Raw genomic sequence first — 1,119,683 nt, 5'->3', positions numbered from 1 at the left:
TATAGTCCCATTTAGACTGGGTAAGGTCGATAATAGACTTTTGCCTCTCGAGTCTGAGCGATTTCCTATTGGAAATGTAGGAATGGGCACTTCTACTGATTCCTCTTTGTACATTTTTGCCCAATTACTGATATCTTTGTTTGAAATTTTTGCATTAAAATCACCCATTATTAGATACTGCGGATATTGTAGACTTTCAAGTATCTGTAACATAGTTTCCATATTCTCTAAAAAGATACTATCTCCCTTGGAACCAGGGGGAAAATATGCGTTAAACAATAATAATGATCTTCGATTGTCTGAGTCGTTGGTATACATTAGGACCTTAATACATTGTACATGAACAGAGTTGGTCTCAATGATCTCTTGGTCCCATTGATCTTCCTCACTCAGGAGTATTGCCAACCCCCCTTTGGCATGTCCATTCTTTGATTCCTTTGCTGGAGTGTCGTATACGTAATAGCCATTTATACTAAAGGAATTTGTAGACCAAGTTTCTTGTAGAGCTAAAATGTCTGGTTGATTTTTTATAGCATCAATCATTTTACTGTCAGTTTTTCCAGCCATATTCCAAGATACTATATTAAATTTAGAGCCAGGGTTAAACCTTAGGTTGATGATGGTAAGAGTTAGTTTTGCTGTTTAATGTTTCTGAGATCCATGCCCAGGATTGAATGTTTGCTAAAGGTTCTTGCGCTTGTAAATCTTGAGTCCACACTATTCTCGCACCTTTATGTACTTGTACTTTTAGAGACTCTTTTCCATGAGAAGTTGAGTTTTTTTGCTGGATTATACTCCCATTACCACTTAACATATTCAGATTTCGTACTGTATTCCCTGGTTTTCTTTCCTTAGGTTTGACTTCATTAGGATCAGATATTTCTCTTACGTCAAACACACATTTGTATATAACTTCCTTGTCTCCTAGAATGATCCCTGGCAGGGGAGGCGACCAGAAAGTAACCATAGCTATTTTGTTTTGACATTTATTTGGAAAGGACACCAGTGAAATTTCTCTGCTAGTCAGAGATCGTAGTGATGATATCTGTTGTAATAGGTTAACAATTCTCCCTCGGTTTAAAGGCTCGTTGTCATTTGGGAAAAGTTCTTCAAACAGGAGATATTTTGAGGATGGGCCTTCCATACATAAGGAATTTATTTCAGAATTTTGAGTTACTTCTTGGTTTCTTGAACATATTCGTGTATAAGATTTAACTGGTAGATATTCCCCCGCATTAGGATTTAGTAGTGAGTAATTTTGATTAATTGTGTTGTCCTCCTTACCCTCATTAAGAGGGGCACCGATGATTGGTTCCTTTGTTTGTTTATCCTCAGTTTTGGGATACATTTTGGGGTTTTGAAATCTTAATTTACGGGCTTTTTTCTTTTGTATTCTTCTTTGCGGTTTTCTTCTTCGATTCTTAGCCCCATTTTGGCATGATTGCTCTTCTATAATTTTTTCCATATTTTCCTCTTCTGAGTTTTCATTTGTTGTTTGTGAATTATTATCTCCTTTTCCTTCATCAGGTTTAAATATAGAGTTGTTATCCTTTGTATTTGAAAACATTGGATATTGTCTAATTGTTTTTGGTTCTTTGAAAAGTTTTTTCAATGAATAGATGGCCTCGTTTTCCTGTTTTTTTCGGGGTTCATTCATAAGTGATTCTCGTGACTCATGTTCAGGCGTTTGAGTAGTTGCGTCTTTTTTTGTGCCTTTAGTCATTGTATTCTCACTCTTGTTGTTTTGGTTGTTGCCAAGTGTTTGTTGTGTGTTTTTCCCATCTGAGCTTTCTTTCTTTCTTTTTTCTCCTACTAAATGTTTGAGTAAGCCAATCTGGACATCCAAGGTTTGGTCCGAATTTTCTAATATGTGGCCCAGGAAAGTTAAAACTGACTCCAGGATTTCCTGTAGAGAAAAGAGGGCTTTGGACATAGGTGTTGCTGATATTGGTAGACTTGTGTTATCCATGATAAAAGGATCTGGGGTAATTTCTAGATCATGATCAGTTTCAGTTTCAGGAGATTCTTCCATTAAAATAATTGACAAGTTGCCTGTATTTAGTAGTGCTTCTTGGGGTTTAATTACTACTTTGTTTCTATGACCTTCAATTTCTTCTGCGTCCACAGGTCGAGCTATGTTAGTTGCAAGAGTTTCAGGATTAGATTTCGACTCTTCGATATTTGTTTTTAGAGAATCTTGGGGAGTAGAAATTCCCTTTGAATCGCTATCTGATCTTTGAGTACTCAAATTTTCAACCAGTGGTGAATAGTTAGGTGTAAATAAAACTGCACCACTCGGTTGCAGTAATTCTGAGTGCATCTCTGGCTTTGGCTCAAAAGGTATTACTGTTTGCTTAGGTGAAAGACCTGAAAAATAATTGGTTATAGCCGGAGTAACTGATAACCGACCCTGTGATAACGCTTTATCAGATGATTTCCTAATGGCCTCCTCCGTTCCAATTCTTTTTAAGAATATTGTTCTTGATCTTAATTTTTTCAGGGCCATGGAAATTCTGTATGATATGTAATATGTAGTAACCTGTTTGATTACTGACTGGTTTGCAGCGTATCAGCTGTTAAAGCGAAGCAGAAAGCCCCGCTCTGCAGGGGCGGCGTGTTTTTAAAGCGCTTCCTGGCGCTTGGAGGCGATGTCACGCAGGTGTGAGACCCAAGGGCTGCTGGTAGCTGTAGTCGCAGCCCCTCACCGCGCTCCTCTCTGCAGCCCAATTCAGATGTCTTGCGAGCACACGGGCAGCGGGAGGCGGCGGAAGGTCACAACAAGGCAGTGGCAGTGCAGGATGCAGGCAGACAGGTAGGTAAGGTTGCAGCGTATCAGCTGTTAAAGCAAAGCAGAAAGCCCCGCTCTGCAGGGGCGGCGTGTTTTTAAAGCGCTTCCTGGCGCTTGGAGGCGGTGTCACGCAGGTGTGGGACCCAGGGGCTGCTGGTAGCTGTAGTCGGAGCCCCTCACCGCGCTCCTCCCTGCAGCCCAGTTCAGATGTCTTGCAAGCACACGGGCAGCGGGAGGTGGCGGAGGGTCACAGCAAGGCAGTGGCAGTGCAGGATGCAGGCAAACAGGTAGATAAGGTTGCAGCGTATCAGCTGTTAAAGCGAAGCAGAAAGCCAGTCAGACAGAAATGAGCCAGAAATCCGTAGTGGCGTACAGTGGTCCTCCAAGATGCTCCTCGCCCTCCCTCACTCGCGGGCGGGGAATTCTGTGCCTTGTACCAGGTGGGGGGCCGGCAGGAGACAGAGGCAGAGCGTTTCAGTGCGCCGGTTCAATATGCCACGCCGCGCCTCGTCTCACCGCCGTATCCGTAGCTCCTCCGTATTCCCAGCACAGCATCAGACGCTTGCTTCAGGGGGGGGGGGGGGGGCGCGCTTTGCCAGAGACAAGGTGGTCGGCATAAGCCGGACCGCAGGACCTCGAGCGCCGCACTTTTGAAGATGTTGATGGCGTCCTGCACAGCGACCTGCTCGCTAGTTGCTTCAACTGCAACTGCTCTCTCTGCTCGACGGTTCTCTGCTGCCCTCTGCTGTCGACAAAAACCAGTTATGAAATGGAGCTTTGTTTTTGCTTCCTGTGCGCCACAGGTGCCACTGACAGCCGGTAGACTGCTATCGGCCGTCTGCTGACAGCCCGCTGCTACCCGCCACAGCCCACTGCCTGCAGCAGACCACGAGTGGAACAGGACTTCCCAACCTCGGGGCAGTAGCGAAGCGGGTTGGCGTACCCAGTTGAGACCACCGCTCGCTCCCGCAGCGTCGCCAAGCAGGAGCTAATGCTGGTAAGTTTCACAGGGCGCCGCCAACGTCCCGTACGTATTGGCTCACAAAAACCCACAACCACAGAGTCGAGCAGTGCAGCAGCCTCCCGCTCCGCGCCCAGCTCCGACAGAATGGCGTTTTTGGCAGCAAAAACAGCAGCAGCCTGCTCCGGCGTCCAACTCTTGCAGAATGGCGTTTTCGGCAGCAGCGTTTCTCCCTCAGCTCTCTAGCACACATTGATACTTTTTAGTAAGATAATAAAACAAATTAGTCATCATGATTGTATAAACTTTTATTTTATTAAAGTTTTTACAAATAAAATACATTCATAATAACTTTTTTTTTAACATTTCTTTTGAAAAATAATTTTATAAACACACTTAAAAACAAATATACAGAACCATTATTATTTTTCAATTTTTTAGGTTTCGACTTTTGGCGAGGGGCGAAGCCCCTCCCAGTCGAAATCTTTTGTATTTAGTAGTGAGGTTAGGACAGCCTCTGTTTCCAATTGGCTAGCTCCATAAATGGAGGCTAGCCATTGGGAGGCAGAGGCTGTCAATCGCGCTTTCTCTCGAAAACGCGATTCGGGGGCGTTTCTGGTGCTTTTTTTAAGCCCCGCCCCTTTGTCCCGGGCCGCGCTGCGATTGGCTGCCGGCCCGGGACACCCCCGTGGCGTCATTCCCGGGCCGCGCTGTGATTGGCTGCCGGCCGGGACACCCCCGTGACGTCAGCCAATCACAGCGCGCCCCGGAGCTTTAGTTATATCCACCTCTCAGTGTGCTCATTTTAGGGACCGTGGACGTGCCGAGCCGTTTTTCTCCCGGTTCGATCTCGGGCCCGGGCCAGATCGAGGCAGCAGGTGTTTGACCTGCCGGCTCCCTTTCCGTAGTCGTCACTCACCAGGGATCCCCGTCAGAGCTGCTCGCAGTGCCACAATATACAGTCCCCGCGCAGCCCGTGGCACACTGTTGACATAAACACTCTTTAATTCTGCCTTGGCATACTTCGCCGAGGAATCTGAACACAGCATAGACCGAGCGTGTTGGCAGCCTTGCAGCAGGGCGCGCCCACACAGAATTATTTCTCTCTGCATATGTTGTATAAGTTTAAACAGAAACGTATTTTTGCGTATTACCATGTTTTTGTGTTCTATTTTCTTGTTTTTTTTAATGTTTTCATTGCGCCGGTCCCGAAGGTCCACTTGCTGTTCCCGTTGCAAAGAGGCTTACTTACTTTGTTGTTGTTTAGTTTTACGGGCATGTATCATGTTTATTAAAGGAGCCGCTCCTCCTGCAAGCTCTTAAACACTACCGCGGCAGACAGGGGCTGCCATAGCCGTCCCTGTGTATGCCAGACGCGAGTGTCCCACTCTACACAGTTTAACCAAATATAGGCTTCCCGAGGCTCTGGTTGCCGAATTGCGCTTCAAAGTTTGTCCTGATAACTACTGGTCCCCACGCGGCTTTCTTGACGCCTCAGTGACCTCCTCCCGACCCTGCTGTTTCTCCTGTTGTGGACAGCTTCGGCGGCTATGCCACGTCCATTATTATGATGGATCACAATCGCCCCCTCTTGATACAGCCCACCAGCCCGTGGCTTGCTGTTAGCATCTGCACAGTAAAACTGCCTTGTTTAGCCCTTTCTGTAGCCATATTAGAACAAGCATTGGTAGATGTCCGAAAACCTCTTATGTCATGAACGGACGAGTGGTAATGTGGTGACGGGGAGCAATAATAAAGGCAACACAACTTTATTTGTTTCTACCATACGCTTAACGCCGTGAAATGTTTGCATACTGCCTTGTGAGTGGCCCATAGACGTGTCGATCGAGTGATGTCACATTTATATCTTCTGTGCAGCGTGTGAACATTGACATAGGCAGTGCTCCGCTTGAATGCGCCCTCGCTGTCCTCCCTGACAGCAGTTGTCTGTTCAGTAAGTGCGGAGAACAAGGGGCGGCTCGGGTTTTTGCTGCCCATAGAGACCCAGGACACCTCGCTGTGCTGCGCTGTAGCAGGGCGGTGCAGGTTTCCTCTCACTGGTAATACCTTGCCATGGATGCTGAGAGGGGCGTCACCAGCGCTATAACTTGGCTTGACAAAGTTTTTAAGGTTTGGAACCAGAAGCACTGACCGCAGGACCATCTGTGAGACCAGCCTGCTCCACTCAGCGCTGGGAAGTCTGAAGGGAGAAGCAATGTAATAAGCCGTCTGCCGGGAAAAGCAATGAAATAAGCACTGTGTGTTTGTGCGTTAGAAAAATACAACAAGGTGCTAGGGTAAAAAGAATACACTCAGAAATCATAATGAGGGCTTCAGTGGCCACCGGGGTCTTTGTGCTGTCTCTCACAGCCATACCAGCCACCTACCTGTTCAACATTGCGACTGCAACCAGCAGGTGAGGTGGAGAGCTGCCTTGCGTGGCTATCAGGGTGCGAGGGATACAGGCACGCGCCACAACACAGCTGTGCAGCTTATCTGGGCAGATCTCGGACTCTGGCTTTTGGGGGTTGAATGGTTGTCTAGCTGCCTTTAGGAATGCACCTCTGTTCATTCCTAGGCTGTTCTAGGCTCACCGAAGTGTTACGGTGTAGAACATTGTAGCGCCGAATTGGCTTCCTTTGCCATTTTAAGCATCTGCGACGTGTTCCTGCAGCAGGATGTGTGCAGCAAGCAGCCAGCAGCACACAGGACCGATATGATACATTGTGTACTTTGGAAAGAATTGTAGTTTAGGCATGCAGTTCACCGTAGTCTGCCAGGCAGTAGTATCACGAAAACAGATGCTGCTCGTTCCGCTGCTAATCGGGTTTCTCACCGAACGTCAATCTGATTGGCGCAGCTGGTACGTGTGTGTTGCAATATTTATATAAAATGGTCTCAACTCTTGGAATTAAATCTGTCATTTTCTGGAGTTCAAACATACTAGCCCTCATTTTTAAACCGTTTCTTTTACTTATTTTTAAGTTGTATACTATCATTTTCAACACTGTAATAAACTATCATGCTCTGGTTTAGTGTAACCTGTACAGTTATAAAATGTGTATTAATCCCTCAAAGATTCGAAAACAGTACGGGGACACAAGAACCCTAATGCAGTAGTCACTGCTGCATACCACGACCACATTATTATTTGTAATGTCGAAGCAACCCTTACTACAATGCCCTCCCTTTTCCACTCTTTGTTTCTCTGGCTATTTAAACTACTTCATATGTACGGTGACCAGACTTTTAAAAACGATATCGGAAAATTCTGCAAGTATATAAATAGGGCTACACATTCACATAAACAGAAGAGCTTAATCAACCATCTTCACTAACATTGTGAGGTACTATGGGGAATCATGTGCAACGTTTAGCCACTGTGCCATCTGTTAACTGAATCACCGTGTGTGGCGGCTCTGGGTGGGTGTGTGTGGCGCCTCTGGGTGGGTGTGTGTGGCGCCTCTGGGTGGGTGTGTGTGGCGGCTCGGGTGGGTGTGTGTGGCGGCTCTGGGTGGGTGTGTGTGGCGGCTCTGGGTGGGTGTGTGGCGGCTCTGGGTGGGTGTGTGTAGCGGCTCTGGGTGGGGGTGTGTGGCGGCTCTGGGTGGGTGTGTGTGGCGGCTCTGGGGGGGTGTGTGTGTGGCGGCTCTGGGGGGGGTGTGTGGCGGCTCTGGGGGGGTGTGTGTGGCGGCTCTGGGGGGGGTGTGTGGCGGCTATGGGGGGGGTGTGTGTGGCTGGCTCTGGGTGGGTGTGTGGTAGTAATTGCTGTCTGCTGAGCTTTTCCATAGGGTACAATAGGTCTCACATTTTCGAGAGATTAAGCTAATGGCAATGTAAATGACTATGCATTTATTTATCTGTTTTCAAAACCAACACATAAATACAAATTTTGTCATTTACAATGCCAATAGCTCTAACTTTTCCAAAGGAGAAACCATTGCATTGTAAATGCTTGTTTTATATGAAATTAACATTCTTTATTATCTCTTTTACATATTGTTATGTCAGAAAAGAAATATAAATATCACAAATATTTTTCTGTTAAGCTTTTTTTCTGCTTCATTTGTGAAGATCAAATTTTTATAATATAAAAAAAACATTTGTTCAACTTTTTAACATTTTTTCATTTTGTGACAATGTACTTACATTTTTTTACATTGTTACCATAAACATTATTGTTTTCATTATATTTAATTATTACATTCATGTACATTTTTGTTTATAATTTCTTTGTAGGATTAAAAATTTTTTTTTTTAACAATAACAGAAATTAATACATTTTTTTAACACATTTGGTTCTGTATAGATATTATATTTTACACTTGGGACTATTTTATTGATTTTTGGTCCTTTCTTTTGTAACCGGGTTAGGTCGTTTTGGGTTATTTGGAAGAAGGGCTGATCGCGGTTGGGAGACACTTCACGTCGCTGCAGGTAAGGTTCATTTTATATGTTCTATGTGTATTATTATGATGTTTTTAGACTAGTGACCTTATATTTAGTGTTGTTGAATGTGAGGGAGTTATGTTTTAGATTTAGAAAACAGATATTTACGTATGGTATATACACGTCGTGTTAGTTAGTTAAATAATTATTTATAGAGTTAATTGAAGTCTTTTAGGGTATACCTAACATGAAATCATCAATGTTAATATGTTGGTATGTAATTATTAGCTAATTATTCTGGGTGGGAATGTCTGTTTTCTATGTTTTTTTCATAGGTGTACGCTACATCGGAAGTTCCGTTTTTTTTTTAAGGAAGTGTTTGTTTTTTTCATCCTACACTGATTTACAAACACTTCTTTACATTTTTCGGGTTTTCCGGAGCGATTCTTTCGTTTTTTTCTACTTTTTCGGGTTTTTTATGGTAGTTCGATGGCTAAGGACTGTGTGGATTTCTTAATTTTGGAACAGTTGTATTTTTACATTTTTTTTGGGTTACTTTTGCACTACCTGGATTACTTTGGTGGTGAAGGACGTTATTGGATTGACAAGATAATTGATAAGTCTTTGCTTTCTATTATTTTTGTGGGTGGGTAATGTTATGTTTATTATGGAATGGTTTTTAACTTGTTATTTTGTTTTAATGTGTGCATATATTAAAATAATAACATAATATATTGCATACATTAAATAGTTTAGAAGCTCACATTACATTTTTTTCCATACTTAGGTGCTACTTTTGGTGTTTTATAACAGTTTCTGAATTATTTACAGTAGTGTTTTGGCTATGATGTTTAGGTATTCTATGCCTTTCGTATTAGGGTAAAGTTTAACTTGTTCTTCCAGGTACTTGTGCATTTGTTTATTTTGCTTGGATGTTTTAGGGACAAGTTCGGTTACAGATTGGTCCATTCTAAATTCTTGATAGCTCTGTTCTTTTTGTAGGCATTTTATGAATTTTTCAAGAGTAGGTTTGGTTCTGCCAGTTGATTGGACAAATGCATTGTGCCAACCTTCCACGGCATTGTTAGTTTTTGACTCCCCGTTAAGGGTACTATTGTACACGTTCCACCAGGGAATGAGGAATTTTGGATTTCTTCTGTGGCCAGATCTGTGGAGTCTCCCTACCCAGGTGTCTTCAAAGTAATCGAGAAAAGGAGTTAATCTAGCTTCGTTTTGTTTGTAGAATGGACTGTCTATAATAATGTTGTAATGTTCAGCTACATCTGTTGTAGGGACATAGGCAAGTGCAATTAGTTTTTTGATTTGAAAAGCAAATGAAGAATTTGTAGCATATTCGACACTTAGGGTAGTTTTTTGAAGGTGTCGCCATAAACACTGGTTGAAATGATAATAGCAGCCTTGAATGGAGGTATGGGGGTGGATTTTTAGAATAGTTGAGAGCATTGCATGCTCAAAATCAAGAATGATTTTTTCAGGAGAGAAATCATTCGTTTTTTGTTTTATGACATTTAATAATTCCATATATGTAGAATTGTTTTTGTTAGGCAATAGTGCATATAACAAAGGGATGTTGCAGTTGTGGTAGAGGCCATGTATTGTGTATAATTGGAAGAATGGTTTGGGACAGATGTTAAATGTACCATCCATCATCCAATATTGGCTTTGTTGCAGTTTCACTAAATTCATACTGGTACCAAAAATTATAAGCCTATTCTCATTGCTTTCGTTGTCATAAACTATAAATGGTTGTTTATTTAAAGTAATTATTTCGTTTGCAGTAAAATTTATATCCTGATATGTTCTGGGACATGGTGTTGAAGAAGTTGTAGCTTTTTTGGTTCGTGCTATAGTTCTTTTTAATGATAGGATATTTGGCATTTGGGTTGTGGCTGTTTTGGGAATTTTAGGAATGGCTTCTTTTAAAATGACATTTGTTTGCTTTTGGGATCCGGTACTAGCTTCTTTTATACTTTCCATAGCTGTTCTAACTTCTATTTCTGTAATATTAGGTGGATGATTATGTTCCCTAGTATATAGTACTGTAGCTTCTCTTGTTGTTGCTCTGCCATAGCACTTGTTCGAATAATATTTACAACATTTCCAATTCACTTTCATGCCATATTGTTTTTCCTGTGTGTACGTGTAACCCATGTAGCATAGTAATAATTTTCCTTTTTGGCTGGTCACAAATTCGGCTCCTTCGGTCATTTTGTACTTTGTATATCTATAAAATATATATATAATAGTTAATGTCAATTTAAATGTGATACATAATCTATGTTAGTGATAAGTAGGAATGTTTATACTTACGTGTTTTAGAATGTACAGCAAAAGTTAGGAGTTTCTTGCTTCTTTAGTTGAGGATAAATGGTTGTGATGTTGTTGTAGCTGTTATGAGAAACATGAAAGTAGTATATTATTAATTTATGTTTAGGTAAATTTGCAATTTTAGAGCTCATTTTTACTACAAAAGTGTATCTTCATGATTCACATTGTGAAGATACTTACATATTTTTTGTGGTTGGTATTTGGCAGTATAATTGTTTCTTCAGCTTCTGGAGAATAGTTTGTAGTGTTATCTTTAAAAAATAAGGAACATATGAGTTAGTTTAATCACCATGTTGGTAGGTTTTGTTAAACATGTGGTAAATATGTTATTTAATATACTTACTTAGTGATTTGTATTACTATTGTTTAGAATGTGAAGTTCTGTATGTTGTCTGTATATCTATTCACAGTGTTTGCTCTGTAAATAAACAATATATTATTGAAATTTATTACAACAGTTATAAATGTTTGTATTGTTTTTCCACATTTATTGCAGTTGCATAATACTTACTTACTAAAATGTTTTTTAGAAATAGTACTGAGGTCCTTAGTTAATTAGTAGTGCAGTTTTCAGTAGTCGAATCTACAGAGAGAAAAAAATATGTTGAGCACAACTTATTATTTTTGTGTGTTTAGATTTTTGCGCACATAATTAAACAATGTGACCTAACTTACATAGTTATTCGATTTGGTATTCCTATGCTTTGTTCACAGTTAGTTTGAGCAGAATATTCAGTTGTCTTAGTATCTAAAAAAATAATATTTTATTATTTAGCATGTTAAGTCGTATGAATAGCAAAGGGCCACTGGGTAGTTAGCAGGTCAATAATTAGTAGTACCAAATTATGCAGTTTCTATTTTATGTACTTACTTAGCAAAAAGTATTGTAGAAATAGTTCTGATGTTCTTAGTTCAGTAGTAGTGCAGATTTTAGTAGTATAATCTATAGAAAAAAAAATATGTGGGGGCAAATGATTATTTCTGTGTGTTTAGATTTTTGTGCACATAATGAAACAATGTGAAATTACTTACATATATTTTTGAATCTGTATTCCTATGCTTTGTTCACAGTTATTTTGAGTAGAATATTCAGTTCTCGTAGTATCTTAAACAAATAGTTGTAGATAATTATTTAGCATGTTAACTGCAATAAATAGCAAAGGGGTACTGGGTATTTAGCTGGAAATAAATTATTACTAGCAAATAAAGCAGTTTCTATTTTATTTACTTACTTAGTAAAAAGTATTGTAGATATAGTACTGATGTCCTTAGTTCAGTAGTAGTGCAGTTTTCAGTAGTAGAATCTACAGAAAAATAAGAAGATGGTGTGCAAAAGTCATTATTTCTGTGTGTTTAGATTAATGTGCACATAATGAAATAATGTCAAATTACTTACATAGTTTTCAGAATCTGTATTCCTATGTTTTGTTCACAATTATTTGGAGTAGAATTATCAGTAGTGGTAGTATCTAAAAAAAATATTTTTATATCATTATTTAGCATGTTAAGTAGTATGAATAGCAAAGGGGCACTGGGTATTTAGCAGGTAAGTAAATACAATTAGCAAATAATGCACTATCTAGTTTATTTACTTACTTAGAAGATGTAATAGTAGGTTGATAGTCTGGTTCTTCTAGTTGTTGTGCAGCAATTCGGATAGAGATGAATCTCCTTCTGTGACTTTTGGCAAGTAGTTTGTGCATACGTTTTCATTGCTTATATAGGGGAGTGTCAGTAGTAATTACTTTACTATTGGTTCATTTAAAAAATTAGGGTTGTGATTGGTTAGTTAGTAGATTTGAATTTCAGTTGTGATTAATTAGTATTAGAATTGACAAACCAACAATAATTATAAAAGTATACAAAGTAGCATAGAATAATTTTATATGTGTAGGTGACATAATTATACCAATATTAAATAATATATGAATTTATAGTGTGTCTATAGTAAAAATTAAAGTGTTGTATGTGTTTTTTAATGTGAAAACATATAAAGCGTTAATTAATTATGTAAAGAAACGTTTTAAAAAAGTCGATATAGTTTATAATCCGATATTTATGTGCACAATATATTTGATGTCGATATTTTTGTAAATGTCATTATTTTTTGCAGTTTGCGATATTTTTGTATTCCGATATTAATGTAGTCGATATCATAGTAAACGATGTTTTTGTATATCGATATTAAAAAATCGATATTTGTGTAGATATATAGTTAAGTATAGGATCCCGATATTTTTGACATAGATAGTTTTGTTCCGATATTTTTGTACATCGATATTCTAGTTTTCGATATTTTGTCAGACATTCCTGTTAAATTGTTGTTGCATTTGGCTCACCAGGGACATAAAGTGTCCCTTTCCAAATTTCAATATTGTCAACAGGAGGTCACCTATTTAGGTCACCTACTGTCGAAGGAGGATAGGAGATGAATCCCTGAGCGCATCAGCACTATTGTTGCAATGCATATCCCTAAAACTCAGGGAGGTGCGCGCTTTTCTTGGCATTACTTCCTTTTGACAGGGACCATGGTGTTGTAAGCATGGACCTGTCTGGCAGAATTGCGATGGTCTTCTTCTGGGAGGTTACAATACAGAGTGAAAGTTTTAATATGGGGGACCTCTCTTGCTCCAGTCAATATGTTACTAATTATGCTCACTGGGGAGGGGGAGCCTGGAGGCGTTGCTGTATTGAATACTAGATGCTGTTGTGGGGGTAGCTACAGTTGCAGAGGAAAGTTAGATTTGGGCGATGGGGTGGAGTTAGTGCTGGGATCAGCTACAACACATGCACTTACCTGGCCTGCAACATCTGCCCTTGTGCGAATCACACTGTTTGAGTTCTGTATGGGGTTGGGAGGCTGGGATCCTGTGTTTTGGCTATTTGAGTCTGCATACGTGCAACCACCAATTGTTGGGGGTAGACCTGTGGGGATTTGTCGTCCAGGCACGGTTGGGTACGGCCTGGCGTGGTATGGGGGGGGAGGGTAAAGAGACTTGCACTGTTTATTTCAGCCACTTTTGCACTTTGCGATGATGCACAGTACTTGCACATGTTAACAATAGTGGGTGTAAAAATAGGAGGTATCCCCGACTAAAGTTCCTAAATCGGGATCACTATATTATTTGGAAAGACAGAAATTTAGGAACATGGTTGGCAAGTGGACTGAAACTGACAACTGAAAGGACAGGATATAAATTAACGGTACATACTAAAGCTTATGGTTAAAAGGTACTTTATTTTATTGAATTGTTATAGATCTAACCTTCTAACATTTATTAGTTTAGATCCAACAGTTGTACTCATATTGTGCACTTTAAAAATATTTTTATGTGTCACAATGCATTACAGTTTAAATATACAATTCATCAACAATTCAGAAAAAAGACATAAGTACATAAAAGTAAATATTAATCAAACCATATGGCTAGAAAGTAGATTATTATTGCACGGTTGGGTACAGCCTGGTGGGGGGTTTGGGCGGGGGGGGGGAGGGTAAAGAGACTTGCACTGTTTATTTCAGCCACTTTTGCACTTTGCGATGATGCACAGTACTTGCACATTTTAACAATAGTATCATATGATCTGATGGTCAATGCAAGATTTACTCCATGACCGATACTGGTAGGTCCCGTAGGGACACTGGCTTTGATACAGTGAGCGCGCTCACCTGGAACGTGCGTGGCCTTAATGACCACAGGAAAATACGTAAGATCTTGAGTTACTCGTCAACAAATAACCTCGACATAGCACTATTGCAGGAAACTCACCTTCCACTGGATAGCCCTATTTTACGTATTAGTGTTCACCACCCATGCACGTTGGGTTTTAACATGGGTGAATCCTAAGGCGGCAATAACATTAGAACCTTTAGAAATGGATGAAGAGGGTAGGTTTGTCATCACTAGGTGCAGAGGGAAATGTTTAGATATACTTCTGGTCAATGTATATGGTCCGAATTACGATAACCTGGACTTTTACAGAATGTTGACAGACACAGTAGGTTTGCACGCAGATGGTCAGCTGCTCTGGGGTGGCAAATTTAATTTAGTCAGAGACCCAACACTGGATAGGTCGGGGACCCGGAGAGGCGCATATTGGTGGCAGCTAGGGCAATGGAAGGAGCTCAAGTGCGTTTTGGATTGTGTGATGTATGGCGCCTATGGTATTCAGCTAAAGGGGGGATTCATGCATTACTCTGCATATCATGAAATACACACTAGAATAGACCATTGGTCTGCTGCCAGACGGCTGATTGAATGCATTCATACATGTAAGATTCTCCCTCAGACATACTCAGACCACTCCCCACAGCTGTTGGTTATTGACACCCCAAAGAAACGCATCCATCCTTTTACCTGGAGATTCCCGCCTTACTCATTGCTAGACTCCGTCTTCAAGGAAGAAATGGCCGAAGCTATTGAAATATTTTTCAAAGCTGGCGTGGGTTCGGTGGACAGCTTTCAAAGTGTGTGGGAAGCGTTTAAGGTATATATAAGAAGGATTGCGTTGTCCAAGCATGCAGGTGTGCTTCAGTCGATCCGCAAATGGCTTGCCGATCTAGAACAGAAGCTCGTGTCCCTGGAAAAAGACCAACAGGCCGGGCCAGGTGAGACAGTCACACAAGAGATTAAAGTGATGCTGGAAGAGTACCATGAGGCGGCTGACACAGAGATCAAACACCTGGTCAAGTATGCAATAGCCCGCGTATACGGAGAGGGGGAGCGCCCGGGGGTGGTTTGGGCCCGACTACTCAAGCAGCATAGAGATAAGTCTGTTGTGACCGAGATCACATCAGCAGACAGGGTTTCCCTGTCAGAGAATACGGACGTGGCTGACCGATTTAGACAATACTACACTGACCTATATTCCTCTTGAGGTGGCAGCTCGGAAGAGCACATTCTAGATTTTCTCGAGCATATACAACTTCCATGGCTGACTAACAGCCATTGGGAATTTCTTATGCGTCCCATTGAGAGGGAGGAAATACTTCTTGCTATTTCGAAAATTAAAGCAGGAAGTGCACCAGGTGGGGATGGTCCGACAGTGGCCTTCTATAAGGCGTTTCTAGAACTATTAGTGCCGCAACTGGCTGCACCATTTGAAGATATGTGTGTTTCGGGTACAATGCCTCCCTGTATGAGAGCAGAAATTATAGTTACGATCCTGAAACTGGGTAAACCACCTGAAGACTGTGCAGCATACCGCCCACTCTCCCTGCTGAATGTGGACACAAAAATATTTGCAAAAATACTAGCAAACCATTTGATTCCATTGGTGCCCACCTTGGTGGCGCCGGAGCAAGTGGGGTTTGTCCCGGGCAGGAACCTGACTTATAATCTACGCACGTGTTTTTGCTGCACTACAGCATACTAGACAGGAGATTCCTGCTGTTGTGGACTTTTTAGACATGAAAAAGGTGTTCAACTCAGTTGAAGGGCCCTTTCTTAGACACGTACTCCTTTCGGATGGGCGTTGGGCCGGTTTTTATGCAATTGATCAGTGTTTTGTATAATTTCCCCAAGGCCAGAGTCAAAATAGGCAACTTGGTTATGGACCCTGTCCACATCTCCAGGGGTACCAGACAGGGTTGCCCCTTGTCCCCCATTTTATATGCCCTGGTGGCAGAACCTCTGGCCTGTGCACTTGTCATAGCCATAAAGGCATCCGGTTCCCTGGCTATGAGTTGATTGTATCTACCTATGCGGACGATACGTTACTGTATGCTTGGAACCCTGAAAGTAACCTTTCCCAAGTACTTCGCGAATTGGTACTCTTTGGCCCTATGTCAGGCCTACGTGTTAGCTGGACAAAATCTATTATTTTTCCCCTAACACCAGCCATGGTGCTTTTGAGCCTGATTACCCACTGCAGTGGTCCACGGAGGCGGTGAGATATTTGGGCATTAAGCTGCACACCGACTCAGAGGTTGTGTTTAGGAAAAATTATGGGGTTGCAATTAACAAACTGGAAGAGGACATCGCCAGATGGGTCCAGCTACCGTTATCCTTGCTAGGCAGGGTTTCCATTATGAAAATGGTTATACTACCTCGATTCCTGTTCCTCTTCTTGAATGTCCCCATGGTCCTGCCCCAGATGTTCTTCCGACGCCTTACGTCCCTTATGGTACACTTTGTCGAGACCACAAGAACTCCTCTGGATCTGGGCGATGCTCAATGGGGTCCACCTCCTGACATCCCCAACTCTGACTGAAACATATCCAGAGTATTGATGTGATCATGCGAGGGATAGAGATAGGCAAGGTGCAGCTTGGGAATAGGGACACCTATAACAAAATAAACATAGAATTAATAATCATATGCAAGTCTAACTACGCTCAGTTTTTTCTCGCTAATATTGCTCCCATACCTTAAATACTTCTTCACTGACTGTAATGAAGATTCTCTGTAGCAAGATACCTCTCTATCTCTCCAAGGAACAACTTTCATAGGCACCTAGAAGCCAAGCACATGCCCATTAATACTTTGTTAACCTTTATGTTACATGTAAACCACCAAGATATCTAATACACATCCATACCCTATGCCATGCACCCAAAAGAATAGAAGAAGAAAAGATAGCCAACTCCAGAGGATATAAAAGTTAGTGGCTGTAGGCAAAAGGTAAGGACCCTTGTTGAACAATTCTGTTGACTTCACAGATGTCACTCTTTACAATATGATATCCAGCAACAATGAATATAAAATGTTTGTCAAAGAAAACAATCCTCTAGTAATCATCAGAGGATCCCACAATGTCATTGAACAAAAAGAAATTGGTACCTCAAGTTCAGCAGATGCTCAAAGTGGTCTATATTCCTGTACCAACAAGGTATCCAGTTAGAACGAAGGGCTTCCCTCTACATCCACAGGCATGGAAAACCTGCTAGGGAACCCAGCACTCATTAGCGTTATTTGAATCCTAAGGAAAAGGATCAAAGGGAAGTGAGTCCAGCGGCGTCCCTCAGACCACCGCAGAACGGGAAACAGGTTGGAGAAGTCAGCGCTCGTCCGCGCTAAGACTGGTGGGAGAAACAAAGCTCACATGCAGGTTGCTCGAGTCCTGAGTGAGACCAAAGCAACGATGACGCATTCCTTCCAGCAGGAGTGACGGTCACTGATAATTACAGGGCAGAAAAGGTCTGTGTCTCGGACGGAGGACAAGGAATAAAATTCCCCAAACAATACAATCCAGCTATATGCAGATAAGACGCTCTGCCACAGTACTTCCTTGTACAAACACGAATCACGTACAACGCTTCCTGCGTTGTATGTTGTTAAATACTCCTCCCTCCTCTCAGAAGGACGGCCTTCTGGGAGTTGTAGTTCGGCCTATCTCAGGTGGGCACGCATCATTTTCAAGGCCTGACACACTTTGCATGGGCTGGTAAACAGGCGAGCGTCAGGTGGCAGGTCCTCAAGCTCCCATATTCTATGGGAGGACTTGGCGCTTCAGACTTCGATCTATGTTATAGAGCTGTGCAGGGTGCGCATGTATATTATTGGATCCATGGCCCCTTCAACATCCCACACCTCCGCATAGAATCTGTCGTCACGGCCCCTCTGGCCTCGGGGATTCTTGACTCAATCAACACTGCCACACACGCTTCGCATTACTTGCTACAGCTGCGGGCTGGCGCCATCCTGTATACTCCCTTTGCCCAGCTAGACTGGTGCCTGTGGCTTTCGCTGTGCAGAGATAAAGGGGTTACGATGGCTGTTAGACCTGGCACCATTGGCGTGGGTCTCCCTTCCATTTTTGCTGTTGCCTCATGAGTTTTTGCTGGTATTAGATGCTTTGGGCACTGTTCCACTGCTGTCCAGTGCCACAGTGCAAGTGCTCCCTACTGTAAATTAATGTATTAATCAGTGGTTCCATGATTGGCTGGTTTGGTTAACCTGTCAGACTCCAGTACAGTGCACCAGGAGTGCCCAGGGCTTGTAAACCAAATGCTGCTGGTGGGCTTGCAGCACTGGTTGTGCCACCCAGAGAACCAGCCTGTAAAAGTGTGTCTAATGTCTGCCATTGAACATGGTAGAAATTCGAGTTTAGTATGCCTGAACTCAGAATGATGGAAATGCATCTTTTAGTGAAGTTGGTTTTAACATTCTGTGTTTGAAAATACCACTTTTAGAAAGTATGTATTTTCTTGTCTAACTATCCAAAGCCTGCCTCTTGGTTGTGTTTTCCTTGTCTGGTGTTTTTGAGTGACAGGGCTGGGGGATTCCAGGAGACAGAATGAGTCAGCCCAGTGGTGAATAGAGAGATCTGCATCTAGATGGGTGGGAGGAGTAGCACCTGGGACCTGAATAGGGCTGTGCCTGCCTTCCTCAATGTTGGCTCCACCTCCTGGGGTGGGGCTGAAGTCTCTGCCCTGCACAGTGAAAGAAGAGAAGGCATCATGTCAACAAAGTGCTCCAAGGCTGTGCTTTCCCTCCACAATGCTGGCTCCACCTCCTGTGGGGCGTCTGACGTTTCTGCCTTGCAAGGTGAAAGGAATGAAGGAGTCATATAAACAGAGTGCTCCAGAACTGGTTTGGACTGGGCAAAGGCCCTTCTGCCCTCAGAGGACAAAGAATTTTGGGGTATAAATATTAGATCACTTTTACACTACAAGAAGAAACCTCTGCTGAGGAGAGGAACCTGAAGAAACTGAGGAGAGACTATTCCTAAGCTGAAGTGCTGCTTAGGGGATTGGCCTGTTGTGGTTGCCTGACTGCCAAGGAGAGGAGAAAGACCTTTGTGTGCTTTACTTTCAACTTGTGAAGGATCTCCAAGGGCTTGGAAAAGAGCTTGCCTCCTGCTGAAGTCTCAGGGACAACAGACTTCACCCCCCAGCTCCCCAGAGTTCTTTGGAAGTGCCTGCTGCTGTTTTGGGCCTTCTGAGGGACTGCATGTCGCAAGGAGCTGGAAGCGCAACTCAACGAGGAAGAAGCGTGCCGCTGTCTCTGCTGCTGCCGTCGCATCTCTGAACAAGGGTGTCGCCGCTGTAGCTGTTGTATTGCACCGCATCGAGAGGAGTGTCTTGCAATGAGGAAGAAGCGTGTCGCCGTCACTGCGGCTGCCGTCGCATCGTGGATGTCGTTGCTGTAGCTGTCGTATTGCACCGCATCAAGAAAAGCGCCTTGCATCCCCGGAGAACGCGCCGCCTTCAGAGCTGCTGCCCTCGCATCTTGGATGTCGCAGCTGTAGATGTCGCATCGTGCGGAAGCTTCTCGCAAACGTCAGAGAAGAGTGTTGCAGCTGAAGCTGTTGCCGTCTCATTGCTGAACAATGGTCTCGCCGCAGCAATTGATGTACCAAACCGAGACTTTTTGCATCATCGAGGAAGCGTGCCGCATCTGGAAGAACTTTGCCGCATTTCCATCGCTGCAACATTGCTTGTTGTGGAAGCGAAACGCATTGCAAGGTACATTGATGCAAAGTGTCGCAGCTTAAGAACTGAACTGAACTAAGCTAAACGTACCATTTTATAGTATTGTGGATTTTAGTCGTTTGTGGTCTTTTTTAAGTCGCTATAAATAATAATTATTTTTAATATACAACTGTGTGGTGTCCATCTGTATTGTTGTCACTGGGTTACTGTATGTGGTCACAAATGCTTTTCACACTGCCTCTGAGATAAGCCTGTCTGCTCGTGCCAAGCTACCAAGGGGGTGAGAAGGGGTTATTTTAGGAGTGTACCCCCATACCCTGACTAGAGGCATGGGTCCCTATTTGTCACAAGTACCTACCTGTGCCAACTAGAGACTGCAAATCTAACAATGGCGTTAAAGGCTCTTGGGCCACAGACGATAGGGGGCCTCTTTGCTGATGGCATCGCTAAGAGCTGGGGAGACATGGGGTCTGAAGATGAGATACCAACACTACTTACGCAATTCCAATTCCATAGAGTTCGTCATGCACTTCTTGAGGTCCTGGGTGAGGACATGTTAGAGCCCTCGGAAATCCCGGCCTTGACCAATCTTATTAAGGCAAAATCGCCCCTCAAGTTAGTATCCAATATCTACCAAGTCTCGATGGCAGATAGACGTCATCATTACACTAAGGCGCGTTTGGCCTGGCAACGAGACTTGCAGCGGGACATAGTAGATGACATGTGGACATATTGCTGCACCAGTACAAAACGCATATCCCTTAAGGGGAGACATAGATTGATACACTTCAAATTTCTAAACATGGTTTATTATACCCCGGAGCGCCTACATATGTATGGTCTGAGGGAAAGTGGCGGCTCCTTCATAGGGGCGTGGGGGCGTTGCCTCCCTGGTTTCTCACAGTGTGAGAAGCAGAAACATAAAATGGTAAAACCTACCATTTTATGTGTCTGCTTCTCGCACTGCGAGAAAGCAGAAGTGCCTCTGTGCCGGGTTGGGGGCAGGCGGGTGGGCGGTCCTGCTCAACGGCAGGGGGGGAATGGCTTGCCCAATGTTGTGGGCCCTAACTGCTTTTGTCGGCCCCATGGCCGAACAAAGCAGTCATGAGCACTCCCCCCTTTCTCTATGTAGGCTGCATGCAGCAGCACTACATAGAGAAAATGGACCCAGCTGGGGCGCTCTGTGCTGCGCCTCACCAATCACAACGCTGCCATTGCAGCGTTGTGATTGGAGCAGGGGAGGGATAGAGGCTGCCTCTGGGTAGCAGCTTCCAGAAGAGTCGTTGGAGAGAGAGCAGCAGCAGAAAGCACGGGACCGTAAGTTTTATTATATTTTATTTTGTAAAACCCCCCCCCCCCCCCCTCCACCCTACCCCCAACAAGTGCAACCCCCCCCCACGCGATCCACCCCCAGGCACCCGTCTTGTTGCCGCCACGGGCCGCGACTGCCTGTAACTGCGCTCTTTTGCACGGTGTACTCTTTGCTTACCTATTGTAGTCTCCCTCTGTCTCATGTGGGCCATGCCATGAGTCGCTGTGGCACTGTTCAGAGTATATAGTCTGGTTTCAAACAGTGGGCTTTTCAGTAGAGGAGTGAGCAAAGAGGGGCAATGGAGGAAAAGAGATGTCAATTAGCAAAGGCCCCCCGTAGTGTCCTAGTCTGGGGCCTAGGAATAATTAGAGACCACACGTTGCTTGTACTAGTGGTCAGTACACTGCCTGCCACGCCCAGGGTCCTGGGCCTTTTATTAATAACTGTGCGTGCCCTCCGTGCAACGTCGGGCTGAACCAACTACCCCACGCCTGTGGGGGGGCGGAGCATTGGGGGTGTCTCCGCAGTGGGGCGTAGTGGTTGAGTCCAACCACAGCAACACTACATTCCTCCTTTACCCCGAAGTGAAAACCAAAACAATCATAACATTGCTTATCAACATTTTGGAACAAAGTCTCTGGAAAATGCAAAAGATGCAAAAGGAACAGTCTTACTTTTAGGTAGGCAGAGGTACAGCTCGAACACCTTCAAAGTCTGCATCGGGCCACAAAGTCTCGGTACTTCTGGGATGGCTTCGGGCAAGGGCGCAGATTGTACCTGCTTTGGCTGCGCTCGCCTGATGGGGTTTGAAACAGTTTGTCAGAGCCACCTGCCTCTGCAGCACCTGGGTAGCTCTGGGCCTCTTGCGATTTGAACCCTCTTTGGGTCGGTGTGGCCGAGTCCTTTCCTGTGCATTCCTCTTCGCTGGGGTTATCTCCTCCCGCTGCCTCTCTTGGGCCTTGGGTCGGTCCTGGGCAGGGCTCTGCAGGGTCGGGAAACTCGTCCTCTTCTCCACTCGTGATTTTCTTAAAGAACGACACGTTTTTTGTGACTCTCTCCCTACCCCTGGCCGCCGTGACCATGGTGCCATTGATGTTGGTGACAGTCCATGGGTCCAGCTCGAATGGGAGGCGGAACTTCTCGCCTGGGTGGCGGTCTTTCACGAGCACTCGGTCGCCAACTTGGATGGGGCTGTCTGCAGCTCTTCTCCTCCGGGTCGCCTCTCTGTTATTCTTTGTTCACTGTTCCGTGGATCGGTTGCAAGGAGTTGGAGATGATGCCCACATGGGGTGGTGTGGGATAGTGTCCATGACGGCCCTGTTGAAACATAGGCGGCTTGGAGGAACCCCGTGGTGCAGTGGGGTGTCAGCCTGTATTCCCGTAGGAACTGGTAGAGGGCCAGCTCCAGGCTTTGGCCGTCTGCCAATGCAATTTGAATAGTCTTGTTCAGAGTCCTCATCAGCCTTTCAACTTCCCCGTTGGCTTGAGGCCATCTTGGGGTTATTTTACGGTGTTTGATGCGGTGTGACTGCAGGTACTCAGCTAGTTCACTGCTGTTGAAGGGGGGGGGCATTGTCCGTACGTAGTTCCTCCATGAGGCCATGGGTGGCAATTATCTTTTCCAGCTTGGGAATTACCTCGGATGCCGCTGTGGAGGGCAGGATCTCTATTTCGGGGTATCTTGAGAAATCATCCACTACTACAAACATGTACTTCCCACCGGGGAGGCTGCCAAAATCTGCACTAGCACGCACCCATGGAGACGGTGGTCCCTCCTCTGTGATCACTGGCGCTGGGGGGTTGGGCAGGCTGGTCGCTAGACAAACGGGACATCGCTGGACAACTTCTTCCACTATCCTGTCGAGGCCTGGGAACCAGAGTTTGCTCCGAAGGCGGTTTTTTGATTTTACAATGCCCTGGTGTGCGCCATGGGCCAGGAGGGCTGCTTGCTGGGTGAGACTGTCAGACAGTACTAGGCGAGGGCCCCTCAGGAGACATCCTTCCGAAGAGATAGATAGTTCGCTTCGGACTTTGTGGAGTGCTCTCAGCATCGTTTGGGCTTTCAGGGTGCTGAAGGATGCTGGACTCTGGAGTGGCTTCCAATTTCCCAACACAATAGCCTGGATGGCAATCTGCAGGCAGTCGTCGTCCTTGGTGGCTTGCGCCACGTCTGCCAAGGAGATCAGCAGGGGTCTGGATCTTTCCACGATCATCCTGACATATTCTTCAGTGGCATCGGCTTCAGCAGCTTCCGCTTCAGTGACCGGGCGGGTGTGCCTCGACAGGTAGTCGGCAGGGTTTCGGGTGCCAGGCCGATACTCCACGGTGAATTGGAATTCTTGGAGCTGGAGTACCCACTTCTCAATGCGAGGGGGGGGTCGTGAAGACGACCCCTGGAAAAGTGGGACGAGGGGCTTGTGATCTGTGATTACTACAAACGGGTGTCCGTATAAGTAGATGTGGAAATGCTGGCATCCCCACAAGATGGCGATGGCCTCCCTTTTGATCTGCGAGTACCGTTGTTCTGTTGGCGTGAGGGTTCTACTCGCATACGCAACGGGGGCCCATTCCCCGCATGCTTGTGGTTGAGTCAGTACGGCTCCTAGGCCTGTCGGGCTGGCGTCCACCACGAGTTGTGATTCGTTGCGGGGATCGAAGTAGGCCAGGGTCGTGTCTGCTGAGAGTGCCGCTTTGGTTTTCTGGAATGATTCTTGCTGTTCTAGCCCCCACTCCCAAGTGGCTGTGGATTTCGTGAGATCGCGGAGAGGGCCGGTGAGGTATGACAGATCTTTGATGAACCGCCCGCAGTATGTGACCATTCCGAGAAAACTGCGGACGGCGGTCACAGATGTTGGGGCAGGAGCTTCGTGGATGTCTTTGACCTTTTCGGGGTCCGGTCCTACGCCCTGGTCAGAGAATCTGTAGCCAAAGAAGCTAATGTCTTTTCGTAGGAACTCGCACTTCTCCCTGTGGAGGGTTAGACCCCGCTCTTGTAGTCTGGCAAACACTGCTTGGAGGCGCCGGATGTGCTCATCCAGGGTCGGCGCGTGGACCAAAATGTCGTCGCTTACATTTAGCACGCCGTTTAGCCCTTGCAGGACATTCTGAATGATGTTCTGAAACACCTCTGCTGCGCTTGATATCCTAAAGTTGAGCCGGGTATACCTCCACAGGCCTGCGTGGGTGGAGAAGGTGGTAATCGGGCGTGAGTCTGGGTGTAGTGGAATTTGGTGGTACCCTGACCTCAGGTCCATCTTCGAGAACCACTTTGAGCCTGACAACTCTCCAATGATGTCGTCTATGGTTGGTGTCAGATGGCGCTCCCGCTTGATAGCGAGGTTGGGGATGCGCATGTCAACGCAGATCCGCACGGCGTCGGGCTGCTTCGGTTTCTTGGCTACCACGATGGGCGACACCCATGGAGTGGGCCCGCTTACCCTTTCGATGATTCCAGCTCTCTCGAGTACCCGCAGTTCCGCTTCTACCTTGGGTCGTAGGTGGAACGCGATACGTCGGTGCCGGAGGGCCACTGGGGCGACCGATTGGTCTATGTGGAGATGGATGGCGGGTCCTTTCAAGCAGCCGATCCCCTCAAACAGCGAGGTGTGTTCTAGCACGAGATGGTCGAGGCTGTGGATTTGGACTGTGAGTGCAAAGTGTATAAGCCCTAGGTCTTGGGCCGTTCTGCACCCAAGTAGGAATCCGGATCCCTCTTGCGACACGTAGATTTTGGTGTGCAGGTGAGTGGAGTCGTGTGACAGGGCTGTCCGGAAGACCCTTCACAGGCGTAGTGGGCGACTGGTGCCGTAGGCATATACTTGCACTCTCGTGGGATGGAGCACTGGAGGATTGTGTAATGTCCTGTACACACTGGCCGCCATTGGATTGATTGTCGCCCCGGTGTCAATCAGGGCCGCTACAGCTTGATCCTGCACGTTGACCGTGCACATGGGTTCTGCGGATGGTGTGGCTGCCAGGGTGTTGAGCATTCGCACGACGTGGACGGAGGCTGCGTCTGCTTCGTCATCGTCCATGTCGCTGCTGGTAGAGGTGTTTGGCAGTGGTTCTAGCTGTCTCACTCTCCGGGGAGGGCCACCTTGCTTCTTCCTCTGTGTCGACAGACACGCGCTTGCAAAATGGTTGGCTTTCCCACAGGCGCTGCAGATCTTGCCCTGTGCCGGACATGCTCCGTTGTGGGGCGTTGGTCCTCCGCACCATGCGCAGGCGCGGTCGTGGGCGGAATGAGCTGGCCCAGGTCTTCCTCGCTGGGGTTGTTTCCTGCGGTTCTCGGTGGCACTGGTTTTGATGGCGCACACCGGTTCTACTTTGACTGAGACTGCTGGTTTTGGCTCCATGTGTGCGGCTCTGGCCTTCGACAATTCCTTGGACCGCCCTAACGCCAGGATGTCGCGCATGGGCATGTTGTCCGTTTCCAGGACTCTTTCGCGCAGTTTTGAATAAGCGCAGCCTTGAATGAACTGGGCGCGGATCTCGTCGTCTACATCCGGGAGGGTGCACGTGCTGGCCAGATTTTTTAGTCTAACGTAAAAGATGTCCACCGACTCTTTTGGGAGCTGGCGGGCTTGGCGGAGCAGGAATCTTTCATAGTCTGCGCTGGCGAAGGGTTCGAAGTACTCCGTTATGGCGTCGCGTAGTGTGGTGTAGTTTCGAGGCGGGCCTCCCTCCACCACGTCCTTCGAGATGTTGTGGATTGCCTCACCTCCTAGGTGCAGTAGCATTGCACGCCGCCGCTCAACTGCGATGTCCGCCGCCACAAAGTAGTTCTCCAGGCGTTCCACCCATTTCCTCCACCGTGCCGCTTGTGACGGAGGCGTGCCAGTGACTACGAATGGCTCTAGTGGGGGCACGTTGGCCATGGCCGTTGAGGGTAGTCGCAGGAGTTGCCAGCAAGACTCGCCCGCTAACCGGAGGACCAGGAGCACAGGAGTACGCTGGGGGTGACTTCGTGGGGGCCCGGGAACGTCCAAACAGCGTCACACGCGAGATGCGTGATGAATAGCAGGGTCGCCGCACGCGAGATGCGTGGGAAATGTCTGGGTCCGCAGCGTTGCACGCGGGAAACGTGAGGAAGCGCATGCTCGGCGCACGTGGTGGGCCTAGCAGCGTAGGAGGCTGGCGCTTGGCCGGAGGCGAGTGTGGGTGGGCGGAGGAGGCGGCTGTGGCGCCGGGGCACGTAAACACGCACCTTAGGCCAGCGAGGCTTCCTGCCAGGATGGAGAAGTGGGGCCACTGCCGCAGGACGCACCTGCCCGGCGGATCGCTTTGGGCAGCGGTGGGTCCAGATGGACGTGGACACTGGCGTTGCGCGGCCGGGCCGCCGTCTGGTAAGGCCGCTCGCCGGGGAGCAGGGACCACTCTTCCGGCAGGGACGCGATGGGTGCGCCGTGGGGGGCAAACTGCAGGGGCTGCAGCCGTTGGCTCCGTAAGCAAAGGAGCGGCGGTGCGTGGCACGCTGTGGGGTGGCGAGACCACCTCGTCGCCAATGTAGTGTCCTAGTCTGGGGCCTAGGAATAATTAGAGACCACACGTTGCTTGTGCTAGTGGTCAGTACACTGCCTGCCACGCCCAGGGTCCTGGGCCTTTTATTAATAACTGTGCGTGCCCTCCGTGCAACGTCGGGCTGAACCAACTACCCCACGCCTGGGGGGAGGTGGGAGCATTGGGGCTGTCTCCGCAGTGGGGCGTAGTGGTTGAGTCCAACCACGGCAACACTACAGCCCCCTCTGTGTGTTATGTCGAACTTTGCCAGGAGGACTTTACTTCGAACGTTTACATAAAAGTGACACCGAGACAATTTCGACCCGTGATATGTGTTTTTTTTATTTGTCAATATTTTCTATCATGCAACCCAGGGCGTGTGTTAAGCTAACATCAACACGTTTCCGTTTGCTGTGCAGCCCCAGATGCACTGACTGTGCGCTCCGATGAAGCGTTAATGATGCAGTGATATTAAGGGTTAATGACATTATTTGCTCCAGTGCAGGGTTAATGTTGCCCCGTGCAGACGTGTGAACTCATTGCTCGTCCGATGTGGTCTCCACAGCGGACAGGTGTCCCTAATTGTTTTCCTCCATTCAGAGAAAGGGGATATTGACAGTCGCCAGCATGAAGGTGCGTGTGCATACAATATAAAAGAACAGGGGTTTTCGAATGCCGTGGCAGGGTGCGTACTGTAGCTGCACAAAAGTGGATTTTGCCACATGCCACAGATTTAAGTCGTGCAGCATTTCATCCCGTCACACAGAAGTGCTGGGGAAGTGAACAGTACTTGCACAGACTTCTTGTGTATTAATATTTCACATAAAACAGTACTTTTAAAGCTGAGTGTGCTGGCATTCTCTTGTGGGATTATAAAATAAGCTAATTTGCATCCCAATGAGAACAAATGTGTCGTATTATTGCATTGTTAAAATGCTAAACCGGCGTGTGTGTAATTATTTTGCAGCTTCGGTTCACAGAACTCATTTCTCCTAACTCCCTTTTTTCTGAAAAAAATAGCTAAAGAGACGGAACTCCAGACAATACAAATATTGTATTAAGAGATTAGCCATTGTATTTTCGTGGATATATGCATGATGACTGGCCAGATTGTCCAATGAATTATAGCCTTTTTTGATGAATTAAGTCATTGCTTTTCATTCGATGGCATTTAACTGGGAAAGTGTTGTCAATATTTTATTTAAGGCATGGTGGAATATTCACTAGCACTATCATAGACTTGATCAAATATAACATACATCAGCCCAATTTGCAGTGAACAGGAGATGCAGTGGTTACCCCTTTCAAAATCTTCATTGGACATATTTAGGAATGGTGAGGCTCTAAAACATCCTTCCATGTATTCACCTGAATTTCACAATTCCGATATCATCATGAACTGCACGTTTTCTGCACGTGTTGGATGTGCTATTACAGTCTCTTTATTGATTTTGAATTCCTTTTTCATCAATATTATTTACATGGTACTCTTTTGTCGTCACCGGTTTGCCACATAGCAACATATTGATGCTTCTTTGGTTTATTTTATTCCTCATTTTGTTTAATATTTTCTCATAAAAGTTCAGAAGGAAGTGCTGCGTGTTTCTTTATAACTTGTTGTGCTTGAACATTAAGGTTTTGTACCATGGGAATGCTCATTTTAACATTTTAAAAGAATTTCGTTTTGTAATATATTATACATTTGGATTAATTCAGACTCTAAATTTTGTATCTGCACACTAGGCTGACTTATTGTATGAAATATTACTTTCAATAAAGCTTTATAATTTAAAAAAAGAAATAAGTAATAACACGTTTGGTGCTTGGCAGTGTCATGCAGTGGGGATACCTATCTAGGTTCTTAGGCTACAAATTCTTACAGGCTGCAGATTCCAGACGCGCATGCATGCTTGTGTGTGACTTTGATCATGCATGAGTGGGGGGGGAACTGATGATAGGTTGACGGGAGGCAGTGGTCTGTTTCTGTATAGCACAGTGGCTTCTGAAAGTCTTGAAAAATGCACCATTTGCCCACTCATTTTTCAAAAATTTCTTGGTGGAAAACCGCCCCGAACCCCCCCCTTAGGTCGTTTGGTCTCACTCGCTACGCTCGCTCGCCGTGGTGTGCTCCACCACTAATTTTACGCCTCACCACTAATTTTATTCTCCACATACAACTTCCGGAAAGCAAATCGAAGAAGAAGGGCTCCGACACAGGAGACAGTACACTGTGCCTCAATCGGCATGGTATAGCGACACGGCTATTTTCGAAGTTCTTCCCTCATCCTTAGAAATACGGAATTTGTCAACATAGAAAGGCCCTGAAGAAGCCCGTGTTGGGCGAAACGCGTAGGCTGTGGATTTTGTAAAACATAATAAAAGCATCTGAAAATCACGTCACCGTTTGGAAAACTATTACTCCTGTCATCCATGTTTGTTTATATGTATGGCATTTAAAGCTACAAATATGTACTGATACGCTTTGCCTCTCCATAGTTGTGCTAAATAAGTGGGGATACCTATCTAGGTTCTTAGGCTACAAATTCTTACAGGCTGCAGATTCCAGACGCGCATGCATGCTTGTGTGTGACTTTGATCATGCATGAGTGGGGGGGGAACTGATGATAGGTTGAGGGGAGGCAGTGGTCTGTTTCTGTATAGCACAGTGTCTTCTGAAAGTCTTGAAAAATGCACCATTTGCCCACTCACTTTTCAAAAATTTCTCGGTGGAAAACCTCCCCGAACCTCCCCTTAGGTCGTTTGGTCTCACTCGCTACGCTCGCTCGCCGTGGTGTGCTCCACCACTAATTTTACGCCTCACCACTAATTTTACACCGCACCACTTTTAAATGGCACCAGCCGCCACTGCTAAGGGATGAGCCAACTTGCAACAGATGTAATGCACAGACTGCTGACTTTTTTCACTTAGCGTGGACTTGTCTGGAGATATCTCACTTTTGGGGTCTAGTCTTTGAAGATATGAGCCTTGTGACTGAGCTGTCGCTGATGCGAGAGCCTGCTCTTGCATTGCTTGGCTACTCCAGACAGATACCCAGAGGGGTAAGGAGACTGGTTGACATGGGTTTGCTACTGGCAAAAAGGTGCGTTGGGATCTGCTGGTTACGAGGTCCTCCTCCCTCAATAACCCAGTGGTCATGTGATATGTTATATTGTAGTACTCAAACGGAAAATTATAGTGACCTCCTACTGCCAGGTAATAGACCGAAAAACTTCTGGGAGCTGTATAAAACATATGTGATAAACAAAGGGAGAGACATGGTGATCCCAGGGGGTGGTGCGGTGCACAGGAGACTGATCAACTGGTGTCCCAGGTTGATGAATAGATGTATGAGAACAACGATTGTACACCACATTGGTATGCAAAGTCATGAAGGGTCTGTCTTATGCAATGACTAGGAGGGTGGAAGTGCAAAATATGTGCATGTGATTTCCTGTGATATGTCTGCTAATTTGCTGATGAACATATTGTAAAGATATTTTCTGTATGCTGTGTGTTGCGGTGAAAGTATTGGCACTGTATGAGTCTCAAGTTTTTGTTTACATAAAATTTAATAAACATGTTAAAAAAAAGAAGTTGCGCTTTGCTCCGCGCCTGTGCTTGGTACACCTGACTACACAAAGCTGTTCATGTATGTCCACAAGATGGCTGGCTGTGCGCTCTCTGTTTTAACAGGCCTTTGGAGGTAAGCAACAGCTGTGTGCTTAGTTTTCTGCTCTTCTTGACCATGTCGCAAGAGTCCTCCCGAGCTGTCTAAGTGCGGTCGTGGCTGTGGCCCTCTCTATAAGGCAATCGGCTGGGCTTGAAGTTGATACTGACCTCACAGTCGGTGCCCCATGCTGTGGATACCCTTTTGAATAACACTAAGACGCAACACCACACCAGTGCACGTTTGACCGGGTATGAGTTGACTCTCTTTGCACCACATGTCATGATTAAAAGATGTGACACTCTAAGCCCAGCCACGTTACTACCACTCCCTTCTGAGAGTGAGGAAATTGACATACATTAATGTATCTTTCAAACGGAGGAAGTGACAAAAGGACGGGTAGACCTGACTGATGTTCCCTTATCTGACACCCCAGGGGAACTATATGTTAGTGGCTCTTGTTTTAAGTTACCAGATGGCACTGCAACTGCTGCATACACAATCACAATACTGAACATGGTAGTTGAGATGTCACAAATTCCCTATAAGTGGCCCCAAGCTGCAGAGCATGTTGCCCTTATTTCAGCCTGTGAGTTGAGTGAGGGACTGGCTGTCAATTGATAGAATTGAAACATAATATTGTCATCTTACTCGTATTTTACTCAATATTACGTTATCATTCATATGGCTAATACATTACATTTGCATATCATGTGTAGACGTATTTAGTAAATATAGATATTGTGTTAGCTAGATTGACATCTCTGCCCCCATTTTAGGTCTTGAAGACGCCTTTTGCTTATACAATCAAAACTGCTACTTGCTCATTTACGAGAAAGAGCCCTTGGTAAGTTTTGTTTACCGTTATTTTTCCAAAGCAGGCGGGTCTTTGTGGGCTCCCCAAACTACATAATGTAACTTTATGCTTGTTAGAGTTAGTCCCTCATCTGCCATCATAGGAGGCTGGTCAGCCTGGACTCCACTGCAGTGTATCTTGTGAATAAACTAGTTTGTTTGCATTCTCTACTGCGTCATCAACTCTTCATTTCCGGAAGGCGAGAGAAGGTTGAGAGTGACCCAGGTGCCTCCAGTTGGGCCACTTGCTTCACAATATCTAAACTGACAGTCAGTACGCCTTTGGAGTCGCCCATAATGTTGGGTAGAGAGTGGGTGTTTCACTTCCCATGGGATGAAAATCCAGCATGGCCCTCTTATACATAGGCTTTTGTCGGCTTTGACACTCCCCAAGAAATTATCGATAGTACAGTGCAGTGCCCACAAGACAATAACTGACAATGACGGTAAGGGGAATGCCTTTACAGACCAGACACCTAAGGAGACAGCCCAAACAAAGATGAAAAAGATGTTTGCAGCAGGTCCCGCTAGGTGGGTGCCTGAGGTCACCATGTTTGAGGATACGCTAGAAAATGTCAAGGAGATACAGAGTGAGGCAACGATTGAGGAATTAGCAGTATGGCAAGAAAGTACAGCACGTTTGGATGAGGAGGGTGTTGGACTGATAAGTCAGGAAAGCAGAGGCAGATGCTGCCAGATGCAGACGTTCTTCCTGTAGTTACTATGGCACACGGGCCAGCTCATATCAGTGCTAAAGGTTTTTGAAGGTTGTTAGACTTCGTATGGCAAAATGATAACATTCCAAAGACTGCCGCCCATTTGGTCAAATATTGTATGGTGTGGATTTTGCACAATCCTGGAAAAGGTACCCCTACGCCACTTGGCAACTTTGCACCTCCCACTTTCCCTTTTGAGGTACTTCAGATAGATTATATAGAAATGGACCGAGTCAACAATTTGAAATATGTGGTAGTGGTTGTTTGTGCATTCAGTAAATGGTTTGAGGCTTAACCCACCAAAGAAAATACAGCCATAGCGACTTCAAAAATACTCCTGAAGGAGTTCTTGCCCCGTTTGATTTGGCGTTATAACAGAAGTCACCTTAACGTGAGAGTCATTCAGTTGGTTTGTGAGGGACTGCATATCAAACAAAAATGTAATGCTGTGAATCACCCCCAGTCAGCAGGTTTGGTTGAGAAGTGTAATGGTGCTTTCAAACTGAAACTAGCAAAGATTCAGGAGAGCACAGGGTTGCAGTGGCCAGACGCTTTACCATTATCCCTTTTGTCCACAAGAACAACAGCGCACTCTAGGACAGAACTATCACCCTACGAGGTTGTTTTGGGTGCCCAGCAAATGTCTGGGGCGTCCCGTGTCCTCGTCGGTTTTCAGAAATTGAATACCCTCTGTTGGTGGATTGTCTGTATGAGTTAACTAAAAGTTTGTGTTCTATTCACCAACAGATCCAGGATTCTCTCCCGCCAGTACCTTAGGGGCCAGGACTTGACATTCAGCCTGGTGATTATGTGCTGATCCGGAATTTCCAGAGAAAGAAGAACTTGGGGCAGAGGGGGAAGGGGCCAGTCCAGGTGCTCCTTGCCACCCACACAGCAGTCAAAGTACCAGCCTAAAGAACTGGATTTATTGTCAGCATTGCCGCAGAGTGCTTTTTCCCTTGCCCTATCATCTGTGGGTCATGGATGGATTAGGGGACTAGGAGTGGGAGCAAGTCTCCACTACCCAGAACGGGGGTGGTCCCCAAAAAGTATAATTGTCTTTGCAGTGATACTTGCAATTGCATTACTATTTCTCTGGGTGTGTCTTTAGTCGTTCTGAAGATGTAAATTATGTGTTACCACGTTGGCAAAGGTCAGTATCTCTGCAGCAATCTAAGTAGGCTGGGCAGACCGGACTCCACTCGAGTGTACCTCTAATAAATACCTTTGGTTTGTATTCTCAACTGTCTGACTAACTCTTCGTTTGTTAGGAAGGCTGAGAGGTGGTCGCGAGTGACCTGAGTGACCCTAATCGGGTCACTACCTTCAATATCCATCACTTGCATTGATTGGCAAAGAAGTGTATTCTTCATGTACTCTGCCATTTATCGGCACACATACACCCAACACATGCTCTTATCATGCAAGCACTGCACAGCACTGTCCTTCAGGTACACTCACAGACACATGCACCTCCACACATTCATACACCAAGCACACACTACTCACTACCAGCCCCGGCCCATGCAGGTAAGAGCTGTGGGGCTGGGTTGGGGGGTAGGGATTACGACGGATGATGACGAGGGAAAATTTCCCCATGTCATTTCATGTTAAAATCGCGCCCCCAGCCCCACCGCACCAGTGCTCTTACCTGCATAGGCCACAACTGCTTAATACTGTATTAACTCTGTATTGCACCCTTCCCAGGGCCACATATACCCTGCGCATATGCACCACTTCTTTGACGCGCCGCACTTTACACAAATGTGATATAGCCATGGGTGATTTAAGCACACAGCAGCTGTTTTTAAAAGTTTGCGTGTTTGTAGACCTCACTCCAGTAACACACGTTCAAAAGGACTTGCCACTCCTACTGATCACTACTTGGTAGGCTGCCACCACTGCGTTTGTGCAGCTTAACTCCTGGCAAAGGCCGTAGCCTTCCACCACTTTGAGGGTAGCTCTTTGTGCGCTCCTCCCAGTTCAACAAGACCGCACTCTGTGAGACAGACCTATGTCATGGTGCATAAACACGTTTGGCTATGACAACAAAAATCAGCATTAGGGATCCAGACATCAGTACAGTTGGGCACTCAGGGCAGAGGTGCCCGCCCATAACAATGCAGAAGACATCTCCATCCCAACACATATATATAGCATAAGCAAACAATAGCATATGACGCCGAAGTTCTTGAACAAGGTCTGTAGACAAATTGCAACTATCCTCAGGTAGACAGCTGAGAAATAGCTGGTGGAGACGTCGACAACACTCCCTGGGTTGGATTAAGATTTTCTCATTTAAGAAACCTCTGTCTAGAAAGCAAGTATTCTCCCATGGTACTAGAGGTGCCTGTGTATAATTGTACATATGTTTACATGTTCATGAGCACTGTGCACTATATAAAGGATCTCTCAGCACCATCGGCTATGTATTGATAAAAAACAAATTTTATTTTTAGAAAAGAGGAAAAGTTTGTATAGGTTTTGTGAATTTAATAGTGATCGAGTCAGATGTTAGCAAATCATTCACATTGTATGTAAGGATATACCATAGAGTGACTTGGATGGTTGAGACAACTGTATGATTTCAATTGGAGCAATTTGTTTTGTTTTACATAATTATCCTGGTCCTTTTGGTCCTTAGAGATGTTCTTGTGAATTTAGGATATCGAGAAATCACTCCATTGGCTGAGCAATGAACAACCAAAAACCCTACTCAAAATAAGTTAACATTTTTTAATAGTCCTTCAGCACTTCCTTTCCATAAACGCATAAATCCAGGTGCACAACTAGACTAAAAGTTTGAGGGGTCTAACATGTTGAACAGTCGGGTTAGAGCCATCATTGTAGCAGAGTCAAGATTACTTGTAGTAGTATAATGTAATAAAGGGAATTTGTTATACTAGAACAATGCCTTTTAAAGGACTGGGTGAGTAACATTGTTCTCAGAATAACAGGATTTATTATGATGTACAGGAGCCTGGGGTTCTCCTCAAGGAAGTTTAGCTCAAAAAATGGAAAATGTTCTTTTTTAATACACATTGGATCATTATAGATTATAATTTATGGGGCAATCTGTGCCAAATGCACGTTTTAAACAAAATGTGCTAGTGGCACCAACCTAACATGACTTAAATACAAGCAGTGGCAAATCCAGTAGGCTTTGGATTTATAATCAGGGCAGGAAGTCATTCGTTTTGCCAGAGCTGGTTTATAAAGATTTTTTTAAATTAAAAAAAAGAACAAAACAATTCAAAATACTGGTGGAAATGCAAATACACTGTTAGACCTGGCATCCTTTGTATTGTTTCCGCTAATGTTTTGCCTTTTCACGTCCTGTTTTGCAGATTTTGATTTTGATGGAATTTGGACTATGGGGATTTTACCACTGCTAACCCGTGCTAAAGTGCATGAGCTCTCTGCTTTAACCATGGTAACACTGGTTTATCCATAATTGGCATATTTAATTGACTTATAAGTCCCTAGTAAAGCTCACTGCCTGTGCCCAGGTTCTGTAAATTAAATACTACTAGTGGGCCTGCAGCACTGATTGTGCCACCTACTCACGTAGCCCTTCAAAACATGTCTCAGGTCTGCCATTGTAGAGCCTTTGTGTGCAGTTTAACTCCCATGTCGGCCTGGAAGCTAACCCTCTTGCCAGGCCCAAACCTTCCTTTTTATAAGTCACTAACCAAGTTAAAACTCTCCACCCTGGACAGCCCAAGGGCTTAGTGGAGATGTTCTTAAAAGTAGGGCTTACACTATTAAGTTTTACATGTCCTGGTAGTGAAAAAACTCTTACATATGTTTTTCACTTCTGCAAGGCCTATCTCGCTTATTGAATAATATTGGGATAACCTTCCTACATTTTATACGTTTAATTTCCAATTGAGAAGAGATTGGACCCCCAAGTTTGCTGTTTCTGGAATCACAATTTAAAATCACAAGTTATGATGAAGTTGAATTTTAAATTGTAATTCTGAAAATGCTACTTTTAGAAAGTTCGTATTTGAGGGTTGGGCCCTTATATCCACAGCTAGGTTGGGCCTCTTTTAAATTTGTAAATACCAAGGGTCTAGCTGTATCTATTCAACTTTCAAGATTTAAAAATTGAATGTCATGTAAATACTTATCTTTGCCCGTGCATTTATTCACATATTTTCTTTATCATGTCTTAAAGATTCAACTTGAAACAAAATTCTTACACATAAAGCTGTGATTATGCAATAAATGTTTATACACATAACTGTGAATTTGTTCAAAAACAAAAAATTAACACAATCTTAATTAATAGTGCCAAGATGACAAATGAACAGTTTTGACATAAAACCGAATAGTGCTCTTAAAACCAGTCAACTATTTGAACATAGTGCAGAGGTGATAATCACTGTCATCTTCTATATTGTGAACCTCCTGCTATGAATGTCTCTTGGGGGTTCCAAAATTACTTTGGTTAGAGTGGGATTGCAATTCAATAGTGTTGCCCACTAAACAGATGGAGATGTGATAGGGGTCTCCCCAAGCGTTTCCGTCAACGTTTTTGAATGCTCTTGTAATTATTTGGGTGTTCTCACTGACTGGATGTGTTCTATAAAATAATAATAAATTAATTGTATAAGTTGATAGACTCCTTACTTTTATTTTTCCATTTAGTTGTCTTCATTACTTTTGCGCATATAAATACCTCATGTAACTTGGGGTTGTACACTCGTGTGGACTTTTCTGTATGTTCTTCTGTCAGCCTACGTCCGTTTTAAAGTTGCCTTTATTCTGTTTCTGGAAAAAGAATGTACGTTAGCGGAGTTTGCTCGATGTCCTCAGATGAAGACGAAACGTTCCTCAATCTTTTTTTTTTTTACTTTTGAATCTTTATTTCGGCTGTTCTTGCCATAAAAAAGTACAGAGATAAAACATAGATTAAAAGGAGATTATGCATAGAAATCATTTAAATGGACACAATAGATGGTAAGGTTCATACAGCGTAAAGACACATTTTTACAGTACAATAACTTGTAAGTATTTGACCCTTAGCATTCATTGTCGGTTAGACGTCGCCGGTTTAAACCACATGGCTAGCAAGTACTGAGAAAGTGCAAATTCGATGTGTCTAGAAGTATCAGTTTTTAGAATTCTAAAAGCGTGTATACAGTGTATAAAACCCAAATTTATACATAGCGGCACTAGCCAATACTTCCTGGATTTGCTATAAGCTGGACAGAAAAAGAGCACATGAAGTTCATCCTCTACGTCACAGCTACATCCTGGACAAGACTTGTCAGTAGAGGCTGACCATTTGCTTGTAAAACCTCTTAAGGGTAAAGTGCCGTATCTCCATTGTGTAAAAAGTTTCCTAGCTAAAATCAGAAAGACAAGGTCCATAAAATCCTCAAAAAAATACGAAACTTTAAATGCTAAAAAGGAGTTGGTTAGGGTGCCAGCATGCGAGTCAGATAGAATGAAGTTGAGTTTTTTGTCCATAAAAATCCTAGTGAGGGGCTTGCGAGAGACCTCGCTGCAGCCCCTTTCTGGATTCTGCCACAAAGCAGATAATCCCAATCTTAAAAAGGCATGTTTTATGAACAGAAGCCAGGGAATTTTTTCTGCAATCTTGTAGCTTAGTATTTGCTTGAGCTCTTGCCTATAATTCAGCAGATCTGGCGTTGTCCAGAGCCTACACCAGAACTTGAGGGATTTTAATGCTAGCTCATCTTCTATGCGTCTCAGACCCAAGTCTAGCCTTAAGGGTAAAAGCGGGGTGCTTTGCGGGAGTGTGAGTAGCTGTCTAAAAAATTTAGTTTCCGTTTTGGGGATTTGGGATCTACAAGAGTGCCCCCGTAACTCCCCACCATAGAGGGCCGCGGCCCTCGCTTGAGTCTTATAAATCTCCAGTGCGGGGCTCACTGGCTTAAATGTCGATGTGTTGGAAACTTTGAGAATACCCCCCCCCAGCTGGGACAATATCATTTGCGATTTTACTTGTTGCGGTCCCCAGGACAGATTTTCATGCAGTTTGTCCCCTAGGTACTGGAAAGTCTTAACCCTTTCCAATCTCACAGTACCCAGGGTAGGGTTAGGGCGGGTGGATGCAGGAAGATTGAATATCATAAATGTTGTTTTGTCAGCATTTATCTCCAGGCCACGGCTTCGACAAAAATCCTCAAAGCCGTCCAATATTCGTTGGATCCCCATAGGGGACGTGGAGAGCAGGAGGGTGTCATCAGCGAACACAATCGCCGGCACCCTCCTGCCAGCCAACCTAGACGCATCATTATTGGGGACATCATCCAGATGTGAGATTGCGCCGTTTACATAGAGGCAAAACAGGGTCGGTGCCAATTCGCACCCCTGCCTCACCCCCCTGGCAACTGGAAACCTAGATGACAGCGCCCCATTCCTCCCACATCTTACTTGTGCATAGTTCCCCTCATGTAACCTCATCAAGACATTCAAGATTTGGGGAGGAACACCCAATTCCTGAAGCACCAGCCACAGTTTCCCCCTAGGCACTAGATCAAAGGCGGACCAGAGGTCCACGAACACCATGTAGAAGCTGCCACCCTCAATCTTTGCCGTTTTCTAATACAATAGTATTAGGCGAAAGATCTTATCCATGGAGGAAGTGTTCCTCCTGAACCCCGCCTGAAACGGGCTGAGGACTTCATGTTCCTCCATCCATGCCAACAGGTGATCCAGGACGAGTTGTGCGAATATTTTTTGCGGAACGTCAATGAGGCTGATGGGCCTGTAGTTGACCGGGAGCAGAGGAGAACCCTTCTTATAGATCGGGACTATCTCCGCTCCCAGCCAAGTACAGGGTACCTCCATACCTCTCAAAAAAGCATTAAAAACAATGTGCCCCAAATCCTGGGTTGATGCCTAAAGAGGTCTCCCGGGAGTTTGTCAAGGCCCGGGGCCTTTCCCACTGCAAGTTTCCCTATCGCATGACACACCTCCTCCAAGGTAAACTCTAGCTCCTCCTGCTGGTCATTTTGAGCTGCGGGTACCAAGCTACTTTCCATACCTGATTCCATTGAATATAAAAATTAAAAATGGTCTTCCCACACAGCAATGCACCAATATTGGGTTCTATGGCAGATTTTGGTTCTCCAGAGCCTGTGGTGACTATTGACCAGAATCTGCGTGCATCCCTCGAGTTTAAAGCGTTGGTTAAATTAGTACACCTTTCCAGATCTCAATCCTTCTTCGCATGTCCCATGACCTCTTTGTAATACAGTCTCAGTTCACGTATTAAAGCTTTTTTACTCCCAGTCTTGAGAGCCGTAACCAGCTCCGACTTGGCCTTTCTACATGCTGAATTGTACCAGGAAGAAACTGGTGCCCTTTTCCTCCTCATGGGGGCCTTGGGATTGAAAACCTCAGCTAGGCTAGAGACCAGGTCCGAGTGTAGGGACCTTAATGTTTCATTATAGTCTGTAGACAGAGGTTGGGTGTTTAGGGCGTCAACATCCAAAAACAGAGGAAGGATTGTATTATATAATATAGCTAATTCATTTGGGGATTCCGCTATTTTCCCCCACTTGACCCTACGACTATCATTTGTTAGTATCAACCTATCACCGTGGTCTACCATGTCTGGAGATAAAATTTCCATTGGCCCTGGGAAGACCATCTCCAAGCTTAGTGCATTGTGATCACTGTCGACCCTAGATATTTCCTTGAGATCAATAACCTTAGACCACATCCGCGTTTCAACCATGATGTAGTCAAGGCGAGATTCTTGACCCCTCTTAAAAGGTACACATCGATGGTGTATCGGACGGTGTACGTCCGTTGCAGGCCCTTATAGACTTGTTTAAAGTTAGGGCTGTAATCTGGATCGCTAAAGGAGACCATGACTTAGGACATGGGGATTGACATGGCGAAATACCCCAATAGTCATCCTCTCCCATGAGGGCACCTTCACTCATCCCCAGAAGGGGCTCATAATGGCAATTCAGATCCCCAGCCACCAAAAGATGAGAATCACTAGAAAGAGTACTCAGGAAATGCGATAAATCCTCAATGGTTGTGGATTCAGTGGCCAAATTTACCGGACGAGAGTAAACATTCACGATGGCAAGTTTAAAAGAATTTGGCCACTTCAGAACAATACACTGTAAATCATCAGAATATGTGACCAAGGTCTCAGCCATGCAGCCCAAATGCAGACCAACCCAGATGGTGAGGCCCCCTGACGGTCGTCCCTTCCCTCCCCATCTAGCAGGTACATGGAAGGAGGCAAATCCCACTCTGTGTTGTTCATCCCTGGCCCAGGTCTCTTGAAAGAGACAAATGTCGTTCTTGTCCACCAGCGACCCCCAGTCTGGGCAGTTTAGTTTGTGCATTAAACCTACCACATTCCATGACAAAATTGTCAGACACTTCAATTTGGTGACATTAGGGATGATAGCATTGCACCTCAATGGTGCCCTTTCTCTATCGGCTACAATAGCGGATTCCAGTGTGTGTGACAACACTGTACTCCCAAGTCCATCTTCACCATTTGCCGCGGTAGTCCCCTGTGTATAACAGTGAAGATCGGGAGGATCGCTACTAAATGACTCCACGGCTACACTACAATTGGCGTTGCACCTACTATGAGTGATGCCTGATGTTTCCACCTTGGTGTGCTGTAGTCAATCAACCATTTCCAAACTGCTGAACCTATTTTGGGTGGATATGTGGCTGTTTGCAGTTGGTCGGCCATGCCATCCCCGCTCCACCCTACCCGCCCCACGGTACGTTACCAGGGACCAATCATCTCCAGAATCTAGCAAGTTGGTTGAAGGATAGAAATATTACAATGGGCGGGAATGGATAGTTGTCCCAGTACTATTGCGGCTCCATTTACAAATATACTCCACAGTGCGGGGATCTTTAAAGTTTACCAAGACACAATCGCCTCTATAAGTTTTAGGGCTATGGCCCACCCAGGAAACCCTACGTACCATCAATATTTCACTGGTGATGTGAGGAGGTAGTGGTCTGTTATTATTGAGCCAGTGAGACACTTTATTTTTTAAAGATATAAATGATTCCTGACTGGGGTTACTTAATTCGGGGACACCTGTCAATACTACCAGATATGGACTCGTTTCAGGGGGCAGATCAATTCTACATTCCCCCTGAGACACTATGGTGGATAAATTCTTACCACTCTCTTTTGGTTTTGTTGTAGTTGCTATAGTGCCCGTTCTGGCGGAATTAGTTAAAACGGGCAAGACTGCATCGGGTTTTGCCATTGGTGCAGGAGGTATGTCTAGGGTAGATCGCACAACAGAAGAAGAGAGTTTCTGTGTTACAGTCACATCAGGTACAGTATTCGATTGAGCATTAACCGGATGCGGATCATTTGTCTTTGTATTGTCCACAATACCCCCTATGACTCGTTCAAGCTGGAAGAGCTGCTGCTCAATACTCCTGAGTCTCTCTTCCAGTGGGTCAAATGAGGATCTAAATAAAGCACCCAATTTTAAAAACAGTGGATCCTCTACCTCCATTGTTCCGCTGATAGTTTTACCCACACCAGCGGGAGCCGGTCCTGGACTCATCACAGTCAATGACAGTGGCTCACAGCTGTTCGTATCATTCAGAGCGTTAGACCCCTTGTGCATCGATGTTATATCACTGTTACCTACGGCTTTAGCAAGTTTGGGCTTCCTGCCTTCGACAGTGGTGGCGGCTGGCCGCTTCCTCTTAGGTTCCGCGCCCTCACGTCTCTCCCGTAGCTGTCGAGTGTTTGATCTTTCAGGAGAACTAACCGGAATTGAAGCAACAATAGTCTCTATGGCCTCCGGTGTTTGCTAAAGAGAAGCTGGAGAAATATACACTTGCTCATGTAGTATAGGAGGGGTGTGTAAAGTCACTGGGACAACAGTTGTATTGGCTCGTCTATTGGGCTCGGGTGTACGGGCATTTACAAAATGACCCATGGAGGATCGTTTGGCCATGGCTAAGTCTTGCGAAACCAGGCGCTCCATTAGAATTATCTCTTGGTCAATCACAGAATTAGCTCTTATTATAAAGTTATCCAATGTTCCTGTGAGTTGACCACTTGTAGTCAGAGTCTTGCTTCTATTTTCGTGTGCAGCCATACTACAGATACAAATCCTCACTCTCAGGGGTACTTACAACAATCCATGCGAAGGGTGTGTATTCTGCAGCAGACGAAAGAGGGATAGCCCGGTCTGCTCTCCTCTGGGCTAGAATGGGCTAAAACAGGCCCGCTCTTGGCCCGGGCTTGGCCTGGCGTGCGCCCGCACGTGTCCCGCGTTGCGTGGTAGGGGTGTGTATATATACAGCAAGCAGGCGGGAGATGGGCGGGAAGAGGCACCAGCTGTGGCAAAAGCTGAGGCTGCTGGTCCTCACAGTCCCGCGTTAGCGTGATTGTAGTCCCGCTGAGTCCGTCCCGGGGAAATGCGGGTCCTGGTTAGCACTGAGTCCCCAAGCAAAGCAACAACTGCTGCGAGCGGCTCCCGCGAAGCGGGGGCCGCGAGCAGTTTATAGGCAGCAAGCAGGCGGGAGATGGGCGGGAAGAGGCACCAGCTGTGGCAAAAGCTGAAGCTGCTGGTCCTCACAGTCCCACGTTAGCGTGATTGTAGTCCCGCTGAGTCCGTCCCGGGGAAATGCGGGTCCTGGTTAGCACTGAGTCCCTAAACAAAGCAGCAACTGCTGCGAGCAGCTCCCGTGAAGCGAGGGCTGTGAGCAGTTTACAGGCAGCAAGCAGGCGGGAGATGGGCGGGAAGAAGTACCAGCTGTGGCAAAAGCTGAGGCTGCTGGTCCTCACAGTCCCGCGTTAGCGTGATTGTAGTCCCGCTGAGTCCGTCCCGGGGAAATGCGGGTCCTGGTTAGCACTGAGTCCCTAAACAAAGCAACAACTGCTGCGAGCGGCTCCCGTGAAGCGAGGGCTGTGAGCAGTTTATATACAGCAAGCAGGCTGGAGATGGGCGGGAAGAGGCACAAGCTGTGGCAAAAGCTGAGGCTGCTGGTCCTCACAGTCCCGCGTTAGCGTGATTGTAGTCCCGCTGAGTCCGTCCCGGGGAAATGCGGGTCCTGGTTAGCACTGAGTCCCCAAGCAAAGCAACAACTGCTGCGAGCGGCTCCCGCGAAGCGGGGGCCGCGAGCAGTTTATAGGCAGCAAGCAGGCGGGAGATGGGCGGGAAGAGGCACCAGCTGTGGCAAAAGCTGAAGCTGCTGGTCCTCACAGTCCCGCGTTAGCGTGATTGTAGTCCCGCTGAGTCCGTCCTGAGGAAAAAGCGGGTCCTGGTTAGCACTGAGTCCCTAAACAAAGCAACAACTGCTGCGAGCGGCTCCCGTGAAGCGAGGGCTGTGAGCAGTTTATAGGCAGCAAGCAGGCGGGAGATGGGCGGGAAGAAGTACCAGCTGTGGCAAAAGCTGAGGCTGCTGGTCCTCGCAGTCCCGCGTTAGGGTGATTGTAGTCCCGCTGAGTCCGTCCCAGTGAAATGCGGGTCCTGGTTAGCACTGAGTCCACAAGCAAGCAACAACTGCTACGAGCAATCACAACGTGACATCACATGGGAAACTAAGGCAAACTATTGTGTCTTTTGGTATTTGGTACGAGATTTCTTAACTTCTCAATCAATCAATCAGTCAGGTGCCTTGTAAAGCGTGACTACACACCTGTAAGGCTCACAAGGCACTGGTGGGAGGGGAGACTGCTGCTCTGTCGAAGGCACTGTGGTTCAGTTGAAGAGCCAGGTCTTGAGGTCCTTCCTGAATTGAGGCACTGACGGCGATTGCCTAAGGTGGAGAGGCAGAGTGTTCCAGGTCTTTGCTGCGATGTAAGAGAAGGATCTTCCCCTGGATGTGGTCTTGCGGATATGTGGGATGGTGGCCAGGGCTGGTTTGGCAGAGCGGAGGTCTCTGGTGAGTGCATGGAATGCGTGGAGGTAGTTGAGGTATGCTGGTCGCGAGTCGTGTAGGGATTTGTAGGCATGTGTGAGGAGCTTGAAGGTGAATCTTTTGTTAACTGGGAGCCAGTGGAGGTCTCCCAGGTGGCTGCAGTGGGGGATCTTCAGGGTGAGTCTGGTAGAGGCGTTCTGTATGTTCTGCAGTTTCGTGAGGAGTTTCTGAGTGATGCTGGCATAGAGACATTGCCCTTGTCAAGTCTACTGCTGATGACTGTCTTTCTGGACTCAGTGGGGATCCACTTGAAGATCTTTCGGAGCAGGCATAGCCTGTAGAAGCAGGATGATGAGACAGCCTTGATCTGGTGGTTCTTTGTGAGCGAGATGTCTAAGACGTTTTGTGCATGGTCTGTGGGGGTTTCCCAGTGCTGCAGGCCAGCAGGAGTCGTGCCAGGTGAAGGGGTGGAGCCCAGGATGAGGACACTGGTCTTCTCTGAGTTGAGCTCGAGGCAGCTGTTCTTAATCCAGGTGGAGACAGTCTTCATCCCTTCGTGGAAGTTGTTTTTGGCGACTGTGGGTTCGTTGGTGAGGGAGAGAATCAGCTGGGTGTCATTGGCATAGGAGATGATGCTGAGTCCATGGTTCCTGAAGATGGTTGTGATTAGGGTCATGTAGATGTTCAAGAGAGTGGGGCTCAGGGAGGTGCTCTGAAGCTCCGCACAGTTGATCCCTGTAGGTTCTAGTGAACTGGTGGTAGTCTAATTCTCTGCGTTTGGTCGATGAGGATGAAGCGGATCCATTCTAGGGCTTTGTCGCAGAGTCATGGAGTCTTGTGCATAGGGTCCGCTAGGAGACGGTATCAAAGGTGGCCAAAAGGTCTAGGATGAGGACTGCAGTTTTGCCTCTGTAGAGGAGTGTGCTGATGTCGTCTGTGGTGGCGATGAGGGCAGTCTTGGCGCTGTGGTTGCTTTGAAAGCTGGATTGGGATAAGTCCAGGATGTGGCTTGCTTCGATGAACTCAGAATGTTGGGCATTGATGGCCTTTCTGATTACCTTGTCTGAGAAGGGGAGCTGAAAGATGGGTCTGAAGTTCTTGAGGTCTGTCAGGTGGGCAGAGGGTTTCTTCAGCAAGGGGTTTTATTTCTGCATGTTTCCTGTCTTCCAAGAAGGTGGCAGATTTGATGGAGCAGTTGATGGTGTGTCAGAGTTCGAAGGTGATGGAGGTGCTGGCTCTGTTAAAGATGTGGTGTGGGCAGGTGGGCAAGGGTGCTCTGGAGTGGATGCTCTTCATCATCTTGAGGGTGTCGTGGGAGGTGAGGGGGGTCCAAGTGAGCAGGGTCTGTTGGGGTTTGGTGATATTGGGCTGCGGTGGTTGCAGTTAAGGTGAGAGGGTCTTAGGAATTGAGGCTGTCAAATCTGTTGTATATCTCCTTAGTCTTATGGTGGAAAAATTTGCCAAGGTTGTTGCATGAGTTTTGGGGGGGGGGGGTGGGATGTCTGCTGTCTCTGTACTGGGTTTGATGAATTATTTCACCACGCCAAAAAGTTCTTTGCTATTGAGTACATTTCTTGTTGTTCTAATGAGGTAGTAGTGTGCGGTGACAGTAGTTTTGAAGGCTGAGTGGCCTTCAGGTGTCTTGCTGCTCCTCCATCTCTTCTTGAGCCACCCACAGGTGTGTCTGGACTCATGAAGGGCTGAAGAGAACCAACTGGCTTTCTTTGAGTGTCACTTGCCTGGGCTTTCTTTAGGGGAGCCAGTGTGTCAGCCGAATTGGAGATCCATTGGTGGAGGTTGCCTGCTGAGGTATTGGAGTCCGTAGATGTCTGTGGGAAGGTTTTGCTGAGGGAGGTGGTGAGCTGTTCTTCGTTCAGTCCAAAGGAGCTCGGAGGTGTGCTGAAGGTGATGTTGTCACTAACAGAGAAGATGGGTTCGAGAGTGTGTCCTGCTGAGTGGGTTGGGGAGGTGACCAGTTGTTTGAGTCCAATGGTGGCGAGGTTCTCCAGCAGGGATGAAGTGTTCTTGTTGTTGGAGTTGTCCAGTTGAAAGTTGAGGCCACCAAGGAGGATGTAGTCTATGGAGGCGAGAGCCCGGGGTGCAATGAACTTGATTATGGAGTCGCTGAAAGTGGACGGAGTCCAGGGGTTCTGTAGATAAGGGTAAATCGGAGGGTGGTGTTCCGGTTTGTCTGGACCTGGAAGTGGAGGCGCTTAATGTTCGTTGAGTGGTCATCCAAGTGAGTGGTGAGGTGGAGGGTACTTTTGTGTACAATGGCAATGCCTCTACCTGGTTTGTTGATGCGGTCCTTTTGAATGATCTTGTAGCTGTCTGGGATTGCGGTGGGGATGTCCAGGTTGGAGGTGGAGTTCCTCCTGTTTTCCGTGAGGAAGGCGATGTCAGGGGTAGACACAGTCGAGTAGGTCCCAGAGGGTGCGTATGTTCTGCAGGATACAGCGGAGGTGGTCGGGTCCGGTATTTGTCGATCGTGCAGTGGGCGAGGCTGGTGAGCGGTGGCTAGCAACAGTGCAGCTGCAGTTACGGCAGGAAAAATGGCCCTGGGTGTCATTAAATGATGCGCAGCGGCAAGCAGCAGGTGGTGTGGCATCGGTGTTGAGGGCATGGAGGGCGCTGGCGTCGTAGGGCTGGATGGTCTGAGGGCCAGTGTCTGTTGCAGTGGGTGAGGTCCAGGCATGGACGGGTGCAGACAGGCTTGCCTTTGGCGAGCCTGCGGCATTCGTCCGCAGCCGCACAAGGGTCAGGGGGCAACTGCTACCAGATGGAGCTGAGCGTTGAGGGAGCCTACTCACTGACAATCAAGCCAGTTTACTTTTACGAATCTCACTCTACCTTCATTTACAACCAGGACATTTCGATCATACTCTGTGTTTCACTTGCTATAAGACAAGAACATGTATTGTATTAAACGCTGGCATCTATGATGGTGCACCAATGAATTAGACTTCAACATTGTTGCTGTTATTTGAAAGGGCATCAACAATGCATTGCTTACTTTTAAACAGAACCGTTCATAGCATATGTTTTCGAGTGAAACGTAGTAGCGGTTGTTTAAACAGCCATCAACAATGTTTCCTTGTTCTTTCCTTCTTTCAGCTATGTTGGCGTGTGAGGTCGCCCGCTCGAATTGGAAATCGTTTGCTGTCGAGAAATGTTTATGTTTATAGGAGTATGCCAGCTCGAAAGCAGCTTCTATCAGACGGTGTCTATGCTACATTATGATTCCATAAGTGACAAACTTGCATGTTTTATTTTGATGTTTGCATTGCAGCGGTCCTTACTGTTGTCGAGTTCTGGCTTGAACGGTCTCCTGTCATTTGTAATATATATTCAGAACTAAGTAATGGAGCTCTGTCTCAATTTCCTATTGAATGCTGGTACTTGGAGTGCACTCTGGCATTATGGATTGGGAGTCACTTGACCGTTGGTCAGTTTGTATACCATTTCTGGCCGTTGGTGAATATGCTTCCAGTCCATGATTTGGAATCTTGTGAAGATCCAGAATTCACGATTGTAACATATTAGGAGCATGTTAATGCTGGCGTCTCAATAGTCGTTTACAGTCTATTTACTTCTAGCGTCTCAATAAGACCCACGTTTACAGTGTTAAATATCAAAATTAAGTATGCTTCCTTCCTCATGAGGTTTACTTCCATGTCTCCTCCTCTTGGATTGGGCAGGACAGCACTTAATACACTCCATTTGATATTTTTTTCTGTATGTCCCTCACTGATGAAATTATTTACTAAGGGGGTTGAGACTGTTTTTGTTTTTTATGCGAGACAGTTTGTTGTTTGATTTCTTTGTTGGTTTTACAGATGTTCATATTTCCACAAAGGGCAAATAATTGCGGATACAACCATTTTTGGATCTGTAATTATAGAAGTCAACATCTTTCCATTTGATTTGATATTTTTGAAAAACTATGCTACGGTTGTTTCTCTGCAAACGCACTATTCCCATATTTGTGGTGCCCTTGATATTAACTTTCAGAAAGTTAGCATTTTCTTACTTTATCCATTTGATGCCTTCTGCTTGTCTCTAAATACAGGACTAGGGTGAGTGACAGCTGGTCTTTGTGCAGTACCTCTAGACAGCCACACACAAAGGGAGCTTCAGCGTGGCTTGATGGCTATCCATATCCTGATGGCCATCCTGGGCAGGATTGGAGGGAGGAGCTGACACTTACACCTGAATAAGCTGTGTCCTGTCCCCACACAAAGGGCTGCACACAAAGAGCTGAGTCTGGAGTCAGGGCAGAAAGAGCAGGGACTCTATGTACTTCAAAGGCATCTCTTTGAAGTCTCCCCTACTTCAAAGGCGCAACTTGGTATAAGTACTGGTTCTTGAACACCACCAGCTCAGTACACTTCTGCACCAGTGGACACTCTACCTGGAAGAAGCACTGCTGTGCTGCTGAAAGGACTGCCACTCTGCTGGACTGCTACTCTGCCGGACTCCTGTTCTGCTGTGCTGACCTGCTGACCCCTTGCCAGTGAGGGAGGAGGACTGGACCTGCATCTCTACAACCCAGAACCAGAGTGACTCCAAGGGCTTGCTGACTGGTCGCCAGTTTTGAAGTCTCAGGTACATCATAGACTTCTAACTCACCTTGTTGCAGCACCTGGCCTCTGTCACAATTCATACGAAACCACAGCACCGAGACAGCCCTCATCGCTGCCAAAGACGACATCAGACGCCAACTGGACACCGGCGAAACATCAGCCCTCATCCTCCTGGACCTGTCAGCCACATTCGACACGGTCTGCACCCGCACCCTAAAGACACGCCTCTAAGAAGCCGGAATCCAAGAGAAGGCCCTTGACTGGACCACGTCCTTCCTCTCCGGCAGAACCCAGAGCGTCCGCCTCCCACCTTTCCGGTCAGAAGCCACCGACATCATCTGCGGCGTCCCCCAAGGCTCATCCCTCAGCCCGACACTGTTCAAAATCTACATGGCCTCCCTCGCAAAAGTGGCCCGCCACCACAACCTCAACATCATCTCCTACGCTGACGACCCCCAGCTCATCCTCTCCCTCACCAAGGACCCCACACCACCAAAACCAACATTCACGAGGGCATGAAGGCCATCGCCGACTGGATGAGGAGCAGCCGTCTGAAACTGAACTCGGACAAGTCGGAGGTCCTCATCCTCTGACCCACTCCCTCTGCCTGGGACGACTCCTGGTGGCCGAACGCTCTAGGGACAGCACCAACACCAACCGACCATGCACACAACCTAGGATTCATCCTCGACTCCTCCCTCTCCATGTCCAAGCAAGTCAACGCCGTCTCCTCCTCCTGCTACAACACCCTACCCTTGCTCCGCCGGATCTACAGATGGATCCCGACCGAAACAAGAAGAACAGTGACACAGGCCCTCGTCAGCAGCAGACTGGACTACGGCAACGCACTCTACGCAGGATTCCCAGCCAAACACCAACGGCGGCTACAACGCATCCTTAACGCCTCCGCCCGACTGATCGTCAACGCCCCCGCCGCAGCCACATCACCCCCCTCCTGAGAGACCTGCACTGGCTCCCCATCGACAAGAGGATCACCTTCAAGCTCCTCACCCACGCACACAAAGCACTCCACAACGCCGGACCAGCCTACCTGAACAGCAGACTCAGCTTCTACACCCCCACCCGCCAGCTCTGCTCTGCCAGCCTCGCCCTTGCAGATGTCCCCCGCATCCAACGTACGACCGCCGGCGGCAGATCCTTCTCTTACCTCACCGCCAAAACCTGGAACACCCTCCCAACCCACCTACGCCAGACCCAAGACCTACTCGCCTTCAGAAGACTCCTCAAGACCTGGCTCTTCGAGCAGTAGCGGCACCCCCCCTCCCCTCAGCTTCTTGAGACCCTCACGTGTGTGTAGCGTGCTTTAAAAGTACCCCGATTGATTGATTGATTGTCACCTGAGGCTCTTGTGCTGCCAAGTGGTGCCAACCAAGTCCTGAACCGTTGGAAGTGGGTATAAAGTGCTCCTCCAGTAGAAATGCATGCATCTACGCCGTTGCACAGTTCAGAACTGGCGGATCTCCATCTCTGACAACACATCTCAACTGCTGCAGGGATCAACCGCAATCCATCGCCGCCGCTGCAAGGCTCAACTGCAATGCTTTGCAGACTGTGTGGCGCATCAACCCCAGTTCCAATCCATCTTCAACTTTGCACGACTCGCCTTCATCCTAAGGATCGTCGATGATGAATCCCCTCCACTACTCCTCGCATCTCGTCCTCGACGTCAATGGAAACAGGGTACTTTGAAGCATGCCAAGGCTTGTCCCTGTATCTGATCCATTCTCCATCGTGGTCAGCCTGAACTTTTGGATTCGACCTGTTCTGGTGCAACCAGATAGCCCTGGTTGGTGCTTTATGCTTTTAAGTACTACATTTCAGTTAATTCTTTAAAAATTCAATACTCCGGTTCTACTTATTGGATTTTTGTTGTTTTGGTCTTGTTTTATTCATTAAATTATTCAATTAAATGAGCGGCAGAAGCTTGCTCTCTTAAACAATTTGGTTAGGCTGTTTCAACGCCTGATGCAGTACATTATGCTTACATTAACTACTGCCCCAGCAAGGCCTCCTTAAGTTGGTCAGGCTCAGCTAGCTATGCCTGCAGTTAGTCCAGTTACCATTTTTGCCATTATGGGTAAAGTCCCTACCACACACAATGAAATTCCGTTTTGGATTGCATAAAAATAAATCAGCTTGAGGCGGTGTTTCCCCATACAGGACCCCATGAAAAATGTAGAATTCTCACTATGTTTGATACACTTGGTATGGGTACTTCTTTTGAGGAGTATAATACATGAGGCACTGCATTTGCTGCCATATACACAATTACTCAGGGTACTGCTTCAATTGCTGTTTTACCTGATGTCCTTAAACAGATTCAGGCTGAACATGGAGTTGCCCCTGCCCTGGACTTGTGAATGAAACTCATTTGCAACTCTGTTGCAGTGTCCTAAACTATTTGAAGTAATATTAAAGGGGAGGCAGCTTCCTTGGCGATACGTCAACGACTCGCTTTAATTCCCCCAGCAAAACAGGAGCTTTATATTTTAACACATTTATAGTCTTTCTTTGAAATAATTATTTATACATATATATATATTAAATATATCAACATAACCACCAACATTAGAAAAATAGAACTACATTTCATCAGCCTTTCCAATTTTGTTTCTTGAATTATTTATTGTATTTCTATGCATACTTTATTACAGTACACAATGTTGCTTATGGTTATTTCATTTACAATATATATATATATATATTTGTAGGCCCACATTTCTTTGTCTATCAAAATATGAAATGGCTGATGTGTAAGTTACGATTTTTTTCAGTTTCACGTCATGGTCTTTGCAAAAAAAACCAAAGTAAAGGATGGGGATCTTTGCTTCACTATCTTAATAGTGGTCCATCATACTGTCAGACATCGCAAAGTCTGACGGTGTAGGTTAATGTTGATATCCTTAAATTGGCATATGATTGACATGTCCACCATAGAAGACGGACTAGTAAGTTCAGCCTATCATTGCATTTAGAGTCACAACAAAAGTAATGATTGGTTGAAAACCTCTGTGACAGATGCTGTACGCAGTGCACGTTTACTCTTTGTCACATTGGCGTACATTCAACCTTGCAACTATTTTGTCACTTGCCTCCTACACTTCAACTGCACAGAACCTTCTGAACCATTAGGGCTTTGGGAGGGGAGGCAGACCAGCGGGAGGCCTGTCCCTCCGGGAGGGTTTTCGGGCCGGGGGGCGGTGGGAGCAGCCAGCACCGTAAGAGGGCTGGTTTGGGCTGGGTTAGTAGCCGTGGGCTGGGTGGGCTGCTGTTGGGCTCGTTTAGGGCTGGTTAGAGATATAACCAGCAGTTTTGGGACATTAGCCACCATTTCGGTGGCAGTGACCCGGCAGCCGGACAGGGTGGTTCTGTGGGTGCTCTTGCCTTCTTTTTTTCCTGCCGCCCTCCTTTCGTTTTGGGTATCATGTTGGGTTCCTTGCAAGGTTGTCGGTATAGTGGTTGGTGCGATGTGGCATATTGGAAGGGTTTTCTTAGGAGCCAGTGCATTGGAGGGGGTTCCTGTATGGGGGTTTTGTCGCTGGAAAAGGTGCTGGTGTGTTGTTCGGTCGTTTAGGGTGGTGGTTTTCTAAGTACTGGGGGAATTTTAGGAGGTCTGCTTTTACCGGGGGGGGGGGGGGGGTAAATACAAGAGGTTACTTAGCTAGGTAGAGAGGCAAGTTTGGTTCCCCCCAAACAACAAACATGAAACCGATTTGAAAATTGCAAATTAGTTTCATGTTTGTTGTTTGGGGGGAACCATGTTTAGGGGAGGGGGTGGGGGGTTTGTTAGGAAAAAATATATTTAACGAGGTTTCGTTTTGTACGGCAGAGGCCAAGGGAGTGTTTCTTTTGTAAGGTGCACCTGCTTCCAATAAAGCGGCCTTGACACACCATCAAACAAGTGTGGTCGGTGCTGTCCCCCCTCCCTGTGGGCCCCAATGCTGCTCTTTAGCCTCTGCTGGTACACTTCATTGCTGAGTCTACTGGTGACAGGGCCCCCACCTTCACAGCAGAAGTACTGAATAGTCTTGCTGAGGGAGCCCTGACCACTACAGCCAGTAGTATGATTCAGCAGAACGTTGGGTAAGGTGTTGATGTATGAATAGTTTTTTTTGTAATTATGTTAAAAACACTTTTACAATGTGATATGGAGATCCGAAGTTTGATATGAATAAATCATAACTGAATATTTCTTTTTAATTTAAAAAATCGGCCTTTAACATATGCTAATCCAATACATGTTGTACTAAATGTCTTTAATTTTGTCAAAAATTGTTTTGTATGGAGGGGTGCTAAAGTGCGCTAGTCAAAATGGCTGTCTGATTGAGCTGCTCTGGCCGCTACATTTATTAATCCTTCAATATCACCCTTCTAATTGGCTTAGTGGCTGAAAAGCAGACATGGTGTTTGTACAAGGCAACTCGGTGCACAAAAATACCTGCCACTGAGCCTGCTGGCATGGCGCGGTGACCGTGAGTGAGACTAAAGGAAGAGAGGTGAGAGGTGGCCTGGCTGAGGCAGAAAACATGCTAACATTGTAAGTAAAAAGCAGACATCACAAGACATGATCTTAGATGAAAATCAGGGTAAGCTCACTAGAAAGCTGTTTAAAAAACCGTCAGGAGAGAAAAATTCAAATGAAGGTAAGAATATGAAGTATAGAGATACAGAGTGGATAATTGAAGATGTGTATGTTAGATTAACCATGTTAAACTAATGTTCTGATTTGTTACCTTTGCCTCAAATTGTAAAGCGCTCTGATATCCTTCGGTATCAAGTTCGTGCTATGTAAAACTTTGTAAATAAAATAAAATAAACTGCCATCCAGCCCGACATTGGCCTTTGGACCCCAAACTGACTCAGGAACCAGAACCGCATAGGAGCCACTGCTGGATAGGCCCTATGACTCCTGGTCATTGTGCTCTGATCTTTGCCTTGGGCTGGAGGGATGAGAATATGGTTACAGAAACCGTGAACAGTAGGCTGGGCGCACTGAAGGAAAGGCTGGACGAACAACACACAAGGACAGATATGGCAGAGATATTGAAAATGATGTCACCTGGCATCCGACACATCAACAAAGTTGCTTGTCAGGGCTAAAAACCGAGGGACCGATTCACAAAAGTAATCTGAGACAAAATGCTAACTTTACAACTTCTGGTATTCACAAAGGGCATTTAGGAGTAGTAAAGTTAGGAATCCTAACTTTACTACTCCTACATGCCCTTTGTCGAAACTGAAAGTCGTAAAGTTAGGATTTTGTCTCAGTTTAGGAGTACTAAAGTTAGGACTCCTAACTTTACTATTCCCAAATGCCTTTTGTTAGGATTTTGTCTCAGATTACTTTTGTGAATTGGGCCCGAGATCTGGAGGTCCACTCCCGCAGATGTAACTTAAGAATAGTTGGAGTACCAGATTCTGCTGGTATGAGAGAGACTGAGGACTATATAGAATCCATGGCTGTGAACATCTTTGGGAGAAATAACCTATTCCAGGATTTTGTGATTGAACAAGCTCATATGTCCCTAACCCCAAAATCCATTCCAGGCACCTGCCAAGGCAAATAATAGCTAAACTGCCTAAATAAATGAATAGGGACTCTATTCATTGGCAGACCAGATTAAATCACAGATACAGTATGATGGGGCTGCCATCCCTTTATTTCCTGCCTTCACTCGAGCCATACAAGAAACTAGGAGCAAATACCTCCCAACTAAAAAAGGTTGCATGAATTTGGCGTTCAATACACCATGCCATACCCTACCAGACTCAGGCTCATCCACTGTGGTAGACCTCGTAACTTTACATCTCTGGATGACGCAAACGCATACATAAAGAAGCCAAAGCAAAGACAAACTCTGGATAAGAACAGTCCTGCACATAAACTGCTCCACTTCATGGGACAATTAAGGATCTGCAGTTAGCAGCCATTCATATTAGGTTGGCTGGATGCTCAATGCGGCATGAGACTTACTACTTAGCACTGTGGGGAGCGTGCCTTGGAGCACAATCAATCAATCAATACATTTATATAGCGCGCTACTCACCCGTGAGGGTCTGAAGGCGCTGAAGGGAGGGGGGTGTCACTACTGCTCGAATAGCCAGGTCTTGAGGTGTTTTCTGAAGGTGAGATGGTCCTGGGTCAGTCGTAGGTGCGCGGGGAGGGAGTTCCATGTTTTGGCTGCCAGGTAGGAGAAGGATCTTCCTCCAGTGGTGGTTCTGCGAATTCGTGGGACGGTGGCGAGGGCGAGGCTGGCGGAGCGGAGCTGGCGGGTGGGAATGTAGAACGAGAGGCGGTTGTTGAGTTATTCGGGTCCCTTGTCGTGTAGCGCTTTATGTGCGTGGGTGAGGAGCCTGAACGTGATCCTCTTGTGGACGGGGAGCCAGTTTCTGGTTTCGGTGGGGATCCATCGGAAGAGTTTTCGGAGCATGCGCAGGGTGTTGAAGCAAGATGATGAGACGGCGTTGACTTGCTTGGTCATCGTGAGGGAGGAGTCCAGGATGAATCCCAGGTTGCGTGCGTGGTCCGTGGGTGTTGGGGCGGAGCCCAATGCTGTAGGCCACCAGGAGTCCTCCCAGGCAGATGGGGATTGTCCGAGGATGAGGACCTCCGTTTTGTCTGAGTCCAGCTTCAGGCGACTGAGCTTCATCCATTCTGCAACGTCTTTCATTCCTTCCTGGAGGTTGGTTTTGGCGGTGTCCGGGTCTTTGGTGAGGGAGAGTATCAGTTGGGTGTCGTCGGCGTAGGAGATGATGTTGATGTTGTGTTCGCGTGCAATGGCGGCGAGGGGGCTCATGTAGATATTGAAGAGGGTAGGGCTGAGCAAGGAGCCTTGGGGTACTCCGCAGATGATCTTGGTGGCCGCTGAGCGGAAGTGAGGGAGGCGGACTCTCTGGGTTCTGTCGGAGAGGAACGAGGTGATCCAGTCCAGGGCCTTTCCTTGGATCCCAGTGTTGAGGAGGCGGGTTGTTAGGGTGCAGTGGCATACGGTGTCAAAGGCTGCCCAGAGGTCTAGGAGGATGAGGGCGGTTGTTTCTCCGTTGTCCATAAGGGTCCTGATGTCGTCGGTGGCTGCGATGAGGGCGGTCTCGGTGCTCTGGTTGGCTCGAAATCCGGACTTGGACGGGTCGAGCAAATTGTTTGCCTCGAGGAAAGCAGTCAGCTGTTTATTGACGGTCTTCTCGATAAATTTAGCCGGGAAGGGAAGGAGAGAGATGGGGCGGAAGTTCTTGAGGTCTTTGGGGTTCGCTGTGGGTTTCTTCAGAAGGGCGTTGATCTCTGCGTGTTTCCAGCTCTCTGGGAAGGTGGCGGACGTGAAGGAGTTGTTTATGATGTTCAGGAGGTGGGGTGCGATGATGATGTCGGCTTTGTTGAAGATATGATGGGGGCAAGGGTCAGAGGGGGAGCCAGAGTGGATGGTGTTCATGGCTTGGGTGGTGTCTTCCGTGCTGATGGGGGTCCAGGCGCTGAGGGTGGTGGTGGGGGTCGATGCTTCGGTGGCTGGAGGCGGGGTCTGTGGTCCGAAGCTGTCGTGTATATCTGCGATCTTGCAGTGGAAGAAAGTGGCGAGGGAGTGCAGAGGTCTTGCAATGGGGTGATGTCGTTGTTGCTGGCGCTGGGGTTGGAGAGCTCTTTGACGATGCTGAAGAGTTCCTTGCTGTTGTGGGTGTTGTTGTCTAGCCGCTCTTTGAACGATGCCCTTTTGGTGGCAAAAGGGCACAACAATTGAGGGGGAAACAAGTGGCACAGAAGGAAGGGGAAATGAGTGGCACAGAAGGCAGAAAGGTCACAAGAAGGGCAAAAGGTCACAAATATACAGGGGAAAACAAGTGGCACAGAGGCACAAAGGTCCCAAGAAAGGGCAGAAAGGTCACAAAAAATGGGGGGAAACGAGTGGCACAGAGGCACAAACGTCCCATAAAGGGCAGAAAGGTCAGAAAAAACGGGGGAAAACAAGTGGCACAGAGGCACAAAGGTCACAAGAAAGGGCAGAAAGGTCACAAAAAATGGGGGGAACAAGTGACACAGAGGGCACAAAGGTCACAAGAAAGGGCAGAAAAGTCACAAAAAACGGAGGGAAACGAGTGGCACAGAGGCGCAAAGGTCCCAAGAAAGGGCAGAAAGGTCATAAAAAATGAGGGGAAACGAGTGGCACAGAGGGCAGAAAGGTCCCAAGAAAGGGCAGAAAGATCACAAAAAACGGGGGGAATCGAGTGGCACAGAGGCACAAAGGTCCCAAGAAAGGGCAGAAAGGGCAGAAAAAACGGGGGGAAACGAGTGGCACAGAGACACAAAGGTGTCAGCAAAGGGTAGAAAGGTCAGAAAAAACGGGGGGAAACGAGTGGCACTGAGGGCAGAAAGGTCCCAAGAAAGGGCAGAAAGGGCAGAAAAAACGGGGGAAACGAGTGGCACAGAGGCACAAAGGTCACAAGAAAGGGCAGAAAGATCAGAAAAAATGGGGGGAAACGAGTGGCACAGAGGGCAGAAAGGTCACAAAAAACGGGGGAAACGAGTGGCACAGAAGTCAGAAAGGTCACAAGAAAGGGCAGAAAGGTCACAAAAAACGTGGGACACGAGTGGCACAGAGGCACAAAGGTCACGAGAAATGGCAGAAAGGCCACAAAAAACGGGGGGAAACGAGTGGCACAAAGGGAAGAAAGGTCCCAAGAAAGGGCATAAAGGTCACAAAAACAGGGGGAAACGAGTGGCACAGAGGCACAAAAGTCACAAGAAAGGGCAGTATAAAAACGGGGGGAAACAAGTGGCACAGAGGAGAGAAAGGTCCCAAGAAAGGGCAGAAAGGGCACAAAAACGGGGGGAAACGAGTAGCACAGAAGGCTTAAATGTCTCAAGAAAGGGCAGAAAGTTCACAAAGAATGGAGGACACGAGTGGCACAGAGGCACAAAGGTCACAAGAAAGGGAAGAAAGTCACAAAAAACGGGGGAAACGAGTGGCACAGAAGGCAGAAAGGTCACAGAATGCAGGGGCAGCTAAGCAACAGAAGACAAAAAACGGGCAGAGAGACATGGGGCAGTGAGGGGAGCAGAGGGAGAGAAAGGGCACAGACCACGTACAGGCAGCGGGGGAAACAAACAACAGCAGTCACAGACACAACAATGAAAATGCAGTCACTACAACGGGAGCAATGAAAGAAAATACAGGCAATACAATGGAGGTTGAGCAAATCTACGGCCTACCACTGGCCACCAGGGATGAGACGCAGGTGGTAGCCTGTGGGTGGAGGAGGGCCTCGAACTTCCTCAGCAGCGGCAGCTGGGCAGGGAGGCACAGGCGGTGCTGTGCGGAGGGGGAGCGACCTACCTGGAAGTTAGAGTTAGAAGTCTCCGCACAAGAAGTGAATGACAATCTGAAAACACTAAAGATGGAAATATAAGATCTGAAACTTAGTGACAAAGAAATATGAGAGATAATTGAAACGTTATAGAATAATGCTAGATGCAATAAGATAAGGAAATTAGGAAATACAGAGGAGGCAGTGGCTAGCAATCTTAAACTTTTTTCTAGCAAATCTTTTGTTGAGGGAACTGCTCCTGGAACTGACAGAATCGGAGCTTGCACAGGATCAGAGAGAGCACAGAGACCCCTTTAAGTTGAACACAAATAGAAGCAAGCCAAGGACGATCCTAGCAAATTTCTTCACATATATAATATTATATCAGATATTAACTTTAGCTCTTAAAATGAGAAGGCTGCAAGCGGAGGGAAAAACCTTTAGCATTCTCTCCGAAATTTCACAAACAACTCAGAATATACAATGGGAGCAAGGGTAAAGAATGGATGAACTCAGGATGCTGGGTGCAACTGTACAGTTGGAGTTCCCATCCGTGTTGAGAATTATGTGGGAAAATAAAATATTTAATCTGATTGAGCCCAAGGAGGTGGATGACTTTGGGAACATTCGACTAAGTATTAGTTTATTTGGTGAAGAGTAAGCATGAGAATAGTTTGTACAGACCAGACCGGCTTAGCATTGTCTAAGAGCTCAAAGGGCAGAAGGAATCAGAATCTCATGGAAGAAACTTAGAAGGAATAGGGATGAAGGAGGGCTAACAGGTGTCCCTTCCTGCCCAACAACATTCCTGCCTATAACGCAGGCACCTTTGCACCATAGTGCAAGGGTGCCTGCGTTGGATCTAGGCAACTCTTAGAGCAGCATTGCAGAGAGAGAGAGAACAGGACTGCACCATGTTTAAGTAAATAAGGTGCATGCCTGCTCTCTCCATTTCACAGAGTGTTGCAAATTGTGTTGCTGCATTGCGTTGCATCAAATGTTAGTAAATCTGGCCCTTGGTGTATGTTTTAAGAAAATCAGGGTTCCATCTGCTTTCAAAATATGTACAGCTCAATTAAGGTCATCAAATGGCACAACTTGACAAGGGAAGTTGTCTACCTCAAATGCAATTTCTGATCATTCCAGTATTTTGAAGCAAGTCAAGTAGATGACGGCAATAGCCATACCCAAAGGGTATACTGCACATGCATCAACGTAGGCTTTTGCGATTCCTTAATTGCAATTATTGAGGAATCGCAAAAGCCTATGCATGTAGGAATCACTATAAAAATAGCGATTCCTAAACATTCCTTAATTGCTACTTGCAAATTGCTAGTCGCAATTAAGGAATGCCGTCCCATTCATTCCTATAGGCCTACAGGCCCATAGGAATGAAGTGGAGATTGCATGAGCAATTTGCGAGTACCAGTAGGTACTCGCAAATTGCTCATGCAATTTCAAGGGTGCAAGGGTGTCAAAATGACACCCTGTTGCACCCCTGGAATTGATCTGTGCACATATGTTGCGCACACACATGCCCTGAGGGCATGTGCGTGCGCTACATGAAACTTTGAAAAATGCACAAAGGTGCATTTTTCAGAGTTTTTGCAAATTACCCTGAAGTTCAACTTCATGGTAATTTCTTATCCCTATTAGCGAAATCGGTAATTTTTTTACTTTCATGCATTGCATTTAAGGAATCTCAATTTGGGATTCCTTAAATGCAGTCGCAATTTAAGGAATCGCAATTTAGAGATTCCTTAAATTGCGATTTTTGCATTTGGGATGATGCATCCCAAATGCAAAAATACCGGTCGCAAAGGGGCGGATTCTGAGAATCTGCCCGTTTGCAACCGGTTTTTCCTTTGATGCATGTGCCTGATAGATCACTAGATGTAACCCATAGTAGGACTTCAGCAATGGTGGCCAAATTGAGTGAAACTTGGGATCTGACAGAAATTCAGACATGTGCCGAGTTGAGATCAAATACAATAGGGATGAATTTGAATCAGAAAAATTGTTTCACAAAAGAGGTCATCACACAAGACTAAAATTTAGGAGTCGAGGACAACTGAGGGACATTAATTTCTTCACAGGGAAAGAAATGCAGGAATGGCTCTTCCAGCAAGCAAGTAAAGGCAAGACACCAGAGCAGAATTTAACCCCAAACTGGGACTAATGCAATGTTAGATGGGAAACAAGGTTACGATTGGATATGAAGCATTAACACCTGAATGCATATGGCAGCAGCAACAACAAGCGTTTGCAATGCAATAGGTCTCGCATTTACGAGAGTTTGAGCTAATGGCATTGTAAATGACAATGCCTTTTATTTAAGTATTGTTTTTAAAACAGATAAATAAAAGGCATTGTCATTTACAATGCCAATAGCTTAAACTCTTGCAAATGCGAAACCCACTGCACTGCAAATGCGTTTGTGCTATATTTCTTTTTCAGTGTTAGAAGAGAGCAACAGCAGGCAGGACAAAGCTATTTGAGAAAATAGTGCTCTGAGGCTGTAATTAAAGCCTACTGAGTAAAGACACACGTAGCAGTGGGTGTCGCCATGGGAGGCTACAAAATGAGACAAGGCGGTACTAAGCCTATTGACCAATGAACAGCCACAGTTTAAAGTGGACAATGGCACAAGCTAATGAAAAATATGGGCGGAGAGTGGGTGGAGCTTCAAGTCACTTGGTGAATACAGCATGACTCAGAGAGCAGCGCTTGCGCTGCCCAGGCTCGACCTAAAAACCTAGCAGGAACTGTGCAGTCAATCTTATTTCCAATAGAAGAGTATTTAAAGTTTTGCCCCAGGCTATCAGAATGCAATGTGATGCCAGGCTAATGGTACAAATTGTGCGCCATACAAACGTCATTTAACAGTAATCATAAAAATCTGGCCTTAATTCCAACAACTGTGTATTGCATTGCTATTTATAGCACCCAATAAAAAACAATCCCCTAAGGTATGCTATCCATCAAATGCGACATATATTAGCAATTACGATTTTATTTCCTTCCAAAGGGAGCACGACTTTCAGATTTTGGCACGCCCTCCGGAAAATCCACATACTCCATTATTTACCACGACTTTTTTTACCTGGTATTTTTAAAAAGGTTTGTCAGGTGAAAAGTCTGACCGTTTTTTTCCGATATACTCATAATCGTGAACAGCCCACTGGTGTCACAATTTTATGAGGCACTTATAATTGGAGAATTTAAGCCTCATTTAGAATTAAGGATAAAATAATGGGGGGAGTACACTGCACAGATTGTATTTCTATCTGTTTTGCTTGTTGTTATCCATAGGACTTCAGTCTAACTGTGATCAGAAATTTAACAAAAATGGGAGTACAAGTAGTAGGCGTTTTCAAACTCTTGTGTCCTTTTCCCAGTGCAGATTTCTGCAATTAAAAACTCCAAGATGTACATGGGGCAGCGTTTGAAAAGAGTCGAACCATGGCAATAAGGTGAGCAATTTCCTATAACATGTTATCTTATGCCTCAGTCTGAACTCATTGCTCGTAACTGTGCAGTGTGTTTCCATTGGGATAATATCACACTCTGCCACGTGAAATACTCACTAGTGTAAAATTACAGCTCAAAATCTTTGCAAGACTCAAGAAATTGAATGCCATTAATTGAATGGGCAATTACTACCAGGATGTAAAACTAGGTTTTCCAGCAGGTTTGTGCCATAGGAGGTGCCTGTACTGTACACTGGCTAAAGTCGCCATATTGTAAACAATGCGCGGTCCCCACTACCGGCGTATTCTCCCGCCTGCAACAGGCCTAGCCTAGCATTGAAAGGCAGACTTCCCTTTTGAAACAGCCACGACCTGGCAGTATTGATGATGACCCACATCAAGACTTTTAACAGGGGGACAGGGTTTCTTACACGAGCGGGTGCAGTATGCATCAGCACGCCTGTGGGGTGATGACGTGGAGGTGACCCACTTGGCTTGCCTACAAGCAGCTTTACAATCACCGCATCTTCCAGGTAATTCTTTGTCCCTGCACAACTCTGTAACACAAGTCAGGAACAGGTGCAATGGAATCACCCATTCTGGAATACCAAAATGACCCGGAAGCAAAGAGTGACTTATCTGTGATATGGCTCAGGTACATCCTGCTGGTAGTTGCCTGTGCAAACAGGAAGTGAGTTGCTCGGTATTGAGTTTGAACGTCTGCAGGAGTTTTTCAGCTCCAGTATTTGTCCCTAAAGCTCGAGTGAAGTCCAGAATACACAGCATGACGGATCGAATTCAAAGTCTTACATTTAATCTTCCTCTCTGCCTGTGTTCGATGATCTACAGTGTAATATGACACCCCTATTTCGAAGACCGGCCGCGTTGTTCGAAGGCGGCTCCTCACCGTGACTCGGCCGTTCTCCGCGTCTGCGGGGATCGATTTCCTCTGTTTCTGCCTGTTCACGATGAGCGCGTGACAGCAGCAGACCTTGATGGAAAAGAAGAGAGCGAACCTTTAACCGTCGCTTTGAATTTGTTGGTAGTATTAAATGTGTTAAGACAAGTGTTAATTATAAGATGAGCACTGGTGGGAAAATAGAGCTTTAAATACAGTAAATGAGGTGATAAAGGCAGCCACACTAAGGAATAATTGCCCCTTATCCCTCAATTGAACGATAGAACTGTAAGGCCCTGATTACGAGTTCAGGTGTTATTTATCGCACATGATAAATAAACAATCCCACAGGGTATGTTATTTATCCCGTCCTATAAAAACACCCATCACGAGTTTGTGGGGAATAAAATGCGGATTTTTAACTGAAGAAAAGCACAGAGCTGCTGCTGCTCCAGGGAAGGCGAGGTGATAATGGCCCACAGCAGGGGAGTGGGACATTACCTCTGGGCGTCTGCGCCGGTCCCTCGGAATGGCAAGATAAAGTCTGCAGCGGACAGAACAATATTAGCCTAGCGAGGCTGCTGAAAGCAACGCCCTCAGAGCTTCCATGCTCATGATGCTTCCCCCCTCTTACAGTGGTCTGCTGGGGGAGAGGATAAGGCTTTGTGGGCCAGTTGACAAAAACCGGCCCACTTGTGACCCTTAGGCACTGGCCCATCGGCCAATGTTCGAATGCTCGCCTTCCCAATCCGATGCTGGCGGGGATGAATGTGTTTGAGGAGGAAGGAACACCTTCCTGCACAAAAATAATAATTAACCCCTTTGCCGCGGCCGAGATTTCGCGGCAGTGCAGCACTTTCCAAAATGGGTGGGGCCGCGTCGGCCCCTGGCCGACGGCAGCACTAGAGAGGTAGTGCTGACATCGGCCAACGGCCGATGGCTGCACGCAAGGGGTTAATGGCATTTTCCGCTTTCTATGAGTGCTGCAGATGCAGCCCCCATGGAAAGACGAAAACATTAGGAGAAATAAAAGTATTTCTCCTCGTTGTGTCATTCCTACGCCTCTCCTGGGATTCGTAGGGTTCTGATGCATTCCCAGTGTACACAAAATGTTGTAATCTAGGAATGCGTCAAGTTTCATGGATGTTGCATGGGAACACCCACAGCAACACCTATGAAATGCCTCTTTCACTCAGAGTAATGCATGAACGGAGGCCCATATTTAAAAGGCTATGAAAAGTCACGCAGGCTGTCTTTACATGGCCTTGTATATATGGGCAAGCCCACTGCGCTGCTGGTGAGCCCAAAAAAAGTGATGCATAAGCAGCGCAATGGGCTTGTAATTCAGCCCCGCAATTCCGACCCATGCATAAACAGGTCTTAACGTACGGGTCGGAATTTACTGGCTCACTGGCACTCAGAGCGTAAGGAGGCAATTTAGACCTCAGCAAGGGTCTATTAGGTCAGCGGAGGCCATGTTCTCTGCCATTCCCATGGAGGAGGAGTGAGGACCACTCTCCATAGTTTGCCCCGTGGGTTCCTGGCCTCTCCATGCCAGCAGTTTCTTAGAAGGCAGAGAAGTGTACAGGGTGGGAGCCATACGGGTTTGCTCCAGCTGGCATTCTTTTGGGTTTTCAGAAACAAACGCCCGAAGCAATGGCTTTGTGTCTGAAAAACAAAGAAGACATGGACCTGTGGCACCTGTTTTCTCCAAGAGCATAACTGCTATATATGCATTGTTTCCTGTTTGGGATTAGCAGACTTTTCCAGGCATTCCTGAAAAGTTAAAATGTATGGTCGAAATCACACATTAAACAGGTAAGGCCTTCCGACCTACATTGACCAACTTCCAGTGGTAGAAGGTCTTTCCAAAGAAGGATTCGAACAGGAAGGCCATCAGAGGTTACATCGCTGGAAGCCAGGCACTTCTCCACCTCTAAATCAGGTAGGGAAATGCAAGCCCTGCTGATTTATGACAGCATTCACACTCTTGTAAACTATAGAGGATGCACAAAATCATGCATGAAATCATCTGAGCAGCCTCAGACAGATGTTAATTGATGGCTCACAATAATTTGTATGCCCAATTTAATGCATGATTCTAAATGATGGCACTAACAGACAGCCTGAGGCGGGAGATGCATGATGTCTCAAGTGCCTACAAACACTTTATTATATCTTTAATAACCACATTTAATCTCTCTGAAGAACAGTGCTTTGTAGAGTAGATTCTCTTATATATACATCTGATACCTTTTTCAAGATATTCATTTTTACATTTGGTGAATACTTGTGTGTTTGTGCCACAGTGGCTAAATTATTGGGTGTTATCGTGCTTTAAAAAAAATGAAGATGAGGTCACGGGCGTTAAACCTTCCATATGAGGGTGGTTTGAGAGGTATGTGTGTGTGAGAGAAGCTTGCGTATCATTTGCACTGCTTGATTAAGAAGTAGTAGCAGTTAAAATATTAGGAGACAGCTGTACATAGATACCAGACATAAAATGTGGTTGCAATTTTCCAGTACATAGTCTATTTATCTATAAAGTGCAAACTAATACCCGGCGGTGTATGGTGCTGCAAATCCTGGGGTGTACACTAAAGAAATAGCATTCATTGAACCTGTAGAAGATGAACTACTGGGAGAAAAGCCAGGTTTTAAGGGCCTTCTTGAAAGAAAGCATGTCAGAAGAGTTTTTTAAATGGGTGGGAAGACAGTTCCACAATCTAGAGGTGGTGGTAACAAAACATTGGCCCCCTCCCAGTTTGATAGCCGGAGTCTAGGCCCCTCAAGCAGATTTAGAGTGGTTGAACGAAGGTTTCTAGATGGAACATGCCAATAGAACTGGTGTTTTAGTAATTCTGGTCCATAGTCATGGAGGGCCCTAAAACTGATACATAGGGCTTTAAAATCAATCCTCTTCTTTACGAGGAGCCAGTGGTGGGAAATGAGACCTTGTTTGGCAGAGCAATGTCTGGGAATCCCTAGCAGGTGTTGAGCCACCGCATTCTAAAGAACCTGTAGCTTGTTAGGAAGACCCTTCTGTAGACTAACAGTAAGAGCATTACAGTAGTCTACCTTAGATAGGATAAGTACAGGAACAACAGTTTTTTGAAGGTAGATAGGTATAAAAGGAAATCATTTTCTGAGAATTTTTAATGTGAAGAAAGTGGACAAGGTGATGGCATTCACCTGATGTTTGAAGAACAATGCTGTGTCAAAGATTACTCTCTGATTTTTTGCTTTTGTTACTGGAATAGGGAGAGGTTCAAGTTATTGAGACCCCCAATCAAGGACCAAATGGAACTGTTACAACCGAAGAGCACTACCTCTGTTTTGCTTGCTTTCAACTTCAGGCAGTTCTCCATCATCCACTTACTAACATGTGGCATACAGATTTGAAATTTGTAAGCTGTGTCCTGAAAATTATTTATGACTGAGACAATACTTTGTGTGTCATCAGCACAGGACACTATTGTAAAGCCAAAGATTTATTAAGACAGGCCAAGGGGGTGACATATAAATTAGAAAGAGAAGGGCTGAGTAAAGAGCACTATGGAACTCCGCAAGGAAGATGGAAGATGTGTGATGTGAAGCTGTCCATTTCCACAAGTTGCTCTCGTTCAGCTAGAAAAGATTTAAAGGGAGAAATACCTGAACCACTGATGCCAAAGTTTGGAGACAACTTATCAGTAAACTGTGATCCACTGTATCGAACGCCGCAGAGACCTCCAATAGAATTAAGGCAGCATTGTCTCTTCTGTGGACCGCACGTCTGACCTCATAAGTAGCGGTAATCAGAGCAAGCTCCGTACTGTGCTTAATCCTGAACCCGTAATGAGTAGAATCTAAGTTATGGTTATTTTTAATAAAGGTAGTTAATTCTTGATTTGCTAATATTTCAAGGATTTTAGCTATCTAGGGCAGCCGGGAAATAGGACAGTAATTACTGGGATTCAAAGGGTCCAAATTATTTTTTTTTTAAAAAGGAAGAATGGAAGCCCTTTTCCAAGGTTTAGGGAATATTACTGTTTTGACGTTGAAGTTGATAACAAAGTTTATTTAGACAATAGTCTATAAACCATACATAGACAATGGATTACACATAGTGATAAAAGATCTTTAAAACTACAATTCATTTTACACATTTACAACACTTGTAAAACCATAGCATAAAATTGGGAAACACTGTACTTTTTAATCTCTCTCGCCCTCCTTTGCTACCTCCATTACATATTCTCTAGTTGCTTTCAGAAATTTCCCCAATGCAATTGTAATATCCAAGAAAGACATTTCTGTAAGGAGGTCAATGGCATCTGCACGGGAGGTCACCTGATATTTTTAAAAAAATTGGACGTAAAAAGGTTTTCCGAATTGCTAAAATCCATGTACAATCAAACAATATATGTAAAATATCATTTCTTACTCCTAGTCCACATTTACAGGTTCCGTCCGGGTGGATCAGGGCCATTCTTATTTTTCTTTCAATCTTCCATGGGTTTAGGCCCACCCGAGCTTTTAAGATTTCGTGTCTTAGCCATCTATTGGGCAGTAAATCCAAATATGGGAACCGGACCTCCTTTTCCCATTCATTCCTTACCCAATTCACTGATTTTTTTAACCTCAGATAATCCAGGTCTTGTGATCTTGAAAATTCAAGCCCTTTGTCTCTAAGCATTTTTTTAGTGCAGACTATATTCCACAATGGTGGAGAGAGGCTCAATTTCAAGCGCGCAGCTACCGTCTGGAGAGTTTTCTTCACATCTCGCGCCCAGCGTAAGCTGCTCGCTTGAATTTCCTCTCTACACCAAATCGATACCTTCTCTTCACCACCAGACTCCTGTCGGTTCCAAAATCTTATTAAGGACGTTTGAGTCTTTACATCCCATGATGTCAATCCCACCTCCATTCTGATAGATTGGATCATGGAGCTATTTGGTAAGGCCAACAACATTTTTAAAATTTTACCTTCTTCCCGATCCCACCCTCTTTTACCACTATTACTGTTTTAAGACTGAGATTAAAACTCTCAGGGAGATGCTGTGCCATAAGATCCAAAGCTAGCTATGCTATCCTTGGAAGGCAAGGATCAGCCAGGGAGCCAGATTTTGCAGTGCAGAGAAGTTTAAGGACTTGATCATAAGAGATGGACAGGAAAGTGGTTAGCCGGGCTGAGTTATTTTCTGAAGAACCTTTATGGCCTGTTTGGTTGGTGGTGCCCCCTGTGCTCTCAGCAATAAGATTGTGAATTTCCACAGGCTGAATCGTGGAGAATTTGTCATAAATACTACAAATGTTTTCTTAAAAAAGGATACTAAAGTATTGCAAAAAATCTGATCAATGACCCAATTATTATTCTCAGGGGTCCTACTTAGTTTCTGAACAGTGGTGAATAGTTATTTGGTATTCTTCATATTTTGTCTGAAAAATAGATGTTTTTTGTATTGTGGATCAATTATTTGTATTCTGTGATCATCTTACTATAAGTTTCTTTCTCGGTGGTGGCATAATTTTGCCACCACCGTCGTTCTTGACAGCGGCATCGTCTTTTTAAGAGTCTGACTTCCTCTGAGAACCAAGGCTCAGATTGAGAGGCTCTTACATTTACATTTACATTTTTTCAATTTACCAGGTTTTGAGGTCACTAAGGTATGCACTGTTGAGCTAATCCAGACATGATAATTCATGGTGGGAGAAATGGACCTTTTTACTAATAGGTTGATTTGCGAAATACCAAATTGAAGTGGGTTGCAGAACAACCTGCCTAATTCATATTAATAAGGCAGGTCACAAATTGAGACACCTCCCATTTGGCTCAGGGTCAAACCGTGGAACCAAAAGCAACCCTAAAGCAAATGCTCAAACCAGCCCATCTCCCTTTGTGTCTTTGGTCAATATCCCTCCTTCCATCCATCCATTTTCTCTTTCTCTGCTCTCTCTCTTCTCCCTCTATGACCAATTTCCCTCTAGCGTTATCCTCCCTTCCTCTCTTTCTTGAAGCCTCCCTGTGCCTGCCATAATTAAGTGCTGATACCTGGTACAGTGACAGAGACACCAGAAGCTCCCCTAGGCTTTCAAAACCAGCCTCCACGGGCTGCAACACATAGGGGAAATGTCTGGTGAAATAAAAGGCCTGATCAGCCCTGGACTGGCTACATTCACAGGTATCTTGACCTGCAAGGTACAGCAGACCACCATCCATGTGAAAGATATTTAAATTGATTTGTAAAGCAACCCTAGTTTCTTAAAGAAGGCAGAAGTAACTTCACTGAGAGTTGGCAGTGGTCCCTGAAACCACTCTCTTCTCCCCCTGAAACTGGCACACCTATTCCCAAAGTTGAAGGGGTCCATAAAGGACTTTTTCCAAATCAGTTACAATACCCAACTTTAGAGTCAGTAACTTATCAATGGTTTGCAACCGAAGTTACAGTCACAAACCATTAATACATAAGTAGGCCTGGGTGTGAAATTCTACTCCGCTTGCGGAGTTTGCAGAGTTTTTCCCACTCTGCGCTCCGCATCGCATGCGGAGTTCTGAAAAACTCCACTCTGTATCAACATTAGGTTGGCAAGCGTGAGCAATTTTACTACAGACCACCTCCTGGCGAGATTTCTCATTGCGGGCGGCCACAGGTGATGACTATTGCTCGTGTTGAGAAACCTTCCATTAGGGTTGGAGAAGCTGCAGCTCAAGTAGGACATCTACTCAAGCAGCAGAAAGAAGCAGGGCCCTCCTGTGCAGCGCATGGTGGCTTTCATGCTGATATTCCAGCACAGGACAAACACTTGGCGTTAAAAATCAGTACAAACTGCACAACCTAACACACTCCGCTGCTTGTGGAACTCGACGTAGCACAGCGGATTGTTTTGCTAACATACCAAAACAAAACTCCGCGAACTCCACCCAGGCCTAAACATAAACTTATAATCTAGAACTTGGAAGGGACACCCAAATCATACTCCTTCGAAATACCAAATAGATCACATTTCTAAACTCATTTTGTGATTCAGAAAAACGTTTATAGTACATTAGTAGAAGATTGCAGGTGCAATGGGGGTCTGCTGATCTGGGACAGGCTAATGACATTAATTATAAGGTATCACTAAGAGTCATGTTCTGTCAGGATGCTTGGAATTTCTGGGGCCTTTAGATTTTGTGGAGTGAGGGAGGGAGGTAGGTAGGGAAGGGAGACTGAATGCCCTCCAGTTGCAACAACATGGCACCCTTTGAAGGTTGGAGGGTAGTGGGGCCAATTCTCTTGCATGCACTAGGGGATTGTGGGGCATGGGAGGTGTATTCTGTGGGTGGGTTCGGGGGTGAGTGTGGGTGGGGATGATGGGGAAGATATAAAGCAAAAGTGAGCAGTTTTATTATTGATCATGTATTTCCAGATATATTGTTCACAGAAGCAATCATTAATAGTGAGTCACAGGTCTGTAGAAGTAGGGCATCAAAAACAGAATCAGTTATGGACTGCTTAGATGCATATTGGATTAACTAATTAAAACCATTACTTGTAATGTGACTGGATTGCCTAATAAGCAGAAAAGTGGGTTCCTGATAAAACAGCTAACCGTGTTCAATTCCGAGGTGTTTTTCCTAAAAGAAACGCAACTCAAAAATAACACGTCCTGATTACACATTCCAGAGAATTATTCTTTGGTGTTCTACGCTTTGGCAGGTATTGCTTTCCAGCTCTGTAGACTGGCAAAAGAAAACGGTGCTAAGGGATCACAAGAGCAGGTGAACTTGGTCAAATTGAGTATTGCAGGTGATGTGTTGAGGGCATCATTTATGAAAAGTGACGCATCGATGCGTGAAAACAGCGATGCATCTCTTTTCATTGTGCCCTCCTTGCAACATGCTGGATGCATCATATTTACAATATGACACATCATGTTGCAAGGAGTTACAGATACGTCAGTATTTCTGATGTATCTGTAGGCGCAAAAATGACAAAACTCCAGCAATGGATCATTTCACATGAGTGAGTCCCGTTTCAAATGTGCCTGCGTCAGTCTTGTGCCTGGAGTGAGGCAAGCTCAAGATATTGATGCATTTGTGTCCTAGAAGTGGCGCAGTGAAATCTCATAGATTTCACTGCATCACTTCTAAAAGGCTTACTTGCATTGGAACGCCCACCCTGCATACATTATACCTGGCGCAGGTATAATGTGGCGCAGGAGTTTACAAAGTGACACATCTACCTAGATGCGTCACTTTGTAAATATGACGCAACATGGCACATTTTTTACCCCACTGGTGTGTCACAAAAAGTGACACACCAGTTGTGCAAAAGTGAAGCAGGGGATCATAAATAAGCTCCTGAATATTTTCAACTATTATGGCCCCATATTAGATGACACTGAGGAACAAATGTATAACTCGACATTGCAGACAGAGGAATCCTTAGTAATGGGGAGACTTTAACTTCATACAAGACCTAATATAAGATGCATCAAATAGGGTTAGGAGGCAGATGAAACATAAAACTGGCAAGCTTCGCTGTATAATCAAACAAGATTTTGCCTTGGTTGATCCCTGGCGGTTAGCCCACCCTAATTTCTCTAAATACACGTACTACTCCCCGAGCTTCCAGTCTGCCTCTCACCTAGACTTTTTCCTCGTGGCACATTCATTGAAAAAGGGTATTGTTGAGATAAAAGCCAATCCCTTTTCTGACCACTCCATAATTTTAGAATTGAAGTAGTCAAAGAGACCTTGATGGCCATTTAACATGGCTCTGCTTTTGGAGCAAACCTGGGTTAGTGACACCAAGCAATTTATTCATGAGTTTTTTTAAATAATCTCTAACTTGACTCCTCTTTTTGTGGTCTGGGAAGCCTTTTAAGCCACCTTTAGGAGGCAGGTGATCTCATATAAGGCTAAATTAATTCAGGCCTTGGCAGATAAGATACAGAAGCTAGAGGTAGTGGCAGATGGTGCCTGTAGTCAGCTCTCAGAAATTCTGGGGGGTTCGATGTCAATGATAATTTGTCAGTCCCTACAAGATCAGTTTTTAAGGGCAGAACAAGATATTTTCCTGGTAGAAGAAATGTGGGGTGGCAGAGCCTATTAACGGAGGCTCTATTAGGAGAGCAAAGAGGTGGTGAAATTTGTGGCATGGACCGACAAGACCCAGAGCAATTGGCAAACAATCAAATAGGAATCTTGTCACAGGAGTAATGGAGACCGAAGATATCGAAATAACTGGGGTGTTTTTTAATCATAGCCTCATTTATTAAGAAGTTGATCGGAATGGGGAGCAAGATCTCGAACAGTATTTTAATGAGTTGCAGCTTCCGCAAGTCACAGACATTCAAAAAAGTATACTGAATAGTAAAATAAAATCTTGGGATGTAGCCATAGTTTTAAAAAGTGTAGTCAATACCAATGCAAGTGGGAACGATGGAATCCCTACACAAGTGTATAAGACTTTTTTAGATGAACATCTTCCATTCCTTATAGTTCTTTTAATTAATATCAAAGAGGGAGCTGAAATACCTAAAAATATTAAAGACTCAGTCGTTGTCAGTTTCACTAAAAAAGAGAAAGATACTTTAAACCCTAATTGAGATCTCCCTATAAGTCTGCTGATTTATGAAGATCTGGGTGACTAGGTTCATGCAGTGTGTGCAATCATTGATCCATCTGGATCAAAATAGTTTTTTACCAAAAAGGTTGGTGACAGCTAACACCTACCAACTGCTACAAGCCATAGACTTCTTTTTGGTTAATAAAGAAAAAGCTTCAATCCTCACCATGGGTGCAGAAAAGTCGTTTGACTGTGTCAACTGGTCAGCCCTTTTCTTCATCCCAGTTAGATCGAGCTTCCCTATGGTAATTTTAGATTCAATTCAATTCAATTAATTTATATAGCGCGCTACATACCCAGAGGGTCTCAAGGCGCTTGGAGAAGGGTGGGGAATTACTTGTCGAATATCCAGGTTTTAAGTTGCTTTCTGAATGCTAGGTGGTTCTGAGTGAGGCGAAGGTGAATGGGAAGTGAGTTCCAGGTTTTTGCCGCCAGGTAGGAGAAGGATCTTCCTCCCATGGTGGTTTTGTTGATGCGAGGTATAGCAGCAAGGGCTTGGTGGGAGGAGCGTAGCTGGCGGGAGGGGGTGTAGAAGGAAAGTCGTGTGTTGAGGCATTCGGGTCCAAGTTCGTAAAGTGCTTTGTGTGCGTGGGTTAGGAGGCGGAATGTAATCCTCTTATTGACGGGGAGCCAGTGGAGGTTCTTCAGGTGACCAGAAATATGGTCTTTACGCGGAATGTCTAGTATGAGTCTGGCTGATGCGTTCTGGATGCGTTGGAGTTTTTTCTGAAGTTTTGCTGTGGTACCGGCGTATAGGGTGTTTCCGTAGTCCAAGCGGCTTGTAACCAGTGCGTGGGTGACCGTTTTTCTAGTTTTGGTGGGGATCCAGCGAAATGTTTTTTTGAGCATGCGAAGAATGTTGAAGCAAGATGATGAAACGGCATTGACTTGTCTGGTCATCGAGAGTGAGGAGTCCAGAATGACGCCCAGGTTCCGTGCGTGGTCTGTCGGGATGGGTGCTTTTCCAAGGGACTCTGGCCACCACGAGTCGTCCCAGGCGGAGGGGGAGGTACCTAAGATAAGGACTTCTGTTTTGTCGGAATTCAGTTTCAGACGGCTCTGCTTCATCCACTCGGCTACTTCTCTCATTCCTTTATGTAGGTTGGTTTTGGCGGTGTTATGGTCTTTGGTGAGTGAGAGGATCAGTTGAGTGTCATCAGCGTAGGAGATGATGTTGAGGTTGTGTTGGCGTGCGATGGCCGCGAGCGGGCTCATGTATACGTTGAAGAGGGTGGGACTGAGTGAGGATCCTTGTGGCACGCCGCAAATGACTTCAGTGGCCTCTGATTTGAATGGTGGGAGGCGGACTCTCTGGGTTCTTCCGGCAAGGAACAAGGTGATCCATTCCAGTGCTTTTCCTTGGATTCCGATGTTTCTGAGGCGTTGTAACAGGGTGCTATGACAGACTGTGTCGAAGGCTGCGGAGAGGTCGAGGAGGATGAGGGCGACTGTGTCTCCATTGTCCAGTAGAGTTCGAATGTCGTCTGTTGCTGCGATGAGTGCAGTCTCAGTGCTGTGTTTGGCTCGGAAGCCGGACTGTGAGGGGTCGAGGGATTTGTTGGTTTCGAGGAAGGCGGCGAGCTGGTTGTTGACAGCTTTCTCGATGACTTTGGCCGGGAATGGAAGGAGCGAAATGGGGCGGTAGTTTTTGAGTTCGGTGGGGTCAGCTGTGGGTTTTTTCAGAAGGGCGCTGAGTTCGGCGTGTTTCCAGCTTTCCGGGAAGGTGGCGGAGTTGAGGGAGCAGTTGAGGACGTCTCGGAGGTGTGGTGCTATGATGGAATCTGCTTTGTTGAAGATGTGGTGAGGGCATGGGTCTGTGGGGGATCCTGAGTGGATGGAGTTCATCAGGCGGATGGTGTCCTCAGTGGAGATTGGGTTCCAGTCATTAAGGATGTTCAAGGGGGGTGAAGGTACGGCAGAAGGTTGGGTGGGTTGGTCTCCGGGTTGGTTGTCAAAGCTGTTGTGGATGTCTGCGATTTTGTCGTGGAAGAACGAAGCTAGGGAGTCGCAAAGGGCTTGAGAGGGAGTGATGTCGTTGGAGTTGGCAGTGGGGTTGGTAAACTCTTTGAAGATGTTGAATAATTCCTTGCTGTTGTGGGCGTTGTTGTCAAGTCGGTCTTTGAAAGCGGCTTTCTTGGCAGTCCGGATCAGTTGGTGGTGTATGCGGGTGGCGTTTTTGAAGGCGTCCCTGGTGCTGGTGTTTGGGTCTTTTTTCCATGCCTTCTCAAGGGAGCGACAGAGTTTCTTGGATTTCTTAAGATCATCGTTGAACCAGGGGGCATTTTTGCTGCCTAGTTTGATTTGACGTTTTTTCAGGGGAGCTAGGTTGTCGGCGCTGTTGGTTAGCCATTGAGTGAGGTTAATGGCTGCTTGGTTGGGGTTCGAAGAGTGGGCAGGGGGGTTTTGAAGAAGCGATGAGGAGATCTGGTCGATGGTGATTTTGTTCCAGTTTCTTCGCAGAGTAGGTTGAGGATGGTTGTGGGTTGTGGTCTTTTTGTAGATAAAGTGAACGCAGCTGTGGTCCGTCCAATGGAGAGCTGTGGTGTGACTGAAGGAGATATGTTTGCTGGAGGTGAAGATAGGGTCGAGTGTGTGACCTGCGTAGTGAGTGAGGGAATTAACAAGTTGTTTGAGTCCGAGGTTGGCGAGATTGTCCAGAAGGGTGGTGGTGTTGCTGTCGTTGCTTTTTTCCAGGTGAAAATTGAGGTCTCCCAATAGAATGTAGTCCTCGGAGGGGAGGGCGTGTGGGGTGATAAAGTCAGTGATGTCTTCCTGGTGGCCTGTAGAGGAGGGTGCCTCTGAGTGTGGTCTTGGGGTCGGTGTGGATCTGCAAGTGAAGGTGCTCGGCGCTAGCGAGGTTGACGTCTGAGCTGGTTGAGATGAGGATGGAGTTCTTATGGACGATAGCGATGCCTCCTCCTGTTTGCTTGGTGCGGTCTTTCCGGATGATCTTGTAGCCTTCCGGGATGGCAATGGTGATGTCTGGGGCTGAGGAGGCGTTCATCCATGTTTCTGTTAGGAAGGCGACGTCCGGAGAGATGCTGTCTAGTAGATTCCAAAGGTCGATGGCGTGTCTGTGGACTGAGCGGGTGTTGAGCAGGATGCATTTATGGTGGTTGATGTCAGGTCTCTGTTTGGTGTTAGTGGATGAGGAGTTGGTCTTGGTGCCGTCATACTTGCAGGAGTTGCATGTGAAGGGTCCATGGGTGTGTCCAGGGGTGGCTTGGGCGCAGTTGGGGAGTCGACCAGGGTTTAGGGCTAAGAGGGTGGAGGCGGCGTATGTAATGCGGGTGGGGTGGGTGGTACGGGGGCCAGGGGGTCTGGCGCTGGGCGCGGGCTTGGCGCGGACGGGCGTAGACGGGCTTACCTTTGGCATACCTTCGGCTTGATTGTGGCGCGATCGCTGCGCGTGACCGCTGCGCGTAGGTCCTTCTGACATAAGTGGAGAAGTGGAGGGGGGCGGAGCGTGGGAGGGGGAGCTGGGAGGCAGTAGCGTAGGGGGAGGGACGGGCTGCAGGCACAACAAAATGGTGGGAGCAACAACAACAAGGACAACAGGACGCTATGGGCGCAAACAATCAGGCAGCAATTGTGCTTAGGGGCCAATGCGACTAGTGCGATCTAGCGGTGGAGCACACAGTAATGATAAAATCACTGAGCAAAGAAATGCGGAGCACTATGCCACAGACCGGCTTCCGAGTCAGTTTCAGTTAAGTTTATGGCAGTGGGGGAGAGGGCAATGCGAAGTGACAATCAGCAGCGCTATGCACACAGGTCGGATGCAAAATATAATAAAACACTGAGAGCAATGCGAGGTTACAATCAGCAGCGCTATGCACACAGGTCGATAGAAAATATTATAAAACCCTGAAAGCAATGGGAAGTGACAATAAGCAGCGCAATGCACACAGGTCCAATAAAACACCGTAAATAAACAACGCAATGCGGAGCGCTACGCCGGACACCGGGCGCTGAATCAATATGATGAATGGCAGTGTGGACAGGCAGCGCTACGATACCACTATAGCGCTTGCAGGTCGGGAGGTAGGCTCTCATTGGAGAGTAATTGTGACACCCGTCAGGGTTGTCCCCTCTCCCCACTCCTCTTTACACTTTTTATTTATCCTTTAGCCTCCAGAACATGAAACACTCTAACCATTTTGCCACCTATTGAAGGGATGATAAAAATCAAGGTATTCATTGACTCCATGTTTTTATATTTAAGGATAGGCAGTTCTAACATTCCGGACGCCATGAATAAAGCCGATAACTTGACGTGAATCGGGGTATAAAGTTAACCAGGCTAAGATCAAACTTTTATTGTTCAATTCACTGCGATCTGAGCTCCCAGCTATTTTGAAGTAGGTACCACAGCAGCCTGGTAGGTAGTTAGGGAATTTTGTCACTAATTAGTTTTCACAACTATTTTGTTTAATTTATGGTTCAACTCTGGACAAAACGAGAAAGTTATTGGGATAATGGGCCCTATTGCCTCTTTCTTTGGTTTGCAGAGTTGGATTGGTAGAAATATCTATTCTCCCTTTGTTTGTATTTCTCGTTTTAAATCTTCGCCTAAAAATACCTAGGGGCGGATCATGATGCGGCCCGAAAGGCTCTGACATGGTTGGAGCCTTCCTGGCCGCATTGTAATCGGCCCCTCGGTTTACCTTCCAACCGCCGTATTACAATGCTGCTGATTGGAAAGTAAACTGGCCAGTCATTCGGGTTGGCTTAGGATGGGCTCATGGAGCCCGTCGGCCGGTCAGAGCCAGCTCATAATGCCAAAGGACCGGTCTTTCTGTCCTTGGGATTATGATGCACGGTTTCCAACATGCTTTCCATGCCGGCCTATCCGTCATGGAAACCATGTCAGAAAGCACGTTTGGGGGGCCCCAGCAGGGCCCCCTTGTGCATGCAGCCTCCCGTTGGGGGCCGAGGGGGCACCTATTTGGCCCCCCGGTTGATTCTAGCACCTTGTGACTGGCACCTTGAGGTGCCTGCCAAGGGATGCAGGAATGAACACCTCCCATTTCTCAATTGGAGATTGTGTTATGGGTGGTATTCGACGGTAACACGAGCTCCCATTGAGAAATGAGGTTATGCGACGAACAGTGTTCCATCGAATTTTAATTATCCGGTCGTGCCGCCGACCGGAGGTTGGTCAGTTCCAGGACCGAGACGTTGTGGGTGGACGCAAGTCCGTCCAACATCGCAATCAGGCCCCTAGTGTTTATTTTAAAGAATTTGATGCTATTATAAGAAGTTATGTATGATCTAGGAAACAACCTCGGGTAAAAATGTTGGTTCTGCAACTTTACACAATGCAGGGAACTTTACCTCTGCCACACTTTAGAACATATTATCAGGCTGCATTAGTTGATTCATTGGTTCAGCTGGCAACAGATATTGCAGTTTATGATATTTCTTTGTAAGATCGCATAATTGGGGAAAGTCAAATACGTCTACCAGTGTTTCTCTGAACTGCCAAACTGCCTACGAAAATGAGACATAAGGTCTCAGCAGCCTTAGTCTTGCATATTTAAACTCTCTTTAAATCGTGGGACATTCCGGTAGGCTGTGCCTATATTGCGCTACAGAACTGTGAGGTTTGGGGGTTGGAACTGTCCAAAACGGCAGCTCAGACATGGCTGGTGTTAGGCTTTTAGAAACTGAGGGGTTTTTGTACCGGTTCAAACCTGATCTCATGGGACTCATTAAATCCACAATTAGGAAACCAGAATATGATATTATGGTTCAGCTCCCAAACGCCACCTCCGATCCGCCAGCCACGCCCTCGCCGCCGTCCCACGCATCCGCAGAGCCACTACAGGAGGAAGATCCTTCTCCTACCTGGCCGCCAAGACCTGGAACTCCCTCCCGGCCGACCTGCGCCTGACCCAAGACCACCTCTCCTTCAGGAAGAAGCTCAAGACCTGGCTGTTCGAGCAGTAGCGGCACCCCCCCCCAGCGCCTCGAGACCCTACGGGTAGGTAGCGCGCTCTATAAATGTCTTTGATTGATTGATTGATTGAGCTTTAGCCAGATGACAAGATTCTTGAAAATTAATTATAGCATTATGAAGGAAGAGATTCACCGCTTGGTCTCTCGTATATATGAAATAAGGCTGGTTGGAGTGGGAAACTGATATCAATTACTATGGCTACAGGCCAGTCAGACTATATTGCCCGATTTGCCGTTAAAGGTTTTACAGGTGATCAGTTGTAGGTATAAGATCTAGTAATGGCAGTGCCTGTCAGAGGTAGACTATTGATTACTTCGAGCTGCCAATTTTAAGAGAATGGCGTTTTTATCCAGATGGACAGCCTATCATACACCTGAAAGGCTAAATAGGATGTTTCCATCCCACTCAGAACAATGCTTTAGCTGTAAGGAGTTGACGGTAGTGGGTCGGTTTACCCCTTCCTTGAATGTCCAAGGCTCAACAATTCTGGGATGGGATTTTTCACACAATTAGTCAATCTTAGCACTCAACAGTATCCCCTTCTTCTATGCTGGTGCTTTTAGGATCATCTCATGAGGTATGCCATCTACATAAATACCAACAATATTTTATATCAATAGCTAATGCTGTGGCATGTTCTTTGGTTCTCGAAAATTGGAGAACTGATGTGGTGCCATTACTTTCTCACCAGTACAATAAAATGATCAGGACACGATCCTTTGAAGAGGCATATGCTAAACGGGTAGGGGCCCTCCAGAGATTTAATGCAACAAGGAGTCTTTTTACACTGCTGCTGTATGTCCCAAAGGGAAGACAGTATTATTAGATGAATTGATGTTTCCATTTTTTTAAGATTCATTTTTTCATGTTTCCCTCATTGTAGCAGTATATAATAGATGGTGAGAGACGGGATGTAGCTATATACTAGCTTGTGATTTGGGTTGTATTTGTGGGAATTATCTTCACGATACAACCCGCTGGTACAAACTTGTGCACTTTAGTATCTGCTGCTATATACATAGAACTAGGATCTGGTTTAGTATAATTTGCACTGTATTCGGTTCGAACATGGCACTTTTTTTGGATTATGCACCAATGCACTTTAATATTTGCTGCTTTGCTCATCTAGATAGAGTTTTGTCTTCCCGAATTCGTAATGTACTACAGTACTTGAATGGTTGATATATAGCTGCTATGTTAAGTTGCTTTGATGCAAAGATGTCAAACATATTATGTGTATTGTGTAAATTCTGGTTTTCCTTGCCTGCTGCTCAATAACAATTAAATTTTCAAAATTATCTTAAAACGTGTTTTTGCTTTTATTTATTAAAAGTTCTACCAATGAATATGATGTATTTTTTTTAATTAGCAATGTTATATTCTAAATAGGATTATTTTTATTTGCATAATTTATGTATTGAAGTGTGAAATTTAATGTTACATTTTATGTTAATGTATATATTTTTTAACAGTTATATGTATTTATAAGACTTTTTTGGATAATTAAAATTTACTTTACATGTTATCATTGTAAATTACAATTGACTTCATATACTTACCAGGATAATGTTGATATTGTTTTGGCCATAATATTTTGGTAGACAATATTTTTGTACTTCATATTATATATAGGTGAAGTCAATATTTTGGAAGTTGACGTTCTGACAATGATATTTCTGTAACACAATATCTTTGTGTGAGATATTCCATCCTAAAACCGTCAAGACTCTAGGTAAGCTTAAGTTAAAGTTCCCACAAGTAGATGATGAACAGAGTGCTGCAACATTTCAGACACTCACCCCCAGGCTGGGTCTTAACTGGAATGGCGTGGCGTGCAAAATAAATGATGGTTTTAACCCAGATCTGTGACTTGAGTGAAAGTTTGATTGATTCAGCATTCCGTCCATCATCTGTTCTTTTAGCATTTGTCACCCTAAGTGGGAAGGGTAGACCCAGATGTGAGTCCTGTGCTTGCTATGCCACCAGATTCAAGCTATCCTGGCTGATGAGGGGTGAAACCACAAAACCAGTCGTAGGATACTTGTCTCTGGTCCAGGGAGGGCCTGGCAGTTCGGTCTGAACTGTTCCCATTACTGATTTGCATATGGCTGGGTCTAAACTGGAATGGCAAGGCATGCAAAAAACATTGGATGTAACCCAGATCTGTGACAGGGTTTTGAATGTTTGTTGATTCAGCATTCCGTCCATCATATGTTCTTTTTGCATGAGTTAAAATTCCATCTGCACCCCCATCCGATGTGAAATGTGAAGCAAAGGGAGAGCTTGTTTGTGGCACTAACTCTGATGATACTGTGTAATTATCACCTTTATTGAAACACATTAAAAGCAGTGTTTATAAATATGGCTCCCAGTTAACAATAGTTAACATTTCACAGAGGAATATGTGTACATTTCCTCTGAAACTAGGAGCATTTTTCTGAAAAAACAGAGGTAATTTAGAACTAATTTTTGAGGTCCTCGAGTGGGCCGCTACACCACTGCCCTGCTCCAGGACGGATTGGTGTCACTACAACGCATGCTTTTACATCGCATGCCTTTACAACGCGGTTTTTACCACGCAGTCCATTACAACGCATAATGCTTTTAGGCGCTGGATAGTGAATTATTTAATTTACTATTCCAACTCCAGTCCCCGTGGATAGCAGGGAAGGTGTTGGATAGTAAATTAAATATATTCCCTATCCTAGAGCGCCCCCAGCGCAATGCGTTGTAATGGTATGCGTTGTAATGGTTGCGATGTAATGGTAGTGCGTTGTAAAAAATGCATTGTAAGTGATGTTCCCCTCCAGGACCCCCAAGCAGGACCACCAGCCGCCCATCAGATTACAAGCATTTTTGTAGTCTGTCAGACGGTCCTTTGGTGTTCCCTTGGCAGTGCCTTTCAAAAAGGCACCGTAATGGGGATGTCAAAGCCCGCTCCTGCACAGTATGGAATGTCAAGTCCATGCCATGCAGGATAGGGGGAGCATGAACACAGGGGGGCACACCATGTGCTCCTCTGCATGCATTCCAGGGTCCTGGGGCAACAAGGGGCCCTGAAGGGCCCTTTTTGTATTTTAACAGCCAGCATTTTCATGGCGGGCTTGCCGCCATGAAACTGCTGGCAGTAAGAAAACTCATAATATGCTTGGTGGTGCCACAGCAGCACCACCAAGCATATCATGGCCTCAAGACCGCCGGTGATCGCAGTTCCCCCACAGTTGCAGCTGTCTCACAATGGTCTGACCACCCTAGTTGTAATATGGAGGTTGTACCACTGGTGCATTAGTCCCCGACCGCCATCGGGCTTCCACCACAGGTTTCCGAACTCGTAATCAGGCCCTAAGACTGAACTGGATAATATATGAAAGTACTTGTTAAATGAGAAAACTTTCAAAATCAACCCTTTCCTCAACTTCCAAAGGCATTTGAATTACCCCATGTATTTTTTTCAAGACTCAAACACAGATCTATCTACAGGCCCCTTTAAAGCCTGAAAGACAACCTAATTATATTTGACCTGAAGTTATAAGGCTGCTCATTCAGCCAAGTTTAAGTGTACATTAAATGGTGGATATGTATATATCCCTGACAAGGAATGGATGTTGTTTTAGAATTCATGGAAAAGTTGGTAAATGTTTATGTATTTGATTAGGATTTTTTATTCTGATCAACAGTAGTTATACCTATAACTAAATACATTTTTACACTATAAGTAAATATAATGATTTAATTACAAAAGAATGACTTTAGGATGTTTCAATTATTACGTAAACAGATCGTCTTTAAGAAGTGTTTTCTGTAAATCCTGTTCGGCAGGATGTTGTCTATGATGTCATGTAATAATAGAACAAGTACTCAATAATATAATAAAAAACATACTGTGTACGTAGTTAACATAATGGGATCTACCTGTTTTATACAAAGAGGGTTATTTACAAGCCACTTGTGCCGCCGGCGAGTCACCTACTGCCCCAAATTTACATGAACAAGTAAAGCCACTCTGCGTGGCTTTTCGTGTCCTTGTAAATATGGCCCCTTTACATGCAACACTTTACATGAAAGGGGCGTGCCATAGGAGTTGCTGTGGGTTTTACCGTGCAAAACTCATGGCTTCTGCTGTATTTCCAGATTCACTAGACATTGTAAACCTGGAAATGAGTTTGAAAGCTATGCCTACCCAGGGGAGGTTTAGGGAGGTGCAACAAGGAGAAATGTTTTCAGTTCTCCTTGCTTTTATCTCTTTCTATGCGTGCTGCATTCTGCAGTACACATGGGAAAAACAATCATCCCTGTTACTCAGGCGCCCTTGCACCATGGTGCAAGCGTGCCTGCATCAGGGTCACTCAGGGTCATGCAAGGTGGCCTTTTGTTACTTCATAAATTGCATTTTGGACTTGCATAGCGCATGCAACATGTTGCGTGGTGCAAGCGTGACACAAACCCACTCATAAAAGAGCTGCATAATTCTCATGGTCAAACGCTTACTTCTACAATTTGTTATGCTCACCAAAATGCCAGTGTTGCTGATGAAATGTTGAACTATGAATGCATGAAGCTTGAATTTATTAATTTGTCATTAAATTGTAATTGTAATTGTAAAGGGATTTCTAGAGCGCATGGCTGCCCGTGAGCGTCCCAGCGCTAACAGATGATCCGGATGGATCAGGCGAGTGCAGGAAAAGATGGTTACGGGAACAGCCAAGTCTTTAGAAGCTTTCGGAAGTGCAGAAGGTTGTGTTGGGCACGGAGGTCAAGCGGGAGGGAGTTCCACAACTTGGATGCGTGATAGGAAAAACGTCGGCCTCCGGAGCGTGCTTTCTTGATCCTGGGTATCTGGGTTAGATGGACATTAGAGGATCGGAGAGTTCTAGACGTGGTATGCGGGACAACAAGGTCCTTGAGAATCGGCAGGGCTTTTCCATGAAGGATTTTGTGGGTTAGGCACAGGGCCTTGAACTACACCGTTTGCACCACGGGCAGCCAGTATAATGCTCTGATCGCTGGTTTAGCCGTACAGCGGTTCTTGGTGTCAGTAAGAATCCAGGCAGCAGCGTTTTGTTCAACCTGTAGCCTGGCTGTAACTTTCTTCGGTGCGCCGAGATACAGGGCATTTCCGTAGTCCAGTCTGGACAGGATAAGGCCCTGTAAGAGGAGCTTTCTGGACTGGAAAGGGAATAGGGAGAGGATCTTGCGGGTAGTGCGTAGTAGACCAAAGCAGGTTCCTGCCGTTTTCCTTGCCTGGGTGTTTAGGGTGAGGTTATGATCGAGCCAAATCCCCAAGCTTTTGATGTCAGCTTTGGGGGTTGGGGGAGGACCCATGCACGGGGGCCACAAAGACTCCGTCGAAAGTGGGACTGGTTGCCCATCACCATTTTCTCCGTTTTGTCGCAGTTGAGTTTTAAGTGGGATGAGTTCATCCAGCTGACTATGTCCCCCAGGCAGGAGTACAGATCGACGTAGAGATTTTCTTGCCGGCTGAGGGAGACAACCAGCTGGGTGTCATCCGCGTAGGTCAGGAGTTTGATTCCGTACAGGATGACAATTTTTTCAAGGGGCGACATACACACGTTGAAGAGCGTCGGGCTCAGTGATAATAAATATGATATTGGGCAAGTAGGTTCTGCAGATTTCCCAGCCTCTATGTTCATTCCCTTATATTGTGATTCATAGTACAATGTGGAGAAGTGTGGCTCAGGGGTTAGAGGCGGCAGACCTGGAATCTGAGATCGGTCCTGGACCAGGGTTCAATTCCCCGCCCCGGCGGGTCTTGGGCTAAAAATTCCACGGACTCGGTAATTCTCGTCCCGGTGCCTCCTCAACTCACGGGTTCACACTCTGCGACTCTGGGCAATAGCTTGCTTAATCTCCACAACGGCCCCTCGCGGCGGGATGCCTGACTTTCACCCTGTGGACACCCTGTCGGGGCTTCTCACAGGGGAATACCAGGACGGGTTCCCTAGGCAAGCGCCAGGATGCCCTTTGTGGTGACAGGTTGCGCTATATAAGTATACCTACATTTACATTTACATTTACAATATTTGGTGTAAGCTGCTGTTATCTGTGTATTTTTTATCCAGCTTAGCCATTCTGCCTCCACAGTAAATTCTTCCCCTGAAAATCGTGTACACGCATACATTTGCTCTACGAATATGAAATGCTTGATTAATGATTCCATATATCTGCTAATTGACACAGCTGGTATTGGATACAGTTCAATGTGGATGTCTATAATGCTTTCAGCAACTCATTGGAACAACTGGAAACTTTTGTGTTAGTTAACAACCTTTAAAAAATAAATGTCACATTGATGATGCTTGAGAGCTACTTCAAATTACTTCATCTCCCTGTATTTATGTACTGTCTAACAGAACAATCATTGTAGGGGCTGCAGAATCCTGGACTCCACTGCACCTTGAGATTAATGCCTGATGAGAATGTACGTTACCAAAGAGGAGGGAGTTACCCCAGTGCTGAGCAGAGGGACGGGGTATACACAGGGAAAAAAGAGACAAAAGTCCCTACACTTTAATATAAAGAGGGCAGACGCCTCACCATGGACCAAGTGTCTGTGTAAGTATGTTGCTAAAATAGCATGAGTAATATGTAATAAACATTATCATTTTAGAGCGGACAAATATCTTACTCCGAGTCAAGTGTCTATATAAACCTACAACCAATCTAGCATGCGAACTATCCAGCACAAAGGTTTCTATGAAATATGTATATATAAAAAAGGAATTTATTAGGATAAAAAGTATATTTATAAACATACAAAATAAATCACTTATTCATTCAATGAAAGTAATAACTCTCCTCCCAACGGAGGTTACAATCTAAAATTCTTCAGGCAAATAGATACAAAACTTTAAAAACAGTCAAAACAGGCTGTTGACTGTTTTATATTAAAGTGTAGGAACGTTTGTCTCTTTTTTTCGAGAATGTAGGTTACCCCATAGGTCTCAATGGCATGCTGGTGCTGTCAAGACAAAGAAACATGCCCAAGGAAATTCTAGAGGAGGACAGAAGAAAAACACTAGAGTGCAAGTGACAACCGATGGTCAAGTCAGTATATAGTATTTCCTCCACTGAACGTATAAACTAGGGCAAGAATGACCCCCTCCATAGTTAGTCATAGATTACATGGATTCAGGGTCTGAGTATACTTGTTTTAGAGAATTTAGCCAAACATGTAGGTGAACCATTTCTCTTTCTCTTTGTATCTCGCTTCTAAAACAAAAGTTAAATATGAACCCGATTAGAACTGAGAATTAAAATTGTGAGTGCACCTCTTCTGTGTTTTGCAGAATAAAGGGTATTGCATGGTGTAATGCAATGCTGAGCAAAGTCCTTTAGCAAAGCACCGCACTTGGATGCCAGCCTGTAATTGTTATTCATCAGCGTGTTAGTGATCTCTTTTAGCAAAGGTTTATGTGGACCATGTGGCTGCCATTAAAAGGGATGTCTCATAACAGTGTCATCTTTAAGGATTTTAGGGAACACATGAAAGAAAATTTTGGAAGCCCTATGTGGAACAACTTTGAATTTTATTACCCATTGTTTGCTAATTCAAGGCCAATGTTGCCTAACAATATTACATTATATGTTAAAGGTTAAGATAAGTTAGAGAAATACAAAGAAGTGAGTTAGAGAGAAAGTTTATTTTCTCCCTGGGGCCCTTGGAAGGTGGAGCCCTAGGCAATTGCCAATGCCTGTATGTATCCGGTATTTGTACAGTGCAAACTAATCACCTCTAGGGGTCTCAAGGCACCAGGGGCCTTCGAGGAGATTCAGTGAGCTATTGCCCAGAGGCACAGAGTGTTGAGCTGGCACCGGTGCCGGGGATCGAATTGTGAGCCCCGCACTCCGAAGTCAGCCGCTCTGGCTGCTGCACCACACCTATGCCTCAAAACATCTCTGCTCATACACAAGTGTATGCCCAAACCTGGCTTTGCAAAGGTGTCATTACAGGGAGTGGAGATGCTTGTTTGCGGTGCCTGGAGTCAGATGGCCTAAAACCACACATGTAAGGCCCTCATTATGAGTTAACCGGAGTATAATTGCTGAATGTTTTTAGCAGTAATACCACTGTGGCCAACTACAAGTGGAACCAGGTGTATTTTTATTGCACATGGAAAATTATAACACCCAGACTTACAACACCTAGTAATGCAGAACTGTGAACTCTAGGTGCCTAGTTATATGGTGGCTCATGTGTGGAAATATCACACTTTTAAACAGACTGCACTCTCCATTACTAATCCAAATAAGACTGGGTGTAAACCTGGGTGCAGATATTGCCTCTGTCATCCTGATGGACTACTGGCTGTCAAATTTAGATATGACGGCTAGTCGAGCGATCACCCCAGTACAACCGCTGCTGCAGCGGTTCCTTTCAATGTATGAAATGGTTGGTGGAGGCAGCCATTGGTTTTGACAGCCTTTGACTGCCCTTTTACATTCTTTTGTTTTTCAGAAACAAACTTCCATAGCTGGAATTTGTTTTTTCAGAAAAACAAATGATGCCCGCACCCTGGGGATTTTCTTCCAGGACTTGAGGCTCATTATGAATTTTTCTGTTCCTCACTGTCATGTGGGTGGTGTAATGTCTTCCTCTGATGGCCAATACTCTATCGGACCATTGGAGGACGAAGAATAAATATTCTTATAAAAAAATATCAAATATAGTCAACGGTCCAGCTTCAAAGACTTCACTTTGACAGGGACAGCTCGGCATCTTCAAAGTGGAGCCTAAAGGACAGGGTTACCCAAACTGCAATGGAGCCGTTGCTGTTGTTGCTGAGATGGGCGGACCACAAGCCCCATCCAACTCCACGGCAGAGGAAGCCACAGAAAGCCACCGTGTCCCTTCCACTCCAGGATGCGCTTGTTAAAAGCCCACCGGGCTCCCACAGCGCAGCAGCCTTTGCAGTTGTTGCTGAGAGGGGGCGGACAACAATCCCCAGCCATCTCCGCGGCAGAGGAAGACCGAGTCCAGCCGACCGGGCTCCCGTAGTGTGGGACGGGGCCAAGAGCGAGCCGGTCTGTGCCAGTCTGTGCCCATACGTGGCTAGTCGAGGCTGGGTTGGGCTGGGCCAACTCTCTTAGCTGTTGTTCCTGGATCCTGTTCTTAAATTTCTGCCACGTAATCTCTGAAGATTTAAGCAGAGGCGAAGCTTTGTTCTGCGGCTCCCTATGACCATGAAAAATTGAGGTGACAATTTTGATTCCTTTAAGTATTGTTTGTATGTGAGATACTAATCATGGGAAGATGGAAAGCCGCAGCAGTGGCAACCCCAGCTCGTGTCACACTGGATGGTTTTCTGCAGAAGGCTGTGGGGGTAATTATCAAGGAAATTGAAATGATGGAGCAATGACTTTCACTTGTCCCTATTCCATTAGTTTCTCCTCTGGCCTCTTCGGAAATTGTTATCAGTGACACTGAGTTCAGGCCCCCATTACCACTTTTGCCAGAGGTGAACATTTTTGTAAAAGATAACTGATGTAAAAATGGGTGAACAGACAAAATATCGATTCCAAAATATCGACTGGAGATAATATCGAGTTTTAAATATAGACTGGACAAAATATCGACTGGACATAATATCGACTACAAAAATATCGTTTTTCAGGTAAGTGAAGTAATATCGACTGTTTAAAATATAGATAGCAAAAATATCGAATTTTTAATAATATATAATATTTTATAGTGTATTTTTATGTAATAATATGTGTGAAAAGTGTGTATTAATGTTATAAAATATTTTATTAAATGGAATTTGTTTTTTTAATAATTGCGTTATGTAATTCTGTAGCGGGTTGTGGGTTTATAGGGGAATAGGGTGGGAAGTAATTTAATAATAATTAATTAATTAATATATGTTAGTAAATATTTATAATTAATAATTAATTGATAATTAATAATAATTAGTTAATTAATTAATATAATTGTGTACATATTTTGAATTAGTAATTAATTGGTAATTGATTAATTGTAATTAGTTAATTACATTAATTAGAGTACATTTTAATATATATAATTTTGTGTTATTGTTAAGTAATTAATTGGGAAAAATAATATTAATTATTAAAATAATTACAGCTAATGTGCTAATATATTTACTTTATTGTTATTGTTAATTAATAATTAATTGGTAATTAAATAATATTGATAAATTTTGGGTAAAGGAGTATTTTTAGGGTTCAGGGTCAGTTTTTAGTTTTTGGGTAAAGGGGCATTTTTAGGGTTCAGGGTCAGTTTTCAGTTTTTGGGTAAAGGGGCATTTTTAGGGTTCAGGGTTAGTTTTCAGTTTTTGGGTCAAGGGGCATTTTTAGGGTTCAGGGTCAGTTTTCAGTTTTTGGGTAAAGGGGCATTTTTAGGGTTCAGGGTCAGTTTTCAGTTTTTTGGGTAAAGGGGCATTTTTAGGGTTCAAGGTCAGTTTTCAGTTTTTGGGTAAAGGGGAATTTTTAGGGTTCAGGGTCAGTTTTCAGTTTTTGGGTAAAGGGGCATTTTTAGGGTTCAGGGTCAGTTTTCAGTTTTTGGATAAAGGGGCATTTTTAGGGTTCAGGGTCAGTTTTTAGTTTTTGGGTAAAGGGGTATTTTTAGGGTTCAGGGTCAGTTTTGGGTTTTTGGGTAAAGGGGTATATTTTAGGGTTCAGGGTCAACAAATAAGATTGTAAATTTTTTTTATTATTATTTTCATTTATTATTTAATTATTATAATTTAATTTAAGTATTTTAAGTATATTTTAGTCATTAAAATTTAATATTAATTTAATTTAACACTGTTTTTAATAAAGTCGATATTTTTTACATCTATATTATTGTTAACGATATTTTGTACTCGATATTTTTGTACTTACCTGTTTGTAGATAGAAAGTCGATATTTTGTCTGTCGATATTTTGTCAACGATATTTTTGCAGGTCGATATTTTGGCAGTCTATATTATTTCAGTGATCCGTAAAAATGTTGATTCAAACTCACCGACTCCAATGGGGGAGCCCATATGCCGAAAGGCTATAGGAGGGAAAGGAAAAGGGTAGAGGGGGCAGAAATTGATACCAAGTCAAAGGGTCAGTGCCCTGTGCTTAAAAAAACCAGGAAGGAGCCTTTCAAGGAGATTGCCAACAGGGCAAGAGGTAGTTTGGGAGGGGGCCCGCGCTGGAGACACTGATTACTTCCTTCCTTACCAAAGTAAATCAAATGATAGAAGAGTCCTTGAACCCTATTTATGAACATCTGGGTCATATTGAAGATCAGTTCTGTTTATTGGTGAGGAACACTAAAGATGAAACATCACGCAGCCAGGTAAGGGATGCGGCTACACACAATGATAACCATGACGCCACCCCTGCTGAGAGAAGTGCCCCCTCGACTATCACACACACCCCCACTTTGAATGTAGCTGGCCCCAATAAGTCGACTTTTCTGATTAATCAGGATCCCTGGCTAACAGTTCCATCAAGGAGAACATGGGAGGTGTACCAAGGGGGTGGCATTTCTGGTCAGACCAGGCGGACCAATTTGAGATTGTACCATGCATACACAATTGTCCACCACTCTCATCTACTGACAGGGGCGGGGAAGGTTTGCAGGATTTATTCAATCTACTGCCTGACTGCGCCCCCTATACCCTGGTATTAGCTGGAGTCCCCCCACTGCCATCAGGGTTGCATGAAGACTGCCAAAGCCTGATAAACAAATCTGCCCATTGGTGCTCTACCAAAATAAAATGCCAGACTAAGTTGCTCAAGAACATCATTATGGCACGGCGGGTGGGCCAGTTAGGCCACACACCGAAATCTGTGGGGGGTGATTGTGTGGTCATCACCTTCAGGGACCCAAGATTTACATTCTTAGTGTTGTAGCTCATTAAGGATGTGTTGGGAGAGAATGGTCCCATAAGAACATATCCCATAGGGTTCTTTTATCCTCCTCATACGGGCTTGTACCTCAGAGAAAGGCAAAACCAACCCAGACAAGGCAATGTTAAGAATGCCCAGCCTATCGCCCGGTTAAATCGATTTGAAGTGTTTCTGGTCTGACAGATATTGATTGACTGCAGGATTTGCCCTGTCAACCAGAAGATGAGGGAAGCCCGGCCAATTTAGGTAAACATTTTCGGGGTATGACATGTGAGGTAGTAAATGTATCTGTAGAAGATGTTACTCCAGTTGATGACATATTTGAGGTCCTGCCAGATGAAACCAGGGCCCTGCTCAGCAGGCAGTTGTTGCCATGGAAAACTTTAAAACACCATCATGGAACATAGCAGGCATTCACTCTAAATTGGGGTATGATGACTGGGTGGGTTTCATTAAAGGCTTTGACCTTTTATATTTACAAGAAACCTGGTCTGTAGATGATATTTGTATTGCGGGCTAACGCTCTTTCCATGTTCTTGCAACTCAATCCTCATCAGGGAGAGCCAAGGGTGGCATCCTGGTGCTCATTAAGGTTAAACATGGACCTATAGTAGTCACCAAGTGTATTTCCTTGGTTCCAACCATCTAATGCCTGGCCAAAGTTAAAGTATCATTGGTACCATAACATTTTTGACAAAGGGAATTGTCAAGTAATAGAGTCCGTGCAAGTGGAAATTATGAAAGCAACCATGAAATGGCAACCTCTATGTCTTTTATGGGTTGGGGATTTTAATTGTACAATTTGTAATTTTAGTTCTCAGTGTGTGTGTGGGTTGGAAAACATCGATGGGCAGCCCTTGACTCACTTTACTCACTCATCCCAGGGCGATGCACTAAATTCTATTCTTATGGCCAAAGATCTGAGTTTTTTAAATAACTATGGTGGCAAGACTTCTTTGGATCTCCCAATTTTCACTGTTTGTGGTAAAGGCAGTTCGATTGATTTTATGTTAATTTCAAAGCACTTCAACCCTTTGGTCCAGGATTTCAAGGTCAAGCCAAATTGTGCAAGGGCTCACTACCCTCTCATTGCTTCTTTTGATCTGCAACCAAATAGAGGGTGTGGTGATAATCGGCAAATCTATTTTAACCCTAACAAAGGATGGAGGCTGAACCCGGTAAAATTCGAGGAAGATACTATTATGAATAATTATAACCCAATAGAGAGATGGGGTGCCCCTTGACCTTTTAAAAAAAATCTTAAGCTTTGGGCACCTTTGCTTATGAATATCTTCAAAGCAGCCATTATTGGCCCATTGCCTCATCATGGAAGGAAGCAATAGTGGTACCAGCCTTTAACCCCTCCGCTGTGGCGTGAATTTTGCCACGGCATGAAGTGGGGGTGAGCGTGGTGCTGTGGTACTCATGACGGAACAACGCCGCCATGAGTCACGGGCGGCGTGTGCTCATGACGGCGTGGTTCCGTCATGACCCTGCCCGCTCATTAATTCGCCCGCCCGCAATTAATGCCGCGTGGGGGGAGCGGCAGCCGCATGATGGAACCACGCCATCATGAGCACACACGTCCCGTGACTCCTGACAGCGTGGTTCCGTCATAAGCACGCAACAGGTTAAAAAAGGCGCAAGAAGTGACCCGGCGTGCTATAGGCCCATTTCATTGATAGATGCCAAAGCTGAGGTTTTGGGCAGGGTCCTCCTTGCATGCTTGGAAGATTGGGCATCAGACAATGGGAATATGTCCATTACTCAATATGGCTTTACGAGATGGTGGAGTACAGCTGAACAATGTCTTTATTTATCTCTGATCATAATAAGCACATAATGGTCCATGAAGAGCTCTTTCCATCTGGCCTTCATGGACCTATCTTGTGCTTTTGGCACTGTCAATTGAGATAAATTATGGGCAATGTTGGAGGGCATGTGTGTGCAAAAAGGGTTAGTAACCCTATTCGGCAGGCTTCACTCCGGTACGACAGTCATAATAAGATATGGTAGTAAAGGGGAAAAATACTCCCAATTATTTCTACGGAGGGAGTTAGGCAAGGATGCATCCTAGCCCCCTTCCTGTTTTTAATTTAAACAAATGAATCGGAGGCTTTCTTATTAAGTAAGGAACTTGATTTTCCCAAAATTGGCAATAAACCTGTCCCGCTTTTATCTTATGCAGATGACACGGTTTTATTAGCAAGAACAGCTATGAATTTTCAGAAATCTCTTGATGCTTTTACCGATTTTATGACCTTGCTTGATTTAAAAGTACATTTTTTTTAAATCATATACAATGGTATGTGGACCTAAAACCACTAAATCCAAAACTTTTATTGTGCAGGGAAAGAAGATAGAAAAGGTCAGCAATTTCTCATACTGGGGCAATCTTTTTAGCAACCAGTTGAGAAGGGAACCACTTTTAACCTTAAGAGTGTGGCAGACAAGTAGGGAGATGGATGCACTATTCCGTTTTGCTTGTAAATTGGGGCATAAGCCTGTGAAAGAACTAATTACCCTTTATAGAGCCAAATGTCTCTCTATTGCCACGTATGGAGCTGGGGTTTGGAGCTACGCTAAAAGATTGTAGTAATCGAAAATACATTTATAAAAAGATTACTAATGCTCCCAAAAAGCACTCTTACCCTATTCTGCAACACGGAACTTGGCCTAGAATTTATAGAAGATCATATAGTCAGTGCCCCTTTGCTCCTATGGGCCAAGATAGAGATCTCTGAGGATTCAAAGTTTTCTCTTGGTGTTATCAAAGACTGCTTAAAATCAGATAATGTTCTAATCATTCTATGGTTTCAGTATTTAAGGAGGAAATACCATGAGATTGGTCTGGAATACTTTTTTGAAAACCCTGAAGGAATTCCCCTGAATGCCAAAGGTATTATTCAGGAAGCGTACTGTTCCGGGGCAATAGGCTTATTAGTTCCCAACATGACGATATGGAAACCCCCGCTTTCTTCCTGCCTCTGCACAATTTTATCTATCTTTTTCTATTAAGGGGCCGATTCCGATCCGGGTCGGGAGGGCACCGAACGCGATCCGGCCGGAAAAACTATGAGCCGTACGTGTGTTTTCCGCCCGACTCGTACAGCTGTACGAGCAAGTACGATGCTCGCTTCGTGAAATTCACCAACCAAGTCGTTTCTGGGTCCAAACAGCTCCGTACGTCTTGGCCGTAAGCTAACCGTGACGTGCAATGGATGCAATATACGACCAAGCCAGTACGATGCATGTGTTGGACAGCCGGTGCAAGCCGGAGTATCCGGCTCATAAAACGTCCGGGAAGTTGCCTTTGGGGGTCCGCGTTGAACCCCCTGTCACCCGCAGCCCTACGACTCGGACACACCAACACAGGCATGCAGGCATGTATGGTGCGGATGGCACCAACGCGTACCCACTGTGGGGGGGGGATTGTGAGAGACGTACCCATTCCATCATTGGGAGCCCATGTATGCCTCGTACGACCGGCTCCTATTGACTTCTATGGGAGTCCGACCAAACAGAGTCCGGCAGCATACGGCCGCATCGTACTCGCTTGGTCGTACTGCATGACTTTGGCTCGGTTAAAATAACACTCCGGATCCAGTTCGGTCGGAGAGCTTTCCGACCCGGATCGGAATCGGCCCCTAAGTTTCAGTTCCGATTTTATCTAAGCAGGTTCCATTAATGCACTGTGCACTTTTGGCTGGCATCTTCTCGCCAAGGAGGGTGGTCAAACAAGCTTGTGCCCTGCCCAGTGATAATGCCTCAGTTCAAAGCACTATGCACTTTATATTATTTTGTGCATTGTATAAATCAGAGAGAACAAGATTTCTGCTCCCATTACTAAGGAATACTCACCATTGCTCGTATATTGATTGTTTTAACTTTTTGTAGTCTTTGGCGACAGCTGAAAACTGTGTTGCAGTAGCTAATTAGATAAGAGGCTCCATTGCGATCAGAAAGTATTATGAGGAAAATGTATGTAGAGACTTAAACTTTTTACTGTGAATCTAGTATGTGTTGTATTTTAATCATTTTAATTTGCAAATCTTTTTATGGTTCTCTGAGCCGAAATAAAGTTATTCTTGACTTGACTTGACTCAAATTAAGAGGTTTATGATTATTCAGTAACTTCCCTACTCTGTATTTGTGACAACTTTGGAAGTCTATTTGATTGTAATCATGTTTCCAAAGCTGATTTTGATAGGTGATTCAGGCTGTCGTTTGAGGAGATAACTTATGACACCCTTGCAACAATCTGCTACAAGCCAAACTAGCCTACAATATTGCACACCGCAGGACTGGAAAAGGGTTGATTTAGATATCTGCATAGAAGCAGTGGTGCATTGGCATGTTCACCTGCAAAAGTATGTGGAATTACCTTAGTATGCTGCCTTTTCGACAATATTGCACAAAGAAGGCTCATCCCCATGCCTATTCATTCTGAGTATGTCATTCCTTACCCAATTATTTTAAAGAGCAGCCATTAAATTAACACAAACATTGTCCCATTGATGCCGATACATCTGTCATATTTGAGCAAACAATATCCAACTATTTCTAGGTTAAAAAAACACATTTAATTGACCTATATAAATACGTGTGGCATACACCAATTAAATTATCAATACGTTTTCACGTATTGAATTATTTTTTTACGTCTTATTGCTATACTACCTATTCCATCCTACAATAAGTAAATGTGCCACCAGAAACAAAAAATACATTTAGACAAATTGTCTGCTAAATTAAACATGCATTTATCAAGTTGTTTGATACAAGAAAAGTAAATGATGAATACCCTTGCACTATGGCAGAAAGCATCGTAAAGTTACCCAAATTGCTTCTCTGCATTATGTGACTTGTAAATGTGCCCCTATATACAGATCTGCTATGTAGCCTCACTGGAGAAACTGTCTGCGAAGGTTGGGAATGAGAGGAAGATGACAGGTGGGGAAGGTATGTTGCTGCTATGTTCAGTGCCCCAAACAGGGAAAGGCATGACAGGCATTTGGGGCCAGATGTAGGTAAATCCGATTTACCAACTTTTAAATACCGAGTCATACCGACTCGGTATTTAAAAGTCGGTAAATTGGAAGGAGGCAGATGTAGGTAAAAAATTACCGAATCTGTCAGAGTCGGTATTTACAGATTCTGTAAATACCGATTCTGTATTTCCCATTGATTCCTATGGGCCTTGAAGCCCATAGGAATCAATGTGAAATACAGATTCGGTATTTACAGAATCGGTAAATACCGAATCCTGCAAGGGTGCAGGGGGTGTCACTTTGACACCCTTTAGCACCCCAATTCTGGACTTGTGTGCAATGTGGCACACAGACATGCCCTTAGGGCATGTCTGTATGTCACAGTGCACAGGTGTGCATGCACAGATGTGCATGCACACCTGAAATCGGTATTTTACCACCCAATAGGATTGGGTGGTAAAATACCGATTTTTAAGGGCCTGTGGCACTCTTAGGGGTGCCACCTACATATGTTTTTTCCGATTCGGTAAATATACTGATTCGGTATTTTACCGATTATGTAAATTTACCGATTCGGTAACTTTACAGAATCGGTAAAATATAGGCCCCCTACATCTGGAAACCCAAATACCGGTCGGTAACGGCCGAATTCGGCCGTTACCGACCGGTATTAGGGCTCCTTCATCTGGCCCCAAATGTGTTTTTAATATGGCAATCGCGCAACTTTTTTATTGAATTGCCCTTATTTGGGCAAACTGATTCTCGGGTAACTAGTGTAACATGTTACGAAATGCTACTAGTCTTTCACTCATTTGTTTTGTATATTCTCTTAATGCTGCAAATTAGCCACTGCATAAATGGCGACGGTGGTTTCCGGTGCTCGGCACCGGAACTTAATTGCTAGCACGGCACCAGTGACAGTCCACCACATGCTGGAGCTGTCTGTTTAATTTTTAAAAGAGCACCACAACAGTGTTTATTAAGTCAATATACATTGAAAATGATTAATACCAGCCTCTCATGTCATTATTATAGCGTTGTGTGGCCTGAAATATTCTGAATTGTCACACTTGTAGGAGTGTGATGATTAGGTGTTATATTTGTACTGTCACTGGCAGCACTAGCAGGGGCACTGGGTGGTGCAGACTGCAGTGGCCTTCCAAGAAGGGCTCTGCCACAAAATCTTTTACAAATCAAGTACTGGCAGCAACACGATTAAGTACACACCTCTTTGCCCTGTGAGCCAGCATTTGCAAGACACTTTGCCCTTGTCTGGCCTTATCTCACACGCCATGTAGTTATCAAAGGTGTAGTGCCTGTAAGATCCTCTCTCTTCCTGGTTGTACTCTTTGGTAGGTATGGATGGCTGGTGGAAGGCTGATTCCCCTCATCTCCCTCATGGCCAATCTCACTTGCTGTGTTTGGACAATTTACTGGATAAATAATATTTCGCTACAAATATATTGTGTCAAGAATATCATGACTTCAAATATATCGAGTACAGGATTATAAAAAAGTGAAAATATCTTTTTAGGGACTGATTACAAGTACAGTGGTTCCAGGACTGACCTGTGGGGTCAGTCCGACAGCCGCAACCTAGATGGTCTAATCACTCAATTACAAGTTTGGCGTTGGACCACCACCAGCCCGCTACAACACCGCGGACACCGACAGGATCTAAGATCCCGACGGTGCAGCGGAGGCAAAGGCAGCATTGAATGGTGGCGGTGCCAAGGCAGACACCACCATGGGAATTACAAGTTCCCTTTTCAACAGCCTTTCCATGCCTGTATGGGAAGAAAGGGGCCCCCATCCGATTTTGGCCAGTGAAGGTAGTGCAAGGGTGCATATGTTGTGCCCCCCTCTATGCACTGTTGTTCGTGCAGTGTGTGCCATGCACGACACGGTGCATAGCACATGGTGCACAGATGTGTAGAAGGCCCTGCTGCTGTGGCTCTTCTCAGTGGCCAAGGAATGCTTTCCCCACGGGACTGCCGATTTTGGACCGTCAGCCTGGTGGTCCACTTGTAATACAGCGGTCTAAACACTGCAGACTTTGCAGTGTTTTCCTGACTGAGGCATCGGCATTACTTTTTTTGATTTTATGTGTTTATAATTTTTTATTTTGTTTTATTTTGTTCTTTTTTTTATCCATTACATAATTTACATTTTTATATTAAAGTGTATTCATGTTTTGAATTAATTATTGACATTTTCTTTTAGTAGAGGGATGTTGGGTTAGTAGGGTATAGAGGTGGGGAGATTTAAAAAAAATATGGGATTTACATTTTAAGTTGATAATTTGAAAGATATGTAAAGTAATTGTTTTGAATTTCAAAGCATATTTTATGATAATATATTTCTTAATATTTTTACATTTCATGTTAAATAAGATATATTGTTATGGGATTTCTTTCAAATAAACAATTAAAAAATGTAAATATTTTAAACTATTAAATTCATTTTTTTTAATCTTTACAAAGTAGTAGAATTGGATTTTTTTATTTTAAAATTAAACATTACATTATTTGTATGAAATTATTATAATTGCAAAAAAATTGACAATTTATGAAATGTTCTTATATAATGTTTGCAATGTAAAAATATAAGAAATAATTTTATTAATAAGATTGTCAATTGAATTCTATGTAATTGTATTTTTTTAAGTTTACAAATGGTAGGAAATATTTATAAAAATATTGTAAGATTTTAATTGTAAACACAATTGATATATTTAGTTTTTAAATTATATTTTTTATATAAAGGTTAGTAGTTTAAATGTGTATGTTTTAATATAATATTTTTGTTAATTTGTAATTTACTAATGTGTGAGAATGTGAAGTGTTAATTGTGTATTTTACAATTTAGATTGATAATATTCTAGGTAAAAAAGATTTATTCTAAACTGAATTTATAATATTTAAAGTCTTTCGTGTCCAACGCATTCCCTTAAATTAGTATAGATTAGAGTGAGAATAGTAAATGCCACCACATTAGTGTCCAACACCTTCCCCAAGTAGATTTAGATTGGACTGGGAATAGTAAATGTCTTCCCTTGAGTGTCCAACACCTTCCTCAAGTTGTTTTTCATTGGAATGGGATCGTAAATGTCACCTCTTTAGTGTCCAACACCTTCCCCAAGTTGATTTAAATTGGAGTGGGAATAGCAAATGTCACCCCTTTAGTGTCCATTGGTTAGGTTGGATTGGGAATTGTACATTTTACCCATTTACTGTCCAAATGTCACCTCTTTAGTGTCCAGCACTTTCCTCAGTTTAGATCAGAGTGGGAATGGTAACTGTTACCCATTTACTATCCAAACCCTTAGTTAAGTTGGTTTACATTGGAGTGGGAATAGTAAATGTTACCCCTTAGTGTCCAACACCTTCCCCAAGTTGGTTTAGGTTGGAGTGGGAATAGCAAATGTCACCCATTTAGTGACCAACACCTTCCTCAAGTTGGTTTATATTGGGGTGGGAATAGTGAGAATAGTAAATGTCACCTCTTTATTGTCCAACACCTTCCCCAAGTTGGTTTATATGGGAGTGGGAATAGCAAATATCACCCCTTAAGTATCGAACATGTTCCCCAAGTTGGTTTAGATTGGAGTGGGAATAGTAAACATCACCCCTTCAGGGTCCTACACCTTCCCCGAGTTGGTTTAGGTTGGAGTGGGTATATTAAATGCCACCCTTTTAGTTTCAATGATTTTCTCCAAATGTAGTATAATAAAAAGATTTCACACATATTCTTTTCAATATTTAATTTATTGTACAATTTTGCATTTTAATAAATATATTTTAAGTTAAAATAAAAGCAATTATAAAGTGAGGTAAATATAATACTTTTGTTTATTTTTTATTTAAAAAAAACAGAGGTGAATCAGATTTTATACATATTTACATAATGTACACTTTCAAATGTTATTCTTCATTGATTTCATTGACTTCTTTCAGACATTTTATAACATTATTTTAACATTTTCTTAATTAGTATATATTAAATAACTGTATATCTTTTATACTGTTATTTAATTTATACTTTACAAAGTTGTCAACATTTTTTACAACAATGTTTGACATGTTTGACATTTGTAATAGTTTTAAAAAACGTTCTAAACATTTATTAAACATTTTTACTATATTTCCTATTAATTTCTATTGGGAGATAGTCTTTTTAGGTCTCGCGACCTGCGTTGCACTCTGCAGTCGTGCACGGCCGTAAGCTAACCGTGGCGTGCAATGGATGCAATTTACGACCAAGCCAGTACAATGCATGTGTTGGACAGCCGGTGCAAGCCCGAGTATCCGGCTCATAAAACGTCCGGGAAGTTGCATTTGGGGGTCCGCGTTGAACCCCCTGTCACCCGCAGCCCTACGACTCGGACACACCAACACAGGCATGCAGGCATGTATGGTGTGGATGGCACCAACGCGTACCCACTGTGGGGGGGGATTGTGCGAGACGTACCCATTACATCATTGGGAGCCCATGTATGCCTCGTACGACCGGCTCCTATTGACTTCTATGGGAGTCCGACCGAACCGAGTCCGGCAGCATACGGCCGCATCGTACTCGCTTGGTCGTACTGAATGACTTTGGCTCGGTCAAAAAAACACTCCGGATCCAGTTCGGTCAGAGAGCTTTCCGACCCAGATCGGAATCGGCCCCTAAGTTTCAGTTCCGATTTTATCTAAGCAGTTCCATTAATGCACTGTGCACTTTTGGCTGGCATCTTCTCGCCAAGGAGGGTGGTCAAACAAGCTTGTGCCCTGCCCAAGTGATAATGCCTCAGTTCAAAGCACTATGCCCTTTATATTATTTTGTACATTGTATAAATCAGAGAGAACAAGATTTCTGCTCCCATTACTAAGAAATACTCACCATTGCTCGTATATTGATTGTTTTAACTTTTTGTAGTCTTTGCGACAGCTGAAAACTGTGTTGCAGTAGCTAATTACATAAGAGGCTCCATTGCGATCAGAAAGCATTATGAGGAAAATGTATGCAGAGACTTTAACTTTTTACTGTGAATCTAGTAAGTGTTGTATTTTAATCATTTTAATTTGCAAATCTTTTTATGGTTCTCTGAGCCGAAATAAAGTTATTCTTGACTTGACTTGACTCAAATTAAGAGGTTTATGATTATTCAGTAACTTCCCTACTCTGTATTTGTGACACCTTTGGAAGTCTATTTGATTGTAATTATGTTTCCAAAGCTCATTTTGATAGGTGATTCAGGCTGTCGTTTGAGGAGATAACTTATGACACCCTTGCAACAATCTGCTACAAGCCAAACTAGCCTACAATATTGCACACAGCAGGACTGGAAAAGGGTTGATTTAGATATCTGCATAGAAGCAGTGGTGCATTGGCATGTTCACCTGCAAACGTATGTGGAATTACCTTAGTATGCTGCCTTTTCGACAGTATTGCACAAAGAAGGCTCATCCCCATGCCTATTCATTCTGAGTATGTCATTCCTTACCCAATTATTTTAAAGAGCAGCCATTAAATTAACACAAACATTGTCCCATTGATGCCGATACATCTGTCATATTTGAGCAAACAATATCCAACTATTTCTAGGTTAAAAAAACACATTTAATTGACCTATATAAATACGTGTGGCATACACCAATTAAATTATCAATACGTTTTCACGTATTGAATTATTTTCTTTACGTCTTATTGCTATACTACCTATTCCATCCTACAATAAGTAAATGTGCCACCAGAAACAAAAAATACATTCAGACAAATTGTCTGCTAAATTAAACATGCATTTATCAAGTTGTTTGATACAAGAAAAGTAAATGATGAATACCCTTGCACTATGGCAAGGGAAAAAAGCGTAAAGTTACCCAAATTGCTTCTCTGCATTATGTGAATTGTAATTGTGCCTCTATAGACAGATCTGCTATGTGGCCTCACTGGAGAAACTGTCTGAATGAGAGGAAGATGACAGGTGGGGAAGGTATGTTGCTGCTATGTTCAGTGCCCCAAACAGGGAAAGGCATGACAGGCATCAAATGTGTTTTTAATATGGCAACCGTGCAACTTTTTTATTGAATTGCCCTTATTTGGGCAAGCTGATTCTCGGGTAACTAGTGTAACATGTTACGAAATGGTACTAGTCTTTCACTCATTTGTTTTGTATATTCTCTTAATGCTGCAAATTAGTCACTGCATAAATTGAGACGGTGGTTTCCGGTGCTCGGCACTGGCAGTTAATTGCTAGCATGGCACCAGTGACAGTCCAACACATGCTGGAGCTGTCTGTTTAATTTTTAAAAGAGCACAACAACAGTGTTTATTAAGTCAATATACATTGAAAATGATTAATACCAGCCTCTCATGTCATTATTATAGGGTTGTGTGGCCTGAAATATTCTGAATTGTCACACTTGTAGGAGTGTGATGATTAGGTGTTATATTTGTACTGTCACTGGCAGCACTAGCAGGGGCACTGGGTGGTGCAGACTGCAGTGGCCTTCCAAGAAGGGCTGTGCCAAAAAAAAAACCTTTTACAAATGAAGTACTGGCAGCCACACGATTGAGTACACACCTCTTTGCCTTCTGAGCCAGCATTTGCCAGACACTTTGCCCTTGTCTGGCCTTATCTCACACGTGATGTAGTTATCGAAGGTGTAGTAGCTGCAAGATCCTCTCTCTTCCTGGTTGTACTCTTTGGTAGGTATGCCTGGCTGGTGGAAGGCTGATTCCCCTCATCTCCCTCATGGCCAATCTCACTTGCGGTGTTTGGACAATTTACTGGATAAATAATATTTTGCTACAAATATATTGTGTCAAGAATATCATGACTTCAAATATATCGAGTACAGGATTATAAAAAAGTGAAAATATCTTTTTAGGGACTGATTACAAGTACAGTGGTTCCAGGACTGACCTGTGGTGTCAGTCCGACAGCCGCAACCTAGATGGTCTAATCACTCAATTACAAGTTTGGCGTTGGACCACCACCAGCCCGCTACAACACCGCTGACACCGACAGGATCTAAGATCCTGACGGTGCAGCGGAGGCAAAGGCAGCATTAAATGGCAACGGTGCCAAGGCAGACACCACCATGGGAATTAAAAGTTCCCTTTTCAACATTTTTCAACATTTTTCAACATTTCAACATTTCAACATTTCAACATTTCAACATTTTCAAGTTCCCTTTTAAACATCGTTTTTGTACGGGTGTGTTGGAGATTTCCAATTGGATGGGTAAAAACTATCTTCAGCTCAACCCAAGCAAGACAGAAATTATGCTTCTGGGCAAGGCAGGAGAGTCATGGTCCTCGGATTGCTGGCCGACGCAACTCGGTACCCCTCCTGTGCCGGCACAGAGTGTTAACAACCTGGGCATCAAATTGAATCAATCCCTCTCAATGCAAGACCATATATCTTCAATAGCCGGGGCTTGTTATTTCAGGCTGAAGTTGTTACGAAAAATTCTCCCCTTTATCCCTATGACCTATCAAAGGACACTGACCCAAGCAACAATTATTAGTAGGCTAGATTATGGCAATGCTCTGCTAGCCGATGTTGTTGTATCCCACCTGAAAAAGTTGCAGGTCAATCAGAACACTGCTGCCAGGCTAGTTTTGAACCAACCAGCGGGCACACCGTCATTGCCTTTGTTAAAATCTCTCCACTGGCTTCCGGTCAAACAACGGTCCTTTTTTAAGGTCTGTTGTCTGACATTTTCTGCCCTTCAGGGCTTAGGTCTCATCTATTTGCAAAAGAAAGTGGTAAGATACAGACCCACCCGAGCGATGTGGTCTCACTCGTTGCGATTACTCCAAGTACTGCGCATCAAACGCAGAAGGTCGGGGGGCAAAGCCTTCTCTTACTTAGCCCCCAAATACTTGAACAGTCTTTCAGCGACCCTGCGTGGAATTTCCTCTTATCATGCTTTTAAGAAACAACTCAAAGCATATCTGTATTAGCAGCCCTGACTTTTTGTCCTGCCATTTTGCTCTCCAGGTGTGACTGAGGAAAGCTCTGAGATGCCCCCCGGTGATTCGCGTGCGATATAAGCTCTCCACATAACATAACATAACATAACATAACAACAGCCTTTTCATGCCTGTATGGGAAGGAAGGGGCCCCAAACAAGGCCCCCATCTGATTTCGGCCAGTGAAGGTAGTGCAAGGGTGCATATGTTGTGCCCCCCTCTATGCACTGTTGTTCGTGCAGTGTGTTCCAATGCCAACATGGTGCATAGCACATAGTGCACAGATGTGTAGAAGGTACTGCTGCTGTGGCTCTTCTCAGTGGTCAAGGAATGCTTTCCCCACAGGACCGCCAATTTTGGACCGTCAGCCTGGTGGTCCACTTGTAATACAGCGGTCTAAACACTGCAGACTATGCAGTGTTTTCTTGACTGAGGCATCAGCATTACTTTTTTTGATTTTATGTGTTTATAATTTTTTATTTTGTTCTTTTTTTTATCCATTACATTATTTACATTTTTATATTAAAGTGTATTCATGTTTTGAATTAATTATTGACATTTTCTTTTAGTAGAGGGATGTTGGGTTAGTAGGGGATAAAGGTGGGGAGATTTTTAAAAAATATGGGATTTACATTTTAGGTTGATAATTTGAAAGATATGTAAAGTAATCGTTTTGAATTTCAAGACATATTTTATGATAATATATTTCTTAATATTTTTACATTTCATGTTAAATAAGATATATTGTTATGGGATTTCTTTCAAATAAACAATTTAAATATTTTAAACTATTAAATTCATTTTTTTACATTTTTACAAAGTAGTATATTTGGATTTTTTTATGTTAAAATTAAACATATTACATTATTTGTATGAAATTATTATAATTGTAAAAAAATTGACAATTTATGAAATGTTCTTAGAAAATGTTTGCAATGTAAAAATATAAGACATATTTTTATTAATAAGATTGTTAATTGAATTCTATGAAATTGTATTTTTGTAAGTTTACAAATGGTAGGAAATATTTATAAAAATATTGTAAGATTTTAATTGTAAACACAATTGATATATTTAGTTTTTACATTATATTTTTTATATAAAGGTTAGCAGTTTAAATTAGTATGTTTTTATATAATATTTTTTTAATTTGTAATTTACTAATGTGTGAGAATGTGAAGTGTTAATTGTGTATTTTACAATTTAGATTGATAATATTCTAGGTAAAAAAGATTTATTCTAAACTGAATTTATAATATTTGAAGTCTTTAGTGTCCAACGCCTTCCCTTAAATTAGTATAGATTAGAGTAAGAATAGTAAATGCCACCACATTAGTGTCCAACACCTTCCCCAAGTAGATTTCGATTGGAGTGGGAATAGTAAATGTCTTCTCTTAGTGTCCAACACCTTCCTCAAGTTGGTTTTCATTGGAATGGGATCATAAATGTCACCTCTTTAGTGTCCAACACCTTCCCCAAGTTGATTTAAATTGGATTGGGAATAGCACATGTCACCCCTTTAGTGACCATTCGTTAGGTTGGAATGGGAATAGTAAATATTACCCATTTACTGTCCAAATGTCACCTCTTTAGTGTCCAGCACCTTCCTCAAGTTTAGATCAGAGTGGGAATGGTAACTGTTACCCATTTACTACCCAACGCCTTAGTTAAGTTGGTTTACATTGGAGTGGGAATAGTAAATGTTACCCCTTAGTGTCCAACACCTTCCCCAAGTTGGTTTAGGTTGGAGTGGGAATAGCAAATGTCACCCCTTTAGTGACCAGCATCCTCCTCAAGTTGGTTTATATTGGAGTGGGAATAGTGAGAATAGTAAATGTCACCTCTTTATTGTCCGACACCTTCCCCAAGTTGGTTTATATGGGAGTGGGAATAGCAAATGTCACCCCTTAAGTATCGAACATGTTCCCCAAGTTGGTTTAGATTGGAGTGGGAATAGTAAACATCACCCCTTTAGTCTCCTACACCTTCCCCAAGTTGGTTTAGGTTGGAGTGGGTATATTAAATGCCACCCTTTTAGTGTCAATGATTTTTTCAATATTTAATTTATTGTACAATTTTATATTTTAATAAATATATTTTTAAGTTAAAATAAAAGCAATTATAAAGTGAGGTAAATATAATACTTTTGTTTATTTTATATTGCAAAAAACAGAGGTCATTCAGATTTTATACATATTTGCATAATGTACACTTCCAAATGTTATTCTTCATTGATTTCATTGACTTCTTTCAAAGACATTTTGTAACATTATTTTAACATTTTCTTAATTAGTATATATTAAATAACTGTATATCTTTTATACTGTTATTTAATTTATACTTTACAAAGTTGTCAACATTTTTTACAACAATGTTTGACATGTTTGACATTTTTAATAGTTTAAAAAAACTCTGTAAACATTTATTAAACATTGTTACTATATTTCCTATTCAATTCTATTGGAAGATAGTCTTTTTAGGTCTCACGACCTGCATTGCACTGTGCAGCCGTGTGCACGCAGGCGAGCGTTCTTTTGTCCGGGGTTCAGAAATGGACCCTGGAATCGCACACGCTCGTACGTGTGTTTTTTGTCTGCTCTTCTGTCTTTGGGCTTTCAGTGCGTGTATTTTGTTAACAGAGCACGCAATAGGCCAAAGGCGGGCGCATTGCTCCGCCCACGGTCTATTGGTGTCTGTTACATGTCCAGAGAGCCCAAGGAGCACCGGTCCCACGAGGCAGTGCCCCTGGAGGAGGCGACCCGGGAGTTCAAGGTAAGAGAACATTCACCCAGCTCACGGTGTGCGACAGACCCTTGCTCCATTTATCCATCCATCTATTCACCCATCTATCATCAATCCGCCCACCTGTCCATCTATCCACCCATCCATCCACCCAACTATCCGCCCACCTGCCTATCCATCCATCCACACACCATCCATTCATCCGCCCACCTGTCCACCCATCTGTCCATCCTCCCATCCATTCACCCATCCATACACCCATCCATACACTCACCCACGCACCCGCCAACCTGTCCATCAATCCACCCACCATTCATTCTTCCACCCACCCTTCCAACAATCCATCCACTCACCCACCATCCATCCACCCATCTACCTGTCCACCCACCCATCTATCCATCCCCATCCACCCATCCACCCACCCTTCCTTCCTCTAACCCAAACAACCACCCACACATCCATCTTGTTCCATTCGTCCACACATCATCACATTTCATCTATCCATCAGACACCCATTAATTCATAGCCAGCTCCATTCACCTATCCATCACCATATTGTATCAATTCATATATCACTTTATTCCATCCATCCATCCCCAGTCATCCACCCATCCATCCATCTTATTCCATTTGTTCACTTGTTTCAGCTATCCGCCAGGCACCCATTCATCCATCGTCTTCTTACATTCATCCACCCATCACCTTACTATATCCATTCATATATCACTCTATTCCATCCATCCATCTCTCTGCCATTCATCCATCACCTTGTTTATCTTTGTATCTAGTTTATATTATGTTGGCTGCCATTGTCTGAGGATTCGTGCTTGCATGGTTCTTTAAATTTTAGTTGCTGCCACTATCCTGTTGACTATAAATTAATCAATCAATTAAACAAATTGGTAAAGTGCGCTACTCACCCGCTAGGGTCGCAAGGCGCTGGGAGGGGGGGGGGAGTTGCTACTGCTCGAACAGCCATGTCTTGATTTGTTTCCTGAAGGAGAGATGGTCCTGGGTCAGCCGTAGGTGGGTGGGGAGGGAGTTCCATGTCTTGGCCGCCAGGTAGGAGAAGGATCTTCCTCCGGTGGTGGATTTGCGAATTTGTGGGACGGAGGCGAGGGAGTGGCTGGTCGATCGTAGCTGGCGGGTGGGCGTGTAGAATGTGAGGCGGCTGTTGACCTATTTCGGGCCCATGTCGTGGAGAGCCTTGTGTGCGTGGGTGAGGAGTCTGAACGTGATCCTCTTGCTGACGGGGAGCCAGAGCAGGTCTTTCAGATGGGGAGAGATGTGGCTGTGACGAGGGATGTCCAGGATGAGTCGTGCAGAAGCGTTCTGTATGCGCTGGAGTCTTTTCTGGAGTTTGGCTGTGGTTCCAGCGTAGAGGGTGTTCCCGTAGTCCAGGCGGCTGGTGGCGAGGGCCTGAGTGACCGTCTTCCTGGTTTCGGTGGGGATCCACCAGAAGATCTTTCGGAGCATGCGCAGGGTGTTGAAGCAGGATGACGAGACGGCGTTGACTTGCTTGGCCATCGTGAGGGAGGAGTCCAGGATGAAGCCCAGGTTGCGTGCATGGTCCGTTGGCTTGGGTGCGGTGCCCAGGGCAGGGGGCCACCAGGAGTCGTCCCAGGCAGAAGGGGATGGTCCCAGGATGAGGACTTCCGTCTTGTCTGAGTTCAGTTTCAGGCGGCTGAGCTTCATCGATTCCGCAGCGTCTTTCATTCCTTCCCGGAGGCTGGCTCTAGCGGTGGCAGGGTCGTTGGTGAGGGAGAGGATCAGCTGGGTGTCGTCGGCGTAGGAGATGATGTTAAGGTTGTGTTGGCGTGCGTTGGCTGCGAGAGGGCTCATGTAGACGTTGAAGAGACTAGTACATAATTTATAGATCCTGGGAGGATGAAAAACGAAGTCAGTCTCTGGGTAACTAGCCGGTGACCTGCAGGTAGGACATAGATTTCTGAAGCTGCCATGTTACCCAATGGTACCGTATTTCTGTCTTCATGCTGCAAAGATTTCGCAGCTGATACTTCTATCTCTGATTTTAGGCCGTGCATACAGCTATTCGCTGTCTGAAGGTCAAAGCCTCTTGTGGACCATACCAACAAGCATTTGCAATGCAATAGGTCTCTTATTATTAAAGTTTGAGCCATTGGTGTTGCATTATTATTGGCAATGCCAATAGCTCAAACTTTAATAATGCGGGATCTATTGTATGCAATTGCTTGTTTTAGTTGTATTTTGCAACCATTTTTTTTTACAGCTACCTTCTTTTTTGTAGTTTATTGATGTTTGGGTAATTTTTCCAGGAACCAAGTAGCTGTTAGGTGCTGTTATCCATCCGCACAAATAGGCACTTTTATAAGGATTGTTTTCAAAAGGTTTTGAGGGTAGGGGAGATTTATGATGCAGGTTTAAAAGTTGGGTATAGTGTTGTGTGTTTTTGTAGTGTTTTGCACTATATTCTCATCTTGCATTTTCTAGAAATTGTCATATTAATGTATGAAGGTTTTATGTTAAATGATGTGATATTATGTATGTTTTGATGATTAGGGGGGTCCATGGACCTCCAGGTTCACAGGGGCATGGCGGTGGCAGTCTTATGACTGCCCTATTACGACCAGGGCGGTCGGGCCGCCCTGAGACCACTGTAACTGCCAGGGATTAAAGATCCCTGGTGGTGGCACAGGGGTATTGAGACCGCAATATGCTTTCCGGGTCCGCTGAGGTCCTGTCAAGCATATTACAAGTTTCCTTACGCCCCACTTTTCATGGCGGTGCAACCACCATGAAAAGTGTGCAGGTGAGGAAACAAAGAGGGCCCTACAGGGCCCCCTGGTGCCTTATGCTATGTGGAGCAAATGTACCTAATCACTTGACCCTACCCGCACAGCTGGTTGCAAACCTCAGTTTGCTCTATTAATTCTCTCAAACTTATGCAACTTGAACTTTGTTACATTGTTTCAATTCAACATACTATCTGTTGCACTCTTTGTGAGTATGCTAGATCATTATGTACAATTTATACAAAAAACAAATAGTCATGAACATATTCAAATCACAATAGAAAATGTATATTGATCCCTTTGCTGTCTGTCCCAATGCATTTCGGGATGCAAGGGGAACTGTCAAAATTAAAAATATGTAAGCGTCATATTAAAGCACAACAATGGAGGAACATGTCATAGTAAACTCTATACTATTTTGAAAGTAGGGGACCCCTATATAGTAATGTACTCGCTATACATAGGGAACAATAGCTGGTTGGAAAAGGTCTATAGCCGAGTAAATCTACTAACTGAAAAAACCAAGATAATTAAGTATAAACTGTTACTCAACACTTAAGGACTTATCAACAAAATTGTGGATGTATTCTTTAATTATTATTATAATTTTTTTTTTATATTTGTGAAAAATAAAATTAAAGAATACATCCACAATTTTGTTGATAAGTCCTTAAGTGTTGAGTAACAGTTTATACTTAATCATCTTGGTTTTTTCAGTTAGTAGATTTAATTGGCTATAGACCTTTTCCAAACAGTAAACTCTATAGAAATACAGCGCTTAAACCTAATTGAGTGTAGGTACCTCAGCAATGTCATAAGACCGAGCCCACCTCACCTTCACCAGTGCCACACAAAACACCCAGTGTATGTGAAAAATTCCTCTCTCATATGAACGAGTTCCAACTTACCAACATATTGGAAACAAGACAAACCGGTGCAAGACAAGAACTTACGATGTGTAACCTAAAATCAACTGTAAACACAGGACAGTGTCATGATTGAGACTGAATTTGACCAGTTGAATAGTCAAACCTGGTTACAAAAGTATCTAATGCACGTATAACCTGGCTCAAAAATAAAGGCCCGCTTTTCGACCAATGTATACATTTCTCGACACCGCAGGTCCGGACTTTGTAGAATATCTGAAAACGTTATTGCATAAGTATAAGTTTTCCTCGCCCTCTATAGATGGAGTAATCTGAGTTCTTAAGAGGAAACACGATGACGTATGCGCATCACTCATACCTGTTACATTTTCAACATGAGGCGCAGGTTCTGACCGCGTTGTAAAGATGACTCACTTTAAGTGAACACTCTGTGCTTGGAGACCACAGACGCCTCTTTGTTTTATGGATACACTACCTGTTGAAAAACAGAAAATAAGGCGCAGTACTGAATAACAGAATTGCGTCCTCAACTAACACCTGCCCGAGAAGACTGAACACTGTAATACCTTAGCGCACAGTTGAAAACTGTGAGGTGAAGCCCAATGCCGATTTTTTACTCACTGCACGCGAGCTGAGTACGACGTTGCTGCCATCCATTAATGCAAATAAAAGCCTGTACGAAAAAATATATATGCACTGATCGATTGCCATACTATTACGAGGTCAGCTTCTCGCATATTAAGCAGCCCGAACGCAATGTCAGTTCCGTTTTTACCTTGATTTTGCCGAAAACTCCGGACGAGAATATCTGTATGTCACCAAGACGCCGAAAGACAGCACGCTTTCCTCACCGCGCTAATTTAAAACTTGCGTACCGAACAATGAAATAAAACGACAGACTAGCCGCGACATCAAATACACTGTCTGGGGCGCTCAGTCTCTGTGCCACAAAAAGGTTGGGCTGTTGTGTGTGGCAGTGTTTTTTTCCATAATACATATTTTATATATAAGCCAGCCTGATTGTATGCCATCAGGAAAACACTAAGGGGCATATTATCAAGACATGGCGTTAAAATTATCGCCGCTTTAGCGGCAGGAAACTGCCGCTAAAGTGGCGATAATGGGCTTGATAATATGCCCTTGTGAATTCCCATAGAAGCCCATGTTCTCGTGTGAACATGGGCTTCTATGGGAATGCTCAATGGCATATTATCAAGCTCATTATCGCCTCTTTAGCAGCAGTTTGCTAATTTTAACGCCGTTCTTGATAATATACCCCTACATTTTAGGAATGTCACTGCATGAAAGGTATAGGGTGCAGAAAATTAATATTCTGAACATTAATCCACAAGATCTTTATTCAGTTAAAAGCCATAAAAGAAAAAATGCAATTCCTTATAAACAATGTCATTAAAATCACAATTGAGAATTTCCAAATGTTAACATTTCCATGATGTCATCATACATACCAGTACTGTGTAAAGACAACTTGCCATTAAACTGTGTGCAAATGTCCAAAAAGCAACTGCGGCTGCCATCCTCCTATGATTGTAGCAAAGATATCTCAACAGATATTCAGAATTTGCAAAAGCAGCTAACACTAGCAGCATGAATAGTCTCATTGCGTAACATAACTTGTATTGTGTGCATAATAAAGCCTCCTGTATGTCCAACCATTACAGTCAAATTGGTAGTAACTCATATGTAATCGACCATAAGAGAATACAGAAAGAGACAACTCGATTCTTATATAAAGCTTGTATAGATGTCTAACTGCAATTACTTGCCCACTAATTTACGCGACCTTACTAAAGTTGCAATAAATCTGATCTTTCCTTTATTTAGCCAAGGCCATAAAAATACAGAAGAACACATGACTAATCCAATCAATAGATAAAAAATTTTAAATTGGATAAATAGGTTAAAAAGATTATTCCAACATGAGCAACAACTAATATACAGAATGTGTGCAAGTCAAACTACAATAAAACCAGAATTGCTGGACTGCAGATGTTTGGACCTCAACCTCCACATACGTAGTAGAAACGTTGAGACCGCAAACACTTTGGATTGCCGAGAATCTGTTCTCAAAATCCTAATTGCTGTTGCATAATCTCGTATACCCAGGAGTCGGCAAAGTGGAAGTATCCATTATCCCCGATATTCCGTGTAAGCTGGGCAAAAAAGCAGAACATGTTTGATGGTTTCATTGGATCCAGCACAGAGTGCAAGTTCCTTCTCGATCCCTAGAAGCTCGCCTCATTTAGAAGTAAAAGAACACAGAGGAAGGGTCCCATAGCGAACCTTCAAATGTAATGACTTAACTAATAGGGGCTCAACCTCATCAAAGAAAGACAGTTTAAAATCAACTTTAAATTCAGGAAATGCAGAAGCTAGGGAACCTGTTTCTGCCTGCCCAATGTAAGTAAATGAATATTACTGCCAGTACAAGCTCTTAAATGCAGTCTTAGTGACCCCGCTAAGGTCTGCACAGCCTAGTGGCATGAAGAATTGTTGGATGTACCTGACCCATGATATTTTTAGGGCACCAGGTAACCTGTGGACATCCTCTAGGCCCTGACGATAGGCTTATAGCTTTGCTGTCACCCAAATTCTGCACCACTGCAATAAAGGTCTAAGTCCTATTTTTGAACTATGCACTCTCAGTGCCAGGTCTAGTTTGCAGAGGAATGAGCTGGGTGCTTATAGGAAGGTCACTCAATGAACGCATGAAGCAGTTTTGAACTTTATCCAACGGGCTACAATCTTTGTGGCCCCATAGTTTCGCCTCATACGAGGCAGCCTCCACAGCTTCTATATTGTAAATTTGTAGAGCTGGGGAGATAGGATGAATTGGGAGCCCTTGAGGCAGCTAATAATTCCACCTGAGTACTGTTCAAGTTTCAACTTGCATTTTACAACATGTGGAGACCAAATGAATTGTTTGGTTAGTGTGACCCCCACCCAAGTAATCAAATATTGGAACTCGCACCATCGGAGTTCCATGCAGTTCAGGGGTGGCCCTGGATGTTGGACAAAGGTTAAACACCATGTACTTGGTCTTGCTGATGTTGACCTCCAACCCCATATGTGTGCAGAAATACCCAAACTGAACCAAGAGCTTTTGAAGGCCCATTGGAGATTTAGAAGGGTGTCGCCAGCAAACAGTAGGGCCAGTGTCTTAACACCAGCAAGACTAGGTGCACCATTTTTGCAATCGGCTAAGTAGGCCACCAGACGATTTATAAAAAGCAGAAATTAGGTTGGGGACAAAAGACATCCCTGTCAAACACCCCGGCTGACAGGGTTGGCATACGTGAGTTCACCCTAGAACCCGTAATGCACTTGTGTAAAGTTGCCAGAGTGTAACCTGATCAAGGCCAACAAAAGATACTTGGGGGTACCCATATCACCCAGGACCTTCCAAAGAACATCCCTAGAAACAAGGTCAACAAAGTCACGTATAGACGGCAACCCTTATACATACTTCCAATGCAGCTACTGAAGACGAAAAACATGGCCTCAAACCCTGCTGCCACTATGCCATAAGCCTCCTTCATTGCAACCAGAGAGCCCACAATGGTAAAGCTAACTGTGTGTGTGAAATTGTCGTAATATTTTCAGACATTGTTTTCAGAGCTGTAAGTTGACATTAGCCGTGCTATCAAAATAAAAAACTGGAATTGTTCAGCCCTTTTAAGGCTGCGGAACTGTGTGCAGTAAACAGAGCTACAAGGCTATTTTCCTTGCACAATTCAAGCATAGAAAGAAATAGAAAATACTGAATTTGCCTGCCTTCAACTAGTTTCTATGTTCTTTGCAACAGAGACATTGCTAGTGTTGCTTCTAGAAACTGCATAGGAGTTCTCCCATCCCCATAGAAAATAATTGGAGGAGAAAGTATAAAGAGATATGAGGATTTGGGAGGGGCAGGCGTGAGGGCTAATTGCTGAGGGGACATGCCATACCGCTGATATCCGACTGCAGCCACAATTGCTTTAAAAGTTATGCAGGGATACTTACATGGCTTGGTGTAGAATACATTAGTGAGTTCTAATAACGATTTAGATGATATAACATTCATGACACTGAGAATATGTACATATCACACATTGATGAGAATAATCGAATAGGGAAAGTATGGATGTGGGATAAAAGATGTTTGGGGTTGCCTAATGTTTATTCTACTGAGATTATCATGATAATTACCATTATTCTGATACTCAAGATGAACAAGTAATACATAATAAATAACTATGTGTTGTAAAATACCAAAGAAAATATAAGAAGATGATGACGGAGTGCTGAACCCTTTCAGGCACTCACCTCGAGTCACAGATCTGGGTTGAATCCATCATCGTTTTCTAGCTCACTTCGCCACCCCAGTTCAGACCCAGCCATATGCAAATCAGTCTTGACCCTGTTCCTTTTGGGAACAGGCCAGCCCGAACTGCCAAGCCAGGTCTTCCCTGGACTAGAAACAAGCATCCTGGGAACGGTTTCAGGGTAGCACCCCTCATCAGCTAGGCTAGCTTGAATCCAGTGGCAAAGTGAGCAAGGGACCCACGTCTGGGCATATTCTGTTAATTTAGGGCGAACAAAGCAAACACAAGGAGATGATGACTCTCACCCCCACTCACAGATCTTGGTTGAATCCATCATCGTTTTTGAATGATTGACAATGTTCAACAATTCGTCGATCATCTTTTTGTGTTGCATTTTCACCCTAAATGGGAGGGAGCAAGGGACCCACGTCTGGGCATATTCTGTCAATTTAGGGCGAACAAAGCAAACACAAGGAGATGATGACTCTCACCCCCACTCACAGATCTTGGTTGAATCCATCATCGTTTTTGAATGATTGACAATGTTCAACATTTCGTCGATCATCTTTTTGTGTTGCATTTTCACCCTAAATGGGAGGGTCTGCCCAGACGTGGGTCCCTTGCTCGCTATGCCACAGGTTTCAAGCTAGCCGGGCTGATGAGGGGTGAAACCCTGAAACCAATATCAGGATGCTGGTTTTCCGGGCCAGAGAGGACCTGGCCTCGCAGTTTGGGCTGGACTGTTCCCATGAGGAGCACGGTCAGGACTGATTTGCATATGGCTTGGTCCAAACTGGAATGGCGTGGCAAGCAATTAACAATGGATTAAACCCAGATCTGTGACTGGTGGTGAATATTTGACAATGTTCAACATTCCGTCCATCATCTTTGTTGTAAAATGCCAACAACTCTGGGGCTTATTTACAAGCCCTTTCTGCCTCCTTCACGCCTTCTTTTTCCACACTGGCGACGCTAGTGGCTTGTAAATATGCCTCTCTGGCCCTAATTTGGATGTAGGTCGGAGGCTTTCTGACTGTTATCCAAGGTTTCAAATCCGACCGCCAGATTACAATGATGGCAGTCAGATTTAAAACCAGCCGGTCAATCCGGCTGGCCTCTGACGGCTCAAGGAGCCCATTGGCCAGTCGGAACCTCAACATAATCCCTTATGGGTAATGTTTCAGCTGTCGGGATTATGAGGTTTGTTTCCGACAGGCCTTCCATGTCAGGCTTTTTGACAGAGAAAGCCTGTCGGAAAGCTTCTTTGGGGGGCCCTAGCAGGGCCCTCCATCCGTAGCCTCCGGTTGGGGGTGCGGGGTCACCTATGGTGCTCATCTGTAAATCCTTGCTCCGTGTGGCAGGCACCATGAGGCCGGTTTCCGACCGCCTCACAAGCTCCATAGGGAAATGGGAGTCTGCAACTGCACCATGTGCGGTTGAATCGTAATTGCAGTTTCGGACCGCCGACCGAGATCAGTTGGTTTCGAAACTGCAGAGATGACGGTCGGAGCCAACTCAGACCGACATCCAAATTAGGGCCTCTGTGTCTAGAATTTCTAGGACCCAGGGTGGGGGTCTGAATCAATATACAGTACTCACCTTGCAAAGGAGAGTTAAACTCTTTATCTGAATGAGAATAACTCGTTGGAGACAGGAGCGAGGGACACCTGCCAGTTCTTTTTCCTCCAAATTTGTTACATTATGTATTACTCCCCCTGGGGCTTAGGACACCTACTAGGTGTGCCCACAGGTTGAGGAGTGAAAAGGGGTCACATGAACACCCCCCTTCAGGCGTATTCAGTCATATGCTGCACCTGCCTGCAGGAAAATGTATGCTCCCCTTTGTAATACAGGCCAGATTCCCACCCACAAAGGAAAAGGCACCGGCTTCTTCAAACAGCAGGTCTGCTTTTCTCTAATGCATTGCCCTCAGTGTAAGTTTAAGTTTGCGACTGTGCATGCAGGGGCAGCACATGAATTGTAATGGGTAATGACTTGGTCTCCACTCTGCACACCCAGTTAAGTCTTTTGTGCACCACACGCAGGGGCGGTGCGCCTTATTCATAATATGCACCATAGCATCTCTTTGCTTGCGGTTTTATGACAGTGCTAGGTACCAGACCAATTCATTGACCAGCACCTCTGATTTAAGCATTGACATCCTCTAATAAGACTTTTGAGGTTGTAATTCTCATTTTACTTTCCTTTTTGACAGAGCACATATGGTCACTTTACTGTGCTTGTCTCTCCTTTCTCGGATGGTTATTTGTCAAATAGCAGAGCGCTGATCTATTGGAAATATCTGTGCTTAATTTTAGCCGGTGTTTGGAAGTGCCAGTCACCAGCATTCCTTTTTGGTGACCCAGACTTTTTGTTCATCATCAGACTTTGACCGCATTCAAAAGAGAAATGCATACATTGTAGCCGTGAAGAGGTAGAGAAATATAGGAAAACACTGAAAACGGGAGAAAGCAAGGATAAAAATTAACGTGCAAGAAAGAGAGAAACAGAGAAGGGGTTGGTGAAAGAAAGAGGCATGAAAGTAGAGCTAGGACTATGCAGCCTTAGCTTGTATTCAACAGCACACAACTTTAATTTTTGACAAATTATTAACTGTAAAACGTGGACGAAGGTATTTTGATGGCTGAACTGGAGAAGTGAAAGCACCCTAACAAACATCTCGTATAGGAAATGTAAGTAACAGAAAAAAGGATGCCTCCGCAGCCGTGAAGGGATCTGGGACAGTAGTTTCAAGCATGATTGACTCGCCAAAGAGCAGAAGGGTACCTCCTGACATCTGCTTATCTGTTTGCCTTTCTTCCCCAAAGGTATTACTGTGGTACGCTACATTGGCCCACAAAAGCCTAGCCATGGCAGATGTTCAGGTTAAAAACAGACTACGAAAATAATTTCTGTTTAGATTCATAGGATATTCCAGAAATGTGTTACCGCTGCAGCCCAAATAGATCAATGTGTTATATTCTCTTGTACTAAACCCTCGTGCGGGATGAATAACATTCTTACGTGCGATTCCTGATGCCTAGAATGTCATTTCCTCTGAACTCACTTTTCAACTGATAGACGTGTTGCACGCACTCTACAAGACTTGCTTCCTCATTTTTTTTTACCATTGTACTTGTGTTTTAGGAGTAAAAATATTTAGGGGCATATTACCAAGGGGGGCGATAGGCAATGATCGCCGATTTAGCGGCCGAAAGCGGCGATAATTCTATTGCCCTATTAGCAAGCTGTAGCTAACTGATGTTAGAGACAGCTTGTAGGCGATAGCGAGCGGTTTGGGGCCTGCTTTGCATGTCAGCGATGTTTATCGCTAATGACATGCAAAGTGGGCGTACCCAACCAGTTAGCGACTGAAAGCAGTCGCTAACGCCGCTACCGCCTATTAGCAAGGCAGCCGTAGCGTTGGAAATATTAGCGCTAAGCGCAAATATCTCCAAATACTAACACCTGCCCAGACCAGTTCTTAGCCATGTTATCCAAAGGGAGGTGGATAACATGGCTAAGAACATTCCGTCGGTAATGCATGAATATCGCTGTATTCTCCGCGATATTCACGCATTTCGCCGCTACCGCTGGATATTTTAGCACAATGGAGAAAAACGTTGCTAATAGCATGTTTTCTCCGCTAACATATCCAGCGATAGGCAGCGATAAAAAAATCATCGCTAAGCCTATTTAGCGATAAATATCGCTACTTGTTGGTAATATGCTCCTTAGTTTTTAACTGTGAAGTGCATTGTTTCTTCTTAAACTGGTGCACAGTAAATAATAAAAACAATGAATGAAAATCTAACCCATAAACGTGATAGCCTTTCAATATAATCTAGAGGAATATATTGTGAGGTGAAGTTGGGGCTCACTGGTGGAAAATTAGACCAGGATGGCCTACTTACATTCTTGTTTTTCAAGAGAGTGGCAGGACTTTAAGTGGGCCGGGTCCTGGCGGTGCTTAGCACCGACATTTCCAAAAAGCAGGTGCTGAGACCAGTCTCTATCGGACTCTCTTTTTTTTTGCTCTCAGGGTAAAAAAAAAATCTTAACTCAGCAGTACCACCCTTTACTGCTTTTGAGGTAACTGCAATGAGACTCACTACAGTTCTTTCACAGTCTCATCATTTCAGAGCTGAAGCATTTTCAATATTCTAAACAACGAAGCCATAGTTGTAGCTTATTAATCTTACACAACTAACAACCATCGGCAAAGCCAATAGCCCTGACTTGTTGTAGGTGTGATGTTACTTGTTGTATTATTTATCTGTATGCAATGACTGAACAAGCAATATACCCACCAGGCAGCACACTTGCAAAGCACAGATTTTTATCTTCCCTACTTTAAAGCCATGGCCTTAGTTGCATAGGCCACTCCCCTTTGAGAGACCCCCTAGTTTTTTCCTTCTACTTAAAGCCCTGGGAGTTGGTATTATTTTATGAGCATCAACTATGAAAATGTGCATTGCTCCACCCAGGATGCGCACAGCACCTGAGCCAATGAAAAGAGGTGAGAGCAGGTGGCCGTTGCTTGGGCCAGATTAACAAAGGTAAACTTACACGTTTGTGTCAGTTTACGATTGTTTGTTCTCAAAAGTATTTTACTAGTAGTTTCTTTATGAATGCGGAGTGTCTGCGCATTAAAAGATAGGGCATTTCCATACCTGTCAACTGGAAGAATAATCTCAGTGTGAGGAGGGGGCGGGGTCTTGAAGGGGGGGCTCCTGCTCAGATGTACCTTGGTGGTACTTTGGGACCCCACTCCACTCCCAAGTCCCCTCCTCCAAAAAAAAAAAAAGCTTGCCGAGCAAGCCAAGGCAAAAAGGGGGAACCACAGGCCTGTGAGCACGGTTGGGCAGAAGAAGGAAAAGCCTGCCCCAAGGACTGCACACACAAGCAGTGACTGCTGCCACTCACCAGCACCAAACAAGCACTGGCCACAGCTTCACTCGTCACACCGGGAGTAGCGATCAAGGGAGCCTACTAAACATCACCTGGTACACCGTGCCCTGTGCCCCAACACCAGAGTCATGGCCACGATACCCCCCATTGAGCCCTTCGTGGTGGAAGGCTCGCCGTCGTCGCTAGCCCCTAAATGGAAGGACTGGGTAGACCGATTGTTAATCTTCTTCGAGGCTACCAAGGTTCATAAAGAACAAAAGAGAGCCATGGTGCTCCACTTAGGAGGCAAGGACGTCCACAATATTGCCAAGACTCTAGTTGAGGCCAAGCCGAAGACTCATCACTCACTCATAAACGCCCTGAATGCCTACTTTGAGCCAATGGCTAATCAGGATTACGAGAGGTTCATATTCAGGCAAGCCAGGCAACTGCCGGAGGAGTCGCTGGACATGTATCACGCCAGGCTGAAACACTCAGCATCGACATGTGGGTTCGCGGGCGCTACCGAGGAGATAAGGGGACAAATAATCCAGGGCTGTGCCTCCGCCAAGTTAAGGGAACGAATCCTGGAGGAATCTGGAAAGCCTTTAGCCGATATCCTGACTCTGGGTCGCACTAAAGAACTGTCCAAGGCCCGAGCAGCCCACATGGAGGCAGCCCTCCAGGCGCCGGTAAAAGCCGAACCGGTCAACAAGATCCAGGTAAATTCACCGACGAAGTAGAACAAGAAGGCCCCTGGGAACACCGCAGGAGCAACAGGGAAGTCCTGTGGATACTGTGGAGGCCCACCACATCAAGCATCGGAATGCCCAGCCCGAGGGAAGCGGTGTTCAGGATGTGGTCGATTTAATCACTTCGAAAAAGTCTGTAGATCAAAAAAATTCCGCAAGCCACGGCAAGTGGTGAATGCCTTACCAGAGGGTGACCCAAGCCAGAGTGACATGGATGACGATGAAGAAGAGGAGAGGACGGTGCACAAAGTGCACATGATCGGCACGGCTACTCGACACACCAGAAAGCTCCCCCAGTGCAACATCAGAGTAGCTGAGCAGGAGCTCATGGCTGTGGTCGACACAGGTGCGACCATCAACCTTATGAGTGCCGCCCTCCATCAGACAATGGATCCGCCGCCAACCCTGAGTCCGTCTCCCATCACCGTATTTGCATACGGCCAGGACACCCCTCTCAAGATCAGAGGAAAGTTCAAGACAGTGATCAACCACGGAGACAGGACTGTCACCGCCAACATTTTTGTGTCGGAGGATAGGCAGGGTATGCTACTTGGATGCCGGGCCGCGGAAGATCTTGGAGTTGTCACGTTCGCATTTGGAGTTCACCAAGAATCGGTACAGCAGCTGATAGCTGACTTTTCGGACATCTTCAAGGGCATTGAAAATTCACAGGCCGCAAAATACACCTCCACATTGACCATGCTGTCCAGCCGGTAGCTCTGAGACATCGCCGCATCGCTTTCCACCTTAGACCCCTTGTGGAAGAGGAGCTTAAGAAGCTAGAAGCGGCAGGCATAATAGAAAAGGTGACGGGCCCTACGCCATGGGTGTCGCCCATTGTAGTCACCCGGAAGCCGAAACAACCGGGAGCGGTCTGGATTTGTGTAGACATGCGTCTTCCCAACGCCGCCATCAAAAGGGAGCGCCACATCACGCCCACAATTGATGATCTGATCAGAGAGATGGCAGGAGCGTGCTGGTTTTCGAAGCTAGACCTGCGGTCCGGATACCACCAACTGGTGCTCGATGATGAGTCACAGAATATAACAACATTCTCGACCCACGTGGGACTCCGGAGGTACACCCGACTCAGTTTCGGTGTGTCCAGCACAGCTGAGGTCTTCCAGAATGTGATCCAAGAACTGATTACTGACATACCTGGTGTAATCAATGTCAGTGACGATATCATGATGCACGCTCGCACCATACCAGAGAACAACCAGCGGCTGGCACAGGTATTCCGAAAGTTTAGGGAAGCTGGTCTCACCCTACACAGGGAAAAGTGTGAATTCCTGAAGCAGAAGTTACAATTTTTTGGGTACACATTCTCCGCCGAGGGGGTCAACCCCGATCCCGAGAAGGTTAAGGACGTCAAAGAAGCTGCTCCTCCCACCACCGTCACAGAAGTCCGCAGTTTTCTAGGAATGGTTAATTATTGCGGGAGATTCATCCGAGATCTCGCTAATCTCACACTCCCGTTGAGAGAGCTCACGAAGGACACCACGACCTGGAAATGGGGGCCGGAGCAAGAAAAGGCGTTTAATGACATCAAGGCAGCCCTCTCAGACACCACCACCCTGGCCTTCTTTGACCCCCGGAAGCTAACCCTCGTGGCAGTCGACGCTGGTCCAGCCGGACTAGGTGCCGTGCTGAACAGCGGGATGAGGAAGACTGGGCCCCGGTTGCATTTGCCAGCCGCTCACTCACAGACACTGAACAACGCTATTCCCAGATTTAAAAAGAGGCAATAGCAATCCACTGGGGGTGCCGGCACTTTCATCTATATCTGTACGGAAAGCCATTCACCGTAGCCACGGATCACAAACCGTTGGTCGCCCTTTTCTCGGGGACCTTGACAAAACCTCCACCTCGCATTGAAAAATGGATGCTACAGCTCCAGGACTAAAATTGCCTGGTGGAGTACCAACCAGGGTCAAGAAATCCGGCGGATTACCTCTCACGGCATCCGAGGGCAGCCACTCAGGCGTAAATGGAGGATGCCGCGGATACGGAAGCCTATGTCAGGTGTGTCACTGCCCGATCCTGTCCACAGCCATTATCAATGAGCAACATCGTAGAGGCTACTCAGAAGGATGACTGCCTACAACGGGCGCGGAAAGCCCTTCAAAGTGGAAACTGGCACCGGGCCAAGAAAGAGTGGAAAATACTCACACCGGAAGCGCAACGCATAATGGAGAACCTGCACCATGTGAGAGGAGAACTGAATGAGGATGATACAGGATGCCTGTTACGGGGCCACCGGCTGGTGATACCCTCTGCCCTGACGAATCAGGTTGTGCAACTGGCCCATGTCGGCCATCAAGGGATGGTCAAAACTAAGTCAAGGTTGAGGACCAAAGTATGGTTTCCGCTCATGGATGACCTCATTGAAAACACCGTGAGATCGTGCGCAGCCTGCCAGGTCACAGGAGATGCCCCATGAGAGGCACCTGTCATAGTCGAGCCTCGACCCCAACGGCCATGGGAATGTGTCAGCATGGACTTTGGCAGCCTCCCCGATGGGCGACACACCATGGTCGTGATCGACGACCACTCGAAGTACCCAGAAGTAGAGATAATATCTACCCCCAGTGCCACTGAAGTAATACCCAAACTGGAGAAAATCCTAGCGGCCCATGGAGTGATACGAGAGTTAAGAACTGACAATGGCCCTCCTTTTCAAGGCCAGGAATTAGCCAGCTACCTGAGTGCCCTAGGAATCCGGCATCGCCGTGTGACTCCTCGATGGCCGCAAGCCAATGGTGAAGCTGAGCGCTTCATGCGGACCCTCAACAAGGTGATCCGGATCGCGCACGACAAAGGACAGTCGCTGGAGATGGCGATATTTACATTCCTGCGGAGCTACCGACAGACGCCCCACACCACCATGGGGGTGGCTCCGGCACATGTCCTAATGGGACGGGTAGTGGCAGATTCTATTCCCCATCACCCTCAGTGGACACCAGCATCAGCCAACAAAAGTAAAATCGCGGCGAAGCAACAGAAGTCATATGCCCAGACAAGCCGGAGGAGGAGAGCTGTCATAACCCGGATAAACCGAGGAGATCTCGTGTTGCTGACGAACAGAGTAACCAGTGGAAAGTTCAGACTGATGTATGAAAAGAAACCATGGCGTGTCGTCAGTGTGAAGGGCACTCTCATCATTGCCGCCAGAGGTCGAGAAGTAGTGACCAGGAATGTGTCCCACTTTAAACTATTTCACCCTGAAGCAGAGACAGTAGTTCTTCCGGAGTCTCCCGAAGCTCCGGTGGCAGCGAGTCCAGAGAATCTCGAAATGGCTATCTGAGAGACACCTCTCCTGAAGTGACAAGTGAAGGCCCAGATGACGCAGAGAGCTCCAGGAGGGAACAAGCGGAGTCCGGTTGTGATCCTGACAGCCCATGTCCAACACCCCCGGCTGGGGGTGATGTCACCAAGACTCGTGGGACATCTAACTACAGGCTGAGAAGTAATCCAGAACCTTCCTGCCGTCTTCGTGACCATATCATGTAAGACTGTTCCACTACATGTTTATCGTGTGTGTTAATCGTGAACTAGAACTTTGCAGTCTGATCTGAGAAACATTTAATTCACTGACTGCCCTGAAGTGCCTTTCTGTGGTCCTATGCATTTTTGTTTTTTTTATATTTTAGGAGGAATGTTGTGTTCCAGCTTATGCACGCCTGTGATGTAACAGGCGTGCAGCGTAAGTCCCACGTGACCCTTCTAAATAAAGAGGGGCTCCGCACGTACGTACGCCAGCCGGCGACAGTGCGCAGAGCCAGAACCATCATCAAGTGTCCGAGAGAGTTATTACAAGGTGGCCACATGTTAGGCCTAGGCCCTCCCAGGTGCCCCACGAGAGTAGGCCCCCAGCTCATGCCCCCAGGTGTCACCTGCCCCTCAACAACACAACAGCTGGTGCCGATGTCCTGAGGTATTTTCACAACCCTTAATGACCGTCGGTGTTGGACTTGGCCCTTCTGGCAGGTTCACCCCTAATCTTTTTGCTTCTAATATATGATCTGTGTTGATGATTATTGGTCTGTGAGCACTTTTTCCCTGTGTCCCAGAGTAAAGCGCGCGCATGTAGTATAGCTGGCCTGCTCTCCCATAGGGATGCATGGGGAATGTGTGTGTCCCTGGTAGTTCCTGATGCGTGGGGAGTGCAGACTCGAATTTGGTATGTGCGAACTCGTGAGAATGAATGCTTCGCAATGATTTATGTGGCATGAGTGTGTCTTGTGTAGAACTGCCACTTCTAGGACTTACTACTAACAAACAAGAGCTGGCTCTAATCAGTGAGGCTGAGCACTAATGTCGGTATAACAAAAAGAATTGCCAACACTGATATATTTTTTCAAGAAACGTAAATTAGGCTCAAAACGGAAGAACTACTCATTTCCACCGGAGATTCGCTATTCAATAGGCCTTGATTTTAGGAGTTGCTCTGATTTAAAACTTGAGTGTTGAATGATTTTTCACTTAAGCTGTACCTCATTGTATATATTATTGCTTTAACTGTGTTCTGAACCAATAATCTGTTGGAATATATTTCATGATATAATATATGTTTTGAATAATTGTACGATTTACAGAGCAATTTGAACCCCCCTTTTTTCACTTCTTTAACTTTTGATACTGACATTCCCGTGACCATAGGGTGTGTCAGTGCTTGCATGATTGGTTGTATGTGGTATTGAATGATTGTGATATGTTTGAATAGTGTAAATGCGAGTGTATGATTATCTTTTCTTCAATATGTTGTGTCCAATGTTTCTTTAATCCAATGTACATAAACTTTTGTATTCCATTGTCTTAATTTAAATGATTAAATAGCTATTGAATAGCGAATCTCCGGTGGAAATGAGTAGTTCTTCCGTTTTGAGCCTAATTTACGTTTCTTGAAAAAATATATCAGTGTTGGCAATTCTTTTTGTTATACTTCTAGGACTTGGCATATTAATGTAAAATATGCCTGGTGTATGATTGGCTGGAGCTGGCTGGTGAGCCTGGCTCCAGGAAGTCTGGATGGGTCTTCCCGGTGGTGAGTGTGAGATTAGCATGTTGATGGCTGGGGAGGAGTGCACCTGGTCCCTGATGGGGCTGGACTTTCCCCACACAATGCTGGCTCCACCCCCTGTGGTGCGACTGATGACCCTAGCCCTGCCAGTGAAAGAAATGGGTGGTTGAGCTATCAAGGGTGCTTCAAAACCAGCTGCGACTGGTTTCTCCCACACCCTGCACCTACAGACAAAGGAATTTACAGTATAAGAAGGGGCTGTGTCCCCATACAATTTGTTCTGCTTTTGGATCCTAGCTGAGGGGGCTGCTGCTGTTGCTGGGGCCAGGAGGACCGCCACTTGGATTGTCTCCCTGCCTGGAGACCCAGTGAGCTGGCTCTGGGCCCAGCCTTGCCCCCTGCCTGTCTCCAGACCTTGCTGGAGCTTTGCTGTTGCCTTCAGCACTGAGAGGCCTTTTCCTTTACCCCTTAAGCGCTTAGAGGATTGTTTATGTTTTATTACCTTTGCTAAATGTGACCTGCTTAGGTGATTGTTTTCCTCCTATAGGTGCTGATGATATGGTCCTAGTTCCCTGCGTGATTTTCCTACAGTGTTTAGGGTTGCGTAGGAGGTATTTACCCTTACCAGTGATTACTGGTTGTGTGCTGCATTTACTATTTTAGTGCTACAGTCATTATATGTTTATGTGCTAAGTGTTATACCTACAAGTATTATTTCTAACAAGTGCCTACCCCTGACAGTGGTCCATGTGGCCCTGTCCTGTACATAATCCCTTGTAAATTCTGCCCGTGCCTGTTGGCACATTGTAAAGTTTGTGTGTTATCTAATGTGTTTTTACTAGAATACAAAGGCTATTTTGTATATAACCTTGTGTGGAGTTTCCTTTGTTGTGGGCCTTGGGTGTTGTTGCTGGGGTGCGTGCGCAAATACTTAACTCATATCGCCTCCAAGTTTAGCCTTGCTGCTCGCGCCACGTTACCTAGAGGGTGAGCAGGGGTTATCTTGGCGTGTAACTCCCTTGCCCTGACTTGGGAGTGGTGGTCTCTGACTGACTTTGGCGCAAGCCCTGGCCAGCCGGGGATCCCATTTCTAACAGTCGGCAGCTGAAATCCTCTTCAAAACGAGCTGGAAAACCACTACTTACAGTGGTTTTCAGCTCATTTTCCCTGCCATAGTGTGATATCGGCTTCTCACTGGGTGACCGTGGAAGGGCGAGATTTTGATCGATACCTTATCACTATTGATCTAAACCCCGATCTGGTCGACTGAACCTTTGTTGCCTGTCATTGAGGGAAGAAAGTGCATCTCTTACCAAGTTAGTTCACCCAATAAAGGACTCCGCTCCGAAAGATCACAGACAACTTCTAGCTTTCAAAGATTTATTATATAGTCAGAATAAGCTGCAAGTACAGGCATCTCAGAATGAGATTCACAAGATACACGGGCCCAACTACATACATGTGCTCTCTGAAAACCCTCAGGCGAGCAAAGAAAACTACCAATACAAGTTCTAAGAATAATAAAGCTATCAGCATTGACACGTACTGAGATCTCTCCGTCATTTAAGTTGGAGGAAAAACACAGGTTAGGCTGTCCCTACCCTGCTCTGGATGGTATCCCTACTTAACAAAGTCCCAACCTATCAAAAGGTGTCAGCGGTGAGTGACTTCCTAGGGAGGTCACCCACTCTTAGTCTCTTGGTGAAAGCCTACAGTTCTCCAGTCAAGGCCCCTCTCTGCCTACCCATCCGCTCTCTAAAGGGTCCTCAGGCATCTGCTCTAACTCCACCCAGGGGTGCTGTCCCTAATACAAAACATACAACAGCATTTGGGACGCCCCTCGTGAGACGCCCCTCACGTGGTGTAGCTTCTGGCTTTTTCCATGATGAGGCCTCGTGCGTTAGAGTTGACCTTGCTTCTCAGACTCTTCTCCGGCCCGCTGATACCCCTTAAAACATTCCGGAACCCTCCTCCATGTCTGAGCCGTCTCCTGAACAAACCTCTATTCATTTCATTTATAATTGGATCCCCCCCTTTCTCTTGTAGACAGACATCTGCGGCCAAGATCCCAATTCTCATAGACTTCCAACAAAGGTTTGCAACATTTCTCGGCCCAGACCAATACGTGTAAATCAATGTCTATAAACATTTCAGGCCTACAGCATTTCTCATAATGATTATAACATTCAACTCCTTCATTAGTTAATAGCATGTTAATACTCTTATTCTATTATTCGGTAAACACACCTATAAATCATGGCCCATTAACGTTATTACTAAAACATTAGTGCAATCCATGTCGTGAAAGGAAAAACCTTTCCCATCCCTTCCATCTCTGGCCCTGAGGCCTACCACGTTCTACGTTTAACCGCATGCCATCTTACATTTTAGCAGCTACACGACATGGATTCAGGATTAATCACGTCTAATAAAGTCATATAATTTCACACATTTCTGCATTAGTTCCACTTCTACTTAAACCTCTAAGTTAACTACACATTTCAGAATATAGACGCAGGTACTATCAGCACTCATGGCATTTCTCTTCATGACTTGTGCTTACTACGTGTAAGTGTGATGTACTTATACATTTAGGTCAGTTTGCGCTCTCTCAGTTCCCCCCTTTGATGACCTCTCGGGGTCATCACTAACATTTAAACTGAAGTAATCGCTAATGGACCTCGTTTCCGCGTTTCCAGAGCCCTCAGGCTCCTGTACTGATTGTCTTGTATGGCAGCTAATCTCTGCAGCTGTTCCTCCCGAGCTTTTTCAATTCTCCTGGCTCTGTACCATTTGAATGCCCTCACCAATCCCCACAACATGATCACACAGATCAATATTATGATGATAGGTTTCAACACATACCACACAAGGCTTTTTCCTAAGTTGGCAAACCACCCTCCAGCTTCACTCATTCCATGGCCCACCTTCTCCCAAACATTTTCTCTACTCAGGTCTTCGATCTCCTTGTGAATATCAGTTATGTTCATAATAACTTTCTCAAGGGGCTTGGAATTGTCTGGAATGTAGGTGCAACATTCCTGGACCTTCAAAGCCTTACAGACTCCGCCCTCTTTTGCTAGTAGGACGTCTAAGGCAAGACGGTTTTGAAGAACCATGGCCCTTATCGATTGCATCTCTCCCTCCACCAGCATTAAGGACTGAGCAGTGCTGGCAGACAACCTGTCTACGACTGTTGCCAGTCGTCTAATTTTTACATCATTAAGGATTAATCCCAAAAGAGGGAACACAGCTCCAAATACATCTCCAACCATTTCTGCATCTCCTATATCTCTCCTTCCTCTCGATGATGTCTTGCCCTCGATGATCTCTAAGTCTTGGGCATGATATATTTTGGGGAAGATAATTGCCAGGTAACATGATCCATACCAGTTATCAGGTAGTCTCACGTAGGCATTCCTTCCACAAACAAAATACACATTTGGAATCACTTGCATTCCCTTTAGGAAATCCTTAGTATAATATTCTAGATTGAAAGCATGTTCACAGCTAACTTCTCCCACGTATACATTTTCATAATACGTTTTGGCTCGGTGAAGACATAACTTTCCTCTCTGCGTTCTATCTAAAGCTATTGGACCACTACTACCCTTTCTCTTGTGTGCCTTCTCTTCCTCGGTCCAATCTGTTTTCCATTGTCCTGATTTTTTCAAAATCTTTTGTCTCCTGTATCGATCATCCACCTGCCCTATGAACTTCTTCTCGACTTCTGACACCTTGCATGTCAGGTTATTTCTGCGGGCATGTGAAGTATCTAAGGTAATCCAAGGAATGAAAAACTTTGCCAATCTGTCTTCACTCTTCCAGTAGTCCCATTTGTTCATTTGCTTATAATTTGGGACTTCTGGCAACACTGAGTCATAATTGGAGAAATAGTATTCAAAACTATCTCTCCCATAAAATATACTAAGCAATAAGCTACATGTAATGCCATATGTCAGCGGGAGGTGATGATATCGAATGCCTTCATCTACAGACGCCGGCAACTGCATGCAGACATAGCAGTCCTTAACCTCCATGGCATCCACGTATTCATATAAAAGTTTAGCATAAGCATTTGACCTAAAGTCGCCTTGGGACTCATCTACGTGTAACCTGCGAGCTTCTGCAGCTAATAACGCTTTCTCTTGAGTGTTTTCCCCTTTCTCACCAGCAACGGTGGGTGTAGGCGTTTCTACAGATTTCACATTGGTTACCTTTGCCTCTTCCTCATGTCCCTTTACATAAGAAACTGTGACTACTAAAACTATTAATATTATCACTCCTACTATTAGTGTGCCTATTATACATTTGGCTCTGCGGTTCTGGGTGCCGGCTTCCATTTCGTCAGACAGTATGGCTCTCTCGTATCTCAGCACAAAGTTCTTTTCTTCTCGTTCCTTTACAGTCTCTTTTACTCCTTTTGTCCTTAGAACCACACAACTGGAAGCTGACAACCTTCTTCGCAAAAGTCCTTTAACAGTTCAATACAGACAACCCTAGCCCTTCTCCGTCAACTCAAAGGAAGGTCCCTAAGATTCTCTGCTTCCTGGGCGCTAGGTAATCTTCTTTTTCTTCTCGCTTATTTACAAAGTCTCTAAGCATCTACGATCAGGCTTGTGCCTGCAGCTTCGACAGCATAGTTCAATATTTCCAAACGAAGATTGTGCTCTTCATGGCTTGTTATCTTTGTACCAAAGTCGGGGAATTGCAATTCTGTGAAAAACATGTGCCTTAACTTGCTGAGGCGGGGAGGTCTGGGGAGCATGAAAGTTAGTGACCCTTCTTGTTCGACTCCGGGTACTAACAGTCGTATTTCCACTGTGACGATGGGCTCAGAACTGGACACCACCACCGCTCGTATCCTCCCTGTTTTCTGTTCCAAAGACATTTGTCGCCAGATATGTCCACTCAGGGGTGGAGTATCTTCGGTTAGGCACACGCACTCTTCTTGACCTTCTCAAGTCCGGTGCTTCAGCGCCCTGAGCACCTTCTTCCGGGTCTGAATCCTCTGATATCGGAGGAAGGGTTCTCTCTGGAGTTGACCTCAGGCTAGAGCTCCTTCTTTGCGGCCAACTAGCTTCTCCACGTACCCTTCTACTCCTTCTTCTTCTGGTCTGTTCACACTCTCTGTCAGACCGGTCAGGGTCTGACTCGTACTCCCAGCTACTTTCTCCCTCAGTAGCGTCGTCCGTTTCGCTGTTGTGCTGACCGTCCTCAGCTTGGTCAGACTCGTACCCTTCTTCTGTTGGCACCTCTACAGCTGGGCTAGCCCCCTCTATGGCTTCTCGGTCCTCAGCTGGACGTCTATCCGAGAGAGGAGCTGTTTCTTCCAGAGGTGCTGGAACCCTCCGCGTATGCGACGCGTGGATCCAATTGGGCAGGCCTCCCACCTTCACAGCAGTGTTCGTGATCAGGATGATCTGGAAGGGCCCACGCCAACGAACATCCAGGCAGCTACTCCTCACGTGCTTTCGCACGAGCACCCAGTCGCCAGGACACAGGTCGTGGCACAGGTCCTGGCACGACGGAACTTCGGCAGCCTGCACCTGAAGGGACACAGAATGAATGGCGTCAGACAGCCCCTTACAATAATCCAGGATCATATCATCTGTGATATTTAACAGTGCGGCAGTTGGGACAGATGGCAACCTCATTGCTCTCCCCATCAACACCTCATGAGGTGACAGCCCCGTTCTTCTATCTGGGGTACTACGGAGGCTCATAAGGACCAATGGCAGAGCGTCAGGCCAACTCAAGGATGTTGATGAACACACTTTTGCAATTCTGGCCTTTATAGTGCTATTGATCTGCTCCACAATTCCTGAGGCCTCTGGTCGATAACTGCAATGCAATTTCTGATCTATGTTCAGAGCCGCACAAATCATTTTCACAAGCGAGCTGTTGAAATGCGTTCCCCTATCTGATTCCAAAGAGGCCGGCACCCCGAAGCGCGGAATGAGCTCTCTAAGCAGTAACTTGGCTACTGTGAGGGTGTCGCACCTACGTGTAGGGTATGCCTCAACCCATCTGGAGAATACGCAAACAACCACCAGAACATAACGGAGGCGGTTGCACCTAGGCAGTTCGATAAAATCCAACTGCATGCGGTTGAAGGGACCCCCTGACCTCCCAATGTGGCTCAGTGCAACTGGTGTCTTTTTCCCTACATTCAACTGCTGACAGGTCACACAACGCTGGCAAACTGCTTCGGCTGCTACTCTGAACTTAGGATTGTACCAGGTCTGCCTAAACACTCTCAGCATAGCGTCTCTTCCTAAGTGTACGGGACCATGTATTTGTCTGGCCATTGGGCTCACCATCTCATTGGGCAACACTGCTCTGCCATCTGCTGAGACCCAGAAATGGGCCTCACCCACCACACTTCCTGCCTTTTCCCATGTTTCCTTTTCAAAATCAGGAGCATTTTCTTGCATGCACTTTAGTTCGTCCAAGAGTCAACAGTTTCCAGTATCATAGCTAATTCAGTTCTTACATTTATTCCACCCACTTCCACCTCTGTGAAAGAGTACCCTTGTTCCGCACAATACCGTGCGACTTCGTCGGCATATCTATTGCCTTGTGACACGAAGTCCATGTTTCTGGTATGTGCGGTGCATTTCACAACTGCGATACCTGCTGGACATTGCAGCGCCTCTAACAACAAGCGCACAAACTCTCCATTGCGAATGGGAGAGCCTGAAGAAGTCATGAAACCTCTTTGAGACCACAACTGCCCGTAATCGTGAACTATCCCATAACCATATTGGCTGTCGGTGTATATGGTGACTCGAATCTGATTGCTTGCCAGGCAGGCACGCGTTAAGGCAATGATCTCGGCTACCTGAGCGGAGTGTACTCCTTCCAGGCACCCAGCTTCCACAACTCCAGTAATGGTACAAACAGCGTAAGCTGCTCTCAACTGCCCAACTTCGTCTCTTACACATGAGCCATCGACAAAGAAAATTTCGTCTGGGTCAGTCAGTGGCTCATCTACGATGTCGGGTCTTGGTTTGGTGCATAGTTCAGTCACATCGAGGCAGTCATGGTCTGTACATTCATCATCATCCTCGATATCGTTTGGGAGTGGCATCAAGGTAGCAGGATTCAAAACAGAGCATCTCCTGAGGGTCACGTTCTCTGCAGCAAGTATGACTTGCTCATAGCGCGTGAGCCTACTGTTGGTCAGGTGCTGTGTTTTGGTCCTGGTCATTAACAGTTCAACGGAATGGGGCACGTATACCTCTAACGGGTGCCCCATAACAATGTTCTCACATCTTTCAATACTGACACCTGTTGCGGCAACGGATTTGAGACATCCGGGCAACGCTGCAGCTACTGGATCTAACGTAGCTGAGAAGTAGGCAACTGGTCTACGGGCATTCCCATGAATTTGGACCAACACAGACAGTGCACAACCCTCTCTCTCACAACAATAAAGCAAGAATGGTTTATCGTAATCAGGCATTCCCAAAGCCGGAGCACGACACAGGTCCTCTCTCAGCTGTAGGAACGCCATCAAACAGTCTTTGTCCCATGGTACGGGATCGCTTACCTCCTTGTGCGTCAGTTTTTGCAAGGGCTTTGCTTTCAGTGAAAAGTTTGCAATCCACTGTCGGCAATATCCCACCATCCCTAGGAACATCCTGACTTCTCTCTGTGTTTTAGGCGCAATCATCTTCATGATGGCCTCTATCCTGTCTGGGGACACTTTTCGTTTGCCTTTCTCAATTCTGTGTCCCAGGTACTGCACCTCTGTCAGGCAGTACTGCAATTTTCCCGGGGACACCTTGTGCCCATTTGCAGCTAGGTGATTTAGCAAAGCAATGGAGTCCTCCCTGCAAGCTTCTTCTGTTTCTGACGCCACAAGGAGGTCATCTATGTACTGGACCAGAACTGACCTCTGGGGCAGTACTAGACTTTCAAGATTTTTCTTCAGAAGCTGGTTGAAGATCGATGGGCTCTCTGTATACCCCTGAGGAATACGACACCATGTTAGGACGCGACCTTCCAGCTTAAATGCGAAAAGAAAATGGCTTTCTTCGTCCAGAGGGATCGAAAAGAAAGCCTGACAAAGATCAATCACAGTGAACCACTCAGCTTGGAATGGAATCTGAAACAGTATCACTGATGGATTCGGTACCACTGGACAACATGAAACAACAATATTATTAATCTTTCGGAGGTCCTGCACTATCCGGAATTTCCCATTTGGTTTCTGCAGACCCATAATCGGGGAGTTACATGGACTACCCACGATTTCTTTCAGTATCCCCTGCTTAATCATGGACTCAATCACAGGCTTTATACCTGCAATTGTTTCTGGAGTCAATTTATATTGGGGTGTTCTCGGAAACTCAGCATGTGGTTTCACTACAATTTTCACTGGGTCTACTCCCTTGACCAGTCCAATCTCTTCCCCGGTAAAATCCCACACTTCTGGTGCTACTGTCTCTCTCAGATCCCAGGGGAGCTCGTCTACGGTCAGAGTGGGGTACAGCTCCACACAGATTCTTGAATTTGCGACTTTAAAGTCCGCATCATCGTCATTAGTCAATACCTCCACTCCTTGTGGTGTGCAGTATATGGTGCAATTTAATTTGCACAAGAGGTCTCTTCCTAGCAGACATACAGGGCTAGAATCGCAAACCACAAACTGGTGCTCATTGCTGTACTTCCCTATTTTCACCTGCACGGGCTCAGTCAGCGGGCTGGTCATTCTCCTGTTAGCGACCCCCACCACTTGTATGGTCTCCCCAGACATGGGCAGGCCTGGAACTGCGGCGGATCTGATCGTGGATCTAGTGGCTCCTGTGTCCACTAGAAATGTCGTGGGGAACCCTGCCACTTCGGCCTCAACATAGGGTCCCCTCTGGTCCACCTCCAAAGCTGCCCAGAGGGTGCAGTCTTCCCTTTCCACTCTCTGCCCAGTTAGTGGGTCCACATAATAGCACTCCTCTCCTCCGACAAACAGGGGCATCTGTCTATATGTCTTACCCATAGTCCCTACTCGGGGGGGCTGAGGGAACTGGGCTCGGGGAGGAGGACCCCCCCTTTGAGCACCTTTCCCTGGTATGGCGTTACCCCTCTTGTAGGCGCACTCTGGACCTCTTCCTCTTCTACCTCCTGTTCTCCTATCTCAACGTTATAGGGACACTCGCGTTTCCAATGCCCCACCTCGTTACACTGGTGGCACCGAGTCGTTTTCTTCAAGGCAGCTATGTCTATTCTGGGTCTGAAGGTGGAGTTCTCCTCATTGCCCTTGTTCTGGCTATACTGTTTCTTTCCCCCAGTACCGGTCCCTTGCTGCTGTTGCTGCTGTCCCCCCTTCCCGGCTGCCTGCATCTGTACCACCATTAGTTTCTCCTTTAGTTTCTTTGCCTTGGAGTCTATCTCATCGCAGCAGTACCTGGCATATCTCAGGATTTCATCTAAGGGTTTATTTTGCCAACAAATCAAGTGTTGCTGAATCATTAAACTAATATCCGGTCTCAAACCCAGGACGAATTTGGACACAAATTGCCCTATGTCCTTTGGATCCATTACATCCAGACCGCTATACTGTTTAAACGCCTTCAACAATCTCTCATAGTATTCGTGAACTGTCTCTTTGGGTTCCTGTCTAGTTCGATCTATTTTAACCCAATCTATGTCTTGCATTGGCACTTTGTCTTTTAGCCAAGTCATCACTCTCTCGTATTTTGCCATTACGGTCTCGGATGGCCCATTAGTCTTAGCATCCCTTTCTGGCTCTGTTGTGGGCCACTCAGCGCTAACCTTGCATGCTGTCCACAAATCTCCTGGTACTACAATGTCAAACAGCGTGTTCAGATCTATCCATAAGACCTTTGAGATTTTTATGAATCTCTCAACTTGCTTGTACCACTCCACTGGGTTCTCCCGTAATTTGGGGAAGGAAGTGGTAAAAGCAGCTAAATCTCCCCTACTCCATGGGACGTGTACATAGTTCCCATTTGAAACTTCACGCAAAGGGTATGCCTCTACTCTTTGCAGTCCTCCTGGAGTCATACCAAGTATGCTCCTCCTGACGGTCCCCTTCTTGGACCACCTCTCTTCCCATTTATCTAGTGCCCTCCACGTCCTTATTCCAGCGATCAATTCCCTTATGTGTGTTTTCAATCCTATTGTTCTCCTCTCATCTAGGTCTCGATCTGAATAATGCAGCCTGTGGTTCCCCTGTAATGCCTTGGTCCTTGACATGTCCACCATATATTTGCCTGCTAGTTCGACTAACTTCTCATGGATTGTTCTTGCCTTTCGGGTAACGTCCTTTGCCATGAACAGTATTTCATCCTGCTCATACATTTCCATTCTCTCTAAAGGCAGGGTACCGTCTACCATGTCATCCAGATCTGACTTTAAGCTGGCGACATCGAGTCTCTTGGCCTTTATCTCAGCTCGCAATATGTCTTTCGAAGGGGGTTCACACGTTTCTCTCCCATCCCAACTCCGGGCCCTACGTTTGGGTTCGGGAGAGTTAAGGAGTGTTCTCCCTTGCTCCCATCTCTCCAGGTCCCATGCTCGGCCATCCGATCTTGGAAGGTGATGGAACACGGGCCTGTTACCCCCAATCTTACTCTGCCCATTCTCTCTTTCTTCTCTCTTTTCACAGTAGGACTCTCTGCTATTCTCCCTCCGGTCGCCATCCTCTCTCTGTCTAGTATCACTCAGTCTCTGATATGATCCTTCTTGGTTGCCCATATTCCCTGGACTGCGCTCATGTCCGTCATCACAGGGACTGTGGCGCGGCCTCTCACAACTCCCATTCTTTTCTCTGGTGCCGGGCACACAGTGGGTACACTTAAAGCTGTTTCTGTACTCTTGCGTTCTCCTCTCTCCTTCACTGGGTATTGGGCGGGACACCCCCCCACTCTCGGGGCCCCCGTTTTCCAGGTCTGTTCTACCTCCACTCCGGGCCCAGTGGGTGACTCCCCTACTGCCCTTCTCCCTCCCGTCCCACTCCGGGCTGCTCTCCCCAGCCCCGCAGTGAGTCCGGGCTCCGCTATCCTGGCTTTCCCTTTCAGCTTCCGCAGCTATGATGCTCTTGTGAGCCTCGACTGCCTCATCCCACTTCTTCATGTACTCGTTTAGCTCCTGAAAGGATTTTCGTCCAGATCCCCTCATATCCACTGGCCATCTATGGCCCCCAGGATCCCCCCCTGGGTCCTCTGCTGTGTGTACCGGGGTGCTCCACTCTCTTGGTATCGGCATCTGACTTGGGGAATTGATCGTATCGTTCCTCCTTGCCATTTCTGCTCTTTCTCTGTCCCTCCGTACCCGTTCCTCTCCTCTAGCTCTTTCTGGGTCATAAATCGATACTATAGGACCTATGGTAACAGGTACTTGTAGGGCATCGGGCAGTGCGTAGGATGTGGCACACTCCGTTTCCGGCACTCTTTGTACCACAAACCTCCCAACTACCTGCTGCATCGGACTAGGCTGTGACAATTCTTTCTTTGCAGCGGGATCCCAATCTGAACTGGGAAGCAGTCCATTCTCTCCTACATTGCCCCCCTCCCTTTCACTATGCTCGCCTTCTCCCCCTGCTCTGTTATACGGGGGTGGCCTGTCTGTCAATAATCTGTTTATCAGGCTGTCCTCTGTTTCGCTCTCATCATCTTCTTCTAGGGGGCTTTTGTTTCCGGGCACCTCTAACACTGGGTACAATTTGTTTACTTCCATGTTATGCACTCTCCATCTTTTAGCATCTGCATCCCATTTGGCATCCTGCACTGCTCTTACCGATCTTTTCACTCTTTCCTGTCGTCTATTCAAGTTCTTCTCGTGCGCTGCCCTAATCCATGCATTGAGAGCTTCAAACTGGGTTGGTCTAGGCAAGGGTCTCGTTGCGGTCATAACTGCTTTTAATCGGTGTAGCACCTCTAATCTGAACGTCCCGTACTTCGGGAACGTCAGTTCCTCATTTCCTTCTGTAATCTTACTCCACTCTGTAATCCACAAAATCGTATGCAACCCAACATTTTCCGCCATATAACGAGCTGGCGTACCCTCCGGCGGGGCTTCTTCCCCTTCATAAGATCCCCGCCTCTCTTTCCTAAAAGCCGCTCTTAACCATTTAAAACACTTCATGATTATACGCACAAATTCCAGCCTCAATACTCTGTTTACTTCCTGATGACAATCCACCAATCCTAGCGCGGCTTTGCTAGCTGGCCTATCGCAGCGCGGTCTTTTCCCGGCCGGCCAATCCCAGCGCGGCACTTTGTGACGTCACTCGTCTCCGCTTCGCAGCAGCACCCCTCCTTTCTCCGCTCTTCTCTCGGTCATGCATGCGTCCCATTCATACTTCGAAAAATGACTACTTCCGACCAAGCGGTCACTTCTCTCGACTGTACGTCCACAGTCTATCTGTAATTGCCAATACAACTGACGAAATGTCTATCGTCCCTCTGATAGGTTGCTTACACACACAGTAACTTCCGACCAGCGTCCGTTACTCACGCACTCACTCTTACGCTCCCCCTATCTCGGTCCTGCGGGCGATCAATGGTACCTCATGACCCCCTTCACTCTGGTTGACAATTACTCTGGATGTCCGATACACCCGAACCACTTAAGCTCTCCTTGAACTTAAGATTTCCACCGGTTGCGCGCGCTCACAACCTGTTCCACAGTCACTCTACAGGCATTCAACTCCGCCAGACATTACAACATAGATACAATACAAAAACACCGCAATCTAACACGCATGACCCTTTATACTCACTCTCGACCGATACTGCTGCTTTTCTGTCTCACGTCATCCGGACCTTCTTCGGCGGGCGGTTCTTCTGCTCATCGGTCTCTAGGGGCCTTGGGGTAATCTAACCTGGCCTAGATCACCTTCCTCAAGAAGGCAACCATCCTCTATAGCTACCAACTGGAAGGGCGAGATTTTGATCGATACCTTATCACTATTGATCTAAACCCCGATCTGGTCGACTGAACCTTTGTTGCCTGTCATTGAGGGAAGAAAGTGCATCTCTTACCAAGTTAGTTCACCCAATAAAGGACTCCGCTCCGAAAGATCACAGACAACTTCTAGCTTTCAAAGATTTATTATATAGTCAGAATAAGCTGCAAGTACAGGCATCTCAGAATGAGATTCACAAGATACACGGGCCCAACTACATACATGTGCTCTCTGAAAACCCTCAGGCGAGCAAAGAAAACTACCAATACAAGTTCTAAGAATAATAAAGCTATCAGCATTGACACGTACTGAGATCTCTCCGTCATTTAAGTTGGAGGAAAAACACAGGTTAGGCTGTCCCTACCCTGCTCTGGATGGTATCCCTACTTAACAAAGTCCCAACCTATCAAAAGGTGTCAGCGGTGAGTGACTTCCTAGGGAGGTCACCCACTCTTAGTCTCTTGGTGAAAGCCTACAGTTCTCCAGTCAAGGCCCCTCTCTGCCTACCCATCCGCTCTCTAAAGGGTCCTCAGGCATCTGCTCTAACTCCACCCAGGGGTGCTGTCCCTAATACAAAACATACAACAGCATTTGGGACGCCCCTCGTGAGACGCCCCTCACGTGGTGTAGCTTCTGGCTTTTTCCATGATGAGGCCTCGTGCGTTAGAGTTGACCTTGCTTCTCAGACTCTTCTCCGGCCCGCTGATACCCCTTAAAACATTCCGGAACCCTCCTCCATGTCTGAGCCGTCTCCTGAACAAACCTCTATTCATTTCATTTATAATTGGATCCCCCCTTTCTCTTGTAGACAGACATCTGCGGCCAAGATCCCAATTCTCATAGACTTCCAACAAAGGTTTGCAACATTTCTCGGCCCAGACCAATACGTGTAAATCAATGTCTATAAACATTTCAGGCCTACAGCATTTCTCATAATGATTATAACATTCAACTCCTTCATTAGTTAATAGCATGTTAATACTCTTATTCTATTATTCGGTAAACACACCTATAAATCATGGCCCATTAACGTTATTACTAAAACATTAGTGCAATCCATGTCGTGAAAGGAAACACCTTTCCCATCCCTTCCATCTCTGGCCCTGAGGCCTACCACGTTCTACGTTTAACCGCATGCCATCTTACATTTTAGCAGCTACACGACATGGATTCAGGATTAATCACGTCTAATAAAGTCATATAATTTCACACATTTCTGCATTAGTTCCACTTCTACTTAAACCTCTAAGTTAACTACACATTTCAGAATATAGACGCAGGTACTATCAGCACTCATGGCATTTCTCTTCATGACTTGTGCTTACTACGTGTAAGTGTGATGTACTTATACATTTAGGTCAGTTTGCGCTCTCTCAACCGTGTGATGGGAGTCAATATCGTGTGTCACACTGTGGCACCGTGTGAGTTGGCAGGTATGTATTTCTATCTTTTTCTCTGCTGAGATTCTGCTGTCATAAAGATGGGTTGGAGGTTTCTTTTTGGGAGGAACTCCTGAGGCGGAAAGCCGGGAGCAACGAGTTTCATTTAAAAATTGTATTTCTTTTTGGGATTTTAACTGTTTTCACCTACTCTCGCTAGCACTTCCCCTGCACAGCCGATCTAAACGCTGTTGCGGGCCGCCATTCCTGGTGACATCATCACTGTGGGGAAGCCTGGTCAGGCCACGCCCCCTCGACAATTAGGCCACGCCCCTCCGCCTATTTAGCGCGCCAAAACCCGAGCGCTGACAGATAGAAAGAACTCCTGACGCGGAATGCCGGGAGCAACGAGTTTCATTTAAAATTTTTATTTCTTTTTGTGATTTTAACTGTTTTCACCTACCCTCGTTAGCACTTCCCCTGCACAGCCGATCTAAACGCTGTCGCGGGCTGCCATTCCTGGTGACATCATCACTGTGGGGAAGCCTGGTCAGCCACGCCCCCTCGACAATTAGGCCACGCCCCCTCCGCCTATTTAGCGCGCCAAAACCCGAGCGCTGACAGATAGAAAGAACTCCTGAGGCGGAAAGCCGGGAGCAACGAGTTTCATTTAAAAATTGTATTTCTTTTTGTGATTTTAACTGTTTTCACCTACCCTCGCTAGCACTTCCCCTGCACAGCCGATCTAAACGCTGTCGCGGGACGCCATTCCTGGTGACATCATCACTGTGGGGAAGCCTGGTCAGGCCACGCCCCCTCGACAATTAGGCCACGCCCCTCCGCCTATTTAGCGCGCCAAAACCCGAGCGCTGACAGATAGAAAGAACTCCTGAGGCGGAAAGCCGGGAGCAACGAGTTTCATTTAAAAATTGTATTTCTTTTTGTAATTTTAACTGTTTTCACCTACCCTCGCTAGCACTTCCCCTGCACAGCCGATCTAAACGCTGTCGCGGGCCGCCATTCCTGGTGACATCATCACTGTGGGGAAGCCTGGTCAGGCCACGCCCCCTAGACAATTAGGCCACGCCCCTCCGCCTATTTAGCGCGCCAAAACCCGAGCGCTGACAGATAGAAAGAACTCCTGAGGCGGAAAGCCGGGAGCAACGAGTTTCATTTAAAAATTGTATTTCTTTTTGTGATTTTAACTGTTTTCACCTACCCTCGCTAGCACTTCCCCTGCACAACCGATCTAAACGCTGTTGCGGGCCGCCATTCCTGGTGACATCATCACTGTGGGGAAGCCTGGTCAGGCCACGCCCCCTCGACAATTAGGCCACACCCCCTTCTCCATCTTCCTACTTATATCATGTGCCTTCCACGTCCGCGCAGCGGATGGGCGCAGCGGGCTCGCCAGCGGCGCGCCAAAGGCGAGCCCGCCTGCGCCCGTCCGTGCCAGGACGGGCCATAGGGCACGCCATGCTGACCATTTCATCAGATACTCCCCCCAAGCACACAGAGATTTACAGAGTTCTGCCACACTACCATCTTCTATGGTCTTGCAGCACATCTTTGCTGCTGGCATCTCGCGTCTTGACCAATCCCTTGTCGGCGGATGTCCATCTTCAACCACGTCGACTAGGAACTCCACATCCATTAGGGTATCATACCTGAACACTCGCTCGCTAATAAAACATTCTGAGGATATTTTCATTCTGCTCTCCAGCTCCAATCCTGATATTCTCCTACTCACGGAGACGTGGCTTACCTCAGAATCTTTACCGGATATTTTGGCGGCTCTCCCCCCTGACTACTACATTCTCCACGCTGACCGACCTGGCGATCGGCCCGGTGGTGGGGTAGCGGCCATCATATCCAAACGCCTTAATTCCATTTCCTCCTATTCTCTCCCCCTCCCCGAGGTGGAGAATCTCCTCATTAGTGTGCAAACGAATACTGGCCCTCTTACCTTCCTCCTATTATATCGGCCCCCACACCCTATGCCATCCTTCTCCTCCACTATGAATGATCAATTGTCTTCTCTCCTCACATTTCACTCCCGCTTCGCTATCTTTGGGGACCTAAACTACTGGTTTGGCAACACCAATGCTGGCCCTCATGCCACCGAGCTGTTTGAGACTCTAAGAGATTTGAACCTCGTCCAACAGGTCTCTCAACCCACCCATATCAAGGGACACATTTTGGACCAGATTTGGACCTGCAATCTGGCACTGTCCCCACCAGACATATCTCCATGCGCCTGGTCCGATCACTACTTAGTGGACACCATCATCACAGTTGACGGCCAGACTCCTGCCCCTCTGATGGCTGGTGGCTCTTCCCGTAAATGGAGCTCATACGACTCCCATGGCTTCCTCACCGCCCTGGCCGACTCATGCCCATTCATCCATGATCCTAACGACATCGACGGACTAGAACGAGATACTGCCTCCTGGCTAGAGTCAGCTAGCGGACCGATTTGCCCCCCTAGTCAAATTCCCCTGTACTAAACATCGGAACTCTCACAGGTGGTTCTCCGACGATCTTAAAGCCCGAAAATTAAAAACACGCCAGTTAGAACGCATCTGGAGACATGACTATTCGGACTCAGCCAAACAATCCTATCTAGCCGCACGTGAAGATTTCAAAACAGCTATCCGTTCTGCCAAAATGGAACACTTCGCCAACAGGATCTCCCAGGCAACTGATAAATCTAAGGAGGTATTCAGAGTTTTGAATGAGTTAACCATAGATGACAGAACCCTTCCTGCCCAGACCCCCACTCAGGAGGCCTGTGATACTCTGAACTCCTTTTTCGTAGACAAAATCTCAAAAATCAAAAAATCGATCCCTCCACGCCCCCAACCGCCACTACCGGATAATTCCTCCCACAATCCTTTGACCCTCACCTCCTTCCCTGCTCTAGATTCCACCTCCTTGTCCGAATTAGCCATTCGTGTGAAATCTGGTTCTCCGAATGATTGCTGCCACCTTCTGTCCTGCCGAGTATCTGTCTCAACCTACCAGACACTGTCTTACATCTAATGAACAGATCTCTCTGCAGTGGCATCTGTCCTACTGCCTTTAAGGACGCCATTCTGGTACCTCTCCTAAAAAAAACAGGGGCGGACATGTCGGAGCCGTCAAATTACCGCCCCATCTCACTCCTTCCTTATTTTTCTATACTCATGGAAGTCCATGTTACCCGCTGCCTGTCCAGCTTCATAGAAACCTCCTGCTATCTCGAGCCGAATCAGGCCGGCTTCAGACCTGCTCACTCCACTGAAGCCATTATTCTGGCAATCCTTGACACACTCAGGAGCGGCGCGGACGCGTGAATTCCCCAGGCCCTCGTCCTACTGGATTTGTCGGCCGCGTTCGACACAGTGGATCATAACATCCTTCTCCACCGTGTCGAGCAGGCAGGCATCCGGGGCGTTGCTCTTGAGTGGATCAAATCCTTCCTTACAGGAAGAACACAGGCGGTCCGTCTGGGCCCCTACACTGCTAAACAAACCCCCACGTCCTGTGGTGTTCCCCAGGGATCTTCCCTCTCCCCACTCCTCTTCAATATTTATCTCCGGCCACTCATTCAGTCACTCTCGAAATGGGACATCGTCACCTATAATTATGCTGACGATCTACAAATCTTTTTTTCCCTCAACTCACCACATGCTGTTAAAACCTTTCACGGAGCCATGATTCACATCCAACTCTGGATGAACCAGAACCAACTAAAGTTGAACCCCGGTAAAACTGAGCTCCTTCTTCCTGGGCTCAGCCACGTTTACTGGGGTCCACAGTTCTGGCCGCCAGAGTTTGGACCCCCCCTGAAAAAACAGTAAAGAGTTTGGGTGTCATCATTGACACCGAACTCTCCCTCAGAGCTCAAGTTGGAGCGGTGGTTTCCTCCTGTATGTACCAACTCCGGAGGATCCGCAAAGTCCGTTACCTTCTTCCCCCTGCGGCACTCACCCAAACTGTCATCTCATTGGTACTCTCCCGCTTGGATTTTTCTAATGCCATCTATCACGGCCTACCGCAGTATCTTATACAACGCCTCCAAGTTGTCCAGAACCAGGCGGCCCGCCTGATTCATGGCACCCCCAGATGGCAATCAGCTAAGCCTTTGCTTATGTTCCTTCATTGGCTCCCAGTCGATCGTAGGGTTGCCTTCAAGGTGGCATGCCTCACTTTTAAAGCACTTCACTGCCCTGGCCCCGTTTTCTTAAAATCCCTCATTCGCCCTCACTGTCCCACACGCAATCTCCGATCAGCCCACCGAGATCTGCTGATCACCCCCAAGAGCAAAACCAAGAGATTTCGGCGGTCGCCGCTTCTCTCACCTGGCTCCCGCACTTTGGAACCTTCTCCCTCTCCCCATCAAATCCTCCATTTCCCTCCTGACCTTTAGGAAAATGCTGAAAACCCACCTCTTCCCCACCTCTGGCTAGATCTCGCTAACTCTGCTCCCTCCTCATCTATTCTGTCTATCAGCGCCAGGAAGCTTCGGCGTCAGCGCGCTTTATAAAAAGCACTTAACATAACATAACATAACATAACAGGGGTTACTGCGTAGACTCAGTCTCAGGCAAGGGCTCCCCCACTCTTAGTGCAAAAGCCAAGGTAGTTACATCAGCTATGGGGTGTGGCCTGCTTTCGGTTTTGTTGAGTTTGTCTGCCTTAGGGCGCTGACTGCTGTGCTTTAGGGTAGAGTCAACAGAGCACCTGACAAACATAGTCAAGGGAAGGCAGCTGGATGAGCATTGGTTAGGATGTGTGGCCTCTGATGGTTGGGTATGGGTGCTGGGATCCTCCCATTATTATCTGTTCATTGCTGGTTAGATTTGCGAGGGGTTTGGAAGGAGTCACTGCTCATATATTCTTGAGATTTTTGTAGTGCACATGTGTGTATTTTTTGTTCTATACACTGCTTGTAAACACCTCCAGGTGACAACTTTAAGCAGACGGTGAGCACTGCTTATATGACTGCTGTTTTTCTTTATCTGTGACATGGGGTTTATACAGAACATTAACAATAGGGCACTGGGAAACAGCCGACCAAAGGGAGGCCTGTCCCCTGGGGTTTTGAGGGGAACCATGCGCAGTCCAGATGATTGGGCTAGTTTGGGCTACATCCGGTAAAAGGTGTAGTCCAAGGTGTTTATATGTCTCCATTTTGGGCTTCCACCCACCATTTTGCTGGGAGGCGTGCACAGTGGTAGCCCTTTAGTTCGAAATAAATTCTGCAGAGTTTTTTGGGTGTTTAAGCTTAGAGTCTAGCAGGGATTTTATTTCAGCAGTTGGTAGGTGACATTAATAGCCCACGACATGCAGGACAATCGTGTTCGCGAAGCGCTCCAGATGCTTAAGGATGCTGGGTGCTTAGATTTATTGGCCATCAGGAGCCCTGTCGTGCAGTCGAAATGGCCGGTGAGGGTGGCATCCAGTGGGGTGGCAGCCCCCGTGTTGGTGTGCTCGCCACCAGGGGGCCCTTTATTTGCCAGGTGAGTGTCAGGGGCCAAACACGTGGAGCAACCCTGGTGGTGACAGAAGCCGGGGGCAGGGTGAGGGAGGGGCTGTGAGTAATAAGTGGCAATTTGGGGTAGCTCTCTGAGCAGGGAGGAGGCCGCACTCGAGCCCAGTCCAAAAAGTTTCTGAAGACCCCGCAGGGCTGTGGTATTAGGCGGAAGTCTGCTGGAGTTGGGTAGTTAGGAGGGGAGGGTAGGGGGGATGCTCCTGCAAGTGCATTCGAAATTGCAGGCATGTATAGAGCTGGGGCAGAGGCAGAGCAGGCTAGGGACATTGACTTTCCTCAGGACTATGAGTTGGTAGGGGGATATGATGAGGACCTCCTTTTTAGTGGGCTTCCTCAGTACCAGCTTGGTGAGGAGGGACTTGTTGACACCCTTTAGCAGGTAGGGATGGGGTTGGGTTAAGTGCAGCTAAATTTGTAGGAGAGGGCTTATGAGCAGCTTGGTACTGGATGGGCTTACAGTTAGGAGAACCAGGTGTGGTGGGGTTTCTAGACCAATTCTAGATCGTCAGAGATCAGCTTCCAATGGTTGTTGATAATCAGTTTAATGTTGTTGCTGCGGGTGCAATATGTGGTGATGCATATTAATCTGTTAATGGGATCATTAGTGCAGGGCTTAGGCGTTAGGAAAGTCTCTCTCGGGTTGAACTTCGCTCTTTTTCAGGCTAGTATTTCTAATCTCCTTGGGTATCCCCATTCAATAAGGCGATTCAGAATGCCCTCTGATTCTGCAAAATAGTCATCTTTGTGAGAACAGTTTCAACAAATTCTGAGAAATTGACCAAAGGGCAAGTTATCCCTCAAGCCTCTGGGGTGATGGCTGCTGTACCTTAGTAGAGTGTTCCTTTCAGTTGGTTTCCTGAAAAGGGTGGTGTACAGTGAATCGTTCTCCATCTTGATGGAAATATCCATAAAATCAATAGTCTTTGGGTCGATTAACACCTGACGTTCCACTTTCATCTAGGATTCACAATCAAGTAAGTTGGATCACATTGTTCAGGAGACAAGGGACCGCTTTATTATTACCCAAGGCCATGTTGGTGCTGACGTGTATCTTTAGTCTAATTTCAGCATGCTCTGACTCATTTGTCCTCACCTCTACGACGCAGGTTCCTACGGGCCCACACTTCCGAATATCACCACCAGATTCATCTAGGTGGTTTGAAGGGTAACATACACTGCCTTCCTTGATTACTCGACTATACTCATGCTCTCCATCACCTAATATAATTAAGACTTATTTTAAATTACCCCTATGTGTCTCCATATGTCCTGATAAAGACCCCATTCTAAGGATAAAATTCCCTACACAAATCACGGAGGACGAAACGTCAACGGTCTTGTTTTGTTTCTCACGTATAGACAACAGCAATTAATTTACTGTGTCATTAAGATACTACGTTCTTTGCATATTCATACTTCAAAGTAGCTGGATAGGTCACTATCAGTCTTTGATGTGTATATTGCTCATCGCCTTTCCGTTTTCTACAACCCTCACTAGCGCACACTTTTGATCACCCCTTCCTTCTTTCTTTCTTTGGAGCACCATTTTATAACTGTGCAGGTGTTTGTGCTGTCATTGAATATGAACACTAATATGTCATAAATGTGAATAAATTGGATACATTGATTTTTTAAAGGCGATGTGGTTAAGCTGAATAGACTTACATTTTGGTTGGGCTCCTACCCAAACAGGGAAGATCTCTGGATCTTGCAAGAGGGTTTCATATGGAGTTTCAGGCTGGGTTACACAGGTCTGAGAATACGACGTTGGGCTGAAAATGTGAAGTTTGTTAAGGCACACCCACAGGACAAACTACCCAAGGAGATACAGAAAGGGGGGATGTCAGGGCCTTTTCCCAGTTGGCCACTGGAGGATTTGATTGTCTCCGCGATAGGGGTGTAAACTAAGAATGAGGTAGGGCAATTTAAGCTTATCCAACATCTGTCATGGTTGGAGGGTCAATCAATGAATGAATGAGGACGAGTTAGAATCAGTGTCTTATTCCTCAGTGGATATGACAGTGGCCATGGTGAAGCAGGCATGATCAGGAGTGTACATGGCAAAATGTGACATAAAACATCCTTTAGGTTGCTTCCAGTCCACCCAGATAATTTTTAATTGCTTGGAATTCAATTTGAAGGTTCATGGTGAATGGACAAATCACTCCCTATGGGATGCTCAATTTCACGTGCGCTCTTTAAGCATTTCAGCACATTTCTACAGTGGTAGTTCATGCAAACAACGAGTCATGAGAAGGTACCACATTATCTCGCTGAATTTTTCTTGGTCACAGACTCCGGTTCTTTGAACTGCCAGCGGCTGGTGGTAAGTTTCCAAGAGCTCATGGAGGACTTGGGGGTTTAACGACCTGAAAAAAAATGTGGATCCAGTGACTACCGCATGAGTTGGATTTGGTGGCCATGAGAGCATGTCTTCCATTGGATAAAAAAATAAAGATGCAGGTACTGTTAGACGTGATGCTGGCAAAACATAAGGTCCTAGTCAGAGAAGTACAGGTGCTTTTGGGTCACCTCAATTTTGCCTGTAGAGTTGTAAGGGCAGGCAGGACATCTGTGAAAACAGATCTGCAGATATGGCAACGTTTTTTGGGGGATTCATTTCATGGCATCGCAGCACCACAACCTTTTGACTGGGATGTATACATTTTTTTCTGATGCCTTCGGCAGCATAGGTTTTGGATTGTACTGGAAGGGTCACTGGTGTGCAGAGAAATGGCCTGCTTGTTGTAAATGAGGGGGGATGAGCATATCATTTCTGGAGTTTTTTCCAATAGTGGTACCTGTCACACTGTGGGAACATTCGCTACAACCTAAGAAAGTCCTGTTCTGGTTAGATAACATGACTGTGGTTCAGGTAGTTAACTGACAGTCAGCAAAAGACACACAGGTCCTCAAGCTGTTGAGAGTTTTTGTACTGGAATGTTGGAGACAGGACATTTTGTTTAAAGCCAAGCACATACCAGGTGTAGACATTGCCAGTGTGGATGTTTTGTCTCATTTGCAGTGGGAGAGGTTCCATGGGCTGGTCACAGCGGCAGACGGAGAAGGAACTCAGATGCCACCGGAGTTATGGACAATAGGAGACAGAGGATGTATCAACTGGTTGTAGGGTCCTTGGCGGTGTTTAAGTGTGAGGCTTATTACCGGCGTGGGGCAGGTTTTTGAGCTTGGGTGCTTTTCGCTGCTCAGAGGAGTGGAGCAGAGTTGAAGATGTGGTGCAATTCATCTTATGACTGACTGATAGAGGCCTCTCCAGGGTAACAATCACAGAGAAGTTGGAAGGCATTTCCTTTATTGGGAAGTTATTGTGGGGTTATGCACCATCACCTGGGAAGTTGGGAAGGGGAATGTTAGAAGGTTGGGCTAGGGAGCGAGGAAAAATTGGATCCTAGGAGGAAGCCTCTCTTTTGACAGGTTTTTTGCAGGGTGATTTAGATTTTGCCAGAGTTGTGTTTTTCTCAAAGTTAAGTGGTTCTTATTCCACACCTATGACGTGGATGTTTTTTGGGGCCTCTAGAGTATCAGAACCTTTAGGAGGATGGGTGTACACGGGTTGGCATGAGAGGTTATTCGTTTCTGCAAGACTGGCCTGGAAACACGTTTGCTAAAGTCAAAGAGATACCAGAGGAAAAAAGGGAAGTCAGTCATTTTGCAGGATCAGGAGGAAGAGGTTTGCCTGTGGCACCATCAGGAACATTGATAGGGTTTGTGTTCCAACACCATCAAGGGGATCAGGTCACTTCTTTTCGATTGTTAGCGGTATTGAGAAAGGCAATAACGAAGCTGAGGCTGGTGGCTACGGATTTTGGCATACCTGGAGGTAAAAAAGGTCTCCAGCAAAATGTAAAAAAATTGCACCGTTTGAATATTGAACAGGCAGAAATCAATCCAACAAATTTCAAACAATACTGGTAGGGAAGCTGCAAAATTAAGTGAAAACTATGCATCGCAGTGCAAACGGCATGTAAAAGTCCTGTCTTTAAATTTCCTTTCCTAGTGAGTGCAGAGAGAATACTCTTTTCTGTTTTTGGATCCCTACTTGGGTATGCAGACAGAATATCGAGTTGTAAATGTCGACCTACACAAATATCGAGTTGGAAATATCGTTACACAGGAATATCGACAGCAAGAATATTGTGGTCAGGAATATCGAATTTAAGGTAAGAAATATTGTTTTAAAAAATATCGAAGTCAATAATATCGTTTGCAATAATAGAGTTGTTTAAATTATCGTTTTTTAAATTGGTGTTATGTATTTTAGTTTACATTTTAAATGTATGGGATGCATGTTTTTTTGTATAAGTATTGTTTATGTTTTTTAAGATATGTGTTAAATATTTAGTAGTTATCAATTTTATTTTAATTACATTTTGTGTTTTTTAGTTCTGTAGTGGGTTGTGTGTTTATAGGGGAATAGGGTGAGAAGTAATTTAACTATAATAAATTAATAAATATTTTTTATTTAATATTATTTATTTAATTGAGGTTTTATAGTGTTAACTGTGGGAAGTAATGTATTTGTAATTAATTATTAATTGATTGTTAATTAATATTAAAACATGAATTGGTAATTAATTATGGTAATTGTGTAAAAATAATTAGGTGTGGGTTGTGGGGTTTATAGGGGTAAAGGGTGGGAAAAATGTTTGATTACCTAATAAATAGTTGTTAATTTATATTAATTAATTTATTGAAAAGTAATTATGGAAATTGTGTAATTCGTTTTAGGTGAATTCATTATTAATTCGTTGTTAATTAATATTAATTAATTAATTGAATATTAAATATGGAAATTGCGTAATTAATTTTAGGTGTGGGTTGTGAGGTTTATGGGGTAAAAGGTGGTAAGTAATGTATGTTTAATCAATTAATAATTAGTTCATCATTATGATTAATTAATTAATTGATTTTTTTATATATTTGGTATTTGTTTATTTTTTTGTGTGTGGGTTTTACTTGTACAGGGGTAAAGGCAGGGGAGTAAATACATTTTAATTACTTTATATTTAACTGTTAAATACTATTAGTTTTTAAATTGAAAAGAAGTTTTGAATCTGTAAAAAATGTTTCCAGTTTAATTTTAGCTGTGCATTGTGGGGATTATAGGGGTAAAATGTAGGAAGTTGATTTTTACAAGTTTTAATTTGTTTTTTGATTAATACTATTTCTTTAATTGGTAATTATGTGTAAATTATGGGAGTGCATTTTTTAATTAGATGTGGTTTGTGAATTGTGGGGTGTTATAGAGTAGAAAATAAAAAAATTAATTTATGTAATAATTAATATTTTTGTTTCTAAATAATTTGTAATAATAATAATTTGTAATTTGTTTAAAAAATATGTTTTATTTTATTTTATGTAATATTTGTATGTATTTGTCATATGTATTTAACATTACAATATTTTTTTTTCAATATTAAAAATATATTTATTTTTATGTTTAACATATTTAGATATGTTTCATGTATTTTGTATTGTCACTGTAGTTAGAATATTGATTGTTACCCCTCCGCAATCCGACACTTTCCCTACTGTTGCACTCACTGGAGTGGGAATAGTAATTTTACCCCTCCCCTATCCAACACTTTCCCTACTATTGAACTCTTTGAAGTGGGAATAGTCATTTTTACCTCCACTATCCAACACTTTCCCTACTTTTACAATTATTGAAGTGGGAATAGTAATTTTTACCCCTCCGCTATCCAACACTATCCCTATTGTTGCACTCACTGTAGAGGAAATAGTAATTTTCACCCCTCCGCTATCCAACACTTTCCCAACTGTTACAATCACTGGAGTGGGAATAGTCATTTTTACCCCTCCGCTATCCAACACTTTCCCACTTTGCACTCACTGGAGTGGGAATAGTAATTTTTGTGCCTTTGCTATCCAACACTTTTTCCACTGTTGCACTGACTGGAGTGGGAAATTTAAGTTTAACGATTTTTAAATAGTTTAATGTTTTAATTTGTAATAAAATGTTTTTTATTAGATTTTATGTTATTGTTATATATACACATATATATGTAGTGTGTTTTTTTAATAGCCCGACTTCCAATGTCAAAGAAATCAAGGAGTTTCTATTTCGACTTAATATCCAGTATCTAAAGAGTTCATCTCTCTGGCCCCAAGCAAATGGTGCTGTTGAATGATTCATGGGCACCTTCAAGAGGCTAAGTCAGAGAGCATTGATGGAACCAATTGGTCTAAACCAAGCTATGTGTCAAGCCCTTTGTGCCTATCGCTCAACTCCTCACTCCACAATTGTTGAGAGTCCTGTCACTGTGCTATTTGGGAGAGTCATCAGAACCAAACTATCACAATGGGCATCGGACTGATCAATGAATGCCCATAAGGTTTGTGTTATAGACACTTCTCGAAAGTGTAAAATGAAAACATATGCTGATCAGTGCCAATGCACCCAGGAAACAGTCTTCACCAAATGAAACTAGATAGTGGTTAAACAGAAACGGAAGCGGAAAACTGACACTCTGTTTCTTGTCGACCCTTTGAGGGTAGCAATGTGCAAAGGACACATGGTGACCGCGCATCTTCCCGGAAAGTCCATCACTCGGGACTCGTCACACTGTAAACCTTTAAACCTTCCTAAATGCCCAGATCAAGCATCTGTCATTGTTGCCTTATCAAGTTGCACCTCAACTGCCTCATACCACCCGATCTGGCAGACCAGTGTGAGTGCCTTGATGACTCATTGAGGAACTATGATGCTAATGCGGTCTGTACTTTTATTTAACAAAGGGGGTGATATATTGCGTTGATATTATGCACACTAGGACCCTTGCAGTTCTGGGCAGATTCTAAACAGGAATTACGTAATCTTCTGGGAGGTGTTAAGGTATGGTTCTAAAAGTTATGACGCAATGTGTGCAGTGTGTGATTGTAAGTTGAAGAATAAAGACATATGTTGCAAAGCTCTTTGTGCGGCGTATTTCATTTACATGCTCCGGGGCTTGGGAGATCACTACAGTATCTAGGGCCTCATTTATGAGGCCCTGCGTCACTTTTACCCCGCCGATGCGTCACTTTTTGTGACGCACCAGCAGCGTAAAAAATGTGTCTTGTTGCACCATATTTACAAAGTGACGCATCTAGGTAGATGCGTCACTTTGTAAACCTCTGCGCTACATTATACCTGCGCCAGGTATAATGTATGCAGGGGGGGCGTTCTAACGCAAGAAAGGGTCATAGAAGTGACGCAGTGAAATCTATAAGATTTCACTGCGCCACTTATAGGACACAAATGCGTCAATTTCTTACGCCTGCCTCACAGCAGGCGTAAGACTGACGCAAGCCCTTTCACATGGGGCTTGCCCCATGTGAAAGGACACATTGCTGGAGTTGCGTCACTTTTGTGACACAGTCTAGCAATGCGTCACTTTTGCGCCATACAGCTACGTCAGAAATACTAACGTATCTGTAACTCCTTGCGCCATGATGCGTCATACTGTAAATATGACGCATCATTGGTGTCGCAAGGAGTGCGCAGTGAAAAGTGAGGCATCGCTGTTTTCACGCAGCGATGCGTCACTTTTCATAAATGAGGCCCCTAGTATTTAGTGAATTATTGCATATGACAAATGTATTCCATCATTACAATTCATTGGTGTGCCACAATAAACAAAAAATATTGAGATGACTAAAATGGCACTCTCCTCTGCACAGACATGACTTTTTTGTCATAGGTTTTCATTTACTTGTCCTACTGACTTTAAGTCAATGCCACCCGCCTTCATACTCTAAATTGCCTTCTCAAGCTTTAGATTTTATAAAAAATTATTTACCAACATTTTTTTCTGAGAATTATACGCCCCTTGCCCCTCAACCCCCAATCGTTCTTGTTTCTATTGGTCTTAGTCGCTTTTTGAAAGTTGGAGAGAACTATTAAGGAACGCCATTTTCAAAAGTCACCAGCCACCAATGGAGGTAAGAAGCTTTCAGGAACAAATCTGGTTTTCAAAGAGAGTTTCTTGTAAATTGAATTGTAAAATAATTTCATAGTGGATGTTTGAGAATGAAACATTTAGCTTCTGGCAGCTATAACGTAGTCTCTTTCGGAAAGCATATAAATATTTTGCAGGTACACACTAGAGCTTACTTTTAATAAGCAGAGATGTGTTGTTTGGAAGTCAGGTCTAATCGTGCCTTACTATCTGCAATTTACAGGACAGTACTTTGTGAAAGAATAGAGCTAAAAACCATATTTTGCAAAAGTATAAATACCACAATTTTAACTGCAAAATCTCGACGACTCTATATATAAAATTTCGATGTGTATGTAATTCCTAAATCCAGACAAACTCACATGCCACATATTTTTTTGTGCCGGGTTGATTTATTACTTTAACCCCAGTCCTAAAATATTTGCTGCCAATTACTTGATAGTGAGAGTAGAGAATTCTTTAAGTCCCAGAAGTGAATCCCATGTTCTTTGTGGCAAAGGACTCAAGCTGGGTCTGGTGGCTTAATGGACTAATGGGTCCACTGTTGGGGCCTGTGTTTGACCTTATGGGCACATGTTCAAATCCTGGCAAGTCCACTCAGCCTTTCATCCTTCTGAGGTCGATAAAATGAGCACCATTGAGTCGGGTACCAATAAACATCTATTAATCAGCGCCAAGATACCCTTCTGGGTGAACATGCATTGCAAATATACATGATATGTTATAAGCAAAGCCTCGCTGAGAGAGCCAACAAACTTGAAACCGGTATCGGTTGCTTGTGTTTATGTCTAGAGGGGAACTGATCTGACAGTTTGGGTTGAATTTTTATTCTGGAGCAAAACAAAGTATGACTTGAATGTGGTTGATTTGTGTCTGGAGTGGCATGGTGGGCAAAAAACAGTCGACTGGTGTGCATTCCCTGGTGATTGCCTGTAGCTGAGACTTTTGCAGTCATTTTACCCATCAGCTTCTGTGTTTCATTGTGGCCCTTCCTGTGATTGGTCTGCCCACAGGTGGGTCACGTGTTCACTGTGCCACAGGACTCAAGCTGCACCTCACTGATGAGGGCTAATAAGGCTGATCCAGGTATGGGGTTGCTGGTGTTCCTTTGTATCAGGCATGTATCTTGCGGTTCGAGATAGACTACTCTTATTTGAGCACGACAAAGTCTGACACAATAAGCATATTGATGATGAACCGGATGAGCACCTGAGCAACTACCAGTGGGTAAAAGTTTTGCAATCTTTCTGCTGATCACCTTTTGAGTTGACATCAATTTCATGACACCCCCCTGCATTCTGGCCTACCGTTTTGAAACTCTGTACAGTATTTTCCAAGACATTTATGCGCCTTGTACAAAACTCGCTGTAAGGTGTATTGATTTGTTTTCTTGGCCTGATGGTGCTAATGTGCCAGAGGCTGCTGAAGTTATTGTTTACAGTCTGTCTGCATTAGATCAAAGCCTTGACGGACTGACGGTTATTTTCAAATCCCAGCTGTGCCATACATGGGGACCTGTTTCAGCAATCAGACATAGAGGATAAAAGCTAAGCTTTATAGTATTATAAGATAGCCTTCTTTCAGAAAATAAAGGAAATGCAATCCTGGAAACACTGCTACTGTGAAAAAAGCACACCAGGTTGCTATTGGTCGAGCTCTCAAGCTTTGAAAATGCCCACACGGTGAAGTACTCTGCTGTGCTTTTAATAAAGAGGAAATTACATAAAGAATGAAGAATGGAAATTGGAGGAAAGTGAGACCAATTTGTGTTTCTTGCCGCGTTGACGGACTATAATAGCTAAGCAGGTGGGACAGTCCTTTGATGCACGGATGTCTATTGCTTTAGCTTCTTTTATAATATTCAACTGAGATTTTAATTTCATCAAACTGTCTTCTCTTGTGCTCACATTCATCTCCCCGATAGGAGAATTATAGCAACACACAAATACTCATAAAAGAATACATTTATAATAAAATATTTTTCTAATAATTCACTGGACCAAATGATGAGTGACCAAGCATCCCAGAAGCATATAAGCATATACCTTTAAAAGGGCCAATGCGATTAGTTCTGGAACATTTCTAGAGACACACTCCCAAAGTGTGAAGGGGAGAAAATCATTAATGTACAATCAATTTTGAATTTCAGCTTTCTGATACATAATAACCAAAGAATAATTAAGAAAGGTTTGTTAGGTTTATTACAAAGCCAAAAAGAATTGAAGAGACACACCTCAAGACGAGTGTATAGAAATACAATGGAAACCGCATAAAGCCAAATCTACACACCCAGTCCAGATGGTGCAACATGAATAAAACGAATAGTTTGATGATCAAGAAGCAAGCATCGCAGGTTTGTAAATGTAGAGCATTAAATATATCCCTACTCTGTCACTAAAATGACATCCCTGCGATAATGAATCAGCATTTCGAATTAAGAGAAAAAGGTGTCAGTTGTGGAGTCTTCCGAAGACGTCTCTCCACTGTTGAAATGGATCAAGTAGCATAAAGCCACCATCACAAAAGGAAGAGCTTGTTCTAAGATGCTCCCTCTCCAAAAGAGAAAAAGATGTGGGTTGGTATCCCTTAACCCAACAACTAGTTATCCACAGGTATAATTCCCATGATGCACTTCTCGTGCGTACTCCACAAAGGGCACAGTCATGAGCGTACTTTTCCACAATTTTCTCCATGTACATCCTTTTCAGCAATTCATCTTTGGTTTCCATGTCTTCTCCCGTGTGAAATAAATATTTCCCTTATCACCTTCAAGCCATGTAACTGTAATTTCTCCTCTCCTTGCCAAGCTGCTAAAGCAAAGACACGAGTTTGCCTAAAAGAATGCTTCTCCACCTGCAATGCAAAACGTGAGAAAGAACAGCTTCCATAGTGCACATGAAAATCCAACATTAATCCAAAAGTGAAAGTTGTCAGGGGGTGTATATAGGCCTACAGCTTTGGCTAACATAAGAATGTATCACTTAAGTATTACATGTTGCATAATTAATTTCACATTTCAACTAATACCTTTACCCAATCATGGAAAGTATCTCAATACATCTACACTCACGTAGACCCCTCACACCCACGTCACCCTTACGGCGAGGAATAAAAGATCTCCGATAAAGAGCCCCTTTAAGGGTGCCCATCGGGCATTACAGCACTGGCCCGACGAGGAGCAGGCCCATATGATGATGCATGACACCTAGCTTGCTGGGTGTGTGAGGGTCCTAGTTCCGAAAGTAGGAATCCCCCTCCTCATAACCTGTAGAATCTTTTTAATACTTATCTTGTGAGTGGTTAATACATCACTTAGGAACTCTGTACCCTTCTTTTTTGTGACTTGAATGCAGGGCATGTAGGTTGGACCTACTCAAGCCATATCTGTCCCTCCATTTTTGAAGTATTACAATTAACACATTTAGTACACGAGGAGTGTCCTACATCCTATCACGGTTTCTTCATGTTAACACTTTCTGCTGCTTACATTTATTTCCTACGTTAACTCGTCAGACTATTTTTCAGTAACCTTAAATATGTCACATAGGTACATTAACATGTTTCACAAATCAGACAGTCACACTTATTCAATATAGGAGTATATGTGAGTATACTCTACACGTAATTATGAAGCACCCCAACAGAAAAATGAAATGAGACTTCCGCTCCGTCACCTTTAATTGAAAAATTCATTTAGTTTTACCCAAAGAGATATTATCAGTAAATAACTTACACTGTCTCTTATTTAGAAACAGTGAATACATTTTTTAGATTTTTCCATATTAAAAACAGTAAGATAGTGAGGGGCTTGATAAATGCACATACATATTTATAACCTGTGATAATCATGATATCACAAGTACATTTAACATATATATGTGAATATCCACGCTTAAGAAAAAGTGTCCATAAATTCTGAATTTCTTTGACTGGCACTCAAAGTATATTCTGTAAAATGAGGAAGAGATGTAAACAGTTGGTCTCGTGTCGTCATGCATATATAAGACCATCCCCATGGGGGAGACCACAAACAAGAATAAAACATTCCATGCAGCTTCGTCTTCATGGAAGCATTATTACAGAAAATAAGAAGCAGCCCTGCCAGTCTTCCATCTTCTGCTATCCACACTCTATAGTTTGTCTTTCCTTTTATACGATTGATCCCACCAGTATATCTCTACCTTACCTCTTGCCTCCCATGCATCTCTGCCTCACGTTAGGAGTGTGGTTTACCTATCCTCAGATTCTTCCTTCTGTCTGCTCTCCTTTGGCCTGAGAAAGGAATGGTATTCTCATGTCTGGCGTTGTATTGTGGCCTGAGATTTACTCTACACACTGGAGGAAGAACTTTATGAAGAGCAAGGGGTAAATGAACATATGCAGAGTCTAAAAGTCCCAGTTCTGTTCTGGACCACTGTGGTCATAATCTATGCAATCTAACACAACAAATAATATCTGGGGGTCAAAAATAAAGGAGAGAGTTTGACAGTAAGACCCACTATACCAGACAGTAACAGTGAGAGATAATAATTGAGAGTGGTCGAGTCAAGACTCAAGGGTACCAGGAGGGAAATATTATTCCCATCAGAAGCCACACTGTACCGCCCTTATTATCATCATATGGGATCTCCTTACCCAGGAGGCAAGACGGCCGGTAAACATTACCGTGACCGAGATGTAATATGAGGTATGAGAGCAGAACAGAGAAGTGTGGTGGTGGCTAATGAAAAAAGCAGCGTATAGTGATTTGGAGTGAAAAAGTGAAGGGTACTAAAATTAGGTGAATGGGTGGTAAAAGAATTTTAATAATAACCCCCAAACCCTAAGGTTAAAAGGCAGGTGTGGGTGCAGGTTTTAAATAATAACCGCACTTGTTAGTGGTCGACATGTTTCAGCATATGGTAAGATGTTCTTAATGCATTCCTCAGGACCTATATATAATACACTACTGCTTACGAAAAAATAAATTAAAAGGTGTCACCTGAAATCCAGGCGTGCTCAACCGTATACCTTACGTGTAGGCTGAGGAGCCTCACCCCACCTGGCTGCAGCGCAGGTAAAAGGAGCACCGCTCTAACCGTCGGCGTCTCCAGGCAGTCTTCAGTACTAGGCATAATCTATGCAAGCCTGTAGCTTGGCACACATGGAGCACAGAGAGAAAGAGTCCAAATGGAACTCTTGATTGATGAGGTATGGGATGGAGTCACGAGGTGTTCTTATTGGCACCTGGTTTTGGTAAGTCCTTTGATAGTCTTGCACGCTGAGTGGGACAGATAGCCAGCTGGAATTCTCTATCTCCGCTTAGGCTTAATGAAGCTAATACTGAATTGATGATCCTTGGAAAATCATCCCCCCTTCATTACGGCCTGGATTGGCCTCCTTGCATGGGTCCCCCTCCACCAACAAGGCAATTATAAAAAGTCTGGGTATGTGGATTGATGAATCCTTGACAATGGTAACTCAGACCACTAGATTATCCACTAGTTGTTCAGGTCTGCTGCGGATGCTGTGCAAGATTCTGCCACTCCTCCCTCAGGCTTCAAGGCGAGTGGTAGTCCAGACATTGAATCTTTCTCAACAACTCAATGGAGTCTCAGGGGGAATAGAGGAACCGGCCGCCCCCACTCAAAACATGTCAGAACAACGAAGGCCTGTCCCCCCAAAAACACTTCTATTAGTTAAGCTGCAGGTACTTCAGGGGTGTGTTTATAACCTTATCACTACCCCTTCCCTTCTGAAACAAGACTCTTTAGTTCCTGCGCAAGTGTCACTCTTTGTTGCAGTACAAACAAGGTAAGAACAACAATTAACAAGGCACCATCACAAAACACAAAAAAATGTGTAGAGAGAGAGTGAGCACCTCACGGTAGAACCACCAAAGGGGTTATCTGGCTAGTAAATGTCAGTGTACCCACTTATCATCATCGGTTGCTCACTCTCGTGTAAGTGGAAAGAAAAAGACGGACACATAGAAGGAAAGGACACACAACATGTACTCGTCCTGTTCCTCCTAAACAGATAAATCAAGTTCGATTTCGTGCCCCAGCGAATAAAGAATCGCAATCGCTGTTTTAAGTGTACCAAATCACCATTACCCCTTTGAGACAAAGAAAAAGTGCATCTCACACATTAAAATTGCAGAACTCACTGACCACTCCTGTTTTTTATTCTGGGTTGTGAGCGCTCCAAATTAAAATGCCCCACATTGAACCAACTTTCACGTGAGACTATATCGCCAACATGTTTCGTTGCTATACTCTGAGCAACTTCATCAGGGCAAGTAGGGGTCCAGCGTTTTTAAGATTCCACTTATATTTAATTAGACCTGAGGGTTGCATATCAACTGCATACCTGCTACCTTACTCAGATGAAAATCTGTGTCCCCAAGATCACGTATTTAAAACGAAACCCGCCACTGGTCAAGGTTTCCCGACCGGCAGACTGTGGCTGAGTGACGGAGTGTGTGTTTTGTGATGGTACCTTGTTAATTATTGTTCTTACCTTGTTTGTACTGCAACAAAGAGTAACACTTGCGCAGGAACTAAAGAGTCTCGTTTCAGAAGGGAAGGGGTAGTGATAAGGTTATAAACACACCCCTGAAGTACCTGCAGCTTAACTAATAGAAGTGTTTTTGGGGGGACAGGCCTTCGTTGTTCTGAGACATTGAATCTTTCTCACCTAGACGACGGCAACTCTCTATTCCTAGGCGCCACCTAGGTTACCATCCAGAAATTTCAGGTGGTACAAAACGCGGCCGCACGTCTTCTATTGGTCATTCCCAGATCTCAATCAGCCCGGCAGGGGCTGAGGAAGCTGCATTAGCTGCCCTTTGCTAAAGGAATTGAATTTAAACCTAAGTGCATTGCCCATAGAGTTCTCCATGGGAATGGCCCTTCTATACCTCAACAATTTGTCACCCATTATGTGCCTAATAGAGAACTTTACTCTTTGAACCTGTACTTTGTCTCTGTCCCCTCAGTTAGAAGAGCCAGAAGAGGAGGACGGTCCTTTAGATGTAAGGTTGTAAAGCTTTGGAATTCTCTCCCCTTGGCCATTAGGTATTTGCACTCCGAACTGTGTTTTCACAAACCCATTAAAACCTTGCTCTTTTAGTCTTCCCATTTAGGTGTTCTGATCCTATCCGATTTGTTGTGCGAATCTCTCTTTCTAGCACTGGAGCTTTGACAAGCACCAGAAAGGAAAGTTGCTAATTTATAAAATCATAACTGAGACCCATAGGGCTGTAGGGCGCGGAGCCAACAGTTAGGATAGTCAGGAAAGGGCAAGACAAACGAAGAATGCCTTGACCTATTTTATTCATTTGGAGTCATATGTTGATGCATATATTGTTACGTTTGCTTTGATGTTTTGAAACTAGACAGAGTAGTCTATATTGAATTCCAATATTCTGTGAATAATAACAGTGCTTTTTTGAATTTGAGTTATGCAATTGAATATCACTAAATTTGATGATATCTAATGAACCTATTGCCTCTGAGCATTTCTCACTACCATTGCAATTGTGTTGATTAAATTTTTTTGAGACACTTTGTCCTTTAGCAGTGCACTCCCCATACTGTGGGTTCTCCCACAGCTTCTCTTGCTGTTATAACATGGGAAACTAGGGTCGTTTTCCACTCAGGGAATAGCACGCAACCTCTTTACAAACTTAAAAAACGACTTACCCCACACTGAGAATCTTATATAAACTTGTTGCTACAAAGGTGTGCACCTGCATCACCCTTTATTGATCTTGACCTAGGAGTGGACATACTTTTTTTTTGTTTGAAATGCTTTATTAACATGACTAGAAGAATAGAACAGCTACCATGTAAGAATACAGACAACATTAACAGTAACTGTAATATACAAATGATGACCTCACGGTCCAATATCATAAAATATTTGTGAAAATAAAAAGCACAAAGCATTTTTTTGTGATTTTGTGTTTTAAGAAACCAAAGAAGAAAAAGTAAAAGGAATAAGCCTTACAGAAAGACCCACTAGTAGTATATAGAAAATCCCCAGTAATATGAACCTAACTAAGGCAAGTAATCTAACAATTAATTAAACATTAAGGTGGTTTGAATACCATACCCTCTGCAGATGTTCCTTGAGCATGTGTAGACAGGAAGGAGGTCAAGGACCTCCACACCATGTCACTGTTAATCATGTTTTGTACAGAGGATAGGTGTGCTCCGTCAAGTCAGTGGTTATGATAAAGTAAGTCCCACCATCTTGTAAAGGTGATCTCCGTAGTATCTTTACAATTTGAAAATTTTTTCTGCAAAGCAATGCCAATAAGAAGATCCACAAACTACTCAGTTATTGTATCATCATTTGAGGCACTAGAGGATTCTCCCAAAAAAATACAAACTTAGTTTTTCTAGGGCCATATGTAGGTAATGTTTGTTTTGCGATTCTCAAATTGCGAATTTTTGGGAATCTCAATTAGAGAATCGCAAAACGAAATGTAGGTAGGATTAGCAATTTTTTTGGCGAATCCCAATTATTCCTTATTTGCGAATCGCAAATTGCGATTCGCAAATTAGGAATACCTTCTCATTCATTCCTATGGGCTAGAAGGCCCATAGGAATGAGTTGGAAGACATTCTCAATTTGCGATTCTCTATTAGAGAATCGCAAATTGAGAATGCAATTTCAGGGTTGTAAGGGTGTAAATAGGACACCCTTTTGCACCTCTGAAATTGACATGTGTGCACATGTGGCCCACATGCATGCCCTAAGGGCACGTATGTGACCCACATGGCACTTTGAAAAATGCCAAAAAGTGCATTTTTCAAAGAAATCTCAAAATACCACCAACCTGAAGTTGGCGGTATTTTGCGATTCCTTAAGCCAAAAGTCGCACAAATTGGGTGCTTCCTACATTGCATTTAAGGAATCGCAATTTGCAATTCCTTAAATGTAATAGCAAAATAAGGAATTGCAAATTTTGTGATTCCTTATTTTGCATGTGGGTTTTGTGTGCTACATAGCACACTGCCCTAATTACAATCGCAAATGCTGAAATTCTGCGATTTTCAGCATTTGCAAGCCCAATTAGGCTTCCTACATATGTCCCTTAGTTCTCTCTCGGTCAAATGCCTCCATTTCCCATTCCTCTAGTGCTTTGTATTGGGTAAATCTAGGTCTGGGTTCTAGTTTATTCATCCTATTTCTTAAATTATAGAGGATTCTGCCATTAAATGTACAATGTTCTGGGAAAGCCAATATTCCATCAACTTTTGTATATTCAATCCAATTTTCTAACCATACACACGATGATACCCCTTCTCCATCATCATAAAAGAAGCTGGTGTCTGGGACGATAGAATAAGAATTCCTTCTCTAGTTTTAACAGGTTTATCTTTTTTTGAAATAATTCTCCATTTTCTGCATAAGGACATTTTTCTTTTTTCTCCGTACATATTATAAGTTCTTCTTCTTATGAATGATTGTCTAACAAAATAAAGATGTCTACTGTCCTGGCGATTCCCTTTTAAGGTTGGATCGTTTTTCCTCATAAAATTCTTATTTTCGTTCTAATTAATTCATACTTTTTGTTTACACTTCGTCCTCCAATGTCGTTAGTGCTTTTATTCAATCAATCAATCATTTGTGAAGCGCACTACATACCCGCAAGGGTCTTAAGGCGCTGGGGGGCTACTGATTGAACAGCCAGTTCTTGAGTATCCTCCTGAAGGTCAGCAGATCTTGGGTCTGTTGTAGGCTCAGTGGGAGGGTGTTCCATGTCTTGGCGGCGAGGTGGGAGAAGGATCTCCCACCGGTGGTTGTTCTTCGGATGTGCGGGACGATGGCAAGTGAGAGGTCGGTGGAGCATAGCTGGCGGTTGGGGATGTAGAAGGAGAGCCGTCTGTTGAGGTAGGCCGGGCCAGTATTGTGGAGTGCCTTGTGTGCGTGGGTGAGGAGTTTGAAGCATATCCTCTTTTTGAAGGGGAGCCAGTGCAGGTTTCTCAGGTGGGGGGTGATGTGGCCGTGGCGTGGTACATCGAGGATCAGTCGTGCCGAGGCGTTTTGGATGCGTTATTCTCATACTCCAATCAGGTTTAAATTTATAAAACTTTTAACCAATGCGAGTGCGGCTTTTAGTGTAATGTCAGTATTCACTCCTTACTACTGACTCCTCCTTTACAAATCTTTCGTAATTCACATGCCTGCTGTCTCGACCAATCTCAGAGCAGCAATTTGTGATGTCAGTGCAACTCCAGCAACTGACCCTTCCTTTACAAAGGAATACAAAAACTTATTTTCTTTTAATTTTTACAAAAGTTTTACATTAGATGACAACATAGATACATTTGCTACTCTGTTGATTTTGCAAATCTGACACCTAATTTCTTACACTATGAGTAAAACTTTCTGCTTACTCTTTAATCACTACGAGCAAAACTCTTCCGTTTACTCTTCACACAAGCTCAGAAGAACCTGCTACTCTTCCAGTGTTACCCTTTCGAGGTGATTTAACACCAACATTTCAACAGCGAACTCTTCACTATCAATTACTCTCACTGTTTCTCAACTAATTTCTAAAAATCAATGAGAAACCTCTCTGCAGTGTGATTTCCATTCATCACTCGCTATACATTTCCTGGGAATTTCCAGACAACATAAAACAATTTACAAACAACATTTGTTAATACTTAAATCTATAACCAATAATCACCAGGCTAATCAATAAAAACCATGCCTCTACTACCAGCAAACTGATCCTGCGAGACACCAACCTGTGGACAAGTATCACTAAATCACACACGCTCTGGCTCATTTACCACATTCACTTACAATATCCAGTTGATAAAGGGCTTTCCTATATGTCCGTTTGCCTAAGGAATTTTGAACCTAATTTCATTACTAAGCCCTTACTTACTCATGGATCAACTTTAGTTGAGTTAGAGATGGTAATTAATGACCTTAAAACATTTACCCATTTATTTCAATAAATAACCACAGACTCAGTTCTAATTTTAAAATTTTTATCTGAAAATATTATAGTGAATCAAATACAAATTACAGTGTTAACTCCATCATTCTGGAAAAGTACGTTTCAGTTACCTAAATTAGTCTAATAAAATTTGTATTTATGGCGAATACCTCAGGAAGAGAGGATAGAGAGAAAAGGTACATTGACACAATACATTTATATTTACCTAGGATGGTGTGAGATCAGACCCCTCTGGCCAAAAGTTTGGACCCCACGAATTACCAGGTATCTGCTCAGGACAGGATTAAGACAGGACAGATAACCCTTCTGGATTCAACGCCAGCGTCAAACCCCTCTCAGTTACTAGTTCCCTCCTCGACAATTCTTCTGCACCTCGTTCCTAGTACCTCGCCTCCTCGGTTCTCTTCCGCACTCTCGTTCCTAAATTTTATTTGAAAATTCTATGTCTGCTTCAGATAATCGATCAGCAGTCGGACATCATGTTTATCTCTCAGCGCTCTGGCAGTGATCAGCTATTTCAATTTGCTAACCGTCCCAATTATACCTTCTGGTGGCATGTTCCACCCCTAAATGTTTCAATCTCATATAAATTGCGTATTCTGATTGGACAAACCATGGGAGATGATCGTCAAACCATATTGAAATCAATACTTTTCTATAGAGCATTCTCTTATGTTCTGACCCATTTAATTTGTGTCTCCCAAGCTTTATTCCCACCCGTTTCTCATATTATTTAAAAACATTGTATTACATTTATACATTTGTTCATTGAGTCCTCAGGATGTTTCGTCATTTCTCCTTCTGAGAAAACTTCGTCTTTGACCACGTTCCAAGGCTTGAGATCATGACTCCAGGGTTTCTGTCTACAGAGTCTGCACAAGATACCCACATGGGTTTAAGTCTTGTCTCTCAATTTAGGCCCAATAACGAGCTAACAGAGAAGTCAGAAAAACAAGATGTTAGACTCAAATAATATTGTCTCACTGTATACCAATTATCTCTACTCTAATCCCATTTAATCAAAATAATTATTTATGCATTAGCAATTAGTGTAATACGTAGTTTAGTTTTAAGCAAATCAGATGCTTAGCAAGTGAGTTCTGAAGCAGCCATTTTGTACATTAGTCAGACCCCCCAGGATATAGCGGCATGGATTAGCAAATTTAGCGGCACAAAAATGGAAATTTAGCGGCACAAATATGGAAATTTAGCGGCAATTTTGCGGCATTTTATTTGGCTATTTTTCCTACAACAAACACAGATGTCTTTGTTTTTTGAGATACTTAACAACAAGAAGCTATGAGACTCTATTGCTGCCGATTTCTGTCCCGAAGGGAGACAGGAGGTGACACACGCGGACAGGAGATGTGCACGTGTATGGACAGGAGATGTGTATTCCGTACGCCTGCACATCTCCTGTCCCCGGAGGCTGGCAGCACGCGTATCGCAAGCCTTCAGTTTCCCTCTCCCCGTCGCTCCACAGAGCCAGCTTGTTTTTTACACTCTTAGCTGTCTCTATGCTGCCTCTAGCGCTGTTGTTTGTATTGATTTTTGAGGTGGTGACTCCTTTTTTGGCTGGGGGGCAAAGCTACTAGTAAGGTTATTAGGAGAGGGATGAAAGATCATTCTCTATGGTTACCACCCTTACCCCACCTGTCGATTCTAATTTATAATGTTCCTGGCAGGGTTCCCAGATGTTATGGTAACACAGAGGACACCACAAGCCTCATTTATCGGTCTCTCTGAGAGATCTGCTCATGCCTCTTAGCTGTCCAATCATAGGGGAAGGCACTCTCCAATTCTGTGCAGTATCCCTTCATGCAAGTACTATACTGTATGCTACTGATTTTGCAGGTTTTGTGCTGCAGCAACCACTTGATTTCATACTCATCCCATGGTTGCAGTCCATGTTACTTTCTTGTTGATGGTGGACATGCTGTGTCTAATTTTGCCCTCTGTTTACATTTAGAAAATATATTTTGCATCCGGTGGCACTGTGTCACAGTACTTGGCTCCAGGCAGGCAGATGTCTCTCTCCTTTTCCTATGATTCATTTGTTGCTGCCCGATCAGCCTTTGCAAATATGAAGCTAAGCCCACTGCTCTCACTAACTCTATCGACCAACTTCTCCCAGTATAGAAAGGTATCTTGTTGCATTGTTATATTTTGTTGATTATATCTAAAGTACTCTGAAACAGGTCTCAACCTTCATGAGCTCTATGGAAGTAAATAAACAATTTTCGTTTTGTGCTGCTTTTCTCGTGTTTGTGTGAAAACTAGCACGAATTTATGCATAACAAGGAGTTTGATCAGGAAAAAAGTGGCAATATTTTTTTGAATGGTACAAGGCATAATGGAATTCCTAATGAAGTGGAGTGAGCACATTAATACCGAACAAATTATTGCAGATATATACTGCAGAAGTGCGAGCGCCTCTTCGGGCAGTTGAAGCTCCCAGCGTATGCATCTGATCTACGGCCGTGAATATCTAATTTTCATGCACTGTGAGTTACACATAATCAGTACCTGATTGCTTGCTGTGCCGTGTAATGCCGTCCCGTCTCACCTCCCAACCTACTGACACTCTCCCATAATCAGAGCTCGAAGTCCGCCGACCCCCGTGGCTTCCTTGCAGTAACCCCGCGCCTGTCATCTGAAAAGTTCCCCGGGTAGGTGTTACCCTACGGACAGGCAGCGTGCATCAAGCAGAATCCAAAAGCCAGACTGCAAAATATTTCCTGGCCGTTTTCTTTCAATTGTAGGTTTATATTCTGATCGAACTTTAATCCCACACTAATAGCCAAGTAATTTTATTGAAAATAAGGCAATACTTGATTAAAGAGTCTGACTCGTGTGGTATGTTAGTTGAATAAATAATATATGCCAGACACCCAAGTATGAACATACTTCCTCGATACAACCTGGGGTCCCGGCGCCACTGCACCTGCTGCATCATTTATATCCCTCCACCACCCCTTAGTGAGATGTAATAATAAATGGTGCTGGATATTGTATTGTTTCCTTTTTCGCTGGTGGGATAGATAGCATCGTCTCTCTGAACGGCTACCCTGTCCTTCGTCGTGTTTGCAGCCGTCCTTTGTCTTGCTCGGTTCCTGCTGTCTCTCGCTCTGCATTTTAGCCCGGTGCGGAGTACACAGAAGTGTTTACTCCAGTGATTGTTCTGTTCGTCTGTATTGGTGAAGAGGTGGACAGATTAGCACCCGAATGAGGGTGTTACCCCCAACACCGACACATCAAATGCTTTTCAGCAACAGTCAGTCAGCGGGGCGCCCGCAGATCACCTCACCACAGGATGGCGGATGAATGACAGAGGGCGTTTCACAAAGGGTCGCGCTCTCACACCTTTTAGCTCGCCCTACAGCTGGGGAATTGAAAATGGGCTGGATGATTTTAAGGCGGAAACGGTAAATTTCGCGGGCTTTTGCCCAAATATCGCGGCATTTAAACAGATCGGCCGATTTCGCGATTTTTTTGCAAATCGCGAAATCGCGATAAGCTGGAGGGTCTGATTAGTGTGCAAAAGCAAACATTCCCTCCAACTGTTATGACATCATGCAGTTGGCGCATGCACAATTTGTTTCCCGCTTTTTTTCAGCTGCCATTTAGTCTCATTCAATTACTTGTTAGTAGACACATAGGCAAGCTTCCCCCACTTCTACATTGTGTACGAAATTTGTGTAAATTAGTATGAAGAACAATTATTAATACCTTATGATTAAAGGAGAGGATTCATCCAGCAAGTTGCCTATATGCAAATCCTTGCTCCATCACTAGTCTCCAAAAATCAATCAACTTAGTAGTATAAAAAAAAGATTTCAATAGGTGAAAAAAAATTGAGCGTGTGAATTGAAAAGTAGATGATTGGTCTGAAAGTGGATCACAAATAGGATTGGCGTCACCTCCCATAATAAGAGTCACATTATCTCGATTTATTATTTCTGTAATAATAGTTTTCCAGCAGAGAGAGGCATCGATTCTGGGAGCATAAATGTTAACTAGATTAAGGATGCATTTATCAATTTAAATTTGAGCATATATAAATCTGCTGTTTGAGTCACAGCGTTGGGGCAACAGATTTATGCGAGAACGGCGTGAAAAAATAATAGTGGCACCATTCTTGCATCCCACAGATGGAGATGCACAGAATAGCGATCCATCCTTTACACATGGAATTTGAAATGTTATCATTAACATGTGTGTCTTGAATAAAGCAAATATCAAAGTTGGATGGCATAAACTTATCATATTAAACGTAAGCACAATTAGCTTATGTTGAGCTGACATAAGTATACATAGGAGAACAAGAAAGAGAAGAGAAATATAGAATATAAATTAAATGTATCCCATAAAAATACAGGCGAACAAGACATAAAAAAGGTCATATGCCAAGACCACATATGAACTAGAGGGAGAAAGACTGAGGTGCGAGGCAAGACAGAACACACTGCTTGAACTTGCTATGGTTAATATAAATAAAAGCTATGCTGTAGGGAAATCAATCTGAGGAACCTGAAGATTGTGAGTCAATTTTAATTGGATGATGTTGGTCCAGATAGTTTGAGAGGTCTGAAAGAAAAGAGAAAGATTTAGAAATTAATTTTTTCCATAAATGCATCGTAGATGGGTCAAAGAAACCTTGGGCCTCATCTATGAGGAATTGGCGTAGGACAGCACTGCTTAGCTTCTTGCTGCACTTCCCTACGGTGCATTCCTGCCCTTTCCACCAGCTCTGGTGCAAAATGTGCTGCCTAGCCCCAACATAGGCACCCTTGCACCATGGTGCAAGGGTGGCTCCAATGCAGGCAGGATTGTTTTTGGGCAGGAAGGGACACCTTACTGCACAAAAACAATCCTGCTGCGTACTCCTCTTTATATGTGTGCTAAATAATGCAACACACATGGAAAGAGGAACAAACGAGGATAAATATTTCTCCTTGTTATGCCTGCTCTGGGAGCCATAATGTTTTGGCACTGCCCCAAGTTTACATGATTAAGTAAATCTGGGGAGGTGTCAAATTCCATGGTCGTTGTGTGGGAAACCCCACCTCGACACCCATGGACCACCTCCGTGATGCAGAGTAAGGCAAGGCAGTGACTTGTGTTGCTTTGTCTTACTCCATACCTATAAAGCCATGCAAAGCCATGCTGAGTGGCTTTGCATCCCCTCATATATATAATAGAGAGGGTTGCACCGCAAGACCATCAAAAAAAGTGACACTCAACCCTCTCATAAAGAAGCACTCCTATTTATAACATACATCTTTCAGTCTGAGAATTGTCAACACATTTCAACTCTTTCTTTAACAACATTCTGGTGGATGAACACTCTGTTGCCCTCTAGACATATTGTTGGAATCTCTCTTGCTGCTTTTCTGATGAGGAGGAGATGGCGATGTTGTAAAACTTTGAATATAATTTGACTGGGTTTGGATTGATGAGGTCTGGTGTGACAGGATACAATGAGGCTTGTCAATTTCAAATTATTCTGTTAATTTAATATTGAGAAGTTAGGGTTCCGTAGCTTCCAGGTAGATTTGACAACTTTGGCCTTCAATATTTTCTGGTACATTACAGATTTGTAAATTATATTGATGGTTTCTGTTCTCTAGGTCCAGTAAGGCTGTTTGCGTATGAAAGGTCTGATGAACTAGAGGAGAAATAGCTGAAATTGCTTTGGTATTGTCTCATATTGCATCTCATTGTCTTACACTTTCATTGATAGAGAAACAATCCCTTTGAATGTGCTTTATATCAGAGCATATGGAGTCTGTATTTATATGTTCCGCTTGTATTTCCTCCAGGATCTTAGATAATGACAAATCTTGTGATTCTTCCATTTTAGATTTGGTAGGCTGGAGAAGGGGGTGAGTTTCTTTTCTTTTCTTTGGTTTTGCCTCCATATTTGTGACTGCGAAGAAGTATTGGCATATTAAAAAAAAGAGGACAGAATAACCAACAACTTTACATTACAGTCAGTGTACATCTTATAAAATATGGGTGGAGAACGTGCCTTTCAAGCCCTGAGTGACTCCCTATTAGACAAGTGTTTAAACTCCAAAATGATAGCATATAGCAGTGTATGATCTATTAAAAGAGTCATTATTAATGTCAAGGAAAGCTCTGGGCTGCCGTTATAATCAGGTAAACAATTCTTTATAAGTGTAAGTCAGGCAACCATAGAACAAAGGAAAAGGATATGCAGACCAAACAATACATTTAAGAGGGAGTTGACCATAATAAGACATGTGGCTGGAACTCTTTTTCAGGCCACCTCTCTCTGACATGACACTCCAGGGCTGGGAATTTACCACCTAATGGATGAAATGGCCCAAAAAACAACACAGAATTGTCCAGGTGAGATAAAAACTATGTTCACACCAAAGGAATCAGCTAAACATATACCCCACATTGTAGAAACATTGTCGTTCAACAGGTAGGTAATGGAGATTATAGCTTAGGAGCCAACTTGATACACATGCGCTCCCAAAATTATGGTGGCTTTTAGTGATGAGAGAACCAGTCCACTGAGAGGATAAGGACACTCAACATATCTCATTTTGTTCCTCATACTTGTGGACCTTATTTGACCGGGGATCTGAAAGGAGATAGACTTTTGCTTTCTGTGTCACACTGTTGGGTAATCAGTTAATTTGCTTCAAGCAAAGTAGCCCTTGAAGGCAAGAAGGCAGAGTGATAGTTTGTCATTCTCAGTTTAATACTCTTCAAGAAGAATGTGGAGAAGTGAAAATATGAACAATTTGATTGTATAGCACACAGAGTGCACTGGAATGGCCTTACAGCACTAACAGGAGTCGGGATGCCTTACAAACTTGGTTTTGAGGATTTCATTATAGACCATAGTGTGACATAGCATGTAATGATGTGGTACCATTAGTAATATTGTACTACCAGTAGGTTCTGGTGTGCTGTTGGGTGAATGTGTCATATTCAATGATTTTTAGGTGAAGGTTCTTTATGTTCGATGAAGCAACCAGATGTGACTAAATCACATTAGAACATTGGAATGTTCAGTGCTCCATTGAATACAATGGCATGCTCCAGGCTTCTAATGACTGGTAGACGCGCGTAGCATCAACATTCTAATGTTTGATCACAGTAACGGCTGTGATTAAACACCTCACGGAGCTCGAGGGGATGATTTCAACCCCCTCTGACTCTATGAGGCCTTTGTTTTATAAATTAGAACATTCTGCCCTCTAGGGGCGGAATATTCTAATAGCCTTAGTACCCTTCATAGCCGGCTGTACTGGCCATTAAAGGCTCCCTCCCAATGGCTAGTATTGCCCGCTACGGCGAGCTCTAAGGCTATATTACTAACCTGTCTTCTAATTCGGTATATATGCCTACCCAATGGGTGGTGGAGTCCTTAGAGCAGCACTGTGTATGGTATAAATGATGGTTCTTTTAGTAATATGGACACTATGCTTATTGTGGCATCCCATGTGATACTGCGAGGATGCAAACATGTTTCTTCGAGTGGATAAAGCACTAGGCTTTGGCCAAGGAAGAACAAATCTCATGTTCAAGATCCTGCATGTACGCTCTGTTTTCTTGTGTAGGGGTCCTTCTAGCTCCACATACACTTCAACTGTAAATTATCAGCACCTATAAGTGGAGCTTCTACATTTTAAGTGCTACCTGAATTATATATATTCTTTACCACACTTCAGAGAATAACCTGTGTTACCCTTGTTGCCAGTGAATGGCTGTATGTCCCACAGGTGACCTTGCTGGTTTGCTGTAGAGGAACACCTGATTTAACCAGTAGCACAGCCAGATAAGATGTTCTTGAGATAGCCTGTCAATGCTAATAAAGCAGGAAATCCGGCTTGTACTATCCACAAATGATGAAGCAAGGCCATTAACGGATACTTTCTTTTGCTTTCAAAGGCAGAACTCGGAGAATCTGATGCACTGTGCAGGGGTTGAAGGCTGATCAATTGGGATAGTCTCTTCATTTCTAAATTTGTATTTTCGATCCAGGAGCTTGGCATACAGTGGAGGATTTAGTTCTATAAAAGCATCTTAATTTTAAAGCAACAACTTCCAACAGCAGACATTAGACAGAACATCACCTACACCCAGCACAGTACAGATCAGCCACGTATGTGGATATAAATTACTAATACATTAAACAGAACTCCCCCAACACAAAACCAGGGCCAGACTGGGAAACCAAAAGTAGTCCTGGAAAAATGCTCAAACTAGCCCTGCTCCTTTTGTCTCCTCATCCAATATCTCTCTTTCAATCCATCCATTCTTTCACTCTCCTTCTCTTCTCGCTCTCGCTGCTCCCTCTCTGATCACTTTCTCTCTACCATCCCCATCTCTCTCTCTCTCTCTCTCTCTCTCTCTTTTTGAAGCCTCCCTGGGCGTGCTACAGTTAACCTTGGTGAGCTAGGGAAAGTGGCCCTGGGCATTGAAAACCAGCCTCTAAGGACTCCAGCCCACCAGGGAAATGCCCGGTGGAATAAAAGACCAGTCTGGCCCTGCACTGCACAGACCAGTAACATTGGCCATGCAGCTAAACTCTGCCTCTATACTAATTCGTGACACACACCTCTACAATAACAGAACACAAGACAGTGACAACAGAATGCTGATTCTGTACCCAACACTTCTCAAATAAGCAAGTTACTGGCTATATGGGTATCTCACATATCTAACTAACACACAAATACACCTGATGAGCATAGAGCCCATGTACTGAATAAGAATGTTTTTGTAACATCATTGGGAAAGCTGTCTAGCCTCGCCTTTTAAACCAACAGCCAACTTAGGGCCTAAATTAGATCTCAGAGGACAGGTTACTCCATCATAGCGGTGACAGATATCCCGTCCGCCGAAATATAAATTCCATGATATCCTATAGGATTTATATTTCAGCGGATGGTATATCCGTCACCATTGAGAGGAAGATACTCGTCCGCCGAAATCTAAATCAGGCCCTAAGTATGAAACCATCACAGACTAGAGAAACATTCCTTTGCCACACGACATTTCAACAAACCTATTCAGTCTCCTGTCCTTAACCGCATCGCTGCGGCGGCTTTTCCCGCTGTGTGCGGCATAATTCAAAGAGCAATGTTACATGACGAGCTCAGCTCGTTATCAGCACACGACCACCGTGGCTGATGACGAGCTGAGCTCGTCATCAGCAGCGAAGAGGTTAAGGGTTACTAAGAACTGTTTGAAAATTGTGATGCAAACTCCCCCAGTGATGGTTGTCTGCACTCCGTAACTCTCCCTTGAGATGACTGTGCACCGGACCTCTGAGAGTGGTTACTTAAACTACGCTAGGATGCTTCGACCAATGGAGAAGTAACACACACAACGGGTTTTCTGGAAGAATACATTCTATATTTCTAATCCGAACACCAGTAAAACACACACATCAGTGAATACTACATTAAGTAAGCATCCATGGGATCACAAAGCTAAGCATTATTTACAGCCCCAAGCACATGCAGTCCTACCTCACAGAGCAGATGTAGGATCCAAAACAGCCAAGGACGAGTACTGTGAGGTAGTGCAGACCACATTCTTCCCTGTCCGGATAAGAGCACAGGATCAAGGTAGCTTCCCCAGCCTTGTAGACTGAGTTATACCTCCCTGAGGGAGTTCTCATATCATAACATTATGGTGTCCCAAGGAATAGGCGGTAAGGTAAAAGGTGTGTTATGGTCATCATCTGGGAAGTTGACACCCATCTCTGCCAGGTACCATTGAGCATGCACAACATAGAGTTGACTCCTCGGCAGAGAGTCCCAACCCTAAGACAAACCATGGGTTGTATGATTGAACCCCGCATGCATTTACCTTGCATGCCTTTACAGCACAGACTCTACCCCGAGTGTGACGTTACCAAGCAATACTTTACCACACAAGTTCATTACAACGACTTGCCTTAGGGGGGCACTGGACTTTGAAATGGAGTAATTTACTATTTCATCTCCAGTCTACGTAACAGTAGGGAAAGTGTTGGACCTAAAATCCAATACCAGCCCAACAACGTGCCCCCTACAGCAAATCTTTGTAATGACTTGCATGGTAAAGGAACTCGTGGTAACGTCGCAGTCAGGGTAGTGACTGCATTGTAAAGGCAGATTGTGGTAGTGACTGCATGGTACAGGATGTTTCCCCTCACCATGGCAGGAAATGCCTGCTCACTCACTCCTGAATTACCTAAATTTTGCTTCGTAGGTGGGAGGAGATTTTGCAGACCCAAAATTGAGACCTGGTCTGGAACAAGGAACAGTTTTAACTAAACCCAGGCATCCATCCAGTCACACATAATCTACACAACCATTTTACCACTGAGTCTCTCACTGTAAATGAAGACACTCCTATTGTACCCAATCCAAGGGAGAAATATTTGCACTCCAAAGTGTACAGTTCACTGAGAATAAAGCACCATCTGGAGAAAGCTCAGGGGCATTTACAAGCTCCTATCGCCACAGGAACGCCACTTTTTGCGATGTTCCTGTGGCGATAGGGGCTTCGCCTTATTTACAAGGCAGCTTTATGCCACGTTAAGTGGCTTAAAGCCACCTTGTAAATAAGGCCCCATTTCACACCACACTTAGCGCGAAAGGGGTGAGCAATGAGTGTTGCGGGGGGCATCCACCACAACACCCATTGATTTTGATGCAGGCCCTTATTTACAAGGTTAGCGTAAATGGGAGGCAGCTCCAAAATTAAGACCAGGGAAAACCTGGTCTTAACATGACGAAACTAGGAGAAATGCTTTATTTCTCCTTGTTTTTGCTTTTTCTATGTGTGCTGTATTGTGCAGCAAACACAGAAACAGCAAATTGCCATGAATTATTGTTTATGTGCAGGTAGGTGTCCCTTCCTGCACATAAACAATCATTTAAAAGGTGACAATTTGCAATTTCCATGTGTGTTGCACAATGCAGCACACAAAGATGTTGCAAATCGCCATTCTGGATTGTTAATGTGCAGGAAGGTGTCCCTTCCTGCACATAAACAATCATTCCCTAAATGCAGGTGCCTGCATTAGGGCTAGGCAGCCAAATTTAGCACCAGCGCAGGGAGAAAGGCAGGAGTGTGTGTTTCTAAAGTGACGGAGCGCTGCGTTAGCAATTTTGGAGCTAACCCGTGCTCCGCCACTTTCTTGTAAATATGCCGCTCAGTCTGCAACAATACATGGTTTGATATGACAGAAAGTCATCTGCAGAGTACTAAAAGCACTGCAGGACCATAGTTTTGTCCAATTGCCTGTTCTATAAATACCAAATGACAGGAACAATAACAAAGAGCATATGTCTTGAAAGCGCTCCTGGGGCTTGGAGCCATTAACTTGGTTTATGGATACAAAAGACCATTATACTCAACTTTGTTTGGGTGTCTCAATTTGCTTCTGTTTTTCCTTCTCTAGTTCAGAAGGTTCAAACTCGTGGTGACCAAAGTCTTGTTCCGACTGCACATTGACAAGCGATAACATGAAAAAAATGACTAGACCAGAAAAGGGAGAACACATAAAAGTCAGGAACAAAAACATCACAAATGACTAGTATGTTCTTGATTTCAGTGGGCATGCTTGGAAAATCTGAAAAGCTTTGACGTCTCTACCTTAATATAATCTAAGCTCCAACAGACCGGAATGCACACTGTCACTCATATAGAAGGGAGAAAAGAGAAGGATCATTGTCTGTCCTGCCCAATTCTCCACTCATCAACAGAATGACTTACCAGGTTACCACTGTCTATTTGTATGTCAAATGCAACATATGCCATCTTTGCAGAAGAGCCCAGACCAACAGGATTCAAGAACATCTGTTTCCAATAGCATATGTATTGTTTTGGAAACTGTGAGGTATGAAGCCTGGAGATCTGTTTCTAGACTCTAATCTTATCTGATCTAGGTTAAACAGCAGTCTAAATTAGGGGTGCTGCATATTGGTCCATGAAGACTGGATCCATTGCAGGTTTTCTTGGTATACTCATGGATATGTGCATACAATTAAACTAAATATGATGTTTTTTTATGTTGGCTTCTTGGATATCTGAATTGTATACATCTTGTGTAAACCATCTTTGGGAACCTCTGGTCTAATCTGACATCTTTATTGACTGGCTTCACTTTATCAATGTGAAGATGCAATCAACTTACCTGGCCACCAAGAGATATTGGAATGTTAGCATGGGCTTCTGTGGCTAGCTAGAGGAAACATCCAGTAGAGTTTCTGACTCCAGGGGAAGGTGGTTGGAAATTGTCTGAGCAGTAACAGTGGTACCTCCTCGGCCACAGAGAATCCCAACGCTTCCTAATCAGAGCCATTTCACCTTGGTCAAGAAGACTATGTGATCCTGCTAATTTATCCAGTTAAGACAAGGGCATACTTCTCTATTCAAAAGGCTTTTAGTGTGCAGAGCCTGGGATGAAACATGCTCTTCTACTACCAAGCAGCTTTCATAAACTAGGAGCAAGTTTAATTGATTCGATGTTGTAATATTCTATGTTTATTATATGCTTTCTGACGTTGCTATTGATACTGTGTTCCTTTAAGTGCTGTTACCACGGATTCTTAGAATCCTGTTGTGTTCACAGAGTGCATTCCACTATGGCATCACCCTAGCTTAGACTACGACTTGACTGGTTGGCTGTATCCTTAATCCACTTAATAAATCAACTCTCATCTACTAAACTGCCTCCCTTGGATTATTACATAAATTTATTGGCGACGATGCATGCTGTAATCTCCTTGGGACTGGATATGAAGAGATAGAGCTTCGTTCCTGTCTATTATCCTCTACTGTTGACTCCGCGTCACTTTGGGGATCAAGTCGGCATTTCCTACTTCTGTCAACACGGAGATATCAGAGACCGGGTTTCTGCAAACACGGAGATATCAGAGACTGGATTTTCGAAAACCACATCTTTCTATGGACTTTGAAAATTGAAACATCACTAACCGACTTTAAAACAAAGACGTCTTCAAAACCGTAAGACTATTTGTGCATGTCCGTTTGTTCAACTCGTCTAAAACTACATTTTTTTATGTCATCCTTTTTTATTTTAAAAAAGAAGCGGCAGCGTTGAACCTCACTTTGAAAAGGTTGAGTACGTTGCATTTGCTTAGAAATCTCTTCATCATCTCTCAATAGAACATGGGATAAAAAGTGTTACGTTTGGATACCATGCTTAAAATCTACCAATGTAAGCACCAGACTTCCCGCAAGCTCTACTTCCCCTATTCCATCACACTCCAATCAATTGCATGAAATCCAGTTACACTGTCACAATCTTAAAAAATGCCAGGCTAGTTGAAATGTCGCAAATATGGAGACGGGTTCTTCAGGGAGCATGGCCTGTGACTCTGGATCACACTTGAATCGACTGAACCACTTTAACAAGATCATGAGAGTTGCACTATTAACCCGTTAACCGGTGAGGGCGTTTCCGTGCGCGGGTGGGGCGCCGTGGGCCAATGGCCAACGGCAGCACTGGCCAGGTAGTGTTGCCGTCAGCCATTGGCCGACGGCAGCAATTAAGGGGTTAAGATGATCCTTTGGAAAGCTTTAGAAGGTCCACCTGCCAACCGCCTCATGGAGGAGTTTCTTTCTGCCATCCAAAGTGCCTTCCCTTTTCCTGCTAATGAAGAACACCCTGTTGAATGCAACTAATATCCATTTCCTCCTTTGAGAACCATGGAATATGGAGCTATTAGAGCAGCCGAGTATGTAATCAGTCCATATCAGTGGAAAATTCATACAAACTACTTAAACAAGAATCTACACCATTAGTATGAATGTACCTTATTGTGATTCCAACAACACATGCCATTGCTGACATTTTAGAGACACAATTGTGAGCCCTTTGGCTTCTAACATAAAGTCTAGGATTTTGTGATGTTATTTCCAAATCTATTTTCATGAAAAAACTCTGGGGCATATTTACAAGAGGATATTGCCACCAGATGTTCACTTTTAGCGACGTTCTGGTGGTGATATGTCCTCCATATTTACAAAGCGGTGTTAAGCCACCCACCTAGAAAATCAGGTACCTACTCCTAACTAGGGGTAGGCGGGACTTGCGGAATTTCACTCCATGGAATTTTAAGAAGGTACATGAAAACTCGTCAAGATTCCACAGAGTGCTGTGAACTGGCAGAAACTGGCACATCACGCTGCTCATGCTGATTTTAAGCACCACGTGCCTGTTCCGTGCTGAAAAACCAGCGCAAACTGCACCATATGGCTTGCCAGAGGACACTGTACCTCAAGTTGGTTTTCTGCAGCGCGAGTCGATTTTCTACTCGAGCTGTAGTTTCTCACCGCAAATTGTTGCAACCACGTCCACTGGGAAAATCTCACCATGGGCCCTCCTAGAGCATGGCAATTCTTGTTTGCGCTTACCAACTTACCATTGGTGGGCGCACACGAGAAAAAACTCTGCCATGCGGCGGTTGGCGGAATTTGGCTGGAAATCTGCGCTAGATGCTTAATGTGGTGTGGCCAAAACTCTGCCAACTCTGCCAGCGGAGCGGAATTTACTGCCCACCCCTACTCCTAACAAGCTCAGGGACACACCAATTTTCGAAGGGGAGGGTTGGGTTAAAATAGAACACATCCTAAATTGAAGCGGTGCTTTGGAAGGGATCTCTTCATGGGTAAACATGTTTTCCCTGTGAAGAAGAAAATAGAAAAAAATAAGCAAGTGCCTTCGTTAGCACGTTCTTGTTTATTTTTCTCATGCAATAAAACACTTTTTGGAGTGAAAAGATGGACAACGAACTCTTAAACCACGTATGGGATTATGCAACAGGCCCAGGTTTCCAGGTGTGACCTTGAGAAGTTTTGAAAGTTCTAAGAAGTCATAAATGTTTACCTCTGCTAGGTAATAAACCTGTGGGTGCTTATTTATGACCAGAGTTTTTCTTGAATGAGGAATACATACAATGCACACATGTTGCATCTTTTTCTTAAACAAATTTCCACAAGTAACTTGTGGGTGTGTTTACCATGCCGGAGCTGTGGATAGTGAAGCGCTATTATGTTATTGCCCATTCCGAGGTAAATGTAAAATGTAAATTGATACTTGTATAGCGCACTACTCACCCGCAAGGGTCTCAAGGCGCTTGTACGAATACCGCTGTGGAACCCATCCTGGCTTTCCCTGTGAGGCGTCCACTCCTGGCCACCCCCAAGGTGGAGGCCAGGCATCCTTAGCGTTGTGGGGGCCTCTGTGGAGATTAAGCAAGCTATTGCCCAGAGTTGCAGAGTGGGACTCCTATCTGTATTTCTCTGATGAGGTGTTACCACACCAAATACCGTGGTTCTAATAATGAGGCTTTTTGCATAAGAAGCTGGCACTTTGTTGTATCAGTGAGACCCTGTTTCACAATTGTCAATTGTTGTTATTGCTAATTAGCATGTATTTTGGCAGATTATTGAAAATCACCTCGTTGTCCAGCGATTGTGAGATCTACCTCCCCTTGCACTTCTAGTGGAGAGTGGAGATACAACCACACTTCACACTACAGGTGAGGGACCTCCATGATGAGACCGGTGTGCATTAAGAAGGAAGATCGAGATTCCCCTTCCCAGAACAAAATAACAGCTGTACTTGTCATATGGAACCACAACAGACCGCTATACTTGGCGCTAGATTATGAAACCATTCCCTGACCGTATTTTTTCATTTTGTTTTTAATTGAATTTTCTGCTTACAATAACAAAACAACACAATAAAGGCAAATCAAAAGTAAACGATAAGTATCAAATGATAGCCTACATAGACATAAATCAAAGCGTACATCTTGGTGTCATAGTATTTGTCTGGGTACACAGGGCCTCATTTACAAGAAGTGGCGCATCGCTGCTTGAAAGCAGCAATGTGCCACTTCTCAGTGTGCCCTCCTTGCGACACTAATGATGCGTCATATTTACAGTATAATGCATCTTGTAGCAAGGAATGACAGATACCTCAGTATAACTAACGTATCTGTTGGCGTAAAAAGTGGCGCATTGCTGGAGTTGTGTCGGAAGCCTGACGCAATTCCAGCAATGTTCCTTTCACATGGGGCTAGCCCCATGTGAAAGGGCCTGCTTCACCCTTACGACTGCCATGAGGCAGGCGTAAGGTTTTGACGCATTGGTGTCCTTGAAGTGGTGCAGTGAAATCTCATAGATTTCACTGCATCACTTCTACAAGGCTTACATGCATCGGAACGCCCACCCTGCATACATTATACCTGGCGTAGGTATAATGTTGTGCAGGGGTTTACGAAGTGACGCATCTACCTAGATGCGTCACTTTATAAATATGACGCAACATGGTGCATTTTTTACGCCACTGGTGCATCACAAAAAGTGGCGCACCGATGGCGCAAAAGTGACACAGGGGCTCATAAATGAGCCTCCTAGTTAGAAGAACATTGCAACATACAGTTCTTGACATCATAGTTGCAGCTCTTACTGCGCCAGCGTTTGATCACTTATGTAGAACCTTGATACTGGGTATCTATGGAGAGATCAGTACATCTTACATAACCATGATTTGCAACAATAATATGAGATATTAAATAACGAATTTTCACATCCTTCTGGCTCTTCTTCATCTTGGGCATTCCGTGTGGCACTTAGACCCTCCATTGGGCTTACATTACATGAAATCTCAATCTGACAGACACATTTCACTCATCTACCCCTGGCTCGCTTTCGGCTAAGTAGTTTTGGTCTAGGCCCCATAAGCTTTTAGGGCGATTCTGAGGGGGGAGCAGTTGCCTGTATAGTTCCCTGGCTGTGTTTATTAAACCTCATAAACACAACATTAAAATTAACTGTTGGTATACAAAATTAAAACAGACTTTTACTAATACAACAAATTTCCTGTTCGCATATTCTCACAATCAATTAGAAGTCATGATTGACCACCTCTCGGTTCCTAGAGGCATCATTTAAAGGGAAAACGTTCCCCTCCCTCAAGCTAGAGGGGGCTGGGGCCAGTCAGGCAGCTGACTCCCCAAAAAAACCATGCCAGAACAACCAATGGGGGGGAAGGGCCTGGAGAACCGGGCCATACCTTGGTTCCCTGGCACAGCCACGATCCCCCCACACTCCCACGGGTCGTATCACGGGGTACCCTCTAGGTCCCAGGGACAATTGCTGTAGCGGCTGCCCACAGCCCTTCAACAGTTACCATGTCACCTTTGCCCCGGGTTATTCAAAACTAACAACATCTTGAATCTGCCTGTGCTTAAATCTGTGATGCCCCTCGTTGACAACGCGTTTTGTGGTCAAAACATGACTCCTTAACGACCCCCCCAACAGCTTGTCAAAAGTAGAGGGATGGGAGGGTGGGTAATGGAAGAATCCTCAGGAGTCCAGGGGCAGGGGATCTACCACATTTGAAGCTGTCCTGCCACCCCTGCGAGATGCCTAGCTAGCTCCCGCTGCCCCTCCCAGGCAACCAATCGTTACAATCGGCGGGAAACTTACCAGCGAAAATCAAAATGCGCAGCCACCGATGGGCCGCTGCCCCCAACCGGTCCATACCGGCCCGCACCTGTCTCCGGGGCCCTGAGTGGGGGGATGCGACCCTTTGTCCATTTTATGTGCATTAGGATGGGTGTTGTCGGGGCTACAGGTGGCTGGACGGCATCCACCCACTATTTTCACAGGGCGCACGCCGTCCACCCTGCTAAGAATTGGGCCCCACTGAATAATGTGCTGAACTCGTGCCGGTTGTAATTGTCAAACACCAGGACACTTTCAGCAGCACTTGCACGTTGTCTACTTTCCATTTGCAACAAACAAAAAGGTGCAGGCAGTGATGGGCTTTCTTTTTTAAGACTCCTGCTGGGCTCACAATAAAAAACGAATTTGAGGGTTCATCACTCCACCTTTTGTCTCTGGGCTGGGAGCAGTCAGGAGCCTCACACCTGATTAAAAGGAAGTGGAGGGGAAACAAAGGCTCACATCTTGTAAGCACTACACACATACTTAAGAGAGGCAGCTTTTCACTTTGTTCAGTCCCTGTTTAGGGTGTCAAGAGCGCCTTACAGCAGCACGTCCATATTACATGTACAATAAGTTATCTAAGTTTGTAAATGAATGTACAGGATGTATTACGTAAAACTGGGGGTTTACCAGGTGTAGAAGTCACATATCATCTTCCATAGCTCACTGTGCTATAATCCTCGCAATGCGCTCAAACGTACACATGATAGACCCCTAAACATATATTTGAGGGCTTAGATCTGATGTCACTTCATGTGATGTCACTTCCTGTAAAGTCGTGGCTTGTGATGCCACTTTCTATGATGTCAATTCCTGTGATGCCATGTGTGATGTCATGCGCCGTGAGCTCACGCGCAGTGACGTAGCGCGCCGTGATGTCACTTACATCCTGCCTAACTAGGTTAGTCCCCCCCACTTCTTTTTTTTTTAGGACTTGGCCCTGAGTGTTGTTTGATGTATGGAAGGAGCGATAATCAACAGTGTATCCGTTTGGAGCCAAACACTGCACGGTGAAGTTTTTCTTTTTTGTTTTTGGGGTGGGGGGCGTCGTTGGCAGTTTTATGTCGCGTGAACTCGGACCGCAGGTATTGGAGCGCTTTGCAGGCGCACCTGTTACATTATACAAGGGTACATTCATTTTTGTTGGCACACGGAGGTGAAGTGATTTGCCCAGAATCACAAGATGTTGAAACGACGCCGAAACCTGGTTCCCCATGGTCGTGTGTTTTTCACGAGCGGGGCGTTCTTTCGTTACGCGTGGAGACAAAAGAAGTGAGCAGCCTTTAACGTTCACGGTTCTGTTTGGTTTTCTGCTGTTTTTTACGGCAGCGATAAGGATCTGTTTGCCAGGTTCACGAGGCTGAAGTTGAGCGCTCAGGACTGAATGTTTTAATGTTGTTGTGTTTCTGTTTGCACTGTTCAAGTGGGCACTTGTAAAACGTGTGTGTGCTGCAATGATCTGGTTCCTGCTTTTGGAAATGAGTACTTATGTACCGAGATCACTATCGCATGATGTGTGTTTATGAAAACAAAGGTAAAATGAATAAATGCAGTCAGAGAGGTGAATACCCTTCAATGTGTTGTATGTCCTGCAGTTCCGGTGACCTTGCACCCTCAGTAGTATTACGTAGACATCGACATCACCTTCAACAAAACTTTTTATCACCCTGCAGGAGGTTGGGTGAGGGGGTCCTTGTACTAGTCCGAGAGAGCCAGTAACATCATTGTGTCCCTAAATTTGGCCTGATTATGAATTTGTGTTATTTGTCATACCTGATAAAAAGCGATACGACTGGGAGCGAGCATTAATATTTGTTGTTGCAGTTTTGTATAGTGCTAACTCGACCCAAAGGCATCAGAGCGCTTTACATGAGCACCAGTTGCGTGACAGACGGACACATTCATTTTGTTTGGGCACAGGGAGATCAAGGGGCAGATTTATGATAACTGGCGCATCCCCAGGGATGCGCCAGTTATTTTGCGCCGCTGCTCCGCCACCCATGGTGCGCCGCTCCATGGGGCAAAAACGGCACAGATGCGTGACGCATCTGTGCCGTTAAGGTGGCGCATTGCTGGAGTTGCGTCACAAGCGTGACGCAGCTCCAGCAAGGCTCGGGGGTGCCCCATCTTTACAATGCTGCGTCAAGACCTACGCCTGCTTCAAGCAGGCGCAGGGTTTTGACGCAGCATTGGCCTGAAAGTGACTGAGTGAAATCTTATAGATTTCACTCAGCCACTTTTGCGAGGCGCACCTGCCCCGGAACGCCCACCCTGCGCCGGAACGCCCACAAGCGGCGCAGGGCTTTACAACGTGACGCATCTGCCTAGATGCGTCATGTTGTAAATCGGTCGTAGGGATGCGCCACGTTTACGCTGAAGTTGCGTGACTCAAACGTGGCGCATTCCCAACATAAATCTGCCCCCAAGTGATTTGCTCAGAGCCACAGGATGTTTGAGCCTCCCTCAGGACTCCAAACTGGTTCCCCAGCTTTAAAGTCCACCGCCGTAGCCATTAGGCCACACCCTCTCAGGTGAGATATATAGTACCTTTTACAAGTTGATGTTTTATGCAGCACAATCTGCATGATATGGTAAATATCAGGTTTACTAAAGACATGCACTACCCTTGTGCCCTGGGGACGAGCCGGGGGGCCACGCGGGTGAACGGCATCCCCCCACTTCTTTCACAGGGTGGATTCCGTCCACCCTGCCTAGAGGTTGAGCCCCACTAAAAAAGATGCTGAATTCGTCTGGGTGTAATTTCCAAACACCAGGGCACATTCTGCAGCGCCTGCACGTTGTTGTCTGCTTTCGATCACAACAATATGCAGGCAGGGACGGGCTCTCTTATTTCTGACTCCTGCTGGGATACTCAGCCATAACAAAGGCCAAATCTAAGAGATCATCAAGCCTCCTTTTGTTGGAGTTTCCTGGCTGGCAGCAGTCAGAAGCCACACACCTGATGCAAATGCAGCAGAGGGGAAACAAAGGCTTGCACCTTGTTAGCACTTCACACATACTTAGGAGAGGCAGCTTTTCACTTTGTTCAGATTTGCATGCACTTTTAGAATGTCAGATGTGTTGATCTTTCCCAGTATTTGCGCCAAATAAATTGCATTTGTATACGCTTATTACCCTTGAGGAGGTGTAATAATTTAAATATCACTATTTCTTTTAAAGCACTATGGCTATAGAAAGCTTAATGTTGAGAAAGGGTAACATTGTTTTACGTGTAGCGCACAAAAGTGTGAATCTTCTGCCTATATCAGGACAGTTTTCAAGTATACTCGAAATTTGCTCAAATGTACTCATGATACACCTGCTAAACATATATGTGAGGGTTTTAGATCTGATATCACTTCTTGTGATGCCAGTTACTGTGATGTTACATGCTGTGATGTCACACGCCGTGATGTCACATGCTGCGATGCCACGCGCTGCGATGCCACTTGCATACTGATTAACTAGGTTCGTCCCCTCACTTCATTTTTTAGGACTTGTGCCCTGCTTGTGCCACACAAGGTGACACAAGGGCAATGCAAGCCCTTAAATCAGATTTACTATCCAATGCAATTCCACGCCACCTTGCGTGGCTCTGCGTGGCATTGTAAATCTAGAGTAAAGCAAGGCTGTACAACTTACCTGGGCAGGCGTTCCATGGATGAAGCATGGGTGTGCCCATGCATCCAACCATGTTTTTTTTGCCACATTCACAGATTTACTAACAATAGTAAGCCTGGGAATGTGTCAAAATGCTCTGCCTTTCCAGGGGAGGAGTAACGAGGAGAAATATGTTTACTTTCCCTTTTTCCCATTCTGCAGCACACATGGAAAGAAGAAAAAGCCTCTGAGGATTGTTTTTGTGCAGGAAGGTGTCCCTTCCTCCACAAAAATAACCCTGCTTGCAATGAAGGCACCCTTGCACCATGGTGCAATCCAGCCTGTCTTGGCGCTTTGCAGCTGTTAATGCACCCATGCAAAGAGAAAGCAGGCATGCGCCACATCTTAGTAGGTATGGCACATTCCTGCCCATTCTATTTAACGAAGTGCAGCACAGTAAGTTGTGTTGCTGCGTTGCACTGCCTTAAATGTTAGCAAACCTGCCCTGGTACGCTATTTCCCTATTAAATTTTTGCAGATTTGACCTTCTGAAATTTAACAAAGGTCGAGGTAGTTAACGAATCCAAAAATGATCATAAGCATTAAATGCCTATTAACTGGTAATTATAACCCATGGGTAAACAGGGTTTTAGGCATGGGAGTACATTTAATAAGCCACCAGTAATCAGGCCAACTGCATACATCTCTATAAGACCTACATCAGCCTGCAACATGTCTTTCTGAAAAATATATATGGCCCCTATGTATGGAATGTATGTTCCCTACACATCAACAATACCCTCCAAGATGGACACCATCTGCAAAATCTACAGGCCATTTAAATAATAAATTAACAGATTTACACCGGAGGACCACAATAAGTGCAGGATTTACTAAATGATGCGGCAAATTAAAATCAAAATATGAGTGAATGGTGAGAGGCGAGGTCAATTATGCAACACATTTTGAGGGATTACTACCTAGCTATTTTGACATTTTAGCAAATAGAATACAAAAGGTATAAAAATACTGTAGTAAATGCATAGGTTTCTCAAGAAAGATGATTCGTATTCAATATGGTAATCGTTGGTAGTTCATGATTTTTACTTGCTTAAAAATACAGGGTCCTCCTTCTTTTAAACTCTGAATGGATCCTCCCTGAGTAAAGCTGTTTGTGTAAAACAAAACTTGTGCAAAGTTGCTCTCAGCAGAAAACATGCATAGATGCCAGCTAATTTCACCGCCGTAGGAGCTGCATTGGAGCAGACATAATCTACTAGCCTGCTCTTGGGCTACCAATTGTTGAAGCGCAATAAAGCGTACATCGTCAAAGCGCAACATGGGACAAAGACGAGGGCCTAGAGCAGACCAGTCTGCACCCATCAGAGCCCGGAAGAGGCTGGGCTGGCCCACACCCCCTTGGCTTGGAGCCAGACTACCCCTCCCTCAGAGCGATTTGCGTTTTTAATTATTATTTGCTTGTTATACAACAGGCCTCTGAAGGTCTGGACGGGACAGTTAAGCGCAAACTAGATTCTAACATGGAGAGATACTCAGCAGAAAAAAAGACTAGCACACTTTATTGAAACATTCAAAAGCCAGTGGGTGCCATTAATAGAGAAATTCTTCCAGCACATAATTTCGGTTTTGGCCGAGTTAGCAAGGTATCCTGACATCAAGCCAAACTCCCTTAATATAATTTCGAGCCGTGGAATGGCAATATCGGGATCACTGGTGTAGATGATAACATCATCAGCGTAGAGTGCAATTTTACAATGATAATCTTGTGATTCAAATGGTCTAATAACGCTGTCCAGTCTGATGATCTGCGCCAGGGGCTCGATGTAAATATTAAATAAAAGCGGAGATAGGGGGCATCCCTGCCCTGTTCCTCTCTGAATTTCAAAGCGTGGAATCAAGGAACCATTTAACAAAATTTTTGCAGAAGCCCCAGAGTAACATTTCTTTAAGGTCTGCACAAATATTGGGCCCATACCTGCAGTCTCTAGGACCCCCCAAAGATATCTCCAACACACACGATCGAAAGCCTTAGCAGTGTCTAAGGCCACTACCATTAAAGGATTACCCCTAATCTCTGCCAGGTCAATATTCCCTAACAGTATTTGAGTTTGCTCCTGGATGGATCTCCCTACCATAAAGCCTTTCGGGTCAGGGTTGATTAGGCTTGGTACCACTTTTGCCAACCTCCCTGCCAGAATGCCCATAAAGATCTTATAGTCGGCATTCAGCAGGGAGATTGGACGGTAGGAGTCAGCCATCAGGGGATCTTTCCCTGACTTCAATATTAAAACTATTGTGACCTCTTTCTATGATCTTGGGACCACCCCAGTAGTACTATACACTGAGTTGAATAGAGTAAGAAGTGTGGGTAGGAGCTCTTTTGATAACAATTTGTATATTTCATTGGGGAGACAATCAAGACCTGCAGCTTTTTTATTTTATGCCATTTTTATTTGATCCTGTATCTTCTCAAAGGGATATGGGTGCTTCTAACATTTCTCTAGCAGATTCTGTAAGCATGGGTAAGGACTTGTCCCTTAACCATGAGCCAATCAATTCAGAGGAAAATGTTATATTCTCCCTATACAGGGTCGAGAAGAGGGACCGAAGACATTCCTGCATATCTGAATGCTTACTTGATTTAGTACCCACACTATCAATGATGAGTTCATTAATATAATTTTTTTCCCCATCCATCCTCGCTTTCCAGGCCAATAATGCCCCTGCTCTTTCCCCGTATTCAAAGTTCTCCATGTTCCGCGCTTGCCACTGAGCCTTACATTTCTCGTCTAGGGAGATCCTAAGGTCCTGCCTGACTTCCTCGAGTTTCTTCTCTAACTCTTCCATTTTTCCTGTATTTTCTTGATTAATATGGCTCCTTTCTTTTTCAAGTGTGGATATTTTTGACTCCAGGGACTGTAATTCCAAAGTCTTAATTTTATTTTTGGAACTTATTAGGCTACCCAGCAACCCTCTCAAATTAGCTTTATAGGCATCCCAGACAGGATTGGTGTCAGTACAACGCATGTTATTACAACGCATGCTTTTACATCGGATTTATTACAACGCAACTGTTATTACAACGCGTTTTTTTACAACGCATGCTATTACATCGTAAAATAGTCTAAGTAATTCAAAAGTACTATTACAACGCATTTTAATACAACGCATACCATTACATCTTTTTTTTTTTTTTTGTAAAATAAAATCTGGCACGGGATGCAGGGAAAATAGGGGTTTTGGGTGGGTAAGTGTATTAAAAAACGGGTAATTAAACTACTAAAATATCGCGAAATCGATTTATTTATTTAATAAATTAATACCCGAGTATTTAAAAACAGATTTATTTATTTAAAAAATTAATACCCGAGTATTAAAAAACATATTTATTTATTTAATAAATAAACACCCGAGTATTGAAAAAATTATACATTTCAAAGCATAGAATTATATATATATATTTTTTTTTGGTAAAAAAAAATCTGGCACGGGATGCAGGGAAATTAGGGGTTTTGGGTGGGTAAGTGTATTAAATAACGGGTAATTAAACTACTAAAATATCGCGAAATCGATTTATTTATTTATTAAATTAATACCCGAGTATTTAAAAACAGATTTATTTATTTAAAAAATTAATACCCGAGTATTAAAAAACGTATTTATTTATTTAATAAATAAACACCCGAGTATTAAAAAAATTATACATTTCAAAGCATAGAATTATATATATATATTTTTTTTTGTAAAATAAAATCTGGCACGGGATGCAGGGAAATTAGGGGTTTTGGGTGGGTAAGTGTATTAAAAAACGGGTAATTAAACTACTATAATATCGCGAAATCGATTTATTTATTTAATAAATTAATACCCGAGTATTTAAAAACATATTTATTTAATTTACAAAGATGGGTTTAAAAATCAAAATAATAACACGATACCGATTTAGACCATTAATAAATAAATACTCGAAAACATATAAAAGTAGTATATGCCATGGAAATCTTTAACAGTTTCCAAAACTCGATAGACATAAATAGTCACCTAACGAAGAAATGGACGCCATTTTAAACACAGCAATGAAAAATAATGTCCATCTACTATTTCAATGCCCTCCAATGTCAACAAGAAATTCAAAATGGATGCTAAAACGGAACGAAAGTTTGTTGAACATACTTTTTAATAAAACAGTTTAAATTATACGTTTCCTCATGAAATGAATCCCCCAAAAAAATGAAAGAAAAAAATGTAATTTAGGAAAAATATAATGCTATTTAAGAAAACTTATAAATAGACGTGACCCACCATTTTGAAAACAGTTGATTATCAACTACCAGAGTAATCAGACGTGACAACCTGACCCTCTGACCTCTTGAGAAAAATATCACTGAAAGCAAGCGTAGAAGCATTTCTATTTCAGTAAACAGTAAGTAATTTAAAACGATTTAGTAAAATAAAGTAACTTGACATAGTCTTTACGAAATATTTCCTAAAACTGTTCCAATTTTGTATTAATTAAAGTAGAAGTACACATTAATCTAGTAATACATATAACAAAATATTTAAAGTTGTTTGGTTTTTTTGGTAAGATAATGAACGGTAATAAGAGTTAAAATGTATGTTAAGCGAAATGATATATATATAATGAACCATAATTAAAATATAATTAATTCAACGATGTAAAATATATCGTAAAGCAAGAATGAGTTAAAAAATTTATTTATAGAAACGCCAACATTTCTAAAGTAATGAGAGAATACATAAAAATAATTCTTCAAAAATTCGTACATCAAAATGCATACTAAACGATTTAATAATAACTAATACCTAGATTTCAAAAGAGGAACAACAATTACAACGCAACTATTAATCTATTTTAAATTTTTTTATAAATAATATCTCTGCCAGACCTAACTGAACTCAATATATACAAAAAGCAGATTCCATTCCATCGGAAAAAAATAAATAGTAATACAAAGTCGTACGATAATATGCAGTAATAAATAATTTTTAAAATTCAAAATGAATCAAAAACACCACATATAATTTAAACTTGTGAAATTGTCTTATTTATAGCCAAACTGAAGAATTCGCAAAACTCACAGAACGTTGAAAAAGCAGCCAAAATCGAGAATATTGTAAAGAATTTTGAAAAATCAACCTTCAAATACAACGGTAATTTCCATGAATATATATATTGCGTTTATAGATTTCATGGCAAATAAACAACCATGTAATCAAGGTTATAAGTGCAGTATAAAAATAACATTATCCATATTTCTAACCATCCTTCAAATAGAATATTTTCCCCCCACATATATATATAGAGCAGCCTAAAAAAATGGTACATTTTCTAATCATTAATCACCTTTTGTACTTGTTTTGTTCTCAGCGTACCAGAAAGCACTGGAAAGCAGATATCCACAAGAAATCAGCCTATTCCACAACTAGATACAACTGTTTTTCGAAAAAAATCCTCCCTCAACCAAAGGTAAAATTCGTAAATAAACACATCTAAGTATCATTTTATAGAACATTTTAAAATCATTTGAAAACGCATTCTAAATTCAGAATAATAACCAGTAAAGTTATCCAATTATTATCTTAATTCTGTGAAAGTGCAAGAGTAGGTAAAGTGCAGGATAGTATCCTATTGCTAGTTACTATTCTAACTCCAGGCGAGTACATATTCATTGAAAGTTCTAACTCCAGGTGAGTCATATTCAGAGAAAGTCCATGGTTAGTGAAAAAATGGCAAATACTATTCCCACTCTGTAAAACTGCAGGATAGTTAAAAATTGCAAAATACCCAAGTGCATGTGTAGAGAAAGTGCTGGATACTGTCCAAGTGCCAATTACTATTCTAACTCCAGGTAAGTGCATATTCAGGGAAAGTGCTGGATACTGTCCAAGTGTCAATTACTATTCTAACTCCATATAAATGCATATTCAGGGAAAGTGCAGGATAGTGTCCAAGTGCCAATTATTATTCTAACTCCAAGTAAGTACATATTCAAGGAAAGTGCTGTATAGTGTCCATATTTATAATCATGCATACAGGTAAATGCTTTTCCCCCCAACATATATTTATGAAACAGCCAAAAAAATAATACATTTTCAAAACATTGACCACCATTTTCCAATTGTTTTCTTCACAGCCTACCAGAAACCACTACAAGGCAGATATCCCCAGGAAGCCAGCCTATTCCACATCTACATTCAAAACTTTTTCGCAAAGAATCCTCCGAAACCCAAGGTAAATTTCCTAAATAAACATATTATAAGTTCAAAATAATAACAAGTAAAATAATCCAAACTCTATCCCAACTCTGTAAAAGTGCAATAGTAGGTAAAGTGCAGAATAATGACGTATTGCTAGTAACTATTGTAACACCAGGAAAGTGCATATTCAGGGAAAGTGCTGGATACTGTCCAAGTGCCAATTACTATTCTAACTCCAAGCAAGTGCATATTCAGGGAAAGTGCTGGATACTATCCAAGTGCCAATTACTATTCTAACTCCAAGTAAGTGCATATTCAGGGAAAGTGCTGGATAGTGTCCAAGTGCCAATTACTATTCTAATTCCAGGTAAGTGCATATTCAGGGAAAGTGCTGGATAGTGTCCGAAGTGCCAATTACTATTCTAACTCCAGGTAAGTGCATATTCAGGGAAAGTGCTGGATAGTGTCCAAGTGCCAATTACTATTCTAACTCCTAGTGAGTACATATTCAGGGAAAGTGCTAGATACAATCCAAGTGCCTCTTACTATTTAAAGACCACATTATACATATTCAAAAAAGGTACAGTTTAATGATATCATGTGCCATATTTATAATCATGCATACAGGTAAATGCTTTTCCCCCCAACATATATTTATGAAACAGCCAAAAAAAATAATACATTTTCAAAACATTGACCACCATTTTCCAATTGTTTTCTTCACAGCCTACCAGAAACCACTACAAGGCAGATATCCCCAGGAAGCCAGCCTATTCCACATCTACATTCAAAACTTTTTCGCAAAGAATCCTCTGAAACCCAAGGTAAATTTCCAAAATAAACATATTTTAGGACATTTAAAAATCATTTTGAAACGCATTATAAGTTCAAAATAATAACCAGTAAAATAATCCAAACTCTATCCCAACTCTGTAAAAGTGCAATAGTAGATAAAGTGCAGAATAGTGTCGTATTGCTAATAACTATTGTAACACCTGGAAAGTGCATATTCAGGGAAAGTGCTGGATAGTGTCCAAGTGCCAATTACTATTCTAACTCCAGGTAAGTGCATATTCAGGGAAAGTGCTGGATAGTGTCCAAGTGCCAATTACTATTCTAACTCCAGGTAAGTGCATATTCAGGGAAAGTGCTGGATAGTGTCCAAGTGCCAATTACTATTCTAACTCCAGGTGAGTGCCTATTCAGGGAAAGTGCTGGATACTGTCCAAGTGCCAATTACTATTCTAACTCCAAGCAAGTGCATATTCAGGGAAAGTGCTGGATACTATCCAAGTGCCAATTACTATTCTAACTCCAAGTAAGTGCATATTCAGGGAAAGTGCAGGATAGTGTCCACGTGCCAATTACTATTCTAAGTCCAAGTAAGTGCATATTCAGGGAAAGTGCTGGATAGTGTCCAAGTACCAATTACTATTCTAACTCCAGGTAAGTGCATATTCATGGAAAGTGCTGGATAGTGTCCGAAGTGCCAATTACTATTCTAACTCCAGGTGAGTGCCTATTCATGGAAAGTGCTGGATAGTGTCCAAGTGCCAATTACTATTCTAACTCCAGGTGAGTGCCTATTCAGGAAAAGTGCTGGATACTATCCAACTGCCTCTTACTATTTAAAGACCACATTATACATATTCAAAAAAGGTACAGTTTAATGATATCATGTGCCATATTTATAATCATGCATACAGGTAAATGCTTTTCCCCCCAACATATATTTATGAAACAGCCAAAAAAATAATACATTTTCAAAACATTGACCACCATTTTCCAATTGTTTTCTTCACAGCCTACCAGAAACCACTACAAGGCAGATATCCCCAGGAAGCCAGCCTATTCCACATCTACATTCAAAACTTTTTCGCAAAGAATCCTCTGAAACCCAAGGTAAATTTCCTAAATAAACATATTTTAGGACATTTAAAAATCATTTTGAAACGCATTATAAGTTCTAAATAATAACCAGTAAAATAATCCAAACTCTATCCCAACTCTGTAAAAGTGCAATAGTAGATAAAGTGCAGAATAGTGTCGTATTGCTAATAACTATTGTAACACCTGGAAAGTGCATATTCAGGGAAAGTGCTGGATACTGTCCAAGTGCCAATTACTATTCTAACTCAAGATAAGTGCATAATCATGGAAAGTATTGAATAGTGTCAAAGTGCAAATTACTAATCTAACTCCTAGTGAGTGCATATTCAGGGAAAGTGCAGGATAGTGTCCAATTGCCAATTACTATTCTAACTCCAAGTGAGTGCATATTCAGGGAAAGTGCTGGATAGTGTCCGAAGTGCCAATTACTATTCTAACTCCTAGTGAGTGCATATTCAGGGAAAATGCTGGATAGTGTCCAAGTGCCAATTACTATTCTAACTCCTAGTGAGTGCCTATTCAGGGAAAGTGCTGGATAGTGTCCAAGTGCCAATTATTATTCTAACTCCAAGTAAGTGCATATTCAGGGAAAGTGCTGGATAGTGTCCAAGTGCCAATTACTATTCTAACTCCAGGTAAGTGCATATTCAGGAAAAGTGCTGGATACTGTCCAAGTGCCAATTACTATTCTAACTCAAGATAAGTGCATATTCAGGGAAAATGCTGTATAGTGTCCGAAGTGCCAATTACTATTCCAACTCCTAGTGAGTGCATATTCAGGGAAAGTGCTGGATAGTGTCCAAGTGCCAATTACTATTCTAACTCCTAGTGAGTGCATATTCAGGGAAAGTGCTGGATAGTGTCCAAGTGCCAATTACTATTCTAACTCAAAGGAAAGTGCATATTCAGGGAAAGTGCTGGATAGTGTCCAAGTGCCAATTACTATTCTAACTCCAAGTAAGTGCATATTCAGGGAAAGTGCTGGATAGTGTCCAAGTGCCAATTACTATTCTAACTCCAGGTAAGTGCATATTCAGGGAAAGTGCTGGATAGTGTCCGAAGTGCCAATTACTATTCTAACTCCAGGTAAGTGCCTATTCAGGGAAAGTGCTGGATAGTGTCCAAGTGCCAATTACTATTCTAACTCAAAGGAAAGTGCATATTCAGGGAAAGTGCTGGATACTGTCCAAGTGCCAATTACTATTATAACTCCAGGTAAGTGCATATTCAGGGAAAGTGCTGGATACTGTCCAAGTGCCAATTACTATTATAACTCCAGGTAAGTGCATATTCAGGGAAAGTGCTGGATAGTGTCCAAGTGCCAATTACTATTCTAACTCCAGGTAAGTGCATATTGAGGGAAAGTGCTGAATAGTGTCAAAGTGCAAATTACTAATCTAACTCCAGGTAAGTGCATATTCAAGAAAAGTGCTGGATACTGTCCAAGTGCCAATTACTATTCTAACTCCGGGTAAGTGCATAATCAGGGAAAGTGCTGGATAGTATCCAAGTGCAAATTACTATTGTAACTCCAAGTGAGTGCATATTCAAAGAAAATGTTGCATTGATTTAAAGTGCCACTTACAATTCCAAGTAGAAAAATGTACATTTCAAACCTGAAATCAACAGTAAAAGCAAATACATTTTTAACAAATTATGTTTAAAAATAAAATTATAAAATGTGTGTATCTTAAATAAAATATAATTTAAATTTCCTTTTTTCAACAGGAAATGGCAAGCCAAAATACTGCAACATACACCAAATCTCGCAAAGGAAACAGACTCCTGAAACATTGTGGGTATGTGTACTGTAATGAGAGGCTAAGTCAACCCAGGAGACATTGGAGGTGTGTGCAATATTATACCGCCCATTGCAGCGGCAGAGCGGTTACTGTTGGTGAGATAGTGGTAAGAACCACAGAACATAACCACTCTGCCTCTGCAATGGACATTGAGATACGCGATACCATCAATGAAATGAAAGATATTGCATCCACCTCCAATCAAACTCCTGGTCAGATTTTGAGAGAGGTTGCTCAACATGTCCCTGGACATGTTGCTTGTAATATGCCAACAATCCCAAATTTGCGTAGAATTATACAAAGAAAAAAGCAGGCAAGTAACACCCAAACTGTTACTCCTCAAACTTTTGCTGACATTATCATTCCTCATGATTTAACCCTTTCCTTCTCTAATGAACCTTTTCTTCTTTATGATAACCAAAACCCTCTCAAGCGCATATTAATTTTTAGCACTCCCCGTAACCTTTTTAAATTAGAAAATACAGAAATTTGGATGATGGATGGGACGTTTAAAAGTACACCCCATCCATTCACCCAAATTTACAGTATACATGCACAAATTAATAATAATGTAGTACCTTTAGTATACAGTTTATTACCAGATAAGCAATCAGCAACCTATACTGAGTTTTTATCAGTTATTAAAGAAAAAACTTCAGGAATAAGTCCTAGGAAAATCATACTAGATTTTGAATTGACAATGATGAATGTCATCAACAAATTGTACACGGATACCCAAATTCAGGGATGTTTTTTCCATTTTTCCCAGGCATATTGGCGTAAGCTTCAAAAAACATCCCTGGTTGCTGATTACTCATCTGATAGCAAATTACAAGTCGAACTGAAAAAATTAACTGCACTTTGTTTTGTACCACCTGATAGTGTAGATGACTACTACACAGCAATTTCAGAGTCAGAATATTTTGTAGAGCATGAGGAAAAATTGGCACCCATTTTAAATTATTTCGAAGACACATGGATCGGACGTCTAAACAGGTCGGGTCGCAGGAGGAAGCCACGTTACCATGTGGAGTGGTGGAATTGCTACTCAACCTGCTTAGAAGGTGGTGCAAAAACAAATAATGCCATAGAGGGATGGCATAACTCCTTCAGTCACACGATTGGCAAACACCATCCTAATTTCTACTCTTTCCTGAAAACTTTGAAGAAGGAGCAAAGTTTTCAAGAAATGAGACTTGCTCAGGCATTGTCAGGTATTCTAAACCCACGTCCTTCTCGGCAAACAAAGGAAATGTCTGAAAGACTATTGGGTGTACTACAACAATTTTCGTTGTGTGTGGCTTTGGATTACCTCGAGAATGTTGCTAATATTATACATTTTTAATTTTTTTTTATTTAACTTACTTTCCTGCTTTGCCCAAAATTATTTTATCAATTTTTTAATTCATTTGAAATTTTTAAAAAAATTTTTTAAATTATTACTTGTCGGGTTCCCTTACCTTTTTTACATTTTTTAATCTCTAAGTACAACAGTTTTAAATAATAAAAAATTATTTCCTTATCTCTTTCACAAGAAACAAAACCCTAAAATAATAGTTGTTATAAATCTTTTTAACAATTTGATTTGAAATAATTTCCATTCCATTTTTTTTAAAAATATTGTAAACATTCTGAACGTACCAATATAATTTATAGTATACAAAATAACACCCCTTTATTTTGGAAAATTGATGCTGGCTTGTAATAAATTATATTAGTAAACTGGTAGTATTATAGAAAAAAACGTTTTGTTTCTTTTTTACATTTTGCCAAAATTTCTGTGCTATTTCAAACAGAAATATTTTTTGAAAAAGATAAAATACTTTATTTTTCTATGCTTAAATTAAAAGCATTATTTTATGTATTTTATCAAATGTACCCCTATCAATTTGACATTTTCATTATTTATTTCACACCAACCTAACTGCAGTATTTCTTGCTAACTACACAACCTAACTGCAGTATTTCTCGCTAACTTAAAAATTCAAATTGGCATTTTTTCTAAACAAAATTACAACTTTCAATGACAATTATTTTTTTCCACAATATAAAAACAATGAATTCTAAAATGACAGACCTCGATAACAACTTTATCAAACAAATCGATAACTTCAAAATGAAACCAAATCAATCAATTATAAACATTTTTCTAAATTCTCAAAAAAAGCAAAGAAACGAAACCTTGCATGATATTTAAACGACGAACTATCTTTTAAATTCATAACAACCAGTTTTCTCTTATACAAAACAAGCCAAGTACAATCAGTTTTCCAAAACATTATTTCTAACAAATCCTATCTGTCTTCATCGAATGAAAATAATCCAAACTATTCTACCACTACACAAACAATATTACGTTCAAAATGTATACAATAGAAATCATCTCTCTATGTATTTAAACATATTTACACTTTATTTCTCCCGTTAAAAAAACCCGACAATGGCATATAACAGTGAAATGTTCGACGACATGTTGTAATATAATCCAAACAACTATTAGTTTAATAAGCAACCTCTACTTAACCTCTCATTACATTACATATATCTATTTTGATATGTTTTAGTCTTAAAAAAGTTCGAAAAGTTTCCTACCTTTAGCGCAGATCAGCTTCCAGCTACTTCCAGCAATCGAAAAATCCAAGATGGCGGCTTGCGTCGACGTTAACGTGAAGACGTCATCCAAAGACATCAAAATAGAAAATGGACATTTACATTATAATATATTATTTTTTTTATTTATTTTCTAAATAATGTTGTATGTTAATAAAAAAATAATAAAAATATTTACATTTGAAAAGAAAATAAATATATTTTTTTACATTTAATGTCATCAATAAACAAAATTTTAATCCAACTTAATGTGGTTTCAACTTTTATTATTTATATTTTAAACGTTAATAATTACAATAAAGACATGCAAAATTATCTTTTTCATCACTTACCTTTTGCCTTCCCTTATTTCCTTCTTCACCCTCCTGCATCCGTTGTTTTAAAAGCATAGCAAACTGTCCCGCGGATCCCATTCAAGACGTCAACGAAATAAATGAAGGACTAAACGCTTCATTGGAATCAATTCAAAAGCGTGGGAAAATGTATAAATATTATTCTTTAAATATTTTTAAAAATAATTTTATTACATTTAAAATATTATAAACACTAAACAATATTAAATAGATTTTATTTTTAATAATATTACACTTTACAATATTAAATTAATTTTTTAAATAAAACATGACTTTAAATTCTTGTTTTTTTAATCTTCTTTACTTTTTATAATGAGTAAATATTTAAATTAAAATACCAAAAATAAAGTAATACTAAACATGGTATTTAAATTATTAAATTACCTGAGAATTAATATTTAAATTATAATTTTTAATAAATTATTACCTAGATATTCAGACTTCCTGCATTTGTTAAATTATAATACACTACATATAAGTATATATATATAAAAATATATATATATATATTTCTAAGTCAATTAATGAAATTATTAAAAATAAATATTTATCTTAATACCCCTATATTAATTATTTACAAAATTAAATCAATGAAAATATAATTAATTTAATTATTAAATTTAAATTTAATTTAAACTACCAAAAATAAAGTATTTCTTATTATTATATTTATATTATTAAAAGTACCTGAGTATTAATACATAAATTTAAATTGTTAATAAATAATTACCTAAATATTAATACTCCCTACATTTATTAAATTAAAATAAACTAAATATATATTTATATATAAATATATAAAAATATATATATATATATATTTCTATGACAATTAATAAAATAATATAAAATAAATGTTTATCTTAATACCCCCATAATAAAAATTGACAAAAAAAAATCACTGAGTATTATAATTAATTTAAAAAATAAATAATGAAATAACAAACATAATATACTAATACACTAATTATATAATTAATAATTAAATAAATAAATAATTAAATAATTCTAAATATATCTATAATACCCAAAATCTACAACTAATCACTAAGTATTAAAATTAATTTTAATAAAATAATAATTATTTTAAAAAAATAATTATATAAATAACTATGTATCTACATACACTAAATAAATTAAAAAAATTAAATTACGATGTAAAAACATGCGTTGTAATAGCATTAGCGTTGTAACACCATGCGTTGTAAAAACATGCGTTGTAATAGTAATTACGTTGTAATACCTGCGTTGTAATAGCACTACGTTGTAATAGTTGCGTTGTAATGGATGTTCCCCCCCAGACATGGTCTATAAAAGTGGAGCCTAAGTTGTCAGTAAAAAAATTCGAGGGAGGACTCTTTGATTGCCTGAACAATCCCTGAGTCTGATAGAAATGCTCTATTCAATGTCCACCTTGGTTGTGAACATATACTACTCGTGGAATATAGGAAGAGCAGAGGAGCATGGTCTGAAAGATGACTTAGAGATACTAAGGGGGTCATTAGGATGTCGGGCGGATTTGCTCCGCCAGGGTGGCGGTGGCCACCGCCACCCTGGCGGAGCAAATCCGCCCGACATCCACAGCCCAATTCCCCCCCGCCATATTAGTATGGCGGGGGGGACCGCGGCGGTGCAAAACACCGCCCGCATGTTTTCCGCCCCGGTCGCCTTGCGGCCGGGGCGGAAAACCAGTAACATGGTGGCGGTGTCTGTTAGACACCGCCCGCCATATTACCATGGGCATTTGTCAATGCCTTTCCGTGGCGGCAATGCCGCCACGGAAAGGCATGCGGAGACTCCCTGCGGGGGCCCGTTGCGGGCCCCCTGGGAGTCCGGGGCTTGGGGGGTGCACATTGGGGGTACCTATGGTACCCCCCCGCATTTGAATGTGCAACACGGCAGGCACCACGCGGTGCCTGTCATGTTGTGCTTTGAAATGCACAACGTGCATTTTTACCATTGCGGCGGGCGGAGATTTCAGCTCCGCCCGCCGCAATGGTAAATATACAGGATGCGCCCGCCTGTGTGGCGGGCGCATCCTAATGCCCATTTCGGGACCCCCGCCCTGTAGGCGGGTGGTCCACATCCCCGGTAGGGTGGCGGGCGGCCAAAGCCCGCCCGCCATCCTAATGACCCCCTAAGACTGTTATCTAGGATCTCTCTATTAATCAAAACATAATCTATTCTTGCAGAATGATGGTACTTTTTACAATGAAAAGTGAAACCCTGTACACTTCCCATCTTAGCTCTCCAAGTATCAACCAAGTTGATGTTTAATAGCAGATTCTTCATGACCCTTAGGGACCGCGGGGACCCAATAGCATGACTCAGGTTGGACCTATCCTTTACCGGGTCAAGCAGGACAATAAAATCGCCTCCCATTATTATAGGGGGAGTTGCTGTACTGAGATTATCTTGAAGTTTGGCCAGAAAAGAGGGGTCTTCCATGTTGGGGCCAGAAAAGGAGGAACAGGTTAACTTTTCCCCTTCAAAATCCAACTGGGCGATAATCCATCTACCTGATTGGTCTATTTGAACCGATTTAATTTTACAAGTAATTCCCTTCTTGACCAAGATTGCAACCCCACGGCAGTTTATTGTTTGTTGGGAGTGGCAGAAACATTGTATCCATGAAAGTTTAGAAAAAATATTCTTGGACTCTATTTGGTTTAAATGAGTTTCCTGCAATAAACAGACCTGAACTGGTAACATCTCTAGATATTTAAAGATCAATCTTTTTCTTCTTGGACACCTTAGTCCGTTTATATTCCAGGAAATAAATTGAATGTTACGACCCTTTTTCATTTTGCCTTTCCAGAATGCGTTCCCTGATTAGCCAATAAAACTAAGTTTGATCTTAATGGCCAGTGAGATGTGAGGTATTTTTTAACATTTTTTCCCCCACCCTGTGCCCCGCCACCCCCCCTTCCCTCCCTAACCCCTCGTGCCACCTAGACCCCACTATCCCCTGAGGAACCTTACCTTCCAAAAGGCTATTGCCTTTTCGAGCTCTTCCTCCCTCCAGGCTATAAATATTTACATACAAGCTAATTATAAACTGGCGGCAAGACTCGAAGCTCTGCACACATCTTCTGCCTTCCTCCCTTACAGCCCTCCCTGCTTATCATGCTGTATTTTTGCAATTGAGGTGTTGACTTCTTGTGTAGAGTGGATCATGTGCATGTGGTTATTCCACATAACTCGCAATATGGCAGGAAACCTCAGTTGAGCCTTCGCCCCCAACCAATTCATCTTTACAAATCTTTTCCCCAATTCCCACTGTCTTTCCGCTGTTATATGAGAGATATCCGATCTAATGAAAAAGGAAAGAGGAGATTGTTCTGAAAATGGAGAAGAAATAGCGCCTTCCTTTAGGGGCGCGGAGAGGATCTGTTCTTTAACTGAATAGGATAAGAAATTGACCAAAAGTTTCCGGGGTTTCAGCTGTCCCGGGTTCCTTTTAAAGGGGTCTCTGTGGACTCTCTGGATTTCGTAGTTTAAATCCATACTGGGATGGTCCTTAAGGACTGTACGCTTCAATAAAGAGATCAGAAACCCCCTTATGTCCTCTCCCTCCATTGCTTCTGGTACGTTTAAAATTTTCTGATTATTCCTCCTTGAATGGTTCTCCAATCCCTCAAGATCGTCTTTGAGCTCTTTATTCTGAATATATAGCTTTTCCAGAAGAGATGAGGTAGCCTCCATTGCGCTCTAAATCTTTGGGATTTCCTCTTCCATTGCATCAGTCCTTGCAGTAACTACTTCTAGCTTTTGAGCCAGCAACTCACAAGAGGATTGAATGGCCGCCTGATTTGCCTAAAAAACGAGGAACTTGTTCGCCAAATCGGCTTGATTTGCTTCAGACACAGTAAATCTGTTTGCCATCTCTTCCTTCAGTGCCAGAAGGATATCTGCCAAGGAATGGGAAATTGGGGCCAAAGTGCTCTTAATTTCCGGGGGGTAGGGTCGAGCCTTTAGTATGCTGGCTGGTAGAGCTGCTTAAATCCTCCATCTATCCTTTTAGCATCTCTTTATTTTGCTCCAATGTAACTGCCTCTGATAACTCTTGCTTATCCTTACCATACCCCTCATCCCGGGGTTGAGCCTGTAGCGTTCCCTGCGACTGATCCAACCCCTGGTTTGCCTCCTTCTGTTGGCCCAATATGGAATATCTATTGATGAGAGGGATTTCCGGGTGCACTTCTTGATACAGATTGGGCTTGATAGTATGTTCTGCCAAGCTGACTAGTTCCTTCAATTCAGGGAGGACGTTGGCTCCCTGAGAACCGTTCTGAACGCTTTTCTCAACCTCCAATATCGACCCTTTCAGCCCTTTAGAGGGGGCAGGCGGTAGAGGTTGAGGTAGTACCAAGACAAGTGAAGAAGATGAGGCAGACTCTACGTTTGGCAGAGGTGCAACTTTGGGTCCAGGAGAGGCTTGGGGCTGGGATTGAGGAGTCAATTTGGTATAAGAGACATAACCTGGTAGTAAGTTTTCAGTGACGGGGTAATTTTTACTTTAGACCCAGCTGATTTCTTCTCCCGTAGATTCACCTACCCCTTTTGGGATTTTAAAGTCACAGGGGTTGCTGGTGCTCCTATACCCCCCCCGTGTTTACTCTGTTTACTTTGTTTAGCCAAGATTTTAACTTCAGCCACTGGTGGGGAGACTCGCTGTGGCAGGATTGAGTGTGTTATCAACTTATTTGATACCAAGTGAGCCGCTCTAGCCCTTAATGAATATCTTGTAAGTTTAGGAGGAGAGATTCCCTCTGGCGCTGTGACCCTGCTCTCCATACATTCAGAAAGGACTTCACCTAGAATGGCCCCCTCTGCTACTTCCAATATACCTTTTTTATTGCTGGGGGGTGATCTCTTATTTCCGATGAATTCTGAAATAACGACCTCCACACCCTGGGATAATACTCCCTCCGGCGAGTATTGTGCCCAAAAATCGTTCACTTTGGGGGAGCCCTGCTGGTTCCCAGTCCCAGCCCCCTCTACCTGCTCTGAAGGTGGATGGGAAGATTCCAAACCAACAATACCGTCCAAGTAACACTGCAGCCAGGGGGGCCGCTCATTCCGCTTGCACACACTTACCGTGTTTCACCACCTCCAACTCGGCGCCTGCTCAGCTGCTCTGCCCTCCCTCACCGCTAGAACGCCGTCCGCTGCCTGCACTTCCTGCGGCCTGCCCTCACCGCACACACCGGAACTGGAGGCTTGGAGAAAGACTCTCCGTGCCAGCTCTGCAGAGGGAGAAGGAGATGGAAAAAAATAGGTTCCGGGGCACTAAAGCGAGTTCTTCCACATAATGCGGTCCACACCATATTTAGAAAAGATTAGAAGGTATTTCTGATCGTCGTTTAGCCTCTAAGTCTGCCGCCATTAAGAGCCCATGTTCCTCCTCCGAAATCATGTGCTGGAATACAGTCTACGGTGGAGGTCCAGTTAGTGGGGAATTCAGGTACCTTGGGATAAAAATAGTGAAGGACTTGAAGAAAATCCCCCTCTTAAATCTGGTTAAAATCGAAAAAGACATAGATGACCTCTTTGCTAGGTGGAAAAACCTTCCTTTGATGATTTATGGAAGGGTAAATCTAGTAAAGATGACGGTCTTACCAAAATTTACATATCTCTTCAATGCTGTACCTCTCACTTTTCCTCAGAAAAATATCAGTAAAATTCAAGGTAAAATTTGTAGCTTTATATGGGGTCGGAAAAGCGCAAGGTTATCTTGGAAGAAACTAAGGAGGAAACTCTTAAAGGGTGGCCTAGCCCTCCCAGATATTAACTGGTACCTATTGGCTTTTTAATTCAAGGGCATCAGGATGTAGTTATCTACACCAGTGGAATCTAATTGGGGTCGGATTTTGGGGGAAATGGCTCTGGTAGAGGGAGACAATGGGCAAGGCGGGTTCCTATATAAATTCGGGGCTCCCAGATTTTTTAAGCGTGTGCGCCTCAAGTTTTTGAAAGCTGCCTTGTTGACTTGGAATAAAGTGAGGTGCATCTGGGGTATAGGCTATTTTTCTGATTTCGCCCCTATTTGGGATTCGCCAGGGACCCCTGTATGCCTGAGTGATAGTCTTGCGATCCCCGTAAGAGAAGCTGGTTTAGGGAGATGGCCGGATCTGGTTGATTTAGATGGGGTACTTCCTTGGGAGCTGCTAACAGTTAAGATCGGCCCCACCTTTTCAAGGTTTAAGTACCTCCAGTTAAGATCATGGTACGGCCGAAGCTGGAGAAATTAAAGGGAATTGGGATCTTGAGAAATTACTTCAAGACCCGCAACCAAAGAAAAAAGAAATATCCCTTTAGTACGCAAAAATGCTTAAAGGGGAGGACAGCGAGATCCCCCCAATCATCGATATGGAACTTCCTCCCTCATGTCCAGGCCATAGATGATCAATTCGAAATCTCCTTTTAAGTACTCTACAGATATATAAAGATTGCTAGGCTAAAAAAGAACCACTTTTTTGTGCTAAACAGGCTTTATTATACCTCGGCTAGAATTGCCAAGTTTGCTCAGGTCCCGGTTCCACAATGTCCTAGGTGTAAATGTGATAAAGCCGACGACACCCATATGTTTTTTGAATGCATAGAATTAAGTCAATTTTGGAAGAATGTAGGGGAAACAATGACAGCTATCTTTGGAATTGACATTGGGATTGATCTCTACCTCGTGATTTTTGGAACAAACGATCTTATAAGGGGGGCGCTGTTGCAGATACATATTGGTTTGTTTTTATATCTTATCATTCTAGCCAGGAGGGAGATCAGCTTAAGGTGGAAAGACACAACCCCCCCCCCCAATAGAGAAAACTGGTTAAAAGCTGCGTTGAATATGGCACGTTTAGATCAGGGGGGTGGGATAGGATCACATGAGAACATCTGGTCTCCCCTTTTAGTTTGGGGACGGCGCCTGCACCTGATAACCTGTTAGATCTTTGGCGGTCGAAGTTGGTCCAATGATTACACCAGACTTCAAACACGTGAGTAAGGCCATGAGGGCCGAAACCTATGCAGTGAGCTGAAGGGTGCCCAGGTCCACACAAATCGGCTTGTTAAACCTGCCGTGGTCTAAGTTTAGAGGAGGACAAAAAAATAATAATTATATATAGAGAAATTCTTAATGTTAAAAGAAGGCCATCTTTAGCTCCCGCTGATGGCGGGCTACGTACACATCGCACACTGTTCGCTCAAGTTAGCTGGAGGAAGAAGTTAACTTGGAAAAGCATTCTCAGGGTCAATAGGCGCAAACCGAAGTTGGGGTAAGTAGTGCCTTGTCCACCAAAGGTACCCTTTCCCTAAATGAGGCTCCCACCAAACCTGCTAAACCCTTAAATACTAACAGAAATGCAGAACCATTCAAAAATAAGTATCACTGTAAACCAACCGAGCCCCTTGGGGAATATGACTTCAAATATTTGTGGCCCTATTACAGAAATCATTGAGGGTAAGTTGGCCTGATTTTGTAAGGTGATTGAGGCCCTACTGGATCCAATATGCAAGGATTGCACAGTCGCCTGGAGTCTATTGAGATAAAACCATCTGACTTGTTTCGCAGGTTGGACTCTGCACCTGTTAAACTTGATAGTGTGACAACTTGAATTACATTGATTAGCTTGGCACAAAATGTTCAGCCATGGATTGTAAGGAGGAAGAACCAGAACCCTGACCCATTCGAAGGCTCCATTTGGACAAATCTAGTCACATCATGCCCATCGCCAGCCTGTGAGGCACCAGAGCTTTATAATGGAAAAGACACACAGTTGATGGATGGAGTGCAGAGAAAATCAACATTAACCATCAGTCAATAAATCTGGTTAAATCCATCGTTTTGTTGCTCACCATGCCACCCCAGTTTAGACCCAGCCATATGCAAATCAGTCTTGACCCTGTGCCTCATGGGAACAGTCCAGACCGAACTGCCAAGCCAGGTCCTCTCTGAACCGGAAACAAGCATCCTGGGACTGGTTGAGGATATTTAAAAAGGTTGAAATAAAGGGTAAGCGAGTGCATTGCAACATCTATAATTAATAATATAATTATGATGAAGTTAATATATAGGATAATGATACAGATATGTATCCTTTCAGAATGAAGGAATAAAAGAGAGGAATTCTCCACCAAGTAATTTCCTGGTGATTTTAACACACTGTAAATGATTTATCACCCAAATATTGGGGAGACACCCATATGGTTTATAGAATAAATTGGAAGTAAGTGTTTTTTAACATTGAGTGGGGGAGGTTGCTAATGAAGATGAATGAGAAATTAATGACATTACCCTCTCTTGAACACGATTTTTACATATAGAATAATAATTTTTATATTAAAAAAATGATTAACTTTTTCATGAGTGGCATCAATAGAGGAATAAGGGAGTTGTTTGTAAGATGTAAACTGGTGCTTGAAGGATGGGTAATTCATTTGCCGGTTCTTTGTCTAAATAAGTGGCCCTCCTTTATTGTATATTGATTTATTGAATGTTTTTATTTGTAGAGTGAAAAACATTGTGTTTTTATAAAATAAACTTGTCCTGAAGAAGGTTGGGATGATTGTTTGTGAATGTGAGCGAAGCAATAGTTGGGAGAATTAAGTCATAGACTAATAAGCATAAGGGGGACATATAATTTTGATTAATTCAGTTCATCCACAACTTTATAATATTCATGTCCAGAACCGCTTTGCGCCCCTGGGATATCTGCCCAATACTGATTGACTCAGTGCTGGCCAGACAAATAGGCTGTGCCCTTCCCAGGAAACTAGACAAGGGGCAGGCCAGTCTGTAGGTGGGCCCTGGCCTAGGGTGGGCATTGCAAATTATGCATGTTCTTCCACATTCTCTCCTAAAGATAGTGGTGCAGATTCTGTAGTGGGGTTAGCCAATTAGTATTGATACTACAAATCAGGTGAAACTACATGTTTGGAATATCGCCAGCGTAGCTAGTAAAGCTGGCAATGAAAACTGGGTCACTTTTACTCAAAAATACAATACATGTTTTTTTCCATGTGACCTAGGTCACAGAGGCCATTAGCCTGAATGGCTTTATCACCTATATGGTCCCTTTTACACCATATCAATACACTTGACCTCATCAATGCCTGTGAATTGTTGGATCCTCTTTATTCCTCTAATGCAACATTTTTTAGAAGAGATTATGGCTTAGTCATTGATTATAGTTTTGAATCCAGAGATTTGATTGGATAAGTGACCAGGGGTGGAATGGAGGAAATTTTATTCAGTGACCATAACCTCCTATAGCTTGGATTAAGTATCCATAAGGGGGAAAGAGGTGTTACAGGTGTATCAACATCATCCATAGCTGTCAAGTCATAATTGTGTCGTCTTGCTTGGAGAAATGCCAACTAATAAGCCCTTATGTCAAGTTTGTGTTTTAATCATCTTACTATGATGTTTAATTGCCTCTCTGCCCTTGGTGATCAGTGGGCTGTGGGCAATCAATTTGTCCAAATAGGTTTCCCAGTTTGCAGGATACTAATGAAGTCAAATAGATCAGCTAATTGTGTGGCAAAATGGTTTGACCCATCCTATAAAAAGGCCTCGGCTGACCTATATAAAGCCCTGAAGGAGACACCAAGGGATAGATGTAAGGTTCAACCGTGTGGAGCTGATAGTAAGTATAAGGTCACGCAATGTCATAAGTGCAAGGAAAGCCAAATGGTCTCCTGGGAGAAGTTGGTTTTGGCTTGCAGGCAGATAGATCTCAGGGCCTTTTGAAAGGTGGTCAATGATATGAGCTCTACTGGGGTTAACAATAAATCTGTTATCACCTCTATTAGTCCTGGGGTCTGGGTTCAGTATTTTAGTGTATTATATGGCTGTGGCATCTTCCCAGAGAGCACTGAGGCAGAGGTGTTTTTCCCTTATTCATGGAATTTATCTTGGAAGAGATTTGGGAGGCTATTATGAAGTCTCCATCTAATAAGGTCTCTGAACTGTATGGTTCCCGAAGGATCTATAAAAATACTTGCCATAGTTTTGGGCACTCCTGCTATTTAGCTATTTTAACACCTTCACCAAAATTTTAAAAAAGTAAGTAAGTAATAGTTTTATCGTTTGGTTAATAAAAACCTTTACAATTTCCACATAAAAAGATACAGCAGCAAAATTCATAATTTAAGAAAGCTTGAAAAAGCATATCATGAAGCATGTGTTCATTATGTAAAAAAAATGGAGCAGTGATCAGTAATTATTATCTAGTACAGTGAATTGGTAAAGTCTTTCAATCATTCAGTATACAAACAGTTTATCAAGTGACTTACTGATACTGTCCCTAGGGCTCAAGGAAACGTGATAATTAAAAAAGTCAGTGTTCGGGTCTCTATAGGGGAAACTGTACCATGATCGGTTGGTTTATAAACAGCTGCAATGGTGTATTACTGTTGAATGTTATGCTCAAGCATGTATCATACGGGGGGGCCTGAATATATGATATTCATTGAAAAGTAGCACTTTAAAAGTATTTTGGTTGCAGTGATAAAGATTGCCGGTCACTTGACACCAGAGCTTTTCCCCTGACGCTTCCATAAATTGTACAAGGCGACAAATAGCTGAACATCTCCACCTCCGAGGCATGCCGTCACTGCTTCTCTACAGGTTCTTCTCCCTTTGCTTAAAAAAATGTCTTCAGTAACAGTCGCCATTCAATTTGTAGTTCTTTGCTGATGCACAGTACGTGTGGTACACTTTCATTGCCTTCCACCCATAAGCGGCATATTGTCTGACCCAGAGATCGTTTCCAAGGGGGAAGATGCAGCAAAGGTGGTAAAATGCCCATTCGACAATGAAGGTATTTTTCTTTCTTCCTCCTATTGAAACCCTAGATATGGTTGCAGAGAAGACTTGACGTAGCTATGCACAACAAACCATCCGTGGGCTCTTTCTGTGAGTGCCGCCTTGTCTTCTACTAGGGATAGTCTTTTCACTGTCTGGTTTACAATTTGTTTAAAAAAATGATGAGTCCCTGAGGCCACTTAGAGATCCTCAAGGCCCAGATGGTCTATTGATGCTGTCAAATAGCTTATAGCTGCGCACTCCTTCTTTAGGTGTATTTCACTCCATAGATGAGAGTTCAGTGTTCCTACTTCGGCCTTTATAATCCTGTACCAGCTCTTGACATAAGCTCCTTTGCGGGCGATTTCTTGGCTCTGGAGGCCGAATTCTAGTCTTATTTGGGCTGGCGAGACATATTTAGGTGGATTGAATATCATCCTAGCCGCTCTTGAGACAATGATATCTCAAATAGCCGAGTCTCTTACCCTCATGCACTCGCTCCCATACGTAGTTGCCGGAATGAGCTTGGCAGTGGGATAAGGCTGGGGCAGGCAGTTTTGTGTTTAACGGATTTTATTGCTACCGCAATTGAATTGCCTCTCCTTTTGATGGCCTCTTTTTGTGAGTTGAATGTGTCTTTGTTGTCTATTATCACTCCTAAATACTTATGATGTTCAACTACTTCTATTGTTGTGTCAGCTAAATGCCAACGGTCATTGGAGGTTGTCTTTTTTTAATGTAATCTCATTACCTTCGTTTAATCATGGTTGATGGTTAGACCGTTGGTTGCTGAATATCTACTGGTTGTGTCTAGTAAGTGTTGAAGGCCGATGGGGGTTCGACTAATCAGCACAAGGTAGTCTGCGTACAGCAGGTTGGAGAGTAAGAACCCTCCCATCTTTGGCACATGCGAATTACAAATGTCCAATTCTGTGGATATGTCAGACATATACAAGTTGAAAAGTGTCTGCCACAGGAGACACCCCTGTTTAAGCCCCATGGTTGCTGGGATTTTCCTGGACAGGAACTTTCTATCTCCTAGCTTAAATTGGTCCCACGTGTAGTGTGAAGAAGTTTTAACTGGTTTAAAAGAGCAGGTGGTATTTTCTTATCATTAAGTTTGTGCCAAAGTTTGTTCCTGTCAATTTTATCGAAAGCTGATGAATAGTCAATAAAACACATGAAGAGAGAGTATTTTGCTGATTTAGCCCCATCTACTAATAGAGACAGGGCAAGTGTGTTCGTTGTTGTTCCCATGCCCTTGCAAAAGCCCGTTTGATTGATGGGGATAATTGATTTTTCATCTGCCCAGACAATAAGGTCTTCTAGAAGGAGACCAGCATAGTACTTTGCTTCAATATCAATTAAAGCCACAAGCCTGAAGCTATTTGCTATGTTCTTGTCCCCTTTCTTGTATATTGGGGATATGATTGACCCCCTCCAGGAGTCTCCTCCTGAAATTTGTGCAAACAGCGGAAGTAATATAGAAGCCCAGGTTTACGGATCTTTTTTGATAGGATTGGTGGAATCCCATTGGGGCCCGGGGCGCCCTCCCTCTTGCCTTTAGCTATCCTGTTCTTAATCTGGTGAGTTGTAAATAAAAGATGACCGTTTTCTGGTGGGACATTTAAATCGAAAGAAGTTGCCTCAGGAATGTAGCGGGAGTTCCGCTTCTGTACTGAATTAAAATTAAGGAGCAGGTGTGAGGCCCAAGCTTTCTCTGTCAGGTGTGAGTTAATTCTTTGTACATTCGGGTTGTCTAGTCTGTTTATTGTGCACCAGAATCTTGCGCTGGTGTTTGACTTTGAATTGTATAATAGTCTAGCCCACAGATTTTCATCTGATCCCCTTTTTGCCTGCCAGATTGCTTTTTTCTTTTTCGCTTTTAATTGCATTAGCTCCTTTTGTCCTGTAAGCCGAAGTCTGAGTAATGTTTTATTTATTGCTTTCTTGAGCTTACGAAGGTTTGGAGTTTTAGTAATAGAAAATTGGTTCTCTTGACGGTCTGGTAAACCGTTTGTCGTTGAGGCTGGAAGAGCACTAGCTGTGTGCATTACTTCTAGTGTTTTAATGAAGAGTTCCCGGTGCGTTATCACACTTATATCATTCTCTTCCCGTTTTTCCCATAGTGATTTTGCTGAGGCCTTAAAAAGGGTGACCCTCAATCTCCATGTAATGGAATATTAGGTGCCTAGGTTTTGGTTTAACCCCTTCACAGCTGGGCAAATTCCCCTGCTGTGCTGGGGGGGCGGGGGCGCACAACGCCCCAGTGCTCATGACGAGCTGAGCTCATCATGACCACACCCGTGCATGCGAGCGTTCGAACGGTCATGACACGCTGAGCTTGTCATGAGACTCGAAGATGTTAAATAATTAGTTGCTACAACCCCTTTATATGCTATAATTTTAGGCGTTTGGACAACTGGAATATATTAGCAAACTCCATTTATTGGTAACTGGTGACTGGTACCTTGTATTTATTTTGTAATTAACAAATGTTTATGTATGTATAAATATTGTTTATTTGCAATTCTAGTGTGGGCTAAAAAAAGTTCATACAACACTTTGGTTATATTATCCAAATAGCATCCCGTCCCAACGTTGTCCGGGTATGAATTGCTGCCGGCCAGTAGTATATTGTTTTGTAGGATTTCGTTTTGATAGCATTTCTTAACTGTGACAGGCCTGTGAAACGCTCTGATTCACAGTGCACTGCTGATGCACTTATCAGTGCGCGTTCAGTAGTGTGTGAACTCGAGTTTCCCTACTTTATTTTTCCTTGCAATATTATATAGGGCGAAATCGACAACATGGCATGAGCACAATTTACATTACAGAAGAACACATTAATTTGTGGTAGGCACGGGGAGACAAAGCAATTTTCCTGGAATCACAGGATGTTGCGCTGATGCTTAGTTTCGAACGTAGCTCCCCAGCTCTAAAGTTCGCAATTCTAGAACTTGTGGCGGGAGGTGTGTCTAAAAGTGTATGTCGGTGCTGGCCATCAATGAGAGAGACCTGTGCATTTTTCAAATCGGTGGTGAAAAAATATGAGTATGTTGCTGGAGATGTGGGCCGCCGTGCCACCAATGTACTTACCGGGGGAGGGTAAACACCCATTATTCCGCAACTTTCTTTCTGCATACCATCACTCCGCATACTTTCATTACGAAAGTACCATGACTCCGCAATGCCATTATAAAGCATGGCATTACATTTTATATGCTTTTACCACACATACATTTAAACAAAATTCGTTGTAAATGCATGAATGGTAAAAGCATGTTTTTTTAATGTTTGGATAAGGTAATTATGGATATAGGGGTATATGTGGTATATGTTTTGGGGTGTTTGGATATTTTAAGGGTTCAGATATAGTTTTGGGTTATGGGGTACAGGGGTAGTTTTAGGGTTTAGGGATAGGTATGGGTTTTGGGGTACAGGGGTATTTTTAGGGTTCAGGGCTTGGTTTGAGTTTTAATGTAATGTCATGCATTATAATGGCATTGCGGAGTCATGGTACTTTCGTAATGAAAGTATGCGGAGTGATGGTATTGGGAAAGAAAGTTCCAGCCATTAACACTGGATATAAACCATTCTAGTAACATAAACTTTGACTCCAGCGGTTTTACTAGACTGTGTCTATCTGTGTTTATGGGCCCAGGTGAGTATATGGTATTGGAGTATCTGTTGCTGGTATGCCGCTGGATCAGTTTTCTGGTAGCAGAGCTATGGTTATTATTGACTAGTTTGGTGATAAATATTGAATTTTGAATATTAATTTATGTTTAACAAAAGGAGTTAAAGTCTTGTTTGATGTTGTCTGTAGCAACTCCTGTGAATAAGCATAGAAAGGAGATAGTGATAACGGATGATCATGCCAGTGAGTGGGATTCAGTCATTTCACTAATGGATCTAGTGATAAGAGAATCAGCGAGTAAAACCCCGAAAAGAGTTACAACGACTAGTTCAAAGGAGAAAAGATCTGTGGTACCCTCAGGAACTAGAAACTCAGCAACAGTAACCCCAGAAGATTTAGAGAGATGGACACAGGGAATAGAAAAGGAAAGCACACTCCCAAATATTTTAGACATTTACAAATTGAAAGTAGAGGTGGAAGAATTAATAGCTGGAAATGTGGGAATAGACAGATTGAATCATTACAATGAAGAAGAGTTGTTGTTTGAGGTCAAGGTTATAACTAGAAATGCAAAATTGTTTCATGAGAAATTGACTGAGCTTGCTGCAGAGATGGGAATAGATATAGAGAGATCAAAGGTATTACAAAAGCCATATCGAGTGGAGTTTACTGATAAGGACTTGGAAAATATGAATGTGTCTGGTAAGGAACTATAGGTTAAGGAGTTAATGAATATTTAGCAAAAATGGGGAGAACTAGGTGGACAAGAAAGAAGGTGGAAGCTTAGGCAAAGGAAGCGTTGTCTGCATTTTTGTTAAAAGAATCAGAAAAAGCAGAAAGATTGTGCCCCATGAGAGAGGCACCTGGTGGTGGATATGTTCATGTTCCATGGAGCAGATAGGATATTTTGTCATTTACGAACGGTTTCCCTGGATTAAGAGAGCAACCAGTTGAATGGTACAAACAGGTTGAAAGATTTGTGAACGTTTTGAAGGTTTTGTTGAAGGATTTGGATGGTTTGTTAGACATAGTGGTACCTACTGATTTGTGGATGGAATGTAAGATTACCATTGATTGGCCACATGAGGAGTACACCAGAGATTCTAAAACAGGGGCACCTTCAGATGAAGTGCTGAAGAAATATCACCAAGCGATTATTTTTCGCAATGGGAAAATCCCACCCACAGAAACAGATTGGGTAACGATAGATAGAACAACTCAAGAGCCACATGAGTCTGTACATGCGTATATGAGCAACTGCTACAGGTATCTAAGCAGTATGGTGGATTTGAGAATATTGGAGATAAGGATATGGGACATTTTGTTTATCGGTTTGTGTGTGGTCTGAAACCGGAGATTAGTCAGATGATTCAGAAGCATATGTTGTGCTGGCAAGGAAAGCCGATAGATGATATTTTGAAGTACACAGAGTACTGTGGAGATGATATTGAGGCCAGGCATAGAAAGTTAAAAGAGAAAATGATGTGGGCACAAGTAAAATTAGCAGAACAGCAAGAAAGTAAGTTGAATGGTCAAACAGAAGGTCCGTTGAAGGAACAGACTCAGAATGATAAGGTGGCAAATGGAGGTAAATTTAGAGGTCGAATGAACAGAAAGGATGGAAAGAAGAAGTTTCCTTGTCATGTGTGCGGAAAGCTTGGACATTGGAAGAACGAGTGTAAGAGTATTCAGAATAATAATGGGCCAAATAAAAATTTTAATCCACAGACGCAGAATGAAGTGCTTACGAATCCATCGCAGCAGGTAGTTAATCAACAGTATCAGGTGCCTCCAGCTCCTATGCTAAAGTTTGTGAACCAACCAAAGTACAGTGCGAATGCCGGATTTCATGGATGAAGTGGTAAGAAAAATTCTGTGGTTTCACAATATCTTTTGCAGAATAATGATGACAAAATTAGTTATTTGCAATGACGGTGCCTGAGGGGGGAAGAAGAGGAGTACGTACTTGGTGCATCTTTGCCGGTAGATCAGTGAGGTCCATTTGTTGATGGGAAAGTGGAAGGTAATGATATCACTTTCCTATTGGTTACTGGTGCTACCCGTTCTACTGTAAGAACAGCAGACATCCCAAACCTACCCCTCTCAGGAGATTCAATTCAAGTTTTAGGTGTTTCGAACCAGCAGATTAGAACCCCAATCACAGAACCAATGGAAGTGCATATTGGAAATTTTAGAGATATGCATAGATTTGTAGTTTGTGACTCTAGTCCAGTAAATCTATTAGGAAGAGATCTGTTGTGTAAAATGAAAAGCACGATCTACTGCACACCGGAGGGTGTTGCATTCCAAACTACTTGTCAAAGCCCAGCTCACCTGAGTTTCCTGTCAGTTCTGGTGGAGTCTGAAGACAGTCCGTACCCACCCTGAAACTCCTTGCTCCAGCACACTAGCGGGTAGATTCCGAATCGGGAAAAAAAACGTCCGTACGATTTGTATCCGGAACCCTCTCTGTACGAAATGTACCTATCCGTCCGAGTCGCGTAGTACGATCCGTATTCCGTGAATCCGTACGTATTGCAAGGCTGAAACCGTGAACAGTACGACTCGAACACATGCCGTACGACTCGCACACATGCCGTACGACCCGACGAGTACGATCCGGACCGGGGTATGAGGACGCGATTCGTACAGTCCAGGTCAGGTAAGCGTGAGTCGTACGGAAAAGCACACAAACGCACACACCGTACGGTCTGTACCCCCCCATGATCGCAGGGGTACGCACTGTACCCCTGCGATCATGGGGTGTATGAGCCATACCCCAAGTACGATGGCACCCATCGTACATGGGGTAGGGCTCGTACACCCATCGTACATGGGGTACAGCTCGTACACCCATCGTACATGGGGTACGGCTCGTACACCCCATGATCGCAGGGGTACGGTGCATACCCCTGCGATCATGGGGGGTACGCACCGTACCCGGGGGGGCTGTTCCGTACCTGTTTCGGCGCGAACTTTGCTTTTACGGCTGTTTTCCGCTCCCGTAGAAAAAAGGTTGTACGGTGCGTACCCGACACGTATCGTGCTTCCTGGGTCGTAAAAACCAGCCTCGAACCGTACAGATGTCGCGTACAGCGGGTTCCGAGGGAGAATCGTACGGAGATTAGAGTCATATGGATCTCATTACGACTCGTACGGAGTACGGCTCCTGATACAAATCGTACTTCGTCGTACGTACGGGGGACGTTGCAGGGTCCGATTCGTACGGGAAAAACGATCCGAACGGCTATTCGGAGCATTTTTTCCCGAATCAGTATCGGCCCCTAGGTGTACACAATGTGCAAAGAACCAGAAGCCCCAGGGAAGGGGGAAGTGGATAAAATAAAAAAGAGAGAGACAACACTGCTCTGGCGTTTTCCATGGCCGCTGAGTGCTGTAACTTGTAGCCCGATCAGACTTCTTGTGAAACTTGTGCCTAATGAAACATAAATGAAGAACAGATAAGTAAATCCTATCCCTAACTGTATGCCTAACTTTCTCTTTACTTGCTAGATTCGTACTTTACTAAATACCTCTCTGATCCTGGTCTTTGGTTTCCAGGCTAGGCTGTTTCTTTTCACTAGGATGTGCCTTCTATTAATGTAAGGGTTTTCTAAAAGGCTATAAAAGATACCACTGTTAGGATTACTGGTGTCATGCATAAACATTAAATGAATCATATACTTGCTGCTTGCATTCACTAACTCACTTTTCACATGCCCCAGGGTTTTCATGAAACGAGTACTGTACTCTTACGTCAAAGTACAGTAAGTAATAAGTGCAAGTCTTGTTTTACTGCATGCCTCGCAGATAATGGTTTAACAGTTCGAATCTCAATGTTCCTTATTGAGTTGATTGTAAAACAATGTTCAATGCACAAAGTTCCACAACGCACTGCTGTTAAAGTAATACCAGAAAAACTATGTCCGTTTCTTTTTTACCAATGTCTGTATTCAAAATCCTTGGATCGTAGTCTGGGAGCACCTTTCTGATAATTAAGGGTTATGCACTTACTTGTTGCACGGAAGGGTTAATGCCCAGTCTAACCTTGTCCTCTTTTCTTTTACAGGTCGCTCCAGTTGGGTAGGAGAGGGGCCGGGATCGAGAGGAGCTGGGAGGAGGAAGTGCAACCGGACTCGCCCCTAGAAGCTGATGCAGGTCCAGGAGAGAGCGAGGTCAGCCACGGAGAACCAGCGCCGAACTGCTGGCAGGATGCGGAGGATCTCTTCTCAGGTAAGCGGGATAAAAACGAGCACAAGCACCGGGTGGGGTTTGAGTCTGCGTTTTATAGGCAGTACTGGGTGTGGCTCCTATGCGCTGCACGTTGTTCTTGGGAAACGTGCAGCGCTTCCGTTATTATGCAAATGGTAGAAGAACACAGGAGGGCATAGCAAGTGGCAAAGGAAGAAAGCCGAAAAAGAAGCCTTGTTAAAAGCAAATAACATCATGCATGACAAAATAACATCAATGACTGATTAAACAAACACCAGTACTCCTATCAGTGTACTAGGGCAATCTAAGGGCTGAGACAGAGTGCTTGTATCGCACTGTAGTGCAAAAGAGAACTATCGGGGAGAGCACTACTGCACTGAGAGGGGACTAGCTATTTGCTGTGTACAAACCCTAACAGTCGCCCCCCTCAAAAGCCCTCCTACTGGGCGCGGTTTCCCTGGATCTGGTATGTTGGTGCCTCAGTTCTGTGTTTGTCTGCTTGCTTTTTGATGCGTTCTTTGTATCTCAATAAATGTTTTCTGGCCTTATCTTGAATGTTACCTAATCTTGTTAGTCTATCCGTTAGTGTTGGCAGAAGGGAATCTTCTACCAGAATGGGTAACGCTCTTGGATGATACCCGTGCATGAAATAGAATGGTGTGCAATGTAGTGCTGTATGTTCTGTATTGTTATAAACAAACGCTGCTACAGGTAAAGCTTCCAACCATTCACAAGTGTAGTCTGCCAACAAACAGCGTAGTGTTTGGAGTAAGGTTTGGTTCAGTCTTTCTGTTTGTTCATCTGTTTCAGGATGGAAAGCGGTTGACAGCGCCACCTCCACTTTCAGTTTTTCACAAAGATTTTCTCCAGAATCTAGAGTTGAACTGACTACCTCGGTCTGACACCACTTTTACTTGGCAAGCCATGTAGACAAACTATTTCCTTAAGAAAAATGTCTGCAAATTCTGCTGTGGTAGGCAATTTTCGTAATGGTACAAAATGTGCCATTTTAGACAAGAAATCCACTATTACTAATACAGTTGTGAAGGTTTTTACTGGCGATAAACCGACAATAAAGTCTACACTCACGGTGTGCCAAGGTTGTGTGGGTGAAGGCATTGGTACTAACAAACCAGCAGGGTCCTTGTGGGATGATTTATGTCTTGCACAAATAGGGCAGGTGGTGACAAATTGCTTAATGTCTCTACTCATATTGTCCCACCAAAAGTGTTCTCGCACATTATCAAGGGTTTTTATCCAACCAGGATGGCCTGCCAAGGGTGAAGTATGATGCCATGTTATCACCTGTGTTTGTAATTCTGTGGTGGACACATAAAGCATGTTGTTGAGATACAATAAACCATGTTGTATAGTGTTATCGGAACTCTTCAACCATTCTTGAGTTGCTCTTTGCATATGTGCAGCATAAAGGTCTGTCATGAAATCCTTCTGTTGTACTGGTGCTAGCAGTTTTTGGGAAGCAATAATGGGTTCTCCTATCTTGTCTTGTTTTGTCTCTAAAGTATGTCCGTTTCTGTATAACACATCAGACTGAATTTGTTGTTCCTCAGGTCCATAGGTGATGACGAAATCAAAGGTACTGAAGAAATCCAACCATCGCATTTGGCGTGGTGTTAGAGCTTTAAGTTCTCCAAAGAACTGTAGGTTTTTATGATCAGAAAAGATAGTAATAGGGAACTTGGCTCCCATCAAATGGTGTCTCCATTCGGAAAAGGCTACCTTAATAGCTAAGAGTTCCCTTTCAGCCACGGTATAATTCTGTTCGGCTGGTAGTCATTTTTGGGAATAGAAAACTATTGGGTGCAATTGGCCGTCTACAGCATCTCGTTGAGAGAGAACTCCTCCCAATGCTACCTGTGAGGCGTCTGCTTCAACAAAAAATGGCAGGTCAGGGTCAGGGTGTTTCAGAACTGGGGCTGAAGTGAACTTTTGTTTTAACAGTTGAAAAGCTTGCGATGCCTCATCTGACCAAAGAAATCGTTGCCCTTTTCGCAACAAAGTGGTTATTGGAGCCACAATGTCTGCAAAATGAGAAATAAATCTCCTATAAAAGTTGGCGAATCCAAGAAACCTCTGTATGTCTTTTACAGAGGATGGTTCAGGCCACTCAGTAATAGCACTGACTTTCTTAATGTCCATAGTGATACCTAGAGGCGACAAACAGTATCCTAAAAAGTCTACCTTGTTTGCATTGAATGTACACTTTTCTAATTTTGCAAAAAGGTGGTTTTCTTTTAGTTTAGTCAATACTGCACGAACATGTTGGGTATGCCCTTCCTGATTTTTTGAATAAATGAGGATGTCATCAATGTATACTATTACGCACACATCCCAAAATTTGTGTAAAACCTCATTAATAAAGAATTGGAATGCTGCAGGGGCATTACATAATCCAAAGGACATTACAGTGTATTCGAATAGTCCAAACTTTGTTTCGAAAGCTGTCTTCCACTCATCATTCTCTTTGATTCTGACCAAGTGGTATGCCACCCGCACATCTAATTTGGTATAAACTGTAGAATGTCTTAATTGGTCCAACAGGACGGGTATCAGAGGAAGGGGGTATTTGCTTTTTATCGTAGCCTTATTAACTCCTCTATAGTCTATGCACGCGCGCAGAGATTTATCAGGTTTCCGGATACGAAAAGGATGTGGAATGATGGAGGAACCCAGACTGTAGTAGGTCATCTAAGTACGTTCCTAAATATTTGGTTTCTTCGTCAGTCAAGGCATATACTCTGTTATTAGGCAAAGGGGCCCCTGGAATAAGGTCTATACGGCAGTCATAGGACCAATGTGGGGGCAAAACACTAGTATTCACCGGATCAAAGACGCCTTTAAACTCAGAATATTCAGGAGGGAGACTCAATTGCTCTTGCGTAATGCATGCACAGGGTATTACTGTTCTCTGTTTATTTCCTGCTTTCTGATAGCAGGTGGTTCTACAAAAGGAGGAATCCAGAGTAACTGTTCTATTTACCCAATCGATTTTTGGGTTATGAGCAGTTCACCAGGGCACCCCAAGAATCAACCCAAAATTAGAGGTATCTATTAGATCAAAGCTAATCAGTTCTGTGTGCCCGTTTTGATAGACCATGACGATTGGACTTGTTTGTTTTGTGATTAAACCTGAGGTCAGTTCTGACCCATCCACCGCACAAACTGCTCTAGGACAAGGGTTTAAACACACAGGGAGACGTAAAGTTTCAGCTAACTTATTGTCCACAAAATTTCCTGTTGCGCCAGAATCAAGAAGAACAGGGAGAGAATATCTAACCTGGGTAGATACTATTAAAAAGATCTGAATTAAGAAATGTCTAGGTATATGAGGTACCATGAAAGCTGCAGAATTTGAGGTTTGGTGATGACGTTTCCCCGAACAAGTAACCTCTCCCCTTGTTGAGCTTATTAGTTTTCCGACTCAGTAGATGAGACGGAGGAAACTGTAATCTTTTGTAGAGTTTTAGGTTTTACTGGACACTCTCTAGCAAAATGGCCAGCTTTGCCACAATACAAACATCGTTGGAGTTTTCTCCTCCTTTCTTTTTCTTCTGCCGAGAGTGGGCCTCTAAGTGTCCCTATCTGCATAGGCTCAGGTTCAGGGAGCTTACTGTCTGTTTCTTTCTTCTTTTGTCTGACAAAAGTTAGCCGTGATTCCAGTTTGGATTTATCTCCCGTCCTTTCTCCTAGTCTATGTTCCAGTTTAACCACTAACTGGCAAATGCATCAACGTAGCCTTTTGCTATTCCTAAATAGCGATTTTTAAGGAATTGCTATTTAGGAATAGCAAAAGCCTATGCATGTAGGAATCACTATTAAAATAGCGATTCCTTAAAATTCCTTAATTGCTACTCGCAAATTGCTAGTCGCAATTAAGGAATGCTGTCCCATTCATTCCTATAGGCCTACAGGCCGATAGGAATGTATTGGAGATTGCATGAGCAATTAGCGAGTACCAGTAGGAATTCGCAAATTGCTCATGCAATTTCAAGGGTGCAAGGGTGTCAAAATGACACCCTGTTGCACCCCTGAAATTGATCTATGCACATATGTTGCACACACACATGCTCTAAGGGCATGTGTGTGCGCAACATGAAACTTAAAAAAATTCACAAAAGTGCTTTTTTCAAAGTTTTAGCAAATTACCATGAAGTCCAACTTCATGGTAATTTGCTCCCCCTATTAGTGAATTCGCTATTTTTTTTACTTTCATGCATTGCATTTAAGGAATCTCAATTTGGGATTCCTTAAATGCAATCGCAATTTAAGGACTCTCAATTTAGAGATTCCTTAAATTGCGATTTTTGCATTTGGGATGATGCATCCCAAATGCAAAAATACCGGGAGCAAAGGTGCAGATTCTGAGAATCTGCCCATTTGGTTCCGGTATTTACTTTGATGCATCTGCCAGTAAATCCACAAAATCAGAATAATCTTCTGGCAAATCGACGATATGTGCAAGAGCATCTTTTAAATCGTCTCTTAATCCTTTATAAAAGAGGGAGACACGCTTTTCCTCTGGCCACTGGGTTTCCGTAAGCAAGCGATTAAAACAAGTGAGGTAGGTCAACAAATCCTTATTGCCTTGCTTCAGATTCAGGAGTTCGTTATCACTTGCCTGCATAAAGGTGTGTTTTGCAAAAAGGGAGTCATAGTGCGTTTAAAGTGATTCCAATTATGGAGGATTGGATCATCCCTATCCACAAAAGGAATCGACCACTTAGCTGCCGTTCCACTCAAATAGGACAAGACAAATGCCACTTTAGTGGCATCAGTGGGGAACTGTTGTGGCTTACAAACGAAATGTAACTGAAATTGATTTATAGAAACATGAAATTTATTACTATCCCTGTGAAAGCGTTCAGGCACAGCTAAAGGCACTGCACTGGGAATATTTACTGTGACCTCCACTGGGGAAGAGAAATTAGTATGTTTAGGTCTCGCCCCAGTTTCTGTGTAAACAATGGGGTAAAAGCTGTGTGCCACTGAGATTCCCTAGGTTTATACCTGACCAAATCTTGTTTTAAAGTGGCGTTTTCCAGTTTTAATTTCTCTATTTCTTCTTGCATGTGCTGCAAGAGACCAGACACAGACTCGTTGTGGGCTAAATCCTTGTTTAAGGCTCGCGCCATATCCGTAGCGTCAATGCCTTCTGTTTCTTCTCCTGCATTCATCGTCCAACAGAACTGCAGTTTTTTAGGCTTGTGCTTCTGTCAAAGCCCAGCTCACCTGAGTTTCCTGTCAGTTCTAGTGGAGTCTGAAGACAGTCCGTACACACCCTGAAACTCCTTGCTCCAGCACACTAGGTGTATACAATGTGCAAGGAACCAGAAGCCCCAGGGAAGGGGGGAAGTGGATAAAATAAAAAAAGAGAGAGACAACACTGCTCTTGCGTTTTCCACGGCCTCTGAGTTTTGTAACTTGTAGCCCAATCAGACTTCTCGTGAAACTTGTGCCTAATGAAACATAAATGAAGAACAGATAAGTAAATCCTATCCCTAACTGTATGCCTAACTTTCTCTTGAGTTGCTAGATTCGTACTTTACTAAATACCTCTCTGGTCCTGGTCTTTGGTTTCCAGGCTAGGCTGTTTCTGTTCACTGGGATGTGCCTTCTATTAATATAAGGGTTTTCTAAAAGGCTATAAAAGATACCACTGTTAGGATTACTGGTGTCATGCATAAACATTAAATGAATCATATACTTGGTGCTTGCATTCACTAACTCACTTTTCACATGCCCCAGGGTTTTCATGAAAAGAGTACTGTACTCTTACGTCAAAGTACAGTAAGTAATAAGTGCAAGTCTTGTTTTACTGCATGCCTCGCAGATAATGGTTTAACAGTTCGTATCTCAATGTTCCTTATTGAGTTGATTGTAAAACAATGTTCAATGCACAAAGTTCAACAACGCACTGCTGTTAAAGTAATACCAGAAAAACGATGTCCGTTTCTTTTTTACTAATGTCTGTATTCAAAATCCTTGGATCGTAGTCTGGGAGAGCCTTTTTGATAATTAAGGGTTATGCACTTACTTGTTGCACAGAAGGGTTAATACCCAGTATAACCTTGTCCTCTTTTCTTTTACAGGTCGCTCCAGTTGGGCAGGAGAGGGGCCGGAATCGAGAGGAGCCCGGAATTGGGAGGAGGAAGTGCAACTGGAATTGCCCCTAGAAGCCGATGCAGGTCCGGGAGAGAGCGAGGTCAGCCACGGAGAACCAGCGCCGAACTGCTGGCAGGATGCGGAGGATCTCTTCTCAGGTAAGCGGGATAAAGATGAGCACAAGCACCGGGTGGGGTTCGAGTCTGCGTTTTATAGGCAGTACTGGGTGTGGCTCCTATGCGCTGCACGTTGTTCTTGGGAAACGTGCAGCACTTCCGTTATTATGCAAATGGTAGAAGAACACAGGAGGGCATAGCAAGTGGCAAAGGAAGAAAGCCGAAAAAAAAGCCTTGGTAAAAGCAAATAACATCATGTATGACAAAATAACATCAATGACTGATTAAACAAACACCAGTACTCCTATCAGTGTACTAAGGGAATCTAAGGGCTGAGACAGAGTGCTTGTATCGCACTGTAGTGCAAAAGAGAACTATCGGGGAGAGCACTACTGCGCTGAGAGGGGACTAGCTCTTTGCTGTGCACAAACCCTAACACCCCTGATGAAGATATTGTATATAAAATCATGCTAGCTAACAAGGCGCAGATGTAGATGAAATGTATTCTTTGATGACAATAAATTATTTACCAGAAGAATTGAAAACAACAGTGAACCCAGAAGTATGGGATTTCACAGGAAAAAAAATTGGGTAAATGGCAAACATAGAACCAGTGAAAGTGACAGCAAAGGAAGGTGCAGTTTATCCAAAAACCCGACAATGCAAAATTAGTTCATAAGTGAAAGCAGGAGTTACTTCAGAAATTGACCGAATGATTAGACAAAGCATTATAAAGGAAATAATGAGTAGTCCTTGTAATTCACCTATAATGGTACTTAAAAAGCCTAGTGGAAAATACAGAATAGTGCAGGACCGGCGATAGATCAATACAATTGTGGTGCCTTGTTGTCCTGTAGTGCCAAATTCAGCAGTGATCCTTTATCAGATATCATGGAATGCAGGCTGGTTTACAGTAATAGATTTATGCAAAGCCTTTTTCTCTATTCCTTTGCACCCAGATAGCCAGTATCTTTTTGCTTTTAAGTTCAAAAACTGTATTTTTGCATGGTGCCGAGTTCCTTAAGGGTATACAGAGAGTCCCTCAATTTTAAATCCAATTTTGAAAAAGTGCCTGGAAACATTAGTCATGCCCAGAAATTCAGTCTTCGTACAATATATTGATGACCTACTAGTGGCATCAAAATCGCGAGAAGATTGTGTCACTGATTCTATTGTGATGCTGAACCATTTGGCAAATGGAGGACACAAAGTGTCACCAGAAAAATGTACATTTTGTCAAACAGAAGTAAGATATTTAGGCCACAAGATTGAAAGAGGAGTAAGATAAGTGACCTCAGAAAGAATTAAAATTATCAAGCAAATGCAGTTACCACAAATGCAAAGGGACATAAGAATGTTTCTTGGAGTGGCTGGATACTGTCGGCAGTGAATTGTTGGTATTTCCCTGCTGGCAAAGCCATTAATTCAGATGACATGAAAAAGAGTGAAGAATCCAATTGTCTGGAAGGATGAATGTGTGGAAGCCTTTGTGAAATTGCGAAATTCTCTGTGTGAGGCCCCTGCTTTAGTTATTCCTGACTATGCGAAGGAGTTTGCACTATTCTGTTGTGAGATAGACAGTTGTGCACTTTCAGACTTGACACAAAAGCATGGATTGAGCCGACATCCAGTGTCATATTTTTCTGCTACTTTGTATCCTGTGGCTTCAGCTTTACCTGGCTACTTAAAAGCAGTAGCTGCTACCTGTGTGAGTCTGAACAGACTGAATCAATTGTGATGGGACATCCAGTTAAAGTCTATGTCTCCCATTCAGTCGAGATCCTTTTAACAAGAACTCGAACACAGCACCTTACCCCTAGTCTGATGACTAAGTATGAAAGAGTGATTCTTGGAGCAGAAAATGTTACAGTGATTAGGTGTACTATGGTAAATCCAGCTACACTATTACCAGATCCACGATGTGAAGAAGTGAAAGATGAAATAGATCATGATTGCTTGAATGTGACTAGGATGTGCACTAAGCCCACCTTGATATAAAAGAAGAACCTCTGAAGGACCATACCACAAACTATTTGTAGATGGCTCCTACCTGAGGATGGAGGGAGGAGGACTCAGTGCAGCGCAAGCTGTATGCAAAATATCTGGGGTTGTTAAATCATCCTGTTTACCGGGAGTCAAATCAGCACAAGTAGTTGAATTGGTGGCGTTAACAAAGCCATGCAAAATTGGTAAGAATTGGAAAATAACCATATTTACGGATAGTCAATATGGTTACGGGGTTGTGCATGACTATGGCCAATTATGGATGCAAAGGGTGTTTCTGACTTCCTCAGGATCCCCTACTAGAAATGGTAAAAATTTGAAAGAGTTATTGGAAGCAATACAATTGCCAAAGGAACTAGCAGTTGTCAAGTGTGCTGCTCACCAGTCAGGAAATGACTATGTGACGGCAGGTAACAGATATGCTGATCAGATTGCTCAATATTGTACGAGAAATAACATGGCACTAAACAGAAAAATTAAAACAAGTGAAATCAGCTGCCAACTTATGTTTTTTTCAGCCTTAGAAACATGGGATGAGGTGAGACAGTTGCAAGATGAAGGTGAGCTAAATGAAAAGGAAAACTAGATGAAATCAGGTTGCACCAGGAGAACAGAAGATGACATATGGGTAGACACTGATGGCAGACACACATGTTGGGAGGCACGCCATGATTAGACTATTTAGACAACATTGGTAATTCTTTGGAGGGCAAGGTTTAGGTCAGTTGTGGATAGCAATTGCCAGAGATGCTTAATTTGTCAGCAGCAAAATCCAGACAGGAAAACAGTGGTCAGTTGGGGAAAAATTGGAAAGCCTGAAGGAACATTTAGGAGATTACAGCTAGATGTTATTGAGTTGCCCCCAAGCAACGGAATGAAGTATGTCCTTGTCATAGTGTGCTATTTTCACGATGGATGGATGCATACCCCAGAAGAAGAAATGACAGACCCACAGTTGCCAAATTACTGCTGAGGGAGTTGATACATCAGTTTGGTTTTTCAGTTAATTTGGAATCAGATAGAGGACCTCATTTTAATAATGAAATAATTTGTCTAATCTGTAAAGCATTCAAAATTGAGCAAAAATTGCACCGTGCATACCGCCCAGAGGCTTCTGGAGTGGTTGAGCAATTAAATGGAACAATCAAATAAAGGTTAAGTAAAGTGTGTGCATCCACATCACTGAATTGGCCAGATGCACTGCCTCTTGTGTTGATGGGACTACGGAGTATTCCTGACAGAAAGACAAGATTGAGTCCCCATGAAATACTCATGGGAAGAGCAATGAGACAAGCATTTATACCTGGTCACAAATTAATGAATATAACTGATGATCTGGTGTTGGATTATTGCAAAGAATTGGCTGACCTAGTGCATTCTGTCTCTCATTATGTTGGAGAAGAAGCAGTTGACAGGCAGCCAGCACAAGTGCATGATTTAAATCCTAGAGACTGGATGGTAGTGAAGAAACACACAAGAAAAACTTGCTTAGCACCCAGGTGGGATGAACCACATCAAGTCATACTGGTCTCTACTACAGCAGGGAAGTGTGCAGGTTAACCCATTTGGATTCATGCCAGTCACACCAAAAGGGTTCCAGGCCCCACTGAAAAGACACAACAACTAAGGGAACCTTTTGAAATGGCTGAAGGTTGCGAAGTCAAAGAATCTAGAGCAAAGGGCGTAGCTAGAGCTTGTGGCGCCCGGGGCTATTCCTCAGATTGCCGCCCCTGGGGCGGTGGGGGAGATGGAGATGGGAAAAAGGACGGCGAGAACTTGAAAGAGTTTTAAGAGACAAGTAGTATCGCCGCTAATAGTTACCTCGATCATGCAAGTTACATGCACATACATGACACGGTTCAAGGCTACACAGTTGAATACACTGGTTACTGGCAATACAAAGGAGAACACAAAGACTGCACTCACTATATATGCACACATTCACTATTTATATACACACACAACAGCATAGACCTATCAGAAGGTACTGATAAGCATGAAGTATAGCCATATTGTCTTGCGAGAGGTCGGGTAACTTGTCTTCAGACAAGAACACTTCATTGTGCATGGGAGTCGTACCACTTGTTCTAGAAGCTTCTATAAATTCATGCATCTGCACAATAGCATCCTGGCAGGAGCCTGGAGCTTTTAGTTCTGATATGTGCAATCACACTCTTAATGTTGCAATGTCATTTGATTTTCAGGAGTTCAGGTGACCACCATTGATGCTTTTTTTCTTATATATTCTCTAATAAGTGCTAGACTACCCCTTCTCTAAGCACATTCTGATTAGATGAAGGTATGATATGACTGATGCAGGTTAAGACAGGTCTTTGAGGTTCGTCTGACTTTCAAATGCTTGGATTGTTAATGTAGTGTTTTAGGAAAAGAATTTCAGAAGGAGTCAACCTTAACATAAATGTCCGATTAAGGGACTCAGGACTGAAGGTAGGAGAAGATGCATGCATGGTGGACTGGGATCTACGCGCAAGCAGGGTTCTCCAAAGTTGGTCTTGGAGGGCCGGATCCATGTCAGATTTTGAGTATATACCTATTTAGATTTATTTATTATTTCACTGAGTTTTATATAGGGCGAACTTGACCCAAATCAGGTATCAGAGCGCTTTATATAGCACCAATTGCATTACATCAGGACACATTAATTTTTTGTTAGGCAAGGGGAGATGAAGTGATTTGCCCAGAAACACAGAATGTGCAGCGTCATTGACGATACTCGAACTCAGTTCCCCAGATTTGCGACGACCTCCCTAGCCGTTTGGCCAACTCCTCTCTTCTCCTCTCCCCCCTAGATAAATGTATTCACCTAAAAAAATCTGGCATGGATCCGGCCCTCCAGGACCGATTTTGGAGAACAAGATGCAAAGAACTGGCATGCTAAGTGCCTTATGTATATGGCAGAGCAGCTTGTTACTGATCCGCCTATGAACAGGTAGCTTAATCGAGGGATACCAACACAAGCTAAAACAATCACTGCTCTTCTAATTCCAAAAAATAAGGGTTGTGCAGTTTAAAATACCTGTAGTCTGTCAATCACAATTCAGTAATCTGAGATAGGCTGCAAAGTTTCTAATGCTCACATTTACGTGTGATGCAGCCTCTGGAATTTATAAAATATTATTACCCTACTCAAAGGTGATGTATCATCCAAGTTAAAAGATGCATATAAATTGGCATTTGAAACTTACTGGGAAAAATTGCAGCAATCTTCAAAGTATAATCCAAGATTCCTTATTTCTGAGACGGGGGCAGGGGGGATACCAAACCGAATGTGCGAGAAACTGAATTCCCATCACAGAGTAATAGGCTTGAAGAAACTTTCTTCAAACATTCAAACTATATACATAACGTCAGTTCATTCAAAGTTAATTTTTTGTGTGTAAATATTAAAACTAGCAATTTACACTTTAACATTAAAACGTACCAACTTAAAAAAAAAACAATAAAGAGTCACACAGATACAATAAAATCTCTTCAGATTTATGTGAAATACTTGTCCACTTATTTATTTTTATAAGACATTTTTGGCTTGAGGTTATGTAGTGTTGACAATAAAATTAATAGTTCATTGATGTGTGACTAGATGAGCTGGCGCAAGGCCATGAATAATTATCATCGGTTTCATATGAAAGGTTAACAATTAAATAGCGGAGCACTTCTAATGTATACATATTGATTTTCTGTCTTAATGCTGTGGAATGAGAGAATGTTTCATATGACATTGGTTTTACCAACATAAACTAGGGGGCTTGAAGCAGAAAGTGAGCAATACGTAAACATTAGGAGAGCTCTTTGTTAACGTGGTTTGGGGAAAGTCTATTTCTGCAATTTCCAAGCATTGTTGCTAAACCTATCTGTAGTAAACTGGATTGCTCAATATTCAGTACCTTTACATAATTTAAAGGCATCCTTCCATAAATGAATGTTTTAGGGACATCTTAAGGATTTTAGGGGCCCTGTGCCAAAAGTAATTTGGAGGCCCCTGTTCGTAACAGCTTTCAATGTATGATCCTCTTTCATGTCCTCTTTGACCAGGTCACTGACACTGCACAGACACACTGGTCCAAATTCTAAATGTGTTTACATGTAATATTCAGGGACAGTGACCTGTCTTTTCAATATTATAATAGCATAGCAGAGCACTAATATTATTGCAAATAATCTTCGTGACCCCCACCCATTTTTAGGTCGAGCCTATACCATTCCGCAAGGAATGGATAGGATCGAATTTTAGTGTGCAAAATAAGTTCTCAAACCATCGGCAGGCCATCGGCGGATTTAAGACAGTTCATGTGGGTCACGTGGACACAAGCACGCGCATCTCCCCACATCAAAGCCATCAGCCTCCCTCCCACAGGCTTCCCCAGCGTGCTCAGTGCGCGCTGGCCTCCCTTCTCCTCATTCCTAATTGCTTTTTCTCATGGCCGCCAGGCCGTGAGCTACATCAAAGGGTTCGGCTCCCCGCCCCCTGCTTCACGGACGCTTCTCAAGCCACCAGCCTGCCCAATACTTTTTGCCGTGCGGCGCCAATGCTTGTTTATTTTGCCGCGTGGTGCCAATGCTTGTTTACAGTGCGACGGTTTTCTTGTTTAAGGCTGTGTTCGTTCAGAGCACTCGGCACTTGTTCGCCGGTGCGGAGATGTCACTGCATTATGTCTGCAGCGCATGCTAATACTTCCAAGCGGCTATTGATTCCTGTTCGGTACATCACACAATTGTTTTGTTGGCGTTGACTAGATACACATTCAAACTACGCTGGTGCAGTGCTGCTGTCAAGCCTACAACAGGTCGATCCTGTTTCCCTGAACCGTCCTCAGCAAATCTAGTCTCCACCCTCAGTAGCTTCTCATTAGGTAAAGTTATCGCTTGTGTGTGTTTGGGGTGAGGGGCTTTTAGCCTTGTGTGTGTTTTGGCTGTGGGAGGAGACAAACATCCTGGGATCATTTACAATGCGACCGACATCCGTATACTAATTTGTCAATGATTTCTACTGTCACTGGAGATCAGACACCAGCACTGATAGCTTTGAGATGCAGTCTATGTATATGCACAAGTCCCATGCGCACTTCAGTATACATACATACAGTGACTGCCATTTTCACTTGTGCGCGCGCGCACAAACTCCATCCCTCTTGATCAGACACGTTATACGCCAGAGCTCATAGCCAATACAGATCCGTTTATCAAGATGCACCATTCGCAGACAATGTCGCACAAACCCTCTTTATCAAGCAAAGAATACACAAGCGGACATTGTATTGAGTATTTACTACTAGTGTTCTGCGGAATTCAAAGTCAGCAATGCCACAAAAGGTTACTCCCTACCATTTATTTTCTACATGGAAGACTTTGCATCCGACTAAATAAATCTCTTGGTGCCTGCTGCCCTTACGTAAGCAGGAAACTCCTGATTAAAATTATAGCTAGCCCCAATGCTGATCTGACTACTCGTGCCCAGTGTCTGCTCAGCCTTTGAAGTAGTGTGGCTCACTGGTTAGAGGCGGCAGACCCGAGAGCAGAGGACGGCCCGGGACCAGGGTTCGATTCCCGGCGCGGCAGGTTTCTGGACCAGGGTCAGCGGACTCGATAATTCTCTCGCCTCGGTGCCCACTCTGATCAGCGATCACACTCGGCAACTCTGGGCATTAGCTTGCCTCATCTTCACTAACGGCCCCACCAGACCGCCGGGGATGCCTGGTCTCACCCTGGAGATACCCATTAAGGGACCATCTCTCAGGGAAGCCAGGAAGGGTTTCGCAGCGGTCGAAGCGCCTTGGGACCCTACGGGTAAGTAGTGCGCTATATAAATGCCAATACATACATACATACATACATTTGTACTGTGTGGATTCTACAGGCAATACATTTTCAGAACCCAGCGATTCATCCAATCATTTATTCACTGGATCTGTGCCTTTGACCCTGCACAGTTCTCTGGTGTTTGGCTTTGTGCTATACAAATACCACGTACACGCATTGAGCTGTTTGCTAATCTCAAGTAAATTGTTTTTATTCTATTTTGAGGGACGTAGAAGCGAAACCGCATGATATCTGGCTATTTCCTCTGTGAAAATGCCCTCATTGTTTAAATAAAAAAACACACGATTTCTCGACTAGAAATGTTTTTTTATTTTGCTGTTAAAAGTAAGATTTAAAAGAAAAAAAAAACGCAAGAACAACTATTATTTTGCCGCTCGGCGCCAATGTTTGTTTTTATTATTACTGAGGCTTTTTAAAGGGTGTTTCAGCTCTCCTTCAGCGCCTCCTCTCCGCCCCCTTCCCTGCTGCTATTTTACATCAGGTTTTCACTCTGCCTTCAATTACGGCTTCGTTTAGTTCTCTTCAGACAGCTTCTCACAGCTTTGATGTTCTCAGTGGGCTGTGTCTCGACATTTGGCTAACTCCAGCTTGTCTTGTTTGTAAAGCAATCCTGCGTAGACATTTGTTTGCAGGATACACGTAATTGGCTGTAATAAGCAAACCTTTGCGAGCGTATCAGAAGGAATTATTTTGGTGGAGAAATTCCTTTTAACAATTATTTATAATATGGGCAGATTAGAACTGCAGTTTTATATCTCACAACATCCTTGGAAAAAAATATCTTCTAATGTATGGGACTTTTTAAGTCTCTGCTTTGGGGAGGGCCAGAGCTTCAACAACGTAGGTGCAGAATACAGAACCAGTTGTACAGCACCTCTTAGTGCCCACATTTCTCACAGCCTTAGTTTATTCATTTCTGAAGTGAAAATCACCCCAATATCCCTCCCGCTCTCGCTATCTCTATCTCTCCCCCTCTCTTTCTCACTCTTTCCCTTTCTTTCCTCTCCTCTCTCTTTCTCCCTCTCTATCTCTTTCTCTCTCTCCCCTCTATCTCTTTCTCTCCTCCCTCTCTATATCTCTCCTTTCTCTTTCTGTCTCTCCCGCGCTCTCTTGTTCTCTCTCTCACTCTTTCACTCTCTCCTCTATTTCTATCTTTGTCTCTTTTCGAAACCTCTCTCTCTTTCTCTCTCTAGCTCTCTTTCTCTCACTTCCTCTCCCTCTTTTTATCACTCTTCCCTCTCACACTCCACTCTGTGCCACGTAATAACGCGCCACATAGTTACACTCTACTCAATACTACATAAATACACCACACATAATACCACCTCTACTACCCCTCTACTACCACTCTAACTCTACTCTACCTCTATTCTACCCCTCCACCTCTCTTCTACCCCTCTACCTCTACTCTACCTCTACTCTACCTCTTCTACCCCTCTTCTACCCCTCTACTATCCCTCTACTACCCATATACACCTCGTTTACCCCTCTACTACCCCTCTATTACCCCACTACCTCCCCTCTACCTCTCTTCTACCCCTCTACCTCTACTCTACCTCTCTGCTACCCCTCTACTCTACCTCTCTACCCCTCTACTACCCCTCTTCTACACCTCTACCACCCCTCTACCACCCCTCTACCTCTATTCTACCCCTCTACCTCTACTCTACCTCTCTACCCCTCTACCATATTACCCCTCTACCATACTACCCCTCTACTAAACCTCTATTACCCCTCCACTCCCACTCTACCCCTCTACTACCCTCTACCTTCCCTCTACCTCTCGTCTACCCCTCCATCCATCCATCCCCCCACTCCATCCATCCATCCATCCCCCCACTCCAACCATCCATCCATCCATCCCCCCACTCCTTCCATCCATCCCACTCCATCCATCCATCCCCCCACTCCGTCCATCCATCCCACTCCATCCATCCATCCATCCATCCCCCCACTCCATCCATCCATCCCCCTACTTTATCCATCCATCCATCCATCCATCCATCCATCCCACTCCATCCATCCATCCCAGTCCATCCAACCATCCATCCATCCATCCCCCCACTCAATCCATCCATCCCCCAACTCCATCCCGCACTCCATCCATCCATCCCGCACTCCATCCATCCATCCCCGCACTCCATCCATCCATTCCCCCGACTCCATCCATCCATCCCTCCCCGCCCCACACTCCATCCCTCCCCCGCCCCACACTCCATCCCTCCCCCGCCCCACACTCCATCCCTCACCCACACTCCATCCCTCGCCCACACTCCATCCCTCGCCCTCTTGCCCTGGCTCTATCTCTCACCCTGCCTCTATCTCTCACCCTCCCACTATCTATCTTTCGCCCTCCCTTTATCTATCTATCGCCCTCACTATTTATCGCATCACCACAGCATCACTCAGGGGCACCACAACATCACTATGCGCTACCACAGCATCACTCGTCGCCGCCACAACATCATTCAGAGCCACCACAGCATCAATCTGTGCAACCATTCAACAACAACTGATTCAAATATGTTCTCTCAATGTTTCAAAAATTATTACAAATGTCCCAAAACAAATGTAATATTTCACTTCTGTTCTTGTATTTTCATCACAATAAGATACACTAAACATAATCTTCCAAAAAGTTATTTGCAAAAGTTTAAGCTATTGCCGTTATAAATTACAATAACTTTTATTTAAGTATTAATTATTGAAAAAAATACAACCCATTGTTATGTAAATACAACACATATTGCATTACAAATGCTATAGGTGTCACGTTTGCAAAATTTAACACTATTGGCATTCTAAATGACAAAGTTATTAATTTCGCTATTTTCAAAACAAAACATAAATAAAAAATGTGCCATTTACAATACTAATACCTCTAACTTTACTAATGCGAGACCTATTGCATTGCAAATGCTTGTTCATATTTGAGGTACTGTTTTGATCTAAAAGAAACTTTGTTTATGGATGTGGGATGGTGTTGAAAAATATAAACATTTTATCTGCAAAATAAATGAAAAGAAAACGTTATGTAAAACAATCTGTTTAAGAATTATTCAAGGTCATCAGAGCAAGACTCACTGCATAATGGAGCTGGCTCTATCAGGAGGCCCTGTGAGAGGCTGGGGCCCTGGGCCAGAGCATAGGGATTTATCTAGTAATGTCTATGTTTTAAGTGAAAGGGGCAGTATAACAAAACATAGTTTCCTCTAACCTGAGCGGATAGACCCAACTAGCCCTTTTGCCTTCGTATAACCTAACAGAAAGAATGTAAGAAGAAGTGGCGAGGAGATGTGGCCTAACTGCCAGAGCTACTGACTATGGAACTAGGGCACCGGGTTTCGAGCACCAGTGTCAGCTTAATGTCCTTTGATTTGGGGCAAATCATCTAATCTCCCCATGCCTCAAAACAAAAAAAACATAACCTGGCCGTATGTAATGTGCTCTGGTGCTTGTGTACAGGGCTCCAATGCACTTGGGCTGAGTCTGTGCAAAATAAAAAAAACTGTGCATAAGTTTGAAACATAACACATGCCAGAACTATCCTTACCAGGTTTAGCTCTCTTCGCAGCATCGTTTTAAAAATCACACTACTTGTACCAAGCTGCAATCTGCAGATGTCATTAATAATCTCAGAAAGTGTGAGTTCGCAAAACCAGTCACCAAACTTGATGCACAAGGGTGGTACAGCAATTGGGCTTGCACTGATGTTAATCATACCACGACTAAGGAAAATATTTCAAATGTTGACTAACCAAGGAAGGTTGGAGGTTTGATCACTGGACAGAAGGTCTTTGAGACTTTTCTAGAATGCTTTTGCAGCAGGAATTGACCACAGCCGAATACAATATAAAGCAGGCAAAAGAGTAGCATTCTTATTCACACAGTTCACCCCTAATGCTAAACTCGGTGCATTTAAAGGAGTTACTTTTTGGTAATCAGCAATTTCTCATAAGAAAGATGTTCCGTGGTTTGGTCATTTGTTTTGCTGCGGCATGACCCTCAATTCTGCCCCATACAATGTCCAGAAACTCCATACTTTCACAGTATAATATACACAATAAATTACCGGATATTGGCGTCATTTTTAATAAAGAACCTTTCCAAAACAGATAGCTCCCTGAGTAAATCAGGCTCCCGTGGTAAACGTTAAATTGACTCAGTATTGATTTTCTGTCTTAATGCTGTGGAATGAGAGAATGTTTCATATGTCATTGGTTTTAACAACATAAACTAGGGGGCTTGAAGCAGAAAGTGAGCAATACGTATACATTAGGAGAGCTCTGTGTTAACGTGGTTTGGGGAAAATAACAACTGCAGCTCAGTCAACAAACATGAGCCTGTGGCGGCGTCCTCCCATGCCCCCCACCTGCGTCCCATACTTTTAGGGACCCACTGAGTGGAGAGAAAGTCCCATGTGTGCAACACTCTTCCTACTTACTCCACGCAGAGGAATTCTGTACCGCTTTCCCTTTCTGTACTAAACCCCGGCGCTGCTTCCTTTTACCGATAGTCTGTACACCAACTGAACTTCACCGGCCCGCTCTGTACGTCATGGGCCTATGCTAGGTGATAGTGGTGGTGGGATGGCTGGCGTGCGTGCGTGCGCTGCACGCTGCTGCAGGCAGCAGTTGCAACCTGCAGGTGGTGATGCACTTGCACTTAAAACGGGGCCGCGTGCGCGGGACTGGTGGCCGTTGCGGCAGCCTTTATCATTTATTTGGGGACACTGACACTACTGTAATGAGTGTCATGAGTGTCCACAAATAAATTATAAAGGCCACCGCAATGGGCCACCAGTGCCCGCGGCCGCCGCACCAAAAATAGTGCCACCTGGGGCGGACCGCCCCCACAGCCCCCCCCTAGCTACGCCAGTGATCTAGAGTGAGAGACTCAGAACCAATAGATGAGGAACAACAGAGCACAAGTCAGGAGGGCTGGATACCAGTGGTTGACATACCAGAAGTTATTATTCAAACAAGAAGCAGAACAAGGTTAGACAGACAGGAAAGTGGTGAGGACCAGATAGGTATAGAAGAACACGTTCAGGAAGAAGTGAATAAAGTTACTCAAGACCCTTAGCAGTACCAGACAGGGAAAGAAGAACATACTTAGGCAAAAAGATATACTAAAGGTCCTGAGCAAGGACAGACAGGAGAAGAAGAACACATTCAGGCAGCAGAAAACCCAATTACAGTAAGACCTGAACAGGACCAGTTAGGATAAGAAGTACAAGTTCAGGCAGAAGAAGATCAATTTGAAATAAGCCCTGAACAGAGCCAGATAGAGGAAGAAGAACAAGTTCAGGTAAATGAAACAACAAATCTAAGACCTGAACAGGAACAGGTAGATAGTGACTCTGAAGAAGAGGAAGAACGGATTGTGCCTAAATCCAACGAAAAACATAAAAGAGCTCAAGAGCGAGACAAAGAAGGTGAAAGTGCAGTACAAGTTAAAAGGGTCAGAAAAGGTGACAACTGGCCAGGTGGAGTCAAAAGATTGAAATATTATCTGAGAACATCAAACGAAAGACCTGAGCAAGTAAATGAGGTTACTAGTCAAACTCAGTCTGAGCAGTCAACTGTGAAAAACACTTGAAGGATTCTAAGACTGAAAATTGTGAACAATAAATTCAAGGATCCTGAGTGACCCTACGTTATATTAGAAGAATTTGAAAATATGGATTTGGGTGAGGAGGCAGAGGAAGAAGTAGATGCAACACAGATTAATGAAGGGAAAGTGAGGCCTCTTTGAAATCGAAAATTATGAACTTACAAGTAAAGAAAAGAAAAAAAGAGAAATATTCCGAGATTTAAAAAAATGGCTAAAAGCAGGGTTGATGAACTACCAAAACGAAATTGTGCTCAAAGATGTTGTAGAGCTTGTATATGTAGCATTTTGTTAGTAATCACAGTATCGATATTTCTAACAGTAGCAGTGCATTTTTTGATGATAGCTAACAGAAAGAATGAGACAGTTAATAATGAAAAGATAGCGACAATAAAAGGAGAACGGGGTAGAATTAGAAGCAGTAGATGAGATAGATATACATCACACAGTATCAGATAATGACACATCTTTAAATGTCTTCACAAAGTTGTTATTTCAATATGTAGATACAATGGAGATTAGCAATTGTTATGTATGTATGAAATTACCAGCTTCGGTATCAGAAGCTATTACATATCACCACTTACTTTTAACATATGGTATTTCATGTAGTATATTAACAAGTTTGTTTTATAGAACAGGGAAACTTCAGTATTATTATTCAAACTTAGATGTAGTATTTTCAGAACTTCCTATTCGAGAGAATATAAATCCAGTACTTAGTAGTCAAGATGCACAGTTTATGGGTGAATTTTTCCTAATAATGAAATCAATAGATTTAGTCAAGGCGCACAAGAATAATTTAACATGTACACTACGTGAAGAAGATAAAGGGTTTTTGAGTTCAGTAGAGGAAAGGAGACAGGATTTCCAAAAGAAGGCTGCTGAGCAGAAGAACCATGTACCTCCATGGGCTGGGAAAGAGGAAATGTATACAACTGGCAAGGCTCATGCTGCAATGTCCCTGGACTTTGAGAAGAAAGGGAAAACCTGCCTCCATAGGCTACAGACAGATTATAATAACGTATTTATTGCTTTCAGTGAATGCAAACAAAACTTCTTAATTTTGGGAGTTTGGGGGACTAAAAGGGGGAACTGATCCGGTATTTCCTGGAGTTTACTACGTGTGTAGGAATAATGCTTACTATAAGCTGCCTGCACAGTGGTACGGAAGTTGCTACTTGGGGATAGTATTTCTGGAAATATATCATGTAAAAAGAATCACTGGAAGCAATGAAAGCACTAATGAACTAACACGAAGTAAGAGAGCTCGTTTTTCAGAAATAATAGGTGACATATTTGGTGCATTTATACCTTCAGTGGGAGTCATTCTAAATTCACATAGAATTTGTCAATTATCAACAGTAGTTGATTGTCTCTCGACTGATACTGCTGGGGGTTTCTTGATGATTAATACAGAAATGGTTGCGATTAGATCTATGGTTTTACAAAATTGACTTGCTCTTGATATTTTATTGGCAAAAAAGGGTTGAGTCTGTAGAATGTTAAAAGTGCAACATTGTTGCACATATATTCCTGACAAAAGTAGGGAAATTAGGGGGTATATTAACAATATTACAAAACTTAATGAAGATTTGAAACCACTGGAGGTTGACAGTGTATGGGAAAGACTAACAAAGAGTATTTCTTCAATAGGGACCTGGTTTACTAATTTAGGGAAGGGTTTCTTAGGTGACATAGTTTTTCTGTTAGTTGGTATAGCAATACTAGTTTTAACCATAGTGATATGGTGTAAGTGTTGGCCAAACAAATTGAGAAAAAGGAGATATGAAGTAAATGGAAAGGGAATGAAAAGAAAGTATGAGGAGATCCAACAAGAAGAAATTAAAGGAGAAATTTATAAGAAAATGAAAGATTTGAAAGGAGAAGAAACTGACAAAGATCAAAAAGAGGGAAATGAAGCTGAGATGTGCTAAAGTTGGCATCTGATTGGGATGGCTGATTTAGTGATTGCTCAAAAATTCTATCAGAGAGGGGATTGATGGAGCAAGTACTCATAGAAAAGAGACTTGCTCAGAAGCAATCTTCTTGTTTAACTTTCTAACATGCTATTAATTATATATTGTGTAAACTAATACGCACCACATCAAAATAAGGGCTAGAGGAGCTTGCCTATGTGTTTACTAGCGTAAGTAACTCAAGCGAAGTTCTAAAATGGCTGCTAATGGAAAATCGTTATTGCGCATGCATCAACTGCATCTACGCGGTATGACGAGCCGCAGTGGCGGTCCCTGCGGCACCTGGCTCCCATTTCCCCCGCCACATTAGGATGGCGGGGGGAATCGCTTACTGGCCGCGGCGGTCACAAAGACTGCCGTCCATGCTTACACCACAGCAATCTTCACAATTGCCTGGCGGAGCAATCAGCATGTGAGAAATTGCAGCGGGCCTAGCAGGCACCGCCCGCCAGATTGCAATGCTGGCGTCAGCCAGCCTTTCCATGGCAGCCAGCAGCACCTTCCGCAATGATCAGAGGCCTGGATGCGCCCGCCATAGTGGCGGGCACATCCTAATACACTGAGCGGGGCCGCCGCCTTACCGGCGGGCGGTCCCAGCTCCGCAGCGATGGCGGCCAGACTGATGTCCGCCCGCCAACGTAATGATCCCCATAAATCGCAGATACTTAGTGCCTATGAGGAAAACAGGTTGGAGGTACTGGTAAGTAGTTGTATGCTTTTCTGTTGTGTTGTGTTCTATTCTGTTTTGTTCAATTATGTTAATGTTGGGTACAGAAAAGTCCCACGCATCAGGAGGAATGTGTACCCCTGCCCTGAGTGCCCCAACTGGCATAATGTCTGGATCCTTGATGCTGACGATTGCGGTCATAGGCAGACCCGGGCTACCTGTGTTTGCCATGACATAGGCCTGTAAACAATTTTATGTAGAAAGTGCACTGCTGATCTGTGGTCCAAGTTTGTTGTGTGTGCCGTGCTCCTGGGTATCGCTCTCTGATCAAGAGTGTAATCGTATATCACTGTGGTAGCATCCCCAAATCCGTGGGGTATGTCTCCCGAGGCACATGTCAAAAGAGCTCTCAAGGAAGCTTTTCTGTTTTCAAATAAAAACGCTTTTCCAAAAATTTGTTTTCAAAGGTTCATTTCAGTATATATTGTTTAATTCACAATATTTTTCTTTTATAGGTAAACTTCAGTTCCCAAATTGACATTTTAATCGCTATCCCAATGCACTTCGGCCGACTGGCCTTCATCTGGGGAATATCTATGGAGTTAAATTTTATTCCTTGTTAGTTACTGAGGATAAAATTCGAGATATCGGTTAGTGGTGACATGGTGTACAACCTAAACATATGTGTGGGCTCATAATGCCTATTTCGTGTGAGTGTTAGCTTCTCTGTGATAGCGTTTTGTTGCTTCTCGTAAATGCACACCAAGGCCATAGCCTGTGTGCAGAGTAAAGTCGGTGACCCTTAATATCAGGTGGGGCAGTTGTGAATATCGTTGCCATACCGATGGGGCCAAAGCCCTTGTATGGAGTGAAGCGTGCGACCCCAAATGCCAGGTGGGGCCAACATGAAGTTGTTGATGTACTGATCGGGCCGTAACCCATGCACAGAGTGAGGATGGTGACCAATCATGCCAGGTAGTCCACCAAGACAATGCAAGGAGCGTGGTTTGGTTGAGTCTGTTATCGTGAGGAGGATGCCACCGTACTGAGGACTAGCACCAGGAGTGTCACAATCCCCCAACAACTGTGGGGAAAATCCTAAAAATCTTACCTGCATTGGAGGAGCACTGAGGATTCCTGGCCAATGCCTCCACACTAGCGAGTGTGGGAAACTCAAGCACTGCCACTGCCCACTCCAGGCCGCTTGTGAGGAACTTACCAGAGACAGCCGCTGCAGCTTCAGCGCCTGTGAAGGAGTCATACTCAGAGACTCCAGACACTCAGATCTTACTGGTACTTGTAAGACTGGTTTACAGACCAGTACGCCCAGAAGGACCTTGCCATGGGGTAACTTGCCTGCCATTTAGTGCGTCAGTGCTGGAACCTGTTTCACTTTAATAAATTGTAGGAGTAGGACTTCTCAGACTTGGACTACTAGGGGGGCATAACCTGAATGACAACTATAGTGAATGGGGAATAACCACTATTGCTAGAGTGGGACCCCGGGACCCGCCTATGAAAAACTAGATCCTTGACTTTAGGGGACTGTGAGCATTGTTTGTGAATGTTCTATTTTACTTTGTGTTCATATGCTTCTTTTTAGTTTTCACCTGCAAAGCCCTTGCGAAATCTCTAGTTAGGAAAAAAAATCTTAAAAGGGTCTTAGAGTCTGCCCATTACTTACCTTTACTTAACTTTGGCTGCCTCCCACGCCACTCTCATTTCCTTGCTTCCTATTGGTTGATGCCTCTTCCTTGCCTCTTGCTTCGTCTTGGGCTTCAATTCTCTATTCCTTGCCGTAGAGCATTGACTAAATTCTGCTTCCTGTGGCCAGTGTCCTTCCACTGATCGCAGGGTTTTTCAGGTACTCTTTTTTTATTTTTCAGCACTCCCTGACTCTGTTCTGTTTAATCCACTCACCCCGCCTTTATTTCCCATTCTCCTCCATCTTGTTGCTTTTTTAGCAGATTTATATAGCAGTACTTGAACCGAAGGTATTGGAGCGCTTTACATGAGCATCAGTTACATTACACAAGGACTTATTCATTTTTATTCTTTAGGCATTATACGATGAAGTGATTTACCCAGAATGACAAGATGTTGAGCTGACGCCGAGACGCATACCCGCTTCCCCTGTTGGCAGTTCTGGCCATTATGCCACATCCTCTTCCCCACTAAAACCCTGCGCTGAATTAAGGTATATTGCACAGCAGAATGGGCGTCAGTACAACATGTTTTAAAATAACTAAAAGACACAGCAATGAAGCGGTCAATGCTGGCCGTCCCGTAGAGCTTTGTTTTTATTTACTGTAAGCCATGTTGCACAGCAGTCTGCCCTGCTGTGCAACATCTTTAAAAAATATTGTCAAAGCCAAATAGCTCCCGCAGAACGATTTTGTTTTGTTAATGTTTTTTAAAATATTGCACAGCATTGTGGGCTGCTGTGCAATATGGCTTAAATAAACAAACAAAAAAAGTGTGATAGCGCTTTGTATTTATTTGCTTTGAGTCAGGTGGCACAGCAGCTTCCGTGCGACATCTTTTAAAAACATTAATAAAGCCAAATAGCTCACACAGAGTTGTTGTGCTTTGTTAATGTTTTTAAACTTGTTGCACCGCAGCGTAGGCTGCTGTGCAACATGGCTTCATGTAAACAAAAACAGCACTATGACACAGTTAACGTTGGCCGCACCACAGCGCTTTGTTTATCTTTGTTTTGAGTCATGTTTCACAGAACTTTGCGCTGCTGCGCAACATCTTTAAAAAAAATACTTCAATAGGTCTTGCATAGGTAAAACCTATTGGCTTTGCCAATGCTTGTTTAATAAAACCAAGCATTTGACTGAACAATCCATTATTGCTGCTGCTGAAGATATTTTGAGTTGTGGGCCTGTGCTTATCCCCTTGTGATTACCACCCGAGGAGCCTCAGACTGCTCGACCCTTGCTACCACTGAGAGTTAAGTGTGAAGCTGCTGACCCAGTTGCTCAGGATCCATGGTAGGTCAGGCCCCAGGACATTAGGAGTGAAAGATCTCAACCCCCACGGTTAGGCCCAGTAGCTCCTGCTTGCCACATGGCCCTCTGAAAGGGGTTCAAAAGTCATGTTATGATATGTTTTATGTTATGTTTTATGATATGTTTTATGTTATGTTATGTTTTGTTATTGTAGTTGCTTGTAAACTGCTGCCCCAGTAAATATGTGCCTTGGGAACTGGACAATTAAATAGACATTTATCAAAGGATGACAGACCACCACTCTCTCCTATTATGGGTTTTAGACTGCCTAATGGCAGATCTGCCATCTTTGAATTGAGTTTTATTGTGTGTGGTGGGAGCAGAGGCCTTAAAGGATGAGGTCTGGTGTGGAAGCAGGACCAAACCAGAAGGGGCTACTGGGCCAAAGAGAGAGGACTGGGCTTAGAGCCCGGCATTGCTCATGCAAACCCTCACACTCTCCACCAACAACAAATTATTAAAGGCCTGTGAGGCTACTACCAACGTCCCAGGGAGGATTTGGACTGCCTGATGGACATTGGCTGTACAAAGCCCTGAGACAGTGAGCTGGAAACCCACTCTGCAGGGAAACCATCCACTTTGTTCACGCTGTGCGATATTGTCTCTTCACCCAGAGATCATGTGAATAGAAACATGGCGGCACCGTGCACATTGGCAGGTCTGTAATAGCATATGTGAGAACATGTGTAGAGTTACTAAAAGGAGGCTCTTTTAATGGCTTGAACCCTAGGAGCATAATTTGGGTGCCATATTCCCCAATGGTAGTCAGGGAATTTCCCCTTGCTTTAGTGGATTCATTTAGGGTGGTTAATGTCAATGTAGGATTAATTGATTCAAAGAGTAGTGTCTCCATGTGGCAATTGTTTTTGGAAAAAATGTTGGGGCTATTTCTCACTCTTTCATGACAGCTTTTGTAGATGGAATTCCATAGGAAATGTAGTAGTAGTAGAAAAGCTTTATTCGATTTTTGTAAAATAAAAAATCATAAAAGCATCAACATCAAAAATCAATACACAAATACATATATAAAACAGTACAATGAAAGAAATAAGTAGCAATATTTACAATGACTTTAGGAACATGATAGAATTTTCCTTTTTAAAAAGACACTCTTTAAAAAACTAGTCATAGTTGCCACACAGAGTTCATCATGTAAGAGCTGGAGAAACAACAAAGCAAGACGACAATGTTGCCATAGGCCATATTTATTCAAAAGAGGTTTAATCCATCGGGCTCTTTCGTTATGATAAAAACCACAGAAACAGATCACATGCCATGTTGATTGATCAGAACTCCCATCACACGGACAATTAATACGTTTTTTGACCAATCATTAGTTTGAGGGAAGGACACCAAGCAGTAAAAAATATCAAATCTAAATCTGGTGAGTAGGTACCTATCAAAGCCCCTAGGACACCTGAGGTGAGCAAAGAATGGTGCCGCAATACCGTAACTTTGTTCAGCTCTACCGCTAGCCTCAAAGATTCCAAATGAGCCCAGCATTCTTTCTTTAGGGCTACCCTCGTGATCCTGCATAGCCCCTTCGGTTCAATGTAATACTCAGGTTTGCCTAAGTCAAGGCAAAACTTTCGGATGTAAGTTAGCCATGGTATTTTATGAGAGTTATTGAGGGCCATGACGTCAAGCATGATTTCTCTGTTTAAAGCTAACTCGTCTGCAGTCCAGACCCTGTGCCAGAGAAGTAATGGTTGCATCGCAATCTGGTCGCTAATGTGACGGATCCCCAGCTCGGCATGGCAATTGTATACAGAAGTACTAGGCGGAACAGCTAAAATAAACCTTAAAAAAGCATTTTCTACGCATTGTAGTTCTCTAGAATCTTGAATGCCCCAGACGCCTGCCCCATAAATCGCTGTACTTACACATTTGGCAGAATAAATCTTAAGTAAAATAGCTGGAGGTCTTTTTCCCATTTTACGCGAAAAGGCCATAAGTGCTGCTGTGGCCTTTTTAAGCGACAGGATTCTACTCCTAATTGCTGGACCCCAGTGTCCAGCGGCCTCCAGAACTACTCCCATATATGTGAAAGTTTTTGTGGTCTGCACTTTATCCCTGCCGGTGAACAGTTTGCAGGTTTTGGACTTTCCTCTGGTGCAAACCATTGCAAAGGTTTTCTTTACATTTAGAGACAGGCCCCTGGATTCCATAAAATTAGTATACGTATCTAAGGCTAACTGCAGACCCCTCTCGGTTCTAGCCATAATGATGGCATCGTCCGCATATAGTAGGGACACTACTTGTTTAGAGTTCATTCTAGGTGAATCAATAACTTTGGACGCCAGGACCTCTTCAAGATCATTCGTATAAAGAATAAAAAGAAGGGGCGCAAGGACGCACCCTTGTCTCACCCCTCGTTTCACATAAAATGGTTTGGTACATTCACCACTGACACCAAATCTCACCCTTGCCCTAGCCCCGGCGTAAAGTTGTCTTAAAAATGAGATAATGGGCTCGTCTATTTTGAGTTTTTCCAGCACCTCCCATAATCGATCATGCCTAACACAATCGAACGCGGCACTAAGGTCGACATATGCAGCATAGTCTTGTTATACTCTGGAGGGATGATTAGTATGATGAAAAGCAGTTTTTATATTTCTAGATCTAGCGTTAGCCAAGGCCTTTTCATTTAACTAATTTGATAGATCTAATACACTTACCTAAAGAAACTTTTAGCCAGCCCCTTTAATCCATTGGTCTATCATTGTGTCATTCACATTTTTAAACCCCCCCCACCCCCAGTATACAGAATGGGTCAGGCCACCTCAGCCACTGGCTAACATCACTATGTGTGGCAATATTTTCCCTTTCACACGGAGCACATCCACACACAAAGTAGTTCCCTTCAAAGCCTAGAACTACCTTAGAAATGTGTACTATAATATGTTTGCTTTTTGCTAATGTTTTTCTTTAATTGACGAGGTCTGCAAGCTTTTCATACCATAAAGTTTTGCAAAAAATATCAAATAACAAAACAAGCATTGCCAAAGACAAAAAGCTGACAGCAATGTGCCGGACCAACTGACTTTCCTGGTTCTGGAATTCTTTATAGACAACGTACGGTAATGAGAGTGAAAGAACAAAGTGTAAGTGTATTTATACAGTAGGGAAGTGGGATATGAGAGTAGAGTGAGTGAATGCAGTACATGAATGGGAAAGCAGACACCGCTCACCGCCCACAGGGGCAGGGACACCTTCCCTTCTCAGTCATGCTAGAGAGTTCTGTGCTGGGCCTGGTGCCAGAGACAAGACAAGACAAGGACCTCCCAACCAACAGTGCTCAGACAGGCTGCCGTCATTGCTAATCTGAGACCATCTCCTCGCTAATTCTACATCACTCAAAGCAGGGACCACCCAAAACCACAAATACAAACAGTCATTACCCATCTTCAGAGCTAAGCTTGTAATGAGCTGTGGGAGTTGCAAGCACACCTTGCTGTGTGTGAGTGTGCGACCAAATCTGCTTCTTACCAGTGTACCCTGTTTTTTGCAGGGCTGGGGGGAGCTTGGTTGTGTTGTATTGTCGGTGTTTCAAGATTCTGATTGGTATTGCCAATTCGCGAAGATGTTATGTTATGCTTTGTTGTGTTATATATGTTGATCTGTTTTGTTCTGTTCCATGTTATGTTGTCATGTAATCTATGCAAAATACAAATAATAGTGGAGGGTCAAGGGTTTGGATTTTTTCTGAAAAACGACTATGTGTGTGAGTCAGTGGCAATAGTCCACTAATCTGGGTACATCATTCATGGTTATTGAAAAATACCCATCAGTAGCTCTTCCTTGGCGCCCTTTTCATCATATGGGTTCCTTCCAACCAAGAAGGATAGTATTTTGATATGGTCAATTGGAACAACGTAAGGACCAGTGATGGTATAACCAGGTCACAGGGAGCTTCTGAAAAGCAGTGCGGGGGGGTGTGTGTGTTTTAACGTGCAAAAAGTGCAGGGTAGTGACATTAAAATTAGATAACCCTGAGGAAAAATAATTTATTAGAGACCTCAGTGTTTCTAAGATTTTAAAACGTGCGAAATTGGTAGTTTCACCTAATAGCTACCAACAGGTTGGTCGACATGACATGTTTCAGCAGACTTTGGATCACAGAGGTATCCACTGCATTCATCAGGACCTGTATCGCTACTGCTAGTAGTGTATTATAAAAATTAAGAAAAGGAAATCTTTCACCTGGGTACTAATGAAGGATCATTCTCCCAGCTAGGAAGTCCAGTGTGAGACAAACATAGTCGAAAAAAGAACAGAAAAAAACAACAATTAGTATATCTACAATATCCAGAGCAATTTGCATGGTATATCATATCAGTAAAGAGAACCACATATGTTATCCTCTTCGTAGTACTTTAATTCCTACTATTAACCACCATACCTCGAAGTGATATGTGGTAGGACTCTCACTTACCGTCGATACTTCCAGCGTCCTTCTGGCTGTAAGGGGAGGTAACGCGCGTTGTTAGGACACCTATGCTTTAGAACTACATGCCCCACAATCCTCAGGGCAGTGGGCGTGACGGTACACGCCTAGCGAGGGAAGCATAATTGTTGCTCCTAACAACGCGCGTTACCTCCCCTTACAGCCAGAAGGACGCTGGAAGTATCGACGGACAGGTAAGAGACGATGGCTCTATGCCTGTCTGCTAGCGATTACACGAGCCTTCCACAACCATATGCGCACGCTACTACGAGACGCATACAGAGTAGGAGTGCAGGACTACGCTGTTGGTGAGAGCCTGCACCCGCTCGATCTGTAACATAAAAACGCTGAGTGAGCGGAGGCGCATGTGTGTTCTTTCCACCAAAAGCGGCGGAATATACGTGGCGACTAATACTGTCCCACCTAGTGCGTGTTTAATCCAACGAGAGCTCACAAAGATCAGGAGATGCCAACACACGTCGCGCATGATCTCTTTGGCTCACCCGTCATAAGTCACGACTAAGCGGTGATTTTAGATAGACTTAGTTGCCGCTTTTAAACTTCACTGTCTTTTGTTCTCAAAAAATAACTAACAAGAGACATTCCTTTCCACTAATAGAGGTTTGACATCCACAATGATATTTAAGTCTGCCGAGGCCCTAAACCGGTAAAATCGGCCGTTTAAACCCACATGCACGCCGGAATTAGTTGTGATTAAGTGTGAAGTCGGCGTATGCTGACATGTCTTTGTCCATTTTTCTTCTCATTTTAGAGCGGTGCTTCAATTACCTGAGCTGTGAGCCAGGTGAGGTGAGGCAGTACTCTCCTGCACAATATGGTAAGTGAGAGTCCTACCACATATCACTTCGAGGTATGGTGGTTAATAGTAGGAATTAAAGTACTACGAAGAGGATAACATATGTGGTTCTCTTTACTGATATGATATACCATGCAAATTGCTCTGGATATTGTAGATATACTAATTGTTGTTTTTTTCTGTTCTTTTTTCGACTATGTTTGTCTCACACTGGACTTCCTAGCTGGGAGAATGATCCTTCATTAGTACCCAGGTGAAAGATTTCCTTTTCTTAATTTTTATAATACACTACTAGCAGTAGCGATACAGGTCCTGATGAATGCAGTGGATACCTCTGTGATCCAAAGTCTGCTGAAACATGTCATGTCGACCAACCTGTTGGTAGCTATTAGGTGAAACTACCAATTTCGCACGTTTTAAAATCTTAGAAACACTGAGGTCTCTAATAAATTATTTTTCCTCAGGGTTATCTAATTTTAATGTCACTACCCTGCACTTTTTGCACGTTAAAACACACACACCCCCCCGCACTGCTTTTCAGAAGCTCCCTGTGACCTGGTTATACCATCACTGGTCCTTACGTTGTTCCAATTGACCATATCAAAATACTATCCTTCTTGGTTGGAAGGAACCCATATGATGAAAAGGGCGCCAAGGAAGAGCTACTGATGGGTATTTTTCAATAACCATGAATGATGTACCCAGATTAGTGGACTATTGCCACTGACTCACACACATAGTCGTTTTTCAGAAAAAATCCAAACCCTTGACCCTCCACTATTATTTGTATTTTGCTTAGTTACTCTCGGGGAATATAGTGTTGAGTGGTCATAAAAAATTATCCCTGTGACCCAAACAACCTCTGTTCGATTAATGGTCATGTAATCTATGCCATGCTGTTGTTATGTTCATATATGTTATGCCATGTCATGTTATGTTAAATCATTTATGCTATGATACTATGCGATGCCATGTTACGTTATATGTTAACTCATGTATGCTATGCTGTGTCATTTTCATATTATGTTATGTTAAGTCATGCATACAATGCCATGGCATGCCATGCCATGTTATGTTATGTTAAGTTATGTTAAGTGCATTTGTAACATAAACTATTTGTAAAGCCATTGATATGACAGCTAGGCTGCTCTAATTTTCTTGGGAAGCGTGGGATTTAAAAATACTTCTCCCCTCCTATTTGTAACAACGGGTAATTTTAAGGTCTGAGTAAAAACTCAAGTGCTACAAAATAAGTATACATTTTTAGTTGGCAATTTTGTGTGGTATGATTTATATGGAATTGGTGTTTGGGTAGTTCTCAGTACACCTGGCAATGTGCTGAAGCACAACAATAAAAACTAGGGGGCTTATTTACAAGCACCTTACGCCGCAGGTGAATCTCTTTTTGTGACGCTCCAGCGGCGCAACCTGCCTCCCCATATTTACAATGACACCGAAAGCCACACTGCGTGGCTTTTCGTGTCCTCACAAATATGGCCCCTTTAAATGCAACACTTTGTGTGAAAGGGGCGTGCCATGGGCGTTGCTATGGGTGTTCTCACGCAACACCCATGGCTTCTGCCGCATTTCCAGATTTATGAGAAATCATAAACCTGGCAATGCTTCAGAATGATACACCTCTCCAGAGGAGGCATAGGGAGGCGCAATGAGGAGAAATGTTTTCATTGGATTTTAAGTCGTATGGTCTTTCGTACGATTCGTACGGAAATCTGCTTTGGGTTCGGATCGTACTTCATCGTACGTACGGGGTCGTTTAAGGTGTACGATTCGTACGGGAAATATGCTCCGTACAGCTATTCGTAGGGGATTTTACCGAATTGGAATGCGATAGCGTAGGGGTAAAAATTACTATTCCCACTCTAGTGAGGGCAACAGTAGGTAAAGCGCTGGATAGCGGTGGGGTAAAAATGACTATTCCCACTCCAGTGAGTGCAACAGTAGGGAAAGCGCTGGATAGAGGAGGGGTAAAAATTACTATTCTCACTTCAGTGTGTGTAACAGTAGGGAAAGCGTTGGATAGCGGAGGGGTAAAAATGACTATTCCCACTCCAGTGAGTTCAACAGTAGGGAAAGCGCTGGATCCCACAACAATAAAAAACAAAAACATCAACATTTTTATTACATTTAATTTCCAATATTAACATAATTATTATAAAAATTTAAACATATCATTATTAACAAAGATAATACAAAATCATTAATTACACATTAATTAATACTATAATATCCAAAACACACACCTAAAATTAATTACATAATTACAAATAATAATTACTAATTAATTAATGGAAATTAATTTAAAAATAGGTAATCATTAATTAATAAAAATTTAATTAAACAATTAGCATACTTAATTATTAATTGACTAATTGAAATTAAATAACAACGAATGTTTAAACTATTATTAATTAATCAATTAACACATTAATTATTAAATACATTTTATATAATTGGATTACTTCCCACCCTATTCCCCTATAAACCCACAACTCGCTACGGAACTAAAAATACAAAATTCAAATTAAAAAAACAAAATTAACTACTATCAATTATTATTTAAATCTATATAAGTAAATTACTTCCCACCCTATTCCCCTATAAAACCACAACCCGCTATGGAACTAAAAACACAAAATGAAAATTAAAATAAATTAATAACTAGTAAAATTTTAAAACATATAATAAAATGACAAACAATTCTCATTAAAAACACTAAAATACATAACATTATTAATAATTCGATATTTTTGTCAACTATATTTTTGTCAACAATATTTAAGACGTCGATGTTTTTGAAATCGATATTGCTTACCTGTCAGTCGATATTTTTGTCCACAATATTTTTGTTGTCGATACTTCTTCTCCACAATATTTTTGCTGGCATATTTATGTCCCTCGATAATTATACATCAATATTTCCTGCTCTGCACCATTTACAACAGTAAAATGCCCTCAATTTGGATGCATCATGGGCAGGGGGGAACAGCATCCCCAGATAGAGAAATACTCTTTCATGTGACTTGGAGGAGGAATGGCTGCTGGTTAGACTTCCTGAAGCACTGCCCTATGATAGAGGGTTGGGATGAGGTTTGAGACTCTACATTCTGTTGTGCAAGGTGAAGGGGTTCCTTTAAGTGAGGCTCAGCTTTTGGTCTTCTTTGATCACATCTTCAGTTGGGCTGATGAGAGCCAGGTGCATAAACCTCACAGCTCTTTGTGTCTCTGTTGTGGGTAATATAGGCCATAAACACCCTGGAGAGGTGTGGTACAGCGGCCAGGGCAGCTGACGTCATAACACAGGGCTCAAGTTTCAATCCCCGGCTCCGGCTGCAGTTCAGCTCAGCACCATGTGTCTCTGGGCAATAGCTCACCTAATTTCCATGACGGTCCCCAGTGCCTTGGGACCCGTAAGGGTGAGTAGTTCGCACTTTACAAATACAGATTTTTTATTTACATTTTGTGATGGAATCACTCCACACAAAGGCTGGGCATGGACAGCAGGCTGGAAAGGTCACTTACCAAATCAGTTCTGAAGTATGAGGCAGTGAATGCACTTGCAACATGGATCAAATTATAATTTTGTTCACATAAAGCCATAAAAGTAAGACATGCAGATGCTATGAACCATACACGTTATACCGGCTTGACAAACTGAACTATAAAATGGCTCCTTCATGTAGAACTAAATAGCATGTTCTGCATCAGTAAGCAAACTCAAAAGAATGCACATCCACATTAACTTCCCTCTCAGAATCTGTGTTCAGTTCTTTAAGAGAATCATTTTTATTTTAGCATAATGTAGGCAAAGTCAAAATGAAGTTGCCTCCTGGATCGTGAAAGGAAATCAGAATTTTGAAAAAGCTTAAAATGATACTTTATTAAGTAACAATTTGAAAAATCCTGTTCTGCTCTGATCAGTACAAAAACTAACATATGATATGCAAAAACCATTCCATAGTCTTCAAAGTAAAAAGTACAGCCTTATGATCCGGTGTACAGAAGGAATTTGCTGATAAGAACCTCTATTTCGATTTCCTCAAAGGCACTGAAAAAACTATTTGGTGAGTAAGTATGGGTAGTGAATCATTGCTACTAATGATATGACCTACCCATTTGCATTTGATCCTTTCTGATTTCAAAGGGGACAGGTGAGTTTCCTGAATAAGGGCAACATATGCTTTTTTACCTTGAGACCAAGGCATTTAAACAGGTGAGAGACTTGGTCTGGCCCTTACAGTAGCTGAGTGGGTGGTGGAGGAGTCTTGGTGTCATGTGCGAGCAGCCAACACATTGTTTCAATAGGGTATTTTCAGAACTCTCCTTACTTAATCTCTGGTCTCTCATTTGGTTCCTGAGGGACTTTAGGATGTTTGAAGGCATAGGAGCATGTGACCTGAGATCTCATTCTGTGTGTCTCTTCTGTATGGATCTATTTTAGGCAGATTAACAGCACCACGAGCCAATTGGCCTCACATGTCTAGTGAGAATTTAGTATTGGGACAATTTTCAAAAACTGTTAGGGCCCATGTCTCAGAAGGTGCAGTGCAAGCTACACAGGTCATAAGATTTATGGGCTTATTTGTGAGAGCCCTGTGCCACTGTCGCACCACATAAAGTGGTACATGTGTGAGGCAGGGCTCTCAATCAGATTTATGAAGCCACACAAAGCCACACTGCGTGGCTGTGAGTGTCCTCATACATCTTGAGTACGGCTACGCAGTGCAAATCGCTGCATCACCTTACTATACGCCCAGGAGGCGTTTCATGTGCCTTGTGGTGGGTTTTCCCACGCCACACTCATGGATTTTGGCAGTGCTTCAGATTTACAAAATCCGTACACCTTGCGAGGTGAGGCATAACGGGCAGGATTATCTTTATTTCTCCTTGTTTTTTCCTCTTTATATGTGTGCTGCAAGGAAAGAGTAAAACGCCTTTTAGGATTATTTTTGTGCAGTGAGAGGCCCATTCCTGCACAAAAATAATCCTGCATACAATGTAGGCACCCTTGCACCATGGTGCAAGGGTGCCTACATTGGCGCTAGGCTGCCAAAACTGGGTCAGCGCAGTGGGAAAGGAGAGGAATGCACCATATTGCATAAATACAGTGTATTCCTGTCCTTTCACTTTGGCATAGGGCAACACAGCAAGGTGGCTTACTGCGCTGCCCTAACCCAAATTCCGTAAATAAGGGCCTTAATGTTACTTAAACCTTAACTTTCAAGTATTGTTTCATTACGTTATATTACTTGTTGAGAAAGGAATAGAATATATAATGAATGCATTTGGGAGCATCCTCAAAAAGCCAATTGCAAGCAGAAAACTATGGTAATCAAAATGCTAAGAAAATAATGTAAAAAAATTATGCCACTTTTATGCTCATTTAAAAAATAAATACCTAGGGAACCTTGATAATCTGGAATCATTTCTTGAACACAATAGTTTGATGATATAGCTTACATTCTACTGCAAACCATGCAGCCCTCCTGGGTTTGTGAACGAAGAGTCAGAAGAGAAAACCACTTCCAATGAAAAGCAATGTAATACTGATACAAGATGCAAGCTTTGAACAAACAGCTCTGGTAGGTTCACTTGAAAAAGAGGATCTTCAAAAGTAGACTATTATTTCCAACAAAAATATATATAGAATTCCTTACTAAGGATCCCAATTTTCTAACCTGTGCCCACTATTTCAATCAAACTTAGATTTTGAGAAATTAAGAAGACTTGTGGTGGAAAACCTAAGCAGCTTCATTAGATGATAGCCATGGATTCTGCTTTCCAGGTCTCCTTGTGGTCAACAATACAAGCTGTTGTGCACCTGGAGCCTCTGGATATACAGCCAATCCAATGTTCTGTAGGAAAAAGGAAAAGAGACTCGCTCCCTGGGATTAGACTGTAATGGTCTGACATATTGAGTAGAGCATAGGTATATACATTCTGGGGGATATTCACAAGGACCGAACTCCGATTTATCTCCACCTTAACGCATCAAAAGTGGAGATAGATTTAACACCCTAATCACAAGCTGGTGCAAACTGCAGGCATCGCCTGTATTCCTGTGATAACTGCCCAAAAATGTATCTTCACGGTGGACACCACCAACTAACCCTAATGAGATGCAGAGTAGGTGTTCCCGTGCAACAACACACGAAAAAACCACAACACCACTTTCCCAACAAACTGCCTGATCTGCGAAGGGCCACAAAAACATGCGATAAGCCGCGATAGCACCAGGGATTTAACACCTGCCTTTTTCTGGTGCTAAGCAGGACGACTACCCACAGCATGAAAGGGAGCCCAGCCACGAGCCACACCTGAAGACCCACAGATGACATGGAGACAATGATCATGCAGCTCCGATACCCATGAAGGTCACAACATCCCCTGCCTCCACCCCAGCCCCCCCGCCCGCCACCAGTCATACACATACTGTTCATGACCCAAGAGCCACAACAAACGCATGATGACACACATTGCCAAAATAAATACACACGTGTGGCCAGAAGAACGAGAAACAGTCACACACATTGCCAAAATAAATACACATGTGTGGCCAGAAGAACGAGAAACAGTCACACAGCACTTAAGTAATAACCAAAAACTTTATTGAAACACAAAACACCAATGCAGAAGACTCCTGTCGGGTCCGTCAGGGATAATCTCGATGTCACAGCCTGGAAAATAAAGCACAAATTCAGAATGCGTATCATGCGCACATCAAAGGAGCGAGACACAGAGAAACAGAGAAGGAAAGTGAGACAGAGAGAGAAAGAGAGAGAAGGAAAGGAAGAGAGAGAGAGAGGGGGAGGGAAGGGAAGGGAGAGAGAGTGAGAGAGAGAGAGAGAGAGAGAGAGAGAAGGAAAGGAAGGGGGAGAGAGAGAGAGAGCAAGAGGGAAGGGAAGGAAGGGAGAGAGAGAGAGAGAGAGAGAGAGAGAGAGAAAGAAGGGAGAGAGAGTGAGAGATAGAGAAGGAAAGGAAGGGAGGGAGAGAGAGAGACACCGCCGCCCCTGCGCACACAGGCCCAGCTGTTAACCTACTGCCACCAGTGTGTCCATCAGTAGGCACACCATGTGCCTGTGCAAGCTCCAGGCCCCGGTCACGCCACCATGGCATGGTCCACATCACACGGCCCGCCCTGCGGCCCAGCAGGTCCCACACATGGCGCTGAGTCCTGAGTCATCAATGGTGGAGACCCCATCAGTGCACACGTCATCATCGCAGGCTGCACACCCGCTCAGCTATTAAGGGTGCCACTATTCCTGTGCAATGCCAGTCAGCACCACGTGGTGATAGGCCCATGACAGCCGCAAGGCCTCAGGTGCCACTAACCCTGTGCAACGCCAGTCCGCACCACGTGGTGGTAGGTCCGTGACGGCCGCAAGGCTTCGGGTACCACTAACCTTGTGCGCAAAACTCACGGGTCATTTATGATTGAGCACTGTGGAGCGTCCGTCTTCCAGTCACCACAGGAGAATGTGATGTTGTCGGCCCCTTATGTTTGCGGGGTCACATAGCCTGTGACGCCTGTGCCGGATGGTTGTTGTGTGTGTGCAAACCTGCCCTCAGGGAGTGGCCGTAACATGCTGACAACTAGACCAGAGACCTGCACAGCACCAGCGAGTACGCCTGCTACAGGTAGCTATGTGGCCCCCCTCGGAGCGTAAGCGGAGAGGTCCGGCCTGGCATACGCGGACCAGTGCAGGGCTTGCAACAATGACTCAGGGGTTTTAGGTATGGTTCAGTCCATGTCCGGACAAGGAAGTGACTAATGCGAGTGTCCCTGTTGTAGTGTCCATGGCACAAAGAACACAATAGGCAATGTAGCACACAGTGACTGCATCCCACTAGATGAGCATCATTGACGTAGGGGAAATCACTGTCCCTACATTTATCCACACATTCATACATGAATGATGAAAGACATGACACAGCAGTGCATTACTGGAGGTTTATTGCACATCCAGTGGAGTTTTGCAGATGGAGCGGTACAGGGCCATGCCAAGCACACCACACAATATGGGCCCATGGAGGGCCAGCCAGAGTCCATCCGGGGATGACAGGTACTGCGGAAGCGGAAGCGTAAAGTCCACAGTTTATTCACCCTGTCATTGGTCATCAAACAGGATATGGCAGTCCATGTCGTGGTCCAAGGTGAGTGCAGCTGAGTGTATTGGGGGTCAGTGGGAGGGCATAAGGCCATGTGCGGCACCAAGCAGAAACAAGCCTGGTAGCGGAAATGAATGCTAGTGCCTCCTTCTGACAACAATCCCATCCACGACCTGTGGGTGTTGCAGTACCGGCTGTGGCTCTGTGTGCCACTGACACATCAGGGGCCGGAGGAGGATTGTCGGCTGCACCGTGTGGCAGTGACACATCAGGTGCCGGAGTGGATATGTCTGCTGCACTGTGAGGCACTGACACACCGGGGGCGGAGATGGGGACGGTGTGGGGGCAGCAGCATTCATCAGTGCCACACCTTGTGGCAGCAATGCCATGATGAGGATCTGCAGGGCATGGTAGATCCCAGCTACATTTCGCTGATGTGCAGCTGTGGCTGCCATCCTTTCCGCCTCCATCTGCAACATGTCCTCCATGAGCCTCTGCATGTGTGCCAGCTCACGGCTAAAATCGCTGGAGCCAGTCAGAGCGGACAGATGTTCTTCTCCCTGCATCATGAGTCCAGCAATGTCAGTCAGGTTCGTTGGAGACCATGGAGTGGGCCGTGGGTGTCCGTTAGGGAATGAAGCTGGTGCCTGTGGGACCTAGACACCCATGGATGGCGTCCAGTTTGGTAGCCATGAGGCCAAACCCCACCTGCACCTGCTCAGCCATCTCCCTCTGTCCCTCCAGCACACGGCTTTAGAAGGCCATGCTTTGTTCCTGGGGGTCTTGGGAGACTGCTGGGGCTGTGGGTACCTCCTGCTGGGTGGTTTGGGTAGTGGGTGGGGTCTCCTCGATGCAGCTGGGCTGCCCTGATCCTGGAGGTGAGTTGCGGATGATGTCCATGATGTGTTGGAGGGCTTGGGTGTCGATGCTGGGGGTGTCCTCCTTGTCATCAGTGAAGAGTGGCTGGGACTGCTGTGCAGGAGGTGTTGACTGTGCCTCTGCAATGTGCAGGGGAGATGGTGTATTACAAGGTGTCCACATGTATGTAGCCGCATGGTACATGTTGACATACAGACAGCATGGCATTGTACATTGTGACAGTGTGTAGATCAGGGCCATGACCCAGAGTCATTGTGGGTGTGCACTGTACTCTGCTTAATTGTGCATATGTGCCATTGTGGCCCTCTCCACCAGTCCCCCCAGTACCTGGTGGTCACTCACCCTGTTGCGGTTGTGTTGTGTCCTGTCGAACAGTGTCCGGTCCCCTGACTCCGGCCACAGATTCCACACTGATGAATGTTGACAACAGCTCCTCCATGTCATCCAGCACGAACTGTGGCGCTGGGCTCCCACCTCCAGTCTGCATTGCTGCCTTCTGGTTGGCTGCAAGTTTCTCCTTGGTCTTTCGCTTGATGTCAATCCATCGCCTCTTGGCCTCTTTCATTGATCTCTTGTGCTCTCCGGCAGCATTCACCTTGTCCACGATGTCCCGCCATATCCCTTTTTTGGTTCCCAATGACACGTTGGAGGTGATGAACAGTTGTTGATGGTGTTCCATCACCTCCGTAATCAGGTTCCTGTTTTCCTGAGGACTGAAGTTCGTCTACCTCTTCTTCTTGTCCTTGCCCTTCCCTGTCCCAGAGGTCCCAGGCTGGTCGTCCGGGGTGCTTGTGGTGTTCCGCTCGTCCTCTGTGCCTGCTCCAGCTGCCTCCATGGTGCTCGGGTGTTGGTCAGTTTGTGTTTGGGTCTTTATTCTACTTTTATAGTGATTTTTCCCGCCTGTCATATATGTATTGCAGGCCTGGCGTTGCTTATCGCTGAATTCCTCATCGCGCTTTGACCCATTGCATGCTTTTCCGCATTGAGGTTAGTGTTTTTATCTCCGTCGAGGCGGTTGTATCGCAGACATTGGCCGCGGTTTCGGCGGACTATCGCATGGTACTGTCATGTTGTGAATTCCTCGTTAACACATGGTTATTTTCCCGTGATAGGCTGTGATGTGTAAAGGTGCGTTAGCATTTTTTGGTGATGTTTAGCACACGTTCTTGTGAATATACCCCTCTGTGTTTTAATCCAACTAGAATAAGTAACGTTCTGTTATTAAGTACAGAGATGACTTGTGACATGTCCACCAAACTATGTCAGAGCTAATGATTTATAAAAAACACAAGTTGGTGTAGTACTTTGGATAGTTATACAACACAAAGTTGACAATGTTGAACTACACGAATATTGTATTGAGTACATTGCCGCCCATGCATCTTCTTGGAACTAGAAAAGTATTATTTGTACCTCCAAACATACTTACCTTTACCTACCTTGGATTGCAGAATATGTGATATTATTGTGCTTTGATGTAACACATCTAATACAGTGGGGATATACCTGAGGGGAAAGCAATTACACAAATCTTATACTTTTTGCTCAGACATATACATGATTGCTTAACATTTGACTTCTCTGAAATAGAGCTTTGCTTGAGTCCCTGCACCCAGTGAGTTTCTAAACACAGATTTCATTTGAAATTCAGATGTTGCAATGTTGCCCCTGGTGGGAGACCAAATCCCAGGGTTTTTTAAGAATATTTGTAAGAATGGATGAGAACTAGTCACTTACCTTTCATAGACGCTATCTAGCTGCAGATTCCTTACAGATTGGATCCGTAAACTTTTGAGCAGTACCCGTGTGCACTGATAGGTGATGTAGTTCTTCTCCACGTCTGTCATCCGCACTGGATGTGACGTGTGCAGTGCCTATATAGGTGCCACCCCAGCATGCTCACATCAGTTTCTTTTGGCGAGTTTCCATGCCAGAGGCATGGAGCCATGAAGAATGCTGATGCACTGGTGTGAAGTGCCAAGAACCTCCAATGGCTAACCCTATACAGAAATCAATTTGCAGAGTAGTATGGATGGGAGAGTCAGTAAGGAATCTTCAGCTAGATAGTCTCTCTACCAGATAAGGTGTTACAGAAAGTAAGTATCTTGTTCATCTGATAGAGACTTCTTGCCAAAGATTTCTTACCTTAGAATAGATACTCAAGCAATACCTCCCTGGAGGTGGGTCTGCAAACAGATTAGACCAAAATGCTAGCGGGACTGAATGGACAAACTACCCATCACAACGGGCCTGACTGTCCAGATGGTAATGTTTGGTAAATGTGTGTAGTGGCACCCACGTTGCTGCCTGACAGATGTCCAGATGATGTCTTGGCTCTGGTGGAATGAGCATGCAAGAGCTAAGGGGTTGCTTTTCACAGTGCGTAGCAGAATTTTATGCAACGTGCTATCAAAAGTGTGGATGGCTAGTTTCTTCAAAGCCTTTTCCCTTCTTTGCCTTGACATGACCAAAGAACAGTTGATCGTCCACCTGGAACTCTTTGATAGGATCAAGGTAGAACAACAATGTTTTTTTTTGGTCCAGGCAGAGTGGAGTCTCTTGTCTTCTTTAGACAGGTGAGGTGGACAAAGAAGGTAAACAAGGTGATATTCTGCAAAACATGAAAAGTGTCAAAACCTTCGGAATGAAAAAAGCACAGTCCTAAGAACAAATTTGTCTGGATAGACGTTTGAGCACAGAGGGTGCTTGCAGTTCACTAACCCTCCTGGCCAATGTTATGGCCAGCCACCAGAAAAGCCGTTTTGATGTTGAGTAAGTGATTGTAAGTAAGTAATCTTTATTTGACATAGTTACTTAAAACCATTGCAATATAAATAATGGATTAAGAACAAAAAAATAAAACTGCAGTTTTAAAAGAATCAGAAATTAAAATGTTCACATTTCCTTATGTCAGATGTGCTTATATTTGGACTTCATATTTGTAAGGTATTGCTCAATGTCCTCATGAGCTCATGAAGTCGGTAGAGCAGTCAGCAGAGTGATGTCACATCAGTTGAACTGGGACAGTTGTGGGTTAGGTTTTTTGGCATCTTCTTTTCAACTGCCTTCAGATATTTTACAAAGCTGCAATTCAGGCCAGGGTCATTAGGATTAAAACAGGCAAGGACCGCCGTCCTTCTTGTACGGATCCCTTGCCGATTAAAGTGGTGTTTTAGCCAGCGTTTCCGTTCGTCCCGTAGTTTTTCACAAGAGCATATCAAGTGCAGCATGTCCTCTTGTGCCAAGCCGCATAGCCGCCAAAGAGGGTCGGCTTTGATTTTGAGCCAGCGTGGGAGATTTTGAGTACAAGGTAGCAGGCCTAACCTGTGCCTTAGAAAACACATTTTGACACTTTTGGAGTATCCCTCGGCCAGGTAGCGCTGTTGTGCTTTAGTTGTGTACGAGTTCAGGGTCAGCCAGCCATGTGTTCTTTTCAAGAGGGCTTCCTTGTCTTGCAACCATGATTGTAATTTAATTGATTTTTTAACCAATTTTTAAAATTTGTGTGATTTGTTGGAGTGTTCCAGAGCTGTTCTAGACCTGTATTCGCCAGGCTGCCCGTGAGGTACTTAGCTGCTGCTGAGGAAGGATGCTGTTCTGACTCCTTCCACAGGTGTTCATTCAGAGTTCCTTGTTTTGATTTCCTCACTTTATCCCAGGCTATCATATAGGCTCCCTGCCTTGCCAGGAGCTGTTGATCAATGCCGAATTCGAGCCTGATTTGAGCGGGTGAGGTTTGCTTGGGTAGACTGAAAATTATTCTGTATGCAGCTGTTATAGTATTGTCGAGGGTCTTAGCATCCCTTCCTCTGAGTGCCTCACTCCCGTAGGTAATTGTTGGGAGAAGTTTAGCGCGAATTACTTGCGTCAAGGGTAGGAGAGAGGGGCCGGCAAGTTTGTGATTTAGCGACTTCAGCGAGATCGCTAGCGAAAGACCTCTCCCTCGTATGCTTGTTCTCTGGACCGAGAACTGCCCACCGTTGTCGATCTTCACTCCTAGGTATTTGTATATTGGGGTGTCTTCAATTCTTGTTGTATTCCAATACCATGATGTTGGTTTCCTTTTTTTCTTGCTAATTTTCATTGTTTGGGTTTTCCCCAGATTTATTGTAAGATCGTTCTTACTTGAATACCTTTGTGTTGCATCCAAAAGATGTTGAAGTCCTACCTTGGTATGGCTTATTAAGACGATGTCGTCTGCGTATAGTAGACAAGGTAGCTGGAGCCCTCCTAGTTTAGGGGCGTGGGAGTTACAACTGTTTAGTATTGGGACAAGGTCACCTAGGAACAGGTTGAAAAGCGTCGGGGCCAGGACGCAGCCTTGCTTTAGGCCCTTATTGGTCTGTATGGGCCTTGACAAGGCGGATCCGTCCCCTATTTTTATCTGTACCCAGGTCTCTGTGTGCAGGTTGATGAGCAGGTCCAACAGGGGTCTCGAGATCCCCCAGTCATTCATTTAGACCACAAAAGCTTCCGATTTATGTTATCGAAGGCAGCCTTGTAGTCGATGAAGCAGAAATGGATGGGCATTTTGTTAGATTCTGCTGTATCTATGAGCATGCCCATGCTCAAGATGTTCGTCATCGTGCCTACTGACTTAGCGAAGCCTGTCTGGTTGGCTGGAATTAAGGATCTCTCTGTAGCCCAGGCTGTCAGCTCTTCGGGTAGGGTGCCTGCAAAGTATTTTGCCTCGTTATCAATTAAAGCCACCAGTCGATAGTTATGTGGGGAAGCCTTATCTCCTGCCTTATAGATTGGGGAGATGATAGAGCCCCTCCAGGACCTTGGTATGATGTTGAGTTGTCGTATTTCCAAAAAGAGGGGTTCCAGGGCTGCTGCCCAGCCTGGCACATCTTGTTTGTAGAGAATAGGAGGTATACCATTTGGCCCTGGCGCTCCCTCCTTTCTTCCTTTTTTGATTTGGCGCTGGATGGTGCTTTGTAAGTTCGGCAAATACTCAATATCATTTGGAGTATAGCATTCTATGGGCCTTGTATCATTAATTGTTGTAGGATTTTTATAAATGGCAGGCTCGTAGTGCTGGTTATTTCCTTCAGCCTGACTAAAATGGGTGCCGAGAAAGCTTGCCCAGATGTCCTCTGGGATGTTTGATGAAACCCTGTGGTGAATGCATTTATTGATTTCCAGAACCTTGCTCCATCGTTCCGTTTGATATCGGAGTGAAGTCTCGCCCATAAATTGTCCTCAGCTGATTTGTTTGCTTCCCATTTTAGTTTTTTTAGTGTTGATTTTAGTTTTCGTAGATGGTCTTGCTTTACGGTGTCCATGGATTTCCGTTGGAGTTCTCTCATTGTACGGTAGATTAAGGTCTTTGTGTCTTTAATTTTCCCTATGTCTTCCCGAGAGAATTTGCAGAAACTTACATCCCCCAATTGTGACTGAGGCTTGGGTCTTGTAGCATACATACACATAGTACTTGTAAAATGTTCCCATTTCGTAATTTCACTATGCCCGGAGCGGCTCTCGAAGTGCTGTTTTGCCCTTTCCACTAGCGTTCCATCTGTTGCTGATGAATATTTGATTTTTTTAAAGTTGATGGTTCGGGTTAACTCTTTTGGCACTTTTGATCGCTCAAATTTCGGCTTTATGATCTTGATGATAATTTCTTGGGGGCAGTGATTGCTATCCCCACTGCAGCCGATCCGGTATGATTTTAAGGACTGGAAAAAGGCTAATGATATAAAAGTATAGTCTAGAATGCTGCTTGTTTTTGTTGTGTGAAAGGTTGCGGCTGGAGGATTATCTCCAGAGGTCCTACCGTTGAGGGCCCTGATGTTAAAGTGTGCCAGATCTTCTAGTGTCCTGTTACCTAGGTTTTTTTTTTTGGATATCTATGAGGTTGCTTGTGTTGGGATGTCCCAAATTGCATTTTGGATTAGTTGTACGTCTTCGTGCGTCGCGCCCATGAGGTTAAGGTTGAAGTCCCCAGTAAGAACAACATTTGGTGTGGGTCTTTCCCTTATATGTGTCTCCATAAATCTACAGAGGTCTTTAGCTGCTTTCCCTTTCCTTCTTGGGTTAATGTAGGCATTTATTAGAAGGAAGTCAGTTTCAGTAATGCCTTGTTTGAGTTGTGGCAAGCGAATATTTACAGCCAGGGCGGCTGTAGAGGATGGCCCGTCTTCTTTTGCCGTCAGTACACTTGTAACCAGTATGTAGGTTACTAGGCCGCCTTTGGAATGCCCATATTTTTCCGTCCTACTTGCAGCTGAGTAAAAACGTAAGTAACCATGGAGGTTGGGGGGGTCTGCTAGCCATGTCTCTTGGAGTGCCACTATATCGAATTTTCTGATATAATTCATGAAATCTGAGTCCGTTATTTTGGAAGCCAGGCCATTGATGTTCCATGAGCATATTTTTAGTGAGTCGTATACGTCTTCCTTTGGTTTGTGGCCGATTTGTCATTCCTTATTGTTTAGTGTTCTAGCAATCCATCCTGAGTCAAACATTCCAGGTATTTGTGTGTGTTCATCTGCAGTAACTCCGGTGCTATTAATGTGTTGATCAATTTTGTTGCTCCCTGGTCCTACCGCTCCTCTGAGGACCGAGTGTTTTTGAGTTTTCATGATAGCTGGAGCTGCTGCTTTTTCCACCGGGACAAGAATGTCAGGGTACCTTGGTTTGACATAAGGTTTTATTGTGATCCCCCAGCTTTTAAAGATGTCAGCTTCGGCAATTAATTTTTAAGAAATTGCCAGGGTTCTCCAAGTTGCTTTTGTTTTTTCTTTGCCTATATCTTCATCGGCTACAAATTCGATGGATACCAGGTCAGAGCTTTTTAATTCTGTCAAGGATGGAATATGGGATAGCAGTCTTAAGATGTTACCTCTGTTGAGAGTGCCGTGTCTTCCTTGCGACGTGTAGTCCGGGTTAAACCAGACAGCGCCTTTTGGGTTTTTTCGTTCTCCTGCTGTTGCACTCTCTATTAAGTGATTGGGCAATGATGCAGGCTCAAATCGCAGAAATGTTAAGAGCAGGTTGAGGTCCCATTGGGGCATGCGGAATAGTCTTGGAGTGAGTAAATGTTGAAGACCCTTAAAGAAACAGGTCACAACAGGTGACTTAAACTGAGATGGTTGGTCCGGAAACCCCATAAAATCCCTGATAGCTGACAAAGAAGCTTTAACGTTACCCAGTGCAGAGTCCTAAGACAGAACAAAACACCAAAACTTGGGAGAGGGGTGCAGAAGCAGAGTCAGAATTCCTGGATGCACACCATGTCACAAACTTGTTCCAAGGCAAGTGTATACTGTCTTGATAGATGGAAATCTAGCTACCAAATAACATCACTGACTTGGGCAGAAAGGTCGAAAGCTGTCAACTGCCACAACTCAATTTCCACGCATGAAGGTGGAGAGTATGCAGGTTTGGGTGCAAGACCCTGCCCTGCTGTTATGACAGAAGATCCTCCTGAATGGGCAGCCTGATCGGAGGACCGATGCTCAAACTCAGGAGTTGGGATACCATACTCTCTGCCCCCAATCTGGAGCCACAAGAATTACTTGGGCCAGATCATTCCTGATCTTCATGAGAACTTTGGGCAGGAGTGGTATTGGTGGAAAGGCATGCAAGAGACCTGAGCTCCACTCGAGAAAAAAGTGTCTCCAAGCAAGAGTCGCCTTGGAGATTCAGCACACAGAAATGCTGATTTGGAAGGTTTTCAGCAGTGGTGAACAGATCTAACCAAAGTTCTCTCTCTTCAAAGAGACCTCGCACCGCCTCTCGGTGGAAATGCCATTCATGATCCACCAGACATCGACAGCTGAGTTCATTTACTCTGGCGTTCAGAAAGCCTGACAGGTGTTGTACCAACAGGGAAATTCCCTGGTGTTCCAGCCATATCCAGAGGTGCAGGGCCTCTTGGCAAATGGTCCATGACCCCTCCCGACCTGTTTGTTGCAGTACCATATGGTGACGGTTTTGTCTGTGAAGACTGGAACTATCCTTTCCCTGATGGAAGAAGACAGGCTTTCAATACCAACTGGAGTGTGCAAAGCTCCAACAAGTTGATGTGGATCCCATCCTCTGTTGGAGACCAGATCCTCTGCTGGAGACCAGATCCTCCAAATGGCTGCCCTAGCCCCCAAGTGGTAGATCTGTCACTACAGTCAGCTTTGGATGGGGACCAGAGAGGGGTCAGCCGCTGACCCAATCGTGGTTCACCCGCCACCACTGCTCTTTTGCTGTTCACTCTGAGATCTGAACCAGGTCAGAGAGATTCCCCTGATGCTGTGCCCACTGGAACTTCAAGTCCTACTGCAGAGCCCACATATGTCAACGGGCGCGTGTCACTAGCAGAATGCAGGAGGCTGAATATCCTGGACTCGCCTGTCAGGAGGATAGGCCTGAAACTACACTGTGGCCAAAACAGCTCAGATCAAAGGGAAGGCCTCAAAGGTAGTCAGGTGTGAACTCCAGTGAGTGTAAGAGGTCCTTAGTCTGGAGGTGAGAGTTGACTGCCTAGAGCGAGCCCACCTTCAACAGCCAATCGTTAAGATAGGTCTTGACTTGAAGCCCTGCCTTCCACAGATATGCTGCCACCCCCACCATCAATTTGGTGAACATGCGAGGGGAGCTGGTAGGGACAAAGGGGAGCATATAGAACTGAAAGTGCTCCTGGCCCACCGTGAAATGCATCTGTGGGAAGGCAGGATGGGGATGTTGAAATATGTATCCTAGATAGCATCCATGGATCCACGGATCCTGAGCTAAGGTGAGCACCTTAAACTTCTCTTTCTACAGTAAGAGATTGAGAAGACATAGGTCTAAAATGGAATGGAGGCCTCCGTCCTTTTTGAGCACCAGAAAGCAGCAGGAATAGTAACCACAACCCATGTCTGATGCTGGAACCTTCTCGATGGCTTAAAGGGTCATCACTTCCTGGCAGAGGAAAGCAAGATGGTCCTCCATCAGCCAGCCGTAAGAGGGTGGCATAGGTGGGAGGCTTTCCGGAAACAGGTTGGAGTAGCGCCACTGGACGATTTGTAGAACCCCCTTTTCCGATGTTATGGACAACCAGTGAGGCTGGTGATGGTGGATCCTGCCCCCCCTGGGCACCTGTGCTGGTATAAGACCAAATATGGAGGCTGCGACTGCTGGGGGGTGATGGACTGGCTAGAACGCTGGCAGGTGGTTCCTCGTCGTTTGTGGGAATCACATTTGTGGCTACGAAAAGGCTAGGAAGCCTGTTGGTCTTCTTAGCCGGGCAGGAAAGGACATTGCTGGTAGCCCCTACCATAGCGAAGGAAGATGTGAAAGGCAGAATGGGGTTGGCAGCAGGCCATGGAGAAGCTCATTGCCTTGTCCGTAGCTCTGCTATCATTAAAGTGCTTCAGCGCTGAGTCTCCCTTATCGCCAAAAAAGTTAGAGCCATCAAAGGGCATTTCCACGAGGGACGACTGGGCGCACCCTGAAAAGCCAGTTGTTCTCAACCAGGCATGCATGGCATCGAAGGGCCACTGATGATGTAGTCACTCAGCCCAATGAGTCGCATGGCTTCAACCTACATTTTATGGTGAACTTTGCTGCATCTCGCCTGTCTAATATGGCTTGGGTGAGTATGGTTAGGGCCATAGCCAGTACTTGCACAACCGAATCCCACAAAGTGTATGTGTATCGGCCCAAAAGACACGAGGTGTTCACGGACCACATTGCTAGGCTGGTGGTAGAGAATATCCTCTTGCCAAAGGTATCCAACCCTTTGGATTCCTTATCCTGTGGAGTGGTAGGGAATGCATCAGGGTTAATCCTGGAAGTGGAGGGTTGGACCACTAATCCCTCCCCGGGATAGGGTGCTGGGTGAGGAAACTGGGGTCCCCAGGAGCAGAGAGATGGCCAATCCTCCTATGCACAGGAGCCACTGTCCAGGGCTTGGACCCAGCCCCAAGCAGGACATCAGTGTGTGCTGAATGTCTTTGGCAATAAGGAGCCATATGAAAGATTTTCAAGTTAAAAAGACTCTTATCAGACTTGATCATTCACTTGAGTTGGTTGCAGAAAAATTCCACAAATGTGACAATGATAGAATCAATTGATCTAAATCAACTAAGCCAAACCAATATGCTACTTGTAGTTAAAAGTTAATTTGCACGTATATGCCTATTAGTTTTCGGGCTGCTTTGAGCCATTCACCTTTCCAGCTTTGCTATGCTATTATACAATACTGACCTGCTGAGCTTTTGAGTAGATTTTACGACTATTGGCAAACAAATGCCTTTGAAGATTGAGACCATAGAAGATGTCCATGGTTGTATCCAGAAGTCGAATATCCTTGAATTGGAGATTCTGGGCGGGATTGTAGAATTTGTAACTGTTCTTTCCAGAATGAGTTGTGTGGAATGATTATTGCCTTTGTGAATAACTGTTAGTCTTAAATATCAATCTGCCACATAAAGGATTCAAAACAAGAGTATAAGAGTATAAAGGTTGAGTGATGTGCATACGCCCAGGAATGGAATTTAACGTTCCAAGTAGGTATGCAGGCTGTCTAACGAAGGACAATTGCTACAGTCAATCTTCAAGCCAATAACAGCTTTGGCTATTGTAACTCTATAAAATGTATACTTTGGTTCATTTAAATGAATTATACAATTATTAGATTTATATTCCATTTCATTAAAATGTTTATCTATATCAGATTTTAATTTAAATATGTTTTTAAAGACTCTTTCAGCCAGAGTGATGGTGCATGTAACTTCTGGGATGTTTTGATGTTAACATTTGTGCTTCTTTAAGCTATTGTATTAGTCTAAAAGCAGGAACTCTGTTTTGTATTTTTAAGAGGCAACCAAGGTAGACTCATTCTTACAACCAAATATGTATATAATAGTTTTTGAAGAATACTGATTTATATTTTGTAGACCCGTTCTGGACAGATAAACAGCTTGCCAGTTACTTCGATTTTGTGCACCTAGCTGTGAAACCAAACACCCCTCCCCAAAGGCCACAATATTTTGATGCAATAGTTGTACACAGATGTTAATAAATGACAGCGATAAGCATGATCTCTGGGAAAGTTTACAAGTGACCCGTCTGAGGGAAACTGCAGGTTTCAAAAGCTGCTGACAGGTCAAGCAACATTAATATATCAATATCTGGTCAGCTTTTCAAATCTTAGATAGATGACTGAACATCAAGCACATTTTTCTGTCCATGGTCGGAAATAGACTGTTTAAGCCCCAAAGCCCAACTGGATTCCATTCATTTCTGAAGCAGTGGGGTCAGGAACCTCTCTAAAAATTTCATTAAGCACATTCAGAACAGAATAAGCATTTTTACAGCCGGTCTGGTTAGGCAGTGCTTGTTTAGCTGTACAGTGACCCAGGTCAATCGGAGTAAAATCGGAATGTATTCTGATCTCTATGGAATGAGCAAATTATAAATACTGTCATAACAGATAATAGTTTCTTCACATATACTTCAATAAGGCTTGAGGTGCAGGGATCACTTCCACAATTTATTATATGTATGTCACTTATAGTCAAGTTCAGCTCCTCCTGGTTGAATTCCCCAAATTCAATTTATGGTTGGGAGTTGACAATGGCTTGGTCACAGTTCTGTGTTAGTTTCAGTGGTTTATCACAGTCTTATTTCGCCCAATTACTCCTTAAATAGTCTGCCTAATTTTATTTACATTTTCTCTGCTGAATACTGGATTAATCAAGGATTTTAAATGCTTTAATAGTTTAGAATAATTTTATGTATCAGACACGTTCACACTAAAGTTTAGCTCAATAGTACCTGCCTTCGACTCCATTTTTTATATCTTAATTTTTGTCTTTAGGTGGACTTTTTGTCTTATCTATTGGTTTCCTTGTCTAGTTTTCTGGGTTTTTGGTCTTCAGACAACCATTTATTTATCTTCTTGGATGGCATGTGTCTTCATCAATGGAACCTACCATATCAAGAGTTGTCCAGACTATCTCTCATCAAATGTGTGGCATTTTACTGCACACATTTAGACGTGTTGAGCAATACATAGAAGCCACTTCATTGCAATACCAGTATATCAATAAGTGTAATTTATGTATTTAGCTACTGCTTCAACATTCCATCTAAATTGAAACTAATTTTAAACCCAGCCCGAACACTACACCTTAACCTTAACCTGACCCTAAGTGACTCGACAACTAAACCCAAGCATAAAACTTACATTCAACCGCATGCGTAATCCTATCATCTATTTCGAACTTCAAATCTCAGCCTAATCCCTGATATTAACCCGGCCTAAATCTAAACCTAACTTCCGCCGAAGTTGAGGAGAAGGCGGCGCGGTAAGAGACCGAGGCGGAGGAGAGACGGCAGCTGGCAAAAGGTAAGTGTTTTTTTGTTACTGTTCCCCCCACCCCTGCCTCACCACCCCTTTTCCTGCCAGCCGCCACTGCTAACCCTAAATCTAACCATACTCACAGAGATAAATCTTCACTTACTTTTACTCTAACCGTTAGTCTAAGATTAACCCTGAGCCTATCTTTAGCCTAAACGTGATCCTAAATCTAATCCTAAACCTTACAACAACCGTAACAGTAAACCTGGCACTAAATATAAGATTTACAATCACCTACCTCCTAACATATGCCGCACCCTACAGTCACTCCTAACTTTTAACCTAAGTGTAACCCTAAAAGTAACCATAAGTCTAAAACGTAGGGTCCAAATTGGAATTGGGTGACAGAGTACTCAATCCCAAGTGCGATGAGTAACCTGTCTCCCAAACTTTCAGACTTCGGCCCTGTTGTAAGTCAGGTGGACAGTCAGTTTTCCATTTGCAGTGTCCCCGTTGACTCCATCGACAGCAAGCTTACTCCAATAGCCTGACGGAGTACTAGCCGTGGGAGGAAGGACATTTTGGTGTCCTTTTTTCAAAGGAAAACCTGACAGTGACAAATAGAAGCATTTTTTTAAAACGACCCCAATATCCAGGTAAAACACTCTTGGGGTGTGAGCATCATCCGTTATTTGTTTCCCAAAAGCAAACTCCCAATTAGGGAATTTGCAGACTCCCAATTAGTGAGTTTGCTTTTAAAAACATGAGCGAGTTTCAAAATTGTTATGGTGGGTCCTATGAAGGAAAGGAGATTGCTGCTGGGCTGGCAGTGATATCTAAATGTTGTGGTCCTCTGTCCATTATTGTGTGGGCATAATGACCTCTGCCATCCTGATGGACACAGCAAAGATGGTCGTACTACAAATCAGGTCCTTAATCCTCCCATTCCCTTTAACCTAAGTGGCAATCTAAGCCTAACCATATACTATCCCTATCCATAACCCTTGGCATGTACTCCTTCATTTTCAGTGTGATATGTGTTTCAATTGGTGGAAATAATTGATTGCTTAGGTAGGTCAGGATCAGATTAATTGATCGCTGTTCATTAAATTACCATGGGAAATGCGTATACTGTATGCGGGAAGACGGCCAAGTAAGTGGGCTTCATTGTTTGTTTGCTGGGTCACCACCAGCTAGCAAGGCTTTATATGCCCTTCACAGGCTTGTCCACAAAGGGGCAGATTTATGTCGGACTTGCCCCATGTTTAAGCCGCAGTTGCGTCACGCAACGGTGGCGTAAACGTGGCGCATCCCTGCGACCCATTTACAACGTCACGCATCTAGGCAGATGCGTCACGTTGTAAAGTCCTGCGCCACATGTGGGCGTTCCGGCGCAGGGTGGGTGTTCAGGGGCAGGTGCGCCTCGCAAAAGTGCCTGCGTGAAATCTACAAGATTTTACGCAGGCACTTTTAGGCCAATGCTGCGTCAAAATTCTGCGCCTGCTTGAAGCAGGCGTAAGGCTTGATGCAGCATTGGACAGATAGGGCCCCCCAGAGCATTGCTGGAGCTGCGTCGCGCTTGCGACGCAACTCCAGCAATGCGCCACCTTTACGGCACAGATGCGTCACGCATCTGTGCCGTTTTTGCCCCATGGTGCGCTACATTGTTAATGCGGCGGACCATGGGTGGCGGAGCTGTGGTGCACAATAACTGGCTCCTCCCTGGGGATGCGCTGGTTATTGTAAATCTGCCCCTTAGCATTTAAGAAATGCTGAAATAGGTTGCAATCTCCAACTAAGTTACTTTCCCACTAGATACACATACATGGAAGTATGAGATTTAAAAATGGTGGGGACCTTCTGTCGACTGTACAATGTTATTAATGAGATTTTCATTTGCATTGATCACTGTCATAGCTAAAAAGACTAGAGGTAAAACTACACTCGTAGTTTGTGACTAGCTAAAAAAAAAAATAGAAAACGTGCACCAAAAGTGTAAGTGTACCTTTGTGAATAAGGCCAATAGAGTAAATAACACATGTTACAACGGTCAAACAGGAAGCAGTTAGTGAGAAATAGAAACTACAGAGTTCAATGTGATGCACTTTGAGTGGCATCTGCAACACAGTTCTTGTGAACGAGGCCATAAAATTTCTTGTGAACACTGGCCCTGGCATAGTTCATGGTTATTGGATATCTGAGTGGCCATGCTCTCTATGTTTATGTATTTAATTCTCAGATAGGCCAGAATGATCAAATCCCCACTCAGTTTCAAGGGTTGTGCATACGCTCATCAGGTGCCACTCTTGGAAAGTTACAGTGTAGGCAGCAGGGGACAGGAGTCATTAAGGTTCCAGCCACGTCCCTTGCGAGGCAGGTGACCCTGGCATGCTTTAGCAACTGCCTAGGCTGTATCTTTATAAATATTAACTTTGTGTGTCTCCAACACTCTAGGACAGGACAGAGAGATGTAAATAGAAACAGCAGATGACCTCATCAGCTCCCCATAGCTGGGAACAGGCTGCTCCGGTTGTACTTTTCTTTGGGGGAAGAGGTCCATTTCTAGTGCGGCAAAGACTTGCAGCCTCAAGTCCAAGGTCCAACACTGGCACTGCGAAAATTCTGTCTGGCTTCATAGGGAGTGTACTACATTGTTTTATATTTGCATTTATAGAGCAATTTATAACCCTGGTGAGGCGCTGAAATGCATTATCTGACTGACAGCATATGTGGTAGAGTACATTATTGAAAGCACAGGGCTAGAACAACTTTCTCTCACATGGAAGACCAAATTTCCATAATTTTAAGTCACAATGATAAGTGATTTGATATGAGAAAAAATGTGCAAAGCGCAGCAAATGCCAGTTGGCGTCAAGGCGCTCGGGTGTCCATTCGGTTGGCAGAGATGCAAGACAAACTAATTATCCCTACAGAGTAACGGTCCTTAAGGCTTTCCTAAAGGGAGAGTTCAAGTTAAAACAAGTCAGATGATGAGGGAGTGAGTTCCAGAGCCTTGATCCGAGATTGAGAAAGCTCTTCCTCCCTATCTTTTCTTCTGAACTCTGGGCACAGATACCAAGTTGCAGTGAGCTAAATGGAGATTTCTCCCTTGGGTATCCCAATGAAACATAGCCTGAATTCCCTCTGGACTAACATAGTAGAGGGCCTTATGTACAATGCAAAGTGCCTTAACCCTTTCGATGCTGATGACGAGCTGGGCTCGTCATGGTGCACAGTGGTCGTGTGCTGATGACGAGCCCAGCTCGTCATAAAACAATGAAAATAGCAATTTCCAGCACAGGAGGGGAATTGCCTTAGCAGCGAAGGTGTTAAACATTATACGCTTTTTTTATTGGGAGCCAATGCAGGTCATTTAGTCCCTTGGACACCGAGTTCTGTTTGGAATAGCCAAGGTGAGCCTTGCCAGAGAATTCTGCACTAGAAGCAGTTTGGTTTGCATGTTATTGTTTGTCTCAAGGATACTCACATTCTTGAGGAGACTACGCCAATGATACTTGTCTGTTTGAGCTGGTAAGGCACCCAACATATTAGGCCTCCAGTTTGTGTTCCACATAAAGGCTTGTGTTCTAAAGAACATCACCTCCGTCTTCTCCCCCTTAAGCTTCAGATGGTTTTTCCCATCCACCCAGCTACTGCTGTCATACAGCTGTTCACGTTGGCTGCGGTAGCATCCATGTCTTTAGAAAAGGTCAGGATTAACTGGGTGTCGTAAACATACAACAGTGCTTGCAACCCAAAAACCATATGAGCCAAGCCAGTGGGGAGATGTCAAGAATAAATAGCGTGGGGTTCAAGGATGAGCGCTGCGGGACCACACATGGCAGGGAGAGTGGGTCAGATTGGAACTGATTCACAGCCACCCTTTGAGATCTACCACTAAGAAATGAGGACAGCAGTTTCAAAGCCCTATCTTTGAAATCCGATTCCTGTAATCACTCGATCAGCAGTGATGGGGAGATGATAATGAAGGCCGTGGACAGATCCAACAAGATCAGCAGCACAGACTGCCCTGCATCCACTGAGCATCTCATACTGTCAGTAGGAGATAGCAGAGCTGTTTCTGTACCATGATGTTTCCTCAGCTCGACCTGAGACGCGTCCAACAGACTCTCTTCCTCCATATGAGCCATCCAGGGTCGTAACACAGGGCCCGCAGCCCACGCGGTGCGGGGGGGCCCGAAGCTCCAGGGGGCCCCCTCGGCACTGCACTCTGTCCGGAGAGCTCCTAATTGACCCCGGAGGGGGCCCCTCTACATACCTTGCAGGGAGGCCCCCTCAATTTTCGTTACGCCAGTGGAGCCATCAAGTGGCTTTTGAAATGTTTCTACAAAATCTTGTCTGAGACTGGGAGCAGAGAAATAGGACGAAAGTTTTTGAGGTCATCCTGGTCAAGATTGGGCTACTTGAGAAGTGGTTTTACTATTGCTTCATTCCAAAGCTAAGGTTAACACCCTGTGTTGATAGCTTTGTTCATCACCGCTGATAAGGGCTGAGCTACCCAGGCCCGGTTCTAGCGGGTGTGCCAGACCCACCCAAACATGAGCCTGGCCCACCCAAACATGAGCCTTGGCTGTGGCAGTGACGGCACAAAGGCCAGTAGTAAGTGGCCAGTTTAATTTAAAACGTTCCTCCGAACTTGGTTTTTCTTCCTGTTCTGGGAGTTGCGTGATTGGGCCTGGGCTCTTCCTCACAGGCAACCCCAATCACGCATCCCCTTTTAAAAAGGTGTGCTGTGTCCTCGCCCACTCGTGCAGGTAAAATAGGTGCATGGCGAAGGGGACAAATCCTCTCTTTGGCATCGGGTAAACTTAACCATTCTACTATGTGGAAATTTCCTTTTCTATTACATGCTGGAGAAAAAAAGTTTGTTTCTCCGGATTCACCTTTCCTGGCCTCTGCAGCTCCTTATCCGATCGGGCTGTGACGAAGAAACGAGCAGGTGAGAGACTGTCTGGCTATTTGTGCTTCTTTTTAAAATAATAAGGGAAGACTCAGCAAGACACATACTTCCTGTATGCTTTATCTAAACAGTTTTTATCCTGATAAAGGCCGGCTCTGCCACGGATGTAAGACAACAATAAAACTGTCAAGATAACTGGTGATTAATGATCCTGCCAACCCTTTGTCTGTTGGTACTTTTGAAATACAGATAAACTGCATTTGATGTGGATAGCTCAGTGGGTTACTGCCTTTGTCAGAGATTCTTGTGTTACTTGCAGTTCAGAAGTTACAATTCTATCGTAGGACAGTGACCTATGAACTATCATCAAAGAGCTGCATGCAAACCTGATGGATATAGTTAGAATTTAGCTTCTTTTGTGTGTGTTGTAATATTGGGCCCGACTCACAGAATGAACTTAAGACTAAATCCTAAACTTATTACAATTTGGTATTCACAGAATGCACTTACTACTATCTGGTATTCACAGAATGCACTTACTACTTTCGGGATTCACAGAATGAACTTACTACTTTCGGGATTCACAGAATGAATTTGCTACTTTTCGGGATTCACAGAATAGACTTAGACTACTAACTTTACGTCCGCCGCCGGGCCGTAATTTCCGGCACCGAGCCGGATTTTACGGCACTTTGGCGGACTTTACGGCATATCAGCGCGAAATCCGATTACGGGCCGCAAATTACGATTACGGGCCGTAAATTACAAACACGGGCCATTGGTCATGTTAGCAAGGGGAAACACCTGGCCAGTCCACCCATCCCCCAGCATGGATCAGCTGACACACAGCAGTCAATCCCAGCCAACAGCTACATCTTGCCATGGTGTATGCTGCCACTGCCTACCATCCCCCACCACGCTCCAGCTGAAGCTAATTAACACTAATTGACCAGTACCACAAAACACATAAAAGCAGCACACAGTGAAGGAACAGGTTTGGCCACAGAGAGACTGTTACTACAACGCTTCCAGTGCCAGAGAACATGGAGATGAGAAGGAAAAAAAATTTCACAGCAGAGGAGACCACCATGCTAGTGGAATACATAGTAAGGCACCACAATCGCCTATATGGGCTACCACCATATTGCACCAGTGGGGCACAGAAGCAAGAACTATGGCAGCAGATAGCCACTGCTGTCTCAGCCCTGGGGGTGGAGAGGCGAACTATACAGGACATTAAAAAAAGTGGCAGGACGAAAAGCAGAGGGTCAAGGAAAAATATTCCAGGATAGAACTGCGCAGAATCCTCCCTGCTGCATGCCCTGGACCCCGCATCCAGCTCGCCCCACTGGAGGAGGATATCCTGACAACAATACACCCCCACTTGGTCCATGGGCTGCCTGTCAGTGACGTCCGCCACGTGGTACCAGGTAAGTGGAATGAAAAGAAAATGTGCATGAAGAGATTGTCTGTGTTACACTGTTATAGTGATCATGGAAATTGTCCTAAGTGCATATAAATATATGGTTAGTCAGAAACTCATGTGTCACCCACCACGTAGCACCACAAATCCCAGAATCCTTTGCATCAGAAAAGGCTAATACCCCACTCCTCCCAATTAAAAGCATGTGCACAGTACTGATGCCATACATACACAACCCGGCTAATTCAATAACTGTACATATTGACAGAAAATGTACAATGACAAATGGAAATTTTCAATTAAGTTAAATAAATAAATTAGCTAAAGACAAACATTAGCAGGGAAGCGCCAGTACCAATGTGACATGTGACCAATTCAACCCTTGCGCAAACACTGATGTGTCGTGTACATATGGTGGTGCACTGTGGGGCAGGGATAGACAGATGTGTGTTGAATCTGATGGTGTCTAGGGGGGCTTTGCTGAAGTTGTGTCGCAAGAGCGTTGCAACTCCAACAATACCCATGCACTGCCCATACCTAACGTCCTGTGCCATTCCTTACGTCTGCCTCAAGCAGGCGTAAGGTTGCGTCGCAGCAGCCTCTGATAAGTGATACTGTGAAATCATGTAGATCAGTGACCCCCAGGGGTCCGTAACACATTTCTAGGGGTCCGTAGGCAACAGTTTTAAAAGCACAGAAACTTTCTTGTATAATTAGCAGCTTTCCAGCAACAATAAAAGTGTCAAGAGAATGCCAGTGATTAATGTACCTGCTGGAGCATGAGGAGAATGTTGTTCAGTGGCAGCTGTAATTTAACTAATGTAGCACAGAGAGTAAATGTGCCTACTGCAAAGAACGTACAAAATGCATCTTAAAAAGCAGTATTGTATGTACCTAGGTTTGTGGTTACTCCTTTTGTCACAGAGATTCTATTGTTACTGTGCACTTCATGAGTGACAATCGTAATCTAGCAGAGGGACCTATAAACTGTCATCAAAGAGCTGCTTGCAAACTGCATGGTACCAGTTAGTAACTTAAATTTTCTCCCAGTTATTAATTATCCTGATGCTGCCAAAAAGAAATATTTGGGTGGAAAAACATTTTGTATGTTAAAGGCAGTGCTAGCCACTGTGTCATGTTCTGAATCCTGAGTTTGTGCTTTTCCAGACCAAGCACTCTTTAAACATTTTATATACACACTGATTTACATGTATGATTCAATGTCTCTATATGTGTGTGATGTGAAGTGCTCTGACATTCTACATTGGTATGAAAGATGCTATAAAATAAATGAAAAACATTTGACAGAGGGCCTATTACTTCAATATAAAACACTAAGGGCCAGATGTACGATCGGTTTTAATATGCGCGAACGGGTTCGCTAACCTGTTTGTGCATTCAAAAACCTATTGGGCCATGTACATAGCCGATTTCATGAGTTGCAATTTGTTTGCAACTCTTTAAATAGGTTTTGCAACTTGCTATTTGGAAGCGGCATTCCCTTCCAAATAGCGAGTCTCAAAACCATGTACAAATGTTTGAGGTCGCATAACAGTCACAATCACCACCTACTTCAAGTCGATGGTAATGCATTCGCAAATGGGAAGGGGTCTCCAGGGGACCCCTTCCCCTTTGCAAATGCATGCAAAATTATTTTTTAAGGGCAGGCAGTGGTCCCAGGGACCTCTGCCTGCCCTTAGAAAATGTAAAGACAACTTTCATTTTCTTGATTAATTTTATTAAATGCATTGTAAACAGGCAGCATTTTCTTTTCAAAACTGCTTTATTGAAAAGCTGTCCCCGACATGGTGGCCTGCAGAGCCCAGCAGGCCACCATACCTGGGAGGGCTGACATTCCCAATGGGCTTGCAAATTGCGAGAGGCTCAATAATATCAATGAACCTCGCAATTTGTGACCCCATTGGGAATCCCAGACAGTGTTAAACACACTGTTGTACATTTCATTTAGCGACACGCAATTTGCCACTCGAAATGTGTCGCAAATTGCGAGGCGCTAAATTAAATGGTTGCACATCTTGCCCCAAAATCCTTAGTACTTTGAGTATTTGTTTTGTGTGCACACGTGTGTATTTTTCTCAAATTACTGTTAAAATCATAGAAATTTAACTCATACAAATTGCATGGGGGTCCCCGGCTTCCAGTGGTAACTCAATGGGGGTCCTCAGGAGTCAAAAGTTTGGGAACCACTGATGTAGATTACACTGACTCACCTGGATGCGGCATATTCCAAAGGAGTGCACACCCTGCCTACCTCCAAGCTGACGTTGCGCAGGGCCTCACAACGTGACGATTCACCATAGTCGCGTCACGTTGCAAATAATCCTAAATGTGTTGTCTGTTGTACACCACTGTTGTGTCACAGAAGTGATGAAACAACAGTGTAAATCTTTTTTCCCAGGGGCTTGTAAACCTGCCACAAAAGTCTCCAAAAAGTACATCACCCTGTGCCGGTCTAAATCACAAAGCAGATGGTGAGAGTATCCTCTGATGTGAATATGTCCAACACCTATCCTGTTGTCCAATTTCCAATCTGCCACGCCATTACATCCCCAACACACCACTGCTCCTACCTGCCCCGTCTGCGGCAGTTCCACGCAATACTGTTATCACACAGAAGATATGGGCAAATCCACGAAACATTACACAAGCACATTTCCCATTTGTCTACTTTTCTCTCTTCTCACCCATTGACACACAGCCAGAGCACCGACAACTTCAGTAGCAGAGGTCACCGCATCGCATAGGAGGAATCGGCAACGTACCGATGAAGGCATGTCAACCACACTAACTGGTAAGTCAAAGTGGACAGGAGATGGTCAAAATGCATACATCGTCAGAAGCCAACAGAGGGACAAATAGTGCCCAGCTATGTAAGACAACCATTTATGCTACATTTGCTGCATCACAATTGGAGATGTCAATGGACATTCACCTTTAACATATGACTTTTGTGAACAGCGAAAGACAAATTATAAAATGTCTTGCCTCATCATACCTTTGTAAATGTGGTACACAACATGTATTACACCAACAGACCCAGAACGGGGAAAGCAATCCTGTAATCGAGGGCCACAACAAGTCAAAAGGGTGTACACACCATATTGTAATAGTGTTTGTAGACCTAATCAAGAAGTAGCATTTGCACCGATACGGAAATGAAGACCAAACGGGGAGATGCCAGTCTCTGTAGTATTGGCAATGCATACACTGTCCAACTTCTAATCTTTCATACATACTTTGTTCAGCACAGTCCACACAGCTGATCATGTACTGCGTACATTGGATGATACTTTCTGGACATCAACAAAACACGAAAGTGGACTTTACCTCTGGATTCGTAGGCATGTCATTGTGATATAGGTAGCATCAAGGTAGTGGGCCCAATCTAAGTTATATGTGGGATCACTCATTACATAATGTATGACACACTTCTGCAACGGTGGTGACCATGACTGCTTGTGCCCGTCCTGTGCCAGGAATCCAATGCATCACATGTGGCAGCAGGAAAAATAAAGTTGCCAAACAAACTTATCATTGTAGGTACAATGCAGTCTTCCCATAACCCCAGACGCCCACTGACTTCTGCTACTAGGTTGGACTTCACATCTGTCCAAGGACCACCGACTGCTCCGGTGCTGGGCCACGGTAAGTCAAGCTTGCTGAATGCTTATTAATTGTGCCTTTCACCTCCACCGTATGTGTTGTACAACACTGTTATCCTGCATCACAATATGCTCACGTAGGGCATTTGAACATGTGGCCGATCAGACCCTGGTGGCAAATGAGATGCTGACACAAAATGTATGCCAAGTGTGTGCACAATGGACATACAATAGAACAATGTGTCATAAGAAACGTCCACAACACAACAGGCTTGCAAGTCAATGTTATGGTAAATCCCTAGCAAAATTAACATGGTCAAATCAATATGAAATTGGCATGGCTGAGGCACACACTGGTGCCAGTTGTGTACCTGTGAGATGGGTGTAGGGGCTGCTAAGGTGATTCTTCATGCAGTTACACCTGCAAAATTATTTTGATGAAGAGCAACAGGATAATCCAGTGCAGGTGGGAAGATTCAAAGCTTCTCACCTCGTCTGCAATGTGTGATCTAAACCAAATGTTGTCTTCTGCTTGCCTCCCTTCTACCATATTCACATGTATAGGTGAGTGTATGAAATATGAGGTTTGGATGTCTGCTGCACACACAAGACACTATCTGTTGTCATGTAAGTAGTACCATGATGTTGGAAATGGAGCATGGGAACAGAGAACACTCAAAGGATGGACATTAGTAATCTGTGTTCTCTCATTCAATAATGAGCTGTGTGACCTCATGGGTAGGGAAGCACATATGGGCAACATCAGGCCCCTGACAATTGCACATCTCACACATGAACTCCTTTCTGACTTGTCAACAGACATCATTACACCCATGAAAATAGTCAGTCACAATGGTAAGGGTGAAATCAGTAACCTTCTCATACAAGTCCGTCAGTTGATGTGTCATCTTATTGATGTCAGTGCTACATGGCTGTAAGCTTGCAAATGCTGCTTGTGAGCAGGTGCCCACATGTTAAGTCAATGAGCTACACATGCTGCACAGCATCATTGATTATCCACAAATGGCTAATGAGAATGTAATTTGTTCTCATAGCTACAATCTGTTGTACGAAAATATGGACATGTATTTCTCATCACAGGTACTGACAGGATGAGACCACTGCAGCGGACACCATCCCGGGGTATGCATGACATCCTGGCTGCAGCTGTGAAACTGTCACGCACCTGTCCCTCAGGTAAACCGGGCATGAGGAATGTCAACAGCTTAGGTTACAAAGCCATTACATAGATCGAGATCCCCTTCTACATGGAATCAACAGTTGTTGATTACAAAGTGAAATACAGACCAGGAGTGACACATATGCATGTCTGTCATTTGGTGAGGCAGATTGTTGAGAATGTTGTTTCTACCCTCTACAGCTATGTCTACAACAACTATGGTGAGACAGGTGCAGCAGGATACACCAGGAGGGAACGCAAAGGGACAGAGAGTTGTAGCTGGAACTGGTGAGTTTGCTAGTATCATGTAGATCTCCGTATAACACCTCAGGGCTATGATGTGAGCGGCCATTTGTGGTGGTACCCAAACCAGATCACATGATCCTCATCTGCTGATGCAAGGTGCAGTAAATACAACCATGGTGTTGCTGCACATGTAATACCTGGTCAATCACCAATACAGTTGCAACCTCTGTGTTTCAGATGATGCTGAGGGAGAGGCTGACAGACCGACAACCAGTGCTGGCCGACGGGAAATCCGAGGGGAGAATCCCCTGATCCTCCAGGCAGCAATGTCAGCTGCAACTCATGCCCGAGAGGAGGAGGATCAAGATCAAGAGGACGTTGCCTTTGAGAAGGATGATGAGTACATTTTCTGTGACTCCGGGGATGACAATACTGACGTCCCCGCCTCACATCTTCTGACAAGCAACGCCCGTCTGCCTCCTCTCAAACCATCAATACCACGGCATATATCAAAACTGCCACGGCTCCCACACATCCACTCACAGACATCACTCACCCACAGCCCTCAAATCCAGGACCGACATGGTGGTTCCCCTACCCACTCTTCCCTACGCAGTGAATCCCTGCCATTCTCTCCACCATCTGTGGGAAGTACCAGCCCTGTTGTGGACCAGGTATCCCCTGGGAACCCTTCTCCTGCCCACAGACTTCTACCTGCCAGCCCCCCTGTTTTTGGATCTGCTCATCTCATCCCAGGCAGACACCAGCAGAGGGGGCCTGCACATGACGATGGTGGCCAGTGGGAGCAGGACTTTTTCCGACAGCAGGCAGATGTGAGGCAGGACATTCGGGCCATAGGGGCTACCCTGTCCGACATTTCTGGGTCCCTGCAGGACATGGCCGAATTCCCTCAGGTGGTGGACAGGGTGGGCCAAGCTTTGGATAGGATGGTAGCACTTGGCAGGAAATGTCTAGAAATATGAGAGACCTGATATCCATCCAAAGGGAAGAGAGTGCAAGACACCATGCCTTGGCCATGAAGATGATGGAGGGCATGGTGAGAGTGATCCAAAGTCTACCTTCACGGCCAACGCAGGGAGGGGAACAATCATGTCGGCCTGTAGGACAGCACATCCCTACACCTGTAACACAAACTGCACAGCACCACAGCCAAGATAGACAAACACACCCGCACCCTGAACAGTCACTCCCACCACCCCAACTACCAGCCCAAACACCACCAACCTCTGCACAGTCACTCCCACCACCCCCACTACCTGCCCAAACACCACCAACCTCTGCACAGTCACTCCCACCACCCCCACTACCTGCCCGAAGACCACCAACCTCTGCACAGTCACTCCCACCACCCCCACTACCTGCCCAAACACCACCAACCTCTGCACAGTCACTCCCACCACCCACACTACCTGCCCAAACACCACCAACCTCTGCACAGTCACTCCCACCACCCCCACTACCTGCCCGAAGACCACCAACCTCTGCACAGTCACTCCCACCACCCCCACTACCTGCCCAAACTCCACCAACCTCTGCACAGTCACTCCCACCACCCCCACTACCTGCCCGAAGACCACCAACCTCTGCACAGTCACTCCCACCACCCCCACTACCTGCCCAAACACCACCAACCTATGCACAGTCACTTCAGCCACCTGATCAACCAGCCCTTGTCCAGCCACAGACACCTAATGTGCAGACACCATCGGCATCTGCACCTCTTGATCAGCCTGGACAACACCCACAGACACGAAGGCGACAACCTCAACCTCACCCCTCACCGCGTTCCTCCCCCCCATAATTGCGGAAACGCAAACATGACCGCCATTGAAATGGCTTATTTGTTTTGGGCCCCTTAGGAGTATTTTGACAATAAATATCTACTACAGTAATATCCTGTTGTGTACTATGTCTCTTCCGACGATGTAGGCATGTGTGTGTGTGAGACAGGTACAAGTGTAACACATCATAGCAACACGTTGTAGTGTGCATAGCATATGACTTACTAAATATGTGTCAATATTTGGGAATAGACATTCAAAATGAAGTCAAACTAGTCAGACAAAGTATAATTCTGCAAAGTTATTTATGTAGGAACACAAACAAACCGTCCGTTTGGAAGGGAGAAAGGAAAACAAATGATGATCTTAATGCAGAAGGAGAAGGGAACTTGGATTTGGGTGGGGCAAAACAAATATAATACGTCAGGAGCGTCATGGGAACCAGTCTATTCACAAGGGGAGAAAGAAATCTTCGTCCAAAACAATGTCTCAGTCCAACAGTCAAGCGTCTTTCTGGTCATCATCCAGGAGCACAATGTCTATATCCTCTGGGTCGGACACATCCGCACGTCTGGCTGATGCAGGAACAGGCACCACACGGGAACGTGACACATGAGGAGTATGGGGGGAACCAGTGTGGGCCAACGGACAGGGGGACACATTGACGGTGGTATGGGAAGGCACTTGGGAGATGAAAGACGTAATGGCTGTGTTCAGGGACTGGACTTGGGTGCCGATGTTGTCCATAGATCGGACTAGGTGCGCTTGCATCGAGCGTATCTCCAGACACAACTGTAGCAAGATGCGAGCGGACATGTCAGGTTGACCCTCGACCATCCAACTCAAGTCCCCTGGCACAGCCACAGGAGGAACATCACCGGCACTGGGGGGGGGACACAGAAGGGACGTGGTGCCTCAGGTCCGGAGGGATGGGTTTGGCTTGGCGGCTAAGAGGAGGGGGACAGGTATCAGGGGATTGAGCAGGAGCCCCCGATGGCATGGGGGACTCTAGAGGTACGGTGGGGCAGATGGCAGGCCCAGATTGAACGTTGGCCTGCCCCGGGGACACCTCTTTGTGATCCACTGGTGATGTACATGTGGGTGAGGGGCTATCCCCCACATCATGGTCCGAGGTGTCCGGTCCTTCACCCCCCCCCCCTTCAATGTCCACAGCCTCCACCCGGGACATAGTACCATTGTCGTGTTCGTCTTCATCCCGGGTGGGTGAAACCCTCTGGCCGCTTAAGGATTAGAATACCTTAGTGGTAAAAAATTATGGAAAATCGACTACAGCTAACTAAAAAACTTAATTTTATTAAACAATTCATACAGTTAAAAAAGACATTTATATAGCATCAAATCACAATTTAAAAATTCACAATATATATTTTTAACATCAACATAATTATATGCAAATTAGAAAACAATAAAAAAGATGGGTGGCATAAAAATTCAGTCTGAATTGTTTAATAAAATTACGTTTTTTAGTTAGCTGTAGTCGATTTTCCATAATTTTTTACCACTGAGGTATTCTAATCCTTAAGTTGCCTAGGTTGTTACTTTTCATTTGTACTATTTTCCCTGACCTAGGAATTGCTAAATTCATTTATTCAGGAGGTCCTTGTTAAATACACAAATATGAGACCCTCTGGCCTGCAGATGTTGATGGCCCCCCCCTCCTCCTCCTCCTCCTCCTCCTCCTCTCCTTCATCGCTGGTGGAAAGAGGGTTTAGCCGTCGCCGAACTGATGGTCTACTTCTCTGGACTTGTTCCTGCGGATTTCCTGTCTCATCAACCGTGCCGGCAGAAGTGTAAGCAAAATCTTGAAGTGGTGGTTGTTCCATGCATGACGCTACACATACATAGAATAGCCTAGGTCCAAATTTGTTCATCTCTGATCACACTGTACAGTTATCAGGGGGCAATTTACAACTTCTGGCGCATCTCCGCTAATCAGCAGAGGTGTGTCTGATGAGTTGCAATGCATCAGCCCACCCGTGCGTCACCCCTGATGGACCACATGTACAAAGCGGCACACCGTGGCGCTTGGGTGGGCAAATGTGTGATGCATCCCCGGTGGAAGAGCCGGGCTTTGCTGGAGTGGCATGGCAAGTGCGAACCCGCCTCCAGCAAGGCTCGGGGGTGCACGATCGCTAACATGCTGCGGCAATCCTTACACCTGCTTCAAGCAGGTGTGTAGATTTGACTTCGCTTGGCCCTAATAGTGACTGAGTGAAATCTTGTAGTTTCACTCAGCCACTTTTAGGATGCGATCCTGCACCGTATGCGTCACGTTGTAATAATCCAGCAGCATGGCGCTTTGTGTGCTCCCCCGCTGCGTCAGTAAAGTGACCCAATGGCGGTGCAAAGAGGCGCAAGTGCCTTGTTGATCTGCCCATCAGTCCTTATGGAGTAAATGGTGGTTGGGAGCACACTGCCTCACAGTCCCAGCACAGTTTGCCCCTTTGCATCCGGGTATATGCTGTGTACAGTACTAACTAACTCCTGAATCATCTGTGTTTGCTGGGAATGCTACCAAGTTATTCTCAGGTCACAGTAACACTCACAGGCACACAGCAAACCAAGATGATTTACTTTGCTCTCTCTGAAACTGCTGCTCTCTACTGATGTAGCGCTCATTCCAGGAACACGTGTCTAGGGATATACAGCAAAGTCAGCAGCAAATTTGGTGTATGACTCCAGATTATTCCAAAGTAAGTTTGGAATGTGTACTGCATTTACCAGGATGCAAAGGGACAAACCGTGCTGGGACTGTGAGGCAGTGTGCTCCCAACCCCCATTCTGTCCATGCACTTACATTACATGTATGCACACTGTCATATACTGATTTGAGTTTGACATGGACATCTCATGTGTATTATTGTGGCTTGCGCAACTGAATTATCCAAACCTCAACCTTGGCATTGTTGTGATCTGTGTGTCGTGTCACTGCTGCATGTGCCAGTTCAACTACAAGTCAACCAGATGAGAATAGGAAGAGTCCAGATATAATAGATATTGGCCATTGATATGGATTTGCAGCTATTTAACATCTGGACAAGTGTCATCTGCTTTGTAGCATTGTATGGGACAAGACAAATGTGGGTCACACATCCGCGTGGAGTCTGGAGTACTCCTCTAGCTACATTGTGTGTCTAGCCTTTTGATGTCCCCACACATCTTCGGACAATCCAGTGCCACATAGTGGCTTACTTGACTAGCAAGGTAGTACAGTACACCGCTGAACAGGGGTGGGTGGTTGTGACAGCTACCTGTACATGTAAAATGTCATACAGGCCACTGAGGGTGAGACGTCTGTCAGTGGACACACCTTGCAGACCTATGAAAACTTGTGAGTGATGCTAGGATCTCAATATCTGTCTTGACTCCAAGGCACATGATGATTTGTCTCAATTGGAACACAACGCTACAGGTGCAATGCTAATCACAACATCCAATCCCCTATGGCCTGCCATGTGCAGACTGGACAGTCTCTGTACCATCGCTCATCCAATGCACACAGCCGTTATAAAAGACTTGGTACAATTGTAGTGGTGCTGGCAGAGCAGAATTCAATATGGATGCATGAGTGTGGCTCATTTACCCAGTTGTCATGAAAAATGTAAATGTAAATGTATAGGCATTTATATAGCGCACTACTTACCCGTAGGGTCCCAAGGCGCTTCGGCCGCTGCGAAACCCTTCCTGGTTTCCCTGAGAGATGGTCCCTTAATGGGTATCTCCAGGGTGAGACCAGGCATCCCCGGCGGTCTGGTGGGGCCGTTAGTGAAGATGAGGCAAGCTAATGCCCAGAGTTGCCGAGTGTGATCGCTGATCAGAGTGGGCACCGAGGTGAGAGAATTATCGAGTCCGCTGACCCTGGTCCAGAAACCTGCCGCGCCGGGAATCGAACCCTGGTCCCGGGCCGCCCTCTGCTCTTGGGTCTGCCGCCTCTAACCAGTGAGCCAAATTACGACTCCCAAACTGCACTCTGGCCTGTATAGTCCATATGCCACAGTGTGCCTCTAGAAACTTGGTGACTGCTGCTTGGCCATGGAATTGGCTAATGGAGGCATGGGACACACAATGGGACAGCACTGTTTCACTCACATCATACTCCCAGACTCATATTGCATATGATGCACTTACTAGGTCTATGCTGCTCGTGCTCCTCCAGCTGAGCATGGAGAGTTGGCCACGCTGCTCGCAGGACCCTCCTGTATAGTGGTGAGAGGCGAGGACGATGTACATGGTGCTGGGAGGACAGGCCAGCCAGCTCCGCAGCCTTGTGACGGGCCCACCGCTTCAGGTCCTCCCAGCGCTTGCGGCACGCCCTAGCCCTCCTGGTGGCCACTCCCACTGCACTGCAGCGCTCGGCGATGTTGGCCCATAGCCTGCCCCGGGCTGCAGTGCTCACCTGGTGCTCAGGGTCCCCATATAGCTGAGGGAATTTCTCCAGCACCCCCTCCACCAAGATGTCCAATTCCCTGTCTGAGAAAGGGGGGGGCTCTCTCCTCATATTCCTCAGCCATTATGGGGAAATTGGTCAGATGAGAGCAGCAGGATCTGATCAGTGATAGATGACTCAGAATGACCACAAAATGGCTGCCAAGTACTTTCTGTAATGTATTTCCTGTCTCCCACTTCATGTATTACCTTGCCTGTATGCAATGATGTGTTCCAGTTTATTTTCGCAATTTACAGCCCGAATTCGTAGTTTCCGGTTCCGGAGCGTCGTTTACGCGCACGCGCATTACGATACTTCACCGGAAACTACGATTTAGCGCCGTAACTTGCGAAAATGACCCGGAACACATTATTTCATACAGGAAATGTTATACAGGTATTGGGAGACAGGAAATACATCACAGGAAGTATTTTGCAACCATTTTTTATTCATCCTGGGCCATCCACAATCAGTAAACAAATCCACTGCCATCCTGTTGTTCTGATGTAGGGGAAAGTGAAAGGACAATGCAGGTGTGATTCATGATTATGTATCAAAAGGGGTAACAGTTCATTTCATGTCATTTATGCACTGACAGGGGGTAGGGGGCTGACAACATCTATCCCACTTTCCTATTCTCATACTTTGCATTATGGGACATGTAGTTCATATTGAGTACTCAGTATCAGAGTTGAATGAAGTGTTATGTAACATTGGTGTAGAGAAGTGTGGATATGTCAGATACATATGGGGGCAGCTATACGATCCCTGTGTGCCCCAATTGCGCCACAGTAGCGTGAGTTAAGTGGCGCAGCAGCGCTACGCCAACTCCATGCTGTGGGGTCTCTTCAACGTGACGCATCTGTGAAATGTGTCATATTGTAAGGCCCTGCACCGCAGTTGTGCGTTCCTGCACGGGGGGGGGGGAGGGGGGCGTTCCAGCACACATACGCCTCCGAACAGTGGCAGCGTGAAATGTACAAATTTACACTCAGTCATTTTCATGGCCATGCTGCGTCCCAACCCTGCACCTGCTTGTAGGAGGCCTGATAATTGATGCAGCATGTTGGGCATCGGCTCGCCGCTTGCCTTGCTGGAGCTGCGTTGCGCTTGCGACCCAACTCCAGTGGTGCTTCACCTTTATGACAGCATATGCTTCACGCTTCTGTCTATACCTGGCCCACAGCGCACAGCTTTGTAAATGCGGCACAGCCATGATGGCGCAAGGGATGTCTGCTGTGAGGAACAATTACTGGGGTATCCCTGCTCATATGCAGAGATGCAACTCTTATTGTAAATCTGACCCATGGTGCATGATTCTACCATGACATCATCACTCATATTCTGTGCCCATCATTTGTGGGGGAGTCAATTCTCTAGTGGTCATAGGCCTGAGTATGCAACCTTTTGTGATTTGGTGACCCATCCTTATGATTGTCCAGGTATGTCTCTCAGGACATGTATTGTTTGTCATCAGCGTGAATAGTTTGTTTAAGGGATGTCCACTAAGCTGATCGCTGACATGGGCACGTGACCTGAGGCACAATCCACCTTTTGACTTCTGTCAGCAGCTGTGATTTGCATGCAGTTAGTGTGGTTTGCAAAGTCGTCTCAGGGTGGGATTTATGGACACTGTTGTGTCTGTCCACATTTCATCATTGACAACAGACAGCAAACCACATGTTGTCCGTGGCACTACAGGTTGCTCATGCGAAATACGTGGCAACGAGCTGATCACAGACTTGCATGCCCTGACGTCGGTCATGTGCAATAGCCCGGTCTCCCACATTCAGAGCTAGTCGAGGGTCGAGAGACATGTGTAAGCCATGCATTAGAGCAATGTTGTGCAAAACACAACAGGCTAGTATGATCTTGCACACGACTACTGGGGAGTACAGAAGCACACTCCCTGTACGGTCGAGACATCTGAATCGTGACTTCAACAGACCAAAAGTGCACTCAATGATGGCTCGAGTGCCCTATTGTACCTACGCTGAGGTACAGTGTTAGCACGCCTGTAAGGGGTGAGGAGATGTGGAGAGAGTGCATACCCAGCGTCGCCTGAGGAGGGAAGAATGGGCAGTTGTTAACATTTCACTCTTTGACTTTCACAGAACATGATCTATACATTCATACATATAGTGTCTGTTGGGCCATGTTTCTTATTGTACAATCGTTACTATTGGGGGGCATTCAGATATTTCAATTACGCATATCACTCATTTTCAGTGCTTGGTACTTACCCAGTAGCCACATGTTACCAAATTCTCCAGCAGCCATACGCCGAGCAAGAGGTGACATGTGGAATATGAAGCTGTCATGTGTACTGCCTAGGAACACTGCATGCACATTGATGAACCTTCCACTGGCATCACAGACTGCTTGAACATTGATGGAATACCATCTGTGTCTGTTGCAGAAGATGTGTGCAATGTGGCGGGGTGGCTGAAGGGCCACATGGGTACAATCAATTGCACCCAGCACACGTGGGAATTGTGCAAGGAGAAAAAAATCTCTTGCTGCCCTTTCTCTCATGGCCAGTGTATATGGCATTTTGATGTAGTTGGGGGCTCTATCAGTGATGCATCTCAGTACCAAATGCAGGCACCGCGACTGGCTCGCCTGGGAAATGCCCACATGGTCACTGGTGACCGTTTGGAAGGACCCAGTAGCAAAGAAGTGGAGGGCAGAAAGGATCTTGGGGTATGCTGGTATTGCATGTGAGCAGCACCTCACAGAGTCAAGTTCCTGCTCCCACTCACATACCATTTCCAGGATTACTTCAGGTGGGAAACGGTACCTGGCCCTTACATCCTGGCTGGACATTCCAAATAGGTTGATCCTCTGCCTGTAGATCCTCTCTGCTCTCCTCCTCCTCCTCAAGTAGTTTTGCCGCATGGCAAGGGGTAGTGCTACAAACACGTTCAGTGACATCCTGAAAAGGGATTGTTTGTGTCTGCTCTGCATTCATACATGCTGCAGGGCTGGGATTGGCTGCTGTGTGTCAGCTGATCCATGCTGGGGGATGGGTGGACTGGCCAGGTGTTTCCTCTTGGCTAACATGACAAACGGCCCGTGTTCGTAATTTACGGCCTGTAATCGTAATTTACGGCCCATAATCGTAATTTACGGCCCGTAATCGGATTTTGCGCTGATATGCCGTAAAGTTCGCCGGAGTGCCGTAAAATCCGGCCCGGTGGCGGAAATTACGGCCCGGCGGCGGACGTAAAGTTAGTAGTCGTAAGTCTATTCTGTGAATCCCGAAAAGTAGTAAGTTCATTCTGTGAATCCCGAAAGTAGTAAGTTCATTCTGTGAATCCCGAAAGTAGTAAGTGCATTCTGTGAATACCAGATAGTAGTAAGTGCATTCTGTGAATACCAAATTGTAGTAAGTTTAGGATTTAGTCTTAAATTCATTCTGTGAATCGGGCCCATAGTTAGAACTTCCCCAGTCTTTCATTATTCTAATGTTGCTAAAAAGAGTTTGTTTGGGCAGATATACATGTTCTATCAGTAAAGCCAACCCCTTACCACTGGGGAATGCTTTAAATCCTGAGTGTCTGCTTCTCCAGACCAAGCCCTTTTAATATATACTGCCCACTAGTATGGATTACATGTGATTCTTACACCTTGTAATCCTCATTGGGTTATGTGACATTCCCTGTAGACTAATTTACATACTTGCATGATTGACTGTCTCTGAATAATGTGTGCGTGATGTAAAGTACTGTGACACCCTACACTGATATGAGTAGCACTATAAAACAAATTAAATGCATATGAGAGAGTGGCTACGGAGAAATGAGGGGTGCTGGTAGAGGGTGCCAGTGAAGGAATCCGAGGAGGTCGTCAATATCGGGGGGCTACGGAGATATGAAGGGTGCTGGTGGATGGCGGCAGTGAGGGAATTCGAGGGAGAGGACAATTGGGGGGGGGGTAACAGTGAGATGAGGGGCGCTGGAGAAGGGTGGCAGTGAGGGAATCCGAGGAAGAGGTCATGAGGGAGAGCCCGACAAGTGTCACTTGCCTGATACTCCCACCTCAGAAAACTCCTCTTCTCATCAAAGGGACATTACATGGAAAAAACACACTTTTTGAGAGTGATAACATTTAGAAAGAGATTTGGAAAGAAAATTTGTTTTACTGGGCCCTTATAAGACTAAGGAGAGAAAAAGGAGGGCTCTGAAGCAGGCCTGGCACATAAGTAACAATGGGGCTACCAGTGGCCCACCCAAATGCATCCTTGGTCCTCCCAAATATAAATTCCTGGAGCCGGGCATGGAGCTACCTTTCCGGCCACCATGCAAAACATTTGGTGTACATGTCTCAAGGGAGGAACTGATTTGGTATTGAAAAGTTGCAGTTCAACAAGCTCCGGTGTAAGACAAGGGAAACCCACAAACATCTTCACAGTGTTATCCTTGATGAGAGTATCTCTAGCGTCTTCCCTTTGTGCTGTTGGACTTTCCGTAAAGTATTGCCCGTCATTAATTCAAAAAATCTCCTTTCCAGGCCTTAGCCCTTGTCCATCCAGGGTTGACTGTGAGGGGGTCTCTTCCTCAGTTTAGGTCTGCAGTCCTCATAAAAGTAATGCCCACCTCTAGGTTAGGGCCTGCACCCTTAGGATCAGAGATGTCTCTTCCTGTTAGATCAAGCCGTTGTTCCTTAGATCATGCCCTAGTCTTAGTGCCGTAGTAGCAAGCATGTCAAAGGCCCTCTGCAGGCAACGAGGCTGCGCCACTGACCAGCTATTTGGGTGGTGGAACCCTCAACCCTACTCTGATCTGATCTGGGACTAAACTGGATATGGGATCCTTGACAGAATATCAGAAACAAAAATATTGTGTGGACAGAATATCCCGTCAAAAATATTAAGGACTAAAATATCGAACAGGTAAGTAAAAATAGGTAAGTATAGATTTACTATTCTTAACTCCACCACTACGTATCATGAATATGGTGAAAGTACATATATGTAGAGTTATATATTTTTAAAACTCTGCTAACCTACAGAAAATTACTTTCTTGACATTTTTGTCCTCAATATTCTTTACACAATATTTTGTCCACACAATATTTTTGCCCCGCTATATTGTCTAAACACCCGGGATATATTCTTGATGCTCTATGGCCGGGCTATAGAACATTTGCCAAATAATAACAAAGTTATATGAGAAAGTGACAAAGTACTATCTAAAAAACACATGGATGTGAATTTAATGTTCATTTCAAAATTAAATGTTTCCTTTTGTAAGAAGTAAACATCAATCACAAATCGATTGCTGGTCCACACCTCTGAACATCAATGTGAGAAATTGGGTTGTTGGTTAAATGGGATGTGGGCCCTGGTCAAGCAATAGCCATAAACTAAGCAAGGTGAATCACAAAAAGTCCCTAAAATTAACCTGTGCTTAACCCTCTGTAATTTGGCACAATAGGCAGTTAAGCTTAACTGTGAGGCAATGTGCAAGGTATTTATGCAGCACACAAGCAGTAATGAAGTGAAAACACAACACATGAAAAATCCCAAACCAATTTAGACAAACAGAGTACATATTTCTTTTTACACCAAAATGTCAAAAATCCAATCAGTAGAACTGGAGTTATGAATTTTTAAGGATTTAGTGAAAACTAGCACCTAAAAGTTCAAAGTGCCTACTGCGGACATCTAGGCATGCAAGACTCAGTCAAAGTCCAAAAATAAAGCCGACTGTGAAGGAGCGCGGTTCGGATACAGGTAGTGGATTGGACCTGGTTAGCACTTACCTTTGGACTTGGAAACATTTCTGAAGAAAAATGTCTTGGAAGGTAAAAGTCAGTGGGGCAAAGCAGCAGAAGGTATCCGACGAGGGAGCGTTGTTGTCAGTATCTGTGGGTAATAGCCACCGTGAATATTTCTACATTTATACTTAGTCTCTGAAATGGAAGCCGAAAATCTCCAGTGGTTGGAGGCAGAGGGCTGTAGCTGAAGACAGGTCCATGAGGCCAGATACCCTTTGGCAAAGGTCCACTGAAACAGATTTGCTGCTGCAGAGAGAAACGTAGCGGGAGAAGCCACAAAGTCAACCCGGCTGGCGAGGCACCTCGAGTGGATAGGTAAGCAAGTTGATCCCGGTCTCACTCTCCTCCTTGTTCTCAGAGCAGTTTTTAGCCAAACATTTTCCATCTCCCTACTTTTGGATTTTGGCTATCTGGGCAATTTTAGCACCAATTCAAAGGGTCCAGGAGGGGCACAACGATTCAGGAAGATTATTCGGTTATTGAGACAAAGTGTATCCAACCAGATATTCCATCCCTTAAACTGTTAGATCAGGATTTGTCTGGTGTCGCAAAGTGAAATCTCATATTTCCATCCAGAATTTCTTTCATTGTGGGTGGGTCACAAACGGACAACATTGAAGATGCTTCTGGAGTTGCACATGACAACTCAAGTGAAGCTCTCCATTGATTAACCACAGTTGTCATGAGGGCTCGTAAGATTCCTCACTTGCAACTAGACTTCTCCATCTCTCATCACTGAACCAAAGGAAAATGCAGTGAGTCAAACCACTCCACATACTCAATTAAAACTCTTACAAATTTTGAGAAAGTGGATTAGTAGTTTGAGTTGCATTTCCCTAGGAGGCTGGAAGAGTGGGGGCTGGTTTTGCTACAGTGGTGGCCGGTTTTGTTACTCGGGCAGGTTTTCCAACGGTGCTGCAATATCGTCCACCAGTTACAGGCAGTGCTTCATATGGGGCTGGTCCAAGAAAGTTGCTGCTTTCCGTTTCCAGTCCAGCCCTGGTTTCGCGAGGCCCGATAGCCACTAGACGAAGTCCTGACAAATCTTTTGAGTTTCGGCAGAAAGCTCAGAGCGGGAAAAAATTACAAATCACACCCAAGGAAGGTCCCTCACCTGCCAGATACTTTTGGCGATTTTGCCTGGTGACTACTTCTACTTTTGGATTTAGTCACCTTTTTTTTGGAGCCTGGATTCCTCCAACGTGCCAAGGCTGCTAGCTGTGGCCAAATAGGGCTCCACAAAGCTGGATACATTCTCCGTGACATTCCACTGACACAGATTTGCTGCTGGGGAAATGCTCCAAACGGGAGCAACTTCAGTCTTTGGTTCAGTGGCAAAGCACACTCATCAGATTGATTTGGCTGGTATGGTAAGGTTCTCTGGTCAAACATTATTGAAAAAGTTTCTTAATTGCAGGTTTTAGGGTTAGATAGGAGGAGTACTCTGATACTAGTCTAAAGGCCCCCGACCTTAGCGAGACCACTTAGGGGTAAGGACTCAAAGCAGTAGAAGCCACCAGCAGGGTTCAGGGCAGGTCCGGTTGTAAGTGGTCTGCTGGACTCTGCCAGGAAATTGGGCTCTTTTTAGGTTTTGTGCCTGTGAAGCTTAAAAGAGGCCAGCTAACTGGTCCTTGGAGTCAAACTCTTAGTCCTGGGTACAAATGGAAGCAGGTCCAGTCGATAAGGTTCTCTCCAAAGGCCACAATGGCAGTCGCAGACCTTCTTCTGTCTTCTTTAGGCCCAGCACTGTTTTGAAGAGGGTGCTAGGATGCCACATTTATACACAGTGATTCCGGTTCCGGGTTGCAGCGAGTCACGAGGAGGAGCAGTGAGGAGGAGACGCGCAGCGGAGCGGCTGAGCAGCCGAGCTGAGCTGTGAGCTGCAAGCTGAGAGCCGTAGACGAAGGGCGAAGGACGAACGAGAAGAGGAAAGGGGTACCTGCCCCGACCAGCCCCAGTCCCGGGGGGACTGTTTCTTCCGAAATCCGAATTTGGAGCCTCGGAGCCTGAGAACCTCGTCACGGCGTGCTGCAGCTGGGTGAGGCGGAGCGGCCGATTGTGAGCCGTATTGAGCTGAGGAGACGTGGTTGAGTGAGTTGAGCCGCGGTGGACCCCCGTGGGAGGCGGTTTTAGCACTGTTTTAGCGTTTTTCCCTTTTGTATGTGCAGCCGAGTGTTTTTAACTGCAGCTGCACAATTGATTTGAATTGGGCAGCTGCGGTGCTACATTTATCTTGAGACGAGGTCCTGCCAGCCTTTGTCCCATTTAATAAATATTTAATTAACATTTAAATTTATTAAACTCCTGCTGCTTGACGGTAGATGATGAGGTCAGGCCGTCAGCGTGGGGAATTACCAAAATTAAAACAAAGACAGAAGACTGAGGAAGCTAAGGTTGTTGTACCCCAATTTGAGCCATGCCAAAAAAATAGGAAAATGAGGAAAGTAGCGGTGGCAGTGCTGCCTTAGAGGAGCATATGCGCAAGTCAGCTAAGTCGGTTGTTTCACCCATAATTTACGGACAGGACTGTAAGAATTCGATGCATGCTACGCAGCCATCTATTAAGAGTTTCTTCTTCAAGTATCATCAAAACAGTCTCAAAAACAAAAAAGAAATACAAATAAAAATAATGAGACTGCTGAGACTGCTAGTGACTGTGTAACAACTTCATTATCAGCATTACCATTATGTGGAAAAAGTGGAAAAAGTGTTTACCCTTGTGCACTAGTAGGGTCAAATATGTTTTCAGAAATAGAAAATTCAAATGAAGTAGCAGGTTTTTTATGATAGGATTGTATATATTGAAAAGGCTGAAAAGACTGAAAAGGATGAAGTGCTGTTACAGTCTAATTCTCTATTAGCATCTTCTGGTCAGTTACAGACTCAAGTTCAAATTCATTCTCATGCCTCTGTTGTTCATCCTACAGAGTTAATTTTGGTTGATGATTCTCATGTTACCGGACAGGAGGAGCTTTGTAAAACGACAGTTGAGAGCAGAAAAGAGTCTGGATCAGTAATTGATATCTCCTCCTGTTTGGTTCAGAATGTAAGTGAAGAGGTTATTGCCTCAGATTTTATAGTTGGAGAATCAAATTCCAAGGTTTTTTTCCACACCAATACCAGCTTCAGATGAATTAGTATCCAGCCCAAATGGCCAATTTGATAAAATTGGTAATGCAAGACTTTTTAATTTGGACCAGTCGAGCATAATCCTGGAGAATAGTTTCACCGTTAACAAATCACCATTGGTTCCAGGTGCGGTTAGCAGTGATAACGTTCCCAATTCAAATGAGCAAAGTAAGTCCACTAACTTAGTTTTAAATAATCAGTTTAACCCAGTTGATTTATCTTTATTAACTAAATTTGATAGGAACTTTCAGGCCAGACCTGGTGAGTTAGAAAATAACGTTTCTAGACCTGAGCGTGGTATATGGGATTTCCTATTACATACTATGGACTCAATCACAAACGCTCTTAATTTCCATTCGGACAAGTTAGATATCCAGGTAGACATCCTAAACACATTGGCATCACATGTAGTAGGAATCGATTCAAAGCTTCTGCAATTAACTAACCTGATCACTAAGGTGCAAGCTGACAAAGGGAGTCAGTTAATAACCTGTACTTGCGCACAATTGATAGTTAAAATCTCCGATCTACCATCAATTGTCAGTAATATGGTGCATGAAGTAAAACTGTTGTCAGGCGGACCAACCCTGTATTCAGGACCAAAAAACAATAGAGCCTAACGAATCAAATCACTTGACAGTTTCTGTCTTGGCTCCTACTAGTGAGAAGAGGGTATCAGTTGACTCTAGAGATAAGGATGAAATAGAGGCTTCTGACTTGCTGTTTGAAAAGAGGAAAGTAGTCTTTTGTCTACAAAAACATAGTTAATAAAAATATCGAATTTTTAATAATTATAAGTAATTTAGTGTTTTTAATGAGTATTGTTTGTTAATTAATTATATGTTGTAGCATTTTAATAGTTAATAATGTATTTTATGTTGAATTTATTGTTATTAGTTGTGGGTTTATAGGGGAATAGGGTGGGAAGTAATTTAAATATATTAAAATAATTGATTAATTAATGTGTTAATTTAATACAAATTGTTTAATAATTATTAGTTAATTAATTTCAATTAGTTAATTGATAATTAACTATGTTAAATAATTATGTTAATTGTTTAATTAATTTTAGGCGTGTGTGTAATGGACTATTTAAGTGAAAATGTAGTGAAGTCATTAAATTTTATTGAATAATTAATAAAATAATTATAAATTAATTATAATTAAATAATTATTAATTTTAAAAGAGTAAATAAATTTAAGTTTGTGTTGTGGTGTTTATAAGTGTATATGGTGTGAAAGCTGTTAATTAATTAAGTAATTAAATATTTTGCAAATACATTAATAATCATTAATTAATTAGTAAATATTAAATGTAATTGAGTAATTAATTTTAGGTGTGTAGGCATTTGCTAATAATAATATATTTAAATGTATATATTAAATATGTTTATAATCTACATTAAATTTTTACTAAATTTGATAGATGGTTTATTATTTTTTTTGAGTTCCAGCGCTTTCCCTACTGTTGCACCCTTTGGAGTAGGAATAGTAATTTTTACCCCTACGCTATCCAACGCTTTCCCTACTGTTGCACCCTCTGGAGTGGGAATAGTAATTTTTACCCCTACGCTATCCAGCGCTTTCCCTACTGTTGTACTCACTGGAGTGGGAAAAGTAATTTTTACCACTACGCTATCCAACGCTTTCCCCGCTGTTGCACCCTTTGGAGTGGGAATAGTAATTTTTAGCCCTACGCTATCCAACGCTTTCCCTACTGTTGCACCCTTTGGAGTGGGAATATTAATTTTTACCCCTACGCTATCCAACGCTTTCCCTACTGTTGCACTCACTGGAGTGGGAATAGTAATTTTTACCCCTACGCTATCCAATGCTTTCCCTACTGTTGCACCCTTTGGAGTGGGAATAGTAATATTTACCCCTACGTTATCCAATGTTTTCCCTACTGTTGCACCCTCTGGAGTGGGAATAGTAATTTTTACCCCTACGCTATCCAACGTTTTACCTACTGTTGGACCCTCTGGAGTGGGAATAGTAATTTTTACCCCTACGCTATCCAGCGCTTTCCCTACTGTTGCACTCACTGGAGTGAAAATAGTATTTTTTACCCCTTTGCTATCAAATGTTTTAACTATTAATATATTCATAATTTTATTAAATATATGTATTTTTGTTGTTATATACTTTTATGTGTTAAATATATGTATATGTACACATTTATTAAGTTTATAATGATACAATTTAGTTAATTTGTTATAAATAGTTAAAATATAAAAGTAAAGTAATGTATTTTTTTAATGATAGTTATATTTTATAATTATTTAATGTCATTTATATTAAATAATAAAGTAGATATTTTTTACATCGATATTTATTACATCTATATTTTTGAGTAGATATTTATGTACTTACCTGTTTAGGTATAGGGAGTCGATATTTTTGTCATCGATATTTATGCAACTATATTTTTGTCAACTATATTTTTGTAATCTTTATTTAAACACCCTACCAATAAGAACAAAACCCAAACAACTTCAGCAAGAAATCCATAAAGGTACTATCGCATGTTACAATTGCATACATTGCAATAATATTATACAAGGCAACACATTACTACACCCCATCACAGGTAGAAAGATTCCTTTAAAGCACTCAGCAAACTGTGACACCATGCACATAGTTTATTGCTTAAAATGCCCGTGTGGCAAAGCTTTTATTGGGAAGACAGAGCAAAAATTCAAAATAAGATTATCAGAACACAAAAGTACAATACGAACACAAAATAGATCGACTTCTGTGGCTAATCATTGGTTGGAAGCACACCATAATATAGCCCAATTACGAGCACAGATAGTGGAAGTAGTGCCTAGAATTGAGGGACAGGATAACAGTTTGAAATTACTCCAGAGAGAAGCATTCTGGATAGATCATTTGCGGACGTTAATGCCAGATGGATTAAATGATAGGTTAGACTTGAGCTGTTTTTTGTAACTAATTCTAACACTAAGGGCCCCATTAGGATGGCGGGCGGATTGCCTCCGCCAGGGTGGCGGTGGCCACCGCTACCCTGGCGGAGGCAATCCGCCCGCCATCCTAATGGGGCCCTTAGTGTATAATGCACATGACAACTAGCTCTTTGATATAAGATTATATATAATGGGGATCGACTTTTTGTTTGAAGTTCTATCACAATATTGTAGTTAGTACAATTTATGTGATTTACACTTATCTGTAGTGCGCATTTTAATACTGTTGGAACCAAATTGAAGCATGATGTAACCATGATGATATTATTGAATTCCAATGTATTAGATATCATGACACACAGTGTCACCATTATGAGTTTTTCATGACAACTCACATTCCATTGGAGAAGCCTCTCACTGTTTATTTATATTTGAAGAATGTAATAATATATTTTTCAGTGGTTTATAATGGGAGTCATATACCATTATTGAATGTTCATTATTAACTTGTCCACATTATGTATAGGTTTTCACATAATAGTAGGTCGTTTTTCTTTCTTGAGTTTATTGTACACATTAATGTGTTGCTTACATTCTTTTTTACATTTTTGATCTGTATTAGGTATTTTCTGAACACACTTCAGGTTATTTTCATTACCCAAAATATCATGAAGAATTTTATAGAAACTTTAGACATTGTCTATAAGTGCATCTTTCGATTTTCCGTGTGTAGCCGCAACAATTTTTGGTAAATCAGTATTCAATTCAGAGTTTAGTAGTTGTTTATGGAGGATTCAGTTATATAGGAATTCATGTTGGGCAGTGTAACCACAGTCACTTATAATGGAGTACAGTTATGACTACATATCCCACAATTCCTCTTTGGCATCTCCGTAGCTTTAATTAACACGCACTTGTTTATACCTGTATTGTATCCTTCCGCGAAGAGCGGGTTGAATACTGGAAGTCGGGTATTGAGGAGGTCGGCGGTCGTTTCCGTCACGGTTAACTTTTTCATCAGGTACGCATACTCTCGAAAGATGGCATGTTTCAGTTGTGCATACGCAGAGCAGTAAAAGATAGTAATAGCACTCTTATTCTCCATAGGAGAACGTGTCTTAAAGACGACGGGAGAAATAACATATGAGTACTCATTTGTTTCATCATCAAGAATATACAGCAGGTATGCAAAAGATGAAAAAGATGGCCGCCGGACAAGAGCCCTAGGGAAGAGCTCTGGGGTTAGGGATCTCCAAAACGGAATAAATCCCTGTTTAACCCCGGGGCGACCCAGAATCCCCAAACCTACATTGCAAGTACAGAGCAGTGGGCATAATAGCGTAATGAAGCAAAATCGTGGGAGCATAACGCAGTAAAATAGCGGGAGACAACATACGTGGCCAGTAGTCAACAAGGCTGATCCTGCTTACCGGACGCCACGGACGACGGACCTCGGAGGACGAGTCCTGCAGATTGGACCCTCGGAAGAGGAGCGGCCGACACTGGGAGCCATTCCGACGCCAACCGGAGCCGCTCGGGGCTGGTAGGGAGGAGGCTTCCGCGACTAGACCCCCGACGCTGGAGTCCAGAGGTATGTGAGTCTGCGCCTCCGAGGACTACGGGCACGGTCGGACCGCGGCACAGAGAGGGAGCGGATCAATACTCAGCGGACGACGGGGGAGGTGCGCCAGATCGCGCCCCCCCCCCCTTAACACATTCGTGGAAATAACACGGGGGAACTAGGAGGAGAGTGAGAAAGCGGCACGCCTGACTCTAAAATGGCGGCCGCTTAAGACATTCTCTCACTCGATCACTCGATCCTCCAGTTACTGCATAGAATTCATTGGGCAAAAGACACAGCCTTGATGGAGCCTTGATGGAACAGCGAAAGGGGTCTGACATTAGGGCATATGCGAGGAGCAACCATTATAAAATATCGACACATCGCCAGCTAAGATCAACAACATTGGGGCATAGACATTGAAAAGGGACTGTGTACCCATCGCCACCAACACAGGAGCACTGAAACTGAAAGTGGTCTGTGTACCCATCACAAATAAAACATAAAACATCAACATGTGCTACATATTTAACAGAACATGTGATAGATCAATCCATCTATGAAAGGGGGCTGAATTTATTACTAAATGAAAACGGACTTACTATTGAAGCGGAAACTTGAATATTGCCCCCCCCCCCCCTCCCCCCCAGAACAACAATAGACTATGAAAGACGGACATCTTGGAATGGCTAGTCCTACACAAGACTTCTCTTAACTCTTTAAGGGATAGTGAAATTAATTCCTACGACACGGTAACGGAATTAAAAAGGTGCAATTGGAGTTCAGCAGAGGAACTGCACCCTTCACGTAATTGTGAAATTTTGGTACGTGATCCATCTGCCAATACTGGAACTAAGAAGGAGATTACCACTGTTCACTGACAAGGGAACAACTCTGATCAAATCTAAACAGTCTGATAACAGCAACTGAATATGGATGTAAGAGGCCGAATGACGATAGGCCCTAAAACACAGAGTATAAAATATCCTTCTACTCTATCCAAAAATGCGGCCAAAAAGTTCAAACATAACACATTGAGAAAAAACCCGGACACATTGTTCGCCGACCCATACTTTGATATGGTCAAAGGCACCATAATGAATGACTTGATTTTTCACACAAATAAAACAGCGAAATGGCGCAATGCACTCACAGAAATGCTGATCATAGTAGATTTGAAAAACATCCCTCATGGCACAAAATTAATAACTTCCCCATCAAGAAGTTGCAATGCTGAACTATGCATCACGTTATATAAAACGGGAATAGTGCTGATACAAGCAGCCAATAAGGACCTTGAGGAATTTGAAAAGACTTTCCTAATTGTAAAAGAATCTTTGGAGAGACGAAGACACCAACCACCCATGACCCAGCATGAAATCATGCGGGACAACAGTGTCAATTCAACTGGGGACATCAACCAACCAGGGGGCCACAACTCGCAAACCCCCAGCCGTGGAGACATAACGGAAACTGAGAAGGTAACCTTAGAGATTAGTACCGATAGAACAGGGAGGTCTTCCAATCCGGCTGATGAAGTGCATAGCCTGACCCACAAGGAAGAACCGATGCAAGTAACCAACAGAGAACTTGAGAGCTTTGAGCTAACTCTCCAAAACTTAGAGGCTGACTCAGAAGGACCAAACCTTCAACAAAACGGGTCACTACCAGATATCACACGCGATAACTTCGACTCCAACACTAGAGACACCAATCTAACAGATGGCCAGAACAACCAAACCGATAACACTGATGATTTAACCGTAAATGCGATGGCAACACCAGAGACTGAGAGAGAAAGGATAACGATGGCCACCAACCTTGGAAACAAAGTGAAGAATAAGGTCCCAAGGATAGAGCCCGTGCCGCGAACGCACAACGCCACTGCGCTGGAAGAATGTATCCCAGCTCCAAGCGAACCCCTCTATGAAGCCAACGAAATGAACAAAGTAGATGAGATCGACCCCTACTTTTCTTCCGCGAATACAAGACCAGAATCCCTCAGATCCACTAAAACACCCCTTACCAAGAAAAGATTTGTGGGAATGAGATCTGATCAGTTGCAGAGAAGAGCAAACTACATTGCTCATCCAGCCAGGTCTACCTCACACAAGAACTCATCCCGAACTCAGAAAGAAATCAAGGAGCTCCAAAAACTTGTAGGGAATCTAGCGCAAAACTCAATGAAAGTCTCACAGACAATTGGAAAAATCTGGGAGATGACGATAAGCACGCACACCAAGGTCTCACACATCCAGAATCTGGTACTTAGACACAACAGACCTAACAGGACAAAGCCCTTGTCGATTGAAGAAACTCGAGCCTTACTCAGGTCCTATGAGCAACATGCCCGCAGTAAGGAGGAGAATATCAAAATTGTACCTATTGACTCTAATAGAACGACCAGAAAGAATGACAGGAAAGCAATCCACCAAAATCTTCAACATATTCAGCTTATCGCATCTGAAACGGATAATGGAAAACTCGTTAAACCACAGAAACCCTTGAACTGTCTTCTACTTAACTGTCGTTCGGCAACTAAACATGCAGCAGATATAGCCGCCCTCATCATCAATAAAGAAATTGACCTGGCCATCCTCACGGAAACATGGCTCAATGAATCTTCATCTCCCACCATGGATCTCTTAGTACCACCACAATATAACATCGTCAGGCTAGACAGACCAAGGAATGTGGGAGGAGGCATAGCTTGCATTCACCGGTCTGAGATCGAGGTCTGTCATTTCCAATCTGACCCCTTAGAATCCTGTGAATACCTGGGCATTAATGTGAGAACACCAAAGAATCAAAGCTGCAAACTGCATGCATTCTACCACCCACCAGGGGAGAACGCTAAGTTCACAGAACAACTGATGGAGATCATAACGACCAACTCTAACTCGGACGCCAATAATATATTCCTAGGCGACTTTAACCTCCATTGGAATGACGGCGGTGATAAATTGGTCAACGCGCTTAAAGACTTCCTCAATGAGCTAAAACTTGTACAAGCCTGCAACCAACCCACTCACTCACTAGGAGCGACCTTAGACTGGATTATCTCAAAAAAGGATGAGACCTCTATCCTTGCTATAGACCCATGTGACTGGTCTGACCATCACATCATATCATTCACGATACCTACATTGACAAAGGGCAGGACCGTGCAACCACGCAAGCTCGAGAAACTGATCCGAGACACAAAGGAGGCTAACACTGAACTACTGGTTAAAAGGTGTGAGAGAGACTTGAAGCCACCCAACAACAAGCAAAATGTCAATGAGCTGACCGATCATTACATAACCTCAATTGGTAATATCGTCAATGACACCATGCCCCTAAAAACGAAAAAAGTATCAGAGAAACCAAGAAATCCTTGGTTTAATGAATCATTGAATGAGGACCGGCGCAAACTGAGAATGGCCGAAAGGAGGTGGAGACAACATCCCTCCTCCCCGGAGCTGAAAGCGCTCAGAAAAACAAGAAAAGAATACAACAAAAAAATAATCAACTCCAAAAAAGAATTTTTCAGAGATGAATTGGACAGTGCCATAAACAGACCACGAAAACTCTTCGAGATCTTAAAACAACAGTCAAATAAACTAACCAAAACGGTTTTAGAGAATACAAAAACGCCCATAAGCTGCGAGGAATTCTCCTCATTTTTCACCGAAAAATCTAAATTGCTTGAAGATGACCTCACAATTGCAGCAACTAACCTTAAGGCACTACCTCAATCCAGTGATGAGTCCAATTTCTCTCCAGAGTGCCTCCAAACTAAAAATAAGGCAAAATGGGACACATTTGACCTATACGACCAGGAAAAAATCGCCAGAACGCTGGCGGCACTTAGACCGAACAACCACTTTCAAGACCCATTACCAGGAAAGTGTGTAAGAGAAATCAGCCACACGCTAGTTCCGATCTGGACTGAGATAATAAACGCCTCACTTGCACAAGGAACCCTCCCTGACTGTCTAAAAACAGGGCAGGTGATGCCCATCCTTAAAAAACCGACAGCTGTTGCCACAGACCCGAACAACTATCGACCAGTGACCAACATCCCTCTACTGGCTAAACTTATTGAGAAATGCGTGCAGGGCCAACTAAGTCAACATATCGCTAAATTCTCGCTACTGGATGATTGCCAATCAGGTTTCAGAACAGGGCACAGTACCGAAACTGCGATCCTGCACATTGTCGATGACGCCTTACAAGCCCTAGACCGAAATCAATCTTGCCTACTGATCCTCCTAGACCTATCATCAGCATTTGATACGGTAAAACACGAAGTGCTTATGACCAGACTACAAAACAGGATGGGTTTGTCTGGAAACGTGCTGAAATGGTTTAATTCTTTCCTACAGAACAGGACTCAGCGATTCCTGGTTAACCAAGCAATCTCTTCCCCGAGCCCCAACGCAATAGGGGTCCCGCAAGGCTCTACGCTATCCCCAGATCTATTCAACCTATACGTAGAACCTCTTACGGAGATCCTTCAAAAATCACAGGTATCCTATCACATGTATGCGGACGACACGCAATTATACATAAAGATCGCCTCCCTTGAGGACATCGACCTAATGAACAAGACATTAAAGAGTGCTCTGCGATGGCTAACAATGAACCATCTGAAACTAAACGCCCAGAAAACCGAATTCCTGCTAATCTCACCGACAAGGAGCCAATCTGAAGTTATAGAGTGGACTAAACTGGTGACTGCACTAAAATGCACCCCGACCCTAGTTAACTCAGCCAAATCACTAGGAATTACACTAGATAAGAACCTCGACATGAAAAACCATATTAACACAATGGCCAAGAGCGCCCGCTTCCACCTGAACTATTTAAGAAAACTGAAACCCTTTATCACTGAGACAGATCTAAAACTGGCTATACAATCACTAGTCATCTCGAGGATCGAATATGGCTGCACCACATTGGCGGGCCTGCCAAAAACATCCACAGCACCGCTAAAAGCCTGCCTCAACGCAGCGGCGAGACTCATTACGGGAACGAAGAAATTCAATCACATTTCTCCTCACCTGAAAGCACTACACTGGCTCCCTTATGAAGCCAGAATTCAAATGAAGATGGCCTGTATCACGCACAAAGCGGTTCACTACAACACACCGAGATACCTAGCCAAGAAACTTCAGATCTCAGGAGGTAACAGAACAACGAGAAGCGCAAAAGATTTGCTATTACGACCAGCCTTTTTCCACAAGAAAAAGACCTACAACAGAGCATTCTCCGGAGCTGCCCCCAGAATCTGGAACTCACTCCCTCCAAACATCAGGAAGATTCAAAATACAGTAACATTCAAACGAGAATTGAAGAGCCACTTGATGAGTAAATACCCTACTTAGAGTAACTTAAGGATCACTGAGATGATCAATGACCCTAACGGAGTGCTGCCCTCTCCATGGAAAATGGAAAGATTATCATCGAACAATGAACTGATACCGTGTGCAAGCCGAGGCTTGACACTTCACAGCTACCTCGTATACATGTGTGAATTTGAATTTGAACTATATCTCACAGTCATACTATTTAACTTCTATCTCACTTGATTTATTTATCCATATATGTGGAACTTTAACTATTTGTCTCAACCACTATATAGAACTTCTACCTCACTTGATTTATTTATACTTATTATCCTTGATATGCACTGAATCGCCTTATAACCCTACCTCAACGAGCATGGTTTGTTACCATGACACAAGCCAAGCCTTGCTCTCCATATAATGACAATTGCACAATCATTATGAATATATATATTTAATCGCGTCCATACAGTATATTGCCTTTCTACCTCACTATTCTCTTGTTGTTATTATTGCTTTTATTATCTTTTTATGCAATTCCTTCCTGTTAAGCGCTCTGATACCCACGGGTCTTGTCCGCGCTATACAAAACACTATAAATAAATAAATAAATAAAATGCATATTTAGCAGCAGGTTATTACTAAGCATGGGCTTAAAATTCATTCCGCTCGCAGAATTTGCGGATTTTTCACATTTTCGTGATCCGTGAATCCTGCGAAATCGCGGTAAAATCCGCGAATCAGCGAGACAAATTTTCAGCCAAGCACTTACAGGGTTACAGCAGCAGGTGCAAAAGTTGAAGCTAATTTTTTGTAACCTATTAAAAAAGGGTTACAAAGAAATTAACTTAAACTTGGGCACCTGCTGCTGTAAGCCTGTAAGTGCTTCCTGGCGCCTCGTTGCCTACTTGCAACTATTCTCTGACGCTGCTCTGACCCTTGAAGCAGGGTCAAAGAATAGTTACAAGTAGGCAATAAGGCGCCTGTCACAAAAATTAAACCTCATCAGGAGGCACTGACAGATATAAAAACAAGAATTTGCATTGCAATAGGTCTTGCATTAGGAAAGTTTGAGCTATTGGTCTTGTAAATGATAATTTTTTTTATTTATGTGTTGGTTTTGAGAATAGCTAAATTAATAGCTTTGTCATTTACAATGCCAATAGTTATAACTTTCGCAAATGTGACACCTATAGCATTTGTAATGCAACATGTTTTGTATTTACGTGACTTAGATGTATTGATATTACAAATTACAATGGCTTTTAATTTTTTTAAATAATTAATACTTAAATAAAAGTGATTTTAATTTATAATGGCAATAGCTTAAACTTTTGTAAATAACTTTTGTGAAGATTATGTTCAGTGTATTTTATTGTGACGAAAATCCAAGAACAGAAGTGAAATATTAACATCTTTTTGTGACATTTGTAACAAAGCTTGAAACATTGAGAGAACATATTTGAACCAGTTGTTGTTGAATGGTTGCGCAGATTGATGCTGGGGTGGCGCTGAGTGGTGCTGTGGTGGTGCTGAGTGGTGCTGTGGTGATGCTGAGTGGTGCTGTGGTGATGCTGAGTGATTCTGGGATGGTGCTGAATGATGCTGGGGTGGTGCTGAGTGATGCTGTGGTGGTGCTGAGTGGTGCTGTGGTGGTGCTGAGTGATAATGTGGTGGTGCTGAGTGATGCTGTGGTGGTATGGTGCTGAGTGATGCTGTGGTGGTGTGGTGCTGAGTGATGCTGTGGTGGTGCTGAGTGGTGCTGTGGTGGTGCTGAGTGATAATGTGGTGGTGCTGAGTGATGCTGTGGTGGTGCTGAGTGATGCTGTGGTGGCGGTGAGTGGTGCTGTGGTGGTGCTGAGTGGTGCTGTGGTGGTGCTGAGTGATGCTATGGTGGTGCTGAGTGGTGCTGTGGTGGTGCTGAGTGATGCTGTGGTGGCGCTGAGTGATGCTGTGGTGGCGCTGAGTGATCCTGTGGTGGCGCTGAGTGATGCTGTGGTGGCGCTGAGTGATGCTGTGGTGGTGCTGCGGTGGTGCTGAGTGATGCTGTGGTGGTGCTGAGTGGTGCTGTGGTGGTGCTGAGTGATAATGTGGTGGTGCTGAGTGATAATGTGGTGGTGCTGAGTGATGCTGGGGTGGCGCTGAGTGATGATGTGGTGATGCAGAGGGCAGAAAGGCACAAAAAGCAGTCTAACAAAGGGCAGAAGGGCAGAAAAACAAGGGAAAAACGAGTCTAACAGAGGGCAGAAGGGCACATAAAACCAGTCTAACAGAGGACAGAAGGGCAGAAAAACAAGGGAAAAACGAGTCTAACAGAGGGCAGAAGGGCACAAAAAACGAGTCTAACAGGGGGCAGAAAGGCACAAAAACAAGTCTAACAGGGGGCAGAAGGGCACAAAAAACGAGTCTAACAGAGGGCAGAAGGAAAAACAAGGGAATAAGAGAGGGCAGAAGGGCACAAAAAACGAGTCTATCAGAGGGCAGAAGGGCAGAAAAACAAGGGAAAAATTAGTCTAACAGAGGGCAGAAGGGCACAAAAAACGAGTCTAACAGGGGGCAGAAGGGCAGAAAAACAAGGGAAAAACGAGTCTAACAGAGGGCAGAAGGGCAGAAAAACAAGGGAAAAACGAGTCTAACAGAGGGCAGAAGGGCACAAAAAATGAGCCTAACAGGGGGAAGAATGAATCCCACCCTGCGTGTTTGTCCACGAAGATGCCACCGTTTTGTGCAATACCTCTACTCAACTGGAGTACTTTCTACTGTCTAATCAGTAAGTGCTCCCTCGTTGGCTAAATGTATAGGGGCACCCGTAGTCCGCTGCATTTACAATGCGGCGCACCATGTGGCAAAAACGGCACAGATGCGCCATGCATCTGTGCCTTAAAAGCAGAGCATTGCTGGAGCTGCGTCACAAGCGCGACGCAGCTCCAGCAATGCTCTGGGGGGCCCTATCTCCTCAATGCTGCGTCAAGCCTTGCGCCTGCTTCAAGCAGGCGCAGGGTTTTGACGCAGAATTGGCCTAAAAGTGACTGAGTGAAATCTTGTAGATTTCACTCAGATGCTTTTTGGAGGCTTTCCTGCGCAGGAACGTCCTCCCCTGCGCCGGAACGCCTCCTGATGGCGCAGGGCTTTACAACGTGACGCATCTCTCAGATGCGTTACGTTGTTAATACCCAGCACCATGGTGCATCTTTTGTGCTGCCGCTGCGTCACAAAAGTGGCTTGTAAATCTGCCCCATAGTGCTTTCACTACACTGTTCAGAAAAGGGGGTGGTGATGAACAGAGTGTCTGAATTAAGCAGACCACTCTTACCCAGTCCAAAGATCAGGGCTTGATCCATCACCGTTATTTATCTCACTGCACCATCCCAGCTCAGAACCAGGCTATATGCAAATCAGTCTGTCCCTGGCCCAGTGCATCATGGGAACAGGGCAGACTAAACTACCAAGCCAATTCTTCACCAGAAAGGAGACAAGCTGGGGCGTGGCTTGGCGGGCGAAGATGGCGGTCGCAGCCTTGTAGAGCTCCCGCCGGCCCGGACTTAATCCGATCATTTATCCTGACCCCGAGCCCACTGTTGGTACCCAGTGATTGCTTTCGACCTGGTGGGGTCTCCTGTCTACTTTGGTGTGCCGATCCTGCATTTCTACCCTTCCTGCGATCGGAGGGAGGCGGCGACGAAGTGCGGCCTGGTGGCCGGCCGGAGACCGGGGTCCTCGAGTTTCGCGACGCCTGGCGGTGGTAGCGATCTAGCGGGTGCGGGTGGCATCCGCCGCGCCGGCCTTGGCTCATCTCATTGACTGCACTCGTCTGAAGGATCGAGACGGTGCCATCGGATCCTACCCATCGGTTCTTTCCCTGTGTGACCGACGAGCGGAGGCGGCGAGGCGTGGCCCCGCGACAGTCTGGAGGCGGAGGTCCTTGAGCCCCGAGGCGGCCGGTGACGACCTGGCGGACGGCAGTGGCATCGGATCTGCCCCTCCTGGCCTGGCCCGTTGCTGCGGCAGCCCACAGACCACGGACCCACAGCTTCTTCAATTGGTACTTTGGACAGCTGCCCGCGGGGACGAGCGCGGGTGCGGCCTGTCCCGCCTGGGTGACGCCGGGACCTCGATTTTCGTGACGCCCGATCACTGTGGCCGGCCCGCGTTCCTTTCTGGGGCCTCATCTGGGCCGTCCCGCTAGGGACTTGTGACAGTGTCCGAAGGCTCGGAGGTGGTGTCCGCCCTGCCTGGCGTGTGCCATGACCAGGGACAGGGGAGGTGGCCCGCCTAAACATGGCCCTATCGACAAATTCACTGGGCCGAGTGGTGGCGCCGTGGCGGCCGGTGGCAGCGGTGGCCCTGGGCCGGACAATGCAGCTCTACTGGCGGCCATCACCCAGTCCCGAGACACGCTCGATGCCAAGATTGGAGCGGTTGGGGCGGATGTCACGCTCCTGCGCCAAGACCTCCGCAACGCGGTGGAGCGGATTGCTGGGGCTGAGACCCGTATCACGGAGACCGAGGCGGACATTAGTGGCCTAAAGAAGCGGCTGGCGGAGGTGGAGAGCATTCAAAAGACGCTGGCGGCCCGCGTGGAAGATGCAGAAGGGCGCGCGCGGCGCAACAACCTCCGCTTCATCGGTTTTCCTGAACGATGTGAGAAGGACAACATGGAGCGGTTCCTGACCGGGTGGTTGGAGAGCTGGCTCCCCGAAGGGGCACTGTCTACGTGCTTCGTGGTTGAGAGGGCACACAGGGCTCTGACCCAGCGGCCACCGGAAGGCGAGCGCCCACGGCCTGTTATCGCCCGCCTGCTGAACTACCATGACCGGGATGTTATCCTCCGGGAGGCAAGGAACAAGGGCTCACTCGCCTTCGAGAATCATACTATCATGATTTTCCCGGACTACACGAAGATGGTTCAGCAACAGCGGCAATCTTTCATGGACGCTAAGGCTAAGCTTAGGGGCCTCAAGATCCAATACTCGCTTCTGTATCCAGCTCGCCTGCGAGTCATATATCAGTCTCGGACCCATTTCTTCGATTCGCCGGAGGAGGTGTTCCGTTGGACAGATGAGGCGGTGCGGCTCAGGCCCCATGCCCAGCCGGGGCTGGATCCAGGCAGGTCCCAGGGTTCGTCGCCGGAGCGGACGGATCGCCCGAACAGGAAGGGCCGCCACCGGAGGTCCCGCTCCAAGAAGAGATCGGCCTCTGCCAGCGCGACGCGGTCGGGTGATGCCCGGGACTCGGAGCACTCCGACGCGGGCAGCTGAACGTTGCTGGACCTACACGCACTTTGTATGCTGCATACTGAACTGCCCTGCTTTGGCCGGTGAGACTGTTTCATACTGTCCTTGATGTGCCGGTCGGTTCCCATGTGAAGACTTCAGTTGTTGTCATGGGGATGCAGTGGGGCTTGGGGGGTACCGCTTGTGGGCCTCAGACCCTCACGGATGTGAGTGTTGCTGGGGGGGTGGTGTGTGTGTCATTGTGGGGTTGTTGGGATCCATTGGTATGGTGGGTCCTGGGTCCTCTGTTTGGGACCCGGGTCTCTCCATGCCGCGACAGATACTTCAATGTTTTCTGAGGTATTGGGGTGGTGGGTGTGGGGTGTGGGGGGGAGTTTTGGAGTTGTGCTTGTTGGGGGGGTTCCGGGTTGGGAAGGGGGCGCTGTGTTTGCGGGTTGGGGGGGTGGGTCCACACATGTCTGAGGCTTTGATTTTTGTCGGTTTGCGGGTTGCACCAGGGTGGGAGGGAGGGCCGGATTTTGGACTGGGTATTGACAATGGCTGATACTGCGCGTATGTCTCCTTCGAAAACCCTGCGGGTGGTGACATGGAACGTGCGGGGTATTCTGGATAAGATCAAGCGTGGGGCTGTGCTGCGGTGGGGGAAGAGGGAGATGGTGGATGTACTCCTGCTCCAGGAGACTCATATGCTGGGCTCCAAGGCCCTCAGCCTCCAAAGGTTTGGTTATCAACAGGTGTATCATGCTGGATTTGCGAGGGGTTCACGGGGGGTGGCCATATTGGTGCATCGTAGGGTGGCCTATGTTCATGAGAAACAGTGGATTGATCCTCAGGGTAGGTTTGTCTTTATTCAAGGCCTGCTGGGTTCCGAGCCGGTGGTTTTTGGAAGTGTTTACGCCCCTCCCCCCCTGCAATGGGCACTGTCTGAGCGGCTATTTGCGCTGTTGGACGAAATTCCCGAGGTCCTGACCATGGTGGGGGGTGATTGGAATGAGGTCATGGATGTGAGCCTGGACCGCCAGCGGCGAGTGCATGTGGTGCCTGACCCCCCCCCCGCGGCTGCTCCCACCCGGTTGTGTGCGACAGTGCGTAGTCTGGGCTGGATTGATGTGTGGCGGCATTTCCATCCCGTGGTGCGAGCCTATAAGTATGTATCGGCGGTGCATGGGTCCTTCTCTAGGCTCGACTATTTGTTTGTGCCGGGTGCCTGTCTGAGCCGTATCAGGGATGCTGCGATACTCCCCAGGGGCCTCTCGGATCATTCCCCTGTCCTGGCCACCATGACCCTCCCTTCTAAACGGCAGCCATTTCGATGGCGCATGTCCGCCTGGCAGCTACAGCGGCCGGAATACGTGACGCATATACGCCAAGCGATCGATCATTTTTGGCGCGAGAACTTGGTGGGGGGTGTCGATGCCATTGTTGTGTGGGAAGCGCTAAAGCCTACGATACGGGGCATTGATATAGCTTGGTGTGCGGCGGCTCGGCGGGGGCGTCGGGAGGCCATTGTGACCGCCGCGGCCCGGGTGGAGGACCTAGAGCAGCGTAGCCGACTCGGGGGTGACGAGGGCGTTGTGCGACGGCTCCTGCAGGCCCAGCAGACGTATGCCTCGGTCCTCGCCACGCGTAGCAGGGTGTACCAGTGGGGCGATAAGTCCTGCACCATGTTACATAGGCTTTGCCAGGCGACCTTCCAACCCCTAGAACTGCCCGGCCTTGCGGCGGATGACGGGTCGGTCATGTCCGACCCGGGTTTGCTGGCGGCAAGCTTTGCCCGCTACTACGCTACTACGCGGCACAATATGCTCCTCGTGACCCAGTGGTGGAGAGCGACATAGCCTCATATTTGGATGACCTACTCCCACAGGCAGTTCCGGATGAGACTAGAACAGCCCTGGAGGCCCCACTCACTTCCGAGGAACTTGGGGAGGCCCTTGGCCAGCTGAACACGGGGAAGGTGCCCCGGCCCGAGCGGTTATCCTGCCGAATTTTATAAGAAGTTCCACGTTCAACTGGGACCCCACTTCCGCAACGCTCTGGAGGCAGCGAGGTCTCGGGGCGAGCTGCCACCTGACTGGCGCCACGCCGAGATTGTGGTCTTTTTGAAGCCGGGCAGGGCGCCGGATCGGCACGACTCTTACAGGCCGATCTCCCTCCTCAACATTGAGGCCAAGGTTCTGGCGAAAGCCCTTGCGAACCGCTTGCTACCCCACATCACCGACCTGGTCCACCCTGATCAGGCCGGGTTCATGCCGCGCAGGGCTACCCGGCATAATATCCGGCGGGCACAGGCAGCGATCGACGCCATGGGAGCCAGGGATGAACAGGCCGCACTCCTTCTTGCGGACATGGACCGGGCCTTCGACTCGGTGAGTTGGACATATTTGTTCACCTTGCTGGCCCGTCTCAATCTAGGGCCTGTCTTCTTGTCCTATATTCGCCTCCTGTACACCAATGTCACGGCCTCGGTCCGTGTCGCCGGTGCGGTCTCTGGGCGCTTCCAAATCGGACGTGGTACACGACAGGGTTGTCCGCTGTCCCCCTACTTGTTTGCCCTGGCCATGGAGCCCCTGGCGGCGCGGGTCCGAATGGATGCCCATCTACGTGGCTTTGTCTGGAACGATGACCTAACCGATAGGATTGCACTCTATGCGGACGACGTCCTTCTGTTCCTTACTGATTTGCGGCGCTCGGGTCCCCGAGTCTTGGAGATCATGCGGGGGTTTGGCGAGGTCTCGGGGCTTCATCTTAACTTGTCTAAATCAACCCTATGGGTTCTGCGTGGCGGAATAGTTGCCGACCCTTGGGCCGCCGACTTGCGCGTGGCGACGGACGGCCTGAAATATCTGGGCGTCTTCCTCTCGACCTCGCGAGCCGTGGCCTGGACACGCAGTGTATTACCGGTGTGGGACCGAGTCCAGACCGATGTCAAAACATGGTCCAGGATGCCCCTTACAATCTTTGGGAGGTCGGCCATCTTTAAGATGGTGGCGCTGCCGAGGCTGCTGTACCAACTCCAGAACTTCCCACACCCTATTGGCATGGAGTGGTTCCGTCAGGTGAACTCTGTGCTGAGCCGCTTCCTGTGGGATGGCGGTGCAGCCAGGGTGGCCCTGAGAACGTGCTTCCTATCCACATACTGTGGGGGCTTGGCCACGTCCGACCTCCTCTCCTACTATCAGGCGTCACACCTCCTTGTCCTCAATGACTGGTGGTATGGAGATAGGAGTGATCCGGCCTATGCCCTAGAGCGACACCTCATGGGAGATCGTACGCTCCACACCATTCTTTATTCAGCCCGTATACGCCGTGGGTTGCCGTCGGTAACTAAAGTGGTCTTTGCCGTGTGGCGGCAGTCTCTGCGCCGTATGGGTTGGTGGGGCAAACTGACAGCCGAAACGCCGCTGTGGCACAATGGCATGCTCCCGGAATTGGCGGCCTTGGCCGGGTTTGAGGGCTGGGAGGCTATTGGAATTACACAATTGGGCCAGGTCGTATCGGGCACCACCCTCAAGTCCTTTGAGGACCTCCGTGCGGAGTTCCAGATGCCTCACTCCCAGTTCTTCCGCTACCTCCAGCTGAGGCATGCCCTAGCCCCGAGCATAGCCGGCCTCGACTCCCTGCCCGAGTTCAGCCCCATTGAGGCGAAAGTGTTTATGGGAGACTTGGGAGACAAAAAGGTTTCTAGGATCTATCAGTCCCTTGTTACACACTGCTCCTCCACTCTCAGCTCCCTTCGGGAGGCGTGGGAGGTGGATGTGGGCGCCCTGGACAAGGACGATTGGAGGGAGGCGCTGGAGTCCCCGCGTGGCACCGCTGTTGCGGTTCGGCTCCGCCTGATACAATTCAAATACCTGCATCGTGCCTATTACACACGTGAACGCTTGTGGAAGGCTGGTTTGATTGCGTCCTCGGAGTGCCTGCGTTGTGGGGAGGTCCCTGGCTCCCTGCTGCATACAGTGTGGTCGTGTGGTCGCCTAGCTGGATTCTGGAGGGGCGTATGGAGTTGCCTGGCTGAGGTCCTGGGATGGGATCTTCCTCGTACCCACCGATTAGGCCTGCTGCACATTATGGAAGGGGTTGGGGTAACGTGTATAAGCGCCACCTGTTGCTCCTGGGCCTGGTCGTGGCCAAGCGTGACCTGGCTCGGGCCTGGAAATCTGTAAGGGCTCCCCCCCTGTCTGCATGGAAGGCTGGGCTGGATTACTTCATGGGCCTTGAGAAACCGGTCTTTGAGGCGCGGGGTTGCCCGCGCAAACATTTCAAAATCTGGAAGCGGTGGGCCGACTACCGCGGCCTGTCCTTGGAACCCCCGGCGGAACAGGAGGAGGACATTTGATCGCAGTGACATTCCTGGCCCGAATGGCGAAGCCCTGGTTGCATTATACCTGATTCTTTTATGTATACCGTCTTTATGTTGCCTCTGTACATGTGTGGTGGGGGGGGTGTTGGTTAAGGGTGGGGGTGTAGTTGGGGTGGGCAGTTAGGGAGTCTTTAAAGCTGAGCTTCATCATTTGATTTATGGATTACCGAGTATATCACTTTTGCATTGATACTGTTGTGGGGATCTTGGCATGTGAAGATACCACATTCTTGATACTCTTTTGCTCAATAAAATTGGTTATGAAAAAAGAAAGGAGACAAGCTACCGGGGACCGGTTTCTGGCATTTCAGCCGTCTTCGGCCCGGCTTGCTTGAATCCTGATGGTGCAGTGAGAAAGGGACTCATGTCTGAGTATACCCTGCCACTCCTATAGTGGCCAAAAACGATTCAGAAAAGGGGGTGGTGATGAACAGAGTGTCTGAATTAAGCAGACCACTCTTACCCAGTCCAAAGATCAGGGCTTGATCCATCACCGTTATTTATCTCACTGCACCATCCCAGCTCAGAACCAGGCTATATGCAAATCAGTCTGTCCCTGGCCCAGTGCATCATGGGAACAGGGCAGACTAAACTACCAAGCCAATTCTTCACCAGAAAGGAGACAAGCTACCGGGGACCGGTTTCTGGCATTTCAGCCGTCTTCGGCCCGGCTTGCTTGAATCCTGATGGTGCAGTGAGAAAGGGACTCATGTCTGAGTATACCCTGCCACTCCTATAGTGGCCAAAAACGATTCAGAAAAGGGGGTGGTGATGAACAGAGTGTCTGAATTAAGCAGACCACTCTTACCCAGTCCAAAGATCAGGGCTTGATCCATCACCGTTATTTATCTCACTGCACCATCCCAGCTCAGAACCAGGCTATATGCAAATCAGGCTGTCCCTGGCCCAGTGCATCATGGGAACAGGGCAGACTAAACTACCAAGCTAATTCTTCACCAGAAAGGAGACAAGCTACCGGGGACCGGTTTCTGGCATTTCAGCCGTCTTCGGCCCGGCTTGCTTGAATCCTGATGGTGCAGTGAGAAAGGGACTCATGTCTGAGTATACCCTGCCACTCCTATAGTGGCCAAAAACGATTCAGAAAAGGGGGTGGTGATGAACAGAGTGTCTGAATTAAGCAGACCACTCTTACCCAGTCCAAAGATCAGGGCTTGATCCATCACCGTTATTTATCTCACTGCACCATCCCAGCTCAGAACCAGGCTATATGCAAATCAGTCTGTCCCTGGCCCAGTGCATCATGGGAACAGGGCAGACTAAACTACCAAGCCAATTCTTCCCCAGAAAGGAGACAAGCTACCGGGGACCGGTTTCTGGCATTTCAGCCGTCTTCGGCCCGGCTTGCTTGAATCCTGATGGTGCAGTGAGAAAGGGACTCATGTCTGAGTATACCCTGCCACTCCTATAGTGGCCAAAAACGATTCAGAAAAGGGGGTGGTGATGAACAGAGTGTCTGAATTAAGCAGACCACTCTTACCCAGTCCAAAGATCAGGGCTTGATCCATCACCGTTATTTATCTCACTGCACCATCCCAGCTCAGAACCAGGCTATATGCAAATCAATCTGTCCCTGGCCCAGTGCATCATGGGAACAGGGCAGACTAAACTACCAAGCCAATTCTTCACCAGAAAGGAGACAAGCTACCGGGGACCGGTTTCTGGCATTTCAGCCGTCTTCGGCCCGGCTTGCTTAAATCCTGATGGTGCAGTGAGAAAGGGACTCATGTCTGAGTATACCCTGCCACTCCTATAGTGGCAAAAAACGATTCAGAAAAGGGGGTGGTGATGAACAGAGTGTCTGAATTAAGCAGACCACTCTTACCCAGTCCAAAGATCAGGGCTTGATCCATCACCGTTATTTATCTCACTGCACCATCCCAGCTCAGAACCAGGCTATATGCAAATCAGTCTGTCCCTGGCCCAGTGCATCATGGGAACAGGGCAGACTAAACTACCAAGCCAATTCTTCACCAGAAAGGAGACAAGCTACCGGGGACCGGTTTCTGGCATTTCAGCCGTCTTCGGCCCGGCTTGCTTGAATCCTGATGGTGCAGTGAGAAAGGGACTCATGTCTGAGTATACCCTGCCACTCCTATAGTGGCCAAAAACGATTCAGAAAAGGGCGTGGTGATGAACAGAGTGTCTGAATTAAGCAGACCACTCTTACCCAGTCCAAAGATCAGGGCTTGATCCATCACCGTTATTTATCTCACTGCACCATCCCAGCTCAGAACCAGGCTATATGCAAATCAGTCTGTCCCTGGCCCAGTGCATCATGGGAACAGGGCAGACTAAACTACCAAGCCAATTCTTCACCAGAAAGGAGACAAGCTACCGGGGACCGGTTTCTGGCATTTCAGCCGTCTTCGGCCCGGCTTGCTTGAATCCTGATGGTGCAGTGAGAAAGGGACTCATGTCTGAGTATACCCTGCCACTCCTATAGTGGCCAAAAACGATTCAGAAAAGGGGGTGGTGATGAACAGAGTGTCTGAATTAAGCAGACCACTCTTACCCAGTCCAAAGATCAGGGCTTGATCCATCACCGTTATTTATCTCACTGCACCATCCCAGCTCAGAACCAGGCTATATGCAAATCAGTCTGTCCCTGGCCCAGTGCATCATGGGAACAGGGCAGACTAAACTACCAAGCCAATTCTTCACCAGAAAGGAGACAAGCTACCGGGGACCGGTTTCTGGCATTTCAGCCGTCTTCGGCCCGGCTTGCTTGAATCCTGATGGTGCAGTGAGAAAGGGACTCATGTCTGAGTATACCCTGCCACTCCTATAGTGGCCAAAAACTATTCAGAAAAGGGGGTGGTGATGAACAGAGTGTCTGAATTAAGCAGACCACTCTTACCCAGTCCAAAGATCAGGGCTTGATCCATCACCGTTATTTATCTCACTGCACCATCCCAGCTCAGAACCAGGCTATATGCAAATCAGTCTGTCCCTGGCCCAGTGCATCATGGGAACAGGGCAGACTAAACTACCAAGCCAATTCTTCACCAGAAAGGAGACAAGCTACCGGGGACCGGTTTCTGGCATTTCAGCCGTCTTCGGCCCGGCTTGCTTGAATCCTGATGGTGCAGTGAGAAAGGGACTCATGTCTGAGTATACCCTGCCACTCCTATAGTGGCCAAAAACGATTCAGAAAAGGGGGTGGTGATGAACAGAGTGTCTGAATTAAGCAGACCACTCTTACCCAGTCCAAAGATCAGGGCTTGATCCATCACCGTTATTTATCTCACTGCACCATCCCAGCTCAGAACCAGGCTATATGCAAATCAGTCTGTCCCTGGCCCAGTGCATCATGGGAACAGGGCAGACTAAACTACCAAGCCAATTCTTCACCAGAAAGGAGACAAGCTACCGGGGACCGGTTTCTGGCATTTCAGCCGTCTTCGGCCCGGCTTGCTTGAATCCTGATGGTGCAGTGAGAAAGGGACTCATGTCTGAGTATACCCTGCCACTCCTATAGTGGCCAAAAACGATTCAGAAAAGGGGGTGGTGATGAACAGAGTGTCTGAATTAAGCAGACCACTCTTACCCAGTCCAAAGATCAGGGCTTGATCCATCACCGTTATTTATCTCACTGCACCATCCCAGCTCAGAACCAGGCTATATGCAAATCAGTCTGTCCCTGGCCCAGTGCATCATGGGAACAGGGCAGACTAAACTACCAAGCCAATTCTTCACCAGAAAGGAGACAAGCTACCGGGGACCGGTTTCTGGCATTTCAGCCGTCTTCGGCCCGGCTTGCTTGAATCCTGATGGTGCAGTGAGAAAGGGACTCATGTCTGAGTATACCCTGCCACTCCTATAGTGGCCAAAAACTATTCAGAAAAGGGGGTGGTGATGAACAGAGTGTCTGAATTAAGCAGACCACTCTTACCCAGTCCAAAGATCAGGGCTTGATCCATCACCGTTATTTATCTCACTGCACCATCCCAGCTCAGAACCAGGCTATATGCAAATCAGTCTGTCCCTGGCCCAGTGCATCATGGGAACAGGGCAGACTAAACTACCAAGCCAATTCTTCACCAGAAAGGAGACAAGCTACCGGGGACCGGTTTCTGGCATTTCAGCCGTCTTCGGCCCGGCTTGCTTGAATCCTGATGGTGCAGTGAGAAAGGGACTCATGTCTGAGTATACCCTGCCACTCCTATAGTGGCCAAAAACGATTCAGAAAAGGGGGTGGTGATGAACAGAGTGTCTGAATTAAGCAGACCACTCTTACCCAGTCCAAAGATCAGGGCTTGATCCATCACCGTTATTTATCTCACTGCACCATCCCAGCTCAGAACCAGGCTATATGCAAATCAGTCTGTCCCTGGCCCAGTGCATCATGGGAACAGGGCAGACTAAACTACCAAGCCAATTCTTCACCAGAAAGGAGACAAGCTACCGGGGACCGGTTTCTGGCATTTCAGCCGTCTTCGGCCCGGCTTGCTTGAATCCTGATGGTGCAGTGAGAAAGGGACTCATGTCTGAGTATACCCTGCCACTCCTATAGTGGCCAAAAACGATTCAGAAAAGGGGGTGGTGATGAACAGAGTGTCTGAATTAAGCAGACCACTCTTACCCAGTCCAAAGATCAGGGCTTGATCCATCACCGTTATTTATCTCACTGCACCATCCCAGCTCAGAACCAGGCTATATGCAAATCAGTCTGTCCCTGGCCCAGTGCATCATGGGAACAGGGCAGACTAAACTACCAAGCCAATTCTTCACCAGAAAGGAGACAAGCTACCGGGGACCGGTTTCTGGCATTTCAGCCGTCTTCGGCCCGGCTTGCTTGAATCCTGATGGTGCAGTGAGAAAGGGACTCATGTCTGAGTATACCCTGCCACTCCTATAGTGGCCAAAAACGATTCAGAAAAGGGGGTGGTGATGAACAGAGTGTCTGAATTAAGCAGACCACTCTTACCCAGTCCAAAGATCAGGGCTTGATCCATCACCGTTATTTATCTCACTGCACCATCCCAGCTCAGAACCAGGCTATATGCAAATCAGTCTGTCCCTGGCCCAGTGCATCATGGGAACAGGGCAGACTAAACTACCAAGCCAATTCTTCACCAGAAAGGAGACAAGCTACCGGGGACCGGTTTCTGGCATTTCAGCCGTCTTCGGCCCGGCTTGCTTGAATCCTGATGGTGCAGTGAGAAAGGGACTCATGTCTGAGTATACCCTGCCACTCCTATAGTGGCCAAAAACGATTCAGAAAAGGGCGTGGTGATGAACAGAGTGTCTGAATTAAGCAGACCACTCTTACCCAGTCCAAAGATCAGGGCTTGATCCATCACCGTTATTTATCTCACTGCACCATCCCAGCTCAGAACCAGGCTATATGCAAATCAGTCTGTCCCTGGCCCAGTGCATCATGGGAACAGGGCAGACTAAACTACCAAGCCAATTCTTCACCAGAAAGGAGACAAGCTACCGGGGACCGGTTTCTGGCATTTCAGCCGTCTTCGGCCCGGCTTGCTTGAATCCTGATGGTGCAGTGAGAAAGGGACTCATGTCTGAGTATACCCTGCCACTCCTATAGTGGCCAAAAACGATTCAGAAAAGGGGGTGGTGATGAACAGAGTGTCTGAATTAAGCAGACCACTCTTACCCAGTCCAAAGATCAGGGCTTGATCCATCACCGTTATTTATCTCACTGCACCATCCCAGCTCAGAACCAGGCTATATGCAAATCAGTCTGTCCCTGGCCCAGTGCATCATGGGAACAGGGCAGACTAAACTACCAAGCTAATTCTTCACCAGAAAGGAGACAAGCTACCGGGGACCGGTTTCTGGCATTTCAGCCGTCTTCGGCCCGGCTTGCTTGAATCCTGATGGTGCAGTGAGAAAGGGACTCATGTCTGAGTATACCCTGCCACTCCTATAGTGGCCAAAAACGATTCAGAAAAGGGGGTGGTGATGAACAGAGTGTCTGAATTAAGCAGACCACTCTTACCCAGTCCAAAGATCAGGGCTTGATCCATCACCGTTATTTATCTCACTGCACCATCCCAGCTCAGAACCAGGCTATATGCAAATCAGTCTGTCCCTGGCCCAGTGCATCATGGGAACAGGGCAGACTAAACTACCAAGCCAATTCTTCCCCAGAAAGGAGACAAGCTACCGGGGACCGGTTTCTGGCATTTCAGCCGTCTTCGGCCCGGCTTGCTTGAATCCTGATGGTGCAGTGAGAAAGGGACTCATGTCTGAGTATACCCTGCCACTCCTATAGTGGCCAAAAACGATTCAGAAAAGGGGGTGGTGATGAACAGAGTGTCTGAATTAAGCAGACCACTCTTACCCAGTCCAAAGATCAGGGCTTGATCCATCACCGTTATTTATCTCACTGCACCATCCCAGCTCAGAACCAGGCTATATGCAAATCAATCTGTCCCTGGCCCAGTGCATCATGGGAACAGGGCAGACTAAACTACCAAGCCAATTCTTCACCAGAAAGGAGACAAGCTACCGGGGACCGTTTTCTGGCATTTCAGCCGTCTTCGGCCCGGCTTGCTTGAATCCTGATGGTGCAGTGAGAAAGGGACTCATGTCTGAGTATACCCTGCCACTCCTATAGTGGCCAAAAACGATTCAGAAAAGGGGGTGGTGATGAACAGAGTGTCTGAATTAAGCAGACCACTCTTACCCAGTCCAAAGATCAGGGCTTGATCCATCACCGTTATTTATCTCACTGCACCATCCCAGCTCAGAACCAGGCTATATGCAAATCAGTCTGTCCCTGGCCCAGTGCATCATGGGAACAGGGCAGACTAAACTACCAAGCCAATTCTTCACCAGAAAGGAGACAAGCTACCGGGGACCGGTTTCTGGCATTTCAGCCGTCTTCGGCCCGGCTTGCTTAAATCCTGATGGTGCAGTGAGAAAGGGAATCATGTCTGAGTATACCCTGCCACTCCTATAGTGGCAAAAAACGATTCAGAAAAGGGGGTGGTGATGAACAGAGTGTCTGAATTAAGCAGACAACTCTTACCCAGTCCAAAGATCAGGGCTTGATCCATCACCGTTATTTATCTCACTGCACCATCCCAGCTCAGAACCAGGCTATATGCAAATCAGTCTGTCCCTGGCCCAGTGCATCATGGGAACAGGGCAGACTAAACTACCAAGCCAATTCTTCACCAGAAAGGAGACAAGCTACCGGGGACCGGTTTCTGGCATTTCAGCCGTCTTCGGCCCGGCTTGCTTGAATCCTGATGGTGCAGTGAGAAAGGGACTCATGTCTGAGTATACCCTGCCACTCCTATAGTGGCCAAAAACGATTCAGAAAAGGGCGTGGTGATGAACAGAGTGTCTGAATTAAGCAGACCACTCTTACCCAGTCCAAAGATCAGGGCTTGATCCATCACCGTTATTTATCTCACTGCACCATCCCAGCTCAGAACCAGGCTATATGCAAATCAGTCTGTCCCTGGCCCAGTGCATCATGGGAACAGGGCAGACTAAACTACCAAGCCAATTCTTCACCAGAAAGGAGACAAGCTACCGGGGACCGGTTTCTGGCATTTCAGCCGTCTTCGGCCCGGCTTGCTTGAATCCTGATGGTGCAGTGAGAAAGGGACTCATGTCTGAGTATACCCTGCCACTCCTATAGTGGCCAAAAACGATTCAGAAAAGGGGGTGGTGATGAACAGAGTGTCTGAATTAAGCAGACCACTCTTACCCAGTCCAAAGATCAGGGCTTGATCCATCACCGTTATTTATCTCACTGCACCATCCCAGCTCAGAACCAGGCTATATGCAAATCAGTCTGTCCCTGGCCCAGTGCATCATGGGAACAGGGCAGACTAAACTACCAAGCCAATTCTTCACCAGAAAGGAGACAAGCTACCGGGGACCGGTTTCTGGCATTTCAGCCGTCTTCGGCCCGGCTTGCTTGAATCCTGATGGTGCAGTGAGAAAGGGACTCATGTCTGAGTATACCCTGCCACTCCTATAGTGGCCAAAAACTATTCAGAAAAGGGGGTGGTGATGAACAGAGTGTCTGAATTAAGCAGACCACTCTTACCCAGTCCAAAGATCAGGGCTTGATCCATCACCGTTATTTATCTCACTGCACCATCCCAGCTCAGAACCAGGCTATATGCAAATCAGTCTGTCCCTGGCCCAGTGCATCATGGGAACAGGGCAGACTAAACTACCAAGCCAATTCTTCACCAGAAAGGAGACAAGCTACCGGGGACCGGTTTCTGGCATTTCAGCCGTCTTCGGCCCGGCTTGCTTGAATCCTGATGGTGCAGTGAGAAAGGGACTCATGTCTGAGTATACCCTGCCACTCCTATAGTGGCCAAAAACGATTCAGAAAAGGGGGTGGTGATGAACAGAGTGTCTGAATTAAGCAGACCACTCTTACCCAGTCCAAAGATCAGGGCTTGATCCATCACCGTTATTTATCTCACTGCACCATCCCAGCTCAGAACCAGGCTATATGCAAATCAGTCTGTCCCTGGCCCAGTGCATCATGGGAACAGGGCAGACTAAACTACCAAGCCAATTCTTCACCAGAAAGGAGACAAGCTACCGGGGACCGGTTTCTGGCATTTCAGCCGTCTTCGGCCCGGCTTGCTTGAATCCTGATGGTGCAGTGAGAAAGGGACTCATGTCTGAGTATACCCTGCCACTCCTATAGTGGCCAAAAACGATTCAGAAAAGGGGGTGGTGATGAACAGAGTGTCTGAATTAAGCAGACCACTCTTACCCAGTCCAAAGATCAGGGCTTGATCCATCACCGTTATTTATCTCACTGCACCATCCCAGCTCAGAACCAGGCTATATGCAAATCAGTCTGTCCCTGGCCCAGTGCATCATGGGAACAGGGCAGACTAAACTACCAAGCCAATTCTTCACCAGAAAGGAGACAAGCTACCGGGGACCGGTTTCTGGCATTTCAGCCGTCTTCGGCCCGGCTTGCTTGAATCCTGATGGTGCAGTGAGAAAGGGACTCATGTCTGAGTATACCCTGCCACTCCTATAGTGGCCAAAAACTATTCAGAAAAGGGGGTGGTGATGAACAGAGTGTCTGAATTAAGCAGACCACTCTTACCCAGTCCAAAGATCAGGGCTTGATCCATCACCGTTATTTATCTCACTGCACCATCCCAGCTCAGAACCAGGCTATATGCAAATCAGTCTGTCCCTGGCCCAGTGCATCATGGGAACAGGGCAGACTAAACTACCAAGCCAATTCTTCACCAGAAAGGAGACAAGCTACCGGGGACCGGTTTCTGGCATTTCAGCCGTCTTCGGCCCGGCTTGCTTGAATCCTGATGGTGCAGTGAGAAAGGGACTCATGTCTGAGTATACCCTGCCACTCCTATAGTGGCCAAAAACGATTCAGAAAAGGGGGTGGTGATGAACAGAGTGTCTGAATTAAGCAGACCACTCTTACCCAGTCCAAAGATCAGGGCTTGATCCATCACCGTTATTTATCTCACTGCACCATCCCAGCTCAGAACCAGGCTATATGCAAATCAGTCTGTCCCTGGCCCAGTGCATCATGGGAACAGGGCAGACTAAACTACCAAGCCAATTCTTCACCAGAAAGGAGACAAGCTACCGGGGACCGGTTTCTGGCATTTCAGCCGTCTTCGGCCCGGCTTGCTTGAATCCTGATGGTGCAGTGAGAAAGGGACTCATGTCTGAGTATACCCTGCCACTCCTATAGTGGCCAAAAACGATTCAGAAAAGGGGGTGGTGATGAACAGAGTGTCTGAATTAAGCAGACCACTCTTACCCAGTCCAAAGATCAGGGCTTGATCCATCACCGTTATTTATCTCACTGCACCATCCCAGCTCAGAACCAGGCTATATGCAAATCAGTCTGTCCCTGGCCCAGTGCATCATGGGAACAGGGCAGACTAAACTACCAAGCCAATTCTTCACCAGAAAGGAGACAAGCTACCGGGGACCGGTTTCTGGCATTTCAGCCGTCTTCGGCCCGGCTTGCTTGAATCCTGATGGTGCAGTGAGAAAGGGACTCATGTCTGAGTATACCCTGCCACTCCTATAGTGGCCAAAAACGATTCAGAAAAGGGGGTGGTGATGAACAGAGTGTCTGAATTAAGCAGACCACTCTTACCCAGTCCAAAGATCAGGGCTTGATCCATCACCGTTATTTATCTCACTGCACCATCCCAGCTCAGAACCAGGCTATATGCAAATCAGTCTGTCCCTGGCCCAGTGCATCATGGGAACAGGGCAGACTAAACTACCAAGCCAATTCTTCACCAGAAAGGAGACAAGCTACCGGGGACCGGTTTCTGGCATTTCAGCCGTCTTCGGCCCGGCTTGCTTGAATCCTGATGGTGCAGTGAGAAAGGGACTCATGTCTGAGTATACCCTGCCACTCCTATAGTGGCCAAAAACGATTCAGAAAAGGGGGTGGTGATGAACAGAGTGTCTGAATTAAGCAGACCACTCTTACCCAGTCCAAAGATCAGGGCTTGATCCATCACCGTTATTTATCTCACTGCACCATCCCAGCTCAGAACCAGGCTATATGCAAATCAGTCTGTCCCTGGCCCAGTGCATCATGGGAACAGGGCAGACTAAACTACCAAGCCAATTCTTCACCAGAAAGGAGACAAGCTACCGGGGACCGGTTTCTGGCATTTCAGCCGTCTTCGGCCCGGCTTGCTTGAATCCTGATGGTGCAGTGAGAAAGGGACTCATGTCTGAGTATACCCTGCCACTCCTATAGTGGCCAAAAACGATTCAGAAAAGGGGGTGGTGATGAACAGAGTGTCTGAATTAAGCAGACCACTCTTACCCAGTCCAAAGATCAGGGCTTGATCCATCACCGTTATTTATCTCACTGCACCATCCCTGCTCAGAACCAGGCTATATGCAAATCAGTCTGTCCCTGGCCCAGTGCATCATGGGAACAGGGCAGACTAAACTACCAAGCCAATTCTTCACCAGAAAGGAGACAAGCTACCGGGGACCGGTTTCTGGCATTTCAGCCGTCTTCGGCCCGGCTTGCTTGAATCCTGATGGTGCAGTGAGAAAGGGACTCATGTCTGAGTATACCCTGCCACTCCTATAGTGGCCAAAAACGATTCATAAAAGGGGGTGGTGATGAACAGAGTGTCTGAATTAAGCAGACCACTCTTACCCAGTCCAAAGATCAGGGCTTGATCCATCACCATTATTTATCTCACTGCACCATCCCAGCTCAGAACCAGGCTATATGCAAATCAGTCTGTCCCTGGCCCAGTGCATCATGGGAACAGGGCAGACTAAACTACCAAGCCTTGCTCATTGCACCATCAGGATTCAAGCAAACCGGGCCGAAGACGGCTGTAATGCCAGAAACCGGTCCCCGGAGCTTGTTTCCTTCCCAGTGTAAGAATTGGCTTTTGTAGTTTGTTTTGCCCTGTTCCCATCATGCACTGGGACAGGAACAGACTAATTTGCATACAGCCAGGTTCTGAAACTGGGATGGTGCAGTGAGCTAAAAAACGGTGTTGGATCTAGCCCTGTTCTCTTGACTGGGTGAGAGCTTTCTGCTTAATTCAGAGACTCTGTCCCTCACCACCCCTTGTTGTAAATATTTTTGTCCACCCTAAGCGTGGAAGGGTATTCTCAGATGTGAGACCCTTGCTCATTGCACCATCAGGATTCAAGCAAACCGGGCCGAAGACGGCTGTAATGCCAGAAACCGGTCCCCGGGAGCTTGTTTCCTTCCCAGTATAAGAATTGGCTTTTGTAGTTTGGTTTGCCCTGTTCCCATCATGCACTGGGACAGGAACAGACTAATTTGCATACAGCCAGGTTCTGAAACTGGGATGGTGCAGTGAGCTAAAAAACGGTGTTGGATCTAGCCCTGATCTCTTGACTGGGTGAGAGCTTTCTGCTTAATTCAGAGACTCTGTCCCTCACCACCCCTTGTTGTAAATATTTTTGTCCACCCTAAGCGTGGAAGGGTATTCTCAGATGTGAGACCCTTGCTCATTGCACCATCAGGATTCAAGCAAACCGGGCCGAAGACGGCTGTAATGCCAGAAACCAGTCCCCGGGAGCTTGTTTCCTTCCCAGTGTAAGAATTGGCTTTTGTAGTTTGGTTTGCCCTGTTCCCATCATGCACTGGGACAGGAACAGACTAATTTGCATACAGCCAGGTTCTGAAACTGGGATGGTGCAGTGAGCTAAAAAACGGTGTTGGATCTAGCCCTGATCTCTTGACTGGGTGAGAGCTTTCTGCTTAATTCAGAGACTCTGTCCCTCACCACCCCTTGTTGTAAATATTCACTACACTGTAGCTGCGTAAAGGGCCAGAAGATGTGTCTCCAGTGACCATGTGTGCCTGTGCCTGTGTTACAGGCACACATGGTCACTGGAGACACATCTTGTGGCCCTTTACGCAGCTGCAATGTAGTAAAAGCACTATGCATTTACCCAATGAGGGAGCACTTACTGGATTAGCCAGTAGAAAGTACTCCAGGGCAAATCGCGAAAAAATCAGCGATTTCACGGGAAAATTCACGAATTCGCTGTTTTTTTTGCGATTTCACAGGAAAATCCACAAATTCGCAGAATGCTAATTCGCAAATTTCGCCCATGCTTAGTTATTACCTGAGAGTTGCTCAATTGAGTTCAGATTACTAGAGCGATACTATATCTCTTGTAGATTATCGTGACAATGGGATTTCTATTTATATGTATCAGCAAGATCCATTGAATTTAAAGAGACAGCCAAGACTCGTGGATGCAGGTCGGTGGATTTACAAAATGGTAGAATAGGATATATTGATTCAGGTATCCGAGTTGTGAATTCTAATACCACAACATGATGGTAGATATTTTACAGTGTGGACATATATTTAATCAGTCACATTTTTGGTTTAATACGGGACAAACCTGTTAGCGCATTGGTAGAAGATAATTAAAGCTAGACAGACGTTGTTCCTATTAGGCGTCGTATATCACACATTATAATCACTAGTCAATTGTGTTGCATCATGTCGACTTTTTCACAGGATATTATTATATTATGACTGTGTGAGTTTGTACGTTAGACTCAGACAATGACAGTCATTCATGTTATGTTTTCATTTTATCATAGGAGTATTGTGCTTTGTGCATCACTTTCGTTTCAAGGTCATCAAAAGAAGATCATGCATTGGTGTATTGAGTTCAGGTATATATATAGTGTAACTGGCATACAAGTGACAGCATGGGTAGTGGTTTTGAACACAAGCAAACACATTGTAGAGTACTTTTGTTAGTCTGATATTTAGGTATACAATCAGTATAAGATTCTTTGGCTTCTTCGTCCTTCCTTTATTTTTATCTTTATTTTTACATTTTTGATTAATCGATCCTCGTACTTCCATTAATTCATTTTCATGAGAGCACTACACCAGTATTAGGAATGGGTACCCCCCGAGGGGTCCCATTGTAATTACATTTAATTCTTTTAATCATTTAGCTATACATCAATTTTGTTTATGTTTTAGGAAATTTCCCCTGATGAAGGGAAACCCATTTCCCGAAATGCATTGGGCTCCGGACTCTATGAAAATTGTCACCATATAAACACAGAGAGTTTTTAAATATGTGTTTTCCTCAATAAGATGTTGTTTGGTCATTGTAATGTTAAACTATATAAATGTACCAATGTAGACAGATAGACATTCAACATTATAGATGTATGTAAATAACATGTATTACATATTCAGAAATAATGATGTAATTGTTTCTTGAACATGAATTATGCTGTCTGCATCCTTTTCTATGACTTTCACTGTGGTAGCCAACACAAGTACGTAGTGTAGCACCCAAAAAAGATAAATAGGTTAGTTTATTACACGTTTTGAGTACATGGTAGTGTAGAGAGTGCACCTCTTTTCATTATATTTTATTCTCCCTTGATATTGAGCCATGGTCGGTTGATAAAGTAAAAAAAGTAATAAATAAGATTAGATCTAACGGAGCGCATGGCCTGAATGGAATTCCAAACGCCATTTTTAAAGCAAAGATAAAGAATTGGCCAGAGCTATTAACGCTCCTGTTTAATGATGTGCTTAAAACAGGCCTCATTCCGGAATCATGGCAGGGAAGAATTATCCAACTAATATATAAAAGTGGCCCACCGGACAACCCCGCAAACTATCGCTTATTAACGCTCACAGATGTAGATGTGAAATTTTTTGCTAATTGTCTGTTGGATGAATTGGAATCATGGGCTATAAGAGAGGATTTGATTCCTAATCTACCAACTGGTTTTAGAAAGGTAGAATCAACTCATACCAACTTGATTTTATTGACACTATTAGGCGAAAGAGCCAACTGTAGGAAACAAAAATTGTATATTTGTTTCATTGACCTAAAAGCCGCCTTTGATTCTGTGCCCCAAAATGTTCTTTGGTCGAAGTTAATGAACTGGGGTATATCTGAAACACTTTTAAAAATGATCAAATTATTATATTCCAATACCTAGGTACAGATCAAAATCGGCGACGGTAGACATACGGCCCGTCGCCTAGAAACTAATGTTGGCTTGAAACAAAGATGTGTTCTGGCTCCTTGCCTTTTTAACCTTTTTATGTCTGATCTCCCAGCCCATTTTAACAATGTTAATGCTCACTCCCCCTCTGTGTTGGGTAAGGAGATCAAATATTTACAATATGCAGATGATACCATTTTATTAAGCCAAACTGTTATAGGGTTAAAAAAATTAATAGATTCTTTTAACATATATGTTACACAAAATGGTCTAACAATAAACATAAAAAACCCAAAAATAATGACAGTGGGAAAAGGCAAACTGGAGGTAAAAATTGGAATATTAATGGTTTAGTTATTGATTGTGTAAAATCATACAAATATTTGGGAATCACATTTGATGAAGGTTCGTCATTAGGCAGCATTTTAATAATCTTGAAGCTAAGGGCACTTCGCTCGCATTTGCCTTTAGAAAATTGAGGCAAAGATGCAAAACTGCTCGATGACATAGAATTAAGGACATATAAATCAGTTTTTAGGATCCCCAGATATATTAGTAGTGCCAATATAAGACTTGAATTTGTTCTAAAGAAACAGTTATTGGCCCGACAATATACATTTTTAAAGTCCTTACTGTCACTATCCCGAGCTGAAGAGGACTCGTTAGCAAATCTGTGCTGGCTTGAGATCTCAAAAGGTGAATACTCGAGCAGTTGGCAAACTTATTTAAACTAGTGCTTATGTAATTTTGAATGCCCAAAATTAGTAGATGAAGTAAGGAGCAAAATGGTTTATAAGAAAACAATTAACCAAACGGCTGCTTTACTGTCTACTATAACGGATAAATATGAACTAAGGAAAAAAAATCACTTATGGTCAATAGCTAACTCTTTTGGCAAATTGTCGCCCCAACCTTATTTGCTATTTCATCTAAAACCTCTGATTAAGAATAAATTCATGTTATTAAGGTTCGGGAGATATCCAACTAAAGACGGAATTCCAGAATTGGAGAACAAATGGCCATCGAGTATATGTTGGCTATGTGGGCTGTGTGATGAAACCTTACAGCACATTGTAACCCTATGCCCAATCTTTTTAGAAGAGCGGAAGACTGTCTTAAAGCCTATTTTTAACGAATAGGGAGTTAGAACATGTAGGAATGCAATTATTGTTTGTCTAAGAGGGGTTAACATTCATATTATTCACCAATTTGTTAAGTTTATCTTTATAGCTGAAAAGAAATTCCCTAAAGTAGACATTTTAAGCAAATGAAATATCCGTTATGAAAGTCAACTAAAAAAATGGTAATGCTACAATGATCTTAAATGTTTTTAGGGAGTATGTGGGCTATTTTAAAACTTTAAAACTCATTCTGTATTGAATATCATCCCACAATAGCGGATTGTATTTCATGTATATTTTTGTTTTGAAAGCTTTCTTGATAACTTCCGCTGCTAACACAAGGCACTTTAATTTTTGCTGCTATTTGATGGAGTATACTTTATGTATTGAAATATTTTAAATATCATTTTATAATGGCGGTCAGTATTTTATGTACACTTCTTAAAGTTAAAAGTCTAACCGCTGATTCTAAATGCCCTCAATAATTTAAAACGTTGATGTGTAATTTTTGCTGTTCGCACACGCCACTTTAATTATGCTGGAGTTTACCCCCTGTAATTAGCACAAGGCACTTTAATTACTGTTGTTGCGTTGTATATCATGCAGCATTACTAACTCAAAGAGTCTATTTGTAATTTTTGCTGCTAGCATAAGGCACTTTAGTTTTGGTACTGAAAGCACAATGCACTTTATCTTCTGCTGCTAACTGTTATTGGCAAATTGTTAAAATTGTTAATATTTGCTGCCAGCATAAGGCACTTTAGTTTTGGTGCTGCAAGCACAACACACTTTGGGGGTCATTAGGATCGCGGACGGACTTGCGTCCGTCCGCGACCCCAGAGCAGGAGGGAACCTCCGCAAGGCATGCGGAGTTCCCTCCTGTGCAATTAGGATGTGACCGCAAGGGTTGCGGTCACATCCTCTATTTTTAACATTGCGGCGGGTGGAGCTTCAAGCTGCACCCGCCGCAATGTTAAAAATGCACGCATTGCATTTGCATGCAGTAAGAGACAGGCACCGCGCGGTGCCTGCCGCTTTCTGCATGCAAATGCAGCGGGGTACCATAGATACCCCCTATGTGCACCCCCCACCCCTCCTTCACCTAGGGGGCCCGCAACGGGCCCCCGCAGTGAAGTTCCGTATGCTTTTCCACGGCGGAAAACCCACAGCGGAAAAGCATAATTTACAGGCCATCCTAATATGGTGGACGGTGTCTGGAAGACACCGTCACCATATTAGAGCTTTTCCGCCGCGGTTGTAAGCCGACCGCGGCGGAAAAGCTGCGGACGGAAACAAGGACCCACCAGCCATCCTAATGTGGCGGTGGGTCTTTGGTCAGTCCACTGCGGTTTTTCCGCATCCTCTGGGCCGGCGGTGCCTTCCGCCGGCCCCGAGGATGCCGAAAAACCGCAATCATAATGACCCCCTTATCTTCTGCTGCTAACGGTTATTGCCAAATTGCAAAATTACTGTTGATCAATTCGTGTTAGGGCTTGACTGTGGATCTCACCTTGGTTTTAAAAACACACTGTATCTGTATATGTATATGCTTAATCTGATTTTGCTCTGGATATGTACTTTTTTCGTTTGTAATGATTTTAATTAATCAACAAATAAACTTATATATATATATATATATATATATATATATATATTTATCCTTTTCCAAAATTGCTCCGCCTGGGTGCAAGTGGCCCCGTGGGAGGTGGCGCGCACTCCGGCCGAGCACGCCGGTAATTCAATTACAAATAAAACAGTTCCAAAATCGTCACGCTCTCAGAGATCGACACACCACGCCAGAATACAAAATCCAAGAGTTAATAAACACCCTTGGATTTTGCATTCTGGCGTGGTGTGTCGGTGTCTGAGAGTGTGACGATTATGCGGCTGTCAGGATTTTAACATTCGCCAGGAAATACGACAAACCCCACACAGATATACAAAAACAGCAAACGTTAAGTACCATTGATAAACAACAAAGTGGATCCCAGTCAGGACTAACAGACCTAAGCTCCGATACTGATTCTGTGGCAAGCGGCTCCTCAATAAACACCCCACAACAGGTTTTTTCCAAGGAAGTATTAACTCTTCAAAAAGAGAGGGAACACACAAGCAGAGGTCGTCTAAAAACAAAGCAACAAGGAGACGGAGACTCAACCAAAAAAGGAATATCCAGAGAAAAACCAACAGAGAAGGCCGGCATGGGAACGAGAGTCCAAACAAACAAGAGACAACAATGATGGAGAGCCATGAGGAATTTACGGTAATTAACCCTACTGATAAAACATTGACTGTGAATGAGATCAAAGTATTGCAATTAGGACTGTCTTTTTGCCCAGACTCTAATTTTGATTATGCTGATGTGCGAGCTGATCTTTATAAATTTGAGAGAAAACTAAAGCTTTGCAAGATACATGCGGGAAAAAACAGACCACAGCAAACCAGAGAGGACAGGGACTCAGACATTAGCGGCCCCACAATAGGGGACATTCCAATACTTACAACATTGACCACATTAGGAAACCAACACAGTCAGACAAATGGTTCAACCATAACAGATCCTTTTGATACAACAATTGGAAGGCGGGTGACCAATATCACAGATAGAGCCACGAATGTCCCAGCCGGCACCACTTTCCGGAGAAAAAGTACATTTGTGCCGATTACACCAAGAGAAAATGTGGATGTATTCAGTGACTTAGTGAAAGGAGATTTGGATAAACGAATTACGCTACGCTCCCCAAGTAAAAACTTTAATAAGGAGCAATGGAAGAAGATCCAAAGTCTCAAACAAGATACGAACACAATAATCAAACCCTCAGACAAGGGCGGAAACATTGTGCTCATACCCAGGGAGATGTATATGGATGAGGCAAAAAGACAATTGTCAGATACAACATGCTATTGTAAGGTGGATAAAAAATATCTGATAAATTTACAAGAGACTTATCACAAGAAATTGGAGTTCTGGCAAGGGAATGGGTTGTTAACATGGGATGAGGAACGATATCTGCATAAAGACAACCCAGTAACACCTACATTTTACTTATTGCCGAAAGTCCATAAAAGCTTGACTAGACCACCAGGGAGACCAATAGTCTCATCCATAAACAGTCTCTCCGAGAACACTAGTGTCTACATAGACCATTTTCTCTTCCCCCATATACAGAAACTAACATCGTACACACGAGACACCACCGATTTCATACACAAAATCTCCAAATTGGAAGTGGATGAACAATGCTGGTTGGTATGCCTTGATGTTGAGTCCTTGTATACCAGCATTAGACATGAAGACGGCATCAAGGCATGCCAATTTTTCCTGAAGCAACGCAGGATGGAGTACTGGGAACATACCTGTATGTTGCTTGAAATGATCCGATTGTGTCTGAACGAAAATATTTTTCTATTTGATAAGGTCTACTATAGACAACAACAGGGTACTTCCATGGGCACCTGCTTCGCCCGCAGCTACGCCAACTTGTTGGTCGGCTGGTGGGAGAAGCAGGTGCTCTGGAATGACCTTACGGAGAAGTGGGCTCTGAATGTGAGAAAGTGGACGCGATATATTGATGACGTCTTTTTTGTGTGGCGGGGTCAGAAGGAGATTTGAATCTTTACATTGATTATTTGAATATAAATGAGGTCAACCTCAATTTTACAAGACACTATAGCCAACACACAGTAGACTTTCTAGACATCAAAATTATCACAATCACCTGACAACAACGTTATTCAGGAAAGACACAGCAGGAAACTCATTACTCCACTCTTCTAGTGCACATCCCCCCAGTTTTAGATGGGGAATTCCATGTAATGAGTTCCTAAGGGCAAAAAGGAACTGTTCAGTAGATGGCCAGTTCCAACAAACAAAAGAAGACATGAAAAACAGATTTTTAGCCCGAGGATACTCCAAGAAATCATTAAAAGAAGCCGAAGAGAGAGTAAATAAAGTGACCAGAGAAGAGGCATTGACATCTAAGAAAGAGATCTCTAAGGCCAAAACACCTGAGATCAGATTCATAACCAAATACTGTGGCCAATCTCATCAAATAAGAAAAATCTTGAAGAACAGATGGGATATCTTAAGACAGGATCCTGTCTTGAGAAATTCCATTAGCACTACCCCAGGCATCTCCTACAAACGTGGACAATCTCTAAAAGATTGTCTGGTACAGAGCCACTTAGCACCAAAGGAAACAGACTGGTGGCAAACGAGCAAAGGCTTTAGGAAATGTGGCAACTGTAAAGCCTGTAAGGATAGTGTAAATTGCAATGACATTTTTCTCCCCAAAACTAAAAAGAATTGGGAAATTAAACCCCGCATAACATGTTCCACCGATTATATGGTATACCTCATACGCTGCCCTTGTGATCTATGGTACATAGGGTCAACAACAGCTCCAGTGAAAAAACGAATTCTCGAACACTGGCGCGCAATTACTAATAAAGACCTTTCATACAGTACCGCTAGACACTTTAATCAGTTCCATCAAAGTAAAACATCAGCAGCTAAGTATGTAGGACTTGCCACGGTTAAAAGTAACATCAGGGGTGGGGATAGATTGGCTGCATTACGGAAATTGGAATCAAGACTAATCTTATTGGCAGGAACCCGATTCCCAGGGGGCATGAACATGGACGAAGAACTACATTCTCACCTATAGGAGAACTGACATGCCCCACTGTAATTTATAAGACTGTAAAATGTGAGTCCGACTACCCATAAGACATTTTCTCTTGTTTTTTTTAAAAAAAACAGTTTGTCTTTTTTTTAAAAAAAAAAATCCCACCCGCACATCTTCACACTTCCACGTTACAGACCAGTCAATCAAGTAAGGACTATCACTTGTGTATATCAAGATAAAATGTTGTACCTCTTCTGTAAAGAATGATGCATAAAATGTGAATTTTGCTTTATACCAAAACCCCCTCTTCTTCTTTCCCTGTCTGTTATAGGTGGAGTGGGAAGCTATCCTAGAAGAATGATCAGAGACCTTAGACGGAAAAAAAGAGGAGAAAAAATGAATCTTTTGTATATAATAATCATGTGTTAGACCAAATAGAACTTAAGGGGTTAAGAGGAGGGAGTGGGAGAAAACAAGGGTACCATACCGTTATTTTTCCTTGAATAAATGACAAAAGAGGTTTGCTGTTGAAAATTATGACTTTTCAGGTACTAAACCTTGATTTGAAATCAATGAAAGCCCACTGTATCTAACAAAATGACATCGCGGAAAAAGAGCTGTTTTTTTTGCACTTTATGAATTTAATTGCACCTATGATCAATGACTTTAATTGATTGTATTATCATGTCACGTACTTTCATCAGAAAAGTTAGGATCACGATTGTGTACCTTGTACATACATGCATTGTTTGCGTCATGAAATAATAAAGCATGAATTGTTGATGGGAGAGAAAAAAATGTGAATACACCTTTAAAAGGTGGTGTGTGAGGAACGCGGGTCATGTGACATGCACATGTGTCATGCGAAACGCGTTATCCTCTGTCGTTTGTTGTGCCGTAAATAAACATTTGATAAGGATTATGGGTTTGTCTGGATTCTGTTAAGCTGACCGGAATTCTGTTGTTGTATATATATATATATATATATATATATATATATATACATATATATATATATACCCAGTGTCAGCCCGCGGGTGGGATAAACTCCCTGCCACACCCTGGAAAATGGTCATAAATATTCCCAGGGGTGACACTTTACACTTTTGCGGCACTTCTCGTGTGTTTTACTGTAAACTATCCCACAGTGCCTCTCTCTATCAAAAAGCCAACATGACAGAACCTTTCTTCTCCCCCGACAGTACTCCCTCTGCCCACCCAGAGGTGTGGCTATGATAATGGCCAATTTCTCCCTTGTGGTCACTTCAAATTAGTTCTGGGTGGCTCCCCCTCCCACTGAGTTTGGAGACAGGCAGACTGTGAGGACAAAAGGGAGGCAGGTTTTGATGTGAGTTACTTCTGCTAGTGACAGGAAAGATTTATTTTGAAGTTCAGGAATGGGCTGGGCGCAGCCCCCCAGGCCATCCTGCTCAGGGAGAAGAATATCCCCCCACACTCAAGCCCTTTGTCTACTGTCTGGTAGCAATACACACATCACCACACCACATGAGGTGATATTGAAAAATGACCGAAATATACATCTGTCTCAGGCATGAAACTGACAACTTTCTAAAAGTGGAATTTTCTTAAAAATAAAATAAAATCTGACTTGAACAGTAAACTGGATTGTAAATCACTATTAAAATGAGTTCTTGAATCATTTTTCTACATATTTCCACCCTGAAGATATGCATTATAAGGTGTTATCATGTTACCTAATGTTTTTCTTTGGGAGACACCCCTTACACATAGTGAAAAAAGACTGGGGACTTTGCACTGCCAGGTCATGTAAAACATACTTACACATGCCCCTCCTTTTAGAATGCTGCTCACACTGTCCTATGTACATGCCAGGTCTACTTTAGGGGGGACTTAAAAGTATTAAAAAGAAAGGTATAGCCGTGGCAAAATAATATTTTGGCCATGTCACATTGATAGTTTTAAAACTGCCTACCCAGGCTGCAGGTGCAGTCCTGGAAGCATGCTTTGCATGCCACCTTTAGTGGTGGCACAAGATGTGCTGCAATCCACTAGTGACATTTAAATTACAGACCACGGGCCGTTTTTGGTACTGGGGGCCGGCAATATCGGGCCCCTGTAACAAAATCGGCCAAAACAGACTCTAGTAAACAGCTTGGCCGCCCTCCCTGCCCCCTCCTCGCCCCCACGGGCCGGCCAAGCAATTTGCCAGTGCGGGTTCTGGTTCCCAGTCCAGCCCTGCATGTACTAGTGATTTCAGTTAAGTTAAATATGTCAATTAGAAGCAGAGTCAATTTGACATGCTTTTAGGCATCAGGGCATCACTGGCACCAGAGAGCAGTATCCTTGTGTGCAGAGTCAAATAACCGGGGAAAAAATTGTGTAACAATAGAAGTGGCCACGCAAAAAGGGGCATTCTCCTACACTTATCATCTGATGTAAGGCAGGGCCCATTGGTGCAGTCCTAACTCCGTCCTAACTCATTCTTGATCATGCTGGTTGACCTACACCCAGGGGCAGTGGATGGAGTACAGACCTGTAAGCCAACTCATTCACTATTCTAAATCCTCTAGTCAGTTCACAGAGCAGTGCCACAACTGCATAAATCGGGCAAAATACTGTCTCCTTCTGCTTATTTTTTTTGTATCACAACTTATGAAGATTAATAATAGGAAGGGGCAAACATGTAGGGGGGAAATACAAAGTAGCTTCTTCCAAGGTACATTATGTTTAAAAGGAACTTATGCATGCCACCACAGCAAAAAAAACTGCTGGCTGGATGTGCACCAAATTTCCATCAAAACTGAACTTTGCCTAGTTATCAATCTCTTTTCAAGTTAAGAACTTACAATAATAATTTCTACTTAGTGTGAGAGAATGTATGCCACTTCTGTACCTGAATAAAATAAAAATATACAACACTGCCCAGGGAGGGTTTTCGTTTTAGGGCCCCTGGCATAGTCCATGAATGGCCTCCAGTGGAAAAAAAAATCCCCCAGTGCCACAAAACCAGCCGCCACACCTCCAGCTCACCGGGGAAATGCCCGTTGCCAGGGATGTATGACGTTACGACGCGTACCGTCACAACGCGTGCTGTTACAATGCATCTTTTACAACGCAAGTCGTGACAACGAGTTGCGTTGGGGGCGCGGATCGAGAATAGTATAATTTACTATTCTAACACCAGTCCCCTTGGACACTAGGGAAGGTGTTGGAATAGTAAATATACTATACTTAATCCTGTAGCGCCCTCCAGCGCAAGTCATGGTTACGACTTGCGTTGTAAAGGACGCGTCGTAACAGCACTGCATTGAAACATCCGCGGTGTAACGGATGTTTCCCCATTGCCAGCTATGGCCAGTCCGGCTCTGCTGGTATCCTGACATTTTTCTTTTGGCTAGTGCACATGGCCATCAGGCAATCCTGTCTGCTGTGAGACACGTAGCCTTGCTCTGTGGTCTGGAGGGGGCACCAAGCACACCCTCGAGCTGACACAAGACTACTGTCAATATCCTGAGACCCATACATTAGGCAGTGGTGGCAGCATATTTTCTGTTTTTGAATTGATAGTAAAAAGCAGGTCTTTTTCCTCTGTAGGGAGAGTATGGAGCCTGGCGGCCTCACGTGTGTCATTTCCATTTGAATGTGGTGCCCTGACGCTGCTCTAACATGCAGAGTGAATGTGCATGTTTATTGTTTGTGTGTGGTGTTTTTAGCAGGGCTCCATGTTAAATGAAAGTGTACGCCTGACCAGACCAGTGGGATTCATCTTGGATGCCCCCTGGAAAAACATAGCACACGATGAAGGTTGTGGCTTAGCCTCCCCAGGCAAGAACTGTATTGCTGGTATTCCTGTGTTAGATGGAACAGTCCAAGCAACTGAAGTGTGGAGAATTGAGACACGAAACTGAAGGAGCAGGATAGTGCTCTAAAATTGTAGGGGTGAATCATAATCATGGATAGTCCGCACCCGCATATATTCCTGTGTTGGATTAGCATTTGGTTATTAGAAAACGTGTTGTAATAGGGAAACATCCTTTACCACGAAACCATTGCAAGGTGGTATGGTTACATCGTAGTTTTAACAACGCAAGTCGTTACATCGACTTGCACTGGAGGGCGCTCTAGACTAAGGAATAGAGTGAATTACTATTCCAACACCTTCCCTACTGTATGTAGACTAGAGTTGGAATAGTAATTCACACTATTCCTAAATCCAGTGCCCTCCAACGCAAGTCAATGTAACGACTTGCGTTGTCATAACCGCGATGTAACATACAGCGGTGTGATGGTACGCGTTGTATTATCATACATCTGTTGTAATATGTTGTGTTGTTAGACTGATAGAAATTATTTTGTGCCTTGCAAGAGAAAGGAAATGGCATCTATGTTTGGCAAAAAGTAAGTTTTAGTATATTGCATTTGCCTAATACAAAAGTTTGTGTATAATGTAGTGCATTTTTATTTAAATGTGGTCCATGATGAAGATTGCATGTGGAGATGACTAATCGTGTGTAATGCGTAATAATTGTAGATGCTTTCAAAAGAAAGCAATGCTAACTTGAGTGTATAATGTGATGTGTAAAGGCCTAAATAAAATGTTCCCTGTGTAATTGAAGGCCTATTCGGTTATTCTTATGTTTGCCGGATTGTGTAGGCCTGAAAATGTAATTTCCCTGGTAAGCGCTCGCATTTGGAGTTAGTCAGCGAAATTCATGTGCATGCAAAAGGGTTCTGTTCTCACGTTTTCCATTGCAGGTGGAAGAAGCTGCTTTTAAAGTTAGAACTATCGCTCTTTGTTTTAGGAATTAGGCATGGAGGAGAAACAATACAAATTTGAAGGAATGTCGATAATGTCTCGCGAGGAGGCTTGGGAATCAAGATCACCAAGCCGAACTTGGACGGAGTGCGGAAGACGGTGGAAAATTACCTAGGAGAGGTGTCCATTAGAATGAGGTGATCTGTGGGCGTGTTTTACATCTTTGCGTTTTGTATTAGGGACAGTGTCCCGGGGGTTGAGTTAGAAGAAGGATTGAGGAGATCGATCTGGAAAGAGCTTTTAGAACAAGCTCTGTAAGTTTGGCTACTTGACACATATGGCATGACTGTACCTCTTAGGAAGTCTTTACAAGCTGACACCTTTAATTGGTCTTGCCTGGGAGATGCTAAGTAGGGATGTCACTTTAGAGATATAGGGCCCGATTCACAGAACTAACTTAAGACAAAATCCTAAACTTACTACCATTTTCGTATTCACAGAAGGCACTTACTCATTTTGGTATTCACAGAAGTTAGGATTCCTAACTTTAGGACTCCTAAATTCCTTCTACTAACTTGAGAAAAATCCTAATTTTAAGACTTTCGGTATTCACAGAAGGCATTTAGGAGTCCTAAAGTTAGGACTCCTAACTTCTGTGAATACCGAAATGAGTAAGTGCCTTCTGTGAATACCGAAATGAGTAAGTGCCTTCAGTGAATACCAAAATGATAGTAAGTTTAGGATTTTGTCTTAAGTTAGTTCCGTGAATCGGGCCCATAGTAGGGATAGTCTAATGCTTTCCACTTTTCAGCCACAGATGAAGTCTGACTTAGATATTGGCGCAGTTCTTGCTTGTGTTCTGTTTTGGAACTTTTCATTCTTTTTATGATTCAACGGATCCAGCTAACTCGTAGATATGGCTTTGTATTAGTTCATATGTACTTTTATAACCTCATCTTGAGGTGCTTGTACATTCAGTTTTTTTTGGCTTTGTAATAAACCCCCTAAACTGGAATTCGGAGTCTGCAATCTTTCAAGCCAAAATCATTGTAAATGTTGGATAGTCTCGATGAGTTATTTCTCCCCTTCACACTTCTCAGCAGGTAACAACAATCTGTCGACCTAGGATTCCTGATGAAATTTAGATAGTGGAATCCGGCCTCATCAACACCTTCAGAAATGTAGCAGTGAGCATTTGGTGGGGAGCCTGCACATTAGCACTCTCCACAGCAGTTTCTTTTCAGGCATAAAGGAAATGTTGCCCCCTAAGTGCTACTCTGAAAGTGCTGTTGACAGCCACATGCAGCGCTTCACGCTTGATTGTGCTGCAGTTGTGGGTGCCCCAGTTGGAGACACCCCTCTTCATTACCTACTGAGAAGAGGTCCACCAGAGACAAAGACTGTGGCTACTCTGCTCAATGGATTTGGACTTTAAAAAAATAGAGCTATTCCAAGCCAGTTCCAAGACTTTGACAGTGGGATCCACATTCCCGGCCTGGAAGATGACTATAAAAGTGGAATCCACATTTTCCCATTTGTCTCCAATTTCTACTCTGACCGAGGGAAGGCATACTGCCCAGAGTACACAAACAAAGCCTCAGACCTTGTAGAGTCGGTCTCTCAGGGGTGAGGGGACATTACCTTAAACATACAATATTAATGAGAGGGGCTGCAGGGTCTGATGAGCCTGATTAATAATTATTAATACATAATAAACAAAATCTTACTTTAGGTGGGATTTTTATTTTATTTAAAATTCACAAAAATAATTTAAATTTGATTTTATACATTCAAAAAAATTATGTTTTATATTTAAATTAAGTTATTAATTTTGTAACTTTTTCATTTTGTTAGACATTTGAAGAATGCTGGATTGCAAGGACAGTTGTTCTATTTGTACGTGAAAGAGGGAACATAACGTTAATTCATGGTAATGTTGTTTATTGTGCATGTGTGAAGCTGCTACAAGGTTCTGTTGATACAGAGAAAAGGCAGGGAAGAGGACGGAGAGAAATGGCTCATAATGAAGAGGAAAAGAAAGATCCTGACTGTAAGTCCTATTCTATGAATAGTGCTTAACACTACCCTTGCACTGCCCAAAGCACTGCAATATGACCCTGACCTCGACTTACATTGAGTAGAGATTAATATCAAAATGTAGGCACGTGACCTAGGAGTCTGAAAAAAGATAATGAAAGAGGAAAAACGTAAAATTATGAACTTGTACTTTCCCTGAAGAGACAGCTTTGGTAACCTGTTTTGCAGACCAAGACAAAAAGGGCCTTTTAAGAGGTTCCCAAAGAAGAGTGCTGTCTTCAGTATTTTAGGTGAAAGTAGGGTGCTTAATGTTTGACTTTCAGGCGCATCTCATTTTTTTTAGTAAGCACTGGGCATGTGAACTATACTAAATGCATGTGTGGAAGTATTGAATGGCAAGGTCAGGGTTTTGATCAAACATAGTTAATTCAGATCGTACAATTCACAAATAATTTGCCTTAACACTGTAAAAAACAGTGATGCTTTTCATACATGGACACTGTGCTTAATTAAATACCTAGCAGACACTTGCTGTCTATGCTATTGTTTTTCTGTTTATAACAGTAGTAGGCCTATTTTGCAGTGTAAACATTCTAACAGTGCATCTTTGATTATTTTTCTTATGTCCCCTTTTTGTTAGATCTTAGCAATGAACCATTGCATGCATGTTTTCATAAAGTTCAGTTGGTTAAGTACTCACTGAATATGTCCCACTTGCAACAGGTTCTGATGTTGTAATGGTCAAGAAAACCTTTATGTTGTTTTCAAGGTCTTGTAATAGACTGCTATATTAGATTGATTAATACTAAATCTATACAAAATGTTTTATTTATAGAGCTTTTGAAGAAAACGCAATACACATTTATTTCTTACATGACAGTGTAAGTGGTCAATTCTGGCAAAGGTGTGGAGAAAGGGTGGGTGGGGCATGAAAAGGGGTGTGGCCTAAAAAGAGATAATAAGAACTGTCCAAAAGAGGCATGTTCTATGAACCTAAGGATGCTGTAATATATATGTGAAATATAACCCTGTCCTTGACAAATTCATAAATAGAGAATAGAACCAAGAATAACCAAAGAGAGCAGATAACAACAAATATAACACTGTAATTAGCTTCATTATCTTGCACTGTAAGCAATAAAACACTAAACTAGGTTCAAAAGTAAACTGTGCCTTGATTCCATGGCCTCGCTACTGCTGGACAGTCAAGTGTTCAAAAGAAGATATGGAATAAACAATATCTTAGGCCGTGTAACAGCAATGGTACATGACAGCATCCACTGCATTTTCTTATTCTTGTGTCACAAAGGGTACTTCCAGTGACATGTTGCAGCTCTGTTGCTTTGTCATAGTTCAGACATGGCAGGGTCATGGCCCACTCCATTTAGGGGCTAGACTTCAGGCAGGCTGTGAAACATTGTACCTTGTGATTTAAATCTGTAATCTGGTGTATGTGGGTGTGTGTATGTGTATGTGTGTGTGTTTGTAGCATACAATCTGTATGTTGGATATTGTTCCTGGATGAGTCAAGCTTGCATTTCTGTGACCCATGTGGTATTTGAACTGTGTGTCATACTAACAGGTGACAATACTTTTTTCAAATGCTGTGCTATATTTCAATTGCATAAAAGAAGATATTAAATCTGGGGAAAAGCACCCCCATGCACCGGCAAACAGAAAAACAATACCTACTGGTGTAGTCACCCATTATCCCCTGTATTTTGTCTCTAGTACTACAACATTATCCCCTGTTACTTTAAAGTGATCCTTGTATGCTCTCTTCAATTCTTTTTTTGGGATGTCTCCTCCATTGTAGAATAATTTAAATTATTTTCTGTATAGTGCTAGAATCTTCATTTACATGGTACCAGGGGTTAAATCATGGAATGGAGGGATTTTTTTGTCATAGTATGAATCTCCTTTGTTTCCCGTCATACCGCCTGTGACCCTCTCCGTGCCAACACAATGTTTGGGTCTCACCTTAGTGTCTCCTTAGTGTCCTTGGCCCGGATTGATGTCACATTGAGAGTTATCAGGATCACTGAGGTTCAAGAAACAGATTCCTAGATAAAAGTACTATTGTTTGGACTAATCCTATTGTAACATTATGGTATTTATAATTTTCAGATTTGTTTATCAAATGACCAAAAAGTAAATAGACATGTAATCAAATAGCAATAATTAATAAATATATATAGCGTTTAGTGGCAGCAGGGAAAAAGGCAGGGTGTTGGCCCCCCTCTGCATAATTTGCAATGGGGGTCCCTCATGTTTTCTTCAACACTGGCCAGTCCTCATGTGGACCCACCACGTACCAGAGCTTGCAGGATGGCCCTTTGAGAAACATTAAGTATGGACATCAGAGATCTATTACATTTCTTAAAGTTGCATTTCAAATTTTAAGGCCCTGTCCTGAAAACTGCTAAATGCACAAAATCATTCTCATTCTAACTGTATTCTTGAAATCTAGTTAAATATATGTTAACCACTCTCGCCTCACCAAGTCAGGAGAGTGCAAAGAGTCTTCCTTAGGCATTGGAGGTTGTGGAGAAAAGGAAGAAAGTGTCATTTCTGCTGCTGTTTGAAGGAACACACTAAATACATTAAGGTAACACTATGAATGCAACTTAAGAACCATCCTAACTGAAATAATTCTCAAAAAGGCAGATTTTATTGGCAGAGAACTTCGTTTCCCTACCCTTCTTACTGATGTCGCAGCCACCAGACTTTTACTGACAAAGGTTTGAGGCCTACATCAGTAAAGGGCTCAAAAGCATGGGCCTTTAAACCCTTGGTACCACGGGAAGATTCCAAGATGTTATTATAGATTTTATATTGGGACAAATCCAGGACAAAGGGGCAGATGTATCAAACCTTTTGCGACTCGCAAAAGGCATTTTAGAATTTTTTCATATGTATCAAAAAATCGCAAAATAAGGAATCGCAATAATTTGCGATTCCTTATTTTGCTTAAGCATTTAAGGAATCGCAAATTTTGCGATTCCTTAAATGAGATGTATGTAACTTTTTGAAATTGCGAATTTGTGTTGGTGGTAATTTGCGATTTCTTTTAAAAATGCCCTATTTGGCATTTGTGAGGGTGGCATGTGACACACATACATGCCCATAGGGCATGTATGTGCGCCACATGCACACACATGTGCATTTCATGGGTGCAGCAGGGTGTCTTTGAGACACACCTGCACCCTTGAAATAATTCTCAAATTGCGATTAGCAAATTGCGAATTCCCAATTTGAGAATTATTGCACTATCATTCCTAAGGGCCTCCTGGCCCATAGGAATGCATGGGAATTTTTCCTTAATTGCGAATTCGCAAAATGCGAATTCGCAAATAAGGAAAAATAAGGAATCACTAAAAAATAGCGATTTTGTACATACATTCTATTTTGCAAATTCTAAATAGCGATTCGCTAAAAATCGCCATTTAGAATTCGCAGATTGGAATCTTGATACATCTGCCCCAAAGCCCAAGTATCACCTAGTCCAACAGCTGCACATCAGCAAGAATGTCAGCAAGTCAGCAATATTTCCTCAAGGAGCCCTATGCACTTTGTTTGCAGAACACTGCACCTTCATTCTGGAAACTGTTCGACCCTTATCAAACGCATCCTGAAGAAAATGAAGTATCCATTTAGGGCCACTGATGGCCAGATCAAAGGATTTAACAGTGTACCAAAAGAGATGCAATGTTAAATGAAAAATATCTAGCACAGAGATGCCTAGATTCCTGGACAGATTTGGCTACTCAAGAGGATAGGCCCAAAGCTTCTAAGCCCTTTCTCTCACCTGCCAGGCTGCTAGACACATTCTCTGACATATTGCTTGAGGGGTAACTTTTCTTTGAAATAGACATTGATCTAGCGAAAAAACCAACTCTGGCATCCCGGCCATCAGTTGAAGTAATCATTGCCAACCCATCCTGGATAGAAAAGGTGCCACTAGGAAAAGATCCACATCCTCTCTCATGAGAGGGGTTGATAGCCTGGCTGTTAGTGGGAATAAAGGGAACGCTTATTGCAAAAGAGGAGGCAAGGAGCAATTGAATGCATCTATCCTCTAACAAACACTTCCCAGACTCTTGACACAAAATTCTATAATTGAGTATGATCTGGACTGGTAACAAAAAGTCTACCTGTGGTACTCCAAATCTTTGGCTCACTCCCTTAAATATTTGTGGGGTACACAGGAAATACACTGATTAGTCTTTCCATTACCACATTTCATTTCCATTAATGCAGGTTGTGGGCAGAATAGCAGATGATTTTCAGCCATACTCATTCTCAGAAAAGCTAGAGCAGCCAGAAAGGGCTAAATTACGTCTAATTGATTTTTTTAGGAAAGATTTGGCGACTAATCATCTGTGCTCACTAAAACATCCTGATTCTGTAAGAAATTCTAGAGTGCACAAAATGCTTTCATCTCCCTCCAGCTAAAGGAGTTAAACCTCTCTTTCAGGAGCTATTTGCCATGGACTGATTGCTGTCCTAGAGTCGCTCCTCTGCCCACTTGTGGAGGACTTGAAGACAAAGAAATCTCTTTCTTGAAATCTACTGGAATCAGTTGCCACTGTAATTCCTTGCAGATCCTGTTTTTCAAAGGTATTTGACAATCCAGATCTTGAGCAGAAAGATTCCAGTGGCTTAATTAAGAGTCAAAACAATGGCCCCACATGAAGTTGGGCCCAGGATACCACAATGACGCACAATACCTAAAGAAAGCAGAAGAAATGATAAATTCAAGGATAGGAAAATCTCCCAATTTTAATATTCTCCTGGTGATTCAAGAAAACGTACAATTTGTTATGTTATGTTATGTTATAACCAATTTATAAAGCGCACTTAGACCAAGGTTTCATGGCGCTGTTTTGAGCAATTGTGAGTTAACTGTTCTGACGTGACTTCTGAGGGGATGGTTACTCATGTGCCTGTATGAACAGCCATGTCTTAAGTTGCTTTCTGAACCGAAGTAGATCAGGGCAAGAACGGATTTCCCATGGGAGTGAGTTCCATAGTTGTGGAGCCAAATGTCCAAAGCGACACCCACCATGTCGTTTGCGTTTGAATTTTGTGCTCACCAACAAATTCTGATGTTTGGAACGGAGATCACGGGTTGGAACATACCTCAGTATTAGATTGTTAATAAAAACTGGGCTATAACAATTTAGAGATTTGAATGTGAGGCAGGCGGTTTTAAAGGTGGCCCGCTGAAGCAGTGGGAGCCAATGGAGTTTTTTTATCAGAGCTTTGGCCGATTGCCACTTAGGCTGCTGATAAATCAATCTAGCTGCCTGGTTCTGTACAAGCTGGAGCCTTTTGATCTGATAGGAGGGGAGGCCTAGATAGATTGAGTTAGCATAGTCTAGATGGGATAAGACTAGGCCAATCACAACTTGTATCAGTGCTGCCTGGGAGAGTAGGTGGTGTATCTTTTGGATCTTCCGCAGCTGGAAAAAGCATTTAGATACAACCGAGCCCACTTGAGTGTTTAGGGACAGATCTTTGTCAATAGTCACCCCTAGGCTTTTTACGGAAGAGGAGGGTTTAGGGAACGTCCCTAGTTCTGCTGGCCAATAGTGAGGCCCCCAGGATGTACAACTATCTCCTATCAGCAGTACCTCGGTCTTTCCGGGGTTCAATTTTAGGTGGTTGTGATCCATCCAGTTGCGGATGAACACCATGGTGTCCTGAAAGTTGGAGATTGATTCAATAGAGTTGTCTATGGTAAAGGAAAGCTGCAGATCGTCTGCGTAGTTGAAAGTCGTTACTTTCCTCTGTTTTAAGGCTTTAATTAGGGGGAGTAAGTAGATATTAAACAAATGTGGGGATAGGGAGGAGCCCTGGGGAACCCCACATGTGATATTCAGCCCTGGCGCTGTAAAATTTGCCAGGCGAACAGCCTGTGTACGATCCTCCAGGAATGAGGTAATCCAACTTAGGGCCCTACCTTGGATGCCTGCGCGCTCGACACGGTCTAACAAGATCTTATGGTCCACCGTGTCGAGCGCGGCAGACAGATCAAGGAGAACCAGAGCCTGGGGGGTACCGGTGTCGGCCTCCCTGCGAAGCTCGTCCAGGACTGCCAAGATGACCATCTCAGTTGAATGCCCTGGGCGAAAGCCAGCTTGATGAGGGTCTAGATGTTCGGTTTGTTCTATAAAGGCAGACAAAGATTTTGCAACATGTGCCTCCAAGACCTTAGCTAAGTAGGGAAGCAAAGAGATGGGGCGATAGTTAGATGGCTCTAATGAATCGGCGCCGACCTTTTTTAACAGGGGGACCACAGTGGCACCTTTAAATGATTTTGGGACACAGCCTTGAGTAATTGATGAATTTAAAAGGGATAGAGCAGGTTGAGGAATGGAAGAAAAAACTTCTCTCATGATATGTGGGGGGCAGCATCCAGATTTGACCTTGGACATCAAGGAGATGAGTGAATCTGCATTGATAGTAGGGAAACAGTCCATTGTGTGGGTATTCCTGACAGAGTCAGGGGGGATCGCAGCTGATGGTGAACATTTGATGCTAGCTTTAATAGCTGTGATTTTTTCTATGAAGAATGTGTTAAGTTTATCACATAGTTCTTGCGTGGGAGTTGGTTTAGGTGAGACTCTGTCAGGATTGGAGAGTTCATCCACAATTGAGAAGATCTCTCTTGATTTATTAGTGGACGTTAAAATTTTGGAGGAAAAGTATTCAATCTTGGCTGCCTTGATGGCTTTGTTGTATTTTGCTTGTTCTTGTTTATAGGGGAGCTTATCTTCAGGGTCATAGCAGGCTCTCCATTTCCTCTCTTTCTGACGAAGTAATAGTTTCATGTCCTTTAATTCAGGAGAGAACCATTTATGAGCTTCTGCTTTCCGGTTAATTTTGATCTTTTTAGGGGGGGCAAAGTGATCGCTTGCTGTTTTTAACCAGTCATTGATCTGTATGTCAAAGAGATTCACCATTTGCCATTGAATCAGAAGAAACTCTCTTGTGGTTTCATTTTTTTGTTGGTTCAACCTGGCAAGTAGTTGACGTATCTTTGTAGCTCTCAATTACAGTAAACTATTGAGTACCGATGAATTCTAGGTCTTGAGTGAGGACCAGACATGGTTTCCTGAGGTTGATCAGAAATGAACTAACATTTGGTATACCTCATCAATGTGTGATTGAACTCTCTTCAGATATTCAGTTTCTTCAGGTGTACCCCCAGTCTGAGGTTTCCTCATACCTTTTGAAACAGAAAGACACTGGAATAGAAGCCTTTCCATTTGTGTTCTCTTGAAACCACGCAGACTGTAATCTTAGATAGTAGCTCTGCAATCTCTTCTAGGAAAAATTCTCTCCTGATGGGATCCTGCACAAAGTCCACATAAACAGGACCATTATCTTGTGGGGCTCCTTAGAATTCCAAGGTGTAACTACTTACAGGACCCATGTACCAGTCACTCTTTCCTCCCATTTCGATGAAAATATGAAAGGCGGCCTCCCACTGTGATGGCTAAGGAGGAGGAGGTGGTGGGTGAGCATTCTGCCTGAGAAAGTAGGATGGGCTACATTTGTTTTTATCACTTGGAATCACAAAAACTGGGAATGCTATTGAATTTTTAATACTCCAGGTTATCACTAAATAGATGGTTTCAAGAGAATGGTGTGCAGGAACTCAGACTGTTTTAGTTATTCTAGCTTCCCAGTTCCTCTAACATACTGAATGTCGAGCAGCCACATGTGATACCACAGGAACTGTAGCATATTTCCGGACATCACCCAATATATTGGAATTATTAAGTAGCAAGAGGACTGCCCATGGTAATGTCACCCAACATCATTATTAGCTGCCAGTGGTGCGAGAGGTTCAGTGACAGTAGGGCTCAGAGGTGTGAGTTATCAATAGCACTATACAGGTATACAGAATAAGTGCAGGATTGAGAGCAGGGCGGGGGGCAGAATATTTCTGAACGTATGTCTAGGGGACTAGAGTAATATTAAGGGCATCTCACAAACCACATTTAAAAATGTTAAGACTGGGAGGCACCGACAATCTGTATCAAAGAGCGCATTCTTGAACCTAAAATTACTCAACAAAATAAAACCCTTCACCCCCCACCCCTAATGACCTTAAACTGGCCACACAATCCTTTGTGCTGTCCAGATTGGACTACGGGAACGCAACTCTCACAGGCACAGTAAAATCTTACTTAGCTCCCCTTCGAGTAACCCTAAATGCAGCTGCCAGGATGATCACAGGAGCAAAGAAATACGACCACATTTCTCCCTCTCTAAGAGAACTAAAATGGCTCCCAACTTCAGAACTGCCTGTCTCACACATAAAGCTCTTCACACTGGAAAACTGGCCTACCTGGCATCCAAACTCAAAAAAGCAGGACAAACGAGGAACCTCAGGAGCACAAATACCCTTCTTCTCATTCTGCCGAAAGCCTGTAAACAAAAAACCCTGTCTCGCTCCTTCTTGGGAAAGGCACCCTAAATCTGGAACTCCATACCAGTCCACATCAGAACCAGCCGCTCGTTTGTAAACTTCAAAAGCCAGCTCAAAGACCTCTTCTTCAACCGATCTCAACCGAAGGGAGAGATGCCTCATAATGTGACAGTGCCCCTTCACCAAAGGAATCCTGCCAAGCTCAAAACCTGGACACCACAACAAGAAGACTTACCATCCCATGTTCCGTTTTGTTTGACTCGTTCCCAAGACCGCTGGAACAAGATTTGACACAAGACAATGCTGTTTATTGTAATACCTCGCCCATCTACGGGTCTGAACTATGGGGCTTCGAGAACACCACCGATCTTGTAAGATCAGAAAACAAGTTTTTTAGAGGTTTGGTTTCTCTCCCAACATCTATCCCATTGAAGCCACTTCACCAAGATATGGGTAAACGCTCTATCAAGGATATTGTATGCCTCCGTCCCCTATCATTCTGGGTACGCATAAGAAGGACTCCCAAACTGGCTAATTATGCTGTTGCTCTTAGCAAACTAATTAAAGCGGATACAGGCAATAAGATCAAATGGATTGCTAACCTTAGGCAGCTTGTATCAGATATAGGGTATGGGGAGGCATGGGCCAATCATGTCCCGCCACCCAAACAAGATATAAAGAAAGCATACTGGGAATAGGGGGAGGCTGAACTGGCGAGCAGTTCAAATCAGGGGATACTCACTGAGCGGTTTCTGGAACATAAGCCTGTCCGGAAACTCAAACCTTTTCTCTATTTTATCCAAACTCCAAGAGACAGGATGCTCTATATGAAATTGAGCATTGGAATCCTCCCACTCAACGATCTAACAGCAGGTTGGAAGCGGCGCAGTCTAACAGCTGCAGTAGATACAGCTGCTTCATGCCCTGGATGTGCATCCTATTGAGTCTATTGCACACTCCCTCTTTGCATGCCCAGCATACAGGTTTGTAAGAAGCAAATGGCTCAAACCTATTTGTAAAATGCTGGGTTCTAGGAATTTTCGGGTGGCCGTACGCATTTTAAAAACCAACACTACCTCCCCTACCATGGTCTGTGGGGTAGCAAAATACTTGGGCTGTGCATGGTTAACACGCTTGAAGCTCCTAGCGAAAAGTATGAGTTAGGCTCTGTACAGGGTTGCTCTCCGATGTACTGTTTTATATTGTTCTTACTCTATATTACCGTTTTTATTGTATATATATTTTTATAATGGAAATGATTTGATGAATTTTGTCACTAGTTGTATGGAATAATGATTTTTAAAATTATGAACTCAGAATGTACATGCTTTTATGATAATTTTCGTATCAAATAAAGTACATACAACAAAAACGTATAACTAATTGCATCACAATGCATGTTGTAAAGCGCTCTGATACCTCTGGGTATGGCTAGTGCTACATCAAACTCTTAAGTAACAAATGTTGTCATAAAAGCAGGATGCAGTTTTTCTTTTAAAAGGCTTATTGGTACAGGACCTCTTTAGTGTTCCTTGGAGGCCAGCTCAGCAGCAACTCCCTTCCAAATGAACCTCATTTGAGTGACGTCACTATTTTATATTAGGGTGAGGGCCGTAGTGTAACTGTAGCAAATATTGTTTTAATTAAAGACTTTTAAAAAGTATAACTGTGGTATTTCTAATGTTTGTGTAGTTTCAATGTGCTGTGTACCAGGGTAGTATTATAATAAACCCCTAACTATAACTAACTTTTAACCTTTGTTTTTTTGTGTGAATTGTGAGTTGTTTTTTAGAAGTTGTAAAATTCTTTTACAATAGTTCCTTTGTTATTAATTGCATTGAAATACATATATATAAATGTTAATGGTTCGAAAACTGTGGTTTTGTTTTTGGTAGAATTGGGCTACACTTGTGTAGCCTAATGTATTCTGTGTTTATATTTGTTTAAAACATTTTTTAGTAGTTATGTTTGATATTTTAAAAAAAAGTTGTGTTTGTAAGTGGGATGTGTAGTTTGATTGTGCACTATGTATACATTTTAGGTAGTTTATCGCCAGTACCATGGTACTATCTCTGAAGTACTGTTGTACTGCTCAATAGTAAGAAAGCTTCTGATAGCTGGAAATATTTCTCTTCAAACCAATAGAAAGTTGCTTTTTATTTTTACTCATTCTGTAGAGTAGCGCTCTAGTGTTCCTGTCACGTGATGCCAGAGAACGTTGGGAGCACGGGCGGCCATCTCAGATCACTGTAGCCCGGCCGCATTGAGAGCTGGAGCTGTTCCCGGCGCTCTCCTCAATCTAAATAAATAACTTAAAACCAAGCCCTGTGTCCGCCTTTTGGTTACCCCGGACGCCTCACTACAAATTGGCGACAAGGCTGGGGAGGCGGACACACCCATCGTCGGGCCCGCAACGCAGCATGAGCATGCGCTGGTTGACTGGGGCCCGGAGGAGAGTGTGGCAAGGGAGCCGTCATCGATCGGCCTGTCGGCGCGAGGAGCCCACAGTGTAGTGCAGCGGTGGAGAGGGGGACCGGGGAGGAGCGCTACAGCCGTCCAGCCCCACGCAAGGATCGAGTAGCAGAGGCAGAACCGTGAGTACAGCGGTGCCCCTCCCACGCAACGGTGGCGATAACGGCCCGCTACACCAAAGATACAGAGAGCAAACCAGCCCACGAGCCAAGGGTGCGCAGAGGGGGCCCAGAACCGTGAGTGCAGCGGTGCCCCTCCCCCACAGCGGAGGCGATAACAGCGCGCTACACCAAAGATAGAGAGCGCAAACCAGCCCACAAGCCAAGGGTGCGCAGAGGATGCCCAGAAAACTCTACCCCAGCCTGCCACCAGCTGCCAAGCCCACTCTAGGAACCGATGGCAGAGGCAGAACCGTGAGTGCAGCGGTGCCCCTCCCCCGCAGCGGTGGTGATAACGGCGCTAAACCAAATAGTGAGCCCGGACCTGCCTACACGCCAAGAGAGCGCAGAGGAGGCCCAATAAAGCACCACACCGACCTGCCACGTTCTAGGCCGGTCAGACCCTGCAACATTGCACCACGCAGCTATGCAGATCGGTCAGCACGGTTGAGCAGCAAGAGCCCCAAGAGGCATGCCAAGGTGTTGGAGGAGTCAAGTCGCAGCTACGCCAGGCACCCCACGCTCCAGCAGCTTAAGGCACACCAAGCAGCCGTCGGACACCTGATCCTGGCGCACCAAGGACAAGGCGGTGTGGGTGAGGACCTCACGTCCCAAACAGGGGCAACAGGTCTGCACGAGCAAAGTGTGCTGGGGAGCCCTCCATCCAGGATGGACAAAGCGCCACCAAGAAGGCAAGGCACCAAGTGTGCCCAAACCTTTTCCCTCATGAACCCGGTTCCCTTTCTGCCGAAACCGGGGGAACCGGCCATGAAATGGAAAGATTGGAAGGAGTACTTCCTGAACTATCTGTTGGTGCTAGAGGACGAAGGGGGCGAAGTCTTTCCGAGCAAGCGGAAAAAGAAGATCCTACTGCGCAATTTAGGTCCAGAAGGCATCAGGGTGTACATGAACTTGGTAAAAAAGACTAGGGGCCATATGTAGGTAATTACTATTTACTGATTCTAAAATACCAAATTTTACCGATTCAGTATTTTAGAATCGGTAAATGGTATGTAGCTAATGATTCGGTAGATTTTACCGAATCGGTAACATTCGGTATTTACCGATTCGGTATTTACCGAATCGGTAATTCCTATTCATTCCTTTGGGCCTGGAGGCCAATATGAATGAATGGGATTTACTGATTTGGTAAATACCTAATCGGTAAGAGGGGAAGACTTACAAGGGTGGCAAGGTGTCACATTGACACCCTGTTGTACCACTGAATAGTGCATGGGTGCACATGTGGCACACATACATGCCCTAAGGGCATGTATGTCTGCCACATGGCACAGTTAAAAAAGCACAAAATTGCTTTTTTAACGGTTTTTGTTATTTACTTGTAGTTGGTGGTAAATAACGAATCCTTAAATGTGTAGAGCACTCACTTGAGTGCTTCCTACATTAAGGATTCGGTAAATTACCGATTCGGTATCTTAAGGATTCGGTAATTTACTGATTCCTTAAATTACCGATCCGGTAAATTACCGAATCCTTTTTTTTGGCCTCCTACATCTGAAAAGCCTAATACCGGTCGGTAATGGCCGAAATTCGATAATTTCAGACGTTACCAACCGGTATTAGGCTACCTACAGTGGCGGCTGGTGGCATTTGAAAGTGGCGGGCGTAAACTTATTGTCGTACTGCACAATGGCGAGCAAGCGTACCGAGCGAGCCCGAACAACCTACAGGTTTTTTGAGGGGAAATTGTGGACAAATGATACATTTTCAAGCAAACTTGAGGAAGCAGGAACTTAATAAAGGAATACGATTTAATTATTTATCAGTTAAGAAATTCCATATGTCTTCTGTTAAATTTTTCGACCCTTTTCAGCATTCACAAACATTACTCATTTACTCCCACTGACTAACAGTTCTGTTTCCTTTTTCACCACATAGCTTTTCCTACTCATTGCCCACATCAACTGGCCCTTTCCCTCACTTCACTGCTGATCTCTCAATCCGGCCCTGCATATTTAAAAAAAAGACCAGGGCAGTTCAAAATGTCCAATATGGTATTCATTAATGAGGTTAAGGGTAATAGGGCTGAACATCAAACCAATTGCGTTTTTACGTAGATGCTTGAAAGACAAACTGCTGCCTATTCGTTTAACATGGAGATTGGTGTTTACTCGTCTTTCTACCTTTATGAATGAAATTGTTAAGAATGGCAAACGAAGGCGCAGAGGGCCTCAAACTGGGCAATGCCTAAAAAAACAACGCCCCCCCCAACTACCGCCACACGGAATCAAAGTCACCCTGCCGGCCGGGCCCCCAGGCGTCAGTAAAGTAAATTATTGGCGCTGAAAAAGATTTTTATTGTTACTCCTCTTAATCGAAACAGGACGTAACACATGAGAAATGTTAGGGGGCAACAAAGATTGCATTCATATTAGTGCGCTGCTGCTGCTGCATTACAAGGTCACAACATAACGCAGGCCGGGGCACAAGCTTAGACTTATAAAATAAATATAAAAAACGTACTTTGGCTTCCCACGCTGACTCCCGACTCGAGTCCCGAGACTGCTCCCGCTGTCCTGGATTTTGAATGCCGCCGCTCTCGTCACTGAAGGCTGCAGGCAGCCTCCCTCCCCTCCATGGCAGCCGGCGCTGATTGGTTCGGCCGGCTGCCCTAACTGCGTCATTCCTCCTAGTCTGCATCCTGCAGAACGGAGAGTGGGAGGAAGCTTGGGGGAGCGGCTTGCCCACTGTTGCTAATACTGTCTGTTTGGACAGCCTCTCAGGCTGTCCAAACAGTCAGTATTAATAACAGTGGGCAAGCCACTCCCCCAAGCCACTCCCCCCTTCCCTGAGGCTCGAGTTAGTAACCAGGAAGTTCTAATCTGCTGACTGCTTTCTCGCCGTGCGAGAAGGGCAGGCAGAAACAAATGGTAGTTATAAATAAATAACTACCATTTGTTTCTGCCTTCTTCTCGCACGGCGAGAAAGCAGGGGGGCGGCGCCCAAACGCCCCCATGGAGAAACTGCCGCTGGCTACCTACATCTGGCCCAGGCCTCAAGATGACGACGATGAGTTCCAACACGCCATAGAGGACCTGGACAACCATTATCAGCTAGTGGTGTGCACTGCAATCAACCGCTTCAATTTCTTTCAACAGAAACAGATTGTGGGAAAATCAGTGGATGACTATGTGGCGGCACTGAAGAGATTGGCAGTCACCTGCAAATTCGAAGGACTCCATGATGACTCATAAGCGACCAAATCATCATGCACACGGTGAGCACATCCATACAAGAGAAGCTATGGGTCAGTGGTGATGCCCCTCTCAAAGAGATAGTGACCATGGTCAAAAAGTCAGAACTCTCAAAGCAGTGTGCGGAAAGGACAATGGCAGTAAAGCCACAGTGAGCAAGGTAACAGACGCCACCCCCCAGGAGCGGAAGGAGCCGTTTACAGAAGGCTCTAGGCAGCCCAAGAAATACACACCCAAAGCGGCCGCGAACCTGAGGCCCCAAGGGAAGGACAAGAACAATTGCTACAGGTGCAGCAACCGGGCGCACGCAGCCAATGACAAATGATGCCCGCCTTCAGAGCCAAGTGCCTATACTGCGGGATCATGGGACACTTCGAGAAGGTCTATGGACGCAAACCCCGGAAACAGTAAGGCTGTTTACAATAAGTCTTCCCACCGGCAATAGCTCAGGTAGCACTCTAACCCATCGTTGTTTTTTTCACCATGCCACCTCAGGTTTGCCCCCCAGGCATATGCAATTCAGTCTTGACCCTGCTCCCCATGGAAACACTCCAGCATGAACTGCCAAACCAGGTCCTCCCTAAGCCAGAAGACAAGCAACCCAAGCTGTTTTTGCCCTACTTATGGGCTCACCAGCCTGGTACAGCTGGGTTCCAGTAACACATTGAACATGGACCCAAGTCTGGGCATATCCATGTCACTAAATAGGTCTAATCACAGCCAATAGCTCGGGCAGCACTCCAACTTATCATTCTTTTGCTCATCATGCCACCTCAGTTTTGACTAAGGCTTATGCAAATTAGTCTTTACCTTGCTCCTCGTGGGAACAGTCCAGGCTGAGCTGTCATCCAGGTCCCCACTGAACCAGAAATCAAGTACCACAGGTGTGGTTTTGCACCTGGGTAAGAGCTGTATACCGCTTGGTTAAAGTGACACAGTGAGCACAGACCCTCATCTGGACATACCCATGCCACCTAGGGCAGTATATGAAACACACAAACGGTGTTGGGAGGCTGCTTTAACTAAGTCAAACCACTGGCAATAGCTTGAGGTGGCACTCTAACCCGTCGTTATTTTGCTCACCATGACACTTCAGTTTTAACCCAGCTATATGCAAATCAGTCTTGGCCGTGCTCCTCATGGGAACAGTCCAGCCCGAACTGCCAAGCCAAGTCCTCCATGAACTGGAACACAAGCAACCCAGGCGTGGTTTCTCACTAGTTATGGTCTCATCAGCTGGGTACAGTTTGGTTCCAGTGACACAGTGAGCATGGGAGCCACATCTGGACATACCCATTTATTTGTTTATTTAGTTATTTTTAGTTTTAATAATCGCTAGCTGGACCTGAGGATAATAGAGCACTTTGCAGTGTATGTGAATACATAAAAATGTTTACAAGAGGTACATGAGGGTGTTCATAATGTCAGAATGACAAGACAGTACAGCACTAAGTGGCTATAAAGTTGCAAAGTATAACACAGTCCACATGGAGGAGAACGGCATCAGGGATAAACAGGCAATTGAGTAGAGACGAGTTTCAGTTTGAATGAGGAGAAGGAGGATTTACAGGGGAGATCTTTAAGTAGTGACTTCCAGATCTTCGGAGCATTACCTGAGAAGGAGCAAGCCTGAGATGATTTCTCCTTGAAGTTGGGAGGAATGAAAAGAAGACCGTTTGAGCTTCCGAGTGTTTAGGCTCTTCCGGCTCTTGAAATTGTGGTTTCTAAGTATTCGGGAGGTTTTGTATAAAGCATGTTATGGGTGATGCAGGCTGTTTTGAAGAAGCAACTTCCTTCGATGGGAAGCCTTTTAAGACTATTGGGATCTATGATGTTACAACGCGTTATTTTACAACGCATGCTGTAACATCGCAACTTTTACAACGCAGGTTCCATTACAACGGATGTCATTACAACGCAGGATATTACATAGCAGATGGTATTACAACGCATACCATTACATCGTAAGTATAGGTAAGTATAATTTATTTAAAAAAATGAAATTAAGTTAATTTTATTAATTTTATTTTACTAATATAATTAAAATAATTTAAAAAATGTAATTAATATAATTTATTTAAAAAAGTTTAATTTAATTTTAAATAGGAATTAATGTAATTTAATTAAATTTATATAATTTTATTAATTTAATTTAATAAATATAATAAAATTAATTAATTAAATATAATTAATTTAATTTAATAAATATAATTGTATTAATCTTAAAATTGTAATTAATTTCATTTAATAAATTTAATTAATTTTAATTTAATTAATTATTTTAATTTAATTAAAGTCATACTTTAAAAAAATAAACCCAAAAAATACCCCTGAACCCCAAAACCCAAACCCATCCCTAAAACCTAAAAACACCCCTGTACCCCAAAACCCAAACCCTGCCCTAAAACCTAAAAACACCCCTGTACCCCAAAACCCAAACCCTGCCCTAAAACCTAAAAACACCCCTGTACCCCAAAACCCAAACCCTGCCCTGAAACCTAAAAACACCCCTGTACCCCAAAACCCAAACCCTGCCCTAAAACCTAAAAACACCCCTGTACCCTAAAACCCAAACCCTGCCCTGAAACCTAAAAACACCCCTGTACCCCAAAACCCAAACCCTGCCCTGAAACCTAAAAACACCCCTGTACCCCAAAACCCAAACCCTGCCCTGAAACCTAAAAACACCCCTGTACCCCAAAACCCAAACCCTGCCCTAAAACCTAAAAACACCCCTGTACCCCAAAACCCAAACCCTGCCCTAAAACCTAAAAACACCCCTGTACCCCAAAACCCAAACCCTGCCCTGAAACCTAAAAACACCCCTGTACCCCAAAACCCAAACCCTGCCCTGAAACCTAAAAACACCCCTGTACCCCAAAACCCAAACCCTGCCCTGAAACCTAAAAACACCCCTGTACCCCAAAACCCAAACCCTGCCCTGAAACCTAAAAACACTCCTATACCCCAAAACCCAAACCCTGCCCTAAAACCTAAAAACACCCCTGTACCCCAAAACCCAAACCCTGCCCTAAAACCTAAAAACACCCCTGTACCCCAAAACCCAAACCCTGCCCTAAAACCTAAAAACACCCCTGTACCCCAAAACCCAAACCCTGCCCTAAAACCTAAAAACACCCCTGTACCCCAAAACCCAAACCCTGCCCTAAAACCTAAAAACACCCCTGTACCCCAAAACCCAAACCCTGCCCTGAAACCTAAAAACACCCCTGTACCCCAAAACCCAAACCCTGCCCTGAAACCTAAAAACACTCCTATACCCCAAAACCCAAACCCTGCCCTAAAACCTAAAAACACCCCTGTACCCCAAAACCCAAACCCTGCCCTAAAACCTAAAAACACCCCTGTACCCCAAAACCCAAACCCTGCCCTAAAACCTAAAAACACCCCTGTACCCCAAAACCCAAACCCTGCCCTGAAACCTAAAAACACTCCTATACCCCAAAACCCAAACCCTGCCCCTGAAACCTAAAAACACTCCTATACCCCAAAACCCAAACCCTGCCCTAAAACCTAAAAACACCCCTGTACCCCAAAACCCAAACCCTGCCCTAAAACCTAAAAACACCCCTGTACCCCAAAACCCAAACCCTGCCCTAAAACCTAAAAACACCCCTGTACCCCAAAACCCAAACCCTGCCCTGAAACCTAAAAACACCCCTGTACCCCAAAACCCAAACCCTGCCCTGAAACCTAAAAACACTCCTATACCCCAAAACCCAAACCCTGCCCTAAAACCTAAAAATACCCAAACACCCCAAAACCCAAACCGTGCCCTAAAACCTAAAAACACCCCTGTACCCCAAAACCCAAACCCTGCCCTAAAACCTAAAAACACCCCTGTACCCCAAAACCCAAACCCTGCCCTGAAACCTAAAAACACCCCTGTACCCCAAAACCCAAACCCTGCCCTGAAACCTAAAAACACTCCTATACCCCAAAACCCAAACCCTGCCCTAAAACCTAAAAATACCCAAACACCCCAAAACATATACCTCAGTACCCCAAAACATATACTCCTATACTCATACTTATTTTAAAAATTACTTAAATAAATATATTTAATTTATAATATTAAAAAACATAAATAAATATATTTGATAATAATTCATATTAATTAAATTAATTAAATAAAATTAAATAAAATAAAAAAAAATTAAATACTTACCAATACTTACGATGTAATGGTATGCGTTGTAATACCATCTGCTATGTAATATCCTGCGTTGTAATGACATCCGTTGTAATGGAACCTACGTTGTAAAAGCTGCGTTGTAACAGCATTACGACGTAAAAGTTGCGTTGTAACAGTAACGCACCGACTATTGAGGGCAGGAGAGATGTGATCAAATTCTTTGGTACCTCTGAGGAGTCTGACAGCCATGTTGAGAGCAGATTTAAGGGGGCTCCAGGTGACATTTTGGAGTTTGTGTAAGGAGGGGGCTGCCATAGTCAAGTTTTGAGATGACAAGAGATTGCACTACTGTTTTAAGATTATCTGGGGGAATAAACTGCATTACTTTCTTGAGATGTGCAGAGTGCTCCTTTGGCAAAGTTGTTGATGTGCTCCTCCACAGACATATTTTTGTTGAGAGTGATGCCTAGAGACTTAACTGAGTTGGGAAGCGAGAAAGAGTAGTTAAAAGCATCCAGATTCGTGATCCATTCTAGGATAGGTAAAGGTTTGTTTTTCGGGCGGAGAAGAGACGTTGTTCTATTGTTTAGGGGTTTAGTTTAAGATGGTTGATTTTGAGCTATGTTTGTTTCTTAATAAGTGTGGTGTTCAGTTGTCATAGGTCACAGGGTGATTTGATTTTGCTGTAGAGTTGTATGTGTTCAGTATATAGGTGGTATTTGAGCCCTACTTGGTTCACAATGGCAGTGAGGTGTACCATAAAGAGATTAAAAAGACCTGGGGAGAGGATGCAGACTTGAGGTACGTCTTGCATCACAAAAGCAGGTTTGGAGAGACAGCAAAGGATTTTTATTTGCTGAATGCGATGTTGCAGTTAGTACATAAACCATTTCAGGACTGTGCCATTGACACCCGTGCAGTTTCTGCGAGTTTCAAGTAATGCTGGGTGATTTACTGTATTGAATGACGCTAACAAGTCAAGTAGGATTAGGGGTAAGGCATCACCTTCATCTAGGTTTCTGTGAATGTCATCCAAAAGATTTCCAACCTTTCCTGAATACTGTTTGGAAAGTGTTGTGGAGGTTGAATTGCTCTATGTGTCGGTTTAGATGAAGGCGGACACATCTCTCTAGCGTTTTGGCTAGGAAGGGAAAGTTTGTGATAGGTCTGAGGTTGTTGAAATCTTTGGGGTCTGTTCCTGTTGTTTTTTTCGGGAATGAGAGTGATATGACCTATCTGTAGGGAATGAGGAACACAGCTGAAGAGAGAGGCATAAATGATTTTGGTCCAGAACTGAGAGATTATATGGTTGATGTTCGTTACTAAGGTGGAGGGCAGTGGGGCAGAAATGTCGGGTGTGGCCTTCAAGTTTCCTATTATTTTTAAGACTTTTTTTTAAGTGGGAATTATATTGTTGTTTTGTTTTTCAACTGAGGTTGATCCTGATTAAATGTGGGCTTTTTTGGGATGTGCTGTCATTGTTTGAGCCCTAAGAGGGAGTTACAGTGGCAACCGAGGGGTCAATGACACAGGTGGGTAAGGATGACATATTAGTATCATGGATAAGAGTTTGTTGGATGTGACAGAAGAGAATACCAGGCTCATTTCCACATCGTAATTCTGCAATCGAACAGTTAGTCCACATTTGAAAGGAGTCTAACTCATAAATAGGCAGAATTCCATGCAGAGAAACGGTCTGGTAATGGTCATTTTGGCTGCAATAAATCTTTGTAGGTCATTTCCTCTTACTTTAAATCAAGATCTCCGATGAAATGTGTAGGTAATGGTACCTAATCTGCTACCTCTTCCCTGAACATCAATATCTTTTGTTGAAAGAACTTGGTAGGTCCGAAAAGCAGTCAGAGGTGATTGAGATATGGTTTGGTTTGGGCGAGATTTAAGACTCAAGAATCTCCCCCAAATGTTTTTGCCTCTTTAACTGACCTTAAAGCAGCATACATTTGCAGTTAAAAAGTTATGTTTGCTCATACTGTTGGGGTTTTCGGGAGTGCATGTTGTTGTGAGAGAAGGGTGGTTCTTCCTGTGACAAACCAAGGGAGGTGTAGATTTGCTTTTAATTTAGGTTAAAAAAAACTATCATTTGTGATAGTTATTGCAGTTTGCTCTGTTTCTTTGAAGGGTGCCTGGTTATCAGTTGGTTTGGTTAGTGTGGATTTATACTGTTCCACTAGGACTGAAGTGTCATTTAAGTTATAGTTATTACTCAAGTGGAGGCTTACGTTGGCATTAATGGTATCAGAAGTGATATTGAAACTATACCCGGTCTATTTGTAGGAGTATCTGTTTTCGTTTTGGTACCTGGAGGAGGCTAGATATAGGAAGAAGGAACCAATCCTTGGCTATGAAGTTATTACTGGAGAGAAGTGATGGAGAACCTATAAGAAAATCGAGGATGAAACCTTGACAGCGAGTTTTTATAGTGTTATTGAAGTCCATTATTTTTCACCTAAGGAATGTGGTCAATGATTGGGCAGAGATTTCATTTCAATAGAAATATTAGTTAACTGAAGGGAGAAGCTCTTTGGATGGATGAGAGTAATTTGGTTGTAGAATATTCAATTAGGTCTTCGGGGTGCAGTCAAGATATTACATTTGCTAATTGTTAGGTCATTATTAGTTGTGGAAATTTGCCTCAAGGCATTTAAATGATGAGTAGTGTACTGACTGTGTTCAGATGTGGTTGAAAAACCTTTTTGTGGTTGGCTGCCACTCCACCTCCTCTTTAGGATTCTCAGTTGCATGCTAGTATTTAATAATCTGCTGTGAGTCAAATATCATTGAAGAGGAGCGTGAGGAAAGAGGTATCACACAGGAAAGAAAGGTCTATGCCTTGGTCAAGCAGCCATGCTGAGAAGGTGACAGCACTGGATGTGTGTTGGGTGGTTTTGAAGTCAGTTTTAATCTGGATGAGGTTGTTAGGGCATGCTGTGCCATCTTTGTTGATAATGAAATTTGGTTTTACGGTGGGTTGGAGCTACCAGGGACACGATTGTTTATCTGCTTAACTTTAGAAGCATACGAATGAACATTTGAAAGTTGATCTCATGGGCATGTTTGTGTTATTTTTCCCTGAATTAGGCTGCTACTCAGAGATGAAGCTTTTTTTAGAGGTGGTATCGTTGTAATACTTTATTCGATAGCAAGGTATCATAAAAGTAAGTACATCATAAATTGAATTAAAATACAATTACATCATAAAAAGAATAAAAATTACTAAAGAAATATTCAGATATAAATTTTGTTTTAAAAAGAGTTTTCTAAAAATTCATAGTTAGGAAAAACGACAAGAGCCCAGATGAGTATGTCACAGCAAAAAAGATGCTAGTTAGTAAAGTGCTAATTCGAACAGTTTTACAGATTTTAAACATCTACCCAATACTCAATCGTACCAGCTTGGATCGTATTTGCCATGCACTCCCCAGGAATTTTGCAACCCCGGCAATTATCATCATGGAGGTAGTGTCTGTTGTCAGGACGCGGAGGGCCGTTGAGCACTGCCTTGTCCCCAATTCTCTACAAACTGGGCTTAGCCATCTTTTCCTTGCCCCCTTGTATGCCCTAAAGGCAAACAAGAAGTGACCAAGTGTTTCTGAGGGATTAGGTCACCCTGGACATGCTGCTTGATGATGTTTAAAGTTTTTCCACCTGCTGGTGAAAATATTCAGGGGTAAGGTGCCATGCCTCATTTTAAGGAACAAAGATCTGTCTCTTGGTGAGGTGATAAAATCAAGGAACGGCTCCAGCCTCGGCATTGGCTTGTGTGACAGAAATTGGTCGGTTAGAGCGCCCCACTTTGGGTTTAGCTAGTCCATTTCTTGGATCCTCTCCCAATACAGTTTTTTAACAGTGTCTTTCGGCGGGGGCTGGTGTGATAGCCATTCTTCTTTAAGTCCCAAGTTAATCACCAGGTCCCTTAAGTTTTTCAGCCAAGGAATCACCCCAAAGCCATTCAACTCAATACGTTCGTCCAGGACTGCAGCGTAGTGGCTAAGATCCGGCGTCCTTCTAAGGCGAACCCAAAATAATAAAGGTCGGAGACCGACAATGTCTTTGATTGAATGGCGTCCCAAGTCATGGAGTAACGGTTTGATAGGTGTGGAGACCGGGAGAGCCACTAGCTCTCTCATAAATTTGTGCTCAGCTGTGGCTAAATCAGTAACTCTTTCAGACCCCCAAAGTTCAGAGCCATAGGTTGCCACAGACAGTGCCTTGCCCTCATACACTGCTAGGACAGGGCTAATGGGTTTGCTGGATGTCAGACGATGATCTCTGGCAATTGCTCCTGTCACCCTCTTAAAATTAAGCAACATCTTAGCAATATGAGGGTCCCACTTCATTTTGCAATGTATTCTGACCCCAAGGTAATCAAATGCATCAACCTCCTCCAATAAAGTGCCATTCAGTGCAATGTGGATTTTCTTCGATTTTTTATTTCTAGACAAAACCATCAATTTGGTTTTGGTGGTGTTGATTGTAAGGCCACGATCTTTACAAAAAACGCTTAACCTGTCTAGAAGTTTCTGGAGACCAGAGGGGGTTTTGGACATGAGGAGAGTGTCATCAGCAAAGAGGAGGGTAGGTGTTTTTTCCGCAGCCAGGGAGGGGGCATCCACTGGGTCCTCCCTCAAATAGTCTGCCACCCCATTTATAAAGAGGGAGAACAAAGTCGGAGCCATCACACACCCCTGGCGGACCCCCCTCTGCACAGGTATTCTCTCTGTCAGCTGACCTTCATTCCCCCATCTTATTCTCGCATATGTACCATCATGCAATCTTTTGATTAGTTCCAGGAGGTATCGTGGAAGGCCCATCTCGTGCAATACCTGCCACAATTTAGCCCGGGGGACAAGATCAAAAGCGGTTTTAAGGTCAATGAAGGCCAGGTATAACGACCCTTTGCCAATAGAAACGGTCTTCCAATAGGTCGCTGTGAATCTAAATACTTGGTCCATTGTACCTATTTTTTGTCTAAAACCCACTTGTAGGTGTGTTAAAAGTTCCCCCTCTTCTAGCCAGGCCCCCATTCTGGAGATAAGAACCCTGCCAACCACCTTTTGGATGACATCAATTAGGCTTATTGGCCTGTAGTTGTCAGGGTCCTCTCTCGCCCCCTTCTTGTGAATTGCGACTACCTCCGCTCCCTTCCATGAATCTGGGACTGGGAAGCCCTTTAACAATAAATTCATCAGATGAAGGATAAGGTTGGCCCATAATGTGGGGTCATGGAGAATTAGGTCACCTGGCAGCCCATCTGGGCCTGCGGCCTTCCCACGGGTTATACTTTTGATAGCTGACTGGACTTCAAGAAGTGTAAAATAATCAGCGGGTTCAGGTGGCATAGGCACTATCTCGGGGTCTGGGGGGACGATCAAGGGTTGCTCTGCCCTTACCTCGCTGCAATAAAGATTTGAAAAATGCATAAACCATTGTTGTTCGTTTATGGTATTAGGGATGGGATCTGAGCCCCTTCTAGTTAATTGATTTATTAAGGCCCAAAAAATAGTAGAATCTTTTAAGAAAGCCGCCTTTTTTAATTCCTGCCAATGGTCCTCCTCCGAAACCCGTTTGGCAGATTCTATAGATTTTTTATAATCTTGTCTGGCCAGCCTTACAGCTAAAGGATCGTTTTTCTGTAAGGCTGAGGAGATGGCATTCCTTCGATCTCTACATTTCTTAGTGAACCATGGATTACCTTTTTTATGTACATGTTTTATCCCTCCCTTGGACCCCCTAATTTTAAAGTGAGAACCTATGTTTTCTATAAGTTCCTTATAGGAATCGCTAAGGTCTGAACTGTTTGTTAGTTCAAGCACGGAGTTAAGCTGGGAAAATTCTACCACCTTTGAAGCCACTTTAAGTCCTATACCAACTAATATATCCTCTTGACATGCTACTTAATTCCATTTGAGCTTTCGATTACAATTGGTAGGGATCACTGCTTTTGAAGCTAGATGAGTATTTATGGTGTTTTCACTAGTTTCCCATCTAATGTCTGCACAGAGTGGATTGTGATCACTATCTGGCATTTGCTTAACCTTCATGTCAACGACATAACCCCATGAATTTACATCTAGGATAATGTAGTCAATACGTGAAGGCCCATTCAATCTGTTAAAGGTCATGGCCCCGCTAGGGTCCGAAATAGTTCTCCCATTGACTGCCCGTAAATTGAATTCCATGGTCAGGGCATAAATTTGTAGTGCCCTCACCGTCCACCTCTTGATGGGAATTAAATTTAGAGGGGGGACAGAGTATTTAATATCTTCCCTCTGGGACCCTAGAAGATCTTCGTTGCTTAGGGGTTCATATGTGCAGTTTAAATTCCCTCCCAAAATGATGTTAGAGTGTGGGGGGATGCCTGCCAGGGCCGTTTCCAAACAGGAGATTGTAACAGAATTTTGGTTAGACGGGCCTCCTCTTGCATATACATTGAAAAGGTCAATTCTGCTACCATTCAATGGCCCTTTAAAGGATAAATGGAGGATGTCTTCTGGGTTAGCATTGTTGACTTTAATATTCAAGTTCAGTGTTACTTTTACCCAGATGTGGAGTCCCCCCGAGGGTCGGCCCATGCCTTGGGTTACTGCAGTTATATAAAAGGTGGAATAGCCAGGGATATACAGGGGTTCCAGGCTCCAAGTCTCCTGGAACATGCAGATTTCATGTTTATTAATAAATTCATGCCAATCAGGGATGGCCAATTTCTTTTTGAGACCTGCAATGTTCGAGGACAGAATATGGATTATTCCGTGGTTGCCCTCTCCTACCCCACCTGCCTCTCTCATGATCTGGTTTGGAGGGTCCGAGCTGGGAACAATAAGGGAAGCATTTGGTGCCTTTGGAAAATTTGCCACCAGGCTCCCCTCGGAGTCAGAAACTTGAAGAGAACTAGAATTGCTACCTGTTAGTCAGTCTATTCTATTAAGGCCTGAGTCGTCGTCTGCCCCATAGGGGTAGTCGCCTAATCTGGATGTTAGAATGACTAGGTGGGGAGGACCGGAACTCCAGATTCACCAAGTTATCCGCCATACTTTGGTTATTAAATTGAATTTCAATGCAGTCGCTACTGGAGCTAAATAGGGACAATCTCTTGACACTTATCAGGTCCTCTCTAATGATGGATCTACAGCCCCTGACGTGTCTAAGCCAGTGTATGGTTTTATTATGTATGGATTCCCTGGATTCAAAGCCCTGCTTGTTGTTTAATTTTGGGACACCGGTCATGTAAACTATCTTGTTGGCAATTCTTGTGGTGTTAGGCACAGATGTAAAAGACGAGCTCCCCTTGGCAAATCTATCTCTTTTCATCCTCACATTACTAGATGATGGGGCAATTGAAGGACCAGGCTTACTTTGCAAGTCTGCCCCTTGCGGTCTTATAGTATCAGCATATGATTTGGGATAAGACTTGGTGCTCAATGGTGTGTTCTTTGGGCGCTCACAAACAGATGAGGACCTAGGAACGGGGTGCAATGGTTGTTGTGGTGGTGTTGGAATTAGGGTAGGGCTGCCAGAAGGCAGAATTTTATTTGACAGGGCTGCATTCCCTTTATGGTATAATGTCGCCAGAATTTTCTTAATATCCACCATATCCTGTTCCAGTTTCTCTAGCTTAGACAGGATAGCTTTAGTCGAGCCAGAACAATTTGGGCAGCCCACAGATCTTTCAACACAAATGCCTATTACATTGTCAATTACACCCCTTTTTGCCGCCTGCGCGATTACATCTGCTGCATCACCTGTTTCCCCCTCCAGGACAGCATATTTATCACTACATAGAATTGTAATATCCCCGGGGCTTAGCTGTGAAGTCCCGTTGTCGGTAGTAAAGCCTTTAACCATTAGTGGGTCGTCAACTATAGAGCCTGATGGCCCCATTATAGCCAGCACAGAACTATTCTCTGGTTGGGTATGAACTAAGCAAATCTGTAAAGATTGTGTAGTAGTATTCTTTTTTTAAAAATATCTAGGATCACTTTCCCTCTGCATTTGCCTGGCTCTTCTATATTGAGGGTAGTAATCACATCGAGTTGTGGTGTGTTATCAGCTAAGATTTCCTCAAATTCGCCGACAAGATTTTCAATGCGTGTCAAGGTGGAATTAGAGCTAGTGACAATAGATTTTTTTATCTTTTTCCCCTTCTTTGTATTCGACTGCTGGGCACCCCCCTCCATAGATTTCCGTTTGCCCATTCTACTAGTGGTTATACAATGGAGTAGTTATGTCACACAACAGCAAATAACCTTACTATATTCCCCCTATTAAGACCCCAATGTACCTTCTAGCCAGGGTATAATGTCCAAACTGTGATAAGGGGGTCTTGTTGTAGAAGTTAGAGGATGGGTCCTGCCCTGTCTCTTCCTGCCGAAGACAGCTGTAGACGGCCCGCCCTTTTCCCGGGCTTCGCCCGGCGCTCCCGCGACGAGGGGCTGGTGTGGGATTTTGAAGCGCCTCCAGGCGCAGAAGTTTGCTCTTGCGGCTTCCTGCCGCAAAGCACGCTGGGGATTGTAGTCTCCCCCTCTCGGCGGCTGCAGAACGGTGTCAGAGGCTGCGGCGGCGGGGGGAGACAGCTGGCAGGGTCCCGCTGGCAAGGGGAGATAAGGCAAGCCACCCTAGGCTTTGCAGGTCCGGTTTGCGTAGGACGTCCGCTCTCCCGAGACTGGTGTGGGATTTTGAAGCGCCTCCAGGCGCGGTAGTTTGCTCTCGCGGCTTCCTGCCGCAAAGCACGCTGGGGATTGTAGTCTCCCCCTCTCGGCGGCTGCAGCACGGTGTCAGAGGCTGCGGCGGTGAGGGGAGACAGCTGGCAGGGTCCCGCTGGCAAGAGGTGGTATCTCATAAGGACACCACCTTCGGTGGAGTACAACGAGTCCATTATAGATTCTAGTGCTTCCTTGGTGAATAAAAGAGTGTTCGGTGATGTCTCATGGTTTAAAGTGTGACAAGCTTTGCTTATAGTATATTGCCACGATTGTGCCTTTCTCCTGTGTCAAGTGCCACCACTAAGCAAGGTGAGGCATACACTTCAACCAATGCAGTTAGGATTTCTTTAAAAACACCTCACCTTACTGAGTGTGTGGAGTGGAAAACATCTGTTTACAATTTCAGTTTCCATTCAACCACCAAACACTTCTACAAATAAAAGGGAGGCAAAGGCGGAAGAAACAAGGAAAGAATGAAAGTAAAGAATGAAACAAAAAAGGAAGAAATATGGGAAAGGAAAATAAAGAAAGGAAGGAATAAATAAAGGATGACAGAAAAGGGAGGAAAATAAAGGTAAAAAAGAAAGAATACAGAAATATATAGGTTAGGATTGTATGAAATAAATTAATATAAAGGAAAGAAGCACAAATAAGGCACGAATTAAGGAAATAACGTAAGAAAATGATAATGTAAAAAAATTAACGGAAGTAAGGAAGAAAAAAGGTAGGAGTAAAAATAAATGATACAGAAGTAAAATAGATTAGTTTAAAATGCATACATATCCACTAGTGAACAGATTTGAAGCAGAACTTCCTGTTTCGTTCTTGGTTGCACTGTCTGTAGAATACGCTTCGATGCTGGAAACCGAGAGGCATACTTTACAGTGATGTACTGGTGTGACCTTTGGCGCTGCCCTTCCTATCGTGAGCGCTGGAATGGGACTCACCTCAGAATGCACACATGGAATGCACGTGCTAACTGTGAAAATATATTTTTCTGCTGGGACGCTCACTCCAAATAAATTGCGAAAAATATCACATTGTCTCCCCTGCCCCTCTGAAACTCTTCCAGTGAAAACACATTGAGGGTTGAGCAACTATTCCCATGGCTTTCCCCCTCCCTCTCCAGCATCATCACCACTCCTGCCAGAGAGTCCGAGCAACGGAGCAGGGAGGCCTACCTCTGCACGAACACTGCCCCCTTCCCTCCCCTCGTAGCGTCCTTGCCATTGGCCGCAGCCCTGCGCAGCGTGGTCAGTGACCCACTTACCAGCAGAAGCCTCTGTCCTCGCCTAACTGAGCAAATATTCCAAGAGCAAGGACTGGAAACAGAGGGACAAAACTGTGAAGTGGACACAGTCTTCTAACACTTGTGAAATGCAAGGGGGGTGGGGCAATCATGTGAGTACAGCCATTAATGTAACAGCGAGGAAGGGGTCACTCACTATCCACAGACTCAGCTGGTCATGCCTTTCTCCAACAGCCAGTGGTGCAATGTGAAATTTACTCAACAGATGCGCATTTTGTACACAACTCTTTTTCAAATCTTTTCTCAGGTGTTTATGTTTGCAAATGTAATATGCACTTTGAAAAGGTATAAAACATTTAAGTAATGAAAGAAAATGATATACACATGAATTATTAGCACTGTAGAGGATATTTAACAAGTAAGTACGCGCTTGTTCAGTGGTAGCAAGGATGGGCGAATGGATGTGTTTCGGCCACTGCCAGGGCTTGTAAGCACTTACTCTGAACAACAACATATGCTGTGGCACACATTGTAAGAAACGCCTTTGTAATTATTAATGATAAATGTCAACTCAGCATGAATGGGTGTCATGTTTGCAACAAATTCAGCAGCACTAATTTGGAAACGTTGTTTTGTGGGACAAAGCATGACTTGCTAGAAGTGGAGGACAGTGAATTTTCAAACAGCTGTGGGCATTAGTACCCTGCCTGAAGTGTCCAGAGCGAAGGAGCCAAGCTAACTCCCCCATTGAAATTTTTGAAAAAGGTTGCCAAATGTTGCTTGTTACAGCACGATTTTCCACAGAACCTAGTCGAAAGACATTGGGGCTCATTACGATGTCAGGCGGACTTATGTCCACCCGACATGTAGCGGTCAGGAACTGCCCGACCTTAGGTCGGTGGTTCCGGTCTCTATTAGGATTGGATCGCCCTATGGATGGTCGGAACTAATCAATTTTCAATGGAAGCTTGTGCGGCGGGCAGGGGCGGCTCCTCCATGTGGGTGGAGAAGCATCGCCCCACTGCTTTTTCGCAGTGCGAGAAGCAGAAACATAAAATGGTATTATAAATACCATTTTATGTTTCTGCTTCTCGCACTGCGAGAAAGCAGAATGGTTTGTTTGGAGGCAGGCGGGTAGGTGGATGGTCCTGCTCTAGGGCAGGGGAGGAGTGGCTTGCCCATTCTGAGGGTGCTGACTGTTTGGTCAGCCCTAGGACCGACCAACCCCGCCATACTCACTCTCCCTTTTCTCCACGTAGGCTGCATGCATGCTCATGAAATATTGCAACAGTTCCTGGTCTTATGGTTTGCTGAGAGCCTGAGCTATCCCAGTGGTATTTGCAGCAAAGGCCTTTAACCAAAGACAATTTAGGGGGCAAATGGAACCAAACACTGCATCGTATAGCATACTTTGTTAAGCATAGCTAAAATCTATAAGTCTTACATGTATTAGAAATAATATGGGAATTGAATTTGATCAGTGAAATGTTATGATGCGCCCTGGTTTCTATCATCTCATGCCAGTCATTGCCACCATTTCATATGAAAGTCAATGCCATGATGTCCCCAGGTATCACCAGTCATGTATAAGTCACTATCATCATATGTCTTGACATCAACATGTGCCAGGCAAACACACCATGGTCTCCCAGGACTTCCTACAATGGACATCTTTAAAATCTGATATAAAACGTGAACATCAACTTCAGGAAATGCATCAAACCTTCCTAGTTTAGAAGATCTTTGACTTTAAAACTTCACTTTTATGCATCTTACTTTTCATTCACCCACTACCCCATCGCCCCAGCTCCCAGCCTGAATCCACATATGTCACGGCCCATGACTCGATAATGGTCTGAAATACGTCTCAAAAAGGCATTGAGTACTCTATTGCGCAAAGGAGGTGGAGGATAGGTTCTAACGAGGATCAGATTATGTACTCCCAATCATCATGAGCCACACAAGAGAATCTGGTCATTCGAAGATAATTAAGTGAATTAGTTATAGATGTCCTAGATATCACTTCTTAGTGTGATTTCTGTAACAAGCAAATGCACTTCAATAGGTTTAGTATTTATGGGAGTTTGAGCTATTGGCATCATTGTAAATGATAATGCCTTTTATTTATGTGTTATTTTTAAAACAGATAAATAAAAGTGATTGTCATTTACAATGCCAATAGCTTAAACTCTTGCAAATGCAAGACCTATTGCATTGCAAATGTGTGCTATAAAAATTAAAAGCGCTAGGAGAGAGTGTAAGCTATTTGAGAAAATAGTGCTCAGAGTGTGTAATGAATGCCTACTGAGCAACAACACACATAACAGGGAGTGTTGCCATGGGAGGTTAAAAAATGAGACAAGGCGGTACTTAGGAGGGACTACTAAGTCTTTTAACCAATGAACAGCCACATTTTACCATTGACAATGTAACAAGCCAATGAAAAATGTGGGCAGACAGTGAGCGGAGCGTCAAGTCCCTACCCCAATAGAGCATGCCTCACAGAACAGCTCATGCAAAGTCCAGGCTCGACCTGAAAAAGGACAAATCCCCTCACTCACCGAGCTGGTATGGTTTTTCATTGGGCCCCTCCTCACCATAGACCCATGAGCTTTGGAGGGTGGGATCGACTTAACCTGGAGCTCTATATAAGGTTACTTTTTGATATTTTAATTATTTAATTACTCCTTACTTGTTAGGTGCAGGGTGACTCTAACTAAAATTGAGAATTATAAATGCTTTTAGAAAAGCTAGGTTTGAATTGGTGCTTCCCAGTGGCAGCAATAAAACCAGGAAGATACAAGGGTCATGCATAATATTAGGGTAAAGTTATCTACATGTTTCTGCCCTTATTGATGAGCTCAATAATTATTCTGTGCATTCATCAGGATGGGGGACTCTATTAATAAGTCATCAAATCGATTTCCTACATTACTAGTCATCTTTCTCCAAGTTAGTAGGTGCAGCAAAAAAGACAAAGAAAACGTAGGTACATATTATCAAGGGCATTATTGCCGCTTTAGCTGGACATTTTCCCGCTAAAGCGGCGATAATTTTATTGCCCTATTAGCAAGCTTGATCAACAAAAAGTGAGCAACCCAGAATACCCTTGAGGGCTTGGGTGATTAGATGGAGAGGTATAGATGCCTTCAAGGGAGTTTGTTTAAATACCGATTGTTAATTCAAGCTGATTTTAAAGGATAAATTAATGATCCACACGTGCAATTAATACATCAAACAATGTATGCTGAATTATTTAGATAGCCTCTATTAGGTCTTGACACATGGACAACATATAAACAACAAACACAAAGGTGTATTAGAAAAATAGAATTTATCAAAGAATCAGAAGGTAAATAATTTCATATACAGATGAAAATAAATCAAAGAGCAATTAGGTCTGCAGGTACATAAAAAGATAAATTGATAAGTAACACAGCAGAACCTAAAAACACCTATCCCAAGTCAAAATAAATAAGACAATGCAAGGATAAGATGAAGGTCGACGTTTCGGTCTCCTAAAGAACACTTTTCGAGACCCTCCTCAGGACTGATGTCAATTATGCACTGTATAGGACCAAATGTAATCTGAAATATAATTATTTACAGTTACAAATCTATTATATATGTACAAATTTACTACACCTTTGTGACAAACCGATGAAAACAACAACAAAAAACTAGTGTCAGAAACAAAAACATTTACAATATTAATTTTGCTTTCAGTGTCTTCAGCTAGGGATTTCTCAATATATGTGTAACAATTAAATACAGTTGACAACGAGTAACACTTTTGAAGTTTCAAAAATCTGCCTATTTCGTGGAGGTGTTGGTCATTGTACTGATAAGGGCTGTATCCCACCACACACTACAGGTCAGGTGAAGTTATAAAGAATGGGTACTGGTAAATATTTACCCGGGGCTGCAAAGTTCGGTCTTTGGTGTGACCGAGGGCTACACTGATGCCAACGAGGGAAGGGTGTGGAGGTGTAAAGTTGGTGAAGGGGAAGAAAAGCATGTATATCTATTGGCTGAACTTAATTGCGCAATGAAAAACCAGAAACCCCGGGATTCAATCAATCAGGGGATTGTAAGTGCGCAACTAACCCGCAAGGGTCTCAAGGCGCTGGGGCCGGGGTTTTGCAGGTCTGCTTAGCCAAAGAGCCAGGTCTTGAGGGTTTTTCTGTAGGTGTTCAAGGAGGGAGCAAGCCAGATGTCTGCCGGTAGCTCGTTCCACTTCTTGGTTGCAATGTGGGAGAAGGATCTTCCGCCTGCTCTGGCTCAGGGGATGCGCAGGGTTTCGGCTAGTGCGAGGTTGGTGGATCGGAGGTTTCTTTTGGGTATGTGGAGTTTTAATGTCGATGGGACAGAATTTCGAAGGTAAGTAATATTGATTTTGTTAATATCGATGTTAGTAATATCCATGTTACTAATATCGATGTTAGTAATATCGATGTTACTAATATCGATTTTTATATGATTTGTATGTATATTATTATTTATTTAATATGTATTTATTTTTTAATGTTATTTAATTAAATTAAGTATTTTAGTCTAGTAGCGGGTTGTGGGTTTATAGGGGAATAGGGTGGGTAGTAATTTAATTATACTAAATTAATTATTAATTTTTAGGAATTATAAATTATTTTAATTAATTGGTAATTATTTTTTATTAATTGGTAATTAATTTAAATTAAATGATTAATTGGTAATTATGTTCTGTAGCGGGTTGTGGGTTTTTAGGGGAATAGGGTGGGAAGTAATGTAATTATACTAAATTAATTATTAATGTTTAAGAATTATAAATTAATTCTGAATAATTGGTCATTATTTTTTCATTAATTGGTAATTAATTTACATTAATTGATTAATTGGTAATTATGTTCTGTAGCGGGTTGTGGGTTTTTAGGGGAATAGGGTGGGAAGTAATTCAATGATACTAAATTAATTATTAATTTTTATGAATTATAAATTAATTTTTATTAATTGGTAATTAATTGTTATTAATTGGTAATCAATTTAAAATAATGGATTAATTGGTAATTATGTTCTGTAGCAGGTTGTGGGTTTATAGGGGAATAGGGTGGGAAGTAATTTAATTATACTAAATTAATTATTAATTTTTATGAATTATAAATTAATTTTAATTAAATGGTAATTCATTTTTTTTTATTGGTAATTAATTTAAAGTAATTGATAATTATCTTCTGTAGCGGGTTATTGGTTTATAGGGGAATAGGGTAAGAAGTAATTTGAATGTAATTAAGTAATAATTTTTTTTTATTAATTGTTTTTGTTAATTATATTATTGTCAATTAATTATTAATTGGTAATTAATTTTTATTAATTGATTAATTGATAATTATGTTCTGTAGCAGGTTATAAGTTTATAGGGGAGTAGGGTGGGAAGATATTTAAATGTAATTAAGTAATCATTTATGTTAATTAATTGTTTTTGATAATTATATTATTGGTGATTAATTATTAATTGGTAATTAATTATTATTAATTGGTATTTATTATTAATTTATTTTTATTTAATTATTTTTTGGTAATTATGTTTTTAGTAAATATGTATTGGTATTTGTAAATAGTTTAGATTTATTTAATAATTCATTTGTTTAATATTGCTGCAGTGAAAACAACGGAGGGTGTGGTTCCTGACTACCTTTCCAAACCGACCTGCCTGTGAAGGGAAACTGTTCGCCGACCCGCTCTGCGGGTCCCGCTTCATCTGGGCTTCACCTTCGTGTTGTGTGCGAGGCGTGCAGGGCTGCGAGCGTGACGCTGGGAACTCCAGCAACCAGGAGTCCCCGCGAGGCCGATTCAAACACCTGGCCCGCTCTCCCTGCAAGGCACGCCCACAGCACACCGGATCTTTAAAACTCTGCTTTTCCTTTGGACCGGGTGAGACTCTTGCCGCAGTGAAAACAACGGAGGGTGTGGTTCCTGACTACCTTTCCAAACCGACCTGCCTGTGAAGGGAAACTGTTCGCCGGACCCGCTCCGCGGGTCACGCTTCATCTGGGCTTCACCTTCGTGTTGTGTGCGAGGCGTGCAGGGCTGCGAGCGTGACGCTGGGGACTCCAGCAACCAGGAGTCCCCGCGAGGCCAATTTCAACCACCTGGCCCGCTCTCCCTGCAAGGCACGCCCACAGCACACATGTACATATTCCTAGTATTACCCACGCACGCGGGACGCGCGCGGGTCTCAGCCCGGGGCTAAGACCGGGCAAAGAGCGGGCCGTTTGAGGCCGTTCGAGGATGAAAGAGACCGGACCGAGCCTCCCCTCTTTGAGGCCTGTTCATCATCGCCCGCGCACTGCCACTAGGATTTCCCCAGCTCCCAGCCTCCATAAACAGCTCCTCCACAATGAGTAAAATGGAGACTAGGAGCAAAACCAATTTGGCTGCGGTTGGACCTACCACGGCCGCAACTGCCCAAGGTAAAATTGACAATTACTTCCTTAAGGCGAGTTCCTTGTTGATTGATGATATTACTGTCTTAAAAAGACGCATCTCCCAGGAAATTGAGTGGGTTAGGAGATCATCTATGGGCATACTAGCTCTGGCCAAGACCCCTGAGGAAAGGTTGAACGTAAATGGATCATCGGCTGGAGCTTGCGGGGGGGACCAGCCACCCGTTAACTTGGATCTTTCTGAGGAAACCTTAAGCGACCTTGAAGACATGAGCCTAATGACTCTCCCACTGACCCAAATCGCACAACCCCCAACCTCTATTATTGTGGAGGAAGCTACCCAACAAACCCTCAACTCATCTAGGGAGGAATTCCCACTGGTAACGCATATCCTAGACACAACAGACTCATCAAGTAGAGCTAGGGGAGTAAGGGAAGGGGCTATACAAAAAAGGAAGATGGGGGGGACCAAGCAACAGAGAAAAGAAGGCTAAAATACCGAGGCTAGGCACAACTCAAGATAAGGGCAGCTCTGACAATATGAGAGCGGAGACCTCTCTATTAGACAGAACTGAACCTCCCACACTAGGCAACACTTCCATCGAACCGCCACCTCCCACAACAGACGACACTATGGATGCAGCCGAAGAGGATATCACACTTGCAGATATAGGAAACTTGCTCAGGTCATTGCTCAGTCCCATAGAAGCTCGCCTGATCAAGATAGAAGCAAGGCTTACCAAATTCGAGAAATCTACCACTCAGTTTATGGATAGTTGGAAAGCCGAGAATAACTGTCCTATAGCAGCAAGCGTAGACCCAAAACACAAGAAGGGTGTTGAGTCCCAGAATTTGACCAAGAAAAATGGGAAAGAAACTTCGAAACCCTCAAACTCAATTCCAAAGTTAAAATCGGCCACCCAGCAGGTGCTTAGCCTAAAGGCCAATAACCCCCCCCCCCCGCTCACAGCAACCAGCAATAGCCACAGATGCAGTACACCCACAGCCCCCTTGTATACAGCAACCAGTAATAGCCACCGACGCAGCACACCTACAGCCATCAGCCACACCTGTACCCAAACCTCCACAAACCAATTTACAAAACCCCCAAAACCCCAACACTTTACTACAGAAGACACAAAAAACAATAACAGTAAATCTCCCACCAGAGGTAGCCGCATACACTGTCATGCTAGCCGGGGTACCGGAACTAAAACCAGCAACCAATGAAACAGGGGCCTCGCTAAAAAATAAGGTCATAAACTGGCTATTTACATTTAGGCCACTCCCCAGAGGTATGACGAGTGATATTCGCATGGTGAGAAGAGTCTCATGGGTAGGGAAGAGGCCCAAAACAATCAGTGGCGACTGCATACTGGTCAGTTTTAAAGAACCAGGAACAGTTTCCTATATCTGTGGTTGCTTCCCAGGTGATGAGGGGAATAACATCCAGTCACTTCCTCTCTCATTCTTTTATCCATCAAATACCCATATAGTTAATGATCAGAGATGGGGATATCCACAGGAGCCATTGGGAAATTGGGGGGACAATCAAGGAGGGAGGAGGAATCCTTAACACCAAAGGCGAATGGCATTTGGCCATGCTTTGATACATGATGAGGCTGAGGGCTGGGAATCTGTCACTAGGAGAGGGATGGGAAGGGGTGGTCGAGAGCGAGGAGCAACCTGGCCCCCCAGACACTATCAGTCCCATTTCTTCCAATTTTCAATCGCTTTGTCTTGAAATGGTGGATTGACAGTATGAGTTGGAAGGCAGGGTACATCCCCACTCACCCGGGCAAGCCGCACCCAAGATCATTGGTGACGGCGGGCATAAATCCTGTAATACTAACCAGGGGGGTGAGCAGGCCGCCTGTACAAATTTAGAAGATTCCCCAAAGAGAGCAGATAGGGAACCAGAATCAGTGGATGTCCACAGGGGACAAGGGCCCACAAGGGGGACGTCCCCAAAAGACCATACCAACTTAATGGTAACCCCAGGTATATGGGGATGCAGTCAGCATGTCCCCCAAACAAGGGAGGATTACATGCTAAAGCTGCTGTCATGGAACGTCGCTGGATTGGCTAATAAAATAGATTCCCAATCGTGGGTCGACCTAATCGACTCTAAAAGTATCTGTCTCTTCCAAGAGACTTGGGCAAGGGAGGAGCACACCTCCCGGGGTTTTGAGATATTTACAATACCGGCAAAATGGGGAGGGAGAGGCCGCCCATCGGGAGGACTTGCAATCTGGGTGGCATCGTACTTGGGCTGCCTAGCTACACGACAAAGTGTAGATTCAGAAGATATACTGGCTGTCCTCCTTGAATGGCCCAGATCACTCAAATTACTTATAATAAATGTCTATTCCAGACCGCTCCCTATATCCAGCACCTCAAAAACCATAGAAGAATTGTCCTCTCTTCTGGAGGCCATTCCGGATGGCACATCATATGTAGTGGGGGGGGGATTTCAATTCACATTTTGAGCCACTACCGGGCCTACTTGATGGACCCTCCCTAGAGGAGGATTCAAGTTGGCAGGTTCCTCCGACAAAGGCCCCCCCTCCGAGAGCATGGACACCACTGGCCGTGCAGATAAATGCGCTCACCCTTACCCATGGCCTCAGGGCCTGTAATGGCCGTGCCAAATCCGATATCCCGAGTAAATGTACATATAACAAAATAGGGAGAGAATCAAGATTAGATTACCTCTTGGTACAATTATCCGCGTGGAAAAGGGTTATAGATTTCAGAGTAACACCCAGAGAAGACAGCGACCACAATGCCCTAGAACTGGAATACGCCATCCCCCGTACTGAGGATAGCGCATCGAATGAACAAAAGCTCAGGGAAGGATATCTCCTAGAAAATAACAGAAGGAGGATAAGATGGGAGAAGCTGTCCACTAGAGAAGATAAGTTAGCTATCCTCTACGCTAGGATCACTCCAATTTTATATAGGCATTCGCCTCGTGGGCACCATTGAGTACGCAGGAAAATAGAGAGCATCTCGGGCGCTTACACGAACAATTAATTAAAACCTTAGAGATGGATCTCTTCAGTAGCGGACCTTCTAGGACCAGGGGACCACATAAAGATACCTGGTTTAATAACTCATGTCGAAACGCCCAACGTGACCTTCTGCTTACTATCAAAGCTGGAGGACCGCGGGAGGAGATTTGTGCTAGAAGGCGGGCGTACAAGAGACTTGTGGCCAACGCCAAGATAGAGTGGGATCTCCAACACTGGGAGAACCTCTCTGAGCTACTAACAATTAGGGACTCCCGCAAATTTTGGCGTGTAGTTAATCATGGTTGTGAAGATCTTCCTTCGGCAATTGAACCAAACATCGCCCCGAGTGTCTGGCAAAACCACTACCAGTCTTTATACGCCCCGGAGGCTGGTATGCTGGAACCTCCATTCCATATCACACAAAATAACCAGGCACCGGAGCCTTTTACCGAAAAAGAGGTAAGGGTGGCAATTGCAGGGTTATCCTCTGGAAAGGCACCTGGTCTGGATGGGGTGCCAGGAGATTTATTCAAACAGGAACCAGGCATCTGGGCACCCTACCTACTGTTGATGTTCAATGCAGTTCTTGAGGGGATGGAACTACCTGATACTTGGCTGGGGGCGGAGGTGGTCCCGATTTTCAAAAAGGGATCTCCTCTGCTTCCAGCCAACTATCGCCCAATAAGCCTCATTGATGTATCGCAGAAGCTATTTGGCAGACTAATACTGAATAGGCTACAAACCTGGCTGGACGAGACTGGCACCCTTAGTCCATTACAGGCGGGATTTAGAAAAGGAGTCTCCACAGTCGACCAAATCTTTCGATTAAATATCATTTATTGGAAGACAGCATTGATCGAGGGCGGCACTCTTTATGAGGTCTTCGTGGACCTGCGTGCCGCCTTCGATTTGGTCCCCAGGGTGAAATTGTGGGAGGTAATGGCCGAGTTGGGCGTCCGGGGAGACATCCTTCAAATCCTAATTAGACTCAATAAAGATAACTATGCCCGAGTTAGATATGGGAAAAGTGGCAAGCTGACTGACAGGTTCCCCGTTCGCAGAGGGGTAAGGCAGGGTTTTGTACTAGCCCCGACCCTGTTTTGCCTCTTTGTGAACGGGGTGATAGATCATTTGAGGAGGATTCTCAACATTGATGCTCCAAAATTGAACAGCAGCAGGGTACCCGCGATTATGTTTGCGGACGACACCCTGCTGCTGTCCAGATCGCCAATGAGGTTACAGAGGGTCTTGGACGGCTTCTTGGGCTTCTGCAATGAAAGGGGGCTTGAAATCAACCCTGGAAAAACAAAATTCATGATTCTCAACCCTAAGCCTAACAATCGTCCAAATCCCGACTGGGCAAAACATCTCTGGAAAGGGTTCATACAATAGAATATCTTGGAATAACCCTAAACCAGAACCTAACATGGTCAGCCCACATAACAAAAGCTAGCACAAAATTAGCTCAGAGAGCGGGAGGCATCACAAGAATTGCTAGGAAATCCCCACTTCGCCCGTTGGCACCTGCTATCCATATTTATAAAGCACAAGCTCGGGGGGAATCACCTATGGTAGCGAGTTGTGGGGCCATACCTCGACACACACCATCCAGGTTATAGAAAATAAATTCATTAGACAGCTGGTTGCCCTCCCCCCAAGTACTCCACTTCTCCCATTAAGACTAGACCTGGCACTGAGACCTATCACGGAAGAACTGGGCCTCAAACCCCTGACCTTATGGCGTCGCCTATGGAGTAGCCAGGATCTTGTCAATTATAGAGAGGAGCTGCAGGAATTTCTCAAGTTACCTAACGCCACTAAAATCCCTTGGCTAAAGTACATTAGGAGAATGTGTACGACTCTCGGAGTACCAGAGTTATGGACAGATCCGGAAAGTGCGTCCGTAAGGATCTCCAGAAAAGCGCTTTCCAACCTGTTCTATAACTTTATGCTTCAAAAAACACTGGACACCACCCAGGAAGCATCCCTAACCGACCTTTTTATTACAATCAAAGACTCATATAGTCATGAATGTGTTTTAGATGGCACTACACCGGCGTTTACAGGGAAGATCTTTCTGCAATGGAGGTATGGGTCTCTCCCCCTAAGGTCCTTCACAAAGACTTGGGTTGGTGGATCAGAGAAAGGGGCGTGTCTGGCTTGCGCATATAAAATGGAGAGTGACTTGCATGTGGTTTTGTTCTGTGGAGCTTATACCAGAATCAGGAGACACTGGCTGGTACCTCATCTAAAACATTTGGGCTTTAGAATATATGCTCCGGCTTATAGAGTCCTAAAGACGGATCTATCTGCACCAACAGTGTTTGCTATGGCTAAATTCCTGACTGCAATGTGGCGGGCGCGAGCACGAATAATTGAGGACACCACAACCTTGTGAAAAATTTCTTTCACCTCCCTTGCATTCGGCATAGTTGTTTTTCTAAAAACTGTAATACACATAGTATCTGGCACAACCACTTTTTTTAGAACTGTATTCCAAAATAGTATATTTGTGCAATGTTTTTAACATGTTTTTACATGCATTTTAATGATCAAATTACTTGAATATCTTTTAGGATCTTCTATGATCGAAATAAAGATTTTTTTGAAATTGAAATTGAAAATATTAATTTACTTATAAGTATGTTATTTTTAACTTCTACGCTATCCAACACTTTCCCTACTTTTGCACTCTCTGGAGTGGGAATAGTCATTTTTACCCCTACGCTATCCAACACTTTCCCTACTGTGGTACTCTTTGGAGTGGGAATAGTAATTTTTACCCCTACGCTATCCAACACTTTCCCTACTGTTGCACTCTCTGGAGTTGAAATAGTAATTTTTACCCCTACGCTATCCAACACTTTCCCTACTGTTGCACTCTTTAGAGTGGGAATAGTAATTTTTACCCCTACGCTATCCAACATTTTACTTACTGTTGTTTTTTTTGGAGTTATAATAGTATTTTATTCCCTCTGTTATTTAATATATTTTGTATAGTTTTACCTAATGTAGTATATCATTAATTTTAAAATTATCAAAAGTAAAAAAAAATTTACATTTGTTTTGCATAATTATTTAGAGGCCGATTCCGATTCGGGAGAAAAAAACGTCGTACAACTCATATTCGTAGCCATCTCCGTACGAATGGAAAAAGACAGTCTGAACTGCGTAGTACGATCCGCATCCCGTAAATATGTCCGAATATCAGCGAACTGTACGAACCATAATGGAAGACTCGTACGAAATGGCGTCAGAACCCAAACCGTACGATTTGTAAACATGCCGTACGACCAAACAAGTACGATCCAGATCGGGGACCGAGTACGCGATTTGTATGGGCAAACGTAGTCGCACCTGAAGCATGATTCGTATGGAAACCATCGCATATGATCGAGCCACACCAACAAATACGAACCACACACCCCTCAATAAAGCGTACACAAACCCCCACCCCGAAAACGGCACGTATCAGCAAGCCGCACCAACAAATACGAACCGCACACCCCTCAATAAAGCGTACACGAACCCCCACCCCAAAACGGCACGTATCAGCAAGCCGCACCAACAAATACGAACCGCACACCACCCAATAAAGCGTACACGAACCCCCACCCCGAAAATGTCACGTATCAGCCAGCCGCACCAACAAATACGAACCGCACACCACTCAATAAAGCGTACACCAACCCCCACCTCGAAAACTTCACGTATGAGCCAGCCGCACCAACAAATATGAACCGCACACCACTCAATAAAGCATACACGAACCCCCACCCCGAAAACGGCACGTATCAGCAACCCGCATCACCAAATACGCACCGTACACATGCATTCACTAGAGTGTGTCAAACGCCCAGTACCCCAATAGTACGTGCGTGTGTACGGGTCATTTCACTTTTACATCCGAGCCATTTGCGAGCGGAGCATACCCCAATAGTACATGCGTGTGTACGGGTCGTTTCACTTTTAGATTCGAGCCATACGCGCGCTGAGCGTACCCCAATAGTACATGCGTGTGTATGGGTCGTTTCAACATTGCATTCGAGCCATACGCGAGCAGAGCGTACCCCAATAGTACGTGCGTGTGTACGGGTCATTTCACTTTTACATTCGAGCCATACGCGAGTGGAGCGTACCCCAATAGTACGTGCATGTGTACGGGTCATTTCACTTTTACATTCAAGCCATACGCGAGCGGAGCGTACCCCAATAGTACGTGCGTGTGTACGGGTCGTTTCACTTTTACATTCGAGCCATATGCGAGCGGAGCGTACCCCAATAGTACGTGCGTGTGTACGGGTCATTTCACTTTTACATTTGAGCCATATGCGAGCGGAGCGTACCCCAATAGTACGTGCGTGTGTACGGGTCGTTTCAACATTGCATTCGAGCCATACGCGAGCGGAGCGTACCCCAATAGCACGTGCGTGTGTACGGGTCGTTTCAACATTGCATTCGAAACATACGTGAGCAGGGCCTACCCAGCCATTGCGTGTGTGTGCGGGACGTTTCACTATAGAATAAGTAGCATTCGCGACAGAAAAACAAACCGTACTTGTGTGGGGATCCCAGGAAATACATAGGGAACATCTAGGGGACGAGTAGAATGCCCAGAATGCAGGCTAGTTGTCAAGGAAACAGAGATTTGAGTGTGTTCTACAGGTGTTCTGTAAAATTCAGTTGGGCAAAACTATACAATGTTGCAAAATTTGTTGTGGTGCTCAAGCTCAATTTTTTAACCATGCAAATGTGTGTCATGGCCTTATGTGTAATGTGGTTGGATGAAACATAGGATGCAAAGTTATCTGGCCTATCACACTGTACTCCTTGGACTGACAGCCCCTCAGCAGTACTGATTTAAGGCTGCATGTGGCTGTGAGAGAGCACTTGCCTGCACAACCTTGGAGTGGACCACACTGCTGCTGTCTCTGCATTCCCTGGACCCTGATTTTGCTGAGCATGGAGAGGGCAGCTCCATTCAGTGAGGAGGAGATCAAGGCCCTGCTGGATGCCCTCCTGCCAAACTACAGCAAGCTGTATGGGAGACCAGGGGAGCAGGTGAGTCATGACTGCACTACCTTGGACTGTGCACCTGTTGTGTGTGTGACACTACAGCCATTGTGTATTTATGGAACAGAGATGCAATGTTGTTTGGAGTGAGTGCCGGGTGTGTACATTGTGGTATCTCCCATGCAGTGAAGGATGTGGTTAAATAGTGTTTACTGCTTACCTGCATTGTGCTAACTGTGACATTCAATGCAATGTGAATCACACTTTCTGCTGTGCCACACCTTGCATGTTTTTTGGCAAGATTTACTGAGGTGTAACAGTGTTCCCCCCCAGAGTGACAGATGAATGTACTCACTGTTGATGATTGTTTTTCATGACCTGTGTGGATGTTGGACAAATGCATGCTTTAAAGTCATGGACATTGAAGAGTGTGAATGTTCTTTGTCACCTGGCTAATTGTGTATGTGATGTTTAGAAACACTGATGCATGGCGTATGCCACAGCTGTACCTATCTGATGTGACAAGTATGCAGTGCCTTGTGCATAACTTGGACAGTTAGCATGACGCCTGTGTCACATCTTTCTAAAGTGTGACATGTGCAAAATGATGTTGTATATACTGTCGACAATGACAAGCAAATGATCTGTGCCAGGGTGTGCATGTGTGGTCTGCTGAGGGTTCTTAAGTGTAGTGTGGTATGTGACAGCCTGTCACGTACTATCCACCACCCTGAAGTTAAATATCTTGTTCAGTGTGTGCCATGCTCAGTGAGTGGTTTGCACCCCTTATGGCATCTGTTGCCTTTTAAAGGCATGTAGTGCATTGGTGTTTGCTCATAGGCCACATTCACATGGACAATGATGCAAGTCCGGTCAGCATCCTATGCCCTGTTGTCATCGTCAATGTGGTGCAAGTGTGTGTCTTTGGGACATGGACCAGGTGTACTGATGTTGTTTTACTTTATCTTCCTGAGGTATCTGCCTATGAGAAGGGGGAGATCTGGCTGGACATAGCCAGGGCTGTCAGAAGTGAGGGGGGTCCTCGCCGGAGGATCCATAATATCAGGAAGAGGTGGCAGGACATCCGGTGCTGGACCCGTCTTATCGCCCGGGTCCAGCTGAAGCTTGAAGCTCCACGCCGGGCTGGCGGCACCCGTCACCTCACCCCCCAATTGCTCCGGGTCCTGGAAGTGGTTTTCCCAGACCTTCATAGGCAGTTGCAGGAGGGACAGCAGTAAGGAGGTGGTAGGTACATGTCTGTTTGTTGTCATGTGTGTCACATGCTACCTGCAGTGCTCAGAAGCCTGGTAACACTCCCACAGTTGGGATGGAGTGGTCAGACAGACAATTTATGCCTTGTCATTTCGATGCCCCATATTCAGCTGATGCTCTTTTACATCCCTTCCCCTCCTCCACATGTGTCACCTGCTTTGGGTATTTCATTTTTGCGCATTTACTCCTAGGGTGGAATGTATTAGTATGCATATTACTTAGCACATCATCATGTTGGAGGGAGGTCTGTGACACATGTTGGTACCTTACCTCTTCCAAGACCTGTGCACTGTGTTAGCCCTTCATGATTTTTTGGCACTGATCATGAGTCTCAACATGGAGTTCAGCACGGGTCTGCCTCAGTGGCCTTTTTACCTGGTATACTTTGTATTACTGATGTGTTAGCTACATGTGCACAATGTCCATGTATACAATGTTTGGCTTGTGCATACTCACACTGGGCAGTGCATGTGTGCATAATCAGAAGAATATGTTGCTGGTTGTTTGTGACTAATATGGATGAGCTGCCACACGAGGTGACCTTGGTTTAATTTAAATTGCTGCACAGTTATTGATACCCTGATAGTGACTTTTCACTACTTGAGCTGTATCACTCACATTGACTGGGTAATGGGGTTGTTGTGCAGGGGTGGTGTGCTGGGCCAGCCTGTTTCACCTTGTCAGTGGTGAGCTGTGTATTTAATTTCTGATGTGAACATATCACTATGCACTTACCCTGTGATGATGGACAATGCTGTCATTGTTGGATTTAGTGGCTATGTTGTTGGCTCACAGAGATGATTGTTACACATAGATTTGTGCAACATGTATATATTGGTGTTGCAACGCAGTTTTGTCTTGGTGTGCACACTACTGTATTCAGATTTACCATGTGGTTGAGGGTGTGTCAACAAGGCAGCAATATTTTTAATATTCACAATTGCAGGCACATTAGCTTAGGCATTTTCTGGATTTTGGATATGTGGACCACTTCACTTGACAGCCAGTGTGTGTTATGTGCTAGGAACTGTATGATCTGGTGATAGATGCCCCTGTGAGGAGTGTGACAATAGTTTGCGGTGACGGAGGGTGTCTCTGTACCAATCATATACTCACACCCAGTCAACAGGTCAGGGTTTTATCCATCACCTTTGTGTTGCACACTCTGCCCCCCAAGTTCACACATGGTCATGTGCAAATATGTCTGTCCATGTGCCTAATGGGAACAGTCCAGTCAAAAATGTCAAGCCATGCCTTCCATGGACTGCAAACAAGGTTCCTGGTACCACTTTCTGGCATTACAGCCGTCTTCAGCCATGCTTGTTTGTATACACATCTGTGTTTCATGCAAGCCTGGCTTTAGATGGCCGTGATGCCAGTGAGAGGTGAGGAAGCTTGTTTCAGGTCCAGGGATGGCATTACATGGCAGTTTGGGAAGAACTATTTCCATGTGGCACAGGGTCAGACAGATTTGAACATGACCATGTATGGACTGGGGTGGCAGAGTGGGCAACAGTATGGTGATGGTTCAACACCTGAGCTGTTGACATACAGTGGCTCATCATTGTGACTCTCATTCAAATTGTGGCCTGGTCTGTTACTTGTGTCTTTGTATACAGGGAGCGTTGTGTCTCTTACAATTGCGCAGTACTGGACTCAAATATGTGCTGAGTTATGTGGCATGCGACTCATGATGCATGCCATGATTAGAAATATCCCCAAATGATTTTTTGCTCATATGTCTGATGTGTACAGGTGACTGATATATATTTTTACTTTCTCCTTGCCAACAGCATCATCACCCGGAAGTGGAGGAGACACTAGCACGGACCAGGCAGAGGGACCCAGCCACAGTGCCACCAGTTTTGAGGTCTCGGAGGGAGGCAGTGGCACAGAGGGTGAAGGGAGTCAAGCGGCCGGACGTCATGAGAAAGACACCTCATACCATGCGGACGACTCGTCTTCAGACTCCCAGGAGGAGGGGGAATACTCAGCAACTGCATCTGTCACCACTATGTCTGTCCCCTCCTCCTCCACACCCATCTTCACCCTCCCAGCTGCTAGGGCCCCTTTGGTCTGTGCTGCCCCCGTAACTCCTTCGTCCCCGCACCGCAGCCCCTGTCCTTGTCTCCCCTGCTGCCATCAGTGCTGAGTCTGTGGACATACTCCGACAGATTCAAGTTGGTCAGGCGTCAGTGCTGACTGCCCTCCATGGACAAACCAAGATCATGACACAGTTTTTGTCATTAATGGAGGGCATATCATCTAACATGTCTGACCAACGCCGGAGTTTGTCGTCCATAGACTCAACACTGATGGCAGCACTTGCCATCCTGCAGCGTCAACCCCCCCTCCTTCTAACCCATCCACTTACCCCTCTCCCATACCTGTCCAACATACACGCAGACGCACCAGATCACACACCCCAACAGGAACACCCAGCACACCCACACGTAGGTCAAAACGCAGACCTCCAGGCACCCAATCTCAGGGGGATGTACGGACACCCACAGGGACAGAGGACAGACATCACCCACCCACACGCAGACACACTACACCTGACTCACAGCCCTCTACCTCCACTCCCATTATGTCCCCAGGTTCAGGTGTTAGCCTGTCAGAACTGGCTGCAGTGTGCAGCGCAGAATATGTTGCCACCTTTTGCGCTGCACCTGGCACTGTGGAGAAATCCTCCCCAGCTGCACCCACTACACATACCCTTCCCTCTCCTGTCCCTGCGGTGCCGGACACTGACTCCGATGATGCCCCCATGTGTCCACAGACCTCTGACTCCACCATGTGCAGGCAGGTTTTGGGGTGACAACCTTCACAACGTCACCACTGTTGTGAACAGTATTTTGGACTGGCCATTGGCCTTCTGTGAGGCAGGACTCATTTATTTATTATTTTACATGATGGCGCTGAATAAAGCATTTTATTTTTTATTCTAAACTATTGCATTTCAGGCAATTGCTTTAGGTGCTGTGTGCTTACGAGGTGGTGTATTGTTGATGTTTTGGTATTGTGAAAGATGTCTATTTTTTTTATGGGAATGAGGTGGACCATGGTATCTCTGTGTAATCCCAATGTAGCAGCACATTATCTAGATTGGTGTGTGTGCATTTTGCATACAGACAATATCCAAAAGAGTGTCCCTTCCTCAGTGTCACATGAGATCTTCACTATGGACAGTTGTACTATTGTTGTGGTGACTTCTGTATGGATTTACCCTAGGATTGTACATTCACTTCGTCAATGGCCATGCGTCCTCACAAATGAAATCAGATAATTGGTCATTACCATCCATGCTACTCCCTGTGCTTGGGTTTGAAATGTGTAGTACTGCCATCAGGGGGTCCCTCATAATTTTTCACACTATGCATGACAATGTTATCCGCCTTGACCTCCTGATTCAGATTGTGAACTTAAAACTTTGTGCATACAAAACACATTTGGATGTTTTGTATCTAGGGGTTTTGTAGCCTCTTCCTTCCATGAGGGAGTACATGTTTTACCACCTGGACATTCACATCAAGTCCGGGATGTACATGACAATTTATTAGTGCCTTTGTGCTTCATTTGTTTGTTGGTCTGTTACATGACTACACACTATTGAGTCATGATGGTGGGGGGGGGGGGGTGTGGCAGCAAAATACATGGGTGGATATGCATGTGGGATCTGACAAGAAAACCAAATGTGTTGTGTCACCCAGTGTGTGACAGGATACCATTCTACGTGAAGTAGGTCAATGCTGTGAGTGATGTGTTGATATGCAACTATCATTACAGGTTAGGGATGTACACATACAGGTATGTAGTTGTGGTATGCTGCTGAAAATGCACACCCCTATGACTGAGCACTGCTGGGAGTCCTGTGCACCCACCCCCTATACTGTCTGTGCACTGCTGGGAGTCCTATCTACACCCCACTCCTATGCCTGGGCACTGCTGGGAGTCTTATCCAGCCAACCCTCCTATGTCTGGGCACTGCTGGGAGTCCTATCTACACCCCCTCCTATGTCTGGGCACTGCTGGGAGTCCTATCCAGCCAACCATCCTATGTCTCGGCACTGCTGGGAGTCCTATCTACAACCCCTCCTATGTCTGGGCACTGCTGGGAGTCCTATCTACACCCCCCTCCTATGTCTGGGCACTACTGGGAGTCCTATCTACACCCCCCTCCTATGTCTGGGCACTGCTGGGAGTCCTATCTACACCCCCTCCTATGTCTGGGCACTGCTGGGAGTCCTATCCAGCCAACCCTCCTATGTCTGGGCACTGCTGGGAGTCCTATCCAGACACCCCCTATACTGTCTGGGCACTTCTGGGAGTCCTATCTACACCCCCTCCAATGTCTGGGCACTGCTGGGAGTCCTATCCAGCCAACCCTCCTATGTCTGGGCACTGCTGGGAGTCCTATCAACACCCCTCTCCTATGTCTGGGCACTGCTGGGAGTCCTATCTACACCCCCTCCTATGTCTGGGCACTACTGGGAGTCCTATCTACACCCCCCTCCTATGTCTGGGCACTGATGGGAGTCCTATCCAGCCAACCCTCCTATATCTGGGCACTGCTGGGAGTCCTATCCAGCCAATCCTCCTATGTCTGGGCACTGCTGGGAGTCCTATCTACACCCCCCTCCTATGTCTGGGCACTGCTGGGAGTCCTATCCAGCCAACCCTCCTATGTCTGGGCACTGCTGGGAGTCCTATCTACACCCCCCTCCTATGTCTGGGCACTGCTGGGAGTCCTATCTACACCCCTCCTATGTCTGGGCACTGCTGTGAGTCATATCCAGCCAACCCTCCTATGTCTGGGCACTGCTGGGAGTCCTATCTACACCCCCTCCTATGTCTGGGCACTGCTGGGGATCCTATCTACACCCACCTCCTATGTGTGGGCACCCCTAGGAGTCCTATCTACACTCCTTCTATGTCTGGGCACTGCTGGGAGTCCTTTCTACACCCCCCTCCTATGTCTGGGCACTGCTGGGAGTCATACCCAGCCAACCATCCTATGTCTGGGCACTGCTGGGAGTCCTATCTACACCCCCTCCTATGTCTGGGCACTGCTGGGAGTCCTATCTATACCCCCCTCCTATGTCTGGGCACTGCTGGGAGTCCTATCCAGCCACCAGTCCTAAGTCTGGGCACTGCTCGGAGTCCGATCCAGCCACCCCCTATACTGTCTGGGCACTGCTGGGAGTCCTATCTACACCCCCTCCTATGTCTGGGCACTGCTGGGAGTCCTATCCAGCCAACCCTCCTATGTCTGGGCACTGCTGGGAGTCCTGTGCACCCACCCCTCAGATGTGACGCACCGTACACATACATTACATCACTATTGCAATGCTGATATACGCTAGCGTGTGGAGCACCGTCCCCGACATTAATGGCGTATGTGTGGCACGTATCACTACTGCAATGGTGATACGCGCGTGCGTGTGGCGCAATTTACCCCAAAATTGATGGCGTATGAGCGGCACGTATCACTACTGCAATGGTGATATGCGCGTGCGTGTGGCGCAATTTACCCGAAAATTGATGGTGTATGTGCGGCACGTATCACTACTGCAATGGTGATATGCACGTGCGTGTGGCACAACGCACCCCGACATTGATGGCGTATATGAGGCATGTTTCGCTATTGCAATGGTGATGTGGGCGTGTGGCACACCATACAGGTATACTTAGGTTGTTGAGGTACGTTGTACCCACCGTCTGTGCCGTCGTCGGTTTCGATGTACGAGGTCGTAGGCGTACAGGACTGGGATAACACAGACGATGGGGTTCATGTCGTGTATGTCGCGTACCAGGGTGCGGGTCGGGCCGGACTCTGCTTTTACGGCAGTTTTCAGCTCTCGTAGCAAAAGGGTCGTACGGAGTGTTGTCGACACGGATTGTACTTCCTGGTTCGGAAAGGGCGGCCTATTTACGTTCGGATGTAGCGTACCGCGTCAGCCGGATACAATCCGTACGTAATTTCTAGTTGTATGGTGTTTGGTACGAGTCGTACGGAGTGTCGCTTTGGGTTCGAATCGTACTTGCTTGTTCGTACGGGAACGTTGAAGGTGTACGATTCGTACGGGAAAAACGCTCCGTACAGCTAATCAGAGTGCTTTTTCCCGAATCGGAATCGACCCCTTAATGTTTATTTTTGTTAATAGTGTATGTGTATAGATGAATTTGTAATTTATAATATTTTTAATTATTTATAATGTATTAAAATAATTATTAAAACTGATTATTAAGTAAGTATATATATTATATATTATCTGTATATGTTTAATTAATTTATTATTAAATTATGTATATTACTTATTAATTTTAAATATTATAAAATATGTTTCATTATGTTTATTATATTTTTAAGTATTATTTAATTAATTTTACATATTTTTTTATTAAAAAAACGATATTTAAAAAAACGATATTTTTGACATCAATATATTTTTTTGATATTTTTGAACTTACCTTGTTGCAGATAGGATGTTATTATTGTTGACATCGATATTAATGCTCCAATATTTTTGCACCTCGATATTATGTCTTTCTATGTTTTGTCAGACATTCATTGGCGGGGTCTTTGGTGAGGGAGAGGATGAACTGGGTGTCGTCGACGTAGGATATGATGTTGAGGCCATGTTGTTGGACAATGGCCGCGAGGGGGGCCATGTAGATGTTGAATAGGGTCGGGCTCAGACATGAGCCCTGTGGGACTCCGCAGGTGATTTTTTTGGGAATGGAGATGAAGGGTGGCAGTCTGATCCTTTGGCTTCTACCGGTGAGGAATGATCAGATCCAGTCCAGGGCTGTTCCTTGTATGCCGGCGTTGTGTAGTCTTGCGAATAGTGTGCGGTGGGAGACAGTGTTGTAGGCCGAAATAGGTCGAGCAGGATGAGGGCTGCGGAGTGGCCTTGGTCCAGAAGGGTGCGGATATCGTTTGTGGCGGTGAGTAGGGCGGTCTCGGTGCTGTGGTTGCTTCAGAATTCAGATTGGGATGGGTCGAGGATGGTGTTCTCTTCAATAAATGGTGTCAGTTCCCTGTTGACTGGTTTTTCTGCAACTTATTCCCCCATTGAAATCTTTGAAAAAGGTTGCCAAATGTTGCTTGTTACAGCACGATTTTCCACAGAACCTAGTCGAAAGACATTGGGGCTCATTACGATGTCAGGCTGACTTATGTCTACCCAACATGTAGCGGTCTGGAACTGCCCGTATTTAGGTTGATGGTTCTGGTCTCTATTAGGATTGGATCGTCCTATGGATGGTCGGAAACAATCAATTTTCCATGGAAGCTTGTTCGACGGGCAGGGGCGGCTCCTCCATGTGGGCGGAGAAGCATCGCCCCACTGCTTTTTCGCAATGCGAGAAGCAGAAACATAAAATGGTATTATAAATACCATTTTATGTTTCTGCTTCTCACACTGCGAGAAAGCAGAAGGGTTTGTTTGGAGGCAGGCGGGCAGGTGGGTGGTCCTGCTCTTGGGCAGGGGAGAGGAAGGGTGGCAGTCTGATCCTCTGGCTTCTACAGGTGAGTAATGATCAGATCCTGTCCAGGGCTGTTCCTTGTATGCCGGCGTGTGTATTCTTGCGACTAGTGTGCGGTGGGAGACGGTGTCGAAGGCCGAAATAGGTCGAGTAGGATGAGGACTGCGGAGTGGCCTTGGTCCAGAAGAGTGCGGATATCGTTTGTGGCAGTGAGTAGGGCGGTCTTGGGGCTGTGGTTGCTTCGGAATCCAGATTATGATGGGTCGAGGATGGTGTACTCTTCAATAAATCGTGTCAGTTCCCTGTTGGCTGTTTTCTCTGCAACTTTGGCTGCAAAGGGAGGAGTGAGATGGGCTGGTAGTTCTTGAGGTCGGTAGGGTCTGCTGGGGGCTCGTCCAGTAGGGGCCTGACTTCGGCGCATTTCCAGTCGTATGGGAAGGTGCCTGTTTCGGAGGTGGTGTTGATGGCTCGTTGTAGTTTGGGTGCGATGGCGGCTGCGGCTCTATGGTAGATGTGAGGAGGGCAGGGGTGTTGGGGGCCCCTTAGTGGATGCCTTTCATGGTCGAGGCGGTGTCTTCGGCCGTGATGGGTGTCCAGTTGGCGATGATGGAGTGGCTGGTGTCTCTGTGGGTGGGGGTCTGGCTGTGGCATCTGATGGGTGGTCGATGAAGTAGTCGTAGAGGTTTTTGATTTTGAGGTGGAAGTAGGTTCCAAGCTTGTTGCAGATGTCCTGTGATAGGGTGATGTCTGTGACTTCGCTGCGTGGGTTGGTGAATTCCGGAATGACACTGAAAAGTTCTTTGGAGTTGGTTGTGTTGGCGAGGATTTTGTTGTGGATGAAATTTCTCTTGGTGGTTCTGATTTGATTGTGGTATTACGTCATGGCATCCTTGTAGGTGGCGTGGTTTTCGGTTGTTCTTGGTGTTTCTCCAGTTCTTCTCCAGGCGCCTGCAGGTGCGACTAGCTTCCTGGAGATCGGTGGTGAACCAGGTAGCTTTCCTGGGGCGCTGTTTTCCGGGGTTGTGGAACAGGGCAAGCTCGTCTGCGCAGTTGGAGATCCAGGTATGGAGTCCTCTAGCTGCACTGTTGGCTTCAGGTGCCCAGGTGTGGTTTCCTCTGGTGTGTGTAGAGTTAAGTTGATCCTCAGTAACCTTGCTCCAGTTCCTCCGCGGAGGGCGCAGGGCAGGTTTGGGTGCCTTGAGTTTGTCGTTGGTGAAGTGTACGCAGTGGTGGTCAGTCCATGGCGGTTGTGTTGTGTGGCTGAAGTGAACGTTGTTTCCTGCGACGAAGATGAGGTCGAGGGTGTGTCCTGCTCTGTGGGTTGGTGTGGTGACAAGTTTTTTGAGTCCGATGTCGGTGAGGTTGTCTCGGAGGGTGGTGGATTGGTGGTCGTTTGGGTTGTCGAGGTGGAAGTTCAGGTATCCGATGAGTATGTAGTTCAGTGAGGCGATGGCTTGGAGTGCAATGAAGCTGGTGATGGTGGTGGCGAAGAGTGTCCTGGGTCCGGGTGGCCTGTAGATCAGGGTTCCTCGGAGTGTTGCGTTTAGGGGTGATCTGGATCTTGAAGTGCAGGTGTTCAGGGGCGAGGAAGGTTTCGCTGGTAGTGGTGAGGCGGAGGGTGCTCCTGTGGGGAATGGCGAGGCCCCTCCTGGGTGATTTGGGCGGTCCTTCCTCTGGATATTGTATCCGTCCAGGATTGCATTGTTCATGTCGGGGGCAGAAGGGGCATTGGACCTGGTTTCTGTGAAGAAGGCGATGTTGGACGAGACAGAGTCGAGTAGGTTCCAGATTTCTATGGCGTGTTTGTGCACCGGGCGCACGTTCAGGAGGATGCATCTCAGGGTGCTCTGGTGCTGGCATTGGGTGTGTTTCAGGCCGGGGTGGAGGTGAAGGACTGGCGGCAGTGGAGGCAGGAGAACTGGCTGTGGGTCACGTTCCGTGCGGTATATGCAGCCATGCTATTATTTTGTTAGAGAATAAAGTTAATTGACGAAAAAATATATGAAATTACAATGCTTGTTTTTAAATGAGGAGGTGGTATTCACAAGTTTATTAAAATAATGTTGGTTTGTCCCTGCTGCCAAAATGTGTTTAGGCAGATGAGTGGATATGGTAGGGAGACTGGTGTGCTACCAGGTAACGACTGCCTCGTCTGTTTGTGTGCAGCCTTAGTGATGTTTTGTTAGAGAATAAAGCTTATTGACGGAAAGATGTGTAAAAATGTAATGCTTGTTATTGAATGCAAATGTGGTCTTCACTAGTCTATTTGATTAAATGAGGCTTGTCACCGCTGATGTAATGTGTTTAGGCTAATGGGTGGACATGGCAGCGAGACTGAGTGTCCACGGCCACTTAGAGAGGTCATGAGTGCCGCGTGTGTGGCACGTCTTTGATATCAAAGGATGTTATTTTCAAAGAAATGTAATAAAAGTAAAATAACACCGCTGTTCTGAACAGATGGAAAGGGTGGAGTTATGTGCTATGGTAACTCCAGTGTATGTCAGGGGAGATACCAAAACCAAAGCCCAGTCTGGGCATGCTGCCACCATGGTGGTGAGGGGCGTGAAAGACGCGTGTATGAGGGCACATGCCCTTATCTGAGGATTGGGATCATGACATTCTCACACAGTGTGTGTGTGTGCCACCACTTGCTCATGTCGTTGTTATAGTGGGTATATCTAGGTGAGTGTGTCCCACAGCTAGTTGTAAAGAGAGACCTGTATATGGTGATGTGGTTGGTAATCAGCAGTTGCTGAGGGAGTGCCATGGGATATTGTTGTTGAGTCCTACTATGTGAGTAGAAAGGCGGTAGATCCAGCGCTGTTCTTTCTGGAGAAAGATTTTTGTCATCTGTCAGGTTGTTGGTCTCAATTTGTTCAATTACTGTCCACCTCAGGGCATTGGGATTATGTCCTCTTTGGATCAAGGGGTCTGTCATCCTAGTTGTGTTTTTCGTACAGCATATATTGCTGCAGTGTTCTCCTATCCTTGTCTTGATTTTTAGACTCGTCATCCCGATATATCTGAGTTTGCACGTGCATTCTATAAAGTAAACCACATGCGTTGAGTTGCAGTTTGTGTGTTTTCTCTGATGCCAGGTTTTACCCTCTTCGAAGTCGAGAGTTTTGTGGCTCTGGTGAGGTGGCAAACACAGCAATTTCCACATGGGTGATGAACCACTATGCTAGGTAAGCCCCATGCATTTAGGACATTGCTTTCTGCTGAGGCTTCTGTCTTTTGGGGTGGGTAGACACTGGCCGGTCTTTCAGGCTGCCAGCTCTTCTGTACGAGAAGAGGGGTTGGTCCCATTTCAGTGCACCTGTATTCAGGATACGCCCGTTTTTGCGGATGATTTTTATCTACTTGGTTGTATGTGGTGACGCATGTGAGGGAGATGGTGATGGTCTCTCGTGTGTAGTCCTCGAGTAGAGCTTCTCGGTGCTGGTTCCGTGCTTGTTTCCTTGTGGTTCACAAAATTCTGTCCGTGTATCCTCGTTCGCTGAATTTAGTAGCCATTTCGGCGGACTGTGCCATTTAGTCCTCGGTGTGACTACAGTTTCTTCTTATCTGGAGAAATTGGCCATAGGGAAGGCTTCTCGGGGGCGAACACTCTCGAAATTAAATAGGGAGTTCCTAGCCATAGGTTTGTAGAAGGCTTTGTGTTGGGATCTTTGCTTCTTGGAATAGTGGGCATGTTGCTAGGAGGTTGGAATGTTGTGATATGAATAGCAGACAGTACAGAGGAAGCTGTGGAAGGAGCTGGAGGTCTCTTTACTTCTAACTAATAAAGACTAACTTCAACTATCTACCTTAGATTGAAGCTATCTTCTTTACATTGGCGACGAGGGTGGGATTCGAACCCACGCGTGGGAAAGCACAATGGATTAGCAAAATTCGTCTCTGTGTAGATTTACGCGACTTAAATAAGAATATATGGGTTGATAGGCAGCCACTGCCTAATATTTCTGAAATGTTAAGTGCCATGGGTGGTGGTGTGATATTCAGTGTAATTGACATGTCTGCAGCTTACCACCAAATTGATTTAGACGAGAAATCAAGACACCTTACCTCGTTTGTAACACCACTGGGGGCATTTCGCTATTGCAGGATGCCTTTTGGGTTGGCTTCAGCCTCAGCGGTGTTTCAGAGAGTGATGGAGAAAGTTTTAGGAGGTATTGAGAATGTATTATGTTTTCAGGATGACGTATTAGTAGTTGGGAAGGATTGTCAACATCATGATAGGATTTTAACACAAGTTTTAGAGCGCATGGAAGTTAATGGTTTGACCATAAAAAAAGAAAATGTCAATTGAAGAGAGATTGTGTGACGTATCTAGGTCATGAAATATCTGGTTTAGGTATTAAGCCAAAAAAAAGTATAATTTCTGCAATTAATGATGCTCCTACACCAACAACTAAAGATCAGCTAAGATCCTTTTTAGGATTAGCTGAATATTGTTCTAAGTTTATTAGAAGTTTTTTGGATGTGGTTGAGCCTTTAAGGCGTTTGATGAAGAATGGCGTGGTTTTTGAATGGAATCAAGTATGTGAGGATGCTTTCAAGCGCGTGAAAGCAGGAATTCTTCATGCACCTACTTTAGGTCATTTCGACGTTAAAGCCAAGACTTTGGTTACCACTGATGCTAGTGCTGTGGGACTTGGGGCTGTGCTCTCTCAGATATCTGATGGTGTGGAAATAATTATAGGTTTTGCCTCTAGAAGATTACAAGGTGCAGAAGTATCTTACTCAGTTATTGAGAGGGAGGCTCTTGCTTGCACGTGGGGAATTAAACATTTTAGATATTTTCTTTGGGGGTTGCCTTTCAGAGTGCGTACAGATCATAAGCCTCTCGTGCATTTGTTTAAAGGAGGGAGAGGTTTGGAGGGTAATGTTACCCCTAGAATATCGAAATGGATTTTATCAGTGCTTGACTACAACTTTCAGATGGAGTATGTGAGAGGAGAGAAAAATGTTATTGCGGATTGTTTATCCAGAATGTCTGTAGACTTAGTAGATCTGGTAGAAGTTGATGGCCCTGTAATTAGTTGTGATGAGATTCTTGCTTTTGATAAGAGTGATTGGGAGTCTGCCATGGCTGATGATCAAATAATTCCTTTGGTTATGAAACATGTTTCTGGGGGATGGTCTAGGGAATCCTCTAATGACATTCGCTTGAAGGGTTTTTCTAATGTAGAAGCTGAATTGAGTGTATCTGAAGGTAAATTGTGGAGGAGGAACAGATTGGTGCCACCGTGCAATCTCAGATCAAAGATTATGAATATAGCACATGAAGGCCATTTGGGGAGGAACATGACTAAGAGAAGGATCCGCGAATCATATTGGTGGCCAGGGATGGATGGTGAGATTGATGAATTGGTTAGGAATTGTCATGCGTGTGCTGCTAGCGACAAAACGAAAGTCATCAGGCAGCCTTCTCTTTCCTGCGTTGAGTTTCCGGTACGGCCCTGGGAGAAATTAGCGATTGATTTCTTAGGACCGATTTCCAAATTGGGTACTCAGAATAGATTCATAATGGTTCTTGTGGACTATCATTCTAAGTGGTTCGTAATGGAGTCCACTGAAAGTATTGACACAAAAAGAGTGATAAACTTTTTGGAAAGAACATTTTTAAATGAAGGTATTCCAAAAACTTTGGTATCGGATAATGGTGTGCAGCTGGTGTCGAGACAAATGAAGGAATTTTTGGATGGCATGGGGATTTGTCATGAGAAGGTTGTGTTGTTTAGGCCACAGGCCAATGGCCTTGTGGAAAGGATCAATAGATTGTTGAGGGAGAACATTCAGTTATCCTTGGCGAATGGTTTGGTGTGGGCTGAGGAGCTTAAGAAGATGGTCTGGTCTTATAGAATAACTCCACATTCGGTCACTGGTATCTCTCCATTTATCTCTCTAAAAGGGCGTGAGCCAGGTTTGAAGGAAGTTCCAGGTTGGCTGAAGAATAAAGAATGTGTGTGGGTCGACCGATCAAGTGTGAAAGATTGTGTTGTCAGTAAGCAGTGTGATTCTACACATTTGTAAAATCTCAGGATGAGAGTGAAAGATTCGAATATACATGTTGGTGATTGGGTGGTGACAAAGAAATGTGGTATTGTAACTAAGGGAGAAAGTAAATATTCTCAACCTAAACAAGTAAAGTGTGTGAAGAAAAATGTTCTTATCCTAAATGATGGTTCTGCTTGGAGCTGTGGCAATGTTGCAAAGTGTAATGCTCCATAGATTTTATTTGCTCCTGTTTGCTTTATTTCTTATATGCTTCATTTGTACGTTTCTTCTGATATTGTAATGGGGGGAGATGTGTTGGGATCCTTGCTTCTTGGAATAGTAGGCATGTTGCTAGGAGGTTGGAATGTTGTGATATGAATAGCAGACAGTACAGAGGAAGCTGTGGAAGGAGCTGGAGGTCTCTTTACTTCTAACTAATAAAGACTAACTTCAACTATCTACCTTAGATTGAAGCTATCTTCTTTACACTTTGGTTTTTAGTTATCCCTCTTTAGCTTCAATGGTGAGATCTAGGAACGCCAAGCTGGTAGCACTAGCAGTGCTAGTGAATTTTAAGTATGGGTCCTGGTCGTTGAACCACGCCAGGAAAGTGGTTAAGGAGTCTTGTGACCATGTCCAGATCATAAGGATGTCGTCAATGTAACAACGCCAGATTTGATGTTGAGACCAGAGGGTTTTGTCGTAGAACTGCCTATACGTATACCATTTTGAGATGAGACACATCCTACCTACGACAAACCCCTTCGGTCTCAACATCAAATTCTGGCGTCATTACATTGACGACATCCTTATGATCTGGACAGGAACACAAGACTCCTTAACCACTTTCCTGGCGTGGCTCGACGGCCGGACTGATACTTAAAATTCACTAGCACTGCTAGTGCTACCAGCTTGGTGTTCCTAGATCTCACCATTGAAGCTAAGGAGGGATCCCTACAAACCAAAACCTTCTACAAACCTACGGCTAGGAACTCTCTACTTAATTTCGAGAGTTTTCACCCCGATCGTTTAGAGAAAACCTTCCCTAAGGCCAGTTCCTCCGGATAAGAAGAAACTGCAGTCACACTCAGGACTACCAGACACAGTCCGCCGAAATGGCTAGTAAACTCAGCGAACAAGGATACCCAGACAGAATTATCCGAACCACAAGGAAACCAGCACGGAACCAGCACTGAGAAGCTCTACTTGAGGACTACACAGGAGAGGCCAACACCATCCCCCTCACATGCGTCACCACATACAACCAAGCCTCTAACCAAGTGGCCAAAATCATCTGCAAAAACTGGGGCGTCCTGAATGCAGGTGCACAGAAATGGGACCAACCCCTCTTCTCATACAGAAGAGCCGGCAGCCTGAAAGACAGTTAACTTTGAAATCTGCATTCCTCGCTGACAATATCTTTACATTGGAGTTCAGATCCAGTGCTCCGTCTCAATCACAGATCCAATTAAGGAAAACATGTCCCCATACTCTGTCGCCCACTTCAAACACCACAGGAAAAGGAAATGTGAGGAATTGTTCTGGGTTAGACCATAATGATTGACAAACAGCTGTACTACTGATGGCAGACAGTAGAAATGTGGTGGTCCCGAAAGGAGGGGAATGTATGGAAGCCTCAGTAACTACGAAGGCAGCAGGGATTGTATTACGGGATGTTGCCCCACTACTGAGCCTCAATCTAGAGGGTGATGCCAGGAGTAGGGCTGGTTTTAAAACCAATTCATATGAAGGGATGCCATGTGAATTGGATCAAGGTAAGACTACAGATACCCATGTAATTATTACATCAAAGCTGCCTGATTGTAACAAGGATGGTCTAGGGAAGTTAGTTTCATGGAACATTGCAGGGTTGCGTTCCAAACAAGATTCCCAGGATTGGTTAAGCTTTGTTAACAGTTTCGATGTGTGCATGTTCCAGGAGACATGGCTATGTGAACCATCTTTTGCCCAGGTATACTCAAACTACTCTGTGCCTGCATCCAAGGGTACAAAGGGGAGACCTATGGGTGGCCTAACGATTTGGGTCCACCTGAGTCTTCCGTTAACTGTCAAGGTCATAGATACCAAAAACAGAGACATTCAACATATCAGAGTAGACTCAGGTATTTTAGGTCATCTTGATATCTACAATGTTTATGTTAGGGGTAGCAGGGGTGGGAGGTCAGAGGTTTTAGCGGTCTTGGGTTCCCTCCTTGAAACCCATTCCCAAGATAACAATATTGTGATTGCTGGTGACCTAAACCAAACCTTTGAACCCTTGGCAATCGACGATGACTTCCTTGGGGATGAAGAGGATAGGCAATGGGGAGTCCCTAAATTAGAGTTGAAATCAGTTTCCCGTTGGTCTGAGGATGTTATCTGTCTGAACGCCATGTGCTATGAAAAGGGTCTGAGAGCATTAAATGGGAGGACTCTGAGTGATAAGGATGGGACCAGTACATTTGACAATGGGCGGCATAGAAGTAGGATTGATTATGTTTTATGTAGTTTAAAGATATGGTCCGTGGTTTGCGACATGAAGGTTAAATGGCGGATCGAGAGCGACCACAACCCACTGTGTGTAGAGCACAAATGGTGGATTTCTACTAACGTGGTCACTAACACTGAGGGGGCTTTTCCGCCGCTGATCGTCCCTTCAAATGACATGCGCATGTTAAGATGGGCTCATGTTGTGACTAATCAACAGGCTATTGCTAGCATTAACACTGAAGCGGACAAAGCAATATTGGCCATAGAACAAATCAAATTGTCCAATCCTGGATCAAGCTGTGTGGCTGCAATCCATGATACTCTCTTTTGCGCCATCAAGAATGATTTTTTTAAACCTGTGAAAAGCAAGGGAGAGGGACCCCGTAAGCAGGCAAAATGGTATAACACCCAATGTAGGAAGGCCCGTCTAGCTCTAGGAACTGCCATCAAAAGGAGGCAACCTATGGCAATTCGATCTGCTAGAAAGGAATATAAGGATAGTGTAACAAAGGCAAAGAAAGCATGGGACGAGCTCCACTGGTTAGAACTAAAAGCAGCTAGCGATAGGAAAGATTCCAGGTATTTTTGGAACATCGTAAAATGGGGTAGAGAGGGAGTACCCGAACCCCCTAATAACCCGAGGAGGAGTGGGTCAAATATTTCAAGCCCCAGTATGCTGAGACTCAGCATGCCACTGTGGTGATCGACTTAAGTCCCGTTTACTATAAAGATGATTCTTTTAGTATCAAAGAAATAATGACGGCCCTCAGCACAGTGTCCAGTGGCAGAGCACCAGGATTAGATGGTGTACCAGCTGATGTCTTTATTAACGATAAAGAGCGATGGTGCAAGTACATTTATCTTCTTACCAACGCAATCACTCGGGGCTCAACCATACCAACATCCTGGCAGGGTGCAGTAATAATACCTGTGTTTAAGAAAAGTGACCGATCCCAGCCGGGCAATTACAGGCCCATAAGCCTTATTAATACCATTCAAAAGGTAGTTGGGCGTTTAGTTGTAAATAGGCTCCTTGACTGGGCCGATGAGAACAATGCCCTGTCCCCATTCCAAGCAGGTTTTCGAAGCTCTACTAGCACGGTGGACCAGGTGTTCCGCTTCACCTTACTACAGTGGAGGACTGTGTTGCTGGGCGGGGGCAGCCTGTACGCGGCTTTTGTCGATTTGCGGGCTGCCTTCGACCTAGTACCTAGGTCCAAGCTGTGGTTGGTGTTGAGGAACCAAGGCCTACCAGAAGAGTTATTGACAATGATAATGAGGCTTCACTAAGCGAACTTCGCTAAGATCCAGTGGGGAGGGCCAGGGAATGGTGACTGCAGACTTCCCGGTGGAGCGTGGCGTCCGGCAAGGGTGTTCGATGGCGCCCACACTCTTTACACTATATATTAACGGGGTTGTTGCTCGCATGTTGTCCTCGAACGTGGATGCTCCCTCATTAGCAGGCACAAAAATTCCTATTTTAATGTTTGCAGACGACACGTTGATTTTATCTAAGACACCGAGTGGACTACAGCGTGCTCTGTCTATTTTTGACCAATTTTGTGGGGAGCATGGCCTAGAAGTTAATGTGGCCAAAACAAAACTCATGATTTTTAACCCCCATCGTAGTTTTAAATCTAAGTTAACTATGAACGGTCGTTCTTTAGAGGTAGTGAATGCCTTTACATATCTGGGAATTCATGTATCTAACGATCTCAGATGGTCCCAGCATATAGATATCGCTACATTAAGGCATAGGCAATTGGCTTGCGCTCTTGGTTTAGAACATTGAAAATCTTTGACTAAACCAATAAAGCCAGAATTGCAGGTATATGAAGCAAAGGCTCTCAGCTCTGCACTTTATGGTGCCGAGCTGTGGGGATTTGAGAAGGTAGCGGCACTCCAAATTTCGGAAAACAAGTTCTTCCGGGCCATCACTGGTGTCCCCAAGAGTACCCCACTGGTGCCTCTCAGGTACGATCTGGGCAGAAAAGCGGTTGCCGATTTGGTTAGGCTTCGTCCGATCTTGTATTGGCGAAGACTTTGGACTATGCCTGAGCTTTCTCACTATGCTGAGGGGTTCCTAGATATAATCAAAACGGATGTGTTCCATAAAATCGGATGGCTCAAAACTCTTAGTCTAACCTTGGGTGAACTTGGTCTTCAGGCACTTTGGGAAGATCCAGCGGGAACCCCCTTCCCAACAAAAAGAATCATAAAAGAAATCTATTGGGAGAAGGTAGCCGCTCGGACCTGGAGTAATTCTAGTGCAGCGTCTATGGCCAGAGGATTCCTAGAAGCCAAGTTATATCCTTGCCTCGAACCGTACTGGGACGCCATAACTAGACCAGGTGACAGAAAGCTCCTCTTCCAATTAACAGCAGGTGCACTCCCACTTAGATCACTGACAGGAAGGTGGGGCGGTGGACTTCATGATGGTTGCCCTGCTTGTGGTGCCGCTAAAGAAACAGTTGGCCATTTTCTATTTTCCTGTACAGCCTACTCTGACCCAAGATGTATTTGGCTAACACCAATGTGTAAAAATCTGGGCACCACTAGTAGTACTGTGGCTCTACGTATCATATGCACAAGCACTTTAATGCCTTTAGCAATAGCTACAGCTAAGTATCTCGGATGGGCATGGTCTATTAGACAGAGACTGTTAGTCACTTGATTGTTTTTCTTTTAGTTAGTCGGGCTGCAACTTACACTGTCATTTTTTATCTGAATTTTTTTTATTCCAAAACTTTTTATCCTGTACTTTTACAAAAATGTTATCTAAAGAATATTATTCTGTACTTTGTATTTGAATTTTAATATACTATCAAGTCATATTTTTAACTGAAAGTTTTATTCTTTAACAGTATTGATTGTTAATCTGGTTCTTATATTGTTCTATGTACTTGCTTTGATGAGTGAACCTCGAATAAAGCATTATTTGACTTGACTTGACTAAAATTCACTAGCACTGCTAGTGCTACCAGCTTGGCGTTCCTAGATCTCACCATTGAAGCTAAAGAGGGATCACTACAAACCAAAACCTTCTACAAACCTACGGCTAGGAACTCCCTACTTAATTTCGAGAGTTTTCACCCCGATCGTTTAGAGAAAACCTTCCCTAAGGCCAGTTCCTCCGGATAAGAAGAAACTGCAGTCACACTCAGGACTACCAGACACAGTCCGCCGAAATGGCTTGTAAACTCAGCGAACAAGGATACCCAGACAGAATTATCCGAACCACAAGGAAACCAGCACGGAACCAGCACTGAGAAGTTCTACTTGAGGACTACACAGGAGAGACCAACACCATCCCCCTCACATGCGTCACCACATACAACCAAGCCTCTAACCAAGTGGCCAAAATCATCTGCAAAAACTGGGGCGTCCTAAATGCAGGTGCACAGAAATGGGACCAACCCCTCTTCCCGTACAGAAGAGCCGGCAGCCTGAAAGACAGGCTAGTGTCTACCCACCCCAAAAGACTGAAGGCCTCAGCAGAAAGCAATGTCCTAAATGCATGAGGTTTACCTAGCATAGTGGGCATGGGCGTACGCAGAATTTTTTCCAGGGGGGGGCAAAACATTAACGTCATTACGGAGCAGTCCAAGGGGTTCAAACGTCACCTCACCTCGCTGCAAAATCAGCTATTTATAGCCCGCGGCTGCAAGGGCCTGGACATGCTATCTTTATGACTTACTGTCTCTCTTCAACTTCAAGCTTGGGAGCAGGCAAGCCCAGACCTTCAATCTCTCTCTAATCTTGCAGGGCGGCCATGGCTGAGTTTGGAGGGGTGTGTGAACACAAGGAGAGAAACAGAGGAGCTGAAGAGTAACAGCCAGGTGACAGTCTGAGTAGAGTTTTGTAGCAACAATAACAGAGAGGGTGATGTATGTACGTGTGGGGGGCACTCATAGCTCGTTCAAATCAGAAAGGGGCTGTTAGAAAGCCAAACCTGCCCCATAGAGGGTTCGAACGTGGCCTAAATGAGTTTGAGGCAGATCGATGTGGCGGCAGGTGACAACAGTTTAACTCGGCAGTTGGGAAGGCCTTATGATGAGGCACAGACTTGAAAGCCTCTAAATACTGGCTTCAAACGGGGCCCGTGTTTGGACCCGCTGGCAGGGGAGGGTGGATTATTCCCAAATATTAAGGAATCATTTCAGAGTGCCGCAGCCGCTCAGGAGGAAAGGCATTGGGATCCAAGGAGGCCGGGGCTTCCCTCGTGCACGCACAGTGAGAGATGTGTTTTGTGCAGAGCCCCGAAGATAGCATTGTGGTGTGTGTGTCCATGCCACGCGCTGGTCCCAGCACAAACGCCACGTGCAAGCAATGAATGCATCCTGCCACGCAGGCACCATAATCATCCCGGACCCAAACCCGCCCTTAACCAACAAAGGCAGTGAGTGAACCAGTGGGACCTCAGCTGATGCCTGGAAAGGTTGTGAACCCCTAAACCGCATTCAGATAATACACACAAACCATTCATTTTTGATGAGATTAAACACATTTCAGATGGTTGCAGTCCGGCAGGGAGGCAAAAACCATGTCTTCCACCTGTTTACTTGTCAGCTGTAACACTACAGATCATGTAGGTCGTCAGCCATGATTACGCATACGTGTAACAGCTTCAGCCTCAGTTACGTATACGTGTGACACTATATACACCATGTAAATCTTCATTTATGATTACCCATGCGTCCAACACTACAGCCCATGTAGGTCTTAAGCCGCGATTACACAAATATGTAACACCACAGACAATGTAGGTCTTAAGCCACGAATATCCATCCATACGTGTAACACTACGTACCAACTATGTATGTCCAGAGCAGCGATTACGCATACGTGTAACACTACAGACCATATAGGTCTTCAGACATGACTACCCATATGTGTAACACTGCATACAGTGTAAGTCTACAGCTGCAAATTATGCATTTGTGTAACACTACAGACCATTTAGGTATTCAGGCACGATTGCGCATGTGTGGTATCCCAGACCTTTTCTGAATTTTGTTAAAGGTTCTGCCCTACTTCATCAAAATGTCTTTTTTTAGTTCAAGACTCACGCATAAACTATCTATCCAAAAGTGTATCATACCAGCTGAGACAGTAAAAACACATTCGATCTTTTATTCCCAAACCAGAAAAAAAATATCTGTCCAATTTCTTCTTATTTCACATGTTCACTATGAAAACCCCTTGCAAATATTTGACTGGCTCCCTCAGATCAGCGTTTCCCTCTGTAGCCCGCCTGTTATCTGGTGCTAAAAAGTTTAATCAAATGACGACCTTACCCGGTTCTAACCTCTCCGAATTGGCGCCTCTGGGATTTTATAAGCATTCAGAAGCACTGCTGCTCGCCACCCCGAAATATCTTGCACAAACAAATCAAAGTCTCTGGTGGTACTATAGATCTCAGAATCAAAAACGTACTGTGTCGCAAAGTCTTTACTTCCAGGAAATTCTCTGAGTCTTACTTGCAGACCTTTGCTAGTTGAAAAATGCTACTCGGAATGGTCAGCAGCCGTTTTCCCGAATTCCTGCTTGGCGGGCTAACCTGCTCCTAATATTGACGGTGTCACGGCCCTGGCCTGGAAACACCACTTTGTGGGTGGGGGCTGTGTGTGTGACCTGAAGCGGGGGCGCGCCCGGTGCGGTACTTTGCAGCGTAGGATTGGTGGCGCACCAGGCGCAGCACTCTCCGTCATGATGTCATAGAGATTTGGTGCTGGTGCCTGCTGACTAAAATGATACAATGAAGAGGCCTGCTTACAAAATTAAAACTTCCGACTTCCGAAGTTCCGATCATCTTTCCATTATTTCTAACAATCATGGAGATTAAAATGGAAAATAAATGCCACACTGACTCACCACCACCACAGCACGGCACCAAACATTGCAGGTCGGGTGATCCAGGGGGGGGGGGCAAGTGCCCCCCCTTGCCCCTACCTGTGGACTTCCATGATAGTGGGTCATCACCCATGTAGAAATTGCTGTGTTTGCCACCTCACCAGAGCCACGAAAACACTTGACTTGGAAGAGGGTAAAACCTGGCACCAGACAAAGCACACCAACTGCAACTCAACGCATGTGGTTTACCTTATAGAATGCCCATGCAAACTCCGATATATTGGGATAACGAGTCGAAAAATCAAGACATGGATAAGAGAACACAGCAGCAATATACGCTGTAAGAAAAACACAACTAAGATGACAGACCACTTCCTCCAAAGAGGACATAATCCCAATGACCTGAGGTGGACAGTAATCGACCAAATCAAGATCAACAACCTGACAGATGAAAAAATCCTTCTCCAGAAAGAACATCGCTGGACCAACCGCCTTTTCACTCACATAGCAGGACTCAACAACAATATCCCATGGAACTCCCTCAGCAGCCGCTGATTACCAACCACATGACCATTGACAGGTCCCTCTTTCCAACTAGCTGTGGGACACACTCACCTAGATATACCCACTATAACAATGACATGATCAAGTGGTGGTGCACACACTGTGTGAGAATGTCATGATCCCAATCCTCAGATAAGGGCACATATGCCCTCAGACACGTGTCCTTCACGCCCCCACCACCATGGAGGCAGCATGCCCAGACTGGGCTTTGATTTTGGTATCACCCCTGACATACGCTGGAGTTAGCAAAGTCCATAACTTCACCCTTTCTATCTGTTTAGAACAGCTGTGTTATTTTACTTTGATTACATTTCTTTGAAAATAACACCCTTTGATATCAAAGACGAGCCACACGTGCGGGACGCATGGCCTCTTTTAAGTGGCCGTAAACACCCAGTCTCTCTACCATGTCCACTCATCAGCCTAAACACATTATGGCAGCGGGGATAAGCCTAATTTATTCCAATAGACTAGTGAAGACCACATTTGCATTCAATAACGACCATTACAATTTCACACAACTTTCCGTCAATAAGCTTTATTCTCTAACAAAACATCAATAAGGCTGTACACATACAGACGAGGCAGTCATCCCCCGGTAGCACAACCAGTCTCCCTACCATGCCCACTCATCTGCCTAAACACATTTCGGTAACGGGGACAAACCTACATTATTTTACTAAATTTGTGAATACCACCTCCTCATTTAACAAGCATTTACAATGCAATGGTTTCGCCTTTGGAAAACTTAGAGCTATTGGCATTGTAAATGACAACATTTGTATTTATGTGTTGGTTTTGAAAACAGATAAATAAATGGCATTGTCATTTACATTACCTGCTCCACAGCCTTCCTCAGCGGGCTTTACGTGCGCAGCTTTCGACAGGCGAAACCTAAAAAGGATAAAAGAGGGGGAGGAGAGGAGGCAGAGAATGGATGGATGGAAAGACAAAGAATGTGTGTGGAGACAAAGGGAGCAAGGCTGGTTTAAAGATTTTTGCTAGGGCTGCGTTTGGTTCTCCACCCTGGCCCTAGCCCTTGGCTTTGCTGCGCCGGGTATTGGGGAGCATCTGGTGCAACATACTGCTGAACCATCTTATATCTGTCTGTTATACCTCCCGGCAGCACTCAGTCCCTCTATTTGTCTTATGCACATATACTTCCGCCATTAAACATCTGTTATTCAGCGCCTTGACACCCTTGGGTGATAGGTGTGCTTTACAAATACACATGTTATGTTATGTTATGTTTTCAACAGAGTTCACTCACCATCCTAGAAGATTCATCAACAGGTTGGTACACCCTGAGGTACCCGTAGCGCTGCGATGCCCTTCCGCTGGCAGACAGGGCACTATACAAATGCCGATAACCTAACGCCCATTTCATAACATAGCATACGTGTATTTATATAGAACGCCCACAGGAGCTGCCGAAAGATTCGCAGCAGTTCTTAGTGGCACTGTGAATGTGAAAGGAACAGTACCATGCACAAGTCAAAACAACGTGTCTCTAATTACGCTAATTGGACACTTTGTAAGTGCCTTAATTAGTCCAAACGACTTCCCGTCTTGTCTCGGTCCACAATAGAGTGTCTCCTAATTTTTAACTGTAGAGAAATTAGATGGAAGAAAAGACGCTTTGTTGAAACCGAGAGAGACCCAACACTTCCCAGTCCAGGTAGAGGTGGGCGAATCTCGGAAATATCGAGCCAGCAGCCTGTGGCCTGGCTCTGGCTCAACTTAAGCTCCTGTTAGAAGCTTGACCAAGCCGAGCTTCCATGCGTCTTCTGTCTGCCTCCCTCGCTGCACCCTCACGCGCAAAGCGGTAAAGACAAAGCATTACCATTTGAGATAAAAAGGAGAGATAAGTAGATACCGATCTGGTGGCTGATTTATAAAAAGTGAAACAAGAAAAGCTGGATTAATCGCAGCGTCCCCACTTAATCAAATTGTGTGATCTTAGACTCTAAATACGTACGTTCAGAATACCAGCTGTAGAAAAGCCTACTGTGCTTCGTTTAAAAGAACATAATGTTGCCCTGTATATAAGGATCTTGGCCGGTAGAGGGTTCACATGACAATTGTCTTGCCTCTTAGTTCACTAGTGGAACTTTCACCAGGGTGGGGGCGGAGGCAAGAAAGGTTCAACGTTCATAATTAAAAACTAGCACTTTTAACAAATACTTCTCAATGCAGTGCTATAATATCACATATTAATTTCAAAGCATGCACATGTTAAAGAAAGCAATTTTGGGAATTTTGAAAAGTTTTTATCATAATTGACCTGATGTTCGTTGTATGACTTAGCAAGGCAAACATTTTAAGGGCTCGGATGGTGCACGGGCTCTAAGAGCTTCACCAGACCCTTGGATTAACCCGTTCATTTGCTGTCTCGCCCACCTCTGCTTCCCAGTCAGTGAATGAATGACCAAGCGCTTAGCCAAAAGCTCATCAGCGCCATCCAAATAACAGGAAGGCGCTATACAAATGCACGTAATAGAAAAACATACCAGAGTATCCCAAGAAAGGAGTGAAGAAAATAAGGCAACAAATTTGTGTATGGCTGCGGGTCACGCCACCATTAGGGGCGACCGGAAACGCGAGATTACCTGCTGCGAGAAAACAGGTCACATACTTTACGGAGAACTAAAACAACGAAAAAACACATTTGTATCTACTACTAGAGGAGCAAAATAGCCCTGTTGTTTTCAGCACTCCCATGCCCGGCGCATGGGGATGGCTTACGTCGTTTACCAGCATCCCGGTCTCAGGCATCACTTGGCCTTTCCCGCCACATCTTCAGAGTGCCAGGCCGTGAGATAATCCATGCGCCTCACATTTAATTAAAGACATCAATGCGCTACGGTCTGTAGGAAGCATACAACGTACTCACCCTTTTAGCTGCAATTCGGCCGGCGTGCGCTGAGGTCTTGGCACTGGGCACCCAGGGGCGTAGTCCGGCCTTATATGCACAGGAGGGACGTGGGCAGGGCATCGAGGGTGGTGGAAAGGAGATATAGAGGAGAAAGAGGAAAGATGGACAGAGACTGGAGAGGGGGAAACAAACAAACAAGCTACTGCCCGGCCGCCATCTTCAGAAAAACGACTAAAACAAACCTTGACGACAAAAAAAAAAACCCCGCCCACAGCCGCATGACATGGGCAAAAGCCTAAAATTCTCGGGAACGCCCCCGAATCTGCTCCGGCTATGTTGGACAGATCTCTGTTCCAATGGCTAGCCTCCATTTATGGAGCTAGCCAATGGAACAGAGAGGCGGTGACCAAGCCACCTACTGTTCTCATTAGATTTCACCTGCGCCGAAAAGCTGCGCGGTGCACAGCTTTCGACAGGCGAAACCTAAAAACGACCATTGGAATTTCATATATTTTTTCATCAATTAACTTTATTCTCTAACAAAATAATAGCAAGGCTGCATATACACAGATGAGGTAGTCCTCCCTCAGTTTCAGTAGCTCAGGGATTGAACGCTACTCACAAACACGCAATGGTTAATGAGGCACACCGGCCCGATGTGCGGCACCTGATAAGCATACAGAGTATTTAAACGCCCTCACAACTACTGGCCCATATCATTGGAATCCGAGTAGCAGCTGCAGTAGGTATGGACAGAGGGCCTGCGACCTTGACGAAGTAAGTGGGGCACTTGGGGGGGTCTCCCTCTTCTTCTTTTTTGGTCAGCCATCCGGCGGACACAAGCCCACACGAGGCTGGGCTTCACGCAACAATTTCTCTTGTATTCTCTCCCTTAGCACACATAGGGGTCGATTAGGATGGCGGACGGAAGAGCCACCGCGGCCCGTGAGTAGGTGGAAAAAGCCTTTTCCGTGTCCGCCTGCCGCGGATACTCCGTCCGCCATATCAGGATAGGAAAACTTGTCAAATTTCCGTCCGCGACGGAAAAGCACGCTCCGCCGGCCAACTACACACGACCACGCGGCGGACGTAACAGATCCGGACGCACCGCCGTACGTACTGACGACTAAGACCGTCCCCCCAATCAAGATGGCGGAAAACACACATAAAACCGCAGCGGAAAAACAACCTGTCTGAACACGTCGGAATCCCCACAGCGAACACAGGTGACATAGCCGAGATACCCACCGCAAGCTGACCACCACCATGGACCCTGCGCTACACGCTTTCCCGATGCTCTTCGCGATCCACCACGTCCTAGTCATGGCCTACTATGGACGACGCAGGTAAGGCACAAACCATTGGCTGTCTGGAGGTGAATACCAGCAAGGGACGTGACGTAGGGAGGGGGAGTGTCATGTCACCGTAACCACTGATGAGAAGCAAATACGAATACACATTTGTAGTACGCAAGCAGGAATGACAACGAAAAACCACGAGATTTGATAGACCACCTTTATTTCACTAAATAGGGGTTTAAGCACAGTGTATGCGTGAGCATGGGCAAAGTGGGCACCAGAGCAGGCACATCATAGCAGGTAACGAGGGGGCAGTATGCAGTATCAAAGCATCAACAGGGCACAGTGCAGTACAGAGCAGGTACATCATAGCAGGTAACGAGAGGGCAGTATGCAGTATCAGAGCATCAACAGGGCATTGTGCAGTACAGAGCAGGTACAATAGAGGCAGGTAACGAGAGGGCAGTATGCAGTATCAGAGCATCAACAGTCCATTGCAAAGAACAGGTCCATCAGAGGCAGCACATGAGAGGGGCACAGAGAATCAACAGTCCATTGCACAGAACAGGTCCATCAGAGGCAGCACATGAGAGGGGCCAAGTGCACGAACAGTCCATTGCACAGAACAGGTCCATCAGAGGCAGCACATGAGAGGGGCACAGAGAATCAACAGTCCATTGCACAGAACAGGTCCATCAGAGGCAGCACATGAGAGGGGCCAAGTGCACGAACAGTCCATTGCACAGAACAGGTCCATCAGAGGCAGCACATGAGAGGGGCACAGAGAATCAACAGTCCATTGCACAGAACAGGTCCATCAGAGGCAGCACATGAGAGGGGCCAAGTGCACGAACAGTCCATTGCACAGAACAGGTCCATCAGAGGCAGCACATGAGAGGGGCCAAGTGCACAAACAGTCCATTGCACAGAACAGGTCCATCAGAGGCAGCACATGAGAGGGGCACAGAGAATCAACAGTCCATTGCACAGAACAGGTCCATCAGAGGCAGCACATGAGAGGGGCCAAGTGCACGAACAGTCCATTGCACAGAACAGGTCCATCAGAGGCAGCACATGAGAGGGGCACAGAGAATCAACAGTCCATTGCACAGAACAGGTCCATCAGAGGCAGCACATGAGAGGGGCAGTATGCAGTATCAGAGCATCAACAGGGCACAGTGCAGTACACAGCAGGTACATCATAGCAGGTAACGAGAGGGCAGTATGCAGTATCAGAGCATCAACAGGGCACAGTGCAGTACACAGCTGGTACATCATAGCAGGTAACGAGAGGGCAGTATGCAGTATCAGAGCATCAACAGGGCACAGTGCAGTACACAGCAGGTACATCATAGCAGGTAACGAGAGGGCAGTATGCAGTATCAGAGCATCAACAGGGCACAGTGCAGTACACAGCAGGTACATCATAGCAGGTAACGAGAGGGCAGTATGCAGTATCAGAGCATCAACAGGGCACAGTGCAGTACACAGCAGGTACATCATAGCAGGTAACGAGAGGGCAGTATGCAGTATCAGAGCATCAACAGGGCACAGTGCAGTACACAGCAGGTACATCATAGCAGGTAACGAGAGGGCAGTATGCAGTATCAGAGCATCAACAGGGCACAGTGCAGTACACAGCAGGTACATCATAGCAGGTAACGAGAGGGCAGTATGCAGTATCAGAGCATCAACAGGGCACAGTGCAGTACACAGCAGGTACATCAGAGGCTGCACAACTACGTGTCCCTACCAACCCGTCACAGGAACCACAAGAGTGCCACGCAGTTCCCAATGGACACACCATGTGAAGTAACATTTCAGTGAAGTGTACAGCACCTCACATCACAGACTCAGGGGGACTGCGTGAACTACCTGCCTCGGACACACTGGCAGCACCAGCAACAGGAGTGTGAGACACAGTCACAGCCCGAGTCACACACACATGGGCCACGGACCCAGACACACTGGCAGCACCAGAAACAGGAGTGTGAGACACAGTCACAGCCCGAGTCACACACACATGGGCCACGGACCCAGACACACTGGCAGCACCAGCAACAGGAGTGTGAGACACAGCCACAGATGTAGTCACTGACACGTGAGCCACTGACCCAGACACACTGGCAGCACCAGAAACAGGAGTGTGCAACACAGCCACAGATCTCCTAACTGACACGTGAGCCATAGACCCAGATACACTGCCAGGACGTGCAACAGGAGAGGGCACAACTGACACTGTGCCACCATCTGATACATGAGAGTGAACTGCACCAGCGCCACTGGGACAACTGAAATGATGAGCCACAGGGCTGTATGGGCCAGGAGGCAGGGTGGGCCTGGTGATAGGTCATCTAGAGCCAAATCGGGGTTAGCAGGTGTCAATGGTGTGTGTCTGCGTTTCTTATGGAGGTGTGAGTGCACCCTGGACAGGACTGGACTGCCAAGTGGCGGGGACTCCAAAGAATCACCACCCAGCATAGGTGGAGCAACTGCTGCCGGGGATCTGGTTTCTGGGGACGTGCTGGAGCCTGCTTGTGGTTTGCTCTGTGCCTGCCGCCTGGACTCGGAATGATGTGTAATGGGGGATGCTACAACAGGGGACACCCACCTCTGCTTCTGACTGGCCTGGATGGGAGTGGAGGTATGGGGGGACTACGCCGCGGAGACATTAGTTTGGCGTCCAGTAGTAAACATCAGCCTCAGGGCAGCCAGGGGTGAAGTATGCCTGTCCTTGATTGCGCCATTGTCCATGCTAGATGCCTTGTCCGTAGGAGGTGCCTTATCCTTAGGTGGAGTGTTGTCTCTGGATGTAGCCTGTGCCCTGCTCGCCGCCCTGTTCCTGCCAGCAGACTTGTCGTCTGTGGTGCACCTGTCTCCAGTAGACACCTGCTCTCTGTGTGTGTCCATGCCCTTGGGAGTGTCCCTTACCTCTGCTGTGGGCCTGCTCTTGGGAGTCTCCCTGCTCTTAGTAGGTGCCTTAGTCTTCTCACTGTCCTTGGGAGTGTTCCTATCGACCGCTGTGGGCCTGCTCTTGGGAGTCTCCCTGCTCTTAGTAGGTGCCTTACTCTTCTCACTGTCCTTGGGAGTGTCCCTATCGACCGCTGTGGGCCTGCTCTTGGGAGTCTCCCTGCTCTTAGTAGGTGCCTTACTCTTCTCACTGTCCTTGGGAGTGTCCCTATCGACCGCTGTGGGCCATCTCTTGGGAGTCTCCCTGCTCTTAGTAGGTGCCTTAGTCTTCTCACTGTCCTTGGGAGTGTCCCTATCGACCGCTGTGGGCCTGCTCTTGGGAGTCTCCCTGCTCTTAGTAGGTGCCTTAGTCTTCTCACTGTCCTTGGGAGTGTCCCTATCGACCGCTGTGGGCCTGCTCTTGGGAGTCTCCCTGCTCTTAGTAGGTGCCTTACTCTTCTCACTGTCCTTGGGAGTGTTCCTATCGACCGCTGTGGGCCTGCTCTTGGGAGTCTCCCTGCTCTTAGTAGGTGCCTTAGTCTTCTGACTGGCCTTGTCCAAGGAACAGTCCATGGACATGTGAGTATCCCATGCCTTGGGAGTACCTTTTGTGTTGAATGCCTGTGTAGCTCCTGAAGGCATGTCCTCCAACAACACTTGTGGATCCTGTGTGTGTACTCCAGTGCATCTGACGTCGTCTACGTGAACAGATGTAGGTGATCTAGGGGATGTGGTCTGTGCCCTGCGTGCCCTGACGTGCTGTCTGACGCTGCTTCTAGTGCAATAACCTTTATTTGAGTCTTGCTCACAATAATCACTACCCCCTGAGACATCCAGCGGTGTAGATGGGGAAACAGAAGTAGCACCCTGTTCATTCGACTGAACTATTGCAGACGACACACTGCTTGCCAATGACTGCACTGTCCTGTGTAGACCTGAAAGATCGCCATGCATCCCTTCCATGAATGCCACCACCTGCCCCAACTTCCTATCATGGTCCTGGAAAGCATTCGTCATATTGGTCTGCCCCACACACAGCTGTCGCAGCAGATCAACTGCCTCAGCACACAGTGCATTTTGGCTCACCGTGGCAGGGGCAGCGGTGCCTGCACCGAACGCCACTCTGCTCCCCCTACTCCTCCGGCCACGAACAGTACATGGTGCAGTTGGTGGAAGTGTGGGCCCTGTGTGCTGTCTTCCGACAGAAGGTGATGAGTGCCCACTCCCAGTCTGTGACAACAGTGCAGGCTCACCAAGAGTGTCCGACGAGGAGGACGATGGTGTCTCCACATGCGAGTCCTCAGGGACGGTCCTGTCCCCCTCTCCGGCGCTGGCCTCCTCCGTGTCAGTCTGCGTGTGTGCGAAGTCTGAGCCGGACTCATTTCCTCGGCTACTCTCCACCGTCTGTGGCAGAGTGTCCTCTGTCAAAGCTGAAATGCACAGAAAAGATGTGTGAGTCATGGGCAGACTGACGTACAGAAGGAACAGGATAGCCAAATTACATAGCAGACAAAGGTTTAGGAGCCCACATCCTGAACATGGCCCACCCCTACCAGTCATCCTCACATTTCCTGGCATGGGGCCATGGACCACTAGGGGATGTGCATTAACACTCAAGTACTAAGCAAGTGGCGTGTCAACATGGCGGACCTGGCTGTCAAATGAGTACCACCCAATGGGACCAAAATGGCAGCACAGGCATACGTACGCAACACGGAACTCAATAGTGTGTCTGGGCACCAATACATGCATAGCACTCACAGGTTTCCTACACAGACAGTATGCTCACCGCTAGTTTGCTGTTGATCGGCACTCAGACGTTCGGCCAGTTCAGGATGCGTCACTGCAATTATACGGTGCATGAGAGGGGTCATGGAGCGTCGGGCCAGACGGGGCGTCCTTGGAATCAGGCCCAGTGTTACTTCAGCTACATTCTTGCTCAGCCTGGAAATGTCGTCCCAGCGTTTGTGGCAGTGTGTATGTCGTCTGTTGCACACCCCCAATGCCCGTACTTCCCGTGCTATGCTCCTCCACAGGTCCTTGCGAAGGTGCAGCTTGACCTACCATGATGAAAGACAAAAGGGTTAAAGTCAGTGGACAGGTGGCCTGTGACACACATAGGGGCAAGACGTAACTGTCAGCAGCCATGCACAATCGGGAACATATGTGTAGCCCACACTACACAGCTAAGATAGAAATTGGCAAGATCATTTTGCCCCCTCATGCACACCAACATGTCCCACACTGCACTTACCACCCGTCCTGGTGCGCCGTAGAGGCGTCCATAGTTGCGGAGTACACCGTCCACGAGGACATCAAGCTCCGCGGCGGTGAAGGGTCGAGACCGGATCTCATTGCCTCTCGACATGGCAAGATCACGGAGTATGGCACTAGAGCAGCAGTCGGTGGTCAGCTCAGCAGCAGCAGCAGGTCGAGGTGATGGTCACAGGCAGCAGTCGGTGGTCAGCTCAGCAGCAGCAGCAGGTCGAGGTGATGGTCACAGGCAGCACTGGTCCCCAGGGTAGGAAGCGTCGTTTTGGCCAACACACATATATAGGGCCCTCAGCACGTGTCAGTGGCATACGTCGCCAGCAATTGGTCAGCCCTGGAAGCGTGATCGTGAAATGGGCCAATGACTGGCCCATAGTTGCGGTGCACAGCTTCCGCTACTTGCGATTGGCCATATGCGGCCAGCGTCCCTCTCCCCATTGGCTGCATGTGCATGGACCGTCACGGGCAGACATCGGCGACCGCACGTGCAAGCCTCAGGCGCGGATGCTTCAGTTGCAACAATGTACTATCACTGGCGCCTCCATGGCGGTGCACGTACTCAGCGGGGGAGGTGCAGGCCTATACACCCTGTAGATGTAGTCAATGGACATGCCATTTCATGACCCCCCTTACAGTCACCTTGCATCATCCACCGTACACCGGCCGGAGCGGCCGGGCCTAGGACGACCGCCGTGCCCGGCCATGAACACAACCGCCATGGCCGGGCACGGCGGTTGTTCATGGCCGGGCACGGCGGTTGATCATGGCCGGGCACGGCGGTTGATCATGGCCGGGCACGGCGGTTGATCATGGCCGGGCACGGCGGTTGATCATGGCCGGGCACGGCGGTTGTTCATGGCCGGGCACGGCGGTTGTTCATGGCCGGGCACGGCGGTTGATCATGGCCGGGCACGGCGGTTGTTCATGGCCGGGCACGGCGGTTGTTCATGGCCGGGCACGGCGGTTGTTCATGGCCGGGCACGGCGGTTGATCATGGCCGGGCACGGCGGTCGTCCTAGGCCCGGCCGCTCCGGCCGGTGTACGGTGGATGATGCAAGGTGACTGTAAGGGGGGTCATGAAATGGCATGTCCATTGACTACATCTACAGGGTGTATAGGCCTGCACCTCCCCCGCTGAGTACGTGCACCGCCATGGAGGCGCCAGTGATAGTACATTGTTGCAACTGAAGCATCCGTGCCTGAGGCTTGCACGTGCGGTCGCCGATGTCTGCCCGTGACGGTCCATGCACATGCAGCCAATGGGGAGAGGGACGCTGGCCGCATATGGCCTTTGGGAAGTAGCGGAAGTTGAGCACCGCCATGGCGGCGCCAATTATGTGATCTTGTCAGACGCTGCACCGTGATGTGTTGTGTGCAGTTGTGTCATGAGGGATGTGAGCGTGATTGGGAAAGGTCATATGTCATACAATATAGCATGTGTGTCCATACAATGGCAATCGGTCGGCACATAATGGGCAACAGATGTGCATTTGTACTTGTTGACGTCGGGTGTGACCCTACAGACGTTGTTACATCTTCACAACTACACAGTACATCACGGCTGTGTGGCCAATTAATGCATCTGTTGTCAGTTTCTTGTTGTGTCGAGGTGACTACAGTGGTGGTGGTACACATGCATTCCGTGTATGTGTTTTGTACGTTGTGTCACCATGCATGTCATTTCCGTATGCACATCATTATTGGTGGTGGCATTTGTGCTTGATGACATGGCGTGTGTACACTTATCGTTTGTGTGCATGCAGTAGCATGAGTGTCTGTGATGTGTCTACGAAACATTAGGGTGAAGACTGAAGTTTTGTCAGTAAGGTACACATGTGATGGAGTTCTACACGTATGCGTCGTTTGTAAGTTGACCAAAGTTACATCTCTGTCCCACACAGGAGGGCTCCAAATGTGCATCGGCCATACACTGTGCTGGAGGATATGGTAGACGAGGAGGTGATTCGGAAATTTCGGCTGGATCGACGTCGGTTGCTGGAGCTTGTGGCACTATTGTCTCCTCATCTGCAGCCACGTAGAACGTATCCTGGGTCGATTACACCCACTGCAAAGGTCATGGCGGTACTACATTTCTTCGCTACTGGCACTTTTCAGTTCACTGTTGCAGTTGCCGGGGGGATGTCACAGGCCATGTTCTGCACGGTTCTTCGGGATGTGTTAACAGCTATGATGCTCTACAAGGATGAGTACATCCATTTTCCACGGCCGGAAGAGTTGCCAGCTGTCAAAGCTGCTTTCTATGCACTGGGCCACATGCCTCACGTTGTGGGCTCAATTGATGGCACACACATCGCACTCATTCCATCACGGGCACGCGAACAAGTGTTCAGGAATCGCAAACACTTTCATTCGCTGAACGTGCAGGTGGTGTGCCTGGCGAACAACATCATCTCCCATGTGTGTGCCAGATTTCCTGGATCCGCACATGACGCCCACATCATGCGGAGCAGCAATGTCCCACGACTCATGGCAAATCTGCGCCCCGGTCAAGCGTGGCTTGTTGGTGAGTGTGCAGTGGGTACTCTTGTGATCTCTGTGTTGCATGGGGTACCCACCATATATTTTTCTGATGTTTGTCTCTGTCATCCCCCTACATAGGCGACTCGGCTTACCCAAACCGGCCCTGGCTCCTCAGTCCCCTACGTAATCCGAGGACGGCGGGTGACATGCGGTACAATGAGGCACATGGAAGGACACGGAGAGTCATCGAACGTACCTTTGGACTGCTCAAGTCTAGGTTTCGGTGCCTCGATAAGACCGGAGGGGCCCTGCCTTACTCACCTGGAAAAGTATGCAAGATCGTGATAGCCTGCTGCATGCTCCACAACCTGGCAGTACGCAATGGCATTGAACTGCTGTTGGACCCTGAAGACGAAGGAGTGCCTCGGCCTCCCATCCCACCCATGTCGACTGATGAGGATAGTGGTGAGGAGGAAGGTGTGGACCAGAGGCGCCAGCTCATAGATCGCTACTTCCCTTGAATGTGAGTATCTACCTCTAGTGGCGGTTGACAATGCCTCATGTATGTTTGCTGGTGTTGTGTGGATATGGGGTTAATCAGCTGGGTGTTGTTTGTGATGGTTGCACATGTGTGTCTTCATGTCTTTGGACATGGAAGTGTCCATGATGTGTGTGCTCTCATCCCATGCTTGTGTGATGGTTGTCGTTTGTGTAATGTAGCTGTGCATTGTGTTGTGATGTGTGTGAATCTCTTTACTGACGTGTGTTTGCTGTCTCTGGTTTTCTCTAGGTCACTCCCGCTGCGCCATGATCATGTACGACTATGATCCCTGTACCTGTTTACGTCTGTATCTGATGGCAATCATGTGAATAAACATGGAGGCAAAACATCATTGTGTGAGTTAATGCTATTTATTTACAGGTTGTGCTTCTGTGCAGGTGAATATTTACAAGTCAGTGGGGTGGAGGGAGTTGGAGTTGAAGGTATTGGCTGATGAAATGTCCGTGCTGACGCCACATTGGGGGGTGTCAGGGTAGTCCAGCAGACCAGTGGGAATGATTGTCTGTGGGACAGGCTACTTAGCTGGGTGAATGTCTGGCACAGGCAGTGACATTGTCATGGTCGTCCCCTCTTGGAGCGTGTGCCTGGCGCTCCAACACTGCTCTCAGCCTCTTTCTTACTCGGACGGCCCCTCCGTCTCTGACCTGGAACAGAGTCAGCTGGGAGGGCAGGTTGTTGATGGGCCACATCCGTCGCCAGGGGCTCAGGTGGTGGTGGCGGCGGTGGAGGCGGAGGCGGAGGTGGCGGCGGAGGCGGAGGTGGCGGGGGAGGCGGAGGTGGCGGGGGAGGCGGAGGTGACGGTGGCGCTACCACACTTGGTGGAGGGGGGGGGGGGGGGTTGTTCCGGTCAACCCATTCACTCCACATCGTTGCCTGCTGCCCCATGATCAGCAACATCTGGCCAAGGATGCCAGCGATTTGGCGCTGGGTGTTGGTGTTGTCCACTGAGTCCTGGTGTGCACGATCAGCGTTTGCCTGGGACCGGTCGTATGACGCCTGGCACCTGGCAAGAGCTTGTAGGGACTGTGCCACTGGCTGGGGTAGCTGTTCCTCCTCTGCACGGCGGTGTGTGGCTCGCCTGATTGGATGTTGTCCCGTTGCCTGTGTTTGTGGCCCACTCACCCTGCTTGTGTGTGGGGCCGTTGGACCAGCGTTGCGCGGTGGGTTATGCTGGGTGGCAGCGGCAGGAGTCGTGGTGCTGGTGGTAGTGGTGGTAGTGGTGGTACTGGTGGTACTGGTGGTGGTGGGGACTGTGCAGATCACAGAGACAGGTGCCGCTGGAGTCACACATACGACGTTGGTCGGTCCCGGGAGTCCCTGTGAGCCAGATGGCCCTGGCTGCGTGCTTGGTCCCGCTCCATCCTCCGCCCCGGAGCTGACTGTGTCCTCGTCACCAGAGAGTCCTGTAGATGTGAGAGGCGAGGCTGGCGGCCGGGTACTGGTTTCCGCAGTCAGTTGACGATCACCTGAGGGACAAGATCGAGCTGGTCAGTACTTTGGACATTACATGGTTATATGGATTTGTAGCCATTTCTGTTTCATGTCGCACACACCCCACCCTCCACCACCACCACCACCCTCCCCGTGAACATGGGGGCCTGTTGGGAGTTGTAGTTTGGGCCTCTCACACACCCCACCCTCCACCACCACCACCACCACCCTCCCCGTGAACATGGGGGCCAGTTGGGAGTTGTAGTTCGGGCCTCTCACACACCCCACCCTCCACCACCACCACCACCCTCCCCGTGAACATGGGGGCCTGTTGAGAGTTGTAGTTTGGGCCTCTCACACACCCCACCACCACCACCCTCCCCGTGAACATGGGGGCCAGTTGGGAGTTGTAGTTCGGGCCTCTCACACACCCCACCCTCCACCACCACCACCACCCTCCCCGTGAACATGGGGGCCTGTTGGGAGCCATGGACATGTTAGTGAGTTGGTGTCGAACGTGCATGGTTTGGGGCGTAGGGGATGTTTCTTCTCAGTTGTGTGAGCCTGACCATGTCGTGCTGATCGTGGTGCTTGGTTTGTACTCACCAGTCTCTTCTCCTTCGTCAAGTCCGTCTAGGCTCTCTCGGTGTAGTAACCGCAGCACCTTCTCCTCCCAATCGGTGTAGGGTAATGGCTCCGGGGGTGTGCCACCGCCAGTATGATTGGCTCTAGCGACGTTTTTCGCTCGGATGCCCTTGATCCTGGTCTTCAGGTCATGCCACCGCCTCTGAATGTCATGCTTCGTCCTCGGCACAGTCCCCGACGCATTCACCCGAGTGACGATCCTGTCCCACATGTGGTTCTTTTGCGCCACGCTCGTCTGCTGGACTTGGGCCCCGAAGATGTGGGGCTCGACACGGATTATTTCATCTACCATTACCCTCAACTCTGTCTCTGAGAATTTCGGGTTTTTTTTGGGTGCCATGGTGTGTGGTGCTCAGTGTGTGAGTTGAGTGAGTTGGGAGGTGCAGGTGTGTGGTGTGTGATGTGTCGGATTTGTGTGGTGGGTGTTTGTGTGGTGGGTGTGGTAGGGTGGTGGGTGGGTGTCTTCTATGTGATTTTATGTGAGTTAGCAGTTTCTCGATTTGCCCTCTTGCTGGCAGCAATGCTGTGGTGCAAAGGATTGTGGTTGTGTGTGGGTGTCATTTTGTAGTCGTGTCTCAATGGTTGTTGCGAGTCAGGTGGTAGGTGGGCGTGTTGACGTGTGTGCATTATTGGATGATTGGGACGTATCATGGTGGCTTGTGATTGGTGTTGGGGGGGGGGGGCCTTGTCAATGTTCGTATGTTTGCTTAGGACTTGCGGTGCAGTTTCTGACATTTGTTCGGCGCTAGGGATGTTGTGCGTGTTGGCCTTCCGCGGTGATGCTGTGGTTCTCGTAGCATTGTTTCCGCCGCGGACGTGGGTGGCTGTGCGTTCCGTGGTACGGGCGGATTTATCCTAATTGCGGCCACGGAGTATTCTCTGGTATGGCGGTACATGTTTTATTTTCCGCTGTCATTTCCGTCCGCGGCAGTGGTTGTTCATTGAACTCCGTCCGCCGCGGACGGACTTGGTTGTGTTCCGTCCACCGCGGACGGTGTTGGTTGTGAACCGTCCGCCGCGGTCGGAGTTTCGTCACATGAATATCCTAATCCCAAACTCGGTATCTCCGCGGCGCAGCCGGGAGTAAAATTTCCCCCACCATGGCGGACAGTACCCATTTCCGTCCGCCATCCTAATCGGCCCCATAGTGTGTAACTACAGGTCAGGTCCCTCTAAGGGATTCATTGGGGTCATTCTGAGAATTTCAGAGTAAGCATAACTTTTCCTTTAAAGCACTGATCACTCTGATTTGAACAGATTGTTCGCTTGACGCTATTTTATTATAGCACAGTAGTGCATAATTTGGCTCCTATACGTAGATAGCTCTTCTACAAGCGTCACGTTCCGTTCCACTACCGCCTATATTTCCTTGTAATGTACGGACAGGACGTTTATTTAGTCACATGAGCAAATGTGAAAACAAGAAGCTTGCAATTTTTAATATTTATCTTTGTATGGGTCTTTGTTTTGTCTTCCTTTAACATTAGAAAATTAGCAAATATAGGATTGCCCCCTCTTACAAATAACGCACCTTAGCGTGTGCAGCACATATTTGTCTGAATAACACTGTATTTTGATTACCATTATCCTTTTCACTCACATAGGTCCTGAAGAAAGCCAGTTTAATTCAGGAATCTGTCTGAAACATGTAGACCGCACAGGATATTGGAGACATAACTTACCTCCAAAAATATCTCTGTTTTTTAATACTGCCAAGGGCCCATTATTAAATTTCTCCAATACTTGGGACCCTCAGAACAGTTTTTTAACTTACACTCATTTCACTTCACTGCACACTCACTTCACAGAACCAGCTCCGTTGTAACCAGGCGTTGAAGTACACCTGAGGTGCACTCGGCGCCTTGGGTGGGACCCGATGATGAAGCATGCAACCAACTAGGTTGGTGGATGAGGGTCTTAATAAAAAAACAATTGTTTTTTTCTTCTCTCAGAAATAAACAATTAGCTTCTACCGTAGCTAGTTCTCATTGATATTGACTGATATTACCAGGGGAAATGAACTAGTATGCTTTTTCCTCTCTCTCTCTTGATATATATAGATAATTTTACATAGCCTGTGAAAATGTCAGAGCGGTAATAGGGGTAACAACTGAATATTAACAATGTGTTCAGCATTGATGAAGTTCTGAGATCTTAATTGTGGAAATGACTAGTATCCAGTTGATGATTCAGTTAACACTTGAACAAAAAGGGTTGTCTTTATAATATGCTTTGATGACTTTGCCATCAGAACATGGCAGAAAAGAGAGATGTTTCTGATAATCCATATTTCTCCAGCAGTTCCAACTTTTTCTTTTAGGTAGCTAGACTGAGATAAGAGGACCACCTTATAAATGAGACAGGAAATCCGCATTCAAACTTGCCAGGTGAGTGTAGAATAGATTCAGAAGTGAGCAGTAGTAGCTTCTGGAGAATGAACCAGGAGAATGTTTCTAATGCCAATCAGAGAGATCTCCAAGACGGAACAACTAAGTAGAGGTCTTTGACATGGAGGGATGAATAGATTGACTTTTGGAAGAATATGGAGATGGAAGTTTAGTTTAGTCACGAGATCTGGAAGTGAAAAACCTATGGCTTTAGCAAAGAGAGAGATTTCCAATAAATTTGATAGCAGGTAGGGGGGATTTAGAGCTGTTTTTGACGGAACGTTTATTGGCATGGATGAATGCAAATTCATTCTTGGCGGGATTGTGTTTAGAAAAAAAGACTTCCAATTTTCTATAAAGGAAAGGTTTGATTTCAGCTCTGTGGTGTACTTATGAGAGTAGGCTATCAAGTCAAGTTGTGCATTGTCTACATATTGGTGCACGACATTGCACCCAGCTACTTGTGGTTTGTTGTTGCAGTCGAACAACAAGGGAAGAACAGAAAGCCCTTTGTGCATGCCACAAAAAGGGCATGAAGGCAGCGTTGAAGCCAATGACTGCGATAGTCAAAGTAGGAAACATGAAAAACATTCCCTAACCTCAGACTCTGGTTTGAACTGTTATGTATGAAAGCTATGACTCATGTGTGACCATGTCAAAGGTGTGTAATGAGTCAAGAATCCCCAGTAAGGAGACAGTGCCCATGACCATAATATACAATGCACCATGAAACACCTGAAGAGTTGATATTTTAATGCTGTATCTATGTCTGAAACCCAAATTACAAGAGCATAGTAGGTTATTGAAGCTTGCGTGCTCAGTAGTTCCCACTTTTATATGACATTGCAAAGAAATTGAGGTTTTGGGCTAGCATCAGGGTTGTGGGTGCTAAGAGGAGTCAAATATATAGAACTTTTTTGGTAAATTTGCAGGGATGTAGGCATTCTCTTCGGACAAACAATCCGGGAGGGAAGGATTTGAGGTTATCTTGAGGGCTGTGTTTGCTAAAGTTAGACCAAGGAAGAAAATTCCTGCAGGATATACAGAAATACAAGTAAGGAAACATGCCATTCATGATCCGTTCACAGTGTAAAGATCCTTAGAACACATCTATCCCTTCCACAATAAAAAATCCTTTCTTTCAGATAGGGATGCCTTCATAAATCTGGAACTCATACACAGGACCGCCTTTATCTCTGGTGGCTCCTGGTACAACAATTTGAGGGGCCCCCGCCCCCCATGACCGCCTCCTCGGATTCTCTCACTGCCACCATGCAAAAGTACCCCTCATCTATCCAAACATAAGTTATTTCTAAACACAACTCCCACCCCTGAAGTCAGCACCCCCTCCACAAGTCAGCGCCCAGTGTGACCGCACCAGTTGCATTGTCCTAAAGCCAACTCTGCCCATACACGTTCAAGTCTTTTGACAGGAGGCCAAAAAGGAGGTTGCCGCTGGAAAAGCAGTCCTCAATCAGGTTTTGATCTTTGGAATTCCTAACTCATTTTGCAGGGGTAGCTCATTCCAGACTTAGCTTAAGAGCTCTCACATGGTCACAAATGCGGCCTTCTATCCTACACTGGGCTTTACTGCATGTATTTGCATTTGTCCATTGTCAATGTACTTTATGTCCAATGCCAAAAATGCACTACTTCTATCCTTGTGAAACCGTTTAGGACCCCTAGCCTATAGCTTGGCTCCAGGGATACTAAGAGAACCCAAGAGGCAAAATTTGTCATGGTCAACTTTTTGCACGATTACAATAGCTTATTAGGCACACAGACGCAGGAACTGCTGGCTCCACTACAAAAGAACGTGACAAGAAAGTGGGTCATGCGCACTTGGATTAAATTCATTATTCTATATTGTTTCTTTTAGAGCACTGAAGCGCTGCACCTCATTTGGACATGCCTCACTAGAGTGCTTGTGTTATGTGATGCAAGGTATAAATAGTGGGAAAAATAAATAGGTCATAGTTTTTTACAAAATCCTGATATGATTAAGGCTGATATGTGTCATAATGTGAGGGCCATTGAATCTGATTAAGGGAATTGCTCAAAACTTTCCCATAATTGTGTTCAGTAGGTTTTCTTGCGGCTTACATGAAGGTACATAGCATTATCTACATGTGCTGTAAGGCAAGTCAATGAATTAGCAGAAATTTAAAAGAAAGACACAACTTAAGGCATTGTTAAAAAAGAGAAAAAGTAAAAGAGAAGCGGCCACATGTATCAACATTAGAAAAAGCGATTATCTAATTGAGATTTTCAGCAAATCGCAATTAGGTAATCGCTATTCCTAATGTATGAAACACAAAGAGATTAATTTAGTGATTCATAGTGGGACTCAAATCGACCTACCTCATGAACATTAATGAGGTAGGTCGCTATTTGCGACCCATTAGGAATTGGTAAAATCACGGGGAGGGTGGCCTGCTGGAGTCAGCAGACCACCATGTCTGTGATTGCTTTGAAATAAAGCAATAATTTTTATGAAAATGCAGCCTGTTTTCCTTAAAGGAAAACGGGCTGTGTTTAAAAAAAAGAAAAGAAAAGTTTTCTTTTCAGTTTTTATGAGTAGGCAGTGGTCCGTAAAACAGTGCCTACTCTGAAATAAGTTTTCGCTGCCATTCTCAAAGGGGAAAGGATCCCTTAGGGACCCCTTCCCATTTGCGAATGGGTTACCACCTACTTGAAGTAGATGGTAAAATGCGAATGTTTTGCGACCGCATTTCAGTTGCAAAACATTTATACATGCGCTGAGATTCAATATTAGGAAGGGACGCCCTAAACACGCCCCTTCCTAATACTGAATCACAAACCCATTTTGTGATTCAGATACAGGTTACCGAATCACGAAATTGAGGTTGGTACATTGGAAAAGCCTTTAATTGCTAATCGGCCTGTTTGCGAACGCAAAATCGCTTCATAGATGTTGCCCAAAGTACCTAAAATAGCATGTCTCTGATCTGCCAATGAAACTGAATTGACTGAAATGAATTCAGCCATTCACCTCTGTACTGACCTTCACCATACTGCTTAGCCTTCAGATTCACATAGTGCCCCTGCAGTCTTTTGTTCACACGTGCTTCACTTTTATGTTTCACATTTCATGGTGGCTGCAATGACTCATGAACTAGGATACATGGTGCTGGCCTGTAGTGTTTGTAATCCATGAAAGAGACTAACTCAGATTACTGTAGAGAATGCCTCGACACACATTACCCTGATAACCAGCATGGGTGCCATTTTTAAACATTGTGCTTTAAAAGGGATAATGCCAGTAACTAACTGGCCTATAGAGCAATAAAACAGTGTCCGAAGGGCTGATCTGTAAGGTCAGTGTCTGGGCTGGATTTTCATCTGTGGGCATGTTTTATGGTCTGGTGGGCTGGTTTTTATTGTTGATTTCCTTTACATTCCCCAAAACAGTACCTGAGCAAACCCAAATGCATGCAATCTCCCATCCCCTGCAAAAAACCTATACAGTTATAAGTTGAATACGGCACTGATTTGCAAATGTGGGCCACTTTCTTAGCTATCTGATTCGCTGATGGAGCCACTTTTACTTTTTGTACCTTGACCTATGTTCTGTCCCAGTCTGACCCTGGATAACACCCAGTATATCAGAAGCCAGTAAATATTAGATTCTATGTCAAGAAAAGGAGACGCTTCTCTTCACTTTACTGTTCATTCCACAGCAAAGAGAACACTTTAAAATATTACCATAACCACAAAACAACAGCTTAGTAGTAAACATCAACAACATACTCCAGCTAATATGAAATAGTTCCCAAAGTTCATAATGTCCCTGTGTAGAACCTCTTCTTCCTGTCTTCTTTGCTGCTCAGTTAGTGAGATAAGTACTCTTTTAAAATGCACAGTTCACTAATGCTATTAATTTGCCTTCCATTCAGTTTAAATTTTTTTGCAGGTCAATTAGTGATCTCTTGCAATATTGTATCGTATTGTAATTGCATTTATATAGCGCTTACTACCCCAGACGAGGCTTTGAGGTGCTCTTTCTGCGAGTAGCACGCTACTCCAGAACCCATAAAGGATTAGTGGTAAATTAGTATATTGAAAAACAAAAGTAATGTGAGTGGTGGATATGTTAGTCAGTTATTTGGATTCACAAGGCTAGTGGAGGGATAGAAGAGAGAAAAATGTTTTCATGCCTTTTCAAGATGGAGGGAATTAATCTCATTTTAGACATTTTGAGGCAGGATGATGCCCCTGGATCAAAAGCATGCGCATTGGATGGTTTGGATATGGGTACCCACTCTGGAGATTTCTGTGTTTTCATTGGAAATGTTGCAAATTTTCAGCCTGCCATTTGGTTTGCCTTCCACCCCAATGTGCTTTAAAAAGCTCCTAACACCACAAACACCATATTTGTGGTGCATAAGGATCAGAACGATTGTGTACCTAGATGACATGCTCTTAATGGCTCAAGACAAGGCGATGGTGCAGGAGCAGTTTTAAATTGCAATATCTCTGCTACAGAGCTTAGGATTTGTAATATGTGGAAGAGGTCCCAGTGTTTGGAATGTATGGACTTTCTATTATAAAAAGATTCAATCAGTAAAAAATTCAATAAAGAAGGTGTTTAGTCACAAGCAGATTACACTGAAGAATTTGGTGATGATAGTAGGTTGACTGCAATAATTCAGGTCATATTCCCACGACCTTTGCATTATCACATCAAGATGTTCAATCTTACAGGAGGTTTCTTGTATGCATATCTGGTACCTTGGTTGGAAGTGGCCAAGACAGAGTTGAGATAGTGCTTGATCCATATGGAGGCCTAAAATAGTCAGGCAATGTCCCGCATGAGGCCGGAAATGGTGGTAGATTTAAATGCCTGCCGTATAGACTGTGGAGTGCTTTGCAGTAGTATGTTGACATGGGGGTCACTGTCGGGAGCAAGAAATGGGACCCCGTATCAACTGTTTAGAGACAGTGACTTTCACTGTGAGACATTCCCAAAATGAAGAATTTAGGGGGTCATTAGGATGTCGGGCGGATTGCCTCCGCCAAGGCTGGTGGTAGCCACCACCGGCCTGGCGGAGGCAATCCGCCCGACATCCATTGCCCAATTCCCCCCGCCATATTAGGATGGCGGGGGACCGCGGCGGTGAAAAACCCCTCCCGCCTGTTTTCCACCCCAGTCGCCTTGCGGCCGGGGCGGAAAATGTTTAATATGGTGGCGGTGTCTGTTAGACACCGCCAGCCATATTACAGTGGGAATTTTGGCAAGCCTTTCTTTGGCGGCAATGTGAAGGCCGAGGTGTTTGTTGCAAAGGGGGGTACCTGTGGTACCCCCCCGCATTTGCATACACCAAGCAGCAGGCACCGCGGGGTGCCTGCCGCTTCGTGTATGCAAATGCGTGCTTTTCATTTTGAGATTGTGGCGGGCGGTGCAGTGAGCACCGCCCGCCACAATGTTAAAATGAGGACTGTGCCCGCCACTGTGGCGGGCGCATCCTAATGCACATTTCGGGACCCCCGCCCTTAAGGCGGGCGGTCCCATTTCCCGATAGGGTGGCGGGCGGGCATCCTAATGAGCCCCTTAGTGTTGTATTCTTTTGAAAATGGATCAAAGATTCTCGGTACTCACCAAGGAGATACAAGGTCGCAAACTCTGGTGATATGGCAAATGGATTTATGTCACAAATGCCAGGATCAGCAGATACCAGTTACAGTGGAGTATTTGCCACAATCTAGAACGATGTTGAGGCCTAGGAGTCAAGACATTTTGACAACCTAACAGGAGGTTGGACCCGACTTTGGTGGGAATTCTACAGAACAGATGGGGCAACGCTGTTTGCCTCCAGGATGAACTGTCAGGAGGAACCATTTTTCAGTTGGAGACCGATTATAAAGTGTTGGGAACAGATGCTTTCCTTCAGCAATGGGGTCCTTGAATGCACACCCATTTCAATTAACTCCAAGGGTAGTCCCTGCAGGTCAGATGACAAGCATCATACTTGAGAATGACCAGGCCATCGTGGCCAATCCAAGTGTGGTACTCACACCTTTCGGAGATATCAACTCAGGTATGGTGAAACCGGTAATAAGGGAGAATCTATTGACTCCAATGCATGGACGGCTATTCACCAAAATGCCAGGGGTAGCGGAAGTGACACCACATACCCTTTGGCCTTAATGTCATCATAGTAATTGAGATCATGACACGTGACCCTTATTTCCTCCGGAAGGCATATCACATGACATAACATCACAACAATTGACATCCTTGAAGTTTCACAGTAGCTGCATGATTAGTATAACAGAATAACACCGAGAAGTGTCTATTTTAGATACTGCCTATACTACGATGCTTACTTAATCTTTGAATTTGTTGGGTCATATTATTTTCACTGAATTGTAGTGAGAAAAAAAATCATGTAAGTAAAACATTTTCTGCCCCAGAGAATTTTTTTTAAAGAATGGTGTTAAATATTGCATTTTAAAGCACAGTTTTCAAATAAAATTGCAAAAATGGCATATGCTCCGAAAAGGCACTCATTAAATATTTGGATCCTTTCATGGGCTGCCAAGCCAATGAAATCTGACGACGTTCCCCAGGAGTTGATCTAATTTTTTTCAAAATTTGGTATGGATGCCCAGATGTCTCAAAAACTATCTTCATTGTGCCAGGGTCAGCAGTTTGTCATGTGTGTTCCCATTTTCCATGGGTTCCCATTTATATTATGATATAAAATATGCAATAGCCATAATTTTGAATTCATGCCATCTATATGCAGTAGGTGATCCTAATGTGAAAAATTACCCCAGTAAGTCAGGGCCAGCATTTTGTCATGGTTGCCACTCCCCCATATACCAGGTTGTCCACCTATTTGCAAGAACTACCCCCATTGTACTAGTAACAGTGTTTTGCATCTGGCGTCTGCATGCCAAAGCTTTTCTCATATATGCCACTAATATACAAAGAATTAACCCCAGTGTGCCAGTGCCAGTGCCACAGCTGTCTGTCTGACATGCTGAGAATTGCTGCACGTATGCCAGCAGCATTAGTTTTCCCTGGGTGTCTCTATAAGCAGTAATTACCTTCTTTATGCCAGGACTAATGACCAACTTGCAAGCATCACGTTACATTCTCGCTTACACTCACATTCACTCACTCACACTCATTCCCAATTTCACTCACACTTTCTTACACTTGTTACATATATTCTTCTTCCTTCTTCCTCACTTGCATTCACTCTAAATCTCACTCATACAGTCACTCATACTTACCAACACTCAAGCCCAAGTTCATTAACTCTTTACAAAGGGTTTGCGTCACTCTTGTGATGCAAACCTGGCGGAAAGGTTAGAGAGGTATTTACTATCCAACGCAAGTCAGAATTTGCATTGGATCGTATCCCAAAGTAACGCAAAGTTACGATATACAGCTGCTTTGCATTACTCTGCGTCAAGAGGGCATTCTATGGGGGGTGCATGGGAAGTCCCATGCACCAAAAACAAATTAACACAAGGGATCCCCTGGTTTGCAAGAGAGCAGGAACATGGGGAAATAACCAAACAAATGACTGAAAGCCCACCTCCACCTTGTCCTCAAAGATACAATAAATCAAACATTGTTCTTTCTACTTTTCACCATTTATTTATAGTCCTTTATTTTATATTTCAAAATAATTCATTTACAACATCAAAGTATTTACCTGTTATTTCATTTACTGCTTTTCAATATTTTGACCTAACTTCATACCATGCTAACACCACTCACACCTAATATGCTCCACTCAGACCACACTAAAAACAAACAAATGTCTCAATATGCCAGAAATTTCAAACATGGTGCTTCACTGAAAAAATATCTTTTTTTTCTTGTCACTAGAACATAACGTGTTATTATTCATTCAAGCAATATAGGATGTCCCTCCTTAATTGCAATCATAAACATTATTCAATTTCACTTTTATTTCCTGGTATACTGTGACAAACACCCTTGGTTGTTATTCAATCACTGTTCCCTATTAAGTCCATGGCTCCGACATTTGTTTGATCATTCCCAGGCACCACTCTTGGGTTTTGATGCAAATCCCTAGTGACAAACATTATTAGACAGGAATTTGTGCAAAATCTTACTCCTCCTGAAAGCAGGTGTGAGGAGAAGAAATGTTTTCATTACTCCTTGTTTTTCTGACTTTGCATCTATGCCTGATTGTGCACATATACAAAGGGCCTCATAATGAGTGGTAGTGTTATTTATCGCCCTGATAAATAACAATACCACAGGATAAGGTATTTATTGGGTGCAATAAATAACACCGATTACGAGGCCATAGGGGGTAGCATGTAGATTTTTATTGTTTAACACACCAAAATCTGCATGATACGGCAAATACCACATGTTTTCCACCTTTAAATTTCTGCCGGTTTGACCTGTTGAAATTTAACAAAGGTTGAGGTGTTTAACGCATCCGATAATTATCAGATGTGTTAAATAGTTTGAAACTCGTTATTCTGACTCAAGCTTAACAGGAGTTTGAGCATGGTTCGGAATATTACGGGCACCTGTAATCAGGCCCAAAGTGGGAAAAGCCTTAACATCTAAAGGGATCCCTATGTTTGAGAGAACCCACACACTTGCACTACTACGGAACAAGGGTATGTGTGTTAGTATGCTTATTTTTTTATGCTTATTTTATTAGATACACACTTTATTCAATTTTATTTAATATGTTTTTGGAACTCCGTAGAGATCCACATATTATACAATTACAAACAAAATATAAGATTTAAACCGTATATAACAACTCATGCAGGCAGTAATTATACAAAAACAATGTACCGTTCTACTAATAAAGTTCTAAGAAACATTAAAAAAAATTAAAAATTTTGTTACAAAAGATTCCATTTGGGGGACTGAGGATAGCGTCCAACAAGGCTGTTGCGGAAGAAATACCAAACTGGGCACATGTCGGTTTTATCCAGAGGCGACGGTAGGTCAGTAATGCTGGACAAACTAGCAGGACGTGTTTAGAATCTTGAATTGCAAGGTTACAGTAAGTGCATACATTAGATATGCCATACCATTTGGCCAACAACTTATTCAGGGGGAGCAAGTCCTGCCTGAGGAGTAGCCAAAAGCGGCGTAAGCCGTGAGAGATGTTCCATGACAGGTAAGGTTGTACTTGTCTAATTATACAGGAATCAACAACTTGTATGGCCCCCTTTTTTTGTATTATTAGATTCCAATCCCTCTCATAACTTAGCTTCCATGTAGCTTGTTTTAATTGTAATTTTAATTGATTCATGGAAAGCTCTAGGATAGAAGCTTCCTCCAAATCTAAGAGAGTAATGGCTCTCCTATAGTTCTTTATGAGGGTCGAATATTCATTTAGTGGGCCCATCAACTCTTTTGTAATAAGAGATCTAAGAGTAGTTTGCTTTCCTTTAATCAAACAAATAACCCAGCGGATCACTCCTGCAAGGCCCTGTGCCCAGCTGCTCCTTAGGCCGAGTTCTAAACGCAGGGTTGCAGCACTACAACTGTTGTTAACCGAGGATAAGTTTCTCTGTAGGGAGCCCTCAACTGTGTCCAAGAAGCCCCATTCCGCTAGGTCAATTAATTCAACTCCATAGAGCAGAGTCGGGGGGACTTTTGCCCGAAAAGCCTCCAGCAAGTGAACAAAGTGTCTTTGGCCTGTTGATTTATACAATGCTCTTAGGCCTTTACCCTGAAACTTTGCTTTTCGGGAGCTGTTTTCAATATGTGATTTGTTACCCAAACTACTGGAGACAACCATACCTAGGAAAACATACGTTTTTACTCTTTCTAATTTTTGACCTCCCAATTCCCAACTAATGTGGTCCAACTTTAATTTATTTCGTCCTTCCAAGCACATTATCTTGCTTTTAGAAATGTTTATTTTCAAGAAGTGCTCTTCGGAGAAGGTGTGTAGTGCATGTAGATGATTATTAAGACCCTTAGGGGTGAGATCAAGGATTAAAATGTCGTCCGCATACATTAGACAGGAGATGTGTCTTTCGCCTAAGCGTGGTGCAATTCCTTCACATGTCGATAAAGTGAAGGGAAGGTCGCTGACATAAAGGGAAAATAAGAGGGGAGCTAATAGGCAGCCCTGTTTGAGGCCATTTGCCGATGGGATGAGCCGGGAGAGACCTCTTTCTCCCCCTAACAGTACTTTACACCATGTGTTATCATGCAGATCCTGGACCAAACATAAGAGTCTGTGTGGCATTCCTAAATTGTGTAGCTTTCTCCACAGTACCTGACGGTCGACCTTGTCAAAGGCCGTGGAGAAATCTATGAAGGCCGCATAGACTCTCCCTTTTCTTGCTCTTATATACTTATCAATTATTACCTGGAGGGCGGTTAGATTGTCCATGGTCCCATGGTTTTTTCTAAAGCCTGTCTGTTCGAGTGGAAGGACGTTTGAAGACTCCACCCATGCATTTATCCGTTTAAGCAGGCATCTAGTAAAAACTTTACCAATTGCATCCAGCAATGCAATCTGGCGATAGTTCTGGGGGAGGAGACGGTCGCCCTTTTTGAACAATGGGACCAGGATACTTCCCTTCCAGGAAGGTAGAACCTTTCCGCTTAATAGGCAGATATTGAAAATTGGACATAAGAGCTTGCTCCATTTGACCCTGTTCTGCTTTAACACATTGATGGGTACTTCATCGGGGCCCATAGCCCCTGAGCGTCTCATTTCCCCGATGGCAAGGTCTATGTCTTTTTCTGAAAAAGACTCTAACGGCGGACTTGTTTCTAATGGCCATGCTTGGGGTGATTCAGTGTGGTTACTGGCATAGAGGTTTGAGACAAAATCCCTCCATATATGTTCCTCAATAGGGATGGGAAGCGGACTGGTTCTCGTTCCGCACCCCTCACCTATAAGGGTATATGTGTTAGTATACAGCTGCCAAAAATGTGCCAGAAGCAAGGGAGAGTAAAATGCACCACATCTTAGTAGCTATGAAACATTTCTTCTCGCTCTCATTAAAGCAAGGCAGCAACTTTGGTGCAACATTCCCATGCATCAAAGAATATTCAATCAGTGCCTCATTTTCACACAATCTTACTCATCATTCTCACTTACATTACTCACTTTCACTCACATGCTTACACACCTAAAGACACACATGCTCACGCGTACACAAGCTATCTCTCACATAAACACACTCTCACCCGCAGGTAAGCACCCAACATAAATGTAAAACCATTTTTACTTACCACAGTTGCCACCAAAGGTCCTGTTCCTGCTGAGCATGGTACCGTTTTTATTACACCACAAATGAACAATAGAATATTATTCATCATTCATTAATTTAATATAAAAATGGGCAGAAAATGATGAATGTGAAGGTGACCCTTATACGTCTTCCATGCTCTAATGGCACAGAAGATTTCAAGGAAAGATGGGGCATTGGCAGGGTTCCACGGCCGGGTCTGGTGGCTCAGTGGACTAATGCATCCAGTGCAGGAGCCTGTGTTCCACCTCATGGTCACAGGTCCAAATCCCAGCGGGTCCACTCAGCCTTTCATCCATTTGAGGTTGATAAAATGAGTACCGTTGGGTAACAATATACATCTGTTGTTTCAGTGCCAAGATGCCCTGTAGTTGGGGCGAATGTGCGCTTTACAAATACACGTTATGTTATGCTGAACAATTCATCAAGGAATACGGGTTCCCTGGAAAACTCAAAAGCTCTAAGACAACTGGGCTTCTTGGTTTGCATCCCACTTCTGCACCTGTGGTCCATGTCTTACATTTTTTGTCAGAGTGAGCACAACAAGTGAAAGCATACCAGACAGTGAATTCTTACAGGTCAGACATTTTGGTAGGAAATGAGTAAGTGTATGGGGCAACAGTGGGTGAACACTATCTCATCTGTAGATTGTTGAAAGGTGCAAGGATGCTGTTACCTCACAACCATTTTACAGACATCTATGGCATGCTACTAAGGGTGTTCAGTTATGTTTATCTTGGGCAAACGACTTTTTAAAGAGTTGTTAGGCAAGTTGCTGATGTGTTGTGTGTGATTATGTGCCAAAGAGTATCAGGCACTCAGGCCCTGATTTATAAAGGCCTTTTGCCGCTGGTGCGTAACTTTTTTGTGGCACTGTGGCAGTGTAATCAATGTGTCACAATGCGCCCTAGGCAGATGTGTCACTTTGTAAAGGCCTTAGTCAGGTATAATGTATGCAGGGTGGGCACTCCCACGTAAAAAAGCCTTGTAGAAGTGGCACAGTGAAATTCACAACGCCACTTCTACGACTTGACTGCGTCAAAATCCTTACGCCTTTTCCTGGCTTGGTGGGGGCTCGGGACCTCAAGAGCTCTGGACAAAGGGCCTCACTCTTGACCCCCGAGCTCATAAATGTTTCATAAACCTTGCGTTGGCTGCCAGGCATTGGCCCGCCCCATAACTTTTTTCCATGCTTGCAGTGGAACGTCACTCGCTCCATTTTCTCGGCTGGGGATCAAAGGTCAAATCCTTTCCCCCTGCATATATTGGGCCCTATTGGGCCATTTTGTGCATTCTTGGTTTGATTTTTGTTCCTGCTGGCAAGCCCTAGCTACCTGCATACTTTTCCACAAGCATCCTAGTCTCTAAGGTGGCACTCTGTGCATCAGGCCCTCTTCTTTTTCTTGTCCTCTGATGCTTATTTTCTCCTGTTTGGATGCAGAAGTCCAATTCTTCCCCCAACTGGTCCTCAGTGGGGTGTAAGGGAACCAGCTTTCCTGGTCCTGGAGAAAACCATTTATCCTGGGGTCACCTACAGGCTTAGTCCATTAGGGAGTAAGGTGGTTTGTTCTTCCAGTGCCCATGGTGTTGCCGCCATCCAGGTTTCAGTGTCCAACAACTTTTCAATCTCTGCAAGAGTTTTTAAATGATGGTCGATGGTTTGAGAAGCCTGGCACCAAAGGCTAATTTTAGGGTGCACATCACCTCTCCATCCCTGTCAAAACCCTCCCTCCTGCATAGCATACTTGAACAGCTGAAGATGGTGCAATCCAGAAGTCACTGGTTACAGCTCCTTTGGAGCCTCAGCTATTCCTTTCACTGACATCACTGCCAGGATGTTTCCCACAAAAACATCAGAAAGGATCCCCCTCCTATGTTGGCTTCTTCTTTTGTTCAGGGGGCTTGGGCTGTCCCAGCCCTGATGCAATGTGACAGCTAATTAATAGATGCAGATTTTTTATCCCCACCCCTTTCACCTCTGGAGCTGAGTGAAGTACTGTTAATTGTTCCCTTGGAATGGGGAAGCCTTAGTTCCCACTGCTGGAGAACAATGTAATTAACTTGGCCCAGCATGGTGACAAAAGGCCTGGGCTCTGATCCTGAACTGAGCCAGAAAATTCTGATTAACTTATAAAGTGTACTTATAACTGCTGGGACCTGCATAATGAATTTGGCGACACATTTCACCCCAGTTTGTTATCTTGCTGAACTTTGTAGGCCAAATGGAAGCAGAACTGCACACTAAGGCAGATTTCCTCTTATATGTATAATAATGTGTCTCTGCAGATAAAACAGTAAACCATTCTCACTTTCCCTTTGAGTGTTGCCTAATATCATAGAGCCTATCCAAGTTCAATATGTAATCATGCAGAGGCCAAGTACATTAGAAAATTGGAGGGGGGGCCACGTGGCCACATTTACCAAGTCTTCTTGCCCTCTGCAGACCCTATCCCTCTGGGCCAAATATAAAAAACAAGGGGAGGGGGACCCTCTCCCTGACCCTTATTAGGCCCAGGGATCCCATCCCCCAGTGCCAAACCAATAAAAAAGTGAAGGGGACTGTGTTAGCCTCATTGGCCCCACCACCTGGCCTTATGTTTTTTAAAGGGGAGGGGGCCACGTGCCCCTGCCTCCCTGAGCCTCATTAGGCCCTGGGGACTCCATCTCCCAGAGCTATTTGTTTTTAAAAGAGAGGGGTCCGCATGGCCCCTCTTCAGAGCCGAATTAGACCCTGGAGACCCCATCACCCAGGGACATTTTTTGAAAGGGGAGCTGGGTGCATGGCTCCCTCCCTGAGCCTCATTAGGTTCTGGTGACCACATCCCCCGGTCCCTGATGAATTTTAAAGGGAAGGGGGGAAGTGGCCCCCCTTCCCTGGTCCTTTTAGGCACTGGGGAACCATCCCCCAAGGATTTTTTTTGTTAAGGAGAGCGGCTATGAGGCCCATCTCCTCAGGCCTTATTAGGTTCTCAGGACCCCATCGGTCAGGTTTTTTTTTTTAACTGGTGTTTTTTTAGTTTAAAACGTTAATGTTATTGACAGTGGAGAAGTGTGACTCAATGATTAGAGCGGCAGACCCTGATGCAGAGGTCTAGCCTGGGACCAGGGTTCAATTCCCCGCTTCGGCGGGTCTTGGGCTCAAAAATTCCGCGGACCTGATAATTCCTGCCTCAGTGCCTATTCCAATCATGGAGTCCCACTCTGCACTCTGGGCAATAGCTTGCTTAATCTCCACAACGGCCCCCACAATGCTAAGGATGCCTGGCCTCCACCTTGGGGGTGCCCAGGAGTGGACGCCTCACAGGGAAAGCCAGGATGGGTTCCACAGCGGTATGCATACATGCGCCTTGAGACCCTTGCGGATGAGTAGTGCGCTATACAAGTATCAATTTACATTTACAAATTCACCTAATTATAATGTTATTTTAACTTTTGTTTTTTTCAGTGAATTGCTAGGGATTTTTTAACGTAAAGGTTATTTAATTATAATACATAAATCTAACCCCCCCACATGCAGTCAAACCCATGCTGCATGTGGCCTTTGGCCACCGTGTGCAGTAGTGGGTTGGCCATAGGGCCTGGACCTGGGGACCCTATTCCCAGGGTCTTTTTGTTTTTAAGGGGGAATGGGTCGCATGGTTCACTTTCCCTAGCCACATTAGGCCCTGGGGACCCCATCCTCCAGGGCATTTTTTTTAAAGAGGAATGGGCAGAGTGACCCTCCTCCCCAAGCCTCAGTAGGTCCTGGGGCTCCATCCCCCATGGCTGCTGTTCTTTATTAAAGGGAAGGGGGACTTGTGGCCAGCATCCCAAGCCTTGTTAGGCCCTCTGGACTCCATCCCTCAGGGCCACTCCTTTAAATAAAGGGGAGGGGGCCACGTGACTCCTTTCACAAGCCTCATTAGGCCCTGGGGACCCCATCTCCCAAGGCCCTTGTTTTTTTATTACAGGGGAGTAGGGTCATTTGGCACCCCTCCATGAGGTTTGTTATGCCCTGAGGACCCTACTGCCCGGGCCACTCCTTTAAATAATGGGGAGGAGGGGCTCTTGTGGCTCCCTTCCCTAGGCCTGTTTCTGCCCCAAGGGCCCCACTCCCCAGGGCCCATGTGATTATCAGGGGAGGGGGCATGCAATCCCCCTACCCGGGCTAATATTTGCCCCGGGTCCTCATTTCTGGGTCACAGTGTAATTATCAGGGGGAGGGAGCATGCAGCTTGCCTTTATGGGCCAATTTCACCCCGGGACCCCAATTCCCAGGGACTGAGGTTCCGTGACGATTTGAACCCGTGTTTTCAACATTGTCGTAAATACATAATTTTGGTATCAGCGAACCGCAAATGGTCCATTTAGTATATCCTGGTGTTTTCGCTATGCTACGAGCAAGAGTACTCCTGTTACAAACACATTTCTGATCTACCCATGGCATCCATTTTAGATTATGGCAGCCATTTTGTGTTTCTTGCCCTCACATAGACAATGGACACGCAGTGACCTCTGATTACTTCATTTCGATTAAAGACACGTAGGTTTGGCCGGCGATTCACCTCTCTAGTGACACGTGCACCTTGGAACAGAACACGCCATGGCTGCATGACTCGACAGAAACTGCCTCCTCTGCCCGAGGCCAGTCCTGCTATACTGGTTCTCGTGTTCGTTGGCCTGATCATGATTAGGCGGCCGAAGCTGGTAGCCTTGCCCATTTACGACCCACAAACATCTCTTATCCTGCTTTTCTATCTTCTGCACCTGGCTCTGCTCCTTTCCTTCTGGGCCTTTATTAGGGGGAGGTAACGAAATTTACGATGAGGCGGTCCGGATCTTGAATGAAAAGTTGACATGGGATTATGATGGAACAGTGGGAACCCCTCGTTCGTAATGTTTTGACATCAGATATTGCCGACGATTCCTGTGCAACGCCAAATATTTATTGTTTAGGACACAAAGGTTTGGGAATGTACTAACATGTAAAGAATTTGCCCGAAGCCCAATTTTTAGTATATAAGGAGCAACCCTTTCTGTACAAATCGAACAGGCTCCTAGATACTGCCCGCATGTAGTTTCTGTGACTTCTGTGTCCGTGCAGTAATAAACCTTTGGTCTTTGACGCCACCATCGAGAAGCCCGTGTTTCTGTTTATTCACGCACCGAGACAGGTAGAACTCCGGGGTCTTCAGGTGTTATCCCTGACACCTCTGGACGGAACCAAAAAGTCCAGAACTCCAATTGGCGCCCAACGTGAGGCGACGTCATTCGGTACCGGTCCAAAAGCCTGAAGAGTTCGAGAAGCTTCGTGTGAAGATTCCAGAGGGAGGCGCCCCACTTCATCGATCCCGGCATATCGCAAAAGTGGCCCGACGTTCTCTTCCACGAGGGTTTCCGTTCAGACGGCTGCAGTGGTCCGTAGCCTTGACCGTCGCCCTGTCTTGGACCTGAGGTGCAGTCCTTAGTACGGCGAGACAAGACGGGTTTCTCCTTGGTGACGTCTTCAGTGCCTCAGTTAAGTATTAAGTGGTTGCTAGTTGGTTACTCCGTAAGGGTTGCTCCTGTTTGGATAATCCTTTTAGTTCTTGGTTTGGTTTGGTTTCGTAAGATTATCACTGGTTGTTCTAGTTACGATAATCTATTGGTTTAGTTTTGGGTATTGATACATTGGTTCATTTTGGTAGGCCTAAGTTCTTGGTTCGAGTGCACATTTTTGTTTGTGTTTTTGTCTGTTCTGTGTTCCGGATTATAAAATGGTAAGTCGGAAAAATTGTATGTTGTCGTGTTTTGGTTGCAACAGTGATTCCCGGTTGGAGGACTCATGTCTGGTTCCTCCGATCGGAACTCCTCTTTATGATTTATATTGTACGTTTGGTGTGGGTCCGATATCTTATAATGAGGTGTGGATCCGTTATACCGAAAAAGACGGTGTCCTTAGTTGGCCACTGCATGGTAGTTTTGAACCCGAGGTCCTTGATAATTTGGAAGTGAAATTGTTTAAAAAGAAAGCCCGGCCGGCAATGTTTGATTTTTTCCGTTACTGACGAAAAGAATCTAAACAGAGAGAAATTAAAAGATTGAAGAAAGAACAGAAAGAGCAAGAGTTGACTTTAGAACAGGCTGCTAAGCAGCTGCAACTCAATGAGTCTGAAAAAGCAATAGAGGTGGCTACTAGAGAGCATAATTTAGCGATGGACAAGTGCTACCCTGCCTTGCCATCGAGTACAACTAAGGCGGTAGAGGACTCCGAGAATGATCCCCTGTTGTCTTATTTGTTAAGGTCACCCCCACCGTATGCACAGGGTGCTACGGCTCCACCTGTACCGAATGTTCAATTGCCGGTTGCTGGACAACCTGGTATTCCTGCTCCTGCTCCCCTGAATCAAGCTCCTGTACCTCCTGCGGTCAATGTAAATGTTCCTTCGGCACCCCCTCTTCCAGGGTTGCCGACTTCTTTACCTGTACCTGCATCACTTACACCTGTTGTCTCACAAGCTACTTTGCCTGATACTCCTACTGTTCCTGTTCTATCTGTTCCAACTGCTACTGTATTTTCTACTTCTGCTAGTATTATGACTCCACTTTCTGTTCGTCGGAGAATCACTGATTCTGTCTCCAATATTCTGTCTCCCTTCTATAAAACTTTAATTAAGACTCCTGCCTCTGACTCTGTACAGAGACGTAGTCAGCTTCCCAGTACTGAAGAACGGGGAATATTAGATTCCACCGCTCTTAGATGGATTTCGAAAAGTAGAAGATACAGTACTAGAGATGTATTAGATACATTTATGCAATGGAAAGAACCGACACAACGATATGTGTTCGACGAGATGTGCTCCCTTTTGCGTGACGAATTAGAAGAAGATGATTCTGAATCAAATTTAGAAGAATTAATTAATGTTCAGAAAGAGTTTGCTGCGGGTATGATAGTTGGTGAGGATATAAAGGAAGCGATGGAACTAATTTTAAGCTATAGGAATGATCCATCTCTTCGCTCACCGAGAGAGTTAGAGAAACATAATACGAAGCAGAATCGCCAATATCCAATGAGGGAGGTTCCTCCAATTTGGCGCGAAGCTGTGCAAGCTGACGCTGTCAATGGCATTGTTGCCGCTCCGGCCCAATTCCAGAGAGTGTGGATACACATTCCGTGGAAGCGAGCCGAAGTGTTAGCAGTGAAACAGGCCTTACCAGATCCGCGTAAGAATCCCGCCGGATACTATAAAGAGTTAGCACAGACAGTTGAGGCTTGTGTGATGAATTTAGCGGACATTGACATGCTATTTGGGAATGTAGTTCCGCAACCAATATGGGCTAAAATCCGTAAGGAGAATCATCCCGTTGCCCTAGGTGGTGATTGGGCAGCTATTATTGCAGCAGATGGTCAGCAAATAGGTGGTTCCAAACCCGAACCTCTAATTGCTAATCTTCCAGGTAGAATAATTGAATTAATGAAGACTCTGATGCCAGCATTGCGCGTTAACTGGGACAAGTTGTCCGCATGCAGACAGAAGAAAGACGAGAGTGTCTCCGACTTTTTCACAAGGTTCGAAGAGACTTTTGCAGATCACAGTGGTCAGGATATGAGTACAGAAGGAGGACAGAGACTGTTTGTCGATAAATTTGTACACAATCTACTGCCAGAGCTCAGTAATAAATTGAAAGATTCCGAGAGTGCGTGGGCTGTCTCTACAACTGCGCAAATACTTGCAACTGCACAGTATTATGAAAATAGGGATAAAGAGGAGAAAGAGAAATCAGATAAGAAGACAAAAGATTTAAAAACTAAAGTTCTTTTACAGCAGGCATATCCGCCTCGCATGAATCAGACTAATACACAGCAAGGGTCATACCAAAGGACAGATTATAGTTCACCGAGGCCGCAATATCAGTGGAACCAGTGTGCGTACTGTAAGAAAGAGGGTCATTATAAGAATGAGTGTCCAGTCTTAGCACAAAATAATGCTGCAGCAGCTCAGAGAGGTCGTGGTGGTTCTATGCAAAATTTTAGAGGTCGAGGACGAGGTGCTATGCCCCCACAAACGAATGACCGCCCTTCTAATCATTTTGATCAGCGGAATGGACAGTCTGCCCAACAAAATAGATCTCAACAGTATCATGTTGAAGACTATTGTGAGGTTGATGAGGGATTTCAGCAAACTGAGTACTAGGACAGCCATGGACAGAGAGAGGGAGTAGTATCAGTTCCAGTGGATCAGAGTGGGCCTTATGTCGCAGTAGCAACATCAGGTGTAGTCGAACCGTTTCTGTTGGATACTGGTGCCGCAAAAAGTTCTATCATTCATGCGAAACTCCCTGGCGCACCTTTGTCCGGCTTAACAAATGTTTCAGTAGGTTTTTCAGGCGCCCCTGTTTACAACCCTGTATCTGGTCCTTTGCCTATCTCTGTTGGACCGTGTCAATTGAAAGCACCCTTGATTTTGACGACAGGTTGTAATGAAAATCTGCTTGGTTTAGACTTGTTAAAACGCCTATATGCGACATTGTACTGTTCTCCATCAGGAGTACAGCTTACATTGGGTAAAAGAATCACCTCTCCGATGTACTTGTCAATGGATGCGCTCCCACCAGAGCTGCGTTCTCTCCCTGATACTCTTTGGGCGACTGGTCCTAACGATGTAGGCCTTTTGGAAATTCCACCCTATGTAGTCACTTTGAAAGCAAATGTCAAATTTCCACGAATTCCTCAATACAAGATCTCTAGTGAAGGTGAACGTGCACTTTTATTGATTGTGCAAGACTTGATTAAGAAAGGTGTGGTTGAGGAAACTAGAGGAAATGTCTGTAACAGTCCTGTATTACCAATTTTGAAACGTACTGATCCTTCAAAGCCTCCAGTGTATAGGTTTGTTATCGATCTCAGAGAGGTTAATAAAATTGTGGTTCCGCAGTTTCCTGTGGTTCCAGACATTACTGCATTGTTAACGTTGATTCCTGCCACAGCTACATGGTTTTCAGTCATCGACTTGAAGAATGCCTTTTTCAGCATTCCGATAGCCGAGGAAAGCAGAGATATTTTCGGCTTCTCTCTAGGAGGTCGAAGCTTCAGGTTTAAACGTGCTCCACAAGGCTATTGTGAGAGTCCATCCATTTACAGGCAGGCATTAAAAAGTCAGTTAGATTCCTTTGTACTTCCTCCTGGTTCTGCCTTAGTACAGTATGTAGATGATCTTCTAGTGGCTGCCGATGACAAGGAAACTTGCAAAGCAGCTACAATTTCCTCATTGCATCATTTGTCTAGTTTGAATCACAAGGTGTCACCTTCGAAAATGCAATACTGCTGCCAAGAAGTGACCTACCTAGGTCATCTCTTGTCAAAGGAGGGAAGGAAGTTGACCCCAGAGAGAATAAAAGCAATTACGCAGATGAGTGTTCCCCGCACACAGAGAGAAGTACGTGCCTTTTTAGGTATTACCTCATACTGTAGGCAGTGGATCCCAAATTTTTCTCTTTTGGCAAAAGCATTAGTAGCTTTAACTGGGAAAGGTGTTCCGAGTCCGGTGCCATGGTCTGCTGAATGTCAGGAGAGTTTTTCTGAGTTACGTAATGCACTATGTTCAGCTCCTGTGTTGGGTACACCCGATTACAGTAAACCATTCACGCTCTATGTTCACGAAAGAGAAGGTTGCGCGTTGAGTGTTCTGACACAGAGATTTGGTGATAAACAACGCCCTTGTGCGTATTTTTCATCAACATTAGATCCGGTAGCTAGAGCGTTGCCTAGTTGTTTGAGAGCTACAGCGGCAGCTGCAGCTTCCATTCGACAATCTGCTGGTTTGGTGATGAATAACATGCTAGTGGTCATGGTTCCTCATGCTGTGGATACACTCATGAACCGAACCAAGACGCAACATCTTACCAGTGCTAGGTTATCAGGTTATGAATTGACACTGTTAGCGAGTCATATTCAGATCAAAAGATGCAATGTATTGAATCCAGCAACATTGTTGCCGACTAATCAGGAGTCGAGTGATTCTGAACCCCATGATTGTTGTTTCAGAACCGAGGAGGAGACAAAAGGACGAATTGATCTTAAAGACACTCCGTTGTCAGATCCAGATGGCACGTTGTATGTTGATGGGTCGTGCTTTAAACTGGAGAATGGTGATGTGACTGCTGCTTACGCAGTAACGACTTTGAGTACGATTGTGGAGACTGCGAGAGTGAGTCAGAATTCTGCCCAAGCTGCAGAATTGATAGCACTAACGAGAGCGTGTGTTTTAGCTAAGGGAAAGAGAGTGAATGTGTTCACAGATAGTCAGTACGCGTTTGGTGTGGCCCATAGTTTTGGCCGTTTGTGGAAAGAAAGGGGTTTTATTACGTCCCATGGGACTAAGATTCAACATGGTCAGCTAGTTAACGACTTGTTGGAATCTCTAACCTTGCCGACTGAAGTTGCAATTGTGAAATGCAGTGCTCATAAAGCAATCACGGATGATGTTGGTCGTGGGAATGCTTTTGCTGATGAGACTGCTAAACAGACAGCTAGAAATATGATGAGTAGAATGTATGTTGCAACATCTGCAAGATGGATTTCGGAGTCTGGAATGTGTGAGGACACAGTGGAAAGTGTGAAAGAAATTCAGAAAGAGGCGACTGAGGAGGAAAAGCTTGCATGGAAAGAGAGTACGGGTAAATTGGACTCGAGTGGATGTTGGATTGATCTGTCGGAACAACAGCGTTGGATGTTGCCTGATGCGTATGTGCTTGCAGTAGTAACGATGGCGTATGGAGCAGCGCACATCAGTTCTAAAGAGATTTGCAAGATGTTGGCTCCAGTCTGGAAGAATGATGGGATTAGTAAGTGTGCAGAGAGAGTGGTGAAAAATTGTATGGTATGCCTGATGCATAATCCTGGCAAGGGAGTCCCCACACCTGCTGGTCACTTCGCTCCTCCTTCCTGCCCCTTTGAAGTGATTCAGTTAGACTTCATTCACATGGATCGTTGCAACAATCTAAAATACGTCCTAGTGGTAGTTTGTGCTTTCTCCAGATGGATCGAAGCATATCCACTGAAGGACAACACTGCCTTATCAACTGCCAAAATTCTTCTCAAAGAATACTTCCCTAGGTACGGTATGCCACGGATTGTATGGTCAGATAACGGAAGTGAGTTTGTAGGGAAAGTTATGCAGAGTGTGTGTGCCGGTTTAGGGATCAAGCAGAAATTTCACAGTGCAAACCATCCACAGTCTGCTGGTCTAGTTGAGGGTTACAATGGCACCCTCAAGCTGAAACTTGCTAAAATACAGGCATCCACAGGTTTGCCCTGGCCAGATGCACTGCCTTTGGCTCTGTTATCCACAAGAGCGACTGTACATTCTCGAGTAGGGCTTAGCCCTTATGAGATTGTATTCGGTCGTCCTGCCAATATTTGGGGGGTACATAGGCCAAAAGAGTTCAAACAGCTGGAATATCCAATGTTGATTGATTACCTTTACGACTTGACTGCTAAATTGAGTCTTATTCACCAACAGGTTTTCGATGCATTGCCAAAGCCACCGGAGAGTCCAGGTCATCAGCTGAAACCTGGAGACCACGTCGTTGTGCGCAATTTTGCAAGGACGAAAAATCTTCAACCCAGATTAGTCGGCCCCTACCAGGTGCTGCTAGCAACGAGAACTGCTATTCGTGTGGCTGGTCGCAAGAATTGGATCCACACGACACATGTCAAACGTGTGCCCTTGCCACTTCCTTACGATAACTGGGTGAAGAAGGGAATTGGTGCCTCTGAGTTTGAACGAACACCCAGGTTTATCCCTTTCAGCGATGCTGAACTAATCACTGATACATCGAACTCTGGCTCTTCTCCTGAAACTGCTCCTTTGAACTCTGAACATTTGTCTTCCACATCAGAAGAACATTTGCCAACTGCGAACCTGAACATTGCAACACCTGCTGATAATACACTGTTTCCAGATCAAACAGCTCCTGCAAAACTGAGATACAATTTACGATCTCGCAATATGGACAAATAAAGCAGGAAACTGCCTATTTTACACATTTGAATTTTGACACTTTTGCCTCCAGCCAGGAAGTTTGCTATTGTTTTGTTGTTTTAAAAATTGCCTTGCCGTCTGGGCAGCCGTAGGGTCGTGGCTGTGTGCCTAGTTGAATCTGCAGGGGTCAGACACAAGGTCGATCTTTCTGTTAGTTCTGGGAACTCCCAGCGCTGATAGAGGCATTTTCATCTACGTACACATCATCAGTGGTCGCGAGCGGATTGTAGAAGATGGAGCTTCCTGAGCTGCAACGAGAAAATGTAATTTATGTTCGCAGAAATAGACTTTACAGAATTCTTCACAGCAAATGTTTTCTAATGCAATGTGCCATTACATTTTTGATTGTTTTGATAACGTTGGTGGGTGGAATCGTCTTTGGTATGAATTTAATTTTTGTGCCAGTAACAACAGTACCTCCCCTTGATCCTGCTACTTCTACTGTTTCTTCTATGCATTCTTTTCACTCATTTCCTGAACATGAGCAAGCTCGACGCTCAGAATTCATTAATAACACATTTGTACAGCTCTTGCATCAACACCAACTGGTAGTTAACACAACAGACTGCTGGGTGTGTGGCTTGATACCCCACACCATGGATAAAGGCATTCCCTATCTAGTTTTGCCTTTTAGCTATAATGGATCATTTCAGGCCTTCCAGACCATTTTTGCCTATGCCCTTGAGACCTATCCTCCGCGTCCACCACGTTCCACTAAATACAACTCTGTCAACAAAGCTTTAGTCCAAGGAATTATTGACATGATTAGAGACGTCAATAATACTCCATCTTACCCTAGAGATGAATTACGGGTGTATTTGAGTTGGAACTCTACAGAGTATCGCCTTAGCTTGGGAGAAAGCAAGCGTAAAAGCTCAACTCCAGTCTGGGTCGTTCCTCACCGGGGTCAAGTCTGTTTGCAAGGAAATGGGAGGAATCCGAGAGCTCAGCTAGGGAGGAGTGAGTGCGTTGAGACCTACGTGTTTCCGTCTAACTCTTCCCCTGCCTTTCTTACTGCTAGGGGTACCTACTTCATCTGTCAGGACAGAGCGTATACATGGTTGCCTGCTGACTTTTCAGGATCATGTTATATTGCTCGATTGTTGCCTCCAACATACACTGCTTCTTCTGATTATCACAAAACCAGAGTGGCAAGAGGTGTCTTCAGCAAGGAAGATACCGCTGGTCAGGAAGCTGGAGACTTCTTCAAAGGTTTCCTTCCGTTCTGGGGGCCTATGGCCAATAGTAGAAACATACGTCAACTAACACGGGTAGTTAAATCTACTATTACCGAAACTGCTGGTGCCCTTAGCAACTTGACAGCTGAGCTTCAGGCGGATCGGCTCATGACGTTGCAGAACCGTATGGTTCTAGACGTGATACTTGGAGATCGAGGTGGGGTATGCAGAATGATCCAATCGAGCTGCTGTGTCTTTATTCCCAATAATGCTCCAACTGTTTATGAGGCGATCTCCAAGCTACACAAGATTTCCGACTCTATACATGTAGACAAAGGAAACTGGTCCTTCATGGAGTGGTTTTGGACTCTGATATCAGCGTGGGGATGGAAGGTTCTGATGGTCATTGGTGTCATCTTAGTATTCCTATTCTCATGTTGCCTGATTATCCAGTGTGGTCCAGCTTTGTGTAGTCTCTGTGCTGCAACCTGTCTCAGAAAACCACCTGCGTTTGGAGAAAAGGCGCGAGAAAGGATGATGATACAGCAACATGTCACTGACCTGATGAGCATAGAATTAGACTCTGACATAGACTGAGTAATTGCCTATGTAAGGGCAAAAGGAGGGTCTGAGGTTCCGTGACGATTTGAACCCGTGTTTTCAACATTGTCGTAAATACATAATTTTGGTATCAGCGAACCGCAAATGGTCCATTTAGTATATCCTGGTGTTTTCGCTATGCTACGAGCAAGAGTACTCCTGTTACAAACACATTTCTGATCTACCCATGGCATCCATTTTAGATTATGGCAGCCATTTTGTGTTTCTTGCCCTCACATAGACAATGGACACGCAGTGACCTCTGATTACTTCATTTCGATTAAAGACACGTAGGTTTGGCCGGCGATTCACCTCTCTAGTGACACGTGCACCTTGGAACAGAACACGCCATGGCTGCATGACTCGACAGAAACTGCCTCCTCTGCCCGAGGCCAGTCCTGCTATACTGGTTCTCGTGTTCATTGGCCTGATCATGATTAGGCGGCCAAAGCTGGTAGCCTTGCCCATTTACGACCCACAAACATCTCTTATCCTGCTTTTCTATCTTCTGCACCTGGCTCTGCTCCTTTCCTTCTGGGCCTTTATTAGGGGGAGGTAACGAAATTTACGATGAGGCGGTCCGGATCTTGAATGAAAAGTTGACATGGGATTATGATGGAACAGTGGGAACCCCTCGTTCGTAATGTTTTGACATCAGATATTGCCGACGATTCCTGTGCAACGCCAAATATTTATTGTTTAGGACACAAAGGTTTGGGAATGTACTAACATGTAAAGAATTTGCCCGAAGCCCAATTTTTAGTATATAAGGAGCAACCCTTTCTGTACAAATCGAACAGGCTCCTAGATACTGCCCGCGTGTAGTTTCTGTGACTTCTGTGTCCCTGCAGTAATAAACCTTTGGTCTTTGACGCCACCATCGAGAAGCCCGTGTTTCTGTTTATTCACGCACCGAGACAGGTAGAACTCCGGGGTCTTCGGGTGTTATCCCTGACACCTCTGGACGGAACCAAAAAGTCCAGAACTCCAGGACGCTCACAATTTAAAGGTGGGTGCCCTGCAGTGGCCGCTGCCACTGAGTAGCACGGGTGAGGTGGTCGGGGAATAGAAAAATAAATGCAAAATGTTGCTTACCATGCTGCTGGACTGCCGCCTAGTGCCATCCTCTTCTGTTGCTGCTTGAAGCAGGAAGCACACCCAGGCTCCCCGAAGCCAATCACAATGCTGCATTTCAGCGTTGTGATGAGTCTGAGCATTGTGGTTCAGCACTCAGATGGGGACTGGGAGCCTGTCCATGTTCTCCATTTAGGCTGTGTATTACAGCCTGGTGGGTAATGTGCAAAGTGCGCATAACTGTTTGGCCAGCCCAAGACGGCCGGTCAAACCTTCACTTAAATGCCCACCACTCATCTCCTTGCTGGCTGTGACAACAGCCAACCCCCACTCCCCCCCCCCCGCCCCATAAACCTGCCTGACAATGGAAAAATAAAATGATGATAACATAATATTTTCTCCTGCAGTTTTGAAAATACTCCAGCCAAGCGAGAGCAAACACAGGTTTCCCTGTCCCAGAGTGGGCTCCCCGGGACATAGCATCTGAGCCAGCCTCCAAGGATGGGTCCCTCAAGCCCATTAATTGTTCAAGGTGGGGGGCCGCAGGGTTCCCTCCCCACTTTGAACATTTTCAGCCCAAGGGGGCTCACCGGGGCCTTTGGAGGCTCATGGGGTAGTGGGGGGGGGGGGGGGGGGGGGGGGGGCTGCACGGCAACCTCTCCATTTTACCACATTTTATCCCCAGAGGGGGCTTACTTCCTGATGCCTATCATGGCTCAGGGGGTGGGGCTGTGCTGCCCCCTCCCCTTCTGTAATGGTTTTGGCCCTGGGGTGGACTCTCTGATGACTCAGGTAGTAGGCCACACATTCCCCTCCCAAAAAACATTGTTTTCGGCCACGGAGTAGGCTTCCAAGGCCATCTGGAGGCTCGGTGGGAGGGGCATGCAGCCACCCTCCCCTTTATGAATACAGACCAGGGGATGGCTTCCTGGGGCTTATAGTAAATAAATCGATGAAGGCCTAACAAGGACATTTTATTTACAAAATAACCAAATACAATCAAATCATTTAGGAATTTGAAAAATAGTGTGAGAAATTGGGTTGTGTTGGTTGAGGGGGTGGGGTGGGTGAGCCCTTCTCAAGTAATAGCCGCAATCCCCATCCCCTGTTTTCAATCCCCATTACAAACAGTAATAGAGTGATAACCAACACAATAAAAATACCACACCAAGTTAGAAAAATACAGTATATACTAATTCAGTGTTATATACCAAAACAACAAAGATCTAATCAGTAGAACCAGAGATGTAAAATGTTAAAGATTTAGGTAAAAACAGTGCTTAAAAGCACCAAGCGCCAACTGTGGTTATCTGGTTGAGCTGGACCATGTCAAAGTCAAAAGTTCAGGCCAAATGAGATGGAATTCAGGCCAGACACAGGAACCAAGTTAAGCCCCCTGAGAATTGTATCTTATGTCCTTGATGTGGGGCATTGCCTCAGCCAGCGGCGGTTTAGAGGAGTGATGCTGGTCCTGCGTTGCTCTTTGTCGGTTCTGATGAGGAGCTGCAAGGGCTGTATAAGGCTGCATCACGCTGCCTCAGCACTGATGGGGGCCACTCCTGGGCTGGCAGAGCACCTTTAGTTCCACTTCCAAGGGTCCAGGATTGGGGAAGCACCATTTGGGGGGTTAGGCTTAAAGCGGCATAGTCCAGGTGCAGCTTCAAGATGGTTGGAGCTTTTTCTGTCCCTGAGGTTCTGATCAGGAGGCCATCCATCTAACCCCCGGAGTCATCACATACCTATGGTCTGTAAACTAAAGGCTACAAGTGAGCCTGCAGCACTTATTGTGCCACCCACCTAAGTAACACTTCCAAACATATCCAAGGTCTGCTGCTGCAACCTGAATGTAGTTTTAAACTGCCATGTAGACTAGGCATTTAAATACCCGGGCAAACCTTAAACTCCCCTTTTATTAGACATAAGTCAGCCCTAAGGTAGGCCTAGCCAGCCTATAGGCAGGGTGCTGTGTAATTAAAAGGAGGGATATGTACTTTAAAGTTTACGTGTGCTGGTAGTGAAAAACTCCAACATTCGTTTTTCACTACTGTGAGGGCTACCTCTCCCATCAGAAAATCTTGGGGATTCCTTGCTACATGCAATAAGCTATAAATTCCAATTGGGATCTGATGCTAAGCCAAGTGTGGTGAAGAACCCTTTTTAATGGTAGTCAGATTTTTTTCACACTTATAAAAATGCCACTTTTAGAAAGTTGCCATTTTCTGCCCTTAGCCCTTTTGTGCCAATACCCTGGCCTGGGTCACACAACTTGGTGCAACTCAGGGCTGTGACCCGACGCCAAGGGTGTAGTTTGCGGATCGCAGAGCTCCCGTGGGCACTTCCATGTGGCACCATCCTGATGCCCATATGAGCCCCCACTCCCTGGAACTGTTGTCTATGTGACTGTCCCCATACCCCAGATCTTTGATGGCTAGGAGGACGGGTACTGTTGTGGGTTAACCTGAGTAGAGCAGAAGCTGAAGCAGTGAGTGTGAAAGCTTCCAAGATAGCAGCAGCCCACAAAGCGACCTGATGAGAGAGCGGTCCAGCAAGGCAGACACAACAGGGAAGTGACTCACCTGAGCCCTCCCACGACTGCGGGGGCAGAGGCGAGCCATGCTTGAAAGCAGAGGAGAACTGTCATGGGCTGAAAGGTAGAGGACATAGGGGAACACGAGTCGGGCCCATGGAGTGCGGCTGGTGCAAGGAGATACCTAAAGTGCAATGAGCAGAGAGGCTCCTGATCCCTGGCCTGTCCCTTGCACTGCTTGAGAGTGGCTGTACTGCACGAAAAATGCTTGGGATTGCCATAAGCCGGCCTGGCATTGGTGGACTGGGTCACTCACTGCCTAGAAGACTGACTTGGTGGAGTGCCAATCACATCTAAATGAGGGGACAGCAGACCTGTCGACAACGGCCTCGGCATTGCCAGAGGACACACACCTCGCCTGAGTACGATACAGGAGGGAAGAAAGACACCAAGGCCAGGATAGACCTTGACAACAATGCTGCCTATTGCTGACACCCTGAGATTTGTTTAAATCTGACCTGCTCTGGCAGGGGTTTTATTAGCCTAGTCCATTGAGCAAAAACGAGGATGGGCTTGGGAGCTGGACCCCCTTAGGATCCTTCCTCTGTGCATCCACTGCAATAATGGGGCACCACAGCAGCTGAAAAGAAGCCCAGGATTGTACCTCAGGAGACGAAGACCCCTGCTGGAGACCAGGAGGATGAATAGGGTAGCCAATAAGGTGGGTCCCACATGGTCCCAGGGACAAACTGGACTCTGTACTGTTGGCTCTAGGCGACATAAAGGAAACCCTAGAACATAAAATGGACACCATGGTGGCAGATCTAGGCCGTCTCTGCACCGACCAAAGTAAACTGGCCAAGAGGCTAACGTAAATTGAACTAAACCTGCAGGGTGTCATTCAAAAACAATGGGGGCCTTGAAAGCACATATGACTGATGTATTGTACCATACCTGCCTCCTGGAGGTTAGGGTGGTCGACTCAGAAGGAAGAACTGGCAGAAATAATATCCTGATGCTAGGAATCCCAGAACGACTGGAGAAGAGAAACATGATAGCCTTTCTGGATGACTGGCGCAGGCGCTTGGTGGGCCCAGAAGGTCTGTCCCCCTTCTTGGCACTGGAGATGGCACTCAGAGTATCGACAGGTCACCCAGGCCAACTGTTGCATATCTCCTCCACTGCCGAGAATGTGACTATATAGTCAGGTGTGCTTGCAATCTCTGAGACCTGCTCATAGAGAACAGTTAAATTATGATTTGCCCTAACTTTACTCTAGTGGTTCAAAAGAGGATGGCCTCTTTCAGAGAAGCCACGAAAACACTCTGTGAATTGGACATTAAATATGCCATGTTGTACCCGGCAAGATTGCGTGGTGTCACTGACCAGGGGGCCAACTTTTTCTCTTATCCACGTGAGGTCTCGACTGGCTTGAAATGAGACTGGAGAGGGAGGGTGTGACACCCCCGATCTCTTCTCCGCTCCAAAATAGCCCACATCAACAGCAGCTTAAGCGCAACAAGATTTTTGAAACATGGTGGAGGCAGCTGTGAAACTCATGAATTCGGACTCCGAAAAGACACAACACCAGCGAGGGACATCTTAGGGGACAGGGACTCGGGCCTGGACTCTGATTACACATTGGACACTAACCAGAATGCAGCCTCGCCTCCTGCAGACAGCGGATGACCTTAATTCTGTCTCTGTGGATGTGGGTCGAAGGTCCCAGTAAGGGTGATTTCAAGTTCTAATGCCTACACCACTTGCAGATACCCTGGAGGCACCCGAGGCCTGTGAGTGATGCTTCATTGCTGTGGACATGGCTGTGTGGTTAGTAGCACTGCTAGGATGCCCCCTTCTCAGGTACTGCATCCTTTTAATTTCCACCCTACTTTGTTAGGTAGGGGAGTATAGTAGCCTTTTGTGGAAGTTTTATATAGCGCGAATTCAACCCAACAAGATTGCTGACCCGCTGGATTGCTTCCTTGTTTGTACTGCTGCTCTGCTGCCTTCTGCATGTTGAAAGGGACTGGATCTTCAACTCTCCTACGACCGCCAGAGAAACTCACATGGGCTAACTTGCTGGCCTCCTGTTCAGAGCCACAGGAACACAAAAGACTTCCTCCATCTTAAACCCACACCTGGATCCAAGCCTGAGTGTGTCATTACCCTCCAAGGGGTGACCCTTTACTCCTGGACCCTTGGAAGTGGTGCCATATGGGTCCGTATAGTCAGAATCCAAAAGTGGGGACTTGGAACATTTTTGCCTAAAACTTCTCAGAGAGCCAGGGACTGTCTGCTCGCCTAACCACCGGAGGTGCATCACTGGTCGGACTGACTTTGTAGCTTCTCCTACTACGTTCTTCTCTGCAGCAGCAAATCCGTTTCATTGGCCCTTCGCCAAAGGGTATCCTAATTGTGGAACTGTTTTTGGCTACAGCCCTCTGCCTTGTCCTGCTAGAAATGTTTTACTTCCATTTTGACTACAATGTTTGAATGCAGTAATCTTGCCTGCAGCTTTGACCGAAAGGTTATCTGGCGACGACGCTCCCTCATCTGACACTTCCTGCAGCCTTGCCTTGCTGAACTTTACCTTCTCCGAACATTTTTCGCAAGAATTTTTCGAAGTCTGAAGGTAAGCAGTGACCGGTCCCAATACACTTCTTGTATTCGGGCTGCACCCAGACTTGTTCGACTAGATGTCCACTGTTGGCGCTAGTTATTATGAAAACTTTAGAAATTCATAACTTTGGTTCTACTGATTGGATTTTTGTTGTTATGGTGTCAAATAATTTATTAAAATGTACTTTATTTTTCATCATTGATTTGGGATTTTTCTTGTGTTGTGTTCTCACTTTATTACTGTTTGTGTGCTGCATAAATACTTTACACATTGCCTCTAAGCCAGACTGCTTTTTGTGCCCTGCTACCCAGGGTTATGCACGGGTTAAATGACTTTTTGTATTTCACCCTGCAAGGGATTGTGGCTGTTGCTTGGCCAGGGCCGTACTGGCCGTAGCGGGCACCGGGTGTTTCAACCGATAAGCCGCTTGGGTGGGGGGCGGTTTTCTGCCCCTATAGAGCTGTTTTTGTTATAGGGGGTCGGCAATATCGCCCCCCTGTAACAAAATTGGCTGAACCCGGCCCTAACAAAGCGCTCAGCCGCACCCCCCTCCTCTCCAAGGGGGACAGTTGAGCAGTTTGCCAGGGCCGGTTTCAGTTTCCAGTCCGGCCCTGGCCAGGGCTCACCACCCAGTCAAGCAACAACCCAATTTCTAACAGAAGGTGAATCTATGGTGTTTTTTATATACTTTATTCGATTAAATAACCATAAAAGTGTATTCAGCAGATGATAAATTAGATAAAACAAACATTTAAAATAATCCATCTGACATCATAAAATTTGTATCAAGGCAAGGCATATGTAGTTTGAATCGATGTTCGGTACGTGGGACAAAGTGCATGCGTGAGGGAGTAAGCGCACATGCGGAAACAATATTCACAGGAATGGGTGGTGGGTGGTGTTACCAAGGGAAAAGCTGCCTAATGCCAGAGTATTTAAGGCAGCAGTTCTAACACAATATAATGCATAGGTACAAGTTGACACATCCCAGCAAATTTAACTATAATCTGCTTAAGGTGTTACCAAGAATTCATTATAGGACAAGTCATTTCCTGAGACAATAAATTCATCAAAATGCAAATAAAAACAATCAAACATAGGCAGCTGTAAGTTGGTTAAAAAAACACAATGCTTGCGAATAAGAAGCAGAAAGTACCTTGTTAGAGCTACACCGCATGATTGTAGGCCTGGGGAGCAACATAGCTAGATCTACAAAGCAGATATGTAATTAAATCAGAGAATGCCATGCAAGATTAGGTTTCATCTACGCATAATGCCACGAAACCCCAGGGAACACCCACCCAGAGTTTAGAACTACCAAACTGCCTTAGCCCTTATGATCCAAGCCCAGTGTAAAAACTTGGATACACCGCACACAATAGATTATTTGGTTTCCACTCGGACGAGCCACAGCGCCAAGAGGTGTTGATTGCAGCCTAGCTGTCTACAAATGGGCACTATCCAGCGCTTCCAGGGTCGATCATAGACAGAGCAGAGGAAAGTAAAATGTGGTACAGTTTCACTGCCCCTTGGCCAACAGTACAAGTGTTGTTCTGGACTCCTGAATTCTCCCATTTTGGACGACAAAAATGACCTGAGAGAGTTCTATGCCTGTACTTCAAAAACAGTTGCCCAGCTGTTGAGTTTCAGATATAGTCAAGGAAGTCTTCGAATTTACTATGGTTTAGAATAGCCATAAATTCAGAGGTGACAACCCTTGCCTTTTGTTACAGACTTCCTGCCAAAAAGAATCCTTAACACATCTCTTGGTAACAAGCGTCAAGTGTCCCTCAGAGCCCCAAGAATCAGCAAAACCGAGTTGGATTAGAGTGTTTTTCATATGATGGACCCAACTGATTTGCCTGCCTTTATCAAGGGCAATTACCCCAGGAAAGTATAATCCAAGGGCTGGGTTGTGCTTCAGTCTCCACCAATATAGAATGGGTCTTAGGTTAGCCTTGAGCACGATGGATTTAATGCTCAAGTCCCAACGCAGAGAAAGTAGGGAAGTGCTATTAGGCGGGGTCACTAGAGACCTCAGACAGCTGTTTTCAATAGATGCCATATTGGTGAGCCCTAGGTGGTGCCACAGCTCAGCCCCGTAAAGAGCATTCCTACTGCCTTTGCATTGTAAACATTTAATATCTGGGGAGACATAGCTTTCCTTAGCGGATTTATAAAACTTTACTATGCCTGCCACATGCTGGGTACGTTTTAGGTGGTTAGTCTGACTCCCAGGTAGTCAGAGTAGGTAACCTTTTCTAGAGAGATACCACCCAGCCATATGGAGTCTTTAATTTTTTTGGGGGGGTTTATGGGCATAAACTTGGTTTTTGAACGATTAATCTCTAAGCCCCTAGCTACACAGTAGCTACACAGAATGCATCAAAGCGGTCTCCAAGAATTTGCAGACTTGCCGAAGTTTTAGATACCAGCAGTGTAGCATCTGCAAAAAGGAGGAGGGGGATCTATTGGCTGGCTATGCTAGAAGTATCATTGTTGCAGTTCTCCAAGGGAGCTGCAGCCTAATTTAGATAAAGGGTGAAGAAGGTGGGGCAAGAACACACCCCTGAAGCGCCCCTCCATGAATCCCTATGTGTTCCCTTACTTCTCCTTGCGGTCCCCAGTGAACGTCTGCGTATGTGCCTTCATGTATGAAGAGAATCAGTGAATCAAGTAAATCTAGGGGAACTCCATTGCATTCTAGTACTTCCAAAGCTTGCAATTTGAGACCAAGTCAAACGCGGACTTTAGGTCCACGAACACCACATAAAGGTGCTGCTTCTGAAGAACTTCAGCCTTCCAGTAGATTGTTAGGAGCCTCAACACCGCTGAGATGATTTGTTTTCTAAAGCCTCCTTGTAGAAATGAGAGGCCATTATGTATTTGTGTTCTTCAATTCATGCATCTAGTCTGTTCAATATCAGTCTGCAGAACACCCTCTGGATGGCATCAATTAAACTAATGGGTGTATACTTTACTGGGTGGTCCCTAGAACCTTTTTTTGTAAATCGGAATGATTTCTGCAGCCTTCCAACTGCATGGGATTTCTGTTCCTTGCAAGATGGCATTAAACAATTTGTTTATATATTTTGACCACTTATCTGGCTCTGAAGCAAAAACATATCCGGGGATTCTGTCTGGGACTGCTGCCTTGTTGGGAACAATGGGCCCGATTCACAGAACTAACTTAAGACAAAATCCTAAGCTTACTACCATTTTGGTATTCACAGAAGGCACTTACTCATTTTGGTATTCACAGAAGGCACTTACTCATTTCGGTATTCACAGAAGTTAGGAGTCCTAATTAGGACTCCTAAATGCCTTCTGTGAATACCGAAAGTCTTAAAGTTAGGATTTTTCTCAGTTTAGGAGTAGTAAAGTTAGGACTTCTAACTTTAGGACTCCTAAATACCTTCTGTGAATACCGAAAGTCTTAAAGTTAGGATTTTTCTCAGTTTAGGAGTAGTAAAGTTCTAACTTTAGGACTCCTAAACTGAGAAAAATCCTACCTTTAAGACTTTCGGTATTCACAGAAGGCATTTAGGAGTCCTAAAGTTAGGACTCCTAACTTCTGTGAATACCGAAATTAGTAAGTGCCTTCTGTGAATACCAAAATGAGTAAGTGCCTTCTGTGAATACCAAAATGGTAGTAATTTTAGGATTTTGTCTTAAGATAGTTCTGTGAATCGGGACCCATGCTTTTATTTATTTATTTATTTATAAATGGCCCACTACGTTTCCCTAAGATCAAAGGCCAAGTTATTTTGATTAAAAGTTCCACCTGGCACTGGAGCCACCCAAGAATATAAGCCACTAGACCTGGACCATTTAGATTGTAAAATTGATCATGCCAAACATGTGGCTGGATGGAATTGGCCAATAGAGTTTTTTCGCACTGCCCCCTGTTAGCCACTAGGTGCCAGAATTTTTTAGCATCTCTAATTTTACTGCCATCGTAGATCTGTCCATAGCTGGGTGTTCCAGCTCCCAAGAGCCTTGACCTGAGTTAGTTTATAGTGCTTATTTTTTAATTGAATGGCATGAGAGTCAGCAATTTTCAGAGCCTGATAGAGATTGCTCTTAGCTATCCTGCAATCTTTGTTGAACCAAGTCTTCTTGGATTTCGTGACTAGCATGGCCCCTGAGGGATTCTGATGAAAGCATTCACTTACAAGAGTAAAGAGCTTCTCATGAAAAGTCGAGCCAGAATGAATACCAGGCCCAGAGGGTGACGCTTTCCGAGTTCTGTTAGGGCAACCAACAGATATTTAGCAATAGCAGCCCTAGATTGTGGATATGATGACACTTGTGTCCATTTTACTGTTTGCCTGTTATTAGCTGGCCTGGGATCCCTGGACAGGGGTGGCTCCTCTGCAATGGCGGAGGAGTGTTGCCCCCCCCCCCCCCCCGCCGCACCATCCAAATCATGAAAAATAAAACAATAATAGAAATGGTTTAAAACTTCTTTTATGATCATTTTATTTTCCTTTCCACAGTCTTGGGGGAGGGGCCACAGTGAACAGGCGCTGTGGGGAGTGGTATGTGCACTCCCTTCACTGCACATGATGGTGTGGCTGGCCGTTTCAGGCTGGGTTCGAGAGAACATTTGTCTCTTACAAAATATATCCCTTGAAGAATTATTGATATCCAAATTAGTTCCACACTTTATTGCGGTTACATATGTGATCCGATTGAATAATCCCAATATTGAAAATTACAGTCACTGATGTATTCCAAAATACAAATGGTTTTACTTCATTTATATTCAACTCAGTACATTTATGTTCAGTTCATTATACAAAACATTCAGATTGTATGTACTGGCAGTATATAATTTAAATTAATTAATTGTAACACTGGCACTACCAAACAGTCCCTTCAATTTTCTAGACTCTATCAAGGGATTGATGGAAGTGTAATCACCCTTTTTGCCTGAAGCAATATGAAAAACACCTGACATCCCAATAAATGAAGCATTCATATATTCACATAGATGGGATATATAACTAAAATCGATTAGTTATGTCTCAAGGAAATAAGGGTGGATTTTTGACGTTTGGGTCTTAAGTGGCCCAGTTGGTCCACAAGACCATCCTCAGGACTCAGCTTTGCAAAAAAGGGGGAATTCTGTAAATACTTGCTTCCTTCTTATTCGACTTCAAAACAGTTCCAAGCAATCTGTGTTTCAAACACCTACTCCAAATTAATTAGAATTATCTCCTTTCTAATTCAGGTCAACCCATTCAATAAATAGGCCTGCTCGGATCAGATATACTTGTCGGAGGGGTTGATTTGAATTATAAAAGAGACGACTCAAATTAAAATCAATGGGTGTTGTGGTGGAACACCCACCAAAACACCCATTGCACTCCCCTTTCATGCTAAGTGCAGCGAGAAAGGGTGCCTTATTTGAAAGGCAGCACTAAGCCAAATTTATGTCTTTACTAGCATGCTTAACATTGCATGCCATTACAACGCGTCGTTACAATGACCGCGTTGTTACACCACGAACCATTACATTACAAGTCGTTACAACAACTTGCTTCAGGGGGCGAGCTGAACTTAGGAATAGTATAATTTACTATTCCTACCCCAGTTTGTGCAATATCAGGGACAACACCTTCTGCCCCCCAACAGCAAGTCGTTGTAACGACCGCGTTGTAATGGCATGTGATGTAAACGTTGTTTCCCCGCTAAGCCATGTTAAGTGGCTTAATGCTGGCCTGTAAATAAGATGAAGCCCCTATTGTCGCCACAACATAACTAAAAGTGATGTTGAGGTGGCGATAGGGACTTGTAAATGTGCCCCAGGTGTCTTGGAGCATGCAAATATCAAACTGGCCTATAAATGCACTCCAGTCAGGATAATTTAGATTGGTTTTAAAGCCGTCTACATTCCAAGTGAGTTTCCAGATGATATTACTGGCACATCACAGGGAGCTCCTCCATGTGAGGATGCACATAAGGAACCAGTCTTGCCAGGTTTGGTCTGACATTGCTCAGGCTCCACTGTAGATGGCCCCCTGGTTTTGCCTAAAGTACCCTTAGACATATACTCAATCAGTCAACCATGGTGGTCCCTGGCTCTTCCCTTAACCTAGGGGAGGGTGTATGAGCAGAGCGGGACTGGGAAAGAAAGCTTGGTGGGCTATACCTAAAACAAATTGTACTGCCATATGGGGGATTCTTGGACATGTCTAGGTCCACAAGGCTGTAGACCAGGCGAGTATTCCTCACCCTTAGCTCAATGTAATCAAAGCCCCCCCATCCAGGATTCTTTATGCATGAACAACACCAGAGTGAATCATAGAATAAAAGTTAAGAGATGTCCTTATCAAATTAATGTATTTATTCACTAAAGAGACCTCATCTTCTCTTGCCCCAAGGATCTATTTGGGCACATTAGCCAAGTACACACATCTAGGAAGACCAGAACTCTCCTCATACCCCATGCTGGATACCATTCTTCCCCTCAAGCACTGGGGGTTGGCCTAGAGGGCAATGATCATATCTGCCTGGCCTAAGCACCCTGGAGCAGGAACCCTGCCATGGTCAGACAACAGAGCAGGTGAAGGTGCAGACCTTTCTGGGACATATAAGTTGGGTTTAGGGGAATAGCACTCGTTACAACGCATGCCTTTACAATGCATACCATTACAATGCAAGTCATTACAACGACGCGTTGTTACATCGCATGCCATAACAACGCAAGTTGTTACAAAGACTTGCTGTAGGGGGGCACTGGAGTTTGGAATAGTATAATTTACTATTCCAACTCCAGTGTGTGCAACAGTATGGAAGGTGTTGGATTGAAAATCCAATAAATCCAACACCATCTGCCCCCTACAGCAAGTTGTTGTAACGACTTGCGTTGTAATGGCATGCGATGTAACAACGCGCCGTTGCAATGATTGGCATTGCAATGGCATGAGTTGTAAATGATGCGTTATAAACGTTGTTTACCATTTAGAGGTAGTACTCTTCTGGTGAGAGGACCCTAATGAATAATAAATGCCAGGACCTTTGATATTGTGCTTTTGGGAACTAACCAGTCCAATTAGGGCCATAAGTTTCCCATTCAGACCACTTATCTCATCTTGTAAAGCTCACACAAGCACTGAATAGCTAGGAGGAGCTGTTTTAGTAACAATAGTGGACCGAGTTGAGTCTGGACTGGGGAACTCTCGCTGTTTTTTATTTTTTAAAAGATATTCTTATTGGCATTTATCATTCAAAATGGTTTTATAAACACATCTGCAGTATTACATAAGTCGCCCAGTCCCTGGGCTTAGAAGCATTAAGTGCATACCTTCTTGCAGTAAATAACAAACATCCATCGCACTAGAATTAGAAATAGCAGTTTTTATAGATAAAGATATTACCTTGCAATCATATAAATCCCAAATGGTGGAATTTATAGCTAAGGTGTGCATGGACGTGTTATATTATCTGATCTCTGCATATCCGTATGTGTAAGAGGTGTTTGCCTCATTAACCCTTTCGCTGCGGCGGCTATTCCGCTGCAGCGCTAACGGGGTGGGGCGGCCGCGTGGCGGCCGCATGCTGGTGACAGAACCGCTCCGTCACCAGCCGTGGTTGAGCTGTGCTGGTGACGGAGCGGTTCCGTCATGACCCGCGCCGCTCATTAGAACGGCCGCACAGGCGCGAAATCAGGGCCGCGCAGGCGCGACGGCCGGGCCATGACGGAACCGCTCCGTCATCAGCACAGCCCAACCGTAGCTGATGACGGAGCAGTTCCATCATCAGCAGGGGAGGGGTTAAGTACAAATATTTTGGTGGAAGCCTAGAATTACATTTCCATCCATGTAAACGTTGAAAACAATGCAGGGTTCGCATGCCCCCGAGGGTCTAGGGGTAGTTAGTGTGGGGTTGATGCCGGAGGAAAAGATCTCTGTGGCCAGTTCCTGTATCTTGTGAATGAATATGGCCCCTAAATACTAATGAGGCTACATGGAGTCCGAAGGATAAGTTGATCGCATTACATACTACTATTTTCTAGACTATGTTGGATTACTCAAGGGCGGTCAGTCTTGTGTCACAGAGCATCAAGGCCTCATAACTGTCAGTCACTATATTTGTGTTGCTGTCTCCTCCACCAACTGTAGATCCTCCTGGTCGTCCAAGTCCCCAGTCAACTCTCTCTAAGGGTGTTCCCAAGTGTCATGGACTTCCATCCACAATTCTGCTATGGGGCGTCGCCACATTTCCGGGACTCCTCCCTAAGCAAGACCCTTCCCTCTGCTCCAGCCCACAGGGTCACGTCTCTTATCCAAGTCCCCACTACAGGCCCACTGCCTAATTTTAAGGCCATGGATATCCTTCTTTTTGCCAACACCAGCGCTAAGTCATTAAATCAAATTCCCACATTCCGTTTAGGAGACTGTAGATAAAGTCCCAGCAGGCAAACCTCTATAGAGGTTTTGAGGGCTCGTCCCAGTGTGGCTCTAGAGCAGCAAATATCACCTACCAGAAGGGACACAACATATTGCATTCCCACATCATGTGCATGAAGTCTGCATCTATGTGGTAGCAGCGTGGGCAGTGGTGTGGTTCACTACCATAAACTACCTGAAGACTATGAGGGGTCATGTATGTCATATGTGAATAGTTAAATTATGTTCCTCAAACCTTTCCTGGGGTAAGCTAGGATCTAATTCCTGTCTGAGTCTGGAAGTTCCCGGTCTAGGATTGCCCCCCATTTCTGGTGCAGCTTCAACAGAGGTCTGCACGTCATCTCTAACAGCGAGCCATAGAACCACTTTACTAAATGTCTCACCGTGCCCAAACAAAGGAACAGTTGTAGCTCTACATGTATCTTGGGATCCTCATGGTTCCTACCCAGAGTCCCTTGAAAGTACAGACCAAAGCTGGATACTAGGTCAGCAAAAGGGACAAGAGCTTCCTGATGGCAGGGGCGGCTCAAGGCTCATGGCGGCCCTGGGCAGGGAGCGTAGGTAGGGAGCCCCGGAACAGGGGGTCCGGGCGGAGTGGAGTGCGGAGGCCAGTGAAGAGGGGGGGATCAGGGTGTTTGGAAGTGGAACAGAGCAGGAGGCCGCCAAATCCTTGCCAGGGGCCGCCACGCAAATATGTATCCATCCTCCGAGGATTATTATATTAAGGATATATATTGGCGTGGTGGCCCCTGGGGTTTGGTGGCCCTGTGCAGGTGCACAGATTGCACATGCCTAAGGCCGTCCCTGCTGTTGGTAACATTCGCCAAATGTCACCAATACCGCGTCGGTCCAGGCCATTAGTTGCTCAGCCATGAAGAACCTTAACGGGTCTACAACAACCAAAGAGGGGAACCTCTATACTGACCTATATTCCTTTACGTCTGAGCATTAAAGTCTCTACAAAATTACAATTACGATGCTACATAAGACAAAAAGTAATTCATTAAGACATAGAATGTATATTTGATTTCTTTCATTTATTTTATATCTTTTGCATAACAGATTGTTTTTTTCATTTTCTGGTGATCGTTTTATCAAAGTTACAAAACAGTGACATGGTAACAAGTGTATATATAATTAAAAAATGCATGGTTGAATCATATCTAAACAGAAACCCCTAAATAGTACATAAAAAATGACTTTCACTCTGTCCATCATTTCATATGAACTCGAACTTTCATACCAAATATTCTAACATTACTAACAACAACACACCACAGTGAAAAAAGTGAACAACATGTATCGTGTCCTCTGATAGACTCCTCAGAATGCGGCTAAAACCCGTTATTTTCTTTCTTTTGTTATGAGGGTTAGCAGTTTTTAGTACTCATTTCCTTTCCTTCTCCAAATTTTGATTTCTGATTTGAGCTGAGGGTGTCTGATGCGTACGGCCTACGCACGTTTCGGTGATGTAATTAATTTGCTTCACCTTCTTCAGGGCCAACATGTAAATGGACAACAGACAGGTGCATACATACAATTAAAACCAAGGGGTTCTCATTATCTGCAATAAGAACATATGTACCATGATTAAATTATGAGCATCCTGAATTCAAATCAATGTTTAGAAGATTTAAATAAACGTTTTTATGCTATGGGCTAACCTGTGACATGGTCAAAGTTAGAAATGCGTCGGATATGGTAGGTGAACTGAGTAGTATGGTACCTTATTACCCAAGCTGAAGAGGCGAGTTGTGAAAAAAGGTAGTATAGTAAAGCCTTGTGAATCCCAAAATAATTTTAGATAGTTTTAATAAAAAAACAGATTAAGTGATAACTGGTGTGTGGGAACATGCATTGCATGCATGTGTCATCTACAAATGGGTTGAGGAGATAATTATATCACCTGTATCTACGTAGACACTATTAGTACCCTTTTAGCAAAATAGATTTTATGGACAGTTTTTTTGTTGACTTTCTGTGTAGGTAGATTCCTGTAAAAAGGGAAACAAAAATAGAGCCTCATAAATTTCTATGCTGATTTTTAGAGAGTTTCTTATATAGGGCTGTTTGTGACTGCATATTACGGCAGAGTTGTGAATCCACAGGATATATCTGTGGTTTGGGTTAAAAGCTGTAATGTGAGTTCTCTGGCCCCATATGGTCGGTCGTTATTTCTTTGGGACCTGGAACAAAACAAAGGGGGTCCAAAGTTTGTAACAGATACCTAAGTATGTTCATTGTTTAAGAATTTGACAAGAGAAAGAGGTGCCTCAACATCTGACCTGTCGGACATGTAGGGCTTATTAATTGGGGATAACGTGATGCCTTCTGTGCTTATAATTTTTATTTTTGTGTTGCTGATATATAGGGCTGACTGAGTAGTAGTAAAGCTCTGTCTCTTTTTATTATCCTTTACTAAGGTATGTGCTGCTATCCATGTTATCCACAAAAATGCATGGTGTGAGGGGTGAGATATTAACTTATTGAAGTTTATTGCTGTATTACATCATAACTCTATGGTCAAATTCGAGTGCGATAGCTGCAATCTTTAAACAAAGCAAAACAGTGGGGAATTAAAGCCCATGAAGAGAGCGTGCTGCAAGGAGAAACACTAGCCTTAACGGGTCTCCATGCGGAAGGCCCACCAGTGGCAGCTCCAGTGCATACAGGGGGTCTCTGCTGTCTTGACCACACAGCACTTCCAACACTGAAAGACAGTGGACAACAACAGCTGTGTGTGAGGGATTTCAACTGCCGGTTTTAGTAATTTAGCCAGTAATGCTCCCATGTGGGCAGGAGACCCCACCAGTCCCGACTCCTCCTGTCTCTTCCTGTCCAAACCACTGAGTGATCCGCTGGATCTGAGAGGTTAAGAAATACATCTCGAGGGTTGGTGCCCCAGGGCACTGTAGGGTCTCTAATGACACCCTTTGACAAGGCCGGTCCCATATCAACTCCCGCAACAGGGTGCCCAATTGGCGTAACCAGTGCGAACTAGGTTGATGAAAAAATATAACATGTGCTGTAAGATGACAATTTTCGACAAAGATATTTGCGCCATGATTGGCAGTTGTAAGGATAGCTAAAAAGGGACAAAGGATCGAAGAGATCTGAGTGCTTTCCAGAGGTTGCCATCCCACAGGTCCTCGAGGGTATGGAATATCTATATTCCCAGATGGTGAAATAAGTTTCGAGCCAAGTTAAGATCCACAGGAAGCTCTTGTGGTCGAGAGGCTCCCGGGTGCACAGGGAACAAATAGGTTTTGATCTGGTTGACCATCGAGCCACAGAGTTGTTCAAAGTCACACAGGAGGCCAGGTGCTTTAGAAGAGCCAACAGTGGCAACCTCCAAGTAAATTAAAAGGTTATCAGGGTAAGGAACATAATGTGTTCTCAGACCCCAACCGTCAGTCCCAGACCCCTCCCTGTAGCCTGAACAAATCTGCTAAAGGCTGGATAGTCAGTGCAAACAGGAGTGGATACAGGGGGCAGCCCTGACGGGTGCCATGACAAATCTCATATTGCGAAGACACTGTCCTGCCAGTTTTTAACTCGCACAGTAGGAGTCACATTTAAAATTTTGACCCATCCAGCCAACTCCCAGGCCCATCTTCTTCATAACCTCAAACAAAAAATCCGATCTAACAGTGTTGAAGGCCTTCTCTAGGTCTGCCAACAAAATGGCTCCTCGCGGAAAGGATTGCATTGCTGGGTGCTATAACTTGAGTACAATCTTCAAAGATGAAATTATGCAGGGATAAACCTGTTTTGGTCATCACGTATAAGTGTGTGCATGTATGGGAGTAGATGGAAAGCCTAAATTTCCCTAGGAAGGATATAGCCCATGCTAAGCATGGAGAGGGGGGGCGAAAGTCTACTGTTTGAGCATCTTGAATGTTTAATTTAGGAAGGGGTTTCACAACCGCATCCTGCATGGACTCTAGTAATTTCCTCAGTGGAAGGGATTCTGCATATAGGGCCTCTAGTTGGGGGTCAGCTTCGGGGCGTAAACTGAGTAGAACTCTTCAGGGAAACCATCCGAGCCCAGGGTCTTACCCGTGGCCATACTCTTGATGGCAATGTGTATCTCCTAATCCGACACCCGGCCTCCCAATATCCCCTTTGGAGATTGATCTAATTCTCGTAACTTCAGAGTGTCCAGAAAGGTCACCGGGCCTTTGGGGGGATGAGTCGCTCATATAGACCTTTATACAAGCTTCAAAAAATGTCATTAATGGGTTTGGGTGAATATGTAGAGTCACCAGTTCTTGTCTTAATGTGGTAATCGGCGACCCTTGTGTTTCTGACCTAACAAGCCATGCCAACAGCCTGCCAGGGCGTTCCTCTTCTTCCTGCACTTTGGAGAGGTAACCCCTATAGACATGGCATCAGAGCCTCTCCAGTGCAGCACTGTAGAACTCCTGTGTTTCTCTAGGCCCTCTGGGTCTGATGTCTCTGTTCCCTGGGCATTATCAAGAATGTGTAATCTGGTCTCAAGTAACCTAAGTTCCTAATGTACTGCACACTGTATTCCTATCGATTGCCTCAAACAATGCCTCACACCACAACTAACCGTGGGCGGAGAACTCCGCTCCCCCGCGAAGTATGCATAGATTTGCCTACTCCGTGTTGCCCACATACTCCGCAACAGGGCGGAGTTGGCCCGCCCCGCCTCCACCCCCCATTAAGATATGTTACAAGTAATTAATTTTAAAGTAAAAACCACTTACCTGTTAACGCCGCGGTAAACAGGTAAGTGGTTTTTCCTTTTTTTAAATTACTTGTAACTTATATCTTAATAGGGGGGTGGAGGCAGGCGGTGTAGGGGAGCTCCAGGGAGTTTCACAGAGTTTGTTTCCAACTCCATGGCCTTCTGTGTATCCCCGCTACGCACACTATGCCCAGGGTTAACCATAACATTAGACGCCTCCCATTCTAAATGTCACGTGGATACCAAATCTGTGTTAAGGTCAAAATAGGCGCCTATAGCGGTCCCCAAGGTTTGCCGGAAACATGTATATTCCAGGGTCGAAGGGTTAAGCCTCCACAGGGGTATCAACTGGCATTGCCCTAGGGGTCATAGGTCCATTATTAAGGGGCTGTGATCAGTAAATGTGCGCCTCAGGTATTTGGTGTGTGTTATAGAATAGCTACGTTTCTGGAAACACCTAAAAGCATCCAGTCATGTATGTAACTGGTGTATGGGGAGTAAAAGGAATAATCCCTAACATTGATATGTTGAGTCTGCCAAATGTCTGTTAGAGCACATTGGCCCAGCCAATTCCGAAAACCCTCAGCAATACGGTGTGCGAGATCCCCTGGCTACAGGGGGAAGAGTGGTCCAGGGTAACATCCACCACACAGTTAAAGTCTCCCCCAAGGAAGAGATCAACTGTGACTAATGAAGCCAGGGAAGCAGAGAGAGAGTATGGGAATGGTATATGATCGTGATTAGGGGCATATACACCACCCAGGGTAATGTTGTGACCCAGAAGCCGACCCTTTAGTAACACATCACAGCCCTCTTTGTTAATGGTTGTGTGTAAGGGTTCAAACGGGGCTCCCGCTCAGATCCTTATCAGCACGCCTCATGCATAGGTCGAGTAGGAGGTAGCGAATAATTGCCCCCTCCATCTTCGACGCAGCCTCTCCACCTCACTTTGTGTAAGATGTGTCTCCAGCAGCATGGCTACCTGTATCCCCTGTCTACGCACTTATCTATGTATGTTATTGAGTTTTGTAGCTGACCCCATTCCTCTGGTATTCCAGGACAGGAACTGTAACATGCAAGGTGCAGCCACCATACAGAACCAGACAGGTCACATCTCCCCACGTCACCCGCCCTTTCCCATGACCTCACCATTGAAAATAGTACAGCCATCCCTGCAAACATTGTAAGAAACAACAACAAAAAATCTTTACAAACAAAAACTCCCCATCCCAAGAACAGCTTGGCAACGGCCAGCCGCCAAAGTGTAAGCACAACAACTTCATCATCAGAAAGTCTCTACCAGTAACATGGCAAGACAATCCGAGAGGGGGTCAGGCCATGGTTCAGAGACAGCGACTTTACATCTTGTCTGCTTTGTCCAAGAGTAGAAACAGTGTCCGGGCGCGCCACTCATCTCACAGCAAGGATACAATCATTTGCCGTTATCTACAGCTTTACTGTAGGAGTTCTCATCAGAAGAGGATGTCAGCAGTATCTGAAAATACTGCCCAACACTCACATGTAAGTGACATTAAGCAAACATCAATTGTTCATAAGGTTAAACTGAACAGTCCTATTCACAAAGGTGTTTTTGAATATGTAAAGTGCTACTTTTTTATATACTCACAGACTTTTGTGTTTTGCTGCAAAACAATGGAAATAGGAATAAAAAGTATTTATTCTGGAAATGTTTATACACAGCTAATACAAATAGCAAGGACTGTGCCTCCTATGCACTTTTACTGAAAGGTAGTTGAACGTTTTAGGGCCTATTCACAAAGAAATGGAAGAGTATGTAAAAGAGTCCGCCTATAGTACTATTTCTGCCACATGGAGGCTTTTTTTAATCAACACCTGTAGGGGCATATTTACAAGCCCTATCGCCACAGGAATGTCACTTGGCTCAAGGCCCCCTTTCACACTACACTTTGGGTCCGATTCTGATGCTGTTTGGAAAGCTTCCCGACTGAATCAGTTTGGAAATGGTTTACGACCTACTCGGAGCGGGAGAGTCCGACCGGCTGAATATGATGCATCCGGATGCTTCCAGATACGATTTGGTTGGACTCCTATTGACTTCAATGGGAGCATATGTTCCTACCTGCATCATAATTGGGACCTCGGTCGGGAAGACATGTTCCCAATATGATTTGAAAGGAGCAAATGCTGTTAGGAGACCTTCCTAACTGCATCGTAATCAGGACCTAGGTGGGAATGCTTTCCTAACCGCATCAGAATCAGGCCTTTAGTGTGAATGGGGTGGGTAATGGGTGTTGCTGTGGGCTTTCCACCACAACACCCATTGATTTTGACACTGCACTCAATTTACAAGGGTTGCTTGAATAGGAGGCAGCGCCAAAATTAAGACCAGGGAAAACTTGGACTTAACATGGCAAAACGAGGAGAACACATAGAAACAGCAAAACATCATACTGATTTTTGATGTGCAGGAAGGTGTCCCTTCCTGCAAATAAACAATCATTAAAAAAATGATGCTTTACAACTTCTATGTTTGCTGCACAATGCAGCACACATTCAAGTTACATTTCGCCATTCTGGATTGTTTATGTGCTGGAAGGGGGACCTTCCTGAGCATGAACAATCATTCCCCCAATGCAGACACCTTTGCACTATTGTATTGTATTGTAATTGCATTTATATAGCACTTGCTATCCTTGATGGGGTATTGCAGCGCTTTTTCGGCTTTGTTACACAACGCGCAATTACTTGTTAATTGCGCACCGTGTAACAAAGCTACCTGTTATTTTTAAATGGCGCTGCTAAACAGTTTATCTGCACTACTTGTATTTTTGCACAGTGTTTTTAAACAGAATTACGTGTTTTTACCTGTGTGTGTGACTTCTGACACTATCCCCTGCTGCTTAGATCGCGGTCCCCGGTACGTCACGGCAATTAAGTGCAGATTGAACGGAGGGACAGACGCGACTCCGCCCACTCTCCCCCGCATTTCCGGTTCACAGGGATAAGAAGCAGAGGGCTTGCCGGCCGCGCAGCACTTGGTAATTGCGCGCCATGTAACAAAGCTACCTGTTATTTTTAAATCGCGCTGCTAAATAGCTAATCTGCACTACTTGTATTTTTTCACAGTGTTTTTAAACAGAATTATGTGTTTTTACCTGTGTGTGTGACTTCTGACACTATCCCCTGCTGCCTAGATCATGGCCCTCGGTCCGTCACGGCAATTAAGTGCCGATTGAACGGAGGGACAGACGCGACTCCGCCCACTCTCCCCCGCTCTTCATGTTCACGGGGATAAAATGCACAGGGCGTGCCGGCCGCGCGCAGCGTGCGCGCCTCTGGCGCACCAAAGGCAAGCCCGTCTGCGCCCGTCCGCGGTTGGGTCGCAGCCGGCGCGGGTCATGCTGCCAGTGGTGGTGGAGATAAGGGCTTACGCTGGTCCCGAGATGATTTGGTGCAATTGCATGGCTCAAGCTGCTCTGGATCACACAAGATTGATTTAGACAAGACCTTACTTCCGCACAGCTGTAGTATATGCGGACAGATCCTGAGGGATAAGTCAGATAGCAGCGGAAAGAACTCCCATAGACACTTAGCAAATGAGGGTAAGCTTAAGGTTAGGGCAGGTTCTCATAAATTGTAGATCACTGCCCAAGCACGCAGTAGATGTTTGGTCAATATTAATTGAGACTACCTGGGATGCCCGGTTTTTAACGGAAACTTGGTTAAATGCAGATGCAGTGACTTTAATTGAATTAGCGATCCCCCCAGGTTTTAAAATGTGTTATGCCAATCGCGATGGCGACATAACGGGGAAGGGGCTGGCTATTATATTTAAAGGTTCTTGGAAACTTGTGCCCTTCGACCCTTTCAATGCTCAAGGTGTTGAAGGTCTCAATTTTTGCTTACAACTCAACCCCTCGATCGCCTGTGCGGGCATTCTTATTTATAGACCTCCTGACTGCGCAGCTATTGCAACGCATACCCTGTGCAATATTATTGTTCAAAAATCACTTGGCTACACCAATTTTTTGGCCTTGGATAATTTTAATTTGCACGTGGATGATTTGCAGTGTGCTCAAGCAGTTCAAATGGTCTCAACCTTAGCAGGTGCTAATCTCAAACAATGGGTGTCCTCACCGACCCACTCAGCAGGGCACACATTGGACTTAGTCCTCTCCAACTTTTCCACCATCAATATGGACACTCCGCAACCGGTGGTTTGGTCGGATCATTTTTTGATCCCTTTTATAATTTCTCTGGCCAATGCACGGCAAGCGAAGGGCTCCCGACCCATTTTAAAAAGGAACTGGAATAATTTGACCGTAGACGTGCTAAGCCCTATTCACCTGAAAAATTATCCCCTTCTATCCTCTGATCCTAATATTGATGCTGAAGCTATACACCAATGGATTGCTACGGCTGTGTATTCAGCCGCGCCGGCCAGAGTAGTGAAATCCATTAGATCCTCCCCTTCTGCACCCTGGTTCTCGAACTTTCTCAAAGAAAAAAAATCAGGGGCAAAAAAGCTGGTACGCAAATGGAGGCTGAACTATTGCCCTCTAGCTAAGGAACTCTACAAAAAAGCCTTAAAAGACCTACATAAGGCCTTAAAAATAGCCAGATGACATTATATTGTGTCACGCATCCAGAATGCTGATCATTCCAGTAAAGAGATTTTTAAAGTGGTTCAATCGTTTTTTAAACCTAAGGCGAAAGAAACCGAAGTGATACCATCCCTAGCTACGTGTGATAAAATGGCCAGCTACTTTGATAATAAAATCTTAAAGGTCTATGACTCCTTATCGGCGCCTGTGGCGACAAAGAAGGAGGATAAGTCCTTGATTGTGAGTGAGGCTCCTCGACTGATGAACTTTGCACCAATCTCATCCAAGGATGCTTTAGGCGTAATTCAAAAATGCCGTTCAGGTGTCCCTGTTGATCCTTGCTTCCCTAAACTTTGGACAATCCTATCTGATTCCCTGTTAGATGGGCTATTACATTTATGGAGCACCTCTCTAGATACAGGGATTTTCCCTGATAAATGGAAACATGCAACTCTTCTCCCTCTGAGAAAGAAACCAAATGGTGATCCAGCAGACCTTAATAATCTTAGGCCCATCTCCTTGCTTCCCGCCCCGGGTAAAATGCTGGAGAAGCTGGTCCAGCGCCAACTGATGACCTTTATTGAGCAAAGAGGTGCTTTGCACGATACACAGTCTGGTTTCCAGGCGGGATTCAGTATGGAGACGGATCTCCTTGAAGTAGCTGAATCAGTTAGATGGTCACTGGATTCAGGAGCATCAGCACTAGTGGTGCTCCTGGATCTGTCTGCGGCATTCAACACTGTCAACCACTCCATTCTAGGACTAAGATTCCAAGAGGCGGGCTGCCGAGGGAAAGTGCTGTCCTGGCTGACATCGTACCTAAGTGGCCGCACACAGAGAGTTGCTCTCCAACCGTATGTTACTAAGTCTAAACAGCTATGGTGTGGGGTCCCCCAGGGTTCAGCATTGAGTCCATTACTTTTTAATCTTTACTTTGCTCCACTGTTTACCTTGATAGCCAACTGGGGTGTGAAAGCAATTTCCTACGCTGATGACACCCAGTTGGTCTTTCCTTACAAGGAGCAGACGGTGGATGCTTTAAAAAATGCCAAAGGCTGTATGGGCGACATAGCACAATGGATGAACTCGAATAAGTTAAAACTCAATGCTGGGAAGACAGAGGTTCTGTTCTTCGGCAAATGCCCAGTGCCAGACTTAGATTTATGGTGGCCTCCAGAATTGGGGCAACAATTGTATCTGAAATTTAGGGGTTAGATGGGAGGCTGATCTTTCTCTTAGCGCAAATACAGCAGGTTTCGGCAGTGTGTTTCAGTAAATTGAAAAACCTCAGGAAATCTTTACACTTCCTGCCACAAGATTGCCGAAAATTAGTTGTACATGCCACAGTTACTTCCAGGCTAGATTATGCAAATGGCCTCTACTTGGGTCTTCCCAAATATGCTATCTATCGCCTTCAGCTGATTCAAAATGCGGCTGCGAGACTGGTTTGCCGTATTCCTTTCCGATACCATGTCTCTCCGCATTTGCAAAAGCTCCACTGGCTCCCGGTGGAGAAAATAATCAAATTTAAGGCCTTGATTCTGGCATACCAGGCCCTTAACGGAAAATGTCCCAGCTATCTGAAGGATAGACTATGCCCTTGCAAGCAAAATCGTGTGCTGCGATCTAACTCCTACAATCTGATATGCAACCCCCGCTACACGAAAGCCCGTCTAGGAGGGAGATCGTTCACAGTTAGAACAGCCTCACTGTGGAATGCTCTACCAGGATCTTTGAGACAAGCTAGTTCAGAAACCGCTTTTAGGAAGGCCCTAAAGACTTGGCTCTTTTGGGGTGAATAACTGGGCTGTTACACTGTTATTTCTATTCTTGGGCGCCGCTCTCTATTTCTTTTCCACCTGTTGCCTTAGCGCCAGGACACCCCGGTTGGGGGTAGCTGTCGCGCTTTGTAAGCTGCTGTATTATTATTATTATTATAATTATTATTATTAGGCGAGTAGCACGCTAATTCGGAACCCATAAAGGATTAGTGGTGAATTAGTATAGTGAAAATATGAAAGTAATTTGAATGGTGGATATGTTAGTCAGTTATTTGGATTGAGTAGGATAGTGAAGGAGTAGAAGAGGTAAAAAGGCTTGCAATTGTATAGCGCTTGCTATCACTGATGAGGTTTTGAAATGCTTTTTTGGCAAGTAGCATGCTACTCCGGAATCCATAAAGGATTAGTGGTGAATTAGTACACAGAGAAGGAAAATAGGAGTTGAAAAAGAGTGGGGAAAGCAAAAGGACTGTAAGAAAGAGAACAGAGCGGTAACACGCGTTTTTTGAGCAAGCACCTGTGCTCTCTCAGTACCGACCTCTCCTCTTTATGGGACACTTCCCGAAACCAGCGTGAGGTTCCTGAACGTGGGCCTTATGGTGCTAGGGTGCCTTAATTGGAGCTAGGCAGCTACATTTAGCGCCAGCACTAGGGGAAATGCAGGGGTGTGCCAATTCTTGTGCATACGGTGCATTCCTGCGTTTTCAGACTGGAGAACCGTGGCCTTAGTATTGTTTGCTTAACACCACTCTTCTCCATTCTGTTATAAATATGACCCATAGTCTCATAGGTTTGTTTAACGCCACATTCTTTTTGGCTTTTCCTTTGCATTTCCTGAAGATAAATGTTTCCATCACAATGCCTTTTGAGGTTACCCCATTCAGACTTCTTTTTTTTATATTCTTGGTAGACTTCCAGTTTGTTGCATACCTGACGCAAAGTTAAATCCCTCAATGTCCCATAGCTCTTCTACTAGCCAATCTGTTCCAATTGTTGCGTACAAATACGATTTATGAATTAGAGCTTGTAAGTGATGAAATTAAACTATTAATTTCTGCAAAGGGTAATGAAATTCGTTATTGTATGTTATCTGGATTATAAACAATATTCTTTGAGTGAGCTGCATATCGATGGATATGTTGTAGTTTCGAGAGGTTTAGATGGTGCAGGACGAAAAAGTAATTATATTTATCTTTTTATATTGAAACCTGAATTGGACTTCGGCACAGTTTGCATGTCCAAATACAAACGAGCCATCATGCAAGTGAATATCTAGTTCTCTGTATCCATGGCCCTCGGTATGAGTCATCTAGAATTGTTTCCCAGCTTAAAACTCTCTGGGTTACTCTGTTTGAGCTGGTGTTTCTGGACTTGAAATTATGGGGTATGCAAAAATGCTGGGCCAGGATGCCTGCATCCAGAAACAGTTCCTTGTTTCACCGGGCACAGTAGAGCTGCTGCTATGTGTATGCAGCATCATTGGGGTGCCGTCGGCGTCACCATGCGCTCTACAAATCTCCCTATTATTAAAACTCTCCCCCAGAAACGTCCCTACCCACCATCGGAGAAAGAGCCAGTTGTTTGGTGCCACAATTTTACATTTCATATGAGAAAGTACCTGGTGTTCCTGTGTCTAAATTATTTCTCATAGCGGGTGGAAATGGATTAACTTGGAATAAATGGAATTTGATGTTGGATTCCATGTCAAACCCCGTTATCACTGCCCCAAATACCAGGAAGTTGCATTGAGGCCAAATGTGTCTTTTCAACAGTGTTTCACATCAAAGCAGATAAACTTCATTTGGAGGTTGGCAGAAGGTTCGAATATATGGTTTTTGGACCTCTGCTGGATTTTGATTGAACAGCCCTTGCAAGATTATGTAGTGTTGCGCTCTAGTCATTACGCACTCGCGATTTTGGAGGGGCATAGAGCGCCGTACTCGGAGTGCAACTGACACTTTCCCAGCGCTCTGCTGCTCATGAGAAATAAAGTACACGATTTCCACAAAAGAGTATAGAGCTTCTTTATTAGGACAAATAGCGACATTACAGTGGCGACGAGGCTGGGACCTGAAGAAAAAGTGCAACACGAGGACCCACCGAAGATCATTGCAAAGGAGGCCACGAGGAACGCTGGCCTGGTACAGACTATACAGCAGGAGAGCATGGCAGTGGATAGCATCACAACAGGCAAGCACCCACAGAGAACAGTAGTCGAAACCAGGGGGGCATATACGCCTAGAATAAAGGCGGAAGAGGGGCACACAAACCCCACGACGAGGGCAGAGTCAGAGCTTCATGAGTGGGGGCCAAACTGGCACACCCAAGAGCTATAGAAGCACGCCAAAAGGGGAAGCTACCCACAGAGAGGATCTACCCACAAGGTGGGGGGAAGAAGAGAAGCAGAGGGAAAGAACGTCCCACTAGGTGCAATGTTACCCAGCTAGAAGCACCCAACTGGTTGATCCAGGGCCCTGGCGGAACAAACACTGCACGGCGAAGGGGGCACCTCGGAGCCCCAACAAGACCAAACACACCACAGAAGCGCAAGTGCACCAGGCAGTCCAAGAGGGGAAGAAGCAATACCAGAAAGGCGTGCCGAAATGTGCGCGCAGGCGTCTTCACTTACAACGCCAATCCCATTCTTAATCAAACCAGGTGATCCCTTGATGAAGTGGGAATTGGAAAGAATATTTCATGAACTACCTAGAAGCCCTAGAAGACGAAAGTGGGGAAGCATTCCCCAGCAAGAGGAGAAAGAGAATATTACTCCACAACTTAGGTCCGGAAAGAATCAGGGTCTTCCAGAACCTGGTCCTCACACAACGACAGGCCGCAGATGATGTGTTCCGACACGCAATAGAGGACCTAAACAACTATTATAGAGTGGCAGTGTGCACGTCCATAGACAGATACAACTTCCAACAGAGGAAACAAGAAGTGGGTGAGTCCATATATGACTACGTAGCGGCGTTAAAGAAATTAGTGATCACATGTAATTTTGGTGCCCTGCATGTCGAATTTATCAAAGACCAAATAGTCATGCACACTACAAATACAGCGATCCAAGACAAACTATGGGTAAACGGGGATTCTACCCTGAAGGAAGTCATAGCCATGGTAAAAAAGGCTGAACTATCCAAAAGATGCGCAGATGCAGCGAAGAGAAAGACTACCGCGAGGCCCATGGTCAACAGAGTCACCGAAGCGAAACCGCCAGAGAGGGGTAAAACGGCGACGGAAGGGAAGGTGCAAACCAAATGGACTCCACGACCAACACAGGCAAAGAAATTGAATAAGGAGGGCACGAACATGTGCTACAGGTGCGGCAGCCCATCCCATGCGGCATACGACAAACGTTGCCCAGCCTTCAGGGCCAAATGTATGTACTGTGGAATCGTAGGGCACTTTGATAAGGTGTGTCGCCGCAAGCTGAAATGGTCAAGTATGTAGCACAGGAGATTGGAGCTGAGGAGGAAGAAAGAGAAGATGAGGAAGACAATGTACTGTGCATCGAAGAACAGGTACTGGACATTGACTGCAAACGATTCAGGAAATCGCAATGCGACATGATTGTGGAAGGAGTACTGATCAAGATGGTGGCAGACTCAGGATCTCCGTGTACCATTATACAACGAACAGTGTAGAACGAAAACTTCAAACCCAGCCTAGGATCACACCTCAAACCTCCAGACAAACGTCCGGTCACATTCACGGGAGACCCCATCCCCATGGTCGGATATTGAGTCCTGAAGTTCGAATTTAAGGATTGCAGTGCAGAATGCAAACTACATGTGGCAGAGAAGGATCCCTCTGTATTAGGATGGATGGACCAAGGCGACTTGGCATACAACTGAACCCAGGAGGGGACACGCAGGTCCTGTTGACCAGCATAGAACATCAGCCAGACTTCACTAGAATGAAAGATGAATTCCCCACAGTGTTTGGAAAAAGAGTGGGAAAATTAAAGAAATTCACACACAGAATCGACCTCAAGGAGAACGCCAAACCAGTGTCCCACAAGGTGAGAAACGTACCACTAGCAATCTGAGACGCAGTACAACAAGAGCTGGAGATTGGAAGACAATGGGATCATCGAACCGATAAATAGTTCAGAATGGCTGGCCCCGTTGGTGGTGGCGATGAAATCCAATGGCAAGGTTAGTTTGTGCGTGGACCTGTGGGAACTGAACAAGTACATAATAGTGGAGAAATTCCCATTACCAAGGATAGATGAAATGCTAGCAAAACCGAAGGGGATAAAATGGTTTACCACCATCGATCTCGCCTCGGCCTATCATCAGATAGCCCTGCATCACACGAGCCGCAAACTGACATCTTTCATACCGCCCTTTGGATGCTACCAGTTCCGCCGGATGGCATTCGGACTAGCGTCAGGAGCAACAGTATTCCAAAAACTGATGCACAAACTGTTCAAAGACATAGAGGGAGTACAATACTTCCAGGACAACATCTTGGTGTTTGGCAAGGATCAAGCCGATCATGTGCGCAGGCCCAATTTGTGTTCTATTGGTACAGACCGTATGCGTTTACTCCTCATGTCACGGTGGAGGAAGGAGATACTGCCCCGGTTCCACTACACAGTGTGATCACTCATCGGGCGCGTGGCACTCCGAGAACGTAAATAAACTCAGTTGATACCACTATCACCGCCTGGCAGAAGATATGACATCTGGCACGGAAATTGCCGTTGTACGCACCATATATGTATTTGGAGCATCATGCTGCCATGTCTGCAACACACGAAGCACCGTCGATGCGTTTGCTGCGCGAGGTTGGTCTCCGGCGCATGCTTGATGTTTATATGGATGGCTCGTTCATTACACAGACTGACCTGCAGTATGTCAGTGGTCAATCATTACTATTCAGGTTTGCGATTCATCGTCTGTGGCAGGCGGCTAGGATACACTACACCACTTATCCACAAGAACCTCCCATATTGCTGTCTTTGCAGTTTGCACTCACTACCCCTACTAATAAGAGACTGATATCCAAACTTTATAAGATGATTAAAGATGAAAGTGTAGGCGTTATGGATGGGAGCTGGGAAAGATGGAATGGATGTTTGGCTGGTCCGATTTTGGAGGTGGACTGGAAATATGTCTGTGGATTGACAGGGACTCTCAGCATGAATAGCAATTTGCAAATTATACATTTTAAATACATACACCAAGTGTATTATACTCCTGTACGATTGCACAGGTATGTATTGCGTATATCTGATAGATGTGTGCATTGCGGACAAGAAAATGCGGATTTTCTGCATTTAGCTTGGAGTTGTCAGAAGGTGTTTGAGTTCTGGGAAGCGGTAGTGGGACATTTGAAAGATATGGCAGCTGTGGAACTTCAGTGTACTCCACTTATATGTTTGCTATGCTGTGTACCGTACATCAAGAGAGTGAGTGGTAAATGTGTGCATCTGGCTTTGTTACTAGAGGCATGGAGAGTGGCGATTGTGTGGGGGGGCAGACGCCGGCCGAAAATCGACATGTGGATAAAAGATTTGGTATACTGTAGAGACAATCTGGAAACATATGCGGAAGAGCTACCAACCATTTTGAGACCAAGAGACATTTGGGAGCTGCTGCGACTCTATTTGCTCAGTAAAAGTGATTGATGTTATGTCTAGAAGGGAGATCAGGGGGACGGGCTGTATGGAGAGCAATGATTGATGTAGAGCCCAGTCACGACTATACACCCCAGGATTGTATCATGTCAAAGATGTGATTCTTTTGGTTTTATTTTAATTTCCTTTCTCGTTTCATTTGTTGTCTTGAGTTGATGGGGATTATTATATTCCGGATATATGGAGAACTGTACTTTGGGTTCTAGTGGAATATGGTTAATATTTTGTCATATGTGCCATGCAGATTCACTGGGGAAACTATTATGTACATCTTTTTGTTTGCCTTTTTTTTTGCAATAAAAGTTTCATTAAAAAAAAAAAGCATCAAGCCGATCATGACAAAAAGCTGGCAATAGTGTTACAAATCTTGGAAAGAAGCGGCCTGACAGCGGACTGGGAAAAGTGCTGGTTCGGAATGGTGTTAGTTACCTATTTGAGTCATCAGATCAGTGATCAAGGCATCACGCCCAAACAAGCTAATGTCAAAGCGATATGCGAGGCACCCGCACCGAAGAGCAAGGAAGAAGTAAGATCATTCCTAGGGATAGCTGAATATCATAGTAAGTTCGTGCAGCATTTCGCCACCAGGACACATCATTTGCTACAACTCATACGAGACAAAACAGCCTTTGGGTGGACAGAAGAGGCACAAGGAGAGTGTCAGAGGATCAAGGAGGACATAAGCAAAGCAGTTCCTCTACAGGGATATGATCCGCAAGGAAAATCCATATTGACCACCGATACGAGCAAAAAAGGACTGGGAGCAGTCCTTATGCAGGAGAGGAAGAATGGAGAGATGGCGACTATCAGCTTTGCGTCCAGGTCACTATCACCAACAGAACAGAAATTCAGTGTGATAGAAATAGAGATGCTGGCTGTTGCGTGGACCATGGGGAAATTCCGCCAATTCATATGGGGCACGAGATTCCAGCTTAAGACAGACCACAAACCACTGGTCAAAGTACTCACGTCCTGAGGTCATGCGAGCGCTACCCCACGCATTGCCAAAATGACTCTGAAATTACTAGACTACAGATATGATGTTGAGTACATCCCTGGAGCTAAGAATAAGGGTGCCGATTATCTCAGCCGAGCTTCAGCTATGGAGGAGGCCCTGACATATGCCAACAAGGACGAACTTCGGGTGGCATTTACGGAAGATCATGAGAAAGTAATAAGTGGACAAGAGTGGAAGCAAGCCTATGAGGATGACCCAGACATCAAAGAGGTCAAGAGCTTCATACTGCAAGGATGGCCAGAGAAAAGGCACCTGAAAGCGGAGATCATAAAATTCTTCAAAGTACGTGAGGGGTTATCCATAGGAGACCAGGGGACATTCCAATTTAGAGGGGATAAAGTAGTCCCTCCAGTGTCATTAATACCACACTTGCTTGCTGTGTTACATGAAGGGCACTTAGGCATTGTGAAAACAAAGATGAGAGCCAGGCAGATGTACTGGTGGCCGGCAATGGACAACCTGATCGAGAGACATCTGAGGGAATGTGACCAGTGCCAAAGGGCAGATATATCACAAACCTTACTACGCCCGTCATTGGGAAAGTTCGTCAACCCTGCCAACCCATGGGAAGAATTGTCAATAGACATTCTTGGTCCAGTGCTGGATGCACAGGGAACCCTGAAATATGTAGTTGTTCTCATAGATCGCTATTCAAAGTGGGCAGAAATAGACATAAAGGAGGAGATGGACACAAAGACAGTTCTCAAATTCCTTACAGCCACATTCCTCAGAGAAGGCATCCCCCTCTCCATCCTGAGTGACAATGGACCACAATTCACATCAGACAAATGGAACAACTACATGGAGCGAAATGGCATCAAACTCAAACACACATCGGTCTACCACCCGGCAGACAATGGTCAAGCCGAATGGTTTAACGGAGTTATAATGGGTTCCATACAATCAGCTATTGGAGTGGGGAAATCTGGGAAAAGGAAGTGAGGAGTACGCTGTGGGCCGACCGAATGACACCTACTGGCATTGGGTACAGCCCGTTCCAAATCCTAAGAGGACGTGATTCTTTCACCAAGGACAATCTGGCGTGGAAGGAAAGGACGGTCACGAGTAAATGGTCACCGGCAGTAGTTCACCACAAGTTAGAGAGAGCACAGAGAATATACACTGAGCACTGCAACAAGAGACACAATGTAAAAGAGTCAATATTGGAAAGAGGAGAGTGGATCAGAGTCAAACTTGCCCAGTTAAGAAGGAAAGGAGACAGCAAATACAGCGTGCCCATGCAAGTGAAAGAGGTGTATGGCACAGCGGCATTGCTTAGCAATGGAAACGTCTGGTCGCAGGATTGCATGTCCAAGTGCAATAAGATACTGCAGTGGGCCAGAGAGGAAGGATCAAGGACACAAGAGAACCAGGGTTCACCTACGGACTGCGTCTTATAACGTGAAAGAGAGATGGACTTAGGAGCAGAAGGAAGAGGAGTTGAGCAGGAAGTGGAAGACAACCCTATCGCAGAAGAACATCAGGAGAATAATGGCAGGACTCCAGAGAGAGAGAGTCCTAGGGGAACTGGAAGGAGACGAGCAAGCATGGCTGAGGCCAGCGTGGAGAGTCCCACCTTTACTCCGGTAAGACGTACACGAGCAGGAAGAACAGTGGTAAGGCCAGCCATATACAGAGACTATGAACTGGAATATGTGAAGTAACTTGCTGCCTTATAGACTATGAGACTTTTCTATATATTGTTGTTTAATATAAAGAAGGGAGATATGTAGTGTCGTGCTCTAGTCATTACGCACTTGCGTGATGACATAGAGCGTGGCTGCCATTTTGGAGGGGCATTGAGCGCCGTACTCCGAGTGCAACGGACGCTTTCCCGGCGCTCTCCTGCTCATGAGAAATAAAGTACACGATTTCCACAAAAGAGTATAGAGCTTCTTTATTAGGAGAAATAGCGACATTACAGATTACGCTTGCTGTTGCAGTGACAGCCAGTTATTAGTTTTTCCTGCGGCCATGTTTTTTTCGGGCTGGATGTCTTGACACTTCTTTATATAATCAGCAAGGTTTCTCTGATAAGTCAGCAGTTTGGCCTCGCCCGTATCAGTGGACGTTTTCCTACTCAGTGCATGAAATCAGTGGAGGCTGGTAACATTTGCGGCTCCTCCGCTATGGCGGAGGAGCTTCGGCCAACCACTTTTAAGCAGTGCAAATAGCAAGACATAAAATGATAATAACTCAAAGTTATTATCGTTTTATGTTTCTTGCTGCCACTTTTAAGCAGTGCAAATAACAAAACATAAAATGATAATAACTTTGAGTTATTATCATTTTATGTTTCTTGCTGCTTTACGGGCCGGTGAGTGGGCGGGGCTGCTCTGCTCTCGGAGCAGGGCAGGAGTGGTTTGCTCACTGCTAAGTGCGCAATGATTGTTTGGTCGGCCCTCTCGGGCCGCCCAAACCAGTCATGTGCAATTTTCCCTGTTCTCCATGCAGGCTCTATTGCAGCCTGCATGGACACCATGCTCACCACTCCAACCCCTGGCTGAGCGCTGTGTCATGGAGCTCAGACCAAACACAACACTGCATTGCAGCATTGCGATTGTCGGTGGGGTCTGGCTGTGCTTCCTGTTCCAAGATGAGGTGAGCAGGAGCAGAAACATGCGACCCGGCGGCAAGGTAAGTTTATATATTTTGATATTGTGCCCCCCTGCAACCTCTCCAGCACCCCTCTGTCACCTCGCGATCCATGAGCCATGCCGGCCGCCACTGGGTGGGACCTAAACGTGATGGATGAGTGTCTTGTGGCAAGTGAGCCAGCCTGACCGGTCTGAAGGGCTTTAGTGGGGGCTCTTCCCCATGGGAACATTTTGAAAAAAAATGGGCAAATGGTGCATATTCAAGAAAATTTGAGAAAGCAGGAAGGTTAATAAAACAATTGTAAAAGTATAGTGACAACATAAATAATGAGATTTTGTATGATAAAGACGTAGGTAGCAGCTTATTTAGTATAACCACAGAAATTCATAATAGACTTTGAAAAAACAATGCTGGATACCTCACAGATGTCTTCATTTATTGAAATACCTTTACAAATTAAGGGCCTTATTTATGAGGTTTGCAGTAGGGCAGCACCGCAGGCCTTCCTGATGCGCTGCCCTATGGCAAAAGTAAACAGCAGGGAATGCATTGTATCTATCAGATACGGTGCATTCAGTCTTTTCCCCATGCGCCGGTGCACAATGGGCTGCTGTGCACCAACGCAAGCCCCTTTGCACCATGGGCTGCAGGGATGATTATTCTTGTGCAGGTAAGGAAACCTTCCTGCACAAAAAAGAAAAAACAAGGAGAAATAATTATATTTCTCCTCATATAGCTGGGTCTGAACTGGGGTAGGGAGGTCCGCTAAAGAATGATGTATTCAACTCAGATCTGTGAATGGGGGGGGGGGGTCTACAAAGTTTCAGTGGATTGCGTTGCTGGCTGGATTGTTTTTGTGCAAGGAGGGGCACCTTCCTGCACAAAAACAATCCATGGAGCCGTTGTCCTTGTTCTATTTGTGCTGCAGAATGCACACATGGAATGAGGAAAAAATAAGGAGCAATAAAAACACTTCTCCTCGTTACGCCTGCTCTGGGAAGGTGTAAGGTTTTGGCTCTGCCCAGGTTTGCATGATTTTGTAAATCTGGGGCAGCATCAAAATTCATGGGTGTTGCATGGGAACCCCCACTGCAAAGCCCATGGAACTCCTCCTGGACACAGAGTAAGGAAACATAGCGCTTTGGGCTGCCTTGCCGAACTCCAGTATCTATGAGGCATTTCAAAGCCACGCGGGTTGGCTTTGCATTGCCTCATGGATATGATTGAGAGGCCTGCGCTAACGTGGCGTAAAAAAAAGTGATGCTAAGGCAGCGCAGGCCACTTGTAAATAAGTCCCAAAGAACATACATGTTTCTGAACTATAGAACTAGTTGGAATAGAGGTTTTTCAGTTATATTGCTTTCTGTCCTCCCCCTGTTCTACAAACCTTCTTTGCTTCCAGCTTTATCATTTTGTCCATATACCCTTGTTTTTATGGATCTGCTAATTCTAGGCATACATGGCGTGTCTCTACTCTGTTGGTGGGAGACAGCCTTGATTTGTACGTATAGAAAATTGAAAGCTTGTATACAAAATGTGTGTATTTTTGTTTCAAAATTCAATTTGATGTGTGAAGAAAAATAAAGATTTGTAAAAAAAAAAAGAAAAACATATTGGGGCTAGATTAGTGTATTAAAAAATAATTGGGTGGTACTGTTTCAGGCAATAAGAATGCAACGCTGATGTGTGAGGTAAAAGTGTGGTATCGTAATATCACACTGACGGTGACATGCATCAACAAAAAGTTTTGCGATTCCTTATTAGCGATTTTTAAGGAATCGCAAATAAGGAATCGCAAAACGGGATGCATCAATTTATTCACATAATTTTTGCGATTCGGTAAAAATCGCAATTTTTACCGAATCGCAAATATTATGCGAATTCTAATTTGCGATTTCGCAATTCCCATTGATTCCTATGGGCCAAAAGGCCCATAGGAATCAATGGGAGGCATTGACATTTTGCGAACTGCAATTAGCGATTCGCAAAATGTTAATGCATTCCATGGGTGCAGGGGGGGTCCAAAGGACCCCCTCCTGCACCCCTGAAATGTATTTTAAAATGCATGTTTCACACACACATGTCCTAAGGACATGTGTGTCTGTAACATGACAGTGTTTAAAATGCTAATTGGAGCATTTTAATAATTTTTCGCAAATTACCACGAGGTTCACCCTCGTGGTAATTTGCAACCCCTAATTGCGAATTCGCAATTTTAAAAGGTTTCTTGCATTGCATTTAAGGAATCGCAAAATGCGATTCCTTAAATGCAATCGCAATTTGAGAATTCACAAATATTTGCGAATTCTTAAATTGCGAGGGCCTTGAACCTTCATGCATTCCAAAAGAGGATTTTGCGATCGCAAACGGCCGTTTTTTGCGATTCGCACCGTTTGCGATCGCAAAATCCTTTGATGCATGTACCTGTGAGAGTATTGTTTAACATAAATATTAAGTCATAAATATCGTTAAAAAAATGTCACCCTATTGAAGAAATAGAAAGTCTGCACCCAATGGGATTTAATATTTTGTAAACGACATTTGGATATAATATTGAACACGTTTTACTTGATTCTCCTGCTATGTTGTGGAGATTATTTAACATTTTGCCAAAGGACTAGTTATAATACTACAGAGAATTGTAAGTAAGAGCGTGGAAATGCAGTTTCATGTCAAATTCTGCCATCTTGTGGTAATCTTTTGCAAATTGCTTTTCAAAATTAAATTTCGTAGTAAATGTTCAAAAACATGCTGACATTTTGGCCCAGATTCACAAAGGTTTAGCGTTGTGTTAGCATTGCTTTTGTAACGGTAACTAGACGCTAAACCTATTTGCGAGATTAACAAACCAACAGTAACTGGTATGAGCGTTGGTTTGTATAGAAAAGTAACGCAAAAATGCATGAAACGCTGCTTTGCGTTACTGTGCGTGAAGGGGGTGTTACAAGGGTGGTACATGGGCACTCCCATGCGACCACCCATGCTTTTTGCTGCTAACCCCTATCTACTAACCTTACTAGACAGGGTTTAGAGCCAAAAAGCAAAGCTGCTGTAAAGCAGGCATTGAAAGGAGAAATAGTTTAATTTCTCCTTTTCTTTCCGACTTTGCATGTGTGCGGCATCGTACAGCACACTATAAAGTAGAAAAAGCTTTGAAGTGTGTCTAGACATAGGGGCAGATGTACGACCGTTTTTTGCGGTCGCAAACGGGAATACGGCCCATTTGCGACCGCAAAAAAGGTCAGCCCCATGTACAAACCATATTTTGTGAGTCGCTAACCTATTAGCGACTTGCAACATATGGTTTGCCACTCGCTATCAGGAAGGGGCGTGCCAAGGGCGTCCCTTCCTAATACGAGTGCAAATGGCATGAGCCATTGTTTTACAACCGCATTTGCGGTCGCAAAACACTCGCAGTTTGACACCCTTTTCAAAAGGGTGGTAAACCTTTCGTAAACGGGAAAGGGTCCCCAGCGGACCCTTTCCCCTTTGTGAATGGGTGCGTAAATATTTTTTAGGTGCAGGCAGTGGTCCCCGGGACCACAGACTGCCCTTAAAAAATGAAACTGAAAAGTTTCATTTTTCTTTTTTAAATGCGTCTAGTTTTTCTTTAAGGAAAACGGGATGCATTTAAAAAAAAACAGCTGCATTTAAAAAGCAGTCCCACACATGGTGGTCAGCTGACCCCAGCAGGCCAACATCCCTGGGAGTGCTAGCCATTCTCAATGGGGTCGCAAATTGCACTTACCTCATGAACATTAAGGAGGCAAGCAATTTGTGACCCCTAATAGTGTCTGAGACACTGTTGTACATTCAGTTTTGAGAGTCCCAAATTGTGAGTCACAATTTGGGACTCGCAAAACTGAATGATCGTACATCTGCCCCATAGTACTTTGTACTGGGAGGGTATCCTTCCTGTACAAAACCGATGCTAGACTCAGGAACACACCATAGCGCTATGGCTTTAAAATGTCAACACTGGACAATCTCAACATCCTACGAGTCCCATGGTGGCAGAACCAGGCAGTGAGATATTTAGGACCGGTGGTATTGAAGGCTCTAAACATCAAAATAAGGATATTAAAAAGGACGTCATCATGGATTGGCAGCCAGTGAAGTTTTCCAAGCGCTTCAAATGCTGTACTCTGTTTGGGGAGCTTGAGCACCAATTAAGCAGACCCATGTTGTACCATCTGAAGTTTGTGGAGCAGCTGCTTAGAACTTCCTGCATAAAGACTGTTGCAGTAGTCCAGTCTGAAAGTTATAAATGACATCACTTGGTGCTAGGTATACAGATATGCTGAAAATGTTTAACACAAGGTTAAACATAGATGCATACCAGATGCTTCTGGAGTGTGTTTCTCTGTCTCTTTATGTATCTGACCGTGGCAGAGCTCCATTAGACAACTCAGATCACAGCAACTTCCTCAGAGATTATTTAGGCACCCTGAATACTCTGTTTAAAGTGATTGAAGGACACAAATGTATGTGCAATTCAATGAATAGGATGGTTAAAATTGGGTTGCAAGGACTGCTAGACACTAAGGCCACATTTATTATAGTATTGCATTGCCCTTGCATCACGCACGGTGTTGCAAGTGCAAAGCAATATTAAAGTCAGATTTACCAGCCAATGCGAGGCCACTGGAAATATGTGATTATGTGGCTGCAGAGTTTTTTGCATTTTTTTTTAGATTTGCCACATTTGCCATATAATCCATCATCTGTTGCATAATCTGCAGATCCTAACCCAAACATTTTTTCTAGCTCAAAAGGTTCAAAAGTTACTAAAAAAGTAGTGTCACGTGTTGCTGCGCAGTGGAAGGCCCTTTGCAAATGGTCATCTTTCTATTGCTTATTGCTATATTTGTGGTAAACTGGAACTAATAAGGTGCAGCCAATTCCCAGACAGTGTTAACAAGTTTAAAAATGGCAAAATTATGAAGAAATACAATCACAAAAAGTGCTGCAGTACGCTCTATAATGTACTATTTCTTGCTGCATATTATGCAGAACCCTGACGCATAATTTGGCCTTCTCCTGGTGCATAATTCCAGTGGACGTGTGCAATGATTGTAAAACTGATTAGCAGTAGGAGCTGCTACCGGACGGGGGTTGTGGGGCATGGAGGGGGGAAAATGAACTAAACACACTTACCTGGCTACAGTTGGCTGCTGCCTCACCTCTGATGTCCGTCCTCTTAATCTTCTTATCTCGTGTTTGTCGGAGTCCCGGCAGGGCAGCAGGAAGCACTCGGTCTCCCAGGCTCCCTATAAACAATTACAACGCTATAATGCAGCGTTGTGATTGGTATCAGTGTGAGCCTGTGCATGTTCTCCACTCAGGCTGTAATGCAGCATGGGTGGAGAACATGTCAAGTGCGCATGACGGTTTGGTGGGCCCAAGACAGCCGGCCAAACCTTCATGCACACTTACCGAGAGTGCCCACTACTCCTCCTCCTGCAGTGCTCTGAAATCACGGAGCCAGCCCAGCCCGCATATAACAAACTGAGCCACTGCAGTAGGAAAAATAAAATGATAATAACGCTGCGTTACTAGAATCTCATTTTTCCTTTTTGAACTGCTCGGAGAGCAGTGGGATGATGCTCTTCCACCTTAGCAGTGTAGCCTCCGGTGCTGATTACACAATAGCTGTTGCTAGCAGCCAAAAATGGAATTCAAGTGCCTCCTATTTTGAGGACTATAGATGTAGGGGCATATTTGTGGCGTATGGGCGGCGCATTGCTGGAGTCACTGTGGTTCCGTGGTCCCGAATTGGGTTCGACAGTTCCGAAACCCGATTTATAAAGATCGTCGGAAATAGACGATTTTGGTGTCAACAGACCGCAACTGGTGAGTGTAGCGTGTCTGAGTGTTAGGAGAACACTCTGCATTTGAGGATTTAGTTTGAACCCTCGGGTTCCATTTTGTATGTTGCAGCCATCTTGTATGGTTGCCCTAACATAGGCCCTATGATCGTGGCCAAACGGGTCCTTGACACGTACGCCTTAGTTGACTTCTGGTTGACCTGGCCGAACTGACTCCTCGCCTGGGGCGAATCCTGCTGAGCCAGTTCCTTGTTCAGCAGCTGCACTGATAAAGATCAAAGAGCAGGACGTGCCCTGACTTTATGGCACACCGTTCCCACTCCTCTATCTCCTTTCCATCTGTTTCTGCCTTTCCTTTACGACATGTTCATCGATCTGGGTTGAAGGTTTTATGGTGGGTTTGTCCGGCCTGATCGAGCAGGAACTTAGCATATGTGCGATCGTTTTAGTGGGCTGGACAACGGAAAGTGGGATTAACTTTGACTGTCGTGATTTGTTACTGTTTGAAATGCTACTTGTTCATTGGTTAATTTGTATGCACCAAATGTAAATTGTGATGTTGCCAGAGGTGTAATTTTCGGCATAAAAGACCGAGTTTCGTTCATTGAGTTGGTGCAGTCTCTGTCAAACTACCCGTGTGTACTTCGTAGACCTCTGTCCCTGGTTGCAACCAATAAACTTTGGTCTTTGACGTCATCGAGAAGTATCCAGTGTCTCTGTTTGCCAAGACAGGGGTATCCGGGGTCTTTGGGTGTTGCCCTGACACCACTGGGTTATTGTAATAGCATTGGTTCTGAGAAAACCCAGTACCTCAATTGGCGCCCCGCGTGGGGCGACTTCAGCGGTACCGGTCCATGCCAGAGGTTCGTGAGGAGCTTCGTGAGAAAATTCCAGAGGTTGGCCAGCCACTTAAGCGACCCCTGTATGTCGACGTGGTTCCGAAGGTCTTTGCTGCGAGGTTTCCCGCGTCCCGACGGCTACGAAGGACTGCTGCCCTGACTGTCGCCCTGTTTTGGAGCCTTAGACGTTTGTAGAGCGAGACGATTGACGGGTCTTCTGGTGACGCCATCGACAATTCAGTTAAGTATAAAGGGAGCGTCTCCTAGTCCTTAGTTTGTTTTGTATCCTTTAGTGGATAGCTTTGATTTGGTACCTGCAGGCCCCAAAGCCAAGAGATTAGTGTATTCACGAGCTTATCGATTTTAGATTACCCTTGTTGTTTGAAGCTAGACTAGTGAGCAAGATGCCTGGTTTTAGCAGTCTTGGGAAGTTGTTTAGTTGTGGTACGTTGAGGGATTCCCGGTTAGAGGATTCGTGTCCAGTTCCTCCGATCGGAACTCCTACATATGAGTTGTATGTGAAACATGGAGTAGGTCCTATTAGCTACAATGAGATTTGGGTAAAATATACGAAGAATGACGGTGTCCTACAGTGGCCCCATTATGGTAGTTTCGAGACAGAAGTTTTAGATAACCTTGAAGTGAGGTTGTTCAAGAAGAAAGCCCGGCCGGCAATGTTTGACTCTTTCCGTATATGGCGCAAGGAAGCCAAACAGAAAGAAATTAAGTTAGCAAAGAAGAATAGAAAGGGTATGTCAATGGTGCAAGCTGCCGTTGCATACAGAGATGACGAAGAAGAGAAAAATAGTGAGCAGATGCTTAGAGTGAGGAAGTTAGCGGTAGACAGATGCTACCCAGTCTTGCCGGCTAAAGAGCAGAAAGACGATAAGGAGCTTGTGAAAGACCCTTTGATGTCGCATTTGCTAAATTCACCACCACCTTATGTGCAGAATGCTACGGCACCACCACCACCTGTTGTAGCCGCACAAGCACCTATTGCTTTGCCTCCTGTTATTCCTCCACAGCCAGCTTCTTCGTTGGCTGTTGTTCCTTATGCGCAGCCTTCTCATGGGTTGCCAACTTTGCCTTTTTCTGCTACTACTGCCTCTATGCCTGTTCCGACTATGGATCCTACTACTACTACTGTTTCGTCTCCTCTTGTCCTTCTGACTGTTCCTTCTCCTAGACAGCGGGTGACCGCTGCCTTTTCTAATTTTCTAACTCCTTTGTTGGGACAAATGGGTATGTCTCCTGTGAGTGAGCGTAGACAATCGCGTAGCCAATTGCCTGATACAGATGAGCGAGTGGTTTTGGACCATATGGCACGTAGATGGGTGACGTATAGGTCCCATTATGATCTAGAAGGTATTATGGATGTTTTCCGACAATGGGAAGCACCAAAGCAGCGCTATGTTTTTGGGCTTATGTGTGCGTTCCTCCATGAACAATGGATGGACGGATTGGGTAGAGTTCCTGTAGAATTGTCTCGATTACGTTCAGAATTTGCTAAAGGAACGATTGTGGGTTTGCTCGATGTTGAGAAAGCAGTCTCGACGTTATTGTCACTTCGTAGCGATGTCCCTACTGAATGGCTGTTTGAGCCAGATTCATCAATTAGAAGACATGCGCGTCAATATCCGATGCGAGAGGTACCTCCGATATGGAGACCTGCTGATGCTGCTGCTAATCCACCTGTTGTTGCGCACTTTTAGCGAGTGTGGGTTCATATACCATGGAAGCGTGCAGAAGTTTTAGCGCTTAAGCAGACCTTACCAGATCCGCGTAAGAATCCGGCAGGATATTATAAAGAACTTACGCAAACTGTGAGTTCGTGCGTTATGAACTTGGCGGATATAGATATGTTGTTTGGGAATGTTGTCCCACAGTCCATCTGGAATGTCATTCGGCATACAGATCATGATAATGAATTGGGCGATTCGTGGGTGAATCTTGTTGCAGCAAACGATAGACAAGTTGGAGGTGCTAAGACTGAGGATGTTATTGCTGAACTCCCTGGTAGAATTATCACTTTCATGAAGACTTTAATGCCTGAAGTCCGTGTTAATTGGGACAAATTGTCAGCCTGTAAGCAGAAGAAAGACGAGTCTGTTTCAGACTTTTTCTCGCGTTTCGAGGAAACTTTTGTTGATCATATGTAAATGTATTGGCATTTATATAGCGCACTACTTACCCGTAGGGTCCCAAGGCGCTTCGACCGCTGCGAAACCCTTCCTGGCTTCCCTGAGAGATGGTCCCTTAATGGGTATCTCCAGGGTGAGACCAGGCATCCCCGGCGGTCTGGTGGGGCCGTTAGTGAAGATGAGGCAAGCTAATGCCCAGAGTTGCCGAGTGTGATCGCTGATCAGAGTGGGCACCGAGGCGAGAGAATTATCGAGTCCGCTGACCCTGGTCCAGAAACCTGCCGCGCCGGGAATCGAACCCTGGTCCCGGGCCGTCCTCTGCTCTCGGGTCTGCCGCCTCTAACCAGTGAGCCACACTACTTCATCATAGTGGTCAGGATATGGCTACCGAAGGTGACCAGAGGTTGTTCGTTGATAAATTCGTGCACAATCTTCTTCTTGAGTTGTGTACTAAGTTTAAGGATTCCGAGAGTGCTTGGCCTGTTTCTACGTTGGCGCAAATTCTTGCTACGGCTCAATACTACGAGAATAGGCGTAAGGATGAGTTAGAGAAAGCGGATAAGAAGACTAAGGAATTGAAGACTAAGGTTCTTCTACAACAAGCTTATCCACCCCGTGTTAATAATCAGCGCGATTATCAGCTGCCTCAACAGTATTCGAGGAACTCGCAAAGAGACGAGACTCCTCAACAACAGCGTATTCAGTATGGGCCTAATCAGTGTGCATATTGCAGAGAAGAGGGCCATTATAAGAACAGTTGTCCGGTTTTGTTGCAACGGGCTAATAGTGCTCCTGGTGTTAGAGGTAGAGGTGCTCAACAAGCACCTAGAGGTAGAGGTCGCGGACAGAACGCGCGCCCTTTGCCTCCGCAAAATTCAATGAACAGTTTCGATCAACAGCAGAATGCTTCTGGTAGGTCTACACAGTACTACGTAGATGATTACTATGCTGAAGGTGATGAGGAGCAAGGTAATGATTGTTAGGATAGCCATGGACAAAGAGAGGGAGTTGTTTCAGTTCCGGTAGATCAGAGTGGACCTTACGTGGAAGTGATTGCATCAGGTGTGTCAGAGCCTTTTCTGCTAGACACTGGTGCTACGAAGAGTTCTATTATGCATTTTAAACTCTCTGGCGCACCTTTGTCTGACTTCAATAATGTTACTATAGGTTTTTCTGGCGCCCCCGTTATGAATCCAATTTCCGTTCCATTGCCTCTTTCTGTTGGTCCTCGTAGGTTCGAAGCACCCCTTCTTTTGACTACAGGTTGTAATGAGAACTTGCTAGGCCTTGACCTGTTGAAGAGATTGTATGCGACTTTGTACTGTTCTCCGTCAGGAGTACATCTTACTTTGGGTGAGAATGTGATCTCTCCGATATATGTTTCGAAAGATTGTCTTCCACCTGAGTTGTCTTCGTTACCGGATTCGTTATGGGCTACGGGTCCAAATGATGTGGGCCTGTTAGATATTCCCCCATATGTTGTGACACTGAAGGCGAATGCTCAGTTACCACGCATTCCGCAATATCGTATTTCAAGCGATGGTGAACAAGCGCTTTTGGCGATCATTTATGATCTGATCGACAAGGGTGTTATTGAAGAGACTCGAGGTAATGTGTGTAATAGTCCGGTTTTGCCTGTTTTGAAGAGAACTGATTCTTCACAGCCTCCTGTATATAGGTTTGTTATCGATCTTCGTGAAATGAATAAAATTGTTGTTCCACAGTTTCCTGTTGTACCCGATATTACTGCATTATTGACATTGATTCCGGCTTCTGCTACCTGGTTTTCGGTGATTGATTTGAAGAATGCTTTTTCCAGCATCCCGATTGCCATAGAGAGTAGAGATATTTTTGGATTCTCTTTAGGAGGACGAAGTTTCCGCTTTAAGCGCGCTCCTCAAGGTTATTGCGAGAGTCCATCTATCTATAGTCAAGCTCTGAAGACGCAACTTGACTTGTTGGCCTTGCCCGAAGGTGCAGCCCTTATCCAGTATGTTGATGATTTGTTGGTCGCTGCCGATACAGAAGACATATGTAAGGATGCCACCGTGTCTTTGTTGTTTCATTTGTCTGAATGCCATCATAAAGTTTCTCTCTCGAAATTGCAATTCTGTCGCCAAGAAGTAACCTATCTAGGTCACCTCTTATCGAAGGAGGGAAGGAAACTGACCCCAGAAAGAATTCAGACTATTGCGAGAATGAGTGTCCCTACGACACAGAGAGAAGTACGTGCGTTTTTGGGCATTACGTCGTACTGTAGACAGTGGATCCCAAATTTTTCCCTTCTAGTGAAACCTTTGATAGCTCTTACGGTTAAGGATACTCCAAATCCGATTCCTTGGACTGAGGAATGCCAAAAGAGTTTCTCTGAATTACGTAATGCGTTGTGTTCGGCTCCTGTGTTGGGTACTCCCGATTACAGCAAGCCTTTCACATTGTATGTCCATGAGAGAGAGGGATGTGCATTATCGGTTTTGACTCAACAGTTTGGCGAGAAGCAACGCCCATGTGCGTACTTTTCGTCAACATTAGATCCTGTGGCTAGAGCATTGCCGAGTTGCTTGAAAGCAACTGCAGCAGCGGCTGTTTCGATTCAACAGTCTGCTGGTTTAGTTCTGGACAATACGTTAGTGGTTATGGTTCCACATGCAGTGGATACCTTGCTAAATCGGACGAAGACACAGCACTTGACTAGTGCTCGGTTGTCAGGGTATGAGCTTACGTTGTTAGCAAGCCATGTGCACATCAAGAGGTGCAATACCCTAAGCCCGGCTACGCTGTTGCCGATTTCGCTTGAGACAGACGATGATAGCGAAGAGCAACACGACTGCTTCTTGAGAACAGAAGAAGAAACGAAAGGGAGGATAGATTTGAGAGATACTCCTCTTCCTGGCTGTAATGATGCTTTGTGGGTTGACGGCTCGTGTTTGAAATTACCAAATGACGATACCACTGCAGCATATGCCGTGACGACTTTACATACAGTTGTCGAAGCTGCACGTATCCCGCACAATTCTGCGCAAGCGGCGGAATTAATTGCACTTACGAGAGCATGTGTGTTGGCGAAAGGGAAACGAGTGAATGTGTATACTGATAGTCAGTATGCATTTGGAGTGGCCCATAGCTTTGGACGATTGTGGCGTGAACATGGATTTTTGACATCGCATGGGACGAAGATCCAGCATGGGCAGCTGGTGAATGAACTTCTTGAATCTCTTACGTTACCTTTGCAAATAGCGATCGTGAAGTGCAGTGCCCATAGAAAGATTACGGATGATGTTGGTCGTGGTAATGCATTTGCGGATGAAGTTGCGAAAGAAACTGCTAGGAATGTGACGAGTCAAATGTATGTTGCGGGTCCAGCGAGATGGGTTCCAGAGAAGAGTATGTGCGAAGACACTATTGAGAGCGTGAAGATTATCCAGAGTGAGGCCACTGAGAAAGAGTTGGATGAATGGAGAGAGAGTAAGGGTAGGTTGGATTCGAATGGTTGTTGGACTGATTTGTCGGAGCATCAAAGATGGTTGCTGCCAAACGCGTATGTGCTTCCAGTTGTTACAATGGCACATGGATTGGCATACATTTGTGTGAAAGGGATTTGCAAGTTGTTGGCTCCGGTTTGGCAGAATGTGGGAATACCCAGATGTGCAGAGAATTTGGTCAAGAACTGTATGGTGTGTTTGATGCATAATCCTGGTAAGGGAACTCCAACACCAGCTGGTCATTTTGCTCCTCCTACGTATCCGTTTGAGGCTTTGCAGCTAGATTTTATCCATATGGAAAGATGCAACAACTTAAAGTATGTGCTAGTGGTTGTTTGCTCTTTTTCTAGATGAGTAGAAGCTTACCCCCTTAAGGACAATACTGCTCTGTCCACTGCTAAACTTTTCATCAAAGAATTCTTCCTTAGGTTTGGTTTGCCGAGAATCATTTGGAGTGATAACGGAAGTGAGTTTGTGGGTCAAGTGATGAAGAGAGTGTGTGACGGTCTCGGAATTAGGCAGAAATTCCACGCTGCAAATCATCCCCAATCAGCTGGTTTAGTTGAGTGCTATAATGGCACTCTGAAACTTAAGTTGGCCAAAATTCAAGAGAGCACTGGTTTACAATGGCCAGCTGCCTTGCCATTAGCACTTTTGTCCACCCGAATGACTGTGCATTCACGAATGGGTTTGAGTCCGTATGAGGTTGTGTTTGGTCGCCTGGCGAATATCTGGGGCGTACCAAGACCAACGAGATTTAGTGACCTTGAATACCCTGTTTTGCTTGACTACTTGCGTGAATTGACAACTAAAATGAGTGTTTTACGCCAACAGGTATATGACTCCCTTCCACAAGCTACAGAAGATCCAGGCCACGCCATAGAACCCGGCTCTTGGGTCTTCGTCAGGAATTTTCAGCGGACGAAAAACGAGCAGCCCTGTTGGACTGGGCCCTACCAAGTCCTGTTGTCGACGAGATCTGCGGTGCGAGTACGTGGGAAACGCCACTGCATACACGGCTCCCACACGAAGAAAGCACCCTTACCTTTGCCGTATGATAAGTGGGTTCAGGATGGTCTCGCAGATTCCGAAACAGAAACAATTCCGAAATTTGTTACGTTCAGTGATGCTCATTTGATTGGGACTAACTCAGAACTGGAGAGTGATCGTCTTTTGCAAGCATCAATACCCCCTGCAGATCGATTAGACACTACTGAGCCTCATCTTTTGTTTGCTGATCAAGAATTACCTGGGAGAAATAGATACAATTTGAGATCGAGAATTAAGGACAAATAAAAAAATTAATAAAGGTGATTTTTTACTGTTTTCAGGTTAACTCTCCACCAAGGATCTACGTATTTTTGTTTTTCTGAACTGCCATCCGGTTCTTGCTGCTAGGGTCGCGGTTGCTACCAGTCTTGGGAGTGTAAGCCTGAGACACTAGGTCCTGGGTTCTGCTGGTCCGAGGCAGTCTTCCTGGGTGCAGCAGAGGCACTCTCAAGCAGAATCAACCAACCACCGCGGGCAGCAACTTTAGTTTAGGATGGATTTCTTTGAGTTGGAGATACCTGTGCAGACACTGACTTTTAGAAAACGCATTTGCAAAATAATGTCGAAGAAATGCTTTTTGATACCATGCATACTTTTACTACTGAGTTTCGTAATTTTCATAGTTGGTTATGTAGCATTTGTTTTTAAAATGACGTCTAATTCCACTGTGTAATCTTCACCTTCACCTACTGTTTCCTCTCATTCTTTCCACCCTTTGCCCGAATATGAGGTAGTCAGACGTAAAGAATTCTCCAATAATTCCTTCATACAGCTTTTGCACCAGCATCAGTTAGTGATCAATACAACGAACTGCTGGATTTGTGATTTGATGCCTCATACAACCGATAAAGGAATTCCTTATTTGGTCTTGCCCTTTAGTTTGAATGGTTCGATTCGAGCTTATAGAACAATGTTCATATATGCCCACAGTGTTGACCCCTTACGTTCACCGAGAGATAATCCGAAGAATAGTCCTATAGCTAGAGGCATAGTCGACATGATTAAAGGGACTAATGCAGTAGAGACTATTCCAAAAGATGAGAGGCAAGCATATAGTGGTTGGAACGTAACTGGATATGGAGTTAGTCTGAGTATTAACCAGCGAGCGAAAGTCCTCTACTGATCTGGATAGTGCCCCTTAAGGGCTACTATTCTCTACAGGGCAACGGTAAGAATCCGAAGGCTCAGTTAGGGAAGAGTGTTTGCGCTGAGACTTATGTGTTTCCGTCTCAGTCTTCTCCAGCGTTCTTAGCTGCTAAGGGTACCTACTTTGTTTGCTATGAAAAAGCGTATACATGGTTGCCCGCCGATTTCTCGGGCACATGTTTTGTTTCCTTTCTGTTACCCCCCACTTTTACAGATGCGGCAGATTACCACAAGACGAGAATTGCTAGAGGTGTCTTTAGCCAAGAAGACACTTCAGGACAAGAATTGGGTTATTTCTTCAAGGGTTTTCTGCCGTTCTGGGGACCCATGGCTAACAGTAGGAACATTCGTCAGCTTACGAGAGTGGTTGAGTCCACCATAGTGGAGACCGCCGGTGCCCTTGGTAACCTGACTGCTGAGCTCCAGTCGGATAGACTTATGACACTTCAGAATAGAGTTGCCCTAGACGTTATTTTGGCAGATCGAGGGGGAGTTTGTTGATTGATTCAATCGAGCTGCTGCGTTTTTATTCCAGACAACGCTCCGTCAGTCCTCCAGGCCATTTCCAAATTGCACAAGATCTCCGATTCTGTCCATCTGGACAAAGGGGATTGGTCTTTGATGGGATGGTTATGGGGATTGATATCCACTTGGGGTTGGAAGATTCTGATGGTCATTGGTATGGTTTTAGCGATTTTGTTCATGTTTTGTCTCTGTGTACAGTGTGCTCCGGCTATTTGTGGCCTTTGTGCTACTTTGTGCGTACGGAAACCTGTCCGGAGAGAAATGCATAGTAATAAGATGATGCTACAAAAGCATATCGATAACTTGATGAATATAGATCCGGATTCAGATTAAAATGGGTCTGGGTTTATTGCCTATGATGGGGCAAAAGGAGGGTCTGTGGTTCCGTGGTCCCGAATTGGGTTCGACAGTTCCGAAACCCGATTTATAAAGATCGTCGGAAATAGGCGAGTTTGGTGTCAACAGACCGCAAATGGCGAGTGTAGCATGTCTGAGTGTTTTCGTATGAATCGATATAGGAGAACACTCTGTATTTGAGGATTTAGTTTGAACCCTCGGGTTCCATTTTGTATGTGGCAGCCATCTTGTATGGTTGCCCTAACATAGGCCCTATGATCGTGGCCGAACGGGTCCTTGACACGTACGCCTTAGTTGACTTCTGGTTGACCTGGCGAACTGACTCCTCGCCTGGGGCGAATCCTGCTGAGCCAGTTCCTTGTTCAGCAGCTGCACTGATAAAGATCAAAGAGCAGGACGTGCCCTGACTTTATGGCACACCGTTCCCACTCCTCTATCTCCTTTCCATCTGTTTCTGCCTTTCCTTTACGACATGTTCATCGATCTGGGTTGAAGGTTTTATGGTGGGTTTGTCCGGCCTGATCGAGCAGGAACTTAGCATATGTGCGATCGTTTTAGTGGGCTCGACAACGGAAAGTGGGATTAACTTTGACTGTCGTGATTTGTTACTTTTTGAAATGCTACTTGTTCATTGGTTAATTTGTATGCACCAAATGTAAATTGTGATGTTGCCAGAGGTGTAATTTTCGGCATAAAAGACCGAGTTTCGTTCATTGAGTTGGTGCAGTCTCTGTCGAACTACCCGTGTGTACTTCGTAGACCTCTGTCCCTGGTTGCAACCAATAAACTTTGGTCTTTGACGTCATCGAGAAGTATCCCGTGTCTCTGTTTGCCAAGACAGGGGAATCCGGGGTCTTTGGGTGTTGCCCTGACACCACTGGGTTATTGTAATAGCATTGGTTCCGAGAAAACCCAGTACCTCATCACGTCGCAAGCACCACGCAACTCCTGCAATGCACAGGGGCCACCCATACATAACATGGCGCGTCACTCCTTACGCCTGCTTCAAACAGGAGTAAGAATTTGACGCAGCAGCATGGTAAAACTGACTCAGTGAAATCTTGTAGATTTCACTGCATCAGTTTTACGGGGCTTTGATACGAGGGAATGCCCACCCTGCGACAGAACGCCCACATGAAACCTGACGCAGGTTTCATGTGGTGCAGGGTTTACAACGTGACCCATCTGCCTAGATGCGTCACGTTGTAAATAAGTCGCAACGTGGCGCATTGTTTACCCCGCCGCTACATCACAAAAGTGACGCAACGGCGGCGTAAAAGTGTCGCAAGGGGTATGTAAAATGCCCCATGGAGTAAATCTGAGTAAATCCATTTCTGTTGAAAATCTGTATACAACTATATGGCGGAGCAGCTTCTTATTTGATCATTACTGTAATGATAAAATGACATCTTTTTTGTATTTTTCTTTTATACAAATGAATGAATGAACAATACTTGTAGAATGCAAACAGCGACCTTGGCAGGCATCCCAGTGTTAATTCATCTATGCTACCACAAACCACAGAGGACAAACTCACTGATGTCATCAGTTAAACCTCCAGACAACTCATTGCCTCCAAGTTCTAGATTGAAAACCTATAACATATACCATGACTATAACATGACCAAAAGAACTCACTGAGAAGCACTACCCTCATAATCAATTAATATATTATTCCCAGGTGAACTTTGGAATTATGAGTTTTGCTTTTTTCACATGAGATGTTGGCCGCTGAAAGGTGGAGAACATCCTGTAATAGGTGCAGAAACGCTGATTCCTGCATGTTAATACTAGGGTGACCAAATGTCCGGGTTTTCCCCGGACGGTCCCGGTTTCTCATGAATTGTCCCGGTGTCCCGACACTTTCCTCCAAACTGAATAAATCTCCCAGTTTTTGGGTAGTGGCACTGGTGTTAAAAAGATGTGCGCATGCTAACTTCTTACTGTCTGAGATGTTACGGCGTGACATCACTCGAGATGAGGTTGTTGTGGGAGGGGAAATCATTTAAAGACAGACATTTTCTCTCTGGATTTCCCTTCTCTTTTTACAACGCAGCAAAAATGTCATTATGCCAGCCATCGGGGCAACAGCGTATCTTGAAACGCCAGCATGACCCTGCTCTCTGCAGTCAGAGGTCCCTGCCTGCACCAAGATCTAGCCAGCCACCAGTGTGAACTGAAGTCCTACTTCTATGTTTATGATATGTCCCGGTTTTTTGTTTTGGGAATCTGGTCACCCTAGTTAATACCCCAAAACATGTTGTAACCATTTGGTTTTGATGGTCTTTCTGAAAAATTGGGTGGTATCACCAAATTGAAATCTTAGTTCTGCTGCATCACGTTCAGTTCTGGTCCCCAGTACAAATAAATAGCCTCCTGGGGTGGCCGCAGCTTTGTGTATGCCACCTTTCAACTGTGGAACAAAATGCTATTGCACCTTAAAAATCTATGGAATCGGCTGACATCCGGGCTGTTTCCTTTATCTCTTTAGTGGCTTTTTTAAATAGACATTTAACTCAAGTACACCTGCCTATAATGTCCTATTAGATAAACAATATGTGTACATAAAAGGTTTCACAGCAATTTATAACATCAGCAGGAATTTAGACATATGTAGGCATTCCAGTAGTTTAATTCAACAAGAATGTATTTAAGATTTGCACAATAAATATTTTAATACATCCCATCAGATGAAAATTTTCAATTTAAACCTGAAAAATATGGTCAGTTTTCTTATTTTGGTGTAAATAACTTTGTTACAAAACAGCAATTTCCAACAAGGCTTCATAGATAAAATCTGCGCCAATTTACAAAATAGCCATTTTGCTAATCCTGGAGTCGAAAGCAATTGTAATAAAAATTGTAAAGCTTCAGTTTCATTGGTCTTTATTCGGTTATGCACTATCCATAAAAGTACAAATATTTCTCATATTAGTCATAAAAGCATTTCAACTGTTATGTTAGAATGTATTGTTTCCACTTATCCAAATTAAGTTTTTGTCAGGTCTTTGTAAACCTCTCCAACCCCCTGTCCCTGGGTTGGAAAATAAATGCCTCCTTGCCCACAGCTGGTGGAAGCTCCAGTCCAAAGTACTCAATCATAGATGTGACGCAAACCTGATGCAAAGTCTTTTTATAGCTGGGTCAATATATAGAGGTTCCTATGAATTAATGGACCAGTGGAAGCGGGCCACGCAATGGTCAGCGCCACCCTAAGAAAAATTGTCATCACCAGCATTTTCTACAAGCAAAGTAAGCACAACTACATTAAAAAAGAATCACTTTTTATCTCTGGACATGTCTGATGAACCTTGTTTCACTTTGAGGATCTCAGCAAGAGATGCGTTGCACTTAGTTTGGAATAGTGGTCGAAGTGGGGAAGGAAAAGTAGGGGAACTGTGGGTGGAGAATCAGAGGGTGGGAGTAACTCGAGGATTGGGTCAGTGGGCGGAGTCAAAGGTGTGGCCAGAGAGAGAAAAACATCCTTTTTTTTTATTTGTTTGGCATGTCACTGACCAGTTACTGCTTATTATGTTATTTAATTCAACCAATGGATACTCGTTTATTCACGGCTTAATATGAGTTATTGACATTAAAAGACAGTCACAAAGTGGGATACATTTTGATGTAGCGCAAATTTGCTCTTTCATGTGTAGGGGTGCATTATGATCATGGATAGTCCGCCACCACATATAGGGGCATATTACCAACAAGTAGAGATATTTGTCGATGATTTTTTTATCGCTGGATATGTTAGCGGAGAAAACATGCTATTAGCAACGTTTTTCTCCATTGTGCTAAAATATCCAGCAATAGCGTGAATATTGCTGAGAATACAGCGATAATCACGCATTAGCGACAAAATGCTCTTAGCCATGTTATCCACCTCCCATTGGATAACATGGCTAAGAACTAGTCTGGGCAGGTGTTAGTATTTGGAGATATTCGTGCTTAGCCCGAATATTTCCATTATGCCTGCCTTATTAATAGGCGATAGGGACGTTAGCGACTGCTTTCAGTCGCTAACTGGTTGGGTACGCCCACTTTGCATGTCATTAGCGATAAACATCGCTGACATGCAACGCGGGCCCCAAACCGCTCGCTATCGCCTAAAAGCTGTCGCTAACATCAGTTAGCTCAGCTTGCTAATAGGGCGATAAAATTATCGCTGCTTAGCGGCCGAAAATGGCCACTAAATAGGCGATAATTGCCTATCGCCCCCCTTGGTAATATGCCCCATAATCCTTTATCGTGTAGCTTAGGGCATTAGAATGTGAGCTGTAATAACAGGACCTGTGACGTATTAGGGATAATTTCAATGTGAAAGTGAAGAAATTAACGTCGCAATTAGAAGTGTTGATTTGACAGTATTAAAGTGTAGAATTCATACATGCTGCTGACAATTTTTCACATATTTGTTGTGCTTATGTAATGTGTTAATTTAGATATGCTCAGTAAATAGTGTTCATTTTATATGTGTAATTTCATGATGCCTCGTGCCATTTCTTGTGTTGGACGATTTCTGTAGGCCTGAATTGTACCTTTCTCCTGGAATTTAATATTGAATTGCGTGTGCATTTTGGATTGTTCTTTCTCACGTTTTTGTTGCGGGAGGAGAATTTGTCCTTGTTAGCCAGAATAAAGTCTTTGTTTTAGTAGTTAGGCTTCGGGAGAATAGGATACATTGAACATTGATGCCAATAATGAGGAACGGTTGTACTTTCTCATCGGAGTAAGCCTGGGAATCAAGGTCATTTTGCCAAGGCCTGGAAGCGGCCCTGCCTAGTGGAAAATCAAGTACCAGGAGGTGGTTTGACTGGATGGTGTGATGCTGCAATGCATCTGGGGATACTACCTGTAATATTGATGTATAAAAGTTAGGGAAAGGGCCCAGTGACGTCTGCTTTTGCCTGAGAGAAAGAGCATCTTAGAACAAGTTCTGTAGCTTTATGCTACTTGACCCATCTAATGTGGAGAGGCTTCTTAGGAAGACTTCATAAGCTGACAACTTAGTGGATCTTGACTTGGGAAATGGTAAGTAGGGATGTCACGCTAGGGGCTCGATTCCGATCCGGTAAAATGCGCTCCGAATCGTCGTACGGAGCAATTTTCCCCGTACGAATCGTACCCGTACACGTCCCCGTACGTACGACGAAGTACGATCAGTACCAGGAGCCAAAGACCGTACGAGTCGTACAGGACTCCGTACGACTAAAATATCCGTACGAGTCTCACTCGGAACCCGCTGTACGTGACATCGCTACGGTTCGCGGCTGGTTTTTACGACCCAGCAAGTACGATTCGTGTCGGGTACGCAACGTACAACCCTTTTTTTTACGGGAGCTGGAAACAGCCGTAAACGCATAGTTCGTGCCGAAACAAGTACAGAACGCCCCCCCCGGGGACGCCGCGTACCCCCCATGATCGCCGGGGTACGCGCCGTACCCCTGCGATCATGTGGGGTACGCGGCGTACACCCAGCGTACATGGGGTGCGCACCGTACACCCACCGTACATGGGGTACGGTGGGTGTACGGTGCACACCCCATGTACGCTGGGTGTACGCCGCGTACCCCACATGATCGCAGGGGTACGGCGCGTACCCCGGCGATCATGGGTGGTACGCGGCGTACGGTGTGTATGTGATTGAGCGCTTTTCCATACGGATCGCCCTTACCTGACGCGGACCTACGAATAGCGTCCTGATCACCCGGTCCGGATCGTACTCGCCGGGTCGTACGGTGTGTTTACGAGTCGTACGGAAACGGCTACTAATACGAATCGTACGGGGGATTTTTTTTACCGGATCGGAATCGAACCCTAGATGTAGTGTAGGGATAGATTAATGCATTATACCCACAAACTTCCAATGAAGGGAAATCTCGATGTCTGTGCTGTCATCTTCTGGGTCCTGGTTCTTGAAATGATTATGCTGTGCATGCTGCACCAACCTAACTTCTCCCATAGGTTTGGGCTCTGTATTAGTTCCAATGTACTTTTACACCTTCGTCCTGAGGTGTCTGATTGTCAACTGTTCTTGGTTTTTTAATAAACTAACTAAACTTGATTGGGAGTCTGTGATTCTTAGGAGTCATGGTAAATTGGAACAGAGATTTTTAATATTTAATTGGCTAACGATTTCTCTCTCCTTCATGCTTTCATGCTGATAAAAAGAGCCATTGACCTGGTGTTCCAGAGCAGATCTAGAACGTGGAACCCTTCTTTAGTTTCCAATCACTAAATGTCCCAAATACGCTTAAAAGTGGAATCACAAGCCATTTGTCTTGGTGTCAAGAAGCGTACCTGAACTCCTATGATTCCGTGGGAGTGGATGACGTGAAGATGGAACCCAGATGCTGATTTCCCAACTCCCCCACACCCCTGGACCCGAATCTCTCCAAGACCAGGAATGACGGGGAAAGGGGAAGTGGATTGAAGAGAGACTGTCACACAGGGTCTTCGTCTACTCAGCTAGGCTGACCAGCAGTACCTAAAACAATAAGCACACTTAGTACCGTTCCCTTTATTCTAGCACTCTCCTCCTAAAGAAACCCCTCTCTGAAGTCAAGTACCTGTATTTGTGTGAAGCTTTGCCCCTCTCTGTAGATCACAAGCTGTGTTCGATGAATGTCTGGATAGGTGGGAGTTCAAGATGTTTCTCGCATGTAGATACTTGGGATGAGTAGTCACTTAGTAGGTAAACAAACGTATCTATCATATACATATAATAATACCCCTGTATACAAATGCGGCTGAAGATTCTCCCATGTACAAGGCTGATGAACACTGTCTCTGACAATTCGAGGAAATGACTGTAAGACGTGAGTATAGTCCCAATAGCTCACATGTACTTAGAACGACAACAAGAAGCTGTCAACAAAGTCTCTGGAATACTCTGGAACTCCTGGACACTCTCTGACACAAAGTCCCAGCAATGCAATTAGTCTTTAAATATCGAAGATTGCTCCTCTTACCACTTCTCAGAGGAATGTCAAGTTCAAACCTGGCAACGAAGAACAGCTGACAGCGTGTCTCCTCAGCGCTGCTACAGAAGTTCCTGACAGGATAAATGCGACTCTGGAGCGGGAGGGAAGAGAAACCCAAGTCGCTGAGCGGGGAAAACTAACTGGGGCTAACAAGAATGAGGAGACTAAATTCCTCACAAGGCTGACTGGAAAACTATGGATTACGGACCCATCCGTTCGCTGGAAATAAACAGTTGAAGTGCGCCGCGTTTAGAACGCGAGCGCACGAAATGGCCGCCCTTGCCATAAACTAGAGCGCTAACCTATAGGTGCAAATGGAACTACCAGGAAGCGCATCTCGTCGACCAGGTAGATGACCAGCGCTGTCTCCAACTCCATAAGGAGAGTGGCAATGATCGCAATGCACGGATCTTGAGGGAGGGGCTTGGAGCCTGTCTAACTGAGCTTTGCTGGATTCTGACAGTACCCCCCACCAAAGTCCCCTCTCTAGGCTTTTGTGGATGTGTCTTGTGAAACTCCATAACCAATCTGGGAGCATGAACATTTTTACTTGGCTCCCACGACCGGTCCTCAGGGCCGAAACCCTTCCAATCCACCAGATAGAATAAACTGCCTTTTCTCCATTTTGAGTCCAGGATTCTCTTGACCTCAAACTCTTCCGCAGATTGAACCTGTACTGGGGCTGGGGGAAGATCTCTCCTTAGATTTGGTGGACTTCGTTTGATCAAAGATACATGAAAGGTGGGATGAATCTTCATGGATTTAGGAAGAGCCAACCTGACACTGACTGGATTAACCATCTTCACCACTGGATAAGGACCCACAAATCTAGGCTGAAATTTTTTATTTCCAACCAGCCGCATATGGCGGGTGGATACCCAAACCAAATCCCCGGCCAAAAAGGTAGGAGCCTCCCTGCGCTTCTTATCGGCCTGTCTCTTGTAGTCTGCTTTTGCCTTAGAGAGATTAAGCGAAGCTGACTGATAGGCTTTCTGTAGATCTTGAATAACCTCCTCAGCTGCGGGGACCTCAACCTCGGATTGACCCACTAACATGTTTGGATGTCTACCTGAATTGAGGAAGAAAGGAGAATAACCTGTAGCCGAATGAACTGCATTGTTGTAGGCAAACTCCGCAGTGCTCAATAGAGAGGGCCACTCTCCTTCCTGTTCCATCAAGTACAAGCGGAGATACTGCTCTAGATCCTGGTTTACTCTTTCCGTCTGTCCATCCGTTTCTGGATGAAAACTGGTCGACAGACGGGAATCAACTCCTAAACCTTTTAAGAAGGACCTCCAAAATCGGGAAACAAACTGTGAACCCCTGTCAGAGATTACGATTTGTGGAACCCCATGCAATCTGACTATGTGTTGGAGGAAAAGTGTAGCCAATTGAGGAGCTGTGGGCAACCCTTTCAATGGAATGAAATGGCTCATCTTAGAGAACTGATCCACCACCACCCAGATGACAGAGAATCCCTGACTCGAGGGTAAATCCACAATAAAATCCATAGAGATAGTGTGCCAAGGGGATGGGGCTACTGGCAACGGCTGAAGTAAACCCTGCGGGGACTGCCTGGAACTCTTGCCCTTAAGACACTGCTCACAAGTAGCGACGTGCTGTCTCACCTGCGCTTCCATCCCAGGCCAAAAAAAGGTCCTCTTCACCAGTTCTAAAGTCTTCACTGCACCTTTATGCCCTGCCAGCGGGTGTTCATGAAACTGCCGGAGGATTTCGTTCTGTAACTCTTCACTTGGAATAAACAACTTCCCTTGAAAGTATGGTTTCCCATTCTTGACTTCGCGATCCTTGCCTTCTTTTTCCCAATTTGAGAATTCACTTCCTTGAAATACTTCTCTGACTCGATCTTCCAAATCGTCCTCCACCACTGTGGCAACAATCTTTTCCTGTGGAATGATAAAACATTCTTCAACTTTTTCAGAATCGTCTCCCAGACTGAGACGAGAGAGGGCATCAGCTTTCCCATTGGCGGCTCCAGGCTTGTATGTCAAAACGAAATCATAATCTGCAAAGAAAAGGGACCATCTTAATTGACGTGGAGTTAGAGTTCTGGCCGACTTGAGAAACTGCAAATTGCGATGATCGGTGAACACTGTGATCACATGTCTGGCCCCCAGTAGGTAATGCCTCCATACTTTAAAGGCATCCTTTATTGCCAACAGTACCTTATCTGCAATTGAGTAATTGATTTCCGCAGGGGATAGCTTTCGAGAATGGTATGCCACTGGATGTAACTGACCAGTTTGTTTCTGCCGCTGGGACAAAATTCCTCCAATTGCCAAATTGGAAGCATCCGCTTCCACAAAGAAAGGTTCCCTTAAATCTGGATGCTGCAAAACTGGTGCCGAAACAAACGCATTCTTCAACAACTGGAAGGCTTCTTCTGACTCCTTGCTCCAAATGAAACGCTCATTCTTTTTTAACAGGCGGGTGATAGGGCTTACTTTCTCTGAAAAATTCTGAATGAACCGCCGATAAAAATTGGCAAATCCCAAAAAACTTTGTATCTCCTTGACTGATCTAGGAGCTGGCCAAGATTTTATTGCCTGTAATTTGGTATCATCCATGAAGACTCCCTTTGGGGAAAGAATAAACCCCAAGAATTCCACTTCTGACGTGTGAAAGACACATTTCTCCAGTTTGACGTCCAATTGATACTTCAGCAAACGCTCCAAAATGATTCGCACATGATGAACATGTTCCTCGAGATTCTCTGAAAAGATGAGGATGTCATCGATATAAACTACTGCAAAACGATCTAAACATTCACGAAGTACATCATTCACAAAATGTTGAAAAGCGGCTGGGGCGTTACAGAGGCCAAAGGGCATTACTTGGTATTCAAACAGCCCCAGCCGAGTTCGGAATGCCGTCTTCCACTCCTCTCCTTCCGCCATACGCACCAGATGATAAGCCCCCCTCAAGTCCAATTTAGTATATATGTTAGCATTCTTGACCTGATCAAGTAGCTCCGAAATGAGGGGTAATGGATAGCGGTTCTTCTTGGTGACCTGATTTAAGGCCCTGTAGTCAATACAAGTTCTCAAAGACCCATCCTTCTTCGGAATAAAGAAGAGAGGGGAAGACACCGGGGACTGTGAAGGTCGGATGAAGCCTCTTTCCAAATTTTGCTCAATATACTCCTTCAAATGTAAATTCTCTGGTTCAGAGAGAGCGTAAATGCGACTGCAGGGTAAAGAGGCTCCAGGTTCAAGCTCTATCCAGCAATCGTATTCTCTATGAGGGGGTAGTTTACTAGCTTCCTTTTCATTGAAGACTTCTTTCAAATCCAAATATTCCTCTGGAATTTCAGGGACTTCAATGGTACAAATCATTTGCACTTGCTTAGCTAAGCTTGCCGATACAGTTGGTTGAGGATGGTCCAAACGATCATGAAAACAATGTTCACTACAAAACTTGGAATTCATCTCCACAGATCGCTTGGCCCAATCGATCTGAGGGTTATGTTCCGTAAGCCATGGCAAGCCTAAAATCATTTGAAACTGTGGAGCATCAATTAAATTGAAACTCAGATGACTCCGATGCTCTCCCGGACCCACAACTGTTATGACTTCAGTGTCAAAGGCAATGGGACCAGATGATAGCTCGGTGCCGTCTACAGCACGCACAGGTTCAGGCTTCAATTTCTTCTCAAACTTGATCTGCAACTTCTTGGCAAACTGTAAGTCACAAAAATTTCCAGTTGCACCGGAATCCAACATTACTGATACCGTTTCCTCACGACTTCCTCCGAATCTGATAACACAAGGCAGGATCAAATGCGGGGCCTCCAATTGCAACGTATTTGCCAACTGTTGAGACTTGGGAGTTGACTCATGTTCAGCTTCCACCAGAGCAACTCCGTCTACTGGTGGAGCCTGTCTTTTACCGAAGGGTTGGATTTGGGTCTTCTTGGGCATTCCTTAACAAAATGACCGGACTGGCCACAATACATACAAAGTTTGCCTTGACGTCTCTTCTCTCTCTCTTCTTGAGAGAGAGGACCTCTGACTGTTCCGATCTGCATAGGTTCCTCAACGGAATTCCCATCACTGTTCTTTGGGGGATCTGAGCGGACTCGATCAAATCGAGGCGGAATAGGCTTGATGTCCCTTCGCCTCTCACTCCGACGTTCAGACAGCCTTTGATCAATTTGCAGGACCAGATCAATCAATACTGACACTTCGGTTGGTCTCTTCGGGATTTGAGCTAGACCATCCTTGAGCTCATCCTTGAGTCCACGATAAAACATTGCCGCTCTCTTTTCCGCTGGCCAATTGGTCTCTACGATTAACTTGTTAAATTGTGCCAGATAAGCCACCAAATCCCTGTTCCCTTGCTTTAAGTCCAGCAACTCATTATCTGTGGTCTGGGAAACTGTACGACGATCAAAGATGCGCAGGAATTCGGACTTAAAATCTTCAAACTTATACAAAACTGGATCATTAGAGGATACCAAAGGCAGGGACCAAGCAGCTGCGTCTCCACTGAGATAAGACAGCACGAACGCCACCTTGGACTGGTCTTCTTTAAACAAAATTGGCTTGCAAAGGAAATGCAAAGAACATTGCGTCAAAAAGATCTGAGCTTTATGTGGATCCCCCTGAAATCTTTCTGGTGGCGCCAAAGGAATGGTTGGGGACATGGCATGCACTACCTGCGTGGTCAGGGCTGATGATGAGGACGAAGAGGGGGCAAATGTTGGAGACTTAAGCCCCCCAAAGTTAGGACTTGGACTTGCAGAGAGCTCATCTATTCTTTGTCTTAAAAAACTAGCCTCCTGATTGGACTTACGAACCTCCTCCCTAGTTTCACTAAGTTGTTTCTGCAACTCCTCCAGAATGGACGCCAAAGCCTTGACATCAAAACCTTCAGCCATCCTACTCAGACGGAAGGAAGAACTGGCACTTCAATCTGTCAAGAAGCGTACCTGAACTCCTATGATTCCGTGGGAGTGGATGACGTGAAGATGGAACCCAGATGCTGATTTCCCAACTCCCCCACACCCCTGGACCCGAATCTCTCCAAGACCAGGAATGACGGGGAAAGGGGAAGTGGATTGAAGAGAGACTGTCACACAGGGTCTTCGTCTACTCAGCTAGGCTGACCAGCAGTACCTAAAACAATAAGCACACTTAGTACCGTTCCCTTTATTCTAGCACTCTCCTCCTAAAGAAACCCCTCTCTGAAGTCAAGTACCTGTATTTGTGTGAAGCTTTGCCCCTCTCTGTAGATCACAAGCTGTGTTCGATGAATGTCTGGATAGGTGGGAGTTCAAGATGTTTCTCGCATGTAGATACTTGGGATGAGTAGTCACTTAGTAGGTAAACAAACGTATCTATCATATGCATATAATAATACCCCTGTATACAAATGCGGCTGAAGATTCTCCCATGTACAAGGCTGATGAACACTGTCTCTGACAATTCGAGGAAATGACTGTAAGACGTGAGTATAGTCCCAATAGCTCACATGTACTTAGAACGACAACAAGAAGCTGTCAACAAAGTCTCTGGAATACTCGGGAACTCCTGGACACTCTCTGACACAAAGTCCCAGCAATGCAATTAGTCTTTAAATATCGAAGATTGCTCCTCTTACCACTTCTCAGAGGAATGTCAAGTTCAAACCTGGCAACGAAGAACAGCTGACAGCGTGTCTCCTCAGCGCTGCTACAGAAGTTCCTGACAGGATAAATGCGACTCTGGAGCGGGAGGGAAGAGAAACCCAAGTCGCTGAGCGGGGAAAACTAACTGGGGCTAACAAGAATGAGGAGACTAAATTCCTCACAAGGCTGACTGGAAAACTATGGATTACGGACGCGTAACGGGAAACACATCCGTTCGCTGGAAATAAACAGTTGAAGTGCGCCGCGTTTAGAACGCGAGCGCACGAAATGGCCGCCCTTGCCATAAACTAGAGCGCTAACCTATAGGTGCAAATGGAACTACCAGGAAGCGCATCTCGTCGACCAGGTAGATGACCAGCGCTGTCTCCAACTCCATAAGGAGAGTGGCAATGATCGCAATGCACGGATCTTGAGGGAGGGGCTTGGAGCCTGTCTAACTGAGCTTTGCTGGATTCTGACACTTGGTGCCGCGCAGTTTCTGTCATCAGCCCTTCTCCTCCCTTTTTCCACAAGAGCAGTTCAAGCATGAGTAGCAAAATATCCTGGTTTGCAAATGTTTTCCACATAATTATGGCTCTGCCATATTTGCCACATAATACAGCATCTGCCTTATATTTTAATGATTTTAACCCCTTCGCTGCTGGCCCGTTTCCGCCGCTGTGCGGTAAACAAACGAACAGGGGCGGGCCATGACGAACCCCAGCCGTCATCAGCACACGAGCACCGTTATGCATGACGGCTGGGGTTCGTCATCAGCATACAAGGGGTTAACTAAAAAATGATTTGTTGCTCAAACGGATCGAAAGTTACTAAAACATTTGACTTGTGTTGCTGCGAAGTGAAGTGCCCTTTGTAAAGGTTGACTGGTCACCTTTCTCACTGCATCATTTGTATTTTACACTGGTACTAAGAGGCAAAATCTTTGCAGAGACTGTTTATATGTGTAAATATGTATAAAAAATAAAGTATCAGAAAATGTACAGCATTGCGCTGCAGCCTTTTTTTTGGCGCATAATTTAGTCAACACTGTGATATAATTTTGTCCTTCTGTGCTGTATAATTTTAGCGGCCACAAAGCAGGTAACACTTATTGAAAGTGCTTGTCCAGGAAGCAGCGAGACCATGAAGTTTGGGAACTTAGGGGCATATTAACAAGGCGGTGGTAAATACATTATCGCTGCTTTAGTGTCCGTTTTCGGACTCTAAGCGACGATAATCATATCGCCGTATCAACAAGGCCACTTAGCGTTGGTTTTCAACGCTGAGCGACCGGATTTTTTAAAATGTTAAATGTTAAATGTCGTATACTTGTAAAGCACACAGCTTCCCCAGCAAAGGGCCGTCCCGGCGCTGTATACCGCTGGGGAACCCATCCTGGCTTTCCCTGTGAGATGGTCCCTCCTGGGCATCTCCAAGGTGAAGAGGAGCATCCCCGGAGCTATTGCCCAGAGTTGCTGAGTGGGACCCATGGTTGGAGTTGGCACCTGACCATGGCCCAAGACCCTATCGCCTCGCATTACTAATGAGATGCAAGGTAGGCGTGTGGTAGGCGTGTCTGGGAATACTCCAGGGGAATCTATCGCTAACGGGGCTTTGCGATATTAACAACAAGGGCCTGTCAGCGTTAGCATTGCGATTTATATCGCTAACAGGGGCTTAAGTCAGGAATGTAACCGCTGCTAAATTCCTGACTTAGGCATACCTGTAATGGGTGGGTGGATCATGTGGCTAAAACCACAGGCCCTATCAACAAGGTTATCGCCATTTTCAATGGAATATCGCTGGAAAACCAGCGATATTCCATTGAAAACGGCGATAATCCCTGCTAACGCTGGAATTTTTATCTCCATGGCGTTAAGCGTTGTTAATACAACGCTAACATGGAGAGTATCGCCAGCGATAGCCGACGATAGATTTACTCACGCTAACAGCGGTCAGCGATAATTATCGCTGACGCTTGTTAATATGCCCCTTTGTTAGGTGTGCTTACAAATCCTGCATTGGCGATCCCTGGTGAGTTGCACTACTACTGCTGAAACAAGGCCAATTTAGGTACCATTGGATGAGGCAGACTAGCCCAAGGGTCCTGTGACCTCAGGGACAGAGTCGCTATTTCTCTATGGTGTGCTGCTTTGCAGACCTGCCTGCAAGACTGGAGGTGAACTTCAGTATGGATTGTGGCAGAGAGGCCTTCAAGGTTAACCCATACATACCACAGCCAGGGTCCACCTGCTGGTGCTAAGACACCAGGGCTTCTAAGGTCTAGCAAGGCCTTCTAAGGTCCAGCATGGGAATGTGCTTTCCTCAGGAGAGTAGTCTAGTGGACTGATCATAAAGGCGGAACCTGGGTCCCCATTGCCAAATTCGGCAGCTCTGGACATAGTGCCACATCCTCTCCCTCACTGAACTCCATACTGCCCCACTAAAAGAAACTCCACTGCCTTCAGCTACAACTCAATTGTGCCCCTTAATAAACACATAGATGTGACTCACTACAAATTATGCACTAGACAAGAGTAATGGAAAACGCAAGCACTCATAGGGAATGCAAGATTAATTAGAGCATGTGAAATGTACGCAGGAACAACATGGTTACCGTAACGCTTTCACACTCATTATTCAGAAATCAATGAGTGTTTTTGCCTGAAAGGTTAAGGACATGATGACAGGGCTTGTAAGGGACCCGTTTCAATGTCTGTTGCTTATATCCTTACAAAATGTAAGCAGAATGGTTTCAAGAGACCACATCACTGAACATAGAGCCACGGTACACATTTTATGAACTAAAATAAGTAACACAGTTGATAAGGATCACATTAAACGTTTTTCACTCCATGCACACCAGGTATTGCAGTACCTCCAGGAATGGTACACTTTCCCACTCAGGGAAAACAATGCTGTTGTAATGGATGTTGCGTTGTAAAAGTTTTGTTGTAAAGGTAGTGCATTGTAAAAGTTGCGTTGTAAGTGTTGTTTCCCTGCTCAGATGTGAGTCCCATGCTCTCCACACCACTGGAGTCAAGCTATCCTGGCTGAAGACAGCTGATAACCAGAAACCGGTCCTAGGATGCTTGATTCCGGTCCAGGAAAGACATGGCTTGGCAGTTCGGGCTGGACTGTTCCCATGAAGCACAGGGTCAAGGCTGATTTGCATATGGCCATGTCTGAACTGGGGTGGTGTGGAGTGCAAAAAAAATGGATTTAGGCCCAGGTCTCTGTACTTGGATGAATGTATGACATTGTTCTGCATTCTGTCCATCAACTGTTGTTTTGCATTTTGTCACCCCGAGTGGGATGGGTATGCTCAGCGTGAGTCCCATGCTCTCCACACCACTGGAGTCAAGCTATCCTGGCTGAAGACGGCTGATAGCCAGAAACAGGTCCTAGGATGCTTGATTCCGGTCCAGGAAAGACATGGCTTGGCAGTTCGGGCTGGACTGTTCCCATGAGGCACAGGGTCAAGGCTGATTTGCATATGGCCATGTCTGAACTGGGGTGGTGTGGAGTGCAAAAAAACGATGGATTTAGGCCCAGATCTCTGTACTGGGGTGAATGTATGACATTGTTCTGCATTCTGTCCATCAACTGTTGTTTTGAATTCCCTCACCACATGCAGCATGGTGGCTGGCAAGGTGAAATGTTATCCTGCATTGTGCATGTTTGCATCCAGTACTGATAGCCGTGCTTGTTTTTCTATCACCTCCCCCTCTCACTTTCTTGCCTTGTAAGCAGGGCCGGTTGGCTTTAGGGTGGTGCGACCGGTGTGGCCTCACTGGGTGCTGACCTGGAGGGGAGGCACTGACCTCAGGGGAGTCACTGTGTTTAGAAATAACCCATGATTTAAAAGCACCTGCTGCAGAGTTCCTTGTGCATTCAGCTTTCAGGCAGCAATAAAAATGTCATGATTACTCTTGTGATTAATGTTTCTGGGCCATATTATCAAGGACGGGCGATACATTATCGCCGCTTTTATCGGCAGGAAACTGCTGATAAAGCGGCGACAATGGGCTTGATAATATGCTCTATGGAATTTCAATCGAAGCCCATGTTAGATGGGAAGACATCTAACATGGGCTTCGATTGGAATTCCATAGAGCATATTATCAAGCCCATTATCGCCGTTTAATCGGCAGTTTCCTGCCGATAAAAGCGGCGATAATGTATCGCCCGTCCTTGATAATATGCCCCTCTGTCTGCTAGAGAGAGAGATCAGAGTTTTGTCTAGTGGCAGTTTTGACTCGTCATAAAGTAGCGCAGAGGGTTACTATACCTGCTGCAAAGAACAGATCTGTATTTTATGTGACAGCTTAGTGGATTACTAATACCGGCCTTTACCAATGCTTTCAAAAAATTAGATGTATGTGAGAGAGGGGCTATGGAGAGATGAGGAGCACTTTTGACGAGTGGTAGTGAGGAATTCGAGCAGGAAGTCATGGGAGGGGAGGGTGAAAAAATGTATTGTCGGACCAGGTGCCACCAATTCTAAACCCGGCCCTGCTCCTAAAATTCCAATAAATGCCACAGTCCTTGCCTCGCCATCATATCAGACTTACCACCATCAAACATTCTTCCACCTCCATTGAGACCTGTGATGCTGCTATTCTGAACAGCAGCTGTTTAACGTTTTACCCTGTAGAGACTGAAGGCAAAACTTTCAAATCTCAATAATTTTAACATCTTAAAGCTCAGCCAAGGTCAAGGATCAGAAATCAATGACCAAGTCATAATTCAAATGTCAAATTAATTGGCAGAAATACACCGAATGTCACAGGATCTCAAAATCATTACTAATAATATAAGCAATTTGTTAAGGTCCGGTCTTATGCTGAAAAATGTCAGCTTGTCTCTTGGCTCGCTTGATCAATAATGAGAAGGACAAGTGGAAAATGCCTAAACGTATGTTTTCGATTGTGAAGGCTGATTTGTACAATCCGACCTGGCGTTTGCTTTTTCTCAAGAAAACATACGCTGTATTTTTTTCAATTTTTTCTTTCATGGTGTTAGACTCCACTCCTTTAGACAAATTGACCTTTATTCAAGTTATAGTTGTTAACGATGCATTCTGATAATTATCAGAATGACATGGGTATATTTAATAAGCATTGTAGCTCTTTGAAAGCTATTTACACTGCTCAGTTTCATGAAGAAGTTGAACGCCAATGTTTCCATATGCAGGACACTCCAGTGACCATTTATGTCTCAAATTAGACTTTAGTGAAGGGTGGCTTTGCCCTCCCTACTACAGGAAACTGCCACCGGCTACCAATCTGAGTATCACAAGGTAGTGGCAAAGGTGAGCATAGTGCCAATTAGTTGATGGTACCCCTACCTTCACAAGCAGCCCCCTCAAACTCCCTTCAGTGTTAAGGCTGGTTGGTATTTTCAACTCTTCACATGGCCTTGCAGGGTGCAAAGATGGCGGTGATAGTGGTGGTGTGTGCCTCCATTTACCACAGTGTGTCGGGGGTAATCTCCAGTGATTTTCTGAGCCTTGTATATGGGGAGGTGGTTCACAATACTGCAGAATTAAAAATATACTCTTGTAATCCAGTGGATTACCTCCCTGAGGCACGCAAAGTATCATTTGCAGGTAGTGCCCACCTTCCCCCACCCCAATAAAAGGTTTCCATACCCATGCCTCATGCATGCACAGTATCCAGCATTCCAGCTTTCTTAGGAAATATTTGCGAATTCCTGGAAAGGTTAATTTTGGGATTATCAGGGTACACTAGCACCCTCGTACCATGGATTACCAAACGTCAATATTTTTTGCAGTAGTGTCATGCACAAATAGCAGAGCGGAAGTGGTGGTGGTAAATCCTGGAGATTATCCACGGACCGAGATCTCCACCGACCACTGTTTCAGCCAAGTTGAACTGGACAACAACGTGCAGACCATCGTTATGACATTTTCTCACAACCTCCAGGTGCCCTGCAAACACAGACAACTATCACTGATGCCTGCGGTGGGTGGGATGGAATGAGTTGTGCCAGAGTTTAGGCTATGAAAGTAACTCATGTGGGATTACCACATGTTTAATTCCACCCTTGTTGCATTACCACATGTTTAAAGTCAACCATTATGGCAGTACCAAGTGTTTAAATCTACTCTTGGGGCATTGCCACATGTTTCAGTCCACCATTGTGGCATTACCACGTGTTTAAGTCAGACCCTTATGGCAGTACCAAGTGTTTAAATCTACGCTTGGGGCATTATCACATGTTTAAGTCCATCCTTGTGGCATTACCACATATTTAAGTCCACCCTTGTGGCCTTACCACAAGTTTAAGTCAACCCTTATGGCAGTACCAAGAGGCCCATTAGGATGGCGGGCGGATTGCCCCCGCCAGGCTGGCAGTAGCCACCGCCAGCCTGGCGGGTGCAATGCTCCCACCATCCGCACCTAAATTCCCCCCGCCATATTAGGATGGCGGGGGGACCGCGGTGGACGGAAAGGCCGTCCGCCGCTTTTCCGCCTTGGTCGCCTTGCGGCCAGGGCGGAAAATGTTTAATATGGTGGTGGTGTCTATTAGACGCCGCCAGCCATATTGGGATGGGCTTTCAGACATGCCTTTCCGTGGCGGCAATGCCGCCACGGAAAGGAATGCGGAGACTCCCTGCGGGGGCCCGTTGCGGGCCCCCTGGGACTCAGGGGTTGGGGGGTTCACATGGGGGGTACCTATGGTACCCCCCCTGCATTTCAAAGTGCAAAATGACAGGCACCGCAGGGTGCCTGTCATGTTGTGCTTTGAAATGCAAAATGTGCATTTTTACCATTGCGGCGGGCGGCACTTTCAGTACCGCCCGCCGCAATGCTAAAAGTACAGGATGCATCCTAATATGTACAAAGGGACCCCCCTTAATGGCGGGTGGTCCCATTTGCTCGCCCGTCATCCTAATGAGGGCCCAAGTGTTTAAATTTACTCTTGGGGCATTACCACATGTTTAAGTCCACCCTTGTGGCATTACCATGTGTTTAAGTCTACCCTTGTGGCATTACCACGTGTTTAAGTCTACCCTTGTGGCATTACCACGTGCTTAAGTCAACCCTTCTGCAGTACCAAGGACCTTATTTATGAGGCCTTGCGTCAGTTTTGCGCCGCAGGTGCGTCACTTTTTGTGACGCACCAGCGGCGTAAAATATGCGCCTTGTTGCGCCATATTTAAAAAGTGACGCATCTAGGTAGATGCGTCACTTTTTAAACCCCTGCGCCACATTATACCTGCGTCGGGTATAATGTATGCAGAGGGGGCGTTCCCCCGCAAAAAGCCTCGTAATAGTGACGCAGGGAAATCTATGAGATTTCACTGCGTCACTTTTAGGATGCTGTTGCATCAAAATCTTGCGCCTGCTTCACAGCCGGCGTAAGACTGACGCAAGTCCTTTCACATGGGGCTTTCCCCATGTGAAAGGACGCATTGCTGGAGTTGCGTCACTTTTGAGACACACTCCAGCAATGCGTCACTTTTGCGCTTACAGATACGTCAGAAAAACTGACGTATCTGTAACTCCTTGCGACATGATGCGTCATACATTAAATATGACGCATCATTGGTGTCGCAAGGAGTGCGCAGTGAAAAGTGACGCATCACTGTTTTCACGCAGCGATGCTCACTTTTCATAAATGAGGCCCCAAGTGTTTAAATTTACCCTTGGGGCATTACCACATGTTTAAATCTACCCCTTTCCCTCCAAATTATTGTGTATGGAGAAAATTTACTTCTGTGCACGGCTTTAGCGATTATAAAAAGGAAATTTGTATTTTAATTATTTGAACATTTTTTGGAACATACTCTTTTATGGTCAGCGGACAACAAGACTGAAATGGGCAAAAGCAGTGTTGGCAAAAATGTTCAAACCAGCCGCCCCACTCTCTTTTTCTATTCTTGTGTGTCTTTCTCCAGAAATGCATCAATTTTCTGTTTCTCTACTCTCCTGCTCTCTCTCTTATCTCTCGCCATCCCCCTTCTCTCTCTCTCTCTTCTCTTGTACTCTTTTATTCACCTCGATCATTCTTTCACTCCTTGCTCTCAAGGCACAAGTCTGATTGGCGAGTGCCAGGAAATATACTTTTCAGAGTTCTTCAAACGTGGGTTGAACTGGTGCCCATCCAATGTGAAAAGGAAGCTGTTTCTAAAGTTTAAGAGCAAAGGGCCTCATTTATGAAGGCCTTGCGCCACCAGTGCGTCACTTTTTCCCATTTTAAAAGTGACGCACAAGGCCTTCATAAATAAGGACCAAAGAGATCAAAGGAGGGGCATCGAGAAGAAACATATTAACCCGTTCAGTGCGTCGGACAGCCGGGCCCGTCTGACGTCACAGTGAGCGTGTGCAGAGGACGGCCAGGGGCCGTCCGAAAAACGCCCACTCATTAAATGACCCGAAATGCGGCGGAATTCGCTCTGCGGTCAAAGGTTAGATGCCGAGAAGCAGACGGATAGGCCTCAGGTGGAACATAAATGGAAACCAGGGAACATGCATAGGGAGAACTCCAGAGAGTGGCCACTTTTAAAAGCAGGATGCAGAATGCAAATCCTAAATAGAAGGTCTAAAGGGATACATGTGAATGTGGTCAGTCAGAGAAAAGAGGAGAAGACAGGAGTTGTGGATTTTCTGAAGTGAAGTAATGATAAATTCAGCAAGACCAACATAGAAAGAAAATCAATGTTAGAGATGTCAAAGTTCCAAGGTTTGGGAGGTCATGTTAAAGCTGAAGGAAACGCAGGAGAGACCAGTACTCAAAGAAGCAGCAGATTTGCACCAATCTGTCTCTTAGGGGTGTTATATGGCTGTATTTTGGGCAGGTCAGCACAAACTCCCATAGGTTTTGGCGCAAAGCCCAATCTACTAAAATTGTCAGACTGGGATATGTGGCACAAACGAATGCCTCTTTGAAGCAGGTGCCAATTTTGATACAGGCTTTTATTTCTCCTACATTTCACACATAGGATGTATGCTGCACAGTATACACCCAAAATGTGGAATGTGTTTGAAATTGCCTAGGCATAGAATTTTTCCTGTACAAATCCTACTCTAGACATCAAGTACACATCACTGTACCGTGGTTAAAAAATGTTCCCTGGTCTGCTTATGCTCCAACACTGCGCATAATAGCAGCATAATAGCAACAAAAAGGTGGCGCTCTGCCAGTCCACCACCTGAGGGCAGTCTTCTAGGTGAAAAAATAGGCTCCCAGGAACGCCTAAGAGTGCCGCCACTTACTGGACTCACCTGCAGGAGGTTTGGAAGCAACCACTCCTTATTCACAGAATGTGCTGTCCCTAAGGCAGTGGGAGTGCACAGCTGCCCTGGGGCAGAGCATTCAGGTGCACCATGATACAAACAGGGACAGTGCGTCTCATGTATAATACAGGTTTGTTTTCAGTCAACATCATCAGACTGATCATATAATGCCTATGCGGCCTTCCGTGCTCAAGTTAGCTTTACATGGTTGCTGTTTGATTCGGCATATCTAACAACAATGTGCTTAGATAGAACCTAGATGAAGTACATTTTGAAACTGAACAAATTCTACTCAATTAATGTCTAATTTTATGTTAAAAAAAAAAACTGAAGCACTTCTTGGGGGTAAAGAGTGCAGTTTTAAGGGTCAAATGAAGTTCAACCAACTGTTAGAAATTGGGTTCCTGATTGACTGAGGTGAAAACTCTGGTCAAACAGTAACCACAGTCATGGTCAGGGTGATCACAAACACACACTAAATTATCTTGTGCTCACCCTGTGGTAACTTGGCACCGCGCAGTCAAGCTTAACTGAAGAGGTAATGTGTAGAGTATTTTTACAAGCCTGCAAACAGTAAAACAGTGAAACACCAGACAAAAAGATTCCACACCAAGTTGGAAAAATAACTCTTCATTAACCCCTTCGCTGCGGGGTGTTTTCCCCCCGCTGTGCGGGGGAGGGGGGCAGCGCGCTGCGCCGCCGTGCTGGTGACGTGCTTAGCTCGTCATGAGGCGCAGCGGAGCTGCACTCATGACGAGCTGAGCTCGTCACAGCCGCACCCGTTTTTAGAACGTTCAGCACAGCGGGGTAATTACCCCCGCGTGCGAACGTTCCAACGGCCGTGACAAGCTCAGCTCGTTGATAGAGTGCGCAGGTCACCCAGCTAGGATTTACCAATACTTACCTGGGCCCATAATTCAAAAATCAATAATATTACCTCAGACAGGTAACCCACGCTCTACTACCAGTATAGTTTTCTACTAATTCCTATACCATTGACTTACCAATCCTTGTCACTAAGACCTAAAACACGATGAATCAGGGAGTTAGATAAAAAAAGGCAATCAAAAATACCATAATATTTGCACTCATATAATAACCACAGACTCAGGGTAGGTTCAAACTCTTTATCTAATCATCATCAAAAGTCATGAGCCACAGATTGAAAGCGATTAAACTATCAATAACCAAGATCAGAAACAGTGTATATCTATGTAAAAGATAGATTATGCCAACCATTTAGCAATCTCGAAATAAGGGGAGGTAAGAACAAGGGACATGCTAATTTTAGAAAACAGACTTTCGCAACTTGATTAAAGGAGAGTAAAGAAAGGGAACATACTAAACCCAAGAACTTTCGCAATCTATTGGCAGTTTGGAAAAAGAGAACACAATGTTAATCTAGATTCAGTTCAGCACATACCTATAGGGAAGGTAAGAATTGGAACACACTATTAAATTCAGTTTAACTCCTGACAGGAGGGTAAGAAAAAGAACATATACTATTATGAGAAAACATTTAGCATCTACTAAAAGGCGGGTCGAAAAGTGGAACACGCTAACAGACAGCACAACATTGAATATCTCATTTACCAAGGGACGGGAAAGAAAGGAACAACTACAATCAGAATTTAACGAAACAAAGTTAAGGAAGGAAAACATATGTAATGACGAACCCACACAGATTTATATTTACCTAGAATAGTCTGAAGACCAACCCTGGCCAAGGGTCAGTTGGAAAAGACAGGAGAAAACCCCAAAAGACTTCAGTGCCAGTAGGCGAGCAGGTGCAGATCAGGAAAATCAGGACAGGATAACCCCAGAATTTGGATCAGGACCGGACCACCAAAGGTTAAGACCAGCACCCTCAGTTTCGGTTGCAACGCCTGTGCTACTCCCTCTCTGCAAGGAATCAGCCCAAAAAAAAACGATTGGGTTACAGCTTTCACCAGCAAAGTGCTTCGCCAGCACTTCAACTTCCCCAAAACCCTCATTGGGTTCTCGAACCTCCCGACAGAGTGCTCCGCAGCCCTCTCTTCTTAGTCACCTATTGAGTGCGTGGGTCAGTGACTGGTCAGCTATTCAGACAATTTGGACAATTTCTCTAGCTAAACCTATGCTAATTATACTGTTTTTCAGGTCAGTGTACCACCCCCCCAATGTTGCAAGTGTAAGGATCCCCAATTTTGATTGGACAAAGGAGGAGGACAGGTCATCACACCACCTACATTTTAGACTTTTGCCATCTCCTATTCAAATTTATGTTCACGCCAATTAAATTCAGGTTCTCATGGCATCTTCAGTCCTCCAAACAATGGATGTTCTATTTACAAATACAATGTATTTCTCTAGAGTTCATTAGGGCAGCTTCACAGGAGCATCTTCTAGTCAGTCAGCTCCTTGGCAATAGTCCTAAGGTCACTGCTCCGGAGACTTGTGATTCTCGCGCAGATGCAGTTTCAGCAAATATGGAGTACAGCGTTACAAGACAGGCCAGTTTTCAAAGTGTAACATGAAATGAAAAAGAAACAGTTTTAGGACACAGAATAAATGAATACACTGTATACCATGAATTTCTACACTATACCCATTACTATATAATAAACTATAGCATTAGGATTAAGCAGAACAAACAGCTTCACAAAAGCAGTAGTGCAAGCCTCTCGCATGTGAGAACACAGAGCAGCCATATTAACACTAGTGCGCAGATGCGACAAACTTCCCTCCATAACTGCGAGTACGTCATGTCACGTGGGTATGACAGACGCATGCGCAGTAGAAATTCCCGCGTAGCAGCAGCCATATTAGATGCAAGCGTATTAATATTAGAAAACACATAAGCAAGCTTCCCTCGGATACCCAATTTCAAAGGGAAAAGACGGAGAATTAATAAGACGAACATGTTGATTATGTAATTTGGGTTATTTGAGGTTCATGATACAAGCAAGTCGCTTTCCGTACGAATCCTTGCTACATGCTCGTCATGAGTGCAGCTCCACTGCGCCTCATGACGAGCTGAGCTCGTCACCAGCACCCATGTGGTTAATAAATAAAACCAGACCAAAATGACAAAAATCCAATAAGTAGTACTTGAGATATGAATTTTTTAAAAGAATACACTGTAAAATAGAGCTTAGAAGCAATAGGCACTTACTTGGGATATCTGGTTGCCCTTACTGGGACAAAGCCAAAAGTTAAGGCTGACCACAATGGAGCGCAGGATGGATACAGGGACTCAGTGAGGCTCGCTGAACAAAAGTACCTTAATCCTGGTTGTGACAACAAAGATATGGGGTGCAGCCGAGCGATGTGTGGGTATCAATATTGCAATCGAGGTGATGCGTCGATTTTCTCACGCAAAAGCAACCATGTGACGGTTCCGAAGGTGATGCACCAGTTCCAAGGGTGAGACGCCGGTCCTGTTCGCTCAACAGCAGAGATGCATCGAATATACTCTCTCAACAGGGGATGCATCAGTTCCGCTGAAGCAAGCACCTTCGGTCCACAATAGTGGTCTAGGTACATGAGCAGTGCGGGTGGAAGTATTGTATGTCCCTGAGACTTCAGATCAGGAGGCCATTCAGTTAGACCTTGGAGTCAATCTGGGTTCAAGTGATGTAAGTCCAGCCTTTATCACCCAGGTAAGAGAGAGCCGCAGGCAGCAGGGCAACACAGCAAGGCAGCAGTTTTTCCGCAGCAGCAGTCCACCAGAGTTTTAGTCCTTCAGCACAGCAGTTCTTCTTCCTGGCAGAGTGGTTACAGGTCCAGAAATGGACTGAAGTGGTGATGTCAAAGGTCCAGTGAGTATACCTAGTTGTCCCTTTGAAGTTGGGGAGACATCTAAGAAGTGTCTTGTAGTGAACAGAGGTACAGAGGTCCTCCCTTCCTTCCCTGTCTCCAGACTCACTACAGGGAGATATGCAGGCCTTTGCACGGGGATAGGGCACAGCCAATTCAGGTGTTAAGTGTGAGGCTATGACCAGCTCCTTCCTCCCATCTTCCCAGGATGGCCCATCAAGTCACTTCCAAGTTCCCATTGTCTGTGGCTGTCTAGAGGGAATACAGAAGGCACAGCTGTCACCCACCCCAGACAAGGGCTCAGAGAGAGGCAGCAGGCATGAAATGGCTGAAGTAAAAACATGTTAACTTTATAAAAAGGGTCATTTTCAGAATTGCAATTTAAAATCTGACTCCACCATAAGTTGTAATTTTAAATTGGGATTCCAGTGACACCAGACTTGGCAGTCTTATCTTTTCTCAATTGTAAAATTGTAAAATGTAATGAGGTAATTCCAATGTTATCCTATGGGAGAGATAGGCCATGTATCTGTAGGCTGATTTTATAATGGCTGTTTGTGGCTATACATTGTTAACTAGAAACTGTTTAGCCTTAAGATCTCTGTGTCATTCTATTTGAGATTTTTTCGCCACATAAACAGGTCATGGGCGAGTTTGTGACAATGTCTTGCACATTATACATGTTGTTATTTTTGCAACATTTGACTAAATAAACCACAGTAGAGTGTTGTAAATGAGTTGTGTATGTAGAAGCAGAATTGTGTATGTAGAAGCAGAATTGTGTAATATGAAAATTGTATATTTTTTCTATGCGGTCATGCGATGTATAGCTTATATTGTGTATTTTTTATTTCTGATATTTTGTTTAAAGTGGGATATTATTATTTTAATCCTGAGGAAGGTTTTAGGCTTTGAATAACTATATGCCATAACCGAAACGCGTCGATGCAATGTTGGGTGGAGATACACTAAGTCATTGAACAAAGAAACTCCTCTGATTGTGAACTTAAATATACAACTTGGAGTAGGATTCAACTATCTGTCTGAACTAGTGTATTCTCCTCTTTTTAATTGGAATTATTTTCCTTGTGTATTGTCCCATTTTTTCTGTTATTAATTTATGGTGTAGCATATTGTACTGTTTTTAATATTGTTTTTAATATACCAAAATAAAATGAACATTTTTTGTATGACTGTATCATGTTTATCATTTGCTGCTTCTAGTCTGTGGTATTGAAATTAACTGTATGTATGTATGTTTAGTTTTGAATTGTGGTTAACCTATAAGTTCACCCAAGGGGGAAACTTTATTGACAGTTTGTCTTCTGGTACCCTACCCCTTTGTATTGTTTGGGTCTCTCTCTTTTGTTAGAGAGGAATACCAATTTCTGCATCAAGGGCTGAAGTCTAGTCGCTAGAATCTTTGCCAGAATCTTGGCGTCTATATTAAGCAGAGATATCGGATGATACGAGTCACATCTATCCGGTGGCTGGTCTTTTTTGAGCAACGTGAGCATCAACGCCTCTCTCAAAGAGCGAGGTAACTCCCTGGATTCGTGAGCTTCCGCATGCATTTCAAGAAGATGCGGCGCCAGGAGATTCGCATATTTTTTATAAAATTCAACCGCTAGCCAATCCGGCCCAGGTGCCTTACCGTTAGCCAATGCCGCAATCGCATTCTTCACATCCTGTTCATTTATTGGCAAACACAAGTATTCCCTATGAACATCAGAGAGACATGCACACGCTATGTGTTCTAGATAGCACTCAAATTCTGTCTTCGGCACCTGCCCATGTGACTTATACAAGTCCGCGTAGAAGCTCCGAAATTGTTCTAGTATGTCACCTTGACCAAGATGTTCACCTCCCAGCTCATCTACAAGTCTATCTACACGCGGCAGCTCTATACGTGTTTTGATCTTAAACGCTAGGGTGCGCCCTGGCTGTCCCCCCTCCCCATAGCTTCTAGCCGTATGTCTCCGCGATAAGTATTTTATTTCCGTGTCAGCCAATTCCTCAAAGTCTTTGAGCAATTTCTGCAATTCAGCCAGTGTGTCTGCTCTGGGTTCTACCTTTTATTTGCGTTCTAACTCGCGCAGTGCAACCTCAGTGTTCCTGAGCTGGGTGCGTATATCTTTCAGTATACCTGCCGCCGTACTGATGCAAACTCCCCTAATCGTGACCTTAAAGGCCTCCCACTATGTAGCAACTTCTGCAACAGTACCCTTGTTCAGCTCAAAATATTGTATAATAGCGTCTCTAACTGTCGCTTCATATACAGGGTCTAGCAAAGCCTCAGAGCGCAGGCGCCATGTGAAAGGCGAGCATCTTGTTGTTGGGAAGATCACATCTAGTTGAACTGGGTTATGATCTGACAGTGTACGAGCCAGTGGTGCAATCCTCCTCACCTAGTCCATCACCTCCGGTCCCACTAACCAGTAGTCCAGCCTCGACCAGCTATCGTGTACGGGTGTCACATGTGTACCTTCCCGCACCTTTGGGTTACGCACTCGCCATACATCTCTCAGACTGAATTCTTCCATTGCACATGTCAGAGTCTTGGCCACATTGGGGGTACGGTGGGATAAAGGATTAGACTTGTCCAGTTCTGTATTCAAATAAGTATTCAGGTCACCTCCCCAAAATATAGGGGTCTCCAGCCATTCTCTCATTACCCCACATATGCGATTTACACAGGCTGCGTCATCCACAATGGGACAATACATATTCACCATGGTGATCAATCGTCCCCTAAGTCGACCACAAACCATAGCACATCTGCCCTCGTCGTCCGTATATGTATGCAGTGGCTGAAACTCCACCCCCTCTTGATCAGTATCATAACCCCCCTGGCAAAGGAAGAATACGATGCTGTCAGCCGAAAGCCCACCCATCTACTGGCCACACCTCTGTCAATGTACCTGGTTAAATGTGTCTCCTGTAACAGAGCAACATGTATCATGTGACGGTTCAGATACACTACCACTTGTCGCACTTTTGTAGGTGAGTTCAGGCACCTGACATTCCAGGTCATCAATCTACATTTATCAGCCATAGTATTCTGGACATCTATTACCAAGTTCAATACATCTAGTCACAAAGGAGTATCTCGTATGTCGGTTCAACACTCTCATCACCCATCCACACAAATTGCATACATCTTCATACCGTTGAAAAAGCAGTCTCTCGCAGCGTCTCACGTGACTCCAACTCCTCACTGCCGCCTCGTAGAATTTCCTCCTCCGACAGGGGCCCCAGGTCCTTGGTCAAGTGTCCAGATACAATGCACCACCAGAGCGCCCGACCCTCGATCCAGGCCGCAGTCACTCCACTGCCGCCATTTTCTTTCCAGTGCAGCGCTGGTCTCCGGGCCTCGGTACGGCGGTAAGTGCTCTGCCTCACCGACACTGTTGCCTCCGCTGTGTTCCACGCCCTTCAAGCCACGTCTCACAGAGGTTTTTCTGCATGTGGGGGCACTGTATAAGGATGGTATTACAGGATGAAGTTGCCGGCGAGCGGAGCTCCCTCAACAGGCAGCCATTCCGCTTCGCGCCGAAGCCACGCCCCTTCTGCTCCAATAAAGTTCTCTTTGAAGCATTCATTTTCCATTGTCAGTCCCAGATTTCAATTGCACTAATTCCAGTGCTGTATATTTCAACTAGCTGATGTTGTGTGGTGCTGTATTAAAATGTACCACTACAGTAGATGGAGGGTTCTTAGTTCTGATATTACTCTTGTGTTCAATGGACCTGGTTTGAGCTTCCTATCTGTTTTTCCTATGTAAGCTAGCCCATAAGGGCATTTCAACAGGTACACAACATTCTTGATATCACAAGAAGCGGAAGTGTGTAACTTACTTTTCAATGTTTTAGGCTCAATTCTGTTGTTGTACTGCTGCTGCAATTTTGTACTTTTTAGTCTTTTCTATGTGCCGCTTACTTCTTTTTGTTGCGGGGGCACTGACGTGGTGTATTTTTGATCGCTCATGTTTAAGAGCATTCACTTTTTGCACTTGCACTTTTGGGGTGATATTGTGATAATAGGATCTGTGATTACCTGTGTTTTTTAATCATTAGTCCTCATTCACGTTCATTGCACATTGCACTTTCAGACTTTCTAATTTCCACTGGACATAGAGCTGCCATTTTCGGTTGACCGTCCATCGGGTAAGAATGGGCGGCAGATCTATGTTAGACTTTGCTTTTTCAGCGGGTTTACCCCCAGACCTTTTGCTTTTGGCCTCCTGTTTTTGACCCTGTTGTTGGTGGTTTTAGGACTCTGGGCCCTTTACCACTGCTATTCAGTGGTAAAGTGCATTTGCTCCCCCTGGAATGTGTGTTTATGGATTCGAGATTCCATGATTGGCATATTTGATTTACTGGTAAGTCCCTAGTACAGTGCACCGTGTGTGCCTAGGGCCTGTAAATCAAATGCTGCTAGTGAGCCTGCCGCACTGATTGTGCAACCCATATGAGCAGCCTCTAAATGTAACTGAGACCTGCCACTTCAGTGGCTAAGTGCAGTTTGTAACTGCCATATCGACCTGGTAAGTGCACCAGTTTGCCAGGCCCTAATCTTCCCATAAAAGTCAACCCTAAGGTAGGCCTAAGGTACCCCTGTGTGCAGTGTGTTAAAGGTAGGACATGCACTGGTGGTGGTAGTGATTTACAGTGTATTTCGTTTTTCTCGATTGAAAGGCTATCTGTCCCATAAGATAGAATGAAAGTTTATTTATAAGATCTTATAAATATAACTTCCCATTTGGACAAGATAGAAAAATGGAGTTTAGTATGTTTGAACTTAGAATATAAAACTGCATCTTTTAGTAAAAATGATTTTTATATTGTGTGTTTGAAAATATCACTTTTAGGAAGTGGGTGTTTTCTTGCTTAGCCACCCTGTGTGCCTCTGCCGGTTTGTGGATCGACTGTCTGGCTCTGGAGTGACAGGGGAGGGGGTTTATGCATTCTCTCAGACTGCCAAGGGGGGAGTTTGATGTGTGTCCTGCCTTACCTGAATGAGTCAGGGATGGACTGAATAGACCTGGGCTGCTTTCAGATTAGTGGAAGGAGTTTTCACTAGCACCTGAATTGGCCTGGTCTGCATTTAGAGTGGTGGGAGGATATTTTCCTTGTACCTGAATATGTCCTGTTTGCCTTGGACAATGCTGTCTCCACCTCCTGTTTGGAAGATGGACCAGAGAGGACAGAACTGGTTTGGGTTGAGCACAGACACCCTCTTCCCAAAAACACAAAGAGAAACTGAGTATAAATATAGGGGACCAGACCCCAGAACTTTAGATTACTGCTGAATTTAGGAACCTGCCAGACAGAAGGGCTGGAAAAGCTGTCAGGAGGAACTGCCACTATGCTGGGTGCTCTGCTGTGTTGGCCTGCTGCTGGCTGCTTTTGTACTTTCATCCTCCTGCTGTTAGAGTTTTCTCCAAGGACTTGAAGTAGAGCTTGCTTCCTGTTGGACGTCTCAGGGAGATAAAAGACTTCAAAGAACTCGCTGGAAACAAGGAACCTTCCAGGAACAAGAGCTGGAAGAACTGCTAGGAGGAGTACTGTCCCTTTGCTGTGTTGCTGCAGTTGCTGCTTGGGCATTGGGAAGTGAAAGGACTGGACTGAACTTTCTAAACCAGTGCTGAGAATCTCCTAAGGCTTGAAATTGAGCTTGCCTTCTGTTCTGAAGTCTCAGGGACTGCAAAGACTTCACCGACCTCTGGATTCCGCCCCGGAACAATGGTTTCAGTTTCCACAGAGGGGGGAAAACTGAGTCCGTCACTGCCTCCGTGCCCAGAAGGCACCATAGAGGGTATTATCCACATCTTGCACTACAACTTTGGACCCACCAACAACCAGTGTATTTCGTTTTTCTCGATTGAAAGGCTATCTGTCCCATAAGATAGAATGAAAGTTTATTTATAAGATCTTATAAATATAACTTCCCATTTGGACAAGATAGAAAAATGGAGTTTAGTATGTTTGAACTTAGAATATAAAACTGCATCTTTTAGTAAAAATGATTTTTATATTGTGTGTTTGAAAATATCACTTTTAGGAAGTGGGTGTTTTCTTGCTTAGCCACCCTGTGTGCCTCTGCCGGTTTGTGGATCGACTGTCTGGCTCTGGCTTGCCTTCTGTTCTGAAGTCTCAGGGACTGCAAAGACTTCACCGACCTCTGGATTCCGCCCCGGAACAATGGTTTCAGTTTCCACAGAGGGGGGAAAACTGAGTCCGTCACTGCCTCCGTGCCCAGAAGGCACCATAGAGGGTATTATCCACATCTTGCACTACAACTTTGGACCCACCAACAACCAGTGTATTTCGTTTTTCTCGATTGAAAGGCTATCTGTCCCATAAGATAGAATGAAAGTTTATTTATAAGATCTTATAAATATAACCAACAACCGCTGCTGCCGCCGCCGCCGCCTCCGAGCCACTGCTTGCACCGTGACCTGGGGCCGCCGCACTTCTCACTGCCTTGGTACACTTCTCCACATTGGTCTCACCAATGCTGCCCGCTGACCGCGACTTCTGTGGATGCCTCGTGGCTTGGGGGCACCTCTTGTAAGTCTCACAACTCACTCCCCGTCCCACACCGCAGTCCAAGCCAACCGGCACCAGCTCTCCGCAACCAGCTTTTTTTTGTACATTTTTTTTTTCCTTATTAGCCTCAGATTCCCTTCCCCAGTACCTCCGTCCGAGGCTGCCCTTTTTCTGTGCTGGGACAGAAAGGTTCTGATACTGCCTTACTTATCAGAGACCTGCCAATTGCACTTCAATAGCCATTCTCCGCAACCGACTTTGTCGCCTGCACTGTGATCTATCAGCACCACAACGAGCACTGCGGTCTCTCTGAACTGCAGCCCTGGTCTCACCGACACCGCTGGACTACCATCACCGAGCCTCTTCCTGCACCACAACATGAGGGCAACGCACGCCACACCGCTCCACTTCACACCGGTAAAGAAATGGTTAACATGACCTGCTCGCACCAACTTGTCAGCCACAACACAAAAGGTACTGTTTATGAGTCTGCCGACACCCCAACCAACGCGGTCAGACTGAACTGTTGGTTTCCGTACCGCGGCAGCACCGTACGGAGATACCGACTTCAAGGAACTGCATTTTTACAGTATTCTTGCAAAATGCATATTTTTAAGTAACTATGTATTGGATTTTCATTGTTTTGGTCCTGTTTTAAAATATATGAAGTACTAGATATTTTTCTAAACTGGTGTGGTGCCCTTTTGTAGTGTTTTCACTGTATTACTGTTGGTGTTGTGCAAATGCTTTACACACTACCTCTGAGCCTGACTGCTTGTGCCAAGCTACAAAGGGGGTGAGCTGGGGTTCTTTTAGGAGTGTAACTCCCTTACCCTGACTAGGAAGAAGGGTCCCTACTTGGAGAAAGGTGCAAACCATTGCCAACTAGAGACCCCCATTTATAACAATCGTTTTCTATCCATGGCTCAAAAACTTGGAATAAACTCCCTAGAGAACTTTGGGCCACTTCAGAGCTTCAAGTTTTCAGAAGAAAACGAAACACCTGGCTGTTCCAGCTAAATGAGCAACACAATCATCCTTTGGGCAGGTTTTCCTCAAAGTTCAGTGCCGGGGCACTCTTTGGAGTATGCGCACGCTATAAAACTACAGTTTCATTCATTCATTCTTTCATTTCATTCATTGGCCCACTGAAGGCAAACCCATTTACCCTCAACTTCGTCCGGATCGTGGCACCAGCCATGCCGTTGGTAATCCTTCACATTCTGCTCCCCTTATTAAGTACACTAGAAGTGAGTTGTTTGCATTACACCCTGTTCAGTGGGTACAAATCGTAGTTTCTTAAGTTGTTAACCTTGGAGCAGGTTTTAACTGCTCTAGGTGAAGTTTTTCTCTTGAGCTTTCAGAACATTCTAGGGGCATAATACAAGCCCCGATCACCACCAGAACCTCACGTTTAGCGATGTTCTGGTGGCGATAAGGGCTTTGCCTTATTCACAAGGCAGTGTTAAGCCAATTAATGTAGCTTAACGCTGCCTTGTAAATAAGGCACCCTTTCACGCTATACTTAGCGTGAAAGGGGAGGGCAATGGGTGTTGCAGTGGTCGTTCCACTGCAACACCCATTGATTTAGACGCTGCCCCATATTTACAAGGGTGGTCTAAATATGGGGCAGCCCAAAATTAAGACCAAAAATAAAACTCGTCTTAGCCTGGCAAAACAATGAGAAATGCATTATTTCTCCTCGATTTTGCTGTTCCAATGTGTGCTACCTTGTGCAGTACACAGAGAAAAAGTAAAACGCCATTGTGTCCCTTCCTGCACATGTCCAATCTTAAAAACAAATCATGTGTGGTAAGTTCTGTGTGCTGCATTCTGCAGCACACATAGAAGTTACAAAAAGCCATTGGTGATATTTATGTGCAGGAAGGGACACCTTCCTGTATATAAACAATCTTTCCCTGCAAAGCAGGCACCTTTGCACAATGGTGCAAGAGTGCCTGCGTTGGTGCTAGGCAGCTGCAATTAGCATCAGCACAGGGTGAAATGCAGGGCTGCACCGTATTCTTGTAAATACAGTGCAGTCCTGCATTTCTGAAGTGGCAGAGCACGGCGTTAAGCTAACAAGGCTAACAGCGCACTCCGTCACTTCATTGTGAATATGCCCTCTAGTTCCTTAGCTAACCAGGTCTATGGACCTTGGACTCTAGATGGTGTTGCTGGTGTGTATCTACTTTCCTGTGAAGCATCTTTCACTGCAGGCCTTTTAAACTGTTGTTGCCTACTCAGACACATGCTGGGTATCCTCAATCTACTAACTGATAAGAACTGGGATGTGGTGTTCCTTACAGAAACTTGGCTCAAAGACAGTTCTGCTGCCAACATTGCTCTAGCTATCCTACAAGATTTCTCTATCAAGCATTTTGATAGAGATAATAAAAACTGGGGTGGGGTTGCGATTATACACCACACTGCTTTCCCTTGTACTGCTTCTAAGCTTTCTAATATTGACAATATTGACGGCATGTCTTTTACTATTACTCTAATTTCCACCTTGGCAGTACCAGATGTCATATCCCTACAATCCCTAACTGACACTTTAAGCCAACTTTATCTGTTGCATGCCAATTTTGTGGTATTATGAGATTTTATTCTCCATGTGGATGACCCCAATAATAAATCTGCACAGCAATTTGTGAGCACCTTGGAGAGTTTTAACCTTGAGCAATTGTTAAGGTGCCTATAAGGTACAGCCAGTGGTTAATCTTTGTTGGTCCAACCATGTCTTAATTCCTTTTGAGATTATAACTTTCACCTCTCAAGCTTTGTCTTGTGTGACAAAAAAGATGTCTAGACCTTGGCATAAAGTAAATAATTTGCTTCCTTCAGCTGCCCTCCAGTCCGTCACTTTAGTTTGGACTGGAGTTCCAGAACAAGATACTGAGCTCTTCAATGACTGGGTTGAGAAGACTACTGACACAATTGCGCCTATGAAATCCCACTCAACCAAGAGACTGAACCCTACAGCACTTTGTTCCTCTGGTGCACTCAAATCAGACAAATCTTAATGCCAAAAATTTGAAAAACAATGGAGAACCACATATATAATGAGGACAAAAAAGTGATTTATCAGTCCACTCTTAAGAAATATCATGAAGCAATTTGTGCGGCTCAAAAAGCATTTATTGTCATGTCTATTTCTGAGGCTGACAATTCACCTAGGGAGTTGTTTCAGGTGGTTAGCTCCTTTCTCTCCTCCTTGGCTACTAAAAATACTCTCACTCCATCGATGGAGCTCTGTGAAGGCCTCTCAGATTTTTTCATAATAAGATTGAATCAATTTATAATCAATTTTCGATGCTTATTTCCACTCTTCAGATTGTCTCTTCATTTACCTCTACTACTCCCTTACTGTCCTGTTTTGCCCCTATATCTCTTGAGAACTCTTCCAAGGAACTTGTTGAATGCAAGTTGGGATCTCTACTCGACTCTTGCCCCCTGGCCATTCTCAAATTGGCTGTCTCAGTGAAAATCGCCCCTGAACAGTTTACCTAAAGATTCCCTTGCCTAGGCGATCGTTCCCTCCGGTTGGAAACAGTCTCTCATTATCCCCCCACTTAAGAAGCTCTCAGCCGATCCTAAGATTCTCAGTAAGTTTAGGCTCATCTGACTTCTTCCCACCAAGGCGGATCTTTTGGAGAAAAAGGTGAATAAGTAGTTTACACACTTTTTGGAGGAGAACCCGTCTGCTCCATGACTCAAAATCAGGATTTCGCCCTCGTTATAGTACTTAGACCGCTCCTCTTGAGGTCTCTAAATACATTAAAGCAATTCTTGATTTAAACTGCCCAGTCATGGTAATGATTTTGGATTTTTCTGAAGTGTTTGATACGGTCTCGCTTGGTATTTTGCTTAAGAATCTGGAAATGATCGACATTAAAGAGCACACCCTGTTATAATTCAAGTCTTTTATTAGCAACACTACTCAGGTTTTTTTTTTGTTGCTCCTTTCACCTCTGCAGCAAAAGAAAACCCCTGGATTGCTGAGTTCCACAGGGTTTGGCTCTTAGCCCTACCCTTTTTTAATATTTGACTAATATTGTTGAGTCCTAGGGAGTGAGAGATGTTTCATGTGCCAATGGCACGCAACTCATTTGGGCCTTTCACAAAAATGTTACTTCCTCTTTGAGCTCTTTAAAGTCTTGCCTCAAATCTGTTGTGGACTGGATGAATACCAGCTCTTTAAAGCTTAACTCAGGTAAAACGGAGGTTCTTTTTTTTGTTGGGGTTAAGTCTACCCCTGGGCCCACCCTTCCACTGTGGAAAGAAACCTTGGGGTTACATTTGATACCAAGCTCACTTTTGAGCCTCAGATTGAAGCACCGTCTGCCTCCTGTTTCCCCACTCTGAAATCTTTGAGACGAATGCTGCACCTCATTCCTATGGAAGACCGAAATACAATTGCTCATGATCTGATCACTTCAAAACTAGACGATTGCAACAGTTTGCAGCTAGGGCTCCTGGCCATTCTCATTCAGCGTCGTCAAATTATTCGAATGCTGCTGCCTGACTGGTTTTTACAATCCCTCCTTGGGTCTTGATATCAAGACGTCTGTGCTGGCTTCACTATCTTCTGATTAATAGAAGGATCCAGTTTAAGGCCCTTACCCTTGCATTCAGGTCTGCTCGTTGAGTTCCAAAAATCCTAAATTGTTTCAAACCCCCCATATATATATAAGTCCAGGATAGGTAGCAGATCCTTCACCTACCCTGCAGCTTGGCTGCAGAATGCACTTCGACTTCCTTTGAAAAGCAGCCCCTAAGAAATTTCCTTTAGAAAAGGATTACAAACGCTTCTTTTTGATTCTGCTATAATGATTTACCAACTATGGTTTTTCTTTTTAGGACGCTGTGGGTGATCTTTTCCGTTAGCGCCAGGACACCTTTGTGAGGTTGCTGCATGCTTTAGAAAAGTATTGTATTGATTGTATTGTATTGATCTGCCTGCCAGTCAATGGGTGTGTGATCTTGGTACCTTTTATGTTGTTGTTACAATTACCACAATTACCACAAGGTTTGGTGCATTTATATGTTGTTAAATGTGTTCTCGACTTTGTTTTCAAAATTTTGTGAATGTTTTGTGAACGTTCAGAGGCAAATAATGGAGGGTTGCTTAAAATGTGGCTCAGTTCTGGTTCATTACTCAAAAGCGGGCAATTGTTCAGTATGATACGATTACTTTTACAGCTGCTGGTTGAGTATTTCGGAAAAAACATACATCCTTTGGATGTATTGGTGAATGGCTTTTTACTTTCTATTAAAGCTCTGCGATTGTTAGAAATTGTTCTATCTTCTGCTTCCCTGCCTTTATGATTGGGATAACTCCTTTAAACAAATGTGTCAAACATCTGCTCTTTCCATCGGTTAAAGCCATCGTAGTCTGAACGTATTCTTTTTAACTTCAATAATTGAGAATATGGTAGATGATTTAGCAAGGAGGGTTGATAAAAGCCTTGACAAAGTAACAAATTAGTCTGATCAGTCTTCTAGACATATACCTCAGTATGAAATTTTCCATTATTTATTGTAACTAATACATCTAAATGTGATATTTTATTTGAATCTATCTCAGATGTGAACCGTAATCTAGTATCCACCTGTTTCAAGGATTGTATGGCTTCCTCGAGTGAATCACTGGATCCTTGCCATATCAAAAATATGTCATCAATGTATCTGAAAAAATAAAATAAATTGTTGATCCAAAGTTTGTGTGATAAAATATGATCTTGCTCAAACATAATCATGAAGGTCTTCGCATAGCTCGGGGCAGCACAGTTATCCGGATTTCCAAATCTGCCACATGTTCTTGTACATTCCAATGGTAAAAGTCATAGTCTATCAGCACCAGTCTATCAGCACCCTTTATCTGCCTTTTGGAAGATAATATTGTCATTAGATGCTAGTTGTTTCTGAATATTCAATTCTTTGTTTGTCATATTTTGGAATCCATTTTACTCCCCTAGGCACTTCATTCCAATATGGCCAACAATTTTTAATACATCAGACACATGTGGCAAGTTCTACTTCTGTTTCCAAACAGGGAGCACATACGTAGCAAGGTCTCCTCGCAGGGAGTTTGTATTTTGACACAGGAGTTTGAGGCGATAACTTGAAGCCTACTTGTTGGGGTAAGTGAAATTTGGGGAACCATTGTGGTCAGTTTAACCCCTTCGCCGCGGGGCTAATTCCCCCGCGGCATGGGTGGGAATGGGGGCCGCGCACGGCGCCGCAGTGCTTGTGACAAGCGCGGCTCATTACGCTGCACTGTGGAGCTGTGCTCATGACGAGCTGAGCTCATCATGACGACGCCTGTTTAATGGAACACCCAGCACAGCAGGGCAATTATCCCCGCGTGGGCGTTCCACGGCGGTTATGATGAGCTCAGCTCGTCATCAGCTCAGCGCCACTGTGCCTCATGATGAGCTGAGCTTGTCATGAGGAACGATGTGGTTAACTTTCCTAATAAAGGGAGAATTCACCATTCACCTGCATGTATGTGCAGATTTACCACTGGGGTTGTTATTGTTTCAGCCATTAGTTGAGAGGCTGTTCTCATATCACCATGTTTTTCTATATAGGTTTACATCTCTGTTAGTCTGGTACTTGTGAGGGATGGACCGGGGTGCTAAATCAAAGTTTGATGAGTACTGTGTTTTTAGAATGCTCCATAATTGATTATTACGTAATTTTCAATATAAACATTGTCCCCCATTCATACAGCTGTTTGGACATTAGGCAACCTTTAAGGACTCATACTTTAGTTTGTAGGATAGCATTTAATTTAATTTCATATTGATTTGTGTCTGATTGATTTAAATTGGTTATTAGGAATAATGCTGAAATGCAAGAAATAAACTTATGCTTTTGATTCAAAATGAAAAATTCGATTTTTGAATTTGTTACATGTTATTCTAAACTTGAGAGTGGAAATTATTGCTGAAATGTACCACATGAAAGAAATGTAATTGTGTTATTGTTTTCTTCTGATTTTAGTACACTTTCCCACTGATGAAAGGCCTCCCTGTCTGATATGCATTAAGGATTGGGGGTGCACAGGATTGTAAAGCCATCTGTTATGATGGGAATTAAGAAATGAAATGGTTACACACCTGGGACCCTATTATGTAGCCCTTACAACAGGTGCGCGGGACACAAACAGAGAAAGTGCACCCTAGTTCAAAGAATGCACTTTTCCCAGGGCAGCCGTGAACGTGTGCTGCCCTGGGGGCAGCGCATTCAAGTGAAATATGGAGCTGCTTTGAAGCAGCCACTCCATGTTTCACAGTGCAGGCGGCGATCCGCCTCACTTTTAAAGTGGATTAAAGATCCCCTTGAATGTGGGTGCAGTGAGTGGCAGCACCCACCTGCAAGGGGATGTCTCCAGAGGGATGCAATTAGGGGGCGCTCTGAAAGTGGGCACTGTCAGTGCGCCTCCTGAGAGCTTTTTTGTCTCTCCACCAGTGTCTATAAGACAGTGGGGGCACAGAGGCAAAGGGATTCCCTCATTTGCATGGGGAACTCCCCATGCAAATAAGGGAACGACCTCTTGAGAAAGTGCTGGTGCTGCATGTGCACTAGCGCTTTTAGTATTACAGAATGGTACGTCAGATGTCTGCGGCCCCTTTCTGTAATAGCAAAGCATCCCAGGCGGTGAAAAGCGGTCCCAAACACCTGTTGCACCTCCGGGGCACCTAATGTAATACTTCCCACGAAGTTGGTAACACTGTGGAAACAAAACACTAATAAAATGAATGATTCACGAAAACTGGAACTTTCTGATTATTAAAACAGCTGTAATGAAACTACAATCATATAGATTAATACTGATTAAGAGTGGAGACTCCTCACAGTACCTGAAGTACTGCTTAAGGGGACGCATGTAGTTTTCTATACATGCATAAGAGGTTTAACTTGCCAGGTCGACATTGGAGTTTAAAACTGCACACAAATGCTCTGCAGGAGGCCTGAGATATGGTAAGGGGCTACTTAAGAGGGTGGCACAATCAGTGCTGAAGGCCCACTTATCGCATTTAATTTACAGGCCCTGGGCACATCTAGCACACTTTACTGGGGACTTATAAGTAAATTAATATACCAGTTGAGTATGAGCCAATATCGCCATGTTTAGAGGAGAGAGTACATGCACTTTAGCACTGGTTAGGAGTGGTAAAGTGCTCAGAGTCCTGAAGCCAACATATGTGGCCTGTAGCACTAGGAGCTGCATAGGATATTGAGCCTCTGCCAAGGCCACCCCTCTAGACAGGCATCCTCTCCAGGATGTGTGGGGCTATTTTATTTCCTGAGTTTCCAAATTCTCTGACTAATGACTACATGGTCTGGAGTTCGCTAGTTCATCTGTGCCATGCTTCATTGGTATAGGAGTCACCAGTTAATGTACCATACTCAAGAATGGTTGGCTGCATGGACACCCACTCACATTATGAGGAAAACTCACAAGAATATCCATAGCACAACTAATTGTGACATGAATGATCTAGTCAAAAACAGTGTTTCAATCACCATATGTCTTCAAGTGACCATGGTGCAAAAACTTTAGTGTGCTTGGTACTGGTCATGCTAGTTGCAGGCCTTTGCCCCTTCCTTATTCCCTAAGTTCGATCTAGCAGGACATCCTATTCCTATGCATATGCTAGATGATGGATTGTCTTAGCCCTTGAAACAGGGGTTGGCATATCGAGCTATATACATGAAAACATGATCTTGGTATCAAGGTCATCCAACAATAAGATGTTTTTCATGATAGGCAAAATTACTTGAAGTACCAGCAACTGAGATAGGCTATGAGAGAATGGGGACAATTATGGTTGGTGGCTGACTGTGCTCACTCACCAAACCCTTTGCACGAGATGGCGCCCAACTAGCAGGCTCAAATCTAATGAAGAAGTCTGTCACTTAGATCACAATCTCCAGGTTTCTGGACTGAAAATACAGGACTCCAGAGGATACCAAGATGTTTCAAGGTATGTGGCACTTCTCTCATGGGACAAAGATCTCTTTTAAACATTTGAATGGGGCATGAGTACTATTACCCAATTTAATTGTTAATATGAAGGCATGCAGACTTGTTCCATTATGGTACTTATACAATCAGAACCAGCTTTTCTACTACAAGATGTTTATGCTACTGACTTTATCTAAGGTGCTGGAAGAAGTTCATTCCAACAACTGGTTACTTTCAGTGAAGATGCAAGGCACATGTTCTTGCCGAGAAGGTTCCCAGCCAATTTGTACGATTACTAATGTATCCATGGCTATCAGTATTATTGACAGCCCTACTGACAGCCCTTAACCCTGAATACAGTCCTTTGAGTCTTTGTCAACATTACCCACCAAATGTGGTAACAAATGTGTCCTGCAGATGGCCCACTGTAATACCTAATGGGATGGTAAAGGTATCTTGTAAATTATCATTTCTACTAAGGACCCTTTATGAACTTGGATTATTACTAAACAACCCAAAATCGTCTCTGACACTATTCAGAGGGATGTAATTCAGTGATAAAATACCTGAAATGGGGTTGTCAAAAGCATTTGCAACAGAAAGTGCCTTTATTCAAGGCCATTTGAGGGGTTGTCTATATTGATGCCAGTCCAGCCGTCTTTTCTGCCAATATTAAGGTGAGAGGGCCATGGCCACTACCTGAAGGTGGAATGTCCCACAACTGCAGGTCAAGGCAATCGCAGACTCAATTGATTATAGATGGTGGGCCACTTGGAAACCCATCCATTAGTTATCTGAGGACCAAATTAAATGTGCTGAAAGGTATGCAACATTCACTCTCCAGTTTTAGTCTGAATAGACTTTATTTCCCAGCCATTACTTTGCATGCACCTTTACTCCGCATGCCACATGTTTTGGGGTTGTCGGGCGGGTAGAGGTAAAGGGGGCCAGAGTGATTTTGTGGTTAAGGCATGGATAGAGGTTAAGGGCCATTTTAGGGTTTAGAGGTGGGTGTAGATAAAGGAGGGTAAGGGTAATTTGAGAGTTAAGGGGTGAGAAAAAGTAAATGAGGGTAAGGGTGACTTTAGGGTTAAGATGTGGGTAAAGATAAAGGAGTTAAAGGGTGATTTTAGGGTTATGTGGATGGGTAAAGGTAAAGGAGTAAAGCTTTGTTGGGGTTCAGGGATGGATAGAGGCAGAGGGAGGTAAGGTATTTTTGTATATGCCCCAAAAAATAAAGAAACGTTTCTCCATGAAAGGAGTTACTCTATACATAAAATAATTCAATCAAGCAAATTCTTCCAATTTGTAAACCTAGGGTACATACAGGAGAACTCCTTATAGGTAGCTGAAGACCTACCAGTAGCTCACAAGCTGCTCGTTGGAGAAGCCTTCTCTAAAGTATGGCAACTGCAGTCAGCAGATTTCATCAATATATTCTCAAAATTCCTAGATGATTTAGTGCCAAGAATTTCCACTAAGGAAATCAGCAAGGTATCAAGACACCTCCCAAGTGCCTTGAAAAAAAAGAGTACCTAAAAGAATCATGACCATGGTTGGCGGCCATCTTAGGCAGTAATCATAAATGCATAACATTTTTTAAAAGAGTTCTGCCTTAAGAATCCTTCTAGTTCCATCACAGGATCACTTTAATTGATAATAGTAAACCTTCAGTCTGGAAAAGTTCAGCTTAAAATGTTCAGCTCGACTTTCAGAACACTTATTTATATTTCCCATATTCTTTAAACAATTACAACCAACATCAACAGATCTGTACAAAAAAAATCATGGATGCAGTTAAAGAATATTATGGGCCATATTATCAAGCAAGGGCGATACATTATCACCGTTTTTATCGGCAGGAAACTGCTGCTAAAGCTGCGATAATGGGCTTGATAATATGCCCTTGTGAATTCCCATAGCAGACCAGGTTCTGGTGTTAACCTGGGCTGCTATGGGAATTCACAAGGGCGTATTATCAAGCCCATTATCGCCGCTTTAGGGGCAGTTTTCTGCCGATAACAGCGGCGATAATGTATCGCCCTTGCTTGATAATATGCCCCATTATGATTGCCAAACAAAGAGGCCTTGGCCATGAAGAAAGTTATACCCATAAGTCCAAAGGGCCTCCATGTCTCTTACATGCGTTAGAGTTCATGGCATTCTTGTCATTGAGCCACTATTGTGTTGTGTGTTCCTCATACACAAATTCTATATCCAGACAGCACTGACACTACATTGGTCGTCAACTTTTCCTTCCTGAGATGGACTCCATAACAGCAGGTTTGGAGTATTTCTTCCCTGCACTTGCTGATTCTTGGATGGGAAGCCGGGGATCCAGCCATGCTTCCTGACACTGTGTTCAGTTATTGGTGGATATCTTGAGGTACCATCACATATTTTTGCAGGAATGATGCTGGAGTGGGTGGATGTGTGGTGCTGTTAGGCTTACAAAGTAACAATCATCAATAATAATGGATAGATTACACAATCTGATATTCAGAAAGGTTTGCAAACTTGTGATTGAATCAAATCTGTACACTTCTCAGAGAATGGTGTGACAAGGAGAAATGCTTTTTCCCATTGTTATTTCCTCTTTCTATGCGTGATGCATTCTGCATCCAAGTAGAAATACAGCACATGTCTCTTGGGATTTTTTTGTGCAGGAAGGTACACCTTCCTGTACAAAAACCCTCCTACCCGTTACACTGGCACCCTTGAAGGATGGTATAAGCGTGTCTTTATTGGCACTAGGCAGCACCCAGTGGGCCAGCGCCAGGAGGGAGCAGAGGTATGCCACATCCTAGTAGATATTGTGCATTTCTGCTCTCTCGATTTCAGGCAATACTTCCCAGCAACTTTGTTTGCCATGCATTGTGAGGAAGTGTGGCTCACTGGTTAGAGGCGGCAGACCCGAGAGCAGAGGACGGCCCGGGACCAGGGTTTGATTCCCGGCGCGGCAGGTTTCTGGACCAGGGTCAGCGGACTCGATAATTCACTCGCTTCGGTGCCCACTCTGATCAGCGATCACACTCGGCAACTCTGGGCATTAGCTTGCCTCATCTTCACTAACGGCCCCACCAGACCGCCGGGGATGCCTGGTCTCACCCTGGAGATACCCATTAAGGGACCATCTCTCAGGGAAGCCAGGAAGGGTTTCGCAGCGGTCGAAGCGCCTTGGGACCCTCCGGGTAAGTAGTGCGCTATATAAATGCCTATACATACATACATACATGCATTATGTGAAACATTAGCAAGTTTCTCCATTAATTCTTGCAACATTTTACCAATCAGTGAAAATCTAATTCAATGGTAAGCTCAGAGTTTTACAAAAATATTTTTTAGTAAGGTTTTTAAAGTTTGCCATTATTCAATTGGCATTGAAAGCAGTAGAATCAGGCCTACAACCGTCTTCAGTTATGGCAATAGATAGTGTCTGGCCAGAGTTTTGACGGAAAGGTGTCAAATGCTGTAATAAGTGCTCTGCTTGCAGACAAAAGAGCCTTTGGCTTTGTGCATACTGATGTGGGCCATCCATCAGACCAGGAAATATAGTTATAGAAGCTGACACTGCTAGGAAAAACCGTCCTAGGCTTTAAAAGGTAGTTCTGTGGTGAGAGGGAAGTTGTGGGGCAGCTCTCACAAACATAGACTGTCACTCTGTTGCTTCCCAGCTAGGTTCATGCTGTACAAGTATCGTTAGATACATACATACTCTTTTCATTTTAATTCAGGTGTCAAAGAAAGGACTCAGTCAGTCAACGTCTTTGAAGCAGGCCTTCCCATAGGCTTCGTGCTCCCCGCTCAAAGTGGTGACAATAGAAAGATGGTCAGTTCAATGGGTTTTACTCTGATGGAGAGTAGGTGTTACTTGATTAGAATAGGCTTATCAATGAGCAGGCCTAGGGAGCCCACACTGCTAGGTTAGCATGAGACTCCCCATCTCCATGTTTGAAAACCCAGGAATGGCACTTCCTGTGATAGCTCCTTCTAGAAAATGTAAGCAGTGCTGCAAAACCTTGGTGCAGACAGCAATGGAACTCAACAGGTATATGTTTATATGCTAAACAATTCACTGCTGTGGTACTCGCGCCAGAGGAGACTGCATGCTTGTGCCAGTGGGGAAAGACTGAAGGAAATCTTGATTCAGTGTGACACTATAGAGCTGAAAATCATTCTCCCACCAGAAACAGGCAGGTTGGCCACTTGGAAGTCCACAGGATGTAGAGGACTAAAGGCATCTTGGAAGGAGACTCAGCAGGCTAGTGGCGCTTGACCCCTTGCTGAAGAAAGTGGTGAGACGCCTGTCCCCAGTGACTAAGGGCCTGATTAGGATCGCGGTTTTCCCGCATCCTCCGGGCCGGCGGAAGCCACCACCGGCCCGGAGGATGCAGGAAAACCGCTGCGGAGGCACAGAAGACCCACCGCCAAATTAGGATGGCGGTGGGTTTCAAAGTCCGTCCGCTGCTTTCCCGCTGCTGTTGCCTTCCGACCGCGGCGGAAAAGCTCTAACATGGCTGGCGTTGTCAGTCAGACCCCGCCAGCCATATTAGGATAGCGGAAAACATATGCTTTTCCACGGCGGCTTTTCCGCCGTGGAAAAGCATAAGGAGATTGCCTTCGGGGGCCCGTTGCGGGCCCCCTTGGTGACGGGGGGTGGGGGGTGCACATGGGCATTTGCGTGGACATGCGCATTTGCGTGGACAAAGCGGCGGGCACCACGCGGTGCCTGCTGCTTTGTGCACGCAAATGCCGTGCATGCTTTTTTAACATTGCGGCGGGTGCAGCTTGAAGCTGCACCTGCCGCAATGTTAAAGATTGCGGAAGTGACCGCCACCCTGGCGGTCACATCCTAATCTGCACGGAGGGACCTCCGCAGCCCCTGCGGACGGTTCCTCCTGCTCTATGGTGACGGACGGACTCAGGTCCGTCCGCCATCATAATCGGCCCCTAACTGTGGCCTGACAATATGGAAACTGTTCCTAAAAGTGTAGGAACTTCGGGAGTGACCAGCAAAAAGACATTCAGTCATTAGCAAATTTTAAATTGGTTGATTCTCAGGGGACTTGGAGAAGGTGCAGAGTCTATTTAGTGGAGATGCCCCTTAAGAAGGCAAAATATTATGGTTCATCTTGCTCTAAGCTTTTTGTAGGGAAGGTTGAGGCTTTCAAAGGACCATGCAAACCAGATGTTTGATCTCTTGGAGGCCTCAATGACATGGCTTCCAACCTTGCCCCACTAAAAATGTCAAGCTTCGAAAGAGTCACTAAGCCAAAACGTTAAACACAAAAAGCAGCACAAGGTGGCAAAGAAATGCTAGCAGCAAAGTGACCTTAACAACTGTACTTTCAATTTCGTAGTACTCTGAACCTTTGGCACCACACTTTAAGGCTTCATCGAGATTGGAAATTCAACATGTGAGACCCCGAAGAACTCATCATAGCCACAGTTTCCTTCCTTACCCTGGTGAAGATGCTGGAATTCCACAAAAGAGACTAAGGTGGTGAGTTAGAGCTTTTGGGTGGGGTGCATGTACCATCATAGTGGAAGGTCACCACCCTATGTAGAGATATCTCCTGTGCAATGGGAGCTGGTCTGCATTGTTTTTTGATTAGCAGAAACAATTGCTCTTCAATTAATGTGTATTTCTGCGAAACAAAAGATAAAAGACATGTGGCCTACACCCACAGGGAGTTTACAGGCAGTGTGTTTATTATTACCTGCCCAGTGGGCCATATTTCTCATGGTAATCCAGCCCTGGAATGTAATAATTGGAAACCAACCTTAAATAACTCTGTCAGTCTGACACGTAGACCCACTGTCCTTCTGGATGACGGTTCACTAGGTCACCTGTTCAGTGGAGCTGATGGAACAAGCTGAGATTCCATCATGGGAAACCTAGTAGTTTCCCCTCATCTAAATGAAGCAAGGAAGCAATGAGCTTGCTGGAGCATGAGCCCATCTAATTTGTTGTAGTCTCAAAGGCATAAAAGCCACTGAAGTATTTATGAGGAGTTAGCCAATTACCCCCATGTGGTAAACAAACATTTGTTTACAACATTTTCAAAATACCCAATGAAAAATAAAGGATTCTACAAAAAAAATTGAAAATGAATACTTTATTAAATCTTGTGCTATTTATTAACAAATGAATGAGATAGGCATATCTAGAAGGCGCACTGTGCACCACTAATCCTGGCTGTCTCTTTACTTGCAATTTTGAATCTGAGCTCCCCTCCACCTCCAGCATCCACACCCATGGGAGGAACACAGCTTTTCACCTCTCCTCTGGTTTCCCTGCCTCCTTGAGGCAAGCAGCAATGAGGCTGCAGCATTCTAAACACATCTGGTTTGTTCTATCAGAGGTCCCATTACTATATGGATGATGTTAAGGAAAAACAAGAACAATTAGCACTAGACAAAATTGAAACACTTACACCTGACGTGCTGAACTGCTGCTGCATGTGTAGCAGCAAGGAAGGAGGGGAGTGTTATAGCAGCATTAAGGCCTCACTTAGAGATGCAAAAACTATCTGCACCACTTTGTGCAATAGCAGCAAATATGATGTGCGAGCTCTTCCTCTTTTTGTACTTTATGTTATTATTGAGTTCCAAAATGGGTTAGAAAGTACTATTTTTTCAACAAAGTGTAAATAGGTGTAAAAACTCAATAACTGTCTATTTATTTGTACATGAAACCCTTCTGGTGAGCCATTGGTTCTGAAGCCAAGAGCTTAGAGCAACAACAGCTAGACAATGAATGGAATATTTGAATTAGTCTCAGCCACTGACAATCACTTATGCGGCACTGCAGTCCATTCTTTTTCACTCACCATGCCACCCTAGACAGAGGCCTGAATTATGCAAATAAGTGTCAACGATGCTCCTTATGGGAATAGGTCTGAACTGAAAGGCAAGGTCTCTTCCAGAATGAACCAAGAGCAACCCTAGACCGGTTGCACTCTGCTTGGGGTTCGTCAGTAGGGTGTAGCTTGAGTCTGATGCCACAGGGAACAAAGTTATGTTATGTTATGTTATGTTATGTTATGTTAACATTATTTATATAGCGCACAGCTGCCCCAGCAAAGGATCCATTTCTGGGCATACCCATTGCATTCAAGGCATAAACTTCATCAACAACAAGATGATGGACGAAATTCTTGAATTAATCTCAGCCACTGCCAATCACTTGGGCCACAGTCCAGTCCATGCCACTGTAGACAAAAGACCTGGAAGTTTGGGCTGGACTTTTGATATTGGAGCATGGTTGAGCTGGAGTTGCATGTGTCTGGGCCCAAACTGAGGTAGCATGGTGTGCAATATAATGGTAGACCAGGGTGTGGCCTGCGTAATTACTACAAGGTGAGATTTTATTCAAACAAATGTTGTACTCTTCAGTGCCACCAGCCTAGTAACTGGATTCTGGACTCCACTGAGATGAGAGGTTTCTATTATGGAAACTGAATCTAAATGGATTTTTGTTTAACCCAGTTTTTATTTTTTTGGACCTCTGACTACTGCTGGTAGAGTGATAGAGATCAGAGGAGATGTGCAATTTAGAATGTTGTGGGAGATCTTGACCACTCATCTAATCAATCATTTTATGACACAGGTAAAAGGAGATTGACCCTTGGGCATTTGTCTTGTAATCTTTGTTGACAGACAACCTCAGCATGCCAGATTTAGTAAGGGTGATGAGTGGGGCACTGCTGGCTGTGTTTGCAAGCAGGAAAATGTTAGGGTTTGAAAAAGCTAATCTCCATCCACAGGCCAGATATCTACTACTAAGACAATTTTTGACTAAATTGCAAACAAACCAGTTATTTTCAATGCAATGTATACATATAACTGGTGCATGGCAAAGGCCTGTTTCCAATTAGTCATATGCATGATTAGACACAGTAGAACAATCCAAGATTAAAACTGTTGTGCAATTGCATTCCTGCATGGCCTTCGTGTCCCATAAACTTACAGGGATTCCAATGCATTTTGTCTAAGGCTACAGTTGTGATCATTATTATGTACTTGGGTGCTAGGCGTGCAAAGTGGATTATAACCACATAGTTGCCTTGCTACTTTCTAGAGATTGCAGTGTAGCTACTGCCAATCACAATGGCAACTAAGAAATCTGATGTACCTTCTGTACAATGACATACGCCTGTGAAGGCTCAATAACAATTGTGCTGCTCTGCCATCTCACATGCAGAGTCCCTTTGTACATTCAATGACATGTTTTGATGGGGTGTAGCCAAAACAAAGTTTAAATGTTCTTCATTTTGTTTGGTGAGGCATAGGTAAAGCTGTGCATCTAATTGCTGGCTTAGGAGTAGTAAAGGAATTTCTAGCAGCAAATAATAAGAAGAGATTGCAGGAAGATGAATGCAATATGCAACACTGGGTATACTCTGAGGAATCCCAATCGTTGTACTCTTCAAGGTCAGATTAGATTTGAATGGTTCTAGTTTGAGTTGTGGTACGTAGAGTCGTTGAAGAAGGATTTGAAAAGGGGAACTAGATAGTATCTCGCCCAAGATACTTCATCGACCATATCTGGTGAGATCTCCTATGGAGTTTTGTGCATTTAAGGATCTGGGATTTTTTAGCTAAGCAGTTTCTGACCATGAATCATGTGTCAGTTGTAATGTAAAGGCATTGTGTGTCTCAAGACGAGTTTGTGGTTTGTCCACCATGATATTGAGAAGGTTATGGGACTGATGGAAAGGGTGGGAGTGGGTTTGGATTGAGATTGATGGCAGAGTTGCAGGTTGACATGTTTATGTAGGGATCAAACTGGCTTGGTTCCTCTGTTATGGAAACAAGCTAGTATCATCCCACTACTGAAGTAACCTTCAGCACATAGTAATATTCTAGACCCATATCTCTTCTCTAATCAGCCAACAAAATACTAGAAACTATAGTAAATAAACAACTCTCAGAGTTTTTGGAATCCAATCACTTCCTGTAGTCAGGTTTTCGATCATTACACAGTACCAAAACAGCACTGCTGGAGTCAATAAAAATGTCCCTAGACTGCAGTCTCAATCCCGCACTCATTTTGTTAGACTTCTCGGCGGTGTTCGACACTGTCCCTTATGACATCTTTTAATAACACCAGTCTAATTGTGGTTTCAAGGGAGTGGCACTTGATTCGATTGGCTGACTTTGTTCCTCCCTGAATGAGAAGCAGTTTGAATGAAACCTCACCTCGCCAAGGGCTCTGCACTTATCCCAACATTATTTAATGTGTACTTGTCTCCATTGGCCACACTGGTAGAGACATTCAGCATTATGATAGTTTCAAAAACCAACGATACCCAGTTGGTCTTTTCCTACACAGAATCCCGCAAAGAAGCCACCTCATATTGCAAGAGTATGCAGTATATTACAACTTGATGTATTACATTGCATGCTTTTACAATGCGGTCGGTACAATGACTGTGATATTAGTATGCGATGCATTTACGTTGCAAGTCATTCGAATGACTTGCTGTAGGGGTCGCTCTGGACTTAGGAATAGTATTTACTATTCCTACTCCGGTTTGCGCAACAGTAGAGAAGGTGTTGGAATTAATTTCCAATACCTCAGCGCCCCCTACAGCAAGTCGTTCTAATGACTTGCGATGTAAATGCATAGTGTACTAACAACGCAATAGTCTTGCAATGTAATGACAGAGTTGTAAACGCTGTTTCCCATTGCAAAAGAGCAGTCTTACGTTGCCTCAAAAAAGACAACTACAATGCAACTTGGATAAAACAGAAATAATACTATTAGTGCCTAATCCGGGTTTGGATGGCACTGGGCCCAAAAATCGACCTCCCCCTCACCTTGGAAGCCAGAAATCTGGGAGTCACCTTCGGTAACGACCTATCTTTTAAGACCCACATTCACTCAGTTGTTAGAAACTGCATGTAGATCCCCAAGGCTCTCAGGAAATCACTCCCCCTTCTTCCATGGGAAGCCCGCAAAACCTTAGTTCGAGCTCCAATCACCTCGTGGCTAGAGTTCAAGAACACCTTGTGCCTGTGCTTACCTGCATATTTAATCCGGTGACTACAGGTGGTCCAAAACACGGCAGTGCGCCTCCTTTCCAATTTGCAAAAAAGTACCCCCACCTCACCCTTCCTTCCCAAACTGCACTAGCTTCCTGTCAATAAAAGGATCATCTTTAAAGTACTCACTTTTACTCACAGGACCCGGTATAACAGTAGTACAGATTATCTAACAGTAGAATCAATGAGTGCAAATCTCGGTTCCAGTAAGGCCCACCTCATAGCAATCCCCCGCTTTAAAAAAACTAGACGTGGTGGGACGTCTTTTCTAGTATACATTGCCAAAATCTGGACTCACCTCTCCTTGTAAACGTAAATTGATACTTGTATAGCGCGCTACTCACCCGCAAGGGTCTCAAGGCGTTGTACGAATACCCTGTGAGGAGTCCACTCCTGAGCACCCCCAAGGTGGAGGCCAGGCATCCTTAGCATTGTGGGGGCCGTTGTGGAGATTAAGCAAGCTATTGCCCAGAGTTGCAGAGTGGGACTCCATGATTGGAATACGCACAGAGGCGAGAATTATCAGGTCCATGGAATTTTGAGCCCAAGACCCGCCGAGGCGGGGAATTGAACCCTGGTCCCGGGCCAGACCTCTGCATCAGGGTCTGCCGCTCTAACCATTGTGCCACACTTCTCAGAAGCTGAATCTGCCTTTTGCAAATCTCCAAAAACCTATCTGTTTGGCCTCTATTTTATCTCACTCACACGTCTCTGTATTTCCTCGTTGGCAGTGCTCGGATACTAACTTCTAAGTAACTGTTTGCGCTATGTAAATTCCCCTCATAAATGAATTCATTCATCCTAGGTGGGACAATGATTTCTTTCTTCTAACTCTTTTGATAGTTTGGTTGCAATGACGTCACTAGGTGTCTATTCATTCACTACATTTTGTGATTAAAGTGTGGTGTTGATTGAAATGAAATTGAGTGTGAATGTTGGGATTCGTCGGTCAGTGCCAGATCTATTCAATACCCATTAGTCACTTCCATGTTCTTTTGAGTGGTACAGAACGGGAATATCGTCGTAAAAATATCGACTAACCTAAATATCGCTGCAAAAATATCTACAGGAAGAAATATCAATGACAAAAATATAGTCTGACCAGAATATCGACAGACAGGTAAGTAATATCGATAACATTAATATAGTTGTAATAAATATCGTTTACAAAAACATAGTTTACAAAAATATCGTTTTTTAAATAATTATAAGTAATGTTGTGTTTTTAATGAGTATTTGTAGTCAAAGTAGTATTTTTTGTAGTATTTTATTAGTTAATAATGTATTTTATGTTGAATTTAGTATTAATAGTTCCGTAGCGGGTTGTGGGTTTATAGGGGAGTAGGGTGGGAAGTAATTTAAATATAAGAAATTAATAAATTAATTAATGTTTTAAATGAATATAAATAGTGTAATAAATAACAGTTAATTAATTTCAATTAGTTAATTGATTAATAATTATGTAATTAATTATGTTAATTTTTAAATTAATTTTAGGTGTGTGTACTGGAATTTTTTAGTGAAAATGTAGTAAATTAATTACATTTTAATTGAATAATTATTTAATTAATGATTCATTAAATAAAAATAAAGATTTGTTATTTTATAAATGACTAAATACATTTAGTAATTTTTACACCTACACTATCCAACGCTTTCCCTACTGTTGCACCTTCTGGAGTGGGAATAGTAATTTTTACCCCTACGCTATCCAACGCTTTCCCTACTGTTGCACCCTCTGGAGTGGGAATAGTAATTTTTACCCCTACGCTATCCAACGCTTTCCCTACTGTTGCACCCTCTGGAGTGGGAATAGTCATTTTTACCCCTACACTATCCAACGCTTTCCCTACTGTTGCACCTTCTGGAGTGGGAATAGTAATTTTTACCCCTACGCTATCCAACGCTTTCCCTACTGTTGCACCCTCTGGAGTGGGAATAGTAATTTTTACCCCTACGCTATCTAACGCTTTCCCTACTGGTGCACCCTCTGGAGTGGGAATAGTAATTTTTACCCCTACGCTATCCAACGCTTTCCCTACTGTTGCACCCTCTGGAGTGGGAATAGTAATTTTTACCCCTACGCTATTCAACGCTTTCCCTACTGTTGCACCCTCTGGAGTGGGAATAGTAATTTTTACACCTACGCTATCAAATGCTTTAACTAATAATATATTGTATATTTTAATTATATGTATGTATTATTGTTGTTATATAAAGTAATGTGTTAAATATATGTATATGTACACATTTATTAAGTTTATAATGAAAAAGTGTAGTTAATTTGTTTTAAATAGTTAAAAAATAAAAGTAATGTAATGTATTTTGTTAATAGTACTTATATTTATTTATTATTTAATGTAATTTTAATTAATTTAAAAAGTCGATATTTCTTACATCTATATTTATTACAACGATATTTTTGAGTAGATATTTATGTACTTACCTGTTTAAGTATAGGGTGTCGATATTTTTGTAAACAATATTTTTACAACTATATTTATGTCAACTATATTTTTGTAATCGATATTTCAACACCCTACCCTTTTGAGTTATGCCACACATTTTGGTGATTTAATATGGAAGAAGTTGGAAAGTACATTGCAGAATGCTCGAGATTTGTTTAATAAAGGATCCAGGTAGGTGAGGCCCATGGTCAGAAATTGAGTTTTCCTTCTAAGTGAGGAATTGCAGGAGAAACATTTTCTCTATGACATGTGCTGGCCTGAGGAAACGAATCAGCATGGGAACCTGGAATAATACACTGGTTTCAATACAGACTATGATAGGAAACATGTCGTGGGGAGTTGTATTGCTGACAATGACATGCACATTGAACCCCTCTTCACGATTTACATACAGCGTTTCGGTTTATCCAATAAACTTGGGAACAGAATGAATTAGAAGTAAAAAGGAGTTATAGTACTCTATATTCAGAAATATGAAAAAGAGACCACATTTAAGGCCTACGCCTATAGGTCTTGGTATTCAGTAAGTTGGAATATAGAATACATTTCAAGAATTGCACTGTCACACCATCATAACAATGTCAGAGATGGGTATTACAGTCATTTACTGCACATGCGTTTGACCATGCTAAGTTGGGCGGCATAATATTACTCCTCTGAAATGAGAATAGAAACAAAGGCGAGTGACGATGTAAGGTAACTATTGCCTAGTACTCCAAAATATTTTTTTCTGTAAGCTTCTTGTATGAAAACGTTTCTTGATCAGAAATAAACTGAGGAGATTATGAATCCTGCTCATGCTCATCTAGAAAAGTCAAAGTCTAATTTCAAAATTTGATTGCACATATATCACCTCTTTGAAGGCAGTGGGCATTATCGCTTTCATTGAAGTTGATATTTTTGTACTTAACTTGAACATTTAACATTATGACAAGCATTTTGTGCTCAATCAGTTATGCTGTCCTGATGAAGACCCAACTACATGAGCCACTGAAATGATCATAGGCTCATAAATGTGCCTTAGTTTCACTGTTAAACAGTCTTAGTGATTGAAAACATCCGCTGTTTTATTACAAAAAATATTATTTGTTTTATTGCACAAATATCTACTTAAACCAGTGTGTTTATATGATGTTCCAAACATATTAAGGCTACATTGATTCAAATAAAGTACATAGCTTTGAATTAAATTACTATTTTATACTATATTATAATGAATATTTGTCCATGTTAGAGGTGTGGTCTAACCTAATATGGTACTTTAGACCTTAGATTCAAGTCCTCCAAACCAAGTTTAAAACTTAGTAAATACATCCTTTAATTGGAATGTGTGCCTAGTGACTACTAGAAATAGTCTTGCAGTAGTCCATATGCAGGGTTCTATATAGTCAATCCTTGAGGCTAAAAGATGTGATTTGGCTACTGACAAGAGCAACACACAATCAGCCCAGCACCATCTTGAAATGTGGCTGTTTTATTGCGAAAGGTAATAAAGTGTACAACATTCCATCTGGGAGCTGCAGAGATTAGATTTTTACCTGGGTAGTTGTGCCAAAGGCAAAGATGCATTTTGCCTTTGGTGACAATCTTTGCACAATTCCTTTTGCCACAACGTTTCCTTACAACACTGTGAAGAAAAGGGCAAGCTCGGGCTACCTAGATCTGGGGTGCGGATCAGCAGGAACACCCATTTAACCTGGAGAAAGTACCCAAGGACAATCAGCAACCCTTTCAGATTTGATAGAATACCACTCAAATGCCCAAGAGATAAAGTCCCAACATAAGGTGCTATATAAGCCTAACAATATAAGCTAATATTACTAAGAATAAATCAAGGATCCTAAATCGATTAATATTGTTTATTAAAGTTTTACATCTAACGGGACAGCACAATCAAGCTTTCATGCAGTAATGATGAGCCTCAGTGAGAGACTTCTTACCTGCACTACTCCTCCACAGTGGATGCTAAACATACGAAATAGTTCCTTAATCTAAATGGGGGAAATGCCACAATAGCTAACATATTCAACCAAAATAAATTATTTGCATACAGGGTTTTGGATTTTGAGCCCACCTATGACTTTCAAACAAACCCCTCCATCTGACGGGAGGAATTTTTTACAATAAATACAGAGGGAGCAATACAGATTGATGTTCTTGAAGGACCAAGTGTACCTGTAAACAATGCATATGAAGACATGAACTGGTGTTGCTCCCTAGAAGTGAGATGTTGCAGTGTGGCGAAATAAAGTTGTACTGCCTTTTCCCGATTGCCGACTTGGAGATAGAGACTTCAGTAGAAGAACAGAGAGGAGGTTCTGGTTTCCTGGAAAAGTTCAGCTCAGCATATGAGGCCAGCATACAGTTGGGCTTGCAAGATCCTTTTAGGAGGCCTTTTGTCATTCACCAATGTTTTGATCCGCTGAGAAATAATATTAGTGAGATTGTCTGTCTAGGTCTTTGCTGACTGACCACCAACATCAGAGCTCAGTTTTCTTTGAGTTGTGAGTGTGCACCTATCTAAGGGGTTTCCTATATTCACACTTCAATTCAAGAAGCAAATAATAGCGATTGTGTAGCTAGTAGAGTCGCGCACAACATCAACTAAAGTTTTCTGATATGCACTTGGTAAGACTTCTGAAGTTATTGTAGAAGTGGAGGAATGGCAAAGGAGCTGGTGAGGAAATTCAAGTAGCACATAGAGTGGTGGGAATGCAAGTCTATGACTTTCAACCTGTATTCATTGGCAGAAATGTCATCAACACCAAAGGAATTGCATCAAACTAGTTGTTATGGATGACCGTGCATGAGAAGTTGTTAATAAAAACATGGTCATCTAGGAACTAAAGCTCTGTGGTATGCTGTCATAGAAAAAGCTGAAACTAAGCTGCCCTTACTTATAAGTAATTACAGTGGCATTCTTGTTGTTGGCTGCCCTATTTTGTTTGTTATCTGGAAGAAACAATGCTAGGACATGGATACAGTGGATTTGCCATTGAAAAGTTCTATCCTAGGCACAAGAGAAAATGAAAGAATTTAAGCAAGTCCCCTGGAAAACCATACCTTGTCATCTCCTCCCCTTAGAATAGTGGGGCATAGTGTCCTCAGTGTTCTGTAGTCACTGGAATAGGTAGGTATCCCAGTGATACGTTAAACCCATGTTAAAAGTGTCCAGCCCTCAATTTCTGTGAAGGTAAAGAATACGGCAAATCACAAAACTATCGCCAATCCATACTCCTTAAGTCGCCTGTGCCATCTGGCCTGCAAAATGGGGAACATTTGTATCAGAATCACTGGACCCGATTCACAAAAGTAATTTGAGACAAAATCCAAACTTTGCGACTTTCGTTATTCACAAAGGGCATTTAGAAGTACTAAAGTTAGGATTTTGTCTTAAGTTTTGGTCTTAAGTTTAACTTAAGACCAATACTTAAATTTAACTGAGACAAAATCCTAACTTTACTACTCCTAAAAGCCCTTTGTGAATGTAGAGAGCTGTAAAGTTAGGATTTTGTCTTAGGCTTTAAAAAAAGCTCACTTGCCCCAGTCATCGTTCATCTAAGTCATCCATTTGTTGGCTCAGTAAACTATTTTGGTATATGTCCACTGGGTTGTGCATATCGCCAAATGGGTACCATTCTTTAAAACATCAGCTTGAAATGAATAACCACAAACACTATAGTGAGATAGGGTTGCATGAATACAGGGGAGACTGAAGATGAAGCTTGAATATGGCTACGGTGTACACATATCAAATAGATTGTACATGGACGTGTCAATCTTCATGAAATACCATGTACTGTTTTTCACTGGAAATCCCTTCTGTAACTCTGTGTGTTCTTTGTACATGTGCTTCTATAGCCCAGATTCCAGGTCACTGCAGGCTTACACTGGGAGTGTACCAGGGGAACTCAGTCACAGTTTTTGGGGGATTTTAAAATGTTCTTGCATCATCAGCGTAAGAAAGAGGACAGTAGGGGAGCGGTTTGCTGCTTTGGAGGGAGGCAGGTCCCCCAAATATCAACGTTTAGACGAATGGTGAAACAATGCTAAAGGAGTGATAAATCCTATGAGTCCCTGAGGAAAAAGAGAAGAGAAAGTGAGAGTTACTTGTATGCATTTTAAAACTATGACAACACTAAAGGAGGAGCCTGTGCAAACAGCATCAAGGTAGCAGTTTAGGAATCCTGGTAAGACACTTAGGTGCATATGTACAAGCCCCTATCGCCACAGGAATGTCACTTTTAGTGGCGTTCCTATGGCGATAAACCCTTTTGCCTTATTTACAAGGTGGTGTTAAACCACTTAAAATGGCTTAACACCGCCTTGTAAATAAAGTCCCTTTCACTCTACCCTTAACGTGAAAGGGGCATGCAATGGTTGTTGTGTTGGGCGTTCCACCACCATACCCCTCGATGTTAATGCTACTCCCTATTTACAAGGGTGGCGTAAATAGGAGGCAGCGCCAAAGTTAGGATCAGGGAAAGCATGGTCTTAACATGGCGAAACGGGAAGAAATGCTTTGTTTCTCCTTGTTTTTGCTGTTTCTATGTGCAGCACACATAGAGACAGAACATTGCCATTAATGATTGTTTATGTGCAGGACTTTTTTGCCAACACAGGGAGAAACGCCAAGATGCACCGTGTTATTGTAAATACGGCGCATCCCTGCATTTCTAAAGTGACAGAGCATGGGGTTAGCAATTTTGGAGCTAACCCATGCTCGGCCACTTTCTTACACATATGCCCCACAATGAGGTAGGAAATAGATATGAGATGAACACAGTACCATAGTGATATTTAAAGGAAATGAATTCCAAAGGTGGAGAGAATAAGAGAATGCTATGGTTTAAGAGAGTAATACATGATGGAGGCTAGTAAAATTATTACAAGAGGGTAGTCAATCCAGATTGACAAAGATCCAATGAAGATCAGGAGGAAATACGTGTAAACATTATTGGGGGCCATATATTCTGATACCACCCACTATCTCTGCACATATTTCCTTCTATTATTAATTCAATTCCATGGACAGTAGTGAAACTTGGCGGACTTACCGGCTGGAATTTTGCAAAGAATTACCAATTATATGGTGTTTAAATCACACATTTACTACCTTCTTCTAGCAGTGGATACATGTGTGAAAGTAAACATGTTCAGTAGGGTGTGAGGAAGGGTTAGGGAGGAGGTAGTTGGAAAGGGAGTATGTTGTCTTGAAGTGTGGAGTCATATGTGTTCCTAAAATGCGTTGGAGTGGGTCGGTCCGGAGCCAGATTGTACTGTAGCCCTTTCCCAATGTGATTTTACATGCTGGATTTTTCAAGCAGTAAAAACAGGTTTGTATTCCTGCACCAGAAAAATCTGGGTAATTATGTGAAGTGGAATTCCACACAGGAATTCCACTTCACACAACTCCTGATCCGGGCCAACGGCTTAAAAAATTAAGAGACAGAGGGAAGGCACTTTGTGGAAGATCATGTGCTAAATAGAGGGGGTGATAAGTAGAGTGTCAGAACCCCTTTCATAGGGCTAAAGGGCAAGCAGAGGTTACTGGACCCAACTATAGGGGATGAGGCCTTTCACTCCTGATGTACCACAGCCCTACCAACTATGGATTCTGAGCAAGTGAGCCAAGTACCCCTCCAGCACATGGCTCGAAGGGATAGTGTAGTCCGAGCAGTCCAAGTTTCCTCGGTGGGGGGAAGTTGGATTCAGTGGGTGAACTCGGGCTCACAACTCAACATGCATGCATTAATAAAAAATTGTCCAGGCAAATACTTATATTTCTGATAAAAACAAGTATTGTATTTTCCTACTGCTAACACAAAGGGAAATACTGCATCCACAGATAACAACACAGCCCCCAAGGTCAGGGCTCTAGTGTTTCTTTAGTCGGTCAGCCTCATCTCCTTCCTGAGATGTGACCAGGCCCCTTCCTTGCGACCTCTGTCTGAATCAAATGAATGCACCCATTTAAGTGGCACCTGTCTCTCTACTCCCCAGTGTGGCCTACGCAGCTTACAGGAATGCAGCAATGCACAAATCTGTCTGGGTGATTACTCTACCTCCTCTCCGTGCAGGCCTGGGTCTCCCAAAAATGGAACACAGAGTCTGCCATGTAATGTACCATTCACAGGCAGGCACACATACACCCAGTACATGCATGTAACATACTCTCACTGCACAGCACTGTTTTCTCCATGTACCGTATAACTCACAGTCACACATACATCAAGCGCACACATTCAACATGCCTGCACTGCTTTATACCCTTTATGTATTACTCACAGGCACACATACTTCCACTGCCTGTATTCAACATTCACCACTGCGCAACACTAAATCCTTCGTGTACTGTACCACTCAGGCATGCATACATCCAGTGCCTGCATTCAACATGCATGCTCTCTGCACAGTGCTGCATAATTCCTCTATTGCAACCTTCCCAGGCATACATACACACAGCACAGCTACACCACTCATGCACTGAGCAGCACTCAAAAGTAACCCAATGTAGGCCAAGGGTGAGTTAAGCACCTAGCAGTGGAACTTTGAATGAGTGATACTGTAGACCTCATTCCAGTGACACAGGTTAAGGTTGGCTCACTCCCACTGATCACTACATGGTATGTTGAAACACCATGCTTGTGCTGCTTAATTCTTGGTGAAGGCAGTAGCCATCAACCATTATGAGGGGACCGCTTTGGTGTGCCTTTCCCAGTCTGACAAGACTGCAATCCGTGAGACAAGCCTATGTCAGAGCACACATGCAAGATCCATGTTTACCTGTGGCAACAAAAATCAGCTTTAGGGATTCAGACATCAGTACATTTGGGTCACTCAGGGAAGGGATGCACATCCATTGCCACGCAGAGGACTATTAAGTCCCATCATAGAGAGAGAGACTACCAAAATCCAGAGCTAACAGACTGGACTCTACAGAAGGATGGAGACTGGGCATCAGAACCCTTACCTGGTGTTTAGAAGAGACCACAGTCTTTCAGGTTCTCCTTTATGATAATGTCTGTAACGGCATCAAACACAAACTTGACGTTCTCTGTGTCTGTAGCACAGGTCATATGGGAGTAGATCTCCTTGATATCTCGCCTCATGTTCAGCTCTAGAAACTGTTGCTTGATGTAGTTCCCAGCATCTTCATATGTGTTGGATCCTGTGGGCAGACACATATTCAAGCATCAAGGTTAGTTGTCTGCTACTGAAATAAAAAGTGTTATTATAATCAAATTATCTGTATTAGTTCCATTCACCTAGATGGATACATTTCTGAGTCAGGTTGAGCCACCATACCAGGATTTGAACAGAAAACATACAGGTTGGAGGCTTGGACTCACACACACACACACACACACACATACAAAGAGGTAGCATACAGAGGCAAACAAGCTTCCAACAAATTGCTCCTCTTCGAAGGCCTATTGTGAAACTGCCCCAAGTAGGATATTTAGACAGGAATATTACTAGTTGAATAGTAAATGAGTTGTATGTGTAGACCGGCATGGGATGAGATGTTGAGTGTGTGGTAAAGGAATGTTTGGCATGTGAAGTCAGCAAAAAAAGCCTCATTATCCCAATTAGCCAATCAGTTGACCACTAGTCTTTGGATCAGTAGTTCCCTTTAATATCATGGATCTTCACATTATACCAAGCAATGCCCCAAAATATGTACTTGTGGTATGAGTTGTTTACACCGTGTACATCGATGGGGCTCACTCAGTCAGTTGACTCAGGCCATAAAACAGCATGGCACTCTTTCTTGAATTGTTGATCTCATACACTTTAATAGTCTTACTCATCCTTACACTGCTCAGCTCATGTACTTTAGATACTCATCCACACATTCCTTTATCTTGTAAAGTTTGATAGAGCTTCATTCCCAACCCCTATTACTGATTTTGTACATTTTATAGTCTTATTTAATATTGCATTGTTGATCTCATTGTTGATCACATTCCAGGGATGATGAACTCACATCTTTCAAAGGATTACTTATACATTCATTAACATTATTATATACTTTGATAAAATGTCAATCCTTCCCATAGTGCTGATCTCTTACTCTAAACTAAAGTCCATATATCTCTGAGTGAGGCTCATTAGGTAATGTGTTGAGTCCAGATTATATTAGGAAGACTACGCAGTATACACCTGTATATCTCTTACCATCATAATCAGGGAAGCAAATGCTCAGGTGGGCCTTCTTGATCTTCTCCGTGAAGACATCCTTCTTGTTGAGGAAAAGGACGATAGAAGTTGCCGCAAAGTACCGGTGATTGCAGATGCTGTTGAAGAGATGAAGACTCTCGTGCATTCGGTTCTAGAGAAAATTGCAAAAGAAGGAACTTTTATTTGGCACACTCTGTCCTATCCCAAACTGGAAACAGAGCTTGCTGAGCAGGCAGGCAGATGAGCAGATAGACTAATGTGAAGGTCAAACATCGATGAATAAATTAATTAAAAGTTTTTGGATTGTGTAGAAGAGCGAGCGCGTGGAAGGATATGTGGGCTAAAACTGGCCTGAAATACCAGGAATGGTGACACATTGGCCTTTACAGATATACCCAAAAGAAAGGCAGAAGAAATGTAAACAATGAAAGAGAAAATAGGATTTCCTGTGCAAAAGCTATTTTTTTTCTTATTCACAGGGAATCTGTTTCCCATGGCGAAATTCCTTCCCCTAGTCCCCCAGCAAATCTGGGGGGTGATTTGTTCCACTGCCCACTTTGACAGGGGAGTTACCCCAGCTTTGGTTCAAGGGAGAAGAATAGGAACTTGTGAATAGCAAAATACAGCCATGTTGTGGACGTGCACAAACCTCAGAGGATAAATGTGACTGGAAAACTCACTTACCACCCCTTCAGTGGGATTTATGGGTGCAGAGAAACTCAGCACTCTTGGCAGAAATCTCTGCACACGTAAATGGGCGTATGCCTGCTAGGAACCACTTTGTGGATTTCTCGAAGGATTAATTAAGATAGATTCAATTGTAAATATAGATTTACAATTAAATTCACCTTCCTAAACAGCCACCTATGAATCTGTATTTTTCTAAGGTACAATCCCAGGCAGGAAGCATCATCTCCATCTCACTCAGATTTTATAGGTGGTAAATCAGCTAAATGAGTGATTGCCTCCCTCTGAAGGCAGATAGTTTGCATGCCATACTCACCACTTCATCATCTTCCACCAGGACCATGTCGTATGCACTGAGCGCAGCGATGAATATGATACACGTCACCCCCTCGAAACAATGGATCCACTTCTTACGCTCAGAGCGCTGTCCACCAACATCAAACATTCTAAAGAGAGCACATAAGTCAATCAATGTATTATTGTTCTTTGCACAAGAGGCATGGTCCTCAATGAGGATGCTTGGAATACCAAGAAGACATTGACTGCTGAAAACACTAAGGGCTATCTTTTTAGGGGAAAACACATCAGCATGTCATGCTTTGGAGGAGCAACTAGGCAGTCATATTATTATCTCTTTTGTCATCAGTTAATTAAAGGGGCTTAGAAGCAATCCATCATTGTTATTATGTACTTTTATACTGTAATTCTCATTAGATTGTTTACCACATGTTTTATGTCCAAGTGCAATGAGCGAAATAAGCAACTTAAATAAAGTTACACCCATGAGCGTGATGGTCTGCCTTCCATGCCATATGTTTTTAACGTTGAAGCGTATTTAGGTATTTGGATACAACATATTTTGCATACTCCTTCGTCAATATTGTCGTAAAATACATGCATCTGGAAGACGTCCCGACCCTGCACTAGAGGTTTAGTTGAATATTGAGAGGCTTATTTACAAGCCCCTTGCGCCACTTTTGCGTAATTTTTCCCATGTTAAAAATGACGCAAAAATGACGCAAGGGGCTTGTAAATAAGCCCCTGAGTATTTTAGATGTCTCTCGACCACTTCTTGAAGTAGCATACATTCACTTGCTAGACAGTAAATCTGATTTAGGGCACAATTTAAAATGTGGAGGACAGGGTATTCCGTCACAATGGCGTTGGAGTAGCCTATCGGCCAAACTCTTGGTCTGCCTCCCAATTTTGAGTTGGGCGGACCACCAGGTTCAAGCCAACAGAGTAAAATTTGAGAGGGACAGTAGACATAAAAAATCCCAAAATTCACCCTAGGATTGAAAGCCCTTAGCCGTGGCGGACTGGACAAAGCAATGAGTGTTGATGGTGGCCCTGTTCTAAATGGCACGGTGCCTCCACCTTTGCAGTTCCGCAGTCCAGTAGAGGATGAGTGTATAGTTGCTGACTATGGAGCGCGGTGAAACTCTGCCTTTGTATACCCACTGGCTCCTTGCCTGTAAATGGGACAGAGGAACCATAAGTCCATTGGGGCAGGTGCCCCGACACTTACGAAGGAACTCCTGCCTGGAAAAAAGAAAATGTATTCTTTACTCTCCTGCAAATAACTTGTTTATTCGAAACAGTAATGTAATACTTCTACATTCCTTTCATGCTACAGTGAAGCCTACCTTCTCCAGACCCTCATCCTAGGTGGAGGAATCCATGCTATGTCACAGAAACTGTTGCGCTCCTCCCTTCCTTTTATGTTACTTATGTATGTTCCTAAGTTGTATGCAGGTTATGTCCCACTTGTATTTGTTATTGATCGTTCTGTTTAAATAATTAATAATGAATAAATGCTGTCCGGCTGGACAAAGAACATATTGTCTATTTAGCATATGTTACCCGGTTGCTCCTTAAACTCTTTCCTGTCTAGGGACCACTGTCTTTAGTAAAAAAAAAAACGCTGGTTTGACCGGGCAGGACCTCGAGCTCATGCTTCCCACTTTCTCCCTCACACATGTGAAGCTACTAAAAGGCCTGGAAGACCAGTGACAGCCAACCACTAGCCCATAAACACTTTTGATGGACTTGACAATGTCTTTGATCCCATGGACAGCCTGCTTCTACCACTACTTTCAAGGAGCATCAAAGTTAAGCCTGTCTGAAGAGAAAGAGTCTTATTATACAATGTGCACTGCTAGGTTAGCTAAGATGTGCCGGGGAGCCAAAGCATTCCATTCCATTTCATGTATACAGCACACAGCTACCACCAACGGTGGTGTCCCGGCACTAAACAGCGGATACAACAGATAGGGAAGGGGGAACAAACTAAGGTAGATCGAACAGCCAGTTTTTCAAAGCCTTCCTGAACTTAAGTTCTGAATCTGCCTTACGAAGGTGGTTAGGCATGGCATTCCAAAGGGAAGCAGTTCTCACTGAGAAAGCTCGCCCGCCAATCCTAGCTTTTGCAAAGCGAGGGATCCAGAGCAATTCTTGATCATTAGATAGCAAGGCCCTGGTCTGGCGATATTTCTGGAGTCTCTGCTTCAGCTATCCAGGGCCCCTGTCTCTAGAAGCTCTGTAAGCCAAGGACAGCACCTTAAACTCTATTCTCTTTTTGACTGGGAGCCAGTGGAGACTATGCAGATGAGGGGAGATAAGATGGTGGAGTGGCACATTTCTAGTGAGCCTAGTCGCGGCGTTCTGAATAGTTAGCAGATTCCTATTCAAGTAGGCTGGGAGACCCAGGTACAGGCTGTTGGCATAGTCAAGCTGAGTCGTGACTAGAGAATGGACCACCATTTCCCAGCAGTCCATAGGCAGAAGATGGAGGAATCTCCGCAAGGCTTTCAGTTTCCAAAAGCAGGATGAAGAAACTTGACCAATCTGGGCCTTGCCTGAGAGGTTAGAATCAAATTTAAAACCTAGATTTCTAACTGAGGTGACAGGAGTGGGTAGGGGGTTTAGTTCCGCCGGCCACCAGAGATCGGACCGTGAGGAGAAGGTTGATTAAAAAACAGTACCTCCATTTTGTCATCAATTAATTTCAAGCAACTGTCTGTTATCCAGGATGAAATATTGTTCAAACAGGACTTAAAACTGTCAAATGCAGCCTCGGCATGATCTTTAAAAGAGAACACCTGCTGAGTGTTGTCAGTGTATGAGACCACTCTCACCCCACAATGCTCGACTAACGATGCAAGGGGGGGAAAGATAGGCATTAAAAAGAGTAGGGCTCAACGCCGATCCCTGGGGGACTCCACACACAAGTGGACTAGAGGAGGAAACATGGGGGCGGAGAAATACTGCTGTGACCGGGCATTGAGAAAAGAGCAGAACTAAGCTAGAGAAGTTCCTGTCACTCCTAAAAACGCCAGTCTCTCCAGCAGAATCTGGTGCAATACTGTGTCAAAAGCTGCGGACAAGTCCACCAGCACAAGCACTGCACAGCTACCCTGGTCTAAAGATTCACATATAATTTCCGCCACTTCTAGCAGGGCAGTGTTTGTACTGTAGCCCAATCTAAAGCCAGATTGGGAGTCATGGAGATGGTTATTAGCCGCCAGGAAGTCGGATAACTGCCTCTGAACTTCCTTCTCTAGGATTTTAGCAGCTGCTGGTAGGAGAGAGATCGGCCTAAAGTTCTTAAGTTCAGCTGGGTCCGCGTCCTCTGTTTTAAGGATTGGCAGGCCGTATGCCTTTTTCCAGATGGAAGGATAACTGCCCGTCGTCAGAGAAGCATTCCAAATCGAGTTTAAATCGGGGTTAATCAGAGGGACCAACAGCTTAAAGAATCTAGCTGGGCAGGGGTCAAGGGGCGAGCCAGACTTAACTCTGTTCAAATCTAAAAGGGAAGCTTCTGGGCAGAAAAGGGCGAAATTCAGCCCCAACACTGGAGTGGACATGAGACTGAAGATTTGTGGTGGGAGGCCCCGTCACGGTGATGGAGGAATAAATAGCTTGAGCCTTCTCCTGAAAGAAAGTAGATACATTATCACATAGAGTGGCAGAAGGACCAATGGTACTCTTCTTGGCTTCCGGTTTCATAAAGCCCTGCACAATTTTGAAGACATCCTTAGAGGAGTAATCAGAAGCCTTAATTTGTTTGGCAACGTAATTTCTGATGTTATAGCGTTTGAGCCCATGGATTTTTTTTTAGTGCTGCTTTGTAGATGTACTTGGTACTAAAGCATTGTAGTTCGCAAGCAGTGTTCTAGACTTGGCGTACCCATTACATTCCATTGTTTTTACTTGCATTCTGGGATCTGTAGTCCTTGTTTTGTATACTGAATAACAAAACTACAAGTTCTAGGATTAGATAAACAGGACTTGATGACCTACCCATGCCTGTCCCAGGTTAATCTCAAACTGTACTGGAAACACCCAATTATTATAGGGAGTAATGAACCCGCTAATGGTACATTTAAAAGAATGCTGCCAATCACTTCAGAGTTCTTTGGCCTCATTAACGCACTCAACCTAGTGCCACTGTATGATAAACGTGCTCCCCGATGACTTGCAATATCCTTACAATGCACACTTGGGGTGTCAGTTCTCCAATATATAATGTCTGTCTTGCTGCATTAGCACTCAAAATAAGTGGGCACCATCGTTTTTTTTTTTTACAGAAGTTAATGGCCATCTCAGACATTTTAGTATCAACATCTAGTTCAGGGTTTGCCTGTTTAGGACAGAGAAGGCTTTTGCCTATGACAGGTTTTTTTTCTTCATATCCACATAATAGGAAGTTATAAACAATCCAAATATAGGTTATTACATTGTAAAATTATCCAGAGAATGTGCTCGGGGCTGGATGTCCTGGGCATGTGATCAGTATTCTAAAAGGCTTAGACTTTCCTGCACATCTCTTGTCCACTTTCACACTCTACGAAGGCAGAAAGCAAGGAGGTCGGATGGAATTCATAGGATATACTTTTAAAAATTGAAGGTCTCAATGTCAAACACTCTCATTTCTGTTTGACATTTATTGAATTTCACAAAACATTTTAACAGGTTCTGCCAATGGTTTCCGTACGTCTGTGGTTGGGTTGTCCAATGTTGAAGAAGGTGCATTTATTTAAATGTCAGCAGCATGTTCCTGTCAGGGGCGGCTCTAGACTCATGGTGCCCACCCCCCGAGCTCAGGAAGGTGTTTGGAAGTGGAACCAAGTGGCCGCCAAATCCCTGCCAGGGCCCGCCACGCAAATATGTATCCATCCTCAGAGGATTTTTATATTAAGGATATATATTGGCGTGGAGGCCCCTGGGGTTTGGTGGCCCTGTGCAGGTGCACAGCTGGCACATGCCTAAGGCCGCCCCTGTTCCTGTTATGTAGCAGCTATATCTACCGCTAGTAAAATACATCAGAAAACAAAGTCTGGGTCTGTGTCTGTTTGGGGGGGAGAAGGTAGGGGTATACAAGAGACACATAGCTTTGTTCCCAGAAGTGCTAAAGATCATTTCTCAGTGCATGTCCACATTTTTTTCTGTCTCAGAATGAAAACAGTATGAATATTGGTGCCAGAAATATTTCGCTTTACCCTTAATTACCTGAAGTTGAGATCTTTCAAGCCGAATTGGGTTTCAATAATACCCGTTGTCTTGACTCTAGACCTCAGGACATCCTGCTCAGAGGGGACGTATCCTGGTTTAACCAATCGGTCGAGATCGTTCAGGTAACTGTCCAATTAGAAAGCAAAGAGTTAAAAGTTGATTGGCTCTTTTGAGGCACCTTACCTTGCTGACTTCCTGCCGGACTCCCTTCTATGACCACTCTACTCTTTTTTAGTTGTTCATCTTTTCTCAGTTGAAGTGTCTTAAACTTTTAAAAATGTAACCTTTCTCCGTAACCCTTCTTACATGTCAATGTTCTAAATGACTATCATCTACCTCTGTGATATATCTCCATTTCCATCTGGCTCAACTATGTTTGTAAATCTCAAGAGTAATATAGGTTATTTCACACCTAGGGGCTTATTCACAAGCCCCTTACACTGCTGGTGCATCACTTTTTATATGGGATAAAGTCGTGCAAAGGCTTTTAAAGAACCCCCTTAATATTTTAATGTGCTCTTTGCTATGGTAGGCCAAATGGTATTTTTGGTCTTCGATTGAAATACTATACATACATATAACATTTTCAAATTGTGTAAGAAGCAAACTAATTTCTACTATACAGGATGTAGGATATTGGGTTATTAGATGTGTGGCCTGCACAATTAATAGGGCCACAATTTCTCCTTACTGGGAACCAAGCACCTCATTGTAGTGCTTGACTCTCTCAAAGTATCAAAGCAGAGCAGTTCAAGGCCTACTCAGGGCTAGTAATCACCATTCGCTGGCACCCAGTAATAACACTCAATAAATGCATCTCCAGACAGTGCTTATTCTTTAGCAAAAGGAAAGGTACAAATATTACACACATACTAATAAATACTACACATTAATTTACAAATATGTACATTGACAGACAGGAAATCCCATAGATGACATTGCATGAACAACCTTTGAATCCTTAAAGGGGTCCTGCAAACATATAAGGTAAGTCTACTGGCTTTGTCAAAGGTTCAGGAGCAGCAAACCATAGGTTAAAGATATCCTTGTGTCTGTAAATTACATCACCAATAATTGTAATCAAGTAGGAATGCACATAATACTGTTAATAAAGCATATTCACTGTGATCCACAATCATTGCCAATATCATTAAAACAATAAAGCATTTTAAAATGTGACAAACATGTCTGAATACTTTTTGTAAATGTTCAGTCATGAAAATGCAATCATAAAAACAACCCAAATGTTCAGTCATGAAAATGCAATCATAAAAACAACCCTTAAAGGGCATCACATTTTGACTACAACACATGGAACCATGGACTTAATCCCTGGAGGGCACTGTACAACATGTACCTTTTTAAAACATTTTCAGGTTACCATAAATATAACCATAGAATGAGCCCCTAGCGGGTGCTGTACTCCCAGCTGTACAGCAGAAACTTCAGCCTTAGGAGTACTGTGAAAACATTAGGTAAAGTTCCAGAGGGGCCCTGGATAAGAGGATTCCACAAATATAAATTCTGTTCCCTGAAAAACAGTCTTTAGGGGGTGCTGCTTCCCTCCTGTAGGCCACCCACACCTCCTGACTTAGTTGGTGGTGCCCCTGCCCATTTTGGGGGCCACCACAAGCATAAAAATAGGCAAATGCAATAGACCCGGAGGGCATTATGGGGAGCTGTCAATATTTTATGAGCTGCTCTCTCGCTGGGATGGAGAGAGCTGCTGCCTGGTTTTAGCCTCACACTGCTTCCCTTTCCTTTGGTTCTTATTTTTTGGGAGGGCCCCTGGTCCCATCCAGGCACCCTATGCCTCCAGTCGTTGGACACAGTCAAGGGAGCAGCCCCCACCCACTCCCCCACTGGCTCCTACACAGCCTGGAACTCTGCATGCAACAACAAAGCCGGCAGCTTCTCTTTCTGTGCCCGCAAGGGCAGGGTGCAGCCATTTGCGATGGCCACCGTCATTGTGGGGGTCCAAAGGAGCTCTCCGATCATCATACCTGGGGGCCAGGGATGAGGTCTCAGCCCCCCTTTTGCATAAATTGCTTGGGGATGGGGTCCACTGGCCAGGAGAGATCCCAGGAAGGGGGGGCCCATGCTCCCTGATGAAATTAATAAACAATAAACCCGCACTGACACCCAGGCTCTTGGCCCACCCGAGGGTAAATTATGCAATGGCAGCAGAGCCCCACACACTTTGTCGGTAAAAAAAGTCAAAGGTTGCCAACATTTAAAAATGCTCAAGCTCATGCCTTGTTGGGCTGAATTTGGCAATCATGGCCTCGTTTTACTCCTGGTGGTACGCTCTAGACACCAGGAGCAGTGGCAGCAGACCTCCTCACCTCCAAAGCAGTGCAATCCACAGAGAGCTGGTTCTTCTGGCTCCCTGCCCCAACCTTCCTCCTCGTCTCTGAGCGCAGAAGTCAAATGATTTCCCCAAAATGATCCTCAGGGAATTTAAGGGGGCCAGCCTCACTGACTCTTGGGGAGACCCATAGGTCCTGGGGTCAAATGGTGTAGAGTCCTTAGTCTTTTCTGGGCATCAGGGGGTTCTTCCTTCCAGTTTTCCATTTAGCCCAAGGGTCCAGAAGCGAAGTGCAGAAAACACCAAACAAGAGAGAGTTTCTCCATTGTTAAAGAGTTTATAAGGGGGAAGCATCCCAGGCCAATCATAGGGTGTAATGTCACCTCTCCACCCCTGTTTCAAACCTCCCACACAGCATGCTGGACAGTTCAAGATGACATCATCCAGGTGTCACTATTCACATCTCATCTAGGGGCCTCATCTATACCCCTCGCTGATATCACTGCCAGGGCCGTTCTCACCAAGTTTTCAAAAGGAAGCTCCCTCCTCTGTTGGCTCAATAGTTCTGACCTTCCTTCTTTGTTCAGTGGGCTTGGGCAGGCCCATTCCTGAGACAGTGTAACAGCTGACTAAGTGTTGCAGATCCTTCTGCCCCCGTTTCTTCCTCAGTAGCTGAGTGAAGAACTGTTAATTACTCCCTTTGTGTTGGGAGGCCTTGGTTCCTGCTACTGGAGAGACATGTATTTAACTGGGCACAGCAGGGTGACAAGAGGCCTGGGCTCTGATCCTGAGCTGAGCCAGAGAATCATGACAATTCTGGATGGTCCATAAATTGTAGAGATATCGTTTTGGACTTGCAGATTGTATTTCCTCTGACAGGTTACACCCTGTTTCGATACATCACTGGACTCTGTAGGCCAAAGGGAAGCGAAACTGCACTCTAAAGCTGTTCTCTCCCTACGTGTCTAAAAAAGTATCACGACAGACAAAACAGTACATCACACTAACTTTCCCTAATAGTGTACACTAACATTATATGGCCTACCCCAGGTCAGTATCTAATCCTGCAGAGTTCCCACTGCACCAGGCTACCTTTACAGTTTTTTGGACTGCGCAACACGCTACCTTTGCAGTTATTGGGCTGCGGAACCAGCCAAGTGCCCCTTATTGTGTCAGAGTGACCTCATCTTAAAAGGCAGACACTGGCAGCAAACAAGTGCATTCCATTTCCCATGTGATTACTGTGGGGGAGACACCCCTCCCCCCAGTAAGAGGTCCAACACTAGGTAGTCCAAAAAGCAAACAATCTGTGTGTACTGAATGGTTGGAACCCAACTGCAACACAGATGCAAGTCAGATTTGCTCATCACTGATATCAAAATTAATGTATTTAAACGCCAGTGACAATTTTCTAAACTATTAGACATGGCCCACCAGAGGTAAGATCTCTGAGGCTTATTCGTAAAGGTAAAAATACACATGAGTAGATATACCCATGTAAATTTACTCCTATAATACGTAGTGCATTTGCTAATTTTGGCTAGTTGCCATTTACTAGTGTAAATTTACTACAGCGTGTTTGTAGACTTAAATGCCCCCCCCCCTAAATTTCGGGGCTGAAGCCTAATTTATAAGTGTAGAGTTACTACTAGTAACTCTTCACAAGTAAGAGGAGATTTCGGCCACTCAGAGAGGATATCTCCTATGGCAGTAACGTAAAGGGAAAAGTAAAAATGTTCATTAAACTTAAAAAAAGACTAAAATAATTTTATAGTAAATCTTAATGCAAATTCGCCTTATATTCATTTTAAAAGTAGAACAAAATAAAAAATGTTGCAGCACTATTAACTTCATTTTGAATGAAATATTTAATTAATTGAAATATGGTAAATTACAATTATTCGTTACATATGTAAAAAGCAAAAAACACCTAAAGTAAAATGTTTATATTTATGTAATATGTAGTAAAAACTGCTAAAGTTATGAATATCATTAATTTAACTTAATGTAATCAATTTTTTGGGCAAACTTAAATTACTTTACAGAGGTGAGTGCCTGGCATACTGCGTTGGTCTTTCCTTGAATTTTAGGAAAGGAGGTAGGCTCAACAACTGATACAGTTTCTCCCCATTGAGTTGATTCAGAGACTCAACTGAGCCTTTCTTATAATATTTTTATGATTTCATTCTCACTTCTATTTTAGCTTTGATTTGATTTCCTTGTAGTGATCATCCCCAGGGAGCTGTTGCTGGAACACAGTAGCACCTGGTCTCCAGTTTGATTTTTATCTTTCTTGCCACCACATCACTTTTGTTGTTTTGTAGTGGGTCACACCCCTCTGCATGACGCACCTCATAGCTGGTGCTGTTGAGTAGGTCTATACTCTACTTCTGTAAGCGCCTGACATCCTGTGTTGTTCTTTCCTTGTATGTAAGAGATGTTCTTGGCTCCCAATCAACAACTGGAATACTTTCTCTCCGCTGAGTGGATTTAGAGACTCAAATGAGTCTTTTTTGCACTTTTCTCTTTGTGCGCTCTGAGTATCATTTACTGCTTAGCATGAGTAGCGTTCAAAGTGGTGTTATTGCATGGCTGCGCACAGTAGGCATGCAATGGGCAAAGATGCACCAAAATCAAACCTGTCTGTGCACATCCACACCTCAGCCTCATCTCACGCCAGTATCCCTGCTACTTCTTACCTAGATCCACAAGGAATTATATATTACATTGCCTAACACCACCTCAATCATACTTCTGGTGAATATTCGGCCCTTTGTATTGCCTTATGCTTCTTTGGCCAGCCTCTTCCCTCCATTGGAAACGTTTTTTCACATTAGGACCTCACCTAAGCCCACACACACTTGAAGGCCTAATCACCTCATCATAAACACTCTCAACTGATACCAGCTAAATCCTGTCTCCCTCCACAGAGTATCAGTCTCTGGGATTTTATCACATCACACAAAGTAGATGTCATCTTCATTACTAAATGCATTGAAGAACACCGAGCCCCAGACATTGCCTCAGCCCTCCCTGACAACTATATCATGGCATGTCTTAATAGAAAAAGCCAACAAGGAGGTGGGATAGCTATTACTCACTGCTTAGAGTTTTCCTGCACCAATTCAACCTTAAAAGGGATGAGCAACACTGAATTCCTCATATTTAGCATTAAAATTAACAATCAGCTTTCCTTCACCAGGGCATTCTTTTATAATCCTTCTTGCCTTGCACCCAAGGTTGCATCGTGCATTTCCAAGGCCCTATCCATGCATATGCTTAAGCGATCCATCTTTACTCCGATTGGTGATTTCAATTTCCACACTGACTCTCACTTCAGATTCCTGGCTGGCTGACCTCAACCTCACCCGGCGGATTAAAGCCCCTACACATATGGCTAGAAACATGATCAACCAAATTTACTCTAACTTCTACACATTGAATACCAGCAGCCCTATTCCTCTAACTTGGAAGGACCACTATGTCATCCCTTTTGAATGTCTTTTAGCCCCAAGCCAGTGTGCTCCTTCGAACACCATCACCAGCAGGCACTGGCACAACATTAACTCTTCGGAATTCCCCCAGGCTACTCAACTTCAAACATCCCCTCTTACAGAGGGACATTACCTATACAACAACACTTTGGACAGTGGACCTATTAGCGAAAAAGAAAGGCACCAATCCTATGTTCACCAATCGGATAAATCTTCAGCCTTAAGCATGGTGTTTCCAAATGCCCTCTGTCCTCAGTGCACCACCCAAACCTGGGGTAAAATGTTAATTTTTTGTCCAATTTCGGAAAAGCACCGCTTAGTTAATCAATCCAGTCAAAAAATAGGAGCGCTAAATAACTCTCTTATTGTCTTTATATACAAACGCTGAGTCTTGATGTAAATTTTCAATGCTTGTTTAATGTTCCGTTTTTGGAAAACGAAGAAAGCCAGCCAACGCGTTTCGTTCTGAAAACAGAACTACTTCAGAGCGAAATGGTTGTTCCAAAGCACAGTATTTATCCACCACAGAAAGGGGGAAATCCTTTTTGTTCCTATTCATCCAATTTATCCAGACAGGGCTCCATATTAAGAGTGTTGCATTAGCTTTGTTCAAACAGTAATCGTTTCTTGGGTCCAAAGTATGTCTCCACACCGTTAACACAAAAGCAATTGCTTGAGCAAATACAAAAGATCTTGAGATACGGATCTTTCCTGTTTAGGAGAATATATGTATTTCCGTGTTCCACAATCCCAAGCGGTAAGTATAATAACGGTAGTCCCCCAGTGTGTTGATCACGATGAATCAACACCGCGGCATTCTGCAATTCCGAAAAAAATGCCGTCCCTGCTTTGGGACGGCGGTTTTGGTGTGCACGCGTTGGATGCATGACTCCTACGTGTAGGGTGCGCGACTCCAGTGCGTTTGGTGCACGACTTCTACGCATTGGGTGCATGACTCTGATGCGTTGCGTGCGTGACTCCAAGCAAAAAAATATATATATTTTTCGAATATACATGAAGTTTTTGTGTTTAGTTCTTGGGTGGCTCTAAAAAGAGCCCTTGTGTTTATTGAGAGATTTTCGTACCTACTAGTAAGTACCTATGCAGAGTCTAATGTTCAAGAGGAAGACTCTGTTACCCTCATCTGTAAAATGTACACCATCTCTCCTACAGATGTCATCCATATTGAAACGCAGATTGTTGTGGTAAATGGACCCCATCTTATAATCTCGGAGAAAAGCAGAAACAGATTTATTGACATGTTTCCTAGCTTTCTCAATCTGTGAACCAAATTGATAGGACCAGTTCCAGTTCTGCCTTTGGCATATGTTAGAATAAACAAAGGCAGTTTGGGGGAAAAGTGACATCAATTCTGTAAAGGTGTCCTTTATAAGCATTTCCAGACCTACCCTAGTCAAAATGCCTAGGTCATTGCCACCACAGTGCACAATTATGAGGTCAGGGTGTTGGAGATGCAAGAAGGATTTAACCAATGGCATCAATTAGTGGCACTTTAACCCTCTCTGTCCAATCCATTTAATGTCTACATTTGGCAAAGCTAGGTCTTTGTCCATGCCTCTGTTTTCTGCATACCTTTGGCTCCAGAAAATATAGCTGTGTCCCACAATCCACACTCCAAGCATCTTGAAGGGAGGTCTGGATGCAGTCAGATGGTCTCTGTATGTGAAATGGCAGTTTGAGAAGTGTGATTTTTCTAGAATAGTGGATAAAATGCAGTTTTGAAAAAAGAAAATAAATGATTGGCTGTTTGAGATCATTCTAGTCTGAAAAGTAGGTTGCATTTTTTTATTTTTCTAAAAGCATGTTTCTTATTGGTTAAGAAAAAGTATTTGAAAGGAATATTACATAGGATAAGCTGATATTTTGAAAAGTCAAGCACACTTGGGGCCCATTAGGATGGCGTGGGCAATCCGCCCACCATCCGAACTGAAAGGACCCCCCGCCACATTAGGATGGCTGGGGGGGTCTGTGGCAGACGGAAAGACCGTCCACCGCTTTTCCGCCCCGGTCGCCTTGCGGCCGGGGCAGAAAAGGTTTAATATGGTGGCGGTGTCTATTAGACACCGCCAGCCATATTATGATGGGCCATAACAGATGCCTCACGGAAAGCCATGCGGTCTTCACTTCGGGGGCCCCCGGCATGAAAGAGAGGTGTGGGTGCACACGGTGGTACCACATTTGCATAAACAAAGCGGGAGGCACCGCACGGTGCCTGCCGCTTTGTTAATGCAAATGCATTTGTGCATTTTTAGCATTGTAGCGGGCGGTGCTGAGAGCACCGCCCGCCACAATGCTAAAAATGCAGGATGCGCCCGCCACAGTGGTGGGCACATCCTAATACCCCCCACGGGACCCCCACCCTTATGGCGGGCAGTCCCAATCACCAATAGGATGGCGGGCGGATTAAGTCCGCACACCATCCTAATGACCCCCTTACTGTTTGGATTAGCAACATTGTGTGCTGAACTTGTGACCTATGAGTTTAGTTGAGTGTTCCATGAACTGTTTCTATGGTAAAAGGTAGTGAGCAGATTGGGGGTAGGGTTCACATTTATGTCATTTGGAAAGGGCTGAAATGTGTAACACACAGAAATGTTAGGTTTTGAATTAATGTGGGAAGGAATATGATTTGATATTTACATGTATATGTGTGCAGAATGAGAGGGAAAGCTTGCCATTTTTTTTGGTTTTGCTAAGAGCTGCACAGTACAGATATTCTGTATGAGAAAATCTGGTGTGTGACTGACATACTTCTTAATCTACAAATCAATGTGAGATGTTGTATGTGGTGTGTTTGTTTTTAATAAGATTAATGTATTTCTCTTGATAAACCCCAGGGAGTAGTCTTGCTTGTCTAGATTCACTTTGTGAGACTGTGTTCTAAAATATGTGCAATGAGTGCAGTCATGTCACCTGTTCCAGACTACCAAGGGGTAGATGATTCAACATACCCCTTTGCGATTTCTAAATAGCGATTTTTAAGGAATCGCAATTTAGAAATCGCAAAATGGCATGTATATAAAAATTTGCTATTTTTTAGCGATTTCTTAATCTTCCTTAATTGCGAATTCGCAAATTGCGATTTCGCAATTAAGGAATAATTTCCCATTCATTCCTATGGGCCAGGAGGCCCATAGGAATGATTGTGAAATAAATCTCAATTTGCGATTCGCAATTTGCTAATCGCAAATTGAGAATAATTTCATGGGTGCAGGGGTGTCTAAAGGACACCCTGCTGCACCCCTGAAATGTACATGTGTGTGCATATGGCGCACATACATGCCCTATGAGCATGTGTGTGCGTCACATGCCACCTTCAAAAATGCCAAATTGTGCATTTTTAAAAGAATTTGCAAATTACCATCAACTACAAGTTGGTGGTAATTTGCAATTTCTTAACCAAAATTCACAAATGAAAAATGCTACATACATAGCATTTAAGGAATCGCAAAATTGCGATTCCTTAAATGCTATTGCAAAATAAGGAATCGTATTTTTTTGCGATTCCTTAATTTGCGAATTTTTGATGCATGCCAAAACATTCACAAAGACCGTTTGCGATTCGCAAAGGCCGAAATGCTGCGAATTTCGGCCTTGGCGATTCACGAACGGCTTGATACATCTAGGCCTAAATGTTTTTTGCTAAAGTGCAAGGGATACTGTTATTTGTCTAGGATCACACTGGGAGTCAGTGTGCATTTGGGAAAATTGTGAGAGAGCATTTGGTTGCTTGATGTGTTTGCAGACACATAAGTGTTTAAAAACCTTTCTTGTTGTTAAGTTTTGGTAGAATTAGAAAATAGACATTGCTTATGTATTTGGAAAATGAGTTAGGCTTTAATACTGAAATGCAGTAATGAAATATGTGGAATGTGTGCTGTCACCTTAGTTTTTGTAGATCAGTCAATGCGTTTTGATAAAGTCTAAGGGATAGTCTTGGTTGTCTAGAATCACACTGTGAGTCTGCGTACATTTGGGAACTGTTGTGAGAGAAACCTGTGGGTATTTCATGTGCTTGCAGATATATAACTGGTTAAAAACGTATGCTGTTGCCAAGTTTTAGTAGAATTTGAAAGCAGCCATTGCTTATGTATTTGCAAAATGAGGTAAGGCTTTCACAGTACAGTGGATTTCTAAAATATGTGGAATGTGTACAGTTATGTTACCTGTTCCAGACTAGTAAATGATTTTTGCTAAAGGGCAAGGGATACTGTTATTTGTCTAGAATCACACTGTGAGTCATTGTGCATTTGGGAAAATTGTGAGAGAAGCATTAGGGTGCTTCAATATATTCTGAGAACAGCAAAGAAAATAGTTTGTAAAATGTTAAAATTGTGGTGTGTATTATTATATATTATAACTATTTTTCTTTTCTTTTACAGATCCTAATGATAAAATATGTAATTTACCACAATTTAGATTATAAAAAACAACTGAATAAAATGTGTAGCGTTTTTTAGGTGTATTAATGTTGAGGTAAGTTTAAGTAAGTATTAAAATGCACAATGGCCTGTGTTTGCACACAGTTGAAAAAAGGGGAGATGGATGGAGTAGATATGTGCCAGAGAATTTCATTGCAGACAGGTATCAAATAGGACACAGCTTCTGAGCACCTGTCTGCAACACACATGGTATGGTATTCAATAGAGAGATATGGTGGACTAGTAGGGCCCAGGGAATTTCAGGATTAAAAGGGATACAATTCCTTAACTTAAAACACATCACTGAGTGTGTTTGCACATGTCACATCAGGCCCCATCCCTTCCCTTCAGTAATCTATAAACATGTCCTATAATTTTGCCAAAATGTAAGTACTTATAAATGTCTGTTTCTCTGTTTGCAGTACTGAAATGTTTCTACTTATTACTCATATAATAAGAATTGGCCTAGCCATTAACCCTAGTAATGTCTTTATATACTATGCATGTACATCATACTTATAGCGCAAGACACTGTTTCATATTTACAAAGAGAGGAAAAGGCAGTCTGTGAACCTTTTCTTCCCCATGTAAATACAACCTTATTATACATATCACATTGCATTGAAAGGGTATTCTAAGGGTGTTGCTGTGCGTGTTTGCAGAGAACACTGATAGAACAAGACACATCTCCAGATTTATCAGAAATCATTAATCTGGACATGTGTGTGAATGCTGCAGAGTCCTCCAATTGGTGTAGCACGGCACAACAAGGAGAATTATTTTCATTTCTCCTCATTTTTTCTCTTTAAAAGTATGCTAAAATGTACAGTATACATTGAAGGAGAAAAGTGCCTTCACAAATTGTTTTTGTGCAGGAAGGTGTATCTTTTTGCACAAAAACAAACTCCATATGACACAGATATCCCAGCACCATGGTGCAAGGGTGCCTGTTTCACTACATGGCTGCAGTTTAAGCAGCATTGCAGAGGGAAGCACTGACTTGCAACCTATTTATGTACATATATTACATCCCTGTGCTTCGGAAGTACCACAGCACACTGTAGCTAAAGACTTTACAGTGTCATGCTGCAGCACTTCCTTATAGTTCTGCACTTATACATTCACCATACACCACCAATGCATTCTTTCAGTCAATCATCCACTAGACATACATTCATGTAAACTTTCACACACTAGCATACAAATGTAGCTCTTTTTTTAACCAGAGTAGTTATTTCTGAAAATAACTTTTTGTTTCTTTTTTGTTTTTTTGGGGTTTTTTTTACCAGGAAGAAAAAGTCAACAGGACGAACAAAACCAAAAACTTTGAGGGAAAAAAAAAAACTAGCATTGTTGGTTATCGAGGATTGGACAAACAAGGTCCATTGATTGCTGCCCATACCAAATTAAATGATTGAATTTTACGCAATGCATTTTCACTTTCCCAAATTGGGGGCGTATCTCTGGTGCTGATGTTGATGCCCCAGAGTTACTAGGTATTGCCGGTGGTGGAAGAGCATTTCTACGCAGTCTTCTGCATTCCTCGTGTGCATAGTTTACAGGATGCAGCAATTGCAGGTGTTTCCGCATGCTAGCAGTGCCACTGGAGTATTTCTTGTTTGGATCTCCTCTGGAGAGCACTGCCTGGCAAATCTTGCACGTGACCTTGGTGGCATTTACTTTCTTTTGCCCCTTCGGGAAAGTAAAATGTTTCCAAACAATGGATGTTTATCTTTCAGGAGTGGGAGGTCCTGGTAGAAATTCTTCTGCCCCAGAATGATCAGACTCAGAAGATTCTACCATTGGTGTAGCATTTTTTGTCTCCAAAAACCAAATTGAGGTCTCCAATGAAAAAAATGTGATGTTCTTCTTAGGACAGGTCTTCTCTCAAGGAAGGTCTAAGAAGAGTGATTGAAATGGGTGGAGTTCTTCAGTAGTTAGAATAGGAAGTGTCATGAACCAATCAAATCTCTTTTTTTCTGGTCACATGGGGTCCGCATAGGGTGTGCGCACGCAGCTCGCACCCAGCGTGACTTTGCGAAATTGCATTTGAAAGTATTGTAACTTTATTAAAAGTAAAAGAATTAGCACAGATAATGTTTTGCCTTACTATTTATATTAAATATATATATATATATATATATATATATATATATATATATATATATATATATATGTTTTGGGACATTACTTTTTTTTGCAGGAGTCGCGCACACACCGCGTCCAACATGCGTATTACATTACGCCACCGACTGTCTCGTAGCGTTATTCGTTCATGTCGCGTATGCGCCGCAAGTCGTGTACCAGTCGCATAGCATTTGCTTAGGAAAATTCATACCCTACGCGGATCCTACACAACAATCCTAAAATGGCGGCTGAGTTCCGCACAGTGATCGAGAAAGGTGCGCTTAGGGTGCGCGACTACCCCAAAACAATTTTTTTAATATAAAATATACAATTATAAAAACATATATATATTTTTTTATTTAAAAAAATATTTTTATAAATATGTGTAAAGTAATTTAAAAAATAAGATATCTAAAAATGAATAGATAAAAAAATTTAGTAAAAGAATATGTAAAAAAATATATCAATAAATACATTTAAAAATGATCATTGAAAAAACCTTTGAAATTCACTGAAAAAACCATAGGTTTGAAGCTTGTTATAGTTAGGAATTATCATTTAAAAAACCTTTGAAATTCACTGAAAAAACCATAGGTTTCAGACATGTCATAGTTAGGGATTCGCATTTAAAAAACCTTAGAAATTCACAGAAAAAAACATAGGTTTTACTGGTGTTATAGTTAGCTGGACATTTCACTCGTACAAAACCATTGAAATTTCTCCGTTATAGTTATTTGTACTAACTATAACTCGCGTGCCTGCAATCCACTGCTGATGATGTCACATATTACATCATTCATGACATGGTCAGTGACATCACTGATGACTTCTCAAATGACATCAGTGATGACATCACTGATGGCATCATCCACGTGACAATGAGATACACCTCATCATACACTAGTATAAGCTTTCATCACTCACTATAAAATATAAACTAGCATTTTTGATACCATTAACACACCAACACAAGTTTCTAAAAACCCACTCACTGATTTGTACATCTACACACACACATATAAAACACTTACCTATACATTCACTCATACATGCTGACAAAGATCAATAGAACAATATTAAATATACTTATACACCTATATCAACATTACACAGCAGCACATATCCTACTCAGTTATGCAGTCATCCTACTCACTTATGCAAACAATTGATCATACATACATTTAATCAGCTACACACTTATACAAACATAACTTTATGCATTGCTATAGAAAGTAACTCATACTTAGTGAGCAACAAAATCACTTTTATAAGTTTACAGTTTTTCATACAGTTATTCAGACAACCACTGATTCTTATATATACTTATTTATATACACCAACTGTCACATACAGTGCCTTTTATATTTCAACATTGTTGGACGTGTATCATTGAGAAATATATTTACTCTCAAGGATGAGTGGGAGCTCGCACAGCGTAAATGTTCCAAATGGTAGCAAGGTGAAAGTTTGTTGTGTGCAACTGGAGTTGACACCGTCTGGCCAAGCGGTGTAAGGAGTCAGCAATAGAATTCAGGGGTCCCCCTACTGGGAGGGGGGAACACTCTATTGCACAACACAAGGACCGTAGTCTTATTCCATAAACAGATTAGTCAATGGTCTGTAAATATGTATTTTCAAAAGTCTTTATTCTCTTGATGTGAATATTATCTTGTGTTCATATTCATTTTTTGATTTCAAAATTAACTAGTGTTATGGCACACTAGGTACATCCACATTAGTAATCCTCAATACAGATCCCGATGCATTTCGGGCCAGAGCCCTTTCTCAAGGGAATACTCTACAATAAAAAACATAGAATGGAACCAGAATCAGTATATGGGCATAAAAATAACCCTGGGACATCAGACTGGTGCATGCAAAAAATGGTGAGAAGATGGTGCAAAAAATCGAAGCCAAGTCACAGAAAAACGTGTAAGAATAGTGCAGGAAAGGAGGCTCAAACACTCGAGAAATTAAAAAGGTGAATCAGGTGAAAAACGGAAATCGGACTTGGTGAGGTAGATTTCTAAGTAGTACACGAGACCGTGTTCAGAGTGACATGCAGGATTTCTAAGTATGCTCAAACCCAAGAGTGAATACAACGTTAGAGCGCGCGTGTCCAAAGTCTAATGATCAAATTCAAACGCGGGTGAAAACCTTGTGCTTTAAGTTCAATAGCGGGACAAGAACTAACCGTTTGTTACTTACTTCGAGAATGAGTAAGAAGTGCCTCGCGATGTGCCGGCGAGACGGAGGTGTAGCCATCCGATGTGCAGAAGTGTGGATAAATGTCGGAAATGGTAAACATGGAAGAGGGGTGTAGAAAACGCGAGTAGTGAGAAAAAACTATAGAAATGAATGACGGACCATGCAGGGCAAGTGATAGACAAAACATATATCGGCCTCCATGATGGAATGGTCAAAATAAAGCATGAAAGTAATATAAACAAAGGATCTTGGAGTGTCATTATAAAGAAACTATTATAAATAACATAAAAATTCAATGCGATCATTCAACCCGTTGGGCGCCATCGTGGCAAGAAATCGGATCCAGTAGTTTTCTCGCTTTAGTAGATTGTTCTTGTTATTCTGGGTGATTTCAACTTGTTCCAAAACCTGGAATTTTAGTTGAGCCACAGTGTGTCGGTATTCGGTGAAGTGAGAAGCCACACTTGATTTGATGTTGTGGGTGCGGATGTTACTTTTGTGTTCTAAAATCCTGGTGCGGATTTTTCTCTCCGTGTGACCTACATAGCATTTGCCACATGGACATTTGAGAAGGTAAATGACATTTTTTGAATTGCAGGTGGCATTAACTTTGAGTCTGATGGAGTGTCCTTTCATGGGGTGACATGTACTGTTGCCCGTGATGCAGTTGTGGCAATTCGAACAGTTATGACAAGGTTTCAATCCCTTATATACCATGATTTTGTCTTCCTGGTCACGTTTGCACAAAAGGTCTTTCAGGTTTCTACCTCTTGTGTAGGCAAAGATGGGTGGTTGTTTGAAAAGACCCATGAAGTCTGGTTCTAGTGTCAAAATCGACCAATGTTTTCGAATGATGGCTTGAAATCGATTTGAAGTATTGGAGTACTTGGACACCACGACCATCCGGTCAGATTGGACTTTGGGTTTTTGTTGCAGCAAGGCAGACCTACTTTTTTTCTCACTTCTAGTCAAAGCCAGATCCAAGATAGGTGGAGGGTATCCTCTAGCTTTTAAACGTTCAAGTGTGTGCTTCATTTGTATTTTACATTCATCTTCCTTTGAAACTATGCGTTTGATGCGAAGTAGTTGTGCATAAGGGAGATTATTCTTCAAACCAGGACGGTGGAAACTCTTATAGTGGAGGGTAGAGTTTCTATCCGTGGATTTTCGGTATACTGTGGTGAACCATTCTCCTGCATTCCTGTGTATTTCTACATCAAGGTAATGGACTTGTCTTTCACTGTGTTCCCATGTGAACTGTATTCTGGGATTGAAATGATTCCACGTGTCTAGAAAAATGTTTAAAGACTCAATGGTGCCCTCCCATAGGAGGAAAATGTCATCAATAAAGCGCAAGAATAATCTGCCATGTTCAAGCCAACTCGTTTGGCTTAGAATGTAAGACTTCTCGAATTGCTGCATGTACAAATTGGCATAGCAAGGAGCTGCCGAATTTCCCATGGCGGTGCCGTTGAGTTGTAGAATCCACTTGTCTTTAACTGAGAAATAGCTGTGATAGAGTGTAAATATTGTAAGTTGCATTAGAAAAACTTTTAGATCAGCGTCTAGCTCTGAAGTAGATAAGGTGTTCTCAATGGATTCTATGCCTCCATCATGAGGGATGGAGGTGTAAAGTGAACAAACGTCCACCGTACACATTATGAGCTGAGTGTTTTTGAATTCATTCATGATGGGTTCAATTTTTAGGAGGAAATCTGTTGTGTCTTCCACATGTGATCTGGTGGCTTGAACAAAAGGTTGTAAATATCTGTCCAAGAATTTACCTATATTCTCATGTAGACTGCCTCTAGTCGATACTATAGGTCGAAATGGTGGATGCGTAGGATGCTTGTGCATTTTGGGAAGCATATATAGAGTAGGTGGTTTGGGATTGAATGGTGTCAAAAATCTCCGGGTTTTTTCGTTGATTGTTCCTTGATCAAAGGCATTCTTAATGATGAGTGTCAGATCCTGTGAATATTCTTTGGTGGGATCACCTGGTAAGAAATCATACGTAGCTCTATCGTTGATATGAAGATCAATTGCTTGGTCATAAAAAGTGGTGTCCATAGCAACCAGGGCACCACCTTTGTCCGCATTTTGGAATGTGATGGATTTGTCGTTGGCCAATTTTTGCAAGGTGTTTCTCTCCATACGGGATAGGTTTCCTCTTTTAGTAGTCGATTGGAACGGTAGTTTCAAGATATCTTGTTTGATAAGATTTTCAAAGGCATCTATGATTTTGTGGCTTTGAGGTGCCAGAAATGTACTGTGTGGTCTTAATCCTCTAAGCATGTCCTCTTCTTCACTGGGAGTGGAGACGATATTCGTGAAATAATGTCTTAAGCGGATGTTGCGAATGAGTTTGAATGCGCTAACCTCCAAGTCCAATGTGTTAATGGTGGTGGTGGGGACAAAGGATTGACCCTTTTGTAGAATGTTGATTTCTTCATTGGTTAAAATGGTTGAAGAGATGTTGATAACAAGATTGTCTTGGGTGTTCAGCGTCTGCCTTTGGGTTTCTTCTTTGTTTGAGGAGGTGTTTTTTCGATGTCCTCTGCGGGTTTTTCCCCCCCGGGATCTTTCTGTTGATCCAGACCTGATTCTAAAAAATGCACAGAGAGATCAGTGGAAGTGCTCGGAGTTTGTGAATCTGTATTCGGTGTCGGACGGGTTGTTCGAGATCTGGTATCATCTTCTGAAGATGATGTTTCCGTAGCTGATGCAGGATTGTAAGGTTTGTTAGAGCGTCGGCGGGCGTATACCTCTGCCCAGGTATACACCTCGCCGAGCTTATAGTCTATAGTATCCCTCTTAAATTTGCGTAGTTTTCTCTCCTGTGTTTCGCGAGTATGTTTATCCAGTTGGATGTTGATGTCCTCCAACATTTTTTTCAATTCCTCAGCGGACATGGTATCGGTCAGCTCTTTTTTGATGTTTGTTATCTCACGGGTTAGTTCCTCCAAGGATTTAGAAAGTTCCTCTACGATCAATAAAATAAGATCGAGGGAGCATTTATTCAATATCGAATACCAACGTTCTACAAATTGGATGTTGTTCTTGCAGAGAAGTGGTTTGAGTGGGACCCTCAGGCCACGAGGGATCCGTTGTACCCGATGGTACCGAATCAGGGTGCTCGCATGAAGTTTCTGGTTAGATTCTTTTTTTAGAAGGTAGAGTAGTTGTTTGAGGTTACTTTCCGCGCTGCGGGTGTTGCCAGGCGCGGTAACTTCTTCTTGAATTAAGTTGTAAATTTTATTGGCATCATCTATTGTGTATGCAAAAGTGGTCGCTTTTTGATTGGTCATCCCTGACACGGTATCAAAATTCATCCTGAAGCGCGTGCTGAGGTCCAAGGACAGATAATGTAGACATTCAAGGATGAGTGGGAGCTCGCACAGCGTAAATGTTCCAAATGGTAGCAAGGTGAAAGTTTGTTGTGTGCAACTGGAGTTGACACCGTCTGGCCAAGCGGTGTAAGGAGTCAGCAATAGAATTCAGGGGTCCCCCTACTGGGAGGGGGAACACTCTAGTGCACAACACAAGGACCGTAGTCTTATTCCATAAACAGATTAGTCAATGGTCTGTAAATATGTATTTTCAAAAGTCTTTATTCTCTTGATGTGAATATTATCTTGTGTTCATATTCATTTTTTGATTTCAAAATTAACTAGTGTTATGGCACACTAGGTACATCCACATTAGTAATCCTCAATACAGATCCCGATGCATTTCGGGCCAGAGCCCTTTCTCAAGGGAATACTCTACAATAAAAAACATAGAATGGAACCAGAATCAGTATATGGGCATAAAAATAACCCTGGGACATCAGACTGGTGCATGCAAAAAATGGTGAGAAGATGGTGCAAAAAATCGAAGCCAAGTCACAGAAAAACGTGTAAGAATAGTGCAGGAAAGGAGGCTCAAACACTCGAGAAATTAAAAAGGTGAATCAGGTGAAAAACGGAAATCGGACTTGGTGAGGTAGATTTCTAAGTAGTACACGAGACCGTGTTCAGAGTGACATGCAGGATTTCTAAGTATGCTCAAACCCAAGAGTGAATACAACGTTAGAGCGCGCGTGTCCAAAGTCTAATGATCAAATTCAAACGCGGGTGAAAACCTCGTGCTTTAAGTTCAATAGCGGGACAAGAACTAACCGTTTGTTACTTACTTCGAGAATGAGTAAGAAGTGCCTCGCGATGTGCCGGCGAGACGGAGGTGTAGCCATCCGATGTGCAGAAGTGTGGATAAATGTCGGAAATGGTAAACATGGAAGAGGGGTGTAGAAAACGCGAGTAGTGAGAAAAAACTATAGAAATGAATGACGGACCATGCAGGGCAAGTGATAGACAAAACATATATCGGCCTCCATGATGGAATGGTCAAAATAAAGCATGAAAGTAATATAAACAAAGGATCTTGGAGTGTCATTATAAAGAAACTATTATAAATAACATAAAAATTCAATGCGATCATTCAACCCGTTGGGCGCCATCGTGGCAAGAAATCGGATCCAGTAGTTTTCTCGCTTTAGTAGATTGTTCTTGTTATTCTGGGTGATTTCAACTTGTTCCAAAACCTGGAATTTTAGTTGAGCCACAGTGTGTCGGTATTCGGTGAAGTGAGAAGCCACACTTGATTTGATGTTGTGGGTGCGGATGTTACTTTTGTGTTCTAAAATCCTGGTGCGGATTTTTCTCTCCGTGTGACCTACATAGCATTTGCCACATGGACATTTGAGAAGGTAAATGACATTTTTTGAATTGCAGGTGGCATTAACTTTGAGTCTGATGGAGTGTCCTTTCATGGGGTGACATGTACTGTTGCCCGTGATGCAGTTGTGGCAATTCGAACAGTTATGACAAGGTTTCAATCCCTTATATACCATGATTTTGTCTTCCTGGTCACGTTTGCACAAAAGGTCTTTCAGGTTTCTACCTCTTGTGTAGGCAAAGATGGGTGGTTGTTTGAAAAGACCCATGAAGTCTGGTTCTAGTGTCAAAATCGACCAATGTTTTCGAATGATGGCTTGAAATCGATTTGAAGTATTGGAGTACTTGGACACCACGACCATCCGGTCAGATTGGACTTTGGGTTTTTGTTGCAGCAAGGCAGACCTACTTTTTTTCTCACTTCTAGTCAAAGCCAGATCCAAGATAGGTGGAGGGTATCCTCTAGCTTTTAAACGTTCAAGTGTGTGCTTCATTTGTATTTTACATTCATCTTCCTTTGAAACTATGCGTTTGATGCGAAGTAGTTGTGCATAAGGGAGATTATTCTTCAAACCAGGACGGTGGAAACTCTTATAGTGGAGGGTAGAGTTTCTATCCGTGGATTTTCGGTATACTGTGGTGAACCATTCTCCTGCATTCCTGTGTATTTCTACATCAAGGTAATGGACTTGTCTTTCACTGTGTTCCCATGTGAACTGTATTCTGGGATTGAAATGATTCCACGTGTCTAGAAAAATGTTTAAAGACTCAATGGTGCCCTCCCATAGGAGGAAAATGTCATCAATAAAGCGCAAGAATAATCTGCCATGTTCAAGCCAACTCGTTTGGCTTAGAATGTAAGACTCCTCGAATTGCTGCATGTACAAATTGGCATAGCAAGGAGCTGCCGAATTTCCCATGGCGGTGCCGTTGAGTTGTAGAATCCACTTGTCTTTAACTGAGAAATAGCTGTGATAGAGTGTAAATATTGTAAGTTGCATTAGAAAAACTTTTAGATCAGCGTCTAGCTCTGAAGTAGATAAGGTGTTCTCAATGGATTCTATGCCTCCATCATGAGGGATGGAGGTGTAAAGTGAACAAACGTCCACCGTACACATTATGAGCTGAGTGTTTTTGAATTCATTCATGATGGGTTCAATTTTTAGGAGGAAATCTGTTGTGTCTTCCACATGTGATCTGGTGGCTTGAACAAAAGGTTGTAAATATCTGTCCAAGAATTTACCTATATTCTCATGTAGACTGTCTCTAGTCGATACTATAGGTCGAAATGGTGGATGCGTAGGATGCTTGTGCATTTTGGGAAGCATATATAGAGTAGGTGGTTTGGGATTGAATGGTGTCAAAAATCTCCGGGTTTTTTCGTTGATTGTTCCTTGATCAAAGGCATTCTTAATGATGAGTGTCAGATCCTGTGAATATTCTTTGGTGGGATCACCTGGTAAGAAATCATACGTAGCTCTATCGTTGATATGAAGATCAATTGCTTGGTCATAAAAAGTGGTGTCCATAGCAACCAGGGCACCACCTTTGTCCGCATTTTGGAATGTGATGGATTTGTCGTTGGCCAATTTTTGCAAGGTGTTTCTCTCCATACGGGATAGGTTTCCTCTTTTAGTAGTCGATTGGAACGGTAGTTTCAAGATATCTTGTTTGATAAGATTTTCAAAGGCATCTATGATTTTGTGGCTTTGAGGTGCCAGAAATGTACTGTGTGGTCTTAATCCTCTAAGCATGTCCTCTTCTTCACTGGGAGTGGAGACGATATTCGTGAAATAATGTCTTAAGCGGATGTTGCGAAGTCTCCAACTCCAATCTCCACTCCCAGTGAAGAAGAGGACATGCTTAGAGGATTAAGACCACACAGTACATTTCTGGCACCTCAAAGCCACAAAATCATAGATGCCTTTGAAAATCTTATCAAACAAGATATCTTGAAACTACCGTTCCAATCGACTACTAAAAGAGGAAACCTATCCCGTATGGAGAGAAACACCTTGCAAAAATTGGCCAACGACAAATCCATCACATTCCAAAATGCGGACAAAGGTGGTGCCCTGGTTGCTATGGACACCACTTTTTATGACCAAGCAATTGATCTTCATATCAACGATAGAGCTACGTATGATTTCTTACCAGGTGATCCCACCAAAGAATATTCACAGGATCTGACACTCATCATTAAGAATGCCTTTGATCAAGGAACAATCAACGAAAAAACCCGGAGATTTTTGACACCATTCAATCCCAAACCACCTACTCTATATATGCTTCCCAAAATGCACAAGCATCCTACGCATCCACCATTTCGACCTATAGTATCGACTAGAGGCAGTCTACATGAGAATATAGGTAAATTCTTGGACAGATATTTACAACCTTTTGTTCAAGCCACCAGATCACATGTGGAAGACACAACAGATTTCCTCCTAAAAATTGAACCCATCATGAATGAATTCAAAAACACTCAGCTCATAATGTGTACGGTGGACGTTTGTTCACTTTACACCTCCATCCCTCATGATGGAGGCATAGAATCCATTGAGAACACCTTATCTACTTCAGAGCTAGACGCTGATCTAAAAGTTTTTCTAATGCAACTTACAATATTTACACTCTATCACAGCTATTTCTCAGTTAAAGACAAGTGGATTCTACAACTCAACGGCACCGCCATGGGAAATTCGGCAGCTCCTTGCTATGCCAATTTGTACATGCAGCAATTCGAGGAGTCTTACATTCTAAGCCAAACGAGTTGGCTTGAACATGGCAGATTATTCTTGCGCTTTATTGATGACATTTTCCTCCTATGGGAGGGCACCATTGAGTCTTTAAACATTTTTCTAGACACGTGGAATCATTTCAATCCCAGAATACAGTTCACATGGGAACACAGTGAAAGACAAGTCCATTACCTTGATGTAGAAATACACAGGAATGCAGGAGAATGGTTCACCACAGTATACCGAAAATCCACGGATAGAAACTCTACCCTCCACTATAAGAGTTTCCACCGTCCTGGTTTGAAGAATAATCTCCCTTATGCACAACTACTTCGCATCAAACGCATAGTTTCAAAGGAAGATGAATGTAAAATACAAATGAAGCACACACTTGAACGTTTAAAAGCTAGAGGATACCCTCCACCTATCTTGGATCTGGCTTTGACTAGAAGTGAGAAAAAAAGTAGGTCTGCCTTGCTGCAACAAAAACCCAAAGTCCAATCTGACCGGATGGTCGTGGTGTCCAAGTACTCCAATACTTCAAATCGATTTCAAGCCATCATTCGAAAACATTGGTCGATTTTGACACTAGAACCAGACTTCATGGGTCTTTTCAAACAACCACCCATCTTTGCCTACACAAGAGGTAGAAACCTGAAAGACCTTTTGTGCAAACGTGACCAGGAAGACAAAATCATGGTATATAAGGGATTGAAACCTTGTCATAACTGTTCGAATTGCCACAACTGCATCACGGGCAACAGTACATGTCACCCCATGAAAGGACACTCCATCAGACTCAAAGTTAATGCCACCTGCAATTCAAAAAATGTCATTTACCTTCTCAAATGTCCATGTGGCAAATGCTATGTAGGTCACACGGAGAGAAAAATCCGCACCAGGATTTTAGAACACAAAAGTAACATCCGCACCCACAACATCAAATCAAGTGTGGCTTCTCACTTCACCGAATACCGACACACTGTGGCTCAACTAAAATTCCAGGTTTTGGAACAAGTTGAAATCACCCAGAATAACAAGAACAATCTACTAAAGCGAGAAAACTACTGGATCCGATTTCTTGCCACGATGGCGCCCAACGGGTTGAATGATCGCATTGAATTTTTATGTTATTTATAATAGTTTCTTTATAATGACACTCCAAGATCCTTTGTTTATATTACTTTCATGCTTTATTTTGACCATTCCATCATGGAGGCCGATATATGTTTTGTCTATCACTTGCCCTGCATGGTCCGTCATTCATTTCTATAGTTTTTTCTCACTACTCGCGTTTTCTACACCCCTCTTCCATGTTTACCATTTCCGACATTTATCCACACTTCTGCACATCGGATGGCTACACCTCCGTCTCGCCGGCACATCGCGAGGCACTCCTTACTCATTCTCGAAGTAAGTAACAAACGGTTAGTTCTTGTCCCGCTATTGAACTTAAAGCACGAGGTTTTCACCCGCGTTTGAATTTGATCATTAGACTTTGGACACGCGCGCTCTAACGTTGTATTCACTCTTGGGTTTGAGCATACTTAGAAATCCTGCATGTCACTCTGAACACGGTCTCGTGTACTACTTAGAAATCTACCTCACCAAGTCCGATTTCCGTTTTTCACCTGATTCACCTTTTTAATTTCTCGAGTGTTTGAGCCTCCTTTCCTGCACTATTCTTACACGTTTTTCTGTGACTTGGCTTCGATTTTTTGCACCATCTTCTCACCATTTTTTGCATGCACCAGTCTGATGTCCCAGGGTTATTTTTATGCCCATATACTGATTCTGGTTCCATTCTATGTTTTTTATTGTAGAGTATTCCCTTGAGAAAGGGCTCTGGCCCGAAATGCATCGGGATCTGTATTGAGGATTACTAATGTGGATGTACCTAGTGTGCCATAACACTAGTTAATTTTGAAATCAAAAAATGAATATGAACACAAGATAATATTCACATCAAGAGAATAAAGACTTTTGAAAATACATATTTACAGACCATTGACTAATCTGTTTATGGAATAAGACTACGGTCCTTGTGTTGTGCACTAGAGTGTTCCCCCTCCCAGTAGGGGGACCCCTGAAATATATTTACTCATCAACACACCCATAAAGAGATTCACTCACCCAAACAATTGTTTCCACATGCAGTCTCAACATCATATACCTACTAAAACAACTATTTACACATCTTTGGACAGTCACACACCTGACGCCCAACCACACATACATTCACTCTCCCATACAAATACTCACTTAACTAATTAAAAACGAATATAGAGTTTCACATATGTAGTAACCAACTTATGCAGTAGTTCAAACAACAAGAGACTAAGTGATAGAGATAATCACACAGTTTAATCACTATCCCATATGTTTAGTGAGACACTTTAAATTAGGCACTTACACAGTCAATCACAGTGCTACTAAATTCTACATCTACACACTTATACATCCATCCAGCCTTCAATACAGAGTCCTATATATATATATATATATATATAATACTTATTTAAATATCAAACCAAATCACATTCACTGGATGATGTCAACAGTGATGTCATTTGAGATGTCATCAGTGATATCTTCAGTGATGTCACTGACCATGTCATGAATGATGTAATATGTGACATCATCAGCAGTGGTTTGCAGGCGCGCGAGTTATAGTTAGTACAACTAACTATAACGGAGGAATTTCAATGGTTTTGTACGAGTGAAATGTCCAGCTAACTATAACACCCCTAAAAGAAAACTATATTTTTTCAGTGGATATTTATATATAGATAGATAATTTAATTTGATTTATATATATTTTTACGAATTAAAAATAAATTACTTTTTTTAAACATTATTTCCTGTGGGGTGTTAGTTTAAGTCCCGGCCTCCATTATTTTCTGTGGGAGGTGTTGCAGTAGCAGGGGTGACCGTGTGTGGCTGCTGGACTTCTCTGGGTTTGAGCTAGAGTACATTATTTACTAGTTGTGGGTCCTTATTGGCTGTAGTACCTTTATTAGCACAGTTTGTAAATAGGAATTAGCTTACTCCTTTGAGGATGGGTGCATGTCCCAACCTAAACCCCGCCTTATTCCTTCATTAACCCCTCCTTTTTTCTTTCTACACCGCTCCCATTTAGTAGTGAATATTTCCCATTTTCCAGACACTATTTCCGTCCCTCCCACATTTACTATTAAAACTTAGCTGCACATGTAAGGAGATCTCCCCACATTAAAGATTGGAGAGGTGGAGGCGGAGGTTTCCTCTTGTAGGTTTGTGTATAGCATTTGTAGAACAGGAGTAGCATTATTTTAGAACCACTAAAAAAATACTACAAAATGCAGTTCGTGAAAAGAAACCTCAGTCTGTAGCCTATAAAGCATGTAAACCAATGAGCACGACTGGGAAACTTAGCCATTTAAAAAAGTGGACCTGGAAATTTGTTCGATTTTAGAATTTCCCTCTTTTATTTTGAGCTAAGAACAGTGCTTCTTGGAAGACAGACGACCAGCAGCGATCACAGGATAAGATGGTTCCCCACAGCAGCATCTTTGGTTGAATCGAAAGAAAAAGAGGCACCTGAACCTTGATACCAACACACATGGAACATTTAAAAGCTAGAGGAATCCTCCGAAAGCAGACTAGACATCTGTAGGCTGAAGAAGAAGCTTAGCTCTTTAGTTCTCTCTCTCCCTTTTCCAATTCTTGAAGAGTCTCTATCTTTTTGTACATTCTGATGTTCTTCTTGTCCCAGTCTTTCATTCTCTCTTTCTGTATGTCTATCTCTCTCTTACCCTGCTCCTCTTTCCTAGTCCTTCCTTTATGATCTAGACGAGCATCTAGCTCCATGCTGACCCTTTTAAACATCTCGGGCAGAATTTTCAGTCTTTATCGTACTTATAAAATATAATGCGGACTGCACCGGGTCTTTTAATTATTATAAGTGTCAATTATAAACATTTGAAGGCTAGACATGAAACATAAAATCATCATATGTCTTAGCATCCTCCTACGTGCCAGATTCAATCTCCCTTTCCTGGCCATTCTTACTGAGTCTTCATTTGCAACCTCTCGAACCCTTCCCTTCTCAGTGATTTTCACTCTGCTGATAAAGCTCTCCAATCAAAGATCTCATTCTATCCTACCTTTATCCCTTTCTAGTCTTCGGATCTATCCTCTGTCACACAATTCACCCATTTATGTTGCCTCTTACTACCTGTCTCTTTCACTGTGCCTTTAAACATTTCTCATCATGGAGAACTTTTGAGCTTTCTCCAAGCACCATAACTCTGAAAATAAGTCTACGCAACGCAAACACTAGCGTCTACCCACTTCATTATGGGAATTTTCTAAATTCAATTTTCCCATATGCCCTCATATTGTGTATGAATAAAGCTCATTTCTTAAAGATTTAATATTTGCATAAACAAAATCCCTTACTAGCTGGCCGAGTCATTGAGTTGGTACTCCGAGGCCCGGTCGAAGCAGGCCTGGATGCCTGAGTCTTTCCAAAGACGCGAGATGATGTCAGACATCTCCTTAGGCATCTGTCCCTCATCAATCGTATCAGCCAAGTGCATCAATTTCCGAGCATCATCCTGCAGAGAAAAAGTAAGGATAGGTTTGAAAATTTGAAAAGTAGAAAATTGCCTGAAGCGGCATTTACCAACAGGAATCAATTTAAGTTGAGGCAAGAGTGAGAACAAGAAAATCATCTAAAAAATACATTATTCGAATTAACTGTATTTCATCAAGGCACAATTTCCTCTGCAGATGCAGTGAATAAATGATCTTGTTTGAAAATCATATGCAGATGTCAATGCCCCAGAGCAAGTGTGTTGGGAGTCATGTGATTTAATAATTTCAATGGCAAGAAATTAAAGAAAGAAATTGCGGTAAAAAAATGGACGAACTTGAAATCATATCCTTATGAGAAGTCTTACAGATATTTTATTCTTTGTGTGATTAAGGATGGTAAAAAAGTTTTGGAAAAGTCTTTCAACTGATATAGTGGTAGCACTTTTGTCAAAAATGTAATGCTTAACATTCAGAAGCGGTTGGTTTGTTGGCAGAGAGGCAGAGCGGGGGGAGGGAGGGCGGTGGGGAACGAGGCATGGGGAGACAAAAAAAATAAAAAAAGACACTTACCTGCTCTCTGCATTGTGCCCCTTTCTTCTCCAGGTGCAGGCTCCCATAGTGCACTGTGGCTAATTCTAACACTGCTTTCATGCAGTTGAAAGCAGTGTCAGGATTGGCCTGAGCGCCAATGATTTCCGCTCCCACACAGACTGGGAGCCTGTGCCTGCTCTCTCCAACCCGGCAATGCATCTAGGGTTGGAGAGAACTTCAATGTGCATGACGGTTTGGCCGGCCAACGACGCCCGGGCAGACCGCCATGCGCACTGAACAGCAGTGCCCAACACTCCCCCTCCAGCCTGTCATCACCTGGCCGGCCCCAAAACCTCAGCTCGGAGAGAAAAATAAAACTATAATAAAGAAGGGTTTATCATTGTTTAATTTTTCATTTTTTCGGCTGCTTGCAAGTGGGGCAACGCTCCCATGCCATAGAGGAGGTGCCGCTGCTGTTAACATTATTTTCATTTTGCAGAAAAAAATACAAAGTGGGACATTTTTTCTTCAGAACAGTAAATCATAGTCCTGATGCTCAGCGAGTTTTCTCTGTGCACTTGTGGTGCTTAATAATTTTCCGTGCTGAGATCTGCCATGCCTTGTGCCTTCTGATGCAAAAATGCTGGCGGCCTGTTGGCGAAAGAGTAGCTGGCTATAGGCTTTTAAGTGGGGAGTTAGCTGAGGCTCTGCTGTCAGGAACCTAAAGATTGCCCCACCGTTAAATGAGGTGGTGGACTCATTGGTTTGGTGGGAAGGAGTTTCCCAAATTTACAGCATGATTCCTATTTCACCAAACCATGAGGCCCTCATTACAAGTGACCTGTTAAATTCTGATATGTTCGGTAACTCCTGCTACTGTTCTTATAGAAATTATGAGTTTTGTGGCTAACACGGCATCCCAACAATTTTCTGGATGTAAATATTGGCAGGCCAAGTCTGTAAAAATGTACTGCGAGAAAAATGCCCTGTCATTACAGGAAGATCATATTTTGGTGCCATAAACCCCAAAATATTAGTGTACACAAATATGAACATGTCTCCAGTGCCCGATGCTCCTTACACTAACTGTCAATATAGAACAATGTGTCCAGTTAAAAGCCCTATGCATTGCACATCTTCTACGTTGAAGTACCGTTTTACTTAACTCCTTCCATGCTAGTGACGGAACCACTCGGTCACGAGCCACGGGTGGCGTGTTCTCATGACGGAGTGGTTCCGTCACGCCGCGGCCGCTCCGCCCACGCGGCACTGATTCCCCGTCTGTGCAGGCGAATTAGTGAGTGGGCGGAGTCGTGACGGAACCACTCCGTCATAAGCACAGCACGCCGTGGCTCATGACGGAGTGGTTCCGTCACAAGCATGGTGGCGCCGCGCGACCCCCTCCCCCCCCCAGCGCCATGGCGGAATTACCGCTGCGACCAAGGGGTTAAAGGATTTGTTCATTCCTTAGAGTCTAATTGGCTCTTCGGATGCACTGGTCAGATATTGTTCACAGTCCCTGGTGTTAACAAAGGAGGTCCTTCTGGCTTGTAATATCAAAGCTCTGCAATGCCCGCCCTTTGAAGCCCAAGCACTAGAAATCCATCTCACTTTCAGGCAGGCTCTGAACACACCCCTATTTTGTAAGGCCACTGGTCTTTCCCTTCTCCTAGTCTCCCTTGCTGCTTTTAGCACCAGGATGCTACTGGTATTAGTGCGCTTCTAAAGTAAAATAATATTATTAATCCCCCCCAAAACTTGTAATAGGTGCTATTTATCACACTGGTAAATTCGACTCCAGTGGAGTCAGATTTTATTGGGTGCCGTAACTATTGGCCGAAACACTGGCCAACTCGCAATGTGGGCTCAATTGAGTCCCCTTCTATTTTGTAAACTCACATTTCCTACAGGCAAATTTTAAAAAGAACCCCCTTACCCTACTTCAGCAAAGAATAAAGTCAGGTCGGTGCTGCACCCATCATTCTGTTTCCTGGCCAATATTTCTCCCGTAGAAAAGAAGTGGACAGTAGAAACTTTTATTTATCAGAGGCAAATTAAAGGGTGCTTCAGATTCTTACGAAAAAAAAACATTTTGCCCGAAACTAAGGCCCAATGCAGGTGTAGCGTAACTTGGTAGATATTTACCAAAAGCTGTACATACTGTTTCACACGTGTTGTAAATACCTCCATTAAGGGGTTCATCATGGAGAAATGAGAAATTACATGCAGAAAGAGATGCTTATTATAACACTGTCGACATGTAATTGAGTTTTCCTCACACTTTCCCTAGGTAAAATTAAGCAAGGGTGACCTGCTGAACATCACCAAGGGAATGCTGCAGGGTTGCAGACATCACCATAAATTCAAAATTTGAATCTTGACTAGACAGGGATTGGAATTATCCTCCAAACTCACATTCAGGGCGTAAATGTAAGTGATACATTGACACCTGTATCCTTCCTCTAACATGGTGCTTTGGAGGCTCTTGCACAGCAGCCAGTCAGCCATTTTGTATTTTTAATGGCAGGCAAGGTGCCCAGTTGTACTATTTCTATTTTGTGCTTGAAATATTTAAAATGTCTGCCCAAAAAATTCTGGGCCTCATTAATGAAAGGTGACGCATCGCTGCGAGAAAACAGCGATGCGTCACTTTTCATTGTGCCCTCCTTGCAACATCAATGATGCGTCATATTTACAGTATGATGCATCATGTCACAAGAAGTTACAGATACGTCAGTATTTCTGACATATCTGTAGGCGCAAAAATTATGCATTGCTGGAGTGTATCACAAACATGACGCAACTCCAGCAATGGGTCATTACACATGGGCAAGTCCTATGTTAAATGTGCCTGTGTCAGTCTTACGTCTGCCATGAGGTAGGCGTAAGATATTGACGCATTTGCGTCCTAGAAGTGGAGCAGTGAAATCTTATAGATTTCACTGCGTCACTTCTACGTCCCTTTCTTGCGTCGGAACTCCTCCTGCATACATTATACCTGGCGCAGGCATAATGTGGCACAGGGATTTACAAAGTGACGCATCTACCTAGAAGCGTCATTTTGTACATATGGTGCAAGAAGGCTCCTTTTTTGCGCTGCTGGTGTATTGTGACGCAAGGGCTCATAAATAAGCCCCTCTGACTTTAAGAACAACCTATCAAATGAGCTAGATGTGTCCAAGGTAACAGACCTAGGTGTTGAATAGTAATAAACAGCAGTAGCCATGGTCTCGGGGCTTACTTGAGTGAAGCGTTAGTAGAGGTAGATATAGGGTCAAGTAGTGTATGATTGGATATAGTCCACATTTTAGTGGAAGAGAGCTTGATCTCTGTGGCGTAATGAAACTTGGGTGGCGTAACAAAACTTGAGGTGGCCCCACTGCAAAGTATATGGAGACCCCCACCCCTTCCGGAGTCAGTCAGGAGCTCGCAGGCTAAGGTACTGTGCTGAGGAGGCCCCACCCCCAACCCCCGGATCGCAGGCCCCCCCCGCACCACAAGGGCTGTGGGGGCCTATGTTACACCTGTGCTTGACCCAGGGGCTTTTGGCAAAAATAGTTGGCTTACGTTAATAGCTGGAAGTGTGGGTCATGATTTACAGCAAGAGATATGATGTGTAGAGGCTGCAAACTGGTGGATAAAGGCAAGAGATGGTGTCCAGTTGTTACTCACTGACAGCCTTCATCTCATGTGAGGTCTGGACTCATCTTTCCAGCTAAGGAGGAAAAAGGTTTTCCAGAGCATGCTCCCTCTGAAGCTCTTTCTGCTGCTCCAAAAAGCCTCCACTTCTGTTTTCTGCTCCAAGGTTGACAGAGATACCACTAGGCCTGCTATGATAGGAACTCTGTCATTCTCCTGGGTTCCTTTGAGCCGCTCCACGGTGGTCCCCTCTCCTGCACAAGGAGGCTCTTCCACATCAGGAGAGATATTTAAACTTTTAACAAATTTCTGCACCTGATCAACAGTTTAACTGTTGGATTGCAGTGTTGACAACAATTTCACCCATTGGTAGTAAAATCTACCTCAATTATTTTCTACCACTACCGTCATTTTGGAAGGAAACACCCTTCATAGTAACACGAAGACATGGAGAGTATATCACATAAACCTAAGTAGTTAAAATCACTGCATTTTCGACTGAAAGACAGGAAGAGCCTCCAGCAATTTCCAGGCAACAATAAAAATGTCAAGGTAACTCCAGTGATTAATGTTCTTCTTGGAGAGATGTCGGAGTTTTCTCTATTTGAGGTTTTGACTGATCATAAAATAGCACAGAGGATTAATATGTTTGCTGCAAAGAACTATGCCATGCAGATAACAAAATGCATGGATGTATGACGTTACAACGCATGCTTTTACCACGCATGCCTTTACAACGCATGCCTTTACAACGCATAGTGCTTTGGGGCGCTGGATAGTGAATAGTTTAATTTACTATTCCAACTCCAGTCCCCGTGGATAGTAGGGAAGGTGTTGGATAGTAAATTAAACATATTCCCTATCCTAGAGTGCCCCCCAGCGCAATGCGTTGTAATGGTTTGCGTTGTAAAAGTTGTGTCGTAACGGCACTGCATGGTAAAAGTTGCGTTGTAAAGGATGTTTCCCAAAATGCATATAATGTTAACAGGTGAGTGGGCTACTGCTTTTCTAAGAGACATCCTTTTGTTACTTACAGTTTATAAGTTAAAATCCTAATATAGAACAGCGAAAAAAGTAATTGTCATCAAAAAACTAGCATGCACACTGCAAAGTATAGATTAGAGCATAGATTAATGTTGCAAAAAGGGTTAATTTGGGTAGAAATCGATTCTTATTATTAAAGTGAACCCCCAACTATGATGTTTGGTTTTCAATTCTAAGTTTGTGCTTCTCCAGACCAAGCACTCTTAAATTCTACTGCCTACCAGTATAGATGACGTGACTCTTACACCTTGTAGTCCTCTATCTTATGTAACGTTTCCTATACACTGATTTGCACACATATGATTGATTGTCTCTGTTTAATGTGTGTGAGGCATAGTGCTCTGACCCGCTACAATGGTATGAGTGTCGCTATATAGCTAATTAAATGCATCTAAAAGAGAGTGGTTTTGGAAATTTGAGGGGCACTTTTAAAAGATGGTGGTGAGGGAATCCATGGAGGAGGGGATCATGACATCCACCACGAACCGGGGAGACGTCAACAAAGATTGTCGCACCGGGCACCACCAACACTAAAGCATGCCCTGGAACCAGTTCAGGGGATGATATGCCATGCTCTCCTGGCAGAGGACCACCTACCAAATGTAACCCCTTCGAAGCTAATGACGAGCTGGGCTCGTCATGGCGCTTACCTGCCGTGCGCGGATGACAAGGCCAGCTCGTCATGAATAATGGTCATTTTGGTTCTTCAGCGCAGGACGGGAAAACGCCTAGCAGCCATGTGGTTAAAGAACTCCTCCAAGCAGGTAGGTGAGGCACCTGCACTAAATGAACTGAAATTTGCAAGGTGGGAGCAATTTTTGATGCACTTGATAAGCAAATTATTTTGATAAACTGGTATTTTTATCTTTAAGAACAAAACAACATTGGACCTCAGCACGCAGGCAATTTTTCTCTGTGAATGAGGGCCATTGCGTGACTTTTGTAACTGGGAGTGCTATGTCATGTATGGTGTTCCTGGCGGTGCACAGACATAATATCGACTCCAAAATATCGTTTGGACAGAATATCGAGTTGTAAATATCGTTTGGACAAAATATCGACAGGACAGAATATAGATATCCAAAATATCGTTTTTAAGGTAAGTGATGTAATATCGACTGTAAAAAATATAGAAAGTTAAAATATCGAAGTATATAATATAGATAGTAAAAAATATCGTTTTCTGAATAATATTTAATTATTTATAGTGTTTTTTTATGTTATAATATGTGTGAAAAGTGTCATTTTATGTTATAATTAATTTTAATTAATTAATTTTGTTTTTATAATTATTGCGTAGTTTAATTCTGTAGCGGGTTGTGGGTTTATAGGGGAATAGGGTGGGAAGTAATTTAATTATAATTAATTAAATATGTAAATGTATTAATTGGTAGTAATATTTAATTAATTGTTAATTAAATAGTATTTGTTAATTAATTACATTTTAATTGGTAATTAATTGAATTGATTAATTGATAATTATGTTAATTTTAATTATTTATTTCCTGTAGCGGGTTGTGGGTTTATAGGGGAATAGTGTGGGAAGTAATTTATTAATAATTAATGAAATAATACAATATATTTAATTGTATTTAATTGAAAATATTTGTTAATTAATTTTTAATTATTAAGTAATTAATTGTTAATTAGTTATTAATTTGTATTAATAGGTAACTAATTGAAATAATGATTGTTAATTAGTAATTTTGATATATTAATTATTATGTTATATTAAATAGTTAATAATTTTTAAATAAATTTTTATTGATATTATTTTGTAATTTTTTTAATAATATATGAAGTATTTACTTTCCCTAATGTTGCATCCACTGGAGTGGGAATAGTAATTCTGACCCCTATTTATTTATTTATTTATTTTTGGTATTTGTAAAGCGCGACACTCATCCCGTGGGATATCACGGCGCTGTAAGAAAGGAAGACTACTGAAACTGTGCTGGGGGGTTAGTTTTTGGGAAAGAGGTGAGTTTTTAATTTTTGGCGGAATTGGAGGTAGTTAGTGGTGTGTCTGAGGTCCACAGGTAACTCATTCCATCTTTTAGCCGCCAAGTATGAAAAGGCGCGTCCACCAGTCCTTGCTTTGTAAATGCGCTTGGATTTCGCCAGGGCTAAGTTGTTGGATCTTAGATTCCTGTTGGGGATATAGAATTCAATTTTCCCTTGAAGGATAGTGGGGCCCGTTTTATGAAGGGCTCTGTGCGCATGGCAAAGCAGTTTGAAGGTGGCCCTCTGACGCATTGGTAGCCAGTGAAGTTTTTTTAGGCATGCAGAGGCCGAATCTCGCTTGCCTTTGTTACAGACCAGTTTAGCCGCCTGGTTTTGTAGGACCTGTAGGCGGGAGAACAGTTGCTCGTTCATCCCTTCGAACAGGGCATTGCCGTAATCCAGGCGGCTGACCAGGAGGGCCTGGGTGATTGTGCGTCGACAGTCCAAAGGTATCCAGGAGAAAATTTTTGCCAAGAGTTTGAGAATTGCAAAACCTTTGCCCCAGAGTATGCGGATGTGGTCTTTCATGGACAGGGCGTCGTCCATCATGATGCCAAGGTTTCTGGCGTACTGTTTTGGGACGGGGGCTGATCCCAGAGACGGTGGCCACCACGTATCGTTCCATGAGAGTTTGGCTCCTCCGAATAGTAGTATCTCCGATTTTCCGGCATTTAGTTTTAGGCAGTGGTTGCGCATCCATTCTGCCATTTCGGAGAGACAGCTGTGTAGTTTTTTCTTAGTTGTTTCAGACCCTTCCATTGTCACCATCAGCTGAGTGTCATCGGCATAAGAACATATGCCGATGCCCCACTTTCTTCCAATGTCAGCCAGAGATGAAACGTAGACATTAAAGAGAGTGGGGCTTAGTGAGGCCCCTTGTGGGACCCCACAGCCGATGGGACAGGGTTTTGAGTGAAATTGGCCCATGCGCACAGCTTGGGTGCGATTGCTAAGGAATGATTTAATCCATCTTAACGCTGTGGATTGCACTCCTTTGCTCAGGAGGATGTTTATTAGGCAGTCGTGTGATACCGTGTCAAACGCCGCTGACAGGTCTAGCAGTATCAGAGCCACAGATCCCCCTTGATCTGTGATGCATCTGACACTGTCCGACACTGCCAGCAACGTTGCCTCGGTGCTGTTGTTGGCTCTAAAGCCCTACGCTATCCAACGCTTTCCCTACTGTTGCACTCTTTGGAGTGGGAATAGTAATTTTTACCCCTACTCTATCCAACGCTTTCCCTACTGTTGCACCCACTGGAGTGGGAATAGTAATTTTAACCCCTACGCTATCCAACACTTTCCCTACTGTTGCACCCACTGGAGTGGGAATAGTAATTTTGACCCCTACGCTATCCAACGCTTTCCCTACTGTTGCACTCTTTGGAGTGCAAATAGTAATTTTTACCCCTACGCTATCCAACGCTTTCCCTACTGTTGCACCCACTGGAGTGGGAATAGTAATTTTAACCCTTACGCTATCCAACACTTTCCCTACTGTTGCACCAACTGGAGTGGGAATAGTAATTTTGATCCCTACGCTATCCAACGCTTTCCCTACTGTTGCACTCTTTGGAGTGGGAATAGTAATTTTTACCCCTACGCTATCCAACGCTTTCCATACTGTTGCACCCACTGGAGTGGGAATAGTCATTTTAACCCTTACGCTATCCAACGCTTTCCCTACTGTTGCACCCACTGGAGTGGGAATAGTCATTTTAACCCCTACGCTATCCAACACTTTCCCTACTGTTGCACCCACTGGAGTGGGAATAGTAATTTTAACCCCTATGCTATCCAATGCTTTCCCTACTGTTGCACTCTTTGGAGTGGGAATAGTAATTTTAACCCCTACGCTATCCAACGCTTTCCCTACGCTTGCACTCTTTGGAGTGGGAATAGTAATTTTTACACTTTTGTTATTGTTCTTTAATAATATTGGCTATTATTTAATTATATTTGTTACTATATATATATGTTTGATCAAATATGATTTAAAAAATGTTTTCATAACTTTCATTAATTATTTAATTATTATAAGTTAATTTAAGTATTTATAAGTATATTTTAGTAATTAATTTGTAATATTAATTTAATTTAACATTGTTTTTAGTAAAGTCGATATTTTTTAAAACTATATTTTAGTAAACAATATTTTTAACTCGATATTTTAGTACTTACCTGTTTGTAGATAGAAACTCGATATTCTCTCTGTCGATATTTTTGCTACGATATTTTTGATGGTCGATATTCTGTCCCTCGATATTATGTCAGTGATCCGTTCCTGGCAGGTAAAATAACCTGTGTGAACTGACCTTCACTGACCTGCTGGCTGCAAGCCAGCTGGACATGGTGGTGGCTCCCTAAACTCTATATGAGGTGGGGAAAACCTGAATTCGGTGAAATGGTGCACTCTGGTTTATGGTGGATGCCCTATTCCACCATACTCTAAATGAGACTGTTCTTCTCCATGATAGGCAGACAACGAAGCAGCCTGTGATTTTAAGTTATATTAAGGCAAACAGTGACCTTCTGGATCAACTGCAAACCAGTGGTGCCCGCTATTAACGGGGGTGACGGGCGGAGGGAGTGGGGGGTGGTTAAATGAAAAACAAAGAAAAAAACACTTGCCTGCAGGCCGCCCCCCCCCCCCCCTCTCAGAATCCAGGAGCAGGAACCAGTAACTAGGAAGCACATAGGCTCCCAGACTCCCCTAGCCAATCAAAATATTTCCCTACAGCAGTGTTATGGTTGGTCTGAGCACCGTGGTTCGGCACTCAGAGAGGGACTGAGAGGCTGTGCATGTTCTCCACCCAGGCGGTGCAATACAGCTGGTGGAGAACATGCAAAGTGCGCATTAATGTTTGGCCGAACCAAGGCGGCCGACTAAACAGCCATGTGCACTGAAGAGAGTGCCCACCACTCCTCCCCCTGTTCCTGTGACAGACCTGTCCTGCCCACCCCTAACCAGCAAAGCCACAACGGAGAAGTAAAATGATAACATTCTGTTATTATTATTTTCTTTTTCCTTTCTGAACTGCTCACAGAGCAGTGAGGCGGTGCTCCTCCGCCTTAGCAGAAGAGCCGCAGCTGCACCATTCCTTTTTTGCCACCATTTTCACAATTAGCCTGTAAGACAACCTTGTTTAAATCTCTCTCACCACATTGAAAAGCTACAGAAGTGTAACCAAACTGCTCACCATGCATGCCCTCAATCATCACATGTTTCAAAAGACCGGCATCTTTGGGAGAAGTCTCAAACATTGCATCAGGGCTAGACTGCCAGTGAAAAGCACTGCACTGATTGCCTCCCATTGACAACAACAAGAAGCTCCCATTGTTCACTGACAACAAACCCAGAGTTACAGACTGTAGACCTTTGAATGGATCCACGTTTCTACAGCTATACTGCCACGACAATGGCCCCAAAGAGAATATGAAATCCCTCCATATGCTTGATACATTTGTCAGAACCATGGGAACATTTGAATCCATAGCAACTATACTATGTGTGATGTAGAGAGAACCAACTATCACAAGGACACCTTTATGAGCAAAAACAGGAACCAGAAACATGTGCGACCTCGAAGGTAAACACCCTCTAACCTATAGTGCATCTGTTGAAAGCCAAGAGATATGAGAAGTAAATGTATGAGCCAACAGACCAATAAGAAATGTCCTGCAAACGAATATCAGGATCTATACACTAAAACCACAGAGACGAGAAAACACCACAAAGCACAATATCTACCACGATTAAGAAAAAAACAAAAGCATATGAGAACTGACAGACAGCCTTATACAAGCATCATTAGACTACAGCAAAACAACCATCATTTACTGTCAATTCCACGACCATCTGTGCAAATAGTACCTTCTTAAATGAACAGTCTCCCATCACTACAATTCATATTGCTATGTTCATCCTTGTATATAAAACAGCGTTTATTCCCAGCCTGCTTCAAAATAACAGGAACCAGTCAATGTGCCAGCCATCCCTAAGAGCTGATGCTACATTCTGCTGAGCACAGTAGATAGCATCCATAAGAAAATGCATGAACTCCCACACCTCGCAGAATCCAAATCTGTGAGCAAAGCTCTTCTCCCTGAGGCTCCTCTCCAAGCAAAGCACAAATTAGCCTTACAAATCATATTTTTCCATACAAATGACCCAACAAAAGTCAAAAGCATCACAGCTATAAAAGGGAGTACAAACATAAAGAGTGAGATTGCACTGCAATCAGCGAGAACTGTAGACATTCTAGCGCTGAGCCACTTTGATTGATGACCATCAAGTACTCCACTAGTTTGAAGGCTCTAGGTGCCACTAAACTCCAGCCACCGAACCCCTGTAGGAGGTGGCCTGAATGCCAGGGACACACGCTGGAACTTACTGGACAGACAGATGCAGGGGTAAGCGTTTCTCTGACAATTCAAGAGATAATGACACTGTATTTTCTGCCACTACCAATCGCCCACACTGTCAAGGCATAACCACAAAGTAGACCCTGGATATCCTTCTTCTAGGAAGCCTTGCTCAATATCCAGCGATGGAAACTCTCGTTGATATAACTTCAGATCACAACATAGTTATTATTTCTTTCAGTGACTCAATAAGAAATTGCAGACATGGGACCAGAACAAGATAGACCTTAATCCCTAAAAAGAAAATCTAATCAATTATAGGATTTATGGTCCTTTAGACACTTTTGAAAAATTAACAGGCTTTATTTCTCTCTTATATTCTCTGTTATCTATACTACTATAATAAAGGAAGAACTTTCAGCCTTTGAGGCGGGTAAACTCGGGTACCACAGCGCCAATCCACACACCCGATACACCGTTGGAATCGTCAGGGTGTGTAGATGGTTATAGGCTATATAAAATTTTAAAAAAACGTTATTTAAAAAATGTACAGTAAAAAAAAAAAAAGTAGTCCCTAAGAAGTAGCGCCGGCCGCGACATGTGTGCTCACGTCAGGAGCGCGGGGAGGAGCGGCGTCCAGGAGCGCCACGAGGAGCGGCGGACATGGCACGGGGGAGGAGCGGTGACGCGAGGAGCAGCGGACAGGCCAGCGGCAGTGTGAGCAGCGGACAGGCTGGAGGAGCGGTGGCTGAGGTAAGGAAGCGGCGAACATGGCGCGGGGGTGGAGCGGTGACGTGAGGAGCAGCAGACAGGCCAGCGGCGGTGCAAGCAGCGGACAGGCGGGAGGAGCGGCGGCTGAGGTAAGGGGACCCATGTCGGGGCAGGCGGGGGTCGGGGCAAGCGGGAGACGGGCCGGGCGGGGGCCCGGGCTGCCGGACAATGTCGGGGCGGGCGGGGGTCGGGGAAGCCTGTTGCTCCCGGACAAGGTCGGGACGGGCTACTAGTATTCTTCTATTGCATTTAGCTCTGTTTACCCGAAGAGCGAAAAGTGATTGCTATAACCTTTAAATCTTTTTATAGCCTTTATATAGCCCTCATATCATAATTGCTCTAGCCTTTGGTATACTGTTTTAGCTTATTAGCTTTATATGGATTTTTTACGTATGCTATAATAAGCATCACGATTTATTGCTGCAATTGCTCAGTTATTTATGGCAAAATAAGAATATATATATAAAAAAAAGAAAAGTTAACAGGCCACGAACAATTTCATATGTACATCCTTTCAAAGCGAATTCTAAAATGCTTCTTCAGGTTGACAATGAAAGAGTAGAGGAGGCACCTTCATCAAGAACATTGCATCATAATGGAGCAAGAGTACGGGTCTGCTTACAGAAAGCAGCTACCTCTCCAAGCACTCCTTGACTGTGTGCCGGCCTTTGTCCCCATATTGTACTCAGTTGCCTTTTGGCTAGTTTTGTGCTATACAAAGAACACTTACTTTCATATATATAGACAGGGCAATACTTTATGCCTAATAAGACACCTAAAGTAGTGAGTACCAAACTGATGCCATTGCAAAAAGACATCAAGACCCAAGAAGACATGTCAATGCCCAAACAGCAGAGCCATATTGTCCATCTATTCCATCATCATTTCCAAACAGAACCTGGAGTTTTTGCAGGCTGATTTGATTTTTGAAGGCAACAAGCCACTACAGGTGGTCTTCCCAATTTTGTCCAGCTCCACCAGATTAATTGCAGCAGGCACAACTGGTGCTGTAGGAGGGAGAGATACAGAGGGTGAGAAAGAGCGATGCGAGCAGAAGAATGGAACCGGCTGCTTTTGCCAGATTACTTTTGATTCCCAGCCCAGCCATGCCACAGGAAAACCTTTTACAGAAACGCAGTTCTGTGTTGTAAGGGACACTCAAGTCTCCAATATCTCACAAATATTCATAGGCTTTGGGCTGAATGGGGTCCCCCGGATGCATTGGGGTCCCATCAAGAAATGTAGGACCCAATGCTTCAAAGAGGATGCAGAGGTCTGTGTTACACCCCCTGAGGCAGTTATCTGACCTACACTGATATATGCCTCCTCAGAGAGAGAGGGGCTTCCAGATATTGCACCAAAAATCTACCCAAAAAAGGCCCAGGAGGCTGACGTTTCTCATTGTACAAGAACTGCACCCCTCCACGGTCTGCTGGCCTTCACAATGATGGACAAACACAACCTGATGCTCAGTAACAGACTGAAGAATGCAGTGGATCAAAATAAAAATCTGCTGATCAAGAGGCTCGGTGATAGTATTAGAAACCCATTCTACTATTACCCAGGGTCCATCGCAGCACTGACATTGTGAAACAGTTCAACTGTGCCAATATAGAGGCACTGATAAAAAAAATAAACAAAAATTGTATCTATGAAACTGTGGCAGTAAAGCTAAGGCCACACTATAAAAAAAATCACGGAGGTCAGAAAACATTTATTGGCCAAACATACCATCAATACATTGCTTCTCATTCTGTTCCTACCCTACACTTGTTTCACTGCAGAGGCTTCTGTGCATCAAGGGTCTGTATTACAGAACGTTCTCCCAGGGGTGCAACAAGTGTTTGCCCTACTTTTTTAGTTTTACACCTAAGGCACTTTTATATTACTGAAGTTGCTGCAGACACATGTGCAGCCCCTACTGTAACATGGATCACACTAGTGCACATTTTTCACCAACGATTTTAAGGGGGATTTCCCTCATTGGTAAGGGAGCGTGGCACCATACAAATGAGGGAACGCCTTTGTGTTTGCACCTGCACCAAATTACAAATATGGGCTCTGGGGCAAAGCAGACCAACAGGGTGTGCACTGAGTGTGTACCACACATGAAGTAGCACAATTTTATCCTCTTTGGAGGGAGATGTGGGGTTCCCAGGAATCCCCCATGTATTCACCCGCGCAGGGCTTTAAGTGGGATGAAAAAACTGGGGGGGTCTCTCAAAGAGGCGTGGTCAATGTAATTACGGGTGTGGCTTAAAAACGTGTAAGCTAAAAATCTGAGTTTAGCACAGTGTGCAGCCCTTATATTTTGCTGTTCTTGTCATTGTATCCAGATATGATAAAACAAGTTACATCATATCTACAAGTCAGGGCTATTGGCTTTGTCAGTGGCTGCTAGTTGCATAAGATCAATCAGCAGCAACTATGGCTTGTATATAATTTGAAAACACTTCCACTTAACGCCTTAACCGCAGCTGTTTTTCCGCCGCGGTGCGGGCGTTCTAAGGGGTGGGCGGGGCTGCGTCGGCCGTTGGCCGACAGCAGCACTGAGGAGGTAGTGCTCCTGTCAGCCAACGGCAGCACAGAAGGGGTTAAAGCCCTGGTGGTGACACCACAACAATGTTGCTGCTCCTGAGATTCAAAAAGAGAAGGGAAATCCAGAGAGAAAATGACTCTCTTTAAAGGATTTCCCTTCCCCTGCAGCGCTCACCACGTGCACATCGATGTGCCTGCTGTCACTGCAGTCCAGAAAAATAATGGACCTCCTGTGCCAGGGCACAAAACAGAGCCCGATAGAGACCCGTTTCGAGGCCCCCTTAAAAAAACTGCCGGTGCTCAGACCAGGTGAGATCCGGCCCACTTAAAGCCCTGCATCCGCGGCTGGGTGCCACCTACTAAATGTGCTGCAGGACCCTCGGGCTGCCAAGTTTTTAGATTGCTTATGTGTGACATTTCCATGGTTTCAATGTACATATGAGAGACATCTAACTGCCAAATGTGCGGCACTTAGAGTCCCACTTTCTCGCAAGTTAGACCAACCAATGAAGTTCATGAAAAGAGATCATTTCTGATATGCACACCCTTTTGAGCAACGAGAAGCTCTGGAAAAATCTGGAAACTTCTGTAAAACCTCAAAATAGGAAGTCACTAACTTACTGTCCCTATTTTAAATTAACAACTGTGATAATAAAAGTGCTTTTGGTTGCAGCCTGCGACATCCTAGCAATATATAGGTCAATATTCACCACTGAACCAAACAGGATTCAAGCACACACACACACACTCCCTCTTTCTTTCATTCTTTCTTTCTCTCTTGCTCTGTCTCTCTCTCTCTCTCTCTCTGGGCCTGATTCACAGAACTAACTTAAGAAAAAATCCTAAACTTAAAGGCACTTACTCATTTTGGTATTCACAGAAGGCACTTACTAATTTCGGTATTCACAGAAGTTAGGAGTCCTAACTTTAGGACTCGTAAATGCCTTCTGTGAATACCAAAAGTCTTAAAGTTAGGATTTTTCTCAGTTTAGGAGCTGTTAAGTTAGGACTCCTAACTTTAGGACTCCTAAATGCCTTCTGTGAATACCGAAAGTCTTAAAGTTAGGATTTTTCTCAGTTTAGAAGTCCTAAAGTTAAAACTTTACTACTCCTAAACTGAGAAAAATCCTAACTTTAAGACTTTCGGTATTCACAGAAGGTATTTAGGAGTCCTAAAGTTAGAAGTCTTAACTTTGCTACTCCTAAACTGAGAAAAATCCTAACTTTAAGACTTTCGGTATTCACAGAAGGCATTTAGGAGTTCTAAAGTTAGGACTCCTAACTTCTGTGAATACCGAAATGAGTAAGTGCCTTCTGTGATTATCAAAATGAGTAAGTGCCTTCTGTGAATACCAACATTGTAGTAAGTTTAGGATTTTGTCTTAAGTTAGTTCTGTGAATCGGGCCCTCTATCTATTATGATCCGGGACTACAAATACACAAATCAAGGCCCAATTTGTGTAATCTTAGCAGACAAATGTCATCAAAAATGTTTTCTTTTTTACTTTTTACACTTTGTAGCCCAGCAAAAACTCCTGGCCTGGCTTATGATGACATTGTAGCTTCTCACACAGCCACCACCAACACATAGCAATTTACCCCACTGTTCATAGGAGTGCTGCCTCAGTGTACATACACACTTCAAACCTTTCAACCCAGCTGTCTTAGTCAGCTTGGTTGAGAGCAAGCAAATGCCTCTAGTGCTCTTTGGAGCACTGAGAGGGCCTGCTCGATTCAATCCTGGCTTTGCTCTCATGCTGATTAACAGCATGAGAGCAGCGCCAGGATTGGTTAGCGAAGTTGGCTGGGGCCTGCACTGGAGGAGAGAAAGACACCAGACTGGAGCGAGGACGTGCAGCAGGTAAGTTTTCTTTATTTTCTTTTTTTATGTTTTAAATGTATTTTATGTGTGTGGTAATGTACACTAAATCATTGCCATGCAATACATTACCGCTTTAATTTTGATATAGTAATTTTGCGCCGCACACACCCACCACCCATTTGCCAGCCTCACCACTCTCCGTGAGTGGCAGCTACCACTGGTCCTAGAAGCTTTAATATGCGTGACTAATGCATTTGTAGTGCGGTGATATTGCCACCAGCAATAAAATGCGTTTTTTTACCCTTGATGAGTGGTACTTGGCAGGGCTGCTCAGAAGGACTAGCGGTTCAGTGTGGCGGCCTCCCCAGTAAAGGTGTATGTTTGTCCCTACAATGGGAGCAGAACATTTTAATGTTAAAGTATTAGTTTCTTTGTCGACAAAGCTTAGCAGGTTTCTGGTAGTAGACACCTTCGAGCATTTATTTGGCAGCTTGAGAAACTTCTCCATTTCACATAGGGAGCACGGGTCTTGTTTACAGCGGTTTCACTATTTTTTTATCCTGTTCTGTGGAAAGATGGGTTAAGTCTGCCACTAAGTGGCCAAAGCGAGAATTGCCGGAGTTTTGTAAGCACTCCAAACTAACATGTAAAATAATCTTGTGATGCAAATAGCAGAATAATCAGAGAGGACCTGATCCTTCATTGGGAGCGATACTCTTCTTTATAATCGTCTTTTAAGCAGTAATGCCAATTCAGCTCTTTGGCCCTGAGAAATGATTGCTCTAACAATGTCATCTGAATCATTTTTTTATCGAGAACTTGGAATCTTGATTAACAAATCAGTCAACCAGGAGCTTTGATTTGGAGCTACCTTTGGATTTTTAAGAGCTACATAAGAACGTGACGTGATTGATTGATAAGTGCTGCCTGTCTCTTCCATGACCGAAACTGGGAGGAAAACTTCGACTCTCAAAATGGACGGTTATATAAACAAACATTGGCAATGCAATAGGTTTCGTATTTGCTTGAGCTAGAAATATTGGCGTTTTACCTGTTTGTTATAGAGGGCATTGATGTGGTGTGTGGTGAATTATGTGGATTGGAATGGAATTGTTAGTTGTGGAACTGTGTGGCGTGGAATTATGTGGTGTGGAGTGGATTTGTGGATTGAAATTATGTGGCATGGTGTGCACTGTAAATATATGAATAGTAATTATGTGGTATATAGTGTACTGGAATTATGTGGATTGGGATTGTGTGTTTTGCGATATGCAGTTGAATTTTGTGGCATGTTGTAGAATTCTTTGTTGCGGTTTGGATGTATGTGGTTAGTTGAGTAATTGTGTTGTTGAGTCGAATTATGTGGTTTGGAGTCGAATTGTGTGGATTTGAAATGGGTGGAGTTGAATTGTGAGGAGGGGAACTGTGTGGATAGCTTTGGCTTTTAGGTGATGAAAAAACAAATAGGTAGGAACTGTATCTTTGGGTGTAAAAAAAAGAAACAAAAAAAGGAAGTTAGCCCTAAAAGGCATGTTTTGTAGAGTTGGTGCCTCTTAGAAACCCAAGGCCCAGATGGATGCACCCTACACAAAGATACAAATAAACCCCCATTAGCAAAATGGTGTAAATAGTTTTTGGAATTTTTTGTATACATGTACCTATAGTTGATTAATATCTTGCTGCACATTTGTGCTGTATCCAGTGTTTTCAGTTGTGTTCTTCTTAACCCTTTCAGTGCTGCGAACGTTCGGCAGACGTCGCGTGCACTACCTCGCTAGTGCCGGCACACGTCCGCTGAACGTTCCGATCCCGTTAGCGCAATGGAACGTCCGCACTGGGGCGGAATTTGCGGCGCGCTTAACGGGTTAAAGCATAGCTGTGCTTAATGTTATTGTTATAATTGCAAGCTGAACGCATTGTTGATGCTTTCTGCCACCACAAAACTGTTGTAGGAAAACTACTGAAGAGGAAGAAAACAAATGAAAATACCAGTTAGAACACACATGCTCTTGCTGCTGTTTATGTTCTGTTGTATTTAACGCTATTTAATGAGAACAAAATGCATCCTGGCATCCAGAGTAAGGTGTGGGTAAAACTACCTACCCCAAGTGGATATTTAGCAAGCAGATGCTTTCACTTGCTATTCATTTTCTGTTGCATTTAGCACTATTTCTTAGTACAAAATGCATCCTTTCCGCGATTTTGGATACAAAGGGGCGTTTTCATGTTAAAAATATAGTGCAGAATTGCACTTCTCACATAATTCTGCATAATTTCACAGACTTTTTGAGTAACTCCACATTATTACACCACATGGACTTAAGCAAGCTATGCCCACCCCTAGTAGTGGAAATGGAATCACTAGTCGAGAGCCTTTCAATGTGAGTATTTTCCAATGCTAAACTAATTCACCATGGAAATTTCAAACTGCTTTTGAGCCTGCTGCAAGATTGATATGTTTTGCAACTCTTCTCAAGATCTGTCCATAATTGACAACCAATCAAGTACGATACAGCACTGAAAGTTGGCTTGTCAAGCAAGGCCTTAATGTTTTCTTCCTTTTTTCAGGGCAGCTGAACAAGCTTGTTTTGATTATACATTTGAGAAAATCTTTAACCACTGATGTGTGCCTGCTACTAACGGTGCAGTAGGGAATGGAATTGAAAAATAAATCAGCAGAACTTTGATCCTTTCTGGGGCAATTAATTATTTTGAATTTGTAGTCTTGTAGCTGAAGGCCTCAGCTCTTGTTCCCAGGGGACACATGTGTCTTGGGACTCTGGAAATCATTAGAAGAGGCTGGTAATCCATGGTGATTGAGAATGGTTTGCCAAGGATGAACAGATAAAAGTGTGTTCAAGTTCAAACAATGGCCAACTCTCTTTCTCTGCTTGAATGTATTTACTTTTCGAGCTTGTTAAGCTGTAACCCCCTTAGGCAATCACTTTTCCTAGGAATTCTGAGTCTTTTCCCACTGAGCTAGGACACCACCAAGGCCCACTGGAATTGCATCAAGAATTATTTCAGGGCTATTCTATCAAGGGTTGCATCGTCTTTGCACCACGTTGTGCAGTGCAAAAGCGATGCAAACCTTGAAATAAAGCCACACATGGCCCCCTCGCATGGCCCTGAGCGACTTGATAAATTCAGAGTAATGCCACCCAGCACAAATCACTGTGTTGCGTTACTCTGCGCAAAGGAGGCATTTCATAAGTGGTGCATGGGTGATTCCATGCAAAACCTATGGATTTTGCCGCATTCCCAGATTTACCATTACTGGTAGACCTGGGACTGCTTCAAAATGCTACGTCTTCCCAAGGGAGGCGTCACAAAGAGAAACATCTTCATTTCTCCTCATTTTTTCTAGGTGTAGCGTCCTTCCCCACCAGGTAGCATGCAAATGCCCATGCTACAAACGGAGGTCTGTAGTGCACGTCTCTATTCTTCAGAGTGCAAACATTAACTAACTGAATGCATTGCGTAATGAACTTTATTAACCACACCCAGATACACCCAAAAGAATTACATCATTCTTCTACAGAGTCCATCAGGGACCAGAAGGGTCCTGCTATAGTATTTACAAGACAATACACTAGGGGTGGGCGGAACTCAAGGAGTTTTACTCCACGAAATTCCGGGGAGTTACCAAAAACTCTATGGGATTCTGCAGAGTTCAGCAGGCAACGAAATTCCGATTAATCACACTGCTTGCATTAATTTGTAGAACCAGGAGCTTGTCCCATGCTTTGAAATCACTGTGAATGGCACCATGCAGGGCACTAGAGGGCGCTGCTCCTTTCTGCTGCTCGAGTAGATTTTCTTTTCAAGCAGCAGCTTTCACAACGCAAACGGCAACTTTCTCAGCGCGAGCGGTATCGGCTCACCATGACCGCCTGCTTTTAAAAGTCTTACTAGGAGAAGGTCTAGTGTTCGTTAATGTTGGCCAGTCACTCATGATGACGACACTACCATGCAGCAGTTGGTGGAGTTTTTGCCGAACTGGGCAAACTCGGTGAACTCCACCTGCGGAGCGCAGTTTATCACCCACCCCTAGATTTTTCCTCTTTCTATGTTTTTTCCTTTCTACATTCTACAGCACACATAGATAGAGAGAAATAGCTCAGGGGGTTGTTTTGTTCAGGAAGGTGTCCCTCGCAGGTGAGTAGAGCGCTTTACCAACCCCTGATTGATTAATTGATTCCTGCACAAAAACAGTCCTCCTTACAACACAGGCACCCTTGTACCATGGTGCAAGAGTGCCTGCATTGGTGCTAGGTAGCACATTGAGCGCCAGTGCTGGGGAAAGGCAGAAATATACTGTATTGTGATAAATATGGCGCATTCCTGCCCTTTCCCTGTAACACAGTGCAGCACGGTGACTTGCTGCGCTGCACTGAGTTACAATTTGATAAATATGGCCCCCAGTTAGTAAAGCAGGGTTCCGAGTAGATACGATTCTGGGCTTCTTAGATCATTTATTTCATTGTTCCAATTGTTTGAAATGCTGATTGATATTCATTTGACCTTTTCTAAATGTGCCCCTTATAAGTCATGCTTCTGAGGAGAGAGCTTAGAGATGCAAATTCAAATGGGTATATGGCGCATTAACTGGCCAGGCTCAAGCAGTATCTTAGAGTGGGTACATTGCCTGGTGCAGGAACTAAGGTGAAGGCCACAACCTTGTTGGAATCTGGGTGCTTCCCATCCTGAGTGATGAGAGATGAGAGAATATGTGGCCAGAGAACTTTAGAACAGTGAAGTGTCAGGTTATCTCAGGAAGAGCTTGAGAGACTGTCTGCTGACAGATCTTCTCCAGGGTATTATTATGCTCTGTAAGTGTTTCGCGAAGCACTACAATGCCATTGCTATAATTCAAGCGCTTGGTAATGCCTTTATTAATTCTTCTGGTCTACATTTGTGACAAAACTAAGGAGCTGCCATCTATAAAAAAACAAGATGCATTTCAGACGTGGTCATGTAAAGGGAGCACTCCTCCAGCTCCTGCTGGAGGTACCCTTTGTTTAAATCAAGGTTTGAAAAAATGCACTATTCATCTGGTGGATAATGTCTTGAAAAGGAGAGTATAGTTTATCTCTGTCTCTTTAAATGACAAGGTTTGGCCAGCCCATATCAACGCAGATGTTAATGTTTCCTCCAACTTAATGTTTTGGTAATAGAAGTATGGGTGAAACCCATGGTGTCGATCCTTTAATAGGATCTGGATATTTTTGAGTTTACCTACGCCCTGGAATAAGCTAGGGATTGAGGGACACGCTATCACATCAGTAACAGTCACAAGGGCCATGAGTTTGCACAAAACTTGAAGAAGACCCATTTTAACAGCTGCATTGCAATCTAAGTAGAGGTAAATAGGTGTGAACGTATGAATAATAATGATTATATTAATCCTATCATGATGATGTAAATAGAGGCTGTAAAATAACAAGGTATCGCTTGGCGAAGAGCAACTTCAGTGTAAGCCCATATATTTGTACCAATCCCTAACACATATAATGCATAAATAACAAGGTTTGTTTTAAGAAAGATTTTCACATTTATTTTTTTTAAAAGGGGGGGGGGGAAAGTTCCATTGACAATACAGTAAATTGTTAAAAAACGCCGCAGGACAATTTATACTTTCATTAAAAACATCAGCAATATATATCACAATTGTATGTATCTAAAAAGGTTATTCATAGATCAACTACAAAACACATTAAATTTCAAAACACATTAAATTTTAGGACACAAGCTGGTTATCGTGCTTGTCAACTATAGACAACGGAAAGACACAAAGGGAGAGACAGACATAGACATTATTGTCATCAAGATTGCACATCAGACAACGACCGATATTTAACTGAAACCTGGACTTGCTAAAAAAGTCCTGTCTACAGGGATAAGTTTGGTCTCGTGATTGTGCTGGTATAGGCGTCGACGCGTTTCGATGGTTCAGTAGATATATACCATCTTATTCAAGACTGTACGATGTGTCTCTCGTATTTAATGGCACTGGATGGTTACCATTTAAATAATATCCTTATTTCATATTATTCTATTCATTCAGTTTCGTCCCTTCAATTTTTGTGAGTGCCGGCATCTATTGTATATTCAGACTTAAAAGCATATTCTTGCTTCTTGATAGCCGGCACATCAGCAAATTGATTGTTCGTGTATGTATTCCTCTTATTTTAGAATCCACAGTCTAGTGGAATCGATTTTTCTTTTAACACCACCGTATGCCTTCCTAGATCACTTTGTTCTCACGAGTTAGTCACTGCCTGTCAGATTACATGCTCTCCTCTCGAATTAGGTTAGCTGGGGAGTCTCAGATGTGGATAGTGGTCCTGGTCCTTGTCTGTGGGTCTTTTATTTAAAAATCGTTTGATTCCTGGGACCTCGTCTCTCCACAGCTGGTATTCTTCTGGTGCACGCTATGCCAGCCAAAAATTAATGGAGGCTATTCACGTAGTGGATGTCAAATTATTGTAGGTTGATATCATCCACCACGTTCTAGTGTTATACAACCTTCAAATTATACTGTAAACGGACATGTACCCCTTTGATGAAGCACACACTCTGTAGTAACCATTAGACAGTTGACAAATCATCAGACATTACTAACGAAGAAAGCATCTATCGGAATGACTGTCAACATTATAATGTATTCTCATTAACGTATTAGTAAATGACCACGGGCCTTATTATCAAGAACCGCTATTACATTATCGCCACTTTAGCGTCAGGAAACTGCTGCTAAAGCGGCGATAAGGGGCTTGATAATATGCCCTTGTGAATTCCCATAGAAGGCCAGGTTCACACCAGAACCTGGGCTTCTATGGGATTTCACAAGGGCATATTATCAAGCCCTTTATCGTCGCTCTAGCAGCAGTTTCCTGCCACTAAAGCAGCGATAATTTTAACACCCTTCTTGATAATATGCCCCCACAATAGTAAAAAAAATAAAAAACTGAGGATTGAATGTTGACATTTTTCTCCGGTGGCAAATAAAAACCTTCTTGAGATATTTGCTTTGTAAACATGGCGTCCTATTTTCATGCTGGTGGCTTGTCCTCACTTCAACGGTGACAATGCTCCGATGGCAAGGGACAAAGCAGTGTGCCTGGGCAAGAAACAGATGCCTGTGTTCTATGTGGGGGAAATCTTAGGGGCATATTATCAAGAACGGCGTTAAAAACTATTGCTGGTTTAGCTGCAGAAAACTGCCACTAAAGCGGCGATAATGGGCTTGATAATATGCCCTTGAGAATTCCAATAGAAGTCCATGTTCTGGTGTGAACATGGGCTTCTATTGGAATTCTCCAGGGCATATTATCAAGCCATTATCGCTGCTTTAGCGGCAGTTTTCTGCTGCTAAACCGGCGATAATTTTTAACGCCGTTCTTGATAATATGCCCCTTTGTAGTTAAATGAGATTTGAGCGACACATTCTTGAGGTCGTCTTAGACTCACCTGTCGTGCTGAGTCCCCGTAGTTTATGTTGAGCGTGTTCATGGCCCGCACAATGGCCAGCATTGACTGCAGTGTGTTGCTGTTGATGATGGAGATGAACTCCAAACACTCTTCCTTTGTATAACCATCCTGATGAATAATTCTGGGTAGGAAGAAGGTGATAAAAGACATAAGTGCCGATCCATACTTTAAGATATGACTACACTGTGTACACAGCATCTTTGCCAACTACATAGGGGCAGTGCTACATGATATGGATGTCTGTTTTTGTAATGTTTGAGTATGATCATATATGAGAGATTTAATACGTGTACTGCCTGTGGTAAATGCTTATAAGTGTTATCTGTGAGTGGTAATGCAGAAGGGCTGACTGTGTGATGCTGTAGATGCTTTGGCTGGGAGGGAAACTGCATCAATGTTCTCTGTGGGGGATCTTGAGTGTTATCTGTGAATGGTCTGTTATGTCATTTGCTACAAGGTGTCTAATGCAAATATACATTTTGAGTTGGTCTGTAAGAGTGTTGGCTGTGAAGAATCTTTTTGAAGCTCTGGTTATAGGAGATATTGAGTCAGATTTAGTCTAAGGTGATCTATTAAGGGGCACTGGCTGTGAGGGATGTTGTAGGATTCAAGTCATTGTAATACATTTTGGGACTTATTTACAAGCCCCTTCCGCCGCTGGTGCATCACTTTTTTTGAGGCCACTGACAGCGCGGTGTGCCTGCCCCTATTCACAAGGCCATGTAAAGTCACCATGCGTGGCTTTTAATGACCTTGTAAATATGGGCCCCTTTCGCGCATTACTCTGCGTGAAAAGGGCATTCCATGGGTGTTGTAGTGGGTGTTCCCATACAACATCCATGGGACCTGACACATAACCAGATTTGCACGATTTTGTAAACCTGGAAAATTTGATAGATTCTGACGCCTCCCCAGGGGTGCGCAAGGGAGGCACAACAAAGAGAAATACTTTTATTTCTTCTTGTTTTTCCTTTCTGTGCGTGTGCTGCATTCAGCAGCACGGGAAATAGCATTTACAACGCATGCTTAATCATGTGTCCCATTTCAACGTAGGCGGAACAACGCTTGCTTTAACCAAGCATAAGCCTTAACCACGGATATGCGTGATTAAGGTAGTCGGCGCTCTTGATGCAGAGCGGATTGGCCGGTAGAGGAACAGGAAGGATGGTAACAGGAAGGACCGGGACGCGGCTTAGTAGGTAGGACTGGGGTCAGGAGGTAGTGGGGTTGGGGTACTTTTTAGGACTGGGGTCAGGGTACGTTTTAGGGCTGGGGGCCAAGTTTTATGGCTCAGGGTAGGAGGGACAGTTTTCAGGGTTGGACGCCAGTTTTATGGCTCCTGGTTTGGGGGCTGGGGTTCGGGTTGTTTTTAGGGCTGGGGGCTAAGTTTTAGGGCTCAGGGCGTAGGGGGTCAATTTTCAGGGCTGGAGGCCAGTGTTATGTCACTGGGTAGGGGGCTGAAGTTTGGGTCGTTTTTTGGCCTGGGGCCAGGTTTTAGGGCTCAGGGTGAGGGTATGGGTAGTTTTTAGGGCTGGCGCAGGTAGGTTGAAGGTCTGGGTCCAGGTTTTAGAACTCAGGGCAGGGTGGTGGGTATGATCTTTACCACACGTATGCCTTTACCAATCATGCATTTACAACATTTGTTGTAAAGGCATGTGTGGTAAAGGCATGTGTGTTAAAGTGGTCATTGTTATGACTGTGTGTTTAGGGAGTTATTGCTCTGTCATACAACCTGCAACACACGTAGAAAGAGGAAAGCACCTCTTGTGATTGTTATTGTGCAGGAAGGTACATCTTTTGGTACAAAAACAATCACCCCTACAATGCAGACACCTGTGCACCATGGCGCATGGGTGCCTGCTTTGGCGCAAGGCAGTCCACTGTGCGCCAGCTTTGGGGAAATGAATAGGAATGCGCTGTATCTTGTAGATACTGTGCATTCCTTTCCATTTTCTTTTGACACATGACAGTGCAGCAGGAAGGCTTGCTGCGCTGTGTCATAATACTGTAAATGATGTCACAGGGCTTATTTACAAGCTCCTTGCGCTACCGGTGTGTCACTTTTTTGGGCGCATCTGCGGCTCAGTGTGCTTGCCTATATTTACAAGGCCACGCAAAGGTACCCTGCGTGGCTTTTCATGGTGTTATAAATATGGCCCCTTTTCATGCTTTAAGGTGCGTGAAACAGGCATGCCATGGGTGTTGCTGTGGGTGTTCCCACGCAACAACTATGGATTCCTGCTGCATTCGCAAATTTACGTTTTGTAAACCTGGGAATGCACAGAATCCTACACCTCCTCAGGGGAGGCATACAAGTAGAGCAACGAGGAGAAATGCTTTTATTTTCTCCTCGTTTTTACCTCTTCCTATGTGTGCAGCATTCTATAGTACACATAGAAAGAGGAAAACACCATCAATTATTGCTTTTGTGCAGGAAGGCATCGCTTCCTGCACAACAACAATCATTCCTGCAACGCAGGCATCCTTCCACCATGGTGCAAGGGTGCCTGAGTTGACGCATGGCAGCTGTTTTAGCGCAGAGCACACAAATGTGTCATATAGTTATCAATATGGTGCTTCCCTGTGCTTTTAAAATGACGCAGCTCAGCGCGGGCAAATTGGTTTTTGGCACTGCGCTGCATCATTTCTTCATAAATGGGGTCCTTCATGTTTTAATAAATATATACTCAATAAAAGGATGTTGTAGGGGGGAATAGCCTTTACGACGCGGCTGTTACACCGCGTGCCGTTACAACGCGTTTTTTTCAACGCAAGTCGTTACCACGACTTGCGCTGGAGGGCGCTGCAGGACAAGGAATTTTTTTATTTACTATCCAACACCTTCCCTACTGTACGTACGCTGGTGTTGGAATAGTAAATAAAAAAAATTCTAAGTCCGCACCCCCTCCAACGCAAGTCGCGGTAACGACTTGCGTTGAAAAAACCGCGTTGTAACGGCACGCGGTGTAAAAGCACGCGTTGTAAAGCCGTACATCCCGTTGTAGGAGTCATGACTGTGAGGAAATGTGTGGGAGCACTGGTTACTATTGGTAATCTTGTAGGACTGCTGACTTTAAAGGACTTTATATGGGTTCTTAGTGTTTGCGAGGTTCTTGCAGTAGCACTGTTTGTGGGATTTAATTAGGGTATTGATTGTTGGTAGTTGTGCTTACTACAGAGGGGGCGAGAAAGGTCACCGTTTGTGGACTGGGGTACATGTGGAAGTGCTGAGGGAGGGTAATGAAAAAGAACAGCAGGCTGTAAGTGAAGATGCAAAACAACTGGTCTGGGGTAAAGCGTTGGGACAGTTGCTGGCTACTGAGGGGATATGAGATGTAGGGGGTGATGCTGGAATTCCTATAAAGATGGACATATTGGTACTGTTAGATATGTTTGTAAGAAACCTGGGGCCTCTTTATGAGACCCCTTTTGCCACCCAAACGTTCATTTTGTGACGTTCCTTGGCGCAGGAGCCTGCTCCATTTTACGAGGCGATTCAGAAAAGGGGGTGGTGATGAACAGAGTGTCTGAATTAAGCAGACCACTCTTACCCAGTCCAAAGATCAGGGCTTGATCCATCACCGTTATTTATCTCACTGTACCATCCCAGCTCAGAACCTGGCTATATGCAAATCAGTCTGTCCCTGGCCCAGTGCATCATGGGAACAGGGCAGACTAAACTACCAAGCCAATTCTTCACCAGAAAGGAGACAAGCTACCGGGGACCGGTTTCTGGCATTTCAGCCGTCTTCGGCCCGGCTTGCTTGAATCCTGATGGTGCAGTGAGAAAGGGACTCATGTCTGAGTATACCCTGCCACACCTATAGTGGCCAAAAACGATTCAGAAAAGGGGGTGGTGATGAACAGAGTGTCTGAATTAAGCAGACCACTCTTACCCAGTCCAAAGATCAGGGCTTGATCCATCACCGTTATTTATCTCACTGCACCATCCCAGCTCAGAACCTGGCTATATGCAAATCAGTCTGTCCCTGGCCCAGTGCATCATGGGAACAGGGCAGACTAAACTGCCAAGCCAATTCTTCACCAGAAAGGAGACAAACTACCGGGGACCGGTTTCTGGCATTTCAGCCGTCTTCGGCCCGGCTTGCTTGAATCCTGATGGTGCAGTGAGAAAGGGACTCATGTCTGAGTATACCCTGCCACACCTATAGTGGCCAAAAACGATTCAGAAAAGGGGGTGGTGATGAACAGAGTGTCTGAATTAAGCAGACCACTCTTACCCAGTCCAAAGATCAGGGCTTGATCCATCACCGTTATTTATCTCACTGCACCATCCCAGCTCAGAACCTGGCTATATGCAAATCAGTCTGTCCCTGGCCCAGTGCATCATGGGAACAGGGCAGACTAAACTACCAAGCCAATTCTTCACCAGAAAGGAGACAAGCTACCGGGGACCGGTTTCTGGCATTTCAGCCGTCTTCGGCCCGGCTTGCTTGAATCCTGATGGTGCAGTGAGAAAGGGACTCATGTCTGAGTATACCCTGCCACACCTATAGTGGCCAAAAACGATTCAGAAAAGGGGGTGGTGATGAACAGAGTGTCTGAATTAAGCAGACCACTCTTACCCAGTCCAAAGATCAGGGCTTGATCCATCACCGTTATTTATCTCACTGCACCATCCCAGCTCAGAACCTGGCTATATGCAAATCAGTCTGTCCCTGGCCCAGTGCATCATGGGAACAGGGCAGACTAAACTACCAAGCCAATTCTTCACCAGAAAGGAGACAAGCTACCGGGGACCGGTTTCTGGCATTTCAGCCGTCTTCGGCCCGGCTTGCTTGAATCCTGATGGTGCAGTGAGAAAGGGACACATGTCTGAGTATACCCTGCCACACCTATAGTGGCCAAAAACGATTCAGAAAAGGGGGTGGTGATGAACAGAGTGTCTGAATTAAGCAGACCACTCTTACCCAGTCCAAAGATCAGGGCTTGATCCATCACCGTTATTTATCTCACTGCACCATCCCAGCTCAGAACCTGGCTATATGCAAATCAGTCTGTCCCTGGCCCAGTGCATCATGGGAACAGGGCAGACTAAACTACCAAGCCAATTCTTCACCAGAAAGGAGACAAGCTACCGGGGACCGGTTTCTGGCATTTCAGCCGTCTTCGGCCCGGCTTGCTTGAATCCTGATGGTGCAGTGAGAAAGGGACTCATGTCTGAGTATACCCTGCCACACCTATAGTGGCCAAAAACGATTCAGAAAAGGGGGTGGTGATGAACAGAGTGTCTGAATTAAGCAGACCACTCTTACCCAGTCCAAAGATCAGGGCTTGATCCATCACCGTTATTTATCTCACTGCACCATCCCAGCTCAGAACCTGGCTATATGCAAATCAGTCTGTCCCTGGCCCAGTGCATCATGGGAACAGGGCAGACTAAACTACCAAGCCAATTCTTCACCAGAAAGGAGACAAGCTACCGGGGACCGGTTTCTGGCATTTCAGCCGTCTTCGGCCCGGCTTGCTTGAATCCTGATGGTGCAGTGAGAAAGGGACACATGTCTGAGTATACCCTGCCACACCTATAGTGGCCAAAAACGATTCAGAAAAGGGGGTGGTGATGAACAGAGTGTCTGAATTAAGCAGACCACTCTTACCCAGTCCAAAGATCAGGGCTTGATCCATCACCGTTATTTATCTCACTGCACCATCCCAGCTCAGAACCTGGCTATATGCAAATCAGTCTGTCCCTGGCCCAGTGCATCATGGGAACAGGGCAGACGAAACTACCAAGCCAATTCTTCACCAGAAAGGAGACAAGCTACCGGGGACCGGTTTCTGGCATTTCAGCCGTCTTCGGCCCGGCTTGCTTGAATCCTGATGGTGCAGTGAGAAAGGGACTCATGTCTGAGTATACCCTGCCACACCTATAGTGGCCAAAAACGATTCAGAAAAGGGGGTGGTGATGAACAGAGTGTCTGAATTAAGCAGACCACTCTTACCCAGTCCAAAGATCAGGGCTTGATCCATCACCGTTATTTATCTCACTGCACCATCCCAGCTCAGAACCTGGCTATATGCAAATCAGTCTGTCCCTGGCCCAGTGCATCATGGGAACAGGGCAGACTAAACTACCAAGCGAATTCTTTACCAGAAAGGAGACAAGCTACCGGGGACCGGTTTCTGGCATTTCAGCCGTCTTCGGCCCGGCTTGCTTGAATCCTGATGGTGCAGTGAGAAAGGGACTCATGTCTGAGTATACCCTGCCACACCTATAGTGGCCAAAAACGATTCAGAAAAGGGGGTGGTGATGAACAGAGTGTCTGAATTAAGCAGACCACTCTTACCCAGTCCAAAGATCAGGGCTTGATCCATCACCGTTATTTATCTCACTGCACCATCCCAGCTCAGAACCTGGCTATATGCAAATCAGTCTGTCCCTGGCCCAGTGCATCATGGGAACAGGGCAGACTAAACTACCAAGCCAATTCTTCACCAGAAAGGAGACAAGCTACCGGGGACCGGTTTCTGGCATTTCAGCCGTCTTCGGCCCGGCTTGCTTGAATCCTGATGGTGCAGTGAGAAAGGGACTCATGTCTGAGTATACCCTGCCACACCTATAGTGGCCAAAAACGATTCAGAAAAGGGGGTGGTGATGAACAGAGTGTCTGAATTAAGCAGACCACTCTTACCCAGTCCAAAGATCAGGGCTTGATCCATCACCGTTATTTATCTCACTGCACCATCCCAGCTCAGAACCTGGCTATATGCAAATCAGTCTGTCCCTGGCCCAGTGCATCATGGGAACAGGGCAGACTAAACTACCAAGCCAATTCTTCACCAGAAAGGAGACAAGCTACCGGGGACCGGTTTCTGGCATTTCAGCCGTCTTCGGCCCGGCTTGCTTGAATCCTGATGGTGCAGTGAGAAAGGGACACATGTCTGAGTATACCCTGCCACACCTATAGTGGCCAAAAACGATTCAGAAATGGGGGTGGTGATGAACAGAGTGTCTGAATTAAGCAGACCACTCTTACCCAGTCCAAAGATCAGGGCTTGATCCATCACCGTTATTTATCTCACTGCACCATCCCAGCTCAGAACCTGGCTATATGCAAATCAGTCTGTCCCTGGCCCAGTGCATCATGGGAACAGGGCAGACTAAACTACCAAGCCAATTCTTCACCAGAAAGGAGACAAGCTACCGGGGACCGGTTTCTGGCATTTCAGCCGTCTTCGGCCCGGCTTGCTTGAATCCTGATGGTGCAGTGAGAAAGGGACTCATGTCTGAGTATACCCTGCCACACCTATAGTGGCCAAAAACGATTCAGAAAAGGGGGTGGTGATGAACAGAGTGTCTGAATTAAGCAGACCACTCTTACCCAGTCCAAAGATCAGGGCTTGATCCATCACCGTTATTTATCTCACTGCACCATCCCAGCTCAGAACCTGGCTATATGCAAATCAGTCTGTCCCTGGCCCAGTGCATCATGGGAACAGGGCAGACTAAACTACCAAGCCAATTCTTCACCAGAAAGGAGACAAGCTACCGGGGACCGGTTTCTGGCATTTCAGCCGTCTTCGGCCCGGCTTGCTTGAATCCTGATGGTGCAGTGAGAAAGGGACACATGTCTGAGTATACCCTGCCACACCTATAGTGGCCAAAAACGATTCAGAAAAGGGGGTGGTGATGAACAGAGTGTCTGAATTAAGCAGACCACTCTTACCCAGTCCAAAGATCAGGGCTTGATCCATCACCGTTATTTATCTCACTGCACCATCCCAGCTCAGAACCTGGCTATATGCAAATCAGTCTGTCCCTGGCCCAGTGCATCATGGGAACAGGGCAGACGAAACTACCAAGCCAATTCTTCACCAGAAAGGAGACAAGCTACCGGGGACCGGTTTCTGGCATTTCAGCCGTCTTCGGCCCGGCTTGCTTGAATCCTGATGGTGCAGTGAGAAAGGGACTCATGTCTGAGTATACCCTGCCACACCTATAGTGGCCAAAAACGATTCAGAAAAGGGGGTGGTGATGAACAGAGTGTCTGAATTAAGCAGACCACTCTTACCCAGTCCAAAGATCAGGGCTTGATCCATCACCGTTATTTATCTCACTGCACCATCCCAGCTCAGAACCTGGCTATATGCAAATCAGTCTGTCCCTGGCCCAGTGCATCATGGGAACAGGGCAGACTAAACTACCAAGCCAATTCTTCACCAGAAAGGAGACAAGCTACCGGGGACCGGTTTCTGGCATTTCAGCCGTCTTCGGCCCGGCTTGCTTGAATCCTGATGGTGCAGTGAGAAAGGGACTCATGTCTGAGTATACCCTGCCACACCTATAGTGGCCAAAAACGATTCAGAAAAGGGGGTGGTGATGAACAGAGTGTCTGAATTAAGCAGACCACTCTTACCCAGTCCAAAGATCAGGGCTTGATCCATCACCGTTATTTATCTCACTGCACCATCCCAGCTCAGAACCTGGCTACATGCAAATCAGTCTGTCCCTGTTCCAGTGCATCATGGGAACAGGGCAGACTAAACTACCAAGCCAATTCTTCACCAGAAAGGAGACAAGCTACCGGGGACCGGTTTCTGGCATTTCAGCCGTCTTCGGCCCGGCTTGCTTGAATCCTGATGGTGCAGTGAGAAAGGGACTCATGTCTGAGTATACCCTGCCACACCTATAGTGGCCAAAAACGATTCAGAAAAGGGGGTGGTGATGAACAGAGTGTCTGAATTAAGCAGACCACTCTTACCCAGTCCAAAGATCAGGGCTTGATCCATCACCGTTATTTATCTCACTGCACCATCCCAGCTCAGAACCTGGCTATATGCAAATCAGTCTGTCCCTGGCCCAGTGCATCATGGGAACAGGGCAGACTAAACTACCAAGCCAATTCTTCACCAGAAAGGAGACAAGCTACCGGGGACCGGTTTCTGGCATTTCAGCCGTCTTCGGCCCGGCTTGCTTGAATCCTGATGGTGCAGTGAGAAAGGGACTCATGTCTGAGTATACCCTGCCACACCTATAGTGGCCAAAAACGATTCAGAAAAGGGGGTGGTGATGAACAGAGTGTCTGAATTAAGCAGACCACTCTTACCCAGTCCAAAGATCAGGGCTTGATCCATCACCGTTATTTATCTCACTGCACAATCCCAGCTCAGAACCTGGCTTTATGCAAATCAGTCTGTCCCTGGCCCAGTGCATCATGGGAACAGGGCAGACTAAACTACCAAGCCAATTCTTCACCAGAAAGGAGACAAGCTACCGGGGACCGGTTTCTGGCATTTCAGCCGTCTTCGGCCCGGCTTGCTTGAATCCTGATGGTGCAGTGAGAAAGGGACTCATGTCTGAGTATACCCTGCCACACCTATAGTGGCCAAAAACGATTCAGAAAAGGGGGTGGTGATGAACAGAGTGTCTGAATTAAGCAGACCACTCTTACCCAGTCCAAATATCAGGGCTTGATCCATCACCGTTATTTATCTCACTGCACCATCCCAGCTCAGAACCTGGCTATATGCAAATCAGTCTGTCCCTGGCCCAGTGCATCATGGGAACAGGGCAGACTAAACTACCAAGCCAATTCTTCACCAGAAAGGAGACAAGCTACCGGGGACCGGTTTCTGGCATTTCAGCCGTCTTCGGCCCGGCTTGCTTGAATCCTGATGGTGCAGTGAGAAAGGGACTCATGTCTGAGTATACCCTGCCACACCTATAGTGGCCAGAAACGATTCAGAAATGGGGGTGGTGATGAACAGAGTGTCTGAATTAAGCAGACCACTCTTACCCAGTCCAAAGATCAGGGCTTGATCCATCACCGTTATTTATCTCACTGCACCATCCCAACTCAGAACCTGGCTATATGCAAATCAGTCTGTCCCTGGCCCAGTGCATCATGGGAACAGGGCAGACTAAACTACCAAGCCAATTCTTCACCAGAAAGGAGACAAGCTACCGGGGACCGGTTTCTGGCATTTCAGCCATCTTCGGCCCGGCTTGCTTGAATCCTGATGGTGCAGTGAGAAAGGGGCTCATGTCTGAGTATACCCTGCCACACCTATAGTGGCCAAAAACGATTCAGAAAAGGGGGTGTTGATGAACAGAGTGTCTGAATTAAGCAGACCACTCTTACCCAGTCCAAAGATCAGGGCTTGATCCATCACCGTTATTTATCTCACTGCACCATCCCAGCTTAGAACCTGGCTATATGCAAATCAGTCTGTCCCTGGCCCAGTGCATCATGGGAACAGGGCAGACTAAACTACCAAGCCAATTCTTCACCAGAAAGGAGACAAGCTACCGGGGACCGGTTTCTGGCATTTCAGCCGTCTTCGGCCCGGCTTGCTTGAATCCTGATGGTGCAGTGAGAAAGGGACTCATGTCTGAGTATACCCTGCCACACCTATAGTGGCCAAAAACGATTCAGAAAAGGGGGTGGTGATGAACAGAGTGTCTGAATTAAGCAGACCACTCTTACCCAGTCCAAAGATCAGGGCTTGATCCATCACCGTTATTTATCTCACTGCACCATCCCAGCTCAGAACCTGGCTATATGCAAATCAGTCTGTCCCTGGCCCAGTGCATCATGGGAACAGGGCAGACTAAACTACCAAGCCAATTCTTCACCAGAAAGGAGACAAGCTACCGGGGACCGGTTTCTGGCATTTCAGCCGTCTTTGGCCCGGCTTGCTTGAATCCTGATGGTGCAGTAAGAAAGGGACTCATGTCTGAGTATACCCTGCCACACCTATAGTGGCCAAAAACGATTCAGAAAAGGGGGTGGTGATGAACAGAGTGTCTGAATTAAGCAGACCACTCTTACTCAGTCCAAAGATCAGGGCTTGATCCATCACCGTTATTTATCTCACTGCACCATCCCAGCTCAGAACCTGGCTATATGCAAATCAGTCTGTCCCTGGCCCAGTGCATCATGGGAACAGGGCAGACTAAACTACCAAGCCAATTCTTCACCAGAAAGGAGACAAGCTACCGGGGACCGGTTTCTGGCATTTCAGCCGTCTTCGGCCCAGCTTGCTTGAATCCTGATGGTGCAGTGAGAAAGGGACTCATGTCTGAGTATACCCTGCCACACCTATAGTGGCCAAAAACGATTCAGAAAAGGGGGTGTGACGAACAGAGTGTCTGAATTAAGCAGACCACTCTTACCCAGTCCAAAGATCAGGGCTTGATCCATCACCGTTATTTATCTCACTGTACCATCCCAGCTCAGAACCTGGCTATATGCAAATCAGTCTGTCCCTGGCCCCGTGCATCATGGGAACAGGGCAGACTAAACTACCAAGCCAATCCTTCACCAGAAAGGAGACAAGCTACCGGGGACCGGTTTCTGGCATTTCAGCCGTCTTCGGCCCGGCTTGCTTGAATCCTGATGGTGCAGTGAGAAAGGGACTCATGTCTGAGTATACCCTGCCACACCTATAGTGGCCAAAAACGATTCAGAAAAGGGGGTGGTGATGAACAGAGTGTCTGAATTAAGCAGACCACTCTTACCCAGTCCAAAGATCAGGGCTTGATCCATCACCGTTATTTATCTCACTGCACCATCCCAGCTCAGAACCTGGCTATATGCAAATCAGTCTGTCCCTGGCCCAGTGCATCATGGGAACAGGGCAGACTAAACTACCAAGCCAATTCTTCACCAGAAAGGAGACAAGCTACCGGGGACCGGTTTCTGGCATTTCAGCCGTCTTCGGCCCGGCTTGCTTGAATCCTGATGGTGCAGTGAGAAAGGGACTCATGTCTGAGTATACCCTGCCACACCTATAGTGGCCAAAAACGATTCAGAAAAGGGGGTGGTGATGAACAGAGTGTCTGAATTAAGCAGACCACTCTTACCCAGTCCAAAGATCAGGGCTTGATCCATCACCGTTATTTATCTCACTGCACAATCCCAGCTCAGAACCTGGCTTTATGCAAATCAGTCTGTCCCTGGCCCAGTGCATCATGGGAACAGGGCAGACTAAACTACCAAGCCAATTCTTCACCAGAAAGGAGACAAGCTACCGGGGACCGGTTTCTGGCATTTCAGCCGTCTTCGGCCCGGCTTGCTTGAATCCTGATGGTGCAGTGAGAAAGGGACTCATGTCTGAGTATACCCTGCCACACCTATAGTGGCCAAAAACGATTCAGAAAAGGGGGTGGTGATGAACAGAGTGTCTGAATTAAGCAGACCACTCTTACCCAGTCCAAATATCAGGGCTTGATCCATCACCGTTATTTATCTCACTGCACCATCCCAGCTCAGAACCTGGCTATATGCAAATCAGTCTGTCCCTGGCCCAGTGCATCATGGGAACAGGGCAGACTAAACTACCAAGCCAATTCTTCACCAGAAAGGAGACAAGCTACCGGGGACCGGTTTCTGGCATTTCAGCCGTCTTCGGCCCGGCTTGCTTGAATCCTGATGGTGCAGTGAGAAAGGGACTCATGTCTGAGTATACCCTGCCACACCTATAGTGGCCAGAAACGATTCAGAAATGGGGGTGGTGATGAACAGAGTGTCTGAATTAAGCAGACCACTCTTACCCAGTCCAAAGATCAGGGCTTGATCCATCACCGTTATTTATCTCACTGCACCATCCCAACTCAGAACCTGGCTATATGCAAATCAGTCTGTCCCTGGCCCAGTGCATCATGGGAACAGGGCAGACTAAACTACCAAGCCAATTCTTCACCAGAAAGGAGACAAGCTACCGGGGACCGGTTTCTGGCATTTCAGCCATCTTCGGCCCGGCTTGCTTGAATCCTGATGGTGCAGTGAGAAAGGGGCTCATGTCTGAGTATACCCTGCCACACCTATAGTGGCCAAAAACGATTCAGAAAAGGGGGTGTTGATGAACAGAGTGTCTGAATTAAGCAGACCACTCTTACCCAGTCCAAAGATCAGGGCTTGATCCATCACCGTTATTTATCTCACTGCACCATCCCAGCTTAGAACCTGGCTATATGCAAATCAGTCTGTCCCTGGCCCAGTGCATCATGGGAACAGGGCAGACTAAACTACCAAGCCAATTCTTCACCAGAAAGGAGACAAGCTACCGGGGACCGGTTTCTGGCATTTCAGCCGTCTTCGGCCCGGCTTGCTTGAATCCTGATGGTGCAGTGAGAAAGGGACTCATGTCTGAGTATACCCTGCCACACCTATAGTGGCCAAAAACGATTCAGAAAAGGGGGTGGTGATGAACAGAGTGTCTGAATTAAGCAGACCACTCTTACCCAGTCCAAAGATCAGGGCTTGATCCATCACCGTTATTTATCTCACTGCACCATCCCAGCTCAGAACCTGGCTATATGCAAATCAGTCTGTCCCTGGCCCAGTGCATCATGGGAACAGGGCAGACTAAACTACCAAGCCAATTCTTCACCAGAAAGGAGACAAGCTACCGGGGACCGGTTTCTGGCATTTCAGCCGTCTTTGGCCCGGCTTGCTTGAATCCTGATGGTGCAGTGAGAAAGGGACTCATGTCTGAGTATACCCTGCCACACCTATAGTGGCCAAAAACGATTCAGAAAAGGGGGTGGTGATGAACAGAGTGTCTGAATTAAGCAGACCACTCTTACTCAGTCCAAAGATCAGGGCTTGATCCATCACCGTTATTTATCTCACTGCACCATCCCAGCTCAGAACCTGGCTATATGCAAATCAGTCTGTCCCTGGCCCAGTGCATCATGGGAACAGGGCAGACTAAACTACCAAGCCAATTCTTCACCAGAAAGGAGACAAGCTACCGGGGACCGGTTTCTGGCATTTCAGCCGTCTTCGGCCCAGCTTGCTTGAATCCTGATGGTGCAGTGAGAAAGGGACTCATGTCTGAGTATACCCTGCCACACCTATAGTGGCCAAAAACGATTCAGAAAAGGGGGTGTGACGAACAGAGTGTCTGAATTAAGCAGACCACTCTTACCCAGTCCAAAGATCAGGGCTTGATCCATCACCGTTATTTATCTCACTGTACCATCCCAGCTCAGAACCTGGCTATATGCAAATCAGTCTGTCCCTGGCCCCGTGCATCATGGGAACAGGGCAGACTAAACTACCAAGCCAATCCTTCACCAGAAAGGAGACAAGCTACCGGGGACCGGTTTCTGGCATTTCAGCCGTCTTCGGCCCGGCTTGCTTGAATCCTGATGGTGCAGTGAGAAAGGGACTCATGTCTGAGTATACCCTGCCACACCTATAGTGGCCAAAAACGATTCAGAAAAGGGGGTGGTGATGAACAGAGTGTCTGAATTAAGCAGACCACTCTTACCCAGTCCAAAGATCAGGGCTTGATCCATCACCGTTATTTATCTCACTGCACCATCCCAGCTCAGAACCTGGCTATATGCAAATCAGTCTGTCCCTGGCCCAGTGCATCATGGGAACAGGGCAGACTAAACTACCAAGCCAATTCTTCACCAGAAAGGAGACAAGCTACCGGGGACCGGTTTCTGGCATTTCAGCCGTCTTCGGCCCGGCTTGCTTGAATCCTGATGGTGCAGAGAGCAAGGGACTCATGTCTGAGTATACCCTGCCACACCTATAGTGGCCAAAAACGATTCAGAAAAGGGGGTGGTGATGAACAGAGTGTCTGAATTAAGCAGACCACTCTTACCCAGTCCAAAGATCAGGGCTTGATCCATCACCATTATTTATCTCACTGCACCATCCCAGCTCAGAACCTGGCTATATGCAAATCAGTCTGTCCCTGGCCCAGTGCATCATGGGAACAGGGCAGACTAAACAACCAAGCCAATTCTTCATCAGAAAGGAGACAAGCTACCGGGGACCGGTTTCTGGCATTTCAGCCGTCTTCGGCCCGGCTTGCTTGAATCCTGATGGTGCAGTGAGAAAGGGACTCATGTCTGAGTATACCCTGCCACACCTATAGTGGCCAAAAACGATTCAGAAAAGGGGGTGGTGATGAACAGAGTGTCTGAATTAAGCAGACCACTCTTACCCAGTCCAAAGATCAGGGCTTGATCCATCACCGTTATTTATCTCACTGCACCATCCCAGCTCAGAACCTGGCTATATGCAAATCAGTCTGTCCCTGGCCCAGTGCATCATGGGAACAGGGCAGACTAAACTACCAAGCCAATTCTTCACCAGAAAGGAGACAAGCTACCGGGGACCGGTTTCTGGCATTTCAGCCGTCTTCGGCCCGGCTTGCTTGAATCCTGATGGTGCAGTGAGAAAGGGACTCATGTCTGAGTATACCCTGCCACACCTATAGTGGCTAAAAACGATTCAGAAAAGGGGGTGGTGATGAACAGAGTGTCTGAATTAAGCAGACCACTCTTACCCAGTCCAAAGATCAGGGCTTGATCCATCACCGTTATTTATCTCACTGCACCATCCCAGCTCAGAACCTAGCTATATGCAAATCAGTCTGTCCCTGGCCCAGTGCATCATGGGAACAGGGCAGACTAAACTACCAAGCCAATTCTTCACCAGAAAGGAGACAAGCTACCGGGGACCGGTTTCTGGCATTTCAGCCGTCTTCGGCCCGGCTTGCTTGAATCCTGATGGTGCAGTGAGAAAGGGGCTCATGTCTGAGTATACCCTGCCACACCTATAGTGGCCAAAAACGATTCAGAATAGGGGGTAGTGATGAACAGAGTGTCTGAATTAAGCAGACCACTCTTACCCAGTCCAAAGATCAGGGCTTGATCCATCACCGTTATTTATCTCACTGCACCATCCCAGCTCAGAACCTGGCGATATGCAAATCAGTCTGTCCCTGGCCCAGTGCATCATGGGAACAGGGCAGACTAAACTACCAAGCCAATTTTTCACCAGAAAGGAGACAAGCTACCGGGGACCGGTTTCTGGCATTTCAGCCGTCTTCGGCCCGGCTTGCTTGAATCCTGATGGTGCAGTGAGAAAGGGACTCATGTCTGAGTATACCCTGCCACACCTATAGTGGCCAAAAACGATTCAGAAAAGGGGGTGGTGATGAACAGAGTGTCTGAATTAAGCAGACCACTCTTACCCAGTCCAAAGATCAGGGCTTGATCCATCACCGTTATTTATCTCACTGCACCATCCCAGCTCAGAACCTGGCTATATACAAATCAGTCTGTCCCTGGCCCAGTGCATCATGGGAACAGGGCAGACTAAACTACCAAGCCAATTCTTTACCAGAAAGGAGACAAGCTACCGGGGACCGGTTTCTGGCATTTCAGCGAGGCAGCACTAAGCCACTTTTTTGGCTTAAAGCTGCCTCGTAAGTATTGTTCCCTTTAACACAAATTCTGCATTAAAGCGGCGTACAATGGGTGTTGCTAGGGGCGTACCCCATCTATGGCTTTTTGACACTGCCCCAGATTGACAAGAAATCGTAAATCTGAGGCAGCACCAAAAACTTACGCCTCCCCAGGGGAGCCGTAAGGAGGTACAACAAGGAGAAATATCTTTATTTCTCCTCGTTTTTCCTTTTTCTATGTGTGCTGCAAAATTCAGCACACATAGAAAGAGGAAAAAAGCCCCTTGTGATTGTTTTTGTGCAGGAAGGTTTCCGTTTCTGCACAAAAATAATCCTCCTGCAAAGCAGGCACCTTTGCACCGTTGGGCAAAAGTGCCTGTGTTGGCGCCCGGCAGCCCATTGTGTGCAGGCGCAGAGGGAAAATGGGAAAAAGGAGAGGATTGCGCCATATCTGATAGATATGGCACATTCCTGCTCTTTTCTTTTGCCATAGGGCAGCGCAGCAGGAAGGCCTGTGGTGCTACCTGCGGCAAAACCTAAAAAATGAGGCCCTTGATGGTCAAAGGGCTGAAAGAGCATTGAATGCATTTTGGATTATCACATCAGCTCTGGTAAATTTACTTTGGAATGCTGTCTAGTGGTAAAGTATGTCAATCATTTTGTAGGACTCTTTGATAACAACTGGGTGGGTCTTGACACTGAAAATTCCATGCTTTTGTTGCAGGTTATTTGTTCAATTCTGATTAGAATCAGGAAAAAGATTGATTTTGATGGGATTTCTAAAAGCTAGACAAGCTTCTGTAGTCCAAATGACCATTGGTGAGCACTGGTGGTCGGTAATTTTGGCAGGGAGGCTAGCAGACCACACATGCACACACATACACTAACTCACTCACACCCATACATTCATAAATGTGATCACACACACACTCATTCACAACACTCACTCACAACAAATTAATACTTTTACTCAGACACGCAGGCATGCAACAAACATTCAGAAACAGAAAACATACCTGTCCTGCAGCTCCTGGAGAGGAAAGCCTTGAAGGTCGCAGGAGGGTTAGGATTGCTGTCTTCTTTGGTCAGCCAATAAGGTGAGCCAGCTGCTCCTCACTCGTCAAAGCGTGGGGTGAGGTCAGTGAAACTGCTGAGCCCACCACACCCCACTCTGTGACGAATCTCCCTCGTCATGAGACGGAGGGGCTCAAGGCTTTTTTGTAAGGCTGATCAGGTCATTCCCACAGAGCTATGAAATTCTCAGCCTGGCAAAGTTCAGCTTAGACAGCCAGGAGCCTGTGCATTCAGCGCATGTCTAGCTCCTTGCTGCCTGGCCTGAACAAGAGGAGTGTCTGTCAGGCTGACCTTTGCTCAGCCTGACAGACACTCTTCTTCACTGGAAAAAGGTGAGGGGCATGGACCCTCTGTCCATATGGATAGGCTGTGGACATTGGTAAGAGCCCCAAAGCCTAGCTCTCTTAGCTTAGAAAGCTCTTTTCCTGACCGTATTTAACTGAACATGAGAATTACCATCTTCTGAGATCTCTGGTAGGTACATAGTTGTGGAGCCTGCTGATTATAAAAATTATAATGTGAGAGGTGTAGTGGTCACTCCGTCCATCATCTCCTTGTGTTTGCTTTGTTCGCCCTAAGTTGGCTGGGTATGCCCAGACGTGGGTCCCTTGCTCACGTTGCCACTGGATTCAAGCTAGCCTGACTGATGAAGGCTGTTACTTAGAAACCGGTCACTGGATGCTTGTTTCCAGTTCAGGGAAGACCTGGCTTGGCAGTTCGGGCTGGACTGTTCCCATGAGGTACAGGGTCAAGAATGATTAGCATATAGCTGGGTCTGAACTGAGGTGGCGAAGTGAGCTAAAGAATGATGATAGATTAAACCCAGACCTGTGACTGGGGGTGAGGGTCTTAAAAGTTTCAGCACTTCCTCCATCATCTCCTTGTGTTTGCTTTGGTCATTGTGGTGGACGAGTGAAGGTTGACAGACTGGATGTTGTTGGCTCTTCGTTACTAGGCCTAAAGCACCAATCCAAATTAGCTGGAGCTTCTGCATTAAGTTAGTAACCATGTCTTTGTACAGGCTGTTCCTGCAAGCTAGTCTGGAAGATAAAAGATCAAATTCGACTTGAACTTTTTAGGTTTTAAGAAGAGAGGAAGGATGTTTCTGAGCATCTTCAGAATTTAGTAAACAGAGCCAGAGGTGGCTTTCACTTGACCATCCAGGAAGAGACACTTGCTCAGTAGAAACATTAAGAAGAATTTTCTCTTCTTGTTTTGGTGACTACAGATAACTTGTGGCTAAGGAATGATGGAGCAGAGTTTGTTTCATTAGCTTTTAACTGAACACTAGGTTCTTGGTCTTGCCAACATTTAACATGAAGTAGTTTGTTTGTCATCATTTGATGCTCAATGATTGACTTTTGTGCCTTCATGGCCTACATTTAGAAGGAGCAAAATGTGCATGTTGGTTTGGGAGTGGAAGACAGCTGTATTCATCAAAGAAGTGTGAAGTCAGGAATATGTAAACAAGTCTGACAATTGTAACAAGAACTATTAGGTTTGCAGGTTGGTCAGGTTGGCAGAGTAGGGTTGGGTTAGAAGTTGGGTTAGTGGCTCTGAGATGAACCACTGGCATGGGTTAGAGGTTCTGGTTGTCAGGACTGGTGTCACTGTGCAGGCAGTGGGACATGCCTTTGTTGTGTTAAATGTGAGGTTGTACAGGATTGTATGATGTGGATGATGCAGAAGCTCTGCCTTTTGGAGGAGTGTAAACAATATGAGGCCCATTTGTATAGCGGGCGGATCGCCCCTACCGGGCCGGCGGTAGCCACCGCTGACCCGGCGGGGGCGATACGCCGCCATCCATGCCTGATTGACCCCCCACCATATTAGTATGGCTAGGGGGTTCCGCGGCGGAAGGAAAGACCGTCCACCGTTTTTCTGCGGGTTGACTCGTCGACCGGGGGGAAAAGGCTCACCACATGGTGGCGGTGTCTGCAAGACACCGCCCTCCATACTATGATGCATGCTGATATTAGCCTTCAGCGCTGCCATGGAAAGACATGCGATGTCTGGTGTAGGGGGGCTTTTGCGGGCCCTCAGGGTGTCAGGGGATGGGGGGTGCACATGGGGGTACCATAGGTACCCCATTTCATTGCCATGCACTACGTTTGCAACCATGTAGTGCATGGCAATGATGTGCGCAATCCTATCCTATTGCGGGCCGGTCTGCAGCCAGCAGATCCACCCGCAATGTAATTGGCCCAGGATGCGCCCGCCATTGTGGCGAGCACATCATAATATGCATTGCGGGACAGCCGCTACTTCGGCGGTCGGTCCCTAGTCTGCCCGCCATCGTAATGGACCCCTATGTGTAGTGTTAATGTGTTCTATGTGATATTGGATGATGTAACAGTGCTGGCAGTGTCAGATGTTTAAACAGTACCTGAAACAGTATATCATTTATGAATTGTGGATTCTTATAATGTCGTCAGGATTAAACATGCAGACCGTAGCTATTATATTTGAAGTTGTATTTATAGACCAACTCATACTCTTGACAAGGAGTCGAAGGACTTTAGTTGATGAAAGTTGAACTGCAGTGTGGCCTAGATGAGAAGCTTTTTGGTGTAGTGTGTGAATGTCCAGAGTGTTGCTGGTATGCTAACATGAATCACTGTGGCCAAGCATGTAATGGAAGAGGAGAGATTGATAGATGACATGCACTTTACCTTAAGTAATTGTTGTTGAAATAGTGTGGGTTATAAGTATGGTCTATGTGGATATTCTCATTGTGTTATTCAAGGTGAGTAGTGGAATGCACTCCTCTCATCGCTGTCATGTTGTTGCTGAAACATGCAAGTGGAGTGGAATAAATAGAGAGAGTTAGCTGCACATGTGGAATTGCCTAGCACCGTTGAGAAGGAATAGGTCTGCTTCTTGGGTTAATATGAGTGGTATTAAAATAATTCATTGTGATGCACTAATTACAGGCACAAAGGAAGGGTAAATGCTTTACATAGGCCACACAGGAGAGTCATAGGAGGAACCCAGAAGAATGCTCTTGATTACCAGTGGCAGCATGTGCAGGCACGCATAGTGGCTCAAGGGTGGGTGGGTGGAAGTCGGCATACGATGGGATAGTGAACATGTGTAAATGTAAATGTATAGGCATTTATATAGCGCACTACTTACCCGTAGGGTCCCAAGGCGCTTCGACCGCTGCGAAACCCTTCCTGGCTTCCCTGAGAGATGGTCCCTTAATGGGTATCTCCAGGGTGAGACCAGGCATCCCCCGCGGTCTGGTGGGGCCGTTAGTGAAGATGAGGCAAGCTAATGCCCAGAGTTGCCGAGTGTGATCGCTGATCAGAGTGGGCACCGAGGCGAGAGAATTATCGAGTCCGCTGACCCTGGTCCAGAAACCTGCCACGCCGGGAATCGAACCCTGGTCCCAGGCCGTCCTCTGCTCTCGGGTCTGCCGCCTCTAACCAGTGAGCCACACTACTTCACTTAACTCAATCAATAAATAATAAAAACCACTTACCTTGCGCTCACCGCAACGCCGACTCGGCGAGCGCAAGGTAAGTGATTTCATTTATTTATTTATTTTATGTTTAGTATCCCATCGTATGTCGATTTACATCCACGCCACGCCCCACTGCGCTTACCTCCATGGGCCATGACTGTTGATTACAGTAGCCATGGTGAAGGTTCCTTACAGAAAGGGCAACCCCAGACTTCCAGTGGTTCTAGGCTACAATGGTAAATGATATGAAGAGTAATTTAGGAGTGGCAGAGTTGTAACCCATGACATGCGCTCGACACAGACAGCCATAGTGTGCAACCAGCAACAATGCCCTGGAGACAAGCAGCCAAGGTACAATGCTCCAAAGAGTCTATCCAGGAACGACAGAGAATTAATCCTGTAGTCTCCGAAAATGCTACTTAAACTACCCAGTAATAACAGATGATAAGTCCTGCTGCGGATACAGGTAGGTAAGACATCAAGACAAGGTGGAGTATGCTGACAGACAATGAAATGAAGCTGGGCAACCTGCCAAGGAAAGACTCTAACAAATGCGGCAGGTCACAAAGAAAGACGCCGAATGGCCTAATGCCAAGATACTACCAGTCACATTCAGGCATTTGGCATTGACCATTAACAGTGCTCTACAGTGTCCACCCAGAGGGACAGGGGAGCAACCCATGGGAATGCACTAGTTACTGTCAGCCAGGGTAAATGAACAATTGGTGAATGACATAGCAGGGTCTGACATAGGGGATAGTCTTTGAGTTGTGACAGTGCTGGAATGTGTGAGAGGGCAGACTGGTAAATAATATTGAAGTGCTTAGTGTACCAACTTTATAGAAGTGTTGACCTTAATAGATTCAACAAGAGAGGTAGAATTGTAAGGCCGCGCTGACTGTGATGGAATTAGGCACAATAAGGAGAAAAATGTAGTAGTGCTGGTAGTGGAGGTGTGTTTGGAAAATGGAGCCTGGACAACTTTATGGGAGAGCTCACTATTGAGATGAGGCAAGTATCCTAGTTGTAGAGCATGATGCTGCTCAGTACTGTACTGAGAACTCCGGGCCCGATTCACAGAATGAACTTAAGACTCAATCCTAAACTTACTACTATTTTGGTATTCACAGAATGCACTTACAACTTTTGGCATTCACAGAATGCACTTACTACTTTTGGTATTCACAGATTGAAGTTACTACTTTTGGTATTCACAGAAGTTAGGATTTTGTCTTAAGTTTGTCTTAAGACAAATTTAAGACAGACTTAAGATAGACTTAAGTTAGGATTTTGTCTTAAGTCTGTCTTAAGTTTGTCTTAAGTTTGTCTTAAGTCTGTCTTAAGTCTGTCTAAAGTCTGTCTTAAGTCTGTCTTAAGACAAACTTAAGACAAAATCCTAACTTCTGTGAATACCAAAAGTAGTAAATTCATTCTGTGAATACCAAAAGTAGTAAGTACATTCTGTGAATACCAAAAAAGAAGTAAGTTTAGTATTGAGTCTTAAGTTCATTCTGTGAATCGGGCCCTCAGTACTGTGCTGAGTAAGGTGAAGGTTTGAGTAAGGCTTGTGGACATCGTCTAGAAGTGTGCGAGAAATATACTTACTTCATCTGTTTAACAATTGTACTTTTCCCAGACTCACCAGCTCCTAAAAGGAGAAAGAAAAGAAAATGAACAAAATGCATCAGGATGGCCTGTTCACAAATACAAACTTAGGAACTTTGCATAGTTTTTACAAACATGCAAGCATCTTTAACTGTTCTGTGTGTGGTGGGATACAATAAGGATGTTGATTCCCCATCATTTCGTTGTAACAGAAGTTGAGCCTTGAGAACCTCGCGGGTGAGTAGCTGCGCTATACAAATCCCTAATTGATTGCTTACCAGAAGTGACATTGCACCTCCCATCTCTCCATGATCACACAGAAAGTGATATTATTCCTTGGATCTTGATGACAACATAGAATGTGAGGTCATGTGCCATTGGACTCCAATGATGTGAAATAACATCATAGTACTGTTTAGTGAGGTAATTCGAATAAAAGTAAATTTCTATAAAATTACTAAAGAGGCATATTGAACTATTTGGTTTACATTTCTAATAAGATTGACGATCATGAAGTTTCTTTACATCGGACCGGAATAATCCTGGGAGGCATTTCAATTACGCTAGAGTAATTTTGGTAGTTTCGCATTACTATTTGAAGCAGAGTTACCGATAATTACACAAATACTACTCCTCATGCAATTAAGAGTAATTTGGGAGAAAAACCCCTAACCAGAGAGCACATTTAGCGAGCGCGAGCAGGAGCTCATGCCTGCTATTCGTGTTCTGCTGCATTTAGCGATGTTTCTGAACACAAAATGTATCCTCACATTCACTTTGGACACGAGGGAGCATTTTGCACTGAGAAAATAGGGCTAAATGTCGGTAGTAATTTGGGGGGAAATCCTACCCCGAGAGTGCATTAAGGGAGCGTGAGCAGCCACACATGCTCACAATTCATGTTCTGTCGTATTTGGCACTTATTTTAGTGCAACATGCATCATTGCATCGATCTTGGACGCGAGGTGGTATTTTTACACTAAGTAAAAGCACTAAAGTCAGAATTACTCTTCTTGCGTAATTCAAGCGTAATGTCTTTGAATTGTAAGGTAATTCAGCATGATTACGCTACACTGAATTACGCAAGTTATGCCCAATCCCTAGGCTTGATCAATATATCTTAAGCCTCCTGTATAATAGTAGTAGTGTAATAGTGAGGCCAGCCTTATTTGGTTTACAATTGGTGTACACGTGTGGTAGAACTGTAAGTTTGGTAGAAAGAAGATAGTATTGTGATTGTGACTCGTTTTTTATGGTGCATGATTTTGAGGGCTTTGGACAAGCCGTTTGTCAAAATCAAAAGCATTTGGGGCCTCATTTACAAGGAACTGATGGGTCTTAAAAGATGCGTCAGTTTCTTTGTGCCAGCGCCAAATGTCCTTGCGCCACCATGAATGCATTGTATTTACAATACAGTGCACCAGGGCACAAGGATTAACAGATGCATCAGAAATTCTGACACATCTTTTGACACATAAGTGAGGCATTGCTGGAGTTGCTCATGAAAATTACGCATCTCTAGCACTGCGCCACAACAGTTATTGAAGTCCCATTCAAAAAGCCCTGCGTCATTCCTGACGCCTGGTCTTAGCAGGCGTAGTGATTTTGACGCAGCGAAGGCATGTATTGGTGCAGTGAAATTTTTTAAATTTTGCTGCGTCAGTCTTACATGGCTCTTTGTGTGGGAATGTCCACCCTGCATACATTATACCTGACGCAGGTATAGTGTGGTGCAGGGCTTTAACGTGACACATCTCCCTAGATGCGTCACGATGTTAATGGGCCAGAATGTGGCGCATTGTTTACGCCGCCGCTGCTTCACCATAAGTGACGCAACAGAGGTGCAGGTGGGTCCCAAGGGCTTGTAAATCTGCCCCTATGTACTTTTTTATGATAAAAACAAGGTAAAATATTGCAATTGTGTTTGAAGCTCACGTTTCCAGCATTTGAAAACTTAGAAAAATACCATCGCAAGTTGTAAAACAGAAGACAACTCAAAATGAAGATGTGTGACATTCACCATACTTAAACAATGTTACATTTCCCCTTTTAATCTGGCATACCAAAATATAACGCATCTGTTTTTTAATGCAAAGGGGGGCTTGGGGGAGGGCAGCCGACCACCGGGAGGTCCCCTCCCCCGGGCGGTTTGGGAGATCTGGGTGGGGTATTCCTTCTAGCAGGTTCTTTGGGCGTTTTTTGGGCTGGTTTTGGTTGTTTTGTGCGCTCCCCTATAAATGGGCGGGGCTCCTCGCTCCGGGCACCATTTTAGGCTTGGTGACCTGGTGGCCGGTTGAGCTTAGAATTTTTGTGTGTTCATACTTGGTAGGTTTGTTCTTCTTCCTTGGTGATATCATGCCTGGTGAAGATTATCGTGTGCTGGAGGCCATTCGCCTGCTTAGCGAGGCGGGGCGTTTGGACCTGGTTATTGGCGACCGGGGTCGGGCCGAGACCCCGCGCCCCCAGCGGGAGGCCTCTGCGAGGGTGTCGGCTGCGGTGGCAGCATGTTACTCCCCGAAACGTCGGAGGCAGGATGGGGTAAGTGAGCGGGGTCGTCCTCGGACCCGTAGGGCGGGTTCCAGGGCCCGGCGGGGGAGTGAGGCTGGTTCTTCTGAGCAGGCCGTTTCTTTGGATTCTTCGTTGTTGGAGGGGTCTGGGGTTGGGGGTTTCCCTCTAGGGGAGGGGGAGGTTTCGGAGATCGGCCTGAGGGATAGAGCGTCCTCTGCTCCCGTTTTGCGGGGCCGTCGTGCTTCCAGGCAGCGTGGTTGCACGCGGCGTTCGGCTTCTGCCTCCGCCGGGGTGGGGACTGACGTCACTCGGGCAGGGCGGGTGGAGGCCATTTTGGATGTGGTTTCTGTGGCGCAGCAGTCGTTGCGGGGTGCCCCGGATCCGGACGTTGAGGAGGTGGTCGCTCCACTGAGCGTTATACGCCGCCATGTTGTTCAGGTCCCGGTGACGGTTGATGGTGGTGCGGTTGGTGAGCATGGCGGGCGGCCTTTGGTGTCCTCTGCGGGTGTCGGGGGGCCTGAGGGCCGTGGCGTTCTGGTTTGCGCGGGGGGAAGGGAGCTGCAGAGTCCATTATTGTTTTCCCCATCTGGGTCGGTTGGGGGGGGGGAGGCCATGTCTGGGGGTTGCAGCTCCTTGGGGGAGGGGGAGTGGGCCCAGATGGGTATGGGTGAGGGTGCGGGGCGGCATGACTTGCTGGTTCCGGGTGGGGAGCTGGGCAGTGCGGGTGGGCCTGGGGGGGATTCCCGCCATTTTCGGGCGGTGGGGGATATGGCTCAGGGGAGTGTGGGGGGGGAAGGAGCCTTTTTTGGGCTGTCGGGGGATTTTAGAAGTCATGGTGGTTTGGTGGGTTCGGGGCCTGCTTCCCGGGGTGCTGTTTCGGTCGGGGGGGTTCAGGATTGGGACCCTCAGGGGACGGCTTCGAGAGTTATTCAGGCTGTGTTGCATGTTAGCTCGGATGAGGAGGTCTGTCCGCCGTCTCCGCGTCTTTGCGATGCTTTGAAGAGAAAGAGTAGGGTTGGTTCTGGTGGTTTTAGCGTGTCTAGTAGGGGGGGCGGTGTTCCTATTAGCGGTTTTTCTGCCCCTCATAGAGTTGGTTTTTGTGAGGGACCCGGCACACCAGTCCGGCCTTTTTCTTTGCAGGAGGAAGCTCGTTCATCGGCAGCAGACTTGGCAGGGCGGCAGGCAGCCCGGGTACGCCGAGGAGAAGTGCGGGTGGAGCCTGGCGCGGCACGTCCCATACCTTCGAGGGATCCCGCCGTGGCCATCACAAGCAGGTTTAATACGACCTCGATGGTCCCAACGGGGGATTTCTACATGGGCGGTGCATCCGGGTCCAGTACGACCTTCCCGGCCTCGACGGGGGATTCCAGCGTTGCTCATGGGGGCAGGTTATGTACGACCTCTCCTGTGCCACGTAGAGTTTCGACTGCTGGTTTCTCATATTCTGGAAGTCAACAGGTGGTCAGTGTTTCTGGTGGGGGGGTGTGTAGACGAGTTCAGTCGTCCTCCCCACCTAGGTCCAGAGTACGGGCTGGTAAGGCCCATGGTCGTTCACATACGGTGGAGTCGAGACAGACTTCGGTGGTTGTCCCCCCCCCTCAGTTGGACGACTCTTTGATTTTAGATTATGATGAGGATAGCCCTGAAGAGGGCGAGGTTCGTGATGTGGTGTCGGGGGGGGGGCATGTTAATGTTTCTCGTGACATGTTACAGGACCAAGTGGTGCGGAGTCGTGTGGAATCGTCACAGCCACGAGTGCTCGGCCCCGTGGTGAGGGCTCCTCGAAGGCCAGATGTCGGTGCACGAACAACGTGGAGGACGGAAACCAGTCAACCGCCTCTTTTAAATCCAGGTGAGGATGCCGTGCGGCCCCATATGGTATCTATTGGTGTTGGTGTCGACCTAATGTCGACGGAGAAAGATGGTAAACTGTATAAAGGTCGTGTGGTACGGGATCAAGGTGTTGGTACTAATGGTGAGGAGGTTGGTACAAGTCACATGGTGGATAGTGGTACGTCCACTGTTGGTGTGGTCACTACGTCAAGGGTGCTTCACAGTAAGGAACTAAAAATCAAAAAGTTGCCATACATGGGTGTGGCGAAGCCTTTGGGGGCCCATTTGATGTTAAGTACGAAAGAAAAAATATGGAATGGTGAGTATGTGGAACTGTTAAAGTTGCTCCACAGGGAAGTACGGGCTAAGGAAGGTTCTAAGGAGGAGGAGTTCGAGCTCGCTAAACGCCCTAAGGTGCCCCTGAATATAGAAAATTGGACGGCGGCCTTTTTAATCTTTGCCAGCGTCTACTGTGAGAAATTCCCTGAGCGTTGTGTGTCCCTGTTTAAATACATGGACGTTATTCGTAAGGCTCAGCTAACCCGGAGTGATTATGCGTGGGCCCAATATGATGAAGAGTTCAGGGCCAGGATGGCTTGGGACCCTGAGGCGAAATGGGGGGAGCTGGACTCTGACCTTTGGCAGCAAACTATGGGTTCGTCTGCCTCTGGAAAAACCATTTTTACAGCCAGTGGTCTCCCTATATTGTATCGTCCCTTTCAGTCCCGTCCCACCCGGGGAGGGGTGGGGGCCGTCTCTTCCGCCCAGGCGCCCATCGGCACATGCTGGGATTTTAATACCGGGACCTGTACCAGACAGTTTTGTAAGTTCCGACATGAATGCTCCCAATGTGGCCGGAAGAGTCATCCGTTGTCCCGCTGCTGGGGGCCCAGGGCCCCAGGGCCCCAGGGGGCCCCACAAAGTTCGGGAACTTTCGTGCCACCCCAACAACCCCCAGCTCCCAGGGGAGGGAAATCTTCATCTGGGGCTGGGCCCAAAGGCTCGTACTCCGGTTAACGTAACCAGATTGGCCGCGGCTTTGCGGGACTATGAGCCTGCGGAGCTGCGGTCGACCTTGTTGCTGGGTTTTCAGGTGGGTTTTCGTTTGGGGTATGAGGGGCCGCGTTTGAGACGTTGGTCTAAGAATTTAAAGTCAGCGAGTGAACACCCGGACATTGTACAGTTGAAATTGGACAAGGAAGTGAGTGAGGGTCGGATGGCGGGCCCATTTGATGACTGGCCTTTGGCGAACCTCATTATATCCCCGATTGGTGTAGTCCCCAAGAAGGAGACTGGTCAGTTCCGGCTCATTCAACACCTGTCCTGGCCGGACGGTGAATCAGTAAATGATTTCATTGACCCGGAAGCTGCATCGGTGTCTTATTCCTCTGTGGATGTAGCCATGCGGCTGGTTGTCTCGGCGGGCCCTAACGCCCTGATGGCAAAATGCGACATTAAGTCCGCATTTCGGCTCCTTCCAGTCCATCCTGAGGACTGGTGTCTTCTGGGCATCCATTTCCTTGGGAAGTGGTACGTGGACAAGGCGTTACCAATGGGCTGTTCTATGTCCTGTGCTTTGTTCGAAACGTTCAGCACCTTTCTTCAATGGTGGTTTACTTCACAGAGTGGCCATGACCTTGTCACTCATTATTTGGATGATTTCTTTTTTGTAGGTACTGCCAGTTCCTTAGCCTGCCATGCGGCTCTCACATCTTTTCAATCACTTATGAGTTATTTGGGTGTGCCATTGGCTCCGGAGAAGACCATGGGTCCTTGCGCGACCATGTCTTTTTTGGGGATCGAGCTTGACTCTCATTTGATGCAGGCTCGTCTTCCATTGGAAAAGAAACTGAAAATGCTCGAGCTGGTTGGAACTATGTTGGGAAAAGAGAAGGTGTTTGTGAGAGAGATACAGGTTCTGCTGGGTCACCTGAATTTTGCCTGTAGGGTGGTTCGGGCGGGTAGGACTTTCTGTAGGCGGTTAGGCAGAGCCTTGTCTGGTCATTCCCTTCCACATCATAGAGTGAGACTGTCTGCGGGAGTGAAAGAGGACTTACGTATGTGGGTTTTCTTTATACATTCCTTCAATGGTGTGCCTTTGTGTTGGGAGGTGGATTGGTGTTGGGAGGTACAGATCTTTTCTGATGCCGCTAGTAGTGAGGGTTTTGGTCTTTACTGGCAAGGGCGGTGGTGTGCTCAACAGTGGCCCATCCAATGGAAGAATGGTGGTCGAAGTATTGCCTTCCTGGAACTCTTTCCTGTGGTTGTGGCGGTCACACTGTGGGGAGCGGAGTTGGCCCACAAAAAGGTCCTTTTTCGGATCGACAACATGGCTGTGGTTCAGGTGATTAACAAACAGTCGGCCAGAGATCCCCAGATTTTGAAACTTCTGAGAGTGTTTGTGTTGTGTTGTCTGAAACACGATATTGGTTTTCGGGCCCTTCACGTGCCCGGTGTGGACAATGACATTGCGGATGCTTTGTCTCGTTCACAGTGGGAGAGATTCCGTGGGCTTGCTTTGGAGGCAGACGAGGAGCCGACTCCCATGCCGGAACAGCTTTGGAAGATAGGAAACACCGGGTCCTTCACTTGGTTTTAGGTTCCCTGGCCCCTTCCACGAGGACGGCGTATGAGTTAGCCTGGAAGGAATTTTTGGAGTCAGGCGCTTGTCGAAGGGACCTGGATTGGAAAAGGTCGGAAGATGTGGTACAGTTTATTTTGGTATTGATGGATAAGAAGTTGTCTAGGGTTACTATAGCTGGGAAACTGGCTGGAGTTTCTTTCATGGGTAAGCTTTTGTGGGGTTACTCGCCGTCGGCTGGGGAGCTGGGTAGGAGGATGTTGGAAGGGTGGTCTAGAGAGAGTGGTGCTATTCGCACTATGCGATCCCCTTTGTCGTGGAAAACACTGTTCCAGGTTATCTCTGTCCTGCCGGTGGTGTGTACTGACCGAGTGGAAGCGTGTTTGTTTGCCACGTTGATGGTGTGGATGTTTTTTGGTGCTTTTCGTGTGTCTGAATTGCTTGGCAACAGATCCTCTCCTGGCCTTGTGTGGGGGGATGTTACGATCACGGAGCGGGGGGTTCATATTTGGCTCTCACACTCCAAAACGGATCAGAGAAGTGTGGGTAAAGGTGTCTGGTTAGAATCGGTTTCCCCTCAGGAAACGTGCCCTTTACATTGGGGACTATGTTGGAAGGCATTGTCGGGTGGGTTGGTGGAGTTTCGAGTTTTTCAGCATGCCAATGGGTCCAGTGTGACGAATTATCAACTGCGCATGGTACTGCGAAAAGCGCTGCGACATATTGGTTTAGATGGCTCTTCATACGGTACTCATTCCTTTCGGATTGGGGCGGCCACAGAGGCCTTCCACAGGGGATGGTCAAGGGAGGACATCATGGGTCTGGGGCGCTGGACTTCTAACTGTTTTCGGCGCTATGTTCGTGATGAGCCTACTGGAGCGCTGGCGTCCGCCTCTGTTTTGCCTGTCTGACTCTTTTTTCTTTTTCAGGTTCTGTGGCTGGTCCTCGGGCTGCTTACGTTACCGTTTGGATCGTGGGCCATTCGTTCATTAAAAGAGCTCAAGTCCAAGCCCGACAGAGTTATTTTGGTTCCTCATTGGGGTTCAATGACAGTTTGTTTCATGTGGTTTGGAAGGGGAAGGGGGGAATGTTGTGGAAGGAACTTATACCTGCCTTGAATTCTTGGTTGGTGGGGGGGGTTTGCCCGGATGTCTTGGTGATTCATTTGGGTGAGAATGACATGGGTTCTGTCAAAGGGGTTGTCCTGCTCCGGGCGATTAAGAAGGACTTGGCCTTGTTACACAGTCAGTGGTCGGGTTGTCATGTCATTTGGACGGAGATGGTTCCTCGACGGGTTTGGAGGTATGCGGTGAAACCGAAGGCGGTGGACAAATCACGGCGGAAGGTGAATTTGGAGGTTTCCCGATTTTGTAGAGACCTGGGTTTCGGTCGCATCGTCCATAGTGACATTAAATATGATGCGGTGGAATTTTTTCGGGGGGATGGGGTACACCTGTCTCGTATGGGTATGGACCTGTATCTTCTGGAGTTGCGGGAGGTTCTATCTCGCTGTTTGACGATTCGTCAGTTGGTTGGTGAGTAAGTGGTAGTCGGTTCGGTATTCTGGTGTCCCCTTTCCCCTTTTTTCCTGGGTCTCCCTCGTACTCCCACCCCTCCCTGTTTTAGGCGTTGGGGGGGCAGAAAGGTGGGGCTCTCTCCGTATAAGTCTTTCACCCCACGGCTTTCTGGGTGGCGGTTTTGCTATGAGATCGTCAGTGTTGGGCCAAGTTGGACCCGTTAGTTGTATCGGTTACTGTTTGGGGATTGTTCAGTTTGATTGACGTGGGGTTCGGAGAATATGGATCGGGGGATATGTTATGTTGGTTTATAGTCAGAAATGTAAGGTTATATTTATTAGGTGATGTTATAATGTTATAATGATTATTGGGTTTTGTATGGTTTTGTGTTTGGGTATGTACGGGTGGGGGTGGGGTGGGATGGAGGGTGTGGGGTTGGGGGCGGGGTTTTGGGTTTTGAAATAAAAACGAACAAAACTGGGGTTGTGGTTTTAGATTGTGAGGCGGTTGCCGAGTTTGTGTATTTTGTAAATGTGCACCTGTTCCAATAAAGCGGCCTTTTTCACACTTAAAGGGTTTTGAGTCTGCTCACTCTCCCCCCACCCCTCTCTCCCAAGGGGGGCTTGGGGGAGGGCAGCCGACCACCGGGAGGTCCCCTCCCCCGGGCGGTTTGGGAGATCTGGGTGGGGTATTCCTTCTAGCAGGTTCTTTGGGCGTTTTTTGGGCTGGTTTTGGTTGTTTTGTGCGCTCCCCTATAAATGGGCGGGGCTCCTCGCTCCGGGCACCATTTTAGGCTTGGTGACCTGGTGGCCGGTTGAGCTTAGAATTTTTGTCCCCCCCTCCCTTCCCCTTTTTAAGGGTTTTTTCTTTCTTATTTATTTCTTCATTTTCGTCTGGCTGCGGTTTGAAACATGTGTTCATGGGATTTTACATTGTTCTTTGTCGCTTGGGACAGGTGCGTGGCGGTTTTGCTATGAGATCGTCAGTGTTGGGCCAAGTTGGACCCGTTAGTTGTATCGGTTACTGTTTGGGGATTGTTCAGTTTGATTGACGTGGGGTTCGGAGAATATGGATCGGGGGATATGTTATGTTGGTTTATAGTCAGAAATGTAAGGTTATATTTATTAGGTGATGTTATAATGTTATAATGATTATTGGGTTTTGTATGGTTTTGTGTTTGGGTATGTACGGGTGGGGGTGGGGTGGGATGGAGGGTGTGGGGTTGGGGGCGGGGTTTTGGGTTTTGAAATAAAAACGAACAAAACTGGGGTTGTGGTTTTAGATTGTGAGGCGGTTGCCGAGTTTGTGTATTTTGTAAATGTGCACCTGTTCCAATAAAGCGGCCTTTTTCACACTTAAAGGGTTTTGAGTCTGCTCACTCTCCCCCCACCCCTCTCTCCCAATTCTTTATTTGATTTCAATGTGGAAAAGAAAATAGAAACTTTTTTCAAATGTTATGCATTTTACTTACATTGGATGGCTCACAAAATGCATCATTATTAGAAGCGCACTTTCAAATGCATCAGCAGAATATGGTCAGGGGCCAGAGTGCAAAGCCAGGGTATCCAAAGTACCATTTGGCACCCCTATTTAGCTCAATATGCTCTAGGACACCCTTACAGCAATACAGTATGTCAGTGGGAAGGTTTATGTCACTCTTACAGGTACCACTGCAACTCTCGGATGATCATAAGGGTAAAGTACTCCTGGCTAACAAAGGAATTAGAGAGAGTGCCCTGGCAGGTACTTTTTCGATTCGTCTTTATTATGCCATATTCTGCAAACATGATAAGATACATGACAGGAAAAAAACACACACTTCTGAGCATGACTGTAAGAAGAACTGCCCGACCAATGTTTGGCCATCTTGTATCACTCTTTAAAATACAGGCTCAGAGGCAGTGGCGGCTCCTCTGCTAAGGCGGAGGAGCTTCGCCCCGCTGTCATGAAGCAGTAAAAAAAGGTAAAAAATAAAATATAATATTGTGTGACGGGCCGACGGGGCTGCAGAGCAGGGGAGGAGTGGTAGAACCCCCCTAAGTGCTCTATGACTGTTTGGTCGGCCCTCTTGGACCGCCCAAAACAGTCAACGCACTTTCCCTGTTTTCTATGCAGGCTGCATTACAGCCTGCATGAAGAACATTCCCAGACTCCCAGTCCCTGGCTGAGTGCTGAAGCACGGCGCTCAGACCAATCACAACGCTGCATTGCAACATTGTGATTGGTCAGGAGAGCCTGGCTGTGCTTCCTGGAGTCTGAGGCGGTGGAGAGCAGGAGCGGAGACGCGGGACCCTGCGGCAAGGTACCTGTATTTTTATTTTACATTGTGCCCCTCTCCTCTCCCCTCCCCGAGCCCAACCTGACACTAGCGAGCCGTGGCGGCCGCCACTGCTCAGCGCCATAAAATATATGGTGGGCATAATAGAATTGATTATTTAAAGCACTGACCTTAATCTTCTTTATTGTCTGCCTCTTGAGGGGTGGACAGGGATGGAGTTCTACACTGCTGGCCTTAAGTCTCTAATGAGTATTGAAAACATAGACTGTATTTACAAATACTTTCTTAACACAATTAGATTGTGGGCTTTATCTGGTAAATGAGGACGGAGAGGCTTATCACAACCGACCAGTGAGGACTACACATGCCCAGCAGGCTAGGACCACCTAATTGTGCAGCTACCAATGAGAGAAGAGTGAAAGTAATCAGTCAACTAACTGACCCTCAAGATGAGAACCAATGGTTTACGTCTCAGCTTTAGTTCTTATAGTATAAGCAATGCTAGTGCAGTCTCCTATAGACAGCCCCCCTTAACTATGGCATCTATCCTTTCCTGCCGGAAATGTACATCTAACATACTTAACTTTGGGTCACAACACTTTACATTTTTATGAGACTTAAGCCAATCCTTTATGGCCCCCGAAGAAGCATGCTAATCGCCGAAAAGGCACTTCAACACCTCATCAAAGGTAGCACATGCTAGCAAACCTTTTCCCTCTTCTATCCCTCCACTATCCTTCTCAATCCAAATAACTGACTAACATATTCACCACTCAAATTACTTTCAAATTTGTACTATACAAATTCACCATTAATCTTTTAAGTGTTTGGGAGTAGCGTGCTACTCGCCGAAAAAGCGTTTTGATGCCTCGTCCTGGGTAGTAAGCGCTATATAAATGAGATTACAAGACAATACAATATAATACAGTATAAAATAGGAGCCTGCTAGCTCAAAAGATGGTGTCTTTCTGTAGACCTACCCTCTTCCTCAGCCAAATGTGATCTTAGACTGCTTACATGTCAGTGAGAACCCAGGCAGCACTTAAATTGGAACAAAAATAAGTGCAGTGGCCCATTGTTGTTCGTCCCTAACAGTGGGGATGCACAATTGCTACGAGGGGTATTGTATACAGTAAAGGGCTTGAAGCCCACCCATTACTTACCATTTGCTGAAGTGGAGTAGGGTGGAGTGGGGTGGATGTGACAGACTGTGTGGAGTCAGTAGATTGGAGTGTAGTTGTGTAGATTAGAGTGTAGTGGGATAGAATGAGGTGGATTGGAGAGGGGTGGGATAGGATGTGGTAGATTGGAATGGAGTGCGGTAGATTGGAGTGGAGTGGGAATGATTGGGGTGGAGTACTGTTAGGTATATTGGGGTCATAGGAGTGGGGTGGATTGGGGCTCCCCTCCAATCTATCCCACCACACTCCAATCTACCCCACTCCATTTCAATCTACCTCAATCTACCCCACTCCTCCCCACTCCAATCTATTCCAATCTACCTCACTTCACTCCACCCCAACCTACCCCAATCCTCTCAAATCTATCCCAATCCACTTCCAATATACCTCAATATACTCCAGTCCACTCCTCTGCAATCTACCACAGTCTACCCACTCCTATCTACCCCACTCCACTCTATTCTACCCCACTCCACTCTAGTCCACTCCAATCTTCCCCCTCCAATCTACCCTAATTTACCCCACTCCACTCCAATCTATACCACTTCACTCCAATCTACCCCACTCCAATCCACCCCACTTCCTTCCAATCAACCCCAGTCCACCCCCTCTAATCGCAATCTACCCTAATTTACCACACTCCACTCTATACCACTCTACTCCAATCCTCCCCAATCTACCCCACTTTAGCCCACCCCAATCTACTGCACTTGTGCCAATTTACCCATCCCACTCCAATTACACCAATCCACCCCACTCAAAACTACCCCACTCCACTCCAATCTACCTCATTCTACCCAACTCAATTCCAATGCCCTTCAATCCACTCCAATCTACCCCACTCAGCGCCTATCTATTCTGCTCCACCCCAATCTACCCCACACCACCCCAGTCTATCCCAAATTTACTCTAACCACTCCAATTCACCCAAATCCACACCAGTCCATTCTGCCCCAAATTACCCCTCTCCACTCTACCCCAATCTATCCCACTCCACTCCAATCTGCCCTATTCCACTCCAGTCCACCCCAATCTACACCACTCCACTCCAATTGACCCCACTCCAGCCCAATATACCCCAATTCACTCCAATCCACCCCATTCTACTCCAATCTACCCCTCTCCACCCAACTGCAATCTACCCAAATCTACCCCATTCCACTCTATCCCAACCTACCCCACTCCACTCTACTTTACGCCAATCTATCCCACTCCACTCCAATCTATCCACTCTGGGTGTATGACTAAACAACTACCTACAAAATCACAAGTGCCTGAACCATGAAGGCTAAACAACCACCAAAGCCAAACCACTAACTATTTAACCATGACTTATTGAATCACAAACTCCACGATTAACCACTACACCCAACGCACTCAAAAGAATCCATCCATCATAACATCAGAATCCTGGAGAGAGTTCCCAGAGGCGCGCGCTGCAAAGCAGCTGCACGCTGCAGCCTTGTCAGGTGAAAGCAAGAATTGGCTCAAATCACCAAAATCTGTGTAGGCGAACACCGCTGCCTCCTTGTGCAGAGAAAATTAAATAAGAAGAGCATGCTCCAAGCTTCGGATTGCTAACCAAAGTAAAAAAGAACAAGCATTTGCAATGCAATAGGTCTCGCATTAATTAAGTTTGAGCTATTGGCGTTGCTAAATATTGCAACACCAATTGCAACAAAAGCCTATACATTGTCGGCCAAAAATGTTTTTATTTATTTTTGGAGCAATGGTGGCATGCTGCGCTTTAGATGAATATGTTTAAAAGTAAAGTGTGCCATACTGCGATTGCTACAATAGTTGCATTAACAATTGATGTGTGCATTGATGGCTGGTGGTGTGTGTGCCTGTAGAAACTGTGCACTGATGGCTGGTGGTGTGTGCCTGGTGGAAGTGTGCGCTGCCGGCTGGTGGTGTGTGTGCCTGGTAGAAGCGTGCACTGACGGCTGGTGGTATGTGTGCCTGATAAAAGGGTGCACTGACTGCTGGGGGTGTATGTGCCTGGTGAAAGCATGCACTGATGGCTGGTGGTGTGTGTGCCTGGTGAAAGTGTGCACTGACGGCTGGTGGTGTGTGTGTGCCTGGTGAAAGCGTGCACTGACGTCTGGTGGTGTGTGCCTGGTGGAAGCGTGCACTGATGACTGATGGTGTCTGTGCCTGGTGAAAGTGTGCACTGACGGTGTGGTTGTGTGTGTGGTTGTATGTGTGGTTGTATGTGCGGTTGTGGTTGTGTGTGTGGTTGTGTGTGTGGTTGTGGTTGTGTGTGTGGTTGTGTGTGTGGTTGTGTGTGGTTGTGTGTGGGTGGTTTTGTGGTTGTGTGGTACTGTGTGTGGTTGTATGTGGTTGTATGTGGATGTGTGTGTGGTTGTGTGTGTGTTTTTGTGTGAGTTGTGTGTGTGGTTGTGTGTGGTTGTGTGTCTGGCTGTGTGTGTGCGTGTGGTTGTGTGTGTTGTGTGTGTGGTTGTGTGTGTTGTGTGTGTGTGTGTGTGGTTGTGAGTGTGTGGTTGTGTGTGTGTGGTTATGTGTGTGTGTGGTTGGTGTGTGCTTTTGGTTGTGTGTGTGAGGTTGGGTGTGGTTGTGTGTGTGTGGTTGTGTGTGTGGTTGTGTGTGTGCTTGTGTGTGGTTGTGTGTATGGTTGTGTGTGTTTATGTGTGTGTGGTTGTGTGGTTATGTGTGTGGTTGTGTGTGTGGTTGTGTGTGTGTTGGTTGTGGGTGTGGTTGTGTGTGTGTTGGTTGTAGGTGTGGTTGTGTGTGTTTGTGTGTGTGTGTTTGGGTGTGGTTGTGTGTGTGTGTGATTGTGTCTGTGGTTGGGCGGTTGTGTGTGGTTGTGTGTGTTTGTGTGTGTGGTTGTGTGTGTGTGGTTGGGCGTGTGGTTGTGCGTGTGGTTGTGTGTGTGGTTGTGTTTGTGGTTGTGTGTGGTTGTGGGTGGGTTGTGTTTGCCTGGGAAGGGTGGGCAAGGGGGAGGGGATGGATTCACAGGCAGTGCATGATAAAGAAAGTGTGGGTGAGCCAGGATAGAGGGTAAAGCACGGACTAGGGGAGAAACAGCAAGTAACAAATATAAGGGAAGTAAGGCGAGAATCAGAGAGAAGGCGCGAAGAGCAGTGCATGTGAGGGGTAGCAGGTCTAGAAAGAGGGGAAGAAGAGAAAGGAGGCAACCACCATGGGTTGGCAGTAACATAGGAACCATGGTAACGAAAGCAAGAATGACAGGATCTCACAGAAAGCTGCATTAAGGTCAAAGGACTCAATATTGAGCATAAAGAGAACGTAAGAGCAAAAGAAAAAAAATTACACTCAGGTCTTGTAAAAGGTTTGGTAAATCAACCACAGAGAGCCTACGGGCTCCTAGAAGGTACAGATGGGGTTGATTTGGCAGTCTGTAAAGTCAGCACGTGCAGGGGAGGTTCGTCTTCGTTAGTGTTCGATGCGCTTCGCCTGCTGTCAGTTCTAACAAGCCATAAAATAATCCAATGATAAGGATTACAAAGGAAGTGTTTGGGCGCCCTCCGGTGGTTGTCTGAAGAACTTGTACCACAAGAATAAATCAAAGCCCATATGTTTCAATGGCCGCGAAAGTGAAAGTAATTAGGCCAGCGTGAGAGGAAGGCCAGGGATGCGAGGAAGAGATAAAAAACATCCAAGTGGAGCATCAAATGGGCAGGCTGTTTAAGGCAGATGGGGTCTGCGCGCGTTCACGCGCACAAGAACGCAAGCTTTAGGCCACATGAACGCTAGCTTTAGGCCAGTGGGTCGCACTTTGAAAAGCCCCTTTACTATAAGTCGAGCAACAGCGCATGCGTGGTCTAGCTCGACCTAAAAACGCTGTCACAAGCTTCCACTATCTCAAGTCCCTGTAAAGTTTGAATATGGGAAACAAAATGTTTGTGTAGAGCTGCTGAGTTGGCTACGGAGTGAAACACTGGTCAACAAGCTCTTTTACGAACCACACCAAACACTACGAAAATGAAAAATATTCTGTGTCCTGTGATTGGGAAGACTCCCTGTGAAAGTCATAAGTTTGCCTTAGGAGTTCCTTTAACGCGTCAAGAAGCAGATAAGGATGTGGGAAGCAAAGCTTTCCTGAAATATGTTACTTGTTATAAATCTGTAAAGGGGAAAAAAAGAAAGCAAAAGACACACAATTGATGGACGGAATGCAGAACAAATCAAAACATTCCCCCCAGTCAAGATGGCTGGGTCCAAACTGGAATGGCATGGTGAGCAAAAAAAGGATGGATTTCGGCCCAGATCTCTGTACTGGGGTGAATGTATGACATTGTTCTGTATTCTGTCCATCAATTGTTCTTTTTGCATTTGTCACCCCGAGTGGGACGGGTATGCCCAGACATAGGTTCCGTGCTCTCCATGCCACTGGAGTCAAGCTATCCTGGCTGAAACCGGTCCTAGGATACTTGTTTTCAGTCCAGCGAGGACCTGGCCTGGCCGTTCGGGCTGGACTGTTCCCATTGGGCGCAGGGTCAAGACTGATTTGCATATGGCTGGGTCCAAACTGGAATGGTATGGTGAACAAAAAAACGATGGATTTAGGCCTATATCTCTGTACTGGGGTGAATGCATGACACTGTTCTGCATTCTGTCCATGAATTGTTCTTTGTGCAAAAAAAAAATGTACTGACGCAGCTGAACCTTGCATGAGGCATTTACTGTAATTAAACTTCTTGGAAAAATATTTGAAAAAAGACAGCGTCTAAGTGAAAGAAAAGGAACGTAACCCCGAATGTAATAAAATGATCACTGAAACTATGCATTTTAATGCAGCAGATAGATTTTTATTTATCTTCACCTTGTATTCAGGTCGAAGGCCTCCATTCCGGCAAATGGAGTCAGGGCTGGCTTTCCTGTTGGTGGCGTCCTGTGCGACAATCTTTGTTAGCACAACCGCCTTCTGAAAACAACCTTCTTCTCAACTGATTCTATCACTATAACCCTCAATGGTGCCCCTCATCTGTCCATAGTCCCTCTTACCTGTTCCTGTTTTGAAGGTCCTCCGAACAACGACTTGCACAAACTCTAGACTGTCTTAGCCTGAACCATGCACATGTGTGGTTCAGGCTAAGTCGTTGTTCGTGTATATCTTTGTTAGGCTTGCGTGACTCCGGAACTTGTTGTTCTGGAGACATTGCTGAGGATGTTTCCCATCCACTCCACGCCACTCCAATCTACCCAATGTACCCCACTCAACTCCAATCTACCCCACTCCATGCCAATCTATCAAACTAGACCACTATTTACCCCACTCAATCCCATTCAACCCCAATCAACTACACCCCACTCCAATCTACCCCAACCCAATCTACTCCACTCTGCTCTGCTCCATCCTACTCTACCCCACTCTACTCTACATAACTCTTATCTACATAACTCCAATCTCCTACTCAAATTTACCTCATCCTAACTATCCCACTGCAATCAACTCCACTCCAATCTACCCCACTCCATTCCAATCTACCCCAATCCACCCCAATCTTCCAAAATCTACCACACTCCATAGCAATCTGCCCCACTCCACTCTACCCCACTCTAATTCACGTCAACTTAATCTATCCCACTCCTCTCCACTGCAATCTACCCCACCCCACTCCACACTACCACAATCTGATTATATCACTATAACCCTCAATGGCACCCCTCATCTGTCCATAGCCCCTCTTACCTGTTCCTGTTTTGAAGCTCCTCTGAACAACGACTTGCAGGAACACTAGACTGTCTTAGCCTGAACCAGACACATGTGTGGTTCAGGCTAAGTCTTTGTTCGTGCAAGTTGTTGTTAGGCTTGCGTGACTCCGGAACTCGTTGCTCTGGCGACATTGTTGAGGATGTTTCCCATCTACTCCACGTCACTCCAATCTACCCATTGTATCCCACTTAACTCCAGTCTACCTCACTCCATGCCAATCTATGAAATGAGACCACTATTTACCTCACTCCTTCCCATTCAACCACAATCAACTACACCACACTTCAATCTACCCTAACCCAATCTACTCCACTCCGCTCTGCTCCATCCCACTTTACCCCATTCTACTCTACCTCTCTCTTATCTACATAACTCCAATCTCCCACTCAAATTTACCTCACTATAAACTATCCCACTGCAATCAAATCCACTCCAACCTACCCCACTCCATTCCAATCTACCCCAATCTACCCCAATCCACCCCAATATTCAAAAATCTACCACACTCCACTGCAATCTACCCCACTCCACTCTACCCCACTCTAATGCACGTCAACTTAATCTATCCCACTCCTCTACACTGCAATCTACCCCACTCCACACTACCACAATCTTCCCAACTACAATCTAACCCATTACAATCGACCCCACTCCATTTAATCTGTACAATTTGAAAAAATGGCTATGCCATTGTTGTTCTGTAATATGGTTTGGGATGGGGTCAACTCCCCGTCTATTAGATTTATTAATCAGTTCCCAAAATAGTGTTGAGACTTTTGACTGGGCTGCAGTTTTAAGCTCCTGCCAATGTTGTTCCTCCCAGACCCGCTTTGCTACTTCTATGGTGTTATTGTACTCCTTTCTAGCCACCCTTACTGCTACGACATCTTTTTTGCGCAGGGCTATGGATAAAACCTTTCTCTTTTTTCTGCACAGAGCTGTATACCATAAATTACCAGATTTTACTATATTCCTTTTATGCCTTCTGGACTTCTTAATGATAAAAAAAGAGCCCAGCTTCACTATTGTATTCTTATATAATTCATTCAAATGAAAAGCCTGCTTTTTCCCCTGGGCTGTGTTGAAGAGTGCGAGTTCTGTACTCTTCCGTTCTACTAGCTCTCTAATGTTAATTAGTGAGTCCTCCTGACATGCAACCTTGTGCCACTTCAGTCTACGGTAGCAATTAGATGAAACTACCTCTTTTGTTAGTAATAACGGGGCATTAGATGACTTTTCCAAGCTTCCCCATCTGATTTTCATACATAGAGGGTTATGGTTGCTATCCTGCGACTGCTTTACCTCCATGTCCACTAGGTCCCCCCATAGGCGGGTATCGAGCAGTATATAATCAAAGTGCAAGGGGCAACTAAGTCTGTTATATGTGTTAGCCCCTTTTTGGTCAGAAATTGTCCTGCCATTCAATGCTCGTAGATTATATTCTAAAGTTAATGCATTGACTTGGATTGCCCTAGGTGACCATTTCCTGATTGGGGCCAGACTCAGAGTTGGGATGGTCTGTTTAGCATCTTATTCATTGATTCCCAGGAAGTCCTCCTCACTTAGCGGTTCGTATGTACAGTTTGAATCTCCTCCCACAATGATGTTAGACTTGGGGGGGAAACACCAGCTAATTCTGTATCTAGGGAAGCTATAGTGGCTGAGATTTGGGCCCCTGCAGTTCCTCTCGCAGACACATTGAACAGCTCCACATTATTGCCATCGTGCGGATCTTTAATTGTTAGATGTAGGATATCCTCCGAGGATGAATTGTGCATAGTGATCCCCCAATTCAGAGCAATGTCTACCCATATGAGGAGGCCCCCCAATGGCCGGCCCTTCCCTGAACTAATAGCCGGGATAAAATAGGTAATGTACCCAGGCCTATACAGGGGAGTCGTGCTCCAAGTCTCCTGGAACATGCATACCTCATACTTATCAATAAATCCATTCCAGTCTGGAATTGCCAGTTTTTTTTGGAGGCCTGCTATGTTCCAGGAGAGGAGCTCAATCACCCTTGGGTTATCGTCCGCTGCCCCTGGTGAACCCTGAGTAACCATACCTTTCCGCTCCCTTCAGGGTGGTCTCGGGATTACACTGTTAGGGCAAGGGGAGCTTCCCTGCTCACCCATATCGCTTGTTTTGGGAGGGCAATTCGAATAGATGTCCTTAGTTAGTCATTCTATTCTGTTGAGGTCGGAATCATACGGTTGCCTGTCTATGGACCAGACTGGCAGGGGTCTAATTTGGATATCTGAATGCTTGGGGGGGCAGGTCCGATACCCAAGGGCTATTAGGTTCTCCGCAATTACTGAATTGCATAACTGCAGTTCGATGCAATCTGTATGGGAGCTAAACAGAGACATCCTTTTTACCCTGATCATATCATCCCTGATGATTGATCTACACCCCCTCACATGAAGCAGCCAATGGATCGCTTTATTATGGATGGATTCGCTGCTTTCATAGCCAGCTTTCCCACCAAGCTTAGGGACCCTGGTCATGTAAACAGTTGTTGCTGTGTTTCTATTTGGTGGGATACCCGGATCATCTCCCACTCTCCTTCTTTCTCTAACCAGGGACGTGCTGCTAATGTCCATATTGCTGGGGTGCGAATCCATACTCTTGACTCTCTCACCCCGTGATTTCACCCTTTCTGCATATGAGCTAAGATTGGATTGCCTTAAGGTAGTCCTCCCGCCAAGTGGCCTTTGAACTGTGGTCCCTCTCAATGAAGAAGACCCCCCCCTCCTGTCATTAGCTTTGTAGATGGGAATCGAGCTATGGGCCCTCTTAATGAAGACCCCCCTCCTAATGGTAGTTTGGTAGATGGAGTTCCCCTTGATACTTTGGCCGGTTTGGAGGATATTAAAGGTTGGAGATCTGTGGCCATATGCATGTCCACTTTCTGTGTTAACACCTCCAGCGATTTTTTAACGGAGGCCAATTCCCTCTCTAGATTTTATAATTTCTCCAGTAGTATTTTGTTAGAGAAGAGGCATTTATTACATGCTGCAGGGCCGTCGGTACTTGGCTCTAGTTCCCTGTCACCATGTGCTATAGCGTTAATTATATCTCCTGAATCCCCTTCTAAGACAGCAAATCTATTAGAGCAAATTATACAATTTTCGAGTGCTGTCATCTGCGAGATCCTTTCACTTGTGTGCTCTAATATCTTGATAGGGGTTTTCGTCTCATTTGGTATCTCTATGGGGTCTGTTACTATGGGGCCTTCAAGAGACCTATGCACTTCGCAGAATGGGGGGGGGGGGGGGGTACATTTTTTGCTAAAGATTGCAGGGATCACTTTTTTTCGATGTTGCTTTAAGACCTCGGTGAGCGGATCAATATTTTCCATTGCAGTACTATTGGTGTTCCCCACTAGCACTTCCTCGCATTCACTGACAATAGCTTCAATTCTCGTGAGTACGCAGTTTGTAGCAGCGTGTGATACCTTTTTTGCCCTTTTCCCTTTTTTGGCATTTGCGATAAGTACTCCCCCCTCCATGGACTTCCTTTTACCCATTCTTACAGCAAACTTATAGTTTCAACTACTCCTATATGACTTAAGGCCTGGGGAAACACACTTAGGTATAGCAATTCGAAACCAAACAAGGGGTAGGTGTTCGCTGTTTTTAAAGAACACAAGCACCTTCGAAGTCCCCACAGTACCTTTTGTCCTTGTATTTGTGTTCCCGTGTCCCAAGTGTTAGAGGGGGGGCCCTGCCCTGCCTCTTCCTGTCGCTGACAGGCGCGTGACGGGCCGGCCCTTGGCCCGGGCTTCGTCCGGCTTGTCCCGCGCACGTCCCGCGTGGCAGGGGAAGCTAGATGGTTAAATATGCCTCTGAGCAAATGGGAGGGGCCGGCAGTCCGTTCCTGGCCCCGTTGCAGTCTGGGGCGTGTAGGCGCTCAGTAGAAGTCCCCCCGTGCAGGTATGCTGTTCTCAGGACCAGCGAAGCGTCTCCCGTGGAGCGGAAGGCGCAAGATGTATTTAAAGTTCCCCGAAGCAAGTTGGAGGGGCCGGCAGTCCGTTCCTGGCCCCGTGGCAGTCTGGGGCGTGTAGGCGCTCAGTAGAAGTCCCCCGTGCAGGTATACCGTTCTCAGGACCAGTGAAGCGTCTCCCGCGGAGCGGGAGGCGTGAGATGTATTTAACGTTCCCCGGAGCAAGTGGGAGGGGCCGGCAGTCCGTTCCTGGCCCCGTGGCAGTCTGGGGCGTGTAGGCGCTCAGTAGAAGTCCCTCGTGCAGGTATGCCGCTCTCAGGACCAGCAAAGCACCTCCCGCAGAGTGGGATCCGTGAGATGTATTTAAAGTTCCCCGGAGCAAGTGGGAGGGGCCGGCAGTCCGTTCCTGGCCCCATGGCAGTCTGGGGCATGTAGGCGCTCAGTAGAAGTCCCCCTGTGCAGGTATGCAGCTCACAGGACCAGCGAAGCGTCTCCTGCGGAGCGGGAGGCGCAAGATGTATTTAAATATTCCCCGGAGCAAGTGGAAGGGGCCGGCAGTCCGTTCCTGGCCCCTTGGCAGTCTGGGGCGTGTAGGCGCTCAGTAGAAGTCCCCCCGTGCAGGTATGCCGCTCTCAGGACCAGCAAAGCGTCTCCCTCGGAGCGGAAGGCGCGAGATGTATTTAAAGTTCCCCGGAGCAAGTGGGAGGGCTGGCAGCCCGTTCCTGGCCCTGTGGCAGTTTGGGGCGTGTAGGCGATCAGTAGAAGTCCCCCTATGCAGGTATGCCGCTCTCAGGACCAGCGGAGCATCTCCCGCGAAGCGGGAGGCGCAAGATATATTTAAAATTCCCCGAAGCAAGTGGGAGGGGCAACAGTCCGTTCCTGGCCCCGTGGCAGTCTGGGGCGTTTAGGTGCTCAGTATATGTCCCCCCGTGCAGGTGTGCCACTCTCAGGACCAGCGAAGCGCCTCCCACAGAGCGGGAGGCGCGAGATGTATTTAAAGTTCCCCGGAGCAAGTGGGAGGGGCCGGCAGTCTGTTCCTGGCACCATGGCAGTCTGGGGCGTGTAGGCGCTCAGTAGAAGTACCCCCGTGCAGGTATGTCGCTCTCAGGACCAGCGAAGCGTCTCCCGCGGAGCGGGAGGCGCAAGACGTATTTACAGTTCCCCGGAGCAAGTGGGAGGGGCCGGCAGTCCGTTCCTGGCCCCGTGGCAGTCTGGGGCGTGTAGGCGCTCAGTAGAAGTCCCCCGTGCAGGTATGCCGCTCTCAGATCCAGCGAAGCGTCTCCCCTCTAATCTACCCCACCCCACTTCAATCCAATCTACCCTTCTCCACCCAACCCAACCCCAGTCTACCCCACTCCAATCTACCCCACTCCCCCTCCACTCCATCCCACTCCATCTTACACTACTCCATTCTGTTCCCCGATTCCAATCTACCCCAATCTACCACACTCTACACAATCTACCTGACTCCACTCCAATCTACCCCACTCTACCCAACTCCATTCTAGCATACTCCACTCCAATGCAATCAATCCTAATTTACCTAACTCCAATCTACACCACTCCATTCTACCCCCTCCACTCTATCTCAATCTACCCCACTCCGCTCTGCCCTAATCTACTCCACTCCAATCTACCCCACCCCACTCCACCCCACCCTACCCACTCCATCCCATCCCACTAACTTTTAACCATGTTGAACAGCAGCCACACTGGTGTACAGCAAGGCTAAAACACATTAACAAAGCCAAAGGCTTTCATGTAAGTAAGACCTATTGACTTTGCCAATGCTTTTTTTTCTAGGAGCCCCCATCAGTGATGCCGGATGTCCAGTTTGCCAAATACAAAGGCAGCTTAAATGGTGGTTCCACATCATGCCTTTTACTAGCAACACACTATACTTCTGTCTCTTTACGTCAAATTTGCAGGGTATTTCACCTCTTTATCACTGTTTTCCTCTTCCTTTTCTCTCCCTTCTCTGCCTTTTAAGGTCTCGCGCCTGTGTTGCACTGCGCAGAAGTGCCTGCGCAGCACGAGATCTTTAGTCAGTGAAAAACGGGGTTTTATCACTGACCTAGGATTCGCACACGCTCATGCGTGTGCGATTCCTTTTGTGCTACCCCATTGGCCTTTGCGTGTGTCTTTTTGTAAAAGACTGCACACAATTGGCCAAAGGCGGGTGCGTTGCTCCGCCACGTCCTACTGTTTGACTATTAAACACTTGGTGTGCGTAATAGACACCAATAGGCCGTGTGGTTTCAATTATTGTGCCCAGACACGGGCACGATAATTGAAAGACATGGCATGCGCTCGCGTTTCTTTTTTATTTTTGGATCCATTTCACAAGGAAGCAACAAAAGCCATTTCTTTTCCTTACGAAACGGAGGGCTACATATCTCGGGTTGTGCAAGAAGGCACAAGTTCTAGGGAGGGGGTGCCTTGTCCTTAGTGTTGTTGGACAAAGCCTGCCTCTGGATTCTGTCATGACCTCAACAAAAAAGACATAAAAGGCTTGAAACTTGCTACGTTCTCCAGCGCCATCAGATCTACCCTCAGCGCTTTGAGTGCAGCCTTTGGGGCATCCCAGCTGTCCCATAAAATCAATTTCCAAGGAATATTGTTTTTGTGATCAAAAAGCTATAACAGAGGCAGGTGTCACAAGGATTCTGACGTCACGGCAGCCATGTTTGTCCAGGCCAGAAACCAGGCATGATGCCTACATTTCACAGAGTGGGGTATGTTCGCTCCTAATTATGATACAAGTTATTCTTTTGGGACCCAGACCGGACAGGCCTTTTTCCATTCTACCGTCTATGAACCGTTGTTAAAACTAACCCTGGGCGTAGTCGCAAAGTAACGCTACGCGCAGCTACGCGAAGTGCACTTCGCACTACGGGAGCTACGCGTAGCACTATGCGAACTGCGTAGTACCCTGTTTGCACTGTGCAAGATGCAGTTTTCAATGATTGCAGAGTGCGGAAAAGCATCCGGCACTGTGCAATAATTGAAAACGGCATCTTGCACAGTGCGAGCTGTAGTTTTCTGCCGCTCGAGGAGATTTTTATGCGAGCGGCAGCTTTCCCAACGCGGACTGGTAGTTTCTCATTGCGAGCGGTAGTGAGCATATGCGACCACTCGCAATGAGAAACCTGACTTCCCCGCACTGATAATGTCGCCGGAAGGTTTATTTTCCATGCTCGCGATCGGCAACTTGATGGTGCTGATCGCGAACGAGGAAAAAGTCTCCCCAGGATGTCATTTTGCTTGCTAGCGGTCGCCAACTTGACGCTGAGGACCGCGAGCAAGCAAAAAATGACTGCTGCACTACACTACGCTATGCGTGTTTGCACTGTGCTACGTGCAGTTCGTGTAGTGCGAAGTTGCACAAAATTTGCAAACTATGCGAGCGTAGCGTAGTGCTTTGCCCAGGCCTAGTTAAAACTAGTTGTTCTAGCAACCCATAGATTTGAACCCCAGCCAATCACGGACGTGCTCCTCAATTGAGTTCATCTGGGCATGCTGCACACTGATCCCAGCAGTGAGCCTGCACATTAGTAGTGCGTCGGGGCACAGTCTGCAGTGAGTACCATGGTTATTCTTTTGTTTAATATTAGGCAACCTCTTGCTCAAAAATGCTCCAAGAAGTGTCCTGGGCTAATGTAAACTGGTACTTCAGACATCTGATGACTCCCTGCAGCTCACAGATCCTTTGGTGCAGATACGGGGAGCGGGGTGGACCCTGGTGGCATGGAATCTGCCCACACAAGCTCGGCCCAGCGCCTACAGATGTGTGTCAGCTTGTGTCTGCACATTAGTAACAAATTGGAAAATTCTGTTGACCTACTAAATCCCCTCTGACTTCCTAAATCTGAAATAAATTACCGAGTGGAGCTGGGGAATAAATCAATACAAATCGTAAAAAGTTGACCGCAGAGCTATTTATGTGGCTAGTGATAGTGGTTAGAAAACAACGTGCGTGGACACCAACCCCTGCACATCACAGGCACATGTTCAACATGGCCACACTCAATTTACTTTTACATTAACCAACGCAAACCGTTACTAAACCAGACAGTGAACAGATCTCCACCGACCACATACAACCAAACACTACCAAATAAATATGCACACAACCTTTGGGTGGAAATCCCAGAAACAAATCCAAAGATCACAACTTTAAGAAAGCGCATTGATGCCAAACTAATGGTAGAAGGAGCTACACAAATGGTGGTAATTGCATTATTTAGTAAAAAAACAAGGTTTGCTAAGTAGATATTCTGTTCTCTTTGCACAAAACATATTTGGCTGCATTTTCTTTTTTATCCATTTTATAATATTGCATTTTATATAATACTAGCTTACCCGTCGCGCGTTGCTGCGATCGCAGAAGAAAGGAAATTTAAGGAAACTTGTTATGATAACATTTAATTAACATTGTGTCATTTTTATTGAAACGTATTCACTTTAATATGGAAAACATTTTAAAATATTGTTTAAATTCTGTTTATTTATTCGAGTGCTTGTGGATACACAGTATTTTTTGGTATTCCGTCTGGTGCGTACACGAATAAATCAGAAGGTTTTTCCAACGAGTGAGCTGGCCACATACAGTTGTCCATGTGAGAAGCACGGATTCTCCAAATATAGTCCACACACTTGCAGCAATTGTCCTTGTGCTTTGTTGATGGTCATTGCAAAAGCTCGTCGCACCAGGAACTGTAAACGTTCAGTATTGGAAAGATTATGAAGGCCCTGGGGGGCCGGGGGGCCTATATTCAATAATTTTATTTTTTTGCCAGAAACCTTTGCGGGAGTGTACTCAACAACTTTTAACAATATACATATATTTTTTTATTTATTTATTTATTTAATTTATTTGCCAGAAACCTTCGCGGGAGTGTACTCAACAACTTCCCAAAAGTTTCATGCTGATCGGATGAATGGTGTAGTAATGCATGAAGGACAAACAGACATACTTTCGTTTTTATATATATAGACTATGATTGTAAATGGTGTTATTTTACCAATTTTTATCAATTACCATAATAAAGGTCTTGCACACTAACAAAAAGTAGATATTCTATGTTTCTATTACGTAAACATTCATCACCTGAAGTACAGCACAAAACCCGAAATGCAGGTGTATGCTCTTGGCCAAGGACCCCCCAGCCCCCCCGCCCACTCCCGGGGAGATCCTCAGGGTGCAACTCAGCCACAGTCACGTGTCTCGCACCATAAAGAGCTAAGAGGCCAAGAACTTTGTGAATATGCGCTTTATAAAAAGCGTGTAACACAACAAGCATGGATTAAACAACAGCAATGACACCTTATCTCACCACAAAGAATTTTTGGGGCATTCTAGATGTAATGCAGCTTTTCCCTGACACGTGCAATTAGCTTCCAGGTGTTGCTGAGGATGTTTGGCCCGATTCACAGAACTAACTTAAGACAAAATCCTAAACTTACTACCATTTTGGTATTCACAGAAGGCACTTACTCATTTTGATATTCACAGAAGGCACTTACTCATTTCGGTATTCACAGAAGTTAGGAGTCCTAACTTTAGGACTCCTAAATGCCTTCTGTGAATACCGAAAGTCTTAAAGTTAGGATTTTTCCTAATTTAGTAGTAGTAAAGTTAGGACTCCTAACTTTAGGACTCCTAAATGCCTTCTGTGAATACTGAAATTCTTAAAATTAGGATTTTTCTCAATTTAGTAGTAGTAAAGTTAGGACTCCTAACTTTCGGACTCCTAAATACCTTCTGTGAATACCAAAAGTCTTAAAATTAGGATTTTTCCCATTTTAGTAGTAGTAAAGTTAGGACTCCTAACTTTATAACACCTAAATGCCTTCTGTGAATACCGAACATCTTAAAAATAGGATTTTTCTCAATTTAGTAGTAGTAAAGTTAGGACTCCTAACTTTCGGACTCCTAAATGCCTTCTGTGAATACTGAAATTCTTAAAATTAGGATTTTTCTCAACTTTACTACTACTAAAACCCAATTTGCGATTTGGTAACAGCTTACTGAACCACAAATAGGGCTTTGTACATTTAAAAATGTTTTTTTCAGGTTGCAAACTGTCCGATTCATTTGCAAGCTGAAAAAAGTTTTGTACAGCTGGCCTTTAATGGATCTAAGAGAGAAAGACTGGTAACTCCCAGAAACATATAATCAGGAAATGTTCACTAAGCTACACACGATTCAACCCTTGAAATCTTACTATGAACAACTTTTAAAACTATGTGGTATACGACTTTAACCACTAAACAAAATGTAGTGGTTCTGTAGGCAAGGGGCCTGTACCAGCCACAAACATTTAACAGACAACCATCAATGAAGGTCCCTGCCAGCTAGCAGCACACAATGCATGGCAAGGCCTGCCCCACATGAAACACACAGCCAGATTTCAATACATACTGTAATTTACTTTAAAAAGGCATTTATGCGAGAGCAGGAAAGGGAAATCAAATGAAGGCTTTGGCATTTGGTAAAAAGGAGTATGATAAGTGTGGAAAATGGAGAGTGAAAAAAGAGTGGAGAGGGTTTGAGAGAGACAAACTAGAAAGATCCAACGATAGGAAGAAGAAGAGAGGAGAATGGAAGGGGGCCAAAATGCAGAGGTGCAAGTGAGGGATTTAAAGGGAGGGATCGGGAAAAGCAACTGAGAAAGAAATTGACAGAGACTTAAGAGTGATCATATAAACAGGGCACGCTACAACACTCTACAACACTCAATGCCACTTCAGTCTATTACATTGCACTCCACACTATGCAACTCCACTCTACACCACTCCAGGTCACTCTACTCCACTATACAACACTCCACTCTATCCCACACCATTCCACTCTACGCCACTTTATGACACTCTATTTCACTTTACATCATTCCACACTATGACACTCTACTACATGCCACTCTACACCACTCCATTCTATGCCACTGTACTTTATAACACTCTACGCCACATCACTCTAGGGCACACTACTCCTCTTAATGACAGTATGCTCTACAACACTCTACTTTACATCACTCTATGACACTCAACTCTACGCCACTCTATGACACTTTATGCCACTCTATACCACTCCACTTTACTACACTCCATGCCAATTTACTCCACTCTATGACACTCCATCCTACGCCACTCCACTCTTTGACACTTTACTCCACTCTATGCTATTCCACTCTACTCCACTCTATGACACTTTACTACACCGTAAGACACTTTACTCCACTCTACGCTATGTCACACTACGCCCCTCCAAACTACACCCCTTCTCTCCATGAGATTCCACTCTATGCCATTCTGCAACACTGTAAAATTCTCTACATCACTCTATGTCAATTAACTCTAGGCCACTCTACAACACTCCACTCTACGGCACTCCACTCTATGACAGTCCACTTATTGACTCTCTACTCTACGACACTCTGTTACTCTACACCACTCCACGCTACGCCACACCACTCTACTCCACTCGATGCCACTCCACTCTGCAACACTTTTATCCACTGTACGCTATGCCACTCTATCTATCCCACTCCACTCTACGACATTTTACTCTGCACTCCTCTATTCTATGCGCCTCTGCTCTACAAACATCCATTTATAACCCTCCACTCTATGGCCCTCCACTCTATGACACTCTTCACCCTCCACTCGAGGCCCCTCCACTCGAGGCCCCTCCACTCTAGGCCCCTTCACTCTAGGCCCCTCCACTCTATGTTCCTCCAAGACACTCTAGAACACTCCGCCGCACTCTAAAACACTTCACTCTACTGCACTCTATGGCACCTTGTACCACTCCACGCCCTCTCCATGCCCCTCCACACCACTCCACCCCACTCTACGCCACTCTACTCCACACAGCGCCACTCTATGCAACTATAATCTACGCCACTATACTCTACTCAACTCCACTCTACTCTTTGCCACTTCACTCTACACTACTACACTCTACACCACTCTATCATACTCTACTCTATGCCACTCCATGCCACACTACTTTACTCCAGCCTCTGGTACTCCACGCTACACCACTCTACTCTAAGACACTTTACTCCACTCTACTCCACTCCTCTCTATGTCACTCCACTCTATGACACTTTACCCACTCTAAGACACTTTACTCCACTCTAAGGGCCTGAGTCACAAAAGTAATCTGAGACTAAATCCTAACATTACGACTTTCTGTATTCACAAAGGTCATTTAGGAGTAATTCAAAAGTCTGCCCCAAGCACACTAGATATATAACAACTAACAAATGTTGTATAAACAGTTCTTAAGTTGATATAAGAATCTAAATGGTTCACGTTTCAATGTCCATGATTTTATTGAGTTTTCTTCAAAACAAATATTCTTTTCTTGGCACAGCTTAGAGTCCACTTCCACAAATAAGAATAAACAGTTCTTCAGTTCAAGCAAAGAATAGCAGCCAACACGTGTTTTGTCATGCACCGTAATGCACCATTGATTTCTTCAGGGCTGAAATGCAACCAATCTACTGTCGAAACCGCTAGCAGGGAGGATGTGTAGATCCCTCCTCTTTCGAGCGCCTAACTTGACACTGTGTTATATCTCGTGGTTAAGCATAAGGTCTCGAATAGTTCCGTCTAGCTTCCCAATATTTATAATAAAAGTTTTGTTACTCTCCAGAAGAGGGCTCTATGCTACACCACTCTACATCCCGCCAATCTACACCCCTCCTCTCTATGAGACTCCACTCCACTTTATGCCACTCTACAACACTCTGCATTACTCTACGTCACTCTATGCCACTTAGCTCTAGGCCACTCTAAACACTCCACTCTACGACCCTCAACTCAATGACGGTCTGCTCAATCACACTCTACTCCTCGACAATCTACGTCACTCTACACCACTACATGCTGCTCCACTCCACTGTACTCCACCTTATGCCACTCCACTCTACAACACTGTTCTCCACTCTATGCTGTGCCACTCTATCTACAACATTTTACTCTGCACTCCTCCGCTCAATGTGCCTCCGCTCTAGAACCATCCACTGTATGACCCTCTGTTCCATTACACTCCACTTTATGATACTCTACAAGTTTACACCCCTCCACTCTACGCCTCTACTCTAGTTACCTCCACTCTAGGCCCCTTCACTCTAGCCCCTCCACTCTATGACCCTCCAAGCCACTGTATAACACAACCCAGTTTACTCTACAGCACTCCACACTACTATACTGTATGCCACTTTACTCTACGCCACTCTATGATACCCTGCATCACTCTATGCCACTCCACACCACTCTACATCACTCTGTGCCACTCTACACAACTCTACTCCACTCTACTCGACTCAGCACCACTGTACTCTACACCACTGTACTCTAGGACACTGTACTCTACTCCACTCTACTCTACTGTTTACCAATCCACTCTACACCACTTCACTCTACAACCCTCTATGATGCTCCACTCTATGCCACATGATGCCACTCTACAACACTCTATGCCACTGCACGCTACTTTAATCCGGTCTACGAAACACTCCACGCTACACCACTCCGCTCTATGACACTTTACTCCACTCTACTCCTCTCCACTGCACTCCACTCTACAGCATTCCATTCTACACCACTCCACGCTATGACCCTTTACTTCACTCTAAGATACTTTACTCCGCTCTGCGCTATACCACTCTATGCTTCTCCACTCTACGCCCCTCCACTCTACGTCACTCCAGTCTTCGACACTGTACTCCACTCTATGCCACTCTACCCTACCTTACGAAACACCACTCTACCCCATTCTATGGTACTCTATGCCCCTTCACTCTATGACCCTCCACTCTATGCCCCTCCACCCTACGACACTCTACGCCATTCCTCCATATGCCACTCTAAGACCCTCCATGGTTCTCTAAGCAACTCCACTCTACGCCACTGTACTCCACTTTACAACACTCCCCTCGACAAGACTCCACTGTACGTTACTCTACTTCACTCTACATCACTCTACTCTACGACACTCCATTCTATGACACTCCACTCTACCCGACTCTACTCCCATATACGCGACTCCACTTTTCTCTATGAGACACTACTCCACTCTACTCCATTACTCAACTCTATGCTACTTTATGCCACTCCAAGACACTTTATGCCACTCCAGGACACTCTACACAACTCCACTCTTTGAAATTCTACTCTGCGACATTTCAGGCACTCACCTCTATGCCACTACCTTTCAGCCATACTGAACAGCGGCCACACTGGTCTACACATGGCTAAACACATTTGCATATGAGAGACTTATTGGATTTGCCAATGTTTGTCTCATAATAGACCTCTACAGTCAGACTAGCCAGAGATGCCAGCTGAGGCAGGCCGGATTAGCGGCTCTGAAATCAATCTTATCCCTGTGTAGATGGATTACAATTACCCCTCTTAAAGAGGCCCTCCAGGCCTTAAGCAGATTAGAGGCATTATACATTAGAATACAGGCCAAGCAGGTTCAAGGCCGAGACAAGAAATAGAGCACCCTGAAGACACCTCTCGGCAGCTAACATGAAGGCATACTACGGTGCTTAGTTTTGAAATTGTCATCTCTGTATATGAAGATCACTTATATATGTATTATCATTCAAGGAAGCAATGCACCTCTAAAACTAATTAGGTGGACTTTACTCAGTGCATTTGGCTCCCAGAGTGGAATCTCTCAGCTTGTGATAGAAGGTGGGGCCTGTCTGCGTCACATCCAGTTCTTCTACAATCCTTTAGAAAGGGTCAGGGTAGTCCCTGTTGCTTTATATTTGCATCAACGGTTTTCATAAGTCATCATATCAACAAATTTGTGCCGACTCTCACCTTCATTGCGCCACAGGGTTTTGCTCGGCCCTCCGACTCGCGCACGTTTTAGACTCCTTGGCCCGTGTTATGTGCAATCTTTCGATAGTCAGTGTTGGAAGCTGGCTCTCTATATACCATAACAAAAAGAGGTATAGTGTGCAGAGAGTCCAGTGAATTTCCAGAGGCTTTACAGAGGCTAAAGTAGATAACACTAATGCTCCCTTTTGTGGCAGTATGGGCGGATGTACGTCGTTACAACGCATGCTTTTACAATGCATGCCTTTACGACGCAACTTTTACAACGCAAGTTGTTACAACGACTTGCGTTGGGGGGCGCTGGATAGTAAATAGTTTAATTTACTATTCCAACTCCAGTCCCCGTGGACAGTAGTGAAGGTGTTGGACAGTAAATTAAAACTATTCCCTATCCTAGAACGCCCCCCAGCGCAAGTCGTTGTAATGACTTGAGTTGTAATGGTTGCCTCGTAAAGGTACTTTGTTGTAAAAGTTGCGTTGTAAATGCTGTTCCCCGTATGGGCGAGCAGTTAGGCTTATCAGAGGGCAGTGTTAAGCATTTGTTGTACACACAGTGGCAATAAATGAGACACACACTCAATAAATACATCTGAGACCAATTTATAAAAATAAATACTTGGTTATATTTATTTTGTAGACCTACAGAACGCCATCTAGGGTAAATACATCTTGCATAGAAATACTTTTCAATATCAAAAGTGGGCCCTAAGTGCAAGTTTTAGACTTTTCAATGTTAACCTATTGGAGGAAAAAAACATTTAGCATACAGATAGGTTATATCGACTTACAAAACCAGTCTTCGAGAGTTAAGATCAGTATTGGAAAAGGTTGAGTTCAGCACCAACAGTACATCGCTAGCGGCTCAGGGTCGGCCGGGTGCAGGGTGCAGAAACGGTGTTGAGCGCCCAATACAACTCAATGAAGAATGGGGCAATAGGACAGATACTGCTTACAGGTAAGTAACCACTGTTCTCAGGAGATCTTGATCTTTGTCGAAGACATTCAGTCCTCCCAAGGTTTTCGAGGTCACTAGGCTGCAGGACGAGTTGTTTTTTGGCGCAGGATCGTGAAGGGCTGCAGACAGGCCAGTAGGGCTGGGGTCAAGTCTGTAGTTCTCTGCAGTCTTCTCCGCTGGTGTGACTCGGTGGTGTCCAGCTCTTCTTATGTCATTAGGAACTGAAGTTCAGGGTCCGGGGATGTCACCTAAATACTAGATTTAGGGGCATTACAAGGGAGTGACGGGTAGTGGTCAATACACCTACCCTGTGGAAAGGCATTGATCTCGACCTCTGACCACACAGGCACTCACCCCATGATGTCAAAACACTGGTAGGAGCGGGCTGGCTTAGGCCAGTCAGGGACCACACTAAGGCTTGATAGGTTTCAGGCATACTTGCCAACCCTCCCAATTCAGATGAGAGAATTCCGATTTCAAGGCTAATCTCCCACCTTCCAATTCCTGCAGTCCTCAGTGGGCTTCAGCTGACAGGGACTGGTATTGTGTAACTCGGCGTATGCGCTGCCAGTAATCTGCTCCTGTATGTCAGTGCACAGCACTTGAATCACGCTCACTCTGCCTGCCATAGCAATTTCTCTGTGCTTCTGACAAATAAGAAAAAAAGTAAATTTGTGTTTCTGGTATACGATCCTGCAGCATCAGACTTGCAAAGTCCATACATGACGGTAGCCCAATTTAGTCCCCAATAGAAATCAATGAGGAAAATACATTCTCCTGATTTTCTTTTTAAATATTTCCCACTTTTCTCTTCTAAAATGTTGGCATGTATGGTTTCAGGGACTCCTCTAAGGGGGGAAACGGCCACTACAACGCGGCCGTTTCCACGAATACCTTAACCACGCATGCAGTACAATGCATGCGTGGTTACCACGAAAGCCTTTACCACGCATACCTTTACTACGAGGTATGTAGTAAAGGCATATGTGGGAAAGGTTAAAAGTAAAAAAAGGGGGGTTGGGGGGTCTCCCCCCTATAAATAAAACTCACCAGAAGTCACGTCGGGATATGCAGGCAATCAATGTCATTTAAGAGAAAACGGAAAAAAACTTCCGCTTCCTCTTAACGACGTATGACGTCACAACGGAAGAATTCGAGGAAAAGCAAATGCGTAGAAATGCCATTCCGTTGTAACGCATGCGTGGTAAAGGCATGGTTTGCAAACGAATGCGAAGTAAGAACATACAACCCTCTAAGTGGTCCTCTATGTGCAATTTTTAATAAATCTGATACTGGAATCAATGCATGTTTATTATGAAGCGATGTTTGGTACTATACATCCCATACCTCAGTGAAGCCATCATGGAGCTGGGGAACTCGTAATTACGAGTGTCAAGCCCATGTACTTACTATGGCTTCCCTGGTCACTTACAATATCCAAGAATCAACAGGGATATTGCAGGGGCATATTTGCTCATGCAGGTATACCCTCACATCCGATATAGTGCACATCGCCTTAGGGCTAGGGCCTGCTAGAGGGGTGTCTTACCTATATCCCATGCAGAGTCTGTGGGCATGGCACCCAAGGATGAGTGTCATGTTGACTCCTCAGTTTGGGCTGCACCAAGACATACAGGCTGCAGTGGCAGTGTGCATGTGCTTGGTGAGGTGTCCATTAAGGTGGCCCAATTTGTGCTGCAGCCTTTACTAGGGACTTATATGTGCGCTAAAGTGGTGCCAATTGTGGAAACAAAAGGTGCAGTTTAGGGAAGGAACTCAGGCACAAGGGGCCTGGTTGGAAATGATCCTGGGCACTTCCAGTTGAAATTACATCATTTTCCAGCTAAAAAGCGGAGGCTAACCATGTCCAAAAGAGGCACTTTTCTACAGTCAGATACAGGACATATAAAGCATGCATTGACCAAAAGTTGTCTACCTGTTCTAAATATACCGCCGTTCAGCAGATTTTGTCAAAGGAAATTGGAGGTCCCAATCTGATTGCTAAAATATGGGTTCCCTCTCCATCACATCACATCATCGCACATCATAGTTTGACACATTTTAATTGTTGACTTTTCATAACAGAAACAAATCTTGACAAATTTGGAGATTTAGAGTACCCATTGTCATCTTAGGTCCCACTGGACCTGGACTTTAGGCACACCAGCAGAGACTCAGCATGAACATCAATATGATGGATGAATCCAGCTGTCTACAATATGGGTTCACCAACATTTTGCAGCTACTACTTTCAACTGATCCTTTTGGCTCCCCTGCACTCACCTTGACATATCTGATCACACGGGTCATGGATGCAGAGGCAGGAGGAGAAAATAAGCATTTCTCTTTACACTGTTTTTATTTACTCTATATTGCACCCTCCCTCTTCCCCTAGCCCCCTGAAAGCAACAAGAAGGCTATTGGGGGCTAATCACGGGACAAGGAGTCAGCCCTGCCATGCCACCAGAAGTCAAAGGGGGTGTGACATGACTCTTCCGCTATCCCTGGTGTTTTGGTGAACTTGCAAACTTGGAACTCAGTGCACATTTGCACAGCTACTGGTCAAGCTATTCACAGTCACTGGATTATTGACCTGATGTCATGTACAGATGCACCCCTATAGCACATCAGATATATCTGGTACAGTGAAGAAGAAGATAAGATAATTTTGGGGGGATTCCTATCTACTCTTGCATTGACAATACACAGGTATTTGTGGGAACAAAAGCTATGCTGTGCAAGATTGAGATATTAACAATGTGCTTTAAATGATATTTACGGTACAAAAGGGGGTGGTGATGGACGGAGCATCTGAATCAATCAAACACTCACACCCAGTCAAAAGATCTGGGTTTAATCCATCACCGTTCTTTAGCCCACTCTGCCACCCCAGTTCAGACGTGGCTATATGCAAATCAGTCTGACCCTGAGCGCGACGCTGCCCCAGCAAGGCTCGGGGGTGCCCTATCTGTCCAATGCTGCGTCAAGCCTTACACCTGCTTCAAGCAGGCGCAGGGTTTTGACGCAGCATTGGCCTAAAAGTGACTGAGTGAAATCTTGTAGATACATCAAAGAAGTTCCTTTACCCAAACTTGAATCCAGGATTCATGCCCATCTTCAACTCCAACCCTTCTCCAGGATGGCCGATGACCTCACCACATACTTTAATTAAAAAATGACAGAGGTTTTAGACCAAGTAGCTCCACTCAATCTCAAACAAATGAGGCAAACCAAATCTAAACCCTGGTTCAACGTGGATCTTAAAAACAAAAGGCGTCAACTCAGACAAACGGAAAGGTATTGAAGACTAAAGCCCTCGACCTTGCACCTAGCGCAACTTAGATCTGCTCGGCTGGCATACAAACAACACATTTTTAGTGAAAAGGCGTCTTTCTTCCGCAGCCAACTAGATCTGGTGAAAAACAGACTGAAAGTACTCTTTAACATTGTCAAAAGCCAAACAAACTGCACGCCCTCTCACGAAATCAAAGCCACCAAAGAGCGATGTAAAGAAATTGCCACCTTCTTCACTAATAAAGTATCAAAAATGGATCAATACTTCATCCAAATCGCTAATCCTCCTTCCCTCTTAACCTGCCCCCCTTTAATCACCCTTGACCAATCAGAAAGAGTTGTTACCAAGGACAATCAGGTCTGCCTCCAGCTAAAAAACAATGCGCACTGGTCCGACTTTGAGCTAAGGTCGGAAAACGAGATCTTCAGTATAATTTCAAACCTAAAACTTGTTTCCCACACTATGGACTCCCTCCCATCCACAATTATAAAAGAACTCAACCACACCATTTTCACTTTCTGGACAAAAATCATCAACTCATCTCATCTCAGGCTATGTCCCAGACTCCCTTCAACTATGACAAATCACATCCATTCTCAAGAAACCAGGGGCCGACCCTAATGATCTTAACAACCTCAGACCTATCTCCAACGTTCCGTTCCTTGCAAAAACATCGGAGAAATGTTTTCTCTACCAACTCAACAACCACATTGATGAGTTCAACCTCCTCGACGCCTTTCAATCAGGATTCAGGAAAGGTTGTAGCACTGAAACAGCTATGCTCAACATCATTGACGATATTCACAAGGCTTTAGATGAAGGTGATGCCTGCCTTATTTATTTATTTATTTATACAATTTATAGAGCGCACTACCACCTGACAGGCATCTTGGCGCTAGTAACTCAGGGACCATGTCAACACAAAGAGGGGCTAAAGCACAGGCCTAGTTCTTAGGGAATAACCAAGTTTTAAGGTTCTTTCTGAACACAAGAAGATCCTTGTGTTGTCTCAGTTCAGTAGGTAAAGTGTTCCACAGCCTGGCCGCAGCCACCCCAAATGATCTGCCACCAGCTCTAACTTTTTTAAAACGAAGGACTTTTATTAACTTGCCTCCCGAGGAGCGGAGCGTTCTGCCCGGAACGTACCATTCAAATTTTTTCTGGAAAGAGACAGGTCCTTTTCCATGTAGGGCTTTAAATACTAGACACAGGGATTTAAATGTAATTCTTTGTGTCACGGGGAGCCAGTGCAGCTCCGCCAGTGCTCCAGAGGCGGAGGACCTCCTTGACCATCCTAGTACCAATTTAGCAGTGGCAGATTGCATCCGCTGTAGCCTGTCTAGCAGGAATTTGGGAGACTCAAGGAGCAGGGTGTTACAATAGTCCGCCCGACTAAGAATCGTACTCCGTGCTATCAGGACGCGGGCTTGATGGGGTAAAAGAGGAAAAATCTTCCTCAAAGAACGAATAATCGCCAAGCAGCAACTCACCACCTTCCCCACGTGCGCCTCCAGGGAGAGGTTACAATCAAATGTTACCCCCAAATTGCGGACTGTTTTGACCGGCTGACCAGGGTTGGGAAACTCTGGGGGCCACAGGTTCATGGGCGGCCCTCCCGTGCTCCTGCGCGTCTCATCCTATTGACCTATCTGTGGCATTCGACACAGTAAATCATCCAGCTCTTCTGGAGACCTTGACAAAGCGCCCCAGCATTAAAGGCACAGTACTAAAATGGTTCACCTCCTTTCTTCAACACCACTCGCAACAAATTAAAATCAACTCCTGTCTCTCGAAGCCAACAAAAATCACACTCGGGGTCCCGCAGGGCTCGATCCTCTCCCCGTCCCTCTTCAATCTCTTCATGGAGCCCCTCACAGTCATCTTGAAAAAAGCTGGAGTGAATTACCAACCTTACGGAGATGACCCCCAAATCTATTTCAAAATCAAGTCACACAGTGACATCGGACACCTCAATGTCACTCTAACCGAGATCTAAACTAGATTCAATGCTAACTACTTAAAACTCAACCCAGATAAAACTGAATTAATTCTATTCTCTCCAAAAAGCAACCACCGTCCAATCCAAGAGTGGCTCAAGAATCTGGATGCCGTAAACTGCCCCCTCGTCCTATCCGACTCAGTTAAGTCTCTAGGCATCACCCTTGGCAAGAACTTATCAATGGAGGCCCACATCAAAAACTCTGCAAAAGGTGCGCTTTTCTCACCAAAACACCTCAAGAAATTGAAACCTTTTCTTCCCCATGATGACCTCAAGACAGTGGTTCAATCCCTAGTTCTCTCTAAAATCGACTACGGGAACGCCATCCTAACAGGGACTCCAAAATCTCACCTAGCCCCACTAAGGCAGTGCTGAACATGGCCACTCGACTCATATCTGAAGTAAAAAGATTTGAACACATCACTCCAGCTCTCAACTCCCTCAACTGGCTTCCCATGGAAGGGAGGTGTATTTACAAGCTGGCCTGCATCACACACAAAACCCTTCACTCTCCAACCCCCAACTACCTGCACAACAAGCTGTTAAGAGCAGGACAATCCAGAACTCTGAGAAGCTCCAACTCACTCCTTCTTATCCCTCAGAAACTGAAAAAGAAAACCACTCAGTACCGATCGTTTTCTGGCAACGCTCCCAGGATGTGGAACACTCTCCATAGAGACCTCAGATTCAACCCCTCCTTCTCCTGTTTCAAAAGGGACCTGAAACTCCATCTCCTTAACAAATACTTTCCTGACCAACGTCAATTAACCTAGACTTCAATATCCGAGATGACTCCTTTCTCTCCTGACATTCAAGGATAGTTGGTGACCGGACTGTGTTAGCCACCTTCGTTTGTTTTCTCCCCTGCATTGTTTACATATTTTTCATGTTGTATTTTTTTTATCTCTGTTTTGCTTCCTTACCGCCTTCCTACTATATAAGGCAATTTTCTTCTGTTTTTACAGTGTGTATGTAAAGCGCGCTGATACTTACGGGTCAAGCTAGCGCTAAATAAAACTTTTGAAATAAAAAAAATAATAATAAATAAGGATGCTACTGGTCAATTTAACCAGTTAATACATCCACTACCACCAATTTTTATCTTGCCTTACTTTTCCACTATTAAAATTGTACAGGATAAGTAAAGGCAATTTTAATACTCACGGTGTTATTGTTCACTCACTGCACATTCCCACAAAATCCGCTCAGCTGCAATCAGGCGTCGCAGCACACCCGAGAGGCATTCGGCCTCTCAGGTGGGAAACCTATGATGAAGCTAGGTCGGTGAGTGAGGGTTCTTCTAAAACACAGTTGTGACTCCTTAGGTAAGCCAATCATTGGCTTGAGATTGAGATCATCAGGTGGTAACATGATTAGTCTTCCCAGATTTCACTACAAAACTAAGGGGGAGAAGACCCTATCCTTTCTGTCCTCTAAAGTTTGGAATGTAATGCCCAAGGACTTGAGATGCCTGGATCAGGAAAACCTGTTCAGGAAACAATTAAAGACCTGGATCTTCAACCTACCCGATGAGTTTGTAATGGCTGCCATCTAGCTCCTGTAATTGTATCACTCACTGTCTTCTAGCGCCAGGATGCTCCTTCCGGAGGGATAGCCGTGCTTTATAAATACACAATACAATACAATACAATACAATACAATTTGGAATCACTTTTTCGTTGTTTATTGATAGATTACAAGGGGACCAAGAGTGGCTCCACTATAATTCCCTTTTTCTCTTTGTGTTACAATGATATATATATATGTCTTCAAGGTTCTTATATTCGGGGTTTCTCAAAACCAGGGCACAACATCAGAGGGAGTGACGAAAACCTGTGATATGGTGACCTTAGAAGCCATATCAATCAATTATTGTAGTGTTCACTGAGTTTTATATGGCACATGCTATTGGAAGGATGAAGTCAAACCTGTTACCTACGTGCCACACACACCTATCAGCAACAAGTGTTTAGCTCACTGAGCTATTGAACCGGCCCTACGTGGTAATCATTTTAGCGATATTGTAAACATAGGCATATAGATCACAACAATTTCGGACATGGATTAGTTAGGGCTCGGGACATGGGGCCACGTCACTGAAAAGTTTGAGAAACCCTACCTCTGACGAAGAAGAGAACCCCTTTGGCGGTGGAAGGGCGTTAGGTCATGGGTATACATGTTCATATTTTTTAACACATGGGCAACACACATTCCAGAACCTTACATTTGAGAAAGAGGAGGGAGAGGGCAGTTGGCGCAGGCATTCACATGCACCGTGGCCCTAGAAGAAATTGGCGGGGCCTGTCCCCAGCTCTTTGACAGTTTACGTCTCAGCGCTGTGGCACTGTGCTGGACGCACTCAATGATGTACGGAATGGGCTATTGGACTTTCTGGTACTTCCGGGTGGACGGTATGGAGGGGCATATTACCAAGGGGGGCGATAGGCAATTATCGCCGGTTTAGCGGCCGTTTTCAGCCACTAAGCGGCGATAATTCTATCGCTCTATTAGCAAGCTGTCGCTAACTGATAGCGACAGCTTTTAGGCGATAGCGAGCGGTTTGGGGCCCGCTTTGCATGTCAGCGATATTTATCGCTAATGACATGCAAAATGGGCGTACCCAACCAGTTAGCGACTGAAAACAGTTGCTAACGTCGCTATTGCCTATTAGCAAGGCAGGCGTAGCAATGGAAATATTCCCGTTATCGCCAAAAACTAAAGCCTGCTAAAACCAGTTCTTAACCATGTTTTCCAATGGGAGGTGGATAACATGGCTAAGAGCATTTTGTCGCTAATGCTTGAATATCGCTGTATTTGCAGCCATATTCACGCATTTCGCCACTATCGCTGGATATTTTAGCACAATGGAGAAAAACGTTGCTAATAGCATGTTTTCTCCGCTAACATATCCAGCGATAGGCAGCGATAAAAAAATCGCCGCTAAGCCTATTTAGTGATAAATATCACTACTTGTTGGTAATATGCCCGGAGTTGCTAGGAAGTAATAGCCTGCTACGACACTGCTCCGAAGGCGTTTGTCAATCCATTTCATATATCGTGTTTCAGTGTGCACCATTTAGGCCTTTTTCCGAACAAGCTTTTTTAGGTGTTAAACAAAGAAACGTTGAATTGAAGTTCGTGCTATTGTCCCTCACAGGGTGCAATGTGAAGTTGAATATAATATTTTTTGCCAGAGCTCGTTCAGTCTGAAGTGCAGTCCTCTCCTCTGTCAGTTATCCACTCTAGTGTAAACATTTGTTCTTTAGTTAGCAGCGTCCGTTTAGCCAATGGGCAAACCGCTAGAATCCAGCGATTGTGGGATCAGTGTAATAGGGCCCAGGAATAACAAGGATTAGGGGATTAAACGTGTCAGTTTCACCGAATAGCTCGGTTGCTAGGTGATGGACAAGACAACACCTGACCTTGTCTCGGAAAAAGGAGGTCGGGAAAGTCGAGAACGGATAACACAGAAGGAAGGGATGGATGGGGGGCACGTGCCTTGATGCTGCTTTGATGCACCAGGCCTCTGATGTTTAATACCCCTGGGCTGTTTTCAGCTGCTTTGCTCGTTTAGCAGTAACAGCCTAACCCACTCCACATATGAATAAGCATAGGTCTCGCATTTAGTTGAGTTCGAGCTATGGGTGTTGTAAATGATAATGGGTCACATGTATCAACATCCTGATTTGCGATTCTCAAATAGCGATTTTTTAGAAATCGCTATTTGAGAATTGCAAATTGGGATGTATGTAAAAAATCGCAATTCTTTGGCAATTTCTTAATATTCCTTAAATGCGATTAGGAAATTGCGAATCGCAATTAAGGAATACTTTCCCATTCATTTCTATGGGCCAGGAGGCCCATAGGAATGAATGGGAAGTTATTCTCAATTTGCCATTCACAATTTGAGAATCACAAATTGAGAATAATTTCAAGGAAGCAGGGGTGTCAAAAGGACACCCTGATACACCCCTGAAATAAGCATGGGTGCACATGTGGCGCACATACCTGCCCTAAGGGCAGGTATGTGCTTCACATTGCACTTTGAAAAATGCAAAAAAGTGCTTTTTTCAAAGAAATCGCAAATTACCACTAACTTGAAGTTGGTGGTAATTTGCGATTCCTTAAGGACAAATTGCACTGTTTTGGTGTTTCTTACATTGCATTTAAGGAATCGCAAAATTTGCGATTCCTTAAATGCAATTGCAAAATAAGGAATCGCAAATTTTGCGATTCCTTATTTTGCCTTAATACATACCATTTGGCAAAATTGCATTCGCAAACGCCGAAATTCGGCGTTTGCGAATGCAATTTTGCTTGATACCTATGGCCCAATGCTTTTACCCATGTATTATGGAGTTTATATATGTGGTGTGTAGCACAGGCGTAACGAAACTTGAGGGGTCCCCGCTGCAGGGTACGTGGAGGGGCCCCCTCCGGACTCAATCTGGAGCTCTCCAGCTGAAGTGCGGTGCTGAGGGGGCCCCCTGAAGGTTAGCACCCCCGTACCGCTGGGGCTGCGGGGCCTGTGTTACCTTCTTGGTGGGTAGTGGAATTATGTGGGTTGGATTGGAATTTTGTAGCATGATGCAGAATTGTTGTGGTGTGGTTTGGATGTATGTGGTGTGTAATTGTATGTAGTTTAGTGTTGAGTTATGTGGTGTGGATTGGGAATGTGTGGAGTTGAATTGTGCTGCGTAGATTGTGAGGTTAGCTATGCCTTTTTGGGGGCTAAAAAAACCAAATAGGAGCTAAGCTCCAGATCTGTGTCTTTGTGTGTTAAAATAAAAAAAAGACAAGGGCAGCGAAGAATTTACTTTTTCCCCACTAATGACATAATAGGAATGCCTGGTATAATAGTTCTTTTAATTCTTCTCACTCTAGCCTGCGTCTGCATTTTCCAAGTGTCCATTGTCGCCTAATGAAAACAGTACTGTTGCTTTTAATAATAATGGTGTTATTTTTATTTTTGCATAGCTGCATCAAAGGGTGGGAAGGTGAGTGAGTGAAAGGATGGATGAATGAAATGCTGGATGGGGGTTGAGTGAAAGGGTGGATGGATACATGCATGGATGCATGAGTAAAATGATTGCTTTAATGATGGCTGAATGAAAGAGGCAGGATGGATGAGTGAGTGAAGGAATGGATGGATGGGTGGATTGATGAGAGAAAGGGTGAATGGATGAGTGAGTGAAAGGATGGATCAATGAGCGGATGGATGGACTGAGTGACAGGTGGATGGATGAGTGAATGGATGGGTGGGTAAGTGAATGGATGGATGGGTGAGTGAAGGAATGGCTGTGAGGATGGATGAGTGAAGGAATGGATGTATGAGTGAAAGGGAGGGTAGCTGGATGGTTGGATGAAAGGGTGGACGGATGGATGAGTGGAAGGGTGAATGGATGGATGAATAAGTCAAAGGGTAGATGGATCAGTTGGTGAAAAGATTTTTGAGTTAAAAGGTAAATGGATGGATGGGTCAAAGGATGGATGGGTGAGTGAAAGGATGGGTGGGTGAGTGAAAGGATGGATGGCACAATGAAAGGACGGATGGATAATTGAGAAGATGGATGTATAAAGAGGATGGGTAGATGAGTGAAAGGATGGATGAAAGGGTGGATGGATAAGTTGAGGGATGGATGACTGAGTGAAAGGATGGGTTTGTATTTTGTATAGGTTTAAACAGAGATGGAGAGGTTTGGATATTGATGGGCGGATGGATAGACGGAGTGGTGACAGACAATGTTGGATGAAAGACTGAATGGATGACAAAAAAGTAATGATTAAATGGTGGATATTAGCAGGTGGCTGGAAGGATGAAAAATGAATGGATAGATGCTTGGGTAGGAGAGACAAACAAATTCTTCTGGGAAGGGTCACAATGATTTGCTTTGCCTGCTTGGTGCCATCAGACCTTTGTTTGAAAGTGGGGTGTATTTTAATTTTCTGGCTTCTCCCTTGATCTGAGGAATACAGGCTCACTTTGCCTGTAAAATGTATTCAAGATTGAACATCAGTCTTCAGAGTCTCTGATAAATTCAAGTACTTCAATGATATTGGGTCCTTGGTTTTGAATTGCTATAGGTTGAAAACGTGTTACTGCATGAACTATAGACACTCTATCTCCTTTTAGAGGAATCTGATCCAATTGAATTTTGTGGGAATTTTTACAGTCTCCTTTAAAAATTAATGTCTGGCATGACTGGTTTGCTCTGTCTGTCCGCAGTCATTTCAACAACAAATGTCCTTCACTGTAATTTGGTAATAGTGGGTAGTGAGAGGCAAAGTGATCTCTCATTGATCTGGAAGAAATACAATTTCAGTTTTTGTTTTTTTGCACAGCATTAGCATAATAACAGAAAAATGTAGCATAAAAATAGAAGGTGGTATGAACTCAAAATTAACAGTGTGTGTCCTAGTGTTTTGTATGTAGGCACCCATGTTCACCAAAAAAATGCATATTTATTCATAATGTATATATTTTAAACAATGAAGCAAGCACATTCAGAAAGTTAGTTAAAAATAGGTTATGGAAATGAATGCCAGTCTGCTTGCACAACAACAGTGTATGTCAGTGTTTTGGTTTTATTGTAAACATCCCAATAATTTAGAGAATTTTTTTCTATTAGTACCATATTTGAATAATTATTTCCATGCAAATGCTTTCATTTCTTCAACATGCATGGTCAATCTTCGACAGGTACTAAGGGCGCTGCACGTGAGGACAGCGCTAAGGAGCTTCTTGTGCTTTTCCTCCATTTGGGGAAAAAAATACTTCATTTAAAAAGCAGACACAGACGTGGTGGTCTCCTGTTCCCAGCAGGGCCACTATACCTGTGCTATTGCCCATTCCCAATGGGTCGCACATTGCCACCTGCCTCATGAATATTGATGAGGCAGGTCAGTGTGAACCCATTGAGAATCGCTATTGTCCCTGAGACACATTAGTACATTCCATTTTGCGCGTCACAAATTGCAAGTCACAAAAAGTTGCAATTTACGACCTGCAAAACGGATTGATAGTAAGTCTGGATCATGGTTCCATAGGCTGGGGGCTAGGAAGGCAAAGGCCTGTTTTAACGTTTTTAACCATACCTGATTTTCTAAATTATTTTACGAGTCCAAAATTCCTTAGACCTCTATGTCTGGTGCAACCTTTTCAATCTGCAAGTTTCTTTTTTTTTTATAGCACCCAAGGTGAAGCTGTGATGCACCTTTTAAAACCTGTTTGCCAGGGATATAGTCAAACTTGTGATCATTGTTCCAACCAGTTCATACGTTTCTTCAGTGTCTGTTCCAGTGCTCAATTTGTTCTGGTGGTCTGAGCACTTGCGCATATTTTTGGAGATCCAGTCTTGTTTTCTATTATCAAACTTTGACTCAAAACTAGAGAGCGTCAAAGGCAGAAAAGGGTCAAAGTAGAAAGTAGAATATAAATTAAAACATTAACGGAGTCAGACAGCGGGGATTAAAAGGAACCCGCTAGAATGAGCTAAAGAGACTGAAAGAGTGAGGTGATGGAAGAAAGAGGCATGAGGTAGAATCAACACTAGGCAGCCTTGGTATTCAGTGGTCACAGCATCCAGCAGTGCCTGCAATGGGCTACGATGAAAAACTTTAGCCTCATGCATTTATTATTATTTTTTTCTCCAAGTTAACACTGGCTACTTCTAAGGCCTAGTTACATAGGGGCAGATGTATCATCACCCTCATTTGCGATTATCAAATAGCGATTTTTTAGAAATCGCTATTTGAGAATTGCAATTTTGGATGTATGTAGAAAATCGCAATTTTTTAGCGATTTCTTAATATTCCTAAATTACGATTTGCAAATTGCGAAATCGCAATTAAGGAATAATTTCCCATTCATTTCAATGGGTCAGGAGGCCCATAGGAATGATTGGGAAGTTAATCTCAATTTGCGATTCGCAATTTGAGAATCGCAAATTGAGAATAATTTTAAGGGTCCAAGGGTGTCTTAAGGACACCCTGCGGCACCCCTGAATTTTACATGCGCGCGCATATGGCGCACATACATGCCCTAAGGGCATGTATGCGCGCCACATGGCACCTTCACAAATGCCTAAAAGTGCATTTGTGAAAGAAATCGCAAATTAACACCAACTTGAAGTTGGTGGTAATTTGCAATTTCTTAAGGTGAATCCGCAAAACTTAAATGTTTCGTACATAGCATTTAAGAAATCGCTTTTTGCGATTCCTTAAATGCTTGGGCAAAATTAAGGAATCGCCAATTTTGCGATTCCTTAATTTTGCAATGCCATTTCCTTCATACATCCCGGTTTCCTGATTTTTAGTCGCAAACACTGCTTTTTTGTGAATCGCAGCATTTGTGTCTAAAAATCCTCTAGATGCATCTGCCCCTAAGAGAATAATTGGCAGTCCTTTACCTTATAGTCTTCACATTTTGCACAGGCTTGAGCTGAATTGGATGTCTAGAAGGCCCAAGGTGTTCCAGACCTCCCTGGGATCACAACCACTCAGTAACTCTCTACAGGAGGAGGATCATGCCTCACCTGTGGGTTCTTGAGTAACTGTCAGTTATCATTCCAATGGCTAGGAGGCCCATGCAGCTGTAGACCCAGAGTTACAGAGAAGTGATATATTTATCCTGAAAACGGAATCAATAGTGATGTGTAAAAGCTGAAACTAATTGTATCAGAACTGACTATATATATAGATAATTCGAGAACATAGGGCTGATTAGGATTGCAGGCATACTTTTGTTCGCCTGCCACCCTATCGTAAACGGGACCACACGACAGGCTGTCGGCAGTCCCGACATAGGCATTACGCTGCAATGCCTATCTTTTGCTTTGCGGGCGGTGCTGCTGGGTGCACCACACATCACAATGCAAAAAGGGGATACATTACATATTCCTGACAAATGGTGCAGGGATATGTAGGGGGGCACCATAGCACAACCCACAGCTTAGGGGGAGGGGGACCCACACGGGCCACCAAAGTCCCTTTCCGCCAGCCTTTTCATGAAAAGGGGGGCAGAAAGGGACATCCTAATCCCTACAGAGGTGACTGGCAGGCACCGCCACCATTGTACGGATTGGCTGTCCCTCCAACGCACCAGCGGGCTGAATTCCGCTGGGATCCTTGGGTTCTATGATCTTGGCCATGGGGGTATGCATGGTGATGTTGTGAATCTTTAATGATAACTAGAAAGACTGTGCACCTAGAGAAGGAGCCCTTGTGGCAATAAATCGAAGGTTGAAAACGTGCCTGGATGTAACATATCAGTTGATGTATACACTGATGCATCTTTTGGCTACCCACATCTGGCTTAGGCCGGAGTTTCTCAGTTACATAACGGATCGGTATCTAGCGACTGCTCACTGTGCGCACATTGCAGCACGTCACAGAGCACGTCTTTAATTAGGCAATGTTACCTGGGCCCGACTGTTATCTCCCCAAGTCGTATGGTGGTGACAGGTACATGCCACTTAAGATGCGAGTAAAATCCACATTTGATTTTTAGAACTGGGTGTTTGTACCTTTTCTTTTGGATCCTTGTGAACTGGTTAGAATCCCATCCTGCATACTAAGTGGCAACAATGTGAATATATAAAGGGATGGCATCCGCCCCTTGGTGCATGCTAGAAGGGGCGGCCTCCGGCAGTAGAAGTGTGGACTCCCAACTACACAGGGACCTCCCTCTCCCAGGAACGTTGCCGAGCGTTTGGAGTCTGACTCTCAGGTGGAAGAGTCAGGCATTGATAGTTGCACACAGTGAGCTCCCACCACACCACAAAAGGACAACACACCAAGTAAGTAGAGGGTTAAAAGCAAGAATTCTTTATATAAGATCAGTTATCAGGTTCTTCCAAATCCACGGGTACACTAGATCAGGAGGATGGGGATAGGGGACCTCCTCCACGAGGGGGTCAGGAGACAGTCTGCTCGGGGAATACGTGTGGGGGGTTTCGCAGTTCTCACAGTCCCCCGCAGGCGGGTTGGGGTCACAAGTCCTTAGGCCCCCGTGGGGAGTGCTGCTGAAAGGATGCGGGGCGTATCCGGCGCACAGCTCTCAATCCTCGACCCACGGGATACGAGAGTGCTCCTGGTGTCTGGCTCGTGGGTCACGAGCCGGAGTTGCAATTCCGCTGGGCGGGGGGAGCCGTGTCGCGAGTCCGCCTCGTACTCGCGTCCTGGGTTGAAAAGCTTGTTGCGCACCAGCGGTGCGGGTCCGGAGTATGCCTCGTACTCGCAAGCTGACGTGAAGCAGTTTATTGCACACCAGCAGTGCAGGTCCGGAGTACGCCTCATACGCACAGTCCTAGTTGTACAGAGTTCGTGTCGCACCAGCAGTGCGGGTCCGGAGTACGCCTCGTACTAAGTTAACAGTCCTAGGCGTGCAGAGTTCGTGTCGCACCAGCAGTGCGGGCAGGAGTACGCTTCGTACTCGTGATTCTGATCTGGCCGGTTCGTGGCGCACCAGCGGTGTGGGCTGGAGTACGCTTCGTACTCACGGTCCTAGGCTTGTCGAGTTCGTGTCGCACTAGCAGTGCGGGCAGGAGTACACTTCGTACTTGCTGTTCTGATCTGGAATCCGCAAGGCCAGGCGCGTACCATCCGTGGGGTGCGCGTTGAAGGGGGAATGAACAGATGGAGCCGCGACGAAGTCAGCAGGGCTGGGGGGGGGGGGGTCTGGTTGCGGGGTGTGCTCCTAGCACAGTTCGAAGGAGCCGCGACAGAGTCCGCGGAGCTCGGGGGATCTGGTTACAGGGTTTGCTCTTAGCACAGTTCGAAAGAGCCGTGACAGAGTTCGCAGGGCTCGGGGGATCTGGTTACTCGGGGTACTCCTAGCACCGTTCGAAGGAGCCGCGACAGAGTCAGCATGGCTCTCTGGAATCCGAAAAGTCAACCCACCCTCAGCAGAGGGCCCTCCAGTTATAGGGCTTTACCCCTTTGAAGTCCTTTGATTGGGCGGCCGGATCTTTGATGTCCTCGCTCTGCTGGTCCGGCTTCATGCCAGATGGCACCTGGCTCTCATCACGTTGGGGGCAGGAAGCCCAGATAGCCAGCGTGGAGCGGGGCCGTCCTTGGGGGAGACAGGACTTTTGGCCGAAACTCCTCCACCCCCTCACTTAGTATCAGCATGCTATGGCTGGGCAGGATGTTACAGGCTCTCACAGGGCTCATGGCCTGGAGTACGGTCGGGGGGTTAGGGAGTCAGGGACCTTTCAGGGTAGTACTTTCCTACACTAGGGGACGCTACAGGTTTTTACTACGGATAGGTTTCACAAGCCCTGGGGATGGGGCGCGGGCCTGGAGGGAGCATGCATGAGTTTTGACTGGAGGAAGGGGACAGACACAGGGTGGTCTAGGGGAAGGAATGTAAGGAGACCCATGCATAGGCGGCCAGGTCTAACAGTGCATGTCTCGCTTGTGAATACAGGCAGGTTGTTCCAACGTCCAGCGACCTCTGGCCGAGGTGCAGACATACGGATAATTACATCTCCATTATCCTACTGTACCTACAGGATTTTTCTTGCGCTACTCCCCTTTATTTAGTCTTTTGTGGCATCACCGTTTACATACTACTCTTGGTTGCAGTTGCATTTAATGTCTCTAAGTTTTGCACATTTACATGCCAAACAACCTGGGTAATTGCAAAAAAGTTTTACTTCTGAAAGGTGTCCAGGCTGTTGCTAGGACACTGGGGCCATGTCACACTCCGATTGGATCAAGGACCTTGCCCTTTATCATTGAGATTTGTATACCATACAGGTCGCATTTGTTCATAAGCAGTCTTTATTATTCATTCCATGTCACTGTAATACTAGGGTTTTTAGGCTGTTGTTTGTTCTCCTAGGAGGTTACTAATCACCCACATTCCAGATTTGTTTGTGATCCAGCTTCACATTTTGAAGTAAGTGGCAGATTTTTCTTCTGCCTCTCCCCCTCATGATAAGCCTGCTACGACAGGGGCCTAATGTTTTCCCCCCTCTCTCATCCTCTCTGACTTAGTAGCCCAAAGGCCCACCATCCCACAGTCTTCTGCCTGATTTCCCTTGCTGCATCAAATCGGTATCCACCCTTTGCTGTTTTCCTGTTTCTCTATGAATTATTCACCCCCATCACCTGACTAATGCCCAATATTTAATTGCTTCTAGGGGCTCCCTTCCCCCATTCCTCCAGGCTTTCATCCTGATGAAGACCCCAGGATGAGGATCAAATAACCTTTATTGTACATAGGGGTCGAAATGTCGACACTCTTCCACTAACATTCAAGCACAGACAAGAGGGACGAATTATCTGAGCCTATGTGCTATGTCTGTGTCTGTGGTGGAGACGAGCAAGCCGGTGGCAGAGGCAGACTCTATCCGCTTGTGTGCTGCAAGCATTGCACTGTGGGCGCTGATTTAGAGCGTTTTATAAGTTATTAGCAATTGTAATGCTGTTTTTAAATACATAGTGCGAGCGAGTACTGCTAGCAGGTTCCTACGATTTGCACTGCATTTGAGCTGACATTTGTTTTAAAAATAACGTGCACTCTACTTTTGGGCTGATTAAGAGTTCGGGGGGGTCACTCACCTACTGCACTCCCGCACCGGTCCGCCGCGTCCATTGTGGGCGTTTGATGCGGAGGGTGAGGAGGAGCCCAGCACTTCCGGGCACATTGCAGTCAGGTCAGTGCTCTAGTTGCGCTGTACACGACCTCAATAAAGAGTGGGGAGGAACGCGGACACGCTGTGGAGACGAGCAAGCCGGTGGCAGAGGCAGACTCTATCCGCTTGTGTGCTGCAAGCATTGCACTGTGGGCGCTGATTTAGAGCGTTTTTTTAATTTAATAGCGATTGTAATGCTGTTTTTAAATACATAGTGTGAGCGAGTACTGCTAGCAGGTTCCTACGATTTGCACTGCATTTGAGCTGACATTTGTTTTAAAAATAACGTGCACTCTACTTTTGGGCTGATTAAGAGTTCGGGGGGTCACTCACCTACTGCACTCCCGCCCCGGTCCGCTGCGTCCATTGTGGGCATTTGTTGCGGAGGGTGAGGAGGAGCCCAGCACTTCCGGGCACATTGCAGTCAGGTCAGCGCTCTAGTTGCGCTGTACACGACCTCAATAAAGAGTGGGGAGGAACGCGGACACGCTGTGGAGCCGAGCAAGCCGGTGGCAGAGGCAGACTCTATCTGCTTGTGTGCTGCAAGCATTGCACTGTGGGCGCTGATTTAGAGCGTTTTTTTATTTAATAGCGATTGTAATACTGTTTTTAAATACATAGTGTGAGCGAGTACTGCTAGCAGGTTCCTACGATTTGTACTGCATTTGAGCTGACATTTGTTTTAAAAATAACGTGCACCCTACTTTTGGGCTGATTAAGAGTTCGGGGGGGGGTCACTCACCTACTGCACGTCCGCCGCGTCCATTGTGGGCGTTTGATGCGGAGGGTGAGGAGGAGCCCAGCACTTCCGGGCACATTGCAGTCAGGTCAGCGCTCTAGTTGCGCAGTACATGACCTCAATAAAGAGTGGGGAGGAACGCGGACACGCTGTGGAGACGAGCAAGCCGGTGGCAGAGGCAGACTCTATCCGCTTGTGTGCTGCAAGCATTGCACTGTGGGCGCTGATTTAGAGCGTTTTTTTATTTAATAGCGATTGTAATCCTGTTTTTAAATACATAGTGTGAGCGAGTACTGCTAGCAGGTTCTTACGATTTGCACTGCATTTGAACTGACATTTGTTTTAAAAATAATGTGCACTCTACTTTTGGGCTGATTAAGAGTTTGGGGGGGTCACTCACCTACTGCACTCCCGCCCCGGTCCGCCGCGTCCATTGTGGGCGTTTGATGCGGAGGGTGAGGAGGAGCCCAGCACTTCCGGGCACATTGCAGTCAGGTCAGCGCTCTAGTTGCGCTGTACACGACCTCAATAAAGAGAGGGGAGGAACGCGGGCACGCTGTGGAGACGAGCAAGCCGGTGGCAGAGGCAGACTCTATCTGCTTGTGTGCTGCAAGCATTACACTGTGGACGCTGATTTAGAGCGTTTTTTAATTTAATAGCGATTGTAATGCTGTTTTTAAATACATAGTGTGAGCGAGTACTGCTAGCAGGTTCCTACGATTTGCACTGCATTTGAGCTGACATTTATTTTAAAAATAGCGTGCACTCTACTTTTGGGCTGATTAAGAGTTTGGGGGGGTCACTCACCTACTGCACTCCCGCCCCAGTCCGCCGCGTCCATTGTGGGCGTTTGATGCGGAGGGTGAGGAGGAGCCCAGCACTTCCGGGCACATTGCAGTCAGGTCAGTGCTCTAGTTGCGCTGTACACGACCTCAATAAAGAGTGGGGAGGAACGCGGACACGCTGGGGAGACGAGCAAGCCAGTGGCAGAGGCAGACTCTATCCGCTTGTGTGCTGCAAGCATTGCACTGTGGGCGCTGATTTAGAGCGTTTTTTAATTTAATAGCGATTGTAATGCTGTTTTTAAATACATAGTGTGAGCGAGTACTGCTAGCAGGTTCCTACGATTTGCACTGCATTTGAGCTGACATTTGTTTTAAAAATAACGTGCACTCTACTTTTGGGCTGATTAAGAGTTCGGGGGGGTCACTCACCTACTGCACTCCCGCACCGGTCCGCCGCGTCCATTGTGGGCGTTTGATGCGGAGGGTGAGGAGGAGCCCAGCACTTCTGGGCACATTGCAGTCAGGTCAGTGCTCTAGTTGCGCTGTACACGACCTCAATAAAGAGTGGGGAGGAACGCGGACACGCTGTGGAGACGAGCAAGCCGGTGGCAGAGGCAGACTCTATCCGCTTGTGTGCTGCAAGCATTGCACTGTGGGCGCTGATTTAGAGCGTTTTTTAATTTAATAGCGATTGTAATGCTGTTTTTAAATACATAGTGTGAGCGAGTACTGCTAGCAGGTTCCTACGATTTGCACTGCATTTGAGCTGACATTTGTTTTAAAAATAACGTGCACTCTACTTTTGGGCTGATTAAGAGTTCGGGGGGTCACTCACCTACTGCACTCCCGCCCCGGTACGCTGCGTCCATTGTGGGCGTTTGTTGCGGAGGGTGAGGAGGAGCCCAGCACTTCCGGGCACATTGCAGTCAGGTCAGCGCTCTAGTTGCGCTGTACACGACCTCAATCACGAGTGGGGAGGAACGCGGACACGCTGTGGAGACGAGCAAGCCGGTGGCAGAGGCAGACTCTATCTGCTTGTGTGCTGCAAGCATTGCACTGTGGGCGCTGATTTAGAGCGTTTTTTTATTTAATAGCGATTGTAATGCTGTTTTTAAATACATAGTGTGAGCGAGTACTGCTAGCAGGTTCCTACGATTTGTACTGCATTTGAGCTGACATTTGTTTTAAAAATAACGTGCACTCTACTTTTGGGCTGATTAAGAGTTCGGGGGGGGTCACTCACCTACTGCACTCCCGCCCCGGTCCGCCGCGTCCATTGTGGGCGTTTGATGCGGAGGGTGAGGAGGAGCCCAGCACTTCCGGGCACATTGCAGTCAGGTCAGCGCTCTAGTTGCGCTGTACACGACCTCAATAAAGAGTGGGGAGGAACGCGGACACGCTGTGGAGACGAGCAAGCCGGTGGCAGAGGCAGACTCTATCCGCTTGTGTGCTGCAAGCATTGCACTGTGGGCGCTGATTAAGAGCGTTTTTATATTTAATAGCGATTGTAATGCTGTTTTTAAATACATAGTGTGAGCGAGTACTGCTAGCAGGTTCCTACGATTTGCACTGCATTTGAACTGACATTTGTTTTAAAAATAATGTGCACTCTACTTTTGGGCTGATTAAGAGTTTGGGGGGGTCACTCACCTACTGCACTCCCGCCCCGGTCCGCCGCGTCCATTGTGGGCGTTTGATGCGGAGGGTGAGGAGGAGCCCAGCACTTCCGGGCACATTGCAGTCAGGTCAGCGCTCTAGTTGCGCTGTACACGACCTCAATAAAGAGAGGGGAGGAACGCGGGCACGCTGTGGAGACGAGCAAGCCGGTGGCAGAGGCAGACTCTATCTGCTTGTGTGCTGCAAGCATTGCACTGTGGACGCTGATTTAGAGCGTTTTTTAATTTAATAGCGATTGTAATGCTGTTTTTAAATACATAGTGTGAGCGAGTACTGCTAGCAGGTTCCTACGATTTGCACTGCATTTGAGCTGACATTTGTTTTAAAAATACCGTGCACTCTACTGTTGGGCTGATTAGGAGTTTGGGGGGGGTCACTCACCTACTGCACTCCCGCCCCGGTCCGCCGCGTCCATTGTGGTCGTTTGTTGCGGAGGGTGAGGAGGAGCCCAGTACTTCCGGGCACATTGCAGTCAGGTCAGCGCTCTAGTTGCCCCTCTCCCTGCCCTACTTCCTATTTATGTGTGTGGGACAGCGTCCGCGCAGCGGACGCGTGCAGCGGGCGCGCCAGAGGCGCGCCGAAGTTGCGCCAAAGTTAAGCCCGTCTGCGCCCGTCCGCGGCCGGACGGGCCTGGGGCCAAGACCCCTGTCCATGTTAAGCGGATTCCCATTCACTATGGGAGACAGGAACTGCTACGTCTACGTCCACCCATGGCGGAGCCATGTTGGCACTCCATGGAGGCATTAACACTCCAAGACTGCTTACATTGCTCCTTTAAGGGCAGGAGGGAGCCGGCTAGTGGGATAGGCACTAAGTGATTCCAGGGAGGCTTGCTGAATTGTAGATCGCTCAGCAAGCACAGTAATCAGATTTGGGATCTCCTTCTGGACGAGAAACTGGATGTTCTCTTCCTAACAGAGACTTGGTTGGGGGAGAACTCTGACCCGGACATTATAGAAGCTATCCCGCCAAGCTACACCATAGCCAGAATAGATAGGCGCAGGGGGAGGGGTGGGGGGATTGCCATAGTTATCAAGGCTCCGCTTGAATGTACTCTAGAGCCCCTAAAAATAGATAGCTGCGAGGCAGGACATTTTAACCTGAAATTAGGCCCTCAGTATTCTGTTTCTGGGATCCTTGTATATAGACCCCAAGGAGGGCTTAGAGATTTTAGAACAAGTCTGATGGAGGGTATCGCTCATTTAGCTATCAGGAGGAGCAGGCTTCTGGTGTTAGGAGACCTTAACATACATCTTGAGGATGAACGGCTCAAGGAGGCCATAGATTTAAGGCAAGAGCTGCAGGCATTGCAATTGGAATTGAAAAATACTACTCCTACCCATAAGCATGGCCATCTACTGGATCCGGTGTTTGCAAGTTGGGACGGAGTGGTGGCGGATACTCCCCTTCCTGTGCCTTGGTCGGATCACTATTTAGTTCCCTTTAATATAAACATCTTAGCGGTAGACAAAGAAAGAGGGGAGAATAAGAGCTACCCCCATTGCAAATGGAAGCACTTTTCACAAGTCACCTTTAGCAAACTGCTGCCGGAAGGGGGCCCGCTGGGGGGCGCTGACAGTGAATGTGCAAATAAAAAGCTAGAGGAACACATTCTTAGTGCTCTCAACGCAGTGGCCCCGATGTGTTTATCTAAGGCCGGTAGCAGAGGCAATAAGTCAGCTCCTTGGTTTACGCCCGATCTGCAGACTGCAAAATCTGACTGCAAGAGAATTGAGCGTAGATGGCGAGTGGACTTCTGCCCACAAATGAAGAGAAACTATAGGGAGGCACAGAGGAAGTACCAAGCTATGGTGCGAGGAGCTAAAGCCACCCATTATAAAAATCGTATTGGGGAGGCAGAGAACTCCTCGAAAGAACTCTTTAAGATTTTTAAAGAGATTTCTTTGGTGGCGAGCTCTAATGCCCCAGATAATGACTCGGTGGCAGAGTGCAACAGAGTAGCAGAATACTTTGCAGGGAAGGTCAGGGATATTTACGCTTCCTTTAAAAAAAAAAACAGAAAGTGGGTTATGTTTTGAGGAAGTGACCGGGGTAAGCAATACGGAAAGCTGCCTGGAGTACTTTATGGTCCCGCCCCCGGAGGAGCTACGTAGTATCTGTCTAGGTGTTAAGTCTGATTCCCCTCGGGACCCGGCACCCCCTAGGGTGTTGGGAGAGAGCCTGCTGGTTCTGGAACCTTACATCAGGCATGTACTTCAGACTTCGTTTGTCTCCCAAACGCTTCCGGGAGACTGGAAGAAAGCAGTAGTTCTTCCTATAAAGAAGAAACCTAATGTGAGCCATGAAGTACTTGAGAACCTTAGGCCAATCTCTCTACTACCATACTTAGCCAAGGTGGCTGAGAAAGTGGCAAACTCTCAACTGATGGCACACTTAGAGAAGGCTAACATCCTGCACTCCTCCCAATCGGGCTTCCGGTCAGGATTCTCGATGGAGACGGCCCTTCTGAGAGCTACTGAGACCCTAAGATGAGGGGCGGATGCCGGACACACCATGGCGCTGGTGATGTTAGACCTCAGTGCGGCGTTTGACACTGTAGCTCATTCCATCTTGCTGCAGTGTCTAAACAGTGGTGGTGTCACAGGTTCCGCACTGGGGTGGCTGAAATCCTTCCTTACGGGCCGAAGCTTTCAGGTTCAACGGGGCTCTTTTCGATCCACAGAGGTGGCGTTGGAACAGGGGGTGCCTCAGGGCTCTGCCCTGAGTCCAACTCTATTTAATTTATACATGGCCCCCCTGGCCGAAGTGGTGCAAGCGTATGAGGGAAGTTAGTATCCTACGCCGATGACACCCAACTGCTGATCTCCCTGTCTCAAGCACCTCCAACTACGGCATCCAACTTTAAGGCCTGCATGCAGGCCTTGGCCTCATGGTTGAACTCGCACTGTTTGAAGTTAAATGGCGCCAAGACCGAGTTGCTGGTGGTTGGTGGGGTTAACCTCAGCTGGACAGGGGATTGGTGACCACCATGCTTGGGTCCCACTCCCACTCCCTGTAAGGAGGCAAAGAATCTGGGGATATGGGTTGATCCCACACTATCCTACGAGGGCCACATTTGTCGCCTAGTGGGAAAGTGCTTTGGGGTGCTAAAAACACTTAATCACACCTTAGATCTACTTCCTCTTGAAGCTAGACGCACCATGACCCAGGCACTTGTGACGTCCCATATGGATTACGGGAATTTCCTGTTTTTAGGTGCTACAAAAAAAAGTGTGGGACGTCTGCAAGTTCTTCAAAATGCGGCCGCTCGGCTAGTCCTGAGACTCCCAAAAAGAGCAACCTCTAAGCTTGCTCTTGCGGCTCTACACTGGTTACCAGTCAAGAAGAGGGTCATGTATAAATCTCTCCTAATATGCCATCGGAAATTATGGCATAAAGCTCCATCCTATCTCCAAGACCTGATACATAGGTATGAGCCGAGTAGAGCTTTACGCTCAGAAGGGACGGGCCAGCTGACGATTCCCCGTGTAAAAAGAGCTAAAATGGGAGGTCGATCTTTTAGAGTCATAGCGGCTCTAAGCTGGAACAGACTCCCGATGTGCCTCAGACTAGAAAGATCGGAGGCCAAGTTCATAAGTCTTCTCAAAACTCAGCTGTACAACTTATAAAGCTTAGGTGTGGGCGGGGGAGGTGTTAATGCTGCCTGCGGTTTCTCTCCACAGCGCTGGGACACGCCGGGATGGCGTAACAAGGCGCTTTATAAGCTACTTTATTATTATTATTATTATACTAATTTGCGATCCCTTGACTGGATAGGTTTCATCTTTAACTAATGTATATATTATACATTGTTTTTCCTCTCCTACAACCCTCACGAGCACAATTCTCCCACCAAGCACTCTATTCCCTTTTCAGACCATTTTAATAAAATGTACAGACAATATTGCTGTCTTCTATAGTCATGTGATGACCAAGAGAATAAAATCGCATTCCTTTGAATATATCATGGTGATGTTTCAATAACTTAAAAATAAGTTTCTTATAAAATTTGTATTCGACTATGACCAAATTTTGTTGTACGCCATGGTAATATGGCGGGCGGATAACATGGTTTCCATGGCAGTGGGACTGCCACCTGCCATGGGCTGTCGGTGGCGGTTCCACAATCATCGGAATCGGCCCCATAGTTTGAGATACATTTTCAGAGTTATCATAAACCCACTATTATGTATATCTATTGAACAGAATCAGTTTGAATGTAGTCATGAAAGGCTTTGAATGTGAATTATTTCTTTGTGAAAATCTCATCAGTGTGAGGATGCAACTAAGACATATATATATATATATATATATTTCTCGGAGGGGATTTTTTTGGGGGATATTTTCTAGGAAATTCCCATTTATATATGTAATCATCGGGGTTGAATTGAATTGTTTATAAATGGAAAATTATTTTTTTTTTTAATAAAAAAATAACAATATGCACAGCACACTTTAGCACTAGCACTTTTTGGATGTCACATTTGGGAATAGGGGATTCTTTTACTTTTTTGCAACGTTAGTTTTGAATTATGATGACTCTTTGTAGAACTGTAATTCAAATAATTCTGTCAATTATGATAATGTGACATTAAATTAGGAAATAGTACTATGTATTAAACAGTAATCGGTACTTTAGATATATGACTCATGTTGTTGTGGTTTTACCAATACAGATATGTTTACAATGAAAATAGGGTCATTTATGAAGAAAAGAAAAGTTAAAAATGTATTTGTACAGTTATCAATCATCAAATTAGTTATTATTTAAACTAAAGTTATTCAGATGTAATATTCTGGGTACGTTGTTGCAAAACCCGCAGACAATATTGCTATCATTTCTGCTAATATAAGCGTGGTGTATAGAGTGTTTCTACCATGTCTTTTAACAGATCATGTGACTTCCGAACACAGGATTGGTTTGTGGTGTTTTAAATTTAGTTGGGTCACATGTTACTTTATTCCAGTGAGCAAGGCGACTGCGATCTCCGAAACGCGTCTGGTTTTTTGCACTATGCAGTTCACTTGATATATTCTTTTGGAAAATAAAATACCTGCCATTTTCGAGAGAGAAGAAAGGTGTCAGTTTCTCTGTGCTTGCGGGAAGCATCTGGGAGATTTCAAAATTTGCAAACATTTGTGACAAGAATTTTCAATTCTATTAAGGACAAGGAGGCGAGGATTATGCTTTCTCATTTCTTTAATGAAATGCTCAGCAGCCAATCAAAAAACAGAACTACAAATCCCATGAACACTTGGGAATGACCCTTGTGGAGGAAACACTATAAAAGGTCCATAAATCAGTCTTTCTTCCTCTTTCTTTGGGTAACAAGTTCGACATCAAACAATAATCCAAGATAAAGTAACAGCATCAGCTCCAAGCAAGCCGCCGAAATCCACAGGATCTTGAAGACAAAGGTGGAAGCATCCGGGTTCCGAGCACAAGGAGACAGATGAGGCTCACGAGACATAACCAAATCACTTCTGGTCAGAACCTGAAACAGAGACAGAGCCGTAATATCCCAACATCGAAGGAATAAGATATACAGGGGAGGGAAAAAAGACAGAAATCTTCACAACTGTAATAATACACAATTCGATATACAGTACATGTTAATACCAATTAAGCATAGTCCGGGTGGGATAATCCTCGCCTCCTTGTCCTTAATAGAATTGAAAATTCTTGTCACGAATGTTTGCAAATTTTGAATTCTATGTCAGGACAGGAGGCTCCGATTATGCTTGTTCAAAGCTCGTCTACCACAACAGAGGCAACACTAACAATAGGTTTATAATAGAATTGCTTAAAAACAGAATCCGAAGACCAGTCTGCAGCCTTCATGATGTCAAACAAAGTCACACCCATAGAGAAGGCTTTGGAGGCCATTGCCCCCCTAGCAGAATGCGCCCCAAACACAGAAACATCAATGCCTGCCTCGGACATAAGCCAGCGCACCCATCGAGCTAACGTAGCTGGGGCTACGGGGCGAAAAGGCTTCTGTAAGGCTATCAACAGCTGACCCTGCATATCTGCGCGTAAGGAAGCGGTACTCACCTCGTAATCCTTCAAACATTGTACAACACACAGGTTGGGGTGATCCGGGAAGGAAGGATACGAAATGGATGAGGTGTTGGTTTTAGTCCTTCGAGAAAGAGTAAAAATAACACCTTCGGGAGTGAAGGAACGGCCCGCCAGGTCCAAAGCCCGAATATCCGAAACACGTTTGCAAGAAACTAGGCATAATAACATTGTCAGTTTTGCAGACAACTGTTTCCGGGACAATAGAAGATTAGAAGGCCAGGCCTCCAAGAATCTCAGGACAACCGAAACATCCCACAAAGACACATACTTCGGTGTGGGAGGTTTCGCGAGGCGGATGCCTTTCAACAGTTTGGAAAGCAAATGATGTTCCCCAACAGGTTTACCATCAATATGGACATGACCTGCCGAAATGGCCGACCGAAAACTATTAACAGTCCGGTATGCAAGGCCCGACGTGGCCAAGGAAGTCAAGAAGTTTATAACTAGACTGACATCTGCCGAAACGGGATCAACCTCCCGTTGAGCACACCAATCACTCCAGCGTTTCCATGCTCCTCGATACCGCTTGTGGGTATTGGAAGACCAGGCGTTATTGATGAAGTTGGCAGCTTCACTAGAAATGCCTGGGACCGACCAACGATCCCCGAAATTCGCCACGCTAGTAATTGGAGAGTGCCGGCGAGAATGAGGGGATGCGGATATCCGAGAGGATCCTGCAACAGATTCCGCTTCTGGGGAGGAAGGAGAGGAGGCGCGCAGCACATTTCCAGGAGAACCAGGAACCATGTCTGAGCCCTCCACAAGGGAGCAATCAGAATCAGCTCCGCTCGAAAGCGTTTGGCGTAAGCTAGGACTCTGGGAAGCATCATAAACGGGGGAAACGCATAGCAAAGAGTCGAGGGCCACTGTTGGAGAAAAGCATCCGTGGCCAGAGCTGATGGGTCCGGTCTCCAGCTGTAAAACTGGGGAAGCTGCGTATTGAGGCGAGATGCAAAAAGATCCAGGTGACACTGGCCCCAATGATGAATAATGGCACGGAAGACTCGAGGATGAAGTCTCCAGTCGCTGTAGTCCCAAAGATGACGGGAGTGCCAGTCCGCCACTTGATTGTTGCGGCCCGGAAGATACTCAGCAATAACTGTGATCTTCCGGTGAAGGCAAAAGTGCCAAAAATCCTTGGCAATCTCCGCTAAAATCTTGGACCGTGTCCCGCCCAGTTTGTTCACATAACGGACTGCCGACACGTTGTCCATCCGGAGAAGGATGCAACAATTCGCCTGCATGGGGGAAAAACACCGAATCGCAAAGGAACCCGCCAGGAGTTCCAGGCAATTGATATGTAGGGACAATTCCTGGGGAGACCAACGACCCCCCGTCGAGATGGAACCGCAACGGGCTCCCCAGCCCCATTGGCTGGCATCCGATTCTATCACTAGCTCCGGAGAAGACCCGAACAGGGCTCCACCGTTCCAGGCCTCCATGTGATCTAGCCACCATTGCATCTCCATCCGCACTTCCTCTGAAAGAGGGATTTGATCGGAATAGCGGAGACCCTTCCGGAGATGCTGGATTTTCAAGCGTTGCATCGCTCGGTAATGTAAGGGACCCGGGAAGATCGCCTGAATGGAGGACGCTAGAAGGCCCACTACACGCGCCAACGACCTCAACGACACAGTCTGTCTGGAAATAACAGACGTCAACTCTCTCCTGATGTAACGGAGTTTCTGGTTGGGTAAGAGTAGTTGACAAGTCAACGAATCGATCCGAAAACCTAGAAAATCGATAGACTGAGCGGGAACCAAAACCGATTTGGGCACATTGACTAGAAAACCCAGAGATTGTAAAAGGGTGATGGACCACTCCAGATGCTGTAGGAGCTTGAGAGGACAATCCGCCATAAAAAGGATGTCGTCCAGGTAAATAATCAGTCTGACCCCCCTGGAACGAAGATGTTCCACTACTGGCCTCAGCAATTTCGTGAAGCACCACGGTGCTGACGAAAGGCCGAACGGGAGAACCTGATATTCGTACCACTGACTCAGCCATTGAAACTGGAGGAACCTGCGATGGGGACTGTATATCGGGATGGACAAATAAGCATCTTTCAGGTCCAGACGGACCATCCAATCCCCTTCCCGAAGGAGATCCCGCAGAAGATGGATGCCCTCCATCTTGAAATGCCTGTACACAACTCCGCTGTTGAAGTCTTTCAGGTTGAGAACCAGGCGGGATCCGCCTCCCTTTTTCTCCACCAGAAAGACTGAGCTGACAAAGCCCTGAGGATGGCGTACTGTTGGAACAATCGCCCCCTTGCTTAGGAGTTCCTGTATCTCCTCTGACATACAAGCTCGAGAGTGACTTGAAAAAAGCATAGGGGTCGGCAGACGGGTCTGATGAATTGGGTGATAGAACTCGATTCTGAACCCTTGAACGGTTTCCAGCACCCAAGCATCGCTGGAGATTAAGCGCCAATTGTTCAGAAAAAACTGTATCCTGCCCCCCAGCATCACATCGCATGCTTGAAGTAGGCTCACCTGCAGCTCCGGAATCTTGATACTGTCCCTGGTGACCACCAGATCTGCCTTTGCCGTACTGGCCTTTTCCTTTCCGGGAAGGATAGAAGTTTGCGCGGGTGGAATAACCGGAGTCGTACTGACCACCGCGCTGCTGTTGAGCTCCCCTGTGGGACTGCTGCTGCGACCCGCGGCCGAACGACCGTCCCCGTCGTCCGGCCTTGCTGAAAACCGGACGCATGGCCCGTTGCAAAGACGCCTGCGCTTTGTCAATGCCGCTGAAGGCGGAAACAAATTTGGTCAACTCCTTGAGGAACGGCTGACCGAAAAGAAGGCCTTGCGCCTCCGGGCCGGCTTCAGACGTAGCCAATTCAGCCAACTTCGGGTCAAGCTTGAGGAGAATAGACCTGCGTCTCTCCGCGGAAATGGCGCAATTCACATTGCCAAACATGCAGACAGCTCGCTGAGCCCATTCAATCAGTTCGTCTGGGTTGACGGTCGCGGAAGCCTCTTTGGCCTTGTAGCCCAAATCCAGGATCTTTGAGAGAGGTCCCAGCATGTCCATCAACTTGTCCTGACAGGACCTCCACGAGCGGTCAAGACCTTTTTTAGGGTCTTTGGCGTACTTCTTGAGGTACGTCACCATCATGGGGTCCACCTCTGGTGTTTCCGCAATGTGGTCCGCAAGATCAGGCCTCGGACACTCCGAGCGCAGACGAGCCCTGACAGGAGCCTCGAAAGGGTGGCGAACGTGCGCCTCAAGATATGCGGCCACCGCCGGAGCCGGCAACCAGGACGTGGAATTAGGGTGGATGATATCCTCCGGTTCAAAATTTAAGAGTAGGGGACGCTCAGGTGCGTCAACAAAACGTTCCTTGCGGAGACGCTTCTTTGGGGGTGAAGAGTCGTGCTCCGAAGAAGCCTGAGCCTGGTCCGACTCCTCGACAGGTTGAGACGCAGAAGCTTTGGTTTTGTCGGAAGACAAGGCCCTTGCCAGCCTTTGAAAGTCCGATTTATGCGGATTGTGAGGGGACTTTGCGGCCTTTTGAGAAGGCGGCAACCACCCCTGCTGCACAGCATAGTCACTGAGGTGTCGTTTCAGAGGGGTAATGGCTCGAACCAAGGCCTTGTTAACCGAAAACTGGACACCCTTGTCCAACTCCTCGACCAGGTTGTACTCCATGGAGTCATCCTCCTCCTCGTCATAATAGCAGTCATCGTCTGCGTCGTAATACTCAGACATTGTAACGAGGTACAAAATTGAATGCCCACTTGATGGCTGACTGAAATATGGAGTATCAGTGATACCAGTAAGGGGGAGTGAGAACCCCAAAGCAGGCCCAAGAGATGGTCGAAAGAACACCAAACTCCAAAAAACAATAGAACGTGGAGGGAGAGAGCCTGCCAACAAATCACTCTAGGCAGAGCCTATGCAACAATTATCAGCCAAAACACCTCAGCGTGCTCCGGCGTAGACGGGGTCGAAAGTTCAGGGCTGTGGGCGTGAGCGCTGGTGAGAAGCGTTCCTTCACTCGACCGGCGTGAGGCGAACAGCCAGAAACCGGAAACAAGCAACGCGCATGCGCGACGTCGCTGCCGCTGAAACACCGGCTCGAGAGCGCTCGCGCTCTCCCAAGAAGCCGACGACCCCTGCTCCCACTCCACCAAAGCAACCGGGCACAAGGACGCGGCCAGGCGCAGGGAGGTGAACACACGCTCCCAGGAAGACACGCCGCTAACGGACGCTCGAAAGTATCGGTAATGAACATCGAACAAGAGTACACAAGCAACGCGCAATAAAGCACAAGCAGCGCAATACAAGGCAAGTGTACACACCAAAGCAGAGCAATTACAAGAAAAGCAATGCAAGTAAGGTAAAAGAGACTTAACTGGCTGCGGAGCAGCAAAGAAAGAGGAAGAAAGACTGATTTATGGACCTTTTATAGTGTTTCCTCTAGGGTCATTCCCAAGTGTTCATGGGATTTGTAGTTCTGTTTTTTGATTGGCTGCTGAGCATTTCATTAAAGAAATGAGAAAGCATAATCGGAGCCTCCTGTCCTGACATAGAATTTAAATTGATGTTAATCAGAGAGGCTCGGCTTGGCCTCTCCTGAACGGACCCCTCCCCACTCAGATGCTGCGCGTTGCTGACAGGCCGGTTTGGATTTCAGTTCGTGTGGAGCTTTTTCTCGTGCAGCCCCCTGTCAGGTTCGGAAGGAGAGAGTCCCGCATTCGCCACAGTTTTGCCCTGGAACGTCGGAGGACCAGTACGGGGCAGTTTTCGGAGTGAAGTTAGTCGGGAACTACAAACAACCATTGCTGGCAGGAGGGGAGGTGCTCTCGAGTGGCGTCAGGTGTGTTTTGCCGTTTTTGAAGTGGGTGAAACGTTCCATGATTACAAGTGAAAGAACTGCGGTGCTTTAAATAATGGATGAAACATTCAGAAATCGAGTTAGCTGCAGAAGAGCTTTTTCAGAACTTACCATTAGTCGAAAAAAAGGCTGGTCATAGTGAGGACAAAACTGTCCAGAATCCAGATATAAGAAGTTTGATTAAATCGTAGGAGAAACATCATAAAAGCGAGTTGACAAAGTGGTGGGAGGTCAAGTCTCTTGAGAAATACCACGAAGCAGGCAGGGTGCCAAGAGGTTTGAGAATTATGTTGGCACCAAGCTTCGAACAGCCTAATCCGTTACTCTTGAAAGAGTGGGCGGAAAGCAATCTAGAGGCATCGATGAGATTAGTGTGTCTTCTCATGAAATATGCAAGAATCGATAGAGACAAAGACCTCAGTGAGATAACACGTTTACAAAGTGAATTAGACACGCTTACCAACGAGAGTAACAAGCACATGATTGAAAAAAGTTTAAAGGAAATGTATGCAAGAAAAAACTAACATGAGGAGACAATTAAAACAAGAAAAATATGGAAGTTTGCACGTGATAATTTATTAAATAAAACAAAAAAAGACAATGAGAGCAGGGGCAGCTTTTCACATTCGCCCATAAGTATGATCTGGTTAAAAAACAAAAGATGCTTGCAAAATCTGGCATGCAAACCGGGCAATCAACTAATACTGGGCGTCTACCTGCTTTGAGTGCTGAAGCTTCTGGATCGGAATCAAGTCTTGCAATTAGTGACACTGACTCAGAACTAAGCAGTGGCACGGAAGGTGTTTCTGGGGCATTGGGTCCTCTCTCATATGCGGAAGAAATGGATTTTATCAGGGAACAAAGAAAACAATCCCTGCGACCGAGCAATCCACAAGGATTACCAACAAAGAAAGGAATCGCTGAAGGAGTGAAAGACGCAAATGCTCAAAGCGCACAAGGCAGAGGTCAAATGAAAAAGAAAAATTGCCGCAAATAGGAACACCTCACAATCAAACAATTATTAACTTGACTGAAATAGAACTGAATGAAGCTGAGAAACAACTTTTAGCACTTGGTCTTAGCTACTGTCCAGAGAGTAGTTTCAGTCCAGTTCAAACATGTGTGGACGTTTACAAATTCATCCGCAAGTTAAAACGTAAAAAATATTTCACGATCAAAAATCATGGACAAAGCAAACAATCAGTCCCGGCACAAGTAGATAGAGGGGTTCTAACGGCTGGTGAAATTCCTCTGCTGACGACACTCCATGCATTGCGTGGGGAGGTAGAAATGAGCAATACACAAAGCATTGCAGAGCAGGAAAATATTACTATATCTTCACCTGGTAACAGTCCATTTAAAGCCTCTTTTACGTTTGTTCCAATAATGCCAAGGGACGCCGTAGACATTTTTCATGAACGTATTACGGATGAGTTAAAAACTCCATACAAAAAATCTTGCAATTCTAAAACAAAATCAAATGGTAAAGGGAAAGATTATTTCAAACTGATGACCAAACTCAAGAACAATGATTCTGTTGTAATTAACAATGCGGACAAAGGAGGCAACATTGTTCTTTGGGACAAGGAGTCTTACAGAACAACATCTAGATGATATACAATGTTATGAATTAAGCAATGGAGTCGCAGTTAAGAAAATCAATGAGAATTATAAAAACAAATTGTTAAGGTGGCAGCGAGAGGGTCTCATTAGCAAAGATGAATTTAAATTTTTATATAAAGAACACCCCACTCTACCCACGTTTTATTTAATTCCCACAGTACATAAAGGTTTAGACCCATTGCAAGGAAGACCAATAATATTGGCAATAAATAGTGTGTTTGAATGTACCTCAAGATATGTAGACTACTACCTCCAGGAACATGTGAAAGCGTTGCCGACCTTTTTGCAAGATTCTAGGGATTTTTTTTTTTGAATTTTTTTTATTGGAAAGCCTCAAACATACCATTACAGGAGATTAAAAGCACAGACCATTGATCATCGACAGTAGCATAAAAGGATGTAAAGCCTCACACAGCGAGGGAAAACAGTACAGCAATGGTCAATGCAGTCTTTTGTTAAGGATCAATAAATGGATATGTCCACAATGTTTCAGGATTTGGGAGGATTTCCTTTTGTAATAGGATTCGAGGATATCATAGCGTGCAATTTTATAAAACAAGAGAAGAGAATTGGAGCTAATTGTGGAACAGGAGAGCAGTCATCATTAAAGGAGCACATAGCGGGAAGCATGATAAAAGAAAGCATTCGCCAAAACGCAGCGTCCCACCAGCAAGAAACTAGGACCAACAGCCAAGTCACGTAAAGACACAATACAGTAAACTCCCCAATAACACAGGACCCCAACGCCAAATTAAGCAAAAGGGTATATAAGAACAGAAAAGAAACAGAGTAAGAGAAGAAAAAGAAAGAGGGCCATAGAAACAAAGAAGGAACATAAAACACATCCCATCCCCCAACCCCCACCCTGCATACCAGCGGAAGGCCACGGCCCCCCCCCCATAGGCATGCCTGTCGCCCCAAGAAGACCCAGAAAGCGGGAAATAACAGGAGGGCCGTAGCTCCAGCCCCAGACTCACCCCCAGCCTCCCACCCCCAAAAAGCGGAAGTCCACTAAGGAGCATGGGCATTAGTGTATGGTCATCCCAGCCGTACAAAGTCTCCAGTTCAAACAATGTTCCGTTTCGGCACCGAGGTCACTCGGGAGAAGTCGAAGCAGCGGTCAGCCCTGACCAGTCCGGAAAAAAGTCAGCATGCCGCCCAATCCGTGCGCAATGAGACGCAATATACCAAAAGTACCAGTTGAAGCCACACAGATCCACAAGAAAGACCACAATAGTAGCAAGGAAACATTTCTCCAGGGCATCCCAACAGTCCGCGGTGGTGCATGGCGCCCGTGATCGGGAAACAAATGAGCCGGTAGAACATCAAAGAGGGTAGCAGGCGCACCGTCACAGATACAATGTTCCCCAGTCTCTTCATCCAGCGGCACACACTCCTGGAAGTCAACTACTGCAGTAGCCGGGGATAAGGTGGGCATACACTCCTTGCTGCATGCATCTGCAACCAGGTGCGCCATAGCAGGAGAAGGTATCAGCTGCGCGGGGCGCACAGTCGTCCCCAGACCTTTCAGGGCACTGTGCAGGTCATTGATGGCCAACAAAACATCTCTCGCCGTAGGCGCCATTTCACCCCGGGCAGTTAGTCGGGACCTCGGGACTCAAGGAACAAAGAAAGAGCCGCCTCAGTAGCAGTTCAGCTTAAACAAAGAACGTGCAGTTCGTAGAGGAGTCGCAGAGAGTCACATTCAAGCCCCGGTCAACCACAGCGGCACGCACCTCTTACCGCATTTCGGTTGTAAACTGGCCCGGGCAATAGATTCTGCCTCGCGGCGACCGTCCCAAAAGTCAGGAATACCAGCCAAAAAGCTGTAGTAGGCAGGTAGTAGGTCCGGCGCTGCGAGCGCACCCGATGTCTGCGGCAAAGGTGGTTTTGGTTTCACCTCCGGGGCTCCGGACTATCATGGCCGATCGGGCCGTTGTTTATCGCCTGTTAGGCGGTCATGCTGCAACCCGGGGTCCCGGCTCCTCCGGACTGAAGGCCGAAGACTTCAGGACGACGTTTCTAAGCCATCCGGGGCGGTGCGTGGACCGGAGTCACACGGTCGGGCTCCGCCACTGCTCCTCTGCACGAAGCCGCGGCTGGGGTGCAGGATCACAGGCAGGATATCATGGGAGACGAGGGTGAGCAGCGGAGCTGGGCGTCCGCGGGGCCATCTCCAAAACACCATCTTTGGAGCCAACCCAGTCACGGGCCATCGCAAATGTGGGACGTGCTCCGTCTGTGAACTGACAATTGAGGGGTCCCTCTTCACTGATGGTAAAAAGTTTTGGCGTCATAACGAACACACAAACTGCAAAACCAAATATACCGTGTATGCCATCCAATGCCCATGTAATTTGTTGTACATCGGCAAAACCACGCAGGAGGTCCGCCAGCGCATCATCCAACACCGTTCAAGAATAAACAACAAAACGATGACAGCCCCACTTGTATCTCACTTTTCAAAAAAGAACCATTCCAGCCAGGATATCAGATGGACAGTCCTGGCAGTGATCAGGGGTGGCAATGGTGACCCTGATGTTCGCTTGTCCCAAAAAGAAGCGTACTTAATTCTGAAGTTCGATACATCGAATACAGGCCTGAACGAAATGTCCGAGACCTCGAGTCTATGAATCACACTTTTATTGTCTGGCTGAGCTTGGCTTCTCTGCTGTTCTGAATTTTCTCTTTTTAGAACTAATCTCCTTAGTTCGTCTAACCATGTGTCCGCACACTGATTCCAGAGAGAGGGTACATTGTATCATCTATGTTATATACCATGCATGCAGTGTGTTGAGGTTCCGAGAACAGTGATTATGTTGTACATATGGTTGCAGCCTTAAGATCCACGCAGTATTCAATTATGGGTGACAGTCATACCTGCCACCCCAGAACAAATGCCCCCCATGCCTAATATGACACTCCCGTCCCGGGGCCCTGACTCATTTCAATGAAAACTACATATACCAGGATTCCTCCATAACCCCGCCCCCAAACAGCGTGATTGGTGGTGAGACCGGGTAGCCTTTAAATATCCAAGCCGAGCATCGTCACACACCCATTGACTGGACGTTGACTCGACGGATAAGAGATTCACTCGCTCAGACTAAGTAAGTGATTTGCAGGTTTCCCCCAACCCGCGCTTACCGCGATATCGCGGCACCTCCCGCTTAACGAGGACGTGCTTCCTTCCTTTTTTTAAAACGTACCCGCTTTGTTTACAAACAGGTCCCGGGCCACGGAGATACCGCCTTCTGGTCACATATTGGTGCACGAGACCAGATACCCTTTTAAGAAGGTAGGGGTTGTCACGCAAATTGCTACAATCTGTTCAGAATCAGTACTCGGGTCTTTCCACAAACTAAATGCCATGTGTTTTCCACAGCCTCTAAAACACTGTGACAATGTGAGCTGTTTTCCCCTCCGAGTTTTGCACCGCACGGTGGGTTAAACACCAACACGAACCACTGGTGAACCACAGGTATGAGCCACAATGTTGTATAGGTTGAAGTTCTATGCGCCAACCCAGATCCCTCACAGGCTCAGTGTGCTAAGCACTCTTTATATCACTGTCTTTCCAGAATACTCCTCCTCTTGGCGAAATACCGACACCGAGGCACATCTCTTGCCACGTGCAGGTAAAAGCCCACCTCCATATGTGGAGTCTATGTGTACTTTTGTTTTTCACAATGCCATGATATATAATTCTGACACCCCTTCTGTAATTTGTTACAGACCTATTGCTCCCAGTCCCCGTCCTGAAGAGAACCCTAAATTCCTGGGTTCGAAACGCGTCGACACCACCACCCTGCGGTCACGCATAAGGGTGCATCTAGGAAAAGAAATTGTCTAACACCTGAGTTCCTAGCTGTGCAACCCAATATAAACTCTGTACCGCAGTGTTGTCAGGCAGGCAGGCGTCCCATTCCATCTATTCCCGCCTGTCCCATGGTTTTACATCCCCATGGACTGGTTGTACTTTGCTTTTTGCACGAATTTTTTCACTGTTTATTAATTCAATTAATTTGTGAATATTATATTGATGCATTGCTATCTGTGTGTCATCTGTTTGAATTTTTTGCTTATTTGCTTTCATTAGCCTTGCCTTATTCCTATTGTAAATATTGTATATTTGTATCTTTTGTATATGTGTAGATATGGTATTCATGTAATCACTGTCGTGACAGTCCTTGGTTTGCCCTTGTGTTTTTTGAACCTTTGAAAAAACAAAAAAGAAAATAAATTTGTTTTGGTACTTTTGACCGTGGCTACGTAGTACACATTGACTGCGTCGCTAATACTCATGTCACAAATCTTCCCTATCTAGCCACTTTTTTCTGTTGACTCAAAAAGCTGTAGTAGGCAGGTAGTAGGTCCGGCGCTGCGAGCGCACCCGATGTCTGCGGCAAAGGTGGTTTTGGTTTCACCTCCGGGGCTCCGGACTATCATGGCCGATCGGGGCCGTTGTTTATCGCCTGTTAGGCGGTCATGCTGCAACCCGGGGTCCCGGCTCCTCCGGACTGAAGGCCGAAGACTTCAGGACGACGTTTCTAAGCCATCCGGGGCGGTGCGTGGACCGGAGTCACACGGTCGGGCTCCGCCACTGCTCCTCTGCACGAAGCCGCGGCTGGGGTGCAGGATCACAGGCAGGATATCATGGGAGACGAGGGTGAGCAGCGGAGCTGGGCGTCCGCGGGGCCATCTTGGCCGCCGTCCTGGCTCCTCCCCCCCCCGATTCTAGGGATTTTTAATCAAAATTAAATACTGTGCATGGGCCAATGACTACTTGTTTTTAACTTTGGATATCGCCTCGCTTTTTACTTGCATCACGCATGAAGATGGCCTCCATGCCATAGATTTTTATCTTAAGCATAGGAGTATTGACATGTATCACCATAACAAAATGCTTTTAGGTATGATACAGTGCTGTCTTTTTAACAATGTTTTTATGTTTGATGGTAAAGTTTACAAGCAAAAGCAAGGCGTGGCGATGGGTGCATGCTTCTCCCCAGCTATGCATGTTTACATGTTGGCTGGTGGGAGGAGCATGTCCTCAAGAAAAAGCACAAGGCACTTTACGAACAACATGTGATGCATATGTGGAGATACATAGACGATGTATTCATAATTTGGAAGGGGGCGAGGATGAGGCAAAGGCATTTGTGGACCTCATAAATGCAAATGAGCTTAATCAAAAATTCACATCCCACATTGATCCGCTCTCAACCACCTTTTTGGATATTAAGGTGGAAATACATAATCAAACAATTGAAACGAGTCTATACAGGAAACCCACCGCGGGCAATACACTTTTACATGCGTCTAGTTTCCACCCGCACCACACCATTGCAAGTCTGCCTTATGGGGAATTCTTGCGAATTCGCAGGGCATGCAGTACAACGACAGCCCTGATGGAGGCCCAAAATGCTGCTAAATGCAGGCTGCTAGAGCGGGGTTATGATTCCCACAAACTGGACCTTGCAATGAAAAAAGCTAATAAAAAGGAAAGGTCTGAGCTAATTCAAGTTCCACCTAAAACTATGTTGAGCACAGGCACTTTAATTGACCCCCCCAGTAACTTAGAAAGATCATCAGTGAATTCCTGTAGATTCATTTCCACATACAGCAGACAGTCAGAAACGATCAAGAAAATCATAAACACTCAATGGCCAATAGTTTTAACTGATGTTGTTCTACAAGGAGTTTTACCCAATAAACCTAATTTTACATACCGCAAGGCACACTCAATGCGAAATGATCTAGTGAAAACTAGCCCTGAGCTCTATAAAAAAAGCAATTGGTTGTCCCCTAAAAAAGTTTTTTTCAAGTGCAGTAAATGTAAATGTGTGTGTCTTGTAAAGCGCACTGCTACCCGGAGGCGTCCTGGCGCTATAGACCGCTGGGGAAACCGTCTTGGCTTTCCCTGTGAGATGTTCCGTCCTGGGTATCACCAAGGTGAAACCAGGCATCCCCGGCGTTTGTGGGGGGGCGTTGTGGAGATGAGGCAAGCTAATGCCCAGAGTTGCCGAGTGTGATCCCTAGTTAGAGAAGGCACCGAGGCGAGAATTATCGAGTCCGCTGACCCTGGTTCACGACCCTGCTGCGTCGGGAATTGAACCCTGGTCCCGGGCCATCCTCTGCTTCCGGGTCTGCCGCCTCTAACCAGTGAGCCACACCACACCACTCCACTCCACTACATGTCGGGCATGTAAGTTTGGAGTTAACACGAATGTGTATTGTAATGCCTTTTCAGAAGTTCCGATTAAAATCGGTGGGCATTACACTTACAGAACTGATTATGCCGTTTATGCTTTAAAATGCATATGCGGTTTTCAATATGTAGGAAGCACAAAACTTCAAGTACATTCACGCATTCTACAGCACCTGAGGGCAACCGTTAATTCAGATCCAGCGTACCCAGTTGCCAGACATGTCAAAGAAGAACATAATATTAACATCAATGTTCTCCAATACTTTGTTATTGACAGTGTCCCACAGAATAAGAGGGGAGGCAACAGGGAATGGACTCTCAGGCAGCTAGAAACGAAGTATATTATTGAGCTCGACACGAAAAATCCAAGGGGTCTTAATATCTGTCAGGACTTGCATTACTATTTATAGTACCTCCAGACATTTTCATTAGACTTTTCAGCAGGTGTCCATTTATGAAATTGTGGTTTTTATGGTTTTTTAAGGTTTTATATTCTGACTTTTAAAACCATTTTAACTATGTTTGAATCATTTAATACCAATTGTTTTTAGATGAGTCTTGTGGTCATTTTATATGTATTTTACCATGAATTTATGAATTCATTTTTATGAATGATTAGTTTTATGCTATTTATTGGCACACTTGCAAGGATCTATTGACTGTTTTGATCAACATTTATATATTCATTGGACTTTGGGTCTGGCTTCAATTTTAAATGTATCTGGTATCGATTTTTTTCATGAACTAGGCTAACAACTTTCCAGTCTTTTGGCTCTAACTGTCTATATTGTTAATTTAGGGCAAACATTTTGCACAGTAAGAATATTATAGGTTCAATTGGTTAATGGCTCTTCCAAAGCTTCTCTCGGCCCAATACTTCAACCCATTTTTATAGTTCCCGGAGGGGATTTTGGGATATTTTCTAGGAAATTCCCATTTATATATGTAATCATCGGGTTGAATTGAATTGTTGTTTATAAATGGAAAATTATTTTTAAAAATTGTATAAAAAAAAAATGCACAGCACTTTAGCACTACCACTTTTTGGAATTCACATTTGGGAATAGGCGATTCATTTACTTTTTTGCAACGTTAGTTTTGAATTATGATAACTCTTTGTAGAACTGTAATTCAAATAATTCTGTCAATTATGATAAAATGACATTGACTTAGGAAATAGTACTATTTATTAAACAGTAATTGGTACTTTAGATATATGACACATGTTTTTGTGGTTTTACCAATACAGATATGTTTACAATGAAAATAGGGTCATTTATGAAGGAAAAAAAAGTTCAAAATGTATTTGTACAGTTATCAATCATCAAATTAGTTATTATTTAAACTAAAGTTATTCAGATGTAATATTCTGGGTACGTTGTTGCAAAACCCGCAGACAATATTGCTATCATTTCTGCTAATATAAGCGTGGTGTATAGAGTGTTTCTACCATGTCTTTTAACAGATCATGTGACTTCCGAACACAGGATTGGTTTATGGTGTTTTTAATTTAGTTGGGTCACATGTTACTTTATTCCAGTGAGCAAGGCGACTGCGATCTCCGAAACGCGTCTGTTTTTTTGCACTATGCAGTTCACTTGATATATTCTTTTGGAAAATAAAATACCTGCCATTTTCGAGAGAGAAGAAAAGTGTCTGTTTCTCTGTGTTTGCGGAAAGCATCTGGGAGATTTTAACTTGATATAATTGAACATTGGAGCTCCATGAACACCAGTCTGCTGCACTCGTGAACGGGTGCACGTCAGATGGGGGTGTTCCTGCCTATATATTCCGCTCCTAGTTCCACCAGAGTCGTACCTGTAACAGATGACAGCACTCGCGGGGAAGAGTTCTGAAAAGTTTTATTCACAAACTCGGACCTCGGGCACACAAGACGCGTTTTGGCACTTAGCCTTTGTCAATATTTGCACGAAAATGCTGCAATTGCTTTTTATCTATGCACATTCATTATTGATTTCTGGTACAAGAACACAGAAAAAGGACAATTTCTCGAAGCAGGCATTTTCCACTACTCAAGGTTCCGCCATCTTTAAATAACAAATGTGGAACTGTAATGCATGTAATTTAACACAACAATGCATACAAAATCGTGTTCACCGAAAGACATATATAGACAAACCTATATGAACCGATCCAAATACAGCTACATAATAAACCCTTGAATGGGCTGTGAAACCGTAGCCTGCCGCCACATGCAATTCTTAATTATGCTCTGAATAGGCCAGTTTCAAATTAATTTCCCCAGAAACACTTATATTCAAACTTTATATATATATCATTCCAATCATTAAATTTATCAACATAAATTTCAGCACGAAGAATTTCATCATTATACGGATGTTACATTTCATGAGCAATGCGATTCAAAATAAATTGGAGGGAATTCATCAAAAACAGTATTGAAATAAGTTACCCAACTTCAAATTCATATACAGAATTCCTACGAAACAAATTTATCCCAGATGTACAGCAAGCTCCTCACTGCTGTTAAGACCCCGAGGACTCTTGCTATGCAGGTCTATTATATAGTGTGATTCTAAGTGTCTTCGTTTCTGTATACGGTCACCGCCCCTTGGTTTAACTGGTACATGGTCTAGGCAAAAATATGTCAAGAGATCCCTGTTACGACAATGCACCTTATTGTAATGTCTTGCTACAGGGTATGACTCATGAACATTATTTGTCGCCCGCATGTGTTCCAATATCTGTATCTTAACCGGATGGATAGTGCTTCCGATATAACGAAGTCCACACGGGCAAACCAAACAGTATATAGCATAAGGGGTGGAGCAGGTAAGAAATGTCATGATTCTTTTAGGGGTATCAAGTCTGGGAACATCATATGACAGAGTCTGTTTGCTCTTTTTTACATGCTTTGCACTTACCACATGGATAAAATCCATTAAGTGCTTTCAGCGATGTTATAGTGGGTTTTACATCACAATAGCAATGTACTAGATGATCTTTTAGTGACCTGGCTTTCCTGAAGGTAACTAGTGGGTTGGATGGTAGATCATCCTTATGATATTGTCAGTGAGTAGGATATGCCAATTTTTACCCAATATTCTTTCAATTAGTTGGCATTATCAGAAAAAGTCGTAACCATCCTAAATGCCCCGCTGTTGGATTTTTTGATATTCTTGTCAGATAGCAATTCACCTCTCTGGATACAATTTACTCTAGATAAGGCATTGCTATAGCCTCTCACTCTAAAGCGTTGCATTCTGGATTGAGCTGCCTTCTGAAACTCCAAGTCACTAGTATTGTTCCTCTTAAGTCTTAACAGCTCCCCATAGGGGATACTGTCAATAAGTTTTTTCGGATGACTGCTGGTAGCAAACAGAGTAGAATTGCCCTTTGGTACATATATGGCCTCCTGATATATAGACACTGAGGTCCAAATAGTTGACCTCCACAGTACTTACTTCCCCTCTAAGTCTCAAGTTGACATCATTACAGTTCAGTGTCTCAATGTATGACCTGGCCAGTTCCGTGGAGCCATCGAACACAATAAAAAGATCATTGATGTACCGATGCCACGCTATTATTCTAGTGTTCCAAGTCTGGTTAGGTCTTGCCCAGGCCACCTGCTCCTCCCACCAGCCCACGAAAAGAGGCGAAGCAGGTGCCCATCGCTGTCCCAGACATTTGTCTAAATAGCTGATTCTGAAACAGGAATATATTATGAGTTGCAACATTATTTTCTTTCATCCTCTGAGCCCTCCAATAGAAATACAGCAAACTCCTGTGAATAGGCAACCTCCCCATTTTCCCATACAGGCAAAATAGACTTTCAGACATTAGACTTTGAAAGGTTACATCATTGATATTTTCTCATGACTCATTCTCCCAGGCTCCTCCTCTCCTCCTGGTGAGAACTCATTATCAGTTGTCTTATACAAAACACGTGTCTATTCACTAACTAAGAAAAGGCTTCAAGAAGGGGGAAGAAACGATAGTTGTCTGATGAGGGGTGAGTGCAGTTGGTGGAATCCATAACAGGTACCACTTAATCCACCCAAAATGGAAATCAATACATTCAACCTAATTTGGTTCTGCCTCAGTGTGAGGTATATGAGCAATTTTCACTTGCAAAAATATTCCCAAATGATTCACAAGGGCATAGAAGAAACATTATATAATGTAACACTTATAACGTGTGATCGATAAAGTTGGCCGAAATACAAAAAGATCACCACATATTCACTGGCTATCTTCTGCATTCTGAGAGTATGTCACATGAACTCTGGGTAGGGGCCTAATTGTCTCCCCAATTGAGCTCTCCTGCTTAATTTGTAAAGGAAGGAGTGCCGGTGCCCAAAGCTGTGCTCAGAAGCCCACAACCAGCACAATTAAATGTCATCACTTTGACTCTTGATTGATTTTTCTAAACAATCATTTGTGTTTTTACCAGCACATCAGTCTGCATGAACATTGCCATACAAATTATTGCGCAATGCAAACATTAAAGCACATGAGGATACAATCACTTCAAAGCAAGGCTCTCCTACCACCACCCTCACTTTCATCCTGCCCAAGCATTGAGGTAGATATTTCATAGTTCCCTCATGGAAATATTCCCCCCCCCCCAAGGGCACCTAAAGGGGGCAGCAGTACCTGTTGATCGACCTATGTCTTTATGTAGTCCATAGTAAGTTCTTCATTTCCTCCAGACCTTGTCAAATGTTTTCGGGCATGCTCTTCCTCCGTATACCACCTTTTCCTCATCCACACACCTATTCATACACTCCTGCCATATCGTTTTCATTGGTGTTTGTGTCTTCCACCACAGTTAGACACATCCCTTTTCGTTACTATAAAGCTTTACATGCAAAACAGAAATTGCGTTCTAGGGATATTTACATCATTTGGGATTCTCAGTATAACCAGGTGGGGCATCTTAGAAATAGCTATTTCCATAATAGTTTGCAATTCCTGTATGACTTCCTCCAGCACACATTCACCCTGGGACAGCTCCAAATTGCATGTAGAAATGTACCCTCTTCAGTGATATAACATAGGCAACATGGATCTGTCTTCCTCTGCATTTTAGATAATGTGGTCCTATTGCAGTATATCCAGTGTCGAATGTTGAACTGTATCCAACTCAATATAGCTTTGATTGCTACCTCCCTGGGGTGCATCAGAGCCGCTTCCCAGTCGATATCCTCTAGAGTTCTCTTATCAATGTCCCATCTATCTAGGAGGTCCCAGAGAATAACCCTACAAGATTTGTGGACAACATTTAACACTTAACATTCATAAGCAGCCACACCATGACATTTAGAACATATGTTCATAAAGACACTGTTAAGAATATTATCATACATTTCATGAGCACCTGACAGGTGTATCATCCTGATCACTTTGTCTAATCATTATGTTTACATGACTCATTAACACCTGCACATCACAAGTGGAGGTCTCACTTAATGAAGTCCCATCTGAGGGCAAATGGCCATCGCTTGAATTTGCTTTACTTCTTCTTCTTTTGAAAAACACAAGAAACCATAAAGTCCATGTGGTATCTGATTTCATCCCATATGTTGTGCCTACTTGTTTCGCAGTCAGGGCACATTCAATTGGTGGTTCATAAATATAAACCGAAAACCTGTGGAGCTGGAACAATTTTTATAATACTGGGGTGCTGTCATCAATGTTATATCACTTTTTCTTCATATAGTTGTCCATTCCGTGGAGCATGGGCCAAGTACTGTTTGCTGTAAGCGGCCAGTGTCCTTTCACTGGTCATGCGATTCTGGACATACTTTTTTAAAATTTAAGTTGTTACACTCCATAGGAGTGATTGTGTTTAAAGGCTGTCTCCCCTCCACCTGCCTCCATCCTGCTGTGCGTTGTTGCTTGCTGAGATGGGGACCAAGTCTCTACCATGGAGGATCCCAAAGTCAGCTGAGAAGAAGAGATTGAGCAACTCCAACAAGAGGTCATCCGCCTCAGGGACCAACAGATTGATTTACAAGCTCATGCGGAGGATCTTGAAAACAAGTTGAGAAGCAACAATGTACGTCTAAGAGAGGTCCCAACCGTGGCAGATCCTACATGAAGGCCTTCTTTGCCTAGATTTTGGAAACCTCCTCCGAAACAGACCTACAGCTGGAACCGGTTGCACAGCGTGGGGCCCCCCATGCAGGAAACTCCCATCTGGCTAACATTCTAGTATGCATCCAAGATTTCCCCCTGAAGGAGCAAATACTTTTTAAAGCGAGAGAGACACATCTCCTACAGTTTAGAAATCATCACTAATGCTTTACCAGAATCTCTCAGCCTTACTCTTCAAAAGAGTTCAAGTTCAAGTTCAAGTTCGGAGATTTGTATAGCGTACTACTCACCGAGGTGGTTCTGTGTAAGGCGGAGGTGGGTGGGGAGAGAATTCCAGGTTTTGGCCGCTAAGTAGGAGAAGGATCTTCCCCCCATGATGGATTTATGGATGCGCGGAATAGCGGCTAGGGCTTGATTGGAAGATCGTAGTTGGCGGGAGGGGGTGTAGAAGGACAGTCGTGTGTTGAGGCAATCGGGTCCTCGGTCGTAGAGGGCTTTGTGTGCGTGGGTGAGGAGGCGGAACGTTATTCTCTTGTTGACGGGGAGCCAATGGATGTCAGAAATGTGAGCTTGCCGAGGGATGTCCAATATGAGTCTGGCTGGGGCGTTTTGGATTCATTGGAGTTATTTCTGTAGTTTGGCTGTGGTTCCGGCGTAGAGGGTGTTTCCGTAATTCAGTCGGCTGGTGACCAGTGCGTGGGTGACCGTCTTTCTTGTTTCGGTGGGGATCCAACGGAAGATTTTTTTGAGCATGCGGAGGATGTTGAAGCAGGATGATGAGACGGCGTTGGCTTGTCTGGTCATCGAGAGGGAGGAGGCCAGGATGAAGCCAAGGTTACGTGCGTGATCCGTAGGTCTGGGTGCGGTTCCCAGGGCTGGTGGCCACCAAGAGTCGTCCCAGGCAGAGGGGGATGATCCTAAGATGAGGACTTCCGTTTTGTCCGAGTTTAGTTTTAGACGGCTGTTCTTCATCCACTCGGCTACGTCTTTCATCCCTTCGTGTAGGTTGGTTTTGGCTGTGTTTGGGTCTTTGGTGAGGGAAAGGACAGCTGAGTGTCGTCTGCGTAGGAGATAATGTTGAGGTTGTGTTGGGGTGCAATGGATGCGAGGGGACTCATGTATACGTTGAAGAGGGTGGGACTGAGTGAAGATCCTTGTGGTACACCGCAGATGACTTCGGTGGCCTCAGATCTAAAAGGGGGAAGGCGTACTCTCTGGGTTCTTCCGGCGAAGAATGAGATGATCCAGTCCAATGATTTCCCTTGTATTCCGATGTTGCTGAGGCGTTGTATGAGGGTGCTATGACAGACTGTGTCGAAGGCTGCGGAGAGGTCGAGTAGGATGAGGGCAACTGTTTCTCCGTTGTCCAGTAGTGTACGAATATCGTCTGTTGCTGCGATGTGGGCGGTTTCGGTGCTGTGTTTGGCTCGAAAGCCGGACTGTGAAGGGTCGAGGGATTTGTTGGATTCGAGGAAGGCGGCGAGTTGACTGTTGACGGCTTTCTCAATGACTTTGGTAGGGAATGGGAGGAGCGAGATGGGGCGGTAGTTCTTAAGTTCAGTGGGATCTGCTGTGGGATTCTTCAGAAGGGTGCTGATTTCGGCATGTTTCCAGCTTTCCGGGAAGGTAGCGGAGTTGAAGGAAAAGTTGATGACGTCTCAGAGATGGGGTGCGATAATGGAGTCTGCTTTGTTGAAAATGTGGTGGGGCATGGGTTGGTTGGCAATCCTGAGTGGATGGAGTTCATAAGGCGGATGGTGTCTTCGGTGGTGATTGGGTTCCAGGCGAACAGGTTGTTGGAGTGCGGTTTTGGTTCGGAGGTGGGTGGAGTGGGCTGTTGTTCGGACTGGTTTTTAAAGCTGTTATGTATATCGGCGATTTTGTTGTAGAAGAATGAGGATAGAGAGTCGCAGAGGTCTTGGGAGGGAGTGATGTCGTTGGTGCCGGCGGTGGGGTTGGTAAATTCTTTGACGATGTTGAATAGTTCCTTACTGTTTTGGGCATTATTTGCCCAGTGACTACCTATCTGCGGGAGAAAGGGGGACGCCACTCCTGGGTGCATCCATTTGGCATTGTCTTCTGCTGGAAAGGGAAACTTCATCAAGTCTGCTCCTTGACAGCTACATGTGAAGTGCTGAGCATTCAAAGGGACACTGACGCCACAGCTCATTCAAGCCCCAAGGACCGAAATGCTTCAGATGGCAGAGGAGCCCTATAACATCTAGATGCCTCCGGCCCAACTCCGAAACCATAGCACAGGACCGGTGGGAAGTTCTAAAGACACTGTATGGTGACTTCAACAAGCAAGAAGAGCCCTGAGGTGGATGTTACAAATATGGTGGTCCTAGACACAAATTTCACATACAATGTTTGATATTATTCTAAATGAATTTTCTCAATTCTTATTCCATGTGCGAAATCAATCCTGTAGTGAAAAATTTTTGGAAACAAAAAGGAAAAGACATACAATAGCCCAAAAACAGGTGTTCAGTAAGTAAAGTGCATAGTGTGAGAGGTTTTGTGCTCGTGTGAAAGAAAGAAAAGACCAAGAGGTCAAGGGGATATCAAGTTCCACAATTGTTTTTGAGTCCAAAGTCACTCTTTTTGTCTTTGCGACGGTCAAATCGCTCGGAGCTTCGTATCTTCAGAGGGGGTGAGTGGGCAGGGGCATAGGAGATGCAGGCTCAATGAAGGTTTGACAATCTCCCCTGCATTGAGCCTGCATCTCCTATGCCCCTGCCCACTCACCCCCTCTGAAGATACGAAGCTCCGAGCGATTTGACCGTCGCAAAGACAAAAAGAGTGACTTTTTCTTTGCATAAACCATTGAGGGCAGGCTCCTGTTGAACAAAACCAAGGACTATCTCAGCCTTGGACTCAAAAACAATTGTGGAACTTGATATCCCCTTGACCTCTTGGTCTTTTCTTTCTTTCACACGAGCACAAAACCTCTCACACTATGCACTTTACTTTTTCCTGGTAACCCCTTCTTTGAATTGAAATATCGGCATATTTTTATTTTTGTATGGTAATGTTGAGGAGGAATTTTATTGAAAATAAACAGTAGAGTCTTCTCTCCTCTACTTTTAAAACAATTGAATATCTCTTTTGTGTGCTTACTGAACACCTGCTTTTGGGCTATTGTATGTCTTTTCCTTTTTGTTTCCAAAAATTTTTCAATACAGGATTGATTTCGCACATGGAATAAGAATTGAGAAAATTCATTTAGAATAATATCAAACATTGTATGTGAAATTTGTGTCTAGGACCACCATATTTGTAACATTGAATACCCAGGTCCTAGGACTTGTTTTGGGTTACCCCGTATGTAATAACGATCTCCTGAGGTGGATGTGGCCACTTGATATCTTTAGTTGATGGTGGTGGGGTCTGCCAGGGGGGAGTGGGGCCATAGGTGACATGCTTGAGAGATTTAGTTTCACCTCAGATCCCTACCCGCCAGATACCACTGGGATGCTACGGGGTCAGGGTGGAGCCCTTGACCTACCAGTGAGACTGTTTTTTATTTTTCATGTGAGGTGTTTTGGGGGGCACACACACTTTCTTGGGGCACATCAAACTCAAGCCCATCATCCATGAGGATTCGAGCTGAGAGTGGACAGCACACAAGGGGAATGCAGAGACCTTGTAGATGGAGGAAACAGGAAGGGAGCTGCATTACACTCCTATACCACACAATATCATACAGATTATTACACTTAATGTGAAAGGACTTAACAACCTGGTTAAGAGACAAGCCATCCTATAGTTCTTGGAGCAATCGGAGGCAGATATTTCTCTTCTCATTGAGACTAACTTGGTCTCAAGTGATTGGCATAGACTCAAGTCACAAGCCTTCCCACCGCAATTATTTTCCTCCGGATTGACCAAGACAGCGGGGGTAGCCATTCTGATCTCTAGATCTTTCCGAAGGTAAGTAGGTCCCAAACCTACTGAAATTAGGGCCTGGCTCCCAGGATACGACATATATACGTTGGGGGAATATGCTTTGTGTTGCCTCCTTGTATTCCCGTAATGAGGACCAGGAACAATTCCTTTGCAGGGCGGTGGCAGAGGTAATGGCCTGTGGGGATAGGTTGGTTCTGCTGGGGGGGACCTCAGCCTGGTGTTCCATAATGAACTAGACTGCTTCTGCACACAGACAGGGGGGACCAGGAAGGTGCTCCAGCAGGATGTCCAATGGCTCCGGGAGATGGGATTCCAGGTTCTATGGAGGGAGTGCCATCCCCAGTCCTGTGATTATACCTTTTATTCTCAGTGACTCTGGATCTCACACTTTTCCCGATGAGACGTATGCGCCAGATTTGTCGCCTACGTGAAACCCTCCTCCAGAGACACAAAATGCCCAAACAAGTCACGCTAACCATTAATAATTTTTGGCTATCAATGATACCTCTGTCTCTTCCAACTTGTTTTAGTGGGTAACCCTGAAAGTAGTGGTTAGGGGAAAACTCAGTGCGATATGAGCAGTGGACAATAAATTGCATTGGGATAAACAGAGACAATTATAGCAGCAGGTGCGGGAACTGGAATGCATACACCATGGTACTGGCGCCCCTAGGTATGGCGTCATCTGGAGTCAGGAAGGAAACAACTTGCAGGGTTGAAGTTTGACAAAGCAAAATATTCCCTTCTCGGTCTTAAAAATTCCTTTTATGTGGGAGGGAATAGATGTGGGAGACTATTAAACCATTAGTGGAGCTGTCTGCGCTGTGGAGGAGATGCCACAGTAGTGAGAATTGCAGTGATCCAGGTTCCGGACTGGAGGCTGCTGCAGAATCAAGATGGCGCTGGCGAGGACGTAATTGAAAAGACCGTTGCAGGAGTGGTCTGGAGGACCACTTGACGTGCCTGGAGGAACGGCGGATCACTGAAGTGCCTTGTGGAGGCCAGACACAATGCTGGAGGTGAGCCTGGCGGGTGGGCCTCTACCCGGTGATACTGCGCAAAAGTGGCAGCGGGAACTCCAAGCATTGCGGATGGTCCGCAGGCCATGAAAAATCCCGTCTGTCCCAGCTGAGGCACTTGAGATTGGCGAGGGGTGGAGATTGAGCCTCAAAGAAGCATTGATGACATCCCCCCCACAATTAGACTTGCTAACACCGGGGCATAACTAAACGCAGCCCACGAGGGAGTTAAGTAAGCCTGCCTGACCCTAAGATGGCGTCCATATGATGGTGGCCTAACGGCAAAGGGTGCTCCGAGAGGCTGAACAGGTAGCATGTCGATATGACTGGGGTATGAGGGAGTCAAGCGGAAAGCCTATGCTTTAAAAATGCAAACAAGGGCAGCGATGCAGTAACAAACTAGAGATAAAATTTGCCTGACTCCAAGATGGCATCTGGAAAGCATTACTGAGACATAGTGAAGGCCCAGAGCTTTTGTTAAGAGACACTGCATCATACTGAAAAAGAGGGCGAAATCACAATGACCGTGTACTGTCCTTAATATTGGCGCGATCCTTGGGCTGGGTGATCACATCGCCCTCTCATGAGTTTAGCAATACGGTGGCTGGTGGACCGGCCTAATGGAACACCAGGGGCAGAATTGTCTTGCCTGACCCCAAGATGACAGCCACAGTGGTCCTTTACCACGATGAACTATGACTCTCACACTGGTGAGAAGAACCACAGACTTACTCCGGAGAAGTTTATAGGGAAGCGCGTGAAGGTAAGGAAACCTGGGCTGGGCAACCACAATGTGCAGAGGAGTCAGGGAGCCTCTGGTAGATGGGGGAGGCCGCACATATTGTGTACAATGTGTGATCAATAAACCACAAAGGATGCGCTCCTTTGACATGAAACGGAAGCATTTCTTCACTCACTCATCATAATCAGGTTGTGATATTCAACATTTCCATAAATTCATAAATCTTTAGTTCGTTGATTTCATAAATTCTTTTATTAGTTCAATTCTTCTCATCATATTCCATTATATTGCAAGGAATTCAATTATGTTGCAAAGAATTCATTTTAGTCATGAATATTCTGTTGTTTATAATATGCCCAATGCGTTTCGGGTTAATGGACTAACCCTTCGTCAGGGGCCTGTCAATAAATGAAAAACATACAGGACCTTAGCATTCAGAAAAACACCAATTACGTACATATTACCTAAGTAAACAAAAACAATACAGTTACTGCATAATGGTATTGCCATAATTGTCAAGACACATTTTTGAAAACAAACGGCAAAGTGCTAGTACACTCTCTTAACCGGATAGCATAATATTGAAACCAGCCTGTGTTAATTTGTGATTGCTAAAATAAATCAGTATGGCGTGATGCTGCAGTGTGCCGTCTATCATATACAGAATGGGTGACTACCCTATCTGACGGAAATTGCATAGTGCCGATTAAGGCGGCTGCTGAACCGAGAAGGCATTACCTACGGATATCACAAACAACTAAGAGTAATGGAGGGCCTGAGGGGAAACGTGTTTATAGACCTCTTGGTACCTTGTCCCCCAACTTGACAGTAAAAAACAAGAGAGGTGCCAGAAGTCTAAGTTTGCTGGGACCTATATATTATCCCTTCTGTAAGACAAAACCAACAGGTTAATGTACCAGAAAAAACATTCCAATAGCGTGAATGTAGAACCACATAGGAGAGGAAGCTCAGAAAGAAAGACTGAAAAAATGCTTGAAAGAATACCCATCAGCCCACTCAATAGCGGAACTTCGTCATCTGGGTTTGTATGGTTGAAATAGTGGTGTCCAGTATGCCCTTCCTCAGGACAAACCCGGGGCTAGCAAACCTGGAACCACATGATTGACCCTCAACCATAGAAGATGAGCGAGTACAGGCTGTAGGGGCAAAGTTGCAGTGCTCAAAAGAAAAGTAAAGATAAGGAAAAATTGTGATCCAAGTGTGATAAAAATACCTATCTTGATGTCATAAGTATAACTTTATTGGGTCTGTCCATCAAGATGGTATGGTTAAAAGCAGAGTGATAATAGCATGCAAGCCTTGCATGCTATTATCACTCTGCTTTTAACCATACCATCTTGATGGACAGACCCAATAAAGTTATACTTATGACATCAAGATAGGTATTTTTATCACACTTGGATCACAATTTTTCCTTATCTTTACTTTTCTTTTGAGCACTGCAACTTTGCCCCTACAGCCTGTACTCGCTCATCTTCTATGGTTGAGGGTCAATCATGTGGTTCCAGGTTTGCTAGCCCCGGGTTTGTCCTGAGGAAGGGCATACTGGACACCACTATTTCAACCATACAAACCCAGATGACGAAGTTCCGCTATTGAGTGGGCTGATGGGTATTCTTTCAAGCATTTTTCAGTCTTTCTTTCTGAGCTTCCTCTCCTATGTGGTTCTACATTCACGCTATTGGAATGTTTTTTCTGGTACATTTACCTGTTGGTTTTGTCTTACAGAAGGGATAATATATAGGTCCCAGCAAACTTAGACTTCTGGCACCTCTCGTGTTTTTTACTATTACCTACGGATAACCAGAATGCTACGGGGGAGTAGCAAATCATAATAAGGCTGAAAACAGAAATTAAACGGCGGAAAGCGGACTTACTGGAAACAACGCGGTGTACTCGTTCCTTTCCGGGTACAGGATCAGATGGATGAACGCGAAGCCAATCACGAGGTTTCTTGTATCGTGGGATAGGTCACGTGATGTCAGTTGGTCCGACACATAACTACTCGATAACAGAGAAGGGAGGCCGCACATATGCCACCAAAAAGTCCACAGCCAAGATATCAAACTACTTCTCACCCACAGAGAAGAAACAAGCGCCCGAACAAGGGAGTGCCGTGATGAGGATCAGGTTTCTCTGCACAACTTCTCTTCAGTTTCACGCCCGCGAAGAGGGTTGGAGGCAAGAACGATGGGCTGTCCCACAATCTGCAGACTTTGGAACTGTCCCTTCCACCTCTCCTCTCACCACTCTTGACCTAGGGGGAGCTGGAGGACGAGGCGGGCAGCACTTCCCAGTAACACCGGGACCGGAGCTTTCGATGGAACTATGACAATGCCCCCTGGGCGGATACCATAACTGTTTGTTCTTACCGCAGAGCCCGAACAACCTTGGCCAATGCCAGGTGGAGCTGTCCTATGAAGCTATAGAGGAGTTTGGCTCTGGTTCGCCCCCTTGGCCGTCACCTACCCAGCCGGACAACTGACATTGTTTTCCTTGTCTCCCCGTTTTGGTTCCTTCCCTCCCCCGTCTCCTTGTGCCCCGATTCTTTGATTTAGGTGATGTAACTATGTAACCTGTAACTCACTGATCCTCGTGTAAAGCGCTCTGATACTCCAGGGTCTAGCCAGCGCTATATAAAACTTTGCAAATAAAATAAATAAATAAATAAAGCTAACAGGAAGCAAGCTCAATGATAGGCTGTGACTGTTGAGCCCTCAATAATGAGAGACGGCTCAGAAATTGTGGGAGACAGCCTCATACCTTCCCACTTCCAGGTTTTTTATAAGGAATGCAACTCAGCCCAATCACTACCCCCCCCAATAAGCCAGACCTCTACCTCCAAGGTTTGTGTACACCATTGCTCACGGACGACCAAGCAAACAGGTTGGACAGTCCAATTTGTATAGAGGAAGTCATATCTGCTATAGTGCGACAGAAGTTGCTTAAGTCACCAGGACCGAATGGTTTTCTGGCTTTGTTTTATAAGTCCTTCTGTACCACACTGGCCCGATACTAACCCGGCTCTACAATTCGATCACCGCCCCTCCACGGCTCCAGGCTAGATTCTGGAAGCCTCTATAGTTGTCACCCTCAAGCCTGGGAAGGATAACATATAATGTGGGTCTTCTTGGCCAATTTCCCTCCTTTTCAAAGATGCTGAGCTTTTTATGAGTATCTTACAGGCCGCCTGAATCTGCTCATGCCAGGCCTCATAGTCCCAGATCAGGCAGGGATTGCCCCGCACCGGCAATGCAGTGACAACCCCAAGAGAATTTTACATCTCATTGACAAAGCAGGGCGATCTAAGCGGGAATTAATACTGCTGGCCATAGATGCAGAGAAGGCATTCGACCATGTTCACTGGCCACACTTGGCGGCGACATTCAATCGCTTCTGTTTTGGGGCCCGGTTTCGCACTTGGATCTTGAGCAAATATGGCTGCCCGAGGGCAACTGTTGGGATCAATGGCCAGACATCAGATTCATGCTCCATTTGCAGAAGGACGTAGCAAGGGTGCCATTGTCGCCCTTGCTGTTTGCACTATACGTGGAGCCAGTCCCTCAAAGAGTGTGTGACAAACCGAACATAACTGGGGTTTGTTATGGCAGGGAGGAACATGCCATTATCCTTTACACAGACAATGTGATCCCCAAGCCTGGGAAGGATAACATACAATGTGGGTCTTCTTGGCAATTTCCCTCCTTTTCATAGATGCTGACCTTTTTATGTGTATCTTACAGGCCGCCTGAATCCGCTCATGCCAGGCCTCATAGTCCCAGATCAGGCAGGGATTGTCCCGCACTGGCAATGCAATGACAACACCAAGAGAATTCTACATCTCATTGACAAAGCAGGGCGATCTAAGCGGGAATTAATACTGCTGGCCATAGATGCAGAGAAGGAGTACAAGGGGAGCTTGGCCCTAGTGGACGAGTGGGGAGGCTGGGCCTAGTAAATGCAATCAGAAAAAGGAGTGCCTCTCCACGACTCAGTTAAACCCCTATTCATGGGACATTGAAAGCGCAAACTGTCGTTTCCAACCAGGTACTTTTATTTATACCATTTAATTAAACAATTGTACTTCATTTGTCGAACAAAACATATTATAGGCAGACAAAGAATGTGTTGAACATAAGGTCAAACCAAAGTAGGACTTTTAAATGCACAACAGTGTCAAAACTGAATGTGAGCAAAATTCATTGTAATCATTAATTAAACAAACATTGTATGGAAGAACAGACAGTGACATTCAAACATACATAACAATAAATGGTGAATACATTCTGGCAATTGATTAAAGCAAAACGAAAAATAGAGAAAAAAGGAGTTTCGATCACCGCCCCTCCACGGCTCCAGGCTAGATTCTGGAAGCCTCTATAGTTGTCACCCTCAAGCCTGGGAAGGATAACATATAATGTGGGTCTTCTTGGCCAATTTCCCTCCTTTTCAAAGATGCTGAGCTTTTTATGAGTATCTTACAGGCCGCCTGAATCTGCTCATGCCAGGCCTCATAGTCCCAGATCAGGCAGGGATTGCCCCGCACCGGCAATGCAGTGACAACCCCAAGAGAATTTTACATCTCATTGACAAAGCAGGGCGATCTAAGCGGGAATTAATACTGCTGGCCATAGATGCAGAGAAGGCATTCGACCATGTTCACTGGCCACACTTGGCGGCGACATTCAATCGCTTCTGTTTTGGGGCCCGGTTTCGCACTTGGATCTTGAGCAAATATGGCTGCCCGAGGGCAACTGTTGGGATCAATGGCCAGACATCAGATTCATGCTCCATTTGCAGAAGGACGTAGCAAGGGTGCCATTGTCGCCCTTGCTGTTTGCACTATACGTGGAGCCAGTCCCTCAAAGAGTGTGTGACAAACCGAACATAACTGGGGTTTGTTATGGCAGGGAGGAACATGCCATTATCCTTTACACAGACAATGTGATCCCCAAGCCTGGGAAGGATAACATACAATGTGGGTCTTCTTGGCAATTTCCCTCCTTTTCATAGATGCTGACCTTTTTATGTGTATCTTACAGGCCGCCTGAATCCGCTCATGCCAGGCCTCATAGTCCCAGATCAGGCAGGGATTGTCCCGCACTGGCAATGCAATGACAACACCAAGAGAATTCTACATCTCATTGACAAAGCAGGGCGATCTAAGCGGGAATTAATACTGCTGGCCATAGATGCAGAGAAGGCATTCGACCATGTTTACTGGCCACACTTGGCGGCGACATTCAATCGCTTCCGCTTTGGGGCGCGGTTTTGCACTTGGATCTTGAGAAAATATGGCTTCCCAAGGGCAACTGTTGGGGTCAATGGCCAGACATCAGATCCATTCTCCATTTGCTTAGGGACACAGCAAGGGTGCAATTATCGCCCTTGCTGTTTGCACTATGCATGGAGTCATTTCCTCAAAGAGTGTGTGACAAACCGAACATCACTCGGGTTTGTTTTGGCAGGGAGGAACATGCCATTAGCCTTTACACAGACAATGTGATTGTGGCATTGGACAACCCTCTTATTCATCTCCCGGCATTTTTAGATGTGGTGGAGCTATTCGTTGGGGAGGCTGGCTTCTGCCAGCAACAATACCCAATACAGTGGACATCGACATCCATCCTTTTGCTAGTTATAGTTAGCTACGACAGTTGCTGATACCTTGACTCTAAATTATCAGACTCTTCTCCACCAGGTTATCATGGATCTTGCACAATCTAAATTATACCATGTCTCCTTGCTAGGTCGAACCGCAGTGTTAGAGATGACTGCCCTCCTGTAAATACTTTTTCTCTTTCAGACCCTCCTGATTGAACCTCCTACTGGGATGATCTCATCTTTACTAGCTGCGATGCATGACTTTGTCTAGGTGGACAGGCACCCACAATGCAGCCAGGAGCAGAGCTACCGACCTCTAGTCCAGGATGCACTGGGAATCCCTAATCTTCTACTTTACTATCAAATGGTCCATTTTACGCTACATGGTGGAATGGTTGTGGGCAGAATCAGAAAAACATGGGCTTTTTATGGACCGCGCACTGGCAGGCATCCATTGACACGCCAGGCGTGTGGCCTTTACTCTTCCCCGCTTACTAGATCGTCGTTGAAGGTTTGGGACAGAGTAGCAGCTTATAAAGGTTTATCTTCATTCCCCTCCCCGTTGACACTAATAGTGGGTAATACAGACTTTTCACCAGGCCTTGATCAAACTGCATTTCACCTGTGGCAGGCGGTTGGTTGTCGATCCATGGGCCACTTATTTGACAAATGTGGCTTACTCCCCTTTGAATGCCTGCATGAGGACTTTACACTCCTGGAGAAGGTACGACTGCATTACCTGCAGATCAGGAACTAGTCTGCACCCTACCGTGCAAGCTGGAGCACAACACCCCCTGACAGCATATGAGAAGTGGCTGTTGACAAAAACCACAGACAAACTCATGGTCACCGAACTGTACAGTGTTATACTGCACACCCTCCCATCTCCTAATTCTTCAGCGCAGAAACCCTGGGAACTTGAATTAGGTAGACAGCTAACTCCAAAAGAGTAGCACGAGGTGTATCATAGAGCTGGACGCACTTCACGCAATGCTGCTGCCATTGAGACGGCCACCAAGATTGTCACCTACTGGTATCTGACTTCTCATTCACACCAGGGCAACCCAGGGGTTAGCACGGACTGTTGGCGGCACTGTAGGTCAACCTGGACTCAGCTCCATAGTGTCTGGGAGTGCCCTAAGCTTGCACAATTTTGGGAAGCGTTCCTTACAGACATAGATTTGCATCTAGGCATGCAATTACCCTGATTCCCTGCTTACACCATACTGGGCCTCCCCAGCATGCTCACCTTCCTGCTCAAGTCCCACAAAGGCCATCACATTGGCCTGGAATGAGGAGTGTCTCAGCAGACCATCCTGCACATTGGGGTACATCTAAGCTTCTGATGCACCTGGGTTACCTCCACCACCTAAAGCATATCTTGGGCATGGAGAAGCTCTCTTTGGTAATGACCTCCCAAGGGGACTCCTATAGAGAACTCTGGTGACCATACATCACTCTCCTGTCTAGAGTTCAGAGAACTGACGTACCCCAACTATTTCAGTTTGCTATGCTTAAGTGATCTAGCACCTTCCACTGTGCCAGATATCTAAGACCTGTGATAACATTGAACCTAGTGAGTGCCTCTGGGGGAGGGGGGGGGGGGAGTGGGGTTGTGGGGATTGTTAAAATTGTTGCATTATGTTTTCATGACCCTTCTCCTAAGCGCTGCGATGCTTGTTGTCGTTGTCTCGATGTTCTTGTATTGCCACGCGACAATAAAAACAGATTTTAACTATAACACAAGTTTGTGCATTTTAAGCCCCTTTGTGACGCTCAGAGATACCCAACCGTGCTTAATTTGTGCTGTAGGTGGGCACTAGCACTCATTTTTAGGACACAGAACGTATTTATAGTCAACAAACTTGGACCCAGAGCCAGAGAGAGAAAGAAAAGAAAGGGAAAAAGAAGGTGTAAGAGAAAGAGAGGAAAACATTGACGAGAGAAAAAGCAGGGAAGAAAAAGAACCGGTAATAGAAAAAATGCATGAGGCAGAATCAAGACCATGAAATGTTGGTAATGCCAAGCTCGAAATTCAGAAGCATCGACGTTGAGCTTCTAAGAAAAACTTTAGGAGCCTGCACTTCCCCCCTCCCCCACAAATTAAGCACTGGATACACATCAGCTTTATTATTAGCGGCATTAAACACAGCTTTACTGATCAGTGCAGTCTCTTCTCAGCAGCTTCGAGAGCTCTCAGGCAAACAGGCAACATTTCAACCTATGGGTCTCAACTGAAGGCAATAGCTGTATAATCTGAACACTCAGCTCTCGAAGAGTCTGGTTCTGAATATTTGTATCCCGTTCAAGCTGAAGAGACAGGTTTTTCAGACTCATTATCTCCTGCGTTGTAGGAGACCCTGCTATACATTCTTTCACCTCTGTCCAAGCTGAGGGCAAACATTTGCACAGTCCATGTTCTCAACACAACTCACATGAAGACAGGCATCCATCTGCCTCTCTCCTACCTTTCAAACTAAGGCTGCAAGCAGTGTGTTTCATCTCTCCTGCCTACTACAACCCTCAGGGAGTACGAGATACACATGCTCATGCTACACCTGTTCTATGCGCTTTATATTGGATTTGGAATTGCATTTATGCAGCGTTTACGAACCCTGACAAGGCGTCAAAACACTTTTTTGGGCGAGTAGCACGCTACTCCGGAACCCAAAAATGATTAGTGGTGAATTAGTATAGTGAGATATCAAATTAATGTGAACGGTGGATATGTTAGCCTGTTATTTGGATTGAAATGGATAGTGGAGGGATGGAAGAGGGAAAGGTTTGGATTTATATAGCGCTTGCTACCCCTGATGAGGTGTTAAAAGCGCTTTTCGGCAAGCAGCACGCTACTCCGGAATCCAAAAAGGATTAGTGGTGAGTTACTCTAGAGCAGAGGTCTTCAAAGTGGGGGTGCCTCAAGTGATCCCAGTGGGTGCGCCAGGCTCTGGCCAAAGGAAACACTATGCTGATAACAGTGCTTTGTTTTAAGCTGAAAAACACAAGCAGCACTAAGCCACTCTGTAATGAGCCATCCCTAGCGTCTTTTGTCATTTATATTGTAGCTGGAAGAAAGTGTCAAAAGGGAAGGGACTCCAAATATTCATCTAAACCTCCACCGCCTTTTCTAATAATCACACTATGGATATTTTACACCTTGGTAAGGCCTGCCTGACCAGAATAATATGAGTGGCAATCATGTATTTGACAGCATTTTTAAAACGATAACAGAACTTAACTGCAATGTTTAAATATGTTTATGCTTATTTAAACATTGACAGTTTAAAGTAATAATTGTGAACATTTTTGAGGGGAGCCCCAGTGATTTTATGTTTTCCACTGGGACAGCGCGGGATTTAAAAGACCACTGCTCTAGGGGACATATGACATTAATTTGAGCGGTGGATATGTTAGTCTGTTATTTTGATTGAAAAGGATAGATAGCACCTCAAAGGTGTAGCAGATTCTCTCTATCAGCTCAGCATTAGGGTCCCTGATAAGGTGCTCAAGTACATCAAAGTCAAATGCTGTCTATGGTACATCTTTCTGCTGTTGCCTCAGAGGGTAGGGGCGATACAAGTTATCCTAGAGATACAAATGGGTTTAATATCTTAAGAACCTTTGATTGACATGTGTCAAACTATATGTACTTAGTCAATGAACAAAATCCCTTGTAGTCACCTCTTACCTTAATTATCCATTGCCCAAGCCTACAAGGGTTTATTGGGTCTCCCCAAATCTATTGATATCAGAGGGTAGGGAGCAGGTTTCCTAAAGAAAGACCACCATTGGCCAGAGACCCAAAAGTCTATGCAAGCTTCCAAAGCCTCACACTGGACCACTAGTTTCAAAAGATGGCATTTACCCAGCAGGAGCAGCTTGACCGTGCGGGCATCCTTCTCCGCGTCCTCCTTCAACTTCTTCTCCAACTCCCTGGAGTGCTTCGCCTCGGCACTGGCACCGGCCCCCATCTTCTGGAGTCACAAGGACCACGGTTTCACAGGCAGCAGCAAATGGCTGATTTTTTGGAAGAACTCCCTTTGACAGGGCTTATTCCAGTTTTTCAATTTCCTTAAGCCCTCTCCTTCCTTGAATGGCTTTTCAGATTTTTTGGGGGGGGATCCAGGTGGGGAGCCCCAGCTCTCGCCTCCTCGCGACGCGTTCTTCCTTGCCTTTCACTGGCTCAGGATGCAGAAGGAATGATCGGATAGATCCCCCGCCCCCCAGCTCTGCCCCAAATCCCCGCTGCTCTACTTCTTAGAAGGATTGTGCAGTCCACGGTGGTCACCTGGTCTCCAAGGACCAATGGCAGCCAAGGACAGGTGCCTAGGTGGGCAGCAGGTGTGATGAGCAAGCCGTGGCTTTCCCTCAGAGTTGCTGCTCTCAGCTGAAAGCTAAGCCACTTTCTGGGATAAAGGTCTTTAAGTCTTTCCCTGCGCTGAGTCCAGAAGATTTGATCGTTGGGACCGAGTGATCCGGGCTATAAAATGGCAAGACTGTGACCTGCGCGAACCTCCTCCCATATCCGCCGTCTGTCCCATCTTAAGCAAAGAATTAGCAAAGTATTTATTACGCCCCAAAATAAAGTTATCACAATTCGGGCAGCTTGGTCTTTGAGCAAACTGCGCTTTCTTAAGAGCGAAATGCTTGTTGCGCGGTATAGAGAAGACCGCTTTGTGAGCTATTAGATATTACATCATATGAAGTTCTGAGCTTTTCAGAGCAAGATATTAAGTGTATGGAGAGATAAAGTCAATCACAACTTTTTGAGGTCTGATTTGAAGAGGGTAAATGCATAGTATAGCAAAAAAAGGAAGAACGTGGCATTGTGAAAAAGAATTTGAATAAAAAAAAATAGTGCAAATTCCAGAAAAAGGCTGTTATCGCATGGAGCAACCAGGCAGCAGGCTCAGATACATTTTTGCTGAATTCCCTGAGATACACGTATGGAACACCTCATTTTCGTGTACATATCGAGATTTCATATGTGGACGTGGCCAGTGCAGCAGAGCAAAAAGAGAACGAAGAAACATCTGAGAACAAAGAATTGAGCCACCCCGAGCAAAAAACATGCAACTCATCTCCAAGAACAGCCGACAGGCGATTTGCTATGTGCACCAATATGCGTCTAATATATAATACACATAAAGATACAAAGCAAAATTATTTAATAACAGCAGCAAGGGTTAAAATGGCAACAATTACAAAATTGTATGCAAAGCAAGTGCATTAGTGTTACATCAGAATCAATTGCATAATGTGCATAAGAACAACTTCGAAAAGCAATCTATTGTGCAGGTAACTGCAGTGCTTTATCCCACACATTAAACTCGTGTTTACAATACTGGTCAGCCACGACACCCCTTCGACGACGGCAGTGAAGCACTGTGCATTATGGACAGGGTAGAGAAAGAGATTTTCTGACTGGAGATACAGAGGGGAAGATTTACAAGCGACTTGCGCCACTTTTGCGTCACTTTTCCCATGTTCAAAGTGACGTAAAAGTGGCGCAAGGGGCTTGTAAATCTGACCCAGGGTACGCAAAAGCAAATCTAGTGGCATTTATGGAAGATTAAGGGGCAGATTTACAAGCCCTTGGCGCCACCGGTGCATCACTTTTTGTGAGGCACCCGTGGCGCATTTTGCTGCTCCATATTTACAAGGACATGAAAAGCCACCCTGCGTGGCTTTTCCTGTCCTTGTAAATGTGGCCCCTTTGCATGCAGCACTTTGCATGAAAGGGGCGTTCTATGGGTGTTGCTGTGGGTGTTCCCACGCAACACCCACCAAACCTGACACTTTTCTAGATTTACAAGAAATCCTAAATCTGGAAATGTGTCAATGCTACACCTCCCCAGGAGAGGCGTAAGGAGGCGCAACGAGGAGAAATGTATTAATTTCTCCTAGTTTTTTTTCCTCTTTCTATGCGTGCTGCATTCTGCAGCACACGTAGAACGAGGAAATACCCTCTAATGACTTTGTATGTACACGAAGGAGTCCCTTCCTGCACATAAAGAATATTTTAAGTAAAGACGTTTTACAAGTTCCATGTGTGCTAATGCAGCACACATAGAAGTTGCAAAACGCCATTTCTGGAATCCCTCCTGTACATAAACAATCATCCCCGTGATGCAGGCATCCTTGCACTTGGTGCAATGGGGCCTGCGCTGGTGCATGGCAGCAGTTTGTGCGCAAGCACAGGGGGAAGCACAGAGACCTGACATATTGTTGTAAATATGCCGCATCCCTGTGCTTCCAAATGAACGCAGCGCAGCAAAATTACTTGCTGCACCGCGCTGTGTTATTTTATTGTAAATCTGCCGCTAGGTGAGCAGGCTGGTCGACTACACCTGACCTATTGGCAATCTAGTCTACACTTTGTCACATTGCAGAGCAGCCCACAAGAAGACCTTTGTCCCTCTGGGCCGGTCACCCCACCGTGCACACTCCCCGTGAGTGAGCCCGCTCCCACCAAGTGCCGCAACTGCTCTCAGCTGTGCTCCCGGCCCCCCGACCGCCGGAACTGCTCCTGCTCTACTTGTATTTCGGTTCTCCTGAACCTTACTTGCTCTCCTCCTGCTCTCCCCTGTTATTTATACCATTCTTGCCTCCGTGTAACCTTGCTTTCTCTCCTCCTGCTCTCCATTGTTGTTCTTTCGCATTTTGCCTCTGTGTAACCTTGCTTGCTCTCCTGCTCTCCCTTGTTATTTTTCTGCATTCTGCCTCCGTGTAACCTTGCCTGCTCTCCCCTGTTATTTTGCAGCGTTTTCACCGTTTCTCTTGTCTTGCCCCCTGTGTTTTCTTCGCCCGCTGTTTCCCCCCATTGTGGTGCCCAGCCCCTGCCGCGTTTCCCGCCACCTCCCCGCCGCTACCCCCCTGCGGCCCCGCCCCCTTCCCTCGCTCGCCCTTCCCATTCGCCACCCCGCTCCCGCCTCCCAGCTGACCCTCCCTCCCACTGGACCATAAATAGAGAGCGATCACGGTGAGGAGCAGTGACCTTTGTCCCTTTGGGCCGGTCACCCCACCGTGCACACTCCCCATGAGTGAGCCCGCTCCACCAAGTGCCGCCACTGCTCTCAGCTGTGCTCCCGGCCCCCGACCGCCGGAACTGCTCCTGCTCTACTTGTATTTCGGTTCTCCTGAACCTTACTTGCTCTCCTCCTGCTCTCCCCTGTTATTTACTGCATTTTTGCCTCCGTGTAACCTTGCTTGCTCTCCTCCTGCTCTCCATTGTTGTTCTTTCGCATTTTGCCTCCGTGTAACCTTGCTTGCTCTCCTCCTGCTCTCCCCTGTTATTTTTCTGCATTCTGCCTCCGTGTAACCTTGCCTGCTCTCCCCTGTTATTTTGCAGCGTTTTCGCCGTTTCACTTGTCTTGCCCCCTGTGTTTTCTTCGCCCGCTGTTTCCCCCCATTGTGGTGCCCAGCCCCTGCCGCGTTTCCCGCCACCTTCCCGCTCCCCGCCGCTGCCCCCCTGCGGCCCGCCCCCTTCCCTCGCTTGCCCTTCCCATTCGCCACCCCGCTCCCGCCTCCCAGCTGACCCTCCCTCGCTCCGCCCCCCCCCACTCTCCACATATGGCAGAGTGGTGAACGCGCAGCGTAGACGCGCAGCGGGCGCGCCAAAGGTAAGCCCGTCTGCGCCCGTCCGCGCCTGGACCCCTGGCCCCCGCAGACCCCAACCCACCCGCCGGACGTATGACGCCGCCACCCTCAACGCACTCAACGCCGGCCGAATCACAGGATGCTACAGAGCCACCCCGAGACGCACCCACGGACCCTTCAGCTGCAACGCCTGCAAATTCACCTGCATCCGGACCAGCACTACTCCAGCACCAACCAAGACGACCAACAGCAGCAGCCACCTGAAATGCATCCTGCTCAACACCCGCTCCGTCCACAGACACGCCATCGAGCTCTGGAACCTGCTCGACACAACCTCACCAGACGTCGCCTTCCTCACGGAAACCTGGATGAACGCCTCTTCAGCGCCCGACATCGCCATCGCCATCCCAGACGGCTACAAGATCATCCGAAGGGACCGCATCAACCAGACCGGAGGAGGCATCGCCATCATCCACAGGAACACCATCCGCATCACGACCAACACCGACAACACCCTCGCACCCGCCGAGCACCTGCACTTCCAGGTCCACATCAACCCTAAGATCACCCTCAGAGGCACCCTCATCTACAGACCCCCGGGACCACGCACACAATTCAGCGAAGACATCGCCGACTTCATCAGCCTGCACGCCCTCCTCTCCGCTGACTACATCCTCCTCGGGGACCTCAACTTCCACCTGGAGAACAACAACGACCACAACACCACCACCCTGCTGGACAACCTCGCAAACCTGGGACTCAAGCAGCTGGTGACCACCCCCAACCACTACGCCGGACACACACTCGACCCCGTCTTCTCATCCAACAAGGACATCACCTTCAGCCATGCCACCGGACTCCACTGGACGGACCACAGCTGCGTCCACTTCAGCTTCAGAAGGACCACGACCCACCACCAGGTTGCACGCAGAAGCTGGAACAAGATCACAGCCGACCAGCTCGCGACTTCCCTGAGCAAGAACCCACCCACCAGCGCAACGAACCCCAGCCAAGCGGCCACCAACCTCACGAAGTGGATCAGCGACTGTGCAGACGACCTCGCCCCTCTGAGGACCCCGCCTAGCCGACCCGGTAGCAAAAAAGCCCCATGGTTCACCGACGAACTCAAGAGCTCCAAGAAGAACTGCCGAGCCCTCGAGAGAACCTGGCGCAGAGACCCAACACCGGACAACATGACTGCCCTCAAGCTCGCCACCCGAAAACACAATCAACTCATCCACGCCACCAAGAAAACTGCATTCAAGGAACGACTGGACAACAACGCACACAACAGCAAGGAACTCTTCAACATCGTGAAGGAGCTCTCCAACCCCAACGGCGGAAACAACGACATCACCCCTTCGCAAGACCTCTGCAACTCCCTTGCCTCCTACTTCCACAACAAGATTGCGGACATACACAACAGCTTCAGCACTCAACCGACGCACGCCACGACCGAACCACCACCCCCCACCACCACCCTCCGCGCCTGGACCCCGATCAGCACCGAAGACACCGTCCGCACGATGAACTCCATCCACTCCGGATCTCCTACCGACCCCTGCCCTCACCACGTCTTCAACAATGCCGACGCTGTCATCGCACCCCACCTGCGGGACATCATCAACACCTCCTTCGACACCGCTACCTTCCCGGAGAGCTGGAAGCACGCCGAACTCAGCGCTCTACTAAAGAAGCCATCAGCCGACCCCACCGACCTCAAGAACTACCGCCCCATCTCGCTGCTCCCGTTCCCTGCAAAAGTCATCGAGAAGACCGTCAACAAGCAGCTGGCCGCCTTCCTCGAGACGAACTGATCCCTCGACCTCTCGCAGTCTGGCTTCCGAGCCAACCACAGCACCGAGACCGCCCTGATCGCAGCCACAGATGACATCCGAGCACTGCTTGACAACGGAGAAACAGCAGCCCTCATCCTCCTAGACCTCTCTGCGGCCTTCGACACTGTCTGCCACCGTACACTAGTGCAGCGACTCAGCAACGTCGGAATCCAGGAGAAATCGATTTACAAAAGGGGGTGGTGATGAACAGAGTGTCTGAATTGAGCAGACCACTCTTACCCAGTCCAAAGATCAGGGCTTGATCCATCACCGTTATTTATCTCACTGCCCCATCCCAGCTCAGAACCTGGCTATATGCAAATCAGTCTGTCCCTGGCCCAGTGCATCATGGGAACAGGGCAGACTAAACTACCAAGCCAATTCTTTACCAGAAAGGAGACAAGCTACCGGGGACCGGTTTCTGGCATTTCAGCCTCTTCGGCCCGGCTTGCTTGAATCCTGATGGAGCAGTGAGAAAGGGACTCATGTCTGAGTATACCCTGCCACACCTATAGTGGCCAAAATCGATTTACAAAAGGGGGTGGTGATGAACAGAGTGTCTGAATTGAGCAGACCACTCTTACCCAGTCCAAAGATCAGGGCTTGATCCATCACCGTTATTTATCTCACTGCCCCATCCCAGCTCAGAACCTGGCTATATGCAAATCAGTCTGTCCCTGGCCCAGTGCATCATGGGAACAGGGCAGACTAAACTACCAAGCCAATTCTTTACCAGAAAGGAGACAAGCTACCGGGGACCGGTTTCTGGCATTTCAGCCTCTTCGGCCCGGCTTGCTTGAATCCTGATGGAGCAGTGAGAAAGGGACTCATGTCTGAGTATACCCTGCCACACCTATAGTGGCCAAAATCGATTTACAAAAGGGGGTGGTGATGAACAGAGTGTCTGAATTGAGCAGACCACTCTTACCCAGTCCAAAGATCAGGGCTTGATCCATCACCGTTATTTATCTCACTGCCCCATCCCAGCTCAGAACCTGGCTATATGCAAATCAGTCTGTCCCTGGCCCAGTGCATCATGGGAACAGGGCAGACTAAACTACCAAGCCAATTCTTTACCAGAAAGGAGACAAGCTACCGGGGACCGGTTTCTGGCATTTCAGCCTCTTCGGCCCGGCTTGCTTGAATCCTGATGGAGCAGTGAGAAAGGGACTCATGTCTGAGTATACCCTGCCACACCTATAGTGGCCAAAATCGATTTACAAAAGGGGGTGGTGATGAACAGAGTGTCTGAATTGAGCAGACCACTCTTACCCAGTCCAAAGATCAGGGCTTGATCCATCACCGTTATTTATCTCACTGCCCCATCCCAGCTCAGAACCTGGCTATATGCAAATCAGTCTGTCCCTGGCCCAGTGCATCATGGGAACAGGGCAGACTAAACTACCAAGCCAATTCTTTACCAGAAAGGAGACAAGCTACCGGGGACCGGTTTCTGGCATTTCAGCCTCTTCGGCCCGGCTTGCTTGAATCCTGATGGAGCAGTGAGAAAGGGACTCATGTCTGAGTATACCCTGCCACACCTATAGTGGCCAAAATCGATTTACAAAAGGGGGTGGTGATGAACAGAGTGTCTGAATTGAGCAGACCACTCTTACCCAGTCCAAAGATCAGGGCTTGATCCATCACCGTTATTTATCTCACTGCCCCATCCCAGCTCAGAACCTGGCTATATGCAAATCAGTCTGTCCCTGGCCCAGTGCATCATGGGAACAGGGCAGACTAAACTACCAAGCCAATTCTTTACCAGAAAGGAGACAAGCTACCGGGGACCGGTTTCTGGCATTTCAGTCTCTTCGGCCCGGCTTGCTTGAATCCTGATGGAGCAGTGAGAAAGGGACTCATGTCTGAGTATACCCTGCCACACCTATAGTGGCCAAAATCGATTTACAAAAGGGGGTGGTGATGAACAGAGTGTCTGAATTGAGCAGACCACTCTTACCCAGTCCAAAGATCAGGGCTTGATCCATCACCGTTATTTATCTCACTGCCCCATCCCAGCTCAGAACCTGGCTATATGCAAATCAGTCTGTCCCTGGCCCAGTGCATCATGGGAACAGGGCAGACTAAACTACCAAGCCAATTCTTTACCAGAAAGGAGACAAGCTACCGGGGACCGGTTTCTGGCATTTCAGCCTCTTCGGCCCGGCTTGCTTGAATCCTGATGGAGCAGTGAGAAAGGGACTCATGTCTGAGTATACCCTGCCACACCTATAGTGGCCAAAATCGATTTACAAAAGGGGGTGGTGATGAACAGAGTGTCTGAATTGAGCAGACCACTCTTACCCAGTCCAAAGATCAGGGCTTGATCCATCACCGTTATTTATCTCACTGCCCCATCCCAGCTCAGAACCTGGCTATATGCAAATCAGTCTGTCCCTGGCCCAGTGCATCATGGGAACAGGGCAGACTAAACTACCAAGCCAATTCTTTACCAGAAAGGAGACAAGCTACCGGGGACCGGTTTCTGGCATTTCAGCCTCTTCGGCCCGGCTTGCTTGAATCCTGATGGAGCAGTGAGAAAGGGACTCATGTCTGAGTATACCCTGCCACACCTATAGTGGCCAAAATCGATTTACAAAAGGGGGTGGTGATGAACAGAGTGTCTGAATTGAGCAGACCACTCTTACCCAGTCCAAAGATCAGGGCTTGATCCATCACCGTTATTTATCTCACTGCCCCATCCCAGCTCAGAACCTGGCTATATGCAAATCAGTCTGTCCCTGGCCCAGTGCATCATGGGAACAGGGCAGACTAAACTACCAAGCCAATTCTTTACCAGAAAGGAGACAAGCTACCGGGGACCGGTTTCTGGCATTTCAGCCTCTTCGGCCCGGCTTGCTTGAATCCTGATGGAGCAGTGAGAAAGGGACTCATGTCTGAGTATACCCTGCCACACCTATAGTGGCCAAAATCGATTTACAAAAGGGGGTGGTGATGAACAGAGTGTCTGAATTGGGCCGAAGAGGCTGAAATGCCAGAAACCGGTCCCCGGTAGCTTGTTTCCTTCCCAGTGTAAGAATTGGCTTTTGTAGTTTGGTTTGCCCTGTTCCCATCATGCACTGGGACAGGAACAGACTAATTTGCATACAGCCAGGTTCTGAAACTGGGATGGTGCAGTGAGCTAAAAAACGGTGTTGGATCTAGCCCTGATCTCTTGACTGGGTGAGAGTATTCTGTTTAATTCAGAGACTCTGTCCCTCACCACCCCTTGTTGTAAATATGGAATCCAGGAGAAGGCACTGGAGTGGATCATCTCCTTCCTCGCCGGAAGGACACAGAGAGTCCGCCTCCCCCCGTTCAGATCGGAAGCCACCGAAGTCATCTGCGGCGTTCCTCAAGGCTCCTCGCTCAGTCCAACCCTCTTCAACGTCTACATGAGCCCCCTCGCAGACATCGCACGCCAGCACAACCTCAACATCATCTCCTACGCCGACGACACCCAGCTGATCCTCTCCCTCACCAACGACCCCGCCAGAGCCAACCTCCACGAAGGGATGAAAGAGGTAGCCGAATGGATGAAGAACAGCCGCCTGAAACTGAACTCGGACAAGACTGAAGTCCTCATACTGGGATCCTCACCCTCCGCCTGGGACAACTCCTGGTGGCCCCCCGCCCTAGGCAGCGCACCCAAACCAACAGACCACGCACGCAACCTGGGCTTCATCCTGGACTCTTCCCTCTCCATGACCCGACAAGTCAACGCCGTCTCCTCGTCGTGCTTCAACATCCTGCGCATGCTACGTAAGATCTTCCGGTGGATCCCCACTGAGACCAGGAAGACGGTCACCCAGGCTCTCGTCACCAGCCGTTTGGACTACGGCAACTCCCTCTACGCCGGAACCACCGCCAAACTCCAGAAGAGACTCCAGCGGATCCAGAACGCCTCAGCACGACTCATCCTGGACATCCCCCGTCGCAGCCACATCTCCGGACACCTGAGAGACCTGCACTGGCTCCCGGTCAACAAGAGAATCAGCTTCCGACTCCTCACCCACGCACACAAAGCCCTACACAACCAAGGCCCAGGATACCTCAACAGCCGCCTCAACTTCTACGCTCCCAAACGCCAGCTTCGATCGACCGGCCACGCCCTCGCCGCCGCCCCCCACATCCGAAGAGCCACCACAGGGGGACGGTCCTTCTCCTACCTCACCGCCAAGACATGGAACTCCCTCCCGACTCACCTCCGCCTGACCCAGGACCACCTCGCCTTCAGGAAGCAACTCAAGACCTGGCTGTTCGAGCAGTAGCGGACCCCCCTTCCCCAGCGCCTTGAGACCCTCTGGGTGAGTAGTGCGCTATATAAAGGCTTGATTGATTGATTGATTGATTGATTGATTGATGACAGAGGCATCAAAGACGGCTTTCTATGACACTTTTCTCATTTATGTCATGAAGTAACCAAACTGGATGGCAGTCTGGCAAATACATAATCAGACACTCTGCCTTATTTGATGGTCAAACAAAATACATGTATGCACATACATGTGACACTGCACACGAATACAGTATTTTAGAACAGGAAAGTGAGGGATTTTGAGAAAAGAAATCGTGAGAATGTATTTTCCCTAATAACTTGTACTGAAGCAGAGGCAATTTGGGGTGGGAGACTGCTAAAATAAAGCAATTTTTGGCTGAATAATCCGGAGTCTCACGCCTGAATTGGGTCTGTTGGCCTGTATACTAGATCACTTCTTTATCAATCAATCAATCATCATCATTATTAAACTTTATTTCGCATTTCAAAGATAAAATGCATAAAAGTACATTTGAAAAAATTAATTTCGTACAAATGAGACATTAAAAATGATTGCAACACAATGTAAAGCAGCAGGTAAATCAATCAAGATTATAAAAATGTTTTTTTTAAAAGAGCCATAGTCTAAAACGGGTCAACTAAAACGTAATTTTTCACAGTCCATTTAAGAGCATAGCGGCAAAACCGTTTCCAATTAAAATCACACACATATTTGATATTTTATGTTCTATGTCCAGCGTATATTCTAAACATTGACAGTCCTTTTAAAGCAACCATCGCGCTCATCCCCTTATTTGGTTGTTACAGTATTTGTGACACCTCACGTTTTTATAGCTGCTAATAAATAAGAGGCAATTGTATAACATACAAAAGAGGTGTCTAGGTATTGAATAACCAATACCGCCTCCTTAAAATACCACAAGTTACATTTTCGCACCAATGGTGCAATAAACTGCTTCCGTTTTCTGGGACATAAAAAAGACAAAAGAATAATATGTGCGAGTAGTTTGTTTTGAGTTTCCGTCATGGGGCAGAGGGAGAGATGGCTTAATGAATATACATTTAGAGGATAACCCAGCATAAGCAGTATGTAGTTCAGGTGAAATCTCGTCAGAATAAAATGGTGTCGGGTACAAAGGAGAGGTATGATGAAGAGCCTTATTGTGCTTCCGGTAAGGCTTGATATGTCAGTATTGTACTTTTCCCTTTATACCTCTCCCATCTGTCCCTTTTGCATTTCTCCATGAAAATGTCTTTCAACTTACTTTCAGAAAAGCTTTTGCACAATGTTGGAGTAACATACAAATCCACCAGACCCAGCGAGATAAGGGATTCTCTAACATATGATATTCATGAAATTTTAAGAGCATAATCTAAATCACATCTTTTAAAATCATTTGGTTCAGCTGTACCGTTTTACGTTTCCAAATTGATAACCATAATAAAAGTGGAGCCATTTAAATAGTGCCACAAATAAAAGGGAAATCTAAATCTTTTTGTGATATAAAAGTTGAACATGCTTCAGGGACAGACAGTAGTCTTTTCACAAATCTGTCTTCCATCATTTGTAGTCCAGTAGCATTTGGCGATGCAGTGCGCGCAACAAAATTTGTTTTATTTATTTATATGTTTACTTACCTGTATTTGGCCATATTCCATAGTTTACTACTCCCCCACCCTGCCTCTCCCCCGCCCCACGTCACCGCCTGGCAGCACTACCACCACCGACCGCTACTGTTGAAATCCTCCACATCTGCTGTCCCCCAGATTGCTGCCCCATATACACCTATTGATTTAGCTTTTGCAAGATACACTTTAGTCAGTTCTTGATTGGGTTTGTCTCCCAATTTTGAGAAAATCGAAAAATTCCTGCTTTATTCATACTTAGATGATTTGTTCTATTTTGAATCATCTCTTTCCTTCTTAATTTAAAGTAAAAAAGGACACCAAGATGGCTAAAATGATTTACCTGTTCAGTCTTATTTCCACCTAAATAAAAACTAGGGAGCTTCTTTGGGGTTCCAACTACGGTCATTATAAAAGTTTTCTTTTTATTAACCGCAGGTCTAAATCGGCCATAAAGGCCTTATATTGTTCTATGAGTGTTTAGAGGGCCAATGGGGCACGAGCAATAAAACAGTGTCATCTGCATATAATCAGATCGGAAGAGTAGTTTCCTGTGCTTTTGCGACATCCTTGATCTTTCCCATCAGGGCCGCGTTCAAGTTGTTCGTATAAAGAGCAAATAAAAATCGAGCCAGTGCACAGCACTATCTAAGTCCTTTCCCTATACTGAAAGATCTGGTACACTCTCATTCAATCCCATATCGCACTGTAGCTGTTGTATCTGTACAAAGTTGTCTCATAAGACCAATTATCAATTTCTCCTCTCCCATAGCCTCCGTGATGGACCACAGTTTGCTATGTGCAACACAATCAAAAGTTCCATACAGGTCCATAAATGCCATGTAAAGATGGCCTGTCTTTACAATTGTGTATTTTGCCACTATTAGGCTCAAGTTCAGACATTGGTTGAGGGTTCCCCTCCCATAACCTGAAACCATACTGAAATTCAGCCAAAAGTTTAATTTCCTCTGCTCAGTTCCCAAGCCTGTTTAATAGAACCCGCCCAATACGTTTTGACGTGCTGTCTATCAGTGATATGGGGTGATAATTAGCAGGATTGGATGGTTCGCCTTTTTTATAAACAGGTATTATTAGTGAATGTTTCCAGGAAGGTAGCAGCCCATTTTTGGCTATTGAATTAAAAACAGTTGTCATTAGGAGCCACCATAATTCTCTATTCGTAAGAAAAACATCCACCGGGATCCCGTCTGGCCCTGCTGCTTTGATAGATGGGGACTGAGAAAGAGTAAGTTCAATTTCTTCTAAATTAAAGGACATAAAATGTATCTCCTTAAAATGGCAGACTGGTTCAAATTGAGCGAGATGTTTATCCTTTTGGAATATAGCGTTGAAATGGGTTACCCAGTTATCTTCATTTATGTGCACATCCCCCCTTTTCGTGCCATAAGGGGGCCTTAATCACAGAGCAGAAGGCTTTGCTATCATTTTGAAGTGAAGCTTGCTTTAAATTATCCCATGCCTCCGCCTTCAATTGCTTCTGGCTATTTGCTCTAACCATGTTATAATTAGCCCTTAAGGTTCGGATTAGATCTTTTTCACTTGGTTGAGTTTTTAGAGCTTTGTGTAAATTTGCTGAAGCTTCAGAGTAGGTTTTATCAAACTAATGATATTCGCGAACCATATGGGTAGGCCTTGGGTGGGTTAATTGTAGTTTTATTTCTACTAGGATCTTCCTAAATGCTTCCACAGCCTCTATGTCATTTACCATGGGATCTAAGGAAAGCAGAACATCATTGTAATTGGTATTTATGGTCATTGTAATTAAAGAGAACTCATCCACTTTATCCCACCTTAATGTATACCCATTTATTCTGGCGAAAATTGGTTTGGGTGCAGATTTCCTGATCGTTTTACCATCATCCCTTAAACCATATTGCATGCAGGCATTCCATGGTCACTAAATTCTGTCATTTTAACTTTGACTTTCATGATACTGTTTTTAAACTTATCACAGGTCATTACATAATTGATCGTAGACCAATGATCTGATCTTTTAAAGGTAGGAGCAAATCGTAGGGTAGGAACCATGTGGATGGTATCTAAGATATGCGAATTTCTAGGTTCTAATGCCCAAGTCATCAAGATAGAATATAGCGAGCTTCCATGAGGTGAGTGCATAAATGAGGTATTTGGTCACCATTTTGGTTCACTATCCTGCAGAGTCTTGGTTAATCTCTTGGACACTTTCTTGTATTAAAATCACCTGCCCAGAAAATTTGTAAAGGAATCGGGTGACGAAGAATTAGGTTTTCAATAACCCTATCTAGGCCCTCTGTGACTGATGCAGGATTCTCAAAATTATTGTTGTAATAATTTATTAACTATAAATCCCAGTTGTTATACCCTTTTAATATTAATATATGGAAAGTATGGAGAATTACTCCAGAATGTCAAGACTTTAAAAGTGGTTGTATTTGCTAACATATTAAGAATAGCCCCATTCGCTCTCCCTCCTATTGATGGAGGGGCTGGGGTATTTAAGGACTGATAGACATTCAAATAGATCGGTTCCACTTCCTAATTTTCCTGGAAACATATAATCTGAAAATGTATTATTTTACTTAGCTACTCCCTATTACCTTTTTTATTTTTATATCCCGCAATATTCCATGATAAAAAAGAGTAATTTAACTCAAATCTCTCTATTACGGCTAACTCAGTCCCCATTAAAGTGTGCATCTTCTAGTGCCCAGTAGAACCAACTGCCTCTGATGCCTTAGTAATTACATTTCCGATTGCTCCAAAATCATCGCTTTATGCATTTTTTCTATTTGACCCTGATAAGCCAGTTAGAATAGGTGGGGAAAAGGGATCACAAGTCAATCACAAGAGGGGGGGGCGGAGCTAGCCGGCAAGAGAGATGGCTGCCTGATCCCGCAGCTCCGCCGTGCACAAATCAATTATCCTTTTTAAATGCTTGTAGAGCAACGACTGGTGACCGATTCCTGCTTCCCTGCATAGCCTGAGTAGTGGAGATCGAGCGGTCGCCTCGGCGGCGGCGAGTGTTTCGAAGTCAAGGGGCTCTGGCGGCGGCGTCCCCGTGGTGGAAGGCCGTAAGCAGCGGACTCGAGTACGCCCGGTGCCCGGGCAACGTCACACGACGTGCGGCTGCGGGCGGTGCTCTGTACCGGCCGTCCGGCGACATTATACCCCGGTGCTCGGACCCTGCTAAGTGTTCACCGGCGGGCCGTGGGGGCACCACACACCATTGACTGCAGCCGCGGAGCCCCCCGGCATAGCTCCTGTTTCCTGCCCGGCTCGCCGGCGGGCGGTGGTTGGCCCTGACTCCTGCCGGTGCGTCGGATCAGCGCGACTCTGCTCACTGCAGCCCTGAAGCAGCCTTGTGAGACAGAGCATAACCGAGGCCGGCCTGGATTACATCGCCCAGGGGCATATTCAAGTAAGGAGGCGCCCGCTGCCCGAGGAGGTTTCGCACCATTTACTACTGAGCAAGGCAGCCCTGTGTGACGTAGCGCTTCGGTAGTGGAGGGCGGAATTGCGCCCGGCTCGCGGCGCACGTCTGGACTGTTCACTGCAGAGACGATTGTAAAGGTGCCCGTGCTCGAGTCCCCCCCGCAGGTGGAAAGCTCACTGGGGGTAGTGCTGATATTTGATGAAGCATCCGGGTGGAGGCCTAATTTACTCCAGCTCCGTGGCACATGTCATAACCGCCCTGGGCTGACGACCCGCTTGGCTCCTGAGTTCCTACCGCGGCCATACGAGGGCCTACCGGGTCGGGCATTGTCTCCCTCCGAGTTTCCTTCTCTAATACAGCTTGAGGCGCAGCGACGAACGCTGAAGCGCTAGGGCCTGCAGCTGGCAGCTTCGCGGCCTACCTTGCGAAACAAACTTTTCCTTGCAAGAACAGTGCGACACCAGCGGCAAAATGGGCAAAGGCGATAGGACGCAAAGCAAGCTGCCCTTTTCACAGAAGCGATTGTTACAGCAGAGCCCGACAACAGAAGAAGTCCCAGCGCCGCGATCTGAGGGGGCCCGGGGCGCAGACTCAGACATCAAAGCCATGCTGCTCTCCATGGAGCAGAGCCTGCAGACAAGTATCTCCGCCTTGGGCACTAAAATGGACGCTATGTCGTACAGAAAGGACCGGATGGCAGAACGGCTAGATAAGCACGCTGAGCGGCACGATATGGCTGAAAGGAGGATGACTGAAGTCGAAGAGGTGCAATCGGACCTGGACACGGCGCATAAAAGAATGGAGAGATTGATGCAGTCCCTGCAGGACAAGACTGAGGACTTGGATGCGCGCTCTCGACGGTGCAACCTACGCATCACGGGTCTTCCGGAGAGCACATCAACTGGCCCAATGGAGCGATTTGTGGAACACCTGCTCACGAAACTTCTGGGTGATGGTGTGTTCTCTGCCATGTTCACGGTGGAGAGAGCACACAGGTCACTGGCCCCGCGCCCGCAGCCTGGAGCGCCTCCTCGCCCCATAATAGCGAAGCTCCTTAACTACAGGGACAGAGACACCGCGCTTAGATTGGCTAGATCGAAACAGCAATTGCAGTATGAGGGGTCCAACATATCGCTATATCTGGATTTCACCGCGAAGGTGCAGGAAGAGCGTAAACAGTTCATCCCGCACAAAAAGCGTCTCCGAGAGATGGGCCTGGATTACGCCTTGCTATACCCGGCCAAGCTGCGAATCAATAGAGGAGGTCATTCGCACATCTTCACGGATCCCAAGGCACTACAACAAGCGATGAAGCGTTGGTCGAGGGAGCAGAAAGCGGACAATGATGTGAACCCCGAGGATGTGGGGAGTGAGAGTCGACTGGACGACCAGGACTGAATTTTATTTTATTTTTTTTAATCTTTTTTCTTTTTTCCTTCACCGCAAAGACGATCACCTGGTGCCTGTACTGGGATGCCCCGGGAAGACTCTTGAAAGCTCCCCCCGGAGACAAGTGGGGGACGGCCGTCTCTGCTTGGGAAGACTACTGACTATTTAACACACAAAGGGGGAGAGGGCCAAATCGTTTATACTCCAATACCCCAGACCCCCTAGAAGGACTATGTTTACAAACACAGTGGGTATACAGAGTTCTTCAAAAGAAGTAAAGGGAAATTCCCAATTTGGAAAAAACTGCCCTCACTCACATACCGAGGTATGTGACATGCTTCATCATAGGGCCTGCTACAAACGCCCTGGTGTAGCCACATCCAGGGCGGAGCATTAGGGAGGGGGAAAAAATAATAAATTTCCACGTTACAAGACGTACAACACAATACGTAAATACGTACAATGAGTAACATAAATGAGTGATACCGTGTATAGAGGAACACCTCGTGGATCAAAAGTGCGACACAAATAAGTGCAGTAAGGACGTGTGTTAAAGCTGATTAGGGGTGCCAAAAGAAAGAATTACTTTATTAGAACCGATTATGGTACCCTTATCAGGATTAAAAGAAAAGAAAGGATGGGAAAATGCCTTATTGAGAAAATGAGGTTTCTCAAGGCTTCCCTCCTACCACTGCTCGAGTCAACATGTTTCGGCCATAGATTTATGCCCTGAAAGGTCACCCTGGTCTTCTTCAGGACTGTCGCAGTAGGATCCACCGGTTACCCGTGTCTAAATTAGATCCTCGGGTGGCCCAGCTAGGTGTAGGTCACTCGGATCCGTACTCTGCTGGGTATGTTTCTAGATCAGTGGAGAAAGTATCCCCATATAAATCATGGGAAAACATTCACTGGGGAAGAATAGAGAGAAAAAGAGAGAGAAGAAAATTGGTGAAAGTGAGTGCTAATCCCCCACAACACAGGGTTTACTCTAAGGAAATCTCTCTTTTGTCCTGGGCCTTAGTAATATGCTCAGGCTAATCTCTGCTGTATAGTAATTCAAAGCAAGGTTCCTCTCATACTCATTAGATCTTTAATACAAGGAAAGTGGTCGTAATCAACCACTCACAGTATATACTTCGATAATAATTTACGAGGTATATTACTTCGCCAGACATAGTGGCACATTCACACCACCACCACCCAACACCAATGCTCCACGCATCCACAACCAACCTATCCAAATGCTCCCTACAATTGGAGCAAGTCATGAGACTTTATAAAACTATAAGTTAAGCAAAGAGTGTAGAGTTCCCATGTACGATGGTTCGATGTTCTGGGTGAACTCACCGAGTTTACACAAGTCAGAAACTCAAACTGATGGCCGCCCGAGGAGTATTATGCCCATGAACACAATCTGCATCAAATAAAAGAATGGTGAGACTCGGGTAACTCACAGTAGTTAGTTGTTCATTAGTGGCAGTTTTGCGGAGTATAATCAAGTGCTGTTATTAGATGAGACCCCCCCCGCTGCTCTTACCGTTCAGTACGGCAATTACCGCCAAAGCATACTCGGGCCATGAACCACCGCGTAGTAGAAAGACGCGGCGTTCCTGTTTCTGTTTATACAACTACTGTGTAGTAATCCACTCAAATTGTTGAATTAGTCATGAGAGAGTGGCTTTGTTCCGTCCGCAAGCAAATGGACTTGTAGAGAGGGTCAATAGAATGATAATGGATTCCATACAACTTTCTTTGGCTAATGGTTTATCTTGGAAGGATGAGTTGCGAAGAATGATGTGGGGTCATAGAATTACATCCCATTCAGTTACTGGAGTTTCTCCTTTTGTGGCTTTGAAGGGAAGAGAACCAGGTACTAAGGAGTCTCCAATGTGGTTGAAGGAAAAAAATCAAGTTTGGGTTGATAGGGAAAAAATGAGATCGAGAGCTATTGATTGTCAGTGGCGCAACAAGATAGAATTTGATAGTAGGAGACATGTGAAGGATTTAATTTTCAAAGAAGGTGATTGGGTTGTTGTAAGGAAGTTTGGTTTTGTAAGAAAAGGGGAAAGTTAAATGATTTGGGTGGCGGGGAATGCGAGGCGAGGTAAGATACTCTGGTTGCATAACTGTATACTGCTGATTCTTGCTCTTATCACGTTCTATCACACGAGTTCCACTTCTGGGCTTTTGCGATAAATCACTCGGACCTGGGGACATCCGTCAGGCAGTGCTGTGCGTGTAGAATGCAGAGGAGGCGCACACAATAGACAATGTTATGGTTAAGAACATGTTGCTCTATTTACAGTCACGGTGCATGGCGGGAGCGGGTGGAGAGCTACACAAGTGTTCTGAGACTTAGGTAGAGACTATGACCCCAGGCTACCTTAGCCCCCGCGAGTTTAGCACTCTTCTGTGGTTCTTGTTGAGAGTTGGGGTGGTGTTACTGGGGAGTGGGGTGGGCGATAGAATGCTGTCGGACCAGGTTGGGGTGGGTCTGCTGTGGGAGGAGGGGTGGAGTTCTGTAGAATGGGTGTTTAAGTTGATTTACTGGTTGCTGGTTCCTCAAGTGGACAACAGGCACAAAAGTTGTATCATGACAACTCGCTACTACGGCCTAATCCAATGGCTCAGATGTCTGATACTGCTGGAGCGCACACTGTAGACACTATTATAACCCTCAGGGCCGTAACCTGGAATGTACGTGGGTTGAATGATCACAGGAAATTGCGGAAAGTCGTACACTATTTGCAGAGACACCACATCGACTTAGCCCTTATACAGGAAACACATCTCCCTGTTACTAGCGCAATGCTACACAATAGGAGCTTGGCAGGCAATATCACGACATCGGGTTTCACCACACATTCCAGGGTAGTCTTGACATCGGTTAACCCGAGGGCAAAGCTGGACCTAAGATTAGTGTTAGCGGACCCGGAGGGCAGGTATCTTATATCTCGTTGTACTGGGAAAGGACACGATTTAATTGTGGTTAATGTCTATGGTCCAAACTATGACTCCCCAGAGTTCTATGAGAAGCTGGCGCGATGCTGCCGAGAGTACTCCAACGCGCAAATGTTCTGGGGAGGCGACTTCAACCTCGTAATGGACCCGGTACTTGATAGATCTAAGGGGCCACAGCGTAGACCGTCCGCGGCAGCTGTGACGGTTCAGGCCGAACTACTGTCGTTGGATTTGGTCGATGTATGGAGAGAGAGAAATGCAGTCAGGGGAGGGTACACACACTATTCGGCATACCACGACATTCACACTAGGATTGATTATTGGCTGGCCTCCTATTCGGTCTCTGGTCACATATTGTCCTGCACGGTGTTGGCACGTACTCTCTCTGATCACTCTCCGATACTGCTAGTCTTGGAGACACCAATGCGTAGGATTCCCCCCTTCACTTGGCGCTTCCCCCCGCACTCATTGCTTGACGACGCCTTTAGAGGGGAACTAGCAGAGGAAATTGATACCTTCTTTGAGAAAAATGTTGGCTCAGTCGACTGCTTCCAAACAGTGTGGGAAGCGTTCAAAGTCTTCATACGAGGGGTAACGATGGCCAAACATTCCAGCCTTCTCAAGGCTATACGCCAACGCTTGAGATACCTGGAGTCACAACTGTCTGATCTGGAGAAGCGTCAACTGTCGGACCCGGACCCCTCTATAGAAGTCCAGATCAGAGCCCTGGTCTCAGACTTCAACGAGGAGGCAGACAGGGAGGTTTGCCATATGAGTAAATACGCTACAGCTAGAACTTACGGGAAGAGCGAGCGCCCGAGTTCGCTCCTGGCCAGACTGCTCCGTAACAGCAAACGCTCCCTGAAAATATCAGAACTTGTCACAGCTACGGGGGCAGTTCTCACGTCGGACGACGAGATCATGAGTGAGTTCAGAGACTTCTACTCTGATCTGTATACTACTAGGACCGAGAACCTGGATTTGGACATGGAAGACTACCTAGACCATATACAAATGCCATTCCTGTCCCAATCGGACCGAGAATTCTTAATGTCCCCCATACAGGCAGACGAAATATCGGAAGCGTTGGCTAGCATGCGAGACCATATCGCTCCTGGAGCGGATGGCTTAACCGTGGGGTTCTGCAAGGCATTCAAAGATAAACTAATACCGCATCTCTCCTCCCTCTTTGATGAGGTGTGCGAGGAGGGATATATGCCACCATCTATGAGAGAGGCCCTAATAGTCACCATTCTTAAGCCTGGCAAGCCCCCTAGCGCCTGCAGCTCGTATAGACCTTTATCGCTGCTGAAAGTTGATGCGAAGCTGTACGCTAAAGTTCTAGCTATGAGACTAGCTCTAATAGCTCCGGAAATAGTGGCACCGGAAAAGTCCGGCTTTATGCCTGGTAGGAACCTCGCCTACAACATCCGAACGGTATTGGGGACCGTCCAGCACGTCAGACAGGACTCGAAAGCTGTTGCCATCTTTTTGGACATGGAGAAGGCCTTTGACTCCGTGGAGTGGCCTTTTATGCTGAGGGTTCTGAGACGGTTTGGCCTCGGAGAGCCGTTCTTGCAAATGATCGGAGCTTTATAGTGGAAGCCGATGGCCAGACTACGTCTAGGGGATCGCGTATCCGACCCATTTGAAATCAGCAGGGGAACCAGACAGGGCTGCCCCCTTTCTCCATTGCTGTACGCACTGGTTGCAGAGCCACTGGCTTGTGCGCTCCGAGAGTACCACTGGCATCGGGGAGTTAGCTTCCCAACATACAAAATCGTAATCTCAACCTACGCTGACGATACTCTGCTCTACATTCGCAACCCAGAGACTAACCTGGCTGCAGTGCTGAGGGAGGTTGTCCGCTTCGGGGCGCTTTCCGGACTTAAGATCAACTGGAATAAATCGGTGGTGTTCCCACTAACTCCAGTGACGCACCGGTTCGAGATGGAGTACCCGCTGCATTGGTCTACAGATCCGGTACGATACCTGGTAATAATGGTCCATTCTGACTCAGAGGTACTGTTCCGCGATAATTATGGTGTCGCCTTTGGCAAATGCGAGGAAGACGTCGAGAAGTGGTGTAGACTTCCGCTGTTGTTGTCGGGACGTATTGCCATCATGAAGATGGTGGTGCTTCCCCGGTTTCTGTTTCTCTTTAATACTTTACCAATCATACTGTCGAAGGCCTTCTTCAGAAACCTGACGAGCCTTATGGTGCGTTTGGCCTGGGGCGGGAAACAACCGAGGGTGCGATGGACCACGCTTACGCTCCCGTATGAATTGGGAGGCTATTATAGGGTGGCACAGGCCGCTCACCTGCATACATGGCTACACGGTGCAGAAGCCATCCCACACGTGAGGATGGAACGGCTGTTTGCGGACCCCCTGCCGATCCCGACCACAATATGTACCCCTGAAGACCGCCGGATAGGAGTGTTGGACTCCATTACAGCTACCAAACACGCGTGGTACTCGTTGCTGAGGGCGAGGGGAGGCAACTTGATATACTCCCCCCTGATGGCCGTAGAATGGCTGCTGTGGCTTCCGCCGATGGCAGAGAAGAGCGTTGTACAGTTGCTGCATGCACTGGGCATAAAGACTGCCGGTGAGTTATTTACAGATGGGACGGTTAAGACTTGGGAACAGGTGTCGCAGGCATCGGCGGCCACTTCGCAGCTACAGAGGTTCCAGTTTCATAGAATCCGTTGCGCTCTGAGGGACGTCCTAGGCTCGGATATGGAGGAGCCACCGGAGCTTCCAGAACTTACCTATGTTATACAAACTGAGCAGCCACGCAAAATGACGACACATTTATACAAGGCTATCGCCCCCCACAGGGCCCAAGAACCCTCGAAGGCCAGAATCGCATGGCAGAGGGATCTACAGATCGACATAGATGACTCCATGTGGAAGTACTGCTGTACGAGCAACAGGAGAGTGTCCTTAAATGGGAGGCACCTCCTGATTCACTTCAACTTCCTGCAGAGAGTGTATTACACTCCGGAACGGCTGCACCGATATGGTCTCAGACAATCTCCTGAGTGTGAGAGGTGTCACGCGCCCATCGCAGACTTTTCCATCTGGCATGGGGTTGCTCCAAGATCTTCGAGTTCTGGGAAGCGGTAATGGCAGACTTGGGGGAAATACTCGACTATGAACTGCCCATGGACCCGGCCCTTGCATTGCTGGGACACTCTAAGGGCTTACCAATGGCGATGCAACGTTTGGCGGACATGGGCTTGTTGTTGGCCCGACGCGCGGTAGCACGCTGCTGGATGAGGGGTCCCTCCCCGACGAAGAAACGGTGGGCTAGCGACATGCTGTATTGCTGCACACAGGCGGAACATTACAGTGAGCTACTCCCCCCCTCGAGCAGCCCAAAGAATTTCTGGGGGCTATACAATACCTTTAGACGCACCGGAGAGGATACTGCTGACACCCAACCTGCTGGACAGGCGGAGAAAGTCTAGTGTTACGCACATCAAGTTTCCATGCACATACACTCTGGGAAGCACCCGATTGCTTTATCTGTAGGGCCGACCAGGGACACTGTGTAGCGGTCAGGTAGGGAATAGTATTCTTAGGAGATTCTGGGGTGGGCGCTCGTATAGCGGTACTACACACAGATAGTTGCATCACGTAGCTAGCGACTTAGGGATCATGTAGTCCTGGGAACCAGTCACGTTGCTGGGGAGGGGAGTTGGGGGGGGCTTAGTATTTAGGGGGGGAGCGTCGTACTTAGGGGCCTCCACACCACCGAGGGTTGTTTGACTCCAGAAAATACACCTCACTTGCTTGCTTGCAGCACAAGACCCATTCCGCACTTGAACATGGCTATCCAGACACTCTGCAACTGGAGCCTACGTGGCTGCTCGGACGTCCAGAATTGTTATTTCCTGTATATTTCATAGAGTGATGTACGCCGCCGGGCCCCAGGGATGTCGGCACTATGGCTGCGTATCTAACAAATGCGATGAACCTGTTCAATGCGGATTTTACGCTGCCGCCCCCCCCCCCCCCCCTGGGGGTTGTAGGCTGCAAGCCGTGTATAAACCTAAGTACGCGAATAAAGGTGTTTCCAAAAAAAAAAAACAAGTCAATCACAAGAGTCCACATTTTCTAGTGGGAGAAATCTATTTGTGGTGGAAATTGTCGAGTTAACTCTTAAAATATAACAATTTCTATCAATCTCGGGACCAATATCTGTCCTATAAGGCTGTTGTTTCAAGTTGTAAGCTGTTCGGTAAAAATAAGAGGAACAGGATATATCTGAGACCCTGGTGGTAGCACTACTGGAAGTTGTGTTAATAATTCTCCCAGAACCTTAACGTTATCAAAATTAGGAACAATACAATTCTTGGGTGATTGGCCAACCCATGATGTTCTCCTAGCCATAATGAGATGGTCTTGAATATAAGGCCCCATCCTGGCATACTTGGAAATCCAATGCCTAGCTTTGTTCATATGTTAGGCAGAGGATTCTTCTTGTGCCAAATTTAGGACTGGTGCATTAACCAATACTAGTACAAGAGGGCAGGCAGCTGGTGGAAGATGTAATGTCTGACAATTACCTTCCCTCATACACTCAAAAATGGGGCAGGTCAATTGGTTACCGACAGGAGAGTTTCTTATTTTCTGGGGCGGTCTAGCATCTGTACCTTCTGCTGCCTTTTGGGTAATGCAATAACTAGCCTCCAATGTGGCATGCATCCCTAAACAGTTATTACTTCCATTTGGGCAGCAACCGGGACATATGTGCTCTGTACTCTAGGCAATGGCTCAAGAATAGACTGACTCTTGGTAGTTTTTGGCCCATGTTTTTTCTGATTGAAAATGCTATATTCAGATTCAGATACAGTAGCTAGTGCTTTTAGTGATGGGTTCTCTTGTGAGAGCATTTGTTTTGCATTTACATCTACATTTCTCAAAACAAGTAAGTCATTTTCCATTATATTTTGAATCTTTAACTCAATAGAGTCTAGCTGTTGCCTTATAGGTGGCAAAATTAAAATAAGCTTGTCCAGTAAAATATCTAAATTTGTCGGAGACTGTTTTGTTTCCTGTGTTTCTAATTGAGGATTAGGAGTAGTCGGAATAGATGAGGTCTTTCTGGGTCTCTTCGATTTCTTGAGTAAGGGATCTTTAAGAGGGCCTATTTTCCTTTTACCCAGTATATCTTGCTTTGGGGGAGTTAAAACACTGCCTGAGGGAATAGGATAAGGAACTGAATCACCATGGGAAACACTATCACCTCCTCCGCCTCCTTTTCTGACTAAATTCCCTTGAGACAAACTAACGATAGTGTCAATCGTTTTGTTTATATTGCCCAAAGTTCCTTCACCGCCAAGTGAAAGCCTCTGCTCAGTTAGTGCAATTTCCTTTGAAATGGCAGTAGTAGCTTTGGCCAGAAAACAGTCAAGAGCTGTCATAGTTACCCCATCAGAATCAGTCACGGTAACCTACTTATTCCCCATTTAGGAGGGTTTCCCGTAGCTAGAAGCACTTGGAGTCAGATGTTAGGGGGAGGTCCCAGCTCAGCCTCCTCCGGTCTCTGACGGGCACCGACTGGCCCATGGGCGTCCCATGTTGCTGGAGCCTGAACGGTTTTTACAGCGCCTCAGGGCACGGAAATGGCGAGGCAACACCGGCCGCTAAGGATGATGGGTGTTGTGGTCCTGCTCCTGCCCCACTGCAAACAACAAGGTGGGGTCCAATGCTGCAGGAGCCCTGGCTGGTTTTTAAGTGCCTCCGGGCATGGAAATGGCGAGGCAGCATCAGCTGCGAAAGATGGTGGGTGTTGTGGTCCTACACCTGCCCCACTGCAAACAACAAAATGGGGTCGAGCACTGCGGGAGCCCTGACCGGTTTCTAAAGTGCCACTGGGCATGGATATGGCAGGGGTGCAACCGGCTGCGAAGGATGGTGGGTGTTGTGGTCCTACTCCTGCCCCACTGCAAACAACAAAATGAGGTCCTGCACTGCGGGAGCCCTGACCCGATTTTTAAAGCGCCCCCGGGCGCGGAAATGGCGAGGCGGCACATGCCGCGAAAGGTGGTGGGCCTTGTGGTCCTGCTCCTGCCCCACTGCAAATAACAAAATGGGGTATCTATTTCTATTATAATTTCATGGTAGCGGATGATGTCCCTTTTCTACCTTCTTCAATGAAATTAAGGATTTATGAAGCGCAGTAAATCACCCTTGAAGGTCTCAAGGCGCGGTGGTTGCTAGCTGCTTTGTGGTGATCTTATTCATTCGAACAGCCCGCTATTGAGTCTTTTCCTAAATTACTGGAGTGATGAGGCTGTGCTGGGGAAGGTTGTTAGGCTTTGTCCACCAGGTGTGAGAAGGATCGTCCTCCGCTGTTGCCTCGTTGGATCTGGGGGCGTCTACAATGAAAAGGAAGGCAGATCGTAGCTATCTGGTCATGTAATGTAAAAAATGCTTTAGTTGATGTATGATGGTATGTTGGGGGTGATGTGGGTCCGTCTGGGGAGGTCGAGGATGAGTCTTGTGGTGAGTTTTGTATTGTCTATCCTATTTTGTATTGTAATGTCTATCATACACTTGACAGTAGATGGCTTTTAGCGCCATATTAGATGGTACTCTACCAATGATCCATGACAGAACTGATAGGAGATACAGTAGGAATCACAATCATTTTAAATGCAGACTTGCTAAACACTTGTAGCGCTTATGACAGTATTAAACAAATTCTGTTGGAATGCTTCCAGACTTTGGAAGCTTGGTTTCTCTTCCTTTTATGGTTGGTGAGAGAAGGTGCTTTAGTTCTTGGGCTGAATTAGGGTCCATCACAAGTAATAAAGGCACTATCTTGTATGTCCACTTAAAGGTTTCAGTACTTGAAACGTAAGCTCAACTCATGGTAGCTGCGGCATAGTGCAGACAGGATTGACGTCGTGAAAATGTATTTAGCATTTAAAAATGCCAAAACAACTCAGAAGTCAAAAACCCATCACAATAAAATCCCACTTCATTTTATAAAAATAGAGTAAAATGTAATGAAACAAATTACACCAAAGCAACAAAAACAAATTAAGGGCAATCGGAGATATGAATTTTTACAAATGTCAGTAAAAAACAGCCAAATGTGCAAAGCGCCAATGGTAGCCAATGGTCATATTAGACCATGCCCAAGGCACGATTAAGCTGACAGCGACGGAGGTTTTGCCCAGCAGGAGGTTTTGCCTTGCAACTTGCCTTTTTCCGAAAGTCACCATCCTTTAGTGGGGCAAGGCTGTATCCAAGGAAGTAGTCATGAAGTCTGATCGGCATTAGGTGAAGAACAGTTGAAGTGGTTGGTTATGGAAGAAAAAGATCAGAGGAAGAGATATAAACATTTTGAGCCCAGGGATGTTCTCCTGCTGTTCGGATACTTTTGATGTCTTTGACCGATCACTATTATTAACTTCAAACTTAGGGCATCATTACAATGCCGGTGGAACCACCACCAACAGGCCGTCGGTGGTGGTCCCACTGACAGAGAGCCCTTCGGGTCGTAGGCCGCATTACGATGGCAGCGGTCAGACCCTTGACTGTCAGGGGTCGGACCGCTGCCTCTGACAGGATGTACTGATCTTGAATGGAGGCACCGCCTGCTCAGGCTCCGCCGTCAGGATCAAGATGTCCCATTACGACTGCCTGTTTATGGCCAACTGCTATGAAAAGGTAGCCATAAAGGGACTTTGGAGGCCCCAAGCAGAGCCCCGGTGGACTGTGGTCAACTGTAATGTTGCCCTGGGATCACAAGTTGTGCTGTTGTAAATGAATCTAGGACTCTAGTGTAATTTTCCCAATTCATGCCCTTATATAGGTATTGTTAGACCTGTCTGCATCTGGGGATACTCTAACCAACATTATTTATTTTTGTCCCCCTTAGCCTCCCAGTGTTTTTATTTTTATTTTTATATAACCACCAGGATTTTTCAGTGCTGTCAGGGGGCTAGGTGTTCCTTGACTATGACGCCATTTTCTCCTCATATTCTGTGAGGCCTAGTTATGCTCCTGGAAAATCTAGGGACACTCAGGAACCTAAAATGGTGTCCACCAACTGCCATAACGGACATTCCAGGGGAACAGGCCCATAGGCTAATATGAGGAAGGTTCCAGAAACATCTAGTGGCTTCCAGAGGTCTCAGGCCACTCTATAAAAGGCCAGTGACCAGCAGCCATTTTGTGCAGTCTCAGGAGTGACCAGTGAGGAGAGAGGCGACTTGTGGAGGAGGATTGCGCACCAGTGGTGACCAGATCGACCTGTGGGCCGGCTGTCGCATTATTGGGAAGTGCCCCCTTTCAAGCTGACCGAACCCCCCTGTCACGTCATCCATAACGCGTGACCAGAGACTCTGTGACCAGTTTGTGAAGTACTGGGTCGTGTTGAGAGAAGACCCTCATTGTCTGCAGCCAAGCGTCCCTTGTGAACGACCTGCACATCTGCCCTAAAGGCTATAGGCAGATCAAGTGAACGTCGGACTAGTGTGGGGCTAGTTGGCCGAGAAGTGAGGACAGTCCCCAACACACCACTCGAGATTGTCCCAGATGCTGTGGTGAGAACTCGGCGGAAGCGGCGGCGGCCCCTACCTGTGTGGGAGACGCCGAAATCAAGTCTGTCCCATACGTGTGGGAAGTGGCCAGCTGACCCGTCTGTTGTGGTGAGGAGACGCCGCGGAAGGAGAGGCGGCATCCGGAGCTGAGAGGGAGGACCCGGCGCGTCAGTAGAGGTGTGCCCAAGGCGGAGTCGGAAGAGAGGAAGGACCCGGCCGCGTCACAGGAGGTGCGCCCGAGGCGGAGCTCCCGCCTGAAGTGACACGAAAGGAGGCAGAAGCGCCGCCACGGTTCCGTCGGTGGAGCGTCCCAGACGAGCGTAAGCTTCCCCGTCTCCCCCCTCCGACGCCGACCTCACAGAGGGCCTTCGTCAGCGCCAGAAGAAGGCAACGCCGACCGGACTGCCCCGTAAAGAAAGTAAGCCGGGAAGTGGGGAAGCAGGAGGCGGCTGTGCCGGCAAACAGCAACTCGCTGAGGCAGCAATAGCGAGCGCGGCTGCGAAGTGCCGGTTCTTCTAAGATAACCATCGAGGAACTGTGACTATATACACTCTGACTATGAATAAGAGTTCATGAAGGGAGGGAGTGTGAAGGGAAACGAACCGCTTGGTTCAGGTGTTTGTGCAAGAAGTGTAGAAGCTGGGCTAGAGAGCGCCAGTAATATTTAGAGCTCTCTGACAAAAACCTCTGCAGGCAGTGAATCACCTGGAGACAGTTCCACTTCCAGAGTGGTGTAGCTAGTATAAACAAAAGGAAGCCTTATTAATTCACCTTGTTTTCTTTGTAGCTAAATAACTGGCTGTGGGCTCTGAGAACAGCGCTGCTAGGGGTAGAAGTCTGACAAGCTGACCTGGGCTCTAAGTACAGATGGGTAAGGTACACGCCAAGATTGTGTAAGGTGGCACATTGAACCTGAAAAGTGGGTTTTCCCTCCTGTAACCATTGATTGAAGAAGTAATTTTGTGGAATTGACAGTAACTTATCTCAAGTGAAATGTACCTGTGATTTAGCATTGCTAGAGTGAGAAATGTATTGAAGTCTGTGTAACATATGTGAATTTATGCTGAGCTAAATGTAAACGGATTTTGCATAAGAAACAGAACAATCATTATTTTTATAAAAGGTACTGGTATTTTTCTAAACTGGTGTAGCGTCTTTTATTTTTAGTGGTCAAACATTGGGTTACTGTGAGTGGGTTCTGTAAGCACTTAACCAACGCCTAGAGTTTAGCTGTTTCCTCTACTGTGCCAGGCTACCCTATGTAGTCTAGGATACCCTAGGTCTAACATAATTGGTGTTTCAGCGGTGGGATCACGGATTTGTGCTTACACTCACTTAGTAGTAACGCAGTGCCTACCACGGGACCACACCTGGAGTTTTCTCCCTGCGGCCCTCCTAATCTGAATTTTGCTTTTTCTAAATTTACTTCTGGTGGTGGGTGGAGGTTGACCCCAGGTCACTTTTTGGATTTCTCCTGTGTAAAAGTTTATTCTCTAAGTGGAAATGGAGGTAAATGTGGAAGAGCTGGAAAACTATACCGTGACCCAACTAAAGGACTGGTGTCAGCAGCAAGGGGTGTTTTTTAAGAAAGGTGCCAGGAAAGGTGAGCTGCTGACCAGTATCCGGGCATGGGTGGAGGCTCATTCCGGGGAGGAAATAGATCCAGAGGGGAGTGACAGGGACACTGTCCTTGAGACAGCAACACTGTACCAGGGAGGAGGGGGGAACCTTTTAACAGGTCCTAGGACACCTTCCAGAGTGGGCAGCAGCGTCTCGGAGAGGGGTTTGACCGACGCCGAGCTAGAGGATAGGAGGGAGGAGAGGAGGATGAGATTAGAACTAGCCAGGATGGACATGGAAAGGGAGGACAAGAGGTTGGCACATGAGCGAACCATCAAAGAGATGGACCTACAAGCCCTAAACCTAAGGTCCCCCAAATCTGAGAATGGTGGCAGCGATACCAAGGCAAACATCAGAGAACCCAGACCCTATTTACCCAAAGATGTCATGGCTAGCTATGTACCCAGTGATGATATTGCAAAATGGCTAGCCGCCTATGAGGTCTCACTGAGGGCCCATGGGATCTTGGAAGCCTACTGGGGGGGTGGGTTATATAAATACATGCCACCTACTGGCAGGGATACCTTGTTGGCCCTGGAGCAAAGTGAGCAGACCTACTACCCTGCTATGAAGGTGGCGCTGATAAGGAAGTTTGGGCTAACCCCTGAGAAGTATAGGCAGAAGTTCAGGGGTAGCCACAAACTGGGCACGCAGAACTGGGTGGACTTTCTGGATTACGCCAGGAAGGCCTTGGAGGGTTGGGTGAAAAGGCAGCGAGGTAGGGGACTATGAGGGTTTATATGACCTCATACTCAAGGAACACCAACTCGAGAAATGTCTTCCCGAGCTACGACAGCATCTGGTGGACAGCAAGCTGACCAGCCCCAGGAAGCTTGCTGAGGAGGCGGACATCTGGGTTAGTACCCGGGTGTCATCTAAGGGGACTGGAGGGGATTCCCAGAAGTCTGGACAGGGCGCCCCCCAGAAGAAAGAGGGCGGGGATAATAAGAGGGAGTTCTCAAAAGGTCCACAAAATACTTCGCAAGGAAGGGGCAGAGGATTCATCCCTAAGAGTAACCCCCCTCGCAACCCTAATCCTGGCCAGAGCCAGCAGCCAAGGGTTGTTCATTGTTTTGAGTGTGGTGGTGTGGGACACTATAAAGGAGATGTGAGATGCTCAAAAAGACCACCCCCTCCCACTGGAGGAAAAGCCCCGGGAATAACTAGTGTAGTGCTCGGGGAGGAGATGCCTTTGGGTAATGGAGGGGAGCGGGCGGGTGTCACTTTAGTGTCCCTGGGTGATAAGGAGATGGTACCAAAGACCCAACTGCCCTCTAATACTACCAAGTATGAGCAGTGGGTCACCATCAACGGCCGTAGAGGGGAGGCTCTGAGAGACACAGGAGCCAGTATGACTATGGCAAGGAGTCAACTGGTGTCTCCAGAGCAGGTCATCCCAGAAGTACTCCATCCCGCCGTGATGGCTGACGGCAGATTGGGCCACTATCCGGTGGCCGAGGTTCCCTTTGAATGGGGAGGGGTTGCAGGTCCACTTCGAGTTGCCGTAAGCCCTGCCGTGCCTGTTGACTGCCTGTTAGGAAATGATATGGAGCACAATGCTTGGAGGAGGGTGGAGTACCAGACTCACTCTGAGATGCTGGGACCCCCTGACTGGGCCTGTGTCAGCACAAGGTCCACGACTGCCCGAAGGGGGAGTTCACTTACGCTGGAGCCTGGAACAATGGCCCAGCCGGCTGCCAGAGAGGAGAAGGACAGGAGGCCGGAGGACCCTGCCTCGGCATCTCCACCTCGTGAGACAGACGGGCCACCTGCGGAGGTGGATCTGGAGTCCACAGGGGAGAATGTTGCTTCCTTGGAGAACCTACCCATCCTTACTGAATGGCATGTGGAGGGAGGTCCTTCCCGGGAAGAGTTCTGCAAAGCTCAGAAGGAGTGTCCTACTCTTGAGGGGCTGCGGCAACAGGCCAAAGCCCAGGCAGCAGGAAACATTGTAGGGAGCTACCAGATTTACTGGGAGGATGGACTCCTCTACAGTGAGCCCAAGGCACCTGGACATGGTTCATCCAGGGCCTTGGTGGTCCCTCAATGCTTTAGAGCCTTCCTTTTGGAACTGGCTCATGAGATACCATTGGCAGGACACCTAGGACAGGACAAGACCTTTGCCCGGCTTGTCCCCCACTTCTACTGGCCTCGAATGAAAGTGGCGTCTGATACATATTGTCGGACGTGTGTGTCTTGCCAAGCCAGTGGGAAAACAGGGGTGAAGCTAAAAGCTCCCCTGGAACCACTACCTGTCGTTAGTACCCCCTTTGAGAGGGTGGGCATCGACATTGTAGGGCCATTGGATCCACCAACTTCAGCTGGTCACCGGTTCATCCTGGTTTTAGTGGATCATGTCACACGGTACCCAGAGGCAATCCCTCTGAGGACCATCACTGCACCCGCAGTGGCAAGGGCCCTGATGGGGATCTTCACCCGAGTGGGTTTCCCCAAGGAGGTTGTGTCCGACAGGGGGACTAACTTCCTTTCAGCATACATGCGGGCTATGTGGAAGGAGTGCAGTGTTACCTATCGGTTTACCACCCCTTACCACCCACAAACCAATGGTCTTGTGGAAAGGTTTAATAAAACCTTGAAAGGCATGATTAGAAGTCTGCCTGAGAGCCTGCGGAGGAAATGGGACGTCCTCCTACCCTGTCTCTTGTTTTCTTACAGGGAAGTGCCACAGAAGGGAGTGGGCTTCAGCCCCTTCGAACTTCTGTACGGGCACCCTGTACGGGGTCCTCTCAGCCTGGTGAAAGACGGATGGGAAAAGACTCCCAGGAAGCTTCCCCAGGACGTGGTGAGCTATATGCTGGCCTTCCGGAGCCAAATGGCTAAGTTGTGGAAGCAAGCTTCTGACAACTTGGAGGCCAGCCAAGCAGTTATGAAGGAGTGGTATGACCACAACGCTCACCCAGTGGAACTGGAGCCTGGACAAAAAGTGTGGGTGATGGAACCTGGAGAGCTAAATGCCCTCCAGGACCGTTGGACAGGCCCCTTTGAGGTATTGGAGAAAAAGGGTAAATCCACCTACTTAGTGGATCTTAAGACCCCGAGACAGCCCCACAGAGTGCTGCATGCCAATCGCCTCAAGCCACACCATGAGAGGCCCGAGGTTGTCTTAATGATGGTGACCGATGGAGCAGAGGAAGAGGAAAGCGAACCTCTCCCTGATCTTCTCTCGTCCCAAGAAAAGGATGGGTCGGTGGAGGGAGTGATTCTCTCACCATCCCTGACTCCTGAACAGCAGAGAGATTGCCGCCAGATCCTGGAGCAATTTTCTTCTCTGTTCTCCCTTGTCCCGGGTAGGACCCACCTGCGTACCCATGACGTGGACACAGGAGACAGCCCACCGGTGAAGTCTAAGATCTACCGGCTGTCGGACAAGGTGAAGGCCAGCATCAAAAGTGAAGTCGCTAAGATGCTGGAGCTAGGAGTGATTGAACCTTCTAGTAGCCCTTAGTCTAGTCCGGTGGTTTTGGTACCAAAAGCTGCCCCGCCGGGCACCACACCTGAATTGAGATTCTGTGTGGACTACCGAGGACTAAATTCAGTAACCAAGACAGATGCTCATCCCATCCCTAGGGCGGATGAACTTATTGACCGGCTAGGAGCTGCCCAATATTTAAGTACCTTTGACCTAACTTCAGGGTACTGGCAGATTTCCCTTACTGAGGGGGCGAAGGAAAGGTCAGCCTTCTCTACACCTCAGGGACACTACCAGTTCTGTGTGATGCCCTTTGGGCTCAAGAACGCCCCTGCCACTTTTCAGCGGCTGGTGAACAAGGTCCTTTCTGGTATGGAAGCTTTTTCTGCTGCTTACCTGGACGACATTGCTGTCTTCAGTAGCAGCTGGGAGGACCATTTGCAGCACTTGCAAGCTGTTCTTCATGCCCTGCAACAGGCTGGCTTGACAATCAAGGCCAGCAAGTGTCAGATCGGACAGGGGTGGGTGGTGTACCTAGGCCACTTGGTGGGCAGAGGGTCGGTGCAGCCCCTCCAGGCAAAGATTGAGGCTATCATAGCCTGGGAGCCCCCCAAGACTCAAACTGAGGTCCGAGCCTTCCTGGGCCTCACTGGATACTACCGTCGCTTTGTGAAGGGGTATGGCACCATTGTGGCACCCCTCACTGAACTTACTTCCAAGATACAACCCCGACGGGTAGTCTGGACGGAGGCTTGCCAGCGAGCCTTCATGACCTTGAAGCAAGCATTGTGTTCCGCTCCGATACTCAAGGCCCCTGATTTTGCTAGAGAATTCATTGTCCAAACAGATGCGTCAGAACATGGCATTGGGGCAGTGTTATCGCAGCTAAATGATGAGGGCTTGGATCAACCCGTGGTTTTCCTGTCTAGGAGACTACTCCCCAGGGAACGGAGGTGGAGTACCATTGAGTGAGAAGCCTTTGCGGTGGTTTGGGCTCTGAAGAAGCTGCGGCCATACTTGTTTGGCTCGCACTTCCTGATTCAGACTGACCACCGCCCCCTTCGTTGGCTAATGCAAATGAAGGGGGAAAATCCCAAGTTGTTAAGGTGGTCCATCTCCCTACAGGGAATGGACTTTCGGGTGGAACATCGGCCTGGATCGGACCATGCCAATGCAGACGGTCTATCCAGGTATTTCCGCCTTAGTGATGAGAACTCCCAAGGGATTGGGTAGCTCTCCCCACTTTCAGCTGGGGGGGACGCGTGTTAGACCTGTCTGCATCTGGGGATACTCTAACCAACATTATTTATTTTTGTCCCCCTTAGCCTCCCAGTGTTTTTATTTTTATTTTTATATAACCACCAGGATTTTTCAGTGCTGTCAGGGGGCTAGGTGTTCCTTGACTATGACGCCATTTTCCCCTCATATTCTGTGAGGCCTAGTTATGCTCCTGGAAAATCTAGGGACACTCAGGAACCTAAAATGGTGTTCACCAACTGCCATAACGGACATTCCAGGGGAACAGGCCCATAGGCTAATATGAGGAAGGTTCCAGAAACATCTAGTGGCTTCCAGAGGTCTCAGGCCACTCTATAAAAGGCCAGTGACAAGCAGCCATTTTGTGCAGTCTCAGGAGTGACCAGTGAGGAGAGAGGCGACTTGTGGAGGAGGATTGCGCACCAGTGGTGACCAGATCGACCTGTGGGCCGGCTGTCGCGTTATTGGGAAGTGCCCCCTTTCAAGCTGACCGAACCCCCCTGTCACGTCATCCATAACGCGTGACCAGAGACTTTGTGACCAGTTTGTGAAGTACTGGGTCGTGTTGAGAGAAGACCCTCATTGTCTGCAGCCAAGCGTCCCTTGTGAACGACCTGCACATCTGCCCTAAAGGCTATAGGCAGATCAAGTGAACATCGGACTAGTGTGGGGCTAGTTGGCCGAGAAGTGAGGACAGTCCCCAACACACCACTCAAGATTGTCCCAGATGCTGTGGTGAGAACTCGGCGGAAGCGGCTGCGGCCCCTACCTGTGTGGGAGACGCCGAAATCAAGTCTGTCCCATACGCGTGGGAAGTGGCCAGCTGACCCGTCTGTTGTGGTGAGGAGACGCCGCGGAAGGAGAGGCGGCATCCGGAGCTGAGAGGGAGGACCCGGCGCGTCAGTAGAGGTGTGCCCAAGGCGGAGTCGGAAGAGAGGAAGGACCCGGCCGCGTCACAGAGGTGCGCCCGAGGCGGAGCTCCCGCCTGAAGTGACGCGAAAGGAGGCAGAAGCGCCGCCACGGTTCCGTCGGTGGAGCGTCCCAGACGAGCGTAAGCTTCCCCGTCTCCCCCCTCCGACGCCGACCTCACAGAGGGCCTTTGTCAGCGCCAGAAGAAGGCAACGCCGACCGGACTGCCCCGTAAAGAAAGTAAACCGGGAAGTGGGGAAGCGGGAGGCGGCTGTGCCGGCAGACAGCAACTCGCTGAGGCAGCAATAGCGAGCGCGGCTGCGAAGTGCCGGTTCTTCTAAGATAACCATCGAGGAACTGTGACTATATACACTCTGACTATGAATAAGAGTTCATGAAGGGAGGGAGTGTGAAGGGAAACGAACCGCTTGGTTCAGGTGTTTGTGCAAGAAGTGTAGAAGCTGGGCTAGAGAGCGCCAGTAATATTTAGAGCTCTCTGACAAAAACCTCTGCTGGCAGTGAATCACCTGGAGACAGTTCCACTTCCAGAGTGGTGTAGCTAGTATAAACAAAAGGAAGCCTTATTAATTCACCTTGTTTTCTTTGTAGCTAAATAACTGGCTGTGGGCTCTGAGAACAGCGCTGCTAGGGGTAGAAGTCTGACAAGCTGACCTGGGCTCTAAGTACAGATGGGTAAGGTACACGCCAAGATTGTGTAAGGTGGCACATTGAACCTGAAAAGTGGGTTTTCCCTCCTGTAACCATTGATTGAAGAAGTAATTTTGTGGAATTGACAGTAACTTATCTCAAGTGAAATGTACCTGTGATTTAGCATTGCTAGAGTGAGAAATGTATTGAAGTCTGTGTAACATATGTGAATTTATGCTGAGCTAAATGTAAACGGATTTTGCATAAGAAACAGAACAATCATTATTTTTATAAAAGGTACTGGTATTTTTCTAAACTGGTGTAGCGTCTTTTATTTTTAGTGGTCAAACATTGGGTTACTGTGAGTGGGTTCTGTAAGCACTTAACCAACGCCTAGAGTTTAGCTGTTTCCTCTACTGTGCCAGGCTACCCTATGTAGTCTAGGATACCCTAGGTCTAACAGGTATACTTTATCATATCCATATATAGGCATAGAAATCACTACCATATTTGGCCTAAGCCATACAGCCAAAATACGGCATGGCTACTTCCACTAAGTTCAGAGAATCAACAACAATTTCTTGGAAAAACCTGCCTTCAGCAGCTAGGGACTTCCCCCTGCTTGAATATTAAGTTCTCCAAGAACTCCTGGCATTTTCCAAGAATTTAGCCTTTGAGTGACGTTATTAAGTCCAATCATGCATAAAACTCGGCACCTTCAAAGTATGAATATGCCTAGGTTTGCCCAGACAAACATACAGTGGTTTGGAGCAGATAGACTATCTACTTGCCCGACGCCCTGCAGCAGCAAGTGCCGAAGGAAGCCGACCCTCCAGCTGACGCACTGAGAGAGACGCTGTCTTTTCTCTTGCCAAGAAATCCAGCTCCAGTGTTTCCGGCTTACCCTTGCGAGTATCGGGGAAATCGAGTCCTGAGAGAGAGATACAAGACCTCCTTCATTCTAAAACCAAGGTATGGAGCTGATTAGACCCCTTAGAGAATTCTTGGAATAGATTCCTGGCAGAGAACTACTAAACTTAGGCTACTCCTCACTTACTTCTTCCCTCGTACTAGACTTAGGTTAGGTCCACCGAGGTAGGGGTATTTTAGAAGCACCAGTTGAGTACTTTTAGTCATTATTTATTACTGTATGTATTTTATACATTTTATGTACTTTTATGGCTTAGAAACCATATCATGCTTTTACAGTACTACTTTATAATACTGTTTGTATTATATACCTTGTACTTTATAACCAGTATTACGATTGTAGCAGTTCATTTCTTATGCTTGAGAAAGAAGACTGTTCAATAAATACTTATATTGAAAACGCCCGTCTCTCTATTTTCTCAGCACCTCCGGTGAAACGAAGCATGCACAATTGACTGAGTAAAATAGTTATCTATTGTTTGCGCGACTCTAGAGATTTGATTTCTTATTCTTGGGAAACAAAGTTGTCATGTTTATGCAGTTGTCAGAAACTAATTCCTTCTTGTTTATTTGAGAAAGTTTCTAGTGACCTCTGAGCTAGCTGGCACTCACAATTAAGTCTAATATATTCGGTAGAGACCGAGTCGACCTCAGTCCTATGTCTAAACTACAGTATATATTATTCCAATGCGCAGATCCTATTGGAAATATAGGAACTACACTACATGGCGCCCAACGTTTGGTAAGGCGATAATTTAACGCTAGATACTAGAGTAACTCAGTCGTGCTTTTTACACAGACCCCTTTTTCCCGTAAAATACTCCAATAGACGTCTGGAGTGGGTAAAAGGATAATATCCGCCAAAACTGAGTAGGACGAAAATCCTATGTATTCGTTTTTGGTTTATTCAACGTTGAAGGATACAGTGTTCCAAAATATTGTGCACCTAATCTTCGTTTCCTTGAAACTTGTTCTGCAAACTTTTCAGTCAGAAAAATAATAATGTCTGACGACGAAGTAGCTGCACCAGCAGCTCAAGTTATCTTAGATGACACAAACCTCCAACAAAATGACCCGGATGCAATAATCATCCCGGCAAATGTAAGGAAAACCATAACTATAAAACTTATAGAAAATGGGGTATCATCAAGAGGTGGTAAAGTAATCTTTGTTATAGAGGCACATGAATATCGGCAGTCAGAGGTATTCTATTCATGGATTCTATTTCCTGCAGCAAATGCAATAACACATGAGTTCCACTACTACAAATGAGAGGAACCTCCAGCGGAATACATTCCTTTCGAGGACGTTGAAATTCCATTAACTTACCAGGAGCATCAGCTCTGCTTTAAAGGCGCCCTACAACATCAAAATCACATTACCAGGCTCGGTCCACTAGGTAGACCAGGAGCAACATTGCCGGTACTAGCGAGCTACACACCACATCCTGACATTAACGAAATGACAGGTCCAGAACTGTTAACTCAGCTGAAACAGTTAACAAATTTCGTTCTGGTTAGCTCAAAAATTACTCAAATAGAGGCAGTATTCCCTGATATTACACCTCATGAGAAACACAGAATTCTGACAATCTGTTTACCAATGGGGATAGTACCACATGTGGAGGACTGTGACACTTGGTGTACAGTCTTTGCTTCAATCTACACAAAAACGCATGGTGTAGCGTCCATGGCGGTAATACCAGATGTTCTGAGGCAGATTCAAAATGAATACGGTCCAGAACCGGCCTTAAATCTAGGTATGAAATTACTGAAAGATTTCAAACAGGTCTCAGCTATATTATTAGCTAAAATTAGAGGTGAAGCAGTATCCGTGGCAATCCGCCAAAAGTTAAAAGAAACCGATATAATAGACCCACCATATGAGCTTGCTAGAATTATTGAAAAATCTTATGAAGAATTAGGAAGAGATAGTTTGGGTGGGAAACCAGTAAAACCCGAATTAACAGAAAATCCTGAAAAGGTGTTTATTAAAAATAATCTCACTACTCCTAAAAAGAAGTGGGGAAATACTAAACAGTCACTTCCTAAAGAGAAACGTTCTCAATCCAGAGGTAGGTCTCCCCAACGGGAGCCCTCTGAAAAAAGTATAACCTTAGGAATAGGGATAATTTGAAAAAACCTGACAGATATCAAGATAATGATACACGTCCCTCTCGATCTTGTCAGACTTCCTCGCAGAAATCGGAAAGAAGAGGACGGTCAGAACACAAGGAAGAACGCGTCAAGTTTAAAGACAAAGAACCCGTTTACCAAAGCAAAAAAGCTCAATTCACCAAAAAGAAGGTAGCAAGCATAAAGATCAGACATGCCGAGGATCTTGAGGACACAACTCAAGAACGGGGAATGGGCTCAAACAATGCTAGACAGCGCAGCAGAGGTCACCATAGTTCGCAGGATCCTGAAGGATCATCTGGAGACAGTGGACTTGAATGAATCCATTCAAGTTGAAACTGAACGGATAGTGTACCCCAAGAATTATATGAAGTAACACTCCGGATGGAGGGGGACATAACTAGAAAAATAAGAGCACTCTTTTGGGAGACGCTCTCTAAGGGCTATGACATTCTTCTAGCTGAACGAGTCAGGGAGGGCCCACGTGGTGAAGAGATAATTATGCCAGCCTTATCAAATCACATTCCAATTCACAAAAAATACACATATGCCAGAAAATGGGCTGTAGCCCAGGCTCCAGCATTATATAAAAATCATGTAGGATGGGATGAGGATTCTCCTCACCATAAAATCCAGTTAAAAAATCAGCCCACTGCACAAAGACAGTACCCAGTTAAGCAAGAAGCTAAAAATCAAGTCAGGGAGATTTTAAATCAACTTGAATACCAAGGGGTTATTGAAACATGCACCTCATCAATGAACAATCTTTTGTTTCCTGTCTCCAAACCAGACAATTCATATAGTCTAGTATTGGATTACAGACACTTAAACTCTTGTTGCAAAACTTTTGCAGTACAAAATGCACACAGTGCAGCACTGATGAATAACATCATGCGCAAAAAATATAAAACCACATTAGATATTTTAAATGGGTTTTCTGTCAAAACATTGCACCTGAAAACAGGCATATGACCGCTTTCTCAATTATGGGGACACAGCGGCAATTTTGCCGTCTCCCCCAAGGATTCAAGAATAGTCCAGGGTTATTTTCAGCCAGGGTAAAAGAGTTACTACAAACGTACGATGATGAGGCATTATCTTATGTCGATGACATCTATCTTACAGATGACGACTTGGACAGGCACTTGAAAAGAGTGAACACCATAATACTTGGGTTCGCTTCGGAAGGGTATAAATTCAATTTTAAGAAATCACAAATTGCCCACCTCAATGTCCTATTTCTAGGATACGAGTTATCAAGTGAAGGCAAGAGCCTGGCAGCAAACTTTCTAGAGAAATGTGCGCTGCTCCAAGCTCCAAAGACGCTGAAAAACTTACAGCGTAATTTGAATTTTGGAAGAACTTACGTTCTAAATTACACAGAAAGGGTTAAACCTCTCTACGAATTAATTAAACCTGATTTCAAACCAACTAATTGGACTCAAACACACACAGAAATTCTGAGTTCAGTCCAAACAGATATGTTAGCAAAAACACAATTACAGACACGCGAAAACGTGCGCAAACTTGTGATACGATTCATCCCAGGGAGATGCGGATTCACGTACCTGACCTTTAATGAGGGAGAAACGGTACCAATAGCATACAAATCACACTTGTACACACAAGCTGAAATGAAGTTCACTTCTACTGAGAAAATTCTGACAGCGGTTCAAACTGCAGTAGCAAAAGAGAGAGCTCTCGCGCAGGGTAAACGCATAATGATTGTTACACCTGTACCTGCTTCAGAGGCAGTGACGAAGGCAAGCATTCCAAATGCAAAAGCTTTACACCCAAGATGGATACAATGTGTTAACTCACTTGCTGCAACAGACGTCGAATACAGATTTGACCCCAGCTTGAAAACACAAGTATTCCTCCAATACGAACACGAATGTCCTCTGCCGACCGAAATTCTGCCTTTAGAACATTACGGCTGCATAATATATACAGACGGATCAGCACAACCCGCAATTGGGGGTAAACAAGCCTATAGTGCTGTGTGCCCGATTGTTAAAGGTCGCTGGCGCGAAGGCAAATTTAGACCTATGGTCACAAAAACTCAATCACTCGGAGACTGTACAGCTCAGCGAGCTGAACTACAGGCTTTCAAGATGGCGCTTGAAAATACTGATCGCGAATTCCCCACACTCATAGAGTGCGATTCGTATTTCTGCGCTGAATCTTACAATGAAAATTTGCAGAACTGGGTTTAAAACGGCTTCAAAAATTCAAAAGGTGGCACAATCAAGAATAAAACGCTTTGGGAACAAGTAGTTCTTTTACAAAAAGAACTACAAAAGACTCACGTGATACATACACTTAGTCATCAAAGGGAATTCATTGGCTGATGAAGCCGCTAAGGCAGCTGTGCAAACGGCTTCCGTAGCTACAATTGCTCGCTCAAAAAGAGTAATAGATGGTGAAACGCTATTTAGCAGTAAAAGCCTCAATGGATGGCAATCATGCAGCGTTACCTCTAAACTATCCACTCAAGTATACATACATAATTGATGCAAACTCTGTTCCTTTTTCTCGAATCCCTGGAGTGGCGAACAGAGTAATTCCAAACAGGAAACGGAGAGGTCACTTGGTTCAAGAAGCACATATGGGAGAGGGTCTGACACATCAAGTGATCTTGAAACCTCTAATAGAATTAGAAGAGATGTACTGGTGGTCAGGAATGAGCATTCAAGTTTGCGAATTTGGAATAAACTGTGATACCTGTTACAGATATCATAGCTTTGACAACCACCAGATACCTGACTACAGTGAAGCCAGCCCAGATACCACTGTTAAACAGCATTCGGCTATCTACACGCAGATGTCCCTACAGACAGATGCGATCCCACAACTACTAGGACAAGATTTATTTGGTTATGGCCCCAGCGCTCGGCTGACGCCAGAACTGTTATAAAGGGTTTGAGAGTCTTTATCGGCACATACGCAATCGGCACGCTAGATTCTAACCAGGGTCCTGCGTTTAGCTCTCGAGCTTACAAGGAGGCCATGGTTAGCTTGGGCGTTGCATTGCGGTATTCTAGTCCCTTCCATCCTGAGGGTAATGCGGTAGTGGAAAGAAAAGAACGTGACATAAGCAATCCATAACAGCGAAGGTATTAGGTTCGGGTGATGGGTGGGTCAAACATTTAATAAATGTCCAATGTAGTCTTAACAATCTGCCAAGAAATTCTCTGGGGAGAATCACTCCTTATGAATTACTGTTTGGTACTAGAATGATAATCGAAGACCTCGATTGTCAAACTTCAGTAGTGGAACAAAAAGCCTTTGATGTCAAAGATCGTTTGGCTGTCTTACAGGACTTAAATGAAACAAGAAGTCTGAGTAACACAACACAAAAGCCAACAGCCACTGAAGAAAAACAACCTTTCCCAGCAAGACCTGTCTGGATTCCAAAGATTGGAGATCTAGTCAGAGAGAAGATCGCTGTAAAGAAGGAATGTGGGCCTTCTTACAGAAAAGCAGTACCTGTCTTGGCAATCCAAGGAACAAAATCAGTAGTACTACCGCCCCTTGCTGGTAAAAAGGAGAACCGAGCTGTGTCCATCGACCTGGTCAAACCACAACATGTTGCCAATAATAAGTAGTAGGCCCAGTGGACTCCCAATATGTAGCAAAAGACCAAATCTTGCTACTATCCAAGAGGTTCAGACTGAAAGACTTATCACGTTTGATAAACCTGGAGTAAGAAAAGAAGGACTATGCAACAAAGCCATGGAACTCGTGCCCCTTGAGACCCAAATAACAGTTCATCTAGAAACACCTGTCTACAATGATGTAGTCTCCGACTACACCAATATGACAAAAGAAGAAGCAACTCCAAAGATTAATAACAATCCTGATGCAATTCCAACAATTGACAGAACTGCCTCTGGCTATTTTATCAACTTTGATACATTTTCTGAGGATCCCAGTGAACCCGAAGAAACAACAGCAAATAAAACTCTCAAAGAAAAACACAACAGAACTCTTTCATCAACTTGAGAAAATATATATGGTTTCAGCATGGATTGAATTTTGGATTGGTTTAGGTGTATTTTTTCTCCTACTCTGGCTGATTTTAGTTTTAAGCTTGGGACAAATGATAGATTGAAAATACAGTACGATGGACACAGCAAGTCAGAAAATAAACCTGGTCCTAAAACCTCACAAATCATCCCATCGTGAAAAAAGAGACCTGTCGTCAGTGAACATCACAGCCATTCCTATACCTGGTGGTATAGAATGGGATAGAACTGATTATGACATTTATGGCCCGGAGGAGCTCTTGAAGATTCCACACCAGTTCAAGGTTTCTTTAGGTGACTTTGTATCACCCAGCACATTTTCTGATGATTGGGACTTTGAGACTATTAATAATATGATGTCAGATTTAGAAATGTCTGCAAAATTTACTGAACATGACTATTTAGAAGGGTCATCAAATTATGAACAAATGTATTGTTTTAATCATTATGGTCACCACTATTTGCACAAATCTGCAAGTTCTAGGAATGTTTTTTTTCATATAATCAATTGGACATTGTCCCATGCCACCAAAAGGCAGCTCAAAAACATTTCATGAAAAGTTTTCGTACTTCTCAGGGTTTAATGTTACAAATCCAGAAGCGTTTTATTTCAAAAATGTAAATAAGACAGGAATGAAAAGAGTGTTGACCAATACTAAACAAATTTATTCTGTAAACTTTTATGCTCAGCTGTCTACATTAGGTTTCGACTTTTGGAAAGACAACATTGAGACAAAAACTGTCTGGGGCACGAAAGACTGGCAGGTACAAGGTTGAGAAGCCTTGTTCAGAGCCTGCATTATACCAGAACAAATAATGTTTTTAAATGACACTGTTCAACAGACTTCTTGTCTTGGCCTGGCTAAGATAAAAGATTTGAATAAACCGTCTTTACCTAAACCCACTTCTGAGAGTAATGACACTACAGAAATGGAGGTAGACGTACCATATATTTTAACACAAAACAGAACTAATCCTGATTGGCCAACAGACACCAATAACTGTCAAGATAGATTCCTGAACAAAACACAGGGGTTGAAACTGAACAGGCCAGATCCAAGATACTCCCAGAGACAACATCCAGGGATAGTAACAACATACAGTGTAGGAAAACTATGCCTTGATTGGCTAAAGACATCCACACTTCCGGAAATCAAACAACACTTATCTTTACTTAAAGAAAGCAATGATTTGCCAGATTTCGTAATGGGGCCTCGCAAACCACAGCAAAAACGTTTCATATACGCCAGTATATACGCTGCGTACAACGAAGCTTGGAAAATAACGCAAATGGAAACTGCAGAAAGAATACGAGAAATTGATCGTATTGATTTAGAGAAAGCTCTCTCTGTAGTGGACAATGGGTTAACGACTCTGTCCTCCAAAATATGTTCTTTGGACAGCATTGTATCCTCTGCAATTGACATAATGGAACAAGACTTGCTAATGTTACAGCAGTAGCAGCAGCATGGCCAGTCTCAATTAGGTTCTATAATGCAGCTAGGTTGGACGTTGCAAAATCTTCGTTCAGGCTACGTGCCATGGCGTCTAATCAACACAATGGGTCCGATGTAGGTGGCAAATTCCGGTCGGAAACGGCCGAAATCGGCCGTTTCCGACCGGTATTTGGCACTTTGAGATGTAGGGGGCCAGTATTTACCTATTCAGTATATTTACCGAATCGGTAAATTTACAGAATCTGTAAAATACCGAATCTGTATTTTTACCGATTCGGTATCTTCCAGATGTAGGTGGGACTCTTCTGAGTCCCACAGGCCTTTCAGATTCGGTATTTTAACACCCAATCCAATAGGGTGTTAAAATACCGAATCCAGGTGTGCATGCACACCTATGCCATGTGACAGACAGACATGCCCTTAGGGCATGTCTGTGTGCCACATGGCACACAAGCCAGTATTGGGGGTGCTAGAGGGTGTCAAAGTGACACCCCATGCACCCTTGCTGGAATCGGTATTTACCGATTCGGTAAATACCGAATCGGTAATGCCCATTGAATCCTATGGGCTTCAATGCCCATAGGAATCAATGGGCATTACCGATTCGGTATTTACCGAATCGGTAAATACCGATTCCTTCCGATTCGGTAATTTTTAAAATAAAATTACCTACATCTGCCCTTCTCTTTTTTACCACTTCTTAAATACCGATTCGGTATGAATCGGTATTTATGAAGTGGTAAAAAAGATTTACCTACATCGGGCCCTAAGTCATTGTTTGCTGTATTTAGCCTTACAGATAAACAAATCTCTTTGGCACAAAGAGGAGCAGACTATACGGTGCTGAGCATTGAAAAACTGGAAAGATTACCATTGACAGTTTCTGAGAAACCTGTCATTGAATTGATAATTCATGGCACCATCATGATACCAGTGACGATTTTCCAATTTCAGTATTGTCTACAGCATATACCAGCGGGCCTGTATGAAAGGTTGGGTAAAGAATACATTAAGTCAACATGGACTTTACCTTACACACACAAATGTTGGAACAAGGGAAAAGAGGTATTACTTAGTGGTAGAAATTGTAAGAACTCACTAAGTGGTACACTTTTGTGCAAAGGTATTAATTTACACAGAGCCTGCCACGGTTCTACAAATAACCTCTCTTGCCACCTGCATGGTACTCCCTCAACTGTGATAGAACCTATTTTCAGGCAGCTATCCAATGGCAGTTACGTTATGTTGAATGATCACAGCTGCTGTGGCATGATGCAAGGAAAACTTTATCTCATTAGTGTGTCATCCATGGTCACTTGTTGTATGCAAGTATTGTATCCAATGCACAAGACAGACAGTGGGACTGCATCATGGCCTTCATTGAATATCTCTTCTAGACAAATTGATACTTTAAGCAGAATAAAAGCCAATCTTTTGCAAAAATCTGTGCCACTGACCTCGTCTAAAGAAACGTATGATCGAGGACATCTGCAGAGATACATGCATTATTATCAACAAACTGCCCAATACATTTCGCAGAAATGTTAAGTCAAATCTTAAACATGTCTGACACCAGTGGCATCGCACAAGTATTTAAGACGATTTTTTCGGGACTGTTAGCACCATTTGAAGCAGTCCTCTGCATTTTTCCAAATTTTGTGCACTCTGTGTTTGGCGGCCTGCCTCTCATCTTGGGACTCGTAGCAGGAATTCTATTTTTATTCCTTCTGCTCCGATATGGCAAGTCCGGTAACCGACGACACCCAGACCACCATGGAAGGGACCCTCCTTGCCATGAGGTATCGTGAGAGAATTACACAGATTCTCGGCTTAGCTCGTTCAAGAGATCTGAACACAACCTGGTTTCTTTCGTTAAGACCAATCTGGCAAGATTGCATCTTACCTGTTCTACAATGCCTGCTTTGCGGAGAGGAATGCGTGTTGGACATCTGTCTTACACTTCCATCAGTCCTGCCATCGGATGTCGACGCCTTGCTAAGTCCGGTAACGACTCATGCAATGTGTTGTCGCCAACGGCTACCAATCCTGTTGACGGCATTCATTGAGGTCTCACCAGTAAGTCTAACTGAGGGTGAGATACGAGGATCAACAGGCACACAGGTACTATCTGATATGAACACTGCTAATGCGTCACCTGGCGCTGACGGCAATGCTTCTCATCTGTGCACATTTGATCTGCTTGATCAAGTAGTTCCACTTTCACCTACTGTGGGAGACGATTTCTTTGCCAGCCTAGACGATCTGATGTTTTCTCTTGACACCGAGAATAACTTTTGATTCATGCAAACAGCGTTCCCTGAACTCTGAAATTTGGCCTTCAATTTTTTTAATGAATCTAGGACCCTAGTCTAATTTTCCAGATTCATGCCCTTATATAGGTATACTTTATCATATCCATATATAGGCATAGAAATCACTACCATATTTGGTCTAAGCCATACAGCCAAAATACGGCATAGCTACTTCCACTAAGTTCTGAGAATCAACAACAATTGTTTTGGAAAAACCTGCCTTCAGCAGCTAGGGACTTCCCCCTGCTTGAATATTCAGTTCTCCAAGAACTCCTGGCATTTTCCAAGAATTTAGCCTTTGAGTGACGTTATTAAGTCCAATTATGCGTCAAACTCGGCACCTTCAAAGTATAAATATGCCTAGGTTTGCCCAGACAAACACACAGTGGTTTGGAGCAGATCGAATATCTACTTGCCCGACGCCTTGCAGCAGCAAGTGCAGAGGAAGCCAGCCTCCAGCTGACGCACTGAGAGAGACGCTGTATTTTCTCTGCAGAGAAATCCAGCTCCAGTGTTTCCGGCTTACCCTTGCGGGTATCTGGGAAATCGAGTTCTGAGAGAGAGATACAAGACCTCCTTCATTCTAAAACCAAGGTACGGAGCTGATTAGACCCCTTAGACCCCTGGATCAGTTCAGAGTCAGATTCCAGGCCTTTTGCCTGCTGCTGGGTCAAGTTAATTACTCTGCTCTCCAGCAAAAGGAACAAAGGCCTCCCCACACAAAAGGAGCACTTATTAGTGCTTAACTAAGTTCATGAGAAGGAATAGGTAGCAGAAAATCTGCATCTGGTAATTAGTTGTCACACTGCACTGGGGCTCCGACAACCCAGGATCACTGAACAAAGGAAGGGCCAACACAGGAGGGGCTCCCATTTAAAGTTTTGGTGGGAACGTCCCTGGCAGTAAAGTGAGCTACGATTGAAGCTGAGTGGAGCTGTTATGTGCAGAGCAGCCATGCACATAAGAACTTGATGTTGCCATATTGGATTTTCCCAGAATGCTGTGCAGCAGGGTTAGGACGGGAAACATCCTTTACCAAGAAACCATTACAACGCGATATGGTTACATTGCGGTTTTGGCAACGCAAGTCGTTACATCGACTTGCCCTGGAGGGCGTTCTAGACTAAGGAATAATATGAATTACTATTCCAACACCTTCCCTACTGTACGTAGACTGGACTCGGAATAGTAATTCACACTATTCCTAAATCCAGTGCCCTCCAGAGCAAGTCGATTTAACGACTTGAGTTGTTAAAACCGCGATGTAACATACCGCGTTGTGATGGTACACGTTGTATCATCATACATCCGGTTAGGACAGGGCTGGAAGGATGATGGGGCACCCAATTACATTTCTTTAAACAGAGTGATTGTTAAGGTTTTCAAAACAGTGAGAACTCTTAGAATAATGAGGTTTCCAGAATTCACAAAGATATTGTCAACATGTTTCTTGCCTTCTTTGTCCCAAACAAGATCAATGGCAATTTGCCAGGATCAGAATGAGGCACTGAATCTACTCACATGGGTTTCATAATCAGAAAATAATTAAAGCTCACCTAAAGTGACCTACAATATTGTACGAAAGAAAAAAACTTCATATTGCAATTTAAGTCCCAAATTTAGAGGTAAAGTGGTATAATGGTGTATGACCTAGAAAAGATATGTTCAAAAGAAAAACAACATAAAAATGGCAATCAATTTGACATCCTGCGTTTCATTTGCAAATATTGTGCCAAAATCTTTGTTGTTACAGAGCAATTAACCACATGCACAGAACATCATTACCCTAGATGTTCTCATTGTTTCTAATCCTTAACAAAGGCCCCATTAAAATAATGGTATTTTGGGTTCCATTAGGTAATTTTAACTTCTCACCTTTCAGTCCAACCTACTTTTCAAATATCCCCCTTCCCCTCATAAAATTCTGTTAGATTAAGTCTGGAACCCCAGACCTTTAGGCAGAAGACAAAGAACTCTGGCCAAGAGTCCCCCAAAGGAGCCCATCCAGCATTGCAGCGCCAACCTGAAGAGGAGTGCAGCCCAGTGATGATTCATGCCACCTTTTGGTGGGTGAGGGATTATTTTTCCCATAAATTACACCTTTGAAGATCTCAGCAGGACTATCACCATGGAACTGCACACACACTTATGGATACCAGTTGGGGGACGATCTGGACTTCTATGTCTATGCCCCAGCAGGACAAGCGAAGCGCCAGGTGTCAGGCAATGGAGAAAACTGGTGCAGGGAGCCGGTGAAACCAGCTTCCTGCAGAGTGTTTTTTAGACCAGGCGACCTGCTAACACTGTTCCAGGTGGCAATATCTGGCCACCAGGAACAAAATGATCCCAATATCAGGAAAAACAATCCAATGAGGTTTGAGATGAGGACATTTGAAAATGTGGTTATTTAAACATCCTAACTGAGGAGTATTTGGCGCTCTGCTACATTTCTGTGCATGCCCTTTTAATGCAGAAAACTGTGTTAAAGGGAACGGGCCTATTTATAAGCCTCTGCGCTGCTGGTGCATCACTTTTTGTGATGCTCGGGTGGTGCAGGATCCGGCTCCATATTTACGAAGGCAGCACTAAGTCACTTTTTTTGGCTTAATGCTGCCTTGTGAATATCGTTCCCTTTAACACAGTTTTCTGTGTTAAAGGGGTGTACAATGGGTGTTGTTGGGGGCTTCCCCCCCAACAGCAATGGATTTTTGACACTGCCCTAGATTTATGAGAAATCGTAAGTCTGAGACAGTGCCAAAAACATACGCCTCCCCAGGGGAGATGCAAGGGATGCAAAACAAGGAGAAATATCTTTATTTCGCCTTGTTTTTCCTTTTCTATGGGTGCTGCATTCTGCAGCACACATAGAAAGAGGGAAACGCCTCTTGTGATTATTTTTGTGCACTATGGTTTCCCTTCCTGCACAAAAATAATCATCCCTGGTATGCAGGCACCCTTGCACCATGGTGCAAAAGTGCCTGTGTTGGCCCAGTGTGTGCCAGCACAGAGGAAAAGGACAGGAATGTGCAGTGCCTAATAGATATGGTACATTCCTGCCTTTTTCTTTTGCCACAGGGTAGCGCAGCAGGAAGGCCTGCGGAACTGCACTACAGCAAAAACTCATAAATGAGGCCCAACGATATTTATAAGGCAGCATTAAACCAAAAAAGTGGCTATGTGCTGCCTGGTAAATATGGAGCAGGCTTTTGATCCACCCAAGCATCACAAAAAAGTGACGCACCGACGGCACAAGAATATGCCCCCTAGTTAGTAGTTGTATAAGACACATACTACTAAGTACTATATATTCAATTGCAAATATATACAGCAAGCAGATGAAAATACTTTTTATGACATTCCCAAATCACATTTGCCCCTGTTAGGAGATGAACCCCATATCACAATTCCCCACACCACCTATACCACATGCAGCATCACAACATAAGGGGGTGTCTATTGGCTTTAGCGAAGAGTCATCACGACAATATAGAAAGCAAGCTTTTTTACTTTTTCAAGGGTTCTTTACATCAATCAATAAGACAAACCAATTGGCTTTGTCAAGGAGCCTCCACATGATTTGAAAATAAGCAACTATTCAGACTAATTATTAAAACCATTGAAGTAATCATAATTGAATGCATTTAATAATAATCATGCTAATGTTCAGCAATACCATTATTGATAGAAAAGTATAAATAAAGCATTTATGCGAACAATCACAAACATGATTCCTTATCTTTGTTTTAAACACTTAAACCAAACAATGCAGTCATGAAACCAAACACAACGAATCCCTGCACTTCTGAGCCCAAGAGTAAAAGCTAAAACTCTGGATTTATTTTAAAACAACAATAACCTCTCCAGAGGTCAGGAACTCAATGACCCAGGAGACTTAGGGTTAAGCATTTAAACACATTCCTGGGTGGGCAGGGGCTGCTGCACTCCCTGCAGCTGCCCACAACACTTTTGAAATATGTTGGTGATGCCACTGCCCCTCCTTCGGGCACTACAAAGAAGATAAATATGCCAAATACTCCCCAGCAGGGCATTATGGGGTGCGCCTTACCCAGCTCTGTGAATACTTTATTATTATTATTATTGAATTTTGTACCACGCACGGTTACCCTGGGGCATCCCAGCGCTTATAGAAACCAAGAGCAGGCAACTAATAGAGAACAGAGGAGCTACAATTATTCTGGAAAAAGATACGTTTTCAGATGTTTCCGGAATCTGAGAAGGTTTGGTTCGGAGCGCAGTGAGAGTGGGAGGGAGTTCCAGGCGCGCGCTGTATGGATAGAAAAACTCCTGCCACCTGAACGGGCTCTCCTGATTCTCTTTGTCTGAAGAAGGTGTTTGTTGTCAGAGCGTAAGGCTCTTGTGGGCTTATAGGGCCGAATCATGTCGTTCAGGAGAGGGTCTCCCAATGCTGGGGAAGGCTTTGCTTTTGTTTTTGGGGCTTTGCAGTGGTGCTTTTTTGCTTGTTTATTGTAACCTTGCGCTGCATATACTTTTGTGTTTGGGTGACCTGGTTCCACCCGGGGCACGCACAACCTTTTCAGTGATATTAGGGTAGAATAGGGTAAGCCCATTTTCAGTTGCCGCTGCCAGTACCCTGCCTATCCGGCACTGCTGGCTGCCAGTGCAGGAGTAGGTTTCTCAATTCACCAGTTCCGCTCCATGCAGGCAGGGTGCTTATTCTGAGGGGTTATTCCACTCCCCACGGACATGGGCATGGGGAGGGGGGCAGTACACCGCCAATGGGGGGTGGTGCAGGAGTGCACCCCCTATCATCCTCACATTGGGGTCCAGGGATGGGGTCCTGGGCCCTAGTAAATATTGTGCCAGGCCCCAGCGACTTTGCCAGATCGTAATCACAGATGATGCGCTCAGACGGATGGCATCCTTCCTCACAGGAAGCACCCAGATAGTCTGTCTCGCCCCTTTACCTGCACTCCTAACACACCATCTGTGGAGTACCCCAAGGCTCATCCCTCAGCCCCACCCTCTTCAACATCTACATGACTCCACTCGCAGACATCGTCAGATTACACAACATCAACATCTCCTACGCTGATGACACCCAACTTGCCCTCTCTCGCTCAGCGAACCCCACCCATACAAAGACCAACTTCTACAACTGCATGAAGAACGTAGAAACAATGCCTCAAACTGAACACAGACAAGACGGAAGTCCTGAACTTCGGAAGACACACCGCACTCTGGAATGACTACTGGTGGTCAAGGGAGTTCGGACCTACCCCCACAGCAAAAAAACATGCCCTCAACCTCGGCATCGTGGTTGACAGCGAATCGTCCATGAAATGCCATGTCAATGCTGTCACCTTGGCATGCTTTCACACGATCTGCATGCCCTGAAAAATCTCCCTATCATCACCAGGAAAATGATGATGCAGGTCCTCATCACCAGCTGGCTCGACTATGGCAATGGACTCTACACTGGCACAACCTCCAAACTCAGACAAAGACTCCAGACAATCCCGAACGCAGTAGCCAGATTGATCTTCAACCTGCGCAAGAGAACACATATTACCCAGCACCTTTGTTCTATGTGTGCTGCAGCATGCATTGAAAGAGGAAAAAAACGAAGAGAAATGAAAACATTTCTCCTTGTTACCCCTCCCTACGCCTCCCCTGGGGAGGCATGGCACTCTGACGCATTTCTAGGTTTACAATTTCTTATAAATCTGGAAATGTGGCAGAAGCCATGGTTGTTGCGTGAGAATACCCACAGCAACACCCATGGCATGCCCCTTTCACACAAAGTTTTGTGTGTAAAGGGGTCATATTTACAAGGACACGAAAAGCCACACAGGGTGGCTTTACGTGTCCTTGTAAATGTGGGGCAGCAGGTTGCACCGCCAGTGCTTCGCGGCAGTGCAAGGGGCTTGTAAATAGCCCCTGTATTTTTTCCTCAAAATCACAACAAGCTTTGTGCAAAATAGGGATGAATAAATGAGCCTTGCTCAGTATGCGTTAGGCAGTAGGCTAGGATTATTGTAATAAAATAAAAACACGTTTTATGGTAACGTCGTCCCATGAAACATACATGCCAATTCTCCAAATGAGGCCTTTGTTACGAGTCTCCTAGGAGTTTTGGTATGTGTGGAAAGGCCTGGTACCAGTTACACCGTAATAATAAACTATGGTAGGTCAAATCTGCAGAAATTGAGCAGGGTAAAAATTGCTAGTCAATATCAGGACATGCAGATTTTGGTGGTATAAGCACCAAAATACGCATGCATGCCCCATTTCCAGGGCACAACTCAAAATAGGCGATAATTATCACACCTAAAAATTCCAAACACTTCAGTGTTGGATTTTATTTGGAGTAATATTTATTAGAGCTATCACAAAAGCAGCCAAAGTAAGGGCCTGTTAGGAGGAGATTCACGATTTGTATTTGATATTTCTCCCACGTAAAAGAAACCCATACAATTCAATGCAATGTAACGAGGAATGTATATTCTCCCAAATTTCTCCTAAATCTTACTTTTATCTGTTCCCGGACAATGGTATGCATGGTGGTGGAAAGTCACCCCAAACTGGAATAAACGTGAATTAGAATTCATTGTGATCTGTTTACAAATGGCAAGCACATTTGGAAACGCATAGTACATGGAGGAATGACCATGTACATCACATTTCTAAAGATGGATTGTTGAATGCTTTGGAGTGAAATGGGATTAAACTACGGACGTCATTGAAGATGGATCAAGCTGACAGAAAGGATTCCCTGTAGTAACTTAATAGGATAAAATGTATGAGATAAAGTGAGGGGGAAGGGAAGAGCAGCTAAACAGAGAGAAGAGCAATTGTCTAGGGACTGGTAAAGGCAAATAGAGGGATAAGAGAGGGAGGACCAAAGTGGACCAAAAGTCTTTACACTGAGATAAACATTTACTCCTATTAGTCCACAAATCACTAGCATAGCTCAAAGCAATGGAAATCATTCGGTCGATTTACAAACTATTATAAAAGCCTGCAACGACAGCAAAAAAGGATGCAGTGCCAAACGAGTGCCTGCACATCCCTTAGTATAAGTGCAGTGCTGTTGAGAGAGCGCAAAACTGAGTTAGAAATTGTAAGAGGTGCACCATATTCATGAATAATCAGCACCCACATATATAAAGGACTTTAATCATGTTTAAATGTGATGTAGGGCTATGAAATAATGTCATTAAACACACCAAATCCTAGTTCTCGCGGCAATATTAGTTTATTGATCTGTAAACATCACTGGTTAAGCATTAATCACCCCAGGGAATCTCATAATCTAGAGAGTATCAAGATGTCTCGATCTATTGCCCTTATAAAAAGCAACATGGCTCTGATCAACACATTTAGAACAACACAAGACCAACAATCACCTTGGAGGACACCAAAAAAATGTGTGAAGAGCGAGATGGCACCTCACGGGCGCACCACCAATGGGACCCCTGGCTGGTACTCACCAGGATGGCCCTGTTCTCATCATTGGTGCCATCAAGCTTTAACGTAAATGTGTCTCAAACCCAAAGTAAAAGGACAGTGAATGGTGCAGTGGACACAACTTTTTATAAGGGCAATAGATCGAGACATCTTGATACTCTCTAGATTATGAGATTCCCTGGGGTGATTAATGCTTTACCAGTGATGTTTACAGATCAATAAACTAATATTGCCGCGAGAACTAGGATTTGGTGTGTTTAATGACTTAATGAGTGGAGGGCGTCCTAGTTCTGTCTTTCCCTCTAGACTCCTACTTTGTTTGCGCTATGAAATAATGTTCCAGGATTTACATAGGGTAACGTAAAGTGTTTTGAAAGTACTAATGCCACGTTAATTTAGAAATATTGTTTGCAGTGAAGTATTAATCCAATTAAGGGATGATCAATAAGTCATTAGTGTATTAAGCTGCTTTATTAGAAATTCATGATTGTATTCATATAATGAGATAGAAGTGCTTAAGTTAGAAAATGTATTTACAAGATGTATTTTGCTATAATGATGAAAGCTTAATGAACGAAAATGTACTGTTTATGTTAGGATGTGGTATACAGAAACGTGCAGAGGCCCAGTTGTGGGGAAAAATCTGTGTAGGCCTAATTGAGAATGTTTCACTTAACATTAAATCATGGAAATGTCTTTTCTAGAAGGTTGCTTTCAGTCAGTTAGTTGCAAGTAGCATGGAACTGTGAACCGATTTATGTGCGTTCTTTTGCAGGTGCAAGGTTAACTAGAGATTGTAGAAGAAGGGCCCATTGTGTATGAGTGTTAGGATGGTAGTACCAGACATGGAGGAGTGACTGCGGAATTTAGGGAAGCAACTTCAAGAGAAGAAGGCTCTGGGACCCAAGGACGTTTTTCAACGGACAAGGATGAAGATGTCGTAAGCGAAAAATTTGAAAGTTAACACCTTTGAGAGGGGCGTACCTTAGGGCGTGTCGTCCATATTGTGGGGTTTTGTATTAGGGACAGCACCCCGAAGGAGAGTCAGAGAAGATGCGCATGAGGGCGAAGGAAGCTGTTGGTCAGGCAGAGAGCTTTGCTATGCGAGAGGGGTTCTTAGGCTAAGTCCGAACTAGGTGAGTGTGCTTCTTTGGAAGTCACCACGGCTGACACCTTGATAGGAGGGAACTTTGTTAAGTCGGGATGTCACTTAGTATAGTGTAGGGACAGATTAATCTGGATTTATTTCTTCCTTTTCCGATGCCTACGAAAACCCAGGTTATAGCAATTCTTGTTAGCTTGATGATTTTGGAATTGATACTTGTATTGTTTCTTAGTAGATTAAGACTTTTCCGTAGAAATATGTTTGTATTAGTACCTGTTTATCTTCTGAATCTTTTGCTGAGGTGTTTATATACTCAACTGTTTTTGGCTTTGTAATAAATCTTTAAACTCGATCTTTAGTCAGTGGTTCTTTGGGGAAAGCAATGGGGATCGTGCAAGTTGATGCTACACTGTTAGGATGGATTGCCTTCTACACTCTATGACAGGTAAAAAGGTCTAGTCGGCCTGTGACGGGATTCTAGAAAATGCTATTCTGATTCTAGAGTAGAAATCCCGCCTTTCCAGTTGGTAGCAGAGTAGGATGGTTTATCTTCTGGAGTGAGGGTAATCTAGGATAGGTTAAGATTTCCCCAAGGCCCATAGAGATCTGGAGATGGGCGTCCGCAGAACCGCGGACGGAGGATGGCGTTCCACGGAAAATGACGGAGAGTGACGGTGAGGCAGAAAGCTGCAGGTCGTAAGAGAGTGAGTATGAAAAGGGTCATGCATGTTAGATTGCGGTGTGCATTGTGTTGTTGAATTGTATTGTCTAGCGGAGTTGAGTGCCTGTAGTGTGAAAGGAGATCAGGTTGTGAGCGCGCGCAACCGGTGAAAAATCTTAGACTCAAGGAGAGTTTAAGTGGTTTGGGTGTATCGAACACCTACAGTAATTGTCGACCATTGTAAGGGGGTCATGAGGTACCATTGATCGCCCGCAGGACCGAGATAGGGGGAACGAATGTGTGAATGTGTGGGTAACGGACGCTGGTCGGAAGTTGCCGTGTGTATGTAACCTATCAGTGAAGTGATTGTCTGGTCGTTAAGTAGACAGACAATTGCCAGTTCGGTGACAATTACAGTCAGACTGTGGACGGACAGTCAAGGAAGTGGTTGCTTGGTCGGAAATGATCATTTCAAGTGTATGATTGGGACGCATGCATGACCGAGAGACGAGCAGAGAAAGGAGGGGAACTGCCGCGAAGCGGAGGCAAGTGACGTCAGAAAGAGCCGCGCTGGGATAGGACGGTTAGTGTGGAGCTGCGCTGAGATTGGGCGGTTAGCAAGAAGCGAGTGACGTCAGAAGAGAGCCGCGCTGGGATAGGGCGGTTAGAGTGAAGCCGCGCTGGGATTGGTGGATTGTCATTGGAAAGTAAAGGAGCACTGTAAACAAGGAAACGTTGTGGGTTTCATCATGAAATGTCTAAAAGGATTACAAAGCTGTTTTAAGGGAGAAAAGAAGCTAGAACCTCGAGGTGGGGAAGAGGCTCCACCCGAGGATACGCCAGCTCATTACATGGCTACGAATGTTGGGTTACATACCATATTGTGGCTTGAGAACTGGTGTAAGATGACTGACGGAAGTGAGGAATTGACTTTTCCTAGGTACGGGACATTCAGATTGGAGGTGTTGTACCAGTTAAAAGCGACTATGGCTTCTTTGCGACCTTTGCCTAGACCAACACAGTTTGAAGCATTAAATGCATGGATCAGGGCAGCCTACGAAAAGAACAGAGATAGAAGACAGGAAAGAGTGAAGAGATCAGTTAGGGCGGTACTGGACGCGAGGTCGGATGCACTGGCCAAGAGATGGAGAGTGCAGACCATTGAGGGAGGCAGATTGTACCCACTGTTGGTCAATGCAGGGGATGCGCAGAAAAAGAGTACAGAGGATGATGACAGGGAAACAGACGACAGCCTGATAGAGAGACTGTTGTCGGAGAGACCACCTCCATATAATCCTGAGGTAGAGGGGAGGCCAACCAGGGCCGGACTGGGAACCGGCCCTGGCAAAGTGTACGGCCGCCCCCCCCCTCCCTCCCCACTCGGAGGTGTTGGAGGTGCCGCCGAGCGCTTTGCCAGCGCCGGTTTTTGGCCGATTTTGTTATAGGGCCGATTTTGCAACTATGCTGCAAAAACGGCCCTGTAAAAAAATCGGCCCCCACCCTTGCGGCGCACCGGGGGATTGCCCGGTGCCCGCTATGGCCAGTCCGGGCCTGAGGCCAACGTCACCAATGGGAAGGGAAGCATCTGTAGAGGACGGTGGCATCCCAATGGAAAGCGGCTTGGGCCCAGTAGGGGACAGGTCCGGCTCGGTGGAAGGAGAGAGGGTACCCCAGCTTTCCCCAGAGACAAGAGTTGTGGGAAGATTTACGGTGCAGAAGGTACACAGTGAGGAGGGGGTCGGTTCTCAGAGACTGCCAGACGCCCTTACGGTGCCTGTCACCATAGGTCCCATAGTATCAGTGTACAATCCAGAACAGACACAAGGTGAGAGTCTGCCACAAATAGACAGAGAGAGAAGTACCAGCGAAGGAAGGAGTAATGTGGCGGACGAGTGGAACCAATGGTCCAGACCTATAGAAAGGAGCACCCCTTTGGCAGCATCGGCAGACTCATCCAGAGAACAGGGGGGTTTAAGAGGACCGATGGATTTTAGAGGGCCACGGCCAAGGTCGATTAGAGAATTGAGGCCAGATTTGCGAACTTGGGAGACGGTCGTGGATACCCCGAGCGACCGATCAAGGGACGATTGTGGTCAGGGAAGTCAGGAGAATGGGGGGGTGTCTCACTGCACGTCTAGCGGAAGCAGGCAGGAATGGGACCGGGGGAGCGAGGAAAATAGGGGAGCAGCACCTCCGGCCTCTACCGATAGGAGACAGGAATGGGACCACGAACGCTGGGAAAGAGGAAGGGTTCCCCATAACACACCCGAGGAAGACAGACGAGTGAGTCAGGAATGTAAGGGGAGGGACTCGAGTGGAACGTCTAGTCAAGGCACATTGAGGGCGGCTATAAAGGCAAGGAGAATAGATGTGCTGAGACTTAAATCAGAGGTGGAGGAGATAGTGGAAGGTACAATACCCCTGGAGAGAATAGAACTTTACGAACCAGATGAACTGTTGTTTGTAGCGAAAGATGTTACTCGCAGGGCTAGGGCAGCCCACGAGAAGCTAACCGAACTAGCGAACAAATACTCAGTGGATCTGACCAGGACAAAGGCATTGCAGGGTGGCCATAGGTTGCAGTATTCAGACCAAGATCTAGACGAGAAGAGAGTGATCGGATTAAAAACCCACATCAGAGAATTGATTGTGGGAATCTGAACATGGGTCCAACTGGACAAATGGGAGGAAAGGTGGTCGAGGAAGAAGAGCGTTAGGCGAAGCACTATAGAGACAGCACCGGGAGCAGGGCTGATGCATGCAGAAGCATACCCCTTGAGGGAGGTGGCTCATGGGGGATATGTGCATGTACCTTGGAGTAGGGGAGATTTGGCTGCCTTTACAAACACATTTCCTAAATTGAGGGAGAGTCCAGTAGAATGGTACAAGCAGGTAGAGAGGTTCCTAAAAATATCAAAGGTACTGTGGGTTGATTTGAACACGTTGTTTGATATCGTGGTTCCGGGGGACTTGTGGATAGCATGTAAGGTCAGCGTTGAATGGCCCACAGAGGAGCCAGAACGAGATGCAGTCACGAATGGTCCCTCACCTAGGGTGATGATAAAGTACGAGCAGGCGATTACGTGGTTAAAGACTAAGGTACCACACAAGACATAGATTGGGTGAAAATAGATCGAACTAGACAAGAACCGAAGGAGACAGTCCATGAGTACTATGAGAGATTATTGCAGATATTCAAGCAGTGCAGTGGATTGGATGTGATGGATCCAAAGGACATGGGACAGTTTGTGTCCAAGTTTGTTCTGGGACTGAGACCCGATATTTGTCTCATGATACAACAACATTTGATTTGTTGGCAGAACAAGCCTCTGGACGAGATCCTGAGGTATGCTAGGTACTGCAGTGATGAGATAGACTCTAAGACTAAGAAGCTCAAGGATAAGCTGATGCTAGCCCAGATGCAGCCGGGAGGACAGGGTCAGTCTGGAAATGGAACATTAGGGAGGAAATCGGGCGGTCAGAAAAGAGACAGTGAGGATGGTCCAAGGCCAAGGTAAGACCTAGCGACTCTGAAAAAGACAACTAAGTGTCATCAATGTCACGAGATCGGGCATTGGAGAAGCGAGTGTCCCCATAATCCGGAAAATCAGGTACAGGAGGAGGAAGAGGAGAGTCAGGCCCCTCAAGTACCGAGGGCAACAGTAACTAAGTTCAAGGCAGCAAAAGGGGGGACTTCCGCTCCTAGAGCCCCGGTTCCCCAGCCACCGAAGATTGCGGGAGGGAACAAGGTTTACCAGCAGATGCCCTTCATGGTAGAAGGAGACGAGTACTATCACTTTGACCCAGTGACAGGACGGTGCCTGAGTGAAGAGGAGGATTGTACCCTAGGAGCAGTACTGGAGATAGACCAGAGGGGACCATTTGTAGAAGCTGATGTGGCTGGACACCTGTGGCGCCTCGGGGTTGCTCTGTACGCTAACTGGGTTTGTGGGTGGGGCTACGCTCCCGTCTAATAGACTTACAGACACCGGTACTTTGGGTAACGCTGCTTTTATTGGTTTAAATATACGTTTTCGATGTATTGGTTTCCGGTAGTAAGGCAGTGCTGACTCGGCCTCGTCTGAGAGTCTCTGGTGACGTTTCTCCACAGCTGTTCGTCGAACGTCCCGGTGGCTTCTGGGACTGGTGGTCCAGGCGTTCACCTCCACGATGTCGGGTCGTCTCCGCCGTGCAGGGAGGAAAGAGAACAGCGTTTTAGTTTACTGGTTTCGGACCAACACACGGGGAAGGGGGTGAGGACTCACACGTGCACAAGTCTCCTTCTTTATCCTATAGTGCCGGGTAGTGAGGGATGGGTAGTGCATAGGGTGAGTGACGACTTTACTTCCATGGTTTAACCCACTAAAATCCCGCCCAACCTGAAAGCCGTGATCGTACCTCTGGTAGCCACACTTCCCTCGATGAAGTGTGGCTGGGCGAAGCGCCTTCCTGTTGGCCTCCTGGCTTGCCGTTTTCTTCTTTTGGTCCTCCGTTCTCCGTCCTCTTCGGCTCTCCTTCCTGTGACTCCTCCCGTCTCCGAACCTGTTCCGTTGGCCTTTCTTGTTCCTGGCTCTGTTCCTTCGAAGTCCACTCGTCTGCTTCTTCTCCTCGTCCGCCGCGCACTCCTCCTTCACCTCCGGGTGTAACACACACCTGTGAGAGATCCTGGGCGGCTTTTACCTGAGCGGAGGGGGCGTAACCGGTGATATGTTCATCGTCCAACTCCGCCCAATTAAAGTAGCAGGAATCGCCAGCGTCCTCCGGATCCGTATCGTAGGGCTCTTCACTGCGCCGTCAAGTTCCAGTATGCTGTTTAAAGAGAGGCGAAACAGGTAAGCCGGATGTATCTGAATCCTCCTCCCCGTCACACACCTCCCCCCTAGGATTCTCCCGTTCGGGGAGAGGAAATCTGGAGAGATAATCAGCATTGGCATTGTCTTTACCCTTACGATGCAACACTTGGAATGAAAAGGGTTGTAACCATAAGAACCACCTCATGACTCTGGGATTATTGGAGGCGTTGCGACTCATCCACTGGAGCGGGGCATGATCGGTGTACAGCTGGAATGTGTGACCCTCCAGGTAATACCTCAGTTTATCCACGGCCCACTTGATCGCCAAACACTCTTTCTCGATCGTAGGATACTTCACCTCCCTGGGGAAGAGTTTCCTACTAATATACAGAATGGGATGTTCGAGCCCCTCGTCCATTAACTGTGATAACACAGCCCCAATCCCGAAGTCGGAGGCGTCTGTGTGGAGAATGAATGGTTTAGCGAAGTCAGGAGATGTCAACACCGGACGGGAAGTAATCGCCCGTTTGAGAGTTGAAAATGCGTTCCTCATCTCCAGGGTGGGATACAAGAAGTCAGTCGTTGAGGTTTGTTTCTTCAGAGTATTGGTAAGAGGGGCTGCAATGTCGGAAAAAGAAGGGATAAATCTCCGGTAATATCCCACTAAACCGAGAAAGGCCCTCATCTCACGGACACTGGTGGGAAAAGGGGTGTCGGCTATGGCACGAACTTTTTCATCCTGAGGTTCAATGAGTCCGCGTCCCAGAACATACCCCAGGTATTTCACCTTCTGGAACCCGATCCTCGACTTTTTGGAGTTGATGTGTAGACCTGCTTTCGAGAGCTGTAGTAGGATGGTTTCTTAGTGTCGGAGGTGAGTCTCCCAGTCTGGACTAAAGATGATGATGTCGTCCAAGTAAGCGGAACTGTATGCTTGGTGTTCCCGTAGGACCTCATTCATTAACCTCTGGAAGGTCGCAGGAGCCCCATGTAAGCCAAACGGAAGTACCGTAAACTCGAATAAACCGTCAGGTGTTGAGAATGCAGTTTGATTGTGATCTTCCTCCCGTAATGGCACCTGTCAGTACCCCTTGGTGAGATCCAGGGTAGTGATGAATCTGGCCTCCCCTAACTTCTCGATCAGTTCGTCTATCCTGGGAATGGGGTAGGCATCAAACGAGGATACTGCGTTGAGGGCCCGGAAGTCCATGCAGAACCTGCTACTCCCGTCTGGTTTGGGCACCATCACGATCGGCGAGGACCAGTCACTTCTTGAGGGACGTATGACTCCTAAGCGGAGCATCTCCTTTACCTCCTTGCTTATAGCTTCTCTTTTGGCAGCGGGTATCCTATATGGTCGTTGTTTCACAATGGTCCCTTTAGGAGTTTCGATTCTGTGTTCGGCCAGAGTCGTGGATCCCGGGAGGTCTGAAAATATGTCTGCGCATCGTTTGAGAACTCCGTGTAACCCTTCTCGTTGCTCCTGGTGTAACTCTTCGTTAATGACCAGCTGGGCCACTGTGTTTTCTTTTCGGTTCTCTTTCTCTGTGAAGGCTATGAGGGGAGGGGTGCCGAGCCACTTCTTCAGGACATTGATGTGAAAGACCTGGCTTCTCCTATTCGATAGCCGTAGCCGGTATGTAGTTTTCCCGATGGTTTCGATGACCTGATAGGGCCCTTGCCACTCAGTTTGAAACCGCTTTGTGGTGGAGGGTAGCAGGACTAGGGCCCAGTCGTTTAGTTCGAGCTTTCTCCATTTCTTCCCCTTGTCATATTGACTCTTTTGTTTGGTTTGGCTTTTCTCTAGTTCTGCAAAGGCGAGTTCCCGGATTTTTCCAATCTGGTTTTTAAGAGTCTGGCTATATTCCAGCAAGGTTTTCATTTCTCCAGCAGGTTCGGCCTCCCAATATTCCTTGGTCATGTCTAACAGACTCCTAGGCTGTCTTCCATACAACATTTCAAACGAAGAACATCCAAGGCTGCTTTGGGTTTGGCCTCTGATAACATAAAGAGCCAGTGGAAGTAGGCGGTCCCAGTCTTTTTGATTGGCAGTGAGCATTTTCTTTAGTATGCTTTTCAGAGTTCCATTATATCGTTCCACAAGCCCATCTGTCTGTGGGTGGTATACTGAAGTCTTGATTTGATGTAGATTCAACATCTGACAGACTTCTTTCATAACCCGGGACATAAAGGGGGTTCCTTGATCAGTTAATATTTCCTTCGGGAAGCCAACCCGGGAAAACAGTTCGAGGAACTTTTCTGCAATGTTCTTGGAGGTTGGTGTCTTCAAGGGAAAAGCTTCGGGGTATCTGGTGGCATAATCTACAATGACGAGTGCGTATTGGTTACCTCTATTTGTTCGTGGGAGAGGACCTATAAGGTCCATGGCCACCCTCTCGAATGGTGTCCCGATTATGGGTAGTGGTTGTAACGGGACAGCCGGTGGTTTCTGTATGTTCTTGCGTTGACACACATCGCAGGTTTGGCAGTGTTTTTTTATGTCTTGATAGACTCCTGGCCAATAGAAATTCCTCAGAATGTTTTGGGTGGTTTTCTCGCTGCCTGTGTGCCCTGCGAGGAGATGGGTATGAGCGTAGAACATGATCTGTTCTCGGAAACACACTGGGACAAGGAGTTGCTTAGGTTCGTTCTCTTTCGCCTGTCGATACAATAGCTCATCCTGAATTATGAACCTAGGATACCTGGGGTTCGGGTTGTCTTGATCTGCATGGGCCTGTTCCCATGCGTTGAACAGCGTGCTGTCATTGGCTTGTGCAAATTGAAAACTTCGATCGCCCTCCCAGGGATCAGGGGCTATAAGCACCGGTTTTGAGTCTATGCTCTCGTTTTTCAGTTTTTTTGAAAACAATTCTAGAAAGTGAGGGTTATCAGTTCCCAGCAGGAGCTCTTCTGGTAGATTGTTCATTATTCCGACCTTTACTACAACCTGTCGCCCTCCCTCTAACTCTAAAGGAACATAGGCGACCCGATAGCTCTTCACATCCCCGTGCACACACTTAATATTAACCAGGGTCTCTGGCATTATCTGGGATTCACACACAAACCTGCCTTGCATCACGGACTGTTTACACCCCAAATCTAACAGAGCTTTAACCGTTTTGCCATTGACTTGGACACTCACGTGATATGCGCCTCCGAGTTCTGCAGAAAACATAACGGCTCGGGGCAAGTATCCGACCTCCATGGGTTCCTCCTGCATTCTCTTCTTTGGACAGAATCTGGCGATGTGGCCCCATGTGCCACAATCAAAGCACTGAGGGCCTCTCGATGGGGAGACGTCCGGGTTGAGAGGTCGGGGAACAGGAATCCCGGGAGGAGGTCTTGGTTTTCGCTCCATTCGTACAGGAGGTTTTACGTTTTTTTCCGTTTCCATTGGGTGTAGTTTTGGCTGAGCACGTGCATATGTGGAAGCCATCTCCATTGCTTGTGCGGTGGTCAGGTTTGAATGTTGCCGTAACCAGCGTTGGGTACCAAACGGCAGAGCCTCAAGATACTGCTCCAGGTATATTTTGTCCATTATGGCTTCTTTTGAACTCTGGGCTGGAGTCAACCATTTGTCGGCAGCCGCCTTCAAACGGAAAAACAGTGTCTTTGGGTTTTCACCTGGGTTTCCTCTCTCCTTTCGGAAGCGGACACGATATGCTTCCGCGTCCAGCCCCAGGTGGTCTAGGATAATGGTCTTGATTTGTGCATACGGTGTCTGTCCATTTCCATTAGCCACTTGGTAGGCGGCCTGCGCTTTCCCCGTTAACAGTGGGGCAAGAAAAAACGGCCATTTTTCCAGCGGCCAACCACAAGCTAGAGCAACTCTTTCAAAATTGATTAGGAAGGCATCTGGATCTTCCCCGGCTACATACTTTTGTAGAGAAATTCCAGACGGAGTGGGATTGGTTTGTCTTACTTCCCTTACTGGGGTGCCTGTTGTGTCGATTCGTATTGGTTGAATTTCCCCGAGGGTTTTTACCACACTGTCTCTGAGAGCGTCTCTGTCGGCCTGTGCTGTAGCTAGCTGCTGTTCTACAGCCCAGCCCAATTGTTCTTGTCCCTTCACCAAACGTTGAAGAAGTTCTTCCATCTTTGGTTCGCAGATGGCTATTGGCGTGCCCGCATTCTCCACCACTTGTGGCGCCTCGGGGTTGCTCTGTACGCTAACTGGGTTTGTGGGTGGGGCTACGCTCCCGTCTAATAGACTTACAGACACCGGTACTTTGGGTAACGCTGCTTTTATTGGTTTAAATATACGTTTTCGATGTATTGGTTTCCGGTAGTAAGGCAGTGCTGACTCGGCCTCGTCTGAGAGTCTCTGGTGACGTTTCTCCACAGCTGTTCGTCGAACGTCCCGGTGGCTTCTGGGACTGGTGGTCCAGGCGTTCACCTCCACGATGTCGGGTCGTCTCCGCCGTGCAGGGAGGAAAGAGAACAGCGTTTTAGTTTACTGGTTTCGGACCAACACACGGGGAAGGGGGTGAGGACTCACACGTGCACAAGTCTCCTTCTTTATCCTATAGTGCCGGGTAGTGAGGGATGGGTAGTGCATAGGGTGAGTGACGACTTTACTTCCGTGGTTTAACCCACTTAAATCCCGCCCAATCTGAAAGCCGTGATCGTACCTCTGGTAGCCACACTTCCCTCGATGAAGTGTGGCTGGGGGAAGCGCCTTCCTGTTGGCCTCCTGGCTTGTCGTTTTCTTTATTTTGGTCCTCCGTTCTCCGTCCTCTTCGGCTCTCCTTCCTGTGACTCCTCCGGTCTCCGAACCTGTTCCGTTGGCCTTTCTTGTTCCTGGCTCTGTTCCTTCGAAGTCCACTCGTCTGCTTCTTCTCCTCGTCCGCCGCGCACTCCTCCTTCGCCTCCGGGTGTAACACACACCTGTGAGAGATCCTGGGCGGCTTTTACCTGAGCGGAGGGGGCGTAACCGGTGATATGTTCATCGTCCAACTCCGCCCAATTAAAGTAGCAGGAATCGCCAGCGTCCTCCGGATCCGTATCGTAGGGCTCTTCACTGCGCCGCCAAGTTCCAGTATGCTGTTTAAAGAGAGGCGAAACAGGTAAGCCGGATGTATCTGAATCCTCCTCCCCGTCACAACACCCCACCACCTTTCTGGTGGATACGGGTGCTACTCGTTCTACTGTACGGTCGGCAGTAGTTCCTAACTTACCACTTTCCGGACAAACTATCCAAGTTGTAGGGGTCGCAAATAGGAGGATGACAAACCCACTGACTGAGCCAGTCCCAGTAAAAATAGGGAATTTCAGGGATAGCCACCAATTCGTGGTATGCGATTCTAGTCCTGTGTGTCTGTTAGGAAGGGATCTGTTGTGTAAACTTAATTGCCCCATCTACTGTACACCTAATGGAGTAGAGTTACAGACAAATGATGATGATGCCGCCTTTAAGGTTGCTAACACACACGTGTGCATAGAACTGTATCCTGCACTAACGGTGGAAGAACTCCCCTGGGATTTGAGAGAGGCAGTCAGACAGGAAGTTTGGGACTTTACAGGAGAGGAGATTGGATTGATCAAAGGAGTGGAGCCAGTTAAGATTCAAGTGAGACCTAATGCAGAGTTTCCAAGAACACCTCAAAACAAGTTGACTCCAGAAACAATTGCGGGAATAAGACCTGTGATTGAATCCATGATTAGACAGGGAATTCTGAAGGAAGTAATGGGCAGTCCATGTAACTCTCCGATCATGGGCTTGCAGAAGCCTAGCGGGAAGTTCAGGATTGTGCAGGATTTACGAAAAGTGAACAACTTAGTTGTTCCATGCTGTCCAGTGGTACCGATTCCTTCAGTGATATTGTTTCAGATACCAGCACAGGCTGAGTGGTTCACAGTGATTGATCTGTGTCAGGCATTCTTCTCAATACCATTACATGAGGAGAGCCAATTTCTTTTCGCTTTTAAGCTGGAAGATCGCGTGTTAACATGGTGTCGTATCCCTCAGGGGTATACAGAAAGCCCATCGATTTTTAATCAATTATTGAAAAGAAATCTTGAGAGTCTAGTACTGCCGCAGAACTCGGTTCTCGTACAGTACATAGACAACCTCCTTGTTGCGTCAGAGACAGAAGATACTTGTAGAATTGACACCATTGCTTTGTTAAACCATCTGGCAGAAAATGGACACAAGGTATCTCCCAGCAAGCTACAGTACTGTTTGTCTGAAGTTCAGTATCTGGGACACAGAATAGAGAAGGGGAAAAGGAAGGTGTCTCCTGATAGGATAGAGGCCATAATGAAAATGATGGTGCCCTCGACACAAAGAGAGGTTAGAATGTTCCTGGGAATGGTTGGCTACTGTCGCCAGTGGATTGCCAATTTTTCCCTGAAGGCAAAACCATTGCAGAAACTGACGCACAAGGACGTGAGTGATCCGGTACCATGGGACACAGACTGCATGATGGCTTTCCTTGAGTTGCGAGAGGACTTATGTTGTGCTCCAGCTCTGGGAATGCCTGATTACAACAAATTGTTTTCATTGTTCTGCTGCGAGCGAGAGGGTTGCGCGTTGGCAGTTTTAACCCAAGATCATGGAGGTGTCCGTAGACCAGTTGCTTATTTCTCGGCTACCTTAGACCCAGTAGCCGCAGCGTTGCCCGGATGTCTCAAATCCGTTGCTGCAACAGGTGTCAGCATTGAGAGATGTGAAAGCATTGTAATGGGACATCCACTGATGGTACATGTTCCACACTCAGTAGAACTGTTGATGACCAGGACCAAAACGCAGCACTTGACCAATAATAGGCTCACACGCTACGAGCAGGTCATACTTGCCGCGGAGAATGTGACCCTTAAGAGGTGCTCGGTTTTGAACCCTGCTACGCTAATCGCATTGCCAAATGTCTTAGATGATGATTGTGAAGACCACAACTGCCTTGAGGTGACTGAACTGTGCACCAAACCTAGACCAGACATTGTCGATGAGCCATTGGTAGACCCTGATGAAATATACTTTGTTGATGGCTCATGCTTAAGAGTCTGGTTGAAGGTATTATGGAAACCGCACTGTGCAGAGACAAGTTTCTGGTACTTGGGGACCTTAATCTACATCTTGATAATCCCTCCGACAGCGTCAGTAAGAATTTTAGTCAGGCACTTAGAGCCCTCCAACTGAACCAAATTGTTAGAGGCCCAACCCATCAGTTGGGTCATCTGCTGGATCCCATATTTGTCAATTGGGGGGAAGTAGAAGCAATGACCCCTACTCCCATTCCATGGTCGGACCACTATCTGGTCCCTTTTTCCATACGAATCCCCGGAAGTAGACCCCCGCAGCCAACAGTCATGTACCACCTCAAACGGAAATGGGCTACTTTCTCCCAGTCTAAATTCTGTGAAGTATAGACTAAAGGGGGGAGCCCAGGGGGGGGCGATGCTGACACAGCCAATCCTAACCTCTGCATACGCATTAATGAGGCACTAGACTGCACAGCTCCTCTTCTAAAAACCAAATCTGGGGGCCGTGCAAAAAAAACCGCCCCATGGTTCAACGATGAACTAAGAGTCCAGAAAAACGCACTGAAAAGAACCGAAAGAGAATGGCGCAAGACTTTCTCTAAAGAAACCAGAACTATCTACTTGACCGAGAGGCGATCTTACCATGGCCTAATCAGAAAGTCGAAAACAGCATATCATACGTCTAGAATCAGCTAGGCTGGTAATTCGGCGAAAGAGCTGTTTTCGCTCTACAAAACTCTTTCGTGCGAAAAATCAGCTATTATCCCTGACGACTGTTCGCCAGAATTGTGTGATAAAATCGCAGATTTTTTTTCAGAAAAAATAACCAAAATCTACTCGGCATTCCCAACGCAACCCATAACCGGGGCAGAGTTTGTTGAAAGCCCAAGGGAGTGGGGAGATAAACAAAGACTGACCAACTTTGTTACCCCGCCCACAGAAGATCTTCTAAAAATCTGTAGATCGGTGAAGTCGGGCTCTCCTCGAGACCCGACCACACCCAAACGCCTGACGGATAGTCTGGTGGTACTGGAACCCTACATTAGACATCTACTAGATGTATCTTTTAGCACCAAGACAGTACCTAGAGATTGGAAAAAGGCGGTAGTTCTACCCCTAAGGAAGAAACCGACCATCAGTTTTGAGAAGCTGGATAACCTCCGCCCAATCTCACTCCTTCCTTATCTGGCCAAGGTGGCTGAAAAAACGGTCAATATGCAACTGATGGACTTCGTGGAAAAGGCTGCCCTATTGCACGACACTCAATTCGGCTTCCGTCCCCGCCATTCAACGGAGTCTGCACTCCTAACAGCGGTAGAGACCCTACGTCAGGGGGTGGATGAGGGTCATACCATGGCCCTCATCCTATTGGACCTGAGTGCAGCATTCGACACTGTAGCGCACGTCAACTTGCTACAGTGTCTGAATAACGGAGGAATATCCGAAGCTGCACTCCAATGGTTACAATCCTTCCTGACAGGGAGAAGCTTCCAAGTCCGCCAGGGCGACCACTACTCTAGAGACATAGGTTTGGGACAGGGCGTTCCTCAGGGTTCGTCCCTGAGCCCAACCTTGTTTAATCTCTATGTCTCGCCAGTGGCTTCTTTTGCCGTGAGTCATGGATTGAACATTGTGTCATACGCCGATGACACGCAGCTGGCTATCTCCCTCTTGCGTGCCCCTGGTCTTGAGATGGACAGTTTCAGGGACTGCATGCAAGAACTTGCAACCTGGATGTCCACCAACTGCCTTAAATTAAACGGCAACAAGACCGAGGTGCTCGTTGTGGGGGGGAATCCATCTGCTTGGTCATCGGGGTGGTGGCCTCCATGCCTGGGTGAGGCTCCCATACCCCGCCAGGGAGTCAAAAACCTTGCCGTATGGCTCGATGCTGACCTGTCCTTTGGACCCCAAATAGACCGAGTGGCAGGTGTCTGTTTTAGCGTTTTAAAAACTATACGGAAGGTCCTTGACCTCCTTCCTATGTCCGCACGGAGAACACTGGTACATGCCCTTGTGACATCACGCCTAGACTACGGCAACCTACTATACCTGGGAACCACCTGTAAGGCCATGAATCGCCTCCAGGTAATACAGAATGCGGCAGCCCGTCTCATCCTAAAAATCCCTAAACGATCAGACACCAAGGCCGCTCTTAAAACCCTCCATTGGCTGCCAGTAAAAAGCAGAGTGGAATTCAAAGCCCTCTGTACCTGTCACCGCATCCTTGCTAAGAAATCGCCAATTCCACTTCAGAACCTAGTAACCAGGTATACACCATCACGCGATCTGCGCTCCTCCACGGGGGCCTACTTAAGGTTCCTAGGGTTAAAAGGGCCCGCATGGGCGGACGCTCCTTCCGCCATCTGGCGGCGAAAAGCTGGAATTCCCTGCCTCTCCATCTCCGCCTAGATCTATCCGAATCCAGCTTCCGCAAGAACCTAAAAACATACCTGTTTTCCAGATAACTGGTCTCACTCCTTTAAACTTCGTCCAGAGTCCTTTAGTTGTAGCGCGGGGACACGCGTCTGCGTAACCAAGCGCTTTATAAGCTACCCTTATTATTATTATTAAGAGACAGTGCTGGACAGTTAAGAGCGGCTTTTGCTGTTTGCACGATTCATGGGATAGTCGAAGCTGCCTGCCTGGGAGGAGTACACTCCGCTCAGGTGGCTGAGATAATTGCGTTGACGCGTGCCTGTTTGGCAGCCAACAAAATTCGAATCACCATATACACCGACAGCCAATATGGGTTTGGTGTGGTTCATGACTTCGGTCAGTTGTGGTCTCAAAGGGGTTACATGACATCGTCAGATTCCCCTATCAGGAATGGAGAATTTGTCAGGTTACTGCTGGAGGCTCTGCAGGGTCCAGCAGAAATCGCTGTGGTAAACTGTACAGCACACAGCAAGGGTGCTGATTGTGTGTCCCTGGGAAATCGTTATGCTGATGAAGTTGCACGCTACTGTGCTGAGCAGGGATACTCATTTACTGGCCAAGTGGAGGGACCGAGCTAAACATGATACTTGAAGTGGCAGATACTTGGGATGAATTGAGGAAGATGCAGGAACAAGCGTCAGAGTTCGAGAAAAGAGTGTGGGTGACATCTGGTTGTGTCAGAGGGGAATTGGATTTGTGGATTTCAGCTGATGGGAGAGCTGTGTTGCCGAATGAGCTGGTGAGCCCGATGGCTCAACAGATACATGGTCCCTGGGAAGGGATGCAATGATGCGAGGGTTCAGGCAGACTTGGTACAATCCCAAGTTTCGAACGGCTGCGGAAGCAGTATGTCAGAGGTGTGTTACGTGTCAACAAATGAATGTTGGGAAAAGGACACCAGTCACACTGAGTCACATTGGAAGGTCTGGGGGGCCTTTCAACAGAATGCAACTGGATTTCATTGAGATGCCGAGGCGTAATCGCCTCAGATATGTCTTGGTGATTGTGTGCGTGTTTTCCAGGTGGGTTGAGGCATACCCAACTCGTAGGTGCGATACACTCACAGTAGCAAAATTATTGTTGAGGGAGTTAGTGCCAAGATTCGGGGTCCCGACCTCTTTGGAATCGGACAGAGGGACGCATTTTAACAGTGAAGTTGTGAAGATGCTCTGCTCTGCACTGAACATTGACCAGAGACTGCATTGTAGCTATCGACCAAAGGCTTCTGGCATAGTAGAGCATATAAATGGAACACTCAAGGCTCGAATGGCGAAAGTGTGCTCATCCACGTCCCTGAAATGGCCAGATGCTTTACCGTTGGTGCTGATGAGCTTAGGTAGTACACCAGACAGGAGGACAGGACTCTCACCCCATGAGGTGTTGATGGGGAGGGCTATGAGATTGCCGTCCGTCCCTTCAGCAGCCTTGTTAAATATCACAGATGATCTGATTCTTGACTACTGCAAGGGACTATCTGATGTCATCCATTCTGTGTCTCTTCAGGTGCAGACTGCTGAAATCCCGGCTTCTAGAGACCTTTGTCATGACCTGTGTCCAGGTGACTGGGTCCTGGTGCGGAAGCACGTGAGAAAGAGCTGCCTGGATGTGCGCTGGCGAGGCCCGTTTCAGGTTATCCTGGTGACGAACACTGCCGTGAAGTGTGGTGGGTTGCCGAACTGGATACATGCTTCTCACACCCGAAGAGTTCCAGCACCCCTGGAAGAAACAGCTCCTCTCGTTGATGGATATCCAGCTGTGGAGGAAGATCCACTAGAGGGGACAAGTCAAGCTGTGGGGGTGTCTGAAGAAGCTGGTAATTCATCCGACCGAGCTGAAGGAGATCACGACAACAGTGACACGGAATCTGCCTCTGAATGGGGAAGTTGCTGTGAAGGTGATCTCAACCCAGAGCAAGCTGAAGGCAGTGATGAGCAGGGTGTGCCAACGAGAAGCAGAGGAGTGAACAGCACAGAGGCAAGTTGGCCTGAGAGGCGAAGACGATTGAACGTGAGGCTGGCCTCTGAAAGAGATCTTGCACCTGTATCTGAAGAATCAGACCCGGAAGTGGGAAATCAAGAGTCAGAGCAAAAAGGTCCGAGGAGATCAAGGAGGGTGAGAGTACCTTGTCGAAGATACGCCACCCCGGAGTGGACCTACCCTTTGACAAATGCCAGGTGTACTGAGGTCCGGGAGGGTGAGATCAGTGACTGTGACCAGTACGATCCCCAACGTTAAGTTGGAAGTGATACTGTTGGTACCTGGACTGGAAATTGAAGGCATACTGACACTCACTATTCCCAATCCCCCTTACCTAAGCAAGATACGTGATTTAATCCTGAATAGACTGATCTTTCCTACATTTGGTCCTGAGATACCTGCTTATGAATCAGTAGTCCTTCGAATGGAACTCTTGGATTACGTGCTATGTGCAGTTGGAGCAAATATCATCATTGATCAGTAAAGACTTTGTAAATATCTGTTGAATTTACTTAGAGCCGAGTGGAAGAAGAAGAAATTTAGGGACATCCCTTAGAGAACGGAGAAGGGTCAGGGTCGCCTGAATGCGGATTAAAATGAAGAAATGAAAGGGGATTTCTGCTCCTAGGTGTGGTTCGAAAACTTTCATAAAGCCAAGAAAAAGACTTTGTGATGCTGCTAAAAACGAATCAAACTGTTTGAGACCATGGAGGCTGGAAACCCGACTCGTAGGGCAAAGTGTATTATAGGCACACTTATAGGGGTAGTGATATTCTTTATATTTTTAGTAGTTTTAGTTTCTTATTTAGCACCACAAAAGCAGAAAGTGGAGGTCGAGGGAACGCCTACACCTACCACTCCTAGCCAGAAAGAGGTCAACATAGGAGCTGAGAAAGCTTTGCTAGTAGAAGAAAGCCATAGATTACATGCAGATTTGTCTAAAGGAAACTTTGGAAAGAATGCGTATGCAAAGTTGTTGTATGAGTACATTGATGCGATGGATGCGAAAGATTGTTATGTGTGTATGCAATTGCCGGCTTCAGTAGACGAGGGTATTAGATACCATCATCTTCCATTGACATATGGAATTTCATGTAGTTTGCTGCTTAGCATATTTTATGGGCGAAATCATTTTGAATATTTCTTTTCGAATTATGATGCTGTGCTTCCAGAGGTCCCTGCTTATAAACACTTGAACAAGTGAGATTATTATAAATCAGAGGATAGACTTAGGTATTTTTTCATTCCAACACGAGAATTGGACACCTCATATGCTCACCGACACAATTTGACCGGCTCATTGGCAGAGGTAGAGAAGAAGTTCATAGAACAGGTAGAGGATAGGTATCAAAAACAAAAACAGTTGCAGGCGTCAGGGCAAGGTAAAGTAGATTTGACGGATGAGGAGAAGTTGCATAAGACAAGGGGAAGCTATGGTCCGATAGCATTGGACGAGGTACAGAAAGGGAAGTTGTGCCTTCACAGACCACAGACGTATTATGAAAATGTGTATGTGGGCCATACAACTTGTGAACACACTTTCACATTGGAATATTGCACCAAGGATTTCCTGAAGAGTGTGGTACAAGTGATCCCTACGGTGTACTTTGTCTGTGGGAAAAATGCATACGTGAGGTTGCCGGATAAGTGGCATGAGACATGTTACCTAGCGATTATTTTTCCTAAGATATACCACACCGAGGACTTTGCTCTCTTGGAAGGTGGACACTTGACGAGGGTAAAGCGAGGAGAGAGTGCTGGTGCAATAGTGGGTGATGTGTTTGGAGCTGCGATACCAATGTTGGGAGTGATCTTGAATGACGTGAAGATACGGCGGTTGGCAACTGTGGTGGATGAATTGTCAATGAGTACAGCTAAGTCATTGGTGTTGATTGAGGGTGAGATGCTGTCGATAAGGACAATGGTTTTGCAGAACCGTCTTGCTCTAGACGTCCTTCTGGCGAAAGAGGGCGGAGTCTGTAAACTTTATAAGGTTCAGGAATGTTGCACGTATATTCCAGATAACTCCAAAGATCTGAAGAGATATATACGTAACATTACTGCAATTCATTACGAAATTGAGGATTTGACACAAGAGAATGCGTGGGAAACAGTTGGCAAGGGATTTGGAAATGTTGGAAACTGGTTTGCAAGCCTGGGAAGGAGTTTCCTTGGATACATACTGAAACCCCTTATCATCATAGTGGCATGTGTGATCGGATTATGGGGTTTGCTGAGACTGTACAAATGGTATAGGTCAGATAGGTTGGCAAGATCGATGAGAGTACAAGAGCAGAGAATGGAGAACTTACAAGACAATCAATATCGAAGTTTAAGGGCATTGGAGATGCTCAAGCGAGGGAAACTTGCGACAAGTTCTGTGTAGCTCGGTTCCTACCCTAAGAGACGTTGGGTTGGTGGTGATGACACAGGTCATCAAAGGGGGGACTGAGAGAGCGCAAAACTGAGTTAGAAATTGTAAGAGGTGCACCATATTCATGAATAATCAGCACCCACATATATAAAGGACTTTAATCATGTTTAAATGTGATGTAGGGCTATGAAATAATGTGCTAGGATTTACATAGGGTAACGTAAAGTGTTTTGAAAGTACTAATGCCACGTTAATTTAGAAATATTGTTTGCAATGAAGTATTAATCCAATTAAGGGATGATCAGTAAGTCATTAGTGTATTAAGCTGCTTTATCAGAAATTCATGATTGTATTCATATAATGAGATAGACGTGCTTAAGTTAGAAAATGTATTTACAAGATGTATTTTGCTATAATGATGAAAGCTTAATGAACGAAAATGTACTGTTTATGTTAGGATGTGGTATACAGAAACGTGCAGAGTCCAAGTTGTGGGGAAAAATCTGTGTAGGCCGAATTGAGAATGTTTCACTTAACATTAAATCATGGAAATGTCTTTTCTAGAAGGTTGCTTTCAGTCAGTTAATTGCAAGTAGCATGGAACTGTGAGCCGATTTATGTGCGTTCTTTTGCAGGTGCAAGGTTAACTAGAGATTGTAGAAGAAGGGCCCATTGTGTATGAGTGTTAGGATGGTAGTACCAGACATGGAGGAGTGGCTGCGGAATTTAGGGAAGCAACTTCAAGAGAAGGCTCTGGGACACAAGGACGTTTTTCAACGGACAAGGATGAAGATGTCGTAATGGAAAAATTTGAAAGTTAACACCTTTGAGAGGGGTGTACCTTAGGGCGTGTCGTCCATATTGTGGGGTTTTGTATTAGGGACAGCACCCCGAAGGAGAGTCAGAGCAGATGCGCATGAGGGCGAAGGAAGCTGTTGGTCAGGCAGAGAGCTTTGCTATGCAAGAGGGGTTCTTAGGCTAAGTCCGAAATAAGTGAGTGTGCTTCTTTGGAAGTCACCACGGCTGACACCTTGATAGGAGGGAACTTTGTTAAGTAGGGATGTCACTTAGTATAGTGTAGGGACAGATTAATCTGGATTTATTTCTTCCTTTTCCGATGCCTACGAAAACCCAGGTTATAGCAATTCTTGTTAGCTTGATGATTTTGGAATTGACACTTGTATTGTTTCTTAGTAGATTAAGACTTTTCCGTAGAATTATGTTTGTATTAGTGCCTGTTTATCTTCTGAATCTTTTGCTGAGGTGTTTATATACTCAACTGTGTTTGGCTTTGTAATAAATCTTTAAACTCGATCTTTAGTCAGTGGTTCTTTGGGGAAAGCAATGGGGATCGTGCAAGTTGATGCTACACTGTTAGGATGGATTGCCTTCTACACTCTATGACAGGTAAAAAGGTCTAGTCGACCTGTGACGGGATTCTAGAAAATGCTATTCCCGCCTTTCCACTGTGCATAACCCTTTTTGCCCATACATAAGCATGTAAGGGCACAGAGGGGTATCCATTCCAGTGCATACCACTCATCGCACTTACATACTTCAGTAAGGGCACCTAGGGATATGCACTGCTTATTTCCGTACCCCTCTACCCCTTCACGGAATTGCATGGAATATTGCAGGATTTTAAGGTAATTCCGCAGAATTTCACGGAATGAAACTCCGCCAATTCCGTCCAACCCTACTATAAAGGTTCTGAGTAATTACAGATTGATTCCTTTATTGGATGCTACAGCAAAAATATATGTGTATGTACAAATAGTATTAAAGTGTTTGCAGGGCAGAACAATACGGTTGAACATAATACAAAGAAGGGGTTAGAGACTATGGGCCTGATTCACAAAAATAACTTACACTTTTCAGTAATTTACACTTTTGAGTAAGTTTACTACTTTTTGACTATTCACAAAATCGAGTGTAAATTTGCTCCTTAAGTTGAACTTACACATGTCCACCAAATTAAAGGGCTGGGTAGCTATACATTTTTGAGTAATTTACACTTTTGTGCATGTTTTCTACTTTTTGGTTATTTACAAAATCCAAGTATAAATTTATAAAATTCTTAGCTGAGCAGATTATAATCAGATAGGACTGGTTCTTGAGAAAGGAGAAATATTAGTGTAGAACGTGACTAGTTGGAGACTTTTTAGGAATATTAGGAAACAATTATACCTACACAGTTGCTATGATAAATAATGCTACATATATGGAGGAAATGAGGAGTGTGAGGAGGAAATGAGGAGTGTCCTCTTTCGTTCTAGGGTGTAACTCACGGCTATACCATTGGAGGTCTGAATTACAGGAAGGATTTGATTTTTTCTTTGGTAAAGTGAATTTTACTTTATAATTTCTTTCAATCTTGGGACTTGTGGGTCTCTTCTTGTGACTTTGTCTAAACACCAGGGTATGCACCTTTATATGTAGGTAAATTTCCAATTGGCTTAATATGAGTCACATGGTATCTTTTGAGGGTGACCTCACATTTGGTTTAACCTCTCTCGTCATTATAAATTCATTTTGATCATTACTTTTGACCAGTGTCTTAAACGTTAAAGATATTAAGTATTATTGTCCTCTTGGCTTGCAGCCCTGAAGGAGTCGAAAGGCATGACATTAATGCCCGACGAAACACGTGTTGGCTGTGTCTTTGACTGATGGAAAACAAACAGAAATAAATGACAATGATGCTATGACAACAGACCTTGTTGTTGTTAATAAGAAGAATACATTACTTTGGATACAAAGCTGGACACTTAAAAATCTATCACTGATATATGTACTTGTTGAGATATATTTTGGACTTGAAATATTGATTATAATCTGCTCAGCTAAGAATTTTATAAATGTTCTAACCGGGGGATTCCTTGGTGTTTGTAAGGAAAAAAGGTGACCTTCCTTTTCTATGCTTTGCAGCAGAATCTTTTCACAGAGGATATCTTACTGTGGCCATAATCTTGTTGAGCGCCTGTTTATCACCTGGTCATCGCATTGTATTTGTTTCAAGTATAAATTTACTCCGCAGCTGCAATTTAATCTCAGATTTAGTAAACAGCCATAAACTAAACTTACTCAAAAGTGTAAATTACTCAAAAGTATTTAGCTCCCAGGTCCTTTAACTCAGTGGAGACATGCAAGTGGCCTATGTGAATCAGACCAAATAATTCTACTCAGGACCTTTACTTTGTGTTATGGAAAATTCTTCAAAGATCTATAGACATAGTTGGTTCAATGAATTGCTGCTTTGTAATCTTTCAAAACCAACAAGGTGATGGGTGGAATGCTCCAATTAATCACAGCCCTGAACCAGAACACACGCAACCTAGAACCAGTATCACTCTAATTAGGGCTTTTCAGCCAGATATAATTTGGTTCCAGTGGCACAGTGAGCCTGGGACTGACGTCTGGGCATACCTGGTACAATTAGGGTGGCAAATGCAAAAACAACGATGTGGTGGATGGAATGCTAGAATTAATTTCAGCCTCTGGCAATCAATCTGGGCCACATCCCAATCCATTTTTTTGCCCACCATGCCACCTTAGTATTGACTCAGATATATGCAAATCAGTCTTGACCCTGCTCCTCATGGGAACAGTCCTGGCCAGGCTGCCAGCCGTGGTCCTCCCTTAAATGGATCACAAGCAATCTAGGACCAGCTGTGCTGGACTGTTCCGATTGGAGTAGGGTCAAGACTGATTTGCATATACCTGGGTCCAAACTGAGGTGACCTTGTGTGCAAAATAACAATGGATTGGGATACGGCCCGAAAGATTACCAGTGGCTGAGATTAATTTAAGCATTCCACCTATCACTGTTTTGTATGCTTCATAAATTTTAGGCATTTTGTCAGAAACTGCATAGGGATATCTCGTTGAGGTAGATTGTGACAGAAGGCGCTGCTTGACACCCCACTTACCACTTGAAAATGTTTTAAAGCGAGGATGCAGGGTACCATGCAGAATCAGATGAGGGCGCTCGAGTGTACAATATCTCACAGATATTAATTGGCCTTGGAATGAAGGTTTGGGGGCCACAGGAAGAGCTGGCATCCCTCTGTACTGCAGGCGTCTGCGTTACGCCCCTGACAAGTCCTTGCACCATCACTTTTTGGCTTTTATGTGGCAGATTACCGTAATATTTGTCTCATCCACAGGCGTCTCCACCATAAATGTTGTCAGGTGGATATAGCATAAGCATGGGCGAATTTTGCGAATCTCGCGTTCGCGAATTTTGCGGATTTGCGAACTTGCAATCCGCAAAATCCGCGAATTCTCGCGAATTTGCGGATTTTTTTTTTTGTGTTTGCGCGGGTTTCTGCCAGTTCGCGAGGGTTTTGTACAATGTCGCAAATTGCGAACTTACCTGTCGGGTCGCAAGTTTTGCGAACTTGTTGTTTCTACGTGTCCAGCCTGTTTGGGACACTCTTCTTCATCACTGCCACTCTCTGTCACCACTGCCACTCTCTGACTACTCATGCCACCCTCTGGCCCACCCATGCCACCCTCTGTTTCATCACAGCACCCTCTGGTTGTCCAGTCAGTGTACATTATTGTGGCAACGCAAGCACACCTTCCCTGCCTCAAGTGACCTGAATTAATTTGGGGCTGATTAATGTGTCACAGAATATTTTTTTAGCTGGCACCTGCTTCCTTAGTGCTTCCTGATTAGTGATCTTTTGCACTTGCTAAGTGCTTTCATTGTTGCAAAATTAGTTACAACACCTGCCCTGCCCCAACTGACAATAATGAATTAGGGGCTGATTAATGGATTTGAACTTCCAGCCTGGCTCCTGCTTGTCTCCCTTAGCTGTAATTCAGGACCTTTGTGGCATATGTGTAACTATTCTGAGGTTCAGAGCAGGGTCACATAATAGTTGCAACTGGCAACTGAACTCTGGAGGGGCCCCTCAGGAAGCACTACAGGAAATGGCTACTAATGATGAGCCTGAACTTTTGAACCTGGTAAGTAGTTTCAGTTTTGCTAAGATCGTATTTCTGCAATTTTGCACGTATTCGCGGGGCGCGAAGTTGTACTGGGAAGCCGCGAACTCACGCGAACAGTGCGAGCAAAATCCGCTGCTCGCGGATTTGCGGATTTTGCGGGAGATTCGCGAATCTCGCGGATTGCGAATTTACCGAAAATCCGCAAAATCCGCGAGCGAAACGGATTTTCCGCCCATGCTTAATATAGCATTCCTAAGGGGAAAAGGTTGGTCACCTCATTTTTCCAACCTACTTGGGAGGAAATACTTTTGATTATATGCATTGTTTCTTCTTGATCAGGTGACACATTTAGAGATTTTGGGCCTTATTATGAGTCTGGTGGAACGGAATGAATGTGTGCTTTCACGCATTAATGTCTGCGTTTAAATTCCACCTGATTTCCAGTTGTTAGGTTTTTTCACATGCAATTTTTCTTGATAAGGACAAACCTGACATATAACTCGGGCTCAACCACGCCTGCATTTCCATGTAAGCGGAACAAAGCGGAACAACACTTGCCCAAACCAAGCATCTGCCATAAGTCAGTGGTCTAGATGTGCGGATGCGCGGGAAGAGGAACAGGAAGGACCAGGAGAGGAACTTCCGGAATGCGACCTGGTAATTAGGGCTGGGTTTGGAGGTGGGATGTCGTTTTTTGGAGTGGGGGTAGGTTTTAGTGCTCAGGGCAGGGGGGGTCGGGGTAGTTTTAAAGGCTGTGACCATGGTTTAGGACTCGGGCGGAGGATCTGGGGTTAGGGTCGTTTTTTGGCAGGAGGCAGGGTTTTATGCTTCAAGGCGGAGGTAGGGGAACTGGCAGTTTTCAGGGCTGGTGGTCAATTTAAGGGCTCAGTTTGGGTGGCTGGGGTTGGGGTGGTGCATACATGGTTGCATCATACAACCATGTTTATCGGCCCTTAAAAGCATCTGGAAAAATCGCATGAGAATTGAAGCAGCCAAGTCTCATTTCTGTTTTTTAATACCGGAGAGAAGCATAAAGTGCTTGCCTCTGGTAGAAAAAAAATTGCAGAATGATGGTAACCTAGATGGTATATACTAAGACATTGTTTTATCATCGATTAATTGTGTAGTGGTGTATTTTACAATGTTCGCGTAAGGGTGGGTACTTGTTTGTAAATGGTTTTATTTTTGAAATTTGTGTTTGCTTTGTAGGACACATCTTTTTTTTATTTGTGTTCATTACGTTTCCAATAAACATGGTAGAGCACATGAAGATACAAGTCAAAAAACATCAATCAACAAGAAACAACCCCCTAACCCCAGCATAGCAAATATAGTACATTGGTAATTTTATTAATCCTGAGCATTGCAGACACATATGAGTGGTATATCATAAACACCTTCAAAGGATGGAGTCCAACAAATCAAGTGAACGAGGTCCGAGCATAGCGCAGCACATGGTCAACCAAATTATTACAGGTAAGAATTGTTCAGCAAATATTCAGTTAGTGGGCCCCAGAAATCTTTCGGGCGCGAAGCCTCAGGTAGCTCCTCTGCAAAGGCCCCAACTGGTCTCTACAGTAAAGTAAATCACGGATCCATTTTTTTTACAGTAGGAGTGGTTTTCGCCCCCCCCCCCATCATTGCACTACAGCCCTTTTAGCCAATAAGGTTGAGACTGCAACTATGCAGCGCTTGCAGGGCTTTAAACTCGTAACACTCCCAAGTAGGCAAATCTCTGGAGCACATCCCACAGGTTCCAGCACAATATCCGTGAGCACATTCACCACCTTGGACCAAAATGCAAATATACCTGCACACATCCATGCCAGATGCAGAAAATCAGCGTCTGCCTGCCCACACTGCGTGCAGCCCACAGTCTCTCGCAGCCCAAACCTGCAAAGTTGCATTAGGGTATAATATATAATTGATGCAGATACTTAAAGTGGATTATGCAAAGATTGCAATTCGCCTTGAAGCGACCAGTGAGCGCACAGCAAGACTTCCATTGCTCGAGCGTGAGCGTGGAACCCAAAGCGGCATTCCATCTAAGATAAAAGGGGTGCTCACCTGGCTCATGCTCCCATAGAGAAGCATTATATAGCCTTGTGATCAATTCCTTCCTCTCATCTCCTCTCCTGCCAGCACCGCCTGCAGCTCTAGCAGAGCTGAAGGTGCCATCGAAAAGTTCGGGTAGATGACTCTAATCGCCTGCCTCACTCTGACATATACAAAACCCAGCATAAAGCCTCGATTCCGACCCCCCTAAACATCCTGTAAGGACCGAAACGGATCCTGTTTATACAGATCCCCCATACGGGTGACCCTGACAGCCGCCAACTCCATGAGCACCGAGTCTTCCCGTACAGCCAGTGGTAGCAATGGGTCATATATATATAGGGAAGTTGTGACCTTTTGGCTAGAGGCCTCCAGTCCCAAGCAGTACATTGTACAGGGTTGATTTCAGTCCTGGGGCCACCCGCACCCCCCGAAAAGTCGCTTCCTATAGCGGCATTGAAAGAACAGCATCTGACTTTATAGCAGTGTGAGGTTGAAACCGCTGTGGAAAATGCCAATAGTGCTGTAGGACACATCTAAAGAAGCATAAATATAAATAAATAAATAAATACATTTTACCAACCTGCTCAGGGCTCTGAAGTGACCAGGGAGACGAGTAACAAACATACAAAACTAGTAAATAAATAAATATCTGAAGCATTAGCATATAATATAAGTACCCCCGTCAATACTCCCTGGCCAAGAGGTAATCTCAGGAGGGTGAGAGTAAATCATCAGCACCATGTCTTTTGTAGTAACAGCCATTGAAAGAGTAGGAGGCAAATGTGAGGATGAAAAGGGATTATATAGAAATAAACAATGCTTCTTTTACTTTTAATGTTTTCCTGGATTCTTAATGCAAGTAAACAAAATGTTAACCTGGCAAAACAAGCATGCAACTCTTGGGGTGTAGAAGTAAACCACACAATGAATATACTATTTTCCAGCCCCTCCACTCTGAGTCCCTTTACTCTTCCAACCAATCACCAACAGCTTTGGAACACATGGCACAATATTTACTTGAAGGCATAGATGACTATTTATGTCTAGCTTGGCACAGAAATAATCACATTTCAGAGTTTAATGACTGCTAAAAAAACATTATAATGAAAACCTCTGCATGCACACCATGAGATCAGAAAACCACAAGCAATTTATGTTGTTGCTAATACTGTTTTGAGTTTGAAGTCCTGAATGAATCATAAGTGTGTTTTTACTCATTTACATTTTAAATTCCTGATACATTCAGTTTTAAAAATAAATCGTGTATTAGGAGGAATGACACAGGGAACGCAATTCTCAGACTCAAAAAAGCGACTTATATAGATGTTTGCACAAGATTAATCTAATATGCTACATAAGGAATAATTGAAGAGATGCCACATTCAGAGAACATGAATGCTGCAGTATAATATAGCTTCTATAATAGGCTGACAAATTCCACTGATGTCTTCTCCGGTGAAAAAAAAGATATACGATAGTGTGCTACTTAGAATGACTGGAAACCTAAGTTTAAACTAGCAGAAACATACATGTTTTAAAACCTTATTTGTTCTCCACAATTATCTTTGATCAACAACATATGCTTGTTCACTCTCCTTCATTAAAAACACATACTTTTATTTTTATGTTCTCACTCCTTACATATAGTTTTAAACATTGTTTTTTCCATCTTTTACAAAAATCTAATACACAACAGTTCATTAAAGAGCTCAAACAGCACTATTCACTCCTACGCACCTACCCATTCTTTCATCACTTCTTATGCAGAAGTCAAGTCTCGCTTGTTTATGCCATTGAACAGCGTTTCGTCTATAATTCTTTGTTTAGCCTTCATCAGGACTTACACAAATTCCCTCAGCGCCTTGAGACCCCTACGGGTGATTAGTTTGCGCTTTACAAATACCAGGTTATGTTCTTCATATTCCATAATCAATGGAGCATGCACTTCCTTTTCAAGTATAAACATTATGTCAGCTCTCAACTATCAAATACATGAGTTACAATATAGGGGGCGTGGCTAGCCAGCCACGATGGCGGTCGGCTGAAGCTTGAGCTCCTGTGCTGCCCAGGGGCAATTTCCTGTTTTGCAATGTCTGGAGGTCCCCACTAATTGCTGTGGTACAGATCCTGTCACAGGGACCCCCCGGGAGCCTTTGTGTGTCATCGAGTGAAACCGCAGACCGCGGTGCTCCCCACGGAAGCCCGGGCCTGCTGAGGCCTAATTTGGAACTGAAGCCGGGGACTGGAGTGCGGGAGGAGCCCTGCCCGGCCCGAGCGAGGAGAACCGGAAGCGCCCAGTCTAGGGCCTTGCGGACATCAGAGAGTGTCTGGATTGTCTGAAGGCTGTTGCCGTGAGTAGCGGCGGCCTGGAACACCTGCATCGGCTGTGGTAGAGGGGGTGAGAGGCGGTGCTGGACAATCTGCCCCGAGCGGCCGGGGGAGGCCTTGAATCGCCGACTGCATGGAGCCGGCCGGGGACTAGGACCCGCATTATCATCGGAGGATCCGGGCGTTGGTCGAGGAGAGAGGGGGCATTACCGATGGCGCCACACTGGTCACAGACCCCGTGCTTGGAGGTGGACAGTGAGGAAGCCAGGCGCATTGGACGGAGGGCCACCCGCTCCTTCTCCCCTCTGCTTGTCTTCCCCCCTCCCGATTTCCTTCCCCCCCTGCCCCTGGCTGGACCTCGGTATGGGTCAGAAGGACAAGAGGTGATACCTGCAGGGCTACTGGGGACGGGGAACTGGCACTGTGGACGGTGCGACTTATACCCTGGAAGGAGGCCCCTTCCCACACCACTTCCTACACCGGCGGGCCCTGCCGGCGTGAAGGTCTGAGCTGTTGCCAGTTAATACCTGGAGCACTGGTGGGTGAGTCTTGTACGCTGGACTGTGGCTGCGGGGCCTCAGAGTCGCGGATTCGTCATTGAAGGGGGGTGGGGAGGCCTTTGCTGCAGAGCCCTATCTGAGACTGAAAGACGTTGGACAATCGCTGGCCTCCCTCTCCATGGTCCGAAAGGGGGTGAAGACACAGGAGGGCCGGGAGGGCCCGACTGTAGCGCCGCATGCCCTGATAGTAGAGGAAGAAGGGGCCCTGTCCGGAACTGATGGGTCGAAACCTGCTGGAGACGAACGAGCGGATAAATTAGATTTGATACTGAAGGAGATCAGGGATTCTAGAATGGCAATGGAGCTGCAGCTCGGGGCTCTCACCACCAATCTGTCCCTGTTAAAGGCAGACCATAATAAATTGGCTGACAAGGTTAAGGATCACAGCTTTGCGTTCGCTGACCTTACCCTGACGGTGGCAGAACACACAACGTCTATCCAGCAGCTGCAACAGCAGGTCGCCTCACTGATGGAGGATGCGGAAGGCCGCAATCAACATAATAACATCCGCGTCATTGGCCTTCCGGAGCGCTGTGAGGGGGTCCATGCAGCAGACTTCATGGAGCAATGGCTCCAGGACCATGTCGCTGCGGAGGGTCTATCGTCACACTTCTGTGTGGAGAGAGCGCACCGCATCCCCACTGTGAGGCCTAGGCCTGGTCTCCCACCTCGCCCCCTGATCATGCGAATATTAAACTACCGGGACAGGGATACCCTCCTTCAAAAAGCGAGAGAGAAATCTCTAATACAATATGAGAACTGTTGAATATCTCTCTATCCAGACTATACCAACGTAGTACAAAAGCAACGCTCTTCATACCAGGAGCTGAAAAAGAGACTTCAAAAGGCCAAGTTAAAATATGCGCTATTGTTCCCAGCTCGACTGAAGATTGTGTATGAAAAAAAGGCGTATTTCTTTGTGAGCCCCACGGAGGTGGAGGAATGGCTGGACGTAATGGGCATTGATGGCAGCCAGGATGCTTCCCGGGTCACATCTACCGATGGCTCGGAGAGGGGTTCGGGACAAGCCAACAAGGACACTCCTGCCCTTGGGAGAAGATCTGGACGACACGACCCGTCGCAGGAGCAACTGAGGGAAGACCAGCTGGAAGTCGTTGAAATGGTGGGCAACTTTCGAGAGGATCAGGAGAAAATCAACATGGACACGGATGATAGCACGATTCACTCTGACTCGGAACGTAGTATGGTCTTGTTCCCCACCTAGGGCGGCAGATGTTTGCTGGACAATTAGGAAGATGCAGGGCACGGCTTGCACCGAACAGATTACTTGATGACATTTTATATCCTTTTTGGTTACAAATAGATGTTACTTGTAACTTTCACTCATAGGGGGCTACCAGGGGGGCTGGGGAACTGTATTTACCTGATAGTAGGGGGTGGGGCTTAGGGAGGGCTCACTTCTCCGTAGCACGAGATCCAGGGGCGGGCCGTCCTGGCTCGTTGCACCCCAATAGGTTCATGTACCCCCTTTCCATGGGCCTCCAGTTGGTAACTAAGAATAGACTCCTGAAAATAATGCCCCTGGGTCGGCTCCCCGTAGAGCCAGCGGCACCCGGCCAGGCAGTTACGATTACTAGTGCAGAGCTAGGCCACCCCCCCACCCCTAGCGAAAGCAATTGTGTTTTGATTATTAAGTTCATGATTTTTTTGTTCGGCTCAGCACCGTTACTTTGCTGCGCCAAGTTAGTTCTGTTCAGGGAAGGGAATGTAGCGGTCTCCTGGTTGATACTCACAATAGGTATTAGGAAAGTCCTACTAACACTCAGAGACCAAATTGAAGGGGATAATGGCTGAAATAGCAGGATCCTACAGATTTGCCACCTGGAACGTGCGTGGGCTTGGTGCGATTCAGAAAAGGCACCGGATACATGGATTTTTATTGAGGCAACACGCACAGATCACATTTCTGCAGGAATCACAACTAACGGCATCAGAGGTTCAGACACTGAGAAAGAGATGGAGGGGTATTATATATTTCACATCCTACTCTGCCTTCTCCAGGGGGGGCGACCATTTGGGTCCGACCTGGAACGCCCTTTGTAGAGATAGAGAGGAAGGTGGATGATCAAGGGAGGTACATTATGGTGAAAGGTATGCTAGACGGCACATTGCTAGTTATTGGCAGTATATACGCCCAAACTTTGACCGAGATGTATTTCTGGGAAAGGTGGGTCGGTATTGTCGGATTGGATTGATATTCCCTGGTTCCTGGGAGGTGACTGGAACATGATCTTAGACATGAACCTGGACAGATCGCACCCACCTCTACAAATGGCTGGGGTAACAAAATTGACTGAGGTATTTGAGGCTTGGGCTGTGGGCTGGGGACTGGTTGATGCATGGCGAGAGTTACATACGACTCACAAGGAGTATTCTTACTATTCCCCTGTACATAACTTACATACACTGATAGATAGACTTCGGTGCTCCAGGTCCTTAATGCCGAGGGCTGGTAACATGAAATTTCCTAGCCAAAACTTTCTCTGATCATAGACCTCTGACTCTTGAACTCCTCTGGGGCAGGGTTCCGCCCCCGGTGCCCACCTGGAGACTTAACCCACTACTCTTGGAAGATGGCCCCTTTCGAACATCCCTGTCCGATGCTCTAAATAATTATTTTCTCGAAAACTGGGACTCCGCAACGTCCAATCTGGTGGTGTGGGATGCCATGAAAGTGGTGATATGGGGTGCCGCCATCGGGCAACTAGTAGGGGCCCGGCAAGAAACTCATAAGCGACTCTTTGATGTAGAGAACCAACTGAAAATACTGTAGAGGGAGGCAGGTATAGACCCAGAGAAACAGGGTGATCTACAGGCAGTGAACATTGACCATGCAGAAGTACTGGAAACACTGAGGGTCATCGATCATAAAGAATACCTACGCCGGCAACATGCCGAAGCTGACAGGTCAGGTACCTTATTGGCCCGCCTGGTGCGAGATCGCCATGACTCCCCGGTGATTACTCGGACACGGGACAGATTGGGCAGTATAGTCCACACACAGTCCGAGATTAACAGGGCATTCCATGCCCATCTACAGGCATTATACGCTCCTTTCCCCATGGAGGACCCAGACCGAGTGGAGGAGTTTCTCCAAGACCTACCTTTTCCGGCACTGTCTAATGTTGTCCAGAAAGAAGTTGATGGCCCCATAACACAACAGGAAATTCGGGCTGCCATACGGTCCCTTAACCGAAATAAGACGCCGGGTATGGACGGGCTGGCGGTAGAGTTTTACCAGACCTACTCCGAAACCCTAGTACCTGTCTCTGAAAAGGTATATAAGGCGGCGTTCGAGGAGGGTCGATTGCCCGCATCGACGATGCAAGCCCTGGTCACATCCATACCCAAGCCGGGAAGGGATACACTCGAACTGACTAACTATAGACCCCTGTCAATGCTCTCAACTGAGTACAAGATCCTCAGTAATGCCATTGCCTTGCGGATACAGCCCCACCTTCCTGCCTTGGTTCACCTGGACCAATGTGGTTTTCTCCCAGGAAGGAGTACATCCCAGAACACGCCGTGACTCCACGCCCTCATGACTGCCACACCGCAGGAACACCCCCAGGCAGGCTGCGTAGGACTGGACCTGAAACAGGCATTCCACTCCCTGTCATGGCCGTTTATGTTCGAAACTCTGCGGCGCTTTGGCTTCCCAGATTCCTTGCTGAAATGGGAAAGACTACTACACACGGACCCCTCGGCTCGTGCACGTACAGGTCTATACATTTCAGACACCTACCCAATATACAGAGGCACCCGACAGGGTTGCCCTCTATCTCCACTTTTGTTTGTGTTAGCACTGGAGCCTCTAGCCATGACCCTTCAGGCCCATGGAGAACGGATGGGTATCTCGGTAGGGGGTACACATCACCTAATATCTGTATACGCAGATGACATCTTACTGTACTTCCGTGACCTGGGGGAGGACCTTTCGAATATAGATTATGTTTTTAGCCGATTTGAGGAGGTGTCTGTCTTGGCCATTAACCCAGGAAAGTCCACTGGTTTCTACTTTAGAGACCTATCACACCCTCCTCTTCTCCAATTCGGGAGATACCAGATTCCGGTGACCCAGACTACGTTCAGATACCTGGGCATACAGGTGTATAGACTGCCAGAGGACCAGATCGAGGGCAATGTCCAGAGAGCCATCACTAGCCTATGCAGTAGTGTGGGGTTTTGGACGTCCTTACCCCTATCCGTCATGGGTAGAATCGCCATTTTGAAGATGGTCCTGCTCCCCCACATGCCATATTATTTCGTTAATCTGCCAGTCATTCTTCCACAACAGATATTTAATACATTGAATACGATCCTGATAAATCTCATTTGGGGTTCTGGACGCAGACGTATCAGTCTCCGAAACCTCCAACTGGGGACTAGACTGGGAGGCCTAGGGGTGCCTGATCTTAGAGGGTATTACTACGCCAGTCAACTTCAGTGGCTTGCACGATGGGTAGCGGGTAGGAACCTACACGAAATCGACTTCACAGCAGACCGGCTGGAGCGGGGAGAATTGCACACCTTGCTATTGCCCAGGAACAGGCTCCCCCCGGATTGCCACCCTCTCTTGAGCACGGCCTTGATGTGCTGGAGGAAGGCACTGGCATATACATCCAACACAGCGCCCTTTGTGGAGAACATCCCCCTGTTAGGCATCCCAACACCCCAGGGCAGACTCACACAGCGTAGACTACGACCCTGGGTAGAAGCTGGGGTGGAAGATGTGGGCGCCTTTTTTGGGGACGACACCCTGATGGATCATAACGCCTTTCTGCAGGTCACGGGTGCTCCCCTGAGACTGTATCTGCTACACGCTGCGGTGTCCCACTACATAAGACACAACTGGGCTCCACAGAGACTTAAACCTATGCAACACGACTTGGTCAACTTGTTATATCATTTGGGAGCGGGTGGCCACCTAGTACGGTGGCTATACACGGGAATAAGGGAACACGCAGCGATTCCACTTACCACACTTAGAGACACGTGGGTACTGGACACAGGAGAGGTGCTGTCGGATAAGGCTTGGCAGATAGTTCTTGAGCATCCCAAGAGGTTGTCGAGGAACGCTAAATTTAAATTCATACAGGTCATGGTGCTTCATAGGACGTACCTTTCCCCACAGAGATTACATAGAATGTTCCCTGATTCTCCCCACTGTTGTCCACGTTGCAAAGTGGATGAAGCTGACTTTCTCCATATGCTATGGGCATGTCCGCAGCTGCGTAGTTACTGGGGAGAGATTTGCCAGATGCTACGTACAGTAACCTCCCTGCCGGTGCCAGAAGACACCCTATATTGCCTGGTGCGGTCCCGTAAACGTTCTAAGAAACAGAAAGCTAAATTTAAGTTCCTAGACCTGGCCCTGTTATTAACAATCAGAGCTATCACGATGAGGTGGAAGTCACCCAGATCACCCAGACTATCTATGTGGCAGTCTGATCTGTTGAAGTGGGGCAGAGCAGAGGGTGTGGTCATGAGACGGGAAGAGGAGAAAGGACAAAGGTAGTATCCCATAGCGCAAGATTGGGAGATAATGCTGTTAAAACTGGAGGGGACGGAGATTGCAATATCACAGGTAGATAGGATGTAAATGGAAGAATAATACATAGTATGAAGGTGTGTGCACTACAGAGGAACAAAAGCCTGCGAATACACGAGTGTGGCTTCTGTAAATTTATCATATACTGAGTTAGTTTGATATCACTAGTATGGAGTGTTACATTTCGGACTTATTGTGAGCAGGAGACGTACGGGGCAGGGGTGGGAGTTGTGGGGAGGGAGGAAGGATTGGGGGTTTGATCCTTTATTTTGTTGGTTGCTAGGCTTGACAACAATATGCTGTATAGCACAATGATGCACATGCAAGTGCTCTTATAGGCAAGCATGTTGGAAAGAGTATGGAATTGTATTCTACTGTTTTTCTCTTCCATGTGATATCTATACCACAATGTAACTACGAAGAACCGACATGTTTGGTTGGGGAGAAAACGGGAAAAGGACTGTACTATGTAATAAGTGTAAATGATATGCTATTATTAATACTGTGCAGTCACGGATAAAGAATTTAAAAAAAATGAGTTACAATATTTTCTCTATATTTTTTATTCGTTCATAATATCCTCAATAAACAGTTGCACAATCATTAGTGGCACAATCACGGTAGGCAAAAACATGTGCACTTTACAAACGATAATCCAATATTTAAATAAATAAAATTCCTCCTAGCAGAAACCTGCCAGAAAACCTTTTAAAATTCTATTTATTCAATCTCTTTACCAAAGACCTTTGAGAAACATGCATTGGAGTAAAAAATGGTATTCAATATTATGAGGTAGAATATAGCATCAAGGGCTAGAAATACTAAAGGTGAGCTATGATTTCTACTGAGAGGTTTATATTGCAATCTCAAAATATAAATAAAGAGGAATGTCGGAATGGCTAATTGTTTGATATCATAATCGCTGTTTAATATTGATCTCATTCTCAGCCAAACAGGCCTTCTACAAAAAACAGATTCTCTAACTAATACAGGCAGCCTGTGGGAAAAAGAAACCGGCATCTAGGGAGACCAATAGGCAATCAAGCTATTTCTGCCTCTATAGAATAGGACCTGTTATATAGTGATGTACAAGGGAATTCTTTAAGAAAATGCAACATAGGTGGTGATGGTGGGGAAGTTCTACATGTCACATGAGGCAAATGATGTTTCCCACTTCCCTAACCATAGGAATCCCGCAAAAAGTGGCACCTAACAGAATTATAGGCAATATACGACAACTATTTCCTAGAGACCACACATTTTTGTTGACATACTAGGCCTATCTTTTAACACCTTTGCTGCTAGGCCATTTCCCCCCTGTGCTAAGCCTTTTTCTTTGGCTATTTGGGGTAGTTTATGCTTAGGCCCCTGTAACTTTTTGACCACCAAATTTGAGTCCTTTTCTTCCAACATCGCAGGGATTCTAAAGGTACCCAGGGTTTGTAGATTCCCCAGGAGAGGACCCAGAAATTAGCCAAAATACAGTTAAATTCAGTTGTTTGGGAAAAAGGGCTACAGATGAAAGTGTCTGTTTTTTTCCCTGCAAATGGTATCAACAAAGGGGTTGCGGTGCTGCAATTACCATCTTACCAGCTTTCAGCGACAAGCAGACTGCTGTCAGAAAACCAAAACTTTTTACACCGTTTTGGCTTTTGTTCTGAGATATAGCCTATTTTTACTATTTTTTTGCGTTCAACCTCCTTACAGTTAATGGTAAAAATGTGTATAAAAGCAATGATGGATCCTGGAAAGCTATGCAGTGCAGTCTTTCAGCCACCCTCTTACTGGTTCTTGTTGCTGCCTGGGCGCGTCTCCTCTATCACTCACACAGCAACCGCCGTCAACGCAGCCTTCTATCCGCCGCAGTGTGCACCTTCCCCGCATCCAAACGCTCCGTTATCAAAGGCTGTTTTGAGGAATGCATTTATGATGCACGCAGCAGACACTTGAACATTGGCGTTTCGTTCCCTGCCTGCCGTTGTTTTAAATCCGCTGCTGTTTCCCCTGTCATGCTCGCTGGGAGGCCGTGAGCCTGTGGAGTTCCCTGACTACGAGGAGTTCACTGTCAATGAGTATCCAGAGCGGGAGCCCGGGACTGCGAGGACCAGCATTCCCCCCACCATCCACAGCTGGTGCCTCTTTCCGGGCGTGCCCCGCCTCCTTTTGTGTACTTCATCGAGTTCCAATCGCGCATCTCGGGACGCGCGCGGGACTCAGCCCGGGGCTAAGCCCGGGCAAAGGGCGGGCCGTTTGAGGCCGTTCGAGAACGGCAGAGACCGGGACCAGGCTACCCCCCTTGGTGTTTGCATTTGGACTATACTTCTAATTCACCTTCCATCTCTTCTAACCCTCGGACTATGGCCACAAGAGAGACAAGGGGCAAGAGCACGCTAGCCGCCGGGACGGCAAAAGGTACTTTGGACACTTATTTTGCAAAAGCGGGGTCCCTTCTTATAGATGAAATTACTATCCTCGAAAGACGTATATCACAAGAAATAGAATGGGTAAAGAGATCTTCCATGGGTCCCATAGCGCACGCAACTACCCCAGAAAAAAGACTTGATTGTGTATTGACAGACAATGGGGCTAAGGGGGCCAGTGGTACGCCTGACTTACCTGACCTTACAAATTCCACTTTTCACAACATTGATATTGACATTAGTGCCCCTGAAGAGTTAAGCCTATTACCCTTACCCCAGTCCCCTCTACCACCAACCTCTGCTATAGCCACTATGGTCAACACGGATGGCACTAATGCTAGAGCTAGCCACCCAACCCAGGGGGAAAGGGAAGGAGCCATCCCAAAAAGGAAAAGAGGTGCACATAATACTGGGGGGCGAAAGGCTAAGGTTGCGAAACACAACCCTATGGCGGGGGGGTAACAAACAAGGATTAACTAGCAAGGGACTAACCTCTCCGCAAATAAATACGACATTACCTACCCACACGCTTCAACAGACACCTCCTCGCCACAGTGTAACTGCAGGGGACGAGGACATTACTCTCTCTGATATAGGCGCTCTTCTGAGGACAATGTTATCCCCTCTCGAATTACGCCTATCCAAGATTGAAGCTAGTTTAGCGATCACCGAAAAGGCAACGGTGCTTCTAGCAGACACTCTTAAAAAAGACAATAAGGCTGCTAGAGAAGGGGCGGAGCTTTGGAACAAGAAGGCTATACCAGCGCCGCCAGCAAAGGTAGCTGGTCCAGCCCCTAAGCCTACACAAACCCAACAGCCTACACCTCACACTCCAAACCCACAGGTGACTGATCGTGCCGCAACTCCTTGTCCTCCTGAGAGAACAGCTGTAGCCGCACAGGGCGTGCAGGGCAATACTAAAAAACACAGGCCAGTTCACTTGCCGCCGGAGGCGAGCCCATATACAGTTATTCTGGCTGGTGTCCCAGAGTTAAAATCATTCCCCAGAGAACCTGTTGCAGCTTTGAAAAATAAGGTGGTTAACTGGCTCTCCATTAACAGGCCTCTTCCCCAAGGAATATCTAGTGAGGTCCTCATGGTAAGGAGAGTCCCATGGTTAGGCAACACCGGGAAATCAATCGCTGGAGATTGTGTCATAATTAATTTTAGGGATCCCATGACCGTCTCACATATATGCAGATGGTCATACGCTGACCAAGGGACTTCCATCCAGCCCTTACCTCTATCATTTTTCTATCAACCAACAAGACACGTGCAAGTTGAGGAGGGATGGGAAACAGTTCATAGGAGGGAGGGAAGATGGGGCGAAAGAGAAAGAGGAGCCCCTTTCCATCTTAGACCTCAGCAGCCTGCTTACTTTCCAACTTACAACAGATATAGCACCTTGGATATGATAGACTGATAGAGTGGGAATGGGAGGGGGGAGGCCATAGGGCAACACAGGGTCTCTCCACCCACACAATGCACCGCTAACTCAAGGGGGAAGCTCCACTGTAAGGAGCAACATACCAGAGGCAAATAAAACCATTGTCGGGACTCCTTCTACTCTGAACGATGCCATAGTTGTTCGAAGGGAAAGTTCCGACAACAATACACCACTGATGACCCAACCCAACACGGGCACTTCTTCTTCTCCAATCCCGAGACTCAACCCTCCCTTCCTAAAGATAATATCTTGGAATGTGGCAGGTTTGGGGAATAAACTGAACTGCCCGGATTGGAGTTCATTCATCGAGGGTAAGGATATATGCCTGTTCCAAGAAACCTGGGCGAGAGAGGATGTCTCCCACATAGGTTTTGCAGTATTTTCCAATCCAGCAAATTGGGGGGGCAGGGGGCGTCCCTCGGGAGGCCTAGCAACCTGGGTGGCTGCTGACCAGGGATGCAGGGCAACCTTATTTCCCCTAGCTACAGAGGACAACCTGGGCGTCTTGTTGGAGTGGCCTAATTCGAGCAGATAAATGTTTACTCTAGGCTGGTGAGCATTACACAAGAGTCACGCACCATTGAGGAGCTCTCGGTCCCCCTAAGCGAAATTCCTGAGGGTACTCCCTTCCTGATAGGAGGCGGCCTGAACTGTCATTTTGAACCGCTTTCAGGTCTACTGGACGGACTGTCCCAGGAGGAGGATAAATTATTGTTAGTACCCCCATCGGCAGCGCCCGCCCCTAGAGCCTGGACTCCCCTGGCCGTCCAGATTACATCCTTAACTCTGAAACATGGCGTGCAGGCCTGTAATGGACGCACAAATTCTGATATCCCCCCCAAATGTACATACAACAGAGTGGGCAGGGAGTCAAGACTTGACTACATTCTTTTTGTGTTCAGAATAATTTTATTGAGATTTCAAAATGAAGACATAAAAGACAATACCAAAAATCAATACATATCAATAAGACCCAATTGAGTGATTAAAGCAAACAATGAAAAGAACATAATAGGTCATGAAATTACTCTAAGTAAGATCTCAATCAAAGGAAAAAATAAAATGATGGTATGGGGAAGGAGGAAAAGGGAAAAGGGATTACAAGATATCAACAAGACTTGACTTGACTACATTCTGGTACCACTTGCCTTGTGGTCACATATCATTGACTTCCGGGTGATCGCTAGGGAGGATAGCGACCACAACGCACTAGAACTAGAATACTCCCACCCTGGTCTAGATGTTAGGGGGGCAGAGGCAGGGGCAGAGGCAGAGGCCCTCACACAAGGGCTTGTGTTAACAAACAATAGACGGAGAGTAAGGTGGGAGAAATTAGCATCCAATCCAGAGAAGTTAGGAGGGCTATATGCCCGGGTTATCCCCATACTCGAAAAGGTCTGTGCAATAATGGAACAACCCAGCACTCAGGTCGCAAATAAAAAGCTGTGGTTGTTGCACGAGGACCTAATTAAGTCTGTGTCCGAAGTTCTTTTCCAAACTGTAAAAAGTGGTAGTGGTTGTTCCATCCGCCTCTCCTGGTATAACGCAGCATGCCGTAAGGCAAAATCTGACCTGTTAACTTCAATCAAGGAAGGCAAGGAGAGAGCCGAGATCAGGGCTAGGAGAAAGGTTTACAAGCGTTTGATTGCCCATGCCAAGAGAGAATGGGAACAGGAAAAATGGGAAAACCTCACCATTTCCTTAGCTTCCAGGGACTCTCGTAAATTTTGGCGCATTGTTAATACAGGGTCTGAGGAGCTAGCCTCGGCTATAGAACCAAACATTGCTCCCAAGGCATGGCAAGACCACTTCCAGTCCCTGTATAGGGTAGACGACGGGGCCCTAAACAACTCCTCACTGTCCACCAGCGATCCTCCTGAAGGGGATCCCTTTACAGAATCGGAGGTACGAGCAGCGATCGCAGGGCTGGCATCAGGCAAGGCACCTGGCTTGGACGGTTTACCGGGCGACCTATTCAGACAGGAACCTGATGTATGGGTGCCCTATCTAGTGACGATATTCAACGCAATCCTGAGGGATATGGATGTGCCGGGTACTTGGCTGGGTGCAGAGATTGTCCCAATATATAAGAAGGGATCGCCTCTGCTCTCAGCCAACTACAGACCCATCAGTCTTATCGATGTTCCTCAGAAAATATTCGGTAGACTGATACTCGATCGCCTCCAAAATTGGATTGAGGAATTCGCCATCCTGAGTCCCTACCAGGCTGGTTTCAGAAGGGGGGTTTCAACCACGGACCAGATCTTCCGTCTGAATCTCCTGTTCTGGAAGACCGTGAGAATCGAGGGCGGCAGCTTGTACACGGTTTTCGTGGACTTGCGAGCAGCCTTCGACTTAGTGCCAAGAGACAAACTATGGTTGATATCCTGTCAATTCTGACAAGATTACACCAGGGGAACTTGGCCAGGGTAAGGTGCGGTAGAGGTGGGGCACTCTCTGGAAGATTCCCCGTTGACAGAGTGGTAAGACAGGGTTGTGTGCTTGCGCCGACCCTGTTCTGCCTCTTTGTCAGTGGGGTAATTGACCACCTGAATAGGTTGACTGACACTGACGCTCCTAAGCTCAATGGCAGCAGGGTGCCCGCTATCATGTTTGCGGACGACACCCTGCTGCTGTCCAAGTCCCCTATGGGAATACAACGGGTCTTGGATGGGTTCTCGACCTTTTGCGTCGAGCGCGGGTTGGAGATCAATGCCCTAAAAACAAAATACATGATCCTCAACCCGCCCCCCTCAACTCGTCCGAATCCCACCATAGGGCCTTCAAGACTCGAGAGGGTTCTCACCTTCGAATATCTGGGGGTAACCATCAACCCAAATATGACATGGGATTCGCACCGAACAAAGGCAACCATGAAACTGGAAAACACAAACAATTGAAGAAGGGTCTGAGGGAAATTTAAAGACCTGCCCAGTTCGTATCCCCCTAACTGTAATCCTAACAACAAAAGAACCGGGGGTCTATAACGGAGAGTTTTTCGCCTATTGATCCTTTTACCCCTTGTTTTTAACACATCTTTTGATTTTTGCACTGCACTCGATCCCATCTTTATCATTTGTTCATGGGTACCTTAGCGATTGATGGTGCGACCCAATTGAGTAAGGGCGATGGATGGGTCTCATTGATCAAGAGACATCCACCCCATTTTTGGATGCCCAAATGAGAACACTTGATCTACATACCTATTTGATGGGAATCCAACAAATCTCTGTATGGGTCTTACCAACAATCTCAGTAGGTCCTTCGACAGGTTTGTCCTGGCACACATTCTGATATAGAGACTTATATAGCTCTATTAGCGCCTAACTCACTTATGTAGGAGTTTTGCAGCAGCTCGGAGTACTTGAAGCTCCGTTATAGACCCCCGGTTCTTTTGTTGTTAGAACCATGAAACTGGTGCAGCTAGCGGGTGGTATCTGCAGGATGGCTAGTGGGTCGACTTACAAACCCTTTGGTCCCCTCCTCCAAATTTACAAAATGCAGGCAAGAGGGGCAGTCACCTACGGTGGAGAATTATGAGGTCATACAACTGCCCAGAACTTGCAGATTAGTGAGAACAACTTTATTAGGCAGCTGGCAGCCCTATCATCTAGTACTCCACTGCTCCCACTGAGATTAGACTTGGGTCTTAGACCTATCACAGAAGAGCTGGGTCTAAAACCTATAACATTTTGGCGTAAAATCTGGAGCACACCAGAATTATCCATTTATAGGGCTGAGCTCGAAGAGATCTTACGCCTACCCAATGCTGCACAAATCCCATGGTTGAGATATATCAAACAAACATGTGAGACACTAGGAAGCCCGGAACTGTGGTCTGTTCCAGGAAATGCATGCAGCAGGATCCCACGCAAATGTCTTTCCAGGGTTTTCTATGAGCACAAATTACTCGTCTCAATTGAGAGCACACGCGAGGGGTCTCTAACAAATTTGTTTATTAAATCTAAAGACTCATACAACCTAGAGCTTGTTCTCGATGGCATCAGCCCTGTTCTCACCAGGAAATTATTTATGCAGTGGCGATATGGAACCCTTCCTCTTAGGGCATTTACGGACCGCTGGGCTAAGTCACAGACCTCAACACAGTGCCCAGCATGCTCATACCCCCTAGAAAATGACCTGCATATTATATTTTTCTGCACAGCCTATCAAAGATCTAGGAAATACTGGCTTGTTCCACTCCTTAAAAACCTTGGTTTTAGGCACTATCTCCCAGCCTATAGAATATTAAAGACAGAATTTTCTCCGCCAATTGTGTTTGCAGTGGCAACATTTTTAACAGCAATGTGGCACACCCGTAACCGCTACATCTAGCCAGATATAGGAAAATCAATTGCCTTTGATGATTTCAAAAATGTGTTGTATTTTAACTGATTTTAAATAGATCAACTGTATTGCTTTTATATTCTCTTATATTGTATACTCCTTTTATTGTCTGAAATTGTTGTATTCTTTTATGGTCTAAATTGATCGAAATAAAGATTAAATAAATAAAAATATATATTTCTGAAAAGTAGACATAATTTTTAATTCAGCAAGGGGTCATTTGTGTAGATCCTTCAAGGTTTTTGTAAAGAAACTAACAGTTGAAAACAGAAAAAAATAAAACTGAGTTAAAGAAAACAGCCATTTGCGCAAACGTTTTCACCTGTAACTTCTACTAAGCATGACAGATGTTTGAACGCAATATACCGTTACATTCGCTGGACCCTTCTGGTTGTGGGGATATATAGGACTTGTAGGTTCACTAAGAACCTGAGGAACCCAGAGCAAATAACTTATCAGCATCTTGCAATGTTTTTTTTTATTGTGTACCGGGTATATAGCAATTCATTTGGAAAAATAATAAACAGGGGAAAATCGGTATGAAAGTCACCTATGTATTTCTGAAATGGGACCAAAATATAAAGGGGCAGATTAACAAGCCCCTTGCGACACTTTTACGCCGCCGTGGCAGCGGCGTAAACAATGCGCCACGTTGCGACTTATTTACAACGTGACGCATCTAGGCAGATGCGTCACGTTGTAAAGCCTTGCGCCACATGAAACCTGCGAGAGGTTTCATGTGGGCGTTCTGTCGCAGGGTGGGCGTTCCATCGCAGGAAAGCCCTGTAAAATTGACGCAGTGAAATCTACAAGATTTCACTGAGTCAGTTTTACGACGCTGCTGCGTCAAATCCTTACGCCTGCTTGAAGCAGGCGTAAGGAGTGACGCACCACGTTGAGTATGGGTGGCCCTTGTGCATTGCAGGAGTTGCGTCGCGCTTGCGACGCGACTCCAATAATGCGCCGCCCATACGCCACAAGATGCGTCACGCATATTCCCTTCCTTGCACCATGGTGCGCCGCATTGTAAATGCGGCGCATCTGTGGTGGCGGAAGGAGGGTATTGCATGACGCATCTGTTCTGGCCCATCCCTGCTGATTTGCAGAGATGCGCCAGAAAATGTAAATATGTCCCAATGTTTAGAAACAGTAGCTATTTGCACATCTCCAAAATTGTGGGTACCCATACCAGCGTATGAATAATAGGTCATTTTTCAAAGTGACTTCTTTTTTACACATTGTCTTACATTTGGAAGGCAGAAATGCATTGAAAGTCAATACATAATAACAGTTGCTCCACAACCACCCAGCGTTCCCCCAGGTCTCTCGATAAAAATGGCACCTCATTCATGTGGGTGGGTCAAGTACTCGCGACAGGCAAGGGCCCAAAACGTATTGTGGAGACATCAAAATTACCTATCACAAAACAACCTGGTTTTGCATAGGGGGGTCACCTGAGTTTTTGGCCCCGGGCTCGGCGGCCATCTTGGTAAAACCTACCAAACCCACACATTTCTGAAAACTAGACACCCGGGGTAGTCCAGCAAGGTATGACTTGCGTGGATCCCCCAACGTTTTCCTACCCAGAATCCCCTACAAACCTCAAATTTATCTGAAAAACACAGTTTCACATATTTTTGGGTGGAATCACTGTGCCGGCACAAATGTGCGTTCCCCTGAGTCTCCTGAGTAAAATGATACCTCACTAAGCATGGGCGGAAAATCCGTTTCGCTCGCGGATTTTGCGGATTTTCGGTAAATTCGCAATCCGCGAGATTCGCGAATCTCCCGCAAAATCCGCAAATCCACGAGCAGCGGATTTTATGGCTTGCTCGCACTGTTCGCGTGAGTTCGCGGCTTCCCAGTACAACTTCGCGCCCCGCGAATAAGCGCTAAATTGCAGAAATACGATCTTAGCAAAACTGAAACTACTTACCAGGTTCAAAAGTTCAGGCTCATCATTAGTAGCCATTTCCTGTAGTGCTTCCTGAGGGGCCCCTGCAGAGTTCAGTTGCCAGTTGCAACTATTATGTGACCCTGCTCTGAACCTCAGAATAGTTACACATATGCCACAAAGGTCCTGAATTACAGCTAAGGGAGACAAGCAGGAGCCAGGCTGGAAGTTCAAATCCATTAATCAGCCCCTAATTCATTATTGTCAGTTGGGGCAGGGCAGGTGTTGTAACTAATTTTGCAACAATGAAAGCACTTAGCAAGTGCAAAAGATCACTAATCAGGAAGCACTAAGGAAGCAGGTGCCAGCTAAAAAAATATTCTGTGACACATTAATCAGCCCCAAATTAATTCAGGTCACTTGAGGCAGGGAAGGTGTGCTTTGCTTTGCCACAATAATGTACACTGACTGGACAACCAGAGGGTGCTGTGATGAAACAGAGGGTGGCATGGGTGGGCCAGAGGGTGGCATGAGTAGTCAGAGAGTGGCAGTGGTGACAGAGAGTGGCAAACACAAAAAAAAAATCCGCAAATTTGCGAGAATTCGTGGATTTTGCGGATTGCGAGTTCGCAAATCCGCAAAATTCGCGAACGCGAGATTCGCAAAATTCGCCCATGCTTATACCTCACTTGTGGGGGTGAGGCAAGGGCCTGTGGCTGGGAAGTGCCCAAAACATAGGGATTAAGGGTATTGCACCGAGAATTCTAAGCGCTATATTTTTTAAATAATACGTTTTTAGCCAATTCTGCATTGGACACCCACACAAGTGAGGTATCATTTCACTCGGGAGACTGAGAGGAACGCTGTGGGGTAGGACACTTGTGCCGCCATGGCGATTCCACCCATAAATATGTGGAAAATTTGTTTTTTTCAGCTAAATTTGAAGTTTGCTGGGTATTCTGAGTAGGGAAACGTTGTGGGATGCATGCAAGCCATACCTTGCTGGACTTGACCGTGTGCCTAGTTTTCAGAAATGTGTGGGTTTGGCAGTTTCCCAACGTGGCCGCCAAGCCCGGGGCCAAAAACCCAGGTGATCCCCTTGCAAAATCAGGTGGTTTTGTGATAGGTAATTTTCTTCAATACATTTTGGGACCTTGTTGTCGCGGGTACTTGACCCACCCACGCGAGTGAGGTACCATTTTTATCAGGAGAGATAGTGGGAACGCTGGGTGGTAGGAAATTTGTGGATCCATGGAGATTCCAGAACTTTGCCACACAGAAATGTGAGAAATTTTTTATTTTTTCAGCTAAATTTGAGGTTTGCAGGGGATTCTGGGTAGGAAAACGTTAGGGGTCCACATAAGCGATACCTTGCTGGACTCCCCTGGGTGTCTAGTTTTCAGAAATATATGGTTTTCAAAGTTTCTCAAGATGGCCGTCGAGCCCGGGGCCAAAAACCCAGGTGACTTCCTTGCAAAACCAGGTTGTTGTGTGATAGGTCATTTTGATGTCTCCTCAATAAGTTTTGGGTCCTTGCCTGTCGTGGATACTTGACCCACCCATGCAAGTGAGGTACCGTTTTTATCGGGAGACCTGGGGGAATGTTGGGTGGTAGGAAATTTGTGGGTCCATGCAGATTCCTGAACTTTCCCACACAGAAATTTGAAAAAAATGTCATTTTTTTCAGCTAAATTTGAGGTTAACAGGGGTTTCTGGGTAGGACACTTTATAGGGTCTACGCAAGCCATACCTTGCTAGACTCCCCCGGGTGTCTAGTTTTCAGAAATGTGTGGGTGTGGTAGTTTCCCAAGATAGCTGCCGAGCCTGGGGCCAAAAACTCATTGGACCCCCCCTTGCAAAACTGGGTTGTTTTTGTGATAGGTAATTTTGATGTCTCCTCAATACGTTTGGGGCCCTTGCCTGTTGCAGGTACTTGACCCTCCCACACAAGTGAGGTACCTTTTTCTCTGAAGACTTTGGGGGATGTGGGTTGGGTGGAATTTTGTGGATCCACACAGATTCCAGAACTTTCCACCACAGACATGTGAGGAAAATTTGTTTTTTTGGACACATTTTGAGGTTTGCAAGGGATTCTGGGTAACAGAACTTGATGAGAGACAGATAAATCACCCCATCCTAGATTCCTCTGGGTGTCTAATTTACAAAAATGTATAGGTTTGCTAGGTTTCCCTAGGTGCTGGCAGAGCTACGATTAAAAATCTACAGCTAGGCATTTTGTAAAAAAAGGGTCAGTTTGCACTGTTAAAATGTGGTGTGTCCACGTTGCACTTTGGGCTGTTTCCCGTCACTGGCACTAGGTCTACCCACACAAGTGACAAACCATTTTTTCTGAAAAGACTGGGGAATGCAGGGTGGGTGGAATTTTGTGGATCTACGCAGATTCCAGCACTTTCCATCACAGAAATGTGAGGAAAATGTGTCTTTTTTTTACAAATTTTTAGGTTTGCAAAAGATTCTGGGTGACAGAACCTGGTGAAAGCCAGACAAGTCACCCCATTATGGATTTCCCTGGGTGTCTAGTTTTCAAAAATGTATAGGTTTGCTAGGTTTTCATAGGTGCCGGTAGAGCTAGGGTTCAAAATCTACAGCTAGGCACTTTGCAGAAAAAGGGTCCGTTTTTCACTGTGAAAATGTGGTGTGTCCACATTCAGTTTTGGGCTGTTTCCTGCAGCTGCCACTAGGCCTACCCACACAAGTGAGGTACCATTTTTTCTCAAAAACATTGGGGAATGCAGGGTGGGTGGAATTGTGTGGCGCTACACAGATTCCAGAACTTTCCACCACAGAAATATGAGGAAAATGTGTCTTTTTTACAAATGTTTAGGTTTGCAAGGGATTCTGGGTGACAGGACCTGGTGAAAGCCAGACAAATCACGCCATTCTGGATTGCCCTGGGTGTCTAGTTTTCAAAAATGTATAGGTTTGCTAGGTTTCCATAGATGCCGGCAGAGCTAGGGTTCAAAATCTACAGCTAGGCACTTTGCAGAAAAAGGGTCAGATTTCACTGTGAAAATGTGGTGTGTCCACGTTCAGTTTTGGGCTGTTTCCTGCAGCTGCCACTAGGCCTACCCACACAAGTGAGGTACCATTTTTTCTCGGAAGACTTTGGGGAATGCGGGGTGGGTGGAATTTTGTGGATCCAAGCAGATCCCAGAATTCTTCATCACAAAAATGTTAGGAAAATTTGTATTTTTTTAACTAAGTTTGAGGTTTGCAAGGGATTCCGGGTAACAGAACTTAGTGAGAGGCACACAAGTCACCCCATCCTGGGTTCCATTGGTGTCTAGTTTAAAAAAATGTACAGGTTTGCTAGGTTTCCCTATGTGCCGGTTGCGCTAGGCCTCACAATCCACAGGTAGGCACACTGCTAAAAACAAGGCTGTGCCTAGTGGGCTTTCTGACGCCCTGGGGGAAATCGAGTGGGGGGGTTGCCCCGATATGCCCCCAAGGGGGACAGAAAGACTGTGGCTATTTGTTTGGGAGGTGGGGGCATTGGTATGCCTATTCAGGGCAGCCCCCATCCCCACGCATAAAAAAAGCCAGCGTAATCGCTGGCAAATCGTGTGCTCTCTGAGGCCCCCTGGGGGCAGATCAGGGGCTACTGCCCCAATCTGTCTCCTGGGGGCAGAAAGACTGTTGCATTTTTGGGGCATGGTGGGGGCATTGGCATGCCCATTCTGGGCAGCACACACCACTGAATAAAAAATTATTCCCTGATGCCTATTGGTCTTTCTGCCCCCCCCCCCCGGGAGGCAGATAAGGGGCTTTTACCCCTATCTGCCTTCCAGGGACAGAAAGACTGTGGCCACTTTTTGGGGGTAGGGACATTGGCATATCCATTCTGAGCAGCCCCCAACCCTACGTATATTAAAAAAAAATCCCTGGTGCCTTGTGGGCTTTCTGCTCCCGGGGGTCGGATCAGGGGCTACTGCCCCATCTGCCTCCTAGGGGGACAGAAAGACTGTGGCATTTTCTTTGGGGGGGGCATTGGCATGCCTTTTCTGGGCTGCCCTTACCTCAAACATTTGAGGGAAAAAATCCCTAGTGCCTAGTGGGCTTTTGGGGGGGGGGGGCAGATAAGGGGCTATCAATCAATCAATCACAGCATTTATATAGCGCTCTACTCACCCGGCGGGTCTCAAGGCGCTTGGGGAGGGGGGGTCCTCTACTGCTCGAAAAGCCAGGTCTTGAGCTGCTTCCTGACGGCGAGGTGGTCTTCGGTCAGGCGGAGGTGGGTCGGGAGGGAGTTCCATGTCTTGGCGGCGAGGTAGGAGAAGGATCTTCCTCCTGTGGTGGCTCTTCGGATACGGGGGACGGCGGCGAGGGCGTGGTTGGTTGATCGAAGCTGGCGCGTGGGGGTGTAGAAGTTGAGGCGGCTGTTGAGGTATCTTGGGCCTTGGTTAGGTAGGGCTTTGTGTGCATGGGTGAGGAGTTGGAACGTGATTCTCTTGTTGACCGGGAGCCATTGCAGGTCTCTCAGGTGTCCGGAGATGTGGCTGTGTCGGGGGATGTCCAGGATGAGTCTTGCTGAGGCGTTCTGGATTCGCTGGAGTCTCTTCTGGAGTCTGGCGGTGGTTCCGGCGTAGAGGAGTTGCCGTAGTCCAGCCGGCTGGTGACGAGGGCCTGGGTGACCGTCTTCCTGGTCTCGGTGGGGATCCACCGGAAGATCTTACGTAGCATGCGCAGGATGTTGAAGCATGACGAGGAGACGGCGTTGACTTGTCTGGTCATGGAGAGGGAGGAGTCCAGGATGAAGCTCAGGTTGCGTGCGTGGTCTGTTGGTTTGGGTGCGCTGCCCAGGGCGGGGGGCCACCAGGAGTCGTCCCAGGCGGAGGGCGAAGATCCCAGGATGAGGACTTCCGTCTTGTCTGAGTTCAGTTTCAGGCGGCTGTTCTTCATCCACTCGGCTACGTCTTTCATCCCTTCCTGTAGTGGCGGAGTCGTTAGTGAGGGAGAGGATCAGCTGGGTGTCGTCGGCGTACGAAATGATGTTGAGGTTGTGTTGGCGTGCGATGGCCGCAAGGGGGCTCGTGTAGACGTTGAAAAGGGTGGGGCTGAGCGAGGAGCCTTGAGGAACGCCGCAGATGACTTCGGTGGCTTCTGATCTGAAGGGGGGAGGCGGACTCTCTGAGTTCTTCCGGCGAGGAAGGAGATGAATCACTCTAGTGCCTTTTCTTGGATTCCGGCGTTGCTGAGGAGCTGCTTTAGGGTGCGGTGGCAGACAGTGTCGAAATCCGCGGAGAGGTCCAGGAGGATGAGGGCCGCTGTTTCCCTGTTGTTGAGCAGGGCTCGGATGTCATAAGTGGCCGCGATGAGGGCGGTCTCGGTGCTGTGGTTGGCCCGGAAGCCGGACTGCGAGCGGTCGAGGGATCCATTTGTCTTGAGGAAGGCGGCCAGCTGCTTTTTGACGGTCTTCTCGATGACTTTGGCCGGAAACGGTAGGAGCGAGATGGGGCGGTAGTTTTTGAGTTCGGTGGTATTGCCCCATCTGCCTCCCAAGGGGCCAGAAAGGCTGTAAAAAAATTTTGGGGTGAGGGCATTGGCATGCCCATTCTGGGCAATACCCTCCGCTACGTACAAAAAAACCCGCCAAAAAACCTGGTGCCTAATGGGCTTTCTGCTCCCCCAGGGGCAGATCCGAGCTATTACCCCCATCGGGCAGCCCCCACCCCTGGCCTAATGAAAAATAATCCCTGGTCTAGGGTGCATTCTGCCCCCCACAAAAAAACCTGGTGCCTAGTGGGCTTTCTGCCCCTGCCCCCATCTGCCTCCTGGGAGGGGCAGAACAACTGTGGCATTTTTTGGGGGGTGGGGACATTGGCATGCCCATTGTGGGCAGCCCTCACCCCGAACTTTAAAAAAAATCCCTGGTGCCTAGTGGGCTTTCTGCCCTCCCCCCCCCCCGCGGGGGGCAGATAAGTGGCTATTGCCCCATATGCCTCCCAGGGAGTCAGAAAGACTTATCATTTTTTGGGTGGGGACATTGGCATGCCCATTCTAGGCAGTCCCCACCCCTACGTTCAAAAACCCCCCAAAACAACCTGGTGCCTAGTGGGCTTTCTGCCCCCCCGGGGGCAGATCGGGGCTATCGCCCCATCTGCCTCCTGGGAGGGGCATAAAGTATTTTGCCTTATTTGGGGGGGTAGGGTGGGTGCATAGGGATTCCCATTCTGGGCAGCCCCCACCCCTGGCCTAATGAAAAATAATCCCTGGTCTAGGGTGCATTCTGCCCCCCACAAAAAAACCTGGTGCCTAGTCAGATTTCTGCCCCTGCCCCCATCTGCCTCCTGGGAGGGGCAGAAAGACTGTGGCATTTTTGGGGGGGGTGGGGACATTGGCATGCCCAGTATGGGCAGCCCTCACCCCGAACGTTTGAAAAAAAAATCCCTGGTGCCTATTGGGCTTTCTGCCCTCCCCCCCTGGGGGCAGATAAGGGGCTATTGCCCCATCTGCCTCCCAGGGAGTCAGAAAGACTGTATCATTTGTTTTTGGGTGGGTCATTGGCATGCCCATTCTGGGCAGTCTCCACCCCTACGTACAACCCCCCCCCCCCAAAAAAAACCTGGTGCCTAGTAGGCTTTCTGCCCCCATCTGCCTCCTGGGAGGGGCATAAAGTATTTTGCCTTCTTTGGGGGGGGGGGTAGGGTGGGTGCATTGGGATTCCCATTCTGGGCAGCCCCCACCCCTGGCCTAATGAAAAATTATCCCTGGTCTAGGGTGCATTCTGCCCCCCCCGGTGTGGGGAGGCAGATTGGGGGCTTCTGCTCCCCAGGGGGGGCAAAAAGACTGTTTGTCCTCAAAATGTATGGGGAGAGAAAAAGCCCTTGCCCCCTCCCCGGTGCTAGTGGGTGGATCCCTGATTGGGGATCGCCCTCCTGGGGTGATCCCTAAGCAGGGATCCACTAGGGAAGGGTATCATTGGAAAGGTGAGATTCTCCCCTTTCCGATACCTCTCCCATCTGTTTCGGTGCTTGGGGGCTGAGACGGCCCCACAAGCACCGAAACTGTGAAACTGAAACAAAATTTCTGTTTAGTTTTCGTTGCAATGACGATAGCGCGCCATGGATGCAATCGTCATTGCAAGGAAATCCCAAAATAGACCTGGGGAGATGGGGGAAGCTCTTCCCCACCATCCCAGGCAAAGTAAAAAAGTAAAACCCTCTGCTGTCTGCAGCAGAGGGATTATCCGAGCATGTGCTCTTGACGGAATGGTTCCATCCTGAGCACAGGAGCACTGGTGCTCATGACGGAACCATTCCGTCATGAGCACCTAAAGGGTTAACAGATCCTAAATTCGAGTGAAAAGTTATGCAACAGAAAGAGGCCTAGACAAAATACAGGGGTCTATTTACTTAGATTTAATGCCATGTTTGTGTCACAAAAGTGACGTAAAACGGCGTGAAATCCTTTTTGACTAATTTACTTTCCAGCATTAAACCCGTTTAGCTCTGAAAAACACTCGAAAGTAGCCCAGAGCAGCCCATAGCCCTGCGTTGCATTACTTAGCACCAAGGGGACGTACCATGGGTGGTGCATAGGCATTTCCATGCATCCACCCAAAGTTTCGAACGCTTAACTCTATTTAATTTAAAAAGTCGAGTTTAGCGTGAGAAAAAAGCGCTCATTTCAAATAGTTGCTATGAAGGAAAAATGCTTTAATTTCTCCTTTCTTTAACTGACTTTGTATGTGTGCTGCACAGTACAGCACACATAAGAAATTGGAAAAGGTTTCAAGGGCTCCCTTCAATTGCAAAACCTATGCTAAACTCATGGAGACTTTCTTGCACTATAGCGCAAAGGTATGTCCATGGCACACTGCTCCGGCTACTAGGGAGAGGGAAGGAGAGTGCAATTTCTGAAAATATGGTACTCCATTGCTCTCTCCTCCTCACAAAGCGCAGCACAGCATTTGCAGCTGCTGCACTGTGCTTCATGAGAAACTAGTAACTCTGCTCCACATTGTTACATATTATGTACTAGAAACTCACTCACAACCCTTCCAGTTCCAAGAAGAGTGAAGAACTCATAAATGAATTAAGAAAGATTCTGAGGCACATATTCTTAGACTCAAGACACATGTCAGTCAGTGTAGTCAATAAGCCCAGGCATATAAGTAGAAAAAAAGAACAGCAACCCACATTAATACTGATCCCGTACTCTTACAAATTATAAAACATCAAATGTCACTGAGTAAATGGCCCGATTCACAGAATGAACTTAAGACTCAATCCTAAACTTACTACTATTTTAGTATTCACTGAAGGCACTTACTCATTTCGGTATTCACAGAAGTTAGTAGTCCTAACTTTAGGACTCCTAAATGCGTTCTGTGAATACCAAAAGTCTTAAAATTAGGATTTTTCTCAGTTTAGTAGTAGTAAAGTTAGGACTCCTAACTTGAGGACTCCTAAATGCCTTCTGTGAATACCGACAGTCTTAAAATTAGGATTTTTCTCAGTTTAGGAGTCCTAAAGTTAGGAGTACTTTAGGACTCCTAAACTGAGAAAAATCTTACTTTTAAGACTTTCGGTATTCACAGAAGGCATTTAGGAGTCAGAACAAATATCAATAGAATCCAGTGTATACAAATAGCGAAAACCTTCTCTGTAAGAACTGATGTAGTCTCTTTTCGAGACAATCTAGGTAAACGTTGCTGCTGTAAAGCAATGATTCCTCGATTCAGTATTCCCTGAAGGCTGCCCTGTTTTTTTAGTTGTACAGTCCAATTGCTTAAGCAACCCATTTTGGGTCTCAGAAAGGGATTGTCATGTTTGGAGTACACTTGTTTTTGTCCACCATGACTGCACCCATTGTTAATGAGGATAGCGTGAAGGAATTGTATATGATGAGAAAATGCAGCAAATAATGTAGCTTATAATGGGAGCTAACGCTATAGTTATATTTGATTGGGAAGTGCCTAACCCTAAGAATATGGACTAAGAAGAGTATACCAAGACTTCCTGATAAAGGCTAAACACCTATGTTATAGCCAAAACACTGAGTCAATGACTCAAACAAGGAGACTTGGCATCTCTATAAGAACTCGTGAAAGAATGGGTGGGTGTCCAGTGGATAGTACTGTTTGTTACTCTTTCATGAACAACTGAATATTAGATCGGTGTAAAACATTGAACACTACCATTTTAAGATCTACATATAAGGAATGATGAAATAAAAAATAAAAAAGTGAAAAAATAAAAGAAAGTGTTCTTAAATGTAGGAGAGCAAACGAGTATGAAATGTTGTGGACAGAAGACATTTGTGGTGGGCAAATAAGTAATTTAGGCTTTTTTATGCAATAATGTAACTAAAGTAAGCATACGAAAAAAGTACCAATATTTGTATGGGAGAAATTGTGGCCTGCCAAGCTACATTTTGTTCTTACATAAAAAAACAAGCACACATGTTCTTGACTATTTAACAAAGCATATAGTTCAACTAGAGATCTGGGGTTGTGAAACTTAAAACTTGACCCTGCACAAACAGCCTGCGTTGGACTTTATTCTGCAGTGCATATTTTGATATTACAAAAAGAGAAAAGGTGGACTCATCCTATTTCAGAAATCTATTTCCTGGTGCTGATCCCATTCTCATGACTTCTCATGACTTCTGGTACAGTTCCCTTTATGGGCTCCCACATGTTGCTCAAGGACAGAAAGGGTCTAGCAACTGTGAGTTCCATTTTACGAAAGTGTCAGTCCAGGAAAGATATTATCCTTAGAATCCGAGGACCTCTGAAAGACCCTGAAATTCATCAATACAATTCTACCTCCCCAGCCTCTGTGAGAACCAGCAAAATGATCACAGGTCCATTCTTAGGATCATGCTGAAGAGGGATGGACCCAGAGGAGGAGGCATCAGCTGCAAACTCTGGTATAACACCTCTGTGAGTGCCCGACACAGCTGGGGGAATGCAAAAATTCAAATAAGACACCCACTGTGAAGGAGCAGGCAGTGCACATCAGTCTATGCAGGTGGTTGCATTTCCCAATGCTTGACTGCAGATTGTCTCAGGTGGTGGTGGTGGTGGTGGGGGGGGGCAATGGTTTTGCTTTCTTCTTAGGGAACATGTACCCTCTGGCCTTCTTCTCAGTAAGTTGGCGTTATGACAGAGCCTTCCATCCAATAGTCATGACTCAATCCAGGCATGGCAGGTACAAGTAAGATATGGGTGGTGGTGGGGGGGGGGGAGGGAAGTCCACACAGACAGCGGAATAGGGAAAATAAGAAATAAAAAAAAGAAAACCACTTCCCTTGCATTTACCACATCATTGACTCTGCGATGAGGCGTGCGTAAAGTAAGAAAGTAGTTTTATTTATTTTTTATTTATTTTCCCTTTTCTGTCATCTGTTGACTCACCCTCCCCTCCCGGCGATGCGGCGGGCACAAGGTAAGTAGTTTTCTTTTAAAAATGTTTATTTTCCCTAGTCCATTGTCTGACGACTCCCCCCGCTGCACCCTGCCCCCGCCCGTCGCACCGCTTCACCGCTCTTACCTGTAGCGGCCGTGCCTGACTCAATATATTATTAGTTCATTTTAGTCTTCTCTTTTTCACTGTCCTTTCAGGCCTTTGTGAACTTCCAACCTTGAGGGTGAACCTTTTATAACTGTCTGCCAAAACGCCATCAACAATGAACATACAAATCGGGGGCAAGGCCAAGCAACATGGCCGACAGGACGTGATCCCTCTAGGCTCCGGGCTGGCCAGCCAAATAATCCTGTAAATCTGTAAATCTCCTGTTCTGAGGCGCCCGTGAGTGCCACCCGCCTCTCTGCCATGTTCCCCCTCCCCTGAAGTCTCCACCTGGGGCGTTTGGGCAAAAACGATGGAGCTAGAGGACCTCAGCCTGCACCTCCTGGCGACTCCGGATTGCTGGCAAGTTGAGCGGTGGGAGTCCCTGCCTGATTTGATGGGCCCGTCCGGGCCGAATTATGAGAGAGGCTGCCCGTGGAGCCTATGGGACGTCCTCTGGGATGAGAATAGCCTTGTTTTACCCCGCCCAGAGAGAGGCCTGTGATGCTGTGGGGAGTAGAGAAATGCCGAACTGTGGGGCCGAGTCCGGCCAGTCCAGTAGCGGTCTCCGACCAAGAAACTGGCTGACTGCTGACTCAGGGCCCCTGCTGAGGGGGCTCCTTGCCTGCAGGGGCTCGCTAAATGCACTGCTGAGCCAGGATCTTATCAGCCTGAGGTAGGAGGACCCTGCTGGTGCTGCGGACCCCTGGGGCACATAGAAGCGAGTTGGAGTGAGGATGATTGGGTGTCTCCCCCACCGATGCCAGAAACCGGTCCTCGGAAGCTTGTTTCCGGTCCAGGGAAGGCATGGCTTGGCAGTTCGGGCTGGACTGTTCCCATGAGGCACAGGGTCAGACTGATTTGCATATGGCCATGCCTGAACTGGGGTGGTGTGGAGTGCAAAAAAACGATGGATTTGGGCCCAGATCTCTGTACTGGGGTGAATGTATGACATTGTTCTGCTTTCTGTCCATCAACTGTGGTTTTTGCAGTTGTCCCCCACCGATGGCCACTGGGGAGATCCTGAAGAGGTGATTGGTGCTGCTGGAGCGAAGTCCACTGGGTGTCCACATGGTGTGTATACTATATGAAGTCTTCTCACTAATACAGGTCCTAACTGGCTGCCCGGACACGCTGAGTAGCACTGCTCCTGGGGAGCCTCTGTGGTGGCACAGTCTGGCCTCTGGGAGGGCCCAAGTGAATCCAGAGGCCTGCAAGAAAGGGGAAATGCTAGAAGCGCCTGTCTGCAGAATCAGGAGGGGGGTCTCGGATCGTTGGTGAAGGCCCTGACTCTGGAGAGTGATGACACCTACAAGAACAGTATAGACGTGGGTGTACTGGGCGCGGGGGAATAAGCTGAGCAACCGGCCAAACATGAACTGCAGTGGGCCTCTTCCCCCCCAGACCACCTCGGCAGCCGCAACTGACTGGGGGGATTGTGTCGTCAGCCTATAGGGACCTCTTCATTTGTACTCCTGCGTCCGGCCTCCTCTTTGACCACGCTATTGGACCGCTAGGCGCCCCAGGGCTAGACTGGGAGTGCTGTGCATGGGGCTGTGTGTGGCAGAGAGTGCCACAAATGGGGGTTCCAGGAGGCTGGGCCACGGATTACGGAAGTGGCCCGGCAGGGTGGGAGGTGCGTGGATTGCTCTCCTTCCCGGTCACCTAGATGGTGGGCGCTGGTGTTCCTGCCTTGGAGACAGAGTACCTGAGAGGACTTACGGGCCAGAATTCTCAACAGAGACCGGCCATCGACCTGTGTGGGGTTACTTTATAGGCAGAAAGATGGGAAATAATAAGCCTGTTCACTCCTCTGCTCCTAACACAATTACTCAGTACACTACTCCGCCCCCCGCCCCCACAGCATATCACCAGACAGATGGGTCCGGATGGGGATAGTGATAGTGCTGGCGAGCCCTCTCAAGTAGAGATTCTGGGGGGCATCCAGGGGTCCCGAACTGCTCTGGAGAAGCAAATGGAAACAGTGTCAATAGACGTGAATCTGCTGAGAGCCGATCTACGTAAAGTTCATATAAAGAATCAAACACTGAGATGGACATTATACAGCTTAAAGGAGAGGTGGTCTCTCTACAACAGAAAGTGACACAACTGACTAACTCCACAGGAGAGTTGGAGTATAGGGCTGAGGTGGCGGAGGGCCGTGCACGCAGCAGCAACATGAGAGTCCTGGGGCTACCTGAAAGGGCCGAGGAGGGCAAGACTGAAATCTTCCTGGAACGTTGGATACATACCAAGTTCTGTCCCAGGGGCCTCTCAGAGATGTTTGTGGTGGAGAAAGGCGCACCGGGCCTTTGTTCCCCCCGCCTCAAGGGGCTCCCCAGGGCAATAATCGCAAACATTCTGAACTACTAAGATAGAGACAGTATCCTGCGAGCAGCGAGGGAAGCGCCGGCCCTATGCTACGAAAGCAGCAAAGTATCCGTATACCCCATTTACACCAGTCAGGTCTGGGAGCAAAAAAAACTTTCCTGGGAGTGAAGCAGAAACACTTACAGTATATGCTACTCTAGCCTGCCAAGTTGAAGGTGATGAAGCAGGGGAAGGCCCACTTCTTCGAAACCCACGACGAGGTCTGGGAGTGGTTGAGGATCTCGGGGGATGCACCCCCCCCCCCTTCGGAGTGGAGAGGAAACCAGAAGGGGTGGGGAACCTGGCTGACCTGGGGGACATTGGACTGCCCGCGCAGGAATCGACCGGCGGACAGCGACCCGCCGAGCCAGTAGAGAATTACTCTGGGTGATGATGGAACTATGCAGGTGGCGATACTGGATCTGAGTGTTCATTTCCACAAGCGACGGAGCAGGGATTGGTCTTGGTGCCTGTGTCAGCAATCTAACCCTGAGAGAAGAAGCGATCCCTGAGACCATCCTAGACTCAGCCCTGTCCCTACAGGACTCTGGATGATAATATGGACTCAATGATAAGATGGTTTTAATCTTGGAAGCTATTTGGAATAGGCACACCAAGGTTTATTTAACTGCTCATGTGATGTGTGACCAGTGAGATCCTTAGTTGGGAGGCGGGGAGTGGTGGTGGGGAATGTTTTTCGGGGGTGTGAGGGAATCTGTGTTGAGCCACAGCCCAGCGGGGAATCTGCTAAAACACATATATACACAAGGGAACCAGGGTCCGGAGGAGTATAGACCTCATTTATGGGTGTGCTTACGGGTTTGGTCCTCTTGCTCCATTGGCTCGGCTAGGTTAGGAGGACATATGCGCTGGGGACATTTTACGGCCCCATTTGGGCTTAAGGGGAGTCTGTATACATCTTGGCACAAGCATGGGGAGGGATTAACCGTATGCACTGTTGCAGGTCATTTGCCCGTGAGAGGGGGACATTGGGATCGGTTTCCATTGCATGTTTTCACTTGTTTTTTGCAGCATATGATGGTTAGAATGACTAGGCATGACAAGGGACCAGGGGTCACAAGAGCGGAGTACTATCACAAAAATGGGGACTAAGTTCATGAGCTGGAATGTAAGGGGGCTCGGCACATGCACCAAGTGCTGTAGGGTTCTCTCATTCCTCCGGAGGCACCACGTATCTATGACAAGTCTACAAGAAACTTACCTTCCATAATTATAGACCATGAACTTGACGAGCTCCCCGCACAGGCAAGGGAGGAACAGGAGGCTCCTCTTACCGCTGAGGAAATACAGGATGTGCTACTAATGTTCCCAGGAGCGGTCTCTGGGTAGTGATGGATTCATGACTCAGTTTTACCTGGGCATACTCAGAAACGCTGACCCTGGCACTCCTACAGGTATATTAGGAGGCCTTTGACAAAGGGATCCTCCCTCCTACTATGAGACAAGGCAAATTACGTATGGTATTGAAGCCGGGTGGGACAGTTGTGAACCTTCCTACTACTGCCCAATTACCATGATTAATGCAGACGCGAAAATACTATGCTTCTCGCCTTGGACCCCAGATGCCGCACCTTGTGCACAAGGATCAATACAGTTTCATCCCAACCCATAATACTGAGGTGAACCTGCATCGCCTAACCCACATTATGCAGGAAGTGAAACATTGGGAGGAGGAGAAGATACTCGTGTTGATAGACCTGGCAAAGGCATTCGACACTGTTGACTGGGGTTACGTCCTAGAGGTCCTTAGAGCCATGGGGTTTGGACCCTGCTTCTGCAGATGGGTCAAAATATTGTACACTGAGCCACATGCACGGGTGAGACTGGAAGGTCCTCAGTCTTGCCCCTCCTCTTTCCCCTGGCCATTGAGCCTTTGGCGGTGCGGATGAGAGCTGAGATGGAAAAGTGGGGCATCCAGGTAGGAGACATGAACCATGTTGTTTCCCTATATGCAGATCACGCTCTCTTCTATATATCATATTCCCGAGTGGCTGTACCCAGACTCCCGCAGCATCTCGAACGATTTGATGAGGTCTCTGACTGTGACTCAAGTGTAATAAATCGCTGATCATCCCTCTGGCATGCATGACCGCTATACCTTTGGAGGGCCTTCCAAGATTGGAACATAGATAGGAACGAGCTCACTCCCGGTACCTTGGTGTCCAGATTGCACTAGACGAACCCCAGTTAATAGCCATGAATCTGGATAGGGTTCTGGAGGCCCTGAGATGCTCAGTGACCTTTTGGAAGACTTTATCGCTGCCCTTAATGGGCAGGCTAGCAGTGTCCAAGATGGTGATGCTACCCAGGTGCCTCTATGCACTCTGCCCGATTCCGGTATGAATCTTCAAGCAGTTGAACACGATTCTTATCTCACTCCTGTGAGCGGGACGGCGTAGTAGTGTAGCCCTCAATACATTGACATGTAGATACGAAGAAGGGAGACTGGAGGCCCCATGCTTTGACTTACAATACTTGCTGTCCAACTGCAGCACCGCTTCTAGCTGGATGAAGGAAGGGGACAACTCTGTAAAGCGGCTCCTACTTAGCCGAGCAGATGCAGAAGCCCTCCCAATAGCGCTGATGAAGGAGAGGGGGGTTGAAGGGGACCTTCCATACCAAGGGCCTCATTTATGAGGCCGTGCGTCACTTTTACGCCGCCGGTGCGTCACTTTTTCTGACCCACCAGCGTAAAAAATGAGCCTTGTTGCACCATATTTACAAAGTGACGCATCTAGGTAGATGCGTTACTTTGTAAACCCCTGCGCCACATTATACCTGCGCCAGGTATAATGTATGCAAGGGGGGCTTTCTATGAGATTTCACTGTGTCACTTTTAGGACGCCGTTGCGTCAAAATCTTGCGCCTGCCTCTCAGTAGGCGTAAGACTGACACAGGCCCTTTCACATGGCCTTGCCCCATGTGAAAGGACACATTGCTGGAGTTGCGTCACTTTTGTGACACACTCCAGCAATGCGTCTCTTTTGCGCTTACAGATACGTCAGAAATACTGACGTATCTGTAACTCCTTGCGACATGATGCGTCATATTATAAATATGACACATCAATCATGTCGCAAGGAGTGCGCACTGAGAAGTGACGCATCGCTGCTTTCACGCAGCGATGCCTCATTTCTCATAAATGAGGCCCCTAGTGCGCCAAACCGCATCTATTTTGCAGCAGTATGCAGAAACAGAGCTGCGACATGCACCATTCCACAGAGAGCTCCCCATATGGATACTGGTCCCTATTAGAAGCATGAGCACTTACATGTATTTTCAATCTTGAAGGGAGGGTGGATGTGAGGTCCTCGTGGACCTCTATCAGAGTGAAACGTTCATAACGTATGAACAAGCCTCTGAAAGCTTCGCTCTCGGACAGGGTCACTATCTACAGTATAGGGGGATTCAAGAGGTAGCTAAAGTTACTTGGCCCCAGTACCCAGACGCCCAGCAACCGACAAGTAAGCTGGACCTGTTGCTCACATGCGGATCCGGGTGAAGGATGATATCGCTCCTGTACAAAGCCATGAGGCAGGACTCGTCTACCCAGTCTCCCGGGTGAAGAGCAGCATGGGAGAGGGACCTAAATAAACAGAGTACAGGGCTTGGACGGCCATATGCGAACTCACACACACAGTCTCCTGCATCGCAAGGTTTATATTGATACACTACAATGTCCTACATCGCACCTATCTCACACCAGCGAAGCTACAATGTATTTCACAAAACAACAATGGCAGGTGCCTCCGGTGTGGCACAGAGGGAGCAGTCTTCCTGAATACCACTTCGGCATGTCCTGAGCTGTGACAGTTTTGGGCACTAGTGGTAGAAAAGGTGCAAACAAGCACAGGTCTCCCCATAAGAGAAAAGGCAATCCAATGTCTGCTGGTCCATGTACGCAAACCCAAGAAATGAAAAATAGCATACAAACTGCTGCAGCTAATGATGGTCCTGGCCAGCCGCAGAGTAGCAATAAATTGGATGGGGCAGAGAAGCCCGGATATACATGGCTTGTGGATGTCAGGGAGTGGGCCCTAGTGGAAGAAATACACATGAACTGAAATTTCAAGCATGCTAGACTACAGGCAGACCTCATGGAAGGGCGAGAGCTCTCTAAATCTGCCCTCAACTCAGAGGTATCGGAGAGTGAGCAGAGTGAGATTGCATCCAGTGCGAGTGGAACAGATGAAGTTGAAAACCAGGGAGAGGAGGGCGAGGGCGTGCAGGTTGAGTGAATGCTTACCCCATTGCTTATGGTTTACTACGATGAAGCCCAAGTTGTATCCCTCATTGTCAAGTATATTACTGCTTCTAATCATGATGATACCCTTGGCAGCTTAGAGGTTGTGCACACATTACCCACAAACTATTGTATGCTGGAATGTTGGTTGTTTAAAACATTAAAAATGAAAAATAAAACCAACAACTAGCGATAATTATCGCTATGTTGGTTTAGCGGCGATATTTTTATCGCCGAGCTGCGGCGATTTTTATCGCTTAGGAGCCTTGCTATTATCAAGGTTTATCTCCTAAGCAATAAAAATCGGCCGAAATGCATGAATATCGCTGTAAAGTCAGCGATATTCATGCATTACCGATCAAATGCTCTTAGCCATGTTATCCACCTCCCATTGGATAACATGGCTAAGGACTGCTCAGGGGCAGGTGTTAGCTTTTGGAGATAGTCCCGCTTAGCGGGAATATCTCCAAAAGTTGGTAATAGTAGATAGCGATGTTAGCGACTGTTTCTAGTCGCTAACATCTTGGCACGCCCACTTTGCATTTCATTAGTGATCACTGACATGCAAAGCGGGGCCTAAGATGGTCGCTATCTCCTACTAGCTGTCGCTAACTGGTGTTAGGGACAGCTAGGTAATAGGGAGATAATTTTATCTCCGCTTTCTTGGCTTTTAAAGCCAAAAAAGCAGAGATAAACCCCCTTGATAATATGCCCCAAAGTTTAAAAAAAACAACGCACATATAAATGATATTTTGAATTATGCCTGAGATGTAACTATTGATTTGTCTATAGCACACCCCAAACGTTTTTTGCCAGTCAAATGCCTTTCTTTTTTTATACCTTGTATTTTTTATCATGTGTGTGAATCACCTGAGTACTAAGCATGCTTGTTCACCTTACTGTTTATATATTATATTGCCCTGTTATAAATAGATACATTTCTCTTTTTATTATAAATCTTCTTGCATTTGGTCTAAAACAACAAAAATTGAGAGATTTATTGTGCTGCTTATGATTACTCATATGACTTTTCGTTCAGGAATCATTGTTCTATTGTAATTGATTACACTTGGGTTCTTTGAACATAAGTGGGTATCTCCCGTATTAAGTTACACCATTCAGTGCTTAAATTGAGCTGGCGGTTGCAGGTGGGGCCCACTGGCACTCATTTTGGGGGACCTGTACTTATTTTTCTTCATCAAACTTTTATCCATAGAAAGAAAATCACACAAAAGTGAAAAAAGAGGGCGCCAAAGACATAAAAACAGTGGCAAAGTGAAGAAGCATGGAGGAAAAACCCTGAAAGAACAAGATAAAGATGCAGGAAGCGTCTTGGACTGGATTTTCTGTTTGGGATTCAGGACTGCCTCAAGGCGTAATGACTGTGTCAAAGACAAAGGAAGTAGATGTAATGTGCAGCTTTCTTAATTCTTAAAGACTTTTGGTTTATTTACAAGACCCTTGTGCCGCCAGTATGTCACTATTTCCCATCTTAAAAGTGACATACCAGCGACGCAAGGGGCTTGTAACCTTTGTCACCTTAGTCCCCTGCGGCAAAGGGGCATGAAATGGGTGTTGCTGTGGGCGTTCCACTGCAACACCCATTGCTTTAAGACGCTAGCCCAGATTTACAAGCAGGTTTAAATCTGTGGTAGCTCCAAAAACGAATGCCATGCAAGAGCAGGCGTTCGAATGGCGCACGAGGAGAAATGCTTTTATTTCTCCTCTGTTTTGATTTTTCTATGTATGATGCATTCTACAGCACAGATAGAGATCAAAATGCCATGAATGATTATTCATGGCGCAAGGGTGCCTGCGTTAGTGCTAGGTAGCTAATTTTAGTGCCAGCGCTAGGGGAAACACAGGGGTGTGCTATATTGTAGTATATACAGTGCATCCCTGAGTTTTGCACATGTCGGAGCGCAGCGCTCCCAAATTTGGCGCCGCAGAATTTTCTTGTAAATATACCCCATTGTCTCTATAATGATGGGACCAATGTTCTCATGAAAGGCAATAATCTTAAAAGTAGGGGTGTCTGACATTAGCGAAATATGCGTTTTCGTAACTATTCAAAATTTTGAAGAATTTGATCATAAGTACACGTAATTCAAAACTGCATCCACGAGAATGTATTTCGCCCTAAAAAGGTGGAAAAATGGGGGGAAAAAAGCACAAGCGGCCCGCGTTTTGTTCCTGTGGGCAATAATGTTTTGCCGCACGAAATTACACCATATTACACCATTTTAACGAAAATGTCTCCCGGGCCTACTTAAACCTAAAAATGACAATGAACCACAGCGTCAGATTGACCTAAATATACGCGAGTTTTGAAATCTAATTTCAAGATTAAACACAATCGACCTGCAGATGGCAGCATTGCACCGTCATTAAAATCACAATTCTTTTTTTTCCTTTTTTTTCAGCAGCTCTGTGAATGCAACTGAAGAGACACAGAATTAAAATGTACTATTTACTTACTTTATATTATATTTGAAAATGTGTCTGATCACATATGTATTCACATTTAAATGCTAAAGTGATCGAGTGCAAACAAACGGAGAATGCGTGAGGACATGAATGTGTGAGGTAATATTGTTTGAAAGTGATTAAGTTGCATTCATTTAAAAGCCACTTTTCTCAATTATCACCTTTTATTGACTGATGTCACGTGCCTCGTGACATCAGTGGTGGGTGGGTGTTTAGTGTAGGCTTACAATATAAACCCTTAGACTGTGTCCACTAGGACACAACATTCCTCCCAAAATTTGATAAAAATTAAGGAAAGACAAAAAGACCGAACCTGTGGGAGGAAGTACATAAATATACAGTAATTACAAATTTACAATAAGTCTCTTCAGCTGCTTGCTTGATGACGACGGTGGAAATTGCTGCTGACACTTTAGTTCTTCTTGGCTTGACGTCTTGGTTCTTGGTGGGCGTGCGCTTGTGGACTTACGCCGCGGAAGTGTGTTGGTCAGTCCACTGAGATCTTGCTTTTGAGGGTGGCGCCAAACAGGATGACCAGATGTTAGACTAGGAAAATGTTGTCTTCTGCTGGTCCGTCGGTTTCTTCACTGTCGGCAGCTTGGCTTCACATTGCATAGGATGGAGTGTTTAAAGGACATTCTTCTCACTAGGATGCCCCTCTCTCGGGTGTTCTCCTGCCACAAGATGTCCCGGAGGCCCTTTTCATCAGGTATCCACTGGGCCGGGTATTATTCCACAGCGTTGCTCCAACTCCACAGTCTGCGTGTGAATGGAGGAGACAACGAGGGTACTACCTCACAAAGTCCATTGCTCCACCTGAAGGGTGGTTGTTGACTCCTGCCTTTGCGCACAAGTTCCTCTTCTTCCTGGGACGTGCAGGTTAGACAGCGATGGATCCATCTCTCGTGTCGGGACCCTCTTGCTCTCAGTGTTGTCTTGTCCTGTCTTTAAGACACTGTCTTCTCTCCACTCTTCGGTGACTCGACCGGTCATTACGATCTTCTCTCTTGCCTCCTATTACTTCTTTTCTTGTAAGTGTTGCGTCCGTCTCTACAGGGTCTTCTTCTGGACATTCTCTTGATTTCTCAGTTTACGGACGTCTTCTGGTAGGACATCTTCTTCCTGACTTTTTGGCAGAATACCTTCGCTGCGCCTTTATGGCGGGTCATTATTCCGGCGACCTGTTGTCAGGTCGGTTATCTTCTTTTTCCTTCACGGGCGATCATCTGGGTGATCGGCTTTTGCATTGACGCACTTTTGTCTGCACGTCGGCGCACTTTCTTCTGCGCTCTTTTTATGCTTTGCAGGTGCCGGAGGGTTACGTCACCTCTCCTTGAATCTTCTCCGGTGGGCGCACTTCTCGCACGCGATGCCGGTGAGACTCTTTAACTGCGTGGGGCGTTAACCGTGCGTGGTTTCTTCACCTCCTTTTGGCTGCGGGGTAACTTTGCGTCACTCTTCCATTGCACGTCAGTGTGCATTGCGGGTACAAGTTCTTGCTTCACTTCGTACCGGTCGCGGTACATCTTCAGTGTAGCTTTGTTCCTTGCTCTTCTTTAGATTCTTTGGCGTCGTCGCTTTTCCACGTGCGTACCGCACTTTTCTTCTTCACACTTGGGTACTTGCCTCACACGTCTTCTGGTGCTTTGGGTGTGGCTTCCTCTCTATTGGGCGCTGTCCTGTACCGTCCGCGTCCGGAGTACACTTGCGCGCTTCCATTCGGTTGCCCTTGAGTCTTGCTGCTTGCGGTAGACGTCTTGACTCTCCCTCTTCGTCCAGCGTGAGGTTGTCTTCTTCTGCGATTGCGGTGAGCACCTGTGGCCACAGGCGTCAACTCAGCAGTGATGATGGGTCTCCGTCCGCGTCGCTGCAGGCTTGCTTTCCCTCGTAGGCTTTCCCTTGCTTTGTCTTGTGCTTGTTTGCGTGTGTGTGAAGTTCCCGCACTTCTAGTGCTCTTCTGCGCCTTGTCACACCATCCACAGGGGCTGTGTGGTGGCTTGGCGCCACTCTGGCTTAACAGCTTTGCTGTGCTTTCTCTTTTGCGCATCTGGCTGTTTCCACTGTCCAGGGTTGCCTTTGGTTGCACAGCTTGCCGGTCCTGTGATACTGCTGGTCTTTCCTTATCTCTGGAATCTTCTCTCTTCTTGTTCTAGCACCACGATGTCCTGGGGCTGCCTGTATCATACTTTTCTGCATACTGTCCTGGGTGCTGGCAATTACTTTAATCCTCAAGTGCGGTGTTGTTAAACGGCCGCCAGGTAGCGCTGCTGCTCCTTTCATTTCCCGGGTAGGGCTCTGATCGGCCCGGGAGCTTCACCCTTGCTGCGGGCCTTATTCCGGGGATCTGGCGGTCTTTCAGCACCATAGGAAGGGAGTGCCGGCTTCCAGAGACCTCCTCCTTTTCCCCGGTAAGCGTTTCTGTGCTGACTTGGGGCTGTTTCACCACACGTACCTTGGGTGATTTTGGAGAGGGTGACTTTCTTCCCAGTCCTACTCTTCGGCTGTTCTTGTCCTCTCCGCCCGCAGCAGCTTCTTAGTGTCTGCGCTGCGCTGGGCGGGGGAGAGCCAGTACTGCTGCTGGGGCCATGTCCGGTCGTGCAGGTGGGCTCCGCTGTCTGTACACAGGCCAGGCAGCATCGGACATTGCAGCGGGTGGGCTCCGCTTACAGGAATAGGCGCCCCGCAGCTCTCCACACGCTACGGGCGCTTGCCTTTGAAGTTTATTCCCCCGCCGCTGCAGCCTCACTTTCCCACGCTGCGCGGCGGGGACGGGGGCCACTTACAGGCAGGCGGCAGGTGGGCTCCGCTGGTCTTGCCTTCCGCCGCTTTCACTTTTCCTCTCCCGCCCGCGGCAGCTTCTCTGCTCACACGCTGCACAGGGCGGGGGACAGGGGACGATTCAGGCAGGCCGCGGGTGGGCTCCGCTGGCGCTACTTTATTTAAAGTTTCTTTTCGGCCGCATTTCTCGCAGCAGGGCGCCATGGCCATGCAGGTGGGCTCCGCTTGGTGCGCCTACATGAGGGGGGGGTCGCTTCTGGCATCCGCGACCCCCGGGGCCATTCCCAGCACCCAGGATCACCTCTGGCCTACGGGCCAATTCTTCTTCGGCGGCCGTGGCGAGTGTGCTCCGTCCGGCCTGCACTCCGCTCCGGTGGGGGTCCCTGCTGCTGCCGCCGATTCGGGTGGGCTCCGGTCGGACCGCTTGGGGCACAGTTGTGGCCGGTGCAGGTGGGCTCTGCCCGGTCCACTTCTCCTCCTGCGCTGGGGGTCTAGGTGCGGGGTGAGCTCCCGGTCACCTCGATGTGGACCTCTGGGCCTGGGGCAAGGGACACGCCCTGCGGGCCACTCGGCAGCCTGGCGCCGATCCTGGGGGAGGAGAGGGGGCACGATGCCGCCCTGCTGTTCTCTCCCCCTTCACCCACGACCAAAATGGCTGTGGCAGGCTGGGCTCAGCCACCACTCCTCGTCGCCAATGTTATGTCGGGGCCCTAGGCCCACATGCTGGCAATGACTGCGACAAGGACACCAGATGTATAGTGGGTTAGTGAGCCACAAGCACGTACGCTCGGCTCCTTTTATTGACTAATGTCACGTGCCTCGTGACATCAGTGGTGGGTGGGTGTTTAGTGTAGGCTTACAATATTAACCCTTAGACTGTGTTCACTAGGACACAACAACTATGGGGCCTACTCACAAAGGCATTTGGGATTGCATGCTCCTGTAGCACTCTTCGACATGCTCTTACATGCCTTTGTAAATTGACCCCAAAACATCAGAAATGGGGATCAAATAGGAATAATCAGAGGACATTGACACTCCTGAGGCACAGCCGGGAGAATCGCTAGTAACTGATTTTAAATCACTGTATTTGTTTGCTATTTTATTTGTATTGCCACTTACTTCTGGGCACTTTCCATCCTTATTCCTCCTAAAAAAAAAAACGCGCTGCGGATCTTAGCGCTGCCGTGGGTTGAGGAAGCCATCGCCGCCATTCCGCGCCAAGCCATTGGCCACGCCCATTCTCGTGAGGCCACGCCCATTCCGCCCCAGCCTCCATAAAGCCGCGCTGACAACTAGCCGCGCTTTAGGACATTGACACTCCTGAGGCACAGCCGGGAGAATTGCTAGTAACTGATTTTAAATCACAGTATTTGTTTGCTATTTTATCTGTATTGCCACTTACTTCTGGGCACTTTCCATCCTTATTCCTCCTAAAAAAAAACCTGCGCTGTGGATCTTAGCGCTGCCGGGGGTTGAGGAAGCCAACGCCGCCATTCCGCGCCAAGCCATTGGCCACGCCCACTCTCGTGAGGCCACGCCCATTCCGCCCCAGCCTCCATAAAGCCGCGCTGACAAATAGCCGCGCTTTAGGACATTGACACTCCTGAGGCACAGCCGGGAGAATCACTAGTAACTGATTTTAAATCACTGTATTTGTTTGCTATTTTATTTGTATTGCCACTTGCTTCTGGGCACTTTCCATCCTTATTCTTCCTAAAAAAAAACCTGCGCTGCGGATCTTAGCGCTGCCGCGGGTTGAGGAAGCCATCGCTGCAATTCCGCGCCAAGCCATTGGCCACGCCCACTCTCGTGAGGCCACGCCTCCCTACATCCTTTTTCAATGTGCATTCCCCGGACGTGCAGCGTGCGAGCGCAGCGGGCGCGCCTAAGGTAAGCCCGTCTGCGCCCGGTCGGGGCATGGGGCATGTCACTCTGCCCATTCTTCTCAATATTCCTTTTCTGATCTGCTCGATCTACATGCCCCCTGGCCACTACCCCCGACCGCCCGGTCGCAGCTTGATCAACTGGGTTTGGGACACACCCGAGAAGTTTTTCCTGAGCTTGATGCTTGCCTGGCTTCTCTCCTTCATCGGTCCACTATTCACCCCCCTTCCCCCACATCACCCCTCAACTTCGAGCTTAAAGTGAGCTACCTTAATACTCGCTCACTAGCAAAGCATCAGACGGAAATTTTTCACCTCCTTGAGGCCGACAGTTCCGATATATTGTTCATAACGGAAACCTGGTTGCATGACGGATCCTCTCCCGACATCCTGGCAGCCATTCCGCCTGGATATTATATCATTCAAGTCAATAGGACCTCCGGCAAACCCGGAGGGGGAGTGGCAGCCATCATTAAGTCTCCAACTAGATTCTCTGTTCTTACCGTACCTTGTATTCCTCAGGTTGACTGCTTAGCACTCAGGTTGGAATCCTCAGTGTCACCCCTTATTTGTGTCTTAGTTTATCGCCCTCCTCAGTCCATGCCTGATTTTCCGACTATGTTCGGAGACCTATTGTCCCAGGTAGTCATCAATAATTCTAAAATCCTAGTCCTCGGAGAATTCAACTACTGGCCCCTGGACGAGAAGGAGAGTGCTTGCTCTGCTGCCTTTTCTGATCTGTTATGTGGCCTGAATTGTTGTCAACATATTAACACTGCCACGCACACAAAAGGCCACATACTGGACCAGGTCTGGACTTCTAACTTAGAGATCTAGGCCCCTCTTATACTGCTGTGTGCTTGGTCTGACCACTTCCTTATCTCCTTTTCCCTTAAAGCCCCTATTTGCCCCAGTAGGCCTCTGGAGGCGAACTTCTCGGCCCGGAACTGGAATAAAGCTGATATTAGTCAATTCATCGACTTACTCAGCATCTCCCTCCCCCCTGAATCCGACTCAATAAACACTCAAGCTTCCGACTTAACCCGCTGGCTCGAATCGGCCAGCGATGTGGTTGCCCCCCTCAAACGGGTCAAAGTTAGGCGCCCTCACGACGCTCAGAAATGGTTTACCGAGGACCTTAAAGTTTTAAAACTGGGTCTTAGACAAGCTGAGCGCCGTTGGCGTAGAAATTATGCCCCTGAAGCTAGGCTAGAGTTCTCAACCTTACTTAAAGGGTACAAGTCTTCCATTGTGTTAGCCAAAACCCTATACTTTTCCAACAAAATTGTGGAGTCAGCTAACAAAGCTAAAGACATTTTCTCGATTGTGGAGGAACTGTCTCACCCTGACAGGGTCTCCATCAAACCTCTCCCTTCACAGGGGCTTTGTGACTCTCTCAATCACTTCTTTGTTGAAAAGACTGAAAAAATCAAAAACAGCATTTCGGTGTCACCCTTATCTGACTCTCCCGGGTCCCTCGCTGACCCCCTCGCTGACCCCCTTAACCCCCACTCTCTCACTCAGATTCCCCTCATTCTGGAGGCGGACTTCTCCGCTCTTCTAAGCAAAGTCACCTCAGGGTCTCCCACTGATTGCTGTCCCCCTAAGATCCCACGCGAGGCCTTCACTGCCTGCCCAGCCCCCCCTTCGGCACTTCTGAACAATTCCCTCACTCTTGGCCTAGTCCCTAGTTCTTTTAAAGCAGCCGAGGTAGTGCCTATCTTAAAGAAACCTACAGCCGATCCCACGATCATGAGCAACTTCCGCCCTATCTCTCTTCTTTCCTACCTCAGCAAGGTGCTCGAGTCTCACGTCACTAACATCTTGAGCTCGTTTGTTGAGCAGTCTCATTTTCTTGACTCTCAACAGGCCGGGTTTAGACCCGCCCACTCTACAGAGATGGTCATACTCTCTGTCATGGAAGAACTGCGTAGGGGGGCCGACTCTAACATCAGTCAGGCCCTAGTGCTCCTGGATTTGTCGGCAGCCTTTGACACGGTCGACCATGTCATCTTGGTCGACCGTGTCAAGCAGGCTGGCATCAAGGGCACTGCCCTGGACTGGGTTCGCTCGTTTCTCACCAGCCGCCAACAAGCGGTCCGGCTTTCCCATTTCTCCGCTGACAGGGTGGGGTTGACCTGTGGCGTGCTGCAGGGCTCTTCTTTATCCCCGCTCCTTTTTAATTTATACCTTACCCCCCTGATCCGGTCTCTGCGAGACAGGAATGTCACTGCGTTTAATTACGCGGATGACATCCAGTTAGTCTTCAACATCGACCCCTCGGACCAGTCAGTTTCAGATTTTCAAGCCACCCTTTGTCACATCAGCAACTGGATGGGGGCAAATCACCTTAAGCTTAACCCCGACAAGACCGAATTGGTTCTTGTCGGGGGGCCTTCCAATCCCTGGAATTCCAATTTCTGGCCTGTTAGCTTAGGCCTCCCCCCTCGCCCAGTTGACTCTGCCAAAAGTTTGGGGGTTATCATCAGTAAAGATCTCTCGATGAAGCCCCAGATAAATGCCACTGTCTCTTCTTGTTTTTTCCAACTGCGCAAAATCCGGAAAATCGTGCGCTTTCTTACCACCGAGGCTCTTACCTTGGCCCTCCTGGCGTTAGTCGTCTCTAGAATTGACTACACCAACTCCTTGTACATAGGCATCCCAGATTATCAACTCAAATGATTGCAGCTTGTCCAGAATCAGGCGGCACGTCTCATCTTCCATCAACCGAGGCACCACCACGTCCGCCCCCTGCTAAATTCTCTGCACTGGCTCCCTGTTTCTGAACGCTGCAAATTCAAGCTGGGCAGCCTTGTCTTTAAATCTCTGGCCCGCCTAGGTCCTACTTTCATCTCCTCCCTCATTCATGCCTATGTCCCCTCTCGTAATCTCCGCTCGGCTCACTCGGCTCTACTCAAAGTCCAGAGAGTCAAGCGTAAGAAATGGGGAGGTTTAAGATTCTCATTCCTTGCTCCATCTTTCTGGAATGCCCTCCCATTGGACATAAGGCTGGCTTCCCCCTATACCCATTTCAGATCCCTCCTTAAGACTCATCTGTATCGCATTGCGTACAATTAAAATACTTTCTTCTTCTCCGGTCTCTTTTATCTCTCCTTTTTCCCTGTTGCTGCTATGTACTCCCTTGCCCTGTCCAGGCAGTTGTCCACTGTCCTTCTTTTTCCCCCAGCGCCCAGAAACTGTATAGTGTATGTTGCGCTTTATAAATGCCTTTCACATCACATCACATCACATCACAGAGAATATTCATATTAGTACACAAAGGAATGACTGTGGCCTCTTTGCACTTAGAAGTTGAACGTTTTGGGCCTGATTCACAAAGGCATGTAGTATGTAAAAGAGCGCTCTGCTACTGTTCAACTATTTTCCATATTCATAAATGTTTTTGTGAATAAGCCCCTATGTGTTTAGTGGAATAAAAAGTATTTTGGTGAAATATTGAACTAAAACCGATTGACACAATAAGACACCAATAACCGACTCTGGAATTCCATTACAGTCAGCAGGAATATGCCTTTAGTAGTTCCATAAATGTTTCAAAAGACATATGCCTGTTGTAGAAAAAGGCTTGAACTGTACAACTGGAAGTTCTAGAAGGGAAACCAAGGCTGTTGTAGCTCATTTGCGTTCTTAGCATCTGTAGTGGTCGGGGGCGTTGCTTGGTCAGCAAGCTTCGGGGGTGGGGGAGATGAGCTTCTGATTTTCCCAACAATCATGCTGGCATATCATTTTATAATACATTATCGGATAAGCAGGGTGCATGAGAGGGGCCTAAGAGGCAGTAAAAAGGGAGAGGAATGCAGATTGATAGGAGTACTCAGTGAGAGAAAGCACAATATTTTGTAAAATAACCACAATTTTCGAGGACTTTCAAAATAGGGAGAGAGAGAGATTCTATTGTGGTTTTTTGTCTGTGTGAATGTAAAACTGCGTGGTGAAATCTGGCAGACAGCTCTCCATACTCCGCTGAAAGCACCTGTACCCAACTATTTATCGGGACATACATTTATTGAGGGGGTATAACACCCCAAACACCCCACTAAAAGCTACTCCCCTGTCAGTGGTGGGATTTAAACAAGAAACTGTGTAACAAGACTAATTTCAACACAGTGATGGATAGAATGCTTGAATTAATCTCAGCCACTGGCGATCGCACTGTCCGCATTTCAGTGTATTTTTCATGCCATAAGCGAGACAGGTATGCTGAGATGTGGATCCCATGTTTACTGTGCCACAGAACTCAAGCTGCACCCTACTTGAGAGGCCCAAATAGTCAAAATCGGTGTGGGGGTGCTTGTGTTCCCTTCTGGAAGAGGACTTAATTCACAGTTCGAGATAAATTGTTCCCATGAGAAGTTGGGGGGATCTGGGTACTGATTTACATAAGGTGAGTACTCAAGTACCATTACAGGGTGGTAAACGATGGACTAGAGTGCAGCCAAAGCTTTCCCCAAATGTCTGATTGGTTTGTGTTTACATAACCTCAGTATGGAAAGGACAGAGTGCAATGTGAGGGGTCCACATCTGGTGATCATGAGTATAGACATAAGTAAAGTGACAGTCACATTGATTGAGTGCGGAAGCTGGTAACATACTGAAGCAAACACAAGGAGTTGATGGACGGAGCGGTAAAACTTTCCAGACAATCACCCCCAGTCACAGATCTGGGTTGAATACATCATCGTTCTTTAGCTCTTTGCCACCCCAGGTTAGACCCAGCTATATGCAAATCAGTCTTGACCCTTTGCCTCATCGGAACAGTCCAGCCTGAACTGCCAAGCCAGGTCTTCCCTAGACCGGAAACAAGCATCCTGCGACCGGATTTGAGGTAACACCCCTCAGCAGCAAGGCTAGCTTGAATCTAGTGCCAAAGTAAGCAAGGGACCCCCGTCTAGGCATACCCTGCCAACTTAGGGTGAACAAAGCAAATACAAGGAGATGATGGACGGAGCACTGAAACTTTTCAGACGCTCACCCCAGTCACAGATCTGGGTTGAAACCGTCATCGTTCTTTAGCTCAATTTTGCCACCCCAGTTCAGACCCAGCTATATACAAGGAGGAAGATCCAAATGGAATACAGTTTCATCCACATATTAGACACGCACTGAATCATAAACTACTTAAACACAGTTTAACAGCCAGAGGTGGTAGTATTCGTTATAGAGCCGCACGAAGATTTCCAAACAGAGGTATTTTATTCATGGGTTACATTCCCAGCAGCAAATGCAAGAACAAAAACGTTTCATTATTACTCAAAAGATGACATACCAGTGGAATACATTCCGTTTGAGGACATTGAAGTTCCACTAACGTACCAAGAACATGAATACTGGTTTAAAGGAGCCCTCCCCCATACAAGAATAAGAGTAAGGCTCGGTCCGTTAGGAAGACCAGGAGAAACATGACCGATATTAGCAGCCTACACACCACATCCTGACATTGACGCAATGCCACAAGATGAATTACTCGAACAACACAAGGAGTTGATAAAACTTTACAGAAACATGACGCTAATTGTCTTGAGGACACTTACAGTCCAACCAGCAGTAGTTACAACTAATACTGCTCCTACACAAAGTACAGCAACTAAAATTACTCCACAAAAATTACACGCAGTAATGGGAAAAATGCCCATGAAACATGAAAAGATACCATTCTGGATAGCTCAGAAAATAACACAGTTAGAAGCAGTATTTCCGGATACTAGCCCTTATTAAAAACACAGAATGCTGACAATCTGCCTGCCCATGGGGATTACACCACAAATAGAGGATTGTACCTCTTGGGGTACAGTCTTTGCTGCCATCTATACCAGTACTCATGGTATACCATCCTTAGCTGTAATCCAAGACGTATTAAGACAAATACAAAATGAGTACATGGCAGAGCCTGCTCAGAACCTAGGGATGAAATTACTATGTAATTACGCCCAGGTATCAGCAATAATAGTTGCAAATATTAAAAAAGAGGCAGCAATCCACCAACACCTACGGGAGTGCGGTCTGTTGCAACAGGAACGTGAATTACCCAAAATTTTAGAAACTGCGTATGCAGAATTAGGCAGTGACAGTTTGGGTGGGAAAGGTTTAAAACCTCAATTAATGGGAAGTCCTGAAAGGGACAATTCCAAGCAGACACCTGCTTCTCCTAAAAAGATGTGGGATAATAATACATTTTTTTTTTAAATAACAAAGAAAAGGGATCTCAAGCCAGAGGTGGATCTCCTCCACAGGAGCCCTCCGAAAGGAGGTACAACCTCAGGAATAGGGATAATATTATGAAACCTGACAGGTATCAGGATACTGATACACGTTCCTCTTGTTCCTTTCAGGGCTCAGAGAAAAATTCTGAGTGAGAATGACGGTCAGAACACAAAGAAGAGCGTACAAAGTCCAGAGTCAAGCAGCACGCTCAGGACTATACTTCCAAAAAAAAAGAAAAGCCAACATCAAAACCTCAGTTAAAAAAGAAGAAAGTTGCAGGCCTGAAGATCAGACATGCCCAGAATTCTGAGGACACAACTTCTGAACGGGAATGGGCTCAGACAATTCTAGACAGTGCGGCAGAAATAACAATAGCTCACCAGAACCTGATGGAATTTCTGGTGACAGCGAACTTGGATGATTACATCACAGTGGAAAAATCAGATACGAGGGTAAGCGTCCCACATAAGTTATATGAAATAACACTCGAAAGCAATCTTTAACAGGAAGAGTATTGGGTTTGGGTGGTAGTTGGGTCAATCATCTATATGGGGTACAGCGAGCCTTCAACAACATGCCAAGATGTTCTCTAGGGGGTGTCACTCCTTATAAGGTCCTATTTGGGACGAGAATGTGGGTACCTGATCTCGATTGTGAAGGCACAGTGGCGGCTAGGAAACCATTTAACATTAATAAAGGTTTGGCTGTTTTACAGGATCTGAACGAATCCAGAGCACTACTAAGCAATGTGCAGTCAAATCAGTCATGGCAAGACCTGTCTGGATCCCAAAAGTCAGGGATCTGGTCAGAGAAAAGATCGAGAGCACAAAAGAATGTGGGCCATCATACAGAAATCCTGAAACCTGTCCTGGCTGTTGAAGGAACAAGAACAGTACTTCTTCCGCCTCTTGCCGGCAAACAAGAAAAGAGATTTGCCTCCATTGATCTGATCAAACCACACTAAGTGGCCAATACTGAATGGTAGGCCTCGTGGGCTCCTGGGTAGCCGACGCTCTCCTCTAACTACCATACAGGAAGTTCAAACAGAAAGACTCATAACATTCGAAGAGTCACCAATTCGAAGTGATGGAATATCCAAAGATGAAATAGAACTGGTTGCTCTGGAAACAAAACTTCAAACTATAAATGAAAGACAAATATTAATTTGGTCTACCACCAATGTCTACATCAATATACCTCAACAAGAGGCACCTGTCGGTTCAACACAACCTGCAGAGCTACCAAAGATTGATCGAACTGCATCTGGCTAGTTCATCGATTTTGATACCTTTTCTCTTGATCCCAGCGAACCTGAGACCACAGCAGCTCCAGTTTCCGTAAGCAACAAATTTGTGAATTTTACACTTTTCTGAAAAATACTTACTTAATATCACCTTGTTCCAGCCCTGGAAAATAACTTGAATATTGTTTTTTCTGTTCTGGATTGGCTAGTGACTGTTTTTTGCTTACTGATGAATGGAAATTATCTCCCACAACGCTCTGCAGTTTTCAATGTGAACTTGGTCTTGAAACCTAATACATCATCTCATCATGAACAAAGAGACTTGTTTTCCGTGAACATTAAAGCTGTTCCTTGGCTCCAGCTCTGGATCATAAGTGGAATATTGTTTTTTCTGTTCTGGATTGGCGTAGTGACTGTTTTTTGATTACTTTTGAATGGAAATTATCTCCCAGAATGCTCTGCAGTTTTCAATGTGAACTTGGTCTTGAAACCTAATACATCATCTCATCATAAACAAAGAGACTTGTTTTCCGTGAACATTACAGCTGTTCCAATTCCTAATGTTATAGTTTGGGTCAAGGTTGATTATGATGTATTTGGCCCCCTCCTGAACTTTTGAAAATACCACATTTATTTAAAATTTCTCTAAATGATACCATTACTAAGGGTGGGCGAAATTTGCGTAGTCGCGTTACGGAAAATTCAGCGAAATCTCTACAACCTGCGGAATTCCGCAAGCTCGCCGAATTGCTTGTTCCGCCTGTTACACTACAGCTGTAACTTTGCCACCGCGCCGGAAAGGCGTAGGGGTCCTTTGAGTAAGCTGTTCATCATAGTGAGGAAAAGGGAATCTATGACGTTGCAACGCATACATTCACAACGCATACCATCACAACACAACATTTACAGCGCAGGATCCATTACAACGTATGCCATTACAACTCATGCCATTACAACGCAGATGCTATTACAAAGCATGCCATTACAACGTAAGTATATAATTTTATTAATATTAATTTAATTTTAATTTAATTATAATTTTTATAAATAATGTATGTAAATTAATTTTAATTTTATAAAATTTTATTTACTATTCTAAATCCAGGGGGTGTAAAAGTAGGGTAAGTGGTGGATAGTGTAGGGGTAAAAATTATTATTCTAACTCCAGGGGGGGTGTAATAGTAGGGTAAGTGGTGATAGTGTAGGGGTAAAAATTACTATTCTTTCTCCAGGGGGGTGTAATAGTAGGGTAAGTGTTGGATAGTGTAGGGGTAAAAATTACTATTCTAACTCCAGGGGGGTGTGATAGTAGGGTGAGTGCTGGATAGTGTAGGGGTAAAAATTACTATTCTAACTCCAGGGGGGTGTAATAGTAGGGTAATTGTTGGATAGTGTAGGGGTTAAAAACACTATTCTAACTCCAGGGGGGTGTAATAGTAGGGTAAGTGTTGGATAGTGTAGGGGTTAAAATTACTATTCTAACTCCAGGGGGTGTAATAGTAGGGTAAGTGCTGGATAGTGTAGGGGTAAAAATTACTATTCTAACTCCAGGGGGTTTAATTAAAATAAATGTAATTGTAATTATTTAATTAAAATAAAATAAATTATAATATTCAAATGTATTATAATAAATTAAATTATAATTATTTTAGGAAAATTAATTTAAAAATATAATTAATATTATTTTAATTAAATACTTACCCATACTTGCGTTGTAATGGCATGCGTTGTAATAGCATTTGCGTTGTAATGGCATGCGTTGTAATGTATCTTGCGTTGTAAAAGTTGCATTATGATGGTAGTGCATTGTAAAAGTTGCATTGTGATGGTTGTTTCCAGAGGAAAGGGCGGAAAGACGTTGCATACCGCTAGTGTATTTGGGACTGGGCCAAAGAGGCGGGGCTTCTATACGAGTTCACATGCCTCTTGTTTATAAAGGGTCAGAACACGATCTGAGCAGCAGATGAGGAGAAAGAACCTCCTGGTCACAGGAACTACACGGGGATTGCACTCGAGAAAGTCATTGATGCAAAGACCTCCATCAAGCATCACAGCTAATTTTTGACGGTAGATATGGAGAGAAAGCACACCTGCCCAGCCTCGACCGAGTTCACAATTCTTTTGGTCTGATTAATGCGTTATCGAATTTGAGCTTTAACTCGGGCACCTGCTTTATTTATATCTGTAAGTGCTTTCTGTTGAGATCTTAGATCAACTTGAATACCATGGTGTAATAAAATGTAAAAATGTAAATTTGATACTTGTATAGCGCACTACTCACCCGCAAGGGTCTCAAGGCGCTTGTACGAATACCGCTGTGGAACCCATCCTGGCTTTCCCCGTGAGACGTCCACTCCTGGGCACTCCCAAGGTGGAGGCCAGGCATCCTTAGCGTTGTGGGGGCCGTTGTGGAGATTAAGCAAGCTATTGCCCAGAGTTGCAGAGTGGGACTCTATGATTGGAATATGCACCGAGGCGAGAATTATCAGGTCCGTGGAATTTTGAGCCCAAGACCCGCCGAGGCGGGGAATTGAACCCTGGTCCCGGGCCAGACCTCTGCATCAGGGTCTGCCGCTCTAACCATTGAGCCACACTTCTCCGAATAGAAACTTGCACCTCCCCAATGAATAATCCTTTGATTTCCATAATGAAACCCGACAATTCATATCATCTAGTTTTGGACTATAGACATATGAACACATGCACTAAAACATTTGCTGCACAGAATGCACATAGTGCCGCATTGATGAATAACATTATGCGGAAAAAATACAAAACAACACTAGATATCGCATATGGATTTTTTCTGCCAAAACATAGCGCCTGAAAGCAGGTATTTAACTGCATTTTCCGCGTTAGGTTCACAGCGTCAATTTTGTAGACTTCCCCTAGGGCATAATAATAGCCCCGGGTTGTTTTCCGCTAGGGTAACAGAATTGCTTAAAAATTTGGATGAAGAGGCATTGTCCTACGTAGATGATATTTATCTCACGGGCTACAAATTCAACTGAAAGAAATCTAAAATTTCCTATTTTCAGGATACAAGTTAACAAATGAAGGAAAAAGCCTGTCATCTAACTTTTTTTAAAAGTGCGCACTGCTCCAGTCTCCTAAAATCTTTGAAAAATTACAAACCAAATTGGGATTTTTAAATTTTGGCAGGCTATACATTTTGGATTACGCAGAATGAGTAAAACCTTTCTACGGCTTAATCAGACCTGACTTCTCAGTTAGGCATTGGACACAGGAACACACAGATATCCTTTGTTCTCTACAAACTGACATGATAGCTTCAAAACACTTGCAGACACGCGTAAAAGTATGCAATCTAGTGATCAATTTAGCGCCAAGATGCTCCATGGAGTGTAAGTTGCGCTCTATAAATGCCTATTCATATCATATCATATCATATCTGCGTTATAGCGGGTCAATCTGAGTATACTTACCTATCCTTCAATGAAGGCGAAACAGTAACCATAGCTTACAAATCACATTTGTACACAAACGCTGAAATGCGCTTTGCTTCTACAGAGAAAATCCAAACAGCAGTACAGACTGCTGTAGTGAGGGAAAGAGCACTGGCTCAAGGGAAACGAATAATAGTCGTAACTCCAGTACCAGCCTTAAAGGCTGCTACAAAGGCAAGCATTCCTAAAGTTAAAGCCTTTCATCCTAGATGGATACAATGGGCTAATTCTCTCACTGCAACAGATGTAGAATACAGATATGACCCAAGGCTAAAAACACAAGCATTCCTGCAATATGAGCAAGAATATCCTCTATCAAATGAAATTATGCCTCTAGATCAGTATGAATACATTGTTTACACCGACGGATTTCCTCACCGGCCTAGGAAGTAAACAGCAATGCAGCACCGCATGTGTGATTGTAAAAGGTCGTATGCGGGATGGCAAGTTCCATCCCAGCAATAGGAAGACACAGTCTCTAGGAGACTGCACGGCTCAGCTGGCAGAATTAAAAGCCCTATAACTGGCACTAATGAATACAGATCTGGAATTCCCCACACTTATAGTGTGTGATTCTTTTTACTGTGTACAGTCATACAATGAATATCTTCATTACTGGGGTCAATATGGGTTTAAAGACTCATATGATGGCACAATTAAGCATAAAATGCTATGGGAACAGGTAGCTGAGTTGAAAAACGAACAACCAAGAGCTCACATGATACACACGCTGAGTCATCAATGTGATGCCGTTCACGTTGAAGGGAATTTATTGGCTGATGAAGCCACAAAGGGTGCAGTATGTACTGCTGCCATAGCTGCAATCACTCATTAAAAAACGAGAATAGACAGACAGCTAATGGTAGCTGTCATGGCTTAACGCAAAAACAGCCAAGCCTTACCGGAAGGTTTTCCTCTGAAGTACTCCTACAAGTTAGATGCAAACAATATTCCGCATGCTCAGATTCCAGGAGTGGGGGATAGAGTAATACCAAACATGGATAGCAGATTAGGTTAAATACTAGCTGCACACGAGAGTCTAGGTTCTGCACACGCAGGAGTTACCACAACAGTTTCTTTACTGAAACAACGCTATTGGTGGCCTGGTTTAACAAAACAAACAAAGAATTTTGTCTAAAAGTGTGACAACTACTAGCAGATGAAGGGTTCCGACCTGGCGCATCCAGTGCAGACACCTTTTCTAATATCAGACAGACCACTCGCATGTGTCTATTTGGACAACTGAGGCCCCTTACAATTGGATGAGGCTTACAAGTATATCATGGTGGCAATGGATTCATGCTCCAGATTCCAATGGGTATGGCCTCAGCACTCGGCGGACACTCGAACTGTTATAAAAGATTTGCGAGTCTTTATAGGGACATACGCAGTTGGCACATTACATTCTGACCGTGGCCCCGCGTTTAGCTCTGCTACTACAAGGAAGCCATGGAAGGTTTGGGTTAGCATTGCGGTACTCTTCTCTGTACCATCCCGAGAGAAATTTGGTCATGGAGACGAAAAACCAGGTCTTAAAACAATCTTAAACAGCAAGAGTATTAGGTTTGGGTGGTAGGTGGGTCAATCATCTATTTGGGGTGCAGCGAGCCCTCAACAACATGCCAAGAGGTTCTCTAGGGGGTTTCACTCCTTATGAGTTCCTATTTGGGACGAGAATGTGGGTACCTGATCTAGATTGTGAAGGCACAGTGGTGGATGGGAAACCATTTGACATTAATAAACGTTTGGCTGTTTTACAGGATCTGAACGAATCCAGACCACTACTAAGCAATGTGCAAGTCAAACGCACCGCCACTGGGGAAGTCAAATCAGTCACGTCAAGACCTGTCTGGATCCCAAAAGTCAGAGATCTGGTCAGAGAAAAGATTGAGGACATAAAAGAATGTGGGCCATCATACAGGAAGCCTGTACCTGTGCTGGCTGTTGAAGGAACAAGAACAGTACTTCTTCCGCCTCGTGTCGGCAAAAAAGAAAAGAGATTCATATCCATTGATCTGATCAAACCACACTATGTGGCCGATACTGAATGGTAGACCTTGTGGGCTCCTGGTTAGCCTACGCTCTCCTCTCACTACCTTACAGGAAGTTCTGACAGAAAGACTCATAACATTCGAAGAGTCACCAATTCGAAGTGATGGAATATCCAACGATGAAATAGAACTGGTTCCTCTGGAAACAGAACTTCAAACTACAAATGAAAGACAAATATCAATTCGGTCGACCACCGATGTCTACATTAATATGCCTCAACCAGAGACACCTGCCGGTTCAACCAACCTGCAGAGCTACCAAAAATTGATCGAACTGCATCTGGCTACTTCATCGATTTTGATACCTTTTCTCTTGATCCCAGCGAACCTGAGACCACGGCAGCTCCAATATCCCGTAAGCACCAAATTTGTGAATGCTACACTTTTCTGAAAAAGACTTACTTAGTATCACCTTGGCTCCAGCCGTGGAAAATAACTCGAATATTGTTTTTTCTGTTCTGGATTGGCTAGTGACTGTTTTTTGCTTACTGATGAATGGAAATTATCTCCCACAACGCTCTGCAGTTTTCAATGTGAACTTGGTCTTGAAACCTAATACATCATCTCATCATGAACAAAGAGACTTGTTTTCCGTGAACATTAAAGCTGTTCCAATTCTTAATGGTATAGTTTGGGACACGGTTAATTATGATGTATTCGGCCCTACTGAACTTTTGAAAATACCACATTTATTTAAAATTTCTCTAAATAATACCATTACCTCCAGTACATTTTCTGATGATTGGGATTTTGAAACTGTAAATAACATGTTGTCTGATTTGGAAAAATACATGACATTGTGTAGTACAATACTTCAGACCCTAATTGGAAGGGATGGTTAGTTTGGCCCACAGATACAAACAAATGTCATTCAAGATTCAGGGGTACAGGTACAACCAAAGAGTTTAGTATCCATAGGCCAGACCCACAATATATACAGAGAGAACATCCGGGGGTAGTGAAATCCTGCAGTGTTTAGAAGTTATGCCTCGATTGAAACCTCAACACTGTCCAGATGAAACAGCACTTATCCTTACTTTCAGATGAGGTAGATTCAAGGGAGTTTTTTATTAGGGCCCCGAAAGCCACGTCAGAAATGTTTCTATTATGCTGTCTATAATGAAATCTGGAAGATCTCTCAACAAGAAGCAGCAGAGAGACTTAGTGAAATAGACTACATTCACATCCAGGATTTATTCACTGGGCAACATTGTATATTCTGCTATTGATATACTAGAAAAGGACTTGTCCATACTAAAACACAGGCAATCCCAACTACGTTCTATTACGTTATTGAGCTTGATGCTGAAATCACTGCTCGCTGGTTATGTGCCTTGGAGATTTATCAACAGTACGTCTCTATCTTCAGCATACAATCTAACTAAAAAAACAGATTGCAGTGGCACAAATGGGAGCAAAATATACAATGCTGCGTATTGGAAAAACTTGACAAGTTACCTTTTAGAGTGGCAGAATCACCATGCGCAGAATGGTTAATCCATGGCCATATAACATTACCGGTCACAACTTTCCAGTTTCAATATTGCCTAGAACATCAACAGGCAGGCAGATATGAAGCGTTGGGTAGGGAATTCATCAAGGAATCTTGGGAATTGCCGTACAGATTTCGATACAGGAATGGGGACACGGAAGTGTTTCTTAGCGGTACCAACCGCGAGAATTCCTTAAGTGGATCTCTCATATGCCATAATATCATACTTCATGGGACCTGTAATGGTTCAGTTTCTAACTTATCTTGCCACTTGAAAGGTTTCCCAGCTGCCATGATTAATCTGGTATTCAAGTTACTTTCAAATGGGAGTTACTCGATGCTAAATGATCAAGGTTGTTGTGGGATGGTCCCGGGCATCGCATATCTAAGCTCCAGGGTTACTTGCTGTATGCAAGTCTTGTTTCCACCAACACACACAATCCGGGAGGTGTTGTTATTGCCTTCGTTGAACGTTTCCTTTCCAGAGGACTTAAAACTTTTTTGCTCTGAGCCCACCTTAAGCAAAATGTTTTGAGGTCAGGCCCCCCTCCAAAACTTTATGTATTGATTGGGGGAGCGGGAGGGACATGGCTATGTTCAGGGGAAGGTACACCCCCCCTGCAAACAATCAATCACAGAGCTAAATAAACAATTTTTACAATACTTGTGCCTCAGTAGGTACTGGTACTCTAACAAACCAATGGCACTCCTAGGTACCATTCAGAAAAAAATACAAATACTCAAAGACCTAATTAGCTGCCACATGCAATTAATGCTGTCCACAATGAGTCACTAATATGTCCACCATATGTGTTTTTGAGCACATTTACCAATTACCTTAGTGCACAATAGCAGACACATGAAACACTTGATTCAGTGAACATAATAAAAAATGAGCAAAGTGTCCCCACTGAAACAGAACCACAAGGAAAAGAAAACAACATCTTTTGACGTCTGCAACTTTAATAAGTAAACTAACAACACGGGGACATTGAAACTAACATTAAGGCCTGTAGGCTGCTAAAGGTGACTTCTTGTAGTTGTTTCATTTGAGAAACACGCATGCGCAGGAGTATGCTGCATGGAAATCTATCTGCATTTTCCCCACATTCGCTCATTTATTTCCCTGTTGCTCTCTGAGTGTACATCTGAAATACCTACCGACCGTCCACCATTTTTGATTTCCATAACCTCTTCAAATTTTCTATTTGCATTTTCCATCCACAGCATGTTTAGTTCATCTTACTATTCTATGTCACTCCTCATCTTTTTCCACCTAAACCTCTGTCCACTTTCCTCCTCTTCCTGTCTTCATAGCTCTCCCCAACCCACAACTCCTTTACACCCCAACTAATTCTAGTAATATAGAAGCATGTGCACTTTGTTCCTTAAACAATCACTCCACTACAGACCCTAAAAGTAAATAACAAACATGACAATTTATGACGCCAATAGCTTTAACTTTTTCAAATGCCAGACCTTTACTGTGAAAACAAAAAACACTTAATTACATCGGTTCTCGTGTGTATGAAATGCAAACACCTGACAGAAACTTCCAGGCAGCAGCGCCCGCTTGCATGTGGCTCCTCTCTGTATACAAATGACGCCAGTGATAATCTCCATTTGAGCTGTTTTGCTGTTTGAGTGGTACCTGAACCCTGTATCGAGGGGGCTTCTGTCTATCACATTTCTGTATTGATAGCTTGACTGACAGAGCTCAACATTCTGTCCCAACAGCTTGCAAGAAGGTCACTGCTATATGGTCCTCAACTGGAAATACAATGCATACAATGGTATGCACTACGGTGTTAACAGGTCAGAGGCCTTTGACTGACCCACTGCCCACCAGGGCCGGCACTAGGCATGGGCAGTATGGGCAGCTGCCCAGGGCCCCGTAGTAAGCCCTCCAACTTGGGGTCTTGCACCAATGAGACACAGCCAGGTTATGGCATTAAATATGCGACCTTGCAAGTGCGCCGCCGCCACCTTAGGGGGCCCCCTCCCCTGGCCTCATTGCTTTGGTGTAGGGAAGCAAACCTGAGGGGGGTGAAGGGTGGGGGGCGGTCCCAGTTACAGGAAAACACATTACTCATGTTTGTCCGGCAATTAGGTCTCCACCCCCACCCATGCAGAGGCACAGTGCAATGCCTATTGTCCCTCTGTTTAGCTCCATGGCATTCTGCGCAGATAAGTATCCCTCAGACCTCCAGCCCTTTATGAGATGTTAAGAGGCACTTAAGGAGAGGGATGGGCTGCATCTTTAGAAGCAGGGGCATCTATTGAGATGCAGGCAGCCCTGATTGTGTCACGTTTATGAAAATTAGAGGGGCCTAACAAATTCCCTTTCTGCCCAGGGCCCCGAGAATCCTAGAACCGACCCTGCTGCACACGCCCATGATAAAATCTGTGCGCCTCAGAGCCATTGGGGATGACTTAATAAGTGGCACGCGCTGCGTGCACTGTGCCTCGCGCTCACCAGATTTCTTTAGGCAACCTCCTTGACCCTGCCAGCACATTTACTCACCCCTGCCCTCACTGTACTCTGGAGTAAATTAAGACAGCCTGGAAATGCGGCAATTAAAGATCGCCGCACATCCAGGCCATCTTCATTTACATGCATCTGCAGAGGTATTCGCGCCCCCTGGTGACCTCTCCACGCCTCTCCCAGGGGGGCGCGCCCCACAGTTTGAAGACCTCTTCTTTATACGGTTTGATACTCAGAGCCGAATGAAAGCCATGCTTTTACAGCAAACCGTGCCCTTAACCTTCGCCGAGAAACATATTATCGTAAGGGTGCAAGGGTGCAAGGTCCTCGGCCAAGATACAGGCACTAGTACGAAGGAATTGCCCTTTCTATTTCACAGAAAGGGTACAACATATCTTTATCGTGTCTGATGCAATGGCTATTGTCCACCTTTTTAAGACCATTGGTTCTGGACTGTTAAGCACCTTTCAGGTAATCCTCTGAGTCGTTCTCCGTTTTCTGAAGCATTTTAGGAGGGTTTCCGCTGATCCTGTTTCTAATAGCAGGTATCCTGATTGTAATTTTACTTCTACGCAATGGACATCCCAGTCACCAAGGGGATGGAAAGAATGCTCTTGGAGCGACGATACCTAGATTGCATGGTAATCCATCCAGGCACACCTTGTCTTCAAGAACAGAGCGAGTCTTGGTTCTTGTCATTTAGGCCAGTCTGCATCGAGTGTATTCTGCCTGTCCCCTGATGCTTGTTCTTCGGACAAGAATGCGTGTTGGATCTTTGTCTAAGAGGCAAGATGGCTGCCGCTGGGCTAGCGGTGTGAGTAGCCGGCTCCTCCGCTCCCGATCTGAAGAAAGAAAACTGGGGGATGATATGTGAATTTCCGGCGATTTTCTTGCTCGGAGTGTGATGCTGGTGCCTATGTTTGGTGTTTTAACCCTGGTAAGGCCTTGGAAAGTTATTCCTTACCGGTTAAAGTCTCCGATAAGTTGACCGGGCGGTTCACTGACTACTGACCGAGTGATCTGTGTAAGCGCGGCTCGGAGGCTTGGAGGTTCCCGCCCTCCACACCTGATGCTGCTCTGGCTTGTTTGTGTTTTTCAGCGTTCACATCGAGCCGGACGCTCTCTATTCTGGTGGTTTGGATATTCGTCTCGGGCTTCTTTTTGGTATTTGACCGCTATGCCACCCAAAAATGCTAACTCGCAGCCAAAGCCACCTAATACCCGGAGCGGCAAATTAAAGGCAGCGGTGACAGACGGGCGTGGAGCCGAAGATTCGGATGTCGGAAGCCTGGCTCGGAGTACTCTAAAGGTTGGTGAGTCTATAACAACCTTATTAACAAAAAAAGGGGGCGAGCGCCTGATTAAAAACACTGCACAAACTGTACCGGCACTGTTTGAAAAACAAGTTATGAAGAATGCTTTGGTACAGCGTCCTGAAACAAATTTATTAGCTCTCACATCTGCAGACTCGGGACACTCGGCATTGCCAAGAAATTAAAATAATGCTTCCCTAACTGGTCAAGAAGGTTTACTTGAAGGCTCTGGTGATACTGAAACCGCACCTGAGCCTGAATTGGAGTTAACCCGTGACCCTGAGACAGAGATTGAGCATGAGCCTGAGCTTGAGTCTGGATCACCATCGAATGGCATTATGGGATCTGTAGGATCTCCTATAACTGGTGATGTTGGAGCAGTGGAACCTTTGAGTGCACTTACTATATCCAAGGTCAATTTTATTAACCCCACTTTAGAAAATGGCGTAAGGCAAAACACTATACAGGAGACTAATGAAAAGTTTTTTTCAATGTCCGATCTTACCTCAGATGAGAGTATAGACAAGGACTGGGCTGACTATCCAGTGGAAGATAGCAGCTTAGAAGAAGAAGAGGAGACCGGAGTAAGTGAGATCTCGTCAGGCTCGGTTATCACTGTTAAGAAGCATAGGGCCAGGAAATCACAAGCATCGAGGAAAAAGACTGATGGTTTGGGTGACTTTGTCCCTTCACAATCTTGTTCTTCCAATGAACAAGTGCACACAGTAGCACCTGATCCTGATCAATGTTCTGAGGTGACTCTAGCAATGATATATCAGACTATGATGGCACAAAGATCTGAAACTAAAAGTGAAATTGCACGTACTCAAGCCAAGTGCCAAAAAGTAAAGAATGCTGTCCATCGCATCACTAAGATATGTACTGATATGTCGGCAAGGGTTTCAGAAGCTGAGACTAGGATATCAACCCTCGAAGATGAAGTCGTTGTACAGAGGAATGAACTATCCCTAGTTAAGGCACAACGGGACGATTTTAGTCATAAGCTCTCCGAGCTGGAAAATCAATCTCGGAGGAAAAAACTTACGTGTTTTGGGGCTGCCGGAAAATCTAGGCGGATCTGATGTTCGGAAATTTATTTGTGAACTTTTTGCTGCAGCATTTCCAGAGCTCACAATTTGGGACTGGTCAGTGGTTATTGAACGTGCCCATCGCTTTCCATTTTCTGTTAGAACCTGGCAAAAAGAAGATGACTATCCTAGAGCCATTTTGGTCCGATTTAATAATTCTCTAGCTAGAGAAGCAGTTTTTGATTTGGCCAGACCGGACAAAAAGCGCTCCGCTAAAGGGTGTAATTTTTTTGTTAGACCTTACTTTTGCCAGGCAACTGTATCTAAGCGATGGCACTTCAGACAATTGATAGCTGGTTTTCAGGAGAAAGGTGCCACAGTATACTTACAAAATCCAGCCAAGCTTAAAGTTGTAGTAAAAGGACAAACAACATTTTTTCTCTCCGAAATTGTTGCTAAAGAATACCTAGCCTCATTATGAATAGAATTCTGTAATGCACTTTTTAGGGTCAAACGCTATTTTTTTTCTTTTCATATACAATACGTTTTTAGTACCCTATAAGTGAAATTCTTCACAGGCTAGGCTGAATCTGATTTGATTGTTGATTTCTTTCTTCAAATCATGGGTGGAGGGGGGGTGAAGGCACTCTGGGTTCCCAGGGACTGCTTGTCCCTGTGCCTCATAAGATGGGTAGGGGAGGGGGGAGGCCAGGAAGGGAGGGTGGGAAGGGTGAGTTGGGGATGGGTTGGAGGTGGTGGTGGGGGTGTAAATCAGTCGAAGTTGAGCAAGACATGGATTTGACTGATAATAACTGGCATATGAACTGCTGGTTGAATATCTCTACTAGAGGACCTAATCATGGTAAAGAAGTGAGACTTATTTTTAGGCCCTTTCTAGATGTTGGAAATAAGAAAAAGTATCGAAATAAAGAAATTCTGGATAGCTCTGAGACGTATATCTATTCTTTTTGATGGGTAGGGAAATTAGAGTTTGTACATTGAATGTTAATGGCCTCAATGATGGTAAAAAGAGAGGAGTGTTGCCTAAAATGATACATCTGTTGCAAATAGACATTCTTTGTCTTCAAGAAACGCATGTTGCTTGGGAAAAGAGGGGACTTCTAAGGAATTTGGGGTTAGATCCTCTAGTATGTTCCAAACAGACTGGTATCAAACGAGGGGTGGCTATACTTATGCGCAAGAGTTTAGGTGTCTCTCTTAAAACATCAGCTGATAAGTGGAGGAGGTGGGCTTCAGCTTAATTATTATTATTGCAGAATAGGATCATGATTTATACTGTGTATGGTCCTAATTTGGATGACTCTGAGCTGTTTAATTTTCTAAATCTAGAGCTCGCCTTGTGTAATATTCCTATTATTTTCTGTGGTGATTTAAATATTCACATTGAAGCCAGTTGTAATATCAGAGTGAGAGATACAAAGGATTTAAACCACTGACTTTTAAAGCTCTGAGGACCCTGATATTAGATAATGGCCTTTTGGATTCTTGGCATACTCTTCATGCGAATGATCCTGGCTTTAGTTTTTTTTCCGCGCCACATAGGAAATTTGTCCGTCTTGATTATTTTTTATTATCTCAATTCTTTATGGACAAAATAAGGTTAAAAATCCTACCTAAACTGTTATCAGATCATAATCCTTTGTGTCTAGACCTGTGTTTAATATCAGGTGGGCGGGGTATAAAAATGGCCTGGTCATTTCAGAGGAATTTGCTACTGGAACATGACTATATACAGTATTAGACTAAAATAATTCAAGAGTTTTTTCAAATTAATAACGAGTCAGCATCCATCCCAATAGTCTGGGATACATTTAAATCTATAGTAAGAGGAGAGACTCTAAAATATTCAAATTTCCAATTGAAGAATAAACGTAATAAATTTAAGAAAGATTGTGATATGGTCTTAAAGGCAGAAATACGTTTAGCTGAAAATATCAAAGCGAATAAACATATGGAGGAATCTCAATTGGATTTGTCCATTAAACACAGTCTAGTTTATTCTCATATTGAAGATCAGGTCGCCCAACAACATAATCAGCACAGGGTAGTAAGCTATGAACTGAGTGAACAAACAGGGAAAGTGTTAGCGCAAAGGCTACGTCAAAGAGCAATGGCTAATGAGATTTTTAAAATTCGAGATCTTAGTGGGGAAGAGAAAACTTCTAAGGGGGATATATTGGCAGCATTTAATGAGTTTTATAAGCTATTATATCATCAACCTGATAATGGAGTAAACTCAGCAATGAAGCAATACCTTGAAGGAATTAATAAAACTGATCTTTCGGCAGAACTGAAAGAAATACTAAGTGCCCCAATTTCTTGGGATGAAATCGAAACAGCTATCATGGGTTTGGCTACTGGTAAAGCAATGGGACCGGACTCTGTTCCTCTAGAATTCTATCGTGTTTTTAGGGGAGTTTTAAAATCAGAATTGATTAAGGTATTTCAATCCGCCTTTGCGGGTAGTCCCCCTGATTCATGGTCACTTGCTACAATAGTTATTTTTAAAAAGAAAGGCGAAAATAGTGAGGAGTTAGGATCATACAGCCCCATCTCTCTTATAACACCTGACAGTAAAATCTACTCCAAAATTCTTGCCAATAGATTAAATGTGCTAATGCCGCGTCTTGTTTCTACTAGACAACATGGCTTCATTTTAAAAAGAGACACCACGGATCACATAAAAAAAATTATAGCATTATTGGACTGGGCATAGGCCTCGGAGTCCCCAGTCGCGGTGGCCCTGTTGGACGCAGAAAAAGCGTTCAACAGGGTTGCCTGGGAGTTCCTATGGGTGGTAATGGTTTGGATGGGACTCCCCAAGGCATATATTAATGCTATTAAGACACTTTATCTCCACCCAAAAGCGGCTATTAGATTTACAGACTCATCCTCTGCATGCTTCGAGATAACAAGGGGGACAAGGCAAGGTTGTCCTTGTTCCCCCTTGTTGTTTGCATTGTATTTAGAACATTATCTTCATCAACTATCCAGCGAACCGGACATCCTTCCCGTCAAAATTCAAGGAAACCAATTTAAGACATTTGCCTATGCAGATGATGTCGTGTCACGACTATAGATATAAGACGAGCACTCCCAAAAATATTCTTTTTAGCAGAAGAATTTGGAGCACTGTCAGGGTATAAGTTAAATGTAGCAAAAACCCAACTGATCCACTCTGACTTTGGGCGACCTAATGAAATGTCTTTCGTTTCTGAAGCTCAATATTTGGGGATTACGATATCTTCTAAGATTGATGATATTGTACGTCTTAACCTCGAGTGAGTGTTAAAATCTTCCAATCAGGTTTTAGAAAAGTTGAACAACTTACACTTTTCTCTTTATGGTCGTGTTAATATAATTAAAATGATAATTTTTCCTAAATTTTTATATTTATTTCAAACAATACCTCTTTTATTTTCATATTTTTACTTTAGTAAAATCGATAGAATGGTATCTAGGTTTCTCTGGGGCTATCATAGAACTAGGCAGTCTTTAAAATGGTGTTCTCTCCCAAGATTAAAGGGTGATTGGGGAGTCCCCAATTTTAGGCTTTATTATTGGCTCATTACATTAAGATACATGGGTATATTACTTTTTTCTGACACTATTATTCAAGAACCGGTATACCCCTCAGTCTACGAATTGTTGCTAGGTGAAGAAGTTTCTCAGTGCTTAGTTAAAACTATTGAACCCAGTTACTATAAAAAAACAAAATTCAAAATTGTCATAGCAGTTTCTGCAATTTGGCGGCAAATAAGGAAAAAAAATATTTGTATCAGTGAAATTAATTATTATTCTCCAGTTTTAAATAATTGTACGTTACCTAAGGTTTTTCACGATCAAATCATGAAAAGGTGGTATTCTGCTGGAATTCGTCTATTGGGAGATTTATATGAAGGCGCCCAACTCGCTTCTTTTGCTGATCTTCAAACTAATATGGAGTTCCTAGTAATGATTTTTTAAGTATCTTCAGATACGGAGCTTTTTAGAATCTAAGGGTCTTATTAATCATATCTGTATGAGTTCAAACATCATTCTAGAAACCAGTAGAAAAGCTAAAAAAAATAGGGGAAGTTTATCAAGTTGCTATTAATCAATTTGAAGATGATTTATGCTTGGTAGAGAGTAAATGGCAAAGGAAACTTGAAATTGAAAATGTCGATATTGTCAGATCTATTGAATTATCATTAATGGTTCGCTTCAAAGTCAACATTATATGTCAATTTTTGACACGATTTATTGCGGACATTGAATTTTGTATAAATAATAGTCTGGGGATTATTGTTAATTTAACTCCTGAAATGGTAATCTTAGGTCTTCAAACGGATCAACTTGGAATCAGATCCATTGCTGAAGAAACTTTTTTGTTCATTTGTATGTCAGTTTTTCGTTTTTGCATTACGTCTCGCTGGATGGATAGTGAGCCCCCTGTTTTTCATTATTGGCAACTTAAATTGCTGTCTATATATCAACTAGAAATGGCAATGTATAGATCTAAGGGGGTTAAAAGAAAAAAGCTGGGACAAAAAATATGGGATCCAATTTCTAAATGGATCTAATCTGATTTGTTTATTGAATATGGTACTAACTGCTCTCTATGAATGTATTGATATGATCTATATACTGAATGCTTATATAATTCTTCTGTTTTTTTTCTTCTTATGTATTTTGCTCAATGTATGAGTAATTGTTGAAATAAAATCTTGATAAATAAAAAAAAATTAAAAAAAATGGATCTTTGTCTAAAACTTCCAACAATTGCGCCACCGAATGTTGATGCTTTATTGGACCCGATAATGGTCCATGTTCTTCAGTGTCCTCAGCATACCTCAATGTTGATGTCTGCACATCAAAAGCAGTTACCAATTTGTTACAATTAGATATTAGAATCACCTTAAAGTAAGTTAGACTAAAAAAGTGCTGAGGCTCAAGAGGTGTACAAAAAGTCAGTGAATCTATTTTTCTTGTAATGACCTCTAATGTTGCCATAAATATCTTCTTTTTGCTCAACACTGTTAGAGTTGGGTTTACACATAAAAGATTGTTATATTCCATATGGGTACCCCAATATAGGCTCAGGTAGTCACCTAACCTCTCACCTATATTCTCTGTACCATTACACTACATAACGGTTCATAGTACTGAGCTTTTACCTGGTTACGGTAATGTCCAGAGATAACATCGGGTTTTCTCAGAAAAGCTTAATCCTCATTCATTATGCATGGGGATTCTTGGAATCACAGCAGGACAGCAGGCCTACCATCTCCTGCATAATAACTATGTGTAAGGGTCATTACTTCCACCAGCCTAGTCCGACATGACACAGCAAGGTATATCCCCAGGGGGTACCACTTTGGGTATATATACACCATATCTCGCTGAAGGAGTCAGAGGAGAAAAGGACTTCCCTGCCTACACACTGACGCGAGACGCTGAGGCTCCTGCAGGCAGACACTCCAACTCGCAGTGGTCTGACACCCCTTGCGGGGTGTCCATCTCGAGACCAAGATGGGGTCTCACAGTCTCTAACTTCGGAAAATGGGGTTGACTTTATCCTAGAGGGATTCTTGGCTTCACACCCACCTACATGCTAGGTACACTTAGGTACATCTAGTTAGGGTTACATTGTAGGAGAATGCATTTTTACGGTCATGTATTTTTTTATACTTGCCTGCATTCATTGTTTTAGCATTATGGTAGAAATCTACCATCCTTTCATTTATATCTGTTTCTGTTTTATGGTTGTTTCAGCAGACCTATTTTACATAACAATGACGCTGGTTCAATAAATGCTTATTGAAAAACGTTCCCACCGTTTACTCTGTGTCTCTCTCTCTGAGACAAAGAAAGCACCAGTGACGGAACGACAAGTAGCACTGTTTCCATGATTCTGAGGTTGTCAAGGTTGTCATGTTTGATAGTTGCCAATAACTATTCTCTCCTTGGTAAGAGGGGTTTCTAGTGGCACTGTGACCTAGCTGGTATACTGGCTAACATATTCGGTAGGGGTGTCTAGAATCAGTCTGGCTCCAATCCTACAGTATATGTTGTCTAAACGTGCAGATCCTATATAGGTTTGTAGGAACTACACAACAGTATTGGCACAAGCCTATCACTTTTCTTTATAAAATTCTTAAATCTGCAAACTACAACTTTATTTATTTATTATTTTTTTTTTCCAAAAAGAAACGTGTTTACCTTTATCAAAAATGAATACAGGATTCTAACATTATATTAGCCTTAAAAGAACAAAAGAGGAAAAATCCTCTTTTACATCACATTACTTAGTAAATAAAATGCTTGCTGATGACGTGCTGTTAGATGGTAGCTGCAGGTCAAGAGTTTGAATCCCAGCAAAGCCAACCCTGCCTCCCACTGGCACTCTCTTTTTTTTTTTGTCAATTTTTTATTACAAGCCGTAGGATAATAGGACAAATACATTGGTACATTGATTTCTTCATGATTAAACATACATTGGGCAAAAAATTATTATTTTTTTTTTTTTTTTTTTACAATATCCAAGAGACAGCTCTAGACAATAAAATGCGACAGCGATAATACAAGAAAAAAACTGCAATAATGCACAGCTGACCATATCGATATAGAAGTACTAGTTGAAGAACACCTGATATTCTGCTTCAAAAAAAATAAAAAATTTTTTAGACCTATCAAAATATTAGTTTCAAAACGTCTTAGAATACCTAATATGTAAACAACTGGTAATAAGCAGCCTCAAGATTATTATAACTATACCGTTCATAAAGTGCTAGTGCAATAATGGAAAGACTAACGCTTTAAAACCACAAGATGAAAGTGCTAGTGTTATTACGTGCAAAATGTGGCCTATATAAAGTGACTAATGCAATAAAGTGCAGATGTATAATATCACAAATAGTAATTCATTTCATGAAGTGTTGATATAATGACGTACAAACATTTTTTTTTTTGACTAATATATATGATAAAAAGTGCTTAGCAATTTAATATAGCACAACACATGGATACTGTATTTCCTCAATTGCAAATGTAATACCATCTTACAATTAATTAAAATACAATATAAATTTGGCCTATATAAAGTGACTTATGCAATAAAGTGCCAATGTATAAAAGCACAAATAATAATACCATCTTGCAATTAATTAAAGTATAACAATCTTGCAATTAACTAAAGTATAACAATCACCTTCCTTTTAGCAGTTCAAGCATGTTAAAATACTTCCAATTCCTTTCGAATCTTGCAATCGCACCCACTCTACCTGCATAGGCTCTCTCAAAATTATATGTTCTTCTCATTTTATTGACCCATTTAACATGACAAGGATTCACCATAGATTTCCAATTTTGCAAGATCAGGGACCGTGCCACAGCAGTGGAAATAAAAATAAACACTTCTTCAGATTCATTAAACCTGTTCCTTTCTTTAGCAATGCCAAAAAGAGCCACTTCTGCTTCTGGAAGAAGAGTTTTCCCAGTTGCTATCTCCAAATCTGCGAAAATCTCCTTCCAGAAGGGCTCTAACTTTGGACATGAGAAAAAAATATGATACCAGCCACCCTGTCCCCTGGTTTTGCATCTAAAACATTTATTCTCACATTCAGGGAACATTCTCTGTAGGGCCTCCGGGGTATAATATGCCAACCAGCGAGAAAGAAAGGACATTCTCTTGTAGTTTGCAGCTCGAAGTGCTCTATTTCCTAAATAACATATTGTCTCCCAGTCTTTTTCTGACAATTCACACTGTAATGTAAGACTTATTTTCTCCAAGTGTTTAGTTATTAAAGTAGATGATCCAGAAGGGAGTAACTTTTTATACCAGAATCCAATACCCTTATGTTTCTCCCCATATAACGCTGTTAACAATGCATTGGGTGTTGTATCTAGACTTCCTACTTCTTTTCTTATAAAATATGTCAATTGCAAATATTGGAAAAACATGAGCCGCCTCGGATGTGTTCTGTCTCTAACCATTTGCCAACTCATTATCGTATTTTGAGTGAGAAGGTGCCTTATTTCGCCAAATCCGGCCAATTCCCATTCTGTCAGATGACTTGAGGAACTACAACTTTATTTTTGACTAATTGGTTGACCAATATTACCAGTCAGGTGGAATCTTGCTCTAGATGCAGCCTCCCAGAAGCTTCACTAACTCAAATGCTGTTTTTATGTGATCATCTCTCGGCGTTCTGGTATGAAGTTTAGGGAGCCTTCAGCTTTGTGATACACAAAGAGATTTAATAATTTTTGAGCTCCATCAAAATGATGTCGCCAAGTTTTATTACAATTTTCTACTCAGTTTGCATTGCTAGAATGCAAAAAATTAGAAAATACTTGAGTGCAAATACTACCTCTTTTAACATTTGGAGAATGACTTATCCAGTCTGTCTTATAAACATTTGACCAATCCTCTCCAATCTTGGCTCCACCAAGACACCAAAAACCCTACCTTATTCAATTGGAATTTAGTTTCTATCATACATTATTAAAAACAAGTTCACAAGATATCTGTTAGGTGCTGAAAAACTCTGACACAAGTAAGTGAATTCCAATAAAGTTTATTCTTCAATGAGGACCGGATGTAGGAAAGTGGTCTGGCTGGAGTATAGGTCAACGGTTGTAGACACAACTCAGAGACCGAAACTTCAGCACCAGGTCTTCCACAATCGAAAATATAACATATTAATAAAGAGAAAAGTCTCTTAAATCAAAACTACTTACCACGTCATGTTCAACTATAAAATAACAAAGAATACCTGCCCCAACTAATACAAATAAAAATCATAATACGTTTGGGTTAATTAGATGGTTCTACTAGTCGTCTCCCTGAACAACACAAGATCTGAGCAACCCTGGGCAAACTTGGGGCCCGATTCACAGAATGAACTTAAGACTCAATCCTAAACTTACTACTATTTTGGTATTCACAGAATGCACTTACTACTTTTGGCATTCACAGAATGAACTTAAGACTCAATCCTAAACCTACTATTATTTTGGTATTCACAGAATGCACTTACTACTTTTGGTATTCACAGAAGTTAGGATTTTTGTAATAGGTATTACATGTGTGCATTACATGTTTTCTTATACTGTATATATATTGTTTACAGCCCTGAAGAAGCCCGTGTTGGGCGAAACGCGTAGGCTGTGGATTATATGAATCACAATAAAAGCATTTGAAAACTACGTCATCTGTTTGGAGATTCGTCACTCCTGTCATCCATTTATGTTTAATGCACAGCATTTGAAGCTAAAATTTGCATTGTACATGTTGCCTCTCCACATATGTGTAAAAAGGTTTTGATGTAAAGTTAAGACCAACATAGGTGGCTGGTTTTAGGAGGTGGGCAATAGTGCGTATTGTGGCTGGAACCAAGGAACGGTTTTTAAAACTGCTAGTTAGTGCGGCAATAATACCTGCCACCAGGTTCTGCGTTGTAGCCATGAGCCAGTTATTGTGCGCCGCAGCTCCGCCACCCTGGATGCGCGGCATTTACAATGCGGCGCACCATGGGGCAAAAACGGCACAGATGCGTCAGGCATCTGTGCCGTAAAAGCGGCCCATTGCTGGAGTTGCGTCGCAAGCGCGACGCAGCTTCAGCAATGCTCTGGGGGGCCCTATCTCCACAATGCTGCGTCAATCCTTACGCCTGCTTCAAGCAGGCGCAGGGTTTGGACGCAGCATGGGCCCAAAAGTGTCTGAGTGAAATCTACAAGATTTCACTCAGACACTTTTGGGAGGTGTTCCTGCGCCGGAACGCCCCCCCCCCCCCTCTGCGATGGAACGCCTCCTTCTGGCGCAGGGCTTTACAACGTGACATATCTGGGAGATGTGTCACGTTGTAAATACCCCACACCATGGCGCATCTTTTGCGCCGCGCTGCATCACATAAGTAAAAGAGGCGCAGGGGGCTTGTAAATCTTCCCCTGTGTAAAAAACACATTCAGATCAAAATGAAATTGCGATCAAAACAAAAAAAATGATGCAATTGCCTGCAGGTGGTGCACACACTTCTTGTGTGGCGGTGACATTACATTACTGAAAGCAATGCGTCAGTGTGCCAGTAACAGTGGATGTCAATACCTCACTTTGTAAGAAACCCCCATTTCCAACAGGTTTATGTTCGTCTACACTCTACAGTGTATCTAACCCCCATCAAGCTGGAGGCTTGCCAAGGACTACACTCCTTGCTGATTGAACAAGAAATGTATTTTATATTCTGTTTTTGGGCTAAAAATTCCTGCTGTATTTGTTATTATTGCATGACGTGAAACCACTGCCGAGCCACTCTCTACTCACCTTCAGTGCTTTTGCTTCTTGCTGTTCTCCCTGAATAGGGTCTATGTCCACGTTCAAGGCTTTTTAAATGAGTCACACCGTCTTTCAGACTTATCAGGTTATTTTTACTGTTCACATTCCAGACACTGCATCAAGATCTCCGAGTTTGTTCATTTTTAGACATTATGTAATGCTGGTAGTGTGCATCACACCCAGGTTTGATCATCTGGTATATAATCCTATATTCATAACCAAGTGTACAGAGCAGGGGGTATGCCATAAACGCACACTGCGAATTCCAGTTTAAAATACTGCATGACCAGAACAGCAAAATACCCTTTAAAATTAAATTACTTTGATTTTATCTAGCTAGTTTGACTCTGTAAACTGAAAAAAGATAAAAGTGCGAACAAAAACGCAAGATGCACAAAATTGTTTTGTGGTCGCAAAAATCCTGCAATTCACAAAATCGCAGGCTTAATGACTGCAAAACTCCATGTTGCAATGTTCAAAAAAGGAACATGGGGTCTTATTTACACGCCCCTTGCGGCGCCGGTTCGTCACTTTTTATATGGGACTTGTAAATAAGCCCACATGGTTCGTTAGAAATTCCGACCTGCAGTTTGCACTTAGTGACAACTTGTAGGTTGGAAGGAGCATAGGCACTGGAAGAAGGGGTGCGGGGATGCTGCAGAGCCCCCAGAATAACCATGCTAGAGTGTAGAGGGTGATTGAGCAATAAAGCTGCTTTTAAATTTGGTTTTTATTTTGTCACATTTGCTGTGTGTTTAAAACAGAGGTCAAATGTCCGCTGTGTCTTCTGAGAAATTGCTTGTCATGGGGAGCGACCTGTTCGCAAGCAGGTTGCTCCCCACGCTGCTGCACGGCTCGCCTGCATTGTTTTTGCCTAATCTTGTATTTTTCCCCTGTGCCTAACTTGCTTTCTTGCCTAGACTTGTTTTTATTCCTCTGTGCCTGTACTTGTTTTCTTGCCCAGACTTCTTTTTATTCCTCTGTGCCTGTATTTGCTTTCTTGCCAGACTTGTTTTTTTTCCTCTGTGCCTGTTCTTGCTCACTTGCTCAGACTTGCTTTTATTCCTCTGTGCCTGTACTTGCTTTTTTGCCCAGACTTGTTTTTATTCCTGTTATATTTAGCCTGTCTCTTTTCTGTCTGTGGGTTTTCATTGTCACCCACATGATATCACCACTAGAATCTCTGGTGACATTATGGAGTGTTGGGGGCTTGCCCTGGTCTCTACGGGCAGTTGGCACCAGGCGGGCTGAGTGACAAGGAAGTCACTCCTGGTGGGTCTTCGCCATATCTTCTGTGTTTCCATCTTAATGACTATGACCTGAAATCCAGCCTGAATAAAGTAACCAAATAATACACCTGGCTCTGGACTTCTATTTACAACATTTTTGGCGACGTTTGGACAACCAGGAAAGAACTTACAGCGTGTGAAGGAAAGAAGAAAAGATAAAGAGCCTACTGCTCGCAGGAAACGAAGGAAGAGTTTGTGTATTAAAAGAACTTGGAAACCAATATTGAAACTACTGAAACTAAGAGAAAAGAAGCACCCTGGTAAGTCCCACAAGTGTCCATTGTTATCAGGACGGCCTGCAAACCCAGGGTATTAGTGTGCCTGAGTTTATTATTGTGGCAAAGTTGGCGAGGATCATAATTGCGTGAGGATATGCTGCAGTACTGGATTGTTACATCGCTTTAGGAGCTGCGTGCCAATAGCGTCTGGGAAACTGATGTAGGAACTGTGCGCCGAAAGTAACTGCGTGCCGAGAGCATGCGCTCTTGGTTGCTATTCAGAACTGTAATCGGAAGTTTTGATTACGATCGTGAGTCTGGGAGACTGGTGGTTGGTGCAGTACTTTAGCGGCTGTACTTCGGAAGAAGTGCAGGGACTTGTGAAGAGCAAGTGGCGACGCATACCTCGTGAATGTTTTTTTTTTAGACCAACATATTTTCAGCTGCGCAATGCGATGTGCACGACCAATGGTTAACTGTCACCTTCATGATTTTAAAGAGAAGTGGGCGAGGAGCGCGTGAAGCCTACCTTCCTTCAGCTCCTTGTGACGTTCTGGTGCATTGTTGTGCCGCACTTGCACGTTTAGAGCAGCTGCGTGCCCACCAGAGCCATCCAGCGCGACGCAGAATGCGTGCCGCCATTTTGCGCAGATGTCGTACTTCGGAGGAATAATACATAAAGCCTTTGTTAGGGTCATCACCATGGAAATGAGCCTTCTGGGAAATGTACCAGGCTTTTCACATTTGATCGTGATATCGCAGTGGAATGAATTGGCAGACGGTGACACTTTTCAGCGACCTGCTAGCAGATGGGAGATGTCGCGAAGATTGGAGGATGTTCATTTTCTCTGGTTTCGTCCTACCTATCGAAAGGACAATTCTAGGGATTCACTGACAAAGGTACTTTCATCGATAATACAACTACTGCTTCCATGTGGAGGAAAGCACTTGTTTGATAAAACTTATGCAGTTACATCGCAGAGGAGTGATGTGTATTTTGCCAACAATTCTTGACATGCAGGAGAACTCGGGTGAGAGACCACTCACCGGAGCACGGGACTTTCTTTTACATTATTTTGCTGGTCATTTTAATGTATGTCTCGTTGTTTGTGTGGGTTCAGTGGGCGGTGAGGGCTGAGTCAGTGGTGATTAGTGTCTTATTGCAGTTCATTTTGGGGTGCTGTCTATTTTGTTTAGTTTGCTTGAAGGTGAAATGTTCCCTGTGGTAATATGTTTTTGGGTGGTGAATGCCATGTGCAAAGTTGTTGAGTGGTGAGTGAGTGGTGTGTGACGTACTATTGTGCAGTTATAGAGTAGTGTGCATTTGTTGGGTGGTTTGTTTTTGGGGTGTGGAGAGCCCTGTGCAGTTTGCCTAAGATGGTAATGTTGCTGTTGGAAGTTATATGCTTCAAAGTTGGGTGTGGGATTTTGAATATGTCCCAGTAAGGATTCACAGGTTGATGTTCTGAAGCAAAATAGACTTATAGGTTATCGGACTAGATGTGTCGCGGTTATGAAGTTATGGTTCACAGGGGGTTGCCCTGTTGCGGAGTAAAGAATACTCCAATTTTTAGCTCACGGGGTGATTAGTGCCCTAGTATAGAGCATAGTGTACTCCAAATTTAGTTTTAGGGGTGGTGAATGCCCTTACTTACTAGGTGGCGGAGCAATATGTACTCCAAGGTGTGGTTCACGGGGTGAGATGTACTCCGTTATAGAGTAAAGTGTACTCCAAATTTCGTTTTAGGGGTGGTGAGCACCCTGACTTATTTGGTGGCGGAGCAATATGTATTCCAAGGTGTGGTTCACGGGGTGAGATGTACCCGTTACGGAGCAAAGTGGACTTCATTTTGTCACAAAATCAGTTTGTGTTTGTGTTTCCCAAGGAAAGGGGATGGGACTTGGGACTAATTGTGTTTGGGATTTGTTAGTTATTACCTTTGGGACTTGTTACTGATTACCTGAAGATGTAAGGTAGTGCGAATGTTCTCTTAATGCTCTATCTTTAGAATGTGGTGTGTACTTTTATATCCATGTGTACGTTATTTTCAATGGTCTATTTTAAGAATGTACTGCGTACTTTTATATGGATGTGTACACTGAAGCTAATCTTACTTATTTTAATTTCATCTTTTTGATTTCCCTAAAGAAAGGAGATGTGTTATATTTAGCCTGTCTCTTTTCTGTCTGTGGGTTTTCATTGTCACCCACATGATATCACCACTAGAATCTCTGGTGACATCATGGAGTGTTGGGGGCTTGCCCTGGTCTCTACGGGCAGTTGGCACCAGGCAGGCTGAGTGACAAGGAGGTCACTCCTGGTGGGTCTTCGCTATATCTTCTGTGTTTCCATCTTAATGACTATGACCTGAAATCCAGCCTGAATAAAGTAACCAAATAATACACCTGGCTCTGGACTTCTATTTACAACAATTCCGCTGCGCCTGTACTCGTTTTCTTGCCTAAACTTGTTTTTCCTTCCTGAGCCCAGTTCTCCAGTGGCCCCTGCCCATTTTCCCGCCGCTGCGTACCTGCGGCCCCGCCCCCTTAAATCCCATTCGTCGCCCGCCCCCGTCTCCCAGCTGCTCCTCCGTCCCACATCCCCTCATATGGCGGCCGCGAAGTGGCTGCGCCGCTGGCACGCCAAAGGCGCACCTAAGGCAAGCCCGCCTGCACCCGTCCGTGCCTGGACCGAGCCCAGCGCAAGGATCCATGGACCCGGCGAACGCCACAACGCCCGACACCGCTATGATGTCAGAACCCTCCACGCACTCAACACCGGACGGTCACACACCTGCTTCCTGGCCGCCCTGAAGGGCAAACACTGAGCTTTCACCTGCGGAACTGCAGCTTCACAAGCATCCGCCCCACCATGCTGCGGACCAGAAAAAAAAAAAAAACACCTCAGATGCATCCTTCTCAATACCCACTCTGCCCGCAAACATGCTGTTGTACTCTGGGACCTACTCGAATCAACCTCCCCAGACGTCGCCTTCCTGATGGAGACCTGGCTGAACCCCGCCTCAGCACCCGACATAGCCATAGCCATCCCAGAAGGCTACAAGATCACCCGCAGGGACCCACCAACGGAGCAGGAGGAGGATTCGCCATCATCCACAGGAACACTCTCAGAGTCTCGAACAACACCAACGACACCCTCAGCACCGCCGAACACCTGCACTTCCAGATCCACACCGACCCCAACACCACCCTCAGAGGAACCCTAATCTACAGACCCCCTCGGACCCCGACCACAGTTCAGCGACTCCATCGCCGACTTCGTCAGCACACACGTCCTCGCCTCCATGGACTACATCCTCCTCAGGAACCTGAACTTCCACCTCGAGAACAACAACGACACCAACTCCACCACCCTGATCGACAACCTAGCCAACCTCGGACTCAGAAAACTCGTCACAACACCCACCCACTCCGCCGGTCACGCGCTTCATCCCCATCTTCTCCGCAAGCCCCCATGTCTCATTTCAACCACACCACCGAACTCCACTGGACCGACCATCGCTTTATGCACTTCACCTTCAAGAAACCCACCACGCACCACCGCACCCAACAAATGCCTCACCACTGCTGGAGCAAAGTCACCGAAGACCACCTGCTCTCCTGGACCAACATCAATGACGACGACACCATCAATTTCATGAACACCATCCACTCCGGATCTCCATCAGACCCATGCCCACACCACATCTTCAACACAGCCATCGCACCCCATCTCCAGAAAGTCATCAACACCTCCTTCGAGACAGCAACCTTCCCTGGAGAGCTGAATGCACGTCGAGAGCAACGCCTTACTCAAGAAACCCAAGGCGGACCCCAAGGACCTCAAGAACTTCCGGCCCATCTCCCTGCTCCCGTTCCCGGCAAAGGTCATCGAGACGACCGTCAATGAACAACTGACCCGCTACCTTGAAGAGAACAACATCCTGGACCCTTCCCAGTCCGGGTTCCGCAGCAACCACAGCACCGAGACTGCCCTCATTGCCGCCACCGATGACATCAAGTCCCTGCTGGACAACAGAGAAACGGCGGCCCTCATCCTCATGGACCTGTCAGCCGACTTCGACGCGGTCTGCCACCACACACTACAAACACGCCTCCACAACACCGAAATCCAAGAAAAGGTCATGGACTGGACCTGTCAGGAACTCAATTGCTAACACCCTTATCACTTCCGTTCCAAGAAAGTCTACTCGGCACCTCAGGCTGAGAAGGTTGGGTCCTCATCTGTGGCTCCTGTTTAACTGATTGCTCCTGTTGATTGCGCAAGCCGGCTCGAACTTCATCCAAGATGGCGGCCGCCGTCTATTCAATGTGACATGCTCTAGTCTTCCGGAGAAAGGCTTGAGCTCAAACCAATCTGCTGCGCGAGCGCCCGGTGAGCCGCGCACTTTAACTGAAGAATTCCGTGATGACAGCTGCGTCTCTAAGCTGTTCCTGAGAAGAGACTAGGGGCCAGATGTAGGTAATTCATATTTACCGACTCGTAAATACCGAATTTTACTGATTCTGTATTTAAGAGTCAGTAAATATGAAGGGGGGAGATGTAGGTAATTCGAATTTAAGAATTACCGAATCGGTAGGATTCGGTATTTACCGATTCAGTAAATACCGAATCGGTATTGCCCATTGATTCCTATGGGCCATGAAGCCCATAGGAATCAATGGGCAATACCGATTCGGTATTTACCGAATCGGTAAATACCGAATCCTGCAAGGGTGCAGGGGGTGTCACTTTGACACCCTCTAGCACCCCAATTCCGGACTTGTGTGCCATGTGGCACACAGACATGCCCTAAGGGCATGTCTGTGTGTCACATTGCACAGGTGTGCATGCACAGATGTGCATGCACACCTGAATTCGGTATTCTACCACCCAATTGGATGGGTGGTAAAATACCAATTCTTAAGGGCCTGTGACACTCTTAGGAGTGTCACCTACATGTGGATTTACCGAGTCGGTAAATTTACCGATTCTGTAAAATGATGGCCCCTACATGCCAAATCCTAAATACCGGTCGGTAACGGCCGAAATCGGCCGTTACCGACTGGTATTTTCGCTCCTACATCTGGCCCTAGATTCCTGTCAGAATTCTCCCCTAAAATTCTCCGTAGTTTTTTTAGGGTGTGCACACCGGGAACTTGTTTTCCCCAGACTAGAGCCCACGCATTTTTTCTGTGACTTCCCTTATTTTCCTCTTCCCCATTTGAAAAAACTCTTGAGTTCAAATGTTGTAGACGTGCAGAGTGAAGCGGACGTCTAATAGTTTTCAGCCAGAGTTCCTTTTTTAATTTTTTTTATTTATTTATTAGCAAAATACATGAGTAACAGCAATAAACTGAACATATGCGGCGTAGTATCAAAATAACTGATTACAATTGAACATTATTTATCCAAAAATGAAAAAGCACAAAGAAAGAAAAGGCAACAGAGGATAATATAATACTGATGTCATAAATACTCATACAAACAAATTTTAAGTATCTGTTTCCACATTCCACATAGGACCGAACTGCACCCCATATCTGCTGACCCAATTTTTTTTACGCCGACCTTTGAGAGCATATAAACTATACTCCATATTAAACATAGAGAAAAACCTTGCCCTCCAAGCCTCGAATGATGGGGCATCCTTTTGTAACCAATCAGAGGCTATACATAATCTCAACACTGCTGTGGCTAAGAAAATCAAATATACATTCTTATTAGGTACAGCTTCAGCCGCAACCCCCATCTCTACCCCTAGCAAAATCTGCGCAGGTGATAAAAGTACAGGCAATCCCAACATTTCAGTTAAGAACTTATCTAGCTGCTCCAGTTATCTACCTAGTAGTGGACATGCGTAGAAAGTATGTACAACATCAGCAGCTGGGTTTCCACAGCTGAAGCAATTTCCCTCTGGGTCCCCACCCCATTTGGCGATCTTATCCGGTGTGTAGTACAAATGGAAGATGGTCTTATAATGCTGGGTGGTTAACTTGGCAGATAAGAATAATTGTCCAGCTAAATCTAGAGAGGTCTCTAGTTATATATCTTGACATCCTAGTCTATTCTCCCATTTGCGCCCTTGCTCCTCCAAATCATTCGGCTTCGTACTGAGCATGAGTGAGTATAATGTCTCAATTCTTGCTGCCTTTCTATTTGCTTCTATCAGAGGATTGGGTTGAATATGCCCAAAAACATTCAAGAGATCATTTCTAATTTGCAAATATTTAAAAAAGTCCACCCGGGGCATAAAATATTGCTCCCTGAGTTGTTCAAATGATTTAAGACCTGCTTCCGAAAATAAATCCCCAACCAAAGTGATACCTTTAGTTCTCCAATTATATACAATCCGGTCCCAAAATACACTTGGAAAAAACATTGCTGCTGCCAATGGGGTATACCAAGATATTTTTCCGAACACATACATCTTCTTAATTACTTTCCAGACTTTATACGCAGCACTAAGTATCTTAAATCTAGTGCGTTTGTAATAGCTCCAGTCTAGATTCAAGAACAAACAATTTTTTTCTTTAGTACCAAGCATCATCTGATATATAGAATGTCACTCCGCTATGTCTGCAGGCCCTACCCCTGTGAGCAATATATTCATATGTTGTACCATACATGCATAGTAGTAAAGGGTAACATTAGGCACGTCCCCCCCCCAGCCATTCTGGGTAGAACCATATACCGCATTGCCCTCCGCGCTTTCCCACGAGACCATAAGAATCTCACACAGACAGACTGTAACTGTGCAAGACTAACTTGCGGTATCTCCAAAAGTACGCACCGGAAAAAATATAGAATTTTTGGAAGGATCATAATTTTTAACACATTACACCTCCCTACTAATGAAAGATGCAAACATTTGCACTGGTCGAGTTGCCGACGAATTCCCGTCATCAACTCACCCCAATTGGACTTAATCAGTGCTGCCGCTGAAGTCCGGATACGCACTCCTAAATATGTGGCTTCTTGTAAGACCCTTTGATCTGTATATGAGCTCACATTCAGACATAGAATCTGAGTTTTGGCAATGTTTAACTTGTAACCGGATACGGCCCCAAAATCTGCTGCCAGTTGCTCAATCTCCTGCATTGCCGCTTCTGGCTTGGATGATACAACAGCCACGTCATCTGCGTAGGCAAAGACCCGGTATTGTTGGGCCTGTATGATAATTGGTTGAATCCTTGAGCTCGATTCAATCATTTTTTTAAATGGGTTAATATATAATGAAAATAATAATGGGGAGCATGGACAGCCTTGTCTGGTGCCCCGCTGAATGAGAACCGCCCCAGATCCAAGTCCCATGGAGCATATCTTGGCAACTGGTTGGCGGTATAATATTTGTACAACTGTGATATACTGTTGCCCGAAACCACAGCGCCACATCACATCGCATAAGAAGCACCATGAGACTCGATCGAAAACCTTCTCGGCATCTAGTAAAATAAGGCTGAGTGCGCCCCCGGTAGCATTGGCATGATCTAGTAATGTTATTACCCGATTTACGTGGTTTGTTGTTCCACAATTCTGAATAAATCTGTGCTGACGAATTGACACCAATGGAGTGATAACTGTCGCTAACCTGGTAGCCAGTATCGTTGAATAGATCTTACCATCAGTGTTCAATAAAGATATAGGACGGTATGAAGCTGGAGAATCTGCTGGTTTATCTTTTTTCCGAAACACGATAATACTAGCTTTGTCCCAGGATTTGGGAGTAGCACCACTCTGATCCTCTCTGAATGTTGCCAACATGTCCGCTTTTAAACACCAAAGAAGCATTTATAAACTTCCAGCGGCAATTTATCAGGGCCGGCAGCCTTACCAGTTGCTAGCCCATTTATCGCCTGTTCCAACTCATCCATCATGATTGGGGCATCTAACCTTGCTGCTTCCTCCGCAGTCAAGCCCTGTTCGCAATGCTGCTGTAGAAGTGTTTCCGCCCTGTGACTGTCATAATGTTCTCCAGGATAATGTATCATAAAAATGCTTAAATACCTCTAATATGCCACTCTCACTGTCAATGGAGCACCCCCCAGAGTCAGTGATATTATTGATCCTTTGGGCCGCTTCTTTTACTCTGAGCTTCTGGGCTAGACACCTGCCACTTGCCTCCCCATACTCATAATACAAGTGCTGCTTGATAACATATTTTTTCGCAGCCTCCTGACTCCAATGGAGATTTATTCTAGCCTTAGAGCGGGCTACCTCAGTTGCCAACTCACTGATGTCAACTTTGGTATGAATGCCTTGCATGAGCATCTCCTCAGCCTTTATAAGACCCTGATACAACTCCTGAAGTTTTAACCCCAACTTTTTTTGATTATAGAGCCCATAGCTGAGGGTTTCCCCCTAAGAGCAGCCTTGAAGGCATCCCAAACATAGCCACTATGAGTGCTGCCCCGATTGATGCGGAAAAAGGCAGCAATCCATTCTTTGATATATTCTAAAAAATGTGGTCACATAATAATTTGCGATCAAAGGAAAACCCCCTGGGCTTAATACCTACACTGATACCGCAGATAGTTAAAACCATTGGACCAGGATCAGAAGTCACCCGCGGATAAACCTGAATAGAAGCGCCATTCAACAGACATTGTGCAGCAAAAAAATAATCCAATCTCACTAGCTTTTGGTGAGGGAAAGAAAAAAAAGTATATCCTGTTTCGGTGCCCCTAAGTAAAGCCCAGGCATCTACCAAGCCAGGTGCATACATCAATGATTGAAGTGCTTTGATCACTCGTGGTTTCCTGCCCATATATCTTAAATCTTTATTACACAGTATATTTGGTGCCAAGTTTATATTTAGATCCCCACATAAAATCACTGGTATAGACCATGTTGCTAATTCAACATTCAGAAAATCTATGATTGCAGCTTCATCCATATTAGAGCCGTATATCGAGCAGAGCCTAAATTTCGTTGCCCCTACACTACATTCTACTATTGCCTGTTAGACCTGGCACCTTGGCGTGAGTTTCCCTTCCACTTTTTGCTGATGTGCCTCCGATGTTTTGCTGGTTTTCCGATACTCAGGCCACTGCGCCACGGCCGACCCGTGCCGCAGTGCAAGTGCTCCCTACTGTAAATTGTACATGCGATTGGTATCCATGATTGGTTCATTGGATTTACTGTCAGTCCCTAGTAAAGTGCACTAGGAATGCCGGGGCTTGTAGATGCCAATACTGCTAGTGGGCCTGCAGCGCTGGTTGCGCCACCCACCGAAGCAGCCGTAAAGATGTGTCTGTGGACTGCGACCGCAGAACCCGCGTGCGGTCTCGTACTGTCACGCTGGCTGGGCAAGTGCACCCACTCGCCAGCCGCCAAACCTTCCCTTAACTTCATGTTAGTCACCCCTATGGTAGGCCCGAGGGCAGGGTGCATTGTAAGTGTAAGGTAGGACAAGCCCTGATGTGCGTGGCATGTCCTAGTAGTGAATTACAACTAAATTCGTATTTCACTATTGAAGGCTACCTGCTTCCGTAGGCCAGACTGAGCTGCTGGAATTATTACACCCTATAATCCCAGCAGGCTCAAGGAGCATGGTAGCGAGTCGTGTTTAGTATGCCTGAACTCAGGATGATACAATATTTCTTGTAGTCAAGTTTATTTTAGTGTCCTGTGTTTGCAAATGCTACTTTTAGAAAGTTAGCATTTGCTTGCCTAACCATTTCAGCCCGCCTCTGCTGGTATGTGTATCTGACTGTCTGGGATGCGTGAGTGACAGGGCTGGGGGGATGACAGGCGGTGAATGCGCAGATTACACCTTAGTGGGAGGTAGGAGTGGCTCTTGACTCGGAATCTTGCTGTGCTCTGCCACCACAATGCTGGCTCCACCCTCCTGGGGAGCGACTGATGACTCAGCCGACACCTGGCCCAGGACGGGCGAAGCCCCATCAACAAGGTGCTTCTGGCTGCCCCTGTCCACACAATGGTGGCTCCACCTCCTGTGGGGCGTCTGATGCGCCTGCCCCTCACGCTGAAAGCAGAAGCCGGAGTACACCCACCAGAGTACTCAAGGATCGAAAGTGGCTATGCAAAGGCCCCCCTGGCCTGCGAGAACAAAAGAAATACCGTATAAAAGAAGGAGCCCTGCTCCTTGAAAGTTAGATCCAGTTTGGGCTACCGAAGGAACTCTGCCCGACGAGAAGGACCGTGAAGGACAAGGAAGGGTGCTGTCTCTTGCCTGTGTCTGGTGCCTTGCTGCCGAAGGAGAGGAAAAAGGAAAGACTACGAGAAGACTTTTGCTTTACAAAACTTTGTGCCAAACTCTGCTGAAACGATCTCCAAGGGCTTGCTGTGAACTTGCCCCCTGACCAGCGCCCCAGGACCAGTGGGCGCTACATCCTGAAGAAAGCGACTGTGGGTGCTGCTTATCGCCGCAGTGCCGACGGAGGCATCTCCTCCAAGGCAACGACATCCCCCTGACCACCGTGACCGGGGCCCAAAGCAACAGCGAGAGCAACGTGAGGTCCAGCCGCCGCTGGCCTGAACACCGCGACCGCAACTGCACCGGGAGCCCGAGAGCAAAGTGAAGGAGGACCGGTCCGGTCCAAGCTCCCGAGTTGACTGCGCCACGAGCAGCCAATCCACTTGCAAAGACGGACAGTCGCCCTGTGAGAATCCTCCTGGTCGGTATCCTGCCCGACAACTCAGCTGTGAACGCACAGCTACCACCGGCACTTGGCTGGGTACGTCCTGCACTTGAGGACCGTACTGCCACTTGCCGCCACCACACAGCCGCCGCCTCCAGGGTCGGAGCGAACGACGAGGAAAGGACCCTGCCGCCACAGAGCACCGCTGCCCCGGATGACCCGTGACCTGCTCGGCTGAGAGCCGCAACGAACAGCGACCCCGGGAAGGCAACGCGACGTGGGACAGCTCCCCTGGAAGCCGCCCGCTCCACAAGAACTTTGTTGAACCGGCCAGAAGGCCCTAAAGAACGCTTATTGCTAGAAAGAACTGTGGCAACCTGAATTAAGTAACTTGGAACCGCTATTTGAAAGTTTGACGACTGTATTCACAAGCCTGCTTGAAATTTATATAAAGATATATATTTTTACAGAATACAGTCTGGTGTCATTGTGTGGTGGGTTGGTTGTGAGGGTGTAGTATTGCAAGTGTTTAACCCTATGTGCCCCAAAGATTAGCCTACGACTGCTTAAGCCACACTACCTAGAGGGTAAGCAGAGGTTGTCTGGAAGGTAACCCTCAGCCCTGACGAGGAAGAGAGAGTCCCTGCTTGTCGCTAGTGTTGCACTGCGCCAACTAGAGCCTCCCCCTTCCTACATTGGACGCAGCGGTGAGGATTTTTCGAATCTACATTTGCAATATTGATACCTGAGCTTCTGACCATTGCACAGTGATTACAGTCCAGTTACTTAGCCACAGACGTTGCTTTTGAATTTTGCCGAAAAGAAGATTCCGAGTGTGAGAACCATGCCGGGCACGAAGAGCCTGGATGGAGCGGAGTCCACGACCTCGGAGGTGTTGGAAGTCGAGTGGGACGCCGCGAAGCTGGATAAATACACCAGAGCCGAACGTAAGTTTTTTTGCAAGAAACTCAAGGTTCCGCACGTTGGTTGCAAGAACAAGCCAGAACTCTACAAGGCCCTGAAAGACTGGATAGAGTCCAGAAAGGCCCCGGAAGATCAAGACGCCCTCGCGGAGCAAGTTGCAACGGAGGAGCAGAATGCACTTGGGGATCTGGTGGATCTCGAAAGGCAAGACAGCGTGCACAGCTTCGGTAAAGGCCTGTCGCCAGAGGAGCTGGCAGATAGGAAAGAAACAAGGAATCACGAGAGAAAACTGGCAGAATTAAAAATCCAACTGGAGCTTGAAACAAAAAGAATGGCGCTGGAAGAGCGAAAGCACCAAATGGATTACGAAGTGAAAATGAGGGAGATGAGTCTGAAGGAGAGAGGCTTGGATCTTCCTCCCTCTGGTGGCAGCACATCGCCAGTGCAGGTAGAGTCAAGAGTGCACATCCCGAAGGACGTAGTTAAGGAGTTCTTTAAGGGGGATGACATAGGACAGTGGTTTAGGGCATACGAGGTAGCCATGTCCTCCCACTGGGTCCCTGACAAGGATTGGGGAGCGGGGTTGTGGGGAAGGTTCCTTAGCGAAGGGCGAGATACCTTGCTAGATTTGCCCGTTGAAAAACAGAGATCCTATTCCCACATGAAAGAAGCTTTAATGAACAGGTACGGGCTTACCCCTGAAATGTATAGACAGAAGTTTAGGGGATGTACTAAGCGGCCTGGGAATACGTATGTGGAGTATGTGACTTACTTTTGCAGAGCACTGGATGGTTGGGTGAAGGGTAGCAAAGTGAATGATTTTCAAGGTCTCTTTGATTTGATTGCATGGGAGCACTTGTCTGATCACTGTTTTCCTGAGTTACGCCAACACCTGATCGATAGCAAGCTGTCCAACCCGAGGAAGCTTGCTGAGGAGGCGGACCGCTGGCTCAGCACCAGGGTCCACAAGGGTCCCGTGGGAGACTCCGCCAAGAGTGGGCAGGGTCCCCAGCAGAAGAGTGGGGGGGACAAGGGGGGAAAACAGAAAGGGTTCCAAAAAGGCCCCCAAAGTAGTTCCCAAGGGAACCAGCAGCAAGGTTCTCAGCCTCCCCCACCCCCGAAGCAGAATGGGGCCCGACAGGTAAACCTGTTCCAAAGGGGCCCTTCAATTGTTACAAATGTGGCGAGCCTGGGCACATATCCAGTGACCCCAAGTGTCGCCTGTTTGGAAAACCCGCACCCACTGGTGCTCCGCCCCGTCAAGTGACTAGCGTTCACTTAGGAGAAGAAGTGATGGTCCCGGGGGGTGGAGATCCCGTTCACATGACCCTGGTCTCGCTAGGAGACAGTGAGATGATCCCTACAAACTACCTGCCCTCTAACACTAAGAAATATGGGCAGGTGGTGATCATCAATGGTAAGGAAGCTGAGGCTCTTAGAGATACAGGAGCCAGTGTGACTGCAGTGAGGCAGCACCTGGTGTCTCAAGAGCAGGTTGTACCCCATGCCTACTGTAGGGTTATCAACGCTGATAATTCCGAGAGTCAGTGTCCGATGGCTCAAGTTCCCTTCGAGTGGGGGGGGGGTCTCTGGTACTCTACAGGTCTGTGTAAGAAAAACCATGCCTGTTGACTGTTTGCTAGGGAATGACTTGGAGCACTCCCCTTGGGAAAAGGTGGAGAAAACGACTCACCTGCGGATGGTGGGTCTGCCTGACTGGGCGTGCGTGACTACCCGGTCGATGGCAGCCAGTAGGGGTGATCAAGAGGTCCTGGGGCCTGAAGGAGAGGCCCAGGAACCGGCCTTAGGGAGAAGGCGCAGGGGGCGTGGGAAACCGGTCCCTGAAGTTCCCACGGTCCAGGAGGAGGCAGACCTTGAGGGGGATGCCCTGGAGCCTACAGGGGAACAGATCGCCGAACTGGGGGACCTGCCTGAGCTGACCCATTGGCAGCAAGAAGGAGGACCCTCCAGGGAGGAATTCTGCAAGGAGCAGAAGGAATGCCCTTCTCTCGTGGGTATGCGGCAGCAGGCTGCAGACCAGGCCAATGGTGTTCAGGCCAAAACACATTATGTGTACTGGGAGAACGACCTCCTGTATTCCGAGCCTAAGGCTGCTGAACCTGGGTCAGCCCGTGTGCTGGTGGTACCCCAGAAGTTCAGAGCCTTCCTACTGGGTCTGGCTCACGATGTGCCTTTAGCAGGACATTTGGGGATGGACAAGACCTATGACAGGCTTGTCACCCACTTTTACTGGCCCCAAATGCACAAGAGCTCAGACGCTCATTGTAGAACCTGTCCAACTTGCCAGGCAAGTGGGAAGACCGGAGGGAAGAACAAGGCTCCCCTCCAACCCTTCCCTGTGGTCGGTACGCCATTCCAGCGAGTGGGTATTGACATTGTTGGGCCTCTGGACCCCAAGACAGCCATGGGCAACAGGTTCATCCTGGTCTTGGTGGATCACGCCACCCGGTACCCTGAAGCCATCCCTCTGAGGACAGTGACGGCCCCCGTGGTGGGACGTGCACTGATGGGAATTTTCTCACGAGTAGGATTCCCTCTAGAGGTGGTGAGCGAAAGGGGGACCAACTTCATATCTAAGTATATGAAGTCCCTTTGGCAAGAGTGTGGCGTAACGTATAAGTTCACCACGCCTTACCATCCCCAAGGTAACGGGTTGGTTGAGAGATTCAACCGAACCCTGAAAGGCATGATCATGGGCCTAGAAGGTCCAATGAGGCGTAAGTGGGACGTCCTCTTACCATGCCTGCTCTTTGCATATCGCAAGGTACCACAGAAGTCCCTAGGGTTCAGTCCCTTTGAGCTACTGTACGGTCACCCCGTGAGAGGACCGCTGAGCTTGGTAAAGGAAGGCTGGGAGCAATCTCCCAGGAAACCTCCCCAGAATGTATATAGCTACATGCTGGCCTTCAGAAACCAAACCAGACGCTTCAGACAACTTGCCGAGGCAAATCTGGAAGCGAGCCAGGAGGAGATGAAGCGGTGGTACGACCAGAATGCCACTCTGGTCGAGCTTCAGCCTGGACAAGAGGTGTATGTCCTGGCCCCAGTGGAGCCCTGTGCCCTTCAAGATAAGTGGACAGGCCCCTTTGAGGTTGTGGAGCGCAAGAGCCCCGTGACATACTTGGTGGACATGAAGACGCCCAGGAACCCTTTGAGGGTCCTACATGTCAACCGCCTCAAGCCCCACTTACGAAGGTCCGAAGTGGGCATGTTGTTGGCAACTGATGACGGAATGGAGGAGGAGACGGAGCCTCTTCCTGACCTCTTAGTGGCCTGTGAGAACGACGGGTCAGTGGATGGAGTTAACCTCTCACCCACCCTGACCCCCGAACAACAGGAAGACTGCCGCCAGTTGCTGGGGCAGTTTCCAGATCTGTTCTCCCTGGTTCCGAGTGTCACAGATTGGTGCGTCCATGATGTGGACACTGGAGACAGCTTACCTGTGAAGCATAAGGCTTACAGAGTGACTGACAGGGTCCGGGCCTGCATCAAGGAGGAGGTCTCCAAGAGGCTTGCCCTTGGGGTGGTTGAGTCTTCCAGCAGTCCTTGGTCCAGCCCCGTGGTCTTGGTCCCAAAGGCTGCTGCGCCGGGAGCCACACCCGAACTACGGTTCTGTGTGGACTACAGAGGACTCAATTCAGTCACGAAGACTGACGCGCACCCCATCCCCAGAGCTGATGAGCTCATTGATCGGCTGGGGGCTGCCGGGTTCCTCAGTACGTTTGATTTGACGTCTGGGTACTGGCAGATCGCCTTGACCGATGGGGCAAAGGAGAGGTCGGCATTCTCGACACCAGATGGGCATTTCCAGTTCCGGGTTATGCCATTTGGGATGAAGAATGCCCCTGCCACCTTTCAGAGATTGGTCAACCAGGTGTTGGCTGGGCTGGATGAGTTCAGTGCCGCCTACCTGGATGACATCGCGGTGTTCAGTGGCACCTGGCCAGAACACCTGCGACACCTCTGGGAAGTGTTGATGGCCCTGCGCAGAGCAGGCCTCACAATCAAGGCAAGCAAGTGCCAGATTGGGCAGGGTTCAGTGGTGTACTTGGGACACCAAGTGGGGAGTGGCAAGGTAGCACCCTTGCAACCCAAAATTGAGACCATCCTGGCTTGGGAACCCCCCAAGACCATGACTGCAGTGAGAGCCTTCCTGGGGCTCACTGGGTATTACAGGAGGTTTGTCAAGGGTTATGGCACGATCGTGACCCCCTTGACAGAGCTGACTTCGAAAAAGCAGCCCAGGAATGTGATTTGGACTGACACCTGTCAGAAGGCTTTTGACACCCTGAAGACTGCCATGTGCACGGCGCCCGTGCTCCTGGCTCCTGATTTCTCCAAGGAATTCATAGTGCAAACAGACGCTTCAGAGCATGGTGTAGGGGCTGTTCTTTCACAGATGACTGAGGAGGGCTTTGACCAACCCGTAGCCTTCATAAGTAGGAGGTTACTTCCACGGGAAAGTAGGTGGAGTGCAATAGAGCGTGAAGCATTTGCTGTGGTCTGGGCGCTGAAGAAGCTAAGACCCTACCTGTTTGGGTCTCACTTCCGAGTTCAGACGGACCACAGGCCCCTCAGATGGTTGATGCAAATGAGGGGTGAGAACCCGAAACTGTTGAGGTGGTCCATTTCTCTACAGAGTATGGACTTTACGGTGGAACACCGCCCTGGCACCGATCACGCCAACGCTGACGGTCTGTCCAGATTTTTCCGCCTTAGTGATGTGGAACTCCCTGGGGAAGGGTAGTTCCCCCCACATTTCAGCTGGAGGGGACACATGTTAGACCTGGCACCTTGGCATGAGTTTCCCTTCCACTTTTTGCTGATGTGCCTCCGATGTTTTGCTGTTTTTCCGATACTCAGGGCACTGCGCCACGGCCGACCCGTGCCGCAGTGCAAGTGCTCCCTACTGTAAATTGTACATGCGATTGGTATCCATGATTGGTTCATTGGATTTACTGTCAGTCCCTAGTAAAGTGCACTAGGAATGCCGGGGCTTGTAGATGCCAATACTGCTAGTGGGCCTGCAGCGCTGGTTGCGCCACCCACCGAAGCAGCCGTAAAGATGTGTCTGGGGACTGCGACCGCAGAACCCGCGTGCGGTCTCGTACTGTCACGCTGGCTGGGCAAGTGCACCCACTCGCCAGCCGCCAAACCTTCCCTTAACTTCATGTTAGTCACCCCTATGGTAGGCCCGAGGGCAGGGTGCATTGTAAGTGTAGGGTAGGACAAGCCCTGATGTGCGTGGCATGTCCTAGTAGTGAATTACAACTAAATTCATATTTCACTATTGAAGGCTACCTGCTTCCGTAGGCCAGACTGAGCTGCTGGAATTATTACACCCTATAATCCCAGCAGGCTCAAGGAGCATGGTAGCGAGTCGTGTTTAGTATGCCTGAACTCAGGATGATAAAATATTTCTTGTAAGTAATAGTAAGCTTTATTCGATAAAAATCATATCATAAAAGCATTTCATACATTTTAAAACATTAAGATAAGAATCATGAAAACATTTCATAGCAGCATAATAGATGTGAAGGCTCGGTCACTGGATTAACAGTTTCCTTGCAGCTCTAAGACGCCAGGCCCAGCCCAAGAATTTTGCCATGCAGGTAGAAAAGAAGGGTCTAGCATCTGTACGTAAAATGCGCAGTGCTTCTAGATGGGAACGAGTTCCAAAACACCTGCAGAGGGGCTTCAACCACCTGCGTCTCGGGGCTGCATAGACACTGCACTCAAACAACATGTGGGATACGGACTCTATCCTTAGGTCACAAAAAGGGCAGTAAGGTACGGTTTGGGCCGGCGGTCTCCAAGTGGACGTAAACTCACATAGTGGAAGCACCCCCAACCTAAACTTGATGTATAGTGATCTGTCCCATGAGCTCTGAATGATATCCAAATAAGGTTCCCTTAATGGTAACTCTTTGATCGACAAGAACAGTAATACAGATTTACAGTGGTTTGTACTACAAACCCTCTCACTGTCTACCCATGCCCAATAAACCTTCTTTAGCTGTTGTTTCGGGGGTGCAGATTTGTTGGCCCAAGCCTCTCCTAATCCTAGTTTATGCAACAACTTTTTGACTTCTCTAAGCCAGATGATTTTATGCGAGCCCGGTAGTGACATAATGTCATTCAGGGCTTCTGCATAACTTCTAAGTTCCTGCACATTCCAGATTCTGGACCATAACAGAAGTGGGCGTAATTTCGCTTGATCGCAGATAGCCCGGGTGCCTGCGTCTAGCAGCAGTGGGATGGTTGGTGTGCTGTGGGGCAAACCCATTAAATCTTTGTGAAAGTTATTCTCAAGGTGAGCCAGAGTGTCAACTTTATGAGTGCCCCACAGTTCGGCACCATAGAGCGCCGCGCTCACAACCCTTGCCCTATAGATATCCAGGGGCGCCCCAATAGGTTTTAGTGACGAGGCTCGCTGCTCCTTGAGCAAGGCACCTGCCACCCTTTTGTGCGTCAAGAACACTTTTTGGTGGTGTGCCTTCCAGCTCATGGTGTCACTTATGCGTATACCCAGGTAATCAAATTCTTTGACGCGATCAAGTGGGACAGAATCTAGAACCGGGGGAAAGACAGACTTTTTGGGTGGATTGAGAACCAAGAACTTGGTTTTCCCTATATTTATGGCCAAACCCCTTTCATCGCAAAAGGCCTTAAAGCTGGAGAGCAGCGATTGAATGCCCATTGGGGATTTCGAGATAAGGAGGGTATCGTCCGCGAACAGGAGCGTCGGAATTTTCCTTCCAGCCAGGGTGGGTGCGTCTGATGGTTGCTGGAGTAAGTGCTCCACCACTCCGGTAATATAAAGAGAAAACAGAGTGGGAGCAAGCACACACCCTTGGCGAACGCCCCTGTCCACGGGGATACGAGGTGTTTTCTCTCCCTGTGTACCCCATCTAATTTGGGCAAAATTCCTGTCGTGAAATTTTACAAGGAGCGAGAGCAGGTAGGGGGGAAGGCCTAACCCATCGAGGATGTTCCATAGAAGTGCTCGTGGTACTAGGTCGAACGCAGTCCGCAAGTCAATGAAGACCAAGTACAGACTGCCCCCTCCCAGCACCACCACTTTCCAATAGATCATCAGAAGGCGGAACGTCTGCTTGATTGTGCCTGTTCCTGTTCTAAAACCCGCTTGAAGATCTGACAGGATATTATTTTCGTCGGCCCACTGGATAATTCTGCCCAATACCACCTTTCCTGCCACCTTTTGGGAAGAGTCCAGTAAGCTAATTGGCCGGTAGTTCGCTGGGTCGTCCCTAGAACCTTTTTTAAAAATAGGTACAACTTCAGCGCCCCTCCAGGAGTCTGGAAAAACTCCACCCAGTAATACTTCGTTCAAAAGAGAGGCAATTAATCTGCTCCAGGAAGATGGATAATTCTTAATTAGGTCTCCTGGGATCCCATCAGGACCTGCCGCTTTGTTTGGGACGATGCATTGGATTGCTCTTTCAACTTCCAAGCTGGTAAATAGCTCGTCCTGGCACATGGGATCAGAAATACAATTAGGTAGTAAGACCATGGGTAGGTCCCCCGGCTGGAATGCACCTGAAGGGGCAGAATATAAATTCAGAAAGTGATCGAACCATACGCCCCCTGGGATGTTACAAGTAAGCTGCTGATCAATCGGCTTTTCCCTAGATCTTAATAGGTCCCAGAACCCCTTGGCATCCTTCCTGATGCTTGCCTCTACTAGATCACCCCAAAAGTTAGAATCGTATTCCTGCTTGGCTTCTAATAAGGTTTTTTTATAAGTTTTCCTAGCGGCCCTGATATCAGCTACGTTTTTAGATTTTAATGTGGCAACAAGTTCCCTCTTTGTTACACGACTTTTAGCTGTAAACCACTTAGCTGTTTGTTTCGAGGGGCCCCTACGAGTAAATTGGGGAACAATGAATAAATTACTCAATGCCAATACAGTCTCAGTGTATAGGGGTAGAATCTTAGTATCAGTTAGCTCTGAGGTGTCCATCCGAGACTCTACTCCTTCCAAAATAGTCCCGGCTTGGGCCATCCTTATTTCATCGGCTGAAACCTTCGCCCACTTCAAGCGCCTGCTACAATTTGTAGGGGCTAATTCGTGGGTAGATTTCCACTTATGGTCGGGAGGGCCTTGGTTTCCACCCTGCCAAGGAGATGAGATAGTTAGTGATAGAGGGTTGTGATCACTATCACCTGACACTATAACCTCCATATCTTGATGGTATTGCCAGAGGTTATAGTTAAGCATCACAAAATCGATCCTTGATGTATGGCCTGGTCTGTTGTAGGTGTGGGCACCTGTGAGGTCAGATTTGGAACGCCCGTTTGCAGCACGTAGATTATGCTCCATGCAAAGAGCATTGATCTCAATGGCGTTTTGTGACCATTTAAGGATCGGGTCAAGGCTAAGAATAGGAATGCCTCTCCTGGAATCCTCCTCAAAAGTGTCCAAGATGTCTTCTCTGGCCAGGGGTTCGAAACAGCAATTGAAGTCGCCTGCAAGCATTACGTAAGAGTCCACACTGCAGGTGGCCAGATTGTGATTTAGGCCTGTAGATGGTAGATGGGATGTGCCACCTTTGGCACCTCTCAGGTAGATATTAAAGAGTTCCAAACTTCTTCCCCCTTTGTGGGTTATCGTTAGCCACTGGAGATCAGGTGACTGGGTGTTTCTTACTGTTACTCTGAAGTCCAATGCAATATCGATCCAAATAATTAGGCCGCCGGAGGGGCGACCTTTGGAACCTTGTTCCTGGGCAGCGGGGGTAAAAAACGTAGAGAATCCCACTCGGTGTCTTGGCTCCATGCACCAGGTTTCCTGGAAAAGACAGATGTGATAGGGTTCCAGGAAATCATTCCATTCGGGATTATCGAAGTTGCGATCAAGACCAGCCACATTCCAACGTAAGATTTTTAGGGCAAAGTCACCGGGTGGGGAAGCCTTGGTCGAAACAATAGGCCTAGGAGGAACAAACGTATCCTCAAATTTAGGAGACTTCACAGGTAGCTCAATTTGCTGGTTAGGAGCCACCGAGCAGCCAGAAGAGGTAGGACCAGATGGTTCGATAGAGGTAGCTACAGAGTGGGACATATAGGGTAGGTACCGCCAATCTTCCATGCCGGGATTTTTAGTTGTATCAGATGTGGAAGGCTCCCCTGCAAACCGTGGGCTGTTTGGTCGTCCCGCTTTGTTTGTTACAAACTCAGAACCAGTGCAATCCTTGGAATCATACCCCTGCAATGGTAAGATTTCCGTTCGAGGTTGGCTAGCTGGTTGCACTGGGAGTCAATCCACCTCCTCTAGAGTCCCAAATCTGTTGTAAGTAGAGAGACCGTTCCAATGTAGTAGGTTCTCCTTCTGACCACGGGACTTATTCAGCCATGGATGTTGCTGGACCAATGTCCAATTTTCCCCCTGAATTCGACTTGGTCGAGGAGGATAGAAAAAGGATACTGGTTTGGGTGTAACTAGGGAGTCATCATTATTTGGCCACATACAAATGTGATGCGCCGTGTGGGGATCTTCAAAGGTCACTACTACGCAGTCTCCCGGGATGGATTTCAGCGTTGGGCCTACCCAGGGTGTTCTGCGAACCATTAATACACGACTTCTTCGGCCATTGGGGATTGGTCTGTTTACGTTTAGCCAGTGCATTATTTTATTTTTGAGCGACCAGTGATTTTCGGATTGACCATCACCTATCATGGGAACACCCGTCAGAACAACCATATAGTCATTTGCCTCTGGGGGGAGGTCAATATAGCCTCCTCTAAAGTTGTCTTTTGCTGGAGGGACTTGGGATTCACTAGGAATCGACCTGTTGGGTATATTATGTTTGGAATTTTGCTGGTGGCGTGGAGAGTCCCGTGGAGGGACCTTTGGTTTTTCACGAGCTTGCTCCACCATAACACTCCTCGGTTTGGGGACAGGCTTTATTATGGGTAATACATTAGAAGGAGTTTGGTTAGTTTGGGGTGCAATGGGTTGTGGCGTTGGTTCAGCAACAATAATACCCTGGTTTTCAAGACTTTTCAACCCCAAAGTGGCCAAAGCAATAATGCTCTTCTCCATTTCTAACAAGTTATTTTCAATCCTAGAAAGTCTTAAATCTAGGGGTGACAACAGTTTTTTGAGAGTTTCCCAAACCACCTCTATAAATTCCTTATTATTTTTAGTTAACCCATCTACTTCAGGGTCCGCACCTACTGGAGTATTAGGGGAGGGAATGGATGGAACCTTTTCCTGTCCCCCACTAGGTGGCTGTGCATTAAGAATAGGCTCTGCGCAAGTACTAGGTGCTGGGATGTTAACCAGAGGCAGATCTTTGGGAACAGCGATTTTCGCTTTTTTGCGGAAATAAGCAGAGCGAGAATTGCGTTTCCTCTTTGGTTGCTTGCCACTGTGGGTAATATTAGGTAAATTTATCGAAAAGGGAACAATAGAGGTTGGGTTGGGCACAGCTGGTAGTATTGGTGGAATTATTTCAACATTATTTCCTAAGGCAAATTGGTGAGTAGCCGGAGTCGGGGAGTGATGAACATCGACCTGGGTAATTATACAATGTGGAAGGGCCGGGCGCTCAGGGGTGACGGAAGCGGCTATGTGGCCTAAGGAGGATTTCTTGGAGAGTGCGATTACTTGGGACAATCGTCTAGCAGCATCTAATTCTAGCGAGACCCGGCTTTGGAGTTTGGATATCTCTTCGTCTATGGCTATGTTAGTACGGGTAATAAAATCATCCATGGGGCCGCTAATCTGTGACCCACCTTTGGACGTTTTGCTGCGAGTTACCCTTGAATTCATAGCGATAGGAGCACAGTGGCGAAGGAGGATCTTAAGTCCCTAAGTAAATCTATGGAGTCCAGGAAGAACAGGTGAAAAAGGGATGGGCCAGTCCAGTCCTCTCCGTCCTCGAACGGCCTCAAACGGCCCGCTCTTAGCCCGGTCTTTGCCCCGGGCTGCGTCCCGCGCTGCAGGAGTTCACACAATGTTTATAGTAGACGGAAAGGGCGGGGGCGGAGCTTCAGGGAGAGCGGACCGGAAGATGGGCTCGGTCTTGCAGGGACACCTGGATCCGGTAGTCCCTGCACGCTCGCAGCCCTGAAGCTTACCAAGTTCCACTCGCCAAACCAAGGAACCCCCACGGCAACAGGCAGAGGCAGCACAGGTCCGGGCGCGAAGCGGCACCCGCGAAGCGGGTGCGGCGAGCTCCTCAGCAAACCACAGCAAGGGCGGCAGGTAGGCGCTAGTCCCACAAAGCGCTAACAAGGTGCAGGTGTCCCAGGAGTCAGGAGCAACTCCTGTTGCTTAAATCACTCTTCCAGTGGGCGGGGGGCGGAGCTTCAGGGAGAGCGGACCGGAAGATGGGCTCGGTCTTGCAGGGACACCTGGATCCGGTAGTCCCTGCACGCTCGCAGCCCTGAAGCTTACCAAGTTCCACTCGCCAAACCAAGGAACCCCCACGGCAACAGGCAGGTCCGGGCGCGAAGCGGCACCCGCGGAGCGGGTGCGGCGAGCTCCTCAGCAAACCACAGCAAGGGCGGCAGGTAGGCGCTAGTCCCACAAAGCGCTAACAAGGTGCAGGTGTCCCAGGAGTCAGGAGCAACTCCTGTTGCTTAAATCACTCTTCCAATGGGCGGGGGGCGGAGCTTCAGGGAGAGCGGACCGGAAGATGGGCTCGGTCTTGCAGGGACACCTGGATCCGGTAGTCCCTGCACGCTCGCAGCCCTGAAGCTTACCAAGTTCCACTCGCCAAACCAAGGAACCCCCACGGCAACAGGCAGAGGCAGCACAGGTCCGGGCGCGAAGCGGCACCCGCGGAGCGGGTGCGGCGAGCTCCTCAGCAAACCACAGCAAGGGCGGCAGGTAGGCGCTAGTCCCACAAAGCGCTAACAAGGTTCTTGTAGTCAAGTTTATTTTAGTGTCCTGTGTTTGCAAATGCTACTTTTAGAAAGTTAGCATTTGCTTGCCTAACCATTTCAGCCCGCCTCTGCTGGTATGTGTATCTGACTGTCTGGGATGCGTGAGTGACAGGGCTGGGGGGATGACAGGTGGTGAATGCGCAGATTACACCTTAGTGGGAGGTAGGAGTGGCTCTTGACTCGGAATCTTGCTGTGCTCTGCCACCACAATGCTGGCTCCACCCTCCTGGGGAGCGACTGATGACTCAGCCGACACCTGGCCCAGGACGGGCGAAACCCCATCAACAAGGTGCTTCTGGCTGCCCCTGTCCACACAATGGTGGCTCCACCTCCTGTGGGGCGTCTGATGCGCCTGCCCCTCACGCTGAAAGCAGAAGCCGGAGTACACCCACCAGAGTACTCAAGGACCGAAAGTGGCTATGCAAAGGCCCCCCTGGCCTGCGAGAACAAAAGAAATACCGTATAAAAGAAGGAGCCCTGCTCCTTGAAAGTTAGATCCAGTTTGGGCTACCGAAGGAACTCTGCCCGACGAGAAGGACCGTGAAGGACAAGGAAGGGTGCTGTCTCTTGCCTGTGTCTGGTGCCTTGCTGCCGAAGGAGAGGAAAAAGGAAAGACTACGAGAAGACTTTTGCTTTACAAAACTTTGTGCCAAACTCTGCTGAAAGGATCTCCAAGGGCTTGCTGTGAACTTGCCCCCTGACCAGCGCCCCAGGACCAGTGGGCGCTACATCCTGAAGAAAGCGACTGTGGGTGCTGCTTATCGCCGCAGTACCGACGGAGGCATCTCCTCCAAGGCAACGACATCCCCCTGACCACCGTGACCGGGGCCCAAAGCAACAGCGAGAGCAACGTGAGGTCCAGCCGCCGCTGGCCTGAACACCGCGACCGCAACTGCACCGGGAGCCCGAGAGCAAAGTGAAGGAGGACCGGTCCGGTCCAAGCTCCCGAGTTGACTGCGCCACGAGCAGCCAATCCACTTGCAAAGACGGACAGTCGCCCTGTGAGAATCCTCCTGGTCGGTATCCTGCCCGACAACTCAGCTGTGAACGCACAGCTACCACCGGCACTTGGCTGGGTACGTCCTGCACTTGAGTACCGTACTGCCACTTGCCGCCACCACACAGCCGCCGCCTCCAGGGTCGGAGCGAACGACGAGGAAAGGACCCTGCCGCCACAGAGCACCGCTGCCCCGGATGACCCGTGACCTGCTCGGCTGAGAGCCGCAACGAACAGCGACCCCGGGAAGGCAACGCGACGTGGGACAGCTCCCCTGGAAGCCGCCCGCTCCACAAGAACTTTGTTGAACCGGCCAGAAGGCCCTAAAGAACGCTTATTGCTAGAAAGAACTGTGGCAACCTGAATTAAGTAACTTGGAACCGCTATTTGAAAGTTTGACGACTGTATTCACAAGCCTGCTTGAAATTTATATAAAGATATATATTTTTACAGAATACAGTCTGGTGTCATTGTGTGGTGGGTTGGTTGTGAGGGTGTAGTATTGCAAGTGTTTAACCCTATGTGCCCCAAAGATTAGCCTACGACTGCTTAAGCCACACTACCTAGAGGGTAAGCAGAGGTTGTCTGGAAGGTAACCCTCAGCCCTGACGAGGAAGAGAGAGTCCCTGCTTGTCGCTAGTGTTGCACTCCGCCAACTAGAGCCTCCCCCTTCCTACATTGCCCATCTCCCAAGCCCGTCTGTTAAAATTCTACCCGTATGGCCTATATGTTTTTTAACCAAGATTGCAACACCCCTAGATGTGCACACCTGTTTGGTACATGCCACCAAATCATACCCCAACTCTGTTTATTTATTTATTTATTTTTTCTCCTCATCTCACCGTGTCAAGTCTTTGTGGAACATTTACAGCCATACTCTCTCACTGTGCGCTGCCAGGCTGACCACGCTTTACTTGGGTCACCAGACCTCCTCCCCCTTAGTATTGGGGACATGGTGTAATCATTGGAGTGGCCGAATCCTTCTTAAGTTTCTGCCCCACCTCATTAGAGGGTGCCAGATGTTGGACAGCTTCTCCTCTGCCCTTTCATATTCCAGTCGAGCCATACTGAATGCTGCTTTTAGCCAGTCCTCACTGCTCGGGGAAAAGCGATCTTTCCATCTTTTACATATTTCCCTCCTTGCCAACAGTATCAAATATAGGAGAAGCCCTTTTTCCTGACATGTAGCTTGCAGATAGAAACGTTCATCATCTCCAAAAATTACAAGTGAGGGGTTGACTTTAATTGTAGTACTGAAAAGTCCTGTCAAAACCTGTCCTATCTCCTTCCAGTATTGATCCAGCTCTTTGCAATTAATAAACATGTGAATGTCATTAGCCATTAGTTCCTGACATCTTGGGCATTTCGGTGGGGGGATAGGGGCAAATTTCCCGATTTTGTAGGGGGTGTAGTAAAGTCTATTAATCACAAAAAAGTGATTCTTCTTCAAACAGGCAGGCTTTATATGTTTATATAAGAGCTTCAATGATGGTTCAAGCATGTCCTCTGCCTGCAATGCCAATACGGTGTTGATACAAATCCCCTCTGCCGGAGGTATCCCCCTATCTTCTCCCTCTACTAAATGTTTATACCATTTTGAGATTTCTTTTGGAATCAATGTGGGGGATTGGCTAAGCCTTTCAACTACCTCATTGCTCCCAGTTTCCTCCCGTTCAGCTGTATGCCAAGACACTAATTGGAGATATTTGAACCTCGATAGATCGTTCCCTACCTTCGCCCTCAAGTATTCCCATGGGTGAACCCCCTCCTCATCCATTAACTCATTCCACCTCAAAATTCCGGCTCTTTTTATGGGCATGGCCAGAACATCATTTAAACAATCGGGGGTACCAGGCGAGTCCCAGATTGGAGATGAGGCTGAAAAGTATCCAATCCCACAAACTACCCTTACTCTGTACCATACCTCCAAAGCCGTTTTTAATATCTTCAGGCGGACCCTTTTGAAGTATTTTGGAGAGCCAAATTTGCATAAGAAGTCATCATTCCGCCCTTCTACTCTCACCATTTCTTGCAACAATTTACCCCAAGATGAATCATCAGATCTGGTGAGAAGCATACGGAGACTCTTGAACTGAAAAGCCACCCCATAGAGATTAATATCGGGGAGGGCTAGCCCGCCCTTTAACAACCTTCTTCTAAGTTTTTTCCATGTTAGTCGTATCCCTTTATCTCCCCACACGAAACTCCCAATTTTACTCTGTATTTTTTTTACATCCTTCTTAGGGAATAGTAACGGTATAGTTGAAAATAAGTATGAAAGCTTGGGCAGAATAACCATTTTGACCAAATTCACTTTCCCATATATTGTCAATGGGAGGTTTCTCCATCTACTGAACAGACGGTCTATTTCCTTAGTGGTTCTATCCAGATTTAACTTGGGAATCCGATCTAATTCTCTCACAATGTAGATCCCCAGGTACCTGAACTCCACACGCTCCTCTCCTAGCCAATGATCTATGTTCCAACACATGACCTCGGTTTTCGATCTATTCGCCATGTACCCAGACAATGCACCGAACTCTGCTGTCAATTCCTCAATACGAGGGATAGCTGTTACTGGGTCACTTGTGTATAAAACCAGGTCATCCGCATAGAGGGCCAACTTGGAGCTATACTGCCCAGTCTGAAAGGGTGTTATAACAGTGTCGAGCCTAATAGCCTGGGCCAAAGGTTCAATGTATAAATTGAACAGCAACGGGGAGATGGGGCACCCCTGTCTGGTCCCCTGCTGAATGTGAAACGCTGATGTTAATGCTCCATTTAGAAGGATTCTGGCAGAGGCACCTCTATAGCAGCTTTTAAGCGTATTTATAAATAGTGGCCCAAACCCCATTACCTCTAGGACTTCCCAAAGATATTTCCAACAAACTTTGTCAAACGCCTTGGCTGCCTCCAGGGCTACCACAGCCAAGGGTTCAGATTTCCCCACTGCAAGGTCGATGTTTCCCAGCAGGAGGTGAATTTGATCTTCAATGTGTCTACCAGCCACAAAGCCCTTCTGATCTTCATGTATTAATTTAGAAGTTAGTTTGGCCAATCTCCCTGCCAAAATGCCCATAAAGATTTTATAATCTGTATTTAGCAGGGAGATTGGTCTATAAGATTCCGCTTTTTTGGGATCCTTCCCAGGCTTCAAAATCAAGACTATTATGGCTTCCTTCCATGAATTTGGGACCCTCCCTGTAAGTGAGTAAATTGAGTTGAAGATGATTTCTAATATTGAACATATATCTTCTGATAGGTATTTATATATCTCATTAGGAAGTGCATCTGTCCCGGCAGCTTTTTTGTTTTTTAACTTCTTAATCTGTACTAATATTTCTTCTACAGTTATGGGGGCATCCAAACTATTTCTTCCCTCCTCAGACAATTTTTGCAGATTCTTATTGCTCAGCCAAGTACGTATAGCTTCGATGGGTGGCTTTACCTCGTCTTTATACAAATTTGAAAATAGAGAAAGAAGGCAACTTTGCATATCATCAATATTCCTTGATGTAACCCCATCATTATTGATTATTAACTCCTTAATATCATTCCTAGCACGGTCAGATCTTGATTTCCATGCTAGTAATGCTCCTGCCTTTTCCCCATATTCAAAAATTGTCCATCCTACTTACATCCCATTGGGCTTTGCACTTAGCATCTAAGCGCCCTCTATACAATTGCTTAACTGATTCTAAATCCCTTTCGATCTGAATAAGTCTTTCATGCTCACTACTGTGCACATTGATCCTATCTTGCTCTAGCTGACCTATTCTTTTCTCCATTTCCCTTAGTTCCCTCACTTCCATTTTATTCTTAACACAGACTAATGCATGGAGCTTCCCTCTAAGCCCTGCCTTATAAGAATCCCAAACATTATCAGGAGTGGTAGACCCCATATTAAATGTAAAAAATTCTGAGGTAAATGCTTGGATCGATTGTATAATCTCTGGACTAGACAGAATAGCCCTCTTTAATGTCCACCTAAACTGCGTCTGTATTGCACCTTTCACAAACTCTAACCGTATAGGAGCATGATCTGAAAAGAGGCTAGGCAATACTTCTACCTTCTTGATGTCATTGATTGAATGCCTATCTGTAAACATATAATCTATCCTAGAGGCATGTTTAGACCTCTTACTATAAAATGTGTGTCCCTGTAGTGAACCATGCTTAGCTCTCCATACGTCCTCCAAATCTAGATCGTGTATCATATTGCGTAATGCAAGCCGTATCTTTGGTGCCCCTACATATTTACTGAAATTAGACCTATCTTTGATGGGGTCTAGTAGTACATTAAAGTCCCCTCCCAAGATATAAGGTGGTGCCTCTAACATCAATATGGATTGTAGTTTCAAGAGATAAGATGGATCATCCACATTAGGACCGTAGAAAGAAGCACATACAACCTCAATGTTATTTAACGACATTTTTACAACGATCCATCTTCCAGAGGAATCTGTAAGTACCCCCCTAATTGTTACTGAGGTGCCCTGTTTCACTAATATAGCTACTCCTCTATTATGTGTTGTCTGCTGTGAAACCTCAAAGTCTTTTATCCATTTGACCTTAGAGAATATAGATCGACTTTCAACTGCACTCAAATGGGTCTCCTGAAGTAGAAAGATCTGAGCACTTGATATTTCTAATTGTTTTAAAATAAGTCTCTGTCTACGAGGACACCGCATTCCATTCACATTCCAAGTGATAAAAATGGTTTGTTTATTCTCTATACTCTGTTCTCCCATCGCTCTTTCTATTCCAAAACAGGCTTAAATCTTTAACTCTAGTAAGATGAGTATTTTTTTCAATTTTATCCCAATGCTCCCCCCCCAGTGCCCCCCCTTTCTCCCCTCCCCACCCGAACTCCCCCTGTATAACCCAACTCTGTTAACAATTTCCTCTTGGCCCAAACTATATGTGTCTCCTGGAGGCACATTACATCACAGCGGAGCATCCGCAGTTCCTGTGCAACCCATTGTCTTTTATCCAAAGAGTTCAATCCTCTGACATTCAATGTGCCTATTCTAATACCCATAGCCACCATCAAATTACTCGCTAACACCACCACTGAGCCGCATGCCCTGGAACAGCCATGCTTTCAAACAATATAAAAAACTGTACTCATGTATTTTTAAAAAATTTTTTAACATCACCCTCCTCCACCGCCCCCCCGCCAACCCCCCCGACTCCCCCAACACCCCCCCACACCACCCAAACCAGGGCTTAAGGATTGTGTCCTCTGTGATGGAGAGTGGTCGTACGCTGCCCCCTCGGTCCCTCCACTAGCCGACATCCTACCGCACCGCATCTCTTCCAATGCATTTATTAATTTCTCTCCCTCTATCATCTTACAACTAAATACCTATAGCTAGTCGTGTAAGCAATATATCAAATATTTCTTCACCCAGTAGCAGCCACATATTCTATTCATATATGATTCATACTCCACCCAGTCTCTTACTTAGACAGTTATACAGACCAAAAAAAGGAGGAAGAGGAGAGAAAAAAAAGTGGAAATAAGAGCAAAGAACAAAGAAGAAAGTAATCCGCATGGAAGAGCAAAACCAGCTAGCTTAATACATCATGCGATAGGCAGGTACAAAGCTTTTACTCGCTGCCCATAGTCTTCAGAAAGTCTTGTGCAAGTATCTCCGAGGTAAAGTAGCGAGTTTATATGTCACTTTTAGTTGTGCAGGGTTAAGGAGAAATGCTTGCGCGCATTTAGCTTGGAACGCTGCAATCAACTGCCGCAATTGCCACCTTTGTTGGACAGTGGCAGGGCAGAAGTCCGGCCGTACAAAAAATTCACATCCCATACCAACACGCCAGGTCATAAATTGCCTCACTTAAGATCTTCTAGCACAGCACGCATTACTTGGACCCCCTTTGTGGACTTGTACCCCGCCAAATTCTGACGGCACCGACAAGGACTTTCCAGCCTTGATTGCGTATCCACCTCTCCACACTAAATTTGACGACAGGGATTATCTATACCCTGATCGCCAGACTTGCGTTCCCATGCACTATTAGTAAAGAACGCCAGCTTGCTTGCCTGACTCGTGGGCTACAGTTGCATTGTTTTTCTTTAGGCAAATTATTTAATGTCCTGAGGATGAACCTTCACTAGACATGGTTCGAAACGTCGTCGACCTAAAACACTAAATGCATAGTGTAATAATGACTGTTTGCATGCATATGTGTTTCTGTTGGATTATCTGCTTATGACTTATGATAACCAGATGACCTTATTTTGCCTACCTACCTTGTTTTGTTCCTGTTTCCCTAGTGTGGAAGTCGGACATCGGCTGGTGTCCCACTTGTACTACATTGTATCGCAACTTTTATATTCCTGATTACTAGAAATTACACTGTCCGACTGGACAAAGAAAATATAGCTCTATTTAGTCTATATTTATTGTGTTCTGATTCAACTCCTGTCTAGGGACCATTGTCTCTGTTAACGTTTAGCTAAAGAGTCCTCGGCACCTGAGATGCGCTCCTCTGCTTCCATTACTCAAGTAGTTATATCCGCGCAAGATTTAACAATGCGTCTAACCGTATTTTGTAGTTTTCATACAGCGCCCTGTGTGCGCAGACCTTCAGCTTTTGTCTCAGCCCGATGGGCCATGATACTCTTATAAATTATATTCAAAGTGACAGTAGTTTCACCATCATCATCATCTACATTGTCTGTCAGCAGTGCTCCTTCCGGGCCTGGGTCTCCTACTGCCGCCATTTCCCAACTAGGCTGATCCATAGCTGCTGTCAGTGCATGAGAGGGATGTTCGCCGAGATCTACAGGTTTTTTTTCACAGTTTCCTGATATAAAGACTGCTCCAATTCATCCTCTTCGTCCTGCCCATCCCCCCAGTCCCCCACTGTACTTCAGATATCATTATCATTGTCATTTTCGGCATCATGTTCCGAGACTACCGAGAGATCAGACATGGAATAGAATTTTCCCTCTGAGCCTGCATACAGCAACTCATAAGCTCTGTCCAGTGAGGCACTTTGATCATCTAAGATTGGGTTATCGATTAATTTGGTTGTATTCAATACGTTACTGCTAGCTGGCAGGACTGTATCTGTCACTACTTCATTACAGGGCCCATTGTCCCCCACCGCCACTGCGGCGGGGAGCGCAATGTCCACCGGAGCAGTTATATGCATAGAACTCTGATCCGGTACGCCCGGGTTTTCAATTGCTTTAATTCCATTTGATTTTGCTTTTACTGCAGGGCATTTGTTAAAAATTGCAGGTACTGTACAGCTTTTATCACTTGCCTCTTGTTGTATAACCGGTAGGTTTCCACCATCTCCCAGCTCCCCTGCCATGGCATTGTTGCCAGCTCGCTCTCGCTCTCGCTGTCGTCGAGTATTAGGTGTCTTGGAGGCAAGTTCAGTAGCCGTTGGTCTATCATTGCCAGCGCACTTTTTGACAGAGTCTCCTCCCTCAGTTGCCGTTGCGCCACCTGCAGCTCCCCTCAAGCCCGCCACACCTGATGAGCCTGCAGAGTCTGCCCCAGCACCCCCAGCACCCCCAGCACCCCCGCGGGTTTTTGCGCCTCTTCCTTTAGGCGCCATCCCTCCGGATACACTACACAGACTGCCCGCACTGAAGCCTTGCCAGTTACCAAGCACAGCCTGCAAAAGTCTCTTGTGTTTCTCCTGCAGTTTACAACAATTTCTCCTAACATGGGCTCACTCTACAAGCCCTCTCTGCTAATCTGGGAACGGCTGTGTTTGGCGCAATCTCTTATGCTTCTCCCACAGTGTCCCACAGTTTCTCCTACCTCGGGCACACTCCACGAAGCTCACTCCGCTGAGCTGGAAAGAGCGGTGCAGGGCTCAGTCAACCACTAAACTCCGCTGAGCTCCGCTGGATGCCGCTCCTCTGCGGCGTGCTCCGCCTCCACTCTGCCGCTACCTATGGGGTTTTCTGCCAGACACTGCACCCTCAGAGCTCCACTCTCCACGTCAATTACTCCGCTCTGCGCTTTCCGCACCTCTACACTCCGATGAGCCCGCCGGACGCTGCAGTGCTCCTCCGCTTCGTGCTCACCCTCTGCTCCACCGCTGCCTCAGGGGTTTTCTGCCAAACACTGCAGCACGCCCCAGAGCTCCACTCTCCTTGTCAATTGCTCAATTACTCCGCTCGGCGCTTTCCGCAACACACTTAGCACTGCAAATGAGCCCCCCCAGATCACAAGGAACTCCTACTCAGCACTAAAATCCTGCCCACATGCCTTGTCCAGCGGTAGGGTCAGCCAGGTAAGGAGCCGCTGGGAGCAGGTACTGACCACTCACTCAGCCGCAGTAGTCGCAGCCATCTTGCCCCGCTTCAGCCAGAGTTCCTGAGTGAGTATTCCGAGTAAGAGAATTCATCGACTTCAGTAGAACCTATTACATTTTCGATTCAGCGCTCATCACAGTGATTCCAGAGAGAGCTTCCGAGTACACTACGAAACCAAGTAAGACAGAGACTTCTTGTTTATGGGTACTGGAGACAGAAGAAATACTTATATATGATATAGACTTTTTCCACAATTGTCCGAGAGTTAGAGTTATCACATTTCTGAATATTGGAGCCTATTTAGACAACTGAGAAGAGCGCCATAGTTCTTCAGCCTTTCTTGAGATAAAGCTTAGTGTTGCGCACTTCAGGTATGAAAAGAAGTTCCCTATGAGATTTAGAGTTGGGTTAGAGTTAAGATCAATGGCATAATAGTTTCTTTATCCATTCCAGGTTGTAAAACTTAGAACTGCAGCACTACAGGAACACTAACTCCTCAACTATCCAGAGAGAGGCTAAAACTGTGAATACATCAGGTAGAATGTGTTCTATATGGGTAAAGAGAGGGAGCCCAAGTATAGGGTGGATTTAGAATTGTAAGGTTGTTCTTTTCCCCCTTCTGCAGGTCAGATCCTTTCTGAATCTAGAAAACAGAGGAGAAAACGAAGTACAGAAGATTCAGAATTGAGAAGATGTCAGCTCCTGTGTTAGCAGGCAGTCTCTCTTTTTTTCCCATTCCCCTTTCCCCCCGTGGGTATTGAGTCAGAATAGTTCTGTCTCGGTAACTGCACTGGGGATTTGGGACTTGTCATCTGCTTCTGTGGAAGAAATCTGGCACCAAAGTAAGAATCCTGACAGGACCACCTCCTTTCTCGCCGGCAGAACACAGAGCATTCGCCTTCTCCCTCTTCCGCTCCGAAGCCACCAAGATCATCTGCAGCGTACCCCAGGGCTCATCCCTCAGCCCAACTCTGTTTAACATCTACATGGCACCGCTCGCCCACGTCGCCCATCGGCACGACCTCAACATCATCTCCTACGCCGGTGACACCCAGCTGATCCTCTCCCTCACCAAGGACCCCCACACCACCAAAACCAACCTTCACAAAGGAATGAAGGCCGTCGCTGAATGGATGAGGAACAGCCGACTGAAGTTGAAGTCTGACAAGACGGAGGTCCTCATCCTCGGATCCGCCGCTTAGGCCTGGGATGACTCCTGGTGGCCGACCGCACTGGGAACCGCCCCAACACCCACTGACCACGCACGCAACCTTGGTATCATCCTCGACTCCGCCCTCACTACCTTTTACTGTATTGAAAATATACAATTGTAAGTGCTGAAATTGTGATTGGCATGGTCGGTAGAAATGTTCTAAATCACTTATTCCATAAATGTCACGGGCTTCAGTTCTCTGAAAGGGTTAGTGAACCTACTAATATACACCGAGCTTTTTCTTCAGATCTTTAGGGTGGAAGACAAATTCTATCCCACATGCCAAAAGATGAGGTGTGTTTACAATGCTCCGACATGGACTCTGAAATGTGTTTTATAGATTGCAGGTCTCGAATCTGGAACGCAAATTCAAGAAGCACTTACTGGTGGTGTCAAGAAAAAATCGTATTTACCTTCAGCCAATCAGACGCCTTGACTATCTCAAAACAGCACTGGTGGTTTGCAAATTACAATAAGTTCTTCGCCAATCAGGTCAAAATATTGTTTGATTGTTTGAACCATTATGCAAACCTAATGCATGGGTACCATTACACTTAACCTATCAACAGTGAGTCAGTTTTACACTTGTAATATCTAAGACACTATTCAATAAATCTACACCAGATTCCTCTGGTCAAAGTAAACCACATGCACAACATCAACATTGTGTCCTACATCAACACACAACTCATACTCTTCCTCAAGACCCCAACATAAGAAATAAGTTCACTGCCTGCATGTCCGATGTTGCTAACTGGATGAAAGCCAACTGTTTCAAGCTCCACACCGAAAAGACAGAAGTAGTGATCTTTCGCAAGAGCACCTCACCATGGGACTTCAAATGGTGGCCGGCTAAACTCAGACCTACACCCAGCACCCATGCCAGGAACATTGGAATAATTATCGACAGCAAACTGTACATGGCGGTATGATTAAACACCGCTATTGCATCCTGCTTGCACCCCGTATAGATGTTAAGGGAGATCTTAAAATGGCTCCCAAGCAACACTAGAAAAACTGTCACTCGCGTTCTAGTCACCAGCTATGTGGACTTTGGGAACACCCTTCATGCAGGAATCACAGAGCAACTCACTAGAAGACGACAAACCATCCAGAACTCGGCAGCCAGATTTATTCTCAGCCTCCCACAGAGAACTGACATCATACCACGCCTCAGGGAGCTCCACTGGCTCCGATATACAAATGATCTAATTTCAAACTCCTTACGCACACATTCAAGAAACTACACAACTTAGGCCTCACCTACCTGACCAGTCAGATCTCCTTCCACCAACCAACCAGACACCTCCGCTCCGCAGGACTCTTACTTGCACACATGCCAGGCATACACAGAACCTGATCAGGGGGATGGGAGTTCTCTTACATCTCTCCTAAACTGTGGAACGGCCTACCACACCTCATCAGAGGCTCCTCCTCTCCTCTTGAATTCAGCAAGACGCTAAAAACTGGACTTTTCAATTAACCAATCTACCATAGGCAGGGCTAGGAGCACAAACACCTGCTCAGTGCCAGGATGCCCTAATGGGTGATAGTGAGCTTTACAGATACACATAACAATAACAGACCACAAAATAAGATACGTTTCAGCAACCACATCCTTATTCCATAGTTTGGTGTAATTCTATGGCAAATCTGCATAGCATTCTGTAACATCACTATCTAAGATGTTAAACGTGTCAGGCAAAATTGTTAGGTGGGCCCTATATTAATAAGTATTAAAAAGGGACTTGTAAGAGCTATAGGTATCTGAAATTCGTCCAATTTACATTTGTGTAATTACGTAAAATTCCAGGAAAAATTATGCATAATGACATAAAAAGCAAAACCAGCATGTGGTGCTATATTGTAGCACAAAATGATTCCTCTTGTCCATTTTGTGTGTGATGACGCCGTTTGTGTACTGGTCATTTGCATTGTTTCAGTGCACCTGTGCTAAGCAAAAACGTGCGTAATTATGCAACATCGTGGTGTAATGCCGTTTCAGCATTTTCTCTTACCAAGCATACTGTGAAACTACCAAAATGAATAACAATTTCGCTGGCATAATGGTAATTTCCCTCAGGCCTGGTTAGAATATTACAGCTAGAACTATAAATTGAAAAACAAAAAAAATCCCTAGTTGTGCTTTATGGCCACTACCTCCACTTGCAGGATGGGCGAATTGTGTCTTTTAGTTTTAGCAGATGGTGAAAGCAACATTTGGTTAGTTTCCACTTTATTTCACAGATTTGCCAGCCAGGCAGATTGCATTGAGTGTGGAGGGGTTTCATCAGAAACAGGCTGACAAAAACAAAATTGCCTTAGTTCTGTGCTTTTTTCGTAGTTCCTCATGTCCCCACACTTTCCACTTACCTCCCATTACTCTTCTCCAGCTCTTTGGCCTTTTTCGGTATACTCTGGCTTTGTCATTGTGCCATCTAAACATCTTGCTCCCCTGGTTGCTGGTGCTGACCCATCCTGAGGAAGGTGTAAAAAACACACAGAATACATCAGGAAGCCTAAAGTCCTAGTAGCGTTTATTGCAAAATTGCAAGAAGCACAGCAAATGATCAAAGACAATTGTCATTTCAACTGACCAGCGCCCTCAATAGAAGATGGTGTTAAAATTCAGAGAAAATTGGGACAGTATAGCTATGTTTTCTCTCATGACATGCCAATGGGGCTGAACCTAAGACAGAAACCTGTTATTCTCAGTACAAATGTATCTAACGAGCAGGTGGCAGGATCTTTTCATTGAGGAAGTGCTGGATGACATGGAATAGAAGATATGATTCATAAATATTACACTAGGCTCATTATACTCTCAAAAACTTGCTTCCAACTGCCAGGTTTGAACACAAGGTTATGCTGCTAGGAACTGAAAAGGGTAAAACCTCAAGGGGCAGATTTATGTCGGACTTGCAGCAGTTTTGTGCCGCCGTTGCGTCACTTCTGTGACACAGCGGCGGCGTAAACCCTGCGCCACGTTGCGACATACTTACATCGTGACGCATCTATGGAGATGCGTCACGGTGTAAGGCCCTCCGCCACATGAAACCTGCGTCAGGTTTCATGTGGGCGTTTCCACGCAGGGGGGGGGCGTTCTGTCGCAGGAACGACCCTGAAAAGTGACTATCTACAAGATTTCACTGAGTCACTTTCCCAACGCTGATGCATCAAAACCCTGCACCTGCTTTAAGCTGGCGTAAGGCTTGACGCACCACGTTAGAGGTAGGGCAGGTTGGAATAGTGCTGGAGTTGCGTGCCGCACGCAACACAACTTCAGCACTGCACCAACTTCACGCCCTAGATGAGACACGCATCTGTTTATTCCTGCACCATGGTGCGCCGGATTGTAAATGCGGCGCATCATGGGTGGCGCAAGGATAAACTTGCGTGCTGTATCTTTCCTGGCGCATCTCTGCCAATTTGCAGAGATGCGTCAGGCAACATAAATCTGTCCCCAAGTTCTAGGGATTCGGGTCTACTAGAGCCGCCAAGAAAATTGCAAGCATGTTCAGTGTCCCATAAATCTTTAAACTAAGGTAAAACGAAATCCATATTTGCTTAAAATAGTTGATTCATTCAGGGCTATATGTGTGCTTATTAATTGTATTATATGGGAGTATACAAAAATGATTTAGACAAGATTTAGGTTTTGTTTTCACAAAGGCAAGTCTATCTGCGCTGTTGACTGGTAAGCAGGTTCTTTAGTCAGTCACTCTGCCCCTAGTAGCACTAAACACCTGCTCTGACTCGAAGCTGGCCATTGGGCAACTGAGCGTTTCAGCTGCTTACTGCAATAATGAGGACCACATCTTCCTGTTATTCTCCCAGCACAGCAAAAGCTTTTACAAAGTGCCCATTTACACTGTTCATATTTGAAGCAGCAGCTATCATTGAGGCACAGAACCAATTGACCCATGTTGCAAAAGAAAGCCTGCCAGATTTCAAGCACAACACAGACCGCCCTTCTGTGAGGAGCTGCAACCCTTTAGGACTATCTCTGACCATCAGCAATTACCACTCTGACATCAGCTTGAAGGTCCAGCCTCCTTTGGAGTACAGTGGCGTAACATTAGCCCACACAGCCCCCGTAGTGCAGGGGTCCCCTCTGGCACCGTGCACAGGCAGGGGCCCTTGGCCTGAGAGCTCCTGACTGAATTCGGAGCACGAGGGCCCCCATCATGTACTTTGCAGGGGGATCCGTCAAGGTTTGTTAAACCACTGTTGGAGTCTCATAATATCTACTTGCAGTGCTGCATAGTATAATCACTGCATTGCTTCTCAGAAAACATGAAATCTTGGGTCCAGAAAGTTACCAAAGGCAATAACTAGTACCTGCTAATCTTCTGTCAGCCTGTAAGTAAACAATCATTTCATCAGCAATGCCCTTGATCTCAGTGGGCGAGTATCCAGTTTTGTGCAGGTGTAAGTTTGCCTAGCCTACCTTCATCAAGTGTATCAATTGCAGAATCTCACTGAGACCAATTTAAGTCTGTTGATCCTAATGATGGTCTCCTTAAAAGACCTCAGGACTTTCCATACAGGCTGGATGAGCTCTCCCACTGGCTTGCCGTCAAGGCTGTGCCAACAGGGGTCCCTGGGTGCTTTTCTGCTCTATATTGAATAAGGTACCCCCCTATCATACATTATAAAGATATTACAAGACATTGCATAATTTGATGACCATGTAGATGCATGATAACAAAGGCTAAGTTTATTTGTAAGGCCATGCAATGCGGATGTGACTTTCAATATCCTTTAATGTGCGGTAAGTGGTGGATTATTCCTCATAAAACATGGTCACGCCATCACGCTTCCCACAAAATACTTAAATCATTGGGGCCTCATTTATGAGGCTGTGCGTCACTTTTATGCCGCCGGTGCATCACTTTTTGTGACGCACCAGTTGCGTAAAAAATGCGCCTTGTTGCGCCTTATTTACAAAGTGACGCATCTGGGTAGCTGCGTCACTTTGTAAACCCCAGCGCCACATTATACCTGCGCTAGGTATAATGTATGCAAGGGGGCGTATTGACGCAAGAAAGGGTCGTAGAAGTGACGCAGTGAAATCTATGAGATTTCACTGCATCACTTCTAGGACGCTGTTGCGTCAAAATCTTGCGCCAGCCTCACAGCAGGTGTAAGACTGACGCAGGCCCTTTCACATGGGGCTTGCCCCATGTGAAAGGATGCAATGCTGGAGTTGCGTAACTTTTGTGACACACTCCTGCAATGCGTCACTTTTGCGCTTACAGATACATCAGAAATAATGACGTATCTGTAACTCATTGGGGTCGCAAGGAGGGCGCAATGAAAAGTGACGCCTCGCTGTTTTCTCGCAGCGATGCGTCACTTGTCATAAATGAGGCCCTTGGTATCTTGCTCTTTAATTTAAAAGAGATAGTATGATTGCAGATATGAAAAATAAAAGAAGAATCTGTAGTTTGAAATTAAACTCAGTAAAAAGTATTCAGTAACTTGTTGCAAAAAATATTAGAATTCATTTAATGAAAGCTAGATCAAAAAATACTGTAGCCCAGAATGGGTAGACACATTCACAGAGATTCTATCTTTCCTGTATTGAACCATAGTGTGCATAAAAACAAACATATTGCAACAAATGTCTCCTTCCTGCTGATCACTGTTCATTTGAGAAAAAACAATCGACCAACAAAAACCCAGATCAAGTTTTCATTGTTTAGAAGTGCAGCTAGAATAATGTTCATTGACCTGTCTTTTTCATCTTGCCTTCTGGCTCCGGCACAAGGCATTATGACATCACAACTCAACTGTAATAACTTATTATAGTTTATCATTAATTATTATTATTATTATTATTATTAAAGGGGCTTGTAAAGCGCCTGGTTACGCCATCCCGGCGTGTCCCCGCGCTGTGGAAAGAGAGTCTGGGCCAGGAGAGGGAGTTAGAGGGCAAACAAGTGGGTTTTCAGAAGTTTCCTGAATAGGGTCTCTGAGTCCGCTAATCTGATGTTTATGGGGAGGGAGTTCCATTCCCTGGCAGCCACTGCACGAAAGGAACAGCCTCCCATTCTGGCCTTCCTGGTGCGGGGTATTTTAAGCAGTCCAGTTCCCCCCGATCGAAGAGTTCTGTTAGGCTCGTAGGGAATGGCCAGATCAGACATGTAGGAGGGGGCCTTATGAGAGATGATCCTATAGCACATGAGAAGTGCCTTAAAAAGGACTCTCTTTTTTATTGGAAGCCAGTGCAGAGTTGCCAGGGCTGGTTTGGAGGCTGCTCTTTTCGGAAGTCTAAGGACTAGGCGTGCTGCTGTATTTTGGAGTACTTGGAGTCTCCTGATGTTTTTTTGTGTTGTTCCGAGCAGCAGCACATTTCCATAATCAATCCTCGAGGTGACCAGGGCTTGGGTCATAGTGCGCCTGGCTTCAAGAGGGAGGAGGTCTAGGGTACGGTTAAGGGTCTTCATCACCCCGAAGCATTTCCCAACCACTTTGTGCACATGGCTGTCATAAGAGAGCCTGGGATCAACCCAGATCCCAAGGTTTTTGGCTGCTTTACAGGGAGTGGGTGAAGGTCCCAGGCAAGATGGCCACCATTCCTTGGTCCAACTAGTATCTTTGCCTCCAATTACCAGAACCTCTGTTTTTGAACCGTTTAACTTGAGACAGTGCTGGGTCATCCAGCCGGCCAGCGTCTGCATACAAGTTTTGAAATTATCTGAGGCAATAGAGGGGGCTTGGGACAGGGAAATGAGAAGTTGGGTATCGTCGGCATATGAAACTAATTCAATGCCGAACGATTGAACCACTTCAGCCAAGGGGGCCATATACAGGTTGAACAGGGTAGGGCTCAGGGCCGAGCATATAGCAGGTGACAAGAGGTGTTACAACTCTAGTGTAATAAGGAAATTAGAGATGAGCTTCTCGTGTATTAAAGTCATTGCTCCAGGGATCGCTGCAGCTTGTAGAGCAGAGTACCAGCTAGTGGGCACCTCAACTTTCATTTGGTGATCCAGAAGATTGTGTCTTTTCTGGTAGGAATTCAGGGCTATGCATGCTGTGGTGGACTGGCTAAAGGGTGAGCATAACGTGTGAGAGTGAACTAGAATTTCTGTGATCGCAACATCCTTAAGGAATCAGTAAACAAAAAGATCCAACACTTATGCAAAACATTGTCTGTGGGAAATATTTCCTAGGTTCAGGGCAGCAGCAACATTACTTTCGTTGTCAGCTATTACAACATCAAACCCCAAGGAATGTGCCTGCAGCCAGTCATGCACCACAACCTCCATCTCAACCCTCACAACTGGAGCCTTGTGCATGAGTCAAAAGGCAGAATGTTTCTTGATGTTGTAGGCTAATGTAGTGGGAGCCTGAAGAGGAAGCACCCAGTAACGGCAAGTGTGTTGATAGAGGGATGGGGAGGGACGAGACAAAAAAAATACACTTACTTGCCGCATTTCTGCATTGCGCCCCTTTCTTCTGCAGGCACAGGCTCACAGACTGCACTCCGGCCAATCCTGATGCTGCTTTCATGCTGCTGAAAGCAGCATCAGGATTGGCCTGCCTGTCAAAGATTTGTGCTCACAGTCAGACTGGGAGCCTGTGATTGGCTCTCCAACCCGGCAACACTGCTAGGGTTGTGTTTCACCTAACGTCGTCCTCTTAACCTGGTGTTTTGGGGTACAGTTTATGGGCTTTTGAATTTTTTCTCCAGAGCCAAGATACCCTCATGGGTGAACATTTGTGCTTTATATGAACCTAACCTAAGATAACCAGTGCAATGTGAAATAATACTCAATGCACTTAGTCGGTGCTAGGTTCGCTTGTCTAAATTTCCATGGTGAAGTCTACAAAACCTTGTTCCACATTTCTCAGTGCTGAATGTAATGCACTCACAACTAACTGATAAAGTTCTGTCACTGTTGTCTTGGAAAGGTAGTAGTAACTTGGTATCCTCTAGTACAGTGCCAAGAATGCAATGACATGCCATACACTATTGTTCTCTACAATTTAATATGTTAAAAAGTATTTAGCCAATAGCCTGTCAGTGGGGGTATCACTGTACCAGATGGTGCTTTCTGCCATAAGGCACTGGGGGCCATATTACACAAGGTGCCCCCGGGGCATAATGGGTGCTTGCACCCAATTTGCTTGCCCCTGTGGCACTTTGGTATTACAGAAGTGCCACAGACGCTATAATCGGCCCCTGATGTAATACTGATAGCTCTGGTGCAGATAAGTCGCCAGCGCTATCTTCAGGGGGCATTCCCTCATTTGCATGGGGGCATGCCCCATGCAAATGAGGGAATCCATTTGCCTCTGCACCTGCGCCGTAATACAGATGCGGGTGCAGAGGTAAAGAAGCTCAAAGGCTGCGCAATGACAGGGCGCCACCTAATAGGTGGTGCCCTGTCAGTGTGCCTCCTGATGGCAGCCCTCTGGAGGGGGAAGGGGGTTCCATCGATCCCCAGATATCCACTTGCAGGCGGGAGCAGTCACTGACTGCACCCACTTGCAAAGGCCCTAACAAAATCTTACTGAACCTCAATACACTCCGAGAGCCCAGCATAAGCCCTCAGCCAACCTGCACTATTTCCAGCACTAAACATCAAAGGCCCTCCAAGGCTCTTGGGCACAGTTGGAGCTCAATCCTTCTCCTAAACCAGACACAGAGACCCAAAAGAACAAGAGCTGCAATGTCCACGAGCGAAGCAATGGAGCTTGCCTCCTCGTACGACACTCCCTCCACTATCTTCCCAAAAGCCAAGATCCAGGTCATCACAGGATTTAGAAGATACCATTCTCCACCCACAACTCCAAGACCCCCATCCTTCCTCACTAACATTGCCAGGGCATCCCTAATGAAAAAAACACAAAACCGGGAGGACGTCCACCAATTGCATGTTCATAAACTGCAGATCAGCCAACAAACATGCAACAGAGCTGGCAGAAACCATCCTTACCCATGACATTGACATCACGTTCATCACCAAGACATGGCTAAATGAGTTTATCTCCCCAATTTTGGACATGCTCGTACCCCCAGGCTTTGCAATCATCAACAAAGTCAGAAAAGACAAATGAGAAAGGGGTGTAGCAATCATACACAAAACACAACATCTCCGTGACGGAAACCGATACCTTCAACTACAACACCTTTGAATGTCTAACCACCAACATCAAGACGAGTGACAACAAACCACTACTCTGCCACCTCCTCTGTCATCCGCCTGGTTACACCTACGGATAACAATGGTCTGACCTGATAACTCACTGTTCACTCTGTGACACCAATAACTTAATCCTAGGTGCCCTCAACCTTCACTGGAATAAGGAAAACAACTTGCTGATCCAAACCCTGAACGTGTTTCTACACAGTAACATCCTTACCCAACACTGCGCAGAGGAAACCCACAATCGGGATCAATCCTGGATGCCATTATTGCCCAACCAGACTCAGTCAAGACCGACTACAACCTGCCTGTTGACTGGTCTGACCCCCACATCATCTTTTTCCATATTAACCAAGTGCTTCTAGGTCATCCCCCTACGCAGGATCCCCCTCACTGGGTGAAAATTGAACTCAGATTCCCTGGCTGACTTGGAGGAAAGGATACACTCTCTCCTACCCATCTCCACTGAGGATCTCACCACACTAGAACTCACCTCTCACTACAACACAACTATGACTGACATTCTTGATGAACTAGCACCATTGAAACAAAAAAGAGTAAAAAACACTCCATCTAGATCCTAGTTTAACACAGACATAAACTCCAAAAGAAGACAACTAAGAGATGCAGAAAGACTCTGGCAGAACAACCCGTCCACAATCCTCCAAGACCAACTCAAAGCAATACGCAGGAAATACAAAAAACATATCAAGAATGAAAAGACGTCCTTCTCTTGCAATGCTTTAGACAATGCAAAAAACATGCCTAAGGAACTCTTCAACCTCATTCGGAAAAAACTTCCAAATCCACTGCATCCTCAGTTCTGGCCTCCAAAGACCTGTGTCTGAACTTCGCCAACTTCTTCAATGACAAAATCACCAAGATTGAGCTATCCATAGATGACAACTGCAGTCCCTTCTTACAGGAGCGCGTCCCTAGGGATAGAAGCTATCACACCCATGCTCCCAACAAAACATTGGAAAGCCTTCAGCCCCATCTCCGAAGCAGAGATAGTCAAAATGATCTCCACCTCCAAACCATCTTCACGCGGCTCGGATCTTCTACCGCCCCAGCTGGCCAAAAAGCTCGTTCTCTCCCTAGCCCCGCTTAGGCCGAGATCATTAACAGCTCCCTTAGAACTGGAGTAATACTGGACTGCCTCAAAGTTGGCCAAGTCACGCCATTACTGAAAAAAACGGGCTTAGACACTAATGATCTGAATAACTTCACTTTACACATAGAAGGGGAGAGAGTCTAAAATAAACTCTACCACCCCGAACCCCCATAAAGTCTCAAGTAAACACACAACGGGGGTGGAGAGCACAAGACTTAACATATAACAAACTAGACAAACTCATCTGTTTGAAAAAACTGCCCTCACTCACACACCGAAGTGTGTGACATGCTTCATCATAGGGCCTGTTTGCAATGCGCCCTGGTGTAGCCACACTCAGGGCGGAGCATAAGGGAGGGGGAAAAAAATAATAAATTCCACACAAAACAAAATACAACCACAGAACTCAACAAGCATTTGCAATGCAATAGGTCTCGCATTAGGAAAGTTTGAGCTATTGGTATTGTAAATGACAAATATTTTATTTATGTGTTGGTTTTGAAAATAGCTAAATTAATAGCTTTGTCATTTACAATGCCAATATTTTTAACTTTCGCAAATGTGACACCTTTAGGATTTTTTCATGCAATATGTGTTGTATTTACGTGACTTAGATGTATTGATATTACAAATACCAAAGTTACCTTCTTCCACAAAGTCCAGCTGTTCAGGGGTGTCGCCGTGCACTGCCCTGCCTTCATGTTCAGAGTCATATTCAAAGCTTTCTTCTTCATGCACGTGTTCCACAGAGGACATTGTAAAATGCAAGAACTGCTAGTGAAATGGAGGAGAGGCCAGGGGCCCTACATCGTGGTGCCTTAGTACTAATTTAAGAATTACTTGTTGATTAATGAACAATGAACACCGTTTAGCTAATTCACAAGTTTTCATTTACATACAAATAAATGTTGCTTCATACTAATGGGGTCTTCACGCACCAGGAACTTGCACCACTGATGTCACCGTGCGGTAGCGCTATTCAATGAAACTCATAGCTGCCAAGGTTTCAGATTGCTACGAGTGACATTTTCATAATTTCAGTGAAATTTTGAGTGACATTTCAACGACTACGAGTAACACTTTCTCGCAGGCAAAAGACAGCAATTAAGACACGGCAAACATATAAATATCATAAGTTATATCAGTTTGACTGTACTTTGTACATGTATAACATGTCGCAGATGTTGTACAAATGAATCCGAAAAAGGGCAAGTATTCTGTGATTACTAAGTATTTTCTAAATGACACTATGGCTATTACGAGGAAATGACCACCGCACAAAATAAATTACATCAATTGTTTTTTGAGGTGCAAACTGGACTCATGTTCGTTGCTTTTTGTCGCAGTTTTATATTGTGTGCATTGTAGCACTTTACATGAGCACCAGTTAGATCAGTGAAGGTCAGATTTGGTTTTAGGACCAGTCACTTGTGAATATTTACACAATGTTGAGCCAATGCTCAATCTTGATCCTGGTTCCTAAGTTCTAAAGTCTGCAGCTCTAGTGATAATACCTCGTGCTCTCCAATGTCTTGTGTTTGATTTAATGGCTTACAATGTTACTCCAGCTGTAACAGGAATCTAGATTGCATATAGGTACACATAAGAACTGACTTATCGGTCCTCCCATCTCACAGCCAGTAAAAAACATGCCATGCAGAATAAAAATAGTGCTCCCAGTCCCATGAAGTGAATGCTTCTTTTCTGGTGTTCCCTTTTTAATTTAATGACTGCTCCCGTTTGTGTCTTCTGCTCCTGCCTCTCTTGCCATAATTTCTATGTGTGCTTCCCATACCCACCGGGGCACCACCACCGCCTTCCTTACTGCTGTTGGGAGGGGAGAGCATGTGATCGCTCTCTCCGTGGTGCGCCGTAAAAATCGACTGGCAGCCTGCCTGCCCGATCACCTATACACAGTACACTGCGAGGGGTCGCACCACCTCGTCTTGGGTAGGGGGGGGGGTCAGGTACAGGCATCTATGCAAATTATTATTAAGGATACTATTTGACACGTGGTTTGTTGATTCTTTTGTCTGGACATCACCAGAGAAACGGAGCACCAGACCAAATCAAACAGGTCTCCAAACTGAACAGTCTAGCCAAGATAGTGTAGTGATTAAAGCCTCCGTGCCTGTGTCGCCAACGAGTGAAATTAACTCACTCTGAGTCGGTCAGTCACTCTCCGAGTCCCCCCCCCACAGGGGCTGGTAAGTTATGTGCACACGGGCACGCCAGGGGTTTAATTAAATTGCAGCGCAGCCGCACACTGCAGAATGAAGTCAGCACAGACTGCGCACCCGGCGAAGAGGACTCGACTGACTTAGATTGAGTCCCCGGACGTGACGGCACTAGGGCACCCTGGTGTGCCACAGTGATTGACAGCCATTACCATCGACTGCTGAGAGGGCAGGACCCCGTCGGTAAATCATTGGTAGCAGTGAGAGAGAGTCAAAGGAAAGCCGCGCGGCACCAGTCAGGCACTAGTCTGGGCAGATTTCAAGCAATTTTTAACCCAAAGCAGAGTCCCAGTTCACTATAGGTGCTGACTGCTTTGAAGCGGGCGGCAATTTGTACGGGCCGCCTCGTCGTGGCCGAAAGGCCTCCACATTAATTCTGATGCTCACCAGCTGGCTGGAGTAATTTGTAGGATATCCTACTTTTGCATGAAGGAGGCAAGTTAGGACATCGGTTGCCAGGCGGCGGCAGCCAGCTGTATCAGGAGACAGCATGGCAGGGCCACAGTGAAGGGAATTGCTGAACTGGGGGCGATATTGACACGAGGCCAGTAACCCCCCTCGAGTGGCAAGGCCACTGGATAAAATAACAGAGAGCAATCACCGCCGCAGCCCGGAGGAAAACACTGGAAGCAGATGTCCTGCCCGCTCGACTTTCATTTCAAATGGCTGAGGAAACGGCACGGAAGCCCAAAAGCGCTCATGCTTTCAACGACCCCAGAATAAAACCAATGTGAAATGGTCGATATTAAGAAGTGAAACAAGCAGAAAACCTAAGGTCAAAGATAGATAACTAGCAAGTCAAGAGATACGATATAGAGGCCTAAGCTGATATTTCTCATAGGTACATTTACGATATGAAAAATACAAAAATTAAGAATAAATCATTAAATAAGTGAACCAAGACAACAAAACACTAATCAAGATCACAGACAAACGAGGCACTCAATCTCCTTCATTTATACTCATACACATATCGTGCCAGCAGTAAAAACAGTACAAACATTTGCAATGCAATAGGTCTCGTGTTATTAAAGTTTGAGCTATTGGCATTGCAAAATAATGCAACACCAATAGCTCAAACTTTAATAATGCGAGACCTATTGCATTGCAAATGCTTGTTTGAGAATGCGTGTTATATAACTTGGATTCTCAAAGTATGGCCCGGGGGTCACTTTTAGCCCTACTGACGTTATAGGCGGGCCCACTTTGAACAGCAGCACTGGGCTGCTGTTTACTTGACAGAGCGCTAAAATTAAATAGCAGCACTAAGATGTTCATCCTTCCGAGGTCGATACAATGAGCACAATTCTTCATCTATAAAAAAAACAGCTACTTTACGTGAAGGTGCGCTTTAAAACTACATGCAATTTATGTGACTTACATGTGTGTAGACACACACATGTATTCAGAGTCGCCCAACGGGATCTGCAGTAGTTTCTTAAAAGCAGGACAGTTTTCAGTCGCAATAACTTCACGAGTGCGCACTTACGCTTGCGTTTTTGGCCCTGGTCCGCGCTGTAATAAGTATAAAGACACACACACACTTGAGCGCACACACTGACACACGCACACACACTGACACACGCACATGCATACACACTAACAACGGCACGCAGACAAGCACACACAGACAGACACGTAAACACACGCACCAGTACCTGTTGGGGATCAGCTGTTGGTGTCCACACGCGGGTCCTGCACGTTCCTCACTGGTGCACAATAGGGTGTGCCCATATATACCATGCATCGTGTGTTGACACAGCCTTTTCTCTGCACACAAATGGCCGTTGTGCTTGGACTAGGAGTGTGCTTTCTTCTTTCCAACAATGCGCCGGCCTTGTTCTCTCCGAGTAAACACCGCCTGAGCGCTCCTTTTGTTAGCGCCTCGAGGCGTCGGGCCTGCTCTCCAGGGGTCTGTGTGCTGCAGACAGATGAAACCCCTGCTGCTCGTGCACTCCCTGCCAAAGTGGGAGGCTCACCTTATTGTTCACTGAAGCCTCGAGGCAAGATGGTCATCCTTCCGAGGTCGATAAAAAGAGCACAATTATGTATCTATTAAAACAAGACTTCAGCGAGAAACACCCCTTCTCTAAACATTACCCCGAGGAGCAATGTAGCACACCGAATCTTCGCAAGGCTGGGGGGTGGACTTTGGTGAATGGGTCTCGTTGCAACATTTAAAAAACATCCTCCAATTGATATTCAAAGTTCGGGTTGCTCAACGAAAATCAGTAAACACTTTTTCTTGATGCGTGTTATAGAGAGGTTAATGTGGATGTTATTCAGAGGAATCCGGCAGCATTTTACAACATCTGGAGTTGTATGCCAGCTTTTCACTTTTGCATAGCGCTCATTTTGGATAATAGGCTTTACTCTGACTTTGATCTTTTATCTCTACGTGATATACATTCTGAACTCATTGCGGAGTTGAATGCTCTGCGTTTTATTTGATATATTTCTCACCACTGTGTATTACTTTTAATCGTATTTAGGCAAGAACGGAATCATTTTTTTTTCGGTTGCCTCCATAAAGTATGAAGATTGTTTGTCTAATTGCAGCACTGGAACCCTGCTAAACTTCTATTTTCGCTCGATTTCTTCCTCAAAGTAACATATTAATTCATATTCCAAAACGGCATCCGTATGTATCCCACAGGCACAATGAAGAACTGGGGTCTTAACATCCGAAGTCAGGCAGCAGTGGACGCCATATTGCTGAACCAGGGAGAACCACTCGAATCCCAAAAACCAACAAGCATTGGCTGCGCAGCAGTAAAGCTGCACGGCCGTGAAAGGATCATTTGCACATTAAAAAAAAGCCGCGAGCGTGCACTCTCCCGAACTTCCGGTCTCGGGATGTGCACGCTCACGGCAGTCGTGGGGCGGGACTTCCGACTTTGCGAGAAGCCCGCGCCCTCAGAGTGGATGGCAGCAGAAGTCAGGAGAGGCGGCTGAGGCGGTAAGTGGGGCTTGGCACCTGTGTGTGAGGTGTGTATGGTGTGTGTGGTGTGTGCGTGTGTGTGTGTGTGTGTGTGCGCGCGCTTCTGTGAGTGTGGCTGTGTGCGTGATTGTGAGAGGCTGCCGCTGTGAATGTGGAGCAAAAGATGTGCACGGCTGGGGGGGGCGGGGCATGATGCGCGTCCACGATGTGCAATCGGCACTCGTGCACCAATCTACGTCCCTTGAGGAGCAACTTGGTCACAATAGGTCGAGAGCTCGACCTAACAAATAATACACGTGAACATACAAAAGTGATGAAGCAGTGCAAATCACCAAGTGACTGAAAGTAGTGATGCGACAAAAAGTGCAGTTAATAGGAATGAATTAAAACTGGTTTAAGGATACAACCCACAAATTTTATTGCAAGGTTCCTCCACCAGGATTAAAAAGAAAAAGGATGGGTAATGTCTTGATAAGAAAATGAGGCTTCTCAAGACTTCCCTCCTGGTACTGCTATGGTCAACATGTTTCGACCGACTTATGAGTGCCTCAAAAGGTCACCCCGGTCTTCTTCAGGACTGATGTCGCTTTCAGTACCACTTCTGGCCCCACCGTATTTCGGTTAGTGTGCCCCGAAGTCAGAGCCAGTCTAATAAGGATCTTAGCCCTTCTCTTCACGTGAAGTGAATGTTCCCAATTGTCAGGGAGAACATTAACTTGAAAGGAAAGGAGATGGTATAGACATGCTACAATCCCAGGTAATCTGTTTTCCTCCTTATACATTAAAAATATCTCTTTGAGTTCACTGTGTGGTCAGAGGCGTATAAATGCACCCTCGTAACTCTCTACCCGGGTTTGCAAATGGTCCCTCGAGTATCCGAGTTTAAAACACATTTTAAATGGTATTACTTCTGTTTGTTTTAGAAGGACCACCCAGCTGCATATATACACACACACACTCCAGGTATCACCTCGTCTCTTCCCTTAGTCACACACCTCCCTCTCTCATTATTAAAAATCGGGTGTGGTCAACTATGCCCGCATTAGTACTCACCGAGTTTATATGGTATATAAACTCGAACTGGTGTCCGTCAGGAGGGTATCCCGGGCACACAATCTGCATCACAAAGAAAGAAAAAGGAAAAGGAAATGGCCGTAAACCCCTCTCCACCAATGTCCGACTGATAGTGTAGTCCGTGTTCCTCGCAACAACATAATGCTGCAGCGCCCTCCGGCGTCTCTCGTAGTTCATAGAGGTGCCCTTTCACCCTATATCTCATCTCCTTCCTGTTCCGTGAGCTTGCCCTGCCGTCTCTGCCTGTTGTCCGGATCACCGTGAAGACGGCGTCCGAGACATCTTCTGGCTCTTAAGAAGGCTGGTTACTTCCTGAAACGGGCTGGCTCGCGCCACAGGTGATCTGGCTGTCCCACCCAGGACGTCATCACGCACCGTCGGGAAACGCCTAAGGATAATAGAACGTGTAGTTTCGCCTTGCATTCCCCTTGTGTGTCAGCGGTGTAATTATGGTAAAGCACACATGATGGGGTGATAGAATGAGCTTATACACAAAATTCCACCATAGTATACTGATGTTAGTGTGCTTGTGTGTAAGCGGAGTAATTATAGTAACGCGCACATGATGGGGTGATAGAATCTGTTTATACCCAAAATTCCACCATAGTATACTGTTGTTAGTGCGAATCCGAATTTGGTTTCATCAAAAAATAATAAGAAACCTGTTTTTGGTTGGTGCCCAAGAATAATACTGTTATAGGTGGAGGAGGGTGGCACAAGACGTACCGGTCATCACGCACCGTGAGGAAGCACCTAAGTGTGGTGAAAAGTGTAATTGCGCCATAGCGTTCCTTGCATTCCCCTTGTGTGCCAGAGGTGTAATCATTGCAACGCACACATGAAGGAATAACTTCAGACCTGTCTCCAATCTTCCTCTCCTAGCTAAAATCCTGGAAATGTGTGTTCTCCAACTCACTCAACACATAGACAGCACCAGTCTCATAGACACCCACCAATCAGGTTTCAGAAAAGGCTGTAGCACAGAGACAGCGATCCTCAATGTCATGGACGATTTACACAAATCACTCGATGCAGGCCAATGCTCCCTACTTGTACTCCTGGACTTATCGACTGCCTTCGACACGGTGGACCACAACCTACTCATCAAGATACTTTAAAAAAAAGTGGTTCTCCTCCTTTCTCCAGAACCGCACCCAAAGAATAAAGATCAGAAACTTCTCATCAGACCTACAGCCCGTCAGCAGGGGTGTCCCTCAAGGATCAGTTCTTTCCCCACAACTTTTCAACATGGAACCCCTCACCACCATACTCAAAAAGACAAAATTCCCTTCCACCTCTATGCTGACGACACCCAGATCTACCTTGAAACCTCCTCCATTGATGACACTCATAGACTTAATGACACTGTAAGAGAAGTCCAATAGTGGCTATCACTAAACCACCTGAAACTCAACAAAGAAAAAACAGAAATCCTCCTCATCTCCACAAAGAGGAGAACCCCCAAATTGAAGAATGGTTAAAAGCAATTGATGCTCTAAACAGCAATCTCACCCTGGCGGATTCCGTAAAATCACAGGGAATCACCCTAGACCCAAAACTAGACATGACTAAACACATCAAGAACACCGCAATGAGCCCCTTCCTTAACCTGAAGCTACTCAACAAAATAAAACCCTTCATCCCGCCTAACGACCTTAAACAAGCTACTCAATCCCTGGTGCTGTCCAGACTAGACTACGGGAATGCTTCCCTCACAGTTACAGCAAAATCCCACTTAGTTCCCCTCAGATCAACTCTCAATGCAGCAGGTAGAATGGTCACCGGAGTAAAGAAGTATGAACACATCTCGCCTGCACTCAGAGAGCTAAAATAGCTCCCAATCAAAATTCATGCCAATTTCAGAATGGCTTGCCTCACCCACAGAACCCTGCACACAGGGAAACCCGAATACCTGACCTCCAAACTCAAGAAGGCCAGTCAGACAAGGAGCCTCAGAAGTTCCAACACTCTACTCCTCATCAAGCCGAAAATCCGCGAACAAAAAAAACGCTTCTCGATCCTTCTCTGGAAGTGCGCCCAAAATCTAGAACTCCATCCCAGTCCACATCAGGACTACCCCCTCCTTTGTACAATTCAAAAGGCAGCTCAAAGACTTCTTCCTCAACCGTTCTCTCCCGAATGGATAGCCGCAGCTGAAATGCTTAAGCTTACACATTACAGGACACAGACACATTGGGCCATATGTATCAACTTTCCGTTTTGCAATTCCTAAATAGCGATTTTTAAGGAATCACTATTTAGAAATCGCAAAATGGTATTGTAGTGTAGTTCCTATATTCCCAATAGGCTCAACATAAACAGCAGTGTAGACGTAGGACTGAGGTCATCTAGGTCTCTACTGACTATGTTAGACTTAATTAGTTTTGCCAGCTAGCTCAGAGGTCACTAGAAACTTTCTTGAATGTTCAGGAAAGGGTTAACGTCCTGATTTAGACAAGAAGGGATTCGTTTTTGACAACCGCATAAACATGACAACTTTGCTCCCCCAGAATAAAGAGTGTATCTCTAGAGTTGTGTGAAAACAATAGACAGCTATTTCACTCAGTCAATCGTGCATGCTTAATTCTACTAGAGTGCAGAGACGGACGTTTTCAATAAAAGGTGTTATTTTATTGAGCAGTCTTCTTACTCATGCAAGAGAAATGAATTGCCACAATTGCAATACTTATTATAAAGTAAAGTGCGTACGGTAAAAGTAGTATTATGAAATAATACTGTAAAAGCATTGATATGGTTTCTTAGCCATATGATACTTTGAAATGGATAAAATATATAAATACATAAAAACATTGACTAACGAACTCAACTGGTGCTTCTAAATACGCCTACCCCGGTGTACCTAACCTAAGCCTGATACGTGGGAAGGAGTAAGTAAGTTTGCAGTTTTAAGTTAAGTTAAGTTTTTGCCAAGTATTGGAATCAAGAATTCTCTCTAAGGTTTTAATCAGCTCCGTACCTTGGTTATAGAATAAAGGAGGTCTTGTATCTCGCTTCTCAGGACTCGATCTCCCAGAAACCCACGAGGGTGACTTGGGAACACCGGAGTTGGATTTTCTCGGCTGGGGAAAAAGAAAGCGTCTCTCTCAGTGCGTCATGGGGAGGGGCGGTTTCCGTCGGCTCTCATAACAGCTGGGCTCCCGGGCAAGTAGAACGTCGCTCTGCTCCCAACCACCGAGTGTTTGCTTAAGGCAACGTTGGTATATTTATACCTGAAAGGTGCCGGGTTTGACGTAAGGTTGGACATAAGACGTCACTAAGAACTAACAGTTCTTTCTGGACTCCAGGAGTACTTGTGCAAATCAAAACAAAAGCAGGGGGTTTTCCCGGGCTGCTGGAGGCTTGGTTTGTTTAAAGAACGTGTTGTACTTTCTAGGAGTCTATGAGAGTAGCCTTGCAGTGTTTTGGACTGCATGGGCTATTACTAAATATGGATATGATTCTTATGCCTTTATAAGGATATTATTAGTTATAACCACATAAGGGCATGAATCGGGAATATCGAATTAGGGTCCTAGATAGAAATACAACAGTATGTATGTAGAAAATCGCTTCTTATTAGCCATTCCTCAAAATTCCATAATTGCGATTAGCAAATTGCTAATCGCAATTAGGGAATAATTTCCCATTCATTTCTATGGGCCAGGAGGCACATAGGAATGAAGGGGAAATTGCGAATCGCAATTTGCTAATCGCAAATTGTGAATATTTTCAAGGGTGCAGGGGTGTCTCAAGAACACCCTGCTGCACCCCTGAAAATGACATGTGTGCGCAGATGGCGCACATACATGCCCTAAGGGCATGTATGAGCGTCACATGGCACCTTTTGATTTAAAAAAAATGTTTTTTTAAAAGAATTCGCAACTTACCACCAACTAGAAGTTGGTGGTAATTTGCAACCACCAACTAGAAGTTGGTGGTAATTTGCAATTCCTTAATGGCATTTTGGAATGTTTTTTCCTTGATACATTGCATTTAAGGAATCGCAAAATTTGCAATTCCTTAAATGCAATTACAAAATAAGGAATGGCAAATTTAGTGATTCCTTATTTTGCACCAAAAATGTTTCATACATACCATTTAGCGAAAATGGGTTCGCAAACGCCGGAATTCTGTGAATTTCGGCGTTTGCGAACCCATTTTGCCTTGATACATATGGCCCATTGTCACTAAGACTTCTACCTCATCCCCATCCTGACCCCTCCCTCTTTCCCCCTTCCCTAACAGTGGCGCGGCTCCAGTCAATGTGCTCAATATTGGTATTTTCTGTGTCTTCCTTTCCTGCAATACTGTTCAGTGTGCCAAGACTTCCAATGCGCCATGACTCAACATGTATACGACTGCCAAACTGTGTGTTTTTACCCATGCTGTAAAGCGCTCCAATACCTTCAGGTCTGGCTAGCGCTATATAAAACTCTTCAATAAATAAATAAATATTTAGCAGGTTTATTATGAGCACATTTGAGCGCATTACAATATTTAAAAAATGTGATTATGCATTGCGGTTGTGCCAAAATATTGAAGCAAACCCAAGGCAAAATCTTGGCCTCAACTTATACATTTATGTTTTGTTTAAACCCTGCCACAAAGAAAGTGGCAACTATGAGTAACTTGGCAGTAAATTTGTTATGCTTCATTGGTTGCAATGTCTGTATTTTAATAGATCTAATGTGGTTAAGGCACCTGCTGCAGAGATCTTTGAGTGCCAGCTAAATCTCAGGGAATAATAATAATGGTAAAATCACTCTGGAGGCTAACGTATTTGCTGGAGAGATCTGTGTTTTGCCTAGTCCTAGTTTTGAATCAAATTAGCATAGAGATTTAATATGTCTCCTACAAAGCACATTACAGATTTTTATATTATGTAAATGGGTAAGTGGGTTACTGCATTTACGACAGAGATCTTTTGTTACTTGCAGTTCATTGATTGTAATCCTTCAAATATAGCACAGTGAGGTATGAAGGACATGTGAGTCCTACACCTTGTAACCCTCACTGTCTTATGTAACACATCCTTTATATTGATGTACCCACATATGATTTATTGTCAATGTGAAATCTGTATGTGTGATTTAAAGCACTCTGACACCCTGCATTGGGAAGAGTAGTGCTAAAGCGCTATAAAAGAAATAAAACAAAATAGTAGTATTTAAATTGCTATTTGTGTAAAAACTGATGCAACGAACATATCTGACATTCTTACAGGGTATGCATATTTCTTATAAACAGAGATCGAACAAAGTCAAAAGCATTTCTCTCTTAAGTACCTGTGAAGTGATAAGATGTGAGCTTTTGTTTCCCTCTATTGCATCTAGTGGTGAGGTTCCAGATAGCTCCCAGCCAGGATACTCCAACAAAAAGAGGCCTAATGACCTCCTAACTCTGGCTTTGTTATGGTGGAAGGTGGATTCTGATAAGCCCCTTCCCAGCCTGCTTGTCGCTGCTCAGAACAAAAGCAGGCAACGGGCAGGGGCTGCTGGAAGTGTCCCTGTGTCAGAAAATTATACCAGGACAAGTTTAGCATGTTTCTGTGAATTCAGGGAGAAGTAGGAAAGGAACGTGGCACTCCACTGAAAGTGGCCAACTTTATAGCAGGGTAGACAGCATCTACCCTCTAAAAATAGTGTGGAGACAGCATCTACCCGCGCCTACCCTCGACTGGAGCCCTTCTCATTTGGTAGTGTCTCCTTCGAAGCACTTCTGTGTCCCTAAACCCCAGGGCATGATTATATCCTAGAGATACAGTAGTGTTACAGGTGAGTGGCATGTTGGCCTGGTGCTACACAGGTATGTGCCTCTGAAATCTGTGACTCCCTTTCCTGTGGCCTCTATCTGATTGCCTCTCACATGGCCTCGAAATGACTATTTCAGTTTAACTATGGTGTGCATTCCTCGTGAAACAGCTCCATCATTTTATAATACACTTTACTGGTGCGTGTTAGTTTAAAAAATATATACAACTGTTAAAAAGGGTTCCAAAGACAACCGGTAACCAAAAACCCTTTTATGTTGCCCGGCAGTATCGCCTCTATGACCCACCGATATTAATTAATGAAGAAGCAGGCGCTGGAGACTGGAAGGCGGGAAACGAGGATTTTATTCTCTCCGGAGGAGAACACATCAATTCAGACAGCAAGTATCGTCACGAGGTGCTCTAACCACATCTCTGAGGCCTGGCCTCTTATACTGGAGTTTACGACCTTTATTACACATAACACATTCTCGCAATACTTTAGTACTAGAAAGAACATCCTCGGAATCTCCCCTTCAGACCCGTTCCCACATACATTTACAGTCGGATTCCCCACCCCGGTCACAACAGGTGATAGTTGTCACACAGCAGGGCATTCCGCCGATTCACGGAATGCATGGGGTTGATCGGATCTCATGGGGTGGGGGCTTTGATCGGTTCGGGGGTCTTTTGATGGGGAGGGGAGGCTTCCTACTGTACGGGGTAATAAACAGTATCCGTAGAGCCAGGTGGCGGCCTGGGAACAGGGAAGACAAACGGGGATACAGGAAAAGGGGGTTTGCATCAAAAGGGTTTGAGGCCATGAAAGGAATGAGGGGAGGTGTCGCGCTGGGAACAGGATGAGATTCAGTGGTGAAACTGCGCTGGAGAGGGGTTTATGACCCAAGACATGAGAGAGCGGGGGTTGTCAGTGTGCGGGGGAATGCTTGTGAGGTTAAGAGAGAGAGAGAGACGCGCTGGCTATCAGCGAGGGGCAGGGAGGCCATGGCATTCAAAATGGCTGCCGCTTACGCGCACGACTGGGCTCGAAAAGGGGGCAAGATGGCGCAGATAATGTTCACCAAGATTGTATTCATTTTTCACAGTCCTCCCTTTAACATTTCCAAGACATCTTGCTGGCCTATTTCCTATCTACACCTATATGCAGCAATCACAAGTAAGGGAGAGGGGACTTAGGCAAAGGAACTGCGCATATACATCATTTTATAAACATCACATTGAAAAATCTCATCATCTAGTAAGTGGGTTCATTGTTAAGTTGGTTGCAGGAAAAATCATCATAATGCAATATCAGACTAGAATTACACAGTGAGGGCGTCGGGTACAGATCATAGAATAAGAACTGGTGAGTTATCATATAAGTAAGTCCTTTGTATACGGCGGGTGCATAGTCAGTCCAATGGCGATTGGGAGAGAAAGGAGATACAGTAAAAAATGTCAGAGTTCTCGTTGTCCTTTGTCGTCTTCTGTCAGCACTGTTGAGCATCTGGATTACCTATCAACAGAAATGTTCATGTGGATTGAGTCGTTGGAGGTCTGCGGGCAGGGGTACTTTTTGTTTTGTTTCGCCAGACCCCATAGGAGCAATGCGTTACGGTTTTGGAACAGGTGCACTTTCTTTTGTAGCGCAGAGCATTGATTTGCAATAAAAATGCGATTGTTCCAGAATTGTGAGATCTGTTCGTGTCTTGAGTCTCTGTGATGGGCATTTCCTGTTGCTTCCATCATCTTCAGGGTGTTTGGTAGCGGGCAGAACCACAGACTTTGTTTATCTTTTCTTCGGGGGCGACCCTTGGTGGAGTTCTAGGTCACCGTTCTGGGGTTTAACATAGTTCGTGGTCTATTTAGTCGGAGCTCCCTCCCTTCTGACGCAGGGAGTACTCTTCTCTGGGTAGCTCAGTAGGATTTGAAGGAACTTGGGAGTTCGGATGGAAAGGTGCGGGTGTGAACAGTCCTTATGGTAGGTCGGAGGAGGAGGGGATGGAGCAAGGCCAAGTCGGGAACAGATCAGGGGGAGGCGGAGAGTTTTCGACAGGCGAGTCCGTAACCATGTTCAGAGAGCGGGGGCTTTTGGCACACGTTGATCATATAGCAGGGGCTTCAGGTCAGCCCTTTCCTTAGCTTTGTCTGAAACCATGCCCCGTCCGGCGTCTCCTTACTGCTGTGGTCTCGCCTCGGCCTCCGTCGCTGATGTTCCACAATCCGCTGTCAGGCCGCGTGCTCCCACATCCGGTCTCTTTCTCCTCCGACAGTGATACCCTTAAATGAGTTTTGAAAAGACAGTCTTTAGAGATATTGCAGAAGAAGGTAATTACATAAGTCTAATTCTCTCCCAACACCAAGCAACTGGGGTAAGCACTCGCTACATTGGAGATTCTTGCGGCTAGCGTATAAGCAATTGATGATGGGTTTGCTGGATTCCTTACAACTTCCTTTTGTGGCTAATTCTTTGGCGCTATGATGGTTATTACGTTCATTTGTAATAGGTACGAGGTCTGGTACTCATTTATTGCATAAGTCTATTATAGTTGATGTCAGTTCTTCTGGTAGAGACCTATTTCCCTAGTACGAGTCTTGCAAGGCTAGGCTGGTCTTCAGGGCTTTGTATTTTACGAAAAAGTGTAACGTGCTAGTCACCGTAGTCTGATAGGCACCCTTCTGGGGGGTGAACATAGGCTAAACAAATCTGCATTTCCAAAAAAACATTTTATTATCAACCAGGCTTACTGCAACAAGTTCTTTCGATTTTCAATCTAATTTTCAACTTTGCACACATCCTTCTAACTTTCTATATAAATCCTCCCAACCTGGTTACTACAAAAAACTCGGGAGGGGTGGTTTGAAACAATAATTATTAAACTTATCCTCCGGGAAGGAGGGATCTTATGGAAAACGATGAGGAACACAGCGAATCGGAGCAAGGGGCATTCTTCAAGTCCTCGTTCAGGGTGGCTGATACCAAACTGGGGGCATTTTGGGTAGATGGGGGTGTCTCGGTCATTTCTTATAGCTTGGGGTACGGGGACAATTTGCAATGGGGATGGTCGCATTACTACAGACACATTTTATCATAGAAACCACTGACAAATAGGTCCCTGAGAGTGGGTCAAATTTAGAGAACCTTTGTCGTCTTACCTGTCCCTTTCCTATCGGCCAATTTAAATTTCATCCATATTTTAGTAGAAAAGGAGAGGTAGTAACGTGGTACCGATACAATTTTATTTAGGACAAATTTGTGCAAATACTTGTGGTATTTGGGGCCAATTAGGAGGTGCACCAGGTTCGCCAATTAGGTGCCAGTTGCTAGGAAGAGGGAAAGCGTGGAGGGGTGGAAGAGTGAGCGAGAGAGAGAGAGAGAGAGAGAGAGAGAGAGAGAGAGAGAGAGAGAGACAATAGGCCAAGCAGTACACGTGTGGCATGGGGAATGACCGTGTATTGTTTGGGCTATTTAGTGCGTTACCTAACGTTTTAGACGTTTCGGGTCTGAGTTAGGAGGTAGAAGGCATGCAGTTTTGGGACAGAAGAGAGTTAGGTCAGGTAAAAAGGCCGTGAAAGCGTCCTTGTTGCGCCATTTCGCAGCGCTAGTCCGTCTTCATGCATCGGGCGTGACGTGGTTCCAGGTCCCTTATGATACTCTGATCGGGATTCTAACATAATCTGCAGAGGGAAAAAGGGGGAAAAAGGGAAGGTAGGGGGACAACATTCGAACACATCAAATGTATGGGCACGAAAGTCCTTTACTTACCACATACTCGTACTTATCTCTTCGGGATATAATCCCTTAGGGTTCTGGTTTCCTAAGGTCCTGGGGGCAGGCAATGTGATAGGTTGTTCATGGGAAGGTTCGAGGGTGGCATTAAGGATCGTGTGTAGGGAAACGTTTAAAAAAGAATCAGAGGTGCCTAGCGTGAGGTACCCGGGTTTGTAGATGTATCCGGCCTTCGGGATCCCTAAATCATTCCCAAAGCTGTGATGTTCTAAGGCATATCAGTTCGTCGTTCAACCCTGTACCTTAGTACCTTCGATCACCATATCTTTATAACAATTTATCAATCACCCCGCTTTACTTTACCCATTCTCAGAAGTCGAGGTCCTTCTTCATACGTTAGTTCCTGGGCTTAGTCGCATATTTTGGAGGCAACGTATCACACCTTTGAGTCGATCATTAATCCAGGGCCGAACAACCATTTCTTCAGATAACCTTAAAAAGAGGAGCAGAACGGTTGCGCACAGAAAAACCCTCCCACCGATACCCACATTTACAAAAGTATGCGATGCTTATTCATAGTTGTTAAAACCTTTATTTGCAGAATTATTCAGTACGTGAAATGTGAGAGCGCAATTCATATTTTGGCCTGATATGTCGTCGATGGAAGCACATACAGTAGGGGGTTATTTTGTAGCACAAGAACATGTAAAAAACCTTAATTTAATTATTTGCAAGTAACCAAAAATTATTTCATTGCGTGACGAGGGAATCAGGGGCATTTCAGTTCATAAATGGAAACACAGTCGAGCTCATCGTAATCACATTTCCTAGATATATATACCGTGGGTATGTATCATAAGCGACGTTATGTATCAGTTACAACAAATATCAAAAATAGATTGTTCATTGAAATCAACATTTTACGGAACCCTTCTTAAATGTTCGCCAAGTGAACCCTCCTCCCTTTAACATCGAGTGTGCGATGGTTCGTACATATATATATATATATATCTTAGTACATCAAGTTTCATTAGCTAAGGAACACCACGAGGCATTCGTTAGTTTCCATTGATACCAGCGCCATTTTGGGCGAGGCCGGTTTAGTCCGGAAGTAGCATCAGGGGCAAAATATCCCCGACAATTGGCGGTTGGACCAGAGTCCCTTTCGGCAGTTCAAAAGAAAGCTGTGCTAACAGAGGGGCTGGTGGTGTGGACTGTCAATCAAGAGAGGGAGGGAGTAGAGTCTTTCTTACCGGGTCATGTTGATGTTCAGCCGGAACTTACTCAAGTTCGTTAGCCCATAATGTTCCTGGGTGGTTCAGACGGAAGCTGATGCAGACACGAGAGCACCGCCATCTTGTTGCTGTGCCGTGGTTATTTCATTTGAGATCAATGCAACTGTTCCTCACCGGAAGCCTGAAGGGGTCGAGGGCCCTTGGGACTTTGGTAGAATCTTCAAAGTCGAGGGGATGTTTGTCGATGGTGGGGGCTTGCGCCCAGGTGGGCAAGTGCCCGAGTTGCAACTTTGGACAAAAGTTATTCCAGCGGCCTAGACCCGCCTTTTCGAGGGCCCAGACGCCATTTTGAGATCCTTGTGGCAGCCACCTTTGCCGTATCCATCAGGAGTGGAAGGAACTTCTTGTGATGGCGGAGGACAGAGCATCATGCTGCTGGAGCTGGACATTTTTGGTTCGGGGCGCCAGGGTGCAGCAGTGGAGCCTTCATCTGGGGAGGTGAGGGAGGCTCACTCGTGCCGTCTCCTTCTCCCGGCGCATCCTACACCGTCCCTTGGAATCAGGGGCGCACATGATGACCACCCTACACCCCTGATTCCGACTCTTGGGGGACCACTGTACATCCGGTGCTCCGTAATTATGCCCGTCGGACATCGTATGTCCTGTACTGTGCAAATATACCAGCCGGGTCTTGTATGTCCTGTGCTGAGAAAGTATACTAGGCGGGCATTGTATGTCCTGTGTTATGGAAATATACCAGGCGGGCATTGTAGGTCCTGTGCAGCGCAGGTATATGGCCGTCGTCCGGCTGGAGGACATCGGCGCCGGACCAGGGCAGGGAAGCCTCCTACCTGTGGAGGTGGAAGAGGCTCGTCCGCGTCGCCTCTTCCTCCCTGCCCACCCTGCATCCGTTCGGCGGAGGAATTCGTGATGGCCGGACCAGAAGATACAAGGGAGGGGGTCATTTGCAGCCGCCCCCTCCCTACCTGCGGCCCGGGGGACGCCATCCCTGGAAGGGCAGTATGGGAAGACCATTTCATTGCCTGCTTTGTGGAGTCTCCGGTACCTCCTCGCCGGCAATCTCTTTTTGGCCCCTGGTTGCTGGCAGGCCCCGCCCCACACGTGCTAGGTGTTCCGGATGGGCGGGACCATCGAACTGTTACATTGGAGGACTTCCGGAGTGAGCATAACACGTTTTGTATTTTTCCTATCAGTAAAGTTTGTTTTAGTGAGAGTTCTACTAGTTATTCTATTTACCGTTGGTTGTGTGTTTTCTTTACCGTAATTAAATCCTAAGTTTATATAATAGACGCTTGGCTTCCTTGAGTCTTTTCTTTAACGGGGGGTTGTTTACACTGACCTGCAGTTGTGTTTGTTTTTCAGAGTGGGGGAGCAACAGAGAGCAATCCGTCCCAGAATTCTAACATGTCGTTAAAATTGGCCTGACGAAATCTGTGCCACCGGGCATAGTCAAACGGGGTGGTCCTGTCTATTCTGTCCGCACTAGTCTGATTGGTTTTTATCTCACGTCTTTTTCCTTTCTGTCGGTCCGTCCTTTCTGTCAACCCTCCATTCTTATCTATGCTTTGCAGAGTCGGGCATTGGGCTTTCCAGTGTCCAAGACATTTACAGAAAGCACATTGGTTTTGTTTTAAATCTGTCCGTCCTGTGCGTAATGTCGGGGGATTACCTTCAGATCGTTGTGTTCCGGGGTTGGCTTGTCGGCACATCCCTTTACACCATTCGCTTTTCATGTTTACTCCTCGGGACTGTGCCATCGCTGGCCCTTCCCTTTGCCTACTAGACGTTTGGAGGGTTGTCCGTCGTGTCCCTTCATCCTGTCTTAATTCGTCACCTTCCCTTCGTCGTGTGGCTTCTTTGCGCCACATACCGAGACTATCGAGCATAATAGGTGTTGTTTCATTCCTACGAAGGGCTATTTCTACTGTTTCTATTTTGTCGAGATCGAAGGATCCTTTCAGTGGCCACTGTCTTTCTCGATCCCTTTTCGTATATTTATGCCAGAGCTCACTATAGACTATAGCAATTAATCCATGCTTCATGAACATGTCCTTATTAGGGGTGCCTTCCAGCGGAGCCGGATGGTTCATCTCTAATAAGCGGTCCGGGTTAAACAGGCTACTAACCAGTGGGGAGAAGACAGGCATGACGGATCACAATGGGATAATAGTCAGCACTACCTATCTTATCACTGCGCGCAAAGACTAGATAGAATATTTCTATTCTACGTTGTTTGCACGTAGTGAATACCTCATGAATCAATTCTGAGCAATCAATCAACGTTAGGTCAAAAATAAAAAATCAATATGGTCAATGGGGAGAATAAGTAGGCTCGCAAAGGTTCGCGTCACCTACCCTTTCACTATCTGTAAAGAGGGGACCTAATCTTCCCTGTTTTCAGACAGAGAATCTCCAGAAAACAATCTATAATAGTTAATCAGTGGGGGGGAAGGGGCAATTTGTTCAGTGGGGGAGAAAGATAGGTCCGACGGGTGCGTACCTATCCTTCGCTGTTTATAAAGGGAGAGCCTGTTGTTTCTCCGTTTGTAGACAGTGAATCTCCAATAAATTAACAAAGAGTAATACTAGTATTTTCTCAACAATTATCAATTACTTTCAATTATCTATCACTTTCGCAATTCGTCGTGTTTACACGACCTTACCCGGACCGCATGGACAGTTTCTCGTCTTCCGAATCCAGCGCCCGATCGTCCTCTTCTCTTCGTACTTCTCGTGGCACTCCTGATGGTTCCCAGTCAGGACCGCAGATCACTCGAGAGAGGTCTGTTCGGAACCAGTGAAGTTCGGATGATCGGCTGTCAGACGAGGGTCTATCGGACAGGGTACCTTCCGATCGTTGCAGTCGTTCACTCTGTCGTCGGGACCTCTCCCACTGGATCCACGAGTCGCTGATGGGCCCCACGTTTGGGACGCCAATTGTTAAAAAGGGTTCCAAAGACAACCGGTAACCAAAAACCCTTTTATGTTGCCCGGCAGTATCGCCTCTATGACCCACCGATATTAATTAATGAAGAAGCAGGCGCTGGAGACTGGAAGGCGGGAAACGAGGATTTTATTCTCTCCGGAGGAGAACACATCAATTCAGACAGCAAGTATCGTCACGAGGTGCTCTAACCACATCTCTGAGGCCTGGCCTCTTATACTGGAGTTTACGACCTTTATTACACATAACACATTCTCGCAATACTTTAGTACTAGAAAGAACATCCTCGGAATCTCCCCTTCAGACCCGTTCCCACATACATTTACAGTCGGATTCCCCACCCCGGTCACAACAGGTGATAGTTGTCACACAGCAGGGCATTCCGCCGATTCACGGAATGCATGGGGTTGATCGGATCTCATGGGGTGGGGGCTTTGATCGGTTCGGGGGTCTTTTGATGGGGAGGGGAGGCTTCCTACTGTACGGGGTAATAAACAGTATCCGTAGAGCCAGGTGGCGGCCTGGGAACAGGGAAGACAAACGGGGATACAGGAAAAGGGGGTTTGCATCAAAAGGGTTTGAGGCCATGAAAGGAATGAGGGGAGGTGTCGCGCTGGGAACAGGATGAGATTCAGTGGTGAAACTGCGCTGGAGAGGGGTTTATGACCCAAGACATGAGAGAGCGGGGGTTGTCAGTGTGCGGGGGAATGCTTGTGAGGTTAAGAGAGAGAGAGAGACGCGCTGGCTATCAGCGAGGGGCAGGGAGGCCATGGCATTCAAAATGGCTGCCGCTTACGCGCACGACTGGGCTCGAAAAGGGGGCAAGATGGCGCAGATAATGTTCACCAAGATTGTATTCATTTTTCACACAACGGTCATTGGAAAAAGTTGTCAAATGAGATTGACTGTGTCTTGTCACTATGTCCTCAAATAATTAGGATTGTATAGGGGTGAAGGTTGATGTGGACACCGTTTATGGGTTGAGTGGGTGGATAGCCTCCATATTTTCTGTGGTGGGTGCAGCCTGAATAAAATGCCATGATGTATACAAGAAAGTGATGGATGGAATGCTTGAATTATTTTTCACATCATGCCACCTCAGTTTGAACCCATCCATATGCAAATCAGTCTTGACCCTGCTCCAATGGGAACAGTCCAACCCGTGGAACGTAAGCAACCCAAGATGTGTTTCACTCTTGTTTAGGTTCACCAGTCGGTTATAGCTTGGTGCCAGTGGCACAGTGTGCAGGGAACCCACATCTGGACATACCGTCCCACTTAGTGCATTGCACTGAACTATACAAAGAAGTGCTGGATGGAATGCTTGCATTAACCTCAGCCACTGGTAATTACTCGAGCCACATCCAAATCCATTGTTATTTTGCACACCATGTCACCTTAGTTTGAACCCAGCCATATGCAAATCAGTCTTTTCAACACCAAATTTCCAACCTCATTTCCAGAGGCAAAAACACAATATGATTTATTTAGATTTGCCCAGATACCACCATACACCATTTTTTCTTTACCTTCTGCAGGAAATACCTCACTCTTACTGGCTCCCTTGCAATGACAGCCTAAAATGAAGATAATCTAATAGACGTTAATACGGCCTTGCACCCCTAAAACTGGAGGCATGGGTAGAGCAATACAGACGGGCTTGACAACATTCATCAATAATTGCAAAAGGCTTGTTGGGAAATTAGAACCGAGCTGGGCTTCTGTCTCGGAGCGACTTCATACAAATCACGTAGACAAGCGTATGTAACAGACACCGATAAATTCACGCGGAAACATAACCCATAAACACAGGCCTCCATAACGCGTACCCATGGGGTTCACAAACACAGGTATTTTTTTTTACAGATGTAAAGACAGGCGCACCCAATATGCTTGATGGATTTGCTGTGACTCATGATGGAGAAGGCGCGAGAACAGTCCAGACGTGGTGCAGGAAATTGAGCTCTGACCTTGCTCAGATTCCTCCGCGTGTTTACTTAAGTGTCTGCCTCTGGGCTCCCTCCAGCTCCACGGGGGTCGTGTAGCGGAGCGCGAGCCCTGCGCGGGAACAAGGGGGCATTGTCTGCACACGCTGTGAAGGGGCGACGCGCGCGCTGGCTATAAAACACAGCTCAGGCGCAACTCAATTACTCTCGCAACGCTGCGCCAACATGACGACCGGCCATAGAAAATACGGCCATATTATCAAGAACGGCGTTAAAATTATCGCCGCTTTAGCGGCAGATAACTGCCGCTAAAGCGGCGATAATGGGCTTGATAATATGACCTTGTGAATTCCCATAGAAGCCCAGGTTATGGTGTGAACCTGGGCTTCTATGGGAATTCACAAGGGCATATTATCAAGCCCATTATCGCCGCTTTAGCGGCAGGATACTGCCACTAAAGCGGCGATAATTTTAACGCCGTTTCTTGATAATATGCCCCCAGATGTAATATTGCACCAGCACAGTGGAATATATAGTAGGTAGGAGAATATATAGTCCTAGGGGTGTGTAGTGTGTGTTCAAACGTGGAGATGCTTTGGGAAGTCCCTGCAGACCCACAAACTTGTGAGTTTATGTGTAATTAGAAACTGTTTTTCAGCCCGGTCCCATTGACAAAAAGGTGGGAAATTTACCCCTATCCAGAACTGAAATCAACAGGCAAAACCTCAAAAACTATGGGAGTGTCAGGGAAAGGGGTTCTCCCTGGGGCAAATATATATTTTTACATTGGAGAAAAAAGGGAAAAACTGGGGAAAAAAAGTTCAGTTCCTCCATAGCACTGCCATTTTAACACACTCAGGGGCATATTAGCAAGAACCTGGTTAAAATTATCGCTGTTTTAGCGGCAGGAAACTGCAGCTAAAATAGCGATAATGGGCTTGCTAATATGCGTTATAGAATTCCAATAGAAGCCCAGGTTAGATCTGCAGGACATCTAACCTGGGCTTCAATTGGAATTCTATAACGAATATTAGCAAGCCCATTATCGCCGTTTTAGCGGCAGTTTACCACCGCTAAAACAGCGATAATTTTAACTAGGTTCTTGCTAATATGCCCCTCAGTTATACTCTATGTACATATTAAGCATAGAGAAATTACTTCACAGTAACGTAATTGTAAAATTATAACGTTTTCCGAAGTGTCCTGAGAAGCTTGATGGTCCACCTCTTTTTTCCGAAGCACTGTTCCAGACCTTTGTGAATCCCAGAATAGACAAAATCTACACATAAATGTAAATGTAAATTTGCAAATGTAGACTTTCGAACTTCATTGAGAAATCAGGCTCTGATAGGCTCCTGTAGCGTATTAAGTTAATGATACACCAAACAGCCCAGTGTGCTGATACCATTTCCAGGTGCAATGCGAATTGCAATTCCTAAAGATTACAGCCTGTGGTGTGTGGTAAAACAAATGCTGAGAATACAAAAATACTGCTCTCGTTCTGCCGCATGTTTTAGTACATATTTCAGCATTGACAGACTGGCAATTTGTGCCAACACTCAGCAATTATTATATTTTGACAATATGTCAATAAATGTCAATAAACGCATGACAAAAGAAAGGACATAACTACAACACGGGGAAAAATGTCAGCGCGACCTTTCCTTGTCAATTCTGTGCACTGACAGTTTAGTGCACAATAGTATGTCTAAAACCTAATCATGCACAGGAGCCGTTTAGGTGAATATTGCACCTGGAAGCACGTTGAGGTATGCAAATTGGGCCCTTGCTTTAGATACTGCTAATAGCTTACACTGTTTCCTGTTTGTTTTTAAGTAGTGGCATTTTTATGTGGTTCTTCCATTAGTTTTATGGGTTGTCCTTCAAAAAAGTAGGTGTTTGGGATTTTCGTCCACTCAAGTTCTTTTTTGCATGTTTTTTTTCCACCCATATTTTTCATAGATTTGCACGCATTCCCAAAATTATGCTAAAATTAAAAATTCCCATATGCATGTAATTACCTATGGTCAATCAGATTCTATGAGCTTTGACTACACGCCTGTACAGAAGCTAATCTATCTCTGGTCTACAATGGAAACATCTGGGAAGTAACACCCAATACTTCAAAAGAGCACTACAATACCTAGCAAATTGTTTGCCAATTAACAATAACAAATTTCACGTCTTGGTAATTACCAACCCAAATAAGAATTTACTCCTTGTTAGTTGACCTGGGTAATATTGCAGAGATAGATTTCTACTTCCTTATTAAGGGCCACCACTGTAGCTTCCATAGCACAGATTCTCTCTGTAATTGCAGACATCTTAGCTTCTAAAGTCTCACAGGAGTCTTTGGTTTTAGCCTGATTCCTCTTCGAGATGGCAAATCTATTTCTCATGTCTGACAAGAGGGTCTCTAACATGGCTGCCAGGTCCAATTGTTTAGGACTAATTGATGATGCGGGGCCTGCAGCGGCCGAAGAAATGGACGATTAAGACATTACCGCAGGAGAGATGAAAGGATCGCCCACGTCGTCACCCTCACAGCCGCTTAGAACCTGAAACCTATTAGAAGTGGTGACATTGAACTGCACTACCCCCTCTGCTATTGAATTCACATTGATAGAGTCCATGCCATCTACGCTTACCACAGCTGCCTCAGTTAATGGCACTATATTCCGGTGTGAATCAGTAATTCCCAAGGCGGTTAAACCAACCTGTTGGACTTTATTATGCACCTTAAAAAAAGATCTTAGAGAAGGAGTTATCTTGACTTGTTGAGCTTCTTTTTGCTGTCTCACCGAGGATACTGAGGAAGAATTCTGAGGAATGAGAGGTGGGCTTCCTCCTGTTTTCCTACTAGATTTTTAGGGCTCGCCTGCTGTGCGCATGCGCACAGCTGGAAGCTCTATAGGGGCTTATCCAGTGTTTAACCACCACTGGCGATTTCTTTGAGTGCACGTGCTTTTTTGGTCATTGCGCAAGCGCAAGCCCTAAAAAGCGCGTGCACAATGCCACCAGCCATCTGCCTGCCTGCCTCGCATTACCACATCAAAGGCAGCCGTCCCAGGTCATTTGTCACCTCCTAATTATTCACTGCCTGCCGGCCGTATTTTCAGTTTCGTCTCCTAATCTTCCCGCCCCTTGCTGCAACAACTGTTTATGCTCTGCTTGAAAAGAAACATGGAATGCATGCTGTATCCAGGATCACGAATTCCATGCTTCTTAAGAGGGCTTTTCGGAGTTTTGGTTTAAGTACTGAGTGCACTGTGTAGTAGCTAGCTAAGGCGCAGTTATGTTGCCATGTGCTGTTGCCGTGCCCAGACAACATTCATATATATTTTCTTTCCTTTCTGCACACATTGTTGCGATTTATTTTGCCCTGCTACTTATCATTTTCTAAGCAGACCTTTAAAATTCGTCACTCCTTAAAATATAGTGTAGCTTCGGTATTAATTAAACACCGACAGGTTTAACAAAACCTTCTCCCAATGCAGATGTTAACAAACAAACCTCTCTCATTTACGGTTCATACTCTTTTCTTTTCTGTGATTTAGTTTTCCTTCCAGAATAACGTCCTACATATTTTTCTGCATGTATCTGTTGGAACAGTAGCAAGCACTTGTCATAATTTATTCAGCATCGTTAAAGGATAGATTTTTTTTGTTTTGAGAGTTGTAATTTCAGTTAAGGCTCCCACCACACAGCTTCACCTACACAGCTCCACCAAGAAACCCACCACACAGCTCCACGAGGCACCCACCACACAGCTCCACTGATGCACCCACCACACAGCTCCACCGACACAGCTCCACCGATGCACCCACCACCCAACTCCACCTACACAGCTCCACCGATGCACCCACCACACAGCTCCACCGATGCACCCACCACACAACTCCACCGATGCACCCACCACACAGCTCCACCTAGGCACCCACCACACAGCTCCACCGATGCACATAGCTCCACCGATGCACCCACCACACAGCTCCACCGATGCACCCACCACACAGCTCCACCTATACAGCTCCACCGATGCACCCACCACACAGCTCCACTGATGCACCCACCACACAGCTCCACCGACACAGCTCCACCGATGCACCCACCACACATCTCCACCGACACAGCTCCACCAATGCACCCACCACACAGCTCCATCGATGCACCCACCACACAGCTCCACCGATGCACCCACCACACAGCTCCACCTACACAGCTGCAGCGATGCACCCATCACACAGCTCCAGCGATGCAGCCACCACACAGCTCCACCGACACAGCTCCACCGATGCACCCACCATACAGCTCCACCGTTGCACCCACCATACAGCTCCACCGTTGCACCCACCATACAGCTCCACCGATGCACCCACCACACAGCTCCGCCGAGGCACCCACCACACAGCTCCGCCGAGGCACCCACCACACAGCTCCGCCGAGGCACCCACCACACAGCTTCGCCGAGGCACCCACCACACAGCTCCGCCGATGCACCCACCACACAGCTCCGCCGATGCACCCACCACACAGGTCCACCGATGCACCCACCACACAGCTCCACCGATGCACCCACCTCCACAGATGCACCCACCACCCAGCTCCACAGATGCACCCACCACCCAGTTCCACAGATGCTCCCACCACCCAGCTCCATCGATGCTCCAACTAAGCTCCACCAATGCACCCACCACACAGCTCCACCAATGCATCCACTAAGCTTCACCGATGCACCCACCACACAGCTCCACCGATGCACCCACCACACAGCTCCACCGATGCACCCACCACACAGCTCCACCGATGCATCCACCACACAGCTCCACCGATGCATCCACCACACAGCTCCACCGATGCACCCACCACCCAACTCCACCGATGCACCCACCACACAGCTCCACCGATGCACCCACCACACAGCTCAACCGATGCATCCACCACACAGCTCCACCGATGCATCCACCACACAGCTCCACCGATGCACCCACCACCCAACTCCACCGATGCACCCACCACACAGCTCCACCGACACAGCTCCACCGACGCACCCACAACACAGCTCCACCTACACAGCTCCACCGATGCACCCACCACACAGCTCCACTGATGCACCCACCACACAGCTCCACCGACAGAGCTCCACCGATGCACCCACCACCCAACTCCACCTATGCACCCACCACAAGCTCCACCAACACAGCTCCACCGACGCACCCACCACACATCTCCACCGACACAGCTCCACCGATGCACCCACCACACAGCTCCACCGATGCACCCACCACACAGCTCCACCGATGCACCCACCACACAGCTCCACCTACACAGCTGCAGCGATGCACCCATCACACAGCTCCAGCAATGCAGACACCACACAGCTCCACCGACAGAGCTCCACCGATGCACCCACCACACAGCTCCACCGATGCACCCACCACACAGCTCCACCGATGCACCCACCACACAGCCCAACCGATGCATCCACCACACAGCTCCACCGATGCACCCACCACACAGCTCCACCGACACAGCTCCACCGACGCACCCACCACACAGCTCCACCTACACAGCTCCACCGATGCACCCACCACACAGCTCCACTGATGCACCCACCACACAGCTCCACTGACACAGCTCCACCGATGCACCCACCACACAGCTCCACCGACACAGCTCCACCGATGCACCCACCACACAGCTCCACCGATGCACCCACCACACAGCTCCACCGATGCACCCACCACACATCTCCACCTACACAGCTGCAGGGATGCACCCATCACACAGCTCCAGCGATGCAGCCACCACACATCTCCACCGACACAGCTCCACCGATGCACCCACCACACAGCTCCACCGATGCAGCCACCACACAGCTCCACCGATTCAGCCACCACACAGCTCCACCGATGCAGCCACCACACAGCTCCACCGATGCAGCCACCACACAGCTCCACCGACACAGCTCCACCGATGCACCCACCACACAGCATCACCTACACAGCTCCACCGAGGCACCCACCACACAGCTCCACTGATGCACCCACCACACAGCTCCACCGACACAGCTCCACCGATGCACCCACCACACAGCTCCACCTACACAGCTCCACCGATGCACCCACCACCCAACTCCACCGATGCACCCACCACACAGCTCCACCGACACAGCTCCACCGATGCACCCACCACACAGATCTACCTACACAGCTTCACTGATGCAACCACCACACAGCTCCACCGATGCAACCACCACACAGCTCCACCGATGCAACCACCACACAGCTCCACCGATGCAACCACCACACAGCTCCACTGATGCAACCACCACACAGCTCCACCGAGGCACCCACCACACAGCTCCACCGAGGCACCCACCACACAGCTCTACCGAGGCACCCACTACACAGCTCCACAGATGCACCCACCACACAGCTCCACAGCTGCACCCACCACACAGCTCCACCGATGCACCCACCACACAGCTCCACAGATGCACCCACCACACAGCTCCACCGATGCACCCACCACACAGCTCCACCGATGCACCCACCACACAGCTCCACCAATGCACCCACCACACACCTCCACCGATGCACCCACCACACACCTCCACCGATGCACCCACAACACACCTCCACCGATGCACACACCTCCACCGATGCACCCACCACACATGCCCCCACCACACATGCCCCAACCACACAGCTCTACAGATGCCCCACCACACAGCTCCACCGATGCACCCACCACACAGCTCCACCTATGCACCCACCACACAGCTCCACCGATGCACCCACCACACAGCTCCACCAATGCACCCACCACACAGCTCCACCGATGCACCCACCACACAGCTCCACTGATGCACCCACCACACGGCTCCACCGATGCACCCACCACACAGCTCCACTGATGCACCCACCACACAGCTCCACCGATGCACCCTCCACACAGCTCCACCTACACAGCTACACCGATGCACCCACCACACAGCTCCACCGATGCACCCACCATACAGCTCCAACTACACAGCTCCACCGATGCACCCACCACACAGCTCCAGCGATGCACCCACCACACAGCTCCACCTACACAGCTCCAGCGATGCACCCACCACACAGCTCCACCTACACAGCTCCACCGATGCACCCACCACACAGCTCCACCGATGCACCCACCACACGGCTCCACCGATGCACCCACCACACAGCTCCACTGATGCACCCACCACACAGCTCCACCGATGCACCCTCCACACAGCTCCACCTACACAGCTCCACCGATGCACCCACCACACAGCTCCACCGATGCACCCACCATACAGCTCCAACTACACAGCTCCACCGATGCACCCACCACACAGCTCCAGCGATGCACCCACCACACAGCTCCACCACACAGCTCCACTGATGTACCCACCACACAGCTCCACCGACACAGCTCCACCGATACACCCACCACACAGCTCCACCTACACAGCTCCAGCGATGCACCCACCACACAGCTCCGCCGAGGCACCCACCACACAGCTCCGCCGAGGCACCCACCACACAGCTCCGCCGAGGCACCCACCACACAGCTCCGCCGAGGCACCCACCACACAGCTCTGCCGAGGCACCCACCACACAGCTCTGCCGATGCTCCAACTAAGCTCCAGCAATGCACCCACCACACAGCTCCACCAATGCACCCACCACACAGCTCAGCCGTGGCACCCACCACACAGCTCCGCCGTGGCACCCACTACACAGCTCCGCCGTGGCACCCACCATACAGCTCCACCGATGCTCCAACTAAGCTCCACCAATGCACCCACCAAACAGCTACACCGATGCACACACCACTCAGCGCAACCACAGCATCACTGGTTCAAATATGTTCTTTCAATTTTTCAAGCTTTCACGCTTTATTACAAATCACAAAAAGATGTTAATATTTCACTTCTGTTCTTGGATTTTCGTCACAATAAAAAACACTGAACATAATCTTCACAAATGTTATTTACAAAAGTTTAAGCTATTGCCATTACAAATTAAATAAATAATTAAGTATTAATTATTTAAAAAAATTAAAAGCCATTGTTATTTGTAATATCAATACATCTAAGTCACGTAAATACAAAACATGTTGCATTGCAAATGCTATAGGTGTCACATTTGCGAAAGTTATAACTATTGGCATTGTAAATGATAAAGCTATTAATTTAGCTATTTTTAAAAAAACACATAAATAAAAATAATTCATTTATAACACCAATAGCTCAAACTTTCCTAATGCGAGCCCTATTGCATTTCCAATGCTTGTTTAGATAGAGTTTTCCCAAAAATAGGAGCAGGGGGAATTGTAGAAGGATTTAGAGGGGCACCCGGGACGCTAACTTTTTTATTACGTAGAGCGTACCTACTAGGGCATTCCACTCCTTTTTTACCTGCTGAGCACCCAGTTGGAAGAGCTAATGTAAGACAATTAACAGATTGTAAACAGTCAGCAACATTCAATGCCTCCCCCTGCCTTACTTGCTCCTCCTGTGCAGGCTCTGGATTTATCAGATTTATCGATCTCAATTTCGCTTCGTGGAGTTTGCTTATCCTGAGGAGGGATGATGGTTTCCTTACTACCCAAGCGTTTAATCTGTTTGAGGCTCATGGGCAGAGAGAGAACTGATGGCGAGGAAAGAGCTAAATAAACGGAGGTAATCTGAAGCAGCCTATTGCCACAAAGTAGTTTCTGTATTCTGTAATCATTCCCCTGCAAGCCTCCTGTAATGAAACTCGTAAAGCAGCTCGTAGAACAGGGCAGCAGATAGGGACTAGCTCTGCCTGGTGTGCCCCTGAAGGAGATCCTGAAAGCGGCACACCTATCCAGGCGTACGCAGTCTTCTGCATCTTGAAAACGCCAGGCGGATCCCGGGATCAGACCGAGTCCTGCAGCCAGCTCTGCAGCGTTTCAGAGCCTAAAGCCCGAAGCCCGGGGGACCAAGATAGCAAAGATGCAGCAAAACAGTTGGGCCGTGAGGCTCCAAAAGTAAACCGCCGTACACCACCGATGAGATAGGCGAAAGCACAGAAGGCTCAGAAGGAAAAAAGTAGAGTAAGTATGCCCAAATTACGAAAAAGATAAGTCCAGCACAGAGGCAGGGAAAGAAAAACGGGAGCGCGTGGCCCAGGAAGGTTTAAACAGCTACATCGGTGAGGGTTTCGAAGGAGCTCGCAACTGAGTTAACCCGCCGCCATGTTCCCCTAGCCCCCAAGTAGAAATCCATCGGACTGAGATTCAAACTTTGAAAAATGGTGAAAAAGTTATGTTGGATAAAATTGAGGCACTAGAAAATAATGAAAGGCGGAACAATGTTATGGTTCTCATTGTCCCAGACGGCCTAGAGGGAGATAACATTAAAAGCTTTCTAATAAACTTAGTAAAGGAGTTTATTCCCTCTATTGATTCATATGACCTAGAGGCTGATATCCAGAGAATTTCATAGAGATCCTTTATATAAAAGTCAAATAGGAAGACCCTAAGGAGAATCTTGGTTAATTTCAAATCCTACACTTTAATAGAGCAAGTCCTGTCCGAGGCTTTAAAAGCTGGGAGTTGTTCCAAAGGAGAGTGGACATTTCGGATTAGATCGGCTCTCTCAAGAATCACGCAGGATAGGCAGTGGGAGCTGGGAAAATGTATACAGACTTTACGGTCTTTAGGGGCAACAGTCCAGTTGAGGTTCCCAGCTCTTCTTAAAGTTATGTGGAATAATAAAATGATCAATTTTAGGAATCCTAATGAGGTTGGGATTTTTATGGATCAAATAAAGGCTCCGGGTTAATTTAACTAGTCTTTTGTTGTATTAGCTACATTTGGGAGTGCGAGGTGAGCTCCATTAAGGTTGTTTTTCATCTTACCCAGGTTATTTTAAGGGGGGGGTTCCCTTGGGTGGGGTGGGGGTCACAAGAGAAACACATTAAATATGTATGCCACTGGTTGGGGAGCATGTTAGGGAAAAAAGAAAAAAAAAGTCCTCACTTCTTGGCAATACTAGAAGAGATGAGAATTAAGAGAGGGGTAGGTCTTGGCCTGGTTGGGTTGGTCTCCAAAGCTGGGAGATCTAACCTGACAAATACCATTTATTTATGTCTGTCCCAACCAAAATACTAACTTGGAATGTTAATGGCCTTAGAGTAGTGGGTAGACGTAGGAGGATCCTGCAATATCTGAGTCAATATGATTGGGATATTATTATTTTGCAACAAACTCATTTAACCATTGATGAATGGGAGACTGTTCGTGCCAAACAAAACTGTATGGAAAAGTCACTGCATACTACCCAAACATGCGGAACGAAAGGAGTAGCCCTTTTCTTAAAAAATCATCTAAGGCAACCCTAGAGACCTATAAGGTGGATGTTAAAGGGCACTGGATCATAGCTGAGGTTACGATTCAGAGCGAATGGGTCATTATAGTGGGCTATAGGGTTCAAACATTGATGACGAGGCCTGCTAAATTTTATTTACAACGATTTATTACAATCTACATTCCCTAATATTATGGGAGGGGATTTTAATGTCCTTCTGAATCCGCCCCCTGATAGATCCAGAGGGGCGGGAGTAGTAGCATCTAAAATGGGCTCTGTTCTCAGAGTTTTTATAAAAGATCTAGGTCTAGTAGATATATGGAGAGTAAAAAGCAAGGCAATAACTGACTCCTCACCTTTTACATTTCACAACAAAAAACACGGCCATTCATCCAGAATTGATGTTTTTTTTAGTAGATAACAGACTGATTAACTGTGTTAAAGCGGTTGCACATATTCCGGAACATCTCTCTGATCACTCAGCAGTCCTGATGGATCTTTTAATAGAAAGAGCTCCGACGGCTAGAAGATGGACTTTTGATATATCTTTACTCTCCAATACATTAGTAATAACACAACTTAAAAATGATACCTTGTTATTTTTTTCAACTAATGATTCTTCTGCCCCTGCACATGTAGTGTGAGATGCCTATAAGGCATTTATAAGAGGGAGAGTTATTAGTTTGGCTGCTAAGAAGCACAAGGAAACTAAAGCTATGATAGGACAGCTGGAAGAAGATATCTCAGCCACTCTGAGTGAACTTATCCAACAAGTTGGTGGGGAGGAGAGGGATCAGACTAATAAGGTGGTAGCTAAAAGACAGGGACTAGCTGATTATCTTGATAGAATCATAAGAAAAAGATGGGAGGCTAGTAAACTAGCTAATTATGAATATGGAGAAGGGTGCGGGAAGCTCCTCGCTTGGAAATCTCTCATTAATCAGATCAGAAACATTATTAAGGAAATTGATGACGTTGAATCAGGGGAGGTCTGGACGGAGAACTCTAAAATAGAATCAGCATTTGAGTCCTTTTTCCAAGACTTATATACAGAGGACCTGTTAGTGTCGGACCCTCAGATAAAAGAGTATACCAACAGTATAACAATACCATTACGGACGGTTGAACAAGCTTTAAGGCTAAATCAAAGCATTACCTTAGAAGAATTAGAGCCCACCATGAAACGCCTAAATAAAGGTAGTGCAGCAGGGTTAGATGGTATTCCCAATGAGCTTTACATCTCGCTTGCTGAGGAAATTGCTCCAGTTCTGGTGAGGCTGCTTAACGGTATTTTTTTTTATGGCCTCTCAATTCCTAATTCATGGGATGAGGCTGCTATCAGCTTAATTTTGAAGCCCAGCAAAGATCCTAAAAAAACGTGAGTCTTATAAGCCCATTTCCCTGCTGAATTGCAACTATAAGATCTACACGCAAATTTGAGCTGGGAGCTTAAATCAGGTAATGGGCTCTATGATACATTCAGATCAGAAGGGGTTTGTTAAGGGTCATCAACTTCATGATCTAACTCATGAGCTGATCGGTGCTATTGATATTGTCTCCTCAGAAAAGCTGCCTCTTACCCTTTTTGCGTTTGACACAGCTAAAGCTTTGACAGGGTGCACTGGCCTTTTTTACACCGTTTGATTCACATTAATGGGCTAAGGGACAAATTTGCTAGGGCTGTCATTAACATCTATAAAACCCCCACAGCGAGGATAGTGATTAATGGAAATTTAACTAGGTCAATCAAATTGGAGCGGGGAACTAAACAAGGTTGTCCATCGGCCCGGGGTGCAGCAGGCTCACAGGATCATAGGCAACACCGCTCACTGTGACTGTGTTGGCCTCGTCGCGGGGTGAGGGGCGCCGCCATGGCAGAGACATTGGGCATTCCGGAAGAGAACCACGCCCAGTGCTACATGCTTTTTATTCACACCCCCACTCTGGCCTGGCGTACGCCAGGCCAGCCCACTCTGCTCACACTTACAGGGGGGACGAAACAAGCTACATTTCCACGAGCTTCTCCACTGGCTGGGGTGACATGGTTGCGTCCACTGTCCACTACACTCCAAACACCAGCGATGTATGTCGACATGGATATGTGTGTTGTCAGCATACTGCAGTCCAGCCATCACATCCACCCCACATTTGGCATTGTGTACATTCTCATTCATCGGTCACTTGCCTCCTTCGCACATGCCTGGTCCCCACCTCTTCCCACAATCTGCTATTGTGTGGCTGCGGTGCCATGCCGTTGATGGCTTATGTGGATGGCTAGCCCAGGTTCCCACAGTAAGTTGTGATGTTGTGTCTGGTGGGTGGGCATGTTGTTTGGCATGTTGTATGTGAGTTTGTAACGTGTGCATTCCCAGTGTTGTGAGTTGCATAATTGTGGAGTTAAGGTGTGTGGGGTGCTCATTTGGTACTTGCCACCGAGCAGTGCATTTCCGTAGGTGCCATCCTGGTAGCACTGGTTGATGATGGACTGTCGTAAGATGTAGGTATCATGCACACTGCCTGGGTGGTTGGCGTCGACGTTGGTGGAGATTCCCCGGTGGCCCACTATTGCCTGCACATTGATGGAATACGTGTGCTTTCTGTTGCGGTTATTGTGTGCAGTGTTGCCAGGGGGCACAAGTGGACATGTGTGCAGTCATTTGCCCCCAACACGTGCGGGAAGCCAGCTATGGCGTAGATGCCTTGCTTGGTCTCCAGCTGTTCCGTTGCAGTGTGGGGGAAGTATAGATAGTGGGGTACCAAGCTGATGATGTCATCCAAGACCTTTGTGAGGAAGGTGGATTGGGCTGGCTGTAAGACTCCTCCGACTCTGGCAGTTGGAAGGTAACTGAGGCCAACATGTGCAGCACGGCCAGCAGCTTTGAGGTGGGATGTTGGTTATCCGCTGTGTTCATACCATTAGCCTGTGGGCAATGGTGGTCAGGATGCGAATAATGGTTGTCCCTTTGAGCCCGTAGTGGGCAATGACATTCTCTGGTGTTGGGTCTGTGAGGTTGGTGCGTTTTCAGAGGGTCGCTGTCTTTGTCTGCGCTGCCTCAGTGTTGGTCCGGGTGGGGGAGGTCCGGTGGGGTGGGGGGTGACCTGGGGGTGGTGGGGTGGGTGTTGTGGCCCTGAAGGGTGTCCGGCCTGCATGATCAGTGGCTCCATGGCATCTGTTGCCCTTCTGGTGTGGCTCTGGGCTGGGCTCCCTTTTCTGGGGCAGGCTGTTGCCCGACTTTGCACCAGGTCAGAGCAGGTGTTAATTTCCTGCTGCCTTATCGCCTGTTCGGGATCTTAACGCCGATCTGGCTGGTCGTTGAGAATGTTGCGGAGTGGTGTTGTCGCAGCTTTTTGCACGGGAATGCCTACTCTGCATATCATTAGCGTTAGTTGCCGGGGTCATCTGCGGCGCTGTTTTTTGCGGCTGTTATCGCAGATAAACTGGTGATATGAGCTGTTAGCACCTGCTTGTGAATGGGGAGATATATTTATCGCAATTTTGGCTGCGGTAAAGTGCCGATACCTCAGTGATAGAGCCTTGAGAATATGCCCTTAAGTGTTCAGATGAGCTGCCACTGTCCCTAACACAGTGCCTTCCATTGTCCAGGTTCTATGCCCCTATCCCCTCCCTCCTATGCTCCCCGGTCCATTTTGCTACCTTTTCCTTCTGCCCTCCATGCTCTGTTGTGATGCAACTGCTCCTCCTGTCTGCCCTGTATGGTCTGTATTGAAGTGCCTGCCCCTTGCCCTGCCCTCTCTTGTTTGAGTTCAGCCCCTATATCTCCCTTCTGCTCTCCATGGTCCTTAGAGCATGGCCCTGCTCCCTACCTCTTGCCCACCATGGCTGTTGTGCTGTCGCTAACCCTCCCACTTGCCATGAATGGTCTTTTGCACCACCACTGCCCCTCTCACCTGCCCTGTGTGGTTAGCTTGCTGCCCTTGACCCTCCCAACTTCCCTCCATTGTCTCTGTGTTTACCATTATAGAATCCCTGTTGCCCTCCATGGTGTGCCCTTCATGGCCGGCTTGCTGCTCTTCCCCTCCTCCTTTGCCCCCTGCCCTCCATATTCAATATGTGGACCCCTATCCCCTCCCTCCTGCCTTCCAGGGTCAGTTAGTGTGTCCCTGTGCCCTCCCTCCTGCCCTTCATGGTCCATTGTGCTGCACTGCATCTCCTGTCTAACTGGTATGGTCAGTTTGCAGGCCTTGCCTTTTTCTCCTCTATTCTCTGTTGTCCATGTGCCTGGGTAGTCCCCTCACTACTGCTTTCCTTGGACCATTATGCTGCACTGCCTTCCTGCTTGCCCTGTGTATGGTTTACTGTGCTGCTGCCCTGGCACCTGCGCTGTAATGTCAGATTGGTGCCCCTGCCCACCTCCCTCCTGTCCGCTATTGTCCTAGTTCATGTCCCTACCCCTTTCCTCCAGCCCTAATTGGTCCAATGTACCATACATGGCAACATTCCGAACTTGGTAAGAGAAAGATTTTGAAAATAAATTTGGGGAATTGATTTTTCCCATTAACATTCATTGAAAAAGAGATTTTACGTGGGAGGCAGCTACAATAAAGCCCCTTTGAGCTTAAAAACATCAGGATTATCTTGCCTGAATCAGGTCTATTGACATGTATGGTTGTGCTACGGCTGGATTATTTTTTCGATTTTATCTTACAAATCTTTAGAATCCTCGGTCGACTGAATCTTTGTTGTCTGCTAAGAAGTGTAAAGGGAAGATCTCCAAAGTCATAACCTATGACAATTTTACAAACAACCAAATCAATACAATTTCGAAAGGACCACTGACCACTGGATAAAATGGAAGAGATTTATTACAAAGCCAAAAATAATTGAACATACAAACACCTCAGCAAGAGGTTCAAGAAATAAACCGCTACTAATACAAACATAATCCTGTGCAAGAGTCTCAGATGACTCAATATAAAGATCAAGGTTAACTCCAAAAGCATCAGGCATACAATTACAGTCCCAGCTTGAAACCTCGACTGCATTTGCTCAAAGAAAGAAAAGTTAGTCTGTTCCTACACTAACTCTAAGGTGACATCCCTACTAAGCATTCCCTAACAGACAAGAGAAAAGGTGTCAGTAATGAAGACTTCCTAAGAAGTACACTCACTTTCCATAGGTAGGTAGCCTAAGCTACAGAGCTCGTTCTGAGATGCTCCTTCCTACACCCCTCTCCTGCCTGTCTCCCTCAAGTCTATTCCAAAAATCTGCTCTCCACCCACGGGGTGCTGTCCCTAATACAAAATCCCCAACACAGTGAACACGCTCTCAAAAACACCCCTTCAGGCAGGTGCACCTTGTGGAATTTTCCAGTACGCCTTCTGCTTCATCCAAAAACCGTTGCTGTGTCCTTGGGTCCCAGGCACCTTCTCCAGAGAAATGGAGAGCCCCCGTGAAAAATAGAGGTAAGTGGAGGTGATTGATTAAAATACAAACATTCACCTATGCGACTTTAATAAAAAAGGTGAGGTTTTGTAATTAAAAAATTGGATATAACTTGGGATCGTGTAACTTGATCTTGTTATACAGTTATCATCAATAACGTCAACATGTTTCTGCTCCTTCTGTGCCCAGCCGGGTCTACGGAGCTTTCGTCAGGACAAACAAACAAAGTACATATAACATTTAATTTACTTACGCTACTTGTGTAGTAATCAATAGTGTTATTTGCAACACACTGGTTCTAATTTGTTCTAAAATTCCTTCATTAAAGGAGATTCCAAACTTCATCAGAGGAAAAGGGACTCCTTAGTCCCGAGCAGCATTCGGAATAGTCTTCGCGTCTGGTGATGACTCTACCCCTGGACCAGGGCTATATGAACCAGAGGTCACCTCAGGATGAGGTAGGCATACAGCACTATTGGACACCCAATGACTATGCCATAACGCGTATGCGGGGCGGAAAACAGATATACACAGCACAAACAACATAGCGTTTATGAGGGTGATTCAATCCAACCTACGTTCAAGTAGTTACAAGTGTCCATTCCCACTCTTGATTACTTGATAAGTTAACCACCACCATGATCTGGAGCAGCAGCCAAAATAATTAATTATTTCCAGTAAAGACAAATAGGTAGAATGCAACATCCCTTGTAGCTCTTGAAACAACTTGTTTTCGACCGTCAGAATTCTATGGATATTTTCCATATATGGATGGCACTGCTCTCTACCAGTGCGTAATGTAAATGTATGTAAATGTATTTGAGCTTATATAGCGCACAGCTACCCACAAAGGGTTTCCCGGCGCTTGCTTAGGGAACCCGTCCTGGTATTCCCCTGTGAGATAACCCCGGCAGGGTATCCACAAGGTGAAAGCCAGGCATCCCGCCGCGAGGGGCCGTTGTGGAGATTAAGCAAGCTATTGCCCAGAGTCGCAGAGTGTGAACCCGTGAGTCGAGACGGCACCGGAGCGAGAATTATCGAGTCCGTGGAATTTTTAGCCCAAGACCCGCCGAGGCGGGGAATTGAACCCTGGTCCAGGGCCGATCTCAGCTTCCAGGTCTGCCGCCTCTAACCCCTGGTCTATTTTGCCAATATTTTAAGCTATTTTAAATTCATGTATAGCATGCATCCTCATCTATCTTGGACTTTAACAAAACATATGTTCATGCGACATGTAGCTGATGGAGCGAGGTACAGAAGATTTTGTGTGTACCCTATTCAGATCAATCACCCCATAACAAAGTAATATATTAATTTTGATTGCTGTATATTAATAAAAACACACATTACATGTGGGAAATGCTTTGCACTAACAGGTTTGAATAACATATTAATTGGTGATGTAAAACGCATGTTTAATCTATTTTGTGCATTTAAGTGGTGTAATAATGCATGTCTGTGTCATAATGTGCATTGTGCATTTGCATGTTGCTTTTCTGCTTTATTTTTAACTAGCAGCCCGTCCCGACGTTGTCCGGGTATGAATTGCTGCCGGCCAGTAGTATATTGTTTTGTAGGATTTCGTTTTGAAAGCATTTCTTATCTGTGACAGGCCGGTGAAACGCTCCGATTCACAGTGCACTGCTGATGCACTTAAGAGTGCGCGTTCAGTAGTGTGTGAACTCGAGTTTCCTTACTTTATTTTTCCTTGCAATATTATATAACGTGAACTCGACAACATGGCTTGAGCACAATTTACATTACAGAAGAACACATTCATTTGTGGTAGGCACGGGGAGACAAAGAGATTTGCCTGGAATCACAGGATGTTGAGCTGATGCAGAGATTCGAACGTAGCTCCCCAGCTCTATAGTTCGCAATTCTAGAACTTGTGGCGGGAGGTGTGTCTAAAAGTGTATGTCGGTGCTGGCCATCAATGAGAGAGACCTGTGCATTTTTCAAATGGGTGGTGAAAAAATATGAGTATGTTGCTGGCGATGTGGGCTGCCGTGCCACCAATGTACTTACCGGGGAAGGGTAAACACCCATTAGTCCGCAACTTTCTTTCCGTATACCATCACTCCGCATACTTTCATTATGAAAGTACCATGACTCCGCAATGCCATTATTATGCATGGCATTACATTTTATATGCTTTTACCAAGCATACATGAATGGTAAAAGCATGTTTTTTTTATGTTTGGATAAGGTAAGTATGGGTATAGGGGTATATGTTTTGGGGTACTGAGGTATATGTTTTGGGGTGTTTGGGTATTTTAAGGGTTCAGATATAGTTTTGGGTTATGGGGTACATGGGTAGTTTTAGGGTTTAGGGATAGGTATGGGTTTTGGGGTACAGGGGTATTTTTAGGACTCAGGGCTAGGTTTGGGTTTTGGGGTACAGGGGTATTTTTAGGGTTAAGGGCTAGGTTTGGGTTTTGGGGTACAGGGGTATTTTAGGGTTCAGGGGTAGGTTTGGATTTTGGGGTACAGGGATATTTTTAGGGTTCAGGGCTAGGTTTGGGTTTTGGGGTACAGGGGTATTTTTAGGGTTATGGGGTGGGTTTGGGTGTTGGGGTACAGGGGTATTTTAAGGGTTCAGGGAAAGGTTTGGGTTTTGGGGTACAGGGGTATTTTAGGGTTCAGGGGTAATTTTGGGTTTTGGGGTACAGTGGTATTTTTAGGGTTCAGGGCTAGGTTTGGGTTTTGGGGTAAGGGGTATTTTTAGGGTTCAGGGGTAGGTTTGGGTTTTGAGGTACAGGGGTATTTATAGGGTTCAGGGCTACGTTTGGGTTTTGGGATACAGGGGTATTTTTAGGGTTTAGGGATAGGTTCGGGTTTTAGGGTGCAGGGTATATTTATAGGGTTAAGATGGGTTAGTGTTTAAGGGTGTTGGGGTATTTTAAGGAGTAAGGTGGGTTATGATTATGGGGTGCAGGGGTATTTAAAGGGAGCAGGGTGGGATTAGCACACAATATGAGACATGGCATGAAGGGCGGAACGTACCACACTCCCCCAGTGTTTGTCACGCCCACAGCACACGCCCACAGCACAACGCAGACACGCCCACAAGGGACTACTTTGCTGGCACGGTTCTTTTACCTTTTAAATGTATATGGTGGGTGTCTGCATAGCCTATGTCCTTCTGCTGCAACTGCCCTTTTCAACACTGTATTGGGTGTTGTGATTGGTGCTGCGGTTCCTGAGATTACCCGCCTCAGAGGTTTGGGCTCTCTCTTTATTATATTAGTATAGATATAGATGGCTTGCAGTGTGATGCTTTTCTGCTAGGTAACAGTTTTAAAGGGTAAATATTAGCACTGGTGGTTGGGGGGGACAAACAACACATATATTCTGTGTATTTACATTTTCTTTTTCTGTTTATCGTAGTTTTGGTGGGTTGCCAATTCCAAAATGGCTACGGTTTTCCCAGTTCTGCGCAGTACAAAAAGCTTACATCGTTTTGCTGAAAGAAACTCGTCCATGCTCTGTGCTACACTGACAACTTTGCAACCTCAGCTAACTATGACTCGAGGACACTTGATATGAATGCTGGTGAAGTGGCTGCGGGACAAAGTGATAACCACGAGAACAGCTGAATGTCTGCCAAGGACAAAAGCATAGTGCCTCCCAAAAAATGACCACGTGGAAACAGCTGAATCACTGAAAATGAACATTTAAAAAGGCCTGATGAGGAACAGGAACTGTCAAACGTGTATTTATCAGTTTGTCAAACAAAGTTATTCACGGACATCCTGGAAGTTGAGGATTGCATGGACAGTCGAATATGTATCTGTCAGTCTTTTAATCAGGAAGTTATTCATGGACATTCTGAAAGTTAAGCAATACATTGTTGATTAACGGACATCCTGAGAGCTAATAATTGCAATGTCATGACCAATCAGAGAAAGGGAAACCGGAAAGTGTTGAAACATTTGAGGGTAGAGAGCCAGCAAATACAGTATAAATATGAGACCAAAATTGGGGTCTGTCTGAGTCAGAGTCACAGGAGCTGAACGCAGAGATGGAGATGCTGTCTGCTGTCATCGTCAAAGAGCTCTCAAATCCCAGCACCTGCAACACCGACATCACTCCCTCGCAAGACCTCTGCGACTGCCTCACCTCGTTCTTCCACCGCAAGATCGCTGACATTCACAACAGCTTTGGCGCACAAACCACACACCCAACCGCCGAACCAGTGCCCCCAACCACCCCCCTCTGCACCTGGACCCATGTCAGCACCGAAGACACCACCCGCATGATGAACACCATTCACTCCGGCTCCCCCACCGACCCCTGCCCACACCACATCTTCAACAAAGCCGACTCCACCATCGCACCCGAACTCCGGAACATCATCAACAGCTCCTTTGCATCCGCCACCTTCCCGGAGAGCTGGAAACATGCCGAACTGAGCACCCTCCTCAAGAAACCCACTGCGGACCCCACAGACCTGAAGAACTTCCGCCCCATTTCGCTCCTCCCCTTTCCAGCCAAAGTCATCGAGAAGACCGTCAACAGACAACTCTCCACCTTCCTCGAGACCAACGGATCCCTCGACCCCTCACAGTCCAGCTTCCGAGCAAACCACAGCACCGAGACCGCCCTCATCACAGCCACCGACGACATCAGGTCCCTGCTCGACAACGGGGAAACGGCTGCCCTCATCCTCCTGGACCTCTCAGCAGCCTTCGACACCGTCTGCCACCGCACCCTGATACAGCGCCTCAGCAACACCGGAATCCAAGGAGCGGCCCTGGAGTGGATCATCTTGTTCCTCGCCGGAAGAACTCAGAGAGTCCGCCTCTCCCCGTCTTGATCCGCAGCCACCGAAGTTATCTGCTGCGTCCCGCAAGGATTCTCTCTCAGCCCCACCCTTTTCAACGTCTACATGAGCCCCCTTGCAGCCATTGCCCGCCAACACAACCTCAACATCATCTCTTACGCCGACGACACCCAGCTGATCCTCTCCCTCACCAACGACCCCGCCACCGCCAAAGCCAACCTCCAGGAAGTAATGAAAGACATCGCAGAATGGATGAAGATCAGCCGTCTGAAACTGAACTCAGACAAGACGGAAGTCCTCATCCTCGGACCATCCCCGTCCGCCTGGGACGACTCCTGGTGGCCCCCAGCCCAGGGCAGCGCACCCAAACCAACGGACCACGCACGCAACTTGGGCGTCATCCTGGACTCCTCCCTCTCGATGACCAAGCAAGTGAACGCAGTCTCATCATCCTGCTTCAACACCCTGCGAATGCTCCGAAAGATCTTCCGATGGATCCCCACCGAAACTAGGAAGACGGTCACCCAGGCCCTCGTCACCAGCCGTCTGGACTACGGGAACACCCTCTACGCTGGAACCACAGCCAAACTCCAGAAAAGACTCCAGCGCATCCAGAACGCCTCAGCACGACTAATCCTGGACATCCAGCACAGCAGCCACATCTCTGCCCTCCTGAAAGACCTGCACTGGCTCCCCGTCAGCAAGAGGATCACGTTCAGACTCCTTACCCATGCACACAAGGCTATCCACGACTTGGGCCCGAAGTACCTCAACAGCCGCCTCACTTTCTACACACCCACCCGCCAGCTCCGATCCGCCAGCCTCGCCCTCGCCTCTGTCCCAAGAATTCGGAAATCCACCGTCGGAGGAAGATCCTTCTCCTACCTGGAAGCCAAGACATGGAACTCCCTCCCCAACCATCCACGGCTGACCCAGGATCACATCTCCTTCAGGAAACAACTCAAGACCTGGCTGTTCAAGCAGTAGCAACCCCCCCCCCCCCTCAGCGCCTTGAGACCCTCCGGGTGAGTAGCGCGCTATACAAATTTTGTGATTGATTGATTGATTGCACTGCAGCTGTTTGCAGAGATGCTGGGAGCCTGAAACTATGCCCGAAGGCTCACTGATAAACCCCTGTAGGTTGGAGATTCGTAACGGGACACTAAGCCTGGGTGAGAGACTGCATCCAAGGAGGCCTCGGTTTAGTAAGTATAGTTTTGGGGTTTAGTGCTAGGTAGGCAGGTTTTTAGTGTAGAAATCTTTAGAATTAAATGCATGTTTTAACTATGGTTTTCTCTGATCTTTTTCATGAAGAATTTCTCTTTCAGTTACATGGTGTTTAATGTTTTATTTTAGAGAATAATGCAATTGATGTGAACCTGAATTTTCTCTTCATGATTTTTATTAAACAGTTTTACTTGATTTATTGCCTGAATAAATAGCAATGCTCAGTGAGAATTAACAATGATAGAATAAATGCAAATTTTCTTTTCTGCAAATTAATTACATAAACTCTTTTAAATGATTTCAGGTGTTTGTGATTCTTTAGAGTCAATTATTTATGCAAACCAATGTATTGTTGTAGTGAGTTTAAGCTGGTCTTGACAATCACCATCAACTTGCTCAACTAATTGGTCCATCGACCTAATTGGCGGGGTACATTGATGCATAGATTAGTTTAGTAGGATTATTGATGAAAACAAATGTGTGCTTAGAGGTATCCTGTCATAGGAAAGAATACACTTAACCCATTTTATATATATATTTGCAAGGGTCTGGGATAAAGTGTGTGTGACTAGGCGTGTTGTACTTTGGTGTTATGGGCCCCACCGGAGTGACCTGGACCCTGGGTTGGTGATATTTCTGGGTGAGCGCTGCATCATAGCAATAGAATAGGAATGGGCACTGATTCACAAAAATATCAAGGGTAGTAGAAGTGTAAAAACTAGAACAATAGATGGACGGAATACAGAACAACGTCAAACACTCACCCACAGTCAGAGCTCTGGGCCTAAATCCATATTTTTTTTTCTTTGCTCACCACACCATTCCTGTTTGGATCCAGACATTTGCAAATAAGTCTTGACCCTGCTCCCCATGGGAACATTCCAGCTCGAACTGCCAGACCAGGTCCTCCCCAGACCGGAAACAAGCATCCTAGGAACGGTTTTAGGGTATCACCCATATCAGCCAGGATATCGTGAATCCAGTGGCATGGTGGGCACAGGACCCATATCTGGGTATCCCATCCCACTTGGGGTGAAACATGGAAAAACAACAGTTGAAGGACAGAATGCTGAGTAATGTTAAACACTCACCCCCTGTCAAAGCTCAAGGTCTAAATTCCTCGTTTTTTTGCTTACCACACCATTCCAGTTTTGACCCTACAATATGCAAATTAGACTTGCCCCTGCTCTCTATGGGAACAGTCTGAGGGGTAGTGGACGTGACATCACAAACCCTTTGACTTTAATGACATCACAGGAAGTTCCATCATATGACCCTTGACCCTGATTGTTTCCAGTAAGGTATGACACACAAATCTAACATCACAACAATTGGAATAGCTGAAGTTCCACATAGATGTCATTTAGAGGTTGCCAGGGGTCACAGCTATGACACGTGTATTACCCCTTGGGACCCCTGGACCTGCCTTTGCGATCCCTGAGCTCAGAAGTGGCAAAATAAGTGCCAAGAAGACAGAGGTGGCTCTGCACTCCTAAGTTTCTGCCCATTTTCATTATACTAATAATGAATAACATTCTATTAAACGCTATTAGGGTAATTGAAAGTTAGTGGAGCACGTGGAGTAGAAAGGGGACCTTTGGTGGCAACTCTGGAAAGTAAAAATAGTTTTTAAAAGTATATTGTTTGCTTGCATATGGGTGACACGTATTTATGTGAGAGTGAACTTGTGTATGTGTGAGTATGTGTGTCTGTATTTGTAAGCATGTGTGTGTGAGGGAAAGTGAGTAAAGTAAGTAGCAGTTAGTGAGTAAGAGCGTGTGATATTAATGCCCAGGTTTACTATTCTTTGACGCAAGGCACCGCTACACCAACGTTGCTGCATTGTCTTGCATGAAAGGGAGAGATAAAAATGGTACATATCTACTGGGATATGGTGCATTTTCTCTCTCCCCATGCCCTGGCACTCTATTGGCAGCATTGTGCAAATGCCCACATCCTTGTGCTATAGTGAAACTGTGTGTGTCTGAGTTCTCTGAAATAGTGGTTTGTACTAGAAGGGGTACATTCCAGTACAAACACTATGCTTTAAGCCTTTATCCACTGTTACATATGTGCTGTACAAAACAGTACATATGCAAAGTTAAAAAAACAAGGAGAAATGAAAATATTTCTCCTTGTTATGTCTACCTCGAAGAGGCGTTTGACTTTTGTGCATATTACTATCCACCAATGTTTATAGATAGAATTTGCGTCAAACCCAATGGGTAGTTGCCTGGGAATGTTCATGCATCACCCATGAAATGCCCCTTTGACGCAAAGTAATGCAATGCAGTGCAAAGCCCAACTTTGCATTACGTTGGGATACTATCCAATGCAAATTCTGATTTGCGTTGGATAGTAAATCCAACCCTAACACTTTATGCTGGGTTTGAGTAACAAAAGTAGCCCAAACGTGGAGAGAATGGTTAGTAAAGATGAGCTTGAGTGTTATTAAGAATGAGTGACTGAGAATAGATGAGATTAAGAGTGAATGCAAGTGAGTGAGTAGGAATGACTAAGAATGAGTGTAAGGGGGTGTAAGAGAGTGTGAGTGAGAATGAGTGTGAGTGAGAGAATGAGTGTGTGAGTGAGTGTGATGAGGAATGAGAACTGATTCTTGTGAGTTTGTCAGTTGCCCAGACATGCTGAAGGTATTTGTTGCCTTATTGAGACAACTGGGGCAAAATACTGGTGCTGGGGTACTTGCAGCAGTTCCCAGTATGCCAGACTCCTTGGGTAAAATACTAGCACACTGGGGGTAATTTGTGCTATTAAAGGCCCCTGTGGAAAAATATTGGCATAGTCGAGGAAATTCTTGGCATTTAGACACCAATGTCAAAATGCTGCTAGTAGCACAATTGAGATCATTCTTGCACTAAAGGTGGACAACCTGGCACATGGCGGGTGACAACCATGACAAAATACTGGCGCTGAGATACTGAGGTATTTTTGACATAGGGGTCACCATGGTACATGGATAGCATAAATTACAAATTTCTCGCCCCGGCATATTTGAAGTTTTATTTTTTATATAAAGGGGCACTTTTAGAATATGGGGCATGCATGACAAAATGCTGGACCAGCGACTATGGGGGCAAATTTTTGACACATGAGCTCTTCCATATCACATTTTGAAAGAAAATGAGTCAACTTCTGGGGAATGTCAAGTTTTTTTTGGCTTGGCACACCATGAAAGGGTTTGAATATTTAATGAGTGCCTTTTTAGAGCGAATGGCTCTAGACAAATATTTTTAAATTGTCCTTAAATATGCACTATTTCATCCCTTTTTTTAAAAATTTTCTCAAGGTAGAACTCTCCTAGAAGAGTTCCAGCTCATGCTTTGCCAGCTCACTACAATTCACGGCATGTATTATGCCCCAGAATTTTCAAAGATCAAGTGAACACCATAATATAGGTGGTATCTAAAATAGACATTTGTCTGTGCTATGCTGTTATACCAATTATGCAGTTATTATGGAAGTTCAGCAATGTCAATTGTTGTGATGTTGGGGTCATGTGACAAGCCTTCCTGGAAAAAATCAGGGTCAAGGGTCACATGATATCACTTTCTGTGATGTCATAAAGGCCAATTAGTATTTGATGTCACTTCCGCGATCCCAGGCATGTTGGTGAATCGACGCCCAAAAAGTTCCTGAATAGCTGCATGATTTGTATAACAGCATATGCCTGGCTAAGAGCCCTAATTAGGGCAAAACCAGTCCTGGGATGCTAGTGTTATGGTTCAGGGAGGACCTCACCTAGCAGGTTGTACTGAATTGTTCCCACTGGAGCCGGGTCAAGCCTGATTTGCCTATGGCAGGGTCCAAACTGAGGTGACATTGTGGGTGACAAAGGATGGGTTGGGATGGGGCCCAACTGATTGCCAATGGCTAAAATTAATTCAAGCCTTCCAGCCATCACCTTGTTTTTGATATCACTTGTGCGGGTGGGGCTAATGCCTGCGACAGGATAGGGTCCAAAACACAACATGGATGCTTCAGGCTTGATTCACTCAGGTAAATTTGCTCTTTTGTGTAAGTTTATGATTTTGTGCAATTCCCACAGGAATTTTACGAGTGGTACCTTTATGATTGTAGAGTCTCTACACTCGTAGCAGAGACTCCACACATACACAGATAGGCAGTCATAAATATACTGCTCTTAAAATTGCTTTGTGAAATGCAAAAAAATGTACATTTACACAAAAGTGTAAGTTTACCTTTTTCAATCAGGCCCATCAACTTTTTTCACTGACAACTGACCCATTTGTTTACAATTTGGGTAGCTGTGGATTTTGGGCCCTAGCGTAGCCAGTACCAAAGAAAACCTACCACCCCTGTCCATTTCTGAAAACGAGACACCCAGGAAAGTCCAGGGTGGCAAGACTTCTGTGGCTGTCACGAGGTCTTCTTACCCGTACTCCCTTTCAAACCTCAAAGATTGGTACAAATACACATTTACCTCAAATTTAGGTAATAGAAACTTCTGTAATCTGGGAGAGACACACATTTCTTCCCAACCAGCGTTCCCCATATCTCTTGTTAAAACCTCACTTGTGTGGGTGGGCCTAGTGCTAGAACAAGAAAGGGACCAAAACGAAATGTAGAGATATTTCCTGTCAAAATAAAGAACTGGTTTGTAAATGGATAAACCGTGGTGTTTGCCGCTGGGCTCAGCTGCCTCCTAGGAAAACCTTCTAAATCCAGACATTTCTGAAAACTAAACAGGGTCCAGGGTGGTGTGCCATGCATGGATTATTTGACGATTTCCCACCCAAATGCCTTTCAAACCTCTACCTTTGCCTAAAATCACACATTTTCCTTACATTTCTTTGAGGTAAACTTCAGGAATCTACAAGGATCCAAAAATTCCTACCATTGAGCGTTCTCCCACTTGTCCTGAAAAGAATGCAACCTAATTTGGGTGGCTAGGCCTAGGGCCTTGACAGGAACTAATCAAGCCAGAGTCAATGGGACTGTTTATTTCAGTGCATTTTGTGCAATAAAAGCACCATATTTGAGGTTGCAGTTAGGTATAGTAATAAGTGGCCAACCCACTGCAACCGGTCCTGGCCCCTCCCGCCTGCCCTCTGTACTCAGTTTGCTTACCCTTCCCCACTGTCTTCCGTTCTTCATGAGCATGCTCCTGCCCACTCCTATCTGCGTTGCATGGTCCACTGGGATGCCCCTGCCCATGCTGGCCTGCTCTCTGTTGTCAGCATGCTACCCCTGACACCCATCCCCTGCCCTCCATTCTCCATGTGCCTGCCCCACCCCCACTCATGCTCTCCATGGTACACTGCACTGACCTTGCCCATGCAGCTCTGCTTGCCATCGTCTCATTGCTGCCCTAGCCTTCCTTCTTCCTTTCCTCCCCCATCCTGTCAGCCCTCTCTGGACAATCTACTGCCCATGCCTTTGCTGGCTTGTCCTACATGGTCAGCTTGCTATCACCGCCCCCTCCACCCTCTCTGTTGTTCTCTGTGTGCGGGCCCTTGCTCCCTCCCTCTTGCTAAGCATGGTTGATTGTGCTGCCCGTGTCCATGGACAATTTCTTCCTGTTCATCTTGATGCCCCTGCCCCATCCTCCGGGCCTTCTTTAGTCCCAGTCTGTCCCTGCCACCTCCCTCCTGCTCGTGTGGCCTTTTATACTGCCACGGGCCCTCCCGCTTGCTGTCCGTGCTTAGCTTGCTGCTCCAGCCGACGTCTCGCCTCCCATGAGTGGTAAGCTTGCTGCTCCTGCCCGGATGTCCCCTGAACTCCATTGTCCGTGTGCGTGCCCCTCGCTACTGTCCTCCATGGTCCACTGAGCTGCCACAGCCACCCCTGCTTGCACTGCACAGCCTGTTGTGCTGCCACATACCCTCCTATCTGATTCGTGTGGTTTTTATGCTGCCACTGCCCCTCCTGCGTGCTGTGAGTGGTCAGCATGTTGCCCCCTTCTCCTTGCTCTCCGTTGCCAAAATCCAGCCCCACCTTGGTCCTTAGTGCATGCCCATGCCACCTTCTTCTTGCCTACCACAATCCACTGTGCTGCCACTGCCCCCTGCCTTGCACGGGCAGCTTGCTGCCATTACCCCATACCACCTCACACCTTCCCTCCGCTGTCCATGTGCATGTACCTCTTTCCTGCACTTGGTGGATTGTTGTGCTTCCACAGCCCCTCCCGCCTACCCTACATGATCAGATTGCTGCTCCTGCCCCTCCACCCCATATCCATTGGTCATGTAAGTGCCTTTGCCCCCTCTACCTAACCTCCTTGGTCTATGGAGCTGCCTTTGCCTCTCCTGAATGCCCTGTATGATCGGTTGTGCTGCCTCTGTCCCTCCCTCATGCCCCTTGTGGTCAGTTCGCTTCCCCCAACCCCTCCCTCTGCCCTCTGTTGTCCTAGTCCATGCCTTGACTCGATCCCTCATTGACTCCAAGGTTCATTGTGTTGCCATTACTCCTCTCTAATTCCCTCCATGGTCTGCTGTGCTGCCACTCCCTCTTTCACTTGCCCTTCATGGTCCTTGGTGTTGGCATTGTCCCTCCCACCGGCACTGCATGGTCAGCTTGTTGCCTTGCCCCTGCCACACTTTCCCCTGCTCTCTGTTGTGCGAGCCCGTGGCTCTATCCCTTCCCTCCGTGGTCTACTGGCGTGCTCCTGCCCCCTGCCTCCTGCCATCCACTGTCCTGTGCATGCCCCAGCTCCCTCCCTCCTGCTCTCCATAGTCCGTTGTGCTGCCACTGCCCCTCCCACCTTCCCAGTGTGGTTAGCTTGCTGACCCTGACCCCACTCCACTGCCCTCCGTGGTCCGTGTGTGTGCCCCTATCCACTCCATCTTGCACTCCATGGTCCATTGTGCTTTCACTGCCCTCCTACACACCTTCTGTGGTCCATTGTGCTGCCACTACCCTTGCTGCCTGCTCTTTGTGGTTAGCTTGCTGTCCCTGCCACCTCCCTCCTGCCCTTCATTGTCCAAGTCTGTGCCCATACCCCATTACTACTGTCCACCAAGGTTCGTTGTGCTGCCACTGTCCCACACGCCTGCCCTCCATTGTTCGTTGGGCTGTCTTCGCCACTCTGGCCTGTCCTGATTGATTGGCTTGCTACCCTTGCCCACCTCTCCCCTGGCCTCCATGGTCCATTTTTCTGCGACTGCCCCTCCCACATGTCCTGAGAGATTCATTGTACGGCTACTACCTCTCCCACCTACACGGGGTGATCTGCTTACTGCCTCTGCCCCTGCCCCTGCTCCCTCCCCCTCTGCTTTTCATTGTCCGAGTCCATGACCCTGTCCCCTAACTTCCTACAGTGTTCTAATGAACAACTAGAGCATCAACATTATGTATATATGACAGTGTGGCACACCTGAAGGCATCTTAAAGGAATTAATACTGTAAAACACAAATTATTTTCTTTCTAAATGAACAGCATGAGGGTTCTGTTTTTTATCAAACAAACTGGAGTCAGTGCACTAGGAAACTAAAGTGAGGACAAGTTTTCTGAGTTTTTAAAAAGCGACACAGGGCTTTTAAACTAGTTGGTATTTTTGTGTCTTTTATCAATTAATCACCTTGGGGGGACATTGAAGCGGACACCTACCTGTCGGAGGGTGGATTGGCCACTCTTTCAGCACCAATTGTCTGGGGCCCTGACGCTGTCGGTCTTCCCTGCCGCCACCGCAAACTCCATCGCGGGGCCGCAGGGTGGGAAGACTACAGCTCCCAGACTCCTTTGAGGACACGCCCACTTCCGGGAATCACCGCGCACGGAGGCGCACAAAGCCGAGCAGCTTCCTCCGCGTCGTGGACGACGCCGGACGAAGCCCGGGCAAAGGGCGGGCCCTCTGTGGCCCTCAGAGGCCGGAGGAGGACGGAACGGGCCACCCCCCTTGACTTTACTACATCACTGAGGTAACGAGTTTTTGACCCCTCACGACACACTGGCAAGGGATTTCCCTACTGGACACTAGTCGATAATTATCCAAATATCTCCAGATTGTCTTGTGGTCCTGCTATACTCTAACATTAGCACAACCCATCATGACTCGCAAGGGGGCTACCAAGAAACCTATCAGCCAGAGAGGCTCACGTCCTGGGTCACAAGACCATGGTAGGTCATCTCCGCCCACCGCCAACATGAATGAATCTTGCAAGATTACAGATAGCATACCCACCAACCAATCTCCCAAACTAAGGAATGGTACAGCGCAAAACCTTTCGCTGTTGGACGAGTTAAATTCCCTTTGCAAAACTAGGTATGCCACTGTGGAAGTTAGAAATGAAATCAAAAGTCCACCACCTTGCCCCGCCAAAAGAAACAGTATATCAACTCCAATTGTCAGCCCACTGGAACACCCCCCATTACCCAAAAACGTAAATACGCAAAACATAGTACTTCCCCAGCTCTCATCCAGTAAAAGGAAGTGGGAAGGGGTCAATCCCACAGGGAACCAACCCAAACTACAAAAACTGTGTTCTAGCCCCCCATTGACCGTAACTAATCCCCCCCTAAACTCGGAAGAAAAGTTAGACCAACTGTTAACGTCTTTCAATTTGAATTTTTTGTCTCAGATCGAACAATTAGTTAGATCACTCATTTCCCTACTGATTGACAAAATTACTACTCTAGAGGATAGGCTGCTGGGAATAGAGAAAAGTATCAAGGCCAACTTACCTCCCATTGAAAAATCTGTAACACCAAAGTGTTCCAACCCACCTGGTACAAACAGTGATAATCAGACTCATCCTCTAGTCTCTAACTTACCATCCCTTACTGCCCCTAAAGTCCACTCCAAACCTGGTCTATTACAATACACTGCTACAAGAGTAGAGCCTAATAAAACAACTCATATACAGCTACCTCCAGAGGCTGCACCTTTCGTGTGTGTGCTTGCGGGAGTCCCAGCACTCAAACATGGAAAAACCGAATGGGAACAAGACCTACTAAATAAAGTCACGTATTGGCTAACTAAAAACAGGCCCTTGCCTCTAGATCTTGATGGTACAATCATGTCTGTTAGAAGGGTGGGCTGGTTAGGTCCCCTACAAAAAGACACTGACGGTGACCTAGTTCTAATAAGATTTAGAAGTAGTCTAATCGTTCCCTACCTGCAAACTTTGCATCCCCGAGAAGGCGACGGCCCTATATCCATCTGGGACCTACACGATTTTTATCCAAGCATGGCATACATCCCTCGACTAAGACCAAAGGCAGAGACAACTTACTCAAGGGGTAGAAGCATCTGTGCATTGAGTGGCTGTGGCCTTTCTGCCTTCAATCACCCCGTAACAATGCACATTGGCCATAAGTATGGAAAACTCTGAATTGTCATATGGAACCAAGGAACTTACTCCTGCAGCTTGGACCAATGTTTTTATCTTTTAGACATCTTGTGTTTTTGTATGTAAGTTTTTATGATTGTTTTTAACTGTACGCTTTTATGATTTTAAACTAAAATCGAATAAAGCTAAGAATTGAATCGAATTGAATTAATCACCTGATTATTTGTTGAAAGAGTTCTTACATGCCAACATAGAACCAATTCACGTGCGAAGCTCATGATTTGTTAAGCAAAATGTTGCTTTATTGTAGTAGTCCGCCACCTAAAATTGCCTCTGCTTAATTGCCAACCAATTCAAAAATACGTTTGTCTGATTTTTTTTTCAAAATCTCTCTCTTTTCATGTTGAAAATGTTGGCATGTATGCGAGTTACTTAAGCATTTTGCGTACTTCCACTTCTATAATTAGGCTAGATTTGGGAGGGGGATTGTTAGTTGGGCTCTTTTTCTCAGGCAACAATCTTGGGATACATCATTGCTATCAAGCTCCATCATTTCTTCATTTACTGAAGTATCCTCTGTAGGAAATCTTTTTCAATTTTCTTTAATGCATTATTTCCATGGTAACTTCAACAATAGGGTGAGGAGGATAGGATAATGTTAGCCTCCGTGTCTTTAATAAAATCCTGATTCTCTAGTCATGCTAATCTGAGGATTGTCATTTCATCACAAGACCGGAGGCTACCATTATGGATGTTAAAAGCTCTTTAACACTACATCAGACATGTGCTCCACAGATCTAAAGTAATGCTTCACAAAAGTCTCGACATTAGACCAATCCGCTGCTTTCAAGATATTCTCTCAACTTACGCCATACCAACAACACTTGCTTGTCATAGCCCCCTTGATGGAATGAGCTTTGAACTTCTCCATATTCACTCCAGCCTGTTCCATCACACATCTCACGCATCTTGAGACTGTTGCCGTACTTACCGCTTTATACAGTTTTACAAAAGAAATCAATTATTGATGTTCACCATCCCTTCTAAGCTCTGCCACTCTACACTCATACTCTTTCAAACTATATACCACACAAAACTTCTTTCTTGCATTCTTCATACCTCGGGTGGAATATTGAACTTGACATGGTCTTAGTTCTTTTATGAATCTCAAAAAATACACCATCCGGATAAAAATACCTGTTACTAATCTCTAAACAATTCACATCAGACACCCTTCTACATGAAATGAAACACAACAAGCTCACTAGTTTAATAGTAATATTCAAAAATCTATTCACAGGCCAGTCAAGTAACAACTTCAAAACCAAATTTACATCCCACATAACATCATAGCATGCCTTTGGGGATCTTTTTAACCTCTACTCTTCAACACTCTACATACTAGAACATTGCTATCAATAGATCTACCTCTTACTAAGGCATGCCCGCTGCAACAGCTGACCTATAACAATTAATCGTACGATAACTCAACACCTTATTAAACTGCTCTATCAAGAAATTAACTAACTCCACTACAGGAGCCTCCACAGGATCCAAACTCCTTTCCACCCACCAAGGCACTCAAAAACTCCATACTCCTTTATATCGTTCCTAGTTCCTGGTGCCCAAGATTCTTCGAGCAACTTCGTAGCATCCTGCGAAAGCCCCTCAACTGCACTGGATCCCCTGATACCTTCCAAACAAGAAGGTCCAACATCCGCTCTGAATGAAAGGATGAACCTCTCCTAGCTCCTAGCATATCTTCCTCTGCTCTCACCAGCAATGGTACCTCGCAAGCCAACTCCAGTACTGCCGGAAACTAAGCCTGTGACACCTAAAAAGGTGTAACCAGAACCAGCTGACATCCTTCTCTCCTTACCTTCAGTAGAACCCTTTGAACAATAGCAAATGGAGGGAGAGCATAACCTTTCATTACCGACCAATCTTGCTGAAATGCGTCTATCGCTGTTGCCCCTGGATCTGGAACCCTCCAGATGGTTGATATACGCTTCTGCTGATATGTTGTCCATCTTCAAGAGCACTGTTTGTCCTAGTAAACTCTTCCTGAAACTCTTCAACGCATATAAGCCTGCCAACAGAACAGTTCCTAACAATTTATATGCAATAACTTTTCCTGCTTTGTCCAAGCGCCTCCTGTTTCCTGAAACCCCATGCGAGCCCCCAACCTAGAAAGCTTGCATCATCTCTAAAACACATCGAGAAGGCAACCAAAAATTGTTCTTCCATTCCATACCTCCAAATTGTGCAACCACCATTCTATGTCCTCCTTTGCTTACGCACTCAATTCCACCTGGTCTCCATATCATAGACCATCTCTCAATGCATCTGCTTTCACCATTAGCAAAGCCCGATAATGCAACAGCCCCAGAACAATTGCCTGAATTGTTGAAGAAAATAAACTCAGAGTTCTTGCTAAATCTCTCAAGGACAAAGCCAACTTCCTTAGAACTTTCAACACTTCTTTCTTTATAATTTTCACCTTCTTCTCTGATAATCTTAGCACCTCTCCAACCTTACCTATTGTACATCCCAGAAAATCCAAGCTCTGTGTTGGTACAAAAATCTCTAACTCTCTAACATACCAATTACATCATTGAGCTGTTTCCCCAGTTCCTCAGCATCCTGAGACATCATTGAGATATCGTCCAAATACACAATTAAACGGTATCCTCTCTCTCTGAAGTAGGACACTACTACCCTCATCACCTTCGTGAAGCACCAAGGTGCTGAAGACAGGCCAAAAGGAAGACACATGAATTGATACAACTGGCCATTCCACCTGAACTGAAGAAACTTCGGACTGCTCTCCTTCATAGGAACGGTGAAGTAGGCAGCCTTCAAATGCAATTTCACCAACCATTCCTTTGATTGTAACATGTCTCTCAAAAGATGTATGCCTTCCATTTTTAAATGTTTGTAAACCAGTGGACGATTCAGATTTCTCAAATGTATCACTGGTCTCCATCCCTTGTCCTTTTTATCTAGTAAAAACAAGGTACTTAGAAACCCTTTCATATGTTCCTCTATCATGCAAATTGCTCCTTTCATTAACATCTCTATTACCTCCAAATCTGCAATTTCTTCTAATCCTGAGTCAAAACTAAACTTTTTGGCTTCATATTCTGAACTCGAATCAACACAAACTCTATTTCGAATCCTTGAACTACCTCTAAAACCCAAGGATCCCTTTCAGTTCTCTGCTATGCTTCTTGGAAAAACCTTAAATGACCTCCTTCCCTTAATTGGGAAGAACCAGAAATAATCTGCATACTCACCTTGAATACTCTGGCCCGACTGACTTCTTCCCCTTCCACCACTCGGTCTGGAGTATTTTCTTCTTTGAGGGAAGAAGCCTGAGGAACTCTGGGATTCCCTTCCTGAACCTCTGGTGGTGTAGTTTTACTGGGACCTCTAAAAACCCCGGCCGGCATAGGGTCCCCGTCTACTGCCCCTGCTAAAAACACCAACAATAACTTTCCTCATGGTAACCTGCGCCTTTTCCAGAAGTGTAAAAGTTGATACGCGTTTTCCCAAACTTTTAACGAATCCTTCTCCAAAAAGCAAGCCCTGAGGCTCTTCACTGGGCTCCTTATTATCAATATCTCCTAACTTCAGATTTATTTTCATTAAACCTGTCTTTCCACTTTCTGCCAATAAACCTAAGTTTGGATTTCCCAAAAAGACCATAGCCCTCTGGTTCCATCCACGCAATAGGTGCACATCAACCTGCTAACCATTAATGTATGCTTCCTCTGCCATGTCCATAATCTCCGCTAACGGACCTAACGCATCTAGTAATCTGTCTTGGCACTGTTTAAGTGACCATTTCAGCCCTTTTCGTGGATCTTTTCCTAACTTAAATAAATATGAAATTAAATCAGGGTCAAGATTAGGTGTATAGCAGACTTTCTTATCGATTTGAGGCCTCGAGCACTGCGCTCTCACAACAACCCTGACCTCTCTCCCCAGAGGCGTGCGTATCCACTGTCTGATAAATTTTGTCACATGGTCCAGCGGCCACCAGTCTGCAATTCTAGGGTGCCGCAACTTATGCGGGCTAAACATTTCCTCCCCAAGAGGATCTTTTATTATTATCTTTGAAGAAGAGGTTAGATTAACATTTAAATCTTCATTACGATCATCCTCCTGATCCACATCTAAAACAAACTTTCCACCTCTTTTGTCATTTCTCTCATCCATTTCCATATTATACTCCTCATCAGAGAAATTCTGCGTGCCGTCAACAACACCTCTCTTTTGTGTACCGCCAAGGGCACCACTCTTCTTTATGGAGTTGAATTCATTGTTGCCTTTTTTATCCATGTGCTTGTTTTCCCAGCTCTCTTAACCGGTCTCTTCTCTCTGCTTTCATCCTCTTCCTCAGAGAAAAAACAAAAATCCTCCTCAGACCTTACCTCCTTCCTTTTTTTGTCCATAACAATTTCAACCACCTCTATTATAGAACTCTTCGCCTCACTTTGATTTAGCCTCCTAAAGCTCTTCTTGCTAACTCTTCCCTCAACTGTCTACTGACGATAGCCTCTTCAGAAGTCATATTCTTGCCTTTCTAAAAAATCTCAAACTCAAACTTTCTCAAATAAAATCACTTCCTCAACAGTACTTACTACTAACAATGAACTCCTCTAGAACAGCATTGCTAAACGGTCAAAATATCAGCTGTTCCTTTGAGAACTCTCTTTATTTTTCTTTTTTTATTAATATCGTCCTGTTCACACGCACCCGCAATCTCATTTCACTATACTATAGTCCCCAAACCAAAATGGCTGCTGCTTCTTGCGAAACTTTGACATCCAATCTGATGGCTCGAACTCCAACAGTCGTCAAACTATCACACCAGAAGCCAGCTCGCTCTTTCTCGTGAGGCCAACTGCCAGAGTCTGCACTTACGTTTCCCTCGTCCCTCAAGGAGAAGGACGTGATCTTCCTTCTGCCCGCAGGCGACCCTGCCGTCAGCACCCTCAGCAATAAACTGACATGGTAAGGTCGCATGCAGCATAAAATTACTTTCCTGATTTCCTAATGCGTGCGCTGCCTAACAAGCCTCAACATATACTAAATCAATTGAAATTGCCCATTTGGCTCATACGCTGTACTTACCAAGCGGAATAGACCTTGAGAAAATACATTTAAATAAACAAGCAAATCGCACAAACACCGCTTATAAAAATTAGAAGCTAGCATTTTAAACGCACAAATTAACCACTGAAGGCATATCAAACAATACCAAACTATTCAAACCGTATTCAACAAAAGCTGATTACTAAAAGGTACTTATCCGTACAGGAGCAGCTTTTAAAAGAGGATGAGCGTTCTATGCTTGGGACATTTATTGACTAGGAAAATTGTCTTGGTGAAGTTTCTCTAAAGGGGCTGCTGTCAGGAGTGGCAAATAAAGGGTTATGCATAATGGTAGACTCTGGTCTTGTAATGAAATCCTATTTTACTCAGATGCTAAACTTTATTCTCACATGGCCTAGGAAGATGTGTGAATTTACAGAAAATATGCTCTCATTTTAGCTTCTGGACAACCATCCATAACCTCTATGAGAATGTCTTGAGAGAAAACAGGTTTCTCTCAAATATGGTTCATCAGATCCCAGCAATCAGAATTTTACAAAGGGTATAATCACCTTAGACTACACCCAATTTCCTAAAAATTAGTATTTTACCACCAAGAAATGATTTATGTTATCACTAAAATCTGTGATCATCCTTAAATGTACTCATTTTTGTGACCTTTAAAAACAGGCATTCACTACAATGAAGTTCAATTGGTACTATGTCACAGGGTACTGGAATTACTGCCACATGTTGTCAGTTTTGTGGCCCTTCAATCAAGGGATTGTTTCTTTGGGGCACCCACACATACTATCTGGGGTCAGGTGTGCTCACCCTGCCCCTTATATATATTTTTAATTCATTGTCAGGACACAGGGACCATGCTTATTAATGAGCCTCTCGCAATTTGCGAGCCCATTGGGAATGACAGGCTCTCCCAGGGCTGGTGGCCTGCTGTAAATGTAAATGTATTTGAGCTTATATAGCGCACAGCTACCCACAAAGGGTTTCCCGGCGCTTGCTTAGGGAACCCGTCCTGGTATTCCCCTGTGAGATAACCCCGGCAGGGTATCCACAAGGTGAAAGCCAGGCATCCCGCCGCGAGGGGCCGTTGTGGAGATTAAGCAAGCTATTGCCCAGAGTCGCAGAGTGTGAACCCGTGAGTCGAGACGGCACCGGAGCGAGAATTATCGAGTCCGTGGAATTTTTAGCCCAAGACCCGCCGAGGCGGGGAATTGAACCCTGGTCCAGGGCCGATCTCAGCTTCCAGGTCTGCCGCCTCTAACCCCTGAGCCACACTTCTCCACAGCAGACCACCATGTCCACAGCAGACCACCATGTCTTCGACTGCTTTAAAATAAAGCTGTTTCTTTTTTAAATGCAGCCCGTTGACATATTTTTTTTTAAATGAAACGTTTTTGTTTCATTTTTTAAGGGCAGGTATGGGCCCTGGGACCACTGCCTGGACTTAAAAAATATTTAAGAGAAAGTCACAGAGTGGAAGGGGTCGCCTGGGGACCCTTTCCAAATTTTAACTGCATTACCACCCTCTTGAAGAGGGTGGTAATTTGTGAGTGTTTTGCGACTGCAATTGTGGTTGCAAAAGCTTCATACATGGGGTTGCGGTCGCTATTAAGAAGGGAACGCCCCTTCCTAATAGCGACTCGCAATTCCAAAATAGTAAGTTGCAAATAAATTGTGACTCGCTATTTAGGAATTGTACATAGCCCTTTCACATTTTGCATGTGCAAACGGGTCGCAAACCCAGTTGCGCATGCAAAATAGGGTCGTACAACTGGCACTCAGTCTCCTCCTTGTTTAAATAAAGTACTGTTCGCTCTTAAAATTTTGCTAGTAGTTAAACTGTGCACCATATAAATTTTACCATACTGAATCAAACCAGAGTTGTCTCCAGGACTACACTCTTTATATGTCATGGATGGATTCATGTACATAATTAAAACAGTTAATGTACGCTGTAAATATTTGTGGAGAAAAAATGCACATTTGTTGCAAAAGGGAAAGACAGGGAGACTTAAAGGGTAGTATGAATAATGCAAGGAGTGGCCTGTGTTTAGAACAAATATGGACAAAAAAACAGTATCAGCACTATTTACATTAAATGTGAACGTAACCCGAAAGAACTTGTGCACATACATGCTCATGGAAAACAAGGTGAACGGTGCAAGAGACACAGCAGAGAGCGGCACAGAACAGACAGTAGTGACAATATTTACAAGAGACTTTTCAGTTCACGAATGGTTTGATACAAAAAAAAAGGATGTTCCCAATTGGGTGATCTGTTGAGTTGCGTCAAGAGTTGCGCTGGGAACTCAAAGAGGTTTTGACCTGTAGAAGGTTCAGGTCATCTTCAGTACCAGGTTACAAAATCTATCTGTGATGTACATAAGGGAGTAAGAAAGGACAGGGTCGGACGAGCGGCGAGGTCAAAGTTGGTAGCAGGAGAGGGTAGGTACCTGATCAGAATAGAGTTCCAGGGTAGGGAACATTAATGTATCCAAGAGTAGGAGTGGCATTGCCAAGGGCGAGGGGAACGAAGGAGCACCACCAGCCGGCGTGCACTGGAACAATTCTGTGGGAAAAGGAAATTGGTACCAGGGATCAGGCCAAACGAAATTGGACAAGGGTAGGGAATTTGAACAGTAAAAAGACACGCCCGCCGCCGGCAGGGTGCGTAAACCAGTATTACGCTGTATAGTGGGACTCACCAAGGAGCTGGAGGAGCATGGAGCCCAGATGAGTTGTAGGCATCCAGCAAATGTTTATGCAGCTGGTGTCTGATCGAAGACGTCCGGTATAGGTGGGCCTTGGAGGCCAAGGGCCGGCGTTATGTGAAGGATGTCCAGGGGCTGTGCAGATGACATATTTTATGTTAAACACTAAGTGGGAACCATGAAGCGGACGGAATCCAAATTGAGAGGAAGTGCGAGGTCAGGCACTCACCACGATTATAAATGTATGCCGGGAATAGAGGTCTGATGGGATCCTCAGTGGGTGGGCAAACCTCGTTAGCGTTAGTCCGAATAGGTGAAGCAGTTACAAAAAGCAACCAGAAAATAGCGGGCCATATGCAGGGGTTGCATCATGACGGCGAGCGTGCACGTGGAGGGGGCGGGTGGGATCATGGCAAGAGATTTAAAGGGCCGGTCTGAGACGTAAAGAAAAAGAAAGGAAGTGAGGTGCCGGGTTTTTAGGAACCCGGTGGTGCCAGGGGATAACACCCGAAGACCTCTGAGTTCTCCCTGTTCCGGACCACAGAAACCAAGAGTCTTCTAGGTGAAGTCAGAGATCGAGTTTTATTGGCTGCAACCAAGTAACAAGCGTCCTAGAATTACAACAGCACGGGTCGTAAGTTCTCAGGAGACTGTTCGTTTTTACAGAACCAGCCTTCTCCTTATATACGGAAATAACAGCTGCAGGCAAGAATTCTTGAGTTTACAATACGGTCATAGACATATTTTCACAATAGAGCAAAACGCACAGTCATGTTGGCCAACCCATATTTTAGATGTCCAGTTCGTGACAGATGACCCAGCCAGGCCCAGAACTCCCATCAGATATCGATGATACCCCAATAAAACAGGGCACCTCCTTGTCGTAAAACTGGTCATAAACAAGGAACATGGACAGGTGTATGTGTATAGAAAACATGGCCTGTATGTAGTGAATGGTTTATGGCATGTTATGCATTGATGCTATCTTATTCGGCCACTGGGCGAGGAGCTGCCTAAACAGGTTTTGGGCTGGGGGCAGTGGAGTCAGTTTGGCCAGGTCATGGGGAAGTCAGCTAAGGTGGACGTGTCCTTTCAGATCAAGCTCGACCTTAATCGATTGACTTATATGAGGGCAAGCCATAAGATGGATGCTGTTCACAAAATGGAGTTCGAGGGTTCAGAACGGAAACCATGATTTAAGGGTGTTAGCATCACTCAATCACGACGCAAATGCATAGGGATAATGTCCTAATCATTACCGGTCTGCCGATACCAAATTCGTCATGGTACGATGATATTTTGTGACACAAGTGTTGGACCTCGGTACCGGTATTACAGCAGGGTCCAGAATCTCAGAACCACAGACCCTCCTTTTGCCCTCATATTAGGCAGTAACTCATGCTAATCTGAGTCCAAATCTGTATTAATTAATTCATGGAGATGCTGCTGTAGTATCATTCTGTTGCTCAATTCGTCCCTTGACACAGGCTTCCTTACACATGAAGTAGCACAGAGGCCACATATTGCAGGAGCGCACTGTACAAACAGGCAGAACATAAACAGAATGGCTAAGATCATCCCAATGAAGATCAGAGTTTTCCATCCCCAGGCAGAGATCAGTTCCCAGAGCCACCCTAGTAAGGACCAGTCCCCTTTATCCACATGGATGGAATCAGATATTTTGTGCAGTTTGGAGATGGCCTGGTACACTGTCGGAGCATTATCAGGGATGAAAATGCAGCAACTGGATTGGATCACCCTACATACACCACCACGGTCGGCAAGTATGACATCTAGGGCAACCCTGTTCTGAAGAGTCATAAGTCGGTCCGACTGAAGCTCAGCTGTCAAGTTACTAAGGGCACCGGCCGTTTCGGTCACGGCGGATTTGACTACCCTCGTTAACTGGCGAATGTTCCTGCTGTTCACCATAGGCCCCCAAAACGGCAGAAAACCCTTTGCGAAGTCTCCAAACTCTTGACCCGCAGTGTCGTCTTGACTCACGACACCCCTAACTGTCCTTGTCCGATGGTAATCTGCCCCGGCCGTGTAGGTGGGTGGCAGCAGAAACGAGATAAAACATGCGCCCGAGAAGTCAGGGGGCAACCATGTGTAGGCTTTGTCATGGCAGATGAAGGGCGTACCCTTGGCAGCTAAGAATGGAGGGGAAGTTCGGGATGCAAACACATATGTTTCCGTGCATACGCTCTTTCCCAACTGTGCTTTGGGATCCCTGCCAATACCTTGCAGGCATAGGTGACCTGGGTGGGGTACTATCCAAACCGGGGAGGATTTCTTTATTTTCTGGCTCAAGAAAATCCCATACTGGGTGATGTTCCATCTACTGTACGGGGTAAACTCATCTTTGGGAATCGTTTGATACGTGTCGATATCCCTGCTCATATTCCTTATCCCTGCCACTAGTGCTTTGTTGCTGGAATTGCTCCCTGTGGGACGCGGGGGATATGGTTCTATGGCAAACAGAAACATTGTCTGGAAAGCCCACAGAGAACCATAGTAACTGAATGGCAGGATGAAGTAAGGGATGCCCTTATCGGTGGTGTGCGGCATAAGTCCACATATTCAACAGTTCGATGTGTTCATTATAGACTGGTGCTGGTGTAGGAGCTGGATGAACGAGTTATTTACAAATTCTAGTCTTCTGGCAGACTCGTGTTCAGGTAGGGGGTGAAAGGAGTGTGGAGGAACGGTAGGAGGAGGTGTAGGCTGAGTGTTATTTACAAAGGTAACTTGAAATGTGAATAGAGTACAGCCAATCAAGAACATCGCTATGCTACACAACATTAAAATACATATTATCAGAAATCTTTTTCTGGCCATTACAGTGCATATTTTCTTTTTATAGTTCGTGGGTCTAGCAGGTCTCTCTACCCTTGGAAACTCCATCCTCTAGTTGCTGCCCGCGGTGGGAGTTTGATTCTGCCAAGGAGTGCCTTCTGTTCAGTCCGGGGTAATTCCCTCAGACCAACCAAAACCGTTGACCTAAACGTCCCCAGCTGCACTCCCCAGACTATCAACCGCGACCCTAGCAGCAGAACCGGATGGTGGTTCGAAAATCAAAAATGAGCAAGTTCCCTGGGCGAGAGAGCTGTAAAATCAAAAATAGTTCTTGGGGAAAGGAAAATTGCATTAATTTTGATTTTATTAGTCCCTTTTCCTCGACCTCAGATTATATCGTTCTTTCCCAGGTACGGAATGGTCTTCAAAGAACGTTTCAGGTTCCGTAGTGTCCAACTGCATTGACGGTGGCACAAATCCTTGTAAAATACGATCACTCTCCTTTTCTGTACCAGTTCCTTTCAATCGTGCATCGTTGAAGGGTGCAAAGCGAGGTACGGATTCGGTTTCAGAGTCAGCGATTCCCTCCTGGACCCACCGGTCATATGGAAGAGGCAGAGTGACCCGTTTACAATGGGTCCCGTGGATCCAATTCTTCTTTCCCTCCACCCGAACGGCTGATCTTGTGGAAAGAAGGACGAGATACGGTCCGGTCCACCTGGGCTGTTCGTTGTTCGTGCGCTGAAAATTCCGCACCAGCACCCAGGTGCCGGGTTCAATGGAGTGACCTGGATCATCAGAGGCTGGCGGAGAGGAACTGTGAACCTGTTGGTGTAAAACACGCAATGTAGTTGTCAATTCGTGCAAACAGTCAAGCAGTACAGGGTGCTCTACTTCGCTTATCTTCTTGGGTCTTGGCACGCCCCAGATGTTGGCTGGGCGGCCAAACACAATTTCATAAGGGCTAAGTCCTAATCTAGAATGGACAATCATTCTGGTAGACAGGAGTGCTAAAGGCAGGGCGTCAGGCCATTGAAGACCTGTGCTGGCTTGGATCTTGGCTAGTTTCAACTTGAGAGTGCCGTTGTAGCACTCTACTAACCCTGCTGATTGGGGGTGGTTTGCAGCGTGAAACATCTGGTGTATGCCTAGACATTCGCACACTCTCTTCATCACTCGTCCCACAAATTCACTTCCGTTATCACTCCAGACCATTCTAGGCATGCCAAACCTAGGGAAGAATTCCTTGACAAGGGCATTGGCAGTTGACAAGGCAGTGTTGTCCTTAAGGGGATACGCTTCCACCCACCTGGAGAAGGCGCAAACAACAACAAACACGTATTTCAGATTGTTGCACCTCTCCATGTGGATGAGATCGAGCTGCAAAACCTTGAACAGATACGTTGGAGGCGCGAAATGACCAGCTGGAGTTGGGGTTCCCCTACCGGGATTGTACTTCAAACACACCATACAGTTCCTGACCAAATTCTCCGCGCATTTTGGGATACCGCTATTCTGCCATACTGGGGCCAACAGTTTAAAGATTCCTTTCGCACTAACGTGCGCCATGCCATGGGCCATCGTCACCACTGCAAGCACATATGCATCGGGTAACAGCCATCGTTGATGCTCTGACAATTCGACCCAACAACCATTCGCATCCAATCTTCCCTTGCTTTCTCTCCATTCATTCACCTCTTTCTCAGTGGCATCCGATTGTATAGACTTCACACTTTCAATAGTGTCCTCACACATACCCACATCGGTAATCCATCTCGCAGGACCCACAACATACATCCGACTCATTGTGTTCCTTGCAGTCTCTTTCGCAACCTCGTCCGCAAATGCATTCCCACGACCAACATCATCTTGAATCTTTCTGTGTGCACTGCACTTCACGATCGCAACTTGTAGGGGCAAGGTCAGTGACTCGAGAAGCTCGTTAACTAACTGACCATGTTGGATTCTTGCACCATGTGACGTCAGGAACCCACGTTCACGCCACAATCTTCCAAAACTATGAGCCCCGCCGAAGGCGTATTGGCTATCAGTATATACATTCACTCGCTTTCCTTTTGCCAACACACACGCTCTTGTAAGTGCAACCAACTCTGCTGCTTGCGCAGAATTGTGGGGAATGCGCGCAGACTCTACAATCGTGTGCAGTGTTGTTACAGCATAGGCTGCAGTCGTATCACCATTTGGCAACTTGAAGCATGAACCATCAACCCATAAATTATAATTACATTCAGGAAGGGGAGTGTCTTGCAAGTCTATTCTCCCTTTTGTCTCTTCTTCTGTCCTAAAGCAGCAATCATGTTTTTCAACCTCATCTGTCTCTGCCGGAATAGGTAATAACGTGGCGGGGTTGAGTGTATCACACCTCTTTATGTGTATGTGACTCGCTAGTAGTGTCAGCTCATAGCTGGACAGTCGAGCACTAGTTAAGTGCTGCGTCTTCGTTCTGTTCAGTAAAATGTCTACTGCATGTGGGACCATAACGATCAGAGTATTATTCATGACTAACCCAGCAGACTGTCGAATACAGACAGCTGCTGCAGCAGCGGCCCTCAAGCAACTTGGTAATGCCTTAGCTACAGGATCTAGAGTCGCTGAGAAATACGCGCATGGGCGCTGTTTGTCCCAAAAGTATTGTGTCAGGACTGATAATGCGCAACCTTCCTTCTCATGGACATATAATGTAAAAGGCTTACTGTAGTCGGGGTTGCCCAATACAGGAGCCGAACACAATGCATCACGCAACTCATGGAAACTTGTCTGACAATCTTCAGACCAAGGCATAGGATTGGGTGTGTCTTTGCAGAGTAGTGCCAGCAAAGGTTTAGCCAATAGCGAGAAATTCGGTATCCATTGTCTACAGTACGATGTAATGCCCAAGAAGGCCCGAACTTCTCTCTGTGTCCTTGGGGCACTCAATCTTGCGATTGCCTGTATTCTTTCTGGGGTCAGTCTCCTTCCCTCCTTCGACAAGATGTGACCTAAGTAGGTCACTTCTTGTCGACAAAATTGCAGTTTTGAAAGAGAGACTTTGTGCTTCATGTCACATAAATGACTCAACAACGACAATGTGGCTTGCTTGCAAATCTCTTCAGTATCTGCAGTGATCAGTAGATCGTCTACGTACTGAATCAGAGTTGCACCATCCTGTAGAACGATCGTGTCAAGTTGTGTTTTCAGAGCTTGACTGAATATAGATGGACTTTCACAGTAGCCCTGAGGAGCGCGTTTGAAGCGGAAGCTTCGTCCTCCTAAATTAAAGCCAAAAATATCTCTGCTTTCCTCAGCAATCGGGATGCTGAAGAAAGCGTTCTTCAGGTCAATCACCGAAAACCAAGTGGCTGAAGCTGGAACCATTGTCAATAAGGCAGTAATGTCGGGGACAACTGGAAACTGTGGTACAACGATCTTATTCACTTCTCTGAGATCAATCACGAATCTGTACACAGGGGGCTGTGAAGGATCAGTACGCTTTAAGACAGGCAGAATAGGACTGTTGCAAATGTTGCCTGTTGTCTCTTCAATGACATCTTTCTCGATTAGATCGTAAATGATCGCTAACAACGCCATTTCACATTCGCTAGAGATTTTGTATTGGGGAATACGTGGCAACCTAACATTGGCTTTCAATGTTATGACATAAGGTGCTATCTCCAAACGACCTACATCGTTAGAACCAGTAGCCCAAAGTATATCTGGAAGGGATGACAATTCAGTTGGAATATTTTCCTTTGACAAATACATTGGGGAAATCACTTTCTTACCAAGGGTAAGTTGTACTCCCGAAGGAGAACAGTACAAAGTCGCATATAATCTTTTTAACAAATCCAAACCTAACAAATTTTCGCCACAACCTGTTGTAAGAATGAGGGGTGCTTCTAATTCGCATGGGCCAACAGAAAGGGGCATAGGACTAGAAATCGGGTTTCTAACAGGGGCGCCAGAGAAACCTACTGAAACATTCATTTCGCCAGACAAAGGTGCGCCAGGAAGTTTCGAGTGCATAATAGAACTTTTTGTAGCACCAGTATCCCGCAGAAAAGGTTCTGATACACCTGATGTAATCACCTCAACATAAGGTCCATTCTGATCTACTGGAACTGAAACAACTCCCTCTCTTTGTCCATGGCTGTCCTAGCAATTATCACCTTCATTCTCGTTCTCTGTGTAGTAGTCATCAGCATAGTACTGAGCTGATCTAGAAGACGCATTATTTTGTTGATCAAAGCTATTCATGGAATTCTGAGGCGGGAAGGAAGTGTTATTCTGGGGTAAATTTCCACGACCCCTAACCCCTAGGAGCCTGTTGAACACCTCTACCTCTTGCACCGGACACACCATTTAGACGTCGCGCTAGAGCTGGACAATTATTTTTAAAATGACCCTCTTCTTTGCAATAGGCACACTGATTCGGGCCATATGGCAAACGCTGATGGGAAAACTCGTTCCCTTGCGGGTTCCTCGAATACTGCTGTGGTTGTTGATAATTGGGCTGACTAGGAGTGCGAGGCGGATAGGCTTGCTGGAGAAGAACTTTAGTCTTTAAATCTTTAGTCTTTTTGTCTGCCTTATCTAGCTCGTCTTTGCGCCTATTTTCGTAGTACTGGGCTGTGGCTAAAATCTGCGCTGACGTGGAAACAGCCCAAGCACTCTCTGAATCTTTTAATTTATTACACAGTTCGGGAAGCAGATTATGTACAAATTTGTCTACAAACAATCTTCGGCCACCCTCGGTAGCCATATCCTGACCACTGTGATCGACGAAAGTCTCTTCAAACCTTGTGAAAAAGTCAGACACATTTTCATCGTTCTTCTGCTTGCACGCAGACAACTTGTCCCAATTAACACGCAATTCAGGCATTAAGGTCTTCATGTATGTGATAATTCTACCAGGAAGTTCAGCTATTAAAGGCTCAGGTTTAGAACCACAAACTTGTCTAGCATCTGCAGCAGTAATATTAGCCCACGTGTCACCTAGTTCTTGATCATGATCTGCATGACGAATCTTACTCCACAAGGGCTGTGGAACAACATTCCCAAACAACATGTCTACATCCGCTAAATTCATTATACACGAGCTGGCAGTCTGTGATAACTCCTTATAATATCCTGCTGGATTTTTGCGAGGATCAGGTAATGTCTGCTTGAGTGCTAATACTTCAGATCTTTTCCAGGGGACATGTACCCATACACGCTGGAAATGCGGTGGAACGGGTGGATGCGCATTCGCATCACCTTCCCTCCAAACTGGAGGAACTTCTCTCATAGGGTACTGTAGCGCCTTTTTCCTACCTGACATGTCATCCTCATATAGTGATCTAGACACGTTTCCCTTACTCCTATAAGATAACAACAAATCTATTGCTCTTTCAACATCGGCACCTACAATCATGCCTTCATAGAATTTGAATCGCATACGGAATAATTCCTGCATTTTGAGTTTGGGATCATTTGTCTCCAAATCTTCGCAAAGATATACACACATCTCTTCCAATACGTATCTCTGAGTGGGTGCATTCCATTGTCGGAAAACTTCCATAACAGACTGAACATCATATCTATCAGTGTCAGTAACCCATTTGCGTGCTAACTCATTCAGCACTTCTCTTTCCTCATAATCAGGCAGTTGACTACGCAACTGTCTACGTCCTGTTTTAGGGGTCGTTTTAGGCGACCCAAAGAAAGGTGAGAACAGACCAGTGACAGTACTTGCCACTCTCTGTCGAACAGAAGGAGAAGCTTGCGGAGAGGCAGATGCGCCAGAAAAGAGAGGCTGATGTAAAGAGGAAGTCGAGGCAATAGCAGAGGAAGTCGAAGCAGTAGCAGAAGTAGTATCAGGATAAACAGTTGGAGCAGTAGGCAAAGTTGTAGAAGAAGTAGATGGAGTATGTAGTAAAGGCGGCGGCCCTTGAGAAGGCTGCGCCGGAGAAGTAGGAACCAGCTGAAGAGGAGCTGGTGCTTGTGCAAGAGCTGCATTTCGTGCGCCAAGGCGCAGTATAACAATACGCTTCGAGGGTCCAACAATACTCGATGTATATGGGGGTGGTGAATTCAATAAATGGGACATTAATGGATCTTTCTCGGATGTTCCCTTGGAACCTTGTCCTTCGTGTGGCAACATTGGGTAGCATTTATCTACCGCTAACTTCTTGCTTCTGAGCATTTGTTCACTCTCCTGCTCTTCCTCGTTATCCCTGTATGCAACGGCAGCTTGCACCATTGACATACCTCTTTTAATTTTCTTAGCTAGTTTTATTTCTTTTTGTTTGGCTTCTTTGCGCCATAAGCGAAAAAAGTCAAACATCGCCGGCCGGGCTTTCTTCTTAAACAGTTTGACCTCGAGGTTGTCTAAAACTTCTGAGTCAAAACTACCATTTTGGGGCCATTTTAAAACACCATCTTTTCTGGTGTACTTTATCCATACCTCATTATATGTGATAGAGCCTACTCCGTGCTTTATATATAACTCATATGTTGGAGTTCCAATCGGAGGAACCGGACACGAATCCTCTAATCGGGAGTCCTTACTACAACCAAGACAAAACAAGTTTCCAAGTCTGCTAAGACCAGGCATCTTTGCTCACTAGTCTAGCTTCGAACTTCAAGGGATTATCTAATTATGATATTCTCGTGAATACACGAATCCCTCGGTTTTGGCGCTTGCAAGTTCCAAACAAGGTGTATCTCAAGGATACCAAAACTAAGAATCAAACTAAGGACTGGGAGACGCTTCACTTATACTTAACTGAAGTATTGATGATCGATGACGTCACTAGAAGACTCGTCTATCGTTTCGCTCTACCAAGGATCACTGGGTCCAAAACAGGGCGATAGTCAGGGCAGCAGTCCTTCGTAGCCGTCGGGACGCGGGGAACCTCGCAGCAAAGACCTTCGGAACCACGTCGACATACAGGGGTCGCTGAAGTGGCTGGCCGTCCTCTGGAATTTTCACACGAAGCTCCTCACGAACATCTGGCTTGGACCGTCACCGCTTGATACCGCCCCGAGTTGGGCGCCAACTGAGGTGCTGGGTTTTTAGGAACCCGGTGGTGCCAGGGGATAACACCCGAAGACCTCTGAGTTCTCCCTGTTCCGGACCACAGAAACCAAGAATCTTCTAGGTGAAGTCAGAGATCGAGTTTTATTGGCTGCAACCAAGTAACAAGCGTCCTAGAATTACAACAGCACGGGTCGTAAGTTCTCAGGAGACTGTCCGTTTTTACAGAACCAGCCTTCTCCTTATAAACGGAAATAACAGCTGCAGGCAAGAATTCTTGAGTTTACAATACGGTCATAGACATATTTTCACAATAGAGAAAAACGCACAGTCATGTTGGCCAACCCATATTTTAGATGTCCAGTTCATGACAGATGACCCAGCCAGGCCCAGAACTCCCATCAGATATCGATGATACCCCAATAAAACAGGGCACCTCCTTGTCGTAAAACTGGTCATAAACAAGGAACATGGACAGGTGTATGTGTATAGAAAACATGGCCTGTATGTAGTGAATGGTTTATGGCATGTTATGCATTGATGCTATCTTATTCGGCCACTGGGCGAGGAGCTGCCTAAACAGGTTTTGGGCTGGGGGCAGTGGAGTCAGTTTGGCCAGGTCATGGGGAAGTCAGCTAAGGTGGACGTGTCCTTTCAGATCAAGCTCGACCTTAATCGATTGACTTATATGAGGGCAAGCCATAAGATGGATGCCGTTCACAAAATGGAGTCCGAGGGTTCAGAACGGAAACCATGATTTAAGGGTGTTAGCATCGCTCAATCACGACGCAAATGCATAGGGATAATGTCCTAATCATTACCGGTCTGCCGATACCAGATTCGTCATGGTACGATGATATTTTGTGACACGAGTGTTGGACCTCGGTACCGGTATTACAGCAGGGTCCAGAATCTCAGAACCACAGAAGAGCCAAAGAGAGGGACAATGCTTGTAATTAAAGTTGATTGAAATTACACTGGCATACGAAAAGGATAGATATGAAAAGCAAAGTTAAAGAGAGAGGAAAAACAATTAAGCAAATAATTATTACACTTTGTTGTAATTTTAATTTGAAGAAATAAGGGTGGGGGTGAAGGGGAAAAAAGGGGGGTTGGTATGAAACAGCAGCATTTGAAAATACATGGAAAAACACGTTTAGATGGAGCCAAACATGTGGCGATGGCATTATAGATGGGAATGGGGAGGGAGTGAACGGTACACTCATAGCATAGTAGTACAGTTACGCAAGTTTTGTACACTTCAAGGTGTAAAAAAGAGGATGCTGGTGCTTGGGATGAAACAACAGTATATAAAGTATATGGAAAAAACAGAACATGCGGAGATGGCATTTAAGTGATTGACAGAAACCCAAAACAATTACATTACACGTCTGGTTATGGGGTATGACAAGCCCATGATTCATCCAGTTCTGTACTGTGGGTGTGATCTAGAGATAAGCAGGCCCCTTTAAAGTGGATAGTGTTATGCCACTAATCCAGGGTGTTAAGCCCATGGTAAACAGCATTGCAGTGTGTAATCCTTCTGCATTCATACCTGTTCAGGAGTTGTAGTAGATTGCCAACCCGTAGGGACAGTGTAGGTTGGTCAATAACTTGTCAGACCACGTCAGTTTCACAGTGGTGTATTGTGTGACAACGGGAGCATTCTCCACTTTGCAGTGCTCACAGCTGTTAGGTTGGATGATAGGTTGTTTTATCATTTGTGTGGTTTGACCAATGTATGCTTGGTTACAAGGGCATCGTGTCGATTAGATAACATTAGTAGAGCGACAGTTTGTGAAGTTCTTCAATTCGTATGAATGGTCATTCACTTTGAATTCTTTAGTGGTAATTGTGAGGGGACATACCACACAATTCTGGCATTTTGTAGAGTCCTACAATTAGCGGAAGACCCCATGCTAATGTACTGGATTCTGTAATGTTGTTTTTTTTGGGCCATGTGATAGCGTGTACTAGATGGTTGGCCAAATTACTTCCTCTTTTGTAGGAAAACAGCAGTGGTTGTCGGAATGACTGGTGGGTGCTTAGAATATGCCAATTTTTCTTAAAGATTTTACTCACTTTGCTGCTAGAGGGGCAAAAGGTAGAGCCAAATGGGATTAATTTGATTTCATGTCATTCTTTTGGTGTAAGTAAAACGTCTCTATGGCAATACCAAGCACGTTTACAAACCCTTGAGACCAAGCAACATGGGGAGTCATGCTGGATACCTTTTTTCGCAATAATGACAGCCTCTCGGAAATAGTATTTTTTCCATTTCCAGTTCCTCCGAATACGGAGGAACTGTCCATATGGAGGCCAACACAGAGGCCGCAAGGATGATAGCTAGAGTAGAGTAGAAGGGCATTCCATTCGGTTGGTTTCCTGAATAATGTAGTTCCTATTTTGCCTTCTTCGACATGGAGGGTGAAGTCAAGAAAGGGAAGATCATTTGTCTTAGACTCTGAGGTGAACTTCAGGTGTGGTAAGGAATTGTTGAGTCATTCCATGAAGGACTCCAAAGTTTCATTATTGCCATGCCATAGAATGAGAATATCATCAATGTATCTGCGCCGGAAACATAGACTTCCCAGCGCAACTCTTGCTGCAACTCCGGCGTTCACCAAATTGTCAACTTCCTTTAATTTTTTTTGTAACAAACCATTTGTGAACCAAAAGGACTCTTGTAAAAGTTATTACTATTGTCTGCTCTGCGCCGCTCTCCGCTATGTCATCTGTCATTTGCGTCGGTCACCTTGTTTTCCATGAGCACGTATGTGCACCAGCTTTTTTGGGTGACGCTCACATTTAATGTAAATAGTGCTGATACTGTTCTTTTGTCCATATTTGTTCTAAATACAGACCGTTACTTGCATTATTCATACAACCCTTTAAGTCTCCGTCTTTCCTTTTTACAACAAATGTGCATGTTTTATTAACGGTCTTCCAAATATTACCTGTTAAGACGTTATTCTTTGTTACATACATTTATCACCCAGGTCTCAACTGGGTATACATGTAACCTCCTGCTGTTTGGTTCCAGTAAATATTGGTGAGCCATTTACTAATTACTTCCTTTTCTAAACTGACAGAGTGATTTATAAATAAATTTGAGAAGCAGTTTTTTGGACGATGTCATCTGTGTTGTCATTGGAGATGTTATCAATGATGTCATTTAACATATCATGAGTAGTGTAAAATGTGAGGTCATAAACAGTGTATGGTGGGGACCAAGTTGTAGTTAGCTTACTGAACTACAATTGGCAAATTTCAGTGCTTTTTGTTTTTCAGGCATTAGTTTTTAACTCATTTGAACACCTAAATACAAGTTTAATTGAAACTTTGTTTTTTCATTGAATATATATATATGTATACGTGTGTGTGTACATATGCATCCATATTGTTAAAGATTTGCGTCTTTGATTTGTCATAGTGTTTTACAATAACTTACTTTTAAATTACATTGCAAAGGTTTGCAGTTTATATTTGTTTAGCTTGTTTTAAGTTTCAGGGATGACTTTTTTAAAAGGTAAGGTTTTTTGGGAGGGAATAAGATTAGGTTTTTTTGGGGGATTGTAAGGGGTATTCAGAGTTCAGAGATAGGTAGTAAGTTTTCTTAGGGTTCAGAGATGCGTAGACTTTACGGGTAGTAAGGGGTTTGTATGTGTCAGAGAAGGGCAGTGTTTAAGGGCAGGTTTAAGGGTTGGGTTTTTAGGTTTTAGGGATGGGTAGTATTTAAGCTCTCAATGCGTAGTTTGTAAAAAATGTATATGCAATACCTCTGACTGATTGATTATTAAGCATACTGTTATAATCCTGTCTTTTCCAGTACCCCTTTTCCTTTTCCCTTTGGTACGTTCCGCCCTACCCTTTCCTTCCAAGCCAAATGGAATGCTCCGGAGTTCATCTTAGAATGTTGATAATACATGAGACGTGTTTCACCACTCAATCAGTGAGCCAACCCTAAGGAACAACCACCTTTGCAGAGTCATTTATACTTGCGGAGTGCGACGTTGTTTAGTCTGTCGAAGACATTACTAGCAAGAGTACATTTTTCGCCGTCTCTCAGAACATCCATGGGTGCGACGACAATTTCCGCCTAGACGTCATATAGGAGGAGTCTTCACCACACGGTTAACTGGCGCATCAGTCTCTTCAGAGCCGAACTTTTGTGAGGAGCGCTGTGGGTGGTTCGTCACACCACCAGCACACTAGACTCCTCAGCACCGCTTCGTTTCTAGAACGCCGGCTGCCGGCGCACCAGCCTCCTCAGCACTGTTTCCTTTGTAACGCCAGCTGTGGTTCGTCACTAGCCTCCTGTGGTGAGTCCCCTGCACATCAGCCTTGCCCTATTCTTGTGGAGTTCCAGCGGCACTCCCCTGGGCAGGCTTTTGGTTCCGGTGTAATCTCCTATGTGACCAAGTAAGGTTCCTTCGCTTTGTGCCAAAAGCGCTTTGACTTTCACATCCCTGCCGCCTCAGACTCCCCTGCCTTCTGCCAAAATTCCAAGGCTTGCACTCCTTATCTCCTTACCAGACTGCTATCCTGTCATCATTTTGCCTTGTAAACGCTCCCGCCACGGTGATGCGCACAGCTTGTGTCCGTGCTGTGCGCTTAACTTCACGGTGAGGCACACACCCAACTCTGCCTTCTCCTGTCAAAAGCCCTTATACTTCCTTGACAGTAGGCAGTCATCCTATGATAGCGCTTGACACCCTCTTCCAGTTGCCTCAGCTGCCAGTATTTCCTATTTTTGGTCAAGATTGCCTGTCAGCGTGTCCACCACGGTGATAAGCATCCCTTACTAACTTTAAGTGTGTTTACCCTCATGGTGATGTGCACACCTCACAATTCGACGGTGTGGTTACATTCATAGTGATACGCACATCTATTATTCTGACTATTGTGTGTACTCATTGGTTGAAAATATATCACACCCCATACGTTCCTTTAAAGCTGATACTGTTCACGACTATACCTATCTCCCAAGTCCTCACGGTCTTATCAGTTTTGGCAATCATTCCCTTACCCTTTTTTCCTCCTATCTACCAGTATGGGTACCCCAGGAATCAGTCAACCACTGTCCTTCTTGAATGAAAGTGGTGAACCAGAGATCCATTGGAAGGAATGGACAAAGTTATTCGAATCTTACTTAATTGCCATGGGTGGGGAAAGATTCTCAGCACTCCGCAAGCAACACATTCTATTACATATTTTGGGAGTGTATGGCCGCAAGGTGTATGAAACACTACCTGAACCAGAGGTAGAAGAGGATGAGGACCAATTCATGTATGTCATTACTCTTATGAAACTGGAAAAGCATTTTGGGGCCAAAATAAATGTAGTGCTTGAACTGCATACATTTTTCAACTGTGTGCAAGGTAAGAGTGAATCGGTCAAGAGTTACATGGCCGTGTTAAGAGACCTCACTCAATTGTGCAATTTTGGTGAGCTAAATGACTACTTGATAAGGGATCAACTAGTCAGATGCACAAGCAACACTTGCAAACAAGAAAAGTTACCAACCAAAAATCCCACATTGGAAGAAGCTATCTCCATAGCTCAAGCTGTTGAACACACAGCTAAATGCATGAAAGAAATAAAAGTAACGGAAGATGTTGTCGCTTCTGTACAAGTAGAAGAGCATAGTGGTGATGTCCTGAAAATAAAAAATAAAGGGGATTACAACAACAAGCCTATGAGAGAACACGTGAGTCTAAAATGTTATTGTTGCGGAAATAATAACCAATTGGGCAACAGCCCTCATTGTTCTGCCCGTAACGTTACATGCAAAAAATGCAACAGGAGAGGTCATTTAGCCATGGTTTGTAGAGATGGAGACAACAGTCAAATCAAGGTGGTTAAGGCTGAGGATGTTCAACAACAACCCAAATTTGTATTTCAAGTAAAAGGTGTAAGTAGCAATACCAGACTGGAATACCCGAAGTGTAAGATGTTACTCAATAACTGACCCGTAGAAATGTTTACCAATTCCTGTTCACCATTTACCTTGTTAAACATTAATGATTTCAAAAGACTTTTGGCAGATCAAAGTACTGAGATATTAGAACCGGATATTACTCCCGAAGGCTATATCAAAGATCCCATTCCTCTGGTAGGTATGATGGAAACTCATATACTCTTTAAAGGAAGATCCACTGTGGGTAAAGTATACCTAGTAAAGGAAGGGTCTAATCTCCAAGGCTGGCAACACCAGAAGGAGTTAGGCATCATACTGGACCGCAACAATAGGGATAAAGTAATGTTAGTGGAAGAGTCTGAATGGGGTAAATCACTATGTGAGGAGTTTCCTAAACTTTTCTCTGATGAACTAGGTCTTTTAAGGAATTTTCAACATAGAATAAAGGTCAAGCAAAGCCGGTGGTTCATAAAACTCACCCCGTGCCTCTTCTCATGAAGCAACCTCTTAAGAATGAGCTGGATAAGTTGTGTTAAATGGGTGTCATACAATGTATTGACTCTTCTGAATGGTTGGCGCCCATATTCATAGTTCCTAAAGCTAATGTGGAAGGTATCCGCCTCTGTATTGATTTAAGCAGCCTTAATGACAGCATTTGGGTCGAAAGATTTCCTCTTCCCAATATGAATGAAATGTTGAGTACCATGGGGAAAGCCACATTCTTCTCCGTCATTGACTTATCCATTGCATACCACCAAGTAGAATTACACCCTGAATCTAGACCTTTAACTGCATTTTCATCACCTTTTGGAGCATACATGTTCATAAGGATGCCATTCAGACTTCCTTCTCCTTCTGCTGTCGCAGTTTTCCAGAAGACGATGCAGCAAGTCCTGAATGGTAACCCCAACACTATGTGTTTCCAAGATGACATATTGATTTATGGTTCGTCAGTAGAAGAACATGATAACATTTTTAAAGTGGTAGGCAAAAGTTTGACAGAGGCTGGGTAGACAGTTAAACTTGAAAAATGCAAGATCAAAGTAAGGTCAGTTGATTATCTGGGACACACCATCTCCCAAGTTGGCCTAAGATCAAAACACAGTCTAATTCAAGCTGTGAGAGACGCCCGCACCCTACTACCAAAGAAGAACTCAAGTCCTTTTTAGGCTTCATCGAGGACTGGCCAAGTTTGTTCACCATTTTTCTGACAAATGTGATTGGCTGAGAGACCTGTTAAAAAAAAAAGAATTCAATTGGGGGGACAAGCACAGTGAGATGGTTAACAAGTTGAAGTGGGAAATTGTAGATTCACCAGCTTTGGGACCGCTTGACCATCAGAAAAAAAAACATTGTAGGCATGGATGCGTCAGACAAAGGTTTAGGGGCAATCTTATCCCAAAAAGGGGATAAAAGCGAGACAATCACAGTATTTGCATCTCGGACATTGAGTCAAAGCTACTACTCTGTTATTGCTACTGGGCCATTAACCACTTCAGATTTGTTCTGTGGGGTACCAAATTCACCGTCCGCACCACACTGCAAACCACTGACATACATGTTTTCCCACAAACAAGTACATTGTGACTCGCCAAGAATAGCTAAGTGGGTTCTGGGTCTAGAAAACGTTTGTTTCAGAATTGAGTATTTGCCAGGACAGGAAAACGTGGTAGCGGATTATCTATCAAGGTCTCCCTTAGATACTAACACCAAAGAAGATACCTTGGATACTCCCATCCTAGCTATCCAACTGCCAGCCATTACCAAGGAGGAATGGGAGGGGGCGATGGAAAAGGATGGAAAAATTATCTCTCTAAAAAGACTAATAGGGGGGCGTGGCCAAGATGGCGGAGTGAGTGGTCGCACTTGCCGCGATCTTCTCCGAGCCTGGGCCCCTAAGCTGCTGAAATATCGCTGATCTCCCCCCACGCTGCTATCCAGCGGCAGCGGAAGGTGAAGGGGACTCCGGTGTCTCGATCCCGAGAGACGAAGAAGCTTGGGGCCGCGATTGGTGGGCCCCGGACGCCGTGCCGAGAACGGAGGTGGCCTACGAAACAGGCCGGAAGTGGAGTCGGGTTCGCCCTGCGGCGTTGGCCGTGCCTGGGGAGGTGTCCTGCAGCCGCGGAATCCACCCGGTGACGTGAGAAACATATGCCGGGTCTAGCTGCTGTCCCCGGGGGCCCGACTGGCTGATCCCTGGTGCCGGAGGCGCGGAGGGCTGAAGGTGCGGGCCCGGGCGCTGCGTGAGGCCGGGTCGAGGCCCGAGAGGCGGACCCGGGTGGCGCTAGGAGGGACCGCCGATCTGTCTCGACCCGCTGGAGGTGCTGAGGCGGACTTGTACTGCGCCCTGCGCCCCGGTGACAGCGAGTTGCCCTGTCGGGGTGGAGGAAGCCTCTCGGAACTGGCCGCATCCTGAACCGCCGTTGGGGCGGTGAATCACGCAAGGCCCCGGCCTCTCCCCAGAGAAGGCCTGAAGCAGCACGGATACGGGCCGACTGTGCAACGAAGACTGCACTGCCCCCCTTGCGACCTTGTGTTGAGTTTTGGAGTGAACTGTTCGGGACTGGCCTGGAGGCTGGGCGGGTCCCGGAAAGAGAGGACTGGTCCGGGGCGGCCCTCGCCCCAGGGAAGGAAGCACCGGAGACGAGTGGCCCGCTCGGTGGGTGCCTAGGGGGCCAGAAGGGCTAGGGGACGCATTTGAGTTACGGAGGCTGCTGGTGGACCCAGGGAGGGATCGGGGCTCTGTCCCCTTGCTCATACACGGCCCGGGCAGCGAAGAGTGGAGCCCGACCGGACAGCTTGGAGCCGTTTTGCAAACCGGCAGGGGAACCTACGCGACGCCGCGGCTGCGGCCTGCAGGCCTGGAGTTGCCGGTGGATAGCGGGCTTCGAAGGCCGGGGTGGAGACGGCCCCATCAGGCTCTCCCTTAAACATTGCCTGGGAGGGGCAGGGTGCCTGCTGGTCCAGTCTAGCCAGTGGCCCTCCGGGCCCATTTGAGGCGCAGTGACACGGTGAGACGGCGGCGGGCCTAGCCTGACCCCCAGGAGACGACTGAGCCAGGAACGTGGGGCCTTGCTCCCGCTCGGACCGGGAGGTTGCGGACGGCACTGACGTGACCCAAGAAGTGCTCGGCGAGTCCGGTGGTGGTGCGGAGGGGTGAAAGAGTTGTGCATTGCTCTGTGTGGACCGCCTCGCCTTCATCGCCCATGGTTGAGACGGTTGGTCCGGGGCAGGCCTGGCACGTGGAACAAGACACTCAGGGGGTAGCCGGATTGGGGGTGTGCGGACTGCTGGCGACGGCACAGGAGCACAGGGGACTCGAGTGACCGGTGCAGGTCAGCTGGCTGGTGGCCCGGGAGGGCAGCAAGGGGCGGCGACCACCCGGTGTTTCTGCTGGCAGCTGAGGAGTCCAGTATATCGCTCAGAATGGCCGGCAATAAAGGAAATAAGAAGGGCGATCGTACCCTATCGGATATGCTGAACCGGGGCACTGCGAGGCAGGATCGGGGACAGCATTCCCCAGGACAATCGAGCAGCTCCCAGGGGGCAAGTGGAGGGGAACCGCCGGTCACCAGGTCCTTTCTTGAATCACTCTTCAGCTCCCTCCGAGAGGAATTTCAGACACTGAAGCAAGAGGTGGCGGGGGAGGTTCGAGAAATGCGGAGAGAGGTTGATGGCCTAGGTGAGAGGGTGACCTCCGTAGAGGAGGCCGGACACGCCCGAAATGAAGAAATCATGCAGCTTCAGCAAGAGGTAATACGGCTTCGGGACCAACAAATCGATCTTCAATCACACGCAGAGGACCTTGAGAACCGATCCCGGAGGAAAAACATTCGGGTCCGGGGTGTGCCTCTCGGAGAAGAAGGGGAGGACGCTGCGGGCTACCTGCGAGACCTGTTCAAAGAAATATTGGGCGAGCCAACCGACTTTCTTGTCAGAATAGACAGGGCGCATAGAGTGGGCCTGCGGCGCAGATCTCCAGCGCCCCCCCCCCCCCGACCTCTTAGCCTACTTGCCGGATTACCCCTTAAAAGAGAGGATCCTCCACGTGGTCCGAACCAGGCCTTCTCTGGAGTTTAGGGGTCATCGCGTGGCCCTCTTCCAGGATCTTTCGGTGGTCACGCTGCAGAAACGCAAGTCCTTTAAAATTGCAACTGACTTCCTACGAGAGCACGACACTCAGTATTCGTGGGGCAACCCGTTCCGCCTCATCTTCCGATGGAATGGTACATTGCATCAGCTGCGCTCCCTTCAAGACACCTGCGCAGTACTGAGCATCACTGCAACTGACGAGGACGCGCCCACTCCACGCCGTAGACGTGTCACCAGAGATGGCTGGCAATCAGTCCCTGGCCGCCGGCATTCAGCCTCTTCGGCAAGACCAGACTCGCCTACTATCCGGGCGGAAATGGATAGCGCTGTGAGAGGAGTGGCCAGAGATACGGCGACTGGTGAAGTTGCGCTGACTGCCTAAAGAGAGCTCCGGGGGGGGATCGACATCGCTTTCTTGGACTTGCAGGTTTGGGGGCCCGGGGGAAGGGGGGGGGAGCGGGGGGTTGCGTAGTGGCTGGACGTCCACTTTTGTGACTTTCCATAGACTTGTCCATTATGGACCGGAATTGGACAATGGTTCCTTTGCAACAGTTTGAGGGACGAAGGGGGTGGGGTGGGGGTTGTGGGGGGCTTCTTGTTGGGGTGTGGGAGTTTCAGGGTGGAATCCGGGGGTTGGGTGAGGGAGAAGGGGTCGTCCAGTGCACCATGCAGGTACTTGTTGCTTTAGTAGCCTTTCTTCACCTTGTTTTGGCCAGAAGGGGACACGGTGCGCTTGCGGAGAAAGGGGGATGGGTTACACATTGCGCTGCGCAGCCCACGGACACCCTGATGTCGGCCACACATAGCAGGTTGCCTAGCGGGGGGAGTTTCGTGTCCGCATACTGTATCCTCTTCGCCTTTTTGCCTCTAACACCGGGGTGGGTGCTCACGCCTTCCGTGGCCTCCACACAGAGTGGTCAAGCTTTCACACACTTCATCCATTATGCCTCCTTACCCTTTTAAGGTTATGACCCTGAATGTTCAGGGTTTGAATAATCCCGTCAAGCGGTGGGCGATGCTCTCCCTGCTGGAGAATTCTCACGCGGACATATGCCTCCTCCAGGAAACGCACTTGCTGCCGCAGGACACACATAGGCTACGCTCACATAAGTTTCAAATCCAATTCTTCTCCTCTTGCACCACCAAGACAGCAGGGGTGGCGATTCTGGTGGCCAGACACTTTAAGGGGGAACATCTCCATAAGTTCACTGAGCAGAAGGGCAGGTTGTTGGCACACAGGTTCAGGATGGGGGGACTCACGTTCACGATCGGATCCCTCTATAGCCCTAATGACAGACAGGAACGTTTCCTGCAGTTAGCGGTGGAGGATATCACTGCCTCGCCAGACAGACATATTATTCTCGGAGGAGAATTTAATATGGTTTTCGACTCTGCGGTGGACAGATCGGCGCAGCGCTCCCCACAGGTCGTGGAATTCTCGGCCTGCTGTAAAGCACGGCTTGCGGAGGTGGACCTCCTGGACCTTTGGCGTCATATGCACCCCACAGACTGGGATTATTCGTATTATTCCCACGCGCATAAGACCTATGCGAAGCTTGACCACCTTTTGGTTACATCTCAGGTGCAGGAGATGGTCTTGACGGCGGACTTGGGGGTTTTATCTTTATCGGACCATGCCCCAGTTAAGGCCACATTGTGTCTGCCCCCCGCAAATCATCCTTCGAAGACGTGGCGCCTCCGGGATACCCTGCTACATAGGAAAGTGGTGGTGGACCGTATTGAGGAAGTGCTCCGTGACTATCTGGCCCACAATGATAACACTGACACCACCCGAGCCACACAATGGGCGGCCCTGAAGGCAGTCCTCAGGGGAGAATTCTTAGCGATCTCTGCAGCTGAAAAGAAGGAACGGAGGGCCAAGAGGGAAGAACTTACCGATAGGGTTCGTGAGCTTGAATTGATACACCGTAGGACGGGGGCACCAAGGATTTGGCGACAGCTCAAAGAAGCGAGAAAGCTTCTGGCTGCCCTGGATATGGACCGGGTAGAGTACGCGGCACTTCGGCTGCGTCATGCCTTTTATACAGGGGGAGACCGTTGTGGCAAGTTGTTGGCCAATAGGCTTCGTGTTGCACGTCAGAGCCAGCTCGTGAGGGAGATTTCCGACTGCGCAGGGACGGTGGAGATGGAGGATGCTCGTATCTCGGCCGTGTTCCGTGGGTTTTACGCGAACCTTTACACCAGTGACCCGCCGGACGAGGCAGCCACGACCTCCTATTTGGACTCGGTTGCCTTGCCATCCCTGGATCCTTTGCAGGCAGAACACCTGAATAGGGATATTGGAATAGAGGAGGTGGTGTCGGCCATCGCCAGACTTAAGCATGGCAAAGCGCCGGGCCCGGATGGTTACTCCGTGCTTTTTTATAAAACGTTCTGCACATCGCTGGCCCCTGTCCTTACTCGCCTTTTTAACTCATTTGCGGAACCCGGGGCCATTCCGCCTGATCTCCTGCGAGCCTCCATTACGGTCATCCCTAAGCCGGGGAAGGACCCGAAACACTGTGGGTCCTACAGACCGATATCCTTTTTGAACGTAGACTTAAAACTCTACACAGGGATCTTGGCCAGTCGACTAGCGCCTCACCTACCCGGTTTCATCGACCCTGATCAGGCAGGCTTTGTCCCAGGGAGGCAGACGGTCGACAATACAAAACGGGTGGTCTACCTGCTGGAGAAAGCCTCTCGGATCCCGGGGGAGAGAATGATGCTGGCAGTGGACGCGGAGAAGGCGTTCGACCGAGTGCATTGGCCCTTCCTGGAACGGGTCCTGGGGAAGGCAGGCATAGGGGAAAAGTTTTGTTCCATGATCCTCAACTGCTTCAAGGAGCCGACAGCTGTGGTCCGCGTGAATGGATACACTTCTATGGCCTTCAACATTGAGAGGGGCACTAGGCAGGGATGCCCACTCTCACCCTTGCTCTTTGCCTCATACATGGAGCCGTTTGCCCAACGGGTCCGAGTCAACTCGACTGTGGCAGGGATACGGATGGGTGGCTTTACGCACGCTATCAGCCTCTATGCTGACGATGTAATCTTTTCGTTAGCTACACCCCGGACAGCCTTGCCGGCCTGCGTAGAGGAGTTGGCCTCCTTCGGAGCAGTCTCGGGCTTTAAGATGAACATGGGGAAGTCGGTGGCCTTGGATATCTCCCTGGAACCGGCCACGAGGATGTACCTACAGAATAGATTTCCCATGCTCTGGTCGTCAGAGGCGGTACCCTACCTGGGGATTAAGATAGCCCCCACGTTACCGGCTATGGTTTCGGCTAACTACTCGGCTCTGGGGGCAAAGATTAGGGAGGAACTGGGTCGATGGAACCGCGGCATCCTCTCTTGGTTGGGTAGGATTGCTGCCGTTAAGATGACGATCTTACCGCAGGTTCTTTACTTGTTCAGGGCTTTGCCGCTTCAGCCACCGGCCGGGTGGATTCCGCAGCTGCAGTCCGAAGTGGCGCGCTTCATTTGGCAAGGGAAAAACCCAGGATGCGCAGGGCCCTCTCACTTTTGTCTCCTGAGGCAGGAGGTCTGGGAATCCTCGACTTTCGTAAATATTTTCAGGCAGCACAACTGCGGTATTTCGTGGAATGGTGCAGATGGGAGTCGGATAAGCATTGGCTTTTCCAGGACCAGGCGGTGGCAGGCAGACCTCTGCAGGAGATACCGTTCTTGCGCCGGTCTCCAACCTAATAATCTGTACGCCTCTTTTATCACTAGGGTGCCTTTGAGGGTCTGGGACGCTACTTGCATCAAGTATGACTTCACCTCGTTTCCTTCGCCGCTCTCGCCGCTAGTGGACAACCCAGACTTTACCCCGGGAATGGAGAAAGGGGCATTTACGCACTGGAGGCAGGCGGGGTGTAGAGCTCTGTGTCATATGTATGGCCCTGAGGGGGTCGTCCCATTTGAGCAGTTCTGTCAAGAATTTTCCCTCCCCGAGACCGAGAGACATCGCTATATGCAGGCCCGACACTGGGCTCTTCAGCCACAGGTGAAAGAGACGGCGGATAGACACCTCTCACCTTATGAGAGATGGCTAGTGTCATGTACATCAGATTCGAAACTGATCACGGACCTCTACAGGTTTTTACAACACCCTTCAACGCACTTCTACAACCCAGGGAGGGAAAGATGGGAGCGGGAGCTAGGGAGAACATTAAGCCCCAGGGAGTGGGAACACATTTACTATAGGGCGCGTCACTCGGCATATCACATGGGCCTCACTGACACACTGACCAAGGTCTCCACCTATTGGTACTACACACCTGAGCGGATCCACAAATTTGATCGTAGTAAGGAGGACACATGTTGGCAAGGGTGCGGACACCGGGGTACACTTACGCACATTTTGTGGGATTGCCCTCTCTTGGACGCCTATTGGAAGGAGGTGCTGGACGAAATAGACTCTCATTTTGTCATTGAGCTCCCGCGCTTCCCTGCATATACCCTGCTGGGAATGTATCCCCTCAGGTCTAGTTGAGGTAGGCAAATAGCCATCGCCCTGGGCTCCGCGGTCCAGAACTTCTTGATACACTTGCGCACCGTCACACCACCCACCTTTACAGGCTGGCTCCATAGATTGTGGCATGTGCTGGGTATGGAAAAGTTGTCCCTCGTGGTGGCAGGGGACATAGCACAATTTAATGAACTCTGGCAACATTTCATTCCTTACTGCTCACAGAGTTTAGAGAACTTACCTGTCCCAGATATCTCCGCCTCATGCGGCTTACTAGCCCGGTAGCACCTGACCGGTGAATTGGTACGAGACTCACTTTCCCCGTGGGCTGCAGCTTTGATGTACGCAATGGATGGGGCTTGTGCACTGGACGACGGGTGGGGAGGGGTTGGGTTGGGGAAGTTGGGGTTTGGAGGGTGTTTGTAATGGAAATGTCGTGTCATACTGGGACAATGCACTCTTTCTACTGCCGTGTTAGACTAACACATATGGACTGCGCCTAATAGCTATTTGCAAAGGTTGGGGTTCTCTGGCCGAAACAGGTTGCTCCATGATATTGTGTATTTGTCTTGGTGTGTCATGCTGAATAAAATACTTTAAACATAAAAAGACTAATAGTAAACGGATGGCCAGAGAAGTGTGATGAGGTCGACGCTGCGCCTAATCTTATCACAGGAATTTCCCCTTTTGTGACCCTAAGAACAGAACCAGGCACTAAAATGAATCCTCTGTGGCAGAGGTATTCAAACTTTTCCAGGTTGAGCCCCCCCAGCTGAATTCCCCCAGATGTTGGGCCCCCCCACCACCCGATCGAAACCTCAGGAATCCGGCACACCACATGATCGACTGCAACGCGCACACCAAGGGCCATATCCGGCAAACAATGCTCAACACAACAAGAGTGCCTAGCAAACTGCAGGCCTGTGAGTGGGTGTGGCGAAACGACAGAGGCGTACCACACAGCTCAAAACACAATCCTCCAAGGCAAAGGAAGTCATCACAACCCTCCCCATCCATCATGTACACCTTGTCATCCACCCACTCCCCCACCATTCATTCCGTCCCTCCATCTGCGCCCCATCCACATCCAAACCCCTTCAACCACTTGCAAACCCATCCACCATCCATCCCTCCATCCATCATCTCACCCATCCATCCCTCCATTCACCCCCTCACCCATCATCCATCCATCCCTTCACCCAATCCATCCCCTCACCAATCCATCCACTCTTCCACCCATCCATCCACCCACTCATCCATCCAACCACTCACCCCTTCACCCAAGCTATCCTCCCACTCATCCATCCACTCCTCCATTCATCCATCCACTCTTCCACCCATCCATCCACTCCTCCACCCATCCATCCACTCACTCATCCATCCAACCACCCACCCTCTCACCCATCCAGCCATCCCCCCACCCACTTATCCATCCACCCAGTCACTCATCCGTCCACCCACTCAACACCCCACTCATCCATCCACCCACCCATCCATCCCTCCCGCTCTCCACCCTCCCCCCCTCATGCATGCACTCTCTGACCCATCCATCTCCATGCTCCTCTCCTCACCCATCCATGCACACACCTGCCCGTCCACTCTGCCAATCATTCATCCATGTCCTCACTCATCCATCCATCCATCCTCCCCCTCTCTCTCCATTCCCCCCTCACCCAGCCACCCATCCCTCCATCCACCCTTCACCCATCCACCCACTCATCCATCCACTCATCCACTCATGAATCCATCCATTGACCTCTCACCCACCCCTTCACTCCTCCATCCATCCCCCCGTACATCCACCCTCCTCAATCACCCATCCATCCCCACATCCACCCCTTCACTCATCCATCCATCCATTCATTCACCCCTTCACCCATCAATACATCAATACATCCATCACCTCTCTCATCCATCCACCCCCCGACTCGTCCACCATCCACCCCCCATCGATCCATCCACCATTTCACTGATCCATCCATCCCTCCACCCATCCATCTACCCTTCCAACCATACACACATCCATCCACTCCCATCCATCCCTCCACTCATGCATCCATCCTCTCTCCCACCATCCATCCACCCCTTCACCCATCCATCCATCCCCTCACTCATCCATCCACCACCCCACCCATACATCCACCATGTCACCCACACATCCACCATTCCACCCATCACTCCACCCATACATCTATTCACCCACATGGCAACATAACGGACGTCTGGTGGCCGGCTCCACCCGACATCCCTCACACATTTGATGATTCAAATTCAATACTGCAGACCAACATCCCTGAACACAGACACTTCGGTGCCCCACACAAAGATCCTCATGAGTTGATGACCGCAGACCAGAGCCCACCGTCCTGATTCATGGCCCAAACCCGGATTGCAACCTCTCCCTCCCTTCCCAAAATAACTGAAGGACTCCCCCGCCCCCCCTCCCCTTCACTCCCACCCCCCTTGAAAGGCTGGGGCCCTGGCCAGAGCCCACCCCGCCCGTGCCTCAAACCCTCTCCGGAAACCTTCTCTCCTGGGAAGAGCTAACTCTCCCAGGAGGGGGCCAATTCACGGAGTCGACAGCTTCAGCTGCAGTGGGAGGCAAGGGGTCTCCTCTGCTAAAGCTGAAAGCGTGTCTGTTTGTTTGCTTTCGTTTTTAGCAGAGGAGACTCCTTGCCTGCACTGCAGCCGAAGCTGTCGACTCCATGAATTGCCCCCCTCCTGGGAGAATCACCCAGACAAAGGAACGGGCACAAAGGGAAGATCGGAGAGGAGCGCGCGCCCTCCCTGGGATGGTGACGTGCCCCCCCAGGGGGACGCGCCCCACAGTTTGAAGAACCCTGCTCTATGGTTAGGAGGTGGGAAGAAAGTAGAAAACAACCATAGGGAAACTCAAAAGAAGATCAAACATCACCAAACCAAGTATAAAAATTGGTACGACCTAAGACATGGAGTAAAAGAACAGACCCTACGAATTGACAACTCAGTTATGGTAAAGAAACCCACTCATGTCCAAGCGGGTCAGAGCAAATTCTTTCCCTCTCAAAGATTGGAGAAGGTAGGCAGAAACGTGGTACGCCTAGAGAATGGAGAGACATGGAGTGGGGACAGACTTGTAAAAATCTGATTACATTTCTTGTTTTTCTTTCCTCCTCTTTTGCTGATTAGGTTCACCCCTCTATTGAAGGGAGATGTGTTATAATCTTGTCTTTTCCGGTACCCCTTTTCCTTTTCCCTTTGGTACGTTCAGCCCTACCCTTTCATTCCCAGCCAAATGGAATGCTCCGGAGTTCATCTTAGAATGTTGATAATACATGTCAGTTATGGAGAGTGGCTGACCAGATTAAAGACGTTACTACCTTACCAGCTCTCGTCTCTTACTTGATAAATTTTCTACACATACACCAATATCGATTCTTTGAAGGAAATCAAAAGATTTTCGAGTCCAACTGCAGTCTGAAATCTTAATTCTTTAATTGTTTCTTAAAATTATTCTCTATTGTGTTGTCTTTTTACTGGAGGTAACTTTCTAAACTTTAAAGGGGTTTGTGTAGGGTGAGCACATTCTCTGAGAATAAGGCTACTGCATATCTGTATTATGTAGTTGTTCAAGCATGAACTCTAGTCGAGACAAACTTCTTACCTGCTGGAGTGATGGATCCAATCACACCCAAGTTCATGTCTACAAACGAGGTCACCTGAAATAGATGGAAAGTGTGTTACCTTCATGTCATCCACATAACCCTTTTAACTATTATATTTCTCTAAATGGTAGGTCTTAGCATTTTGACTTCTGTTGACCACCACCTAATCATTACTGGAAACCACTGAATCATTATTGCAATCCGGAGACACCCACTGAGTCATTACTTTGAAGCCGGGGACCCCGGCCTAAGCATTTTCGATGACTTAGTTTTTTTTAAAAAGACTGGGTTTGAGTTGAAAGAGACAAGAAGGATGGCGCTCTAAGCGGTATGATCTCTTGACGGTACTATCAGTGCGGTAGGCACGCGGTGCAATGCAGGACAGGGGAACACAAACCCAGAGGGAGAAAACAACCCTGCAACGGTATAGGAAGGCCAAAACCGAAATAGGAGAAGAACAGATCCTGTGCACACGCTGAAGTAATCAATGGTCCTTCAGTCAGGACGCAAAAGGGCAAGATAATGGAAAATACGTCAAAGGTTCAAAAGATTAAACACAAAAGTTCATGTGGGTGAAGCTGTCTTTTATAGGTCAATTGTTGGTCAGTACAGAAAATAATAGCCAGCCGACACGCTTTTCGTCACACCGTGAAGGAAATGTCACTCATCAGAGCTGTAAGGTTAAAGGTGTAAGTAGGGTCGTGGTGGCGACTGCCAAATCAGTAGTCGGCCACGTGGTAAAGATCAAGCGGTGAGACCTAGGTACCCCGTTCCTCCAAGGGGGGAGCGAAAGTGGTGGGTGGGTAGGTCCACGGACTTTCCGAGATGACCTGGGGCAGTCAAAGATGAAGAACGCAGCGGGTCCGTACGTTCAGTTGACGAGGTCCGGGTACTGACCAACAATTGACCTATAAAAGACATCTTCACCTACATGAACTTTTGTGTTTAATCTTTTGAACCTTTGACGTATTTACGATGACTTAGACTGCAAAAGAACACACACAAAACTAGAGACTGTCTAAATTCAATATTCCTTCACATTTAGGGAACGTTTTAACATTTTCAATAGCACATTTTGCTTTTTTTATACACTTTATTAGTGTTAATATTATTTAATTATCTAAGTAGTCGCAGACCACCTGAGTAGGCTTCGCAGACCAGCCAGAGTTCCCTGGACCACAGGTTAAAAACCACTTTTCTAATACACTTACCTTACCCTGTAGTGGTTAGGTCTATGTAGTGGCTGGGAAATAATTGAAGTGCAACAGAATGCATGTAGAGTAGATGGGGTATAATAATGTGCTAAAATCACGAATGGCTCAAAATGACAAAACCATAATCAACCCTTTTTTCAGGGTTACTATTAAGGAACAATACTTGGATGAAGGTGAAAATCTGGAACCTGGATCTGAATTAGGAGGGAAGCAAAGGGGGATTGGTGGAGTTGAAAACATTGCAATTTAGGATCAGGTGTGAATGCTGAGACAGATTGGAACTAAGCAGAAGTGCTAAATGAGTTGAACTTTTTACAGATTCATTTTCAATTTCGAGTTGATGGGGTCAATTGCGGAGGCTGCCATGACAAAAATGCAGTCTGTTTAGTGGAGGATTTAGACTGGTTGTCCATTGGTAAGCATGTCTGACCAGGGTCATAACTGGACTACGTGAAATGTCACGAAGAGGGTAAGTGCAATTGCCTGACATTACACATGGAAAAGTAGCTTTTATTAACTCACTTAGTCAATGATCAACCCTTTTGGCACGCCGGTTTCGAACAGAATACTTATATGTTTATGGAATTGTACACTCGCAAGAGTTCACGAGACCGGCGGACACCCCCGAAGTGTGCCAGGTTGGTTTTGGCTATGACGTAAACACGCTGTCGCTGTTAAATAAACGTCTCACACGCCGTACGTACCAGGCAGTTGGCGCACAGAACAAACAAGCGATAGTTTACTCGATTTGATTTTTTTATATACTGCGACACGTGTTCCCGATCTGGAACTGGAACACAAAAGAGACGTCCTGTAAACATTTTCAAAATAGTTGCGACAAATAGAGAATTTTTGAATAACCTAACACATCACGATTCCACCCGAATAATTATGAGGTGGCGGTTATGAGCACTTAGAAGAAGAATGTTCTTATCAAAATGGTATTATTTAGACAATGGTTTTCTGTAAGAAAATGGTGCGTGTTATAAAGGTGCGCCAATGATACCACTACTACCAGTTGTGGTATTGGTTATTTGATTAGATCGGCCTTACTCGTACATGGATACAGCATTTCGTGGTTGGCAGCAAGCCTGTGTAATGAGCAAAAAGCATGTCGTCTGGTCACAGGATGTTGTTAGAGTGTTTATACAGGGGATATTGTGGGGATAAAAGGTCTTCTCCATTCACAGGTACAGTTTGGCATGTGGCAATAGGTTGTGTGCTCAGATCATTCAGTAGGGGTCGTTGAAAGTGCCTGTGGCAGACATGATATGCAGATGTCCTCAAACTCAATCTAATTCTAGCTCGGACTCTTAATCAAATGGGCGAGTGTGGTCGGGGCATCTGTTTGCCAAGAGGACCATGAAAGGTGTACTGAGTGCAACCCCATAACATCTACAACACTTACATTGTAAACCTTTATACAGTCACCATTGTAGTGATCCCGTTACAATGACAATAAATGCAGGGATTTGGTCAGAGTTAATGTTAGAGTCAGTGTTAGGATTTTGGTATGGGGTTAGGACAGGAGCTAAGGTAAGTGTTAATATTAGTGTTAGGTTTAGGGATAGGCCCAGGACAAGGGGTACTGTTGGTGTTAGATTTAAAGTCATTATTGTTTGGGTTAGGCATAGGTTTGTGGTGTAGAGTAATTTTAGGCAAAAAGGTTAGAGGGAAAGGGTGATGGTTATGGTTAGGGTTTGGGCTAGGAGAAGAGTTGTTGGAGGCATGTTGGGACCCAGGCTGAGGTTCAATTAATGATTAAGAGTTTTGCAACCAGAGTATCCAACTCTTATTGTACTTTCAGAAGTAACCCGTTGCAGACTTCTCGTCCATAGTGACACATTAGTCCATCCCAATCACCCATTCACGCAGTAAGGGTTGAATTCCAAACCCTGTGAAAGATAGAACCCTTCTCTTCTAAACAGAGGGGACATGTGGGATTTGATGTGAGGCCCATTTTCTGAGTCTGTCTGGGGTATATGTCTTGTGTAGATAATTAACTTAAATCTGTCCGTCACAATGGTCCTCCTTTCATCAGTGTTGCAAGGCTTCTAGTGGGTCTTATGTGTCTGCAACAAGAGGAAGAGAGAATTGTGAAATGTTTCTCCTCATGAGAGGTTCCAGCGTCAGCTTAACTTCTATTGCGTTGTATTTAGGAAGTGGGCTTGCAGTTGTTCACAAAGGGTCTAACAGAACCTTCTGTTGCAGGAACTGCAAAAATTGTGAATTATGTGGTGCGACTCATATGATTTTATGTTTTTGCACACCCACACATCCCCCAACAGGGAGCGGCCTATGTGGTCCCATCCTACAAATTGCTGAGCTCAACAGTAAGGTTCCCTCCAAAGTGGTGTTGATAGTGGGAGTTTCCCAAGCCAATATGTTTCAACATGCTCTAATAGACCTGCACCATCGATTTGGTGGCGTCCGATAAAGAGGGAGGCATCTTAGTGTCATATAACAAATGCATGGCTCCCGCCTTACCAAGGTGTCTAACTTCTGTCAATAAGTGACTTGTGCACAATGCTAAAGCAGATGATCGCTGAATGGACTTCAGTTTGAATGTTCCTGTTTCCTGTCTCATTTCTGTCTGTCAATTTGTTCCAGTTTACCATTGCCATGCAAGCTGAGGGTCTACAGATGTCTTTATTAACCTGCGTCCGTGGACGCCTGGGGGTTCACAATGCCAAATCACGGGGTCTGCGATTGTTTAGAAAATTAAATATTAGTAGACCAAAAACGTACATATATATAAAAAAGCAATACTGAAAACGTAAAGTTTTAAAATGCCCTGTACATATGAAAAAAATTGAAATTTGATGCTAAAAATAAAGTTCCGATTCCTTAATTTGATTTGTGGGAGCAAGGCAATACAGTAAATGGAATTGAGTATGGACGATTGTTAACTTCAACTGAAGCAGCACTGTTGAGTGCCAACAACAAAAGTGCATGGACTGGAGCAAAAAACAAAGTGATAGTTTAGACTTAAGCACTTTATGTTTTAGAAACAAATCTACATTTTGAAAAGCTACAACCTTCCCATAAGTTTTTTTTCTGTATTTATTTCGTTTGTGAATTAAATTAAATATTTTATAATTTGTATATCTGTTTGATGTATACTTGTACCTGCATTTTTGTATATGGTTTTTAAGCTCAAACCATAGAAATAGCTTATGTAGTGGTTCTCTGCTTCCAATAGTGAATTATTGGAGTCCTCAGAAGTATGAATGTTAAAACCACAGGTATATTTTCTGGTAATCAGCCTGAAGTTATTGCATTTTTAATGTAATGGGCATCAGCAGGATTTTGCATTTTTCTTCCAAGTGGATGGCTATTTAAAGTTCCCGGTTCAATATTAGGGAATTCAATTTACTTAAATTTCAGCTGTCAAATGTGCTCCCCAACGACAGATTGCAATAACTTTTACTTACTTGACTGTCAAAATCACGTCATGTTCACTCATCTCCAGGTCATTCCAGGGAAATAAATTGTCATTGACTCATACTCAGCTTCTGTCTTTCATAGTCCACAGATGTAATTATTGAAATGCAGGCAGTTACTGATGTGCTCATGTACTTGCAGCTTGATGCCATACTGTTTCTCCACTGAGAGAAGGTCACAGATGTCTGGCGGAAATTTCCTAATTCCATGCTATCCTCTGGGGCCTCCACCAAGGAATGGCCTGAAGTACTGCAGCCTAATTACAGATAAGTCTTGTTTCTGAAACCACTAGTAACTACCTTGGGTACTGCAGCCTGGTACAGAGAAGAGTTGTGTCTGACTCCAGGAATATCTACTAATGACCTATAATACTGCATCCTGCTACAGAAAAAGATTTGTTTTTGACACCAGCAAGATTTCTGGTTATGTGTGTGCATGCATCTTGACACGTGCATACTTATACGATTGGCAAAATCATTGGCTAAGTCGAGACCTACTGGTTTTGCCAATGCTTTTTTAAACAGCCTTATCATAGACATAACTTTTCCCTCCGCCATTAATGTTTCCTTTAGTTTATTCCAGGTATGAAGCTTTATTCTTCTAACTTTACTCCTAACCACTTTAAGTGTATTCAGTACATTGCACTAAACCTAATCAAAGAATAATATCAATTGTCTTTAATTATCCCACCATTATGGATATCATTTAAGACTGCAGTTTAGAGTGCCAGACACACCCAGATCACCACTGTCATGGATTTTTCCCTCTTCGAACACTATCAAATTACTACACATAGGGCTAAAAGTCAGAGGCCATTTTACATTCACAAAGTGCCTGATTCGAAAATTGGACCTCTTCACATGCAACAGTAAAATGGCCCTTTGTTATGTACCAAACCAAAATTGTAATCACAATTTAAGTTTGCGACTAGATAAGAATTGGTGTTTGGAAGGGGTATGAACACGACCTTCTTTCTATATGACAATTCTAAATAAACGTATTCATGTTTTGCAACCAAAATCCAGCATCAAAACATTAATATACAACAGACTACACAAAGGTAGTGGTAACCCATTTGCAAACAGGAAAGGGCCCCCAAGTGACCACTTCCCCTTGGCGAATGTTGCCAAAATCATTTTCTAAGGCTAGGCGGTAGTGCCATGAACCATCCTGTTTTCCTTTAAGAAAAACAGGCTGCACTAAAAAAAATATTACTTTATTTTATTTAAAAGCAGTCACAGACATGGTGGTCTGCTGACCCTTACAGACACCATTGCAGTGATAACTGAGAATCATATTGGGTCCCAACTTGCTACCTACCTTGTTAAAATTCATGAGGTAGGTAAAATTGCGGCCCAATATGATTCAGTATTTTGCTAAGTGCAGCGGCTTAGCTAGACCTTTGACTGCCTGTAGCGGTCCCTGCATTTACCAACCGAGGTGGCCGCATATAAAAGCGGGGGTGCTGGTGATTCCTGCGTTTGCCGTCCGCGACGGCCGCAGTTAAGCGCGGAGGAGGCCGCCGCAAAACCCATGCCGCCCAAGACCGCCCCCAATGCTACGGCACTGGCCAAGTGACCTATTAGTACATAGGTTGGTTCTTAAAGCAAAATGCATGCTGGTTGCAATAATACTAGTAGCAAAGTGCGACCAGTATTTTGTGACCAGTGTTTAGCACATCTGACCCACTGGTCTTTGCTCCAGTCCAAATGTGAGCATTCCAATTCATTATATTTTATTCAGGTGGCCCACATTGATGGTTAGGAATTTCCTGACAATGCAGGATGCTACTGACTATGGGACAATGGTAGATTAAGCCTATATCAATCTTTCCCAATAGCAAAGACTACCTATGGTGACAAGTGGGGCTAACGTGGCACACCCCTTCACCCGAATGGAGGTGGAAACCAATGGCAGAACTGTCATTGCCGACATCAGGGTAATACAAAAGGAGGGCACTGATTTAATTGCCCCAACGTTTTTGTCTATTGTCTTCACAGGAGCATAGCCTGCCAAGCAACCAGCAACCACCACCCCTGATTATGAAACCTCCTTAAATGACAATCATGATCGATAAAACAAATGCTCCAAGAGAACACTATGTCAGGACCAGGAACTCAAGCTCTAGACAGAAGATAAGAGGAGTGTTCTGAGGCATACATTGTGTTGTAACTTGGATTACCTTCAAGAGCTGCAAGAAATATTAATTGCTGAAGAGCCATCCAGGGATGAATTTTGACTTGCCCAGACAGAGTGCCCCACTCAGGCCAGCCATAGGACTCTGGTTGAGTGTCGGTTGTGAGGATGACCACCTATACAGTGACCTTGACATCTGACCTTGAACCAGGCACTATCCAAAGGCTAGAAGTTTTCCAAGATAACATAACATTCCGGATGCAGCTGGCCAATGAGGCACTTGTTCGTTCAATAGACCGGTGTAGTCAAAAGAAAAGAGGAGGCTGTTGGCTCTCTTCTATTGGCTCAATATGAGACAGCTTGTATCAAGGTTCTGCACTACTTGCAGATCCTGCCACGTGTTATGTTATGTTATGTTATGTTATCCCTTTGTTAAAGCGCAAACAGCTGCCCCAGCAACGGAGCGTCCCGGCGCTAACCTAACCAGTACCAGAGGAGTGGGTGGGATAACCAACAAGACTAGATGACAGAAAAGAGGTGGGTTTTAAGTTCCCTCCGGAAGACGGTCAGATTGGTTAGGGTGCGAATGTGTAGAGGCAGGGAGTTCCAGAGTTTTGCACCTAGGACTTTGAATGAGCGTCCGCCCATTCTAGAGAGCTTGGTTCGGGGGACAGTCACGAGGTGCTGACCTAGTGAGCGCAGGGTGCGCTGGGGGGTGTAGGGTACAAGGAGCGGGCGTAGAAGTTCGGGACAGTCCTCAGAATTAAGAATGTTAAATGCCTTTGTGAGGGTTTTGAAGTGAATACGGGATTCAACAGGTAGCCAGTGAAGGTTTCGAATGGTGGCTCTAGCAGAGCACCTGCGTGGGAGACCAATCACGGCTCTGGCAGCCGAGTTTTGAATGCGCTGCAGTCTTGCTAGTTCTGCTTTGTTTGCCCCTAAGAATAGAACATTGGCATAGTCCAGCCGGGCAAGGATCATGGCTTGGATGATTAGCTGGCGGGTTCTGGCGTCAAAAAAGCCTAGTATCGGGCTAAGGCTCCTCATTAGCCCCACACACGTAGCTGCCACTTTCTTTGTGTGGGACTGAAAGTTGAGTGATGAGTCCAGCCAAACACCTAGGTTCTTGACTACATTTTTTGGGACGGGGGTGGGGCCAAGCAGAGAGGGCCACCAATGATCGCTCCAATGGCTAGGGTTTTTGCCAAGAAGAAGCACCTCCGTTTTCCCGGCGTTTAGCTGCAGGCAGTTGCGCGTCATCCACTGTGCAACTGCGGCTAGGCCATCCCTGAATTTAGTAGCCGAGGGAGATGGGCCTTCAGAGAGTGTGATGACTAGCTGTGTGTCGTCGGCGTACGACACCAGCGTAAGGTCATACTCTTTAGCCACTACTGCAAGGGGCTGGACGTACAGGTTAAAAAGGGATGGGCTTAACGCCGATCCCTGGGGGACTCCCTGCTCGATGGAATGGGATTGGGAGATGTAGGGTGGAGCTGAAACTCGAAAGGACCTGTCCTTTAGAAAGGACCGGAACCAGTCAAGGGCAAGTCCACTGATCCCAATGGCCTCGAGTCGTTTCAACAGGATATTGTGCGATACCGTGTCGAAGGCCGCGCTGAGATCCAGCAGGATCAGCGCGGCACTTTGACCAGCGTCCAGGATGCCTCGAAGGTGTTCGGTGGTGGTTAGAAGGGCCGACTCGGTGCTGTGTCCTGGCCTGAAGCCGTTTTGGGAGGGGTCCAGGACTAGGTTTTGCAGCATGTGGTGGGATAGCACTTTGTTTACGTGGGCTTCAGCTAGCTTAGACGTCCAGGGGAGCAGTGAAATGGGCCGGAAATTTTCTGGTTTAGTGGGATCTAGAGTGGGCTTTTTAATAATGGGTGAAACCCATGCAGACTTCCAACAGCTGGGGACCACAGCTGAGGAGAAAGAAAGGTTGAGTAGGCTGGCAAGCGGGGGAAGGAAGAAGTCAAGTGAGTCCAGAAATTTAGTAGGTCTCATGGGGTCTGTGGGGGAACCGGACTTAACTTGTTCACACAGTTTAGCAAGGTCGTTGATAGATATGTCGGGTATTCTAGACAGTTCCGACGTTTCTGCCGCTGCGTTGGATATGTTGATGGGTGCAGGGTCATCTTGCAGGAAGGAGGTGTATATCTTCCTTACTTTTTCAATGAAGAAGGTGGCAAGTGGGTGACAAGTCAGGTGGTCAGACCAGAGGTGACTCTCAGGTGGCCTCCCAACCCAGCAACAATGCATCAGTCATGACCGTCATCTCTGGGTGAGATAAGGAGAGAGGTCTGCCACTGATCCAGTTGCAGACTAGCAGCCACCATAGCAGATCTTTTGCAGTCTACTCCAACACATTGATGGAATCCAACAGGTTTCCTTAGTACTGAGCCCACCAACATTTCAGATCCAACTGCAGAGCCCGTAGGTGCCACCTGGCAAGGACACCCAGGATGATGCAGGAGGCCAAGAAGTCTCAGATCTTTTCTCCAAGGTTATAGGTTGAAACATCAGGATAAAAGCCTGAATGTCCTGGACTCATTGAGGTGGAAGGAAGACTCATAACTACACCATACCTAGAATGGCTTTGATGAAAGGGAGTCTTTGTGAATGAATTAGGTGTGACTTCCGCATGTTGATTGAAAACCCCAAAGATACAAGGAGGTTTGCCATCATGGTCCATGACTGTCTGAGATGAGCTTGCCTTGATCAGCCGGTTGTTTAGATATGGAAAGACTGGTATTTCCAACCTCCAAAGTTGTGCCACAACCACCACTATCTTTTTCATGAACACCAGAGGGAAACTAGTGTGGCCAAATAGGAGCACAGAGAACATAAAATGCTTGTGGTCCACTTGAAACCGTAGGCAGTTTTGTGGAATTGTAGAGAGATATGTAGGTTGGTGACCTGCAAATCCAATGGTACCACCCAGTCTCCTGAATCTAGGGCAAACAGAACTTGAGTCATGGTGGGCATCTTGAACTTGACCTTTTTGTGAGGAAGAAGTTCAGATGGTGAATAGGATGAAGTACAGGCAGAGCATCCAATCCCTTGTTCTGATGCCAGCATCCATTTCATGGCTCCCTTGTCCAAGAGAAGCTGAACTTCTCTTTATGGGATGCATAAGTGGTTGTTCAAGAGATGCTATGGTGTAGGTGGCAGATGAGAGGTAGAGAGGAAGGGTACGGTGTAGCCATCCTGTAAAATTTGAATCACCCATGTAGCTTATGTGATGCTTTACCACCCTTGTAGGTAGTAACTTATTCTGCCTTTTGAAGGGGGGGACAATGTGCCAAAAAGGGCAAAATAAAGGGATTTTGAAAAGGCAGTGGAGGCAGGTCAGGTGATTGGGTAGTGCATTGCCCCTGTGAGGCTAGAAGCTGTAAGCCAGATCCTCGATATCTGCTCTGAAAGGGCACGCCTTAGTGTTACCTCTGCAGGACACCCCTTTCAAAGCCTCGAAATGGGTGTTAATATCAGGGCACTACTGCACAGGCTGTGAGAATTCAAGGGAGAGTGTTGTGGGTTTGTTTTCCTTGAAGTACTTTAGGCCCATGTCTGCCTAGCCCCCAAAGAGACAAATACCATCGAACATCATGTCCATCAGTGACATCTGTAGGCCAGTGGAAAAGCCTCTGAATCTTATTTATGCGTGGTGCCAAATGCACCGAGCTGGTACTGACTGCCTTTGCAGCCTATCGGTGATGTCCAGCTCGACCTAATGATGTGCTTTGCTACTTCCTGACCGTCTTGAACAGTTTGTGCTCAATTGGCACAAACCTCATCTCGGACCACTGGCAAGATATCACTCATAATGACCCATAACAGTTAATAGCATCCCAAAAGGCAACTAGAGTTGACTGACATGAGGGCTAAACTGGCAGATGGGGACACCCTTTTTCCAAAAGACTCATGCATTTTTAACCTATATCTGGAGGCATGACAGGGAAGGAGTGAGAGTTCAACCTGCCAGTTGGCGCTTGCCAACACAAGACACTCTAAGTGGGGGCTGGAGGAGGAAAGATGGGTAACCTGGAGTAGGTCTATGTTGTCTCGTAATTAGTATGTTTGCAGCTGGAGAAGAACCAGGTTTTTCCCAAGTGCTCATTAAGGTACCCCCAGTACTTTGTTGGATGGGAGGAGAGGATCTGAAGAACTCTGCCCTAGCTGCAGGATAACTCTTAGGACATTTGTTTTCACCTCCAGTGAGGGCAGTTGGAGGTTGATGACTTCTCCCTGAAAAGATCTAGGTTTGAGAATTCAGGCTGGTCTTAGTGGACATACAAAGGCCACAAATGTCTTGGAGATCCAAAAATAATTCAGATTTTCATGAAATTTAGACTCATTGTCCCCATCATCATCCTCATGGTGTTCAGGGTCAGAGACACGCTGTGGGTAAGGAAGTGTCTCTTTTGAGCCTAAATGAGACTGGATGTGTTATGTTTGAGATCAAGGTAGGTGGTTCTTCCAGGGTCGATGGAGTTGAGGTACATGGACCTGGCGAGAATTTAGATGCTGAGTGACTAGTCACAACAAGCATCAGCACAGATTCGGGGTGAAGCTAGGAACGGTATTCAAGAGACACAGTCAGTGTCAGGGACGGAAGCATAACTGGTTGCCTCCTCAGATCCTTGGGGCCCGAGGGTGTACCAGAGGAAACCGGAAGGGGGCCTGTTGAAAGGCTTTGTTCTATTGCCCAGTCACCGATGGATCCTGGAATTTGGGCTGAATCGAGATGAGTTGTGGAACAGGTTCCAAGGTCGGGGGACTGAGATCGGGAGACACCTGATCTCTGCCAGACTTCTTGTTCTTCTTTCTTGAATTTGACTTACCAGACAACTTGGACTGGGAAGTATACATCTCTCTCAAGCGATCTTGAGAACACGTTCTCAACTTTGTATAAGAAAAGGCCTTTGCTCATGGTCCGGTGGTGTGCAGTAGCGTATAGCTTGCCCTCACAGACTTGGAGTGACTTCAGGTTCATTCGAACACAGTCGTTGCACAACTTGGAGCTGTGTGAGGAGTTGGACATGAGAGATGACATCATGTGGATCTCTCACCCACATCTGCTTATAGCAGCCTTCAAAGGGTTTGAAGCCTGTTGTGTTTGGTGGAGACATTTCCCCTGCACATTGTGAACATTGTTTGGAAAAGAATCTTCTGTCAGTGACAGAATAATGAGGGAGTGAGCTCATGTCAGCTAGCAGGGTTCGTAGCTATATGTGGCTCAGGAGTCACTTCCGGGGCAGGGTGGACTTGACATAGATTTGTATTATGTCATCTACCGGCATGTAAAGGAACTGCTAAGAAAAATATATGAATCTAGTCTGGAACCTGGTGGTATTCCCAAGATGAGCAATCTTCAGTTAGGATTATCAATCAGATTAGGAACTGTGCATCAGTTTCCATAAAAGTGTGAATGTTACTTATGAAGTTTCTGAGATTTTGAGGGTCAGTGTTTCTGGCCTCAGGGTGTATGAATGTCTGGCTCTATGCACGTTTCAGAGGCTGTCTAGGTGGTGGGGAATCTCTGATATTGTCAGTGGCTGTTGAAAGGTCTGCATCCCTGTCCTTGCTGTTCACGAGGAGAGGTATGATGGGGTGGACTTGGGAATTTTACCTAGGACACCAACACTCAGCAGCAGGGCTTCTGATATCTAAATGTGTCCTGCGGAGCTTGGATAAGGTTTTATCAAAATGCCAACGATAGCAGAAGCAACATCGCACACCTTTCAAATCCTGATAACATCACAATTATCAGTCTCCTAATGACTACAGAGAGGCGGAGGGAACAGCAAGAGAAGAATTTCTGAGCCCGTTTCCTTTATGTTACTCCTGCCTAACAGGCTCTTCACCCCTAGGACCAGAGTTAGCAGGTGCAGTACCATGTATACCAATGGGGCAATACAGGAGTAGCAGCTGCAACCTCTAGCTGCTTCTGGTTAGTATACATGCATCAATGTGTAATAAAAAACATAAGTTTAGGCTCCTGCAGCAATCAAGAGGAAGAGGATTCATAGGTTTAGATACATAGTCTAAAGCAGTGGTTCCCAAACGTTTGACTCCTGAGGACCCCCATTTTGTCTCTACTGGAAGTGAAGGGCCCCCAAGCACTTTATACTATTTAAATGTTAAACATTAAAACAATCATTCTCAAAACATGCACAAACAAGTGCACTCCAAGCAAATACTCGAATTAGTAAAGATTTTATTATTTTATACTAGCTGTACCCGGCCACGCGTTGCTGTGGCTCAGTCTGGTTTAAATGGAAGAGAAAGAAAAGAGTAAGCGCACATTTCTAATATGTTTAATTTCACAATGCTTGTGGGTATACAATATGTTTTAGTGACTATTGTGTCCCTTGTAGTTGTTGCGCAGCAAGCAAATCGATAGAGTCTGTTCGGCCTTTCGATGAAAAACACGCGCGTATTGGACACGTGCATATTCGAATCCAACGTTGTGTATACATAAACATGCGCTAATGTTGCAAAGTGAACCAACTCCTCCCCCCTCCCTCCACCCACTTCCCGCTCTGCCATCCTGACACCAACTGTCCATCCTAATATATGTAGACTATTGTCTCTATGCGTCCCTTCTTAATGTTGCAAAGTGAACCAACTCCTCCCCCTCCCTCCACCCACTTCCCGGTCTGCCATCCTGACACCAACTGTCCATCCTAATATATGTAGACTATTGTCTCTATGCGTCCCTTGTAGTTGTTGAGCAGCAACCAAATCGATAGGGTCTGTTCGGCCTTTCGATTAAAAACATGCACGTATTGGACACACGCGTATTAGAATCCAACATTGATATAAACACGCGATTAATCGAATCCAACGTTGTGTCAAAATTTCAAAGCAATTGGTGAAGGACTTTCGGAGATTTAAGATTTTGAACAAACAAACATTGACATTTTTATGTGTCTGTTCGGGCTTTCGATTACAAACACGCTCGTATTCGACATGCGTGTATTCGAATCCAACGTTGTGTATATAAAAACACGCTCGTATTCGAATCCAACATTATGTCAAAATGTCAAAGCAATCGGTGAAGAACTTTTGGAGATTTACGATTTTGAACAAACAAACATTTACATTTTTATTTATATAGATTGAAAACATTTGCAAAAAACAAAACTTTTTAATGGGAAGGTTGGTGCTGCATCACAGCAATTAACTTTTCAATACTTGGTTTTATTTTGCGGTACGATGCTCCTGTTCTTGCCAGGGCCGGACTGGAAACCCAAAGCAGCCCTGGCAAATGTTGTCAGACCTGTCCCCGTGCAGTGCACCCCAAGTGCAGAGAGTGAGCCTGACCACTACAAAGGGGTTTTTGGGGGGCTCTCCCCTGAGAAAATTAGGAATAAAATGGTGCATTCTTCAACACATTTGCATTATATATTGAATTGTATTAGCTTTTAATCATAGTAAATGATGACGTTACTGTGCACTAGAATGCAACAATCTTTGTTGGGGCTCTTCAATAATTCCATTACTATTGCAAACAGTGCTTTTTATCTCTCCAAAGCCCCTCTGCCACATGTATTTCATTTGTTTTATAGCACCCCTCATACCAGTGTAGGGTGTCAGAGTGCTTGACATCACACACATACAAAAAAAGAATCGTACGTGTTTAAATCAGTGTATAGAAAAAGTTACATAAGGCATAGGTGTTAGACCTAGGGTATCCTAGACTACATAGGGTAGCCTGGCACAGTAGAGGAAACAGCTAAACTCTAAGCGTTGGTTAAGTGCTTACAGGACCCACTCACAGTAACTCAATGATTGACCACTAAAAATAAAAGACGCTACACCAGTTTAGAAAAATACCAGTACCTTTTATAAAAATTATATTTGTTCTCTTTCTTAGCCAAATCCGTTTACAATTAGTTCAGCATAAATTCACATAAGTTTCACAGTCTTCAATACATTTCTCACTTTAGCAAGGTTAAATCACAGGTACATTTCACTTGAGGTATGTTACTGTCAATTTTCACAAAATGCTTCTTCAATTTATGGTTACAGAAGGGAAAACTCACTTTTCAGGTTCAATATGCCACTTTACACAATCTTGGCGTGCATCTTACCCATCTGTACTCAGAGCCCAGGTCAGCCTGTCAGACTTCTACCCCTAGCAGCACTGTTTTCAGAGCCCACAGCCAGTTATTTAGCTACAAGGGAGTCAAGGTGAATTAAAAAGGCTTCCTTATATCTATCCTATGGCTACACTCTTGAAGTAGACTCAGGGTGTTTAACAGCCTGCAGAGGTGTTATAAGTGAGCTTTGGATACTACGGGTACTCTCTGGCCCCAACTTCCAATCTACTTGCCCCAAGACACAGGAACCTAGAGGTTGCAAAGTGAACCAACTCCTCCCCCCTCCCTCCACCCACTTCCCGCTCTGCCATCCTGACACCAACTGTCCATCCTAATATATGTAGACTATTGTCTCTATGCGTCCCTTCTTAATGTTGCAAAGTGAACCAACTCCTCCCCCTCCCTCCACCCACTTCCCGGTCTGCCATCCTGACACCAACTGTCCATCCTAATATATGTAGACTATTGTCTCTATGCGTCCCTTGTAGTTGTTGAGCAGCAACCAAATCGATAGGGTCTGTTCGGCCTTTCGATTAAAAACATGCACGTATTGGACACACGCGTATTAGAATCCAACATTGATATAAACACGCGATTAATCGAATCCAACGTTGTGTCAAAATTTCAAAGCAATTGGTGAAGGACTTTCGGAGATTTAAGATTTTGAACAAACAAGCATTGACATTTTTATGTGTCTGTTCGGGCTTTCGATTACAAACACGCTCGTATTCGACATGCGTGTATTCGAATCCAACGTTGTGTATATAAAAACACGCTCGTATTCGAATCCAACATTATGTCAAAATGTCAAAGCAATCGGTGAAGAACTTTTGGAGATTTACGATTTTGAACAAACAAACATTTACATTTTTATTTATATAGATTGAAAACATTTGCAAAAAACAAAACTTTTTAATGGGAAGGTTGGTGCTGCATCACAGCAATTAACTTTTCAATACTTGGTTTTATTTTGCGGTACGATGCTCCTGTTCTTGCCAGGGCCGGACTGGAAACCCAAAGCAGCCCTGGCAAATGTTGTCAGACCTGTCCCCGTGCAGTGCACCCCAAGTGCAGAGAGTGAGCCTGACCACTACAAAGGGGTTTTTGGGGGGCTCTCCCCTGAGAAAATTAGGAATAAAATGGTGCATTCTTCAACACATTTGCATTATATATTGAATTGTATTAGCTTTTAATCATAGTAAATGATGACGTTACTGTGCACTAGAATGCAATAATCTTTGTTGGGGCTCTTCAATAATTCCATTACTATTGCAAACAGTGCTTTTTATCTCTCCAAAGCCCCTCTGCCACATGTATTTCATTTGTTTTATAGCACCCCTCATACCAGTGTAGGGTGTCAGAGTGCTTGACATCACACACATACAAAAAAAGAATCGTACGTGTTTAAATCAGTGTATAGAACAAGTTACATAAGGCATAGGTGTTAGACCTAGGGTATCCTAGACTACATAGGGTAGCCTGGCACAGTAGAGGAAACAGCTAAACTCTAAGCGTTGGTTAAGTGCTTACAGGACCCACTCACAGTAACTCAATGATTGACCACTAAAAATAAAAGACGCTACACCAGTTTAGAAAAATACCAGTACCTTTTATAAAAATTATATTTGTTCTCTTTCTTAGGCAAAATCCGTTTACAATTACTTCAGCATAAATTCACATAAGTTTCACAGTCTTCAATAAATTTCTCACTTTAGCAAGGTTAAATCACAGGTACATTTCACTTGAGGTATGTTACTGTCAATTTTCACAAAATGCTTCTTCAATTTATGGTTACAGAAGGGAAAACTCACTTTTCAGGTTCAATATGCCACTTTACACAATCTTGGCATGTATCTTACCCATCTGTACTCAGAGCCCAGGTCAGCCTGTCAGACTTCTACCCCTAGCAGCACTGTTTTCAGAGCCCACAGACAGTTATTTAGCTACAAGGGAGTCAAGGTGAATTAAAAAGGCTTCCTTATATCTATCCTATGGCTACACTCTTGAAGTAGACTCAGGGTGTTTAACAGCCTGCAGAGGTGTTATAAGTGAGCTTTGGATACTACGGGTACTCTCTGGCCCCAACTTCCAATCTACTTGCCCCAAGACACAGGAACCTAGAGGTTCGTTACCCTTCTCTCCCCCTCCTTCCGTTTACTTGTGTTTACAGTTAGCGGTTTATTAGCCAAGTTCTCACGATGTTTATTTACTTCTAGAGGGCTTAGCCCTTCCCAATTGCGCTGGTTATTGCAGCTTCAAAGAATCACTGTCCGCCGGCACAGCCGCCTCCCGCTTCCCCACGCTACCTGCTTACTTCACGGGAGAGTCAATCCGACATGAGTTGTCCTCGCCTAGCGCTGACGCCGGGGCCTCAGGGGAGTCGGCGTCGGGGTGGGGGAACCGGAAGGCTTACTGCTGGCCGGGGCGCTCCTCCGGCGGGACCGTGGCGGCGCTTCTGCCTCCTCTCGCGTCTCCTCAGGCTGGAGCTCCGCCTCGGCGCTCCCCCTCTGACGCTGCCGGATCCTTCCTGCAGACAGGCTCCGCCTCAGGCGCGCCTCTTCTGACGCCGCCGGCTTCCTCCTGGCACCGGACTCCGCCTCTCCTCCCACGATGACTTCTTCCGTCAATACGCGGAACAGCTGGGCACTTCCCTCGCGCCTGGGTCAGACGTGCTGTTGGCGCTCCTCACAGGTAGGAGTCTCCGCTGTTTTCACCGCCTTTCTTCACAGGATGAGAGCCGGTCACTAGTGTAAGGAATGTGACTGACGTTCCTCAGCCGGGTGGCACAGCGCTGATTCAATGTCCACCAGATCTGCCCACAGCCTTCAGGGCAAGTATGCAGGACACACAAAAGGGGTCGCGTTGTCGCAATTTACGAGGGTCTTCTCACAACACGACCCGGTGCTCTACAATCTAGTTACAAAGTCTCTGGTCACACTTTATGGATGGTGTGACAGTGGGGTTTGGTCAGCCTGAAAGGGGGCACTTCCCAACACGCGACAGCCGGCCCACAGGTCGATCTGGTCACCACTGGTGCGCAATCCTCCTCCACAAGTCGCCTCTCTCCTCACTGGTCACTCCTGAGACTGCACAAAATGGCTGCTGGTCACTGACCTTTTATAGAGTGGCCTGAGACCTCTGGAAGCCACTAGATGTTTCTGGAACCTTCCTCATATTAGCCTATGGGCCTGTTCTCCAGGAATGTCCGTTATGGCAGTTGGTGGACACCATTTTAGGTTCATGAGTGTCCCTAGATTTTCCAGGAGCTAAACTAGGCCTCACAGAGTATGTGGGGAAAATGGCGTCATAGTCAAGGAACACCTAGCCCCCTGACAGCACTGAAAAATCCTGGTGGATATATAAAAAATAAAAATAGAAACACTGGGAGGCTAAGGGGGACAAAAAAATAAGTAATGATGGTTAGAACATCCCCAGATGCAGACAGGTCTAACACGCGTCCCCCCCAGCTGAAAGTGGGGAGAGCTACCCAATCCCTTGGGAGTTCTCATCACTAAGGCGGAAATACCTGGATAGACCGTCTGCGTTGGCATGGTCCGATCCAGGCCGATGTTCCACCCGAAAGTCCATTCCCTGTAGGGAGATGGACCACCTTAACAACTTGGGATTCTCCCCCTTCATTTGCATTAGCCAACGAAGGGGGCGGTGGTCAGTCTGAACCAGGAAGTGCGAGCCAAACAAGTATGGCCGCAGCTTCTTCAGAGCCCAAACCACCGCAAAGGCTTCTCGCTCAATGGTACTCCACCTCTGTTCCCTGGGGAGTAGTCTCCTGGACAGGAAAACCACGGGTTGATCCAAGCCACCATTATTTAGCTGCGATAACACTGCCCCAATGCCATGTTCTGACGCATCTGTTTGGACAATGAATTCTCTAGCAAAATCAGGGGCCTTGAGTATTGGAGCGGAACACAATGCTTGCTTCAAGGTCATGAAGGCTCGCTGGCAAGCCTCCGTCCAGACTACCCGTCGGGGTTGTTTCTTGGAAGTAAGTTCAGTGAGGGGTGCCACAATGGTGCCATACCCCTTCACAAAGCGACGGTAGTATCCAGTGAGGCCCAGGAAGGCTCGGACCTCAGTTTGAGTCTTGGGGGGCTCCCAGGCTATGATAGCCTCAATCTTTGCCTGGAGGGGCTGCACCGACCCTCTGCCCACCAAGTGGCCTAGGTACACCACCGACCCCTGCCCGATCTGACACTTGCTGGCCTTGATTGTCAAGCCAGCCTGTTGCAGGGCATGAAGAACAGCTTGCAAGTGCTGCAAATGGTCCTCCCAGCTGCTACTGAAGACAGCAATGTCGTCCAGGTAAGCAGCAGAAAAAGCTTCCATACCAGAAAGGACCTTGTTCACCAGCCGCTGAAAAGTGGCAGGGGCGTTCTTGAGCCCAAAGGGCATCACACAGAACTGGTAGTGTCCCTGAGGTGTAGAGAAGGCTGACCTTTCCTTCGCCCCCTCAGTAAGGGAAATCTGCCAGTACCCTGAAGTTAGGTCAAAGGTACTTAAGTATTGGGCAGCTCCCAGCCGGTCGATAAGTTCATCCGCCCGTGGGATGGGATGTGCATCAGTCTTGGTTACTGAATTTAAGCCTCGGTAGTCCACACAGAATCTCAATTCAGGTGTGGTGCCTGGTGGGGCAGCTTTTGGTACCAAAACCACCGGGCTAGACCAAGGGCTACTAGAGGGTTCAATCACTCCTAGCTCCAGCATCTTGGCGACTTCACTTTTGATGCTGGCCTTCATCTTGTCCGACAGCCGGTAGATCTTAGACTTCACAGGTGGGCTGTCTCCTGTGTCCACGTCATGGGTACACAGGTGGGTCCTACCCGGGAAAAGGGAGAACAGAGAAGAAAATTGCTCCAGGATCTGGCGGCAATCTCTCTGCTGTTCAGGAGTCAGGGATGGTGAGAGAATCACTCCCTCCACCGACCCATCCTTTTCTTGGGACGAGAGAAGATCAGGGAGAGGTTCGCTTTCCTCTTCCTCTGCTCCATCGGTCACCATCATTAAGACAACCTCGGGCCTCTCATGGTGTGGCTTGAGGCGATTGGCATGCAGCACTCGGTGGGGCTGTCTCGGGGTCTTAAGATCCACTAAGTAGGTGGATTTACCCTTTTTCTCCAATACCTCAAAGGGGCCTGTCCAACGGTCCTGGAGGGCATTTAGCTCTCCAGGTTCCATTACCCACACTTTTTGTCCAGGCTCCAGTTCCACTGGGTGAGCGTTGTGGTCATACCACTCCTTCATAACTGCTTGGCTGGCCTCCAAGTTGTCAGAAGCTTGCTTCCACAACTTAGCCATTTGGCTCCGGAAGGCCAGCATGTAGCTCACCACGTCCTGGGGAAGCTTCCTGGGAGTCTTTTCCCATCCGTCTTTCACCAGGCTGAGAGGACCCCGTACAGGGTGCCCGTACAAAAGTTCGAAGGGGCTGAAGCCCACTCCCTTCTGTGGCACTTCGCTGTAAGAAAACAAGAGACAGGGTAGGAGGACGTCCCATTTCCTCCGCAGGCTCTCAGGCAGACTTCTTATCATGCCTTTCAAGGTTTTATTAAACCTTTCCACAAGACCATTGGTTTGTGGGTGGTAAGGGGTGGTAAACCGATAGGTAACACCGCACTCCCTCCACATAGCCCGCATGTATGCTGAAAGGAAGTTAGTCCCCCTGTCGGACACAACCTCCTTGGGGAAACCCACTCGGGTGAAGATCCCCATCAGGGCCCTTGCCACTGCGGGTGCAGTGATGGTCCTCAGAGGAATTGCCTCTGGGTACCGGGTGGCATGATCCACTAGAACCAGGATGAACCGGTGACCAGCTGAAGTTGGTGGATCCAATGGCTCTACAATGTCGATGCCCACCCTCTCAAAGGGGGTGCTAACGACAGGTAGTGGTTCCAGGGGAGCTTTTAGCTTCACCCCTGTTTTCCCACTGGCTTGGCAAGACACACACGTCCGACAATATGTATCAGACGCCACTTTCATTCGAGGCCAGTAGAAGTGGGGGACAAGCCGGGCAAAGGTCTTGTCCTGTCCAAGGTGTCCTGCCAATGGTATCTCGAGAGCCAGTTCCAAAAGGAAGGCTCTAAAGCATTGAGGGACCACCAAGGCCCCGGATGAACCATGTCCAGGTGCCTTGGGCTCACTGTAGAGGAGTCCATCCTCCCAGTAAATCTGGTAGCTCCCTACAATGTTTCCTGCTGCCTGGGCTTTGGCCTGTTGCCGCAGCCCCTCAAGAGTAGGACACTCCTTCTGAGCTTTGCAGAACTCTTCCCGGGAAGGACCTCCCTCCACATGCCATTCAGTAGGGATGGGTAGGTTCTCCAAGGAAGCAACATTCTCCCCTGTGGACTCCAGATCCACCTCCGCAGGTGGCCCGTCTGTCTCACGAGGTGGAGATGCCGAGGCAGGGTCCTCCGGCCTCCTGTCCTTCTCCTCTCTGGCAGCCGGCTGGGCCATTGTTCCAGGCTCCAGCGTAAGTGAACTCCCCCTTCGGGCAGTCGTGGACCTTGTGCTGACACAGGCCCAGTCAGGGGGTCCCAGCATCTCAGAGTGAGTCTGGTACTCCACCCTCCTCCAAGCATTGTGCTCCATATCATTTCCTAACAGGCAGTCAACAGGCACGGCAGGGCTTACGGCAACTCGAAGTGGACCTGCAACCCCTCCCCACTCAAAGGGAACCTCGGCCACCGGATAGTGGCCCAATCTGCCGTCAGCCATCACGGCGGGATGGAGTACATCTGGGATGACCTGCTCTGGAGACACCAGTTGACTCCTTACCATAGTCATACTGGCTCCTGTGTCTCTCAGAGCCTCCCCTCTACGGCCGTTGATGGTGACCCACTGCTCATACCTGGTAGTATTAGAGGGCAGTTGGGTCTTTGGCACCATCTCCTTATCACCCAGGGACACGAAAGTGACACCCGCCCGCTCCCCTCCGTTACCCAAAGGCATCTCCTCCCCGAGCACTACACTAGTTATTCCCGGGGCTTTTCCTCCAGTGGGAGGGGGTGGTCTTTTTGGGCATCTCACATCTCCTTTATAGTGTCGCACACCACCACACTCAAAACAATGAACAACCCTTGGCTGCTGGCTCTGGCCAGGATTAGGGTTGCGAGGGGGGTTACTTTTAGGGATGAATCCTCTGCCCCTTCCTTGCGAAGTATTTTGTGGACCTTTTGAGAACTCCCTCTTATTATCCCCGCCCTCTTTCTTCTGGGGGGCGCCCTGTCCAGACTTCTGGGAATCCCCTCCAGTCCCCTTAGATGACACCCGGGTACTAACCCAGATGTCCGCCTCCTCAGCAAGCTTCCTGGGGCTGGTCAGCTTGCTGTCCACCAGATGCTGTCGTAGCTCGGGTAGACATTTCTCGAGTAGGTGTTCCTTGAGTATGAGGTCATATAAACCCTCATAGTCCCCTACCTCGCTGCCTTTCACCCAACCCTCCAAGGCCTTCCTGGCGTAATCCAGAAAGTCCACCCAGTTCTGCGTGCCCAGTTTGTGGCTACCCCTAAACTTCTGCCTATACTTCTCAGGGGTTAGCCCAAACTTCCTTATCAGCGCCACCTTCATAGCAGGGTAGTAGGTCTGCTCACTTTGCTCCAGGGCCAACAAGGTATCCCTGCCAGTAGGTGGCATGTATTTATATAACCCACCCCCCCAGTGGGCTTCCAAGATCCCATGGGCCCTCAGTGAGACCTCATAGGCGGCTAGCCATTTTGCAATATCATCACTGGGTACATAGCTAGCCATGACATCTTTGGGTAAATAGGGTCTGGGTTCTCTGATGTTTGCCTTGGTATCGCTGCCACCATTCTCAGATTTGGGGGACCTTAGGTTTAGGGCTTGTAGGTCCATCTCTTTGATGGTTCGCTCATGTGCCAACCTCTTGTCCTCCCTTTCCATGTCCATCCTGGCTAGTTCTAATCTCATCCTCCTCTCCTCCCTCCTATCCTCTAGCTCGGCGTCGGTCAAACCCCTCTCCAAGACGCTGCTGCCCACTCTGGAAGGTGTCCTAGGACCTGTTAAAAGGTTCCCCCCTCCCGCCTGGTACAGTGTTGCGGTCTCAAGGACAGTGTCCCTGTCACTCCCCTCTGGATCTATTTCCTCCCCGGAATGAGCCTCCACCCATGCCCGGATACTGGTCAGCAGCTCACCTTTCCTGGCGCCTTTCTTAAAAAACACCCCTTGCTGCTGACACCAGTCCTTTAGTTGGGTCACGGTATAGTTTTCCAGCTCTTCCACATTTACCTCCATTTCCACTTAGAGAATAAACTTTTACACAGGAGAAATCCAAAAAGTGACCTGGGGTCAACCTCCACCCACCACCAGAAGTAAATTTAGAAAAAGCAAAATTCAGATTAGGAGGGCCGCAGGGAGAAAACTCCAGGTGTGGTCCCGTGGTAGGCACTGCGTTACTACTAAGTGAGTGTAAGCACAAATCCGTAATCCCACCGCTGAAAACACCAATTATGTTAGACCTAGGGTATCCTAGACTACATAGGGTAGCCTGGCACAGTAGAGGAAACAGCTAAACTCTAAGCGTTGGTTAAGTGCTTACAGGACCCACTCACAGTAACTCAATGATTGACCACTAAAAATAAAAGACGCTACACCAGTTTAGAAAAATACCAGTACCTTTTATAAAAATTATATTTGTTCTCTTTCTTAGGCAAAATCCGTTTACAATTAGTTCAGCATAAATTCACATAAGTTTCACAGTCTTCAATACATTTCTCACTTTAGCAAGGTTAAATCACAGGTACATTTCACTTGAGGTATGTTACTGTCAATTTTCACAAAATGCTTCTTCAATTTATGGTTACAGAAGGGAAAACTCACTTTTCAGGTTCAATATGCCACTTTACACAATCTTGGCGTGTATCTTACCCATCTGTACTCAGAGCCCAGGTCAGCCTGTCAGACTTCTACCCCTAGCAGCACTGTTTTCAGAGCCCACAGCCAGTTATTTAGCTACAAGGGAGTCAAGGTGAATTAAAAAGGCTTCCTTATATCTATCCTATGGCTACACTCTTGAAGTAGACTCAGGGTGTTTAACAGCCTGCAGAGGTGTTATAAGTGAGCTTTGGATACTACGGGTACTCTCTGGCCCCAACTTCCAATCTACTTGCCCCAAGACACAGGAACCTAGAGGTTCGTTACCCTTCTCTCCCCCTCCTTCCGTTTACTTGTGTTTACAGTTAGCGGTTTATTAGCCAAGTTCTCACGATGTTTATTTACTTCTAGAGGGCTTAACCCTTCCCAATTGCGCTGGTTATTGCAGCTTCAAAGAATCACTGTCCGCCGGCACAGCCGCTTCCCGCTTCCCCACGCTACCTGCTTACTTCACGGGAGAGTCAATCCGACATGAGTTGTCCTCGCCTAGCGCTGACGCCGGGGCCTCAGGGGAGTCGGCGTCGGGTGGGGGAACCGGAAGGCTTACTGCTGGCCGGGGCGCTCCTCCGGCGGGACCGTGGCGGCGCTTCTGCCTCCTCTCGCGTCTCCTCAGGCTGGAGCTCCGCCTCGGCGCTCCCCCTCTGACGCGGCCGAATCCTTCCTGCAGACAGGCTCCGCCTCAGGCGCGCCTCTTCTGACGCCGCCGGCTTCCTCCTGGCACCGGACTCCGCCTCTCCTCCCACGATGACTTCTTCCGTCAATACGCGGAACAGCCGGTCACTAGTGTAAGGAATGTGACTGACGTTCCTCAGCCGGGTGGCACAGCGCTGATTCAATGTCCACCAGATCTGCCCACAGCCTTCAGGGCAGGTATGCAGGACACACAAAAGGGGTCGCGTTGTCGCAATTTACGAGGGTCTTCTCACAACACGACCCGGTGCTCTACAATCTAGTTACAAAGTCTCTGGTCACACTTTATGGATGGTGTGACAGTGGGGTTTGGTCAGCCTGAAAGGGGGCACTTCCCAACACGCGACAGCCGGCCCACAGGTCGATCTGGTCACCACTGGTGCGCAATCCTCCTCCACAAGTCGCCTCTCTCCTCACTGGTCACTCCTGAGACTGCACAAAATGGCTGCTGGTCACTGGCCTTTTATAGAGTGGCCTGAGACCTCTGGAAGCCACTAGATGTTTCTGGAACCTTCCTCATATTAGCCTATGGGCCTGTTCTCCAGGAATGTCCGTTATGGCAGTTGGTGGACACCATTTTAGGTTCATGAGTGTCCCTAGATTTTCCAGGAGCTAAACTAGGCCTCACAGAGTATGAGGGGAAAATGGCGTCATAGTCAAGGAACACCTAGCCCCCTGACAGCACTGAAAAATCCTGGTGGATATATAAAAAATAAAAATAGAAACACTGGGAGGCTAAGGGGGACAAAAAAAATAAGTAATGATGGTTAGAACATCCCCAGATGCAGACAGGTCTAACAATAGGGGACTACAAAGTGTAGGATTCACATGTCATCCATACTGGTAGGCATTTTTTAAGAGTGCATGGTCTGGAGATGCACAAACTCAGGATTCAGAACATAACAGAGTGGTTACCGTTGACTTTAATAAGAAGAATGTATTTCTACCCAAACAAACCTGTTTTTAGCAGCATCAGGATAAAGAAAGACTGGGAAAAAACATAACTTACAAACTTGGACCATGCAGTTGCATGCAGCTCTTTGATGGCAGTTCACAGCTCACTGTGCTAGATTGCGATTGTAATGTATGAACTACAAAATAGCAACAGAATCTTTGTGACAAATGCAGTAACCCACTGAGCTATGCACAGAAAATATTGTTTTTTGAAATGCATGGTACAAATTCTTAGCAGCAGGCATATTAACCCTCTGCACTACCATAGATGAGTCATAGCTGCCAGTGGATACAACTGATCTCTCTCTTCAGCAGATACATTAATCATCAGAGTTGTTGTCACAATTTTATTGTTGCCCGAAAACTGCTGATTATACAAGGAACTTTGCAGTGCTTTTAAAACTGCTGCCTGAGGACCCCCTGGGAATGTGTCCCGGACCCCTGAGCACCACAATTTGGGAACCACTTGTCTAAGGTATTATTGCATTTTGTTTTTTATGTGCTCTCACTCCTCTTCTAGTGGTACTCAAAGGCACCTACATAGTCTCACCTTATTGCGGTGTTAGGCCTGCATTCATAAACCATATTCCTTTCTCTTTCTCTCTCTCATTTACTGCAGCAAGGGAGGATACATTTCATCGATGAACAAGACGTTGTACAATTAAAATTATAGTTACTGTGGATTTGTTTGTATAAAAATAGGTCGGCAACTAATCTTAACTATATTGGGACATCCCTTCATAAAATGAAATTTGGAGGAAGAATCGTTCCACATCACATCCTAGAGAGGTGTCATCAGCTCTATCTTATTGCATTTAAGAAATGTGCTCTATGCTTCATCCTCTTTCCTTTATACCTAATTTACATTAAATGGGTCTATGTGAGGCTGCTTTTTCTGTCTCTTCTTCCAGTACAGTACCTTGCAGATGCATTGTTAGTGCCAAGCCCTGAAAGAGAACAGTGAGGAAACAAAAGACCATGGTGACTTAAAGGGCCTAACAAGGTAAACTCTGGGATGATAAGGATGTGGATAGCAACGAAGCAAATTATGAGAGAAAAGAATACCAAGCAGGATCCGAGCAAACTATGGCAGAGAGGAGGCAAAAAAGACAATTGGAGGAATTGGAGGAAAAGCATAACAGTAAGAGTAGGGAAAACTATTGGAGAAATTTAAAAAACGAACAGAGACAGAAGTTATGAGACATCCACGAAGGAGCTTAGGTACATTGACATAAAAGAAATAAAGATTGGAACACTATATCCTAGCAAAACATAGAGGGGGATTAAGGTACATTTGGTAAGAGTAAACAGGTAGTGTAAATACTCGGAGACATAAACAGAAATGGTACAAAAAAGAGGAAGAAGGATGTTGAAAGGATGGATTGTAGCCCTGAGATATAACATAAGTAGAGGTTTATTAGGTAAGTTACAGGATGGTTGTTCATCAGTTCAGCTGTTAAGAGGCCCCACCTGGAGCGGCATCTTTGCTGCTCAGCCCACTCTCTCTAACTGTCATTCCTCTAATCCACCAGGCACACGAACATTCTACTATAATGAGGAAGAGGTGTATCTCCGAATGTGAGACAGAGAAAACTAAATATAAGCAATATACATGGTAAATGAGGATAGGATGGTTATCCTCTTTACAACAATTTTAAAATTCAAATACAGCATATTAATAATGTGCAGGGTTGGGAGAAAAGTGGACACCAAGAAGGTGTAAAACCCAAACTACTCACCATTTCTACACACCATGCACTAATGAGGGAATTGTGCAGGACTGAGAAAATGAAGGACACCTGCGAAGTGTAAATTCCAAGCCATTCACCCCCTTCTGCATGCCTTATACACTGACTGTGTAGGGTACATGGCCCATTACGCAATACAAACTAAAATATGGGTACACTGCCCATTGCGCATTACCACTTAAAGAGTGGGTACACTGCTCATTGCACATTGCAAAATAACATGGGTACACTGCCCATTGCACATTGTCAACTACAGAGTGGGAATACTCCCATTGCACACTAAACATTTTAAGAATATGGTACACTGCCCATTGTGCACTAAACATTTTAAGAATAGGGTCCATTGCACATGTAAAAATAAATAAGTATAAAGGGAAAACAATGCACACTGCTAGGCAAAACAAATATGGGGGTAATACCAGTGTGAAGGATACACAACCCACAATGCTTAAAACTGGTGTAAAGGGTGAAAAACCAACACTGTTAGGCATATCAATATAAAGGGTACATCAAGTGTAAAGGGTGTAAAACCGACACTGTTATGCATATCAATATAAAGGGTAGATCAAGTGTAAAGGGTGTGCACAACCCACACTGAATGGAAAAAAAACAGTTGTGTTGAGACCAGCTCATACACAACCGATACCCTAAAGAAAAAACCTAGAACCCTAAAGGTATATAGAGCAGACAAATAAGTAATGATAAACAACATACTTGGAAAGGCATGTGCATGAAATATACCTGTGATGACATCAAAAGATGTAACATAATTTAGGCCATCTAGACCGCAAGTAATGGATTGAAGCAAAGCAGGCAATACAAATAATAAATAAAAGCAAATGCTTCACTGCGGCACCATCCTCACTTGACTGCACAGCATCCAATAAATGAAGAATGCATAAGTTTGTCCTGAAAATTGTACTTTCATTTCAGCAAGTGTGTTGTAGAAGGTGCGCTGCTAATCTTCCAAGTGCCTTGTGTCAGGAATTCAAACTGATCACAAACCGATATTCAGTTGATCGGGAACGCTGCCAAGAGATCACAGCAATAAACTTGCTTTGAACAGCCACAGAGCTCGATAGGGAAACTGTCATGAGAACCAATGGCGCCTTGATGCTGCATGAGAGCGCCGTTGAATTTAACTTAATTGAGCTGAGAGAGCCAGTGAAATTAACTTTATTGTGCCACACCCGCACTGACAAAAAAAACAGATAGCGTCACAGAAGTGCAGGGCTGCAGTAAAAGCTCAAGATGGCAGCACCCTTCTTGACGCCGCGCCGTGTGGTTCACTGCACACCAGTGCAGCGAGCTGTCCTTTCAGCAGTGCCTACAATGTCACTGAGCTATCAGTGCGTCCTCAGGATGAAGGTAAGTGCGTGCTGGGGCTCGTGCCACATCTTTTTTTTATTTATTTTTATTTGAAAGTGACGATTGGCAACAGGTGCAGGCAACAGGTCTCAGTGAAGACCAAGCATATTTATTTATTTATTGGGCTTATAAAGCGCGACAGCTACCCAAAAAGGGTTTCCTGGCGCTAGGAGATACTGAACCTCATGGGCAGATCGAATAGCTCAGGGGAAGGCAGGAGCAGGTTACTGATTGAAAAGCCAGGTCTTAATGGCTTTTCGGAAGTGGTTGTAGCTGGTTTCCAAGCGTAGGTGCTGAGGGGGGGAGTTCCAGAGCTTGGGGCCCAGTAGGGAAAAGAATCTTCCCCCCATCCTCGCTCGGCGTATTTTGGGCACACAGAAAAGGCCTTGAGTGGAAGATCTCAGGCACCAAGCCGGCGTGTAGGTTTGCACGAGGGCTTGTAGGTATCTAGGGGCATTGCCCCATTTTATTCTGTGCATAAGGCTAAGTGTTTTGAATTTGACCCTGTTTTCGATTCGTAGCCAGTGGAGTGCCTTAAGGTGACCGGACATGCGTTCCCTTCTGTGGCATTTGCAGAGCAGTCTTGCTGCGGCGTTCTGCACCAGTTGCAGGCGTCGCATGACTGCCTGTGATGACCCTAGGTAGAGGACATTTCCGTAGTCTAAACGGGAGGTGATTAATGCATTGACCACAGTCTTTTGTGTGTCGTCAGGTAACATCCAAATGATTTTCCTGAGCCACCTCAGAATTGTGAAACAGGTGGATGTAAGGTTGGTAACTTGGGGCTCCATAGTTAGGCCATTGTCAATGGTAATGCCCAGGTTTCGTACTTGTTGCGACGGGATGGGTAGGGGGCCCATTTCGGAAGGCCAGTGTCTTGGGTTCCAGAGATCTTGGTTTGGACCCAGTATCAAGACCTCCGTTTTGCTACCATTTAGTTTGAGCAAATTGTCGCTCATCCAAGTGGCGATGTTCCTAAGTCCTGACTGCAGGATGGAGGAGGAGTCATGGTCTCCATCGGAGAGTGAAAATACGATCTGTGAATCGTCGGCGTAGGTAAACATGTTTAGACCTGCTGCTTTGGCGATCCGGGCGAGCGGGGTTACATATATGTTAAAAAGCAGGGGGCTCAACACCGAGCCCTGAGGCACTCCATAGGGGGATAGGTGGACATTTGAGGCCGCGGTGCTGGAGGTGATTTGAAATGTCCTGAGAGTCAGGAAAGATGCAATCCAATCCAATGCTTTGCCCCTAATGCCCATAGTGGAGAGTGAATTTAACAGAATGTTGTGAGAGATGGTATCGAACGCTGCGCTGAGATCAAGTAAAATCATCGCAGCGGATTCCCCTCTGTCGACCAGGAGGCGTAGATTTTCCATCACTCCGAGCAGTGTCTTCTCTGTCGAAAAGCCAGGGCGGAAACCCGATTGGGAGGGGTGAAGTATATCGTTTACCTCTGTAAACCTGGCGAGGTGTCCGTGGACATGTTTCTCCAAGACTTTGGAGAAGGCGGGTAGGAGGGATATTGGGCGGAAGTTGGCCAGGATTTTCGGATCTGCCGATGGTTTCTTGAGTAGGGGTGAAACCATGGCATGTTTCCATATTGCTGGGACCTTTGCCGTGGAGAGGGATAGATTCAGAGTTTGGCATATGACAGAGAGTTGTGGGGTGTCCAAGAGTCTGAGTACGGAAATCGGAAGGGGGTCGCTGGGAGAGCCAGATTTTACTTTCCCTAAGATGTCATGTAGACTTTGAACATTTAACCCGGGCCAAGATGTTAAAGGTTCGTGGGACAGGTATGGCGGAGGGGGGGTGGCTTCCGTATTCGGTCCGAGATCCGTATCCGTCGCTGCTTGTGCCAGGTGCTGTTTTACTATACCTCAGAGGTGGGGGACACCCAGTGTTGTGTTAAATACCCCTCACACACCAACAGGCCCCTTGGTGTCATGCTTCATCATCGGGGTCTTCGCACCCCGCTAGAGGGATGCGGCGTGCTACGACCAGCGACTGCGCGGGAGCACTAGAGTGGTTGACTATGTGTGGTGTGTGTTGTGTGCATGTGCTGGGGTATTTGGGAGAATGTGAGTGAAGGGTGTGGTGAGGATTAAAAAGACACCTGGCCAGTAGGTTGTGAGAAAAAACTTTATTCGAAAACTCTGGCTGGTGCTATTAAAAAAAGGTGCAAGGCGAGGTTAGTAGTCTTGATTATGGACTCTACCTCTGGTGTGCGTCAACATGTTTCGGAACTCAGTGTTCCTTCTTCAGGACGGGTGCACAACTTCCCAACCCTACTCACGTGTTTTTTAATGAAAAATGTTGTTGTTTTCTAAACTTTAGAAAAAAGTGAAAATTATTTACAGTGATAAACAAGGCTATAGTGTGCCTACAGCGGTTTGACGGGATCATGCGGTTGCATGTCCTGAAAAGAAAAGGAAAAATTTTTGAGTTTGGTTACCACTCGGGAATGGCTCAAACAAGTGCAGTCACTTGGAGCCCCAAACGGTTAAATAAACCTGTAAAAGAAACACATACACAAAATACATAAAAGACACATTTTTAGTTTCTAATAGTTCTGAATTCATACTCATTTAGACTGTCATGTTTTGCCTCACGAGCATGTCCAGAAAGCCAGGGTAGGTAGATGGACTCCTAATCTGTGAAAGGTTTGAAAAGAAGGATTCAGTCCTTTACTCACTGTTCTCAATATGTTCAGTGGGTTTTGTCGAAAAAGAAGTTCTCTACTCATACTCACAAAGTCCGCCAAAGTAGGCCTCTTTCCTCCCCGCAACACTCCGCTGGTAATGCTTAGCGTGCAGGGTTGTGGTATATATGGGGCCTATGGCGTTCTATGATTCGTTAATTAACGGATGTGATTTAAAGCCCATATATGGGACATCCGCCTCTGTGCCTATCATGATCCTTGACCTGTTGGAGGGATACCATGTGTCGTTCTGAGCATGTAGAATGAGTTAGTGACTCTCTTTCTAAGCGCGCATGCGCATGGTAGGTTGTCTAGATGGATTTAACTGCTATGCGCATGCGTAGAGGATTAAGTATGTTTAGGTACACTACTCCTTTGTTTACATAGATCTGGCACGGTTCATGATCTGAAAATACAGCATGTTAAACAAAACCTGTGAATATTTTCAAAAAAACAATTTTGCTTGATAGAGTGGAGGAGGTGTGAGCCTGGCTACCATTATTTTGCGGATTAAGAAGGCAAGTTCTGGTACTTTCCGTTGTTCTATCCAGACAATTGACCCCAAGGGATGTCGTCATTTAGGCCGTCCAGATGAGTGCCCAAACGGAAAACCCAGCGCTGTTCTTTCTGAAGTAGGCTAGTTTCCGAGGGCAAGCGTTCGATTACGGTCCAATATAGATCGTTGACACAGTGTTGTTTGTCTAAAAAGTGAGATGCCATTTTTGTGGTTGTTTTCTTGCATCGGATGTTGCTCTTGTGTTCTCCAATCCTTACTTTCACTGGTCGGGATGTCATGCCGATGTATTCTAGGCCACAAGGGCAGGTGATCATATAGACAACATTTTTTGTGTTGCAGTTCGAGAACTGTCTTTGCTCCCATGATGTGCCATTTCTGAAGCGTATTTCTTTGCTTTTGCGTGTCAGGTGGCAACTGTTACAATCTCCGCATGGGAAATGTCCTTGTACCCCAATGCTGGTTTGTCTGCCCGTGGGGATTTGGCGTGGTCTTGTGTGGACCAAAATGTCTTTGATATTTCTGCCTCTGCGATGTGCATACATCGGTTTTTCAAAGTTCAGCTGGCCACAGTTCAGTATTCTCCAATGCTTATTGATTACTTTCGACACCTCATTAGACAGGGTTGTGTATGTTGTGACACATATTGGTCTTTTCTCTACTTCCTTTGACTTGTGATTGTCTTCTAGGAGTGCATCCCTGTGATTGTTCTTTGCCCTCTTCAATGCCCTGTTTATTGTTTTAACTGGGTATTGCCTCTGTATCAGTTTCTTCTTGAGGTCTTTTGCCTGGTTGTTGAACTGGTTCAGTTCTGTGCAGTTTCGTCTGAGGCGTAGAAACTGCCCATAGGGTAGGTTCTCCCTTAGGTGCCTGGGGTGGAAACTGTCGTACCTCAGTAGGCAATTCCTTGAGGTGGGTTTGAAGTGAGTTCGACTTTTCAATCTGCCTTCCTTGCTGTATATGCTCAGATCCAGGAATATCATCTTTGTGTTTGATATCGTGCTCGTGAACTTTAGAAATCGATTCTGAGTGTTCAGCCATGTTACAAACTCTTGGGCACTCTCCATATCTCCATCCCAGATGATAAAAATATCGTCAATGTACCTTTTCCAGGTGTTGATCTGGGAATGGTATGGGTTGTCGGTGTTTAGGATTTTGGTATGTTCAAGATGGTACACATAAAGGCCAGCCAGACTCGGCGCAAAAGTGCTGCCCATACTTGTCCCATGGGTCTGTAGGTATAGTGTTTGGTCGTATTGGAAAAAGTTCTCTTGCAAAGCTATGGAGATGCATTCCATAACCAAATTACGTGGGGTTTGGTATTTCCATCTCTCGCTGAAGAGGACTTCTTCTATTATTTGCAACGTTTCGTCATGCGGGAGGCTCGTGTATAAGCTCTCTACATCGAGGCTTAGTAGGAACTGTCTAGCCGGGTCGAATTGTTTGTCTTCGAGCAGTTGTAATACGGCTTTGGTGTCCTTTAGGTAGGTGCTGGTGGATTGAACCAGGGGGCGCAAGAAGGCGTCAGCAAACTTAGATAGAGGTTCAAGAATCGACCCTATCCCGGAGACGATAGGTCTTCCCGGTGGATTGTTGATGTTCTTGTGGATCTTGGGGATGCAGTAAAAGTACGGTATCCTCGGTGATGGTTGCTGTAGGAAGTCTGCCTCTTTTCTACTGAGCCAGTTATGGGTTAGACCTTCCTCTACCATTCCTCCGATTTTTACACGTAATCTTTCCGTAGGATCTTCTTGAAGGGTTTTGTAATTGCGCTCGTCTGATAATAGACGTTTACACTCCATATCGTAGGCCTCAAGGGTCTGTAGGACGATGGCTCCCCCTTTATCCGCTGGTTTTATTATCAGTTCATTATTGTCTGTTAATTCCCTCAGGGCTCGATGTTCATCACCGCTGGTGTTATGAAAAGTGCTCCGGCCACTGGGGTTCATCTGATTAACCTCCGTGATGACTGCTTTTTCAAATGTTAAAATTTCCACCGGTATCGCTGAGTCTGGTGGGCTGAAAGTCGATTTCAACCTCAAGCCGGTGTCTGTATTGTCCTCCGGTGGTGGTTTATCCTTGAAAAAGGCTTGGAGCTTCAATTTCCGAAAGAACTCCTGCAGTTCCATGTTTAGTTTGAATAAGTCCGGTTTGTGGGTAGGTACAAACCCCAAACCCTTGTTTAACACACTCTCCTGTGTTGTTGTCAGACTCAACGGTGTTAAGTTGACTATTAGGTTCCTCTCTTGCTTGTCGATGGCTGGTTGGGGAGGGACCCGGTCATGCTCCTGGTTGTTCGTGTGTTGGGCTGTTCCTGGTCCTGCCATGCCACGTTGTTGCCTTTCCGGTTTCTTCCTCGTGTTATCTGGCGTGTGCCTAAAAAAGGCTGCTGTTGTCCTCCAAAAGCCTGTTGTTGGCCATAGAAACCTTCATTATATTCTTGGTTCCACTGTGGGTAGTTCATTGCCATTGGGGTTGGTCCAAACTGGTATGGGTTGAATTGAGGGGGGCCCATATATTGTGGATACTGATTTTGAGGTTGGTAACCTCTCCATCCCCTTTGTTTTGGGAATTGTTGTCTGCGTTGTCTCCATCCACCACGTCTTTGTCTCGGTCCTTTGTTGCCACTAGAGTTTGATCCTGACGAGCTATTGTCTGAGACGTCGCTTTCTGCATCGCTGTTTGTGTTTCTGGAGACATAGTCCGCTTTGGTATATGGATATGCAGTCTCTGGAGTGAATTTGGCTACATCTTTAGCCAACTTGTTTGTTTTGCTTTGTTTCAAAGTACATTCGAATTCTGTCATCTGCTGGTTCAATTCTTCCAGTCTTGTTTTCAGTTCCTCTGTGCTTATGTACGTGTTGAGTTGGACCTCAATCTTATTGATTTCAATTTTCAGTTCATGTGTTATCCTTGCGGCAGTTTTTACTATAAGTACCAACCAGTCCCTAGAGCAGTGCCAGGAAATCAGGGACCATTCTTTTTTAAAAACCATGTCATTTTGAAAAATGAAGGGTTCGTTTTTCACAATTAGTCCTGGTGGAGCCATTTTGTTGCGGAGGTACTCGGTCATGAAAAGGCCGTGGAGGGCAGCTTTTATTTGGCTGCGTCTCAGGTTTAGTAGTTCGTTCCAGTCGTTAGTGTTTGGACCAGTTTCTTGGTTACTCAAACCTTCGAAGAGGTTAGAGTCCGATAGGATTTTATCAATTTCATCCTCAGGAAAGGTAAGGCCATGCTCGTCCTCCATTTTTGAGAGAGGAGTTGGACCGCTGGCTTCTATTTAATATGGTGTGTGTCTTTTATGTGTGTGTTCAGTGTTGTCGGAGCAAAAGGACTCCCGCAGCTCTGCGCTGCCTAGAACAACAAGTATCAACAGAGGGAGGTAGAGTATTGAGATAGGATTCTCACTCCACGGGCACTGATAATTAAACAAGAAGAATCCTACTCAGAGTGTACACCTCAGAGGTGGGGGACACCCAGTGTTGTGTTAAATACCCCTCACACACCAACAGGCCCCTTGGTGTCATGCTTCATCATCGGGGTCTTCGCACCCCGCTAGAGGGATGCGGCGTGCTACGACCAGCGACTGCGCGGGAGCACTAGAGTGGTTGACTATGTGTGGTGTGTGTTGTGTGCATGTGCTGGGGTATTTGGGAGAATGTGAGTGAAGGGTGTGGTGAGGATTAAAAAGACACCTGGCCAGTAGGTTGTGAGAAAAAACTTTATTCGAAAACTCTGGCTGGTGCTATTAAAAAAAGGTGCAAGGCGAGGTTAGTAGTCTTGATTATGGACTCTACCTCTGGTGTGCGTCAACATGTTTCGGAACTCAGTGTTCCTTCTTCAGGACGGGTGCACAACTTCCCAACCCTACTCACGTGTTTTTTAATGAAAAATGTTGTTGTTTTCTAAACTTTAGAAAAAAGTGAAAATTATTTACAGTGATAAACAAGGCTATAGTGTGCCTACAGCGGTTTGACGGGATCATGCGGTTGCATGTCCTGAATAGAAAAGGAAAAAATTTTGAGTTTGGTTACCACTCGGGAATGGCTCAAACAAGTGCAGTCACTTGGAGCCCCAAACGGTTAAATAAACCTGTAAAAGAAACACATACACAAAATACATAAAAGACACATTTTTAGTTTCTAATAGTTCTGAATTCATACTCATTTAGACTGTCATGTTTTGCCTCACGAGCATGTCCAGAAAGCCAGGGTAGGTAGATGGACTCCTAATCTGTGAAAGGTTTGAAAAGAAGGATTCAGTCCTTTACTCACTGTTCTCAATATGTTCAGTGGGTTTTGTCGAAAAAGAAGTTCTCTACTCATACTCACAAAGTCCGCCAAAGTAGGCCTCTTTCCTCCCCGCAACACTCCGCTGGTAATGCTTAGCGTGCAGGGTTGTGGTATATATGGGGCCTATGGCGTTCTATGATTCGTTAATTAACGGATGTGATTTAAAGCCCATATATGGGACATCCGCCTCTGTGCCTATCATGATCCTTGACCTGTTGGAGGGATACCATGTGTCGTTCTGAGCATGTAGAATGAGTTAGTGACTCTCTTTCTAAGCGCGCATGCGCATGGTAGGTTGTCTAGATGGATTTAACTGCTATGCGCATGCGTAGAGGATTAAGTATGTTTAGGTACACTACTCCTTTGTTTACATAGATCTGGCACGGTTCATGATCTGAAAATACAGCATGTTAAACAAAACCTGTGAATATTTTCAAAAAACCAATTTTGCTTGATAGAGTGGAGGAGGTGTGAGCCTGGCTACCATTATTTTGCGGATTAAGAAGGCAAGTTCTGGTACTTTCCGTTGTTCTATCCAGACAATTGACCCCAAGGGATGTCGTCATTTAGGCCGTCCAGATGAGTGCCCAAACGGAAAACCCAGCGCTGTTCTTTCTGAAGTAGGCTAGTTTCCGAGGGCAAGCGTTCGATTACGGTCCAATATAGATCGTTGACACAGTGTTGTTTGTCTAAAAAGTGAGATGCCATTTTTGTGGTTGTTTTCTTGCATCGGATGTTGCTCTTGTGTTCTCCAATCCTTACTTTCACTGGTCGGGATGTCATGCCGATGTATTCTAGGCCACAAGGGCAGGTGATCATATAGACAACATTTTTTGTGTTGCAGTTCGAGAACTGTCTTTGCTCCCATGATGTGCCATTTCTGAAGCGTATTTCTTTGCTTTTGCGTGTCAGGTGGCAACTGTTACAATCTCCGCATGGGAAATGTCCTTGTACCCCAATGCTGGTTTGTCTGCCCGTGGGGATTTGGCGTGGTCTTGTGTGGACCAAAATGTCTTTGATATTTCTGCCTCTGCGATGTGCATACATCGGTTTTTCAAAGTTCAGCTGGCCACAGTTCAGTATTCTCCAATGCTTATTGATTACTTTCGACACCTCATTAGACAGGGTTGTGTATGTTGTGACACATATTGGTCTTTTCTCTACTTCCTTTGACTTGTGATTGTCTTCTAGGAGTGCATCCCTGTGATTGTTCTTTGCCCTCTTCAATGCCCTGTTTATTGTTTTAACTGGGTATTGCCTCTGTATCAGTTTCTTCTTGAGTGGTAACCAAACTCAAAAATTTTTCCTTTTCTTTTCAGGACATGCAACCGCATGATCCCGTCAAACCGCTGTAGGCACACTATAGCCTTGTTTATCACTGTAAATAATTTTCACTTTTTTCTAAAGTTTAGAAAACAACAACATTTTTCATTAAAAAACACGTGAGTAGGGTTGGGAAGTTGTGCACCCGTCCTGAAGAAGGAACACTGAGTTCCGAAACATGTTGACGCACACCAGAGGTAGAGTCCATAATCAAGACTACTAACCTCGCCTTGCACCTTTTTTTAATAGCACCAGCCAGAGTTTTCGAATAAAGTTTTTTCCCACAACCTACTGGCCAGGTGTCTTTTTAATCCTCACCACACCCTTCACTCACATTCTCCCAAATACCCCAGCACATGCACACAACACACACCACACATAGTCAACCACTCTAGTGCTCCCGCGCAGTCGCTGGTCGTAGCACGCCGCATCCCTCTAGCGGGGTGCGAAGACCCCGATGATGAAGCATGACACCAAGGGGCCTGTTGGTGTGTGAGGGGTATTTAACACAACACTGGGTGTCCCCCACCTCTGAGGTGTACACTCTGAGTAGGATTCTTCTTGTTTAATTATCAGTGCCCGTGGAGTGAGAATCCTATCTCAATACTCTACCTCCCTCTGTTGATACTTGTTGTTCTAGGCAGCGCAGAGCTGCGGGAGTCCTTTTGCTCCGACAACACTGAACACACACATAAAAGACACACACCATATTAAATAGAAGCCAGCGGTCCAACTCCTCTCTCAAAAATGGAGGACGAGCATGGCCTTACCTTTCCTGAGGATGAAATTGATAAAATCCTATCGGACTCTAACCTCTTCGAAGGTTTGAGTAACCAAGAAACTGGTCCAAACACTAACGACTGGAACGAACTACTAAACCTGAGACGCAGCCAAATAAAAGCTGCCCTCCACGGCCTTTTCATGACCGAGTACCTCCGCAACAAAATGGCTCCACCAGGACTAATTGTGAAAAACGAACCCTTCATTTTTCAAAATGACATGGTTTTTAAAAAAGAATGGTCCCTGATTTCCTGGCACTGCTCTAGGGACTGGTTGGTACTTATAGTAAAAACTGCCGCAAGGATAACACATGAACTGAAAATTGAAATCAATAAGATTGAGGTCCAACTCAACACGTACATAAGCACAGAGGAACTGAAAACAAGACTGGAAGAATTGAACCAGCAGATGACAGAATTCGAATGTACTTTGAAACAAAGCAAAACAAACAAGTTGGCTAAAGATGTAGCCAAATTCACTCCAGAGACTGCATATCCATATACCAAAGCGGACTATGTCTCCAGAAACACAAACAGCGATGCAGAAAGCGACGTCTCAGACAATAGCTCGTCAGGATCAAACTCTAGTGGCAACAAAGGACCGAGACAAAGACGTGGTGGATGGAGACAACGCAGACAACAATTCCCAAAACAAAGGGGATGGAGAGGTTACCAACCTCAAAATCAGTATCCACAATATATGGGCCCCCCTCAATTCAACCCATACCAGTTTGGACCAACCCCAATGGCAATGAACTACCCACAGTGGAACCAAGAATATAATGAAGGTTTCTATGGCCAACAACAGGCTTTTGGAGGACAACAGCAGCCTTTTTTAGGCACACGCCAGATAACACGAGGAAGAAACCGGAAAGGCAACAACGTGGCATGGCAGGACCAGGAACAGCCCAACACACGAACAACCAGGAGCATGACCGGGTCCCTCCCCAACCAGCCATCGACAAGCAAGAGAGGAACCTAATAGTCAACTTAACACCGTTGAGTCTGACAACAACACAGGAGAGTGTGTTAAACAAGGGTTTGGGGTTTGTACCTACCCACAAACCGGACTTATTCAAACTAAACATGGAACTGCAGGAGTTCTTTCGGAAATTGAAGCTCCAAGCCTTTTTCAAGGATAAACCACCACCGGAGGACAATACAGACACCGGCTTGAGGTTGAAATCGACTTTCAGCCCACCAGACTCAGCGATACCGGTGGAAATTTTAACATTTGAAAAAGCAGTCATCACGGAGGTTAATCAGATGAACCCCAGTGGCCGGAGCACTTTTCATAACACCAGCGGTGATGAACATCGAGCCCTGAGGGAATTAACAGACAATAATGAACTGATAATAAAACCAGCGGATAAAGGGGGAGCCATCGTCCTACAGACCCTTGAGGCCTACGATATGGAGTGTAAACGTCTATTATCAGACGAGCGCAATTACAAAACCCTTCAAGAAGATCCTACGGAAAGATTACGTGTAAAAATCGGAGGAATGGTAGAGGAAGGTCTAACCCATAACTGGCTCAGTAGAAAAGAGGCAGACTTCCTACAGCAACCATCACCGAGGATACCGTACTTTTACTGCATCCCCAAGATCCACAAGAACATCAACAATCCACCGGGAAGACCTATCGTCTCCGGGATAGGGTCGATTCTTGAACCTCTATCTAAGTTTGCTGACGCCTTCTTGCGCCCCCTGGTTCAATCCACCAGCACCTACCTAAAGGACACCAAAGCCGTATTACAACTGCTCGAAGACAAACAATTCGACCCGGCTAGACAGTTCCTACTAAGCCTCGATGTAGAGAGCTTATACACGAGCCTCCCGCATGACGAAACGTTGCAAATAATAGAAGAAGTCCTCTTCAGCGAGAGATGGAAATACCAAACCCCACGTAATTTGGTTATGGAATGCATCTCCATAGCTTTGCAAGAGAACTTTTTCCAATACGACCAAACACTATACCTACAGACCCATGGGACAAGTATGGGCAGCACTTTTGCGCCGAGTCTGGCTGGCCTTTATGTGTACCATCTTGAACATACCAAAATCCTAAACACCGACAACCCATACCATTCCCAGATCAACACCTGGAAAAGGTACATTGACGATATTTTTATCATCTGGGATGGAGATATGGAGAGTGCCCAAGAGTTTGTAACATGGCTGAACACTCAGAATCGATTTCTAAAGTTCACGAGCACGATATCAAACACAAAGATGATATTCCTGGATCTGAGCATATACAGCAAGGAAGGCAGATTGAAAAGTCGAACTCACTTCAAACCCACCTCAAGGAATTGCCTACTGAGGTACGACAGTTTCCACCCCAGGCACCTAAGGGAGAACCTACCCTATGGGCAGTTTCTATGCCTCAGACGAAACTGCACGGAACTGAACCAGTTCAACAACCAGGCAAAAGACCTCAAGAAGAAACTGATACAGAGGCAATACCCAGTTAAAACAATAAACAGGGCATTGAAGAGGGCAAAGAACAATCACAGGGATGCACTCCTAGAAGACAATCACAAGTCAAAGGAAGTAGAGAAAAGACCAATATGTGTCACAACATACACAACCCTGTCTAATGAGGTGTCGAAAGTAATCAATAAGCATTGGAGAATACTGAACTGTGGCCAGCTGAACTTTGAAAAACCGATGTATGCACATCGCAGAGGCAGAAATATCAAAGACATTTTGGTCCACACAAGACCACGCCAAATCCCCACGGGCAGACAAACCAGCATTGGGGTACAAGGACATTTCCCATGCGGAGATTGTAACAGTTGCCACCTGACACGCAAAAGCAAAGAAATACGCTTCAGAAATGGCACATCATGGGAGCAAAGACAGTTCTCGAACTGCAACACAAAAAATGTTGTCTATATGATCACCTGCCCTTGTGGCCTAGAATACATCGGCATGACATCCCGACCAGTGAAAGTAAGGATTGGAGAACACAAGAGCAACATCCGATGCAAGAAAACAACCACAAAAATGGCATCTCACTTTTTAGACAAACAACACTGTGTCAACGATCTATATTGGACCGTAATCGAACGCTTGCCCTCGGAAACTAGCCTACTTCAGAAAGAACAGCGCTGGGTTTTCCGTTTGGGCACTCATCTGGACGGCCTAAATGACGACATCCCTTGGGGTCAATTGTCTGGATAGAACAACGGAAAGTACCAGAACTTGCCTTCTTAATCCGCAAAATAATGGTAGCCAGGCTCACACCTCCTCCACTCTATCAAGCAAAATTGGTTTTTTGAAAATATTCACAGGTTTTGTTTAACATGCTGTATTTTCAGATCATGAACCGTGCCAGATCTATGTAAACAAAGGAGTAGTGTACCTAAACATACTTAATCCTCTACGCATGCGCATAGCAGTTAAATCCATCTAGACAACCTACCATGCGCATGCGCGCTTAGAAAGAGAGTCACTAACTCATTCTACATGCTCAGAACGACACATGGTATCCCTCCAACAGGTCAAGGATCATGATAGGCACAGAGGCGGATGTCCCATATATGGGCTTTAAATCACATCCGTTAATTAACGAATCATAGAACGCCATAGGCCCCATATATACCACAACCCTGCACGCTAAGCATTACCAGCGGAGTGTTGCGGGGAGGAAAGAGGCCTACTTTGGCGGACTTTGTGAGTATGAGTAGAGAACTTCTTTTTCGACAAAACCCACTGAACATATTGAGAACAGTGAGTAAAGGACTGAATCCTTCTTTTCAAACCTTTCACAGATTAGGAGTCCATCTACCTACCCTGGCTTTCTGGACATGCTCGTGAGGCAAAACATGACAGTCTAAATGAGTATGAATTCAGAACTATTAGAAACTAAAAATGTGTCTTTTATGTATTTTGTGTATGTGTTTCTTTTACAGGTTTATTTAACCGTTTGGGGCTCCAAGTGACTGCACTTGTTTGAGCCATTCCCGAGTGGTAACCAAACTCAAAAATTTTTCCTTTTCTTTTCAGGACATGCAACCGCATGATCCCGTCAAACCGCTGTAGGCACACTATAGCCTTGTTTATCACTGTAAATAATTTTCACTTTTTTCTAAAGTTTAGAAAACAACAACATTTTTCATTAAAAAACACGTGAGTAGGGTTGGGAAGTTGTGCACCCGTCCTGAAGAAGGAACACTGAGTTCCGAAACATGTTGACGCACACCAGAGGTAGAGTCCATAATCAAGACTACTAACCTCGCCTTGCACCTTTTTTTAATAGCACCAGCCAGAGTTTTCGAATAAAGTTTTTTCTCACAACCTACTGGCCAGGTGTCTTTTTAATCCTCACCACACCCTTCACTCACATTCTCCCAAATACCCCAGCACATGCACACAACACACACCACACATAGTCAACCACTCTAGTGCTCCCGCGCAGTCGCTGGTCGTAGCACGCCGCATCCCTCTAGCGGGGTGCGAAGACCCCGATGATGAAGCATGACACCAAGGGGCCTGTTGGTGTGTGAGGGGTATTTAACACAACACTGGGTGTCCCCCACCTCTGAGGTGTACACTCTGAGTAGGATTCTTCTTGTTTAATTATCAGTGCCCGTGGAGTGAGAATCCTATCTCAATACTCTACCTCCCTCTGTTGATACTTGTTGCTGTTTTACTATATCCTGGTAGATGGACTCAATCTTTTTTGTGAAGAACTGCGCCAGTTCTTCGCATTGGACATTATTCAGTGGAAGGGGAGTGGCTGATCTGTTAGAGCCCGCTAATTCTTTTACCAGATTGAACAGAGTTTTAGATTTGTTTGTGGCTTCCGAAATAGATTTTGCTACATAATTGGCTCTAGCCGTGGTGCAGGCTTCATTGTAAAGCTTGAGTTAGTTTCTGTAGGTCGAGCTCGCTACAGGGGAGTAATCTTTCCTGCAAAGGCGTTCCAAACGTTTGCACTTGGATTTCGCAGCCTTCAGTTGCTCGTTGAACCATAACGCTGGTGGGTTGTGGGGTGTGAATTTTTTGTGAGCCACGGGAAGGCAAATGTCTAAGGCTCCTAGAAGCCATTTGTTGATCTTAGTGGCTACAATCTCTATGTCCTCAGTATCAAATATTTCACCCAGAGGTGCAGAGTCTAAGACAGACATGAAGTGATTTATTTCCAGTTTCTTCCAATTCCTTTTACAGGACTGTCCTGTCTTGCTGGAAGGGCTAGAAGCCATTGGATCAGACATGCTAAAATTAATTAGGAAGTGGTCTGACCAGTGTAGGGGCAAAGCTGGGTGGCAGTGTGACAGGGGAATGCTGGAAAAGATTGGGTCCAGGAAGTGGCCCCCTTTGTGTTACTCCTGAGTTCCATAAGGTGAGGTTCATAGCGGCAAGGTCGTGAATTACATTTCTGCCAGGTTTGTTCAGTGGGTCGTCGAAATGTATATTCAGGTCGCCTATGATGGATAAATTGCTATAGTTTACCCGGACCGCAGCGGTCCAGTCCACCAGTTGAGTAGCCCAGCCAAAATTCCAATACATATAACAGAATATGAAAAAACAGACAGTTAAATCAATTTTTATAAAATACAGAAGTGCATTCCCATTTCAACGCGTTTCGGCTTGAGCCTTCTTCAGGAAGTCTGTATTCATGCACAATTATATTAACTGAGAAACAAAAAATACATGTCATTAGTATAATAGAAAGTTTTCATTCTTCACATGATTATAATTACATTACATTTGATGATTTGTTCAATCTGAATCAAAGGGGGTGTGGCCTCATGAAGGGGCGTGGCCTGTGGGTTCGCCGGTAATGGCGGCAGTTAGTTTGTTGTTGGTCCCGTGGCAGCGCTGAGATCCGCTGCGCGGGTTTGTCCGGAGCGTGGTAGAAGCAAAATTTTCCCTTGAGAAATGTTAACCGGAAGAACCGGTATGTCAGTTAAAAATCATAACAAAATACAAGCAAATATAAAGAATTCTTACAGTTTATTAAAGTTACAAATGTTAAAAGAAAAGTGGTCCCAGTGGAACCCACTTAACACAAATAAAACATTAAAAGAGATTTTTTACTTTTTTGACTTTCAATTTTGCCAGCAAGATTGAGTCACAGAGACAGAAAAGACAGTAAGACATAAAATTAGCACAATACTTTTTGTATATTCGGACTCTATTGGTCACATCAAAGCTATGTGCACTTGTAATATGGTATATCAGCAAAAGATGTGGAGATCCTAAATTATACTGAGTGAAGCGTCGACGCGTTTCGGTGGTTTTCCCAAGTTTTGTCCACCTTTATCAAGACACCTTAAATTTTCTGTCGAGGTATTGGGATCAGTATAATTACCCTAGGGAAATGAACATACAATTAGGTTTAATGAATTCATGCATACACAACACAGCATATTGCTTAGCCAATGGCAACTGATACGTGACTCTTCATACGTACACCTAATTTTGTACTAATCGGTTGGTTTATTCAAATGACCTTGCAATTGAGTTTAATGCATCCATGCAATTGATACGTGGCTCTTCATACGTATAACTACTTTTATATTGGTAAGTTGGTTTGTCCAAGTGTGTTGTTTTATCCGCACTTGTGCACACCATTATTAGTCGTTCGCTGTACATTCATTATAAATCTTCTAGATCAACAATTCTAGTACAATCCATTATAAGTCTTTTAAATCAACAATTCTAATACATGTATCTCGAAACATTTGTTATTAATGATACCTCCACATTATATGGTCATATACTTGGCAATTTGCTTCTTGCTATAAACCTCTTTCTATATTGAAAAGCGATTGTATTCCTAATCCCTCAAGAACGGAAAGTAGTCGGATTTAAGAATGATATTTGTCCACCGCCATGTACATATGAGGAGGAGCATGGTAGAGCCCCGAAACAAAGTGCAGAGTGGAGGTCAGGTATGATTAAAAAGCAATACAAACAGTGACACTCAAATTTTTAAAAGTAATTATTCGGTCGAGCTCCCGGCTTCCGCCTCAGGAGATTTAGTTCTTTTAGCATGGAAGCAAAAACAAAAAAAACATGTCTCACCTGACTTCGCCCAGAACCGGAACCAAGCACAACACAGCCAGACACTACCAGGGAAACACAAGTAGGAAATAAACTCTGTAGTCCTCTTTTGCGCAGGACCAACACGGGAGGGTCTCTGCACCTCTCCTGCAGTAGATGCACTCTCCACGTTGCACTTTCCATATTGTGCCCCCATGTGGAAGTAGGCAGATTACTGTGATCTGCTACAGTCTCGCACAGCTCACCGATAGGAACAGCAGGGAACAATGCTAATAGTCACATTTTACACTCTTCCCGGACAGGTTCTGCTGGTGAAGACAGGGTCAAGATGCACAAGTTAATGCTGCATTCACAAACTCCCTTTGTAAAGCCGGATATCATACCGGTGTCTATAATTGAAATATTAATGCTGTGACAGACATTGAAGGTCAAAAATAAAGGTATTACCAAACCTTTAAATATATTGCCAAGTGATGACGGTTGCCAGCCTTTGTGGTGATTGCTTGAAAGTATACTAGTGTTTGTTGTCGTAGTTGACACCGGTTGACACGGTGACATACAGGTTTTTGAAGGTATTGCCAGATTGAAAGCAAGCAGTAAGTTCATGTAGTGGAAAGGAATGTGAAGCGCCCAGGACAGACTGTCCAGATGGTGGAGGACACTGGTGCAGCAAAAGGGTGTTCTTCTCAGTTTTCCAGTTGCTTTTCTTAAGGTAGTTCCAGTGCAAATAGTCTTGTTTTGAATTAAGAAAATCTTCACCTCAGGTAGACAGGAAGCCAGTACACGCAGGGTTTTTTTCTCCAGATCGTCGCCAATGTTGAAAGGATGGATTGTAGCCATGAGTTATAACATAAGCAGATGTTTATTAGGTAAGTTACAGGATGGTTGTTCATCAGTTCAGCTGTTAAGAGGCCTCACCAGGATCAGCATCTTTGCTGCTCAGCCCACTCTCTCTAACTGTCATTCCTCCAGTCCACAAGGCACACCAACATTCTACTCAGTCATCAGTCATTCCAACATTCCACACACAAACGCGTGCATGCTGGCTGAGCAGCAGGAAATCTAAGTACAACAAAGGACAAGCGTGAAAGAGGAACATGATGCATTTTGATACAGTGAAGATGTGGAAAACCAAGCTAAACTATGGAAGAGAGATGAGGTTAAGGGGCACGCCCAAAATACAGAGAAAATACGTAAATGACATCAGAGGGGAAATGAGACAAGAGTATAGCAAGCAGGGCCAACTAATTGTGCAAAGAGACAGAGATAAATAATATGTGGGTGCCTAGTGGCTTAACAAAAAACTATGTAAAAGCTGGGTGATTTGACAACGATGTGTACAGCAACCACTATTACAGAAGCAAAGCAAATGAGTTGAAGGATGGGCAGATAAAAGGACCAGAATTAACACTGGTAGAATCACATTATGCTCAAAACAAGTGTTAGTCCCTGCCACGTTCCTAGGGCTATCAATCACATTTTTGCATTAGCTCATTCCAGTAAATATATAGCATCAGATCATGTGATTGGAGTCCCCATAGAAGGTACTTCATACCTTTCTGAATATCATGAACACACCATACTGAAATCAACACCAGGCAAAAAAGCAAGACTAGACATTTTCACGCAGCTTCGCCACATCAGACTGTTATGAATAACTGGGGCGATTGTTTTGTAAATGTAATTTGAATTTATGTAGCACTTACTACCATAGATGAGGAGTTGAAGTGCTTTACACTGGGCAGCACACTGCTCTGGAACCCAAGGTTAGTAGGTAGGCAAGTATTATTGGTTATTGTTGGTTATTGGGATTAGTCTTGTGCATTTAAACCATTTCATGCATTCACTCCAGTCTCTTCGTAGTAGATTAAAGTAACAGGAGTTAGGTGTGATCATTAGTGGGAAAAGGGAGATATGTGAGTTCAAGCAGATGTTTGGTGGGGTTAATTGATGATGAGCTAGGTAAGATTAGGTGCTGTTAGGATAGAGCCTTTCTGCCTCTTTCGTGGGATGGGATGGCACAAAGAATGTATGAGGGGTTATGCAATGTTTGAAGAGAAAATGCCCAATTTACTTGGGCAGCAATGCTGTCCTAAACCATAGTATCAGTTTGTCCAGAAAAAAAGAGTTATGTGGCTGCAGGTCCGACACTGCTTGTAACATGTTCACAAGGCAAACGGATATTGATATGAGAATGGCTGTCTTCAAAGTCAGAAGCCATATGGAACACCTGTGCATTAGTGAAAACAGAGTGCACATCAAATACATGGGAACCAAGGGAAGGTCTCACTGTTGTACTACAAAAGGTTAATGTGAAAACATGTAGACTAACCCTTTCAAAGAAAAGCATCACAACAGATGATTTAAAGAATGATGGTTAGACTGGTAAACATAAAAAAGGCTGACAAGTAACCTATGGCAATGGCCACATCTAAATCTTGCGGGGCCAATATGTGGATAAAGAGCAGCACATCAGATAATTTGTCTAGTCAAAAGGATCTTTATTTCGGCAAAATGCCATAAAAGAACAAAACATGGATAAAACAGCAAATTGCTATTACACATTAATTTAGACATATTGAGACCAGTACAAATATGTTTAGAGAGGGTACATGGCAAAAGAACAAAATTATGATGTGCATTCTAGTCCGGGTAGCATATGTATAGAAATAATAAAAGGACTTTAGATGCCAAGCATAGGAAAGGGCGAATATACACATAATTAAGATCGTTAGGAAACCGTTAAGAGAATAAATAGTATTAAATCCAATAAAAACATTTTAAAAAACTATTATAGGGAAGCACATTGACATTCACGTTTGCTCATAAGAAATTGTGCTAATTTGCAATGTGAGTTAACGATGAGAAAACGTAAATTGATCCTGAGCTTTCGTTCTTTATAATAGCACTTCGTATATGCCACATTGCAAGCAAGAATCTGGAAGTTGCAAGGACAGATAAGGGGTGTAGCTCATATTTTAGTAGCCTAAAGGCCTCAGTGTGATCTCTTATTCCCAAGTTTCTACTCAACTGAAGCACCCATTTGGACCATGGCCTACTGTAGACAGGGCAGAAGAGAAGAACATGGAGTTCAGACTCATCAGTTAGCGAACACATTAGACAGTCCAATTTGAGGCTACCCTTCCATTTGTTTGTAAAAACTCTAAGAGGAAGCACCCCATGTCTGAATTGCAAAAACAATTTCTTAGCTAAAAGTGGTTGGATCATGTCAAGTACTGGTTCTAGCTTATATTGGAGTTTGACATCTAGAAACCTAGAGGTCAACGTGCAAGAGTTAGTACTCTGCGTAAGCTGTGCAAATGTATATTCTTTAATGGCAACCTGGAGGTTTTTTTTTATATATAGAGGAGCAAGTCTCTTCAAGGAATAGCTACATGTTTTCCCTCCCCATTATATAACATGTATTCCGAATGTAGGACAACCATCGGATGTTCCCTGCTCCCAGAATAGACTTTACATCCTTCAGTTGCTCCCTATAATCTAGTAACTCTGGCGTGCTCCATCAGCGACGCCAAAATAGGAGGGGACGTGAAGCAATTATATCAGCAATCGGGCCGATCCCCATGTCCATCCTCGTGGTGTTAAAGGAGTACTTTTGGGTAAATTCAGGAGTTGTCGTAGGAAGGTATTCTCTGTTATGGATAGAGCATTAGAGGGGGAAGAACCCCAAAGCTCCGCCCCATAGAGTAAAGCTCCCCTGGCCTGAATTTTGTTGATTTCTTCCGGATGGACCTACCACTTTTTGGGTACAATTTTTATATACTTTTAAAATGCCCCCAATTGACTGTGTGAGTTTTAGGTAAGCTTTGTTTACTTGGGTCTTCCAATCCATCTTATCGTTAAGGGTAAGACCCAAGTAATCAAAGGTGGATACCCTTTCTAGGGGCTTACTTTCGATTTGTGGCTGTGGGCAGTTGGTGGTATTTGCATTGAATACCATATATTTCGTTTTTTGAAGGTTTATCTCCTGATCCCTCTTCTTACAGAATATACTGAACTCCTTCAATACCCGCTGCATACCCATTGGTGTTTTGGAGAGTAGGAGCTTATCATCTGCGAACATTAACGCAGGATTTTTTTGATTCGCTAACCTTTGTGAATCTATATCTTTTATCGCCAGCAGAGTCTCAATTAAGCCATTTAAAAAAGGGAGAACAGGGTCGGCGCAAGTACACAGCCCTGTCTCACACCTTTCTCTACTGGAAAGGGGGCTGTTAGTTCCCCCTTCTTACCAAATCTAATTCTCGCATACTTGTCCTGGTGCAAACGTTTAAGCATGTGGCATAAATACACTGGTGCGCCCATATCATGGAGAATGCCCCATAGCTGATTGCGCTGCACCATATCGAATGTGGATTTAAGATCCACAAAAAGTAGGTATAAGCTGCCACCCTCCTAGGTCACAGTTTTCCAATGGATCAGTTGCAGTCTGAAAATCTGGTAAATTGTTGAGGTCCTACTTCTGAAACCTGCTTGTAAAGGTGTTAAAATATTGTTTTCCTCAATCCAGGACTGCAAGTGACCCAAGAGAACATTACCAAATAACTTTTGGGTCACATCAATTAAGCTTATTGGGCGATAATTAGCTGGATTTGACGGCGAGCCCTTCTTGTAAATCAGGATAATTTCTGCACCTGCCCAAGTCGAAGGTAAATCCATCCCCTGAAGGATGGCACTAAATAACACCCAAAGATAGGGTGCCCATAGCCTTCATTTTTAAATAAGTCACCTGGGATTTTATCCAGCCCTGGTGCTTTTGCTGGAAGCATCTTACCCAATGCTGCAGTAACCTCTTTTATGGTACAAGGGGGAGCTCTAATATCCAGGGAAATGCTATTGGATATTGAATCCTTAACTAGTGCAACTTCATCCACTGGTCTGGAGTATAAGGTTTGAAAATGCAATCTCCAGGCTTCCTCCCCCAGGTTCGGTTCGAATGCCGAGTTGCCTTTGGACTTCCCAGTTCTTACTAGGTTCCAAAAACCGCTCATATCGTAGTATCGAGAGCCAATCTTATTGCTTCCCATTTTTTTGACTCCTATAATGCCTTTGCTTCTCCTATAATTTTTTTGTATACAGCCCTGGTTTCTTTAATACGTTGAGTGTCCTTATCTTTAACCGCTGACACCAGTGCACACTTGGCATCCCAACAGACTTTAATATACCAGGAGTGCCTATTCTTAGAATTTGGGCATATTTTAATCTCTCCATTATAAAAGTGCATGGCAACTTTAGAGAGAATTTCTTGATGGTTCTTGCCTAGTTCCTGTAGAAAATCTGGGCCTTGGCCATTTGCTGACATTTGAAAAGCAAGTTCCAAGTGGGGGATAATTTGTTGGTATAAGGTGGCTACTTTTTCGGGTGACTGTGCAAATGTCCCCCACCAAATTCTTCTACCTCCTTCAGATACTACCAAGTCTGGGACAGATTGAGCAGGAAGATACTGATGTTGCTCGAGTTTTGGCAAAATTATTTCTAACACGAGTGGGTTGTGGTCACTTTCACAGCGAGAATTAACCACAAAATCAACAGTTCTATGCCATAATTCCACATCTACTAATATATAATCAATGTTAGATGTATGGCCCAGCTTATTATAGGTAGTACTGCCTGGGCTGTCAGAGGGAAACCAACCATTACATTTCCTTAGCAGATTAGTGAGAATAAATGAATTCATCTGCAGGACTAAAGGAGTCCAGCCTCTTGCCTGATAAACATTACATTCAGGAATTGACCACGATGAGTCCTCCTCGCTGGTGAGATTATCACTCAGACCGTTTAACGGTTCGAGGTGACAATTAAAATCACCCCGATGATTATATACGAGGACTCGGGCAGTGTGTGTAAGAATGTTGCAAGGCAATCTAAAACCTGCAATGTAAGCCCCTGTTTCACTGGGCGTGAATATACGTTAATGATGGCAATTCTCATTTTATTAAAAAAAGTGAGGAGGATGCACTGAATATCCGGAGACGGTATATCTATAACTTTAATATTACAACCTAAATGTATACCAACCCAATTACAGAGGCCACCGGAGGGTCTCCCCCTGGGCCCCTGAACAGCTGGTGTAAAGTATGCGACGTACCCCACTCTGTTTGAAACCTCCCTGGTCCAAGTTTCCTGGAAAAGGCATAGCTCATGGGTGTCTATATAGGCTCCCCAATCTGGGAGAACCCTTTTTGAGTTGAGCTCTGCTATATTCCAGGATAAGATCTTAGAATTCTGTGCTAGAAACCCGCCTTGGTGGACTGCCTGGTGGGGGATTTGCTCATGTCGCCCTACCTCATCCTAAGTGATGCAGTCTGGTTTACTTAAAAGAGTAGCAAATAATCCAGAGGTGACTTCCGGGGAGGTGATCTCATGATAATTTCCATTAGGTTGGTCAGTGTTATTAGGATTTACAGGGGGTAAACATTTTTTGGCAAATTCTGTGCTAGACTCAGATTTTCATTCTTGGATGCTAGTCAGTCAACCAGATCCAGGGGGCTAAATCGGTTACTTACTGAGATGTTAAATTGTTCTCTATTGCCCCAATTTTGCCCTATATGTGACAAGACCCTACTCTGAGCACGCAGTTCCCATTTTTTGTAGACACTACCCACTCTATCGAGAAGGGGGTTCGGGGGGCAAAAATAACCCAAGGGGACTGTCTGGATACCACTGGTCGATGTTGTTGGACCCCATTTAAGGATATGTTCGACCACCCTTCTGTCTCTGACGTTGATCAGAACACAATCCCACAGGATATCTTTTTGACCCTGCCCAATTCAACTGACCCTCCGGGTGAATAGGATTTCAGTATGTACTGTGTGGGGAAGTGGTCTATTTTTGCTCAACCAGTGAATAATTTAGTTTTTTAACCCAGGATATGTTTCCTCATGGCCTACTTCCAATGGCGGAACTGCAGCAAGAATTACCACATAAGGTATTGAGGCAGGGGGCGGGGAACAGCCATTACAACGCAACTATTACAACGCAGTGCTATTACAATGCAACTATTACAACGCAAGTTCTATTACAACGCATGTTTTTACAACGCATGCTTTTACAACGCGAGTGCTATTACAACGCATGCTTTTACATCGTAAATATATTTAATAAAATGCATTTTTTTTAATTTGATTTAATTTCTATGTAAAATTACAGTGGCCTTTTAAAAATTAAAATGTAATATTAATAAATATTAATAAATGTTGGAAAATTTTGGGAAAAATGAATTTAATTAGAAGAATTAATACTCAGGTATCTTTTTTGAAAATATTAAAATATTAAATTAATAAATATTAATACATGTTGGAAAAATGAATTTAATTAGAAGAATTAATACTCAGGTATCCTTTAAGAAAATATATATGTTTTAACTATATTTAATTTTTAATTATTATTTAATTTTTAATTTTCAAAATATTAAAATGTAATGTTTAATATTAGAAATTTAATTTATTTAAAAATAAAATAATACTTAGGTATTTATATTTATTTTTGTAAAATATTTAAATAAATAATACTCTGGTATTTTTTAAAGTAGAAAATAGAGATTTTATTAATTTTACAATTATTATTAATTTTCTGAAGGAAAATAAGGTTAATAAAAATTAAGTATCAACATTTTTTCAATATTTTAAATATTTTGGAATTTAAAAAAATGTTAGGAATATTACAAGAAGCATTTTTAGTAAATTTCCCACGGTTTTACATTGATTCCAATGGACGGTTTAGTCCTTCATTTATTTCAAAGACTACTCTATAGTAACCCGCAGAACTGAATAGCAAGGTCGAAAAACAACAGAAGAAGGAGGGAGAAAATGGAAACAAGACTAGCATACTGGTAAGTGATAATAAACATAATTTATAGTAGTCAAAATATAATTTTTAAAGTAACAATAATAAAATATAAAAGTAGAAAGACTATGACGTTATTGTTTTAGTTTGCTTTATTTTATTAAAAAAATGTAAAAAAGAAATATAAATTTTTATTAACATTCTCCATATTTTTGTAACATTTTGGCGCCGATTCCGATCCGGTAAAAAAAAATCCCCCGTACGATTTGTATTCGTAGCCGTTTCTGTACGACTCGTAAACACACCGTACGACCCGGCGAGTACGATACGGACCGGGTGATCAGGACGCTATTCGTACGGTCCGCGTCAGGTAAGGGCGATTCGTACGGAAAAGCGCACAATCACATACACACCATACGCCGCGTACCCCCCATGATCGCCGGGGTACGTCACGTACCCCGGCGATCATGGGGGGTACGCGCCGTACACCCAGCGTACATGGGGTACGCGCCGTACACCCAGCGTACATGGGGTACGCGCCGTACACCCAGCGTACATGGGGTACGCGCCGTACACCCAGCGTACATGGGGTACTCGCCGTACACCCAGCGTACATGGGGTACGCACCGTACCCCATGTACACTGGGTGTACGGCGCGTACCCCATGTACGCTGGGTGTACGGCGCGTACCCCCCATGATCGCCGGGGTACGTCACGTACCCCGGCGATCATGGGGGGTACGCGGCGTCCCCGGGGGGGGGGGCGTTCCGTACTTGTTTCGACGCGAACTATGCGTTTACGGCTGTTTCCAGCTCCCGTAAAAAAAAGGGTCGTACGGTGCGTACCCGACACGATTCGTACTTGCTGGGTCGTAAAAACCAGCCGCGAACCGTAGCGATGTCACGTACAGCGGGTTCCGAGTGAGACTCGTACGGATATTTTAGTCGTACGGAGTCCTGTACGAATCGTACGGTCTTTGGCTCCTGGTACGAATCGTACTTCGTCGTACGTACAGGGACGTTTACGGGTACGATTCGTACGGGGAAAATTGCTCCGTACGACGATTCGGAGCGCATTTTACCGGATCGGAATCGAGCCCAAAATGTTTAGAAAAAATATTTTTAAAAAATAATATCTGAAGTAAAATTAATGTTTAGTAAATAGTCCTTTTTTTATCTTGGTAGATTTCGATCACGTCGTTACGTTAACATCGACGTTAGCGGCCATCTTGGATTGCATCGATTGCTGGAAGCAGCTGGAAGCTGATCTGCGCAAAGGTAGGAAACTTAAATAACTTTATTTAAAGTAAAAAAAAGAAAAAAATGTACCGTATTTTCCGGCGTATAAGATGACTTTTTAACCCCTTAAAATGTTCTCCAAAGTCGGGGGTCGTCTTATACGCCGGGTACCAAATTTTTAGGAGTGGAAGCAACGTTTCGGTATGTTCGAACTGCGTGCTCAGTCTAGAGACACAGCGGGTGGGCACATGCGCTGATCTGGCGTCTCTCTCTGCGCTGATCTGGCGTCTCTCTAATCTCTCTCCCTGCTACTGATCCCCCTTATACCATATTCATGCTTATGTGAGTCATACTACAATCCCCTCTAGCTGTACGGTACGGTACTTTATTTACCGTATGCGATTTTATATAGCGCGGACTTTACCCGAAGGTGTCAGAGCGCTTCACAATAGGACTAGTAATGATACATGAGGAGATAATTACAACAGAACAAATTACAAAAGCAAACGTTACGTTAAGTTACGGCACATGAATCAAAAATGACAATAGTGCGCAGTCTCTTACAGTCCTGTAGTGCAGTAGTGCCGATGGGAGCAGGATCTCACGGGGCATTTCGGTATTTTCGAACTGCGTAGGTATTCAGTCTAGAGCTACAGCGGGCACATGCGCTGATCTGGCGTCTCTCTCTCCTTCCGATGTGGCCATAAATCTCACGTTCATCGGAAGGAGAGGAGCGTCAGTACCGTACGTCATCTCCTCAGTTCATGGGCATTGAAAGGGGACTGTAGAAAGTTCCCGCCGGCAATACAGTACTGCGCTGGAAGTGGGGGTAGTCTTATACGGCGAGTATAGCATGAAACCTACATTTTATGAAGAAAAGTAGGGGGTCGTCTTATACGCCGGGTCGTCCTATACGCCGGAGAATACGGTATATATATTGTAATGAAAGGATAAGGAGAGGTTGCGGATGTAAACAAAAGTTGTATAGTGTTTGTTTTCAGCATGTCGCCGAACATTTTACTTGTATATGCCTTCGTCGGGTCATGTTACGATTAAAGTAATGGGTAAAGATGGAAAAATAACTAAGTGTTTAATTAATAGAAAACATTTTGAACGTTTAATGTTTTGTGTAGAGATAGAAATGTATTGCGATTGAGGTTTTGTAGAAGAGAAATAGGATAGTTTTGTTATTTTGGCAAAATGATTGCTTTTGGCTTGGTTGGTAATAAAGAAAACTGTTTTTTTGAATTGCAAGTGGGAAAAAAGAAGGGAGATGCATTTAGATTAAATTGTTGTACTTTTCGTTTTTGAGGTTTGATTGGTTGCATTGGTTTAATATTTAATAGGCCAGTAATTTAAAGGAATTATTTTTCGTGTTGTTTTTTGGAAAAACTGGAATGAGATAAAATATGATTTAGTTAGCGAGAAAAAAACCAGTAAGGATGTGATGTTACAAAACCGTAAAAATTAATTTACAGGTTGGGAATGTCACATTTTGCTGCAAGGGATTTTTGGAAAAAAGAAGAATGCAAAAGGATTCGGGTAACGAATTCGGATTTGTTTTCAAGAACGATATTTTTCAGTTTGAAAAAGTACAGAAAAAAGAAAAAAAATTGAAACAATTATGTTATGAATATGGATGCATTTTATGGCACTTACATTATTTTTTTACTTGTAAAGAAGAATGCTTTACTCAGAAAATGCATTAAATTATCGATTTAAAAATTGAAAATGTATCGATTTGATAAACAGTAATAGAAAAATATTCTGATTAGTTTTGCAAATTTTTGGAGGTATAAATTTAAGGAATTACAACATTGTTCTTTTTTTCACAATTTGTAAAAATATGCCAAATACTTAAATAATAACCTTTTTCAAAAAAACAGTTTTTAAAAAAAAAATTATAAGCAAGCATCACTTTGGAAAAAATAAGTGGTGAGGAAGGAAAGGATATTTTTAAAGGAACGTTCAAAATGTTTTCAAAAGTAAATATATTCCATTTTAAATGCAATGGATAAAAAAATGTTATTTTACAATAAAAGAAGGAGAAGAGTGACTTATCTTTGGATTGTAAGGGTTTTTTTTTTGGAAAAAATTACTAATGGATTTGTCTACATTTGAAAATGGTGGAACAGAAAAAAAGAAGACTTCTTAAGGTAAGGGAACCCGACGAAAATTAATTTAAAAAACATTTTTTAAAAATGCCAATTGAATTAAATGTGAAAAAAATAATTTAAGGCCAAAGCAGGAAAGTAAGTTTGTCAGAGTTGATTAGAAATGTAATATGTTAGCAACATTTTCCAGGTAGTCTAATGCCACACTCAACGAAAATTGTTGAAGTACTGTCAATAGTCTCTCGGACATCTCCTTAGCTTGTTTAGAAGGTCTTGGATTTAGGCTACCTGTTAATGCTTGTGCAAGTCTCATTTCTTGAAAACTTTGCTCCTTCTTCAAAGTTTTCAAAAAAGAGTAGAAATTTGGATGATGTTTCCCAATTGTATGACTGAAGGAGTTGTGCCATCCCTCTATGGCATTGTTTGTTTTAGCACCTCCTTCCACGCAGGTTGAGTAGCAGTTCCACCACTCCACATGGAAACGTGGCTTCCTCCTGCGACCCGATCTGCTTAGATGCCCAATCCATGTGTCCTCAAACTAATTTAACAAGGGTGCCAATTTTTCTTCATTTTCGACATAATATTCTGATTCAGAAATTGCAGTGTAGTACTCATCTACACTTTCAGGAGGTACAAAACAAAGTGCTGTTAATTTCTTTAATTCTACTTGTAGTTTGCTATCTGAGCAGTAATCTGAAACCAGGGATGTTTTTTGTAATTTACACCAATATGCCCGGGAAAAATGAAAAAAACATCCCTGAATTTGGGTATCCACGTACATTTTGTTGATCACATTGATCATAGTCAATTCGAAATCTATAATGATTTTCCTAGGACTTTTCCCGGTTGTTTTCTCTTTAATCACTGACAAAAATTCAGTGTAGGTTGCAGATTGCTTATCTGGTAGCAAACTATACACTAAGGGAACTACATTTTTGTTAATCTGTGCATGAATGCTGTAAATTTGTGTGAAAGTATGGGGCGTACATTTAAACGTCCCATCCATCATCCAAATTTCAGTATTCTCTAACTTAAAAAGGTTGCGGGGAGTGCTAAATATTAGAATACGTTTAAGAGGGTTTTGGTTGTCATAGAGTAAGAAAGGTTCATTAGAGAAAGATAGAGTAAGTTCATGAGGAATAATTATGTCTGCAAAAGTTTGAGGGGTAACTGTGTGAGTGTTACTTGCCTGCTTTTTACGTTGAATAATTCTACGCAAATTGGGTATAGTAGGCATATTACAAGCAATATGACCAGAGACATGTTGTGCAACCTCTCTTAAAATTCTACCAGGAGTTTCATTGGAGGTGGAGGCAATATCTTTCATTTTGTTTATTGTTTCACGTATTTCTATCTCCATTGCAGAGGCAGAGTGGTTATGTTCAGTTGTTTTTATTACGTTGTCACCAACAGTAACCGCTCTGCCGCTGCAACGGGAAGAATAATATTGTACACACCTCCAATGTCTCCTTGGTGCACTTATCCTTTTATTACAGTATATATATCCACGATGTTTGAGAAGTCTGTTTCCTTTCCTGGATTTAGTGTAAGATGCTGTGGCCTGGCTTGACATTATCTGTTGAAAAAATGAAATGGGAAAAAAAAAATACTATGTTTTTCTATGTCTTTGTTTTATCTTTTAGAAATGTATATTTATTTTCTTATTTATACAAGTTTATGGAGTTAGAATAGTAAGTGATACCTCTAAAAATTTCATCACTTACTCTACTGAGGCTCTTTATTTGCTTTTTACAAACTTTTCAAATCAACTTTTGCTATTTATTTTGCAGATTAGATGTGTTTATATTTATAAATTACCTTTGGTTTTTGGACTTTGCTTCTTTGTCTTCTTCCTGGTCTTCTGACTTGTTTTCGTTTGGGCTTTTTTGTTGATTGCTCTTTCGAGTTTTGCTTTTCTGGTTTGGCTCTAGAAAAACAATTGGAGAATGTTTTATATGTTTTCTAAATGTTTCATGTTCATTTAATTTTTGAAGTTTTTAATGGTGCGCATAATTACAACATTATTGTGTTTTAATTTAATTTTAAACACTGTATTATCACTGTTTCAATTTTTTCCAACTGCCTCATCTTTCTGGAATTAGAATACTCAGTGGCACCCCTACACTAGCCAGCAATTAACCTACTGATGCACTTTCCTGGAGTTAGAATAGTAAGTGGCACCCCTACACTATCCAGCACTTACCTTACTGATGTACTTTCTTGGAGTTAGAATAGTAAGTGGCACCCCTACACTATCCAGCACTTACCCTACTGATGCATTTTCCTGGAGTTAGAATAGTAAGTGGCACCCCTACACTATCCAGCACTTACCTTACTGATATACTTTCTTGGAGTTAGAATAGTAAGTGGCACCCCTACACTAGCCAGCAATTAACCTACTGATGCACTTTCCTGGAGTTAGAATAGTAAGTGGCACCCCTACACTATCCAGCACTTACCTTACTGATGTACTTTCTTGGAGTTAGAATAGTAAGTGGCACCCCTACACTATCCAGCACTTACCCTACTGATGCATTTTCCTGGAGTTAGAATAGTAAGTGGCACCCCTACACTATCCAGCACTTACCTTACTGATGTACTTTCTTGGAGTTAGAATAGTAAGTGGCACCCCTACACTATCCAGCACTTACCCTACTGATGCAATTTCCTGGAGTTAGAATAGTAAGTGGCACCCCTACACTATCCAGCACTTACCCTACTGATGCATTTTCCTGGAGTTAGAATAGTAAGTGGCACCCCTACACTATCCAGCACTTACCCTACTGATGCACTTTCCTGGAGTTAGAATAGTAAGTGGCACCCCTACAGTATCCAGCACTTACCTTATTGATGCACTTTCCTGGAGTTAGAATAGTAAGTGGCACCTCTACACTATCCAGCACTTACCTTACTGATGCACTTTCCTGGAGTTAGGATAGTAAGTGGCACTTCTACACTTTTCAGCACTTATCCTACTGATGCATTTTCCTGGAGTTAGAATAGTAAGTAGCACCCGTACACTATCCAGCACTTACCCTATTGATGCACCTTCCTGGAGTTAGAATAGTAAGTGATACCTCTAAAAATGTCATCACTTACTCTACTGAGGCTCTTTCTTTGCTTTTTACAAACTTTTCAAATCAACTTTTGCTATTTATTTTGCGGATTAGATGTGTTTATATTTATAAATTACCTTTGGTTTTTGGAGTTTGCTTCTTTGTCTTCTTCCTGGTCTTCTGACTTGTTTTTGTATGAGCTTCTTTGTTGATTGCTCTTTCGAGTTTTGCTTTTCTGGTTTGGCTCTAGAAAAACAATTGGAGAATGTTTTATATGTTTTCTAAATGTTTCTTGTTCATTTCATTTTTGAAGTTTTTGACGGTGTGTAAAATTACAACATTATTGTGTTTTAATTTAATTTTAAACACTGTATTATCACTGTTTCAATTTTTTCTAACTGCCTCATCTTCCTGGAATTAGAATACTCAGTGGCACCCCTACACTAGCCAGAAATTAACCTACTGATGCACTTTCTTGGAGTTAGAATAGTAAGTGGCACCCCTACACTATCCAGCACTTACTCTACTGATGCACTTTCTTGGAGTTAAAATAGTAAGTGGCACCCCTGCACTATCCAGCACTTACTCTACTCATGCACTTTCCTGGAGTTATAATAGTAAGTGGCATCCCTACACTAGCCAGCACTTACCCTACTGATGCACTTTCCTGGAGTTAGAATAGTAAGTGGCACCCCTACACTATCCAGCACTTACCCTACTGATGCACTTTCCTGGAGTTAGAATAGTAAGTGGCACCCCTACACTATCCAGCACTTACCCTACTGATGCACTTTCCTGGAGTTAGAATAGTAAGTGGCACCCCTACACTATCCAGCACTTACCATACTAAAGCACTTTCTTTGAGTTAGAATAGTAAGTGATATCCCTACACTATCCAGCATTTACACTACTGATGCACTTCCCAGGAGTTAGAATAGTAAGTGGCACCTCTACACTATCCAGCACTTACCTTACTGATGCACTTTCCTGGAGTTAGGATAGTAAGTGGCACTTCTACACTTTTCAGCACTTATCCTACTGATGCATTTTCCTGGAGTTAGAATAGTAAGTGGCACCCCTACACTATCCAGCACTTACCCTATTGATGCATCTTCCTGGAGTTAGAATAGTAAGTGATACCTCTAAAAATTTCATCACTTACTCTACTGAGGCTCTTTCTTTGCTTTTTACAAACTTTTCAAATCAACGTTTGCTATTTATTTTGCGGATTAGATGTGTTTATTTTTATAAATTACCTTTGGTTTTTGGAGTTTGCTTCTTTGTCTTCTTCCTGGTCTTCTGACTTGTTTTTGTATGGGCTTCTTTGTTGATTGCTCTTTCGAGTTTTGCTTTTCTGGTTTGGCTCTAGAAAAACAATTGGATAATGTTTTATATGTTTTCTAAATGTTTCTTGTTCATTTCATTTTTGAAGTTTTTGATGGTGTGTAAAATTACAACATTATTGTGTTTTAATTTATTTTAAACACTGTATTATCACTATTTCAATTTTTTCTAAATGCCTTATCTTCCTGGAATTAGAATACTCAGTGGCACCCCTACACTAGCCAGCAATTAACCTACTGATGCACTTTCTTGGAGTTAGAATAGTAAGTGGCACCCCTACACTATCCAGCACTTACTCTATGGATGCACTTTCTTGGAGTTAGAATAGTAAGTGGCACCCCTACACTATCCAGCACTTACTCTACTGATGCACTTTCCTGGTGTTATAATAGTAAGTGGCACCCCTATACTATCCAGCACTTACCCTACTGATGCACTTTCCTGGAGTTAGAATAGTAAGTGGCACCCCTACACTATCCAGCACTTACTCTACTGATGCACTTTCCTGGAGTTAGAATAGTAAGTGGCACCCCTACACTATCCAACACTTACCATACTAATGCACTTTCTTGGAGTTAGAATAGTAAGTGCTATCCCTACACTATCCAGCATTTACACTACTGATGCACTTTCCAGGAGTTAGAATAGTAAGTGGCACCTCTACACTATCCAGCACTTACCTTACTGATAATCCTAGTTTTTTGATATGTTTTTGTTTGGCTTTGTTTGTCGACTGCTATTCCCAGTTTTTGTTCTTGATTGGAGGGCTTCAGAAGATAAATTTGAGTATCTAAAATGTATTCAAAACATTTCATGAAAATCTGATTTCTATTGTTTGTGATCTAGTGATAACTGACAAGTTTTAAATAATAAATAATTGTTATCTTCAAAACATCACATACTTTCTTAGTGCTGCATTTTTATTGTGTAGGAATTATAATTAATTTTACAAATTAAACTCTTGTTTTCTCTAGAATTGCATTGTTTTGAAATTGCTTTAGTTATTGTTTATTCTAAACCGTCCCACATTTTTTAACAGCTGCAGTTTTTAGATGTTGGATTTGGATTTGAAAATTCTACATCATGTCACACTTTCTGTACTGTTGCATTTTCAAGTAGTAAGAACAATATTTAAATCAGTTTTTTCGGTGATAATTTCATTTATTATTTATACTTTTATTAAATATAAAAAAAATGTACCTTCTTAAAATCTTGACGATTGTATTTCGAAAATGAATGGGTTTTTTCTTAAACCAAGTTCGTTTTTTTGTGAGAAAAGAATAATTTAAAGGTATGGATTATTACATCGGAAGGTGTGTAAACTATTTACTTATGTGTTTTGGTAAATAGGAAAAAAAGTTCCTTATTTTAAATCGTAGTGAGTAGTGTTGCTGTTTAGAAAAAAAGCTTTATTTTGAAAAGCTGGTTTATTCGTCTCACTTGGTTGGAGAACTGTTTCTAAAAGAAATAAATATTTTTTGTTGTTTTAAAAAATTTATAGTATATTTCTGAATAGAATACTTTCTTTTTAAAAAATTACAACGTTTTAATATTAGTAATGTTTATATATTTTTCGGAATCTTTAGAGATGTTTGTAAATATATCCAGGTATTTCATTAGTTAAAGGTTAATGTTGTATTATTTATTGTATTTAAAAAATATATATTTCTAACTTATTGCTGCTCAAATGCTATAATCATACATTTCTTTACTTCGTTTTATTAACTTACTTGAATGTGATTGAAAAAATGCTTCAAAGTTGGCTATGGCTGATATTACGTTGAAGAGTTCAGAGGGTCAGCTTTTGACGTCTGGTCACTCTGGGAGTTGATAATCAACTGACTTAAAAATGGTGTCTTGCACGTATTTATAACTTTTCGTCAGTAGCATCATTATTTCTTTAATTTACACCGTTAGTTTTATACATTTTTTTTCATTCATATAATGTGAAACCGTATAATTTAAAATGTTGTGTTTTGAAATGATGTTTTGACAGTTTCGTTCCGTTTTGGCATCCATTTTGAAAGTATTGTTGATCTTTAATGTCATGGAAATGGTAGATGGACTTCATTTTAAACTACAGTGCTTAAAATGGCGGTTCTCTGTATGTAAAATATTTCTGTTTCTGAACAAAGTTTGTTTTTCATTTATTTAATAATCGTTTTCACGTTGTTTTGAAAAGTAAATCGTTCTCTCGGTGAAATATGTGAATTTTCATAAATACGAGTATTAATTTTGTTACTCGAGTATTAATTTTAAAATCTCTGTGATTTCGGGGCATTTCCGTGCAGTTTATCACCACATTTTAATACACTTCCCCACCCAAAAACCCCTAATTTCCCTGCATCCCGTGCCAGATTTTAAATTACAAAAAAAAACTATTATTTAAATGCATTGTAAAGGTATGCGTGTTAAAGGATTTCGTTGTAATGGTACTTTTTCATTAGTAACTCTATATTGCGTTGTAATAGTATTCGTTGTAAAATATTGCGTTGTAATATCTTCTGCGTTGTTAAAAATGCGTTGTAAAAGCATGCGTTGTAATAGCATGCGTTGTAACGTCATACATCCCAGGGGGCAAATCATTGCAAGGGTGAATGGGTGTTGTCGGTCTTGGTTTCGAGGGAATTTGATTGCTATCAGTGTTTACCTCTACTAGTTGTATCTGTGGGTTTTCTGTTATGACTGTAATATGCTCCACAGCTCCAGATTTTTGTGTATTAGCAAGAGGATGAGGATGGGGCGCCTTGCGATGGGAGCTAGTTGATGGCTGACTATGGTGAAAAGGACCGCTATTCGTAATGGGCTGGTTCGCTTTTAGAGCATTGTTTGGTCCTTTGGGTGGAGGATACTGTACACAGGGAGGCAAGGTGACCTGCGGTTTTGTGAGTTTAGTGGAGTCAATAATATTCAGAGCAGTGTTTATTTTTGTTCCCCATACATCTATAGAGATCTTTAATTTAGCAATGCTTTTCATTCCGTTTCTGATTTCAATTTTAATAAGCTGTTACAAATGCAATTTGAGCTCCAGTATCAGTGGCGGAAGCCAACCCGGGGGCTCAAGCAGTTTATTAGCACTATCATCCAGATCTCCTACCCCTAATGTATTATTTGTCACTGGCCCTAAGTGGTGCTCTGCGTGCTTTGTGCCCATGAAGGTACCAGTTTTCCGCTGGGCCACTTTCCTTTTCACCTTCCCACCCATACCCAGCATACTTGTTTTCGTTGGGGGAGTATTGACTTGGGCAGGGGGTAGTTCTATAGAAGTGGAGAGAATTGGTGAGTTGGACATAGGCAGAGTGGCTGTCTCCATAAGTTGTGAAATAATTGAGATACTCGGTGTTAAAGAGAGACGCCTCTCCATGCGTTCTATTTCACTAGTGACTTGTTGGATCATTCTATCAATCGCAGTTGGCTGAGTAATGGGGGTTTGATTAGGGAGTTTCTGTCTGGTATTGGGCCTTTTACGAAGGGGGGAAGTTTTCCCCATGATTCTTTCCTATTTTAACCAAGCAGAGCCAGCAACTAGCAATTAAAAATTATAGCTTTCAGTTTGACTTATATACAATAAAATAGTTGCTCTCTAATACCCCCAAAGTCTCGACCCAGATTGGTAGAGCTTATTAGGAGCAAATAGCCATACAATAGTACTCAGGAAAATACAATTAAAAGAGAAATGGCCCAGCCCAGTCTCGGTCTGTCTCGGATGGGCTCAGACAGGCCCGCGCACGTCCCACGCTGCAGGGGTTGAGGCAGCCCTTTATAGCGCGATCACCACAGCTCCCCCTGCAGCAGCTGGAACCAATGCGCCAAATGGGGGGGCCGGTGCACCCTGGGACAGCGAGTCCCACCAGGGCGTGCTGGTAAAGGGCTGGAGGTTGCAAAGATTCAAAATGCAGCCCTGAGCGCCGGTGCCACAGAAAACAAAGTCATCAGCAGATTAGCAAGGTAAAGCTCCCCTAAAGCGTCCTCAGATAATTTGACTTGTATTGGATTTAACCAATGAGAAGTGGACGCCTGGTTGCCAAGATGACATCTGCTATCTTGGGAGGGAGGTCCAAAGCAGTCAGCTGTTACCGTTTAATCTCCTTGCAGTGAGATGCAGATTGCCCAGTCCTTGGTGAAGAACTCTGCTATGCTATGTTGCTGTGACTATAAGATCCTCCTGAAGCTGCATTCTGATCTTAGAACATATGCTCAATCCCAGATGTTATCGGTACCATATTCTCTTGGCCCAATCAGGAGATACTAGGAAGACTTGGACTCGGTTGTTCTTGATGTTTTCCAGAACTTTGAACATCACTTCTGCATGCAGTTGCCAATCGTGATCTACAAGATGTCAGCGACTGATTTAGTTTGCCCTGGCATATAGGAATCCAGCTAGGTGGTTCACAGTAAGGGAAATGTCTCCTGTCACTTAAGCCAACTCCAGAGGCACAACACCCATTCACTGTGTTTGTTTCGCTACCAGCTAGTGGGGGTGTTGTTCATGAGACCTGTACCAGCTTTCCCTTGACATCGGGAAAGCTTTCAGTGCCAAGCGAATGGCCCAAAGATCCAACAGATTTATGTGGATCCGGGTTTCTGCCAGAGACCAGCACCCTCTGATCTCCTCATCTCCCACATGCCGCCAAAGCCAGCAAGGACGCATTGTTCACCAATGTCAACTGTGGGTGAGGAAGGGAGAGGGGTCAGCTGAAGGTGAAGTTGTTGTCTGCCATCAACCACTGCAGATCCTTTGTATCCTACTCCAACACCTGATTGGATTCCACCAGGTTTCCTTGGTGCTTAGTCCACTGATACAAATCCTACAGCAGAACTAGAATGTGCCATCAGGCATGTTCTACTAGCAGGTCCACGACAGAGGAAGAAGCTTCTGGCTCATAGTCAGTGAGCCTGAGGAAAAGTTCAAACAAAGTTCCTTATTCTGAACAGCTAAGATGGATAAGAGCCTCTGGGAAGGAGTCAGGTGTGACTTTGGCACATTGATCTCAAACCTCAAAGACATAAGGAGGTTTGCAGTCATCTTGAGATAGTCTACGATTAACTGTGGTGAACTTGTTTTCACCAGCCAGTTGTCGAGGTACGGGAAGACTGGTATTGTGAACCTCCGAAGATGTGCTGCAAACACTGCCATCATTTTTGAGAACACTCAAGGGGCACCACTGAGGCGGAAGGTGAGCACTGAGAACTGAAAATGGACTGACCCCCTTGATCTCATCTTATCTTATGCACATTTATAGAGCACATGGGCTACCCTTGAGCATCCCAGTGACAGAAACAACACAGATTACACCACTACGCTTAACAGAGTTTGGGAAATATTAGCTGTCAGATAGCCATGTTTTTAGAGATTTCCCACATACCAGTTCATTGTTCATTAACCGCATGCTGTGGGGAAGGAAGCTCCAAAACTTGGCCACATTGTAGCTGAATGAGCGCCCTACTCGTCTTGGTCTTCATATGGTTGAGTCCATGGCAAGTCTAGCACTGGCGGATCTAAGGGTTCTGCTCGGGTGTAAGGTGAGACCAGAGGTTGGAGGATGGAAGGACCTTTGATTACAAGTACCCTATGGCCAATGCACAGGGCCTTGAATTTGACTCTCTGCTTGACTGGAAGCCAATGGAGGGTGGCTAGAGCCTTCTGGGCAGAGTTGTGTCTGGGGATGGTGAGCAAGGTTCAGGCAGCAGCATTATGTACCACCTGGGATGTTTTGGTTATGGCTTTTGGTGCTCCTAAGAATAAAGAATTCCCATAGTCCAGGCGGGGGAGAATAAGTGCCTGGACCACCAGCCTTCTGGAAAGGAATGGAAGCAGATGAAGGATTTTGCGAAGCAGCATAAGAATGCTGTAGCAGCTGACCAAATGCTTTGCTGCTTAGCTTCCATGGTAAGAGAATTATTCATCCATACTCCCAGACTTTTAATAACAGCATTGGGGGTAGGAGGCGTGCCCTAGGCAGTCCGGTCAACCTAGAGTTAGAATGGGATTAAAGTTCTTACCTATTATGATCTGAACAGAATGTGAAAATAGGTGTCCTGCAAATCTAACACCACCATTCAATCACCTGGATCCATAGCAGATAGAACATAGTCGAGAGTGAGCATCTTCAATGTTTCCTTCTATAGAAAGACGTTGAGAGTGCGGAGATCTAAAATAGGTCAAAGGGCTTCCTCGGCACAAGGAAATAGCAGGAGTAGCTTCTAGTACCTACTTCAGATGTCGGAAGCCTCTCTGTGGCTCCTTTGGCTAAAATAGCAAGGGCTTTCTGCTGGAGGATGGACAAATGGTCCCCAGAAAGCTGGCCTGGAACCAGAAGAATATGTGGTAGATTGGCCAAAAATGATAAGGCGTATCCTTGTTCAATGATCTGGAGCACCCATGGTTCTGACATGATTCTCTGTGACCCTTGGAGAAAATGTTGTATTCCGCCTCCAACAGTTTGACCACTTGCCAAGAGTAGCAAGTTAACGTGGTTTGTAGTTGTTTCAGGAGGAGATTGGGTAGTTCTCTCTCTCTCTGAGGATGTGGACGCTGTCAGCTTGATACCTGGCCTCAAAAAGGTTGAGGGGTCTGCTGTTGATACCCACAGCCAAAGCCTTAAAGGCACACAATTGTTGGAGATACTACCGCATTGGTGCAGAAAGACCAAGAGCGCATGCTATTGCCCTGCCTTCGTTAAGTGTCGAGACTACCTTGTCACCGAAAACCCAGGTGCCACTAATGCCCTGCCTTCGTTAAGTGTCGAGACTACCTTGTCACCGAAAACCCAGGTGCCACTAAATGACATGACCACCATGGGTGCCCGAACAATAACTGAAAATTATGTGAATGTCATTCAGGTGTAGCACTGAAACATCACACTGGTACTGACCATCCTGCCCAAGCAGTTGGTAAAATTCTGCCCTGATTGGATGACATATTTGGCTGCATCCTGTCCATCTTGGGTAATCTGTACCAAGTTGACTCTGAGTCTGTATTACTCTGAGACAATCGGCAAGATCTTGCCAACCATGTCCCACAATGCGTGCAAGCAACGTTCTAGGAGACAGTTGCCCTTGACTGCTTTTAAGGTAGAGCTGGTGGAGGAGAGCATCCTTTTTTCCAAGAGCAGTCAAAGCATTGCTGAAGGGAAAGTGTGGTTCAAATTAGATCGGCCCAGTCTTCAGGACTTCTGTGAGCATGTTGGCTTTAATGTCAGGTTCAGGTTTCAGGTTTTAACGTCTTTATTTCGAAGATTTTCTTCATAAAAGACAGCATATAAAAAAAGAGTACATACAAATTTCCAACATGAATATTACAAGTAATAAAGAGAGGTTCATAGGTAACCATCTAAATACATTATAAAAACATTATAAAAAATTGATTAAATCGTATCGCAAGACGTTTTACATACCAAGTTCATTAAAAAGGAAAGAGAATGTATACATCTAAATTCATATATTCTAACATTATAACAGTGGGTTACTACGCTAGGAATATTCCCTATAATACTGTTATCATCGTAATTTGCAATTATTTTCCTGAGAGATGTCTAGCCCTGATGGTCCAAGCCCATCCAATATATTTCGCCAGACCTATAGAAATCCATTTAGCTGTATTGTATCTCAAAGTTAACAGTGCTTGTTCCCACGCCCGTGTGTTAACCCTTCTGCAGATGGGTTTTAGCCATTTACGACGCGGCGCACAGTATGCGGGACAGGCAAATAGAAAGTGACCCATAGTTTCCTTTTGCTCACTACACCAGGGACAGTGCAAGGGCGGTTTATTATTCCATTTATTGGTAAACTCCCTTAAAGGCAGTGTGCCAACTCGAAATTGGTGGTAAAGTTTCCCATCTGCACTTTTAGTAATCTTGTCCCAGTATAATTCTGCATGGGAAATCACTTTATGCAGCAAAAAGAACCCAGTCAGGTTTTGGCTTTGAGAAAACAAAACCAAATCTTCTTTAACTGTGGCCCAAAACATTAATTTAAATTCTTGTTTTGAAGGAAAAACCTGGTTTCCTGGATCTGACCACAGCATATGAAGGCCCATCCTGTAGAGGGTTTCCTTAATATTTTTAAACCAAGATAGATTCCCTGACCCTGGAATCATCTTCACTTCCAGAATTTCGTTAGCGAACATAGAAAGTTCAGGAGTGGACCAAATTCGTCTCCAGAGGGCTACCATCCTGTATCGAGCCTGACTTTTAATTGTTTGGCAGCCCATATCTAGCATAAGGGGGAGTGATCGGGTCGATAAAGGGAGGCCTACCAAGCTACGGAGGAATTTATTCTGGATTTTATCTAGAGAGGCCAGATCTATATAACCCCACAAATCCGAACCGTAGAGGATGGCAGAGCTAATTTTAGCATTAAATATTTTTAAAGCTGGCAAGACTCTTTTGGTTTGGGAGCAACGTTGTTCTTTGACTAGGCAACCCGATAAACGGGCAAATTTTAAGTAAAGTGCCCCAATCTGCTCCTTCCAACGCAATCTATAGTCTATAACCACCCCCAGGTAGGTCATCACCCCTACTTGTTCCAGAATGGTACCATTCATTGTAACATGACCCCTTTGTGATCTATTCGTAGTCAAAACCATGAATTTGGTTTTTGAAACGTTAATTTCTAGATCATTTTGTGTACAGAACTCCACAAACTTATTTAGTGCGGTCTGGAGACCCACCTGCGTTTTTGCCAAGATCAGGGTATCGTCGGCAAAAATCAAAAGGGGGAATCTCGTCCCTCCAAGAACTGGAGCATCTGTCGGAGTAGAGGAAAGAAATTGTACCACTTGATTAATGAAGAGTAGGAACAGGGTTGGTGCCAGGACACAGCCCTGCCTTACTCCACGGGTCACTGGAAAGGGGTCTGTCACCTGGTCCTGCCGTCCCCATCTGACTCTAGCGAAGTTAGACTCATGTAGCCTGATGGTAAGCTCGAGTAGTTCACGTGGCATGCCCATGCCTTTTAGGGCGTCCCATAATTTACCTCTGGGAACCAAGTCGAACGCAGATCGAAGATCTACGAACGCTGCGTATATGGTGCCCCCTCCTAAGTGCACTGTCTTCCAATAGATCATTAGAAATCTGAGCACTTGGTAGACAGTGCTAATACTGGCCCTAAATCCAGCTTGTAGTGGTGATAGAATATTTTCCTCACTAATCCAAAACTGGATTCTACCCAGCAACATTCTGGCGATTACCTTCTGCAGGGCGTCAATGAGGCTTATAGGGCGATAATTCCCTGCAAGGGACTTATCACCTTTTTTATATATAGGGAGAATTTCTGCCCCTTTCCAGGAGTCTGGAATGCTGGCTCCTCTAGCAATAGCATTGGCTAAAATGGTTATATAAGGGACCCAGTTGATTATATCCAGCTTAAAGAGATCAGCCGGGACACAGTCCATACCTGGAGCTTTACCATTTTGTATCTGTTTTAGAGCAATCTCTGTTTCTCTTTCTGTAAAAGCCATGTTCACACTAGCAGACACAGAAAGAGAAACAAGAGACGGAGTATCTGCCCCTGTATTACGAATACCAGCCACCTCGCCACTAAATTGGGCCGAAAAATAACTAACCCAATCATCAGCTGAAACGTAATTGACTGGGATCTGCGAGTCCCAAGACCCTCCCCACTTAACTACCTGCCAGAATTTAAGTTGGTTTGTGGACAGACTAGCCTCGTATAGTTCTAGCCAGCGTTGATCATCCCATGCAATCCTTGCTTGATTTAGCACTTTCTTATATTTGGCCCGCTCTATTTTAATATCCGATGTTACCCTGGACTTAATAACAGTGATCAAGGAACTGTGTGCTATACGGCAGCTTTTATTATACCATTTAGCGCCCAGTGGTTTTTTATCTGTTTTCGACGAGCCACCCTGTTTTGTAAAGAAAGATTTAAGTTTGGAAAAAAGAGACTCATGGATTTCAACAATTTGCTCCTCGGACCCTATTTTATCCATCACTGATTTCGCTTTTTCAGTGGCAGTTACAACCTCCGTTGAGATTTTATCAATAGTATCAGGGACTTCTAGGATCCGATCCCATCGTACTCTACGACAGTCATTTGTAAGAAATGTATCAGCCGTAGTGTACTTAGTGGCGTTCCTTATGGACAAATCACCATCAACTTTAAAGTTGATTAATAAAGGGTTGTGGTCGCTTTCAGGCCTGTCAACTATTTCCATATCAACTAATAGACACCAGAACTCTATTTTGATAAGGAAGTAGTCTATACGGCTAGTACAATAGCCGTTATCAAATGTGGCTTTTCCTGCTTTATCAGAGACAGACCTCCCATTTGCTGCCCTTATGTCCCACTCCAGACATAACCCAAGCCATTGCAAACCAGCTTCAGTGACTTTTTTAATTGGTGATAAAGCTAGGCTTGGGACATTCCATATTAGGTCTATTTCACCATAGCAGTTGTCTTCCATAACTGGTAGGGGTTCAAATGTACAGTTTAAATCCCTTGCCACTGCTACACACTTATCCCGTCCAATACTGCTCAGAAGGAGTTCTAGGTCCTTGATAACTTCTGGACTCTTACCACCCACTCGACCCCTTGCATATATGTTGATTAAAAACAAGTCCCGTTGGTTGGCTCTGCTAAGTTTAAGGCCCTGTAGATCGGCACTGGGGACAGATATCTCATAAATCCTGTAACATAGTGATTGTTTTATCCAAATAACAAGTCCCCCAGACGGGCGGCCCTTATTCCCTTTAAGTGCTGGTTTGTAAAAATTCAAATAACCAAGGCGGAAGATAGCATCAATTGACCAACTTTCTTGAAAGACAACAATATCAAATTGCTCGATAAAAACTCCCCATTCAACCATGTCCACTTTCCCCTTCAGCCCCGCAATGTTCCAGGACAATATTTTAACTGTATTTACAAGATCTGCCTGCGGTTCGTCAGATGAGGTTGCGCTCCCCACAATTCTCTCACATAAAAAGGTGTTATTTACACACTCATCTACCAGATTTAAAACATTAGGACCCATTCTTACTTGATCACCCAAGCAATTGATTACATTATTATTTTGGTTATCAGTAATTGTGACCATCACCTCAAGGCTTGTATTACCAGGGGAAGTTTTCTCATCAGAGCACATATGCACCTTATGGTTCTGTTCCATTGGCCCCCCATTATGTCAGTCGACACCGTCCAAACCACACAGCGGTGCAAAGCGATTCGAAAGATGAGGCATGAACATTGGGTAAGTAGCCACTTGTGAAGGGTATCTTCCTCTAAAACTTCCTCTAAAACTTACATTTCGATTGTGTTGGTTTTGACGAGAAAACTCTCTCTCTTGGCTGAGTTTGGGGTAGAAATAGTGCAGGGATAAAGGTTGAACATCACCTACTCTACCAAATCTTGGTTCTCTGCTAATGAACTCAGCTACCCATGGCTCCCTGAAGCTGATGACAACACAATCCCCTTCGAGATCTTTTTTACTATAACCTACCCAGTCTACTCTCCTAACTGTTAGGATTTCTGTTTTTGACATAGGTGGGAGAGGACGGTTTTTATTTAACCAAAATTTAACTTTGTTGTATAGCTCACTGTGGGTTTCCACCCTACCCTCGCTCAAAGGGGCAACTCCTGTCAAAATTACGGTGTATGGCAATGATTCCGGGGGAAGATTCACACATTTTTTCTTGGGTGGAACAGTATTCCTAGTCTGTGTGTTTTGTGTTACTGGTCGGAGTGATTTAGATGGGCCTTTGAGGTTGGCATGTGGTACATTACTCGAGTCAACTTTATGTGGGATAGGCACTACCGCAGTCTGCTTATTTAAATCTGCGGCAGTTTTCTGCAGTGGGGCCTTATTTGTAGATGACACCTGATTTGCAGTTTTACCCTTATCTCCGTTGGCCGGCACCCTTTTTTGAACATTCATTTGGGCTGGACCCTTGGGGCAACTAGATGGTTGGTGCTTTTTCAAAATGTCAAAATTTTCCCTCATCAGTATTTCCATAGCGTCCATTTTAAGGTTAAGCAGTCTGGTCCGCTCAAATAGGGGCAAGAGGAGAGATTTAATTAACACCTCGATTTTGTCTAAAAGTGTACCATCAACATTAGTGTTAGCTGTATTATTATCACTCACTATAAGGTTTGGGGGTATCTCTGTTATGTTATTTTGAGACAAAGGCTCACTATTAGTTTTCTGAACCTTTTTATTTCTCCCCCTCTGGGACGAATCTACCCTTTTCCTTTTGTTAGACTTCTGCGTGTTCCTATTCTCCAGAGTTGAAAGTTGTAATGCAGACTCTGGGCTTTTAGTTACACTAGAGGAAATCGAAATGTCTGTCTCAGTATTGAGTGAATTATAATGTAAAGAGCTACCTTCTAATATAGAATCTTGAGTGTTGTTTTCAGCTACCCCCTCCAGATCTAACGCAAGTCCGACAGACACAATTTCTGAGGCTATATCGTTACGGACCACTGAGTCAAGCTGTGTTAATGGGATAGGGGAAACAGTATCGCTAATTTTACCTAGAGAAGAGCGCTTACCCGTAACTATGTCAAGAGATAAGCGTTTCTCTGCAAGAGCAATTTCTTTTTCTAGGATACAAGTCGTACATTTAAAAAATTGGTCAATGGTGCCAGTAAAAACTCCATTTGTGGTGGATACTTGAACTTGTCTTTCTTTTCCAGAACGTAGGGGCATTTTGTATGAATATACGTTACCACACTGGCAAGGGACAACAAAACGATGGACGATAAAGCAACCACTACGAGACTAACTAAAACGTACAATACCAGATAACACAAGGGAAAGTTTAAAGGGGGTGGCCCGACCCGACCTCTATCGGCCTCGGACGGCCACAGACGGTCCCGCCCTTGTCCCGGGCTTCTCCCGACGCTCTTCCGCGCGCTCCCGCGCAGCGGTGCTGTGGGATGTTTAAATAGCAGTGTGGATAGTTAGAGGTGTGCCTTTACCGTGGACCGGGGCTCAGTAGGCGGGGCTGGCAGGGAGAGCGGCCAGGTGTCTTCAATCGGCCAGCAAGGACTCCTGGTACATCGAGTCCTTGCTCCTGCTCGCAGCCCTGCCTGGCCCCACTGCACCTTGTTAATAAGCTTTCAGTGGCGCCCTGTCCTTGCCACGAAGCGAGTAGTTAATAAAAAACGGGATCAAACGTCCAGAATCACAGCGACGAACACCCAGGCTCCAAACTGCTCCAAACACGAAGGATTCCACCGCACACTAGCAGAGGTGTGCCTTTACCGTGGTCCGGGGCGCAGTGGGCGGGGCTGGCAGGGAGAGCGGCCAGGTGTCTTCAATCGGCCAGCAAGGACTCCTGGTACATCGAGTCCTTGCTCCTGCTCGCAGCCCTGCCTGGCCCCACTGCATATTGTTAATAAGCTTTCAGTGGCGCCCTGTCCTTGCCACAAAGCGAGTAGTTAATAAAAAACGGGATCAGACGTCCAGAATCACAGCTACGAACACCCAGGCTCCAAACGACTCCAAACATACCTGGCCTCAAAAAGGTTGAGGGGTCTGCTGTTGATACCCACAGCCAAAGCCTTAAAGGCACACAATTGTTGGAGATACTACCGCACTGGTGCAGAAAGACCAAGAGCGCATGCTATTGCCCTGCCTTCGTTAAGTGTCGAGACTACCTTGTCACCGAAAACCCAGGTGCCACTAAATGACATGACCACCATGGGTGCCCGAACAATAACTGAAAATTATGTGAATGTCATTCAGGTGTAGCACTGAAACATCACGCTGGTACTGACCATCCTGCCCAAGCAGTTGGTAGTATTCCGCCCTGATTGGATGACATATTTGGCTCCATCCTGTCCATCTTGGGTAATCTGTACCAAGTTGACTCTGAGTCTGTATTACTCTGAGACAGTCGGCAAGATCTTGCCAACCATGTCCCACAATGCGTGCAAGCAACGTTCTAGGAGGCAGTTGCCCTTGACTGCTTTTAAGGTAGAGCTGGTGGAGGAGAGCATCCTTTTTTCCAAGAGCAGTCAAAGCATTGCTGAAGGGAAAGTGTGGTTCAAATGAGATCGGCCCAGTCTTCAGGACTTCTGTGAGCATGTTGGCTTTAATGTACACAGAAGGTAGTTCAAGGACAAGGACTTCCACAGCACATTGTACGACCACTGTGAAGGAGTATGATTCCTCAGTAGAGGGGCCATGGGAGAATTCAACCCAGTATCAGGGGAAGTATCAAGCCAGCTGATCTTCTGAAGATCCATGTAGAAAGTGTCTTTGTCATACACTGGCTCGTCTATGTCTTTGTCATACAGTGGCTCGTCTATGTTATCCTGATTATCATCAAGAATATGCTGGTTATGTTCTGAATCCAATACAAAGTGATTCTGCAGGGGAGTTTCTATTTTGAGGCAATCGCAAAGTCTTATTCGAAAGAGGTTGTGCTTTTGGTTATGGCAAATGTGTTGGGGGACGTGACTTCAGCTGAGATCGTGTGGGATAGGGGTCTAAGTAATGTGTACATCCTCAGGCATCTGCGCGGTTGGAGTCAGTGCCAACCTGAGGGAAATCCAAGTGGGTTGTGGTGCCGATGTCGAAGCTGGGATGTGTACCAGCTCTGGAATCAGGATGGACCCTGCTGCAGTAACCTGACTGGTGGCCTTCCCAGATCTGTGGGGTTGGGGTCTGGAGGTGCACCAGAGAAAGCTAGGAGGGTGCTGCAAATTAGGCCTGGGTGGCAAATTCCGTTCCGCTCACGGAATTTGCGGAATTTGGGTAATTTCGTGTTCTGCGGAGAACGCAAAATTGCCCAAAATTCTGCGTTCCGCGGCTACGTGGAATTTTTTGCTTGTTCGTGTTCTCAAAAAGCGTGTTTGTGATATGTTTCTCCCTGAGCACGCAAACAGTGATCACGAACAGGAAAAAAGCATCGCGAACAAGCAATTCCGCGCGTTCGCGGAATTTTTGCGTGTTCGCAGTGATTTTTTACTGTTTCGCGGAACTTTGCGTAATCACGACTACGCAAATTCCGCCCACCCCTACTGCAAATGCGCAAGGAGGCAATGCAATGGCACCGGGAACTTGGGTCGAATCGGTACTCTTAAGCGTTCAAGATCTAGACTGAGTGCTGTCCTCTTGTCCGTGTAACTTCTCAGAATGACAGTCAACTTCTTGTGCTTCTTTTTAGAACTGGACTTATGTAAACATCTGCAGTAGGATATTGATCTTTTACGAGAAGTGCCTCGCCAGGGCAAGCAAGTCTGCGCCCTCAACGTTAATCAGTAACAGCCTTTCTTTGATTATGACAATGTTCTACGATGTACAGTTTGGCTTCTAATTATGGTTTACCTTTGGATTCACTCTGGAAGAGACTTTGCAAAACTTGGAATCGAATGATTACCAGAGACATCAGAGAAACACTTGGGAATGATCAGTCTCACACATGTATTTATTTTTTTAAGTTTATTGGGTATAAGTATAAGATATAACAGCAATACAATACAGTGTATAATGACAATATAATATTAAAATGTTTTATACCATAAAGAAAGTAGGATAGGTAGGTAGGGGAAGGGTAGTGGGAATAGTAACTCCAGTACTGGTATAACTGGACTATTATTTAAAAAATATAGCATTTAAATTACAATAACTTCTCTACTATAACATTTATAATATATTTAGGACATAAATAGAATATGATAACAAATAAGTAACATTAACTTCAGGGAGGTTTGGAAACTTCCTCACTGGTAGGATCATGTAAAGGCAACGATTGAGCAGACGTATTTAGAAAATTAGTTAAGGGTAACCATAATAAATCACGCTTAAAAGCAATTGCAAATGGATGTACATAAGCCCTATCGACGCCGTCTTCTCATCCAGCACAGACATCGCCTTCAGCCACGCCACAGGACTCCACTGGACGGACCACAGCTGCGTCCACTTCACCTTCGAAAGAACGACGATCCACCACCACCAGCAACAGGTTGCCCGTAGAAGCTGGAACAAGATCACAGCCGACCAACTCGCCGCCTCCCTGAGCCAGCACCCACCTGCCAGCTCAGCGAACCCCAGCCAGGCCGCCGACAACCTCACGAAGTGGATCAGCAACTGCGCGGGCGAACTCGCCCCTCTGAGGACCCCGCCCAGCAGATCCGGCAGCAAGAAAGCACCATGGTTCACCGACGAACTCAAGAGCTCCAAGAAGAACTGTCGAGCCCTCGAGAAAGTCTGGAGAAGGGATCCTACACCGAACAACATGACCACCCTCAAGCTCGCCACCCGGAAGCACCACCAACTGATCCGCACCGCCAAGAAAACTGCATTCAGGACCGGCTGGACAACAACGCACACAACTGCAAGGAACTCTTTAACATCGTGAAAGAACTCTCCAACCCCAGCGCAGGAAACAACGACATCACCCCATCGCAAGACCTCTGCAACTCCCTCGCCTCCTACTTCCACAACAAGATCGCGGACATACACAACAGCTTCAGCAGCCAACCGACGCACGCCACGACCGCAGCAACGCCACCCACCACCACCCTCCGCGCCTGGACCCCGATCAGCACCGAAGACACGGTCCGCATGATGAACTCCGTCCACTCCGGATCTCCAACCGACCCCTGCCCTCACCACGTCTTCAACAAAGCCGACGCTATCATCGCACCCCACCTACGGGACATTATCAACACCTCCTTCGACACCGCCACCTTCCCTGAGAGCTGGAAGCACGCCGAACTCAGCGCTCTACTCAAGAAACCCACAGCGGACCCCACCGAACTCAAGAATTACCGCCCCATCTCGCTCCTCCCGTTTCCAGCCAAAGTGATCGAGAAGACCGTCAACAAACAGCTGGCCGCCTTCCTCGAGACGAATGGATCCCTCGACCCCTCACAGTCTGGCTTCCGAGCCAACCACATCACCGAGACCGCCCTCATCGCCGCCACCGACGACATCCGAGCCCTGATGGACAACAGAGACACAGCAGCCCTCATCCTCCTAGACCTCTCCGCGGCATTCGACACGGTCTGCCACCGCACCCTAGTGCATCGCCTCAGCAACGTCGGAATCCAGGAGAAGGCACTGGATTGGATCATCTCCTTCCTCGACGGAAGAACTCAGAGAGTCCGCCTACCACCGTACAAGTCAGAGACCACCGAAGTCATCTGCGGCGTCCCCCAAGGATCCTCTCTGAGCCCCACCCTCTTCAACGTCTACATGAGCTCCCTCGCGGCCATCGCACGCCAACACAACCTCAACATAATCTCCTACGCCGCCGACACCCAGCTGATCCTGTCCCTGACCAACGACCCCGCCGCCGCCAAAGCCAATCTACGCGAAGGGATGAAAGATGTAGCCGAGTGGATGATGACCAGCCGCCTGAAACTGAACTCAGACAAGACGGAGGTCCTCATCCTGGGCTCCTCGCCCTCCGCCTGGGACGACTCCTTGTGGCCCCCCGCCCTGGGCACCGCACCCAAACCGACAGACCACGCACGCAACCTGGGCTTCATCCTGGACTCCTCCCTCTCCATGACCAGACAAGTCAACGCCGTCTCCTCGTCGTGCTTCAACATCCTGCGCATGCTACGGAAGATCTTCTGGTGGATCCCCACCGAGACCAGGAAGACCGTCACCCAGGCCCTCGTCACCAGCTGACTGGACTACGGCAACGCCCTCTACGCCGGTACCACCGCCAAGCTCCAGAAGAGACTCCAGCGGATCCAGAACGCCTCTGCCAGACTCATCCTCGACATCCCATGCAATAGCCACATCTCCGGACACCTGAGAGACCTGCACTGGCTCCCCGTCAACAAAAGAATCACCTTCCGTCTCCTCACCCACGCACACAAAGCCCTACACGATCAAGGCCCGAGCTACCTCAACAACCAAATCAACTTCTACGCTCCAAGACGCCACCTCCGATCAGCCAGCCACGCCCTCGCCGCCGTCCCCCGCATCCGAAGAGCGACAACAGGAGGAAGGTCCTTCTCCTACCTGGCCGCCAAGACCTGGAACTCCCTCCCGACCGACCTGCGCCTGACCCAAGACCACCTCTCCTTCAGGAAGAAGCTGAAGACCTGGCTGTTCGAGCAGTAACGGCACCCCCCCCCCAAGCGCCTTGAGACCCTACGGGTAAGTAGTGCGCTCTATAAATGTCTTTGATTGATTGATTGATTATCTAGTCTGTGATTATAACAAATTCCATACCACCAGGCTTGAAAAGAAACATTTGGAGCATTTTTACATGACTTAGTGATTTGTTGAAATGCAACATCTATAAGTAAATCAATAATGGAGACATTAATAGTGGTGGACAAGGACCAAACCTCTGAAACACTACCTAGAAAAATATGGGAGAAAGAAAAAGGTATATTTGTATGAAAGATTTTGTTAATTTGCTGCCAAACTTTGACCCAGAACTGATGAATAACTGGACATGTGAATAACATATGTTTAAGGTCTGCTACAAGGGCAGGGCAAGACCAACAAGTAGAGGGAGTGGTAGGGGCAATATGATGAAGTTTGGCCAGAGTGATTAAAAGTCTATTATATATGAAAAAATAATGTTTTTGTAATATTTGCTGCTTTAGAAGACTTCCTTAATTTTGTCCAAATTTTGTCCCACGTTGGAATAGAAAAGGATGTGTCTAAATCAAATTCCCAACTAATTTCTACTTTAGATTTATCACAAGTATGAACAGTTTCTCTTAATTTATTATAAATTTGAGAGGCAGAGGGGGAAGAACTTAAGAATGAAAGTGTAACAGGCGAAGACTTATTATAAGAGGAGGAAGTTTGAGCAGCCAGAGTCAATAATATACATTTAGAGTAATAAGAAGAAGGGAGAGAGTAACGGATTAGCATTAGAGAAGGGTATACAAGTACCAACTTGGAAAAGTTCATGAGTCCATTTAAGACCAAGATTGATCCAATATTTCCAAAAAAGAGTTCTATTGTTAATTTTGATGTAAGTATTATACAAAATCGGGGATTGCAAGAAACGGTTACATTCATCTAGGCCGTCTAACATGAGTTGATGAATGATTTGAGGAATATTTTTAAGAATGGGGAGAGAAATCTTTTTAAGGGTATTAGAGATAGACACAAATTCTTCAAATGAGAAAGGATAAATGAAAGAAGATTCCTTTTCTACCCATAAAGGTAAAGATACAGAATCATTCATATTATGTGATAACATAGAGGAAGAGTATTTAGGAAAAAATGAAGTATGATACGAAGAAAAATCAGGAAAATTGACTCCACCCAAATGTTTAGGTTGCTTAAGTTTGGAAAAAGACATCCTAGCTTTTTTGTTTTGCCACAAAAATTTGTATAAAATATTATAGATATTCTTGTAACAGGATTTAGGAATACTAATTGGAAGATTAGATAAGAAAAATAAAATTATTGGAACTAACATCATTTTCACAGAATCTAATCTACCCCACCAGGATAGAAATAAGGGATGCCATTGTGATGTGAAATTAGTTAGGCTTGATTGTAGATTTTTTTAATTGAGTGATACAGTATCTTTAATAGAAGGAGTAAATCATAGGCCTAAGTATTTGATCTTTGTAGGGATCCAGTGAAAAGAGGAAGCTAAGAAATCAGCATGGAAAAATGTTTATTTAAAGGAAGGATTTCACATTTATCAACATTGAGTTTATATCCTGAAACTAAAGCAAAAGTGGAAACCTCTGAAAGAAAAGTTGGTATAGAAGTTTGAGGATTAGATATAAATAAAAGGATATCATTGGCATATGCTGAGCGTTTTAGGTGTTTATCACCATTTGTAAAGTCTGTAATATCCTTGTTCAAACACATTTTAGTTAGGAAAGGTTCTACAGCCAAAATTAATAAAAGAGGGGAATGAGGACAACCTTGTTGGATGCCTCTGAAAAGAGGAAATGAGGAGGAGACGAGGCCATTTGCTAGAATAAAGGATCTAGGAAAAGAATAAAGAAGTGAGATATAAGAAAGAAATTTAGGGGCAAACCAAGTGAGTGTTGAAAAGATAAACTGACAATTAACCCTGTCAAATGCTTTCTCAGCATCTAATGCAACAGCTGCTAACGAATGACTATAGGAGTGGGATTTACTAAGAACATTGAAAAAGAGACGAGTATTATCAGAAAGATGGCGGCCCTTAATGAAGCCACATTGTTCTTTGCCAATTAATTTCGGTAGAATGTTGTCCAAAGGCAGCGCAACAATTTTCGCAAATATCTTATAATCCAGATTAATTAAAGAAATGGGTCTGTAATTCTTACACAATGCATGATCTTTATTTTCTTTAGGGAGGAGACAAATCAAAGCTTCTTGAAATGAGCCTTCAGATTTCTGGTATGCTATGAAAAATAAGAATAATTGATGTAATTTGGGAATGAGTAGATTGGAAAAATGAGTGCAAAATTCTGTGGTAAAACCATTAGGTCCAGGTGCTATTCCTTTTTTAAGTGTTTGAATGGCTATGAGAATGTCTTTAGTTTGTATATCAGCTTCCAAGGAAGCGAAGTCTTCTTCTACGGAGGAAGGTGGAGAAATAGAGGATAAATATTGAGCAATGTCATTTAGATGGGGGGATGATTCAGGTGTATACAATGATCGATAGAAGTTGGAGAAGTCTAAGAGAATATCTTCTTCTTTATGGATCATAGTATTTGATGAGGATACAATAGATTCAATTTTAGGACGTTCTTTTTTGACTTTGAGATAATTAGCAAGAAATTGCCAGATTTATTTTGTGCATTATAGAATTTAGCGCTAGATTTAAGTAGGTACAGATTTGCAGAATCAGTAGAAAGTTTATTAAAAGAAAGCTTGGCTTTAATAAGTTCCTTTAAGTCAGTTTGGCTCTTAGTTAAGTAATAGAGGTGTTCCATTTTTTTAATCTGTGTATTAAGCAATCGCATTGATTGGGAAGCTGCACGTCGCTTTTGAGCAACCAAAGTAGTAATAAAGTCTCTGGAGGTAGCGTTAAAGGAATCCCAAATAAGTTGAGGGGATAACTGGGGAGATATGTTTTCTTCAAAAAACAAGGTTGCAAAATCAAAAAACGCTGTTGTGAATTTAGGATCTAGTAAAAGAGAGTTATGAAATCTCCGGCGTCTAGTACCTTTAATGGGAGGGAGTAGGTCCAAACTTAATGAAACTGGAGCATGGTCCGAAATTGAAATAGAACAATCAGAGTGAGAAATGTGTTGAATTAGGGCTTTGGAAATAAAAAGATAGTCTATTCGGGATTGTGAGGAGTGAGCAGGTGAGAAATAGGTGTATTCTTGTAGCATTGGATGACAGAGTCTCCAGGAGTCCACAAGAAACCTTTGAGAGATAGTGGAAGTGAATTGAGAAAGCATGAAAGAGGGAGAGAATCTGGAGTTAGATCTTCTATCAATATAGGGGTCCATAATCATATTACAGTCACCACCAAAAATCAGATACTCGTCAGTGTATTGCATCAAAGAGGAAAGGGTTTGGGGCCAGAACAATTTATCTTGGTTAGTGGGAGCATAAACATTAAAAATAGTGAGAGGAATCTTGTTAATCAATGAGGAAACTGCAACCCATCTACCTTTGGAATTATTATCTTGTCTTATAAGTTGAACATCCAAGCGTTTACGGCAAAGAATAGCAATGCCATTGCGTTTTTCTGAACCTGGTGAAACAAAAACATGTCCTACCCAATGATGTCGTAGTTTAGTTATCTTAGCATCTGTTGCATGAATTTCTTCCAGTAAAGCAATATCTGCTTTTAAATTTGCAATATGCCATAAAACTTGCTGACGTTTAATAGGAGAGCCCACACCTTTAACATTCCAAGATATGATATTTATCAACATCTAAATCTTATTACATTATAATCCAAAAAATTCTTGAGAAAAAACTGTAATATGTGAAAGTGAAAAATAATGCATCATTTGTCAAAATATGATTAAGGAGAGTTGTCTTAGAGAAATAATAGTTATAGATACACAAAAGTGTAGAATAGAAAAAGAAGTGAAGATGAGATAAAAGATGATATGAATAAGAAAAATAAAAGAAAGTCCAGAAATTAAGGTGAAACAAGAAATTAGGGAGAAGAAGAGGGAAGGAGTGAGCACAACAAAAAACAGAGAGACAAAACAAAACAAACATCTGATAAGAAGATACGGTAACAAGAAAACATACCACAAAAGGACAATAATGATGGGGTAGGTGGAGCCACATGGGGGAGATCAGACGCCGGACGGCAGATCCCAGGACGAGACCAACACGTAGAACATCATCCAGGACAAAATGAAGGAAACAGAAAACGAGGGATGACAAAAACCGCATCATGGTAAATGAGAAAAATAAAACATTAATTAATGAGGACTATTATAATATAAAATTTACAAATATACCAGGAGTTAAACGACTTTATGACTAAGAACGAACAAAAAACAAACAACAAACAGTTGGCATTGAGATAATCAGGCAATTTTATGGCCTAGAAGTATCCATCAAGTTTCCCCTACCAGAGTTCAAAAATTGTTGTAGCAGAGCAGGAGCTTCATAGTTTGTTGTACTGTTATTGTAAGTCACTTTGAAGGGGCAGGGATGAAATAGGCCATATCGGGCATTCAGGCTGCGAAGTGCTGGTCTCATATCTAAGAACTTCTTCCGACGATCAGAAGTTATTTTGGCATAGTCCTGGGCAAAAAAGAGGTTTGATCCGTTTCATGGAATTTTTCCTCGTTGTTTGGCAGCATGTAGGACTTTAAGTAAATCAGTGTACTCTTGGAAGTACAAAAATACTCCTCTAGGGTTCGCTGAAGAAGATGTAGAACAAGGATTTTGCCCCAAGCAATGCACAAGTTGGATATTTTATGGTGGAGCATCTGGAAGACAAAAAGAGTTGGAAGAAGGGATTGAAAATGGGATATTGGGTTAGATCCTTAAAGGCCCTCAGTCAGACCATAAATGCGTAAGTTGTTACGCTTATTGCGATTTTCCTAATGTTCAACCTGTTGTTTGAGTTGTTCTATCTCTTTATGTATAAGAGGAACTTGAACAGTGAATTCTTGAACAGAGTCCACTCGTTTCTCCAGGACATCAACTCTTTGCTCAGTATGAGACCAGTTATCTTCTTGACTCTGCAAACAAGTGTTGGTTTCTTCCATATATGGTTTGAGAGCGAATCTCTTCAAGGAGAAGCTCCAAGGAAAGTGGTGAAGAAGAGTTAGTAGGAGAGGGTGGGTTCACTTTCCCTCACTTTCTTGACGTGGAAGATGATGTTGATGGTATTTTGGACCCCTGTTTGGAGCATTTACGAAATGTCGAAGAAGATGATTTTTTTGTAGTGACGGGGTCATTAGGAATATCATCCATTTTTCTTGCAGGATAATGAAAGGATTATAATCTTCTAAAGATGCACCATTGGACTGCTGAGCTTCTTTACGATTGGCACGGGATAATGCCATTACATATACTGAAAAAGGTGTTCCTCAACAAAACCTGGAGAATAGATTATAGCAATGGGGTCTTTCCAAATGCAAAGTAATGCACGGCGTCACGCTATGGAATGTATGTGAGGAGAAGAAACACTGGTAGCAGATCAGGGAATCCAAAAAATTGTTGTTCAAAATGAAGGAGAGCAGCAGAGAACACAGGAAAATATCAATTCAATGCCAACAGTCAATATGATGAAGAGAAAAAGCGACCCAAGTCTAAAAGGTGCTACTGTGAGAAACGTCATAGGACAAAATGGCACCTAGCGCAGGAAACCCAAATAATGTTGCTGAAAAAGAGAGGAGAATAATAGTGACCAAAGGAAGAACATCAGTTCAATGGCAAACTGACAATGTGGTGAGGAAAGACATTGTCCCAAGTTGGGTGGCAAATGTGAGGAGCGTCAGAGGACAAAATAGCATTTAGCTCAGGAAACCCAAATAATGTTGCTCAGGGAACCCAAATAATGTTGCTCAAAATGAGAGGAGAATGGTATAGACCAAAGGAAGAGCATCAGTTCCATGCCAGGTTATCGTAGTGGTGAAGAAAGACATTGCCACAAGCTCAGAGACGGCAAACGTGAGGAGCGCGATACAAGACAAACACAAGATGGCGGCCGCGATTATGCTTCAAGCTGCGGCCGGCAGGCAAAGGCAGAAATACCTTGTTGAGCTCACCCTGCTTCTTTATTCATATTGCGGACAGTGGAGCAGCAGTTCCGACGATAATAGATGCAGCTTTCACGCTCCGAAAACGTGCAGAAATATCCTGGAGAGTTTCCGTTGCTTCACGCCACTGCGGAGCTCCTGGGACCGGCAGCCATCTCCGTAGGCTCCTAAGCCACGCCCCCTCACACATTTATTCATGACAATCTTTACTGTGTTGTTTCACGGGGTGACATATCCCTTGAACATTGATGACATTTTGAGATTTTTCTTTGTCAAAATTAAGTTTTCTAGCGAATGAAAGAGGGAGAGAACAAATTTCTGATCTGCATCGGAGGGCGCAGAAAGAAAGGAACTGACGTCAATGCACAGGGGTGGCAAATATATGTGGCTCCAGTGTTGTTTCCATGTCACAATGAAGTCAACGCAGATCCGCACAACGTCACCTACTTGTGTGCAAAGGAATTGATGAAAATCTCCAGATTCAGTCTGGAACTTGGGGGTATTCATAAAGTGAGGAGTCTGCGGTTAGAAGTATCCAGCTGAAATGTTTCTTTTCTCATCACAGGTCAACTTAAAACTAAGATAAGGCTGAATGATTTGTGACTTTTGGATACTCTGCACTTCTGTCCATTTATCCTAAATGTATGCTATCAAACAATGACAGCAGCCTTCAAAGATATTTAGGTTTATTTCAGTGCTTTGTAAAATTGGAATCAGGCAGAATGGCCTGACATACAGAAACTTTAACAAGCAGCAGGCTTTTCTACATACCTGTGAATCCATGGATTCGAAGGAAATGGAAAGAAATCACGTGGTGTACAAACATATAGCGAATTTTATGTGACCCTGATGAAGTCCCATGTGGGAACGAAACATGTTGACTGGGCTGTTGCTGTCTGATTTTAATAAAGATGCAATAAATAATAAAGATTGAATCCCTGTTTTTTAACCAACAACATCTGAATCTCTTTTTTGTGGATGGCGCTTGAGTAAGGATATTATTTGGAAGATAAGGATTTAGGACTTCTTGTTTAGTTGAATAATTGTCTTCCTGAATCTATTTGAACAGCTTTTAGGGATCTCCCAATCAGGGCATTCTGTTTTAGTTTTGTTTTCAGAACTTGCGGAGCCACTTTTAATACAGTTTTTAGTGTACCCGAACAAGTGTAATATCATTACTATGCAAAAATATATATGTCAAAAACGTTTCTGACCTGAATTTGGAGTGACATACACAGAGGGCAATGTGCCCAGTGTTGCCTATCACCTTTGGCCAGTTGTTGATTTTTACCCAAAATCGCTTTGCATTCTTGCACTTATAGTTTTGCTTCTAAGTAGCCAAAACTCTGATGTGGTGTGATCTGATGACTTTATTATGTGATGTTGTGTCTCAAGTGCTTAATGAAGCCTTAAAGCATCTCATGAGTTTGCATCCAATCAATGCTAACTCAGAGTTAATTATTTTAAAGTTCATAAATTGAGTACTGCTAAATTGGGTTAAGATAACATCCTGATTTACCGTGCTTTAAAAGATAGTGACGCTGACACTGGTAATGGATAGTGCCAGTATTAGAAATGGGTGGCACCCTCCTAAGAAACACTTTCAACCCTGGCTTCAAAAAAATAATAATTTTAGCATTGAATTTATATAGTATATTTCCGTGTCTACCTACATATGATATGGTTCTCCCCTAGGTATGAGAGAAGAGAAAATACTCTGGAGATCATGAAAGAAGGTAAGAAGGAGGATGCAGGTGTGGTATTGAGGTAATCAAAATACATGTAAGGGTTCAGCTGCAGTACATGCACTTATTGTACCAGTTCACTTGAACCTAGGCAAATTCTGAAAACAGATGGTAGTGCAACTTCTGAATTATTAAACAGGGATCTCTTTCATTATCATCCATAATGCCTCCCACCGCCTCAAACAATTGATAAAAAACTACACACATATTTCTCAGCACCAATGGGCAGCTGTCCCAAAAGTGAGTCTGAGTTATTTACTGACAATTCTTTTTTTTATTGTTTTTATTTTTAAACATCAGCCCAAATGTTTAAACATCAGCCAAAACATCAGCTGGTGAGTCTTATACACATCAAGTTTGACATTATTACAATCAATTGTTACTTTCAGGGATACAAAAATTGGACAATGGGGATCCATCTCCAGTGCTCCTACCCCCTCCCTCGATAACTAGCAATGTTTTATGCTTAATTCAAAATGGAAGTGGTGTATATGAAACTGATGTTTATTCCAAACTGGGAGATATTTATGGGCGTACACAACATGAAACACACAACATTCACTTTTCCACCAATCCAGCACTGGAGTGCTTCCTCTAGTTTTTTTTAGATTTATAGGTTGAGCCCTTCCTGGTTTTGTATACTGGGATAGGGAAATATAGACCTAATGAACATAGGGCAGCGTGTAAAGCAGTCTGTGTTTTTTGCACAGCAACTAGCTTGCCACATGCCCCACCCATTTTGCACAATCGTAGTAGGTGGCAAAACCTCCTGGCTCATTATTGTGAATGAGGTAGAAGGCATTTTGTGACACTCCTGTGAATGCAGGGAAGAGGGTGTATGCGAGACAGCAAACTTTCCCTCCCTGCATTCGCATTCCCACTAAAGGGACAGGGGCTGCTTTTAAAAGGGAAAAATAGAAGTGCAGGGAATTATATCGAAAGAGCATACTGTATAACCATGGATCTGTTACTTACCCAGTTGTCGCCCAGCATCATTCACAAGGTGGAAGCTGTCCAAAAGGCAGCTTCCACTTTGTGAATGGGTTGCTTGCCACCACTTGGATCTCAGTGCTCCAGTTTATAAGGTGTTAATTCAGCACCTCACAGTTAGTGATACCAGAGGTCCTGTTAGCTTCAGGGGATGCTGAATGAACAGCAATTATGGGTGGAAAATCCCACCTGTTTTGAGGAATTTTCAGGGGTATCAGTTAATTCCAAGTTTGATTGCCCATTAATTCTCAATTTTTCACAGTCATTTTCACTGGCCAGAGATTTCCGTTGCTTTTAGCAGCTGATATCTCTGGTGAAAATATTACAGATTCATGGTGTTCTTCATAATTATTGGCAGTAGTGTTATCAGCAACTTATTCTCAAGCATCATGTCACTTGGCAATAACCTGCAATTGTGGCTGCCATAGCATTGACACATACTATTGCGAGTTACAGTGAGGTGAGGGTTGCCCTTTTCACACCCCCTCCAATTTGGGATTTGGAAAGAGTCAGTCACAAAAGGTACTTTGTCAGTGGAAATTACCTTTAGCACATTACGACGTGTGATTATGTGATCAAAATGCCTGTGATTTGCGAATCGCAGCCATTGTGACTGTAAGAGCACTTACTATATGAAGACCTAAGATCGCCCATGCAGTTGACATTTTTACTAACGGTGGGAGAGCAAGCATAAAGGGCTACATTCTCATGTCATTTCAAAGAATGTGTTTACTTTTTAATTGCTTTTCATAAAATGTGTAAATTTTACATTTTGCTGTAAATATGTAAGTGATTGTTTTTGTAAATCAAAAACAAAAAGCCTAAAAATAATGACAAAGAACAGCTCATCTTGTGCCAAGCTAGACACCGGTGAAGAGCATAAAGCAACATAGGACCATGAAGAAGTTACCATAGGAAACAGGTACCAAGCTATCTGTAATAGAGAGACAGCAGCCTTTCTCACAAGGTTAACAAAATGTCCTTTCACATAGATTGGTTCCTTTGCTTTGCTGTCAATATATCCCTCAAAGTTCTCCATGACAGATCTTGCAGGATAAATGAAAGAAGATTCCTTTTCTACCCATAAAGTTAAACATATAGAATCATTCATATTCTGTGATAACAAAGAGGAGGAGTATTTAAGAAAAAATGAAGTATGATACGAAGAAAAATCAGGAAAATTGACTCCACCCAAATGTTTAGGTTGCTTAAGTTTGGAAAAAGACATCCTAGCTTTTTTGTTTTGCCACAAAAAAAATTATAAAATATTATAGATATTCTTGTAACAGGATTTTGGAATACTAATTGGAAGATTAGATAAGAAAAATAAAATTATTGGAACTAACATCATTTTCACAGACTCTGATCTACCCCACCAGGATAGAAATAAGGGATGCCATTGTGATGTGAAATTAGTTAGACTTGATTGTAGATTTTTTTAATTGAGTGATACAGTATCTTTAATAGAAGGAGTAAATCATAGGCCTAAGTATTTGATCTTTGTAGGGATCCAGTGAAAAGAGGAAGCTAAGAAATCAGCATGGAAAAATGTTTATTTAAAGGAAGGATTTCACATTTATCAACATTGAGTTTATATCCTGAAACTAAAGCAAAAGTGGAAACCTCTGAAAGAAAAGTTGGTATAGAAGTTTGAGGATTAGATATAAATAAAAGGATATCATCGGCATATGCTGAGAGTTTTAGGTGCATATCACCATGTGTAAAGTCTGTAATATCCTTGTTCAAACGAATTTTAGTTAGCAAAGGTTCTAAAGCCAAAATTAATAAAAGAGGGGAATGAGGACAACCTTGTTGGACGCCTCTGAAAAGAGGAAATGAGGAGGAGACGAGGCCATTTGCTAGAATAAAGGATCTAGGAAAAGAATAAAGAAGTGAGATATAAGAAAGAAATTTAGGGCCAAACCAAGTGAGTGTTGAAAAGATAAACTGCCAATTAACCCTGTCAAATGCTTTCTCAGCATCTAATGCAACAGCTGCTAACAAATGACTATAGGAGTGGGATTTACTAAGAACATTGAAAAACAGACGAGTATTATCAGAAAGATGGCGGCCCTTAACGAAGCCACATTGTTCTTTGCCAATTAATTTTGGTAGAATGTTGTCCAAAGGCAGCGCAACAATTTTCGCAAATATCTTATAACCCAGATTAATTAAAGAAATGGGTCTGTAATTCTTACACAATGCATGATCTTTATTTTCTTTAGGGAGGAGACAAATCAAAGCTTCTTGAAATGAGCCTTCAGATTTCTGGGATGCTATAAAAAATAAGAATAATTGATGTAATTTGGGAATGAGTAGATTGGAAAAATGAGTGCAAAATTCTATGGTAAAACCATCAGGTCCAGGAGCTATTCCTTTTTTAAGTGTTTGAAAAGCTGTGAGAATGTCCTTAGTTTGTATATCAGCTTCCAAGGAAGCAAAGTCTTCATCTAGGGAGGAAGGTGGAGAAATAGAGGATAAATATTGAGCAATGTCATTTGGATTGGGGGGATGATTCAGGTGTATACAATGATCGATAGAAGTTGGAGAATTCTAAGAGAATATCTTCATCTTTATGGATCATAGTATTTGATGAGGATACATTAGATTCAATTTTAGTACGTTCTTTTTTGACTTTGAGATAATTAGCAAGTAATTGCCAGATTTATTTTGTGCATTATAGAATTTAGCGCTGGATTTAAGTAGGTACAGATTTGCAGAATCAGTAGAAAGTTTATTAAAAGAAAGCTTGGCTTTAATAAGTTCCTTTAAGTCAGTTTGGCTCTTGGTTAAGTAATAGAGGTGTTCCATTTTTTTAATCTGTGTATTAAGCAATCGCATTGATTGGGAAGCTGCACGTCGCTTTTGAGCAACAAAAGAAATAATAAAGTCTCTGGAGGTAGCGTTAAAGGAATCCCAAATAAGTTGAGGGGATAACTGGGCAGATTTGTTTTCTTCAAAAAACAAGGTTGCAAAATCAAGAAAGGCTGTTGTGAATTTAGGATCTAGTAAAAGAGAGTTATGAAATCTCCGGCGTCTAGTACCTTTAATGAGAGGGAGTAGGTCCAAACTTAATGAAACTGGAGCATGGTCCGAAATTGAAATAGAACAATCAGAGTGAGAAATGTGTTGAATTAGGGCTTTGGAAATAAAAAGATAGTCTATTCGGGATTGTGAGGAATGAGCAGGTGAGAAATAGGTGTATTCTTGTAGCATTGGATGACAGAGTCTCCAGGAGTCCACAAGAAACCTTTGAGAGATAGTGGAAGTGAATTGAGAAAGCATGAACGAGGGAGAGAATCTGGAGTTAGATCTTCTATCAATATAGGGGTCCATAATCATATTACAGTCACCACCAAAAATCAGATACTCGTCAGTGTATTGCATCAAAGAGGAAAGGGTTTGGGGCCAGAACAATTTATCTTGGTTAGTGGGAGCATAAACATTAAAAATAGTGAGAGGAATCTTGTTAATCAATGAGGAAACTGCAACCCATCTACCTTTGGAATTATTATCTTGTCTTATAAGTTGAACATCCAAGCGTTTACGGCAAAGAATAGCAATGCCATTGCGTTTTTCTGAACCTGGTGAAACAAAAACATGTCCTACCCAATGATGTCGTAGTTTAGTTATCTTAGCATCTGTTGCATGAATTTCTTCCAGTAAAGCAATATCTGCTTTTAAATTTGCAATATGCCATAAAACTTGCTGACGTTTAATAGGAGAGCCCACACCTTTAACATTCCAAGATATGATATTTATCAACATCTAAATCTTATTACATTATAATCCCAAAAATTCTTGAGAAAAAACTGTAATATGTGAAAGTGAAAAATAATGCATCATTTGTCAAAATATGATTAAGGAGAGTTGTCTTAGAGAAATAATAGTTATAGATACACAAAAGTGTAGAATAGAAAAAGAAGTGAAGATGAGATAAAAGATGATATGAATAAGAAAAATAAAAGAAAGTCCAGAAATTAAGGTGAAACAAGAAATTAGGGAGAAGAAGAGGGAAGGAGTGAGCACAACAGAAAACAGAGAGACAAAACAAAACAAACATCTGATAAGAAGATACGGTAACAAGAAAACATACCACAAAAGGACAATAATGATGGGGTAGGTGGAGCCACATGGGGGAGATCAGACGCCGGACGGCAGATCCCAGGACGAGACCAACACGTAGAACATCATCCAGGACAAAATGAAGGAAACAGAAAACGAGGGATGACAAAAACCGCATCATGGTAAATGAGAAAAATAAAACATTAATTAATGAGGACTATTATAATATAAAATTTACAAATATACCAGGAGTTAAACGACTTTATGACTAAGAACGAACAAAAAACAAACAACAAACAGTTGGCATTGAGATAATCAGGCAATTTTATGGCCTAGAAGTATCCATCAAGTTTCCCCTACCAGAGTTCAAGAATTGTTGTAGCAGAGCAGGATCTTCATAGTTTGTTGTACTGTTATTGTAAGTCACTTTGAAGGGGCAGGGATGAAATAGGCCATATCGGGCATTCAGGCTGCGAAGTGCTGGTCTCATATCTAAGAACTTCTTCCGACGATCAGAAGTTATTTTGGCATAGTCCTGGGCAAAAAAGAGGTTTGATCCGTTTCATGGAATTTTTCCTCGTTGTTTGGCAGCATGTAGGACTTTAAGTAAATCAGTGTACTCTTGGAAGTACAAAAATACTCCTCTAGGGTTCGCTGAAGAAGATGTAGAACAAGGATTTTGCCCCAAGCAATGCACAAGTTGGATATTTTATGGTGGAGCATCTGGAAGACAAAAAGAGTTGGAAGAAGGGATTGAAAATAGGATATTGGGTTAGATCCTTAAAGGCCCTCAGTCAGACCATAAATGCGTAAGTTGTTACGCTTATTGCGATTTTCCTAATGTTCAACCTGTTGTTTGAGTTGTTCTATCTCTTTATGTATAAGAGGAACTTGAACAGTGAATTCTTGAACAGAGTCCACTCGTTTCTCCAGGACATCAACTCTTTGCTCAGTATGAGACCAGTTATCTTCTTGACTCTGCAAACAAGTGTTGGTTTCTTCCATATGTGGTTTGAGAGCGAATCTCTTCAAGGAGTGTCGCGATTGCAAGCAGCGCTACAACTATATCGCGCCACTAACCTGAGAATGTCTGGATCAGCAGGAACGATGCGATGAATGTCCTTCGGACTTATCTGAACACCACACCCAGGGGTGTCTCGGGGAACACCTCCTGAATGGGTATGCGCGAGAAGCCGGGAGGATAAGGCGCAGGGGGGCACACGGATCAATGGCAGGGTCCTCGGGGTCTGATAAGGCAGAATCCGTAGTGCAGGGAGGTACTGCAGCGTGGAGAAATAAAGGACAGGTATAAGTCCCGGTTCCACAAAAAGCACACTTCCTTCCCCGACCCCAATCCCTGGCACTTACCAAGGAACACTTCAGTGGTTCTCTAAAGGAAAAAACAAAGTGTTCCTCCTTCTTCTGTGATGGGCCGGAGGGGAGAAAGTTATTCGTCACTCTCTCGTCAGGGCTGTATCCTCCTAGTCTCGGCTTTACCCCGGGGATCACGGAAAAGTATTTTTTTTTTGCTTCCTCAATACGGCTTGAGAAGCAAAGGTATCTCTATTGCGCACTCTACCAAGCTACACACTCAAACACTTGGTAAACGGAATGCGCATCTGGATGCTATCAGGGTCTCGGATAAACAAAATAAACAGGGAGTAGAAGAACGATCCCGTTCTCCTAGGTATACTTGCAGTTAGTCGGAAGTTACTTCACTCCATTGACCACGCTGGCTCTTGATCGGAAAAGAAAGGCTTGAACTAGTCTGGCCGCGCAGGCTCTTGATCGGCGATGAGATCTTGCGCTGAACACGCAGGCTTTTGATCGGCGATGATGTCCTCGAACGCACTCCGGCGGGGATCACCATCCGCAACAAACACACCAAGAAAACAATTGTCAAGCGCCGATCTGTTTCCAAGGAGGAGTTATATAGGCTCCGCCTTCTTACCTTTTCTCCAGAGCCGTTTGGCCTTCTGGGACATGTAGTTGAAAGGGATCCCTCGTACTCGTTTCCCTTTCCTACTTTCTTTCGCAGCGGCTGTGTAGGCGATCATGACAGAACCCCCTCTCGAGGACTGCCGACTCGGCGGTCGACCCGGTTTCCCAGGGAACTGCTCATGAAACGCGGCTACCAAATCAGGGCAATGCACATGATCCGCGGGTTCCCATGTTCTGTCCTCCGGACCATACCCTTTCCAATCTACCAGATACTGAATCCGGCCATGCAACATACGAGAGTCCAGGACTCGTTGTACTTCGTATTCCTCTTGGCCATCCACCTCCAGGGCAGGGGGCCGCACTGGCAAACGCATGGTCAAGGGACAAGGCCTGAGGAGGGACACATGAAACACTGGATGTATGGACCAGGAAAGGGGAAGAGACAACCTCATGGCCACCGAGTTCACCACCTCACTGATGCTGTAAGGCCCCACAAACTTTGGTTTAAGTTTATTTACTCCTTTCAAATGAATGTTCTTCGTGGAGAGCCACACCTTGTCCCCCACCTGATATGTCGGCTCCTCGGACCTCCTGCGGTCCGCAAATAGTTTATGAGCTGCTTGCGCTTTCTCCAAACAATGTCTTGCATCTATAAGGATGGCCCTCAGATGGGCATGATGCTCCTGAATGGTAGGAACCAAGGATTCCGCAGGCCAGTCGAACGGAAGCATGTTTGGATGGAACCCATATAGGCAGAAGAAGGGGGAACACCCCAGGGTGGTATGAACTGCATTGTTATATGCGAACTCTGCCAACCACAAAAGGGTGGTCCAATCCGAAGCATTTTGCATAGTGAAACAGCGGAGGTACTGTTCAAGCGTTTGGTTCAGCCGTTCAGTTTTTCCGTCCGTCTGCGGATGATAGCTAGACGACAGTCGGGCATCGATTTGCAAGATGGAACAGAGTGCCTTCCAGAAATGTGACGTAAACTGTGTGCCACGATCAGTTATAATCACGCTGGGCAAACCGTGAGCACGTACTATGTGCTGCAGAAATACCTTGGCCAATTCCACAGAGGTAGGTAAACCCTGCAAGGCAATGAAATGCCCCATTTTCGTAAGATGATCAACGACCACCAGAACCACGGTTTGCTGAGCGCAGGGAGGCATCTCTACTATAAAATCCATGGATAAGGTGTGCCAAGGTTTTGGAGGTATGGGCAGTGGACGGAGGAGACCCACTGGTTTAGTGTGAACTGATTTCCCCTGAGCACAAATAGCACAGGTTTGCACGTACTCCTTCACGTCGGCTCGAACCTCTTTCCACCAGAAGGAACGCTCTACATTAGCCGTGGTCTTGAATATCCCCATATGTCCGCTTAATGTTGAGTCATGAGCCCACTTCAGGGCTTGTAGTTGCAACTGTTTCTGGGGGACATACAACGCATGGTAATGGTATGCCAAATCATTCTCCACATGTCGATGGTCTGGGTCTTCCTGAATCCAAGAAGCGATATCTTGATCGGAGATGGCTACTTTCAAATCCTCCAGAAAGTCCGCAGATGTTACTAGAGCGAGGGATGCACCGTGGTTGTCAGCTTCTTGCAGGATAAAAGGGGGTTCTCCTAGTTCAACCGCATCCTCGACCCCCAAACGGGATAAGGCATCCGCCTTACCATTGCGTGACCCTGGCCTGTATTTAATGACAAAATCATAATCAGAAAAAAACAAAGTCCATCGTAGCTGTCTCGGAGTCAAGGCCTTCGCCGTTTTGAGGAACAACAAGTTGCGATGATCAGTGATGATTTCCACAGTGTGACAGGCACCGAGGAGATAATGTCGCCACTCCTCGCAGGCTCTTTTGATCGCCAAGAGTTCTTTATCAGTGATAGTGTAATTGATCTCACAGGGTGTGAGTTTTCTCGAATAGTAGGCCACAGGGTGCAGCTGTCCGGTTTTGGGATGTCTTTGTGATAAGATGCCTCCGAGGGCAGATTGAGAGGCATCTGTCTCCAGGATATAGGGCAGCTGAGGGTCCGGGTGACGGAGAATGGGGGCTTGCGTGAATCTGCATTTGAGGAGTTGAAATGCCTGTTCTGCTTCGGTTCCCCATATAAACGGGACGTTTTTTCGCAGGAGGGATGTGATGGGATGTATAGTTTTGGAAAAGTCTTGGATAAAGCGCCGGTAGTAATTGGCAAAGCCAAGAAAGCTCTGGACTGCCTTAACATTGTGTGGAGTTTTCCAGTTAAGGATTACCTCGACTTTGCTGGTGTCCATCCGGAACCCCTGGGCGTCGATGATATATCCCAAGAAGGCAACCTCCTGCACATGGAAAAGACACTTCTCCAACTTGGCGTACAACGAATTCTGTTGTAACTTTCGTAGTACAGTCTTTACATGGACAACATGTTCCGCCATTGATGTTGAATAAATCAGGATGTCGTCTATGTACACCACACAGTAGGTTTCCAGACATCCTCGCAGAACTTCGTCCATGAAGAATTGGAAGGCAGCAGGGGCGTTGCAGAGACCAAAGGGCATTACCCGGTATTCGAATAAACCAAATTTGGTTCGGAATGCTGTCTTCCATTCATCCCCCTTCTGTACGCGAACGAGGTGGTAGGCTCCCCGGAGATCGAGTTTTGTGAAGTATTTCGCACCCTTCAATTGGTCCATCAAAACTGGGATGAGGGGAAGTGGGTAACGATTTTTTATCGTCACTTTATTGATCGCCCGGTAATCAATGCAGGGTCTCAACTCATCACAGTCCTTCTTGGCAATAAAGAACATGGGTGAAGAGGCAGGAGAGGTAGAGTGGCGGATAAATCCTGTAGCGAGGTTGTCATCTATATAGGATTTCAGATACTGGGTTTCCTTCTCCGTTAAGGCATACACCCTACTGCACGGGATATCGGCCCCCGGAACGAGGTCAACACGACAGTCATAGACCCGATGAGGTGGTAATTGGGCGGCCTTTTGTTTGTCGAACAAGGCCTTATACTCCACGTATTCGGCTGGCAACAC

The 1,119,683-nt window shown here is 45.3% G+C and overlaps 1 protein-coding gene and 1 pseudogene across 2 annotated transcripts; both read right to left on the bottom strand.

The window, feature by feature from the left end:
• Positions 1–554,588: 554,588 nt before the first annotated feature.
• Positions 554,589–1,024,940, bottom strand: GNAT1 (G protein subunit alpha transducin 1). Of its 2 annotated transcripts, XM_086938802.1 has the most exons (11): positions 1,024,825–1,024,940; positions 1,023,088–1,023,142; positions 926,493–926,597; positions 640,263–640,305; positions 617,915–618,056; positions 593,590–593,747; positions 567,112–567,240; positions 561,917–562,046; positions 560,911–561,064; positions 559,703–559,900; positions 554,589–556,806 (listed from the first exon to the last, which is right to left on the bottom strand). In XM_086938802.1, exons 2-10 carry the CDS (start codon positions 1,023,122–1,023,124, stop codon positions 559,710–559,712), a joined length of 1,089 nt encoding a protein of 362 aa, XP_086794928.1. In that variant the 5' UTR covers positions 1,023,125–1,023,142; positions 1,024,825–1,024,940; the 3' UTR covers positions 554,589–556,806; positions 559,703–559,709. The 2 variants fall into 2 exon arrangements, with proteins under 2 accessions (XP_086794928.1, XP_086794929.1); XM_086938803.1 differs by lacking the exons at positions 926,493–926,597; positions 1,023,088–1,023,142; positions 1,024,825–1,024,940 and adding an exon at positions 734,764–735,080.
• A 54,646-nt stretch (positions 1,024,941–1,079,586) lies between these two features.
• Positions 1,079,587–1,081,002, bottom strand: LOC147692598 (uncharacterized; annotated as a pseudogene).
• Between the last annotated feature and the right edge of the window lie 38,681 nt (positions 1,081,003–1,119,683).

The sequence above is a fragment of the Lissotriton vulgaris genome, chromosome 9, assembly GCF_964263255.1.
Source record: "Lissotriton vulgaris chromosome 9, aLisVul1.2, whole genome shotgun sequence".
Taxonomy (NCBI): Eukaryota; Metazoa; Chordata; class Amphibia; order Caudata; family Salamandridae; genus Lissotriton; species Lissotriton vulgaris.
Note: the sequence above shows the minus strand (reverse complement) of the source record. Positions and strands in the feature narration are given on the sequence as shown.

What these genes read in the sequence shown, in the direction of transcription:
- GNAT1 (XM_086938802.1), bottom strand. Translation starts at nt 1,023,124, where the DNA reads ATGAACTTGGGTGTGATTGGATCCATCACTCCAGCAG. An exon ending in TGGATCCATCACTCCAGCAG is followed by an intron (nt 926,598 to 1,023,087) that starts GTAAGAAGTTTG and finishes CACCTTCCTCAG; the next exon opens with GATGGGTCAGCACCAGCAAC. An exon ending in TTGCTTCCCTGATTATGATG is followed by an intron (nt 559,901 to 560,910) that starts GTAAGAGATATA and finishes GTCTGCCCACAG; the next exon opens with GATCCAACACATATGAAGAT.